This window comes from Meles meles, chromosome 4, assembly GCF_922984935.1.
Source record: "Meles meles chromosome 4, mMelMel3.1 paternal haplotype, whole genome shotgun sequence".
Taxonomy (NCBI): Eukaryota; Metazoa; Chordata; class Mammalia; order Carnivora; family Mustelidae; genus Meles; species Meles meles.
The window spans coordinates 75,965,238-77,015,067 of NC_060069.1; the positions used below are offsets into that span (position 1 = coordinate 75,965,238).

At 39.2% G+C, this 1,049,830-nt stretch overlaps 7 protein-coding genes, 2 non-coding genes and 5 pseudogenes across 30 annotated transcripts; 7 read left to right on the forward strand and 7 right to left on the reverse strand.

The window, feature by feature from the left end:
* Positions 1–80,966: 80,966 nt before the first annotated feature.
* Positions 80,967–91,505, reverse strand: OTOL1 (otolin 1). Its single transcript, XM_046001622.1, has 4 exons — positions 91,142–91,505; positions 86,838–86,927; positions 82,498–82,569; positions 80,967–81,865 (listed from the first exon to the last, which is right to left on the reverse strand). Exons 1-4 carry the CDS (start codon positions 91,503–91,505, stop codon positions 80,967–80,969), a joined length of 1,425 nt encoding a protein of 474 aa, XP_045857578.1.
* An 89,704-nt stretch (positions 91,506–181,209) lies between these two features.
* Positions 181,210–182,609, forward strand: LOC123940606 (annotated as a pseudogene).
* A 4,289-nt stretch (positions 182,610–186,898) lies between these two features.
* On the forward strand, positions 186,899–220,095 carry SPTSSB (serine palmitoyltransferase small subunit B). 3 transcript variants are annotated; one of them, XM_046001521.1, is made up of 4 exons: positions 186,899–188,398; positions 198,703–198,799; positions 208,904–209,028; positions 218,522–220,095. In XM_046001521.1, exon 4 carries the CDS (start codon positions 218,554–218,556, stop codon positions 218,782–218,784), a length of 231 nt encoding a protein of 76 aa, XP_045857477.1. In that variant the 5' UTR covers positions 186,899–188,398; positions 198,703–198,799; positions 208,904–209,028; positions 218,522–218,553; the 3' UTR covers positions 218,785–220,095. The 3 variants fall into 3 exon arrangements, with proteins under 3 accessions (XP_045857477.1, XP_045857476.1, XP_045857478.1); XM_046001520.1 differs by lacking the exon at positions 208,904–209,028 and having other exon boundaries at positions 186,904–188,398; XM_046001522.1 differs by lacking the exons at positions 186,899–188,398; positions 198,703–198,799 and adding an exon at positions 203,579–203,667.
* Positions 220,096–311,280: 91,185 nt separating this feature from the next.
* NMD3 (NMD3 ribosome export adaptor) lies at positions 311,281–434,885 on the reverse strand. 6 transcript variants are annotated; one of them, XM_046002882.1, is made up of 19 exons: positions 434,748–434,885; positions 432,469–432,541; positions 366,782–366,849; positions 357,518–357,750; positions 338,446–338,502; positions 337,400–337,534; positions 334,879–334,975; positions 331,478–331,558; positions 330,750–330,878; positions 330,172–330,262; positions 323,909–323,987; positions 323,131–323,227; positions 321,007–321,124; positions 319,571–319,716; positions 316,629–316,741; positions 315,761–315,833; positions 313,782–313,888; positions 312,738–312,808; positions 311,281–312,308 (listed from the first exon to the last, which is right to left on the reverse strand). In XM_046002882.1, exons 4-19 carry the CDS (start codon positions 357,595–357,597, stop codon positions 312,175–312,177), a joined length of 1,608 nt encoding a protein of 535 aa, XP_045858838.1. In that variant the 5' UTR covers positions 357,598–357,750; positions 366,782–366,849; positions 432,469–432,541; positions 434,748–434,885; the 3' UTR covers positions 311,281–312,174. The 6 variants fall into 6 exon arrangements, with proteins under 6 accessions (XP_045858838.1, XP_045858837.1, XP_045858840.1 ...); XM_046002881.1 differs by lacking the exons at positions 432,469–432,541; positions 434,748–434,885 and adding an exon at positions 375,038–375,167; XM_046002884.1 differs by lacking the exons at positions 432,469–432,541; positions 434,748–434,885 and adding an exon at positions 375,038–375,158 and having other exon boundaries at positions 338,446–338,650.
* Positions 342,881–343,920, reverse strand: LOC123940270 (annotated as a pseudogene).
* On the reverse strand, positions 387,823–394,547 carry LOC123940708 (annotated as a pseudogene).
* Positions 403,670–403,775, reverse strand: LOC123941063. The gene has a single exon (XR_006818160.1). It is a non-coding gene; the product is annotated as a U6 spliceosomal RNA (small nuclear RNA).
* On the forward strand, positions 434,768–461,454 carry B3GALNT1 (beta-1,3-N-acetylgalactosaminyltransferase 1 (globoside blood group)). 14 transcript variants are annotated; one of them, XM_046002886.1, is made up of 6 exons: positions 434,783–435,011; positions 436,654–436,745; positions 451,088–451,275; positions 452,987–453,055; positions 454,916–454,981; positions 459,395–461,454. In XM_046002886.1, exon 6 carries the CDS (start codon positions 459,429–459,431, stop codon positions 460,422–460,424), a length of 996 nt encoding a protein of 331 aa, XP_045858842.1. In that variant the 5' UTR covers positions 434,783–435,011; positions 436,654–436,745; positions 451,088–451,275; positions 452,987–453,055; positions 454,916–454,981; positions 459,395–459,428; the 3' UTR covers positions 460,425–461,454. The 14 variants fall into 14 exon arrangements, with proteins under 14 accessions (XP_045858857.1, XP_045858842.1, XP_045858843.1 ...); XM_046002887.1 differs by having other exon boundaries at positions 436,657–436,745; XM_046002891.1 differs by lacking the exon at positions 434,783–435,011 and adding an exon at positions 435,273–435,428.
* Positions 461,455–477,817: 16,363 nt separating this feature from the next.
* PPM1L (protein phosphatase, Mg2+/Mn2+ dependent 1L) lies at positions 477,818–769,462 on the reverse strand. Its single transcript, XM_046002401.1, has 4 exons — positions 768,254–769,462; positions 579,246–579,420; positions 487,305–487,466; positions 477,818–484,148 (listed from the first exon to the last, which is right to left on the reverse strand). Exons 1-4 carry the CDS (start codon positions 768,650–768,652, stop codon positions 483,802–483,804), a joined length of 1,083 nt encoding a protein of 360 aa, XP_045858357.1. The 5' UTR covers positions 768,653–769,462; the 3' UTR covers positions 477,818–483,801.
* Positions 738,108–738,357, forward strand: LOC123940081 (annotated as a pseudogene).
* A 49,184-nt stretch (positions 769,463–818,646) lies between the features above and the next one.
* ARL14 (ADP ribosylation factor like GTPase 14) lies at positions 818,647–937,994 on the reverse strand. 2 transcript variants are annotated; one of them, XM_046001410.1, is made up of 5 exons: positions 937,962–937,994; positions 925,415–925,482; positions 850,231–850,883; positions 837,439–837,534; positions 818,647–818,697 (listed from the first exon to the last, which is right to left on the reverse strand). In XM_046001410.1, the coding sequence occupies exons 3-4, from the start codon at positions 850,797–850,799 to the stop codon at positions 837,477–837,479; spliced, it is 627 nt and encodes a 208-aa protein (XP_045857366.1). In that variant the 5' UTR covers positions 850,800–850,883; positions 925,415–925,482; positions 937,962–937,994; the 3' UTR covers positions 818,647–818,697; positions 837,439–837,476. The 2 variants fall into 2 exon arrangements, with proteins under 2 accessions (XP_045857366.1, XP_045857367.1); XM_046001411.1 differs by lacking the exons at positions 818,647–818,697; positions 837,439–837,534; positions 925,415–925,482; positions 937,962–937,994 and having other exon boundaries at positions 847,735–850,923.
* On the forward strand, positions 902,620–902,842 carry LOC123939646 (annotated as a pseudogene).
* A 650-nt stretch (positions 937,995–938,644) lies between the features above and the next one.
* On the forward strand, positions 938,645–998,465 carry KPNA4 (karyopherin subunit alpha 4). The gene is made up of 17 exons (XM_046003154.1): positions 938,645–938,995; positions 964,460–964,504; positions 965,393–965,482; positions 965,595–965,624; positions 965,707–965,759; positions 968,003–968,098; positions 968,826–968,911; positions 974,393–974,479; positions 976,370–976,539; positions 976,632–976,676; positions 979,849–979,980; positions 984,775–984,903; positions 986,298–986,402; positions 989,825–989,896; positions 991,102–991,264; positions 994,015–994,109; positions 996,488–998,465. The coding sequence occupies exons 1-17, from the start codon at positions 938,927–938,929 to the stop codon at positions 996,584–996,586; spliced, it is 1,566 nt and encodes a 521-aa protein (XP_045859110.1). The 5' UTR covers positions 938,645–938,926; the 3' UTR covers positions 996,587–998,465.
* LOC123941141 lies at positions 985,117–985,437 on the forward strand. Its single transcript, XR_006818223.1, has one exon. It is a non-coding gene; the product is annotated as a small Cajal body-specific RNA 7 (non-coding RNA).
* Positions 998,466–1,049,830: the final 51,365 nt, after the last annotated feature.

Genomic DNA, 1,049,830 nt, shown 5'->3' on the forward strand with positions numbered 1-1,049,830 from the left:
GGATTGAGCCCCCCACCCCACCCCAGGCTTTTTATTCAGCAGGGAATCTGCTTGTCCCACTGCCCCTCCTTCCTCTGCTCCTCTTCCTGCTGCCCCTCCTCTTGCTGTCCCTCCTTCCTCTGCCCCCCTCCCCTTCATGCACACTCTCTCTCTCTCTCAAATAAATAAATACAACCTTAAAAAAAAAAGTGGTAAGAATTGACGCCTGGGAGGAGAAATGGCAGTAATTAGAGACGGACATAAGATGGGAGAGACCTATCCTGGGTTTGAACCCCGAGAGTAAATGCTGATAGGATGCAGCCTTTTCTAAGCTTTTAACAAATAGTACATTCTTGGGACAAATAAGTAGCACCTTTTCGAAGAAAAAGGAAAGAGGGGGAGAAAGAAGGGAGGGATGAGGAAGGGAGGGTACCCCTAACCCCAAATGTGAGGAACACCAGTCCAAGCGTACACACTGAACCAGACACAGGACCCAGGTCACAGCAGATAACAGCATTTGAGAGGTGACTTGGTTTCTAGTATTTTACATATAAAAACGCTTTTATTTATGTTTGGTCTCTAGAAATGTAAAAAAAAAAAAAATTGAATGAGTAAACAAAAGACGTTGCATCTTCACAAGTTGTAATACCTGCTAGGTACATCCTAAATGTTGGTCTTTTCTCCAGGAGGATATTATGCAGTGCAAATGAAAACTCCTCACCGCGGGAAAGGAATCAAAATTTCTGTTGGAAAAGAAAAATGTGCATGGCCTAATATTTGCAGGCTGAAGATGCTATTAACCATAAACTTTATCTAAAATAAAATGTGACCAAAGAAATAATAATAATAATAAAAATTGGCACCTGGATGGCTCAGTCAGTTAAGCGCCTGCCTTCAGCTCAGGTTGATCCCAGGGTCCTGGGATTGAGCCCCACATCGGGCTCTCTGCTCAACAGGGAGCCTGCTTCCCCCTCTCTCTCTGCCTGCCTCTCAGCCTACTTGTGATCTCTGTAAAATAAATAAATAAAATCTTTAAAAAATAAAAATAAAAAACTAAATAAAATAAAATGTGACACTCATGAATAAAACAGATAACAAAGGTATCTTAAATGTAGGCATTTGTTCTACTTAGAAACTTCTTTTTGTAACCTGCCAATACACTTACACAGTTGACATTTTACAAACCAAGGAAATTAGAAGTCATTGATCTAGCCGTATCATTACATATTGATCAACATGCTCTACACCAGAGGTTCCTATCTTTTTTTTTTTTTTAGAACCTTTGACAGAAACATGGCTACACCAAGTAGTCATTCTCCAGAAGGCTTACAGCTTCACTGTAGAGTCTATAAATAGAGAAAGCATCCCCAACAAAATGCAGCCAAAACAAGGGTTCTTTTCATGGGGTCGAGCCAACTACAGCTCTGTTGCACTCCTGGGTTATAAACATACATTTCACTTTTATTATTTAGCACTGCAGCACAATAGGAACTTGGAATTGTGATCAGCATCACTTAATTTTCCTTAAGAATATTTAAAACTGGGCTAGGAAAATCATATTCAATGTAATATTTCACCAATTGCTTGGACGGTTTTCATTTTTCCTTTAGGGAAGTAAAAAAATAAAAGTTAGGTATTCAAATAATTGCAGCAATATCTTTAAAAGTAAAACCACCAAAACAAAACTGGTTACCATTCTGTTCAACATTTTAAGTCTATGTAGCTTTCTTGGTATTTAGGGGCATGTTTTTTTCTGTTAAGCACAGCACTGGGATATACTTTTCTCATCAGTTCTGCCATGGACAAGGTCCTGAATAGGAAAAATACTGAAGTACTATGCAAATGTTTATTGTTTGATGGCTACAGGTAGAGAACTGCTGAGGTTAAAACTGAATTACATAGAATATATTAGGTTGAAAATGGAAGGCAAACCTAGAGAACATTTGTTTATAACTAGAATAGTATTGAAGTTTATCTTACTATTTAAAGAAATCCTCTGCAAAGAATGCTGACCTACTGCATTTTAATAAATATTTTACTACAAATTTATGTTAATTCCACAGTGGAAGTTCTCTGAGCTTCTTTAAATTGATATTAAAAGATACAAAAACATGCCCCTGCTTGGGCTTTCAATCTCTCTAAAAACAAAACAAAACAAAATCATTGTCAAAATCCTCCTGTTAGAATTTGGACAGGATTTCAACTCATAGTTATGGAAAGGTCTATAATTTATTGAATAATAAAATCTGTTGTTGAATCCAGAAGCCTAGGTAATACAGATTAATATAAAAAGTAGTTTCAATGTGAGATCAATAAGGAACATAAATTCTTTCCACTTGAGTGCCAGAAGTTCACCCAAATCCAAGAAGTGAAAAGAAATTTACATGTTAACAATTAAATTGACTTTTATTCTTTAAGAAATAACGTACTAGATTTATAATGTAGAGAAGAATTCTAGATTGGATTACCTGGAACATGTGTTGGAGCGGAAGAGAAGAAAAAGGCAGTTTAAATATATAAACAGGTCAATAATTGTTTTTCCTTACCCATGCAAAAGCCTGGTCTTGTTTAACTAAACAGGGAAGTAGGAGTGCAGGGAGGGGGAGAATGACTAAGTTGGGGGGAAAAAAAAATCTTCCTGACATCAACTTTCTTAATAAATCAAAATCAGTCTTGAAGTTTACTTTTTTCAAAGAAGTACTTTCATTATGTATCTCTAATGGTAGAACCTCTGGCACATTCTAGATAATGAGAGATACTTTCTCTCACTCTTCATGATACCTTCTGAAATTAGCTGGATCTGGCATCAAACACCATGTCAGTTCTTACCTTAATATAGCACTTGTCTGTATGATTTCCCTTTCACCTCAACTTTTCAACCACAGCCAACATTAAGAACTAAGTGTGTTTTCCTTCCATGAAATTTTCCTCGGTAAGTCAAGGCCATGTTCATTCTCACTTCTCCTGACCTCCTGCAGCAATTTTCCTCTATACCATATACATTGGGCACTATACTGTATTGTTTTTTACTCTTTTCTAATTAAAACACATGAAAACTCTTTCGCCTTGTAAGGTTATTAGTTTTTTGAAGGCAAAGCCCTGTCATATATGTTTTTTATAGATGCATAATGTTTTGAGGCTGCTTTTTGCAAATAGGGGCAATAAACAAGTGATTACGATGTGTTTTAAAATAACTTTCATTTTAAAAAGAACACATACTCATTGTAAGAGATTCAGGATTCTGTAATATACGACACAGAGTGAACTACGTGTAAAAACATTATTTATCTTTCCAAACTTTTTTCCCTATATATACTTTTCCATGTGACAATATGATACTTGCTTCTTGTAACTTTTTTTCACTCAATAATAGATCACGGAAGAAAATACAGATGTGTAATAACATATAGTTATTACACTATTAGATTGATAGTTATGTTAGTTAAGTGAGTTCCTTCCTGGTGGATATATAGGTTTTTCCTTTTTTTTTTTTTAAACAGAGAATGTCTCTTACTTTTTAAAAAGTACACATACACATATGTCCACGTATTTCCTTAACATAAACTCCCAAAAAGTAAGAACTAAATATAATAAAGTATGTGAATGTCTCGATATGGTACTTGGTGCATAGTAAGGCTCAATAAAGTTCAGCTGAAGTCATATAGCTAAAATGCTGCATCCAAGCAACTGCATATTTTATCCATTGTTTTACATGAACAGCTATAAAATTGAGCCAATTCATACACACCAGAAGTTTACAAATTGCCCATTCCCTCACACCTCTGCTCATTTTTTTTAATACTTTATAATTGTAGTAAATATACTACTGTTCACCAGTATCCCCAACACCCTCTCCTCTCATGCACAGGGAAGAATTCTACCGCTTCACCCTCTTGAAGTTAGCTGTAGCTGGATGAATTGCTTTGGCCAATAAATGTAAGTAAAAATGACTTCTATCATTTCCAGACTAAAGGGTTGAAGAGTTGGTGAAAAACTCTGCCTGCTCCCTCTTCCTCCTGCCACATGATCTAAGGAAGTCAAATCTTCAAGAGGTTTCTTCTACCAGATGGGGGGTTCACTGAGTTGCAGCATAGAGAACAGATGCCCTAAGAGTCTCAGACCTGCAGAGGACTGCATCTTAAGTAAAAAATCACATTGTACTAAACTTCTAAAATTCAGAGTTTGTCTGTTATCTCAACAAATATAACCTATCCTAACCAACAGTCACAATTTTTCACCTTCTAGATAGTTCTGTCAGATAGCTTAAGTTCCTAATAATCTTACACATCCTTCATTCCATTTTTCAATAAGGGAGGAGACTGCTTATATATGTTTTCTAGGAAATAATTTTATTTTTAACCATGAACTTTTAGCAACTCTATACTAATCCATCCTTTACATTACCCCAGACCCTTGGGAATTCTGTGACACGTGCGGAATAAAGTATGAGGGATTTCTGAGGTACTGATGACTTTTCTCAAAAATAAAAGCAAAAAATACCTTATTTTTATCTTGAGATAACTACCTGAATGGCACATAAGTATATATGCATCAAAAGACATTGTTCCTTTCTTGTATATTCTCCACAGCATCTAGCATGTGGGTACTCAATAATAATTCAAACAAAATTTTCATAAGCTGCAAACTAAAAGAGACCTTAGCAGTGTTTAAGTTCAATCACCTTACTTTTCAAGTGAAAACACAGATACAAAGGGAGGCAATAGCATGGCTCCCATAGGAGAGAGTCATCTCGAATCTCCCATATCACCATAAAAGAAGTGTCCCAAAGGTTCTTCTTCTTTTGTATCACCATAAAATAAAGAATTTCTACGATAAGATGAGCAGATCACATAATGAAATCAAAACGGTTAATTTAATTGTTAGACCATCCTCAAATATGTAAACACAATTGTATAGTTGACAGGTCTTTGAAAGGAAAGAAGAAAGAACTCAGAGTTCCTTTTGTTCTACAGCTAACTAGACTTCCATAGGATTATAAAATGACTGGCATGGGACGCAAAATCATCTTGGCCCAGAAGAGATGGTTAATCACAAACAGCAAGAGTTAAGCCAATTACCAGTTTTTCCCCCCAGGGTGAGTGGGAACACTTACCTACCATACCTACCAATAAAACCCACCAGCTTTGGGTGCATTTTATGCGGTCAATTCTCATCAAGGTGTGACAGACTGAAGCTTTGAACATCATCATTAAAATCCATGGGAGTTCTAACAGAGTCAGAAGTGTGGAATTGTGTGCACTGGCTCTGAAACTGGTGATGTTCATTTAAGCCTACTGCTCACTTTGCAAGCAAAAAGATTTATCCCATCTGACAGAGCAATCCAAAGAATCTCTCTAGTCCAGACTATTCGGCCCTGAGCCGAAAATTACAAAAAGCAGATAACTGCATGTTAAATTATATTTTCCTGCACTTGTCTGCTCCCTCCTTGTGTTAGAGTCGCTCGTCTTAACCAGGTTAGGGGCAGGGATTCATTACCAAGAAATAACCCCAATATACCCTGAATGTAGACCGCCACAGGAGAAACCACCCCCTGATTACAGAAAGCACAGACACCCACATGGATTAGATTGTTCCCGAACTGCTCCACTGGCTACCCAAGATACTACAGTCAGTCAAAAAATTGCAAGTCACTACCAGTTTTGTTCCAGTGTATTCAGGGCTCTCTTTGCAGGGCTGTATCAGCCAAGAGGTAGATGGAGCATGTCCTTGAGGCTCAGAGAGACAGAGCAGAACATCTAGGAAGAATTTAAGTTTTATGTCATTTTCCCCCAAATTTTTATTTTGAAGTTTAGGATTCTTTTTATTTTTAATTGCAAATAGTATGAGAAAATAGCATAATATCTTCAGAGCTTGAGTCCCCTAAAGCAGTGTTTCTCTAACGATCAGTGATGAATGAACACTTTTGTTGCTTTTTTTCCAATCCATCATGGATAGATAGAATTGTAAACTTCAATAAAAAGTAACTACTGAAAAGAATAATTAAAAATAGAGGCATACAAAAACAAAATGGTTTTGTTTCCTTGTTAGATGCAAGCTACATAAAAATGTTCACAATGCTATAAAGTTTTCAAAACACTTGCTCTCACTGGTGCGCTGGTCTGCAGACCACACTTGGAGTAGGGCAACTCCAGAGGACTTAATGGGGCTCTGGACCAGAATAATTACAGCTACGAGTTGGGTTTAGGTTTTTGTTTTGTTTTCATTTTCTTTAATATTTTATTAGCCTGATTTCTCTACCAACAGGATTCAAATCCCAAATCACTCACTTTAGTTTTATTTTTCCCAGAATGTACTCAAATAGTAAAGTAGATTGTTAAACATGCCTGGCACTTTATTTATTTCGTAATTCTCTCCTTCATTCAATTATTGACTGATCACAACTCTGGCAGGCACTCCTGACATGGAGCAGTGAACTTGGTCCGCGCCCTCAAGGAGTTTCCCCACCTAAAAGGAGTTCTCCTCTAGTCAACAGACAGCCACTAACTATTTTTACTTCTTTCTTTTTACCAGGAACTTCAAAACCCCAGGCCTAACCTGTACAAAACTGAAATTTGGTCGTCACTGGCTGGGCCTGGACAACTCCCTGCATCTCTCTCCTTGGGGTCTTACTTCACCTTACTTGAAATCCCCCTAGCTGCCCCGCTACACACTTCGGGTGTTAACTACTCCTCCTTGTGGTCTCGGTACCAAGATATTTTAGACACAGTGAAGTAATGAATTTTAGTGATTCAGGCAAAGTGTTAGTGAAGAGGCCAGACATCTGTCAATTCCATCAGCCATGGCCAATCCCATTAAAATCACCTCTATGTAGCCCCCTCAAGTAATCTTTTATGTAATTAGAGTTTTCTGCTTCTCTTTTTATCTATAGGATGCTAAGATTTATCAAGAATCTAATTAAGTTCTTTACATTCTTTTTAAGGAAAAAAAAAAAAAGGGAAGAGGACATATTCCTTACAGAGGTAAGTGTAATTTGGGACATTGTACAGATCATATGTTTTCAAACCTCATTTCCTTTATATGTTTCATAATAAATTTGTTAAATTTAACAAATAATATCCTCCTAGATCAAAGTTACATTTCTGAAACTCTGGAAATTGAACAGTAAAAACAGGGTTAAAATAATTTTCTTGAAGTGCCTGGCTGGCTCAGTCAGTAGAGCATGTGACTTTTTTTTTTTTTTTAAGATTTTATTTATTTATTTGAGAGAGAGAATGAGAGATAGCATGAGAGGGGAGAAGGTCAGAAGGAGAATCAGACTCCCCATGGAGCTGGGAGCTCGACGTGGGACTCTGGGATCGTGACCCGAGCTGAAGGCAGCCGCTCAACCAACTGAGCCACCCAGACGCCCGAGTATGTGACTCTTGATCTCAAAGTCGTGAGTTTGAACCTCGTGTAGGGTGGAGATTACATTAAGTTTTTTTCCTAAACAAACTATCATTTTAAAATTTGGTTTTGCTACAGAAGAATGAAATAAAATACTAATAATCGTCTCTATTTTTTAAGTCCAGTGTATTGTCTAAAGCCTAAAATGCAAGCACTAGCACTCTTTTTATACCTAACTTAAGAAAACATGAAGGAAAAAGTTAAACTGTACTGCCCCTACAGAACCACATCATTGTTCCAAATAATTTCATTTCTACCATAAATTTACCTTCAAGATAAATCATTGCCATATCTTCTTTTCCTTTAAGCTTTTTAATCATGACCAGATATAACCTCCATTGAAATAGTTTTACCTCATGGAGTAAACCAACCATAAATAATCATCCCTATATCGACTGATAATGCATTATTCCCAGAAATGCTAATAACCTCATTAATGTCCCATTCATGCTTTGCATTACTTCACTTAATTTAAAGCAAACCCACAAATATTTTTCTTTACTGAGGTTACATAAATACAGCACAGATTTCATCAAGTTTAGTCACAGGTAAGCCTAATGAGATGCAAGGGATTTTTTAAGAAATGAAATGCAGTATCCAAACCAAGGCAAATTTGCTAATTCTCTACAGGTCCACTAAGTCAATCAACCTCTTAAAGTGAATGTAAGCAGAAATACAACAAACTAAAGCTTTACAGGCAGAGAGATCTGGAATCAGTGTTCACTACAAAATGCCTAGGGAAGGACTGTTCAGCTTGCACAGACAAAACAGAGACTTCCTATTTTCATTTTTTTTTTCACACTGACACGATTATCACTCTTACACATATCGACACCCAACAACTTTGTTTTCCACAGTGTCACAAATTAGATCTGCTAAAATATGCCCCCCTCACTGATTTTCATTACAAGTTAAAAATTAAAATATAGATGAGGTCATAAGGTTCTCTCTTTTATTTCCCTTTCTGACATGATATTTCCATTTTTAATTTTCCTGTGATGTATGGGCTACAACTGTTCTGCATATTTCCTGTGGCTTCTCCAGACCTGATTAATCTACATCATCATTTTATTTATTGGTTTTTATTAATTACACTTCACTCAGAATCTTCTCTTAAGAAAACTTGAATTAGATCAGGTCAAAATTACAATTCAAAATTTAGTACCACTTGTAACAAAATCAAAATTATATCTAATAGTAACCATGGGTGATACTAATTGGACACCAAGTAGATGTATCCCTTGCTCCCCCCCACCCAAAAAATAAATCTAAATTGTTTTCCAGCAGGAACCTGTTTCTAAGATAAAATACTATTATAGATAAGAGCTATGCTTGCTTGAATATGACAGATATTTTTCCAAGACAGTTTTATTGTACGGGTGAAAGTTTTCTTGTGTCTTATAAGACTGAGCTGTTTTATTTCCATTACCACCTGTGTTACAGTATCCTCTCCTTGTATTTGCCCAGGTGCCAGCAGACATGCTTTTGATTGTACACCTTATCATGAATTTTAGAAGGAAAAAAATACATAGAAACATTTCTTATGGAAAAATTAGATTTGTCTTTATGGTTAATGTAGAGCAGATAATGAATGTTTTTATTCTGGTAGCAGCACACTCTTAATAAACCATAATTCTGTCTCCACTGGAAAGTTTTCATTATACCAAGTTACTAGAGAGTTTAAGGCTAGGTCACTCATTTTCCCTCTCTTCTCATGCAAAACTATACCAAATAGTTATTGTCTCAGAAGTTAACAGCAATCAGAGATGGTCCCATGGCATTGGAAATAGCACTGGCCTCTTCATTAACTCACAGAGACACATTGCCTGCTTCGAAAAATAAAATTTACATCTTTCCTGAATCCAGCGAACATTTCGAAACCAATTACACCTTATTTATTTTATGAATAAACAAACTGAACTCAAGGAAACAGCACACACAAATGCATTCTTTTATCCATGACAAAGAAATAAAGATCTCAGGAGGTGTGGGGATGGGGTAACTGGGTGACGAACATTAAGGAGGGCATGTGACATAATGAGCACTGGGAGTCATATAAGACTGGTGAATCATTGACTCTACCTAGAAACCAATAATACATTATATGTTAATTAATTGAATTTAAGTTTTAAATTAAAAAAAGAGGAAGATTGCCATGTGAATATTTAGCATAAGAAATCCAAGATATCAGGGCTACCAGCAACAAAGATTATTTCCTCATTGGATTGTTACCTGTTATGAAGTTATGGCTTGTCATCATTGTCTTACTTAGAAGACCTTTCCTTCATAGTTTCAGGGAGAAAAAAAAAAGTTTCATATCATATTTTCTCCTGTTCTCCATTTTAGATACAAAAACACAAATCTTTCAGAGAAATTAAAAAACATTATTCTGGAATGTGGCAAATTCTGCCCAGCTGGCCTTACCATCATATCTCGCGCCTTGCTTCTGTGGTCTCTGTCTCTACCCAGGAGTCCACAGGGCACTCTCCATAGATACCCTTTTACCTCCCCAAGGTGCACATGGCAGCATCACCTGTACAATCCATCTGGACTCACAAAAGTCTTTCCATTCCTTAGTGCAAGAATTATATAGAAATATATTCAGAAGCCTACAATTACTTTCTAAGCTTCACCAGTGCGATCACAGACTGAGAAAATACCAATTTCCCTCAGGCAAAATCCTAATCCTCTTCTTGAGGAAATCCTATTCATTTTTATATCAATCCTGAAATTGTCAACTCTAAAATTTACCACTGTCACGTCCAAATATGCAACACAGCAGTGGTTCGGATGAGAAAATTGGCCATAATGCAAATAAACAATCAAGAAGTAAATAAAACTAGAAATTAGAAATATAAAATTAAGCCAAATATTGGTTAATTAGCTATATGCTTTTAACGGCCATTGGTGTTCACTATTATGTCATGAACATCTGGAATATTAAAGTAAAGGTGATAATGTACATGAAAGTATTGTATAAATTGTAAAAGCCTCATTCGGGACTTTGTAAGTGCCTGGCACTTACCTAGACTAATAAATTTGTGGTTTATAAAGAAAGGAGAAATAAAACTAGTAGATTCCTTTCATTTTTTTATACATAAAAATTAGAAACCATTAAGCACTTACTGCAAGTCATTGTAGGGCTTCACTTTCAAGTGAACCCTCGTTGTTTAAATACAAACATCTGAATCTCAGGAGTGTCACGATGGCCATCCTACTTTGAGAAGTATGAGAAAACTCAGGTCAGCCTTGGGAGCTCGCCTAGGAGTTCAGTTATACGGTGGAGATGATGTAAGTTTTTACCTGCCAGGTTTAATCTTAATTTCTGGGCTCATTTCAGGGGGAAAAAAAAAAGCCAAAGATATTGGGTGGAATAAAGAGCCACCAAAATTCCATTGTCATGCACATAAGAAATATTTTTACTTATAACAACACACAAAGGCAACAACTTTATTCTAAAGAGTATTTGCATACCTTGGAGACATTGCAAAGATATTGGCCACATGATTTTCTCCTCTCAGAGGCATTCATTACAGCTGTATTTATCTCAAAAATACATAAACAGATCCTGCTAGTGATACAAAGTACAAGCTTGCAAGCTAGGTCTTTAAAACTATGAGAGGATATAGCAGAGCCTTTTACAAAACTCTCAGCAGATGCAACTAATCTACTTTATTTGCCAGCCATGAGGTCATGATGATTTGTGGTGTGTCAAAGACACAATTGGATAGACAGAATATTGGAAGGCATGTATGAATTAACGAACCATTGTTAGGATACAATTTTACTATTCTTGTTCAATTCTTTCATGGTTATCAGATAAAGAATAGAAGTAAGCAGAACTCATTGGACATAATTTCACTTTATTTCACTGTAAGTCTCACAAAGGCCAGCTCTACGTAATTGTTCTTTCTGGTTATGAAGTAGGCCCTGGGTTAACTCTATTTTCCCTGTATCACCAAGACTCAGTCTACAGTGGGCTTTTTCCTCTTTTGAAGGGCCATTTACCTTTAAACTTTCATTTTTAAATTAAAGAATTAAGACCCAAGAAACCTCTTTTAGACTGCATATGTGAGGAAATCATGGTTAAGCCAAAGGCCATCTGTGTATCTCTCTCTCTCCTGGTTCTACCACAGTGGGGAGCCTCACTCAGTGGTTCCCCATTTGTCTTCGAGAATTAGCCAAATGCCAATGCTCCAGCAGCCTACTTTAACAGTTAAGGAACAGGGCACCTGGGTGGCTCACTCAGTTAAGCATCTGCCTTCAGTTCAGGTCATGATCCCAGGGTCCTGGGACTGAGTCCCTCATCGGGCTCCCTGCTTAGCAAGGAGTCAGCTTCTCTCCCTCTTTCTCTCCCCCGTCCCTCCCCCCCACTTGAGCTCACTCTCTCTCAAACAAACAAATAAATAAAAATAGACAAAGAACAAGGAAGCTAAGGCAACTGTGAGAAAGGCTAGGATAACCAGATCTGAAACAATGAAACTTTCACTTAATACAGCTGTTTGCTTCTCAGACTGCTGAAATCTACAATACTATGCATTAGTCTCACCAAGATATTAGCAGATTTATAAATTATAATAATGTGAAGCTTGATGGAGGTGCTAAGTAACAGTCTTATTGCCCCGTTTGGCTTCTCTCAGCTGATACATTTGTATTAACAATGTCGACACTTCAATAAATATTGTAAAGAATAGGCCAGCCCGTATCTCCCCCAGGCATGTGCCCTCCCTGAGGGGACAACCGCATTTAGTGGCTATGACAACACGCACTTTAGCATTTCACAGGTTTGGATTTAAATCCTGCCTCTGAGATGAAACTTCTCTGATCCCCAATAAAATGTCACAAGTATAATATCTACTTCAGAGGGCTGTTGTAAGGATCAAATGAGGTAAGGTATCTACAAGTACTTAATACATGGTAAATGTTTGATCACGATTTGATTTCCAAAGTGCAACATAGCCAGCTTACTCACAGGGGGCTGGCCGTGAGGGAAGGCATGGCGAGACATAGACATCCTACAGGTGCACTTGGCTTAACCCTCCTACAAGAAGTCACAAAGGTATAGAAAACTTAATTGAAAGAAAACGAACTGACCAATCAACCTTTTTTTAAAAAATAGACATTCATGGTCTGTTCTGTATGAATATCTGGAATAAATGTTTCAGTGAAAGATCCACAAGGCTCCCAATATTTCTCAGAATCTCACCAAACACATTTCCCCATTGGCTGCAATTTCAGAAGCTATCTGCTGGCATCATAGGCTCATATCCCCACTGGAGAGCTGATTTGACTTTTATGCTCTGAGCTCATGGGGCAGCTACACAGTCTCTGAGGCTGATCCAAAGCTTCCCATAAAGTCCAGACCTGTCACCCAGGATTCACACGTGATTTCCAGGCACACAGAGAGGAAAGCCCCAGCATCCCGGCTCAGGTCACCCGTCATTTCAGCTCCCCCAAGGAATTCCCAGAGGCTCTTCTCTGAGGCAGACATGAAAGCAGATGGGAGTAGACTCCAAAACTCATGCTGCCTTTCGTGCCTAATCACCCTACAACTGACATCAAAGAAGCAGCTGTGTGAACAAGGTGGGCAGTGCACAGAGCCAGGCCCACTGTAGACTCTTAATCAGTGTTTGTTGGATGAATGAGCATCATTCATGGTCATTGGGATGAAATCCAGCCAGTTGTGAATCATGGCCTGGCCCTTTACCTTGTTGGAATTCTGTCAAAGGGAGAGTCTTATCCAATTAGGGAATCAATATCCAGAAATATCAGAGCTGTTTTAGCCATGGGTTTTTTTTGTTGTTGTTCAAAGTTATTATTCTGTGGCATTTTAATGCCTGCAAAGGACATTAAAAAAAAAAAATAGTAATAAAATGAAGCAATCTAAAATTAATGAACAGATTGATGTGACACAGGACAGGATAACAAAGAGGCTCAACACAAAGAAAATAACAGTATAAAATTAATTTGAAAAGTCACTGGATTTTTTTTTCTTTTTAAACCATAAACTAATGTAGGGGGGACAAAAAGACCTTTAAAAAGGACAAGTAAACAATATAATTTTGAAAATCTTCTTTCTGGGACATTTATTTTAAAAAAATAATAAGGTTTAAGTTAAATATAATAATACCAAACCGACTTGAAAAATTGATGTCTTAATTTGGGCAAAATGAAATTTGGTTATCTTGGACCCTGATAGGCTCCTCCATCTCTCACTGCAGGAAGCAGAGAATGAAATCGTGCATGCCAAATCAATCTCCCTAATTGCTTTGGTCACGATCACATGCCATTTGGACAGGAGTCCTGCTAACTAGCAAACAAAGGCCAAATAAGATATGACATTGAGAGTAATCCAGCTCCATGACTCCCCTCATCCCAGAGTGATTTGAAGGACAGTTGTCTGTTTTGTAAACTGTAAAGGTATATAGAAAGTGCCAAAGTACATGAAAATATTCACAAAATTCTAGAGTGTCAGTGCTGAAAGTAACCTTGGAAGGTAACTATTCCTATCTCTTCATTCTCTAGTAAGAAAAACATTTTTTTTAAAAAGCATTCAGTGATGTTCCCTCCCTGTACACCTGTATCAAGAGATTTTTACCCTTGTGGCAGCAATTACTGTTCTGCTGTAGTTTCTCTATGTGGTAGACATAAGACAGACAGATACAGTATCATCTACATACAATTGCTCCATTTCTCCCACCTCTCTCTCTCTCTCTCTCTCTCTCTCCTCTCTCTCTCTCTCTCTCTCTCTCTCTCACACACACACACACACACACACACACACCCCAAGCCATTGCATGAAATGTTTGCAGGCAGCAATCATCTTATTCACATATGTAGCTCTAAACCTGTCAGAAACTCAATAAAATGTGACTGAGTCAAGTTACAGAAGACTCCGTGATTCTCATACTTTTAATTTATGTCCATCTCAGAGATTCTTTTGAATTTTCTTTGAACACTTCATTCTGTCTCTGTCCTGGCTCTAATGGATGGGGGGTGGGGGTAGGGGGGCTTAGGTGTGGGGAGGTGTGGCTGGTGGTGGCGCCTGCCTTGGAGAACACAAAGTCTGAAAGGCTGGTGGGTATTTCCCCTCTGGTTCTGCACCGGCCTCTCCCTGCGGCATCTACAAAGCGGCACTGCCCCCTGCTGTGAGCATCTTCAAAGCCACTGAGGAAAAGCTGCCAAATACTGTGGGATGCCTTTGTTCTTCAAAACACAAGTCAAACTGCAATTAATCAACATTTATTAAAATTAATTCGAACACGTTCATTAACTTTTAAGGGAATTACAAGGCACACAGCATTATTGAATGTCTACATGAAGTGTTCTCTCCAGGAGAGAGAACAACATTAATAGGATGGGAGGCACTGAATCAGGGGGCCTCAGATGCTAACACAGTAGATGGCTCACATGGAAAATTCTTATTCTGTCCGTTAGCCAGGTCCCTGGAGACCTTACACTGAAACCTTGCACATTATCTGCTAGTTGCCTTCTCCCACCACTGCCTGGAAACACATGTTGCCCCACCTCTCCCAGATATAGTCTGCTCAATTTCCGAGACTCACAACTTTAGAGACCTGAGATGTCATTGAAGAATGTGTCCTCAAAGGACAGAACCTCAGAGTATTGGTGAGTTATGGCTTCATGTCACCTTACCCTTATCTATTAAAAAAATGATAAATATATTTAAACTCCCATTAGGAGTTAGTCCACATAGTATTCTTGACATATTTTAGAAACAAGAACCAAACTTCAGACTTTTCTCCTTTATGTATGGAATTCTATTTCTGTAGGCTCACAGAGAGAGTTTTATTTCTCTTTCTACTGGGTAGTAAAATATTCAAAATCTGAACATAAAAGAATAAACCATTTGGGGTGGACAGAGCAGGAATAGGAAGAACAAGGTGGATTTTTCTTTGGTTTGGGTTTTTGATTTGGGATTCTGCCAGCCTCCGAAACTTCTTATACAACAGCTCCACTCGAGGGTCTACTGTGGGATTACAGGCTGGCCTTTCCCAGCCCACTTAACTCCCTTTGCCACCCCCTCCTTGTGTACCAGTCCATTATGCAGACAGCCAACCTGTCACAAAATGTATTTTAATATTAGCCTAATTCTTTCCCTTTTTAAAGTACAAAGAATTTTAAAACAGTATGCCGAAATATAAAAAAAAAAGTACAATCATTAGTCAAAAGATGCTGACTGATCTTTTCAGTGGCTTGAATCAACTACTAACAATCTCCTTGGGTCTCACTTCTCCATCTATAAAATGAATACGTTGGTCTATAAATCAATACTGTCCAATACATCAGTCAGTAGTCACAAGTGGCTATTTAAATTTAGAATAAACTTAAGTACATTTAAAAATTCCGCTCCTTGGCCCCCATTAGTTGTATTTCAGATGTTCAGGGACCACCTGTGGCTGGTGGCTACGAGGGGCCCAGAGGAGACAGAGAACATCTGCTTCACAGCAGAAAGTTCTGTTGGCCAGCACTGGCATAGCGAATATTTATGCTTTCTTTCAAACTGAGTCTGCATGGTTATGGCAAAAATATTTTAGAGACCCATTTGATCACAGTGAACCACACCAATAACAACTTGAAAAGTAAGCCAGAGAGGAAGAGAAAGGAAATGAAAATGAAATTTGGGTTCTAGGCTTCCTGCCACATTCACTGCTGCTAGCCGATAAGCCACTCCTGCTTTAATTCCAGTCTTCAAACCAACCATTCTGCAAAATGAGGTGAAATCAAGTGCCGGCATCCACAGTCATCATTACAAACAAGGGAAGACCTAATGCTCAGCATCCATTCTCAATGGTGACAGCTCGGGAAGGAATTTGCTGACAATCCCATGTTCGCCTGCAGAGAATAGCCCACACAGCAGGCTGCCTGGTTGTCTTGAGGACATTTAGGGGATTTTCTACCGTACCACATCAGAGGTGTTTCCTAACAAATTGGTTGTGTGCTGCGATTACAAGTCTGGCCTGCCCTGGCCTGCCACAGTAGACCTAGGCCACACTCAAGAGAGCAAAGTGCTTGATCTGCGGAAAGTACAAGCACATCCTGCGGATGGAGCCTCAGCAAGAGGCCCGGGCCGCACCATAAAACCAGGCGGTGAGGCCTGAGGCTGCCACAATGCTTGGCTCCAACCAGCGCAGGCCTCTGCCAGGGATCTGGCCAGCAGTCAAAGCCGCTGCACTCAGCCTTCTCAAATATTCCCTTTTGTGAGAGCAGGAGGTAGGGTGAGGGGGAAACCGTGGTACCCTGAAAATCTGGGACTCTTTCCTCAGGACCCTGAGGGAAACCCGATACAGGTGCCTAAGTCGTGTTTCCATCCCCAGTGAAAAGCCATCAGGGCCCCATGACTCTGAGCATGGGGACGGCCTCTGGAAAGTTTGGGGTGAAAATACTGTTGCATTTCCTCCACATGTTGTCAAATGTTGTCTGTAAGGTTGGAGAGAATGTGCAGTAGGTCACCGGCGTGCTCTTGTTTTCCCCACCGTCTCCCAGGGAATCCCTCTTAACCTTTCTGGAATGCAGCCAGGCTGGACACAATTTTCTTCTGCAATCCAGCACAGCTGGCTTAGCATGTGTGAAGATGGGACCAGCAGGGGGACCGGAAGCCGAGTCAGGGGAGGCCAGTGGAGCTGGCTGCTGGTGGGGAGGGCGGAAAACAGAAGACACACTTTAAGGACCCTGAGGCGCAACCTCAATAACAGTGGGTAGAAGGACCCACAGCAATCAGAGGGAAGGAGAGAGGGAGGCTCTTTCTTAGCAAAGGCAGCTGGCAAGTTGCACACCTGAGGCGGAAGCTGCCTCACAGGGGTCCCTGTGCTGGGCTGGGGGGGTGGGGGGAAGTGTGCTGCCGGTGTTACTCCCTTCAGACACAGAAACAGCAGAGAGTGAGTGTGTCTGCTAGCATCGTCTCCAGCACAAAAGACACCAATAGCCATCGAGACCTTTAAAAAGCTCTTCCCTTCAGACTGGCACAGCTGAAACCATGAACTGCTAAATCAAACACCAAGTTCTTCTGAGGTTTTGTGCTCATCCACTTATGTTACCCAGATATTCCAAATCCTCCCCGTGGAAAAAATGACAAGAATACATTGTTCCCGGTAGAAGGATGGGGTGAGCAGAGAACTGCAATGAAAAACAATACCAGAGGGGCCCCTGGGTGGCTCAGTGGGTTAAAGCCTCTGTCTTCAGCTCAGATCATGATCCCAGGGTCCTGGAATCGAGCCCCCCCATCAGGCTCTCTGCTCAGTGTGGAGCCTGCTTCCTCCTCTCTCTCTCTGCCTGCCTCTCTGCCTACTTGTGATCTCTGTCAAAAAAATAAATAAAATCTTAAAAAAAAAAAAAAAAGAAAGAAAGAAAAACAATACCAGAAATGAGCTCAGGCAGGGTCTAGGGAAGGGCTGAATTGACCCGTCAAGGTCAGCAGTCAAGGGCCTGGGAATTCCTGCACCTGCCATGAAACCCTGTGCTTCCCGCACCGCCTCACGGTGATGGGCCCATTCCTAGCCTCACAAAGAGGGGACAGCTCCCTACGCTGAGATGGATATAAATACAGCTGGGGAGCAGATTCTGGAGCAAAGCTGACCCCGAGCGTTTTTCATGTTCAGTTATCAGGGGCTCAGGGTATTTCATTTTCAAAAAAGAAAAAAAAAAAGGTGAAGCATGAGCTGAGAGAACCCGTACACAAACACACACAAGTGTGCACCCTCTTAATGATGAGAATAATGCCCTCCCTCGGCAGCAATGTGAGCATGGGGATTAAAGCAGCGCAAATCATGGCCAAAGATAAAGAGATAAAGGCCTAATGACCCCATTTGTCCAGGCTACAAGTGAATTCCCCTGCCAGGCCTTGGTCTCGACATGCGGACAAAGCAGGGATCACACGTTAGGAAGGTTGTAAAAAAAAAAAAAAAAAAAAAAAAAGCCATTATCTGATTCAGTGAGAGGAGATAATGCAGGGATGTTTCCTAAGGCTTCATCACTCGTTAACAGAACTGGTTTTGACAGCAAGTTCTCACGAAACCCACCAGATCATTCAACTCTGTGAGATTAAAACAAAATAGATGAGCAGTGTGTTTTACATAGCCATTGATCACTTACACCGGCAGTTCTCATCATGGCTGTAGTGTTCCTTTCTGCAGCATCCAAGCCTAACACAACATCGGCAAATACCCTCAAAACTGTTCAAGGAAAAGCACAAGTCCGTCTTACACCATTATATAGCATCTGTCGGAACAAGAAGTTTGAGTAGGAAATAATCTTCCCTTTCCATCTTCTACGTCTACATTTCCCCCCAGTCAGCTGAATGTCCTCCTGGGATACAGTCTGTTACCAGGTAATGATATGGAGCTACAAGCCTTCTGTCCTAAAGACCATTCTAAGTTGGGTTCGGGGTAAGGAGAAGGTTGATATGGGGCAGACAGTGTAGAGCAGGAGAGAATCAGACACAGAAAAGCAGGCATCCCCAAGACCCTCTGGGCTGAGTGGTTTGAGCCAGGTGGGAAGGACATTGGAGACACTGGGCATGGGACTGGGGAAAACCAGTCCCCATCTCTTCAATAAAACAGCGAGTCTGGGTTTGGGGTGAAGAGCCAAGAGACAAAGATGCCGTCCACCTCTCTGCTGTGATTGTTGACTGACTCCCATCTGATTCAGCTGACCAGAGAAGGATTTCAAGTAAGGAATCCTAGCCTCTACCCCAGGTTCCTCCATGAGATGTCTCAAGATCTCCATTATGGAACGCTGTTCAAAATGGTAAAAAGTGAAAGGCATTTATCTTCCCTGAATAAATCTCTCGGCTTGTGACAGTGACAATCTGCAATCGTTACTATTCAAGTAAAGACCAGTTTGGCAAAATGCTATGTTTTTCTTCAAAATATATTTAGGTGCTAATCTGACATTTCTCTGCGTGTCCTCCTGTTATACTCTTCTTTATCCAAGTGTAACATACACTCCTTGATGGAGTCCTTTCAAGTCAATCTTCATCTCTCAGCTGTTTATCCCTTCATTTTCCTTGGGCAGATAATCAGAGTACCTGTCAATCCACTAGGCGGGAAATCATTCAGAAGAAACCTTGAAAATAGAGGTGTTGTCTGCTCTCCTGAGGGATGTGAAGAACAAAGGTTAAACAATGCCACCCCTGCTGTCCAGGCGTCCTGCACTCATCCATCTCTGTTATAAGCACTGTGGCTCTGAGTGGCATTTGTGGGGACTTAAATTGCGGAGTAGCACTTCCCCTGACATGGTATATCCAACCACCTTTTCCTACCACAGGGAAATCTGTGCTCCTTCGTATCTGAAGAGCTCTTCTCTCCTATATACAGATGAATATATAAGATGAATTTAGTCGTCTTCATTAAAATAAGTACCAGCAAAGAGATTTACACATCTGTTTTCTTCTACAAAGAATGTTATTAATATGCATGTCCTTTTATGTCTTCAGCTCATTTCTTTATGATTAAATGTGGTGGGCCGGACCAGAGGGGGTAGTTGAAAGGGTACAGAAAAGCTGCAAAAGCACTTAATGGAATACATTACTTTCGGATTTGAGATGTCCTCCGTGGATTTAGACGCCGACTTTCCATCTACAGGGGAAGATACAGGTGCATTAGCTGTGTCTGCTCAGACTGCCAAAACTCGGGTTTTGCTCCTGCACTATCTTCCCAAGGAGCAAAAGTAGGGCAGCAGCCCAGGAGGAAGAGTGTAAGTTGCCCCCCACTGCAAGTTCCTGCTATATATTGCCATCTTTCTTCCCCTTTGGGGGCCATGTAAAGACCAAGCACCCCCTCCCTGACAATGGTTTCATCCCACAGTCTGGGGCCACATATGCCGTGGAGGCCCAGTCATTTATCCAGGTGAATCTGCACAGAAAGCAGTTGCATGTCTTCTACAGCTAACTGGGGAAGCCGAATGGGAAAATTCAGTTGGAGCTTGCTGTGAAACTGCCAAGAATTCTCTCGAGCTCATTATATGGAAAAGAATCAGAGTGAAGTGAAAAGAGATGCAGGAAAATGTACCCTGTTTCTTTATGGTGCCTTCCTATACCTTGTCCTCCATCTGTGGCTTGCCTTAAAACTCAGTGCCATGGGGCAGCTAGGTAGCTCAGTTTTTAAGTATCTGTCTTCAGCTCAGATCATGAACCCAGGGTTCTGGGATCGAGGCCCACATCAGGCTCCCTGCTCTATAGGAAGCCTGCTTCTCCCTCTCCCACTCCCCCTGCTTGTGTTCCCTCTCTTACTGTGCCTCTCTCTGTCAAATAAACAAATCTTAAAAAAAAAAAAAAAAACAGAAAGCAAAAAACAAAACTCAGTGTTATAATACCATTTTTCTCAGGTTCTTTTAGAATTAGGTTGTGAAGGGTTTCATTGTTGGGATTTTTACCCCTAAATACAGATGCTCAGAGGACTTACATCAAAACAATACTCTCCCTAAGTTCTTTTAGTTCATTGGCCCCATCCTAATTCATGTCTAGATGATTCAATGAAAACAAAGCTAGCTTATCCTACTTCCCTTTAAGAGGCCTGATTTTTGTTTCTTGTTTCTAAATTTCAGCGAAGGTTTAGATAATCATGCAATTTATTGAGCACATACTACAGGCCAAGCAAAGCGCTAGACAGCATAAATTTGTAGCTATATTTGATGTTGACGACAATTCTGTAAGATAAGAATAATCAGTGCAACTTCACAGATGGAAAAGCTGAGGCTCCCAGAAATTAAATTAATTGCTGAGGACTTCAGAGCTTTATGACGGGTATGGAAATTGAAAGCGGGTTGTCTAAGTTCACTATCCTACACAACACCACTAAAATAGACAGAACAGACCCTTGGGAAGCATGCTGTACCCACCCCAATTTCCTTTCCTTCATCTCACAGAGATGGGCAGAGCAGAAACACATGACTAACTGCTTCAAAGTATCTTTGCTCAAAATATACAGAGAGAAAATAACTAGATCAGTATTTGCCCCAAAATACACCTTCTGTATCATCATCAGGAAGTGTGTGCATGTGTGTTTTACATATTCACATGAGGATGTGAGCCGATTCTATCAGCTCATTCTGTGTCCGTGAGAAGTCCAACCGAGAAACACCCAGGCTACTGTTATTCTTTGTTCCTTCCTTTAAATTCCAGTGGAAGAGCAAAAACTTATTTCAAAGTGCCAGAAGTGGATAGATTACACACAATTCAGCCCTAAGAGTCTGTCTAATCAATGTACTGGCCCGTATTTTTCACATTTTATGGGACAGCAGGGAAAATTGTTGAGAAGAGCCAATTTGCAGCTGTGTTCTTAATTACGCCTTCTATGTGAAAGGAGGCGAATTTTTCAGCAAGAGACTGCAGCTGCATTCATAAGGCAAGAAGACCCAGTGTTTACCACAGATAATTGAATGCCATAATGGTCCCAGATCCCAAGGTGGACCGAGCAGCCGCCTCTCTGTGTGGCCCGGTCAAGCCACTTGACTCCTTTGTGCCTCAGTTAAGCCTGCTGCCAATGTGTGTTCAAGCAGCAGGAGCTGACTGAAAACCAGATGTTTGTAGAACTGTCCTGGATAATTATATTCCCCCAAGTCACTGTCACTAGCAAAATAGTGGAGTTCAAAAGTTCCTGCCTGCAATTGAGTGTCTCTGAGCTGTTAGACTGTTGAGTCAGAATGGTCTCTTCCACACATTGGGCAGCTCACTTTGGGCCTTCTGGAAAGAAAAGTATAAAATTCGGGTGTAGCTATACTGATTAGTACCAGTATAAGGGGAAAAGAAGGGGAAAGAAGAGCACACCAACAATTAATTTGGATGTGCAAGAAATGTAACCTCTTTTTTCTATAACCAAACTTAATTTCTACTACAATCGCCACCCCCCAAGAGGTAGAGAGAAGGCAACTCAGAGGTTATCCCCCTTTTCTCCAGAATGACATTTAATTATCAGATTGTTTATCATGCTTGCAAAAAGGCATTGGGATAGTCATTGTGACTGAGTTGTCATCTCTGTGTTGCCATCCCCTAAGACATTGTCATTTCCATGATGTATTATAGGCGGTCATTGTTGAGTTGTCCCCTGTTCCTTAATGTAAGACTCTTTATAATTCCCATGTCCTCTCTGGGGCGTGAAGAGGATTCTGTTGTTATGGGCAGTTCAATGAGGCTGTCTGAGGCTTCCACCTCTCCTGGGCCTCTATTAGGAACAAGGCAATCCCTTTGATTCCACTATCCCCAAGGCATGAGGGGAAACTGGAGGTTCCTCTAAGGAAGGAGGTCAAGTCCCCTCTTTTGTCAGCTCCCCAATCCAATCTGAACTTCTGTACTCTGCCCTATGCTTAGAGTAAATTGGGGTGGCAAAAAAGAAAGCGCTCATCTTTCAGGAACACCCCTTAATCTAATACCATTTCACTTTCCCTCCTGTTCTCTTATTCTAATTCAAGAAAACTTCATCTGGTCTTAGGAAGAAGAGAACTCCTCAGAGTGTCATCTATACCCTGCAGTCCATCAGAATCTGGGATTTCTTTGTTTCTGCCATAACCTTCCTAAAAAAGGCAATGGTAGTCTCCTGACCAGATAGGAAGAAACAAGGAACAGAAAACACATGAGGCAATATCTCAAACATTCCCATCCTAACATTATTGTTTATTTACACTGAATGCACCTGGGTGAGTTTGTCTCTTTCCTCCCTTTCCCAAATCCTGCCAAGTGAAAGGATTAATAATGATGTCTGCCTTAGCAACTATAAGCCTGATTTCCATCCAGGATGCACTGGGAGGGCTATACCGATGGTTCCACTATTGACATTGTTCCATATCTGTTGGTAAAGAGTAACTGCAGTTGTTGCCACTGCCACCCTGTAAGCTCCAGCCTCCCCACCAGTAACCTCCTGAACCTCCTAGGGACTAGAACCTAGCACATGGCGGGGGAGGGGTGGGGGGTGGCGGGCAGGGATGCTAGATGACCATTAATAATAAACTATAGAACCCTGTTTAAGTATCATGGCAAATCCTGGGTGCCTGGGTGACTCAGTAGGTTAAGTGTCTGCCTTCAGCTCAGGTCATGATCTCAAGGTCCTGGGACCAAGTCCTGCTAAGCAGGGAGCCTTCTTCTCTCTCTCCATCTGCCCCTCCCATGCTCATGCTCACTTGCTCTTTCTCTCAAATAAATAAATTAATATTTTAAATAATAGTAATAATAAATAAATAAATATCATGGCAAATCCTAACATAAAGGCACTGAAGCTGGTATCAGAATGACCCAAGTTTAGTTCGAGCTCCCACAGTCATGACTTGGAACAAACAATCTCTGTATGTCCTGATCTCTACAAGATGTGGTAACAACTCCTATACCATAGAGAACAAATAAAATGTCAAAAGAGTATAATGATCTTCCTCCCATCCTGGATAATTCAAACTAAAAATAAGTAGGGTAGGGCAGAGCAAGGTGTGATGGGCAGAGTGGGGAGGAGTGGAAGTGAACACAGCCGTATTCAGAGTGTCAGAGCCTGAACAGTGCAGTGGGTGATCACGGTGCACGGCAGGGAGTGGGCAAATGCTCCAGGAGGTGACGGCTGTGGCCCTCCCTGAGGTTTGGAGCCTGAATGCGGTGGGAAAGATATTCGGGCAGGGCTGAGAATCAGGGGAGGGGAGAGACAATGATTCTATATAAGGCACTGATCAAATTTAAAAATATGTAATGAAGATAATGGAAGCCAAATTTTTCAGTGTTGGAGAAGAGAGTTACAAAAATGGAAAGAAACAAAACAGGAATAAACCTCATCATGTTAGATTAGAACTGGAAGTATTAACGTAACTCACGGTTTTCAGTTACACTGATAGATACAGAAATAAATACATGTGTATATATTCTTACACACACTCAAATGCATATAAAATACCTCTGAACAATAAGAAGTTCTGAGAGCAAGACACTCCAAGAGCACTGAGGACATTGACTCCCAGATCTTGGTTGCTAAATACTGTTCTCCACTAAAGGAAAGCAAGGTTCCCTGGAGACATAGCTGAAGGAAAGAAAAGTACAAAACAATCCTAGGATCCTGTGCCAGCAAGTTAAAAACGGCTGAAAAAATGGCAGAGACATTTAAAGATAATGGAGAAGCCAGCCTGAAGGAGTCCCACTGACCAAAGCTGGGTCAATGTGAGCACCAAAATAAATAATTAACAGATTGTGACCCATCAAATAACATAGGAATTCTGGAGATTAGACTGATATAAATAAATGGAGGGAAGGGAAAGGGGTTTCTTATAATATAATACCAACTAAAAAATGTAGAAATAAATCAGAGTTAGGAAAATCATCATTTGGTAATGTCATAGTAATAATCAATCTAGCTATTAAACATCAGTAGATGTTGAGCTAGGTGATGAAATTTAGTAAGTGGGAGATTTACAAAGTCTCAAAGTACCTGCCCACAAAACACATATTAACTACAAAGAAACAGAGAGCAACTCTACGGTGCATGAACTTGACAAACACCATCTCAATGAAGTGATTAAAGGTAACATCATGGGTAAAGGAGCAAATGGAAGTTGTAGGACACCTGACAGAATGCAATAAAAAGAACACAAAAATTACGTCTGTGATTCTTCTACTAAAAATACATAAAATAGACAAAATGAATTTTTTTCACAAACATCAAAAAATCCAAACGACAGCTATTCTAAATCACCTGCCTGAAATTTCTGGAAAATGTCAAGGTCAAGATAGCCTGGGGATTCCAGATGAAAGTAAATGAAGGGAACATAATTAAATGTAATATATGACTTTGAACTAGGTCTTTTTGTTATAAAGGACACTATTAGGACAAATGATGAAACTTTGAAGGGGGTTAGAGAATTAGATGGGAATAATATATCAATGTCAATTTCCTGATGATTATACTGTGGTTATGTAGAAGAATATCCTTTTCGCAGGAAATATAAACTATTTTAGGATGGTGAGCCATCATGTCAGCCACTTGTTCTAAAAATCAAAAAAAAAAGGTTCCGTAATTCTTGCAGCTTTTCTATAAATTTGAAATTATTTTAAAAATTAAAAAAATTAACTAGAAGAATAAAGTAAGAATGTATAATATATAATTAAGAGAAATATCCTAAGAATAGGAGGAGAAAGAACTAAGACTAGCCTACAAAAGACAGAAAGACAAATACCATGTGATCTCACTTTTACGTGGAATCCAAAAATAGTTAAACTCATAGAAGCAGAAGGTAGGATGGTGGTTGCCAAGGGACAGGGGAGAGCAAATGGGAAGCTGATGATCAAAGGTACAAAGTTCTAATTGTCTAAGATGAATAAATTCTGGAAACCTATGCAGGATAGTGCTGATAGCTAAAAATACTGTTACTGCATAAATCTCAGGTTAATTGTTCTAACCACCAAAGTAACCCAGAAAACAAAAAGATAATAAAGGGGGTATGAGGAAACTTTAGGAGGTGATGATTACATCAAAGGCTTTGTTGGTGGTGATGGTTTCCAGGGTGTATATTTACCCCCAAACTCACCAAGTTGTATACATTAAATATGTACAGCTTTTTACAAGTCAATGATACCTCAATAAAGTGGTTTAAAAACAAAGATAAAGACAAGAATTGTCCCCAGTTGTAACAGGTCACCTGTTCCACAGAAAGAGCCTCAGGAGAATGTTGCTTGACCCAACCACATAGCCAAAAAAAAAAAAAAAAAAGATCTGGATAACCAAGGACCAAAGAAAGTTATTTATAGCACTTACGGGATATACCACTATATTATCTTAAAGAGTTCTAATGAACCTATGCAGCATTGTGTATTAGAAATCCAAAGCATGGAGATGTGTCTTTGAACCTAGAATATTAAAATGTGCTCTAATAATGGCTTAAATCATTATCACTGTTAGCTCTCGACCAGAAACAAAATCAATTAAAAATGATTTTAATATCGCTCATTCCTTTAGCCAAATAAAAGCAACAAAATTAGTTATAATGGAGTTAATTACCTTTTTATCAAAGTACTGGCAGTGGCAACCTGATTTCTACTTCCTTGTACAACCCCTGTGTCTGAAAGATTCCTTAATTACACACATAACTTATGCAAGCCAAAACCCCCCCCAATTCTCACATCTATTACCACAGAAAGAACTTCAAATTACTTTCTATGGCTGAATAGAGAAACTGCCTGAAAAATGCTGACCTGAAACTTTCTCTTTCCTAATGGTGAAGAAATTGAAACAAGATCCAGTAGAGTTGTCAAGAAGACAGGAAAATAAATGAACTAAGTGTAGTATTGTGGTTAGGAGTAAAAAGCCTAGAGCCAGACTTCCTACCCACAAATCCTGCCTCTACCATTATAGAGCTGTGTGACCTTAAGGAAGTTTTAATCTCTCTGTGCTTCAGCCTTCTCATCGGCAAAATGAGAGTAACCATAGTGTTTACTTTATCAGCTATTGCAGGATTTAATGGATTGGCTCATGCAAAGTGCTTCAAACATAACCGGCATATGACAAGTGGTTAACTATTGAAATTATTACTATGTATCACTTTCTTCTATGGTAGGACCATTGATCCTAAACCAAAGCCCTAAGAGTTACTCAGATTCTTCCACGCTTCATATAGCCTAGTATCTCAACAGGTACAGTAAAACCAAATTATACCAAAGCAGGCCAGTATTACTGCCTTAATTGAGTCAACTAGTTGTGACAAAGCAAAGAAACTAAGTTGGTCTAGCTAGCAAAAAACATATACAAATTGTTACACTAAGCCATTCAAATTACGTCATATGTTTCTAGCAAGTCTGACTAGCAGCTGACTAGTTTGACCAATAAAGCCAATAAAAGCATACTACTCCATTTGTACATAAGCGCAGTGGATTAAGCCGCTGCCTTCAGCTCAGGTCATGATCTCAGGGTCCTGGGATCAAGTCCTGCATCAGGCTCTCTGCTCCACAGGGAGCCTGCTTCCTCCTCTCTCTCTGCCTGCCTCTCTGCCTACTTGTGATCTCTCTCTGTCAAATAAATAAATAAATAAATAAATAAATAATCTTTAAAAAAAAAAAGAAAGAAAGAAAAATAGCGGGGTGCCTGGGTGGCTCAGTGGGTTAAAGCCTCTGCCTTTGGCTCAGGTCATGATCTCAGGGGTCCTGGGATCGAGCCCTACATCGGGCTCTCTGCTCGGAGTCTGCTTCCTCCTCTCTCTCTGCCTGCCTCTCTGCCTACTTGTGATCTCTGTCAAATAAATAAGTAAAATCTTTAAAGTTTCCCAGAGCATTTTAACACTGATCTGAGATACTGGTGGGAATAATTATTTTAAACTCAACATCAGATATGCTCTCCCACAATGACTTTGAGAGAATGAAAAAAAAGACAGAAGCTTTTCTCTCATATTAACACAAGACTGTAATCGCAATGTTGCCATTGCTTAAAAAAAAAAAAAAACTAAAAGCAATCTTTACGGTGAATGAGTCTCTCTGCTATGTCAAAACAAAAACAAAAGAGGAAACCAAGAAATTAAAAGGAAAAGAGGCATTTCATTATATAAGAATTAAAATAATTTTCTAGGGGCAAAATAATAATGATAATGATAATAAACAACCTAAATACACACTAGTAGGATGATAGATGAATCAAATTGAAAAAGCCTATGGTGAAAAATACTACAGTAACCATATTTTTTCTAAAAAACTTTCTGTGACTAGGGGCACCTGGATGGCTCAGTTGGCTAAGCATCTGCCTTTAGCTCAGGTCATGAGCTCAGGGTCCTGGAATTGAGCCCCACATGGGGCTCTCTGCTCAGGGGGGAATCTGCCTCTCTCTCTCCCTCTGCCTGCCCCTGCTCCTGCTCTCCCACTCCCTGTCAAATAAATAAATAAATTCTTAAAAAAAAATTATGACTAGTTCATGAAGATAATGTTGAATGAAAAAATCATTTTATTCTTCTGCACAAACGCCAGAAATGATTCCCTGTTTAACTCAGTATAGCTGCAGATCCTGCAACGGCCCATAAGACCCTATGCAATCCTGTTCTCCTATTACTTCCCTAGATATATTTTCCATGCAGTTCTTTCCAGCCATGCTGATGTCCCAGCTGCCCCCAAATACACCAGGCACACTGTCACCTAAGAGCTTTTGTAGTGACTTGTTCCCTCTGCCCAGATTTCTCCTCCCACCATCCCATTTCCCACCTCTCCTTAAAATTTCAGGCAAATTCCTCCTAATCAAGGAGGCCTGTCTTAGCAACTCAAATTAAAATTGAAACTCGAGGCGGAGTCAAGATCGCGGAGAAGTAGCAGGCTGAGACTGCATCAAGTAGCAGGATATCAGCTCAATAGCTTATCTAAACATTGCAAACACCTACAAATCCAATGGGAGATCGAAGAGAAGAAGAACAGCAATTCTAGAAACAGAAAATCAACCACTTTCTGAAAGGTAGGACTGGCGGAGAAGTGAATCTAAAACGACGGGAAGATAGACCACGGGGGAGGGGCCGGCTCTCAGCAAGCGGTGGAGGAACGGAGCACAAAATCAGGACTTTTAAAAGTCTGTTCCACTGAGGGACATTGCTCCAGAGGCTAAACCAGGGTGAAGCCCACGTGGGGTCAGCATGGCCCCAGGTCCCGCAGGGTCACAGAAGGATCGGGGGTGTCAGAGTGTCGCTGAGGTCGCAGGTATTAGAACGGAGAAGCCGGCTACAGAGACAGAGCCGAGGACTGAACTCTCAGCTCGGGGTTACCTTGAATTGGTCGCGGGCTGGGTGAGCTCGGAGCGTGGCTAGAGGCTGGGGATATGGGAGTGATTGGGTGCTGTCCTCTGGGATCGCACTGAGGAGTGGGGCCCCGGGCTCTCAGCTCCTCCAGGCCAGAGACTGGGAGGCCGCCATTTTCATTCCCATCCTCCAGAACTCTACGGAAAGCATTCAGGGAACAGAAGCTCCCAAAAGCGAACCCGAGCCAATTACTTAGTCAGGCCCCCGGTAAGGGTGGTGCAATCCCGCCTCGGGCAAAGACATTTGAGAGTCACAACAACAGGCCCCTCCCCCAGAAGACCAACAAAATATCCAGCCAGGACGAAGTTCATCTATCAAGAAAAGCAGGTTCAATTCCTAAGACAGAAGCGGAATTCCAGAGGAGGAGAAAGCAAAGCACGGAACTCATGGCTTTCTCCCCATGATTCTTTAGTCTTGTGGTTAATTCAATTTTTTTTTCTTTTTTCAATTTTCTTTCTTTCTTTTTACTTCTTCTGCTAAATTTTCTAAAACTTTTACCCTTTCTTTTTTAACGTTTTTTGACTAGTTTATCTAAATATATATATATATATATTTTCTTTCTTTTATATATTTTTTCTTTATTTGTTTTACTTTTTAAATTTTTTTCTTTTTCTTTCTGAACCTCTTTTTATCCCCTTTCTCCCCACCCCACCCCCCACAATTTGGGGTCTCTTCTGATTTGGTTACAGTGCATTTTTCTGGGGTCTTTGTCACCCTTTTAGCATTTTATTTGATCCTTCATATCCTCTTATCTGGACAAAATGACAAGGCAGAAAAAATCACCACAAACAAAAGAACAAGAGGTAGTACCGAAGGCTAGGGACCTAATCAACACAGACATTGGTAATATGTCAGATCAAGAGTTCAGAATGATGATTCTGAACATTCTAGCCGGGCTCGAAAAAGGCATGGAAGATATTAGAGAAACCCTCTCTGGAGATATAAAAGCCCTTTCTGGAGAAATTAAAGAACTAAAATCTAACCAAGTTGAAATCAAAAAAGCTATTAATGAGGTGCAATAAAAAATGGAGGCTCTCACTGCTAGGATAAATGAGGCAGAAGAAAGAATTAGTGATATAGAAGACCAAATGACAGAGAATAAAGAAGCCGAGCAAAAGAGGGACAAACAGCTACTGGACCATGAGGGGAGAATTCGAGAGATAAGTGACACCATAAGACGAAACAACATTAGAATAATTGGGATTCCAGAAGAAGAAGAAACAGAGAGGGGAGCAGAAGGTCTATTGGAGAGAATTTCCCTAAAATGACAAAGGGAACAAGCATCAAAATCCAGGAGATGCAGAGAACCCCCCTCAAAGTCAACAAGAATAGGGCCACACCCCATCACCTAATAATAAAATTGACAAGTCTTAGTGACAAAGAGAAAATCCTGAAAGCAGCCCGGGAAAAGAAGTCTGTAACATACAATGGTAAAAATATTAGATTGGCAGCAGACTTATCCAAAGAGACCTGGCAGGCCAGAAAGAGCTGGCATGATATATTCAGAGCACTAAATGAGAAAAACATGCAGCCAAGAATACTCTATCCAGCTAGGCTATCATTGAAAATAGAAGGAGAGATAAAAAGCTTCCAGGACAAACAAAAACTGAAAGAATTTGCAAACACCAAACCAGCTCTACAGGAAATATTGAAAGGGGTCCTCTAAGCAAAGAGAGAGCCTAAAAGTAGTAGATCAGAAAGGTACAGAGACAATATACAGTAACAGTCACCTTACAGGCTAATAATGGCATTAAATTCATATCTCTCAATAGTTACCCTGAATGTTAATGGGCTAAATACCCTAATCAAAAGACACAGGGTATCAGAATGGATAAAAAATCAAAACCCATCTATATGTTCCCTACAAGAAACTCATTTTAGACGGGAAGACACCTCCAGATTTAAAGTGAGGCGGTGGAAAACAATTTACCATGCTAATGGGAATCAGAAGAAAGCTGGGGTGGCAAACCTTATATCAGATCAATTAGATTTTAAGCCAAAGACTATAATAAGAGATGAGGAAGGACACTATATCATACTCAAAGGGTCTGTCCAACAAGAAGCTCTAACAATTTTAAATATCTATGCCCCTAACGTGGGAGCAGCTAACTATATAAACCAATTAATAACAAAATCAAAGAAACACATCAATAATAATACAATAATAGTAGGGGACTTTAACACTCCCCTCACTGAAATGGACAGATCATCCAAGCAAAAGATCAACAAGGAAATAAAGGCCTGAAATGACACACTGGACCAGATGGACATCACAGATCTATTCAGAACATTTCATCCCAAAGCAACAAAATACACATTCCATTCTAGTGCACATGGAACATTCTCCAGAATAGATCACATCCTGGGTCACAAATCAGGTCTCAACCAGTATCAAAAGATTAGGATCAATCCCTGCATATTTTCAGACCACAATGCTCTAAAGCTGGAACTCAATCACAAGAGGAAAGCTGGAAAGAACCCAAATACATGGAGACTAAACAGCATCCTTCTAAAGAATGAATGGGTCAACCAGGAAATTAAAGAAGAATTGAAAAAATTCATGGAAACAAATGATAATGAAAACACAACGATTCAAAATCTGTGGGACACAGCAAAGGCAGTCCTGAGAGGAAAATATATAGTGGTACAAGCCTTTCTCAAGAAACAAGAAAGGTCTCAAGTACACAACCTAACCCTACACCTAAAGGAGCTGGAGAAAGAACAAGAAAGAAACCCTAAACCCAGCAGGAGAAGAGAAATCATAAAGATCAGAGAAGAAATCAATGAAATAGAAACCAAAAAAACAATAGAACAAATCAATGAAACTAGGAGCTTGTTCTTTGAAAGAATCAATAAGACTGATAAACCCCTGCCCAGACTCATCAAAAAGAAAAGAGAAAGGACCCAAATAAATAAAATCATGAATGAAAGAGGAGAGATCACAACTAACAACAAAGAAATACAGACAATTATAAGAACATACTATGAGCAACTCTACGCCAACAAATTGGACAATCTGGAAGAAATGGATGCATTCTTGAGACATATAAACTACCACAACTGAACCAGGAAGAAATAGAAAACCTGAACAGGCCCATAACCAGTAAGGAGATTGAAACAGTCATCAAAAATCTCCAAACAAACAAAAGCCCAGGGCCAGACGGCTTCCCAGGGGAATTCTACCAAACATTTAAAGAAGAACTAATTCCTATTCTCCTGAAATTGTTCCAAAAAATAGAAATGGAAGGAAAACTTCCAAACTCATTTTATGAGGCCACCATCACCTTGATCCCAAAACCAGACAAGGATCCCATCAAAAAAGAGAACTACAGACCAATATCCTTGATGAACACAGATGCAAAAATTCTCGCCAAAATACTAGCCAATAGGATTCAACAGTACATTAAAAGGATTATTCACCACGATCAAGTGGGATTTATTCCAGGGCTGCAAGGTTGGTTCAACATCCACAAATCAATCAATGTGATAGAACACATTAATAAAAGAAAGAACAAGAACCATATGATACTCTCAATAGATGCTGAAAAAGCATTTGACAAAGTACAGCATCCCTTCCTGATCAAAACTCTTCAAAGTGTAGGGATAGAGGGCACATACCTCAATATTATCAAAGCCATCTATGAAAAACCCACCGCAAATATCCTTCTCAATGGAAAAAAACTGAAATGTTTTCCGCTAAGGTCAGGAACACGGCAGGGATGTCCATTATCACCACTGCTATTCAACATAGTACTAGAAGTCCTAGCCTCAGCAATCAGAAAACAAAAAGAAATTAAAGGCATCCAAATTGGCAAAGAAGAAGTCAAACTATCACTCTTCGCAAATGATATGATACTATATGTGGAAAACCCAAAAGACTCCACTCCAAAACTTGTACAGGAATTCAGTAAAGTGTCAGGATATAAAATCAATGCACAGGAATCAGTTGCATTTCTGTACACCAACAAGAAGACAGAAGAAAGAGAAATTAAGGAGTCAATCCCATTTACAACTGCACCCAAAACTATAAGATACCTAGGAATAAACCTAACCAAAGAGGCTAAGAATCTATATGCAGAAAACTATAAAGTACTCATGAAAGAAATTGAGGAAGACACAAAGAAATGAAAAAATGTTCCATGCTCCTGGATTGAAAGAATAAATATTGTGAAAATGTCTATGCTACCTAAAGCAATCTACACATTTAATGCAATCCCTATCAAAATACCATCCATTTTTTTCAAAGAAATGGAACAAATCATCCTAAAATTTATATGGAACCAGAAAAGACCTCGAATAGCCAAAGGAATTTTGAAAAACAAAGCCAAAGTGGGTGGCATCACAATTCCGGACTTCAAGCTCTATTACAAAGCTGTCATCATCAAGACAGCATGGTACTGGCACAAAAACAGACACATAGATCAGTGGAACAGAATAGAGAGCCCAGAAATAGACCCTCAACTCTATGGCCAACTAATCTTTGACAAAGCAGGAAAGAATGTCCAATGGAAAAAAGACAGCCTCTTCAATAAATGGTGCTGGGAACATTGGACAGCCACATGCAGAAAAATGAAATTGGACCACTTCCTTACACCACACACGAAGATAGACTCAAAATGGATGAAGGACCTTAATGTGAGAAAGGAATCCATCAAAATCCTTGAGGAGAACCAGGCAGCAACCTCTTCGACCTCAGCCGCAGCAACATCTTCCTAGGAACATCGCCAAAGGCAAGGGAAGCAAGGGCAAAAGTGAACTATTGGGATTTCATCAAGATCAAAAGCTTTTGCACAGCAAAGGAAACAGTTAACAAAACCAAAAGACAACTGACAGAATGGGAGAAGATATTTGCAAGTGACATATCAGATAAAGGGCTAGTGTCCAAAATCTATAAGGAACTTAGCAAACTCAACACCCAAAGAACAAACAATCCAATCAAGAAATGGGCAGAAGACATGAACAGACATTTCTGCAAAGAAGACATCCAGATGGCCAACAGACACATGAAAAAGTGCTCCACGTCACTCGGCATCAGGGAAATACAAATCAAAAACACAATGAGATATCACCTCACACCAGTCAGAATGGCTAAAATGAACAAGTCAGGAAATGACAGATGCTGGCGAGGATGCGGAGAAAGGGGAACCCTCCTCCACTGTTGGTGGGAATGCAAGCTGGTGCAACCACTCTGGAAAACAGCATGGAGGTTCCTCAAAATGTTGAAAATAGAACTACCCTATGATCCAGTAATTGCACTACTGGGTATTTACCCTAAAGATACAAACGCAGTGATCTGAAGGGGCACGTGTACCCAAATGTTTATAGCAGCAATGTCTACAATAGCCAAACTATGGAAAGAACCTAGATGTCCATCAACAGATGAATGGATAAAGAAGAGGTGGTATATATACACCATGGAATACTATGCCGCCATCAAAAGAAATGAAACCGTGCCATTTGCGACGACGTGGATAGAACTAGAGGGTATCATGCTTAGTGAAATAAGTCAATCGGAGAAAGACAACTTTCATATGATCTCCCTGATATGAGGACATGGAGATGCAACATGGGGGGTTAGGGGGATAGGAGAAGAATAAATGAAACAAGATAGGATTGGGAGGGAGACAAACCATAAATGATTCTTAATCTCACAAAACAAACTGGGGGTTGCTGGGGGGAGGTGGGGTTGGGAGAGGGGGAGGGGGTTATGGACATTGGGGAGGGTATTTGCTATCGTGAGTGCTGTGAAGTATGTAAACCTGGCGATTCACAGACCTGTACCCCTGGGGATAAAAATACATTATCTGTTTATAAAAAAAAAAAAATGGAAGGGTAGGTGCACCATAAGAGACTATGGACTCTGAAAAACAACCTGAGGGTTTTGAAGGGGTGGGGGTGGGAGGTTGGGGGATCCAGGTGGTGGGTAATAGGGAGGGCACGTATTGCACGGAGCACTGGGTGTTGTGCAAAAACAATGAATACTGTTACGCTGAAAAAAAAATAAATAAATTTAAATAAAATGGGAAAAAAATTGAAACTCAATTAAAAATTATAAAAATAAAAATAAAATAAAATTGCAACTCAGTTCACCTCCACTGGGATACTCCCAAATTCCTTTTATTGTTCCACTTCTTTTTCCCTCCAACATGTATCACTTTCTAACATACCTCATAATCCAATTTTCATTGTGTTTCTTGTCCACCAACTGTCTCCCCTATGTTCCTAATGTTTCCGACTGTCTCCCCTGGCTTTAACATAAGCTTCATGAGGACTGGGATTTTGTTTTGTCCATAAATGTTTCCTAAGAACAATCCTAAATGTTTGTCAGTACCCGACACGTAGTAGATGCTCAATAAATATGTGTCCAGTAAATGAATACAAGGACAGTTTCTACAACATTGTTGTAGTGGGGAAAAATAAAACTTGAGAACACTAAATGCAAACAGAAGGGAAATAAAAGATCATATGATAGTTGTCTTTCTCCAATTGACTTATCTCGCTAAGCATAATACCCTCTAGCTCCAACCACATTGTCACAAATGGCAAGATTTCATTCTTTTGATGGCTGTATAGTACTCCATTATATATATATATGATCTCCCTGATATGAGGAAGTGGAGATGCAATGGGGGCGGGTAGGAAAAGAAATGAAACAAGATGGGATCAGGAGGGAGACAAACCATAAGAGACTCTTAATCTCACAAAACAAATTGGGGGGAGGGGGGTTGGGTGAGGGTGGTGGGGTTATGGACATTGAGGAGGGTATGTGCTATGGTGAGTGCTGCGAAGTGTGTAAACCTGGCAATTCACAGACCTGTACCCCTGGGGCTAAAAATACATATGTTTATAAAAAAAATTTTTTTGATTTAAAAAAGAGGAAGGGAGATAAAAGAATAAATTCCTTATTATGGAATATTATACATCTATTTTAAAAGCATGAGTTAGATCTGTGTCTTCTGATTTCAAAGAGATTCATGATGGAGAAGAGATAGAATGGTGTATACCACTCTGCTTACATTGGTCACCTTAAAGAAGAGAAAAAAATTTTAAATAATAAAATATGAATAATGTGGAAAAAAGTATGATGTGACATTAAGTAAAATTAAAGACTACAAAATTCTGTCTCTACTGTAACTGCAGAATGTAAAAAATTTTAAATCAATGAATAAAAATAACTTGGACACAGCACAATGTTGACTAGGTTTCTACAGGAAGTTTTTGTTTCCAATTTCTTGCTATTTTAATAGGTTTCAATAATAAGTGACATTTTTAAAAGAATATAAAGAAATCATGACCTATCATAGTTCTAAAAAACTTCTACAAAAAAGCATTTTCACTGATTTTTGAAGCAGAAAAGACTCCCTGCTTAATAAATCTTTTTCCACATACAAATACATTCAGTGCTTGGAACCAATCTTATTCAGTCTTTCCCAAGCATTATTAAGAAAAGAATATTTCCCAAAATAAACCTCTAATAAGCAGCAGAAATCTGCCACTTAAACCTGCTTAGCATTAGAAACATTAAAAGTAAACTCGCTGCTTTCCTTTCAATAATGTTATTATGCTACTTTACACAAGCAGGATACTTTATAATTACTTTTCAAATTCCTTTCATGTCATTTTCTCTTATGATCGTTTAAAAAAAGAAGTGATAAGAAACTGGTGAAGGAGATATTCTCAGCCTGATTTTATAAATGAAAAGGAAAAAGTTTGAATGACTACCCAAGGTCACTCAGCTAGTTAAGTAGGAACAGTGCCCAGTTACCCTGACTTGACTTCAGTGCTTTTCCATTTTTATCAGTAAAAATCTGGCAGTCACATTCTCACAGTAGTTTCTTAAAGTGCTAATGAAATATTTTATCAAGTCTCTCCTGTCTTCACCTGAGGTGATCACTCACCAGTTGGTTTTCCTTTGGGATAGAAGAAAAATTGGATTCTATAACCATAGCTCATAGTCACCTCCCAAGAGTCACCAGGGAGAATACAGATCAGATTATTTAGAATGGGATCTACATCACTGCTCATAATTCATAACCATCAGGAGAAAGAAGTTTGACGGCAAACTAAGTAAAATAAGTTATTAACATAGTATATGTTGTGAATAAGTGAGCCAAAATTAGTTCTTATGACATTAAGAAAAATTTTCACAAATGTAGGTTAAAGATGCCCAATTGCTTTTTCATTTACTTTTCAGTAGACAGAAACACATATAAATGTAAATTTTTCCTTTTTTTTTTTTTTTTCCTAGAGGAAACTTAGAGAAAGAATAGACCACTGGGAAAGGCTAGGAATAAAAAGATAGGAATACATGAAAAGAATGAACAAGTATGATTGAAAAATGTTTTACCCTTAGGGTTGTATTGTCCTGCTCCAACTAACCCAGTTCTTTTGGGTCACTTTTCCCTCTGGACGTGATTGACTTGTGTGGATGCATTATACTCTCACTTTCCACCAGTGAAGAGCAGCTCACATTTGTAAGATGGATGACTTGTCATAGAGCCATTCTCTGTGGCCAACTAAAGAATGAAGAAGCCTCCTTTTCTTGTGATAAAGCCTTCATTGTTGATTGAATTCATTACTACTACATGCTCTTGTGCCCACATATTAGGAGAAGAGGGGAAATAGAGAAGGGAGGAGAATAAGAGAGGAGAACCTTGGAGTACAGAGGGTGGGTGCCAGTAGTACTCGGAATTTCTCTTCCGATCTTCTAATGAGACCAAATAGAAATGTAGCACGGGTCCCAGTGTACATAGATGACTTGTTACACTTTGACGGCTCTATCTATCACATTTTCCTAAATGACCTACAGCACCCTGCCTCACCACCAAAAGACAAACATTTCCTTCTGGGAAATTAGGTTAGGGGCATTTGTCATAAACCTATGGGGATAAAAGAGAGAGATGTGGAAACTAGAGGACAGAAGGCTCTAGTAAATCAAGAACAATGAACTGTCACATTTTAGCCCCAAGAAAAGGTCATAAAGGAACTCTTCCAAACTTAGACTTTTCAAAATGGCTAAAAAATGACATGGCCCTGGTCCCCACAACACACACACACACACACACACACACACACTCTCTCTCTCTCTCTCTCTCTCAACAATTGGTAGCTGCCTGTGGTGTGGTGGTGGTGATTGTTTAAGTCGAGTTGGTTTATTCTGGTTTTGCTTTCATCTTCAATCAAGAACTGTAACTTTAAAACACATTTAAGTTGCCTATATTATATTATATTATTATGAGCAAGATATTTAGGTGCATACATTATAAATGTAACAAATATATTAAGTAGCTATGAGAAGTAAAATTGATGGAATCTTGGGATATCTTCTGGCGCTGGTGAATGTTTTTGTACCACATGATTTTATGGTACCACCAAAATTTCTCCAAAAAGTACTTAGCTGAATAAAATAGCACATCGTGTAGAGGTAGCCCCTATTAAAGGTTATTCTGACAATTATTCTAAATAAACAAACCTGAGATAAAAAGTTAAGATTAATAAGCTACTGTTACTTCTTTGGAAAATAACCACACTGAGACTAGGGAGACAGAGGATACCATTCCAGCCCAGGAAAAGCCTTGTCTGGCTCTATCCCTACAAGGCACATTGCTGTCCAGTCTGAAAGTTGGTGTCTTTACTTGTCCAATGACAGAGTAACCAGATATTACCCCTGGACTGCTGTAAGGTTAAAAATAAAACAGTTCAGTAAAAAATGTCTAGAAATTATAAATTTGTAGGTTACCATTTATTATTTATTGAAATTATTAAAGATAAGAATCATTCTTAAGATCTGCAGGTTATTGAATACTGGGTGAAAAAATAAAATACAGGAGAAAGGACTGTTATTAGAGACTAAGTTTTTATCATATTATCACCTGTAAAAAAGCTAAGACAAAGCACTCTGGTAAACTTGAGTGTTTTGGGAAATACAGTAATAATAACAACAACAATAAGCTTGGCATCTGTCTGTATGCTATCTTGCAACCTAAAAATCCATTGAATCTTCCCAATGTGGATATTATTATTCCTGCTTTATAATTAAGAAAAACATTAAGTGACCTTCCCAAAGTAACCCAGCTCTAAACAACAGAGCTCTGAAATCCAGAGCCCTGCCTTCTCCTTTTATGTTTTTACAACGTGCTACTCAGCTAGCAGATTTGCTAATGAAGACAGGTGCTGATGTTCAATGACTGAATTCAAGTAAAAAGTTCTTAAGAAAAAAATAACAGAAGAGGTGCCTGGGTAGCTCAGTTGGTTAAGCATCTGCCTTTGGCTTAGATCATGATCTCAGGGTCCTAGAATCAAGCCCCGCATTTGGCTCCCAGTTCATCAAGGAGTCTGCTTCTCCCTCTGCCTTTCTCCCCTGGGCTCTTGCTCTTTCTAACTCTCAAATAAATAAATAAAATCTTAAGAAAAGAAAGAAAGAAAATAGCACATGTTGGCAAGAATGTGGAGAAATTGGAACCCCCGTGTACTGCTGGTAGGAATGTAAATTGGTACAGCCGCTGTGGAAAACAGTAAGGAAGCTCTTCAAAATTTAAATGTAGAATTACAGATGATGGGTAGTTTTGTCATAAACATCTTTGCCTCAAGCATTTTTGCCACAAGCCCTTTCACCACAAATATTTTTAACAGAAATATTTTTGCCACCTAACTAATCAGACATAAGGTGATTTTGCCATAAAAGATAAAATCGTGAAAAATAGAGATAATGAAAGATGAAAGTTAATTTAAAAATTAAAAAGATGATTACAAAATGAAAAATATTTGAATACATTCAAAATGTATAGTGTAGATTCACAGCAGTACTAGAAATAATAACGGATTCATTTTGTGCATTGTACCTAAGCACCGGTCTTCAAAATCTATTGTTCGTATTACACATTTTTGTTTGTTCTGTTGTTCATTCATCTCATTTGGCATTGCACTTTTTCTTTTTTCGCTAAAATTTCTTCTTTCATTAAGAGAGGTATCAGTTTCCATCACTACGGTGCATATTTGTAACTGAGCTTTGTATCACACTGTAAAAGCCTTCTACATTGTTCTTTGTTCTTGGCATATTGTCACATTTGTTGACACATGGTCCCAAGTTCTATGGGAAATGTGGCCTCAAAACTGTCACTGTACAGGCCATTATGAGGCTAAGATTTATACAATATAAAAATGGGAGTACTGCATCAAAATGGAGAAATGAGGCACCTGGGTGGCTCAGTGGGTTAAGCCTCTGCCTTCGGCTCAGGTCATGATTCCAGGGTCCTGGGATTGAGCCCCGCATCGGGCTCTCTGTTCGGCAGGGAGCCTGCTTCCTCCTCTCTCTCTCTCTCTGCCTGCCTCTCTGCCTACTTGTGATATTTCTCTCTGTCAAATAAATAAATAAAATCTTTTTTTAAAAATGGAGAAATGAAACCAAACTGTTAATGAGTTATATTTTTATCTTTTATAGCAAAAGTGCCTTACAGCCAATTAGTTCTGTGGCAAAAATGTTTGCAAAAATGTTCGTGGCAAAAATGCTTTCAGCAAATATCTGCAGCAAAGGCGCTCATGGTGAAAATGCCAGACATGAGAATTACCATGTGATCTAATAATTTCACATCTGAATTGAAAGCAGAGATGTGAACAGGTACTTGCACACCCATATTCACGGGAGTGTTATTCACAATAGCCAAAGGTGAAAGCCACCTAAGTATCCATCAACAGATGACTGGATAAACCAAATGTGGTCTACACATTCAACAGAGTAATGTTCATAGCCCAAAAAAGGAAAGAAATCCTGACACATTCTACAACATGGGTAAACCTTGAAGACATTACATTGAGTGAAATAAGCAAGTCACAAAAGACCAAATGCTGTGTGATTCCATTTCCATGAGTGGCCTAGAGTAGTCCAAATCATAGAGACAGAAAGAAGAGTGGTTTCTAGAGACTGGGGAGGAGAAATAGGGAGTTACTATTTAATGGAATAGAATTTCAGTCTTGCAAGATGAAAACAGTTCTGGAGCTAGATTATGGTGACAGTGATACAAAAATGTGTATGTAGGGGTGCCTGGCTGGCTCAGTTGGTTAAGTGACTACCTTCAGCTCAGGTCATGTTCCTAGGGTCCTAGGAATGAGCTCCACATCTAGTTCCTTGCTCAGCAGGGAACCTGCTTCTCCTTCTCCCTCTACCTGCTACCCTGCCTGTTTGTGCTCTTTCTGTCAAATAACTTAAAAAAAATTTTTTTCTTAAAAAAAAAATGTGAATGTACTTACTCTCACTGTATACTTAAAAATGGTTAAAATGGTAAAATTTTATGTTCTATATATTTTCATATATATTCTATATATAGAATACATATATTCTATATATTCATATATATTCTATATATTTTCACAGGCTGGGTGAGCTCAGAATGCAGCTGGAGATCAGGGAGACGGAAGTGATTGAGCAGTTTTCTCTGAGGGCACACTGTAGAGTGGGGCCCTGAGCTCTTGGCTCCTGTGGGCCAGAGATTGGGAGGCCGCCATTTTCAATCCCATCCTCTAGAGCTCTACGGAAAGCATTCAGGGAACAAAAGCTCCTGAGAGAGAACCCAAGAAGATTACTTAGCCTGGCCCCTGGCAAGGGGGGCACAATTCTGCCTCAGGCAAAGACATTTGAGAATCACTACAATAGGCCCCTCCCCCAGAAGATCTGCAAGAATATCCAGCCAAGACCAAGCTCACTGATTAAGGAGAACAGCAGAATTCCAGAGGAGGGGAAAGCAAAGCATGGAATGCATGACTTTCTCCCCATGATTCTTTAGTCTTGCAAAGTTAATTAAATTTTTAAAATTTTATTCTTTTCTTATTCTAATTTTTTTCCTCTTTCCACTTTTAACATTTTTAAACTAGTTTATCTTAACAATAACTTTCTTTTAAAAAAAAGTCTTTTTAAACCTTCATTATTATAGTCATATTTTATCCTTCATTGTATCTAACTTATTTTTTGTATACATAGAGGGTTTTTTTCTTCTATAAACCTTTGGGATACAATTTCTTCTAATAAATCAAAATATACCCTAAATCTAGCACAGGGCTTTGTTCTGGTCTCCAGCCAGAACAAATTCTCTCCACTTTCTTTTTCTTTATTTTTCCAACCAACTTATCAATTTCTTCTTTAGAATTTTTTTTTAATTTTCATCTATACAGTCATATTCCATCCCTTCATTGTGTTTACCCTTATTTTTGTATATCTATATAAGTTTTTCTTTCTTTAAAATTTTGGGAGCTAGTTCTTCTAAGAGACAAAAATATACCTAAAATCAAGTGGGTGGCTCTGCTCTATTCACCAGTCTAATATATATACATATATATATGTATATATTTTTTTAACTTTTTAAAAACTTTTTTAAACTTCTTTTTACCCCCTTTATCCTCCCCCCCAATTTGAGGTCTCTTCTGATTTGGTGAGTATACATTTTTCTGGGGTCTTTGCCACCCTTTTAGTATTTTAATCTCTCTTCATCTATTTTTATCTGGATAAAAAGATAAGGCAGAAAAACTCAACATAAAAAAAGAACAAGAGGCAGTACAGAAGGCTAGGGACCTAATCAATACAGATTTTGGTAATATATCAGATCTAGAGTTCAGAATGACGATTCTCAAGGTGCTAGCTGGGCTTGAAAAAGGCATGGAAGATATTAGAGAACCTGTCTGGAGAAATAAAATCCCTTTCTGGAGAAATAAAAGAACTAAAAATCAAACAAAGCTGAAATCAAAAAAAGCTATTAATGAAGTGCAATAAAAAATGGAGGCTGTTACTTCTAGGATAAATGAGGCAGAAGAGAGAATTAGTGATATAGAACACCAAATGATGGAGAATAAAGAAGCTGAAAAAAAGAGAGACAAACAACTAGTGCACCACAAGGGGAGAATTTGAGAGGTAAGTGATGCCATAGACAAAACTATATTAGAATACATGGGATCCCAAAAGTGGAAAAAAGAGAGAGAGGGGCAGAAGGTATATTGGATAAAATTATAACAGAGAATTTCTCTAATATGGCAAAGGGAACAAGCATCAAAATCCAGGAGGCACAGAGAATCCCCTCTCAAAATCAATAAACATAGGTCCACACCCCATCATCTAGTAGTAAAACTTACAAGTCTGAGTGACAAAGAGAAAATCCTGAAAGCAGCCCAGGACAACAAATCTGTAACATACAATGGTAAAAATATTAGATTTCCAGCAGATTTATCCAACGGAGACCTGGCAGGCCAAAAATAACTGGCATTATATATTCAGAGCCCTAATGAGAAAAACATGCAGCCAAGAATACTATATCCAGCGAGGCGATCATTGAAAATAGAAGGAGGGATAAACAGCTTCCAGGACAAACAAAAAATAAAAGAATTTGCAAACACCAAACCAGCCCTACAGGAAATATTGAAAGGGGTCCTCTAAGCAAAGAGAGAGCCTAAAAGTAACAGACCAGAAAGAAACAGAGATAATATACAGTAACAGTCACTTTACAGGCAATACAATGGCACTAAATTCATATCACTCAATAGTTACCCTGAATGGAAATAAGCTAAATGCCCCAATCAAAAGACACAGATTGGTATCAGAATGGATAAAAAAACAAGACCCATCGATATGCTGTCTACAAGAAAATCATTTTAGACCCAAAGTCACCTCCAGATTTAAAGTAAGGAGGTGGAAAACAATTTACCATGCTAATGGACATCAAAAGAAAACTGGGGTGGCAATCCTTATATCAGATCAATTAGATTTTAAGACAAAGACTATAATAAGAGACGAGGAAGGACACTATATCATACTCAAAAAGGGGCTGTCCAACAAGAAGATCAACAATTTTAAATACCTATGCCCCTAACATGGGAGCAGCCAACTTTATAAACCAATTAATAACAAAATCAAAGAAACACATTGACAATAATACAATAAGAGTAGGGGACTTTAACACCCCCTCACTGAAATGGACAGATCATCCAAGCAAAAGATCAACAAGGAAATAAAGAGCTTAAATGACACCCTGGACCAGATGCACATCACAGATACATTCAGAACATTCCATCCCAAGGCAACAGAATACACATTCTTCTCTAGTGCACATGGAACATTCTCCAGAATCGATCACACCCTGGGTCACAAATCAGGTCTCAACTGGTAACAAAAGACTGTGATCATTCCCTGCATATTTTCAGACCACAATGCTTTGAAGCTAGAACTCAACCACAAGAGGAAAGTTGGAAAGAACTCAAATACATGGAGGCTAAAGAGCAGCCTACTAAAGAATGAATGGGTCAATCAGGAAATTAAAGAGGAATGGAAAAAATTCATGGAAACAAATGAAAATGAAAAATACAATGGTTCAAAATCTGTGGGACACAGCAAAGGCAGTCCTGAGAGGAAAATATATAGTGATACAAGCCTTTCTCAAGAAACAAGAAAGTTCTCAAACACATAACCTAACCCTACACCTAAAGGAGATGGAGAAAGAACAGCAAAGAAAGCCTAAACCCAGCAAGAGAAGAGAAATAACAAAGATCAGAGCAGAAATCAATGAAATAGAAATCAAAAGAACAGTAGAACAGATCAACAAAATCAGGAGCTGGTTCTTTGAAAGCATTAAAAAGATTGATAAACCCCTGGCCAGAGTTATCAAAAAGAAAAGAGAAAGGACCCAAATTAATAAAAACATGAATGAAAGAGGAGAGATCACAACCAACACCTAAGAATTACAAATGATTATAAGAACATATTGTGAGCAACTATACACCAGCAAAGTTGACAATCTGGAAGAAATGGATGTGTTCCTAGAGACTATAAACTACCAAAACTGAACCAGGAAGAAGTAGAAAACCTGAACAGACCCATAACCAGTAAGGAGATTGAAGCAGTCAAAAAATCACCCAACAAACAAGAGCCCTGGGCCAGACAGCTTCCTAGGGAAATTCTATCAAACATTTAAAGAAGAATTAATACCTATTCTCCCGAAACTGTCCCAGAAAATAGAAATGGAAGGAAAACATCCAAACTCATTTTATGAGGCCAGCATTACCTTGGTCCCAAAACCAGACAAAGAACCCATCAAAAAAGAGAATTATAGACCAATATTCTTGATGAACACGGATGCAAAAATTCTCACCAAAATACTAGCCAATTGGATCCAACAGTAGGTTAAAAGGAATATTCATCACGATCAAGTGGGATTTATTCCAGGGCTGCAAATTTGGTTCAACATCCACAAGTCAATCAATGTGATACAATACATTAATAAAAGAAAGAACAAGAACCATATGATACTCTCAATAAATGCTGAAAAACCATTTGACAAAGTACAGCATCCTTTCTTTATCAAAACTCTTCAAGGTATAGGGATAGAGGGTACATACCTCAATATCATTAAGGCCATCTTTGAAAAACCTACAGCAAATATCATTCTCAATGGAGAAAAACTGACAGCTATTCCCCTAAGGTCAGGAACATGGCAGTGATGTCCATTTTCACCACTGCTATTCAACATAGTACTAGAAGTCCTAGCCTCCGCAATCAGACAAAAAAGGAAATTAAAGTCATTCAAATTGGCAAAGATGTCAAACTATCACTCTTTGCAGATGATAAGATACTTTATGTGGAAAACCCAAAAGGCTCCACTCCAAATCTTCTAGAACTTGTACAGGGATTCAGTAAAGTGTCAGGATATAAAATCAATGCACAGAAATCAGTTGTTCTATACACCAACAATAAGACAGAATAAAGAGAAATTAACTAGTCAATCCCATTTACACTTGCACTCAAAACCATAAGATTCCTAGGAATAAACGTAACTAAAGAGGCAAAGAATCTGTACTCAGAAAACTATAAAGTACACATGAAAGAAATGGAGAAAGTCACAAAGAAATGGAAAAATGTTCCATGCTCATAGATTGGAAGAACAAATATCATGAAAATGTCCATGCTACCTCAAGCAATCTACACGTTTAATGCAATCCCTATCAAAATACCATCCTTTTTTTTTTTTTCAAATAAATGCAACAAATAATCCTAAAATTTATATGGAACCAGAAAATACCCCGAATAGCCAGAGAAATGTTGAAAAAGAAAGCCAAAGTTGGTGGCATCACACAATTCCAGACTTCAAGCTCTATTACAAAGTTGTCGTCATCAAGACAGTATGGTACTGGCACAAAAACAGACACATACATCAATGAAACAGAAGAGAGAGCCCAGAAATGGGCCCTCAATTCTATGGCCAACTAATCTTCAGCAAAACAGGAAAGAATGCCCAGTGGGAAAAAGACAGTCTCTTCAACAAATGGTGTTGGGAAAATTGGAGAGCCACATGCAGAAAATGAAACTAGACCATTTCCTTACACCACACACAAAAACAGACTTTAAATGGATGAAGGATCTCAATATGAAACAAGAATCCTTCAAACTCTTTGAGGAAAACACAGGCAGCAAGCTCTTCAACCTCAGCCTCAACAACTTCTTCCTAGTAACATTGCCAAAGGCAAGAGAAGCAAGGGCAAAAATTAACTATTAGGAATTCAGCAAAATCAAAAGCTTTTGCATAGCAAAGGAAACAGTCAACAAAATCAAGAGACAACTGACAGAATGGGTGAAGATATTTGCAAACGACATATCAGATAAAGGGCTAGTATCCAAAATCTATAAAGAACTTAAACTCAGTACCCACAGAACAAAAAATCCAATCAAGAAATGGGCAGAGGACATGAACAGACATTTCTGCAAAGAAGACATCCAGATGGCCAACAGACACATGAAAAGGTGCTCCACATCACTTGGCATCAGGAAATCCAAAGCAAAACCACAGTGAGATACCACCTCACACCAGTCAGAATGGCTAAAATTAACAAATCAGGAAATGACAGATGCTGGCGAGGATGTGGACAAAGGGGAACCCTCCTACACTGTTTGTGGGAATGCAAGCTGGTACAACCACTCTGGAAAACAGCATGGAGTTTCCTCAAAAAGTTGAAAATAGAACTACACTATGACCCAGCAATGGCACTACTGGGTATTTTTTTTTTTTTTATTTGACAGAGAGAAATCACAAGAGAGGCAGACAGAGAGAGAGGAAGGGAAGCAGGCTCTCCGCTGAGCAGAGAGCCCGATGCGGGACTCGATCCCAGGATCCTGAGATCATGACCTGAGCCAAAGGCAGCGGCTTAACCCACTGAGCCACCCAGGCGCCCCGGCACTACTGGGTATTTACCCTAAAGATATAAATGTAGTGATCCAAGGGGGCACATGCACCCAAATTTTTATAGCTGCAATGTCTGCAATAGCCAAACTATGGAAAGAACCTAGATGCCCATCAACAGATGAAAGGAAAAAGAAGATGTGATATATATATAATGGAATACTATGTAGCCATTAAAAGAAATGAAATCTTGCCATTTGCAATGCAGTGGAGGGAACTAGAGGGCATTACACTGAGTGAAATAAGCCAATCAGAGAAAGATAATTATCATATGCTCTCCCTGATATGAGGAATTTGAGAGGGAAGTGGGGGGTTTGGGGGGTAGGGAAGGAAAAAATGAAACAAGATGTGAAGTGTGTAAACCTGGCGATTCACAGACCTGTACCCCTGGGGATAAAAATACATTATATGTTTATTAAAAAAAAAAATTTTGAAAGGGGAGGCGAACCATAAGAGACTATGGACTCTGAAAAACAACCTGAGGGTTTTGAAGAGTCAGGGGTGGGAGGTTGGGGGAACAGGTGGTGGGTAATAGGGAGGGCACGTTTTGCATGGGGCACTGGGTGTTGTGCAAAAACAATGAATACTGTTACGCTGAAAAAATAAATAAAATGGAAAAATAAATAAATAAAGAAAGAAAGAAAGAAAGAAAGAAAGAAAGATGGGATCAGGAGGGAGACAAACCATAAGAGACTCTTAATCTCACAAAACATACTGAGGGTTGCTGGGGCGAGGGGGGTAGGGAGAGGGTGGGGTTATGGACATTGGGGAGTGTATGTGCTATGGTGAGTGCTGTGAAGTGTGTAAGCCTGATGATTCATAGACTTGTACCTCTGGGGCTAATAATACATTATATGTTAATTTAAAAAAAAAGAGTCGAGAAGCAAAGGAAACCAATGCAATTATGAACATTGTGATGTTTGCTATGCCTATGAGTAATAAAGTCCTTAATCTTTGGGTGGGGGGGGAGAGTTCAACTCTTCGTTTCTGCTCAGATCATGATCTCAGGGTCATGAGATCAAGGCCAGATAATGCTCCACACTTAGTGGGGGTCAGCTAGAGATGGTCTCTCTCCCTCTCTTTGAATCCCCCACACTCTCAATCTCTCTTTCCCTCTCTCAAATAAATAAATCCTTAAAAGAGAGAGATCCTATTCATTCTGTTTCTCTGGAAATCTTTAATATAGTATCTAAAAATCTTAAAGAAAAATGGAGTCTTTAAAAAATACCTAGTGTGCTCAATATTATCAGCCAGTTGAAAAATTCAAGGTAAAACCACAATGAGATGCCACTGCAGATGTATCAGAATTACTAAAGTGAAAAATAGTAATACCAAATGCTGGCAAAGATGCAGAGAAACTGGATCACTCATAAATTGCTGGTGAAAATGTAAAATGGTACAATCATTCTGAAAAATAGTTGGGCAGTTCCTTTCAAAACAAAAGTGGACTTAATAAGCATTTATTTTCACAGAAGAATTTATACACAAACATTTATACCAGATTCTTTCTTATTAGTCAAAAATTGGAAACTCCCCAGATAGATGTCTTTCAAAGGATGAATGGTTCAACAAACTGTGGTACGTCCATTCCATGGAATACTATTCAGCAATAAGAAACAATACACTGTAGCAACAATGTGAATGAACCTCAAAAAAATATGTTCAGTGAACAAAGTAAATCTCAGATCTTGAAAGATTCTACCTCTGTAACAATCTTGAAATGATGTAATTACAGAAACAGAGAACGGATTAGAGGTTGCCAGGGAGTAGAAATAAGAGAGGGAATGGGTATGCTATAAAGAACAAAAGAACAAAAAGAGAAAAAGGAGTCTTGTGATGGTGCAGTTGAGTATCAGTTGTTGTGGTCGTCACACAGTTTACACTTAGAGCTACATATATACCCACAATGCATGTATAACAAATGAAATCTGAATAACCTTTATGGATTGTGCTAATGTCATATTCTTGGTTGTAATATGGTCCCATGGTTGTGTAGGATATTGGCATTGAAGATTTAGGAAGGAATGCATAGAACTGCTCTGCACATTTCTTTGTAAACTCTTATGAATCTATAATTATCTCAAATTAAAAATTAAACTAAATAACTTCATTTTTTAAATTATTAATATAAACCTTATTTATGTAGGAAATTAGACCCTATTCTAAATAAATTCTTTTATTCCAGAATTTTTTTTAATATTTTATTTATTTAGGAGTACCTGGGTGGCTCAGTCAGTTAAGCATCTGCCTTTGGCTCAGGTCATGATCCCAGAATCCTGGGATTAAACCCCACATTGGGATCCCAGCTCAGTGGGGGGCCTATTTCTCCCTCTCCCTCTGCCTGCCACTCTCCCTGCTTGTACTTTTCAAATAAATAAATAAAATCTTTTAAAAAATATTTTTTTACAACCAACCTTTAATTTACAACCAAATTAAATAACCTTTGAGAAGACTCATTTTATTTACTTATTTGAGAGAGACAAAGATAGAACATGAGCATGGGGGAGGGGCAGAGGGAGAAGGAGAAATAGGCTCCCTCCTCAGCAGCGAGTTGGACTTGGGACTCTATCTCAGAACCCTGAGATTGTGATTTGAGCCAAAAGCAGACACTTAACCACCTGAGCCACCCAGGTGTCCCTAGAATTTCTTTAATAAATATGCATTTTTCCTGATCTACTCTAAGACCAATTTTTTGCCCATTTCATTTGCCAATGATTTATTTACCAAACAGTAAATGCTTATGTAATGAAATAAAATTAAGAGGCAAACTTTCATCTATTAAGACTGCTTACAGATTTGTGAAATGTAGCTACACAAAAGACATCAGACCTAATGAACAAAATAGCCATTTCCACTCATATAAATAACGTGATTCTATTATTTAAACAGTTTATGGCCCTCTTTAAGAGAAATAAGCTTTGAGATTAGGAATGCCAAAGACTATTCCACCACCAGATATTTTTATCAAATGGGTTGCTGCTCTTTCGATACCAAATTGATGAGCAATCATGGAAGGCAATCTTATTAAGCTAGTTTGCATATTTATGAAGACCCCATAGCTTAATAAACTGTGATAGAGCAATGAAAGTTTATGGAGATCACTAGAAATGTCAGAATAGTACTCCAAAGACACAATAAAATGTAGTAATTCACTTTTAAATCCCAACCTGTCTAAAATAGAAACCGGTAGCTTTTTTATTATTAGCCCTGCCTCACTCATAACCAAACCCAATTTTTTTAATTAATTTATTTTTTTTTCAGCATAACAGTATTCATTGTTTTTGCACAACACCCAGTGCTCCATGCAATACGTGCCCTCCCACCAAACCCAATTTTTTTTTCTCAGTTCAAGTTTAATAGAAACAACAGAAGATCAAAAGTGTTGCCCTACTACTGTACATCACAGTTGGCCTGCCCTGTAACACAGTTCAGGCCATTCTCTCCAGAGGAAGAAAGGCTGCCAAACCCAATTTTTTATGTAGTATTCTGTTCACCAAATATTTAGTTGACCATATTGAGGTCCTGCCATGATCTAGAGTGTATGCAATAAATTTAAGACATTTAGGTTTAATTTCATGAAAGTTAACTTCTATATTCTTTAGCTATACATGAAAGGGGGGAATGGATAGTTAGAGAAAAGGAGAATGGTAGCTAAGATTATAAGTAATACACTATACCAACAAAACAGCAACAGCACTACCCCTAAAGCTAAAATACTCTACTAACACACTGTGATCTGGAACTAGAGAATGAATCACGTGTTCTTGTTTTAAGCAGAATACTTACCAGCTTAGAGTTTATCTCCACAGTGATGACAATTACTCTTCGAACTGGAATTATAGGTAAGCATCTATGTATTATGTAAATTAAAAGCAACTGATAATTTTTTAGTGGCAACAGCCTTTAAAAGCAGGATTTGGTGAGTTACTGGTCAAAATCCAATTCCAGCCCAGGGCCTTTTATCCCAGCATCCACCAAACCTTCCCCCATTCTTGAGTCTGGACTCATTCTCATGACTGGTTGAGAAAGAATGGAATAGTACCCAAAGCTATACTGTATATCCCAGCCCATCACAGTATAATTACAATGATTTCTATAAAAATCAAAGAAGAAATGTTTCTAAAAATGTATTTAATTTTAAGTAACTCACAGATTTTTCCTGAGAAACTCGTAGAATTAAAATCTCTGGTAAACCAAGTTTAGATGGATAAGTTGTTTGTGTTTGTTTGTCTTTTTAACTAAGCTACTGAGTATTTTTTTCAAAAACATTCCCTGTATAGATCTAGCCAAAACTGTCTATACTTATAAGCCAAACTCCCTCAACTGGTATCTTTTCTACACATCTACCAATGTATGTTTGAGATAGGTTAAGAGTAGAGAGAAAAAATCTGGACCTAAATCAAACCCAAGGGAAAACAAGCACTAGATTTTGTGTCCTTTAATTTACAACCAAATTAAATAACCTTTGAGAAGGCTCAGTTTACAGTTAATATTAGAGCAGAAGCTTTTCTTCTCTGTATCAAGGTTTCTTCCCCAAACCATGAAATCACACCAAATTGGCTTTAAAAGAGATTGGCCACAAAAAGACCTTAACTTCACTTACTTCCTTGCTGATACAGTTATATGAGTTTGGGGGGGAGGTTGTTTTTGGTTTTTTACTTAACAGTCAATCATTTCAAATCAAGTAAGCAAATTTAACACCTTATAAAGTTAAATGCATCGTTAAGAATAATAGTTCCTATGTGCATTCTACCTAAACAAGTTGAGCCCTTTGGACTCCATTAAATCCCTTTAAAATAATTATTATATCAGCTTTATAGGCTACACAGAGCCAATACCATTGTCTTTATTTTATGATGAGGAAACTGAGGCTCATAGAGATTGATTTCCTCAAATCATACAAGTAATTAACAAAAGAATTAACGATAAAGTTTTCCTTCCACCTTCACTGTTCTTACTCAGAAGCAGTCACAATTTACAAATATATTTTTAAATAAACTTTAATTTGAAAAAAAAATGTTTCTGGACTAAAACACAGAAATCCATAGTGTACATCACTTACTTTCCTTTTAAATTTCAATTGGATAACCCCATATGCTGTTATTACTGTCAGTAACTGCAATATAATCTTAAATTTATCTTCAATTAATTCAATGTAGGAAATCTTTGAACAGACACCTTTTTAATGACTTTAATTGATTCCGAAGCCAATTATGCCTTATTTTTAGTCTCCCACAGAGCCCTATTCTTAATAATCTTCTTTTTGTGCAACTTAACCACTTGCATGAATCTTTCCTGCCTTTTTCAAAACTCAACATTCATGCTCGGGGGAGGGAGTTTAAATACATAGCTACAGAAGACACCACAATGATGGAGGTACCATTTATATACAGAAATGGGAGAGTTGTGTATTTATCAGAAAATGTTTCTACAAGATGGCACTCAAGTGGCTTACTCTAACAAAATCATTATGACTTGATAATTTTCTAACAGATGGAAGTAAAATGTTTTGCAGAAGGATGACTTTTTTATTTTACAAAAAGATGTCTTATGGGCTAGCAGTGGTCCTGCAGAAATCAATATCTATAAAATATTAGCCAGGCAAGGCAACCATATAAAAATCTTTAAATGTCTCTAAAATGGGAGCTTTCAAGACTAAAAGGAAAATGGGAAACAGGCAACAGATGTGACAAAGAGAGTTAATAGCTTCAATCTGCAAAAAGCACTTTTAAATGAATAAGAAAATAATTTTAAAAACAAAACAAAGAATATAAATGGAAAATTCTAGGGAAAATTATGAAATAGCTCATATGCTCAACTCAATTAGTGTTCAAAGAATGTGGGCAAGACCATGATGAAAGTATGATAAAGGTATGCTGCCAATGGCATTGTGAACTGAAAGGTCCTGCTAAAAAGAAATGTGAAAATACATAGTAAGGGGAACAAGAAAAAGCCATTGCACCCTGACCTAACCATCGCCCTCCTGGGAGTGTATGTCAGATGGGACAGACACTGTCGAGTCACTGACCCATTCTCAGCCCCTTTGTCCTATGCCATCTTCTGGCCAGATGTGGGCATATGTCATAGTAATTAGTGGTCAAGGAGAATAAGAGGTCTGCTGGTGCACTTTTGTTTTTCTTTCTTCCTGTTATAGATGGGAAAGTGGCAGTTGCTGCTGTAGCAGCCATAGTCTGAACATAAAAGACCAAAAATATTGTAGAGACATGGCCTTGAAATCAGTGAACCACCATATCAATGCCAACAACAACCATATAATCTCCAAACTTATTATGTAAGAAAAACAATCTCTGGTTTATTTGAGCCACTGGATGATACACAAAGGAATGAATTCAAAAGGAGAAAATAATGATGACAATTACAAGATTTTTCTACAAGAGTAAACAAGGAAAGCAACCTGGTAACTACTAATGTTTAGGAATAGCGATGCAGATGAATCAGATTTAAATGACCAACCTGAAGACTAGGAGAGTGTGATATACTGCTTACATTAATGACCCCATTTTTTTTAACCTTTTCTTAGATTCTACTCTTTACCATGAGAATTTGCAGTTATTCTCAACAGATGCAAGGCAATTCTTCTGCCCCTTGATTCTGAGTTCAGCCATAGAACTCAGACAATGAGATGTGAGCAAGTATGGCCCAATATTCTTGTCCCTACACTAACACCATGGCCATCTCTATGAGAATAACTCTTGGCTAGAGGCCAAGCCATGTGGAGTGGAACCACGTATCCCCAGTGGTCTGAGAGGAAGGTATTCTAAACTGACAGGCAGGCAACTCCCAGATACATGAGGGAGCCCAGCCAAGATCAGCAGAGCCGCCTAGATGTCCTAGATGACCCACAGCGTCCACATGAGCATGCCCAGATGAGATCCTAAGCCCACCCACGCAGACCAGCTGATCTCTACAGATTTGTGAAAAAAATGTTTACTCTAGCTTGTCACAGACGTTTTGTAGTTGTTACACAGTATTATGTGACAAAAGATAACTGACCTAATGTAAAAAATCAAATTTTGTTAAATATTTATTCACCCATTTAATAACCACTGCACGTCTACATTATATCAGGCATTATGTTCAGCAAAGAGAGGCAGAACACAGATCTGCATTACTCTGTGAGAATAAAGTTGTAAACAATAGGACCTATGTGGGGAAAGACTCAGAAGAATGCTAATGCCATACATGGTCTTTATTTGTGTGTGCATGTGAGTTTTTACTTTCTCTCTAATGGCCTTTCAAGCATGATTTTTGTAGTTTGCTGGCACACAAAGGCTGGCGGAGTAAATGTGAATTGAAAGAGTAAAGAAGACAAATGACCAGAATGAGGTAGAATTGGGTGAAGAGATGTTAGAATAATGGGAAGAATACAAAAACATGTTTTTAAGCTCGGAAAATATGGGAGAGAGGAAAAAATGGATACAGTCAGTGACAAGAGACAGGAGGACACAGGATGCCCAGCACAGGTGGGGCTTAGCTGGGGCTCCAAGAGATGGCCTCTCTCTCTCAAATAGTGGGAACAGGACAGGACAGTTTTATGTCCTTTCAACAATAGTGGGCAGAAAGGCGATAAAACTGCAACCTCAAGATCTCTATTTTCTTAAGCCCTGATGGAGCAAAATTATGTACGAAGAGTAGAGACTGTCATGAGGAGAAAGCAAAGCGTTTGAAAGAAACAGTAAATGTCTGTGCAAGGGGGCTGAGTGTGGGTCATCCAAATGATTCCTTAATGATGTTCAGACTTATTGTTATCTGTCTCATAAGAGAAGTTAGGTCTCTGAGAAAAATTCTGAGAAGTACTTGGAAGTAACAGCAGAGAAAAACCCATATTAAAATAATGCCTCTTTTATTATCTTGATTGTTGGCACTTCTGAAAATTTCATTTCTAAAATTCCTTGTTAATTTATTTAGGGTTCAGCTTAGATTCAGCAAAACATGGAAATTTAAGTATAAAGAATTAAAATATAGAACAAAAAAATGCTCAGATGAGAAAAAATTTCAAGTTATCTTCATGCACTCAATTTACAATTATAACTTTAATTAGAACATTTTAATTGCTCCATTTCTTTTGGGTTTTTTTTTTCCCAATTCTATTTTTGCTGCCTTAATAGTGTCTGTCCTAAACTGCATTAAAAGATTTCATAGCTATAAATTTCTTGGGATTTTTGAAATCAAGTAACCAAAAAAAAGTGAATCTAATCAGAAATACATATATGAGATAATGATGTTTTTGGTGAAACACATGATTTAATTCCCCTTCCCCCAACTGCCACCATATTACTTTCTTTTAAAGCATGTTGGAAGAAGCTGATTTAAATTATTTAAAAGCTAGCTTAACTCTGACAACCAGGGAATTGAAAGTTTTAAGTTTTGAGGAAAGGAACACAGTGAGATCCAAAGTTATTGACTTCACCAACTTGAGTTGGTTACTCAGGAATAACCTGAGTAACCAACTCACAGGTGGCTGTGATGCTCGGGGTGGGGGGGGAAAGGCACTTTATATGGACATATTTTGCCCAAAGGTTCCTAATCTGGTTGGAGTCATAAACCCCCCCCAAAAACCCATGTCTGCATATAGACATTGAAACTTTGTGTGTCATTCCTGGGGGCTACAGATCCCACAAGGCCCATCCAGGGGTCTTTGCTGAACCTCTTCTAAATCCAGATTTTGAAGTTCCATCAGACTGAGGAGGACTAAACCAAACAAACGTTACTCTTGCCCCCTTCCCTGCTGCAGCAGCCTTACCTAGAGTGACAGTTCAGTGTTACCAAACTGGTGTTTCACTCTGAGGCTCCCACCTGTGATAGCAGATCAAAATGCAGAGTTTACAGAGAAAATTATGAAAAGTGATCCGCTGACTCTTGGACCTCTCGGCCAGGCTAATTTTTTTTTTAAAGGATTCCTTTGGACAAAACCAAAGCGTCACCCCAACTACCCTTCTCCTAAGTGCTCGCTCCCTTCAAGCCCAGTAAGGAGGGACTTCAGTGAGCTACTCAGAGAACCCAATCTATGTAATTTACATCCCTCCTCTTGGATGGCAGAGTGGCCTGGGAGCAGAGTCCTAGGCTGAGAAATCCCAGGTGGCAGACAAGTGACTGACTCCCACAGGGAATTGCTGAGAAGAGCTGGAACTAGCCTGTCCTCCCAGAAATGATCAGAGGAAAGAACACACAAGCATTCCCATGTGCCTGCATTGACCAAACACAAGTAAGAGCCAGAGTGAGGTCAGCATCAGACCCATGCAGCCTGTGGGGAAAAAACCCAAGTAAGAAGAAGCTGAGGTGGAGTTCAGACATCCTAGAGCTCACAGAGGAAGCCCTAAACACCCACCAATACTGATTTGCATGCCCTCCTCCCCCCAAGACAACAACAGGTGAGAAATTTCCAGCAATGGGAATCACGGAGGGAACTATGAAAGAACCTCTAAGAGAGAGACCAGTAAGTACCTGCCTGAGGCAGCTCACTCCAGCATATCTCGGGGAGGAGCTTTATTATAATCTGTACCTACCCACCTCTCCCTGTCCCCTCTCCTTTCTTCCCTGCTAGGGATAACAGGAAGCTGTGAGTTGAGAGAAAACGTGAGGAAGAAAGTAAAAGACCATGATTCTGTCTCCCATGCAGGGGGGGGATAAGCTGAGGGAAAGGAGATGTGTGGCAAATCAATTATGAAATATGGGTTGTTGCAGAGGACCAAAGATTCTAATTTCTGAATGCTTGTGACTTGACTCCATTGCGGTCATGTCTTTCACCTAGGAAAAGTTCACTGAACTTGCTCACATTTTTAGTGGGAAAGCCTCTTCCGCCAAATAAAACTTGAGGGAGATAGAGGGAGACCAAGACAAGACTGCATTTTGACTATCTCTCCAATCATTTGTTCAATCTATGCATTCATTTAACCTAAAGCATGAAAATTTAACAGCGTTTAGGAGGTTGCAAACTCTTTGGTATGCCTGCCTGATAAGGCTAGGAGATAAGTTTGTTTCACTGCCAAAATGATTTTTTAAATTCGATGCGAATGCCTTTAGGCAAAATAGACACTGTCCGGTTCAGCCTCCGTGTGCCTTATACCCCTCCCACTTACCCTTCAGAATTAGCCGTTTAATTCCTTGCCTAACAGGTGACGGCTTGTGAGTTCAAGATGGGAATGCCTCCGCCTTAGAATAACAGGAATGGATTTTATTTGGATTCAAGAACTCTGAGTCAAAATTCCAGCTGCATCATATATTACTGGCTTAGTGACCATGGACAAGATATTTAATGTTTATGAAAGTTCCTGTCTATAAAATATATCAAACATCTATCTCACCAGGTTACTTCGAAGTTAAATACGGCACTGCATGCAACGTGACGCATCCAGACAGTGATGGCACAGTGAGTATTAACTTCCTTCTTTCCTCCCCTTTATTTTTTATTGCTCAGTTCATTAGATGAGAAAATAGGGTTGTATAAATAACTGTTCATTACATATACTGCTAGCTTTTCTTTTAACTGTTTTGAAGGCTTTAGCAAAATTACGTTAAGGGAAAATTCTACCTAATTATAAATAATAACCAAAAATTGAGTTGGCCTCAATTAAAGCAATTTCATCCAAGATTCTTCAAAACATTAAAGTTAAAATATGTGGCAACAGTGTAATTAAAAAGTCAAAAGTCTTGTAATTACCTTGTTTTTGCAGTGAGTAAAGGTAAATGCATGAAATTTTTTAATTCTCTCCAAAGGACTGTGTTTACCTTTCACTTGGCCTCATCAATTTTTATTTGTTTTTTACTGTCAGTTTAAGGTCATTTTCAATGAGTGCTTCAATAACTGTAACTTCAGGGTGATTAAGCTTTGTCATTGAGCGAGTAGTTTTAACTGCTGGCTTTTCCAAGGAATTATATATTCTGACTGGCAATGACGACTCACCAACTGAAGATTTACAATGGCTTAGTAATAGATCGAATTCTAAATGAAGGTTGTATTTATGTTGACAAGACCAGAAATTAAGACACAGTCAAAGCAGCTCAAAAACAAGTATAATCTAAGCAGTTACCCCGCCCAAACACGCATTCTGTATGGGAGCCTCTCCATCACATCTCTGATCAGCGATTGTCCCCCTTCTGCTTGAAACCTCCAGGAAAACAACTCACCATGATCAGGGCATCTAGTTAAATTTTAAGACAGGTTTAATTTTTAGACAGTGTCATTTTATACTAAGCTGAAATCAACTGGCTCATTAACAGAGATCCCTCCAGTCCCTACATCAGATCCCTACCTCCCTTCAGACTCTGTCTGCTCTGAGTCCTCAACTGAATGTCATCTAAGATGAATGTTAAATCAGTTGGCAATTGTCTCTAATTGCATCAGAACTGATCCTTTCAGGGGCACCTGAGTAGCTCAGTGGGTTAAGTGTCTGTCTTCAGCACAGGTCATGATCCCAGGGCCCTGAGATCGAGCCCCATGTCAGGCTCTCTGCTCAGTGGGGAGCCTGCTTCTCCCTCTCCCTCTCCCTCTGCCTGTCATTCCCCTGCTTGTGCTCTCTGTCAAATAAATAAAATCTTTAAAAAAAAAAAAAAAAAAAACTGATTCCTTTTAAAGGGGGGTGTGTGTGTGTGTGTGTGTGTTTAACTTCTTTATGAATGAAATCTAGGATGAATGAATCTAGGATGTGAATGTTCTTTTAAAAAAAAAGAATTTATTTATTTATTTGACAGACAGAGAGAGAGATCACAAGTAGGCAGAGAGGCAGGCAGAGAGAAAAGGGGAAGCAGGCTCCCTGCCAAGCAGAGAGCCTGATGTGGGGCTCGATCCCAGGACCCTGGGATCATGACCTGAGCCAAAGGCAGAGGCTTTAACCCACTGAACCACCCAGATGCCCCATCTGAATGTTCTTCAAAGTGAAGAAAAAACTAGAAAAGAAGTTGGGGATCCCACATGACCTGCAGTGTCTTTTGTGATGTTCGCTTTCCATGTAACAGATACTGTACTAAATGCCTTGTTCTTATTTAAACCTCCAGTGACTCACAGGTAGGTACTGTCATTGTTGTCTTTAATAGTGAGGAAACGGATGTTGAGAGAGAGCACTTGTCCAAATTCACACAACTAGGAGGCAAGATTTTTACACCATCAGTTGGCTCCTAGAGACCAATATCTTCAGTTCTATGCAATCAATGGTTTTATCAGCATCTAGTTACCCAAACAATTTAATATCAAGTTCCTAACCTAATATTCTGTGTTTTCTTCCTCAGAGACTACCTGTGCAATCATTGATCTTCTTAACTTCTTTTGTCCTGTTTTTCATAAGTTGTGCATATTTTAAGGTCTTGGTCAGGGACATGTGACATCCAGGAGAGTAGCTTAAGATGGTTTCCAGCAATATACATTGGTGTCAATGTCAGATAAAACTGCAAAATTCATCCCTTCTTCTCTCCATCTAGATAACACTCTCCACTTTACTCTCAGAAGTTGGGATAGTTAAAGCACTGGTGGGTAGTAGGTTAGTTGATGAGCTCTTAAACTATTTAGGCTGCTAGTGGACTGATCTACTAGTGGAGATGATTTCTTTTATATTCCTGAAGCCCAGTGGCAACAGTCCTAACTAACCCTCAGTTAACAAATCAAAGAAGCTTTTCTCAGATGCCAAAATCTAGAGGAAGGAGACCTTTGCCCACCCCGCCCACATGTAACTTGGATCACCCTCCTCAACACCCACATGCACACAAACACACATTCATTCACATGTGTGAATAAACAAAAACCAAATATGCTAAATCTGAAATAACACCCAACATTTAGGCTATACAATCTAGCCCAGGCAATCTAAGAAACAGAATGATCCCAGGATTATGTCATAAGAGTGAGCTAATTTAGTCTACTCTTATTTTCTCAGACCACTATCTGTTAGCCATGCCAATGAGAAGAGACACACTTCTACTGGATCTGGCTGAATCAACTATCCCTCCCATCTTCCTAATAGAAGCCCCAATAAGACCTAACCTCCAGTGACTCCATTAGGTTCCTGCTCCAGGAGCGGCTCCTGAATAATCTTAACCAATCACTGTAATCCTATCCCTCTTTGCCAATGATTAATTCAGCAACCTAGGTTTAACTCAATTAAAACATGGGTTCCCCATGGAGACCATTTCTGGCCCGGAGATGAGCACATGACCTAAAGGGATACAGAAGCCTGAAGAGTGAACTTTATTCCACTCTTCTGTTGGTGAAGACATCAGTTCAGGAAACTTATTCACAAAAACTTTAAGTAAAACTGATTGTTTATTATTCTCCAATATGAAATTCAAGCCAGTAAGGTACCTCTCCACCAAAAAGCTGTCAAACATCCCAGCTCCTTTCTTCCACCCTACCGCTCTGCATTTTCCCATAGAAGACCTCCATCTCAAGGACTAAGCCCACCAACAAGCCCTCATTCTGCAACATATATGAGATTTATCATAGAAATTGACTTACATGATTATGGAGGCCACAAAGTCCCATGATCTGTGATCTCCAAGCTGGAGAACAATGGTTCAATTCAAAGGAATCCAGAGGCCTAACAACCAGGGAGGTCAATGGTGTAAGTCCCAGTATGAGTCCAAAAGTCCAAAATTGGAGGAAGTGTAACTTTGAAAGTCCTGGTCTGAGTTTGTAGTCTCAATAACCAGGAGTGCCAGTGTCTTAGGGTAGCCAAGCTCAGGCAAAGAGCAAATTTGCCCTTCCTCCCCCTTTTTACTCTCTTTAGGCCCTCAATAGATTGAATGACGTTCACCTGCATTGATGAGGATGATTTACTTTACCCAGTCTACAGAATTAATTCTAATCTCTTCCAGAAACATCCTCACAGACACACCCGGAAATAGTGTCTTACCAGCTATCTGGGCATCTCCTGGCCTAGTCGAGTTGACACATAAAACTAACCACCACAGCATGTAACAAGGAAGAATAGACACTGGTTAACAAATAAGTGTCTGATATTGGGGGCATTATTTTCATTGGGACAGGATCGAGGTAGCATGTTTCCCTAGACGTTACTGGCAACCTATAATCACAATGAGAGACACCAGCCTGAGTAATGTACAGCAGAACAAAGAACCAAGAAAACAACAGAAATACAGTGAGTATGCTGGTCTCTTCATGACTGGGGCCCACACTACCTCCTGACCACCTGTTATGTGTGGTAATAAATTTCTTTATTGGATGAATTAGGTTTCCCTTTAGGAGCAACTGAAAGGACTCAGCTACTATAATGGTCAAAAGATAAAAGGAGGAGGGAAGGAGAGAAGCAACTGGACCCCAATGATCTCATAACAATTTAATGAGGGTTTTAATTTCTCTCTTTAGATGTAAGGTCAAACTTCTTTACTGGATTTTACTCTATCCCCTCAACACATTTTCAGTGACTTCAGGAATACTACCAAGTCGGGGCATCTGGTGTGTCTGTCAGTTAAATGTCTGATGTTTGATTTCAGCTCAGGTCTTGATCTCAAGGCTGTGAGTCCAAGCCCTGCATTGGGCTCCATGCTGGGCATGGAGCCTACTTAAAAAAAAAAAAAAAAAAAAAATTAAGTAATACTAACAAGGGATGCCTGGGTGGCTCAGTGAGTTAAAGCCTCTGCTTTCAGCTCAGGTCATGATCTTGGGGTCCTGGTATCGAGCCCCTCATTGAGCTCTCCGCTTAGCAGGGAGCCTGCTTCTCCCTCTCTCTCTGTCTGCCTCTCTGCCTACTTGTGATCTCTGTCAAATAAATAAATAAAAACCTTAAAAAATAATAAATAATACTAGCAAGTAGTTTTCTACAGGAACATTTTAGGTCATCTGTATTTTTTAAATTTTTTAAATTTTTATTTATTTTTTAAATTTCTTTTCAGTGTTCCAGAATTCATTGTTTATGCACCACACCCAGTGCTCCATGCAATATGTGCCCTCCACAATACCCACCACCAGGCTCACCCAACCTCTCACCCCCATCCCATCCAAAACCCTCAGTTCCTCAGAGTCCACAGTCTCTCATGGTTCATCTCCTCCTCCAATTTCTCCCAACTCCCTTCAGGGAGTGTCATCTGTATTTAAAAAGGGAACTGATTTGATGCACATAACAGGAAGGGCTGACTTGTGCTGAATTGCGAGTTACTCTAAGCATGGTACACAATGATATTTCTTAATTAGAGAGGTTTGTTCTCATCTCTACATGTATTGAAATTGCTCAATGGCTTAGCTTTAACTAGTGGTCACTGAAGCTGCATAAGTGTGGATAATAATCTAAAATCATTATCATCGCATGCTAAAGACAACACCTAATATCAGCATAAAATATAAAAGTACAAGAAGAAACAGAAAAGGTGATGTTTCCATCACACTACGAAATGACCTACAGTCACTTAAATATCTGCAGAAGATACACTGCATTTAAGCTCTTCTAAGTTTTAATCCATAATTCTATAACCAAGTTTAACACATAAATTCATACCTCAGAAAATTTGTAGTCCCATTACAAAAACTGATTCATGCTATTGCAACACACAGGGAAAATGACTACTTCTGTCGCTTATTGGAGCAGAAATCATAGCGATATACACCTGGTTTTGCAGGGGAAAATCAGTTGGAAGGCACACTCTTCAACTAAACAAAACATAAAGACTATCGGTAACATAGTAATTATATACAGTTCAATCTACACTGTAAAACATTCACCATCTCTCCCACTCTATTCCAATCTCCTCCCTTAAAAAGAAAAAAAAATTACATTGCCATGTTTAAAGACCTATGGGTCATTCTAATCCTACCTGAAGAACTAGTATTATCACATCAGTTCTAAATTGATGAATAACTGCACAGACATTTCTCACAAATGAGTACTTCGAAATTATGATAGCCTGCATTTGAATTTTTCCCACAGCAATCTCACACCATGCCAAGCATTTCAAATCATTACTATGTATCCACTTCTAACACCAACTCTTCTACTGTAGCATGAAAGAAAATCTTAGAAAAAACATTTCATTTGAAATGTATTTTCTAATAGTTTCTTTTTTTTTAATTTTTTATTTATTTCTTATTTTTTTATAAACATATAATGTATTTTTATCCCCAGGGGTACAGGTCTGTGAATCGCCAGGTTTACACACTTCACAGCACTCATGATAGCACACACCCTCCCCAATGTCCATAACCCCACTCCCCCCCTTCCAACCCCCCTGCCCCCCCAGCAACCCTTAGTTTGTTTTGTGAGATTAAGAGTCACTTATGGACATCTAATAGTTTCTAATCACAATACTTCTGAGAGACATTTCAGTATATCTGTAAAAATTATTTTATAAAGCAGGTGCATAAATACATATATACACATACCATGGTAAGTCGTTTCGAGCAGCAAACATTCACCTACATTCTCTCACCTATGCCCTACAGAAAGAGTACCCTTCTCAGCCCAGTTATGGGTTTAATCAGAAGACCTTCTTTGCAAATAGAACCTGAGAGATACAAGTTATATCATGTCCTAGCAGAAACTTTTAGTGGAATTGCAAGTTTTCATTATTTATTGAGCTTCAGCACTTCACCATTTAGAAAACTTTCCCTAAGTGGTTGCTTCTGCTACTTGGCTCCCAGAATGAAAGGATATATGGGACAGACTTAAACCCTGTCCACAATCTGAAACCCAAACCAGCAGAGCTACATAGAGCTGAGGAAAGCTACAACCAACTTGTAAACACATGAGTGAGAAATAAATGTTGCAAGCCATTAAAATTTGGGAATTGCTTGTTACTGAGAAAAAGCTCACTAATGTACATATGCAAAGCTTCTGAAAGACATTTAAGAGGATATAATAAATGTAGCCCTACACTGGCCCTTTTGGGGGTGCTGAGTGGCTCAGTTGGTTAAGCATCCAACTCTTAATTTTGCCTCAGGTCATGATCTCAGGATTGTGAGACTGAATCCTGAGTGAGGATCCATGCTCAGAACAGTGTCTGCTTGAGATTCTCTCTCTCCCTCTGCCCCTCCACTTCTCTCTCTCTCTCTCTCTCAAATAAATAAATAAATAAATAAAATCTGTTAAAAAAATTTTTAATTGGCCCCTTTGAACCTGATACTTACAAGTTATTTGACCAAGAATGGTCATGAGAAGCCCAAAGGACTGTTTTCCTCTTGACACTTTAATAATAGATTTATCCTTTGTCTGCTCTGACATTTCTCAGTAGAGCTGAATAGCCCAAAATCACTACACACCTGAGGGTAAAGGAAGGGAAATCCCTACTAAGAAGTTCAAAATTCTATCTTGATTATAATAGAATGAAGCCAAACTGAACCATGAGCCTAACTCCTTCCATCTTAATCCACCTGTCTCTCTCGCTTTAATATCATTTGTAAATGGCATTCCTTTATTTGACTATAAGAATTTTTAAGGATAAGATAGGGACCCTGTCGTATTCATCTCCAGATGCATCCCCCAGGACTTTTATGTACCATCCACAGAATGGGTCTTACTTACATAGATAAGATAACAAAGAGACAGACAGAGCGATTGACCTAGCTATCCCAGCCTGAGGTAGATCTTAGCTGCAACAGTTTTGGGAGAATCTGCTTCATTGGATTCTCATCAAATGCACTCCACATGATTGTAGCCACATTCTGCCATTTGTAGTTCTCCAAATTCACAGACCTCCTTCTAAACTCTGCAATTCTATCTCTAGGAGCCACTGCCAAGAATGGTCTTCCTCCCATTTTCATCAGACAAGTATTTCAAGACATAGTTTAGTGACATCTCTGCTGTCTTTCCTGCTAAGCTGCCAGCTCCGTGAAGGCAAAGACTCCTCCTTCTTGTTGAAAGCTGTATCCTCAGCATCTAGCATGATGCTTGGCATGAGGTAGAAGCTCAGTAAATACTTGCTACATGGAGAAATAAGTTACTCCAAAAGCTCCCCTAATCCTCACAGACTGTTTCCAGTTAATAAATTTGCTATTTCTTTTTTCTGTTCCAATTAATAAATACTCAAAAAATTTACAAAATTGTATAATGATTATCAGAGCACCTAATACTAAGTGACCAATAAATAGCTGAGGAGTAAAATTTTATGGCAGAAACAGACTGGATTCTCAAATCTGTGTCCCCATTCTGTTTTTAGCATACATAACTGAGAACTGGATCTACAGTGAGAGATTAAATAGTTCAGTTTGCTTAGGTTGGATATCACAGAACTATGTTTTCTTTTCCAGCAGAGTCTCACCTTGAGGATGGGCAAAGACAGTTTGGCTCCACAAAGCAGACACACTTTTTTTTTTAATGTATTTCTTTTTCTTTAGATAGAGAGAGTGAACATACATATAAGCATGGGGATACGGTGGGTCAGAGGGAGAGGGAAAGAGAATCCTAAGCAGACTCCACCCTGAGCATGGAGCCTGATGTCAGGCTCCATCTCACAAGACAGAGATCAAGAGCTGAGCCAAAACCAAGAGTCTGACACTTAATTGACTATGTCAGTTAGGGACCTCCCCCACATCCCCCCACACCCTTTTTTAAATTTCTTTTCATCACTTTTGTTCCCTCTTTCACATCACATAAATAGCCTTCATTGATATTTCTTTTTATTTTTTCTGTTTTTTTTACCCTTATTTTTAAGGTCATGTTAAATCATTCTCCTCTCTATAAGGTGTTAGACTCCACTTCCCAATCAAATGTCACCAACTTCATAAGCATCCTTCGTAATGCCCTGGAAAATCACAATTGAAATATTGGCACTGGCTTCTAAGAAAACAGTCACCCTGGAACACCACACCCTAAGGTTCCTAGACAAGCAGTCAGCCACTGATGGTCACGGGCCCGAAACTAGTGATTCAGCTAAAGCCCCATATATTTTAATTCTTTATTTTTTAATGAAGCAATTGTACGTTGATAAATTTCTTTTTTCCTTTGTCCAACATTTCTTAAAGCTATTTGGCCCAAATTCAAAGGAAATGTTAAGAAATGATAGCATTATTGGATTTTAGAAACAAGAGTCTCATTCATCATTCTTGTTCCCCAATCTCCCTCCAAAAATATTCCCCATCAACTTCCTAGTTTCTGAAATTCCGCTACTAGAAATTCTGTTGTTTAACTTCATTTCCTTTGGAGAAATCAATATCTAGGGGTAAAATTAACAAACAAAGAACTTTTAGATACAGGTTAGAAGATGACAGAGGTATAAGAGAACTAAATATCATCAGGTCCAAGGAGTGCAGCTAGATAGTTATCAAATAATTCTGGACACCTACAAACTCAACAGGATATGGAAAAGAAGAAGAGCAGAAATTCCAGGAATGGAAAATCGACCACCTTCTGGAAAGTAGGACTTGAGGAGAAGTGGATCCAAGGGGATATACAGGAAGAGAGACCACGGCCAGAAGGGAGACAGAACACAAAACTGGAACTTCTAGAAGTCTGCTCCACCGAGGGATATCACTCCAGAGGCTAAGGGGGGGGGTGGAGACCTCACAGGGACAGTGTGGTCTCAGGACCCTCAGGGAGACAGAAAGACCAGGAGTGTCTGAGTGTGGCAGAGCTGCCAGGTATCGGAGTGGGGAAGCCAGCTGGAGAGACAGAGTCAAGGAGTTAACTCTCAGGTCGGGGTTACCTTAAACCATGATCCAAGGCATAGTCAGGCCACCACTTTCGAGCAGGAACATCACAAGTGGCAGATCTGGGGAGAGCACCTCGTTCCTCCTTTGGGAATGCAGTGCAGGAGCACTCTGCAGGAATCTGCTGGGTTTGGAGACTCCAAGCAGGGCCATACACCAGAGATAAAAATGCTCAGTCACAGGCCAGGTGAGCATGGAGTGTGTGAGAGACCAGTGAGATAGGAGAGATTGATGGCTTTTCTTTGAGGGTGTGCTGAGGAATGGGGCCCTGAGCTCTTGGCTTCTCCCAGCCTCAGATTGGGAGGCCACCATTTTCATTCTCCTCCTCCAAAGCTCTGCAAAAAGAGTTCAGGGGAAAAAAGCTCCTGAGAGCGAACCCAAGCAGATTACTTAGCCTGGCCCTTGACAAGGGCCATGCAATTCCACCTCATGCAAAGACATTTGAGAATCACTGCAACAGGCCCCTCCCCCGAAGATCAGCAAGAACATACTACCAAGACCAAGCTCACAGTCAAGGAGAACTGCAGAACTCCAGGGGAAAGCAACACAAAGAATTCATGGCTTTTTTCCCATATTCTTTTGTCTTTCAAAGTTAAGTTTTTTAAATTTTATTATTTTAATTTTATTTTTTCTTATTCTTTTTTTTTATTTTTCCTCTTTTCTATTTTAATGTTTAACTATAGGTTTTTCTTTCTTTAAAATTTTGAGATACAGTTTCCTCTAATAGATAAAAATTTACCCTATATCGAGTGCATGGCTTTGTTCTAGTCTCCAGCTTAATTGCATTCTTTCCTCTTTTTTTTTTTTCAACCAACACCTTATCTTATCAATCCCTTTTCTAGAATCTTTTAAAATTTTCATCTTTACAGTCATATTCCAATGCTTCATTGTGTTTACCTTTATGTTTGTATATATATATGTTTTTCTTTCTTTAAAAATTTGGGAGGTAGTTTCTTCTAACATACCAAAACACACCCAGAATCAAGTGTGTGGCTCTGTTCTATTCACTAGTCTAATATATATATATTTTTTTCTTTTTCTTTTTTTTCCTCCTCTCTTCTCCCCCAATTTTGGCTCTCTTCTAATTTGGTCAGTGTATATTGTTCTGGGGTCATTGCTACCCTTTTAGTATTTTGTACTCTAATTCATCTATTCTTATCTGGATAAAATGACAAGGCAGAAAAACTCACCACAAAAAAAAAAAAAAGAACACACAAAAAAAAACAAGAGACAGAACTGACAGCTAGGGACTTAATCAATACAGACATTAGTAATATGTCAGAACTAGAGTTCAGAATGACAATTATCAAGGTGCTAGCTGGGCGTGAAAAAACCATGGAAGATACTAGAGAATCCCTTTCTGAAGAAATAAAATCCCTTTTTGGAAGAAATAAAAGAACTAAAATCTAACCAAGTTGAAATCAAAAAAAGCTATTAATGAGGTTCAATCAAAAATGGAGATTCTTATTGCTAGGATAAATGAGGCAGAAGAGAGAATTAGTGATATAGAAGACCAAGTGACAGAGAATAAAGAAGCTGAGAAAAAGAGAGACAAACAACTGCTAGACCCTGAGGGTAGAATTCAAGAGATAAGTGATACCATAAGATGAAACAATATTAAAATAATTGGGATCCCAGAAGAAGAAAGACGGAAAGGGGCAGAAGATATATTGAAAAAAAATTATAGCAGAGAATTTCCCCATTATGGAAAAGGGAACAAGCATCAAAATCCAGGAGGCATAGAGAACCCTCCCCACCCCAAAAATCAATAAAAATTGGTCCACAACCTGTCATCTGATGGTAAAACTTACAAGTCTCATTGACAAAAGGAAAATCCTGAAAGCAGCTCAGGACAAGAGGTCAATACCATACAATGGTAGAATATTAAATTGACAGCAGACCTATCCACAAAGACCTGGCAGGCCAGAAAGGACTGGCATGATATATTCAGAGCACTAAACAAGAAAAATATGCAGACAAAAATACTACATCCAGCTGGGCTGTCATTAAAAATAGAAAGAGAGATAAAAATCTTCAAGGACAGGGGCGCCTGGGTGGCTCACTAGGTTAAGCCTCAGCCTCAAGCTATATGTAATGATCTCAGGGTCCCGGGATCAAGCCATGCATAGGGTTCTCTGTTCAGCAGGCAGCCTGCTTCCCCACCTCTCTCTCTGCCTGCCTGTCTGCCTACTTGTGATCTCTGTCTGTCAAATAGATAAATAAAATCTTAAAAAAAAAAAAAAAGCTTCCAGGACAAACAAAATCTAAAAGAATTTGCAAACACCAAACCAGTCCTACAAGAAATATTAAAAGGGGTCCTCTAAGCAAAGAGAGAGCCTAAAAGTAACAGACCAGAAAGAAACAGAGATAATATACAGTAACAGTCACTTTACAGGCAATACAATGGCACTAAATTCATATCACTCAATAGTTACCCTGAATGAATCAAAAGACACAGATTGGTATCAGAATGGATAAAAAAACAAGACCCATCGATATTCTGTCTACAAGAAAATCATTTTAGACCCAAAGTCACCTCCAGATTTAAAGTGAGGAAGTGGAAAACAATTTACCATGCTAATGGACATCAAAAGAAAACTGGGGTGGCAATCCTTATATCAGATCAATTAGATTTTAAGACAAAGACTATAATAAGAGATGAGGAAGGACATTATATCATACTCAAAAGGGAGCTGTCCAACAAGAAGATCAACAATTTTAAATACCTATGCCCCTAACATGGGAGCAACTCTATAAACCAATTAATAACAAAATCAAAGAAACACATTGACAATAATACAATAAGAGTAGGGACTTTAACACCCCCTCACTGAAATGGATAGATCATCTAAGCAAAAGATCAACAAGGAAATAAAGGGCTTAAATGACACCCTGGACCAGATGCACATCACAGATACATTCAGAACATTCCATCCCAAGGCAACAGAATACACATTCTTCTCTAGTGCACATGGAACATTCTCCAGAATTGATCACACCCTGGGTCACAAATCAAGTCTCAACTGGTAACAAAAGACTGTGATCATTCCCTGCATATTTTCACAATGCTCTGAAGCTAGACCTCAACCACAAGAGGAAAGTTGGAAACAACTCAAATACGTGGAAGCTAAAGAGCAGCCTACTAAAGAATGAATGGGTCAATCAGGAAATTAAAGAGGAATGGAAAAAATTCATGGAAACAAATGAAAATGAAAAACACTATGGTTCAAAATCTGTGGGACACAGCAAAGATAGTCCTGAGAGGAAAATATATAGTGATACAAGTCTTTCTCAAGAAACAAGAAAGGTCTCAAACACACAACCTAACCCTACACCTAAACGAGATGGAGAAAGAACAGCAAAGAAAGCCTAAATGCCTAAACCCAGCAAGAGAAGAGAAATAATAAAGATCAGAGCAGAAATCAATGAAATAGAAATCAAACGAACAGTAGAACAGATTCAACAAAAGCAGGAGCTGGTTCTTTGAAAGCATTAAAAAGATTGATAAACCCCTGGCCAGAGTTATCAAAAAGAAAAGAGAAAGGACCCAAATTAATAAAATCATGAATGAAAGAAGAGAGATCACAACCAATACCAAAGAAATACAAATAATTATAAGAACATATTGTGAGCAATTATACACCAGCAAATTTGACAATCTGGAAGAAATGAATGTGTTCCTAGAGACTATAAACTACCAAAACTGAACCAGGAAGAAACAGAAAACCTCAACAGACCCATAACCACTAAGGAGATTGAAGAAGTTATCAAAAATCACCCAAGAAACAAGAGCCCAGGGACAGATGGCTTCCCAGGGAAATTCTACCAAATATTTAAAGAAGAATTAATATGTATTCTCCTGAAACTCAAAAAATAGAAATGGAAGGAAAACATCCAAACTCATTTTATGAGGCCAGCATTACCTTGATCCCAAAACTAGACAAAGACTCCCTCAAAAAGGAGAATTACAGACCAATATTCTCACCAAAATACTAGCCAATTGGATCCAACAGTATATTAAAAGGAATATTCACAACGACCAAGTGGGATTTATTCCAGGGCTGCAAGGTTGGTTCAACATCCACAAATCTATCAATGTGATAGAACACATTAATAAAAGAAAGAACAAGAACCATATGATACTCTCAATAAATGCTGAAAAACCATTTGACAAAGTACAGCATCCTTTCTTTATCAAAACTCTTCAAGGTATAGGGATAGAGGGTACATACCTCAATATCATCAAGGCCATCTATGAAAAACCTACAGCAAATATCATTCTCAATGGAGAAAAACTGACAGCTATTCCCCTAAGGTCAGGAACATGGCAGTGATGTCCACTATCACCACTGCTATTCAGTATAGTACTAGAAGTCCTAGCCTCAGCAATAAGACAACAAAAAGAAATTAAAGACATTCAAATCAGCAAAGAAGAAGTCAAACTATCACTCTTTGCAGATGATACAACACTTTATGTGGAAAACCCAAAAGACTCCACTCCAAAACTGCTAGAACTCATACAGGAATTCTGTAAAGTGTCAGGATTTAAAATCAATGCACAGAAATCAGTTGCATTTCTATATACCAACAGCAAGACAGAATAAAGAGAAATTAAGGAGTCAATCCCATTTACAATTGCACCCAAAACCATAAGATACCTAGGAAAAACCTAACCAAAGAGGCAAAGAATCTGTACTCAGAAAACTATAAAGTACTCATGAAAGAAATGGAGAAAGACACAAAGAAATGGAAAAATATTCCATGCTCATGGATTGGATAGCAAATATTATAAAATGTCTATGCTACCTAAAGCAATCTACACATCGAATGCAATCCTATCCAAATACTATCAATTTTTTTCAAATAAATGCAACAAATAATCCTAAAATTTATATGGAACCAGAAAAGACCCCAAATAACCTGAGGAATGTTGAAAAAGAAAAACAAAGTTGGTGGTGTCACTATTCCAGATTTCAATTTCTATTACAAAGCTGTTATTATCAAGACAGTATGGTACTGGTACAAAAACAGACACATACCTCAGTGGAACAGAATAGAGAGCCCAGAAATGGACCCTCAATTCTATGGTCAACTAGTCTTCAACAAAACAGGAAAGAATGTCTAGTGGAAAAAAGACAGTCTCTTCAACAAATGGTGTTGGGAAACTGGACAGCCACATGCAGAAGAATGAAACCATCCACAAAAACAGATCAAAATGGTGAAAGACCTCAATGTGAGAAAGGAATCCACCAAAATCCTTGAGGAGAACACAGACAGGAACCTCTTCGACCTCAGCCGCAGCAACCTCTTCCTAGAAACATCACCAAAGGCAAGAGAAGCAAGGACAAAAATGAATTATTGGGACTTCATCAAGATCAAAAGCTTTTGCACAGCAAAGGAAACAGTCAACAAAATCAAAAGACAACTGACAGAATGGAAGAAAAGATGTTTGCAAATGACATATCAGATAAAGGGCTAGAATCCAAAATCTATAAAGAACTTATCAAACTCAACATCCACAGAACAAAAAATCTAATCAAGAAATGGGCAGAAGACATGAACAGACATTTCTGCAAAGAAGACATCCAGATGGCCAACAGAAAAAGTGCTCCACATCACTTGGCATCAGGGAAATCCAAGTCAAAACCACAGTGAGATACCACACCTCACACCAGTCAGAATGGCTAAAATTAACAAGTCAGGAAACGACAGATGTTGGCAAGGATACAGGGAAAGGGGAACCCTCCTACACTGTTTGTGGGAATGCAAGCTGGTACAGCCACTCTGGAAAATAGTATGGAGGTTCCTTAAAAAGTTAAAAATAGAGCTACCCTATGACCCAGCAATCACACTACTGGGTATTTACCCTAAAGATACAAATATAGTGATCCGAAGGGGTACATGCACCTGAATATTTATAGCAGCAATGTCTGCAATAGCCAAACTATGGAAAAAACCTAGATGTCCATCAACAGATGAATGAATAAAGAAAATGTGGTGTATATATACAATGGAATACTATGCAGCCATCAAAAGTGAAATCTTGTCATTAGCAATGACGTGGATGGAACTAGAGAGTAAGTATTATGCTAAGCAAAACAAGTCAATCAGAGAAAGACAATTATCATATGATCTCTCTGATATGAGGAATTTCAGAGGCAGTGTGGGGGTTCATGGGAGATAGGGAGGGGAAAAAAAGAAACAAGATGGGATCGGGAGGGAGACAAACCATAGGAGACTCTTAATCTTAGGAAACAAACTGAGTGTTGCTGGGGTTGGGGGTGGAGCTGGGGGTGGGGGAGGGATAGGTTGGCTGGGTTATGGACACTGGGGAGTGTATGTGCTATTGAATGTGTGAATGCTGTGAATTTTGTAAGACTGATGATTCACAGACCTGTACCCCTGAAGCAAATAATACATTATATGTTAATTAAAAAAAAAAAAAAAAAAACTTTTAGTCATTTACACCTAAGCAATAATTTGCTTTTTTGGAGAAAATTTTAGTCCTACAAAGATAGAGAACCATCAGGGGAGCTTACTTCTGAGAGTTTGGGAAACCTAAGAGAAATGAATAAAAGAAAGGAGGGGACACAGAAAACAAACTGACCTACATGTAGAAAAAAAGAAGTCAATTAAAACTCCAGTGTCTTGTTTGCAAACAGTCTAAAAAACTTCTACAGAGGCACCTGGGTGGCTCAGTCACTTAAGTGTCTGACTCTTGGTACTCTTGGTTTGGGCTCAAGTCATGATCTCAGGGTTGTAAAATCTAACCCTGCATCAGACTCCAGGCTGGGCATGGAGCCTGCTTAAGAGTCTCTCTCTCCCTCCCTCTCCCTCTCCCTCTCTTTTCCTCCCTCTCTTAAAAAAAAAAAAAAAAAAAGAAAGAAAGAAAAGAAAAAAAGAAAGAAAGGAAAAGAAAAGAATAGGACTCCTACAGATAACCTACCAAAATTTGACCCCTCAAAAATGAATAAGCACTTCACAACGGAGTACATACAAATGGCCGGTCATCATATGAAAAGATGTTTAACATTTTAGGTGCTACTGATACACATAGCAGCATGGATAATCTCCCAGACAGGATGTTGAAACGGAAAAGCCAAACAGTTTACAAACTACATGATTCCATTTATATGTAGTCCAGGAACATGCAAAATTAACCTATGGCAATAGAAATTAGGGCAGTGGTTATGTTGGTGCAGTGAGGTGATTTGATTAGAAGCAGGCACAAGGAAGCCTGCCAGGTGCTGGAAAATTTTCCATATCATGACATGGTGGCAGTTTCATAATTAGCCATCTGTTGAAGCTCATCCAGCCATACATTCCACATGTGTGCACTTTTCTGCAGGCATATCATATCCCAATTTTTTTTCTGTTTTAAATCAGAGGACTTTGGTTGGAATGTGAATGCTATAATCTGTGGATCCTTGGGTCACATGTTTTGAGTTATGGAATCTAGGCTTTGTACTCTTTCCCTCACGAGAAGCTGGTGACATGATTATTGAGATTCCTTCTAAGTAAGCTCAAGTAAATGCCTCTGGTGTCTTTGTTTCATTTTGTTTTTTTAATTTGCCAGGTCCACTTCTGATTTCCCCGGAGAGTTCTTTAGTCCTCTCTCGCTTGTCAATCCAAGGACTTAGAAACAAGATTTAGGATTCCACATGGTAACACCCAATTGTAAAAATGTTGTTCTTGGATTTTTTGTTGTTGTTGTTTACATTTTTCTCCTGCTGAGGCTGAACCTTTTGAAATAAATTGCTTACCTAGTACTCTGTGGGGTAGTTAAATAAGAACATCAATCAACCAACTCGCTGGATTAAGTGTTTTCTCAATTTCCCCTATAATAGCCCTGGCATTTAGGTCCTTGGCCATTCCCAAGACAAAAAAGGATGGAACATCCATTGTCCTCATTTAGTCGCCTCTTCTATTCGACTGTGACTTCCTTGAAGACAAGAAATTATCTCATTCATCTTCATATCCCTGGCATGGAGCCCAGTGCCTGGTACATAGTAGGTGCTCATTAATTTTTCTTGAATTAAAATGAATGAATAAGACCTTCACAGAACCTTTTGCCAGAGGCAATTTTAACTTGCATTCAACATCCAAGGAGAGTGGGCGTGCTGCTTTGGCAATAACTCTGACATTGAATAATCTGGATGTTCCAAATTTCTTGTTGCTCATTTATCCTCAGGGGGGAAAAAAAAAGGAAACAGGGAAGGATCATGTTTGTGGGCCTGGCAGACACATCTCAGACTCATCACCCTGCAAGATGGATCAGATGAGGCAGCAGCAAGACCAAGGCCACCTGCCCTGCTGCTGTCTTCTGACTGCTGATGTTGCTTTAATCACTGAGCCGATGCAATTTTCTGCCACTAACCCTCGCTATGGTCCACTAGGAGGTCTCATCTGTCATTGTCATTACCTCTCAGATCAGCAAAACATCCGTCTTTAGTTGGGCCCTCCTTCAGTGTCTTGTTCAGGTGCATAGGAAGCTCGTGGTCAATGTGACAATCTAAAACAATGGTCCTGGGTGCCTCAATATGAAGGCAAATCCATGCACTTTAGGGTGCTCTCTTAATAGTGATTTTGAGGAAATGGTGAACTTCGCTCTATTTCAAAGGAAAAACATTTTATTGTTATGTATCCTTTATAAAACAGACTCTTTGGGTACGTTTTTTAATAACTCAGATATTTCACCGGAAGGCCTTAATGAAATGTATAGCTCTGATTCAATTAACACTATTACCTCTGATATTACTCTGAGCCTAAACCAGCCCTGATTTCACCACCCCTTCTACTCACAAGCCCATCAGCTGAAAAACCAATATATTTCAGACCAAAAAAATGAATCTGAACCCTAAACCATATACAAAATGTGCCCTCTCGCATTTGACTTTAATAAAGTTGGCTTTCTTACTCTGTGCCAGATACAATTCTAAGAGTTTTGCCACTATGAATTCATTAGCAACCTCAAAATCCCATTTCAGAGATAAGAAAACCAAGGCACAGACTAAGTGTCTTGCCTTGTTTCTTGTAACCTAGTACCTCCAGTTCCTGAGTCCATGCACTGAATCACTTCGATCAGCCAGCAGAGGTTCTTTGGACCCAAATGTCAGGCCCGAAGCTTTCAAATAGTGCTCCACAATGTTAATTAACTAATTCATTCTGCAGCCCTGGCCCAGAACAAAGGGGAAAAGTGTACAGGTTCATGTTAGCTCACGTGCGAATGCTCAATGACCAAGTGGCCCACAGAAATCTGTCCTCTACCACTTGTTCTCACACTTTACATCTCAGGGCCACCAGCTGGGTCTCTAGAACCAGATGTGCAGACAGGGTTTGAGGTACAAGATATCTATCAGGAATCAACATCTGTGAAGGGAAGGAAAAGAAGACAAAACTGGGCAGGAAAGAGCTGAAAGTTCACGAAGCCCCAGCAAAGCTGCCATCACCTACAGAAAGCTCTGGCTGTAGCTCAACCCAGTGGCTGTGAAGGGCTCACCCACCTTGCTTGGGACCATATATGAACTGCCCTGGGAAAGGCATAACCTCAAAAGGGGAAGTTCTGCAGCTCAGGCAGATCCTGAAGGAGCTGGCAGCCAGAGCCTGTCTGCTGAACTTAGTCATCTACTCCTTCCTTGATAAGGATCTCGGTGGTGTACCTCTAGGTCTACCATACTCAGAGGAAAAGCTTAACATGTCACAATAGTCTCAAAGTCCTGCACAAGCTGTGACTCCATTAATTCTCTGAACTCACCCCCCTACCTCGTGCAGTACCACTGGCCTCCTCACCAAGCAAGCTCCTGCCTTCGAGGTTTTGTTCCTGCACTCCGTCTGCTTTCTCAGATACTCATGGCATGATCTTTTGCCTTCTTTATATCTTGGCTCAAATAGTACATCTCAATAAGGTCTTTTCTGACCTCTATTTTAAATCTACCTCCCCACTACCACTTGATTGTAATACTTGCTGTTCTCCATCCTGTCCTGTTTTCCTCCCTAGCACTTACCACCTTCTGACAAGCTAGCTTATCAGTGTTTCATTCTTTCCCATCATAAGGTCTACGAAGATCCTTAAACCTTTTAGTTTAGGACGCCTGGGTGGCTCGGTCAGTTAAGCATCTGACTCTTGATTCTGGCTCAGGTCACCATCTCAGGGTCCTGAGATCAAGCCCTATGTCAGGCTCCATGCTCGGCAGGAAGTCTGCTTGAGACTTTCTTCCTCTCCCTCTGTCCCTCCCCCTGTCTGTAAGCGGTCTCTCTCCAAAACAAAGAAATCTTCTTTTAAAAATAAATAAATAAATAAATCCTTTACGTTTATAGTCTCCTTGCCTCATTTAAAACCTTTATGTAAGTAGGTTGATAGCTATAAAATGTATTAATGCCCAGGGCTCAAAATGGAGTCCTGTTGGACTGGAGTGGGAGATAAAAATGGACTGGGTCTCCACTTAGAAGGGCCACCACATGTGGATGACAGGAGACATGTGCCCCCTCCATAGTTCTAAGTCTCTCACTGCAGCCCCAGCAAACAGCCCAGAGTCCTACGCCCCAACAGGGAAAGGAAATGCATAACTCCCTGAGACATAAAACATGGTATTTCAGGAAACCAGTTTCTTTATTATGAAATCTAAGTCTCCATTTTATTTATTTTGCAACCGTTTGATGTTTTTTTTAAGTTTCCATCCAAAAGCAAAAATAATCCGTGAGCACCACCTTGTGGAAAGATCTACAACAACCATCTCAATCTTTATTCACTGTGAAGGCTTATTTATGGTGCTGGTGCTGGGAGAGAGCAGTAAACAGACAAAAGTCCCTGGCCTCGTGGAGCTTACACTCTAGTGGGAAGACGGAAAATAAACAAGATCAGTAAGTGAAAGACATGATATATTAGAGGGTGCTGAATGCTGTGGAGAAAAACAAAGCGGGGAAGAAGGTCAGGGTAGGAGGACTTCAATTTAAAATCTCATGGCCCAAGAAGGCCTTACTGAAATGGTGATGTATGAACAAAAGGCTTGAGAGGAAAGGGAGGGGCCCAATATACAGTTAGCTGGGATAAGACCCATGTAGATAGAAAGGCACATGCAAGCCGTAAGTGCAAATATGCTTGGCGAATTTGAAGAATTAGCATTGAAGGCAAAAGCCAGACCAAGTCTGGAGTAGATGGCAGGAAAGTTCTAGAGGAAGTGAGGGCCATGTCACTTGAGACCTCTCTGGTCAGAGCAATGATTCAGCTTTGACTCCAGAGGGAAAAGGAGCCTCAAGAGGCTGTGAGCAGAGGAGTAAGATGATCCCACTTTTTTTTTTTTTTTTAAACAGGATTTCTTTGCTAGAGGGAGTCAAGGACAGAAAAGGGGAAAACTGCCTTTAGACCCAAGCATGTGTGGCCCCTGCCCCAGGCCCCATGCTTTAGAGGGTTCTGCATAAAAGAGACATACAACAGGTAAATTTACAATAGTACCCAAGGCACTATTTTTAGAGATCAAGGCTCAATTCCAGCACAGCACAGCCAGCAGTCTTAAAAATGTATTCCTATTACTACCACTTACAGGCCGTGGGGAAACTCTTCTCCACACCTGTGGCCTAAGGTGCATCAAATAAAAGATAACCATCTCCAAATGCCATCAAGGCTAATGGGTTGTACTGCTGCGAACACAGGAGATGGACACTGCCTTGGGGTGTGGGGAGGGTTTGAGCAATGAATGTGCTTAATTAAGAGAAGTACAACTTAATTTACCAATTTCCTGAGATTATATCTCAGCTGAGCTGAGCTTCCATTTCCTTGTTCTCTTTGTGTTCCAGCTTTCATTCTTGAGAATCGCCTGGTGCTTGCAACAATTGCATGCTTAGTGGCTGGAAATATTAAACAATTCCTCTCTTCCTAAATTTTTAATTTATGCAGGTCCAGACAGAAAATTCTTGATGGATCTAGATTTAGAATATTGTGTTAAGAGATGGCAAAAATGGTAATAGAAGTGATTGCTGTTTGTATTATAAAATTTAAATATTTGCAACACTGCTTACAATAACGCATTATGCACAACCCCAATTACAATTTCTGAACCTGATGTGTACAATTCATGGCTCATTTCCAGAGCTTCTGGCCAACTCGAATAAACAAACGTTCTCCAAATTGAAATTAACTTTTAAAAATTAATTTTTTAAATACAGTGATTCAACAAAAGTGGTCTAATTTGGTCAAAGTGTCATTAGAACCTGAATTATGTGTAAATCTTGATCATAAAAGCATGCATTTTGCTAAAATTAGGTTTTAAAAATAACACCTGGAGGATAAAGATATAGTAATTCCTGAACTAACATCTTTCTCTCATTACTCATCCAAATATCACCTGCCCATTAGTAGAAAAGCCAGACACACACAATAGTAAAGTAGGCAGAGTTGATGCTTAACTGTCAGTCATAAAAACTATAGCTTTTTCTTTTACTTTTTCGACATAAAAATATACATTAAAACAAGAGGATAGAACATATTTTAAATAAATATATTTTAAACACATATATAAATCTCAAAAGGGAATCATGTTTTTCAAAGTTTGTCTGCCAGAGCAAGCCCATCACCCACTTGCTTGCCAATCTGACTCACTAAGGCTTGCAAATCTATGTAACGATATGCCTTCAGTGAACCAAGTTCAATTTGGAGTCAATAAACTAGTTTCTTTTAAAAACGAGGCCGTTAAATTATTATATATTCACAATTATTAAATATTCATATTGCAATTGAATTCCCAAATTCTCACCTGTTCACTGAATAACCAGAATTAATTATTACAGACATGATAATAATGAAGCCAAAGAACTTATCCAAATTAAATGTCCTTCCATGAAGAAAGGAAGGCTGAAATTTTGGATGAATAGTGATTTAATTTTACTCTTGTATCTTTGGGGGACATTTAGCTTTCTGAAGTACAATAATTTGATGAGTGCCTGGATCTTTGCTATGACTGAGCAATATCTTTATCAACTTTCTTTTTACCTTTTACCCAACATATAAGTCCATCTAATACAGGTTTGTTTGTTTTTTTGTTTTTTTTAATGGGTAAACCTTTACACCGACTCATTTTAAAGACAGTTTAGCTAGTCTTGAGCATTCTTTCTGTGTATTCTCCCTGAATAAACCTAACATGGGAACAGCTCCATTTTGTTGGAAGGCAATCCTAACAGTTTCTAAACTTTTGAGAGATACCTGCTCATCACGTGTCACTCGTTAGCCTTACACTCACACAGAAAAGAGTTGCACACATTTGTATGAGATATAGAAGATATTTAGTAAGAATACATTTATTAATTACAGATATCAATCATATTTTGTATACAGATATTATCTAAATGGCATGACAAATGCCATTATAATGCTAAATGAAAAAAGCTAGCTATAAAGTTAATAGACATATGCTTCCAAATACATATAAATATATTCTTTTAAAAAGGTGATGTCTTTTTTTTTTTAATATTTTATTTATTTGACAGAGAGAAATCACAACTAGGCAGAGAGGCAGGCAGAGAGAGAGGAGGAAGCAGGCTCCCCGCGGAGCAGAGAGCCTGATGTGGGGCTCGATCCCAGGACCCTGGGATCATGACCCGAGCCGAAGGCAGAGGCTTTAACCCACTGAGCCACCCAGGTGCCCCTAAAAAGGTGATGTCTTAAGGGGCGCTTGGGTGGCTCAGTCAGTTAAACATCCAACTTGATTTCCACTCAGGTCATGATCTCAGGGTCGTGAGATCAATTCCCACCCAGGGCTCTGGGCTGAGTATGGAATCTGCTTAAGATTCTTCCTCTCTCCCTCTCCCTCTGCCCCTTCCCCATTCTCCTTCTCTTGCTATCTAAAATTTTTTTTAATTTTTAAAAAAAGGTGTTGTCTTAAAATACTCGTAGTAATTGACTCTACATGATACAATTTTTTCTTACATTTTTGCATTTTTTATAATTATGAAAAAAGTAATAAAAGTTATTCTTTTTAATTGCGTTACCTTATGTTGCCTGATTTATTCCACTGGACCCAAACTACAGTGTCCAAGACACAAGTTTATGGTGAAATTCCAGAATTTTCCTCTGGGTACAAAAGGAACCCAGTAAAAATGCTGTCATCCTCGGGGCTGACATATACACCATTCCAATCTTTTGAAACTTCCAACCAAACTTGGTCCCCTGCACTTAATTTCAGGATGATGAGGAGAGAGGCCTGGTCTATTTCATGACCATAGAGCGTTTCTCGGGACTTGAACCGCTTCTTATTCCAGGCCACCAGACTGATGCGAGCAGGTCGGCCCCTCACAGTGACATGATAGGAAAAAACATATGCCCCAGGAATACTACAGTTAAATTTGCCAGTGATGGGGCTGTAATTCCCTTGGTCATTATAGAGAACCTTGTCAAACTTGATAGGGATGTTGGGAGGAGGGAAAGGCTTGGATAAGGCAGCACTGAAAGCTGACCGCATAGCTCTGGCCACCTCCCCCTTAGAGCCTTTGAGGCCCCGGGATCCCTTCTTGCCAATAGATCCCCGGACCCCTTTGCTCCCAAGCTCACCTTTTGGGCCCGCGGGTCCCACAGGACCAGGCGGACCTAACTCTCCCTTTTCTCCTTTAACCCCTGGATCCCCTGGGGCCCCAGGCAGGCCATCTGGGCCGCCTTTACCTTCTGTTCCAGTATCTCCTTTGCTACCTTTTTCTCCTTTCAGACCCTCCTCACCTTTTTCTCCTTTTCCTCCCCTCTCCCCAGACTCTCCGCAGTAGCCCTTCTCCCCCATCTCGCCCTTCTCCCCCTTGGCCCCAGGCTCTCCGTTCAAGCCTGGTGAGCCCACAGCCCCCTGGTCTCCTTTATCTCCTTGGGTACCATTTGCACACGTGTCCCCCTTGGAGCCTTTTTGTCCTTTCACTCCCTCTGGTCCAATGTTTCCTCTATCCCCTTTAGGACCAAGGCCACCTGAAACGGAAAATTAAAACAATGTGTAAGGATCACGTATGCTATAAACAGAACACTATCGTCACGGAGCTCACGGAAAAGAAAGGAAACCTCGTGACTGGTACTGGAAACCTGGCTCTTGTCCCAGCCACGACTGTGGCGTTCAGATCACACTGCTCTCTCATGCGGGAAAGAATTAATGCTACCAAGAAGCCAGAGCCTACATTTAGATCCTATAAGTCTAGTTCTATTTTCCTTTTACTTTTAAGACAATAAAGAGTTTAGAACTATAGTGGTCCATTATAGTCCATTACACTTAGCATTTTGGCCTCACCCAAGTATTCTCCTAAATCTCCATTATATCCCTCCAAACCCAAAATCTTCCCAGCAAAGAAACTGAAACCCACAAAGATTCAGGGATCTTTTTTTCCCAAGGACAGCTAGATTGAGGAAATGAGTTCAGATGCTTATATCTAGTCTCCAAACTTCCAGACCAGTACTTGCAATCAGTACACTGAATTATTAGAATTATTAGAATAACAGCAATTTCATATGCCATCTTACCTCCCGATAACTTTAAGCACAAACAGGAAGGAAGTTAGGAGCTATGCTGTGCATGGGACTGTACACGATAGACACAGTTTATGCTCTACCTGGTTCTCCAGGTTTTCCTGGGTATCCTGGAACTCCACTTGTTCCTGGGTCCCCACGTGCTCCCTTTAGTCCTGAAATGATACCAAGATTACCTTTCCTCTATCTATAGTAGCTATGATGTAACATCCATTTCCCAACCATGTCACATTCCACTGCTTCCCTTACCCAAAGGCATAAAGGGAAAACAACATAGAAAAATAACATATTGAGCATCATTAGAAATAATTTGTTCTAATTGATGGTAAACCATTTAAATGAGGACAGTGCCAATCTCTTCAAACAGAACTCAGCTTTTCCACACACACACACCCCACACACATTCCCATAGCTCTTGAAATTTCTATTAAATTCATGACAATTTGCCTTGTGTTATTTATGTATATGTTTCTGATTTTCCTCTAATGAATTCTCGATGACACTGAAAATGTCCCCTTCTTTATATTCTCCACAATCCCTAAAAAGAGTGTCACCACCATGTAAGTTTAAACACAGAGCAAAACATTCTGCAGTTAGCTGAAACTAATCATATCAAAAACCCTTCCAGGAAAGTAAATATAAATACAGTAATAAACATAAAATCTTTGACATAGAGTGTAAGTGAGAAACCAATTTTCATTTTGCTTGGAAAATGTTTCATACACACTTTGGACAAATCATAAAACTGTGAGAATTCATGTTCGAAAAGAAATCTAAAGATGCAGATTTTTAGATATTTGCCAGAATACCACAAAGTGGATTTTCATATTGGGTCTGGCTAAAGACCCATCCTGTTAGAGTATAGCTACACTACATGTATTTTAATTATAAATAATAGTAGTAATAATAATAGCTAACTCTTATTGAGCGTTTCCTTTTTGACAGGTAATGTTCCAAGCTCTTAACATGATTTTTTAAAATTTAATCCAGCCTTTTAAATTCAAAATTAATTCTTATTTGATATTAATGCAGCCTCTTGTATAACAGGGAGGTTCATGTAACAGAGCACCTGTCATTAATTGGAATATTTTTCACTTACAAAAGTTTGTAGCATCTCCAAGGTAGAACAGATTTTTTTATAGATTTTATTTATTTATTTGTCATATAAAGAGAGAGAAACAGACAGACAAACGGAGAGGGCACAAGCAGGGGGAGCAGCAGGCAGAGGAAGAAGCAAACTTCCCACTGAGTAAGGAGCCCAATGTGGGAGTCAATCCCAGGACCTTGGGGGTCATGACCCGAGCCAAAGGCAGACACTTAACCAAACTGAGCCACCTAGGCATCCCGTGCAGATATTTTTAATTTTATTTTTTTTATTTGTTTATTTACAGCATAATAGTGTTCATTGTTTTAGCATCACACCCAGTGCTCCATGCAGTACGTGCCCTCCCTATTTCCCACCACCTGGTTCCTTAACCTCCCACCCCTCCGCCCCTTCAAAACCCTCTGGTTGTTTTTCAGAGTCCATAGTCTCTCATGGCTCATCTCCCCTTCCAGTTTCCCTCAACTCCCTCTCCTCTCCATCTCCCCATGTCCTCCATGTTATTTGTTATGCTCCACAAATAAGTGAGACCATATGATACTTGACTCTCTCTGCCTGACTTATTTCGCTCAGCATAATCTCTTCCAGTCCCATCCATGTTGCTACAAAAGTTGGGTATTCATCCTTTCTGATGGAGGCATAATACTCCATTGTGTATATGTACCACATCTTCCTTATCCATTCGTCCGTTGAAGGGTATCTTGGTTCTTTCCACAGTTTGGCGACCGTAGCCATTGCTGCTATAAACATTGGGGTACAGATGGCCCTTCTTTTCACTACATCTGTATCTTTGGGGTAAATCCCCAGCAGGGCAATTGCAGGGTCATAGGGAAGCTCTATTCTTAATTTCTTCAGGAATCTCCACACTGTTCTCCAAAGTGGCTGCACTAACTTGCATTCCCACCAACAGTGGAAGAGGGTTCCCCTTTCTCCACATCCTCTCCAACACACGTTGTTTCCTGTCTTGCTAATTTTCGTCATTCTAACCGGTGTCAGGTGGTATCTCAATGTTGTTTTAATTTGAATCTCCCTGATGGCTAGTGATGATGAACATTTTTTCATGTGTCTGATAGCCATTTGTATGTCTTCGTTGGAGAAGAGTCTGTTCATATCTTCTGCCCATTTTTTGATATGATTATCTGTTTTGTGTGTGTTGCGTTTGAGGAGTTCTTTATAGATCCTGGATATCAACCTTTTGTCTGTACTGTCATTTGCAAATATCTTCTCCCATTCCGTGGGTTGCCTTTTTGTTTTGTTGACTGTTTCCTTGCGTGCAGATATTTTTATCACAGAAAAAAACAACTATGAAAGTTTACAAATTTGCATAGAGTCGAACATGTCTGCATATAACATTGGTTGGCATCAATTTTGCCAACCATGTTATTTATGATAGAACTAACTTTTTTCATTTCATTTTTGCTAAGAAAAAGAAATCCAAAGTCAAATTACGGGTCATAAGAAGAGACTCACCCAGATTTCACAAGACCGACAGAGAAATTCCACCATAAGCTGCTCAGCAGTTTTTTGAGTAGCTAACCTCCTCCCATTACCATTCCACATAAAATTGAAAATTTGGAAATTAACCCACAGACCATCAGGAAACTGTCTGGGTTCCTTTGGAGAGAACCCAACTCCGAACAGAAGTGAGGGACCAGTTCTATTCCCCATCCTTGCCAATACTCATATGCCAACCATCACTGTACAGTTACTCCTGGTTCTCAAGTTCACTTAAGGAATTTAGCTGCTTACACTGGATATACTTAATCAGGTTGTGGCTAACCAGAATTCCAGTCATTCAACTCATTTATTTCTCTAACTTTCAATCTTAACCAAGAGTCCAAGCTAAGTCTGGAAGTAAAAGGAAAGTAAAGTTAGCACTTTATAGAGATTGACTGAATGAATTTCTACTTTTGATCTTTCATCAAAGCATATTCTTAAGAAACTTATCTTGTGGTACTTCCCTGTTTTTTTCTTCTACTTCCAGAAGTCTAGCTTCCAAAATGTATGAATCACTGGGGAGGTTCATCACTCATCTTTATTTCACAGAGTTTTCTGCTAACATAATTCAGCCACAAAAGGATTAAATGTTTCTGAGAATGAAAATCGCGTAACTGACAAGTGTGAAGTACCTCTCTCACCTTAGCATCTTTTTGGAGTAATTACTTCACTGAATGTTCTACCAGAAACGAGTTAGACAGTTCCTGAGCCATGTGGAGGGTGATGTATAGATGATATTAGGTCTTTCGACATGTGACACGGAGGCTAAAACATTTAACTTGATGGATAGATGGTATTTTTACAGGCTGGCAGTAATCACTGAGGAATTTCTAAATGTCCCAGTGAATCTGTAACCTTCCCTCAACATCTTGAAGCACTTAGAGAACCAGGGATTTCCCAGGGCAGGACACCCTCCTGGCTGATACATCTTCAGAATTAGAGAACTTCTGAGCTGGAAAAATCTATGAAAGCACACATAACCACAAATCTTCTTTGATAGCAAATAGGGTATAAATAAATATCCAGTCTTATTCCGCTTGTTTCCAGAGAAGGTAAAGTGACTGGTTCAAGGTCATTGATACAAATTTGATGTCTTTCATTTTAATTCAGTGCTCTTCCCACCATAGGCATTGCCCAGATTTGAGTGAGCCAAAGGCCATGTCCTATTCTCCTTAGCAGAGATGCTACCCATCTAAACAGAATATTCTATAGGATTACCTACTCTAGTTAGTTCTATCTAATACAAAATTAATTTGTGTCATAAGGAAGAGAACACTCAGTAGAATGTAAGAAAGGACACTCCCCTCAGAGACTATGTCCTGTGGCTCCCAGTCACTAGGTCAGCTGTGTGGCCAGTGAGAGACAGAAAAGATGTGTGACAGCCTCTGTGTGTACAGGAGGAGGGAAATGGAGAGAAAAAGAGAAATGTTACCAGGAAAGTATAAAATTTTTCAATGGGCTATTTAGAAAGTTAACATTTTTATATCAAATATAACTTACAACATGTTTTATCAAATTATTACATGTTTAAAAACTGTTCCACCTAAGGGACATCTGGGTGGCTCAGCTGGTTAAAGGTTTGCCTTTGGCTCAGGTCATGATCCCAGGGTCCTGGGATCCTGCTCAAATGGGAGTCAGCTTCTCCCTCTCCCTCTGCCCCTCCCCCCTGCTCATGCTTTCTCGCTCTCTCTCTAATAAACAAATAATCTTTTTAAAAAATTGTTCCACCTGCAAGAATATGGCATTTACTTAGCAAGTTGCTCTCCTGAAAAATGATGCAGAACACAGCTTGAGTTTTGGCATGAAATCAATATAATTACTTACCCTTCTCTCCTTTCTGGCCTTTTGGACCTTGGGGTCCAACAACTCCTGGTGGCCCTGGGATCCCCAAATCACCAGCCTCTCCCTTAAGACCTGGAAATGAGATTTAAAAACCATTAGGATTTTTTTAAAAATCTCTTTTGAAATACATTACTTCTGAAAAAAAAATTTAAGCAACCATTTTATTGAGACCAATGACTGTCAGTGTCCTAATAATAAAATATGGGTAACAGTAAACTACTACATAATTCTCAGGACAATATTTTTGCCTGATTTGTAATTTTGTACTACCTGGATAGATAAATTGAGTCCATTAGTACTTGTCACTAGATTCGTGGCAGCAATCAAGTGATTCAGGAAAGCAGCACAGTATCGAACAACAAGAACAAAATGATTATCTGGCTCTTCACCTGATGTGGACCACACTTTCAAATTGGAAGTAAAACCACAATACCTAGCATTTTTGGTTTTCCCATTAGCTCACTTTTGCAATTCTTCAGAATCTACTGCTGAGACTCCTACACACCAGCTCCTGCCAGCGTCAGCCCTCAACATCCCAGCATCCTTTCCCCCATAGAGCTGAAATAAACATTGAAAAACCACTGTAGTTAGTGATGTGAAGGAAAATAGGAAGGCCCTAGTATAGATCGTGGTAAGAGAACCTAATTTATGGGAGCAGAGGAGACATCCCTGAGAAAATGGCAATAAGCTAAGATCCACTCAATAAATTAGGATTTTCTGAGGCAAAAAAAAAAAAAAAAGAGTATTTCAGGAAAAACAAGGTGGAAAAGACCATGGAGTTTTTTAGAAACTGAAAGAATAGCAGAGTAGGTAGAGCTAATGATTGGATGAAGGAGGCTAAGAGGGAGGCAAGGGTCAGATGGTGCAGGGCTCAAACGTCACTGGGTGCCCTGTCTCGTCCAGGCAGTGCGGGTCCTGCCACTTACCTCAGCCACACAGGGACCCTGAATCTAGGATAATTACACTTCCCGCATGCCCAGACCTGTTCGAGCCATCGGAATTCTCTCACAACCCCTGACTGGAGTCATTTATGGCCAGGTTCATTGGAAGTTAGCCAGAGAGATAAGTGAGCTCAATGAGATTGTACTATTTCATCTTAACTTCCCCTTAATTTTTGTAACTAGGCTGATGGAATGGAGAAAATTATATTCAACAGAATTTTTCTTTGAAAAAAAAACACTATGTTTGTTTGGAAGAAAGTGCTTATAATAGAGGTTAAAGCCAAAGGCAAACTCAAATAACCAAAGGTGGTGATTAAGTTCTGTCTAGAAAAAAAAAGGAGAGCAGAGAGGAAAGGCATGGAGAAGGAACAGACAGTGTGGACAGAAGCAAGGAAGATGGCCAGTTGCGGTCCACTGTGCAATGTCTCCCTTCCTCATGAGCCCCAAATACCCATTGTGGTTATACTATTCAAGGAAACGATAAAGGGCAGTGACCAGGTTGCCACAGGGAGCACACAGAAACTACATGGGAGGGCACAAGAGGCAGCGAGGCTCCCCCATCCATCTAGGCGACACATACATGTGGGCGAGATGGGTATAAGTACTATAAGGCTAGACATAATGGGAAGAGCAGGGACTTGATGGTACACAAACCAAATATGACTCCACGTTCTGCATTTAGAGGCAGTATAACCTCCAGAATTACCTAAAACTCTTGGAAATGTGATTACATCATCCATTGAAATATAATAATATTTTTAACAGCTTATATGAAGATTAGACATGGTAAAAAGTGTTTAATAGTTCTTGGCACATAGTAGGAAACTATAATTACAACTACTAAATGAGGGAAGCTGGAGATAAAACTTCATGTGGAATCTTACCTTTGCTAACTATTAGTTATATTTGTACACTTTAAGGCATTTTCATTCAGAAACTATAAAATTGGGCTTGTCACTTTTTTTTAAATTTTTTTATTTATTTCTTATTTTTTTATAAACATATAATGTATTTTTATCCCCAGGGGTACAGGTCTGTGAATCGCCAGGTTTATACACTTCACAGCACTCACCATAGCACATACCCTCCCCAATGTCCATAACCCCCCTCCCCCTCTCCCAACCCCACCTCCCCCCAGCAACCCCCAGTTTATTTTGTGAGATTAAGAGTCATTTATGGTTTGTCTCCCTCCCAATCCCATCTTGTTTCATTTACTCTTCTCCTATCCCCCTACCCCCCCATGTTGCTTCTCCATGTCCTCATATCAGGGAGATCATATGATAGTTGTCTTTCTCCGATTGACTTATTTCACTAAGCATGATACGCTCTAGTTCCATCCACGTCGTCCCAAATGGCAAGATTTCATTTCTTTTGATGGCTGCATAGTATTCCATTGTGTATATATACCACCTCTTCTTTATTCATTCATCTGTTGATGGACATCTAGGTTCTTTCCATAGTTTGGCTATTGTAGACATTGCTGCTATAAACATTTGGGTGCACATTAGGCTTGTGACTTTTAAAGTCCACATTTAGTATCCACATTACAGTGGATAACGTAAATGTCATGTGTGCAATGTGTTTGTGTGCATGTGTGTGTGTGTGTGTGTGTGGCCAAGAACTGAAAGATAATGAAGAAAAATTAAAATAGTTGTGTTTGAGTTGGTTCATTTTCATTTTCAAGTTTGATTAATGTCCCTCTTATGCTAGATTTCTAGTTTTTTAACAAAATGGTATTTTTGAAACACTGGAAAAGCTAGAACAAATGTCTATGAATCTCAGAAACAAGACCTTCTTGGGCTGACTATTTTCCAAGATAAGAAAAGACTCCTACTACAACTAACTGGAAAAAGAAACACAGTTTTTTGAGCATTTATCCTATCCCAAGTACCGCACTAAACCTCTCTTGATGACCCCATGAAGTTGGTTTTATTCTTATCCCATTTTACTACTTTGAAAACTGAAACGGAGGTAATGAAGCTTCCCCAAGGCTGGACCGTGAGAGACAAGACATTCTGAGCTCCCAAACACCACGCTCTGTGCAGAACCAGTCAGACTGAAATATATGAGCACCCCAGGCAGGTAAAGAATTTGACACGTCTCCAAAATATTTGTCCTATGTATTTAAAGGAGAGGCTGAGCTCTGAGAACAGCACAGCTCATCCACCACTGGGTAAAACCAAAGCTCCTATGTGACAGACCCACGGCCTTAGAAGACAGTTTAGCAGCCAGCTGTGTTCACGTGACCATGCCGCTGGGGTTCTTCACCGCCCATGCAGCTCACCAGCCAGAGATGATAGAAAAGAGAAATTTGGGTAAATGTAATTTTCTCAGTATCACTGCATTTCCAATAATGTTTCTGCAACCCAGAAATCTCCGTGCCCTGACCACTGCCCAGCAACTGTACCCTTTCATTCCAGCTCTGCATGAAAATGATCACATTTCCCAAAAGGTTCCTGTTATAAGACAAAATGAATGAAAAGCTTAACGAGAACAAACAATTCCTGATTTTATAACTTGAAGTTCTTCAGGCAAGACACAGCAAATATATCTACATGGTCTTTTTCCAGGAGATAGCAAATTTCAAATTGACATTTTGATCTCAGTTTTACCTGATTTCTCTGCTATATGACATGTAAAAGCTGAAATGTATTACAGTAAAATCCAGCAGGTGTATCATGTGTATATTAAAGGTATCTGGAATTTTGAAATATGTTACCATGATCTTCAATGGAGAAAACTGTGGGACAAGGATACGGTGCTGCCTGGGAATTTCAAAGAAGAGCAAACTGAATCCTGCTCCTTATTCTCCACCTCACAGACATGCCATTTCTAATCTGAACTACAAAAAGCACTCCAGAAACCCATCAGGCAGCACACACTCTAACAGAATTTTCACTTACCCTTTTTACATCAGCCATTAATAAAAAGACTACACAGGAAACATGTAATTTGAAGAACCACATGCAAGTGCTGGGTTTGGGAGCCCAGTTTCTGCTCTAACCAGCACTGTCCAATAGAACTTTGTGCAATGACAGAAATCTGTGTATCTGTCCAGCACAATACAGTAGTCATTGGCCCATGCAGCTACTGAACATTTGAAATGTGGTTAGTATGACTGAGGAACTGAATATTTAATATTAATCTTTATGTTTATTTTTATTCATAGCCACACGTGTGGCTTACAGGCAGCACAGCACCCATTTGCATTTATCCCCATGTTACTCCTAGGCTTGTCACCATTTGCAGGACAATGTAGAAACCCTCCTGGCAATTCTGCCCCCAATCCACCTCAATTCCAAGGATACCCAGGTAACAAATACGGCTTTGGGTATGTTCAAGTACCTGGCTTTCCAGTCTCTCCAGGTTCTCCTTTTGGCCCTGGTACAAAGGAACAACAATCACAGCAGTTCAAAAAGATATCAGCCGGGTCAAGAGTGAAGTTTTCAAAGGGGAAGAGAGTGGCAGCATCGAAGGCAGACTCTAGGGCTGGGGGGCTGGGGGTTGCTTCTACCATTTCAGCTGCTTCCACGAAAGGAATTTCCTTTTCTTCTGGAGCTGGGCCACTGGACGGCTTGAGACCCTTCGGCATCTCTTTTCCCTCAGATTTCTTCGTAAATTTAGTATGTGGGGTGGTCTTTGCTACTGTGTCCATACCAGTAATCGCCAAAATAATTATAATGGCACAAAGCCAAGAAAACATCCACATATTTGAGGCTGGAAAAAAAGATATAATGGCAATATAGATACCTATTACATGAGATCCCAATGTAATTAAGAAGTGATATAAATATGTAAGAAGGAAATATAGGTTCATATATGAACTATAAGAATAAACAGTATGATAATATTGAATGATATTTTAATGTATTTTAATGCAAATATATGCTTGAATCACAACAGGATATTTTATTTACTTAAAGTATTCATTATAAGGAACATTTTGTTTCAATTATCTTTTCTGGTTGTTTTCCTAGTGTTACATGTTCTGAAATATTGTTCTCAATCATTCAAATTATCTTGCCAACTAGCAAACATGATCTATAATAACTGCAACATGACTTAATAGCTTATACACCCTGTGGAAAACAAATATGTATAATTTCCTGACTGACCTCACTCAGATTTATAGGAATCAAATACATTTGTATTAGAAGGAGATGAAAAAGATTGAGCTGAGTAGTTTATTCCAGCAAACTCAATTATTTCAAGAAAAAATACTGGTGAAAGAGTCCTTAAATCTACTAGGGCTAATGGTCCTGTTGTGAGAGCAATTTTTTAGAATCTATTGTAACAAATGGAGGGAGAGAGAGAATAAAAAAATCATAAACGTGGGGCACCTGGGTGGCTCAGTGGTTTAAGCCGCTGCCTTCGGCTCAGGTCATGATTTCAGGGTCCTGGGATCGAGTCCTGCATCGGGCTCTCTGCTCAGCAGGGAGCCTGCTTCCCTGTCACTCTCTCTGCCTGCCTCTCTGCCTACTTGTGATCTCTCTCTGTCAAATAAATAAATAAAAAAAAAATCATAAACGTGAATATATGCTATGTCCTTAGATTCTTCACATGTCATTTAACTCTCCAATTCTTTGCTTTATAATTTGAGGAGTTTTTCTGAAAAGTCACATCTATCCTTGTATTATTTTAATGGGGCAAAGAGTGACTATTCTTATTAAGGCTTTTATTAAACAGCGTGATATGATATAAAGTTTCCAATGAAGTAAAATTGTGAAGTTCTTAGTGGTGTGATGCCCAGCAACTCACAACAGTCAAGAGCCTGCTAACAGATGGCCAAGGATTAGAAATACATGCTTTCTGGATGGAAAAGGGAGGGGTATGAGGGTAAAGAGAATGGAAATAAGGACAGTGATAACATCTAGTATTTATAGAGCTCCTACTGTGAGTGGGTGCCTTACATTCATCAGTTCTCAAAACAGCTCTGCCACGTAGAAGACATACCATTGATCGCCTTCACGGATAAGGACACAGAGACCAAGAGGTTAAATGCCTCACTCAAGATCACACAATCAGGAAGCTGTGAATTCAGAACTGAAATCCAGGTCTGTTTAACTTCAAAGCCTCAACCCTTTCCCACAAATCACATGGCATTTGTAACGATGAGATTTAAGAACAATAAATCCGGGGCGCCTGGGTGGCTCAGTGGGTTAAAGCCTCTGCCTTCGGCTCAGGTCATGATCCCAGGGTCCTGGGATCGAGCCCCACATCGGGCTCTCTGCTCCGCTGAGAGCCTGCTTCCTCCTCTCTCTCTGCCTGCCTCTCTGCCTAGTTGTGATTTCTCTCTGTCAAATAAATAAAAATTATTTTAAAAAAAAGAACAATAAATCCAAGCATAGAATCAATGGAAGAGCGAGAGAGGAGACAGAATAATTCAGAACAGATGAGAATGGACAATGATAGGATGCTACATTTCTAAAATCTTACAAAAACCCAAAAATGTTAACTTTCCTTCATGTTGTCTTTGCTACCATATTCATCTACTCAACCAGTATTTACTGAATATCAACAAAGTCACAAGCACTGAGAAATCAAACATAAGCCATGGTCTCTTGTCCTCAGGGAGTGTACAGTCTACCAGGAAAGATGAAAAACAATAAAAGCAGAGAGGAAAGTATGAAGGGCAAATGATCATACTGCATTTCCCCAAATATAGATCCCACGCTCCTTTCTTCCCCCAGACCCTGAAAGAGTGAGCACATAAACCATGGTTACCAAGCATCTCTAAAAGAAAAAAAAAAGAAAGAAAGAAAAGAAAAGAATGGACCACTTTCTTATAGCAATCTCAAAATCTCAAAATAGAATAAAGACCTAAATGTCAGACCTGAAACCATAAAAATCCTAGAGGAGAACACAAGTAGCAATTTTTTTGACACTGGCCATAGCAACTTCTTTCTAATATGCCTCTTGAGGCAAAGGAAACAAAAGCAAAAATAAACTATTAAGACTACATCAAAATAAAAACTTCTGCCTGATGAAGGAAACAATCAACAGAACTAAAAGCCAACCTACAGAATGGGAGAAGATATTTGCAGGTGATATATTTGACAAAGCATTAGTATACAAAATATACAGTATACAAACACCCCCCAAAAAAACAAATAATCCAGTTAAAAATGGGCAGAAGACTAGAATAGACATTTTTCCAAAGAAAGCATACAGAGAGCCAACAGACCAAAGATGTTCAATATCACTCATCATCAGGGAAATGCAAATCAAAACTACAACATGACACAACATCACACCTGTCAGAATGGCTAAAATTAACAACACAAGAAACAGCAAGTGCTGGCAAGGATGTGGAGAAAAGGAAACACTCTTGCACTGTTGCTGGGAATGTAAACTGGTGCAGCCACTCTGGAGAACAGTATGGAGGTTCCTCAAAAAGTTAAGAATGGAACTACCTGGGGCGCCTGGGTGGCTCAGTGGGTAAAGCCTCTGCCTTTGACTCAAGTCATGATCTGGGGGTCCTGAGATCGAGCCCCACATCGGACTCTCTGCTCAGTGGGGAGCCTGCTTCCCCTCCTCTCTCTCTCTGCCTGCCTTTCTGTGTACTTGTGATCTCTGTCTGTCAAATAAATAAAATTTTAAAATCTTAAAAAAAAAAAAAAAGAATGGAACTACCCTAGGATCCAGCAACTGCACTACTAGGTATTTACCCAAAGGATATAAAAATACGAATTCAAAAGCATACATGCACCCCCATGTTTATAGCAGCATTATCCACAATAGACATATTATGGAAATAGCCCAAGTGTCCACTGATTGATGAATGGATAAAGAAGATGTAAGATAGATGATAGATAGATAGATAGATAGATAGATGAATGATAGATAGACAGACACAATGGAATATTATTTGCTCATAAAAAAAGAATGAAATCTTGCCATTTGCAACAGCATGGATGAAGGTAGAGTATTATGCTAAGCAAACTAAGCTAGTCAGAGAGAGACAAATACTGTATGATTTCACTCATGTCAAATTTAAGAAACAAAACAAATGAGCAAAGGGGAAAAAAGAGAGAGAGACCAAGAAAGAGATTCTTCACTCTAGAGAACAAACTGCTGGTTACCAGAGGGGAGGTGGGTGGCAGATGGGTGAAATAGGCGGTGGGGATTAAGGAGTGCACTTGTGATGAGCACTGGGTGTTGCATGAAGTCAATCACTGTATTGTACACCTGAAACTAATATACTGCATGTTAACTTATTGCACTTTAAATGAAAGTTTAAAAACTTAGGTACAGAGAAGTTAAGTAGCTTGCCCAAGATCACAGTGTTGATAAGCAATAGAGCTAGGATTAAAATCTAGGCCCATTTGACTCTAAAATCAGCCCCCATAACTTTCAGTGTGCCACGCTGCCTGGGGATTAATGTGTGATCATTGAGACTGCAGAAGGAAGTGAGTCAAACCCTTCATGGAGCTCAGCTCTAGGCCCTTCAGTCGAAGAAAGTGGTTTCCCACAGAGAAGAAACAGGAACTTAATGGGAGACATGAAAAAAGAGGTATTAGAAGTCTGGTTCTGATAGTGGAATGTATCACTGTGGAGCAAAGAAAGTTACAGAGGGAAACAAAGCACATCCAACCGGAAACCAAAGAGCTACAGAAAAAAATGAGTAGAGCAACTAATATAAGGAAGGTTCTCGGTGTCCCTATTTGGGAGTGTGAATTGTCCTCATACATGTTTTCCTTGCATTGTGGCTTCTTGCTTCCCAGTTTAAATATAGATGTTAAAGGATAATACAGTTGGTACTTTAAGGCTATGATGAAGCTTCCCAGGAATCAGAGATGAGGAAGAACATAAAATCCTTTGAAAAACAGCAAAGCAAGAGTCGATAACAAGCTGACGGTGCATATATATAATATCTTTTTAATTGGAATTTTTTCATGTTTATGCAAAAACATAAAAACCTAACTGAAGGAAACTTCCACAGTGAGTTAAGCAAGTAAGGGCTTCAGACCAAATTTTAAGTCACTAAAACAATAAGACATAGCTCAAATGCTAAGTCTGAAGTTTAATGCAGGCATAAATCTTAACAGATGGATTAGAAGTAAGATTTAAAAGGAGGTTGAAGTCCCCAGTAAACACAAATACAGTAGGCCTTTTTACTCATCCTGAAGGTCGCCTGGGCTATCAGCATTTCAAGAGCTGGAAGTTGGGTTTCTTTCTCTCTCTCTCTCTCCCTCTCTCTCTCTCTCTCTCTCTGTTTTCCATGCCTAGCATACTGTTTACAAATAATATGTATCCCATAAATCTCTGTTGAACCAAAATGCAGTAAATGTAGTAAATTGCATTGTATTCTCCAATTTTCTACTCTTCCCCATATTCACACTCTTTGATACATGAAGTTTGCATCATCTTCCACAAAAGGAATGAGGTCTGTACTCCAAACTCTTGACTTTGAGTTCAGTTATGATAGGACTTCAGCCAGTAGAATGAGGTGGAAGTGACAGGGTGCCATTTCCAAGCCTAGGTGTCAAGAGCCCTTATGTGTTTCCGCTTGCTCTCTTGCACTTTTTGGTCACTGCCATGAGGATGTACATGGCCAAGCTTGCTGGCCACAGAGAAGGATGAGAGACACATGGAGCAGAGCCGCCTCTGGTAAGTTGCCATAGCCAAGCACAGTCTGGATAACAGTCCCCATCTGATCCATAAAGACATTATGAGCCCAGGTGAGACAAACTGAGGCCAATCTAAATAACACAGTCCTCATGAATCCCACAGATACATAAAAGTTATCTATTGTTGTGCAACTAACTACCTCAAACTCAGTGGCTGAAAATAACCATTTTATCATAGCTCATAATTTCGTGGGTCAGGACTTTGGGCCTGGATCAGCTAGGTGATTCTTCTGCTCAATATGACATCAACTAAGGATCACATAGCAATGTTCAGCTAGTGCATGGGCTAGTCTGGAAAGGCTTCACTGCAAATCCAATGCCGTGATAGAAACGGACAAAAACTGGGCTCTTCAACCACCTAGTCTCTCTAGCACGCCAATCTCAAAATTGTCAAGTTTCTTCAGTCATGCCTTAGGGCTTCCAAAGAGAGTATTCCAAGAACATGGAAGTGGTCAATCCATTTAGACTATACCTGAGAATGGTATAACAAAACTATTGTTAAGTTCTATTAGTCACAGCAGACACAGAGGCCAGCCAGACTCAAAAGGAAGGGCCAGAGACTCTCATTCTCAATGGAGGAGTTTCAAAACAATCTCTGGCCATCTTGAATCCACCACAGACACTCAAGCTGTAATCTGTAAGCCATGGAGTTTTGACAAGTTTAGCAGCAAAAGCTAACTAATACCAACAGTTCCAGCCTCTGGCTTAACACCATATTTGCTGTCATTGAGACAAACTGACTGAGCAGGCTCCAGGCACACCATTTTATCTTTACCCAGCTGCAGACCTCTTGTGTGCTCCTCCTTCCCATCCATCAGCTCCCATAGTCCTGGAAGTTGCACCCATTCCCAATTCCTGAACAGAAGTTGGGCCAACCCTTGTTGAGATGCTATCAGAAGGGATCTTGAAGATGCTTCAACCTTGAATGCCCCTTCTAACCTTGAGATTCTATGATATGATTTGATAACAGTAGATATTTCATCAGTAAGTGAAAATTTGCTCATAGCATAAAATTTCACTCAAAATATAGGCAACGTGACATTTCTTCTATTGATATACCTTTGTCTCTCACTAAGATAATGCCCATGCTTGGGAGGACATTCTTTGAAGATCTGTTAGTTCTTTTCTCAGGAAAGTTCTTTTCTCAGTATTTACACTGACTTAAGAGTCTACATTTGTAAAATGACTTGGCAAGTTTAATGTTGAGGCTAGCGCCATGGATTACAAAAAAATGTAATAACTGACTAGCAAGTACTATACTATAAGAACTAAAAGTCACTAGCTTTGCAGACAGTCAGCCGTAAGGTTCAGCTCTTCTACTTACTAGTTGCTTCATTTGGAGCAGGTTACTGTACGTCTCTAAGTCTTGGTTCCTCAGTTCCAAAATGGAGGTAATAGTACCTTCATTTTGTGCGGTTATGAAACTTAATGAGATAATGCATGCATAGCTCTTAACACAGTGCCCTGAGCATCTGTGAGCTATTATTTTTAGTGGGGATTAGATCTAATGAATTTAACTGGCCAGAAATAGTATTTCAAAGACATGAAAAGTATTTCCCATTCTCATATTGTGTCAGTGGCATTTGGCCCCCTTTCCATCTTCTTTTATGTACTCCTCTCTATCTCAAGGACTCAAAGCCTGAAAATTAATTTTTCCAGAATCTCTTGTCATCAGGGTTCCAGTTCAGCTTCTGCCAGCGAGAGACACTTGCATAGGACAAGAAGACAAAAAAATAGCAGAAGGCATTATTTTCGGCTGGCTGCAACTGGAATGCATGGACTTGAGCAGAACTAAAGCACACCAACATCATTTCGTGTCTTGGTTCTGTGGGTGGCTGTGACCACTGGCAGCAGTTTTCTTCAGTTTCTGCCATGGGCATCAATAGCAAAGTCCCGATTCTCTGAAGGCTAGAGGCAAACCTGGCAGCTAGTAGCAGCCCTGTGCCCCCACCCCCCGCTTCAATGACTGCATTAGCGCCCAGTTACCTATATTAAATCCCAAATTTAACTCTGTACTTAATCCTGAATCCTGTACTACTCTTCTTCTCCATTTACTTTATCTCTACTTCCTTTATTATAAACTCCCAGCCTGTCTTAGCCTATCTCATATCCAATCCTATATTCTCTTTTCTCTTACCCCAACCACTCCTTGGCCACCCATAACTTCTTAATCCGTTATGTCCCCAAAAGTTTTGTCAAAAGATCCTCCCACAGGGGCACCTGGGTGGCTCAGTGGGTTAAGCATCTCCCTCTTGATTTTGCCTCACATCTCAGGATCATGAGATCGAGGCCTGCATAAGGCTCCATGCTCAGTGGGGAGTCTGCTTGAGATTCTCTCTCTCCCTCTGCCCTCCCACCTTAAATTTAAAAATGAAGTCTTTTTTAAATTAAAAAATGAATTCTTTTTTCCTCCCACAATCTTCTGGGCCTACAAATATATAATCCCCATCAAAGTTGTCTTTCAGGTGCATTCTTGAATGCTGATTGAAGTGTAAATGTAAAGACTTTGAAATAATTTGAGACACATGGATATGTGTGGATCAGTTGTCAGGCGACAAAATGATGACCTTTTCTGACTTTATACAGAGCAATCTCCCCCCTCTGACCCCTATATAGTTATATAAGATTCTAAGATGGACCTTTATGCACATAGCATTCTTTTCTTATGTTAATAGCTACTTTTAATTTCTCACATTTCATTATGGCTGATATTCCATGCTGTGCTCCTTCCCATACCCAAGCTTTACCTTATTCTTTCCTTCTTTCCATCAACAAAAGTTTATTAAACACCTACTCTGAGTCAGACATTGTATTACATGCAGGAGTTAGAGCAAAAAATATCTGCTGTCATAGAGCTTACATTCTAATGGCAGTGACAAATACCAGATGGTAAAAATGATCAATATTTCAGACTGTAATAAGCACAATGGAGGAAATAAATAGGGGTATTTGATAAAGAGTGACAAAGAAAAATGGTTTCAGACAGGTTCTTAGAGAAAGCCTATGGGAGGAAGTAGCACTTAAGCTGATAGGAAGGCCTGAGGAAAGAGCCCTGACGAATCAGAGGGAGTTCATCACAGGAGGGGCAGGAAGGGCTTTCCAAGCAGCAGGAGCCCAATGTGCCCCGTCACAGAGAGACCGGGAAGGCCCAGTCTCTGCATGTCTGGGCCGAGAGAGAGAAAGCAAGCGAGCCTGGTATGGTTCTCCTGGAACACACCAAGTAGCTGCTATAATCTGTAAGGATTTGGGCTTTGCCCCACAGGCTGTAAGACATCACTGAATGTTCCAGCAGGGGAGAGACCCGCCTGCTGTGTGGAGGGTGGTTGCAGCCGAGACAAAACAGGAAGCGGTAAAAGCAAGTGGGAGTCTGTGTAGTCCAGGCAGTAAGAGACAGGGAGGCTCACACATCTGTTGCCATTATTTCACAAATTAAAAGATCAAACCACTCCGGAAAATAATCATTATTGTATTTAATATCTATCTGAAAAGTGCGTTTGCAACTTAATTAAATTGGAACTTAACTTTACAGTTTAAGTCTAGATGGTTCCTTAGAATTGTGGTGTTAATATAGATCACCTGGAGAAAATGAAGATGAGAGAGCAAAGTAGGAGTCTACATGTGGGAAAATTCTTGAAGACTATGATTAATAATTATTTTCCCTTAGGAATATGAGATGAGGTTTAGTCATTGATCAAGGTTTAAGTTTAAAATACACAGTGAATCGGAGATAATTTTGCACTAGGCACTGCAACCAAGACACACGAATGTTTGCCTAGAAATGATGCTCATTAACTTTTGTCTCCCTAAGACCAGAGTTAATGAATCCCTAGCTTCTCTGAGTGGATTTTAGGAGTAAAGGGAGATCTTCGCCCCAGCCGCTGATACAACAGCTTGAGTGAGACAAACTGGGTTGGGCTGAGAGGCTTCGCTGTGCTCAGTGAGGGAAGGAAAAGAGACAGGGTTGTAAGACGTCTGAGCTCTGGTCAAAACACAGGGATGACTCTGTTCTACGGGGATGTCGGTCTCCCCCGTAACTATCCCGCTTCAGGAATAAGGCAAAGTGGAATGGAGGGTTAGGGGCAGCAGCTACAAGGGATCACTACCGTCACACCCACATCCTGCCAGGTCGCCCTCAGGGCGAAAGTCTCACAACAGGAGGAAAAGGAAAATGTGGGAGGACAGTTGCCACCGCGACGTCCTTCTTTCCTGGAGAGCTACATCTATCCACTGACCGATCCTACCCTCCTTTCCTTCCCAACGTGCCTAGTGTTGAGCTCTCCACACTAGGCAACCTCGAGGGGGAATTTCCAATCTGTTCTCTCCTTCCGCCCTGTTCTTCCGCGCATTCAGACGGGCCTTCTAAAGCCTAGATTTTGAATTCCTTCGCAAATGTAATGCCATCAAACGGAAGAAGGAGAAATTTTGTAACTGCAGATTCTTATTTCTCACTTGACTTTTTAAGGGCAATTCCAGAGTGATTGTAATCAGCTCTGATGAGCTTTGCTCATCCCTTTGTGTTGATAAATGCAGCGAAAGCACCATAATTTCTATAATCCAGTAGTAGACTTCTTCTCCCAGAGTGTCTAAATAAGTGAATCCACTTCAATTTTATTAAACACATTGAATATCATACTACATCCCACCAAGTTACATGTTTCTTGTATTTAACAAGGGTGCAGTAAAATAGAAACCTTCTCAGCATTTTTCTGTTCGATAAAAGGGATTGGCTTTGGGCTCAGAATCTAATTCTTTTTTTTTTTTTTTAAGATTTTATTTATTTATTTGACAGACAGAGATCACAAGTAGGCAGAGAGGCAGGCAGAGAGAGAGGAGGAAGCAGGCTCCCTGCTAAGCAGAGAGCCTGATGCGGGGCTCGATTCCAGGACCCTGAGATCATGACCTGAGCCAAAGGCAAGGGCTTTAACCCACTAAGCCACCCAGGCGCCCTCAGAATCTAATTCTTAAAAAAAAAAAAAAAAAAAGAAGTCCGGCAGCAAACGTACTTTTTTTTTTCTCAGTGCATGTCACCACTTTCTCAGTTACTCCTCTTTTTCCCACCCTGTCTTAAATCAAGGCAGTATGACAGGAAGCAGAATGTTCCAAATGGCAAGTGAAGACCGTGGCACAGGATGGGGCGGGGAAAACGAAATGCACTCGGCAGAGCTGGGAGCAATCAAAACAGGGCAGGACAAAGTAATAATTCAGGTGGAAAAGCGAACTCCCCCAACATGGGTGAGGAGACAGGCTAAAAATATACATTAAATTGAGACATAAAAATAAGCCCTCAGTCCACATCTCCAAAACCTAAAAGAAACCTTTAAAGATGGGATTAGGCAAAACCAAGAACAAAAATATTACAACTCCATTTCATCTTTTTTCATTTCCTTCGCAGGAATTCCGAGTGTCTGCCAAAGTGGTTTTCCTGCTGTAGAGATAAGAAGGGAGGAGGTGGGAAAGCACAGTGTGAATGTCTGTGTGTGCGGCTGGAGAATTTTTTGGCTGATGGAGTCCGCTAATTGTAAGACAGCCGGGGGAGCTGAGTGTGAAAGGTGGGCGACATGGAGGAGATGCCAATTGGCTGTACTTCCTGGTCCTTTTTTCTGTAAACCTACAACTAGTCTAAACAATAAAGTCCATTAATTGGAAAAAAGGAAAAAGCAATGGAGTCCGAGCATGATTGATGTGTTCACTTACTTGTTTATCAGTTGGTCCCAGTAACAGTTAATAATCTAACAGAGCTACTGTTGAAAAACTGAATTTAAAATCGACATGTATGCACAATACCTTTTTGCTAATAAAGGTATTATGGCATGTCACTAAAAATCTCTAATGAAGCCAAACTGAGTTGCATGTTAGAAACTTCCCTCACGAAGCAGAGATTTCACTCTTTCCTACTTCCTTGATATAAATGATTTAGGTGCCCATTAAAGAAGTATATGCAAACCTCAGTAAACCATTTTACCTTTCTGGAGACCACGCAGAGTGCCTGCTGTAGGATATTCCTGTGTAGGGAATCGCTATGGAAAAAGAGTAGGACGTCCTCACTCCTGCTCCATCAGGTCCATCAACAAGTAGCCAGAGGTTCCCTGAAGGGGGATGTTCTGGGGAAGCTTGCGGAGACAGAATCTAGCAGATTGGAGGGTTTCAAAGAAAAGGAGTTGGTCTTTGAAGGAAAAGGTGGTTTGGGGATGACATGATAGATACAGAATTTTCATCACTAGCAACTTTCCTTCCATCGATAGCCTTGCTCCTTGATGCTGAAAGGTGTGTGTTGTTCCTTTTATCCGCCTATGCACATGCTCAGATGCAGGGAACTCAAATATGAAGGAAAACTACTAAAGATACTGCATGAAAGAAGTGCTTTATTATCAAAATATTTCTAATTTCCAAACTTCCACTTGTCTTTAATTCTGCAATGTTTAAGATCCTCCCCCCCCCCCCACCCTTTTTTTTCAGCCCCGGGTTCTGAACCTACTCCAGTCCTCTGACCATCTCATAAACATACATTTGGAAAGTCAGAAGTTTGCCAACAGACATGGTGTACCTCCCGAAATATATCAGTCCCTATCCCTCCCATTGGAATCTGAACAAGCTTAGAGCAGACAGCATAGAAAAACTTTAATCAGAAGTTCCCAAGAGAAATCAATCCAGGCCTATAGGTATTGGAGTTAGTTCCTGCCCTGTCTCTAGTTCTCAAAAAATTATTGAAAAACACTTACTTGCTCCTCACCACTCAAAAGGCCATTATCACCACACTGTACCATCATTTTAAAAAGGCAGAAACCTGGAAGGATATGGGCCACACTGTATTTATCGAGGTTGTGCTAATCTGCTGGTCCTAGCATTGTCCTGCTTTCTCAAATTCTGTAATTTAGCATTAGGCTCCAAGACTTCATTGTGGATCTGGGTTCTATTAACTCCAGGAGAGGGAGCCCATAGCCTGGGTCACTAGGAACTGTGGAGGGGTGGGGGGACAGGGCGGGGCGGGTATGAGGAGTAAGTCGCTTTGCCACTGGGACTCAGTGTCCTATATTAAAAACAGTTAAGTTTGGACTAGAGGAGCCAGAAATAAAGTCTTTACTAGTTCTAAAATAGTGAGACTCTTTAACCAACAAATTCTGCCTAATCAAAGCACTCAATAATTAAATAGTATTTTATCTTCATTTTGTCACCTGCTCTGGCGCCTATTCTAGGACTTCAGAATCAGGTCATGGGAAGCTCTACCTATAGCAGTGGCTCCGGAAGACACTTTAGAGATCAAGGGCTCTCCCAGGGAGGACTGAGAATCCCAGAATAACGGTATCTCTGATAAGCATCAGGTTTGGTATCAGCCCAGAGAAGAACAGAAGGGAAACTGTCCCCGAAAAAGCTTCCAAGACATTAATGCTTCACATCAAAACCAGCAGTCACTTTCTCTTTCAGGACAGCCTTGCTATTTAATACCCCAAAAGACCAAGGACAAAGAATGGCATTGTATAAGCTCTGTAACTCAAGCAATTAGCCAGGTAATGGTCTGTGGGGTTCATTATAGCAGAATGTCAATTAAAACACTTGGAAGCAAATTATGCAAAGCCTTTAGATTTCAAATCTTATAAACTACCCAGTAAGACTAAATTATAGTAAATGTCGTATCACTACAGTAAGTATCCCATAAATGAAAGTAAAGTTTTTCTAATATGGACTCTTGCTTAATATCTCATAAATCCAAGAAATTAAAAAGAGCGGCCAAGTATCTAGTCTTGATTCAACAATAAAGGAAATGAGAACAAGGAAGTCATGTTTGAATTGAATATCTTCTTCCCTACCTTTGGTCTAATTAAGTAATACTTTGTATATCTCTAGTTAATTGCTTTTAAAAATTAAAAAAATATAACTATTAATTTGGATTTCTGCCAATGGACCTTAAGCAGGAAGATAAGAAGAGGAATGGGTAAAATGTGAACTTCAGAAAGCAAATTATTTCTCAGAAAGATCTTTAGATAAGATGTCTCTGTTTAATGACTTGACTTCATTCCCACAGAGGCACAGCATTTCTTTTTTTGTGTATGTGTAGATACGTCATCAGAAAAACTGACTTCTTCAAAATAGAAAATAAATGATAGAGCTCTTTATGAATTTTCAAAAAGTGCAAATAGCATTTTGCATCCAACAGTGATTTTTCCTAAACACTGGTAGAAAGAACATGATACATAAAAATTAGTTTCTGTCCTGAAAACACTCAAGTCAAGTTTAAGCCAGCAGTTAATTTTTATTCATGAATTATAGATGCTTTAGAGAAGGGAGGGAAAATAAAATGACTAATAGATCTAGAAATGTAATGTTCCACTAATTCTATCATAGAAAGCTAAATGCATGTTGAATTGGTGTTTTTATTCATAACTGTTCTGTAAAAAAACTACAGGCATAACACATAACACAGAAAACAAAATGTCTTTTTTCCTTACTGGATAATTGTTATGAGAGAAACCATACTTTTCATGTGACTGCCTACATCATCTCAACTGAAGAAATACCACAATATTATAACCTAAACAAAAGCTGATTTTTAAGATCTTCATTGCACATCATCTCTGAAAGAGGATTAAATATTGCATGGAACCAAAAATATGTAGTTCTATCCCAGTAATCTCAAGATATTACAATCTCCCTTTAGAATTTATTTATTCTGCTTATCTCACAGATATTCATAAACTTAGTGACTTCAAAATTAAAAATGATTCTATACTCCATACCACAATCTTCCACATTTCAAAAATCAATACAAAAAATAGATTTAATACCATAGAGGAAAGACTGCCTTCTATCAATTGCATGCTTTTATCATTTCTATTCATATTCTTATTTCCTTGGGGCAAATTACATCAACAGGGCTTTTTTAAGCCTGGGATCTTATTGCAAAAGGCCTGATGGAAGATAAAGTAAATCAGTGTTTATAATCATCACCTACCTTATGGATGTTTCCTTATCAGTAATCCCTCTCCTAGAAGGCACATTGGAAAATTCAATCTCATTTATCATTAGACAGGGGTCTGTTTTATTTCTTTCAAGATTTGCCCCTACCCAATGAGAGGTGAGTGCCCCTGATGAGGGGAGTGGTGACTTTTTCTGACTCTGAAGAAAGGCTCTGAAATCTGATGAAAGGCAAATGCCTTGGGAATACTGAAGTCTTAGCTCTTCACTGGCCTGACCTTGTCTTGAGGGATTATCTTTCATCCTAATACTTTAAGGTCGTGACATCGTAATGTCAAACAACTCTCTTGTTTAGTAAATATATTTTTCTGAAGGATCTCCACTGGAATCTGTTATTCAGGCAGCATTTGGGTACTTGGAAGCATCTGCTTCCATTGCTGAGTGAGCCCTCGGTGCTGGAGAACAACCACTTGTGTGACATTTCTGAACACACACTCCCCAATCCCCCCCACCCCTGCTGCCTTCTACTGCATGGACCAGCCAGCCATTGACAATTGACCAAGACTTGTAGATTCCTGGCCATGTCCAGGAATATCTAGGAAGATATCCTTGCCATCTTGTTCAGGAATGTAACAAGAGGTCCCCAAGAATTCATAAATTACAAAAGCACTATTGGCCTCTTGATAGATCACTCATTCAGCAAGCAAGCATACAAGCAAGCCAGCATTCACGGGAGCCTGACAAGCATCTGCTCACAGAGCACGAGAAAGACCAACAGGGTTCCTACTCTCATGGAGTTCATATCTTAATGGGAGAGGCAACATTTAAAGCAAAAAGATGCAAATAGTAAATATCAGATACTAATAAGCTAGTAAGCATTATGCACAAACTAAAATAAAATGAAGTAATGGAGAGTGACCAACGAGCGTCTTTAAACTGGATGATCGGGAAGACCTTTCTGACCAGCTGGCACTGGAACTGCTGCAGTCTGAGTGAAAAGAACGTGGAGATAGAGGAAACCAGAGGATGGGCAAGGCCATCCCAAATGGAGAGGTGCTGAGATGGCAACAGGCATCAGACCGTCAGAGTGACCCAAAATGGATCAGAACTCAGATCCGAAGAAAACCAAATTAAGTCCCAGACAAGCAAAATGATTGAGTACATTGCTGTACTATGATTAAGTACATTAACATATCTAAGCCTGGACCTGTAGGCAAGGACTGCTCCATCATCAAAACATAGAAAATGGAGTCTGTGAGGCACAAAAAGAATTAGAACCCATCCAGACAGTCCCGTTGAGCCTAAGCCAACGGGATTTAAGTATCACAGTCCCATTAGTAAGTTGATCCTCATTATGAACTGGATGCAGCTGATTAGCTTAACCAGGAGCCGTGAAATATTTGATTAATGTAAATCCTCTCATTCTGATTCCACACTTACCAAGCGCTTCCTGATTCTGCCCTCAGAGAGAGTATGCTGTCATAAGACTTCAAATAATTCAACACAGTGATTGCTTAGGGTAACATACAAAGTGGGTTTCTAATTACCATCTGGCTTCCCCTATAACTTGTTGGCTTGGAGAAAATGCTACAGAAAAACCTACAAGTACAGCAGCCCATGTGGTTCTAGTTCTCCTTGTAAATTACTGGGCATTATGAAAGCTATCTGGCTCCTCCTCATTTTAGTGTTTCCGGGGTCCTGATCACTGCTGGACCCCGAAAGTGCACATTTAATTAAGCCTCCACCTAAAGTATCCCAGCCAAGCTCTAGCTGGCCTTCCCTTAGCAGCCACTGACTCCAGTGCTAAGGATACATATATGTCTGGGGCTACCGCATCCTCATCAGAAATGCCTGATAAGTGAGCCTGGTGGTGGGTATCATGAGTGCTGGGTGTGGTGCATAAACAATGAATGCTGGAACACTGAAAAGAAATAAAATAAAATAAAATGGAAAAAAAAAACCTGAAAAGTTCAGTTGGGCATGATGAAGAAAGTTCATGCTCTGGAACACTCAATCAAGTTTACTGAAGTCCATCTTTGAGTTTATCATACTATCTGAGATCCTTGGCAAGCAAATATTAGTTTCCTCATCTATAAAATGGAGGAATCGGGCTAGATCTTTTTTCATAGATTCTTAATGACCCAAGTAATATATTAATGTATTTTTTTCTGTAAGCACACAAAACAGTAGAGAGAACACCCCCCCCCAGTTGTTGTCTTCTGCTTCTGCTGCCCCAAGATGAGCATAGTTATTGCATATGACTCCTTCCAAACCTTCAAGCATTTATATACGTCTACATATATATAGCTACTTAGAAAATACAGTGTTGTTCTCTTTATGTTTAATAAATGGCTCCACATTGCACATCTTGTTTTGTAATTTGTTTTTACTAAACATTATATCTTGGAGATTTTTCCATAGTGGGACTTACAGCTCTCCCTTAGTCTCTTTACTTGTTGCATGATATTGCATTATATGACTACACTCCACATTTGTTTGTTATTCATCAAGTGGAGGTTATTTAAACTTTTTCTAATATTTATCCTCTACAAAATATCGCAGTGAATATCCTTGCCCATACTTTATTGTGCATATAAAAGAGAGTAGCAAGAATAGCTTCCAGGAACAGGAACTACCAAATGATGACATCTGAGTCTAGACTCAAGTTCTAGTCCCTAGACCACCTGAATCATGGAGTGTTTATTAAAAATAGAGAAAGAAATACATAAGAGGAAAGAAGGCTGCAGCTTTCTTGGTCCCATTTCAGACCTTCTGAGCCAGAACTCATGATGTAGGAGCCAGGAGCAATACTTTAAATACTTTAAGAGGTTTGCACCGTAAAGTGGGAGAACTCCTAGACCACGCTGCTCTGATGCTGTCTGTCTCTAAAAATGTACTAACATGCTAACCTCCCAACCACTTCCATGTGCAAGGCACTGCCTTGGGAGATTTACACATATTTCCTGTTGAATTGTAACTCCCACCATTCAGGACCAGAGCTGGTTTGGTTACATCTGGATCCCAGTCCAGAGTTAAGTCTAAAAAACATATGAGAGCCCATGGACACAGTGCTTCACACCCAAGCACACCACCAAAACAGTGATCTTTCACCTCCACATTCCACCCCTGTGACTGTCCCTTCCATCCAGGTTTGTTTCCACCATGGCTCCCTCCCACATGAGCTCTGGATCCCTAATGCCTGCTGCTCCCTGCTGGAGGGAAATTGGCCTGTGGCCCCAACAGTTCAGTTTTATTTTCCCTTTGTCACTATCAAATCTGCCAGAAAAGCCTTTCTCCATAGACAACATGTGAGGAAAGGGAAGCTAAATGAGCAAAAACCCATGTCCATTGTGCTTAGAAGATTACGGAGCAGAGAAAGCCATAAATGTTAATATATTAGTAATTGTATTTGGTGAAGACTTTCCCATTCAATGAAACCTTGAAAGGTAGGTACTATTATCTGCATTTTATGGATAAGAAAACGGAGCACAGAAATGTGATGAAATTTACCCAAGATCACTAACCAGGGACAGGTAGACCCAGGATTCAAACCCAGGTCTGACTGCTATAAACACAGCTCATGAGCCTGCTTTATACTGTCTTTCGTCTCTACTCCACGTGTCTATGATTTTTTATCCTTCCCCTTTCTGGACATTTCTGGAGGACTTCATTCCCAAAGTATAAGAAACAACCTTGAGCATGAAGTTTAAAGGAGTGTAGCCCACAGAAATCATGAATTCATTTGGAATTGTTCAGCAGGCATCACACATTGTGCTGAGTCACATCAGGAATTCATGCCAGCCTCTAACTCCTTACACTCTCTGGCACGCTAGCACCAGATGAATTTATGTACCACTAAACTTAGATAGCTTAAAACACCTCATTGCCTAAGACCTCGGTAATGCTGATGAAATATATGTAGCTGCACTTATAAATCATTATCTTGACTTACATTTTAGAAATTGAAAATAATGTTTTCCAAGAAGTTGTTGGACAGTTGCAACTCACTAAAACGGAAGGGCTATCATTGCTCTTTATGCCCTGTATCTCTATATTAGATCACCTTTCACACAGTTACCACGAACTAAATTGTGCCCTTCCCCCGCCAAATTCAGATGTTGAAGCCCTAACCCCAATCTGGGAACTCTGGGAGATAATTAGTCTTAGATGAGTTCAAAAGGGTGGGGCCCTTGTGAGGGGACCAGGGAGTTCTCTGTCTGTCATGGGAAGACATAGCAAGAAGGCAGCCATCTGCAAACCAAGAAGAGCTCTCACCAGAACCCTGGCACGCTCTGGCACCCTGATCTCAGTCTGCCAACTTCCGGAATGGTAAGAAAATACATTTCTGTTGTTTAAACCACGCAGGCTACAATATTTTGTTATGGCAGCCCAAGTTGACTTGACAACACTATTAGATCACTTTGTTTTGGTCATTTTTATGCATTTCTTTTAAGACAAAATTAACACAAAGGTTTTGGTTTTGGTTTTGGTTTTTTTAACTTATAACGTAATTCAAATTTAGTTAAATGGAGGAATGTCCTATTCTTAGAGTGAAAAGCTAAAGTACTTAGCTCTAGTGAAAAGTATGTAGCTTTAGTGAAGTTATCAGGATGCCTACAACTTAATTTCACTGGTCCCAAAAAACTTACAGAGAGAGAGATAAAAATTACGAAATGTTGACAATTGTTGAATTTAAGTGAAGAACATACAGGTACTCATTCCATTCTTTTTTTCATTTTTCTGTAGACTTCAAAGTTTGAAAAATGAAAAGTTGGAAGTGTATTAGTCAGATTCTGCTGTGACATTGTTGCATAACAAACATCTCCAGAATTTTGGCAGTTTACAACAAAAGGTTTTCGTTGATTTCTCATCCACAGGTTTACAGATTGGCTGGGCAGCTCAGCTTTAAGATGTAGGTCAGGTTTATTTCTGCTCTACATACTCCTGTAGTGAGACAGGTAGCTGCCCGCATATGCTCATCTTAAAACAGATGAAAGAGTCCAAGCAGTTAAAAGAAAGATATAATGTCTCTTCAGCGTGGAATCCCAATAGTCACGTCTTCCCATATTCCATTAATCATATCGAGACATGGTAAAGCCAACATCAATAGGTCTAGAAAGCATATTATACTCACATGAACAAGTATGGGGAGAAAAGAAAGCATTGATGACAAGTAATACATTCTATCACAGAGGAGACATTTTTTAAATATCAAAAGGCTCAATGGGGTCAAACATCAAAGAGGAAAAGGAAGAGAGTATTTATACCTAATACAACATGATTTTTTTTTTTAACGTCAATTTTGAAAGATCAAAGGAGGCCTCACTGAGGAAGTAATGTTACAAAGCACATAGAGTCATAAAGGTGGATAAACACTTTTTTTTCACTTTTCTTGGTAATGGGGTATCTGAAGTGAGGTAAGTAATTTTAACAAGGAGGGGTGCTTTTTGAATACCACCCACCTTCCAGGCTTTCAGGATCCCAGAGAACACAGGCCCTAGGCATCTGCCCTGATTCACTGTCCCTTCAGCCAGTTATCTATGAGGAACTCTGGGATAAAATTCAAGCTGTGCTTTGGACTTCTGATTTCTTTCACAATAAAGTGTGCTTTCCCTGACACTGAGCAAATTACCCTGAAAATCAGCATTTCTTGTACTAATGCAGTCTCTAAATACTAACTTTTCCATCATGGTCATCACAATCATTTAATGGAGTCTTTTCTGTATATTAAATTTTGAAACAGCTATTTTCAAGGTGTCCAGGTGAAATTTAAATTATTAGCAACATAAAATCTAATATATATATATATATATATATAGTTGTCAATATATACTTACAAATGATATATGTCACAATATATATTTCATATGTAAATATAAATATATTTATAAATATATATTAAAAACCAAACAAATTCATGAAATATTTTGTGTTCCCCTTCAGAATAGCATTTGTAATCAAAATAGCTTATGAAGAAAAAAACAATGAAGGCTCAGAATAAAGCTCCTTTTACAAAACAGCTACATCATCAAGCAGATTATATTCCTGACCCTGAATTGAAGGAGTTTGTCAGCTTTCTTTCTTTCCCCGTATATCAGCCCTGTTGGGCTTCAGTCCAGAAAGCCTCTCTGCTTTAGCTCACTTCATCTCTTACTGACCTTTACTCCCCAGATGTGTATCTCATGTAACAGGTCTGTTCACTTGACTCTGATCACTTTGATCAAACACAGAAGAGAAAGGAGTTAAAAGAGAAAGCTTCCCTTACACTAAGCAAACAGCAGAAAATCCTCATATTTTGGAGTCTTTTGTTTTCAATAATATAATTTTTCTCTCAAGCTTACCTATTTAAAAATTAGTTTTAACAGTAGCATGGAGTTCTGAAAGTTCCAGTTTGAAATTAATTTTATACTTTATAAGATTTTAATTGCTATGACATTTTGTTTCATCCTTCCTCTTATTGAAAATCTTATTGCAAAAATACTCATTTGTTTTCAGCTCTGGTAAAATTATAAACCTTATAGTATAAAATTTAAATGGCAGAGAGCTTCCTTCTGTTTTGTAATTTAATGTGTAAATAAAGTCAAATTTAACAACTAGACATTTCACTACTTGTTCATCATTCAAATTGACTACCAGAAGAAAAGAAAGATTGTCTTTTGGGTTGCTTCAAACCTTTTTCTAAAACCATTTAGGTTTGTTCCCATTGATTCAAGCAATAAGAGACCTAATGTTCCTTGAACAACTTATATTTGAAAATGCTTTTTGCTTCCTGAAAATATTCAAGTTTTATAACACTGGGATTTTTTTCAATAAAGTGGAGTTCAAGAATATAGGCAAATCTCTCACCAGGGACCTTTGAAATATTGCAATATATCAGCAATTCAATTTAAACACTAAAAATAGTTTCTTTATATCATATATTTTCTTAAGGTCTGGTAGATTTATACTTCCCTCTATAAAACCAATTAACTTTTGCTAATGGGCATCCATCACTAATATACACTAACATCTAAGTGTTTGTTTTAAATACATGGTAATGTGCCAATTAGAATGAAATCCTTTTTTACTTACTTGAATTCTGTCAGAGCAGTGACTCCATGCATATGGAAACAGTCCTAGTTAGCCACAAAACAACCCCAATAATATATTGATAAATTAAAACTGAAATATGTGTATGACTTGATTTCCATCCAAGTTCCAGGTCACCTAAAAAGCAATTATTCACATTGTACTCACTCTTTCATCTAAGACCCTCTCCTAAGTATTTCTAGGATTCCCCATGGGTGTTTTGCCAGATAGCCCCACAAGCTCTGCTGGGGTCTGCTGCACCCCACTTCTCCTAGAGCCTCTACTGGACTCTACCTCTGCTCCTCCTCCAGCAACAGAGGGTGACAGTACATTGTGAAGCTGGGGGATACCTCTCCTCACTGTATGCACCCACCTGGACGTTTGCTTAGTCTCTTGATGTCTTAGAGAAACTTAAGCAAAAATCATTTCCTGTTTCTCCTGGTCCACACAGAACTCACACGTGAGACCAAAGAGCCTGTGAGATACTTCTAAATAACACAGACAGGTTGCATTAGAATTCCCCTTTCTAAGTGGCAACTTAGATGGCAGGAATGAATTCCTCTCCTGGGAGAGTTCTTAATTCTTTTGCTTACCAGCTTCCCATCCCTTAGGGCTAAACCAACACTTTCTACATGACTCCAGAAATATCTGGATCCCACTTTAAATCTAAGGCCCCTACTCCGAGTGATTATCTGAATCTAAAGTAATATGTAGGGGTGCCGACTGGTTCAGTCAGTAGAGCATGCAACTCTTACTTTTAAGTTGGAGTCCCATGTTAGGTGTAGAGATGACTTAAAACAAAAATCTTTTAAAAATAAATAAATCAGGTTCTATGTAAATATGACTAAAACATTTTCAAAACCACTATTTGCGTATCAAAATACAAACTTTCCATTCTCATACAATCTCAGCTTTCGAGATGCATGTCGTATTGGACGTTTGTGGGTTTTCTGACTGAAAAGCTCCTTTTGGGCCAAGGTTTTAAGCTTTAGAGTCCTGCATCTTCAAGGTAGAAGCCAGGAAGCTCACCCTCCCTTGGAGCTAAGGCTCAAACATGTGACCTAGACTTTACCAATATGGTGTTCACAATGAGGCTTCAATTTGGAAGCAAACAACTTGAGAAAGGAGGCTCGGCACACAACCCAGTGTGGTGGTAAGGCTTACGGCAGAACTGTACAGCTTTCTCAGAGACTTCATCTATGCAGAGATCAAAGCGAGAGACAAACAGTCTCTTTTTTCTGTTTGCCTTTGTTCACAGGTTTCCAGAGCACTCCTAGGAGCAGCCTCAATATTTTATGAAACTGAAACAGCTCTCCCTGTGTTTCTCACAGCCTTTCTGAGTTACGCAGGATTCAAACATGAAGCCAATAGCGTCTATATTCAGAGTATGTCTTCCTGACTGATGACTAAGTTTCTTTCACGGGTATTTTTAACAAAACTGGCCTATTCTTCCCCAGATAAGATCCCTCAAGGCTCCTACCTATAGGTATGTGGTGGGCCAACCCCATAATTTCACTCTAGTTATACTCAAATCCCACTTAGACTCAAGCCAGAGTCCCTACTTTATTAATATCTTAAATGACTAACTTACCAAAGAATGAGAATATTCTAACAAACTTAAACATGTTTAAGAAAATAACTAAATAATCAAAGCATTCCATTTCAACATTTTAGGGTCACAAGAAAGGTCTTTTCACTACTAGTACAATTCTAAGCCCCATCCGACAATTGTAAAAGGCTCCCCATCTTTTCCCCCAGGTTTCTACTGAGACTCCCAAGGACATCCGGTATTGTTTACTTAAAGAGTTAATTCCCATTTATAATTATCTGAGCCTCATCAGACATCCCAACAGAGCTGGCAGTTTCTTCCAACAGGAGTCAGAAGCAACCAGAAGAATGGCCCATTTGTTTTTACTTTTGTAATTTTGTTGGTGCTGGGCAAGAGACTTTTAAGTATGAGTCACATTTTGTGCCCAGATCCAGCCTCTCTTAGGATTGCGCTAAGCCTGGCCAGACTCACTTTGTTGACTTTTCAGAAGGATAGCTAAAAAGCAAACTCCATGCTCCGGAAGAGACCATCTCAAATTCTTAGTTATTCAATCCTTAACAAATCAGATCGAGGACACTAATAGTCCTGACTGAATATCTTTTAGGAAAACTATTTCCATCCCCTCTTTTAGAAGTTAAACATGTACATCTAGTTAACATTTACTAAACAGAACACAATGTGTGCATTCTCAAATTCAGGGTAACCTCATACCTTTATCTGAGAGCAATGGGTGGGTGTTTCCTCATCTTACTGACCCAGAATGAAAGAGCCTATTCTGAAGAACTTCCTTAACAAAAGTAGTCCGTTCCAAAGTTAAAGACATTTTTACCTCCGTAAAGCTAAATTACTAGCTACCCTGAGAATAGTTTCCTCAGTAAATCTTTTAAACATCCTTCTGTGTAGTTTTTTAATCTAAAAACAACTGAAAACAATGCTTCCTTACCTAAAAAAAGCATTTTTAAAGCCTCTTTAAATTAAATTTTATACATGTATTTTTTTAAAAGTGCTACCTGCAGATGGTCCAGAATTCAAAATATACAAAGTAGATGTCTCCCCCGCCCCATTTGCCTTTTCAAAAACAACCATTCTTTGGAATATTTTATAATTCCTTGTACAGGTTGTGGGAGAGGATGTGGGAGCATCATACTTCTTTGGAAGCTTCTTGAGTTGACTTCTTCTCTTTCATTTGCAACTTTCCATATGTTGAGATTCTAAGGTGTACCAGTTTCTGTATTTTTGTCTGGTCCTTATAATTATTTTGATCTGTTACTTTACTCTCAAGTAGGGTCTTCCACTTTTCTTGCTCTTCCCCAATGCAAGACAGTGGCTATTTTAGCCCTTACCAGTTTTGCAGAGTAAGGAAGTTTTGCTTTGGGTTAGATTTGCTTATTGTTTTCTTTACCCGGTATAGTTGGCTGCTTATTCTGCTTTCTTAAGTTTTCCTGATATTATTATTATTCCTTATTGCAAAAAAACATGCACAGCATGTCAAAAACTGTGAAGGGTCTGAGATTTTAACTGACTTGCAAAAACACTTAGCCTCCCACAGTCTGAGGGATGCTGGCAGGATGGGACTCCTGGGTCAAAGACAAGAGATGGTTTATTACTTGTAGCAATAGCCAGAGTACCATCATTTGTGCCAGTTCCTCAAACCTCAGTTCCTGCAGTGTGACGTCAAGAAGATGAAAACATGCCTGCCTATGAAGTACAGTGTGTAACAGGAGAGGAACAGCACAAGGATCCCAAATCATTTATAATAGGAAGTAAGGTTATCAGAGTTTTGCCCCAAAAAGAGACATCTATATTATCTGGTCCATTTATGATACTCCCTCCACTGCTCTGGAGGGAAACACTATCTCTATCTTCCAAGGTTATTTACTACAGAAAAATCCTTGAAAAGACAGTATGTAATAAATATAATCAGCACCACTGCTCACAAGATGTGCAGATGGGAGAGATTAGAATTACCTCAAAAAAGGCAGTGCCTCCAATCTACTAGACACTGGTAGGAATTCCAATCCATTCATTCTGTAAGTTTTTACTGAGCACTTCCTTTGTTCCAGGGGCCATGACCTGTGTCCATTAAAGGAAATAATGTAGGTAGAGGATTCTTTTTAAATTGTGGAGAGACAAGAGTTAGCTATTTTTCCTATTACCATAGTTGATCTACCTTTTTAGTCTTTGCCAATAGAAGAAATGAAATATATGTCCATTTCTTTTGCAGGTTATCTTCCAACATCTGTATGGATCTTTAACTCCACAGCAGAGGTTTAGTTGAAGAGACAGATTCCCAAAATGCCAGAGACCTGGTTTCCTCTGCAGGGAACATGATTTCTCTGCTCATAGACAGTTTTCCTGGGGCTTTCAGTCCCCTCCTTTCATAAAGGGATGAAGAGAGAAACTGATTAGCCTGGAACTCAAAAATGTAAAAATTCTCAGTTGTAAAGTCACACAATATTTAAGCACATTTAAAATGTTAAGCCAAAGATTGCTCCATTGGAGTGCTTTCTAATTAAAGTTAATTCATTTTGCTTATTCAGAATTTGGCATGGTGTATACTTAATTACAGTGTGTTATATAATGAATAAAGAAGTACTGGTAACTCTGAACATTTTTAAGATACATTCATGAAACAAAATTTTCAAGATGAAGAAATCGACTATTTGCAAGTCAGTATATAATATATAGCTTGTGTAATACAAAAAAAAAACTTAGGTAAGAGGATGTAAATTAATTTCGGGGGTTTTGTTTTGTTTTTATTTTTGTTTCTTTTTTCTTTTTTTTAACAACTCACTGAAATATAATTGGCATGCAGCAAACTGCATGTATTTAAAGTGTACAAGAGAGTTTTAACATACAGATATATCCATAAAATCATCACCACACTCAAGATAACAATCATCCCAAATTTTCCATGTGTCCCTGTGTAATTCCTCCCACCAACAGAGTGAAAAAGGGAGTGGAATGGGAGAAAATATTTGCAAGACATATATCAATAAAGACTTAAGAGACAAAACATACAAGGAACTCCTAAAACACAATAGCAAAGATAAGTAACTTTATTATATGTGCTGCTGAAGAGAGACGTAAAAATAAAGAAAGAAAGAACCCAGTTTAAAAGTGGGCAAAGGACTCAAATAGATATTTTTCCAAAGAAGATATAAAGTGGTCAACAAGTATATGAAAAGATGCTCAACTTCACCAGTCATGAAGGAAATGCAAATCAAAACACCACGAGATATCACCTCATATCTGTGAGGATGGCCATTATAAAAAAAAAAATCAAAATAGCAAGTGATGCAGAGGATGTGGAGAAACTGGAATCCTTGTGCACCATTAGTGGGAATACAAAATGGAGCAACTGTTGTAGAAAACAGCATGCAAGTTCTGCAAAAAATTATAAAATAGAACAACCATATGAGCCAGCACTCCCAGTTCTGAGTATTTATCCTAAAGAACTGAAATTTAGATCTCAAAGAGATATTTGCATACCCATGTTCATGACAGCATTATTCACAATAGCTAAGAGATGGAAGCAAGCTAAATGTGCATCAACAGATTAATAAACAAAGAAAATGTGGTACGTACACACACACACACACACACAAACACACACACACACAAACATACACAGGAGTACTATTCAGCCATGAAAAAGAAAGAAAGCCTGTTATATGCTACAAAAATGAACCATGAGGATACAATTTTATTATGCTAAATGAAATAAGTCAATAACAAAAGGACAAAGGTAATATGATTCCAGTTATATGAGGTACCTAAAATTGTAATCAAACTCATAGAAACAATGTAGAAGATTGGTTGTCAGGAGCTGGAGGGAGGGGGGAAAGGAGAGGTGTCATTCAATGCATATAGAGCTACATTCATGCAGGATGAAAAAGTTCTAGAGATCTGCTGTACAACAGTGTGCTTCTAGTTAACAATACTGTGCTGTACACTTAAAATTTTTGAAGAAGAGAGGTTTCATGTGATTTTTTTTTACCACAATAAGAAAGATTTAGTTAGGAAAGACAATGATCAAATAAATATCTGAAATATCAGGCAAAGATGAATGTTATGAAGAAAAATAAAAACCAGGGGAAAAGGATATAGAGAAAACATCCAGTTGTACATGTGTGGGTAGATCTATTTCTGAGCTCTGCAGTCTGCCCCATTAATCCATATTATCTATCATTATGCCAAATGACACCATCCTTCTTTTTAACTATTTTATTGAAGGAGATATGATTGATATATGAAACTCTGTATGTATTTTGCTTTAAATATCTTACAGTTTTATTTGCCAATTATACCTCAATAAACCTGGGAGTCATACCGTATTTGGAGAATTCAGTGAAAAAAATTTTTTTAAAGATTTTATTTATTTATTTGACAGACAGATCACAAGTAGGGAGAGAGGCAGGCAGAGAGAGAGAGAGGAGGAAGCAGGCTCCCTGCCAAGCAGAGAGCCCGATGCGGGACTTGATCCCAGGACCCTGGGATCATGACCTGAGCTGAAGGCAGAGGCTTTAACCCTCAGTGAAAAATTTTTAAAAAGGCTGGTGTTTGGGAAAAAAACTGTATATATTTAATGTACACAACTTGAAGAATTTGGAGATAAGTATATATTTTTTCATAATCAGGGAGCTATATATATTTTTAATTTTTATAACATTTATTTTCTGTCCTCTGATATGTACATGTCTTTATTTTTCCTATTTTGTTTTTTTCTTAATTTTTTTTAATTAACAAACAATGTATTATTTGTTTCAGGGGTACAGGTCTGTGACTCATCAGTCTTCCAATTCACAGCACTCACCCTAATACATACTGTCCCTAATGTCCATCACCCAGCCATCCCATCCCTCCCACCCCTCTCCACTCCAGCAACCTTCAGTTTGTTTCCTGAGATTGAGAGTCTCTTATGGTTTGTCTCACTCTCTGGTTTCATCTTGTTTCATTTTTTTTCCTCTCTTCCCCTATGATCCTCTGTTTTGTTTCTTAAATTCCACACTATCAGTGAGAGCATATGATAATTGCCTTTCTCTGATTGACTTATTTTGCTTAGCATAATACCCTCTAGTTCCATGCATGTCATTGCAAATGGCAAGATTTCATTTTTGATGGATGAATAATATTCCATGATATATAGTTCCACACCTCCTTTATCCATTCATCTGGTGATGGACCTCTGTGTTTTTTGCATAGTTTAGCTATTGTGGACATTGCTGCTATAAACATTGGGGTGCAGGTGCCCCTTCGGATCACTACATTTTTACCTTTAGGGTAAATACCCAGTAGTGCAACTGCTGGGTCACAGGGTAGCTCTATTTTCAACTTTTTGAGGAAACTCCACACTATTTTCCAGAGTGGCTGCACCATGGAGATAAGTATAAGTATATCCATGATACCATAACCAAAATCTTCACTTTACACATGCCCATCTAAAAATTATTTTTTTAAATCCATCACCTACAAAATTTCCTCCTGTTGTCTTTATTTATTGTGTGATAAGAACATTTAACATTAGATCTATCCTCTCAGCAAAATTTTAAGTATATAATACAATATTATTACTGAGGAAACTAACATAGTCAAACTAATAGAAGCAGAAAATAGATGAATTGCCAGGTTGCCAGGGCCTGGGAAGACAGGGGAACAAGAGGATTAGTCAAAGAATACAAAATCTCAGTTATTCAAGATGAATAAATCCTGGAGATTTACTGCACAACAGAATGCCTATATTCAACAAGGCAGCTTTGGACACTATTATTGAAGCCATATAAAAACACTGACTATTGAAGCCATATAAAAACTCTTAAAATCAAGTAGTGTAAAAAAGCTTTATTCTTTTTCAAACTTGTTTTGGCTATCTGGGATCATTGAATTTTTACATAAATTTTAGAATCAGTTAACCAATTTCTACTAAAAATTTCTTCAAGGATTTGGATTGGGATTGAGTTAAATGTCAATTTGTTTGTGTAGAATTGGCATTTTAACAATATTGACTCTACTAATTTATGAGCCTGATATATTCCTCCACTTATTTATGTCTTCTTTATAATTTTCTCAACAGTGTTTTGAACATCTTTTGTGAAATACATCCCTAAATATCTCATATGCTGGTGCTGATGCGAAGAGTATTGTTTACTTAATTTAAATTCTTATATTTTGTATATTGATTTAGTATCCTACAACTTGCTAAGCTCACTTACCGCTTCTAGTTGCTTTTTATAGATTCATTGGGATTTTCTACATGGACTATTATGTTTTCTGTGAATAAAGACAGTTTTACTTTTTTTTTTTCCAGTCTGTTTGACTTTTATTTTTCTTACCTTATTTTGCTGGTTAGGACATTTATTCTAATGCTAAATAGAAGTACTGAGACTAAACACTCTTGCGTTGACACCAATGTTGAAAGGACATCATCAATCTTTAAACATTAAATACAAAGCTGGCTGTTAGATTTTCATAGCTATTCTTTGGTAGGTGGGAAAATCTCTTGTATTCTTAGTTCTCTGAGAGTTTCTATTGGGAAGCTATGCTGAATTTTGTCAAGTGCTTTTTCTTTTTATTTTTTTATTATTATTATTGGGGTAGGGGGAAGAGGGAGAGAGAGGAAAAAAAATCTTAAGTAGGCTCCATGCCCAGCACAAAGCCCAACACAAGGCTCAATCTCGAGCCCAACCCTGAGTTCATGACCTGAGCCAAAATCAGGAGCTGGACACTTGGGGCACCTGGGTGGCTCAGTCGTTGGGTGTCTGCCTTCAGCTCAGGTCATAGTCCCAGAGTCCTGGGATTGAGCTCAGCATCAGGCTCCCTGCTCAGCAGGAAGACTGCTTCTCCTCTCCCACTACCCCCGCTTGTGTTTCCTCTCTCGCTGTATCTCTCTCTGTCAAATAAATAACTAAAATCTTTAAAAAAAAAATAAAACAGTCGGACTCTTTTTTTTTTTAAAGATTTTATTTATTTATTTGACACAGAGAGATCATAAGTAGGCAGAGAGGCAGACAGAGAGAGTGAGAGGGAAGCAGGCTCCCTGCTGAGCAGAGAGCCCGATGTGGGACTTGATCCCAGGACTCTGAGATCATGACCTGAGCTGAAAGCAGCAGCTTAAACCACTGAGCCACCCAGGCGCCCCAAAACAGTCGGACTCTTAACTGACTGAGTCACTCAGGTGCCCCTATGACATTTCTTGTAGTACTGCTCTGCTGATAATAAATTCTAGCAACTTTTGCATGTCTGGAAAATACTCTGACTTCATGTCCACTTCCAAAATATATTTAAGCTACATGTAGATTTCTAAAATAATGGGGATTATATCACATGGCACTTTAAACATGATGCTCTACTCTTTTCTGGTTTGCACTCTGTCATATGTAGTTTTGGTTTTCTGTATGTAGTATGTCATTTTCCTTTGACTGATTTAATTATGTTTTCTTTATTCCTGCTTTTAAGCAATTTAATTATCTCCTTTGTGTGGTTTTCTTCATGCGTCCTCTGACTGGGGTTTGTCAAGCTTTCTATATCGATAGGGTTTACAGTTTACAGCCATTATTTCTTCAGATTTCTTTTTCTGCCTTTCTCCCACCTTTCTCGGGGCGCCTGGGTGGCTCAGTGGGTTAAAGCCTCTGCCTTCGGCTTAGGTCATGATCTCAGGGTCCTGGGATCGAGCCCCACATTGGGCTCTCTGCTCAGCAGGGAGCCTGCTTGCTTCCCCCTCTCTCTCTCTGCCTGCCTCTCTGCCTACTTGTGATCTCTCTCTGTGTGTCAAATTAAAAAGAAAAGTAAAACCAGTGAGGTGGGTGGGGGGATGGGTTAAATCAGTGATAGGGATTAAGGAGGGCACTTGTGAGGAGCACCAGGTGTTATATGTAAGTATTGAATCACTAAATTGTACACCTGAAACTAGCATTATAATATAAGCTAATTGGAATTTAAATAAATACTGTTAAAAGTAGAAAAGTAAAACCATCCCTAGTTGTACAAAAAAGGCCAGATTTGACCTGCATGCCATAGTTTTCTAGCCTTCATCCAGGGCTAATTTGACTCTTTACTCAAGTACTTGGGAATAAAGGGGCCTTTACACTCTGACTGGTAGAAACACAAACCATTCCTAGCACCATGTGAGCTCCATGAGCTATTCTGCCTTAGCCGTTCTGAATAAATGTCTGAAAGCCATGTTTCTAGAACTCTCTCTCTAGGCACTATCTTCACTCCAGTGCTCTGCCTTTTCCATTTTAAGTGCCTTGGCCTTCACGAATTCTGCACTCTATCTCCTCAACCAAGGGAGAGTGCCAGGTTCTGGTCAGGTTCTTCTCCCTGTATTGAAGTCTAGAAATTCCCATTATCTTGTAGCTCTGGGCTCACCTGGTTTGTGCCCTTCTCTCAAAGATCACTTTTCTGTACTGCCTGTTGCCAATATCTGAAAACCATTGTTTCATATCTTTTGTCTGGTTATTTAGTTGCTTAAGATAAATCTCATCTGTGGTTAACTCATAAGGAACAAAAATGTCAGTCAAGAATATAATTTTTAACTATTTACATAAAATTAAATATTAAGCTCAAGCAAACGCATCACGGGTTTTTTTTCTACAACTTATATAATTAAAATTATGCTCATATATTACATAATAAACCACAAGAAAATATTTTCCCCTATGACCCAGCAATTGCACTACTAGGTATTTACTCAACATAGTGGTGTGAAGGGACACCTGCACCCAAATATTTATAGCAGCAATGTCCACAATAGCCAAACTATGGGAAGAGCCCAGATGTCCACTGACAGATGAATGGATAAAGATGATGTCACATAGATAGATAGATAGATAGATACACACACACACACACACACACACACACTGGAATATTACTCAGCCCTCAAAAAATTTTATCTTACCATTTGCAATGATGTGGATGGAACATAGGGTATTATGCTAAGCAAAATAAGTCAATCAGAGAAAGACAATTATCATATGATTTCACTCATATGTGGAATTTGAGAAACAAAACAGAGAATCATAGGGGAAGGGAGGGAAAAATAAAATAAGATGAAATCAGAGAGGGAGACAAACCATAAGAGACTCTAAACTCTAGGAAACAAACCAAGGGTTGCTGGAGGGGAAGTTGGGTGGAGGCAGGGGAAGTACCTGGGTGATGGGCATTAAGGAGAGCATGTGATGTAATGAGCACAGGGTATTCTATACAACTGATGAATCACTGAACTCTACCTCTGAAACTAATAATATACTATATGTTAATTTAAATGTAAGCAAAACTAAGGAAATACTAAGATGAAAAATTTTTCATTTTTTTCTAAAGATTTATTTATTCATTTTTTTAAAGATGAAGTGATTCTTTTTTTTTTAAGATTTTATTTATTTATTTATTTATTTGACAGAGAGAGAGAGACAGAGAGCACAAGCACGCAGAGAGCAGGCAGAGAGAAAGAGGGGGAAGCAGGCTCCTTGCTGAGCAGAGAGCCCAATGTGGGGCTCGATCCCAGGACCCCGAGATCATGACCCGAGCTGAAGGCAGCAGCTTAACCAACTGAGCCACCCAGGCGCCCCTATTTATTCATTTTTTAGAGAGAGCGCACACAAACAGCAGCAGAGGGAAGAGACAGAAGGAGAGGGAGGGAGGAAGCAGACTCCCAGAGCCCAACACGGGACTCAGTCTTACGACCCTGAGAGCATGACCTGAGCCAAAACCAAGACGCTTAACTGACTGAATTACTCAGGTGCCTGACAAATTTTTTATTTAATTGTACTATTTCCTGAGAATGAAGTAGTTGTAAAAATTATCATTAGCCAAAAAGAGGAAGCTATAGGATATGTGTCACCTAGATGTTGTAACTGAAACATGTTCTTATTTTTAAAATTTTGGAAAATGGACCTGATATCATATTTGATAAGTAAGTAAGCTTTATTTTCAAAACAGCAATAGATATTTTTTTTAGGGTTCTAAACAATTTGGTTTTTAAAAAAGTGTTTCACTTACTTATTTAAAAACTAGTACAGCAATTTTAGGGTTATATATTTAAAGCCTTTAAATGTACAGAATAAATAAATTCAACTTACATGGGTCTTTTAAGAATCATCAGCTAATTGCTCTGAATACCTCTAATGACTTCTTTCAGATTTTGTTTAGAATGCCAATTATTCTAAATGGCATGTTCACTCGTGTTCACTATAATTTTAAGTCTTCCTTATTTTAAAACTATTTCAACTTGTGGTAATATTGCTTTCCGGCAATTAAGCTAAAAATGTGCCTTAAATATTCAACATTAGTACCTAAATTACATGGGCCATAACATCTCATCCATGAATTTCCAAGAAAAACTTTTTTTTTAGAAATTAACTGACTAACCATACTTCTTCCACTAATTGAAAAAATAATACTCCTCAGAAGAGCTTACACTAAAATGCCACTTCTAACATGAGATAAATTGACTGAAAACAAGTCTACCTTCATTAGAAGATACTAAGGTCATTCTAGTGCTATACTCAAATAATTCAATTTCATGTTCTTATTTACCAGTGAAGTATATGTTTTTTACGGAATTAACTTAGTTCATGCTAGACTATCTGGAAAGCAAGGAAATATAATATGCATGTTTCCTGCCTCCAGGTAACTGATGATCTTGTTGTAAGAGAAGGCAGATAAACAGGAAATTAAATAATGCAGGAGATTTAATAAGCAATTTGCTATTTAGTAAAAATAATACCATGTATTAAAATTCTAAAAACTCAGCAATTTTACACATATTATGTCTAATCCTCTCAAAAATTATTTAAGAAAAGGGGCACCTGACTGCCTCAATTGATTAAGTGTCTGACTCCTGATTTACGCTCGAGTCGTGGACACAGGATCATGAAATCGAGCCCTGCTTTGGGCTCAGGGCTCAGTATAGAATCTGCTTGGGATCTCTCTCCCTCTCCCTCTGCCCCTCTTGGTGCTGACTCTCTAAATAAATAAATAAATAAAGTCGTTAAAAAATTATTTAAGATGAGCATATTAAACAGAACTCAAGTAACAGCTCTCCCTTCTCCTCTTTTCTCTGTCTCTGCCTTTCTCTCTTCCACTCACTCATTCACATTTTTTCCCCTTTCACATTGGCTTCATTCTCTAAAGATCAATGGTTACCCAAATCTGAAACTCTGACCAGAATCATCCTTATACTCCCACACCAGAGAGAAAAAATAGCTTTTCTCTCCCAGCTTTACCTGGAAAAAAAAAAAATCTGAGGAGAAAAATTCTAACTGGTCTGCCTTAAATCAAATGTTCACATCTTGGAGTGATGATTGTTGCCATAGGGATGAAGAACAATAATGGGTCCAAACAGAAGGTTCCCTCACCACTAGGAGAAGGGGAAGCACAGTAAAGTCCCTGGAAGGGGAGCCTGGGTGGCTCATCCCATTGAGCATCTGCCTTTAGCTCAGGTCATGATCTCAGGGTCTTGGGATCGAGTCCCACATCAGGCTCCCTGCTCGGTGGGCAGTCTGCTTTCCCCTCCGCCTCTGCCCCTCCCTCCTCTCCTGCCTGTGGGTGCTCTCTCTCTCTCTCTCTCTCTCCCTGTCAAATAAATAAAATGTTTAAAAAAAAATTCCAGAAGATACATCATAATTCCAGAGTGTTCTTTTCAATACAACCAGGCTTCCTTTTTATCACTCACTAAAGAAACATGCAGCAGAAGATTAAAAAGAAAGTATTTATGGGAAAAGTAGAACGTGAGCCTTCTTCAAGCTATTCAGTTTTTTGCAATAATTTGGTCACTTGTCTTGCTTTCTGGGTTTGGGTGATTTAGTTTCTGTGTCCACCAAGTAAAAATCGTAAAAATCTGTAAAAATCTTGAACAAGGATTGGCACAGTGTAGCTTGTGGGCCAAATGTGACCTGCTACCTGCATTGTAAAAAAGTTTTACTGGGACAAAGTCATACTGTTTATTTACATATTGTCCTTACCTTTTGTGCTACAAAAAGTTAAGAAGTATGTCCACAAAGACTAGAATATTTATTGCATGGCCCTTTTACAGAAAAAGTTTAAAGACTCCTGATCTAGATGTTTGATTATATTCAGATTCAGTTGTTTCAACGAGAATACTTTATAGATATGCTGTGTAATTATTTTGCATTCACATTATGAGGCACATAATACTTGCTTATCCTACTCTCAGGGATAACGTGTAATCACTTCAAAAAGTTAATTATTAGCTACCATATGACCTACCAATTTCATTCCTAGGTGTATAACCAAGAGAACTGAAAGCATACATTCCAAGACTTGTGCACAAATGCTCTTAGCAGCATTATGCATGATAGCCAAAAATAGAAACAGACCAATGTTCATCAACTAATGAATGCGTAAACAAAATGTCAAAATGTGGTATGTCCATAAAATAGAATATTATTCAACCATTAAAAGAGTGAATGCCGTTACATGCTACCAAGTAGATGACCATAAAAACATTATGGTAAATGAAAGAAACCATATTATATTATTCTGTTTAAATGAAATGTCCAGAATAAGCAAATCCATAGAAAGAGAAAGTAGTTAGTGGTTGCCAAAGTCTGGTGGGAGGGAGAAATGGGGAACTACTGCTCATAGCCATGGGGCTTCTTTTACATTGTTCTGGAATTAGATAGCGATGATGGCTGCACCACTCTGCGACTATACGAAGAACCACAGAATTATCCAATTTAAGGGTGAATTTTATCATATGTAAATTATTTCCTCAGGTTGTATCAGCCCAATCCCCAACAGCGTTTTAACTTATGCTTCGATCATTTATGCATAATTGTTGCCTAGAAGCATTATTTTGTTAGAAGTTGCAAAACAGCTATTTTCTAATTCTACCATTCTTTCTGCATCTAAAATGTACTTCTTTTATAAGGAAGAATTTCCCCTCATCAGCTACGCAGTTACATAAATATACAATTCATACAGGCAAGACAGGATGTGCTTGGTTCTTTTCCTTTTTCGGTTTTTCAGAGAAATGATTGGTGCTCTGGCATCCTCCAGTGGTGAATGGTGAGATGTTTTGTTGTCATTACAAACTCACTGGTGTTTATATATATGTTGTGTTTCAATTCAGTGTAGTCAGTCTTTTTAATGTTGAACTGTCCCATGCCCTGGGAGCTCCTCTCTAGTTGGCTTCTATGACCTGCTGGCATGATTTCATAATAGGCTTTTTTTTTTAAAAAAACATATTTATTAAGATATAACCCACATATTATACAATTCGCCATTTTAAGGTATACCATTCAATTTTTATTGTATTCACAGAATTGTGCAACCATCACCACAATGAATCTTAGAATGTTTTCATCCCCTATGTCAGGCTCCCTGTTCAGTGAGGAGTCTGCTTCTCCCTCTCCCTCCGCCCCTCCCCCTGCCCCTGCTCTCTCTTGCTCACTCTCCCAAATAAATAAATAAAATCTTTTTTAAAAAAATTTTAAAGGAAATGTACATTTATATTATCTTTTATAATTATGTATTTGCCTTTACTACAGCTTCATGTTTTCTAGTGTACAACTGAATTAAGGTCTGGGATCATTTGCTTTCAGCCTGAAGTACTTCCTTCAGTATTTCAGGTAAGGTGGATCTCCTAGTGTTTTTGTTTATCCGGAAATGTCTTCACTTCACCTTTTTTGCAGAATGTAAAATTCTTAGTTGGCAATTTTTTCCTTTCAGCTTTGGATATGTCATCCCACTCTGTTCCAGCCTACATTGTTTCTGATTAGAAGTCATCTACTAATCATACTGGAGTTTCCGTGTATGTGAAAAGTCATTTTTCTCTCACTTGTTTCAAGATTTTTCTCTCTGTTTTGGCTTTCATCATTTTTACTAAGATGTGTCTGGATGTGGACCTCTTTGTGTTTATCCTACTTGAATAGGATAAAATCCATTTCACGAGGAAGGAGCAGTCAAAATACTGTGCTCTAAAGTATCATTTAATAATTCATTTCTGGAGTGCCAGGTTAGCTCAGTTAGTTAAGTATCTAGATCTTGATTTTGGCTCCAGTCATGATCTCAAGGTTGTGGGTCAAGCCTGGATCAGACTCTGTGCTATGCAAGGAACCTGCCTGGGGTTCTCTCTCTCCTTCTCCCTCTTTCCTTCCTCCCCCTAAAAAAATTCACTCATTCATTCACTCATTCATGCATTCATTCCTTTGTGTGATAATGCTACCAAATTAATATGCATGCAGATTGATTTATTCATTTCTATTAGTTTTTAATGTTTAAGGGTTCTTTTTCATTATTTTTGTTCTTAATTATGTAAACCAACATAGCAAAGTCAAATAATATATGAAGGTATATTCACAAAAGACTATCAACAGTCCTGTCTTCTCCTCCTTTCCCCCCAAAGTTCTAAGTTCTTTTGCTTATTGTGGTTATTCATCCTGCCATTTTTTTAAATATAAGAATTGGCATGTAAGTACTCATATTCCCCTTTTCTCATACAGAAGATAGCACATGGACAAAACACTCCTCACCCGTATCTTCTTTATTCTTTTTTAAACTACATAATACACCATAGTGTGGATGTACCATAGTCTCTTCAATCTACAGTATTTTATCAATGTATTCATTTTCCATTACTGCATAACAAATTATCACAAATTCAGTAACCTAATACAAAAAAAATCTATTTTCTTAGTTTCCGTGGGTCAAGAGTCTGAACACAGGGTATCTGGGTCCACTGCTCTGCATCACTCCAGGTGAAATCAAAGTATTGGCCAAGTCTGTGATGGCATGTGAAGCTTGGAGTCCTCTTCCAAGTTTACAGAATTCAGTTATTTGTGGTTTTAAAATTTGTGGTTTTAAAATGAAGTTCCCATTTTCTTGCTAGGTGTTAGCTGGGATAATGTTCCCCAGGACCCTCTCCAGAGGTCCTCTCACATATGGGAGCTTACTTCTCCAAAGCCGTCAAGACAACCTCTTTTTTTAAGGACTCACCTGATTAGGTCAGACCCATTCAGGATGATCTTAAGACTAGCCCTAAGTCAACTAATTAGCCGCCTCAATTATGGCTGAAGGATTCCTTTACCTTTGCCATAATGCAGTCTAATCCTGAGATTGCTATCCTATCATATTCACAAATTCTGCTTGCACTCAAGCAGAGGGCATTATACAAGGTATGTATGGGGTGGGAGTGAGAATCTTGGGTCTATCTTACAATTCTGTCTACCACACTTAGCATTACAAACAATGCCAAGCTGGCTCAGTCAGGGGAGCATGTGATTCTTGGGGTGGTGAGTATTGGTGACTATTGGGATGGTGAGTTCAAGCCCCATGTGGCTGTAGAGATTACTTAAATAAATTAATAAAACTTTAGAAACAAAAAAATAGTGCTACAATGAAAGCTCTGTGTATATGTTATTTTATTTTATATTTTTGCTAGTTATCTTTGAGATAAATTCCTACAAGGATTATGCATGTGTAATTTTGCTATGTATTGCCACAAATTTTCCTCTACAGAGGTCACACAATTTTGTATTCCCATTAACAATGTTAGAAAGAGCCAGTTTCCAAACATCTTCACTAACAGACTATACATCAAACTTTAAGGTTTTGTCAATCTGATTGGCAATAAATGGTATTTTACTATAATTTAAATTTGTATTTTTTTATTATGAGAGAATTTAAGCATACTTCTCATATATTTAAGGGACATTTGAGCTTAGAGCATGATGCATTCAAGCTTTTCAGATGATGGAGATGAAAAAGAAAATTTGGCACTGGGGAAAAGTATGAGAAGACATCGACTTTTTGAAAAGATCATAAAACCTATGGATATGCTCAAAAAAAATGTTATTTAAAAATACCTGAGTCTTGGGGCCCCTGGGTGGCTCAGTGGGTAAAAGACTCTGCCTTCAGCTCAGGTCATGATCCCAGGGTCCGGGGATTGAGCCCCGTATCTGGCTCTCTGCTCAGCAGGGAGTCTGCTTCCCTTCCTCTCTCTCTCTGCCTGCCTCTCTGACTACTTATGATCTCTGTATGTCAAATAAATAAACAAAATCTTTAAAAAAAAAAAAAGCCTGAGTCTTTTGCCCAAAAAGGAAACCATCAACAAAATGAAAAGGTAACTTACTGAATAGGAGAAGATACTTGTAAATAATTTATCCAATATAGATCCAAAATCTATAAAGAACTCACACAGTGTGACACCAAATCATCATCATCGTCATCCAATTTAAAAAATGAACAGAAGACCTGAATGGACACTTCTCCAAAGAAGACACACAGATGTCCAAAAGACACATGAAAAGATGTTCAGCATCACTCATCATCAGGGAAATGCAAACTAAAACCAGAATGAGGTATCCCCTCACACCAGTCAGAATAGCTAGTAGCAAAAAGACAAGAAATAACAAGTGTTGATGAGGATGTGGAGAAAGGGGAACCCTTGTGCCCTGCTGGTGGGAGTGTAAATTGGTGCAGCCACCACAAAATTAGTGTGAAGTTTTCTCAAAAAAACTAAAAATAGAAATACCATACAACTCAGTAATTCCACTTCTGGGTATTTACCCAAACAGAATAAGAACATTAATTCAAAAAGATATATGCTCCCCTATGTTTATTGCAGCATTATTTACAATAGCCAAGATATGGAAGCAACCTGTGTCCATTGTAGATGAATAGATAAAGAAGAGTTGTGTATATGGTAGGCGCTTAAACAACACAGGGGTGTTGGGAGACCAACATTCATACACAGTCTAAAGTGCACATATAATTTTTGACTCTGGAAAAATTTAACTACTAATAGCCTACTCTTCACCAGAAAACTCAGTGATGACATAGGTAATTAACACATATTTAGAATGTCATATGTATTATATACCGTATTCTTACAATAAGGTAAGCCAGAGAAAAGAAAATGGTATTAAGAAAGTCATAAAAAGAGAAAATATTGTATTCACTAAAGAAAATTAACTTACAAGTGAACACATGCAGTTCAAACACATGTCGCTCAAGGATCAACTCTATATATAATGGAATATTTCTCAGCTATAAAAAAAGACTGAAATCTTGGGCACCTGGGGGGCTCAGTGGGTTAAGCCACTGCCTTCAGCTCAGGTCATGGTATCAGGGTCCTAGGATCGAGTCCCACATCGGGCTCTCTGCTCAGCGGGAAACCTGCTTCCCCCCTCTCTGCCTGCCTCTCTGCCTACTTGTGATCTCTCTCTGTCAAACAAATAAATAAAAATCTTTAAAAAAAAGACTGAAATCTTGCCATTTGAGACCACACGAACAGAACTAGAGGGTATTATGCCAAGTGAAATAAGCTAGACAGAAAAAGACAAACACCGTATGATTTCACTTATATGTGTAATCTGAGGAACAAAAGAAACAAACACCGTAGAAACAGACTCATTAATACAGAGGGAAATAATGGTTGAGAAGAAAGAGGATGGGAGGTGAGCAAAATGAGGGAAGCTGATTAAGAGGTACAAACCTTCAGGTATAAAATAAGTCACAGGGATGAAAAGTACAGCATAGGGAATATAATCAATAATACAATAATTTTGTAGCGTGACAGATGGTAACTACACTTACCTGGTGAGCACTGAGTCATGCACTGAGTTGTCAATCACTATGCTGTAAACCAGAAATAGATACAACTTCGTATGTCAACTCTACTTCAAAAAAAACCCTGAGTTCATTCTTACAGGCAATTTATACTATTGCTTTGAATATTTCCTGTTTTCATATAGACAATATAGAAAAAGAAACAATTTTTATTAAAAAAAAAATCATTTCTCTCAGGGCACCCAGCTGACTCAGTCGGTAGAGTATGCAACTCTTGATTTCAAGGTTATGGGTTCAACCCCCACACTGGGTGTAGAAATTCCTTAAAAATAAATTTTTTTAAAGATTTTATTTATTTATTTTTAAGTAGGCTCCACACCCAACACAGGGAATGATCTCACAACGTTGAGATCAAGAGTGATGTGCTCTACCAGTGGAGCCAGCCAGGAGCCCTCCCTAAAAATAAAATCTTTTTTTTAAAAAAATCATTTCCCAGGGCGCCTGGGTGGCTCAGTGGGTTAAGGCCTCTGCCTTCGGATTAGGTCATGATCTCAGGGCCCTGGGATCGAGTCCCGCATTGGACTCTGCTTGGCAGGGAGCCTGCTTCCCCCTCTCTGTGTGCCTGCCTCTCTGCCTGCTTGGGATCTCTGCATGTCAAATGAAAAAATACAATCTTTAAAAAAAAAAATTTCTCTCAGTATTGCATGATTATCATTTCCATTTTCCTTTTGTCTTCCTGGCCTATTAACCTGATTCACTCCTCAAACTTACTTCCCACACGGGAGCCGCAAAACCCGGAAGCTGGTTCCCTACCTCCTCTGCCATTTAGAGCACGGACTCCTGGCACAGATTTTGTCCATTAAATTCAGCAGCCTAGGGGCGCCTGGGTGGCTCAGTGGGTTAAAACCTCTGCCTTCGGCTCAGGTCATGATCCCAAGGTCCTGGGATCAAGCCCTGCATCCGGCTCTCTGCTCCACAGGGAGCCTGCTTCCTCCTCTCTCTCTGCCTGCCTCTCTGCCTAGTTGTCATTTCTCTCTGTCAAATAAATAAATTATTTTAAAAAAAAATTCAGCAGCCTGGTATTCTCAATTTGGACAAAGAAGGGGGAATAGCAGCAAATCTGTTATGTGTTGAAGACAATGGCTGCTGAGTGTACCGTTCAGTGCCTTCTGTGATGGTGATAAAAACTTGGGACATCCGGGGCCCTGTAACAGCAGCAGTGGTCTTCCCTGAGCTTGGTTCTGTGGTGCCATCTTGGCACGGCTCTGACTCCTAGTCTGCCACGATTCCTGCTGCTGTCACCAGGCTCCTTCACCAGCCTCCCTGAAAACTCTGGGAGCACTCTCATGGCCTTTCTAAAAAATCCTTTTCTGCCTTATCAGCCCTGACTGGTGCACTTTCCCTTTTTTTCTTGCAGAAATTCATGGAAACTTCCTGAAAATGTGAAAAAAAAATTAAAACTGTCCAAATGAAATGATAATGAGCTTGATGACTGCTCAGAAATGAGAATTTTGAAGTTATCTGGCAAGAATAAGAAGTTCATATGACTGTGCTCTTTGACCTAACACATTTGTCAGCTTTAATATCCACCTTCTTTTCATTGCCGGTTCCTAATAAGTGCTTAGTCACAAATACATGAATCATTATAACCCTCAAGGCAGCTGGAGGCCTCGCTGCTGCTCCCTTGATCTTGAGGTAAAATTTTCTTATAGTCAATAATTCTACAGCTCATGAAATCTAAAGCTCTATCTCAAGATTTCTGCTAATTGTGCACCAACTGGCATCGTCCAGCCTCGGTCCTAAGGCCTGAAGAGCTTACGTTCTGCCTTATCGCATCCAACACTGACTTCATCTTAGGCCCTTCTCATACACAAGCTTTTGTGACATTAATAGATTTGACTGCATCTTTCTTAAGGGGAATGGGGTGAAGAAAGGTCACATCAAACAATGTTTTACTGACTCTAAATGTTTATCTTTCTATTAGACAAAGCAGTTATGGCCATTCTCTGAAGCTTTGAGACCCATTGATGTTCAGCCCCAAAGGGGGTCCCCTTTGACCCAGTGATAATCTCTGTACCTTGTTTTTGTTGTTCTTATACCAGTTCTTTGCACTGACCCAGTCAGTAAGGGGCAGCCATGTTGCCTTGAAAAGAATTAGAGTCATGAAAACAGCCATACAAAAAGCAAAAAAACAATGGTTTCACTTTTTTTGCTGGATTTCTGCTTTTTGTTCACCTTTTGATTTCTGGTTTATACCTGCAGTGGGCTGTTAAGTGGAGAACAGGAAAGCCTTGAGGGAAAGAGAGCATGGAATCTATAATAATTTATTAGAAAGAAAACTGAAGGAGACAATTCCACCCTCAAAGTTCCATGGGAACGAAGTTAGGGTTCCTTGGGTAGAAGGTAGCAGGGACAAGAGTGTATACTGAAGCATCACCAGAGAGGAGGTGAGAGGAAGGGCTGAATCACAAAGCAGTATGGGGGGACAGCAAGTGAAAGAGCAAAGTCACCATAAAGAGCAGCTAGATCTCCAAAGCGTCCTCTGCAGGGAGCCTGATAGAAGCTACGTTGATGCCCACCCACCATTCGGCTGACAATCACAGTCAGCTCAGTGACTACCCCACAGGAGTATGTTAGCAATCCTCCTATTGCTGATGGCGTAAGACTTGTTATCCATGGATCATCCATCAGCAGGACATCCTTCTAGACTCCCCCCCACATCCAAAATGTGTCATATAGATTCTTCATTTTTCTTTTCTTTTTTTTTTAAGATTTTATTTATTTATGACTGAGACAGATAGCAAGAGAGGGAATACAAGCACAGGGGAGCTGGAGAGGGAGAAGCAGGCTCCCCGCTGAACAGGGAGCCCAATATGGGACTCGATCCCAAGGCACAGGGATCATGACCTGAGCCAAAGGCAGACGCTTAACAACAGAGCCACCCAGGCATCCCTAGCTTCTTCGTTTTTCAAAAGCCCCGGACTTGCCAAAATATAGAGGTGTAAGTCACCGGTTCTAGCAAAATTTAGTACTGACAAAATCCACCCCAGTTACACATTTATCAAAGTCTGATTCCCAACAAAGACAGTTCTAAGAGGAATTTGGGGGCAGCCCTTAATGTTACAGTATTTTCTCTGCAGTGAATGGAATCAAAACTACCATCATCTGATTGTCCAAATCAAACTTGTGTCAAGCAACACCAGGATTCTCTAGGACTCTAAAGTGATTATAAGTCAAATTATCTCTTTTATCCTCGCATCAATAAAGGTATCTATGTTAGTCAATTTCTCCAGAGAAACAACATCAAAAGGATATAGACATAGAGATAGACACAGAGAAAGAGAGAGAGATAGTAAGAAATTGGTTCACATTATTGTCCCAGGTGGTCCAATGGTGTAGTTCCAATTCAAAGGCTAGAAGGTTTGAGGCCCTGGAAGTAATGTTTCCTTTGAGTCCAAAGGCAGGAAAAGGCCAATATCCCAGTTAAAAGGCAGTAGGCAGGAAGAATTTTGTTTTACTCAAGGGAGGGTCAACCTCTTTGCTCCTTTCAGACTTTCAACTGATTGAATGAAGCCCACCCACATTAGGGAGGGCAATCTGTTTTACTTACTCTACCAACTTAAAGTTAAACTCATCCAGAAACACCCTCACAGAAGCACCCAGAATGATATCTGGCTAAATACCTGGGCACACCACAGTACAGTCAAACTCACACATAATATTAACTATCATAGTATCTTCAGCAAAGTCTGAATCATGGATGCTATCTTTGTCAGCAAGGAAGGCATTTCAATTCCTATCTAAGCTTATCTAAGCAAAATAACTTTCATATAAACTCTACCATATTGCCAGGAACCTGTACAATGCTACTTCCTCAGCACACCCATTTCCAGACATCTTTATCTAACATCAAAAAATTCACATATATACTTGGCCAACTCCAGGAGCAGTTTGGCCAAAGAGCTTGTACTTTTCCAATAACACCCCCAACTGTCATTGCAGAACCTTGAATCAAAAGACTTACTCAGGTATGTGACTAAAAATATCTGCCAGGTAAGTCAGGCCACGAACAAGCTACTCCCACATCAAAACTGTCCTAAGAATAGATGTACTTTCTTTTTGTCTCAATAGAGGGAAACTTCCAATGGCTATCCAACCACTGGTTTTAAGATTTGCTTTTGGAAAACCAGTAAACTGTGGAAGAGAGAAGAACTTTGTATCCAGCTCCCATATTCTTGGCAAAACCTCTCGAAAAGATGCTCGTTGTGAACTTAACACTTTCCACAGCAGTAAGCACGACTTCTGTCAGAATTCTTGACAGGGTTTTGATGCCAACCCATGCCCGTGTCAAACACAGTGAGTCACTCTGACATGTTACCAGGCAGTAAGGCCCAGTGTGGTGCCAAGCTTCTAGAGACCCCATCTGTACACAGAGTATCACAATTTTTCTTTCAGGCAAAGTTTTGCTTGGCTAAGAAGCACAGCATCATTTGGAAGCTGCTGACAACCTTTCCAGTTTCCAAAAAAGAAATGGGACTTTTTCTTTGATGGCATCAGCAAGCCCATACCCGGCAAAACACAGGAGCTGGCAGCACTGAAAAACATCATTAGTTTTATTGAAGAAACTGGTGTGTCAGCTCCATGATCAGCTGTGAAATATCAGAAATGTCAGCAGCTATGTAGTGAGTCACGTAATGCAGGAGAGACACCACTTCCATTGCCTTCCCCCCTCCAAGCTACTACCAACTTGACCATTCCCAGGGCAGACACTTTCATCAAGAACTCTCTGGACATGTGTGGCTTCTTTCCTTTTCCAGTATAAATCTAGCAGGATTTAAGGGTTTTGTCTGAGGTCAAATCCTAACTTTTTCAAATCGAGATTTCTTCCTGAAAACTCCCAATCAGTTTCCGAATGGACAAACACGAAGCATCCCCTGGTTTTACTCGATTTGGGATCTCGCTGGCAAGAACACAGTGGCACAGGACGCACAATAACTTTTGTGTTGGTGACAAAAGGGAAAGCAAATGCAATATGCATCTCATCACTTTATCCACGTGAGGGTCTCAATTACAAAATATGGGCTTCTCCTTCTCATTCCTGTTTGACTGACAGAGTGAGCTGAGTGGTTGGTTGGGGAGCAGGAATGGCTTCCCCCACCGCCCCTGGTTTCCACCACTGCTTGCTGGGCAGCAGACATGTCCAGCTCCCCAGGCAGTCTGTGGGCTCCCATGCATTCCCCTCACTTTTTTCTTCCAATATGGAGGGGAAGATAATGAAGTACTGGTCATTGGCCCACACTTTATTAGCAGACGAGGCTGCTTTTTTTTAAAAGGCTTGTAGCCACATTCCAATGCTTCTCTTCCATTTTGATTCTCTTATCTAATTAGTCTATGTATGTGACCCTGGTTCTCTGGACCTACTCCACAACAGTCTCTCTGTTCCAGCAGCTCCTCCTGAGACTGGAAAGGTAGGTCTGGCCAAAATCTTCTCCTCAGATCTACCCATTTTAGTCTCAAAAAACTTTGTTGAGACCTTTAGGCCTTGGTAGTTCTGCCATCCTCCACAAAAGCTTGCCAGAAGAGCCTTAAATGGTGGGGAGGAGTCAGGATTCAGGCAGAAAAACAGAAAGCACTCTAGTTACTTAAAACAGAAAAGAAATGAATGCAGGGAATGGAGCTATAACATCGTTGGAAGGCCTAGAGGACATCAGAAGGGAAGGAGGTATTACCACATCAGGAACCCCAAGGGGCCATGCTGTTCTGCCCAAAGCAGTGGGACGACATTTGCAGCAGCTACTGGCTCTGACACTGATGTTGATACCCTGCAGGCAGTCACACTGAGCGTCACCGCTGCTGTTGGAGCCCGAAGTCGAAGGGCTTCTGCTGACATCCACCTTCTCATCTCCCATTAGAAGATCCCACTGAAAACCAGCTATGAGGGAGTCTGAGAATTGTAGCTCCCAAGCTTCCCACTCAGGGGGATAGGACAAGTATGGGGCTGAGGACTCCCAGATAATAAGACATGCGTCATGTGGATCAAAGATAAAGGACTTTGTTACTTACAGCACAGCAGGCAGCATGAGGTCCACGTTCACATCAGTTCTCCTTACCGCCCCCTCAAGTGCCAATGTTAGACACTGCATACGCTATGGGTTTGTATCCCAGCTTAGGAGCCCCCACTTTTGGAAATCCCAAAGTTTAAAGGAGACTGCTCACAAACCTGTTCAACCTTTGTTCCAGAGGGAGAGATTATCTTTATTATCCTGAAGAGCAAATAAATCTTCCCCCTGACTTAAGATAGACACCATCACTATCTTCCAAGACTTTGCCATACAAACATCCCTGAAAAAATAGTTGGGAACAAAAACTCGTATAAAATATTCAGAAACACAAGAAACTGGTGAAGAATTGTCTCCCACAAAGTCAGTCATTCGATTTTTGAAACAATACTAGGAAAATGTTATGGAAGCATTAACTGTACCAAAGAAAGACTTTCCTTCAACTGTGAAAGTTGCCCCTCTACTGAGCACACCATCCTCCCTTCCAGCCACATCAAAAGGTCAATGCTAATGATCACTGGGGTAGCAGATGTTAAAACATACCACCTTCTTTTCTCAGTTGAATTACCCTACAGTGTAGCATCTTTTTAAAATCATTAGCAAATTGTCAAGAAGGAAGGACAATTTTAAAAATGTCTGGACATAAATAAGATTTCTTGGTAATCGATTCATTTGACAAGGGAGTACACCAGAAGAATGACTTCAGAATCTCTCCAACAATTTTGTCTTAAGAGGTAGGTTTTGTGGGATTTTTTGTGTAGTTGACACACAATGTTACATTAGTTTCATGTGTACAACATAATTATTTAACACCTTCATACATTATGCTATACTCACCATAAATGTAGCTATCATCTATCACCATACAATGCTATTACAGTATCATTGACTATATTCCCTAAGTTGTACCTTCTGTGACTTGTTCATTCCATAACTAGAAACCTGTATTTTCCACTCCCTTTCACTCATTTTGCCTATCCTCACACCCCACTTCCCTCTGGCAATCATCAATTTGTTCTCTGTATTTATAGGTCTGAGTCTACTGTTTGCTTATTCACTTGCTTTGTTTTTTAGAGTCCATGTAGGAGTGAAACCATATGGCATTTGTCTTCCTCAGTCTGACTTATTTCACTTAGTGTAATACCCTTAAAGTCCATGTTGTTGCAAATGGCAAGATCACATCCTTTTGTATGGCTGTATAATATCCCATTGTTCACATATACTACATCTTCTTTATCTATCAATGGACACAGGTGCTTCCATATCTTGGCGATTGTAAATCATGATACAATAAATATAGGGGTGTAAGTTTTTTTTTAATTGTTTTTTATTTTCTTTGGGCAAATACCCAGTAGTGGAATTACTGGATCATAGGGTATTTCTATTTCTAATTTTTTGAGAGACCTCCATACCATTTTCCACAGTACCTGTACCAATTTACATTTCCACCAATAGTGCAGAAGAGCTCCATTTTCTCTACCTCCTTGTCAACACTTATTTCTTGTCTTTTTTATTTTGCCATACTGACAGGTATAGGGTAATATCTCACTGTGGTTTTGATTTATATCTCCCTGATGATGACTGATATTGAACATCTGTATGTCTTCTTTAGACAAATGCCTCTTCAGGTAAGAGGTGGGTTTCTTGAAAACCAGTGAGATGCTACCTTTCCAAAAATTTCCTGCCAGCACTTACAACACAACTAAATGTGTAAATGTATCAGACTTACATTTGTTCATCAATTAACAATTTTTCTTTTTCCACATGCTAAGCATTGTGTTAAGTCGTAAAAACAAAAATGTAAGCAAAACAGACAAGATCCTTGCCCTCAAGAATATTATAATTCAATGGGATAGACAGGAAGAAAAGAAATGCTAGATACAATAATTACAGATATGGAGAAATGCTGAAAGAGAGATAAACAGGAGAACCACAACAGAGGCAAAGATTTTAATCAGATAAGATAGTTAAGGAGATACTGTCTGATGATATACCATTTATATCATCATAATGGATGAAAAAGAGTCAGTCTGCCAAGTGGGGGGAAGTGTTCCAAGTGGGGCAAATATCCTGAGCAAAGACCTTGAGGCAGGAAAGTTACAGGAACTGACCAAAGGCCTATCTGACTACAGCCTAATTTATAAGAAGAGATTAAAGTTAAATTTTAAATTTTAAATTTTAAAAAGTTACCACTATGTCCTTTATTAAAGAATCCCTTGTTTCCAATTATAACACAACTAACAGAGTTGGATCATTAGAAGCAGATGAGATTTTGATCTTTCTGAAGATTTGAGAAAGACTATGGTTGTGCACACTCACAATCTCTCTCTAGCACTGGCCCCCACCTTCCACCCTTACCAAAGTCACAGAAGAGTTTGCACTGACCCTTGCCCCTCTAGATGTCAGCAGGGTTCCTAGGATATTTAAGGATATTTACTGCTGGTGACATCACCCATAGTCCTCTCCAGACTTTCCCAGAACCATGGGACAGTATGACACTGACTGCTATGGCTTTGGGGTGGGCTCCGCTTGGGTCTTGTGATTCCTCTACCCACTGTCACAAAACTCTGACATAATCCCCTGGAAAGGTTAAAGCCCTCTCCTCCCTGGAGACTGAGGGTGGCTGGATGGACAGACCTCCCCTCCCTTTTACTACCATTTGGTGGCCCAGGACCAGCTCAAACAGACAGGGCAGACATGTCCAAACACTTCAGAAAGCAATCAGCATGTAAGAGGGGAGATGATAACATTTAGCTGGTGCAGATGCTTCTTCAAGGCTCTTCATTCCAAATACCTTCCTTCCCACAGGAAAAATTCTCATCTCCTAGGTTCTCCTTTTTTTAAAAAAAAAAGATTTTATTTATTTATTTGGCAGACAGAGATCGCAAGTAGGCAGAGAGGCAGGCAGAGAGAGAGAGAGGAAGAAGCAGGCTCCCTGCTAAGCAGAGAGCCTGATGCGGGGCTCGATCCCAGGACCCTGGGACATGACCTGAGCTGAAGGCAGAGGCTTTAACCCACTGAGCCACCCAGGCACCCCCTAGGTTCTCCTTCTGCCCCAAGTCAGGGAAGTCATGGTCTTGAGTACTTTCCACCTCAACCAAGGAGATGGTTACCCATTTTACCTCCCAAGACCTTAGATGAGGATGAGTTTCAATCCCACAGGTAAATGAGTATCCATCTTTTAACTCAAGGTCTCTTTTTAAGTCTCACCAGTGAGGACTATAGTCCTGCTTTTTCCTTCCACAGTTTACCTACAGAACAGCCTGCCCACTGTCTTTTTGGCAAGACTGACAAACAAGGTGCCTTGGGACTTTGCTCAGTCCATATCCAACTCCTTAGAGCAGCCTCATCTTCCCCATCCCGGATCCTCATAAGCCCTCTGGTGAAGAATGTGGACTTCGGACTCCCAAGGACAAGCAGGAACCATGGTACCAAATACCCTCGTTAAAACGCTTTAAGAGGGGTGCCTGGGTGGCTCAGTGGGTTAAAGCCTCTGCCTTCGGCTCAGGTCATGATCCCGGGGTCCTGGGATCAAGCCCCACGTCGGGCTTTCTGCTCAGCAGGAAGCCTGCTTCCCTTCCTCTCTCTGCCTGTCTCTCTGCCTACCTGTGATCTCTGTCTGTCAAATAAATAAATAAAATCTTTAAAAAAAATAAAAAAAAAACCGCTTTAAGAGGTATAAATGGGGGGCACCTGGGTGGCAAAGTGGGTTAATGCCTTCAGCTCAGGTCATGATCCCAGGGTCCTGGGATCGAGCCCCACATCCGGCTCTCTGCTCAGCGGGGAGCCTGCTTCTCCCTCTCTCTCTGCCTGCCTCTCTGCCTACTTGTGATCTCTGTCTGTCAAATAAATAAATAAAATCTTTTAAAAAAAAGAGGCATAAATGGAAAAAGAAAAAGCATGCTTAATAAAACCCATCTCGAACTCCTCTTGATGAGTACGTAATCTATATGTATTCAAAAGAACAGACAGTATGCCTAAACCCCATGTGGCTTAGTTATCTACCTTCTTGGGGGAAAAAATCACTAAAAATTCTATAAAATTCCCAATATATTCCTAATGCCTAAATATACTCCACTTACAGTTTTATAGACCAAACTTGGGAACAAATGTGATTAATGATCTGATAACCCCTAACAACAGAAAACAAAAATGAGATGAGAAATTCTTCTTTGTTAACTCTGTCAGGGAACAAGAGTTCCTGTTCCCCCCACCAAGGGTTCCTCCAGGTGAACTAAGAATCAAATTGACATGAGACATATTAACAGGTTAAAATCAAATGTACTAGTGTACACACAGAGAATCCATCCAGACATGGAAATTTCGAAGACAGTCAGGTGAAATAGGCATATATGTCATTCTGAACTAAGGAGAAGGGAACAGCGGTTTTCAGAGAAAAAAAAGTGTATTTCAGAGAAAAAAAGTGTATTTCCCAGAGTGATAAGAAGAGGAGATGTTTGGTAGTTAGATGTTTGCCCTGCGATACAGATGGGTTATTCAGATAGTAACTCTTATTCTGGGAAAGATCCAAATTTAGATTACATAGTTAAAAGAGTGAGAAAGTTTCTCTTGAGTCCACAGGGTCTTAGTGGTCCCCAACCTAAACCCTAACCCTTGAGCCTACAGGGTCTTGATGGCTCAGGATCATCTTTACTCCAGAGTGGTCCCTCTTGCGGTGGCCTGACCTTGGCCTCTACCACTCCATAGTGGCTTCTCTCCTGCAGAGACTGAAACTTCTCATTGCAAAGACACTGGACACACATACTACAGCCCAGAAGGGTCCTTTGAGTTAGTTTACCAAAAACCTGTGTTCACGTTCAAGGTTGCTGGGCACAGCTTTTATCATCAGCAGTAGGAAATCCAGAAATCTTTCATATAGTTAATCATTTCTATACCAGTTTCTATTTTTATTGAAGTACACAATTCAATAATAGTAACCTGCTTTAATTAAAAAAAAAAAAAGCTGGGAGTTAGGTAATAAATGAAGACCATCTAAAGAGAAGAGGATCTTGACACTGGTTTTCTCCTGGTTTTTTCCTATTTTCAGACACAGTATGTTTTAGTGGTGTTACTAAAATACAAGCAAACTGATAGCTCAATACAGTGCCTTTGTTAGAACCAGCCAGCTGAATCATTAGAAAACAGATTTCTTCTGTTCTGTTTCATGTTTCTCTAAAATGGCACCCATTTCGTGGTGGTAAATTGTTTTTAAATGATAGGTTCTCTGAGACCAATAATGCATGAATCCTCCTCTTGAAGATTAATATTATTTTCCACTCCATCTATCTCACTGTGGAAAATGGCGGCAGTGGTGGAAGTTACAGCAGGCTGGGAAAGCTAGTGAGACCCGGCCATCTGGCCTGGATCAGTTTCAGAGCTCTTTTAAAGCGAGTCTGGGTGAACAGAGGAGATTTGTTTAAAACACTTTGTCATGCTGCAAGGCCAGTAACTAGTTGGAGAAGCTAAAGATGGGACAGGGTTATAGGTCCCTAGATAGTTCATCAGAGTACTTGTATTAGTAAATCAGAAATCACACACTTGAAACAAACCAACAAACAAACAAGCAAACAAAAAACAGAAACAGGGCAAAAAATGCTATTGTAAAAGAGATTTAAAGAAACTCTCTACTCCCCAGGGGAGACGCTTTCAATGGCTTCTCATTTTTTTCACATATGCTGTTATGTAACAAAAATAAAGAAAAAATAATGCTCGGATTTTGTCTTTGGGGCAAAAACACTTCACAAATCTCTCAAAATATGTGAGAGAAGATTTTGAGTAAATATACTGCTGTTATGGGGTGTTATATAATTTGCGAGACTTTGATGTATGTAGAAGTGAAAAAAGTTTACATAAAGAATCTGTGTCTTTTTTTTTTTAACCTTATTAACTACCCACAAATAAGGGAAAGGTTCCAATAGATTACAAAATTGATTTAGAAAGTGTAACAGAAGATGAAAGTATATGAGATTTCATTTCATATTTAAAATAACAATGTTTTACATTTAAACAAAATTCTACCTATGAACACAGCATATGTTATAAAAAGAAAAGCAAGGGGCACCTGGGTGGGTCAGTGGGTTAAGTCTCTGCCTTTGGCTCAGGTCATGATCTCAGGGTCCTAGAACTGAGCCTGCAGAGGGCTCTCTGCTCAGCAGGGAGCCTGCTTGCCCCTTTCTCTCTGCCTGCCTCTGGGACTACTTGTGATCTCTGTCAAATAAATAAATAAAATCTTTTTTTTTTTAAACAAAAAAGCAAGTTTTCTCTTATCTTGTGGAGAGGATGCAGATGTGCCCAGATGGAGAATTATTTATTCTACTCCTCATACATTCACTAAGTATTAAAATTAATAGATCATTTTCACATAGTCAAATGTCATACATGGATTTGACTAAATTATAAATGTCAACATTATGTAAGAATTTCATGGGAAAGTTGTAACGTTTCAATTTGATTGCTACCATAAGATTTTTAGTGATTTCAAGTAATCCAAAGATTCTGTACAAGTGAATGGAAAGTCCACTTGATCTGATAAATCGACTTCAGCTTACAAAATCGCCAGATGTCACTGAGGCTGTCCTCAACTAAAACCGTCCCTCCATCTTTAAAATGGTGAAAAATAGATAATTATATTCTTCAGTCTCACACACACACACACACACAAAATCAGCTTTATTAGAGACACTTCTCCCTGTTACTACAATTAACTACTACTACCATCCGCTGCGTGCGCATGCGCACACAATCAACAGCACCGTTGTCAAGGTTTTAAAGACTGGACCACCATCAACCTGCCCAGTGCCATCTTTGCCTCCCCACAGTTTAAAACAATAGGTAGATCCTGCCTACTTAACAATAAAGTTGAAATAAGCATCTCAGAATTACAGTTGATGAACTTAGAGTCTGGCAATTCTGAATCTGACAACATCTATCAAATCCGGGTCCATGACTTAAGCTCATGACTTACGGCCTCTGCCACCTCAGGAGTCATCCCTTATTCCTCTGAGGCTCAGTTTCCTCGCCTGTAAAACAGAAGTGTATCAACTTTGTGCATTGTTGAGAGAATTACAGATAATCGAAGTAAGGTGCGCGGCACCAGGCGGGCTGCACAGTACTGCTCAGTCACTGAACACTTGTTAAGCTCTGGATGCTTTGCGAATGGGATTCTCTCATTTTTGCTATTTGCACAGAGTGTTTTGTACCATTAAAAAAAAAAGTATAAACTTTAAAATGAGGGGCTGATTTGGCCACTCTAAAGTGGTCTGCCTTCTCTTTTCCAGGTTTATTTCACTGTTAGATTCCATTTAGATTGGAAGGGATATTGGTGTGCTAGGGTCGCGCCAACGCGGTACCACAAATGGCTTAAACGGAAACTTGACTGTCTCCCAGTTCTGGAGGCTAGAAGTCCACCAGCAAAGCGAGGACAGACTTGGGTCCTTCTGAGGACTGTGCAGAAGAGTCTGCCCTAGCTCTCTTCCCCAGCTCCAGGCATTTTGCTGGCCATCTTTGGCATTCCCTGGCTCCTTAACACATCACCCAATCTCTGCCTTCACATGGTGTTCTTTCCGACTGTGTGTCTCTGTCCAAATTTCCCCTTTTTACAAGGACACTAGTAATACTGGACTAGAGCCCACACTCCTCCATTATGACTTCATCTTTGATGAAGGGCACTTAGGACCTCAACATATGACTTCGGCGGGGGGCTGGGGGGGGTGGTGAGTTGTACAATTCAACCCTGAACAAGGTTATAAGACTCTCCTCATTTCCATGAGCTTTCTGGACCATAAACTCCAAAGGAAATAAGCAGGACCTAATTATAACTCTGGTCGTCAGCGTTTTTCCATTGCAAGTGTCCGTGCTGGACTATGAATGTGTAACATTATATACATAACAGAAAGGATCTGACCTTCCTGCAGAAGAGATCTTTCTAGAATTCTACCCTTAAAAAAAAAAAAGCAACACCACAATTAGTGTCTTAAATGTATTACTTTTATCTATTACTTAAATGTATGACTTTCATCTCTTGCAATTCATAGTTCAGCTAATAATCACTTCATTGACAAGATGGGATTTCAGAAACCCTACAATAGGAAATTAAAAAAAAAAAAAAAAAGACACAGCTTGACCCAAAGCCTAACAAAAGAGCTTCACCTAAATATGTGAACATTTTTAAGGTTGCTCAAAACAAAGGAGCCAAAATTCTGAGGCTGGGAGGTATTTTTCTTATGACAAAATTTTCTTTGGGTAGATTTTTCTTATTGTGGTTTTCTGTTATTAGAAATGATCCATATATGGAATTCTTTTCCATATATGGAATTCTTTTAATGGAGGAGAGCTGCAGGCACAAAAGGTTTGCAGGAATACTAAAAGGAATCCTCCCTCTGTGCCTCTCAGCTACCCAAGTCCCTTCCTGGAGGTAACCCCTGCTGCCAGGGTCTTTAGTCTCCACAATTAGAAACAAAGAGGTCTGTAAACGCATACCAGAGGTAGAGCTGTGCGCTGTCCTGACCCTGGCTTGTTTTCTCTTTACCTTGCATCTTGAAGATCCTGCTCCATCAGTAGCTGTTTCTTTAGTTCTAACAGCGGCACTCATTGTGTTCCAGAGTCAGGATTCCTACTGAGCAGGAATTTTATCTACACAAGTAATGCAGTGTTCTCACGGTACTATAATGGGCCCCCTCCCTGCCCCCTGCCCTCCCACACCCTCTAAGACTGAGAAGGCAAGTTTGTGCCCAACACACGGTATCAAATGGAAAGATGGACAGACTTACTCAAGACTTTCAATGGCACCATTGTACTGGAAGAGTTCTGTTTGATAACTTGCAGTTAAAAAAAAAAAAAAAAAAAAACTAAAAATCGGGTTCAGTAATTGGCACTTCTCTACCCAGACTCCATTCCTAGTTCCTCTACTAATGAAATTTGCAAGTGAAAGAATCATTAATTCTACACCACCACTGCTAACTAACGGCCATAGTGACTCCACCTTAGGGCTGGAATAGGATTTATGTGAAATTCCCCCAATGTTGAATGTTTAGGTGGTTTGTACTTGTTAAGCATTCAAAACAATGCTGGAATGCCCATGACCTTTGGAAGGAGGGACACAAACTGCCAATTAGACCCCCCAAAATAAACATTTGTTTTTAACATTTGAGAGGATGAGTCCCCTTGAGAATCGGATGGAACTTTCCCCTCTCCTCAGAAAAAAAGGCAAATACACATAAAAATTTTCACACAGTTTTAGGAAAACTCTCCCCCACAAAATGACCCTAGGTTAAGAACCTAGCATCAAATTATGCTCCTACCAACATGTGATTGCCTCTTTGCCCTCACCTTCACTTTCTTCTCCAACTTTTTACTGATTTGATAGATGAAAAAAGCATACCACTCTTAATTTTTGGATTGCCGATGAAATGTGAGCACTTTTTTAAAAAAGTTGATTTGGTTTTTATACATTACTTTTATAAATTATATATAGTTTTTATAGTTTTTATACACTACTTATTCGAGTCTTTTATATAAGGACTCAGTTTTTAAAATTAAATAAAAGATTTTTAACTCAACAGTATGAAAGCAGATGAACTTGGAAACAGCCAAGCCCTAGGCATCACCTGGACTAAAATAATGAAATCTTTCCTCTAAGAGTCAGATTCCAATAGTGCATGTTTCAGGATTTCCACTAGAGGGCAATATTAGATTGTCTATTATTCTCTGACTTCTACAGCCCTCAAGACTGCTCCATTTATATTCCCTAAAAAGCCTTTTTCTAAAAAAAATTTAAGAGTTATAAATACTTCATTATGCATATAACATTATATAAAAATAACATTTTAAATATTTTATCTAATTTGTGACAATACAAGAAAATGTACAAATAGGATTTTTAATTATCATAATCAATGCTTCATATGAAAACTATGTCTTCATTAGTATTTACTATTACATAGATGGAGTGAAATCACCATTACTTACGGAATGGTGCTTACAGCACGATTTTATTAATCATTAGTATAAAAAAAAAAAAAAAGGAAGAAAAACGATGGACTCCTGAAAAGGCAACCAGATTAATTCTTGATCCCAAATATTTATTGTAACTGCTGGGACTTGTACTATCAGATATAGCCTGATTTGTTCTTTTCATTCAGTAAATACTTAATGATCACCTGCATTTGCAGGGCATTCTCCTGGGGCCAACAAATACAGTCATGAGTACCAAAATCCCTGACCTCCAGGATTTTTTTCCCACTAGAGGGACAAGGCAGAGAGGATATCCAAATACCATGTCTCACAGACACACTTGCAAGTGTTAACAAAAGTTCCTTTTTTAATTTGGGTGCATTTGAAGATCTAATTAGCTTTATTAAGCAATCAACTTACGCAGTAGCCCACCTGGCAAATAGGAAGGAGCTCTAAGAGGGCTACAAAGTAGAAGGCTTTTATAGGAAGGAGGGTGGGGCAAGGAAGTTCCTAACAAAAGAAAAGAAAGGATTGCTTGCCTCAGGCAAGGTCACTTTCCCCCTGCAGTCTTATCATGCAGATTATCTCATCTTCCTTAGAGTGAGGGAGAGACCCTCAAGATGATTACCTCACCAGTGCTGGCCTTAAAATTCCTGCCTGACCTGTTAAAACTTCATTTCTGGGGAGGCTGAAACTGCAATGAGGTTAGGAAGTAAGCCCGAGTCTGGTGACTTGGGCCTGGTTTTCTTCTTGACAAAGGTCGTAGGGCCAAAGAGGAAAATAAGGCTGGGAGGGGAGTTACACCACACCAGGAAATGGAGGTGGCCAGTGGAAGCTTCACACACATTTGACTTCTGAGCAGACAGCTTAGGGAGCTCAGTTGTGTGGATCTGAGAAAAGATCATTCCAAAGAGAAGGGACATCAGGTGCAAGGGTGTTGAGGCTCAAGTGGATCCGACTAGTGAGAAAAAGCAAGAAAGCCAGTGTGAGCGGAGAACAGTGACCCAGGGAGGGGGAGAGGGCCTTGGCAGCAGCAGCAGAACTGGGACTTCTACTCTGAGATGAAGAAAAACTGGGGTTTTAAGCACAGGCGTGATATAATCCACATGCATGTAAAGAATCACTCTGACTACTATTGTAAGCAGGAATTAGGGGTCCCTTGACATAAGAAAAGTCACTTTAGGTCCCCAACCACCTGAGATGCATGCCTGACAGACACTACTTGCCCAAAGCAGTAGTGATTTCTTGCAGAACTTCCTTGGATATGTGGAAATTATAGAAGAATAGACCCCTGTAGGTATTGATTCCAAGGGAACTAAGGAATATAAGAATAACCACTATCAGCCTGGGAGATAGCTTAAGCATATCAGGGACAAGAGATCAATCATAAATCTCCTACTGCTGGCTGAAAAGTACAGACAAACTGACACACTTTCTTGAGTTTTCTTTGAGGGTCTAAACCCATTTGAGCGTTCAGATACAAGGCCAGCTAGAACCAGAGATCTGATGATGTTGACCCTTGCCAGCCCTCGGGACTGGGACCTGGTCTCTTTCACCTTAAGAGGACTCACCCTAATCCCATGAAAGCTGGAAGCCCCTTCATGAATATGCATGAACCCTAAACTTGAAATTTCCCCACTTTTGTTGTTTGAGGAGATACTGCCTTGGGAAATATCCCAGGTGCTCTGGACTTGTTGCTAGTATGATCCTTGTTTTCTTACTCTTTGGCTCGGTTGTGTCTTTTGGCTCAACACCCTCCAAGAGATGAACCCAGTTCCAGGTAACATTACTTTGAGAATAGACTGTAGAGGGGACAGATTTGAAACTGGAAAACTACTTAGGAAGCTGCTGCCATTAAGTAGGTGAGAAACCATGGCAATTTGGACCAGCCTGATAGCCACAGCAGAAGGCTAGGGGCAGATGATGGTCAATGTGCCTGTGAGCTACTGTCCAGGGAGCTGCATGCAGAAGACTGGCATTCAAGGCAGAAGTCTGCACTGGAAATAGAAATTTGAGAGACATCGGTGTAGAGATGGAATGAGATCATAAAAGAGCAAGTGTAGAAAGAGCAGAAAAGAGGCCTAAAAACCAAACCCCAGGATATCCAGTGTTTAGAAGTTGAGACAATCAGAGGACATGAGCAAAGAAGGTTGGGAAAGAGAGTCAAGACAGGTAGGAGAAAACCAAGAATGAGGGGCTCGGAAGCCAGTAGCCTCCAGGAGCAGAAAGTAAGCCATTATTAAAAGCTGAGGGCAAAGACTGACCGGTGATGTTAGCAGGGCTGATTGTGGGGGCCCTGACAGCAGCAGTGTTCCTGGGGTGTAATGGGGCCCAAAGCCACAGCAGAGAGGATTACAGAGATACAGCACGACACAGGAGAGAGCAAGTATCACAGTTATTTCAAGGAATCTTAATAAAAAGGGAACCTAGAAATGAACTGTTAGCTGGAGAGGAATTCAAGGTCAAGAGAAGGTTTTCAAAAGATGGGAGAAATGATAGCATGATTTTCTGCTATTCGAGAGAGGGAAAACTGGCGATTGCAAGAAAGAGATGACACTTTCCACAGTGATGCCCTTGAGTAGACAAAGGGGATGAGATCTAATGCAAAAAGGTGGGGGCTAGCCACTTTTAATATGTGGCCAAGTATATGGGCCCAGACACCAGGAGGATTTTTGAACAAAAAAATGAGGTCACTGGTTCCCATGGCCCTTTACTCTGCCTTTTTATTAGGAAATGTGTCTTACAGGAACCATTTATAAGGCTATATCTTTATCTGTACTATAGCTAATTGAGTTTACAAGGCATCTGCTGATTTGTCTCTCCATTGTTCAGAGTGGTACTGTTCCACAGCTGCCTTGACTTCGGTGTCTGAAGGGAGGAGTGCCAATGGGTTGAGGGAGCCTACTTCAGAAGGCACTGCTCTCATCCAGAAGAAAAAACAAACAAAAAAAAACCTCCCCATAAGAAACAGCAGGGTCAGGGGCATTAGGGGGAGGCGTGACATGGTAGGAAGGCGTTATAGTGAAATTAGGGGCGGGTAGGTAGCCCTGAAGTAATTACTTACAAAGTAATTACCATCTCAAAAAATTCTATGCCCAGAACCATGAAAGAAATCAGTTCTTGCTTTTTTTTGCAGAAAGATACATGATTCTATGGACAGGATTTACTCACCCACAAAATGAGTCTTTCAGTCCAGCTGTACCTGAAGGATTTTTCTCCATCATTTTCATAACCACCTCACCCTAATTTAAGATCACAAGCTCATGAACTTATAGTATTTACTATATATTCTATTGTCTTCCTCTGCAACATATTTTGTTATTCAAAAAAAAAATACATATATATGTGTGTGTGTGTGTGTGTATATATGTATTCCCACTACCATCAGTTTCCTTGGCAAATATTAGTGGTTCTTTCCTCCTTGAGTTTTCAAGGCATTTTTCAACAAGTCTGCTTTTTCTTTCTTCTCTGGGTCTTTGTTATCTGTTCAATTAGCAACATTTAGTTAACATTGGATTTCTTCAGGCGGTACCAAACCCCAACTCCAGACCCAGTGTCTTTCCTGGGGAAATAAGAGGGTGTGATGTTTGAGTAGCATAAATTCATTAGTGTTCTCCCACGAGATTAATCTAGTCCGAAATCTGTCACTGAAGGACTGTAATTTTGGTCTCAAACATGACAGTGAAGATGATTAAGGTTCATTTAAAAAACTCACTTAAAAGAAGGTTTATCTGAGAGGTCCTTGTTCTGGGGAGACTGGGCCCAACCTGCTCATCAGTTTATGAGTCCCATTCATAGGCCCCAAGGTATATGGCAGCCTTGCAAATTTTATCATTCTGCATACATTTGTACACAGAAACCCCTCTGCTTATTTATTTCCTGTAATTCTTGATATTCCTTGTGGGATCCTTTCCCACTAAGAAAAAAAAAAAAACACAGTCCAACTGGTAAACTTCCTTAAATATATAGTGTCCTTGAGTAACTTGGGCTTCCTGAGGAGAAGGCTGAGCACTTGACGTTTCTTCTACTTCCCTTGTTCTCCAAGATGACAGTTCAGGAGTGGTGGAGGGCCCTGGATACAACCCCGCCATTCTTCACCTTCCATTTCCCAATGCTGGTCACTGGAGCCCCCACCTGCCAGCTAGTCTTCAAACCTGGGCTTGAGGAACTGTCAGATCTTTCTCAGCTGGGTCTGACGAGGTCTGATCTTCAATTTCCAGTCTACCTCCAGCCCAGGTGGGCTACCCTACCCTTGTTTCAAGTCACTTTGCCCCAACCATGTTTACACCCCTCCCCTTAAGTTCACATACCACCATCCACACTCCACCTACCTGACTGTGCAGTTGCCCACATTGTTTTGGGAAGAATCACTCTGAAATTTCCTCCTCTCAGGTAAGAAATAGAGCAAAGACCATTCCTCTTTCACCTCTGCCCTCCCTATCTAATATGTCTCCACATTCAACACTTTGGCCTAGACTGAGTCACTCAGACATGCTTTGTCTCACCACCTGCTCCCTCTGCCTCTATTACCTCCTTCCTCCCACAAGGATGGGGTCCCTTCTTTCTCTACCTGGCAGAATATGGCTCATGCACTCAATCCAAAGAGTTCCCCAAATGGGACCTACCCTACTTTATGCTTCCTGGAAGCTTCTGAGTTCATGGTTCAAGCTTGAGGATGAAGGAAAAGAGGGGGGGAAATTATTGTAGGACAAGACAAACATACTTCCAAATACTTCAACATTTTCCAAAACGTGATTCCCTCCCCTCTATCTTCTCAGAAGCAGAATGTTTTAACTCCTTCACCAGCCTTTAGCACCCTAAGTTGCCAGTGTACCTTCAGCATTCCAAAGCCAACCCATTATCTCATTTAAACAAAACAAAACAAACCCACCTAACCAGTCCTCTGAGCTTTGATGTCAGGTCAAAGTGGCAAGCAGTAAAGGGCTGGTGGCTGCAGAAAAGCCACATGTGAGAACATAACACAGTACTCAATTGAGAAAGAAAATGACTCACAGATTTTAGGACACATGAAAGTATGTTTGGAAAATCAAGGCCAGCATTATTAATGAAGCCCACTTGTTTCATACGGTAGTGAATACACACCCATAATTATTTTAATGATCTTCAACATCACATCGGGAGAACATAACCTACCAGATTTAAAAGGTGAGCACTGCCCTACAAAACTCATCATATAAAACCAGCTTTATCTAGCTGCTTTCACAAATTAATCTTCTAATGTGATTGCCCAACTGAACAAAAGCTTTAGGATGACTCAATCTTATTTGAATTTAGGAATTCAGTCCAAATACTGAGGTAATGGTTGGCACAAATAGTCATTTGCAAGGTCGTGGTGGGGGAGGGGAGATATCAAAAAGACTAAATTTCTCTTTACTTGTCCTTTCCAGACAGTGTATGTCTATTTGAATATGGAATGGATCTCACGGGAAAGTTGAAGATCATTTTTAGAGCCTTATTATTAAAGTCTCAAATAGATGCCAAGTAAAGAAATTTACATAGTGACTAATACAGGCATTATTTTTAAAAGTCATTCCTAAGCAAGATAAAATTTGTTCAATTAAATGGATAAAATACCCATTACCTAAGCAGGTCCCCTCCAATATTTATACAACAGTTTCATTGTCTTCCAGTGTGACTTAGATCCACAATCAAAAAGAGTAAGTCTCAAAAAAATAAAATTAACTTAATTTTTTAAAAAAAGACAGTCTCTGCTTTGGTGCCACTGTCATTTTAAAGGGGAAAAACAGGAAGAGTTGTGGAAAAGTGATGAGAGGTGTTGAAAAATGCAGCTACGAAAAAACTCTTGGAAAAACAGCATACGTGGGGTGATAAGCTGAGAATGTCAAGTCTACTTAAGCTCCCTAAACTTCCCTGAAATGTAATATAATCGTTAACCAGAATATAAAATGTCACAGAATCACAGCTTTTTAGGAACAGGAGCCTCTTCAGTTCTTTTGTTTTGTTTTTTTCCCCAATTTCAAAATCCACTTTTCTATAACAACAAAGAAATGAATATTTATGAACTCTGCAGCTCTTTACGATACACATATTAGTCTGAGTATTATATGAACACATATATATGATATTAATATACTGATCATCAACAAGCTACTGTTTATGCTTGTCCACTTCTTCACACACACACCACACCCCAGATTATAAACTAGAGCAAGGATTATGTCCTAATCTTCTTTAATCTTCCACAATTCTTATTCTAGTTCTTGCAGACAGTAGGGACTTAGTAAACGTTTATCAAACTGAACTGGAGTTTGCGTTAATGGTTTAACCAACAGATGGTGAACCTGCCATAATCAAAAGCTTTAAAAAAAGAGAGAGAGAATTTCTAAATAAGATATTTTTAAAACTCCATCATTTTACAATACATTGGCATGGTGTGCAGACTAACATATTTTTTCATCAGTTCTATTATACTTGGGTTCAGCAGAAATTTTGCAGGCAAGCCAATATGGTAAATTTCCAGGGTTTTAGATTGTGGGTTCAAAACTGAAACCTGTGTTGACAAAAGATACATCATAGAGACCAAGTGCCCTGGCTTCTGATTAAATTAGTGCTGGATGAATTTTATTGCCTGCCTTGTTACTATCTCACCACTAGAGACTCAGTGCAGAAGAGCTGAATTTAATTGTTATATCAGGTTTCAGAAAGTATGGCTGTCCTTCCAGATTCTACCCACTTTTCCCTCTAGGACGATTTCCTTTAATTAAAGAGATAAGTGTCTGCTTTTTCAGCATGTGTATCAAGAGTGGCTCCAGATTAAAGTCCTAGGACAAGCAATGCACACACGTGGATAAAGACAAATACAGCTTTGATGAAACAGAATAACAAGAAGAGAAGGAAGGAGGGGAGAGAGGGAGGGAGGGAGAGAGGGAACGGGAGCAAAGAAGTGAAAGACACTTCAGTGAAAATGAAAAACAAAAATAGAGAAGTGAGATGTTGTGGATTTAAAGACACTACCTAGGCAGGGCCACGACACTATGTCTTCTTGACTTGGTCACCCCAAGTCCTTAAATCACACTGCCATGCCCTCTGTAGTTTTCAGAAAATGTTAGTCCTGCTTTTCAAAATAGATGCAGATTGTAAATTCGTGTGTCTGGAGTTGGTTCTGAGAGTCTGTATTTCTTACAAACGTCCAGGTGATGCTGATGTCGCCTGGGGACCAGCCGTTGACTAGTAAGTTGTCAGCTGACATGCTAAGCAAGAAACTGGTTTCCTTGGCTTAAAATTTAGAGTGCAGTTTCTCAGCTTCAGCCTTTTTGCCATTTGGGGCTGGATGATTCTTTGTTGTGGGTGCCATCCTGTCAGCTGTCCAATGTCCCCACTGCAGGATGTTTACCAGCATCCCTGTCCCCTACCGACCAGATGCCAGCAGCATATCTCACAAAAATACCACGGAATACCACTAAAAGTCCCCTGCCAGGCAAATCACCCTCACCGAGATCCACAGAAATCAATGACGTGTAGGCAGTCAGAGGGAAAAGGCCACTAGGTAAAATGCATGCATTTTTTGCGAAAGCAGCCTGGTCTTTCAGTTCTTTGCCAGCGCTGACCCTTAGCCAACCTTGGCCTTCCTTTAGAAATGACAGGGGACGAAACAGCGGTAGAAGCCATCATGCCAACACCTCGGATGAAAACATTACAACTCGGCCAGCTGCAGCCTGGCCTCCCTCCAGGGAGCTCTGCCATCCAAGAACCACCCCCTCCATTTGCTGCAGAGCTGGCAAGATCTGAGAATATTCCTAACATTCAGAAGAAATAAAATCCTTTGGACCTATTTTTAGGGTTTAGATAAATGTTAAACTAGTAGAAATGTTCACTATCTCAGACACATTAAAAATATAATTTTAATATCATCTACACAATGCATCTCAGAGAGTCATTCCTTCTTTGCATTTAAGGAAGCAAATGGCAAATATTTTCTAGACTGAAAAACATAGAAGTTAGCATAGCCTTTCAGGTGAATTTTAGTTTTCCCTCCTGTGAAAATGCCAGTAAAGTAAATAACCTCTCTCATCATTTCAATGTGGTCATTTTCTTCTCCACTTAACTCCCAAATTGCTCAAATTCTACTTCAAAGTCTTTTCCTTTACCTTCTTTATTTATTCTGTGTTGTTCAACTATATTGAATACATTCAATGGAATATTTATTGGGCTCTACTAAATTATAAAATGTGTGGATGGCAAAAAAAAAATAAGAGTGTTTCTAAAGTCAGAGTTAACTAGCTAGCTAGTTAAGGTAGCACTAACACAAAGAAATAGACTACAAATACAAACAATTCTAAGACTCCCTGCCTCCTGAACTATGCCCAGCACACAGGAGACTCCCAACTAATCTTTGTGGAGGGAGGGAATGAACCACTAATGTTTCAGTTTCCAAAAATGCCATCAAAGTTGACAGACGAATTACATTGGTCAGAGAAGGCTTCATGGTGAGAACAGCAGAACTCTACCCACACCTCTGCAACTAAGAAGAGACCAGACTCTAGCATGGCTTTAGCAGTGTAAGGCTGTGTCCCTAGGATGACCACAGCCCTCCCCACCCCCCATACAAACACCTACCTGAGAGAGCTCACCTACCAGAAAAGTCGGCTGCTTTTCTAACCACCACCTGAGGACAAGCCCAACCTCCCTTTCTTAGAACATCTGCTCAGAAGAACGTCAGCTGTGAATCCTCCTTCTATCCCTTTGAGGAGTATATGTGTCCCCTACAGCTCTGGAGTGTTCTTCTCAAGGACCTGAGGGCCTTGGAAATGTAACCACCTGGAAGTACAGAGCCTCTGCCTCCCCACCCCCACCCCATGCAAGGGGCTAGAACCCTCACTTGGGTCACCACCAGCGAGCACACACAGCTGCCCTCACACAGCTATTCTGACCAGCTCTTTGTCCTTCTCCACGTGAGCCCTGCTCTCTTCCTCCCTACTTCCCCCTGCTAAAACGCCGGGTCACCCCATCCAAATCAGGATGTCGCTCAGCTCTTTGCCCGACAGTCAATAGTGACTGAATACAATCTGTTTTCAGGGCTTCAACTCTTGGCCCCCTTTGTTTGTCTTTGAAACTGGTGAAGCTGAGACTAGGACGATGGGCAGCATTCCCCTGCCGTCAGCCTCTTCTGGGGCCTTCTTCCAGCCCCCTTCACAGACACTGACTGTGCCCCCACAAGCCCACCTCCCTTTACCACTATTGTCGCCCACCGCCAGCTCCCATTTACCTGTCCCGTCTTTCCGCAACCGGTGACAGCATCTGGGGAGTGTGGTCCCGGGGCAGACTGACTGTATACCTCTGGAGGGGGTCTAGTAGCTGAAGTAGCCTCCACAGCCTGTAACTCCACAAAGTCCTCTGGAACTGTGGCGCACACCAGGAGCTCCTCCTGGCACATTAACTGAAACTCCTGCTCCTCCTACGTGTGTGGTAGGGGGCTCTCCCAGGTCGGCAGAAATGAAAACTCCTCCTCACACTGCCTCCTTTCCCTTTTATCCTGCATGTCTAAATAGGATCAGAGATGTTAAAATTCTACAGAGCTCCTTTACTACAATCTCCTCATGTAATAGTAGAGAACCCAGGCACCACTGTTTGACTTCTGTATGCATACTCTGCAGCAGGAATTGTGCTGAAATCTTCACAAATTGCACCCTTCTCCCCGCTTTGGAAGAGGAAGACAGTGAGGCTTGAGAAAATGAAGTCTTAACCTGATTTTCTGCAGCTAACAAAAGGAGCAAGGAGAGATTTCAAACCCTCTTAAAAAAAAAAAAAAAAGTTTCACAAATATGAAACTTAAAAGTTAGCCACTCTCTTATCCTCCAGATTTAGTAAAATAGTAAGGCCACCACCCCGTTTTGTTAGATGCATTTTTAAAGAAGAGATGTGTATGAAACAATCAGCCCTCAGGGTACAGGTGAAGAGGACTGTGACATACGGTTACAAATTTGTACAAAGTCTTCTGTACTTACCCCAATCACATTTTCCTTAAATTGGGCAAAGTTTCAGTAGCAATTGATTTAAATATGAAAATGATAAGATAACATGTTATCCTGTGAGAAGTTCATGCTTATTAATGTTTTATTTGTCTCAGTTTAATAAAAGACCAAACAGTAAAGAATTTTGCAAATATAGAAAGTTCCATTAGGGGGCAACATGGGGCCGTCACATAGGTGAGACACTAGTTCACAAGCGCGCGCAAGCACGCGCGCACACACACAAACTTGATTCCTCTCTTTAACCTCAAACATTTCCAGAGCCCAAGCTTACTCCAAAAATAATATTCTAGGAACTGATTTTAAGAATTACTGCCAGGAATTCAAAGCTCCGTGACACCCTCCCAATGGCAATGAGAGTTAAATATCAGAATTTAGGAGTATAAGAACTGACATTAGAACTTGGGTGAGTTCCTTGCCCACTCTGGATCTCCAAGTTCACCTTTGTTAAGCAGAGCTAAAACCGCCTCCATTGCCTCCTGCAGAGGGGCAGATGCTAATTTGCAGGGAAAGGCTATGCCTGCACAGGTAAGTTTGATTAAAAAACACGGTTAATTCAAATACATGGCTTTGTTACCTGCTAAGATCCGGAAGACAACATATGCCCGGAAGAATAAGGCTGGAGAAAACCTCTTGCCACCCGAATCCCTAAAACCCTGATGTAGAAGGAAATCAAGGCCTCGGGTAAAAACCCTTCCTCGACTTCAGCCTTTAACCAGCAAAGATTAGGCACCATATGGAGACATCCTCAAAACCAGTGGGGCCTGGGTGGGCAAACTCCATCAGGGATGGGAAAGTTTTCATTGGGTCTCAAGAAACTGGTAGTCTGGTGCCATACTTGGGGCCCATGACTGTAGATACATCAGTTAAATATCAGCCTTTTTAAATGTCTCTGCCATAATTAACTTCTGCAAAAATGATTGTATGGACTTTTATGAAAATGATGTGCCAATAGGTTGCCTCATGACTTCTTTGATCTTTCCTTTAAAGAAACTTTAGGTATTTTTAAATCATTGCCCTTCCTGATGATAGCGATTAAAGTTAATGATTCAACTATGTGTACCTAGCTCTGTTTTGTTCACATTTAGGAACAACTATATATATATACTGCCTTACAGTTTAACTATTTACAGTTCAGGATTTTATGTTCAGAACTAATCCTGAACATTTAGAAATTCTATCATTCAAGGTTCTTTGTTTATAAGCGGGTAGATTTTTCACGAGTCTCAAAATGAGAATACTAAAAACCAAATGAATAGAACAACTCTGTAATTCCCATCAAATTCCCTAGTGACCTGATGTCAGTCACAAGCAGGGGTCAATAAAAAAGTGGCAGGGCAGACCAGGTATTCAGCCTAAACCATAAAATGAATTTTCAGCAGGAGACTCTGGGGGGTAAAAATCCATTTAGCATGTTCCATAGATGTTGTATAGTCTGGGTGGAAAACGGTTGTAGAAAATTCATCAGTTGGGGAGGAAAAACATAATCCTTAGGATCATAATAGGCCCAGCCCTTGAGAGAAAAAAATAAAACATGTTCAACCATGGGCTCCTCCATCTATGGAGTCAATATTTGCATATTCAAAACTTGTAGGTATCAAATATACATATTTGTTTGGAAAAGAAATTTTGGAGCCAGAGAATAGTCTACCCTTAGTGACTTCTGTTCTACCATACACAACCATGTCTCAAGAGAAACTTCAATTCTTAGACCTTGGTTCTTCAATTGTGCTGAAAAACCCATAGCTAGAGACAAAAGTACTGCCTCTGGGTTCCAAACTCCTCCACAAAGCTCCAGTGTAGACTGGATTCCGAGGACTGAGCCTCTTGCAAAGTGCAAAAACGTCTGTAAGAAGCAATGGAAGAAGGCGAAGTGGAAGAGGGAAAAAATAAGGGAAGGCAGTGGGAAAATGTTTTATTTGTATTCGAAGAGAATTCCATGACCATGGCATTGAGATAGAAAAGAACTGTGTTTGGACACCAGAAATAAAGGCATAGAGTAAGATAAATATGCTGCTATTTAGGAAGAGTTAACAGAACATGTGAAATCAGAACTGTCCCAGACCTAAGTTCTGTTAACGCAGGAGTTAACAGACCTTTCACAAGGTTCTTTGGTATAGGGCCCCAGGAAGACCTAGCGTCATCCACAGCCTTCTTTGCTTTGCCTACATACACACACACACACACACACACACACACACAAGATGGCCAACTTACCCCAAACACTCGAGCATCTGAACTTCATGCATATCAAAATTTTCAGACCAGATTTGACACATAGACAGGGCTTAGCTGTCTGCAATCCCCACTAAGCCTATCTCTGCCCTAAAGAGGCATACTTGTCCCCAGTCTGGGAAAGCTGGTCACGAGCCTGCTTCATACCTCCCAGCTCCCAACCTAGAGACTTGGGTGCTAGTTTCCACAGGGGTTTCTACCCACCAGATCCCTCTCCCTGACATTAGTGTGAGTCCTTTTCTGTTTATTTCTAGTCCCACGCCAAGACCGCTGCTTCCCCATACCAGTGAACATCAGGATTGCCCACAAAGATCCAATGCTTCCAGGAAGTTTAAGAAGATAAACCATGCCTCCAGCACCAGCTCTCCCATCTTACCCACCACTTCCGGTTCTTCACTCACTCTTTAATGTGCCCTCCCCTGTGCCCCGCATCAGGGACAGCCCCCTGTGTGCCAGCCCCACACGCTGCACCGCTCCTGTCATAGGACTCCACGGAAAAGCGGAAATTGTGGTCTCTGGGGGGCGCTGCCACAGGGGACCACTGTGTTAGAAGGTGAAATCAAAGATGTGCATAACCCCTTCCTCAGACTGATTACCATCAAGGGTCAGAGGTCACCTCACAATTCAACTGAATGTTCTCAGGCCTGAGGAAGTGTTGTAAACCTTTGTAAAATAACTAGGTTGTCAAGAATGTAGTTTTATGTCAGTAGCTTTGTAGATAAGTCCCAAAAGTTAGGTTGGGTGAGAGCAGGAAGGTTTTCAAAGCCAAAGAAAGAAGTTCCACTGGATTTGATGTGTTACAGGCCATTGATAAAGGTTCGGGGGCAGAGGTGTTCACAGATGATGCGTGAGTTGTAATACTCCCCTGCGGACAGCCTACCAGGATATCTGTAGGGCAAGTGTCTAAAAGCAGAAAACCCAGCTGGGAACCTACTAAAATTCTTCAGCAGGGAAAACACCAGGACCTGAGCCAGGAAAGGGCAGAGGGCATCAAGAAATATGAATGACCTTGAAAAGGAAGAAGCCCCAGGAACCTAGCACAGAACAGTTAAATGCAGTAAAGATAAGACTTCCACTCTGGTTCCAGGGAAAGGAGTGGTACCAGGAGCAGAAATCCTTTTTGAGTTAATATGAATCTCTTCCTAAGGCTCTGAGACCCTCTGGTATGAGAAATCACTGTGTCTGGAGATGTGAACCTACTTTCTCCAGTTGTTCATTCAACAAGCCTAGATTTAGTACTTTTGTGCTGGGCATTAAAAAGTCAGAAATCATGAAATGAGGTCCAGAACCCCAAGGAATTCACTGACCAGTTCTTTGACTTACAGGTAATGATTTTGGTTTCCTCATCTCTCAAATAGAGAACGGCCACTCCGTTTTGGTTCAGGATTTCCCCATAACCAATTATTAAGACACAGGGATCATCATTTAAATGCACATTCCCTTGGAGGTGCCCTGAGCCACTGAGAAGATGTGAATCATTTATTATGCTCCCCTTTCCAGTTGCATTATCAAGGAGAACAGAGAGCTTAAAGAGCAGCAATTCAAATGGAATTTCAAACATCACAGAGGACCAGAGGCAATGGTCCTTCACAGATTTTAGCAAAAAGCCTTCTTCTCTGTTATTTCCCTGATGGAATTTTGTGCTCCACTAGGAATATGGGCAGTACCCTAGGCTGTACTCAGAGCCAAGGCCAGCAGGAGACATTACTTTGGAGCATCGACTTTACTAGAAAATTCGGGGTAATTTTATGGATTTGAAGTAGATTATATCAGAACACACCAAAACATGATGCAGTTCAATATGAGTTTGGTACAGATTTTTCATTTTTTAAATTTTTAAAAGATTTTATTTATTTATTTATTTGAGAGAGAGAGAGAGAGAAAGCAGAAGACAGAGAGAGAGAGAAAATCAGGCTCCCTGCTGACCTGGGCCCGGATCCCAGGATCCTGGGATCATGACCTGAGCCAAAGGCAGACGCTTAACCAGTTGAACCACCCAGGCATCCCCAGATTTTTCATTTTAAATAGGAGACTTAAAATAAGTTCAATTCTGGGCCCTGGGGGGCATGTAAAGGAGACCTAGGGGAAGGGAGAAGAAGGTAAATAAATCGACTTTTGGATGCACTCCAGGGTAAAGTTTGGGAACCCTGGCTCATATGCTGTGGGATGAAAAAAGCAATCCAGGACCACTCAGTGAGACCCAAAACTCAGTGCATTACTAAAATATCCTTCCTTTTTTCCCTATATTTACCTTCAGTGGAAAGTAAATATATATACTTACTAATATACTATTAATATACTATACTTACTAATGTACTATAATACACTATCACTTATTAGTAAGTATATATATTACTTACATGTTCTTTATAATTCTGAGCCTCCTGGCTGTAAGTTGGAAACTCAGTAACTGAAATGAGAGAGTAAGCTGTGAAGAGAAAGACCTTTGGAGCCGACACTGGCATGTCTGAGGTTAAAGCAATTGTGAAGGTGGACACCATTATCTGCAGAACACACCAGCTCCCTCACAAACCAGTGACCGTTCACTGCATGTCTCAACCGAAATGTCAAATTCAAGGTTTGTACACACACGGCCTGCTTTGGTCTCCCCCACCTCACAAGGCCTTTTTAAAGAACTCAGGAGCCCAAATTCTTTGCCCGTCTAGGTTGTCTGTATAAATCTTGACACAAAGACAGCTATCTCCATGGTAACCATAGATAAATCTAGACATGAGAGTGGCTTTGTATCACTTAAACAGAAATGAGAGAATCGGGTTCAAACTGTCTGACTTTTGATGCTAAAGATGTTGGATTCAAAAGAGAAAGTTACTTTAAATCTGTCCTCCATGGCATTTAAATCAAGCAGCCATATGATTTTCCCAGAGTTGAGTAGCTCTTGTGACTGATTGCAGGGATTTTCTGCTGCTGGTGGTGCTTGGGTACAGCAGGAAGGATATGTTCAGCAGGCAACAGCTGAAACACCACACAGCTTAGAAAGGCCTCCTAGTGAGGTCCAGAGCACAGTAAGCCTCAGTGTCCCATTTAGAAATATTTGCAGTGTAGAGAAGAGAGCAGAGCATTGGCAAAAGTAAGGGTCTAGGCCGACTGGTTTCCGCAGACAACTGTGCTCCCTCCCACCCCTCTGCTAGAAGGCCAAATTTTCGGAGCTGTTTTAACTGCCTGGAAATCACAAGTTAGAGATGCAAGGAGAACAGCAGGTCAAGCCCAGCCCTTGGCTCCCTGGGGAGCTCAATCTAGGTAGCCCTGGTGCAGGAGGCACCCATAGTTCCAGCCTTGGCCAGGAGGCTCAGGCCCCTTTCCTGACTCCACCCTGCCTTCCCTGACAGATCCTAGCAGCCATTCCGCCAAGGCTGGTCTCCAGGAGTGCAAAGCTCCTTCTGCTCCAGAAAAACAGGGACCGTGGGTGGGAATGGCAGGCTGACTGTGGACAGAGCTTAGTTTTTCATTAAAATATTGAGATATGCAATACATGGCAGCTTTCATACTGCTAAACCTCATCCAGTGTCAATAATCAATTTCTGAGAAACATCAAGTCAGCGAAACATGTTCACCAAAGTCCAGTGACTTTGAAATTTTTGCAATTTTCGCAAATTTTTGCAATTTTTGCTAGCAGCAAAAATTCAGAATACGGAAACTCTACTGGACAAATAACAAACAAATTGCCGGGGTGTGGGGGGGAGGAGGGGAGAAGGCAGTACAAACAATAGATTAAAAGAGGCTTGAAAACCTCTTCAACCAACCATAGGGTTCAGCCCTTGCCTGGAATGGAGTGAGCTGACTAGGACAGTCACTCCTGAGACATTCGGGTGATTTTAATATTTGGCAGATCTAAGGAATTATTGTTAATTTTTTTAATATGTGGTAGTGATATTAAGGTTACATTTTAAAAATTATCTTTTAGAAATATATACTAAAATATGAATGGATGACATGATACGATGTGTGGGATTTGCTTCAAATCCTCTGGCGGCAGGGTAAGGAGCGGGGATGGAGACAAACTAAGAATGGCCGGAATTGACCCCTGGTGTAGCTGGAACATGAGAGATGAGGGCTCCTGATACCATTCTCTCCAGTCTTACACAGATTTCCCTTCTTCCCTCCTTCCTTCCTGCCTTTCCTCCCTCCATACACTAGACCAAAAGAAAAACAGGAGTAAGTTCCTGCAAATAAATGCAATGTGTTCAAATATTTGAGGAACTTAATCTTTTGGGTCAGATGCTTTCCCCATATTAAATAGAGGTATTACCTATTTCAAAACATTTACTGTATCAAGACAGTGTCTGAGAGAAAGCAACTCTGAATCCAAAATGCGCTTTAATTTAAATCTCACCTTACCAGCTGGGCGACCTTGAGCAAATCATTAAACCTTGTAGCACTTCCCTGGCAGTTTTCTCACTTGTCAACCTGTAATAAAACCACTTGGTGTGCTTTACTGTGAAGATCAGCAAGAATGTTTGAATGTGATAGGCTCTTAGCACACAGAATTTACAACAATAGGTTAGACACTGTTATTCCAATTATTTCAGCAAAGATTTAAATTCTTTGCCACAGAAGACCTAATCCTTGATTTTCAAACTTTCACATTTCACCATTTTATTAAAGGTTTTGTTGCATTTATTTTGACGGTTAACTCCTCCTTTTAGTCTAAGGTAGCAGCTACAGAAAATAGTAAGCAGTTTAAAGTTCAATGTTAAATGTTGGTCTGATAATGAAATCGCCTTTGGCTCTTCAATTTGACTTTATTCTTATGCCAACCTGTGACTGAATAGTTACTTCATATATATTTGTCCATAAGAGTAAACTTACATCAGTTGCCATAAGAAAAATCAGTCAGCTCCGGGAGTTTAAAGAATGAATGTAAAGGAGGAATATTTATCATCAAACACCCCACATCCTGCCTCCCCTGCAGGAAAGTGGGAGAAGTGTCTCTGCTCTGTGGAAGCCCCACCCCTCTATTGGCGCGCTTGGCTTCCCTCTCCTCTTTACCTCCTCAAGGACACCACTCAGCCATTCTCCCAGGCCTCTTCAACACCTTCATTCCCTTGACTATAAAATACAAATACTATTTTCTGCTTAAAAAACCCAGCTCTTCCTTGACCCCATGACTTCGTTCAGCCCCTGCCTCATTCCTCAGCATTCTTTGCACCAAAACTCTAAAGTCCTCCCTTTCTACTCTCTCACCCACCCCTCTAATCATCTTTCATCCCCACCACACCCAAGAACCAAGTCTTGTCAAGGACCTTCAGCCACACCAAACCCCCAAAAGCCAGTTAATGGTTTCCATCCAACCTGCCCTCTCAGTGCATTTTGACCGGCTGTCCACACTCATCTTCCCAAATCACTGTTTTCTCTTAGCATCTGAGGCTCCTCACTCCTTGTTTTCTTATTTCCAACTCCCTTTTCCTTCTTCTGAACCCAGTTGCCAACCACAGAAGCCCAGGGCTAGGTCTTCAGCCCTCTTTTCTTCCAGTCCTTCTGTTCCCACCTGTCCCCACACCCACCATAGATCTCTTCTAGGCCCATGAATTTAAATGCTACCATTCGCTCATGACAGCCTTATTTTTTTTTTAAGATTTTATTTATTTATTTGACAGAGAGAGTGAGATCACAAGTAGGCGGAGAGGCAAGCAGAGAGAGGGGAGAAGCAGGCTCCCTGCTAAGCAGAGAGCCGGATGTGGGGCTCGATCCCAGGACCCTGAGATCATGACCTGGGCCGAAGGCAGAGGCTTAACCCACTGAGCCACCAGGTGCCCCATGACAGCCTTATTTTTAACTCCAGCCCTGCCTTCTCCTCTAAGCTCTGGTCCCATTAATACATTTTTTTTAAATTCAAGTATAATTGACATAGTGTTATGTTAGTTTCAGGTGTATAATATAATGATTTAACAAGTCTATACGTTTCTCAGTGCTCTTCACAATCAGTACTCTTAATCCCCTTCACCTGTTTCATGCATTCCACCACCCCTCCCACCACCACCTCCCCTCAGGCAACCACTAGTTGTCTGTATTTAAGAGTTTAAGTTTTTAGGGGCGCCTGGGTGGCTCAGTGGGTTAAAGCCTCTGCCTTCGGCTCAGGTCATGATCCCAGGGTCCTGGGATTGAGCCCCACATCGGGCTCTCTGCTCGGCAGGGAGCCTGCCTCTCTGCCTAGTTGTGATTTCTCTGTCAAAAAAAAAAAAGAGTTTAAGTTTTTAAAGTCAGGAAACTACAGGTTGGCAAGGATGTGGAGAAAGGGGAACCTTCCTACAGTGTTGGTGGGAATGCAGGCTGTTACAGCCGCTCTGGAAAACAGCATGGAAGTTCCTCAAAAAATTGAAAAGAGAGCTACCCTATGACCCAGCAGTTGCACTACTGGGTATTTATCCCAAAGATACAAACATAGTGATCCAAAGGGGCACATGCACCTGAATGTTTATAGCAGCAATGTCCACAATAGCCAAACTATGGGAAGAACCTAGATGTCCATCAACAGATGAATGCATGAAGAAGGTGTGGTGTGTATATATATATATAATGGAATATTATGCAGCCATCAAAACCCCCGAAATTTGCCATTTGCAACGACGTGGATGGAACTAGAGGGTTATGATAAGTGATTATGATAAGTGAAATAAGTCAATCAGAGAAAGACAATTATCATATGATTTCACTGACATGAAGAATTTGAGAAACAAGTCAGAGGATCATAGGGGAAGGGAGGGGAAAATGAAACAAGACAAAACCAGATAGGGAGACTCTTAATCTCCGGAAACAAATTGAGGGTTGCTGGAGTGGAGGCGTGGGGGAGGGATGGGGTGGCTGGGTGTTGGACATTGGGGAGGGCATGTGCTATGGTGAGAGCTGTGATTGTGTAAGACTGATGATTCACACACCTGTACCCCTGAAACAAATAATACATGTTTAAAAAAAAAAAAGAGTCTAGGTTTTTTTTCTCTTTTTTCCTTTGTTCATTTCCATAAATACAATTATTTAATTAACCACATTTGGGTATCCAATTGGCATCTCAAAGCTAACATTTCCAAGAGATTCCACATTTTTCCTCAATAAACCCCACCTCTTGATTATGTGCATGAAGGGGAAAAGGATCTAAGGACACCAATAGTTTTGCAAAAATCACTTTAAAATATTTGGGTTCTGTAAATCATTCAACAAACAGTATGTTACAGATGCTGAGTTAAGTGCGTGAGTTAAGTTAAATCCACGAGAAATGAGACAGGACCACCACTGTCAAAAAACTCAGTATAGTATATAGCCATTACTACTTATAGTTGTCCAAACTTGGTAACTTGTTGCTTTGCGTTTCCTCATTTGAAACATAATAAAAATAATAATTATACTTTTCTCATATGATCATTAAGTGAATCAAATAAAGTGCTATATATAAAACTATTCCAGTGCCTGGCACATAGAACCTACTCAATAACTTCTAATTTTTTTTTTAAGATTTTATTTATTTATTTGTCAGAGAGAGAGCATGCACACAACAGGGGGAGTGGCAGACTAAGGAAAAAGTAGGCTCCCTGCCAAGCAAGATGCCTGATGTGGGACTCAATCCCAGGACCCTGGGATCATGACCTGAGCTGAAGGCAGATGCTTAACCGACTGAGTCACCCAGGTGTCCCAATAAGTGGCTAAAATCATATGTCCTGCCATCTCCTGAAATTCAAAGTGTCATTTTCTTTATGCCTCAAAGGGAGACAGAAATATAAATAAATATGGAAATTATGCAAGACACTTGAGAGTCATACATAAATTAGTGTAAGTTCTGAAAGAAAATGTTCTCCAACAAAAAGCCCAAACCAAACAATTGCTACATAAACATCCACTGCAGAGAACATCTTTTTCTCCAGTCTACGCTTATTGCCTTTATCTTATTCATCTTTGTCTTCTGGTCCTCTCTTCTCTCTCAAGTATCCTTCATTAAAAAAGGCACTCCACCTCGAGAGTCATCCTCATTCTTTCCTCCTCCTACATGCGAAGGATCTGCTACCTTAAAACGCTGAGGCAGCAGAGTGATGGTGTCTAAATGCCAATTATGGAAAGTCATAAAGGAAGCCTATCATTTTGTCTCCTGCGTAAATACTTGGCAGGCACTCTGATTTCCAGACAGTAGGATTGTTTTGCCTCCCCGGCCACAAGCGCGGAGCCCTTAGAAGTCTGTCCTTCCCCTGGGAAGGCTGAGGGACCCGGAAAAGGAAATTGCCTTGAAGCAGGCTGTTCTGCAGGGTTCCAGGTATCTGTGGAGCTCAGCTGTTTTCAATCGTGGTTCAGAAAAGCTCAGTCATGTCATAAGCTGTTTGAAAATTCCCTTAGAAGCTCTTACTGACCAAGCTAATCATCCACCTGTAGTTTCTTCTAAGACTCATCCCACTTTTTGCTAATTTAATGTATCCTACTATGAAGTCATCCACATAGCAATCTTATAGATTGTTTAAGGGTTTTTAGAAGCACACTGAACCTTATATTACAGAGTACCGACATAAGTACTTTTTTTTAACCAAAATCTTTGCATGCCTGTAAATTATTAGAAAACTGAACTCAAATTTCACATCAAATCCCAAAGTGTGTGACCAAGAGTGCTATTCTTCTTTTACAGGTAGAAAACCTGAAACCCGGAGACATTACTAAATCCGTAACATGGCAGGAATGGGGTGATGGAAGCCTGATATAAAATGCTTTCTCCTTTTGTTTTTCCTGTGGGCCTTCTTTAAGCATGAGGTCTCCTCAGCATCCTAAACAAGGGGCATCCTCTTGAAGAGGTTTGCATTTTTCCTGACAATGGATGACAAGAGTGTCTTCAAAGGACACATTTAGCTTCATGCCTTCTCCCAGCCCTTTTAAAGCAAGTGAGTCCCTCTGTGCCCCTCCTCTGATTTGTTTTTGTGAGGACCTCACTGACAAGTAAACTTTCTTGCCTCTGTTCAGAGTCTATAAATAATGAATTTCTGTATCCCAAGATAAAAGGGAGGATTAGCTCTTCCACACAGTGTAAATCCCACAGAAGGTCAACAGCACATTGTAATGCTCCCTTCAGCCCACCCAGAGCACACAAAGGGCAGGTCTTGTGTCAGGAACTTCTTCATCAGGACCCAAGAGAAAAGCCTTAAACTGACTCTCTTACAGAGGGAAACAGACTCAGGGAGACAGAGTTGCGTGAGCTCTCACAGCGAGTAGTGCCTGGCAGAGCTGGGAGAAAACAGAGGTCTGTTCCATTCTGTGTCCATCCCACTTCCCTTTTGTACCATGGAAGACAAGGCTGCTCGAGCATCTCCAGGACGTCTGAAGATCAGTAACCTAACCCATCTAGACCCCCTGCTCTGGTCCAACCCTTGGGCCAGCCTCAGAAATCCATTTACCACCCCTGAGAAACTAGGGCTTTGCCAAGTTAACCCCAGACTGGGCTGAATTCCTGAATTAGGATGTGTGAGTCTTTTTCCACCAAATATGAGTCAGGGGCAAATCAAGGCTGACCGGTCTTAGAAAATGGGAGGGAAGTAGAGGCCCTGGTACCAGACCAGGTTTTCTGCCTGGAATCATCATTTGCTGGCAGTGAAGGTGAAAAGACATTGCCCTACTTCTCTGAGCCCCAGCTTCCTAACCCAGAAAATGGAGACAGTAGAAACTTCTGCCGATCCAACCGCATTACGCCAGGAATCAAAACAAGTAATGGAAATAGCCCAGGTGTCCCTCACCAAGAAATCAGATAAACTCTGGGTACCCACACAATAGAGTATTACTCATTAACAAAAGGGAACAAATCACTGATACAGGCATCAACACAAATGACTCTCAAAGGCATTACATGATGGGGAAAAGAGATACAAAAGACTGCAAAGATCCAATTTACATGAAGTTTCCTAGCAAGAAAAGCTAAGCATTGATGATAGAAATCAGGATAGTGGTTACATGGGGTTGGAGTGGGAGGAATTGACTGAGAAGGGTAATGAGGAGACTTCCTGGGGTGATAGAAATGTTCTGTGCCTTGATAGAAGCGTATGCGTTTGTTAAGACTGAAAGAACGCACATTTAAGACCTGTGCATTTCACCATAGGTACACTGTGCCTCAATAAAAAGGGCGATAACATTTAAAACCTTAGTAAATAGAAGAGCTGTGTACAAATATAAAAGGCCACAGTCCTCCTTCCATCACTTCTTGGTCAGACAACCTCATACCAGTGTCTTCTGGTGGCTCCCACCAAAAATCCACTTAACCCAAGTTGCCTTCTTTTAGTAGCCAACGTTTATGATTGGATCCGAACATAGGGAGTTCTGAGAAAAGCAAATAGCAGACAAGTAGAGGAACACTAAGTTTAGAGATAATGATTCATATTCTAATAGCAAAGTGGCATATGGGCCATTCCACAGCGTCTGCGCATTTCCTCTAAATCAGACTCCTAGATTTCCATAAGAAAGGGAAGTTGCTGTTTAAGATGTAGTCAAGATAGCAAGCAGCAATAAAAAGAATAATAGCCACTTGTCTGCTCTTTCTGCAGAAAGAGCCACCAGCCTCTTTCACAATGTTTCTGCTCACAACAGCCCTGCAAAGCAAACAGCATTATCTCCATTTCACAGCTAAGAAAACAGAGGCTCAGGAGTGGCTAACTTACTTGCCCTACGATACGAAACAAGGAGTCAAACTTATGTGTGTCTAACTCCATTGCTTCTTCACTCTACCCTGGTAAATACAGAGAGATCTGGTCTCACCTTCTAATTAGTTATCTTCACAGTTGTTGGTAATTTATATCATTACAGAACACCATAACAGTAATAGCTAATATTTACTGAACATTTATTATGTGTTGGGAATTTACCATGTATTAACTCACTAAATGCTTAAAATTCAGTAAGAGGTAGATATTATTAGTAGCTTGATTTTACAAATGAAAAAACTGGCCATGAGAAATAAAGGAACTTTTCCAAGGTCACACATGTAGCAAGCTACAGAGCCAGGATTTGTGCCAAGGCTGGCGGGCAGAAGCCACACAAGCCACATTCCAGTCCTTGCATTATCTCTTATCAATGCCAGGTAAGGGGTGGCTCACCTCCGAGAAACCCAAAGTGCGATACATAACAGAGTTAGGTTAAATCTCTCATTTTGGAAAAGAGTAGAAAACTTTTCAAGTTTCCTAGGAACAATCTGCAACCAGAAGTTAGTCCTAGATTGCAAAACAATTGCATATCTCCTATTTCTGTCCAACTCGTAAGACTAGGTGGGGCGATCAGTACTTCAGCAGCAGACAGAACAACAACAGAATTTAACAAATCTTCACTAACAAGTATCCTAAAAAGCTCATCAAAACTGACCATCTTGTAGAATTTCATTTACCTACCTAATGGATCATCACAACACCTCCAAAAGATGTGTTCAGACTCTCAGAGGAATGGCTCACTGTGCCATAAGGGAGGAGAAGGAAGCGTGTCAGAAAGTGAAGCAAGACAAGAAACCCAGGTGTTTCTGGCACTCTCCTTCTTCTTCCTCCTAGAGAATTACTGAGCTCAGGCTCCTACTCCTTTCACAGGGCTCCCAGATGTTAGCGGGCATCACAACCACTCAGAGCAAGAGCAAGTTCTAACAAGTCCCCAGGTGAGGTGAGTGCTTCTGGCCTGAAGACCACACACGGAGAACCACTGCCCTATAATATTTATTGCTAAGAAGCCTCTGTTTAAATATCTCCAACCACAGGGGGCAAGGAGGTGAAACTAACACTACCCATTCGGGGCACCTGCATGGTTCAGTTGGTTGGGCGGCTGCCTTGGCTCAGGTCATGATCGTGGAGTTGCGGGATAGAGTCTCCCATCCATCTCCTTGCTTGGCAGGGAGTCTGCTTCTCCCTCTGACCCTGCCCCTTCTCATGCTCGCTCTCTTTCTCTCTCCCTCAAATAAATAAATAAAATCTTAAAAAAAAAAACAAACAAAACACTACCCACTCCTTCAAAGCAAGAAGTTACAATTTCATTTACCAGCAATAAGAAGGCACACTTTAATTTTGTTCAGAAATAGCAAAAAAAGCCCAGCTCCAAACTGTCTATGGACAATGTTTGCACCTGGTCAGGAAAACAAAACAAAGCAAAACACCCTGCAGACCCAGCAGCTGATGCGCAGGTTCTGCACAAACATGGGCGGCCTGAGTCTCAGCTGAGCTCATTTAGCTTAACAAGTCTCTCGCTCCAGTTCACAGTCAGCAGCGGAGATCAATAAAGCTCCATAATGCTTTTCCGTTCGTCTCTGGACTTTCTTTGCACAAAATAATAAAAGATGAGCAAGGGTCAAGAGTGCAATAGACATAACCCACACCTGCTGGCTCATTAGATCTCACTACAGTTATGCAGAGTCAAGCAGCATTTTTTAAGAAGGTTTCTGTGTTTTTCTGTGGTCATTTTGGAGAGACCCTCCCCCCCCCACACACATACCTCAGTTTGTTACAATTCACCAAATCCTAGATATAAAAGGGGCCTTAGAAATCTTTGGGCTTCTCTTCCCATCAGTCTATGGTGCAAGAAACTTTCCTACAATACTTTTAGGAGACATAAATATGACCGTCTTCAAAACGATGAAGGCAGACCTACCAGAGTAATTTGTAGAGTAACTTGACCTGGATCCCTGACCTATTCACGTGATATGATTGCTTTTTATAAAATAAATCCTTCAGGGATGCCTGGGTGGCTCAGTCCATTAAGTATCTGTCTTGGCTCAGGTCATGATCCTGGGATCAAGTTCTGTGTTAGGCTTCCTGCTGGCAGGGAGTTTGCTTCTCGCTCTCCCTCTGCTTCTTCCTCTTCCTCTGCCCTTTCCCCTACTCATGCTCTTGCTCTCTCTCTCAAATAAATAAATCTTTAAAAAAAAATCTTTCATGAACTTCACTATTAAGGAAGTAAGACAACTAATAACCACTGAGTATCTGCTCTGTGCAAGGCAATGAGAAACTCCTTTTACAAACATCATCTTACTCATCCCATCAAGAGGCAGCTAACTTTCCGCCCAAGTAATCTGCATATCCAAATGCGCACTGAAACCAGCAGCAAGCCAGTCAGGCAACATTTGTGTCAAATTTAAATGATCCAACAGCTAAGTTGAAAAGTAAATTTCTAACACCTTCCATGTGTTAAATGACTAGCCTTGGCGAAAAGAAACATTAGCTTTAGTAATTAAGAATAGGAAAGCTCTGGGGCACCCGGGTGGCTCAGTGGTTTAAGCCACTGCCTTCAGCTCGGGTCATGATCTCAGGGTCCTGGGATCGAGTCCCGCATCGGGCTCTCTGCTTGGCGGGGAGCCTGCTTCCCTCTCTCTCTCTCTCTGCCTGCCTCTCTGCCTACTGTGATCTCTCTCTGTCAAATAAATAAAAAAAAAAAAAAAAAAGAATAGGAAAGCTCTTTCCCAGTCAAGTCAGGAATGCTATTTGGTATCATGGAGAGGACAGGCATTTCAAAGGACATCGATTATTTCCTCATGAACAACAACAAAAAGTCAACCAAAAGGGCTGCAAGTGATATCTTTAAAAGGATACAGGAAGGATAGTGATCCTGTCGTTTGCAAGAGGCACAGAAGGTCAAAAACCTCCCCTAAGTAAAGGAGGGCTCAAATACAAGCGTCTTACTTATTAGGATGGTAAAAAGGCCCTGTCTCCGGAGTGCATCTACCACTACACCCTTCCTCCCGTCTCTCATTCTCTGTCAATCTCCTTCAGTCTCTTTTCATTCTAGGGGAGAACTGTCTGTGTGCATCTCCCCCCACCTTTCCAACACCCCATCGTCATTGTCCTCTCTCCCTCTCCCCGCCTACTAGTGGCCATAGTATAGAATTGAAGTCTTCAATCTCATAGTCCTTGATTAGAAATTTTTATAGTTCTCCCTTAAGAATGCCTCAGCTTTTTTTTTTTTAAAATGAGCTCCAGTCTTATTTAAAACTTCAAGGTTTATAATTACTAAAATTGTCTTGAAATCTGCTAAATCCAGAAAACCATGTTCTACGCCTCCGTGAAAGATAATTTTAAGATGAAATCGGGAAAAGCATGATTTCTGCAGATCTGGAGGAGCAGACACTGCAGGAGGGTATGTGTCTAGGAATGCCTGACCTCTTGTAAAGCCAATCACTGAATTAAAAACAAAAAATAGGGGCGCCTGGGTGGCTCAGTGGGTTAAAGCCTCTGCCTTCGGCTCAGGTCATGATCTCGGGGTCCTGGGATCGAGCCCCGCATCAGGCTCTCTGCTCAGCAGGGAGCCTGCTTCCTCCTCTCTCTCTGCCTGCCTCTCTGCCTACTTGTGATCTCTCTGTCAAATAAATAAATAAAATCTTTAAAAAAAAATAAAAGTCTTGGTAAAAGAAAAATTCCAGTAGAGAAGACTTGGGGCAAATAAAATGTACCATCTCTGAGATACAGTTACTCAAACTATTACATTGTTTCAATGTAGAGAATGAAAACCTGAAACAGAAAAAAAAAATTTTTTAAGAGAAAAACAGTTTGTCTTAATATAAGATATTTTTCAAAAGTACAGGGAAATTCCTAGTGCTCATTTTGTTTCAAGTATTGATCTACCTCTTAATTGCTTCTTTCTTTGCTATTATTGATTTCAAAAACAGAAGGAGGGCTTTAGCATTTATTCATTTATTTATTCCTCCAGTGCCTGGGGGAGAAAAGACTTCTGGCAGAAAGGATAGTATCTTCTTGCCCCTGCAGCTTCTCAACTTAAGAGACAGGCTCTGAGCCAAATGCCTCAAAAGAGAGGACACAAATGTTGATATATTGCTGACTGAAATAACTTGTCCAGCTTATGAACATCAAGTAACAGAAATCTGTGCTCCAAGAGTCCAAACTCACAGTTCTATAATGTGTTCCTCAAAATCAGGTCTTTGGTCGCTAAGACCAATGAGCTGAGTCTGGCTCTCTTCTCCTGGGACTTGAAATATCCTTAGTTCTTAGAAGGACTTAAGTTTGAGTTCATAGTTTCCAAAGACCTGTCAAAGAGACTTCTGAGTAAACCCGCCACAAAATTGTGCCCCATCCAAACAGCGACTGCAGTAGAAATAACTTGACCCTTATAACCTGGAATTGGTCATCTCTTATTCACACAATACTTAGAGGAGAATCCCTAGGGACTCGATTACTCAAAACCAATTATTCTATTACTCAAAAATCTAGTACTCAGCTTTCTGAGAAACAACACTAATATGCTTCGTTTCTTTTTAAGAAACCATAAGCCTCCTTGAAACTAAGATGAAAAAATAAACTCTTCCAGTTTTTCTTTAATATTCTCCTCAATTAAACTTGGATATTAGTGTGGAAATGCAGCTTCATGACAAAAGCTTCGCCTTCCTACTATTTGCTATATCTAAGAGATGTCTAAATAGAAATGTGGAACTGCTTGATTTCCTCCAAAAAAACCTCTATTATCTAGGTAATAAAAGATCGGGGTAATGTGAAATAAAATTCAAGGAATGCAAGTATTTTACTGTAAATATTCATGTTACCTCCTACTGGGTTTTTACCAGAGCTGATAGCAAGTTAAAAGTGAAAACAAAATAAAACAAAACAACTTTCTCAAGATTACCTCTTACTCGCTAGCTAGGTCACTTTCTCTCTAAGGCACTTGCTCTCTCATTCTAACCTCTAGTTCAGAATTCAAGTCTGTGGCTCAGCAAAGCACGAATTTTATGGACCTCTAAAATAATTTGAATAGAGTGGCATTTAAAATGTTACACCTACGTAGGCCCAGGGTCTAGTTCATGGTCTTCATTAAAATATTTCCCTTTCCTTTATTTCATTGGTTAGATTCTCAAACAACTGATAAGATAATAACAATGTGGCCAAGAGCAGTTCAACTCCCATCTTCATCTGCAAGTTCTTTTGTGTTCCACTCCCATCTCAGAAGCCCCCTATCCCTCTACTTACATTTTCCTGCAGAGAAGAAATCACAGACTTTAACCTGGCTTCCTTGAGGAATACTTCCTCATTTTTTTAACCATTTACAATTGAAAATTTCTTCATCTTGGGTCCAGGCTGCCATCGTCATTCCGCAAGCTCAGACCTGAAAGGTATCAGTCAATCATGGTGATTCCTCCTAGGCCACAATGTCTCACATCCTTGTTGACAGGCATTGCTCTTATTTATTTACTTACTTACTCACTTACGTATTTATTTTATACAGGCTCTACCCCCAGCACAGAACCCAACACTGGGCTCAAACTATGACCATGAGATCAAAACTTGAGCCAAGATCAAGAGTTGGACATCTAACTAACTGAGCCACCCAGGTGCCCCTGACAGGCATTTCTCTTAACGCATCCCCTGTTTCCTCCATCAAAACTCTCAGTAGGCCTCCTTTCCCAGCTCTTTCTTTCTCTTTTTAATTTATTTGAGAGAGACAGACAGAAAGACAGAGAGAACATGAGTGGGGAAAGTGGCAGAGGGAGAGGAAAAGCGGGCTCCCCGATGAGCAGGGAGCCCCCCATGGGACTCCATCCCAGGATCCTGAGATCATGACCTCCACCAAGGCAGATGCTTAAATGACTGAGCCATCTGGTGCATCCCACTTTCTGATGAGAGTTGTGTGATCAATAATAACTAACCAGGTCTAGATCTCGCCTCTTGGTGTATTTGGTTGCCTCACCTTGAAAATGTCTTCCTGGTTTGTAAGTGTTCTCTATGAATGCTAGATAATCTACTCTCCTTTCAGTTGCAGTAATTTATTTTTTTATTATTACTTTTAATTCTTTGTTCCAAGTTTTTGTTGGAATCCCAGTTAGTTAACATATAGTTTAATGTTAGTTTCAGGAGTAGAATTCAGTGATTCAATACTTACATGTAACATTCAGTGCTTATCACAAGTGTCCTCCTTAATATCCATCACCCATGTAGTTGCAGTAACTTAATATCTGTTTTAACCCATCATGCCCTTCTCTATCGGCTGCTCAACCGAATGCTTAACTGCGTGCACAAGTCTAAAGCATGAGGAGACACAACTTTCTAGGAGGCGTCAACTTGTAAAAGAGACCTACCTCTGAAACACAAATAGAAAAGAGAGTCTAGAAGGTTTGCTATATGTTTAACTCCATCTCTGGTAGTCAGACTTTAACTTCTATTAAGTCAAGAGTCTTGTATTTTCACATCAGTGAGTCACTGAAATGTGACATGGAGATAACTATAAGCCTTTTCTCACTTTTCTAATTTAGAAGCTCAAAAAAGAAATACATCATCTGAGTGAAACCCTGCTTTTAGCCCTGAAGGAGCTGGATGATATGACAATATGCATTTTTAATGTAATTCAATAAAAATCATGTAGTGCCACCCTCCTTTCCCCCCAGATCTTCTCCATGTGCTTCTGGGTTTAAAAGCTTTCAGAGTTAATACAGTACTAGTGGGAAATGTTGAATTGTGGTCTCATTTTATGTTTGACATGGACTGAGTATCTTCAGCCATGCCAATTAACTTTCTTGGCCTTCATATATTACCCATTAGTTAACTTTCCTATAGTAAGTCAGACAGGAGGAGTTACCTCTTATTTAGCATTTTTGTTCTATTTGGGTCTTCAACTGACTAGATGAGGCCCACCCACTTTGGGGAGGAAAATCTGATTTACTCAGTCTACAGATTCAAAATTAATCTCATGTAGAAACACTCTCAAGGACACATTCAGAATACTGTTGGGACACATTTCTGGGGAACCTCTGGTCCAGTCAAGTTGACACATAACACTTATCATCAGAGTGGCCAAAATTTTTGAATGATCCAACCATTTTACTTTGGATTTTGACATGTAACCAAATCTTTGCCCAGAACAGACTTACTTTGCCTGTCTTTTCTAAGGCATTCTCTGACTTTTTTTTTTTTTTTTTTTTTTTTTAGGGCTTTTGATTTAGCAACAATCTTCTCTGACTTCTTTTCTTATCCTTAATTAGTTGGAGTAAGACTCCTCAGCTATAATTAATAGCTGTGTAATGAGAAAAGGAGAACTCCAGCCCCATCATTGCCCATTCCCCACTAAGTGAATTGTCACCCATCTTCAACAAAACATCCTCCTCTGACTTTTATGTACTATGAAAATTCATAGCTGCTGTAGCATTGTGGCATTTTTCTGTGGAGACTTTGACATTCCTTGTAAAGGTATTATTTTAATTACCATCAAATGTAACTTTTGGGTCAGGTTGCTGTTAAGGATAAAAAGAACAAACAAACCCAGAGTGAAAATAAGAAATAAGAAAATAAAGCGCTATGGACATTGGGGAGGGGAGGCGAACCATAAGAGACTATGGACTCTGAAAAACAACCTGAGGGTTTTGAAGGGTCAGGGGTGGGAGGTTGGGGCAACCTGAGGGTTTTGAAGGGTCAGGGGTGGAAGGTTGGGGGAACAGGTGGTGGGTAATGGGGAGGGCACGTTTTGCATGGAGCACTGGGTGTTGTGCAAAAAGAATGAATACTGTTACGCTGAAAAAATAAATAAAATGGAAAAAAAAAAAGAAAAGAAAAGAAAGCAACAAGAAAAACCAGATGTCAAGAGTAAAAAACAACAGGCAAAGAACCTCATGGAAACACAATGGCAACTGGAAAGTAGCCAGGGTCCTTCTTTGGGCAGTCTGTCTCAGTCTTCAACATTTGATCTAGTGACCTAGTGACCTGTATTTGAAATTTATATGATAGCTTAATGGGAGGCATCAGGGGAAATTGGTGAAGCATCTCACAAACCACATAGTAATCACCTAAGAAATTCTTCCCAGCAAGACTAGACTTCTTAAAATCAGGCAGGTCACAACATGCCTGTGTAAATGAAAACAGAATCTTACCACAAATAGCAACAAAAACTGATATTGCTCTCCATCATTTCATTTTTTAAATGGCTGTCATATGCTTTTACTTATCATTTTTTAAAAGCGGCATTATGGAGATAAAGTTCACATACCATACAACTTGCTCATTTATAAAATACAGTTCAGTGGTTTTTAGTATGTTCATAGACTTGTGCAACCATCATCACTATCTAATTCCAGAATATTTTTACGGCTCCAAAAAGAAATTCTATATTCATTAGCAGTTACTTTCTATTCTCTCACTCCCACCATTGCCCTAACCTTGGACTCGAATTGAAAAATGAACTCTTTATTTATTTATTTATTTATTTTAAAATAAATAGGCTCCACACCCAACAGGGGGGCTTGAACTCATGATCCTGAGGTCAAGAATCCCACACTCTACCAACTGAGCCAGTGCCCCGAAAATCAACTCTTTTTGAGTCTGGGGTCTGCCATCTTTTGGACTGGAATTTACATCATTGGCTCTCCTGGATCTCCAGCTTGACAACTACAGATCTTGACAACTACAGATCTTGAGACTTGTCAACCTCCTTACTAAAGTGAGCTAATTCTTTACAAATTGTCCCCCTCCCTCCTGCTGCACTTCGTCTTTCTCTTTTGCTCTTACTCTCTCTCCATAATTGAATCTATTTCTCTGGAGAACCCTAAAACAGCCACTTTAGACCAATCTGTATTTCAAATATTCAGAGTTCTGTCATTATTTCTTTTAAGATTTTATTTATTTATTTGAGAGAGAGTGAGAGTGAGAGAAGACAATGGGGGGGGCGAGGGGCAGTAGCAGAGGGAGAGGGAGAAGAGGCTCCTCACTGAGCAGGGAACCCAACGCAGGGCTTGATCCCAGGACCCTGGGATCATGACCTGAACCAAAGGGAGATGTTTAATCAACTGAGCCACCCAGGCATCCTGAGAGTTCTGTCATTATTATCCTTAACTGATGAATCAATCATCATATCATCATATCCATAAAATCGGAAGCTGTTATGTTTAAGCTAATTCAACTTTTAAAATCTGAGTTATTTTATCTTATTTTTTCTCAACTGTTGTTTCAGTAAAAGTCTTTTAAACAGGTGAGGAAGTGAAGAGTTCTATATCTGAATATGTGATATTGAATTAAAGTATAAATGTTTAATGTTGATCTGAAATATTAGGCTAAACAATGGGTTTCCCTGAAAAGGTGGTTCATAGAAAACACAGTTGAGTAAGTCATAGATGGCACAAAACGGGAGGAAGGAGAGAAGATAGGGAGGGAAAAGGGGGGCTGGGGGGAAGGAAGAGGAAGGTGTCACCAGTTATTTTCCTAAAAGACTAGCTTAAAGCTGTATATGATATAAAAGATTTTAATAAGCAAAAGAGATGTATTAGGCATTTTCTAAGGGTCAGATACTTAGTTAACTAAGTTAACTAAGTTAACTATATAATGTATAATATACATTATAATCTCATTGAGCTGTCAAAATGATAGTAAAAAACACTTATGAGACATTTCCTCAGTGCCTGGCACACTTCTGAGTGCTTTTTTGTATATTAATTAAGTAACTTAATACATTTATTATCATTTGTGGCAGATGAGGAAATTGAGGTTTTGGAGAAGTTTAAGTAAGTTGTCCTCATTCACAAGTTAAGTGGTCATGGATTTAAATATGGAAGTCTGGCTCCTATATCTGTTCTCTTAACCAGGACAACAGAGCCACGTTCTTTGAGAAAAGTGATACATGAGAAGTCATGGAAAGACTGTTTACAGTGAGTCAACAGAGTACTGGGTAAACAACAGGTTTTGACATCCAGCTCTCAAAGTTGTGTCACTTTAGAAGAGTTACAACCTCTCTGGTTCTTGGTTTCCTATCTATAAAAATGAGATAAAAGCTCCCACCTTTGTGAAAAGACAAAGAGATAATGTATGGAAACCTTGGTAGTAATAGTTTAATAAATTATAGTTATATCAACATTATTATTATCTTTATCCATGTTATTATTATTATTCTTTTGAAGTTTAACATAGTGCTCAAAGACCCAAGCCATACAACTTTCCTAGCTAGACCTTGTTTTCAACCTTACAGTTCTAGTTCATAAAGAAAATAAAATTCTATGTTGATAGAGGTAAACTGAAACACAACAACTGATAGTAATGGAGGGTATCAGGTGCCTCTTTATAACAACGTAACTGGGGGAGGGTGTTTTCCATTCAACAGAAAAACAGAATTACCACTTATTTGGAGAAAACAATGATAAATAAAATATTACTAATGAGTTTGCTTATACTAACCAGAAGGACACTGAGATGGGTTCTTTTAGTTAATTAGTAGATTCCAGTAATTTATGCAAGTACCTGTACCATGATGTGGTTCTGGAGATGTTAGCTGCCTTAGCCAAAGGTGCAGAGTTGCTGCAAAGCTAGTGGGTGACTCAGTAAAGACTAGCACACATCAGCTTAATAGACCTTTAGAATTCTACGAAGTGTTACAAAGAATTCTACCCTGGGGACCAAGAGTATTTTATGTCATCATAAAAATAAGTAGTGCTAATCTAATAATGTTTTTTAAAAATAAGGGTTAAGCTGTGGACTCACTTCCTGAGGAGATTTTGCCTTCTGCTGTGCTGTGGAGCAAAGCTTGTTCCTCTCCCGTGCAGGTTGAATTGACCAAAGACATGGTTGTGGAGAAGCCTAGTTCTCGCTGGTCAGGCAAGAATTTGTGAGACAGTATTACACGCTGCTGAACCAGGCCCCAGACATGCCACACAGATTTTATGGGACGAACTCTTCTTATGTCCATGGGGGATCCAGGTGGAAAGCCAGCAGATGCAGTCTATGGACAGAAAGCGATCCATAGGAAAGTGATGTCACAAACTTTACCAGTTGCTGCACTAAGATTCCCCATGTTGAAGCTCATGCCACCTGAATGATGGTGTAGTGGTCCAGGTGATGGGGTTGCTTTCTAATAACAACCAGGCTTTGAGGAGATTCATACAGATGTTTGTCCTTGCTTCTGAGGGCTCTGTCGCAAATAAGTTCTACGTTCACAATGATATCTTCAGGTACCAAAATGAGGTCTTTGGTGGCTTTGTCAATGAACCTCAGGAGGAATCTGAGGAAGAGGTAGAGGAATCTGAAGAAAAGCAGCAGACACCTGAGGTGGTACCTGGTGATTCTGGAACTTTCTATGATCAGACTGTCAACAATGACTTAGAAGAACAGTTAGAGAAACCTGTGGCTGAACCAGAGCCAGATCCTGAACCTGAACCAGAACAAGAACCAGAGCAAGAACCTGTGTCTGAAATCCAAGAGGAAAAGTCTGAGCTAGCACTAGAAAAAATTCTTCCTAAGGATGCTCAGAAGAGTTCTTCCCAGTACCTAAAGACATACCTCAGACGGTACAGGAAAACTTGAGGACATTTTCTTGGGGATCTGTGACCAGGAAGAACATTCCGCCCAGTGGAGCTGTTCCAACTACTGGGATATCATCTCATGTTGTTAAAGTACCAGCTTCACAGCCTCGTCCGGAGTCTAAGCCTGAATCCCAGATTCCACCACAGAGGCGTCAGAGGGATCAAAGAGTGGGAGAATGATGAATACAAATTCCTCCCTAGAGGAGATCTATACCAATCCATGAGGCTGGTGAGCAAGGTGATGTTGAACAGCGAAGAATGGTGAGACACACTGATGGTCCCCAACTTTTCATTGGCAACTGCCAGATGAAGTAGACAAATCGGAGCTTAAAGATTTTTTTCAAAGTTATGGGAATGTGGAGGAGCTACACATTACCTGTGGCGGGAAATTACCCAGTTTGGGTTTTGTTGTGTTTGATGATTCTGAGCCTGTTCAGAAGGTCCTTGGCAACAGGCCCATCATGTTCAGAGGTGAGGTCCATCCGAATGTGGAAGAGAAGAAGACCCGAGCTGCCCAGGAAGCGGACGGTGGAGATAATCGCCTGTGGGGACCTGGAGGCCCTCGAGGTGGGCTGGGTGGTGGAATGAGCGGCCCTCCCTGAGGAAGCCTGGTGCAGAAGCCAGGATTTGAAGTGGGAAGGAGAATTGCTCCAAGGCAGTGAATTGCTCTTCACTGATCTTCAAGCAGCAGGACAAATCTAGCTCCTGCAGAATGGTGAATTTGTTACACCAGCATGTGCTATCCTGGAGTTTGACCCCAGCCTGTTAAAAACTGCTTGTGTTTATACAATTTTACTTTTTGTATTAATGATGTGTGCTCCCTCTCCCGTCCCTCCCTCTCCTGACCTTTTTAGCCCTTCACTTCCATTTTCGTGGAATGATATTTTAGGAAAAGATTTAGATTTTTAAAGAAAAGAAAAAGACTGAATTTCCTTGCTTTACTTTTGCATATACAGACTGAATTCTTTTTTTTAAGCCATTTCCCCAAAGGAATGTGTCTTGCTTATTTCTGACATTTGGTATGTTTCATTCATTGAAATAGTCCTTATTTTCTATGTGTTTCAAAAGCCTGTGAGAAACACAAGATTTGATAAACATTTTGAAGGCAGGAAAAATCCAAATCGTTTCTTCTTTGAGAGTCATGACTACCTTCCAGTGAGTAGAAATTGTCATTGGAAAAATTGGCAGTTTTGATTCTTGCTTGTATGGTTAAAAACTGAGTAAAAGGTATTAGCAGAATTTTTTTTTCTTTTGATATGTGATCACAGAACAATTATAAGCCTACTGTTTTTACCATTTAAATTGTGGGATAGGTTTTAAATGTCTAGGATGTAACTAATTTAGATATCTTTTGAAATAGAGTTGTTTCATGTTTAATTTGTATTTGTAAGAAAAAAATACCCCAAAAAACAAAAGAGAAACCCCAAAACCCAAATAACACAAAACCACAGCACAACTGTTGTGTCTTCTATTTATCTTTGATTCCAGCCTTGGCAGTTGTTTAAAGAAAAAAAAAAATTTTAAAGGCTAAAAAAATAAATAAATAAAAATTAAAAAATAAATAAAAACAAGGTTTAAGGGGGTACCTGAATGGCTCAGTCAGTTAAACATCTGCTTTGGCTCTGGTCATAATCTCAGGGTCATGGGATTAAGCCCTGCCTGGAGCCCTGCCTCAGTCAAGCTCCACACTCTCCCTCTGTCCCTCCTCCCCTTTTCCCTCTCCCTCTGCTCCTCCCCCCCACCCCTACCCTCACAAACCACCCTGCCCCCAATCTGGCTTATTCTCTCTGTCTCAAATAAATAAATCTTTGAAAAAATTTTTTTTTTAATTTTAAAAATAAAAATAAGAGTTAATCTGCACATTATGAAAGTAAACCAGAAAGAAGTCAATAAAATTTATCTCAAATTTCTGGTTTTGCTATTAAATACTCCTCTTACTGGGTTTCTTACATTCTCTCCTCCTGAAAATAAAATGTACATAAGAGAATAAGTGTTGATAAAGAGAAAGATTGCTGATATAGTTAGTTGGGGCTTTATTCTATTCTCTTGATTTCATTGGCTTTCCATTGTCTTCTTTGTCTTGTCCAAATAGCTGTAGATACACACTGGATAGTGTGTGTAAAGACAGTGTTTGAGGTTGCTTTAGAATAATAGATGCTCCTAAGAGTCTTTTGTTAAACTGGTCTTACAGTGGCTCTGGGGGTTTCTGTATTGTTCTTCAGTTCTTTAATGAAATATTACTGCTTTTCCAATTTCTACAACTACTGACTCTGGTTAGTAGTATGATCTTTATCCTAATATTCAAACAGAGACTGTTTAAGGGTTAGGTCCTCCCATGAGAGACTTTAGCCTAAGCATCTGCATATCTGTGAAACTGGAATCAGTGAGTTGGAGCAACGTCACTCATGCTGCTAGAGCATAGCCCCATAAGAACTTCAAAAATGAATTAAAAATGAAGGAAAGAAGGGAGGGAGGGAAGGAAAGACAGAAGGGCAGGTGGGCAATCCTGCTTTTGCCATGCACTTTATAAGAAAGGGGCTGAGTTAATTTTCAGATCAGGGGGGTGTTTCTAAAGTATTCCAAAAGTGCTCAGTCATGATGGTTGGATTTCTGAATGCTAAAGAGTCACGGAGAAGGGGCTGAGTCACTGAAAGAAAACGAAGGAACACAGAGCTCCACTAACAAAATAGAAGAAATGTCAAAATACAGAAGAGAAGTTCCTGAATGATTGGTATTAAGAGAAGGCAGAACGGAGGAAGGAAGGGAAGAGGAGAGGCAAAGGGGGAGGGAGATGAAGAACTATATGAGTACTTTGTAAATGGTGGTTCATTTAATCCTTCAGAAGAACACAATGAAGTCAATATTATTCCCACTTCACAGATGAGAAAATTAAGGTATAGAGATACTAGAGAATTTGTCTCAGACTATAGTTTGTTAGTAGAAAAGCTGGGATTTAAACCCAGGGGTATTTTGTCCCAAAGTCCATAACTTTTACTATCGTGCCATTCTGGTTAAGTTTGGAAGCTTGAGAAAACTCACATTTCACACTGTTCATTTTGCTCCCGTAGGAGTAAGACGGTTCTCAGCAGACGCATACCAGATCTGGTAACTGACAGCTTTCCAAGTGGATAATGTAACTATTCCAAGTGGATTCTCACAACTTTTCTCCTTTCTGGTATGCTGAACTCCAAATACATTCCACACAACCTTGTACAGCTTTACAAATTGATCCCATTCCCTTCCAGTATTTGTCCCCAAACCTTCCAGGTTACCTAAGGAAATAAACTCTTTTACTACTTTTAATTTTTACTACTTCTAAAAGATTTCTACTCCAGCAAGCATGTGTTCTTTAGGTATTCAACAACTGCTTTATGATAATGACAACAAAAGGCTTTGTTCAATATGTTCAGTTGATATAATTATCATTACTTCAGATTCTCTATTATATTCTAAACAATTCTGCCTGGTTCTTTAAAACTTATTCCCCTTTCTACAAGCTGGGGTGTGTCTTAACTATTTCTTATCTCACCATTTGTAATTAGCATAAAGGGAGAATCCTCTTCATGGAGAAAGAACATCATTTGCGACTTGAAAAAAAAATCCTCCTTATCTGTGGTTATATACCATCTTTCCTTCCATCTTTCCTTCCCAATGTTACTTGTGTCTTTGTTCCTTGATTTTTTTCAGTGAATAAGTTTGTTTGTTTGGTTGGTTTAATGGAGCAATTCTCCTGGATTTTTACTTTCCTATTTCATTAATTTCTGCTTTAGTCTTTACTAGTTAATATAATTCTTTTGCAATTTTTTCTAAGTTTTTTGGTTTGTATGTTATTTTGCAACAAATACATTTAAGGTTTATGATTTCTGCTTTTCTATATTCTCCTTTTGTTATGTAGGATTTTTTTCTTGTTTCTAAAGATTTTGTAATTTCTCATTTGTTCTTCTCTTTAATCTAGATTTAAAGCATTTTTAAATTTCCAGTTGTAGATCAATGAGAAGGAATTTTTCTTTTTAATTGTTTTGATTAAGTTTATCCTCATTGTGCTTGAATAGATGATGTGGTCCATCTTATCACTATCTTTTAAAAATGTTATCTTTATTTTATGATCTAGTTAAGTTTCTTTATTTAGATAGAAAAAAATCTATTTTCCATTGGAAATGAAAAAACCCACTTATCTTTTATCTGTGTGTGGTTTTATTACACATAAATCATTTAAGATCCTTTCTAATAGTCTGGATGCTTCTGCCAAATGTACCAGTTTCTTCCCACCTCCAGTTGAAGTAATTGCAAGGTCTCCTACCCGTTTCGCAAAACTTGGGCAGGGAGAAGTGAGGCCTGTTTCTGTACTTCCACAAATGTACAATCACCTGGTGATTGTCAAGATCTAGTAAGGAAACTAGATAATGAGGAATGAGACCTAAAAAACGAGTGCAGTAGTACTGGTCCTGCCGCACAACGGGCTTGGCGACCCTGGGCGAGTCGCTTTTCTGGTTTTCTATTTCCTCATCTATTTCCACACCTTAATGGTGTGGTCCTACTTGCTCTGCCGAAATTACAAGGTTTGTCAGGAGAAGCAGTGAGATAAGGAATATGAACAATACAACGTGATAATGAAATAAAAAATACTACCAGGGGTTGCCAGTATTTATAGGCACAGTCCCAGGGAAGGAAAAGATAACGATGTAAAATCTGGCCAGTGCCGGCTTCAGTTCCTAGCGGGTCCCTTCCCTGACCCCCAACCACCTTTGGGGACCCCAGCTTCCTTTGGGGACGCAGTCCCTCCCGCGTGCAGAACATCCCTCGCAATAACGGAAGTCTCTCTCTCCGTGGCACCCGCGGCTGCTGGAACCTGCTGGAAGAGTGTTGGGCAAATGAGCCGAAACCTCCCCGCAGCTCAAATTGGCGCTTCAGCGCGACCAGCCCCGCCGAGCATGTGCAGTGCCTCCTCCCTCGGCGGTGGGGGTTGACTGGCAGTTGTGGCCCAAACGCTCGTTAATGGGAAGAGGCTCTGGGCCCCCGACGCCCCCGCGTCTGGGGCCGAGGCTCGGTGGCGGAGGTACCGGCCTCTGCGCTCGCAGCCCGCAGCCGCCGCGTTAAACCTAAGCACCCTGCCCTCGGGAGAGAAGGGATCGCTGGGGTTCTGCATGCGGGCTTCCAGGGAAGATGCTCTTCGCGGTCCCGCGCCTCCTCGGGAAGATCGCTGAGAGCGGAGCGCGAGCGCTGGGCACGGCGGCCCCGGAACCGCGGGAGCCCGCGCCGCGCGTGTCTGCGCCGCCGAGCCGCCTCCCAGCCCGCTTTCCCCAGTTTGCGTTCCTGCCGCAGCCCGGGCCCGAATTAACTCTCTTCACTTGTGAGTGAGCACACACAAGTTCCCCGGGCACGATCCTTCCATCTGCTTCCCCGGGGGGAGCCCAGTTTTTCAACGATTAACCTCCCAGCCGAGGGGCGGAGGGAAGGTGGCAGGATGGAGGGAGCGGGGCGGGGAGAGGCATTCTTGCGCGTTCAGAGGCAGCAAAATTAGCTGCCGGCGCTCAATGGGTTTACTTTCTTCGGTTTTGACAAACAAATGCAGGGGGATGCCTGCTCGGCCGACTGCCGCCCCGGCCCGGAGCCCTGGGCTCACTTCGCAGCCTGCTGCCGAGTTTCGCACCGCAGTCCTGCTCAGCATCCGCCGAGCTTCGCCCCCTCGCCCAAGTCTGCAGATGGATGGATGCGGGGCGCAGGCTTCTCCTGGTCGGGTTAACGCTGGCTCCGGCTAAAGCCCCAAAGCGCCCACCTCGCGCCCCTCGTTTATCTGCTCGCCCCCACCATCACTACCAAAGGACGTGCCCCTCTGGTAGTGTCGGGGCTCCCAGCCCAAGAGAGGGGGAGGACACCTCCCTCTCCCCTCCTCCCCATCCCCGCCGCGGCTCGGGGTTTTACTGCAGCAGCCGGAGGTGACAGCGACGCCTTAGCCTCCTCCGTTGCTCTCAGAGCCCTGGCTTCCCCTGCATCCGGAAAGCGCCCCCTCCTGAGAGGCTGGTCCGTGGAGAAGTGCTAACGAGCTGCAGAAAACCAAATTTAAAAATGTAGAAGTCGCTGGGCTGCATTCCTCCGAGGACGAGCCCGATCGCCCAGGACAGAGAGTGGCAGCGTGTGGGAAGTTGAGACCGTAGAGCAAGGGGGGGAGGGGAGTGGTGCAGCCGGCTTTCTCTTCTGGAAGGAATCGCTGGGAGCAGTGCGGTTGGACACAAGTTTGCGTGGGAGTGTTTTCCTTTTGTCAATAATTAATCACCGGAATCGGTCTGGCAGAATTGGAGTTTTAGCAATAGTGCAGAGGGCGGGGCCGAACACCTAACTCCAGGAGGCTCTGAGGAGCCCGGCGCAGTGGGAAGCTCGCAGCAGCTGGGGAGGAGCCAAAGCTTGGGTGCTCACCTAAGCCGCAGGGAGATACACCCAACCCAACCGGGAGGTAAGCATCTTCCAAAATATATGCTTGAACGCTGAAGTAGCTTTAGTAGGATAGAATTCCTGTCTCTACCGGGGAGAAATGAATTCTAGCTTTAATGCAATTTATCAGTTTATTATTTAACTGCATTAAAATTTTAAGAATCGAATGGGTTTTTCCACTTGCCTTAGTAACATAGTTGCCTATCTAACGTAGTTAGAAACTAAGAGGTTTCACTCAACGGAAGCCAAACTTTATTACCAAAACTTTCCCAGCCAAAGAAGAGAAAATTACTTTGTGAATTACTTTCATATTTATCTTTGTGTAGTTCAGTAACTATTCAGGGAAATATCTTTGGGAGGTGCTCGTTTCATTCTTAAATATTCTAGTGTTATGTTCTTATATAATACTTTTTGCCCCTAAAACTACTTTAGGGGCTAGTACACACAAGACAACTACCCGAAAAGTGAAGAACTTCCAATTTTAACATTTTCTCGCGATTATTAAGCAGTGTGTATTTTCTCAAAGATGCTTATGTGATCATTCAGAAGTAACCAGACTTCTAAATCCCAGGAGAAAGGAATAGTTAACTTTGCCATGGGAGTGGGGATGTGACAAATGGAAAGAGGATTTTAGATATGAGCAGAAGTTCTATGTCTGTGTCAACTAAAGTGACATTCAACTGGTTGGCAATTAACATAGATGAGTTCAGCCCCTGACTCAATAAAGAATTTGAAGAATTGTTAAATGTAAACCTTAGCCCTAAAACTACAAATAAGTTCATCAGGGAAATTGGGAAAGTTGTTTTTCTAAAAGACATAGTAGTGTGATCGTTCTTTTGAATTAATTAAGAAATATATGGTCATTTTTGCCTGTGAACTTTCTAGATCAATGCATAAAACTAATGAGGTTTTAATAACTTAGTTTGCATATTTTAATTATTCCTATGCTTTCAAAAACAGGCATCATTTTGATAACTTTCAATGGCTTTGATGACTTTGTACACAGATTACTAGAGCAATAATAAGCTCTCATATGAAATGCACTGTCACCCTCAATATTCAAATATTTCTATTCAGCCACTTAATAACAACAAATTAAGAATAGTTTGTCAAACTAAATGCATGAGCATTCTAGAATTTGACTGGATAGAAAGTGAAAAGTTAACCAGGCCTCAACTACAATCAGTTTTCTTAATCCACTGTTTGTAAATTTATAAAATTTACTTTTGTTAAAACTGTCCTTTGTAATTCTCGATCTACTATGTCAGCATGAGCTATTTTACCACCTAGTATATAAGATGCAACATTTGCATTACAAATTATCCAAATGGAACTCAACTTCCAGAATGGTTGTGTAAGGAGCTCCATGAACCCACTTTTGTAACAAAACAACCACGGGCAAAAATTATAGATAAACTAGTTAGTCTCTGGAAATTGTTCTGAGGAAATACAACAAATGAAGAAAACCTTATTCAAGACAAACGACTGCAATTCAGTAAGAACAACAAGAGTGTGAGGCATTTCAACCACAACCCACTTCCCTGCCCCCCTCCAGCTAGCAGATGGTGCTCCATTCCAGGTGGCTGCCATCAAGAACACAGGGCTCCCTCTCAACTTAGATCCCAGTCTAGGGCTATGGTATAACCCTGGGAAAAGCAGGCTACTGGCATCTTATCACCCACTTTGTGTTGTAGAAGCTTTCATCTAGGCATGAGCAGGCAAGAGGTCTCAGGCTCTTCTTCCAACTACCCCCATTCTTTTTTTTTTTTTTAAGCTTTTATTTATTTATTTGACAGAGAGAGAGATCACAAGTAGGCAGATAGGCAGGCAGAGAGAGAGGAGGAAGCAGGCTCCCCGCAGAGCAGAGAGCCCGATGCGGGGCTCGATCCCAGGACCCTGAGATCATGCCCTGAGCCGAAGGCAGCGGCTTAATCCACTGAGCCACCCAGGCGCCCCCCCAACTACCCCCATTCTTAAGGCATATGAAGAAAAATTCAACATCTAAAAGACAAATAAGCCACATGAAAATGGGCAAGGGAATCAAAGAGACATTTCTCCAAAGAAGATGTACAGATGGCCAATCAACACATGAAAAAGTACTTCCTATTAGTAGTCATTAAGGAAATGAAGACCAAAAGCATAAGGTACCATTTCACACCAACCAAAATGGCCATAATAAAAAAAAAAAGACAGATAATTAACACTTGTTGGAAAGGATGTAGAGTAATTGGGACCATCATACATTGGTGGTAGGAATATAAAATGATGAGTTACTGGGGCAGGGGCACCTGGGTGGCTCAGTCAGTTAAGCATCCAACTCGATTTCAGCTCAGGTCATGATCTCAGGAGCCCATCAGTCTCCAAGCTCAGCAAGGAGTCTCCTTGAGACTCTCTCCTTCTACCTCTGCCCCTTCATCTGCTCACACAAACTCTTTCTCCCTCTCTCTGACTCAGATAAATAGATACATCTTTGAAAAACAAAAGTTTAACACAGAATTAGCACATAACCCAGCCATCCCACTTCTAGCTATATATCCAAGAGAATGAGAATGTACGTCCATGTACACAAATGTGTGAGTGGTACACCAAGGTTCAGAGCAGCATTACTCATAATAGCCAAAAAGTGAAAACAATCAAAATGGTCACTTACTGATAAAATGTGATACAGAATAGAAAAATGGAATAGTATTTAGCAACAAAAAGGAATGAAGTACTGGTACTTGCTACAGCATGGATGAACCTTGAACAGATTATGCTAAATGGGAGAGGACCATATACTATGTGATTCCATGTATATGACAGATCTATAATAGGCAAACCTATAGAGACAGAAAGAGCAGAGTTGGGGAGGAATGGGGAGTGATTGCTAAAGGATACACATGTCTTATTGGGGTAATGAAAATGGCCTAAAATTGACTGGTGATGTTTACATCACTGTGAGTATACTAAAGACCACTGAACTGTGTACTTTAAATGGCTAAATTATATCTCAATAAATCTGGTTTTTAAAAATAAATTGGCCAAGATATTGAAAACACAGATGGATTTAGAACTTGGGAGTTCATGAATTCCCATATACCACTAAACCAATGGCTTACATGAGGCTTTTTTTTATTGATTTGTCAGAGAGAAAGAGAGAGCACAAGCAGGACAAAAGGCAGGCAGAGGGAGAAGCAGACCCTCTGCCGAGCAAGAAGCCTGACACGGGACTTAATCCCAGAACCCTGGGACCATGATCTGACCCAAAGGCAGATGCCTAACTGACTGAACCATCCATTTGTGCCTACATGAGGCTTTTTCCCAAGGACCACATTGAAATATATGAAATAATCAAGAGTGGCCCAGGTGTTACACAGCTCTGTGATTTGCACATGTTTACACACTCACCCGAGTTTTCCTCTGTTTAGAAATAAGTCAAATGTAGGGCCGCCTATGTGGCTCAGTCAGTGAAAGGTCCAACTCTTGATTTCGGCTCAGGTCATGATCTCAGGGTTGTGAGATCAAGCCCTAAGTTGGGCTTGTGCTAGACATGGAGTCTGCTTAACATTCTCGCTCTTCCTCTGCCCCCTCAATACTACCACCCATGCCCCCGGCATGATCTCTCTCTCAAAATAAATAAATAAATAAATAAATAAATAAATAAAAAATGGGAAAGTAGTCAAATGTCGCTAGTGTAGTCTTATAGAGAATTGGCTTGTAAATGCCCAATCTTTTTGGACTCACCAGCTTGCTATACTAATTTAAGCCCAATGAGGCCGGTTGTCCCTCCCATTTCTACATAACTCTAGTCCTTTATCAGTTCTTCAGGCCAGTTGTTGAAAGAGGTCACACTGAGTGAGAGAAGGAGGTTACTTAAATCCCAACCAAGAGCGAACTTTGCCATTCAGATTAGCCCAGTTTCATTCCCCCAATTGGCTCCAGAAGTAGTCTTGGGGGGACAGGAAGAGCTGGAGCAGCCACTCTGGTTTCAGAATACACTGACATGTCACTGCTGGAAAGCATTTCCTGTGATGTGATGTCTCAAATACAAGAGAAGCTCTCAAATAATTCATATATTCCTCTAGTCACCTTTATGTTTTGAGTCCTCATAAACTGCCTGATCTTGTACCAAGAACCGGGGAACTGGATGATAGTGCTTTGTCCAGAAATACGGATATAAAATTAGTGAGTCTCTGAGTTCCATGAGGCTGGTAAGCAGCAGCTAAACTTGTTGCTAGAAATAGTTAATGAGTACACTGAGCCAAACCATACCCTTAGCCTTAGGGATTCAAGTAAGTATGCCTGCATCAGGAAAACTCAAGATTTTCTCTTCTCATCAGCACAGCCTTATCTTTCCGTGTATATGTTTAGAAGAGTATGTCATGCTGATGAAAATGGGTTCCATGTGGCTTTTGACCATCAGAGTTTTTGTACAGGTCCTATTGTCATATTTCATCCAATTAGAAGATTTACACAAAAAAAAGTCAAAGATCCAACCAGTTGTCTATAGATTAATTACATGTAAAAAAAACATGATCACAGTTATTACTTATTAATATTGCTTTGATCGGGATTAATAATTCATTTATCCAGCAGATATTTCTTGTGCACCTATCTTGTGCCAGAACAACTCTAGGCCCCGAATGAGTAATAAAATAAGCTCCTTCCAGGAGCTTCAATTCTAGAGGTGACATCAGCCATTTAAAAGAATGATTAAAAAGTAATTATGATTACGATAAGTGAATTACAGTGTATGATAAGAGATAAGGGCTCTGGAGTAAGAATTAAGCAGGGAAGGGAATGAGGTACAGTTTTAAACTGTGGCATCATGCTAGGAAGTAAAATTGTGTAATTAGATAATGTAAAGATGATGTAGAAACCTGGCTACGTGTCCTGAGGTGGACCATGAGGATTACCAGCTCCAAGTGAACTTTTCCCCTTGGGAGTCTTGGTTTCCCCTTCCCATTAGCATTATTTTGCTACCTTGGCTTTGCTGCTCCTTCATTAAGGAAAATACTAGTCTTAACACAGGCACAAGGAAGACATAGCTTAATACCTGCTCCAGAGAACTATAATCTAAATAAAACACCACCTTATGATAACAAAAATTCTTGTTGAGGGAAATCATTAGCCTGGGGTTTCGGTTTTCTTTTCCTTTCTCTCTTTCTTTGCCCTGGATTCTTGTAGTCTGCCAGAGGATGGTGTGGTAAATAATTAAGAACTGCTTTCCCAAAGTTAACATCTTTTTGAAGAGTTGGGGTGGGGAGGAGGATGTGGGGAAGAAAAATTTCCAGGTCATTTTGGAAAGGTGAAGGGAGAACAGAGCTTTCAGAACTAAAGAACAGAGCATGGACTCCCACAGATCATCTGAAAAACGTGGGGAGGGGGGAAGCAACCAGAGTCTCCACTTTCCTGGACTGTCCCAGAATCTCTACTCAAGGCTCCTGTTTTAAAAGACACCTGAGGACACATCATTCTAGGAAAAGACAATGGGTGTGCAGCTCGCCTGGAATAGAGCTTTTAGAAAATGGCTTAAAAGGAAGCAGGGACTTGATGTTTTAAAGTTAAAAAAAAAAAAAAAAGAGCATTTATGTCAGGCTTAGGGGAGAAGCATTTAAGCATGGTCAGAGTCCAGTTAGAAATAAGTCAAAAGACTTATGGGGGTTATTTTGGTGTATTAGAATTCTAATTTATTTATTCTACAGATGTTAATTGAGCAGTCGCTATGTCTGGGTGCTGGGGGAATAACAGAGAGGAAGACCTTGTTTCAAAGATCTTTCTTTGGGATGCCTGAGTGGCTCAGTCAGTTAAGTGTCTGCCTTCAGCTCAGGTCATGATCCCCGGTTCCTGGGAGCAAGTCCCACATCCGGCTCCTTACTCAGCAGGGAGCCTGCTTCTCTCTCTGCCTCTGCCTGCCACTCTGCCTACTTGCACTCTCTCTCTCTGACAAAAAAATAAAAATCTTAAAAACAAAAAAAACCACAAAAACAAAAACCTTTCTTTGTAGAAGTTACATTATATGCCTTTTGCAACAAAATAGCTGAAGCACACAGTGATGAGGATAAGAACTTTTTGACCTGCCTGTCCTGACACCTCCTTCCAGACTGGGTTAACACCTCCTTCCATACGCTATCCTGTCATAGTACTTATCACACTGTGTGGGGATGCTAGCCTAACTGTCCTTTCTCCTCTCTGGAAAGTGATAGAGGAGAGTGACCTGTCAGTCTTAGTCATCGTTTACATCTCTAGTACATTTTTTTTTAAAATTAAGGACTTATTTATTTATTTCAGAGAGAGCAAGAGCGAAGAGCATGGGGTGGGGTCAGAGGGAAAGGGAGGGAGAGAATCTCAAGCAGACTCCCAGCCCCCCCCCTCCACCCAGCACCTGTGTGATGAATATTTGATTGGATGGATGGGTGGGTAGATTAATGATTTGCCAAGTTAAGACCAAAGCTCTTTGCATAGATAGGCAGTCCCCCAGAGTTGTTAAGAGTTGTGTACTCTACATTAGTTGTGAGACTCTGGGTCAGCTTTTAAATTTCCCAATGTCAGGGGCACCTGGGTGGCTCAGTCAGTTGAGCTCCAGTGATTTTGCCTCAGATCATGATCTCAGGGCCCTGGGGTCAAGCCCTGCCTTGGGCTCCACACTCAGCAGGGAGTCTGCTTCTCTCCCTCTCTTTCTGTATCTGCCTGGCCCCGGCTTGAGTTCTCTCTCTCACTCTCTCAAATAATCTTTAAAAAATAAATAAAATAAAATAAATTCCCCAGTGTCTCAGTTTCCTCTTTTGTGAAATGATTACAGAAATAGTGCCTCCACCATAGTGTTATTAAGTGAACTACATAAGGTAAACTATAATACAAAGCAGTTAGCAAAGTCCTGGGACTTAAGTTGTTCAATAAATACTCTCTGCTATTATTACCAATATAGAATGGCAGTTTCCTAGGGGACAGTTTGCTATTCAAATATTGCATTCCTGCCCTTTCAGCTGCACTGTAAGATCAAAGGATGTCAATTAGGAATTCCAAGCCAAAGTTATCATTTTGAATTCAAGCTCTCTGAAAAGATTAAAAAGAGAATTTGGGAATTAATATAAGTAGGATATTGAACAAGAAAACTAAACAGACTAGAAAAAGAAAGGAAGAAAACAAGTTCAAGATGGTATGTCCAAAGCAAATTTTTTGGAGTGATAATAACTACAGCTCTCACACCCAGACCTCCCCTTTAGACAACCCAAGTACCAGCCCAGCCCCATTCTGGAACACACTCATACCTCGTAAAATGTCAGGCCCCTTACGCATCAATAGATGTTCACTGATGCAGAAGAAAGAAAAGTGAAAAAAAAGTTATTTGAAGTGGAGTCTTATCTAACCCTGAAAGTGTTATAGCATCCTCTTCATTTTTTTTGAAAACTGAATAATCCTCTTTTTGTGTGAGACCTTTGGTCAGAATTGTCATAGGGCCTCTTCACAGGTAACTCCTTATTACCTTCTGAAGGAGACCAAACGCCAGCCTGTGACCAACATATGGAATCCCGGCATCCTCACTGCTTCTCTCTGTTCCGGCAAACAGAATGCACATGGTCTCTCTCCCAACCATGGTGGAGTCTCATGGCTTTCGTCTTCTCCTAAGGATAGTAAACTGCTGCTCCCTTACTAACTCATCAACTGGGAGGTCAGTTTTAAATAAAAGTAGCTTAGAATCACTCTACTGATAGAAAAACTAGGCCTAGAAAGAAGACATAAGTGACCCCAATTCTTCAGTTACCAACTCCTTTCATTCCTCAAGGCTGAAGATATGTTCTCTATTCCACAAGGGAGATCTTGGTCCTTAAATTTTTAATAAGGTGTTTTATTGCCTCAATTTTTCAACAAAGAAAAAAAAATCAGGTTGGCCTAGTTCTGGTTTTGATGGGCAGGAAAATCAGGTTATCATTTAGGACAAAGGCGTTGTTCCACAGGTTTCCTCCATTTAGGAGAAAACAAACATTGGCCGCAAACACAGGAGAGGTGATATGGGACCCTTATGACCTTCAGAGTGAATTCTTCCTGCTAGACTCACGGAAGTCACCATTTTACCCACTTACATCATATGTCTCTAAAGGGTTCAATGGAGTCACCTGGAAGGAATCTCATAGAGGAAATAAAATGCATGTAGAAAATAAGAAGAACAATTAGTAACTGTAATAAAAGTTACTCCCTCTGAGACCTTACTAAGACCAGGCACCATCAAGCATCCTTTACCAGTGTTAGGTTGTATCATCTTCACAGCGACACAGAAATAATCATCTCTGTGTTACTGACAACCTAACCAATGTTCCCAGAGGTTAAACGATATCCTGGATATCACACTCCGGCTTGCCATTTTCAAAATCCACACTTTTATCACAGCCCAAAAAAATTTAATGAAGTGAATCATTCTCCAGTGGGATATTGAATTCTGTTATACAAATAGGATCTCACATTTGATGAAATCTTAGTAATTTCTTCTTAAAACCTTCCTGATGATTGATAACCCTCAGAAGATGTGGTCCAGTCTCTGCTTCAACAGTTTCCCTAATGGAAATATCTTCCATTAGGCAATCACTTTCCCTTTAGATAGCTCTTATTATATGAAGTTTTCCCTGAAATTCACCTCTGAAAACAATAAATTCCAAAACTTCACCTCCAGTACTGCTTGTAACACCATTTAAAACCTTTCAGATCTTTTAAGACCTCCAATACACGTTTCTCTTCTCAAATCTTCTCTCAACATTGCCCTTGAAAATCTTCCAGACCTTTCTCTATTTAGCTTCCTTCAGATGTGCTCAACTGGCTGGAGTAACTGCTTTTAGCAACTGGAAGAAGGATGCTAATCAAAGCCAAGGGCTGTAGCCCCCTTTTGTCATCTGTGGCACCGTACTCCTATAAATATATAAGGATACTGGCACTGTGGTTTGAATCTATTCTCTCAAAATCCACGTTGAATCTGAACCTCTGAAGTGATCATAGAAGGAAGTGGGAGGCCATCGGGAGGTGCTTAGATGATGAGGATGGAGCCCCTCATGAATGGGATTAGTGTTCCTATAAAGGGGCTCCAGAGAGATCTCTTGCCCCTTCCACCATGCAAGGACACAGTAGAAGGTGCCAGCTATGAACCAGGAAGAGGGCCTTCACCGGAATGACTTCTTAGTCTCCAGAACTGCAAGAAATAAATTACTATTGCTTACAAGCTACCGAGTTTGTGGTATTCTGTTATAATAGCCCAAATGGACTGAGACAATTAGATCACTTATTTATTGCCCAACATTTAACAACACTAATGGCTCGTAATGAAGTCAAATTAAATTGTTTAGTCTTTTTTATTTGAACTGATCATCAACCACATTTCCCCCCCACCCCCATCTGACCCTTGGACAGTTAGCTTTTTGAATTGAAGAACAAGGTTTTATATTTCCCCCAAAAGTTTTACCATACTTGGAACTCTGTAATCTGCTAAGTCTTTTATAACTCCACCCCATAATTTGAGCTTGTCTGCAAATTTGATCATGCATAATTTCTATGATTTAATTCAGATGGACAAAAATGCTACCAAGGTCAGGACAAAATGCAGACCTGTGGGCCTCACCACTAGAGACCCACTCCCTGACTTTATGATGCATTATCAGTTACAGAGCACTTTCACAAACATCTCACTTGATTTTTACAACTACCCTGTAAATCAGAAACTATTATCATTGTCCATGTGAGGACAAAAATTCAGGAAGATGTTCTGACTTGCCTAATGGAACACAGCTAATAAATGACAAAATAGGAAAAAGCCTTAAGGCTTCTAACCATTTCCAGAGCATTTTCAAAAACATATTTTTAAATACAGTGGATTAACCTAATCTCATTTTCCTTTTTCTCCCCACCATGGATATCAAAAGAGACTAATTAAAATCAAAAACATTTTCCAAAAAAAAACCCAAAACACAACATTTTCTACAAACAAAATCTCACTTAAAACCCACCATATAAAGCAGATTAAAAGCTGGCTGTTCTGACAGAAATGAAGTACAAGATTCTTAGCCTCTATGTCTGTCCCACTTAGGGCATCCCCTCAACACCCTGTAGATGGTAACGTGGCGTCTCGTAGTCTCCCAAGCACATTCCAAAGTCACTAACCAGTGGCATGTTTTCAAACTGTAATCTTCTCTGAAAGCAGCTCTTATCTTAAAATATGACTAGCTTGTCATACTTTGCTTTTATAATACATTCTAGATTTTTGTGGGATATATCCATTCAAGAGGTTTCATAACCTTTACATGGAACAGAACTATTTTGAAGTTTGAAGGCAACTTTGGATTAATCCAAATCTTTATTTCACAGATGAAGAAACAGCAACCCAGAGAAGAGAAGTAACCCAAACAGGATCATTCCACAGAGGCACAAAGGCAAGAACCTGGATCTGGACCCTCATAGGCTGGTAAATTCTTCTGATTATATCATGGAATCTCACTTTTAGACAACATCTTTAACAACATGGAGCTTCCGGTTCTCACTTAAGCAACCAACAAACATTATACCCTTGATATCAGAATAGCATTTAAGATGATACAAAGGAATAAAATGTGGCAATTAGCTTTAGTAATGAGGTCTTGAAACAGTGGTTCTTAGCTTCAGAAATCACAAGTTCCTTTGAAGTGTGTGCAGAAAAATGTTTATGCAAAATTTGCAAACATCTCAAGGGGTTTCTAGATGCACCCCACCACCAAGTGCGTGGCCTCTAGGTTAAGAACCTCTGGCCAAGCCCAGAACAAGTGCCAGGGCCAAGACTGCATAATGCCAGCTCCTTTCTTATTTATGGGACTTCTGGTTAAAGGCTGCTTCTGTTTCAGAGTCCTTCATCTTTTATTTAAATGGAGCGGCATCTTATCCTAGAAGACCTTTGATATAAGAGAGTAGTAGGTTTTAATAAGTACTTAATTAAACAGGACAAATTGAGAAATATGATAAATTGAAAACACTTTTCTTTCAAAAATGTAAGTAGTGAAAGTGAGGATGACCCGTGCTTGTAATAGGACATTCATTTTCTTTCTGTTTCTTTTATTCTTAAGAAAGTAAGAAAAAGGGGCACCTGAGTGGCTCAGTGAGTTAAAGCCTCTGCCTTCGGCTCAGGTCATGATCCCAGGGTCCTGGGATCAAGCCCCACATCGGGCTCTCTGCTCAGTGGGGAGCCTGCTTCCTCTTCTCTCTCTGCCTACTTGTGATCTTTGTCTGTCAAATAAATAAATAAAATCTTTTTTAAAAATAAAATAAAATTAAATTAAAATTTAAAAATTTAAAAAAAGGAAAGTAAGAAAAGGAAATAAAATGAAAACAACTTCGATTACTACAAATTGCCTGACCACTTTGATGAGATCTATGGGAAAATGGGAAACAGAGTAGGGGTGGGGACAAAAAGAAATAGATTTATTTTCTGAATTGACTGTTTCTTAATCCTTCCCTTTGCCACAATGTGTTAAGAGATTTGTAGTCCTGAAATGGCTGGCAAAAATGTCATTTTTAAACAGATTAGGAAGCTCCAATATTACTTTAAAGTTATTGATAATGAGGCCTGTTTTACTAATTCAGAAACACTCATTGGACACTTAGCATTTGTGCAGCACTCTCAAGCATGACATGATAGGAAGAAGGCTGCTTGGAGTGAGAAGGTCCTGGGACTGGGGCGCCTGGGTGGCTCAGTGGGTTAAAGCCTCTGCCTTCGGCTCAGGTCATGATCCCAGGGTCCTGGGATTGAGCCCCACATCCCATATCGGCTCTCTGCTCAGCAGGGAGCCTGCTTCCTCCTTTCTCTCCCTGCCTGCCTCTCTGACTAGTTGCAATCTCTGTCTATCAAATAAATAAATAAAGTCTTAAAAAAAAAAAAAAAAAAAGAAGGTCCTGGGACTGAAACTCATGGGTGGGTTTTTGTTTTGTTTTTTAAAGATATTATTTATTTATTTGACAGATAGAGATCACAAGTAGGCAGACAGGCAGGCAGAGAAAGGAGGAAGCAGGCTTCCCGCTGAGCAGAGAGCCTGATGTGGGGCTCAATCCCAGGACCCTGAGATCACGACCTGAGCCGAAGGCAGAGGCTTTAACCCACTGAGCCACCCATGCGCCCCCAAAACTCATTGTTGATTCTGCTTTGGCTTTTGGCAATAAGCAAGGTGCAAAAGTTGATGAACTACAGTTTCTCATCTTTAAAATGAGGTGATATATTTTTTTATCTCCTTAATGACAGCCACACCAGAACTGAATAAACATACTGAAGAAGAATATCTCTAGGGGTGCCTGGGTGGCTCAGTGAGTTAAAGCCTCTGCCTTCAACTCAGGTCATGATCCTGATCGAGCCCCACATCGGGTTCTCCGCTCCGCAGGAAGCCTACTTCTCTTCCTCTCTCTCTCTGCCTACTTGTAATCTCTGGCTGTCAAATAAATAAATAAAATCTTTAAAAAAAAAAACCCCAGTATCTCTAAAAGTGGCCTCTAATTGAATAACTGATAAAGTTCAGATGCCTCGTCTTCAAGATGAGCTTATTTTCCTTTCATCTGTACCTGGTATCCATAACTAAGGCAACGATTAGTAATATTAATAGAGTGTGCAGTGTGTAGTAATGTAGTATATAGAACAGCATGTAGTAATTATAATAGTTAATATTCACTTAGCTCTTCCTACGCATTATTGTAAATACCTTATATTTTTGAATCTTCCCAGAAATCTTAGGAATGAAGTTCTGTTATGATTTCTAATTCCCACTTGAGGAAACTGAGTCAGAGTGGTTGAGTAACTTAGCCAGGATCAAACCCAGATATGATTCAGGGCCAGAGCTCACCATTACTCACCATATACACTGCCTCTCGGCGAGATTCTCACCCAGCTCCACATGTGGTCACTGTGAGAGTTTTGCCCTCAGTTTCTTCATCCTTAAAATAGAAGTCCCTTAAGTTAAGCATCTAGCCAGTGCATGTCACAGTGTACTTAATAAATGTTATTTCTGTTCCCTGAAAAGCATTTCACATTATAAAATTCCAGTGTTTTTAAAGAAATCTAAATTTGTTTCCTAGGCCTGGTGTAACACAGTACTACAATATTAGTGGCTTAAAACAAGAGAAATGTATTCTCTAGGTAGCTCTGGAGGCTAGAAGTCTGAAATCACCGTGTTAGCTGGGCCACACTCCTTCCAAAGGCTCTACAGAGGTTTTTCCTCTGCACCTCCCATGCTGGGATTCCTAACTTAATTATAGCTACAAGGACCCTTTTCCCTTAAATAAGGTCATATTCACAAGTTCCAAGATGTGGGCATATCTCTTTGGGATTCCCCATTCAACCTAATATGATATTTTTATTTTTTTTAATTTTATTTATTTTTTGGGATTCCCCATTCAACCTAATATGATATTTTTATTTTTTTTTAGTTTTTTTAATTTTTTTCAGTGTTCCAAAATTCATTGTTTATGCGCCACACCCAGTGTTCCATGCAACATGTGGCCTCCTTAATACCCATTACCAGGCTCACCCAACCCCCCACCCCTCTCCCCTCCAAAACCCTCAGTTTGTTTCTCAGAGTCCACAGTCTCTCATGGTTCATCTCCCCCTCCGATTTCCTCCAACTCACTTCTCCTCTCCATCTCCCAATGTCCTCTGTGTTATTCCTTATGCTCCACAAGTAAGTGAAACCATATGATAATTGACTCTGCTTGACTTATTTCACTCAGCATAATCTCTTCCAGTCCCGTCCATGTTGATACAAAAGTTGGGTATTCATCCTTTCTGATGGAGGCATAATACTCCATTATATTTATATGGACCATATCTTCTTTATCCATTCGTCTTTTCAAGGGCATCTTAGTTCTTTCCACAGTTTGGCAACTGTGGTCATTGCTGCTATGAACGTTGGGGTACAGATGGCCCTTCTTTTCACTACATTTGTATCTTTGGGGTAAATAGCCAGTAGTGCAATTGCAGGGTCATAGGGTAGCTCTATTTTTAATTTCTTAAGGAATGTCCACACTTTTCTTAATTCAAATATGCTTATGTCTTGGGAGATTCCCTCTGGTATTCTTTTTTTTTTTTTTAAGATTTTATTTATTTATTTGACAGAGAGAGAGATCACAAGTAGGCAGAGAGGCAGGCAGAGAGAGAGGAGGAAGCAGGCTCCCTGCAGAGCAGAGAGCCCGATGCGGGGCTCGATCCCAGGACCCCGAGATCATGACCTGAGCCGAAGGCAGCGGCTTAATCCACTGAGCCACCCAGGCGCCCCCCCCCCCTCTGGTATTCTTGACCAGCCAGCTCACATTTATTCAAAGAGGGAAAAGAGCATTTTATCTCACCAATTTAGGCCTATAGTTAAATTGGTTATAAAATCTGCCTGCTGAAAAAATTCTTCTTAATATACCCAGTTGCCATTAGCCTTCCCACATTTACTTGAAAATCAACAAAGTCTTAGGAAACAAACAGTCGTTACCCATTTAAAAGAACAAGCCTGGAGATCAGCACTTGTCCACTTTTCACTAGTGTCGTGCATGGTAGCCATGTACTTGGGAACAGGTGAAAGAAAATGAAGTCAACAATAATATGTCTACACTGTTCTTGCTAGGAGAATGAGAAATCCATTTGGCTAAATGGCCAGTGAGACTTTTTCTTTTAGTATATCATTTAAGTAACTCAATTTTAAGTACAAGATCATAAGATTTAGAGAATTTAATTGTCTAAAAGTAACAGCATGTTTTGACATGACTTTAAGAACACCTGTCTTTTCTTTCTTTCCTCCTCCTCTTCTCCCTTTATTCCCTACACCAGAAACTAGCTGACCTAGAATGCCAACCAACCCAGTAGGAAGATGCCCCCTGCTCTGTGCCTTGGCAGAGAAAACACCTAAACAAAGCTAAGTCTATTTCTATGACCCTTGGAGTCAGCCTAGATTTCCACTCATTTGCCTAAAAGCAGTAATAACTGAGACACAGAAGCAGCTCAGTTGAGGACAGTGAAAAAGCAACAGACAATATGACTAAAAATCATGCCTATGGGAATTCAGTGTTACTGGTCACCAAAATAAGAAAAACAGTGAACTGATCACCAGAGGCACTCCAAACAGTGTAATAAGAAGTGAAAAATAAACCAGAAGAAGGAGAAAGGACAGAAAATAAACAAAACCAAAAAAGTTTTATGAGCAAATATTCAATGCTATCAAAATATCAAAACTGCAAAGAAAACTACTATCAGAACATACTACTGGAAGTGTCTTTGTTGACCAGCTGCCTATCAAACAGATTTCCACTGACAGAACTCTGGAAGCAAGTACTCAGCAGGTATGATGGTGACAAATCAGTATTATTACAGTAACTCACCTTCTTTGGCCTGAATTCTTTCTTAAAAATAAGTTTTCTGTTTCTGAAGACACATCAAATATAATGATGATAGATAGGATGAGATAAAGGTTTAAATTTTCATGGTCAGACTTCTAGCTCCTAAGAAAACAAAGTCCTCAGAAACAAATAGTAAACATGTAATTCCTTTATCAAATTGTGGGTTTGATGGCCAAAAGCTGGGGAAGAAAAGACAAAGGCAAAACTGTTACAGTGTGCATGGGATACAATTACCTAGAAAGGGCTTTGTAATGACAGTAGAAAAGTTTCCGCCAAACAGTTTAACCACTTTTCCACTCTTACTCCTTTTCAAGTGCTCTAGGCACTGGTGTCTTATAAACCTCATATTTCACATCACTGTCAAAAACGAATAAACATATCATAGAATTTACAATTCCCACAAGTACTGTATTCTATATACTGAATTTCACTGATGGGAAGAACACAGGTAAACATGTCATCCCTCTTCTCAGAAGGTTCTTTGTAGTTTGGCAATTCCCAGTTTTCCTCTCGTATCCTAAGAAAGTCAAGAAGAAGGGAAACCCGCTGGCACTTCAGAATTATTATTTGAAGACATTTGGGGTTATTTGTTTACTCAGCTTTGGATGGTACATCTATGTGATTTTGGTCAGCTAGTCATGCCCCACTACAAATTGAGAATCTCAGTGTAAAAGATATACACATTATGTGTGTGTGTGTAAATGAAAATATATATATATTGTTCAGACTATTTTAATTTTTTAAAGATTTTATTATTTGAGAGAGAGAGAACAAGAGAACAAGCATGAATAGGGGGAGGGGCAGAGGGAGAGGGAAAAGCAGATTCCGTGATGAGCAGAGAGCTGGATGCAGGACTTGATCCCAGGACCCTGAGATCATGACCTGAGCTGAAGGCAGAGGCTTAACTCATTGAGCCACCCAGGCACCCCCGTTCATACTGTTAAACTTTTAAATTTCAGTCCTCCATAATGTTTAGAGTTATTCATTGACATTTAAAATTTTTAATTGCAGTAAGACACACTGCATGTAACATAAAAATTTGCCGTCTTAACCATGTTTAAATATAGAGCTCAGTAGTGTTAAGTATATTCACATTGTTGTGCAACCAGTTTCGGGAATGTTTTCATCTTGCAAAACTGAAATTTCATACCCATTGAACAACTCCCACCTTCCCCCTTCCACTAGCTCCTGGTAAGACCACCATTCTACTTTGTTTCTATGAGCTTGTCTACTCCTGTAAGTGAAGTCATACAGCATTTGTCTTTTTGTGACTGGCTTATTTCACTTGGCATAATACCCTGGAGTTATCCATGTTGTAGCCTGTGTCAGAACTTCTTTCCTTTTCAGGGATGAATAATATTCCATTATATATATCTACTACATTATTATTCAGCCATTTATTCAACTACCAGTGGAAATTTTAGTTGTTTCCACCTTATGGTTATTGTGAATAATGCTGCTTTAACATGTGTGTACATTTAATGATTTTTTAAAAATTATTTATAAAGACTTTAAGGCCACTGTTAGTGCTGCAACTCTGTTTACATTTTACCTCTAAAAACAACTTGGCAGATCTTGGGAATAGTATCTTCAGAAGGAAAAAACCACCCAGAAGCAATACTCTTTCCTCTTTCCTTCATTACAGGATAACAGGGTTTCTTCTTCTTTAATAAAGTAGTAATAACGAAGTTCACCTTAAGAAATGACATTCTAGTTAAAAGCTTGGCTCAGAAGCCCTACTCTCTACTCCAGTTTTGGCAGAAATAAACAGGGGTCCTTTTTCTGTATGAGCAAATGAAAGGACACCAGGAACAACACAAGATATATCATCCTGCCGGTTACAAATTTCTCTTCCGATTCATGACATCTACCCAACACTAAAGTACTTACTGCTCTTTTTTAGTTTCAAAATACTTATCTTCTTTTTGAGAGCTACACAACATAGAGAGTGATCTAATGTGAACTTCATATTTCTTAAACTATTACGAAATTTTCTGTTGAAATCAAATTCCAAATTTTCTTTCCCAAGCAGAGGTCCTTTATTCTTAAATCCCTCTGGAACCTATCGGAAGATGCCAAACAACAAGGATTACTTTGAAATTATAGATATTCAACACATGCCATGTTGCCCAGCAGTCTCAGTTGATAATTGGGCTGGAAATACATGTTTTCTCTTGTTCTACTTTTGTTAGTGTCAATGACAATTGGAGGCAATAAGTTTGGTTCAGATAGCCACAAAAAACCTCTGTCTTGCATATAATTCAAACCAACACTGCACCAACGACAACGTGGCTAAAATTGTTGGTGAGACTTTTTCCTTTTAGTACATTATTTCAGTAACTCACTTCTAAGTAAAGGATTAGACAATTTACAGTAACTTAATTGCCCAAAATGGTAACATGCTTTGGCTTACAATTGTTTCTTCCCTTCTCTTCGAGGAGCCCAGAATTATTCAAATCCATCACTTCTGGTCTGACTTCTACTATTAACCCTGGTATCAGCATGAGGCATTGGTTGGCAAAGGATGGCTGGAGAGTATTCTAAGATAGAAAAGAAATTCACAGGAAAATGTTAAGCAAGGATGGAACTTTCTGCGAGGCGCAGAAAACATTGAAGTCATCCGCAGAGAACTTAGAGCAAGATATGTGGAAAGTGGGAAACTAATAAACTGCTATTATGCCTTATTCTTACATAGATACAATATGAGGTTTTGCCATGAATTGTAGGAACTTTGTATCTTTGTGAATCAAACTGTGTTCACATAAAGCAGCAGTTTGCAATTAGGTCCCCAAGATAAGAACTATTACATAAGATCGTGCAGGCACAGCTCACACAATTGTACGTGGTTGCCCTGCCACATTTGAAAACATGCTTAGAGATTGGAATGCCTCTCAAGTAGTGGTTTGTGGTAATCGCTTTATACATGTGTTGTTTTATTTTTTCAAAAATATTACTAGACATTTCAATTAGTGAACATAATAAGGGTTGAGTTTTTTTCCTTATAAAATATACACAGCACCCATTATAGGTAACCGTTATTTCACAAAGACTCCTTGACTCTATAACTTAGGAAAAATCTTGCAAGTAGTTTAGAGGTGTACCAATTCACAAGAAACAACAACAAATACTTCTAGGACCATGACTACGACTTCTAAAGAACTTACAACTTACCCCTACATTCCCTGCTGCATCACTGAGACACGTAAAGGCAATTATGATTATCTTAATTTTACAGAGAGACTGGGGCCCAGAATATTTTGGAACTTGTTCAGGAACATGAAGAAAAATGAATGAATGAATGAATGAATGAATGAATGAATGAATGCATAGAAAAGAATAAAGCTACAACACAATTCAGGTCTTCCAGATGTTCCCATCTTGGGATTTTTCTCTGTTAGAACAATTTTCTACCTACCAACCTTAAATTACTACTCACCTAGAGTAAGCACTTGTAAAAGCCATTTTAATGAGCTTTAAAACCACTTCACAAGTACTTTTTTTATTCTCCCCAGAGTCCATGAACTTTTAACAGTATGAGAAAGAAAAAAAAAAAGTATTTGTTACATTGAAAAAAAATTTGTAGCAGCTTCTTTCCTTCCTACAAAAAGACAGATTGTACTGAATTTGCAAAAAAACAATCTGCCTAAAACTCTTTGCCTGAAAACAGACAATAAGAATTCATAAGTACCTTTTATGTAGCCCACACTGTGCTATGGAAATATTAAATAAGTACAAGCGCATTCCCTGCCCTCACCCCACTTACAATTCATTCGGCCAGCCAACCAGCTCACCAGCCAGCATGCAAGGATCCCACATTCCAGGCACTGGGGATAAAGAGATGACCGGGGCATATAGTCCTCGTAGTCTAGTAAAGAAACAGACTGTACGTGGCTAGTTATAATACGGTATAAGTGCTGAGATGTTGCTCCAATTAAGACACATAAACAAAAGCAATATATTTTCCTCAGGAAGAGTAATTTCCTGAGAATGTTTCATAGAAGAGAGACTACAGGAGCTAGGTCCTGAAAGTAAACAGGACTTTATCTAGAAGAGAAAGGGCACAGGATTTCTAGAGGAAAAAAAAAAAGATGAACAAAAGCATGGAATCTTAACAGTGAATGGAATTTAGCAGGAGAGTTAAGATTTGCTCCTGGAGAGGTAGAAAAAAGAAATCGTGAAGGACTTTCAAGGAATATTTCATATCATAGTAAATGGAGACTCATTGAAGGGTTTCAAGCAAAGAAATTCATCTGTGGTTTTAGAAAGTTAATTCCAAAATCAGGATGGAAGATTGTAAGGTGAAAAGAAGATAGGTTTGTAGGCTATTTCATTAGTCCAAGCAAGATATGGAGAGAACCCACAGTGCTGCCCAATAAAATTTGCTGCCGTGATGGAAATGTTCTCTATCCATGCTGTCCAATATGGTAGCCATGAGCTACATGTGGCTACTGAACACTAAATATTTAAATTGCCCCATGTGACTAGTGGCTGCCGTATTGGTCAGTACAGCGGCATCTTAGAGTAGCTGGCACTTGAGTTAAGCCTTAAAGCTGGCTGTTTCCAATTGTAGGTTATATCTGGTGTAGCTCGCAATTGGGATATTTTGTAATGACTGAAGAGAATAACATAGAATGCAGTAGAATTAAATCAAATCAAACAGAGCAGAATAGAAACGAAAGTAGCATGCACTGTAGAGTAATCCTTTGAGAAATTTGTTTCAGTCATAGAGCTATGTGCATGTGTATACTCTGGATCACGATGCAAAATATACTTTCCCTCTATATTCTGTTCAAAAATGTTTGAGAGTCGTTCCTTTATGAAAGGGTATTATTTAACTATGTTGAGAGTTATTGGCAAGATGTTCCCAGAAGAACAGAGTTTAGTTCATTGAAGTTTAGAATAGGGAGAACTCTGGACCTTTCAAGACTTTCTTAATTATTATTTTGCCTTCAAAAAATTAATAGACCACATCGTTTAGAACAGCTTTAGACTTAGAGAAATATTGAGAAGATAGTACAGAGAGTTTCCACATACCCTGCACCCTTTCTCCTATTAAGATCTTACATTAATATGACATGTATTACAATTAATGAGTCAATGTTGATATGCTATTAAGTAAAGCCAATACTTTACTCATATTTCCTTAGCTTTTACCTAATTTCCTTTTTTTCTATTCCAGGATTCCATCCAGGATAACACATTACATCTAGTTGTCACATTTCCATAGGCTCCTTTGAGCTATGACAGTTTCTCACACTTTGCTTGCTTCTGATGACCTTGAGATTTTTAAGGAGTACTGATCAGGTATTTTGCAGGATGCTACTCTGTTGGAATTTGTTCTGTTTTTTTCTCATGATTACACTGACGTTGTGGGTTATTTGGGGGAAGACTACAGAGGTAAAGTGCCATTTTCATGCCATGATATCATGGATACATACCATCAACAGCATTTATCACTACTGATCTTGGCCTTGATCCATTGGCTGGGGTAGTGCTAGCCAGTCTTCTCTGCTCTAAATTTTATCCACCCCTCCCCCCGGCCTCTCGTCAAACAGTACCCTTTGAGAGGAAATCACTCTGCTTCTTTAAAAAATGAATTACCTAGGGACCCCTGGGTGGCTCAGTCAGCTAAGGGGCTGCCTTAGGCTCAGGTCATGATCCCAAGGTCCTGGGATTGAGTCCCGCCTTGGGCTCCCTGCTCAGCAAGGAGCCTGCTTCTCCCTCTGCTTCCTGCTTCCCCTACTTGTGCGCTCGCTCTCTTGCTCTCTCTCTCACTCTCTCTCTCTCTCTGACAAATAAATAAATAAAATCTTTAAGAAAAATAAAAATAAAAATGAATTACTAATTAAAGGAAGGCTTGAACCTGAGTAAATCCTATTGAGTTCTTTCCCAAGAAATCTACTTCTGAGTACAGACACACAGTCTCTTTTTAGATACAGCATCTCCCTCTGCAGCAGGCAGGACACTTTTTTCACATCTCAGATTTTCAGGTTCCAAATATGAAGCTCACACACACACACACACAAGTGGAGTGATTGATGCAAAGTTACGAAATAAGTCAGAAAGGAATTAACCCCCAATCAATTACAGATCCTTCTGACTTTTTTCCTCAGCCCCAGATTCTGGAATTTTAGAAGTAAATTTAACCCAAAATGTGTTTTTGTTTTTTGTTTTTTGTGTGTGTTTTTGTGGGGGTTTTTTTGCCCCCAAGAGGGAAGATTCATTTTTAGCTAATGTTTAGAAAGGGAAATCTCACACTGAGAAAATCCGGTAATTTGGAATACCTTCTTTAGGTGGAGGAGGGTTGTAAGATCAGGCCCCTGCAATTTCCACAAGGTCAATTCCAGCCTGTCCCACCACCTGTTGCTTCCCCCTCAGTGCAGCTGCTAACCTCCTGGCATCATGGACAGAAAACAACACAGAACTTCCTGAGCAAGCCCAGCCTCCTTTCTTTCCTTCCCTCCACATTCCCTTTACAACGCTCTTGTTCCATGAATCATACACATGGGTTCATGGGAACACGTGGGGTTTTCTTGTTGCTCTATGTACTCCTCCTTGTCCATACAGGCCAGAACAAAGCCCTGCCCCTGAGTAATGTGGGTCATAAGTCCCAGGTCCTCTCCGTTCATTCTGAGATAAGAGGTGAAATTTTATCTCTTTCCTCACTGTACAGAAATCTAGTGAGGGGGAGAAAAGTCATCATCTGTTGATAAAAAGGCAGCGACATTCTGAAGTAAAAAATAGTCACTTACTCTCCTATCAGTTGTAAGATAACTTCTTAGGAGACTTCCAAGACCTTATTATTTTCTAGGGCCCTAGTGTCCCTGTCCATCACTAGATTCCCTTCAGGATTTAGTCTCTTCCTGTGTCCCCAGGACTCTAATAATCCTTCTCTCTCTTCCTCCCCTCCACTTAGTAACACTCTGCTTTGCCAAGTTGGCTAAAGCCATGGGTAAAGCCACTTATCAGAGCTTCTCCGATAATCACAACAAACCAATTTATTACTTTGCGCATTGTGGCGTGGGTAAAAATCATGCTAAGATGTGTATCGCAAACAAGAACTTTAATTTTTGCCAGTTTCCAGTACCATTTGCAATAAGCAGGCATCCATATCCTCATTTGGTCAGAGGAGCATCTGATCTGTGGGAATTCAGGGAAGAGTCTTGAGTAAGGGAAGAGTCGAGTCGGGGGAAAGAGAGGGTAGGGCTGAGATCTTCCAGATATCCTACACAGTGGATTGCATTGTCCTTGCTCAACTTTGAGTCCTTTAAGACCACAGAAAACCTTCACTGGAATTTTCGTTTCATTTATCTTGTGTCAATTGCCAAGACACAGGGTGTCCCCCACCTGGTCCAGTCACTTCAGTTCGGTTTGACAAACCAACTTCAGTGTCAACCAATTTAATATCAATTTGATGTCAGCCCCATAGACTTGGTCCTTTTCTTTAAAATGAATGATTTGGTCTAGGGGATCTCTGCAGTCCATCCAGTCATTAATGAACATTCTAAATTTTACTTTAGCTACTCAATATTTGTGGTAAATATTATCTCTAATGTGTGCTGGTGGAATATACTCAGCTGAATTATAATCCTCAAGGGCAATGACGACTGTTACCATGGAATCCCCAGTTCCTAGTGCAATTACTAGCGTGTCAATAATTATTTTCAGCAAATAAAAGGGACAGAGGGAGGGAAGAAGGGAAGGCTTTCTCCACTTCGACTCTATCTTCCGATCTATGTGATTCCTCCATACGCAAGCCCATTGAATTGATGCTTTGCTTGCATTTCTGTTAATCCTTCCAACAATTCTAAACAATAGGGATTATTGTCTCCATTTTACAGGTGAGGAAATTGAGACCCAGCACAATTAAGTAACTGGGCCCGGATCACACAGGCAGTGTGTGGAAGAGTCAGGACTTGAACCAACATCTATCTTTATTCCCAAACCCATACTCTGCATTACGCAAATGCAATAAAAGCACTTTCCAAACTATAAAAGATCCTTTGAATATATAAGTTGTTTTGTTGTTGTTGTTATTAGAGAAACTCTGATAAATTCAAATCCATTAGGCACCTTTGAATGTGGTCGCACACTGGTCCTCAGGTTTTGGTTTTTTATAAAATTTTTTAATTTTTTTTTCAGTGTTCTAAAATTCATTGTTTATGCACCACACCCAGTGCTCCATGCAATATGTGCCCTCCATAATACCCACCACCAGGCTCATCCCACCCCCCACTCTCCTCCCCTCCAAAACCCTCAGTTTGTTTCTTAGAGTCCACAGTCTCTCATGGTTTGACTCCCCCTCTGATTTCCCCCAACTCACTTCTCCTTTCCATCTCCCAGTGTCCTCCGTGGTATTCCTTATGCTCCACAAGTAAGTGAAGCCATATGATAATTGACTGGAAGAGATTATGCTGAGTGAAATAAGTCAAGCAGAGAGAGTCAATTATCATATGGTCCTCAGGTTTTTAAAACAATGGCCCAGGGAAAGCCTTTCCTTAGACTTCACAATCCATTCCTCCAGGTAACACTGCTGCCCTTTGCTTCACCCCCTACTTCTTTCTTGGAATTTCACTTGCTTTGTGTTCCACTGGGTCTCCCAGCCCTCCCAGTTCACTCAAGGCTGTACCCATCACTCAGCCTCAGCTGTCAGTCATACCCATGCAGGCTCCCAAAGACACATCACCATCTGCTTAAGCAATGCTGCCCCTAAAAGCACGGCCTCCTTAAAGATCTAGGAAGGTTTTAAAAATCATCAAGTTTAGAGAGAAGTTTGTTTGTTTGTTTTTAAGAGGCAACAAACTACTGTTTCCCTCATTTCCATGTATAGAAATCATCTTTCAAAAGCACACAACTGAAAACAAGGAGATCTGTTATGTGCTTGAGTAAAGTTACCATTTTAAGTCCTTTGTTTAGCTTTGCCGGTTTAGGGCATTAGGTCTTCAAGGAAGTGAGCAAATGAATTCCAAATTTCATTGTGAGAAATTAAGACGTTAAGATGTCTGCTCTCATCCAGTTCTAAGTTACTTATGGGTAATTCATTTCATGGCATTTCTGCCATCTTGTTTCCCCAAATTCAACCTAGTCTCCTAGTTTCCTTCTTAGCATCTTTCCATGTCCCTTCGCCCATGTGTTGCTCATTTCTGACCCCTCATCCACCCCGCATCATCAAACACCCCAAATCCATGTGTTTGTTACATGGTGTACTGTGCTGCCTAGAAAAGCATCTCCTGGCTACAGTGCCATTTTGGGGATGGATTCCTTCTGAAACCATTGCTGTTCAGAAAAAAAAATCACACAGTAGTATTCAAAATGTATTTGTTAATGAGTGAATTCTTCTACCCACATTACTCATCTTAAAGACTTTCTCTTTTCTAAATCTTGGATATAGTCCCATAGGAAATTTTAAAATGGGCTCAAAAGGAAGTAGAATGTATTACCTAATCAAATCTAGAACCTAAATATAGTGTTATTCTAACAATAGATTGTAACAGATGGTTTACAATAATAACCAACTCTGTCTCATCTCACCTTTTCCTTTTTTTTAATGTTTTATAAAATGTTATCCCATTTTATTCTGTAAAAATGCACATAGATTCTAGAACCTACTATAATTCTATTTTTTTTTTCTGACTGCATTAGTAATTTTTTCTGCTAAAGTGTGGCTGACATACAATGTTACATTAGTTTCAGGTACAACACAGTGATTCAACACACTTACCAGTGCTCCGCACTGTAAGTGTCGTCACCATACAAAGTTACTACAGTTATCATTGACTGTATTTCTTATGCTCTACTTTTCCTCCCCATGACTAATTTATATATTTACCTTTCCACCCAGGAAACAAATAAACCATCTTTAAAATTGCTTTTCATCAATAAGGGAAAAAAGAATCAAAGTGAAGGGAGAAATCAAATGCCTCTTATTGCGTTTTAGGCTTCAGGAGGCTGAAGTGAGATGTAGTGATACAAACACTTTATTATTACTGTTATTATTATTATTATGTTATGTTAATCACCATACAGTACATCATTAGTTTTTGACATAACATTCCATGATTCACTGTTTGCATATAACACCCAATGCTCCGTGCAATCCGTGCCCTCCTTAATACCCATCACTGGGCTCACCCATCCTCCCACCCCCTTCCCCCTAAAACCCTTAGTTTGATTCCTAGAGTCCATAGTCTCTCATGGTTCTTTTCCCCCTCTGATTCCCCTCACTTCATTTTTCCCTTCCTTCTCCTAATGTCCTCCATACTATTCCTTATGTTCCACAAATAAGTGAAACCATATGATAATTGACTTTCTCTGCTTGATTTATTTCACTTAGCATAGTCTCCTCCAGTCCTGTCCATGTGGATGCAAAATCCTTTCTGATGGCTGAGTAATATTCCATTGTGTATATGGACCACATCTTTATCCATTCGTCTGTTGAAGGGCATCTCAGCTCTTTCCACAGTTTGGCTATCATGGACACTGTTGCTATGAACATTGGGGTGCATGTGGCCATTCTTCTCACTACATCTGTATCTTTGGGGTAAATACCCAGTAGTGCAATTGCTGGGTCATAGGGTAGCTCTATTTTTAATTTTTTGAGGAATGTCCATACTGTTCTCCAAAGTGGCTGTACCAATTTGCATTCCCACCAACAGTGTAAGAGGGTTCCCCCTTCTTTAGAACCTCTCCAACATTTGTTGTTTCTTGTCAATTTTTGCCATTCTCACTGGTATGTGGTGGTATCTCAATGTGGTTTTGATTAGAATTTCCCTGATGCCTAATGATGATAAACGTTTTTTCATGTGTCTGTTAGCCATTTGTATGTCTTCTTTGGAGAAGTATCTATATATATCTTCTGCCCATTTTTTGATTTGATTATTTGTTTTTTTGGGTGTTGAGTTTGAGGAGTTCTTTATAGATCTTGGATATCAGCCCTTTATCTGTAGTGTCATTTGCAAATACGTTTTCCCATTCCATGGGTTGCCTCTTTGTTTTGTTGACTGTTTCCTCTGCTGGGCAGAAGCTTTTTATCTTGATGAAGTCCTAAAAGTTCATTTTTGCTTTTGTTTCCCTTGCCTTTGGAGACGTGTCTTGAAAGAAGTTGCTATGGTCGATGTTGAAGAGGTTACTGCCTATGTTCTCCTCTAGAATTTTGATGGATTCCTGCCTCACATTGAGGTCTTTAATCTATTTATAGTTTATCTTTGTGTGTGGTGTAAGAGAATGGTCAGGTTTCATTCTTCTGTATATGGCTGTCCAATTTTCCCAGCAACCATTTATTGAAGAGACTGTCTCTCTTCCACTGGCACAAAAACCGACACACAGATCAATGGAACAGACTAGAGAGCCCAGATATGGATCTTCAACTCTGTGGTCAACTAACCTTTAACAAATCAAGAAGAAATAAATATCCAATGGTACAAGCACTTTTGCATGTCAGAACTGGCCCCTGAGAGAGTGGGAAGTGACACAGGGGCCTGGGAAAACTGGCAAGGAAAGAAAAGCTTTTAAAATCTCGATTCTTTAAATTATTAGTAGTGTACAACCAAAGTCTTACCAGGTATCCACCTCTGGTGTAATGCAATTTGGTGTGCTTCAGATCTAATGTTTGCCTGTTTGATTGATGGGTTTTTATGGTTGAAAACAGTGAACATTGACTGAATCAGGGTTTCTGTGGCTTAGGAATCTGGGCACAACTTAGCTGTGTGCCTCTGGCTCAAAGTCTCTCATAGGATTATAGTCAAGGTGGCCATCACGGCTGCTCAAGCAAGAAATTTCAATTTAGAAGAGAAAGCCATACCCAACATTGGGTGTACAGACTACTTGAGAAAAAAAAATTAAAAATAGAAGAGAAAGCTATGACCAGGCAATTAATTATGTATATTTTTAAAAGCTAAAATGTAGAGAGAAAAAGTCAATGATATTTCTAAATGAGTAGTTTATCTCATTTATAAAAGTGAAAAGAGTATTCAGAATATTTAAAGCAGATTTTTGGTAGAAGGTTGATTCTGAATGAGTAATGCCCTTGGAACAGAAGAGGTATAGATTTTTTGAAATGTCTGGTCTTTAAAATCATTTCAACTTGGCTTTAGAATGCAGAGAAAGCCACGTGTCCATATGAACTTAATGCCTTATTCTCCCAAACCTACCATAGCCCCCTTCACTCATAGGATAAAGACAAAATACTTAGCTTATCCAAATAGGCCCTGCAGTGCTTGGCCCAACTCTGGCCATTTCCTTCTCTTGAGTTTTCTCCTACTCCCACTCTCCATCCTCATATGTCTATGGCTCCATTCCCTGAGCCCCACAAATATCTATCAAACCTCTTCCCACCTCTAACTTTTGCACAAACATCGGTTGATCCCTCTCTTGGCCATTCTCCCCTGCCCCCACACCACCCATTTTATCTGTATGACTTACAGTCATCCCTCAGATCTTATCTCAAGCATCTCTGAGACTGGATCAGGTTTCCCACAGCCTCTCATACAATGCTCTTTTCCTTAAAGGCATAATGTAGTTGATAATTACATATTTGTCTATACCACTTGATTGCTACCTGTCTCCCCAACTGGACCCAGCTTCCTAAGGGGAGAGTCTGGGCCTGTCTGAGCCATCAGTCTCCCACCTCTTCCTACAGCCTGGACATGATACCTGATGAATGTTTTCTCACACTCCGGAATGGTTACCCAGTGCCACCCTGAACACTATCTAAGTAATGAAGAGGAAGCAAATATGGGTAGCCATGTGTGAGATATTTAACGATCAAGGTTAGCTTGAAATATACAGTTGTCTAGTAGGACAGTCTAAAATCTCAAATAGTGATATCTCCTAATTTTCTCCATTTTGGTCTATCAGTGGAAAATGTTGGTTGCTTAGATAATATTGCTCACTGAAATGACCACTTCTGTCATTCATTCCCTCTGAGACCTAACTCTATTGGCCTTGCTGTTTCTCTGCAACCAGAACTAGGACTAAAAAAGAATGTTGCAAGTGACTTCCTAACCAAGGTCCACCTACCACGACAAGGCATTTCAATCTAATTACATAGTTCCCACTCTGGCTTCTAGGACAGTTGGGAGGCTGACTTTTCTTTTCATAAGAAAGCACAATGACTTCAGTTTGTATTGTCTACTTATTTGGATTATCCTGGCCATTATTATAGATCCTGGCCTTTGTGGTAACACAAAGACTTTCCATTTTAAATTTTTGTGGAAATTACCCTTATCAGAAAGAGTTACTTATCAAAGCCAAGCTGTCCAAAGTCAACAATAGCTAACCATATGCTACTTAGGTTGGAACTGTGAGTGAGCTATAATTTTTTTTTTAAGTTGGTTACTCATCATTCATTTACTCATTCATTCAGTACATATTTACTTATGACCACCCTTGTGGCCAGGGTTTAGGATGATGAAAGTTTTCCCCACATCCTGAGGAGTACATAGTCTAATGGAGCAAAACATCTTATCTTTACTCAAAGAGAATCAAAGAAAAGAAGATATTTTTAGGTCAGAAGATAGAAATGATCTTCAAAAACTTTAACTGTGATTTGAATAGCAAACATAATCAAAGTGGACTTAGATGATGTGGCACCATGATATTCTTAGGAGTAAGTAGAAGGGGTACAAAGGTCAGCTTATATTCCCATAGTGTCTGTGAAAGTTTACAGAATCTTCCCAAGAATCTTTTTAAGAAATAATAGATGCCCTTCTTTCTAGGAAGTTTTACATGCATGTGATTGTAAGTGTGATTCTATCTGGGGACCAACAAACATTTTTATAAGGTTTTCATAAATTCTCTACCCAAAACCCAAATGATCACCCAACTTTGGGCTTCCCATTTGTTTCGGAGGTCCCCAAGACCTCCCACATACTCAGTGACTCACTAGAAAGACTCACAGAGCTCAATATATATTTACACTTACAGCAGGACTAATAAGGGCTCTTATAGTGAAAGGTCATACAACAGGATCAGCACAGAAGAAAGATACAGGTAGAATTGGCAAAAATCCATTTATAGGCTTCCAATGCTCTCTGCCTCCCATGAGTGGACAGACCAAGTGTGCTTCTTTCTCCACTAGCAAAAAGTACAGTGATACATATGCAATATTTCTGCCCAGAGAAGCTCATTAAAAACTCAACCTCAAGATTCTTACTCAGGCTGGTTCTGTGGATACCTTCTGCCTAACGATCACCAAAATTTCAAACTTCCAAAAGAAATCATGTATTCCCCAAAATTATGGTGTTTGCACAGTTTAGGCATAGTGAATCATCCTTATCCATTAGGGAGTAGAGAACATTCCAAAAGCCAAGTTCCCGGATGCCAGCCGAGGGCCAAAAACTTGCAAGCAGACCCTTATAAAGATAGCATCCTGAGGCCTGCTGTATTAACTCTTTTCTGCACAACGTTCTTTAAATCTTCTTCCAGAATACACGTTGTAGGAAATAGAATATTCACACTTCTCAGTCTTTACATACATAGCTAAAGAAAATGTGGTTAGCCTTGATTTTTAGGTATTTTCACTAGACTATCCACCAGCAATTATCATTTTTAGATAAATATTGCTATTATTAATAATATTGCTCCCATTAATCCTAGTAGTAATTATTATTCATAGTGGCAATATTATGAGTTCCTATGATTAATATACTGTGAATTATTTCTATATAATATTTATATAAACAATCCATCCAGTAGTCATTGACGTTCTTTCAAAGGTTTTAACATGCTGAGATCATGAAACTCTAAGGAGAGTCTGTGTTTGGTTCCTCATTTTATTTTTCTTCTGATCTGTTAACAGGACAGACTTTCCGCAGCTTGAAGGAGCCAACCATGGATTTCAAGCGTGTGAAGGACTACTTCTCCTGGCTCTACTATCAATACCAAATCATTAGCTGCTGTGCTGTACTGGAGCCCTGGGAGCAATCCATGTTCAATACCATCTTACTAACCATTGTTGCTATGGTGGTGTACACCGCCTATGTTTTCATCCCAATCCACATTCGTCTGGCTTGGGAATTTTTCTCCAAAATGTGTGGCTATCACAGTACAATTTCTAATTGATCTTGTTTGCATTCTGTGACTTGGCATTGCCTATGTATATGTTGCTTACAACTTACCGATTTACGTGAATACTATGTCTTCTTTCACTGTCTGCTCTGAAAAGCTCTCTTCTCTATGCACTCTTTTATATCTTGCCTGAAATGTGGGATTGATGTCGTTTAGGTTCTTTCGTACACTCTACATTGTGCATCAACCATACAACACAAACATCTTACCTCACATGCCAACCATATTCTTTCAACTGAAATCTACAACTTTAGATTTTTTTTTTAATCAGGAAATTTCATAGAAAATTTTTCTGAAAAGTAGACTCATGAGAAACCTACCAGAATCATTTAAAATGCTCCCTTGATATTTATTCTGTACTAAAGGGTATATTTTTTAAAAAAAAATTTGTTCATAAGCTCCTATCAAAAGTATCTATCCTTGTTTACGACATATAAAAAGACGTGAATAAATTATATGGGCCCCCTAAAGTCTTATTTTCTAGTAAATTGCTGATACCTAAAATTCTTTTATTTCAAGTGCAAAAGAATAGGCTGGAGGCAATTATCTCTTTTCAGACATGGTTCATGAATTATTTCAAATATCTCTAAAAGTCTGGCTTTATAAGAGTTTAAAATCAACAATGTTGATTTTAGATAACCCAGTAAGTATTATAATACAAAAAACATTAAGTGTAAGGAACAAAATATAATCAAAGTAAATTCAGATATTGTGACTTGTGAGGCTGAACCTTGCCTTGCATGATGCTGGGGAGGGAGGTGGGGGAAGAGAAAAGAAACTGCTTTCTTTCTGTGATTTCACTCAGTGGAGGGGGCGGGGGAGTACGTATTGGGCTACAAGAAGAAAAGCTAATAAATAGGCTGGAAGTAATATTCTACCAGCAGGAACTCGACAGCTCCAGTTAAATGCTTTGATATAGTGGCTCCTTTGCAGAGCGAAAACAAGATTTATTAAATTTCCTTCAAAGTGTTTATCTTAAAAACAAATACAAGGTTTTAATTGTACTGCTGAATCAAATGTGAATGCCAAAGACCAGACCTTACCATTTGTCTTTCCTTTCCATAAATATTAAAGTTCATAATTCTGAGGGTAAAAATGTAAATAGTTTTTGGACAATATTTGCACCCATGTTTGTGTTATAGAAAAAACATTTCCAAGGAAGGGTGGAGAGAAAGATTTTTGGCATGCCTGATTAACGTGCATGTTTGTTAAAAACAAAATGAAACAAAACCAAAAACACATGTTTTAAAGATAAACCAGATCTGAACCTGGACTTGCTGATTTTTGCAAAATAAAATTAGGGTAATTTTGTAAATAAAATATTCACCTCCAGATTTGCTTTTTCCACATATTGCACTATCTAGGTGCTTTCATCCACATTTGTCCCCAAATTTATCTTTTCTTAATAACCCATTGGGACAACTGATCTTAAAACAGCAGGATAAAACAAACATTTATCAAGGGTCTTCTCCATAGTGAACCCATTTTCCATGTTGAAGTAGATATTAAGGTCTCCCAGTTACAGGTATGTGGAACTTAGAAAGGCATTTCTTGTTCAAGGTCTTTTAGCTCCTAGAGGCAAAGCAAGGAAGCAAATCCAGGGCGGGGCCACTCCAGTCCCAGAAATACGTGCCACATGCAAGCTCCTGGGAGGACAACGTGAGCAAATCAAAGATGGTGGGATGGGGTCACGGCCTGTTAGAAAGCAGAACCACATTGATTAAAAGAGGTAAGGGCTCGAGGAGACAGCTAAGGTCAGAGGAACAAGAAGCCCAGGTCTCAGTTTCCACATTTGCTGCTTATCCAGGTACTGTGTTCACCCATTTCTATGCTGTCTAGGCCTGTATGCCTATTTTGAAAGATCGCTTTCACTTTTAAATATTTAACAGAGGATTCGCAGTTAAGCATGAACTTGGACACATTCCCAGTTCATGATGATTCAACACCCTTATATACATGGACCCCTGCTAAGTACTCTTGGAATCCAATTACAAAGATACTGCCTTGACCTTCTTAAAATCCTCCTTCTAAAAATAAGAGTTAAAATAAATGTGAAGAGACACAGTAAATCGTCATAAAGGATATTGCACAGCACTGTCCTAGGATGTCACTTTGAAGGTAAGCATTTCCTCTGAGGGTTCAACAAATGTAATCACACATAGTATGGGAGGAAAAAACCTATTTGCACGCAGAAGGGAAGAAAAGCCCACCTGTTGTGCCTGCTCTGTCAATTTGCTATCAGGCAGAGATGCTCTTTATGGTGACCATCGTTAGCCTAGATTACAAACACTTTTTATATGCATCTTCTTTTCTTCTGTCATTTGTATATTTCAATGGTGATCATGGAACTTAAAAAAAAAATAGTCGGGGCGCCTGGGTGGCTCAGTGGGTTAAGCCGCTGCCTTCCGCTCAGGTCATGATCTCGGGGTCCTGGGATCGAGTCCCGCATCGGGCTCTCTGCTGAGCAGAGCCTGCTTCCCTCTCTCTCTCTCTGCCTGCCTCTCTATCTACTTGTGATCTCTCTGTCAAATAAATAAATAAAATCTTTAAAAAAAAAAAAATAGTCAAAAGTTTCATGGCTAAAATGGGCTTGCAGGGCACCTGGGTGGCTCAGTCAGTTAAGTGTCTGCCTTCCACTCAGGTCATGATCCCAGGGTCCTGGGGTCGAGCCCCACATCAGGCTCCCTGCTCAGCTGGAAGCCTGCTTCTCCCTCTCCCTTTGCCCACCACTCTCCCTGCAAGTGCTCACTCTCGCTCTCTCTCCATCAAATAAATAAAATCTTTAATAAAATAAAATGGGCTTGCCTTTGTCACTCACTAAACTTGGAATCATAAAATATTCCTGCCCTGATATTGGTCAACAACTGCTTCTACCTATTTGTGCAACAAAAGAATACAAAATATTGAGAAATCAGGCAGTTTTAACACCAAGATAACACTGGTCAGTCTTTGTTAATAAGTTGCGTGTACAAAAAAAAAAAAGAAATTACTAGTTCACATCTTCTACTTCTTTCCTCTTCCATTATTACCATATTTAGATTCTCTCTCTAGCAGAGCACGTGTCCCTGGAAGGCAGGAAATTTGTTCTTATTTCTCAGTCCCCAGTATCTAGCCCAGTGCATAATACAGAGCTTAGCAGGTACATAGTCTAGAGCACATCACATAGTTGCCCATACCCTGTATCCACACAGAAATAAGGAAGCTCAGTATTTGTATTGGGCCAATCTCAGAATGAACAGCTTCCATCTACCAACCAAAAGAGTAGCACTCATTCATTCATTCATTCATTCAGCAAACATATTAAAAGCCAACCATGTACTGATAAATGAATGGAGAGATGGATAGATATCTGATGAAAAAGCCTAGTAGAAACTACGTGGCAGATATTCACATGTCTGTTGTAAAATTCTCTTAACTTTACTGCATGTTTGAAAGTTGTTTGTTTTTTGTTTTCTTAAGATTTTTGTTTATTTAAAATAGAGAGAGAGGGAGCCAGAGAGAGAGAGAAAGAGAGCATGAGCATGGGAGAGGAACAGAGGGAAAAGGAGAAGCAGGCTCTCTACTAAGCAGGGAGTCCAATGCAGGACTCGATCCCAGGAACCTGGGATCACAACCTGAGCCGAAGGCAAATGCTTAACCAACTGAGTCACCCAGGCACCCCTGTTTGAAAGTGTTTATTAAAAAAAAAAAATGCTGGAGGAAAAGTCTACTATGTTCTAGTCATTGAGCTTGCCACTGGGAAACAAAGATAAATGAGACAGAAACAAGAACATTCCCAAATTCATGAGTCATACAATTTGGTATACAAGATGACACAAGAAAAAAATAAGCAAACAAAATATTTATGAGTTGTGGTAAGGTCTTTAGGAAAGGAACAGCAGGGTGCTGGAGAGGAAGCAACAGAAAATCAGGGAGGGTAGTGCACTTTGGGGACCCAGTGAGATGTAAATCCAAACTTCTCTCATTGTAGGATGGCAGGCAGGGAGATGAGGTGGGAAGGAGGTTATCTCACCTTATAAGAGAGGGACACTGGCTGTTGTGGGAGGGATAGGCAGGGGTTAGGATGGGGCTGAACTAAGGGGGCATCAAGAGAAGCAGGACACAGATGGTCTGATTTGACATATATTGTGGATCTAGAAAGTCAACACTCTTACTTATATATCAGAGCAAAGGAGTAATTCCATTAAATACTCAAAACCTTTTTCTTTAAACTCCAAAAGAAACTTCTTCTCATTTTGGTAAAGTTATTTCCAGAGCTGATTAACTATCCTGGGAGAGGTTGAAGGAAGCCAACTTCATATATTTTTTCTATTCTTCCCAGTGTATCTCATCAAGAATCCTTATACTTCTGACTGGAAAAAAGGACTCCGATTTTCCACCATGAAACAGAATATTATTCTCTAGGTACTTTGCATCATCAAAACGGACTAACCAAATATCAGTAGCGTGGTTGTTCCTGGGGATTAAATTATCCCAAGACCAATTCTAGAGTTTGAAAACACTCTGAAAGCAAACTTCAGGGCTCGAGTTCTCTTTGATTCATTCCTGAATTATTCTGCTGACAACAGTGAAAGTAATAGTATTGAGAAGATTTAATAGTAGTGTTATCAGAGCAGGGCTGACCAATTTTTAATTTCAGTTATTTGGTTAGAAATTATGAGGAAATAGGAGGCAGAAGGAGTTCCAAAATAAAATTACAGTTGCCTTTACTATAATGGCAAAGCCTATTTCTGTAGCTTTTTTGTTAACAATGATGACGTATTCCATTAACAAAATTCACACTTCTAATCATTTCCAGATGGAATTCAAAATTCAAATTGCTGCGTTTTATTATTGTATTTTTTGTTCCTAACAGAGGCAGCACTTAACCCAGATGTCTGATTGCGGGGGAGGGGAGACTGCAAAATGGAGGAAAGCGTTCCCCAGTTCCCTGCCTCTGCCTGGTGCGCGTGTGCGCATGCACACACACACACACACACACACACACACAGGGCAGTGGGTAAATTCCCTGGATGGCATCATCCTGATCACTAGACATGCAGCAATAAAGAAGAGCCCGACGTCACTCAGCTTGGATTCCCACTCAGCTATGAGACTAGAGAAAGGGACAAGGAGAAAGAAGAGTCAGAGACTGGGGGAGGGGAAGGAAGAAGGAAAATGGAAGGAGGCTTATCCTTTTTTTTCTGAGTTCACAGTGGGAAAGTCACACCTCCAAGTAAAGTGTAATGCCTCACTTCCATCTTCATCCCGCAAAGAATTTCCCTAATCTCATATATTTTTTCCTAACATGAGCCATATCCAAATGTTTTACATCTTGTTCATATTAATATTTCAGTTTCTTTTGTTAAAATAGTTCACCTTTGCCCACAGTTTAAAAAAAAAATCTTATGAATAATCAGGCAACTGATCCTCTCTCCATCCTCCAGTGGGTCTTGTCTTCCCTCCCCTTTGCCCTGGCTTCTAAGTTTCACTCCATCTCACCCCATCCCAACCCCACTACGTCACTATTTTTCAAAGTTCGATAACCTCCTTAGAAAATTAGGGAATGGACTTGAGTCTCTCCAGAGAGTCTTCAAATTAAAAAGTCTACAGTCTCTGAAATTCTAATGACTTTCAGCCTCTCAGCTTCCTGAAGCTTTCTCAGGTTACTGATAGGAACCTGACTTTTCTCTGAAATTCCATGGCCTCTGTAACCCTCGCACTAACCATCATTGTTATGAGAGGAAGGTAGGACAGTCTATAAATAAAAACAAACAAACAAACAAACACACAAAATCCCAAAGAGCCATCAGTCAGTTCTTTACCTCAGATTCAGTTGAGAAAATCTAGCTGATTGAACGGGTGGTGGGTTTACAGGGCAAGGCCTCCCTGGGGGATTCTGCGTGTAGGTTGCTTCAGTAGCCACGCCTATTCTGCAGCCCCTCCCCCACCCCATCCCCCATGCCTTTTCCGGGCTCTCCCCCAGCCTACTCTTACTTGCAGCCCCAGGGAGGGTTCACTGTCATTCTCAGCAACCTCAGTTTTCACCACTGGATGAACACAAAGGACTGGGGATGGGAGGACAGGCTCTCAGTAGAATCTACAAAGAGGGAAGCGGTTGGGTTCTTTTCCATCTCTAGCTAACAACTAGTATCCACTTAACCTCTGGTAGCTTATCTTTTACACCTTGTTATGCAAAGGCATTACCATCCTCCCAGCCCGGAATTGTATTTCCCTGGGCCAGAAGGAGTAACTGGCTCCAAAGAGAGGAAAAAAGGAAAAGTCTATTACCCAGATAGGCACGTTCCGTGTCTCTCCTATGTCGGTTCCCCGGAGTCCTGTGCCAGTTGCTTCCAGAGAGCACAGACCGTATGTTTTGTGTATGTATGTGTTTTGTTTTTTTGTGTGTGTGTTTTTGGCCCCATGTAATTTTGTAGAAGAGCATTCAATGAGCTGATTGATGAATAAATTAAGTCCTTTTGACAATTCTGGGTTGGGAAGCATAGAGTCCTATTTCCACACATCACCTGTCCCTAGACTTTGTATTGAGTGATTCACCTCTAAGGAGAGCTTTTAAACTCTGAACGAGTAGGTGAAGGTTTTGAGAAATTACTGACCCTCCCTTAGATTCTCCTACCTGTAACTCCTCTTCCGCTCCTACTTTTTTCCTTCACAGCAATCCCAGCATGCTCACTGCAGAAAGAAGGGGGATTTTTAAAGGCTAATGGATGAATTTGCTCCTCAAGACCACACCGTTGGTTCTCATCTGTGGTTATACATTAGAATCATGTGGGAGCTTTAAAAACCACCGGGACCTGGGCCCACCCGAAATATTAAATCAAAATCCCTGAAGGGGATCCCAGCCTAGTAGTTTCAAAAGCTCCCCAGGTGATTCTACTATTCAGCCTAGACTAAGAACCATTGTACCCGGGCTTCACTAAGTGCTAATTAAGTCACTAAAATCCAGTTTAAAGCTGGACACTCCACTGAACTCTCGCCTGCTTGCCAGTTTCCCCAAACATGTCTATGACAGGGTCAAGCCTCCATGCTCCTCTAGACACAGTCTTAATCGTAACAAATATCACTTCCCTACAGGTTTTCTGTCAAAGTACTTAAACACTCCCTTAAGAGCTTAAAGTGCTGAAGAGTTAAGAACATCACACTCCCCGCCAGATTCCGCTCCACCTAATGATGTCTTCAATCATTTCAGCATGCATCATTTAAGAGCGGTAAAATATCACAATTTATGCTTCTAGGCTTAAAGCGCTAAGTACACTCAATCTGCCGCTGATGAGCTCGTTGGAGCTTTTTCATTTGCAACCTGAGTACAAGATCATGTCACCATAATTCGGTTAAGCCAGATAGATAGTGTCATCAGCCCTGCGGCAGTGCACATAAGGCTTCTGCATTTCACCCTAAGGTTGGAAGGCACCCAGGCGTCCAGCGGATGCGGGATTGCACCTCGCTTCCTTTTGTTTTAATTACTTGCGACTACCTGTCCTTGACATAATAGATACATAGTACAAGAGATTGTTAAAAATCTAAAACAAACAGAGACCAGCCTTAAAAATTCCCTGAGCGGACAAAACCAGTTTAGTCATAGAAGCAAAGCTTAATTTAGCTTATGTGCAGGATTAACTTGACTAGGTCATTTCTTGCTTATGCCTCTGGAAATCATAAGCAGAACGGTTTCCCAAAGTTAGTATGAGTTAACCACTAACCAATTCCCCATCTTTTAAGAAAATTATATTATAAACCAATCACTGCGAAGAATACAGAGTCACTGCCTTTCTACTATATAAATTGTTTTATAACAATACACCCCTTAGGGATGGCTGGTTGGCTCAGTCAGTTAAGCATCCGCCTTGGGCTTAGGTTATGATCCCAGGGTTCTGGAATCAGGCCCCACATCGGGCTTCCTGCTCAGCGGGAAGCCTGCTTCTCCCTCTGCCACTCCCCCTGCTTGTGTTCCCTCTCTCTGTCTCTCTCTTTCTGTCAAATAAATAAATAAAATCTTAAAAAATAAGATTTTATATAAGCCTCATTCCATGTTTTGTTTCAAGTGCTCTCAGTTTCAGAACCGTCTTTTTGATGTATGCGCAATAAACTTTTACTAATTACCACTTAGATGATCCCTGGTTTTACTTCTGTTATTCATGAACTTTCAACAATACACGCACACACATATTTTTAAACCATCCAAAGCTATACCAATGTAGTTGGTGACAGAAGTCACTCTAATTAGAAACTAAGTTAACCAAGTGATACCATGTACTAGAAAAATGAGTACCAGTGGTGGATGATGAAAAGATAAATGCTAACTGGAGAGCAGAAAAACCCAGATTTTCGTACTTGCTCTGGTAGCCGCCTGTCCTCTTGCATGAGTCACTTGGCTTCTCTAGGGCTCCAGGTTTCTCTGCTATGAGATGAGGCACTCACCTGGGAATGACACATATGTTTTTGCCTTTTTTGGTTCTTCGGTCACTGGCAGGGCCTTCCTGGAGGGTGTGTTGAGAAGCATTCTGAGGCTGAATCAGCTCACTGGACAGAAATCCATGATCAACTCATCAATGTCTATCAGGAGGTCAGCAGGAAAGTGAAGCTTAATTTCCACTTGGTCGAACCCCAGAGAATTACTGTCCCAACCCAATACAATGGATGGAGACCAGTAGAAATGAAATGAAAACAACAATTTCCGCCACCTTAGCACTAATCTTTATAGCCATATATACATATTGGCATCCAGCTGTCTTTACCCAGTCACACTTACCTGTCAGCTTCAGTTCAAACTCTGTCTCTTTGGCTAGGCCAGCCACAGGCCAGGATGATAAAGGGTAACATATGTGCAGCGTGAACTATGTGTCAGGCACTACTCAAAGCATTTTGCGTAGGTAATTCATGTCATCCTCACAGCAGTCCATTCAGGGAGATACTTTTATTACCCCCATTCTACAGAGCGGGAAAGCTGAGGCACAGATTGTGTGAGGGACCCGCTCAAGGTTATACGATCACTGAGAGAGCTGGAATTTGAACGGAGGCAGTCTGTATCAGAGGAAATGTGCTTCACCATGGGATGAAATGGCATCTCCTTCTGAGCATCTGTATCAATCATCCCCCTAGACTATACTTTTTTTTTTGCATTAAATTATTTACTGATTCCATGTGACTGTCAGAGATGAATGCATGTGGTAAAGCACTTTGAGATTTAGATGGAATTTTACAGAGGGTGACCATACCATCCTGGTTTGCCCAGCCAGTGTCTTGGGTCGGGGTGGGAAAATTCAGAGACTTTCTACCTGAGATGATGCCCGAGTTACATATTAAAGAATCAATAGGAATTGGCCACCTTAAAATCAGTTTATTCTCCAATATAAACATTCTCCCGTTCCAGTGGGTTATATTGCTTGGACCACAAAATACACTCTTTTTTTCTTTAAGATTTTATTTATTTATTTGAGAGGGGGTGAGAGAGAGCATGAGCTGGGGGAAGGGCAGAGGGAGAGAGAAAAGGAGACTCTTCTCTGTCCCCATTGAGCAGGGACCCGGACACAGGGCTCCATCCCAGGACCCTGGGATCATGACCTGAGCCAAAGTCAGATGCTTAACAGACTGAGTCATCCATCACCCCCTTTAAATACATTATTTCATAAACAGAGTTAACCATCCCTCCCCAAAACTCAAAAAAAAACCCCATTAAGTTATGTGCAAGAATAAAGTGCAGTCCTGTCCTAACTGTGGTAACTTGCTTTACCTATGGAAGGCTTAAAGTGTCATTTCCAGGTGATGTTCTTGGATTGTTAGAAAGGGAGGGAAAGATTTAATAAAATTCTTGATTAGGAAAAGAGAAAATATGTCAGGACACCAGAGAGTGAGGGAAATTGTTCCTTCTTACAGGCAAGAGTTTCAGACTCTCCAATAAATCAAAGGTAATGAGCTGGTAACTCCATGAGGATATAAGGGAGAAGATGCTAGATTTTGGTGAGTTTCAGATAAAGACTGGTTCCCCTTAGACACTCTGAGCCCTACTTTAAGGATGGTTGGGCCAGGACGACAGCCTACTGATCAAAGAAAATAAAAGGGGACTGCAATGGAGCCCTGTTTTTATTTGTTTCTGGTTTGGTATCATGCCTTTCATTTAACAGCCATATTTTTCCAAATTAATTATAATAATGAATAACTTTCAACCTGACCATAACGGTGACTTTACTCCATGGACATGCAAAGATACAAGCCTTGTAAGACAAATTTACCTGTAAGACCTGAAAGCATTGAGAAACTCAGAGGAGAAATGACAAGGAGAACATGGTTGCTTCTCACTTCTTCAAAGCCTGGGTTGAGTCTGGGTTAATTACCATAATGAAACACTCAAACCAGACTTAAAAGTTGATCTGATTTGAAGATGGTCATGTATCTTGGAAACTTAAAATTACCTGCCTCCCAGATGAGAGACCAGAGAAAAAATGGTGAAATCTATCAAGATGGTGGGATCCTGACTCTTCCGGAGACAGAAACCAACTAGAAAAAAACAATAAAGCCAGGGCTCCTGCGTGGCTCAGTTGGTTAAGTGTCTGCCTGGGATCCAGCCCTGCATCTGGCTCCCTGCTCATCCGGAGACCTGCTTCTCCCCGTCCCAATCCCCCAGCTATGTTCCCTCTCTCACTGTCTCTTTAAATTAAAAAAAAAAAAAGGTGCCTTCCTTTGGCCTGGGTCACTGAGTACTGCACTGGGCTCCCTGATCTGCAGGGAGTCTGCTTCTTCCTCTCCCTCTATAAACCACCCCCCACCCCTCTTCGCACTTGTGCTTTTCCTCTCTCTCTCTCCCTCACTCTCTTTCAAATAAACAAATAAAATCTTAAAAAAACAATAAAGCCATTCAGAGGTGGGAAGCCTGGGTGGCACGGTTGGTTAAGTGTCTGACCTTTAGTTTTGGCTCAGGTCAACATCTTAGGATCCTGAGATCAAACCCCACATTGGACTCTGTGCTCAATATTGATCTGCCTGGGATTCCCTCTCCCTCTGCCCCTCCTCCTCCTCCTCCTCCTCCTCTCTCTCTCAACTAAATAAATCTTTAAATAAAAACCAGAGGTGATATCAGTATATTGGGCAGAAGTTAAAATCCAAGATCAAGATCAGGGCAAAAAAAAAATAAATAAATAAAAATAACCTCGCCAATTGTTTGGATTGGCAGGAACCAGGAGAACAGAAATAGTGTGTGAAGACCAAGTGCAAGGGCGCCTGGGCTCAGTTGGTTGGTTAAGTGTCTGCCTTCAGCTCAGGTCATGATCCCAGGGTCCTGGGATCGAGTCCAAAATCGGGCTTCTTGTTCAGTGGGATGCCTGCTTCTCCCTCTGCTGGCCACTCCCCCTGTTTGTGCTTGCTTGCTCTCTCCCCCTCTCTGTCTGTGTGTGTGTCAAATAAATAAATAAAATCTCTATTAAAAAAAAAAAAAAAAAAAAAAAGACCAAGTGGGAAACTCCAGAGCCTAGAGTGGAAATAGTGCTCAGAAACTCCATCATCCCCACTCCTGGTAAGACATGTCTGTCTGGGGTTCTAAATTCCAGGCTGCCCCTGGGAGCTGGGGTGAAGGAAGCATTTGGTGAAGGTGAGCCAGCTTCCCAGGCTCGATGCTAAACACCAGCTCCACTACTTTAGGTCACACTCTTGGCCTAAGTCTTGGCTTTGATATGGTACCTTAGATGGATCTAAAGATTCAGGAGGGCAGCAGAACAAATTTCCACTTGAAGTCACCTAATGTCAGTCCACAGTCAGAGTGGACCTAAGAGTTACAGCAAACCCAGTGTGCTCATTTGCACACTTCTCTGCAAATTAGAACATTTTTCATAAAGATGTCATAGCCTTTCCTTTATTAATTTGTTTAGCAAAATGTGTGTTCACAGGACAAAGGTGACCTGGAGCACAGCCTTGTTTGAATGATTACAAGTCCCATAACAGTATGCTTTGTTCCTTTTTCAATTTTTCATAATGTGTGACATGATTTATTTCATGTCAACTCTCCCCTTAGACAATAAGTGCCACAGGGGCAGGGGCTGTCTATTTTTGTCCACTACTGTATCCCTATCACCTGAAACACGACGGGGCCCCAAGTAGCCCTCAATAAATGTCTGCTGAACAGATGCTTCTCACTCAAGAAGTTGTAAGGAACAAAAGGGGAATATACATGAAGTAGACATCACGGTGTCTGGCAACTGAATCAGCCCTTTTTTTTGTTTGTTTTTAGTGGAGTAAATGGATGGAGCGCTTGGTGCTCCAGGACAGCTTGGTGCGCTGTCTGGTTACTTTCCTATTTTTCAGATTTCTTTTTTCTTACTTTTCACACAGGTGCTTACCCCTTTCACTTCCTCTGTAGCTCCTCTCCCACCTCTGCTACTTTGGCTCCACTGAAACCATCCCCTCAAAGCTGCTCCCAAATCCAAACAACCGGCAAACTCCTTGAGACTCTCTTCAGTGTCTGCGACACCACCACATATTCTCATGCAACTTTTCCAGTACTTTCTCCCTGTCACTGACACTTGATTTCGTCCTATTCTCTCTGTGTCTCCGCAGGACTCACACCTTGACCGTCGGCCTTTTTGTTTCCATTAAAATTGGACTTAGCTGGTCTTGGCTTCCACTTAATATTTCTTGCAGATGACTTCAACATTTTAGGATCTTCCCTATTTTGTCTGACCTGTAGTCCCATAGACCCAACACCTTGAGAAACCCGCCCTTCCTTGATGCTCCTAGAGCTTTTTCATGCTCTCTATAACCATAGCATACCTGTCTATCTCTACCAGACTCCCCTGGGATACTATATGCAGCACTTAGCGTAATTCCTGGCACAAATGGCTTCTTCAATGAATGAATGAATGAATGAATGAATGAACAGGTTTATAAAACTATTACTAAAACATAGTCATTCAAATCTCTCTTTTTTTTTTAAAGATTTATTTATTTGACAGAGAGAAATCACAAGAGAGGCAGGCAGAGAGAGAGGAAGGGAAGCAGGCTCTCCGCTGAGCAGAGAGCCCGATGTGGGACTCGATCCCAGGACAACGAGATCATGACCTGAGCCGAAGGCAGCGGCTTAACCCACTGAGCCACCCAGGCGCCCTGTCATTCAAATCTCTTATAATATCTCAAACTTTATACCAAAATGATGCCCTTTTCCCCTGAATTCATTTGCCTCCTGAATCTCCTGCTGTCAGGAGTACTGGCATCCGCTTTCCTGAGCCTAAAATTCTCACGTTTTCTACGACTCCTCTCCATTTCCCTCATATTTATCAAAACTTGAATGTTTCCTATATATTCTGTGTCATGTCCGTTCTCCACCCCCACAATCAACATGCAAACCTAGCAAGGCCTCGGGTCCCATCTAGATCATTACAAGAGTCTCCCTGTTTCCAAACATGTGAAGACTCTATGACAGGCTTGTAATCTAATATTCTTGATTTGGTTTTCAAGAATCTCCATAATTCAGTCCCCCTCCTTCCCTGCTACTGATTGGCTACTGATCAAACATCAGGTCAACATCCACTGGCTCCCCCAGGCAGGCTGTGCTTGTCATGGTCACTTGAGTACTGGCTTGCTGGCTTATTCTCTCCCTATCTGAAATCCTTTCCAATTCCCCCGTCTATGGGATTCTGCCTGCAATTCAAGACTGAGATCAAATAATTTCTTTTTATTAACAGCTCTTCTGAGATAACCTTGGACATATAAATATTGTATATGCTTAATGTGTACAACATGATGTTTTGATATTGAAATAATTTTTTTTATATTGACATGATTTCTTATGCATGAAAGTGATTGTTAACATTCCAACCCCCTAACCCCCTCTCCTTCCACAACACTTAAATTCTGCACCACAACCTCATTCAGGGCTTCATTTCGGGGTTTGCCCTGCTTTCTATATGTTGACTTGTTTTTCCAAAGAGAATGCGAGCTCACTAAGGACTATAGCTCTGTCCTGAGTTTTCAGCAAGTGGTAGGTAGACATGTGCTGATTAATTTTATCAGATTTGGACACAACTATGACTCATTAAAAAGATGAGATGTAGTCCCTAAAAGCAGACTACCACCGATAACTGGGGGGAAGCAAAACTCATTTTATTTCCCTATAAAAGTTTGAAATGAGTTCCCAGCAGGAAAAAATATGTGTTCAGAATTTTATAATGATAACAAATACAACACAATTTTCAAATCACACTTACCAAGGAAAAGCAGGATGTTTTGGCAGAACGTGGAAAAGGGAGGACAAAATAAAATCAGTAAATTCCTCACACATCATCACACAAACTACAAGATACAAATGTTGGCAAAGATCTTTATCCCATCAACTTGCTTGGCACTCTAAAGATGGTCCTAAAGATTGAAATTTTTTCTGCCCTTCTCAAAAGAGAGTATCTGTTCTGAGTACTTTTTGTTTTTAACTTTTTATTTTCAAATAATTTTAGAAGTACCTGGATGATGCAGTGGGCTAAATGGCTGACTCTTGGTTTTGACTCGGGTCATTACCTCAGGGTTGTGAGAAAGAGTGCCACATTGGTCTCAACTCTCAGTGTGAAGTGTGCTTAAGATTCTCTCTCCCTCTTTCTCTGCCCCTCGCTCCATTCTCTCCTCCTCTCACTCTTTCTGTCTCTCTCTAAAATAGATAAAATCTTTAAAAAATAAATAAATAATATAATTTTAGACTTGCCAGAAAGTCACAAAAATAGTACAGAGAATTTCCATATACCCTTGACCCAGCTTCTTTTAATGTTAATATGTTGTACAACCATAGCACAGTGATCAAAACCAGGAAATGAATCATGGTACAATACTATTGACTGAACTATAGATCTTACTTGAATGTATTTACTTTTTCCCTTTAATGTCCTTTCGTTGTTCTGGAATTGACCAGGACCCCATTTGGTTGGCTCCTTAGTTTCTCCCAACCTGTGGCAGGTCCTCAGTCTATCCTCGTCTTTCATGACCTTGACTTTTTGATGAGAATTAGACAGATGTTTTATAAAATGTTCCTCAATTTGGATCTATCTGGTGTTTTCACAAGATTAAACAGGGGCTTTATGCCTTTTTTGACAAGATAACTATAAAAGTGATGTGTCCTCAGTGCATCATATGTAGAGACATGTGATATTGTTACGTCTCAGTGCCAGTGACATTGACCTTGATCACTTGGTTACTGTAGCATCTGCTGGGTTTCTCCACTGCAAGTTACTATTTTTCCTTTATAACAGATACTTTGAGATTTTGCTAATAACCTGTTTCTACTCTAGCTTTCACCCACTGAATTTATCTATTAGTGGATTTTGCCTGCAACTGTGATTACGAGGGTATTTGCCCAATGGCAGTTTTAGATTTCCCTCATTCCTTCTGTATTTATTAATTGGATAAAGTACTCTCTAAGGCTCAGTATTTATTTATATATTATTGATTTATGCTCCTTAGCAGATGCTTAGTATGGTTAGCATAGTTCTGGGAGTCTTGGAGATTCTTGTCTAGCAATAACTCTGCCCCAATGAGATCTATCAGCTTGGGAATATCTATTTTATACTTCCAAATCAAAGGAGATAATCTCAAGGGTATCTTTCAGAAAAATGAAGAAGGAAGAAGAAGAGAAGGACAGGAGAGGAGAGGGGGAAAGAGAGAAAAGAGGGAAGGGGAGAGGAGAGAAAAAGGAAAGACTAACCCTTTGTATTGTTCCAACTATTGGTTAGTCTGAAAAAGTAGTATTTTAAGGGAACACTTTTCATTCAATGGGATATACCCATATTGAGTCACAAGAAAAGAGCTAGAAACAAAACATGTTTCTGGCACTTATACCACCTGGGTGAGTTACACAGCAGGGTAATACATTCATGAGGCCATTACCACACAATCACAGTTATGGATTTCCCTCCTACTTTTTATAGCAAATGATTGTACCTTGGAACAGGAAACAGGGTCTCAAGCCCCAGTACAAACTGGTGCAGTGGTAACTTGGAAAGTTGACATTAATCTTTCAGGGTTTAGACATCACAGAAAGAATTTGGTCTAAGCCTATCTGAAGAAGGGAGAAATATCTTCTTGGGTTGGGGATTGGGGAGGCAGAAACTCACACAGATCACAGTATCCCTTTCTTAACACCAACTCCCTTGCCAGCCGCAGACAGAAACTCTATAATTTCTTGGCCCTAGCAATTCTTTCCTCCTTGCCCCCAAACCTGATTGCTTTTATACCCCACGAAGGAACATGAAACATGGTGCACAGTGGTTCTTAAACTGTGGATGTTCACTTACACATAATTGGGGAGAGGCAGGTATATCCACAAATACCTCAGGATTATTTCAATTTTTTTTTTTTTTTTTTTTTTAAGGAGGGGTGGCAAAGCCAGAGGGGGGAGGGGAAGTCAGTGGAAGAAAGCTGAGGGATTGCACAGTGGGAACAGGTGATGACCAGAACTTCGGTTGCTATTTTTTTTTTTTTAAGATTTTGTTTATTTATGGGGGGTTAGGGGGATAGGAGAAGAATAAATGAAACAAGATGGGATTGGGAGGGAGACAAACCATAAGTGACTCTTAATCTCACAAAACAAACTGAGGGTTGCTGGGGGGGAGGGGAGTTGGGGGGGAGGGGGGTTATGGACATTGGGGAGGGTATGTGCTATGGAGAGTGCTGTGAAGTGTGTAAACCTGGCGATTCACAGACCGGTACCCCTGGGGATAAAAATACATTATATGTTATTAAAAAATAATAAATAAACAAAAATTTTTTTAAAAAGAGGTACAAATTTCCAGCATAGGGAAGACAGTAATATTGTAATAATGTTGTATGGTGACAGATGGTGACTACACTTAACTGTGGTGAGCACTGAGTTGGAATTGTTGAATTGCTATATTGTACACCTGAACCTAATATAACATGGTATGCCAATTATACTTCAATAATCAATAAAAAATTGTGAATACAAAAAAAAGATTTTATTTATTTATTTGACAGAGAGAGAAAGATCACAAGTAGGCAGAGGCAGGCAGAGAGAGAGGAGGAAGCAGGCTCCTCGCTGAGCAGAGAGCCTGATGTGGGGCTCGATCCCAGGACCCTGGGATCATGACTCGACTCAAAGTCAGAGGCCTTAACCCACTGAGCCACCCAGGTGCCCCAGTTGGTACTCTTGACAAAATAACAGGCATATTCTGGGTCAATCTGAATGACCACTAAATCCCCACAAACTGCCACTAATTCCAGTGTCTGCATATTTGTACTGCTGTTCATAGTCAGCTTATTATCTATCACCTGATCATCTGAAAGGACAGCATTTAACCTTTATGTGTTAATAGACATAACTGGATGCATCTGAGCTGCTGTATCTTCATACCCAAATGACAACATGGCTGCTGTTATATTTAAATGATTTATTTTAGCCACTTATAAAGATAAATCTTGATATTTGCAGTAAGACTCAAAATTGAAAGACATTTTCATGGACTAAGTCTTTAGTTTCTTAAGTTACTTAATAAATTGGGATTTTGACGTGACATCATGAGAACGTGCAGTAATATCCTCTAAAGCACCAGGCTAATGAGGAAAGAATTGAGACAGACTTTGAATGGATACGAGGCACCAAGTTCAACTGGAGGGCAAATGACTTCATTGGGTTCTATGCAAAAGCTAAACAACGGTTGGAGAATCAGGTCACATTATACACAGTAGTTCAGATGTAAGAGTATGATTGCTAGTACCATTCAGGAAGCAAGCTCATTTTTTGCATGTATCTCCTTCTGTACCAACCAGCTTGGAAAAGTTTATTGCCATAACACGTAATTGTAGAGACACATGGAAAATATTTTTGCTCAATGGTCCTTCGTAAAATTTTCAGTATGTTTTGGCATGCTCTGTTACATAGATTGGCCATAGGATCAAAAGAGAGTATAGTGCTTATTGTTCAAACAGAAAAATAAAAATAATGATGATGTTTATGATATAAAAAGTGGGCCATCATGCTCAAAATCAAAAGGATCAAGTCAACAACTGAAAAATAAAACATCATCCTATTGTTAAACACAACTATAATTTCATTTCAATTACATTAAACTGCATTATATTAATGCTGATAATGCTTTATTTTGTTGGTCCTTAATTCATTTGGGTTTTACAGTTGTGTATGACCTAGAAGCACAAGGGGGTTTTCTACATAATTATATATCTATATGTATTTAAGCTATCACATAAAATAATTCAAGTCACTATGGTATGGAGGGGTCCAAAGTAGGGGGAAAAAGTCAGGGTAAAAAAAAAGTTGGCAAAATGGGTGAAGGTGAGTAGGAGGTACAGGCTTCCAGTTACGGAATGAATAAATCATGAGGATGACATGTACAGCAGAGGGAATATAGTCAATGGTATTTGTAATAGTGTCGTATGGTGACAGAGGGCAGCTACACCTGTGGTGAGCTTAGCATTTTTTTTTTTCTTTTTTTAGCCAAGGGGTGGGGCAGAGAGAATCTTAAGCAAGCTCCATACCCGTTGTGGAGCCCAGCATGGGGCTTGATCTCACAACCCTGAAATATGACCTGAGCCAAAACCAAGAGTTGGACACTTAACCAACTGAGCCACCCAGGCTCCCTGAGCATAATCTATAGAGATATTAAACCACTCTGTTGTATACCTGAAACTAATGGAGCATTGTGTGTCAATTATATATCAATAAAAAAAACAGTTAATTTTTTAAAAGTTGACGAAAATTATAAACAAAATGATCTTATTTATGTAAAAATAGAATAGCTGCGTATGTACATGTAAATCTGTAAAAGCGTAGAAAAAAAGAATTTAAAAGGAGAAATACCATATCATTAACAGACTTCTGAGAACTTCTGAGAAGGGAAATATTTTAAGGGACAGAAATGGGAAGGAGTAAATTGAACTTTGACCCTTTAACTTCTGTCTTATTTCCAAGTATATGTAAATAGATTCATCTAACTGAGTCGAAAGCACTTGAAGTGAATGTGTAAATAAAAGAGATCAGTAGTTCATTCAAGGGCTAACAAGGGCATGGACTTTGGCTTCAGAAAGCATGGGACTACATTTTGAATCAGGTGTTTCCTTTGCACTGTGGTCCTAGGGCTGGTCAATTAATTCTCTAACCCCTCAGTTTTCCTAATCGGTAAAACAACAGTGACACTAACTATGGGAATATTGGGAAGACTGAGTGAACCAAAGCATGCAAAGAGCTGAGTACAGTGCCCGGCGCAGGGGGTGCCCAATAGATAAAAGGCATGTGTTTACTATGACGATTATTACTATTCATAATAATCATGCTATTTTATAAGATTACATTGACTCTGAAAGTAGCGAAATGGGCTGCCTGGCGGCTGCCATGGTTTTGTTTCAGCAGGACATCCCTATTTGTCCCTTCAGGCCCATGCCTCCCTGGACTCCACCTGCTCTGTGTCTTGGGAAGGCTGAGCTTTACAGACTGCATCAGTGCACTCCTGGGCTTTCTGGCTTCCAGAAAGTTTCCGCCAATGGGCACACTGTTAGAAGCGGGAGGGCGGGGTAAGAGGAAAGTCCAGGATGCGTTCTCACAGGGGAGAACCATTGGTTGGGTGTCCCCTGTACCAAAGCCCACAGCTTCTGTCCTCAGCCCTCTCTGGGTTCTGGTGAGCTCCCCCCTACCCCCGATCCCAGATCTAGGGGGCTCAGATCTTCCCAAGTTTGCAAGACAGTGATCTGCATTACCTTTGTTTATATCTCCCAACTCTGTAAAATGGTCTTTTCCTTAAAACTCTTTTCAAATTATGCCATTGGAGTGTATGTAGCATCTGTTTCTTCCCAGACTCCTACATATTCACAGGTCTGTAGTTTGACTCCAGCGGGATAACCCAGCACAACATAGACAACTTTGTGGCAGGAAACTTCGGTGGAAATTCCTGCAAATCTCGAGACCAGGGACCAGAGGGAGACTCTTACATTGTGTCATTTCAGTGGGATGGGGAAAAAAAAAATCCTCTTCTGCTGGTCTGAAATTCCACCTCTGTAACTACAGTTTGTTCATAACTGATGGTTATAAAAGATGAAAGTTTTCTAATTACAGGTCATAATTCCAAACCGCCAGTTCACAGCTTGTTTGCTGAGGCAGAGGATGGAATCTTTGAACTACAGTTTTGTCACCCCCCATTTTCAAGCCTTTTCTCTACATATGAGTAGCTCACTAGTGTTTCTGATACAGGTAACACCCCTTGGGTCAGTGACCATCAGCTTCCTGACAAGAACAGTCGCTGCAGCTGTACCTCTGGTCCTGCCTTGTTGACAGCCTCTCACTTTAATTCAACAATACCATTTCCCTGTTCAAAACACGAGAGTGGGGGCACCTGGGTGGCTCAGTGGATTAAGCCGCTGCCTTCGGCTCAGGTCATGATCTCAGGGTCCTGGGATCGAGCCCCGCATCAGGCTCTCTGCTCCACGGGGAGCCTGCTTCCTCCTCTCTCTCTCTGCCTGCCTCTCTGCCTACTTGTGATCTCTCTCTCTGTCAAATAAATAAATAAAAAAAAATCTTAAAAAAAAAAAAAACACGAGAGTGGAGACCCTCGTCCTACTTACCAATCACTGCTCTAGAAGTTACCATGTGTGGGATCCTGGCCCAAGCTATTTCTAACTCATTTAATCTCTATAATCTCCTATAACACCCATTGTTTTAGATAAGGAAATTGAGGCAGAGATATGAGGTAAGTTCTTCAGGTTACACAGCTACTGAGTGCTAGTCAGTAGAACTGGCCATTAAACCCAAATAGTCTGGCTCCACAGATCATGCTTTTATTTATTTATTTATTTATTTATTTTAAGTGAACTCCACTCCCAATATGAGGCTCAAACTCACCACCCCAAGATCAGGGGTGGCATGCTTTACCGACTTAGCCCAAAGGCGCCCCCACCATAGTTCATGCTTTTAACCTCTTACCCCTAAAGCTTCTCACCTAAGAAATTACCACAAACTTTTTACCAGACTTCTACATTTTTCCACAGTATGGCCGTAGTTAGCTTTTCCAGTATTATGTCCTATCACCTACTCAATATCCATTCATCCGACAAAAATCTTTTGAACCTGGTGAAATGACAAACATTTAAAAATAATCCATCAACAGTGATAGGGATAAATAAATTGCAGCATGGTCACACCATGGAATGCTACACAGCAATGAAAATCAACACACTACAGCTGGATCATACAGTCGTTCTATTTTCAATTTTTTGCAGGAAACCCCAGGCTGCTCTCCACAGTAGCTGTACAGTTTGCAATCCTACCAATAGTGCATAAAGGTTCCCTTTTTTCCACATCCTTACCAACATTTGCTCTCTCTTGTCTTTTTGATGACAGACGTGAGGTGATATCTCATTGTGGTTTTGATTTACATTTCGCTGATAATGAGTGTTGTTGGGCATCTTTGCATCTACCTACTGGCCATTTGTATATTTTCTTTGGGAAGGATGTCTATGCAGATCTTTTACCCATTTTTTACTTGGATTATTTGGGTTTTTGCTATTGAGTTGTATGCGTTCTTGATATATTTGGGATATCAACCCTTTATGTGATGTATGGTTTGTAATATTTTACCCTGTTCTATAGGTTGTCTTTTCACCTTGTTGATTTTTCCTTTTACTGTGTAAGTAATTACTTATAACGCCTTATTTTCTTTCTATACTACTGTTTATATTTGAAACATTGTATAGCAAACATATATGAAGAAATTAAGTCTCAGTTAAGACTTGTAAGAATTAATATTTCTTATAATAATAAAATCAACACTTCTGATTTTAATTGGCCAAATCTAAATTTTAAAAATAAATCCAAAACAATTCTTTGCATACCAGTATTTTTAACAGAATATACACTTTATAAAAAAATTCCCATACTGTAAAATACAGCATTTTTCAAGAAAAAAAAGCACAAAAGGGTACACATCTTACTATTTCATTTATATAAAGTTCAAAAAGCAGACAAAATCATTCTCTGCTGTTAGAGGTAAAATAATAATTACCCTTGAGGAGTGACTAACTAAAAGGAAGCATGATGGCATTCTGAGGGTTCGAGATATATTCTGTTTCTTGATCTGGGGTGGCTAACATCTGTGTGTTTTATTTATAGAAATTCACCAAGCTATAGAGGCACCTCGGTGGCTCAGTCAATTGAGGGGCAAGCTCTTGATTTCAGCTCGGGTCACGATCAAGGGGTCCTGCGTTAGGCTCCGTGCTCAGCAGGGAGTCTGCTCAAGCATTCTCTCTCCCCCGACTTGTTCTCTCTCTCGCTGAATAAATTAAATAAATAAATAAATAAATAATCTTAAAAACAAAATCACCAAGGTACAGACTTTTGACTTGTGCTTTCTTGTATATGTAGCAATAAAAAGTTTACTCACTCACACAAACTTATAGTTACTAATTTTATTGCAGACTATGCGGCTCTGTTTAGCTCTTTACTCGTATCATCTTTATTATCCTCAAATCCTCTGAAGTAGGTGCTGTCATTAACAGAATTTATCTCCTGCCAGCCCCCAGGTGTCTCTCAGATTACCCTTATTTCCCTCCTAGCATTTAACACAATAGGTAGCAATTTTACGTTTGCGACGCATGTCTCATTATTCACATATACAGGCATGAAGCTTGTCCTTTTTTTCTTCTTCCCCCTCACAACCCTGAGATCAAGACCTGAGCTGAGATCAAGAGTTGGACGCTTAACCAACTGAGCCACCCAGGCACCCGTTGACTTTTTATTCACTAATATAGCTACTATGTGAGGGTCACGTGGGTGGCTCAGTGGGTTCAAGCCTCTGCCTTTGGCTCAGGTCACGATCCCAGGGTGCTGGGATCGCACCCCACATCAGGCTCTCTGCTCAGCAGGGAGCCTGCTTCCTTCTCTCTCTCTGCCTGCCTCTCCACCAACTTGTGATCTCTGTCTGTCAAATAAATAAATTTTTTTAAAAATCTTTAAAGATATATACCTACTGGTGAGGCCAATGCCTGGAATATAACAGGTCTTCAATAAATACTAACAACTGCAAACAAATGAGCATCTAAATTTTGTAAAGGCAAAGAATCTAGTACAAGAGAAAGAATGGCATTTGGGACCTGCTTGACTTTGGCTACCCAGGAACGTCTTCTCTAAGGAAACAATAGCCTCAGATGGCCAGCAGACAGGAGAAGAAAGGAGAGCCATTGGTAGGAGAAGGAGCACATGGGAGGGTGCAGAGTTGGGACTGGCTCTCTCCCTGGAAGAATTAGAGAGGCCAGTGGGTCTGGATTGTGAGAGCAGGGTCTGTACAACCTTCACTGTCCAACATATTCTACATTATCTGCCTCCATGCCTTTCCTCCTACCAGTCCCTCTTTCTAGAAGGCAGTGTTCTAAACATTCGAGTTCTCCAACATTCAAGAGTCATCGCAAATTCCACCTTCTCCAAATCTCTCCTGACGACTCCAGCAAGGAACCAGGTGCAATGGTATTTACATCACCCCCGCTTTGAACACTCCATAACAACCAGGCATTGTCTTTGCTCTACTTTGTGTCGCAATTATTGTGTGCATGTATCTAATTCTCCCTTCTAGATAACAAGATACTTTAACACAAAGAATTTGTCTTGCTCATTTTTGTAGGACCCTGCATTCCAAATGCTAGCATCAGGCCTTGCAAACATTATCCAGTAGGAACTGAATTGGGGTGTTGACATAATTTGGCAGACGTGGGAGGTACAGATATAGTGAGAAGCATTGTGCTTATATGAATGGAGGGGAATGGAGAAGAATGAACCAATTAGGAATGCCTATGTCTGCAAGTAACAGAAAAGCCAAACAACCATGATGTAAACAATGAAGGGTTTGTCTGTCTCATATAATCTAACCTAGGTAGTTACTGGAAATTGGTTTAGCTACTTGCCTGCACCCAAGGGTCTAGACTCCTGCTTTATTTCTACTCAGCATCCTTCACAAATTGGCTTTTGCCCCCGTGGCTGTCTTCTTGTGGGTGCAAGATGGGTTTTGCCTCTCCAGAGAACTTGTCTGTTTCAAAGCAGGGAGAAAGAGATAATAGTAAAGAGCCCAACCAACAGCACCTGCTCCCTTTACAGGGAAATAAATTCCTCAGCTCATCAGCATGTTCTGCCTATATCTCATTGGTCAGGACTGGGTTACACATTTAGCAACATGAGAAGCTGGGAGGTAAGGGTTAAAGGTGGTTAACATCTTTGGCCATAGACCCAGCTGGGGGCACTTTACCGCCAAAAAAAGTCAGAGTTTCAGTGAAAAGATAGAAAAGGGAACTGTCTCTTGGAAAAAGAAACATATTAGTTTAGCCTCAGGAGTGATCTGTGCCCAAAAATAAGACTACAGCTACAAAAGCTATACCAGGCATTTTAAACCCAAAGTCTGCAAGGGAACAAATGAGTACAAGAGGCAGGTGATTTCTATACAGGTTTATTTTATATGCATATGATCCCTAGGATACCTGTCACTTCCACAAGGAAGTTAGCTTTCTCCCATTGTTCTTGAATTACGTGGCATCTTGGTCTATATCTCACTTCTGATATAGACAAGGTTATAAGACATGTTCTAATATCTCACTACTTCCACCATAAGACAAACAACTGCGCAATCTCATGGGTGGATGGCAACTGCCACTCCACCTCCACGTCTGAAGGAAACAGAGAGGTGGGAAGGAGACAGACAGCAGGGCATCAGCCCTGTCCCAAATGAACAGCAGCTATTTGGTCCTACTCAGTGACAGTTGCTACGATGGAATACTATCGGGTCAGAAATGTGGCTTTTTATGTGAAATTTCATGATTAAATGTTAATTCGTTAACATTTGTTAACATAAATGTTAATTTTTAACATTTCAGATGGGCTAAATGTTTTGTGCCTTCTGAGAGCAGCTCCAGGATGCAAGCTCTCCCTACAGCCAAGCAGCAGCCAACCTTCTTGGAGCTTCCTTTCCCAGTTACAGATCCCAGCACTTTCCATAGGCCCATTCCTTTCCCACTTCCCAATACCAGGATAGTCCAACCCACTTTGAACAACAAAAACATTTTAAATGAGGACACTTTTCATTTTAAAACTGGAATTATTTTTTTTTAAAGATATATTTATCTGAGAGACAGAAAGAGCACGTGAGCAGAGGGGGGGCAGAGGGAGAGAGAGAGAGAGAACCCTCAAGCCGACTGTCCACTGAGCACTGAATCCCATGACCCTGAGATCATGACCTGAGCTGAAACCTCAAGAGTTGCCACTCAGCTGACTGAGCCACGCAGCTGCCCCTGGAGTTCATTTATAAGAGCAAATCTGGTCTACTGTTGGCCCGAGCTGGAAAAACCAATTCTTTACTAAAGGTTGAACTACCTTTGTTTAACGCTTAATAAAAATTTAGAAAATTTTATATCATCAGGATTAAAAAAAGAAAACCAGGTATTTCTGGTCACCTTACAGAGTGACTATTGACTCTCATAATGATGAGATGACTGCTGCTTTGTGGATTCTTCCGTTTATTTGTATTCACTTAGAAAGTGTTCTCTGCTTTATAAGTAAAACCAATGGTCTATTTTCAGTTCCAAAAAAAAAGATGCTGAACTTTTTTACGTTCTCCAATTTTCCAAAGTAAAAACCTTGATAAATAAAACTCTGCCTTGTCATCAAGCATTTTGATTTTTCTTTCTTCCTGTTCTTTCCTGTTTTCCCATTTCACTCTGGCCCTAGGCCTTTTGGTAAGCCTGTAACAAAACCAAGAGTAATTTGACAGAGAATATCCTCCTCACTTCACAAAATGATATTCTTGCTTGTTATTAACCAAGGCAACCATTCCCCAATCTCAAATACTGTTTTTCTCTCATTTTGATTGGGGTGCACCTTCCTGACTCTGTCTGACCTTTGTACTTGGATCTTCCATCTGCCTTTCTCATAATTGGACCACTGGGTACCTTTATCACTAGGTTTATAATACTCCTATTCCTCTGAGAAATCCTTTAGATTTTCTATGTACTTTTCTCTCTCCTAGATATTAAAAAAAAACTATTAAATAACTAAAAGTAAAATAAATGTTTTCAACACAATTCTTCTAGTAACATAATAACCATCTGTACCAGACAACCTCAGCCACCCTCCACCATAGAAAAGTACCTGTTTGAAGTTCCACATCAGCAGTCAATTATTTGAATGATCCCTATTTGCTATTTGTCTTTCCTTTTGAAAAACACAAAGCACACCACCTTCCCTTGTTTATCTGATAGTTATTGCTCCTTGGTTTTTCCAACTGTTACCATCATAGTGATTAGGTTCACTATGGTGAAAGGCATTGGTTTTCCTTAAACAGAAATCCCGGATGGATCAAAATTTGCCAAACATGTTATTTATAAGTTATGTTCTCTGTAGCTCTAAAAAAGTTTTCTGACATTACTTATAATAAAAATACATAGGTTAATTTAAAGAAAAATAAGAACAGGAGTAAAATATCTTTTAGAATTTGGATGAGAAAGTTACTGTTACAGAACAATCTGGCCTGAAGTTTTCTGGTATGCAAGGGAAAAGAAAACCAGAAACGATGTAAAGCTCACATCATGGAATCAAATAAAGTATGGTTCTTCCTTCAATAAATGAATCCACTTAACAAATATTTGTGAAGGACTCACAATACCTTCAATGCCATGTTAACTGGGTTGGATACAAAGGTTGAAAATATATAAACATGACCTGAAAAGTCCAGCAATCAATGACATAGACAGACACATAATGATAATAGGATGACTTGAATTTATTTTTTTTTTTAAGGTTTATTTATTTGAGAGAGAGAGAGTGCGTGCACATAAGCTGGGGTGAGAGGCAGAGGGAGAGGGAGAAGCAGGCTGAACGCCTGGCACAGAGCTCCATCCCAGAATCCTGGGATCATGACCAGAGCCAAAGGCAGACACTTAACCAACTGAACCACCCACTTGCTCCAAGAATGACTTGAGTTTAGCAGTTGCAATATGAGGATGCTGAAGGAGCACTTGCTGGAGTCAGGAGTAGTTCTCTCTTTTGAAGAAAAGGCAACTAGGACTGAACTCACAGACAGGGCGTCCATCACTAGACACCCAAGCTGGAGGAAAACACATGCAACACAAAGAATTCTTGGGATTCAGTATAGCTTGTAATAAGTAAACACAATCAGTTTGTGTAAAATTTTGTCTCCTCTTTGATGAATGACATTGTATTGGAGGTATTTCAAGTTCAAATCTTATTGAATTCAAAATGGTTAGATATTTACCCATAAAAATCAAAACATATTCTGGGCTATGTAAAATATGAAAATGGGCCATGCTTATTTTATTTAAAAGCAGTTCACACAACTGCAATGTTAAGACTGTCCGTCACGGATTGACATTTGGAGCAATCAGCCCAAGAGGAAATTTGATCAATGGAAACTAGCAATTATCCTGGATTATCCAGATTAGCCCAATATAATCAAATGGTCTGTACAAGAGGGAGTTAGGAGTCAGAGTCAGAAAGAAGGCAATGCAATGTTAGAAACAAAGATTGGAGTGATGAACTTTATTTTTATTTATTTATTTTTTAAATAAAAGCTCTACACCTAATGTGGGAATTGAACTCACAACCCTGAGATCAAGAGTCATATGTGTTCCTGACTGAGGTAGCCAGGCCTCCCCACATAGTGAGGGGAGGAAGGGGCCATAAGCCAAGGGTTCAGGCAGCTGTAGAAACTGCAAGAGGCAAATAAGTGGATTCTCCCTGCAGATCTGTCAGAAGGAATCCGGCCTGCTGGCACCTTGATTAGCCCAGTGAATCGGATTTGGGACTTCTGACTTCCAGTACTGCAAAGGACAAAGTGGTGGTGTTTTAAGGTACTAAGTTTGAGGTAATTTCTTACAAATTAGGAGACTAAGACAAATATCACTGTCCTCTCTCCGTCTACCTTATGCCTTAGGCTCATTTGGGAACAGACAAGGCAGGTGACACAAGGCCCAACTCCACGCAGTTCAATTCTCAACTGCATACGGCAGGATTTACACTCTACTGCAGATCCCGGCTTGTGTTTCGTGACAGAACCAAATACTCTGATTGATATATTTGTACTGACTAGAGAGTAATATTGTACAATATTATATATTGTGCATTTTTTAATAACATGTTGGTAGGCACGCAGAATATACCACATCCATGTAGAATTCGAACAACTCTTTTCTCTTAAATAAATTAGTGAAAATTCTGCACTGATTGTGCTTCCAATCTTAACAATCTTGAAATCCTAGTCCCCCTTGCACAACACCCCAGTTCCAGACGGCCGGGTGGGGGGCGTGGAATATGTGAAGGGAATGGGATTTTTAACTCCCTCCAAGGGCAGCACATGGCTTTCTCTAATTTTCACACTTTCCAGAATACACAGCTGGATCTTAGCTTACAGACTCATGATTACAGAAACATTAATTCTCTTTCTCTTCTTATTTTTTGGTCATCTATTTTATCATTTGTATTCTTTTAACTCAGCTTCATTTCTGCTTTGGGGCTTCCATCCTGCTGGACAAGGAGGCAAAGGCAGCAGCAGAGCAGGGCTCCTCCCCCCTGGTTGAGCTGGCCTCGCAGAATTTGGGGCAGTGGAACACAGTCAGGGGAAGACTGACTCGGAGACACCCATCACAGGCGGCAGCTCCTAGCATTTCAGGGTCTTTTCACTGCTGCCCTAGCCTATCTGGGGCTTGGGAGTCTCTGTGAAACTGCTCCAAGCAGATTTCTCAACTGCTGGGTGTCTTGCCACCCTCCCAAAGCCCTGCCTAGAAATTAAGCAAGCAGTTAAGAGAAATGAAGCCAGCTTGTCTGGGTTCAATATTCAGCCTCTGATACTTACTAGCTATGAGATCAGCAAATTATGTAACCTTTCTATGTCGCAATTGCTTCGCTTGTGAGCTGGGAATATAGTATCTAATTCAATGGGTCCTGAGAAGTTAATACGTGCCATGCACTTACAATAGCATCTGGCATATGAGAATGCCATGGTTTGATTGCCACTAAAATGTAAGCTCCACAAGGACAAGGGTCTTTCTGTATTTATTCAGTGCTCTTAGGACAGTGCATGGTGTATACAGGAATTGGGTGAATGGATGTTGAAAGATTCAGGGCATTTTTTTTTCTCTCAGGCCTTTCAAGCTCTCTGTTCCCCTCCTGTTCTCTCTTTCCAGTCCTGGGAAATCTCTCGCTGGTCTTGGAGAAAAGTTTTTTCTTTTAGTTTTCTGGCCCATATGTTGTTTCTGTACTGTTTTGACCCACCCCTCCCCACCTCTGCTCCCAAAGTCAGGAAGATAAGCAGATGAGGTTTGCTCTCCTCTCAGCTGTAACCCCCTAAGGAAGCAAAGACCAAACTTAACGGCCTGCTTCAATGGAAGGAGGAAAAAGGAGGAAATACAGAAGAGGAGCAAAGGTTAAAAACCTCAAAACAGTACCCCATCCCAAGGGTTTTGACTGTCTTTTCAAACTGATTTCAGTTGCTACTGAATGAGTGCTAGGGTTGTGCAAAATCATAGGGCTTTATCTTATAATCATTGAATGAAAGGTAACTCACGCCTGCTCACATGCCAACCAAATCTAACCACATATGATTCACAGCCTCCCCTCCTTGTTGCCTTGCCAGTCAAAACAGAGCTTCCTCCTGGACCCCTTGGATGGGATGAGGCTAGCTTTTGGGTGGCCATGTCATTGGAGTCATATCAGTGAGCAATTTGCTTTCTTTGATAAAAGCTCTGCTCTAGTGGTTAGGCACACGCACAGCTCACACCCAAGCATACCACATACACTTTCTAAACAGAGGTGGGGCGAGTACCATAATGGCCGTTTCCTGCCAAGGCAGACCTCAAGCAATGTTCTCCTTCTCCACCCTTCCTCCCACCTAGTCGTCCATCTTCAGCTGTAGGCACAGCAGATAATTACCACCCTCCTATTTGTTTGCTAAAGCAGACTGGTTTTCATTGCCAAAAGACACACCCAGAAACACTCATTGGCCCGTATCTAGTTACACCTGCCCTGCTACGGCCTGGGAGCTACCCCATCCTTTACTTTTAAGAACAGCCCTAAAATCGGAACCCAACGTTAACTGGGTTTCTTTTGGGACAAGCAGTACCAGGGCCTACATTTTTCACTAACATTTCTGGTGTGACTGTTAAAACTCCATTTCAGAACAGACCTGACATTGGTTTAGGGTTTTGTTTCAAGCAAGATGGATTTTCTGGTTCTCTTGTTTGTCCAGGTCTGGCTCAGATTAGATTTTAGTCTAATCTCTGCACTGCCTAGATCTGAGGATGGTGAACTATATTATTGGCAAGGACATCTCTCCTTTGGCCTAAATAGTATCCAGGGTTCACTATTATACCACACTCACAGGGTATATATCGATGAGAATTGAAAATGACATAATATGGAGGTAAGAGTCCTTGACTGAAGTCCAACTATCTGTATCCCAAATTATGGCCTTGTCACTATTTGCCCTTGGAAAAGTCAGTGGCCTTGTCTGGATCCAGTTTCCCCATCTGTAGGAGATATTTTTGAAATATTTTCAGATCCTATATTTATCTTTGCCTGCATTAGCCTACTCATTGACTCCCTTTGGAAGGACAGATATCCTCTAGAACAATGGGTCAGCATCCAAGCCCAACGCTGCTTCTTATTAAAATTCATAGTGATGCAGTAATTCTAAAAATCTCTAAATTTCTTCAGCTTTAATGCAAAACTTGGAATAGGGTGACCACTCATCTCAGTTTTCCCAGGATATTTCTGGGGTTTAGCACTGAAAGTCCCATATCTTAGGAACCCACTCAAATGCAGCAAATCAGGGTAATTGGTCATTCTACTCAAAGGCCTGCATCTATGGCTTACTTATGAGCCACAGTGTACAGATTACTTAAGGTAGAAGAAAAATACTAGTAAGAATGTGAGCTCCAAGAGGAGTGAGTACACCAATCATCTATTATCAAACCACCCCAAAATAATGGGAGTAATCATTTATTTTGCTCATAAATCTGAGCCTTGATTGAGCTCTTCCAGGTGCTTCCTGCTCAGATTGTCCCTTGAGGTTGCAATCAGACAGTGGTTGAAACTGATATCATCTTGAAACCTTCTTAACTAGCATGTTGGCACCTGGCCTGGCATACTTGAACAGCTAACAGCTAAAGCTCCTCAGATCTCTCCCTCCCTTTTCCCCCCGTCTTGTCTCCCCACATAATCTCCCCAAATGGTGGCCTCGGGGTAGCTGGGCTTCTCACAGGGTGGCTAAAAGCTCCCAAAGTGAGTCTCGAGGATCTAGCAGAAGAAGCACAGTCTTTTCTAATTTCACACTGCATCACTTCCGCCATGTTCTTTTCATCAAGGAAGACACAAATGTCCACCCAGTTTCAAGGGAAGTGACATAGATGCTACCTCTTGTTGGAAAGAACACCAGAGAATTTGCAGTTATGTTTTAAAACTACCATAAGGAGGCAGAGGGACACCTGCTCCTTCTAGTCAGAGAATTTGCTAGAAAAGGAAGAGAGGCAGAGAAAGACAGTTGTAAGATGCATATGTGTAATGGATCACCACCATATCTCTCCAGACCATAACATCGGTGGGGCAGGTATCAGACAGGTCAAGGGTCAAGAAGGAACTCAAGAGTGGAGGAGATGCTGCCACTGCCCATTAACAACTCTGAGGGGATATCACCACATAGAGCAGCAGCAATGTAAGACCACAGTAAAGTAAAAATGGCAGCAGAGCCCAGTCAAGTCATGAGAACACTTAATTACCCAGAGACTTCCTTGGCTGCCCTGTGGCACAGAAGAGCCCCAGAGGTTCCTGGTAGCCTTATGAAGGATGTGAGATGAGGTTGATGCTGCTGAAGCTGCCACAGAACAATGATGAGGTAACTCAGAAGTATCTCAGGTTGGGAGTCGCAGGTGCCCTCCAACCTCAGGGAGAAGGAACTGTGGCATCAGAGAAAATGGAAGTAGGGGTGAATCTGTGGGAAAGACCTCCAGGTCTGCTGAGTCCAGAGAACAGACAAAGAGTTCTCCCAAGACATGTCACATGACTGGATGGACAAGTACACGACAGGAGCCAAGATGGAGGCACGGGGAGCTAGAAGGCAGCAGACAACTAGCGTGTGGACCCAAAGTCTCCCCCCAATACACACACACACACACACACACACACACACACACACACACACACACACCTTGCAAAGGAATGGAGTTATCTGAAAGCAGTGAGTGTACCACAAACTGGCAGTTTAAATTTTGGGTCCCTTCTTTCAGTCTCCACTCCTACTCAGGGTAGCAGCTGTGAGGAAAATCAGGTCAGTGATATAGGGAAAAAAAGCAGTATTTCTTTTTGCACATCTAAGTTACGGTGTTAAACTTGTTCCCGAGCAGTACGAAAAATAGAAACCACTCTTTTGATTATCTCACTCCCTGCCCTGCAGTCACAATAACTCCTTTCACTTACCTCTGACTTGCTAAGCCATTTCTTCCCTTGCACCTTTGCACCTGCGGTTCCATCTGGAACATTCTCTTAGCTGGCTCTTTGCACTTTTCAGATTTGACCTTAAATGTCAACTTCTGAGTGAGGCCTTCATTTACTGTTCTTCCAAAATGGATATCTACTCTTGTTTTTCCCATTCTCGATAACCTATTTATTTATTTTGATAAATGATTCCTCACCCTACCTACACTCCCCAGCCTGCTCCTCTCCAGGCTTCCCCATCTCAGGAAATGGTTCTGCCCAATTACTCAAGCCAAAAACCTCGGTCCATCTGATGACTCTCATTTGGCCTCGCACCCATATCCAGTCCAACTGTAGTCCTAACAGTTCTGTCTCCAAAGTAGATCCTAAATATAATCAGTTCCCTTGCTCACCCCTGCCACCACCCTATCCTAGGCCATAACCTTCTCGCCTGGTCTGACTCTAACTTATTCTGCGACAAAGGAGCATTTTCTGCTGGTGTCAGTTTCCTCACCTGCAAAATGAAGTTGTTTCATAAGGTATTCTCCGGGGGTCCCGTTCAGCCAAACACCCAGGTGCTGTCTGTAATTGCACGTGCACCCGGACAGTTGGCTCTGCAAGGGCATCCTTTCTCTACAGAGAGTTGAAAGGACTAGCAATCCTCTTTCCAAAGCACAAATGCATGCTTGCAGAAATAGAGAAAAACCTCACTAGGTAAATAATAGAATTAACACCTGCCATTAAGGTAAGGCAGGGCCAAGTAAAATGTAAGTTCCTCATTACAACAAATGATACAATAAATTGCCTGTGCTCTGGCTGGGTCTACTTTTATCTGGCACTCAGCCTTCCTTTGGAATTGGGCTCCTCTGGGCTGGAGCCCAGATTTAAGTAAATGCAAGAAAATACAGAATCAAGACTCTGTTTACTGCAAATGGTTTGCTCTGTCCCTACCTGGGGCAATATTCTTTATTGTCAGCAGCACTGGGTTTTCAATTTTGATTCATTTTTCAAGTTCTTCTTGATTAAAACAAAACAAAACAAAAAAACCATGAGGATAGAAGAAACACTCTTCTTCTTTGGCAAGGTTCCCAGCTACATGACTGCAGCTTGGTACCTCTAGGCATATGGCTACAGGACCCAGGACTTCAAGGGCTCTCTCAAAGTACCTCTCTTTGAAGAACTATGAGTGACGTTAAACACTCTGTGAGCCTCAAAATAAGCACATTTCAAGCCAGTCCCTGTGGTGCATTTTTACTATATATAAACTCATCTAGTTTCCTAGGCTAAAAGCATGAAAGAATGAGTTTGGGGGAAAAGTAGACGGTTGATTTTAAAAATACTAACAACAACAGGGGCACCTGGGTGGCTCAGTGGGTTAAGCCGCTGCCTTCGGCTCAGGTCATGATCTCAGGGTCCTGGGATCGAGTCCCACATGGGGCTCTCTGCTCAGCAGGGAGCCTGCTTCCCTCTCTCTCTCTCTCTCTCTCTCTCTGCCTGCCTCTCTGCCTACTTGTGATCTCTCTGTCAAATAAATAAATAAAATCTTTAAAAAAAAAATACTAACAACAACAATAAAAAAAAAATCAAAGATCTACATGAAAAACTTCCTTACTCTCTTCTGTACCTTCAGAATCAGACCCATTCTTCAAGTTTCACATCAGAAATCACCACCCCTAAGAAATTTTACCCAACCTCCGGGGCTGCTTTAAAATCTTCCTCTCAATTCCCACCACACTTTGCTTGGAATTAATCAACGCTTTGGATTCAGAGATGACAAGTGGTTGTTTTCCTCCTCCTACGAGACAGGGTGCCATTCCCTGAACTATGTTCCCCACTACCAAAGCACTGAGATGGCACCGACTCCCTCTAACTCTCCGGGAATATTCAGCAAGGCCGAAAATCACACTTCCATTTATATGTGCAAAATACAGGTATTTCTAAGGTTTTTTTACAACTATTTTTACTCACTCCTTAGTTCTTTTCTAAAGTTTGCATTTTGAAATACCTGTAGTACCCTTCATCTACCTTTCCCCAATGGTGACATCTTATATGCAATATCAAAACAGGAAATCCACATTTGTACAGTGCTGTTATGTAGACTACAAATTGTGTTCAATTTTCACCAATTTTTTACATGTACTCATTTGTGTTTGTGTTTCTATGCAATATATGCATACGTAATCCCAAGCATACGTACTTACGTAGCCACCACCACAATCCAGACCCCAGACTTCCTTCAACACAAAGGAACCTTCTCGTATACTCCATATATATTTACATCCCCTCCTAATACCCCTTCCTGCCCCATTGCAATTTCCAATCTGTTTTTCCTCCCTGTGGTTTTGTCATTTTGATAATGTTATTATAAATAAGATTATAAAGTACCAACCTTTTGAGATTGACTTTTCTTTGAGCATAATGCCCTTGAGAAACATCCAGGTTGTTGCATGTATCAATAGTTCATTACTTTTGAATCATAGACCTGTACCCCTAAAACAAATAATACATTATATGTTAATAAAAAATAGTTCAGGGCGCCTGGGTGGCTCAGTGGGTTGAGCCGCTGCCTTCGGCTCGGGTCGTGATCTCAGGGTCCTGGGATCGAGTCCCGCATCGGGCTCTCTGCTCAGCGGGGAGCCTGCTTCCCTCTCTCTCTCTCTCTGCCTGCCTCTCTGCCGACTTGTGATCTCTCTCTGCCAAATAAATAAATAAAATCTTTAGAAAAAAAAATAGTTCATTACTTTTGATGGCTGAGCAGTATTATACATATGAAATGCCAGAGTTTGGCTGTTTTCAGTTTGGAGTGCTCACAAACAAAGCTGCTACAGATGTTTGTGTGAACATGAGTTTTCATTTCTCTGGCATAAATACCTAAGAATGTAATCGCCAGGTCATTATGGTAAGTGCATGTTTAGTTTATAAGAAACTGCCAAACTCTTTTCTGAGCAGCTATGCCATCCCCACTGGCCATGTATGAGAAATCCATTTCCTCTGCATTTTCTCTAGCATTTGGTATTACCACTATTTTTAATTTTAGCTCATCTGATAAGTGAGTAGTTATATCTTGCTGTGAGCATAATATGTGTCTTCCTAATGGATAATGACATTGATATTTTGTGATATTTTGTGCTCTGGTTTGCCATCCATATCTCCTTTTTAGTGAAATATCTCTTGCAGTCTTTTGACCATTTCCGAATTGGATGGTTTTTTTACTGTTCAGTGTGAGGGTTTTGTTGTTTATTCTAGATACATGACCTTTGTCAAATATGTGGTTTAAAATATTTTCTCTCAGCCTGTAGCTTGTCTTTTCATGTCCTTAACAAGGTCTTTCGTAGCACAAAAGTTTTCATTTTGATGCAGTCCAATTTATCAACTTTCCATTTTGTGGATTGTACTTTCGGTATAATGTCTCAGAACCTTTCACTTAGCACTAGGTCTGAAAGGTAGTCTCCTGTGTTTTCTTTTGGAAGTTTTTTGCTTGTTGTTTTGTTTTGTTTTTTAATTTTATTTAAATTCAGTTAAATTAACATATAGTGTATTATTGTTTCAGGGGTAGAATTTAGTGATTCATCAGTTGCATATAACACTCAGTGTGTATCACATCATGTGCCCTCCTTAATGTCCATCACTCAGTTTCTCCATCTCCCACCCCCTCCCCTCCGGCAACCCTCTGTTTATTTCCTAGAGTTAAGAGTCTCATGGTTTTTCTCCCTCTCTGGTTTTGTCTTATTTTATTTTTCCTTCTCTTCCCCTATGTTTATCTGTTTTATTTCTTAAATTCCACATATGAATTAAATCATCATTAAATCAATGATATGAATTAAATCATTAATTAAATGACTGCCATTTGTCACTTAGCATAATACCTTCTAGTTCCACCCACATTGTTGCAAAGGGCAAGACTTCATTCTTTTTGATGGCTGAGTGATTCTAGTGTGTGTATATGTATGTATGCACGTGTGTGTGTGTGTGTGTGTGAGAGAGAGAGAGAGAGAGAGATATCTTTATCCATTCATCTGTTGATGGATATCTGGGCTCTTTCCATAGTTTGGCTATTGTGGACATTGCTGCTCTAAACATCGGGGTGCAGGTGCCCCGATGCAGATCACTATGTTTGTATCCTTTGAATAAATACCCAGTAGTGCAGTCGCTGGGTCATACTTCCAACTTTCTGAGGAAATTCATAATGTTACCTAAGTGGCTACATCAGTTTCCTTCTAGAAGTTTTTGCAGCTTTACATCTTACATTTAAAGCTATGACCCATTTTGGATTAATTTGTATATAAAGTTATCAGGGGCAAGTTATGGTTTATTTTTTTGACTATGGATGCCCAATTACTCCAGCACCATTTTTTGAAAAGTCTATCCTTCCTCTATTGATTTGGCTTGACTCTTTGCCAAAAATCAGTTAGTAGTTTTTAGAACTAAAAAGAATTGAAAGCAGATACTCAAATAAGTACATGTATTTGTATATTCATAGCAGCATGATTCACAATGGCAAAAAGGTGGAAAAGCCCAAATGTTTATCAGTCGATGAGTGGATAACCAAAAATACAGTATATACATACAAAGAAATATTATTCAGCCGTAAAAAGAAATGAAGTACTAATACATGCTACAGGACAGATGAACCTTGAAACATTACACTAAGTGAAAGATGCTAGACACAAAAGGCCACATACTGTGTGATTCCATGTCTATGAACTATCCTGAATCAGTGAATTCCTATGGGTGGGGGCATGGGAGAAGGGAGAATGGGGAGCAACTACGAAACAGGTATAGGTTTTCCTTTTGGGGTGATAGAAGTGCTCTGGAACTAGATAGACAGTAGTTGCACAACACTGTGAATGCACTCAATGTCACTGTAAAATGGCTAATTTTATGTTTTGTGAATTTCACCTCAGTTTCTTAAAAAGATCAGTTGAATGCATTTGTGTGGATCTATTTATTACCCCCCAACCTTGATTCCTGTTGGAGAATTAAAACCGTGATTTTCACAGGCAGGGCCAACCACAGGGGAGCTGAATGAATGGACACACACTCCTCACTAAGTTTTTGCCCTCACTGTGCTGGAACCTTTCTCCAGAGGCACAGATCCCCCTGCCCCAACATTTACAGGCTCCTACTATTTCTCTCCCTATTACAAGGAGGTGGAATTTGGGTTTGTGGACACAAATTATCATGGGCCTCAAGAAACTAGAGAGTCAACGTTGATTCATAGTATCACTTTTATCTTCTGCCTACCCAGCTAATTATTTAGAAAAATCTCCATGTATTAGACATAATATTTGCATGTATTATTTAAAATTGTGTGCATGATGGAAGTGGGGAAAGGAGTTTTTAATCTTTCTATTATTCTCTAGAGTTATTCAGAATGTGAATTACTAGCTTATCAAAATATTCAGATTTTTATGGCTTTGCTTATTTCCAGGTTTTACACTAGTGAGAAAGCTCCTGGTGGATATTTCAGACACCCATTAGCTGTCACCAAGCACTGTAGTGGGGTTTGAATGTCCCCACGGAGCCATGGGCCAGTCTAGCCCACTCACTTCCAGAAGGCTGGGCCTGGGACTCTTTCCCGACCTACCAGGGTGGAGACTAAGCGGGTGGTACAGTCCCAGCTCACACCTACAGTTTGCTGACTTTGCAGATCTGGTATGAGCAGCGATTTTTGTGCCTTGTCCTTCCTTTCAAATGCCACAGTGAGATGATAAAGAGAATTTACTCACGCCAAATCCCTGCCTAAAGACTTCTACTAACCTCAGAATCAAGTTCTGCATTCTGGCATGTCCCATAAGCTCCTTGGCTCTCCAGCTTCCCCAGATCCCTTCTCCTCCAACCCCGAGGCCCAGTCTAATACCAAAGTATTTGCACTTCCAACACTTTGTCATATTCTTACTTGACTCAGCGCCTTTGTATAGTTGTCGCCCCTCAAGCTTGGCTCAGGACAATTCAGATGGCAAGCTCTCCGTGACCACTCACAATCAGGTTAGGAGTGTTTCCACATTTCCCCCCTTCCACAGTAAATCCTACCAGTGTTGCAATTCCCTACTGACTTATTTTTCTCTCTCATAAAACTAAGGACAGGTCATGCCAGGTGCTCAATAAATGTTTCTCAAATGAATACACTTACTAGTTTATTATCTTATCTTATCGAGTTATTTCTTGAACTTCTATTATCTTCCAGGTACTATTTTCTGTGAGGGGATACAAAGCAAAGCTTTTTACAAGGCAGGCAAAGCTCTTGCCTTCTTAGAGCTTATCCTATAGTAAATTAAAGAGACAGACAATAAATAAATACATGGATAAATATATAATAAAGTTTCAGGCCGTGATAAATTATGTGAAGAAAAGCAAAATCGTGAATGAATGAGTGAATGAAAACCTCAGAGCTAGCAATCAGGCTGTTCAGACTACTGCCACAGAAGCCAACTGTACTGGAAATTACATGGATTTATTTTTTAATTTGCATACATCCTACAAATATTTGTTGTCTCTAGATGCCATGCATTGCTCTAGGTCTAGGATACCATAGGGAACAGAACAATTTTTATTAGGAATTTTTACTCCTGTTCTTGTGGAACTTACATGCAATGTCAGCAACTACATATTTTATATATATATATATATATATATATATATATATATATATAAAACATATCAGAGGCTGATAAGTGTTTAGAGAAAAATATAGCAAGAAAAAGGCAGAGAAATTCTTGGGTATGTGTATGGGGGTGAGGGTAACTGGGATTTTAAATAACAAGGGAAGAACTCACAAAGAGAGTGGCATAAGGGCAGAAAACTGAAGGAGGTGAGGAAACAAGCCAAGTGGGTGTTTGTGAGACAGTCCAGATAGACAGAGAGAATGGAAAGTGCAAAGATCCTGAGGCCAGGGTGAGGTCTCTAAACCTGAAACCTGCTCCTAATATGCAGTAGAAGTACAAGTTATAGCTGAGAGTGAACTATACTGAGAAGCAGACAGAACTGGGTGTGAGAGTCAAGGACCCTACTTACTGGTTATGTGGCTCTAACCAAGCCTTAATCTCCCCCGGTCTCCAAGTCTTCATTTGTACAATCAATGTCTACCGGAAAGTGTGCTCATGCTTCTCCAGCAGGACAATGGCCCCTATGAACTGTAAAGGATGACAAATGTCCAATTTAACTATCCTCTCATATACTTTACTTCCTAAGATTGTCAGGAAGGTTAACTAGATACTCTGATGATCTAGCTGTAATGATTTAGCTATGATGGAGCAGCACCTGTTGTATCTAAATGCAACATGAAATGATAGAATTTTCAGCTTCTTATGATATATTTGCACTATGTAGTTCATTATTTAGGTAATGTGACTTTGACATGTTTTTGATCTCAGTATTTCTTGAAGGAGTTATCATTTTTTATCACTAACAGTATCTGGACTTTCTATGCCATTCAGGTTATATACTTTTAAAAACTGATACTTAGGTTTGTTGTTGCAGTGTATTTATATATAGATTATATCTATCTATCTATATATATATATAATTATAGATAGATATATCCTTTGTCAAATTGATTTTGATTTCTGATTCTGGACATTGACCAGATTATCCTTATCATAATTTTATGATTTAAAATTGAATTTAGCTATTCCTTAAGTGCTATGTGGAAAAGAGCCCCTATCATTTTTTGATAGTTTAGATAAACATAGCACAAGGGAAGTTAAAGTTCAAGGAAGCTGAGGTTTGAGTTTCTTGGGAGTGTGTGACAACCCGGACAGGGATACTTGATTTTGTTGGTGGTGGTGGTGACTGGAATAAGGGTGAGGGTTCATTATGATCCCTCACTGGAGTTTTATACTATATGCTATTCTATAATTCTATGTATCACAATATAGTTACACAAAGCTTATGCATATATACATTATATATATACATAATATAGTTACACAAAATAGTTGCACAAAGCTAGTTACACAGTATAGTTACACAAAGCTACATTTGTGTAGGCTATGGGTAATAAAAGAAATTTTTAAGTGTAATTTTGTACTATCTGAGTTGTTCAAGAAACAATGTAGACATATATAAAAAGACAAATCACAACACGTGACAAGTGACAAATGAGTGGCACAGACAATAAAGGCAGAGGAACTTCAGAGGAAGGAGGTTAAGTTGGACAATCAGGCAAGGCTCTGCAGAGGGGTTGGGACTTGAATTATGGAAGTACGACTCAAAAATGCAGAAGAGGAGGAAGACATTCCTAAAAAGGTGTGACAATGGCCCAGAGATGGAACTCATAGGGGATGTTTGAGAGACACTGAACAAAACAATGTAACTAGAACAGAGGGCAGATCTGAAGTAGAGGCTTCATATAGGAAGGTACTGGGAAGAAAGGGTGGGCAGGTAAATCCGTTAGGAGAAAACGTGGAAGGCCTTGAGTGACTTGACTGATACAAACACTGTTGGTAGGAGTAGTAAACTGATACAACTTGCCAGGGAGCAGGTCAGCAATATTTCTCAAAATGCATATTCCTTTTGACTTAGTAATCTCACTTCTAGGAATTTATTTTTAAAAATCTACTCCATTTTGAGGAATTTTTTTAAAAAGATTTTATTTATTTGTTTATTTATTTATTTATTTACTTGAGAGAGAGAAAACACAAGCAGACAGAGGGGCAGAGGGAGAGGGAGAAACAGACTCACTGCTGAGCCGGGAGCCCAGTGTGGGGCTTGATGCCAGGAACTGGGATCATGACCTGAGCTGAAGGCAGACGCTTAACAACTGAACCACCCAGGTACCCCTCTAGGAACTTATTTTAAGTAATTTATTTATGTAAGAATTTAATTGATATAATCAGGGAAGATCTCAAAAATTTGTGTAAAAGGATGTCTACCCCAGTGCTATTTATAATGGGAAAATAAAATTAATTGTCCCAAGGGCGCCTGGGTGGCTCAGTGGGTTAAGACGCTGCCTTCGGCTCAGGTCATGATCTCAGGGTCCTGGGATCGAGTCCCGCATCGGGCTCTCTGCTCGGCGGCGAGCCTGCTTCCCTCTCTCTCTCTGCCTGCCTCTCTGTCTACTTGCGATTTCTCTCTGTCAAATTAAAAAAAAAAAATTAATTGTCCCATATACCAAACTGGTAAAAAATAATAGCCTCTGCACATATGCAATCTCATGAAATCCCATGAAACCATGGAATCCCAGGAAACCATGAAAGCATATTCTTCAGCATTACTAAAGATATGAGAAGACAATGTAAACACGAAGTGAAAAAAGCAAATCCTAACAACTAAAACTGATGTAATATTGTGTGTCAACTATAATTCAATTAAAAAAAATCTATCTTGGGATGCCTGGGTGGCTCAGTCAGTTAAATGCCTACCTTCTGCTCAGGTCATGACCCCAAGGTCCTGGGATTGAATCCCTGCTCAGCAGGGAGCCTGCTTCTCCCTCTGCCTGCCACTCCCCCTGCTTGTGCTTTCTCACTCTCTCTCTGATAAATAAATTTTTTTAAAAATCTTAAAAAATAATAGTATATCTATCTTTGGAACAGTTCTATCACCACAAGAATGTTATTTCAATAGAACCATGCAATCTGTGACCTTTTTTAGACAGGTTTTTTCACTCAACATAATATCTTTGTTCATTTTTGAGGCTAAGTAGTACTCCATGGCATGAATATATCAAGCTTATTTAACCATTCACCATTGATGAACATGAGATTTTTTTCTAGTTTTTACAAATAAAGCTGCTATGAACTTTTAAAAAAAGAAAAGAAAGCAAATCACAAAAAGTCTTTATACAATATGAATCTGTAGGAGTAGAAATCTTTTCCCTTTTACCCTTCTAGAGTCTCTGTTTGGCCTAATAATTAAATTGACATAAGACAGATTAACAGGAGAAAACAAATTTAATTTCACACATACAGGAGGCCTATACAAATATGAGATTCCAAGAAGGACACAAAGCAAGCAGTTTTTATATCTTTCAGACAAGGAAATAATACATTTGTGAAGAATCAACAAGATAAAGGGATTTGGGCTTGGGGCAGTAAATTAGTGAAGAAGTAACATGTTTGGTTTATATAGCCTTCTTTACCCTAAGTTTCCTACCTCTGGTGATAAGGATGCCTTCTACCCTTCTGGTGAAGGAAGAGAACATTTCTCACAGGAGATTTATTTACTGCTTTCAGCAGGACAGAGGAGGGTCAAAGTGTTCTTCTTTTGCTGGCTGTTTCTTAGGTAACTTTAATTCAAAATAATCAATATGCCAAAGTGGCATATTTTGGGGCGGCTTCTTCTGCTCTCCTGCCCCACCTCTGAGACTTCCAAGAAGTTTCACAATTCAGAAGCTGATCAGCAGATTGTTCCATTAACTCACTGAACTAGTCTCTTAGTCTTTGAAAATAGGTCAGTTCAGTTAAACAGTCGTATCTCTTTTCAGGGTGGCAGGATAAGCTCCCCAAATTAGGCCTATACAGTGTGAGTATCTGCATGAGGTATTTAAGAGGAGATATTTCTTCGGAAATAAGATAAAAACAATGGTTAATGATTGGAGCAGACAATAATCCCAGTTTCTGAGTTCTGAAAGCAGCTAGTCAAAAAGATTTTTAGATGTCAGACTCAAAACATCTTCGGTTAGAGTAAGGACAGGGAGTAGCACCCTGACAAATTTTCCTGGTTTGCAGTTTGAATATCCCTGGTGATCCTTCTGGAAGATCACACAGCAACAGTCATAAAGATTATCCATACATGAGCTATTATGGTGGTTTCTCTGAAGTTTATATCAAGATGCCAAGTTTAGCATTCACGGCTTTGGGAAAAGGGCAGTTTTAGTTCTCAATGATTACAAGGCAAAAGGGTGGGAGAAAATTGCGAATGTTAGTTTGGAGAGTTGTAGCTACCTATTGGAGGAAACTAGACATATTCAGGATCCAGTCCAGTTTATAGGGAGACAACAAAACCTCAAAGACAATTCAAAGGACTAGAAACCTTCCACAATCTTATCAAGAGCAGACTAGTAGTCCAAGAAAACCATCCTTTTAGCAAATGAAAGAAAATTAAGTTTTTGTTTACATAATTACCTTCTTTTTAAAAATAAATTTATTCTATTTTATTTATAAATAATTTTTATAATAAATTTATTCTATTTTAGCTAGCATGATCACACAAGAAAAATTATTTTCTCTATTTCTCTCTCTCAAATAATCAGCATTATATTACTTTTTCCCTTAACAAAAATACATCTCCATATGTCATACTTTTTCTAAGCCCAAATACATCTTATTTTTCTTGCATATTGTTGTTTCTTTTACTACTTCATATATTAATTGGAATTTTTAGCTGGTAGAAACCGTAATTTCTAGTATACAATCCTCAACTGTTACACCAGTATTCCACAGACTGGCAAACCCATTAATGTACTTCATAACCTCTGGAAATGTATGTTTCCTTACAGTACAATTTTTTTTAATATGACATGAGACATGTTTACTCACAGATCCAAATATGTTCAGTTTCTCTGCAATAAGAAGCCAAAAGTTGTTAAATCTATGGTCAATAATTAATATTTCTGCATTTTATCTTATTTGGAAATGACCTAGATATTCAGGGACTTTCCATCAGTTAACTTAACAAAACTCTGAGAATATAAGCTACTACAGAAATTTGGGAAATTTTAAGTAGACATATCATAAAAAATAATTATTGTTGACAAATATACTTAAAGATGTTTATCTTGGAGGAAGCAAGATGGTGGAGGAGTAGGAGACTGAAATATCATCAGGTTGCAGGAGACGAGCTAGATAGTTATCAAACCAATTGCGAACACCTACAAACTCAACAGGAGATGGAAGATAAGAACAAGATAAGATAACCACTTTCCAGAAGGTAGGATGAGTGGAGAAGTGAATCTGAAGCCTTGGGAAGACAGACCATGGGGGGAGTGGCTAGCTCCCAGCAATTGATGGAGTAATGGAGTACAAAATTGGACCTTTTAGAAGTCTGCTCCACTGAAGGATATTGCTCCAGAGGCTAAGCAGGGGTGGAGCCCTCATGGGGACAGTGTGGTCTTGGGAACTGCAGGGTCACAGAAAGACCAGGGGTGTCTGAGTGTGGCAGAGCTGCCAGGTATCAGAGCCAGGGAAGCCAGCTCCAGAGAGGGAGCCAAGGAGTGAACTCTCAGCTTGGGGTTGCCTTAAACCATGATCCAAGGCACAATCGGACCATTGCTTTTTGAGCAGGGACCCCACAAGTAGCAGATCCAGGGAGAGTCACCTTCCTCCTCAGGGAGGAGTGGCATGGGAGTGCACAGAAGCAATCTGCTGGGTTTGGAGACTCCAAAGGGGGCCGTGTTCTACAGACAGGAACACTCGGTCCCAGGCTGGGTGAGCACAGAATGTGGCCTGAGAGAAGCGAGGCAGGAGGGATTGACTACTTTTCTCTGAGGGCGCACTGAGGACTGGGGGCCCCAAGCTCTCAGCTCTTATGGACTAGAGATTGAGAGGCCGTCATTTTCATTCCCATCCTCCAAAGCTCTATAGAAAGCCTTCAAGGAACAAAAGCTCCCAAGAGCAAACCTGAGCAGATTACTTAGCCTGGCCTCTGGCAAGGGCGGTGCAATTCTGCCTCAGGCAAAAACATTTGAGAATCACTGTAACAAGTCCCTCTCCCAGAAGATCAGCAAGAACATCCAGCCAAAACCAAGTTCACCAATCAATGAGAACTGTGGAACTCCAGAGATAGGGGAAAGCAACACATAGAATTCATGGCTTTTTCCCTATGATCCTTTAGTCTTGCAAGTTAAATTTATTTAATTTTATTTTTTTTATTCAATTTTTCCAACTTTTCCTCTTTCCTCTTTTAACTATTTTATCTTATCAATACATTTTTTTAAAAAATCATTTAAAATTTTCACTGTTATAGTCATATTTTATCCCTTCATTGTATTTAACCTTATTTTTTGTATACATATAGGTGTTTGGTTTTTTTTTTTTTTTTTTTCAAATTTGTGGGATACAATTTCTTCTAATAGATCAAAATATACCCTAAATTTAGTGTATGGCTTTGTTCTGGTCTCCAGCCTGATCCCATTCTCTCCTCTTTTTCTACTCTTTTCTTTTTCCATCCAAATTATCTAATAAATTCCTTTCTTAGAATCATTTTTAATTTTTATCTTTACAGTCACATTCCCTTTATTATGTTTACCCTTATTTTTGTATATATATAAATTTTTCTTTCTTTAAAATTTTGGGAGGTAGTTTCTTCTAAGAGACAAGAATACACCCAAAATCAAGTGGGTGCCCTGTTCTATTCACTGGTCTAATATATATATATATATATATATATATATATATATATATATATAATTTCTTTTCCCTTTTCTTCTCCCCCTGGTTTCGTGTCTCTTCTGATTTGGTTAGTGTATATTTATTTGGGGTCTTTGCCACCCTTTTAGTATTTTATTCTCTCATTCATCTATTCTTATCTGGATAAAATGACAAGGCAGAAAAACTCACCACAAAAAAAAGAACAAAAGGCAGTACCAAAGGCTAGCAACCTAATCAATACCAGATATTGGTAATATGTCAGATCTAGAGTTCAGAGGACGATTCTCAAGGTGCTTGGGAGCTGGGCTTGAAGAAGGCATGGAAGATATTAGAGAATCCCTTTCTGGAGAAATAAACTAAACTAAATAAACTAACTAAATAAATAAACTAAAATCTAACCAAGTTGAAATAAAAAAGCTATTAATGAGGTACAATTAAATAATGGAGACTCTTACTGCTAGGATAAATGAGGCAGAAGAGAGAATTTCTGATATAGAAGACCAAATGACAGAGAATAAAAAAGCTGAGCAAAAGAGAGACGAACAACTACTGGACCATGAGGGGACCATCAATTCAAGAGATAAGTAATACCATAAGATGAAACAATACTGGAATAATTGGGATTCCAGAAGAAGAAGAAAGAGAGAGAGGGGAAGAAGGTATATTAAAGCAAATTATAGCAGAGAATTTCCCTAATATGGCAAAGGGAACAAGCATCAAAATCCAGGAGGCACAGAGAACACCCCTCAAAATCAATAAAAATAGGTCCACACCCCATCATCTAATAGTAAAATTTATAAGTCTTAGTGACAAAGAGAAGATTCTGAAAGAAGCTCAGGACAAGAGGTCTGTAACATACAACAGTAGAAATAACAGATTGGCAGCAGACTTATCCACAGAGATCTGGCAGGCCAGAAAGGACTGGCATGATATATTCAGAGCACTAAACAAGAAAAATATGCAGCCAAGAATACTATATCCAGCTAGGCTATCATTGAAAATAGAAGGAGAAATAAAAATCTTCCAGGACAAACAAAAATTAAAAGAATTGGCAAACATCAAATCAGCCCTACAGGAAATATTAAAAGGGGTCCTCTAAGCAGAAGAGAGAGCCTAAAAGTAAAATACCAGAAAAGAACAGAGACAGTATACAGTAACAGTCACCTTACAGGCAATACAATGACACTAAACTCATATATTTCAATGGTTACCCTGAATGTAAATGGCTAAATGTCCAATCAAAAGATACAGGGTATCAGAATGGATTAAAAAACAAGACCCATTGATATGCTGTCTACAAGACACTCATTTTAGAACCAAAGACACCTCCAGATTTAAACTGAGGGGGTAGAAAACCACTTACCATGCTAATGGACATCAAAAGAAAGCTGGGTGGCAATCCTTACATCAAATAAATTAGATTTTAAGCCAAAGACCATAATAAGAGATGAGGAAGGACACTATATCAGACTCAAAGGGTCTGTCCAACAAAATCTAACAATTTTAAATATCTATGCTCCTCACATGGGAGCAGACAAATATATAAATCAATTAATAACAAAATCAAAGAAACACATTGGCAGTAATACAATAATAGCAGGGGACTTTAACACCCCTCCTCACTGAAATAGACAGATCATCTATGCAAAAGATCAACAAGGAAATAAAGGCTTTAAATGACACTCTGGACCAGATGCACATCACAGATATATTCAAAACATTCCATCCCAAGGTAACAGAATACACATTCTTCTCTAGTGCACATGGAACATTCTCCAGAATAGATCACATCCTGGATCACAAATCAGGTCTCAACTGGTTCCAAAAGATTGGGATCATTCCCTGCATATTTTCAGACCACTATGCTTTGAAACTAGAACTCAACCACAAGAGTAAATTGGAAAGAACTCAAATACATGGAGGCTAAAGAGCAGCCTACTAAAGAATGAATGGGTCAACCAGGAAATTAAAGAAGAATTGAAAAAATTCATGGAAACAAATGAAAATGAAACACAACTGTCCAAAATCTTTGTAACACAGCAAAGACGGTCCTAAAAATATATAGCAATACAAGCCTTTCTCAAGAAACAAGAAAAGTCTGAAGTAAACAACCTAACCCTACACCCAAAGGAGTTGGACAAAGAACAGCAAAGAAAGCCTAAACCCAGCAGAAGAGAAGAAATAATAAAGATTGATAAACCCTGGCCAGACTTATCAAAAAGAAAATAGAAAGGACCGAAATTAATAAAATCATGAATGAAAGAGGAGAGATCACAACCAACACCAAAGAAATATAAACAATTATAAGAACATATTATGAGCAACTCTACGCCAACAAATTTGACAATCTGGAAGAAATTAATGCATTCCTAGAGATATATAAACTACCAAAACTGAAGCAGGAAGAAATAGAAAACCTGAACAGACCCGTAACTAGTAAGGAGATTGAAACAGTCACAAAAATCTCCCAACAAACAAGAGTCCAGGGCCAGATGTCTTCCCAGGGGGTATTCTACCAAACATTTAAAGAAGAATTAATACCTATTCCCCTGAAACTGTTCCAAAAAATAGAAATGGAAGGACAACTTCCAAACTCATCTTACGAGGCCAGCATTACCTTGATCCCAAAACCAGACAAAGGCCCCATCAAAAAGGAAAATAACAGACCAATACCCTTGATGAACACAAATGTGAAAATTCTCACCAAAATACTAGCCAATAGGATCCAACAGTACATTAAAAGGATTATTCACCATGACCAAGTGGGATTTATTCCTGGGCTGCACATTTGGTTCAATATCTGCAAATCAATCAATGTGATACAAAACATTAATAAAAGAAAGAACAAGAACCATAAGATACTCTCATTTAATGCTGAAAAAGCATTTGACAAAGCACCGCATCCTTTCTTGATCAAAATTCTTCAAAGTGTAGGCATAGAGGGTACATACCTCAATATCATCAAAAAATGAAAAACCCACAGCAAGTATCATTCTCAAGGAGGAAAAACTGAAAGCTTCTCTCCTAAGGTCAAGAACACGGCAGGGATGTCCACTCTCTCCACTGCTATTCAACATGGTACTATAAGTCCTAGCCTCAGCAATCAGACAACATAAAGAAATAAAAGGCATCCAAATCGGCAAAGAAGAAGTCAAACTCTCACTCTGCAGATGATATGATACTTTATGTAGAAAACCCAAAAGACTCCACTCCAAAACTGCTAGAACTCATATAGGAATTCAGCAAAGTGTCGGGATATAAAATCGATGCACAGAAATCAGTTGCATTTCTACACACCAATAGCAAGACAGAAGAAAGAGAAATTAAGGAGACAATCCCATTTACAATTGCACCCAAAACCATAAGATACCTAGGAATAAATCTAACCAGAGAGACAAAGAATCTGTACTCAGAAAACTATAATGTACTCATGAAAGAAATTGAGGAAGACACAAAGAAATGGAAAAACATTCCATGCTCACAGATTGGAAGAACAAATATTGTGAAAATGTCTATGCCACCTAAAGCAATCTACACATTTAATGCAATCCCTATCAAAATACTATCAATTGGGGCGCCTGGGTAGCTCAGTGGGTTAAGCCGCTGCCTTTGGCTCAGGTCATGATCTCGGGGTCCTGGGATCGAGTCCCGCATCGGGCTCTCTGCTCAGCAGGGAGCCTGCTTCCCTCTCTCTCTCTCTGCCTGCCTCTCTGTCTACTTGTGATCTCTCTCTGTCAAATAAATAAATAAAATAAAAAAAAAATACTATCAATTTTTTTTCAATGAAATGGAAGGAATAATCCTAAAATTTATATGGAACCAGAAAAGACCCCAATAGCCAGAGAAATATTGAAAAAGAAAACCAAAGTTGGTGGCATCACAATTCTAGACTTCAAGCTCCATTATAAAGCTGTAATCGTCAAGACAGTATGGTAGTAGCACAAAAACAGACACATAGATCAGTGGAACAGAATAGAGAACCTAGAAATAGACCCTCAACTCTACAGTCAACTCATCTTCGACAAAGCAGGAAGGAATGTCCAGTGGAAAAAAGACAGTCTCTTCAACAAATGTTGTTGGGAAAATTGGACAGCCACATGCAGAAAAATGAAACTGAACCATTTCCTTACACCACACACAAAAATAGACTCAAAATGGATGAAAGACCTCAGTGTGAGACTGGAACCCATCAAAATCCTTGAGAACACAGGCAGCAACCTCTTCAACTTCAGCCACAGCAACTTCTTCCTAGAAACATCGCCAAAGGCAAGGGAAGCAAGGGCAAAAATGAACTACTGGGACTTCATCAAGATCAAAAACTTTTGTACAGCAAAGGAAACAGTCAACAAAACCAAAAGACAACTGACAGAATGGGAGAAGATATTTGCAAATGACATATCACATAAAGGGCTAGAATCCAAAATCTATAAAAAAACTTATCAAAGTCAATACCCAAGAAAGAAATAATCGAATCAAGAAATGGGAAGAAGACATCCAGATGGCCAACAGATACATGAAACATGCTCCACATCCTCAGCATCAGGGAAATACAAATCAAAATCAAAATGAGATACCACCTCACACCAGTCAGAATGGTTAAAATTAACAAGTCTGGAAAGGACAGATGTTGGCACTACACTATTGGTGGGAACGAAGCTGGAGCAGTCACTCTGGAAAACTGCATGGAGTTTCCTCAAAAAGTTGAAAATAGAGCTATCCTATGACCCAGTAATTACACTACTGGGTATTTACCCTAAAGATACAAATGTAGTGATCCCAAGGGGCATGTGCACCCAAATGTTTATAGGAGCAATGTCCACAATAGCCAAACTAAGGAAAGAACCTAGATGTCCATCAAGAGATGAATGGATAAAGAAGAAGTGGTATATATATATATATATATATACATATATATATATATATATATATACTATGCAGCCATCAAAAGAAATGGAATCTTACCATTTGCAACATGGATGGAACTAGAGGGTATTACGCTGAGCAAAATAAGTCAATCACAGAAAGACAATTATCATATGATCTCTCTAATATGAGAAATTTGAGGGGCAGGGTGGGGTATTATGGGGAGTAGGGAAGGAAAAAATGAAACGAGATGGGATTGGGAGGGAGATAAACTATAAGAGACACTTAATGTCAAAAACAAACTGAGGGTTGCTGGGAGGTGTGGGGGGGTAGGGATAGGGTGGCTAGGTTATGGACATTGGGGAGAGTATGGGCCATGGTGAGTGCTATGAAATGTGTAAGCGTGATGATTCACAGACCTATGTATCCCTGGGGCAAATAATACATAATATATGTTAATAAAAATAATTTTTAAAAAAGAATTTTAAAAGTTTATCTTGCTTGCATTTATTTAATTCACCTATCCTTTTTTTTTTTTTTTTAAGATTTTATGTGTTTATTTGCGAGAGAGCACACATAAGCAGGGAAAGGGGCAGAGAGAGAGAGAGACTACCAAGCTGACTGCACTGAGCATGAAGCCCCACCTGGGAGTTCATCTCATGACCCAAAGATCATGACCTGAGTTAAAATCAAGAGTCCAACAATCGACAGAGCCACCCAGGTGCCTCTAACTCATTTGTTCTTAATACTCATACTAGAATACTCAAAATTTCATGAGATACTAAAGCAGCTAGCCATCATCTTAAGTTATTTTTCCTGCTGACAGGAAATTTTGTAACAGAGATAACATGAACTTATTTGACATTTAGTAAACCTAGACAGAATGCCATTAACTGTTTTTAAGTGCCATTAAACCAAGAAACTTAAACTAGCCTTTATTTAACACAGGTTTTCCTAGATGACATGAATTTGAAAGCACTTGGGTTGACTTCTATTATATTTCTGAGAGTTTTGAAATATTTAATTTGGTATGTGCTCATCTCTCTTTAAGTCAATTAAATAAGGTTTCCCTACAAATTAATTTTGGTAATACCATTTGGATGTAGAAAAAATAAATCACACATTTATAACATATATAGATAAACATACATAAACACACAGGCAGATAACAGAGACCTTAGAGCTTCCATTCTAAAATGTTAACCATGAATCAGGTACAATACTATAAAACTCACTAGCTTACAAGTAACTGTTGGACCCAAATTGTGTTTCTGGCAGTTGGAATAAGTTTACCCACTCATACAGCTAAATTTCTTACTATTTGTGGAGAAGACTTTTAAGATTTGTATTTGCCTTTGACAAATAATCTTATGAAAGCTGTAGACTAGAGTTTGAGCAAGAGAGATTTCATAGCAGATTGTATTTTTAAAAGCCTCCCCCACATACTTTTTTTTCCTTCAGTTTCACATGATTGTGGACAGAATTTTAGTTATCTCCTATGGTGTTTATATATCAAAGACACAGTAAGACTTACATCTCAAGGGACAGAGAAAGAATGCAAGTTTTTTCCCCAGGTATCCTTGTCTATTATCTGAAGTCTAAGATAATTACTATTTAAATTTTCTCTCTCTCTTTTTTTTTTGAAGTGCAGGACAATTGTGTTTCCAAGGTCCTGATTTTTTTACAACATTTGAAAATGTCTGGAGGAAAATAGGAAAGGCTCTCAATGGACTTTAAGTTGTTCTCAGAGTCATGCTTTTATTTCTTTAAAGATTCAGGTTGCAAATGAAGAATTGTCAATTTCAACCCCTTTATTTCTCCTGCATTCCTGATAGCTTTCTTCAAAGAATTGGGTAGCTTCTCCCATTATAATGTTGAGAGATTGACTAGCCCACCTAGTCACACTATTTTTGAATTTGCCTTTTTATATCAGGGAGAAATGTTCCTACCAAGGCAGAAACTAAAAGATTTCTATGTTCTGGAGCTTCATAATTCAATACAGTATGCCTTTGAAAAATCTGTATAAAGCATTTAACAAAGGCCTTTGAATGCTCTCCTTCTTTGTGAATGTACAACTCCAATAGACCAGTTCACCTTGTGGGGAGAAAGTTCTCTGACAGCTGCTATCAGCCCCTGAACATCAGCCTCCAATTGTTTTCATTTCCTGATCATTTGTAGGAGGGCCTGAGAGAAATTCTGGTCATGTGTTTCCTCTTTGAGAGGGGGTTTTCTCCTGGGGGGCCATCTGATCTGTTAACTACAGTAGAATCAAGGGTGGGCTACAAGGCCTTGTAGCTAATCAAGGTCCTTGGGAGTGGGGTTATAAATGGCCACGAATCTTTTTTTTTTTTTTTTTTTTTTTTAAGATTTACCTGTTTATATCAGAGAGAGGGAGCATGAAAGTGAGAACATGCATGAGGTGTGGGGGAGGGGCAGAGCGAGAGAAAAAGCAGACTCCCCACTCAGCCAGAGCAGATGTGGGGCTGGATCCCACAAGCCTGAAATCATGTATGACCTGAGCCAAAAACCAAGAGTCTGATGCTCAACTGACTGAGCCACCCAGTGCCCTGGCCACTAACCTAATTCCTCTCTAAATTTGGTAGTATCTTCTGAAAGTGGAGGTCAAAGGGCTTTATAGTTTGAAAGAACTGTTGCTGTCCAGAGGACATGAATTCTTCAGGTGGGGCTGGAGGGTTCTGGATTACATCTGCAAAGGATATTGCACAGAAAGGCCCAAGACTGGCAGAGCCTGATTATAGAGACCTGGAAAGTAGAAGGAGTTTGAAGGGATAGCGAAACATGTCTTCCGCTAAACTGACTTCCTGGCTTTCAGCATTTACATGAGTAACCTGTACACCTTGGCCCTAGAGATTAGGCCCAAGTGCAGCCTGAAAATCTTGGCAGGGAAAGGGAAGTTAAAACAGGCAGCTAGGTGTGTAAGGGATTATCTGGGGAAGGAGGAAGAGTCTGGGGAGTAAGGGAATTTGCTAAGGAAATGGGGATAGATTTTCAGAAGAGGAATTTATGTTGAATGTTTATTTTAATTTTTTTTGAAGTCTAATTTCTGTTCTTTCATCTTGTTAAGGAAGTCCCTAAGGCTAGCCATTAAAGTCCTTTGTATCCTCTTTTTAATTTGATTTTTCCATAGGTACCAAAAGGACAACTGTTCAGAATGAGTGCTCTCTCAAATATTTTTCAAATACAGAAGTCTTTTTTAATTCAAAGGACCCATCATTGATAAGTAGGATCTTATATCAATCTCAGTACTGATTCAAGCCAATAACCTTTTTATGACACACAAGATGTAAGAGGTGTTCCCAAAAAGAGTACAAAAAAGGCAGCATTTGGAAGTTCAGAAAGTTCCCTCCCAGTTACACAAAAAGACTCATGATCACAGGCAGTGAGAATGGTGTAATGAAATTAGTGTCTCCAGTTTCCCATGAGAACACGAGGTGTCTCCAGCTACAGACCTAGGCAAGTGCTCCCAAATGGGACTTTTCCAGCACCAACAAGACAATAAAGGTTGAGACAATAAAAGTCCTTTATGGGCTGGAACCTCTTGCGACAAACTCCCCTAAGAATTGGCACAGACAAAGAAAGTGCTGCTCGTAACTGCGTTTCCTAGAACCATCATGTATTCAACTGGCCACCAGATGCAAGCTGGTGTGTGCACCTTCTGGCTGCCAGAAACCCAAGAGAATATTCTCACTAGTTACAAAGCCAAGCTCTCAAGACACTGAACAAATCCAGTTCACACAGGGGACGCACAGCAAAGTTTCTCTAAATAGATGCTGGTCTGTTGAGAACCGTGAACTCACTGGTCTGTGAGGTTGGCTCAAACAACAGGCTCATAGGACCCATGCCAGGCTGCACTCTGTGGTTTTCTTTGTTATGACAAATGACACAAAAGACAGAGACAAAAGAAAACCGTGACCATCTCTGGGAGGAGAAGGATCAATAGAAAACAAGAGTGCTCCTAACAAACCTTTACCAGAGTTGCTCTACCTGAGGGACTAATACACACAAATATTTTCTCCTGCTAATCTAAATTTAGAAAATTTAAAAAGGAAAGAACTCTCACCACTGCTTCCACCAGACCCTGCAGGCAGAGAACGGGGAGACAGACATGGTAGGAATTCTTACCTCCTCAGGGCCCTGTCAGAGGTCCCAGGATCTCTGAGGTGCTGCGCACAGTGGAGAGCTCCACATCGGGCACCAAAGCTGCAGGGTTGAAAAACTTTTCCTTCTTCCCTTCTAGGTTCTTTGGCTGGCCTAATAATTAAATTGACATAAGACAGGTAACCAGGAGAAAACCAAATTTAGTTTTGTATGGATGAGAGCCCCATAAAAAATGTGGCATTCAAAGAGATGACCAAAGCAGGCAGCTTTTATACCTTCCAGACAAAAAAAATATAACTTTGTGAAGAATTGACAAGATAAAGAGGTTTGGGCATGGGGTATTAAATTAGTGAAAAAAATAACACATTTTGTTAATATAGTCTTCTTGGACTTAAATCCCTTATCTTTAGTGATAAGAGTGACTTCTATAGCCTTTTGGTACAGGGAGAGTACCTTTCACGTGGGAGATTTATTTCCTGTTTTCAGGGGGACAAAGGAGGATCTGAGTGTCCTTCTTGTACCAGCTGTCTTCGAAATAACTTTAAGTCAAAATAATCGATATGCCGAAGGGGTATTTTGGGGGCAGCATATTCTGTTCTCCTTCAATTCTAGTTTCTTAAGGATTATACAAGATTGTCAAGGAATTAAAAAAAAAAAAAAGATTGTCAAGGAACACACCAAAATGTTAACAGGGGCTAATGGCTGATTTTTTCCTTTTATTTTTACTGTTTTGGAAATAACCAATACTTACCTGTCTTGTGCTCCATCCCCTCAGGACCAGCCTGATAAACTGTGATAAAGGGGTCAAGGGTGCTCAGTGCAATGCAGTGTGGATGCCTCTGAGAGACAGTTTTTTTTTTTTACAACTGAGTCCTGATTCTAATGCCTGAAGTCGAAGGCACAGTGAAAGGCCAGCAGTGCAGACATTTTGATAGAAGGTAAGCTCTCACTTTCTCTGATCACACCAAGTAAGAACCAGGACTTTAGCTAATGTTTACTTGGGTGCCAGACTTTGAGTTAATGTTTTTCATAGATGGTCTCATTTAAATCTCCAAAACTCCTGAGGTGCCTGGGTGCCTCAGTCAGTTAAGTGTCTGCCTTCAGCTCAGATCATGATTTCCAGGTCCTGGGATCCAGCCCTGTAGCAGGTTTTCTGCTCAGTGGGGAGTCAGCCTTTCCCTTTCTCTCAGCCCCTCCCCCACTTGACTCATGCTCTGTCTCCCAAACAAATAAAATCTCCCCCCAAAAAATCTTGAATATAGCTTTGAGTTAGGTACCAGTACTATTCTCATTTTATCTATGGAGAAACTGAGGCACAGAGTGGTTAAATAACTTCCCACAACGTAACCTAACAAGAGATGGAGCCAGAATCCAAATGTACACAAAGATTCTGGAGTCCACATTGACTATTACACTCTCCAGCCCATTTAATGGAAGACAGGGGAAAAACTATCCATTGTACATCTCGTCCTAGAGCCACCTGCTGAAAATGTCCTTGGTGGAGAATTAGGCAGCATAACATCCAATGGGAAAATTCTGGATGGGGCCTGTAAGAGCCATCCAGTACTAGGCCTGATACTTATTAGCTCTGTAACTTTGGACAAGTCATAACCCCTCCAAGCTCTGACTTCCTCATGCATAAAAGAGAAATAATATGACCTGACCTATAGGCCTTGAAGAATAGCTATGAATAGCTGTGAGAAAAAAACACATAAAATTCCTGTGGAAACTGTCAAGGGCCATACAAGTAAGAACAATTATTCATCATAATACAAACATGGAACTCTGAGAGTGTTAAGAATGGACACCAGATTGCTCTGAGAAGCTCCCAAAGGGTTATTCTCATAGGAGTATATCATAGTATCCTGCAGACGTTTGTTCCAGCTGCAGCCTGACAATAGTCGTGTACCACATGGAACAGACACCTGATTTACACCACAGGGTAATACACGATATGGAAACACCTACCTGTGCGTCACGGAGTGTCTCTGTGAAGACGCTGTGAGTGTCCACTGTGGTGAGCTGAATAGGAGCAGCATTCATGCAACCCAAATCGTGGCCTGGAAAGCCATTCAGAGGAAGACTCTGATATTCTGACAGTAAGGTCTTTCTTGGTTCATGAGGAAGAACATCATAGGTTAATGATGGTGCCCATCACATTCCAGGCCCTGCCTGTGCTAGCCCCCTCCTAAACATCTTCTCGAAGCCTCACAGCATACCTACTGTTATCCCCATTTTGCAGTTAGGAAAACTGAGGCTCAGAGAGGGTAAGGGGCTTGCCTACCAGAAAGCTAAGAGATAATGAGAAAATTAAGGGATGAAAACACAATTTTATTCATCCATTTTTGTTCTAATAAAGTTATCTAAAATCTTTTTGGGTTAGTCCCTCCAAAATGAAGATAAGTAATAAATCATATTATTTCCTAGGTTCCTGTGCACATATTAGATAGGTAAAACTTACACTGATTAAAAATATGACCAAAAATTCTTTGTCACTTCCCTCAGAAAGAGATGTGGTCTATTTTTCCAGCCTTGGGAAACTGGCCTGTGACTGCTCTGACCAAGAGAGCATGCTGGAAGAGACTCTGCCAGCTTCAGGTCCAGCCTTTAAATGGACTGGCAGCTTCCACTTCCTCCCTCAGAATCCGGTGGAGAAGCCCACCTGGAGCAGAACAAAGGCCCCAGGCAAGAGCCAGCCCAACCTGTCCGTCATGGGCGAGTTGCCCAGGCACTGCATCTTTCAGCCCCACTCAAGCTTCCCCAGCCAGGTAACATCAAGTGGAGTGAGACACATTATTCCCAAGCAGCAAAACTGTATGCAAATGAAGGACTGTTACTATTTAAGTGACTGGGTTTTAAGTTTTGAGAACATGTTACATAGCAATGACTGTCTTAAGACTGACTCAGTAATTTTACTTCTAGAAATTTATCTTCAGGCATTACCCAGGAGTGCAGACAAAGGCTTACATTCTAAAACATTTCTTGCAGAGTAGTTTCAGAAAACATTAATATCTAAACTAGGAAAATGATTATGTTGATCATCGTTTATCTGTTACAAAAGTAATTTAAATGTTAGCAATGTAGGAGAGTACTTATGATATACTTTTAGGTGGAAAGAGTCATATATTGAACTCTGCATATAAAAAGGAATAAAAAGTTAATGGTTTTTTTTTCTGAGCAAAAGAATTATGAGTAATTTTCTATTTTTGTGATAACTGCATCATCAGAAAAATAAACTTTAAGAACAGAAAACTATCAACTTGCAAAATCTGTCCATAGATGAAATAAGTTTCAAAAAATAAAGTTCCATTAACTACAGTTTCAAAGTTTTTCATCACCATTTTATCGAGGCATTCAGCAATATCGATGTTGAATCAACTGCTATTTCTCATCATTGACAAGCCAACAGACAGTTACATTGTAATTTTGTAAAAGTCAGCAGGAAACAGACCTATTACAAAGGGCTTTGATAATCCATAAACTAGATGTAAAAATCCTGAATAATTACGCAGTCCTAATGATGTGGCAGAAAGTATGATAATGAAGGAAAGGCTTCAGAAAAATCAGACTAACATCACTGAAAGTCTGTGTCCTGCCAGGAGCTTTCCCACAGCCACGCCACTTCATCCTGTCAACAGCCTCTCGTGGTAAGTATTGTCCCCATTTTACAGATGAGGGCCCTGTGGCCTCAACAAAAGTTCTTACAGCCTGCAATGCCCAGCCGAGAGTCAGGATCAGTGTGTATGTTCTTCCCACAGCACCACAACACTCCACAAAGGTCAGGGTTCAACAATTTTATGGGACAAAAAAAAAAAAAAAAATTAAGCATGCAAGGAGATTTGAAAAAGCCTTTCTTTTATTCTAACACAATTAATGAAATATTTAATTAGACTTTTAAAGTCTCTTTAATGGGATTACTTTCTTCTTGCAGAACTTGAAGCAATCCTAAAAAAGTCAAAGCCAATTTTGTAAGACGCCTAGACTTTTCTTGAGCAATTGAGAAGGGTTTGGGGGAGGACCAGCTTACAAAGCAGAGGTAATGACCTCACAGCTCCTTGTCCTCTCTCCTTTCTCCTATGGCAGCTCGTCAAATCCCTGTCTTTAGCATGGCTGAGGCTTTCAGTAAGCTGGAACCTGGGCATGCTTATTGGTTTTATTTGCTATTCATATCTGTTTTATTTTGTTTCCAATAGGCCATATTCATTTTGGGATCCAAGGTGTGAGGATTCAGTAACCAGAGAGAGGCCCAACAGGGCATTTGATAGGATAAAATGGAGACAGATATTAACCAAGCCCAGTGTTTCTTTCTTTCTTTTTCTTTTTCTTTCTTTTTTTTTTTTTTAAGAGAGAGAACAAGGGGTTAAGAGAGAGCCACTGGGTGGCTCAGTGGGTTAAACCTCTGCCTTCGGCTCAGGTCATGATCTCAGGGTCCTGGGATCGAGCCCTGCATCAGGCTCTCTGCTTAGCGGGGAGCCTGCTTCCTCCTCTCTCTCTGCCTACCTCTCTGTCTACTTGTGATCTCTCTCTGTCAAATAAATAAATAAAATCTTTAAAAAAGAGAGAGAGAGAACAAGGGAGCACGGGGTTGGGTGGCAGAAGCAGAGGGAGAGGGAGAGGGAATCTTAGGCAGGTTCCCCCCCACCCTCTGGAGCACAGAGCCCAATTCGGGGCTCCATCTCATGTCCCTGAGATCCTGATCTAAGATCATAACCTGAACTGAAATCAAGAATCAGATACTTAGCTGACCTGTAAGTTAAAAAACTTACCCTGTTTTTTGTTTGTTTTTAAGGAAGACTAACTAATAGTAATAACGGGCAAGAGTTCCCTAGTGCTTATACGCATCAGTTCTGTATTATGCACTTTATGCGTGAATGTTATCCTATCTCAGCCTCACAACTCTCATTTTGATCTTCGTTTTACAGGTGAAGATGCCGAGGACCCAGATATCAGATAGGTGGTGGTCAAGGTATGAACTGTGTCTGGTCTTGCTCTCTGCTTCTAACTACCACATGGACAGCATTAATCAGGGCTGGGGTTTCAGAGAGAAGCCTGCTCTTTTTCTTTCCATCATCTCCAGAGGGAACCCTGAGTATAAGCAATGGGAGAAAGGCAGTGGCTGGAAGAACAGAGAAATGGGAGCCCCGGTAGTTCCCAGATCCTGGGCTGCTTGCTTCCCAGTACCAAAGTGCTAAGTACCTTGAGCCTTCTTTTAAGATGTATTTCTATTCATTCACAATTCCCTATATCTGAAAGAATATAAGGTAGTTCATAATGATAGACAAAATATATCATGAAGCATGACAAATGAGTGGACCTTTAAATATTCAATGGTCAATATAAAATCATGACCAGGAATTGTCCCAGATCACTGTGTTCATTAGACTGAAAATAACCCGCAGCTCAAGGCCAGCACAACTAATGCCAACATTAAGATCAGGAAAATATTCTCTCCTGAAAGCACTAAAGTGGCACCATGCAAACATGAAGAGCAGGGCCTTCACATCCGCAAAAGGTTAAATATTACACACGCAGACTCTAGAGGCAGACTGCCTGGGTTCTGCCACTTTCCCACTGGGGGATCTTGGGCACGTTTTCTGTCTGTGCCTCAGTTTCTTCATTTAGAAATGTGGACTGGGGAAACATGGAGGATGAAATGAGATCATGGATGCAAAACCTTTAGAACAGTGTCTGGCACTGTGTGTGCTCATATTGCCATGAGCCTGGTTTGAAACATAGCAGATACTTCCTATCAGAGGGCCCCTGTACCCACTGCTTCCTCTGCCCAGCACATGGGGCTCACTCCTCACCCTCCTTCAAGCCTTTGCTCTTAACAGCACTTTCTCAGTGAGTTTCCAAGCACTATTTAAAAGAAACTAAAAAAACTAAAATAAACTGAGCTGCTTTCCCTACTCATCACTTGCAAACTAGCAGCCTAAGATTTTCTGCCCCAATTCATTTTTCTCCTTTTCATGAGCATTTCTCAAGCTCAAATAACCAATCACATTATTTCCTTTGTTTTTTGTCTATTTTCCTCCACTAAATGAAGGCAAGTTTCCGTTTTCTTCACTTATCTAGTCCCAACACCTAAAACAGGGCATGATGTGTAAAGTCCCAATAAAGATGTGCTGAATGAATCAATGAACACATTTATCACGGTATAGTTGATTGCAACGGTCCCTTTAAAACACCTGTAAGGGTAAGTCAATCAAAAAGTGAAACTACATTGTCTGGACTTTGCAATCATCTGGTAATAATTTGAGAACGACTTTGAAAGCCTTATGAAACTTTTTGTTAACAAAGGTAATTCGACGCACATTTTAGCTGACATGTATTGTTTTATACTCTTAGGGTGAGTTCAGAATTAGCGATTAAGAATCGCTTTCAGCAGGGGCACAGCTAGATGGAATAGTCAAAATGCAGAGTAAGAATAAAGCATTATTGGAATCAGATCATCACTCTGTCAGTTCTTAATGGAGCCAGTCCAAATAAATCACAGATTTTATCATCCAGTTCTCTCCTGACAGCAAAGCAAGGACAGGAAAGCCAGTTACTAATGAGAACATCTTATTTCTTGCATCAACTCAAAATTCCATGCTTCCTATCACAAAGGCAAGGTGTTAAATGTGCAGAACTTGGAGACAGACACCAGGACACGGGGGCGGGGTGGGGGGGCTCTCGCTTAGAACTAACAGTCACGTGCCTGCACAGGCCTCAGTGGTGAGCAGTCAGCTTTTCAATCAGTAGAAGGCGATCTAGCAGAACAGAAAACATGCCACAAAAAGAGTAAGAGCAGGAAACAGATCAACGAGGTGAGTCAAGCTCCAGGTGGAGCTGGGGAACTTCCCAGTCCAAAGGCCAACTGACCCGTGTCCTCCACCTGTGGTGATATGCCAAACTCAAGCAGTTGCCATTTCTGTACGCCACTTTTTAGCCAAAGAATTAGGTTTGGGGAGGTTTTGGCTTTCCCACAGCTGCAGTATGAGAGCTGAGAATATTTCCATGATCAGTGACATTTCCTTATAAGGTATTCAGGAAAAGAAAGTCGGATTGTCTACGGCTGCATTCGGAGCATTCTGCTGTTGTCCTTATCTTTGTTCATGTTAATTGTGGCCTGAGCACAGACCTCACCGAGCTTCCCAACACGAGAGAGAACTGTGTGGACCGAATGTGAACGCGCTTATGCTTCAAGGCCCATGAAGTCATCCATATTCTCATCAGCCTAACCTCTTTCCACTTGGGCCTCTATGCTAGCCTTCAGATCCTTACTTAAATGCAACTTCATCTTACTCCAGTCTTTTCTTTTTTTCTTTTTAGGTGTGATTCTTTTCTCACAACAAAGCTATAGTTTCCTGAAAGGACAAGGACTACACTACACAATTCTAATCTTGCACCCAAAAAACAGGGCACCATTGAATTCGCATGTAACATTGTGAATTAACATATAATATAACAAATATGTCATATAACAATAACATTAACATATAACATTCAACCATTGAATTAACATACGTCTTTTATAACATATAACACATTTAAGGTATACAACATGTTGATTGGATACACTTACATATTGTGACATGATTATACTACAGTACCATTAGTTAATATCTCCATCACTTTTATCTTTTCAAAAAAACCCTTCAGTTTCATTGACTTTTTCTATTATTTTTCCAGTCTCTACTTCATTTATTTCTGCGCTGTTGTTATTCCCTGTCTTCTCCTAACTTTGGGCTTGGTTTGTTCTTTTTGTAGTTGCTTGAGGCGTAAAATTAGACAAAGGTATTTCTTTTTCTTAATGTAGGTCCTTATTGCAATAAACTTGCCTCTAAGAACTGCTTTTTACCACATCCCATAGGTTTTGGTATATTGTTGCCATTTTTGTTTTGTTTGTTTTTGTTTGAAGATTTTTTTATTTTGCTTTTGCTTTCTTGGATCCATTGGTTGTTCACAAGCAAGTTAATTTCCACATATTTGTTCATTTTCCATCTTTTCTCCTGTTGATTTCTAGTTTCATACCATTGTGGTCAGAAAACATACTAAGATTTCAATATTCTTAAATTTGCCAAGATTTGTTTTGTGCTTCTGTTGGGTGAAACATTCTATATATGTCTGTTAGGTCTATCTGGTCTAAAGAATATATAGTTCAAGTTCGGTTTCCTTACTGATTTTCTGTCTGTATCCACTGTTGAAGATGCAGTATGGAAGTCCCCTATTACCATTGTATTATTGTCTATTTCTCCCTTCAGTAGTATTTGCTTAATATATTTAGGGGCTCCAATGATGAGGGTTCATGTAATTGTAATATTATGCTGACAAACTGACCCCTTTATAATTACATAATGATCTTTTTGTCTCTTGTTATCATTTACAGCTTACAGTCTATTTTGTCTGATATAAGTATAGCTACTCCTATTCTCTTTTGGTTTCCACTGGCATTAAGTGTCTTCTTCTGTCTCTTCACTTTGAGCCTATGTGTGTCCTTAAAGCTGAAGTGAGTCTCTTTCTTGTAGGTAGAATACTGTTGGGTCTTGTCTTTTTTAACCACTCAGCCACTCTCTATCTTTTGATTAGTGAATTCAATCTATTTACCTTTAGAGTAATTATTGGTAGGAAAGAACTTACTAGTGCACCTTGTTTATTGCTTTCTAGCTGTTTTATAGTTCCGATGTTACTTTCTTCTTTCTTTCTGCCTATGTTTGTGAATCGATTTTCCGTGGTACTCTGCTGATTCCCCCCTCTTTATCTTTTGTAAATCTACTACAGGTTTTTGCTCTGTGGTTACCATGAGGCTTACATAAAATATCTTGTGACTAAAAGAGTCCATTTTAAGCTGATAGCAACTTCAATTGCATACAAAATTTCCACCCTTTTACCTCTCTCTTGTTTTTGATGTGATAATTTACCTTTCTATATTGTGTATTCATTAACAAATTATAGTGGCCATAGTTATTTTTAGTTCTCTTGTCCTTGGACCTCAAATTGGTTAACACACCACCATTCTACAGTATTAGTAGTCTGAATTTGACTATATACTTAGTTTACCACGGTGTTGTCTATTTTCATATTACTAATTAGCATCCTTTGGCTTCAGCTGAAAGAACTCCTTACAGCATCTCTTGTAAGGCAGGTCTAGTGGTAATGAGCTCCTTCAGCTTTTGTCTGTTAAAGTCTCTATCACTTCTTCTTTTCTTAAGGGTAACTTTGTCAGATACAATATTCTTGATTGACAGGTTTCTCCTTTCAGCATTTTGAATCTATCATCCTGCTCACTCCAGGCCTGTAAGGTTTATGCTAAGAAATGCACTCACGGTGGGGGGTAGTGAGGCATGCAGAGCACTGGAGGTGCCTATGGGCCAACTGAAAGGATCCACTAGCATTCATGTTTCTTTAATGCCCTCCAAGAGTTCAATTTGCTGCCCTCCCAGCTTTTTCTTGCTCCTACTGCCCAAGTCATGAAGCTCAAGACTTAGTACTCTGGATGGGGTGAGAGAGAAAGGAGCCTCTCCGGCAGGGTCCCACACAGCTGGGGAAACCAGATGCTCCCTCACACATTTCTTCTCCTCTAGAGGAGAGATCACAGGCCAAGAACATCTCTTGGCCCCAAGCTGGGTTACCTGGAGTAGGAATGATACAGGTAAAGTCAAACTGTTCTTCTTACTCCTTCCAATGCTTACAAACTCATATTTTGTTTGTTTCAATGGCATGCTGGAAATTCTCCACTGGAAACTTGGCCCTTTTGTTTGTGGATGATCGTCAAAGACCATGTTTTTCAGGGGCTCCTGGACTGCAGCCAAAAGGGGCTACAGCCAGTTCACAGGTCACTGCAGAGTCCACAGCTGGGACAAACGTCCATATACCTATTACCTGTGCATGGATGGGTAAGACTATTCCCAGATCCTGTGGCATATGGTACTGGGTCCCAGAGCTCCTACAAAGCACTCTGATGGGAGGCTAAACTGTTGTTGGGAGAGAGACACAAATGAGAGGGATCTTATTCAGCCATAAAGCTGACATCACTCCCCAAACAGAGTAGCCGTATATCTCAGTAAACTGAGGAATTCAAGAACAGAAAACCATAGCCATCCCAGCTCTCTTTACCACAAAACTCTTGGATCCATCAACTACCTAACTCATAGCCTCCAGCTCCATTTCTTCAACTTTCAGCTTCATCCCTTTCAAGTATCTCTTTTAAACTTTGAACTTTGTCCCCTGTTTTCTATCCCACGCTAGCCCTTTGGATTTGAAATGGACTTGGCTTCTCTGATTTGATCCCCTCCTTACTCTCTGGCTCCATTCATCCTGAGTATTTGCTCTAGGATGGCAAGCCTAGGCTCCTAGGACCCAATCTGTCATTCTCCACTGCTACTGAGCTCATCTAGACTTCCCACGGGGAGAGCTAGAAAGAGCAGATGACAGTTGTACATGCTACAAATATCATGAACACAGTCAGAAGGGGAGGGTACAATTCTGCTTGCTGTCTGCTCGTACCACCAGCATCAGCAGCACCTTGCCACGTCCTGGTTGGCTGAGAAGGAACAGTGGGGCTGAGCTCACCACCACCGGGGCAAGAAGGCGTGAAAACAGAGAAGACTACAAGAGTACAAAAGCTCCATGTGTCTTATTCATAACTGCTTCTTCACCACATGCCAATGTCTAACATGTCAGTAGGTTCCTGATAAATCTGTTGAAATAATTAATCAGGAAAAGAGTGGTACTATCTTTGATCACCATCTCATTGTCCTTTAAAAGAATTTAAGTCAATAAACATATACATTCTAATCATGATGAGAGGCCCTGCAAATATAAATATAGATCAAATGAGTTCCATGTGGTCTTTCCTCTCCAGAAGTTTACAGCTCCCATTAAACACAAAGGTACACCCATTTTGACACTGTGATAAGTTTCACTAGAGGTATGGATAAAATACTACAGGCACACAGATGGCACTGTGCAGTATAGTATGTATAGTAATTTATTCTCAAATTGGAAGGCTGCTGGGAAAAAAAGTGACATTTGAGCTGGGTCTTGAAATATGAAGCAGTATTTCAAGGGAACTTAAAATGACGAGAATGAAACTGACCACATTAGGACTCTATGAGCAACAGCCGCAGCCCAACAGCAGAGTGAGGTTCAGGGCGGCTAGTGCCCCTCTGGCAGGCAGAGCTAACTACTGACAGCAGTCTCTATCACAGAGTCCAGGATACACTTGAGATGTCCTATCAGAACCCTGGGGAGAACAAGGTTTATGACAATTGCAACTCTCCCCCAAGGCTGACTAATGATCCACGCAGCTCAGCCTGGAAAATGTCTCAGGACACACATCAGTTCTAAGGCTCTCTCAGGGGTTTCTGGGCTATTCTGAACAGGCCTTGGGGATCTAAGTCAGATGAGGACAAGTCCGGTTCCTCGGGGAGTACCTGGAACCATCTGAGGCTTTAGAGCATGGCTAGCTGGTTGTGGTCGTTCCAGGAAGGGATCTCCTGTAGCACTTCCTCAGCGCTAGAGACCACCAGAGAATAGAGCTTCCCTGGAGCCCCAGGCTGGTCTGCACATATGGATGTAGACATAAACTAGGGGATACCCTCTTACTTACAGCACTTATACAATCAACAGGATATAGGTTGGGACTCAGATACTGATTCCCGTGTGGGAAGAAAGTCTACGACCAGTAAGAACGTGATGGGCATATATTAAAGCCAGAAGGTTCTCTCTCTGGACTAGAAGATACCAACTCCACAGAGCAAGAAGTGAGTTATACATAATTAAAAGGAAGGGAGACCCCAAGCAGCACTGAATGCAAATGACCTGGAGACCCTAGGAAATCACCTCAAGCTATGTATCAGGATACTTGGCTATCTCCCCAAACTTCAACCGCAGCATTGCTACTTACTATCTGCCTATGGACAAATCACGTTTTTGTTAATTAAAGAAGTATTATCTACTTAAAAGGATAAAATCTTTTAAAAAAGGAAAAGTGTGGGGGGGTGCCTGGCTGACTCAGTTGGAGCGTGCAACTCTTGATTTCAGGGTTGTGAGTTCAAGCCCCATGTTGAGTATAGAAGTTACTAAAAAAAAATCTTTAAAATAAATAAACAAATACTATCAATAGTATTATCATAATAGAGGAAAGAATCCATTTGCCAGGGAAAAACAAGGCTCATTTAAATTATCTCTACTATGAACTAGAATTAAGGAGTAACAACAGCCTCTGTAATTGTACGTAAGTTTCAGTTTTCAAGATACTTTCCCATTCATCGTTGTACATAATGCTCATTATCCCTGGTAAGGGGGGCGAGTAAGACACAATGGAGAAGAGGCTACCTGGACCTCCCACTGTTTCACAGCAAATCAGGAGTCAAGCCCAAGAATTCCCAATTCCGTGGTTTCTCAATCCTGGCTGTGTGGTCACCAGGAAAAGCACTGTCATCCACTCATTTTACTCAGCTATTTCCAGATATCATCTGTGAGTTGCTTTCCCTCTGACATTCCTCTGGTGACAAATTCCTATGCTCAGCATTCAAAACACCTAATTTCTTAATACCTTCTCCATACTTTATAAAAATGTTTTGTGGTAGCATCTGAAACAATACCTTTATTCTGTGTGTTCCCTTTTGTATGTGGTAAGAGGAATGTAAAACAAGTGATCTTTAAATCAGCCTTGTCTGAAATCACAATTGGTAAAGTGTATGTTAAGGGTAGATAAGGCATGCTTGTTTAGGGAGTTCTGAGGAACAATTCATCACAATTCAGACTTTTAAAAAATTCCATATATTGCCTTATTTTAGAATCTGAATTCAGGAATCAGGAAGGATGCCAGCGAAGTCTTTAACTGTTCACCATTCTATGGAAAGTGCCCAGTGCCCAACCCTGAACAAGCAGACACTTCCTTAGAGCATGCCCACTGGCCTCTAGCGTTTGGGGGCTGGTCCCGCCCACGACACACCTCACTTCTGGTCACCAGCATGCTCACCATCATCTAAAGACAGGATATGGGCCCTCTTCCCCACCTGGGGTTCCACTTGCAGCTTTGTCTTGCCTAAGTTCCAGCTTAGGTCTCAGTAATCAATTAGTATGAGCTTGAAAAGAAGCATTGGCCCACATGGTGAATGGGTAATGATCTTACACCAAAATCACAGAGGGATAAATGGGAAACCCACCAAAACAGCTGAATGAAACTTGGCAGCAAGCATCAAATAAAAATGTCCTACTCCTCTTTTTAAATCTATTTCTCATGAACCCTGCTGCTGGTGTTACTTGGAGTGCAGCCATAGCAACACCGAAGAAGAGCAGAGGAAAGAAATAGGGTAGGAAAGAAAGACGTTAGCTGGCCTAGAGGTTCTAGTCTCACTCTGTTAGTTTTGCTCAAAATGACTTAAGTCTTGTCTGTCACTCACTTTAATACATCAGTCTTTTAAGAATATATGTAACAGTTGAACCCAAAGAAAATTCAAAGCTTTGATATGTTAATGGACAGAATTTAACAGACTGTGACATCTAAATAAAGAGATTTAGGGGGTGCCTGGATGGCTCAGTCGTTTGGTGTCTGCCTTCAGTTCAGGTCATGATCCCAGGGTCCTGGGATGGAGCCCCACATCGGGCTCCCTGCTTAGCAGGAAGCCTGCTTCTCCCTCTTCCTCTCCCCTGGCCTGTGTTTCCTCTCTCTCTCTCTCTGTCAAATTAATAAATAAATAAAATCCTAAAAAAAAAAAGGAGAGAGACTTAGAAGTAGAAAGTTTCTTGTAAGACTTCTTATACCGTGACACCCTTAGATTTAAAAACAAAGCTTGGGCACCTGAGTGGCTCAGTCAGTTAAGTAAGCATCTGCCTTCGGCTCAGGTCATGATCCCAGAGTTCTAGGATCCAGCCCTCACATCAGGCTCCGTGCTTGGTGGGGAGCCTGCTTCTCCCTCTGCCCCTCACCCTCCTTCTTGTGCTCTCTCTCTCTCTTTCAAATAAATAAATCTTAAAAATAAAATAAAAACAAAGCTCAAACTTGATTATGTTTTCAATAAAAGTTCTCACAACACTCATCCTATTTATGTATTTATTACTTTTGTTTTTAAGTAAACTCTATTCCCAATGGGGCTTGAACTCATGACCCAAGTTCAAGAGTCATATGCTCTACCAGCTGAGCAGCCAAGTGCCCCTTGCAACCCTCATCCTAAAAGAAAACCACAAGACTCTACCTGTCATGTTCTAATTACACCACAGTCAAGTCCTCTTTGGTAATCCATAAGCTTTTCCCTGGGACTGCGCAGATTCCCATGTCAGTTCTGCCATTTACTAGCTGAATGACTTGGGCCAAGTACTGAAAAGTTTTTCACCCCTTACCAGCTAGCTCTACAACTATTGTACAGCTAGCTGTACAATGTGCCTTTGTTGCAAACAAATTATCTTCATAACCCCTCCCATACGACACTGAAACAAAATTCACAGACATATCCTACATAACCCTCTTTCACCTCAGTTTCCTCATCTGAATGGAGATAATACCATTACCCACCTCATAAAGTTTTTATAAGGCTTACATGAATTAATTTATGTGAGGTACCTAGAATGACGTCTGACACGCAGTCTGAGCTGTTTGCATTATTTCCTCTTAAGAATAGACATCTATGGGCCTATGATCTCAACTAGCATTGGTTATGCAAATACCAACCAGAAGCCCCAGGAAGTACAGAAGAAAGTGAGAAAACAAATACAAAGGAATGCTGAATCACAAGTTCCACATTCCATCTGCTAGCTTTAACCAGGGAGCTAGAGTTTCACTTTCTCTCCTTTCCTCTGATCACCCTTTTGATCTAGAGATACAAGAAAGGTGATGAACTTGAAAGGCAAACAGCCAAGGAGGAATCAGGAAATAAGCTGGTGGGCTTCAGACCCGACAGTCCCCCCACTTAGTGTGGAATGCCTCACCTGCCCCAGTGCACTCTGATGCAGTTCCATCTCTTCCCTGCCTCCTTCTTGGCTACGGAAGCATGGAGGAACAGAGAGAAGCTAGGACTGGCACATTTTTAGAGCCACAAGATGCAGAAAAAAGGGGCATGACTCAGGGACTCTGGCCTCTTGCCTGTGGCGCTGTCACCCACCTTTGAGTGTCCTCGGGTGTCATCACCTGAATTCTCCTCCTCTATCTCAGCTACAGAATGAGAAGACCTATGTTATATACCTCATAAAATGTGAAAATAAGATGCAATAAGGCATGTGAAAGCATTTTGGAAAATATGAAGTACTATAAAAATTTACATTAATGATAGGGTTTGCATTAGTATAGCTTTCCCTCACATTAACAGATGTTATGCACAAAAAAAGGTTCTATTATCAAATTAATTTAGCAAATGCTGGTTAAGAAAATCATCCACAGGTTTCTCTACTTAGGATAGTGATCCCTAACCCTATTAGATCCAATGTGCCTTTGTTGCAAACGAATTATCTTCATAACCCCTCCCATACTACTCTGAAACAAAATTCACAGACATATCCTACATAAACAATTTCCAAAAGGAACACCACCAATAAAATATATTTTAGTACATAAATGCTCGGGAATAACTAAACCAAAAGACGTAAGCAGTGAGACACTTGTATAGGGAATCATGAATACGACAGCTCCAACAAGGCTACGAAATTGTGCTGTATCAGTGACTCGATACAACCACTGGTGTTTGCTCATGATGTGCTTTTCTGACAGTAAATTAATTCTCAGCAAAGCTCCAAATGAAATACAATCCTCCCTTGATTTACAAGGTCTTTGTACTCCTAAGACATTCAGTGTCTATTATAAAATCACAATTACTTTGTATTTATATGTAAAACAGCATTAGGTCCTAAGCCTAATTATAAGCAGATTTTTCAGCTACATGACCATAAGGGCAAGAGTAAATCCGGGAAGGCCAAAGGCAACTCTTTTGTGGGACTGTCTATGAACTGCAGGCTAGCTAGTGTCCATAATCTCTAGGCCAATCAGTATGACAATAAAACACTTCCACAAATTTATAATTTATAAAACATTCCCTAGGGGACAGTACCACTCCACTTAGAATCACTGGTATAAAGCTTCAGGAGTCTTTAACACAACAACATGACCTATGAAGAGGAAAATATTAGAACACTTTACAACAGAACACTTTTCTTTCCCAAACAGCTTCTAAGAAGACTATGGTTTCACTAATCACACTTTGGGAAATATTGGTATTGATTATTTTTTTTAAAAGAAGATTTAATAGAGAAAGAATACTAAGTAACTTGCCACAGGTGAACAACAATAAGAAGGTTCTGGAGTTATGTTTTCCAGGAAAGTCTGATGCTTGGCTGGACCTCTCAATGCATTACCATCTTGGATCCTTGGGCTCTCCAAGCAATCAACATTGACTGAAACCAAGCAAGAATTTCAGACAAGACTTTTATTGGAGTTTATGCTCAAGCACAAGGGAGATAGCACAAAGGAAAGGGTCCTTCAGGTTGACTCCCCAAACAAAGGCCAGGGAAAGTTTTTAGAGACTAAGACAGAAAAGGAGTGCCGGCTAAGCACAAAGGGGTGGGGAGAGATACAAAAGTTGGGTGCTCTGGCGCAGTGGACAGCACATGCTTCCTCATGCATCTCAGGTCTCATTAGCATGTTAAATCTCTACTCCTGGGCGTGTTTTTAGTACTATAATGAAGGAAAAAGTTGGTGAAAGATCAGCACTAGGGTGGTCCACCTTGGGACACACAGGTTTGGTCTTCACCAGTCTTCCTAGTCAAGTCTCCCCCTTTCGTAAGTACACTGCTTCCCCATTCCTATAAGACATGCTGCTCAAAGGGGCATAGTGTTTCTGCTATTGCGGAAGCTGGGTTTTGCAGTTAGGATTGAGGCGACCAGACTCCAGTCCCTGCTCTGTCTCAAATGTATCAGTAACACAGAAAGTATCATCTCTCCAAACACAAGAAAGAAGGAGCTCATAGAAACTTTTTTTTAGGATATCACAGACACAGCCTGAGTTCCATTAGTGCCATTCAAGATAAATGGTATGAAAGTTTGATCTGGAGTCTAGACTGCTGCTCAGAAGTCACTTTTATGGCCCTCAGACATATTAATCCATAAATTTATTTTTCAAGGCCTATAGATTTCTCTTATGTTCATTTCCCAAAAGTAAATGGGATTTCTAGATCAGTCACGTGAATGAGGCAGATAATGTTAACTATTTTTTTCAGTATCAATATATAAAAATAAAACAATGAAATATTTATTTCATTTCTCCAAACCTACAGATTTTAAGCATTGAAAGATACATTTACATCGTAAAACCTATACTTTAGTTTTAAACTTCTTCCAAACCTGGCTTTAACTCATAACCTAAAAACTACTTGAAAAAACGACAGCCTATTAAGGCTCTAGTGAGGCTAAAAATATCCCAATCTCTACTTAAGTGGAAGAAATAGGGGTACCTGTGTGGCTTAGTTAAACATCTGCCTTTGACTCAGGTCATCAACTCAGGGTCCTAGGACCCAGGCCTACGTTGTAGGGCTCCCTGCTCAGCAAGGAGTCTGCTTCACCCTTTACCTCTGCACCTTCCTCCTGCTCGTGCTCTCTCTCTCTTTCTCAAGTAAATAAATAAAATCTTTAAAAATAAATAAATAAAGTGGAAGAAATAGATTCTAGTAAATAATTACAGTGCAATCAAGTGAATGCTATTAGCTACAGAGCCCTAGAGGAAAACACCTCACCCAACCTAGAGACTCAGAAAAAGTTTCTTGAAGTCTAATTAGCAAGGAGGCAGAATTATCTCCTTAATTACATGGTCAATACATTTTTTTAAGATTTTAAGAGAAGCATGAGAATAGTACATCTGATTGTATAAATACCTAGTGTGCACTGGTGCCATCTGCTGGACATTTTTTATACAGCAAGCAGAAAAACACATTTTTCATTATTTTGCAATATAGTTTATCTTATAGTTTCTGTAACTTGGGGACCAATATATCAATTCACTTCTAGGTTTACCTATAAACCTATCAACTTACTACATGGCCACACCTCATCTTCGATTTGTAAATGGGTTAAGTTACTACATTATATCTAAAGTAAGTACTTGACAATGGTGTTGTAAAGGAAATCCCAATGAAATGGGCAACAAAAGAACAGGTTTTTTTCCCATAGGTTTAAATGCACTTCAGTTCATCCAAGAGTTTTTAGAAGAAAGACTTACTTAAAAAATCTAAATTATGGATATCAATGGTCCTACTTAAAACAACCAGAGAAGCACAAACCTTAAGGAGAAATAAATTATGATCGTAACTACATCCGAGTTAAATATTTCTGTTTAATGAGGGACATTATTTGCAAATTTAACAAGTAATAAAATGAGTGAAGAAATTTGTAATGTCTGAAACCAACAAGGGCTATTTACACAAGACATTTCTTCGAATCAATACAAGACAGAAAAACCAAAGAAAGAAGAGGAAAGAATATGAATAAGCACTGGCTAAAAAGTAAAATGAAAGGAGACTCAGAATACATCAAATGAGTAAAGTTAAAATGAGATATCACTTTACACCTATCAGGTTGGCAAAATATAAAGGATATGAGCAAGTGCTAATGAACATGGGAGGAAATGAGTGCTCAAGTACTTCTGTAGGAAAAGAAATCTGGCAGTACTTAGTTAAGTATGCATATATCTAATAATGCTACAATTCTGTTCCTGGATGTATTAGTTACTTATCACAAATTAGCCCAACCAAGATTTCGAGGCTTAAAAATCACAAACATTTATTAACTCAAAGTTTCTGTGGGGGAGGAATCCAGATGTGGTTTGGTTAGGCTCCTCTAAGTTCAGGTTTCTCAAAAGGCTGCAGTCAAGGGTGACCTGAGCTATGATTATCTCAAGGGTAAGTGGGGAAGTTATCTGCTTCCAAGTTTACTCTACCACACAGACCTCTCCATAGGGCAGTTCACAACATGGCAGCTTGTTTCCCCCAAAGAATGAGAAATGGCAAGCAAAACAAAATCATAGATCTTTGGTAAACTATTCAGAAGTCACATCTCATCACATCTGCCCTACTTTATTCATTAGGAAAGAATCACTTGGTCCAGCCCATATTAAAGGGGAGGAATTTAAACAAAGACATGACTATGGGGAGGTAAGAACCATTGGGAACCATTTTAAAGGCTGCCTACCACACTGGGTATATATCCCAGAAATTCCCAACAGATCAATAATAAAACAGGGACGAAGCTATTCATTATTGCAGTATTGTGTGAAAGATAGTTGTGGGCAACTTAGATACTCATCAACGGGAAAACAGATGAGAAGAGAAAATGTGATATAAGCATATGAAAAAATACTATGCAATGAGAAAATAGTGAACCAAATTTATAGGCAGCAACATGGATCCACTTTAAAACCATAGACTGAGTGTAATAAAGTAATGTACAATAGCCTTTATTTAAATTTAACCCATGAATAACATTATGTATCTCTCAAGAATTTCAGTGTAGCTACATGTCAGTATGGAAGGTAGACATATATGACAAGGGTGACAAAGGGAGAAAAAAAATAGGCATAATGATTTCCATGGACCAAAATCAACAGGCCACAAAATGAGTATAATCAATTCAATTCTGTGGTTCTAAAGGCGTTAAAAACAAAGCCCAGGGCGCCTGGGTGGCTCAGTGGGTTAAGCCGCTGCCTTCGGCTCAGGTCATGATCTCGGGGTCCTGGGATCAAGTCCCGCATGGGGCTCTCTGCTCAGCAGGGAGCCTGCTTCCCTCTCTCTCTCTGCCTGCCTCTCTATCTACTTGTGATCTGTCTCTGTCAAATAAATGTTAAAAAAAAAAAAAAAAAAAACAAAGCCCAAAAGACAGGAGTAAAACTAACGCATCCCTCCATGGTGGTGCTCAAGCCTCCCAGTTCTTCGGAGATAGCCAGTTATTGATTATAAATTCACTTTACCTACTCCTCTGTATGCTATTCTGAACATCTTGGGGCTGGGAGATGTCAAACTGTATTTCTTTTTTTTTCTTTTTTTAATTTGTTTGACAGACAGAGATCACAAGTAGGCAGCGAGGCAGGCAGAGAGAGGAGGAAGCAGGCTCCCCGCTGAGCAGACAGCCTGATGTGGTGCTCGATCCCAGGACCCTGGGATCATGGCCTGAGCCGAAGGCAGAGGCTTTAACCCACTGAGCCACCCAGGCGCCCCTCAAACTATTTCTAAGCTCTCTTGCCAGGCTTCCTGTTAGACAGTGAAGGGAACTGAGGAAGCTAAAGAAAAAGAAAGGCTTGGGCTCCCAACGTGTGACAGTTGCTGGCAAGCACAAGTGCTGCTACAGTGGAGTGATTCCAGTCGAGCAGCTGGGGCAGAGGCAGCCCCCTTTGGTTAAGTGACACTTCTTCAGTAGATCCAGGCCTGCCTGAAGTACAGCAACAGGTCAACACAAAGGGCTTCAGCATCTGCAACTTCTTGCTTCTCATCTTCCTTTTTGTTACTCCAGGCCCACTTGTCTTTCTTTTTGCACTTCTGGCCCCTTCATGTCAGTACACACTACAAACTATCTGAAAAAATATTGCTTTTCTACTGACCTCATAATAGGACGCCACAGTTTTAAACAGCTGAATTCCCATTTTACAAGTAAGGCTGCATCAGAGAATGTATCTACTTGTCTGAAAGCCACAGCTGGGATATGAACCTAGGATTTCTAGCTCCTGAGCCTATATACTTAACTATATTCTATAGTTCCTTTCACATACATCTAAGTAGAGTGAAACTGGATTTCCACATGGTGCCACATGAAAGAAAGAAAGGAGACAGGTAAAGATAGCTCAATGATGCCTGTGGGCCTTTCAAGTAAACATTTATTTTGTATCCTCATGCCTTAGCAAGAAAAAAGTATAATTAGAAAGTCACAAAATAAAGGACATAACTGGCCTCCCTTCTTTCTTGATAGATCCATTCATATGCTTGGAGAAAAACTGAATATGGTTCTGTATGTCATACTACAGACTGAATGCTCAACCTTTCATGGTTGATTCGGTGGCAAGTGCCAGATCAGGCAAAGACAGTAATGAACCTGCAACCCATGTTAGATCGTTTTGATTCAAATTGTTTGCATTTTTTTTTTTTTAAATAATTAAAAGAGCCTGACTGGCTCAGTCAGTTAAGCATCCGACTTTTGGTCTGGGTTGAGGTCATGATCTCAGGGTTGAGAGATCAAGCCCTGTACTGGGCTCTACACTCACTGGTGCGTCTGCTTGGGACTCTCCCTCTGCACACACCCCCCACCCCACCAAGCACACACTCTTTATAAATAAATAAATAAATCTTTTAAAAAACAATTAAAAGAAGGACTAAGACAAGTCGTATCACAATCTTCCCCTGAGCAGAGAGCCCGATGCTCTCTGCATCAAATAAATAAAATCTTTTTTATTTATAATATATAATACATATTATATATATAATATATATAATAAAAAAGATCTTTTTTATATTTATTATATTTTTTATATTTTATATATTTTTATATTAATTTATATTATATATATAATAAAAAAGATCTTTTTTATTTATAATATATAATATATATTATATATATATTATATATATATATAATAAAAAAGATTTTATTTATTTGACAGAGAGACAGTAAGAGAGGGAACACAAGAGGGAGAGTGCGAAAGGGAGAAGCAGGCTTCCCACTGAGTAGGGAGCCCGACGTGGGGCCTGATCCCAGGACTCCAGGATCATGACCTGAAGGCAGATGATCAATGACTGACCCACTCAGGCACCTCCAATATTATCTTTAAAAAAAAAAATTTTTTTTCTAGTATTCTTGCTTGCACTGGAAATTCTAAAACCACAGACAATGGGGGATGTATAGGACGCATAGGATGATGTTATCTTCACTTAAGGTTAGAGTCCAAAGCCCGGAGCTAGGAGATGATTTTATTCCTCAAACCAGTTAAGACTCCACCCAACTACTACGAGCTTCAGTTTATTCCCAAATACCTGACAGCAAAAGAAAATGTTACTGTGAATGTGAGCACATTCATAGTTCTGCACTACATTCATAGTTCTGCACTATAAACACTATTAGAAAGTGCTTGTAATTTCCTGACACAGAAGTTCCTTTGGATTACCAAAACTGAAATTTATTAGTTCTCTGTTAGTTGCCTTCTCCCTAATAACAGCCTCCCATAAATTGAGGACCCTCTCTTCTCTTTTGCCTATTTCATATCCTCTTCTTTCCTTTTGCTCATATCGGCAATAACAACATTAAAAGAATAAATGGGCTCTTTTCTGAGACTCTTCTAAATGAATTTCATTTGATGGAACTGAATACACACACACTCTCCTTAGTCACTTTCACTTTTCTCCAAGAAACATCTGATTATCAAAGATGCATAAATTTGCACAATAAACTATGTCAATATTCACTCATTTCTTTCAAATAAATCATTTGATAACGGCAAAGAACTCTTTTTCCTCTAATATTAGCTCTGATAAATAGCACTGCTTTGATCCTTAATTTTTAATTCTGAAATAATTATATACTCACATGAAGTAGCAAACAAAATAAAACAAAACAAGTACAGGGAGATCCTGTGCATTTTTCATCCAGCCTCCTACCACAGTAATCTTACATAATTACAGTATAGGATCAAAACCAAGAAATGGATACTGACACAATCCACAGAACTTCTTATTCAGATTTTATAAGTTTTATAAGCATTTGCATATGTGTGTGTGTGTGTGCACGTGCACACACATGCATTCACATGTCTGTACAATTTTATCACCTGGATAGTTTCATATGATCATCATCGTAATCAAGAACTAGTTCATCACCAGGGCATCTGGGTGGCTCAGTCGGTTAAGTGTCGGACTCTCGATTTCAGCTCAGGTCATGACTTCAGCATCATGAGATTGAGCCCCAAGTCAGGCTCTACGCTCAGTGTGGTGTTTGCTTGAGATCCCCTCTCCCTCTCCCTTTGCCCCTCCCCTGGGTCATGCTCTTTCTCTCTCTCAAATAAATAAAATCTTCTTAAAAATTAAAAAAAAAAAAAAAGAAACAAAGTAAGAAATGTTTCATCACCAAGAAGCTCCCTTAGGCTACCCTGTTATAGTCACACCCAATCTCCATGTATACCCTATCCCTAAACCCTGGCCATCACGAAGCTGTTCTTAATCTCTTTAAGTTTGTTGTTTCCAAAATGTTATTTAGACAGAACCATATGGTATGTAACTTTTTTTTTTTTAAAAGATTTTATTTATTTATTTGACAGACAGAGATCACAAGTAGGCAGAGAGGCAGGCAGAGAGAGAATGAGAGGGAAGCAGGCTCCTCGTGGAACAGAGAGCCCGATGCGGGACTCGATCCCAGGACCTTGAGATCATGACCTGAGCCGAAGGCAGCGGCCTAAACCACTGAGCCACCCAGGCGCCCCGGTATGTAACCTTTTAAGACTAGTTTTTTTCACTCAGCATATTTCCCTTGAGATCCATCCAGGTTGTTCTATCAATAGTTCATTCTTTTACATTGATGAATAATATTCCATGGTACATATGTACAAGTATGCTTATAGCAACAGTATTTAATTTTCTAAAAAATACTTCTAACAAAATCTTACAAGAAAACCAAATATCTAAATAAAAAGAAAGCTGATCAGCCTGACATAAGAGTTGGGAAAAATTGGAGATAGGTCATCTTAACCTCCCCCCAACCTGCCCAGGGCACCTTCTAAAGCACTAGTTAAACCATTAGAACCTATAATACAGAAAGGAGAATATATCGGAATGAAACCAAAATAATCTGTATGCCTACTCAGAGTAATGGCGAAAATAGGAATAAAAGTCAGGCTGCTGTAAGGGAATCTATAGGAGTACATCTACTGTCACCTGAACTTTAACTTAAGCAAGTAGGAAAAAAGGATGCTGCCTATTTTCTATAAGAAGAAAAAGTTTATCCATTAACTGCTTAATGAAACAAATTTTAAAGATGCAAAAACTATCAGTTATTGACAATAATGCTATGTAAGAAACCACCCCAAAACTCAACAGCTTAACAATAATCACTTATTCTCACATCCACGGGTTCATCAGCTATTTAGATGACACTACTTTAAATGTTGCATTCTGAGCCAGGCTGGGGAAGGCAGTGACTACTACCCAAGGATTCTTCTCACAGTGATGACAGAATGACAAGAGAACAAGTGCAAATAAGCAAAAGCATTTTAATCCTTCCCTCTTACCATATCTGCTAACACCCCATTGCCAAACCAAGTCACACAGCCAAATCCAAAGTTAAGGGGTGAAGAAATACATTCTACCACCATGAAGATATGGCAAATACAAAGCTATAATATGTTACTACACAGTAGTTAAGAATTGTGACCAACAATTATAAATATAATTATATAGCAAATATAAAGCTCTAATATGTTACTACGGAGTAGTTAAGAATTATGACCAACAAACACACAGAAGACTTGCTATTGCCCCAAATATTCCCTCCATCTGAATATGCCTTTGCTTAAGCCTTTGGTCCCTGACAAAATGAAAATACTGTCAGGGGTAACACTTTACTTGATAGCTTTATTTATCCCTTAGTATCAAAGTATTTCCTATGAAAAGAAAGAAAGGGCAAGCATGACTACGGAAGGCAGAGTAAGAGATTGGAGGAACCACCTGAAACAAACTTTTTGCTATCTCACAAATTTACTTAAGATCAGAGACTATCTATTCTCACAAAATAAAAGACAAAATACCACAACGGAACTCTGCGATCAAAATACAATTTTTTAAAGATCCTCTTTGAAGACCGAATTCCCCATTCCAGATCATTCAGAGTTATTACCATCCCAGAAATCTGCCCGGTAACATTCCATTGGGACTTGCACAGCAATTGTTTACACTGTCACTCTTGAATCCAGATGAACACTGATTTACCTCAGCCTTTCTCAAGTAGTCAGCCCCTCAACATTATTCTGATCCAAATGCAGAGGTACAGGAAAACACTGAAAATATATATTTTATACTTGTGGAATACCACCCAATAAATTCCTTTCTGATTAGAGAATACCTTCTCTATATAGGTCCTCTTTCCATGTGATTATTTATAAATACCATTTTTGCCATTATATACAATAAAGTACCTTGGAGAAAGAAAACAATTTACTCTGTTAAACTGAACAGTCTGTGTTAACACTGTAACATCAAACTTCTGTGATTAACTATTAGCACCACTCACATAAAATTTCCTAAAGTTTAGAGTTAGATGCAAATTCTATTTCTATAAATAAAATGAGGTTTTGAACATCACAAACAACTCTTCCTACAAATCGCACTTACCATCTCTCTAATGTCATTGAGATCTGCTTGGTTTCTTATTTTATGGATAGACTAGTAAGGAATTAGTTAAAGCTAAACTATACCCAACAAAAATCCCTACGCATTTTTCTAACTATTCACATAAACCAGATAGTACCACTAACTACATATTTGAGGACCTATGCATTGTGCTATACCTGCACTGCCCTAAAGAAATGTATAGTCCGATTAGAAAGACAAAAACATACAAAAATAGTAATAACTCAGGAGGCATATAAAAACTAACAAAGTAGGACAGACAGTAACTGCTACAGAAGTTCAACAAACAGATCACGGGGACTGGGCCTCACCTGAGTTAAACTAGAAAACATTAAGTGAAGAGAGAGAACATGTCAAACATCAAGAATAGTAAATAAAATAAAAAGAGACTCCCATAAACTGTGCCACATGGTAGTTATCTATCTAGAAAGGTTTTGGTTATGTCCTGAGATTCTTTTTTTTTTTTTTTTTTAAAGATTTTATTTATTTATTTGACAGAGAGAAATCACAAGAGAGGCAGGCAGAGAGAGAGGAGGGGAAGCAGGCTCTCCGCTGAGCAGAGAGCCCGATGCGGGACTTGATCCCAGGACCCTGGGATCATGACCTGAGCCGAAAGCAGTGGCTTAACCCACTGAGCCATCCAGGCGCCCCATGTCCTGAGATTCTTATATACTCTTTGACACAGTTATTTCCTTCCTAAGAAAATAATGAGCAAAATGGACAGATTTCTTACAGGCAGGAGGAGGGATGGAAACCAACCTGGAAATGCTCAACTTCAGAGACTAGCTGATAAGATATTGGTATATCAATCAATTGTCTAATGCCACAACAATGCTGTACAATGACCACAAACCCACAATGGTATTCAAGTTTATTGCTCATATGTTTGCAGTCAGCTGGGGGATTGGCTTGAAGGCTCTGCTGATCTTAGGCTTACTCACACATCTGAGGGTTAGCTGGCTTCATCTAGAGCAACTGGGGCTACTTGTCTGTGTGATCCGTATCTCTTCTTCCAACACGCAACCCAGCAAGTTCTCACAGCTATGATAGAGGCCCAAGCTGTCTGGAGACCTAAACTCAGAATTTCTTCCTCCTTCTAATCACCAAAGCCCAGAGTACGAGTAAAACGGCACTACGAAGTTACATCAGCGGTCAGCAAACTACAGGCCTCAGGCATAATCTGGCCTACTGCCTATTATTTTTTTTTTTAAGTTTTATTAAAATTTAGCCTCCCCCTTTCATTTACATACGGGGTGTGGCTCATTCATGTTACAAAAGCAAAGCAATTATGACAGAGACGATATGACCTGCTAAGTCTTAAATGTTTATTATTTGGTCCTAGGCTGTAGGGTACAGGGAATGAAACACAAGGAAAAGTATAGAATTAGGGCTACTTCTGCAATGTACCAATGGAGTGTTGGTTCATCGTTATCAGACTTTTTAATGGCTTAGAAAACACTTATAAAATAATGCTAAGAAGTAAAAGAAGGTAAAAAAAAAACTATACAGGTAGTACAATCCCACCTCCACATGTATTACATATAAATAATTCATAAGCGTATATTATTTTCATGTATATTTTTAAAGGCAAGCCACAGACCAGAAAATATTTGCAAGATACATAGCGGATAAAAAGGACTTGTATCCAAAATATACAAAGAACTCTTAAAAGTCAGCAATAAGAAAACAAACCCAGTTTAAAAATGGGCCAAAGATCTGAATAGATACCTCATCAAATAAGATATACAAATAGCAAATAAGCATATAAAAAGATGCTCACCACATTTGTCATCATCAGGGAATTATAAATAAAAACAACGAGATACCACTACCCAGCTATTAGAATAGTTGAAATCCCCAAAACTGACAATACCAAATACTGATAAGGATGCAGAGAAACAGGAACTCTTATACACTGTTGGTGGGAATGAAGAATGGTACAGCCATTATGAAAGACAGCCGGCAGCCTCTTCCAAAACCAAACATACTGTTACCACAAGATCCAGCAATCATGCTCCTAGTTATTATCCAAATGATTTTAAAACCTATGTTCACAAAAAAACCTGCGCATGGAAGTGCACTGCAGCTTTATTCATAATCACCAAAAGCTGGAACTAACCAAGATGAATGAATAATAGGTGGATATACAACGAATTGGTGGATAAACAAAGCATGGGATATTCTTCAGCAGTAAAAAGATACAACCTAGTAAGCCACAAAAAGAACATTAAAGGCATATTGCTAAGTGAAATGAAAGAAGCCAGTATGAAAGGCTACACATATTATAGAATTCCAATTTATGACACTCTGGAAAAGGCAAAACTAAAGAGATGGTAAAATGATCAATGGTTGCCAAGGGTTTGGGTTCAGGATGAATTGGTGAAGTATAGGGGATTTTTTGTATATGTGCTGCCGAAGCGAGCACTATAGGGGATTTTTTGGATAGTGAAACTATTCGGTATGATACCGTAATGGTGGATGCAAAACATGAATTTGTCAAAGCCCATAAAACTTCATAGTACAAATAATGAACCTTCATGTATGCAAATTTAAAAAAACATCAAGGTCAGGGGATTGAATGCAGACTGTGACAAGAGATTCTAGCTGCGTTACAAATATACGAAACAAGGTCGCTGAAGGCGATCTGATCACCCTCAAAGTGCTGATCTAGTAATTAGAAATGAGTGCAGTCTACAAGACTAAAAGCAAAAGAACTGTTCACAAGCATAAGTTGTTTTTCACAGGATATAGGTTAACAATTCTGTACACTAGAATTCAACAATTAAATAAATGGATGGCAGAAGATGAGAACAATGGCCAAAGTTAGAACAATCCAAAATTAAAGTAGCATTAGAAAACTGCCCAAAATATAAAGTAAGTATTCATGAATCCATATTGTTATAAATATATGACTGAACAAATTAGTACATGGAGAAAAGAAACAAATCTTCCATAAAGAAAAATACCGAATAATTTATATAGATATCCCAGCCTCAAGGAGGGACAGTATGACTCACCACCTCTGTATAGTCTGTGCATAATGACTTCATTCTGAAGTGTGCATTATGGAAAGGGGGTAAAAGAGTAACTTTACAGTGGAGAAACCTAACAAATACTACCTCAGTCAGGTGATGAAGGCCAACATCAACAGTGATAAATCATGTTGATATTATGTGCCTTGATACAATGTCATGAAAATAGCACTTTGCCTGTGGTCTTCCTCCCAGTAACCCATAAGCCCAGTCCTATGAGAAAAACATTAAAATTCCAATAGTGGTGTATCCTACAAAATATCTGACAAGCACTCCTCAAAACTGTGAAGGTCATCAAGAACAATGGAAGTCAGAGGTCCAAAACCTATGGGATACAGCAAAGGCGGTTCTAGGAAGAAGTACATTGCCATCCAAGCCTCCCTCAAAAAAACTGAAAAATCCAAAATACACCAGCTCTCTCTACACCTTAAAGAACTAGAGAATCAACAACGAATCAAACCGGCTCCACATGCAAGAAGGGAAATAATCAAGATTAGAGCAGAGATCAATGAGGTAGACACCAGAGATACAGTAGAATGTATCAATGAAACTAGAAGCTGGTTTTTTGAAAGAATCAATAAGATTGATAAACCACTGGCCACACTAATCCAAAAGAAAAGAGAGAAAGCCCAAATTAATAAAATTATGAATGAAAAGGGAGAGATCACAACTAACACCAAGGAAATAGAAACAATCATCAAAAATTATTACCAACAGTTATATGCCAATAAGCTAAGCAGCCTAGATGAAATGGATGCATTCCTGGAAAACTATAAACTCCCAAAATTGAACCAGGAAGAAATTGACAACCTGAATAGACCGATATCTAGTAATGAGATTGAAGCAGTGATCAAAAACCTCCCCAAAAACAAGAGCCCAGGACCTGACGGATTCCCTGGGGAATTCTACCAAACTTTCAAATAAGAAATAACACCAATTCTCCTGAAGCTGTTTCAAAAAACTGAAGCAGAAGGAAAACTTCCAGACTCTTTTTATGAAGCCAGCATTACCCTGATCCCCAAACTAGGCAAAGACCTAACCAAAAAGGAGAATTTCAGACCAATATCACTGATGAATATGGATGCTAAGATTCTCAACAAGATCCTAGCAAACAGGATCCAGCAGCACATTAAAAAGATTATCCACCTGGGCACCTGGGTGGCTCAGTGGGTTAAAGCCTCTGCCTTCAGCTCAGGTCATGATCTCAGGGTCCTGGGATGGAGCCCCGCATCAAGCTCTCTGCTCCGCAGGGAGCCTGCTTCCTCCTCTCTCTCTGCCTGCCTCTCTGCCTAGTTGTGATTTCTGTCAAATAAATTAAAAAAATAATAAAAAAAAAGATTATCCACCATGACAGGTGGGATTCATCCCTGGGTTGCAAGGATGGTTCAACATTCGCAAATCAATCAATGTGATAGAACAAATCAATAAGAGAAGAGAGAAGAACCACATGGTCCTCTCAATTGATGCATAAAAAGCATTTGACAAAATCCAGCATCTGTTCCTGATTAAAATGCTTCAAAGTATAGGGATAGAAGGAACACTCCTGAACTTCAAAAAATCTATCTTTGAAAGATCCTCAGCAAATACCATCCTCAATGGGAAAAAGCTTGCAGCCTTCCCGTTGAGATCAGGAACACAAGGATGCCCACTCTCACCACTCTTGTTCAACATAGTATTAGAAGTCCTAGCAACGGCAATCAGACAACAAAGAGAAATAAAATGTATCCAAATTGGCAATGAAGAAGTCAAACTCTCTCTCTTTGCAGATGACATGATTCTTTATATGGAAAACCCCAAAGACTCCACCCCCAAACTACCAGAACAGCATGCTATTCAGTAACGTGGCAGGATACAAAGTCAATGTACAGAAATCAGTGGCTTTCTTATACACTAATAATGAAAATACAGAAAGGCAAATTAGAGAATCGATTCCATTTACTATAGCACCAAGAACCATTAGATACCTGGGAATAAACCTGACCAAAGAGGTAAAGGACCTGTACTCGAGGAACTACAGAACACTCATGAAAGAAATTGAAGAAGACACAAAAAGATGGAAGACCGTTCCATGCTCTTGGATCGGAAGAATAAACATTGTTAAAATGTCTATACTGCCTAGAGCAATCTATACTTTTAATGCCATTCCGATCAAAATTTCTCCGGTATTTTTCAAAGAGCTGGAGCAAATAATCCTAAAATTTGTATGGAATCAGAAGAGACCCCGAATTGCTAAGGAAATGTTGAAAAACAAAAACAAAACTGGCGGCATCACGTTACCCGATTTCAAGCTTTACTACAAAGCTGTGATCATCAAGACAGTGCGGTACTGGCATAAAAACAGACACATTGACCAGTGGAACAGAGTGGAGAGCCCAGATATGGACCCTCAACTCTATGGTCAAATAATCTTCGACAAAACAGGAAAAAATATACAGTGGAAAAAAGACAGTCTCTTCAATAAATGGTGCTGGGAAAACCGGACAGCTATATGTAGAAGAATGAAACTCGACCGTTCTCTTACACCATACACAAAGATAAACTCGAAATGGATAAAAGACCTCAACGTGAGACAGGAATCCATCAGAATCCTAGAGGAGAACATAGGCAGTAAACTCTTCGATATCAGCCACAGCAACTTCTTTCAAGATATGTCTCCAAAGGCAAAGGAAACAAAAGCGAAAATGAACTTTTGGGACTTCATCAAGATCAAAAGCTTTTGCACAGCAAAGGAAACAGTCAACAAAACAAAAAGGCAACCCACGGAATGGGAGAAGATATTTGCAAATGACAGTACACACAAAAGGCTGATATCCAGGATCTATAAAGAATTCCTCAAACTCAACACACACAAAACAGATAATCATATCAAAAAATGGGCATAAGATATGAACAGACACTTCTCCAATGAGGACATACAAATGGCTATCAGACACATGAAAAAATGCTCATCATCACTAGCCATCAGGGAGATTCAAATTAAAACCTCATTGAGATATCACCTTACACCAGTTAGATTGGCCAAAATTAGCAAGACAGGAAACAACGTGTGTTGGAGAGGTTGTGGAGAAATGGGAACCCTCTTACACTGTTGGTGGGAATGCAAGTTGGTGCAGCCACTTTGGAGAACAGTGTGGAGATTCCTCAAGAAATTAAAAATAGAGCTTCCCTATGACCCTGCAATTGCACTGCTGGGTATTTACCCCAAAGATACAGATGTAGTGAAAAGAAGAGCCATCTGTACCCCAATGTTTATTGCAGCAATGGCCACGGTCATCAAACTGTGGAAAGAACCAAGATGCCCTTCAACGGACGAATGGATAAGGAAGATGTGGTACATATACACGATGGAGTATTATGCCTCCATCAGAAAGGATGAATACCCAACTTTTGTAGCAACATGGACGGGACTGGAAGAGATTATGCTGAGCGAAATAAGTCAAGCAGAGAGAGTCAAGTATCATATGGTTTCACTTATTTGTGGAGCATAACAAAGAACATGGAGGACATGGGGAGATGGAGAGGAGAAGGGAGTTGTGGGAAATTGTAAGGGGAGATGAACCATGAGAGACTATGGACTCTGAAAAACAACCTGAGCGTTTTGAAGGGGCAGGGGGTGGGAGGTTGGGGAACCAGGTGGAGGGTAATAGAGAGGGCACGTACTGCATGGAGCACTGGGTGTGGTACAAAAACAATGAGTACTGTTACACTGAAAATAAATAAATAAATAAATAAATAAATAAAATAAAAACAACGGAAGTCAGAAAAACTGCCACTGCCAAGAGGAGACTAAGGAAACATGACAACTAAATATAACACAGTATCCTGAGTGGGATCTTGGGGGGGGAAGAAAACCTACATTAAATATGAACTAAAGAAATCTAAATAAACTAGACATCAGTTAATAAAAATGTAACAACATTGGCTCATTAAGTAATAAAAGGAGAAGCTGGGTGTGTCATATATGGAAACACTTTGTACCTTCTCAATTTTTCTGAAGATCTAAAAGTATAAAAAATGAAGTCTATTTAAAAAAAAAACCCAAAACTTCAACAGTGATAATCTCCTTACATCGGAAATATGGATAATTTATGCTTTTGTCCTTAATAGTTCTCTGGGCCACACACATCTTCTAGGATAAGCTCTATGCTAGTCTAAAAAGTATAACTTACAAACTATTGTTCAACTTGTTTAAATAGTGAACACTAGAACTGTGATTATAAATTTTAAAAGCAGACACTAGTATTTATTGAATTACAATTTGCTATGAATCGTATGCTAAGAATTTTAGCAATACTCTGTGTAGTGAATAGTATTACTCCTTTTTAAAATGTGAGGAAATGTAACATTAGAAAGTTTAAGTCCTACAGCTAACAGGTGCAGGTAAAATGACCCCAAAATATCCTTGTATTTCTACATAATACAGTGTCCCCAGAATTACTGGTACAGCACTTCATAAACTTAAGCTAGTACATATATTATCTTAAGTTACTTCACAACTGTGATATGAGGCAAATTATAAAAAGCCAGATTAATGTGAAACTGTGTCACAAGAAAAATATGTAACAGGAACCACTGCAGTGCTAACTCCACCAAAAAAGAAAACAAAATCTCCATCAGATAACAATACAATCTGCACGGCTCTAGAAGAAACACAGTGGCTGCCAATCCTACACATAATAACTTCTAAGTATTACAGAGAACTTGTTTTACCAGAAGGTATCATGAATCATACCTCTTCCCTAAGTAATAAAGCAGTTCTTTCAAAATGTGTCAAGTCAAAGAACTAATAAAATTGAACATTCTCCTCATACTACCTTGAACTTCAAAGAGATATTGAGACTGACTTCCTGCCTTCATCAAGGCTTACCATCCTACTGCTCAAATTATTTCCACATGTGAGAACTGATAAACAGAAAGAATAGCCTACACCTGTGCTTTTTATGATTCCATTTCATGACTCAACTGAGACTCCTCTATTTTTAGGTAAATTGGTCCGTATCATGCAAAAAAAGCCAATTGCAGAGTTGGGCCTTAACAAGGAAAACCCAAAACTTGCCCAGAGTTACATTAAAACATCAGTATCCACGAACAAGATCAAATACATGGATAAAATAATGTGGAGAACAAGGCAAAAGAAAAAAATTAAACTCCCTTACAACTTACAGCATTGACAAGTCCTTGAGACAGGCAGAGTGACCTTCCTCTAGGAACTCAAATGCCTCAATGTTTACACTTTGCTAAGGGCAAAAGGCAATCTTGGCCTGACATTAACCTGACCTCCAGGATCCTATAAGTGCCCCTTAACATATAATTGGAAACTTCTTTTATCTCTACCCACACCAAACAATCTCCAAGCATAAGGCCCACACATCTTAAGGGTCTCACAACTAAGGTTTTACTATAGAGTAGTAAACTACACTTTTTCTAACAGCAGCTAGCTAGCCCCCTCAAGGTCCTGGAAACCTCATTTCCAAAATTCCTTAGAGATGTAGGCTTTCCCTAACCACCTCCCAATTTTAAGTGAAGTGTACATATCATCAGTCTCTCTGCACAACCTCAGCACAGCCCTTTCTGCCCACCAATCCTGTCCCCATGCTTTAGTAAAACCACTCTGTACTGAAGACACCTCAAGAATTCTTTCTTGACTGTTCACTCCTGAACACCAACATTTCCACATCAGGTAAGAGCCTATCAAAAGGACACAGAAGCCAGATTGATGGGGTACAACATGAGCATCTGGAACAACATGAGCATCAAAATTAAAAAATTCAGGGGCACCTGGGTGGCTCAGTGGGTTAAGGCCTCTGCCTTCGGCTCAGGTCATGATCCCAGGGTCTTGGGATCGAGCCCCGCGTCGGGCTCTCTGCTCAGCGGGGAGCTTGCTTCCCTTCCTCTCTCTCTGCCTGCCTCTCTGTCTACTTGTGATCTCTGTCAAATAAATGAATAAAATCTAAAAAAAAAAAAAAAATTAAAAATTCAGTCCGTTGGGCATCTGACTTCAGCTTGACTCATGATCCCAGGGGACTGGGATTGAGCCCCACGTCAGGCTCTCTGCTGAGCAAGGAGTCTGCTTCTCCTTCTCTCTCTGCTGCTCCCCCCGCCTTGTACACTCACTCTCACTCTGTCAAATAATAATTTTTGTTTTTTTAAAGATTTTATTTATTTGACAGAGAGAGATAACAAGTAGGCAGAGAGGCAGGCGGGGGGGGGGGGGGGGAAGCAGGCTCCCTGCCGAGCAGAGAGCCCGATGCGGGGCTCGATCCCAGGACCCTGAGACCATGACCTGAGTGAAGGCAGAGGCTTAACCCACTGAGCCACCCAGGTGCCCCTGTCAAATAATACTTTTTAAAAAAATTAAAAATTCGGGGCGCCTGGGTGGCTCAGTGGATTAAGCCGCTGCCTTCGGCTCAGGTCATGATCTCAGGGTCTTGGGATCGAGCCCCGCATCGGGCTCTCTGCTCCGCGGGGAGCCTGCTTCCTCCTCTCTCTCTGCCTGCCTCTCTGCCTACTTGTGATCTCTCTCTCTCTCTCTGTCAAATAAATAAATAAATAATCTAAAAATAAAAAAAATAAATAAATTAATTAAAAATTCAACCGATAAAACAACCCAATTTCCAAGTAGAGACAAAAGATTTGAATGCCATTCTACACCAGTGAAGATATACGAGTAACAAATAAGTACATAAAAAGATGCTCAACATAATTAACCATTAGGGAGACACAAAACAAGTAGACACCACCATCCACCTATTATTATGGCTTTAAAAAACCTGGCATCACACAGTGGTGAGGATGCAGAGTAACTAAAATGTCCATATACTGCTGGGGGAAAAGTAAAATGGCACAAACCACTTCACAAAATCAGTCTGGCAAATTTTTATAAAATTAAATATACATTTACTATAGGATCCAACAACCCCAGCCCTACTTTTTTACCTAAGTAAAATGAAAACTTGTACAGAAATATTTGCAGCTGCTTTACTCCTAATCATCAAAACCCAGACATTCAAATGTGCAACTGGGGAATGGATAGCTCTGGAACGTCCCATTACTCAAAACAAAAGGAAACAAACTTGATATATACAACACCTTGGATGAATCTCAAGTGCACCACACCGTGAGAACAGACTCAAAGACCATATACTATATGATTTCATTTACGTATTTTGGAAAAAACAAACCACAAGATCAGAGAGCATCTCAGAGGTTATGGGGTGGGTGGTTAAGGATGAGGAAAAGGCTTGAAAACAAAGGGGTAGCAAAGGGAATATTTGATAAAAAAAGGGAACATTTGATAAAATGATAAAATTGTTCTGTATTTTGGCTGTGGTGGTAACTGCATGAATCTACATCTTTTGAAATTCATAAAACTGTAAACCACAAGGCTGAATTTCACTGTCAGGAAAAATCAAGCAAAAAGATTATAAAGAAATAAATCCTCTATTCCTTAAAACCAAAAACCAACTAATAACCCAAGGAAGCTTAGGGACATCAGGACTAATCAACAGCATGAGCCTCCCACTACAAATGCACTGAGAATTTGGTATTACTTCTGGGAATTTGGTATCATTTCTAGTCCTGCTGAAAGGGTCTACCTAAATCTAATCATGAGAAAATACCAAACAAACCCAAATTGAGGAATAACTGGCTTGGACCCTACAAAATTTTGTATAAAATATAAAAATAAGAACTGGTCCAGATGAAAGAAGTTTAAAGAGATATGAGAACCCAGTGCAATGCATAATCCTAGATTTATTTTTTCTATACAAGACTTTATAGTTGGGACAAACATAAATTTCAACACGGACCACTGATTAAATGTCAGTATTGTGTCATTATTTTTATGATTTTGATCATCACACTATGGTTATGTAAGAAAATTCCGTGTTCTTGGCATGGGGTGGGGGAGGACGATACTGAAATATTTGGAGGGATTACTTTAAATGGTTCAGGAAAAATTAATGAGAAAGAAAGCAAATGAAGTAAGTGTTTGCATTTGGCAAATCTGAGTGAAGGGTATCCAGGAATTCTTTGTACTATTATAACTTAGTATGAAATTATATAAAAATTCAATTATTTAAAAAAAGCAACATCCCTTGGGCTAAAAATAACAGATAAGTAATCTAAAGGATAGAATCAATATGAACACATTTACTAAAATAGTCTAGGGAAAACTCTGGCACTTAGTATTGACTACAGAGGAGTGTCTAGTCCTGGCACTCAGCCTGGAGTTCTAGATTCTACTGTGGCAAGGATTAGCTTGATGCTATTAAATATCTGAATTATACAAGTAACTCTCTCCCTAAATTGTTTGCTTGCTCATAAAATGACTTTCACCTATAAAACACCTTCAAGTGAAGAACTGACTACAAAAAAAACTAACTGATCATACTGGCTTAGAAATTACTATTTATAAATTGGATTATAAATCAGCTTCTTGAGAATTTGAATACTAGCCTTCCCAAACTGTATCAATTCTGGGACATCAACAAGGGTATTTGGGTACCTGTAGCCTGGGAACTATACTCTAAAATGGTAGGTTTATCAAGGTTGTGTAACTCTGAGAACTCTTGGCTTATTAGTTTTTCTACTACTTACATCCCTTCACCTTACACAGCCTTCTTTCAACCAACAGGTTTCATTACTCATAAAGACAATATCAAAGAGTAACACTAGATAGGGGCACCTGGGTGGCTCAGTGGGTTAAAGCCTCTGCCTTCGCTCAGGTCATGATCCCAGGGTCCTGGGATCGAGTCCCACATCAGGTGCTCTGCTCAGCAGGGAGCCTGCCTCCCCCTCTCTCCCTGCCTGCCTCTCTGCCTACTTATGATTTCTGTCTGTCAAATAAATAAATAAAATCTTAAAAAAAAAAAAGAATAAGATTAGATAAATTTAGTGGGAAATTGTATTGCTCAGTGAGAAAATCATATGACAAGTACTTAAATAATTCCATCTAGGAATACTGCATAAGATACTGTCTTTTAATATGACAATACAATCACTTCAAAGACACACAAAAAAGGGGAGAATGTTTTTATTTTCATGCTTTTTAAAGTCTTGACATAGAAGAGGTAAACACAAACCATAAGTGAAAATTTTAACTAAATAGGCAGACAGAACAGGAGCCACTATATAAAGTTCAGGCCTTTATCCATAACTTCAGAATTGGGAAGTCTAATCTTAAAAAAAGGAAAATGCTCCATTCAGCACTTACTCAATTTCCTTATGTAGTGGTATACCTAGAGTTTATGAATTAGCTTTTAGTTCTGGTACACTTATTAAGTCTGATCTTGCTTATAGAAATAGGATCTTAAAACTTCATTCTCAAGACACTTTAAAACTCAAGTAAATGCTTTTCATTCAAGGATGAGGAAGGCATTCCTTTTTAAAGCCTGATTCATGGTTTTATAAAGCATAAAGATCATTTTTATCATTTCATCATCTATATGCTGGGTCCTAATTTCTTTTTGATGGTGATATATTCAATGACAGAAACTTATATAAACAAAATTCCTTCTCAATTTGTAAACCAAAATTTCAAAAGCAAAAATGCTTTAAGTGATAGGAAGACATTCTTATGACACAAGCAAGCTACTGCTCTAAGCCGCTGGCATGAGCAAAAATCACAAAAGAACAAACTGTTTTTTAACCTTTAAATAGTCTATGTTTATTACAAATCCACAAATACTTTAAATATATTTTCTTCTGCAATAAAAATTAAGATACCCCAAATTAAAACTTTTGAAGATGTTAATATTATGAATAAAATAGATTAACTTCCCCCCAATGTCCGGTAATAAACTGAACCCCGACTTACCTACTCCAACATAAAAATGACCTAAAGTGGATCAAAGTGCATAACAAGTTCATATTAATGATTTTTCATATGCTCTTTTATGCAATCAAAGCAAAAGGAATGTAAAAACTTGTTTTATACTGAAGATTAAGGTAACCTCCAAGACATCACAACTTTTGAAATTTCAAATCCAGCACTACAGTATGCGAAAATACTAGGGTCTCCTAAAAAAGGCAAACTTAAAAAATTCCACACATAAAATGGCCTGAATATCATTAATAATTACATTCTCCATAATCTCTTATCCAAAAACTTCGAAGCAATCTCTTTCAATGTTTTGAATGAGCAATCAAAATAGTCCTGTTTATTCAAGTTTATTCAAGTTTTAAAACTAAATTTCTCCTTTCTTAATATGGAAGGAGCCATAAGAGTTATTTCGTCCAACATCCTGAGCGTAGAGATATGGAAATCATCTACAGCACAATCTCATTGTGTCATCATCGATTCACCTTCTTCACCAGTAGCATCTTGGGAAATGTGGAGGTCTTCAAGCATCTCAGCCAGACTAATCCGAGGGGCTCCTTCATCATCTGTGTCACTTTCTACAGGAATGGTTGAATCTAAAAAAAAAACAAACAAGGATTTCAAATCAATACAAATATGGAAATATGCAAAATGCCTGCCCCCCTCATCATTATTATTATTTAACCACATTATATCTGCAGTTCTTCTATCATATCTCGAGCAGGTATTTATAGTTACTAAATGAACTACATAAATATATGAATAAATATCCATTAGTATAGGAATCAGGAACTTGAGGGATCACGGTAGGATACAAATGATATCAAATGTGGTAAAACGATATTTTAGTAATTCTTACTGTTCTGCAAATATTTTTATTTTTTATAAATGTTTAGTAAGTTTTAAAAACAAAAGAAGTCATTTATGAAATGAAAGTTTAAGATACCAAAATACTTACACTGGGGTAATATATCTACACAAAAGCAAAAGATACAACTTAAATCAAACACCCCTAAAACACTAACCTCTATAAATGTTTACGTTTTTTCTAATTGCCTCATCTTCTTCAAGATCTTCAAGGAAATCTTGGTATTGCCTACAGAAGAATAAAGAAATATTTAAATATTTCATGTGCTATGGTGAGTGCTGTGAAGTATGTAAGCCTGACGATTCACAGACCTATACCCCTGGGACAAAAAAAAAAAAAGAAATATTTAAATCTTTCATCTTTACCAATGAAGTATGTTTTCTTCATTTTCAGCACTATAAGATAAATGTGTTCCAAGTATTAAAATTTTTAAAAATAATATCTGAAAGTCACATTTGGATGTTAATTAAATACTCTGATAAGTTAAAAAAATATTTTCTTTCAAAATTATATGATTAAAAAATACACATTTGGATATAAGGTGATATTGAATATGAAACAATAAGAAAACATCCTCCTACTTTACCATCCCACCTCAAAGTCTTATGACCAAGTTAAAAAAATACATACACTTTTAAGACTACAGATGATATAAAATATGTACTTACAATATCCAATTAATTTAACATTATATATTTATAAATACTTATTTTAAATTACTTTATGAAATTGTATTTTGGAAATACTATTTCCCACTCACATTTCATGATACAATTTTATTTAAACTCTTCATTTTTTTAGATATCAGTGTCTTCACCAGCATTAAGGCCACTTTTGAATCGCCCAATATACTTTTCTAGAACACATCTTCATTTCTCAAGTTGTTTGAAAAATAGCATATTTGATATTAATGGACTATTTTCTTTTTATCCCAAGTCACAGGTACTCACTTGCTATTTGTGATACTCACAGGTACTTATTTTAGCTTTTCAAATGCATTGTTCACAGTAACACTGCAATTCTCCAGGCCCAAACCCAGGAAATAATAATTAAATGTCCTCTTACACTGTTTCAAGTAACAATAAGAATACAAAACTATACTGAATGCAACAATTATGAGATGATTACATATAAAAACTCTATAGACTTATTGTAAGGATTTCCTTTGAAACAATATAGAAGATTTAAAGAAAAGTAGAACCTTTCATCATCTGTATCCATGTTTTCTCTATCTCTTGCAAGTTCTTTCAGTTTCCAGTTTCTGCGACGCTGACGTTTGGTACGGTCATAATTCTTCTTGATTAATACCTAAAAGTAACAGAAATATTTGCAAAGTTACAAAAAATGGGAACAAAGTAAAGGGGCCTCAAAAATCCAATAAAGTTAAAAACTGAAAGATTCTGAGAAAGCAAGAAAAGTCACCAGACTGATGACAGTAGGGATCAAGGGGCAGTGTCAAGAGAAGTTTCAATATTTTTTCCATGTACTTAGTATTTTATGAAAATGCATTCTGCCATTAGTTTCATAACTGTTAAAATTTAAAACTGAAATTTTCCAGTGATTGACAATTAAATTGCTGGTTTTTTACACCAAAATCTTCATATTTCTAGTGCCTTTTTAAAATGATTTACTTATTTGAGAGAGCAAGAGAAAGAATGTGAGCGAGCAAGCTCAAGTGGGGGGGGGCAGAGGGCGAGGGAGAAGCAGACTCCCCACTGACTGCAGAGCCCGAATGAGGCAGAGTCTATGATAGTTAATTCCACTTGCTGCACCTGTATTAACTCCTCTTTGGAAATAAGAACCCATATAAATAGGGACACCCGGCTGGCTCAGTCGGTAGAACATGCGACTCTTCATCTCGGGATTGTGAGTTCAAGCCCCACACTGGGTGCAGAGATTACTTAAAAAAAATCTTTAAAGAAAGAAGAGGAGGAGGAAGAAGAACAATAACAACAACAACAACCTGGGGCTCCTGAGGCTCCTAGGGCTCAATCCCAGGACTGCAAGATCATGGCCTAAGCCAAAGGCAGCCGCTTAACAGACTAAGCCACCAATGCACCCCTCTGGTGTCCTTCTTTATACCAAAGTTCAGTTTCCAGCTACCATTCACATAATCATCCTGAAATATTACCACAGGCAGACATTGCCCCCTTTTATTACTACTAATAAGCAGTTATAGAACTACATATGTCTTTTACAAATATATGTCCTAGGACAGTTTAAAAAATTGTGTAATAAATAATTTTATACAATACCAAATCTTGTATGACCATCTTGATCTCCTCTTATGACTGTTAAGACTTTATCTAAACTATGCTTCTATTTCCTAACTTACTAATTAATTAATAAAAGCACAACTAGACGGTAAGAAGGGGAGTCCTTCTTATACCATGACTTCATTTTTGCCCACATCTAAAGAAATCAGTGAAGGGGGGTGCCTGGGTGGCTCAGTGGGTTAAAGCCTCTGCCTTCGGCTCAGGTCATGATCCCAGCGTCCTGGGATCAAGCCCCGCATCGGGTTCTCTGCTCAGTGGGGAGACTGCTTCCTCCTTCCTCTCTGCCTACTTGTGATCTCTCTCTCTCTGTCAAATAAATAAATAAAATCTTTGAAGAAAAAAAAAAGAAATCAGTGAAGGTTAAGCAAGCAAGAATTACAGACTTTCATGAAGTTCGCTCTTGCTTATGATTCTAAAAAACTCATGTTAGAATTTAACAGGCTTTTTTTCAGAAGAAACATTCTTTCTCCAAAACTCAACACTGTAAAGATTATTTTCAACTGCAATTATAGTCAAACCTGAAAAATCTGAATAATGGTTTTAATTCTAAATGCTTTAACTGAACAATATATGAAATAAGCTGAGCCTAGAAGAATGAACCTAAATTAAGTCCTAATGGTCATCATTTTTAGCTGCAAATTTATTTTTGCTCTACAGATGGTATCAAGCATTTTGACAGAGAATGGAAATTCAATTATAAGAGCAATAAAAAACTCAGTAAATCTTGGATCTTCCCCACAAAGACACATGATGCTATATGAAGGCTTCTGCCTTTAAACCTTAACTGCAATTTCAAAAGAATATCTAAATTGATTTGTTATTTTCATAAATGTGAACTTGCACATCTTACCCTTAAGAGTTACTATCAATCCCCTTTAACACAGGAAAAAATCTAAAGCCTTACCACATCTGGGACTCTATCTGAGTTCATTTTGTTGACATGCTCATCATTTAAGTTGCAGTTGGCCAAATCAAACCTGAAATAAAAATAATTAAACACTTAATGACAAAAGCATTTATTCTTTCCACATTACTTTTTATTTAATGTATGTTCACCTGAAAGCACATCTAATATCCTTTCCAACATTAAAAGTTTTGCAGTTTACTATATAGTGAACATGCCTCCACATGTCCTGGTAAAGATAACAACATACTTTTACCTCCAAGTTTCACATATTATCCATCACTGTCCATCTTATCATATATTTGTAGAAGAATCAAAACAGGCATATCAGTATAACATTAGGATTCAGTTATATGGTTCCATTTAATTAAAAAAAAAAACCTTCCTTCTCTAGTTTAAAAAAAAAAAATCCCCAAGAGCAAAAGTAATGCTTAAAGCATGCTGATAAGCTCTGTATTAAAACAGACTGTCCTGTGCCTATAAAGGAGCTTTACACTATGGCTTCCATATTTTAAAAGTAAAATATTTGAGCAACAGCATATGCATAATAAAAAAATATCCACTCCCCAAAAAAGCTATAAATATGATCTAACCATACAACTTCAGGGTTCAATTACTCAAAATCGTGGATTAAGTAATTCTTTACAATGATGGCCAAAATAGAGTGACTATGGGTTTTTTCCAATCCAGTTTAATTTAGCTATCAATAAAGTGAACTGTAAAGCTCCTAAGAACTCTTAAATTCTTATTGGAATACACATGTATTATGTGAATGGTATTTTTAGTAGTATTTTAGATCGCTTGCTGGCTCCCAAAGAAAATTTGCAATGCTAACAGCAAGTTTAAAATACTGTAAAATAATACAAACCCCAATACCAGGTCTCCAGGATTTAGAAGATGTCCCAAATGAGTGCGACAAAAATACTGTTTATCTGTATTCATTTCAGAAGTTTTCTGTACCCAGACTTCCCCGAGGATATGCTTGACAGGAAAGAAAATGCACTCTTCAATAACCCAAGCATAACTCAAAATGCATCTCACAGAAACTATATACAATGTTGATTTTGGTTTCCGAATTTTCATTTTAAAGACAGCAATTGTTTTATTTTTTCAGATCTCTGAAAATACTATCAAAATTAACTAATTACTGTATTTAGTACAAAAAAAGACTCAATAAGGAATACATAAAATATCTTTATTAAGATTTAAGACTTTAGAAAACATTAACAATATCACCTAAATACCAACATATATAGAATTTTCAAAACTAATGTTTTCACAGGGTAACAGGCAATACAGACTGAGCAAAAATCTCAACTCCAGAAAACATCGTAAAAACCCCTTGTTTTACACATAACGTTCAAAAAAACCAAGGTTCAGACAAAGCAATCTAGCAACCCAGTGGCACTACTACCACTACCAGAGAAATCAATTTTTTGGATGTCTGCTATTTGAAGTATATTCCTTTTTGTATCTGTTGCCTATCTGTTGCAGAAACAATATCCCAAGTTTGAATTTTTTTTTTTTTAAAGCAGGCTCCACGCACAGCATGGAGGGCTTCAACACAGGGCTTCAACTCATGACCCTGAGATCAAAACCTAAGCTGAGATCAAGAGTTAGACACTTAACCAACTGAGCCACCCAGGTGCTCCCCAAGTTTGAAATTTTAAATTAGAAAACCATTAAAGTACCTTTCCAATACAGGATTTTACAATCAACTGTAACTTCAGTCTGAATTAAATATAGCACTTGCCAATACTTTTTACTAACAAAAAGAGAAGTAAGTAAAATGGGATCAAGAGCAAAATACTTAAAAAAAAAAAAAAAAGGCAAAATACTAGGAGTTATAGACTAGGGTATTAGGGAATCTCAAAGAGATAAAGGGAGAAACTGAAATATACGATAGTTCCCAGGTTTAGAAAAGAACTGGGGGGAAAAAAGTGAATTACCAGTTTCTTCAAAACTAAACATATCTCACCAAATGATACCACAAACATGCTCCTTGATACATACTTATCCAAAAGAGTTGAGAGCTTATCTCTCTACAAAACCTGAAAACACAAGGTGGTTTATAGCAAGCTTATTCATAACTGCCAAAATTTAGAAGCAACCAAGATGTCCTTCACTAGGTGAATGGGCAAACTGTGGTAAATCCACACAATGAAATGTTATTTGGTACTTGTAGATATATGATTCTAACTATGTAACATTCTGCAAAACTACAGAGACTGTAAAAAGATCAGTGACTGACAGGGGTTAGGAGAGAGGAAGAAATGAACAGCCAGAGCAGAGAGGATTTTTTAGAGAGGTGAAAGTACCCTATAGATACTATAATGAAGGACACATCCTTATACATTTGTCAAAACCCACAGAACATACAACACTAAGAGTAAAACATAATATAAACTGTGGACTTTGGGCGATCATCAGGTATGCATGTAGATTCATCAATTTTAACAAATGTACCACTCTGATGGGCGGGTATTGATAAAGGAGGTGGCTGTGGCATGTGTGGAGGCAGATGGTATATAGGAAATCTCTTACCTCCTCTTAATTTTGCTATTAACTGAAAACTGCTCTAAAAAATTACAAGTTGTTAAAAAAAAAATTTTTTTTTCCCAAAGGCACAGGAGCTCCCACTGGCTAAATCTGAGACAATCTGAATGTCCCAAAGGAAAAATGAAGACAAGCAAGCTAATAACAAAGGGGAAGAAAAATCGTAACATTACAATGAAGAGATCTGACTATCAATGGAACAGCCAAACATTACTATCACTTGGCATATAAAAAGCAGAGTGACACTTCTGAAATGTTCTGGCCAAACATAACCTAAGTGTAAGCCAGTCTTTTAGATCCACTTTTCATTTAAAAGAAATACAAGAAATTAAGAAAGATTTAAAAAAGCATCATGAGAAAACAATAAGAGATCCATAAGATTAATGCCCTGCCTTAGAAAGTTGATATTATAAAGGGAAAAAAAAAAAAAAAAAAAAGGAGTGAAGGGGCCATTATTACATAAAAGATTTGAGAGGTGTAACATTCACATTCAATATAGGCACCTGTGTGGCTTAGTCCTTTAGTGTCTGCCTTTGGCCAAGGTCATGATCCTAGGGTCCCGGGATCCAGCCCCACATCACATTGGGGCTCCCTATTCAGCAGGAAGCCTGCTCATCCCTCTCCAACTCCCCCCTGCTTGTGTTCCCTCTCTCTCTCTCTGTGTCTCTCTCGTCAAATAAATAAAATCTTTTAAAAAATATGTGTGTGTGTGTGTGTGTGTGTGTGTGTGTGTGGTGTGTGTGTGTGTGTATGGACCCCAAGCAGGTACTAGTTTGAATAAACCATAAAAGGCATTTGGGGACAAATGAGGAAATCTGAACGATAATACTTGGATTCTGTAGAAAAATGTTCCTATGTTTTAAAAATGCATACTGAAGTATTCAGTAATTAGTACTAATATAATATATACTTAAATTCAAAATGTCTGAAAATTTTTAAAGTCAAAAAAGGTTTGCTTGTCATTTGGCCCTCCTAACAAAAGTAAAGCTAAGAAACGCTTTTTTACAATAAACATTTTTTAAAACGTTTCTAACATTAAAGAGAAAGATGAATTTACCAGATAGTATTAAGTCTAATAAATGACCATGTGTTAAGTAACATACAAAGATGGAATGCATTTGCAACCTAATGGAGTACTAGCTTTACGTGGTCCACATTTTGGAATTATTTACAAACTAAAAAACCTAAAAATACAAAAGAGGGACCAAAACAGTTAATTTGGGGGGGAACAAAGATGGGCGGGATGGAACTTACCTTTTTTGATATCATTCCAGCACCTGCACTGCGTTTTAGATCTCGGACTATGCTGCATTCCATCACAATAAACTCCTCTAGCTGTTTGGGATGGCATAAACTATTGAAAGGGTGACTCCAGAAAGTGCTTCCATCAATATCCGCAACTAAGTAGAAACAGAACATGAAGAAATGAAGTATTTCAAAAGCCATCAGATGTGTTAATTAGAAAAAAGTTGATATATATGTACTGGGAAGCATGAGGGCAAGAGGCCACAGTAGCAACTCTCTAGAATCATCATTTATTCCTATAAATCAGCCCCAAATTTCTCATAGCACAAGAAAAATTTCAAGTATCAATAATATAAGTAGTTACTATCATTAGAACCCCAGAGCTAAGGGTCTTCAAAATAAGATCAGGGTGCTTGGGTGGCTCAGTCAGTTAAGTGCCCAACTCTTGATCTCAGCTTAGGTCTTGATCTCAGGGTAGTGAGTTCAAGTCCTACGTTTGGATTCGAAAAAAAAGCCTACTTAAAAAAAAAATAACAGGGCACCTGGGTGGCTCAGTGGATTAAGCCTCTGCCTTCAGCTCAGGTCATGATCCCAGGGTCCTGGGATCAGGTCCCACATGGGGCTCTCTGCTCAGCATGGAGCCTGCTTCCCCCCCTCTCTCTTTGCCTGTCTCTCTGCCTACTTGTGATCTCAAATAAATAAGTAAGATCTTAAAAAAAAAAATAACAAAAAGTAAATGAGATCAGATCCACTCAGTTGTATAATTGTTGCTTCATGTGCTGGTACTTAAGATAACATTATCAGTCATCTCAGCTACTTAACAGGAAATAAAGTTCTACCTGACAGATACTCATTCCAAAACTGCAAAAAGACCTCTAACTTATGAATTCTGATTGACAAGGATAATAAATGACTTCCTGAAAAAAAAAGTTTGATTTTTTACAACAGAAAAATTACAGGAAGTACGTGAAAAAGATCAAGAAGCAGGAGATGCATCAATATGAAATCTTCTTTAAAAAAGTTTTATAAACGGAATGTTAAAAATTATGTGTAATAATGATAAAGCTAGTTAAAACTCATATTTAAACTAAATGTTTTACTGCATTATAAGTGAAATGTTCCGAACTTTACTAAACTTGTCAATGAACTTAAATAATTATTCACAAAAATTAAATGAGGTAAATAAGTCAATTTCAGTAAAAATAAGTGGACTAAAACTAGTACATTTTCTTAAAGTTCACAGACTTGTTTCTTCAAATAAAAAATATAGGTGTTACTCATTAAAAGCTTTAAAAATTCCAGTGTTTTGTAAGAATTAAACAGCAGTAAAAATCTTAACTAGTTTTTCATAACAATATTACCAAGAATATTTGATAAAATTAGCAATATAAATTATTACAGCTTGCTGAACAGAACTGTCAAGGCAAATATTTCCTAAAACTTACCTTGTAGGGTATTTGGATCAATGAGATGGATGGCACTGGTTACTCGAATACACACACAAATCTGGTTCATATTTCCCAGGCTTTGTGCCAGTTTTGGAGACAGACAAACAACGTTATCCTAGGCATAAGAACTAACAATTAGAGTGAAGCAAGTCCTGAATAACTGTCTCCAATAAACACTCATCACTATAAACCTGACCCAAGTGTATGTGCCCAAACCAAAACATTACTGTATATTCTATTTATTAACAAAGGGCCTAAGGAAAAGAATCAAATCTTAAGAGAAACAGAAAATAAGCTACTCCTTCTAAAGATGGGAATATTTGTCTTAGTAAAAATGCTTTGAAAGTATTTTTCCAGATCTTATTCAAAGTATTAAGTTTATTTCAATTTTACTGAAGTGTGAATGCTTACTGCTCTATAGTAATACAGTGTACATTCTAAACAAAGTATTATAAACATCAGAAGGAGAGTGATTTTCTAAATCTACCTGTGACTTCTTCTAATTTCCACAAAAAATAAATTTCGAAGAAGCCACGTTTCTCTTTTATGGCTACATGCATCAATACGTAATCAAAAATTTAATGGCCAAAAAGCACATGTGTCCACGTGTACAATAGGAGATATTATCAGTAATGCAGTTGCCTGTTTTAAACTGTACTAAAATGCAAAAAAATCCGAGTTGTATTTTAAGCTGTGTGTATTCACAATCACAGGCTCCTCCACTGCAGGGGCATCCTGTGCATCTCTAAGAGCACCTAGTCCAGCACTTTGTTTTTCATTTAGTAAGTCTCAATGGATTAATGAAAATACTCTTACATTGTGCATTTATTCAGTTACTTGCCTGAATCACTCAAAGCACTTAACCTATGGCCTAAAGTTGGCATCACACCTAGATTCACATTTCCCAGGCTTTATACCAGGAAAATGTTTACTGTTTTATACCAGGGGTCAGCAAAATATGACCCTCAAGTTAAATTTGGCCCACCACCATTTCTGTAAATAAAGTTTCTTCACTATTCATTTACCTATTATCTATGGCTACTTATGTAAAACAACAGCAGAGCTGCCCACTAGTTATAAAATAGACTATATGGCCTGAAAGCAAAACACTATCTGGCCCTTTCCAGAAAAATTTTGCTGACATTGCTTTTTTTTTTTTTTTTTAAAGTAGGCTCCATGCCCAATGTGGGGTTTGAACTCATGACCCTGAGATCAAGAGTCACATGTTCTCCTAATTGAGCCAGCCAGGTGTCACCGCTGACCATTTTAAGCTATCATTTCATCCCTGTTGCTATACACTGAATTTGTATAGTATTTTTTAAAGCTTTAGAGTCACAGACCTAGGCACACATTTTGGCTTCATTTTGTAGTTATGTAACTTTGGGCAAGTTGTCTAAACGCCCACGCTTCAATTTCATCATGTTCAAAAAGATGAAATGCTTTACCCCAGGTATAACAAGATGAAAAAGTGAAATATATTCAAGTACTTAGATACAAATTTATATGGAATGCTCACAATTAGTTATGGCACTTATCATTATTAGTAGATATTGACATGTAAGTTCCTGTATGGTAGAGATCTCTAAATAATACTCCTTAATACACTGCCTTCTATACAGTAGATCCTCAGTAACTATTGCATTTTAATTCATTTATATTTTTTGAAATGAAATGATAATCTACAATTTGTTAGATCATTTTAAATCACAAAAATGATTCTACAATTTCATTTCCACAGTACTGTTTAATTTCATCATGCTAAAATCCATTTTACACACATTCTACAAAGTGGTTCACTGAAATTTATTTTAATGTCATTTTCTGTATTCAAACTTTTCATATGTCCACCAGAATCACAAATTTTAAAGAATATGAACATTAAAAAACTGCAACCAGGCCTTGAGTTAGTATACCACAGTAAAAGGTATGCCAATTTATAATTTTAAGTATGATTATTTTTTAACATCTTTTTAATATGGCTGAGTATGTCAGAAAGGAATCCTTTAAGAGGGAAGTTATTCTACCAATCCCAGAAGGAAATCAGGAGCTAATAATTACATATAAGCCAATTAATTACTTGTACTCTTTTATAGACATGGATTAATTAAATGAAAAAAGTACCTTGCATATTGGAACAATTTCCACAGAAAAAGTGCTTTTGTAATTGTATGTGTTACTATGGATATCCTGAGAGATCAATCTCTGTGAGGCTTTGTTTCTGCCAAGAAAAAAAAGTTTATAGTAATAAAAAGACAAAGGTTCCTTATTATAGTCTAGGGAGTATCAATTTTTATCACATCAAATGATCACTCCCCAAGGTCAGAAACAGCTTTCTGATGCCTGCTTTGGAAAAGCCTCATTTCAACCACTTACATTTCAAAACCTTCACCAATCCAACTGCATCCTACCTCTTTTCAATTTTATTTACTCAATACCTCTAAAACATGCACTTGGCTCAGACCAATGTAGTCTATATATAGCATCCATTAAAAGCCACAATAATGTCCACCACAAGTCTTTGTTCACACTAATCTCACCTTTCACTATAAAGTCTACCTTCGAAAATTTCCCATTTTAAGAGATTTCCTCTCTTCCATGAAGCCTCTCCCCAAAGCCCTCTATCCCCATTTTTCATCTTATTCAAATACATTCAATCAAAGGTTTAGCACTATAGTATTTATCACAGGGTGATGTCTAGCTCACCAAAGAGATTCTTACATACTCTCTGGTTATAATTCCCTTAAAGTAGCTAATCCAACAGAAGCTTACTAATTATGTAATTATTCCCACTATAATTGAAAATTTTTTTACCATAAGAGACGCCTAAGCCCGAAGAACAGATATGATCTACATTCATTCCCAGCTCTTGGACTTAATCACATTTAGGTTCAGAACATACCTACACGGAACTGTACACTGAAGAAATTCTACCATTTTCTGAGCATGCTGTTTTGAGGAATAGTAGAAATCCAGACCATCTTTAAAAAGAAAAAGAAAAGCCACATGAAAATAATTCTTCAAAATAAGGTTTTCCTCTACTAATATGACTGTATCACAAATTCGAAGTGTAGTGAACAGGGGCGCCTGAGTGGCTCAGTGGGTTAAAGCCTCTGCCTTTGACTCAGGTCATGATCCCAGGGTCCTGGGATTGAGCCCCACATCGGCCTCTCTACTCAGCAGGGAGCCTGCTACACCCATCCGGCTCTGCCTGCCTCTCTGCCTACTTGTGATCTCTGTCAAAAAAATAAAAATAAAAATAAATAAATAAATAAAGTGTAGTAAACAATCAAATTATCAGAAAACAAAAAATACATCAATTAAGACAACAAAACCAGACAAATCAGACATAATAACAAAAGAAAAAGATTCACAATTTTAATTTCAGACAAAATAAAACTCAAGGTCAAAGGAGGAGAGAAATGGGGTGCCTGGGTGGTTCAGTCAGTTAAACATCCGACTCTTCATCGCAGCTCAGGTCTTGATCTTAGGGCTGTGGGTTCAAGCCCCACACTGGGCTTCACACTGGGCATGGAGCCTACTTAAAGAAAGTGGGGGAGGGGAGAAAAACTACACAGAAGTGTATTTTATATAACAATCTCCCAAGATAAAAGGAATGCATCTAATAACATAGCACTGGGATGCAGAAAACAAAACTATTAAAAAGAAAAATTAATAAAAGTTAACACATGCACAATCACTGTGGGAGGCTACTATGAGACTATCAAAGACAAAATGACCAAGAGGGTATTACACTAAGCAAAGTAAGTTAATCAGAGAAAGACAATTATACGATTTCACTCATATATGGAATTTAAGAAACAAAACAGAGGCTCACAGGGGAAAGGAGGGAAAAATAAAATACGTTGAAATCAGAGAGGAAGACAAACCACAACAGACTTTTACCTACAGGAAACAAACTGAGGGCTGCTAAAGGGGTGGGTGGTAGGGGATGGGGTACCTGGGTGATGGGCATTAAGGAGAGCACTTGATGTAATAAGCACTGGATGTTATATGCAACTGATGAATCACTGAACTCTACCGCTGAAACTAATGATACATGATATATGTTAATTCATTGAATTTAAATAAAAGAAAAACAAAAACAAAAACAAAATGACCAAACTGACTAAAAACAGGAAGGATACACAGAATTTGACTAACTTGTTGATTTAACTGAGATTACAGAACACGGTCCCAAGAATATATATTACTTTTAAAAATCCACAAAACATTTATAAAATAATTATATAAAAAGTTTTTCTTTAATTTCAATAAATGCTAAACAGTATGAATTACTAGACAGTATTATCTGATCATAATGCAGTAACATTAAAAATCAGCAACAAATGGATAATTAAAACATACCTACCTACCTGCTGGGAAATGCTTATAGAAATACTCTTTCAAACAATTCAGCTAACTAGGAAACTAAATAACTCAGAATAGCCAAAACAATTCCCAAGATGAACAAAGTTATTAGGAAATTATACTTCCCAATTTCAAAACCTGGTAACTTTAGTCAAGACAGCATGGTACTAGCATAGGATAAATATATGGATCTATGGAACAAACGAGAATCCAGAAGTAAACTCTGACATTTACAGTCAATAGATCTTTGACAGAGCATCCAAAGAATTCACTGAGGAAAGGACAGACTTTTCATTGGGAAAACAGGATATCTACATGGAAAAAGATGAATTTAGACACTCATCTCACATCATGCAAAAAAAAAAAAAAAAAAACACAAAAAAGGTTAGACCCAAATTTAAGAGCTATAACTATAAAACATGTGAAGAAACACAGGAGAAAATCTTTGTGACACTGATTAAACAGGAGTTCTTAGACATGACAACGAAAGAATAATAGATGAAAGAAAAAAATTTACACACTGGACTTCAAAATTTTAAATTTTGCAATTCAAATGACATCACACTTCCTGACCTCAAAATACAGAGCTACCATAATCACAACAGTTTGGTAATGACAAAAAGACAGTCCTAATAAACAATGGAACAGATCAGAGAACCCAGAAACCAATCCACACATCTAGGGTCAACTGATCTCCAAGTGCTAAAAATACACTCTTGGACAGCCTCTTCAACAAACGGTATTGGGAAAACTGGATATCCACATGCAAAAGAATGAAACTGGACCTTTGTTTTACTCCATTCACAGGAATCAACTCAAAATGGATTAAAGAGTCAAATATAAGACCTGAAATTACAAAAGCTCTAGAAGAAAACGGCAGGAAAAGCTTCATGGGACTGGTCTTGGAAACGATTTCATGAATATGACACCAAAAGCATAGGCAATAACAAAAGAAAACAACTGGGACTACATCAAACTAAAAAGTTTTTGCACAGCAAAAGAAACATCAACACAGTGAAAAGGAAGCCTACAAAAAGGGAAAAAATTATCTGTGAACCATATATATCTGATAAGGAGTTAATCTCCAAAATATATTAGGAACTCCTACATCTCAACAAGAAAAAAACTAATAACCTGATCAGTTAAAATTTTAAATTTTAAAAATAGGCAGAAGAACTATATAGACATTTCTCCAAATAAGACATATAAATGGCCAGTAAGTATATGAAAAATGCTCAAGGTCAAAATTATCAGGCAAATGCAAATCAAAAACTACCATGAGGTATCACGTCATACTCATTAGGATGGCCATTATTTAAGCCACAACAACACAAAACAAGTACTGATGAGGATACAGGAAAACTGGCTCTTGTACACCAGTGGAAATGTGAAATAGTGCAGCCACTATGAAAAACAGCATGGAGGTTCTTCAAAAAAATTAAAAACAGAACTACCATATGTTCCATTAATCCCACTTCTAAGTATTTATCCAGAAGAACTGAAATCAGAATCTTAGAGATATTAGCACTTTCATGTATATTGCAGCACTGCACACAGTAGCCAAGATGATGGACATTTGGGTTGTTTCCACAAGAGGAATAGATAAAATGTGGTAAATACCTACCATGGGATTTTATTCAGCTTTAAAAAGGGAGGAAGTTCTGCATTATGCAACTTGAGGATCTTATACTAAGTGAAATAAGCCAGTCACAGAAAGACCAATACTACCTGACTCCACTTATATGAGGTACCTAAAATATCAAATTCACAGACTCAAAGAGTGGAATGATGGCTGCCAGGGGCTGAGAAGAGGGGGAAACAGGGAATTACCAATTAATGAGCATAACATTTCAGTTAAGCAAAATGAATAGGCTCGGGCACCTGGGTGGCTCAGTGGGTTAAGCTTTTGCCTTTGGCTCAGGTCATGATCTCAGGGTCCTGGGATCGAGCCCCACATCAGGCTCTCTGCTAAGTGGGGAGCCTGCTTCTCCCTCTCTCTCTGCCTGCCTCTCTGTCTACTTGTGATCTCTCTGTCAAATAAATAAATTAAATCTTCAAAAAAAAAAAAAAAAGAAAAAAAATGAGTAGGCTCTAGTGAGCTGCTGTACATTGTACTTAGAGTCAACAATAATATATTATACACTTAAAATTTTAAGAGGGAAGATCTCATGTTATGTTCACATCACAATAAAAAAAAAAAAAAGACAACATTAAGACAAAGAAAACACAGGCTACAGGCTACAAGAAAACACCTGCAAATCATATACATAATGAGGAACTAGTATCCAGAAAATACTTTTTTTTAAAACTCTTAAAATTTATTAAGACAAACAATCCAATTAAAAAATGGGCAAAAGATCTGAAAAGTTATGTCACCAAAAAAGATACAGGAATAGCTAATAACCTTATGAAAAGTTGATCAACATTAGTCATTAGGAAATGCAAATTAAAACCACAAAATGAGATACCACTTCATCACCCTCTAGAATGACTATGAACAAAAAGAGACAATAATGTTGGTGAGAACACATAGAGATTAGAACGCTCAAACACTGCTAATGGGAACGTAAAATGATATACCCACTGTGGAAGCAGTCTGCCAGTTTCTTAAAAATAAATATAAAAAAAGATGATAAACATAAATTTATCATGATTCAGCAAGTCTACACCTAGATATATACCCAAAATAATAAAACTGAGACGCTTGTTGAAATAAAAGAAATATGCAATGTATAGCAGAAAAATGTAGCTAAATACCAGCTGCAAAACCAACACGTACTCATGAAAATTTACAAACTTCAGTATATTTAAGCGTCTGACTTTTGACTTTGGCTCAGGTCACGATCTCAGGGTTGTGAGACTGAGCCCCTTGTTGAGCTCCACATTGGACATGGAGTCTCCTCAAGATTCTCCCTCTTCCTCTCCCTCTGGTTCCCTCTCCCCCAAAGAGTATATATTGTACTATATTGTGTTAAGGGACTACCTCTGGGATAACAAACTGGTAAAAGGGATGTAGAGGTTTTTTATTCACGTATGTGTGAATTTTTACTATTTTTACTATTACTATGATTTTAAAAAACAAGGTTACAAATAAACCACAAACAAAAAATTCATTAAATCAAACAAAGAACTAGTCAGGGCAGGGGGGTGGGGGAGGACAGATTAACTCCTCTTGATGAAAAAAGGGCTGATGAACTTGCAATATTTTTGGTTTTGAAAATGACTGCAAAAGTATGTCCCAAGAATGTATCCAAGTCTTTTGCTACAAAAAAATTCTCTGAGTATATTTCTGCCATGATGATGAAAAAGAATAATAGTGGCTTGCTTTCTTAGCTAGAATATTTGGATCTACTTATCCCCGAAAGAGTTACTCAAAAGAGAGTTACACAGAACAAAGATGTCTTTTTCCCTGGTGGCTAACCACAAGTTGCCAGGCACTATGTTAAATAGGCAGCAAATTACCTTACCCACAGTAAGTATTCACTGAATTGGGTTTCACCGATTTAGGGGCACCTGGGTGGCTCAGTCAGTTGGGCATCTGCCTTTGGCTCAGGTCATGATCTCAGGGTCCTGGGATGGAACGCCACAGGGCTCCCTGTTCAGAGGGGAATCTGCTTCTCCTTCTCCCTCTGCTCCTCCCTGTCCCTTCCCCCACGCAGCTCATGCTCATCTGTCTCTCTATCCCTCTAATAAATAAATAATCTTTTAAAAAAATAAATAAATAGGGGTGCCTGGGTGGCTCAGTGGGTTAAAGCCTCTGCCTTCAGCTCGGGTCATGATCCCAGGGTCCTGGGATCGAGCCCCGCAGAGGACTCTCTGCTCAGCGGGGAGCCTGCTTCCTCCTCTCTCTCTGCCTGCCTCTCTGCCTACTTGTGATCTCTGTCAAATAAATAAATAAAATCTTTAAAATAAAATAAAATAAAAAATAAATAAAGTAAATTTAGTTTCTCAGATCTAGACTAATTAACCTTATGTCTAACTGGTAAGACATTTAGGTCAGATACAAAGCTTAAAAGATTTTCTCCAGGTGACAGCGCTACATACATCTCCCCTCATTTAAGGGCCAAAGAGCACACTTCTCTACTTTCCCAAGACATACAAGATATGAGTAACAGATCAGTTAGTAACAATGGAACTCAAGCTTTAATATCTCTAAGTCTATAGAGACTAGGAAAACAAATGAATATAGATGTTCACCAGTAGCAAGCACCATTAAAAATATTAAGCTTTAAGAGTCTGCTTAAGAATATTTATGTTTTCTACTATAAATCAGAGAAATATTCTAGACAGAACATACTCTAAGGAACCATTATGAAATCATGCAAAAAACTCTGAATTCCACCTTTAAGAAATCTAACTATATCACTTGTATATCAAAACCAAAAATATTACAAAAGAACTTACAGATCTCAAAACTAATTTTCTCCCAATCAGTAATTGATCTTTGCATACAACAAGATTTCAATGAATTTTCCATCAGAGCACTTTACATTATATTAATGCAGTTACTGATTTACTCATCTGGTAGCTGCTTAGTATAAATTTAAACTAAAACATCAAAAAATCAAGAATTCAGTTCTTCAGTTACACTAGACACATTTCAAGTATTCCACTGCCATATACGGCTAGTGACTACCATATTGGACAGTGCAGATAAAGAACCAAGATTTTTTTCTTCCTAAAAGAAACTGTTCCTTTGTACAGTACTATTCTAGGTATTATCAATAAAGATAAGACCTATGTTAGTTGAAATAACTCTGACATCAACTGAAATGCTTTTAAATTTTAACTCACCATGAATCTCTTTGATACGAAGTGTATTCTGATGCATTCCATATTTCAAAATCAACTGTTCCAGATAGTAGAAAGTTTTTTTGTGCAAAGTCTAAATATGAATGCATTATTAGATTAATAGATGAAATGTAAAAAAAAAAGCATCTATATATCTAGCACACTGATTTTTAAAACAAAAATGATCTTTAAAGATTATCTACAACATGACAGTGACCTATTTTTTTTTTTTAAAGATTTTATTTATTTATTTGACAGACAGAGATCACAAGTAGGCAGAGAGGCAGGCAGAGAAGAGAGGAGGAAGCAGGATCCCCGCTGAGCAGAGAGCCCGATGCGGGACTCGATCCCAGGACCCTGGGATCACGACCCGAGCCGAAGGCAGAGGCCCCAACCCACTGAGCCACCCAGGCGCCCCGACAGTGACCTATTTTTAAAAGTGATTGTTGCAGAAACCTAGCCTATATCTGGTGCCTAAAGGATCTGAAAAGAAGGGAAAGGAGGAGGTTTTACTAAATGCTCCTAACTGACAAAGATGAAATACAAGATGCAGGATTCAATCATCATCTTTCTCTCAGTACCTTTTGCCGCACTTGAACCACAGCCTTCCAGAAATCCTTGGCTTCTACTCTATGGCAATCTCCACACATTTGAGGCTGAACAACATAATCTACCACAAACACTTGCTGAAGGATAGCACCATTCATCACCTAATGGGAGTGGGGGGGGGGGAAAAATCAAACTCCTCCTTCTTTCCTTTCTGCTTAATAACAAATATTTTTTCCTAAAAGAAAATAATGTTTAGTAACTTTAATATTTAAAGTTAATATTTAACATAAGTCTTTTTTCACAAATGCTTTGAGGACATCCACAATAAATCAATTAAACATCATAAAAATAATCCTATTTCGAGAAAAAAACAAGTTTAATTTGTAGGATTAAATTAACATTTCACATTTATCTTTAAAGTGGTTGTAAAAATAGTCTTTGAAGAATTTAAATATCTATATACATGTGTATGTATAAAAAAAAGACAAAGTCTGAGAAACACTGTCTTAGCTCATGCTTTTATCACAATCTTTTTCCTAATAAAAATAACCTTAGCCACTAATCAAGAGCAAGGACTGCTCTTACTAATGACCTGATCATCTGGCAGATGACCCCCGCCCCCCCAAACCCAGAAAGCTTAAAATTAAGAGTATAATCTCCTCCTTTTAAGCTATTCAAACCGTAAAATAACTTGCCAATATATCCCCTCATTTTTACGACCTACACTTCAGAAATGCTGAGAAAACTGTATACAGCTTACCTCTTTCTGAATAGTCAGTTTAACTTTAAGTCTCTTAGAATGGGGCTCAGTCCAAACAAAACCTGCATCTACAAGTCGAACCTTCAAAAGGACACAAATAAAAAGAAATGTAAGTTCCTACCTGAGAAAAAAGATGAAAGAACTCATTAACAAACAGATTTCCTAAGATGTTTAAGGAATTTGTGATTAGCATCACTACTCAACATCACCAGTTAAAAAAAAAAAAAAATTATCATCAGAGGTATGGCAAAAAAAAGAGCAATAAAAGGACTACATTAATGCAACTGGTATAATTCAAGCAAAAATTAAAGTATTTGCACAGAAAAAATCCTTTTCCCTAAAATAATGTTTTTTAAAATGGAAATTATACTTTTTAGAAGAAAGCAAAGATCTGATGACTCATCATCTAATAGAAATCTCATCAGCAAAGTTTCTACTTGGATTATTCTATCTATATTAAGTACTCAGTTTTAGAAAAAAATGCATTAGGGGGCATCTCATGCTGAATCCACAGTGTAACTCACTGCTATATCAGCAGAGGCCAAAAAACTCTGCTACATGTGAGAAACTCAATGTAGCTCAATATGGCTAAAATAGGTGTTTTGAGGAAGAGGGAAGAGGAACAAAATGGAGGTTGTTTCAATAATTTAGGCAGGAATTGTAGGTGATCTGAACTGAGAGGTACTGGAAATAAAAGAAGCAGAAAGACCCAAGAGTTATTTAGGAAATGAGATCTACAGGACTGAATGACAACTGGGTATGTGAAGGAGGAAAAGAACAGATTCTAGAATGAGGCTCAAGTATCCAGTTTGGGCATCTAGGTAATAACTACTTTTCTGAAATAAATAAAGGACAGATTTGATGGAGAGAAGATGCTGCATTTGGTTTCAGACACCTGAATTTAAGAGGATCTATCTATGATATACCTATACAAAGTTGTTCAGTGGATATTAAGATACACATTCGGTTTAGAGTTCTATGGAGAAACCGGAACTGTAAATAACAGATTTCCTTCCGTAGATCCAGACTGTCCACTTCTCACCACCTTCACTACTGACTCAAATACCACCATTACTCATGATTTCTACAATCACTTCCTGAAAGTCCCTCACTCCTATCTCCCTCATATGTATTCTAAACACAGCAGCAAGGGATCCTGATAAATGATAAATCATTCATCTTACTACTCCATCCTATCCCCTCTATACCCATTACACTCAGAGTAAAAACCTAATCTTCTGTGACTTTCCATGACTGCACTTTTCATCCCCCTCTAGTTTTCCCCTTCCCACTTCATGCTAACCACACAGCTTTGCTCCTGCCTCTAGCCAAACAAACACATTTTCTCTACCCATAATTCTCTTCTCCAGTCTTCTGCACAGTTCCCTCCCATACTGCCTTTAATGTTTACTCAAATTTATCACCTTATTAATGAGGCCTTACCCAGTCTATTTCACATATTTATTTTGTTTGAGTATAGTTGACATAAAATGCTAACCACTCCATTTTAAAATGCAACTCTTCCCCTATGCAGTTTTTATCCCCTTCTTGATTTTTCCTTCCACAGAATTTAGACTCTTTTAACACAATGAATATTACACCTACTCCACATTCTCCCCTCCAACTAGAATAAAAGTTACCTAAGACAGGCATTTTTGTCTCTGCCATTCACTGCTATATCCCCAACACCAAAAGCAGACTGACAGGGCTGACACTTAATCAATGCTGCCGAATGAACTAATGAATTATTAAGACTTATCAGACATTTGACAAAAACATGAAAGCCAGAAGTACGAAAGTGAGACAAAATTACACAAAAAATTGACTCCAGAGACAAATTAGGGAACCTACTATCATACCTTCAGAAAAATTCAACGGAATACAATGCTGTTGGAAGTGATATAAATTGGTACAGCCACTGTGGAAAACAGTATGGAGGTTCCTCAAAAAGTTAGAAATACTGTATGATCCAAAAATACCATTCCTAGATATTTACCCACAGAAAACAAAAACACTAACTTGAAAAGATATATGCACCTGTATGTTCACTGCAGCATGATTTATCATAGCCAAGATACGGAAGCAACCTAAATGTTAACTGATAGATGAATGGATAAAGAAGATATGGTATATAGAGAAAACAAAATATTATACAGCCATAAAAAGGATGAGAGCTTGCCATTTGCAACAACACAGATGGACATAGAGGATATTAAGCTAAGTGAAGTAAGTCAGATTGAGAAAGACAAATACCATATGATACCACTCATACATGGAATCTAAAAATCAAATGAATAAACAATAGACAGATTAAGACCTATAAATAGAGAGAACAAACTGATGATTGCCAGAGGGAAGGGGGCTGTGGGGATAAGCAAAAGGGGTAAAGGGAGTAGGAAATACAGCTTCCAGTTATGGAATGAAAAAGTCACAGGGATAAAAGGTACAGCACAGGTTAATATAGTCAATGATATTGTAATAGCGTTGGTAAAAGATGGTAGTTATACTTGTACGTACAGCATAACCTATAAAGATGTGAAATCACTATGTTGCATGCCTGAAACTAATATTCTGTCAACTGTATCCAAAGAATTAAAAAAAAATTTTTTTAAAGAACAGAATGCATCAAAAACATTAAGACAATGGTAAAAACTGTAGAACATAAAAATATCACTGCTGGAACCAAAAAAAAATCAATACAGAGACGAGAACATAAAGTAAACCACCAAAAACACAGAAAAAAGGACAAAAAGATTAAAAACAATATAAGGGGGAAAAGACAATGTTTTAAGCCAGTAGGGACAACACAGACTAACAGAAATTCCAGGGAGGAAAAAAAAAGAAATGGAGGAAAAAATCTCAAAGAACTATTACATGAAATTTTATCAGAGCTTAAAAGAGAATCTGGACTTTGAAACCCAGAGTCCATTTCAGTTAAAAACACAACTGGTGGAAGTGGAAGTCATAAAGTTTAACACAGACAACTGAAACTTATGCAGAGAGATAAACTGGGCTTAAATTCTATTTGTTTTTTTTTTGGAGACATTAATGCACTGACTTTAAGTAATAGGCATAAATATTTTCTTTCTAGAGCAACACTGAAAATAAAAAGAAACTAAATGCCATAGCCTTAATACTATAGCCTTCTAAATTATGTTTAGCAATGGTTTTATGTATTTTTTCTGAAAAAAATTTATTGCAGAGGTTCTCAATAAATAATGAAAAAAATGATTCCACATTAAATCTTTTAGAGATTTAAAAAGATTTTCATTTCCATAAAAATATATGTAACTTTAAAATATACAAACAAAGATTTTCATTTCCATAAAAATATATTTAACTTTAAAATATAGAAACAAAAACACATACCTATAAAAACTGATTTTAACAGACTGACCTACCTTACTCAGAGGGGCTTTGATTTTTTTCAAACACAATGCAAGAAGTTCCCTGGATTCTAACGCACACTGTATCCAAGTTGCAGGTGGCTGGAAATACCTGAGGGGGAAAGAAAATACTGAAACCCAGCATCTCTCAGGAAAAACAAAAATTTCAATGTGACTCTGCAGATGTAACACTGATTATTACTCAGACATAATAATTCCCAAGACTGGCTTGAAGCATTTCAAATATATTTAATAGTTTCAGAAAACTTTCAATTAGATCAGTAGCTTCAGTTTAAAAAGCGAAATCCCAAGTATATTTGAGAAAGTTAATTTGATATTAAAGAGGTCATATTACTTCAAACACCAGTAAAGAATTCCAGGGAGGTCTGACAAAATGCCTAAGAGTTTCTTGAAGCTATACCTTGAAAAACAGGGTAAGAAATTATCTGAAAATAGCTTTAAAATGGTAATAAACCAAATGGTTGAGAACTGACTTCTCACACACGATAAAGGTAAATTAGTACCTCATACTATATATCAACAGCAGTTCAGACTATTCATCTATTTAAAGTCCTTTCTCAAATTTTACATTGCAAAACATGTTTTTAAATCTTACATAAAACCTAATTAAATTAAAATTTCAATCCCTGGGCATATGCCTTAAGATTTTTTAATCCAGACTGCTCAAGGTTTAGGACACTACTGGAGTGCCTGAGTGACTCAGTCAGTTGAGCTCTGTCTTCAGCTCAGGTCATGATCCCAGGACCATGCCCCACATGGGGCTCCCTGCTCAGCGGGAAGCTTGCTTCTCCCTCTCCCACCGCCACTCCCCCTGCTTGTGCTTTCTCTCTCCCTGTCAAATAAATAAAATCTTTATTTTTTTTAAATTTATTTATTTGACAAGAGAAATAGGGAGTGAGCACAAGGGGTCGGACAGAGGGAGACGCAGACGCCCTACTGAGCAGGGAGCCAGACACAGGGCGCAATCCCAAAATTCTGGAATCATGTCCTGAGCCAAAGGCTGCTGCTTAACCAACTGAGCCACCCCGGTGCTCTAAATAAAATCTTAAAAGAAAAAAAAAAAAAACAACTCAGGACAGTGCACATAGTAAGTGCTCAATAAATGTTAAATACATAACACTTCTAAATATGTTACAGGAGTGCTTGTTTTCACTATGTTTATTAAGTGAATGTTCTGATTTTCACTTTTATTTACTTAAGATTTTATTTTTAAGTAATCTCTACACCCAACGTGGGGCTTGAACCCATAACCCCAAGATACAGTCACAAGCTCTACCTACTGGACCAGCTAGGCCCCTGATTTTCACTTGTAAAGGTTCATTCAAAAACCTTATACAGGTTCCTTTAGTATAAGCATGCTTTTAGAGTTAGAAAGGGCTTTATCTATCTAATAAAGCCCTTTCATTCTGATGAGATTAAGTCGTAGAGAGGTTAACTGGCCGAGTTTCAAAAAGCTAGTCTGTGAGAAATCCAAGACAAACTAAGTCTCCAGATTATTTGTCTCGTGCTTTTTCACTCCACCATGCTTTTAAGAATAGCAAATATCTGTAACTGATCAAGCCTTATACTTGCCAAACTTGCAAACTGTAATCTCCCTGAAACAGTACAGGAAAGTTTCATGTGTTTGTATATATGTACATTTTAAGTATTTTTCTGGAAAGACAGTGTTCAAATTCCCAAAGGGTTTCATGAACCAGTCCCCCGCCCCCCCCCCCAAAAAAAGTTAAGAACCACTAGAGTCCTAACCCACTTCGGATATTACAGGCAATTAACTTTACATGGGCAGTATTATTAGGCAGTTTTGTGTTACCAACAGCTGACTATAATAACTTTGTTACAACGGCATTTTAATAGATTTTTTTAGTTAAAGACTTTTATTTGAGAGAGAGGGCATGCGCATGCACATGCAAGAGCACCAGTGAGGGGGAGGGGCAGAGGGCTAGGGAGAAGCAGGCTTTTTGATGAGCAGGTAGCCCAATGCAGGAACTTAATCCCAGGACCCAGGAATCATGACCTGAGCAGAAGGCAGATGCTTAACTAACTGACCCACCCAGGTGCTCCTGCATTTTAACAGATTTTTCAAACACCTTGCTAAATTACTTTAAACATTCAAACTTAAGAGGCTTTTTATCATACATAGCTTCCAGTGTGGGGGGGGGGAACCCTCATGATAATAACAATATTACATCCTTAGTAACTAAATCTGCTTTCACTTACCATTACAAACACCAACTTACATCTATTAACTATATAAATCAAACCTATTAAACCCTTATACGAAAAAGCAAATTCAAACAGCTTTACAGTGACTTTACCAGATTAAAAGGGCAAACTAGAAAAGTATGCTACAAAATTGCAAATCCTAAAATCTTTGGCAACACCAACATAAAGAACGATTTTATCTCAATTACATATGCTTTATTCTACGTACCTTGGGTGTCATCTCGCATATCCCAGTGGCTTTCCCATATATAAATCTCAACGTTAAGTAGAATAAAATAGTGCTACACTGTACCTTTGACATTGCTTGCAGAAAGATAGAGAGACCTGTTTCGGAATGCCTTGGCTGATGTCAACTTTACTTCGTAAACAGGCCACGCAAATATTGGCAGGATTTGGACTAATCGGGACACCACACTCACAGCATAAGCTTCAATAAAGCATAAATTTTTCAAGTTAAGTTTCATAAATGCACTGGTTATCAAACAGACAACAAAAGCTTCAAGTTAGGCTATAGTATCTCTGCTTTAAAAACCTAAGAAAACAAAACAAAACAATACAAAACCCTGGCAAAGTAATCTTCAAAGATGCTATACATAAAGTGTCACCTTGGAATACTAAGGCAAAAAAACAAGCATGGCTATAACTCCAAAAATCCTTTAAGTATGGGGATGTCCAAAGGGTTGAGAGAGTCTAATGGATTTCTAACAGTAATTATCAGACAGCTTCATAGTACAAAGACATTTTCTTTAAGATGCCAGTAGAGGATTGCCAAAATGCAAACATTTAACCAGAGCAGAAACAAAGGATGGAAAACATATCATGTCTCATGATTCAGTATAATGGACTGATGTCATAATTCTATGTGTACTGGGGACAGGAAATGTTTAGCAATCACTGATGTTGTCCCAAAGAAATGTTCTATAATTTATGATGTTCAATAAGGTAGCTAGCCACCAGGCACATGTGGCTACTCAGAATTTGAAACGTGACTAGTATGAATACAGAACTTAACATTTAGTTTTATTTCACTTTAATGTCTTTAAATCTACATAGCCACATATGGCTAATGGTTATCACATGGACAGAGCCAATCAAGAACATATATGGAATATTTTAACACTCTTGAAGTATTTACTACAACTTTCCAACTAAAAATGAGTCTGACTGTCTCAGGAAATAAAACTTCCCACTTTTCCCACTGAAGACAAAGAATTCTCTCCAAAAAACAAAAAAACAAAACAAAAAAAAACCCAAGCTTTCCTCACAGGCAGTAAGTTTCAAAGAGTCACTTTAGTATCTTTAAACTTAAAGGGAACGTGAGAAAGGGATACGACTCACATGTGTCCAGGGGTGCGGTCGGTGGATTCTGCCATATACTCCATTTTTCTGTATGCCCTGATTTTGAGAGAGAATGAATTGTGGGACTTAAGTCATTTGTCCGTTCAGCTCCATACAAATCTTCCTTCTCTGAATAAGGAAGGCAGCCAAGCCTCGTAAAGCGGTTAACAACCAATTCCACGTGGCAACTCCAAGAAGTAACTCCCTTTAATATAAGAACACAGGGAATTCTAGAGTTTCCCATACGTAAGACCCTCGGGACATTAAACTCGGCCGCTGACCGAAGGCATCACTTCGGCGCCAACTCCTACGGGCCCCAAGCGGGGGTCTTGAAAGGGCCGGGGCCGCCACCCTCACCCTCACGCCGGCAGCTACCGGGCCTCGGACCCGCGCTGCAGAAATCGCCCTGGGCGTCACCGCGCAGCCACCCAGACCCCCGCACCCAGCCGGTGGGACCTCACCCGGGCTCCCGGACCGCGGCTCACACGCGGTACGCACGCGGCCGGAAGCCTGCCAGGGCAAAGGGAATCCGCCCCACTCTCTCCTCAGACACCCCCGCGCGACAGCAGGCCGGAGCTCGGCCCAGAACATACCTAGCTAGTCCGGAACTGACCCAGATTTGCCGCAAAACTGCGACACAACCACCCCCACAGCCCCCTTAGTGCTGACCACAGCCGGCTCCAATACGGCGAGGATCTCGCGAGAGAAAAGCTCAAAATCCCGCGGCCCGAGAGCCGGGAGTTAAAGGGACGGCTAGGGCGCGGAGGAAGGGGAAGGCATTGGCGAGCGGTTGGGGTGGAGGTGGGGCTTAGAGGCGGGGCAAGTGGGAAGCTGTCGGGAGAGAAGGTGTGCCCCCTGCAGGCGGGGTGCCTGAGACCTGCACAGGTTTCCCAACTGCTCTTGGGTTATTTTCCTTTCCGGTTTTCCCTGGCCAGAGTTCATTCCAAGCTAACATCTCCCCTGCGTATAAATCACTTCTCAGATATCCTGATTGGGAGCTTGCTTGCTTCTTGGTTAAATGATTATATAAAAATTATCTGTAAGCAGCACCACACAATACACAAAGAAATTAAGCTCCATCAAGGGCAGTGTCTTTATCTCTTTTGTTCCCATCATATGCCTAATGCCTGCTACATTCTAACTACTCAAGTGCATATTTGTTGAAGAGATGAAAGAAAGGTAAGACCCAACTATTTGTGAAGTCTGTTGTTCCTAGTCCATTTGTTTTAAGTATGCTACTTAGCGCATTTAATATTTCCTTATTACTTTATACCTTGATCTTAGTACAGCACAGACCATGTCTAACCACTCTTTCTCATGACAGAAGTTCAAATATCTGAAGAGCACAATCATTGCTTTCTGTCTTCTCACTCCAAATTTCAAGGAATAAGCAAGGTCATCTTATGGAAGGTAATCAAAGTAGGCTTCTCATTTCTTGCGCCAGGTACTAAAGTAATCTCCCATTCCTTCTCCTTAATTCCAGACTCCAAGCTATCCCTCTAAGGACAAATCTGATTTTGTCACACTCTACTGCTATTCATCCTTCAGTGGTTTCTGACAACCTTTGGATTCTTTCCAATTTCTCTGCATGGAAGGAAGACCCTTCAGGATCTAATCCTGACATACCCCATCACATTCCCAAGTAGGCAGCCATATAAGCCACCTGGCAGGTCATACAGGAGCTAGTCTATGCCTGGGACAGCCTGCCTTAAAGATTCAGCTCTAGTCTCATATATTAGTTTCGTATTGCTTCTGCAGCAAATTACAAATTTTATGGCTTAAAATAACACAAATTTATTATATTACCCTTCTGGAGGTGGTAAGTCTAAAAAGATGTTCTTCCTTTTTGTGTTGCCCTACAACATCTTTATAGAAGGTGTATGCCTTTATAATGGTGCCAACAACATTAAATTGGATCATAAATTTTCTACTGTGCATGTTCCTCCACAGGTTCAACTGCTAGAGAGCAGTCTGAGTCTCCTTCTTCTCCATATTCCCTGCACCTAGCACAGTGCCTGGTGCAAAACAGGTTCTCAATATATTTTAGTGAGTTAATTATCCATTTGATACAACTCTGAAGAAACAGCTTATCTTCCCATTTTTTCCATTCATATTGTCATTTCCCTTAAGCCAAATACTACTAGGAACACAACTGTAGCTAAACAGATTGTGTTTATTATTCACTGAAGTGAATGCAAACATATTGTGAGGAATCATGGAGTGTCTCATTAGGAGGGTGTTAGGAAAAACCCATCATAGAGGCGCCTGGGTGGCTCAGTTGGTTAAGCATTTAACTCTTGATTTTGGCTCAGATCATGATCTCAGGGTCATGAGATCAAGACGAGTATTAGGCTTCACGCTCAACAGGAAATCTGCTTGAGATTCTCTCCCTCTCCTTCTGCCCCTCCTTCCACGCAAAACAGGTTCTCAATGTGTGCATGTTCTCTCTCTCTCTCTCTCTCTCTAATAAATAAGTAGGGGCACCTGGATGGTTCAATCAGTTAAGCATCTGCCTTCATCTCAGGTCATGATCCCAGGGTCTTCCGTTGGAGACCACCATCCCCATCAGGCTCCCAGGCTCCCTGCTCAGCAGGGAGATCTGTTTTTCCGTCTTCCCCTTCCCTGCCACCCCCTTTCCACTTGTGCTCTCTCTTGCTTGCTCATTCTCTCCTCTCAAATAAATAAATAAAATCCTTAAAATAAAAAATAAATAAAATCTGTAAAAAAAGAAAACATCTATCAGAATTTGGGCTTTCTTGGGTAACTTGAGAGAGGCTCTAAGAAAGCAAGGGTCTGTTTTAGATTGGATGCTCTCAGAAAGTAGGAGTAATTCTATGGGTGGCTAGCTCAAGAAATCTTAGGTATAGGAAGAGAGGCAAAAGATTAGACTGCAGTTAGTAAAGAAGTAGCAGTTACTCGTTTTGGCCAAGAGAGGGAGTATTTGGTATTTTGTGGGTGGCACAGTAACCTTGTATTTATCTATGGTTATACAAGATTATGCAGTGGCCTTGTTTTATCTCGTTTTAATATGGTGTTGGAATAACCCTGGCAAAGGTGGCTATTTTGTGAAGTTGTTTTTGTCTGACAGGAGAATAATGTGGGCTACCTGTGAGTATAGGCCAGCTTCTGAATGTCAGGGACTGTTCTTTTTTTTTCTCAACATAGTCCCTTATACCCTGTTTTATTTGGCACCAGGTGCCACAGTGCCAGGCTTGTTAGGCACTGGATATACAACAGTGAACAACACAGACAACCCTTGTGGAGCTTACGTTTTACAGACAGGGTGATTTTCCAGAAGCTTAGGTAACTTGCTGAGAGTTCTGTAGCAAGTTAAGTGGCAGAACTGGAACCTAAACAACAGTTAACCTAACTGTACCCATACCTTCACCGGGCTGCATGCCTTTCTGAGGCTCAGGACATCTATTATCCGCAGGGTTTTTTTTTCTTTTTCTTTCTTTTTTTTTTTAAGAGACTGTTTATTTTCCATTAACCTTATTTCCTTTTCAGGAGAGATTCACTTCCTGTTTAAGAGTCTGTGGAAGGAGGGGCGCCTGGGTGGCTCAGTGGGTTAAGCCGCTGCCTTCGGCTCGGGTCATGATCTCGGGGTCCTGGGATCGAGTCCCACATCGGGCTCTCTGCTCAGCGGGGAGCCTGCTTCCCTCTCTCTCTCTCTCTGCCTGCCTCTCTATCTACTTGTGATCTCTCTCTGTCAAATAAATAAAAAATAAAAATCTTTAAAAAAAAAAAGAGTCTGTGGAAGGAGACAAACCATAAATGACTCTTAATCTCACAAAACAAACTGGGGGTTGCTGGGGGGAGGTGGGGTTGGGAGAGGGGGAGGGGGTTATGGACATTGGGGAGGGTATTTGCTATCGTGAGTGCTGTGAAGTATGTAAACCTGGCGATTCACAGACCTGTACCCCTGGGGATAAAAATACATTATATGTTTATAAAAAAAAAAATTTGGAAGGGGAGGCAAATCATAAGAGACTATGGACTCTGAAAAACAACCTGAGGGTTTTGAAGGGGTGGGGGTGGGAGGTTGGGGGAACAGGTGGTGGGTAATAGGGAGGGCACATATTGCATGGAGCACTGGGTGTTGTGCAAAAACAATGAATACTGTTACGCTGAAAAAATAAATAAATAAATTTATAAAAAAAAAAAGAGTCTATGGAAGAGTGGTGCCTGGATGGCTCAGTTGGTTAAGCATCAGACTCTTGACTTTGGCTCTGATCATGATCTCAGGGTCGTAAGATGGAGCCCTGCATTGGGCTCTGCCCTTAGCATGGGGTCTGCTTGAGAGTCTCCTCTCTCTCTGCCCCTCCCCCACTTGGGTGCTCACTCTACCTGCTCTCTCTCATCAAAATAAATAAACAAACAAACAAATATCTTTTTTTTTTTTTAAAGGGTCTGTGGTAGAGCAGCTTAGGATAACTCAGGGGTTGTTCCTCTGCACTGAGTGGCCTGAGCAGTAGGAGTGCAGAGCTGTCCTACACCCTGGCTGGGAACTGCGGGACAGGGACAGGGACTCCCTGCACACCTTCACATAATCTGAGACCGTCAGGCTGAGTAGCAGTAAATTTGGGATCTGGGCAGCCCGTTCACCTGGAAATTCCTCCTTGGTCATGGCCTTTGCAGCAACGGCATGCTCTTCCTTTTCAATCTCTTCAGGCTTTCTGTTAGGAGGAGAGATCAGGGGTGGCTTCCCATGGGGGTTCATGGGAGACAGGGCTATGCATACCATACGCATAACTTCCCGGGGCCAGCATCCACTGCCTCTGACCCGCTGCGTCAGCCCCCCATGATGTTGTGTGGGATGGCCGCATCCACACAGCACAGAGGAGAGTCTGGTTCACAGAGCAATGGCCGGCAGGTTACCCTAAGACATCTCTGTGAGAGGATGGTGCTCAGCCCTGGGATCCATAATATCCACGGGAGACAAAGCCCCCCTGCAGGCCGTCTGGACCTGATTAGCGAAGGTTTCAGGAGTAAGGTGGCCACAATCGGAGTGACTCCAGTGGCAGCAGCCAAGTTCAGCAGAGCCCATGTTCCTGGATGATATGACACTGACATAAGGCGGGTTTTTGATCGCAGCGATGGCACAGCTGCTGTCAGAAGCTTCTCATTGGATCTCTCCAGGTTTGAGATATACCATCTCTTTCTCTTTTGTAGATGTACTATTTCTTTTTTTTTTTTTTTTCAAGATTTTATTTATTTACCCGTCAGAGAGAGAGGGAAACAGCACACAAGCAGGGGAGCAGGAGAGGGAGGAGCAGGGTCTCCACTGAGCAGGGAGCCTGATGCGGGACTCTATTTGAGCCGACCGCAGATAGTTAACCGACTGAGCCACCCAGGTGTCCTGATGTACTGTTTCAATTAGAAGTCAGGGTTGGTGCCACCTAAGTGGGTTCCTGCTGGAAGGAATTATAGGACATCCTTCTCCCTTTGCAGGAGGATGTCCAGGGCTCCAGACATTGTGAAAGTTTCCTTTAAGTTCCATGGGAATCCAGAACAATATGGATCTTCATATGGACCCCTCTCTTGTTAGCACAGAAAGGCCACAGGCTTTTTTTTTTTTTAAAGATTTTATTTATTTGACAGAGATCTCAAGTAGGTGGAGAGGCAGGCAGAGAGAGAGAGAGAGGAGGAAGCAGCTTCCCGCTGAGCAGGGAGCCTGATACGGGGCTCAGTCCCACGACCCTGCCATGACCTGAGCCGAAAGCAGAGGATTTAACCCACTGAGCCACCCAGGTGCCCCAAAGCCACAGGCTTTTGACAAATGAAATACTTATGTGGCAGAAAGTACCTATATCTCTCCTCACAGTTCTCTCCCCTCCTGATAAGATCTCCGGATGTCAGAAGTAAGTGCTTGGTGTCAAATGTCTCTGCTGCGAACCTAGGATGAGCTTGCTAAGATTGGCCTCAGAATAGGTAACACGGGCAAATTACACCAAAGAGAAGTTTGTTTTGCACTTCTTATTTAACCCTCAATTCACATCTTAGAAAAATGAGTTCTATTGTCCCATAGTCCTTATATTCAGGATCTGGGTCCTTATTCAAATCTTTGCTTTGGTGTGTGTGTTTACAAACTTAAATTCTGTGTGTTTGACCTTGGCATTAAAATGGGTTTCCTGGAGCGCCTGGGTGGCTCAGTCAGTTAAGCATCTGACTCTTGATTTCAGCTCAAGTCATGATTGCTGGGCTCCACACTGTGTGTGGAATCTGCTTAAGATTCTCTCTCCTACTCTTTTTGCCCCTGCCCCTCCACTCACGCTCTCTGTCTCAAAAAAAAAAAAGAAAGAAAGAAAGAAAAGAAATTATAAACACTGAAATTGAGTGTTCATTGTGAAATTCATTTAGCTATAATATGATCCATGTATATATATTTTACTTCAACAAAGGTTTTAAAAATACAAAAAAAACTTCACATTGAATCACAATAAATAAAACAGAAAAAATAATAAAATTATAATAATACTCAAGAAATCACTTTTACAGTTTCCAAAATTGGTATTGATTGAATTTGTAATGTTTTACTGTAGTTTTTTTTTTTTTTTAAGATTTATTTATTTGAGAATGAGAGAGTGGGGGGAGGGCAGAGAGAGAGGAGGAGATTCCCTGCTGAATGAGGAGCCCTGTGTAGGGCAATCCCTACTGTCGGTTAAACATCTGCCTTTGGCTCAGGTCATGATCCCAGGGTCCGGGATCCTGGGATCGAGCCCCACATCAGGCTCCATGCTCAACGGGGAGCCTACTTCTCCCTTTCCCTCTGCCTGCTGCTCTGCCTAGTTGTTCTTTCTCTCTGTGTCAAGTAAATAAATGAAATCTTTAAAGAAGAAGAGAGAGAGAGATGTAATCACTGAATGACATGTAGCTTCAAGATGTTAATGATGGAAGAGAACTACTACTGCAGTAATAGATGAAGAAATATTTTATAGTGCTATATTTTACAGGTTCCATAAAAGAGAAGATGAACAAAGTAAAAGACAGAGATGAACAAATTTAGAAACACCAAAATAAATTTCAACAACAAAAAAAACTTTATGTGTGCCGGGTCCAAAAGAACTAAGAATCTGGAGATACGAAGCTGACATTTTTGCTCTAATTCTTCTTTTCAGTAATTGCTACCATTTCATTGTCCCTTTCATGATGAAATCCTCCTCACCTTTTCCTCTCAGGTGATCTCAAAGATTGCTGGAACTGTTTTCTCATTTCACTCTGGTAACAAGAATGGAGAAGACATCAAAACTCTACTTGCAGTGCCCAGCCAGTCTGGAGATGATGGGGAAAATGTGCCTTTCAAAACTGTTTAGAAATGAACTTGCTTTTATTATGTGGGCATTCTATAGCATCTAAAGTTGAGTTTCAGGGCAGATTCTAAGGATGTACAGGGAGTATATGTAAGCAAATTTGGATGTCAGAAAATGTACTTTCTAAAATGTCTGTATCTGTAGCTGATTTATTTGGGGACAATTCTCAGTTAGTTGACTATGGCCTCCCAATTATTCTCCAAATTACTATAAAAATTATTATTGAAAAACTAATCCAAGAAATATTTTCCAAAATGTAACAACACCAATTTACAAGTTGAAAGGATCTAACATATTCTTAGCAAAATGGATATAAATAGGTATATACCAGATATCATTGTCATGAGGTTTAGAGCACTGGTGATCAAAGGAAGATTCTGGAAACTCATAAGGGTAAAAAACAAGTCACATACTGGGGATCAAGATCAGAATAGCTTCAAACTTTCAACAGCAATGCCAGAAACAAAAAAGCAATACAGAAATATTTTGAAAATTCTAAAGTAAAATTATTTCCAAACTTGAATTGTATTCTCAGCCAAAATTATCAATAAAATGTAAGTGTATAATAAAGATATTTTCAGTTGTACCCTTCTGAGGAAGTTACTGATAGGTATAGACCAAGAAAAAAGAGGGCACAAGACATAAGAAACAGGAGAGAAGTTAAGCAAAATCCCAAGGTGACAGTTTTGTGCTACACAGAGGGTGCAGGTAAATGGCTCCATGCGCACCTGGGTGACTCAGTCAGTTGGGCATCCAACTCTTGATTTCTGCTTGAGTCATGATCTAAGGGTCGTGGAGTTGGGCACCTAGTGTGGAGCCTGCTTGGGATTCTGTCTCTCCCTCTCCCTCTGTCCCTTCCCTCCTCATGCTCTCTCTCTTAAAAATAAATAAATATACAACAAATAAACAAACAAATAATATGGCTCTAGACTGGACCAGTAAGATGGCTCTGAGAGTGTTTTCTATAAGGAATTGAAAATTGATGATATATATAATGTTTTTTAATATATTGAAGATTTAGATAACTGGCAGTGTCAGAGACTGATAAGGGAACACTATGAACAAATCCACACACCAAATTTGAAAACTTAGATGAAATAGTGCAGTTCCTCAAAAAGCACAGACCACCACAACTTATCCCAAATTTAGTAGATGATCTGAATAACCCAATAATTAGCAAGGAAATTGAATTTGTATTTAAAAAATCCCACCTCCCCCCCAAAAAACCTTCCAGATATTTCACTAGAGAATTCTACTAGATGTTTAAAAAAGAACTAGAATTAATTCTACAAAATCTCTTTCAGAAAATAGAAGGTGACATTTTCCAATTCATTTTCTGAAAGTTTCTTTTGAAATTTTATTACCTTGATACCAAAACCAGACAAAGACAGTACAAAAAAAGAAAGGAAGGAAAGTAAGAAGGAAGGAAGGAAGGAAAAGAAACTAAAACTACAGACCAATACACTCATAAATATAGATGCAAAAAAAAAATTTTTTTTTACTTTAAAGATTTTATTTATTTATTTGACAGACAGAGATCACAGGTAGGCAGAGAGGCAGGAAGAGAGAGAGGAGGAAGCAGGCTCCCCGCTGAGCAGAGAGCTCAATGAGGGGCTCGATCCCAGGACCCTGGGATCATGACCTGAGCCGAAGGCAGAGGCTTTAACCCACTGAGCCACCCAGGTGCCCCTAGATGCAAAAATCTTTAACAAAATATTAGCAAGTAGAATTCAGCAATACATACAAAGAATTGTACACCATAACTAAGTGGACTTCATTCCATGGATACAAGCCTGGTTCAATACTAGAAAGTTAATGTAAATCCACCATATTAACAGGCTAAAAAAAGAAAATCACATGATCATATCAACTGATACAGAAGAAGCATTTAATAAAATTCAACAACCATTCAGGGTAAAAATGCTTAGTAAAATAGAAATAGAGCAGAACTTGTTCAACTTGATAAAGAGTACCAACAAAAGCCCAATAGGTAACTTTATACTCAATGGTAAAAGATTGAATGCTTCCTTCCCTAAGACTGGAAAAAAGGCAAGCATGTTCACACTTTCCACTCCTGTATAATATCGTGCTGAAAGGTCTGTTTAGTGCAACAAGGCAAGAAAAGGAAATAAGTAAACATATCAGAAAGGAAGAAATAAAAGTGCCCTTAAATGCAAATGACATGATTGCATAAATAGAAAAATCCCAAAGAATCTAGAAAACAAAAACAAAACAAAACAGAAAAATTCCTCCTAGAACTAAGAAGTGAGTTCATCAGGTCACAGGTACACATTAAAAATCAACTGTATCTGAGGGGCCTGGGTGGCTCAATTAGTTAAGCATCCAACTCTTGGTTTTGGCTTAGATCATGATCTCAGGGTCCACATTCAGCAAGGAATCTGCTTGAGGATTCTCTCTTTCCCTCTCCCCCTACGCTTCCCCCCACTCACACTTGTGAGTACATCTGTGTGCGCACACATGTGTGCTTTCTCTCTCTCTCAAAATAAATAAATCTTTTTAAAAAATCTTTTTTAAAAAGCAGCTTTATTTGGGGAAATCAGAGGGATAGACAAACCATGAGAGACTATGGACTCTGGAAAACAAACTGAGGGTTTCAGAGGGGAAGGGTCTGGGGGGATGGGTTAGCCCGGTGATGGGTATTAAGGTGGTCATGTATTGCAATGAGCACTGGGGGTTATATGCAAACAATGAATTGTGGAACACTACATCAAAAACAAATGAAGTATTGTACAGTGTTTAACAATAAAAAAGCTGTATTTACATATATTAACGATGAAAATGTGACACCGAAATTAAAAATAAAATACTATTTACAATTGCTAAAAAAAAAATGAAAAACGAAAACGTAGGTAAATCTAACAAAATGTGCACAAAATTTGTATGCTGAGAAGTACAAAATGCTGAAGAAAGAAAACAAAGATCTCAATCAGTGAAGAAACATACTCTTTTCATGGACTCAAAGACTCAATGCAGTAAGGAGAAAATATGTTCAAAGCATATCCAACCAAAGACCAGGATCTTCAACATATAAAGAACTCGGAGCTCCCGGTTGGCTCAGTTGGAAGACAGCAATTCTTGATCTCAGGGTCATGGGTTTGAGCCCCACATTGGAATGTGGTTTTTAAAAAATAAACTTTAAGGGTGCCTGGGTGGCTCAGTGCGTTGAAGCCTCTGCCTTCAGCTCCGGTCATGATCCCAGGGTCCTGGGATCAAGCCTCACATGGGCTTTCTGCTCCGTGGGGAGCCTGCTTCCTCCTCCCTCTCTCTGTCTGCCTTTCTGCCTACTTGTGATCTCTGTCTGTCAAATAAATAAATAAAATCTTTTAAAAAAACCTTTAAAAATAATAAATAAAATAAAGAACTCTCAAAATTTATATGAAAAAACAATCCAATTAGAAAATGGGCAAAAAAAAAAAAAAAACAACCAAAAACCATGAAGAGACATTTCACTGAGGAGGATATCCAGTAGTCAAACAAGCAGATAAGAAGATGCTTAACATCAGGAGTAAGCAAATTAAAAACACAATGAGATATTACTACCCATCTATCAGAATAGCTAAAATGAAAAATAGTGATAATACCATATGTTGGCAAGGATGCAAAGAACCTGATTACTCACACATGGCTGGTGAGAATGCAAAATGGTATAGCCACTCTAGGAAGCAACCTAGAAGTTTCTTAACCAACTTTTTTGCATTAAAAATGCAACTACCATACATCTAGTTATTGTACTCCTAGGCAGTTATCCCGATGAAATCAAAACTTATGTTTACATAAAGACCTATACACCAATGTAGATAGCAGCCTTTTTTTCTTTTTGCAGTAGCCAAAACAACCCAGATATTTTTCAGTGAGTGAATAAACTGTGTTACATCCACTCCATGAAATACCATTCAGCAATAATCAGAAATAAACTATTGTACAAAACAACAACTTGAATCTCCAGATTCTCCAGAGAATTATGCTGAGTGAAAAAGCCATTTCCAAAAGGTTATATGCCATATGATTCCATTTATGTAACATTCTTGAAATGACAAAATTAGAGAGCTGGAGAACAGTTGAGTGGTTGCTAGAAATTAAGAATGAAGGAGAGGGCAGGAGGGAAGTAGGTGCAGCTGTAAAAGGACAACATGAAGGATCCTTGTGGTGATGGAAATGATTTGTATTTTGATTATATCCAAGTCAATGTCCTAGTTGTGATATTGTACTTTCAGTTTTGCAAGATGTAACCCTTTGCGGGGACAGATTAAAGGGTCCAGGTGATCTCTTTGTGTTGTCTTTTTTTTTTTTTTTTAAAGATTGTATGTATTTATTTGACAGAGAGAGATCACAAGCAGACAGAGAGGCAGGCAGAGAGAGAGAGAGAGGGAAGCAGGCTCGCTGCCGAGCAGAGAGCCCGATGCGGGACTCGATCCCAGGACCCTGAGATCATGACCTGAGCCGAAGGCAGCGGCCCAATCCACTGAGCCACCCAGGCGCCCCTCTTTGTGTTGTCTTACACGTGCATGTGAATCTACAATTATTACAAAGTTTTAAAACGTCTGATTTATTTAACAAATAGGGTAAAATTTTTTGTTTGAGTAAAACAGCCCCCTGCTTTTTTTTTTCCTTTTTTTTTAAAGAGGCAGACAGAGACAGAGAGGGAAGTGGCTCCCTGCTGAGCAGAGAGCCCAACGCGGGGCTTGATCCCAGGACCCTGAGACCACGACCCAAGCCAAAGGCAGAGGCTCAACCCACTGAGCCACCCAGATGCCCCAACAGCACCCTGCTTTTATCTCTGGTAGTCATTTTTTCCCTAAGGCTTCAATACTTTTGTCTACACAGTTGGCTGCCTGACAAACCCCATCTCCCCAGCATCCTTACCACTCGGAACAACCATGAGGTACAATTTCGGCCAGCAGGTTAGATGGGGAAGTCTATTGGGCAATCTTCCAGGAGAACTTCAGCTTTCTTAATAAAGAGACACAGGCTCAATGGATATGCCCTTTTGCCCTCCGTCTTTGCTCCTTTCCCTTTCTGTCTGCTTGCTGTCGGGAATGTAAATGTGGTGCCTTACCCGACCAGAAAGCAACTAAGGGTATATGCCATCACATTAAGGATGCTGAGGCAGATAGCTAGAAAGAAACTGTGTCTTGACTGTGTCATTATGAAGTGGCTCCAACCTTGGGCTATTCACCTTTAGCGTTCTTTCTATTTAAGAAAAAAAAAATGTGTGTGGTTTTTTGTTTTGTTTTGTTTTTTGGTTTTTGTTTTTTGTTTTTTAAGCCAAGGCTGGCAGGTTTTCTATTATTTGTAACCAAATGCATTTCGAACAAATTCCTCACTCTTGGGAGATTCTCAGCAAGGCTGATATACTCTGCTTACCTTAAAAGACTATTTTAAGGATGAAAAACATGATAGCTACTTAATATTCTGTGTGTGTTTCAGAAACCAAATTGCTGACCCTGCATTTTCCTTTCTTCTTTCTCTACAGTATTTCATGTTTCTTATTCTCCTCAGCTAGGCCTGCATTTGTATTATAATCAGATTCTGGCCAGTTGCTCTCCTAATTGAATTGGGCTTTTGTTGTAGCTCAGACGGCTCAGAATTTTTTAATGGTCTTCCAAAACCATTCCAGCCCAGGGCAGATGCTCCCATCTTCGACCTCATAGCACTTACTGTCTGCACTTTCCAATTGCAGATTCGTCATTCATTGCCCCATGACACCTCTTATACAGCTGTCATAGAATAATCGATGTTTAGAGCTGGAAGGGACATTAAAGATCATCTTCTCCAGCCACCTCTGTGTATGTGAGTTGTGGCTTAACTCTTGGATTTTTCTTTACCCCCTCCTGGGTGTACAGCTTATAGTCCCAGCTAGATCTTAAACTCTTAGAGAAGAGGAAGATACAGAACAGATATTTATTAAATTACCATGTGACACACCAGACACCTTACACTCACTATTTAATTTTCACAATTCTGAGAAGTGGGTAGTGATCCCCATCTGGCAAGTGAAGGAACTGAAGCTCAAGGAGGTTGTTACTTAGCAAAGGTCTGATACCCAGCTAAAGGGAAAGCCCAGATTTTGACTCAGATCTTAAGATACTTTAAGTGCCTTCAATCTCTTTCCAAGTTGTTAAAACACTTGATTATTTTTTTGTGGCTTCTGTGGCTCTTCAACCTTTAAACTTCAAATTCTGCATTCTTTTTCTAGGCTTTCTGTCTTAATACAAATTTAAATTATATCTGTGGCACTCAGATGTATAAGAAGAAATATTTGGTCTTCATCCCCAGTCCCCGACACAGGACTCCTAAAACTCTCGTAAATTCCTAAACGACAAGAGCACTAGGAGCATTTTTGTTCTATTGAGGTGATTCTGGGTGGGATTCTCTTTGGTTCCTGGATGGGGGTGGTTATCAGAAAGACTAAGTCATTATTAGAAGCTTGAATTCTTTGGCTTCACTGATCCGCAATCTCCAGAGGGGAGGAGGGGTGGCTTCCGTGTAGGTCAACATTTCCATGTACTGGGAGGGCGAATCACCCCAGTATCATGGGGACAGGAGCTCCTGTGCTCAGAACCTTGCCAGACTTCGCCCTATGTATCTTTTCATATGGATGTTTGCCTGTATCCTCAATCATATCCTTTAATATATTGGTAACTTAAGTAAGCATTTCCCTGAGTTCTGTGAGCTGCTTGGTTCTGTAAATCCAGGGAGTGGGTGGTGGGAACCACTGATTTGTAGCCACATCAGACAGAAATTGTGGTTAAGCTGAGGACCTACTACTCAAGATTGACGTCTGAAGTGGGGTGAGAGCAGTCTTGAGGGACTGAGCCTTTAACCTGTGGGATCTGACACTATCTTCCGACATTGCCTCCAAGTAGATAGTGTCAGAATTGAGTTAAATTGTAGGATACCCAGCAGGTGTCCTGAAGAATTACTTGGTATGGGGGACCCTCCACAGATTTGATGACCAGAAATATCAGAAGTGTTATGAGTGTGGCAGTAGTGTGAGAGGAAAGGGGAAACACAAAAGAACTGTAGGTTTTTCCAACTCAGTATCTCATGGCCAAATAAGATAACAGTTCTTTGTGTTTAACATTAACATTTTTTTAAATGCAATGCTGAGAGAATAAAAATATTATGGTATTTTGTTTTAGTGGAAAAATCATTAGATGTCTGCCATGATACAATTTTATAGCAAAAATACTTACACTGTTAGGTCAACACAGAACAGTTTTTGTTCTACAGCAAATAGAAGTGCTTTGCCAAGAAGAACTTTGTGAGCTATTTGAGATAACTTGTACCAGTAAGAAAAACTAATAGAAAGAAATATTTAGAGAAACGGAATTTAGTAGATTGACATTCAAAGAAATGTCAGCAACTTTTGATTTTATCCAATAAACCAACTGTATCTTTCTTTTTCATCTGCAACATTCCCATTTTAATCTGAGCCTAGCAGATTTTAATTTAGAGTCTGAAGCCTTTCAAAGGTTGTATTACCTTTTTGCAAAACTTTCTTCAATGCTAGATCGGCAGTTAAAACGTGGGGGTAATTTCCTTTTAATGTCATTGCTATTACAAAAAAAATTAGGTAATTGGCATTGAAGAGTACAATCCTGTAGCTGTCATCCATCTCTGATATAAGCCAAATTTGATTTTTGAAGTATATAATGTCTTCATTTAAAAAGAAAGTATAATTTTAAATTTCTGCATTTTAAAAAGAGGTTAGTCATAATCTTATTTTTTCAGAGAGAGAGAGAACATGCATGTGTGTGAGCAGGGGCTGTGGGTGGGGAGAGGAGCAGAGGGAGAAGGAGAGCCTCCCTCCCCATTCCCGGCTCACCCTCACAACCCTGAGGCCATGACCTGAGCTGAAATCAAGAATCAGAGACTTAACCAACTGAGCCACCCAGGCTCCCCATGAGGTTAACCATGAGGTTAATCATAATTTTAGATCCATGCTTGTAGTTAATGTATTTATACACGTCACCTTTGGGAACATACATGTATAATCTGAATTTATTCATAACTTGCTGATTATATACTGCGTATACCTGCAAACTCAAGATGCAGCAATGAATATCAATTTTTTAAAAATAGGCTATGGTAATTGGTTGTACGTGTCTAAAAAATGTTAGCCAAAAATAAATAACCTAGTAACTAATAGGCTCCTGTGTATCTCCAGGCCACACAGGTGTCTAGTCATGGAGCCATAGTACTTACCAACTGTAAGCCTCAGGGGACAAGGGCTGTACCTTGCATACCATTGTATCCATTGTATCTAATATAGTAGCATGTAATAAACATTTGAAAAATGAATGAATAAATGTGTTTCCTTCAAGGGCATTCAGGTGACTTATAATTCTTTGATTTTTTCCAGATTGCTAGCACAATGTTTTGCTTCAAATAAACAACACTTACTGATTGGCATGAGTGTTAAAAGAAAGAAAGGGAAAAGTCTTCTTTGTCTTTCTCACCGAGCTACACTATTTTTCCAGGTATTAGGAAATATGCACTCTCTAGCCAGCTTCTCATGAGCACCAGTGTACCAAGAGATCCAGCACACTAGTCCTGTGTGCCCTATGCATTAGCCATTCCACCTCGACCCTTGCATTTTCTTTGGCCCTATAACAGTGCATTAAAAGAATTATTAGATAATTATTCCTCTGTTAAAAACACTTTTAAAATATTAGAATATTGTATTACTTTGACAATAAGGAGGAAAAAATGAAGAAATCTAACTTGTATGGATTCTCTTCATATTTTCTAGTCTCCCACTTTATTTATAAAGGAGCTTATAATTTATCAGGGAGGTCTTAAACTGGCCACACCAAATCCAATCCATGAAAATTTCAACAACCTAACATAGTTTTTTTTTTTTTTTAAATTGAATTAATTGCTCCATCGCATAAAATTCCTAGTTACAAACCAGAGACACTGACTCTGGCTTATTTGGCAGAAAGGAATTTGTGAGCATGCGCTTGGTAGGCCCCAGAAGACAAAGGAAGGTGAAGGACCAGACTTGGGCCATGCAGCCAGGAACACCACTCAACATCACACAGCAGAGCCAGCTCGCCCAGTCAAGCCCACAAAGACATCATTCTCTTATCTATTGCTGCTAGCATTGTGGTCCTCCCTCCCCTGGGCGTCTGACTAGGTGACACCTGTACAACTTCCCGCAGTCCCTGCTTCCTTGCCTCAGTTAGCTCAGAAGTTCAGGGCCGGTGCCCGGAATCAGGTGAACCTTGATTACATGACCGCATGGAGACTGGGTGGCAACTGGATGCGGAGAGTTGAGCCATGGCCTGCAACCGTCCTGTCCCTTTCTTGCTAATTTTCAAACATCTCCTATTTCCCCATCTCTGTCCCTTCCAAGTTTAGAATCCTTAAATGAGCTTAGTAATTTGCACATTCATTGCCAAAATTAACACAGTTGGAAGCACTAAGTTAAGAAGTCTAATAGCCAGCTAATCTTGGTAAATATTTATTAGACCATTTTTAGACAGTGGTAATGTGTTCAATTAATATTTATAAATGTAAAATAGAAAGCCCTAAATGGTCATGGCTGCACTCCTCCACTATTCCTATAAATTCAGAATTAGTTCCTGAATAGAGTCTGCAAGTGCCTTGAGAAACCAATTAAAATCTTAATCCCTATGTGGAGTGATGTTCCTTGCCTGCATTATGGTGCAGGCTCACTGCTTCCTAGTCCATCAGCCACAGTGTCGACTATGCCCCTCTCCCATAACCTTTAATCCATCTAACAAAGTGAGCAAGCCAACACCTCAGTGAAAATTTACTTGAGTTCAACAGACTCTGGGATACATTCATTAACTTTCTCAAGAAGCTTCCAAGAAAGTAAGTGGTGGCCCAGAATATAATATGTATTTTTGAGTTGCTTGGCATGTAGTCACAAGCCTAGTTTCACAAACAAGGAAATGCTTTTAGCTGCAAGCATTTTTATTTTTGTTCAGAACATAACAAAATCACCCTCTAAAATCCTGGCAATTAATTTATTGCTGAAATATTAAGGTTTGCAGTAAAACCCAACCCTGGCAGTAAAAATTGCAGATGATAAAGAATTTTGGCATACGCTATATATTCCAAAAGACCAAACTGTCAGATTTTTTTTTAATATTTTATTTATTTATTTGACAGAGAGAGAGGTCACAAGTAGGCAGAGAGGCAGGCAGAGAGAGAGGGAGAAACAGGCTCCCCGCTGAGCGAGAGCCCGATGCGGGGCTCGATCCCAGGACCCTGAGATCATGACCTGAGCCGAAGGCAGAGGCTTAACCCACTGAGCCACCCAGGCGCACCCAAACTGTCAGATTTAGACTCAGTTTATATTTACTGAACATAGACTATGTGTCAAGCACTGTTCAAGTCAAGGTTGCAAACATTATCTTAACTGTCATTACAAATCCTTGAGGTAGATTTAATCCCACCTTACTGATGAGGAAAGCAAAGCTCAAGGTCAATGGGACCTAACAAAGATTACAAAGCTAGAAGTTGGTAAAGCCAGGGTTTGAACCTGGCTCCTGATTCTAATCAGCTCTCTGCCTTAGCAGAATGAGCCAAGATAAATAAGAGTTTCAGGACAAAAAATGTAGTTGAGGTAGGCTAAGCTTTAGGCAGAGATGTGTAACATCTAGCAATTCTTCCCCAATTTAAACATTATGGATGAATCCAATGATGAATCCAAATTGCTGGGATTGCATGGAGATACTGCAACTTCGTATCTTATCATTTAAAACGGGGTTGAGGGACTCCTGGGTGGCTCAGTTGGCTCAGGTCATGATCCTAGAGTTCTGGGATCAAATCCTGCATCAGGCTCCTTGCCCAGGGGGGAGCCTGCTTCTCCCTCTGCCTGTCACTACCCCTGCTTGTGCTCGCTCGCTCGCTCTCTCTGACAAATTAATAAATAAAATCTTTAAAAATAAATAAATCAAACTGGGTTGAAAGGAAGTACATGTCCAAATGGTTATTTCACCTGATGAAAGGATGACCAGATAGAATTTTCCTCATAGCTCAATGAAGAGGTTTAGAAGGCAAAAACAAATGAACATAGTTAAATAAAACTACATGGAAAATAATGATGTAGAAAAGCTGTCTTATAACGGCTAGTGACGACATAATGCAACAGTCCGTGGCTGGGGCAGATATTTTGTAGTCTTTTTTTCCTCCTTCAGCCTTATGATTCCTTGTCAACCTAAGTAAGTCAGGACTTGTAGACTAGGCCCCTGGGGCTAGTCCAATGGTGCATTACCATGATGCCCAGTCCATCAGGGTAATGGATTCTTGCTCTGCTCCCCAGCACGGAAATCAGGATTCTATCCGGCCCAAGCTGTTTTAGTTTGGAGAGGTTAGAGTAATGAATGCAAAGTTTATCTAGGAGCACAAGTGCCAGGTACTCTACACCTGCAAGCCTTGTTTGTGCCATATGACTCTGGGATAAGTGAGATATCCCTGGCCGTGGTACAGTTGTCTCCAGCAGGTTCCCAAGCAAGACCACGTCCCAGACTGCTTCAGCACCATGTGTGCAAGACTAGGTCTGAAATGGCAGCTGAGCTTTGAAAGGTAGGATGTGGACTTCATTCGCTCAGACTGACCACCCTCAACTGTGTGTCCGTTGGTGTGGCCTTTCTGAAGGCACTTCTGTCTGTTCATAGGAAATGAGAGCCAACCTCTCCACTGTGTACCGTACCTGCTTCGACTTCATGCTGCACTTCTAAATACATAAACCTTGTTTGACTTACCCAGACGATGTCTGCATCTGGTTGTTCATTGATCTGAACCTCTTGTTCACATGAACTTGGTTATGTGTGCAGAGCCACATGTCTGAACGAATTCCAAGGTCTTTGATTGTTGATTAAAATCAAGATCTTTTCAGAGGAGATGTGTAGGATTATTGCCAAACTGGTGCTCAGTGGTGCTCACCCTTAAGGCTCACAGGAATCTTCAAGACAGGATCTCTTTCCACTATGTCCACCTACAACAAATACTCTTTTAGACATATCACATATTCTTAACTCAAGTTCTTCTAAGTAACTCACACAAAAAGGCAAGTCTAGGTCAAAGTGGGCATAAAAATTTATGAAATGTGAAATGTACTGTGGCAGTAAAACTTCTAGCAGGTCGTGGGGTAACAACAGAACCAAATGTCTTGTTTTATATAATATTTTGATATGCTATCTATGGGAGGAGAAAGCCTTCAAAAGTAATTTGATACTAATTTGAAAACATAGGTATAAACCTATAGGAATTAATAATCTCTGTAAAATATTTTTTATCTGCAACGTATGCTGTTAAATTAACTTCCACTCAGCAGAAAGCTGCTGCTTGCCTTCCCCTGTGTTTACAGCTGATGGAACCTTCACTCCATTTCCAATATTCATTTAACCATTTACCCATATCTTTCACCAAGAGGCACTCCTCTCCTTTTTTAATTTTATTGGCCTGCAGCTGTTTTCCCTCTCTGGATCCAGGCCAAAGGGAAAGATGTATAAGGTTATTATGTCTTTGAAAACTTTTTAAATAGCTACTTCACTCTTATCATTAAAGCTATATTTTTAGGGAAAACATAGACTTTTTTGGATATAGCACTCTTTGACATAATTTAGCTTCATGAAGTGTTTAGATATTTTTAAGGCTAATACAGATATTTGATAAGCTTTTTCTTCCAATCATGTTCTGGTTTGCGTAATTCACCAATACTACTATCTTGTAGCAGAAAGGATGAGTCACAAAAGGAATAAAATCCCTTTCACATGGTCTCATGGTTAGATAATGGGACTCCATTACCTAATCTTCTGGTTTCTACTCCCCTGCTCCTTCAGATATAATTAAATCAACCAATTTACTTTTACCTTGGAATTACCAATTAGGTCAATTGTATTTTTTTGAAATTGAGACAGCACATTTAAAAATGTTTTGAAGTGGGCACATGGGTGGATCAGTCGGTTAAGCCTCTGCCTTCAGCTCAGGTCATGATCCCAGGGTCCTGGGATTGAGCCCCACATCGGGGTCCCTGCTCAGTGGGGAGCCTGCTTCTCACTCTCCCTCTGCCTGCTGTTCCCCCTGCCTGCTGTTCCCCCTGCTTATTCTCTTTCTCTGTGTTAAGTAAATAAAATCTTTTTAAAAATACAATAAAAGTGTTTTAAGTAAACACTTTACTGAAATTCAACAACCACAGAAAAGCACACAGGTCTCAAGTTTTATAGTTTGATGAATGTTCACAAACTAGACACATCTGTATAAACAATTCCCGATAAGAAGAAGAACATGGGGTGCTTGGCTGGCTCAGTCGATAGAACAAGGGCTTTTTGATCTTGGGGCTGTGAGTTCAAGGGTAGAGATTACTTAAGAAAAAAAAAAAAAGATTAGGTTAAGAAAAAGAACATAACCAGGACGCAGGACACTAGGTGCCTTCCTTGAACCCTAATCCCAAGAGGTATTCACTCTACTTGTGTTAGATCAATTGTAGATCAATTTTGCCTATTTCTGAGCTTTATGTAAATGTAAACATACAGTATCTATACCTTGGGTCTGGCTTCTTTCACTCAACTTTACATTTATGAGATTCATCCATATTGATACATGTAAAAATAGTTGGTTTATTCTCACTGAATACAATGTGATTTATTTATCCTATTATTGACAGACTTGGAGTTGCTTTTAGCTGAGGGCTACTATGAACAGTGCTGCTGTGAACATTCTTGTACATATCTTTGGTGAATATTTGTGTGCATTCCTGTTGCATATCTAGGAATTGAATTATCAGGTCAAAGGGCCTCCCTTGGTATTGACTGTCCTTTTTCTTCTGGTAGGTTGAAGAGTATGCTAGAGTTGGCTCATAATCAGTTAGCCAGTGGTTAAATTTTCAATAATTTTGTTGTTAAACACAAGCATTATTAAACACAAGCATTGTTAAACACAAGCATTATTAAAAATTAAATTATATATAAACTTAAGTAAGTTATATTAAAACAAAGGTAATAAGTATTCAGATTTCATTATTTCCTATTTTACTACATCTGACTATCATCAATGCTATTAAGGTTATTTACATCAATTGTGTTTGCATGGCGGAAATCTTATATAATGGTGCACCACCATGCATGTCTTCAACAGTTTTTTGTGGGTAATATGAAATTAACTATGGTGGAGTGTTCACACCATGAAAACTGAGAAATGCTACTTATCAGGGCTTGATTTATTTTACTGTTGATTCATATAGACATAAGAAAGTGATGGGGAAATATTGGTAATGCAGGTTAAACTCAAAAGTGTCATATTTGTAGCTGATATGTTGTGAACAGCTAAAAAATTATCAAAGCATGGTTGAATTACGAACAGATATGGATACTAGAGTTCAGCAAGAATCAATAAAAGTGTTCAATAAAAATCAGTTGGCTATATGGAATTTAGCATACAGAATACCTATTATACTGAATTTTTAAAATTATTTGTCAGTTTGTGATATACATACCTTACTTTTCCCCCCTCCAGAAAGCCCATTGTCCCACATTTACCAGCACAGTTCTTTCTGGTTACGGTGCTGTCTATCACACTGTGATTTAAGTTTACTTTCCCTGATGACTAAGGAAGTTGAACACATTTTCATAAGTTTATTGGTCACTAGAATTTTTTGAAAAGTCCCTATTAAGTTGTTGTCATTTTTCTACTATGTTCTTTTTCTTATTGATTTATAAGAATTCCTTACATACCCCCCCTTTATTGAATACATGTAAAGCAAATGTCATCTCCCAGTGTGATTTGCCTTTTCACTCCCTTTAGTAGTGGTTTTTACTTAAAGAAGTTCTTAATTTTCATTTAGTACAATTATCATCATTTTCCTTCGTAGTTAGTGCTATTTGTGTACGGTTTGAGAAATATTTGCTATGCTGAAGATGGCTATGTTTTCTTCTATAAGCTTTACTATTCTATTTTTCACATTTAGATCTGCAATCCACTTGGAATCAGTTTTTCTCGATGGAGTGGGAGGGAAGTTAAGATGCTTTTTTTTTTTTTTTTGGTCCAGATGGATATCCTATTTTTTTTTAAAGGTTTCTTTATTTATTTGACAGATAGAGATCACAAGTAGGCAGAGAGGCAGGCAGAGAGAGAGGAGGAAGCAGGCTCCCCGTGGAGCAGAGAGCCCGATGCGGGACTCGATCCCAGGATCCTGGGATCATGACCCCAGCTGAAGGCAGAGGCTTTAAACCACTGAGCCACCCAGGTGCCCCTCCTATTTTTTTTTAAGACCACAAAATTAAGTCTACACACCCAGTTCCTTTATCCTCTTCCCTCTTTTTCAACCACATCAACACTGAAAGTCATATAATTGCACTGTAGAAGTAATTAAGATAAATAAAATCCATCCAGGAAGAACATATGAATGAATACAATTTCTTTAAAAGCATTTTTTTTAAAGATTTTATTTATTTATTTGACAGAGAGAGAGATCACAAGTAGGCAGAGAGGCAGGCAGAGAGAGAGGAGGAAGCAGGCTCCCTGCAGAGCAGAGAGCCCGATGAGGGGCTCGATCCAGGACCCTGAGATCATGACCTGAGCTGAAGGCAGCGGCTTAATCCACTGAGCCACCCAGGCGCCCGGAAATACAATTTCTTTTTTTTTTTTTTTTTTTTTTTAAAGATTTTATTTATTTGACAGAGAGAGATCACAAGTAGATAGGCAGGCAGAGAGAGAGAGAGGGAAGCAGGCCCCTGCTGAGCAGACAGCCCGATGCGGGACTCGATCCCAGGACCCCGAGATCATGACCTGAGCCGAAGGCAGCGGCTTAACCCACTGAGCCACCCAGGCGCCCCCGGAAATACAATTTCTTATGTAAGAGAATTAATTTCTTAATTCTGTTACTGATTCTATTGTTCAAAAAGAAAGCCAAAACCCCACATCTCAATTACATATGTAGAGCATTTCATAAAATGATGGATAGCAGATTTTTTTATGCTTTCAGTTTGATTGTAGAGAGGGCCTAACCTTCCACTAGAGGGCATCTTTACCCCATTTGGTCTTTTGTAAAAATAAATAACAGCAACTAATCTTTGACTTCATGTTGTCTTATTACCGTTTTAAAAAACTTATTTTACTTAAATTCAGTTAGTTGACATATAGTATATCATTAGATTCAGATTTGTTCAGTTATTCATCAGTTGCATAGAACACCCAGGGTTCATTACATCACATCATGTGCCATCTTTAATGCCCATCCCCCCAGTCACCTTCCCTCAAGCAACCCTCAGTTTGTGTCCTATAGTTAAGAATCTCTTATGGTTTGTCTCCTCTCACTTCATCTTATTTTATCATTCCCTCCCTTCCCCTATGATCCTCTTGTTTGTTTCTTAAATTCCACATACCTTTTAACTACACCCGACCTTAAGGAAAAAGTTGTGAATGATCCTGGTTTAAGAGTTCTTATGAACACACATACAATCTTTTTCACTAACAGTTTCAGTATTAGTGATTGTTACTATTATGAAATTATCTTTGGAACAAATCACTATAATTCTTTATCTCTTCTTTTCCACACACACAGACACAAAAAGTCCATTTCAATATAAGCAGCATGAATATAATCAACACTAAAAAATTGATTATGTAATTTATTATGTACTATATGAAATAGACTTTCTAATTATTATATAATGGAAAAAATCATAAAGGAAAACATTTGACTTAATACCAAAAATATTTATTTATTTATTTATTTATTTATTTATTTATTATAGAGAGAACCCATAAGTTCGGGGGAGAGGCAGAGGGAGAAGGAAAGAGAGAATCCCAAGCAGGCTCCACACCCAGAGTAGCGTCAGAGGTAGGGCTGGATCTCATGACCCTGAGACCATGACCCGAGCCAAAATCAAGAATGGGATGTTTAATTGACTGAGCCATCCAGGTGCCCCAATATAAAAAATAATTAGATATATGGTAAAACTATAAACAAAATTGAAATGCAAATAACAAAGTATACAAAAATAACTGTCACAAATATGAGAATGGATTCACAGCATTAAAATATATATACCTCATGCAGATATATAAAACACAAAGCTCTTGATAAAAGTAGATATAATATGAATAGATAATTTATTGAACAAAGATGAAATTACCTTATTAATTACTAGAAACACAAAAATTATGATGTACTACAAAGTTAGGCAAAAACCAGTAAATGTTAATGAGGGTGGGTGAGAGAAGCACGATTTTATGCACTGCAGGTGTGAGAAAGTGCTGATTTGTTAATATGAAAAGAATGCTTGAATGGGAAAATCTTCATTTTTCAACCAAAACAGTAAATACTGGTGCAGGTACAGATCATTAATAAATGCTAAATCTAGAGGGAAATTTTTTAAAGGATTTATTTATTTATTTATTTTAGAGAGAAAGAGAGCATGAACAGGAACAGCAGAGGGAGAGGAAGAGAGATTCCCAAGCTGATCCCACATTGAGTGTGGAGCCTGACGTGGGGTTTGATCTCAGGACCTGAGATCATAACCTGGCTAAAGCCAAGAGTCAGCCACTTAACTGCCTGCACTCCTAGGTGCCCCAAAAGGGAAATTTTTGATGAAAAGGAGAGGATCTGCAGTGTCTTATGGTATCTTTTCCCGTAGAGAGGGAAAGAATTTTCTCTTTACCTTCCAGGGTTTTATGGCTAAGATCCCTCCATAATAAAAGATAGATTAACACAAGAAAAATAAACAGATGTATATTAATATGGGTACTTCATATACACATGGGAGAGATCTTAAAGAAATAGAGACTAAAAAGATATGAAAACTATAATACCTGATCCTAGACTGAATCCTGCGCTGAAGGGGAAAAAAATTGCTATAAAATACATTATTGGGTCAATCAACAAAATCAACCCAATAATTTTCTCATCTACTGTGGATGGTAGATTAGGAAATATAATTATATCAGTGTTAAATATGCTAAAGTGGATAACTGCACTGTGGTTATGTAACAGATCTAACTGTTCTTAGTAATCTTATATTAAGTAAATAAGGAGGCCATTGATTGAGGTGGTTTTAATACCTTAGCATTCTACATAAGCAAACCAAAACCCAAGACTGTAAATACTTCAACCTTAAGAAATCAAAACCAAAGGACAACCAATCACACCCAGCCAGCTAGGTTTTTCCAAGGAAGGCAATTTTAAACCTAAGATTTAAACTTAAGTAAACTTAAGTTATAGCCAATCAAATAATTTCCTTACTTCATTTCCACACTTTCTCTACGAAGATCTCTTGCTGCTTCTCTCAGTGGAGCATCCCTAACCACTTCCAGTGTGGTGCTCCTTGATTCTAATCACTTTTTGCTCAAATAAACTTAAAAATATTATAGATATGCCTCGTTATCTTTTAACAGTTCAAACAAACTGGAGTATTAGGGTTAAATATAGTAGGAATAAATGGTTCACAAAAAGATACATATTCTCTGAGTTTAAATCTGTGTTTCCATTGATGCAGATAGATAGATGAACAGATAGATTGTAGGGGCAGAAAATTTTACCTTCTCTCTTTCTAGGTTCTTTGGCTAGTCTAACAAATTGATATAAGATTAACAGACAAAAATAAGACAAAGGTTTAATAACATGTATACCTTCTGTATAAATAGGAGAGACCCAGAAAAGCTGAGTAACTCCCCCAAATGGCCCAAGGCATCACTTTAAACACCATCCTCAGCTAACTGCAAAAGAAGGTGTTGGGGGTGGGAAGTCGGTTATGGGAGGGTACCAGGAAAAGCACAGTAAACAAGAGAAAGGTTGTAATGTAGATTTAAGTCCACGCCTTCTGCACTGATAAGAGTTTCTAGATATAGATATCCTCCTCTTCCTGGAACAGAGAGGAGACACCCTTAGGAAGGAAAGTTACCTTGTAAATATAAATGTCCCTTACAAGAAGGTAACCCTCCACTGGGTGTTGCCAGTTTCTTAAAAATAACCAGCTTAAGATAATCAGTGTGCCACAGAGGCATATTTGGGTTGGTATATTTTGTCCCCCTTCGGTTTCATCTTTGAAACTTTAAAAAAATTTCAAAATCCAAAAGCTAAATTGATAGACTGCTCTATATCTCATTGAACCAGTCTGTCTTGAGAATATGTCAGTTCAGGTTAACATCTGTGTCTCATTTCAGGAGGTGATCTTGCAAGTGGACTCCCAAATTCAGGCCAGAATTGTATAAGCAATCAGCTAATTAATAAGAGGCATTTTTATGGAAATAAAAGAAAAACAAAGGTTAATTATTATAGTAGATTATAAACTAGTTTCTGAGCCTAGGTGGGAGCCAGTCAAGATTTCTAGATGTCAGGATCAAAACATCTTCAGATAAAGTGAGGGCGGGCAGTGGCAATCCGAATGGTTTTCTTGGTTTGCAGTTTGAATGTCTCTGGTAATTTTCCTGAGTGGTCCACATGGCAACAGGCATGAACACTGTCTAAACATTAGCTATTTTAGCAATTTTTTGAAGTCTATATCAAAATTGTCTAGCTTCAGTTTGTAGGACTTCAGGAGAAAAAGCAGCATTAGTTCTCAATGATTCCAAATCAAAAGGATGCAAGACAATTGGAAACATTAATTTGTGGAGTCATAGCCTGATATTTGAGGAAACCAGAAGAATTTAGGATCTAGTCCAGTTTGTAGGCAAACAACAAACCCTCAAAGACAATTAATCTAGATTAAACTAGAATCTAATATCCACAAAGGTATAATACTGAAAAATACTTTTCCTCTCTAAAATCACCCTCACTTCCACCAAAGAGAGCCAAATTGGGACTAATTTTTTTGCAAAATAAATCTAGTTTCAATAAACTTGGCCTGATTATTTACATAAGTGTGGCAAGAATAGTGGTTGACCATGGGGGCTCTTTTTAAACCTCCTCTGTTGGAACCTTTCTTAAGGAGTTTCATATTGAACTTTTAAAAGTCTCTTGGGGCACCTGGGTGGCTCAGTGGATTAAAGCTTCTGCCTTCAGCTCAGGTCATGATCTCAAGGTCCTGGGATCGAGCCCCACATTGGGCTCTCTGCTCCACGGGGAGCCTGCTTCCTCCTCTCTCTCTGCCTGCCTCTCTGCCTAGTTGTGATTTCTCTCTGTCAAATAAATAAAATATTGAAAAAATAAAAATAAAAATAAAAGTCTCTCCAGGCCAGAAAGTCAAGCCAAAGATTTGCCATCAGATTCACCTGCAATACCTACTGATTTGGGCAAACTCCCTTTCTCGAGGTTCCCAAAATATTCTGAGGTTCGGCATCTGCCAGCAAGTGACCTCCCTTACTCACCTGGTGAGGCTGCTGGAAACACTGTAAACAAGGTACCAAGCTGTTTTTCCAAGGGGCTTTATTAGCTCCATAAAATCAACCTTAAAGCTGTTTGTTCACATCTGAGTCTATGAATGTCTCTCTCGAATATGACATTCTAATCAAAGCCTTGGTAATATAACCAATGTTTATAATTGTGTCCCACTACAAGGAGAACAGATTATTATTGAACTTATGCAAATGAATATATTATCATGAAAATACAAGAATGCTCACTGAGAGTTTCTGAATTCTGGAGGGATTGGGTAGGAAGAAAAATATAAATGTTTCAATTTGTTCACAAAGGAATATTTTCTCACATTGATGTAAGTTATAATTAGCTTAAGAGAAAAGATTTCCTTAAAACTGGAAAGACAAAACGTTTTAAAAAATCAGTAATATTTCTGGGGCTCCTGGATGGCTCAGATGGTTAAGCATCTAACTCTTGATCTTGAGGTTGTGAGACAGAGACCCACACCAGGCTCCACACTCAGCATGGAGCTTGCTTAAGATTCTCCCTCCCTCTCCCTCTGCCCCTCCCCCACTCTCTTTCTAAAATAAATACATAAATCTTTTAAAAGTTTAATAAAAGCAATGTTTCAAACAAAAAAATCATAAGTTATAATCCTCTTCAGTTCATTCAGTCCCATGTTATTCTTTTTTTGCTTGAATCCAGTCTTTCCCCTACTTCCAGAAATCCTTACCCAATTCAGTTTTGTGAACTTCAGGTTATCAGAACCCTCTATTTGTCAAAAGTCATTTCCATGAATCTCTGAAGATAAAACACACTTGTTAAATTATCAGAGTAAAACAGTAAGTATCTATAAATGACAAAAGACTTAAAAATGCCCATGATTAAAGATCAGAGTTCACTGTGGTGCAATTGACAAGGAAATTTAGTTGTTTCTGTGGTACACACTTCAAGATAATAACTAGAATTACAAGTGCTAACATTATACCGAGATAAACTTTTAAAAAATTCATACATTTTCTAGAATACTTATATTAATAACATATATCTTCACAAATATAATCTAAGGTTTAACATCACTTATTTGAGAATGCTTCCCATGTAATTTAATATACCAAATAAGCCTAATTAGTTTAACAAATCTTTTAAGATCTTCTTGGGACGTTCCTAAATATCCCAAAATTTCTTCTGGGTCAAAAAATAACCTCATTAAGAATTTTATTTTAGGGCCCCTGGGTGGCTCGGTGGTTTAAGCTGCTGCCGTCGGCTCAGGTCATGATCTCAGGGTCCTGGGATCGAGTCCCACATCGGGCTCTCTGCTCGGCAGGGAGCCTGCTTCCCTCTCACTCTCTCTGCCTGCCTCTCTGCCTACTTGTGATCTCTCTCTGTCAAATAAATACATAAAAAATTTAAAAAAAAAGAATTTTATTTTAGGCAGGAGGAGTCAGGATGGCGGAGAAGTAGCAGGCTGAGACTACATCAGGTAGCAGGAGATCAGCTAGATAGCTTATCTAAACATTCCAAACACCTACAAATCCAACGGCAGCAATTCTAGAAGAACAGCAATTCTAGAAACAGAAAATCAACCACTTTCCGAAAGGTAGGACTGGTGGAGAAGTGAATCCAAAATGACAGGAAGATAGACAGTGGGGGGAGGGGTCAGTTCCCGGCAAGCGGTGGAGCAATGGAGCACAAAATCAGGACTTTTAAAAGTCTCTTCCACTGAGGGACATTGCTCCAGAGGCTAAACCAGGGTGAACCCACACAGGGTCAGCATGGCCCCAGGTCCCGCAGGGTCACAGAAGGATTGGGATTGTCGGAGTGTCGCAGAGCTCACAGGTATTAGAACAGGGAAGCCAGCTACAGAGACAGAGCTGAGGACTGAGCTCTCAGCTCGGGGTTACCTTGAACCGGTCACAGGCTGGGTGAGCTTGGAGCATGGCTGGAGCCCGGGGATACGGGAGTGATTGGGTGCTATTCTCTGGGGGCGCACTGAAGAGTGGGGCCCCGGGCTCTCGGCTCTCCAGGCTGGAGACTAGGAGGCCACCATTTTCATTCCCGTCCTCCGGAACTCTACAAAAAGCGTTCAGGGAACAAAAGTTCCCGAAAGCGAACCCGAGCAGATTACTTAGTCCAGCCCCCGGTAAGGGCGGTGCAATTCTACCGCGGGCAAAAACACTTGAGAGTTACTACAACAGGCCCCTCTTCCAGAAGATCAACAAAAAATCCAGCCAGGACGAAGTTCACCTACCAAGGAAAGCAGGTTCAATACCTAGGACAGCAGTGGAATTCCAGAGGAGGAGAAAGCAAAGCACGGAATTCATGGCTTTTTCCCCATGATTCTTTAGTCTTGTGGTTAATTAATTTTTTTTTCAATTTTTTTTCTTCTTCTGCTAAATTTTTTAAAGCTTTTATCCTTTTCTTTTTTAACGTTTTTTAACTAGTTTATCTAATATATATATATTTTCTTTCTTTTTTATATTTTTTCTTTATTTGTTTTATTTTTTAAATTTTTTCTTTTTTTTCTGAACCTCTTTTTATCCGTTTTCTCCCCCCCCACGATTTGGGGTCTCTTCTGATTTGGTTAAAGCATATTTTTCTGGGGTCTTTGCCACCCTTTTAGTATTTTACTTGCTCCTTCATATACTTTTATCAGGACAAAATGACAAGGTAGAAAAATTCACCACAAAAAAAAGAACAAGAGGCAGTACCAAAGGCTAGGGACCTAATCAACACAGACATTGGCAATATGTCAGATCTAGAGTTCAGAATGATGATTCTGAAGGTTCTAGCCGGGCTCGAAAAAGGCATGGAAGATATTAGAAAAACTCTCTTGGAGATATAAAAACCCTTTCTGGAGAAATAAAAGAACTAAAATTTAACCAAGTTGAAATCAAAAAAGCTATTAATGAGGTGCACTAAAAAATGGAGGCTCTCACTGCTAAGATAAATGAGGCAGAAGAAAGAATTAGTGATATAGAAGACCAAATGACAGAGAATAAAGAAGAGGGACAAACAGCTACTGGACCATGAGGGGAGAATTCGAGAGATAAGTGACACCATAAGATGAAACAACATTAGAATAATTGGGATTCCAGAAGAAGAAGAAAGAGAAAAAGAAGGTATATTGGAGAGAATTATTGGAGAGAATTTCCCTAATATGGCAAAGGGAACAAGCATCAAAATCCAGGAGGTGAAGAGAACCTCCCTCAAAATCAAAAAGAATATGTCCACACCCCGTCACCTAATAGTAAAATTTACAAGTCTTAGTGACAAAGAGAAAATCCTGAAAGCAGCCCGGAAAAAGAAGCCTGCAAAATACAATGGTAAAAATATTAGATTGGCAGCAGACTTATCCACAGAGATATGGCAGGCCAGAAAGAGCTGGCATGATATATTCAGAGCACTAAATGAGAAAAACATGCAGCCAAGAATACTCTATCCAGCTAGGCTATCATTAAAAAATAGAAGGAGAGATAAAAAGCTTCCAGGACAAACAAAAACTGAAAGCATTTGCAAACACCAAACCAGCTCTACAGGAAATATTGAAAGGGGTCCTCTAAGCAAAGAGAGAGCCTAAAAGTAGTAGATCAGAAAGGAACAGAGACAATATACAGTAACAGTCACCTTACAGGCAATACAATGACACTAAATTCATATCTCTCAATAGTTACCCTGAATGTTAATGAGCTAAATGCCCCAATCAAAAGACACAGGGTATCAGAATGGATAAAAAAACAAAACCCATCTATATGTGGCCTACAAGAAACTCATTTTAGACACAAGGACACCTCCAGATTTAAAGTGAGGGGGTGGAAAACAATTTACCATGCTAATGGGCATCAGAAGAAACCTGGGGTGGCAATCCTTATATCAGATCGATTAGATTTTAAGCCAAAGACTATAATAAGAGATGAGGAAGGACACTATATCATACTCAAAGGGTCTGTCCAACAAGAAGATCTAACAATTTTAAATATCTATGCCCCTAACGTGGGGGGAGCCAACTATATAAACCAATTAATAACAAAATCAAAGAAACACATCAATAATAATACAATAATAGTAGGGGACTTTAACACTTCCCTCACTGAAATGGACAGATCATCCAAGCAAAAGATCAACAAGGAAATAAAGGCCTCAAAGGACACACTGGACCAGATGGACATCACAGATATATTCAGAACATTTCATCCCAAAGCAATAGAATACACATTCTTCTCTAGTGCCCATGGAACATTCTCCAGAATAGATCACATCCTGGGTCCTAAATCAGGTCTCAACCGGTATCAAAAGATTGGGATCATTCCCTGCATATTTTCAGACCACAATGCTCTGAAGCTGGAACTCAATCACAAGAGGAAATTTGGAAAGAACCCAAATACATGGAGACTAAACAGCATCCTTCTAAAGAATGAATGGGTCAACCGGGAAATTAAAGAAGAATTGAAAAAAATCATGGAAACAGATGATAATGAAAACACAACAGTTCAAAATCTGTGGGACACAGCAAAGGCAGTCCTGAGAGGAAAATATATAGCGGTATACGTCTTTCTCAAGAAACAAGAAAGGTCTCAAGTACACAACCTAACCCTACACCTAAAGGAGCTGGAGAAAGAACAAGAAAGAAACCCTAAACCCATCAGGAGAAGAGAAATCATAAAGATCAGAGCAGAAATCAATGAAATAGAAACCAAAAAAAAACAATAGAAAAAAATCAACGAAACTAGGAGCTGATTCTTTGAAAGAATTAATAAGATTGATAACCCCCTGGCCAGACTTATCAAAAAGAAAAGAGAAAGGACCCAAATAAATAAAATCATGAATGAAAGAGGAGAGATCACAACTAACACCAAAGAAATACAATTATAAGAACATACTATGAGCAACTCTACGCCAACAAATTTGACAATCTGTAAGAAATGGATGTATTCCTAGAGACATATAAACTACCACAACTGAACCAGAAAGAAATAGAAAACCTGAACAGGTCCATAACCAGTAAGGAGATTGAAACAGTCATCAAAAATCTCCAAACAAGCAAAAGTCCAGGGCCAGACGGCTTCCCAGGGGAATTCTACCAAACATTTAAAGAAGAACGAATTCCTATTCTCCTGAAACTGTTCCAAAAAATAGAAATGGAAGGAAAACTTCCAAACTCATTTTATGAGGCCAGCATCACCTTGATCCCAAAACCAGACAAGGATCCCACCAAAAAAGAGAACTACAGACCAATATCCTTGATGAACACAGATGCAAAAACTCTCACCAAAATACTAGCCAATAGGATTCAACAGGACATTAAAAGGATTATTCGCCATGACCAAGTGGGATTTATTCCAGGGCGGCAAGGTTGGTTCAACATCCGCAAATCAATCAATGTGATACAACGCATTAATAAAAGAAAGAACAAGAACCATATGATACTCTCCATAGATGCTGAAAAAGCATTTGACAAAGTACAGCATCCCTTCCTGATCAAAACTTCAAAGTGTAGGGTTAGAGGCACATACCTCAATATTATCAAAGCCATCTATGAAAAACCCACCGCAAATATCATTCTCAATGGAGAAAAACTGAAAGCTTTTCCGTTAAGGTCAGGAGCACGGCAGGGATGTCCATTATCACCACTGCTATTCAACATAGTACTAGAAGTCCTAGCCTCAGCAATCAGACAACAAAAGGAAATTAAATGCATCCAAATCCAAATTCTAAAAAGAAGTCAAACTATCACTCTTTGCAGATGATATGATACTATATGTGGAAAACCCAAAAGACTCCACTCCAAAAGTGCTAGAACTTGTCCAGGAATTCAGTAAAGTGTCAGGATATAAAATCAATGCACAGAAATCAGTTGCATTTCTGTACACCAACAACAAGACAGAAGAAAGAGAAATTAAGGAGTCAATCCCATTTACAATTGCACCCAAATCTATAAGATACCTAGGAATAAACCTAACCAAAGAGGCTAAGAATCTATATGCAGAAAACTATAAAGTACGCATGAAATAAATTGAGGAAGACACAAAGAAATGGAAAAATGTTCCATGTTCCTGGATTGGAAGAATAAATATTGTGAAAATGTCTATGCTACCTAAAGCAATCTACACATTTAATGCAATCCCTATCAAAATACCATCCATTTTTTTCAAAGAAATGGAACAAATAATCCTAAAATTTATATGGAACCAGAAAAGACCTCGAATAGCCAAAGGAATATTGGAAAAGAAGGGCAAAGTTGGTGGCATCACAATTCCGGATTTCAAGCTCTATTACAAAGCTGTCATCATCAAGACAGCATGGTACTGGCACAAAAACAGACACATAGATCAATGGAACAGAATAGAGAGCCCAGAAATAGACCCTCAACTCTATGGTCAACTAATCTTCGACAAAGCAGAAAAGAATGTCCAATGGAAAAAAGACAGCCTCTTCAATAAATGGTGCTGGGAAAATTGGACAGCCACATGCAGAAAAATGAAACTGGACCACTTCCTTACACCACACACGAAAATAGACTCAAAATGGATGAAGGACCTCAATGTGAGAAAGGAATCCATCAAAATCATTGAGGAGAACACAGGCAGCAACCTCTTTGACCTTAGCCGCAGCAACATCTTCCTAGGAACATCGGCAAAGGCAAGGGAAGCAAGGGCAAAAATGAACTATTGGGATTTCATCAAGATCAAAAGCTTTTGCACAGCAAAGGAAACAGTCAAAAAAATCAAAAGACAACTGACAGAATGGGACGCGATATTTGCAAATGACATATGAAAAAGAGGTCTTATATTACACACACCCACACAGTGGAATATTATTCAGTCATTAAAAATGAAACATTACCATTTGCAACATGGATGGAGCTAGACAATATAATGCTAAGCGAAGTCAGACAGAGAAAGACAAATACCATATGATTTCACTCATATGTGGAATTTAAGAAACAAAAAATAAGCAAAGGAAAAAGAAAAGAGAGACAAAACAAGAAACAGACTCTTACTATAGATGGTTACCAGAGAGGAGGTGGGGGGTGGGGTAGGTGAAATAGATGAAGGGGTGTAAGAGTGCATTTATCATGATGAGCACCAAGTAATGTACAGAATTGTTGAATCACTATATTGTACACCTGAAACTAATATAGCACTCCGGGTTAACTATACTGGAATTAAAATAAAAAACTTAACAACTTTTTTCTAAAGGAATTTGATTTTGGAAACTTGGTCAAAAATAACAAAACATTTGGACAATTGACTAAATAGGATCATAGGTCCCTGTGAAATACTTAGTTATCTACTTAACTAAGTGACAATTTAAAACTTCAAAGGCAAAGATAGAAGATTATATAGTTCTGAGAAAAACTTAGCTCTTTCAATATTGAGAAGACTAGGTTTACTTCAATGTAATCAAAAACCAGATGAAAACAATATAGAACACAGGAAATCATTTTGATAAAATACGAATTCTTCATTCTGGGCCATACTCAAAAGGTAAGGAAAGACCCTTTACAATCTCTTATCAGGAGCAAACCAATTATCTACGTTCCAGTTTTACTGTAAGTACATTATTGATATTAAAACTTATTTTTAAAGCCCTTATATCAAATTAATTTAATCTTATCCTTCTTGATCACACATAAAATTCCTTTTCCAATGTAAGGACCTATTTAGAAACTGTCCCTGCTCCCCTTCCCCCAGGGGATTTACTTGGAGACAAGTCCCAGAAACCAGCTCCAGGTAACAAAGCCCTGATACAGGGGTGGGTCAGGCCAGGTGGAGACATCTGATCAGTGGAGGGTTGCAGACTGTCTCCCTTGTTATCAAGGAGTATGGGTCCCGCCCTTTGGAAGCCTTTTGGGCACCAATCCCAACCAAGGTGATAGGCTGGGTCAAACGTCTACTAGGATAAATTGTAACTCAATTGGTCACCTAGCATCACTGTGGAGTTTCCTGTGTGTGTTACAATCTCATGGGCCACCTGTGCTTGGCCAGGCCCGATTGCATGGCCTTTGCCCTTAAAAACTAATCTGTGAAACAGAGAAGGGTCGCCCTCTCTTGTAAGAGATGCGTCCCCAAACTTTCGGTTAGATTCTTGATGCTTGGCGTGAAATAAAGCTTTGCTTGACCTTCACTTTATATCAATCTTGCTCTTTTAATCACGGACCCATTATTGGGACATAACAGTTAAGATGACAAAAGCCCCTTATGAACCAGGAGGTCCTATCACGAACTCTGCTGAGAGCTGGACAAAGAGAACGCTGCTTGTGACTTTGTGTCTCAGAATTCCTGTCTATTCAACTGGCCACCAAAATGCACCCCAGTAGGGTTCACCTTTGGGTTAGAGACCAGACAGAATACTCCCTGTGGCCCAAAGCCACAGCCACACTCTCAGGACACAGAATAAGATAACAAATGACACAACAGACAGAGACAAAGAAAAATAGTGACTATCCCTGGGATGGAAAGGATCAATAAAAAACAAAAGTACTCATTAGAGGCCACTCTAAGAAAATAGGCTTGAGCGAGGTAAAAGGGTCCACAGTGACCACCAGGCTGAATGCAAACAGGCTCATTAATTAGGCAACCCACTTCAAAATATCTGTATGTCCTAGCTGACGAATAGGCTACTTAAAACCGGGCACAGTCACCAAATAAGGAAAATACCATATGTTCCCATACCTCCTCACTTCCCCCTTTAATTACTGCCCCCCATCACTGTCTCCTGGCAGACAGTCTCTCCTTTGCTGTCCAGCCCACGGCTCCCTTGCAGTGTATCAATCAACTTCCATCTCCTATGTTCTGCGTTGGGTGAATTCTTTCACCAGTCACCCACAATCAATTCTTTAACAGAGTCACTTTGTCAAAGAAACTTGTTTCACAAATACTTTTTGTGCTAATCTATATTCAGAAAAGGAAATGTTCCCTCCCCACTCATGCTTTCATTAGACTCTGCAGGCAGAGAACTGGGAGACGGACGTGGTAAGAATTCCTACCTTCTGTGGGCTCCTGTCAAAGATCCCAGGAACTCAGCTGGGGCAGCTCAGAGCAAGCAAAGTCAAGTCATTGAAGTCTGTCCTTCATGGTTGCCATCTGCATGGAAAAGCTTTCCCTTCCTCTTGTCTGGGTTCTTTGGCTGGACTAATAATTAAGTTGATGTAAGACAGATCAACAGGACAAAAACAAGTAAAATTCAATAACATGTATACCTTCTGTATACATGGGAGAGACCCAGGAAAACTGAGTAACTCCCCCAAATGGCCAAAGTCATCACTGTAAACACCCTCCTCAACTAAAGACAAAAGATGTTGGGGATAGGGAGTTGGTTGTGGGAGGTTACCAGGAAAAGCACAGTAAATAAGAGTAAGGTTGTAATGCAGAATTAACTGTAGGCCTTCTCATTTGGTAACAGTTTGTGGAGGTTAAGAAACCATACAGTTTCTTCTTTTTCCTGATATAGCCAGGAAGACACCTTTACAAAAGGAGATTTTTCTTATAAATGTACCTGTCTCTTACAAAAAGATTACTTCCCCTGGGTTTCCAGAGTTTCTTGTGCCTGCAGTTTCTTAAAAATAACCGACTTAGGGGCACCTGGGTGGCTCAGTGGGTTAAGCGTTCAACTCTTGATTCAGCTCAAGTCATGATCTCAGGGTCCTGGGATTGAGCCCCGCATGGATCTCCAAACTCAACAGGGAGTCTGCTTGAGATTCTCTCTCTTCCTTTCCCTCTGCCTTTCCCTCTGCTTGAGTGCTCTCTCTGTCTCTCTCTCAAATAAATTAATAAAATCTTTTAAAAAATCAATAACCAGCTTAAAATAATGAATATGTCAAAGAGTCATATTTTAGGGTGGCATATTTTACTTCCTTTCTATAAATGTAAATATAAAAATAAATAAACAAATGTGTGTGTGTGTGTACTAGACGTGCATATACACTGAGCGAGATGAAGATACTAATAGTCCACTACAAAGTCATAAAGATTATTTTAAATGAGAAACATTTGAGCTACAAAAGGTGTCCAAGCAAATCTTATCTGAAATTTCCTTATCCAACTAAAGCAGAGGACCCAGAATATCCAGCTGTCATTAACCTCCTCCCTTTGAGGAATTTTCCTGTTTGTGGGTAAACAGACGCTTAGCAGCAGTGATTGAGAATCAAGCTGCCATAAATTGCCTGCCAGGGGAGTTTCCAGCCAGGAAGGAGATGGCCTATTACATCAGGAATCTTGCATACATTCCCATTGTGGCTCTGAACTACCCACACTCTTTTCCCCCCTACTAAGCTGCTATATAAACTATTCTGAGAGCTCCACCTTCTATGTAAGTAAATCTTGTCTTTTCTCCTGTGAATCTGGCTATTGTCAGTTAATTCACAGGTCCCCATGACCCCATCTGACCTAAGTTGGTAGAGAAAAAGTTTTCCCCCCAACAAAAAGCAAATGATAGAGCAAATGAGACAAGATATTAATAAGTGAGTTTAGGTGGAGGCTATCTGGGTGTTCTTTGTACCATTCTTGCAAATTTCTAGAAGTTTAAAATTATATCCAAACAGAAATATGAGGAAAACACAAAACAAACAAAAAACAGAGGTACTCGATGAAATCTTATCTAACAAAAAAGAGTAAATTTATTAAATAAATTTTTATGTACCCATTTGATGCTATCATATAGCTGATGTTTAAAAAAATGTTCCATAACATGGAAGATGTTACACAAACGCTCCTTTTTAAAAAAGACGAGAGGGGTGCCTGCTGGTTCCATCAGTGGAGCATGGAACTCTTGATCTTGGGGTCATGAGTTTGAGCCCCACACTGGGTGTAGAACTTACTTAAAAAAAAAAAAAAAAGAAAAAAGAGTAGAAATCAAAACAGTCCATGCAGGATCATCCCAATTAGGTCAAACATTAGTTTATGTGTTTGTCCTAAATGTCAACTAAGGTAAGAATATACTGTGTCTGTGTTGGGTGGGAGTGGGTGTGGAGGAGGGGTTACTATTTTTCTCCTTGTCTTCTTTGGCTCCAAACTTTTACTTTTGACAAATTATTTGTGTATGGATGCCATATCTCCTCTTTGAGCATGGTCCCCAATATAAGTGACATATCCTTTGTTTAAAATTTCCTTTTAAAGCATAAAATAAGACATTTTCATGTTTTAAGGAAATAAAGTCCTATGAACAAAGAGAGACCCCTCCACATCAATGCAGAAAAGAAAGAAAATTGATTTAGTACTTGTGATACTGTGATTTATAAGAAATATTAATTTGGTCATTTAGATATTTATTATAAGATATTTATCTATTTCTCATATACATTTGGCCTTTGTCCACTGTTCCTGGTCAGCTCCCCAACCCTTGGAATTCTGTAAGTGTGGAGAGTGATCTAGGTGTCTTTGTTAAATTAATGAGGTGACTTTCGGAAAGTACTTAAACTTAGGGGCTTGTGGCTAGTGGAGCCAATGATATAATTACAGATTCGGAACTCTCAGTCCTACTCCAACTACCTGCTCTAAGGAGGGAAAAAGGGATAGGGACTCGAAGTTGAATCAGTCACCAATAGCTGATGATTCAATTAATTATGCCTGTCTAATAAAGCCCCCATTAAAACCCAAAAGGATGGGGTTTGGAGAGTTTCCAGGTTGGTGAACATGTGGAAATTGGAGAGTGTCATGCTTGGTGAAGGCATGGAAACCCCAACCTCTTTCCCCACACCTTAAGCAGAAGAAAGAATAATTAAACCCTTTTACCTACTCGAGAGACAAATAGTTATTTAAGATAGGCTGCCAGGTTAACTCCAGAACTGTGTGTGGAACTTTATTTATTTATTTGACAGACAGAGATCACAAGTAGGCAGAGAGACAGGCAGAGAGAGAGAGAGAAGGAAGCTGGCTTCCCGCTGAACAGAGATCCCCCCTCCCCCCAACTCGGGGCCCCATCCCAGGACCCTGGGATCACAACCCAAGCCAAAGGCAGAGGCTTTAACCCACTGAGCCACCAAGGCGCCCCATGTGTGGAACTTTAAAAGGCCTACGAAGCCCAAACTTTGGAGACATCTTTGCATAGGGAAACAGGAGATGGGGCTTATCTAGCCCTGGAGAGATTTACCTACCTTCCCAAACGTTGGAGTAGGGAGTCAAGGACTGTTTTGTTTCTAAAAAGACCCTTTCAAGGAAGAAGGAACAGGGAACATTTTTTCTTTGCCTTTACAAGCAGAGAAAAATCATTTTTATTTACCCTCACACATGTGCAGCAGCTTTTGAGAGTTCTGGAATGATGCGTATGAAGGATGAGACTACAGGATACTGGCACCTGGCAAACAACAGAAAGTGGACATTTAGATGTCCTTGTTAAATTCTGTGGGCTGCACCAATGCCTGAAATTTTGCTCAGAGCACCTCTATTTCCAAAGGCTCTGGCCTCTGGCCATGTTTTCATATTCCCTTTCCACACTTCCTGTATGTCCCCTCTAGGCACCTTCCCCTAGATTTCCCCAGTAAACTCAATTTCCCTTGTATTATTATGCAGAGCAATTTTGTTTCCCAACCACTAATTAGGCTCTCGCAAGTCAAAGACATTTCTACTCCTAAATGCTTTAACAACAGTGAGCATTGACCCCAGATCCCACACTTTGTCGCAGAGAAAAATGGACAGAGGCTTTACAATTTCAGTCTTTCCCCTTCTTCCCTGCTCACCAGTGTTTGAAGGAAGAGAGAAGTAGAGATACACTGTTAAACTGCTAATAGGAATTATGCTATTGTTGGGGCCAAGGGCAGTTTGTCCTAAGACAGGACACCTTGGATGTAGATTATTTTGAATTGAAAATAATCAAGGCCCAAAAGTCTCAAAAAGAAATTCTGGGGGCGCCTGGGTGGCTCAGTGGGTTAAGCCTCTGCCTTCGGCCCAGGTCATGATCTCAGGGTCCTGGGATTGAGCCCCACATCGGGCTCTCTGCTCGGCGGGGAGCCTGCTTCCTCCTCTCTCCCTCTGCCTGCTGCTCTGCTTACTTGTGATCTCTCTCCTTCTGTCACATAAATAAATAAAATATTAAAAAAAAAAAAGAAATTCTGACCTCCCTTTTAACTGCCTGGAAAGAATACATAGAGGACTATCTACAGATATAGATATATCTAATCTATATCTAAAATATAGAGGACTATATTTAAAAAAACATTTTATATATATAAATAAATATAAATATACTTTATAAACATATATTTATAAATATGTATATATTTATATTCTCCAGGAAGAGAGGCATCACCACAGATAACCATGCTGTAATATAAATTAGGGATTATAGAGGAGTTTAGCAAAGTGTGCTTGTTAAAATCCTGATGTCCTATTATTTCTTCATGGCCTAGGAAACATTTGTTTACCATTTATGCTTTTTCATCTTTCAGTGAATCCATTCTTTCCCTTTGAAACCCCAGATTCCTACCCCCTTCTCCATAGTTCAGAATAACATATATACCTCATTTTGCCTGTCTCTGAAATATCATATCTGTGTGGATTCCCCTCATGTACACAATGAAATTTGATTTTCTCCTGTTAATCTGGTTCATGTTTATTTAATTCTTAGTCCAGTTAGAAGAATTTTTTTAAAAAGACTTTATTTTAAGTCATCTCCACACCCAACGTGGGACTCAAATTCACAACCCCGAGATCAAGAGTCATATGTTCCACCAACAGAGTCAAGCAGGTGCCCCTTGGTAGAAGAACAAAGGTTAGAAACCCTAACCCTAACAGTGGAAAATTCCTTCCTCCCCAACACAATCCTTCACCTCCATATCCCCCATCAGAAAGCAAAAATGTCTATACCCTGGTTTAGTTTTAAATTATTATTTTTCTTTGATTTTTGTATTTCTTTGTTCTCAGATATCTATTTTAATCATGTCTTATCTAAGAATTGAGATGTATCTTTTATTTTCCATCAAGTGATGAGATACTACTTTTATATGAAATTAGCAGAAATTTTTGGTTTCGTATGACCAGAGGAGTTAAAAAATATGTTGTCAATACCTAGTTAAATAATAAATGGGACTGAAAACTGTATTCAAGTCTCAATTTTAACCTAAGTTTGCACTCCTAATGCTCTTAAATTGTCTTCAAAAATCATGTATCCAAAGAGCATAGCAATAGAGCTATAAAAAGTATAAATCATGTAAAGTAAGTAATAGCCACTGAGGAATGACCACATATAGATAAAGCTGTCTTTCTTATTGTCACTAATACAAGTGCAGAATAACTGCCTGTCACATGCCAGGAAGTGCTGTCAAAAGATTAGAGAAATTATCAGAGTTTTGGAATAGATCATAGAATTTTCAAGGCGAGGGGAGGCTGGTGTGACTCATCCATGCTTCATGAAGGATTCCCAGCAAGATGTTGACCATCAATCTGTCAAAAGCCTCATGCTGACTTTTAGGAGAGCTATTTATCTTCCTTCAAAATAGAATTGCAGTTAAGGAAAGCAACAAAGCCTGTGGGTTTAACCAAACAGGTAACAGAGTCAAAACCCTGAAATTCAGGAGTACATGGTCCAGACATTACCTTATCTCCATGATGATCTGCAGAAAATCTGTACAGTGAAAATGTGGGAAAGTCCTGGACTCAGATATCAATTACAATACTGAAGAGAAAAGAGGTAATTATGCAGATGAGTTGTATTAGTTCCTCAGGCTGCCACAACAAACCTAACACAAAAGTACAAAGGTCTAACTTTTTTTCTTTTGGTCTTAATTTCTTTATGAAGGCTTCCATGGCACATAAAACTATAAAACTTACATTAAATAGATTTATATGCCTTTCTCCTGTTCCAAAAAAAAAAAAAAATGGTTTCTAGGACACCTAAGTGGCTCATTCATTTAAGCAACTGACTTTTTTTTTTCCCTTTTTATTAATTTTTTCAGCATAACAGTATTCATTCTTTTTGCACAACACCCAGTGCTCCATGCAAAACGTGCCCTCCCCATCACCCACCACCTGTTCCCCCAACCTCCCACCCCTGACCCTTCAAAACCCTCAGGTTGTTTTTCAGAGTCCATAGTCTCTTATGGTTCGCCTCCCCTCCCCAATGTCCATAGCCCGCTCCCCCTCTCCCAATCCCACCTCCCCCCAGCAACCCCCAGTTTGTTTTGTGAGATTAAGAGTCATTTATGGTTTGTCTCCCTCCCAATCCCATCTTGTTTCATTTATTCTTCTCCTATCCCCCTACCCCCCCATGTTGCTTCTCCATGTCCTCATATCAGGGAGATCATATGATAGTTGTCTTTCTCCGATTGACTTATTTCACTAAGCATGATACGCTCTAGTTCCATCCACGTCGTCGCAAATGGCAAGATTTCATTTCTTTTGATGGCTGCATAGTATTCCATTGTGTATATATACCACATCTTCTTGATCCATTCATCTGTTGATGGACATCTAGGTTCTTTCCATAGTCTGGCTATTGTAGACATTGCTGCTATAAACATTCGGGTACACATGCCCCTTCGGATCACTATGTTTGTATCTTTAGGGTAAATACCCAGTAGTGCAATTGCTGGGTCATAGGGTAGGGATCCATCAAAATCCTTGAGGAGAACGCAGGCAGCAACCTCTTCGACCTCAGCCGCAGCAACATCTTCCTAGGAACAACGGCAAAGGCAAGGGAAGCAAGGGCGAAAATGAACTATTGGGATTTCATCAAGATCAAAAGCTTTTGCACAGCAAAGGAAACAGTTAACAAAACCAAAAGACAGCTGACAGAATGGGAGAAGATATTTGCAAACGACATATCAGATAAAGGGCTAGTATCCAAAATCTATAAGGAACTTAGCAAACTCAACACCCAAAGAACAAACAATCCAATCAAGAAATGGGCAGAGGACATGAACAGACATTTCTGCAAAGAAGACATCCAGATGGCCAACAGACACATGAAAAAGTGCTCCATGTCACTCGGCATCAGGGAAATACAAATCAAAACCACAATGAGATATCACCTCACACCAGTCAGAATGGCTAAAATTAACAAGTCAGGAAATGACAGATGCTGGAGAGGATGTGGAGAAAGGGGAACCCTCCTCCACTGTTGGTGGGAATGCAAGCTGGTACAACCACTCTGGAAAACAGCATGGAGGTTCCTCAAAATGTTGAAAATAGCAACTGACTTTTGATTTCAGCTCGGGTCATGTACCCGGGGTCAAGAGATTGAGCCCTGTGGGACTCTGCTCAGCAGGAAGTCTCCTTGGGATTCTCTTCTTCTCTCTCTCCCTCTGTCCCTCCCCCTGCTCGTATGCGCTCTCTCTCTCTTTCTAAAATAAATAAGTAAATCTTTAAAAATGAGATAAAAACTAAAAAATAAGAAAAAAGTTTCCTAGTCCAATCCAATAGAACTGAATTGCTTCTGTTGCCCTAACTAGGCTTTATCAATTTCATCAATGTATAGACCCTCTAGGTTATCTACCTGCTTTTCAACCCTCTTCATCCTTTCTAGCAAGTCTTTTCCTATGGAAAAAAAAAACTGAAAATGGCAAACTATCGCTGCCTAAGTCTGCTGGACTTAGGACAAGAGCATTTAACCCCATTCTGTTCCCATTCCTCTGTAAAGTACTGATTTCTGTTGTTTTAGGCGACAGCTTACTTGGGTGGAACTTTGTCTTCCCCACAGTGGGTGTACATCTGAAATGATTATTCAGTTATTTTAGCATTACTGGGCTGCTAAAAGCCTTCCCCATATATGCATGGTTTAGGGCCCAACCAGAAATTTGGGCAGAGCTCATATGAAGAATTTGAGTTTCCCCTCTCAGGCTCTCTCCTTTGCAGAATGTTCCCCTTTATTCTCCTGCGTTGCGGCCCCTCTGAATTCTGTCCTCTCGTTCTCCAAGCCAATAAAATTGTGGATTTCTGTGCACAGAGGTTTTAGGTACCCCTCCTAGGTCTTGTCCTCAAACTAAAAGTCTTTGAAAATGGAGAAACTCACCCAGTGCAATTTTCCTCTTCCTACTGTTGACCCAGTTTCGACCTTCCTTTAGTCTCCAGTGTCTCTAGGTAGTTGTTTATTTTTTCCGGGTTTATAGGTGTTGCATGCAGGAGAACTGGACTGGGAGAAGTTATTCACACTTACTTCATAATTGTCTTTCAGAAGACAGAAGAAATAAGACAATGGACTCATAATTTTTAGGTATTCAACCTTATCGAATACATAATATAAAGAGGATCAAAATCTGCATGGGGATTGCTTAATTTTGCTTTTTACAAAATATCCCCATTCTTTAAAGAAGTGTTAATATTAAATGTGTTCATTTTTACTGCTAGGCTAATGAAAAATGTCCATCATCTACTACATTTAAAGCAGATAAAACTATTGATTTTTCTTATATATAAAAGTAAATATTGTTAGTGGTCAATTCTCTTCCACTTGGATTGACTTCACTAATTTAGGGTCTTGCTCAACATTTTATCATTAATAGCAGTCTGGGAAAGTATGACCACTTAATAAGTTCTTAAAAGAAACTTTATACAATGAGTAATGTCTACCATTAATGGAGCCATCTCTTTGCGATTTAATTGGGAAAGTTTAGTTTCCAGATCGAAATTTAGGATGCAATAAATCTTACCCAACAGTTCTATCAGAAAAACAAAGTGTTCTGTATTATTCTTTTCAAGAGCCAGAAATCAAGAGGTCCAAAATAGTAGCTATATGAAGAACAATACACACCATAGAAATAGCAGAATGGAAACCACCCTGGAAGAGACTAAAGATGTCATCTTCTCTCATTTTCCAACACTTCAAAAGGTAGCTCCTGCCATGTAATTATGCATTAACGATATTCCTGAGATTATGACAATAGAGTCACATTTCACACGAGCTGTCATGCTGCATAAAGTAACAAACACTGTGAAGGTGAAAAGAGTAAAGGTCAAAAGCAGAGCACATTTATTTTGGATCCTGCAGGTTGCTGACACACCTGAGGTGATGGTGATAGAACTACCTGGCTTTCCTGGCCCTTATGATGACGAATCAGTGCTAACCAACTGACAGGTGACCTTTTCTACACTGACTTCCCTTTATTGTTTTTGTAGCTGGTTCAACAGCGGTGTTGTAACATACGCCACTGTGAATCCACAGAAAGTGCTTATCGGCGTGGGGGAAATGTCTTTTTGGAAATTTAAACTAGTTTGTCTGTATAAATGAGAATGCTTGATGAGAAGACTAAACACTCTATTTGTCTGATGATGCAGTGTCAGAGATGGCCTCTTTATAGAAATCATGCCTTATTTATCCAACACCTGGAATATGCAAAACACAAGCTTCCGAAACTTTCTTCTAGTAAGTACAGGTTTTGTTCACAAAATAATAACTTTGCAGTCTATATACTCAGCTTCTCTCTCATCTCTTGATATTCGGGAAATGACTGTAGTTCACAGATATATTTTATTCAATCTGCACATGTTTAAGATAAATGAAACAATATTTTAAAATATGGAGAGTTTTCTCTGAAAAAAAAAGTTAAAACACGTAAATTCAAACCCATATTTCCATCTTCTCTTGAAACTAGAAGAAACTGGCAACCCGGCATTCAGGTTTCTGCATGAGAACACTAAGGTGAGCTGAGTATTTGCAGTTCCTGGAGGACGTGCGCTCCCCAATTGGTTCACCGCGTTCGTTTTCCTGACCTGCTCAGCCCCTAGAGGAATTGAATTTGAGATTTAGGCCTTCAGCAATTAAAATACTGTCTTGTAAACATTCTTCACAGTGGATATAAAGATGAGGTTGTTATTGATAAAGCTCAGTAGTCTCTGAGAAACAGTCCCAAATATAGGAGATTATAGAGTCACCACTCTTTAATCAAACCCCTACAGGGGCTCCTGGGTGGCTCAATGGGTTAAGCCTCTGCCTTCGGATCAGGTCATGATCTCAGGGTCCTGGGATCCAGCCCCACAACGAGCCCCACAACGAGCCCCACATGGAGCCCCTCATTGGGCTCTCTGCTCAGCAGGGAGCCTGCTTCCCACTCTCTCTCTGCCTTCCGCTCTGCCTACCTGTAATCTCTTTTTGTCAAATAAATTAATAAAAATCTTAAAAAAAAAATCAAACCCCTACAGAGAATATGTACACTTTGCCAAAGTGATTTTCCAGCATACAGGTCAAAAACTAATTTAAAAAAATCATCTATACAGGTTTTTAGAGGACAGTTGAATACTTTTTAAATGTAATTTATTTTTATTGTAAGATTCAGGAATTCGCTATTTTTGCCAATCATACATTTCCAAGTGAAGTGGAAGTAGAAATGTCTGTACCCTCTAATTTAAGCGTGGTAAAAGAATTTGGAGAAATTTAAAACAAGAACTGAAGGTTATCAGAACATCAAAAAATTGACCTTGTCAAGAGAATAGGTACAATCTATTTGAAAGAAACAAATTCCTGACCAAAGTTCTGACAGACCAACTTAATGAGGATCATCTATATTATTCACTTGCTCTCATTTACTCATCAAGACAATCTTCTGATATAGATTGTATTTGTCATCTATTACCACATAAAAAATTACCCCCAAACTTAGAAGCTTAAAACAACAAACATTTACTGTTTGGCTAACTCTAAATAAGACTTGGGAAAACCTGTAGTTGCCAAACTAAAATATGGATATGAACAGTCCCTTCCATTTGTTCAGATGGTGGCTTGTGCAAACATCCTCCTTGAGACATACACCCATGAAAAAAAGACAAGTAAGAAAAGTTTTCAAAATGTAACATTACACCACAACGAGGAGTGTCCCCCACCCACCGCAAACCTGTTCTCCAAATGCATCCACCTCCTTGGTAGATGAGAGCTTCACTGTTCCCTTCGATTTCCTTTTTTTCCTTGCTTTACTTTTTTTCTCTATTTCCCTCATCCCCTCTTCAAACCAAGCTAATTTTAAAATATTGCTTGAATTTTATGAACACAATCTTGCTCTCGGGATATTGATATTCTATGTGAATTAAGAAAATAAAATGCATCCCATTTTTATAGCCACATTTTGGAGGAAATGAAAACCACACTATAACAACACACACAGGCACACACACAAACACTGATAAATTGCTATTACAGGCTCTTCTATAATGCAAATTAAATAGTTGACTGCAGTACACATAGAACATCTGCTAACCCAAATTAAAATGAACGAGGAATGAAATTAGAATTGCTTTTTCCATCTAACCATAAAGAAGATGGAACATATTATGAGCCAGATATTCTCAACATTTTAAGGCATTGCCTATTAGTAAGCTTAGTACAGTAAATTGAAGGAATAACTAAGCAGTGTCCTGAGGACCTGAAAGAGTTAATGACTGTGGCTGCCTAAGTGCTTAATTAACAGCTGGGCCAAGTTGCCAGGCAACGCTAATTCAGTAATAACAACAACAGGTACAGAGTTGTTCTCAATCTCAGACTAACGTTGGTCATAGTCCTTTTTTCTGGAGCTGAACTATTTTATGATTTCTTGCTTTAATGACCTGTTATCAAATTTATTATCTCACTATGCATTTACTATACAGTAGACAGTGGATAACTGTAGAAGACACCCAATAATTTTTAGACACATCTCATTCTCAAAACTGTGAAAATGCTAATCTGAATGCCTGGACAAAAGAGACAAAAGATAATGTCCATTTCTCTGTGGAGAACAGCCCATTTCCAGTGTCTCTCTCTCCTTCTGTGGTTCGCTCCACTGGCTGATGTAATTATCATTGAAGATGATAAGATTTGCTTGATCTTGGTGATTTGACTTTTCTCTTAAACTTTTTTTCATCATCAAAGAAGAAACAGTATCCTGGTCTTTTCAGTAGCACATGCATCAAAATTGATTGCATCAAAATTTCTGAGACCAAATCTCAGAAAACAGGTTTAGCATGACCCCAACTCAAAATGACATAAAAACTATTAAAGTACTCCACGATTTTTACATTGCTCAAAAATGAAATGAATGGTTTGTAACAGTAGGAGTTATTTTCACTTGTGTGTAACAGGAAACTGAAGAATGCTTAAACAAATCATGGTGTGATTTTTTTTTCTTTTTTTGATTCTTCAAAGGAGCTATCAAAGATCCAGCCAGCTTTCGGCTCTAGCAACTGTCGGGTATAGCTCTCATGCCAAGAGAGCTCTTCTCCTTCCACCTTGCATCTATATTCTAGAAAGAAATAATGAGAAGGAAAAAGACAAAAGACATGCACCAGCTTAGTCAGACTCCTTTCAGAGAGCCTGCCTAACTATCCCACATGGTAGACTTACACAGTATCTCCTTGGCCAGAACTGTGCCCTATGTCACCCATCCACACCTCCCTTCAAGAAAGCCCAGTAAATCAAGTATTTAAGCTGTATCTATTGCCATCAAAATTAAAATGGAGTTCTGTTACTGAGGAAGAAGAGAGAAACTTGTATCAGGCACGCCACTGACATTGTCTGCTAGAGGACATGAAAAAAAAGATCACAATGGATGCAGAGGAGATAGGCAAAGAAATTAAAACAATTTCAGAGACCAAAATAAAATGAAGAACAAACAAGACTCGTCCAACAATTGATGCTCCTGTGGGGAGCTCGCAGTAGCAGTTAGTACATATTTAGTGCTTCCCACACTCTAGGTGTTACTGTAGGTAATTACTACAGATGCTTTCCATATAGTAACTCATTTAATTTTCACAGTAATCCTTTGGGATAGATAGTCACTGTTTGTTTACTGAAACTGCTTATTTTCCTTCAACCTTATTTCCATTTTGTTCGCCTTCGTGGAAGAACAGCTTGAGCCTTCTGAGTGGTTGTTCCTACTCATTCAGTGGCCTGAGCAGTGGGCGTGGCAGACCGGTCTTCAGTGGCGGGCTGGGCACTCCACTCTTCATAGGGAACTGCTGAATGGGCACAGACGACACGGGCACGCCTTTGAATGAGTCCGCAACTTCAGACTGAGTAGCAGTGAACTCAGGAGCTGGAGCAGCGCATTCACCAGGAAATTCCTACTTGGTCACGGCCTTTGCAGCAACGGCCTGCTTTTCCTTTTCAGGCTCTTCGGGCTCTCCGTAGAAGGAGAGCTCAGGGGTGGCCTCCCATGAGGGGGTTCAGGGAAGCCTGGGCCATGCATGCACAGAACTTCCCAGGCCAGCATCCACCACCTCCAACCCACTATGTCAGCTCCCCTGCTGTTGTGTGGGATGGCCACGTCCACTCAGCACAGAGGACGGTCTGGGTCACACAGAGCGATGTCCGGCAGGTTACCCTTAGACATCTCTGTGAGAAGCTGGTGCTCAGCCCTGGGATCCGCAACCACCAGGAGACACAAACCCCCGGAGGCTGCCTGGACCTTGTTAGCGAAGGTTCCAGGAATGAGGCGGCCACAATCAGAGCGGCTCCAGTGGCACCAGAGCCCATGGGCCACGATTCCTGGATGATACCACACTGACATGAGCCGGGTTTTTGATGGCAACAATGGCATGAGCTGCTGTCAGAAGCTTCTCCCAGGTTCTCTTCGGATTTATGAGTAGACGCCATACTTTTCCTTTTGTACATGTACTGTTCCGTTTGAAAGCCAAGGTTGGTGCCACCTAAATGGGTTCCTGCTGCAAGCAATTTGAGGACATCTTTCATTTGCAGGACTTTGGAGCTCTGGACATTGTGAAAGTTTCTCTTTAGGTTACAATAGGAGCACAGAACCAAGCCCTGTGATTCCCTCCCTGTAGTGGGAAAAACTGTTTCATCACCATTTTAGAGATGAGAAAATAAAGGCACAAAAAGAAGCCATTTGCTCATGATAAATAGAAAATAAGCTGAAAAGCCAAGTCTCGAATGTAGGTGTTAGAATCTACAGTCTTAACACCTATGCTCCAATGCTTTCCATTAGGGTAACCAAGGTTATTGGGTTTAGCACAGACAGTCCCGAGTTCCAGTACACCCCTTAGTCCCACACACACTGGGATGGTTGTTTTCCCCATCTCCCAGAGTTAATCCTGTTATCTTTCATAGCAGAAACATTTTCTTTTTTTTTTCTTTTTTTTTAAAGATTTCATTTACTTATTTGACACACACAGAGAGAAATCACAAGTAGACAGAAAGGCAGACAGAGAGAGGGGGAAGCAGACTCTCTGCCAAGCAGAGAGCCCGATGCGGGACTCGATCCCAGGACCCTGAGATCATGACCTGAGCCGAAGGCAGAGGCTTAACCCACTGAGCCACCCAGGCGCCCTCATAGCAGAAACATTTTCAATGCTAAAATCAATACGTAATTTTAAAGAACAATAAAAACATAATGATTACAAATCCTTAATGTTTTAATAATCTTTTGTCTTAATCTTAGAAGATAGGAGACACAATATGTCTAAATGGTGAAGAAATGTTTATCCAAAGTTGACAATTCTCTTTCATTTCATTTATTTTTCCTTCTTACATAAATGTTAATTTTCTTATAGTCACAGAAAAGGTAATTTAGAAGTTACTTTGGTTTTAAAGTTTAATAATCAATTTATTAATTTACAGATTCTAATTTCATTCTTCCTTAAGCATTTAACTTCAGTTTACAAATCTTATTATTCCATTATAAGTCTAGCAAATTTAAACTGTCACTTTTAATGCCTTCAATTAATGTTTGGTTACATTCTCAAATGTAGCTAATTAAACTCTTTCAAATGTTTTAAACAGGGTGTATAAATATAAATTTAATATATTGACTTTCTTTTAAGTCCTTCAATTGTCTAAGTGACAAAACTTTGCAAGTAATTAAATCATTCTTATGAACCAAATTAAATTTTAAAATATGGTGAAACTTAAGGTCCACTAAATGTTCTAATACTATATATAAACAGTAAAATTTCTACCTAAATTCATTAATCTAAATCAATTACTCAATTCTACATTTTAAATTGGAATCACATGTCTATGTTAATCTAATAACTATAATTCTTGTTAGTATTACAACCTATAAGGCTAAATGTGTACAGATTCTTTAGCAAAAGAAAATATTAATATGACATATTTCAGTCTCAACTATTTCTATTATTCATTCTATAACTCTTATGGGTATTAAAATGATAACTGGTTTAAATTTTGGATATTTCTGTCTGGCTTTCTATAACAATTATAGTCATAACTTTTAAAGGCATTCTACTAAGTCCTCTGTTTAATTCAACCGAAGTTAAACACTTTATTTAAAAAGAGTTTTTATTATTCATTAGAGAGAGAGAGCTCGAGCAAGAGCATGACTAGGGGAAGGATCAGAGGGAGAATGCGAAGCAGACTTCCCATTGAGTGGGGATCCCGATGTGGGGCTCCATCCCAGGACCCTGGGATCATGACCTGGGCTGAAGGAAGACACTTGGCTGATTGAGCCTTCCAGGTGCTCCCAAATTCAACATTTTTTAATAGCTTCTGATTTTGTAAGTTTCTCTCTCTCATTCTCCCATGTGAGTAGGTGTGTGTATTTGCATGTCCTTGTGATTGTGTGTCCTATGTGTTTGTGTGTTCCTGTGTGTATGTGTATTTGTGTCTATATTTGCGTGTATTTGTATGCATGTGCATGTGTGTGAATGTATATACACACGTACATGGAGCTGGCAGTGGAAGAGAATGATTCCTAGTATTTTCAGAGAGAGCTGATAAGAATACTCACCAATAATAATGATACCAGCGATTTCAAAATAGTCAGATTTAGGGACATTTGTTGCTTTTTACTTAAATTTTTCTCTATTGCTTGAATAAGCAAATGTCACCTTTAAATGAAAAAAAGAAAATTTCTTTTTTTTTTAAAGATTTTATTTCTTTTTCTTTTTCTTTTTTTAGAGAAAAAGAGAGAGAGAGAGACCACGTGCACCTGAGCAGGGGAGGGGCAGATGGAAAGGGAGAGAGAGACTCTTAAGCAGGCTCCACACTCAGCACAGAGCCCTTTGTGAGGCTTGATCTCACAACCTTGAGATCAGTCCTGAGCCAAAATCAAGTCGGATACTTAACCCACTGAGCCATACAGGCTCCTCAAGATTTTATTTTTAAAAAAATTGACATCCAGTGTGAGGTTTGAACTCACTACCCTGAGATCAAGAGTTCCATGCTCTATTGACTAAGTGACCAGGACACCCTGTCTTCTCTTTAAATATTTTTTAAAAGGATAACTCCTTTTGTATTGACATGGAAAGATATCTAGACCATATTCTCAAGTCAAAAAAGTAGGTTCAGAATAATATGTGTAATTTTATCCCATTTTTGGAAAAAAAACTGGAATAAAAATTTAATGTGGTATGCATATCAATTGTCTCAAAAAATACACAGTATCTCTGGAATGGGCCTGGAATTGGGGTCTGGAAGTTTGTGATATGTAGCTGCCTAGAACAGGAACATTAACCTAAACAAAAAGGGAGTTTACTTCAGTTGTGAAATCCTGGCTCTAGGCACTTTCCTGGTTTGGTCTCACCATCTTTCAAGTGTGTCTCCCATATTCACAGTCACAAGATTGTTGTTGTGCCTCTAGGCATTAACTCCAAATTCCAGTCATAAAGAAGATAAAGAGAAAAAAAATGTATGCCAGATGAGTTTATGTCTCTTAGGGAAAAAACCAGCTCTCCCCCAAGTCATGCCCTGTTAGCTTGTATCTCATTGGCTGACTGGGCCGTAGGACCACACAGGTGCAGGAAACCTACAAAACATAGCTTGTCAGTGGGCACATCAATACCCCAAACATAACAGAATCATTTAACATTAAGGGAGAAAAGAGTTTATCTATATACTCCTAGACTATTTCCATTGTTGTGATAAGAATCTACTTATGGAGGGTGTGTGTGGATTTTTAATTTATAAAGAATTTATGTAGACAATGAGTGGAGGAAGGGCATTCCAGATAGAGAAAATCATCTGATTTAAAATATCTAAATACGTGGAAAATATTTCTAGTATAATTGTATGTGATTGCATATACTTTCATTAAAAAGATGAATTGCTAAAATGATCAAAACTGTTATAATGAATTTTTTATGCAACATAATGCACTGTGTTCAAGATACAACATTTAGAATAATCTAATAGCTGGAACATGGAAAATGCTTCATGTAGGTTAAACACTGGTTTGATTGTTATTATGGCATTCATTCACACTCAGGCAGTTGGGAAGCTAGCTGGAGAAAATCATGCAGCAGTCCAAGTGAAAAAAAAATCCATATTTGCATTTCATCACTTCATACTCAAAATACTTTAAAAAAAACATTTATTTGTAAATCCAAAGAGTAATATTAGATCAAAGCATGGAAACAGCAAAAACTTACCCTCAATTAGTCTACAACTATTTTTTATTGTATTTTTTTAAATGAACATTCTTAAAGTTTTATTTATTTTAAGTAATCACTACAGCAAATGTAGGGATCGAACTCATGAGCCTGAGGTCAAGAGTCACAGCTCCTTCAACCGAGCCAGCCAGGTGCCCTATGACGATTTTTAAATTTCAAAGATTTTGGGGCGCCTGGGTGGCTCAGTGGGTTGGGCCGCTGCCTTCAGCTCGGGTCATGATCTCGGGGTCCTGGGATCGAGTCCCGCGTCGGGCTCTTTGCTCGGCGGGGAGCCTGCTTCCCTCTCTCTCTGCCTGCCTCTCTGTCTACTTGTGATCTCTCTCTGTCAAATAAAAAGTGTAGCTTATCTGAATAAAAACTCTTTAAAAAAAAAAAAAAAAAAAAAAAAATTTCAAAGATTTTGTCCTCCCATTCCTTATCCTTCTGTGTACATGTTTTACCTATCTGTAATTTCAAACGACTTTCTACTTTGTAAACTGGAAACCAACTATTACAGAGAAGAATGAATGCAAACGTTTTTCTGATTTGCATAAACAAATAAAGAGATACAAAGCACTGAGGTCTAAAAGAGTGAATAGTGCATTATGTTCTCTCCTCTGCACTTTGTTTTCCCAAATTCCGAGTTTGAGAGTAGATGACGGGGTGCTCAATCAGCAGCACATATGCTAAAATTGGTGGGAGAGGAGGTGACAGGTTTTTTGTATTTTTAAAAACTATTGTCTTTTTGAGAAAGAGTGCGACCCACACATTGGAAGGGGAGGTTGAGGAAGGTGAAACTCCGAAAATAGATTGTGTGCTCTGGTGGGAGGAAGCAGCTGCCCGAGGAGGAACAGGAGCAGCTCGGGGTGAACCTCCGAGCCCAGAGCTAACAGGATTAAGAGGCATTGAGGGTATGAAGGATGAGTCAGAAGCCTGGGCTGGGGGAAATTCAGAGGATGTGGGGACAAGGCAAGTTCCTCATCTGGACTCTTGACTTCTGGAGGGAAGTAGTTCCCTCTGACCCGTGTGTGTTTGGCGAAAAGTAATGAATTCTGGAGAATAGCACAAAGTATAGTAAGGAGATGGACAGGGGAAAAGTCCCATGATTGAAATAAAACTTTTACAGGTCTAGCAGTAAAAATTAAATTAAATTAAAGTTAAATTAAATTAAATTAAGTGGCTTTGCAAAGCCTCCCCAAAAATGTTAGTCCTTCTGTCCCACTGTCTTTGTAGGCCCCATGGTGCCTGTACCGTGTTTTACGTTTGTTAAGTGTTCACTAGGAGCATATTACATGATGGAGGACTGGACTGATGGCCACTGACTGATCATCCTAGGAGATAACATTCATACCAGATGCCTTTCAGATTTGTAATCCTGGCTTTTTCGATATCATAATCTTTTCCCAGCATCCCCTGAGCTGATTTCTCTGTCTTTACTATCTTCCAGAGAACAGGGACCTGCCTGCGCTATGGAGCTCTCTAACCCGTAGCCTATGGGCTCTCTTTCTATATCAGCATTTTAATTCAGGACTTAAGATTTGTCGGTCACTTGCTGGTGGTTGCACAGCACCTGCCACTAACACTATCACTCATTGTGCTGCTCCAGGTCCCCCACTGAGACACCAGCCATGGCACCTCATCACATCAGGCTCAGACAAAGCAGAGGACTCCATCTGAACCACTGGCCTGTGGGCCAGCAGTCCTCTGGTGCTGACAGATAGCTTTCTATACAGTGGGGAAAAGACGGTCTCTTCAACAAATGCTGCTGGTGAGACAGGGAAACCAAAGGGACCTCACGAGAAAAAGCCTGGTTCTTTTTCCTTTACTTCTTTTCCGGCTTCCGTTTTGCTAGGGTCTGCACCCCCACCCACTCTACACATGCCTTATAATACAAATAGCTTGTGTCTTCCCTGTGAGGGACAGGAGTTAATGATTTCTCTAGAATAGATAACATTTGAGGAAGGACCAAAGGAGAATGACTGGAAGAAGCTGCCATGTGCGTATTCCAGACCATGGGCATCTTGATGCCAAGGCTCCCTGGCTCCCAGAAATAACACTTGGGCCCTCATCTTTGTTTAACTGGTTCCTGGATACCTGAGAGGACATGTGCACCAGACCACCATCTTCAGTAAAAACCCCCAGACCCCAAACAAAGATGGGACCCATGTTCCATTCCTTTCTCAGTCTCCCAGAGGGTTCATCTCTATCTGCTCTCTCTACATCTTCAATAAACCCTGTTTTCACTTTCTTCTGGCTCATGTTTGATTCCCATCCTGCGTGAAGTGAAGGACCCTCTTGGCTGGTCCCATGGGACTGCCCCCCTCCCCCCAAATTGTCCTCAGACCTGGCCTGCCTGCATCACTGGAAAAATTAGATGGCTACATGCAAAAGAAAGGTGAGAAAGAAGGAAGGAAAGAAAAAGAAAGAAAGGGAGGGAGGAGATAGGGAAGGAAGAAAAAAAGGAAGGAAGGGAGAAAGAAAGGAAGGAAGAAACTGGGCCACTTCCTTACACTATACACAAAAATAAACTCAAAATGGATTGAAGACCTAAATGTGAGACCTAAAACCATAAAATTCCTAGAAGAGAACATAGGCAGAAATGTCTCTGATATCAGCTGTGGACAATTTTCCTAAGTATGCCTCCTAGACAAGAGAAACAAAAGCAAAAATAAACAGTTGGCATTGCACCAAAATAAAAAGCTTTTGCACAGTAAAAAAAGCATCAACAAAATGAAAAGGCAACTTACTGAATGGGAGAAGATATTTGCAAATGATATAGGTGATAAGAGGTTAATACTCAAAATATATAAAGAAATCATGGGATTCCTAGGTGGCTCAGTCTGTTAAGTGCCTGCCTTCAGCTCAGGTCATGATCCTAGAGTGCTGGGATCGAGTCCTTGCTCAGCGGGGAGCCTGCTTCACCCTCTGCCTGCCCCTCTCCCTGCTTTTGCTCGCTCCCTCCCTCTCTCTCTCAATCCATCAAATAAATAAATAAATACATCTTTAAGAAGAAAAAAAGAAATCATAAAAGTCAACACACACTAAAAGCCCCAGAAATAATCCAACTAAAAAATGGGCAGAGGATCTAAATAAACATTTTTCGAAAGATGTACAGATGGTCAACAGATACATGAAAAGAAGCTCCACATCACTAATTATCAGGGAAATGCAAAGTGAACCCATAATGAGATATCACCTTATACCTGTCAGAGTGGCTAGTATCAAACTGACAAGAAATAACAAGTATTGGCATGATGTGGAGAAAAAGGAACCTTTGTGCACTGTGGATGGGAATGAAAACTGGTACAGCCACAGTGGAAAACAGTATGGAGTTTCCTCAAAAAATTAAAAATAGACACCCCATATGATCCAGTAATTCCATTACTGGGTATTTACCCAGAGAAAATGAAAACACTGATGTAAAGAGATATATGCATCCTTATGTTTGTTGCAGCATGATTTACAATAACCAAGATGAGCAACCCAAGAGTCCATCAGTAGATAAATAAAGAAGATGTGACATATATACACAATAGGATACTACTCAGCCGTAAAAAAGAAATCTTGCCATTTACAGCAACATGGATGGAACTCGAGAGTATAATACTAAGTGAAATAAGTCAGACAGAGAAAGACAAATACCATATGATTCACTCATATGTGGAAGTAAAGAAACAAATGAAAAACAGCATAGAAGAAACCAAGAAACATAGGCAGAAACTTAACTACAGAGAACTGATGGCTGCCAGAGGGGAGGTGGGTGAGGGGATGGGTGAAATAGGTGAAAGGGATTAAGAGGTACAAACATCCAGTTACAAAATAATCACAGAGATGAAAAGTACAGCATAGGAAATATAGTCAATTAGATTGTAATAACATTGTTTGGTGACAGATGGTGACTACACTTACGTGGAGTGCTGAGTAATTCATAGAATTATTGTATCATTATATTGTGCACCTGAAACTAATATAATACTGCATGCTAGTTATACTTCAATAAAAATAATAATGGAGGAAAATTAACTACATAAAAATCATGCCAGATTTTACTAGGAATATTTAACATCTTGCCATTACTCCAAACTCCAGATATTACTTATACATTTCACAGGAAAGTTACATCTTGTTAAATATAATGTTTGTTCATGAACATTTTCTTCTATGGCTTTTCTCTTAATTCAGACCATTAGTATACCTCATGCAGATTCATGGAGCTGCCTACTTCCTGGAGGACAAGAGTTCCAGGCCCTACATTACCTCCAATTTATCTACCTACCATGAGCTAAAACATCTTCACGAAGCACAGATTTGATCATGTGACTCTCCCAATCAAAAATCTTTTTTTTAAAAGATTTTATTTATTTATTTGACAGATGGAGATCACAAATAGGCAGAGAGGCAGGCGGCAGGGCTGGGGGGGAAAGCAGGCTCCCTGCTGAGCAGAAATTCCCAGGACCCTGAGATCATGACCCGAGCCGAAGGCAGAAGCTTAACCCACTGAGCCACCCAGGTGCCCTCCGATCAAAAATCTTTCATGATTTCCTGTTGCAGAAGATAAACACCAGCAGCCTCTCAAGTCATGCTTACCTCCATAACCTCACATCGACTTGGGCTTCATTTCACATTCCTCTCAATCATTGTTCAAGGTGTTCCTGATATACTGAGTGTTCAACAACCATAGAAGTTTTCCTACACTCTCCTCCATCCTCCAGGAGCTTTCTGAACTTCTCTTAACAATCTAACTTGCGCTAAACCGACCTGTGTCTTGGCCTCTTCCGTAAGACTGAAACCCAGGGACCAGAATTTGCATTTCATTCATCCTCCTCACTCCTATTTCTTCTTGGGTAATTACCTGTGTGGTATAAAAGTATAAAAGGGGCATCACTAACACCTTTGAAGTCTTCTTCCTTTGGCAACAGTGAACTGGAGCAAAATGGATACTTAGACTATAACAATCAGATTCTCTCCTACTGAATTTGGAAACAGAACACACACAAAATCACACACAGACTTTAGGTGGAAGTTCATGTAGACATAGAGCTTGCAATTATTAGCTGGGGGTCGCTCCTATGAGTCATGTATAAGCTGGTCAGCAAGCAAACAGGAGGCTGACAGAAGGCGGAATGAAGCAGAAATATGGCAGGGGCAAAAATGCCATGGAGTGGGAAAAAAAAAAAAAGGAAACAGAAGACAGAAAAGTGTGTGTAAGTCAGGGAAATGGAAGGAAAATGTCTGGCAGCTCGCTAGTGCCAGTGAGGCTAGCCTGTCCTGTTAGCACTGGCTCTGTGAGACTTCCATGCACCGATATCCTTCAGGTAAACAGACCTGAATTAGAACTGCTTTCCTTACAACTAAAGGATGCCTTCTTAATACAACCTAACATTTACTTTGATCGTGAAGTGTGTATTAAATTGAAGTGTTAGACAACATTACATTAAATAGAATTTCCTCAAGTTGAATTGACACTGGACAGCTTCAGGAATACAAGACACAGGTGGACCAATGTCCTATACATGATGGTGTCTAGTTGTTTCCACTGAGCAGATCCTCCAACGTGGAGGGAAGAATGCAGAACTTTCTCCACTGTTCCAAACTGTCTCATAAATTTTGCATTAAAAAGTCAAGAGTCATTTTTCCAGAGCAATACACATTTATAACCTATGCTATTAAAAATGGATGATTCAATATTTTATATTTTATTCCAGATTTCAGTAATCTTGAGGTTAATTTGATATTGATTGATAGAATGAGTACTATTACTGGAAGCTACATATAAAATATTCATAAGCATAATCCTATGGACTGAATTAGTCATAGGAGATATGATTAAGACGTATAGAATCCTAGCTTTGCTGACCTTAATAAGAGGGCCAAAGTACAACCTACATTGTAATTGGACCCTGCATTCTACTTCAGAATTGACCTGTGGCAAAATTTAACCATTATTTAAACATTTCTATTCTGAAACCCCTTCCTAAATTGGAATAAATTATATACTAGTCAGTGCTAAAATAAGAAATATTTTAAAGATGAAATTTAACTTGCGTACAACTCAGAGGCTATGTTACTAAAACAAATTTTAAAAATCGATTTCACATGTTATTTTGCATTGTAACTGTTACCTTTTGTGTGTGTAGTTAAATGCACGTATATAACCAGAAGTATAAAACAATGTCTATACAATCATGGGTGCTTTTTACCACAATGAGAAATATTTAGAGAATAGCTTGATTGCCTCATCAAATAAAAGGAAAGGCAGTGTTTTATATGTTCCTACACTTACCTCATTCAATATTATTTTTTTATATGTTCATTTGTGTGACTACTTAGGCAGAGCAGAGCAAAATGCAGGATCGTGGTCGTTTGGGCCAAAGAAATGGAAAATGTTGGCTGTTTTTTCCACTTGGCTTCACCTCTGGCAGGAGAAAAGGAGTCAGCCAAGAAATCTGATGCTAGTGCAGACTGAAGGACATGTTGCTGAGTAAGATATTAAGAAATGCTACTCACATTGGAAATATATACAGTTTAGAACTGTATATATATATATCTGATATATATCATATGTATATACAGTTTAGAACTATATATACAGTTCTAAACTGTATATGCATATGATATATGTATGTACATATGATATATATCAGATATATATATACAGTTCTAAACTGTATATATTTCCAATATATCACATATATATCGTATGTATATATAAAATCTCCTTATAAAATTCACTAATGGAAAGAAATTTGGGTAGATCGCATGTACGTTAAAATGACAAAGAAAAAATAAAATAACACTCCTCCAGTGTTCTTGAATCTTTTCAAACACTTCATGTAAGCTTGTTCATCTGGAAGTTTATAGCACAGAACTAGCCAGATTTGCACAACCAAAGCAGAGTAGATACCCAGACCACTCACTCATAAGGTGCCAAATCCAGGGTAGAACAATCTGGGGTGGTGTGAGGTAGGAACAGACACTGCTCACATTTACCAGCTAACTCTCGCCTCCCCATTTGGTCTAACTGCATCAAAACTGGTCGGAAGGATAAGATCTGCTTTCTGAACATATGTGACACTTTATTTTTAGGGCTTATTAAGTGCTTTGGACCAATATTTTAGCTTGATTCATTATAAATGAAGATACATTCAGGGAAAAGATCTATACAGGATAAGAATTAAAATTATTCTGTCTTTTTTAATGTACATCTCACCAGTATATATATGTGTGTGTGGGTTTTTAAATTTTTTCCTCTTTTTTAAAAGAATATGATAGGCATTAAAAGATCAGTTGAGGGGTGCCTGGGTGGCTTAGTGGTTAAGTGCTCGACATTCAATTTCAGCTCAGGTCATGATCTCAGAGTAAATGCTGTTTTTCAGAACTTCACACCTTTTCCCAGATTCTCTCCAAGGCAGGCCCTGGGTCCACCAGTGAGGTGTGCAGCTACACGAGGTCACAGGCAAGAAATGGAGACAAGGTGGGTCCTGGGAAAAACAGTGTCCTCTATATTCTCCATGGTCTAAGATGCAGTATCTGGTCTCTACCACTTCCTGGACAGACTCCCAGTCAGAGAGGTACCTCGGGGCATCCTGCAGCTGTCTATCACCAAAGTGCTGGTGGCACTGTGATCTGTTCTCAGTTCAGTAGGGCAGTGCTCTCCCTCACAGACTCAGTCAGTTCTTAATGACATAGTCCAGAAGACTGATCAAGCCTCACTTGAAACTAGCCCTTCTTCCAGAATTTTCTGTTACCATTCAGAAACCATCTACTTTTCTTTATTGTTTAACCCAATTTAGGTTTATGTGTGTTTAAATATAAAGACTTGTGACTGGTTTCAATTTCTGTATTTTTATGTACAACTTAGCATTGCTGTGACAGTCACCATGTTTAAAAATGTTTTTGCAAACTATCATAAAAGAACAAGAAGGAAATGATTATGCAGGAAACCAATAATGCATCAATAACAAGATCTAGCTTCCAAAGACTTTCTTCTCTCCTATTGAGCCATACTTGGGCTTTGCCTGGTGTTGGCCTTATACTTCTCCAGTGATTAATCTGTTTCAAAGGTGTTGTCTTAGAAATGCTCTGTTCTAGAATCTTTGCTGGTGTGTCTACAAGTAGTGGATATAAACAAATGGCAGTGGCATGGGGGCTGTGACATAGCACCTTCCAGAGTCAGAGCACCAAAAAGGGGGCTGTGGTCAGAAAGAAGGTAGCTGGGATATCTCCGGAACATATGATTTTCTGGATCAATGACAGTGACTGCTCCAGTGGAGTGGGGATGGGAAGGGCAGGGCAGGCCAGCACATTTTGGGATGATGCTCAGTATCAATAAATGCCATCAGGACCTGGACTGGGACTGTCTCATGACGGTATCCCAATGATCTGGGCCCAGTTACTTGTATGTAGATTAGTCATGTGCCTGAAGGGGTTATACTGAATGGAGAGGCACCAAAAGTATTCAAAGACCCTGTGAAAAATTTCAAATCAGCAGGATGTCCTGCTTTTGATTCTGTAGCAAAGCAAGAGTACCGCCTGCAGGTTCATCTGTAGGCAGTCACCCTGGTAGAATCGACATCCTTTCCCAGAGGTGCTTCTGGTGGCTTTCAAGCAAAGTTAGACCTGTTTATAGACATTTATTTGTTGCCTGTACTGAACGGTGTCCGTCAACTGTCTTCAAAAACAGAGTGCCTAGGAAGGTGCAGGTGTGAAAGGCTCCGTAAAAGGGGGTGATATCTGCGCTGAGTCTTTAACATTGTCCAGAAGCTCTCCGGGGTTAACAGCGAAGAAAAAAGAGAGCAGGAATATGCAAAGGAATTGCGAAATAATGGCTTATCTGAGGAACTGCTAGTCCTGGGTGTGGTAATCTTGTGTACACATGGAGAAGAGAGAAGATGAATCTAAGGAAAGTAGGCATTTCTCTGTGGAGTCATCACTTAACTTGCGTCATCACTTACTTGTCTTTCGTCTGACAGGCCTGGGATTTTTCGTTTTATGCTGTGGGTGGTGAGACACCATCAGAGGATTTTAAACAAAGAAATGACATCATCAGATTCACAGTTTTTGGAGAAACTCTGGAGAAGAAGGAAACCAAAAAGACCAACAAATAATAAGAGAGGAAATGGTAAAGGCCTGTACCGAGGTAGGTCTCTAGACAGTAAAGGAAGACAGGATCATCAGGAGATGGGTGAACTAGAACTAATGACAAATTGTAAGTGGAGGTAAAGGGAGTCTCGTTGAGTCCCAGAGTCTCCGCTTCACAATGGATGGATAGTAAATGAGAGCACAAGAGAAGGCGTGTGTTTGAGTGGTGAGTAGAAAAGGAAGATATTTTCATTTAGACTTTATAAGACGTCTAGGTGAACATGTCTAGTGGCCAAGAGTGTGGTCAGGTATAGAGAAAACATGAGGATTAATAGATTTAAAAGGCATAAACATAGAGAAAGCAATTAAAGTCATTGGACCTTGCCTAGAGAGATGCAGAGAATATGCCTTGAACCTAAGAATATCATCATGACAGGGAGAAATCAGGACTTTTATTGCAAATATATGGGTAGCAATTTATTTTCTTTTTTTAAAGAAAAGATTTATTTTATTTATTTATTTTAAAGAGAGAGAGAATGTGTTTGCACAAGCAGGAAATGGGGGGCTGAGGGCAGGGAGGAAGGGCAGATGGAGAAGATCTCAGACTCCACGCTTGAGTGTGTGCCTGATGCAGGGCTCAATCTCATGAATCTGAGATCACAATCTGGGCTGAAATGAAGAGTCAGATATTCAACCAATTGAGCCACGCAGGCTCCCCAGGTAGCAATTTCTTTATGAAACCTTCACAGACTTTTCTGAGCAAAATTAAGACTTCCCATGTGCATTATTTTGCAAGGGCTGCCATAACAAAATATGAAAGACAGGGTGGTTTCAACATCAGAGATTTATTTTCTCACAAGGCTGGAGAGTAGAAACCTGAGATCAAGATGTTGACCGTTTAATTCCAAGGCTTCTCTCCTTGGCTTGCAGATGGTGTCTACTGGCTATGTCTTCACATGGTCGTGTGTATGTGTGTGTCTGTATCCTAGTCTCTTCTCCTTCTCAAAAAATTTGTTTAAACAAGTCATTTGGATGACCAGCTTCTTTGTTTTTAATTGAAGTATAACTGACATTTACTATTACGATTATATTTCAAGTATACAGCATAGTGATTTGATAATTATACACATTACAAAATGCTCACCATGAAAAGTGTAGTTAACATCTGTCACCATCCAACATTATTACAATATTATTGACTATATACTGTTGTGCTTTCCATCCCTATGACTTGTTTTATAACTGGAACTTTGTACCTCTTAATCACCTTCAACTATTTTGACTTCCCCTCTGGCAACTGCAAGTTTGTTCTCTGTATTTATGTGTCTGTTTCTGCTTTTTGTTTATTTTTTAGATTCCACATATGAGTGCAATCATATAGAATCTGTCTTCCTTCGTCTGACTTATTTCTTTCTTTCCTTTTTTTTTTAAGATTTTTATTTATTTATTTGACAGACAGAGATCACAAGTAGGCGGAGAGAGGCAGGCAGAGAGAGAGGAGGGAGCAGGCTCCCCGCTGAGCAGAGAGCCGGATGCCGGGCTTGATCCCAGGACCCTGGGACCATGACCTGAGCCGAAGGCAGAGGCTTTAACCCACTGAGACACCCAGACGCCCCTGTCAGACTTATTTCACTCAGCATAATATATTCTAGTTCCATGCATGTTGCAAATAGCAAGATTTCATTCCTTAAAGGCTGATAATATTCCATTGTGTGTATATACCACTCCTTCTTATCCATACATCTATTGATGGTTTCTTTCTTCTTCAGAGTTTCTCCAAAAACTGAATCTGATGATGTCATTTCTTTGTTTAAAATCCAAATCTTAGCTATGTTAAATCATGCTGTAATAAATATAGGGATGCATATATCTTTCCGAATTAGTATTTTTGTTTTCATTGGTAAATACCCAGAAGTAGAATTACTGGGTTGTATGGTATTTTTCTTTTTAATTTTTTGAGGAAACTTCATAATATTTTCCAATGTGGCTGCACCAATTTATATTCCCACCAACATACATGAGGGTTCCTTTTTCTCCACATTCTCACCAACGCTTGTTATTTCTTGTTGGTTTTCATAGCAGCCACTCTGACAGGAGTAAAATGACATCTCATTATGGTTTTGTTTTGTTTTCTCATTATGGTTTTGATTTGCATTTCCCTGATGATTAGTGGTGTCGAACCTCTTTTTATGTATCCATTGGCTATCTGTATGTCCTTGGAAAAATGTCTGTTTAGGTCCTCTGACCATTTCCTTCCTTCCTCCCTCCCTTCCTTTCTTTCTTTTATTGCCCACGTTTTAAAAAATATGGAATGTTTTGTGAATTTGCTTGGCAGCCTTGCACAGGGGCATGCTAATCTTCTCTGTATTGTTCCAATTTTAGTATATGTGTTGCCAAATTGAGCAGTCTCTGCCTTTTCTTTAATTGGATTATTTGTGAGTTTTTTTGTTTTGTGTGTGTGTGTGTGTCTGTGTGTGTGTGTGTTTTGGGGGGGTCTGTGTTGGGTTTTATGAATTCTTCATATATTTTGGATACTAAACCCTTATCAGGTATCTTCTATTCAGTATGTTGTCTTTTCCTTTTATTCTTATTGTTTCCTTCATTGTGCAAACGTTCTTCAGTTTGATGTAGTCCCAACTGTTTATTTTTGCTTTTGCTTCCCTTGCCTATGGAGAATATCCAGAAAAATATTCTGGAACACCAGAATGTCCAAGTTTTACTGCCTATGTTCTCATTTAGAAGTTTTATGGTTTCAGGTCTAGGGCTTTAATCTATTTGAGTTTGGGGTTTTGTTTTGTTTTGTTTTGTTTTGGAGAGGTGAGGGAAGGGCAAAAGGAGAGGGAGAAAGAGAATCATAAGCAGGCTCCATGTCCAGCACAGAGCCTGATGTAGGGCTTGATCTCATGATTCTAAGATCATGACCTGAACTGAAATCAAAAGTTGAATGCTTGGGCGCCTGGGTGGCTCAGTGGGTTAAGCCGCTGCCTTCGGCTCAGGTCATGATCTCGGGGTCCTGGGATCGAGTCCCGCATCGGGCTTTCTGCTCAGCAGGGAGCCTGCTTCCCTCTCTCTCTCTCTGCCTGCCTCTCTATCTGCTTGTGATCTCTCTCTGTCAAATAAATAAATAAAATATTTTAAAAGAAAAGTTGAATGCTTAACAGACTGAGCCATCCAGGATCCCCCAACAATATTAATTCTACCAAGATGATATATATTTCCATTTATTTATGTCCTCTTCAATTTTGTTCACCAGTGTCTTACAGTTTTCAGAGTACAGGTCTTTCACTTTCTTGTTTAAATTTATTACTAAGTATTTTATCCTTTTTGATGCAATTGTAAATGGGATTAGTTTCTTAATTTCTCTTTCTACTACTTTGTAATTAGGGCATATAAATGCATAGACTTCTGTATATTGATTTTGTATCCTGCCATTTTTATGAATTCATTAACTAGTGCCAGTAGTTTCTTGGTGGAGTCTTTAGGGTTTTCATATCATCTGCTAATAGTGATAGCTTTACTTTTTTCTTACCAGTGTGGATAATTTACTTATTTTTCTTGTCTGATTGCTGTGGCTATGATTTACAGTACTTTGTTGAATAAAAGTGGTGAGAGTGGGCATCCTTGTCTTGTTCCTGATCTTAGAGGAAAAGCTTTCAACTTTTCACAATGAGGTATGATGTTAGCTCTGATTTTGTTATATATGAACTTTATTATGTTGAGGTACATTTACCTACTTTGTTGAGAGCTTTTTATCATGAATGATATTGAATTTTATTAAATGCTTTTTCTGCATCTATTAAGATGATTGTATGATTTTTATCCTTCATTCTATTCATGCAGTGTATCATGTTGATTGATTTGTAGATATTGAACCATCCTTGCACCACTGGAATAAATCCTACTCGATCGTGGTGAATGATCCTCTTAAGGTATTTTTGAATTCAGTTTGCTAATATTTTGTTGAAGATTTTTGCATCTCTGTCCATCAGGGATATATATATATATATATATATATATATTTTTTTTTTTTTTTTTTTTTTTCATAGTGTCTTTGTCTGGTTTTGGTATCAGGGTAAGAGTAGGCTCATAGAATGAGTTTATAAACATTCCTTCCTCTTCTTCTTCTTTTTTTTTTTTTAGAATAGTTTGAGAAGGATATAAATTGACACTTCTCAGGGTGTCTGGGTGGCTCAGTCAAGTTTCTGCCTTCAGCTCAGGTTATTATCCCAGGGTTCTGGGATTGAGCCCCACATCAGGCTCCCTGCTCAGTGGGAAACCTACTTCTCCCTCTCTTACTCCCTCTACTTTTGTTCCCTCTCTCACTGTGTCTCTCTCTGTAAAATAAATTAACAAACTCTTTTTCTTTAAAAAATAAATTAACTATTATTTAAAATGTTCAGTAGATAAAAGAAAACCAAAGCTGGTGGCATCACAATCCTGGACTTCAAGCTCTATTACAAAGCTGTAATCATCAAGACAGTATGGTACTGACACAAAAACAGACACACAGATCAATGGAGCAGAATAGAGAACCTCAACTCTATGGTCAACTAATCTTTGACAAAACAGAAGAGAATATCCAATGGAGAAAGGATAGTCTCTTCAACAAATGGTACTGGAAAAACTGGACAGCCACATACAGAAGAATAAAACTGGACCATTTCCTTAAACCATTCACAAAAATAGACTCAAAATGGATGAAAGACCTAAATGTGAGACAGGAATACATCAAAATTGTAGAGGAGAACACGGGCAGCAATCTCTGTGACCTCAGCCACAAAAACTTCTTGCTAGACACATCTCCAAAAACAAGTGAAACAAAAACAAAAATCAACTATTGAGACATCATCAAGATAAAAAGCTTTTGCACACCAAAGGAAACAGTCAACAAAATTAAAAGACAACTGACAGAATGGGAGAAGGCATTTCTAAATGCCTTATCAGGTAAAGGGCCAGTATCTGAAATCTATAAATAACTTATCAACTTAAACACCAAAGAACAAAAAAATCCAGTCAAGAAATGGGCAGAAGACATGAACAGACACTTCTCAAAAGAAGACATACTAATGGCCAACAGACACATGAAAAAATGCTCAACACGACTTGTCATCAGGGAAATAAAAATCAAAAACCACAATGAGATATCACCTCACATCAGTCAGAATGGCTAAAATTAACCACTCAGGAAATGACATATTTTGGTAAGGATGAAGACAAGGGGAAACTTCTTACACTATTGGTGGGAATGCAAGCTGGTACAGCCACTCTGGAAAACAGTATGGAGGTTCCTCAAAAAGTTGAAAATAGGGGCACCTGGGTGGCTCAGTGGGTTAAAGCCTCTGCCTTCGGCTCAGGTCATGATCCCAGCGTCCTGGGATTGAGCCCCACATTGGGCTCTCTGCTCAGTGGAGAGCCTGCTTCCCTTCCTCTCTCTCTCTGCCTGCCTCTCTGCCTACTTGTGTTCTCTGTCTGTCAAATAAATAAATAAAATCTTTAAAAAAAAAAAGTTGAAAATAGAGCTAACCTATGACCCAGCAATTATACTATTAGGGATTTACCACAAATGTACAATTGTAGTAGTCTGAAGGGGCATCTGTACCCCAATGTTTATAGTAACAACATCCACAATAGCCAAACTATGGAAAGAGCCTAGATGTCCTCCAAAAGATGAATGGATAAAGATGTGGTATATATATACAATGGAAGGCTATTCAGCTATCAAAAAAGTGAAATTTTGTCATTTGCAATGATGTGGGTGGAATTAGAGGGTATTAAGCTAAGTTAAATAAGTCAATCAGAGAAAGACAATAATCATATGATCTCACTCGTAAGTGGAATTTAAGAAAGAAAACAGAGGATCATAGGGGAAGAGAGGAAAAAATAAAAGATAAAATCAGAGAGGGAGACAGAATGTAAGAAACTCTTAATCATAGGAAACAAACAGGTTTGCTGGGGGGTGGGGGATGGTGTAACTGGATGATGGAAATCAAGGAGGGTAATTGATGTAATGACTCACTCACCTCTACCTCTGAAACCAATAATAAATTACATGTTAATTAATTGAATTTAAATAAAAAATAAAACTGAAGAAAAATGTTTAGCAGAATTCACTTGTGGAGGCATCTGGTCTCGGATTATTTTGCTAGGAGGTTTTTTTTTTTTAAATTATTGATTCAATTTCATTACTAGTAATAGACTAGTCTGTTCTATTACTTCCTGACTAAGTCTCAGAAGATTGTATGTTTCTAAAAATTTCTCAATTTCCTCTAGTTTGTCCAATTTGTTGTCATGTAAGTTTCTGTGACAGTCTCATAATCCTTTGTATGTCTGTGGTGTCAGTTGTAACTTCTATTCTTTCATTTATTTTTTTATTTTTTTAATTTATTTTTATTTTTTAGATGATTTTATTTATTTATTTGAGAGAGACAGCACAAGTGAGGGGAAGAGTAAAGGGGGAGAGAGAGGGAGAGAATCTCAAGCAGACTCTGCCCTGAGCGTGGAGCCACATGCAGGGCTCAATCTAATGACCCTGAGATCATGACCTGAGCCAAAACCAAGAGTCAGATGCTTAACCAAGTGAGCCACTGAGGTGCCCCTTCTTTTTTATATTTTATTTTATTTATCTGAGTCCTTGCTTTTTCTTTGTTTCTTGATGAGTCTGGTTAAAGGATTATCAATTTTATTTTTTCAAAGAACCAACTCTTAGTTTCATTTATCTTTTCTATTGTTTTTTTTTTAGACTCATTGTTAAAATTTCTGTTCTGATTTTTATTATTTCCTTCCTTCTGTCCATTTTGGGCTTTGTTTGTTATTCTTTTTCCAGATCCTTTAGGTGTAAGGTTAGATTGTTTGAGATTTTTCTTGTTTCTTGAGGTAGGTCTGTATTACTATAAACTACTTTCTTAAAACTGTTTTTGCTGTGTCCCAAAGATATTGAACTCTTGTGTTTCCATTTTCATTTGACTCCATGTATTTTTTTATTTTTTTGGTTTCCTTGTTGACCCATTGTTGAGTAGTATTCTGTTTAGCCTCCATATATTTGTATTTTTTCCCATTTTTTTTTCTTGTAATTTCTGGTTCATGATATATTGTGGTTGGAAGGATGCTTAATATAATTTCAGCCTTCTTCAATTTATTGAGACTTTTTCTGTAACCTAATGTTCATGTAGCCTAACATGGAAAATGTTCTGTGTGCCTTGAAAAGAATGTATATTATGCTGTTTGGATGAAATGTTCAGCATTATTTATTAATTCCATCTGGTCTAATGTGTTGTTCAAAGCCACTGTTTCCTTGTTGATTTTCTGTCTAAATGATGTATCCATTAATGCAAGTGGGTTGTTAAAGTCCCCTACTATTATTGCGCTACTCTCATTTTCTCCCTTTATGTCTGTTAATATTTGCTTTATATACTTAGTTGATCCTATGCTGAGGACATAGATATTTACAATTGTTATATACTCTTCTTAGATCATTTCCTTTATCATTTGTAGTGCCCTTCTTTGTTTCTTGTTACAGTCTTTGTTTAGTCCATTTTGTGTGATATAAGTATTCCTACCTCAGTTTTTGTTTTTGTTTCATTTCCATTTGCATGGAATATATTTTTCCATCCCTTCACTTTTAGTCTCTATGTATCTTTAGGTCTAAAGTGAGTCTCTTGTAAGAAACATACAGATGAGTCTTGTATTTTAATCCACTACATTCACCCTATTTCTTTGGAGTATTTAGTCCATTTATATTTAAGCTAATTATTGATAGGTATGTACTTATTGCCACTTTGTTAATTGTTTTCTGATTTCTTTTGTAGTTCCCTGTTCCTTCTCTTACTCTCTTCCCTTGAGGTCTAATGACTTTCTTTAGTATTATGCTGGGATTCCTTTCTCTTTATTGCACGTGTGTGTGTGTGTGTGTGTGTGTGTGTGTGTGTGTTAGTGTGTCTATTATAGGTCTATTAGAGGTGTTAGTATGTCTATTATAGGTTTTTGCATAAAATGTATAGGCTATACATTTTATGTATATACCAGTCTATATTAAGTTGGTAGCTGCTTAAGTTCAAACACATTCTAAATATACTATATTTCCCCTCCTCTACATTTTATGCTTTTGATGCCATATTTTACATCTGTATTTTATGTATCTCTTCAGTTATTTTGGTAGATATAATTGATTTTATTGTGTCTGTCTTCTAACCTTCATACTAACATTATAAGTGATTGATCTACTGCCCTTACTACCTAGATGTCTATTTCTGCCCCCAGGTTAGAAAGTTTTCAGCTATTATTTCTTCAAATAAATTTTCTACCCCTTCTCTCTGTCTTCTCCTTCTGGGACCCCGTAATCCAAATGTTAGCATGCTTGGTGTTGTTCCATCCTACTATCTCCACCTTTTACTACTACTACAACTACTTCTTCTTCTTCTTCTTCTTCTTCTTCTTGCTGTTTGGAGTTGTTTGCTTTCAACTACCTTGTCTGTCAGATTGCTGATCTGTTCTGCATCCTCTAATCTATTATTCACTCTGGTGTGTTTTTCATCTCACTTACTGTTTTCTTCAACTGTTTTTTTTTTTAAATTTTATTTATTTATTTGACAGACAGAGATCACAAGTAGGCAGAGAGGCAGGCAGAGAGAGAGAGGAGGAAGCAGGCTCCCCGCTGAGCAGAAAGCCCAATGTGGGGCTCAATCCCAGGACCCTGGGATTATGACCTAAGGTGAAGGTAGAGGCTTTAACCCACTGAGCTACCCAGGCACCACTTCAACTGTTTTTTTAATATATTATTTATTTCTTTGTTGAAATTCTCATTGAGTTTATTCACTCTTCTCTCAAGTCTGTTGAGTATCTTTGCAGCCATTAGTTTAAACTCTTTACCAGGTAGATTACATTATTTCATGGAGCTCTTTTTCTGGGGTTTTGTCTTGTTCCCTCATTTGGAACATATTCCTCCACCTCTTCATTTTGCCTCTTTGTTTGTTTTTAATAGATTAGGTAGGTCAGCTACATCTTCTGGTCTTGAAAATAGTGGTCTGTGTAAAAGTCTTGTGGTGCCCAGTAGTGCAATCCCCCCTGGTCACCAGAACCTGGTGCTCCTTTAGTGTTCCCTGTGTGGGCTGCATGAGCCCTCCTATTGTGGCTGGGTTACAAGGGCTATGGGCACACTCGTGGGTGGGGCTGCCCCTAGGCTGGTTGTTAGCAATAACTGTCTAGGAATGACTTGTGCACACCTATGGCCAGGTCTTGCCCCTAACCCTACACTGCTGCCTGAAAGGCCGGGTTTTGGCTGCTGCAGGAATGCAGGTCGGTGAGGTTAGCTCCCCTCTTCCTAGGCAAGAGTCAATCTGGGCAGGAGCAAGTCTCCACTGGGGCTGCCCACTGGGTGTGGTGGGTGATAGTCACTCTGGGAGGATGTCAGTCTCAGCTGAAGTTGCTTGCTAGTAGTGGCAATGTAGGAGCCACTTTGGATACCTACCATAGCAGGCAGATTGGGTGGAGCAACTTTAAAGGGATGGGGCAAACTGTGTTAGCAAGGTAAATGGAGCATGTCATAGCTGCCTCCCACAGGTGTTTGATTGGAAAGGCTGAAGGAAGGCAAGAGAAATGGTACCAACTAGCTCTTCCATTCCCAGAGAAAGCTTCTGCAGGTCCCTGCCCCTCTGGCATATGTCCTAAAATTATTCAATATATCTTTCCCATATAACCCAGGTGCTTTTCAAGTTGCTGCTTCTATGCTAGGTCTCAGACCAAGTGATACAGGGCACTGGCTTTCTATGAGCAGAATTTTAGTCATCTAGTTCTTCCAGAGTTAAGCCCTCCTGATTTCCAAAGCCAGACATTCTGGGAGCTCATCTTCCTATTTCAGGTTCCTAGGGCCGAGGGTGCCCAGTGTGGGGCTTGATCCCCTCGCTCCTCTGTGCCTGTGATATTCTTCTCACTTGTGGGTTGGCACACCAGGGGTTTGGTTGGCAACAGTATCTCTGCCTCTCCCACCCTTCTTGATATAGTCTTCTGTCTTTAGCTGTGAAAAGTGTGTTCTGCCAGTCTTTAGGTCATTTTTAGAGTGAGTTGCATTACACATAGTTGTTGCCTCAGGGTGTCTGTGGGAGGATGTGAATTCAGGATCCTCCTACTGTGCCATTTTCCCTGGCTCTCCTCTTCATCTATTCTGATAAAGACATCAGTCATGTTGGATTAGAACCCACCCTAATGACCCGATTTCAACTTAATTAACTCTTTAAAGTCCCTATCTCCAAATAAAGTTACATTCTGAAGTACTAGACATTAGGACTTCAAAATATGAAATTGTGTGTGTGTTGGGGTGGGGTGGGGGTATTCAGCTCATAACACCATGGCAGGACTAATACTGCATCTCTACCTGTTCCTCTGCACATATACCTATGTTGTGATCTAAGTCTTTGGCTACATGCCCTCCCCCTGACAAGACTCGGAGCTCCATTTGGATAGAAGCAATGTGTCACTCACCTCTGAGTCCCCAGACATGGAGCCATTAACCACTGGTTTCCAGGAGTTATTCAAAAGCTTGAATACACTTTAAATTTGGGGGAAACCACTCATTAACAAAACAAGTTCTTCCTAGAGAAGAAACAGATGGCCAAGGACAAATTCCAGCCCACTGATATATTTTGTTTGGCCACATTGTTGTTGTTTTATGAAATCAAGAGATTTTAGTTTTAAAAAATCTGGAGTTTTCACTTCTTTGAAAAATGTAGAGATTTGGCAATTCAAGGCTTTATTCCTGTATAGCAATAGTCAGCTTGGACATATTAGTAGCTCTCACCTTTATTTCTTTTTCTAGTTTATATGATGAATATAATTTATTATGAATTCTCATGTACTTGTCATATAACTAGCAATTATTAAAATGTTTCCAATCTCATTTTACTTATTCCTCTCCATTATTTTGTTTTTTGCTTAAATATTTTTAAAACAATCCCATACATTTTATTATGCCTTTGTAACTGAAAAAGATTTTTTAACATAACCACTATGCCACTGTTATATTTTTAAAAATAAGCAATATTTCCTTAATAGCATCTAATATAAAGTATATATTCATATTTTCTTACCTCAAAATTGTCTTTTTTATAATTAGTTGTTCCAATCAAGATTCAAAATTACTAATCACATTTTAATGATATCTTTCTTAAAACCCTTTTAAAATATCATTTAATCTAAAAAACTGGGTCATTTATCTTATAGAATGCTCTAGAATTTAGAGTTTGGCTGGTTGTTTCCTAATGGCATCATTTAATTTGTTCTTCTAGCTTTCATACTTCCTATAAACTGTAGTTTGACCCAAGGCAACACTGTTCAATGTTACTTTCTAAATGGATGCAAAATTTTTATGTCTATGCTGTCCAATAGAGTAGTCATGACTGCATGTGATGAGTAAGCCCTTGAAATAACTAAGGAACTGAATTTTCCAGTCTGCCTTGTAGATATCTACAGTTATGATCTAGGGTTTAGTGGGTAGAAGAAGGGACTTCTAGATCTTGCCTCTAAAGGGAAGAGAGTTAGCTTTCACTTCCCTTCTTCAGACTTCAGACTTCTGCCTGACATGTGACTGTAATGATGACTATGAAACACCATAAGCATGCAAGCAATACTCTAGAGATGACAGAGAAATTAGAATGAACTTGGATCCCCAAAACCATAGCAACCCCAGACTCTTGATGTTTAAACTATTATGGGAGACTTAAACTTCTATCTTACTTAAGCCACTGTTAATTTGGATCTTACTAGAAAGCAAACAGATCACTAACTAATACATATCCCATTTAACTTATCACATGAGACCATGGGGATAGAAAAAGGCTCTTAATGACCGTATGTTTAGGAGTACTGTTTCTGTGGATGTCAGTTATCCTTTTTCCTCAATCTGCTGAGTGTGTCTTCAATTATCTATTAGACAAGAACTATTTGTCTATTAATTATCTAATACCAATAGATTTTGCAGGGATAGCATATGCATGAACTCAATAAGGGATCCTCCCTCACAGAGGTCAACCCTGCCACTGTTGGCTACCTAATTTTCTAGCAGGGTAGCAAACCTTAGCACCAGGATGATACCATTCTTCTAGGGTCCTGACAGCTAGTTAAGTGTTGTCAGGTTGATTTTATTTGGCCCTTTTCATCATGTAGACTATAACAAGAATAAAAGCTTAAATGTGCATTTGAATAGGCTTCCTCTATCCATCATTCCTCTGCCAGTACTAACATCTATCCACTTATTGAATATCCCATACTAACATGCTTTCTTAGTCAATATTCCCTCTAAACAAAAATTTATTTAATGGCAAAAAAATGTAAAGCAGTAGTCTAATGCTCCTGCTGTTCTTATCATGTACGCTGGCCATAAAGAACAGAACAGTAGAATGGATAAAGGAGGGAAATCATTAACATCAAGCTAAAGCTGCATGACTGCTTATGAAAATGAGGACAAGGGTCGCCTGGGTGGCTCAGTGGGTTAAAGCCTCTGCTTTCGGCTCAGGTCATGATTCCAGGGTCCTGGGATCAAGCCCCATGTCGGGGTCTCTGCTCAGCAGGGAGTCTACTTCCCTCCTCTCTCTGCCTGCCTCTCTGTCTACTTCTGAGCTCTCTCTGTCAAATAAACAAATAAAATCTTAAAAAAAAAAAAAGAAAGAAAATGAGGACAAGGCCTGTACTGTATTTTCTTGATTAGTCAGCTGGCCATCAGAATAATGATTACATTGTCCAGACTCCCTTGCGACTATCTATGGCTATGAACTAAGGGTTAGTAGATAGAAGAAGTGATGGACTCAACTTCTGGTCTTGTCTCTAAAGGGAAGGTAATAGCTTTCCCATCTTCTTCAGACTTCAGACTTCTGCTTGGCATCCAAAAGTCGTGCCAGAAGATTGAATAATTGCCCCTTCCCCTTATTCTTGTTAAGGATTAGCATAATTTAAACAGAATCTTTAACCTCTTTCCTCTTTTTCCCTGTTGCTGTTTATAGCAGTAGCCTTCAAACTTCTTTGCCATAATTCTTCAAATGAATATTTTATTTTATTTTATTTTTAAAGATTTTATTTATTTATTTGACAGACAGAGGTCACAAATAGGCAGAGAGGCAGGCAGAGAGAGAGAGAGAGAGAGGGAAGCAGGCTCCCTGCTGAGCAGAGAGCCCCATGTGGGGCTTGATCCCAAGACACTGGGATCATCACCGGAGCCGAAGGCAGAGGCTTTAACCCACTGAGCCACCCAGACATCCCCAAATGAATATTTTAAAAACATTGTTGCATGATTTTAAGTAACCTAAAGTTTTTCAATGTAAGTTTAAGTGGTTATAATTTGTGACATATTAATACATTTACATTTTAAAAAATAAGATACATCATTCTTTTAAATAAGTTCAATAGAAACTTTACAGTATAGCCATTTGAAAGCTACTAGCATCCATTTAAAAAAATCTATGAACAATTTCTCTTTTTAATTCCAGTGTAGCTAACATACAGTATTATATTAGCTTCAAGTGTACAACATGGTGATTCAACAATTCTGTACACTTTTCAGTGCTCATGATGATAACCATACTCTTAATCCCCTTCACCTATTGACCTCTCTCCCCCTCCCCACTTCTCCTCTGGCAGCCATCAGAGGAGCAAGTTCTTTTTGAACAGTGAAAAGTTCTACATTGTATCTTTTTCTCCTTGAATTCATATTTGCCTTCCACTCCCCTCACAAAATTTAATCCTGATGTATTATATTTTTATAATATATTTTGTATTATATTTTTATATATAATGATGTATTATATTTTTATAATATAATTATATATTTTATATATTGTATTATATTTTTATAATATAATATATTATATTATAAAAATATGTATTATATTTTTATTATATTTTTGTATTATATTATATGTATTATATTTTTATAATATAATACATCAGGTCTTATATTGATCATATAATACATCTCAGTCTTATATTGATCATTCTTTCCTACTCTGTGTCACAAAATACACACATACACTGAAATTAATGTTTTTAGATTCTCTGGAACAGAGAATCTAAAAACAGAGAATCTAAGGTTAAAAAAAAGTCTCCTACATTGAATCAACATTACAATTATTATGTAAGCACAAATGATCAAAACAACATACATACAAAAACACTTTGATGAAAAATAATCAATATAAAAATAAAAGATTTTGGGGTTATGGACATTGGGGAGGGTATGTGCTATGGTGAGTGCTGTGAAGTGTGTAAAGCTGGCGATTCACAGACCTGTACCCCTGGGGATAAAAATACATTATATGTTTATAAAAAAATAAAAAATAAATAAATAATAAAAAAAAGACTTATTAGATACTCATCTCTTATTGAATTAGAGCTTATAAACTATACAGCTATGGATTTATTGATGAAAAATACTCATTAGTAGAATGAAACAGGGTACAGCCTCAATTATATTCCAATTTTTAAATCTTTACAGATTTAATTTCTGAGAAGTACTATTCCTATATACATAGAGAGAGTGCAAGCAATTTCATTTCCCCCCCTTTTTTTTCCAACCAATCTCCACCTCTAACATGGGGCTTGAACTCCTGACCTTGAGATCGAGAGTTGCATGTTCCACCAACTGAGCCGGCCAAACATCCCAAATGCAATTGCAATTAATGTCTGAAAATGATAGTTGGTAATCATGTATTTGACAGAATTAGAACAGCAAATCATCATTTGAAAAAGAGGAATTAATCTTAGTTGAATAAAATATTTAATTTGGGACATTACATCCTGGCTCTATTTGGCTAACACTTATCATAATTGCAGTTTCTAGGAGTACAGTTTAATCTGTTTTGTGCAAATTAACAAAATAAAAGAAAAATGTTGGGTTACTTATAAAGCAGATCTAAAGAAAGCATTTCAGGGGCGCCTAGGTGGCTCAGTGGATTAAGCCACTGCCTTCGGCTCAGGTCATGATCTCAGGGTCCTGGGATTGAGTCCCGCATCGGGCTCTCTGCTCCGCAGGTGAGCCTGCTTCCTCCTCTCTCTCTGCCTGCCTCTCTGCCTACTTGTGATCTCTCTGTCAAATAAATAAATAAAATCTTTAAAAAAAAAAAAGAAAGCATTTCAGTGAATGTATTACTTCTAAAATTAAAAATATATTCCTGTTAATATATATCTAACTAGTACCTTTTAGGAATAAATAAATAAGCAGAGAATTGGTTAATGAGTGACAGCCAGCAGTAGACTTCAAGCAAAAATAAATACGGATTTAGAGTAAACAGTACTTTTTTTTTTAAGATTTTATTTACTGACTTGAGAGAGAGTGCAAGCACGTGCATGAATGAATAGGGGTGAGGGGCAAAGGGAGAGGGACAAGCAGACCCCCCTCTGAGCACAGAGGGGTGGGGGGGGGCATGGGATTATGACCTGAGCTGAAGTCAGACAAGTGAGCCACCCAGGTGCCCCTAGAGTAAGCAATAGTCTTGTTAAAGTTAATGAAAATTATTCTTTTCACTAGTCTGAATAAATGTTTAACAAAAGATAAATTTTTCCAGCCAACATGAGCTGTAGAATATATAAGGATATTTTGACAGAACTGGAGTAAGAATGCTCTAGGAAATCTTTGGCTTACAGGTGTGTGTTTCCTATGACGTTTCCTCTAGATGAATAAAGGGACACATGTTTGTATCATCTTCTACTGGAAAGGGATGGATGCAGTTGTGTGGGGGAGAACTGTACCATGCAGAGAGAGGAAAGCTTCAGGTGTATGAAATGGGTTGGTGGGCATAGTGCAGAAGACAGTTTTCAAAGTACTGTTCAGCTCACAATACTTTATGTTTCTTTGGAAACTTCCCTTGATATACAAGGTTGAGCATTCATCAATCATATCCACAATATGTATAACTGTCGATTCTGGGATTGATATCCAACCTCAGCTGAATCAATCATATCTTCCCAGGAATTTGAAATTTTGGCCTAAAAGTCACCCAAAATATAATTTGTTAGACCTAAGTCACCTTAATGGCAGAATGCATTTTTTTTTATTACACTGAGTAATCTTATTTATTTATTTTTAAAGATTCTATTTATTTATTTGACAGAGAGAGAGAGAGAGAGAGAGAGAGAGAAAGTACAAGCAGAGAGAGCAGCAGGCAGAAGGAGAAGCAGGCTTCCCACTGAACAGGGAGCCCAAAGCAGGGCTTGATTCCATTCCATGATCCTGGGATCATGAGTTGAAGGCAGATGCTTAACTGACATATAATGTTCTGTTAGTTTCAGGTGTACAACTCAGTGATTAGACAAGTCTATATATTATGCAATGCTCACCACACTAAGGGTAGTTAACCATTTGTCACCACACGGTTATTTCAGTATTATTGACTATATTGCCTATGCTATACTTTTCATTCCTTATTTATTTTATAACTGGAAGTTTGTCCCTCTTAATACCCTTCACCCATTTTGTTCTCCCTCTCTCCCCTGCAGCAATCACCAGTTTTTCTCTGTATCTGAGTCTGTTTCTGTTTTGTTTTTTGCTTTTTCATTTGTTTTTTAGATTTCACATGTAAGTGAAATCATGTGGTAGTTGTCTTTCTCTGTGTGACTAGTTTCTCTTAGAATAATATACTCTAGGTCCATCCATGTTGTTGCAAATGGAAAGATTTCATTCTTTTTTATGGCTGGATAATATTCCATTGTATACACATACCACATCTGGACACTTACATTGTTTCCAAATCTTTTGTATCTGGCTATTGTAAATGATGTGTCAATAAACACACCAGAGCCTATATCCTTTTGAATTAGTGTTTTCTTTTCTTTCAGTAAATACCCAGCAGTGAAATTACTTGGCTATGTGGTATTTCTTTTTAACACTTTGAGGAAATTCCACGCTGTTTTCTACAGTGGCTGCACCAATTTACATTCCCACTAACGGTGCACAAGGGTTCCTTTTCCTCCATATCCTTGCCAATACTTGCTAGTCCTTGTCTTTTTTATATTAGCCATTCTGACTGGTATGAGGTAATATCTCATTGTGGTTTGAATTGCATTTTCCTGATGACTAGTGATGGCATTATTTCATGTGTCTGTTCACCCTCTCTATGCCTTCTTTGGAGAAATGACTATTCAGGCCCTCTCCCATTTTTTAACCAGATTTTTTTATGTTAATGATGTTGTATCAGTTCTTTATATAGTTTGGGTATTAACCCCTTATTGGATATGTCATTTGCAAAATCCTCTCCCATTCAGTAGGTTTCCTTTTCATTTTGTTCATTTCTTAATAATTTTAAATCTTTTCTGAGTTCTATCACTTCAAGTAAAATGTGTTCTTTCATTTGTTATATTATTTTCTTTGTATTATTAGATTTTCATTTTTAATCTGCTTTATGGGAATGTCTTTTGGGCAAGTTTTCATCATCTATAGGTATATTATTCTCTCTTTCCTGAACTTTGATGGAATTTAATCTCCATCTTTTCTGTTTCTCAATTTTTATGTTAGTTTTTGTAGGCTTTTAAAAAATAATGTTGTTTTGGATAACTCTTTAGAGTGAAACTTTCTACCTAAACCTTAATAAGTTTATATTAAACATTATAATTCTAGAGTTCTCTTGTTTCAATGTTTTTTTTTTTTTTTTCATTTCTTTCTTTATAAGAGAGAAAGAGCAAGCACATGAGCAGTAGGGAGGAGTAGAAGGAGAGGGAGAAGTAGGCTCCCAGCTAAGCAGGGAGCCCAAAGCGGGGCTTGATCCCAGGACCAGGACTATGACCTGAGCCAAAAGCAGACACCTACTGACTGAGCCACCCAGGCACCCCTCAATGTTTTTCTAATGAAAAACTGGCAAGAATATGGCAAGCTTATATTCTGAAATTTGACTGTTCCTCCTCACCTCCATCCCACTATTAAGTTGGATATTCTTTTTCTTTGGCCTTTGTTGTGTCCTATTACATTTGGATTCTATCCCCAGATGTTTCTCCTCTTTGAGGAGATTTGTCCCTGAATGGAGCTCCATTTAGAGAATATATATGGACCATGTCACTTCAGCCTTTTCAGATTTTTTGGCAAACCTTTGCAATCCCCACTACAGAGAGACATGTAATATCGATTTCATTAAGGGAAGAAGAAAGATTAAACATGTAAATCTGAGGTTTAAAAAAAGGAAGAGGGGCGCCTGGGTGGCTCAGTGGGTTAAAGCCTCTGCCTTCAGCTCAGGTCACGATCTCAGAGTCCTGGGATCAAGCCCCGCATGGGGCTCTCTGCTCAGTGGGGAGCCTGCTTCCTCCCTCTCTCTCTGCCTGTCTCTCAGCCTACTTGTGATTTCTGTCTGTCAAATAAATAAATAAAATCTTTAAAAAAAAAAAAGGGAAGAAAATTTTCTGAGGAAAGTCCTTTTGTGGCTATTACAACAGCTCTCTATAAGAATAATTAAGAAAATAAGAGAAATTCCCCCAAGTATCATGTAGAAAGCACCGTACTGGTTAACATTTCTCTTTTAAGTAATGGAACCATTTCTAACCAACTGAAATTTTTAAAAGATAAGTTATCATAAAAAGCAGAGCTGATTCAAATGTCTCAAGGGTAGGACACAGTCAGGCCAGGAAGACAGACCACCTCCACTCTCCTTCAACTCTGCTTCAGTCTCTGTATCTTCTTTTTTCCTTCTCTCTTACTACACGCTGGCTTGGCCAACCAACATCCTAGTTCACAAGGTGGAAAGTACCCACTGATATCTGAGTTTCTATCTCCTCTGTTCCAAAAATGAAGCAAAATAAGCTTAGAATTTCTAGTCTACATTCCAAATGCCCTCAGAGGGACTGTGATTGGCCCAGCTTTGATTCAGGTGCTCTGAGTATGTGAAAAGGGGCAAGAGAGTGGAGGCAAGTTGTGAGAACAGGGGTGTCCCCACTGTGATCAACTCTTGGCATGGATGAAGTCTAAGGATGAGAAAGAAGAGTCAGTTATTGGAAAATACGGACCCAAACAGGAAAAGCAGATATGAAATCCATACTTCTATTTTCATCAACATTAGACATAAATATTTCACATATGACATTTGCTTATAAAGAGTCAGGAGTAAGAAAAACTGGTTCAAAAACTAGAAGAATGAGTAAGAACTAGGGGATCTTTTCTACTCCATCTCCAATATTATTTTCTGAAACAAAATCAAGACTGCGAGACATACAATTGTTGCCTGGGAGGTTAGAAGCAATAAAAATAACAAAACAAAAACCCAAACTAAATTCTGAATTTTAAAAAGGATATGTTTACTGAGCACTGTTCTGTTACTTTTTTCAGAAGGAAATTTAGATTCTCCAGTAAACTGAAAATGTAGTAGTAGTATGAGCTTCCGAAATATTTTGTTTAAATGGACATGGAGAGGTTAACTACTGAACTTAATGTAAGCAAAATAGACCAAATAAAATACATATTTCAGAAATAAATACTTTACAAACTAAGCTACAGGCTCCACTTGAGAAAGATGAGCTCTTTGAAAGTTTTGGCTAGTGAATAGTAAGGTATCTTGTGTTCCCGAAAGATTCATTTTTAGAAGAACACAAGTTGCAGATCGTAGAAAATATTTACTGTCAGCTGTCACTGAGTTTTTTTTTTATTTATTGTTTTACTAGTTTTTCATTTTTAAGTCGAACAGAATAATAAATCCTCTCAGCCTTTGGAGAGCAAATATTTTGAAGATAAATATCTCAATTTTTCTGTCATACTCTTGATAAAGTCTTCTTGGGAAAGATGCATATTACTCATAAATATCTATGTACATAATTTTTTAAAGCAAATTTGAAGTTTAAAATATATACATGAATTTATATTGTATAAAAATGCAATTACACAGTTATACCTGAGGTGGGCTTCTATTATAGGAGAAGCCCTCCAGAGAATGAATTGTATTTTCTCATTTTTGGTGAGGAAAGTTGGCATTGCTTCACCATTTTGAAACACAAAGAATCTTCCTGCAAATGTATTATGATGGTAAGGGATACTGGTAAAGGGGAAGGCTGTGCACCTGTGGGGGCAGGGAGTCTATGGGAAGTCTCTGTACTTCCCTTTCAATTTTGCTGTGAACCTAAAACATAAAAATCTTCAGAAAAAAATCTTCCTGATATTTAGAATATCATTTGAGTTTCTCTCTAGATATGTAGGTTTCTAGTGTCCCTGATTATTGACTAAATTGTGAAGAAGAGGTCAATGTCCAGTAGGCCCACCACGAATAACATCCAAATTTGCATTTGTCCACATGAGCAATGACAATTAAGCCATGCCTGCTGCCTGGCTAATCCCAGTCACAAGACACTAGCAATTGTTAAATGCATCTCAGGTTCAGAGATGTTAAAATGTTAAATTTTTTTTTTTTTTAAGTGCAGCTTAGAAGCCACATAATTGTTTCATATGCCTCTCTGATGAGAGAGGTCATTTGAGCTCAAAGAACTGAGCCATGCAAAAATCTGGGAGAAAAACATTCTAGGAGGAGGGAAGAGAAAGTGCAAATGTCCAGAGGTAGGATGAACTAGGTGGGGGGTGGGGGGGCGGTGTTTGTTTATTTGAAGTTTTTATTTAAATTCTAGTTAGTTAACATATATGGTAAAATTCACTTCAGGTGTAGAATTTAATGATTCATCACCTACATAAAACACCCAGCACTCATCAAAAGTGCTCTCCCTAATACCCATCACCCAGTTAGCTCATCTCCCACCCACCTTCCTCCATCAACCTTCAGTTCGTCCTCTGTAGTTAAGAGTCTTTAATGGTTTGCTTCCCTCTCTCTCTCTCTTTTTTCCCCTTTCCCTAAGTTCATTTGTTTTTTTTTTCTTTTTCTTAAATTCCATGTATGAGAAAAATCATATATTTGTCTTTCTCTGACTGACTTACTTCATTGGGTGTAATACAGCCTAACTCCATCAATATTGTTGTAAATGACAAGATTTCATTCTTTTTGATGGTCAATTAATAGCCCAGCATGTGTGTGTGTATGTGTGTGTGTGTACATCTTCTTTATCTATTCATTAGGTGATGGACATTTGGGCTTTTTTCATAATTTGGTTATCGTTGATAATGCTGCTATAAACATCAGGGTGCATGTGCCCCTTTGAAACAGTATTTTTGTATCCTTTGGGTGAATTTGATGTGTTCAACAGAAGAAAAGAAGGCCAGCATAACAGATAAAATGAGTCATTAATGAGGAGGGTAGAAGGCAGATGAAACAAAGTACTGTGTCCAGTTTCGAGGCTGGTTTCAAACATGGCAAAATGAAATGTCATCCAAGAGTGAAGACCATATATTGGTCATATGTCTATGTGCAATTATTTTATTTGTCCTACATCTAAATATTGCTGATGCAGCTACGTAACCAATGTCCTTAGTTGAAGCTGAATGTCACTGCATTTTTTTAAGGTTATTAAATAATTGGGCTCTACAGAAGTCTCAGGAAGGCCCAAGCAGCTTGAGACTGAGACTGCTTGCCCTCAGTGTTAGCTAGATAAGTATCATTCAGAATATCATTGTGACAGAGCTTCATCCTGAACTCTTGCATGTATTTCTACTGAATGGCAGTCAGAATTGGAGACTCCCTTGAACTTGAGGCCCAGAACAAAAGGCCCTGACCAGTGGGTCTGCCGCATGCGGTTTTGCAGGTAGTTCGCATACAACTCAGGGAACATGGTAGGTTACAACCCAGCCCAAGTTCCACTAATGCAGCTGTAAGCCGCACCACACCGTGTCCACCAAAGGAGGTTCTTTTTCTAATTTGCAAAAAGTCCCCATATGACCTAGCTTTGGCCCATCCCAACTCCCCCCTCCCCTTTCTGGTTTTTATAACTATTATAATTTGTTTATATACCACTTTCTAATTTTCACAAGGCTTTAAACTTACCCTCTTGTCACACAGGGCAATCTTCTTACCCTGATTTTATAAACGAAGGCTCAGCGAGACCATTGGTTGGTCCAAGGTTTTTCCCTGAGAGTGGCAGAATTGCCCCTAAGTCACAGATCTTCAGCTGGGATCTCACTCTAAACCTTGCTCCTCAAGTGGGATTATAGGGTGAGAACCACAGTGCTGGCTGAACTGACGCACCAGGACCTGTGTTTCATTTTTGTTGTTGTTGTTTGTTTTAAGATTTTATTTTTAAGTAGTCCCTATGCCCAACACGGGGCTCAAACACACAACCCTGAGAGCAAGAACTGCATGGTCTACCGATGAGCCAGGTGCCCCATCTCCAGGGCCTTTCTAACCACAGAATGTGCTTCTCCATCCTTTCACTTTTCACACTCACTTTTTTGCTGGGCCAGCACTCCTCGCTCTTCTTCTCCTTGTCTTTGAAGATGGAACAGCTGCTATGACCACTAAAAGTGGCTATTTTATTTCAAAAGACAATTATCAATTTTTTAACTTCACATGAACCTTATATTCTCACAATTTTTTCATGGTATAGAAGGGAAATGTGTTAAAGAAAGCAGCATAAAGACGACCTAATGGATTCAGATGTTCTTCTCTAAATAACTTGTTCTGGTGTCTATAACTAGGGAACCATTGCAGGGCATACCAGGTGACAGTGTTTTCCCAATGGGTTTCAATCTCTTTGACAACCTCACACTCTTCTTTCTATGCCAGGATTCTTTTTGTTGAGACCTCAAGAACACAGGTTTGACTTCTCTCCAACGCATCCTAAACTCTTCCTAGGTCAGAGTCCGAGGAAACACCCTTCATCTTTTCTTGGGTTATGATCTCTCCCTTTGCCAGAAGGCAGGAACTGTCTCACTTTACTTATCTCCCAAATACTTTGTTAATGTAGAAGACAGAATAATATTAATGTATGTATATGGAGACTGAAACAGGTGAGTGAGAATGTATTCACCTGCTGACTACAAAGAATAAAGACAGTGCAGCGCATTTTGAATAAAATAGAATTTATTCAATTTGACCATCTATTAAACTGAGGTTGTCTCTGTGCTTTTATGTTAAAATAGCCTGGGTTTTTGTTTGTTTGCTTCTTTGTTCATTTTTTTAAGATTTATTTACTTATTTTAGAGGGGGAAGGAAGGGCACAGGGAAAGACAGTCTCAAGCAGACTCCATGCTGAGCATGGAGCCTGACTCAGGGCTCAAGTCTCATGACCCTGAGATCGTGACCTGAGCCAAAATCAAGATCCAGATGTTCAACCAGCTGAGCCACCCAAGCCCCTCTAAAATAGCCTGCTTTTGAAAATGATGATGGTAACAGAAAGTTCTTTGTTTTGTTTTGTTTTGGCTTTTTAAAAAATGTCCTGACTTGGCAAAGTAAGGTCACAAAGCCATGAATGGGAGCTATTGTCCTAAGGTCTGTGATACAGGGGGAACAAATCCTCACTGCGGAAGATATTTCCATTTTCCTCTCATGTGTGTTTCACTCTATGGCCAGGACTGGCTCAGCAATTCTCAATCCATAATGGAAGCAACCTGCTTTGCAAAAGTGTTGTTTGCCATTATTCTGAGAATAGAGCCTGGAGAGAACTTATGTACCTATCAAAAAGGAAATGGCTAAATATACCATAGGACAAGGGATATCATACAGCAGTTAAAAGATGAGGCAGATGTAAATGTATGACAGTTAAAGCTCTCCCTAACCAAGTATTTTATGAAAGAAAGACTGTATTCATTATCTAGTGTATTAGTCTGGGATCTCCAGAGAAATGGAACCAATAAATGTGTATCTATCTACCTACCTATCTATATACACATAATGATAGAGACAGAGATTTATCGTAAGGACTCGTCTCATGCAACTATGGAGGTCCAAGATCTGCTGTTGGCAAACTAATGAAAAAATAACAATTTTTCAAAATCATTGGAATTTCTCTTATTGATAGGAGACTGTGAATTTATTACAAGGAAAAGACAGAACCAATTCATAATGGGTATACACTCTTATTAATTGATTTATACAGAAGTTAAGCCCTTTGGAAAATATATATGTATTTTTGCTAACTTGGGACATCCTCATTATCACCCCTTTGCCGTTACAGGGCAGAGGCAGCAGTTTGCCCTTTACCACTGAGCCCTGGCTAGAACAAGCCCTTCCTTAATCCCCCCCACCAGAGCTAAGATATGTTGGCAAGGGAAGCTTAGTACAGGCAGTCACTCCTTATTCGTTTCTATCAAAGAAGCCCTCCCCAGTGGGACCCTGCCTTGACTGCCTCTCCGTTCGGCCCCCATTTATCTTGATGTCTCAAGATCCACATCATACTCCCAACAAGAACTTAAAAGAGAAAAAAGTTCTTCTCTAGTACTTGTACCTCCTCCATCCTTAAATTTTGCAAACCAATAATTTGTAATTACTAGTCAAGTGGATGATCTCCAGTAGAATTGTTTCCCTTCAAAAGAATCACCACCCAAACGGGGCTTTGGTTATTCTAAGCTCCACCCCCCTCTTACCCCTCAGGATAATGATGACACAGTGGCATCATTGCCTGAGAATGACTCAGGACATTCTGAGTTATGGAATCTTAGTGAGCATATCCACAATCCACTCTGCTAAACTGAACTAAGTCCAAGTCATTTCTTCAAAGTCCCAGAGATAGATCAGGTATGACTATCTCTCCTACAGCTTTAGAGCTCCTAATTGGAGCTCTGCTCCTAATTCTCTGTGTGTTACTCCACAAAGAAGAACACATATATACACATCTCCAACAATAAAAACCAAACAGAATAAAATCTAAATCCAAATCTGGAAAATAATCCATTCTCCTGTGGAAGACACAAGTCTGCATGGTCTTGCTTTGCTAAAATACCAGTCTTTGGCAAGACACATCAGTTTTTCATTACAAAATAAAACATTTGGCTTAGCTTCTCAATCTAAACATCTCCATTCCGGTAGCCTCAGTTTCCCTCAGGCAATACTTTTGTGTCTCTAGAAGTGAGGAACATTCCAAAACAACACACACAAAGACAAAGCGAAGTCTCCTCTTCCACTGAAGATTACTGTTTCAGTAGCCCATTTGTGGACTACTGAAAGCTTATAAAGATTAGGGTACAATGTCAATACACTGTGTGTGGGCGCCTGGGTGGCTCAGTTGGTTGAGCGACTGCCTTCAGCTCGGGTCATGGTCCCGGAGTCCTGGGATCGAGTCCCACATCGGGCTCCCAGCTCCATGGGGAGTCTGCTTCTCCCTCTGACCTCCCCTCTTGTGGTCTCGCTCTCAAAATAAATAAATAAAAATCTTTAAAAAAAAATACACTGTGTGTGTGTGTGTGTGCGTGCGCACACGTGTGTGTACCATATTGCAATCTGTGGGGTGATACCTGATAATGTGTGAATATCCCATTGCCCAATAATCCTCAAGAATCTTACACCCAGTAATTTCAGCATCCGTTAAATTTCTACCCTTGCAAAGCTTAGGTCTTCCTTGTCATTTCTTGTTTTGTGTATTTTCTCTCTGTTTCCTCTCCTGATTAGGTTAGCTGGTAGTATGTCTATTTATTTTTTGCCTAGAACTATTTTGTTTCCTTTTCCCAACGATTTATTTATTAGTTCTGTAATTTTTTTCTTTTCCAATAATTAATTTCTGCTTTTTAATCTTTATTATTTTCTTCCTGCTTTCTTTGGTTCTTTTACTCTTCACTTTCTAGGCTTGGAATTGAAAGTTTAGTTCATTTATTTCCATTTTCCTGTACTTTAATAATAAAATTTTTTTTAAAGATTTTATTTATTTATCTGACAGACGGAGATCACAAGTAGGCAGAGAGAGAGGCAGAGAGAGAAGGGGGAGCAGGCTCCCTGCTGAGCAGAGAGCCCGATGCAGGACCCTGGGATCATGACCTGAGCTGAAGGCAGAGGCTTTAACCCACTGAGCCACCCAGGCACCCCCAGAATTTTACTTCTCTTAAAAAGCAATTCATCCATTACTTTTTTCTAGTACTTGCATTATTTCCTCTGTGTGTGTGTCTACCTCAGCCAAAACATTATTTTTTAAGAAATAAATCATTGTGGATCCAGTGAAGTGCCCTGGGCACCCTGGTCTCTGTCTCTTTATCCCATCCCCAAAAGAAATCACTGAGCTAATTTTGGCATTTATCACTTTTGTGCTTTAGTTATATATGTTTGCCATACATGTATATTGACAGCTATGGCTTTCACATCTGTAAAATATATTCATAAACAGCACCTTTCTGGAACTTGCTTTCTTTGATCAATATTATATTTTTGAAATTTATCCAAGAACAGAAATATAGTTCTAATCCATCCATTTTTACTTACATAAAATTTTTCTTAAGAAAATACTGCATTTATTTATCAGGCTCCCATTTGTATATTTTCAGTTTGTTTCAAATTCCTCTCAGTATAAGACAGCTGTCATAAACATTCTTACAGATGTCTTCTTGATCACATGTGCAAGGGTTTCTCCACGGAAGACACCTGAGTGCAGTTGGTGGCTTACAGGACAGGTACATCTTCAATCTTGCTAGAGAGGTGGTACAACTTGCTAGAGAAGTGATACACAATACCTTCACCAGCAGTGATGATATACTGACAACACGGTATTACTGGACTTTAAAATTTCTGGGGGGTATGGAAGTATATCTCATTGTAGCTTTAATTTGCATTGCCTTGGTTCCTAGGAAAATGTGCATCTTTTCAAACACTTATTGACCATACAGATTTCCTCTTCAGTGATTTGCCTCTTCATATCTTTTGTTAGTTTTTCTCCTGGTCTTGCAGGGCAGTCTTCATGGGCATGGGATTCATGCACTTAGAAGTGTGCTTTGTTTAATGCTCTGCTGTTGCTATCCTGAATTTCTTAATAATTTAACAAGGGTCCCTGCATTTTCATTTTGCACTGGGCTCCACAAATTATATAGCTGGTCCGGAAGTTGAGCCGTGTTTGAAATGAGTTTTGAAGGATGAAAAGGGATTTGAATAGATTTGCACTGTTCAACATGGTGGCCACTTAGCTACATGTGGCTACTTAAAATTAAGTAAAATTTAAAAATGCAATTCTTCAGTCTCATTAGCTACATTTCAAGTGCTCAATAGGTACAAGTGATTAGTGTCCACAGTATTAAAAAACAGACAGCATGTTTATCATTATAGAAAGTTCTATTGGACATTGCAGATCTAGATTCTTCTGCTTGAGGTGTGGCCCACCCACTAGCAGTATCCTATCACCAATCAGTCTGTTAAAGTGTAGAATTTCATACTCCATCCAGGGACTTACTGAATCAGACTCTGCTTGTAACAAGACACCAACACCCCCCACCCACACTCCCGGCGATTCTCATGCATATTCAAGTTTGAGAAATACTACTACAGAAAGCACGGACCTTGGGTGAGGTAGGGAGGTGAGTTTCCAGAGTGGAGGGATTCAGAGAGTAAAACTACATTCTGAGGGTACAGTGGGTGCAAAGACAAGTGCATGAAAATGTACTCACGGTAGGGACCAGAAAAGGAGGAACTTGGAGGCTGAGAGAGATTGTGAAGAGCTTTATAGCCCTTTGGATTATGCCCTTCAGGGAACTACTGACCAATTTAAAACAAAAGTGCTTGAAAAGATTTGGGTTTGAGGAAGACTGCTCAATGTGAAAGACCAGACAGGCAACCCGGAAGTCAGGGGAGCGGATAGAGAGCTTGGACATAAACCCAGGTGTGAGATAAAGCTTTCTAGGGAGCAGGTGACGGATCAGAAGGGCCATAGTCTCAGAGAGAGAGAGAATCCACAGGATCTTGGTGACTGACTGGACCTGTAGAGTTAAGGGAGAAAAAGAAAGAACTGAAGGTCAAACTTGTGTGACTGACAAATGGGGCTGCTTTTAAACAAATCAGGTATCCAGAGAATAAAAAGATTTTATGAGGCTGACTTGGACATGTTAAATTTGAGGTATTCTGGGACATCTGTCCACTGGTTTTCTCACCTGCCAAATGAAGACAGTGATAGCATCCATCGCACAGGAATGGTACATTAACTATCAGCTGATACGGTATATGTGAATACACTTTGTTAATGCTCAAGTCATAAGACATGTCATCTAGTATCAGCCCTGCATGTATCCACAGTCTGATGGAAGGACACAGAGGAGAGACTGAAATACTGCCTGCCTTTGCACAAAAGCAGCACCATCCATCTAGTTCAGTAAGACAGGAGACACTGGAGAAAAATGCTGAAGAGAATGAAAAATGTGGACAGTCAAGTAAGAAATATAAGATAACAAATCATCAATTAGAAAGCCACCCCAGCTGCTTCTAAACATAATAAATTGTCAAAGCTTTCCATCAAATAGAAGACAGAGTTAAATGAGATTTGGGAGAAAACGCATATTAAGAAATTCAACCGAGCAATTAGTAGCAGCATTTACCGTAGATTAGAAACCCTCTCTGGAATCATTCTGCCTTGGAACATACCCAGCATATACTACAAACTGTTGTTATGTTTCGATTTTCATCTGCAGACAAATTTAAAGTTAAAAGTCTTTAAAGGTTTGTTGTTGTTACGTTTCGATTTTCATCTGCAGACAAATTTAAAGTTAAAAGTCTTTAAAGGTGATTGCTAGCTCAAACTTATCATTAAGCAGACTGCTTCCTAACTCTTGACTATGTGTTTGGAAAACGTCTAGGAACATCTGATTGGTTAGACGGGATCTGGGTATGAAATATAATTCTTTGACGCATGCTACTAGAATGTATAGGTAGTACTGGGATTCTTAAATTTGTTTTTCTTTTGTGAGGTAAGCAAATAATCAGACTTTAAGCTTCGTAAAACTATTCAGTTAAATTCGATACGTATCTGTGGAAGATATATCACAGTGGGCAGGTGGGAGGGTATGATCACTTCTCCCAGGGAGTGGATAATCTCAAGGCAGGGGCACTTCTAAACAAGTACTGAGGAAAGTGAGTCAGTGCGCACAGAATCAGAAACAGGATGGTAAGTATAATGGCATCATAAAGTGTGAGGGATTCTTTCCATCTAATCAAATCTCTCAACCTTCCTGCTAGCTTACAGGAAACGCAGGAGTAAAGGATAGAGTAAGACAATAAGCTCCCATCAGAGATCATAAATTTGAAGTTTTATGACTCAATCTGAAATGATCCAAATAAGGCTCTCAGAGCCAGTCTAATGTCAAGGTCATCATCCGCCCTTGATCTTCCTTGGTGGGGCACACAGAGGAAATCTGCCATTTAGTTCAGCTAGCTGCGGCCACAGTATCTGCAGCAACTCCCATAGAGAGTGAGAGCCTATTTGCCAAGACCTTGAAGGCATGGTGGCCTCTGGATTTCCTCTGATTTACAGAATGTGACATAGGTGACCTTGTTGATTCCCCAGGCTATGCTTTAACAAGACTGACACCCTCCACCTGCATAGATGCTGCCATTTTGCTGATCCCTGCTACAGCTGAACATAACTATGTAAGCCCAAACAAAACCACAAAGGAACCAACCAACCAACTCTCAGAATCATGAGAAATATCAAACGTGTATTTTTTTAAAAGATTTTATTTATTTATTTGACAGACATAGATCACAAGTAGCAGAGAGGCAGGCAGAGAGAGAGGAAAGGAAGCAGGCTCCCTGCTAAGCAGAGAGCCCAATGCCGGGCTCGATCCCAGGACCCTGGGATCATGACCTGAGCCAAAGGCAGAGGCTTTAACCCACTGAGCCATCCCGGCACCTCTCAAACGTATTTTTAATATGTGGGAAAGTTCATTCTACTGCAGTGGATAACTGAATCACAAGCTGCTAAATGCTACACAATGAACAAAGAGACTGCCTCAAAGGAAATAATCTCTTAAAGGTTTTGGACCTTTTCTTCTCACTTGTTTAATTTAGGTGGATTTCTTATCCCAATCTGGCTGTCCACGGCTCTGTTTTGCATTCAGGAAGATTTTGGCAGCTACAAGCACACATACATACTAGTTATTCATGGGACATTCAAAACATTTTAAAAATAAGTATTGGAGGGCTCCTGGCTAGCTCAGTGAGCAGAGCCTGTGACTCTTGATCCAGGGGTTATGAGTTCGAGCCCCTCATTGGGTGTAGAGATTACTTAAAAAATTAAAAAAAAAAAAACAAACCACGTACTAAACTGTAACTTTTCTAAAATAAAAACACAAAATTTGTAAGATATATTATCAATGTCCTACAGCATACTTCCAGATACAGAGGTCTTTTCCTCCCCTAGATTTACCTATCTGCAATGCAGCCTGCCTACTTTTGTTATCAACGGGACTTCCTTTACTTAGTGAGGTAAACTGTTAGCCGGAGGTGGGGTGAAAATGACAAAGGATTAGCTAGCAGTAATCACTTTACCCTTTGCAAAGGGCACAGCCACCTGCCAGGGCTGTAACCAGGAAAAGAATCACAACAATGATTTAGATCTGAATATTCATTTAGCCTGAATTTCCACTACTACTATCTAGAGTTTTGTTGTACACCCATTTTATTTATTTTTTTAAGATTTTATTTATTTATTTGACAGACAGCGATTATAAGTAGACAGAGAGGCAGGCAGAGGGGAGGGGGAAGCAGGCTCACTGCTGAGCAGAGAGCCTGATGCGGGGCTCCATCAGGACCCTGAAATCATGACCTGAGCTGAAGGCAGAGGCTTTAACCCACTAAGCCACCCAGGTGCCCCTGTACACCCATTTTAACTCCTATATTCACCTATATTATTTTCAAAGAACCTTCAAGTTATTACAAATGATTTTTAAATGCATGTTTCACTCCTTTATTCTTTCCCTTTTGCAGACAAAGGGAAGCAGCAGTATGATTAGGAAGCAGCAGCAGGTGAACCAAGAAATCTGTAAACAAAAAGAAATGGTGGGCCATATTTACAGTTGATGCAAATGTGTGGGTCACAATTGGGGATGGGCAGTTATGACTAGGCTCAAAGTCAATAGATGACCCAGACCCACTAGATTTTGAACAAAGGACTAATATGATCAATAGTACACATCTAAATTTGCATTTGGCCTAGAGCAGTGTGGTAGCTCCTTTCCAAATATTTCCCTCCTCTCCCACAGAGGGCCTGATCTCCTGGTGATCATGCCCTTGTCTGATCTCCTCCATTTGAATCCTGAATAGTCCGACACTTGCTTTTGACCAATACGATATGACAAAAATGATGCTACATCACTTACAAGGCTCACTTCTGCTTAGCAGCTTCTGATCTTGGGGCTTTCGGTATGCGCACTCTGATGAAATTCAGATCAACTGTTAGGGGCAAGAGCAGACGATAATTAGCTGGTGCAAATGAAAATTCACTGATACAACCCAGTGACTCAGACCAACTTACTAAAAATTGTCCTCTTTTGAGAAGTGGGGATATGGGCTGTTTAGAACTCTCCATTTGTGCACTAGATGATGCCCTTGGAGAGTTCTCTTGTGGAAGTTGAGGCGGCCATTGTTATATAGAGTAAACTTGACATAACTCTTGCCCAGCACAGCTGATAAGCTTAAAATGGATGAGCTCACATCCATAGATATTTATATGAGCCAGAGACCAGAAGACCACAGGCAGAGATAACGCACAGCATTACATACTCCTGATTCATTTCTGCTATTAGAACAGAGCTGGTAGTATACATCAGGTATGCCCAGGTAAACATAGGACACTCCTGGATCTTACAAAATCATCTTAAAACATGCATCACAAGACTTGTAGAAAAACTCACTGTAAACAGAATTAACACAAGAACTGTAAAGTGGCCCAAATTCTGAAGAGACCAGAGTTTCGCTGTTCTTTGAATAAAGCTAGAATTTAATTCACTAAAGCATCTATTACAAGGTGATCTGCAGTAGGAGGTACCAGAATGAACCAGATGATTACCCTACCCACCCAGGTAAATGGATTTTTAACCTGTGTTCTCCTCACAGGAATCTAAGATATTTTCTTACAAGGAGTTCCAAAGTCTCCATTGTCTAGTTTATCTATTAACCACAAAAGGGAAAGTAGACTTTATAAAGGACTATACGGAGAAATCTGGAGGACAATTCAGATTGCAGTTATTAATACTGGGGCAACCTAATATTATACATTTAAAGGTTAATATTATGTGTTTAATATTTAATACTATGTTCTTCTGGATGGGAAACAATATGAAGAGCACCTCTTAAAGTCTGAAAGATTCTTGACATATAACCAAACCTCTTGATCCTTCTTCTACTTTACAGTAAATGGGGAAGCTAGAGAAGAGGTTGAATGATATCAGGAGGAATAAAAGGCCCGGTAACTGTCTTAGGCTCTCCAAAAAGTTACTGCCACGAATACAAAAACGTGGGGGGAGGTTGTTCTGCATTAAAAGAGAGGAGCATAAGAAATGCAATGCATGAATCCTCGTTGGACTATCCTTCTACCAAACCAGTATAGAAAACATCTTTTGACAATCAGAGAAATTTGCGTATGGGCTAGATATCCGGTAAAATTATCATGTTACTAAGTTTCTTATATGCGACTTTCTTTTTTTTAAGAGATTTTCATATTTTTTTTAAGATTTTATTTATTTATTTATTTGGCAGACAAAGATCACAAGTAGGCAGACAGGCAGGCAGAGAGAGAGGGGGCAGCAGGCTCCCCCCACCCCCAGCAGAGAGCACGATGAGGGGCTCCATCCCAGGCCCCTGAGATCATGACCTGAGCCGAAGGCAGAGGCTTAACACACTAAGCCACCCAGGAGCCCTTTAGATGCGATCTTCTTATGTGGTTGCACAGGAGAATGTCTGTCTTTATTCTGAGGAAACGCAGGCTGAAATATTTAGGAGACATGAAAAGCAATTATGGCAAATGTTAACACTTATTCAACCCTGGAGTTAAGTACTTGGGTGCTCCCTGAACGATTCTTTCAACTTTCCACGTGGTGATGCCGGAGCCAAGCTGTTGACAGTCCCAAAGCCAAGCGGCCTCAATGGGGAACTGTTTTCATAGAGCATTATGCCAGGGGTGCCGAGAGAAGAGGAAACATTATTTCTTTGGTGCCTCCACCCAAAGACCTGCACGACCAGAAGAACCCATACAGCAACACCCAGTTCGCACGCCTAAAAGCCTCACCGCTTCTTCCAGTTAGTGACGACTATGGGTAGGACAGACTAGCTCTGAATTCTCCAGACCAAAGAAGAGGTTCGAGATGAATTCCCGAAAGCAAGCAACTTCCTGGGACTCCTGTTCTTCCACCAAACCATTGTAACCTGACGTACCCACCCTCTCCATCGATTCTAAGAAGAACGCACATTTCTTCTGAGATAAGCAACTTCCCGAAGTTTCTTCTGTCCTGAGCAGCTCTTTGCACACTCTAACAAGTAAATCCCTCCAGGACTGCCTCGAGGCCGTGCATTTACGCCGCTAGTAAACACGGCAAACCCTTGCCAGAGGTCCCTCACTAAGTCGCCCAACCTCCGCTCGCCGCAAATGGAAAACGCCTACCGTCCTCGGAACGCAAGGTGATGGCGAGGAGCGACAGGGCGCGCCCAGGAGAGTGCGCACGGCTGCGGGCGGAGCAGGGCAGCGCTCGCCCGGGCTCGGGGCCCGCGCCTGCGTGCGAGCGAGCAAGGGGCTCCCGGCCTCCGCGCGTGGTCTGCGCGCGCCCGGCCGTGCGTGCGGCTGCGGGAGGCTGCGTGTGCGCGCGGGGCGGCAGCGTCGGCCGCCCACCAGCGGGTGTCGGAGCAGGCTTCGTGCGGTGCGCGGGAGGTGAGTGTGAGGCGGGGTCGCTGGGGGCGATCCGAAAGCCTTGGAGACCCCAGGTTTGGTGGCGGGCTTGACCCTAGGACTCGCTTCTCCCGGAGGGCGCTACCGGGGCAGCGAAGCCAGGGGGCGGTCAGGGCGGTGCCGCCCACTCCGGCCCTTTCCCAGAGCGCCGCCGGGATGGCGCCGGAGCAGCCGCACCCGGGGACTCCGGCCTCTGCGACGAACAGCTGCCGGATCCCGGTGAGCCGGGAAGAAGGAGCCCGGCGGGGCCCTGGCGACACTGAGGGGCGCAAGGACGCGTGGCGGGCCCTGGCCGCGGCTGCAAGGAACACACTGTCCTGCCGTCTCTGCCTTAGGGTGCAGCCCCCAGATCCCCGTCGCCCTAGGCCGCTCCAGCGACAAACTCAGGGAGCAGCCCGGGTGCGTTGGCCAGGGCTGCCGGGGAGAGGAAGGGGACGGTGTCTCAATTTTGGTGGATTTCCCAGCAGGCCCGGGGCCAACGCATTCCCAAGGCGCTGGGGAAGGGCCTGGGAGTAGGATTGTGGGAGGGTTCGTCTTCATCGGGAGGGGTTGTAAGGAATATGGACCTAAGGAGAAGAATGGGCTGATTGGGCAGAGAAAAAAGGAAACCCCAAGGAGCTAGGGCTATCCAGAGGCTATCTTAACGCATACAGACATTTTAAAAGAAATCTGAAAGGTGCAATGGAGCCTCACTTTTCCAAGCAATAAGGAATGATGCCAGTAGTATTGCATTCCGTATTTCCTTCTCTTCCACTCCTCACTGTTGGACTAGGAGGGAGAATTGCAAGGCAGAGATGGGTTTTTTATCCTTTGTATTTTGCACATAGTATCAGTGTTTAGGACGGGCTGCTTCGTCAGGAAAATCTGGTACCAAGGAACAGATTACCAAACCGTATCTTTTTTTCTGTTGTCAGAGGAAAGCAAGATTTGAGTTTGCAGTCTTCAGCTGAGAATAAGTTTGTGTTTTAGCTTTCCCCAGGTGTCCTAGAGGGATGGAGGGAGCTGATTTTGTGCTCTCAGAATGTGTTGATGCCTGATAAAAGCAAATCTGAACTTCTATCAGTCTAGAGAAGGGAGCTATTTATTAAGAGATAAGAGTCTAAAACATTTTTTTCTTCTAGACGAGCAGGTTCATTTGAATGAATGGTCATTGGGTAATTCTAGCCATGAAAATAAAGCCTGTTACCAAAACAGTGGCCAAATTATAATTCCAGAGTGGATGCATGAGGTGATTTGAGAGCAAGAAGGAAGAAGAGAGGACCAAAGCTTTTCCAAAAATGAAGAGAATGCTGATGTATGATACTTTGCTCTTGTAGCAGCTTGCTAGGTATAGAACATTGATTTTATTTTATTTTAAAGATTTTATTTATTTATTTGACAGAGAGAGATCATAAGTAGACAGAGAGGCAGGCAGAGAGAGAGAGAGGGAAGCAGGCTCCCTGCTGAGCAGAGAACCGGATGCGGGACTTGATCCCAGGACCCTGAGATCATAACCTGAGCCAAAGACAGCGGCTGAACCCACTGAGCTACCCAGGCTCCCCTAGAACATTGATTTTAGATGTCATATTGCTCGATGGTGTTGAGTTATGACTTAGATGTATTCTTTTTCTGTTCTTTTGATCAGTAGGTCACAGTAAATCTTTTAATTAAGCATGGAATATGAAAAGCAGCAGAAAAACTTCTGCTAGTGCTTTAGTCTCATCTGAAATTCTGTAGGTAAGTTCATCTTATTTTAATTTAGAAATTATCCTAACTGGTTAAAACTGACTGTGAGTCTCCTTTACAAGCTTTTAAGGATCATTTACATAGCTACGAATTCTGTCGTATATTCTAGTATATCTTTTTTCCCTGGAGGATTTGAGGAGTTGTAAGAGTTAAGCTTTACTAAACCGTCCTGGATGATACATGTATTTCTAAAAATTGGGTTATTTAAAAAATATTGTGGTAACTCAGGAAAAGTTATCTGTGTAAACTTAATTTGGTGGCCATATTCAACTTAAACTCCACTCTCTTTATTCCTAAGAAAATACTCAAGTGGATACTGTTTCCTCTTTTCTTATCCCTTGAAATGATTTGCCTTCTCTCTCTGCCCAGTCTGGAGCTCTGTTCTTTACACCATCAGGTGATACAGGTAGAATCCCATTAAGCGCCTTTATCCCATTCACAACCATATAACATCGAGGCCAAATACACTTTCTTCTTGCAGCTCTAACAGTTACCATTGCTCCTGCGTGCTCACTATGTGGTAACCACACTGTACAACTTCCTGAACGAGGTCAGATGTGGTGGGTCAAATAGCATGCTCTTAAATGGCCTTGCACATCAGATACATTCTAAAGTTGCAGTTCATTTGACAGAATGTCTTTTGCAAATATCTCTTTTGGGACTGTGAACAATGGTTTTATTTCAGTAAAAAATTGCCTGTTATTAATATTGATTTGCTTTTGGCACCAGAGCTCTTGGTACATTGTGAATTAGATGTGAGGAGAAGGTGAAGGTATGTGCAGGAAGAATGGTGGTTTGTAGGAGGCTTGTCTAGATGAGGGAAGTTGAAGCCACAGAACATCCCCAGGGTGAGGCCCTGAGACACTGCAGGATGGAAGATTTGGCCAGGAAGATAACTTGTAACCCCTGCAACTCTGGGAAATCAGGGAGTAAAGCCAGAAAGCTAGGGTAGAGTATGAATTTTTCATTCTATGTTTCTGATCCTGCATTAGGAAGCCAGGCCTTTTATGGTCCCGTTAGAGCATCCATAGCCTAGCTTAATACTCATCAGCCCTGTCTGCCCTTTGGGAACCATTTTATGTGGGAACATGTTACCACTACTAGGATTTGCTCTTCAGTGATAAGGAAACACAGAGAAGAAAGATCGTAGGAAATTGAGATTTTCTTTTCTTTATTTCTCCCCCCCCCCTTTTTTTTTTAAGTAAGCTTCATGCCCAGTATAGGGCTTGAACTCATGACTCTGAGATCAAGAGTCACATGCTCTACTGACTGAACCAGCCAGGCACCCCAGGAGACTGAGCTTTTCTTGATGTTCTAAGGTATGCCATTTCATGGGGCTAGAACAACACTTCCAGACTAGCAGCCTGTTTAGTGAATAAAGTTTTTTGGAGCACAGCCACACCTATTTGTTTAATATTGTCTACGGCTCCATTTTTGCTACAAAGGCAGGATCAAGTGGCTGGGATAGAGACTGTATGGCCCGCAAAGGAAATGTTTGCTATCTGCCCTTTTATTTATTTGTTTATTTTTTAAAGATTTTATTTATTTATTTAACAGAGATCACAAGCAGGCAGAGAGGTAGGCAGAGAGAGAGAGGAGGAAGCAGGCTTCCTGCTGAGCAGAGAACCCGATGCGGGGCTCGATCCCAGGACCTTGGGATCATGACCTGAGCCGAAGGCAGAGGCTTTAACCCACTGAGCCACCGAGGTGCCCCTGCCCTTTTATTTAAAAAAATTTTTTTTGCCACTCCTGGGATAGAGCACAGAATTCTGCTAAAATCCATGCTGTGTGTTCCGAACAGGCTTTTTAAAGTTAGCATAAAGAAGCAGTGTATTTGGCTCCTATTTTGGTAACAGACTTTGTTTTCAAGGATGGGGAGACCCCCTTTCTAAGAGAAAAAACTCTTACCAACTCTTCTCTCTTAATTAAATAGTTCTTTTCTCTAAACTGATAATAGGTTCTGTAATTTTTGTTTTTATCAAGCATCTGCACATTCTGAGATTGCAAAGATGGCTCCTGGCCATGGACCCTGAGCACACATTTAGAGACAGTTGAGCTGGGAGGTCTCCCTCCCATCTTCTCCAGGTGGGCTTTACCCATAATGTTCAGTCTGAACCTTGAGGAGTCCTCAGCCTTCCTCGGCTCTGTATGGTATCAACAACTCGAGGGCAAGGCAGGGATCTTTTTCCCCTTTGCAGTCCCAGTTGCTAACACAGGCCTAGCCTGTGTTAGAAATGAAGAAATGAATGAAATACACTTAGATAACTGAGGGAAAGGTAGTTGATGACTTAGCCTGACAGACAAGGTTACAATGACAAAGATACATAATATTCCTAGCCTAGGGCAACAGTGAGAAGAAATATTAACTAGAGCAGCTTCCGCTGTCCTTTTCCTCCAACGAGTAAAGCTGTTTATAACAAAACAGAGACAGGAAGGCCCAGCTTTCAAGTCAGCTTTCCTGCTGTTCTGCCTGACTTGTATGATCTTTGCTCCACTCCAGTTTTCCTAGCTTCTCTCCAGACCCGGTCATCTTGTTGCCTCTTCCCATGAACACATGGCTGTTCTGTCATGTGGCTCTTTCAGATTGCTCACCTCTGAGTGCAGAGGTACATCCACTTTTGCTCTGTTTGGGTGTTTTGGTCAGTACCATATTCTCACAGTCCAGCATGAGCCCAAGAAGTGTATGTTGAACACATGACTGACTGTGGAAAACACACTGGCGGTGAGGGATCAACCAGTTTTGAAACCAGCGAGGTGCCATCATTGGGCTCACTTGTCCACTTCCTTCAGAAAGATCATTCAGTGCGCTCTTCAGAGAAACTCGACTTGTGAATGAGCTAAGGCTCCCTTGATCTTCAGGTGGAGGAACCTTTTGAATATGGAGATGAGTCAGTCAGACAAGTACTCTGAATCTCTGCAGGCTCCTGACAGGTCACTGCTTTTGTGTCTGAGTGTTTGCTAATGTTTACTGAAGCTTGGTAATTTATTCAGGGTTATTTGGAATATAAACTCATTAACATTATTCTTCTCAGCAGTTCCTCCTTTTCTGAAACGTGTACTTGAAAGGAACACTCCTTGGATAATGTCTGGATGAGAATTCGAAAGAGCATGGTCTGCTTGGAAATTGAAGAGTGTTTGCGCAAAGGATTCCCCTCCCGCCCCCCTTTAAGTTTCTGGGTTAGCTTTGAAGCTCTTCATCCCTGAGGAAGATCAGAAGTGCAACACTGTGTGGAAGAAAGCATGAAGATGCCAGGCCAGTGAGATTAACACAAATTAGGAAAGATGCCTAGTGGTGCCGTGGTTGGGGAGCCCACTCAGGATGAGGACTGCGGGATTCCCAGCCTCGCTTGCTGGCTGTGAGAGCCTGACTCTTGATCAGGTCTCCACGTCTCAGTCTCCTCAACTGGAACAAAGATGCTGTGGTCGTAGTGCCTACCTCCTAGATTGTCTTAATCAACAAATAGTGGAAGTATGGGGTACTTACTACAGTGCCAGGACCAAGCAGGGGCTTTTGCTAAACTTATGGAGAGAGGGGAATGTGAAGAAATTGGATAAAGTAGAAAGCAAGTTTTTTTTTTTTTTTTTAACATTAACTTTGTTTACCTGGACAGAGTAAAGCATATTTCGTTTTTAAGTGTTATTAAATTCGGCAAGTATAGTGGTTGCAGTTCATCCATTCAGTAAATAAGATTTGATTCTCTCTTATATGTCAAGCTGTGCTTCAAAGTAAGAGGGAGGAATGTAAGCTTTATCAAATATGCCCAATCCTTAAAATAGATTGATGCCACTTGAATATTTCACGCCTCAGTTTGAAAAGGTTAATGTATTTTGTAATTCTCCGCCAGTTGTCAGAAATACCTATTATAGGGCTTTTGAGAGTTCAAATCATTCCCAGTTATGGGAGGATCACGGGGCAGGAGGAAGATCATGGGAGGGGTAGCTTGTGTGGGAAGAGGAACCGAAAAAGTTCGCAGTTGGCATGTGAACCTCTGCTAGTAGTTCCTATGAGCTTATATGTTCAGGGTAGCAAAACGTTAGGAACTTTAAGATGCTAGAAGAAACATCATCTTTGGGTTCTAAAAGGAAGCTTTTTTTTTTTTTTTAAAGATTTTATTTATTTATTTATTTGACAGAGACACAGCAAGAGAGGGGACAGAAGCAGAGGGTGTGGAAGAGGGAGGAGCAGGCTTCCTGCTGAGCAGGGAGCCCGATGTGAGGCTCGATCCCAGGACCCTGGGATCAGGACCTGAGCCAAAGGCAGACTCTTATTGACTGAGCCACTCAGGCGCCCCCAAAAGGAAGCTTACTGGGGTGCCTGGCTAGCTCAGTGGGTAGGTAGAGCACGTGACTGTTGATCTCAGGGTCATAAGTTCAAGCCCTATGTTGGGTGGGGAGCCCATAGTTGGGGGGGAAAAAAGAAAACTTACTGATTTGGAGAGAGAATGTGGATAAACTGGGATTGATTTGCCTGTCTACATGTGCTGTAGACCATATGGTGTCCTATAAGAGACATTGGGAGCTAGCTGTAGGGTCTGTAAATGGAGCAAATGTAAGCAAATAAGAGTAAGTTAGAGGAGCATGTAGTGGACTTTAGTAATAATAGTGGTACCATCTACGTAGTTCTTACTGCTGGCCAGCTCCATCCTAAATGTTTCTGATTCACTGAGTTTTGCTGAATTCAGATGGGATTGGGCCTGAGGCTCTGCATTTCTAGCAAGCTTCTAGGTGGTACACAGGCACTGTACTTGGAATAGTTAGGTCTAAAGCAGCACATTGGAATGATCTGGGAAACTTTAAAGGTACTGCCATCTGAGCCTCACTGTCCTCTGCAACTCTCCTTTAGTTAGTCCCGGGTACAGCCTGGCTTCCAGAGGTTTTCAAGTTCTCCAGGAGATTATAATACACAGCCAAGTTTAAGAACCACTGGGTTCAGAAAGAAGAGGGAAGAGAGATAGTGGTCAGGCATCACTGATTCTGTTTGTTTCTAATATAATCAGAGGAGGTCAGAATGGTGGAGTTTTATTTTGCTTTGTTTATGAATTAATATGTTCGGTTGGAGAGGGAGCTAGTAGGGGAATTTTCTTCATGATGTGCATTGATATGTGGTTCTCCCTCTGTAGGAAATAGGACATGACTGTGTGTACTAAACTCACTAAACTCAATTCCACTGGGCCTTGTTGGGGCTATTAGGATTTCTGCCCTTTGTACTACTGTTCTTTATGTGGAATAAGAGTCATAATTTACAACTGGCAGTAATTTTATAATTATCCTTAATGATAGCACATGTTTTCTCCTTGGATGACTCCTAAAGCTCATATGCCCAGGCTTAGAATTTTATTGAAATGTAGTTTTGGGTGGGTTTTTTTGTTTGTTTTTGGTTTTTCATGTCTGGACCTTTTAAAAGGAACATGATCAGAATTAGAAGAAGGCTTTGTATCATGAGAGAGCTGAAGAAAAGTAAGCATAATCTAACAGATTCAGGAGTTTGCTCTTGGATTCGGTTTATTCTTGGGGATCTTTCCTTAACATATTGAATGGATAAAAGCACATTATCAGACCATTTGCATAGCATTCAGATATCCATCTCCACCTACTGTGTGCTAGGCTCCAGGGATGTGGGGGGAACAAGACGAGCAAGGCCTTTTCCCTCACAAACCTCAGATTTTTGGGAAGGGAACAGGTAATAGAAAATCAGACAGAAAATCTGGCTGGGTTAATTGCCTAGAGGGGAATAATGAGGGGTGTGATGGGTGGGGATTAACTTGGGATAAGAGGTCAGAGCAGGAGTCTCCTAAGTGACATTTTGCTGGGATTTGAAGCAGGAGAAGGAGCCAGCCTTTCCAGGAAACAGCTTTTGAGTTAGAGGGACAAGCAAGTGCAGACTTCACGAGGTGGGAAAGTTTGACATAGTCAGGGTTCAGAAACGAAGCCATTATAGCTGAAATCGGGATTGGAAAAGGCATGGCAGCAGATGAAATGCTGCGGGGGGGGGGCGGGGGCGCGGGGGGTGTATTCCTAAGGGACAGACTGGATAGAGAGACAGCTGGGATGGATAGAGCTTCTTCAGAAAGTGTTAACATTGTTGCCCTTAAGCTTTCATTGTCTGTGCTTTGTTTTTGCATTCACAGTTCTCTAATGAACTATATCACACTTGCAATTAGAAGAGTTTAAATGTTTTTTAAAATAATTGAATTTGCTTTCCCTTTGCAGAAAATAAGCAACATTTTTTTATCCCAGGAAAGAATTTGAGGTTATTTTGGCTTAAATAATTGTACCATTGAATGATCCTTCTGTTTCTCTGGAGTCCTTGCATTTGGACTGATCCCTTCAACCACTCTCTCACCCCCCAATTTTCTAGGGTGCAGCATATATATTTTAAAGATTTCTTTATTTGGGGGCAGAGGGAGAGAGAGAATCTCAAGCAGACTGTCTGCTGAGCACAGAGTCCAGCACTGGGCTCCATCTCACCGCTCTGATATCATGACCTGAGGCGAAATCAAGAGTCAGACGCTTAACTGACTGAGCCCTATAGTTCCCAGCATATTTCTGATGTAAAATAAGAAAGTGTATATCTGCATAAATTATTAGTTATCATTTTTTAAAGATTTTATTTTTTTGAGGTAGAGCCAGAGAGAGACCATGAGTGGGGAGGGGGGAATAGAGGGAGAGGGAGAAGCAGTCTACCCGATGAGCAAGGAGCATGATGTGGGGCTCGATCCCAGGATCCTGGGATCTACCTGAGCTGAAGGCAGACACTTAACTGACTGAGCCATGCAGGCACTCCATTATTAGTTATTATGTTTGGGTTGTTAACAACCCGTATTTCAAGTTTGAGAGGGAGAATTTTGAGTTTTTTATATAAAGACAATAAGGTTGTGATGCTCCTTTACTGTTTCAAGGTTCAGTGGTCATGAGAAATTAAAACCACTCAGAGCAACTCTGGTCAGTAGGCATGCGGCGGATTCCCTGGGATAGGAAGGGTAGTGCCAAGAACATGAAATTTGGAGTCTTGTTTGATTTTGTCTCTACCACTTAAAAGCCTTTGTCTTTGGGCAAGTTACTGACTCTCCCTTAGCCTTAGTTTCCTCACCTATTCAGTGCAAACAGTAAGGATTTCAAAAGTGCCTGCCTTTATTCGTGGGCTGTCTTGAAGGTTGCATGAGTTATTGCCTGGTAGCAGTTTCCAGTGCTCTCAGCACAGCTGGACATCTAGGGCCAGGAAGTCATGTAGACACCTGCCAACATTGATGGTGCACAGTAACCAAATAAACAGAATGACTGATTGGATTACCTGGCTGTTTTAACTTTTTTTTTTTTTTTTTTTTTTTTAACATATAACATCCCCCCACCCCCCACCAAAATGTACAGATGAAGAAATGAAATATCACAGTGAACACACCGGTAGGCACCATCTAGGTCAAGAAATAGAGCGTGCCCAGCACCCCCGGAAAGTCCCCCTCAGGCCCTACCAATTGTATTTCCTAATTATCTCCAAGGTTTACCAGTGTCCTTGATGATTTCTTAACACCATAGATTACTTTTGCCTGCTTTTCCACTTTGTGTAAATAGAATCTTAGTGTCTACTCTTTATGTGTCTGGCTTCTTTAGCTCAACATTGGGTTTGAGAGACTCTAGAATGTCACGTGAGGTTGCAGTTTGTTCATTTCCACTTTGTATAAGGCGCTATTATATAAATTTGTTTCTCCTTTGTACCATGATTGTTTCCAGGTTGGGGTTATCATGGATAGTGTGCTGTTACAGACTTTTTTTTTTTAATTTTTAATTTATTTCTTTTTTTTTTATAAACATAAGTTACAAACTTTTTTGAACATGTTTTGGTATTCCTATTTACATATTCCCCCAGGACTGGGAGCTGCTACATCACAGGGTACATGTTTACTTACCTTTAGTGACTAACACTAGAAACTTTGCCAAAAAAAAAATGAACCAGTTTATACAATTCTTTTAACTCCAAACTACTGCTTAATTTTTTTTAATTCGCCAAAATTAGTTTAACAATACAGTGACTACAGAGATGATCTAGGACAGGATTTTCCAAAGTGTAGAGTTCAGTGCTTGCTAGAGGCACTGAAAATTAAAATAGGTACTTCAGATAAATTTGAGAAACGTGGCATGATGTAGTCTCATCTCAGAGAAGGTACACTAACATATTAAAAACAGAAATACTAATTTAAGTTTATTTGAATGACTTCCTTTTTTTTTTTTTTGTCCATGGAGCTCTTTTGAGGAACTCAGTAACACTTGTGGACAAGATAGAGGCAGCCCTCTTTGGCTCCCAGAAAGTTCTGGTGTTAATAACTGAGATGCAGATTTAGTCTCTGAGGATGAAGGTTTCATTTGATGACTAAAGCGTTGGAAGCAGCTAACCTGTTTTGTCTCTGGAGGTTTTCCCGGCTTTTCTATTATTTGAGATGTTTCTTCAGGTGTTTGTGGATCAACCACCCAATCGACAAGAGATTACTGGTGGCCTGCTGTGCACCAGCATCATGCTAGGCTCGTGGGGGTAGAGAAGATTTTTTGCTTAAAGTAAATTATTTAGAATATAGTTAGTGCATATACACTTAGTTAATATAATCACAAGTTCATCTTTTATAAAATGGAAATTATTTTAAAATCATAAATATAATTTCTTCACAGTGATATATGACATTATTACTTAAGAAGTCGATCATAAAATAATGGTATATTCTCCTGTTGGGCCTTTTTATATTTTTCTCTTCATCGATATTTTAGATTCTGTTTGTCCCTCTCCTGGGACATGCGATTCAGAGCAGATTCAGTGTCAGGGTGCACAAAGCCTTCCTAAGGAGGCTTGTGCTAGGAGAGCAGCTGCCCTGTGCTCCCACTGTCAGAGAGTGAGCCAATCCCAAGTCTCAGGCCAGGCCACTTTGACTCCTGTGTCATCATAGTGGGCCCACATTTATCCACACACCTGAGTGTCACTTTAACTTCAAGAACTACCAAGTGTACTGACTGAATAGCCTGTGTTCTCCCACAGAAACCTCACAGTGACTGAACTGGTATTGTGGCACTTGGTTTGTAGCTGAAAAAAGACACTTTTGAGAAATTAAGTCACTTCCCCAAAGTCACACAACTGTTAAGTATTACAGCTGAGATTTAGGTGAGCCATTTAACTCTGATGTCCAAGCATTTTTATCATACTTTTTTCCTGATAAAGTTTAAATACAAGGAAAACTAAAAATATAAGAGAATACCTATATTTCCATCACCTTGAATTAACAAATGCTAATACTTGATAGTGTTTGTGGCTAGCCTTATCTTTCCCCTTTTCACCACATGCCCCTTTCATTCTTCCCCAGCGACACGCACGCTGCTGAGTGTGGGAGGTATTCCTGCAGTTTCTTTAAAAAATAATTTTGTGTGGGGGCTCCTGGGTGGCTCAGTTGGTTGAGTGGCTGACTGGCTCAGGTCATGATCTCAGGAGCCCTGCATCAGCTCCCCACTCAGCAGGTAGTCTGCTTCTCCCTCCCCCTGCCTCTCCCTCCGGCTGCTGACTCTGGCTGTCCCTCTCTATCTCAAATAAAAATAAAATCTTTGGAGAGAAGAAAAATTTTTTGTGCATAGTTGCTTCTGAAAACTCACTGTTTCTTGGGTGCTGTTTAGAACTACTTTTATAAATGGTATCACATACGTATTTAATATTTCAACTTGTATATTTTACTCAACATTTTATTTTTTAATACTATCCAAATTAATACTCTGTGTATAAATCCAGTTCATTTCTTTTAACTGTCTTATAAGAGTCCACTGGAAGACAGTACCAAGTTTTATTGATTTATTATCTAATGGATAGACATTTAAGTTGCCTCAGATTATCTATTTTCATAGCCCCATTGTGAGCATGCTTGCACATGTCTCCATGTGTCTATGCATGTAAGAGTTTTTTTAGGATGTAGTCCCAGAAAAGGAATGTCGATTTTCAGTTTACTAGATGTAGCCGTATTGCTTACCTACCAAAGGGGTGGTGACCGTGTACTTTGACCTTCTGTGTGTGACAAATAGCATTTACTCCAATACCTGACTAATAATAAATTTTTTGATATTTCCTGATGGGTTAAAAATTTGGTATCTGACTTCAATTTGCATATCCCTGATCACTAGTGAGACTGACCCTCTTTTCATGTTTATTAGCTTTTCTGATTTCCTCTTCTGTGAACTTCTTATTCACAGGTCACCTGTTTGCCTTTTTATTTGTAAGCTTTACATAAACTTTCTACAAAGAATAATAATAGATTATTACAAATATATACTATATAACAAATACAGTGAAAAGATTCTGGATACCAGTCCTTTGTTTCCCTTGTTATAAATATCTTCTCTGAGTCTGTGGCTGACCTTTTAACTTGCCTTGTCCTGTAAGCTTTATATTTTAAAAATGTTACCCAATGTATTTCTCCTTTTTTTTTTTTTTACTTTTTAAAATTCTCATATCCACCTGAATTTTATTTTTGAAAGTAATATGAATATGGTTTTATTTTTGCCACATTTATTCCGAACCGTTTACTGAATCTTTTCCCCATGGGTTTGTGATGCAGCCTCTGCCATTTTTCAGGTCCCAGTATATGTGCAGGTCTGCCTCAGGTCTTGGCGCTCTTCAGCTGTTTAATCTGTTTGTCGGCGCCTCTGTTTTAATTACTGAGGCTCTTTTTTTTTTTTTAATTTATTTATTTGAGAGAGAGAGATTACAAGTAGGCAGAGAGGTAGGCAGAGAAAGAGGGGGAAGCAGGCTCCCCACTGAGCAGAGAGCCCGATGCGGGGCTCGATCCCAGGACCCTGAGATCATGACCTGAGCCAAAGGCAGATGCTCAACCCGCTGAGCCACCCAGGCGCCACTAATTACTGAGACTCTTTCATAGACTTTGATAACACCAAGCCCACCCCCTGCTTCATGCTTTGTGTTCAAATTTGTATTGGTCATTCTTAGATCATTAAGTTCCTTTCATAATCATGTGAATTTATTGATTAGTTTAGGGAGGTAGAATCTTTACTTTTGATTTTTCTTACCCCTGAACATATGTCTTTCATTTATTCACATTTTTTTTTTTTTTAATTCTTCAGAAGAGATTTTTACCTTTCTACATCAGGGTTCTGCACTTTTGTTGTTGTTGTTAGTTTTTTTTTTTTTTTTTAAAGATTTTATTTATTTATTTGACAGAGAGAGAGGTCACAAGTAGGCAGAGAGGCAGGCAGAGAGAGAGGAGGAAGCAGGCTCCCCGCGGAGCAGAGAGCCCGATGCGGGGCTCGATCCCAGGACCCTACCCTGAGATCATGACCTGAGCCGAAGGCAGCGGCTTAATCCACTGAGCCACCCAGGCGCCCCGTTGTTGTTAGTTTTATTTAACACTCTGTCGTTTCTGTGTTTTCCCTTAGATTTTGGGTTTTTTTAATGTTTTGGATATGTATGTGAGCTCATACCCAACATCTTGGTAAACATATATCTGTAGCCTTTTTCCCTTTGAGTTTTCTATGTAGATGATTACAATATATGAAAATAATGGCACGTTTTCTCCCCTTCCTTAACAGTTTTTACATCTTATTTCTTCTTCTTCCTTGTGGCAGTAACACTCTAGAAGAGCAGTGTGTAGTAGAGGCAACAGTGGGTATCCTTGTCTTTTTTCTGGCTTTAATAGAAATATTTAAAATTTTCACCATTAAGTTTGCTACAGTTTCTCTAACAGGTTAGATATTTCCCTTCTATTCCCAATGTTTGTTTTTTAAAATAATCTTCCTTTTTGGCTTTTTTGTTTTTCATTATTTTCTGCTTTGTCTTTATTATTCCTTCTGTTTTCTTGTTTCTGTAATAACACTGGAATTAGGTTTTTAGCTTCTTGAGCTAAGTACTCAACTCATTTATTTTCAGTCTTTTTAAAAAAATTTATTATTCATTATACATGAGAGTCTGCATACTGTGTCATTCTGTTTATGTGACATATTCTGGTTTGGCAAAGCTAGAGGGATGAAAAACAGATCAGTGGTTGCCTGGAGGTTCAGGAAAGGATTGATTAAGGGACATTAGTACAATTTTTGTTGTGATGGAATTGACTCATATTTTGATTGTACTGGTGGTTACATGTACGGAACAGTAAAATATAAAGGGTGCATTTTATTGTATGTAAATCGTACACCAGTTTGGAAAAATCCAGTGGACACAAAAAAATGTATGTAAGATAATTCTACTTTTAAGAATGTGTATTTTAAAAGGTTATGAGTTTTTCTGTAAGGACTGCTTTAGATATATCCAGTGTATTTTTATAAGTAACACTTCAAAATGGGGAGGGAAATTTTTTATTTTTATTTTTTAGATTTTTATTTATTTTTGACATAGAGAGACACAGTGAGAGAGGGAACACAAGCAGGGGGAGTGGGAGAGGGAGAAGCAGGCTTCCCATTGAGCAAAGCCTGATGCGGGGCTTGATCCCAGGACTCTGGGATCATGACCTGAGCCGAAGGCAGATGATCAATGACTGAACCACACAGGTGCCCTTATTTTCATTGTTTTGAATTTTAATGTATTCAGGTGTTTTAAGAATCAAATTAATGTAAAAACTATATAACTTAAAAAGTAATATTACCAAGTAACATAAGAAAGGGATACTCTCAGGGAGCCTGGGTGGCTCAGTCAGTTAAGCATCTGCTTTTGGCTCAGGTCATGAACCCAGGGTCCTGTGATGAAGCCCTCCATTGGCCTCCTTGCTTAGTGGGGAGTCTGCTTCTTCCTCTCCGTCTGCCTCTTCTATCCTTCCCCCTGCTTGTGTGCTCACTCTCTCTCTCTCTCTCTATCTCAAATAAATAAGATTATTTTTTAAGATTTTTTTTTTATTCATTTGTCAGAGATCACAAGTAGGTGGAGAGGCAGGCAGAGAGAGAGAGGAGGAAGCAGGTTCCCCACCGAGCAGAGAGCCAGATGTGGGGCTCCATCCCAGGACCCTGGGATCATGACCCAAGCTGAAGGCAGAGACTTTAACCTCCTGAGCCACCCAGGTGCCCCAATAAATAAAATCTTTAAAAAAGGGGGGGGGATGCTCTCATCCCTTTTGTGATCTACCCCATTCCTCCCTACCCATCATATGTTTTTCCATTGTTTTTCTCATACACATACAAATTTCCTTACTTTTTTTTTTTTTAAATATTTATTTATTTTGGGGGGGGAGAGGGAGGGGGAGAGAATCACAGGCAGATCTCACAACCCTGAAATCATGACCTGGGCCAAAATCTAGAGTCAGATACTTAACAGACTGAGACACCCAGGTGCCTCTTTTCTCTTCCTTTTAACACAAAAGTTAGCATATTATAAACATTGTTCTGTATCTTCCTTCTCCACTTAATATATTCTAAAAATCTTTCATGTCAGTACTTAGAAAATATCTTCATTCTTTTTTTTAAACATCTGTATAGTATTCCATTGTTTATGTAAGTAATCCCTTATTAATGATCCCTCGGGTTATTTCTAATCATTTGCTATTATAATGTAGCTAATGACAGTAAAATGTCTTTATATATGTATATATGGCTGTGCCTAAAATAAATTCCAGGATCAAAGGCTCAGTGGATTAAGCCGCTGCCTTCGGCTCAGGTCATGATCTCAGGGTCCTGGGATCGAGCCCCGCATCGGGCTCTCTGCTCTGCAGGGAGCCTGCTTCCTCCTCTCTCTCTGCCTGCCTCTCTATCTACTTGTGATCTCTCTTTCTGTCAAATAAATAAATAAAATCTTTAAAAAAAAAAAAAAAAAAGAGTAAATGTATTTGTAAACTGTGTAAGTATGTCCAAATTGCCCTCCTGAGAGGTGATACCGTTTCCTATTCCACCATAAATGAATGGGAGAGGGAATTCATTTTCTTAACTCCTTTTAGTTTTTATTATTGAAATATTTTAAAGCAAATACAGGTATCTTGACTTCCTCCTCCTAAATTTATTCTCCTAGAAATAGGAAAAGTTTTTAATAGCTTTATTAAGGTATATATACCATAAAACATTTGAATTGTATAATTCAGTGATTTTTACTAGATGTACAGAGTTCTGGAACCATCACCCAGTCAAATTTTAAAATATTTCCATTACCCACAACTGATTCTCTATCTCCGTTTACAGCCAGTTTCTTAATGCCACCACCAGGCATTAAGCTTTCTGTCTATAGCTTTGCCTTTTCTGGATATTTCACATTATTAGAGTCATATATATATGTTGTTTTTTTTTTCAGGCTTCTTTTACTTAGCTTAATGTTTTTTAGATTCATCCTTGTTCTGAGTTCTTTTTTTTTTTTTAAGATTTTTTTTATTTGTTTATTTTGAAAGAGAGAGTATAAGCAGGGAGAGGGGCAAAACCAGAGAGAGAATCCCAGTCAGACTTCACGCTGAGCATGGAACCCAAAACGGGGCTTGATCCCACAACCCCACGATCAGGACCTGAGCTGAAATCAAGAGTCAGATACTCAACCAGCTGAGCTACCCAGTGGCCCTCATGTTCTGAATTCTTTAAATGGGTATGTTACAGCTTGTATCATCAGTACTTTGTTTCTTTTTGTAGCTGAATAGTATTCTAATGTATAGATATACCACATTTATTTACCCAGGAACATTTTCTTTTGTAGCCTGTTAACATATTGCACCTGAATAGATTAATAATTCTCCTGGCATCACCTAATACTTAGGTTGTATTCAGATTTCTACAGGATCCAGTCCAGACCGTACATTGTGTGTCCTTAAATCTTTTTTAATCTACAGCTGTCTCTTTTTTTCGTGGTGCTGACTAGCTAAAGACACCATGCCAGCTGACAATGCCAGCTGTAGGATTTCTTTGAATCTTGCCTGTGGTGTTCCTTAGCTTGTTCTTCTATTCTCTGTATTTTGTGTACATTTTGATTAGACTCCAGTTAACATTTTTGGCTAGGATTCCTCAGAAATAATATTGTTATTCCATATTGTTTCTCATTAGGAGATAAATAGTGTGTACTTGTTTCACCATTTATAATGCTAACATTGATTATTAGCACTCTAATTCTTCCAATGTAAGGTTTATATTGTTTCTTTCCTTATGAGTAAAAGGTTATCTTTGTGGTGTTACTTTGGTACCATGTAGATGTACAATTCCTTATTAATCTTTCCTTTGATGTTTAAAATACTGATAAATAATCATTGCCTGAATCAGTAATTTCATGAGAAGTTACAAAATGATAGTTTTCTTATTCTGTCATTCTACCTACATTTACAATTGGCATTTTTCTATAAAAAGGAGTTTTCCCTCTTCAGTTGGAGCTATTTGTCTCCCCCGAACTATAGATCATTCTTTAAAGCAGAAAAAAAAAATGCTTGTTTTCTCTCTCACACCTTGCCCCAAACCAATAGTTTTCAATTAAGGGGCTGATGTAATAGTGCCTCACTGAAATGTGGTAAATTGATCTTACTCAGTTGCACATATTGTATACTTTCCAATATGGTATTCTCTTTAACTTTATGGATTAAACAGAAATTTGTAAGGATGTTGAGTTTCCAAACAAGTGTTTTTTTTGTTTATGTGTTTTTCAAGTTAATGTTTTTGTTATAATTATATTGTAGTCAAATAATGTCAAATAATGTGGCCTCTGTTAAATTGAGGTTTGTTTTTGTTTCTGTTTTTGTTTTCTTTAAGTAATCTCTACACCCATTGTGGGTCTTGAATTCCCAACCCTGAGATCAAGAATTGCATGTTCCATCAATGAGCTAGCCAGGTGCTCCTATTAAATTGAGTTAAAAAAAAAATTCTTGAAATGGCTTATATAACCTAACATCAATTTTTTAATAAATGTGTCATGTGATTTTGAAAGGAATATTACTATTCTGTTAAACCAAATTTGTTAATACTATTTGAAACATGCATATCCTTATTTTTGGCCTGCTGATATATTAGTTATTTAGAGGGATTTGTTAAAAACCTCCCATTAGGATTATAGATTTTTCCATTTGTACTCATACATTTCAGAGTTTGCTTTATATATTTTTGAGGCTATGTTTTTATGTTTATATAGTTTCATGATTATTAAATTATCTTCTTAGATGTCTCCTTTTATTAGTAGCAAAATCTTGTTGTCCCTTTTAAATACTGTTCATTTAAAATATGTGACATTAGTATTTAATTGCAGCAGGCTTCTGATTGGCATTTTCCTGATATGTTTTCTTATTTACTAATATTAAAACTTTTGTGTTGTTTTGTTTTAGGCATGTGTCTTACAAGCAATATAATGGCAGAATTTTAAGCCAGTTTGAGAATCTCTCATCTTTTAGTAGGTGAGTTTATATTTACTCTGACAGTACGTTTATATTTACTTCTTTTTTTATTTTTAAAAAATTTTTGTTTTACTCTTTTAGAGTGGGAGTGGGGTGGGGGTAGAGGGAGAGGGAGAGAGACTCTCAAGCAGGCTCCACGCCCGGGACAGAGCCTGACATAGGGCTCAATCTCATGACCCTGAAAACATGACCTGAGCTGAAAGCAAGAGTAAGAGGCTCAAACAAATAAGCTAGCCAGAGGCTTCCATTTATACTTACTTCCAGCATCTTTTGTGTTTTTCTATTTGCTATGCATTTTCTCTGCTTTTTTTTCTCTTATCCTACCCTCTACTGATTTGATAGCTTGCTTTGTTTATTTCTTAATCAGTATGGAAGATATATAGTCCATATCTATTAATTCAGTGCTCCTTCTAAAGGTTAATGTACATTCTTAAATGAATTTTTTTGCACAGTCTTAAAGTTTATCACTCTCTCCTTGCTCCTCCTCAATTAGATAAGAATATTAACATGTTTTAATTTTGTGAAAATGTTTTTACAGCAACAATGTCATTTTTACATAGTATTTTACTTTCACTTTTTCACATTAAAAAAATTATTTTTGTTCTTTTTCTTCTACTCTCTGTATTAATTTTTACTATCTTTTAATTATCTCCTTGCTTCCACTTGTTTCTTTCATGCCATTCCTTCCTCCTGAGTTCATTTTTCTTTTTTTTTAAACCAATGACATCTAAATGAACATCATTAATTAATTACTTAATTAATTTTTTTTATATTTATTTTTATTTGTTTATTTACAGCATAACAGTGTTTATTGTTTTGGCATCACACCCAGTGCTCCATGCAGTACGTGCCCTCCCTATTACCCACCACCTGGTTCCTCAACCTCCCACCCCCCCCCTTTTTTTTTTTTAATATTTATTTTTATTTGTTTATTTACAGCATAACAGTGTTTATTGTTTTGTACTTAATTAATTTTTAAGATTTTATTTATTGACAGAGATAGCGAGATAGAGAGAGAGCAGAAACGGGGAGGAGAGAGACAAGCAGGCTCCCACCTGAGGGGGGAGCCCTACATGGGGCTCGATCCCAGGACTCTGGGATCAATCATGACCTGAGCTGAATGCAGAGGCTTAGCCCACTGAGCCACCCAGGTGCCCCAAGTTCATTTTTCTACATACTGAAATATATTCCTTTGGTACCCTTCAGCTAGTTTATGGACTTTATAAGTCTACATCTATTTGAAAGTGTCTTTATTTCATCTTCAGTTCACTTGAAATCTCTAAAATTCATCTATAAATTAGGTACAGTAAAACCAACTGGCCCACCATATAGAGATATTGGGGGAAAGCTAATAATATTTGTTGTGAACACCTCATAAATTTTTGTATTTATCTGTGTAGATAAAGTACTGTTATTATTAGCTAATGTAAATCCTGTTAAATTAGAATTACTATATTTTGAGTGGATTTTAAAAATCATTCCTTACTATGTTAATATTCACTAAAATCAGAATTATACCTAATAGAAATATCATGAATTGTATGTGGTCACACTTTGGGAGAAGAACTAGGATAAGATGAAACTCAGAATCCTGACTGCTAGGTTAGGGTTACTACTGCTCAGTGGAACATATGCAAACATAAAATTAAATTTTTGGCTTTGTTTTTATGTATTTACAAAGATAATACATGAATAGCATGGAAAATCCAAATGATACAAAAAGAAAAACAAAAGAAAGAAGAAATCTTTCAGAAATCCTACAGAATAGAAACATTGACATACTGGTACATATCCTTCTAGAAATCTTGCTCAGCCTATGTGACTCTATGGGTTTATAATTATCTTTTCATTTTTCAAAAGGACTCACAGCACATAAGCAGTTTTGCAGCTGCATTTTTCATTTGGTAATATATCAAGGGAATATAGGTAAGTTTCATTGTATATAATGAATAAATATATGCTCTTGTATGGATGTACCATAATTTGTTTAACCAGTTCTCTATTGGGAGGCATTTAAATCCATTTTTTTCATATTTTAAATGACACACAGTTACCTGCTTATTTCTTTAGGATAAATTGCTAGCAGTGGTATTGCTTGGTCAAAGGGTATGCAGGTTTAAAAGTTTGATACTTGTTTTCAAATTTCCCTCCAGAGTGCACAAGAATGCCTTTTCCCCTCACACGCACTGAGTATTGTCATGTTTTCTTCCCTTGAATTTGCTGGTTTGTGGGGGATTTTTTTGTTTTTTTTAAAAGATTTTATTTATTTGACAGACAGAGAGCACAAGCAGGCAGAGAGGCAGGCAGAGAGAGAGGAGGAAGCAGGCTCCCCGCTGAGCAGAGAGCCCGATGCGGGGCTCCATCCCAAGATCCTGGGATCATGACCTGAGCCAAAGGCAGAGGTTTTAACCCATTAAGCCACCCAGGTGCCCCTGCTGGTTTGTGGCTTTTGTCAATATTTCTGCTTACTTGTGAGTTTAAGTATCTTTTCTTATTTTATTGATCATTTGTAGTTCTCTGGAGAAATTCTCTTTGGCCATTAATTCTCTTGTAGTATTCATCTTGTTCTTAATTTTGGGGGCTTTGTCATAAAACTTCAGGTGTTTTTTTCCCAGTTTGTTTTTTATCTTTCACCCTTGTTGTGTTTTTTTGTTTGTTTGTTTTTAAAGATTTTATTTATTTATCCGACAGACAGAGATCACAAGTAGGCAGAGAGGTAGGCAGAGAGAGAGGAGGAAGCAGGCTCCCTGCAGAGCAGAGAGCCCCATGCGGGGCTCGATCCCAGGACTCTGGGATCATGACCCGAGCCGGGGGCAGAGACTTTAACCCACTGAGCCACCCAGGCGCCCCCTTGTTGTGTTTTTTATCGTTGTTTATTTTTTCAGTTTTTTGTTTTATTTTTTTGCTTTTCAATCTTGGGCAAGAAATTTTTGAAATTGTATTATTTCTTACATTTGAGTAATTGAAGGTCTTCCCCACTTCCAAACTATTAAAATATTCATCCATATTTTCTTTTAGTACTATGAAAGGTGCATTTTTCTCTTACTTGAGTCTTTAATCCATTGGGAACATTTTTTGTATATGAGTGCCTCCTGTTTTTCGTGTCTTGCTCTGGTTTCCAAACTTGACTAGTGAAAACCAAAACAGGAATGTACTGAATCATGGCGGCAGTGAGATTTGCCTCACTGTTTCCTCTTCTCACAGTTCATCAATGTGCCTGGGGTATTTGTGAATAGAGATGGAGGTTCAAAGGGGAAGGGTTGGTTGGGAGGTAGCAGTCGGCAGTCCCACGCCAGGATTGCCTGCTGTGAATGCATGTGTGGAGCAGAAGATGAAAGAGAGGACACCAGCACAGGGTCTCTTAGAAGTTTTGTGTTTCACTTATTTTAGTGACCCCCGCATTCTTACTCAGGAAAGTGCAACTGTGGTAGGGTGACCAGAGACACCTGGTGACGTGAGAACCTGGATGTATGTGTTAAGCCTTGAATACCAAGTGCTCTTTTTCCATGATGAAGCCATGGACTCTCTGAATTCTGTGGACTAGTGATAACTTTTTATTTCAGTATCTGTTTCTAGTTCAGAAAGAGACTGGAGGAGGTGGACTTGCTTCTTTCCCCTCTTTGACCTCTGATCCCCTGACCCATAAGTAAATGCTGTTAAGTTTCTTCTCTATCTTACAGAAATTTCAAGCCTTATTTGTGACTGCTGCATACTACCGACTGTTCAGTTGGTGAAATTGAAGGTCTTTCATGCAGAAGAAATAAATCAAGATGGCAAGAAATAGAAATATATTTATGGCTGTGAAACCTATTTTTCTTTAAGTAGTAAGAATTCATAAAGATTATCATTTTTTTAGGATAACTCCTTTGACAATAAAAATCAATTTAGAGAACACAGATGGGAAAGAATAGTTGCCCAGGGAGGAACACAGCTGGTGATGACAGAATCTGTTTACTGAACACTTAATGGCCAGTACGTTTTGTTTTGTTTTGTACACGTCATTCCCCACTTACACTGTCCTGACATCTTCAGTGCAGAGATGTGGAAACGGGGGCTCTGAAAGATAACATACCTACCTGCTCATCGTGTTTGTTGAAGGTCAGAGCTGGGGTATGGACCGTGGTCTGTGCCTTTAGAGCCACCTGTCTAAAGTCTGTCTGGCCGGTCCTCGAAAGACCTTTCCCCTTTTTTGGGCAGGAGAGTTCTTCTTATCTTTGCTGCTGCTTTATTTTCTTTGTGGGCCCACAAGCAGTAAACCTCAGAACCACAGGCACATTTTCACTCTTGGAAACCATGGCTTACAGAACGCACATAACATGACTTCTATAATAAGATTTGCTGTTTTGAGTTCTTCCCATTATTGAAAAGTAACAGGACCTTCATTGCCTCGATGCAGCTGTAAATGCTGCTCCTCACACAGGATACTTTCCTTCTCTTGGTCTGAAGTTTATTATAATGGCTGATTGTTGGAGTGAGGCGTAAAACTACACCTGACCTGCACAACAAATGTACAAGCTGTCGTTGGCCAAGGTGTAAACTGAGCATCCTAAGGTTGTGCAGTGTCTAGTAGCCCAATGAGGAGAAAGTGTAAGAAGGGGTTAATTACTTCTGTAATCCTTCCTGTGATCCTTCTGTTTCACATTTTTCCAGGAGCTGGCTGTGTAAGGGTAGTAAGGGGGAGAGGGGAGGTTGGAGTAGGATTGACAGACCTACCTTTTATCCTTATTACAGCTAGAAAGAGCGTACCAGACAAGTCTGTGTTCCTTGCACTCCTGCTGTAGGTCTCTCTCTGTCTTGCACTTTGATGATTATGAGAAAAACTTTGCCACCAAGGTCATAGACTATAAATGGAGAGGCAAGACACGTGTACATGAAACTATAGAGTTTGCCAGAACATTCCATTGTATTACATGACTTTAAGTATAGAAAGCACTAGAGAAAGGAAAGATTACTCTGACCAGAACTAGTCAGAGTAGGTACGATATGGCCAGAGAGGACAAGGAGTCTTGAGATCCTGCCATCTTCATAGTATTAAGAGGCAGAAGAGCTATGTGTCCAGAGACCTAAGACTGACCCAAAGTAGAACCCTCGGGAGGCCAGCCTTCTCATATGATGACATTAATGTACAGCCTGCTAACAAATTCTGGCTCCCCAGAACCCTACCCCCAGATGATTGGGGGTGAAGAGACACCATCAGAGCCTCTCAGCCTGCCCCCCATTTTGTTGATCTGTCTCTTCTTCTGATGTCCCTTAGTGTTTGATATAAACAGTCTGCCATGTTTCCCTGTTGCCTTGGGTTTGCCTTCTTCTCCTGTTTCCTTCCTCTTGTCTTCTTAGTGCCTGATGTAGTCTGTGAATGGGGAACATCGAAGAAACACTTAGTGTATGTTTGTCTTTAGACCATGTACCGGAAAGCCCTGTGGGATCCTGAATTGTAACCAGCCACATCCTTGTGTTCTAGCACAGAGCTGAGGCCACACTGTCACTGCGGGCTGTGTATTCTGTGTCCCCTACCTCTGTCCTCATCTCAGCTGGGGTCTGTGTAAAAAGCACCTGTTCTTGGAGATTCCATCCCATGATTCCGATCTGGCACACGGTTTCTGAATAGATTAGAATGGGGAACAATCAGTACTAGGGACCTGCCTTTAATTTAAGCACTCGCTATCCAGACTGTGCACTGAGTTCAGCCAACATGGTAAAAGGGGTGCTGGGATGTGTTTGGACAAGTAAAAGCTCTGTCACAGTCTTGAGCATTTAAAAACTCTGGAAATGGTTATCCTGTTTGTATCTAGAAGATTTGCCTCTCAGGTGAAGAGTCTCTGCTTTCCTCCCATCACATGTGAATAATTGTAGCTATTGGGTTTTCCTTATTCCATATTTGCTAGAATCCACATCAGATCACACAGCTGAGAAAGACCCTTGGTTTATTGGGACATGTTGCTGGTAACATCTCCTTGTGTTAATTCCTTTATGTCGTTTCCATACCAGTGAAGAAAAAAATGCAGCTTTTTGTCTTGGGGCTTTTTGGTTTTGTTTTGTTTTGTTTTTTTCCATTGCAGGTTTATTTTTTAACCCCAGTTAGTCATCTCTCGAAGTCCCTCTGGACATCCAGGACAAAATTGTATTTCACCAGTTATTTAAATCAAACAAAAAGTATTATTTTTCCCAAAGTCATGAAGGATATGTTTTTAACCTTGATCTTGATGTAAAAAGCTAAAATGCACTCTTGGTTGTTGGTATCCATTTGCTTCTAGTTAAATGAAATTAAGTAGGCTTGGATCAGAATTCTTGGTTTTACTTGGGAACTTCTAACTAACCAGGTCTTTGATGATCTTCCAGAACCTGAGGCTCGTGTGCTTCTGAGCTGCTGTGGATGGCCCTGGCTTTCTTGACCACCCTTCCAAGTAGGATGTCACTGAGATCCCTCAAATGGAGCCTCCTGCTGTTGTCACTGCTGAGTTTCCTTGTGATGTGGTACCTCAGCCTGCCCCACTACAATGTGATAGAACGTGTAAACTGGATGTACTTCTACGAGTATGAGCCCATTTACAGACATGACTTTAGCTTCACGCTTCGTGAGCATTCAAACTGCTCTCATCAAAACCCATTTCTTGTCATCCTGGTGACCTCACACCCTTCAGATGTGAAAGCCAGACAGGCCATTAGAGTTACTTGGGGTGAAAAAAAGTCTTGGTGGGGATATGAGGTTCTTACCTTTTTCTTACTAGGCCAACAGGCTGAAAAGGAAGACAAAATGTTAGCATTGTCCTTAGAGGATGAACACCTTCTTTATGGTGACATAATACGACAGGATTTTTTAGACACGTATAATAATCTGACCTTGAAAACAATTATGGCATTCAGGTGGGTAACTGAATTTTGCCCCAATGCCAAGTACATCATGAAGACAGACACTGATGTTTTCATCAATACTGGCAACTTAGTGAAGTACCTTTTAAATGTAAACCACTCAGAGAAGTTTTTCACAGGTTATCCTCTAATTGATAACTATTCCTATAGAGGATTTTACCAGAAAGCCCATATTTCATACCAGGAGTATCCCTTCAAGGTGTTTCCTCCCTACTGCAGTGGGTTGGGTTATATAATGTCCAGAGATTTGGTGCCAAAAATCTATGAAATGATGAGTCACGTAAAACCCATCAAGTTTGAAGATGTTTATGTTGGGATCTGTTTGAATTTATTAAAAGTGGACATCCATATTCCAGAAGACACAAATCTTTTCTTTTTATATAGGATCCATTTGGATGTCTGTCAACTCAGACGTGTGATTGCAGCTCATGGCTTTTCTTCCAAGGAAATTATCACATTTTGGCAGGTTATGCTGAGGAATACCACATGCCATTATTAATTTGAGAAAAGCCTGGGAAAGTCAGGGTACCCTGTGGGAGTATTAAAATTACTTTAAAATCTCCAGTGGAAAACTCATGGGAAGGTCACTGTGTTGATTTACACTGAACTGAGACTCATGGAGTGCCCGTGGACTGGGGACTGGAGGGTTACACTTGTGATTTATTTAGATGAAAAAATCAAGTCAGGCTCTTTAAAGGTGATAGTAAGAGAAATTAAACACCTTATAAAGGAATCGGAGATTTTTGTTAATAAAACTAATAGGACCAAACTATTTGAACATGTCATTCTAGAAACTAGAACTTTTTAAAAGGGTTTCACTGAATTATAAGCTCATTAGTCCATAACAACAAAGCAATGTGGAGTCCTATTCGTTGAACAGTCTAGTCAGATAAAGGTTTTGTGTATATCTTACATGGATTACCAGTTTTTAAAAATACATAGTTCTGTGTAAAAAACTAAAGTTACTCTGAGAAAAATTTCATCCGTTTTGGTCATTCAGAAGGTACTTCAAGATGTTACAGCATTTCGCGGTTATGAATTACTGTTTAATACTACTTAGGACTTTCTGGTGTTTAAATATTATGGTTGTTTCAACACTGTATAAAGAGAATAGTGAATCACCCTTCACATTGTAACTTTTTTCTGGTTACTTCACTGATGAGTTTATTATTTTATAGCTCCATTAATGTAAAGTCATTGTTCGTTACTGCATATCGGTAATCTCTTAGACTTTGATAAACATTTTACTGTGGTAATGTAGAGAAGAATTGAAACAAGAAGGTCTGAATTATTGTCTTGTTTTTAAAAAATATAATTCCCAATGTTTTTATGTCACTACATCTGTCTCATTTTTCCACTTGAAAATTGGGAATAATATAGAATGCCAGGCAGCATGTTTCCTTTTGGAAAGGACTCTGAAGACAAGAAAAGAGAGAACCCGACGGCTGGGATATTATAAGTGTTGTTACTAATCTGATCCATGTGTGTGCTCACTAACAATTAATTTGAGAATAAAGAGGGAAAAAACATGCTGCTGCTATTGTTACTAGTTTCACATCAAGAGGAAAGCCTTCTGCTGTGGGGAGGTGGGGTTGGGAGAGGGGGAGGGGGGTTATGGACATTGGGGAGGGTATGTGCTATGGTGAGTGCTGTGAAGTGTGTAAACCTGGCGATTCACAGACCTGTACCCCTGGGGATAAAAATACATTATATGTTTATAAAAAATAAGAGATTAAAAAAAAAAAAGGAAAGCCTTCATATGTGGTCAAAAATCATAACGGAATCCCATGTCATGTAGAAGCACATTTCTTCATAGCAGTGGTAATGGAGGTCACCTCTGACCTACCAGTGGGTCAAAGAAGACTCCTTGCTCCATATTCTTGGGGCTGGGCCCTTTCCCATTGTGGCTGATATAGGAAAGTGATTCCTTTTTTCTGGTAGGCAAAAGATCAAATCCATTGGCAGAAAATACAAACTTAAAAATATGTAGTTAGCTCTAGTAATACTCAATATTTATAATTCTGTCAGAAATGCTTAATTTCAATCAGACCTATTTTATTTTTCTAAAGATACATTTATTAGAGAGAGAGAGAGGGTCGGGGGAGGGGCATCGGGCGAGGGAGAGAGAATTTTGAGCAAAGACTCCCCGCTGAGCTCAGAGCCTGACTCGGGGCTTGATCTCACCACCCTGAGATCATGACCTGAACTGAAGTCAAGAGTTGGATGCACAACTGACTGAGCCACCCAGGTGCCCCCAATTAGAACTATTTTAATGTGTGATTCTCTGTAGGGTGGTTATTTCCCTTTTCCTGGTCTCAGACCCGATAATCACTTATAATAAAATCAAATGAAATAGTCTATGGAATCAAGCTATGCCGTTGCTAATCCCTATTCATATAGGAGTCACTTTCTTTAAGACAGATGGTGGTTATTTTTATGGTATGATTAGATTGGTTTTCTAGAAGTTTATATTGATGTTGGGGAAGCTAAGTCAAAGAATTTCTTAGAACATTTAAAACAAATTCTCTTTAAAACAAAAATCACAACTAAAATTTGAATAATTGCTAAATTTCAGAAGATTTTTTTTCTAAGATTTTATTTATTTATTTGACAGAGATCACAAGCAGGCAGAGAGGCAGGCAGAGAGAGAGAGGAGGAAGCAGGCTCCCGCTGAGCAGAGAGCCCAATTCGGGGCTTGATCCCAGGACCCTGGGATCATGACCTGAGCTGAAGGCAGAGGCTTTAACCCACTGAACCACCCAGGTGCCTCAGACTGTTTCTTTTCAACTAGAAATTGGTGCCTAAAAGATCTCTAAAAAGTTAAATGATTATGAAAAACAAGAAGCTGGGTCATTATGTTTTTTGTTTTTAACTATGTAGGGGTTTTTTTTGTTTTGTTTTGTTTTGTTTTTTTAAAATTTATTTGACAAAGCGAGAGAGAGACCACAGGTAGGCAGAGAGAGAGGGAGAAGCAGGCTCCCCGCCAAACAGAGAGCCTGATGTGGGGCTCGATCCCAGGACCCTGAGATCATGACCTGAGCCGAAGGCAGAGGCTTAACCCACTGAGCCACCTAGGCGCCCCTAACAGTGTTTCTTAATAGTCTAAACTTTCAGTAGTAAATAACAGCCAGCTGTATTATTAAAATCTTGGCCTCTTGCTGTTGAACCAAACAGTATTTTTTATTTTAACTCATAAAATAGTTTAATGCTAGAGGCTAACCTTAGACCGATTCTCTCCTGCCTGCCACAGCCCCACCATCCCCATGGCCTTACACACTGTGCCTCACTCATTTGCTTTGCTTGCCCATAGCATTGAGTTTGTGACTCCTAGCACATTAGCTTCTGCCAGATTGGGCTACAAGAATAACTCTCAAATCTCGGGGCGACATCAGCCATGTATTCTTTTCATGCACATCACAGGCCACCAGTTGCCGGCATTGGTCACAACCTGCTGCTTCTATTTCCTCATCCTGGGATCTCCACTGTAGGGCACGCTGTCTGGAACATGCCATTCCTGTAGAGGGAAGGAAAAAGAGCAGGCAAAACACACTGGCGCATATATATACATATATATACACATATACGCTGACCAGAGCAAATTCCATGCCAAGTCCAGTGCCAGCAGTGGGTGGGGGCAGTGTATTCTCACAGGAAATAGTGCAAGTCATGTGGCAGGCAGGACGTGTTGTAGAGGATGGGGTGCGGTAGTACAATCTGCCACACCCGGTGTGTAAAAGGGAGAGGAGGCTCAGGGATCTGCAGTTCTGAGTCTGCCCTGAGTGGCCCAGAAGTTGTCTGGCTCACTTGGAGCTGGTGTTGTGTTTTGTTTTGTTTTATTTAGATTTTATTTATTTGACAGGCAGAGACACAGAGAGGGAACACAAGCAAGGGGAGTGGGAGAGGGAGAAGCAGGCTTCCTGCCGAGCAGGGAGCCCAACATGGGGCTTGATCCCAGGGTCCTGGGATCCTGGCCTGAGCTGAAGGCAGATGCTTAACAACTGAGCCACCCAGTCACCCCTGGAGTTGGTGTTTGGATCCCTTCCCTGAGCTGACTACCCTTTCACCCCTGTTAATCTTTCCCTGCCTCCACCCTCAATGTGCTGGACATTATCGTGTTCCCAGCAACTCACCCGACGCAGAGCAGCCAGAGCTGAGCTATTTTTAACAATAGTATTTAGGAGCATTAGGTTGGAGACAAAGCCCTTCTCTTGCAGTCTGGTAGACAGTTGTTACAGGATGGAGGGGGAGAAATGGGAGTTAGAAAGGGACCAGATTTCAGTGAGGGGGAGGAGGAGTGTGTGGCAGGTCCATCCTGCCATCCTTGGGGTTCCATCCTCTAATCCACAGGGGATTAGTCTTTATATTAAACCAACTTCTCTAGATTTTGTGTGAGCTGAAGACTCACTCTAATTGGTAATCCCCTCACACTCTCCATCAGCTCCTTGGTTGTCCCAGTGTGGTCAACATGGAGTATACCCTCAAGGAGTCCATCAGAATAGATGCCACGTGTTGATGGTGTTGGTAGGAAATGGATGTTAGCAAGACCCTGGAAGTCAAGGGCAGATTTAAATGGGCAGTCCCTTGACAAAATCTGTACCCAAGGGAAGGGCCATCTCATGGGTCTTGTAAGGACAAGGAGGGGCCCAACAAGAGTAGATACCATCACTTTGTGTTGAAGGTAAGTGATGGAGGCACAAAACTTGGACTTAGTCTTTGAGTCCTGGATATGGTCAACACAACCATGGGTAGTAGTTAAGAGAGTCTACACAATTTTCAAAATTCCAAAAGTTGAGAGGAATCCATATACTTACCTAAGATAAGGTTGCCCCAGTTAAGGAAAGTATTTCCACTGGCTAGCACTTAATCAGCTAGGACAGTAGCCATGATCAGCTTATAATAAAGAGAAGCTTAATTGGGGGTTAATTTTGTTTGATTAATAAAATGGAGAAACCAAGTTATAATTGGATGATGGTTCATTGAGGGCAGAGAGATCTTTGCCAAGAAAAGATTTGGGGACCTTTGTTCTTTGATATGAAGGCACGTAAGTTGTCCAAGGTCATTGTCAAGCCAGGACTAGAATGCTCCAGGTCCAGCTACACTGTTCCTTCCTTGCAAACATCGAGTTTGGTTAGAGAACATTCCTCAGTGGAAATGCAGAATTGAGTCAGGATTACACCTGACTCAGGGGTGAGAGGAACTTGGAGGTGCCAGGCTACAGTCTCCAAAGGATTTAAGGAAATATGTGGCCACCAGTCATCTTGGGAAGTCGTGCAGGCTGCTGGGTAAGATGCCAGTGGAAGTGGCCAATCGAGCCAGGGACCAGTGCTGCGCCAGCAGCCTGACAGGTTCCTGTAGCCAGGCCCCAACAAGAGAAAACCTCACAGGAAGCTTGCTGCCCAGCCATTACAGAATAAATGTGTGTCCTCGATACATACGTCAGGTGTTTGCTTATGGAAATGCCTTGGGCTATGTAGGAGGCAGGGATGTCGATTTCCGGTTTCCTGAAGGTGACAAGGGCTGAGACCAGGGAGATACTTCCAAATAGGACCTGAGTCTATGTGCCACAGGCTTCTGCTTGTTTCTTAAAACGTCAGTGAAGGGGCATCAGTTATCCAGCAGAAAAGAATACAGCAAAATGTCTGTTGCAACTCTCGAGCCATTTGTCATGGGGAATATATTAATTTGCGGTTTCAGACCCCCGTGCCAGAAACACTAAAATGGATTCTCTTCTTCTTCAGGAAGGCCGAGCCTTGCCCAGGTTTGAGTTAAGACTCCTCTGATTACTAGCCTTGTGCCTCGGTTTCTTTAACTACAAAGAAGAGGAAATGACCTACCTCATAGGGTTGTTGGCACAGAGTAAATGCTATGGAACAATTAGTTCTTTTCTGTGTTGTTGATGAAAAGCTGCATTTGGACTTCTTAGATAGTAATTCAGAATTTGTCACAGTATGGCTGGTTAGAAGAGAAATTGTAGACCAACTCAGTGTAACAGAAGAGATGCTGCATGTCCTCTGAGACTAGGTCAAAAGAAGCCTTACAGTTTTGCCTTGGTCTTCTGGAATGGGTGCTTCCGTAAGCAGTCCCGCTACGCTGAGCCCGCCACAGGAAGCAAAACTAAGCTAGCCCCGTGCAAGGCCAGGTGGCGAGAGAAGTGATGCCCGGCCAGCTGCCAGGCTCCTGTCAAGCCAGCCGAAGCACCGGACATGTGAGCAAAGAACTCATTTTGGACTTGAGCCTTCAGACAACTCCAGCCCCAACAGTTTAAGACCTTAATAAATGAGAGCCTCCCAACTGTCCCCCTCAACCCACAGAACCATGAGAAATCCTAAATTTTGCTTTAAGCTCTCAAGCTTTGCAGTGGTTGGTCATGTATAGATCATTAAAACATCTCTCCTCAAGAAAAATTTCCCATCATCTGTAGCCCCCTGTTATGGGCGGAATGTTTGTGTCCCTCCAGATTTCTTACATTGAGATCTAGTCCCCATTGTGATGGTATTAGGAGATGGGGCCTTTGGAGGGTAATTGGGTCAAGAGGGTAGAGTCTTCATGAATGGGATTAGTGCCCTTATAAGAAGAGGTCAGAGATTTGGCCTCCCTTTTTCCATGTAAGAGGTTGAAACAAATTTGTCATTTGTAACCGGGAAGGGGGACCCCACAGAGCCCGACTGTGCTGCTGCCCTTGTCTCGGACGTGCAGCTTCCACAACCGTGACAAATACTTTCTGTTTATAAGGCACGCAGTCTGTGGTACTATGTCACAGCGGGCCTCACCCTCCCCACGCCCCAGGCCAAGCCTTCCCTCCACACATCTGACACTTTCTCCACAGCTGCAAGGCCTCACCCCAGTCTTAGATCATCAACTAATAATTTAAAAAACGTCTCTCAATTTAGTCCTCGTTATGTTTTACTGTTGCCTTTTAGACTGTGTGGCGGGTAGGGTGGAGGTAAGTGCCACTTAATGTTTCCCTCTTAAGGAAGCCCATTCGAGACGTTTCCTGGATAAAAAGAAATCAACTTCCCTCAAGATAAATTATGGCATTCTCTTAAAAGTTTGCAGCAGCTGCCATGAAGATTTTATTTTTTTAAGATTTATTTATTTGAGAGAGAGCATGAGTGGGGGAAGGGCAGATGGAGAGAATATCCAAGCAGACGCCCACTGCTGAGCCCAATGCCGGGGCTTGATCCCGCAACCCATGAGATCAGGACCTGAGCTGAAACCAAGAGTTGGATGCTTAGCCAACTGAGCCACCCAGGTGCCCCTACAGATTTTAAATGCCACTCTTGCCCCTCATTACAGATGGAGAAACTCTACAGAAATAAGCAGGATGAGAATGTACCAAAATGTTAACAAGAATTGCCTTTCGATCACATTTTCCTGTTTAAATAGCTTTTAATACCTCAACGACAAGTATAAATTACTTTTATGTTTGAACAAATATATGAACAAATTTAGGTAAAGGTGAAAAGCGGGGTCAGAAACTGTCCTGGGGAGAGGCTAGTGGCCAGGACCCAGTGCTGTGCTTGTTGCTGAGCCGCCGGCCCCTTCCGTTGGCCCAGCCTCCCCCCTTCTCCCACGCCTACCATGGAGGCCACAGCTTGCAAACCAGTCCCAGCTGGTGGGACCCCAGGAGATGTCTGGGGCGGGGGGGTTCCTCCCTGAAAAACAAAAGACAAAGGAGAGGGCGCCTGGGTGGCTCAGTTGGTTAAGCGACTGCCTTCGACTCAGGTCATGATCCCACAGTCCCGAGATCGAGTCCCTCATCGGGCTCCCAGCTCCATGGGGATTCTGCGTCTCCCTCTGACCTTCTTCTCACGCATGCTGTCTCTCACTGTGTCTCTCTCAAACAAATAAATAAAATCTTAAGAAAAAAAAAAGAAGACAAAGGAGAAAGGCTCTTTTTCTGTGGTCAGATGTTCTGTCTACAAGGGGTCCCTCACAGCTTCCATGTTGATCCCAAGAAGCAACAAATCTGAAGATCAGGGCTGTGGACTGAGGTGATGAGCCTGGGCAACCCTGAGACCGCTTACTTCTAGAACTTTCATATGGGACGTAACCGCTGTGGTGAGACCAGAAGTCTGTGACTCACAACGGAGGGCATGCTAACCGTGGGGCCTCAAGCACGGTCTCCCCATCTGTGGGTTGTGCTCCCAGGCGAGCGGGGAGATGTGAGGAAATAAACGAAACCCTCCTCTGGTTTGTGACCCAGGAACTTTGCGGGTGTGGGATAGAGAATGGTGGGATAGAGAATGGTGCCCCGCCTGTGAGCAGTGGGGAGAGTGGAGCAAAACGCCTTCTCTCTCCTTCACTGCCAGTGCTTGTCTTCCATTTAAGGCAGCAGGGCTGTGGTTTCCTCTGCCAGGAGCAGAGAGAGAAGAGCAGGAGGCCAAGGGTTGTAGCCCCAAGAGTCTGTACGTACGCCTCTCACCGGTGCAACCAGGGCCTCTTGGATGTGAAGAGAGGTCAGGGCCACATTTGCTTGCCTTTTAAGGTTTGTTCCCTGACTATTGTCAGAGAAGGTTTGTTTATGAGCTTGGCACAAAGTAGTTTCAGGGCCTGATGGTAACAACACTCAGTATGTCCTCTTCATAAATGAGCTGGAAAATCTCTGGCTGTTGGTAAGGTCACAGTGAAGTGACTGGTGCTCGGTTGCAGGTCTTAACCGTTCTTCCTGCCTCAAGGCTGCTGTAATTACTTTATTCCAAATGAATTGTCTCAAGGTTTCAGGATAGTTGAAAACCTATAAATAGTGACTAATTTGATGTTTTAAAGTCAAGTGATAACCCTATCTCTTCACTCAATGAGTAGTAGGAGAGTAACTTAACCTCACTTATGTTATTGAAACTCTTTTGATTTGTACCTAAACACAGTAAAATTTTAAAAAGCATTAAGTTTGTAGAAGTGAAATTTTATATTTCTCAGCCTTAACTTTGAAGGCAGGTAGAGGGGGCATTATCACTTTGCCTGCCAAATAACCTCTTTTCTAGAAACTTCTAGAAATATCTGAGAAATGTGTCATCAGTTAACTCCACCTACATGGTTAATACAACTCACCATGTTAGTACAATGTGACCCAAACCATGAGAATTCCCCCTCTTAAGATCCCAGCATCCTGGAGACAGTCTGTTGGTCTACTTAACACTATTTATCAATGGCAGACCTCTCAAAAATTTTAGAATGAAGACTGAGCAACCCAAACTAAGAATGAGCATTATTTCCAACTACGGAGATAGAAATCTGGGAAATTTTGTTATTAGCTGCTTTTTTTTTTCCTTTCAAAGTGAGATTTCTTTTTTTTTTTTTTTTTTCTTTTAGAGCAGTTTTAAATTCACAGCAAAACTGAGAGGAAGGCACAGCAACTTCCCATATGCTCCCTTGCCCCTACACGTGCACTGCCTCTCCCACTACCAACCCTCCTCACCAGAGTGGTGTGTTTATTATGGTGGCTGACACCACAGTGACATGCCATTATCACCCAAAAGTCCAGAGTTCACATTGGACTCTTGGTGGACTCTCAATGAAGCTAAGATTGTACTCTCTGGGCAGAGCTTTGGAAATGGAGTCCAGGACTCATGGAAGGGCAGCAGCTTATGGAAACAGAGAAAATACACATGTTCAAATAGACTCTTAGCCACGGCCAGTGCCCTTTTTCCGTAGCTGGTCTAGGGCCAGGTTGGTAGGCCTGAGACTCTATAGGTTTCTCCTCCATTAAAGACCTTGCAATAGATAATAAGGATTCCCGTGGATGCCAGCCCCAGATTGGCCTCCCTACTGGGCAGGCACATAAAGGCCAAGAGGGTAAAGACTTCATATTTAGAGTCAAAAGATCGTGATGGGGCACCTAGAACCTTCAGGAGGTTTATGGTTCCAAACCCCAAATGTGTCAGTTTATTCCTCTTATTGCCAAGAATTCTTCTGTTATATGAGTAAACAGCAATTTGTTTATGCATTTTGGTTATTTCCAGTTTGGAGCTATTATGAATAAGACTGTTATGAGGATCCTTGTAGAGGTTTTCTGCTTTTGTTACTTGTTTTCATTTCTCTTGTGTAAACACGTAGGGATGGAATTGCTGTGACATTGGGTAGATGTGTGTATAACTTTATTTTTTATTTTTTTTTTAAGATTTTATTTATTATGTGTATAACTTTATTATAAGATGCCAAATAGTCCTCAAAAGTATATCATTATACATTTCCACACATTTTTTTCTTTTATGGTTCATGGTTTTTGTGCCCCACCCCAGAAATCTTAACCCACACAAAGGCAAGGAGATTTTCTCTTATATTTTCTTCTAGAAGCTTTATGAATTTTAAGTTTTAAATTTAACTCTATAATCCATCTCAAAAAATTTTTAATGAGAGTGAGAAAGGGTTTGAAGTTCATTTTTTCCATATAAATACCCAGTTTTCTTGCCAACATTAAAAAATGGGAGTTTTTAGGGAGAGCTTAGTCCATTTATATTTGATGTAATTATTGATATGAATGGGTTTACGTATACCATCCCATTATTTGCTTTCCATTTTGCACCTTTGTGGCTCCTTCCATCCCCGCTTTTGAGCTAACTAAGCACTAATATTCCATGTAATTTTCTCAATTGCCTTCTTAGGTGTTTCTCTTGTTTTAAATTATTTTTTAAAGTGTTTGTTTTGGAGTAGGACTTCTCAACCGTGGCATTATGACATTTTGGGTTGTTTCTTTCTTTGTGTTTAGCTTTCCTGTGTTTTGCTGATCTTCCTGGTTCCATATATTGATATTTTCCCTAATATTTGAGAAATTTGTGGTCATTATTTCTTCAAATATTTTTCTGCTCCATTCTCATTCTTGCCTCTTTCTGGCATTTGAGTAGCATGTATCTTATACTGTTTTGTAGTGTCCTACATATCCCTAAGGTTCCATTACTTTTCCTTCAACTTTCTTTTTTTCACCTTTTCTTCAAATTGGGTAATTTGACTCCTTCTTTTGCCATCTCCAAGTTCTGTTAAGCTAATTTGTGAATTGTTCATTCCAGTTACTTACTTTTCTGTTCTAGAATTTTCACTTTTAATTTTCCATTTCCCTGTTGAGATTCCTTATCTATTTTTCATTAAGATCATAACTGCCTTTAATTCCTTTAATATACTTATTATAGCTGCTGTAAAATATGCTAAGATCAATTATCTAGGCCACTCAGAGATTGTTGCTATTGACTGCCATTTCTTCTTGACTCTTGGTCACGTTTTCCTATTTCTTTGGGTTTCTGGTGACTTCCTGATTTTGTATTATAACAAAAAATGTGAGTGATATGTTATAAATATATAAATCTTCTGGATTCTATTATCTTTTAAAGAGTTTTGACTTTTGATTTTTGTTCTAGTGAGTAGTTCAGTTATTACCTAGTCATCTTGACCTTGCTTGGAAGAAAGAAGGGAAGAAGGATGGTACATGTTATGTTTGTTTCAGTCTGTCTGTAAGAGCCTGAGGTGTTCTCAAGCCCCTTCAGTTTGTTCAAATTCAACTTCCCACCTCAGCCTCCCTTGTGGATCTTGTGAGCCCTTTGTTTTAGGCTCAGTTAGGTTAGGTCTGAAGTATGCTTTAACCTACATAGTGGTTTTTACTCTTAAGGCATGGCCTAAGTGTCTCAGGTTCAATGTCTGGGTTATGAACACTGTTTTTGTTTTTTTGGTTTGTTTTTAAGATATTTATTTATTTGAGAGAGAGAGAGAGCACATATTAGTGAGGGGAGGAGCAGAGGGAGAGGGAGAAGCAGACTCCCCATCGAGCAGGGAACCCTCATGGGGACTCACTCTTGGGACCCTGAGATCATGACCTAAGCTGAAGGGAGACACTTAACTGAACCACCCAGGCACCCCTGGGTTGTTGACAGTGTTAAGAAGTTCTCCCCACTCTGCTTGGACTAGAACTTGGTATTCTCCAGCAATGCTCAGTATCCAGTAATTCTCTTCCACTGTCAAGACAGCAGCAGCCATTTTCTGTGAAGCCTCCATGTTTCACCCTGCAGACACTCAGTAAAGCCCTTGGCTAAGGACTCACGTGGGACCCACCCATGACTCCAGAAGCTCTTCTTCTGTATCGTTCTTCACAGATTCTAGTCACAACTTGCCCTGAACTCTGATTTCTGTACCTTCTGTTCAGTCCAGTTTGGACTTCAGCTTGCTGGGCCACAATCAGAAAACTACCCGCTTGGGGCTCCTGGGAGGCTCAGTCGGTTAAGCGTCTGCCTTCAGCTCAGGTCATGATCTCAGGGTCCTGGCATTGAGCCCCACATCGTCAGCAGGGAGACAGCTTCTCCCTCTCCCTCTGCCTCTCCCCCCATCATGCTCTCCCTCTTGCTCTCAAATAAATAAATAAAAATCTTTTAAAAAAAAGAAAAAAGAAGAAAGAAAACTATCTTCTTACAGACAGCTGAGTTGATCATGGGACAATTTGTGATCCCTTCTCTCAAGGATTGCTATCTTGCATTGTCTGTTGTCTAAAGCCTGAAAACAGTTGCTTAATATAGCAAGTCTGGTTTTAGAGTTGTTTATGGTAGATGGCCTAGTTCAATAGCGGTTAATCTGTTTGAGCTGGAAGAGGAAATTCTGTAGACTCCTTGATAACTTTTGAGTCTTAGGTGTGAATTGTTCCCAAGACTGCACTTAAATACTGACTGACCTTGAATTTCACGAGGCACCACTTATATTGAAATCCTTAAAGTCCCCTTTCTGCTTAAGCAACCAGCTTCTGTGGCTTTTACCTCAAAAAAAACAGAGAGATTTCCGCTACTATATTTTTAAAGCAAAACAGAAGGAACGAAAGAGAGAGAAAATATAAACCATCACTGTAAGTGAATGCGGGGTATTTGTGGCTCTTGATTCCTACTTCTTTGGGTCTGTGGCTGGTATTAAAAAAGTCTACACTTCTTATTCTAACCCAGATGACAAATATATATCCTGAAATCTTGAATCACATCCCTCATTCTATATTGGAAATTTTCTGGGCTATCTGAGTGGCTCAGTCAGTTGAGCGTTTGACTCTTGATTTTGGCTTGGGTCATGGTCTTAGGGTATGGGGTCAAGCCTTCATTGGGCCCCATGCTGGACATGGGGCCTGCTTGGGATTCTCTTTCTCCCTCTCCCTCTGCCCCTGTGCTCTCTCTCTCCCCTCTCTCAAAGAAAGGAAGAAAGGAAGGGAGGGAGGAAGGAAGAAAGAAAGAAAGAGAAAAAGAACTTTTCTACCTAGAGAAAGGCGTAGAAGACTACACTATCTGGGAGGAATTTTCTACTCTGGCTATCAAATATTTTAACGAAAAGGAGAAAAATAATGCAAGGCCATATTTTTCTGCTTTGTTATACCCAATGCCAAATTCATTCAGCAATCTGTTGATTCAATTTTATTGTTCTTCATCTAGACTCCAGGTACTGTTCACGCTTGAGCATTTGGTCTTTAGCATACCTAAAAGTAGTATTACATGTGTGCATGTGTTTAGATGCATATCTATTCCACTGTGTCCAGATTCCACAGTGATCTTTCTGGCATCTGTGAGAAATTTTGTAGGTGGCTATTTTCTTCTTCTTCTTTTTAATTTTTATTCCTATTCTTTACTTTTTTCCAATTTAATTTATTTTATTTCTTTTCGGTTTCCAGCATTCATTGTTTATGCATCACACCCAGTGCTCCCTGTAATACGTGCCCTCCACACTACCCACCACTAGGCTCATGCAACCTCCCACCCCCGCTCCCCTCCAAAACCCTCAGTTTATTTCTCAGAGTCCACAGTCTCTTCTGAACACTCCTTAAGAGGTGTGTCATATCACTAGAGTTGGCATGTAGATACAGCTTCTCTAACCCTTATCACCTAATACTGGTTATATACTAGATCAACTGGTTGATGAGGTATAGAGCTGGGTAAAAGTTGTATTGTGTGAACAACAAACAATTTTTGTTGCATACACTTTTAAAAGTTACCTTGTTTTGAACCAGAGCCGGGCTTCTTCCTGTTCCAAATGAAAGCACCCAAAGTTTCAATATCTCCTGTCTCTTCCTTCTATCGTGCTTTGGTCTTGGCCCCGGGAATTGTTCTTCTGCTTTCTACGTGGCATCTCAACTCAACAGCTACTCTAACTGAACAGCACTGAGAAATGATAAAACCCCAGAGGAAACATGAGAATGGACAATGAGTTTAACCAAAAGAAAAGACTAGCAGCAGTCCCATGTATAAAGTCCAGTAACTTTAATGTTTATTTTTGCTTTAATCTTGTCATCAAGGGTGAATTTTTATCTGTTCATTTTGTATACAACAACACAGAATCAGTGATTGCATGAACACATTAGTCTCTACAAGGCTAAATCTACCCCTAGCACACATCAAAGGGACCCGAATGACACGCCATGCATCTCGAGTGACCATGCACCGCCATATACTCTGAGCTCTACACCAAACTGACAATTTTCACATTGTTTCAAATGTCTCTTAGAGACAAATATAGAATAGTAGGTCTAAAAACCTCTGAAGAGTACCAAGAGTAATGAGGTTTTGTTGTATTTATTATGGATAGTTTTCAGGGACTGACTTACCAGAAAGCCTGATTGATTTGAGCAGTCATTTTGACCTGCAATTTAATTATTAAATACAACCTGAAGATTCCTAAAAGAAAGCATTGTCTAATAAATTATGGAACCTGGAATCTTTTTATAAACAACCTCTTACAATTTTTTAAATAGCAAGAAAATGCTGATGGAAAACATTCATGATGGTGAAATTGGTTTAATAAAAGTTAATACGAAATCACTGTTTCTAAATCCAGCAGGGAATCAGATCAGAACTTTACAGATATAACATTCATAAAAAACACTACTCATTTATGTGTTTTTTTTCTCTTCCTCTCTCCAACTCTCCCTTCCTTCTTTCCTTCATTAATAATGGGGCTCCACTCCTGGTTTTAATACTACCAAATCATAAACTGTTTTGACTTAATTTGAATTTTCTTTTATATGTTCTCATGCTTAAGAATAAAATGGCAACAACCCCCTCCTTCTGATCCTTATGAGATATTCCCAATCTCTTATCATTCATTTTCTATTATTCTAATTTGATAGGATTCTAATGTAATTTGGCAGTAGCCAATATTATTTGGTAAAGAAGCAGTTCGCATAAACAGAAAGAGATGTCTAGGGAAGATGACCAGGCAAAGAACTTAGAAGTGATGGCCTCTGTGGCTAAAAATAAAAGTCTGGTATTTAGTTTTGCTTTGCAATACAGAAAATAGATGTTGCTATTTTGTTCAAAACATAAAACTTAAATCCCATGCCCAGACTCTGGAATGTCTAAAGTTACTATGGATACCAATTTTATGATTAAAAAAAAATCTGGCATTTAGTCTTCTGTTCATATTTAAAGCCAAGAAATTATATTCCTGAGACATGTCAGTTTTCTGTGTAATGAATTCACTAATTTATTGATTCACGAACACTGTTGATAAACACTATTGGGAGGGGTGCCTGGGTGGCTCAGTCCGTTAAACATCCGCTTTCCGCTCAGGTCGTAATCCCAGGGTCCTGGGACTGAGCACCCTATGGGCTCCCTGCTCAGCGGGGAGTCTGCTTCTCCCCCTCCCTCTTCTTCTCCCCTGCTTGTGCTGTCTCTCTCTTTCTCTCTGTCAAATAAATAAATAAAATCTTAAAGCAAAACAAAACACTCTCCGTTCTGGGTTCTTTTTTGGGGGAATAATGTTACACTATATAGCTTCTTGGGAAGAAAAATTAAAACAGACCACGGAGAGATGTTCTCATTATTTCCTGTTTTCTTTTTCTGCAATTCTCTTTCATCCAGGAAAGGATCCTGGAGGGAGGCACATTGACTTTGACCATCCTACTCCTGAGCCCTTGTATAGCTACTGTCCCACTTGGGGAGGAGGCCTCCCAACGGGCATAGCCTTACCCCTGCCCTGGTCCCCAGGGGCTCCTTGTCTCACTTCCTCACTCCATCCTTAGGAAATGTAGGTGATCTAACATGGGGTAACTATCTGATGGAATTTGATTGGATGTGAGCAGGATATACCTAATCTTTTGTCATGCACTCTCTTATGTGTAGGGAAGAATTACTGTAATTCTGCCTTGTCCTCACAAATCCAAGGCCATGGGAGGAAATCATGAAAGATGCCAATTTTCACCCCATTCAGTCAGTGCTGAGTGTTGTACCTATGAAGCCTCCACTGGGCTGTAAACTCCAAGAAAGCAGAGATGATGCCTGAGTGATCACCACTAGATCTACTCAGATCCTCTCTGTTTGGTACATCACAGGTACTCAGAAAAAAAAAAAAAAAAAAGGAAAGGAAATAACAAAACACAAAAGCAGATGTACTTACAGCAAATATAATGACTTTTCTAATTAAATCCATTCATAAGGTAAATCAATCTGTTATGAATGCAATGATGCTTAGATTTAAAAATATATCCTATACACTTGGCATATAGAAATTATGTACATGAACATGGTTCACGTTGGAGGGTTTTGGAATTAACTTTTTCAGTACTATTTTCCAGGCTTGTCAGAATAACTGTTCTTTGATTTTACTAAAGATTTTCTTCTTTTGTTCCTGTTTTCTTTTAACTGGCTCACCATAGGAACGCCTGAGGCATCGCAAAATAGATTTTAACTGGACAGCCTGAACTGAAGTCCGTGTAAGTGCTATAAATCAAATCCATTTGCTTGAGTAATTAGACGGTAAACTGGAGACGATGTCTTAGGCATTAATGTTTCAATATGAACAAGTGTTGCAGACAAATTAAAAAGGGCAAACACTGCTTTCCGACTTTTTAAATAGTAATTTCTATGCCCAACGTGAAGCTTGAACTCACGACCCTGAGATCAAGAGTTGCGTGCTCCCCCAACGGAGCCAGCCAGGTGCCCCTGCTTTCTAAAATAGAAGCAAAAGTTATTGGCTCTTCTCCATTTTTGTGGTCATTACTCTATTTTTTGAATATATACCCGAGATAAAAGGACACTCAAAATGACTGACACATGAAAACCCTTTGGCTGTAGTCTTGAAGCCTAAGTGGGGGCAGCAGTCTTGCCTCACATCCCATGGTTCTACTTTTTTCTCAAATAGCAGGATTTGTATCTTTTCATTAGCACACTCACCAGTCATTGTTTGTTCTTATAGGTACTAATACAGACAGAAATTTAAAATTTGCACAGGAGACATCATTCTCTTGGGATAAAGATGTCTAAAACATCATTTCTCCGCAGTTGGTGTTTTTAAAAAAAAATTATATGAGCAATATGACCCTTTGTCACATATGAATTAGAAAACCTCCAAAAAGCAAGAACACTGAATTCCCTGTTTTTTGTTTTTGTAATTGTTTTAAATTGCATACTCACTGGTATTCATGTGGGTGTTCATGCCTACTACAGCTCGGTCTCTGTGGGAGCTGTGACTGCATTGATCTGACTTTGGTTTTATCTGGGCACTCTAAAATGAAAGGCCTATCACTTAGTCTATCTGACTATTTTAAAAACTCCAAAAGGTGGGTATTTCCACTTAAAAACTCCAAAATGCAAAAATTGTAAGGATGCAGAGTAAAACCACGTCTAAGATTGCAAAGCAAACAGAACCTAGATTAGTAAAGGTGGTTTAGGACAGCAATAAATAAGGTACACGTATCCATTTTCATTGGGAAAGAACGGAATAAGGACTGTAATGGTACTGACTTTACAAATAACTCAATGTTCATTTTCTTATTTCAGTGTTATCTCTTTAGCTTCAGAAAAAACACAAATATCAGAAAGCATGATTCACAATGTAAGAACATATGCCTCCTTTTCATAATTTAAAGTATTTCATCTCATAGTATTCTCTTTTAATTTTGTCTTTTATATTTTCTGAAAAATGCTTTTCTTTACTTTCTGACTTTGACCATACTGGAAATTAATTTTGCCTTTTTTTAATTAAGAAATGTTCCAAGCTCTTTTTCTTAGATGTGATTTTGCCTGTTCTAACAGTCCTATACAAGCTTTAGAATTCTGTCTTTATTAATATGTAAAAAGAAAGCATTAGCCAATACTCTTCATAGGAAGCCTCTTGTTTGAATAGATGAGACGTTGAACAGCTGCCTTCCACTGATCTGTGTGCCGGTGTCCGCAGTTGCCATGACCGAAGTCTGAGAATCCAATTTTCAGAAAACCTACTTTTCTCATTTTTAATGTCTGGGTACCCTAAAGGTTTCCTTCCCCAATTCCTTGATTATTACTTCTGCCTGTGCTTCTGCGTGAACACGTTTTAAATTATGCATTGTCGAATTTATATAGAAACACGATATCATCTTTAACCTCTGACTTTCCTCGTGACAAAAGGTGAAGACAGAGTGTGGCGGTTACACGGTCCCTCTCCCAGAGAGTCAGTGAGTGACCCAGGCACACTGTCCCCCCCACCCCAACTCTTCCCCATCACAATCTGCCAACAGAACCTTCATAGCAATCTGCTTGTGCTCAGAGCCAAGGACTCAGGTCTTTGGAGATTTTGAGATTAATTTGGATTTGGCAAATGTCAGAGGGGATTTTGTGGTTAAATGCCAGATTATGGACTTCTAGAATAAATGGAACCACATCTCTAAATATAAACTACACCTCTGCTGCTTGCTTGCTTGTTGGCAGAGTTTTGAACTGTGAGAAGGCCTATGATGATTTGTTAAAATGAATAGCTACTACATGCTCTCTTCAAAGTCCTTAACTTGGCTTTATTAAAATGATTGTACAAATGATGGTGCAGTTATTACTAAACACATCAAAATGATCATAATCCACCCTCAGTTAAACAGTGGTAAGAAAAAATAATGGACAAAGCATCAACATTAAGAATTAGCAAAAAAGTTCACATATTACCAAACATGTTTAGAAGCACATATCTAATTCCACTGTCACTTGCCCTCTGAAATCTGCCACCTAGCTTAAGCAATTCTACTGTCGGTTTTTTTACTATTTTGGGTAATGTCCACAGGATGGATGTATTCCTAAACACTGGTGGTAATTCTGATTAATGACTTTACCCTAAATTTACTGTGCACTGTGTTTGGGACTAAATTTGTTTCATCCATTACTTCGGAATTCCCTAGAGCTTCCCAGCCCTGCCCAGGCCGAGAGTGACGAGTGGAGCTACGGTCAAGCCCTACATTTTAGGCAAGAGATAACTCACCAAACTTAATCTTATATATAAAATGTCAAAGGTGGGAAAACATGGGACAGGGATTTTAGAACGAATGAACTTTGACTGATTTCAGAGTATTTCATTGAATCTGGAAAGAATGACAGGAAAGAGTAAATAAGTGTTAATAGTTTAACTTTCCATTATTACACAATGGATGCATAAATTTAAAAACCTAGTTAAAATTTTAAAATGATTTATAACCAAATGTCTTGTTCCCCCTTTTCTATTGTTTTAAATATATATATTTAAACGTTCACATAGTGATGAAATGTAAAAATATTTATTTTCATTCAATCTGGAAAGCGAAGATGACTTCAAAAGCACAACTGAAAGCTCTTGGAATGAAATTAGAGAAATCCCTAGCTATATGGCAAGGCTCCTGTTTATTAGTAACATAAAAGAGAGAAGTTCAGGGCTTCAGGTAGGATTGCTGGGCTTCTGTTACAATGGGAAGCTGCTGAAGGGTCTTATTAAGTCATACTGTTTATCACCTCTTTCATTGACAAATCAGCCTAACAAATTCCCAACGTGGGTGCTTTGGAACACAAGCTCCTTGGAATGTTACTAGGTGTTACTCAAAATAGTTTCTCTGGCCAAATTAATCTGGAAAACACTGAGTTGACTGAAATTACATCTGCAGTGTGTTTCTTCCCCTCTCCCCACCGTCCACCCATAGTACTTTTAAATTAAAACCTTCTATGTGCTTATATGCACTAACTTTTTAAGATAGTATGTTTCCCAAACTCATTTGACCCTGGAACCCTATATTTGGAAAATCACTTTGGAACTCATGTTCTCTGGAACGCACTTTGGGGGGGCACTGGATTCTATTACTCCTGCGGTGTTCAACTAAGTAGTTCAAAAGTCTAGATACCAAGGATTTAATCTAGAGGCAATTACGTAGGCCCCAGGGTGGTATCTAACCGTCAGGTCATTTCTGCAGAGCTGGTTCACAAATGCTGGTGTAACACGCTAAGGCAATTTCAGAATATTAAGGGAAGAGCAGTCTAATGATGAGGGATCAAAGGAGGAAAAAAAATCATTTCTAAAGTCATGGAATAATAAAGCTTCATCCCAAGCATGTATTCACATGCTTTCAAATGCACAATGAAATGTTGCCCTTTCCAAACCTTCTTCATTGACATAGTTGTAAGAGTATTAGATTAGCAATAATTCAGGGGGAGAAAATCCAGAAAATCAAGATATACTTGGCAAAGGAAAAAGTGATCACTCCCTTGTGTATCCTTCATTTATTGACAGATATCCCAATGATCCAATTCAATAATGTAATTAGTTTCCCAGAATTACTTCTGATAGGATTGAAATGATGCCATCATCCTCCCGCAATCCCGTTTGCACAGAATGTATGTGGGTTGAAATCATTACAGTTGTATGAAATAAGCCTTGTTTTAAATCATACAGATTGCATATGCTCCTCCACTCTAGAAAACACTCTCTGTAATTCTCTTATTATATAGACAAGATTCAAGAGGCCAGTACCTTCTATCTAAGGCAAAGAATAGAACGTAGCCACTGGTTACTGGTAATGTGTACATATGCGTAGTCACGTTATATTAGAATTAGACTGACTTAGACTTCAGAGCTCAGTGCCTTGGGCAAGTTGGTCACATAATGCAGGTCTTGGGAACTAGCTTTGGGGTTTGTAATGTAAGTATTGTTTACTCCTTTAATTAGAGAATTGCAAATACAGTGAGTTTTCAAAAAATTTTTCCCTATCTTGTCCCCACCCACCCAAGTCCCAACCCATGTTAAGAGTACAAATTGCCAGTGAGGCAGCAGTGATGCATGGAGGAGTCATGAGATCTGCATTTGGTGTCTTGCTGGGGGCTCATAAGCATGTGGTCATTCATTCCCACTTCATTTCTAAAAGACTGTAAAACCATCCCAAAATTTGGCACCATGGGGCTATTGGCAATGCGAACTCGGGCTGGGGAGTCTGGGCAACCTCATGTGACAATTCCAAAGCTTTGGCAGTGCTGTTTAAGGAAGCTTCACATGCAAACTTCTCAAATAAATTTGCCTAAAGGCTAGATTCAATTTTTCCCTTGTCCCTAGAAAATGAGCCACAGGGCACCCCAGGGTGGGGGGTGGGGGTGGGAATGTCTGCAGACCCCTAACAGCTAGACAAGGGGCAGAGAGAGAGCTCCAGGATGGGGGAAGGAAGCAAAGCTCTCTGATTTTAGACATAACTCTTAATCAAATAGCTACTATTTTGCTTAAAATGTCTATCTTTTAAAAAAAAAATCTAAAAGCCAAAGTGGGAGGAAAAGAGGCAGAAAGAAAGGGAGTAGGAAATACACACACTAAATGGTTAAATTCAGAAATGAGTAATTCTACAAAGCAAACCGTAGAAGACACCCGGTAACCTCAAGTGGAGGGGAAGGCAAGCACTGCTGCCCTCGGCACCACGAGGAAGACCCTGCGCAGGTGAAAAAACACTAATTTCCTATAGTTTTGCTTGTTCGTCCTCACCAAAACATGTCTATTTTCATTTTAGACAGTAGCAATGATCATGGAATTTAAAAATCTCTTTTCCTTGTTAATATGAATTTTAGCGTTAAGTTAAAAATAAAAAAGGAAATGGGACTGTGTAGCATAAAATGCTGAAACTGCTTGTTCCTTTAGATGGTGGGCTTTGGTAACTCTCCAGAGTCAGAATGTCCTAGATCTCCAAGCAAGCTCAGGCCACCTGGCTTGCCCATCCCATCACTGAGCACAACCAGCCTGTCTCCTACCTTCCTCTCCTGACCCTTGCCCCAAATACAAGAGTTCACTGTCTCTCATTAGGCAAATATTTCAATCTAAAATGGTGACAGGTATTTTGTACTAGAACATTCTATAGCTAAAAAAAATTAACCAGGGTTCTAATTCTAACAATTCTAACATGGAAATTCTAATGTTATAGTTTATAAAAGTAAGCAAATCGCTTGGGAAAACATTATTAATTCTCATTGCAGTCAAAGGATGGTGAGTGCTTGGACGAATCAAGACAGGTTGCAGCCCTTGGCAGCCACAATGGAATCTTCATCCTCCCAAGTTCTCCCCTGGAACCTGCTTCAGGAAAGCTCCACAGTTGAAGAAGGGCAGGGGAGGGAGGGGCACGGTGGGCTGCAGGTGGCCTGTGAATTGGACTTTTGAGAAGCTCTAACGACAAGTGCCCACTTGAGAATGACAAAACCAAGCGGACACCTTGACATTTCAGACACAGAGGGATGGGGACACAACAAAAATCTTGTCTGGTTTTTAGAGCCATCTCAGTCAGGCAAATGGGCTGACCTGGCACTCTCTGTCAATTAATTTACAAAATACTGAGACTGGAAACATGACTTTGGTGACAGGACATGAAGAGCAGCAAGCTTGGCCCCAAAATAACTCTGAGCCATTTAACAATAGAGGTTTGATCTTGAATCCCTGCCGGCTTGGTTGCCGCGGAATGCAGGGCTGTGTGGAGCGGGTTGTGTTGGCCTGGGGAAAGCTACCTGGTGGGGACAATGATCTACAACCAAATGTTACAGGCGGCTGCCTTTCCACCATCAAGGAGAAGCACATGCCAGCATTTTGTCACCAAATGCCCGACCACGCTGGTAACTGTGTACTTGGCTTCAAGGAACACACACGCAGTTCCAGGCTGTGCTTATCAGAACACCGCTTAAAAGACACTTGAAAGTTACTAGGGCAGGGGAGAGGGGGTGGCGGAAAAACCCACCCAAAAATGGCCGTTGGAGCATAGTTCAGGGGGGTGACCACCGGAGCTTTCTCTCCTGATGCAAACAGCAGATTTCCCAGGAGGCACTGTGACTTATTTGGCCTCTATTTCCCTCTATCTACCCTTAAAGACTGAAGAAATTATGGCGTTGTGATTTGCTTTATTCATTTCCCCTAATAGGTTTCTTGGTAAGACAAAAAATAGTGTCTGGTGGTGAAGTTTCACAGCTGCCTATTACATAATGTAAGGTAGAAGCAAAAGGTTAAGGTCATGCACGATTAGGATAAACACACAAAGACGGGTCAGGTTGTACCCAGGGTCTATTTCAGTAAGAAAGGAAGCCAGGGGAAAAGGTCATATCTGCTGTACAGGCGGCTCTCACCCTCCCCACTTCCCTCCGTCTCCAAAAGCAGCCACGGAATAATAAACCATTTCAAATCTGTGTCTGGGCAGCCGCTGAGCAGAAAAGCTGGGCTCAGGAGAACAAAGCCTCCTCGGGATGGCTCTGCCTCTCAGCAGCGGGCATCGACCCGTCCGCCCAGACTCACAGCAGCCGCAGCAGGCCCATCTCCCGCAGCTCTGGAGGTCTGCCCCATGCACCGCTCCAAAGAGAGGACAGAGTCTGGTGCCTGGAGAATCCTGGAAGAGATCTTGAAAAGAACCCCAAAGGGGAGACTATATGGCACATACGCCGTTCGCGTCATACATGTGAATCTACAGCTATATATTTATACATGTGGAACTCGGAGGAAAGAATTGGGAACACATGAAGAAACCATTTTCCAGCCTCTCAGCTATGTGCCAAGAGCACCCTGTGTTCATTACTGGATATAGACCTATGACCAACAGGGAGGGGAATCCCACGTCTAGGTGGCTGATCCTAACTGAAACTCCCACGCCTTTCACTACATTGAAAGAGACCAGTGTGTTTGGAGTCCTTTAGTCGAAGGCAGCCGAGACCCAGAAGGGTTCACTGCTCTTCTGTTTTGCTGCTATTCCTGAACTTCACCACCATGACCGTTATATTGTCAGGGCAGCCTCTGTAAAATGACTGTAAAACTATGCTCTTAGCCCCAAAGTGAGGTTCATCCAAGCGCTCCTTGATGAATCGAACGGCTTCTTCGTTGCTGAAAGCATCCCAAAGGCCATCTGATGCCAAGATCATGAACTCGGGCTGGAGCTTGTCCAGGTCAAAGGTCAGGATATCTGGGTCTGGGATGACCACATTGAGATTTTTCAGCGGATAATCCCCCAGGGACCGAGACATAGCCAGGATTCCCTGGACCCTCCAGGAGCCATTGAAACTGATAAAACCACCTGCAAAGACAGAATGAGCCCATTAGCTTGAGCGGCTGATATCTCACACACATGGTAGAGTCTGGGGGCACGTACACGAGGCACACCTCCTGCTTGTGCCCCCCTCACCTCCCCCGGGCACTGCCAGAAGCCACCACATGGCTTGGGGTTTCACACACTATCAGGAGATCCTCATGTCCTCATCCCGGGCATCTTAAAAGGCTCTGAGGTATATATCAGTAAAAATATTGAGGGTAGGAAGATACATATAGGTGAGGGCATTGGTTTTAACTTAACAACACCTTGGCGGCTCACTGACTGACACTAGGGAGCCCTAGAGTAGGGATTCAAGGACAATGGCCAAAGAGTGCTGAAAGGCACGAGGATGTGCACGAGAGACCACCACTGGGCTATTTCATTTAGCTTGAGCCACCCATGGGTGCATCTAGATCTCAAAGTAGCTCCCCAGATAGGATTGGGATTAAAGAAGGATGTATGTTATCCCAGTGGGGAAAGGCTCAGGCTCTTGTGTTGGACTGCGCAGATTTGATTCTTGGCTCTGTCATTTCAGATGAGAAGCCCTAGCTTTCTGATTCTAGGTTACCCTGGCTACGACATGGGGACAATAAGAGTACCTATTCCACTGAGTTGTGAGAAATAAAGGAGTTATTCCTTATAAAATCACTTATCATAGTGCCTGTATGTCATATGCATTCCATGTACTCAGTGTCATCTACTACTATTTTTTCTTTAAGGGAGCTAGAACTTTGTTCATTCACACATTATTTGTCAGATATCTATTAAATGTATACTCTCTGCAAGGCAATTTGCAGGCTATAAAGTTACGGAAGGTCCGGGTCTTTTTCTAAAGAAGTAGATAGTCTAGCAGAAAGGAGAAGCTACATGTATTATAAACTGTGAGCACAAAGTGGCATTCATTTGGGAAGAAACTAGTACCTGTTCAGTGCTGTAGTCAGATGGAGGAGGAGCAATGATACCTGGTTGTGATGATCAGGGAGGAGTGAACAAAAAAGCGGGGCTTTGAACAGTGGGTAGGACTTCTGTGGGCAAGGATGTATGAGAACATTCCAGAAAGTGTGGTTAGCAGGCAAGGGCGTGAGCTCTGGAGTCAGTGTCCTGGGTCTCGGCTCTCGTCTCACCATTCACTAGCTGTGCGTCCTTGGGCACACATGCCTCTTTGAGGCTCTGCTTCCTCGGTTATAAAATGAGGGTAACGTTAACAGCCTCAGAAGGTAAGTGACGAGAAAGCATATGTAAAGAACTGGGCTTGGCTCCCGGCACAGAGTGAGCAAACAATAAATGGCAGCTGGTATCATTGCTATTGTTGGAAACAACAAAAGGAGTGAAGACAGAAGGACCAACATGCATTTGGCCCAGACTGGTCACAGTGTTATTGTGACGCTAAGCAGGACAGGAAACGGTCCCTGAAAGGAGGGCTTAAGGTCAGAGAAAATACACACAAAGGCAATAAAACCAATCACTGTCCCTTAAACCTTGCTATAAAATACACCCTTGACACAGGCTAGATTAACCTCCTTGGAGACAGTGTCCAAATCGGCTCTATAAAGCGTCCCTGGAGGGTGGGGGTGCAGGTGGGGGGTATGGCAGGAATGAGAAGAAAAGATAAAATGGGAATGCCATTTTAGAAGGGCACGCGGGATGCTAAAGTGACATTTCCAGGTATCATATGCACATCCTTGCCTGTGCTTCTGCGAGAGTAGGCTAACTGAATCTTAAGCCCAGGGTCACAGCAAGTTCATGGGGAAACAGTGTCTTTGTAAGTGAAGAAGCCAGAGTAGTGCTTGCCACTCATCAGAGCTTGACAGACTCCTAAAGCATCGTTTGTTCCATCCCACCAACAAAAACCCTGACTAAAGCTTTCATTAAAAATTATTCTGCATCTCAAGCAGATACTGAAGCAGTAGGTTTTAATAAATTTCAACACTTTTTGACTCAAGAGGAAGTCTCCTACTGTGAAAACTCAAATGTTGATTAGGTTCCCGGCAGAAGCTGACCTGTAGAGACCAAGAGTCAGCTGCAATTACCCTGGGCAGCAGGGGCCCGTTCTGGTTAGAGACCAGGGTACGTGAGCTCCCCTTGCACAGCTGGCATAGTGTGCAGAGCCTACGTGCTGTAGCTCTCAGTCTGGAGAGGGAGGGATCCCTCCTTTTCCGTGGGCAGAAAAGAATTCCCCAAAGTGAATCATGAAAATGTAATCAGCAACTGATAATCTTCCTTCAAGTCTTTGTCCTGATGTCACCTTAGTGAGGCCTGGAGTGACCACCTCCAATACTCCCCATTCCCTTGCCTGCTTTATGTCTCTTCATAATGGTTATCACTTTATAATATACTAGATAATTTCCTTATTTTACTTATTTATTGTTAATAGATGTCTACTCCATTCCCCATCCCATCCCAACTCCAAATGTAAGTTTGTATTCCTAGTCTCTAGATGTTGATAAAAATGAATGAAAAAGGGACACCCTGGCCCCTGCCACCCCACCAACCTCAGAATATTAACTTATGCCAGGCACTGAGCTAGAGGCTGGGAGTATAGGGAGGAACAAGACCAAGTTCCTGCCCTCAAAGAGCTCACAATCAGGAAGGCAGACCAGATAAAAGAGCCAAGTATGGTCATACATTGTGAAAGTTAACCCGGCAGGTTACCCACATAAGCTGTTGGGAAAATGAAGGGGCACCAACCTAGACTGGGGAAACCTTTGGTGCAGTGACAGAGAAGGCTTACCAAAAGGATGCCCTTAAACTGGGTCTTAAAGGACAAGTAATTGTTACCCACTGGCTGGTGGGGATGGTGCTCCCCAAGGCACAGAGCTAGAAGAAACATGGTTCGTTTGGGAAACGGCTACTTTAGTATGGCTGGAGGGAAACGGGTATGGTAAGCAGGAGCCCAGAGATCCCATTAGCCTTTTTGGGGGGGCTCTTCTGGAATCTTTGGCCATGAGGAAGGGCAAGTTCAGTGACCATTTGACAAGAAATGTCACAAAGTCAAGTCTCAGCTATGTCAGCAGCAGCCTCTGTGCTGATCTATGAATCACAAGTTAACCGAACATCGTATCCCCCACAGGCAATCCAAGCAAGCTGCCTGGTTCACCGAACAGGATGGAGGCCAGTACTTGGAGGCGTTCACAAGCTCACCAGCTCTCTTTATCCTTTTTCTCTCCTTCAGTTGGTAAGGCTTGTGATCATGAGACAGAGGAATGGCATTTCCATCCTTGTCACACAGGACCCCTCTTGAGTCACCCACATTGGCCACTGTGAGGTCCTTATCTGATAGGAGAGCGATCAGACACGTTGTACCTGAGAAACCAAAGAGAGAGGGGCACGTAAGAGGTCAGTGGTCTAGTGAGATTCGGCCATTTCCTGTTTTACTGGATTCTTCAGTCATTAAATCTGCTCCCGCTGGGTGAGAATTTAACTCCAGACCCTCCAGAGAATGACGGCTGTTCACTTCAACAACACTGATCAAATCTGACAGTCAATTTTCTTAACCATGTTAGGATGTTACTGAAATAGGCTAAGATAACATTATCATTTCCCCCAAATCATTTCTGTTTCTGCTAATCTTAATTTAAACACATATCACATTTAAAAGGATCAGGAGAGAATCAAAATCAGTTTGAAGGTTCTGACAATTGATATATGTTTGAATGATGCCTCATTTTTGTGGAGTCCCAGTTGAAAGTGGGGAGGAGAGGGGTCACATGGGCTCCTCAACCGGAGGGTCTGGAGGAGGCAGTAAATGACAGAAGCTAACAGCCCAATCCAATGGCACCGTGAGGAGCTGCCCATACAAACTTGCCTAGACAAAGTCTAACACAAAGACTGGTAGCCAAAAACTGGTCAGCTCCAGGGTGTGATGGGGGCAGCCTATAAAGGCAGAAGCAGAAAAACCTACAGTGATGACAGAAATGAGATCTAGGTAGATGGGAGGTGGGGTTACGGAAGTCGGAGTCAGAAGGGGAGCCAAGATGATGGCCTGCTCACCTGGAAATGATACAAGACATAAAAGGACAAGCTCTTTGCAAACCCTTCTTGAAATGAGAATGGATAAAAGCAAACAGGGATGGATAGTCTGGTCCACCTGGGGCCTGGCCTTCTCTCCTGCCTGGTGTCCTCTGTCTAGTTCTTCCCTTTCTCCCTCCTCCCTCCTGACAATGTCACTGAGTATGCAAATGCCTGCTGAAATGTACAAACCAGTAAGCTGTTGCTTCAAACTGTTAATACCTTTGTTGTGAAAACTATCCATCAACGTCTTCATTAATATTTCCCTCCTCATTTCAAAGGTCATATTCTATAACAGAATATAAACTGCGTCTAAACAGCTTTTTAGCCTTCACAGAACAATAAAGAAGACTGAATTCTTAAGTGGACATAAAGAATAAATACAGGTCAATATCAAGAGCAGGGAGAATGATTAGAATATTTAGAATATCTGGGTAATATTTTAGTTTAAAATTCCATTCTTATGCCTATTTAACTCAGAACTGCCTTGATCAGAAGTGGAAATGCATGAAATATTGGTTAACTCTGGATTTCTGATATGAAAAGCTTTGTGAAAGCAAAAAAAAAAAGAATAACCTTAGGGATTCCAAGCAAACTGCAAATATTTTACCTTTAAAAACACTGTAAAAATGAAAATGTAAACACAGAAACAATTCATACAATTAGAAAGCATTATTCTATTTTTGCTATTAGCTGCCTTTTGGTTTTCAACCATTCTCACTTTGTCCTCGAGCCACTGATTAGGTTAACTTGTCTAACACAGTCAGAGACTATAGGACACATTTGCAAAGTCTGAAGGTGAAATAGAAACTTTCTTGAATATTGCATGGCTTGTAGGTAGGGCATTCATAGACCTCTCCGAGCTGTCTCTTTGGCCCTCTTCACCTCTTTTCCTTCTTACTCTGCACACTCTGAGAGACCATGTTCGTGACCTTGGCCTCCACTACCACCTAAGCCTGTGCTGTGAGCCTGGTTGACCTTCCTGAGTCTGGATCAACTGGCATGGAGATGTTTTGATTTGCCTGCTGGGGATCCAGGGAAGGGCTCTGTGGCTGCCCTGTGAGAAGAGTGGGAGGAACCACCTGGCCCTGGGCCCTTTCCTCACCCCATTTCATCACAGCAGCTTTACACCGATCTGTTAGCTGTACTGAGCTGCCACAATAAGTCTTTTCTTAATAACAGAGGGAAGGGAGAGGTCATTCCTACAGCTAGAAAAAAACCCTGAAATGCAATCACATATGTGATTAAGAATCACTGAAGGCTTTTAAGCAGAATGGTGTCATGATGAGATATGTGTTCTAAAAGATCGTTTCCGTGGCAATATGGAAGATAAAGTGGAACCAGGGAGAAAGACAGAGATAATGAAGATCGGAATTAATGTAGTAAACAGAGATAGAGGGTAGGAGACAGTTTATTTAAAACCTGAAAGGAGAGGTCATAGAAAGTGAAGGAAATAAAGGAGAGGGAAACAAGGCTAGGGTAATGTTCTACATCTAGATGGGGGGGAATTGGGTGCTCCATAGACAAGGACTTCAGGGGATGTCTGCTTGGAGCTTCTGAGAGAGGCTTTCTCTCTCACTGAAGGAGACATAATGAAGAAAATGACCTACTTCTTTGGTGCAGTGTTGGCTCAGGTGTTTCCCAGAACTGTGGCAGCCATTTTGAATTATGAGGCGATATGCCTCAGGGTCAAGGCACTCTGCTGCCGGTAGAGATATGCCTGAGTCCCTAAGATATCACAGAACTGCTGCACCAGTCTGAAACAGACTTGTTCTGTGAGACATCAAATATCTTCACTGCTCATGGCTTTTTAGGTTGGATTTTTCTCTTCCATGTAGCATCCTAACTGGTTGAGGGGCTTATGGTACAATACGGGGGTCTATGGGCAGACTTTGAGTGACTGCTTTGCTTTACTCACATGTTGCTGCAAATACTTAAGACTCACGGCCTGCTAATTCCTTTGTCAAGGACACAATTCCATTGTGTCTGTGGGTAAAAAAATCTATCTCATGACGTGGATTTCAGAAGTTTACTGCTTTGAAACAGTGAGGACTGTCTCTGTTAGCACTAGACTCTTAGGCCTGGCCAAAATGGGTGAGGCCCAGATGGTGGAATGAGAGTTGCAGGCAGGTTTTAGGATCGCTGAAATGTCACTGTTCCCTCTCTGCAGAAACCTGCCTGTATTCTGGATGGAGGCCCGAGCATAGTCTTAAAAACAAAAACAAAAACAAAAAAAAAACCTGCTTTGTTGTAAGCAATTTATTGTTTGGATTTTGCAGTCGTGATTTGTGGTTGCAAGAGACAGTTTATAATGTAATCTTACTTTACTGAACAAACTACCTTGTTGCTGAAAGACTCCAGAGAAACATCGTCTCCAAGAGAAAATGGACAAAATCACCTTTTCTTTTGCTTGCGTGGGAAAAAAATACCTCCCCAAATTTTGGCTACAAGTTTTGATATAAAAGGTTTATTCCACAATAGTACTATTTATACCAGGTCTGACAATTATTACTTACCACCTCAGGCTGTTTCTATATTAACAATTTAATCTAGAAGAGAACATAATTGCAAATCTGGAAGATATCTTGGAAATTTAACGTATTAACCTCACTTGACAGATTAAAACAATGAAAAAAGCAAATTCATAGACTAGACTTTGATTTCCTAATCGAGTGAGGTCTGGCAAATTATTTAACCTTTAAGCCTCAGAAAATGGCACCACAATCCCGTTACTCAAGCTAGGAGTCACCTCTGTTTTTCTTGTTTCTTCCCCCCCCCCCCCCCATTCCTGACATTCACTCCCTCATTAAGTTCTGCCACTCTTACTTCTAAGGTACATCTTAAACCCTGCCAGCACTCTTGTTCTCATTGCATTGACTCTGGTCCAAGCCACTGTCCTTTCTAAGTGCTGCTATTTCAGCAGTCAGGTGAAAAAGAGTGGTGGCTAGGTCCTGCATGGTCTGGCCGCCACCCGAACTGTCCAATGTCATATCATATCATACTACTCTTTCCCTTGCTTTCCCTCCCTTCTGCTGCCCAAACATGCCAATACTTTTGCTGTCTTCTGTTCCCTCTGCCTAGTATATTTCCCTTCTTTGACACTGGCTGACTAATGCATATGGGATGTCTTAGGACGAGGGTGACATCATCAGACATATCTTCTCTGATGGGTGTGGATCTTATCTCCTCTTTACTTCCCCCATTGCCCTCATAACACACAACTGTGCAAATATCTTGCATATTTATTTAAGCAATTTAATTAATGTCACTCTTGCCCCACATAATATAAACTTCACAAGGGTAAAAACATTGCTTGCTTTCCCTACTATAATGCTGAAGCCTAGAACATGGCAGTTACTCAATATTTGAGGAATAAACAAATTAATAGATGAATGAATAAATAATCACACACTGTCTCTTTCATTCTGATCTGACATAATGCTAAGCTCCTCCTGACTTGCTCTAAACATGTCCACCTAGGTCACTAATACAATGCACACCACCTTCCTGATGCTGCCACATCAGGGAGACGCTCAACTATAGCAAAATACATTTCACACATGGATTGAAACATGAGGACTGTCCTGTACAGGTATAACCACGTTCAGGGCACACTGCCCATAATTAGAAAGAGCTTCCTGCCCAGGCGTGTGACGGGTTCTTCCCTCAGGCCCAGGCTTCTGGTCCAATGGAAATGAAACATGGGTAGGGCTTCTATAGTCACCACACCCTCCAAAGCCGTGGCACCTTGTGAGTGATGGAAGTGCCTCATGGTAGTCATTCCACGTACATTCCGTGTCTGCTTCTAACCTCAATTTATACGTGAGCAAGTCAGGTTTCATGTTGTCCTGTTAATTCTTGTCTTCTTTAGGGAAAACCCACAAATGCAAATTAGTCATTAGTCTATTCCTCTATACCAGCAATCCTGCCTCTGATTTAATTTCTGGGAGGCAGACAAAGTAAAGGCACACAAGAAAATCTCTTCTAGACTTATCTAAATATTCTAGTTGGGTAATATTGGGCACTTCATTCCCTTGGTGAGTTGAATTTGAGAAAATGTAAATCCCTTTTTGTTCTTTTAAGTGGATTCACATCTAGCGTGGAACTCATGACCCTGAAATTAAGACCTGGACTGAGATCAAGAGCTTGACACTTGACTGAGACACGGGGGCATCCCGAGAAAAATGTAAATCCTACTGGAGGTTAAGTAACTTGGGTTAGTTCGGGCATCTTTGGAAACCCTAGTTATCAATATTTTTAAAACTTAGTTTAATTAATAGCAAAGTGGTAATAACAATTTGCTCAGCGCTATAAACACCACTGAGTGGCTCACAAACACGCTTGTAGTTGGTTTCCTGACTCGTCAGGGTGGCTGAGGGGCAGGCCTTACTCCTCTCTTTGAGCAGATAGGAAAATGGGGCTCAGAGACTTTCAGAGTCTTATCCAGGGTGACACTGCTCAAGGCATATGTACTGAGTGACTAAGTGACTAAAAAACCTGGCGTCCAGAGTGATAACTCTAGTAATAACAATAGACCTTACAACTGAAAATTTTCATTATAATGCCTAACACTTAAATTACATTGTGTAAGTTCATCTGTATTACCCTTTGAGATCAGGCATAGCTGTCCCCATTTTCCAGATGGGGAACTAGGTCTCAGGTAGGATAACAAGCCGGCCAGGTCACATACCTGGACCGTCTGACTCCACTGTTAACAATCAGCATCTCTTCTTGTTCAAAGCTGTTCTCCTACTCCCAGAAGTAAAGATTTCCATGACCTGTTTCTACATTTCTGTTTCGAATAGTCTCCATCAACTCATCCCCTTTTACAGTGTATACCTTGGTGCAAGTCACAGGAAAGTTTGTGAATCAGGAAAAAATTTGATTATGTGATATGAAGTTCCTGTAATAGAACTGGGGCTGTATTCACTTAAATGAAGCTGGCACAGTGAAAATTCTCAATAACAAGCAATCAGAAGGAAGCCAAAGCTGTCCGAAATTAAAAACAAGTGGCTGGAAAACAGATAATCATATCAAAAAATGGGCAGAAGATATGAACAGACACTTCTCCAACGAAGACATACAAATGGCTATCAGACACATGAAAAAATGTTCATCATCACTAGCCATCAGGGAGATTCAAATTAAAACCACATTGAGATACCACCTGACACCAGTTAGAATGGCCAAAATTAGCAAGACAGGAAACAACGTGTGTTGGAGAGGATGTGGAGAAAGGGGAACCCTCTTATACTGTTGGTGGGAATGCAAGTTAGTGCAGCCACTTTGGAGAACAGTGTGGAGACTCCTGAAGAAATTAAGAATAGAGCTTCCCTATGACCCTGCAATTGCACTGCTGGGTATTTACCCCAAAGATACAGATGTAGTGAAAAGAAGGGCCATCTGTACCCCAATGTTTATTGCAGCAATGGCTACGGTTGCCAAACTGTGGGAAGAACCAAGATGCCCTTCAGCGGATGAATGGATAAGGAAGATGTGGTACATATACACGATGGAGTATTATGCCTCCATCAGAAAGGATGAATACCCAACTTTTGTAGCAACATGGACGGGACTGGAAGAAATTATGCTGAGCGAAATAAGTCAAGCAGAGAGAGTCAAGTATCATATGGTCTCACTTATTTGTGGAGCATAACAAATAACACGGAGGACATGGGGAGATGGAGAGGAGAGGGATTGAGGGAAACTGGAAGGGGAGATGAACCATGAGAGACTATGGACTCTGAAAAACAACCAGAGGGTTTTGAAGGGGTTGGGGGGGTGGGAGGTTGAGGAACCAGGTGGTGGGTAATAGGGAGGGCACGTACTGCATGGAGCACTGGGTGTGATGCCAAAACAATGAACACTGTTATGCTGTAAATAAACAACAACAACAACAAAAACAAAAAACAAACAAGTGGCTGGGATGAGTTGACCTCTAGGTCCTTTTCAACTTTAGTATTCTGCTGCTCTTGAACTGGAACTAAAAACTCCATTGCCTCCAGGGAAGTAGGCCAGGTGTAAGAAATAGCTCGTGGCCCTCTTGGAGAAGCTTTATACTCCTATCCTCCTATCCTTCTGAAGGGTTTTCTACTCTCAGAGAGGGCCGGCAGGAGAATAAGGCACAAGGAACCTCAGGTGTCGATGTCAGGTGCACAACACGGAATGTGCGTGGGGTTTGCAGGGAACACACGCGAAGAGGGCAGCAGGTCCTCAGCAGTGAAGGTCACTGCCATGTGAGAATGCACGCCCCTTGTGAACAGTTCTTCAGATTTTTTTTTTAAGATTTTATTTATTTATTTGACAGACAGAGATCACAGGTAGGCAGAGGCAGGCAGAGAGAGAGGAGGAAGCAGGCTCCCCACTGAGCAGAGAGCCCGAGTAGGGCTCCATCCCAGGACCCTGAGATCATGACCTGAGCCGAAGGCAGAGGCTCAACCCACTGAGCCACCCAGGCGCCCCCAGTTCTTCAGATTTTTAAAACAAGTTTATTTATTTAAATAATCTCTACACCCAATATGGGGCTCAAGCTCACAACCCTGAGATCAAGAATCACATGCCCCTTTGAGCCAGCCAGGAGCCCCTTTCTTCAGATTTTTTAAGGGAAACCATTATTATGTGAACTCTTCTGATTTTTAAGATATTTATTTATTTATTTATTTGACTCACAAGCAGGTAGAGAGGCAGACAGAAAGAGAGGGGGAAGCAGGCTCCCTGCTGAGCAAGAGAGCCTGATGCGGGCCTTGATCCCAGGACCCTGAGCCACCCAGGCGCCTGAACTCTCCTGATTTTTAAATGTTGGCAGCTTTTATTTTAAAAACCAACCAACCAACCAACCAACCAACCAACCAACCAACCAAAAAAAAAAACCAGTGTAAGCCAAACAAAAGGCAATTGTGGTCAAAAGAGTCTTTGACTCATTAGACTAATACCCTCTTTTTGGGCCATGATGATGCCTTCCTTATTCATTGGTGTATATATATTTTTTAAAATCAGAAAGTCCTTTAAAAGAAGGTGTTTCTTGTAACGCTTATTGTAGTATTCCATAATTGTGCTCTGTACACTGCACAGACCCCAAACGCTAAGGGCAATATTAAGTACTGAGGGGACATGAGATGTTTTCACTGTACGTACTGATGGGAGCATCAGTATGACTCAAACTTTGGACTTCGTAAATATATATATTCTAACCACATAAATATTCATACACTTATTTTAAAAATGTATTAAAAAATATATATACATATATATGTATATATATGTATATATGTATATAGGCAGGGTTATCTAGGTAATGAGATTTTAGACTACATTGTTTTCTTGATGCTTTTCTGTATTAAGATGAACACGATGTGTCATTGAAAACCAAAAGGTATTCACAACACTTCCGGAGCAGATCCTCTGCGTAAAGAAAGTATGCAAGACATAAAACAGGAAAAGCAGAGTTGACAATCTTGGGATAGGTGGAAGCAAATCCCAGGAGAATAGCAGTGACCATGGTGACAGTAGCACTGCCCACAGACAGTTCAAGTTTAGATTAAAATTCTACCACCAGTGACTATCCATCAATGAGTCAGTGACAGACAAGCAAGCCTCAGCTGCCTTTGGGTCCCGCACCTTACCCACCTCCTGCCCAATAGCCTCACCTTATCTCTAGCAGAGCTACCTTCAACTTCTACTCAGAGCAGAACTCCTTGCCCTGGTGCCAATCAAAGCACATTACCCTCTATCCTTTGCGCTCTCCACCCCCACTTTCTGTATGCCCACAGCTGTGATCTAAAAATTGGAGTCATGAGGGGCACCTGGGTGGCACAGTCAGTTAAGTATCTGACTCCTGGTTTCAGCTCTGGTTGTGATCTCAAGGTTGTGAGATGGAGCCCCATGTCGGGCTCTGCTCAGCGTGGAGTCTGCCGAAGCCTCTCTCTCCCTGGGGCTCCTGGGTGGCTCAGCCGGTGAAGCATCTGCCTTGGGCTCAGGTCATGATCTCAGGGTCCTAGATTGGAGCTTCACATCATCTCTTGCTTAGCAGGTATCCCGCTTCTCTGTCTGCTTCTGTCTCGTGCCCACTCATGCTTGCTGTCTCTCTAATAAATAAATAAAATCTTTAAAAAAAAAAAAGGCTCTCTCTCCCTCTGTACCCCCTCACATGCTCTCTCTCTGTAAAATAAATAAAAAATCTTTAAAAAAAGATAAAAATTGGGGTCATGAGAATCCTTATTTTCTAAAACTCACCTTGCCACAACATTTTCTTATTCGAGAGACATTGTATTTTTATTTTTTCTTCAAGTGCGAATAGAGGCTGGGCAGAATGGGGGAAAACCAGGTAGAATGAACATGGTTTAGGAGCCTTGCTTCATAATGCTCCAGGACATGCTCCCACACAATGCCACATAGTGACTCCCCTCTGTGACATCAAGTCTTTTGTAAAAGTAAAAGAGCCATTTTTTTCTTTAGGGAGCAAGAGATTGGGGGTGGGGTAGAGAAGAGGTCACCAGCAGTAGGGAAGGGGAGGGGAAGAAGGGGACATACACACACACACACAGGTGCATGAGAGAGAGGATTTCAGTGAAGGTGTTAACCGCTTAAAGGCCATTCAATGTATGCAGCATAGGAAAACCAACACATTTATAGGATGAGGAGAAACAGGTTTATCTTGTAAATTTTTGACAATGAATGTTAGCTCAGTAACACAATTCCAGAGCCTAGATGACATGAGGGCGCAGTGACTGACAGAAATTTATTGGTAAGCACCATATTGGAAAAAGAGCAGGGAAGGCAGTCATGAATGATAAGATCACTGTCAATGGCAACTTTCAGCCTCCACCTCCCACAGCCACCACTGTGGGGGGCCCAGAAACACAGATAAAGTGCCAGGAGTTTGTAGATAAGACTCCCCAGCCTCCATCCCTGTCTGCGTAACCTTAAAGTCTGACCTGCCCCGAGCTTGTTCTCCGGTCATTCTTGTAACTATTAATGCCACAGCAGAGACAGACCTGTCAAGGCCCGTCTGTTGTCTGGAAAACTAGAGTGAGCGCTAATCTTGCCTTCTTTATTCCTGTTCTCTCATCTACTGCCTGAGTCCTCGTAGTCCCGGCTCTCAACTCCCTCAGACCAAGGCCCTCTTCACAGTTGTGTTAATGCACATAGCTGGGCCGGGAGAATCACCATTCATTCGGCTAACTCCATGCTCAAAGTTACTGAATTAATACTAATTAATGACTCATAGTAAAAATCAAGAGTTCCACTGTTATGAGTCTTATAGCAGTAATGAGCCTGGAAGTTATTTTGCGCCCTGAGAACCGGGAGTAGGAGGTGTTTGGAAAGACATCTATGTGTGTAGAGCCAAGGGCTGAGAACTACCACATACTGACCATTTACTGTGAGTTGGGCTCTGTGCCCAGTCCTTGGTATATATAATTTCTTTAATCTTAACAGCCTATGAAGTACCATTATGTCCATTTTGCAGATGATAAAACAGATTAAGGGATTAGATCAAGGTCCCACAGCTAGCAAGTGGCAGCACTCAACCAGTGCGTTGGCAGAGAGTCTGTTGCTTTCAACCTTGAGGCAAGCTGTCACTAGCCCATGTTTAATATTTTGTGTAAAGGAGAAAGATGTATTTCTTCCCTGAAACATTTTACCACCATCCCCATAAAATCACTAAAATACATATTCCGGTTGAGAATGACCACAGCGTGAATGGTACCTCTTAGAGCCATGGAGTCAAACCTACATGACGACATGGGGAACCCTGCTTCTAGGCCATATCCTGCTCCCACCCATCCTGGGAAGAGAGCCAGTACAGGAGAAGGCCACGCAATGAGGAATTCCAGCAGAAGGGCACATGAGAGGTTTTCTGCTTCACAGAGACTGGTAGGATCCCCAAAGACAACCTGAAGAATGAAATATCGTTAGCAACAACTCTAAGGCCACATGTGGGTGTTACTGAGGATACATCAAGGACTTTTTCACTCAGGATCTGAAGTACTAGTATGAAAAGAAGTCATGTTTAGCTTTTGAGCTTTAAAGAGACTATGGAAACTCATAAGGAAACAGTATTCTCAAGAGAAAAATCTTTTTGAGTATCCATCAGCCCAGGTTCTGGACTAAACCAGAGGCATATGAAGATGGAGCAAACAGCAAGCTTTCCTGCCCATGAGTCCTCCCTTCCTGCCACCACCCCCACCACTAAGGATGGCCGAGTGGTGGGGGAGGGGAGGATGGCTGGGAGACAAGGAAGAAAACAGGAGGGAGTCTTTGATGTGTGGGTCTCCAAGAATCATGTGGAGCTTGAAGCACAGACAACCTAGACCTTGCTTTCCGGGTACAGCCCAAGGAATCATAATCCTTTGTCCCAGTATGGAGATACAAAGGTTGAATGAGCTCATGTAGGCAGCCTCGTGTGAAGCAGACAGAACCACTGAGAAGTGTTGGGCTTCCCCTGAGGGAGGAATGTCAACTCTTGGGGCTTCAGAGCTGGGATGAGTGGGCCTTCCAACCACAGGTTCTGGAGACCATGGGTCATCCCAGCAGATACCAGGACAGTAACAACATTTAGACACTCAGATCACCCCTAGGGAAGAAGGGGAAGGAAACATGAACTTAATATAAGAACCTGAGAAAAATCAGGAAATTATGGAGTATACTTGGAACTAAATAGAGCAAGATTTTAGTATCAGACCCAATATGGATTCAAAATCCAAGTTATATTCAGTCCTAGAGAGAGAAATGAAGTTACATCTTTATACGTTTATCTTGTAGCTGTGCAGTGTGTGTGGTTGGATAGACAGAGGATAGGTATCTCATGTCTATTGCACATTACACATCTTAAATTTTACGTTGGCCTAGAAATTACAAAATTTAACTTAAAAAATACTATAACCAGTACCAACAATGTTTGATAACCAAATGTGACTTCCTTGTCACCTAGTCAGTTATCACACATCCATTACTGAGGAATTCTAGCTGGAAACAGTCTCCAAAGCCGAGTTTGCCCTCGAGAAGCATGCCATTGGCAGGTTCTGCAGTTACACAGAAATTATTTCCAAATGATCTCTTCCATCCAAATACAACATAGTCACTGATATCCCCATTTAAAGGGGCAAAATAAAGGCTGTATAATTATGTTCATTTAGAACAAATAAATAAAACCAAATCAGATTTGGGGCCAATTTGATCCCATACTTATTAACTTTCCAGCTTGCTTTGGGTTCAGTGGACTATGAAACTGACCCTGAAGCTGTCTCCAGGCAAGCCGCTATCCCAGAGATCTGCTAAAATCCTTCTGGCCCCTCTGGGTGCATACCAAAAAGTGATATGCCACCTATGCCTCCACAACTGGGACAATACTAAGTGCCTGGGTGGCGCAATCAGTTGAGTGACCCTGATTCTTCGTTTTGGCTCAGGTTATGATCTCTGGATTGTGAGATCGAGTCCAATGTTGGGCTTCATGCTCAGCATGGAGCCTACTTGGGATTCTCATTCCCTCTCCCTCTGCCCCTCCACCCTGCTCTCTTTCTCTAAAATAAAAAAATCTTAAAACAAAACAAAACAAAACAAAAAAACAGGAAAACGTAACCATGTTTCTTTGTGAAAATGACCCTCTTTCTCATAGATCTATCTCCTGTACCTAATAATAATATAAGATTGTGTATGTGCGCATGCTAAATAGTTTTATGTTCTTTGTTTCTTATTCAGTGCCTTCGGCATGCAAATTACTAGGCTTGATGCTGGAACAATAAAGATAAACAAGATACAGCCCTTAATCCCACGGAATTTATTGCCTAATGACCAGATGGAAACAGACCTGAGAATCCAGCCTGGCGAATGCTTTGACAGTGCTAGGAAAGCCTGGTGTGCAAACGGGAGTGACGGCAGAGAGGGCGCTTGGCTCAGTTTAGGGAGATAGTAGGTGGGGGGGAGCAATCCAGGGAGGACGATGGGGAGCAAATGAGACCATAGCTCTCTCTCTCTCTTTTTTAAAAGATTTTATTTATTTGAGAGAGAGAGAGAGAGAGCACGAGAGAAAGCATGAATGGGGTCGGGGGCAGAGGGAGAGGGAGGAACAGACTCCCAGCTGGGCAGGGAGTTTGACATGGGGCTCGATCCCAGGACCTTGAGACACGACCTGAGCAGAAGGCAGACACTTAGCTGAATGAGCCACCCAGGTGCCCTGACCATAGCCCTCTCTTGAACATGTAGCAGGGTAATGAATTTGTACTGTCAAAAGAAAGAGGTTAAAAAAAAAAAAAAAGGATCTGTAGAATAAAAATGCATGAAAGGAACAGCTTTCTAAAGGGGATTTCTTCATATTTCATTTTTTGAAACAAAGAACAGAATAAACATTTGTTTATACTCTTTGATACAATAATGCCAATTCTTCAATTTTATCCTAAGAAAATCAGGGATGTGGGAGGTACCTGGGTGGTTCAGTCAGTTAGGCACCTGCCTTGGGCTCAGGTCATGATCTTGGAGTCCAAGGATCAAGTTCCGAATCAGGCTCCCTGCTCAGCAGGAAGTCTCCTTTTCCCTTCTCCGATTAGATGCTACTGCCTAGAAAGGGAGAAGGGATGACCACTGAGGGTGGAGGGCAGCAGGAACAGGTTGATGGTGACATAATTGTTGCACAAGGACCCTCAACCAGGGAAAGCCAGTTCTCTAAGGCAGCCAGGTGGTTCCCGCTACAGGCCGAGGCTGACTGGGTGTCACATTACAGAACGGGAGGCTGAAGGAAGGTTAGGGGAGAGAGCAGGAGACAAAAGAGGAGGAGTTACAGGATGCCAGAATTTCAAGTCACAAAAGAAAATGAAAGTCATGAGCTCTACAAGCTACAATGGGCCAGGCACTTTGCTTGCTGCTCATATGTACTTGAACTGGTTTAGTCTGAAAAAAATCCTGCAAGGTATATATCATCATCATCATCCCTCCATTGTACAGATTTGGAACAAGAGGCTCACCAAGGTCACATAAGCTTTTGAGTGGATGAGCTGTAATTTGAACCCAGGTCTGACAGCATCCATCAAGTTTCTAAAATTTTCTCTAAGATGCAGAACTTTCTCAGGAGTGTGGCAAGGAAGCAGTCAGTCTGGGCAGCAAATAGCTTTATTTAAGGATTCTCTAAAGCTTGTATATGTTTCTACTGAAAACCAATACAGAACAACATATAAACTAGATATTCAAAGAAAACTTTTTGGTAAAGTGTACCAACGCTGTATAAAAAAAAACTTTTTTTAACTGTTATTAAATACATGGCTGAGCTGGAAAATGAGGATGTGGTTTTCCTGGAGGGAAGGAAGAAAAATAAAATGAAATCCCCAAAGCATAAGTGAAGGAAAAGGGCTGGTCAGTTTGGAAACATTGCTGGACACACACGGTCTCTCATATCCTTGAGACAAAGGCATTTAGAATGTAATGTTTCCAGTGCAGCAGATGGAGGGCTGGATAGTATTCAGAGTTTGTGAAGTGATATCAAATACTTCTGATAATCTTGAGTGACATTATTAATTTCCATTTATTAAATGAGGCAACAGGCTCAGGAACTAAGACCAGCAGCTGGTTTGCAAGGGGACCAGAACTTAAGCTGCATTTCAGTGACTCCATCTGGTACTCTGGGCACCTCCTCAGAACTGGGGCATATTCCTGGCTGCTAGCATGGGCCTCTGTTGAACCTAAAAGCTCCGTTTTCCAAGTGTGAAAAGAAAGCCTCAGCAGTTAAGGGCCCAAGAGCTGAAATTGACACTTAGGGAACGAGCCTCAGGAACATGAGTGATCAACGAGCTGGCCAGGTCAGGTAAGAAGGAAGAGATTCTATAAAGAAAAAGGGAACACTGTGCTTTAAGTAGGTCTAAATCCCCCCCTTGAGCCGTAACTTCTTATATGTGAACTGCTGGCAACATCTTTTGAACTGAAAATCAGAATAGCTCAAGGGGGACCCTGTCCGTTTATTTGCACTCTACTCCCAGCACCCCCCAAAAGCCCTCCCTCTGCACTTCACAAGAGGTGAAGTTTCACACATCCCCATCGCTCCCTTAGATCCATTCCAAGCTGAACTGGCTTCTTCTGAAGGCAGTTTCTTCACCTGTCACCCAGTCTGTGTTCCAGGCCAGTGTAATGAAGCCAACCTCTGGCTTGAACAGAAAACAAGGTTTTTAAACACGAAGTATGATTCATATAATTGAATTTTGTTTAGAGCCCCACAGGGGGAATTTTTCTCTTCACCTACTTCACTTCTTGGAGTTCCTGAATAGGCAAAATGTTTGCAGGAGGCTCACTCATGCAGAGCTCATCCTGGCCCACAGACAGCACAAAACTGCCAGGCAGCAGGGGTGTGGGGTGGGAGGGCACCCAGCGTATGGTTTCCCACATTGGTCTGGCCTCATACAGCCCCTGAAGGACCCATAAACTCCAGGGTGGCCTCTTCTCTGACTTGCTGAGTTTCTGCTGCTCTGGCTGAGCTTACAAATGATGCGTATAGAGCCTCTGAACTCATCTGCGAGCTAGCCTGGAGGCTGAAGTTATTCATTCATTTAGCAAGCTTTTCACTGGCACTTTCTGTTATAAATAGCTTCAGATATACTGTCACTCCTTGCCAGGCATTGTGATAGGACTGGGGACTCAAATACAAAAGATGTGGTGAAGAAGTCACAGTTTAGTGGGGTGCCAGAGAGGAGAGAATGGAAAAACAATTCTCTTTCATTTGAGGTTGAGAGAGGTGAGCACAGCAACCTGCTTGCAGTGGTTTGAGAAGAAGATATTTGAGCTGAGTTTTGATGGATGAATAGGAGTTAGTGGGAAAATTTGGTGGGGCTCAGACCATATGTGTACATGTATGTGTGTGTATGTGTGGGGGGGGAGTAGGGATAAAGGAAGTGAATGAAAGGGGATCTTTTTTCCTTTTCTATACTCGAGAAAGATTTTTCAAATATTCTTTTCATGTGATGATGACTTGGACATCTGAGTTAACATGAGTCCAAATATATGTCAAATCTTAATATGGAAATTAGTGACATTAAGAAATGTCAAAGCTCTTAAAAATCACCAAGTTGTAAATATGAATATGGACCCACAAGCAATTTAAGAAAATTGTGTTTAGAAAGAAAACATGATAAAGAAGCAAATTCCCGGCCTGACTTTAGAATGTTCACAAATCATCCATATGGAATTTTCTGTGATTACCTAATTAATAGTAAAAGCTTTGACCATATGCTGTAGTGCCCAATTTCCACATTGGAGACAGTAAATTACCGTACTGGATTTTCTTTTGCTCTATTTTCAGTTTACGTGTTTAACCTTCTAAAGAGCTTTTGCTTGTTTGCAAATTTAAATGAATATACAATGGGAAATTCCCAGTCTTTGGGATCTTAAATTAAAAGCACATGTTATATCAGTCCTTTGTTATGATGGCTGACTGACATTCAGTTGAGGAGTTTTAATAAAGGGAGGGAGGAGTGTCTTAGCATTATTTAAGAATTAAATTTCTAAGGCTATAATTTAGAAATAATTATAAAACTATGTATTGTACTGAAAGTTTCTGATTACAAAACACTGAACTGTCACTCCATGAAAGAAATAATATAAAGAAGAAAGTGAAGGGTTATCCAGAGATAAAAGAACGTATTTCACTAAACATCAAGGAACCGGCCAGCTAATACTTTTCAAAACATGATCACAAACTCTAGCAAACTCTTATGGCCTTCCAGAGCGTACACAAATGGAATAGTTCAACCTAGACCCAAACCTGGTAGATTTATACCTAGTTTCCAAAGGGAGTATTGGATGCCTGAGATTTAGGACCACCTTTCTGGAAGTCAACCTTTTTTTTTTTTTTTTTTAAGATTTTATTTATTTATTTAACAGAGAGAGAGAGATCACAAGTAGGCAGAGAGGCAGAAAGAGAGAGGGGGAAGCAGGCTCCCCGCTGAGCAGAGAGCCCAATGCAGGGCTCAATCCCAGGACCCTGAGATCATGACCTGAGACGAAGGCAGAGGCTTAACCCACTGAGCCACCCAGGTGCCCCTCTGGAAGTCAACTTTTAAAGATCCAAAGACTTGCAGAAACCATATTTTAGAATCTATATTGGAGAAGTTTATTTAATTCAGACTCCAGATGGAAAGCAGTTTCACTCAATGCCTTCTACCTAAATTTGCCAAATGGTGCACATTATGTATAATAATTTTAAAATATGATAAGGTATGAGCTTCATACAATTCTAAGAGAAACTGAACCTTGGAAGTCCAGTACTAAGATAGCTTCACATGGAAAAAATACATGCTTCCTCCTTACTGCTTCCCCATTTAGTTACCCAGCTTTGTAACAGGGCAGAGCACCAAGAACCTGGATCATTTTTCCAGAGGGAGTCTCTGGGGCTGGCTCTTCCTTGAGTGATCAGAGGCAGAACCACTGAAGAATATGGAAGATTTTTCACATGATTGTCAGGCTAATAACTAAAGAGGAGAGACTGAATTATAATATGCACCAAGAAGATGTACTTATGATAAAGAATGAAAAGGTGTCAGGCAGAGTCAATTTTGCTTTTAAAAGAAAAATAAAACTCTTAGCCACACTTATTGTTATATACAAATTATAACTGGCCTTCTGCTATAAATTATGTGAGGCAGTGTGAATTAGCCTATTGCTGAAGAGATGGATACAAGATAGATTCATTCATCATCATGACTGCAGCTTAAAACACTTATTATTTCACACAGCTTCTGAAGGAATCCAAGAATGGTCTAGCTCGGTGGTTGGGATTCAGAGCTTCTCATGAATTTGCAGTCAAGCTGTCAGTTGCCTGGGGCTCAATGAGGGGAGGGTACTCTTCCAAGCTCATTCACATGGCTTTTGGCAGGCTACAAGTCCTCACTTTGTGGGTCTTGCCAATGGTGGCCCAAGTGTCCTCATGACATGGCAGCTGACTTCCCACTCCCCAGGCTACCTCATGATGACACCTGACTTCCCTCAGAGCAAGTGATTCAAGAAACAAAGGGAGAATACAAGAGACACCCAAGACAGAAACCACAGTCTTTTTATAATCTATTATCAGACATGACGTCCGGTCATTCCACCATCTCCGGTCACTAGAAGGGACTTACAAAGTCCAGCCCACACTCAAAAAGGAGATAAATTAAGCTCCACCTCCTGAGGGAACAAGCATCAAGGAATATGCGGGCATATCTTTAAAACCATCACTGTAAATGTTTGCTAATGGTTACCATTATCAGAAAATAAAAATCTAAACTAGCAAAGCATAGACCAGAATATGAAGAATTATTTTTAAAGGATTTTTACCTTTAGGATTAAAGGACTTCCTTTAGGATTAAAAAGTGAGGGACTTCTAGAGAACTAATCCTCATCAGATCAAGAAATAGAGTCACATAAGGATGCCTGGGTGGCTCAGTTGGTTAAGCACCTGCCTTTGGCTCAGGTCATGATCTCAGGGTCCTGGGATGGAGCCCCATATCAGGCTCCTTGCTCAGCAGGGAGTCTACTTCTCCCTCTTCCCCTGCCCCCCCCTTCCTGTGTGTGCTCTCTTTCTCTCTCTCTCAAATAAATAAACAAAATCTTAAAAAAAAAAAAAAGAAATACAGTCACATGGGATTTCACAGAAGCCACTTACATTCTTGGCAGGGAAAATGGACTTGTCACATACTTTTTTAGATTTAATGGGAATCTCTTAAAATCCTGGATCTCTGCTCTGAAAGAACCCTTGAATTTCCAGCATTAAACACAAGTAGAATGCCCTGACTGGTGACCAATGGTAACATGAATAAAGAGGGAAAAAAAAAAACCCAGATAAACATGAAGGAATGCTTGCTATGGAACAAAAACTCCCTCACAGCTCTGTAATGTCTTGCACAGCACCTGGCTTGGCTTCATCAAACTGTACGACTATTTATGTAAAATTCACTATTTACCCAGAGAGAATAAAAACAGCTCACATTTATTGAGCACTACTCTGTACCAAGCATTGCTCTTAAGTACTGGATACACGTTAATTCACATAATTCTCACAGCGATTCTATTAATAAAACTCTCAGTGTTCCCATCGTATGGATAATGGAACTAAGACACGAAGGATAATTTGCCCAAGGTCACACAGATGTTAAGGGAGAAGATGGGACTTCAACCCACACACCCTGGAACCACTGCCTTCCATTTATACACTTATAATTAGTCATTCTGCAGAAGTGAAGAACTTACCAATAAAGATACGTCAAGTCAGTAGGTATACTGTATGAAGAGGATGATTAGGGAAGATGTGCTCTGCTTTTTCGGGAGGGAGACAAAAAGGCAGAAAGGTCACCAACTTGGATATTAATGTTGCCTCCAAAGTGGTTCTGATTTTTTTCTTTCTTAGGAAATCTGAGTCATAGCTTGCTTCAGACTTCCTGGGATACTGTTTCCCTCTTTATTTCTGTGGTTTCTGGCAATAAAAATAAAGGAGGATATCACATGTGCAGCCTATTAACTGGAGACAACCAAGAAATGTTGAACTCAGCTGGCTCGGCTACTGTGACCCTTTCTGAATATGTTAGGCTATAAACTGGAAAGCATCGCAAGAAAGACCTAATGTGTTCAAATCTGAGCTATGTCCTAAAGACAGCAAAACCATCTATTAGGAATGTTCTGGAGCTGGGAAGACTGAAACAATCTGCAGAGTCACTGTAATGTCTGTAGCAGGAATCCCCCATTTATACTCCTACGGGACACAATTTTATTTAGTTGGGAAATCAGCCAATCATTCTGATGTGGGTAAATTTTAGCCCCGTACCTCTCCCATTCATGCCATCGTAATCCTGCATATCTCTTATTCTTTTTATTCATTCCTCAGCAAGTATTTCTAATATCAAAAACAAAAAGAAGCTTTAAGTATCTTCCTTTCAAACAATGAAACAAAGCTCTCAGCACTTCTGAAGACAAGTCAAAACCACCTTCTACAGACTTAAGAACAGGTGACGTCTCTCAAAATTGACTCTTTCCTCTTTCAACAAAGGGCTCGTGTACCACATAACCATAAAAACTGTGTGTTTCACGTCAGGTTCGAGAGCTTCCTGCACTGGCCACCACTACTTTTCTGAGGTTACTCGTCTATTCAGTGAGCAGAACAAAGCTCCAGCACAAATGTGAGATGGTCTGGTTTTGTCTCAAATGGTTTCATACTCTATCTCCTTTCCACGGGCTGAGGGGGGTGACCGCCTACCTCAGCACCCAGTACTTTAAAGCTTTCTGTCTCTCGAGGGATTCTACTCGTGTCTGCTCTTCACAAGCAATGCTTCAAGCCTCCAAAATCTGCTCCCATTCCTTCCCTTTCTACATCTATCCCCTCCGAGATAAGGTTTCTATTATCTTGGTGTGAGGACCCTAAGTGTTGGGTGAACACCAAGTAACAGCAACTTGATCTAGTAACACAAGGTCAGGATTCCAGGGAATGTCTCAGGCTAGTAGGAGATCTCTATCTATATATCCTTATATATATATATTTGAGTAAAGAAGTCTTCCTTATGCTTTTCAGAGTATATCAGGTAGGTGATGCTAACTCCATTTATGTGTAAGGCTAGCCCTTGTAATCAATTTTGCAGTCACTCTGGGTGTTCACAAATTCCTCGGCGACCTATCGCGTGACAGAACAATGAACCAAGGTGAGGGTAGGATCTCTCTTTGAAAGCTGGAATGCATACTCAACCCTAACAGGACACAATGGAGGTAATCTCATTACTGGCACTTCCGGCGAAAGTTAATGGTTCCACTTTGACCACTTGATTAAATCTGCTGATACTATTAAAAGGAAGTAGTTTAAAAAAAAAAAAAAGGAAGGAATTTTAAAGTTGGCCTCTTGTGTTCAAGCCCTGACATAAAGTGAGTTGGGGGAAATGGGAGGCAGGAGGGAGACAAAAAGGTAGAAAGCTCACCTCTGTTAGACCATGACTTTCTTCTACATCCCCCCCCCCCCCCCCCCCAGGCAGAGGCAGGTGCTACCCCTGTTGCCCTATTTCACACTCCTGTGACCTCTACAGAAAAGTTGTTTGGGACTCAACAGCACCATTAGTAGATGATCGGAATCAGCTGAACCTCATCACAGACAGCTTCTGTTTCTGCTTCAGGATGCAGAACACACGGCTGCCATCACAGAGTTGTTCTGCCAGAGCATGACAGAAAGAAGCTGAGCTTTTAGGTCGTGCTACCTAGCTTTACGGTCTAGCTAGATACCTTCAAGCCAATGACCTAAGCTCTCTTGGTTTCCATAGCATATAATAAGACCGAAGAAATTATCTGGTGCATAGCTGTTGCTCAATAATGGTTTTTTCTCTGTGGTTTTCCCTCCAGGTCACTACAAGGCCACCATAACCCCTATCGCCAGCTTGTATCTGTGGTGTCTTCCTGAACTTTCTGCCTTAACTGCCCCCAACCACTTGCCTACTCAGACAGATAAAGGACATCTGAATCTTCCTTTGTACCTCTCAGAAATGCAAGCCTCTGACAGGTCTGGATTTCTGCTGGAAGGGACCTTAGTGGTTATCTGGTCTTGGTGGCAGCTTACAAAGGCAATGAAACAGGATGAGGGTGAATCATTTCTGGTGCCTGTTTCAGGAAGAAGGAGCAGGGGGGCAGTCTTCAGGGTGAAGTCTACTTGCCCAAGACTTTCTCTTTCTGTTCTTTTACTTAGAAGTCTTGTCTTTCTTCCTTTCTTTCTTTTATTTCTCATTTATTTCTTATTTATTATTATTTCTTATTTATTTATTATTTATTATTTATTAGTCAGGGAGAGAAGACAAAGAGGAAAGGAGAGAGAGAGCAAGCGAGAGCGTGTGTGCAGAGGCCAGGGACAGGGCAGAGGGAGAAGCAGGCTTCCCGCTGAGCAAGGAGCCAGATATGGGACTTGATTCCAAGCTTAACTGACTGAGCCACTTAGGCATCCCCGTTCTTCTAGTTAGGAGTCTTGTCTGACACCCCATTCTTCTTGTAAGGTCTAGTGGATTATACCAAAGGAAGGATCTCTGAAAACCTTCCTTTTTGGCTCAAGGGAAGTTGTTTCTGTAATCTGTGCTGTGATTAGAATATAATAGGTATATTAGGGACCTCATCTCATTTCATGTAATTTAGGATTTTGAATTATGGCTACTGTACCTAGAGAAAACTTTGAAAAATATTTGGAACAAAAAATATTGGAAGCCCGGACCCATCTAGAAGTGGTCCTTTAAAGACCCAAATTCCCACTTCTGCCTCTCTTGATAAGAGATGTGACTGTGATGATGACAGGAGACTGATGACAGGGAAATGATGGAGAGGTTACTAGAAAAAACAGGATTGAGTCTGTAGGATTTTGTCTGAGCTCATGGTGTGCTCCCATGGTTCTGGCAAGCAGGAGGAGGTCAAGAGTTTCCCTAAGGGCACCTCTATCGTGCAGCGGCCTTCACAGTCACCTCTGCAAATGGTCTCTGTGGCCTAGCATCCCCATCCCCGTCACCAGTGATCCTGCGCCAAGGTTTCCACCTGCCCCCAAGTGACAGCATCACAGTCATTCCCTCCAGTGGCTCACTTGTGGCCACCCATGACTATTACCAGCGACCAGCACCACCAGGGTTTCACTTCCTAACAGCGCCTGTGGAAGTGCCGAGTATCTTGGGGAAGCCATCCCTCGTCACCCAGGTGTCCCCAACGCCGGCCTGCTCACTGGTGGGCAAGCTGCTTCTTCGGGAAGTCTACTCTCTGGTGCATGGCTACAGGGTTGGAGTCCCCAGAAAGCTCTGACTCTGCCCAGGCCTCCAGCAGAACGCTCACCTGTGAACTTGGCTCTGGAAGCCATGAGGAAGCGGCCTAGCGGCCAGCCTGGTAAAGCCAACACAGAGCTCCATCCTGAGTGGCCAGCATCAGACTCCCACAGGCGCTAGCTCATCAGAACCTCTCCCCTCTCCACAGACCAGGCAGGGGGCAGCCCGAAGAAGACATGTGCACAGAAAGACAGCAAACACCGGAAAGGAAATCGAGAAACCCCGCTCTTTCTTATCCAAGCCGCCCAAAAGTCTTCCTGATACCCTGTAACCCTATGCCTTTCACTAAGTGGAAAATCAGCTCCAAGCAGCCAGGTAGCCCTGAGAGAAAGAAAAGAAAGAAAAAAGAGAATTTCCTAAGATTCCGTGGTCCAGCTTGGGCTCAGCCTTTTCTCTATGGTTTTCAGGATCTTGAGGAGGCCATGGGGGAAGAAGAGTGGTAGGGGCGGTAAGCGTTTCCTGATATCAGGAATATAACCAAGTTATGCCTTTAAAAAACAGCCAGGGAGGGGCGCCTGGGTGGCTCGGTGGGTTAAAGCCTCTGCCTTTCGCTCAGGTCATGATCCTAGGGTCCTGGGATCGAGCCCCGCATCGGGCTCTCTGCTTGGCAGGGAGCCTGCTTCCTCCTCTCTCTCTCTCTCTCTGCCTGCCTCTCCCCCTACTTGTGATCTCTATCTGTCAAATAAATAAATAAAATCTTAAAAAAAAAAAAAAAAACAGCCAGGGAGGCAGAGAGCTTAAAGACTCCCTCTCTTTTGATTCCTCTCCCCGAAACTTTTCTGTATCCTAGCAGAACAGTAAGGAGAGAAGCACTTCCATGGGGTGAGGGTGTTAAGGGTGATGGGAGAAGGGAAGATGGTTCTCACAAAGTGGTATGTATAAAAATGAGCTCCTGCAGGGTGAGGTAAACAGCAAAGTTAAGAGGAAATGGTGATATATTAAAATCCTCTTTTGGGGGGGCTAATGAGAATGTACTTTTAGAGATTATTTAGAAGCATCTTTTATATTTTCAGATACTACTTCTAATGGTAATAGTCAAAAATATCCTGCCTACATACAGCTTTCTTCCCAAAGTTTTCAAGTGCTTTCACATAGCTTATTTACCTAAAGTTTATGACATCCATATCAGGCATGCAGGCCAATTTAATGTGCTTCCGTTCTGACATGATTAATGGAAACGATATGAACTTTGGAGTGAGATGGGCAGTGGTTTCAAGTCTTAGCTCTGTACTTAACTAGTTACATGACTCAACTCCTCATTTGTTCACTAAGTCTGGCTCTTTCCCACGAATACCTCAGAGGGTGCTCAAGAGGATCCAAGGAGATAACCTATGTAAAATATCGGGCATAAGGGGCACTCCATAGTGCTATTTCCCTGTGCCTGAGACTTCAAACCCACCTCCGCCCTTTCACATATGAGCTGCCATTCGACTCCACAGTCAGGGTTTTTGTTTGTGTATGTGTTAGCTCTGACTCTAGAGCCAAGACGAAAAAGCCAATGAGCATTACGATCACTCTAAGTGTTTAAGGGCACTGTGAGTGTAATATAAAACCACAAATCCATTAAATGTGATCAATTAGACTTCCGTTGGTACATATGACCTCCCTAAATCCACACTGACCAGAGTTCATCAAGATTACTGTTATTACATGGCGTTGCATGTTAAGGAGTATAATCTCACCAATTAAAATTTTATAGGGCATGCACACTGGCATTCTGTCAGCATCCTGATAAGTTTTTATTAATGACCGCCTCAGGCCTAAGGGACCCTCTCCTAACATTCTGTCATCTGGGAGGGCCTTTCTGTCTTTGATGTCATGTATCACCATTTACTGATGTGGGAGGGATGACAGGAAAAGAGATGGGTATCAGATTCTGCTCTGCAGTGTGGCTACAAACAGCAACAGGGATGCTTATGCCGGCCCCTGTTTGAACTGACTGCTTTAACTTGCTTCATTTATTCATGTAGCCTAAATCAGAGAATAGCATCAACCTTAATCCAAATCCAGAGACGTGGGAGTCAATACTGACACCTCCCTCTATGGCCATAGCTAATTACCCAGTGTCTTGCTAATTCTATCACTTTACTGTCTCTGATATTCCCTTTCCTGTCAGTCACTTTCTAATTATGAGAAGAAGAGCATAGTGGTTAAAATCATTGGCTTTGGGTCTAATTCCATTTTACCACATAATAGCTGTGTGGCCACAAGCAAGGACCCTACCCTTTCTGAGCCTTAGTTCCTTCAACTGTAAAACAGATATAACATCTATTTGCTAATGCTTTGCAAACTTGAGCACATGTGAGATTCACCTGGAGGGTTTGCTGAACCCTAGATTGCTAGGCCCTATCCCATGAGATGTGCATTTCTAGCAGGTTCCCTGGGATGCTGACTCTACAGCTCCTGACCCCACATCTCAAGTGCTCCAACAGCCTAAGGGTCTCCTCGCCTGCAGTCTCCCCAACCCCACATTTTACCTTTTCTACAGCACTGTCAAAGCCATCCTTCTAAAACATGATCTAATCTTTACATGAAAATGGCTTGAATTTTCTTAATAATTGCTAAGCATCAGACCACGCTAAGTGTTTAACATGAATGAACTTATGAAAGCTGAGAACAGCCTGTGAGATAGATAATATTATCTTCATGTTATAGAGAAGGAAACTGAAGCATGGAGAGTATAATTGACTTGTCCAAGGTTGCAAAGGTAGAAAATTTCAGAACCAGAATTCAAGGCCAGATTCCAGCCTTTGATTCTGGAGCCCAGGATCATAACCATTGTACTCGCTGCCCTTACACTCTGTTATTTCCCCATCTTAAAATCCTTCAATCCTTCAGCCTACAGGATTAAACCCAACCCTTGGCATGGCCTATGTGACCCTCAGGCCTCCTTTTTCACTTTCTTTCCTGAGCTTCAATCATTAAAAACTCGCTTGTCAAGTACACTTTTCCCTGCATGAAACACCCCCCTATCAACTGCTATTTATCTGTTATAGAGTTGAGCTGTTCTCTCTTTTGAGAAGTGTCCTGCTCTTTAAGGGCCCTACTTTTGTGGAAGTTCTCATTGCACCTAGCTGTCTTTTGGAGCTCTACCGTGCACACCTGCTTACTTGTAATCTTTCAACAAACAGTGAGCACCCCTCCTCAGGGCAGTGCAAACTCTTGCCAATGTACCTGGCAGGCAGTTAATGATATCTGTTAATGAGTGAATGTAGACCACATCCAACGGCACCTTCAGGCCCTCTCCTTCTACCTCCTCATTGGTTCCTTCTTTGGGCACCCTCAGGACTGTGGGCAGAACAAGTCTTGATTATATATATAGATATATACACCTATATGTGTGTGTATTTTAAAGATTTATTTACTTATTTTAGAAAGGGAGAGAGAGAGAGCAGGAGCAGGAGAGGCAGAGGGAGAAAGAGAGAATCTCAAGCAGACTCCATGCTGAGCACGGAGTCCCAGGCAGGGTTGGATCTCACCACCATGAGATCATGGCCTTAGCCAAAACAAAGAGTTGGACATACAACCAACTGCACAACCCAGGTGCCCCGTGATTATATATTTTTAAAAAACTATTTTATGTTTATTATTGAAAATTTCCTTCAATGATAAAATGTAAAATACAACAAGTATCCATACACCAACTACCCAGCCTTAATAACTTTTTTTTTTTAAAAGATTTTATTTATTTATTTGACAGAGAGAGATCACAAGTAGGCAGAGAGGCAGGCAGAGAGAGAATGAGAGGGAAGCAGGCTCCTCGTGGAGCAGAGAGCCCGATGCGGGACTCGATTCCAGGACCCTGAGATCATGACCTGAGCTGAAGGCAGCAGCTTAAACCACTGAGCCACCCAGGCGCCCGGGCCTTAATAACTTTTAACATTACTTTGTTTCAGATCTTTTAAATATCATGTTACAGAAAAATACCTGCAACAACCAATTTCCTAATGAATTAGAAAAGATACTTGATCTCAAAGAGTTTTTGTTTAAAGTTAAATTATTTAATTTAATTACTTAATTTTAACAAATTCATATATGGGGGATTTCTGGAATTGCAGAGTAAGGACCTCCAAAGATCTGCTCCTCCATAAAGCAATGAGAACACTGGTAAAATTTGTCAAAATCAACTTTTTCAGAATTCTGGAAATTAACCTAAGGAGTGTTTATTCAAGAAAAAAAATGACCAAATCTTGGGAAGAGTGAGCTTTGTATTTTAACTTGTCCTATTTCCATTTCTCTCTTCCCAGCACTATGGTAACCTTGAAAACCAGAAGCCTTATGAACACAGCAGCTGTAAAAATTAGTCTAATAGCCAATAGAAGGGGAAGAGCAAGTTTGGAGCTCCTTAAAAAGCTTTCTTCCCAGACAACTGTCGCTATTTGGCTTATCTGGCAGCTCCTTGGAAAGGCTCCATCTGTAAAGCTTATTATTATTTGAACTGTTCCAGAGTTTTCTCAGTGGGAAAGCCACTGTAATCTCCAAAGCAATCACTAACAAAATAACTAAAAATATATAGTAAAAAAACAAACAAACAAACAAAAAAAAAAAACAAAAAAAAAAAACCCAAGAATGGACTCAAAAGAGAAAACATCTACTTAATGCAAAAGAAAGCAATAATGCAATAAACAGAAGGACAAAAAGACATGATATGCAGAAGACAAACAGCAAACATAAATCTACCTTATCAGTAATTACATTAAACATAAAGACTCTAATCAAAAGGCATGGATTGGTAGAATGGATTTGGAAAATGCTCCAACTATATTCTATCTAGGAAATACTTTAAAGACACAAGTAGGTTGACAGTAAAAAGGGGGGAGAGAATATACCATCAAAAGACAATCAAAAGAGAACTGAAGTGGCTATACTAATATTAGACATAATAGACTTCACACAAAAATTATTACTAAAGACATAAAGGGATATTTAATATGATAAAAGAATGAATCCATCAGGGAGATACACCAATGACAAACATGCATGCACTTAACAACAAAACTCTTGGATTCATGAAGCCAAAGCTGAAAAGTGACAGGAGAAACAGATAATGATAACTAGATGGAGACGTCAAAACTTCATTTTCAGTGATGAATAGAACAACAAGGCAGAAGATAAACAAGGAAACAGAAGAGTTGAACAACACTACAAATCACAAGACCTAACAGACATCTGTAGAACAGGCCACCCAACAACAGCAGAATGCACATTATCAACTGTACATATTCTCCAGGACAGACCATATGTTAGATCATAATACAAACTTCAATAAATTTAAAAGGGTGGGATCATACAGAATATGTTCTTTGATCCCAAAGGAATGAAATTAGAAATCTACAGCAGGAATAAATTTGGGAAATTCAACAATACATAAAAAGTAATGAACACAATGATTCAAAAAAGAAATCACAAGGGAAATTAGAAAATACTTTGAGATGGATGAAAATGAAACACCTGTTTCCACCCTGAGAAACTGGAAAAAGAGGTGCAAACTAAACCCAAAAGTAAGGAAATAATAAAGATCAGAGAAAAAATCAACAAAACTAATGTTGGTTCTTTGAAAATATCACCAAAATTAACAAAACTGTAGCCGGATAGATGAAGAGGAAAAAAAAAAGACTCAAATTACTGTGATCAGGAATGAAAGAAGGGATCAATAACACCCTTAAAGAAATAAAAAGAATTCTTTTTTTTAAAGATTTTATTTATTTATTTGATAGACAGAGATCACAAGTAGGCAGAGAGACAGACAGAGAGAGAGGAGGAAGCAGGCTCCCTGCTGAGCAGAAAGCCTAATGCGGGGCTCGATCCCAGCACCCTGGGATCATGACCCGAGCCAAAGGCAGAGGCTTTAACCCACTGAGCCACCCAGGTGCCCCCAGAAATAAAAAGAATTCTAAGGGAATACTCTGAACAACTGTATATCAACAATAAGATATCCTGGATGAAATTAATACCTTTCTATAAGAAAACAAACTACCTAAACTGGAGAACAAATAGAAAATTTGAATAGACCTATAGCAAGTAAAGAGATTGAATTAGTAATCAAAAAATTCTCCCAAAGAAAAGACCAAGTGCAGATGGATTCACGGTACAGTCCACTGAACATGAAAGGAAGAATTAATACTAATCCTTCATAAACTCTTCCAAAAAATAGAAGACAGAACACTTCCAATTCATTCTATAAGGACAGTGTTATCCTGATAACAAAACCAGACAAAGGCATCTCAAGAAAACTACAGACCAGGATCTCTTCTCTCTTATGAAAATAGTCAAAAACCCTCAAAAAATACTAGCCAAAAAAATTCAACAACATATTAAAAGTATTATATACCCTGTTCAAGAGTAATTCATCCCAGAAATGTAAGATTGATTCATCACATGAAAATCAATGTAACAAACTTCTTAAGAGATGCTTAAAAAAACCACATGCTCATCTCAATAGACTCACAAAAAAAAACACTTGACAAAATCCAGCACATTCAGTTATTCATAGAAAAACACCTCACAAAAAAAGGAGTACAAGAGAATGTGCTCAACCAGGTAAAGAACATCTACCAAAATAGAGCTAACATCATATTTAATGTTGAGAGACTGAATGCTTCCTCCCTAACTAGGGAAATAGACAAAGATGTCCACTCATGCCACTTCTATTCAATATTGTATTGGAGCTTCTAGGCAGGGCAATTAGGCAAGAAATGAAATAAAAGGCGTCCAGAGAGGAAAGACAACATAGATAATATGATCTTGCATATGGAAAATCCAAAAGAATCCACATACATACAACAACTGTTAGAATAAATGAGCTGCATAGATCGCAAGATCCAATAGCAAACATACCTTACCTAAACACTAGCATCAAATAACCTGAAGATGAAATTAAGAAAATAATTCCACATATAATAGCATTGAAAAGGTAAAATACAGGAATACCTGGCAGCTTCAGTCATGTAACTCTTGATCTTTAAATTGTGGGTTCAAGTCCCACATTCAGCATAGAGCTTACTTTAAAAATATTTTCTTAAAGATAAAACATGGGCAAATATATTTAACAAGAGAAAAGTGAGACTTGTACATGGAAAACTACAAAACATTGTTAAAAGAAATTTTAAAAGATTAAATTAAATGCAAAGAATTCCACGTTCATGGATTAGAAAACTTGATATTGTTAAGATGGCAATATTCCCCAAATTGATCTATATATTCAATTCAATCCCTATCAAAATCACAACTCCTTTTGGGGGAAAGAAATTGACAAGCTGCTCCCAAAATTCACATAGTCATGCAAAGTATTCAGAATAGACAACACCATCTTAAAAAATGAACAAGTTGGAAAACTCAGACTTCCCAATTTCAAATATTTACAAAACTTTGTAACAAAACAATGTGATACTGCCATAAAGACTGAACTGTCAAAGGAATAGAAATGAGAATCAAAAATAAACTCTTACATTTATGGTCAATTAATTTTTGACAAGGGTGCCAAGATAATACAAGGGGAAAGAACAGTCTTCAACAAATGGTGGTAAGACAACCAGATAACCACATGCAAAAGGGATGAATCCATGTTGATCCTTACCTCACACTATATACAAAAATGAATTTAAAATGGGTCACAGACCTAATTATAAGAATTAAAACTATGAAACTTTTAGAAGAGAACATAGGGCTAAAGCTTTGTGACCTTGTATTATGCAATGGTTCTTAGATATAACACTGAAAGCAGAAGGGATAAATAAATTGGACTTCATCAAAATTAAAAACTGTTATGTTTCAAAGAAAATCACCAGAAAAGGAAAAAACAACCCACAGAATGGGAGAAAATATTGCAAATCATATATCTGATAAGGGATTTATACCCAGAATACATAAAGAACAGTTACAACTCAACAATAAAAAAAATAAAATAAATAAAGTATAGATGGTCAATAAACATACAGAATGATGTTCAACATCACTGGTCATTAGGGAAATGTAAATCCACAGTGAGATATCACTTCCCACCTAGTTTGATGGCTAAAATTAAATATGCAATAACACCTTTTGTCAAGGATGTGGACAAACTGGAACCCTCATACACTGCTGGTAGGAATGTGAAATGATGCATTCAGTTTGGAAAACAGTTTAGCAGTTCTTGAAAAAGTTATACAAAGAGTTACCTTAAGACCCAGCAATTGCATTCCTATATATACATACCCAAGAGAAATGAAAAACATGTCCACATAAAAACCTGTACATACTGTGGATTTGTCACAATAGCTAAAAAGTGGAGAGAACCTAAATGTCCATCAACTGATGTATGAATGAAACAAACTAGGCATATCCATACAGTGGATTATTATCATCTCTAAGGAGGAATGGAGTCGTGACAGATGCTATGACATGGATAAAATGTGACAACATGCTACATGAAAGAAACCAGCCACCAAAGAGCACATACTGTATGATTCCATTTACATGAAATGTCCAGAATAAGCACATCTAGACAGATAGAAAGTAGTTTAGTGGTTGCGTAGGGCTGGAGGGTATGGAGGTGAAGGACTAGGGAATGACTCTCAAAGGGTATGAGGTTTCTTTTGTGGGTGATGAAAATACTCTAAAAGTCAGTAGTGGTGATGCCTGCACAACTCTGTGTATATACTACAAACCACCGAACTGCATTCTTCAAAGGCATACATTTTATGGTCTGTGAATTATTTGATTTTTCACAGCTGTTTTATAGATATATTAAAAAACAAGCAGGCATACTTCAAATCACTCTGGCATCTCCTGAGACCCTGAATAATCCTTGCTAAGAAGCAAAAGTCAAACACCATATTTGTTCCTTTAGAAAAGGAAATCTGGTAGAGGCAATAACCACACTGGAATCGAAGCACCCAGCTGGGAGTCTGGGATGAGTTATCTATCATTACTGGATCTTTCTGAGGCTGTTTACATGGACCATGTGCACAGTTCCCCGAAATCTGGACTGTATGTCTAAGGCAGAGGCTGCCCGTCTCTCTCTCTCCCCTCCATTCTGGTTTCTGCATGTATAGAAATTTGTCCAATTTAAGTCAGTGGAGAAGAAGAATGCCAAGGATGGCAACATTAATAACAGTGTATATAATTAAGCATGGATTGCAAAATGATCACGTGAAATGAAATGAAAGTCTCCACATAAGTGGACCTTCATGTGAAATCTTATGTGGTCAGGAAAGTTAATTCCAAAATAACAGAATGTCTTTTGGGGCCTCTTCATCTTCTGAATGTTCACCCCACAGAGACATCAAGGAATTTATTTCTAACATTGGTAAAAGGACAGCAATAAAAAGCAGCCCTTGGGCCAAAGGCCAAGAGTAAGCTGTCTTCTATGACTGTTTTTATATATATTTTAAAAGGTCTTTTTAAAAAAAGATTTTATTTATTTATTTGACAGAGCCAGGGAGAGAGTGAGCGCATGTGCACAAGCAGGGGGAGTGAGAGAGGAAGAAGCAGACTCCCTGAGGAGCAGGGAACCCGATGAAGGGTTTGATCTCAGGGATCATGACCTGGGCTGAAGGCAGACACCTAATCGACTGAGCCACCCAGGATCCCATAAAGGTTTCTTTAGAAATGCTACCAGTAAGCAATCAAACAGGTTTGGTATTTAGAAGAATAGAAGAAATGTTTAGCTTAGTCCTGTGATTGCTTTTCTTCATCTGTGACCCTGGGATTTTGGTAGGACCCTATTTTAACTTGAAAACCGAAGCACTATAAACAAATTCCTTTTGATGACAGGGACTTGCTTTCATCATATTCATCTAATTTTGTCTTTGGTTAAAACTGCCTAGGTATAGTGCAGACATCTAGAGAACCTGTTATAAAAGCTGATTATCAACAGCCTGTTTCACGTGGCCACTTCTAGATATAAGACATAGTGCAAGTGCAAAATGCTCTAATTATGAAACTCTGGAAGTGTCAGTTGCAGAAATACCTGTAAGCATTACCAACAAGTGGTTATTTTGTACTCTGGCTACTTTTAATGTTTCAGGATGATGTTTCTGAGATCCTCTTCAACTGACTATTAGGACAAACCCCACACTTCAAAAAAACACAAAAGGTATCATCAGTGGCCTGGCTCAAACTTCTAGGGAAATGGAAGTTTATCTTTTTTTTTTTTTTTTAAAGATTTTATTTATTTGACAGAGAAAGAGACACAGTGGGAGAGGGAACACAAGCAGGGGGAGTGGGAGAGAGAGAAGAAGGCTTCCCACGAAGCAGGGAGCCCAATGGGGCTCCATCGCAGAACCCTGGAATCATGACCTGAGCTGAAGGCAGACACTTAACCTAGAGAGCCACCCAGGCGCCCGAAATGGAGGCTTAGAATCCAAATCTGCTTCCTCCATTTCCTGCCTTCCTTCTACATAATGATTCACAAATCAGTTTAAAAGAACCTCATCATTTCTCAACACCAGTGTAGTGATTCAAGCTGAGAATCAACTTCTACCAAGACCAAAGATTTTATTTATACAGGATGCTAAAGAGTGTGTGTGAGAAAATGGAGGGAGAGGGTGTGTGGCAACAGGAAAGGAGATTCTGATTCTAGCGTAATTACCTTCTTCTGTCTCCCACTCTTGAGCTGCTTGTCCAAGAGCTGAGAAAGTGGAGATATCACCACATGGTCATTTGTCCCTACCATTAAATAGTGACCTCCTTGAAGATAAGGACTGTGTTTTCTTTATCTCTGCAAGCATGGGATAGCATAGCTTCTGCTCAAAAAAAAAAAAAAATATTGGTGAAGGGAAGGAAGGAAGGAAGAAGGGAAAGAAAAGAAAGGGAAGGGAGGGACAAAGGGAAGAAGGGAGGGAGGAAGGAAGGAAGAGAGGAGGGGGGAAGAGGGAAAAGGGGGAAGGGAGAGGGGAAAGGCGAAAGGAAGGAAGGGAGGGAGGGAGGGAGAGAGGAAGGGAGGGAGGAAGCTTGATTTGTGCTGTCCAGTGACAGTGTCACCATCCTGCCAGCCTGGCCCTGGCACAAGACGAGGGTGTATTTTGGGAAGAAGGGGAGGGAGGACGGTCTGGAGTGAAGGCTCCAAACTGTGGCGCTCTTCTTTCATATTCATGATGAGTGAGGAGAATATCACCTCTGGTCTGGACCCAGAAATTGAAAACTTGATGAAAATGTGAGAAGAGGAAAGAAAGGAGGGCCAGACCAGGTTGACAGCCCAGAGTATTAGCAGTTAGAAACAATGACAGGAAGTGTAGTCATTTTCTGTTGCTGTGTACCAACTTGTGACAAATTCAGCAGCTTAAAACAACACAAATCTATTTTTGTGCAATTTCTTTGGATCCCAGGAGTCTGGGCACAGCTTCACTGGGTCCTCTGCTCAGAGTTGCCCCAGAGTACAGTCAAGGTGTCAGCCAAGCTGAACCTTGGTGTCCTCTCCAAGCTCTTTCAGGTTGGTGACAGAATTCAGGTTCTTGAAGATATAGGACTACTGCAGTTTTCTATCTGGCTGTTGGCAGGCAGGGCCTCTCAGCCCCTAGTTCCTAGCCACATGGTCCTCTTACAACATGACAGCATTCAAGCCAGTGGGAGCTATAATCTTAAAGAACGTAATTTCATCATGGGATGACTGCCCATTCACATGCTCATCTAACATGACCCAGTCCAACCATAAGCCCAACATGTTCCCACGGGCAACCTCACAGAGGGTTTATCTGACTTTTGATGGGATTCTGGGCTGTTGCCTGGAGGTTGTGGGGCTTGAAACTCCTCTCTCCACACCAACAAAAGAAACCCCCCCCCCCACTTTTTTTAAAAGATTTTATTTATTTATTTATTTGACAGAGAGAAATCACAAGAGAGGCAGGCAGAGAGAGAGGAAGGGAAGAAAGCTCTCCGTTGAGCAGAGAGCCCGATGTGGGACTCGATCCCAGGACCCTGAAATCATGACCTGAGCCGAAGGCAGCGGCTTAACCCACTGAGCCACCCAGGTGCCCCAGAAAACCCCTTTTTAATCTTATCAAGGATACTCAGGTTTAATAAAAACACCAGCTAAGCACCCAAACAGTGAAAGGCAACCTGAATACCATGCCAAACCACTGCAGCATGTGGATTCCAGCTGGGGCTGAATGGTAGAGTGACTGGGAAGCCTTTAGTTAGTATGCCCTTCTCAGACTCATCCTGCTCCCTTCCACCCTGAAGCAGGTCTTTATTAGTCCCTTGTTTTTCTTTGTAGTTTGATCACACATGGACAGTTCTCTAAGCAGTATATTGTTTTGTTTTGTTATGTTTTAACTTTACAAAAATAAAATCATTCTGTGTGTATTCTTCAACTTGCTTTTTAAATCTAATATATTGAGATTTAGCTATGTTGACATAAATGCTGTAATTCACTTTCACCAATGCATACTATTCCATTCTTTGTATACACCATGTTTTATTTATTCATTTTCCTGGTGATCAGTATTTTTGTTTCCAGTTTTTTCTTAAAAAAAAAAAAGATTTATTTACTTGAGAGAGAGAGAGAGAGAGTGCACAAGTGAGAGGGGCAGAGGGAGAGAGAATCTCAAGCAGACTCCTTGCTGAGTGTGGAGCCTGTTGAGGGGCTCAATCCCATGACCCAGAGATCACGACCTGAGCCAAAACCAAGAGTCGGATGCCCAACCAACTGTGCCACCAGGTGCCCCTCCAGTTTTTTTTTTCCCTAACTATAAGGAAGTGACTTCAAATGTTGTTACACATGCTTTCTGATACAAATATATACATTTCTCTAAGAAATATACCTAGGGATGAATCTGTTGGGTCACAGCATATGCAATTTCAACTTTACTAGATAATGCCAAATTGTTTTCCAAAGTGATTCAGTCACTCCATAGCCTCAGCAATACTTCCTATTGCTGACTTTTTAATTCTTGTTAATCTAATGTGGATAAGATGGTGTCTCATGGTGATTTTAATTTGCATTTGCCTGATTAGTAGTGCAGCTGAACATCTTTTTAAGGGATATTCCTATCTCCTCTTCTCTTAAATGCTGTCTCATGTTGAAGTCAGGTTCCTCAATCAGCTCCTTCAAAATAAAGTTGTTATTTTGATTGCTTCTTGACTATCTCCTATGCCTTATTTCTCAATTGCTTACAAACTGTAGAGGGAAATGAGGTATTATTTTAGACGTCCTGCTGAAGCAATAAATAAAGAACAAATTTGACTACATAAGAGTTTAGGACTTAAGTACATGTTCAAGTATTTTGAAGTGTTAGAATATATTAGAGCATAAAATTGAGTCATGAGATGGCTTTTTTAAAAACAGTTATCCTGGTTTAAGAATTTAGAGGATAAGGCCAGCAAGATGGATACATTACCTTGTCAATATGTCACTGTGATCCTAGCAGCTATATGTCATGTAGTAAACACTCGGCAAATATGAACAGATTGATGATACAGCAATGGCAAAAAACACAAACCTACTTAAATTTACTCATTTGTGAATTTGGTTTTTACATAAAACTCTTACCACTAAATGGTTCTTTGATGCTATTTTACTTCTGAATGAATTTTCATGTTTGTAATATTTAAAAACTAGTTATTGACCTCACCAGAAAGTATCTAGAATTTATCTTAGTAGTTAAAAAAAAATTACTAAAAATGTCTGAATTTGGATTGATATTCTGGCAACGTATGTTGTATTATGTAAAATTGATAATCAATGACTGAATTCATCAAATAATCATATTCTCTACTTCCCTTCTTCCCAAAGTAGTTTCCATGGAGGACCAGTTTAGCTGGGGTTAATCAGTAAAAGGGTTCATGCTTTAGTAAGTATGGAAAATACCAAGTTACCAAAGTTAAATCAGTTAAACTATAGGTCTTTAGAGATTCTTTAATGTACTGTCAAATGGTGGATCCCAACAAAAGGTATGGTATGCAACATACCCCAAATATCTTTTATACCAAAATACCTGGAATGCCTGAGTTCCAAGAAACGTACATTAGAGAATGTGCAGATCTGCTTTGACTCTCTTGTCACAGCTTCCTATAGTAATAGAAATCTTTGTTTTCTTAATTTTTTTCTATTGTTATCTATTTTAGAAATATTACTGTTGGATTTAAATTTTATATCGGCATGATAAGCCATTGGACAGGGACAGGGTGTAATAAATTTACACTGCAAGAAAAATATTCACAATCCTGAAACTCTACAAAATTCCTTTCTAAAGAGATACAATTCGAGTTCATTAAAATGCTAATTAACTCTAATCCTAAACTAATTAAACATTGTCATCAAGTGTAGTTTGACACCTTACAAAATATAATGCCCTAAACCCAAATTTTAAAAAAGCCCAAAGCCATACTAGTAGAATTTCATTTATAAAATTATCTATGCTACCTTTCACATTAATAGAAAAAATAAGACAAGATAGGCAAACCAGTTGATATTATTACTGTTGAATAAACAAAGTATATCTGAAGATTTCTACTTGAGAAATTCTTGTTTAGAGCCAATTTACTTGTAAAATGAAAAGAGCACTTTTAAAAATGGACCCGTCATGGTCTTTTATGTATAAATGCAAATCCTGTATTTGTGATGTGCTGTGGAGCATTCTTCTTCAAAGATGGCCCTTTTTTGACGAACCGCTGTAGAAAATGGGATTGCCAGCACTTAATCTATATGAGACAAACACATTCACACACAGTCTGCATGCAAATTTAATTTGGTTGATAATCTGCTCACTTTCTTTTAAGATTGATAACCGAGGGGCGCCTGGGTGGCTCGGTGGGTTAAAGCCTCTGCCTTCAGCTCAGGTCATGATCCCAGGGTCCTGGGATCAAGCCCCGCATTGGGCTCTCTGCTCCGTAGGGAGTCTGCTTCCTCCTCTCTCTCTGCCTGCCTCTCTGCCTACTTGTGATCTCTGTCTGTCAAATAAATAAATACAATCCTTAAAAAAAAAAAAGATTGATAGCCGAATTAAATAATGCCAGGCTATATGCCCCATTTACTCCTATAAAGACAGGCTGGCACCTTCGCTCCAAGGACAGAATGGAACACGGAAGAGGATTTAAATGAGCTAATTACCCTCTCTCTTTGACCACTGAAATGTTTTCAACCTCCCACGACAATTCTGAGCTTTGTGAAATTGTAACATGATAAGCATAATGGGCACTTACTTCTGAGGTTGGCATTTACTTATGAAGATGGAATCCAGTTGGACCTTCAATAAAACACCAAAATGGAGGCAGGCCATTAAGCAATGTGCTAGAACCCTGAAGGTCTTTGGAGAATAGGAAAATCAGTGAAGAAATGAAACTGCCACTGAAGAGCCAATCAGCATAATCAGTAGAGTCAAGATGCTCAGACTCCATAATTGGGCAAAAAAGAAAAACGCAGCACTCCTCTCTATCTCCCTCAAACTCCCTGCACTTCTGACAATTGGCTGTTTGCCGTATTCTGTGACAGTCCCTTTCCTCTTCAATTTTTCACCACGGCATTTATTCAAAAACTGCTCTTTAACTTGTGATCATTGTGGGGAGATTATGACCTTGTTTCTTGAGATAACTGGACATACACCCTCAAGCCCCTCTTTCTAAGGAGTCACAGGCAAAAACCAAGGCTGTGAAGCACCTCTACTCACGGCTCTACTTTAAAAACAATGACGTCTCCAGGGCGCCTGTGTGGCTCAGTCGTTAAGCATCTGCCTTCGGCTCAGGTCATGATCCCAGGGTCCTCGGATCGAGCCCCACATCAGGCTCCCTGCTCATTGGGGAGCCTGCTCCTCCCTCTCTTTGCTCCCTCTCTCTGCCTCTTATGCTCTCTGTCTCCATCTCTGTCAAATAAATAAATAAAATCTTTAAAAAAAAAAATAAAAACAATGAAACAAGACGAAACCAGTGAGGGAGACAAACCATGAGAGACTCTTAATCTCAGGACACCAACTGAGTGTTGCTGGGGGGTGGGAGGGGGAGGGATAGGGTGGCTGGGGGATGGACATTGGGGAGGGTATGTGCAATGGGGAGCGCTGTGAATTGTATAAGACTGATGAATCACAGACCTGTACCCCTGCAACAAATAATACATTATATGTATTATTATATGTTGCTAATGATTTTAAAGAGTTAAAAAAATAAAAATAATGATGTATTTTATAAATCCATTCATTTCCAGCTAGAAATGCCAGCTGAAATATTTCAAACAAACTCTTTCATGATCTCGTGAGACAAGCATTAAAAAAAGGAAAAAAAGAAGTGAATTATGTTTGGTTCAGACAACATTCCAAATTTCATCTTCTAAGAAACTAGAAAACAGAATCTTCTCCTCCGAATGAATACCCCACTCATGAACATGTGCTGTTCTCTTAAGGACTGAATGACTAGTTAACCTCTCAGTTTCCAAATAATGGACATATTGTTATACATAGGGCCCAATCCAAATACAATTGAGAATTAGGAAAGCTGCTCTTCACAAGCTTACTAGTGTCCTCTCATTTTGTCCTCTACTCTCAGCCTTTTATTTATTTCTCTTTCCTATCAAAACCTATTTGGACTATGCCTTACTTCTCTGACAGGGACATGATAAATTAATGGCTTCCTGCAAGAAGCAGTTCCTCATCTGTTCTCAGGAACACACAGATAACATCTATCCTTTCTATAGGATCCCCCCAGAACTGGAAGGCTCTTTTTAAAAAATTTCAATTATTTATGTATTTATTTGAGAAAGAGAGAGAGGGAGAAAGAGGAAGAGAGCAAGCACAAGCTGGAGGAATGGAAGCTGGGGGGGGGGGGCGGGAAGCAGACTCCCTGCTAAGCGAGGAGCCAGACGGGGGCTCAATCCCAGGACTTGGGATCATAACCTGAACTGAAGCAGCCACTTAACCAACTGAGCCACCCAGGCACCCCTGGAAGGCTCTTTTCAAATGGGAATAAGGGATAAGGGGATAATTGCATGCCTTTTCATAAGGGCATGCAATTAAAAAGCGAACACTGGGGTCAGATGGGCTGGGGGTAACTCACAATCCCCATCTGTGCTAATGAATAAAAATGGCACTCCCGTTCTGCAGAGGGTAGGATTTGTCTTGGAGGCTGCCTGCCCTCACAGTGAACAGGTTTTCATTAGCCAGTCTAAACAACAGTGAGCTTGGTAAACTGATTCTTGCTGAAGAAATAAACCAGACCAACAAGACAACCACTGAATCCAGTTGGACAAAAAGATTCAGAGCTAAAATATATATTCTGACGTGAAACAGAAGGGTCCAGACCTGGCTCAGCTACATGCCACAAGAAAGCCTTTGTCTGGAGACTGGTCCCAGGTGGTAGGTGTCAGAGATAACTCAGGGGATTTAATTAGTGAATGCAGCTGAAGGATATAAATAATGACCCGTTTTGAGATGCAGCTCGCATCTTCTGATCAACTCGGTCAGCACCAGCATTAACACAACACATCTGCCTGAAAATCCCCTTTAGGATTTCAGATCACACTCGACAAATTGTTTTTCTACAACTGCATTATCTCCAGGCCCCAGCAGTGAGGTTTTATGAAGAACTTGCACATATCAGTGGCACAGCCATATTTCAGTCTACTGCTAATTTCACCGTGGTACCTTGTAAATAACTACGTAGCTTCCCAGCAAGCTTGAAAGCACCGAAACGGAAGAAGGATCACCATATTATCTCACAAATGAGACACAGGGTCTGCAATGGGACTCTAGAGCTGAAATGCCAAAATCTGGAGAGTAGAACCCAATGTAGTGCACTACATTAATTTATTAATTAAAAAATAGACTATGTCTAAATAAAAACACATATTATGATGCTTTTGGGGTATGTATGTGTGTGTGTGTGTGTAGCGAGAAGTTAGAGAATTCATTAACAATTTTCCCCATTTTCTCCTTTGCACCTTCCCTACAAACTGCCTTCCACACACTTAGACCTAGTGCTTCTTGATTTACAACTGTGACCTTTCCCAGGTAGGTCTCTGCTCTTTGTCAGCTCCTTAAATAAGAAAGTGGGGTTGCCAGCACAAAACTCAGGCATCCCTGATTTGTTCTATGAGTCGTAGAATTCAGTTGCTTGGAGGTAGTGTAATATAACTCCCAAATACCCTCAAACAAAAGATGAAGGCAAGGTGGGAGATATCTGAAGAATTAGTGCTTCCGCTACTTTCTATTGCTGCACTATTAAAAATCTTGACTGTGGAAAAAGAAAGTGATATTGTTCGGCTTTAATGAGCTGACAGTGTCAATTTCTTGTTCCCTAATTTAGAGACTAAGGACACAAAAACAACATGAATATTTTATGTTTTGGGGTTGGTGTTAGAAACAATGACCTCCGTTAATGATACACTGAATTTGAATATCTTCTATAATATACTTTCAGGAAAAGGTAAATCATGATAAGCAATGCTTTCTGTGCTTAATTAACAGAGTGCAGCAGGCCAAAATGTTTGCTTTCAAAGTACAAAGGACTTCGACTGTAGGACACATAGCATACAGCTGGTTTTGAGCTTGGCGTTTGTCACCTTCTAGTTTAAAAAAAAAAAAAGCCTTCTGGAAAGAATAGAAAAGGACAGTCTATATATAGCCTTTTTATCTCGCCAACTTTTCTGACTCACACTAATTTGTGGCCAGAGGCAAGGGAGGGAGGTGGAATAACAAGTGAAATCAATAGGTTCTTACACAGCATATTAAGAGGGTGCCTTGAATGCCCAGGGTGGGAGATGAATGAGAAGAGGGCTTAGGTAACAAACCTAGTTGGACTGGGATTTCAAAACATCATTTTCAGTGAGATGATGGAGAGAGTTGAATTGCATCCTATTAAATGAAACAAAACAAAACACACCAAATATTACACCTTTAAATAGTATGGGTAATATGTGGTTACATATACACACACACACACATGTATTTTAACTTCTGGAGAAAGTTATCTTAACTTTCCATACAAAAGCTTACATAATAGTAAATGTTCCATTTCAAAAGGAAAAACAAAAACAAAAACTGAAGCCACCTATGGGGAAAACACTGGGCAAACTATGCAGTACACTGGTCTCACCATTGAATCCAGGATCAACACCATCTACGTAAGCAAGAGTAAAGATCACACTGGCAACTGATAAAAATACTATAGAGATATGCATTAATCAGAGTCCCTTGCAAAGAGATTTCTTTTAGTTAGCCTCCGCAAGTTCTTCCTCATTTGTCCCACCGTGAAGGGGGGCACCCTAGGGCTTAGCCCATAGAAGACTTCCTCAATTGCACTTACTCCCTAGCTGGTCTCATGCAGTCTCATGACTTTAAATACCATCTATCTGCTGGTTATTTCTAGACTTTTATTTCCAACCCTGCTCTTTCCACTGAACTGTAGACATAGATTCAGTTACCTACTTGACCTAAGTTGGCATCTCAGACTTAACATGTGCAAAACTAGTATCCTGATATTACCCCAGCAAGCATGTTCCTCTTGTAGCGTCCCCTGTCTTAGAATACAGTAACTCCATCCCGACAGCAGCTCAGGCCAAAAAGCTTGGAGTCATCCTTGATTCTTCCTTCTCTTACACTTCACGTGCAAACCATTAGAATCCCCATCGGCTCTACCTTCACAATCTACCCAGAAGCTGACACTTTTCTCACCTCTGGTGCTACCAACATTTCTCTCCTGACTTGCCTCTCTGCTTCCCTCTTCTCCTTCCTACAGTCTATTATCTACTCAGGTGTCAGAGAGACCATCTCTAAGTTAGATCATCCCTCTGCTCTGCATCCTCCAATGGCTCCTGTCTCACAGTAAAAAGGAAGTCAATATAATGGCCCACAGAGTCAATGCCCTGCCCCTAACTTCTCTCTGATCTAATCTCTATACCTCCCCACTTGCTTGCTCTCCTCCAGCTCCAGTGGATTCTTTGCTCCTCCCCAAACCCATCAAGCTGTCCCTGCCTCTAGGCCTTTGCCCTCAATGGGCAGTCTTCCCTCAGATATCTACCATATATCTTCCTTCATTTTCTTCAGATATACTTACTCAAATGCCACCTTCTATGTGAGGTTTCCTTGGATTACACTGAATGTAATAGCATTCCTCTTATGCCCTGGCATTCCTCTCCAGCTCACTTTATTCTATTTTCTCTAGAGCCCCTAACACCATCTGACATACTATCTATTTATTGTTGTTTATTATCTGACTGCTTCCCATTAGAACAGAAGTCGAGGGCTATAAGGATTCTGTTTTCTTCACTGCTAAATCCTACTGTCCAAAAAATACCTAGCACATCGTAATGCTCAATAAATATTAAATGAATGCATGACCGGGAGGGCAAGAGGGATAATTAGAAGTGGTGCATTTTCCTAATGGCAAAAGGAAAGGAGTAACATTGGAGAGGGTAGGATTTCAGAAGGTGTTATATAGCATAAAAGCTTCAAACACCAGAGCAAAGGGGAAAAAATTGGATTTTTTTTTTAGAAAACTGATTTTTTTAAAGTTTTTTTCCACTTTGTCTTCAAGGTTTATTTAAATTTAAAAAATTAACTGTGGTAAACACACACTATAAAATTTACCATCTTAGCCATTTTTCTTCTTCTTTTTTTTTTTTTTTAAAGATTTGCTTATCTATTTTGGGGGGAGCAGGGAGAGGAGCAGAGGGAGAGGGAGAATCTCAAGCAGACTCCCTGCCCATCTTAGCCATTTTTAAGTATAGCTTTCAGTAGTGTTAACTATATTCAAATTGTTGTATGACAGATCTCTAGAATTTTTTCACTTGCAAAACTGAAACTCAATACCCATCAAACAACTCCCCATCTCCCCCACCCCAACCCTAGCCCTTTGCAACTACCATCATTCTACTTTCTTTTTCTATGAATTTGACTACTCTAGATATCTCATATAAGTAGAATCATACAGCATTTTTAATTTTGTCACTGGTTTATTTCACTCAGCATAATGTCCTCAAGGTTCTTTCATACTGTACTATGTAATGGAATTTCCTTTTTTTAAAAAAATATTTATTTATTTGAAAGAGAGAGTCGGTGGAGGGACAAAGGGAAAAGTAGAAGCAGATTCCCTGCTACGCAGGGAGCCTGATGCAGGTGTTGATCCCAGGATGCTGGGATCCTGACCTGAGCAGAAGGCAGATGCTTAAAGGACTGAGCCACCCAAGTGCTGTGGAATTCCTTTCCCTCATATGTTATGGGCCACATTTCTTTATACATTCATCTGTTGATGGACATCTAGGCTACTGCCATCTCCTGGTCATTGAGAATAATGTTGCAGCGAACATGGTTGTGCAAATACCTCCTTGAGATCCTTTCAGTTCTTTTGGACATAGAACTAGAAACAGGATTGCAGGATCCATATGGTAATTGCATTTTCCATTTTTTGAAAAATCTTCATACTGTTTTTCATAGTGGCCTCATCATTTTACATCACCGACAGTGCACAAGGGTCCCAATTTTTCTACATTTTCACAAAGTTGTTATTTTCTGGTTTTGATTTTGTTTTTGTTGTTATTTATAGTGGCTATCCCAATGCATGTGAGAGGGTATTGTGGTTTTGATCTGCACTCTCTAATGACTAGTGATACTAAAGATCTTTTCATATGCTTGTTAACCATTTATATGCCTTTGGGAAAATGTCTATTTAGGTCTTTTGCACAATTTTGAAATCAGGTTTTGTTGTTGTCATTGTTGACAAAGTAGTTCTTTGTATTCTGGATATAATTCCTTACTAAGAATTCTATTCCTTAATTCCTTATTAGATATATGGTTTGCAATTTTTGCTCCCATTCTGTAGGTTGGCTTTTCATTCTATTTGTTGTTTCCTTTTATGTGTGGAAGTTTTTAAGTTTGTGTTGTTTTATTTGTCTATTTTTGCTTTTGTTGCCTTTGCTTTCAGTGTCATATCTGAGAAATTATTGTCAAATCCACTGTCAAGAAGCTTTCCCTTTATGCTTCTTTCTAGAAGTTTTACAGTTTTATGTTCCAAGTTTATTTTTTTTCAGTGTGCCTTAGTTTTTGTTTTTGTTTTTAATTTCTTTTCAGTGTAACAGTATTCATTGTTTTTGCACCACACCCAGTGCTCCATGCAATACGTGCCCTCCCTATTACCCACCACCTGGTTCCCCCAACCTTCCACCCCCCGCCCCTTCAAAACCCTCAGGTTGTTTTTCAGAGTCCATAGTCTCTCATGGTTCATCTCCCCTTCCAGTTACCCTCAACTCCCTTCTCCTCTCCATCTCCCCATGTCCTCCATGTTATTTGTTATGCTCCACAAACAAGTGAAACCATATGATAATTGACTCTCTCTGCTTAACTTATTTCGCTCAGCATAATCTCTTCCAGTCCCGTCCATGTTGCTACAAAAGTTGGGTATTCATCCTTTCTGATGGAGGCATAATACTCCATATTGTATATGGACCACATCTTCCTTATCCATTCGTCCGTTGAAGGGCATCTTGGTTCTTTCCATGGTTTGGCGACCATGGCCATTGCTGCTATGAACACTGGGGTACAGATGGCCCTTCTTTTCACTACATCTGTAACTTTGGGGTAAATGCCCAGTAGTGCAATTGCAGGGTCATAGGGAAGCTCTATTTTTAATTTCTTGAGGAATCTCCACACTGTTCTCCAAAGTGGCTGCACCAACTTGCAGTCCCACCAACAGTGTAAGAGGGTTCCCCTTTCTCCACATCCTCTCCAACACGTTGTTTCCTGTCTTGCTAATTTTGGCTATTCTAACTGGTGTAAGGTGGTATCTCAATGTGGTTTTAATCTGAATCTCCCTGATGGCTAGTGATAGCCATTTTTTCATGTGTCTGATAGCCATTTGTATGTCTTCATTAGAGAAGTATCTGTTTATATCTTCTGCCCATTTTTTTATATGGTTATCTGTTTTGTGTGTGTTGAGTTTGAGGAGTTCTTTATAGATCTTGGATATTTTTGTCTGTACTGTCGTTTGCAAGTATCTTCTCCCATTCTGTGGGTTGCCTCTTTGTTTTGTTGACTGTTTCCTTTGCTGTGCAGAAGATTTTGATCTTGATGAAGTCCCAAAAGTTCATTTTCGCTTTTGTTTCCTTTGCCTTTGGAGACATATCTTGAAAGAAGTTGCTGTGGCTGATATCGAAGAGGTTACTGCCTATGTTCTTCTCTAGGATTCTGATGGATTCCTGTCTCACGTTGAGGTCTTTATCCATTTCGAGTTTATCTTTGTGTACGGTGTAAGAGAATGGTCGAGTTTCATTCTTCTACATATAGCTGTCCAGTTTTCCCAGCACCATTTATTGAAGAGACTGCCTTTTTTCAAAAACACTGTATATTTTTTCCTGTTTTGTCGAAGATTATTTGACCATAGAGTTGAGGGTCCATATCTGGGCTCTCCACTCTGTTCCACTGGTCAATGTGTCTGTTTTTAGGCCAGTACCATGCTGTCTTGGTGATCACAGCTTTATAGTAAAGCTTGAAATCAGGTAATGTGATGCCGCCAGTTTTGTTTTTGTTTTTCAACATTTCCTTAGCAATTCGGGGTCTCTTCTGATTCCATACAAATTTTAGGATTATTTGCTCCAGCTCTTTGAAAAATACCGGTGGAATTTTGATCGGAATGGCATTAAAAGTATAGATTGCTCTAAGCAGTATAGACTTTTTTTTTTAAATAATCACATAAGCAGTTAGTTAATACTTAAGTTTATCTTTGTTAGTCAACTTTATTCAATAATGTAAAATGTTGGTGTTGTTCATGGCATTTTCTATGCTTTTTTTTTTCATTTTAATGTCAAACTTATTAACCCTTTAATTAATTTCTTCTGGATCTGGAGTCATACCTAGGGAGGCCTTCGCCACCCTGTGATTATAAATAAAAATTATTTATATTTCTTTTAAGACTTCTGTGGTTAATTTCTTACATTTCAATCTTTGCTCCTTCCAAAATTCATTTCATTCTGACTCATTTTTGCATGTCTAAATCCTGCTTATCCTATCTTTCAAGGCCCAATCTAAAGAATAATAGCTAATAAGTCCTTTGTGGAGGACTTTCATTGTGTTCTAAGTGCTCTACATGTCATCACTCAATACTCAAAAGAGATCCATAGGTAAATACTACTATTTTCATTTCATAGATGAAGAAACTGAGCTTACTAAGTACCTTGCCCAAGGTCATTCGTAAATGACAGTTAGGATCTAAAACAGGCAATGCTGGTTCCAGATCCTGTGTGTGTTTTTTTTTTTAAGATTTTATTTATTTATTCGACAGAGAGAGACACAGCGAGAGAGGGAAACAAGCAGGGGGAGTGGGAGAGGGAGAAGCAGGCTTCCCGCTGAGCCAGGACCCTGGCTGGGATCATGACCTGAGCCAAAGGCAGACGCTCAATGACTGAGCCACCCCGGTGCCTCCCAGATCCTGTTTTTAATCACTATGCTGTGTTACCCTCTCAACTACCACTCTTTCACAACACTGTCCCACCCTGAACATAATATGGCCCCTTCTTTTCCCTAAACTCTAGAAAACCTGTACTCCTTACTTTTTTTTTTATCTTAGATCATAGTTAATTGAACACATTTCATTCTACTTTAAAAGGTAGCTTTCATATTTAATTCATCACCTATTTCTCACAGAAACTAGTATTACACAGAAAGCCCAATAAATATTTATTGGGTGAATAAATACATAAATTAGAAAAATGCTTAAAATGTAAATACCTTGAGAAGGTTCATATTAAATTCACATTGTTATGAATGGCTGAGAAAAAAAATCCTTTTGCAATCCTAAATTCTAATAGGAGGGAGAAGAAAGAGGGTCTGAGGGCACTGGCAGCCATGATGTTTGATAGGAGGGAAAAAGGAGTCCTGGGGGTGTATAATTAAGTTTCTTTTTAATGGCTGAGGCTGATATATAAACATATGGTATTGAGTTTCATATACTATCCTATCATTGGGAAAATCTGGTGTTTTGTGCTTTGAAACTACAGCCTTTTAGCTCTTGGGTGTTTTCTTGCAGTCTAGTCTATAGAATGCTCTAGAATTGGTCAAACAATTGGTCTGTGAGTCTTAGGAAGATAACTGAGAAGAACAAATAGTCACTGTTATTAGACTTGATGAGAAATTATAATTACTTATGAGGATCTTAAATCTTAATAGTTTTAAGTATACTCAAGCCATGTTCCTGAAATTAAATTCCTAGGAAGAGTTTAAAATACACATGAACCTTAGGAAGTAAAATTAATTCTTCAATAATCTTATCACGGTGTTCTTATTATTACCTGCAAGAAATCACCCAGCATAGCCTTTAACATCATCACTGATGGGTTAAAGAGGTTTTAATCAGAGGCATCTTGGAGTTGTGTGAAGTATTTACAAAAAAAATATCCAATGACCTATTAAAGAATATACTCTCGGGTGCTTGCCTGCTTAAGTTGGTAGAGCACGTGACTCTTGATATTGGGGTCATGAGTTCAAACACCCTGTGTGGCATAGAGTTTACTTAAAATTAAAAAAAAAATGATACAGTGCTAATGGGGAGAAATTCTTAAAATTATTCCCGTGAAGCTGGGATCAACCCAAATGCCTATTTCTAACTGATTTCTCCAGTATATCTTTTTTTTTTTTTTAAGATTTTATTTATTTATTTGACAGAGAGAGAGATCACAAGTAGGCAGAGAGGCAGGCAGAGAGAGAGGAGGAAGCAGGCTCCCCGCGGAGCAGAGAGCCCGACATGGGGCTCGATCCCAGGACCCTGAGATCATGACCCGAGCCGAAGGCAGCGGCCCAATCCACTGAGCCACCCAGGCGCCCCTCTCCAGTATATCTTTATAAAAATCTTCTAAAAATGACAAAAGCTTACATATTGGGAAGTAGTTTTTGTTAAAAACTGATGCAATCAATATAAGTAAGTCAGAAATGTGAAAAACTAGTACACTGGAAATGAAATGTTAAAGGTCTGTAATATCTTTTTTGGTTGTTGCCGAATTTATTGGCCTTCTGTCCCTCATTTGTCTTACCTGCTTTATATAGCTGACCCTGCTTACTGGTAGGCCATGTGTCTCATTTGTTTGCTTTTACTGGTCATTTTTTGAAACTCGCTTCTTTCTTAGTTTCTGGTACATGCATGTTCTTGAATTTCTTCTAACCCCTCTGAATGATACTTCTCTAGCTCTTTTACCAGATCTCTTTCTCCCAGACTTCATGTGTGTTCCTCAAGGCTCACTCTTTGCTTTCCCATACTTCAATGCTTTTCTCTTTAAGACCTATCTTGAATCACAGTTCAACCTTGAATTCTTTGTTGGAAACCTATCTTGAATCACAGTTCAACCTGGAATTCTTTGTTGGAAATATATAGCTCTCACCTCTTATTCAATTTCTGGCTTCTAACCTCTAATAACTTAAAGCACACATGTATTTGAATGTTTTACACTCAACTTGCTGTACTGAAGAGCTGTTCCTTTCTATGGCCTGTTTCTTCAATCATCTGCTCACACAGAAAACATTCACTAGGGGCGCCTGGGTGGCTCAGTGGGTTAAAGCCTCTGCCTTTCACTCAGGTCATGATCCCAGGGTCCTGGGATCGAGCCCCGCGTCGGGCTCTCTGCTTGGCGGGGAGCCTGCTTCCTCCTCTCTCTCTCTCTGCCTGCCTCTCTCCCTACTTGTGATCTCTATCTGTCAAATAAATAAATAAAATCTTTAAAAAAAAAAGAAAAAAAGAAAACATTCACTAAATGTCTATGTGCTAGATTCTGTAGATGCAAAGGTGCTCTGCATCTTGGGATGCAGTATTTTGAGAAGGAAAAACACCTGTAAGTAAATCCTTAAAATACAAACACACAAAAGATTTTGAAGCCATAAAACTGCCACATTAAGGGCTGCAATTAGAATTGGGCTACAAGGGGCGCCTGGGTGGCTCAGTGGGTTAAGCCTCTGCCTTCGGCTCAGGTCATGATCTCAGAGTCCTAGAATCGAGCCCAGCATTGGGCTCTCTGCTCAGCGGGGAGCCTGCTTTTCCCCCATCTCTCTCTGCCTGCCTCTCTGCCTACTTGTGATCTCTCTCTCTCTGTGAAATGAATAAATAAAATCTTAAAAAAAAATAAAAAAGAATTGGGCTACACATCCCCTCCTGATTCTGGAAAGGACACTTCTAGGAAGCAAAAAATAAGAAACTTTGCTTTGTCTTTGGCGAAGTCCTGAGCAAAGCAAAATGACCCAGATTATAGAAGCTGTAGACTGAGATACTGGCTTTGTATACTGACCATGGACTTTGAAAATCACTAGGTGATTTCAACTGAACTCCCAGGAACTGCTGAAAGCTGTGCCCGTCCTGAGGTCAGAGCTGGGGGATCGAGATGGTGGCATCCACAAAATGATTAGGCCTGGCAGAGCAGCAAAATCCTAAGAAGGTACGAGAAGTGAGGCAGCAAGGTGAGAAGGCCGGAAAGAAGACACTGAGCACATGGGAAGCAGTACCCTGGGAAGCAGAGCTGAGATTTCAGAAGTTCCTATTTCCCTCAGGCTGGTCGGGGCTTATGGTACAATAATCTGGGTTCCAAATGTGTATTATGAGTCACAGATTAGGATAGTGAATTCTGGCTTACTAAATGCAACACAGTGCAACATAAAGCTGTGGTAGACGAGAGGCCCCAGGAATCAGACTGTCCACAGCTTGGCCATTTACAAGTAATGTCATCTTGAGCAAGTTGACCTTTCTGTGCTTCCGTCTCTTCATCTGTAAAAACAGACACATTAATAATTCCTTCCTTCATCCTAGGACGGCTGTCAGGATTAAATGAGCTACTATATCCAGAATGCATAAAAGAGTACAAGCACACAGAAGGTGCTAAATCTACTATCATTAGGTGTTTACATTTTACTCCATGTTGCACCAAAACTGCATGTTTTGCCAGGAGGTTAGCAACCATTATACTTTGAGTGGCTTTACTGAGAAAACATGGTTACTTTCACAAGTGTTTTTATTTCGTTTTGTTTTGTTTATTTATAGAGCCATAAAAACTGAAACCCATTCTCTTACCAGGTCAAGTTCTTTACTGGAAAAGCCATGTACTTTTGTAACTCAGTATTAATAAATGCAATTATGAAATAACTTTCAGGTCGACCCTGTCAGTTCTGGGCTTATAGGCATCATACCACTTTCCATCCACAGTGTTTTACAAATGGTCACTGTTACAGTTATATAACTCAATGGTCAATATTTATTTTTGCCTCATAAAAATTTATACTAAAGAAAAGACTTTTTAATAATCTTGCTAATACTGCCAATAAATTTATTCATTCTTGCTCAACTTCCTAAAATGTCATCTAGGGGCTCCAAGTCTCCCCAGACACCTCTCAAAGATGTCTGTCAAAAATCTCCCTCAGAAAAGTATTTTTGAATTATGTGACTCTAATGAAAGTAACAACAAAGTCACCTTTATGATTTGCTATAAAGAAAAAAGGGAGGAAAGAGGGAGAAAAGCATAAGAATAACAATGATAGGAACCATATCAGATTAAACAATATTTATGTTTTGTTCCTGTTTTATCAGTTTGCATATACTTTTTGCTAGTTGGCAGATAAATACATACTCTAGCAGGGGTGATAACAAAAACATTAACAACCAGCAAGGCACAGATGCTAAACAATTAGAACAGATGCTGGCTGTAAACAACTGGAATAGTGAGTCCCAGGTGACAATCAATCCTGTTATGCCTAAGTATGGTGTTTGTGGTCATTTCAATACAATCTGGGGCACTTTCATTAAGCTGTTTCAATGGAATGTGGAAATGTCTTCCAACAGAGAAATTTTTCCAGCAATGTTATTTGACTTGAATGCAAAAACTACTTGTTCTTTTCTCTTCTTTTCTTTCTTTCTTCCTTTTCCTTCCTTTCTCCCTTTTAGAGAGAGAGAGAAAGAGCATGCACACAGGCATTGGGGTTTAGGGGCAGAGGGAGAAGAAAAAAGAGAATCTTAAGCAGGCTCCACACTCAGTCCAGAGCCAATACAAGGCATGATCTCACAACCCTGAGATCATGACCTGAGCCCAAATCAAGGGTTGGATGCTTAACCAACTAAGCCACCCAGAAGCCCTACTACTAGTATCTTCAAAGTAATTTGTACAACTGGAACTCTTAGTTACATATCACTTTTCTTCTGTTATACTTTTGAAATAGGTTCTGTGATAACACTCTTCTCAAGTTTCTCATCAAGATGGGAGGAATTAAGATGGCGGAGTAGTAGGGGGACACTATACTTGCCTTGTCCCTCAAAAATAGCTAGATAAATACCAAATTTTTCTGAAACCCAAGAACTGATCTGAAGACTAAGAGAACAAACTTCACAACTAGATATAGAAAAGAGGCCACATTGTGGAAGGTAGGAGATGTAGAGACATGATTTGGGGTAGAAAATAATCACGGGTGCTGTGGAGGGGAGGAAGCCCTGATCACAGAGAGAGAGACAGAAAGATAGAGTGAAAGCAGCACAAAGGGGATTACATAAGAAAAACTTCCCCAAAACCACTGACTGGGAAAATAAGAGGGGCTAATTATCCTGTTTTTACAAGGAATGGAGCTCAAAAACGGAAGTTTTAGAAGTCTATGCCATCACTGAGGTAGAGTCTTGTGGATGTAGAGGTTTTCCTGTGAAGGAGGGCAGAGGACCAGGACCAGAGAGCATGGTCTGGGGATCCTCTGGGTTGCACAGGGAGAGATAGTTCCCCGTTTGGACTGCATTTGGGAGAGGTGGCACTGCCTTTCAGGGGACAAAAGTGCCAACAGGTGCCATTGCAAGGCTGTGTTAATTAGCATAGCAGCAGAGGCAGCTGCTGAGGGTAACTAACCTGGGTACCAGCTTTTCACTGAGCTTTACCATAAACTCCAAGTCCCTGCACATTCATGCAACTACCCTTCTGGGATAAACCAGCACCAGCCCTAATGCAGTGAGATCATCAACCAGAGGATCAGCACAAATCAACGTTGCACTGGGGCCCTAAACTTTGGAGTTTTGAATCCAGCCATGTCTGAGATAAAATACAGGAGTACTGTGCCACCGGTTGAGCAGACAGCTCAGATACAGGGTGAAGGCAGGTATCTGAGGTTTGCCTGGGACACATGAAGGGAGAATATTTACTCTTCTGTGAGAGCTTCCTGAACAGTGGCCCATGTGAACTCCTCTCTCCTGGGACAAGAGAGCAGGTTGATGCCATTTTTCCCTCACACATAAGCACAGACAGACTTCAGTGAGCAGCACAGCAGTACAGCAGAGGCCTGGGCTGCTTACACCAAGTCCCACCCCCCGTACTCTGCAGGTGCTTTTTATTGGGGCAAGTGTGCTTGAGAGAGCAGCAGCATGCTCTTCCCCCAGAAAACCAGCACTAACCCCCCACATGCACCAAGTCTACTAACCATAGGGTGCTGCAAAGCTTCAGCTCTAGTGGAAATAGGATAAGGACACACACACTCTCTCTCTCTCTCTCTCAAGTAATCTGTACACCCAATGCAGGTTTCAAACTCATAACGCCAAGATCAAGAGTCACATGCTCTTCCAAGTCAGCCAGTCAGGAGCCTCCAGGTCTCTATTAAAAAGCAAACTAGAGCACACTTAGTTAAAACTCACCACACACTGGACAAGGTCCAAATACTCCCCACTGCAGGCAAGGAGAAACTCTGCAGAGGACTGACCTGAGGGAAAGAGCAGCCAAAATACAACAGCAGAGTGCACAAAGACTACACCAGAAACATTTCCTAAAGCGCCTGGCTCTGGACAGTATATGACCTCTTCTTAATAAGGAAGGATACCAGCTGGGCTTGAGAAAAGCATAGAAGACATCAGGGAGTTCCTTACTACAGAGATAAAAGACCTAAAAACTAGTCAGGCTGAAATAAAAAGTCCTAGAACTGAGATGCAATTTGACTGGATGTAATGACTTCAAGAATGGAAGAAATAGAGGAATGAATAAGTGACATAGAAGATAAAATAATGCTGGAAAGAGGGAAAGAAAAATATTGGATGATGAATGTAGACTTAGGGAACTCAGCAATTCCATAAAGCATTATATCATTCATATCATAGGAGTCACAGAAGAAGAAGAGAGGGGAAAAGGGGCAGAAGGTTTATTTGAGTAAATTATAGCTGAAAACTTTGCTAATCTAGGGAGAGAAAGAGACACCCAACTCCAAGAGGCACATAGAACTCCCATCAAAATCAGCAAAAGCTGGCTAACACCAAGATATATTATAGTAAAATTTGCAAAATACAGAAATAAGGAAAAACTCCTGAAAGCCGCAAGGGAAGAGAAATCCATAATTTACAAGGGAAGACAAATAAGGTTAGCAGCAGATCTATCCACAGAAATCTGGCAGGCCAAAAGAGAGTGGCATGATATATTCATTGTGCTGAATGGGAAAAATACGCTGCCAAAAATACTTTATCCTACAAGACTGTCATTCAGAATAGAAGGAGAGATAAACAGTTTCCTAGACAAATAAGCTAAAGGAGTTCATGACTACTAAACCAGCCCTGCTAGAAATACTAAAGGGGACTCTTTGAGGAGGAAAGAAAGACCAAAGGAATTAAAACTAAAAAGGAACAGTGAAAACCTCTAGAAATAACATTATAGGTAATACAATGGCACTAAATTCGTATCTATCAATAACTGCTCTGAATGTATATGGACTAAACACTCCAATCAAAAGACATAGGGTATTAGAATTGGGGAAAAAAGAAAAAAACAAGACCCATCTGTATGCTGCTTATAAGAGACTCATTTTAGACCTAAAGACACCTGCAGATGGAAAACGAGGGGATGAAGAACTATTTATCATGCTTATGGATGTCAATAGAAAGCCAGAGTAGACATACTTAAATCAGATAAACTAGATTTTAAACCAAAGATTATAACAAGAGATGAACAGGTCACTATATCATAAAAAAGAGGTCTAGGGGTGCGCCTGGATGGCTCATTGGGTTAAAGCCTCTGCCTTTGGCTCAGGTCGTGATCCCAGCGTCCTTGGATCGAGCCCCGCATTGGGTTCTCTGCCTACTTGTGATCTCTGTCAAAAAAAAAAAAAAAAAAGAAAGAAAAGAAAAAAAAAGAGAGGTCTATCCAACAAGAAGATCTAATAATTGTAAATATTTATGCCTCCAACTTGGAAGAACCCAAATATATAAATCAATTAATAATAAAAATAAATAAACTTATTGATAATAATATATAATGGTAGGGGATTTTAACACTCCACTTACAGCAATGGACACATCATGTAAGCAGAAAATCAACAAGGAAGTAATGGCTTTGAATGACACACTGGGCCAGATGGACTGAACAGATATATTCACAACACTTCACCCTAAAGCAACAGAATACACTTTATTTATTTATTTATTTATTTATTTTTGATTGCAAGAGGAATATTCTCCAGAACAGATCACCAACTGGGTCACAAATCAGGCCTCAACAAATACAAAAAGACTGAGATTTTACCATGGACACTTTCCTATCACAAAGAGGTCAACTATGAAATTTGAAGTTAACCACAAGACAAAATTGGCTAAGACCACTAAGACATAGAGTTTAAAGAGCATCCTACTGGGGCGCCTGGGTGGCTCAGTGGGTTAAAGCCTCTGCCTTCAGCTCAGGTCATGATCCCAGGGTCCTGGGATTGAGCCCCGCATCGGGCTCTCTGCTCAGTAGGGAGCCTGCTTCCTCCTCTCTTTCTCTGCCTGCCTCTCTGCCTACTTGTAATCTCTGTCAAATAAATAAAATCTTAAAAAAAAAAAAAGAGCATCCTACTAAAGAATGAAAGGGTTAACCAGGAAACCAAAGAAGAAATAAAACAAATACATAGAAGCAAATGAAAATGAAAACAGGACAATCCAAAACCTTTGGGATGCAGCAGACGCAGTCATAAGAGGGAAATCTATTCACTACAGGCCTGCCACAAGAAGGAAGACAAAAATCTCAAATATACTATCTAATCTTATACATCTATAGGAGCTATAAAAGCAACAGCAAATGAAACCTAAAGCTAGCAGAAGAAGGGAAATAATGAAGATTAGAGCAGGAAAAATAATATAGAAACAAACAAACAAACAAACAAAAAAACCAGGAGAACAGATCAATGAAACTTGGAGTTGGTTCTTTGAAAGAATGAATAAAATCGATAACCCCTTAGCCAGGTTTATCAAAAAGAAAAGAGAAAGGACCCAAATAAATAAAATCACAAATGAGAGAGGAGTGTTCATAACCTACATCATATATATACAAATAATTATAAGAGAATATTATAAAGAATTATACGCCAAAAATTGGGCAATCTGGAAAAAATGGATAAATTCCTAGAAACATATAAACTACCTCAACTGAGACAGGAATAGAAAATTTGAATAGAGCCATAACCAGCAAAGAAAGTGAGAGTGTAATGAAAAATCTCTCAATAAACAAAAGTCCAGGGCGATGGCTTCCCAGGGGAATTCTACCAGATATTTAAAGAAGAGTTAATACCCATTTTTTCTGAAACTGTCCCAAAAAATAGAAGTGGAAGGAAGACTTCAAAGCTTATTCTATGAGGCCAGCATTACCTTGTTTCCAAAACCAGACAAAGATCCCACTAAAAAGGAGAATTGCAGGTCAGTATCCCTGATGAACATGGGTGCAAAAATGCTTAAAAAAAAAAGGTAGCAAATCAAATCCAACGGTACATTAAAAGGATTATTAACCATGAGTAAGAGGAACTTATTACTGGTCTGCAAGGGTGGTTCAACATCCTCAAATCAATCAATGTGATATACAACATTAATAAAAGAAAGTATAAGAATCATATGATCTTCTTGACACATGCAGAAAAAGCAGTTGACAAAGTATAGCATCTATTCTTGATTAAAAACCCTCAACAAAGTAGGGGTAGAAGGAACATACCTCAACATTACAAAAGGCCATATGTGAAAGACCCACAGTGAATATCATCCTTGATGAGGAATAACTGAGAGCTTTTCCCCGAAGGTCAGGAACAAGATAGGTATGTCTACTTTCACCACCGTTATCTAACATAGTCCTAGAGTCCTAGCCTCAGCACTCAGACAACAAAAAGAAATAAAAAACATCCAAATCAGTGAGGAAGAAATCAAACTTTCTCTGTTGACAGACAACATGATACTCTATGTAGAAAACCCGGAAGACTCCACCAAAAAATTGCTAGAACTGATACACAACTTCAGCAAAGTTGCAGAATATAAAATCAATGTACAGAAATCTGTTGCACTTCTATATACCAATAATTAAGCAGCAGAAAGAGAAATCAAGGAATTGATCTCATTTACAATGGCACTGAAAACCTAAGATACCCAGGAATAAACCTAATCAAGGAGGGGAAATATCTTTGAAAACTGCAGAACACTTACGAAAGTAATTGAGGAAGATACAAAGAAATGGAAAAACATTCCATGCTCCTGGATTGGAAGAAAAAATATTGTTAAAATGTGTATACTACCCAAAGCAATCTACACATTTAATGCAATCCCTATCAAAACACCCCTCGTATTTTTCACAGTTAGAACAAACAATCCAAAAATTTTATGGAACCACAGAAGACCCTGAATGACCAAAGCAATCTTGAAAAAGAAAAGCAAAGCTAGAGGTAACACAATTCCGGACTTGAAGCTGTTTTACAAAGCTATAGTGATCAAGACAGTATGGTACTGGCATGAGAACAGACACACAGATCAATGGAGCAGAACAGAATAGAAAACCCAGAAATGGACCCACAATGATATGGTCAACTAATCTTCAAAAAGCAGGAAAGAATATCCAGTGGAAAAAAGTCTCTTCAACAAATGGTGTTGGACAGCAACATGCAGAAGAATGAAACTGGACCACTTTCTTACACCATACACAAAAATAAATTCAAAATGGAGGAAAGTCCTAAATGTGAGACAGAAAACCATCATATCCTAGGGGATAAGACAGGGAGCAACCTCTTTGATATTGGCCCTAGCAACTTCTTACTAGATCTGTCTCCACAGGCAAGAGAAACAAAAGCAAAAATAAATTAGTGGGCTTTCCTCAAGATAAAAAGCTTCTGCACTGTGAAGGACACAGTTAACAAAACTAAAAGGCAGGGCACCTGGGTGGCTCAGTTTGTTAAGCATCTGCCTTCAGCTCAGGTCATAATCTCAGGGGCCTGGGATGGAGTCCCATGTTGGGCTCCCAGCTCTGCAGGGACTCTGCTTCTCCCTCTGCCATTCTTCTCACCACTTGTTCTCTCTTGCTCTCTCTCTCAAATAAATAAATAAAATCTTAAAAAAAAAAAAAAACAACTAAAAGGCAACTTACAGAACGGGAGAAGATATTTCCAAATGACATATCTCCTAAAGGGTTAGTACACAACATCTGTAAAGAATTGACCGAACTCAACATCCAAAAAACAAATAATCCAGGTTAGAAATGGGCAGAAGACATGAATAGACATTTTTCCAAAGATGAAATACACATGGCTACCAGACACATGAAAAGATGCTCAACATTACTCATCATCAGGGAAATATAAATCAAAACCACAATGAGATATCACCTCACACCAGTCAGAATGGCTAAAATTAACACACAGGAAACAACAGATGTTGGCAAGGATGTGGAGAAAGGGGAACCCTTCTACATTGTTGGTGGGAATGCAACTGGTGCAGCCACTCTGGAAAACAGTATAGAGGTTCCTCAAAAAGTTAAAAATAGAATTACCTTATGATCCAGCAATTGCACTACCAGGTATTTACCGAAAGAATACAAAAATACTGATTTGAAGGGATGTATGCACCCCAATGTTTACAGCAGCATTATCAACGGTAGCCAAATTATGGAAAGAGCCCAAACGTCTACCAATTGATAAATGGATAAAGAAGTTGCAATGTGTATTTATACACTGGAATATTAGCCATCAAAAAGCATGAAATCTTGCCATTTGCAACAACATGGATGGAGCTAGAGAGCATTATGCTACGTGAAATAAGTAAGAGAATGACAAATACCATATGATTTCATTCATATGTGGAATTTAAGAAACAAAACAGATGAACATAGGGGAAGGAAGAAAAAAAAGAGAGGGAGGTAAACCAGAAAACACTATGGAGAACAAGCAGGGTTGCTGGAAGGCAGGAAGGGCAGGGGACAGGCTAAGGGGTATTAAGGAGGGCACTTGTGATGAGCAACTGGGTATTATATGCAAGTGATGAATCAATGAAATCAATATTACACTACATGTTAACTAACTAGAATTTAAATAAAAACTTTAAACAAACAAAAAGTTTCTCATTAAACCTATTTCCTGGGGCACCTGGGTGGCTCAGTGGGTTAAAGCCTCTGCCTTCAGCTCAGGTCATGATCCCAGGGTCCTGGGATTGAGCCCCGCATCGCGCTCTCTGCTCAGCATGGAGCCTGCTTGCTCCTCTCTCTCTGCCTGCTTCTCTGCCTACTTGTGATCTCTGTCTATCAAATAAATAAAATCTTTAAAAAAAACAACAAACCTATTTCCATATCTATGAGACTAGGAGCCTGCTTTTCATATTCTCAGCTGTTCTAATTCCTGGTAAGTTCTTTAGGACATGAACAATTTTTTTTTTTTAAGATTTTATTTTTTTATTTATTTGATAGAGAGAGATCACAAGTAGGCAGAGAGGCACACAGAGAGAGAGAGAGAGGAGGAAGCAGGCTCCCTGCCAAGGAGAGAGCCAGATGCCGGACTCGATCCCAGGACCCTGAGATCATGACCTGAGCCAAAGGCAGAGGCTTAACCCACTGAGCCACCCAGGCCATGAACAATTTTATTTTGATCTTTAGAAGAGAAGAAATGATCTGTAATACTAGAAAAACACAACTGCAAAATATATCAGCTTCTTTACTTCCCGCTTGTCCATTTGAGTTTTTAAAAATTGCATCAAGAGAATTTTAGAGCCAGAATAAGAGCAGCTACGAAGACCTGGAGTTACTCAGTCTCATTCAAGCTCAACCAAACACTGTCCTTAAGATGACAAGGAGGTAGTCTTTAAATCAGCCCATTCGGCCTCTGAAATGCGACTGCTTAGAACTGCCAGATTTCTATGATGTACCCAAACAGCCATAACCGACATGTATAAAAGAATCTAATAAATAGTTTTCCAATCTGGTTTCCCCTGCTGGCATCCATCTATCTGCCAACAGCATTATCAGTCTTCCTCTCAGTCAAGGTCCAAAACTCAAAGGACACCTCCAGTGGATATTTAACATATTTGGGGATATTGCCATCTTTTGAATTAAAGGGGAGAGAGAGTCCAATTCCTGTTACAGAAGTTGAAAAGCCAAGGGACTCTCCTTTGCATTTCCCTTGCCAGCCAGGATACTGCACATGAGCAAGGCCTAACCAATCACATTTCCTGGCCCAAGACACTGGAATCCAGAGCTAAGCATAAAAAAAATTATAGGGATGTGGGAGAACTCTTTTAGGTAGTGGGAGTATCAGCCAGTTTTCAGGGAAAAAAAAAAAAAAAAGGCAGCCATAGTGTCCAGCAGTCAGTGCGGGTAACAGAGATTGTGGAAACAGAGACTATAAGGACGTATTTAGCCAGAGAGACTCCATCTTGGTTGGTTAAAAGCCTTTTTGTTGTTTGTGCAATAAAACTTAAACTGACCCTACCCCCCCGCCCCGAGAAACTTACTTAGAAGCAACTCTGGGAAACCAGTAAAATATGGTCGGCTAGTTCCTAATAACAAGAGTCCAGAATACAAGGACGAATCAGGCCAGGTGGAGATATCCAATTAGTAAAAGTACACATACTGTCTTCCTAACCACCAAAGAATGTAAACTCCGTCTTTTGGGTGCCAAACTTGAGCGCCAATTCTGACCAGAGTAATAGGTTAGTTCAAACAGCTACTATAGGGGAAATTGTAATTCAACTGGCCACCTGCGTGTGACCTAACATGACTATTCAACTTTCCCTGTGTGTTACAATCTCATTGGCCACCTATGTGTGGCCAGGCTTTTGCTCTATAAAAGGTAGTCTGTAAGATGGGGAGGGGTTGCTCACTTCAGGGGCGGCCTCACTGGTCAGTCAGTCAATTCTTAAACCTGTAAACTGAGGGTGGTCGCTCTCTTCGGAGACGGCCCTGGCGGGTCAGTCTGACTTCTAATGCTTAGCATAGAATAGAGCTTTGCATAACTTTCACCTTGTCTCAGTCTTGTTCCCCTGGCCGATCAGTCTAACTTCTAATACTTATCATAAAATAACACTTTAAATAAATTTCATTTTGTCTCAGTCTCGTTTCATTTAATAACGGACCTAACAGAGACTTTACTGGATTCCCTCAGTGAGGATATTCTAGCTGTTGTCCTATAGGTCACCTCCTCTCTTCCTGCATATTTTTCAAGCCTGGTTGCCCAACCTGATCAAATTTTAAATACAGTAGAAACTCCCATAGCCAGCACATTTGAGACTGCTAGTTTGCCCGATCCCCAAGTTCAAGACTGTCTTTTAACATAAACCACATCCATTAGGAATCATCTGAAACAGTTATTCTCAGAATGTGGATCACAGAGCAGCTGCAGCAGCAGCATCACTTGGAACCTTGACAGAAATACAGATGTTCAGAGCCCACTCCAGACTGATTGAGTCAGAAATCCCAAGGTGGGACTCAGCCCTGTGGGTGCCTCTATTGTATGCTGAAGACTGAGCACGACAGATCTCAGATGTCCAATTTCAGATTCTCTAAGCAGAATATGTCATCCATTTAAAGACAAGTGCAAAAACAAACAAACAAAAACAAAAACAAAACCCACCTGCGAGCAAAACCTTCTTAATTTTTACATATTTCCCCTTGTTTATCTGCTCATTCAATAAATGCCAAGCAGTTCTAAAGCACCTAGGACATACCATTAAATAGAACAAACAAAAAACCCAGCCCTGGTACAGCTGACCTTCCAGAGAAGTGTATGCTCGAGAGCAGCTGTCTGCTGTGAGGGTTTGGCTTTCCTGCATGTCAGTCAGCATCAGTTTTACATGGGGACCAGAAACAGTCAGTTCATCTGACAAGCCAATTACATGGAGGTTGGTGGGGAGACCCTCCTAAATAGACTTACAATTTTTTTATATCAGTTTATTTATTGCTGTTGCCTCCTGTAATTCCTAATTCATGTTTGGCCAATTATGCCTGTCATTGCCAATAGTGAAAACTTAGAGCAGCCTGAATGTCTAACAGTAATGAATGATTAGAACAAACCAGAAGTTCACACTAGGGATTAGCTAGAATAACTGAAATATTCAAAATTAGTGGGTGGCTTGAATAAATTATGGTTAAGTTATAAAACGGCACGTACAGAATGATTTCCGTTTTCCTGAAAATAATAATGTGATTATATATGTATAGAAAAAGGATTCTGGCAAAATAATACATATGATGATGGAAGCAGTATTTGTCTCTAAAGAGAATTACGGATTTTTAAATATACTTATGGTTGTCTGTATTTTCTGGTTTCTCTAGAATAAGTATATATTGCTTTTCTAATAATTAAGATAAAACATTGAAAAGTAAACCACATTTCCCCCGAATCTGACATTTTAAGGTATCCATGGTATGTTTTCTATTTTAAATGGTTTTCTAACTCACTTTAAGGCAATTATGTTTGCTTGCCCTTATTCATTTATATTTTTAATTTTTACGTATAAGGCTGAAGTACATTTAGGTCATTCTAATTATTAGACATCTCATTCTTCCATCTAGTTCTTTATTTTGAAGGACTGAGGTTGTTCCAACCAGTCTTCAATGGGTGGATCTCACAGGCTATTTTGAACTTCTAGCTTGCTCCAGTTATCCCCAGTTGTCAGGGATACAGATTCTCTGACTTTATGCTATTGCGAACCCAGATACTCCCTTTTTCAACCCCCTTGAGAGGTGGTGACTAGCACATAGTCCAGGCCTGCCAATCAGGAGAACCAGCCCTAGACTTGAATCCCAAGCAGTCATGCCAAGTCCTGTAAGGCCCCATTTGGCTGTAAGGAAGGCTGGGGAACACAGTTATTATTCGAGACAGCATTGAGCATTGTGTCCAAATAAAAATTGAGGTTCTAAGATATGAGGGTGGGCAGCCAGCAGTCTCTAGCCCAGACAGCATTCCCTAAAAGGAAGTTACACTCATGTCCCCCTAAAAGATCATCACGTACCTTTTGGCATGTCCCCAAAGTGGTTACTCTGTCACTATGGAAGGTTCAAGCCTCATTACCAGGACTCATTCCAATTCACCCTATATATCCCCTAGGTTGTCCCCCATTTTGTTTCTCCCTTTTGCTGTCCCTTTCCAACTTATCCAGTATGTCCACTAGAACTTCTAATCAGCATAAGCTCCTGATGCGCAAAGCTCTTTTTTGACCATTGCCTTCACCTTCTTGCTCCCACTAAGCCTGGTTCTAAGCAGAGGGCACTGCTTCTCCAGCATACCTCTGAAGTGGTGGTGGGCTTCTTTCCCATCCCTAACACCAAAAGATCTAAAGCAGAGCAGAGCTCTCTTTCCTCAGGGCTACCTCCACACCACTTCCCCTCCCACAAACATCCAGTTCCTTTGAAGGGTCTGCAGTTAGACTATCGGATCTCCTGCTCTATGTTGTAACCATTTACCATCCTCCTGGAGGACTGGAGGACTAGCACCTCTCTCTAACGCTTTCTGTACCACTGCCATCATCAGCATCCGCATAAACCATCCATTGGAAGCCCAGCCACTTGAATCCACCTAAGAAATCTTTACTTGAAGCATCTTTTTCTCAAACAACTACTCCCAACTTTCCACAGCACTCTCACTGGTACTTGGACTCCAGTAATTCTTCAGCCCAAAAGAATGTATGATCCATTAGTCTACCACTTTTTTACTATCCCCCAACCCCCTTAAATCATCATACCCTCTCTCTTACCCAGCACATCACTGAAATTCCTCCCTTGCCCTTCCCTCTGTGGCCTGGGCTGGAAAATCTCCAAATCTGGTTAAATCCTCTTTTGACCTCATGTATGAATTCTATAAACACAATCTTCCTGATGGTCCTCACCTTTAACTTTATGACTCTAAATCTCAGGACACTCAGCATTGCATTTTAAATCTATTTTTCTGGTTAATTCCATATTTCAGTGTCTGAGTTGACTGTTTCAGATATTTCCACCTTTTGTCTAATTTCCAAAACCAACTTTCCTATTCTCTCTCAACTTATGACTTCCCTGTTTTACTAAGAAAAGAGATGCAATCGGAGAAAACTAAGGTATTCTCCCATCGTCAATTTATTCCCTCACGGAACCAAAAATCTCGTGCCTTCCTTCCTCCCTGTTCCTGGCTCCCTCACTTACTCAAGAGTTTCCTCTTAAAATTCTTCTCTCTCCTGCACCAGCATTTCTCCCATTCTACAGGACCATTCATTAGCATATCAGTATGTTGTTACTTCTCTCATCTTAACAAAATTCTCTACCTAAACACCAACAAACCCTCTGGCTACTGGCACATTTCTTTCCTTATCTTTATAGCAAATTGCAAGCAAAATGTGTCTTTCCTTGAAATTTCCCCTTCCTGTAACTTCCACAATTTTTCCTTAACCAACTTCGAAGCGGATTTTGTTCTTAGAGTGCTGACAAAGCTGCCCTGGTGGAAGAGCCCGACAATGGACAATGGTATCTTGACAAATCCCATTGTCAACCTTTGATGTTCATCTTGAACCACCACTTCATAGCATTTGAAGTCAGTCTCTTGACTCTCCTCATCTCTTTAATTTTATATCCTATGTCCACTGGCTGGCTCATTCTGTTATTCCTTGAACAGGTCGAACATTCCTGCCTCAGGGTCCCAGCATTTCCTGGTCACTTTGTAAGGAAATTTTTTTTTTCCCCATTTCTTTTCAGGTAACAGAATTCATTGTTTATGCACCACACCCAGTGCTCCATGCAATACGTGCCTTCCCTATTACCCACCACCTGGTTCCCCCAACCTCCCGCCCCTGGCCCCTTCAAAACCCTCAGATTGTTTTTCAGAGTCCATAGTCTCTCATGGTTCATCTCCCCTTCCAATTTCCCTCAACTCCCTTCTCCTCTCCATCTCCCCATGTCCTCCATGTTATTTGTTATGCTCCACAAATAAGTGAAACCATATGATAATTGACTCTCTCTGCTTGACTTATTTCACTCTAGCATAATCTCCTCCAGTCCCGTCCATGTTGCTACAAAAGTTGGGTATTCATCCTTTCTGATGGAGACATAATACTCCATCGTGTATATGGACCACATCTTCCTTATCCATTAGTCCGTTGAAGGGCATCTTGGTTCTTTCCACAGTTTGGCGACCGCGGCCATTGCTGCTATGAACATTGGGGTACAGATGGCCCTTCTTTTCACTACATCTGTATCTTTGGGGTAAATACCCAGTAGTGCAATTGCAGGAACGTTCTTGCAGAGCTCTTAGAAGGCCTCGCTTTATTCAGACCTGAGGTCAGAGGATTTGACCACCCATTCACCTCCACCCCTCCTTTGTCCACCTACTCACCTCTGCCCCTCCTTTGCTCCACCCTCCAAGCTCTAGTGTCTTGTCCTGCTTTATTTTTCTCCAGAGCACCTAATCACCATTTGCCATCCTATCAATCACTTGTTTATCATTTTGTTTCTGTCAGGACCCTGTAATCTGCACAAGGGGAAGGAACTTGTCTGACTTGTTCATATTTAATTTCTACTACCTGGAACCGTGCCTGGCACAAAGTAGGTGCCTGTAACTATTTTTTGAATGAATGAATAAAATTTAACAACTATAACTAAGGCTATTATTATTAATGAACAGATAGAATACTTTCCTTCCAAAATAAATCTTGAGTAAGACTTGCAAAAGAGACCAGAAAAGACGTTGGATGAATTTGCTTAATGCCTGGGAAAGAAACGTTCAAAGTGAAATTAACTGAGCGGTCAGAGAAAAAGGGAAAAATGGGGGGGGGGGGGGCAGGAATGGAAGAGGAAAGACTAGGCTTTGTGTATTAGTCCTTGATGGGAGAAAAATGAGGAACTACAGAGGACCTGTCGGCTGTGCTGAGTCCAGAATGGCTCTATCATTAAAAAGAGGGGGAGATGCGAACATGTATGTTTGTAGACACCATCTGAAGGTTCAGTTTTTGTAGCAGGGGTGCACCTGAACAGCTACTCTGTGTTCTTACTGGAGCACATGCTCTTCTATAAATTACAGAGGTTTATTACTGCAATTCTCATGTGTAGCTGCAGAACAGACTTACCCTAGGAATCTGGGCCCCTCCCCATTTACCAAATCAGTCTCCAGGGTTAAGGCACATGAGCTACAGTTTTACAAAGCTCCCCAGTCACCCAATGTATGCAGTGATGCTGAAGGTTTAGAATCATTACCGGAACAATGTTTTCCAACTGGCAGACTGAGGGAAGGCAAGAGGCAATTTTTGCCACCTTGTGACCATTTTATTCTGACCCTCTTTAGCATGAAAGGTTGTAGTTCAGTTCCCATGTTTTCTTAGCTAACTTCCTTTTCACATCCTCAATTCTGTTTCAGAGAATCACATAATTTATCAAACTCAAGAGCAACCTAGATTAGAAAATCTTGTGCTATAATTCATGTGGTTGTTGACAAGCCTTGGGATATTGTTGCTTAGCATCACCTGAGTCCAGTATACACTGTAATGTTTTTTGGAAGACATGCATTACTGAGGCAATAGCAAAAATATCATTTTCACTTATGAGCATATAATAACATCAGCTAACAATTAATGAACTCTTATCCTCTGCCAGGTACCGTTTATATATAATTCTATAGCCTCATGTACAAAACAAAGAAAAAAAAACAAACAAACACCGCATTGTAATAACAGTGTTCCTGGACCAACAATTCCATTACAAGTCAGGAGATGCAATGGCCTGGCAATGCAGAAATAAAAGCAGTCAGGTTCTGGCTCAGTTTGGGTCCTTGAAGCAGCGACCTGTTATTTGTAAATGTCCAGCTTTGCTTTCCCCAGGGAGCCACCTATCTTCCAAGCCATGAGGTCCCCAGTTCCAGCCCACCCTCCTGCAGAGGGATTAGGCAGATAAGCCTAAGGCTCAGGCTGGACAATTAGAGTTCGTCCCCCTTGGCCCCTGTTCTTGGCTCAAAGATGAGCATGTGACCCACACTGGCCAATCAAAATCTTCCCTGTGGATACCAGGAAAGAGTCTCTCTCTTCCTCTGGAATTACAAGCAATGAACATCTTTTGTGGCTTCCAGGAGGAAACTATTTGCAATGGGTAAGAACAAGGTTAACATGCAAAGAAAAGCAGAGTACAAGAAGGGAGAGTTAGAGCTTTGATAGTGTTTGAGACCTGGATCAAGTTATTTCTAAATTGAGTGTACTGGACTTTTCACTTACAGATCCAATAAATTCCACATCCCATTTTTTTTCTTTTCTTTTTGCTTAAAAGAGTCATAATTGAATGTCTATGAGTGGAATGGAGAATTTAGGCCCAAATGTTTATGAACTGAGTGAAGGCTACGCTTACTTTCTCAGTTTTAGAGATACTGCTGTTCATGTGTTTCTGGTTCCACTGGAATTGACACAGGGAGTTCCCCATAGACACTTAAGGAATAAAGTTCTAATAGCACTACCAGTTTTCTCAACCACCACCACCTCCAGACGTTTAGCTTGATCAGACCTGGGAGCAGGATGATATTTAAAGAGGCACCACTTTGTGTATTATAAATTGTCAGCCCACATCCTTTACTAATACACATGCAGCATAATGGTGAAGAGCATGTGTTCTAAAAACACAGACTGTCTGGGTTCAAATTCTGCTCTACTACTTATTATAGAACCTTAGGGGAGTCACTTAACCACTTTGTGTCTCAGTTTCCCTATGTAAAAATTCTTCGTGTAAAAAACGCTTCCCACTTAGCACTCTTGAGACAATGGAACATATGAAATGCTTGGAACATATGAAATGCTTGGAAATGCTAGACTTGGAACAGTATCTAGCACATAGAAGTGCTCAGTAATTGTTAATTTTCATTATTAATTATATTACAGAGGTGAAAGAGATTAAGCTCTCTTCATTAATTATCAAGGCATATGCATACATGTAACTACCCATATAGAGTGATATAAGTGGTATAAACTTACAGACATCAGGCTAGCCTATTTCTAGTTAAGCACTTTGGGTTCTCACTATTACAGGAGTGGCTTCAGGCATCTCCAATGGCTCATTCCTATAGGTCATAGACCTTGGGACTACAAGTAAGGCCCAGGTTTCCAGGACTTCTCAGATAATGAAACAATGTAAACTTCAGAAGATTCTAATACACTTAGCATAGACCTAGATTAATCCTAGAAAGAAGAACATTTAAAAAATTTCGTAAGATAGTGAACTATTGCCCAAGACATAACCGACCCCATTTTCTAGGTCCCTCAAGATGGTGTTTAGGCTCCCAATTCCTGCAATTGGGAGTCTTCTTTCCCTGACCAAACCTTTCTTAAGGATTCTAATGAAACTCAAATGGTTTTGTAAAAGCCACAGACTGAGCGTGCCATCTTAACCATCATACCGTCTTTCTTTTTCCTGGGAAGATCCTAGGACCTTAAGGTTCTAATATTTGAAAATGAAACAGTCGCCCTTAGCCTCTAAAACCAAAGAAAAATAATCAAAAACCATTCAAAATGGACTCAAAGACTCACATATCTCACCTGAACTTAATTCTTCACCTCTGTTCCAGACTCTAGAGCACTGGTTCTGAATGGGGGCATTTTGAATATTTGTGGGGACATTTTTGGTTGTCCCCACAACCAGGAACTGTGAGTTCCACACACATAATTAAAATCAAGGGACAGTGACACTAGATATTCTGCAACACAATGGACAGTCTTACAAAACGAAGACTTTCCTAGGTCATACGCAACTTTCAAATAATAGAAGTGAAAAACCTGCTTGTAACCAGGTAATCCTGGGCCTTTTGCTTTGCATGTTAACAAAAATTATTTGGGGGATGGTTTTGCTATACATCGAATTTTCCAGGAATGCAACAACCACTGTGAAAATGAAGAGGAGCTTGCACTTTGTTTTTTTCAGAATCTTACAAAGAGTGAGCTCCATCTTGGAAAACTAAGTTCATCAACAACAGAACCACTTTTGTATTTGAGCTGTCAAAACAACCCAGTCACCAGTCTGCATTCATAGCTGTTGTATTCATGGAGGGGCCACAGGCATCGAAGTGCAGGCATCTGACCATCATGATTTCTGGTGTATAAGTGCCTGATTATTTACAGATTGAAATACATATAATTTTATTTATTTTAATTTTTTTAAAGATTTTTTTTATTTATTTGAGAGAGAGACAGAGAGCGTGAGAGAGAGAAGAGTGAGTGGCAGTGTGGGGCAGGGAGGGCAGAGGAGAGGGAAAAGCAGACTCCCCACTGAGCAGGAAGCCTAATGTGGGCCTTGATCCCAGGACCCTGGGATCATGACCTAAGTCAAAAGCAGACGCTTAACCAACTGAGCCACCCAACGCTCCCTACATATAATTTTATTATACATTACTTTCCCTTTGTATTATTAGGACATTTCACTGAATTTTAAAAACATCATGCACATGAATTTCTGAATTTCATTTCAAGATAATAAGTAGAATGTTATAAAATATTTGTTATAAAAAGAATGTGTTGGTTTTGTAAGGATGAGAATTACTGTTTTAGTGTATTAATAGAAATACTTAAACTGTTCCCACTTCTAGAGGAACTTATTACAGGACAATCATCATGTTGGGTTACAGGACTTGGTGTGATAAAAATTAAAGCAAAAGAAAGGAAAAATGGGCAGTAAAGAGATCCAAAGTAAATGGATTATGAATTTTTTTTTTAAAGATTTTATTTTATTTATTTGACAGATAGAGATCACAAGTAGGGAGAGAGGCAGGCAGAGAGAGAGAGAGGAGGAAGCAGGCTCCCTGCCAAGCAGACAGCCCGATGCGGGGCTTGATCCCAGGACCCTGGGATCATGACCTGAGTGAAAGGCAGAGGCTTTAACCCACTGAGCCACCCAGGTGCCCCTGGATTATGAAATATTGATATGAAAGGAAACTTCAGCATGAGGTACTGAAGTTCTCAAAGTCTTCAGGTGACAGATTTTCCTAAGGAATTGTTCAGTTCATTTCAGTCTATTTCCCCCTTCCCTCCTCTTGACAACATTCACTTGAATCAGTACACTGGGTTTTGTAACAGCCAGCTCTGGTTTGTTCTTTTCTACAAAAGAACCATGCCTTCTTCCTTTCCATAGCAAAATTTTTTTTTTCTAGTAAATGTTCTGGTTATCCTTAAAACTGGCTACTAATGAGATCCACAGAACTAGTTTATGAAGTCACAGACATTCCCTGCCCTCTTCTCAAGCATGAAGAATCACACAGACATCTTCAGCTAACTGCACTACCGCTATAAATTCTATCTGAACAGAAGAAGCAGGTTAGTAGAGCATAAAATTGTGGCTCCCAGGAAAGCTTTGGTAGTTAAAGACTGGCTATTCTATTCTCGTAGGTTGTTCTGAGACCCTGAGAAAGTCTCTTAGCCTCCCTATGAATTAGTTCTCCTAAGCAGAAAGGAAGATGAGAAAACATTTTATTTCTTTTTTAGTGCCTGCTCTAGTAGCACACACACCAAAACTGGAACCATATTTTCCCTTGCTTACTACCCCAGGATGCTCAGCTCAGCTAAGCTGATCAGTTAAGCAGCTTGAGAATCTCCAGAAAGATGTTTCATTCGATGTTGTTAATTACTGACCGGGACTGACATGCTAAAAGCCAAGAAAATCTGATATTTAACATCTGCTTCTAAAAGTCGGAAATCTGTAGCAGCTGTTAAATGGTTCTATCATTCTTTGATTTTCCTCAAGGTCAAAACTGTTCTCCTTTCAAAAACAAGGTTGATTTTCTCGTATCATTCACTTATGGCTTAACCTGAATCCTCCCAGACCTCACTTCCTTGTCGAGGTCATATAAACACAAATAACTCAAATGTCATCCTCTTGACAGAATCGGTGCCTCCCAGGAGCTTCAGTCCCAGGCTAGGCCAAAAAGGCATGCAACTTCTACCTGGATCAATGATTATTCTTCAGATACCCCCCTCTTAGGACACTTCCTCCCAAAACACTACATTGCCATATAAAAAATGTGATTATCTTTTGGCCTCCAAGTTAACAAGGCCATGTGTAGACACTGTGGCCAACAGTACCAGGGAAGCCCATTCCTACACCAAGGTACTAGAAATTTAAATACGAAGAACCTATCTTGAAAGTGGCTCCTCCAGCACCAGGTCCCCAGCCATCAAAGTCTTTCCAGATGAAGTTCCGCACATCAAGAGGCAAAGACAAGCCATCCCCCCTTTACCTTGACCCCAAGAATCCATGAGCACAATAAAATGTTGTGAGGTCCCACACACACACACAGAGCTTGGGGTGGTTTGTTACATAGCAGTAGTAACTAAACACCCAAACACATAAATGTCAGTGCCCCCAAATGAAGATCTGCATACTTCTATGAGAGTTTCCAGAGCTGCCTTACTTATATCCTTCTCAGCTCTGCCTATTCAGCTCTTCCTTAAGACCCCCAAAGATTCTATTCTTCTAATAATCCTCCCATTCCGCAGACCTTTCTTTCGTAACTTTGGTCGGCCTGAGATGGTTCTCCTTTCCCATCTTCCTTCATATCTGCCCTCCTCCCACACTGCAAAAGAACAGTATTTCCCACATTCATCAGTTACAGTGTAACATTGCTCAGAGTATAAAAACTTACTGGAGGTCGAAGGAAGAATTTGAAAGTCCGTTCTTTCACCCGGCAGACATATCTAGGGCAAGGTGTCACCCAGATGATGATCTATCCATCCATCTTCCTCCCTCCCCCAACCTTCCTTTCTTCCCTTCTATGCATGCATCCATTCATCCATCATCTAGCTATCAATCTTAGAATGAGAATTCAGACATAAGATGACTTTTACAGAGAATTGTTTTCATATCTTTAAGTTGGAAAATGATAACAGGCATTTTTTGATAGAAAAGTAAGTCTGATTTGGTCCTTTTGTTTGACAGTAAGGACTGACTATAACAATAAGCTAAAAGTTAGCCATTTCTCAAAATTTTATGATCCAAATATGTGGCTCAAGATTTGGATTAAAATATTTAAAGCTTATACGTAGTATGCCAGAAATTATACCCTTTGTAACTATTTAAACTTATGGTGTAAAGTTTTATACATCAATTTATAAATGTGTAAGAGGACTCTGTAGTTTTCAAAATTTTTTGAAGATATGCAAACATTTTAATTTTTTTTATGAAGGTATGGTTTTAAAATACTAATGAGTGCCTTTCCCTAGCTTTTGCTTCCCACAGCGAAATAGGCCTCTGGGGCAGGGTTCATATCTGCGTGATTCAGGACAAAATATACACTGCCCAGATGCCAATTGCTATGGGCCTGCTATTCCTACAACTCTGCTCTCTTCTAGAAACCTTAAGATCAACCACTGCTTAAACTATGATGTACCTGTTGCAACCTTTAGACTGTTTCCTGTCATCAACTCTCACTTTTGGTTGAAGGGGGTGGCTTGCCATGCTGTGATTGGTGTTCGATCCTAACCTGCCCTGAATAATCAGCATTTCTTCTGCCTGAGTCTTAATATCAGACATTTAGGTTCCTTTGCTTGGGTTTTATGACATAATCTAAAATGTAATCAGAGTATTTCTTTCCTACATTACTGTCAGAAATGATAGTAACTGCCAATATAATTGCATTAAAAATCGCCTGTCTGATTCTGAAGTTGTAGAGGAGGGAAAGAATCAGTCCTGACCAGAGGCAGATTTACTTGAAACTGATGCAGCTTAAAGTTGAAGGCCCATCCTTGCACAAGCCCTGTCGAAGGCCTGCCTTATATGTTTTTGGAAAATCTGGAGAAGATATTTGAAGTAAGAAGTACTCAGGTAAGACCACTGTCTTTCTTTACTCTGACAGCCTTTGGTTATATTTTCCCTGTATAGAGGGAGGTTAGATTAGCCTCCAGTGGGGAGGAAGCTAAGAGGCACTTGAGTCCAGGATATATCAAGTTTGAGCACAGTGAAATATATTTATGTAGCTTGCAGTTACTTTCACATATACCTAGGGTTTTGCTAGCAAGTTTTCACAGGCCCATTGGGGGAAGATCGAGGATTCAAATCAGAATTGGGCTGGCTCTCTGGCCAGTGACACTAATATTACACCATGCTGCTTTTATATGCTCCATGGTCCACCAACGGCCTTGCACTTCTTACATTAAAAGCACACCAGACAGTCTATCCTGAGGCACCTGCCAATTTTGATACTTTCCCCCTTGCCTGCCTGGCTCCAGAACACCTTCCTAGTCCTGTTCCCCACTGCTGCCCTACTTGTACACTAGACTGCATTCAAACTGGACACCAGGCCTTTGCCAGATCATACCATTGCTCTCCTTTGACCTATAATGGCCTCGCTCAGGGGCGCCTGGGTGGCTCAGTTGGTTAAGCAGCTGACTCTTATTTTCAGCTCAGGTCATGATCTCAGGGTCGTGAGACTGAACCCCATGTCTGGCTCTGTGCTCAGCGGGGAGTCTGCCTGAGATTCTCTCTCTCTCCCTCTGCCCCTCTCCTTGCTCCTGTGCTTGCTCCTTCTCTCTCTCTCAAAATAAAATAAGACTAATAAAAAAAGGCCTTGCTCCATTACATCTCAGTATGTTCTTAATGGTAATCTGACATTCAATGAAGATAAATAAAACTCATAACGCACCATTACAACAAGGACAATAATAACCAATCGCTTTATGAGTGTTATAAATTCAAGAAGTACTTATGATTAGCCACTGCATCAGAAAACTTCAAATGACCTAAAAACTTCCAGCGCATGCATGTAAGAAACTTTGATTGGTTCTTCCCAGGTTTGGCAGCAATTCTCAAAACCGACATCACATTACCAATAACAAGTTGAAAAGCTGAAGGAGACTTTCTAAAACAACAGTTAAAAAACAAAACAAAATAAAATCCTTCAAATTTTGTTCAACCATTCTAAAGGAGAGCTGAATTATCTTCTTAGTCCCTCTAGAGGAAATAATGTTACAAACGCATCATTATAGGAAGAGGTAAACAAAGAGTATGTCAAAAGTGTGAAAAAATAAAGCATATGTCAGACTAGAGGATATATTAGGCAATGAATAAAAATATTATTCTGGGGGGGCACCTGGGTGATGCAGTCAGTTAAGAATCTGACTCTTGGTTTCAGCTCAGGTTGTGATCTCAGGGTCATGAGATTAAGCTGTGTGTTGGGCTCCACACTCAGCATGGAATCTGCTGGAGATTCTCTCTCCCTCTTCTTTTGCCCCTCCCCATCATGCTTGCTCTCTCTCTTTCTCAAGTAAATAAATAAATATTTTAAAAATAGAAAAAAAATGTTATTTTCTAGGTTCTGTCATATTTGGGTATTTGTTACCTCTTTAAATTTGCAAGTTACTGTGATTTCTTTTCTCATTCTAAAAAAAATCTGCATTTTGTACCTAATTTTTATTCTTTTTTCCTAAAGAGTGTTCTCCAAATTATGTAAGCCTCAGGCCCCAGGAAAACTGGGCCTCTCCCTGTCCTGTCTGAGGAACCTGACAAACCAGCAGAACATGGACAGCCCCTGGGCCTGTGGTCACTACCGCTTTCTTCCTTATTCCCATGTCCTTTGATTGCTGTCCAGCACCTACTGACAGGCTTGTGGGACACAGGGAGAAGAGCAGATTAATGACCCAAATTTCAGATGGCTCTCCATGAGTTACATCACACTCTACTCCTTTAAAGGAGCCAGAGCAGGGCAACCTGATCTGCTGTGAGGCTTTGGGACAAATATGGACAAGGACAGTTTTATCATCCACTAGGCAAGCATGTGCTGATTTTTATAAATGGAATGCTTTCAACAATATAATACATCACTAAGAATTGTTCAATTTACCCTTAACTGTCAAAAGCTTTGAGATGCATTTGTGGCTTTTTTGGGAGCTGGTTTGGGGTTCCCTGAGGACCTGGGCCATCAACACAAGCATTTAAAGTAAAATTAAAAATTACACATTAATAAAAAGTATGCATTATAAATTATTAGGGAATATTAGAGAATATTTATTTGTTTAGAGTGACTGTCCCTGCATTTGAAAATTTGGTTTTCGGTGAGAGAACATGGTTAAGAAAGGGATATGGGGGAACACATTCAAAGCAAAAAGTCTTAGATCCTTGAGTTGCTTTGCCTAGCACATGGATTCAGATAGACGCAAATGATGAGGCTTGTTCACCAAGTCACAAAAACACATCAGAGACCTCCGAGGAAAATAAATCAATGCTCCCAACATCCCAAATGTTAACTGAGTGAACTTCCCTGACTAAAGCTACCTAGTAAATACTTGTCATCTCCACTTACCACCAGGAGAAAGAACATATTTTACTACACAGAACCAAGGGAAAACGAACTTCCAATATGGTGATGACAATAGAAGTTCTTGAGGTTTTAAGTGCTGGCTTTAGAGAATATAAAAAGTTCCTACAAATTCACTTGAACCTCACAATAATACTATAATGGGACATTGCCCACACATCAAATCACATTTAAATAAGGCCCTTTCAGGTATTTTAGTAAGGAAACCATCTGCGATGATGCCCTACGCTAGACTTGCCCTCCAACATTGTTGGCTCTAAAGTAGCAGCTCTCTACCTTGGCTGTGCACCGGAATCACCTGGGAAGATTTAAAAGAGACCGGTACCTGGGTCCCACTGCTCAGAGATTCTGATTTAATCGGTCTGAGTGCAGTAGGGGCATAAGTCCCCCCAAAATGATTCTAATATGCCACAAAGGTTGAGAACGCCTGCTCTAAACCGGTTCTCAACCTCAGCACTATCAGCATTTTGGGCCAGATAATTCTTTGTTGTGAGGGCTGTCCTGTACGTTCCAGCATATTCTACCAGTATCCTTGGCTTCTACTCACTAGGTACCACTGATCCTCCCTGTTGACTCCTTCTCTTTAGTTGTAACACTAAAAATGCCTCCAGACATTGCCAAATATCAGGAGAAGGGTAAGTGTGTTTAAAATTGTCCCTGGTTGAAAACCACTACTGTAGAGTATTATAGTAAACCAATTTTATTATTTTGGGTTGTTAGAAAACAATTTCTAACAAACAAAAACAGAGCAAAACAGAACCTCCTCTGAGCCTCTAGTAAGTAGGACCCAGTGGACATCAGTGAATAGTGTCGCCAAAGCATAGAATGCAACCGAGTACCCCCAAATGCTTAGAAACAGAGATAATGCTGAGGAGGTCATAAATCTAGTATGACTTTAAAAAAGCCATTTAAAAATTAACAGAACTGCAGCGACTCAGGGATTTACAGATTAGAAGTGGACTTGACCACATCTGTCACATATGACCTCATTTCATTTTGTAAAGCTTTCATATTACAAAGGAAAAAAAAAAATCTGCTAAACTCTTGTCAACAGGCAACTATTTTTAGACAAGCTCATTTTCTTTGGTGGCTCTGGAATACTGATTTCCCCTACAGGGTAAGGTTTACGAGGAAGTACAGCCAACTGAAGAGGCTTGACGTTCTGACATTACATCCAAAAGGGAAAATTAACACGCCTAATTGTACTCTGAGCACTCGACCTTCCCGCATTTTATTTGCAAATGCAATTACATCAGGCCCATAACATTTTCAGGTATGATTTTAAAACACATGTAGGCCTTCAGATAAGTGAAGTCTTAAGTGCAAAAATCAAACACATCTCTAATTCGGTGAGGGCATTTTCATTTTCCTAGCTCTTTAATGCTTAATCTCAGACTGAATCTCGTGTAGATCAGAAAGCAATTTTAAGAGTGGTAGTTTAAAAATATATATATATATATATATATATATATGCATTCTCTCAAAAATAACACTTTTCTCAAAACATTTTTTAAAAAATCTAGCCACAGGGGCGCCTAGGTGTTTCAGTCAGTTTGGTGTTCAACTCCGGTTTTCGGCTCAGGTCATGATCTCAGGGTCCTGAGATGGAGCCCTCTGTGGGGCTCTGGGCTCGGCAGGGAGTCTGCTTCAGATTCTCCTGTTCTCTCTGCCCCAGCCCTGCTCATGTGTGTTGTCTCCTTCTCTCTCAAATACACAGATAAATCTTCTTAAAAAAATCTAAAAAATCAGGGGCACTTGGGTGGCTCAGTGGGTTAAGCCTCTGCCTTCAGCTCAGGTCATGATCTTGGGGTTCTGGGATTGAGCCCCGCATAGGGCTCTCTGCTCAGCAGGGAGCCTGGCTTCCCTCTCTCTCTGCCTGCCTCTCTGCCTACTTGTGACCTCTCTCTCTCTCTCAAATAAATAAATAAAATCTTAAAAAAAAAAATCTAAAAATCTAAAAAAAAAATCTTAAAAAAAAAACCCTACTACAATGAAGCAGTTTGTAGGATGTGGGGGAAAGTTCTTTGTCAGTTCCATCCTCTTCTTGCACCAACACTGACACAACGAGAGACTCACTTGTTTGCTGCTGTTTTCTCTAGGAGCAAAGAAACTGAGGTGGCAATGTGGCAGGAAAGGAGAAGCCCAAAGCATGGGAAATTATAGAATAGTAAAAAGTGGAAAAGACAGACAAGATATTCAGTGACTTCATTTTTGCTTCTTCACTTTTTCTCTACACAAAAGAAGAGGCAGCCAAGAAGAAATAAAGGAGAGGAAACTCTTCACTGAGGGCAACTCTTGGGTCAAGTGTAAAAATAATTTCTCTAGCTATTCTATTCATCTATTTTGAAAATGTAAAACAGAACAGGTCCTCAAATTATCTGATAAATATAAAAAGTTCAAATGTGATGAATTTTAAGAACATATCCAGCTAAAGAAAAATAAAGTAAGGGAATGAAAAAGGAGAGACAGACAGAAACTACTATCGGCTACAGAAAAGTGCCTTCATCTTTTTTTTTTTTTTTTAAGATTTTATTTATTTTCCAGAGAGAGAGAGAGAGAGAAAGAGAGAGAGCACCAGGAGGGGGAGGGGTAGAGGGAGAAAGGAGACTCCTGCTGAGCAGGCAGCCCAATGCAGTGTTTGATCCCAGGACCCTGGGATCATGACCTGAGCCAAGGGCAGATGCTTAACCAACTGAGCCACCCAGGCATCCCCAGTGCCTTCATCTTGAAACAGTTAGGATACCACTATGAAAATGAAGCTGTAGTTTCACATCTGCAGACAAACCTGAAGGTTCTGGCCCAGATATTTTCCTCCCCGCCAAATTCTCCTGTTGAAGTCCTGTTGAAAAGGTGAGGCCTTTTGGGAGTTGATTAGGTCATAAGAGCAGCACCCTCTGGAATGGGCTTAGTATCCTTTTAAAAGAAGCCAAAGAGAGTTTCCTAGCCCCTTCTACCATGTGAGGTTACAATGAGGAGTCAGAAGTCTATGGGCAAGAGTAGGGCCCTTACAGGATCATGCTGAAATCCTGATCTCAGACTCTAGAGTGCAGAATTGCGAGAAATAAATTTCTGTTGTTTATAAAAGCCACCCAATCTGTGGCATTTGTTATAGCAGCCTGAACAGACTAAGATGCTAGGCATTCTGTTAGGAAGTTCTAGAAGGAAAGGTCGTCATGAATGAAAGGAGTCAGAAGTAATATTCAAAATATTTAATAACTGATACATTGATGGCATTGACACTGGCCAAACGAAACACAAGCTGCGTTTGCAGGAAAGAATGCTAGGTCTAACAATCCTACGACCATCCTAGAGCTCAGTGTGGGGCTGAACGCTCTGGCTTTGGACTTAAGGGAAGCGGGGTAAAGGTACGGATGAGAAAATGAGAGGACGGGTGATAATAGAGAAGGGAGGCGAAGGAGCTGGACGAGTTAAGAGTAGATATTTTTACAACTCAGACCATGGTACCTCACCTCCAAGATGCCCCCAGTGATCACCACCTCCTGGTATTCATACCCTTGTGTGGTCCCCTTCTGCACTGCGATGGGGTCAGTCTTTGTAACCAATAGCATATGGCAGAAATCACGGTATGTCACTTTCAATATTGGGTTATAAAGACCACTATTTCAACGTTGGGTACTCCCTTGTTCTCTCTTAGATTTCTTAGAGGGAAGCTTATGGAGAAGCTCTGGGGAAAGAACTGAGGCCCGTGCCAAGAGCCACGTGAGTAAGTTGGAAAGCAGTAATTCCAGCCCAGTCTTCAAAGACTGCTCTCCTTGCTGTCAACTTGACTACAACTTCACAAGAAAACCAACCAACATTCTGGATCTTCAGAAACTGTGTGAGATGATAAACAGTTATTGTTTAAAGCTGCTAAGTTTTGGATTTGTTATGCAGCAAGAGATAACTAATACACAGGATTAGGAAAAAACAAAACCAAAAACAGAGTACCAATACACTTGAGGAATTGCTTTTCCATTCAGGACAGCACAAGGAAGAAAGAGGTTGACAGAGCCAGTATTTTGCTGGTTTCTGTTGTGCTATCTGTGAGAAGTTAGTTTCTGCACAGTAGAAGATAGGTAATCCTCTCTACCTTGAAGGGGTCTGAAAAATGCCCTTGTATACCAAACTAAAATTATGCCAAGTTAGGTAACAACAAAGGTAATAACAGAAAGGCCATCACTGTTAGAGCATCTACCCTCTGTCCATCATTTTCTATACATTATCTTTAGTCCTCAAAAGCTCCATAAGGCATGATATTATCATAAGAAATTATCTTGAAGCCAGTCTGGATTCAAAGCCTAAGCTCTTTTCATTGTGTTATTACTTCCTTGCAAGAAAATCAGTAAAGATTTGGCTATAGTTTGGGAAAGAGAATTAGACGAAAACGCCAAGTAAAGCAGCAAGTCAGGTAACTTGTCAGACACAGGAAAATCAGGCGCAGGTGAAGCAGAGGCAACTACCAGGGAGTAAGTTCAGAAAATGGTGAATCCAATCCAGATTCAGAGGGGCTCATGCATCCCGATGTTTACAGCAGCATTATCAACAATAGCCAAACTATGGAAAGAGCCCACGTGTCCAACACCTGATGAATGGATAAAGAAGATGTAGTACATGTATACAACGGTATATTTATTACTCAGCCATTAACAAGAATGAAATCTTGCCATTTGCAATGATATGGATGGACCTAGTGGGTGTTATGCTAAGCAAAATAAGTCAGTCCGAGAAAGACAATTATATTTCACTCATGTGTGGTATTTAAGAAACAAAACATGAGCCTAGGAGAAGGGGAAAAAAGAAAGAAGGAAGCAAACCATAAGAGATTCTTAACTATAGAAAACAAACTGAGGCTTGATGGAGGAAGGTGACTGGGGAGTGGGCTAAATGGGTGGGCCCATTCCAGAGGGTGCTGCTCTCCTGACCTAATCAACTCCCAAAAGGCCCCACCTGCAAATAAGGAGGGCACTTGTGATGAGCACTGGGTGATATATGTAAGTGATGAATCACTAAATTCTACTTCCGAAACCAATGTTACACTATATTTTAGCTGTAATTTAAATAAAAATTTGAAACAAAAGAAAAAAAAGAATCCACATCAGCTTACTGCCCTTGAGTCCTATTCTCTTTCAGGTAAACTTCCCCGCCTCCCCACCCCCATAAGGCTAGCTCTCACTGCACTCCAGTACCAATGCTGGCTCAGGGCACAAAGACTTCCAAGAACCCTATGGCAGAAGCCCTGGAGCCCAGGTGTTCATTGGCAGGGTACTGAGCTGGTCTCACTACTAACTTTCTCTGACCTTGACACTGCAGTTCCATGATGGCTGACCTTGTTGCTGAGTTCCTTTCTTGACTTATTCCAGAGATATACCTGATGACTTAGGGGTGAAAAGCTTTACTGAAAATAAGGAGAATGGCTTTCAGCCTTATTATATTCTATTTTCAGCACTGAAGATAAGAAAAGAAATGTACTAGGAAGGTTTGTTTTGTTTTATTTATTTTTTGAAAATAAAAAAAAATAGAAAATGTGTGAACAAAAGTTAAAAATTTGAACAAAACAGTAAGAGGATAAAAATGTAAGTTGGTTCCCCAGCTTCTCTCCAGAGTTGCCACTGTTGTGGGTTATCTACGGGAGGTAATTAATTTTTACACATGTGAAAAGCAGGATCTCACTGTACCACTCGGGTTGAAGAGCCCAGGTACTTTAATTCATTAGTCATAAAAATGAGGATTAGTCAATTATTCTGATTTGAGCTGGGAAGCTGCCAACTGTTACATCAAACGAAATACCCTCTCCTTTTGTGTTCTGCTGTCTGTAAGATTTTTCTATAAATGCATCTGAACACTCTCTGCATTGGGTAGAGCCACATGCTATACCAGAGCTTTGAAAAACATGAATAATGTATCTGTGGCTTTTATAGATGGTTGTTATGCAAGAAATGACAATAAGACAAACTCACATGTGTTTCCTATGAAGTTTTTTTTAAAGATTTCATTTGTTGTGCTCATATGGGACATCTCCTATGTACCATTTTACATTCTCTTGGTCCTACCTCTTAACCTGGCCCCTGGTACAGGGAGGTTCAGCCCAGATAACAGACTTGCCCTGAGCCATTTCTCACTCGTTTCCTTCCCAGGAGCTTCCCTGATGCTAAGGTGTGGGAAGCCTGCAGAATCCACTCAGCACTCAGGCATAGGTAAACCAGAAGTGCAGAGAAGTTCATGTCTGTGTCACTACCGTTGAAAAATGAGAAGTGGAACTAGTAGTTAAATGCTGGTGGATGGTTCTGGAATGCAGTCCATAAGCTTCCTTTGTAGGCAAAAGCCGCAGTTACCCTCCAGGGAGGCCAAATCCATGAAGTGTCCTCATATTAGCTTTTCTTTGTTTCTCTTTTCCCTTGCTTCCTTTCTTACTCCCAAAGCCCCTCACTCCCCTTCTTTGGGAATGCATTCCTAAATTAACTACCTGCACTTGAGCCCTTTGTTCTAGGCTCTGCTTTAAGGGAACCCAGGCTGAGATAACCTTGCTCAATGTCCCATTTACAAGGTGCCTTTTGAAAAAGTCTACCTAAGCTTAAGTACCAGAAAAGACATTATCCCCACCGAAAAACATTTTTATTTTGCCCGTTCTTCATGGTTAGTACATTTGCTGCCTTCTCTTTTTTGGCCTTTCTTTTCTATTTTTATTGGAACTTCATCACTGTATGGGTGTATGTATTGATTGTATGTAAATCCAACTCTGAGGAAGCAAGTAGTATATAAAAAACAAGAGTGCTGTTTGTGTTAGTTACCTCCTTGAACGAGAAAGACTGAGATCAGAGGAACGGAAAGCCCCGACTTGGAAAAGGAAGAAGCTGTTAAGGCGTCATTTGGAGGCAGGTCTCTCTTAGAAGACGGATTTACAGAGACAACAGTCAACACTAGCAATAAATTCAAAGGGAAAATAAAGTTGGCAGTCCTTCCCCATTTCTTAGATTCTCAGCGCTTAGCCAGAGCCCGGTACACAGTGGACGTGTGTTGGACAAACAGTGTTGGTCCTAGTGACGTCTCTGTGGTTGATTTACAGTTCCCCGGGACTGATGGCAGAACAACGACAGCACACTCAGGTGGCTCTTGAGGGGAGGTACTGCAGAGCTTCATCACACCGGCCTCATCAGAAATAAGCCACACAGCCTTGAGACAAGGATATTAACTAAAGAAAGAAACACACAAAGAATTCCTCCAGGCAAGAGGGGGAGGCTTGAAAACAGTGTCTTTCAGAAGGCAATTTACCAAATGAAACTTCTGAGTGTCTAGTAGCTCCCAAAGATTAAATTTAACATTCTTGCAAAATGACATTAACCAGCAGTCCAGCTGCCTATGATTACAGATCTACCGAGTCTGAAAGTCAGCCAGAGGATGCATTTTGCTTACATCTCACTACTGCAAATGGACGGTCATGGTACATTAGGAATTCCGGCACTTTAAAAACTATCCCATTTTTCCCTACAGGCTGAAGGTTTTACAATGAACTTGGATCTCATTAAAATTTATTACAAGCATTCCAATGAAGTCTGTAGAATCTCGGTTACAAAATCCCAGTAGTGCGGAGAGGAGGAAATACAGATAGTTATCAGCAGCCTGTCTCTGGCTGGCCAACGCCGTCTAAATTGTGACCACCTGGTCCAATTATTTTCTTTGAAGTGTCCAAATTTTCTTCAGTCCTCGTAATCAAATACTACTTTAGAGCAGGTAATAACATTACTTCCCTTGTGGCAAACAATGACAACTTGATTAGAAAGATAAACACAGCTCCACTGAAATGTTTTAATCACCAGAGGTGGCCCTTCCTGATTCTAAATCTCAGTGCTAGCTTGCGGTTTCCAGTATTCTCAGCAAAGTTCTTCAAAATCTAGAATTTGATTCTGCACACTACAAAACTTGGAGCAGTGTCTTTTCAGACTGGATATGAGGGTTTCTGTTAAAAATGCAAGATGAGGGGCACCTGGATGGCTCAGTGGGTTAAGCCTCTGCCTTCAGCTCAGGTCATGATCTCAGGGTCCTGGGATCGAGTCCTGCATCGGGCTCTCTGCTCAGCGGGGAGCCTGCTTCCCTTCCTCCCTCTCTGCCTGCCTGTCCGCCCACTTGTGATTTCTCTCTCTGTCAAATAAATTAATAAAATCTTTTAAAAAAATTTGTCAAAAAAAAAATGCAAGATGAAGTTGGGGAACGTGATTTTTTAAAAAAATAACTCTCCACTGTACCACTTTTACAAATTCAGTCTGAATTATCTTTTCTTTGAATTTTGGAGATCTCAAAAGGAAACAGGCAATGCTGACAATGTATTGATGTAAGCTAATTCATTAAGCTGATTAATATTAGTTGGAGAACAACATGTAAAATGTGGAAAGTGAGGGCATCCGGGTGACTCAGTCAGTTAAGCATCCGACTCTTGGTTTTGGCTCAGATCATGATTTCACGTTCCTGGGATGGAGCCCCGTGTAGGGCTCCACGCTCAGCATGGAGTCTGCTTGAGATTCTCTCTCTGCCCCTTCCCTGAATCGCACGCACACATGTGTGTGCTCTCTCTCTCAAATAAAGAAATAAATCTTTAAAAAAACAAAGTAAAATGTGGAAGGTGATGCTATGGCAGAGGTCAAGAATAGATTCTGGCATATAATCACAGGAAGCAAAGAAAAAATAAAGCATTAGTCACAATAAGGCTGTCTTTAAAAATGCAATTGACATTTGGATTCTCTTACGATTTTCTGATTTAAGAACATTTCTTCATTCCAAAAATTCTTTCCTCCTCTACACATTTACTATCTTCCCAACACACCCTCTACAGCACTGACTGCACTGTCCACTAGTTCTATGTTTCTAGTGCTGTCTCTGCACACACACGTGTGCACGCGTGCACATACACACACACACGCCCCTGAGGAGAAGGACCACATGGGCACCTGGGCATTCCCGGTGGCAGGCACCATGCCTGGTTTGCAGCTGCTCAATGCTTACAGAGTGAATACACAAATAAACCAATGAATGTCAAATGAACTAAAGGCAGAATCACACATTGGTAAAGCTGAAGGCAACTGAAGAAAATACCTAATGCAATGTCCTTTTGTTTTAACAGTGGAAGAAAGCAAGCAGAGAGAGGGCCAATGTCCTGTCACGGACATGGAGACTGGCCCCTAGATCACACGTCTGGATACTTTCCAACAGCTATGGCCTAGAGTCTTCTAGTTTGTCAATGGCAAAGTCACTTTGCTACTACTCCCTGACCCCTTATATTTTGGCTTTTGAAATCCACGATAAAAAGGGAAGCAGAAGAATTATAACTGAAATTCAAATTAGCATGGTTAAAAAGATTGTTATCCTTGGCCAGAGAGTTCTCAGTTTATAAGTGGATTCTGACTACCTATTTTAGTTCTGCTCCCACTGTTATATGACTAATAATTGGCTGCACTACAAAAGTCCTCATTATGTTTTTGTTAATGATATTCCCATCCTCATCTTTTCACAGACCTCCAAATTCAGGGATTCTATATGGTGATGAGAACTGAAACGTGGAAAAAAAGGGAGGTACTGTGCTGGAAATATGAAAAGGTTATGTGAACGGTTACTAGCGCATATCCACTCCACAGGTTATTATGCAACTATTACCAATTACTTTTCCAAGTAATTTATAAGAGCCTAGAGAAATATGACTACATTTCAGTCTTAAGTGAAAAAAATATATATAATTGGGCATAAAGAACTAAAACCCAACAGAGAAAAATGAGCGAAAGTAATTATGCTAAAGATGGTGGTTACGTTTAAGAGGCAGAATTAGAGATTACCTCTGCTATTTTGCCATTTTAAAAAAATATTCTAAAATGTATTTCTATTACTCTTAAAATGGAAAAATAAAACAGATTTAATTTTTTACAGAATTTCATAAGTTGGGGAGCACCCTGGTGGCTCAGTCGGTTAAACACCCGACTCTCGATCTCAGCTTGGGTCTTGATCTCAGGATCATGAGTTCAAGCCCAGTGTTGGGTTCCATGGAGCCTACTTAAGAAAGAAAGAAAGAAAGAAAGAAAGAAAGAAAGAAAGAAAGAAAGAAAGAAAGAGAAAATTCAAAAGCTGGTGTCACAGGTGGCACAATGAATACTGAATTTCCCTTAATAAGTTTCTTTTGGGTCTCTGTTTTTCCCTTTTTTCCAAATCCCATCATCAAGGCTCCAGCAAGAGTATCTTTTGAGCCCAGAAATGAGATCCTGATTGAAGACATAACGTTAGGAAACCTTAGCACTACTTCCCTCAGGACATGTTTGAGAAGCATACTGAGAAATTCACTCTATTTGTTAGAGTGAAGAACTTCCTGCAAATGCCTTTTACTGCATTTTTTATGTTCTTAGAAAACCCAAAAGGGCCCTAAATAATTCAGTCTCTTTCCTGGGTTTGGTTTCCCGATAGGTGTTCATTTTTTTCCCCATGACAGTAAATAGCTTTCCTTTTGAGATCACTGATTACTCTGACACTAATGGCTCAATTAAATCGTAGGTGTAACTTTTAGGTAGTATCTATTTTAAGAAGAATAACATAAGCTCAATAGGAGGGAACCCTCTGGCTACTTCCTAAATTGCTTAGAGCACATTCTCCACCCTTTTTAAAAGCTATTTCTCCAAAATGTGCATTATAGTACTCAGTGCGTCTTCACAGCAGGTAGCTTTGCTTGGACACAGCTCCTGGGAATTTTGAATGCAGAGCTGCGTCAAGGGAATCACAAAGCCAAGGCTGAAAAATTAATGCTTCTCTTTCTTTCTCACCTCTTCTGGGAAAGTTGTAGGTGATTGTCTGACACTTGTAAATGGATCTGCAGGTCCCCAGCTTTAACTGATGCCCAAACGAACACCATAAACAGCCAGCTGAGTTCTCTCCTTCTCTCATCTGCACTATCTGGTTTACTTTCTATTTGTAAGTGCTCTTTCTATGAGGTGGAAACATACACTCGTCGGAAAGCTATATGGGTTTCTAGTGAACTGTCCAAACAAATAAAATCCTTACTGGTCTTAGGTTTAACTCTGAGAAGAAGCTCTTAATCACTAACTTCGGCAACTGTGTCTTTGGCTTGCAGCGAGATGGCACGACTGGGCAGGCCACCCACTACAAGTACATTTGGCTGTTCCCCAAAGAAGGAGGTGGGCAGCTCTTTACTCGTTTTCCATGCCTCAAGAGTTTCTGAGTGTGAGGCAGAGAATATCATTCTCAAATAACTGGGCCCACTCTCCTCACAATTCCCTCAAACATAAGGCATTACAAGCCACACTACTTTATCCTTAACAAGAGAATGTGTAGGTTCTTTATTCATGCCCAAACTAAAAAAACAAAAATAAAAACAAACAAAAAACTCCTTAAAAACAACTTGAGATTATTTAGAGAAATATGAATAATATAGCAGCATAAAAATAAACAATACAAGGAAAGATTCCCTTTCCTGTGATTTCAGCCCTATTTAACTTTTGCCCACTATGACAAATTAAGAAAATTTATGTTAATCACACTCTGTAAGACAGTGTGAAATGCTATTTTGATCTCTTCTCAAATCACGCCACTGCTTTCTTTGTAAATGTCTCTAAACCCAACCTACTGCAATGTGTATGAATCTGTACTTCAAATAAAAACATTAATAGATCAAATGCAAAGTACATCCTACTTCTTGCTCTAAATTTTGCTTAGTATTAATAAATGCTAATAAAAATACCTAAGCTGTCTTAATGAGGATCCATGAATGATGGCTCAGAACCTCTCCTTCCAAATCTAGTGTTGCTTGATTCTTACAGTCTGATTCCCCATCCCACTAAGAAAAGTATGTCTAGGCATTTTCATGTGCAGATGCCAGGAAAGCTGAGAGATTTTTTTTTTTTTTAGTCAGATATTTTGTACAAATTACACAGGCTACATGAGTAGAGAAGAGACAGTCAATAGAGCAAGCAAAAGCCTCAAGATGAGGCTACATACAACCTTGCAGAAACTATGGCAACCTGACCTTTTTCCAGTGTCAAGAGACAAGTCACAGTTTTAGAAATGGAAGATACCTATGAGACCTGCTCACACCTTTTATTTAAAGATTTATTTATTTATTTAAGATTTATTTATTCACTTTAGCAAGAAAGAGCGTGAGCGTGGGGAGGGTCAGAGGGAGAGGGAGAGAGAAACTTTAGCAGATACTCACTGAGTGCAGAGCATGATTCGGGGTTGATCTCATGACCCGGAGATCATGACCTGAGCCGAAACTGAGTCGGGCATTTAAACAACTGTGCCACCCAGGTGCCCCTATGCCTTTGATTTATGGGAATATAGGCCTTAGGGAGGTTTGGTGACTCACTCAAGGTCATATATCTGGTTGGCAGTAGAGTTAGAATATAGTCTGGGTCTTTTGGTTCCAAGAGCTCTTTCAATTATACCACAAAACATCTATTCCTGTCAAAACTTAAAAATAAACCACTTGAATGAAAATCTTTCTAAACTGGTTTACACAATTCCTATTTTTATATACAAAATATAATTAACATTATCTGTGAGTCAAGGTCACTACTATGAAGATCAAGGATGTCAACTCTATAATACAGAGTATGAATGCTGATTTCACAGAATATAGTACAGGGCTGGGAATATGACAATGGCTTCTGCGGATTTCTGGGGATTCACTCTTTACTTGTATTCCTCACTGCCCTCAGTGTCTCTGTTCCAATTATCATCCCTTTCCAACCACTTTCGAATTCTAATTTTAAACTCGTGTTTTCTAAAGTCTATTCTCTAAAGTAATATGAAATGAAGTCAAATGCCCACCATATCCATTGCAGCATTATTCATTATAGCAGAAACAAAAACCAAAACCATAAATGTCCAACATAGTGGAAGAACGTTTAGTGAGTAGTACTTTCAAGAACAGAATATTGTGCCACCATTAAAATTATCTTCATATAAAGAAGTTTTAATGAAATGAGGAAGTACTTACATACTGATGTTAAGTGAAGAAAGCAGAATATAAAACCACAGAATATCAACCATATTGTAAAAATGCTTTGATGAGAAATACACCAAAATATTTACAATGGTAGGATTATTTATAATTACTATCCTTTTATACCATGCTGTCTACTTACCTCTTTGTCTGCAAAGTCAGAAAAAGAATTTTAAAAAAGAGAGGCACCTGGGTGGCTCAGTGGGTTAAGCCGCTGCCTTTGGCTCAGGTCATGATCTCAGGGTCCTGGGACAGAGCCCCGCATCAGGCTCTCTGCTCCGCAGGGAGCCTGCTTCCTCCTCTCTCTCTCTCTCTCTGCCTGCCTCTCTGCCTACTTGTGATCTCTCTCTGTCAAATAAATAAATAAAATCTTTTAAAAAAAAAAAGAATTTTAAAAAAGAAAATATCATTGGAAAAATGTAACCTAATTGATCAGAACAATATAAAATAAAAATATATAGATTCTAGATGAGAATCTGAAGCCTCTGTTGTATGAGCTTGTTCATGAATTCAGCAACATGGGATGGTTGCAGGTGGTATTTCCTTACTTCCCATTTCTTTGCTAAATTTCAGGTATGTCAGGTTGCCAGATATTTGAACTGTGGGTGAGTAAAGCATTAAGGTATGTATACTTAAAGGAAAAGAGAGAATGCTGAGAAGAAAAGACTAAAAAAGAGGAGGGAGGGAGAAAATGTTCTAAGCCAATGCTTCCAGGCAAGCGTCTAAGGATTTTTTTCATTAATTGGTTTTTAGAAGTTTAGAAGCCACAGATAGTGGCAACTGTCATTAAGTCACTCAGACTGATTTATCAGTGGATGAGCATTAAAGACAAATTAACCTCTCTAGAGACCTGGCTAGTGTCCAATTAACAATTAACTACTTCCTCAAACCAGGAGAGCTGAATTAAGAATGTGAGAACATCAAAGCCGCGATAGCATGAGAAGCTAAGCGGTTGAAGCAGAGTGTCTTCCTATAGGATGTTTATACCTGAAAGTAGTGGAGATATATATCTATATAAGATAAAAGATATATGTATATATTTTTACCAATTTTACCAGTTTTCTATCCCAATTCTTTTGTAATATGATGAAATATTTTTCTGTTAAATAGCACATCTTTTTCGTATTATCTTTTCTTTCTTTAAATGAAATCTTTGTTACATGCGTAATGGAGGAGGCAAGCAGTATGACCTTTTGATCTGACAACACACAGTGACACTCATTATTCATATACATATACTCAACCTCCATAAATGTGTCACCTCATGCAGGAATGACCAAGGGCAAACTGAGCCCAGAGTAGGAGATTTAACAAATAGATGTTGCCTGGCTTCTCAAAGCATCTGAAGATCATTTTTTTAAAATTTCGTTTTCTAAAAATTTCCCTTTGCTTTCGTGAACATTATATGCCAAGAAAACACTCTTAAGAGTATTTTATACTGGTCTGAGGGACAGACAAGATCCAGATCAGTTCTCATTCAACATTAGCAGCATTTGCGATATGATTTCTAAGGACTTCCCAAAACCTGCTCTGTTTTATTATAATAACCCTGTGAGATATTAGTAGGCCCACTTCACAGATGCAGAAAGAGAGGCTCTAACAGATAAATTTGCTAAAGATCATACCAATACTGAGCTGGAGGAACAGTTCCCTAATTTAGATCCCTAGCTCCCAATCCTATATTCTTTCCACTGCTTCACGCTGCAGGCTTTACCGATAACTTCCATGCCAAAGTACTTGCCCCTAGAGTCCACGTACAAGGGCACCTCGGCAGATTAGTAACTGCTTAACAACAGGGCAGGTTGAGTGGAAAATTATCCCCAAAGAAGTTATAACTGAGTGGGAAGCGGCTGAGGCTGATGTTCATTGCCACCTTCGTGGCCACTTGGGCCCCCGCATCCATGCAGACTTTGTCTCTCTTCTCTTCACAAAACCATGTTCATCATTTGTCCTTCAGATTTAAACAAGGCCGGCCCCAGACGAAAATCTGAGCCACTTTCACTATTCCTTTACTCCACATCCCTCAGCTTAACTCTGATAGCTCGTAGCTATCATGGAGCATGCCTATGCCCCAGTTCCTCAGGAATTTTTTCCCCACAAGTCGTACACAGATGCTTTAGTTCCCCAGCTAGACTTTAAGCAAGATCTGTGTTTTTTACATCTCAGATTCCTCCCTACCTTTTCGACACTCTACCCTCTCCCCTGTCTTCTGACTGCCTAGGATATAGGATATTGCTGTGCATTCTACAAATGCCTTCTGAGGGAATGAGAGCCTGCATGAGTGTGGGGGAAAGTCCAGTTTGATTCGTAATTAGGAAGCTGGAGTCCCAGCTCTACATGGAAATGTGTGTGATTGCAGGCAGGTCCTGGTTTTCTCATCATAAAATGGTTGTGGTAACAGGAAGCAGGTGGACTACATGAGTTCTATGATTGCTAACATACTATGAATATTTATATTATTTTGATTGGGCTGTTCACAGCCTTACTTTTGTTCATTAGGGATGAGAGAGGAGATAAATGCGAATTCCAAAGAAAAGAATGTTAAGACAAATACAGAGATCAAATAACTAACCACGTAACAGGCAGAAGGAAGTCAATGTGTCTGGAAAATTAATAAGCAAAGGAGAACAAGAGGAGTAGAAATGTCTCGGGCTAGAGGTGTGGATGCTGTCTGACAGGAATGTAAAGGTCTTGGAGGGTGGAATGTAAATGGGAACAGATCGGTAACTAGAAAATTGTTGTAGTGCTTAGGCATATGCAGTGTGATGTTTGCTTTTTTAAATTTGCTCTTCTTTTTGCTCCCCAAGCTTGAAATCAAATGTTAAGAATGTCAGCACAGAGGGGCGCCTGGGATGGCTCAGTGGGTTAAAGCCTCTGCTTTCAGCTCGGGTCGTGATCCCAGTGTCCTGGGATCGAGCCCCGCATCAGGCTCTCTGCTCGGCAGGGAGCCTGCTTCCTCCACTCTCTCTGCCTGCCTCTTTGCTTACTTGTGATCTTGGTCTGTCAAATAAATAAATAAAAATCTTTAAAAAAAAAAAAAGAATGTCAGCACAGAGACTGCTGAGATCATGAGGAAGAAAATAAAATGCAAACCAACAACTTCCTTGTGCAACTGAAGACAGAAGTTCCTGGTATTAAAATGGGGATTGATATTACCAACGTCTCACCATTAGCAGCCTATTTTCCTCCATTTGCGGGGAGGAAGGGGTAAGTAATGACAATTTTAATCAGGCTATTTCTCCAAAGTTTAACTTTATTAAAGATTTTTAAATTCCAAGTAATACTGTACTGGTTTCACTAAAATTGGGGTTTAGCTGACAGATCTTGTAACAGATCAAAATGGTGTTATAAGGAGGTCTATCCATGCCTTCATTAGGAAACTCCCTTAGATGGGATGTACTTATGGCAGGTAGTGAGACAAAGTCTCCAACGGGGCACTAGGGGTAAGAATTCATCTGAAGAGCTAAACCAAAAGAAAGTCAGGTTCAGCTTGAAACTTCAAGGAAAAATAAAACGGTACCTCTTTAGAAATGAAAAATCTCTGAAATTAAAAACTAATACCTGAAGTAACAATTGTGGGATTATCAGATGTAGGAGTGTTTAGTTGGTTTCCAAAACTGAAGTGACACTTTTAACGATTAAAGCAATAAGAGCACATGGTTCATAAAAGGCTAGAAAAACTCCATTAAAAAAAGAGCAAAAGTTTTAAAGGGATTTGATTTAAGAGCCATTTTTAGAAGCCTCTTGATGAAATTTTTGATACTAAAACTGCAGAAAAGAAACTTACTGTTAATCCATGTTATATAACTTTGAATCCATTCTGCCCTTCATCTTCTACCTCAGAAGTGGGACTAAATTTAACCAAAGTCTATAAAGACATTTCTGCAGGGAGAAATAGTGTGTGTGCATGTGTGCGTGCGTGTATGTGTGTGTGTGTGTGTGTTAAAGACAAACATACCTGCTTCATCGTAGGATACAGTCAATTTTTCTAGCATTTCTCGGTCAATTGACAGAATCTGCTGTTCAAGGATGGTCTGGTAAGACAGAACACTATTTTCTTTGTCCTTCTCGTAGTCCTGAAGATGTTGTTTAAGGGCCTCTGGGAGTCTTGATTTTACATATTCAGCTGCAGTCTGCAGTTAAAACAGGTAGAGAACCCCATTAGTTTTTCTCATCTTAGGCTTTTCACTTCCCCTCATGGACTGTGGTGAAAACTCAAAGCACCGTGAAATGAACCCTTTAAACAAGCATATCCTTGTCATTGTCATTATTAGACTCCACTCTATCAAGTCGGATGAATCTTCACATAGACAACTCACAGACCTGTAAGAATTTTCCACCAGGTTTAAAGGTACAAAAAAGATGATGGATTTGGTTTGGTATACAAAGAGTTAATGCTCAGAGTTTCAGCTATTCCACTGAATTCTGAGGGCCTCATGACAGTAAAATTTAAAATTACTTATCTATTCTTTAATCAATGAGAAGTACTACTGGAAGTTTAAATCTTAAATTGCACATTCTTAGAATCAACCATTCCAGAAACAATAATATTGTTACCATTATCAATATTTTCCCAGCAATTTATGTTATTACTGTTCTGTTTGTTCAGAATAACTCTGAATTAAAGTAGACAACTTACTGGTTTGGGCCAGTCCCTCACATCCTTCAAAATTTGGCTCAAAAGCTACAAATTCTGTTAGTGAACACACCTAAGAGCAGCCAACAGTCTTTCAAGTGTTTATACAGGCATTTGTATAGGTGCATGTATTTTAGTTCCCCAGTTCAGCTGCCATAAGAACTATATCTTATACATCCTTGAGTTTGCCCATTATCTGTTTCAGTTTGCACCGAAGTTTAATATCTTGACTCTATCCAAGAATCAGGTACTTTGAGAATAGCCTTTGGAGAAAATCTTCTGACAGTTTATAATTCTTTGCCTGCTATCTGAAGTTGCTTTCATGATTCCAGATAGAGCCTAGGAGTCATTTTCCACCGGCAAATGGTACTTAACTACACTTACTCTTTAATTATCATCAGTGCCATTTATTTTAGGAAAGCAAACTCTTAAACCCAAATCATTATTTATATGCCAAAATAGCAAATTATGCACTTCACATACAAAGCCATGTATGAAGCTTTATTTAATGTTCCTCTTAATAACTGTTTGATCTTCTCCCTCCTTGTGTTTTTTCATCCATTTGGTAATGGGCTTGCTCCTGCTAGGGACCTTTGGAGGATTCATGTGGACCGTACCTCAGAACCAGGCCCCTCAGATACAGGTAAGCTCAAGTCTGTGCTGGTGCCAGTTGTAGCAGAGACGCCTCAGGGCAGAGAGTGGAGAACATATAGTTCCAAGGTTCCGCAGGTTACACCTGAGCAGATGGTTAGCAGCTGGAAAGATGAACTAAAACCTTGTGAGGCAGGACACGAAAGGTTCCCAGCCAGTGTACCTTCTTACAGAAGTGGTATGCATGCCAAGTTCAGTCTGGAAGATAGTAACGGGCCAGAGCAGACCCTGTAAAAAATACTCAAAAGGATAAAAGAAAAGCAGAATGACTAAGGGTCTAAATTTGGGAACCTCATAGGTAGAATGTTGATACTGGTCATCAGGCTAAAAAACTATTTACTATTACAGTATGTTCTTTATGTTCTTTAAGAAACAATCAATATATGTGAAAGAATGGGGGGAGTGTAAAGTATTTTAAATGCGGCTAAATGTTTCACAAGTCATCTTAAAATCCTGGCAGCCCACCAGTTCCAACGTATTGAGTGTGTGCTGAGTAAAGTGTATTAGACCCCCTGGTGCTGCGAGAACAAACCTTTGCCATCAAGGAGCCTGGAAGTTTAACGTGCAAACAAAACACACATATGAAATACTAGAAAAACACTCTTCAAAGTACAATAAAAAACAACAACAACAAACCATGCACGGATCTTAAGATAAATTAGCATATTTATTTAATATATGAGCCATATTAGGTGCTGAACGGCCTCTAGGAAGAAAAATTAAGGATGGGGACAAGAAAAGAATCAAGAAATCACTAGAGTTTAAAGAGCACTTTTGAGGTAAGAGGCACTTACTGGAGAAAAGAAAAGCAATCTAGAAAGTAGTGAAGGTGAGTTCATAGGAAGGAATATTAAGAAATGAAGTTGTAGAGCAGGGCGTTTTGATTTGTAGCAGTTTTCAGTAATAGGAAATACTGAACCTCTTAGAGTGAAATAAATGATCACATCTCAGAGTCAGGCTCCAGGCCCAGCGTGGAGCCTGCTTAAGATTCTCTCTCTCTCTGCCCCACCCCTCCTGCTCTCTCTCTTTAAAATATAAAAATAAATAAATGAATAAAAATAAAATGCCGTTGAGGGGGCACCTGGATGGCTCAGTGGGTTAAGCACCTGATCCTTGATCTCTGATCGGGTCATGATCTCAGGGTCATAAGTTCAAGCCCTGTATCAGGCTCCACGACAGCATGGAACCTACTTAAAAAAAAAATACATTTGAATAAAATTAAAACATGGAGACAAGTAAAAAGTCTGAAGGAAAGGAAAACTGGCCTTCTACACTGTGGTTGGAGTATAAATTGAACATTCTCTTTAGACAGAAAATGAAAAAATGTCATTCAAATTTTAAAACACTTTATAGCCTTTACCTAGTAATTGCCTTCCTAGGAACTTATTTTAAGAAAAAAGTTAAAGATGCGCATAAAGAGTTGGGTGTAAACATATTTATTAAAGTATTATTCATGATCATAAAAATCAGTCTTGAAATCGGTTGATTGATTAGGGTCATCCATGCAGTGGAATACAATGCAACTATCCAAAATCAAATTATGAAAGAATGCGAAATTATGTGGATAAATGTTCATAATGAAAAGCAGATTACAAAGCAGATACAAAGTTTGTATACGACTATGTGTGAGGACAAAATAGATGGAAATATATAAATATTGATCACAGTTATCTCAGAGTAGTAAGAGTTCAGGGAATATTAATTTTTTTCTCTATGTAGTTTTCTGAGTTTTCCAAATTTTCTGAAATAAAAACGGCAGGAAATGCTTGCCCACTTTCTCTGTGCCAGGCACCGAGCTGAATGCCTTACATGTATTCACTTCTTTAATCCTCACCACAACCCTGACAGGTTTCTACAGATGAGGAGACAGATTAAGAAAGGTTAAATAATTTATCCCTGGCTATGTAGGAAGTGGTGGGCAGGCAACACCAACCATCTGTGAGCCAAAAAAGGAAAAAAAAAATTTTTTTTAATAAAGAAGGCAATGCATACTGTGGTCATTCCTTTGTGAGGTAAAGCAGCCCTAGGCCCGGATAAAGGCTCTGAGAGGAGAACAAAAGAACACTTGAGCCAAGTGTGGTGACAGATGGGAAAGAAAAATATGTAAAATGGCTTCCCTGTCGTAAAACCAGAAACTAGAGAGGAGATGGTGATACTGAGAGTAAGTGTGAAAACTGAGTAAAGTGAAATATAGTAAATTTACTTTTGAACACTGAACTGTAAGCCTGAGACTACACCTACACCACCACCTCTCAAAACAGAAAACCTCCACCAGGAAAACGTATTAGACTTATTTTATAGAACTCAAAAGAAAAATACCAGACAAATGACTTTGGATACAAGTTCTAGGAAGGCAAAAGCTATTTTCAGGAAAAGATATTAGGTGATATTGAATTAAATTCTAATAGAGTCCCCATTTGGGAAAGATCATGAGCAAATTAGACCTATGCTCAAATCATTTTAGTGCTTTTCCCTGAGAACTTGCAGAGGTCCAGTTACTATCCATTTTGAACTTTAACAGATATAAAAGCAAGCTTCTGATGTCATAAATGAAAATTTGCTTGACAATTTTTACTTAGTACTGCATATTTCATAGCTGTGGGAGTTTTAAATTTTTTGCCCCTTCTTTTCTAATCAAATATTCTATCTTATTACCAATTCTAAGACTTAGTTTATCATATTTAATTTTATATTTAAAAATTATAGGTATGGTGTTCAAAAAAAGGAAGCTCCCTCTAAACTCTTACTGAGAAGATATTTTTAAGGGATGCCTGGGTGGCTCAGTGGGTGGTGCATCTGCCTTCAGCTTAGGTCTTGATCCCAGGGTCCTGGGATTGAGTCCCACGTCTCAGGGAGCCTGCTTCTCCTTCTGCCACTCCTCCTGCTTGTGCTCTGCCTCTGTCTCTCTCCCTGACAAATAAATAAATAAAATATTTTTTTAGAAAGATATTTGTAAAACCAAGGAATAGGTTTTTTTTAAGATTTTATTTCTTAAGTCATCTCTACACCCAACATGAGGCCCAAACTCATAACCCCAACTAGATCAAGAGTCTCATGCTCCACCTACTGAACCAGATAGATGCACCTTTTTTCATTAAGTTTGTAAAGATCTGTGTTATAAATGCTAGTCCTGGAGGCACCTGGCTGTCTCAGAGGTTAGGCCTCTGCCTTCGGCTCTGGTCATGATCCCAGGATCCTGGGATCTAGCCCTGCACTGGGCTCTCTGCTCAGCAGGGAGCCTGCTAGTCCTGATGTAAAGACCCAATTTCAAAGCAATGCTGAAAAACTAACAAATGAGATTCTAAGATTACAAAATCTGGAAATGCATCTTTTTTTTTTTTAAAGATTTTATTTATTTATTTGACAGAGAGAGATCACAAGCAGACAGGCAGGCAGAGAGAGAGAGAGAGGGAAGCAGGCTCCCCGCTAAGCAGAGAGCCCGATGCGGGACTCGATCCCAGGACCCCGAGATCATGACCCGAGCCGAAGGCAGCGGCTCAACCCACTGAGCCACCCAGGCGCCCCCTCTGGAAATGTATCTTAAAAAGACATACCCACTTTCGCCTCAAGGATGGTCTAGAGTACGCTTAAAAAAGAAGTTTCAGAATTTACTATCTTTCAAATTCTCTGATTTTATAAATTACTCTCCCCCTTTTGTTTTACTTAATGCAAATGTGCATGCGTACACACACGCAACACACACACAACTGTAATTTAGCTGAAAGAATCCTCCATTGACATGAATGGAAAAAATAATTGACGGTAGCACCGTTCAGCTTATATTTATGCCACATATATCCCTGACTTGGAACACACAGAGCTACTGCTTCAGAGGAGTGCTGACTGTGAATGAACACAGGCTTTTAAAACTGGATCAAAAAGAGACTAAAAGGGCTGATCCTTGGAGCCACGTTACCCTCAAACACAATAAGGGGCTGGATCTGGCTCTAAGCACATCTGATCAGTGACCCTTTAGGTGAGAAGCAGACTTCGGTGCTGACGAAGACCTCTGAGAGAGGTAAGATGGGAAATCAATTCCGCAAATACTGAGTAGGAAGAAAAGCTGAATTTGGGGAAGTGGTGACCCAGGAATGACAGCAAGGTGTTCACAAGATAAAGGAGAGACCCGAAGGGAGATCCTTCAAAATTCGTGCCACCGGAAGATGGAAGAGAGAAGGGAGTAGGTAATATTTTTATTGCAGACAAGGATTGCCTGCCCTTGAAGGGAAGTGAGTGTGCACGTGCTGGTTTGGCAGCAGCCATCCCACAGATCACACATTAATTTACTTAGGTCCACCTTGGACTCCATCTTTCTTAGGGGAACATATCATTAACGTCTGACAACTGCTCTGTGGCTCCGGGCACTTTAAAACAAAGTCAGAGTGAATGCCCTTGCCCACCAGCAAGAGGACATAAGGCAAGGGAGCTGTTCCTCTCTCGCACCTGCCAAGAGCCTCATTTCTTGCCATTTTTAGTCTCTGCCATTTCTAACCTGGAGGGGGTTATTTAAATAAGAAAGGCATCTTTGAGAGGACCATCTTGCACTCCTGAATTCATAATCCTGGCTCAAGAAGGTGAATTTGATTCCTCCAAGAGAGACGGCATCAGGAAAAAGTTTCAGGCTCAAACCTGAAGTATATAAATGAAATCCTTTGCTTATTAGGGAGACTTGAGATTGCTCTGGAGGACCAAAGCTGTGGCTGTGCAAATGTTAGTCAATCGTGTGACAAAATGACCACCTCAGAGGGCATAAGACTCGGCAAGTGAGGGACTTGAAATCATATTACCTACTTAATATGGAGATTGAAGTTTTCGTTTAGTTTAATCATAAAGGTGCTGACTGCTAAGTTATAGATTATTCAGAACGATTCGCCTGGGATTCTTCAAGTGACAAAACTTTAATAACTTTATCAGTCATCTGATCTATATTTGATCTCAGACCTTATTCTCATAGTTCCAAGCATGTCAGAGTGTGAAAATATAACTCAAATTCCACTCCTTGAATGATGGCTTCCCAGACTGCAGATGGTTGGTTTTTATACACATAAAAACCAAACTACCTTCCTTTTCTAGATCCCTGTTCTGCCATCACAATAAGCTATAATTAACCAAGGTATCAAACGTTGCTCAGCCACGTGGTCTATTTTCCTAATCTTATTACTTTAGTCAAATCTATATTCAAACTCTAAGGGATTTTTAAAAATTTCATCTGTTTACAGTCTGAAGAAAAGGTGAAATTATTTCTCTATACCAAAGTGATAAATCATGAAGTCTTTATCCCTCAGTTACCACACACATTCTACAGAGTTGGGGGGATTAGATTATACAAGGGCCATGGTCCTTCTTCTAATTTTTTTCCTAAAGCACACATACACATCTAAGTTCTCCTGAAAGATGGCAGCATAAAAAGAGAGTACCAGCAGACTTTTACATAAATCTGTTGAGAAAACAAGCAGTACTCAGCCAAAGCAGTCTTGTTAAATTTGGGGAATAGGTGAGTTCCTATCGTTTCAGCAGTTGTAGAAAGAAGTAAGAAATTATTTCACATTCTATATACTTGAGATCTATAGAAGAAAAAAGGAAAGTAATGTTTATTTACAAGAAAAAAAATGTTGCATATTTCAAAGAAAATTATAGTTAATTACTGATAAAATTCCCCTCCACTTCTGAATCTTGGGCTTGGAGAAATACTCTTTTCCCTAGGTGCTATCCAAATGTGTTCCAGAAAGTTCCATGCAGAATGCTAACTGAAAATGCCCTTGGTGATTCAGGAATTCAATGGAACCAACTGTTATAAATGAATTATAAAAAAACTCATGAGTTATTAATCAAAAAGAACTCTGTAACTATAACAATTGAGCGGTCCCTCAGGGAGGCAGCCAGAACATAGTCAGACAAAATGTTCCTTGGCTGGCAATAGGGCCAGAGAACTCCTCTTTGGCCTCACTTGGCTCACTTGTCTCTTCAGGGAGCACCTCCAAACAGCAGGTGTGGCCAGGCTGGCAGGGTAGTCCAAGGTCAGTGCCAAATGAGCTGATTTCCCCAGCCTGATAGGACTTTAAGAAGTGCCTTCAAACCCAGTATTAGATCCAAGCTCCTTGTAAGCGTGGTGGAGGTTTGGAGAAGGGTCTGTCTTTCTGTCCAGAAAGCTGGGAACTATCTCATTCTACAAATTCATTTTTTGCACAGAACTTTCAATGTCTGGTTTATGCTAGCACTTCCCCTATCGAAAGGCAAACATCTGAAGGAGTAATACACTAAGAAATGTTCAGTCTTAACGTGGACAAGATGAACAGGTTCTTATATACAGGGATGTAAAATGAGAAGCAGTAAAGCACCCAGAGAAATTCCTGAGAATGAACCTCAAAGTGGGGAAAATGAAGGTCAGGAGAGACAGACATTATTACTCTGAAATTTAACTCTGCACAGAGAAAAACACAAAAATCCACACACTACTTCAAGCTTTAAGTTACTCTTCTCCACCTCTGGCTCCACCTGCAAGACCTACCATCAAAACTTTTTTGAGGCTAATCTAACAAAAAACCCCTTCATCTGTTGCACCTCGCAACAGGGAAAGTAAAGAATGCATTCAGTCATATCTACTGAGTGCACTAGGTTCAAAACTCCTCCCGTGCAGACAGGAGTCATTACTTAGGTTGTAAAACTAGTCTTCCAGAACAAAAGCTACCCTTTCCCTCACCTGTCCTCGGTCCTTCGTTCGGACCTCTGTCACAGCTCTCAACCATTCGCACTCTCTCTCCAATCACCTATTTGCCTCCTCACTAATTTATGAGCAACTGGTGGGACAAACGTGTTTTCACATAGATGGGTTTCCCTAACATCAAACTCAGTGTGGGCTTGCAGGGAGAAAAGGGTGGAGAAGGGGGTACTTGAAAATGAAGCTTAATGTTCTATGAATGTTAATTCTATACAATCACAAACACAAAAGACAAAAGGACCAAACCTGTCATGTTTCTTCCTATCATTGTGTCATTTGCCAGTCTTCTGCCATTTATATAAATGTCATACATTTTACACTGCTTGAGCACCAAATCTTGTTTAATAGCACAGGAAACAAGACTGTTAGTTTGGACAGAGCCAACACCGGTTGTATCTCAAACTCAGTGTTTCTTTTTGTTTTTGTATAATTTTGAACCTAAGTGAAAATCTGGGGAGAGCAATGGATCCTCTTTCCAGAAACACACACATACTATATACAGACATACATATACATATGAAAAAAATTTAAAAATATACAAAAGAAAAAAGACTCATATGTATGTATAAAATGTGGGTTACACATATGTGTGTGTGTGTGTGTGTGTGTGTATGTATATATGTATTTATGTATGTAGTGTCCCATTTGAGGAACCCAAGTATGAAGTTCATGAACCAGGCCTCGAGAAGCCTTATTAGATCCACTCATGGAAAGGACACTAGGGACAGGGCTTTAGTTTTCTTATAAAATTTGGTGCATGGACTTGACCAGTATTTCTCAGGGCTGTTAATAAAACCAACTCCCTCAAACCACCTGGAATGGGGACAGGGGATGTCTTCTTAAAAATGCAGACTATGAGTTCTGTCCCCTCTTTAGCAAATCAATATATTTCAGGTGGGAGTCTAGAATCTGCTTTTTAAACTTGTGCTATGATTTTTAACAAACTCAGTAAAGGGTAAAGCCTACCAGTTTCTATCCCTTAGAGTTCTTATTTTATAAGGGGTAGGCACACATATTTTTGTAAAACTATACAACAAATTCTGATGTATATCCAAAGTTATACCAGACTCTTTACAGTAACAGCCCTTCTGCATCCCCCGGGACTCAGTTTGGCAAGTAAATATTTTTAATTCTTGTAAAAACCTTGACTGTTATGCACTGACATTCCCACACGGCCTGTCCACCCTCTGTGCCACAGGCTTTTTTGGTTGTATAAAACTGCCAATCTGTTCAGCCTCTCAAAGACTGAGCCCTTCCTAAAGCAAGCTAACTGACCTTGAGTACTTCTGACGCCAGGAGCACCTGGAACCCTTTTCTAACAGCTTGTGCACAATCAAGCAAGTCTCAGCAAGCTGTGTGAAACAGGCCACAAAATGACCAGTGGCAAAGCACCTTGAAAACACAGTGATATCTTCTTGACCATGCCCAGGCATGGTCAGAACATTGTCTTGATCTCTTCTGGGAACTGCCAGTGGAATTCCGAAGCCTGGAGAGTTGCATCAAAACATAGCAGAAAGGAAAGCAAATCGGCATCCCAGCAGTGTTGCATAACTTTGCATACAGAGTTGGAAAGGGTATCTTTTTAGCAAGAGGAAAAATGGGATACCTAATTGCATGGCAAAGCTATAATTTAGCAGTGAATGCACCTGCTTATGTAAATATAAAATGACACATTTTAAAATCTGAATGGGCAAATAGTTCACGGACACTACAGAGAAAAATATATCCTTTCCCAAGTCCTACTTCAACCCCAAACAACAAGAGCTGGATGAGCAGGCATGCAGTCATGGGCTGGAACTACATTCTTTCAATTAATATTTGTTGCCTAGTGTGTGTTAGGCACCGTGCTGGGAATAAATAGTGAGCAAAAGTAGACATGTCTCTGTTCTCATCGTGGGGAGACGAAAATTAACCAAATATGTAGTCTCTTATGTAAGCGTATAACTAAAAACAGGAGCGCTCTAAGGAAAGGAATAAGGTTCTTTGAGGGGATATAACAAACCTAAACAGTGTGGTGGGGGAAAGGGAGGCCTCCCTGAGAGAATGATGCTTCAGCAGAGATCTAAAAACTTGGAGGTGCACAGGTAAAGGGGTAAGGAGTAAAGACTTAAGAAGAGGTCAATACAGGCAGTTAAAAGAGCATATTTTAGTGATATGGATTTTCTAAAATGTGGATCAATGAGAGCCAAAATGAATAAAAGTTGCAATTTTATAGGAAGGAAGGCTTCAATGTGGACTTGTACTCTGAGGGGTGAGATAACAGGCCACCGAGTCCACTGAGGAGCATGTGCCAGGGAGTAATATGCAGTACACTTGCCCAAATTAAACCAATAATAACTTTCTATTGTGTGTGGGAGGGTTAATTTTGAATTTCTTTTCATTAACATGGGTTTCTTATAAGGAAGTTAAGAACAACGATGTGCCCCAACAAGTTCTTGACCTTCCCAATTAATGCCTCATGAATTTTTATTTTTTTATCTTTCTCACCAAGTCCTCACACCATTGCCTAACTTTGTTTGGCACAGGCAACTGGTAGACCCTTGGCTTTCCTTCTATATTACTCTCAAGTGTTGAATTTATACCAGATTTTGACCTTTTGCAATAACATACAGAATCATAACACTTCTTTGGCAATAACATGCAGAATCATAACACTTCTTGGAATCTTATTCTTTTTTTTTCTTTAAGTCAGAGAAGATGCTTGTTTTATTTATTTAGTTTTTGAAGATGTTCATTTATAAAGAGAACTGTGAGCTAAAATAGCATCAACTAATAAGCATATACTAGCTTGGAATCATTCATCCCAAGCTGTAAAATTCCTGCCCCTAAAGTCAGAGGAAGAAAACTAAAATGAAATCAAATAAAATAAATAAAACTAAACTTCTTATAAGAAATGTATGGAAGTTGCCTTAGCAGGATAAGAAATAAGCCCAGTGGTCTCCCCACTTCATGATCCATCTACGTGGATACATGGTCCTGTTCTACACAGAAGGTTCCCCACCAACAAAAGAGTAGGAAAAAAACCCCAATGTATATATAGCTTAGTGTTTCCCACTGGGAGAGACTTCATTCAGAAAGATAAAATCTGAGTAAATGCAATTCACCTCTCCAGGGCTTTCGCCACCTACCTTGGAAGATGGCTGAAGAATCATAAGAAATGTAATTTACCCTTCTGGGTGGGCTGGCCCAGCTCTTTTGTAGACATGTATTTGACAGCTACCATTTACTGAGTTCTTATTGTGTGCCAAGTACTATGCTTGGTACTTTATATAAATTACTTCATTCAATCCTCACAGCAACCCTGAAAGGTAGATATGATTGTTGATGTTTTGCAGATGTGTCCCTGCACCTCTAGTAGTCCTTTGGTCTTCAACAAAATCTGTAGTATCATAAATATTTTGTGTGGGCAAGTTTTAGGAATTTGGGGCTAAGAAAAATAAGATAGTAAAATTGAGATGAAGCCACCAGGAATAAACTTGAGACACAAAATATATGCCTTAAGATTCTATTTACTTGTTAAAGACTTATTAAAAACCGATTGAGTTCCCTGGCATCCAAAGCAAAGAAATAAAGGCAACCATGTGCACAGATCATAGTGCTCTTAGAATGAATTATAGAAAGAGCCAAAGTAATGCTTCTGGCATACATTACTATTCAATCGAAGAATTATTTGTCACTGTGCTCAGACCCATACTGAGAGCCCTCCTTAATACTGTATTCTAGGCAGCTGTCAATCAAAATTAGCACAAGAGGTGAATCCTGTTTATGAGTCCTGGTCTAAATCCAGGGTGGGAAACTATAGCCCAAAAACCCTGTTTTTGTAAATATAGTTTTACTGGGACACAGCCTCAACCAATTGTTTACATATTCTCTATGGCTGCTTCCAACTTGAATGGCAGAGTTGAACAGCTGAGACAGAGTACATATGATACACATAACCTAAAATATTTATTATATGGCTCTTTACAGAAAAAGTACCAAACCTTTGTATAGATGAATAGCCAAACTAAAGCAAAATCAGTAGGGGTGTGTGTGTGTGTGTGTGTGTGTGTGTGTGTGTGTACACATTACTTATACGTATATATATTATTAATAATGTTGAGCTCACATTTATTGTTTGCCTTCATGTATTGAACGGTGTGTTGCATTTCCAGATGTATACCAATAAGTTATACAGAGTCATCACCTATAAATAGCTCACAATCTAGCTACAGAAATGACTAAAGAGGTAATCACAAAACAATTTTATCAGTTCTAAAATTTTAAGTACATACAATTTTTTATGTGAACTCAACGAAGTGATCTAAAATATCTAACGCCCCAGAGAGAGAATTCTTAAACATTCTATTGCTTTCCACATGACCATACAACCTAAAAAGTTAGGGGGAACAGCAGCTCTGTAGCAATCCTCAGAGGAAATGGATTGATAAAAATGCAGCCAGGAATTATAAAGTGTAGCTGCTTTAACTGGATGTAACATTAAAAATGAAAAGGTCATTAGGCATTCTAGAAACAATGGGCAACTGGCAATGCACCATAAAAAACTAACTTGAGCAACTTTGGATTCTCACAACTGTCATTTGTCAGGAACCATATTATCACAAGAAAATTAACAAGGTTCCAAAGAGACATGTAAAGCTTGAATTAGGATTCATAGTAGATTGGCAGGGACATAATAAATTCATAATTATAATAATCCACAGCTGCTTCAACCTTAGAAAAGAATGAATTGTTTGGTATGAGCTGATGTCTGAAATGGTAAGCAAAAACCATTTGCTATGGAGCAGTGTCCTCTCTTTATGTCTGTACCCAGATAGTCCAAATCCAAGAAAAATCCACCTAAAGATTTATTGTTGCAACAAGCAATTTCCAAATGTCATAAATCAGCATGGAAATTGCCAGACTAGAAAAAGTATGAACTTTGCCATCTACATCTTCCTTTTACTTCACAAGACAGTACCTATGATTCTTCTTCAAAACATTATGTTGATCTAAGTGCCCTAGGATGGAAGAGGTCATAAATAAGTCAACATGACTTATGAGACACACTCAATAAACCAAGCTTCTTTTCTAACACAAATCATATGCCCACATTCAGGCAATTAAATAGTGAAGGTTAATAGAATTTCAGAAGACAGGTAGCTGGCCATTTAGCTTTGAAAATACATTTATAGGTTAAGTGAGTTGCCAGTTTGGTTTGAAATCTTTCCTTCAAGACTTTTACAAAACAAAATTTTATATGTAACACATTTTAACGTAATGCTTTAATGGTATCCTTCCCAGGAACTAGGTAAATTCTCAGGGTCCATTCCAGTTCTTTAGTTAAGGAGAAAATTAGATTTGGATATATGTGTGTCCTATGTAATTTTTCGAATGAGAGTTCTATAAATGATAGCTCAATTCTGTAGTATCTCATTTAATAATTGTCATCAGGGAATGACGAGTTTCATGTAAGTAAATGTCCCATTTAACTCTACTACTCTAAACGATGAAAAATTATTTTAACCTCTTTTGATGGAAATGTTTCTAAAGCAAAATACATACTTCCACATCTTTTCAACGAGAATACACAGAAGAAAATCTAGCAGTTTTTTAATGACTTGAAGCCATCTTTGGAACATGAAAGGTAAAAACACTCATTTCTCCTGCATATGAAGTTGGTTCCCACACTCAAGAACCCTGATTGCTGTGAGAAGCTCTTGGTTCTGCCTTTATAGGTGGATAATCCTGCACGTTAGTGGCTATATTATTGTATAATGACCTAACCTAAAGACTTGGAAAATGTTTGACCTTCTTATTGGAGAAAAATGCATGGGGTTTGCGATTATTTTCTCCTTGGTCCTTTTTTGTTTAGTGTCTGGTTCATTACAGTGCTCTAGATAGTTAAAATGGGGGGGGGGGGTCTAGCCTTCAGGTAGGTGGAGTGTAAGTAAAAAATGTGAATATTGAATGCGTATCTACTACTTACTAAAAATCGTGAAGAATTTCATATGCTCTGAGAAAACCCATCAAAACGGCATGAATAAAACCAGTAACTTTGTACTTATGAAGCTTACAAGGAACACAGATGGGTCAATGAAAATAAGGAACTCATGAAAATCTAAAAAGAGTTGGTATGATTTGTTTTATGAAAAGTTATTTAGCTTTCCATTCTTATCTAAATATTCACTATTTGGACCAAAACTGGAACTATGTCTTTCATCTCTGGTTCTTTAGCACTTTGTACAATACTGGGCATTAGTTACTGAATCAAAACTTGGGGAATGAATGAATTAAAAGACCTCAATGTCACAAAAACATTCTAAAAACTCAATATCTAAATTTTAGATAATCAATTGACCTATCCTCACGTAAGTTATTGCACAAGATTTTTCTCCATTTTATTATAAAAATTCATATGCAGTCTAAGAATTTAGAGTTGTATATACTGGATAGCTCATTTGCTCTTGGATCTCTGCCACTGGCTTTCACTATTTCCTGTATGAGCTAAAGCAACTAGAATTAGGATCTGGGAAGTTCCTAAATTCATAAAGTTTAAATATTTTCATAAACAAGCATTATAAAACTTTCCAGTTTTATTCTATCACATACTGGAACAGGTAAACCATTTTTAGTTATATAATCATATTAGCCAAACTAATGTTTTCAAACATTATTCATAATTGACCAACTTCTTAAAATATTAAGAAACCAAATGTACAAGAATGCACGAACAATTATTAGGGAGGTTTTCCTGACTATGCTTATGGAAACTGTTGTAAAACAGTGGAAACTTCCATATTATTTTTCATTTTCATTTCCACACGGTTTTGGTTAAGCATGTACTTGTAGTAACTCCTCCCTCCACCAGATGGCATCCACGAATCAATCGAAATGCCCAACTTCCAAGCTACTCAAGAGGGAAACTGAATAAATGTAGTAAGGTGTGGTTGTCCCTGTCTACTGATGAACAACTGTCAAAAATCCAGTTATGAAATGTAGATGGCTGCCTATACTGGGTTACAAAGCAGGCTTAATAATTCATTCGAGTGTTTGCTCTTTCAACATTTATTGAGTGGTGAGGCTCCTACATTATGCTGAATAAAGATAGCAAAAAAGAAGAGTCCTAGCCCTCAAAGAGCTTATGATTTAAAGAAGCAGATGAGTGGTAAAGAGACAACTACAAAAGGGTATAATAAATCCAAGAAGGCTTGGAAATACCAAGACACACAAGATATGTGCACTCAGTCCTGAGGGATGTAAAGGAAGAGCAGAACAAGGGCAGGGTAGCAATCGGAGCAAAGAGCACAGATCACACAAAGACAGAGGCATGAAAAATCCTGGTATGTTTGAGGCTAATATCGGGTTTTAGGCCAAAGGGCAGAGTGTGTACCTATGTTTCAAGGAGGGAGGGAAAGGTGGAAGAAGAAGAGGCAGAAGATGAAGAACATTAGGCTGGAACCATGTATGTACAGTTATGACATTAAATTCTACAATAAAAATAAAGAGCAGTAGCTAATGTATATTGAAACATTTCTATGTACTGAACATTAAACTAAGAACTCAAGTTCATTACATAATTTATTCTTCCTTATGACTCTCCCTACTTTTCAGCTAAGGCCCCCAAAAGAACACCCATCCAAAATGAGTGCAACTTAGCTTAGTAAATGGTAGAGTTGGGATTTGAACCCAAGACACTATTTGATTGTAGGATCAATTTATTAAGTCTGTAGTTTGTAAAAGATCTTCTCGTAGCATCTACAATATAAACAATTCCTTAAAGTGTTTTAAACAAAAGAACAGACCACCAGGTTTGTGATTTAAACCAGCAAGTGGGGCAGCAGTGTGGAAATGCGTTGATGGGGGAAAGTCTGGCAGAAGGGAGACCTGAAGTAGATATATTAAGTTCATTAAATTTTTAATTTAATTTAATTTTTAAATTATTTTCAAACACAATTGCTTATCAGGGCCTTAAACTGACTTTATCATATTGAGATTAAAAAGGCTTTTTCAGAAACAATTTCCAGCCTGCACAGTTAATTATGCTTTGGGCTTTTATAAACCAAGTATTTCCCAATGAATTTCCAAGACATGACTGAATCAAATTTCAGGTCTTTCTACTCTCAGCAAATTTCAATGATACAATTCACTTGTTCTTTAAGTAAGGAATAATCAGGGAAGGAATGACTTAAAACAATCTATGAGATAACTTACTTTTCTAATTCACTTTCTAATTGGAAAAGCAAGAAATATAACACTCTTGTTGAGCTATGAACCTGTGAATTAAATGGGTCAGAGCTTGAGAGTGCACAGAAAATGGAGTTCTTGTTCTCTCTCTGATTTTAAGAGTTGAACCAATTTTGGATGGATGTTGTTTTAAAAAATAAATTTCCCAGCTAATTCTCGGAACTCATTCTAAACAATATGTTGGAGCAGTCCTGTTGGTCTGTCCTTGGGTTCTTTCCCACTGTGGACCTGTTCTAGTAACAGTCTCTCCCCACCACCCACCTACTTTAAAAACCTTTAGAAGTAGGCTAAGCATTCTTTCCTTGAGCAATTCATTCTACTCCACAGTAAACGGAAAGACAATAAAGTTTTCCGCTGTTCCAACTTCTTCTGGAAGGAGTCCCAAACAAGATAGGAAGGATGGGTCCCAGATCCCAATGCAGTTGGCCAGCTCTGCAGTTGTGTGCTCTTAACTATGTTTCTTGCTTTCATTAAAGATTTTATTTGTTTATTTGTTTATTTATTTATTTATCTATCTGAAAGAGAGTGAGCATGCGAGCACACGCGCATGTGCGCACACACACGCAAATGAGGGAAAGGCAGAGGGAGAGGGAGAGCCAGAAAGTCAAGCAGATTCCGCAATGAGTCTGGAGCCTGTAGCAGGGCTGGATCTCATAACCCTGAGATCATGACCTGAGCCAAAACCAACAGGTGAATCCTTAACTGACTTCATCACCCAGGAGCCCCTTGAACACATTTCTTAAATATCTCTCTGGCCTTCAGTAAGGCCGTCTGTAAGACAGGGGAGTGGGCTGAGGGGAAAATACTAGGTCCGAGGATCTTTAAAAAATTCCTTTGTGTCGGGTTCCTGGGTGGCTCAGTGGGCTAAGCCTTTGCCTTCAGCTCAGGTCATGATCTCAGGGTCCTGGGATCCAGTCCTACATCTGGCTCTCTGCTCGGCAGGGAGCCTGCTTCCTCCTCTCTCTCTCTGCCTTCCTCTCTGCCTACTTGTGATATCTCTCTGTCAAATAAATAGTCTTAAAAAAAAATACCTTTGTGTCTTAAATTTTACTCTAGGATTTTTAAAATTTTATCTATCATCTATCTGTTTATTATGTCCCTCCATCATACCATCCTACTTTGGAGGTGCTAATGAGTAATACAAGGCAGGATACAAAGAATTTATAAGATCTATATAACCTAGAAAGCCTGAGAGTTCATTACAAATCAGTACACTAATTGCAGAAGAAAAATAATAGTTCACAGCTTCTAATATGTATTTGCAAACTTTCTCTTTTGCAGGTCTCATAGTAAGTAGTAATCTCTCAAAGTAAAATTGCGTAAGCCTAACCAACAGAAGGCATATTGATTATCCAGACAGTTAAAAATACACTCATATTTTCATGTATCATTGGAACAGAAGTTTCTTGCAAACCTTTATGTTAGCTTTAGTGACTTAGCAGCCATCAATCGGCAATATGAAGCCATTACTGAACTAACAGAACCAGCTAAGAAATCAGATGGCTTCAAATTCCTTCTGTCACATAAGTGACAATGAACAAATCATTTTCTTAAAGAACAGCAATTTTCTTGCTGAGTCTTAAGACAGCAAAAATGAGACCTAGTTTGACTGTCTTTCAACATTACAAGAGTATGATATTAAAAAGCGTTCATGACTTAAGAGTAGGACAGAAAAAAATACTTGTAAGAATTTAAAAACATAACATTTAGGGAAAGCACTCTTGATGCCAGTCTTTAAAAAAAAAAAAAAAATTGAAGTATCAGGTGCACCTGGGTGGCTCAGTGGGTTACGCTTCTGACTTTTGATTTTTTTTTTTTTTTTAAGATTTATTTATTTGACAGAGAGAGATCACGAGTAAGCAGAGAGGCAGGCAGAGAGAGAGGAGGAAGCAGGCTCCCTGCCGAGCAGAGAGCCGGATGTAGGACTGGATCCCAGGACCCTGAGATCATGACCTGAGCTGAAGGCAGAGGCTTAACCCACTGAGCCACCCAGGTGCCCCCTGACTTTTGATCTTAACTCAGGTCATGATCTCAGGGTAATGGGATTGAGCCCTGCATCAAGACTCTGTTCAGTGGGAGTCTGCTTCTCTCTGTCTCCCTCACCCTCTGCCCTTTCCCCTGCTTGCATGCACTCGTACTCTCTCTCTAAAATAAATAAATATATTTAAAATAAAAAATATTTTAGGGCCGCCTGGCTTAAAGCCTCTGCCTGTGATCTCTGTCAAATAAATAAATAAAATATTTTTTAAATATATTTTAAAAAATTGAAATACCATCAAACTTACAACCACATGCTCTTAATTGTATGTAGATCTATACCTGTAAAAAATAACATTCAACAATAATTTAAATATGGAAATACATTTAGAAGATATCCTGAATGTGTGGCATAGGTTTGTACCATTCAATGACTCATGCTAATTCATTGCACTTTGGGGCCTCAAACATCTGGGACCTAAATGACATAGAATTTAAAAAATATACGAAGTGTTGAAATGCTTTAACCAGACAACAGGCATTTTATTCCTGTCAAGGATTTCCCTTACATGATTTTGCATTCTTTTATCATCAAATGAAATGGATGATAAATTAGAAGAGTTTTAATTCAGAGATGACTATGAAATGAATTTAGATTCTTTTACTAACTCCTGGGAAACATATTTTATTAAAATTTGTTCAGAATTTATTTTTTTAATTCTGTGAGACTATGTAAATACTCAGAAATTAAATTATTTCAAACAAAAACATACGAGCTGCTACTGGAAGTAAAAAAAAAAATGAGCGGAAATATTTTGGTGAGTATATGGAAAATGGTCACAACTGCTAATGTTTCTTGAGCGATTACTATGGACCAGACACTAAGCTAAGAACCACACACACATTACTGCAATGAAAGTAAACAAAAATGGGAGAAAAAAATATCCATTTGGTCAGTGCAAAAATCCCACTAGATTGGTTTTCTCAAGTGAAAGTCACTCTACTTCAGAGTGATTCTGCTAAACATTGCATAATTATTAATACATATGGGGATCCACCTAGGTGAAATGAAAAATATAAGAAGGTAATTTAAAAAGGTCATGACCAAAAACATAATTATGGTGACAAATTAATTAAACTCTCCTAAAAAGAAATATAATATTATTAGGCAGGAATTATTTAGCCCATCTGGGAAACATAAAACTCACAACTATTTTTAATGCTTCGCAGTATAGGTGGTTTTGCATTGTAGTGTTTATGCCATTAGCGATCTGGTATATTACACAAGCAAAATACCTAGTGTGTTAAAAACTAATTCTGTTAAATCATATTTCAAAACAAAACCAAACACAGCGTTGGGAATACTAAAAATCTACTCAAACTCTATTCATTTACAGCTGTTTAGCGAAGATACTGCAAAACTTCTTTGTGTGTCGTTAGACTGCTACCTAAGACTGAATGAATCTTGGGCCATGAAAATAATGTCAAGAAATTCAATTAAAAATTCTCCCTCAAGGGCACCTGGGAGCTCAGGTGTTAAGCGTCTGCCTTCCATTCAGGTCATGATCTCAGGGTTCTAGGATCAAGTCCTGCATTGGTATCTCTGCTCAGCGGGGAGTCTGCTCCTCCCTCTGACTCTGCAGTTCCTCCTGCTTATATGCTTGCTCTCTCTGTCATTCTCTCTCTCTCTCTCAAATAAATAAATAAATAAAGTCTTTTAAAAATAAATAAATTAAATTATCCCCCAATTCCCCCCACAAGACAGTTGTAATAAAGGAGAGAAACAGACAGACAATGCCTAGATCAAGGATCCACCTCAGATCTGACCCAGATGAGCCTTAGGTTATTGCCAAATCTTGGAATTTCTTCTGCAGGGCCTCAAGAGCCCTCGGATGCTGGCCTGGCAGAGCAATGCAGCCGAGGACACGGCAGCTGGGACCTCCAGCTTTGTAGATTGTCAAAATGTTTTTCTGATCTTTCTACAGTACAACAAAACATGAACCATTCAAAGGGAGCATGCATTCTTTAGGAGCTGATTTAGTACAAGAGCTTGATAACATTTTCCAGCTCGTAATTAAATATCAAGCAGTTAATGACCTGGCTGACTCAATGAGCTTTGATTTGGTGCAATTAGGACCCCTTCCTGAGGCTCACTCTCCTCTTGGATTCCCAAGGTGCACAGCTCCGGGACCCAGGACACGGCAGCATCCGCTATTTCTATACCGCTCCTCCAGCACGGCCTCAGCCCACGCTGTCTTCACAGTTTCCAGTGTCTCTGCTGCACTGCAGCACGTCTATCCCTGGCAAAGTGGAACTGATGGATCACTACTCTTTTGACTACACGGAACCAAATATGAGAGAGAGGCCCTTGACACACCCATACAAATGGATGCAGCCAGTCCCTCCCTTAGCCTCTGGCCCCACCAGAAAGGTCATCCTGGCCATTGCAAATGACACAGTTCTTTAAAGATGGAACTGGAGCAGAGATGAGATGACTAGATTCAAATCTAAACTCCATTCTGCAGGATGACAGAATTAAATGATTGCCAATATAAAGTTCACAGGAGTGATTATTTATAATTAAAAGGAGCTGAACAGTCCCTGTAGAGTACATGTTCTCATGGCTTTCAAGAAAAAAAGTTGTATATCAATTATCTCGTTCACTTCAAGTGATGATAGCTGAGAAACCCTCTCCCCAGGCTTTTCTCAGCCACTCAGGGAGCGAGGCAGCAGGCACGAGAACACAGGGATGGAACAGTCCAGACCCTCCTCAAAGTCCTGGGGGCTGACCAAACAGCCAGCCTGCAGCCCGCAGTGCACAGGTTCTCACCAGTGCAGGAGGTAAATGGACTGGGACTTACCTCTGGGGTTCAAGGTTTGAAATCTGTTGGCATCGGATAAATACGGTTTGTCCCTTTTTAGATACATTTAGATGATAAACCCCAAAGAGCCATCAAACACGATGAGGTGAGAGAAGTGTTAACAATGTAAAAGATTTACAATATATTGCTAATTGAAAAGAAAGTTTTCCAAGGTGCCCTATGGTGTGAACTCACAGACCCATAAAATCAGGATATGCCTCACTACAAAGATTCATTATCAACAACCATTCTCTTTGGGTGGAGGAATTACGAGTGATTTTCTTTTTTCTTCATGTTTTTTGTACTTTTTAAGACTTCTAAAACGAGTACACGTTACTTTTGTAATAAAATAATCCTGGGTAAAAAGAAGAGAAGAAAAAGAAAGCCTTAAGATCATCCCACCTCCTTTTCCCAACGAAGAGGGGGCAAAGGAACACTGAATATGTAATCTCTTAAATGTATGCCTTAAATGTTAACCTTCTCTCATTTCCAGTCCTTTGATTTTGGTCACAGCAGGAAACCTACCAAAAAAAGTATTTGGGGTGGGGAAGAGCAGAGCTGGCACAGAAACAACCTACAGAAAATCAAAGTCGAAATATAGAAGATGCAGCAAGAAGTTGTTTTACATTAATCCCAGCACAGGAGAAGGGTGCTGTGAGGCATTCTTTTTAACACAGTTTAATGGTTTCCACTTTTTAAAAAAATGACTATTTGGATTTCTTGTTTTTCATATCCTCAATGTGTCAACTTACATTTAAAATGAATAATGGCTAAAGTTGAAAACATTTGCTCTTGTTACCCTCTAGCTTTGAAAGGGAAAAAAAAGATAAATTCCCTGTGGGAATAGGATTAATGACATATGGTAATTACACCATTAGGTTGAAATAACCATAATAGCGTAAACCTCCATTAAACACATTCCTCAAGATGCACTTCTATAAAGGACGAATTCAGTCATTTTAAATTCATAAACAGAAAGTTATGTATCAAAATTCTTTTTTTCTGTAATCAGATTGTCTAAAGTCATTTGTTCCACCGTTTCCAGCCCAGAAACATTTCAGATAAAGAGAGAAAGTTAGGTTACATCCCAGGCAAGAGACAACGCACACGCGGATGCAATATTTGAGGCTCTCAATTCAAGAAAAATTGTCAAGGCAACAAAAAGAATGTACACTTTCTATTTGTGCACTGCAAATTCTTGGTCAGCTCTGGCTCATTTCCCACCAACCTCCAGAGCTCCCATGTCGCCCATTCCTGCAAATAATGAAGAGGCCAGCAGGGGGGGAGATGGGGCACACTCCAAGAAGGACAATGAAAACTCCTGGTACACAGACAAGAAACACAAAAAACAGGGAGAGCTCCTGTTGTCCTCTTCTCTAGGAGGGACTTTTTGTCACTTACCATCAGGCCCCTGAAGGTAGCTAACTGCTTATCTTTTTCTTGTTCCGATTACATTTTTAATTGCTTTGTTTTCTATCAGGTTTAATTTTGTAAACAATCTCATAACTTTTCCGAAAAAAGGTAAGATATAAATCCCATATAAAAAATAATTTACAAATAAATAAATAAATAAATAAACAGATGCATGCATGGGGAAAAAAATAATTTACTCAAGTGGTGATATTCCAAATTGTAATGAAATAAAAATAAATTGCTTCCTATAATATTTCTATTAAAAAACAGCCGTCCTCAGTTCCATTATTAATAAAAGGTATACAAGGCTAAAATATTAGAAAACAAGTGCAGAGGTGTTTAATTTTCTCAGCTGCAACATAATGTGAAAAGAAGCTGAGTCTATGTTCATCATAACCCCTCCTCGATCCTTCATCTACCTGGGTGGGTTCAGTGGGTCAACCATACGACTCTTGATTTTGGCTCAGGTCATGATCTCAGGGTCATGAGATTGAGCCCCAAGTCGCTATGGGCTCTGCACTGGGTGTGGAGTTTGCTTAGGATTCTCTCTCTCTCCATCTCCCTCTGTCCCTCCGTGCTCACGCTCTCTCACTCTCTCAATAAGAAATAAATAAATAAACATAATTTTAAAATATATTATTTAATTTAACTTAGCAAAACTAAGATGTTTAGGTTACCAAAAAGATTTCAGAAATTATTAAAATGTACCAAAAAAACTTCTTCTCACTTACATTTATTTAATTTCTTGTTCTCAACAATTATGTTTAGATTACTTATAAAAATTCATTATGCCATGTCATTTTCCTTACTGACAAGTTTCCTAACAAATCAAAATGAAATTATCTGACTAATAAACCAAGGTTAAAAAAAATTTTTTTAAATTAAAAAATCTGTTTTTGTAAATCCTGGGAGCCATACTGTTTGTTTTAAAGGGCAAGAGCACTAACACTAATTAAAAGCCTGACACCAGGCAGTGTGTTAAGTGTTTTCATAATTTGTATCAACTAAAGCACAGACCAAGGAAATCCACCCCCCACTCCAGGGTATTTAGCATGAAATGATGGGGCTGAGCTTCAAACCCAGTTCTCTTGTGCTTCAGCAGACATACTTCTGGAACATATGCCGGCATGAGGAAGACCTGTATGAGCAGCAGCCACGTCAGAACCATGTCTTTCATCCAACCAAGTACACAGATGAGAGGTCATAAATCTCGGCCTTAGGATAAATGAACGTGGGGAGAATGGTATCACTGGCTAAGATCAGTCGTGAAAAGAAAAGTCAACATCAGACAGATGGTGATGACAAGGATGTATCAAATGTGAAAGTTTTTATGATCACAACATCTTAAGGTTACTTCACTTATCTTCACAACAAACCCGAGAGGCAGTGTGGCAGGTACAACCGCTCCCCTACTCTTGGACCTAGGGAAACTGAGGTAGCTACCACCACCTGACTCACCAAGGATGGCCAAAAGTCAGCGGCAAAAGAGAAATCAGAAACCAAGGTTTCTAATGCACTGCTCAGCGCTACTTCTTCCACGTTGGGCGGTATTCAGGAAATAGTTCTTAGCAAAATAAAACTGAGAACTGATAGGTTGGGTAGGTGTAGCCCACACTTCAAGCAGACATCGCATCCCAGTGAAAATATAGGCCCTTAAAAAAAAAAAAAAAGAAAATACAGGCCCTTTCTGAATTCATCATATTTCAATCTGGCCAAATTGTTCTGTGTTCACAAGATGTTCCTAACCATATTCACTTTTTGGCTTTCTTGAAGGAAATGTCAAGTGGTTTGCTTTGGAGAAAATACTCTTATTAGTAAACTATTCATAGCCAAAAAGGCTTTCTCACTCATCCTTCTGACCCCTCCCCTTCCCTGGGATCCCTGTTTTGACATGGAATACACAGAAGGATTAACCATGCCAATGAAAAAGCAGAAAATAAAAGAGTAACTCCTTAGGGAGCGCTCTTCAGATTTCTGATTACATGAAGCTCTCAGAGGGCAGACTTGACCACTTAGAAAAAATATTATACACAAACTTCTATTCCAGTAAACAGTGATGTCTCCCAAAGTAGTCTTTTCAAACAAATTCTTAAGCCCTACTTGGAAAAAGAATAAAGCATATCCAGAAAGCAACATTTGGAAGAACAGGCCTCAGTAGTACCCTTAGAAAACACATGTTCTAATCAAATGCAGTATTTCATTTAGAATTACTGACTACTGCTAGTTAATTAGGAATACATGGGAATTGCAGGCTTGGACAAATAGTGGGACCTACTCTTCATGCTTCCTTTGCCAGAAAAGCCTCCAGACCTGAACCCCAAACTAAGGTAGGAGATCCTTGCCCTCTCCTGTCCTATCATTATTATTCTTGAAACTTAGCACAATTTACCACTGTACAGTTAAGTATGTTATCTGTTTCCCCCATTAGATTGCATGCTCTGCCGGTTTGACTCACCACTACAGACCTAGTGGCTAGCGTAAGCACCTGGGAAAAACAGGCATCCGGTAAATAGCTAAATGGATGAACGAGGACTTGTGGATTCCAAGTGATGAGGGCAGTTTCCCACTAGCTCTCTACTCTTCTAATAATTTCTCCAACCGTTGAGTGAAGAAAGGATTTCTTTGAGTGAAGTTTAAGATGGTTAGTTTGTGGATCTTTGTAAAGTATCATAACCATTGTGTGGACAAACATGGTGTATATTTGTACAAACTGCAGTACAAACTGTATTTGTATAAACCGTAGTACAAAGGGAGAGAAATGCTGGCTCTGTGGGTGATTCACCTTTCATTTCAAATGTTTGCCCCCTACTGTCTTGATTACTGCCATTTATACATTTAGTTAGAAGAGCAGTACTGTGTATTATTAACAATTCTACCTTAACTAAGTAATGAGACAATGCAAAGTCCACCCTAACCTATATAAATCTCTTGGAGATATTTGCTTCTTCAAGAACTACAGCCACATCTTATTTTCATTCTATTGCATTATGTCCCTATACCTCTACAAGGCAAAGGGAGTTTATTGCCTACATTTGTATAGTACTTCACAGTTTACAAAGCACTTTTTTTTTTTTAAGTCTGTTAAATTAGAAATTCCAGTTACTGAGATACCAAGACAGTGGTCAAAACATTCCTGCTTGAAGTCCAGGCCCACAAGCACCTTTGTCAGAGAAACACAGAACCACTTGCTTTGTGATTCTAAAAAGCCCTAACCCATGCTCAAAAGGAGAGGGTTAAGAGAATGAAAATGCAGGGTTTCTGAGGGACAATTCTTGGGAGAGTGCTGTGTTATGCATCCCTTCTCACACATTACACAGAAGGAAGGGTACCTCTCCCCTCAACTCATGTCAGGACAAGAGGGGCTTCAAAAGGGCCACTGTGGAGGGGGGAAGTCAAGATGGCAGAGAAGTAGCAGACTGAGATGACATCAGGTAGCAGGAGATCAGCTAGATAGCTTATCAAACCATTGCGAACACCTACAAATCCAACAGGAGATCGAAGAGCAACAATTCTAGAAACAGAAAATCGACCACTTTCTGAAAGGTTGGACTGGCGGAGAAGTGAATCCAAAGCGACAGGAAGATAGACTGCGGTGGGGAGGGGCCGCTCCCAGACAAGCAGCAGAACAACAGAGCACAAAATCAGGACTTTTAAAATTTAAGTCTGCTCCCCTGAGGGACATTGCTCCAGAGGCTAAACCGGGGTGAAGCCCACGCAGGGTCAGCATGGCCTCAGGTCCCGCAGGGTCACAGAAGAATCAGGGGTGTCTGAGTGTCGCAGAGCTCCCAGGTATTAGAGTGGGGAAGCCGGCTACAGAGACAGAGCCAAGGACTGAGCTCTCAGCTCGGGGTTACCTTGAACCGATCCCAGGCTGGGTGAGCTCGGAGTGCAGCCAGAAGCCAGGGAGATGGGAGTGATTGAGAACTTTTCTCTGAGGGCACACTGAGGAGTGGGGCCCCGAGCTCTCAGCTCTTCTGGGCGGAGATTGGGAGGCCGCCATTTTCATTCCCGTCCTCCGGAACTCTACAGAAAGCATTCAGGGAACAAAAGCTCCCGAAAGCAAACCAGAGCGGGTTACTTAGCCCAGCCCCTGGTAAGGGCGGTGCAATTCCGCTGGGGCAAAGACACTTGAGAATCACTACAACAGGCCCCTCCCCCAGAAGATCAATAAGAAATCCAACCAAGACCAAATTCACTTACCAAGGAGAACAGCGGAATTCCAGACCAGGAGAAAGCAAAGCATGGAATTCATGGCTTTCTCCCCATGATTCTTTAGTCTTGCAGTTAATTAATTTTTTTTTAATTTTATTTTTTTTCTTCAGCTAAATTTTTTTTAACTTTTACCCTTTCCTCTTTTAACATTTTTTAACTAGCTTATCTTAACAATATCTTTCAGAAAAAAAATAATCTTTTTTAAACCTTCGTTATTATAGTCATATTTTATCCTTCATTGTATCTAACTTTATTTTTTATATACACATAGGGTTTTCTCTTCTAAAATATTTGGGGTACAACTTCTTCTAATAGATCAAAATATACCCTAAATCTAGCTCCGGGCTTGTTCTAGTCTCCAGCCTGAGCAAATTCTCTCCACTTTCTTTTTCTTTATTCTCCAACTTACTTTATCAACTCCTTTTTTAGAAATTAAAAAAATTGTTTTTCTCATCATTATAGGCACATTCCATCCTTCACTGTGTTTACCCTTATATATGTTTTGCATTCTTTAAAATTGGGGGAGGTAGTTTCTTCTAAGAGACCAAAATACTCCAAAATTAAGTGGGTGACCCTGTTCTAATCACCAGTCTAATATATACATATATATTTTCTTTTTTATATTTTTTCTTTATTTGTTTTCTTTTTTTAACTTTTTTTTCCCCTGAACTTCTTTTTATCCCCTTTCTCCCTCCCATGATTTGGGGTTTCTTCTGATTTGGTTAAAGCACATTTTCCTGGGGTCTTTGCTACCCTTTTAGTATTTTATTTGCTCCTTCATATATTCTTATTTGGACAAAATGACAAGGCGGAACTCACCACAAACAAAAGAACAAGAGGCAGTACCGAAGGCTAGGGACCTAATCAATACAGACATTGGTAATATGTCAGATCTAGAGTTCAGAATGATGATTCTCAAGGTTCTAGCCGGGCTGGAAAAAGGCATGGAAGATATTAGACAAACCCTCTCCAGAGAGATAAAAGCTCTTTCTGGAGAAATAAAAGAACTAAAATCAAAAATCAAAAAGCTATTATTGAAATCAAAAAAGCTATTAATGAGGTGCAATCAAAAATAGAGGCTCTTATTGCTAGGATAAATGAGGCAGAAGAAAGAATTAGTTGTATAGAAGACCAAATGACAGAAAATAAAGAAGCTGAGCAAAAGAGAGACAAACAAATATTGGACCACGAGGGGAGAATTCAAGAGATAAGTGACACCATAGGACGAAACAACATTAGAATAATTGGGAATCCAGAAGAAGAAGAAAGAAAGAGGGGAGCAGAAGTTATATTGGAGAGAATGATTGTAGAGAATTTCCCTAATATAGCAAAGGGAACAAGCATCAAAATCCAGGAGGTACAAAGAACCCCCCTCCAAATCAATAAGAATAGGTCCACACCCCGTCACCTAATAGTAAAATTTAAAAGTCTTAGCGACAAAGAGAAAATCCTGAAAGCAGCCCAGGAAAAGAAGTCTATAATATACAATGGTAAAAATATTAGATTGGCAGCAGACTTATCCACAGAGACCTGGTAGGCCAGAAAGAACTGGCATGATATGTATTCAGAGCACTAAACAAGAAAAACATGCAGCCAAGAACACTATATCCAGTTAGGTTATCATTGAAAATAGAAGGAGAGATAAAAAGCTTCCAGGACAAACAAAAACTGAAAGAATTTGGAAACACCAAACCAGCTCTAGAGGAAATATTGAAAGGGTCCTCTAAGCAAAGAGAGACACTAAAAGTAGTAGATCAGAAAGGAACAGAGACAATATACAGTAACAGTCACCTTACAGGCTAATAATGGCACTAAATTCCTATCTCTCAATAGTTACCCTGAATGTAAATGGGCTAAATGTCCCAATCAAAAGACACAGGGTATCAGAATGGGTAAAAAAACAAAACCCATCAATATGCTGCCTACAAGTAACTCATTTTAGACGCGAAGACACCTCCAGATTTAAAGTGAGGGGGTGGAAAACAATTTACCATGCTAATGGACATCAGAAGAAAGCAGGGGTGGCAATCCTTATATCAGATCAATTAGATTTTAAGCCAAAGACTATAATAAGAGATGAGGAAGGACACTATATCATACTCAAAGGGTCTGTCCAACAAGAAGATCTAACAATTTTAAATATCTATGCCCCTAACATGGCAGCAGCCAACTATATAAACCAATTAATACAAAAATCAAAGAAACACATCAATAATAATACAATAATAGTAGGGGACTTTAACACTCCCCTCACTGAAATGGACAGATCATCCAAGCAAAAGATCAACAAGGAAATAAAGGCCTTAAATGACACACTGGACCAGGTGGACATCACAGATATATTCAGAACATTCCATCCCAAAGCAATAGAATACACATTCTTCTCTAGTGCCCATGGAACATTCTCCAGAATTGATCACATCCTGGGTCATAGATCAGGTCTCACCCGGTATCAAAAGATTGGGATCATTGCCTGCATATATTCAGACCACAATGCTCTGAAGCTAGAACTCAACCACAAGAGGAAATTTGGAAAGAAGCCAAATACATGGAGACTAAATAGCATCCTTCTAAAGAATGAATGGGTCAACCAGGAAATTAAAGAAGAATTGAAAAAAATTCATGGAAACAAATGATAATGAAAACACAATGGTTCAAAATCTGTGGGACAGGGGTGCCTGGGTGGCTCAGTGGGTTAAAGCATCTGCCTTTGGCTCAGGTTGTGATCCCAGGGTCCTGGGATCGAGCCCCGCATCGGGCTCTCTGCTCAGTGGGGAGCCTGTTTCTGTTTCCCCAGCTCTCTCTCAGCCTGCCTCTCTGCCTTCTTGTAATCTGTCAAATAAATAAAAATCTTGAAAAAAAAAATCTGTGGGACACAGCAAAGGCAGTCCTGAGATGAAAATATATAGCGGTACACGTCTTTCTCAAGAAACAAGAAAAGTCTCAAATGCACAACCTAACCCTACACCTAAAGGAGCTCGAGAAAGAACAGCAAAGAAACCCTAAACCCGGCCGGCAGGAGAGGAGAAATCATAAAGATCAGAGCAGAAATCAATGAAATAGAAACCAAAAACACAGTAGAATAAATCAATGAAATTAAGAGCTGGTTCTTTGAAATAATTAATAAGATTGATAAACCTCTGGCCAGACTTATCAAAAACAAAAGAGAAAGGACACAAATAAATAAAATCATGATGAAAGAGGAGAGATCACAACCAACACCAAAGAAATACAAACAATTATAAGAACATACTATGAGCAACTCTACGCCAACTTATCTGACAATCTGGAAGAAATGGATGCATTCCTAGAGACATATAAACTACCACAACTGAACCAGGAAGAAATAGAAAACCTGAACAGACCCATAACCAATAAGGAGATTGAAACAGTCATCAAAAACCTCCCAAAAAACAAAAGCCCAGGGCCAGACAGTCTCCCAGGAGAATTCTACCAAACATTTAAAAGAATTAATTCCTATTTTCCTGAAATTGTTCCAAAAAATAGAAAAAATAGAAAAGGAAGGAAAACTTCCAAACTCATTTAATGAGGCCAGCATCACCTTGATCCCAAAACCAGACAAGGATCCCATCAAAAAAGAGAATTACAGACCAATATCCTTGATGAACACAAATATGAAAATTCTCACCAAAATACTAGCCAATAGGATCCAACAGTACATTAAAAGGATTATTCACCACGACCAAGTGGAATTTATTCCAGGGCTGCAAGGTTGATTCAACATCCGCAAATCAATGTGATACAACACATTAATAAAAGAAAGAACAAGAACCAAATGATACTCTCAATAGATGCTGAAAAAGCATTTGACAAAGTACAGCATCCCTTCCTGATCAAAACTCTTCAAAGTGTAGGGAGAGAGGGCACATACCTCAATATTATCAAAGCCATCTATGAAAAACCCACCGCAAATATCATTCTCAATGGGGAAAAACTGAAAGCTTTTCCGTTAAGGTCAGGAACATGGCAGGGATGTCCATTATCACCACTGCTATTCAGCATAGTACTAGAAGTCTTAGCCTCAGCAATCAGACAAGAAAAAGAAATTAAAGGCATCCAAATCTGCAAAGAAGAAGTTAAACTATCACTCTTCATACTATATGTGGAAAACCCAAAAGACTCCACTCCAAAAGTGCTAGAACTTGTACAGGAATTCAGTAAAGTGTCAGGATATAAAATCAATCACAACTGATGCACAGAAATCAGTTGCATTTCTGTACACCAACAACAAGACAGAAGAAAGAGAAATTAAGGAGTCAATCCCATTTGCACCCAAAACCATAAGATACTTATGAATAAACCTAATCAAAGAGGCAAAGAATCTATATGCAGAAAACTATAAATACTCATGAAAGAAATTGAGGAAGACACAAAGAAATGGAAAAATGTTCCATGCTCCTGGATTGGAAGAATAAATATTGTGAAAATGTCTATGCTACCTAAAGCAATCTACACATTTAATGCAATCCCTATCAAAATACCATCCATTTTTTTCAAAGAAATGGAACAAATAATCCTAAAATTTATATGGAACCAGAAAAGACCTCGAATAGCAAAAGGAATATTGAAAAAGAAAGCCAACATTGGTGGCATCACAATTCCGGACTTCAAGCTCTATTACGAAGCTGTCATCATCAAGACAGCATGGTACTGGCACAAAAACAGACACATAGATCAATGGAACAGAATAGAGAGCCCAGAAATAGACCCTCAACTCTATGGTCAACTAATCTTCGACAAAGCAGGAAAGAATGTCCAATGGAAAAAAGACAGCCTCTTCAATAAATGGTGTTGGGAAAATTGGACGGCCACATGCAGAAAAATGAAATTGGACCACTTCCTTACACCACACATGAAAATAGACTCCAAATGGATGAAGGACCTCAATGTGAGGAAGGAATCCATCAAAATCCTTGAGGAAAACACAGGCAGCAACCTCTTCGACCTCAGCCACAGCAACATCTTCCTAGGAACATCGGCAAAGGCAAGGGAAGCAAGGGCAAAAATGAACTATTGGGATTTCATCAAGATCAAAAGCTTTTGCACAGCAAAGGAAACAGTTAACAAAACCAAAAGACAACTGACAGAATGGGAGAAGATATTTGCAAACGACATATCAGATAAAGGGGTAGTATCCAAAATCTATAAGGAACTTAGCAAACTCAACAACCAAAGAACAAACAATCCAATCAAGAAATGGGCAGAGGACATGAACAGACATTTCTGCAAAGAAGACATCCAGATGGCCAACAGACACATGAAAAGGTGCTCCACATCACTCAGCATTTGGGAAATACAAATCAAAACCACAATGAGATACCACCTCACACCAGTCAGAATGGCTAAAATTAACAAGTCAGGAAATGACAGATGCTGAAGAGGATGCAGAGAAAGGGGAACCCTCCTCCACTGTTGGTGGGAATGCAAGCTGGTGCAACCACTCTGGAAAACAGCATGGAGGTTCCTCAAAAAGTTGAAAATAGAGCTACCCTATGACCCAGCAATTGCACTACTGGGTGTTACCCTAAATATACAAAGATAGTGATCCGAAGGGGCATGTGCACCCGAATGTTTATAGCAGCAATGTCCACAATAGCCAAACTATGGAAAGAACCTCGATGTCCATCAACAGATGAATGGATAAAGAAGAAGTGGTATATATATACAATGGAATACTATGCAGCCATCAAAAGAAATGAAATCTTGCCATTTGCGACGACGTGGATGGAACTAGAGGGTATTATGCTTAGTGAAATAAGTCAATTGGAGAAAGACAACTCTCATATGATCTCCCTGATATGAGGAAGTGGAGATGCAACGTGGGGGGGTTGGGGGGTAGGAAAAGAAGAAATGAAACAAGATGGGATTGGGAGGGAGACAGACCATAAGAGACTCTTTATGTCACAAAACAAACTGAGGGTTGTTGGGGGGAGGGAGGAGGGAGCGAGTGGTGGGGTTATGGACATTGGGGAGGCTATGTGCTATGGTGAGTGCTGTGAAGTGTGTAAACCTGGCGATTTACAGACCTGTACCTCTGGGGCTAATAATACATGATATGTTTATTAAATAAATAAATAAATAAAAAGGGGGCCACTGACAAAGCCTAGCTCGTTCCCCAGTTAGGAGTACATGCAGGATGTAAGTCTGACTCCTGCCTGGAAAAGGTAAGAAATGAGAGCGGAAGGAGAGGTGGGAGGGCGATGTGACTGTGCCAGACAGGCCTATACTACCTGTCTGTCCAAGGACCATTAGGGACAGATGACCTTCTGGGACAGATGTGAGCCACATGGGGAAGAGAGCTGCCCTGAAGCAACTTAGGTCATGCTCAAGAGGGCTGCCTGGAAGGATGAAGAACTCTTCAGTGCCATCTGCGTCGACCAGACCACTAAAAACCAGGAGGTAAGGAAAATGCATTGCTTACATTACAATAAATTAAAATGCAGGGAACACTTCTACTGTCTGAAAAACTCCCAAAAGGGACCAGGAGAGAAAGTATGCACTTTAAGCACTTATGAGACACTGAGAGCCTGAAGTCATTTTGCATCACTTTCAGTCCATAAGCACTTCCCTGCCCTTTTCTTCTTCTTTTTCTTCCTTTCCCAGCTTAGACCCTAGTGAGATCAGAAACTTAAGGGAGAATTCCCAATTGTCAAAGGCCTTAGCTAAGGAACAGAGGCAGAGAGATTTAATTTCAAATCAAGTTTGAACTCATCGAACCAGCCATTCTATTGTCTGATCCAACACGTATTCAAAACTTAAAAGTGACTGTAATCAAGTATATTTCTTACAAATTATAAGACAAGTCACAGGACTGCTCATGTTTTCATCCTGGGGCACTGGAAGAACTTCCTCTGCTGAGTACATTCTAATGGGCAGTGGGAAACAAAAACAAAGATGCTTTCTGACTAGATCCCGTGAATCCTGTTTTTTCCATTTATGGTCTAATTGAAACTCTTCGAGTAGGACATCGTAGACACCCAACAAAATGCCTGTTATGAGCTGTATCCTCTAAAATTCGTATCTTGAAGTCCTAACCCTCAGCATCCTACAGTGTGACTGTATTTGGAGACAGGGCCTTGGAAGAGGTTACTAAGTTAAAATGAGGTTATTAAGGTGGGTCCTAATGCAATATGATTGGTGCCCTTATAGGAAGAGGGGATTAAGACATAGATACACACGGAGATCATGTAAAGACACAGAGAAAAGAGCCATCTGCAAGCCAAAGAGAGAGGCCTCAGAAGAAACCAACCTGCCAACACCTCGATTTTGGCCTCCAGCATCCAGAACTGTGAGAAAATAAATTTCTGCTGCTTAGCTGCCAGTCTGTGGTACTTTATTCTGGCAGCTCCGGCACACTACCTCAGACACTAAGTAGGAATTTTGAGGTTAGAAAGGAGGAAAACTGTAGCAAAGACAAGAAGTTTACCTCACGGCCAAGGAACTTAAGACTCCCTGGCCCTTCATCTCTTACTACTCTGTCATCTTACTCGCCAACAATGAGAGCAGGAAAGCAGGGAGTAACCACTAGAAGCTTCAAGCTCAGGTCCTTACTGCAGTACCCGACAAGAAAAAAGAGCCTTGTCAGGTTTGGTTTGAAGAATCCCACAGAAAGACTCTTACTGGTGTTAAAAAGAAAACGACAGGCCCAAAATGGTATCACTTAGGCAGAGTCTCCAAACTGGGGCTTAATATATAATCTAATTGAAGTTTCAACCTCCCCCAGAAATAGTCTTAACTGGTCAGTCAGGAACTTTTGGATCAACACCAAAGAGTCTGCCTCCCAAGCTCACTCCATCCCCCAAAAGAAGATGAGGTAATCTGCATGCTAAGACTCCTTGCTTTTTCCCCTAAGGGAAAGTTGGCTTTGCCTAGAACAACCCTTCTCTTTTGCTAATAAGTGTGTTGATCCACCTTCCTTCTATGAAAACCTTCCACTTTGTACAACTCCTCAGAGTTCCCAATCAGCTGGATAAGATGCTGCCCGATTCATGAGTAAAGTCAACTAGATCTTCAAATTTATTTGGCTGAATTTTGTTTTTTACAATGGTCCTGCTTCAATTATGTTTCCACCTCCCAGACCAATCGCTGTGTTCAGCTGGGGTGAGGTACCAGACCCTTTGTCCAGTATTCAGGATGGGGGTGTCATCTGTTGCTAAAAGTACAAAAGGGTCCCAAAGAGAAAAAATTCATGAACCCTACAATCTGCAAACATTTCTCATCTTATCCTTCAGAGGGCAAAAAACTGAGTAATATATCCAAGGTCATACAAAAAAGCATGTGGTAGGATGCCTGGGTGGCTCATTTGTTAAGCAGCTGTCTTCGGCTCAGGTCCTGATACCAGGGTCCTGGAATCGAGCCCTGCATCAGGCTCCCTGCTCAGCAGGAAGCCTGTTCCTACCTGTCCCACTCCCTCTGCTTGTGTTTCCTTTCCTGCTGTGTCTCTCTGTCAAATAAATAAATTAAATCTTAAAAAAAAAAAAAAAAAAGCACGTGGTTACCTGGTATGGCACCCAGAGCGTCGAGCTGTATATAAATCTAATACCCTTTCCAATACTCTAAAGCTCTTTTTAAGAAGATTTTCTAGAGCAAATAGATCTAGTTAATTTGATCTCTCCTAAGAGAGAACTAGATTGACCTCCAAGGTTACTTCCAGCTGTAGCATTATATGATTCTAAAATAGGTCATTTACTGATTTATTCCAGGTTTTGTAGTATGCTCCAGAGTTATTCATCATGCTGTTTATCTAGTTCACTCAGTGTCCATTTACTGAGCACCTATTACCTACTACATGCCAGGCAACCTCTTCTCTTACTGTAGGTTGCTCATGTAGGAGCCCCAAAACAGAATTAAACTGCTGAACCACAGAGTAGCAGCCTGACAAAGAATGGAAAAATTAGCATAACAAATTCATATGGTTGCCAATTAAAATAAGCTAGTAGTGTCAAGATTCACTTGACCAGCCACAGGAGAAGACAGGAGCAAACAAATTTTCTTATAGACATGTTAATCACTAACACACACACACACACACACACGCACACATGCATACACAAGGAAATGACGGAGGTCATAAAAACGAGAAGTTTCACTATACAAAAAAATCACATGATGTGTAACAGTTTCATCACCAGCCTGTATAAGTCTCTAATTTAAAAAGAAAACTCCCCAGCATCAGAATCCAGACACAGCTACAGAGTAAAGGAAGAAAGTAAAATTTTATGTAAGTTATTTTTTAGGCCTTAAATGTAGTTGTTCAAATAGTTCTTCTATTTATCACTTTATAATTTCTCCCCATTTAAAAAATATCCACAGTAGGTATTAAAAACCCATAATAACACACCACACAACTTCAAAGACACAACTGGAAATTATTTTGCTTTTCCAGCTGTACTTTCTTGAGAGAGCTTCTGGTCAGAAGAGATAACACAGCCAGCTTTGATTCTGGGCCTCTGCTGATGTTGGTATATTAAAAAGACACAGGTTAGGGTTTTCTATCTTCCCTTTAGGCATGGGATGTTCCTTGTACACACATCTGGCAAAGGCAAAGATGCAGAGAAGGGTCTCCTGCCCCACATCCTTCAGAGTATCTATTTGCACCATATGAACCCATTTGCCTTAGGTAGAAAACTTAACAACTCTGGCTTTCTTGATTCATCTGCAGCACAGAAATACTTGCTGTGAAGCATCCTGGGAGGATCAATGATTATTTATAGGGCTATAACAAGCTCCTTGGAATATACTTGAAATAAAACAAGCATGAGTGTCTTGCCTCTTAAAGAAGTTCCTCTATCAATTCATGCTCTACACATCCAATATTCCAAACAAGTAAGAAGGCTCAGGAGAATATTTTCATGATCACCATTTATTTGGGGCAGAGTGCAGTCCTGTGAAATTAGTACTTGACTCTGTATCCATTGCCCACAGCCACCACTGCTATAGCACATTCGTAGCGAGCCAGAAAAAGACTTCCCAAATTGAGACAAATATCTCCCCTACTTGGTTTTGGGGGCAGAGGGGAAAGCCAGCACAACCAGCAGAATTCTTTTGCTCCAAAATCAATTCAGTATGTACTTCCATGACCTTAGGAACGTATTCAGCACTGTGGAATGGTCATGGAGAGATCTAAGAAGTCCTTGTCCTCCAAAAACTAAATTCTTGGTGTGGAGTCTGGCTTATTGGAATGAAACTACAGAAAACAAGCATGCAGTGGAAAGACGTGAAATAGGAGTTCTGGTTCCAGGCCTATTATTTATTAGCTGCTTCATCTCAAACATGGTGACCTCTTCACTCCACTCATCTGCACAAAGGACTTGCTAGAAGATCTTTTGTTTCCAAATTCTGGAATTCTATTCAAGTATCAAAACGCATTGTGCATTCTATTAAGGTTCAGAAATCATAAAGGGAGGGTGCTGCTGGAGCCTTCCAGAAAGAGGAATTACTAGAGTTAGGATATAAGTTGGTAGAGAAGCAGATATAATCATCCACCACCCTCAACTCTGTCACCACCATCCTTGAAAAAATGCTAGCACCCTGGAAGAATAGAATGGGTGGGGTTTCTGTGAGGCTGGCTGTCGCCTTAACTAATGCTTCAACCCTGGGCCATTTACCTCTCTAGACTTTAATTTCCTCTTTCAAAATACCTGCTTTAGTTATATCACCAATTTTATTTGCGGGAACTACGTGAAGGACTATTTGAAGGAACTAGGGGCATCTGGCTGGCTCAGCCACATTGGGCGTAAAAGCTTATTTAAAAAAATAATAACAATAAGCATGACTAAAACTTAAGCTCTCTAAAATTATAAGATAGTTCTTTTTATCTTTATTAATAATGATACAGATGTAAAAGCTTAATGAGACCAAGAAGTAAAAGAATTTGATATTCTACTTCTAGCAATGGTAGACTAGTCTAAGCAAAACGGCATCCTGAGAATCCAAGGACAACTGTTGTAAAAATCCAAAACCACAAATTGTGTGGTTAAAACAAAACACCAAACTCAACCATTGTTTTGATCACCAAATGGCTAGCTTAGAATAAAACTATATTGTATTTCCATCTATGTGCTCTATAACATATGGATACTAAATAAAATAAAAAGCCTCTCAAAAATTTCATGTTTCCTACTTCCAAAACTCACTGGCAGCATGGATTGGAATGAGAAGTTCAATTTTATGCATGCAAATGTGACACTTATAAATAGGGGTTTTAGGGAACTGGTAAATCAGATTTGCAGAACAGAGGCGGTTGCAAATGGTCACGACTGCTTCTCATTTGATAATAACACATAGTTTCCACATTTAAAATTCTAAGCTGATTTCAATGATTGGGAATAGCTTCTTGATTTTCTGATTTTTACAAGCTGAATTTGGACAGATGCAGTTTATTCTTAAAGGGAATATAAAACAAACAGGAGAAAAATAGTCATTTTACACATTTTTGCTGAGCTAAGTAAATATGAACCTTCTAGTTCTTCTACAATGAGGTTTTATGTCAGTGAAGAGCTAATAGGAGGATAACATATCTGGTAGGAAATCTAAATGTGAATTATTTCCTATCATCAGACATAAGTCAGAATTTAGCTTGTAATTTTAGGTTCACTTTGCAAAAATATGACTAACCTATTTTGGTCCCATACGGAGAAGTCAGCCAATATAACCGCTCCCTCCACTCTAGAGATTTTTCTCTATGATATGCCATGAGGTGCTATATATTACTTTAAGGCTGAGGACGACATACGCCAGTACCTCTATCGAGCCTTCAAACAGCAAATGTTTTTCCAGGCATTTTTCTAACACTTAAGCTCTATGATTTATTAAACTATTTTATGTTATCCTAGAGAAAATGTATAGGTAGGTACGTGCTGAGTTCTGCATTTGGAAGTTGCCCCGTTGATTATCAGGCTAGATTTGGCTGGCTAGATTTGATTCTCTCATTCTTTAGGATAGAATATGCCAAAACTACAGATGATTCCCCTCTGGGCTAGACCTTCCTTTGATCCTGGAAGTTTCAGAACAGAAAAAGACAGAGAAAACCCAAAAGTTTTAAACGTCCCTCTCAAATACAGTCTTTTATTATTACTAACACTGCTTCTAACCTTCTGCGAAAGACTGGATCTTCACTGTATCCATCTCTCTAGGCTTTGAGCTCATGTGTCTGAGTCCACAGCCAAGCACTGTGGGAGCAACCAACTGACTGCTCCAAAGAGAATCATTATTTTCCCAGGGGACAAAAGTTGTGGCTCACGGGCAAAATCCAATCCTATCCTCTTTCATCATTTGGAAGGGATGGCAAACATTATACTCTTTTCTAAAAGAAACAGAAACAAGTGATTAGAATTTCTAGAGACTTTTACCAGGACATTTGAAGAAAATTTTCTATCTTTCTTTTGCTAAAGTAGCTCATCCTCTGGGAAAGGGGAACACAGATCGTGGTTTAACTTGCCTAAGAATAGCAGATAATGGAGTCTGTTAATTCCATCTGCTCCCCCTGAGGAGGAAACAAAACAAAACAAAACAAACATCTTGTGAAGGTGTCAGGACTCCCAGAGTCCCAGGAAAAGATATCCTGAGACTTTGTTATTCTCAAAGGTTCAAATGCACGCCAGCATACTTTGTTGAAAAATACCATTTTGCCTAGCAGAGAATCATTCTTGGGTCCTATCAAACACAGGTAGCATCTGAATTTCCTCAATATTCATTTTAAATGATGATAACTAAAGAGGAAATGGTTATTTCCTGTGGCTATCTACTTTTCTATTTAATCTTCTAGGACCATTTCCATATCCTTTGATGCTATGTCATTTGAGAGCAGTGGTGAGAGAAGAATAAATCTCTTTTCCAAGCATTGCCATGAGTTGAACTCACTTAGGAATTCACTTGTATATGCTATTTAATGACCTAAAATTTGTGAAAATAAGGCCACATTTTTTTAAGTCATTTTGAGTGATTAGAACAACCTCTTAAAAGGCTTTTCTTGAGAATCAGGAAGTAAAACATAAAGGTCTTTAAGAATGATAAATATTCATTCAAAAAATATCTTCAAGTGGAAATAAGGCAGGAATCGGCCTAATTGGTTTCTGTAATGTGTGACTCATTCCAATTTTCAATGATCAAGTTTTATTGTGATATCTATAGTAAGATCTTAAAAGGCAGAGTAGCTTCATTCTAAAATAAAGCTCATCAGTGAATAGGGAAAAAACTGATTGCTTTTAGAAGTGAACTTTTTTCTTTGTTCCATGAGGTTACTCTTGATGTAACCAAATGCAAATTCTAGTTATTTTGCTAGTAATCATCTCCAAGTTAATTTCATAACAAGTCCAACTGAACAGGCATTAGTTTCACACCATAGAAGAGGAAAATTAGTACCTTTTATTTTATTCACTGGCAGAAATCAGGCTCAATATATAAATATTTGCCCTTACAGTCCCCAGATTTCACTAAGATATGGTCAACCTCACTTTATCATATGCTTTAAGAAAAGAGAACCCCATGTTTGCTTTAACAATGAGTACATTCCTTTGTCTAGCAGAGTGCCTGATAAAGAGATGGTTCTTAAAAAAAAAAAAAAAAAAAAAGTAAGTTGCTACATAAGTTTGTTTATCTGCAAATACTAAAAATGCATAAATCTTTTCACTTTTTACTGCTGTGGGACCATGACTTCATGAGAGGTTTGAAGTGTCATCTAGTAACTTCAAAGGATCATTGCAGGATCTACAGTAATGATATGTTGGGGGGAGAGTAGATTAAATACAGGCATTTCTTGAGGTATTGGGGATTCAGTTCCAGACCTCTGCAATAAAGCAAATATTGCGAGAGCAAGTCAAATAAATTTTTTGGTTTCCCAACACGTATAAAAGTATGTGTATATTCTACTATAATCTATTAAATGTGCAATAGCATGATGTCTAAAAAAAAGTACATACCTTAATTTAAAAATGCTTTATTGCTAAAAAGTGCTAGCCATCATCTGAGCTTTTAGCTAGTTCTAACCTTTTTGCTGGTGGAGGGTCTTGCCTGGATGTTGATGGCTGCTGACTGATCAGGGTGGTGGTTGCTGAAGGCTGTCGTGGCTGTGGCAATTCCTTAAAATGAAGCAGCAATGAAGTTTGCCTCATTGATTGACTTTTCCTTTCATAAATAATTTCTCTGTAGAATGTGATACTGTTTGATAGCATTTTACCCAGAGTAGAACTTCTTTCAAAATTGGAGTCAATCCTTTCAAACCCTGTGCTGCTTTATCAACCAATGTTAATGTAATATCCTACATCCTTTATTGTCATTTCGACAGTCTTCACAGCATCTTTACCAGGAGAAGATTCCAGCTCAAGAAACCACTTTCTCGGCCCATTAGAATCAAGTCCTCACCCATTAATGTTTTACCATGAGATTGCAACAGTTCAGGGTCCACGTCTAGCTCTCCAGCTATCCCCATAACATCTGCAGTTACTTCCTCCACCTAAGTTTTAAACCCCTCAAAGTCATCCACGAGGGTTGGAATCAGCTTACTCCAAACTCCTGTTCATGTTGATACTTTGGCCTCTTCCCATGAACCACAAATGTTTTCCTAATGGCATCTAGAATAGCAAATCCTTTCCAGTAAATTTTCAATTTACTGTGCCCAGATCCATCAGAGGATTCACAATCCATGGCAGCTACAGTCTTATAGACTGTATTTCTTAAATAATAAGACTTGGAGTTGAAATCACCTCTTCCTCCATGGGCTACAGAATGAATGTTGTGTTAGCAGGCATAAAACAACATTAATCTTATTATGCATGTCCATCAGCGCTCTAGGGTTACCAGGTGCATTATTAATGGGCAGCCCTATTTTGAAAGAACTTGTATTCTGAGCAATAGGTCTCACCAATGGGCTTAAAATATTCAGGAGGGGCACCTGGGTGGCTCAGTGGGTTAAGCCGCTGCCTTCGGCTCAGGTCATGATCTCAGGGTCTTGGGATCGAGTTCCGCATCGGGCTCTCTGCTCAGCAGGCAGCCTGCTTCCCTCTCTCTCTCTCTCTCTCTCTCTGCCTGCCTCTCTGCCTACTTGTGGTCTCTCTCTGTCAAATAAATAAATTAAATCTTTAAAAAAAAATATTCAGGAAAATATGTGTCGTCATCCAGGCTTTGCTGTTCCATTTATAGAGCAAAGAAGAGTAGATTTAGCATAATTCTTAAGGGCCTTAGGATTTTCAAACTGATCAATGAACACTGGATTTAACTTAAAGTCCTCAGCTGCATTAGCCACTAACAAAAGAGTCAGCCTGTCATTTGAAGTTTTGAAGCCAAGCACTGACTGCTTCTCTCCAGCTATGGAAGTCCTAGATGGCATCTTTTCTAAATGGAGGGCTGATTCAACTACATTGAAAATCTGCGGTTTCATGTAGCCACCATCATGAATTATCTGAGCCATATCTTCTGGATAAGCTGCTGCAGCTTCTACATAGCCTTTGCTGCTTCACCTTGCACTTAGATGTTATGGAGATGGTTTCTTTCCTGAAACCTCATGAATCAACCTCTGCTAATCTTCAGACTTTTCTTCTGCAGCTTCCTCACCTCTTTCAGCCTTCACAGAACTTGACAGTTAGGGTCTTGCTCTAGATCGGGCATTGGCTTAAGGAATGTTGTGACTCATTTGATTTTCTACCCAGAGCACCGAAACTTTCTCCACGTCAACAATAGACTGTTTCACTTCCTTATCGCCCATGTGCTTGCTGGGGTAGCACTTTTAATTTCCTTTAAGAACTTTTCCTGTGCATTCACAGCTTGGCTGACTGTCTGGTGTAAGAGACCTATCTTTCAGCCTGTCTTGGCTTTCAACATACCTTCCTCACTAAGCTTAATCACTTCTAGCTTTTAATTTCAAGTGAAAGACATGTGACTTGTCCTTTCATTTGAACATTTAGAGACCACCACAGGGTTATTACTTGGCTTAATTTCAATATTGTTGTGTCTCCGAGCATAGAGAGGCCCCAGGAGAGGAAGAATGGCCAGTGAGTGGAACAGTTGGAACACACACAACATTTATCGATTAAGTTCGCCATCTTATATGGGCATGGGTCCTGGCACCCCAAAATAGTTACAATAGTAACATCAAAGATCATTGATCACAGATCACCACAACAAATATACTAATAATTAAAAAGTTTGAAACATTGTGACAATTACTGAAACGTGATACAGAGGCACAAAGTGAGCAAATGCTGTTGGAAAAATGGTGCCCAGAGACTTGCTTGAGGCAAACTGCCAATATGTCAAACTTTCACTATGTAAATATTCAATATCTGCAAAGCATAATAAAGTCAAGTTGCAACAGAACGAGGTATGCTTATATTAATTTTTTATTGTCTTTGTTTTCTGGGATCCTTTATGGGAACATACTACAGTGCAGAACAGGGATTGTCTAAAACAAGTTTCAGGAGTTTCGACGACTTTTGACTGGAGAAATCTGATCATATTTGTATATCTTTGGCAAAATCAGAGTTTAAAAGGAGATTTGTAAATTTCTGATTTAAGCTAAGCAAGATAGGTTGGAAAGCTAAATAAAAATAGAAGGAAAGGCTGTCATAGTCACTACCGTGCACTGACTCACAAGTGTGGCCACGTTATAATGAGGACCTTCTAGTAACTATGCCGCCTTGGCTGCGGGGGCACCTGTGTATATGCTACATTCAACACTAAAACTGGGTGGTGTTATAGCCAGTCTCTAATATACAGAGAAAGTGTGGTGGATGAGGAAAAAATAACGATTAACATTAGCATTCTGAGACAAAGATTCCCTCACCACCACTCTTTGATTGCTAAGAGATTTTCCAAAACAAAAATTCTCAGATCTTTAAGAGTATGTGTGTCTATGTCTGTGTGTGACAGAGACAGAGACAGAAATAGGGAGACAGAGAAAGATGAAAGACAGAGACAAATAGACCAATCTTTAAGATTATGTGACAGCCACACACTTGCAAGGAATGTAAGACCCTAAATCCTTAAGCTGTAGAACATGCCATGATTAAACTTGCAAAAACTTAGGTGGGGGAGGAAAGCAAGTCATTAAGAAATTAATGTGGCAGGATATGAAAGCAAAATGCATAAATGTAACTGCTGGGTTTCAACTGCCTCATGTAAAGGTACAGTCTATCCTTGGGGGATGTGAGGTCATATACTGCATTCCTAAAAATTAAAACCCTCTTATGTGCAGGAAAGGTAAACAGGCTTTCATGGCCATAGAGTTGTATCCATTTAGAGCTTCCAGATGGGTCATTAAACCTCACTGTGAAAGAGGAGGCCAAGAAAGGCCTTCCAGAGTTGAGGTACTAGGAGGCTGGGAAGGAGAAGCAGGCTCCACTCTGGGGACCCCAGCCCTTATTCCCATAGGGCACCCAGAGGTGGCTCTGAGCAGGGTGCCCACAAATAGGTGGCTTTGGAGCATGCTACCCTTAACTGGTACTTGTGGAGCCCGGGAGGGCACTTCTGTGAGTTCCCCATGCCCAAGTGGTGGAGCACTTGACAAAGTGAACAGAAGGAGTCATGGTGACCATGACAGTGGTTTAGGACCAGGCCTCTCCCAGGGTTCCCAGGACCAAATAAGCCCTGAGAAACCAAGGCTGGGACAGTGCAGTACGTGTTTGTGTGCACGTGCATGCGTGCCTGTGTGTGCAGCGGGGGTATGGGAGGGGGAGGCAGAGAATCCAAATAATGGTTGACATCAGATTCCTCACCAGCCCTGGCAAGAAAAGGCTCAGAAACTGATTTAATTTGAGTGATAAAAATAGACAAGTAATGCTTTCTTGAGCCCAAGTTTCATAGAGCAATTCACACCAGCTCCTCTCTTATTAACTTTCTAAAGCAAAACAGGAAAAAGCAGGTATCTGACATTTTGATGCAGATATTTTTGACAGGAGGAAATTTTTATCCAGTCTAAAACCAAACTATCAAGCTTTAGCTTTTGTGTAAATAATAATACAATATGTTCAACAGACATCCTCTTTCTTCCCAAGAGCCTTCCTCCATCCCCAAGCCTATGAGGGTATCCTCCACAGGTGGCATGAGGATGAGGTCTGTGCATACTTATTGCATTCATTGGTTTGGTTTTTCTTTTGAGGGGTGCCTTTTTATTTTTAAGACAGCACTGTTAAATGGCCACAACCAAATACCCTATTTTGGAAGAAAGCCCAGTTCTTAAGTGGCTCAATTACGATCTCAGATCATGAAAAAGCAGAACATAGTTGACACAGGCCAGATGAAGCGGGTAAAGGAAGAAAAGAGAAGACCTCAGAAAAGGCTTCCCAGGCGGTCAGCCTTCTAAGTCAGAGGGTTTACAGAGCTGGCCCTATATTTTCCAGTCTAATGCGGCTCTTCCTGTATTTTGTGGGTTTCACTAATTTTATTCTAACACTAAATAGTACTAATGACTATGATTCTCACTCAGACAAAAGGAATTTCAAAGCATTATCCAACTCAGAAAATTTCACGATCTTTTTCACTAACCATCCAGGGTTTAATAACCCTTCTCGTTAATCTCTGTTTTATTCCTGGTGCTGTACTTAAGGCCTGGTGCCCTCTTCATTCGTATGTATCATTGTGCTTCTGAGTCTAATGACTTGAACGTGACATTTTGAAATTTAATGCTATCACCTAATGTCTTCTACTGCCATCTAATTTTTGGTCTTAGCAAACTTGCTTTTCTCTTTTCTGGATTCAAATTATTCCATATAACAACATTTTATTAATTACTAGATCCATGCAATAACATGTTTCTTATTGTTCTCTTTCAGCCAAGTCAATGGTGAACTATTAATCGTTCTTAAAGTATCATTTTCCAAGATAATTTTTTAAATTATAGGAATTCAGTACATTCAATTGTGTAATTTGATGTGGATATTTTAATATCAAGAGCTCTTAAGAAACAATACATTTAATCCATAACTTCTATATTATGTAGAATATTTATACATAGTACCACTTTTTTTTAAGGTTTTACTTTCTAAGTAATCTCTACACCCAATGTGGGGTTCGAACACACAACCCCAAGATCAAGGGTTGCATGTTCCACTGACTGAGCAAGCCAGGCACCCCCATAGTACCACTATTTAGATTCAGTTTTGTTTTTCACATCTGAAAGATATTCCTGATCCTACTCTGAATTCTAATCCACTATGATGCTTTGTAATAAAATTTCCAAACAGATTAAAGAACAAATTTTCAAAAGATTTGGGCATGCTGTTTTCCACAGTGGCTGAACCAGTTTGCACTCCCATCAACAGTGGTGAGTGTTCCTTTTTTTTTTTTTTTTTTAAGATTTTATTTATTTATTTGACAGACGGATCACAAGTAGGGAGAAAGGCAGGCAGAGAGAGAGGAGGAAGCAGGCTCACTGCTGAGCAGAGAGCCCGATGCGGGGCTCGAACCCAGGACTCTGGGATCATGACCTGAGCCGAAGGCAGAGGCTTAACCCACTGAGCCACCCAGGCACCCCGAGTGTTCCTTTTTCTTCGCATTCTTGTAGCATTCTTGTAGCACTTGTTGTTTCTTGTGTTTTTTATTTTAACCATTCTGACAGCGGTGAGGTGATAGCTCATTGTAGTTTTGATTTGCATTTCCCTAATGAGTGATGTTGAGCATCTTTCCATGTGTCTGTCATTTTTTTTTAAGATTTTATTTATTTATTTGACAGACAGAAATCACAAGCAGGCAGAGAAGCAGGCAGAGAGAGAGGAGGAAGCAGGCTCCCTGCCAAGCAGAGAGCCTGATGCGGGGGCTCGATCCCAGGACTCTGGGATCATGACCTGAGCTGAAGGCAGAGGCTTTAACCCACTGAGCCACCCAGGCGCCCCTGTCATGTTTTTTTTATATGCGTCTGTCATGTTTTTTTATATGGCGGTCTCTTCCTCTCATCTGCTATCAGTGTTTCTGTATATGATAGTCCTTCTCCAACCACCTGCCTTTTGCTTTTAATAACTGTGGACATGGAAACCAGATAACCAGGCTTATGAAAATCATGTCTTAGATGCGTAAGGCTGAAGGAATTTTGCTATGCCTAAAGTATATGAGATAGGAAGAAAGGACCTTATGATATCTATTTTAGTCATCCAGAGACCACTTTTTTACTGTCCATTGATTAGTTATGTTAAAACTGATCATGGCCAAAAATGCAAGTTCTAGAAAGGTCAACAATTTCTAAAAGTAGAAACACTTTCATTGGTCTGTCACTCTATAGTTTACATAACAATATAAGTTTAGATGAATCTAGCTAGAACAGACTATTTATGATGCCAGTAGATTGGGAGATTTCTTTAATACCTTCAAGCATTAGTGCGATTGTGAGACCAAATTTGTCCCACTAATGCATTTGCAGGATGCCTACTCAGTTCACTGAACCCAGTACTGTCATGTGTAGCCTCTAAGTCAATGAGTGCAGATGATGATATGCAATTGCAGAGCAACAGAAATGAATGGCATTGGAAGCGGAAATGAATGGCATTGGAAGCATTCAAGAATCCTAATTCCCTCTCTTGTCTTCAGCACCTGTTCCCTAAGCTCTTGAGAGCAGTGTCTCTGTTCTGCCCCATGAAGTTAAGCTTAGAAGAATGCACAGAGACAGAATTAAGAAACAGCTGATGAACAAGTGTTCCTATAGCTTAAAAATTAAAGTTCCCGGCAGAAAAGGGTTTGGTGCTATATGTTTCTAAGTCACTTTAGAAATTGGTGGTGGTCAAAATTTCTTTTCTCTCATATTTGGAAAGCCTGACTCCACCAATAAGTTCCATGATCTTAATCATGCCCGTATTCAGCCCAAATGCCTTTCTGATACCTAGAAATGGAACAAGAAGCATATGGAGTAAAAAACAGTAGCTGAAGTTGGAAGCATATGTTTCTCAAAGGTGCTGCCAGAAAAAAACTCAAATATAAAACTGGCCCTCAACTGGCAGCTGTCTAAAAAAAAAAAAATATATATATATATATACACACATATATTTTAAAAGGTAGATTTCAGAGTTACTGAAAAGAGATATGTAGGCAGGAATCTTGGTTGAAATCTGACATCATGAAAGTTGAAGATGACAGAGTATTTTTAATCTCTATTTTTCTATTAATCTGTATACCCAAATGAATGACACCACAGCAGATGTGTTACATTTTAGCATCTAGACCATTATTTTTGTTTCAATTATGCACAACCCACTACTAAGACAAGATTTCCAGTAATTTCTAAAAAAAAATTAGTCTCGATATTCACAGCACATATAGCTGATAAAGAATTTCTGTCCAGAATATATAAAGAACTCTTACAACTCAATAGTAAGAAGGCAAACAACACAATTAGAAAAACACTGACCGGGGCGCCTGGGTGGCTCAGTGGGTTAAGCCTCTGCCTTCGGCTCAGGTCATGATCTCAGGGTCCTGGGATCGAGCCCCGCATCGGGCTCCCTGCATAGCAGGGAGCCTGCATTCTCCTCTCTCTCTGCCTGCCTCTCTGCCTACTTGTGATCTCTCTGTCAGGTAAATGGATGAGGTCTTTAAAAAAAAAAAAAAAGAAAGAAAAACATTGACCAAAAATTTGAAATAGATGCTTCACAAAAGAAGATATGTATGACTTAGAAATTCCACTCTGAGGTATTCACCCAAGAAAAATGAAAAGATATTTCTATTCAGAGATTGTACATGAATGTCCACAGCAGTTTTATTGATGGTAGTCAAAAACTGGAAACGACCCAAATATCCATCAATAGCTGAATGGATACATATTATTCAGAAATGAAAGAAAGGAACTACTTACTGATCTATACAACAACATAGATGAGTCTCAGAAACATGCTGAGCAAAAACAAGCCAGACACAAAGGAGAAGGTACTGTATGAGTCCATTCAGATGAAACTCCAAAAAAGACAAATTTAATACATACTGACAGAAAGCATACCGATGGTTGCCTGTGACCAAAGGTGAAGGTAGAGGATAAATGAGAAGAGGCACAGGGAAACTTTCTGGAGTGAGGAAATGTTCTGTATCTCGGCTGTGGTGGTCATTACACAGCTGTATAAATATATCAAAACTCACTAAAATGTACTTAAAATGGTTTGTTTTATTATAGATAAATTGTACCTCAATAAAGTTGATTTAAGAATTAGTTTCATGTTAAAAAAAAAAAAAAAAAAAGAATTAGTTTCATGTTAACAAAACTAAAAAATCAGATTTTCTTCAGCCTCTGACATCGTGATTCACTATCTACTCCTTGAGAGCCTAGGTTCCCTATACTTGTTCAGAACACTACATTTACCTATTTTGCAACTTCATAATTTAACTTTTTCTACATTATCTCCTTCAAACTCATTAATCCACCTCAACTAGCTGTTGAGAGACCTAGGACTTTATGTGCTGTTAGGAACCTCTACTCTTCTTCCTTTTAAACACAGCCCCAGGTACAGTGCATTTATCTAGAAAAATTCATATATCATCTGCATGGGATACCCATGTGTTATTCACAGAACATCTTGGTTATAGGACATCCCACTAAACACCTCATCTATCCTCCGGGAATTTGCTTCATATTCAACTGAGCCCATTACAGCACATAACGCCACCAGATAAAACTCTTAAATTGGTTACCAAATTCAACTTTCACAAAAGAAAACTTAGGATTATTTATATCACTATTCTTCACTTCCCACTGCTACCCTGTTTCCAAAATCTCCCCCTCTCCTGACTAGAGGATCTCCTACAACATTGTAAAATGTCTGGGAAAGAGATAACTTATTCTTGCACATTTTATCCCTCACAGTACCTACAGCAATGCCCTGAACTTCACAATTTCTTAATAACTGTTTGTCACATGAATTTGTACATCAAACCACCAGCCAATCTGCTATAATTACTACTTCTTCAACAGTTTCTATATGACACACTTCAATTTAAGCAAATAACTCTCTTGCATGGACAGTCCTATTCTTATAGAAGGTCATAGAAGACTTAGAGAAGTAATTTGCTAGAATCGATGGAATTTCAGGTCTTAGGAGAGGAAAGCGAATGCCTTCAGAATCTCTCCGACAGTTGCCTATTATCCTTTCCCCCGCATTTAAGAGTTTGCTCTCCCAGTACAGAATATGAAAAGAAGGTAGTTCTGCCATGTTTTCAAGAGCACCAACCCTAGATACAGGCTTTACTCAAAGAGGGCTTCAATTTCTTCCTCTGTGATTAATGGGCTGGGTTAAATGTTAATATATGGGGGGAAGCCCTTTGTAAATGCACACTAACAAATAGAAGGATTATTTCCTAACCTATAAGAGGTGGGGAGGTGGATTTGCAATGGGATGGCAAGTAGACCCCACTTGCATAATTGCCTGAAACTCTATGTTAGGAAAAGCTGAAAGGTTTATCCTGGGCTCAGGAGAAGTTCTGAAGAGTTCAAGTATTCTCTAAATTCTGTTCAACTTTCAGGATGTGTGATCACCTCAAGATTATCTCAAGACGATCCCTTAACTTCATCACTATTTATCTCCCCTTCCAAAAAAAAAAAAGTCCTTAGAGGCCATATACAAAATGTAAAGTTTTTAACAAAGCATTCAAGGACCTTGACAATTGGCCCTATTCTCTCTTGCTAGCACTGCTCTTCTACCAAATGCTTCTGAGCACCTTTCACTGTCATCATTGCTTGTACATACATGAATTCACCTGCTTTCATATCTGTATTTTTATTCAGCTGTGCCTTATTCATGCCATTCCCTGAACCCAGAATGAAATCCCCTCTCTTCTAACTGTATTATCATACTCACTGCTCAGGGCTCAGCTCAATGACTAGTTCCTTTTTGATCACTTCGCACTCTTCTAAAGGAGCGTGAGAGCCTATATCTCCATCAGAGTACATGGGACTCTGTCCATCATTGCTGTTAGTTGCTTACACATTTAACTGCTCTACTTGGTGGTGAAATGCTTGCGAGCAAACACTATCTTGGTGATCATCATATTCCTACACTATTTATCTCCATGCATTCACATTGAGTAGACAGACCTCCATAAATACTTGGTGAATAAATTTCATCAATCCTCTTTGCTTCTGTGTAATGATTACTGTTTCCAAATATAAGATATGCTTTTTAAAAAGGAGAGTAGTGATAAGTAGATTACATTCTCAAGTAATGTTAAGCAGACTTCCTCCTCCAAGTTTATGGGTATTTATAAAAGAGCTCGAGAAACTGATGAACAACTATTTAAAAAAAATTATTTATTTGCATAAACAGCATGGCATCCATGTCTTATTGTTCCAGATTTAACAAGGATCCATATTTCTTCCTTGTAAGTCATTTTAAGGACAAACATCCACAGCAAAAGCAACTCTAAGGTCATGACTTTGAGCATAAATAGAATCTAATATAAACATGAGCTAATACTTAAAAAAGAAAGCCTAAAGCCAAGTTTCTTGAGTTAGTTGTAACCATTATAGGGTCATTATTTAAAGACTAGCAAAAATTCAAAACAGAGTAGACAGCGAGTACATCCAAAGGGGTTCATACTCCAAACAAGGACAATACAAAGAAATAAAAAGACTTTTCTTTCTTTGCTGAATATTCTCCTTTTGCCCCTCCAGAGTCATTCTCTACCTTCCCCTATGCTCTGCCCTGAGAGACTGACCTATATAGTCAGCATCAATTGGACTCCCTTGCATTCTGGCTTCTCACTGGGTCTGGCCAGTGGGAAGCAGGAGATCAGAATGTGGGAAGAGAATGAAGTTAAGACATTTATCTCCTTGGATTCCTCTCTACCAAACTACAGGCTGGCAGTGGCTGTATCCATGTTCCTGGAGAGCAGTCTCTCTTTCCTATCTTCAGTTCTCGCTGGTTTCCACTAACATGATAGCCCTTGCTTTAAGGTTTAGGGGTAGTGACAGCTTCACACTGTTGCAGGTCCAAGGATGTCTCACCATCCCTTTTTTATTTTCCTTAACTCTGACTTTTGTAAACGGTCGTTTCATTAAACATAGTGACAATACTTGGAAAGGAATTTGGCAAGTTAGTTTATGATGAAGAAAATACTGAAATCTCAGCAATAGATAAAACAAAATAAATAAAATATATACCAAAGAGGGAAAACACTAAATTGTCAATTAAGAAAAATGAAGAAATGCAGAATAAAAAAATTTGGACTTAAAGAAAAACATGCATGAATTTTTAAAAATTTTTATTATAATTTCTTAAACATAAATTTCTTAATTGTTCTGTTTTTGATGTGATTTTTTTCTAAGTAGACTGGAAATTATGATAAAAACTTTTTTAAAAATTTTTATCCTAAGCTGCTTCTTAATACCTATATTTTTTACAGTCATGCTATAGCTCTAGTGTTGAAATTCAAAGAATTATATGAAATTTATACTTTCACTGCCTTCCATGTTCCATGGACACTATGCTTTTGTTGCATCCATGTATATATTATGTTTCATTCTTTAAAAAAAAAAAAAGATTTATTTATTTATTTTTGGAAAGAGAGGATGTGTGAGCATGGTGATGGGGGTGAAGCAAAGGGAGAGTGAGAGAGACTCTCAAGCAGGCTCCCCACTGAGTGCAGAGCTAGATGCAGGGCTTGATCTCATGACCTCAAGATCATGACCTAAGCTGAAACCAAAAGTTGGATGCTTAACTGCCTAAGCCACCCAAGCACCCCCGACTCCTGGTATTTATGTCCTATGTAATCTCTCCCCTTGGATGTGGGCTGGACCAAGTGACTTGCTTCAAATGAATAGAATATGGCAAAGTGATGATTCTGGAGTTAGAAAAATATTATGACTTCTATCTTGGGTGCTCTGTCTTGTGTTACATATTTCTGGAATTCTTAAAAGTTTCTAAAATATGTTTTCTCTAGATGAGCCTGGGTGGCCCAGTTGGTTGAGCATCTGACTCTTGTTTTCGGCTCAGGTCATCATCTCGGGGTTGTGAAACTGAGCTCCTTGCTCATCATGGACTCTGCTTAGGACTCCCTCTCCCTCTCTTCCTGCCCCTCCCCCAATACCCTATGAATACGTGCAGGCTCTCTCTCAAATAAACAAATAAATCTTTTTTAAAAAAATATTTTCTCGGGGCGCCTGGGTGGCTCAGTGGGTTAAGCCGCTGCCTTCGGCTAAGGTCATGATCTCAGGGTCCTGGGATCGAGTCCCGCATCGGGCTCTCTGCTCAGCAGTGAGCCTGCTTCCCTCTCTCTCTCTCTGCCTGCCTCTCTGTCTACTTGTGATCTCTCTCTGTCAAATAAATAAATAAAATCTTAAAAAAAAAAAATTTTCTCTAGTTCTACTTTTCCCATCAAAAAGTAAATGGGAAAAAGGTTAGCCAATACTAGATAGACTCTTACCAACAGAAAATTGTTCTTAAAAGGAACAAGGACTAAAAAAGGAAAAGAATCAGTGAAAGATAATATAAAAAGCTACATAGATTTGAATCTGTAAGATGCAATGACTTTCTCTTAGGGTACTAAAAGAAATTGCTTAAATCTCTTGATGATCAGGTCCTAATTATATAAAACAAAGTATCTGTAATGTATAAAATTATAAATATGTTATGATTTTGATTAGGACTATTAAAAGAAGATAGCCCTAGAAGTGACTGTTTTGTAAGCTTAACTTCAATGAGGGAGAGGAGTCACCAAAAAACTAGGAAAATAAAATACAGTTCTCAGAACTTATTAGATGGACATTCAGGTGATTGAGAAGTCAAAATTCCATGCTTATCAATGAATCAGTTTCAATCTGTAAAAAACAATGTTCCAAGGTGAAGAGGATTCAGTTGAGGTGTAATGAGATTGAAAATAACTGACTGGCAGAACATGCCTTTTATAATAGAGAGTGATATCAAAGCTACAATGAAGAGAACACTAATTCTGAATGACAATGTTATACATTAGAAATAGAAAAAGACAACTATCATATGATCTCCCTGATATGAGGACATGGAGAAGCAACATGGGGGGTTAGGGGGATAGGAGAAGAATAAATGAAACAAGATGGGATTGGGAGGGAGACAAACCATAAATGACTCTTAATCTCACAAAACAAACTGGGGGTTGCTGGGGGGAGGTGGGGTTGGGAGAGGGGGAGGGGGTTATGGACATTGGGGAGGGTATGTGCTATCGTGAGTGCTGTGAAGTGTGTAAACCTGGCGATTCACAGACCTGTACCCCTGGGGATAAAAATACATTATATGTTTATATAAAAAAAAAATTTGGAAGGGGAGGCGAACCATAAGAGACTATGGACTCTGAAAAACAACCTGAGGGTTTTGAAGGGTCAGGGCTGGGAGGTTGAGGGAACAGGTGGGGGGTAACGGGGAGGGCACGTTTTGCATGGAGCACTGGGTGTTGTGCAAAAACAATGAATACTGTTACGCTGAAAAAATAAATAAAATGGAAAAAAAAAAGTAGTTCACTGAAGCATAAAAGGAATGATGAAACTATTAACATAAATAATACAATAAAGAATCATTTGTAAATGAAAAAAAAAAGAAATAGAAAAAGAATGCAAAAGGGAAATTCAGTAGAGTACTTTATATGAAGTTAGGTTAGCAAGTCACATGGTCAGAATTACCCCTTAAGATCCTGGAAAGGGTCATGGGAATACAGATTGTAATGTCCCTCTGCCAGTCCTTCCTCTAGCACGAGTCAGGTCTTTATCTTTCTGCTGTAAACCAGATAAAGAAATCGGAGCATGCTGTACAAAATCACATATCTTTCAACACCAAAATAATGCCAAGAATGGCAAAGGCTCACAACACGAGAGGCACAAAGCAACAAAGATGACTGAGGAACAGCAAGTTCACATCTCACATTGCAAGTTTGCTCCAGGAATAGCACAGGGGAATCACTCGTATCATGAAAGATATTATATTCTCTCTCTCTCCCCCTCTTACATTCTCTCCTTCCCTCCCTCCTTTCCTTCACCCCCTTTTCTCCCTCTCCACTCCCATAAGGTAAAGCACATATGACAATAAGCCATTACAGTCAAACGGGGTAGAAAACAACTAGTTATAATCGTAGCTGACAGCAATGCAGCACTGACACTTTTAAAAAATAAGGTCAGGAAGGACTTGTCCCATTGACTTGAGCTCATCTTCTAAGCACAACAGGCCATCGTCATATCCTTACTGTTTGTTCCTTTTCTACCCTGGGATTACACTAAGCACTCCCCTACCATGGAGGATAGACACATGGAGGGGGAGGGAGTAGGAATACATCACTCTAAAAGTCAAGAGACCTGGGCTCTAGATTGGTTCTACCCTACACTAACTGTGTGAACATGATCAGATCCCACGACTTTTCTAGAACTCAACTTTCTCTTTTTAGAAATATAACCATTATCCTAGACAGTGAGCTCTTTAAGACAATTTTTGGCTTTAGATTATGCATCTATTTTCCACTATATCATGCTGTGAAATCTGTTTTTTCTGGTACTGTAATGAATCTCTTGTGAAGTGTTACAGGCTGGTTAAGAGCTGGTGCTCTGGAGTCCAGTAAATCTGGGTTCATATCCCAGGGCTGCCACTTTCTAACTGAGACATGGGCAAGTTGCTAACCTCTGTGAGCCTCTGTTTTCCCATCTAAAATGGGGACAATAATATCCCTCTTGCGACAGGACGGCTATGAAGATAAAGCAGGTAACATATATAAATACCTCACACAGTGTCTAGCACACTGTAAGCATTAAATATATGTTATCACTGATGATGGTGATGATGTTACTGGAATAAAATGCATTAAATATCTGTTTAGGGTGAAGCCCCAGGCCTTACATACAGAAGAGCAGGAAGCAAATGACATCCTAGGATATCAAACCAACACCCTTCCCTCATTAGCTCCTTGTGCCAATCCGCAAAACTCTCCAAATCAAATCTTGTCCAAAGTATCATATCTATTCTGGCTTCACAGTCTAGGACAGGCTTCCAAACTATGGACAATAGTCTTTGCCTACATGGAAATAGGAAACATGCTTAAATCTGAGATTATTTGCTTGTACAAGGAAGTCAAAGAAGTTTATCTGAGATTTTATTCTGTTATAAAAAAAAAATCACACACCCCCTCATCAACTTTTTTAAGCTTAAAAGGTAGATTTTAAAAGGAAGAGAAAGAAATAGAGATGAAGATGCTTAGAATTAAAATTATGTTAATAAAAAGGTCAAAGACAAGAATTTATATGCCATACAAGAAAGTTAATTAAAAACAAATTATTTGAAAAGGCATTGTGATAACAGAAAACACAATTAGCATGTTTCAGTTGGCTTTTATCCATCCAAGAGCAATTTAATCCCAAAACACAGAACCAATTCAAATCTAGAAAATACAATAGCAACAGTAAAATTAGTATTTCTTTTCTTAAAAAACCTGTTCTTCTAATGGATATTAATCTAAGAAAAACCTTACTTTTAGTGGCATACACAATATGTCCATTTTGTGCAAGAAAATATATTCACAGGGCACCTGACTGGCTCAGTCGTTAAGTGATCCTAGGGCCCAAAATGGTTTCCTTTGCCAGTCAGCACGGGGTACTTAGAGCTAAGAATAAATAGCAATAGGATGCGATAATAAGAGGGCAAAACAACAACAAAACAATTTTTATCTAATATCAGTTTTTAATTAATTAGCACCAATTAATATTTGGATAATTAAAAGCAAAAGAAAACAAAAGCATCAACAAAAAGCTATGATTAATTTTTACAATTTGCCAGTTTGTTGATGAAAACCTGAGTGTATATATTCTTGTAGAGAGTTGTGAATCTACCTCAGAGATACCTGACTTCAGTACCTGACTCTATTTCTGACACTGCCTCCAGAGCCTTTGAGTATTTATTTAAGTTCTAGGCCTCAGATTCCTTGCAACTTCATCCAGATGTTAGAAGGATCAATCTGACAGAGTAAAAGATATGAAATATCCCCTTCCTATAACACGTATGTAGGGAAAAGCTTTCAAATAGAGCAAAGGACAGAGGGGAATGGTGTAGATATTAAACTTCAAGGTAAGGATCCCTTCCTATAGAACAGTGGTTCTCAAATGTTAGCACACATCAGAATCATCTGGAGGACTTCTTGAATGAAGAAGACTATCTCCCTGAGGAGAATGTGCCTCACAGGCTGCTCAGTGATGCTGACATGGATGCTGACGTGGCTGCTCAGGACCACTCTGAAAACACTTTCAGAACGCCACTATCCACACTGGCTCCATACCCCCAAGTGCTGGGGTAGATAACCAGCAAACAAATTCTTGTCCCTCCACATGATACCCAGTTTTCCCTCTCCCTGGCACTCATTCATTCACTAGAAAACAATTTTATAATATCCTTAAGACAATTTCAGTATAAAGTGAAAGACAATGCTTTCATTATCCAGAAGAGAGAAAAAGGGGCAGAAACAAAATTCAAAAAAATAGTTTCATAATTTATCCCCAATTAAGAGTATAAACTCCTAGAGGACAAGTGACTTACCTATCATTATCCTCCTCACACACATCCCTAATACATGTCTGATATATGGTAGACCCTTAATAAACATTTACTGGATTAAAAAGAAATGATAATCAAAGTAATAGAAAATGTCATCCTTAAAAATAATAGCTACCATCTATTAAATACCTTTCCCCCAAAAGATTCTTAAAAATTGGTCTGGTCATAATTCTAGGAAAAAAGGATTAGGATATACAATTTTATACCCTTTTTTTTTTAAGATTTTATTTATTTGTCAGAGAGAGAAAGGAAGAGAGAGAGAGAGCACAAGCAGGGAGAGTGGCAGGCAGAGGGAGAAGCAGACTCCCCACTAAGCAGGGAGCTCAATAGCAGAACTCGATCCCAGAACACTGAGATCATGACCTGAGCCAAAGGCAGACTTAACTGACTGAGCCACGTAGGCATCCCTACTCATTCATGATAAAAAAACATTTTTCAACTATACAAAGACATCAACAAATGTTTATGGAGGAATTACAAGATGTGAGGCACATTCCAAGCACTGGAGATAAGGCAACCTATGAGCAGAAAGCTGAAGGAAATGGAGAGAGCCATGCTGAAATCTGGAAGAAAGCATTCAGGCAGAAGGAATGCAAAGGCCTTGAAATAAGCACTTGCTATGAAAGAGGAACAAGGAGATCAGTGTGACTAGAGAGGAGTGGGTGAGGAGGAGCGTGTTAAAGGAAGATGAGTTCACAGTGGAGGGCAGGGGGACACGTGGGAACAGATCTTGTAGACCATTATATAGATACAGACTTTTAACCTTAGTGAAATGGATGCTGGCTGGCTGCTAGAATGGCCTCTGGAGGACCGAAGGCAGAAATGGAAAACCCAGCCAGGGGATATGCAGCAACAGAAACAAATGATGGTAGCTTGGACAAGGGTAGTAACCAGGATCATGGTAAGAAATGGTCCAATTCTGGATATATTTTGGACAATAGAGCTTACAAGATTTTCCAGTGAATTCAACAACCTAAAAGTTTTATTTTGTTTGATGAACTGGATGACCCCAGTGTTTTTGGCTTAAGTAACTGGGACAGTAGATTTGACACTTAATAAGATGAGTAATACTTACGAAGTTCAGGTTTGGGTAGGGAAAATGAGAGTTCAGTTTGTGGCATGTTAATTTTGAGATATCAAGTATACAGTGGGAGGTATTCATTCACAAGAGAGGTAAGAGCTAAGATGTAAACTTTGGATTTATATAGAGGGCATTTAAAGCCACGAACCTAAATGAGATCACTTAGGGAATAAGCGTTTAGAGAAGAAAGCAGAGTTGAAAAACAAGCCCTGAGACATCACAACATAAAGAGACTAAAGAGATAAAGAAGAACCAGCAAAGAAATACTGTCCAGTGAGCTAAGAAGAGAATTTTTAAAAATTTTAATTCCAGTGTAGTTAACAGTGTTATACTAGTTTCAGGGGTACAATAGAGTGATTCAATAGGTCCAAATATTACTCAGCACTCGTCAAGATAAGAGTACTCTTAACCCCCTTCATCTATTTCACCCATCCCCCTACCCACCTCCCCTCTGGTAATCCCTGATTGTTCTCTATAGTTAAGATAAAAGGAGAATTGTTTTAAAGTGGCATCTTAGGAGCCAAATGAATATAAGAGAAAGTGATTGTCAGTTGCTACAGAAAGCTTAAGATAAGGACAAAGAACTGATTGTTAGGTATAATAATACTGGTGGTACCAATAATACTGTTTACTCATGTACATTTTATGGAAAAATTACTTGAGGAAGAAAAACTACTCCAGTCAAATGACAAACAAAGCCAAATAAAAAAACTCAAGAAATGGGTGTGATAGCAGGCACAAAATAGTTAGGCATAATGAACCCAGTAAAACAAAGTTAAATTACTTCACTGTGGCTCTAAATGTTCATGTAATTAATTACCAAGAAAATGTTTTTAAAAGAGACATAATATATAGGTAAAATATACCTACATGGATGATGATATGAAAATAAATTTTCAGATTATTTCTATAAAATAGTTAAAGTACTGAAGGAAGAGGGAGGAGTAACGATAAATTAAAGCATGCTGAATATGTATTCTTATTTATTTGGAAGTTATAGATATTTTTATTTTGAATATTGGTAATATATATATTGATTAAAAGGTACCACTAAGTAGAAAAGAAAATAAGTAATTTTCTGGCATTTTTAAAAGAAGTCAGTAAGTGAAAGAAAGAACTGAAGACTAAAATAAAACACACCAACAAGGTATCAAAAAAACAAAATAAAATGGTGGCAGGCACAGGACCTACCATATGAGCAATCAAAATAAATTTTAATTGGCTACATTTTTAAGAAGAATAAAAAACTATTAATATAAAAGATAATCATAAAACAAAATGACACAAAAGGGCAGTGGATACAGTGTATCTCATATATAAACAGATCAGCTATGGCAGTATTTGTTTTAGAGTAAATTTTTTAATCTTTTTTTATTGGATATAGTTGACACATAATGTTACATTAGTTTCAGGTGTACCATTTAGTGATTCAACAAGATATACATTGTGCTATGTTTACCACAAGTGTAGCTAAAACCTGACCCCTTATACCACTTTTACAGTATCACTGACTGTATTCCCTATGCTGTGTCTTTTATTCCTTTGACTTATTCATTCCATAACTGGAAGCCTATATCTCCTTGTCTCCTGTTTTACAGTAAATTTAATTCACAAAAAATTAAATAGAGCAAAATAGATTTTATATTGATTAGCAAGTATAACTGAAGTTGATATAACAATCCCACACTTTTATACAGCAAAACACACAGTATCTAGTTATATGAAGGAAAAACTGAGAAATATTAAGAATTTCATGAATCCAAAATACCAGTGGAAGACTATTATCTCAGAATTTGTTAGCTTATCAAACAAAGAAAAAATAAGTAAGGATTAGAATAATCCAATTAATAAACTTGACAAATGAACAGGTTCATAACTTTGACTCTTTAGAAAATTTATCTACATTCAAGTATTCATTTCAAATATCCATTGGACATTCTAAAAAAATATTTATTATCTATTTTAGAGAGGGGGAGGAGCAAATGGAGAGGGGGAAAGAAGGGGAGAGAGAGACTCTCAAGCAGACTCCCTGCTGATCAGGGAGCAGGACGTAATCTCACTCTGCAATCACGACCTGAGCCGAAATCAAGAATCAGATGCTTAACCAACTGAACCCTCCAGATGCCCCTCCACAGAACATTTATAAGAATCAATCATTTAAAGGCAACAAAGAAAGCCTTAGTGAATTCCTAAACCAAGAATAATTTAGTAATTTTCTTTGACCCAAAAACAATGCAAACAAAAACAACTTGAGATAACAAAGAAAAATCTAACCAGCTATAGATTCTGAAAACTAGAAATTAAGTCATGAACCAATGACAAAATTAAAACTAAAGTTACAAACTTTGAAATTAATAGCAAAAACACTATACATTCAAGTCCAAGAAATATGGCCAAAGCTGTACTCAAGGGGAAACAAGTTCCTTGGCCTGAAATATGTTTCCTTTCATTCCCTGTATCTTGAAATCCAGTTCATTAAATGCCTCCATCTTGGCAAAAACATTCTGTACCTTTTACTTGGCATTAATTTTCCTACTTCTATGCTTCCCCAGCACTGTTGGAGTCCCAGCCCTCTAACAGTAAGAGCTTAGGTTGGGGAGATCAGATAGACTCAGCTTAGCATCTTAGCCCCATTATTTTGGAGCTGACTCCAAGCTTATCTGACATGGGACAAGCTGCTTAACCCTCTAGCCCCCCTTCTTCACTCAGAAGTCTATTTCAGAGGTTTGCATAATAAAACACCAAGTATAATACCCGAAACACAACTTTGCTAGATAAATGGAAGCTGTTGTGAACATTAAGAAGCTACACAAGTAAAGGAAAAAATCTAAGAAATAGATGAGTAGTGCGGAACCATGGACTCTGGAGCCAAACAGACTCATGAAATCCTGTTTCTGCCAATCACTTAACAGTATAACTTTGAGCAAATGACTTAACATTTCTGAGTCTCCGTCTCCTCCTCTGTAATTCTGTAAAACTACTATTGAGTATAGAAACTGGCAATATAAAATGCTTAGTAGGGTGCCTGGCACACAGTAAGTGTTTATAAATAGCAGCCCTTGTTGTCACTCCCACACTGCCTCTGTGAGAGGTCTGCATGAATGTCTGCTAATCTGCATTAGAACCTTACTGTCAGAATCTCGCTTGGGTTGGGTTGGTCCCCTGATAACCCAACAAGGGCCAGAAATGATAGTAAGTTATCAATTTAGTGAGACAAGTCCTCAAAAAAGTCCCAACATGTGACTGTGGTTCAGTTGGGGTCAGAGTAACTGAGGCCTCACAATTAAAAAAGTAATTTCATATGAGGTTGTCTTGCTGAATAATTTGTTAAAAATCCTTTTCATGAAGTTAGATCATTAAAACTGACACCAGAGCAATCTCTGAGAGAGCCCTAGGCAGGTCTCACTCCTCATTAATATAAATTAAATTTCTCAGGAGATGTTGTGAGTCTTCCCACCTGACAAACAGTGTTGACATTTACTGGATTTCCCTCTGACCTTTCTGGACTTAAGAAATCCCTCCAAATATTAGCTATGAATAAGCTATTATTTCGGTTTTTACTTAACAACTATTCTTGAGAGTAAAGTGATTCTGTCTACTTTATTTTTCAGAAAGACCCTTCATTTAATGTGTCACCTTCCATTTTATGCTTAAGAACACATGAGGTTCTGCATGCCTAAAAAGGAGCAAGTGTGAAGTGTATGACAATTCTGGGGCTTTATTCCTTATTAGAGGTCTTTCTTCTTCCATTAAATAAAGACAGCAGATTTTTTTCTTCCTTAGAAGTCAAACCTTAAAGTCTTTCAATTGGTTTCTCAAATACAAGCAATGATATTAAAGGTACATTAAAATATCACCGTTACTCCTTTTGTTGGTACTAATGAATTTCATTAAATTACATAGTTGTAAAATGTTAAGAGGGAGAAAGCTTCTTGCTAAGTGAGTGATTGGGTGGAGGTGGGATGCTGCGAATACTGTTACTAAAATACGCAAACATGAATGTTCACCAGGGATAGTGTAGACTGAAGCTTTTAGCTCTGCCATTTCCCTGCATCCAGCTGTCAGTCTATCTAATTATTACAGTGCCATTCTGGCAGATGCATTTTGATGAATTATAGAATCTTACAGCCAGAGGCATCTTTGAAATTACCTAATACAACCTACATATTACTGATCAGAAAAATGAAGTCTGGAGTCATTTGCTCAAAGCTCTAAAGCTCATTAGTGGTCAGAGCCAATGCTACCACTGAGCTCTCTTGGTCTCTTTGCCCCATTCCACATTCCTGTACATTAAGATGAAAGGTAAAGGCCACCTCCACTATAGAGGTTCATGGGGGTGGGGGCCATAGCAGAAGACTAAGAAAAGCAAAGAGGGACTACCTAGTCAGAAACTTGAGGAGTACTGTCATCATCTGATAATGAATCTTCAGCAAAGTCAGTAATAACAGAAATGTCAGTTGGTCACTTGCCGATGGCTAGTAATCATTGTTAAGAGATGTTAACAGTCAAAGGAAGGGTGCACACTAAAGCTATACTTAGTGGGACCACCCAGAGATTAAAACACAAAACATAAAGCACTATTTCTACTTGGTCATAGCACCATCTGATTATCTAAAGTTTCCAAATGACCTCCTAATAAGGCTAGACAAGATTATAATGAAGTGATTCCCATTAATGTCACCTTGAGTTATGATTCTATCAAAATCTCTATCATAACTCCAGACAAAGACTTAGAAACACAACACCCTCAGCCAATAAATATGTCTTTTTTTTTTTAACCATAATATTGTAAAGAATAATCTTTATCACTTTAGAACACTCTAGTAGTGGAAAACAAAATGTGAAGCACCGTTGTTAACAATGGTTCCTACGTGTACTTTTGAAAGAGGGTAGGAATGCTCTGGTCACCATCTTGAACATGTCATCAACAGTTGAGACAACATACTTTTCTCCTAAAAATTGATTTTCTATGAGTAAAAAGAAATAAACTTCCTCTTAAAAAATGAATATAGGGGCGCCTGGGTGGTTCAGTGGGTTAAAGCCTCTGTCTTCAGCTCGTCTTGATCCCGGGGTCCTGGGATTGAGCCCCACGTCAGGCTCTCTGCTCGGCGGGGAGCCTGCTTCCCCCACTCTCTCTCTGCCTGCATCTCTGCCTACTTGTGATCTCTGTCAACTGAATAAATAAAATGAATATTTAAAAAAAAAATGAATATAGGGACGCCTGGATGGCTCAGACATTAAGCATCTGCCTTTGACTCAAATCATGATTCCAGGCTGCTCGGATCAAGCCCCGCATTGGGCTCCATGCTCAGAGGAGAGCCTGCTTCTCCCTCTCCCACTCCCCCTGCTTGCATTCCCTCTCTTGCTGTCTCTCTCTCTGTGTCAAATAAATAAATAAGATCATTTTTAAAAAGTCTTTTAAAAAATGAATATAGTTTTCTGAGGAATCATTTGCCCAAGACTCAGTTCTTAGCTTTGAATGCTTAAATATGATCACTAAAAAAAAAAAAATATGAATGGGGAATAAGATTTAAAAACCAAGATGGGGGAACCTGGTGGCTCAATGGGTTAAGCCTCTGCCTTCAGCTCAGGTCATGATCTCAGGGTCCTGAGATCGAGCCCCACATCAGGCTCTCTGCTCAGCAGGAAGCCTGCTTTCCCCTCTCTCTCTGCCCGCCTCTCTGCCTACCTGTGATCTCTCTCTCTCTCTCTGTCAAATAAATAAATACATTTTTTTAAAAAAATCAAGATGTACAGCTGAATTGATTTATAAAATAAATTATGACCCTCTAAAATGCCACTTTTTTAACCTCTCAAATTTCAGTTAATAAAAATATATATACTGAAAGACATTTGAAGGTAAAGATCTTTTTCCCCCACACTATTATTTCAATTCTAGGTAAACAACTCAAAGTAAAATTATAAGGAAGGAATTGAGAAACAATACTAATAAAATGCATTTCCCCCCAAAGTCAATTTAATAAATATTACTGAATAACTACAGTGTGCAAGACCTTCTCCTAAATACTTCATGACAGCTATCCTGAAGAAACTTTCATTCTAGTTATACTACAAAAAAAACAAACAAACAAACAAAAAAAAAAAAAAAAACCACTATGATACCCAACCTAATGTAGAGAGGAGAATGGGGAATCAGAGAAGCTTCAAGAAGAGGAGCATTTGAGAGAGGACAGGAGGGAAGGATAAGATTTTGAAAAATAGGACAGGATAGCAAATAGCAGAGTAGAGCAACTTTATGGTGCCAAGGCATCAATTAAAAAACATTTGAAGGAGGGGGATTTTCCTGATAACAATATTATACCACTTTGTACTGTCTTTACATTACATTTTTCAATTTATAAAACATTTTCTTCTCCTCCTCTCCCTCTTCATACTCCTCCTCCTCCTTCTTTTTCTTCAGGAACAGATACTTGGGGTTTAAGGTGACCCCTTGATGTCCCTACTGAGAGAAAATACCCAAAAGGATCAAGGGCTTCCAAACAAAATAAAGCACTCTTAAAATTTCTCAGAAATCCTATGAGTGTCACATTCTAAGACACAGACTGGACAAGAATTATTCCTATTATATCTATCACAAAACAGGTTCAGAGGGCATCATGATGACCCAGATGAAAATAGTGGGTGAAAAGCAGCAATTGCAGGAACTCAGCCAGGTCATCCAATGTTAAGAGCTTTTTGCACCAGCTCACCAATGTGAGGATGAAATTCAGAGTCAGGCTGTACCATAGTAAAGTCCCAAGTGACATCTAACCCCAGTTCTTAAGCAATAATGTGAATGTAACATCAGATACAAGCTATGAATATTTCCTTTTCTCCTCCCAGACACAATTAATAAAAGTCACAGGAGAAAAAGGAGTGTATTTTTTAAAACCTGTATTTTAAAAAGTAATAAAAACAGGTAACAGTAAGTTAACAAATTTCTATGAAGTGAATTAAAATATTGTAAAAAATCTAGAATTTCAAAATCATTAGATCCATACATCTCAATTGATCGTGATGCCTGATTATGGGAAAATCAAATCTGCTAAAGGCAGATTTATTATTGAGGATATTTTTTATGCAAAAAAAATTATGCTAAAAATACGGGCAAAGCCAACATGTTTTGTAGTTGTTGGTGGTGTTGTCTGACAAGATTCCATATCTATTGAACTGAAGTATGAATAATAAACTGGGGATCTGGCTAGACAGCTAGACAGCTCCTCACTCAGCACTGTTACTAACTGGCTTTGTCAAGGTAACTCATCTCTCTAGAACTTAGTTTCTGATCTGAAAAATGAAGCAACTCAACTAGGTATTATTTATGGGTTCTTCTTTTCTAAAATTGAGTCTATTAATACCCAAGCTTCTGGACATATGAGACACAATTCAAAAGACTACATGAGCCATTTTCCCCTAATGGAATATAATAAAACTTGCACACCTGAATACCTAAAGTGCACACAGAACAGATAAGTCAAGCTTCATGAAACCAATATAATACCCCAATACTTACATAGCACTTTAGTGTTTCACAGTGCATTTTCCCTTCATGTTTCCTCCACACCTTGAAGCCACATTCATAAGTACTTGCAACAGAAACAGAAAGCAATGATCTATATCTTTCTTGCAATGCTGGAGATGTTAAAATAGCAACAGAGATTCAGTGTAGTATTTATAAAGTTTCTGGAAGCATTTGTTACAATGATTATCCAAGGCCCATGATAATTTTACTCTGGTAGAATTTATAACAGCAGATTATATAACTCGGCTAAAATGGCCTCCAATTATAGTACATTGTTTTAACCTACAATGAAGGTTAAAGACAGTTTAGAGACACATAGGGTCATGGGTGGCAGGGGATAATCTTGGTTTGATTTAGGGAGCTCTGTAAATAAAACAATTTCTTTCACTTTCACCTTTATATTTTGACATCTGGAGACTGGTTTGTAGAATCAGGAAAATGACAGATGAGACTGAACAGGAAATGCTATTCGGTTCATGTCCCGGGGATATTATTTAACAAAAGTGCTGAGTGAGCTATTTCAAAGGCTCAGCTGTAGGGGAAGGCATTCACTATATGCTATTTATGATGCTCATAGAAACATCTCAGGAGGTGTAAGTTTTGGCAACTTATACACATTCCTTTAGGCATTTTCCTGTATTGGTTCCCTGCCTTCTATATACAAAAAAATTTTATCCTTCACAAAAAGGAGAAATATTATCATTTCCAATAGGAAGCATATGCATTTTGATGATGAAAGGAAAGCCAATTCAGTATATTTTGAGGTACTTGATCAGAAAGTAAACACATCTTGCTTCTGAGTACCACTAAAGGCAATCTTCTATGGGTCTACTACATGATACTACATTAGGCATGTAATTTTGCACACGCACACACACACACACACACACACACTCTCTCTCTCTCTCCCTCTCGATCTTCTACTTGGAATTATTAAGAAAAATTTAGAGATCTTTGTCAAAATACTAAACATGTAGATTTTAAAAAGAAATACAGCTATGCAGCCAAAAGAATAATGATTTCTACTGAAATGACTGATCCCTATTATCAGTGAATTCCAGGACTCTAATAAGCAATTAGAATCTCCCCCAACTTCCACAAATGATAACATGTAGCAAAAATTTGGATTTTAATTTTTTTCTGGACTCTTAAAAAAGTGCTAAGAGTCTAAAAATCAAAAGAAATGTTCAAAGAGAAGTAATAATCATCTGCAGAGCATATCCTTGATAATTCTGAGCCAAATCACATGTTTTATTAAAATCTCAAAATATCAAACCTCAATCTTTAGCAGAATATTTTCTATACATTGTATTATTTGGTTTGAAGATACATTAGTGGGGTTTAAAATATTCATGGCAAAGTAAATTAGCTTATAAACTTTCAGGTCACCGGAGTGATGCAGTTAGTTAAGTGTCCAACTCTTGGCTTCTGCTCGGTCATGAGCTCAGGGTCATGATCTCAGGGTTGTGAGATGGAGCCTCCAACACTATGCATTAGCGTGGAGTCTGCTTGGGTTTCTTTCTCCCTCTCCCTCTGACCCTCCCCTCTACCCCTCAAATAAATAAAAAATCTTTTAAAAAGAGAAATCAACCTGGGCACCTGGGTGATTCAGTGGGTTAAAGCCCCTGTCTTTGGCTCAGGTCGTGATCTCAGGGTCCTGGGATCGAGCCCCGCATCGGGCTCTCTGTTCAGCAGGGAACCTGCTTCCCCCTCTCTCTCTGCCTGCCTCTCTGCCTACTTATGATCTCTGTCTGTCAAATAAATAAGTAAAATCTTTAAAAAAAAAAAAAAGAGAGAGAGAGAGAGAAATCAACTTGTAAATTCTCAAATGTATTTCCTTTGCACAATAATAGTCCAGGTATGATATCTGCTGCTATTTTAGAGGTGATCTATAACCTACTTTGTCTTTACTTATGTTTATATTTCTATTTTTCTTCACAACTTTTCTTTTTTGTTTGTTTTTTTCTTTTTGTTTTTATTATGTTCAGTTAGCCAACATATAGTACATCATTAGTTTTTGATGTATTGTTCAACGATTCATTAGTTGTGTTTAATACCCACCCAGGGCTCATCACAATATGTGCCCTCCTTAATACCCATCACCCGGTTACTTCATCCCCCCACCCCCTCCCCTCTGAAACCCTCAGTTTGTTTCCCAGAGTCTGACAAACCATGAGAGTCTCTTCACAACTTTCCAGTAAGATTTTTCTTACAAAAGTTGAGCAATTATGGCTTGAGCTTTAACTGTTCACAGAACTGCCTAATTTATACCTTAGGTCAGGTCAGAGATGGGAAGGAGATAATGAGTGGGAGGTTGGAGGAATGGACATGAGATACCAGAATCACCAGGAAGCCTACACTACCCCTAACCTGCTAGGTACTGTCCCAGTCCTGCCCTCCCCCACACCTTCCCACTCCCTCACCCCCTACTACCCTCAACCCCCACCCCCCAGCAAGTCTGTTATGCTGGAAATGGATAAGAGTAAGGAGAAGGATGAGGATGAGGATGAGGATGAGGATAAGGATAAGGTGTGCCTTTGAAAAAGCTCCACAGCTCTAAGAATACTGATCCTGGTAATTGGAAGAGAACGTCTTTGCAGAGATATCAATATGAAGTCAAGAAACAAAAGGTTCTGAGGATCCATAAACCTGGAAACGACACATACTATGTATCTCCCTTCATGGGATTCACACTGCATATTAGCACAGTAAACTGTCCAAAAATTTTAGGAGTAAAGAAACCTGTTTAACTTTATTTAATGATGTTAAAATTTTATTCACCTATTAAGCTTTCCCTTAACACCAATTTGGGAGGATAATTTAGAAATCCTGAAGTATTTTGGAAAATGTCCCTATTCCATTGTATGGGGGCTCTGTGCCAGAGTATATGTGTACTGGCACTTTAGTACAGTGACCAGGTTTCTAAAAGCATCCAGTAAAAGCTTAATCTTATTCAAGTACAAGGTTATTTACTTGGTAATGGTGTCGTAGTGGTTATTCAAAAGCCACCATTAGCAGTGCTAAAACTATCTGTACCACTGGGTCCCTGAGAGCACACGGGCCACAAAGTTCTAATGGTTGCTTAATCTCAACTCTCTCTGAAGAAATAAGGCCACTTGTTATACCTCAAATGTCTTTTCTTTCTCATCTCCAGATCATTGCTTTTGTTTTTTGCTCTGCCTGGAATGCTGCCCCTACCAGGTCTCTGAATGTCAGTCTTACTAACCCAGGTCCATCTACCTACCTAAACACCAGCTCCTCCACAAAGCCTTTCCTGATTTGCCAAGACTGGTTGGCTTCTATCAAACTCCCCCACCACCGTGAGTACCTCTTAAAGCAAGAATCAAATTCCTGTCATATAACCATAGGTCTTCTAATCTCATCCTCTAATTAGATGGCAAATTCTTCAGGTATGAGAACTGTGTTTTCTCCCCATGTAGATGAAGAAATTTAAGCCTAGGAAAATGTAGCAGCTTGTCTAAGGTCACATAAGTAGTAAGTGGCAGTGCTGAGATTTACACCAGATCTGTCCAACCCCAGGAGCCAGGATTTCCCCCTTATCCTCCATGCCCCCATCTCTCAGACAGCAAGCCAATGGTTCCCATGGCAACAAAAAGAACATAAGTCACCTCCTATTGGAGACAGGTAATATAAAATTTCTACCTATCTGCCCTAACTCATTGCCTGGTTTCTGACTTAATGTGTTAACTCTATCTTCTGCTTTTAGACCTTCATTTCTCCAAGTATATTCTGGGAAACAATAGTAATGAGAGATGCAAATCATTTTTTTAAAAGAGCTTTATGGGAAACTGCATGCTAACTGAAGTTAAAAATATTGGTTCCTTACTGCACGACTTTGCATATCATTTAATATGAGACTACGCAGTATTATATAAAGTTTTTGTATATATATTTCATATTTTTAGAGGGCACAAGATATTGGCACATATTTTAAGCATCCAAGAACAGAACCATCCTTCATAAGTTTCATCTAATTCAATAGAGCAATGTCTCAAAGAGTTTTATTTTAATAGCATCATTTTTACAATATAAATTCATTTCAAAACCACTTAATAACATGCATCTAAATAAGAATTATCACAATCAAATGCAATAGGATTTAATGTTACTAGGATTTAAAACTAGCGACAATCTACTTTGGGCCAGCAAGTGAGTGATTAAGTACTACTCACATAATGTCTGATATTTAATGAGGGAGTCACATGGATATAGAATGTTTCACTCAATGATTAATATAGGTTCACTATATTTAGTTCCTATTTGAACATATCACCTTTTTTCTCCCCATCCCTGAACTCAGCCAAGGACATGGGATAAATCTGATGACTAAAACTCAGGAAGTTTTGATGAATGAAACAGATGAGAACAAGACTAACTCTCCTAGGAGAAAATGAGACTTTCCTCCATTAAGTCATTTTTAGACCAGTTGCAATTATTTAAAATAAACTCAAATAATATTGGTGACCTCTCAGGAGGGCAACTGGTTGACCTTGGAACACAGGTGATAGAGAAACTTTCCATTTACACACTTTTATATCCGTAGTAGGTAGAACCGTGTCCCCAAAAAGACATGTTCAAGTCCCAACACCCTTGACTCCATACTTACGAATGTGACTTTATTTGGAAAGTGGGTCTTTGCAGATATAATCAAGTTAAAAAGAGGTCATAGTGGATTAGGCTAGGGCCCTAACCCAATAATCAATGTCCTTAAAATAAGAGAGAAAAAATGAATGCAGACAGAGAGGGGCACAGAGGGAGAACTCCACTGATGACAGAAGCAAAGAATGGAGTGACACAGTTGCAGGCCAAGAACACCAAGGATTTCCCTATGCAGCAGAATCTAGAAGAAGCAAGGAAGGATTCTTTCCTAGATGCTCAGGGAGACCATGGCCCTTTCAAAACCTTGTTTTCAGATTTGTAGCCTCCAGGACATAAGAGAATGAATTTTTGTTGTTTAAAACCACCCGGAGTGGTACTTTTTTCTGGTAACCTTAGGAAAATAATACAGTACTTTTTTTTTTTCAGTTTTGAAGAAGTTGAATTTAATCTTTTTTTTTCCCATTTTATTTATTTTTTCAGCGTAACAGTATTCATTCTTTTTTGCACAACACCCAGTGCTCCATGCAAAACGTTGTATATATTGCAACTATACTACATGTTCAAAAATTAATCAAATTAAAGTAAGCTCAACAGAATGAAAACAAAAGCCACAGACTGGGAGAAAATATTAGCAAAAATATATCTGATAAATGAGACTTTCATTTAAAAATACAAAAAAAAAAAAAACCCAACTTCTTAAAACTCGATGGTAAGAGGGGTGCCTGGGTGGTTCAACAGATTAAGTGTCTGCCTTAAGCTCAGGCATGATTTCAGCATCCTGTGATCAAGCCCTGCATCAAGATCCCTGTGCAGAGGGGAGCCACTTCCCTCTCTCCCTACCCCCACTCATGCTCGTTCGCTCTCTTTCTCTCTCAGATAAATAAAATCTTAAAAAAAAAAAAGCTGTTCAAAGGTAAGAAAATAGATAAGTAAACAAACAGTGAGAAAACAGAAAACACCCCAATGGAAAGTCTGCTTAAGTCCTAACAGACACCTCACTAAAGAAGATATACAAATGGCAAGTAAGAATACGAAAACAAGCTCCATCCACATCCTATGTCATCAAGGAAATGCAAATTAAAACAACATTTAGATACTACTACATATCTAGTAAAATGATCATAATCTGGGACACTGACACCACCAAATAAATGCTGGTCAAGAGCAACCAGGAACTCTGATTCATTGCTGGGGCAAACATAAAATGGCATATTTTATTTATGTTACCAAACTGGAAGACAGTTGGACAGTTTCTTACAAAACTCAACATATTCTTATCACAGAATTCAGCAATCACACTCCTTGGTATTTACCCAAAGAAGTTGAAAACTATGTCTAACCAAAAATCTGCACACCAATGTTTATATAGGAGCTTATTTATAAAGGTGAAAACTTAGAAAGAACAAAGATGTCCTCCAGTAGGTGAATGAATAAATAAACTGTGGTACATCCAGACAATGGAATATTATTCAGCACTAATAAGAAATGAACCACCAAGCTATGAAACAACATGGAAAAGCTTCAGTGCAAAATTACTAAATTAAGAAGCTAATCTATCTGACAAGGTTACACAAGCACAATTCCAACTATACAACATTCTGGAAAAGGAAAAACAATGAAGACAATAAAAAGATTAGCAATTGCCAGGGATTAAGGTGGAGGGAGGGATGAATAAGCAGAGCACAGAGGATTCTTAGGGCTGTGAAATTTTTCTGTATGAAACTACTATGGTGGGTCCATGTCATTATATATTTGTCCAAACTATAGAATGTGCAACTATAGAATGTAATGTAAATTACAGGCTTTAGGTGATAATGATGTGTCACCATAGTTTCGTCAACTATAAGAAATGTACCACTCTAGGGTGAATGTTGATAATTAAGGTTATCTATGTGTGGGGTAGGGGGTAGATGGGAAATCTTTCTACTTTCCACTCAATTTTGTTGTGAATTTAAAACTGCTCTCAAATACAAAGTCTAATAAAAAATATTTTTAAACCATAAAGTAAGCAAAAAGTTCTGCTCTTTTTTTTTTTTACGTAAATTCCTTACTTTCCCATCTCCTCCCTCCCCCCAGCCCCAGGGCACCTGTTTGGCTCAGTCAGTAGAGAATGTGACTCTTGGCTTTGGGGTTGTGAGTTTGAGCCCCATGTTGGGTATAGAGATTACTTAAAAAAAAAAAAAAATCTTAAAAAAGAAAACGTAATCTCTACTCCCAATGTGGGGTTTGAACGTACAGCCCCAAGGTCAAAAGCCACATGCTCTACTGATTGAGCCAGCCAGCCAGGTGCCCCACGTTCTGCGCCCCCCCCTTTTTTTTAGATTTTATTTATTTATTAGGGAGAGGGAGAAGCAGGTTCCCTGCTGAGCAGGGAGCCTGACACAGGGTTTGATCCCAGGACCCCAGGACCACCACCTGAGCCGAAGGCAGATGTTGAATGGACTGACCCACGCAGGTGCCCTCTGCTCTTTTTTATATTATAAATTTACTAGCTATTTTGAACCCATGACTAAAATATGCTATTTTCCTCAAAGTTGTACATGTTCCTTTGTTCATTTCACTTGTTTATTCAAACTTCAACTAAAGTGTTAATTCTGTGCCAGAATACTGTGGTAGCCTGGGAAAGATTTTAGAGAATCCAGAAATCAGATATTTCTGTCCTTTAAGATGATGTCTACTCTAATAAATAATTATAGATTATACCAATTTGTAGTGAAAGCATTATAAATGTATCTTGGAGAATTAAGACTAAGATCAAGTTTTTAAGTGATATTCAATTCTATACACGAGACAGATGATCTTTCTCCTTCCCTCTATTCAAAGATTAATGATATCAAATACACATTAATTACTTGACTGTTTCGAGAAGGCTCTTGGGAGATAAGATGCAAACTGCAGAAGAGTAAGGTCACTGGATATGTACCATGGCATGAAAACCCTATGAAGAATTCTGAAAAGGAAGAATACATATAAAAATTTTAAAAAACACACTTGAAAGAATAGTTGAAAATGGAAGAAGACTCTGAAATCACTAAAAGCATAGTGTTAAGAGAATGATTAACTAGAGACAAATGATGGAGGATTCTATCATCTTAAAAATGTAGGGGAGGGGCGCCTGGGTGGCTCAGTGGGTTGGAGCCTCTACCTTCGGCTTGGGTGATGGTCCCGGGTCCTGGGATTGAGCCCCGCGTCAGGCTCTCTGCTCCGCGGAGAGCCTGCTTCCTCCTTTCTCTCTGCCTGCCTCTCTGCCTATTTGGGATCTCTGTCTGTCAAATGAATAAATAAAATCTTTAAAAAAAAAAAATGTAGGGGAATAGGGCGCCTGGGTGGCTCAGTGGGTTAAGATGCTGCCTTCAGCTCAGGTCGTGATCCCAGGGTCCTGGGATTTGAGTCCCGCATCAGGCTCTCTGCTTCGGCGGGGAGCCTGCTTCCCCCTCTCTCTCTCTGCCTCCCTCTCTGTCTACTAGCTCTCTCTGTCAAGTAAAAAAAAAATCTTTTAAAAAAATGTAGAAGAGTGTCTTAAATTTATTCTGAAAAGATACTGATCAAAAACAATATTATGTTCAAAAGTCTAAACAAACTTCTTCACACTATCCTCTCTCCTAACTTTCCATTCCAATGTCATTGCTAAATTAAGAAAAAATTGATAACTCAGTTTCCAGAAATTGACAGCATAATTTAGTGTTTCCTCCTCATGAAAAAAATTGGAAGAAAACATTTAAAAGAAATGGTGCCCTCTCTTGGAACCAGGTCCTCAATATTCTTAGAAGTAAAAATAGAGCAAAAGTATCAGACATCATATTAATATGCATCTTTACATCCAAAGGATTGTTATATAAACCTGTAGTTTAAATCTTTGTAAAAAAAAAATTTTAAGAAAAGGTATGGTCTTGGGGCGCCTGGGTGACTCACTGGGTTAAAGCCTCTGCCTTCCGCTCAGGTCATGATCCCAGGGTCCTGGGATCGAGCCCCACATTGGGCTCTCTGCTCAGCAGGGAGCCTGCTTCCCTTCCTCTCTCTCTGCCTGCCTCTCTGCCTACCTGTGATCTCTGTCTGTCAAATAAATAAATAAAATCTTAAAAAAAAAAAAAAGAAAAGAAAAGGTATGCTCTTCCTTAGTGCCTCATTATACGTATGCATTGGTATCCTTCAAGATAAAAGAACACAACCTTAGAGAGTGGGACTTTTTAATGCTGCTAAAAAAGTAAGAGAAAATAATAAGTAGCTCTCTAAATTAGGAATCACATGCAACCAAGCATTTTAAAAATTACCATTAAGTAAAACAAAGAACTACTATCCTATGAAATACACACAGACTTTCACTGTATCCCAAATCCTTATACCACTGTATTTGGTAAGTTGAATGTATATCAATAGAAGAGAATGAAGAAAAGCATAAAGCTGAAAAATCTGGGTTGGAGGGGAGAAGGACTGCTCAGAACGCCCCAGATGAACTTGATTAGATCAGCCTTACGTTATCAACAGGTTAGGAGCTGGTTTCCCCAGAAGACAGAAATATTTGAGTAAAACTTCTTATTCTGCTTGTACTGGTATTTGATAAAAACTTCAAATCCAATAAAGTAAGGATTCAAATGTATTAAAATAAGGATTCCTTGCTTTAAAAAAAAACAAAACAAAAAAACAAAAACAAAAACAAAAAAACAAGCTGCATAATGCTATAATGCTATTTCCTCGGTAATAAAAAGTAGTAGGAACACATATTTGAGAGTAGAATCGTTTGGATTACCACTAACTTCATAGCAATGAAATCTTCCTCTTTGCTGCAGTAAAACACTATGACAAACCCCCATCTAGAGGATGGGAAAATGTTATTGCACTTCTACTCCAGGAATGTATATACTCAATCAGCAAATGTTCTTCTCCAAGTACCAAATAATTCCTTCCAAGGAAGCTTGTTTTCTGAACTCTTCACCCTACGTTATTCCGAGATTTTACTCCTCTCCATTTTCCTAATTTTAACTTAACTGGTCCTGAATCCAAAGACACATGTTTCTGATTTGCATTTGGCTACAGAAAAAATTCTTAATGTACATTAGGGAATGCAGGGGTGAATGTGGGAGGTAGGAGCATGGTGAAAGATAAAATAACAGTGGTCAGAGCAAAAACAAGAATAGAGTTTCCTTCCTATTATTGCCAAGAAGACAACATAAATTTCCTCTCCTTGTAAAGAATTACCTAATTATAGGAAAGAGCTTGCTCTCTGCTTATGATATCACAAGTGGATATTTTCAAGAGTGCTACAAGAAGTCCTCTTAAAATGGGGCCAGAAAAGCGAAGCATGGGTTACTGCATCACATGGGTGGCAACAAGAGGCACCATCTCAGTATCTGTCAATCATAACTTTGCCATCATCTCTCTATTCCCTGATCTCCTGGAGCAGCAGTTAGCAAGTTGCTGGGTCCAGATCAGCATCACCGGCACCAGTTGGGAAATCAAAATCTGAATTTTGGGGCCCCACTCTAGACCTACAGAATCAGAAACTCTAGGGGCAGGACACTGGAATCTGTTTCAACAAGCATTTGATGGGATTAATCTGACTTGATTAACCATGTCCTACAGCAACTTATTATCTGCCAATTCATTCTGGCTTTTAATCATATGCTACTGGAACTGTTACCAAACATTTTTATGTGTATACATTCTCCAACTAATTTATAAAATCCTTGGGGCAAAAATTCTCTCTTCTCTTGTCCTCTTTGCTTTCTCTCCCCCACTAGTACCTTTCCAAGAGCTAATAAGAACAGCAAACATAATGAGCATTCCTAATGACAGAAACTGGGGAGGAAGACCTTGGACAGAGTTGCTTCTTTTTTAGTATGATACTCCCATCCACCTGAGATATCTACTTCCTTTAATTATGATCTAGGAATAAAGGATCCGCGTTTTCCAATTTATACAGTCTAGAGAGGATTCGCTCATTCTTAAGACAGAACTGCTCAGCTTCTAAATTTGGATAATCCAACTGAAAAACAAATTAAAATCTGTATAAAATATTCCTCTCAAAGGCTTGGTAAACTTCAATGGAGAGGAGAGGAAGAAGAGGTAGCATTTCTTTCTCAGAAGCACACAGTAGGAATCATACACAGGGGAACATTCATTAGTTACCCCTGTGGCAAGATCTAAACTTCCAAACTCTTTTAATATGAAAGTGCTCTTTTGTTTGCCTTCTCTTTCTTTGCTACATTCACAACATGAAAAGCAAATATCTCCCCTCACACACAGGGTGTCCTCTCTATCCTTGAGCAGAGTAGAACTGGTTGCTCAGTTGCTAATGATTCAGGTTCTGAGTTTTAAAAATGTTGGGAACTCAGTGGTGGTTCCTGGGGAGGATCTAACCACAGGAAATTCCTCCATCTGGCATAAATACATGAAATTTGTTCAGATGGGTTCTGTTAGCATTGAGCATGCATCCTGTTAAACTGAATGTGCAGAGATGCTCCACATTATGATGGAAAGGATCACCTGTACCTCCCCTATCCTAAAACCTGTATTTTTTAAGTGTCTACACACTTAAGAATAAGGCTTCTCCTAGGTTCTTCCACTCCTCCAATGAATACGTCTGGTAGGTTCTCCAAGCCAATCTGAAAACGGATTTTGGACTCAATGTTTATATGCCCCCCAAATTTATATGTTGAAACTCTAATCCCCATGGTAGTTGGAGAGGGGGGGCCTTTGGCAGGTAATTAGGTTTAGATGAGGTCATGAGCTTGGGTCCTCATGATGGATTAGTGCCCTCCTAAATCATCTGGGAGAGCTTTCTCTCTCTGCCATATGAGGACAAAGCAAGAAAGCAGCTGTCTCTAAGCCAGAAAGAGAGCTCTCACCAGGAACCAAATCTGCCAGTATCCTGATCGTGGACTTTCCAGAACTGTGAGAAATAAATGTTTATTATTTAAGCCACCAGGTCTATTGTATTTTGGTACAGCAGCCTGAGTAGACTAATGTAGGCTCCAACCCTGAGCTTCTCTTCCATGGCTTCTCACTAGACTTCTGACCCCAAGTCCTTAGTAAAGATAAGAAAACCTTTTGTCTGTCTATGCCAGTTCAGGTGTGAGGAGAATTATCTGCATTGCAGTCGAACTGGGCTGAGGTAAGTGGAACCCTGTGGAGAGGAGATGGCAGCCTCCAGAAAAACAAATGAACCAGGCATAATCTGAAAGCCAGAACTTGCCAGACCTGAAGAAGAGGTGAATACTGAGGCAAGGGGCATCTCAGCAGAGACGATGGCACTCCCCAGCTTGCCATGAACTCAGACTTGGGAAGAACTTTAAAGATGGCAAAGATCAAATTTCTCTCCAGGATGGTGGGAATGGGCAAAGTCCTCTGCTGAAAATTCAGTGAACCAAAAAGCATTTTAAAATTGTATTACTTACAGACCCAAGTTTGAAGTCAGATTTATACCTGTGACACACACGGCTCATAATAAATAGGCCTTACAGGAGATTTCAAGTCAAAACCAGGTCTCTGCGGTGAAACACCAGAGCAAATATTAGACTTAAAAAAAAAAAAAATGCAAACCTTTGTCCTAGGCTGAATTCTTGCAAACCTAGATGCTCTAGAATGTGGCCATGTCCCTTTCTTTGTGGCTAATTAGTAATACTCTCTTTTCCTCTGTGGTTGGGGGTCCACAGGCTATGACTGGTTACCTAGGTACAGAAATCATTCTCAAAGAATATAAAAATAGCAAAGGCTTTTTTCTCATATGCTAGGCTCAGGTTGCTGTGTGCAAGACTCAAAAGAAAATAAAGTCTTTTTTTACTCCCTCAGTGTAATTAGGGAAAATGGGACATGCCCATCTCCCAATAGGCACGTCAACCATTGTAGCTGTGCCCTCACAGAGCCTGTGAATGAAAAGGACTTCTGGTTACTCAATACAGGATATATGGGTGTTCTGAATTTCCAGGACCCTGTTGTTTGCCAGGAAATCAATTCCTCTAAATAGAAAATTCAGCGATGCTAACATATGGCATCACATTGTATCTGCAGTAACATACAGGAGCACATTCAGAGAAGAGATTTGGGCTTTGGTGAGGAACACGGAGATGCATTTTTTCTAAGATCTTCTTTGCAAAATTTCTCCAATAAATCATCTATGTTGATGAAGCTAAGCATGATGTACACACTTAAAAAAAGAAAAAGCTGAAGTAATCAGGATCTCATTCAATACCAATACGAGGTCTGCAGTTCGCTGTCATCCCATGCTAACAATGTGTCAGGGAGAGTACGTACACACAAACACACAAATCAGCCGTCTTCCTTCAGAAGCCCTCAGTCCCTTACATTACTGTCAAAGTATCTCCAGTTTTAAGTAGTAGGGGTAGGAATCTTCTACTTTAAACACTTACCAATTAGTGTCATCATGAAGGATAAATTACTTTACATCATTTGTACACAATGTGTACACTTCCTACAAAAAATAGATTTGACTCAAAGAACGGTGGAAACAGGTGCCACAGAGGCCATCGAGATCCCCATAAAGGGGATCCGTTCTCATGCTTTTCCTAAAAGAAGAAGTGGAGCTTTTTCAAACTCTTCAAGACTAGGGAGAAGATGTGAAAAGTGCCCCTTTGTCTGACTCTGAGAGGGAACTTTGCAGAAAAAGCTAGAGTTTGTGTGTTTTGTCACTGAATATCAGGGTCCCCAAGGGTAATCCAGGACAAGGAAGAGGAAGGCAGGAACTAAATGCCCAAGTATCACTCAGAGCCAGGCTGATTGTACAGCACAGTGGTTACAAATACATGATGGCTTTAGAGACACATACAGTTGTGGGTTCAAATCCCAGCTGCCAGCTATGTGATCTGGGCAAATTTTATTTACCCTAAATGTGTTTCCTCACCTATAAAATAGGGAGAGTAATGAAATCTATCCCATAAAATAACTGTGGTGATTAAATGAGAAGACCCAGAGGCACTTAGCATAGTGTCTCACACATAGTTAAATTCTCAATAATTTCTGGGTATTTTTCCTTAATTTCTAAAACTCCCTCTAAATCCCGCATTAAGTGGGGCATCCAACCCAAAAGAAAATTGGGATTTTCATTTTGCTTCTGAAAGATGTGCCTTAGCAGAGGGAATGAATTTCATTTAGAGACTTATTTACATGATGTCCTAGTAACGTTTTTTCATGGCCACAATAGAATCAGATGTAAGCCTGCTATAAATATCCAAAAGACAAGTTTTAATATCTTTAATATCTCAATATTAAAGATAGCTTTGATATTTTGTATTTCTAACAATAATAAAGCTCTTTAATATTATTCCAGGTAAGTAACTCTATAACAGACCAAATAAATACCACTCTCTTAATCTATAAAATGCAAAAAGGAGGAAACTAGATTAGTAAGTCCATTTCTTATCAATATTGCTGTCTTTTAAGGATCTGAACACATGATTCTATACTAGTAGTTACAACTAGTGTTCTGGTTTGAATATTTATTATAGTCATAGTTCTGGATACATATAATGGCTGTATGGTAAACCCAAGTGTCCTAAAACAATAGCAATACTTATTTTGTTCATGAATCTGCAATGCGGGCTCAATGGAGATAGTTCACTTCTGCTCCAATCAGCATCTGCTGGGCCAGCTCGAAGGCTGGGGGCTGAGATCATCTGAAAGCTTACTCACTCACAGTACTCCATCTAAACTGGGAAAACTCAATCAGCTGGGAGCAGAACAGCTGGTACTCCTCTGGCTTCCCCTCTAACTTGATGTAATTGTCCTTCCATGTAATCTCTCCAACATGGCAGATTCAGGATACCTGGACTTGGGCTCATAAGGAACAGGGCCACAAAAGAAAGAGAACCAGGAAGAAACTGCTGCCTTTTATTGTTGTCCCCTTGGAAGTCACCTCTCATCAGTTCCACCACATTCTACTGATCTGCACAGGTTTAAGGAGTAGGAACACACATCTCCTGGAGGTCTGTGAAACCACCCTGTAAAAAGGGCATCTAAGATACACACATATATATATATATATGTATATATTCTCTCTTTCAAAAAAAAATCTATAGATATTTTTATATCTAGATATAGATATAGATATAGATATTTTTTTTGAAAGAGAGAAGCAGCTGTAGTTGGCTTTCACAAAACAAACCAGTCAGGGTTCTTTGTTATAAACAATAGAAACCAACTTTGGAAGACTTAAAGAAGAAAAAAGGGAGTTTATTTGAAGGATATTGAGGATTCTAAGACTTAACGAAAAGGCTGGATGCCTGGCCTGGAAATGAGCCAGAATTAGGGGAGGCTGGGAAACAGAGAAATTTCAGACATAGAAGAATCCCGCTGAACACACCTTTCTCACCACCAGCTGCCGTGACTGGATAGTGATGCTGCTGGGCTTTTAACACCATGACTTTTCACAAGAATAAAGTGCCTTTGCTTCTTGGAGTCGTGCTTTCAAGATCCAAATAACTGAGTGATGCCGACTGGCTTAGCTTACCACATGTCTGAGACCTAGTAAACAGGGACAAGAAGAGGGAAGATCTGGTTCCCTGCCTCCCACAAAGGCCCATACAGCAAGTAACTCACCCAAATAAGAAAAGAAGTTCAGGAGCTGGGTAGCCAAAATCCCAGCAAATGTCTGATACACAAAGAAAACTAACAGTTCTCTACAACTTTGAAATGAAAGGTCATAGGCAGCAAAGAACAAGAACAGAGGCCGATGAATAACTAGATTTTAGCACGGAATAAAGGCCAAATCCTCAACCCCTGATGCAATCCAGGAGGATGAAAAACGTCCTCACAGTGAAACATATTAAGTTAACTCAGATAATAATTCTACTGGAGCATTGCAAATTCTAATAGTATGGACATCCCACAGATAGAAATGTGCTTGTTCTCTTCACAGAGGATGAAGATAGATAGATAGATAGACAGACAGACAGACAGAAGGAAAGATGGATCGATCTCCAGTGCAAGGGTAGGTAACATCCACCTGGTCAGCTGTTCTGACTTTAAAACAAGATTTTCCAAACAATGACTAGATTGTCAGGTTGACACATAAGCATCTAAGTAACCTGAAAAAATTTATGCAGCGGACTACAGACAATAATATTGCCTACAGAACATAAGCAGTGTTTAGAACACGGCTTTTATGGGGGGAGGAGTCACCCAATGCTCATCAAAACCTTGAACACCCTTGCCTTAGCCTTGGCATCAGAAAGATTCTCCTTGTCTCGTCTTTGGTAGCAGCAAAGGAGGTACACTGATATGGTGGGAAGAAGAGGCTTCCCAAGGCAAGGTGACTGTCTACATGGAAGGAAATTTTGCACATTGACTTTTTTTTTTTTAAGATTTTATTTATTTGACACAGAGAGTGATCACAAGTAGGCAGAGAGAGGGGGGGAAGCAGGCTCCCTGCCGAGCAGAGAGCCCGATGTGGGCCTCGATCCCAGAACCCTGAGATCATGACCTGAGCTGAAGGCAGAGGCCCAACCCACTGAGCCACCCAGGTGCCCTGCACACTGACTTTTTAGAAGTCATCTTAGATACCATCTAAATATCAGAACAAAGGAGCTACCTAAATCTTGAACAAACTTTTGAATGCAAATGTTGACAGACAAGTAATTCTCCCAAAATCCTAAACATTATAGTTAATATCTTTATGTAAGTTTTCAATGTGTAAAACTAGAGGTACATCCAGTGTTTTCCTTATATTACTTTAACAATAAATTAAAATGTAATCAAAATATTTACTATGTACTACATCTCAGACACTAATTCTAGTTTGTTCCTTCTCATGTAGGTGAGCACAGAATAATTGAGAATAATGTAACCTCCATGAGGGCAAGAAGAACCTGACCTGTCTTGTTCAGTACTATGTCCCCAGTTCCTAGCATGGGGTATATGGAGGTGTTAGACAAAAATTAATTGTTGCTGAAGCATTAAATGGATGGGAAGGGAGAAGATTAAAAAAAAACAAACAGTAAAAAGGAAAAAGGAAATGATAATGGGTTTCAGTTTTTTGTTTTTTAGAAAAAATATTTGGGCCAATGATATCTTCTGTAAGAATTGTTCATTCACTTCTTCTGGATAGCTGGATGCTGTAAATCACCCCTAACCCTTTCTCCTCCAAAACTTGGATGCCTCATTTCTTGTCTCCGCCCCACTACCACCCTACCAAGAATGACAGAAAATGGCCAACACACATTTCTTAAACTGCTGAATGATTGCTAGCTATTAGCTTCAGTGCACACTAAAAGCCCAGATCACCTTTCAACACTACAGGAGTGTCTCACCTAGGGCAAAGATTTATTTCTCTGGAAATTATTCTTCTGCATAAGATAGACAGAAGATCTGTGTTGCATATAACATAGCTTCTGTGTTCAGAAACTGCTTTAAAAAATAAATAATAGATCAAAAGAATGCTTTAGTTGGAACCCAAAAGTGGACATTTTCTGCTCAATAAAAATGTTCCAATTATGCTATCTAAACATACACATGAACCAAAGTAAAAGGGGCACTTTAATTTAAAATTTTTAAATGATACCTATGTAAAATAGTCTTCAATAGTACACAAAACAAGGGAAAAAAGGGAGAGAGGAAAGTAGAGAAGGAGGGAGGGAAATATACACATAATTCAGCTATGGAGACTGCTGAAATAAATCACTAAATATTGGGATTGGAAATAACCCTGAGACATACCTAACCATCTCATGTCAGTTTTAAAGCTATCTAGGGAAGACTCGAGATTCTACAACCTAATCAGACTAATAGGATGGAATTATTGGCATACTTTGTCTTGTCTAGATGCTTGAGGTACTTGGTTTAATAAACAAATATTTCTAAATGCTTCTTTGTCTCTCCTTAGCCTCTTCATGCTTCAGTCTTAAACCATTTCCTTTTATTTTGCCCTTAGCAGAGATGAAGAACAGTTAATCCCCAAAATCTACACTCAAACAGTTCATGTGCATAAAGACCTTTATAATAATATATCAGCTTTCTACACTTGCTCCTCTGGAATAAATCAAATTGTCCCTTCAACCTCTTTTTGATGTGGTTTTTAGATCCCACTGTTATATACTTCTTGATTCTTCCAAACCGTCTTCTCTTCCCACTCAAGTTCAAATCCTATTCCAAAAAGTGTCAGTTATAAGAAAGTAGTTTAGAAGAAATGTAACAGCAGACTTGGAAAATGAAGTCTTGATATATGTTATATATAGATATAGATGCAGATAAAGATATAGATATTAATGCTGGGGTGAAAGGGGAATAAAAATTTCTAAAGTATCCCAGAATAGATCCTTGGATTTCAAGCCAATTACTTTGAAGTTACCTATTTAAATTTCCAGCTTTGGATTCAATCAAAGGGTCATGCTATTTAATTTCTGAGAAAGCACAAAGGTGTGCTCAATAGATGAATGGGCAGGTCCCACTTGTCTACTAAGATTTAAAAATAACTGTTCTTTTCCACAGCTGCTTTCACTCGATGATGATGATGATGTCAAGATCTGCCAAGAGCTAAAACCATACTATAACATTTGTTTAAATGAAACATTAGAGAAGGCAAATTTAAGTAATTCTCTCTTGGGGCACCTGGGTGGCTCAGTGGTATAAGCCTCCGCCTTCAGCTCAGGTCATGGTCTCAGGGTCCTAGGATTGAGCCCCGCATTGAGTCCCTGCTAGCAGGGAGCCTGCTTCCTCCTCTCTCTCTGCCTGCCTCTCTGCCTACTTGTGATCTCTCTCTCCATCAAATAAATAAATAAAATCTTTTAAAAAATTTTTTTTAATTAAAAAAATAAAAAAATAAGTAATTCTCTCTTAATTATTCCATTTTCATAAATTGCATGTAAAGACTTGTCTTGTGTGCGAAGACTTCAGGAAGTCTAGTATCAGCTACAGAAAAACAATTCACAATTTTAAGGTTTTAGATTCAATGGCTTTAAAGCCGCTGTTACTTGCCAAAACACAGAAATGACAAAGAACTGTCGCAGTTCGTGAATTACCACGGAGACACAGCAATGTTCTGCTAAGTGCTCACCACCCGGTCTATACTGTGGGTCTTAGGCCACCATGACATCATCAACTGATGATTTGCTGGTGATTACCATGTCCTGCACCAGAGCAAGTGGCTATTAATTATTTCAATGGCATGATTTTTTAAGTGGGTAATAAATGTAAAATCTTTATGAACTATTTAGATATCCTTGGCACCTTGACTCCCAAAAAAGCAGTCTTCCATTATATTCTTTTATTCTTGGGTTACTTTAGGAGGATAGTTGCTTCATGGCCTTAGACCAACCTTGACTCTGCTGGAGAAGAGGACAGGATGACTTTCTTACAGTGGTGAAGAGGTAGTTATAGCACTCTGCCTTGAGAACTACCCAGTATTTTAGCTTTGTGGCCTGCTTTACAGGGTCTGTCATCCCTCTCCACGCCTCCCCACCTTTCTCTTATAGTTAGGGTCTGGCAGGTGCAAGCAAGAAATACTAACCCAGTACCAATTCTGAGCTGTGGCCACCACAGATAGATAAAAGGAGGGATCAAGTTACAGAGACAGCTGGACAAAAGCATCAGCCAGGGCAACACATGATTCTGGTAATGGACAAGCCAAGGCCACAGCATCCTACAGCAATACCTGAAGTATATGCCAGAGCTTCAGAGCTCTGTTCCACTACATTCTTTCTAGAATTTACTTGTCTGGAGAGACCCAGCCATACCCACTCATGTTTGCATTATCTTTGAGTACTGAAAAAAAGTGCAATTTACATAGGAACCTTCCTCCACTTTAATAATGAAGTCATGTCCAGAAAAACCAATTGTAAATTGAAAATATCATAAATCAAAAATGCATTTAATATACCTACCCACTGAACATCACAGTTTAGCCTAGCCTACCTTAAACATGCTCAAAACACTTACATTAGCCGACAACTTGGTAAAATCATTTAACACAAAGCCTATATTATAAGGAAGTGTTAACTGTCTCATGCAATTCATTGAATCCTGTACTGAAAGTGAGTAACAGAAGGCCTGTATGGGTTCAGAACAGTTGTCAGTATATCCGTGTTTACCCTCCTGACTGAGTGGCTGACTGTGAGCTGTGGCTTGCTGCCACAGCCCAGCGCCACATACAGCATATCACTAGCCCAGGAAAAGTTCAAAATTCAAAACTCAAAATAAGGTTTCTACTGAGCGTGTATCACTTTCACACCATCCTAAAGTCAAAAAAAAAAAAAAAGTCAAACCATTGTAATTTAGGGATTCTCTGTACATGCAATTGTAATTTAGGGATTCTCTGTACATGCAAATGTGTACTCAAACACCCCGCCACTGCCACCACCGTCATCACCACCACCAAAGGCACGAACTACATGAAAAAAAATCAATACTCTCTTTCACTGAAATTAAGACTTTGTTTTTTTCACATTTTGGCATCTCTAAAAATCAATATATATCATGCAATCAATGGTTCATATATTAAAAAAAATATAGCTCATGACATGAAAACAAAACTTTAAATCTCTACATGGCAGAAAACACCACATATATATGGTTAAAAAACAAAACAAAAAAATATCCACAACATGCCTAACATAAGATTTCTATCCATAATAGCTAGGAGCTTTTACAAATGAAACCAAAGCTGAGCAAACAATCGAGAAATGGGCAAAGGATGTAAACAGGAAATTTGCAAAAGAAGAGGCAGAAAATTTTTACATGTAAATAGTTATACTGTTATTATTAAAATAATGGCAATTTTATAGCTCTGCCTCTACCCTAACACTCCTAAATGTCCAGTTATTAATTTAGGCTGAAGCAAAGGGAACAAAGAAAGAATCTTTTTTTGTCCCTGGCACTGTACTACTAGATTTCACAAACATGAGCTCATTAAAACCTCACGACAACCTGGGGAGCTAGATATCACTGTACAGTTCGCAAAATTAAGGTTCAGAGAAGCTGAGTGATTTAAGCAAATTCTCTGAGCAGGTATGACAATGACCAGACTCCCAGTTCAGACTGAGCTCTGATCCAGCTTCTGAACACAGCACAATTCTACAAATTCTATTCAGAAAAAAAGATGCTTCCTGAGAACAAGGGCAAGACTTTGGAGTTTTAAACCCAAAGCTGTAACTTAAGGCCAGAAGCATCACATTCCATGAATCTGAAATGTATGTATCTAGTTGCATAGGAAATTTCTTAAAGTTCCTTTTTTTTTTTTTACGGGGATGGGGGATGGTGATGGAGGGGCAGAGGGAGAGGGAGAAAGGGAATCTTATGCAGGCTCCATGCCCAGTAGGGAGCCTGATGTGGGGCTCAATCCCACAACTCTGGAATCATGACCCAAGCCAAAATCAGGAGTCAGACGCTTAACTGACTGAGCCACCCAGGCACCCCAAAATTTCTTAAAGTTCTGCATGCAATTTTCTCACTTTGAAAAAGGCAGTTAAGAGTCATATTAAATATGTTTAGATTCAAAGATTAAGTGTGTTTGATTTAAAATCTAGATAACTTGGTACTAAGAGTGAAACCATGACTTAAAACTTAATTCTTAAGTTTACCAAACCATCTCAGAAAAATAAAGTAGCCGCATCAAGGGATAATAAGATCCCTATATTCCTCAGTTTAAGGTGGAAAAAAAATGAAAAGTAAACCTCACACTTTTATTGAAACCCACCCAAGGAAGAAGGACCAGTTACAAGTAGGCCCTGCTCTGGTGGCCAGGAGGTAAGGAACACTATATAAATGGTCTGACACATCAGGGCCACGGGAGTCAATGTTATGGCTATGCTGATCAGGTGAGGCGGTGAAACCTGACTCGAATCCTCCAGCTCCCCCTACACTGAAGTCTTGGCAGGGTGTCTTGAAGACAAGTCACAGTCTCGGGAGTCACCAGTGTTGCATATGCCGTCAGCCACCTACACTTCCAGGTGAAAAATTGCAGGGCCCTCCTTCTCTCAGACCAGGGCTGAGGGAATAGGGAGAAGAGGCAATAGACGTCATTTTCGTATTTGTCACTGTCCACAGATAAACAGGTCTCAGCCCTTTTAAAAATACCAGGTATTAACAGCACTGAATCTGACGCATGTGGCTGGGTTACAGAGGATTAAAACAGGATGCCTCTAATTCCTTAGTCTTAGAAACCTAAGGCTTCTATGATACTTCTCAGTTTCATCAAAGACTGGTATTTCTTCATAGCCTTTTTGCAGACAAGCCTGCTCTTTTAAAAACCAACTTCATTTTTTCTTGACAATCAAAATGTAATCCAGTGGGAAGTGAAGTGGTTGAAGTTACTTAGCCTAAATTCTGATCATTTTTGAGAATATGTTAAATATGTTAACAGTGTCATACACATTCTGTCCTCAGCCTCCAAAAAAGTCCCCAATTAAAAGCACTAAACCAAAATGACTCTTTTCAGCACAGCTGTTTAACCTTTAGGATGACAGCATGCCACTAACCACACTGTGCCAGCTGCGTTTCACCAGCCATTCATCAAAACCTCGCCACAATGTTTTAACTGAAACAACAAAGAAGAAAATGAATCCTATTTTCTATATACTTCATCAACAAAGATGAGGTTTACAATTGTCTGTTTGTAATACTGACTAAAAAATATTTTATTCAGGATAAAAATTTCTTCTAGATTTAAACATCTAAGGGAAGGGGGAGAAGAAAAGGAAACGTGAAATCTCAAGAAAAGCTGGGGCACCTGGGTGGCTCAGTGTGTTAAGTGGCTGCCTTTGGCTCAGGTCATGATCCCAAGGTCCTGGGATCAAGTCCCACGCTGGGCTCCCCACTCAGCGGGGAGTCTGCTTCTCTCTCTCTCCCACTACCCCTCCCCACCACTTGTGTGCTCTCTCTCTCTGAATTAAATAAATAAAGTCTTAAAAAATATATCAAGGAAAGTTATCTGTAACTAATAAAATTTTAGTAGCATATTAACAGTGTAGAGTATGTGTCAGGTGAGGGAGAAGGAGACAGAGAACCCAAAGTAATACTTGGATATATGTACTTAAAACTGGAAATAACAATAAGCCTGTTTGCCATACTGCAGGAAACAGAGTACGGAACTGACTCTAGACCAGAATAATAAATAGGAGTCTGATTTTCAGATTCCCTAAGTGAAGGAAGGCTTCAGTTACTTTTAAGAGTCCGTTAAAAATTCAAAAACAGTCAAGTAATTTCCAAGAACTACATATTATTTGCTGATCATTTTTTTCTCTCAGTTCTTTTAAAAGTTATAAAATCAATTGATTCTAAGAGCATAAAAAGGCATTTTTTAAAAGAGTATAAAAAGGCAATGAAAAAAGCTTTCGTTGGGGTGCCTGGGTGGCTGAGTCAGCTAAATGTCTGCCTTGGGCTCAGGTCACTATCTCGGTGTCCTGGGTTCAAGCCCCACATGGGGCTCCCTGCTCACCAGACAGCCTGCTTCTCTTCCCCATCTCCCTTGCCACTCCCCCTGCGAATAAATAAATAAATAAATAAATAAATAAATAAAATCTTTTTAAAAAGTCTTTTGTTTGTATCTAAAGGGAATCAGATGTCATATTAGTTGCCCAAAATATCTCAAGAATAAAGACAAAGCACCTAAAATGTGAAAGAGAATAGGTTCTTTATTTTGGGATAGATAGTTTACCATGATCACATATTTGTGCAGTACCATGGATATCACAATCAAGTTAAAAAAAAAAAAAAAGATTTTATTTATTTATTTCTCAGAGAGAGAGAGAGCACAAGCAGAGGGAACAGCAGGCAGAGAGAGAAGCAGGCTCCCCACGGAGCAGAGAACCTGATGTGGGATTCGATCACAGGACCCTGGGATTGCAACCTGGGCCGAAGGCAGATGCTTAACTGACTGAGCCACCCAGGTGTCCCCACAATTGACTTTTAAGAGAGATCCATTAAAGTAGTTTTGAGCTGAAAATCTTCAAAGACATTCAGTGCTTATATTATGTGTTGATACATATTATTATTTCAGTATCATTACTCTCATCATGAACACATCATCATCTAAAATAGTAAGCATTTAGCACTCAATGTTTTTTTATTCAATTTAATTAACATATGCTATATTATTAGTTTCAGAAGTAGATTCAGTGATTCATCAGTTGCATACAACACCCAGGGTTCACTACTTCAAGTGCCCTCCTTAATGCCCATCACCCCGGTACCCCATCCTCCTACCACCCACCTCACCTCCAACCACCCTCTCAAGTTTTTTTCTTAGAGTTAAGAGTCTCTTATTGTTTGCCTCCCTCTCTGTTTTTGTCTTGTTTTATTTTTTCTTCCGTTCCTTATGTTCATGTTTTTTTTCTTAAATGCCACATGAGTGAAATCATATGGCATTTGTCTTTCTCTGATTGACTTATTTTGCTTACCATAATACCTTCTAGTTCCATCCACATTATTGCAAATGGCAAGATTTCATTCTTTTTGATGGCTGAGTAATAGTCCATTGTATATGGAGAGCACTTCTTCTTTATCCATTCATCAGTAGACAGACATCTCGGCTCTTTTCATATTTTGGCTATTGTGGAGATTGTTGCTATATACATTGGGGTGCAGGTACCCCTTTGAATCAGAATTTTTGTATCTTTTGGGTAGATACCTAGTAGTACAATTGCTGGGTGATAGGGTAGCTCTATTTTTAACTTTTTGAGAAACATCCATACTGTTTTCCAGAGTGGCTGTACCAGTTTGCATTCCCACCAACAGTGTAGGAGGATTCCCCTTTCTCTGCATCCTTGCTAACATCTGTTTTTTTTTTTCCTGACTTGTCAAGTTTAGCCACTCTGACCAGTGTAAAGTGGTATTTCATTATGGTTTTGATTTGTATTTCCCTGATACCAGTATTTCTAAAGGAAATGTGAATAAGTCATGAAGTATATAAGGGACATGGATCTTTCCAGCAAAGCAGAATGAAATTGTAAAGGTGTGTCATGTTTCCATAGCTTAAGGCCCCTCTTGCTTGAGACTATGGTAAAATGCAGCCAACAGCTCTACTGGCCTATATAATTTATGAAACTAATGAAGTAAAACCATCCCATTAATATTAAAATTCCAAAGAGTGTTTGTATGACCATTCTTCATAGTACTAAATACAAAGAGATATATTGGAAGTAGGAGGCTCTTCATATTCAAAAGTGCTTTAGCCAATAGTACCTTTCTAGACATAGAGAGGAAAAACACTTCCCTGACTATGTCTAATGGGAGGTGGGATACCAGGGGAGCCACAGCAGCTGTAAGAGTTCAGAATAATACAAGAAATGTCTTTTGAATATGATTAATTGTTAACTTGGTATTTTGGTCTCAACAGAAATATCAAAACACATTTTAAGAAAAATACATTTGCTCTCCATGACAATGTCTGATCCTAAGAGACACACACTAACACTGTCTATTCCTTTAATAGGAATCTATGAATCTACCATCCACAAATTAAAAGGTATCAACTTACTAAGTCTTTACTACTCGCTGAAATAATTTCTACTTGTATCTGAAAATCTGTTAAAAGACCCATTTGCCTTATAACTTTGGAAGGGGAAAAAAAAAACCAGAACAATTCTGAAATTAATCCAAGGATGGATAATTACTACAATAGCAAAAGATAGTCTTCTTAAAGTTATCTTGTATTAGGCAATCTTACAGCTTTAGACCTTAAGGTCAACAATAAAATACAATCCCTGTGGCCTTCCATCTACACTACTGTTACTTTTTCAAAGCTTTAAAATGTTTCTAGAATTGTATGAACGAGTTCATATTTGCCCTCTTCACATACTTCATGATTTCAGAAAACCTGGATCGTGTCTCCTCTGAGAGTTTGCCTTTCTGGAAAGTCAGTCTTTCTGGTTAGTCATTATACTGAAGCCACTTTAGAGCTTCAATTACCAACTTTACCAGAACACCTCAGCTCTCTGCTTTCTGATATTTGACATCAGAACTGGCTACATTAAAAACAAACTATGACTAGGAAAGAAATACTAGAATTCTTTAAACTTGTTTTGTTTTTCAAAAATCTTGATTGGCTGGTTTTTATTGAACTATGCAAACTGTTACATCTGCAGACAATACTTGGTAAAGTGCTGGATTTTTACCTGAAGTTTGGACACTTGATAGATTCAAGTCCATCTTCTCAGAAATAGCATTGGATTTTTTTGGTATATGCATTTCTTTAAACTTGCAATTCTCAATTCATTGCCAATTTTTCTACTCAACTCATAAGATATAAACTCCTAGACCATCTTGGTAATACTTAAACCAGAAATTTCCACAACCTTCTACTCTACACTTCCTACTAAGAATAAAGCACTGTAATTCCGCAAGGAAGAGGGAGCATTAGGCCTTTCCCTGGGGACAAGAATGATCTGTCGTGGAAATGGCACCATGTCAGTGGTGGTGGTTATCCAAGAGGACAAGACCCATTATTTATCCATTTATGCCTAGCACGTGGCAAATAGTAGCTGCTAAAAAGCAAAACAAAACAAAATAAAACCTACTGAAACAATCGATCAAGATCCAAAAGCTACTACATGGAGACAAATGGATTACTCTGGAATTCTAATTTTTGAATTTCTAATTTTCATTTACATATCCTTTCACACCCTCCTTCTGGGGCAGTGCTAGATGGTAGTAAAGAGAGACAGAGAGAATGAGGTTTGAAGATCTCCCTGGGACATGATTTTTCAAAAAAGAGTTAGGGGGACCTACAGTTTGATATCGGGTGGTAGCAAATCTAATAGAATTCTGAGTGATCAAGATAGAGATGCTGAGATGGTTTGTCTGAAGGCTTTGAGGCAGTGCTGAAATCAGCCTCTTTACCTACCCAGCATTCCTTCATATTGCTACCTCCATCCAGCTAGGTTTTCCAGCTCAAATATTCCAATGAGACTGGTTAACTTCCTCACAGAATGAACCTTCTCACCCTGAGTTCTCCACGGTAGCTTTCAGGGGACGATCAAGTCCCTAAACTGAAATTCTGACATCTGGAAGAAAAGAGTGTTCAAGGAGAAAAGTGGGACATTAGAGTTTCAGATAGAAAGACAGTCTACTTGAAGAACGAGGCTTAGTTGACCAAGGGGCCAACCACTAATAGTAAACTGTGAAGGTTCAAACTGTAGCAACACACTTGATAACCGCCCAATCTAGAAAGTGATCCTCATAGTCTCATAACTTCAGAGTCATACTTTATGCAGATACTGAACACGTTTCACAACAGCACATGACTTAACACAGGGCCAGAACCAGGGCCTGGAGCTTTAATAAGAAATGACAACCTCTTTCTAACTTTCTTTCTTTCTTTGACCTTTGGAACCAAAGATTTTCTTTCTTTTTTTTTAATAAATATTTATTTAGTTGAAAGGCAACATTCTTCTTCCTTTTTCTTAAAGACTTTATTTATTTGAGATTGAGAGATCACGAGCAGGGGGAAGGGTAGAGGGAAAAGTAGACGCCCCACTAAGGAGAGAGCCTGACATAAGACTCGATCCCAGGACCCGGGATCATGACCTGAGCAGATGCCTAATCCATTGGGCTACCCAGGCGCCCCAACAAATGACAAGCTGTTTCATCACTAGGTGATTATGGCCAAGCTGTCTCCAGGCAGCAAAATGATGGATGAAGTTAAATTTCTATAATATAATCCAAAGAGGCAGTTAGTGGGGTGAAGGCAAACATAAATGCCAAGCAGGAAGGAGTGAGGTTAGCTGGCTGGGAGACAGCACTGGGTACCCCAGGAGCTGGGAAAGAAGGCTAGAAAGCGACAGTCAGACCAGATAACAGAGGCCTCTGGTTCACTACAGATTGTTTGTACACGGTCTTCAGGTCTGCATTTTTAAAATTCTACAGACTTTAGTTGTAAAGTTACTACTTTAATCTGAGCTATTTTATTGAAGAAAAAATATTCTTTTTTTTTTTTTTAAAGATTTTATTTATTTATTTGACAGAGAGAAATCACAAGAGAGGCAGGCAGAGAGAGAGGAAGGGAAGCAGGCTCTCCGCTGAGCAGAGAGCCAGATGCGGGACTCGATCCCAGGACCCTGAGATCATGACCTGAGCCGAAGGCAGCGGCTTAACCCACTGAGCCACCCAGGCGCCCCTGAAGAAAAAATATTCTTATCTATGCTATAAATTGATAAAAGCACCCAATATGTGAAAATATTGGGTGGAAAATTCTGGAAAAATAAAACTATGTGGACATTGGTCTGAGAAAGGCTAGTAAACCACATTAGGTGGTTGTCAAAATTAGTGGAATATCCTCATGCTGTGCAACAATTTGTCCAATTTCTGTTTTTAAAGGACATGACAGCCTGTTCTTTATTTTTCTCTTCAGCAGACCTATAATTTATAATAAATTAGGAAAATTAAAGCAAGAGGTATTCTCTACACTGGTGTTTGTAAAAAACTGATTGTTTATTCTACTGCCACTTCACTCAAGCTTTTTTTTTTTTTTAAGATTTTATTTATTTGACAGATGGAGATCAAAACTAGGCAGAGAGGCAGGCAGAGAGAGGTGGGGGAAGCAGGCTCCCTGCTGAGCAGAGAGCCTGATTCGGGGCTCGATCCCAGGACTCTGGGATCATGACCTGAGCCGAAGGCAGAGGCTTTAACCCACTGAGCCACCCAGGCGTCCCTTAAACTTTTTTTTTTTTTTTAACTACTTTCCTGAACATGATCTCTTCATTTTTATTTTTTTATTTTTTTCTTTCAAATTTTTATTTAAATTCTAGTTAGTTAACATATAGTGTAATATTGGTTTCAGGAATAGAATTTAGTGATTCATCACTTACATATAACACCCAGTGCTCATAACAAGTGCCCTGCTGGCTTCTTCATTTTTATCTACAGTTTTCCCTGAAAACTGTATTTCAGAATTTGGCACTATTATGGTTTCAGAACTGTGTGTGTGTGTGTGTGTGTGTGTGTGTGTGTGTGTCTAGGATCAGAGAGGAGACAGAAACTTTCTGTGCATCTTCTGTGTAAGACTGTCTCTTCACAGGGACACCTGGGGGACTCAGTCAGTTAAGCATCTGCCTTCAGCTCAAGTCATGATCCCACAGTCCTGAGATAGAGCCCTATGTCTTCAGGTTCTCTGCTCCATGGGGAGTCGGCTTCTCTCCCTTTGCCCCCACCCCCATTCATGTGTGAGTACACGCTCTCTCTCACTCTCAAATAAACAAAATTTTAAAAAATAAAAATAGATTTTAGAAAACACTGTCCCCTCACCAAACTTCAGCCAAATTGTTCAGTATTTTACATATGAAAAGTCACCTCCTGATATGAACAATTCCTTTACCTCATTCTAAATTACAACCCACCTGTCTTGTTTCACATCATCTTAGTGCCTCACTTGAATTTCCTAACAGTCACTCGTGCTAGGCTGATAGTTGGTTTCTCTCCAGAAAACATTTATGCATTCTTGCTAGCCTTTCAATACTTGAATCAAAAGGATGACTAATGTAAACATTCCAGGGTTTTCCAGGCAGCCCTGTGAAAGAAGACATTTTTATCTATAGGGCGAAGAAACTTTTACCAAATCAGCTCAATCCCCTTATTAGGCCAGCTTTGCTCTTCATACATGTTTTGGGACAGAAGAATTTATTTTCTTTGGCAAAATACTAGAAGTAATTTGGCGAGCAAGTGAAATATTAATAGTAGCTACTATTTCTCATTGTCTTCATTAGTATAATCATTATCATCAGTACAGTAGGCATTGTCTCTTTTACTGTGGCTAATTAGTAAAACTGCTCATCATGATCAATATGGTAGGCAGGCAAAACAATGATCCCCAAAGATTTCCAATCCTAATCCCTGCCACAATAGGGATTATTTTACATGGCAGATGAGACTTGGCAGATATGATGATGTTAAGAATCTTGAGATGAGGGGTGCCTGGGTGGCCCAGTCGGTTAGGCATCCAACTCTTGATTTAAGAGCAGATCATGATCCCAGGGTTGTCAGTTCAAGCCCTGCATCTGGCTCCCTGCTGGGCATGGAATCTGTTTAAGATTCTTTCTCTCCCTTCCCCCTCAGGCCCTCGCACACCTGTCTCCCACTCGTGTAAACAAGGAGGAGGAGAAGAGGAGGAGGAGAAAGCAGAATCCTGTGATAAAAAGATTATCCTGGATTATCTGTATAAGAAGGACTAGGACCATCACAGTCAGAGGAAATCGGACAATGGAAGCTGAGTCAGGGTGATGCCACTGCTGAAAGGGGCTGTGAAACAAGGAATGTGGCCTTCTAAAAGCTAGAAATGGCAAGGGGCAGATTCTCCCCAGAGCCTCTAAAAGGAATACATCCTTGCTGTCACCTACCCCATTAGACCCATTTTCAGAAGTCTGACCTCCACACTGGTAATAATAAACTTGTGTTGTTTTAAGTCACTAAATAATGAAAATTAGCTATCAAAACATTAGCTGATCCTCCTTATATTCCTAACTCTTATCACTACAGGGTCCATTGTAATCTCTGGGTTGATGTCATAGACAGGCTATATGGTGAAGAAAGAACGCTGGCCTTGGAGTTAGCAAATAAAAATTTATTTCTAAGTGTGTTACTAACAATGGTCTTACTATGTGACTTCTCACTCAGATTCAACTCCTTATATGAAAAAAATCAAAGCCAAATGACTTTGTAAGAGCCTGCTATAGAATGAACTCCTTCCTCCCCACACCCCAATTCATAAGTTGAAGCCATAATCCACAATGTGATTGTATCTGGAGGTGGCACCTTGAGGAAATAATTAGGTCATGAGGGTGAAGCCCTCAGGAATGGGCTTAGGGGCTCATAAGAGTCACAAAAGAGCTTGCTTCCTTTCCCTCTCTTTCTACCATGGGAAGAATGGCAAGAAGGCAGCTGTCTGCAAACCAGGAAGAGGCCCCTGACCAGACAGTGAATCTGCCAGCACCCTGATCTTGAACTTCAAAGCCTTCAGAACTGTGAGAAATAAATGTTTACTGAGTAAGCCATCTATTCTGTGGTATTTTGTTACAGCAATCCAACCTAAGATGGGACCCTTTAAGCTATAAAGTTCAATAACTTTATAACTTTCAAATATACAGGGACTCCCAAGTGCTTGTCCTAAATCTGTAACTTCCGACACGATCATTCCAGTTGGGTGTCTTATCACCTCATCATGGGCTCTTTACCAACTTGCCTCCTTCTGTTAATAATACCACCACTGTCCCACTCTCTCAGATATACTTTTACTCAATCTTTGGTGCTATCTTTCACTCTCTCTACTGTATCAGTCACCACATCCAGCCTACTTCATGTAATTAGAGTACACTACTTTTGAGGAAGGGAGATGCGGCAATAGGATGTTGCATATGGAATATACTGGCATCCACCAGGTGAGTTAGGAGTTTTTACTGGTTGCGGGAATGAAGAGAAAAGAACAAAGTTAGGACATGCTCTGGAGGAAGGCACCTAGAAGCGGTAGCTAACACTCACTTCTTTATTCAAGTTTAAACTTCTCAGGCTGGATTTCAAAATCTGAAACTGTCTCCACATCTAATCTTATCTCCCAGTATTTCCCAATCTGTTGCTTCTCTCACAAATTCATCAATGAAACTCACTGAAAAAACTAGGCTCATTCATTCCAAAATGATTTCAGCCATCATCAAACAGTATGAAAACTGTGTCTACACACACACTTTAAACCACATTATCCTCACAGCAAACAACCCAAACATGAGGGCAGATGAAGACAGCTTACAGGCTTATCAAGGTTATAGATAAACAAAGGGTAGAGTCGGGACACTCACCTGGGACAGAATTCTGCAACCACATTACTTCATTACTGCGTATCAGTTACCATGTTATTGTATCCATTCTACTTCACTACCTCATGAACACTCCCACAAACACATAGTTTTTCAGGCATTCCCCGGGTGCTTTCTTTTATATATTTATGTAGTATTTCTAAAAAGTCATCATCACAAAATGCACATGTTAACCCAGGGGTGGAGTGGCTTAGAAAGGGACCACTTGTGCATGTGATTCAGAAAGGAATAATTTTTGCTTATCATTTCTAGTATCAAACAGAGCTTTTCTTTTCTTCCTGTCTGTCTTTCTTTTTTTGTTGTTGTTGTTGTCATTTTATTTTGTAGGCTCTGGTGAATACAATCGGATCAAGTGTGTGTAAAAGATACAGAAGTTGAAATATGCTATAAAATAAAGAAAAACAATTTGTTTTACAACATTGTAAAATATGTAAAACATATTACATATGTAAAACATTGTTTTACATATGACACTTGACCCTTCCACTGATGTTTCGCAGATGGAGAAGTTACTCCTCCAGAAAATATCCTGTTATTACTTGTCTAACCTTATTAGACCAAAGTATTCTAACTTGCATGTGATACAGAAGGCAGGGAATCAGAGAATGTGGAAAATGGAAAGGCTTTGGAGGTTAACAAACCCAAATGAATTAGCTTATACTTTGCCATTTGCATGAAACAGAAGAAAGGACAACTCAAACTGACGTAAGAAAAACAACATATATTATTGGGCAAATATCTGAAAAGGCAGTAGTCAATCTCAGTATCTACCGGATCTGCTTTCCTCTGTATAGGCTCTACCTCCATCTCCCCATGTAGATGTTCCCTAGAATTCCAGCTTTCCATCCTACTTAACTTAGGAACCTTCTGCTAAGTAATTTCTCAATAGTTCCAGACAAAGACCAGCAGTTGACTTCTGATTTGTCCAGCCTGGGGTTGCCTACTGACACTATCCAACTACAGTGACCAGAGGAGGCAGAAATTAATTGACCTGGTCTGGGTCACGCACACACACACCTCTGGATAAAAGAGATTGGACTGGGTTGGACCCACCTGAATAATGAAGACCAAATATGGGAAAGCAACTCCCCCAAGAATAACAAGGAATGGAAGCTAAACAGAAAATAATAAATGTCTACCATATTACTATTATAGCTGGGAAAACTGAAGTGCCTAAGCTCAGAGTTAAGGCTGTATCTCAAGCTTTCAGTAACTCATTCAGAATTTAAACAGATAATACCACATATACAGATAATCTTGGATTTTATTCACCTGTGTTTCATTGTTTAGCAAACACCCTTAAGCCCTTATATTTTTACTCAAAATATATTATGAAATAAAGGGAGAAATTTGGGGGCACCTGGGTGGCTCAGTGGTTAAGCCTCTGCCTTCAGCTCAGGTCATGATCTCAGGGTCCTGGGATAGAGCCCAGCCTCAGAATCTCTGCTCAGCAGCAAGCCTGCTTCTCTCTCTCTCCCTCTCTCTCTCTCTCTTTCTCTCTCTCTGCCTGCCTCTGTGCCTACTTGTGATCTCTGTTAAATAAATAAATAAAATCTTTTAAAAGGGGGGGGGGGGAATTTCCCTTTAAAGGTAATATATTCTATTTCATTATAAAAACAAATAAGGAGATAAGTCTCTACTGTGATTCACTACCCTTGAAGCTGTTTTTAAAGCTGTTTGTCCTAAAATGCTTTACTCATAGCATATGTGTGTGTGTGTGTGTGTGTGTGTGTGTGTGTGTGTGTAAATATACCTAGTTCCATACTCTACAAGTAGGTCATATTATATAATATGGATGCTCTTCCTTTTAGAACAATAGGTGCTGCCATTTTTCATATCAATTGCAACACCTTAAATGCTTTACAAATAATAAGACACATTATTTTTCTGTTTGTTAACATTTAAAGGCAAAGCTGGAATATTAGAGAAGGTTACTAGAACAGTCAGTAAAGAAAACAATCACAGGAAAAAGTTTTTACACCTAAAATGGGGAAAACTAAAAGCAGAAAAAAGTAAGTAAGCAATATGTACATGTGTGTATCTGAAAAAGAAGTTGAGGGACAAGGAGGAAAAGACCCATGGAAGGAAATAATCAGTTGGGTAATGTGGGTAGAGAGTTAAAGCCACAAGGGGGACTTTGTCTTACCACTGTAATCGTGTTTATTATTTTAGGCCATAATTATTTGTTTATATGCCTGCCTCTCCCACAGCTTATAACCTCTTCAGGATAGGGACCAGGCCTTGCATTTCTGCATTCACAGGACTGGTAGAGAGTAGATACTCAATATGAAAGAATGAATGAATAAGCAGAATATAAATAAAATGGTAGTCCACAGAAAAAGTATTATACATATGAAGTTCAGAAAATGATATGGTCCCAAAAGACAAGAGATGACTGGTTTTTGCATTATACTTTTAAGGCAGCCATTGTAATTTACCACTTAGTCACAGAGTGGTAACCTTGATGATCCAACCAGAAATACAAGCAAAACAATTTTAGTTGTATATCAAAGCAGGAGTTCTGCTTTGGTTTTTAATTCTAAACTTATAGTTTTTATGCATAATGGTTTAAGTCTTATGAACTATTACAGATAAAGATGAAATGTGTTGAATTTTATGAAAAGTACATTTAAAATTATGGTAGTATAATTTGCAGAGCCCACACTGTCAGAATTTTAAAGAACATAATTAGAAAGAAGAAACCATGACCTTCTGGAAGCAAATTTCCATATTTTTGTCTGGAAACCAAAGGCATTTTTAAAAAAGAAGTGTAACATCAAGAATATTAACTTCTTTCTTTTTCTTTAAAGAGGTAGAAACTTTAAAAACTCAAAATGAGGTTTTTTTGTTTGTTGCTTTGGCCAAGTGAAGGACAGGAAATTTAGAATCAAATCTCAAAACACACTTTTGGGAAGGAGATTCAGAAATTTGTTTAAAATTATTAGAAAGGAAAATATTACTGATCAAAAAAAAAAAAGATGTAAGAAAATCCACTGCCATCTAGGATGAAATAAGTGAGAAGAAGGAGATTAAATTAGAGGAACAGAAAAAGTACAAAATCCAAATTTCTAAAACTATTTTCAAAAGCCTTCCATGATTAGGATTCAATGAATGGTTCCACTCATATCTTTCACTGTCCTCTATTCACTCTCTGTGACACTCAGACAGGTATATTCTAAAAAGACCTCACTTGTACATTCCACCAGTTTTACCACTCTATGGAAAGAGTAGAAAAACACCACCCAGACAAGAGTCTAAGAACAGTCCCCAGAGATATACCAACTGGCTCTGACTCCTTCAAAATGAGTTCCCTGAATTTCAGGTAAATGTGAACAAACAAGAACAACTCTTTCCCAGGCCCTAGGCTTCATTTTTAAACTAGCTGAACCACATAATGGGGTCAAGATATCTATTTGATTTACACATAGAAGACATTTTTAAGGTCCAAAATAGAGATCTCTAAATAACTTGGCATTGCCCCTTTAGCATGTCAAGACCCCCTAAAAATTCAGTAAACCTTAACTAGTTGGATACACACAAACTTGACACCACTATCAACAACTGATGTTTGTGGATTCATAATTATAAACGCCTGTTTATGTAAGGAAAGTCCAGGTATAGGCAGAGAAAGTTTAATTGAAGTTTGACATTACATGCTCTTTATTCCAAATACTATAAAAAGACGAAACATTTTGTTGGCATCTGTCAAAATGAATTAAACTGGAAACAAATCCAGTGCAAACTATCTTTAGTTTCACAAATACTTTGTATCAAAATGCTCTTACTAAATTGTTTATAATGTATGCACTTTATGGATTATTTCACTGACAAAATTTCAACCCCAAATAAGTTATTGTCAATAACCATTCAGCATAACCCAAATGTACGCCTTATCATTCAGTACTTTCTAGCTGTATAAATGATGGTAAAAATGACTTTTAATATTTTAGTGATTTTAATATTTTTATACTTTATGGTTGGCCAAGGTCAAATATAAGCAATACTGGGATTATCTTCCCTTTCATATTTTCTATTTTCTATTCCACTAGTGCAGTCTAAGCATGAATAATTAAATTGAGGTTGATTATTGGGAAAGGCAAAAGTTCATATTTTCATCTCTATCGAGATCTACTCAGAACGGTAGAAAGATTATGACGATACATTCTTAATGCAAGTAGAATAGGTATATTGAACATTCTAAATCTTACAGACCAGTAAGAAAGGACAAAATAGGCTGAATGATGGCCTCCAAAAACATAGGTCCACACCCTAATCCTTGGAATCCGTGAATATTATCTTATATGGCAAAAGATATGATTAATTCAAGGATCTTAAGGAGCTTAGTGTGTCCTAAATGCAATCAGAGGGAATTTTCAGAGAAGGAGGACTATGACCACAGAGGCAGAAAATGAAGTGATTTAGCCACAAGCCAAAAAATGCTGGGAGCCACCAGAAGTTGGAAGAGGCAAGGAACAGATGTTTCCCTTGAGCCTCCATAAGAAGCACAGCCTTGCCATCACCTTGATTTCAGACATCCAGCCTCCAGAACTGTGAGAAAACAAATTTCTATTGTTTTAAGCCACCAACTTATATGTTGTAATTTGTAACAGCAACAACAAGAAACTAACACAGTATCATAACAAATATCTGTTTTCAGTTAATTGGGGGAAATGATTCTGTTTTGGGTAAACCTCAAAGAAAACAAAATATAGATACCATTGTATTATAAATATAAATTCTACAATAAACCACCTCAAGTACCTTTAGAGCTGACTGTACACAGAATGCAGTTGGAAAAATACAATATTAAAAGTATAGTTGCTGACTGGCAGTGAGAACTTGGGACCCTTCATACCAGTTTATTTAAAGAAGATGAACTGGTTTTTGCAGTATAAGGATCTAACTTTTTGCATTTGGGTCATATGCTCCTTTGGATGACCAAGATAAAATGACCAATCCACTGTATCCTAAATCAATAGATTATGCAACTATAACAATTTTATTCGCAGGGAAAAATAACAAGATGAGAACTGGGGAAGCTTTTTCTGGTTCTTTGAACTCTGTCAGGAATTAACATGCTTCATTAAAATAGAGTTCTACTTTTAAAGAGTCAATATTTTCCTTAATTGCTCTGGAGAGAGGAGATACATAAATACGCAATTTTTTTTTTGTAAGACATAAAACTGAACAAGAAATCTCAGTTGCCCCAGGTGCCCTGATTGTCCCAGATGCTTAGCAGCCCCAGCCTCTCTCACTTCTGATGTTGACATAAATCTTACTTCTCAAAATGGCTTCTTATCAACAATTTCCTTCTGAGAAGGGATAATAGCAAGCATCTTCCCTTATGAAACACTTGTCATGAACATTAAACTCACAGAGTTTAATACATCCTAACTAATCTTCATTTGCTCTTAAGATTAAAGCTGAATTTTGCTTGACAATTCAGAAAATGATTATCTATAAAACAGACCATGGGACCTTTTCTTCATCAGAGAGTTCTAATTAGCTATCCCACAGGGGAAAAACAGACATGATGTCAAAAACAACAATGAACTCATTTTCTATGAAGAGCAAAAGGAGGACTGACACTTGAAAGAATGGAAGATCTTGGCTCAGAGAAAACAGGTTCAAGCCAGGATCGCTCTAAGGAAGAATGGCAGCGTGTGTCTACCTGCCTTCCCACATTCCTCCTTCCCTCCCATTTCCTGGCTTGCCTCTCTCCATTCCCCGAATATCCGATCTTTCCCTCTAGTTAAGCAATGTTCCTACAAGGCACTTTACCCAAGATATCTTCCTTATAAAAAGTTTTAGTCTCAAAAATTTATCTCTTTTCCTCCCCCATCAAAGCGTCATGTTAGATGTTCAACAAAGGCTTTCAATATTTTGATAAGTTATTCTTCTCAAAGATGAAGTGTTTATTTTTTCCAGGAAGATCTAACTTCCTACAATTTACCTCAACTTAGAAAGTCTTGTACTAAACCAAATTACCCTTGCTAAGCAGCCATGAAACCTACTGGCAGAGGTAATTTACTTCTAAGAAAAAACAGTCATTTGGATTGCCTTTTTTCACATAAGTTGGCCTCAAGTTTGGACATAGCCTTCAGCTTTCCAAAGAAAAAAATACAATCACTGCTCTGATGCCTTTTTTTTTAACCTTGGGCCACAGACAATCAAAAATACATCTACTCAAGTAAATACAGGTTAATAAGAGGCAGGTACTGTCTTTAATTGTAATCATCTCTGATGACAGGGGCTATCCCTCTGGTTTTAGAAACAAGATCCCATCACCACTCCCATGTTTAAAATAAATCCTGCCTATAAGGTAAGTGAAATTTAACATCTGTCAGGTCCTATAGCTGCATAATACTTCAAATCCTCTGTGAAAGAAGGAGGGGAATAAAAATAAATGTGTAGATTGGCAATATTTACAAGGATGTCTTTAGAGAGGGATGGGCACTAGGAACAGAAGACATAGAAACCCTTATAGGAATGACTGTGGAAAGAAATTACTCTCTGACAAGTATGGGAAAGGACAGGGAGAAAATAATGACAATCTTGACAAAAAAGCAGCCTTCCTTAAAATAAAGTAAGCTCCCTTCTCCCAGAGAATCAGCAGTGGAGCCATGACATGGAGCCAGCTAAGCAACCCTATTCCCTGCCCAGCCCAGAAAAAATTTAAACTGCCAATTCCAGCCTAAGCTCTGTGACAACCAGGAGAATACAGGTCTCCTGGACATAGCGGAATCCTCTGTCTGCCACTCAAACACAGGGTATGTTGAATGTGAGGGAGGGTCTGGAACCATTCCTTAATGGACATGACATGTGGCCCTGTTAAAGACCTAAGTCTTTTGAGGTCTAAGGCAGTCCAACATATTCTAAGGCAGTGCACACCAGCAGAGAAATCAAGAAATACTGCAAGTGTAGGTGAGGAGGAAAAAGAGATTTCTGGTCCAGAAATGTCAGGACTAGAAAACAACACAAATATTTAATGTTTGATATATATCCATATAATTGACAAGTCCTAGATTACTAGCCTGAGGTTCAAAATGAAATCACTGGGCTGGATGGTGTCAATTTCTCCACTCCTCACATGAACTCTCCAACCTGCAGCATTACATGAGAGGGAAGGCAATAGTTTTGGAATATAAAAATTAATTCGCAAAAAAATCTGGGAATAAAACTGAGAGGTCTTCTCGGCTAATTTGAGAGGGCTAAGTGAAGAAGAAAGATCCTAGGTCGCTAGCTTCGGTAATTGAGTAGATGGTCGTTTCACCAAATAAGAGAAAGAAAATGAGAATATAGGAGAAAAATTAATTCAGCAGAAAAGAAGGGCAATTTCATTTTAGACATGTAGAGTTTGTGAGGCTTTGGACTATCCTGGTAACAATGCCAAGGAGGCAGCCACAGAGATGAGAGCAATGCTCATTCAAAAGGACTGCACTAAGGACCCCAATCTGGTGAGTACAGTCAGAGAACAGAAACAGGGAGAGTGGCTGGGGTGCTCCAGCGCAGTGTAGCGAAGGGTCGGAGCAGAAGACACAACCTGGGGACACGAATTTAAGATGCAGTCACAGGAAGAGGAGCTATGGAAGTGTAAATGTTGACATGAGGGGCTGAGACAAATAGCACTGTTCCAGAAATAAGAAAATAAAGAGCTTCAATAATGGAGAAGTTGTATCAGTGTCAAATCGGCAGAGAGCTCCAGAAAGAAAGCATTGGGGGGAAAAAGGGTACATTGGATTTGGAAACTAGGTCATTGTTTACTCACTAAGAGCAATTTCAGTACTCTGATGGGTGCTGGAAGCCTAACTGCAATGTACTGAAGAGGGAATAAGAAGTACTAAACCCTCAATTTATCCTGAAATTTAAAAAAAAAAAAAATCCACAGAGCTCCAAAAAACAAAATTATCTACACTATCATACTCCACAAATTTTTGTCATCCACAATTCATTCATTAATTCAAGAAAACATTTATTAAACCTCCACTATGTGTCAGAACCCATATGATGCACCAGAATACAAAGATGAATACAAGACGAGCCCTGTCTTTGAGGAGCCTGCAGTTACAAAGAGTTATACATCCATAACCACCTCTCTCTACCTAACCAGACTGCCCACAATGACCTAATAATATACCATGGTAATTTTAGCAGCAGAGACAGGAAGAGGGTACCTGAGCAGCAGAATAATAGAGAACACATGGACAGAAATTATGTGAGCTGGAAATGGAGGAAGGGGTGGGGAATCTGACAGGATGGGGCAGAACATGTTGACAGCGGGGCATCTGAGGCAGAAATAATCTGAAAAGGGCTGGATATTGATCCAGATCGGTAAAAAGTTTAGAATATTGTGAAAGGATTTCACACTGGGCTAAGGATTGTGGGTAGGGCTTTGGAGTTTGTTGGGTTGTTTTGGTTGTGTATTTGTTTTGGTATGCCAGAACTTCAGTTATTTCCAAGGCAGAATTACTAGAGGCAAAGAGAGAATGTGTATTTAGGAAAGGTTCTTGGGATCATACCTCTTACCAATTGAGATCAAACACAGCATTGATTTGAAGTCTAATGTATTTCATGCAAATTTTGCATTCTACCCTTTATGTATTTTTTATATTAAGCAATATTTTCAAATTAATATAAAATATTGATTTTTCTTTAAAATGTGTAGGTAGAGTTGATACTATAAAAAGATTTGCGAAGTCTACTCACATACAAAAACCCCTACCCCTACCAACCCACAAGGTCTTATTCATAACCTTGAATGAGTCTCATTCATTAACTTGAAACATGACCTTTGGCTGTAGGAATCAAGAAGGAGTTTTAAATAGGGAAGTGGAGAGATGTGACCTGTTTTTAGGAACAGAAGTTTGGATATGTGATAGAAGTGAAGCACTATCCGACTCAAAATGGTAGAATTACACACTTTGCTTAAAAGAATATTACATTAGCTTCAGTTTAAATTTTTCATATATTTATTCCTCCCAACTAATGTTTTGAACTCTTAAATCATACTGTTACAACAAGTGTCCTATTGTAAAATACCTCTGATCTGTTTTTGACATAAAATTGGCAAAAGTAAACAAAAGGGACTGACAAAAAATCAATATAACATTCTAGAATTAGTGGTGATGATGGCACAACTTTGTGAACATACTAAATACCGCTATCTGTATACTTTAAAAAGGTCAGTTTTATGATATGTGAATTATAAAATTACATGCCAATAAAAAATGTTTTAAAAAGAACATACCAAAAGCACTATACACATTGTCAAAATACACTTTATAACTAATCGATTTCACTGATAACCCACCTATAGTATATAGCATAATTCTGTTATTCAGGTATTCTAGATAAAAGGAGATTGTTGCTAGGAAAAAAAAAAAAAAGAAAAGGAGGGTGGGCCTGCATGGAGCCCAATGTGGGGCTTGAACTCAAGACCCTAGGATCAAGACCTGAGCTGAGATCAAGAGTCAGTCACTCAACCGACTGAGTCACCCAGGTGCCCCAAAATGGTTGAACTTTTAAAGGCTTAACTTATATGCCATAATCTTTTTTGAAATATAGCTTTCCAATTGAGCAACTTAATGATACACACTTCTGAAGGAACACAATGAGGTATACAGCATCTAATGCATGGCTGCAAAATTTAAGAGAAGGGTAATTTAAAACAAATATAAAGTCTCTGCAGAGATTTCCCAAGACAGAAAGGCCAAACTTTCATAAAACAGAAGTTTGTCTTAAAGCAAAATAAGTGCAAAGAAAGAGGCAACAAAATCACATGGAAAATTCATTTTCTATTAACGAGGTGTAACTGCACCATATGTGCACCAACTGTTCACAAACAACCTAATAAAGAGCCATGGATGAACAAAGTTCTAGACAAAAAGATTTGAAATATGAAAAGCCAATTCTTTTTTTTTTATGGTATTCATTATTTTAGCTTCAAGTCTTTGGAACTTTAAAAATAATATATGTGTTTTCAACTTCAAGGAGAAACTTCCTTTCCATTTTCTTTATTGGGAAGTAATCTTATCAAGTGCTTTTCCATTTGTGAGTTTTTTAAGTGATGTTATCAAGTACCTTTATAACAAGAAATTGGTATTTCTGGTTTTAATCCTCATATTTTTATTTTGGCAAGAAGAATTATCTTCCTTTTGCAGATAGAAAACTGAGGTAGTACAGCCACTTCTTACATTTTTTTTTTAAGATTTTATTTATTTGACAGAGAGAGACAGCGAGAGAGGAAACACAGCAAGGGGAGTGGGAGAGGGAGAGCAGGCTTCCCACTGAGCAAGGAGCCCGATATGGGGCTTGATCCAGGACTCTGGGATCATGACCCAAGCCGAAGGCAGACGATCAACAACTGAGCCACCAAGGTGCCCCTACTTCTTAGATTCTTGAAACCGCTACTTCCTATTTACTTTTCTCCTTTAAAGGCTAGTAAGTGGGAGCACATAGGTGGCTCAGTAGGTTAAGCATCTGACCTCAGGTCATGATCTCTCCATATGCCCTCTCCACCCCCGCCCCCGGCTTGTGCTCTCTCTCTTAAATAACTAAATAAAATCTTTAAAAAATAAAGGCTAATAAGTGCAAGATTCCAACTCAAATGTACTTCTTTCTGAGAAAAAAACCAGCTTGAAGTCTGACTGCATATGGGACAATTCAATTTTAAACTAAAAATTTTATTTGAATTCGCCAAATGATAGTGGCACAACTGGACAGAACTTGCACAAAAATAACTGAAATGGATCACAGGCTTAAATGTAAAACTTAAAGTTATAAAACTTTAAAGCAGAAGGTATATGATGAATAAGTTCTGGGATGCAATGTACAGCTTGGTGACTATACTTAACAATACCGTATAACTTGAAATTTGCTAAGAGAGCAGATCTTAAACGTTATCACTACCAAAAAAAGGTAATTATGTGAGCTAACAGAGGTGTTAACCAACCTTATCATGGTAATCATTTCACAATACATGCGTGTATCAAATCTTTATGTTGTATATCTTAAACTTACACAATGTTATGTGACAATTATATCTCAATAAAGCTGAAAAAATTTAAAGCATAAGAGGTATTTATGCCAACACAAATAATTAATTCAAAATGGACCATAAACCTAAACCTAAAGTTAAAACTATAAGAAAAACCATAAGAAAACATTGGGGTAAATTTGTGACCTTGGGTCGGGCAATGGATTCTTAGATATAACACCAAAAGCACATAGAAGACAAAAAAGATAAATTGTACTTCCATGAAATTAAAAATCTTCGTATTGCAAATGACGCTATCAAGAAAGTGAAAAGACAATCCGAAGAATGACAGAAAATATTGGTAAATCATCCGTCTGATAAGAGATTTTTTTCCAGAATATAAAGAACTCTTATGAGTCAACAACAAAAAGATAAATAACTCAATTTAAAAATGGGCAAAGGTAGGGCGCCTGGGTGGCTCAGTTTGTTAAGCATCCAACTCTTGATTTCCACTCAGGTCATAATCTCGGGATCATGAGATCCTACTTAAGATTCTCTCCCTCTCCTTTTGCCTCTCACTTGTCTCACACTCTCTCCCTCCTTTGTCACGCAAAAGATCCAAACAGGTATTTCTCTGAAAAAGATATACCATATTCTCTTCATATGCACATTATGGGCAGGCGCACGCGCGCGCGCGCACACACACACACACACACACACACACACAGGAGCACATATTCCCATAAGGGAAATGCTAATTAAAATATCAATGAGATATCACTACACATTTATCAGATCAACTAAAGTAAAGACAAAAAAATAGAGATAATATCAATTCTGGTGGGAACTGTAGAATGAAGAGAAACTGGATCTTTCATACTTTGCTTACAGAAATGTAAAATGCTACAGCCATTCTGGAAAAGAGTACGGCAGTTTCTTATAAAACTAAACATGTGTCTTTCATAAGACTTAGCAATTGCACTATTGGGTATTCATCCCATAGAAAAGAAAACTTAAATCCACAAAAACCTGTATGTAAATGTTCAAAGCAAGTTTAAAGGTATTAGCCAAAAACTTGCAACAATCTATGTCCTTCCAGTGGGTGAATGGTTAAACCAACTGTAGTGCATCCATATGGTGGAATATTACTGAACATTAAAAAGGAATGAGCTACTAAGAAACACAACAACTTGGACAGATCTCAAGGGAATTAGGCTGAGTGAAAAAAGCCACTCTGAAAATGCTTACATATGCAATTACCTTAATAAAAAATTCAATTAATAAAAAAATCATGCACATCAGAATTATGCATTTTCGTAAATATCTCTACAAAATAGGGAAGGTATCTTAGAGACTAGAGAGAGGATTAGCTGTTGTTTGTCCTTCTCCTACGGTAAAAGACAGACTTAAAGAGTGGTTCCTAGGCCCGGAATGTTTGCCTTAAAAAAGGAAACATACTGCGTGATTCCATTTATATAATATTCTTGAAATGGCAAAGATGGAGAACAGATAAGTGGCTGCCAGCAATTAGGTAGGCAGGGAAGAAGAGAGGTGGTTAGGGCTAAAAAGGGTAACACAAAGGAGTCCTATATTGAGTGAACTGCTCTGTATCTTGACTGTGATGTGGTCACATGAGTCTACACATGGGATAAAGCTACACAGAACCACACACACACACACACACACACTCTCACACTGCGTGCATGTGAAACCAGTGAAATCTAAATAAGCACTGTGGATTCTAGTTGTGACATTGCCCTATAGATATGCAAGATGCTACTATTGGGGGAAAATGGGTACAGGGTGTGTAGGATATCTCTGTATTATTTCTTACAACTGCATGTGAATCTAAAATTATCTCAAAATAAAAAAAAAAATTTAGTCCAGTTTAAAGACCCAATTAGACAGATGATGAAAAACAGATGAGTTTCTACAATAGCAGGTTTGAGTACCCAAAAGGTATCTTCAGATACCTGACAAAGGTTGATACATATTTGTTGTTACATGATTATGCAATATTTTACTGAGTCTGACCCTCGGCAGTTTAGAGGTGAGGACCACTACAGCTATCTACAACTACAAAGCAGAAAGTGGCACAAAGTGTGTAGTGGGGGCTGGCAATGAACTCTGTTGAGATCAGAACCCAAATCCTGAGACCTCATAACTAAAACAAGGAATAATGGTAATGCTAGACTCAGTCATTACAAACAAAATTTTAAATTGTTTAACTGGAAAGTCAAAATGCTTCATAGATTAAAAACTGAGGATAAAATATTCTACATTAAGAGTACTGGCCAAATGGAAACACATTTATGGAATATTTCAGATGATTACATATCCGTAAGAAAAACATCGTAATTGGTTTTGTTTCTATGGGGACACTGGCCTAAGTCACAGGAGCATACTGAATACCTTGGCAGAGACTGTTGGTTAGCCATCAAAATCTGATCTTCCCACCTTCTCCGTAGAGACCACCCAGGGTGGAGACTAAGTCTCTCAGTCTCCACTCCAGCCAGGTGTGGCCATGTGACTAAGTTTTGGAATGAGATTGTAAGTATCACATGATAGCATCTTGGCACTCTCCTTACAAGACTGCTCTGATCTTTAAGGATTTTTTTTTTCTTTCTCCTAGCTCAAGATCCTAGGCTCTGAACTTACATCCTCTAGGGTGGCAGAAAAGGAAATAAAATACAGGAAAAAGAATGGCACAGTTGGAAAAAAATTAAATTAAAGCCACCCAAATCTCACTACCAATAATAATAACAGCTACTGTTTTACTGATCGCCTAATATGGATCTCATATGGTGCTAAATTATCTATTTTTATCTTAGTAACCACCCTGTAAGGTATAATTGTCCGTTTTAAAGATGAAGCAGCTGAGGCTCAGAGGATAAAGGTCTAGAATATGAGGTAACATAACCTTTAATTTCCCTTTTTGCCTACAGATTCTTTCCATGCCCTTGACTCTGTATCTCAATAGATCTCAGAAGGTATCTAAGCTAAGATACCCTTAAAAGTCTATTTGTGTTTTTATCCATTCTGTTACTGTGAGTCTCCAAATAAATTCCACTTATATAGAAAGAAAACCTGCTTTAAATTCTACCCATGGAACTTGGAAAATGACATGTAATCAACTAGCACATTCAGGTCACCCAGGTGGAGTGGAAAAGGGAGGATTTGAAACCAGGTTTTTCTGGCTCCAAAGCCTGTACTATGACTATTCCCCTACACCACAACTGCTACTAATCTAAAACTTAATTTTAGACATTTAAAAGTTTAACTTCTACCAATGGCTCAAACTTCAAAAAAAATTTTTTTAATTCCATTTCAATAATTTGTGAGGTATAAGAGGACTAAGAATAAAAAAAATTTTTTTAAGAATTATTACCCAGTATTTGGAGAGATTCTTTTACAAGTATTGCTTTTTATACTGGAAGCCAAAAAATACTCTGGAAAAAATGGAATGAAGAGGAATCTAAATATTCTTAGCTCTGAGTTATATGCTTTTTGAGTCTGAAAGACCCAGACAAATATTTAAGCAGAGAAGAAAAAAACACATATACTTTCAGTTAAATGGTGAGCTAGAAGTAGGCCACATCTCACTTTTCTGTCCCAAAGTGCTTAATTTAGAATCAGATTTTAAAAACAATCCTCCACAGGCCAGGTTTGGCCCTTCCAGTTGGCTCCTGGACATCAAACTCTTGTGACAATCTGGAACAACTGAAAATAGCTTTGGGCATTCAAACTATCATGCAGTAAGGAAGGTCAAATTTGAATTAATGTATTTTAAGACTTCAAAAAAAAAAAGGTTTTTAAAAAGCTTTTTAAAAGAGAACAGGAAAAATAAAGGGAAGAATGAAAATTAAGCAGCTAACCCAACCTATGTCCCCATCACGAATGAAGACAGATCTGCTCACACTTCTCTTTACTACTGTCTTCCATCGTAAGGCAGCTCACTTCAGAGATGTGCACTGCTTCACCTCTAACTACAAAGCCATTTCTTGCATTTTCTACTTATTTTTGTCCAAGAACCTTCACTATTTATCCATTTGCTACAGAATAAAGTCCCAATACCTTTGCCTGATGTTCAACGCCTTTTCCAATTTGAATTCAACCTACCTCTCCCTCTTTATTTTTCATTATCCTCCTTCATGAGTCCTAGTTAAAGCCAAACAGATACCCTCACTGGTGAAAAGGCTGGCACATTCTGGTCTAGCTGCCTTTGGTAACACCACCGGAGTCCCACCTAACCTTCTCCACCTGGCTAAATCCTATCTGTCCCCAGGGACCAGCTGAAGGCCCAGTTCTAAAATGAGTGCTGCCTAACTACCTCAGGAGGCCAAAAAAAAAGTCTCTCTCCTCTGAAATGCTTATACTAGTTATGTAATATTCTAAGCCAGCCATTTGGGACTCATCACAACCTTTCTCATATTAATATTTATTTGTCTTAATTCAATGTCTTATCTCCTCGAATAGACCTGAAGTTCCCTGAGGGAAAGAACTTCAATCTTCTTTATCCCTATATTTTACATAAGATTTAACCAGGGACAAATTAATGTTACATGACCTTCAGCTAATAGGATTTTAAAGCACTCGTGCAAGGATGCTAAGCAAATTGGCTATTTATAAGCCAAAGAGAGGGAGATATATATCACCAGAAAACTTCAATATTTCATTGTTTCCATATTTCGTAAAACAATAGTTCCTTTAATCTCGTTAATCAAAATAAAACTACAGACATTCTGATGTGTTATCAAGCCAGGAAAGTGTAACTACTGCAGACAAAGTTATTTGCACCTGTTGAAAAAAGCAGCAATAAGTTTAATCGCAGCACGTAGGTTTCTCTGCTTGACTCCACATAAAACATGACTGTGTTGCTCCCTGCAGTCAATGGAAGAAAAGGATTAAGAGAAAGCCTATTCAAAGACTAATCAATGTTTGGGCAGGAAATAATTTTCCTGCTGTTTTAAAAATATTAATCAATTTTCCTCTCAATGTTGTCATTATATGCTAAGAATACACAGTTGAGTTGTACCTGCAATCATGATTTCATATTTGGAAATAGAGTTCTGCATTTGTTTTCCTTATTCTAGAATTAAAGAAAGTGATGTGTTTCTAAAACCATATCACTCTATAATCTGATCTCTGATTCTCTGAAAATAATCTCCATATAGATAACAACCACGTTCATTGAGTCCTAGCTATGGAGATACAGCTGATACGGGACAAGCCTTAGGAAGCAACCTCCCAAGTTCCCTTTTAAGAGGTGAACTACCAGGAGAAGAAAGATACTAATAAAGGAAGTCGTGGACTCTGGGAATTCCAGGCTGACTCACAATATGTAGATCCAAATTCCCAATTCCAGATTGCCGAGTTCCATTTCTGACCAGGTCAACACTGGGACAATTCAAGGTTCACACAGCTGGTAAGGAAACACTCTAGAACACTCAGGTAGATCTTATGGAACCCAGTGCAAACAGGGACTCAACATAAATTCCAGGAGAATTCCAGAAATACTTCAATTTCACTGTGTTCTTAAGACCATGCTTTGCAAATATTTCACTGATTGCCAAAGGAAACATTTTAAAGGTGCCATTAGCAAATGAAGTTGGGAAAAACTACTTACAATGTATTTGTACTGGGGATCACTGGTTAGATGAAATGTTTTGGAAAAGTACTCTCAAAAAGAAATCAATTTTTTAAAAAGGAAATCAATTTACCATCACTTAAACCAGCATTTCCCCAATTTATCAGAAATCCTAGTAACACTTCCACGGGGCTACCCCCTTTCATCCCATGATTTTAAGGCACTATATGTCTCATCTCTATTACTAAAGAAATTCAAATAGGAAAGATGCATATATTCAAGGCAAATTTTTGGTGTCACTTAGGGAGAGGCCTCCCAGAGGGCCTCTCAAAGTAGCATTCACTACTTTGGCAAATTTACCATAGTGTAAGGTCTGGCCCTAAGCCGTGCAAGTTCAAAACTGAGTTTGTCAGCATATCAAAGAGATTCTACCTTTCTCTGGCAGCTCCACAGTAACTGCAGTCAAAAACACATCAGAATGCCAATTTATTAAGTTACAATTAACAGTAAGTAGCCACAGAAATCCCTATATTCTAACTTGCAGAACCCACTCATTCCCTCCCTCTGATAGATCCACATGGGAGGTCAAGTCATATTCAGTTGAGCACACAATCTGGAGGGAAATGGTTAGATCACTTCGCATTTTTAATGGCATCAGGTTAAGAAAGCCTGATGTGTCCATCTCATATCTTCTTTAACAATAAGCCATTGCAGCACTGTGCAAAAGATTGATCTGGGGCCGTGAGAAGCTTCTATTCCTCCTTAAATCTCTAACAGCCCTAAAACTGCGAAGATGAGCAGTTGCTTTCTTTTCAATCTTACCTTAAGTGTGGGGGGAAATGTATTAGAGACAGCCGGCTTTTTATGATCTACATCATATAACCTAAGTAAAAACAGTGAGTTTGCTTAGCTCAAAATAAGTCCCCCAAAACCAATGTCCCTTCTAACCTCTAAGCCCCTCCAATATAGAAAATAGGGAGTTTCTTTTGTATCATAATCCTCAATATCCACTGGCAGGTCTTGCCCTAACTCCATCTCTGTACTGAGGATGTCTTCATCAAAGATATTAAAATTAGGTCCATTAGGTCATTTGGTCCCTTCCCCAAAAAAGTAATTTAGTCACTTCCCATGTTTACGTATAGAAAAAAAGTTGTTTTAAAACGTCTGCTTAAAGACTGAAATGAATTCAATTAGACATGTTTAATTTAGTCCACACAGCATTTTTTTTTTAATTGGAAACTCTCACAGACAAAAAAAAAAATCCAGATTTCCAGCTCCTAACATACCTAGAGGGGTTAGCCACTGTGGACAAGGATATGGCTGAATATAACATGGCAATAACAGGCTGAAGCAGAACATGGGCCATGCTTCCCCTGATGCCCACCCTCCTGCCTACCACTCCCTGTTGTCTTATAATCATTCTTGGTGGGTATTTCCATTTGCCAGCCCCTGCTTGATCCACCATGGGTTGACTTTACAATGTTTTCACAGAGAACAATCTTACTACACAATGTTTTCAAATTCTTAAGGATGAGTTCATTGTATCTCCCAGGTTTTCTTTATATTATTTGTTATTACCCTTTAACTATAAAAGGTAGGAAGGCAGCCCACCACCCTAGAAGTTTAAGGTGAAAGAAACCCTTGTTTAGCTCCCTTCACCTGTAAGCCAAGGTCAATCAGAAGGGACCCACCAAGTGAGACCTCAACTCAACTTTTCGCAACTCATTTCTAGTTTTCATTCTTCCATGTCTACCCCATGACCCTAAACCATGAAGCCTTCTACAAACATCTCCCTACCCTACCCTAAGAACTGGCTACATTGGCAGGGCCCATTACAAAATAAAAGTGTAGGGCCCCTTTTCCAAAAATTATTAAGAATTTCAAGATGATGATAGCAGAATATTAAACCAAGTATAGGGCCCTTCTCAATGTGGGAACCTGAGCAACCACACAGGCCACATGCTTGTGAGGCTACCCCTACCTACCCCCTTTCTTTTAACCTTGCTCTCCAATCCTCCAATCTGTTTTTCTCACTGCTAGAGTCTTGCCCTAGATTTGGCAGTCTGAATCTGATCTCATTTTCTTCTGACTCTGTTTTACCTTCTGCAATAAGGACAAGTATTCCTTCCCCTAGCAGACATGAACCTTCTTGACAAGATGTGTAACAAAGCGTTTACATCTACATGGTCTTCACCCTAGCGTTGCTGAATGAAGAAAAATCATAAAGATTGTGCAAATATTTAAGGCCCAAAATGGAATGTCATTTTGTTAGACTTCCTTCTTTACATGCACTGTCTACCTTGACAATAACAAGGGCTTGAAGTCAAGGAAACTTACTTGTTTGTCTTTTATAAACTCATGTTTCCATTCTCGTTTATCACCCATATAAGTTATACACTTAAAAAAGCATCATTTTCATTTATCTTTTTTAAAGTATTTTTTATTCCTCCCTTCTTTCAGACCCAGATAATCTTAAGGTTTTCCAAAGCATAGTACATACACACAGGAAGGCTTTAAATGGCACAAGTATAGTTTTTTATATTAGATAATTTTATTATAGTAAAGCAAACTGGAAATAATATAATGAAACAAATATATAATAACCAATATGTAATATATAATAAAATATATATTAATCCAATATAATGAAGAATATAATGATATCAACCTGTGAGTTCATGATTAGTACACTTTTTAAATGTAATTAGTTAATATAAAGTGCACCATTTTAATGAAAAATGTTAAGGAAATAACAGTAGGGGTGGCACTCAGGAAAAAACTTTCGAGGTGGAACTCAAATAATTTAATGCAAAAAAGATGCTTTAGATTATAGGCCAAGAGAACTCTGATTCTTAAGATGAAATAAGCTTTTGCACATTTTTCTTCCACTGGCATTAATGCCTCTTTAAGAGAGGTGGAGTATCAGTTTGCATTTAGAAAATATTATTTAGGGCTTCCATAATCCTTATCAAATGAGACTGATAAAAATCCACTGAGGTCAAAAGGATACCAAGCAATCTAAAGAATTGTAAAGTACTTGGAATGTACATGGTAATAACCAAGACTGCTCAGTTGACTAAAGGAGTCCATTCAGAAAGCAAAGAAGGTGTCCAACCTCTACTCAGCTAATTGACTATTCTGTACAAAGCAGTTGCTCTATGGACCAAGATGAGGGAGAAGAATAGAATGTTAACAATGACAGAGTTCCAATGCTGGCCCTACCATAGGTGAACCATGTGACCTTAAGTTCTATGGATGGTTATTTGTGTCTGCACCAAAATTTGTATGTTAAAGCCCAAATCTCCAATTTGATAATATCTGAAGGTGAAGCCTTTGGGAAGTAATTAGTTTTAGATGAAATCCTGAGGGTAGAGTCCCTATGAAGAGATTAATGTTTTTATAAGGCAAGGAGGAGATAGAGTTTTCTCTCTCTCTCTCTCTCTCTCTCTCTCTCTTTGCCTCTCCACCATATGAGGATACAGCAAGAAGGAAGTCATTTGCAAACCAGGAAGAAAGCCGTCCTCTCCAGACACCAAATCTGTTGGTGCCTTGATCTTAGACCCTAACTTCTAGAACTGCGAAAAATATTTCTTGTTTAAGCCACCCAGTTTATGATATCTTATTGCAGCAGCCCCAACTGACTAAAACACTAATTCATTTAGCTTCTCTGTATCTGTGCATCACAAATACCAAAAGTTTAGAGTTGAAAAAAACTCACTTGAGCCCCCATATTTTATAAATTATGACTATCAGGTTAAATGACTTGCTCAAAGGCACACATCTTTTTGCTAGAGAGCTACAAGAACAGAACTAAGCAGAAGGCTCCTGAGTCCCCTGGCCAGCATTCCATGCTTCTCTGAGGCACTCTCCTCTTGCTGGAGTGTCCCTCCACTCCCCTCCATGTCTCTCGGAACTCCATTATATCTCAAGACCCACTTCAAGGACATCTCTGGAAAGCACTGCCTGGTCTGAGTTCCCACCCTACCAGGCAGATTTCAGATTGTTCTCCTCCATCCCCATAATCCATAACAGCATATCCATTCAGAGTAAAACGTTTCACCACATTGTACTCTGGTTAACTAACTTTGCATCCCTCTTCTTCCATACACTGTGAATTCTTTGAATAAAATGAGTCTTATTCATCTTTATACTTCTAATATTCCAAAAAACTTGCCGTGTAAAAGGCATACAATAAGTAAATATAGATGTACATCTGATTTATAATGAAAACGCTATATTCCAAACTGCAATCAGTGTAAGAACTAGTTATAGAACAATATAAAACTATCATTAACTACATAAATATTACTTTGGAACAATCCACGGTATCTGCCCCAGCACAATTTCCCAGCTAGAAATCACTAGGAGTTGAAGAGAGATTGCCAGCACTCGCCTGAAACATGTCAGACATTGTACTAGGTTCTATGGATTTAATCTTCACAACCACCTGCAACTAAGTACTATTATATCCATTTTGCTGATAAGAAAACCAAACTTCAGAGAGCTTAAGCTTCATTAAGATAACATAGGTGGTAAATAAGAGGGAGCTAGGTTTCAAAGCTAGATTTCTTATGCCTCTGTTCATTGCTTTGCACAAATCCTGAGCTTCTCACATACAACCTGTCTGGCCCTAGAAGGTAGCCTAGGGGGAAAAACACAAAACACTAAGTCAATTCCATGAACTAGTAATGCAGGGGAGCCTAGCCACCTGCCTCTCATCCTCTCTGTACCAGTCTTTGTGTAGCAGAGGTCATGTTAGCTGGCTGAGATTAACTTCAGATAGTATTGAAATATAATGTCTTAGTTATATAATTCTGAACAGTTTAAGCTTAATTCCACTCAAATTACAGAATACTAAGCATCACAAAGGATTGCTGACAAAAAGAAAATATATATGAGAAAAGCTTCTACTGCCATCAACTCATATTTAAACCATACTTAATGTACCCTTACCCCTAACTCACCACTGATTTTTATCAAAAAGTTAATTTGGACCACACATAGGTTGATTTTTAATCATCTGCCCAGTAATAAAAAACCCGGATTCTCCCTGGCAACATATGAAACATGTTTAAACAAGTGCATTTCCAATGTGTCCACTATTAAACCCTCTTGGGTGCTGTCCAAGGTAGGTGGAGGCTATAGTTGGTACTGTTTCACTGAATTTCATCCCCCAACACCCAACATAGTTCCTGGCAAAGAACAGGAATTTGGAAAATGTTTTGTTGATTTATAATCTGTGCAAAGTGGGCAATTAGAAGGCTTCTTTAAATAGTTCTTAAATACTCTTAAATCTACTACTGCTGTAATCTTAGACACACTTACAAGTAGCAGACTTAAGGATATTTTTACACTATTTAGTTTTGAAATTTCGTGAGAAATTATAATATCCAGATTCACCAGGGAAAACAAAAGCTTTGAGTATAATTTGTAGGTCTTAATTTTCCTCACTACAGAATGTGCAATTATAGACTGATGGTAGAATCTAACCTATCAATCTTACGTAATCTTGAGACCAAAATATTCAGCAATAAATGAAAATTTCTTTTCGGAGCAACAAAGTATTATTATGATTGACTTGTTTCTCTTCCATGTGAATCCAAACCTCTCTAATCCATTTAGAAAACTAAATATTAAACTTTTAAGATAGGGTGAGAATAATACAAAGTACTCTCGCTCCCAGGAAAAAGTTTTCAAGTGATTCGCCTTCGTGGTTTTACCCTACCTCAAACTAATGCCTCCAAAGGAAAATTTATATGCTTTTTCTTTCTCATCTAGTACTAGGTTACAGTTTAAAGCTCAGGGTCAGTCTTTGCTTGGGAAGGTTACTGGGAGACTAAATGAGTTAATCCATGTAAAGCGTAAAGACCACAGCTGGCTCAGAGTGGACATTCAACAAATAGCAGCTATGACAATGACCAAAAGGGTAATGAGGAGGAGAATGACAATGATGACAAAAGAAAACCAAACATTTTGTTTTTAAAGCAAGCTAAAAACCACTGTACTCAATGAAATGCCCAAACATAGAGCACGGTCAGCTCATAAAGCCAAGATTCATCATGCCAGGCTTTTGAAATTCTTTCTTGTTTTCTCAACTACCCTAAGGACTTTAGTCCTGTTTATGTGACAGGCCAATCCACTGAGTTTCCCAGGACTGAGAAGCCGCTGTCTGCCTCCACCTTTGCAGGCGGAGGTGCAGCACGTGTGAAGGACAACCTCATGTGCTGAGGAACAGGCCAGGAAAGGTATGCCAATGGGACCACAGCTTGAGATTTACACCTTCTTTAATGAACTGAAAAGGATCTGTGGATTCATCTTGCACCTCCCACCCTCTGAGAAACCAAAGCTGCTGTTCCCTTACTAACCTGACCTCCCAAGCCCCTCTTAATGCTCAACCATAGCTCTGCCAGCTGGGAAGCAGAGCTAACAGGCTACAAATGAAACCCTGTGCCAGCCTGTCTACCTGCAGTATGTGAACAGAGTTAGTGAGGCAAGAAGGGAACAGAAGGCTCCCAGTAAGGGAAAATCAGCCATGTTTTTAAAAGTTGGATGGGAAAACAGTAAACTCTCTCTGATGTACTCAGAGATACAAAAGCAGAAGAGCCTCCCTCTCTGGTAGTTGAGCGAGTTGTCTGGCCCTCCTCAACCTCAGTTTTGCTTTATTTTAATTAGAGGGATGTAATAGAGATAGAGATAGAGAGACCAAGACAAATCAGAGATGTGGCATAGCCTGGAAAGGTTGCTCCTAACAGTTAGTTGGGACTGAAAAGTGAGGTAGGCAAATGCCAGCTGGGCTCCCCTTTTTCATTCCATTCATCTGTTCATATACGACATATTCATCGACCACTTACTGGTGCCAGACCACAGGCGCTGTTAGGATACAGAGATAAGGGGTTGAGTCCCTACCTTCCAGGAGATGCATGGGATTTTGATCAAAAAAAACAAGGAGGGTGGGCATTCCAGGTCAAAGAAACCCACTTATCCGGTAGGGGAAACAACATGTGCAGAGGTAGGCAGCAAGTACAGAGCATGTTCTGGAATACTGAGGAGACCAGAGTCTTCTACCACTTGCTCTTCCTGGAGACAGTACATGACAACATGTATCATGTTCTTGCTGTGTGACTTTCTTGCCCTGGAATGACCACCTCCTTCTAACAACTGGTCTTCTTAACTAAGCTAAGAACGACAATCCTATTGGAGGTACAGAGATGCAAACACAAATGTTTCTATTGAGACCGGGGGTTTTTTGTGTTTTTTAAATTACATATCTCTCTCTGGGTATCTAGGTATTTTGGTAATCTATTATAAATAAAAGGTGTTTGGGGTGTTGTTGGGCTTTGGTTTAGTTTTTAGTGGTTCTACCTGTCTAGGTTGAAAGGTTCTCCTTCCTTGAGGTCAGAGCAGTTTATGGAATCTAAGGGAAAAATATAGAAGACTCAAGAGCTGTGGCTGGGCAGAACACATAAAGTGGCCCATGACTATGTGTCCCACTCCTTATCAAAAACTGCAATCCCTGCCCACCTCAGCAATACTGGCTAACCCCTTTCTATACTTTTTCTCCCTAGTACCCATCACTATTTAATCTACTCTACTTTTTTGTTTTTACCATTTTATCTATTAATTGTCTATCTCCCCATGGTAGAACATTTTGTTACTATTGCAACCCCAGTGTCCATAAAACTGCCTGACTCAGAGCAAGCATTCAATGAGTACTTGCTGAATGCATGGTGAAAATACAAATTCTATGGGATAGACCCAATTCTAAATACTTTGTTACACTATCACCATAAATATCTCCCTAACTACATCATATGTTTAGCAAATATGATCAAGCAAGTCATGGAATATATACATGTGTAGCTAAAGTAGCTGAATCTGCCAATCATAGTTAAAAGTAGTTAATAGTTGCCATTTCTAAAGATGGGTAAGCACCTTACTTAGGTAGCATCAAGAAGCACTAACCTACTAACTCACATGGTTTCTACCTACATTAACCTACACTAATGACATTAAGCCATCAGTCAACTGGATGGAGCGCTGAGGCCTGTGTGAATACAGTCTAATAGCTATCCCTTTATCAGGCACTGTGATCTAGCCATATACTTCTATACTTTCTGTCTTAGCCCTCCAAGTGTCTTCTTTAAAAGAAGTCTTTCTGGATATTAGAGTACGCACACACTTTTCCCAGTTCTGCCAGTCCTACCCTTGGGATTTAAAATACATGCATATACACACGGGCACACACCTAATAGCAAAACACTTTCCCAGCAGGCATTTTATACATCAAGGCATGCATACACCTAGAAGGGGGAAAGAGAGAGAATGAAAAGGACTGTTACTCATCTATCTAAAGAAACCTCTTTAAAGATCACAACTTTTTTAATCAGCCAGTAAAAATGTATCTCAAGGATAACAAGATTTCTGCTGGAAGCTAGCCCTTGCGGAGGCTGACCACATTTGCAGATGCAAAATTCCATTACATCCCCCAACAATCTTAGCAACATTAGTCTCTGGTCAAAGGACCAGAGGAGGAGGGAGGGGGACTGTCCTCCTTCTAAATGGGGAGGGAAAGCAGCCAAGCAAAAAGAGTTTGAGAAAGAACAATGGCCTCCCAGTGAGAAAGCGTGTTAAGTAGGTCGGTATTGGAACCGCATTTTGGTGCACACAAATCCATCATTGTTCCTTTACATTTTCTCTTCCTTTTCTTTCCCACTTCTTTTCTTTCTTCTGCCCTATTCACTGTTACTGTCATCTCATGTGAGAGTTTTTTTAAACCATGATATATTTGTTCAATTATCTGTAGACCTAGAGCCTCTTCATCAAATTAGCAGATCTCTATTTATAGCTGTTAATTCTGTACGGGGATCTAATAAAAATTCCTGAGGGTGATCAAACTAAGTCCAATTTTGCATTGCTGTTTTTGACCCAAGGATTGTTGCCATTATCCAATAAATTGGCTTCAATGAGTGTTGTAAATACATATTTTCTTTTAAAGATAGTACTTTTCAATTAGAATAACTAGGCTGAGTAGTAGCAGGAGATAACATTTTCACCATTTGTTTCGGTCTCTACTCCAAGATCACATTATCTTTTAAAATGATCTTTAAGAGACATAAAGATGAAATAAATCCAAATAGACTTTGCATAATGATTCTATCAGGGAAGAGATTCATCTGTACCTGGTAAGTATAATCACGTAAAAGGTGCTGATACATTTTTAGCAATTAATATGTAAAATTGCCAAAGAAGCTCTATAATACTAAATACTCGTGTGATTTTTTTTGTCACTATCAATACATCTCCATTAATTCCACAAAACATTTCATTTACTATACTTAATTTACCAATTGTTCTAATGGCTTTTGACAATATTTAAAAGTATAATGAAGAAAATAATAAAGCAAATGGCATCATTAAGCAGAATCTAACCAAGATCCCAAGCCAGGCGCTCAGTTGGTAAAGCGTCTGCCTTTGCTCAGGTCATGATCCCAGGGGTCTGGGATGGAGCCCTGCCTCAGGCTCCCTGCTCAGCAGGGACCTGATTCTCCCTTTGCCTCTGTCGTTCCCCCTGCTTGTGCTCTCTGGCTCTATCTCTCTGTTAAATAAATAAATAAAATCTTCAAAAATTTTTTTTTTAAAAAAACGCCTCAAGACAGAGTCTGAGTCATAGATCAAAACCCATGTGAAAGCCCAAGCTACAGTTCATCACATTCTTTCAACAATTAAGACTGAAACACTTAACTGCCAGTACATGTCTATGTCTATCATAAGACTAATCTCAGAGGCAAGACTATTGCTTTTACCTACAGGGAGGTCACGTCTGAAAGCAATGAAATCCTGATAAGGTAAGTGAAACCTCAGAAAGCAAAATTGCAGGTAAGGCAGGACTGACTACTGTATACAATTTTTTTTTTCCACTGAGGCTCTCAGTGATGAGCTTGGATTTGTGGTCGTCACCATAGTGAAGACGGTGTACTAATCTATCCACATCCTCACAGCTGACACCCATGATGCCCAAATGCCCACTTGTGTCAGATGGGCAGCTAGGGTTAAAAGGACAGAGTTTGACCACACAGATTGAGCAAGTTAATGGACACCCACAGGATTCCAGCCCATGACCTTTCCCTCGTAAGAACTCCCTTCCCTAATCACACACTAACAATGCTAAAACATGCATTCGAGATACCACCAACTTTGTGATTCAGTAGTTTAACAAGCACTCATAAATAACTTTTTGAAATTCAATGAGAACTTTATGTCTAGATATGAACTGCATAATAAAAGCAAGAATTGTTCTAGTCTCTGGATATTATGTCCACAGTAATGCAAATAAACCAACTTTAGATTGAATCAGCCTGGTCATCTATATTGAATAGCACTGTTGTCAGGGCTACTGGATTTAAATCCCAGGCTTGGAAGCTATAGGAACTTAAATTATTTAACTTCTCTGTGCCTCACTTCCATCATCTATAAATGAGGAGTCCTAATATGCCTACTTCTTGGATTCTTGTGAAAATTAAATACACCAATACATAAAAAGTACTTAGCAGAGTACCTGGCACATAGTAAATATTGGAAAAAATGGTAGCAGTTAGTATTATTGTTATACTAATTACCTCTACTCATATCTATACTAATAATGATTTTATATAGAAAATGAATGATGAACATTAGAAAGATGAATCATTACATATGAAGATCAAACGTATAATCATTTATACATTTGCACAACAGATTAATAGTCTTAACATTACTTTCTATTAATATATATCAACCATTTTTTAAAACTCCCTCACTACTCTAGCCATCTGTAACCAAGAAGAGCATTAAAAAATCGAAGGCAGTAAACAACTAGATAAAGAACAGAAAACAACATTAACTGGTGTCTTGTAAATTAGAACTCCCCTGAACTTTGTCTCACCAAAGGCTATGCTGGCAATCTTCCAGGCATACAGAGCTTGTATAAATGATGCATACTAACTTATGTAAATCAGGGTTTTTTTTTCTCTTGAGATAACAGAAGACAGTTTCAATCTTATGAGTAGTGACTTTTTTTATTTTCTTTGTCTTCTAATATTCACTTTTCATATTCCTTTTGTCTCATAGTTTTTATTTGTATATTTTCCCCTTTTGAGCTCCTGTTCTCTTTTTCCTCCAAATTTTTATTTAAATTTCTATTAGTTAACATACAGTACATTAGTTTCAGGTGCAGAATTTAAGTGATTTATCACTTAGATACAACACCCAGTGTTCATTACAACTACTGCCATACTGAATACCCATCACCCAAGTAACCCATCCCCCATCCACCTGCCCTCCAGTACCCTCAGTTTGTTCTCCATAGTTAAGAGTCTGTTTCTTAGGGGACACCTGGGTGGCCCAGGGTCCTGGAATCAAGTCCCACATTGCGCTCCTTACTCAGTTTGAAGCCTGCTTCTCCCTCTGCCTGCTGCTCCCTCTGATTGTGCTCGCTCGCTCTCTCTCTGACAAATAAATAAAATCTTTAAAAAAATAAAGCAGTCTATTTCTTGGTTTGCCTTTTTCTTGTACCCATGTTCATCCGTCTTGTTTCTTAAATTTCACATATGAGTGAAATCATATGGTATTTGTCTTTCTCTGACTGACTTCACGTAGCATAATACTCTCTAGCTCCACTGACATTACTGCAACATGCAAAAGAATGAAATTGGACCACTTTCTTCCACCAGACACAAAAATAAATTCAAAATGATAAAAAACCTAAATGTGAGACTGCAAACCATGAAAATCGTAGAGGAGAACACAGACAGTAACCTCTTGGACATCAGCCATAGCAACTTCTTACTAGATATGTCTCCTGAGGCAAGGGAAACAAAAGCAAAAATAAACTACTGGGACTTCAGCAAGATTAAAGGTTTCTGCATAGCAAAAGAAACAACAAAACTAAAAGGCAACCTATGGAATAGGGGAAGGTATTTGCAAACGACATACCTGATAAAGGGTTAGTATCCAAAATATATGAGGAACTATCAAACTCAATATCCAAAAAAACAATCCAGTTAAGAAACGGCAGAAGACATGAGTAGACATTTTTCCAAAGAAGACATACACATGGCTAACAGATACGTGAAAAGATGTTCAAAATCACTCATCATCAGGGAAATACAAAACTACAATGAGATATCACCTCACACCTGTGAGAATGGCTAAAAACAACACAAGAACAACAGGCATTGATGAGGATGCAGAGAAAGGGGAACTGTGTACACTGTTGATGGGAATGCAAACTGGTGCAGCCACTCTGGAAAAGAGTATGAAAGCTCTTCAAAAAGTTAAAAATTAAAAAAAGTTTAAAACAACCCTATGGGGGCACCTGGGTGGCTCAGTGGGTTAAAGCCTCTGCCTTCAGCTCGGGTCATGATCTCAGGGTCCTGGGATCGAGCCCCGCGTCGGGCTCTCTGCTCAGCGGGGAGCCTGCCTTCCTCCTCTCTCTCTGCCTGCCTCTCTGCCTACTTGTGATTTCTGTCTGTCAAATAAATTTTTAAAAAATAAAATAAAATAAAATAAATAAATAAAACAACCCTATGATCCAGCTATTGCACTAATAGATATTTATCCAAAGTATACCAAAAACAAAACAAAACAAAAATGATTCAAAATGATACATGCACCCTGATGTTTACACGAGCACTATCAACAACAGCCAAATTAGGGGGCACCTGGATGGCTCAGTCAGTTAAGCGCCTGCCTTCAAGCTCAGGCCATGATCCCAGATCCCGGGATAGAGCCCCATATTGGGCTCCCTCCTCAGCAGGGAGTCTGCTTCTCTCTCTCCCTTCTGCTTGCACTCTATCAAATAAATAAAATCTTAAAAAAAAAAAAATAGCCAGGGGCGCCTAGGTGGCCTTCAACTCAGGTCATGATCCCAGGGTCCTGTGATCAAGCCCTGCATCGGGCTCTCTGCTTGGCAGGGAGCCTGCTTTCCTCTGTCTCTCTCTCTGCCTGCCTCTCTGCCTACTTGTGATCTCTGTCAAATAAATAAATAAAATCTTTAAAAAAAAAATAGCCAAATTATGGAAAGAACCCAATGTCCAACAACTGATGAATGGATAAAGAAGATTTGAGGGGTATGTGTGTGTATTCTCTCTATCTCTGCATATATATGAAGAAAGAGAAAGAATGGAATATTACTCAGGCATAAAAAAGAATGAAATCATGTTCTTTTTCTTAAATACAGTCCTTTTTTGAATATTCTTCCTTTTAGATATTCTAATTCAACTTATCTTAATTTTGTATTCAACTATATGCACTATAGGCTCTGGGATAATGTGTTAAACATAATAGATACTCAGCTATTTGCTTAATAATTGTACAAGAGTATCTATGGTAGCCCAGCCATTTCAACATTGTTAGATCTGGTGCATGTTAGCTTTCAGTACTACTAAAACATTTTCACCACTGTGGGACTACATAAATTATCACTTAAACTTGGGTAATATCTATTTGACCACATTTGAAATTGAAATATGACTTCTAATCTATATTGTGCATAGGTAATTATCATTATGATCAATAAAATTAAGAAGGAGGGGTACCTGGATGGCTCAGTCAGTTAAGCATCAGACTCAGTTTCAGCTCAGGTTGTGATCTCAGGTGGTGAGATCAAGCCCCACAATGGGCTCTGCATGGAGTCTGCTTAAGACTCTCTTCTGCCCTTCTTCCACTCAAATAAATAAATCTTAAATAAATAAATAAAGTTAGGAAGGACGTTTACTTATAGAAAACAAGAAGGCAATTTTTTAAAAAGAGAGACTTTTAAGGAGCCTTAGACAATGGTATTAAATACTAAATGCAAAAACCAAGATTTTGGACCCAGAAACACTCCTGTTATATATAAACATGTATCTATATATACACATATATATATTCCTAAATTTTATATATAATATATATTTATATATCATATATAATTATTAATATATAATTTATAATCTATATAATATAATATACTACATATTGTATTATATAATAAATATATGTTATATATTTAAAATAAAAATATATATATACACACACATATACATATATATACATACACACATATGTGTAGATAGATATGAAATAGATACAAAATATCAAATAGATGTAAAATATCCCTAGGAAATTTTTCCTTTGACAGGACCCTAATCATGGCAGGTGTCCTGTAACAAAAAGCAATTACTAAAGGAGCGAAGATCAGAGAAGATAAGAACTATTTTAGATTATTTAAATGATAAGAGTTCTGAGTCCTTTAGATCCAAGAACACTTGGAATACTTCATTATGTTCATTAAAAGAACGCTAATTTCTCCATACAAAGAATATCTCATTTGATGATCTGTCAAGAGGTCAGCTTTTATAAAGGAAAGCTAAAATTAAAAGATTTTTAAAAGAATGGCAATTGTGTTGGTGATTTCTCCAAAATCTTAACTAGCATTTAATTAACAGTTACCAAAAAAAGTATGAAAAAATAAACAAATACACACTGTATTATAAATATTTTTCAAATTATAATAAAAAGTCTAGAGACTATGTGGCATGGTGGGAATACCAGTCTCAGCCACCAGAAAATGTCAGTTCTGATTCCACCTTTGCCTCTTTACTGCTAAAGCAATCAAGAGGATTAAATACAATTACATCAGTAATATATATCCAGTGTAGTACCTAACACATAGTATGGGCTCCATAAATAATAATGCACTACCATTAAAAGAACGCCCATTGAATTCATATTTAGCTTTGTAATCTCTCAAAATCCTACTAGAATGTTGTAATGGCATTCAATATAAAGAAAGAACCCAACAAATAGAATGAAAAGAGAAAAGAAAACAATAACAACAAAATTCAGGGAGCTGGAAAGCAAAGGAATGAGTCAACCTAACCTAACAGAGTTGACAAGGCCGAATCCTAGATCTCTTCCAGAACTCTTTGCCGTACTGTTTTAAACTAAAATTTATCAAAGAAATCTAATTATCTATTATAGTTTTATTATATTAAAACATTCCTATCTAGAGGCGCCTGGCTGACTCAGTTGGTAGAGCATGCGACTCCTGATCTCAGGGTCTTGAGTTCAAGCCCCACGCTGAGGATACAACTTACTTTAAAAAAAGAAAAATACTATCTTTAAGATGCCAGCTAAGCAAAAAAATTTTAAGGTTACATATAAAATTGCAATCCATTGTTTCAGACAGTATATGACAATAACACTGGAGATAAGAATTCTAATATATTTCCACTTTTTAACTGCAGAAATAAAGAAAAAACAAATGATTAGAATTGGGCAGATTCATTAGTAAACAAAACAAATTAAAATGAGGGGTTATAATAGCTTTAGAGATGGTATAAGTATTAAATCGACTAGCCACCAAATTGAAGGTTCTCAAAAAGCAAGTAAGGCTGAACAAGTAAGGATTTTTTATAATCAAATTTCCCAGTTCCTAATACCAACAACTCATATATACCAGTGGGCCAAAACCTAGACAGAAACAGAGGAAGGAAAAGTGTGTGCTTTGGGAGGTGGTTCTTCTATATCATATACCGCCTTACTCCTGTCTACACTAGCACTAGTCTACAAAAGTACTAGTCTACAAAATATAAGTTCACTTCCCATCTGTCAAGTCCAAGAACACTCTCTGCAGTGCACACTGATGAAAGCGTAAATTGGTGCAACCCATTTGGAGAACAATTTAGTAACACCTAGTAAAGTATAAAGTGTGCCTATCTTTTTTTTTTTTTAAAGATTTTATTTATTTATTTGATGGAGAGAGATCACAAGTAGACAGAGAGGCAGGCAGAGAGAGAGAGAGGGAAGCAGGCTCGCTGCTGAGCAGAGAGCCTGATGCGGGACTCGATCCCAGGACCCTGAGATCATGACCTGAGCCGAAGGCAGCGGCCTAACCCACTGAGCCACCCAGGCGCCCCTAAAGTGTGCCTATCTTACCATCTAGCCATTCCACTCCTACAAGTGTATCTTAAAAACTCTTTTTTTTTTTTTTAAGATTTATTTATTTGACAGATAGAGACCACAAGTAGGCAGAGAGGCAGGCAGAGAGAGAGAGAGAGGAAGAAGCAGGCTCCCAGCCAAGCAGAGAGCCCGATGCGGGGCTCGATCCCAGGACCCTGGGATCATGACCTGAGCTGAAGGCAGAGGCTTTAACCCGCTGAGCCACCCAGGCGCCCCTGTATCTTAAAAACTCTTATACATGTGCAGAGGTCCCTACGTGGCTCAGTCAGTTAAGTATCTGACTTTGGCTCAGATCATGATCCCAGAGTCCTGGGATGGACCTGAGCATCAGGTTCCATGCTCAGCGGGGTGTCTACTTGTCCCCCTCCCTCTCCCTCTGACTCTCCTCTGGCTAATGATCGATCGCTCTCGCTCGCTCTCTCTCTCAAATAAATAAAATCTTAAAAAAAAAACCTCATAATAAATGCTCATAGCATCATTGTTTATAGTAACAGAACACAGAAAACATTGAAATGTCCATCAACCAGAAAAGAGATAAATGAATCCTGATATAGCCACACAACGAACAGCCGTGAAAAGGAGGAAACTAATGCTACATGTATCAACATGAATGAATCTCATATATAACTCAGCTAAACAGAGCTGCAAAAATATATATACAGCAGAATACCATACATACAAAGTTTAAGACCATACAAAATGATACTATAAATTTATTAGAGATACATATATGTAGTTTTGTTTTGTTTTGTTTTGTTTCAGGGGGGTTTTGTTTTGTTTTGTTTTGTTTTAAAAAGCGATGATACACAGCCAATTTAAATAGTAAAGTCACTACTATGGCTGAAAAGGAGACGAAATCAAGGAGCAGAATACAGGGGCTAATACATTTAATTTCTTACCCTAGGAAGTATGAATATGGGAGTCTAATGCATTAAATTTTATATCCTTTTACATATCTTTTTATGTCTTAAATATTTTATAATAAAAATTTAAATCTCATATAACAATTCTGAGACTCTCTAGCTTTGTAGCACTAAATGTTGAAAGTATGAAAGCAAATAAAACCAAGGATGATTTCATCATCATGCGCCTTATCTAAACATGTGTGAAGAGTCAGTGAACAAGAACTCTGCCACAATGGAATGCAATAATGCATTCTCTCCTAAATCCAACCCCACACAGTTCTTCATCCCACTGTCCCTGCTCAGGTTATGCCTCATCATCCCTCACCTTGAACTGGTCACCTCACTTCATTCCCTGCCCACCTCCTCTCTAGACTCCATGTTGTCCCCACTGCCTGCTTTAAAAGAGTCACTTCAACATATGGGAGGCCAACAGACACATGAAACGATGCTCAACAGCACTCACTATCAGGCAATGCAATTCAAAACCACACCTGTTAAAATGGTTAAAATCAAAAACACAAAAAACAAGTGTTGGTGAGGATGCAGAAAAAAAGGAACTCTCAGGAACCGATGCAAACTGATGCAGCCACTGTGGAAAACAGTATGGAAGTTCCCTAAAAAATTAAAAATATAATTACCATATGATCCAGTAATTCCACTACTGAGTATTTACCCAAAGAATATGAAAATATTATCTCAGATATATACGCACTCCCATGTTTATTGCAGTACTATTTACAATAGCCAAATTATGGAAACAACCCAAGTGTCCATCAATAGATGAATGGATAAAGAAGATGTGGTGTATACACACTGGAAGATTACTCAGCCATAAAAAAGAATGAAATCTTGCCATTACAACAACATGGGTAGATCTAGAGGGAGGGTATAATGCTAAGTAAAATAACTCAGAGAAAGACAAATACCAATGATTTCACTCATATGTGGAATTTAAGAAACAAACAAACAAAAAAGAGACAAACGAGGGGTGCCAGGGTGGCTCAGTCAGTTGAGCGGCCAACTCTTGATTTTGGCTCAGGTCATGATCTCAGAGTCCTGGGATCCAGCCCACATTGGGCTCCGTGCTCTGTGAGGAGTCTGCTTAAGGATTCTCCCTCTCCCTCTCACCCTGCCCCTCCTGCTACTCACTCATGCAGCCTCTCTCTCTCAAATAAATAAATAAACCTTTAAAAAGAGAGAAAGAGAGAGACAAACCAAGAAGCAGACTCTTAAAATGATAGTTAACAGAAAGCAGATAGGTGGGGGAACAGGTAAAATAGGTGAAGGGGAGTAAGAGTGCACTTATCATGATGAGCACCAAGTAATGTACAGAATTGTTGAATCACTATATTGTATACCTGCGCCTAATATAACACTCTGTGTTAACTTATACTGGAATGAAATTTTTTTTTTTAAATGAGAAGAAAAAGTCCTTCAAAATAAGACACAAATAGAACCGGGGCACCCGGGTGGCTCAGTGGGTTAAGCCTCTGCCTTCAGCTCAGGTCATGATCTCAGCGTCCTGGGATTGAGCCCCGCATCCGGCTCTCTGCTCAACGGAGAGCCTGCTTCCCCCTCTCTCTCTGCCTGCCTCTGCCTACTTGAGATCTCTCTCTCTCTGTGTCAAATAAATAAATAAAATTAAAAAAAAAAAAAGACACAAATAGAACCTACCTAGTAAATCAAAATTAGTATCAGTGTTCCAGTTCTTGGCATTGGTGATAAGGGCATAGAAGTATTCCTCACACTTTAGTACATAAAAAGCTTAATAATAAAATTCAATGATCCAGTTTGTCACAAAGCAAAGATTACGGTCAATCTAATTCTATATACCTAATGTTCGTTTAAAAAAAAAATAATGGTGTCAACCTAGCTCTCCAGATTAAGCTACCTTCCCTTATGGATCTTACATGCTAGTGAATAAAGAAAGACAACTAACAAAAGTAACCCATGGGGGCACCTGGGTGGCTCAGTGGGTTGGGCCTCTGCTTTCAACTCAGCTCATGATCTCCAGGTCCTGGGATCAAGCCCCGCATCAGGCTCTCTGCTCGGCAGGGAGCCTGCTTCCCCCTCTTTGTCTTCCTGTCTCTCTGCCTACTTGTGCTCTCTCTCTCTGTCAAATAAATAAATAAAATCTTAAAAAAAAAAAGTAACCCATAAAATTTATAGTATGTTAGGAAGTGAAACTTATTTTGTTTACTACCAGTTAGTTACTTTTTCTAAAACGTATGTTCCAAGAGGGCAAGAATTTTTTCATTACTGTATCCTCCAGCACCTAGAATACCACCTGACACACAGTAGGTGATCAATAAATATTTGTTGAAGGAATGATCAATATATGGCAAAATAAATTTCAGCAAATGAACTGCTATTTGTTCCTATCACTGTATCTGTTGTATGGTCTTCTTTACTACACGTTCAATGAGAAGGGGAAATGAATTTTGGAAAGGCAAAACGTCTTGCCTTCAATAATGCTGGAATCTGAAGGAAAGCTTAAGTACTCAGCTTTTTATGTTATATTCAATGAGACTATGTAATATCACTAATCCACATCCCGGCATACCTTACAAAAACCTTAATTTTAAAAATGTTTTTGTTGGGGCACCTGGGTGGCTCAGTGGGTTGAAGCCTCTGCCTTCGGCTCAGGTCATGGTCTCAGGGTCCTGGGATCGAGCCCCGCATTGGGCTCTCTGCTCGGCGGGGAGCCTGCTTCCTCTTCTCTCTCTGCCTGCCTCTCTGCCTACTGGTAATCTCTGTCTATCAAATAAATAAATAAAATCTTTAAAAAAATGTTTTTATTATGATGTAAAAGAAAAAATTTAGACCAACCATCAGTAAGCAATTTGCCTGAAGTCAGACCTATTAAAGACAGGGTTAGTACTCTTGGACTCACAATATCACTTCAGACTCAGCTCTACTTTCTACCATAATAATGATACTCAGCTTATACTCCTGAATTTCTTTTCACCCATTGTTCAGCTTTGCCACCCAAGTTGTTAAACAGTTATATATCCATCACTTCTGACCAAATTATAAATATCAAGGCAAGATTTCTGGCAGCACACCAAAAGAAGGCAACAGAAGTTAGAAGTTACTATGCACAAGTAAAACAAAGAACGGCTTGTTTTTGCTTGTCCCAAAACATATCAGAGGATACCCCAGAATGATGGCAGAAGAAAAGCAAGCTGAAAAGACCAATGGCAGTTGAAAGATAAGGAGAATCAGATTTTTAATAGGATGGCTGCTACATTTTTCTGTGGGCTCTATTATTTTTCAGAATTTAAAAAACTATTAATTGATTGTTTTAGTCAGTATTTTGGTGTACTAGAAATGCTATTAAATGGAGTAAGGAACTGAAAGAAATGTAGGGCAGTGACTCAATAACTCAGTTGGACATCAGATCAAAGGCATTCTAGTTTACTAGAACTGTGTCGCAAATACTAGACAAAGGCTTTCAAATAAATACACTGTCTGCGCAGTCTTGAGTAAGGCACTAATTTCCTACAAAACATGTTCTATTCTCATTAAAGCTATACTGGTCTCAACTTCACCACAAACCTTTCTTTTTTTTTTTTTTTAAGATTTTTATTTATTTATTTGTCAGAGAGAGCATGCACAAGCAGGCAGAGTGGCAGGCAGAGGAAGAGAGAGAAGCAGGCTCCCCAACAAGCAAGGAGCCCGATGTGGGACTCAATCCCAGGACCCGAGGATCATGACCTGAGCCAGCAGCTTAACCCACTTAGCCACTCAGGCATCCCACCACCAACCTCTCTTAAGCTGCAGTTTTGTCTTTGCTCCATAACCGTTCCTCTGTGTTTGATATTGCTCTTAAAGATTTCCAAACTTCTTGACAAATCTGGTATGCTGAGTTCACTTCGATACCTTTGCAGCATCTGGCAATTTTAAACTTTTTCTTCAAAGCCTTTCTTCCTTGAGCTTCTCTGACTTGTGCATTTCTGGTTTTCTCATACTACAATTCTCTCTTTAAATTATCCTTTCTCCTCCATCTGCTAACTATCCCTTGATGAACAGACCGCATTCCAAGTCTTTTTTTTTTTTTCCAAGATTTTATCCATCTACCTGACAGAGAGAGACCACAAGTAGGCAGAGAGGCAGGCAGAGGCGGGGGGTGGTGGGGGGGGTGGGAAGCAGGATCCCCACTGAGCAGAGAGCCCAATGCAGGGCCCGATCCCAGGACCCCGAGACCACGACCCAAGCCGAAAGCAGAGGCCCAACCCACTGAGCCACCCAGGCGTCCCAGACCGCATTCCAAGTCTTAACCAACAGTTCTGCACAACTGATTCTCAGATCTCCACTTCTAGTCCCTGTCCCCAAAATCCATTTAGGGTATAGCCAATAACAAATACTTATCTGGCTAATTATCTCCTCAATCTAAATATGTCCAAAACGGAACTCACCCTCTTCCAAACCACCCTCACCCCACAATCAAACCAGTTCCCATTCTCAACTTCTCTGTCTTCACCAACGCCACCACAGTCTCTCGGCGGCTAAGATGCCACTCTTCAGTCCCCTTGGCGTCTCTGACTCCTTCAGCCATTAAGGTACTGAAATCTATACTTATGGAGACAAAAATCAGGAAATGATCTACAAAACTGGAAGAGAAAGAAAAGTGCCACCATGAAAGCAAAGTGATTAAAGAAAAAATAGGTTGAATATTTAAAATATTGGGATTTGTCAAATTGTACTATATTTGTAAGTAAGTGCTATGTAAAAACCCAGATGTGTGGCTATCATACACATCCAATTACCGTCACCTCCATCTTGGAATTTCTTGTCTTCATAGCCATCCTCTCCTGTCTACTCACCAGCACCATTCCTCTAGTTCAAGCTTTCTTCATCTCACATCTTAATACATCTTGCCCCTCTTCTCATCCACTTGGCCCATCAACCTCTGACATCAACCAGTGCTTCAAATTTATTATACTATTCACTTGTCCAAAGACTGACTTTCTTTTTTTTTTTTTTTTTTAAGAATTTATTTATTTGACAGAGAGAGAGAGATCACAAGTAGGCAGAGAGGCAAGTAGAGAGACAGGAGGAAGTAGGCTCCTTGCCGAGCAGAGAGCCCCATGCGGGGCTCAATCCCAGGATCCTAAGATCATGACCTGAGCTGAACGCAGAGGCTTAACCCACTGAGCCACCCAGGTGCCCCACAAAGACTGACTTTCAATGACTCTTCAAACTCCTTAGTCTGGCACATAATCTTTTTTTTTTTTTTTTTTTTTTTGGCATATAATCTTATATTCCATTCTGTTGCTGGGACTGGGAGCCCTTCCACTTCAGATATATCCTCACAGTTCACAGATTGAAGGTGCCCATGCAGGTGTGAGATCAAGAAATGACTGGCAGATTCAATTCACACCTACAGCTTCCTTTTTATTCTTTCCTCTCCTCCTATTTTTCTCTTCATAACTTTTCTTCTTTTCTACCACTTTCTTGTACTTCTTTTTCATCTTCTTCTCTATGCCAGTGGCACCAACAGGAGTTTCTAATCCACAGTATTCTAAGCACTAAAAAGATTGATCATTGTTCTAGTCAATAGTTATCAATAAGAAAGACTAAGATATGGGGTGCCTGTCTGGTGCAGTCAGAAGAGTACGTGACTCTTGATCCTGGGATATGAAGATTATTTAAATAAATAAACACTTGGGGAAAGGGAAGAAAGAAAGGAGGAAAGAAAGAGAGAAAGACTCAGAAAGAACAGAATGGAAAATGGAAGGAAGGATATCTTAGCTGTGGAATAACCATGTACCCAAGCTTCTCATAGCAATCCTAAAACAAAGTCAGCAATGATGCCATACAAGCTCCCATATCTGCTGACGGAGGCCTCACTGAGGATGAAGAGTATGCCTTGCTGCCCATTTATTCAAGAATACAAAAGTAGTATGAATATAACTTCTCTCAGTATAGTCTTCTAGAGACTATATCTCATCAGAAGCTAGACAGAGCCCTGGGTTTTCCTCCAGTATAGATAAATATCACATGAAAAAGAACTCAATATAAAATAAAGGAATCTTGGGAAATTTTTAATATTATTTTTCCCTCCCCCCAACAAACCAAAGATAGTTTGTCTTTAGAGAACCTGTAAGTTGTTGGGTTAAAAAACATACTTTTTCTTCTTTTCATAAATTTCACATTTCAACTACATTTTCCTTTTATGCCAGATTTACATCTTCGAAGGAAAATGAATTTCCTTTTCCATTTCATAAAACGTTCAGTTTTTCACAGAAAGAAAATATAACAAACAATTCTCACTGTACTCACAAATATTTAAAGCCCCGAACTGAGGTCTGTAGATTTCACCTAAAAATGAAATTCCTGTTGATTGCAGATATATCATACACATACAGTTCACTCCTTTCTCCTTAGCCCTTTTTACTTTTTACTCCTAAGAACGAAGAATCAGTTTAATTGATATCCAGGTATTTCTAAACTTATCCTTTCCTAGATCTCTTTCTGAGTTGAAGGAAAAATTGGGGGTTCTATGCAAAAGGCAAGACCATATATGTATTCTGATAGTGTATCTTTGTGAGGATGCAAAAAAGCAGAGAAGAGAAAGATGACTTCTCCGTAACTGAGGAGCAGTGTTTACATTTAGGATTTCTCTTCCTTTCAGTTTCTGGCATACAGTTAAAGACACTAATGTTCCTAAAAAAAAAAAGAACCCAAAACATTTATAACCTTTCACTGCTCCCATATCTGTCCACTGGATCAAATCTGAGTCCTCATTCAGAGCCCTGCCCTAGGCAAAATGTAAAATGTTTGTTTATTTTAGCAAAGCTCCCGCTCTGCATTCTTTACCCTTTCCCTTCTCTTTGATTGTAACTGTATATCCCAGAAATCTGGAGCTCCCTGCACAGCCCCTGGGAATACTTTCTGAAGGAAAATATTAAATATTATATTTTGAGAAAATAAGAACATTTGTTCATTGGAAGAACACCAACTATGGACCACTTGGACCTTCCTCAAAATGTCAATCATTTTTCCTGGAAAAGTTCTTCAATCAAAATTTCTTGTTTTTATCTCTTTTAAGAACTGGATTAAACAGGTTTCTCAGGACTTTCACTATGCTAATGAGCTCCCAGGACTCTATACGAGGCAGTTCTGGCATGCAGGGAATCCCAGACTTGTTGGACCAGGGCTATTTTCAATGAACATCTATCTGCTGCTCTGCAAAAGGGTTTAGAAGAAGCTGTGCTGGGAGAATTGAGAGAGAGCAGAGAGCACCTATGCTGGAGTGGAAGAATTAGAAATAGCCTCATGGAAGAACATTTGAACCAGGTCCTAAGGATGGATAAAATGTGACTGCGGAAACAGGAAGAAAGGCAGAGAAGCCACATGCGGGGCAGTTATGGGCAGCACCTCTCAGAACACTCTGTGTCATCTCCCTGCCCTGGGGTCTGGGACGAACTTACTCAGAGACAGATCTATCGTTCAGAACCCACCAGGCCCCAGACAGGCATGAAGACATAGCTCCAAAGAGGAAGGGGAGCAATGAGACATAAGGCAGGAGAAAAGAAGCAACTTCAATAGAAGGTTGTGAGATGACTTCTCATTCTCCCCTACCTCCTTCCAAATATTTCCTCATTTAACTCTCTTTGGTCTAAGCAAGTTAATATATCTTGCCAGTTGTTGTTTTTAAATGACAAATCTTTTTCTATGTATCTATAACCAGAATTTCCCAAATGTGTAAACTATACTACCACCCCACTTTGTTTCAGATATAGAGATCTACATGTCAAGTTTTCAAAAATTATTGCTTTCTAGCACAAAGGAGATGGACACTGTGTGCAGTGAGTTTCAATGAAACAAAATCATCCCCTTCCCTTTGGAATCTTTCAGGCAGGGATTATTAGAGAAAAACATTTTTGAATTTCAAAATACACGTTTTTCTTAAATGTATGCATGAAGCTAAACCAACAGGCTAAATTTGCTCTAGAAGTATGAGGAGAGGGGTGCCAAGATGGCTCAATCAGTTAAGCATCCCACTCTTGATTTCAGCTCAGATCAATGATCCAGGGTCATGAGATTGAGCCTGGTATGGGCTCTGTCCTCAGTGTGGAGTCTGCTTAAGATTCTCTCTCCCATTCCCTCTCCTCTTGACCCTCCCCTGCTCACACATGCATGCTCTCACACTCTCTCATAAATCAATCAATCAATCAATCAATCAATAAATAAATAAATATTTTAGTATATGTGTTGCCTAAGTGAGCACAATAAAGTATGAGGAGATAAGGAGTACTTGTTAGTATTCCTAGAACAGTGCTTAAAAAACCCACTTCAATGCTTATTTATTGAAAAACAACAATAATAAACTCGGGGAAAATATAAGCCAAAGAAAAAATTGAAAGTACCGAGAGATAACTGCTATTTAATAATTTCTTTAAAACTAAATGTTGAGGGATTCCTGGGTGGCTCAGCTGTTAAAGCATCTGCCTTTGGCTTAGGACATGATCCCAGAGTCCTGAGACTGAGTACTGCATGGGTTCCCTGCTTAGCGGGGAGCCTGCTTCTCCTTCTGCAATGACATTCCATCTGCTGTATCCACTCACTCTCTCTCTCTCTGACAAATAAATAAAAATCTTCAAAAAAATAAAAATAAATTTTGATAATTTAAATAGATTTTTTAAAGTTGTGGTAAAACATACACAACATGAAATTTGTTCTCAACTCTTTTTAAGTATACAGTTCAATGGCATTTAATTATCTAAAATCGATTTTCACATATAGAAAATTTGGGTTTCTCAGGTCAGTTCAGAAGAGCCATCTGGCCCTTAAACAACAACAACAACAAAACTATTAATTGATAATACATAGGGGACAAAGGAATATCCTCACAGAATACTTAAGTGACATCTTAATAAAGACTTCTACCCTTAAAGGGAAAATGCTGCATGAATAAGAGGCACTATTAAACATCATCTACTTTCTTACAAGGTTGGCAAGGACCTTCTCAGCATTCAGGTTTCTTCACTTCCTGCCAAATGCAGCCACGTGCTAGAGGTACGGAGCCTTAACTCAGCGTTTTCTACCCATACTCGGTGTTAGAGATCTTGGCAAGCAGCCCTGTTGCTGAGGTCACACACCAAGCAAGCACCGCTGTCAGGTCACGCTTGCCCCGTAGCCCTACCCTTCCAGGAACAGAAGAACAGCCTGACCTTTGCACACACCTCTCAGAACCTCATAGGCTGAGTGTGGGGGGGTCCATAGGAACAATATGTCAAACCTTTCCTTGGAAAATCAAGCACTGCATAACTACATTGCCGGTGAACCTCTCAGCCCCAATCATTCCAAAGCAGCAAAGCAGTCTGTTAAAGAAACTTTTTGTAAAACCACACCCACAACTTCAGCCCAGGTATTCTCACTCCAGAATGCATGCTTCTGAGTCCTTCCAGTATAAAGCAGAGATGTTGTCTATTTTGCTTTATTTAGGAAGAAAAAGAAACACCAGTTTAAATCCCTTGCCTGAAGTCACTTGGAAATCACAGTGACAACTTAGGAAAGGGACAATAAAGAAGGATCAAATTCTTTTTGACCCTGCTAATGCACACATGTCTTTAAGGAAGGAAAAAGAGGAGAGAAGAGGGGAGAAAGCATAGTTCTTGGCAGTAAATCAAAGGCACACGTGTTCACAAACATTTGGATTAAGTGCCCAGTACTTACACTCAAAGACATGACTATCTTCAGACAGCTGAGCAGCCCCGAAAGCATCAGAACAGTGAACTAGAAAAAGTGTCCTCATCGAGGTCTGAAGCCAGGGACGGCTCTGGAGGAACCACAGCAGTACCAGATCCAGGGGAACCTGCTCTGGGGTTGAAGTGATTAGATGACGCCTGCTCAGTGCCAACCAAATGCCCAGCATGCCCTCTTTGCCCATTGGCAGACAAGCCTGTTGCAATCCTTTTACAGCTCTTGACAGGCTTTACAAATGATCAAGAATTATGATTTGCCATGATCCTATAAGTGCAAGGAACAGAGTCACAACCCTGAAATCCTGAAGAAGCTGAGGCTTTAGAGAAATAAAGTAACTTCTCGTGAGGTTCTCAGGTAGAAGCCACACAGCCACGAAGCAGAATCAGGTCCATCCAGCTCTGAAGCCCACGCCTTTTCTACTCTTCCTCTGTGCTTAACTTCCCAGAGGGCACAGTTTAGAAAGTTCAATTTAAGCTCATAAAGAAAAAGATCTTATATTAAAATGGGAGTTGGCAAACTTTTTCTGTGTAAAAAAAAAAAAAAGTGAATATTTTAGGCTTTGCAAGCTATGCCAAATACTCATTTTTGTCTTCTCTTACAACCCTTCAAAAAACATAAAAACCACTCTTAGCTCCTGAGGCTGTATGAAAACCAGCCAGGGCCCAGTGTGCTGAGCCCTGTGTTGGAACACAGGGTCCAAGCAAAGCTCAGTGATTCTGATGGATGAGAACTGTGGCACTGACTCCATGTCTTAATTTACCAAGGTGATTTTTGCTTCTGGATAGGGAGAAAAGAGGAAGCTAGGAGAGAATCAGTAGTCAATCTAGTCACTTCATATACTTTCCATTATTAAGCGTAGAGAATAGCAGTCCCTTACTCAAACTCCTTCATTAGAGTAGTTTTAGAAGCTATCCTGCATTTATTTCATTTGTTTCTTCTTTCTATATCCATGCCTTTGCCTATTCCAAGTTGGGCATTCATCTGTCACTGAAAATCAATTCTTTCTGCAGTCTAATTAAAACTGACTATTTCAGAGGGCTATAACATAATGAACAAGAACATAGGTAGATCTGAACTGACCATGGGCTCTTTCAATATGATCAAAGGCCTCTGGGGTTCTGCTGTTTGAAATCATAGAAAATATTTTCCATTCACTTTATGACACTTGTAAAACGGGCTTTTGAACACTCCCTGCAACTTACAATAACCATCAAGTCAACCTAACAGATGTTACAAACTGGATCTAGTTAATCAACACTAGAGCACACAATGAAATGCATTTCGAATGACATTCAGATTTTGCTATGCAAGGCAAAATAATGTGAACTTGCATCCAGGATTTGCTCTCAGGCCCTCCATAAAGCATACATTAGCTCTGTGCCCTGTCAGTTGGTTGACTAACCTCTGCCTTGATCTGGGCAATACAACCTTAGTGCCAGGTCCAAGTGTTTCTGGTTAAAGTATTTTCAACTCTGCTGATTCATGCCCAGCTGTTTGGTAGCTACAGAGTGGAAGCAGAAGATGGCCACTAGGGACCAATTTAACAGCAACAAATGTTATTTTCACTGTTAAGCTAAACAAGTTGGAAGCCAGAAGGCGACAGATTCCAAAGACTGGTTGGTACCTTATCTCATAAGCCTGCATGTAGAAAGAACCGCATAGCCCATTCTATAGGTAAATAAATACAGGCCAATTTTAGCCACAGGAACAGTTGGCAAATTGGAACAAGAGTGAGAGCAATTAAAATACTTCCTTCTTGGGGCACCTGGGTGGCTCAGTCATTAAGCGTCTGCCTTCAGCTCAGGTCATGGTCGCAGGGTCCTGGGATTGAGCCCCACATTGAGTCCCACCTGGAAGTCCCACATCGAGCCCCACTTCGAGCCCTCAATGGGCTCCCTTGCTCAGCAAGAAGCTTGCTTTACCCCCTCCCTCTGCGTGCTACCCTCTCTCTCTCTGTCAAATAAATTTAAAAATACTCTTTAAAAAAATAAAAATTAAAATCTCCCTTCTTGAATTTTGCTCCCTTTGTCCAATTGCATAATCCCCTCCCATGAAACCCAGGGCAGTCCAAAAAAAAAAAAAAAAAAAAAAAAAAAACAGCTGGCCTAAAACCTACTAACACAGATGAACAAAGACTGGAGAAAGTGACCAACCAAAAAAGCCAGTAACACAGTGCAGTCAAGCAAGGGAAGGGCTTCCTTGTGCACAAAGGGCATGGCAATTTCAATCATGATGAAGACACCAAGCAGAGAAAGGAAAGGAATCAGATTGAGTTCTTCCTAAGGACTTGGGAGTGTGCTAGGCATTTTACATACAGTATATGATATAATCATCATTAACTCATAAGATAGGAATTTGTATCCCATTTTACAGATGGAAAAACTGAGCCTCAGAGAGAAAACTTCTCTAGATCACACAGGTAGGAAGTACCAGGGCTGGCATTTGAACTGAGTCTGTTTGGGATCAAACCTGCCCCTTCATTCCATCAGACTTTTTCACCCAGAGGAAAATACCAACCTCCAAAAAGAGAGCATGGAGTAGACAACATTCAGGAGGAGTCAGACAGGCCAGTAGTATTGGTAAGCAGCAGGTCTCCAAGCTCAGGCCAGGATCTACCGTCCCAGGGGAGAGACAGCAAGAACAAGCCAGGACACAGGTGCCACAGGAGCAAATGACATCACACTTGGCACCAACAATCTTCCCAAAGTCGGTTCCCAAGGCCCCACACTATCAACATGAAGCTTAGAAACCAGGGTGCCAAGTATGGAAGTGGGAGAGCTGAGTCTCAGTGGGCACCATGGGAGTAGAGGGGTCACCTGTCTTGACACTAGGTAACCTGGACTTCACTGACTAAGAGGCTGAAGCTGTTTAAATACTGTCCATCTTGACTCCAGATTGGTCCAGGAACTCGAGTTGAGTCTTCAGATTAGAAACGTGATGTGGTGAAGAAGAGGAAGCAGAGGCTAGGGTTAGCAGCTAGAACTGGCAATTTTTTACTTCAGGGCCATGGCAAATACAATCAACTCTCCTTTCCATGTCATCAGGTTGATAACCTTCACAGAGGGCCAAATCTCCACAATCAAAGGAATAGAGGGAATCAGGATACTAATCTAAGCAAAAGGAAAAAAGGAGTCTTTTTGCCAGAATTAAATCAGAATTTTGTTTGAATTTCCAAACACAGCAGCCTCGTGCTGAGAGAGCTGGGCCTTGGGAGCAGATTTTGGGAAGAACACTGGTGCCAAGCACACCAACATTAGCAGCTGGCATCGCTCCCCTGCCCTTGCTGCCAGCTCTCTCACCCTTCTGTGGGCTACTGCCTACCACTTCTTTACCCAAGTCTTCCAAGCAAACGTATGAAACCAGTCCTGGATCATGTGAGACAGAAGGGAAGGCAGCTGGCAGCAGAAGCAGTCAGCAGAAGGCCAGGTGTCCAGGGAGCAGAAAATGCCTCCAATGGCGACCTTCCTCTCCTCTCCAGAAAGAAGGAACTGTTCTACAAATATAGGGTGGGCAGGGGCAGGTTTTCAAATTCAACCCCTAATTCATAAGTCTATGACTGAAGAGAGATCCAGCTAAGTGTGCCAGGCTGACTAGGTGATTAATCAGTCCCTTTCTCTGCTCTGTGACAGAACACACTGTCTCAAGACATGAAATTATATCCCAGGTGTCCTCAGGTCCCTGAAGGTGGCACCCAGGCTGGGCAGAGCTTTGGGTCTGGCCCTTCTGGGCTGGCTGCCTCTCTCTCCAGGACAATGCTACTGCTCCTGGCCTGGAAATGAGCCAGCAGGGGTCAAGGACTGAGGCCGGAAAATGAGGTCACAGCTCCTGGCCAGGGTTCCCCAAGCAGCTCCTGCATCCCTCCAGAAGCCCAGCATCTCCCCACCCTCCTACCATGAGGAGGAGAATCCCTGGGAAGAGAGGTCAGAACAACCAGATCCCTCTCTCCTAGCGTCTGTTAGCCCAAAGAGGAAAACAAGTGAAGTCAACAGAACATTTTCAGAAAAGCTTAAATACTACAGAAGTAGGTACTATTGCTAGAGTCAATCTAGATTTATTTCCCAGTAAGATAAATGGGAACTTTGAAAAAAGATACTTGCTTCAGATACAAAAGATTAATTGGAAGCGATTTTCTAATCAGAGATAAAAGAAATCTCAAGCAGTTATCCGATCAGATAGTAGTCAATCTTCATAAAATTCTCCTAAAAAGAGACCACACACCAGTTAATACCACTAAGAGTCTTTGTAAACAAGAAATGATTCTTTAGACATAAATCCCGAAAACTCCCTCAATTGTAAACCAAATGCCTACTACCTCATTCTCAGTGGACACAAAAATTACCATCCACCAAAAAAAAAAAAAAAAAATGTGTCCATACAGAAATTCTTTTGCCTCAGTCTATTCTTCTTCAACATAAAGACAATTCCGAGTCATAAACGCTTCCTCAATTCCTTCACTATTTTCTTTCTCTCTCTCTCTCTTTTTTTTTTTTTTTTTTTTTTGCTGAACCCTCTCCAAACTAATCATGAGTTCAGGACTGATCATTTAATTACTAGACAATGCAGCTGGTGATAGCTTTCACCAAGTTAAAATGGCTTTTATCCCAAGTGTGTTTTCCACACGACACCAATTAATGTTTTGGCTTTGTCTATTTTCCAACTAGCAGTTCCAATATAAAACAAAAAAGAAAATGCAGAAAAGAGAAGCAGTTGGTATTGGAAACTCAACAAATGCCTGAGCTAATTTACAAAGTGGCTGAAAAATCATTCACTTGAATTTTAAATCAAAATGCAGCAACGTAGAAAATGGCACATGGCTACACAACATAAACTACCAAAATTATAAAAAAAAAAACTCTTTATGTACTGTACATGACATTGCTGATTAGCTGTCACCATTATAGCTTGCAAAATTATCTGACTGTTGTAAGAGAAACTGGTTTCTTGAAAATAAGTTCCTACTTATTTAAATGCTCATGTGTTGCCAAAGTTAAGTAAAAATATTCATCCCAGGTGGACTCTCTTAAGATCATCATGAAATGTTCTAATCCCAAACTAAAATCATGGCAAATTTCTTCAGAGTGCCCTAGTCGAACATCCTAGACCAGTGCCTTTCAACTTTGGCTGCACCTTGGAACCACCTAAGGAACGGTTAAAAACTACTAATTCCTGGACCCCACTCTCAGAATCTGATGTAACTGGTCTGGGGTGAAGCTTGGATACTGGGATGGTTTAGGGCTGTCCAGGTGATTCTACTGGACAGCTAAGGGAGAGAAGCCATTGCCTTACACAAAGTTAACCCTATCGATTAGTAAAATCCATACTAACTAGTTATTAGTAAAACATGAGCCAAGAATTGTGACTGACTGAGTAAAAGGAAAGGTGTAGGACAGACTGCCTCCACGGCCCTCAACCTAGGGGAGAGAAAGACACATAACTCAACAGCTGCCACACAGTGTGCTGTGCTATGACCTCGGCACAAAGAACAGTAAAGGGAGCCTGGGGGAAGGGCATCTAACACAAACAGGCAGAGAGGGAGTGGTAGCTTCTCAAATACAGGTTACCAAGCTGGCTCTTGAAGGCTAAGTAAGAGTCTGTCAGGTGGAGATAGTAGGGAAGGCATCATAAGAAGAGAGCCTAGAATGTACAAAGGCCCAGAAGCTGAGGAGGACAATCCTCAGTGGTCTGCAAGTTGGTTTTTTTATCAGGTAAAGCGGAGAAGGACGTAAATACAAGAGGGCAATGAGGCTGGAGGGGTTTTCCAGGGGGCCTCAAGGGCCCAATGGATAATGTAAATGGACCAAGTACTCAGAGTGTAAGGCAACAGTTGGTTTGGCAGCCTGCCCAACCAAAGGGGTAGGGGGGCTGTTTCTTCTTAGCTCCAGCCAGTGTTAGCATAAAGGCTCAATACTGACACAGTTTCTAGATTTTCAAGAGATGTTGAGAATCTGGTCCTTATGTAAACTTTACAGGTTTTTAAATGCTCAGCAGAACAAATAAACAAGACTACAAGCCAGACACTATCTATGGGCTTCAGGTATGGGCTATACCTTTTCATTACATTATGAAAAATTACTAGGGATTTGGTACCTTTTTAAAAAAAGATTTTTATTTAGAAGCAGTCTCTACACCCAGTGTGGGACTCGAACTTACAACTGATCCACCGACTGAGCCAGCCAGGCATGCCTTAACTGAAGGATTTTAAAGGGAAGAAGGGGGTAGTGTCCAATTTAGATTTCATGTTTTCAAATATGAAACAACTTCAGTGTTGCAGACAGCAATCTGACAAGTCCGCCAGCACAAAGCTTTACCCACACAGTAATGTGAGTCGAGGTACACAGTTCTGAAATTAGGCCCCTACTTTTTCATTTCTCAGACTTAATACAGGACCTTCTGACTTTTAACTGTAGGGAGAAAAAACAACTTGGCAAATATTAAGATGTAGGTAAAGACTACACTTATTAGGCTTCGAGGTGATAGAAACTATAGTCAGATTTGAATTACAGATGCCGCTAGAGTACAGAGGTAGTAATAAAAAAAAGTCACAGATGATCTGCCAAACTGGGCTAGGGCTCTAGGCCCTGGGCACTGATCCTCTGTAGGCTGGGAACACAGCCAGCTACCTAGTCGGGACAGCTTGACTAGACAGGGTGGAAAAGCCAGATGCCAGGAGAAGGTCACCCGGTCCCCAGAGAGGACTTTGCTTCTTCCATTTGGCCCCCTCTCCAATCTCCTCCCCGAAGTCAATTTCCCAAATGTAATGGAGGAAGCAGATTCCTTACACGTCACAATGAGTTGTCAAATAACGTAAGGGCCAACCGCAAATGTGAATTCTCTGCCCCCTCTTTAGCAATTGGTATCTGTTTAAAGTCACAAGACAAAGCCCCATGCATGGCAAACAGAACTTACAGAAGATCCTCCAAGATAACTGTAACACATGGCTTAAATGTGGCAGAGGTGTATTTCACAAATATAGTTGTCCAGAAACAAAATACAGAAACAAGAACATTTGTACACTCTCACAGACTTGATTAGGAGAAAAAAAAATCCTGAATCAAAAACTGGGCAGTGGTAAGAAACACATCATAGACATAAAGCTACATTTGATTCTCAAATCAAATAAATGGACAGAAGGACTGTCCAAAGAAAGACAGTCCATTTATTTTTTTGAGAGCTACCTGGTTGATTTATTTCTTCAAGTTTTAACAAAAAGAGAAAACGTATCATTACTATGTCTGGTAAAATGCCTGGAGTCTCTGCATGCCATTTCTAATTTTAGATATGGAAATGGGATTCTCTCAGGCATTCTGACTTTCAAAGAGTGGTTGTTGAACTGTGAGATATTAGAATCTCTGAAAGCTCGAAATTATACAATAACATTTATAATTCAGTGAAAACAATTGTCCTCTCTTTCATAAGAAAGAGGTTATTTAAATTACATTTAACAATCCCTATACTGAGTCTCTCAAATATTTTTAAAGATTAAATATTACATAGACTCAAAAAAGATCTCTAAAGGCAGAGAAGGGAAAATACCTTTGACTATGAAGGCTCTGGGCTTAATTTGAAAAATTGTTCTCCATCCATCAACTGTCATGCATAATTAAATAGCTAAATAAAGAAATAACAACAGTAAAACCATTAGAAGAGGTTTTTTTTCCAGTGAGAAAACAGTCACCTTAGGGAACCCATAAAGTATGTATTAGAAAGGATTATATATTAGAATGTATCTTATCTAAACCTGTCCGCCATACTATTTTCTTTTTTTTAATATGGAAATTAATATTTGTGCAAAATTACCAGTGGTTTCTTTCAAGTATGGGACAAGTTTTTAATTCCAAAATTTGATTGAAAGAAAATATAACTTTGATTAAACAAATCATCCATGCTTGAATGGGTTGGTCCCACCAAGGAATGAGGCCTACATTAACGACACCACACAGGAAAGAGGGAAAATAAGTATATGCCTGCCTATGCTGGGGGCGGGGGGGGGGGCACAAACAAACAAAAACCACCCAATTCTTTTCTTTTTTTTAAAACCCAATTCTTTGTATTATTCCTGATTTAGCTTCTGAGTAGCACCCTAATTTCCTCTAATGCATAATTTACACTGAGTGTTGAGTTATCCCTAGGATTTGCTTTAAGGCTGCGGCCAGACCAGCTGGCCAGCCTGGTTTCTTACATTCACATGTGTAGGCTTTCTGAAAAATCTAGGAATCGTGCAGTTAATTCATGGAGGGAATTTTGCAATTCTCTTTCTTAACAGAGTCCATGTTCTACCTCCAAAGAGCCTATATAACCATACCAGTGTTATGAGAAGTGAGATTTTTTTCATTTAAATTTGTTTAATTGTACTTTTTTTAACCAAAACTCTGTATTTGCTACTTTTAAAAAGTACATTGCCCCAGCAGGACTATTGCTTTTTTTGAGATAAAAGTGAAATTGAAATGCAGGTCTCTGACTTTCCAAAACCATACCATAACACACTCTCTTCTAGTATGACTTTAGTAGGCGCATTTACAATTTGTGCACCTTTTTGTATCTATATTTATATCTGTTTTCTTAGCTGCATCTGCCACCCACTTGCTCCTCTACAGGAATGCTGTGAGGGCTGAATGAGAACAGGGCTCAGTACACATTAGTGTCCTTCCTATCTTTCAAGACCCAATTGCCTACCTTTTTTAAAATGAAGGAATTCTGGGGCTCCTCAGTGGCTCAGTGGATTAAGCCTCTGCCTTCAGCTCAGGTCATGATCTCAGAGTCCTGGGATCAAACCCCACATCTGGGGAGCCTTTTTTTCCCCCTCTCTCTCTGCCTGCCTCTCTGCCTACTTGTGATTTCTCTCTGTGTCAAATAAATACTAAAATCTTTTTTAAAAAAATTTGAAAAAATTTAAAAAATAAATAAAATGAAGGAATTCTAACAGAGTGGATTGTTTTAAAGATTTTATGTATTTATTTGACAGAGAGAGACACAAAGAGAAAGGGAACACAAGCAGGAGGAGTGGGAGAGGGAGAAGCAAGCTTCCCGCAGAGCAGGGAGCCTGCTGCAGGGCTCGATCTCAGGACCGTGGGATCATGACCCGAACCAAAGACAGATGCTTAACAACTAAGCCACCCAGGCACCCCTAACAGAGTGGACTTTTCCCTGCATAGGATCACAATGGTATCTTTAAACTCTGATTCTGAAGTCTGATTTGCAGGTTTCTAGCCACTAGCTTATATATATGCCATACTACAACCTAGCCACACAATGACTACCTCCTTCTCTACTAATCACATGACCCAGCACTGTCACAGATCGCAGAGAACGCCTAGAGTGGAGCTGGGAACTGTGAGTAAGAAAAAGTAGAGCAAAACCACGAGGGCAGAATTGTGAGAAAGCTACAGCTTTTGGAACATTGCAGAATCAGAGACAAAGATGAGTCTTTCCGATGTAAAGAATCACTTCAGGAAAGAGAAGTTTGTAGAGTTAACTCCCAGGAAAAAGTATCTATGTACGGTCCTGCTAGGCAGGACCCTGGTTAGCCACCAAGATGCCCTCTATGAAATTACAAAAAAATACCTCTGGTATCTCTGAAGCTGAGCAGGCCGGGGGGGAAGCAGTGTAGGGGGTGGAGACTGGAGCCTGCATTCCCAGTGACCAAGACCATGGATGGACAGAAATAGCTCCAGCCCAGATTAGACAGTGGCTGGAAGTAGGAGAAAGTGGAAGGAGAGCTGGAAATGGCTGTACAAACTCAAACTCTGCGTGACACGGAGCTAACCAGGATTAAGCAATGTGACTCTATATAACATCCTACTTTGTACATAATACAAGCCCCCAAATTCCCATATACTATGGAGAGTTAAATTTATCTCAGGCTGAGACTCTGTGAGAGAGGAAAAATACTAAAACAGAAATGTGCTGGAGGAAGTGGACACAGTTTGGAGGAAAATAAAAAAAAAAAGAAAAGAAAAAACAACCTGCCTGAATCCCCTGAGTACAGTAAAGAGAGGACCAGTTTCCATGGCACAAACAGCCAGGCACTGCCCTGCTGGAGGGCTGTGCTATGCCAAGCTGCATCACCACAACACAAGAACCCCTTGGCACAGGGGAACAAACATAGTTGGAATTACTTGCTGATGTACATAAAACTCAGAAAATACAGATGATTCTGCTTTAAACAGTCCTCATTGTGGGAATGGCTGTGGACGGGCAATCTTACATCAGACCGTGTTATCCATCCCAGGGTTCTAGACATAAAATATTACTACTTCTCCAGCCCCACGGGATATAAAATCCACTTACTTAACAAATTTTCCTTTGTTCCAAGTGCAAAATGTCCTTCAAAGCAAAGGTTTTATTTTCATATTTCAGAAAAGACTGGTCCTAAAAATGGATAAACCTCCAAGATAAAAATCACAAATGTTTGGGATGGTGTTGGTAGGTACAGTAAATAATGTGGTAAATATTTTTGCTTTTTCTCTTATTACTAAAAGGACAAAAAAAAAACCCTACCATATGAATATTAGTAAACATTTAATAAATCTCATCATTCCCACACTGAAAAGACTTATTTATAGGTCTTTGTTTTCTCAAATAAAGTATGAAGCGAAGTATAACACTCTCAGAACAGGCGGTACTAAACAGAAAATGAAAAACATTATACAATCTCATTTAAAAAAAAAAAAAGGCCAGAAGTCATGAACTAGTTCATTTAAAAAATCACTTATCAAAGTTTGTTTAAAAAACTATTTAAATTGTTTATCATTGTTCTCTACCTGAAATAAAAAGACAGATAATACATGAAAGTCATAGAATTCATAATGATACCAGATTTTCCTGTTCTTAGAATGCTTTCTTAATCGAAAGGAGGGCAGGTACAATATCAGAGGTAAAGCATATATAAATAGAGCAGAAACAGAACAGCATCTTAGGTGAAAATTTTAAAGAGTCATGGCAAGGGGCACCTGGGTGGCTCAGTCAGTTAAGCATCTGCCTTCAGGTCAGGTCATGATCCCAAGGTCCTGGCATTGAGCCCCAGATCCTCATCGTCTTTGGGTTCCCTCCTCAGGAGGGAATCTGCTTCTCCTTCCTCTGCCCTGCTCCATGCTCTCTCTTGTTCACTCTCTCTCTCAAATAAATAAAATCTTAAAAAAAAAAAAAGATACTTGGCAAATCATTTGGCTGACAAGTGTAATTATCATCAGATTGCTAAAATTAAAATGACCACAACTCCAGTTGTTTAAATATTGCATGCTACTTAATATTTAATTTTCTTTTTAATTTTAATTTTCTTTTAACTTTTCAATTTTCAATATTTAATTTTTAAAAAGCAATTCAGATTTTTCCCCATAGTAGCCAACTGGGTTTTGATCACAAACTATTACTGAGAAAATCTACCTCAGTGTATCATGTATTTCAATTTCTCCATAGGAAGGAAAAAGTACTGGGATTTTGACAATCAGCTGAAGGTCACAAAAAATTGATATAAGTAGAATATAGGACTCTCCCTGTTTTCCCAATCCACCATACAACAGTGACCTACAGACAGGAATGTTAATGATACAATTAAAAGTTCTCTAAAATTAAAACTGTATAAATGAAAAAAGCCTCAGAAGAAATCGTATTTTAATATAAAACAGTGAAGGCTAAAATTGTCACCTTTAAGTTGAATAAATATATTAATAAAAAATATTTTGAGGCAATAATAAGAGACAGTTTAAATATTTTAACTATTTTTTAAATTCAATCCACAGTGTTTTTTCTTGAAAACCTCAAAATGTAGCATGAATAAAAAATAATATTTATTTATTCATGCATCTAACAAATATTTTTTTTTAAAGATTTTATTTATTTATTTGACAGAGAGAGATCACAAGTAGGCAGAGAGGCAGGCAGAGAGAGTGAGAGGGAAGCAGGCTCCCTGCCGAGCAGAGAGCCCGATGCGGGACTCGATCCCAGGACCCTGAGATCATGACCTGAGCCGAAGGCAGCGGCTTAAACCACTGAGCCACCCAGGCGCCCGCATCTAACAAATATTTATTAAGTACCAAAACAGGCCAAGTATTGTCCTAAGCCTGAGCAATATGGCAATTAGCAAAAAGTCCCTGTCCTTATGAGGCTTCTCTTCTAGTGGGGAGATATAGATGGTACAGAAACAAAAATATACCAATAAATGCTGAGAGGCATGGGGAAAAAATAAGCAGGGCAAGGAAGGTAGGAAGTACCAGGAAAGGGAGCAAGCCCCATTTCACATACAATGGTCGGAGATGGTTTTCCTTTTTTTGTTGTTTAAACATTTTATTTGTTTGTTTATTTTTTTTAGAGAGAGAGAGACTGTGTGTGAATGTGCCAGGGGAGGACCAGAGGGAGAGGCAAGAGAGAATCTTAGGACTCCACGCCCAGCACAGAGCCCTGCACAGGGCTGGACCCCACGACCCTGAGTTCGAGACCTGAGCTGAAATCAATAGTCAGAAGCTTAGCCAACTGAGCCACCCAGGTGCCCCCAGAGAAGGTTTTTCTGATAAGTGACATATGAATAGAGACCTGAAGGAAGTGAAGGAGCAAGCCATGTGGATATCTGAGAAGCATGTGCCAGGAAAAGAGAAGAGTAAATGCAAAGGCCCTGGGGCATGAACACACTTGGGGTGTTTGAGGCTTAGAAAAGATAGGCAGAGTGAACATAGGGAGGAATGATAGGAGAGGACGCCCTTTTGTTCATTCCGAATTATCCAAAGTATGTGGAATTGACTGGCTTTAGTAGGTGAAGGATAAGAGAAGTAGGAAGGGAAAGAAAGGACAGGAAGCACACTTCACTGAGCTCCTACTAACTACCTGTAAAAGACATTATCTCATTTAATCCACATTCCTATCCTGTGAAACTGGTGTTGTTAACACCTGTTTTACAAATGAGGCGCAGAAAAGCTAGGAAACAGAGCTAGGAATGGGCATAATCAAATTTAAATGCAGATCCTTCCAACTCCAAGGTTGGAGCCCTTAATCATTATGCTTCTCCGCTTCCCCAGGATAGCCAAGGGTACCAGCTGCAAAAGGGAGAGCATTCTAATTAAATGAGTCCCACAGAGGGAAAAATACAGTTACAAAGCTGATACCCATGCAATCCTTCCATGTATACGTTCTACTCAGGGTTTCTTATTTCTTCAGATCACTCAAAAGAAGACAATGTGTTAATTGATGTAAAAGATACTTTCAAAAATTGAGGACGAAAGGTAGATTCGGAAGCAGAGTAGCAGAGATGCAGCCCAAAAATACCTTCCACAGAGTCTAGGCAGCTCATTCTACCCCATTCCCCCAGCCCCACCCCTAACTCCAGCCCCTGGTCAGAAGCAACCTCTTAACCTATCTTTTAGATGTATATATATATATATATATATATATATATATATATATATATATCCAAAAGGAAAAGATGATGGGAGCAAGAGATGATCCTTGCAGGTTTTCTTTTGCTTTACTTTATTCTTTCATAACGGCATCTAAGCAAACGGCATGAACCTTTATTGACAACATACGTAAGATATTCAAAAAAAGCTGTAGAGATTTATTCCTTTAAGTATTCCCAGGCCAGGGTTTCCTAAACTCTCAGCTTTGAAATGGAAGAGGTAGACAGGAGGAAATCTGTGACTGCTGGTTGGTTCCCTCCTTGAAAAGAAAGTATTCCCTTTCGTGGCTTTAAGTTCAGATTTAGGGAAAAGTAGAAATAGGATTTCCCTGAGATCTACCCCTTTAGGTCTTTAGGGAGACAACCAGTTGAAATCACTGGCACAAACCACTCTGAGATCAAAGAGCTGTAAACAAAAACTGCTGGGGGAGCCCTGTGAAGATTTACAAAGAGGTAAGTGGGGGAATGTTTGTGGTTTTCTTCAAAGTAGATAGAAATAGTGACAAGATAGTTTAAATTCACCTGGGGAAATGTACTTAACTTGTAAATATAATTTGGATGACTTTAAAACTGTTCAACATTGTGTCAAGATAAATTCCCTAAACAAAGTTATTCATTCCTGCTTTATCTTCTAAACCAAATCCTGAAACACCAGAAACGGGCACAAATAATATCTCTGAGAGAAAAGGAGGCTGGTGGTGATGCATGGCACTGACAAGTTAAACATGACAGTCAAAACTGGGGTCTGAAGTTTGTCTTGCTAACTTTAGAGCATTGGTTCCCACCTAGAGGTGATGTTTGCCTCCTGAAAGATATTGGAAATGTTGAAAACAGCTTGGTTTGTCACAGTCTGGGGTGGGGGTTGAGCAGGAGCCAAGGATGTTGCTAAACATCCTACAATGAACAGGCCAGCCTCCACAACACTGAAGAATCCTCTGGCCCAAAAGGCCAACCATATCTAGGTTGAGAAACCCTGATCTGAAGTTAATTAGAAAAAGAGCATATTTGTTGTAGATAGAGATAGATAGATAGACAGACAGACAGACAGACAAAGTTGGAAAAATTCTTGGGGAAAAAAATACTTACTGATGGACCCACATTTTGAAGATGAAAAGGTATAGCAATACATTACAGAGCCTGTCTGGGTGGGATTTCCCCATCCTCCAGTCCATAAGTAACGTTTCTCCCTAGAAGTGTTATTCCCTGCATGGTAGGGTGAGGTTCACCAGCTAACGTACAAGAAGCAGCTTTTTGTTCAGTTAGATATGGACCCAGTCAAGACAACCAAAACTAATCTACCAGGTTCAGCCACTGCCTCAAATCAGATCATGTTACCATCATCCCCAGGGTCTCTTCTTTCCATAAAGTGGAGGTAACTCTTGTTCTCAGAGGGTGTTGTTTGGATTAATCAGCCCATTAAGAACTGCATGTTTTATAATGAGCACAAAAGAGGCTAAGTGTTTTTAGATGTTACAAATGATGTCTGTTGCTTGGAGCACTTGAAAGAATAATACTAAAAAGATGCAAATCAAACTACAAGGTGGGCAACTTCTCTTCCCCCAATCGCAGACCAAATGCCTTTCCGTGAATATTCTGACTTAAAATTTCATATTATTTGCATGTGGCTGGAAGCTAGAGTTTTATCATGAGGACAGCTATTTGCATGAGGACACCTGTCACAGCAGGTTCTCAAAATACTTCAACCAAATCAGAATGTATTTTTCCCACTCACCAACTATCAGATTTAATATCTGATCTTTACTCTAAACAGTCTTACAAATAATTTGACATCCCAGACCACAGAATCTGAATGTACATAACACATTAGAACAATTTTCCATAAGCCAAAAGTTGAACCTTTCAAATAACAGTAACAAAATCAAAATTCAACTTCTATAAAAATCAACCTATAGAAGAATTAAATTTCATGGAAAATAGCATGCACACCACTTTAATAAGCTGAAATTAAATAATGTGCACAACCACCGTACACATGGAAAAAAGCAGCTCTTACTATATTTCCTATTACAAAACACGTTTGAAGGTTGAGGATGAGGAGGGCAGTTGGGAGAAGACTAATGGCTTTTCATTCAGCAAGGTTACCATAGGTCACATCCCACTCCACAGACAGCAATTTGAGACAGAAACATGTAAATGCAGCCCTTGAGTTATTACAGTCTCTCTCCCCACCAGAGGACTCTGTCTCAAACTATGGCCCCTTCAGGTCCCATCCAGCTCCAAGATGCCATTTTTCTAATATTTGAAAAAGGTTAACAGATTCTAATGACTTGCACATTTCAAATTTTTTCTCTTTCTATCAAAAATTCCTAAGTCTTACTCCATGCTCAAGGAGGCAGAGCAAATTCCCTAGTCCTTAAGTGTGGACTGCACATAGTAGCTTCTTTCCGAAGAGCACAGTATGAAAAGGGGGGAAGGAAGGGAAGCGTAACTAACTCTATGGTGATAAACATTATCTCAGTCAGATAACTGAGGTCAACATCAACAGTCAGAAGTCATGTTGATTATGTACCCTTGATACAATGTGGTAAGAATGGCACTTTAGCTCTATGGTCTTCTTCCCTAAAAAACTGTAACCCAAATTTAATCATGAGAAAAGCATCTGACAAACCCAAACTGAAAGCCATTCCATAGTGAGCTTTCCTGGTTGGTAATCACATACATCAATGTGCCGCAGGGTGATGCCTCCATCTGGGACCCTCCCACACCTGGTCCTATGCATCACTTCACTGGTTAGTCCTGCTCTTGTATGCTTTATATAAAACTGTAATCATAAGTATAGCACTTTCCTAAGTTCTGGGTCATTCCAGGATATTACTGAACCTGAGGAGTAGTTAGTGGAAACCTCTGAATTTATATAGCTCCTTGGTTAGAAACACAGGTGGACTGGCAACCCCGAAGCCTCCAACTGATGTATCCAATGAGAAGAGTCTTGTGGAGAGCTGTGACCTCAGCCTGTGAGTGTGCACTAACTCTGGGTCATTAGCATCAGAACTGCTTTGCAAGTAAAAATTTCATTTCCTAACAATGTATCAATATTGGCTCCTCAATTTTGACTAAGGTACCATACTACTGTAAGATGTTAGTAAGGGCAGAGCTGGATGTAGAGTATGTGGGAACTCTCTGTACTAACTTTACAACTTTTCTGCAAGCCTAAAACTACTCTAAAAATTTTATTTAAAAAAAAATGCCTTTATCTTTATTCTAAGCTACCATCAAATATGAGTGATGTTCAGAACAAATTCGTTACTTATGTGGTCATAACTTTTCATATTATGCCACAATATCCCAAGAAGAGTTACCATAAACTAAATGTCACCAAGAAAAATAATTAAAAGTTAATTATATGAGCATATTACTTTAATTACCTCTCATTACTTAACATAAAAATTAGTTATGTGTATTAGGCCTCACTTTAATTTTTAATCCACTTATTTCCCTGTATTAAGATAAGGCTCTGTTCTCATTCTCCCTGAAGGATAATATTATGTGTATTATCTGGGTGCATGCGGAGATTAAACTATTACCACAACAGTTCAGCCATGATAATTAACACAGATCCATAGATTTAGGCTTAGAAAAACTCCAAACTCCCCTCACACCAAACTCTAGATGCTGGCCTATGAGGGCCCTCAAGATCTGGCCCTTGTCTGAATTGTTAGTTCCATCCTTCTATTCCTGGAGCAGAACAAGCTCACTACCACCTTTCTGCTAGCCGGTGCCTCTTCCTGGAATGTTCTACTTCCAGATCTTAACACTGCTGGCTCCTTCTTATTCAGGTCTCCATAAAATGTCACTTTATCCAAAAGGCCTTTCCTGTCCATCTAATCTAAAGAAGCACTTCTAACCCTGGATTTCTCTCTCTCCTTGTTTATGGGGGGTTTTTTGTTGGTTTTTTTTTTTTTTTTTTTTGCCACATTGCTAATCACTCATCTGATATTTTCTAGGTTTTTTTTTTTTAATCTCTTTCTACCTACGCTTTAGAATGCAAATTTCATAAAAACACAGACACTGCCTGCCTTAATCGTTGCTCTAAGCCCCCTGGAACAGTGCCTGAAACAGAGCAGGTGCTCAATAAACGGTTTTTAAATGAATGAATGAAGTGAAACAAGACTTAAAGAAAACCATGCAGTGGACATTGGGGAGGGGAGGCGAACCATAAGAGACTATGGACTCTGAAAAACAACCTGAGGGTTTTGAAGGGTCAGGGGTGGGAGGTTGGGGGAACAGGTGGTGGGTGATGGGGAGGGCACGTTTTGCATGGAGCACTGGGTGTTGTGCAAAAAGAATGAATACTGTTACGCTGAAAAAAAAAAAATAAATAAAAAGGGAAAAAAAAACTAAATTATAAGCTATTAAGGGAAAGGAATGAATTTATTACAAAATTCATTAAATGTTAATTACACTCCAGGTTCGTCAGATACATTATCTCATTAAATCTTCACAAAACCCTGCAAAAGTACATATTATTATCCTTATTTTCTATTTACAGATGATGGCTGAAAGAAGTCTAATAATCAGTTCAATGGCAAAAGTAACGTGACTTCACATCTCATTGATTCAAAGCCTGTGTGCTCTTTCCACTCCTTCGTTAAGGCATAAAACCAATTCTTCATATATGACCCTCTTTAAAAATGGTCTCATGGCAACTGGGAATCTAGTAGAATGCCGTCCGCAGTGACTGTGTTATGACCTTAGCCTGATAAAACCATAAGAGACTCTTAATCTCACAAAACAAACTGAGGATTGCTGGGGAGAGTAGGGGGTATGGAGAGGGTGGTTGGGTTACAGACATTGGGGAGGGTATGTGATATGGTGAGTACTGTGAAATGTGTAAGCCTGATGATTCACAGACCTGTACCCCTGGGGCAAATAATACATTATATGTTAATAACATTTTTAAAAATAAATAAATAATAAAAAATAAATAAAAAGGTTTTTCTATCACTAAAAAAACAAAAACAAACAAACAAAAAACCTAGCGAGTGAGACCAGAAGACAGAAAAGCACTTACAGAGCTGGGCACCATGCATGAAAATACTGTGAGCTCTGAGGTGTTTACAAGTCCAAAACCTTGTGAATGTATTGGCCACCCTGCCAGCAGTGACAACCTCCCCACGAGAACATGGCCCTCATGAAGGACCTCCCTACACCAGGGAGAGGAGAAGAGGAAGCACAAGAAGCAGTGCCCGGTGCAGAGCCCCAACTCCTGCTCCACGGACACCAAGTGCCCGGGATGCTGCAAAATCCCCACCGTCGTCAGCCACGCACACATGGTAGTTCTGCGTGTCAGCTGCTCCACTGTCCTCTGCCAGCGCACAGGAGGGAAAGCAAGGCTTACAGAAAGATACTCCTTCAGGTGGAAGCAGCACTAAAATACCCTGAATCAAGATGAGTAGAACACTATCCCAATAAACAGAGTTTGGATTTAAAAATAATAATAAATAAATAATAAATAAAAATGGATTGGCCAAAACACTTAGGTTAAATTCAAACGAATATGGGAAGGGTATGTGCTATGGTGAGCACTGTGAAGTGTGTAAACCTGGCAATTCACAGACCTGTACCTCTGGGACTAATAATACATTATATGTTTATTAAAAAAAATATAAAGGGTGCCTGGATGGCTCAGTGGGTTAAAGCCTCTGCCTTCAGCTCAGGTCATGATCCCAGGGTCCTGGGATCGAGTCCCGCATCGGGCTCTCTGCTCAGCAGGGAGACTGCTTCTCCATCTCTCTCTCTCTGTCTGCCTCTCTGCCTACTTGTGATCTCTGCCTGTCAAATGAATAAATAAAATCTTTAAAATATATATATATATATAAATTATTAACAAAAATTTCAAATGAAAGATGACTTAAAGAAGCCTTTTCTGCCTAGAATCCTCTATAAACACTGTACAACCTGCAAATAACTCTACCACATCAGCTTAACACTGACTGACATAATCCTTAACAATTTCCTCCTCCAGTCAAACATACACACTTTGACTAACATGAATGAGAAAATGCCAACCCTTCAAGACCAGGCTATAGTTGGTCTTCCCACGGTAAATTCTGCTATCCCTCAGCAAACACCCCAAGCCTGACTTTGTCCTGCTGTCCTATGTAGACAAGATCCAACAGCTAAAAATGATCACCTAAGCTCTCACAAATAATGTCAAATATATAAACATCGTGTCATTAATTAATGTTAGACTCCTTCAAAATAGGCTAACAAATCTATGTTATAACTAAGAAATATATCAAAGCCCTATCTCACAAAGCACCAAGCCCAAATAGTTACACTGACAAATTCTACCAAGTTTTCAAAGGAATGGATAATTCTAATGATAGTTAAGTGTGTGGGAGTAAAAGGTAGAAAGATTTAAAAATCTTTGTATATTGCCAGAAAAACACCGATTCAAGCACCCTTTAAAAAAGACAAAAATGCCTAAAACCATCTCATTCATGATTCATACAGATATTCACGTAAATATTAATGTAGAAATCCTAATGAAAATATCAATAAATAGAATCCTTCAATACTTTAAAAGAGTAATATATGCATGATCATGTGAGGCTTTTACTAGTAAGACAAAGATGGTTCAATATTAGGAGACTTACCAGATTTCATTAGCAGGTCAAAGGAGAAAAATGATAATATTTATAAATTAGAAATATGTTTGATAAAATTCCACATAAATTCCTAATTTTAAAAATTCTTTTTTAAGATTTATCTATTTTAGAGAGAAAGAGAAAGAAAGAGCATACAGAGAGGAGGGGCAGAGGAAAAGGGAGAGAGTCCCTGCCAGACACTGCACTGAGCAGAGCTCCACTCAGGGCTTAATCCCACAACCCCCGAGATTGCGACCTGAGCCAAAACCAAGAAGCAATCGGACTCTTAGCTGACTGCATGACCCAGGCACCCCTTAAAAATTCTTAGTAAAACCAAAAAGTAGTTCTAGTTCCTTAACATGATTATATGGGAGGTGGGGGGGTAATGTGTGTATCTGAAATCCAAGGCCTATATTATGACTAATGATAAAATTCTAGAAATAATTCTACTCAATTCAGGAAAAAAACATACACATTATCACCAGTATTATTTAACATTACCCAAAAAGTATGAGTCAATGCAACTAGAAGAGAGAAAGAAATGAGAGACCCAAACAGCTAAGGAAGAAGCAAAATTATCAGTATTTACATTTAATATGATATATATGAAATGGGAAAAACTATTTTGAACAAAAAACTCAGAAAACATTATGCCAAAAAAGATCCCATTTATAAGAGCAATAACTAAACAAAAAATTCCTAAGAATAAGTTTAATAACAAACTTAAAAAACCTAAATGAACTTTAAGACTCCAGAAAGCCATAATACAGTTGCAAATAAATTTTAAAAGTATCCAAAAAAAAAAAAATTTTAAAAGTATCCTGGTCCTGGGTACTATAAAATTATCAACTTATCTCAATTAAATTATAAAGGCAATGCAATCTCAGTAAGAATACTAACAGAATTTTTGTCATTCTTGTCGTTTGCAATCAGATAAGCTGATTCTAAAGGTCAGATAATAAAATGAAACATGCTAGTATAGCCAGGAAAATTCTAGACTTCAAAATACTATAAAGTTATAATAATTAAAAGTTTTCACACACATGAAAAGCAATGAAATAGAAAAATGTTAAGCAATAGACCCACTTATATAAGAATTTAGTACACAATAAACTGTACTTCAAATAGGTGGAGAAAAGACAGATTCTAGCAGGCTGGAAAAATAAAACTAAATTTCTACCTCCCTCATTTCTCATAACAATAAATTCTGATTGAGCAAAGGTAAAAATAATCTATGAAAATACCAGAAGAAAACAATAAACAATCTTTCAGGCCTCTAAATGTGAAAGTGCTTTCTAAGTAAAACACAAAATCCCAAAACTATCAAAGAAAAGAGTTAAATAAAAAAAATTTTTAATTTTTTTTAAAAAAGCTAAATTTGACAGCATAAGAATTTTTTTAAATACACAAAGAAAAAATTGCCGTAAGTCAAAACATAAGAACAAAATGCAAAATATACTGGCAGCACCTATGACAAAGGGCAAAACTTCTTATACAGACAGAAGAGAACTTTTTCAAAAGATTTTATTTATTTATTTGACAGAGAGAGATAGCAAGAGAGGGAACACAAGGAGAGGGCGTTGGAGAGGGAGAAGCAGGCTTCCTGCTGAGCAGGGAGCCTGATGTGGGGCTTGATGTGGGGCTCTATGTGGGGCTCAATCCCAGGACACTGAGATCATGACCTGAGCCAAAGGCAAACACTTAACGACTGAGCCACCCAGGCACCCCAAGAGAGAGAAGGAAACTCTTACAACTTGATCAGAAAAAGAACAACAAAGCAGTAAGAAAAAGGCAAAGGACATGAAACCAGAAGTTCACAAAACAAATACTAACAAATGGCTTATAATCCATAAGAAGATGTTAAACTTTAGTCTAAAGAAAGAAAAGTTAAACTGAGATAACATTTTCACCTAGCCAACAGGCAAAGGTCAAAAAGTTTTAAAATGCAGTGTTCTGGTAAGAGTGTGTGGATTCAGGTACTCTCACCTAGCACTAATGGAAGTTTCAATTAGTCAACCTCCATGAAACTCCTTTTGACCATATGTATCAAAATTGGAAGTATATACTCTTTGACCCAGCGATTCCACTTCTAGAAATTTATCTCAAAATTACTCACATGGGAACGATATATGTAAAAAAAAAAAGATAAATCTTTATACATAATTGTCTAGTAGAGTAAAAACCTGGGGAAATTTAAAATGTCCCTTGGCAAGGGATGGTTAAATAATGAACAGTTTACCCAGACAATGGAATACTGAACAGCCAGTAAAAAGGAATGCACTTGGAGCAGTACAGTTTATGTAATATGTTCCCATTTGTATGAAAATGGAACTGGAATCACATATGTTTGTGCATGTTTAAACTATTACTCAAAATAGGCAACAGGAAGCTGATAAGCTATAGTTGTTTCTGGGGAGGGAGTAGAAGGGAATCTAGAGATCTGGAGTTGAAGGGAAGAACTAGAGTAGAAGGGAATTTCATTTGTTATTGAACATTGTTTTATAGCATCTGAGTTTTTAGTTTGGGTATTTTTATTTTTTTTATTGTATATTGTATATTTATATTATATATATAAGAATATACATATAAGAATATATACATAAGATTTTTAAGTAGGCTCCACACCCATCATGCAGCCCAAAGTGGGGCTTGAACGCACAAAAACTGAGATAGAGACCTGAGCTGAGACCAAGAGTCAGACACTTGAACAACTGAGCAACCCAGGTGCCCCCAGTTTGGGCATTTTTAAGTTATAAAAAGAATGTATCTTTCACCTTAGTTTCAGACATGTTACTTACAAAACACCAATTCTCCCTTTAAATAAATCTTTTTCTTTTTAAATAAATAAAATAACTATTTACTATTTTTCCACAATGCTTCAAATTATATAAAACATTCACAATGTTCTAGGAAGTGAACTTTTAAAATTCCTTCCTATAAAAACGCAGATACTAAGACCCTTAAGCACAAGTCTAATGATTTAACACCAGTTTTGAATACCTAGCACACCGGTTAACACAGAGTAAGCAAATACTTTATAAATGCTTGTTGGATGAGATAAAGCAAAAATGAACTGGGTAAAACAAAACATGCTCCCCAGTATAAGTTTTTCATATAGGAGAAACAACTTCCTTATTGTGTCAAAGGCTTAGAAAGTTTTCAGTTACCCTCAGAACAACCACAGAGCCAGATATACTGGTTGGAGTGGATTCTCGATAACACACTCTTTCCCAAACAATCACCACTTTTGTCTTCCCAATTCTGGTTTGTAGATCAGCACACCTTTTCTTCAATCTCCCAGTTCTTCCCTTAGGGTAAGGTTTATCTGGGACAAATACAAGTTCTCTCCATTCAATGAACCCAACTGACCATTGATCTATCCAACTGACCATTGATTTATCCAAAATTCTATGCTTACTACATAGTAGGAGCACAATAAGAATTTGCTGAGATAATTAACACTTGACAGAGTGATTATACAAGGAAATGAATTCACCTTTGGGTGATAGAGTATATAGGGAAAAAAACAAAAAACAATCTTTTTAAGTACTATTTAATAAGCATAAAGCCCAACCTTTTGTGGACTATTGAACACACAAGGTAAACTTCAGAGCCTACCAATTCTTCACTGTTTTACAGGGAATACAGAGTATGTGTAACCTCATCTCATTTTACACTGTGTGGCATTGTTTTTCTGTTTTCTCTTTCAACAGTGAGTCCTATCTAATATCCATTAAAACTCCAGCATTTTCTGCAAGATACTCCTATTGCTGATTAACTATTCATATAGTAGAAGATGGTTTGCTTGGCTCTTTACAACTTTTTCCAGTCCATTATCAATATCAAGTCACAGTCCAACAGCCACATAACTCCAGTATATGATATTACATATGAATGAAAGAGTGTGGCAGAGGAGAATATTAAACCATTTTAAAAATACAGTGAAGATACAGATATATACATCCTAATATTAATTTGCTACAAGATACCCTAATAGAATGAAAACATTATTGCACATTCAAAAATGTCAAGTCCATGATTAGGTAGTTGCTCAGGCGATAGCTAAATTCAACTTGTTTGTTTTACATAACAGATCACATTCATTATGTAGCCTTCCCAGATACTTCTGACCTAAAATAAAGTTAGGATTCTCTTCCAAATTCCTCTTTGGTACTTCAAAAAGCTTACTGCTAGAGCCATCTCTTCCACCTCTAAGGCATTTCTTCAGTACAATTACTGATTCCCAAGAACGCAGTTCTAATCAAGCATCCCTACATAATTACAGAGTCTTTGGGAAACTCCAGGAGACCATGTGGTCAAGAGTGGAAAAAAATGAGGCATTTAATCAGGGGCTGGGGACAGGGGCGGTTTAGCCACAATCTTTTGATGCCTTCCATTTAATGTTTTTACATAGTATATGTACATAGTACGTGATAAATACCATTCTATTCAAGAGAATCACTGAAAAAGTGCATGTTCAACTGTATCACCATGATGAAATATTTGTGCCTGAAAAAATTCAGGTGAGATGGAAGTCATTTGGTCCTAAAACCTTTGGATAAAAGCTGTGAGGGAGGAGGCCTCTTTAAACGTTCTGGACTCACAGCCTTCTATGATGATAAACAGACCCAAGTTTGGAAGCATATACATTTCCAAAGTTGCTCAGAAGTTCCACTAGACCCAGAACAGACGATGGTAATTATTTTTATGTCTTCTTTTTTATTATCATTGTTATTCTAATTACAATATGGTAAAGTGTTATATTAGTTTCAGGTACGCAAAACAGTGATTCAACAGTTCCATACATCACCCTGTGCTCATCATCACAAGTGCACTCCTTAGTCCCCATCACCTAATTCACCCATCCCCCTACCCACCTCCCTCTGGTAACCATCAGATTGTTCTGTAAGTTAACTGTCTGTTTCTTGGTTTCTCTTTCTCTTTTTTTTTCCCTTTGCCGGTTTATTTTGTTTTTCAAATTCCTTATGAGCGAACTCATATGGTATTTGTCTTTCCCTGACTGAGTTATTTTGTTTAGCATTTTACTCTCTAGCTTCATCCATGTCATTACAAATGTCAAGATTTCATTCTTTTTTATAGCTAAATAGTATTCTATTGTGTATATATACCATCTCTTTTTTTGTTTGTTTTGTTTTTCCTTAAATTCCAGTTAGTTAACACAAAGTACAATATTAGTTTCTGGTGCACAATACAATGATTCAACACTTCCATACAACATCCAGTGCTTGTCACAACAAGTTCACCCATTAATTTCTATCACCTATTAACCCATCCTCCCACCCACCTCCTCTCTGGTAACCATCAGTTTGTTCTCTTGTCCATAGTTAAGAGTCTGTTTCATGATTTGCCCCTCTCTCTCTCTCTCTCTTCCTTCTTCCCCTTTGCTTATTTGTTTTGTTTCTTAAATTCCACATATGAGTGAATTCATATGGTATTTGTCTTTCTCTGACTTATTTCACATAGCATAATACTCTCTAGCTCCATCTATGTCATTGCAAATGGCAAGATTCCATTCTTCTTGATGGCTGAGTAATATTCCCTTCTGGCTGTATACCACATCTTCTTTATCCATTCACCAGTCGATAGACATTTGGGTTCTTTCCATGATTTGGCTATTATATATAATAATGCTATAAATAAACACTGAGGTGCAGTATCCCTCTGAATTAGTATTTTTGTACTCTTTGGGTAAATACCCAGCAGTGCAATTGTTAGATCATATGGTAGTTCTATTTTTAACTTTTTGAGGAATCTCCATACTGCTTTCCACAGTGGCTGCACCAGTTTGCATTTCCACCAAGAGTACAAGAGGGTTCCCCTTCCTCTGCATCCTCACCAACATTTGTTTCTTATGTTGCTGATATTAGCCATTCTGACAGGTGTGAGGTGTTGTCTCATTGTGGGTTTGATTTGAATTTCCCTGATGATGAGTTATGTTGAGCATCTTTTCATGTGTCTGTTGGCTGTCTATATGTATTCTTTGGAAAAATGTCTATTCATTCCTTCTGCCCATTTTTTAACTAGATCATTCATTTTGGGGGTGTTCAGTTTTATAAGTTCTTTATAGATTTTGGATACTAACTCTTTATCAGATATGTCATTTGAAAATATCTTCTTCCATTCCATGCATTGCCTTTTAGTCTTCTTGATTGTGTCCTTCATTGTGTAGAAGCTTTTTATTTTAGTGAAGTCCCAATAGTTTGTTTTTACTTCAGTTTCTCTTGCCTCAGGGGATATATCTAGAAAAAAGTTGCTTTGGCTGATGTTCAAAAGGTTACTACCTATGTTCTCGTCTATAATTTTTATGGTTTCAGGTTTCACATTTAGGTCTTTCATCCATTTTTGAATTTATTTTTGTGTATGGTGTAACAAAGTGGTCCAATTTCATTCTTTTGCAGGTTACTGTCCACTTTTCCCAACACCATGTGTTGAAAAGACTGTCTTTTACCCATTGGATATTCTTTCCTGCTCTGTCAAAGATTAGTTGACCATAAAATTGTGGGTTCATTTCTGAATTTTCTATTCTGTTCCATTAATCTATGTGTCTAATTTTGTACCAGTACCATACTGTGCTTTTTTTTAATGCCATTTGTTTTGATCTTTACAGTTTTGTAATATAACTTGAAGTCCAGAATTGTGATCCCTCCAGCTTTGTTTTTCTTTTTCAAGGTTGCTTTGGCTATATGGGGTCTTTTGTGCTTCCATATAAATTTTGGGATTGTTTGTTCTACATCTATGAAAAATGCCGGTGGTAATTTGATAGGGACTGCATTAAATGTATAGATTGCTTTGGGTAGTATACACATTTTAACAATATTTGTTCTTCAACCCATGAGCATGGAATGTATTTCTATTTTCTTGTGTCATCTTCAATTGCTTTCATCAGTGTTTTATAGTTTTCAGAATATTTTATATATTTCAGAATATAGCAGACCACAGTAATTTTTACGAAAGATTACTAAGAGTAATCTTAGTAATCAATCACCATTTGGAAGGAAAAAATTTTTAAACCTTCAGAAACTTTAAACAGTGTTAGAATGTAAAACAACACAATTTAATAAATAAGCATTGCTATAGTATATTTAAAAGTTAAGTAAAAATTAAGCAGGTTATATGATTAGACATAAAAATAGTTTAAGTATAAACTCTATAAAGTGAGAGGCAGGATGACAACTCTCCTTTTGTCCTTAACAACTCTTCTAACATTTACATATCTAAAAAAATTTTTTCAATCAGCATATATTACTTTTGAAATAATAAAAATAGAGATTCAAAAAAATCAATCTAAGTTATTAATCTAAACTTTAAATAAGTTAATCTTAGTCATGTAGGAATAATCAATTCCAATCCTTCAGAAATCAACTAAGTGTAAATCAACTCAATACATTTTATGTATTTTTTTCAAAAACTAGATGAAAAAACAAATAAACTTAAACCTTCCCATATAAGCCAGAAGAACAGATTTCTCAAACCATTAAACTAATAAAACAGAGCCCAGATTTGGCAGATAATCAGAAGTCTTCAACAGGCTCAGTTAGTTTCATGGAAACTACACAGTAGTTCACATGCACTGAAATTTTCATAAGTGATTGTAACCAAACACATGTCATCTCATGTCTGAGGATAATTTCAATCACATAGTGTTGGTGGTAGTGCTGAAAATGCAACCCCAACTCAACTTTAGGATGGACGTTAGATGGAACAAACCTCTACGTAGAAGGTCACACAACTGTCATGATACCCTGCAAAAAACTTCTATGAAATAAAGATAGCTAATGACATTTATTTAGCAAAGTAAATAAATAGAATGTGGAGAGTAACTGCTAATGGGTTTCTTCTCAGGGGTGAAGAAAATGCTATTGAATGAGATAGTGGTGGTAAATACCCATACTAAAATCCCTTGACCTGCACGTTTAAAGGAGTAGATTTTGGGGTGCCTGGGTAGCTCAGTGGGTTAAGCCTCTGCCTTCGGCTCAGGTCATGGTCTCAGGGTCCCCGCATCGGGCTCTCTGCTCAGTGGGGAGCCTGCTTCCTCCTCTCTCTCTCTGCCTGCCTCTGCCTACCTGTGACCTCTCTCTGTCAAATAAATAAATAAAATCTTTAAAAAAAAAAAGGAGTAGATTTTATGGTATATGAATTATATCTTAATTTTTTAAGCTAATTAATAAATTTCAAGAAATAAAACACTGGCCAAAAATGACTAATGACATTCGGAAATGCATGTACAATATTTTAACAGAGCCATTAGCTGGGACCAAAAAAAGTTAAACAAGACATACAAAACAAGACTAATGTCCTAGTGATTTCAGAGTTAATGTGATCAGTACTTTGATTTCAAAAAGAGATATAAAGAGCCTCGAACTCAACCCTCTTATTTTTATTCTTCCTATGAGAAGCTGCCTTCTGAAAAATTCCCCATGGTTTTCTAAATATGTCCAGACAAAGCAAAAGGAACACACTGAAGTCCATTACTTCCACAAGTAGCCAGTCCTTCAGTCTTATCACCTTGTTCAATGACAGGAGATGAGCAACCACAAGTGCACCCAGCACTGTGTCATTTTCCTCCACCATAGGATTTCTTTTATGTGCCTTGAGCTCTTTTGAGTGTGGAATGCTTTTAGAGAAGACATCTAAGAGGTCTGTGCAGCTAAGCCAATTTCCTTTTCTTTTAGTACAATGAACAACTTTTTGGTTTCAATGTACTTCTACAGTATGGACAAATAAAAGCAAAGAACACATCGCCTATTTGCAGAGGACGATCTACGAGATCATTCAGCCTATCTATGTTCAAATGCAACAGTCTGTAGGACTGAAATCCCTTTCCAGGAGATGTGCTTTTTAAACCATAAGAAAATAAAAGCCCCTAATGAGGCCAGCTATAACTGTCAGCCATAGCTATTAAGAGTTTACATAACGCCATGCATGAGTAGCTTTGAATGTCACTAAAGAGAAAAACGGGGTTTTTTTCCTAAAAACTAAAAGATAATGGCAAGAAGGGAACAGGAGTGGGGCTTCTGAGGTACTGGTAACATTCTGTTTCTTGAGTTAGGTGTTGAAGGCATGTATGTGTTTAGTTTGTGAAAATTCATCAAGCTGTAGAATTATGACATGCACTTTTTTGAACATGTGTATGTCCATAAAAAGTGAAAAATTTAAAAAGGGAAACAGAATTTCTGAATAAATACTAATAGTTCCTTACTTATTAATATTAATAAGTATTAATAGTTCCTAACTAATCTGAAACATAAGTTTAAGAGTAAGGACGATGATGATGGCAGCTAACTCTCAATAAGGCACGACAATGACAGGTTAAACCCTTTAATACACTTTATCTTACAATGAGATAACATATTCTCGTATTTTAAAAAAGGGCTGGACCGTGTGTGCTCTATAACTATGTCTACAACCGAATATCTAGCAGGGACTGGTACAGCAGGATATTTGGTTCTACTATAAACGACCTTTGAGTGACTTTAAACCCCCTATGCTGTCAAGAAGGAAAAGACCCTACACCTGAAACACCCAAACCCCAAGGATAAAAAGGGAGTTCAAAAACAATCAAACTTTTCCTGCCATTTCTCTACTTCCTCCTACCAAGGGGGCTTTCACAAAAGCTGGGCTAGAAAAACAGCTATTTCTAACCCAAACATTCCTCACCACTCCACACACTCAAGTGGCTGTTTTAGTTGCCCCTTGTAATTCCACAGAAGTCTGGCTAGGCCTGCAATTCTTTAAGCACATTTTGAACCTGGGTCCAAAGGAGCCTTTGCCAGGAACAAGTAAGAAACAAAAGAATAATCAGTTTTCTTTTGGATCCTGAAGACTTTTTTTTTTTTAAGATTTTATTTATTTATTTGACAAACAGAGATCACAAGTAGGCAGAGAGGCAGGCAGAGAGAGAGGGGGAAGTAGGCAGAGAGGCAGGCAGAGAGAGAGGGGGAAGTAGGCAGAGAGGCAGGCAGAGAGAGAGGGGGAAGCAGGCTCCCTGCCGAGCAGAGAGCCAGATGCGGGTCTCGATCCCAGGACCCTGAGATCATGACCTGAGCCGAAGGCAGAGGCTTTAACCCACTGAGCCACCCAGGCACCCTGGATCCTGAAGACTTCTTAAGATCAAATCCCTACTAATTTAACTTCAGCAGCTAATGAAATTTTGATACAATGGCATTATATTATAATAAATTGTCAGCTACTAAAATTTAAATTTTGAAAAACCAGTTAGTTATCAAGCACCTGCTTTTGCTAGACACTACAGAGTTCTTTACATCCTTTATCTCAAATTAACCCTCAAAAAAGCGAACATTTACTGTGCCTACTATGTAACAGGTATCACTTTAAATGTTTTACATTTATTAATTCATTTAATGTCATAAAAGCCCTATAAGGTAAATACTAATATAATTATTCTCATTTTTCATATGAGGAAACTGAGGTCTAGAAAAGGTTGAGAAACTTACCAAAGGGCACACAACTAGAAGTAGCTGAGTGAAGATCTGAAGCCAAGCAATTAGGTATGAGAGTCCACAGCCTTAACCACTGTACTCCACTGCCCTTCACACTCAGTGAAGCAGATACTATGCCCCTAGCAGAGAAGGAAATACTGAGTTCAGAGTATACAATTTACTTGCCCAAGGTCAGACAGCTAGTAAGGAATGGGCCTAGATTCAAATCCAGCCCTATAGTAGGTCAAAGTCCATGCTATTTTTATTCTCCCAACTTACGGGACTAAGTGATAAAACAGAACTGACACCTAGCTCCTCTGCAGTGAACCGAGTATTGAAAGGAAGCCATCTAAAGCACATTCCTCACCACCTCTGCTTGCTTTCTCTAAGCTTCAGGATCTTTTGTATAGTACTGTTGGCTTTTTTCAGGAAAAAATAAATAAATAAACAAGAGTGTGTGTGTGTGTGTGTATGTGTGTATACATACATTTTTTTTTTAAACAGCAGAAAGTAGCAAAGAAAAGAATACAATAACAGGAACATGTTAGCCATACATAAGTGACTGCAATACAGAATAAAGCCGGGCAAAGCATTTTTAGACTGTTTACTACAGAAAATGTATAGTAAGCAGAGCAACTAAGCCCTCTTATTGTGGGTTATGCACAAAAAGGAGAAAATAGTTTTCCACAACTTATTATTTTACCAGGCAGAGTCTTCATTGTGTTATTCAAGTGTTCGGATGTGTTTGAGAGAGTTTCTGGGCCCGAAGCCTTCAAAGTCCTCGAGACAGGTTTTCTGCAAAGTCAGCTTCCCAAGGATAAGGCATGGTTTCTCTGCCTTGGCACTACTGACATTTGGGCTGGATACTTCTTTATTGTATGGGGATGTCCTGTGCATTGTAGGATGCTTAGCTGTATCTTTGGTTTCTACGCACTATACACCAGTAATGTAAATTACTCCCATACCCTGCAGTTGTGACAACCAGTACCTCTCCAACCTCTGTGAAAGGTTCACTAGGGGAGGGGCACCTGGGTAGCTCAGTAGGTCAACTCAGTCAGCTCTTAGTTTCAGCTCAGGTCACAACCTTGGGTCATGATCTCAGGTCACAAAATCAAGTCCTGTGTTGGGGTCCTGCTGAGCACCAGTCAGCCTGAGATTCTTTCCCCCTCCCTCTCCTTCTCCCTTCTGCCCCTCCCCCTGCTCGTTCATGTGTGTGCATGCTCTCTCTAAAATAAATAAATAAAATCTTTTTTAAAAAAGAAGTTCTCTAGGGAAAAAAATAATCCCATGTTGAGAAACACTGGGACAGGTCTCTAATTCTAATAATTCAAGTTATTCTTACTTTGGCCCCCCTCTCACTTTTGTTCTTATTTGTATTATTCTCATCTGCAGTGGTTGCTTTATAAACATCTTTATTTGTTTTGCATATTCAGACAGGGACTATGTTTATACTTTTATATCTCCCACAGCTGCAAGTCGTTCGTTCTGTTTAAAGGACTCAACAAAATGTCAAAATGTCAAGAAATCCAGGTGCTCCTTCAAAAAAATAGTAACTCTGAAATAAGTTATATAGGATTTCCCTGTACTAGCCTTGTAACTTTTCTGTAAGTTTGAAATTATATCAATGTAAGAGTTGCAAAAATATTTTTAGAAATCTAAAAGAGAATATTTGCAAATCATATCTGACGAGAGGTTAATATCTACAACATAAAAACTGCTAAAACTCAACAACAAAGAACAAATAATCTGGTTTAAAAATGGGCAAAAGATTTGAATAGACATTTCTCTTAAGATGACATACAAATGGCCAATAAGGATGTGAAAATATACTCAACATTGTTAATCATTAGCAAAATGCAAATCAAAATCACAAGGTATCGCTTCACACTCACTCGGACGGCTACTATTTAAGAAACAGAAAATAAGAGCTTTGGCAAGTATTTAGAGAAGTAGAATGCTTGTGCACCGTTGGTAGGAATGAAAAATAGGGCAACCACTATGGAAAACAGCATGGCAATGCCTCAAAAAATTAAAAATAGAACTACCATATGATCTAGCCATCTCAGTTCTAGGTATATATCCAACGGAACTGAAAGCAAGACCTCAAAGAAGTATTTACACACCGATGTTCATAGCAGCATTATTCACAATAACAAAGAGATGGAAGCAACCCAGATATCCATTGCCAGATGAATGGATAAACAAAACGTAGTAGGTACATACAAAAGAATATATTCAGCCTTAAAATGGAAGGAATTCAGGGTGCCTGAGTGGCTCAGTTGGTTAGCATCTGCCTTCAGCTCAGGTCATGATCTCAGGGTCCTGGGATTGAGCCTACATGGGTTCCCTGCTCAGTGGGGAGGCTGCTTCTCCCTCTCCTTCTGCCCCCACCCTGCTTGTGTACTCTCTCTCTCTCTGCTTCTCTCTCTTAAATAAATAAAAACTTAAAAAAAAAAAAAGGAAGGAAGGAAATCTTATTGCACTCTACAACACGGATGAATTGAGAACACTTTGCTAAATGAAATAAGCCAGTCACAAAAAGACAAATACTAAGAAACATTTATGGAGTCCCCTCTCTGTATAAAACACAGAGGTGGTGCAGTATATCCAAAAGTAGATGTACAAGAACCGATAAGCAAAAGCAGGCATAATGCTAGCCTAAACATCTCTACCCATAACTTCTACCCAATTTCAGGAAAGTAAAAATGTTTTTCAACTCAGATTCAAAACTGCCAAGGAAATATCATGTTTTCATCCTGAGATCTCATCTTTCTCTGAAATGATGATTAGTGATAATTATATGGGTGAAATAAACCACAAAGCAACTTCTGTTTCCCATGGTTGGAGGAGCTAAGAAAGAGGTAGCTAATGGCATTACTGTTAAGAAGTGAATTACTATGGTTTTCAATATGATTCATAAGGCTCCCCAAAGTAGAAAATGTCCCTTTTGCACATGAGTATTCTATAAACTCCCTCATGTTGGATGTTTTCTAAAAATGTGATTCCATTAACTCAATAATTAGCATAGAGGAAACAAGTATATTTTGATGACATTATATAAAATAAAATAAGGTTGATGATTTCTATTTCTTTCAAAACTATTCCCACACTATCAATAACTGCTTCCCATTCATACAACTTATTGATGCCTCTCGTCTTTGACTGAATATAAGCCAAGAATGTTTGAGTTCCAAGTCTTTTTGGCGGGGGGGGGCTGGGTGGCGGGGGCAGGGGCAGAAAACAGGGAGAGGGAGAATCTTAAGCTCCACACCCAGCTCAGAGCTTGGGGGGCAGGGGCAGGGGTTAATCTCACAACCCTGAGAGATCATGACCTGAGCAGAAATCAAGGGTGGGACGTTTAACCAACTGAGACATCCTGGCATCTTGAGTTCCAAATCTTAAGTCTATGAATCACTATTTTCACCCCCAGGCAGCTGAAATTGTTCATTTACATTTATTTCCCCACTCTCTGATAGTCACTAAATACTATGTACAATATTACTTTGCACAATGCTTTTGGGAGAGACCCTAGAGATTGAACTTCATTTTCAATTGAGCTCTAGGATGTATTCTTTTATACTTACATTTAAAAATTGAAGCATGACTAGCATCCTATAATCCATAACACTACTAACCAAATAATTGAACCACCTTTTGAAGGGCACATTGAGGTAAATCTGAAAATGTTGCCTGGCTTCCTCTGAGGAGCCAGCCTCAATTCCCCAAATTTCTGCTTTACAACCAGAAATAGTTACCTATCAAACACACGAAAATCACTTGCCTAGGCTATCCTGCAGAATTCTCCATACTTAATTTGTATTTTCCTTGGTCATTATTTAAAGGACTTAGGTGGACTATACACTGCATAAGCCATCAGAGTTGATGAAAGAAACAAGGAAAGTAAATACAAGTGAAAGTATAAGTAAATTACTTTATCTCAACTTGATTCAATTCCCATATACTTGAAATATTACAAATAATCCAAAGTGTAAGATATCTCAGAGATGACCCCCATATGAATGCCTTGCCAAGCCATCCCTGCAAAAAGACAGTGTGGTAGAGAAAAGAAGAGGGCTTTCAACTCAGACAGACATGGAAAATATTTTAATCCCAGCTCTGCCACTTAGCTGTTGTGTAACCCTGGACACAAAGACATCTGAGCTTCAGTATCCCCAACTGTAAAATGAGTAACAACTGCCTCAAAAATCCATGAGGACTCAGTGAGAGAGAATCAGTGAAAGCACCTGACCTGCTGCTGGCACTCAAGAGCCAGAATGAGCAGAGCCCTTTGGTTTCCAACACACAAGACATAGAAAACACAGTCACAAAACTTGGTGTTTCCTTCTCATTTGTTAGACATCATTCTTTCTAGAATTACTGTAAGGCATTGTTATTATAAATGTAAGCATCTGGGACAGGGCAGGCACACCACAGGAACTCATCAGAGGCTTGAGACTCAAGGCAGCTGAACTCTGGCTGGAGAGAAAAAGTACCTTAAAAATGAAAAAGAACGCAAAATGTTCAATTGCCCATCACAGACAATAAGTTCAAAGGAGGAAATGATTACTTAAAGCTGACAAGACCAAGCAGGAAATCACAAAAGAGCTGGAAATTGAGGGGAGCCTGGAAATTAGGACAAGACACCAGATATTGGAAGAGGAATAAGAACTCTCTCAGAGACTGGAATAGAGCTGACAAAGGAGCAGCAGGGATCATACATATCCATCGGGCATTCAAGGAATAAGAGACCATTTTTGCTGTAGTGCAGAGTTTTGTGTAGAAGAGCACAGAAGATAAGACTGCATAAGGTAAAGTAGTCAGGGATGCCATCAGGAGAACCCCCAAAATATTTTTTTTCAAAGAAATAAATCATGGTTGGCATAAACCATAGACTTTTAAAAAAGAAACAATGTATAACCCAGTGAGTTGAGAAGCCAGATCTATCAAAGATATCAGTGAGTAAACTGGACAGGCGAGAGACTAGAAACTGAGTGAACAGTTAAGAAGCCACTGTCACAGTCCAAGCAGGAAGTGATGAAAGGCTGAATTAGCATGGTGGTAGTACAAACATAAAGATGGAGACAGGGATGAAAGGTATTAAATAAAGTCTCACAGACATGAATGAAGAGGGAAGAAGCAAAGACGACATGGTAATTCCAAGACTGGGAGACTAGGAGAATGACAACACCATGAGAGGAAAAGACAAATCCAGGGAGGAAATTAATCTAGGGGCATAAAAAGCAACTACATTTTCAGACTGATTGTTATCACGGTCATATCCAGAAAGAAAGTACTAAGTCATCATCCAAAGACATGTGCTTAAGACAGGAAGGAAAGCTCTATGCTTTGCTTCCTATGGCTGACTCCGTAGAAGCTGCTGGTGCAAACAAATTAGGACCAGCACACTGAGTATAGCCCTCCTAAAAACCCAGGTTCATGAAGGAAGTGAAACCCTCAAAGACACTGGAGAAGGAGCAAAAAAAAATTTAAGTGTTGTCATCAAAGTCAAGAAGATGAGTCTCAAGAAGACAGAAGTAGTGAAGAAAGCCAGAACCTACAGAAAAAGATAAGGGCTGAAAACAGGCCATCCTATATGCCAAATAGGAGATCCCTGGAAACCTTGAGAAGAAAAAAAACAAAAAACAAAAACAAAAACAACAAACAAACAAAAAACCCTCAGACTCAAAAAGTGTCAGAAGAGCAAATGAGTAAGTAGGAAGAAAGTGGAAGCTGTGTCGCCAGTGTATGCTTTCAAATGAAGTTTAAATCTCATTCAGATTTTTAATCTGAAATATGAGAACATGTATATTTAAGAAAACGAAAGAATGGGGTGTCTGGGTGGCTCAGTGGGTTAAAAGTCTGCCTTTGGCTCAGGTCATGACCCCAGGGTCCTGGGATGGAGCCCTGCGTTGGGCTCCCTGCTCAGCAGGGAGTCTGCTTCTCCCTCTGCCTGCTTTTCCCCCTGCTTGTGCACAGCCAGCACTCTCTCTGTCTCTTTGACAAATAAACAAAATCTTAAAAAAAAAAAAAAAAGGAAGGAAGGGAGGAGGATAGATAGATAGATAATTGATAACAGAAACTGTCTTTAGTAGTCACAGGCCCTAATCTTTCTCTTCTGCTCTCCTTGTTTCATCTGATTTATTGGTTACTTTATGCAGCCTCTCAAGACCTCTCTTTTCTGGGCTGCACTTCTAAGCCTTTCTCCTTTCAGTGAGAGAGGGCCATGGCTCATCACTCCTATACCTTTTACCTCTTTCCTTTTTTCACTCACATCATGGAGGCAAGGACAAAAGTCAGATTTTACAAGAAAACCAAGATTTGATAGTCATTCTTCAGTATTTTCAGAAGAAGGCCATTTTCCAAAAAGCACATTAGAAATGTACTCAATGTCATTAGTCATCAGTAAAATGCACATTAAGAAACCACTTCATAACCACTAGAATGACAAAAATTAAAAAGACTGGCAAGGATGTGGAGCAACTAGAACTCTCATACATCACTGATGGAAATGTAAAATAATACAACCACACTGGAAAATATTTTAGCCGTTTTTTAAAAAAATGAACATACACCTAGCATATTAACCAGCAATTCTACTCCTAGGTATTTGCCCAAGAGAAATGCCTATGTCCATACAATGACTTCTACATGAATGTTCACAGTCAAAAACTGAAAGCAACTCAAATGTCCAACAATAAGGGCATGGATAAACAAATTTTGGTATATCCATACAATATAATAGTAAGTGATAAAAACGAATCAACTATTGATAGATGCAACAACATAGATGAATTTCAAAATGATTCTGCTGAGTGGGGAAAAAAGCTAAGAAACAAAAAAGAAGTACATGCTGTACATTTCCATTTATATAAAATGTTACAAAATGTAAACTAAGTCTATAAGGACAGAAAGCAAATTAATGGTTGCCCAGGGATGGAGAGAGGAACTCAAGAAAGACAGAAGAAAGGTATTACCAATAAGGTGACTTTAAACAGTGTTGGATATGTTCATTATCTTGATGGTGGTGATGGTTTCACAAATATATACAAAACTGATCAGATCATATATATATTAACATAGGCAGTTTATTTTATGCCAATCATACCTCAGTTGTTTTTTTAAAAACAGTTGGGACAACAGGCAAAATTTGAATATACACTGTACCAGATAATATTGTAACAATGGTCAATTTTTAAAAGTGAAGAAGGTGGATGTCCTAATCCCCATAATATAAAGTCACCACAAAGGCTAGAGATGAGGGCTTCTCTCTGGTAAACTGGAAACATCATTAGGGCACTTCCACTATTACCTTATTTTTGAGAGAGAGAAGAAAAAAAACAAAAAACAAAACAAACAAAAAAAAACAACTAGCTGTCTTCTTCGTCAGAGAATGCCCTCTTAAGCAATGTTTCCGAAGTACATGCCTGCCTGTACTCTTGCATGTCTAAAACTGTTTGGATTACATAATCCTTTGGGGATAAACAATTTCCATCTCTGTGCGGCTCTAATAAGAAGGTACAGAGAACTTCTCTGGCTACTGTCAGGTTCTCAGTTCTCTACCCGCATGATTCTTTAGCAGCAGCTACTTGGATCCTGTAAAATACAAGCTTCTTTTCCAAGAATTCTTTGCTGCTCAAAGAGTCTTGCTTTTAGACAAACTCATGGCCAGACATTTATCAAAATAGTTTAGACCTACAGGTACCTTATCATGTACTCGGGAGGGATGCCAGGAAAATGGGAATGGTCAGAATCCTCCACAGGTCTCTCTTCTGAAATCACTGGAGAATAAAACCTCCCAGGGTCTCAAGCCATAGGCAAGAAAGAAACAGCAAGTGTAAACTTTGTGTATGTATTTATGAGAATAAATTACCGGGCTAAGTGCCCATCTCCATATCCCCCATCTGGTGTCAAAGATGTGGCTGGCACTTAGATTAAAAATAAAGCACTCAATATGGCATTATAATTATCTTTCTAAAATTGACTTTAAAAATAATCAGGATAAATTCATCTTACTCCCAACTCCAAAAGCCACATATTTATATGTTGCTTTGTATCCTTAACAAACTAAATTTTCTCAAAGTGATCACACATAGAAATATACAATATGCTCTCTTTAAAAGAAAAAGTTCCTGTCATCATCTGAAAATCTCAAAATATTCATCAATTTCTTATTCTATTATCTCTCAGAGGCACAGTGAAACCGTACTATTCACAAATTTACACAAACTCAAGATACTCTTTTCTTATCATTTAAAACACTATAAAACTATACTTTATATGCATATACTTTATTCTGTCTATACATTACTTTGGATATGTAGTTACACATTTATAATTACATATAATTCTACAGAGTAAGAGGTGAAAATCACACACTCTTCTTTATGGGCAATTTGAGGGATCTTACCTAGGATTTCGTCTCTGTACACTAATACTACCTAACCCTACTCAGGATGAGAACCTTGTATAAGCAGCTGCAGTTTCCTTACAAGACAGGTAATAGAAATAGGGCAAGGATTTTCTGCAGAGGAAATTCTAGAGAAAATAAGGACAATCTTCACCAAAACTAGCAGAAATGCAAGGGCAAGATGGCCCCAGACTTCCCACTTCTCGAGAACCAGCAGAAGATATCCCTGTGTGTATCTTGCTAGGTCTTCACAACCTGCAGAATCAGTATAAACACAGTATATGGTTAGATACTGTGCTTATTGTTTAGACTACTGCTTTCTGGGACATTCCCATGAAACGGATCTAGTGATGACGATTCTTCCCCAAAGCAGAAAAGACAGTGTTCTCCTCTTCAGGTAATCAATACACACAAATTGTCAGCATCACATCTACACCAAGTTCTAGTCCATCTTCGTGATCATTCATTCTCTCAATTACCATACCTTGAATATCTTTTCTTCTTTGACTCTTACTTAACCTTTGGATTTCATCTTTCATTATATCAGTAAAGATATTTTAGCCTTATTATCCATAAACCGAAGCCATTTCACATTTCCCTGATCTCAAACTTTTTCAATAATCTCAAATACAAGAATAAAACACTCACTGTCATGTGTATTACAGAACATTATTCTGTTCTAGTTAATGCAAAGAGACAGGAAACAAAAACAAAAAGTATAACTATTTAGAAAGCAGAAGACAAAATTATATTATTTGTAGACAATATGATTGCATATCTCTTAAAAGACAAAAAAAAAAAAAAGTAGAGAGAATGAATCACCAGAAAAGCCACCAAAACTAAACAGGAAGTTTAGTCAGGCAGCATTTCTATAGACTGGTAATCAACAGTCAGGAAGACATAATGAAAAGATAGCCTCATTGTAATCAATTTATAGCAGTAGCAGCAGGATGAGTATTTCAACCTCAAACACAAAACTCAAAAACTCTAAATTGGGGAGGGGAGGTGAACCATAAGAGACTATGGACTCTGAAAAACAACCTGAGGGTTTTGAAGGGTCAGGGGTGGGAGGTTGGGGCAACCTGAGGGTTTTGAAGGGTCAAGGGTGGGAGGTTGGGGGAACAGGTGGTGGGTAATGGGGAGGGCACGTTTTGCATGGAGCACTGGGTGTTGTGCAAAAAGAATGAATACTGTTACGCTGAAAAAATAAATAAAATGGAAAAAAAAAAAAAAAAGAAAAATAGGAAGACTTTAATGCCCTCCTTTCTCACTGGAGCCCAGACCACTTCCAGACTGCCCCCCTCTTAAATGTGTACAAAAATTCTGACCCTCCCAGGAATCTCTTCCCTCGGGCCTGGAGCAGATAGAATATTTTAAAACAAAATAACAAAACTTATGGTAACCAATAATTAAGAGACAAAAATCCTACCAAATTTGAACAAATTTGTTGTCTAAAGCAGGAAGGTAGCAAAAGAGAAATGGATGTCCCCCAAGAGAACTGCTGGGATACTTCCACATTCATCAGCAGCGGTACCTGTACTGAACAGAGAGTCATATACTAGAGCAAAAAGCACTTTGCTGCTCTCCAGTCACTCAGGGCACTCTCTGTTGCTGGTTTATACAGAACAGAGAGAAAATCTGAGTTAGAAAACTATCTAATAGTTTCTTAAGACTTGTTGGGCCCTTAACCAAATTTACATCTCAGCTCTAGGCAAAGTCACCTCTAAGCCAATCCAAAACTAAAATGGTTTGCCCTTTTCTAAAGTCTTCAAAGGCTTTCTTTTTAACTCATGTCAGTGTTACACACTTCACAGCAACAGTCTCCAATAAGTCTGTTAACGTGCAGACAAGAAATGTTCTCGGCTACCTTCTCTGAACCCCCTTCCCAACTGTGTGGCCCACCCAACAACTATTCCCACTTTCCCTTCTTCCTAGACAACAAAACTCTAGCCTTGTTACCCTTTCTAAGCTGTCATGACCTCCAGAGAAGGCTGGGCTCTTCCCTAGACCAAGATGAATTATGTCAGGTCAGAGCTCACCATGGTGATGGTATTCCCATGGTCAAGTCACTGGTTTAGGCATGGACACAATTCTGGCCTAAAGATGTAGGAGTGTTTCTAGAAAGGTTTCTTCAAGTTTTAAGAACACAGGACAGGTATAATTTCTTTTTTTATGTCTCTGGATATAGTTATATAAAGATTTGAAGACATTGAACCACTTGATCAACCAACTTTGGAAATACCTACACTTCCAGGCCTTTTGTTAAGTGAGATAATAAATGTCTCTAGAGTTTAAACTGCTTCCACCAGAGTTTTCTGTCATTTGTAACCAAAATATTCCAAATAATATACCATGTAAATGTCCAGCTAGGATATACTCCACCTATAGCCTAAGCATCTGACAATGGACACAAAAGACAAAACTAACCAATCTGTAAAACCTGAAGAGGACATTTTCTTTATTGCCAAAATAGCTTGTTAGTAAGAGAAGCTATTACTGATCATCTGGAAACTATTCTGTCTTTGGTAAAATTACCTTGTGTCTCCTTTCTTTGAGATGAGTGTTTCTCCTATAAATTTGCTGTACTTATTTAATAAGAGGGGAAGAAGATTTTTGATTACCATAATCTTACTGACTTATAAATGGTAACAACCTAATCCTAATATATCTCTGTTGAGGTCAAACTGAGAGAAATAGGTTTAAACCAAAGGGAACTAGTTCATATATAAGGATGAATTTCCTAAGAGAAAAGACCATAGAAAAAAAATTCTCCAGGGACAGTATGGGATCTCCTTGATGAAAGTCTTTAAAAATAGATTATTCGTGTAGCTGTGAAGCTTTAGAACTATATTTGGATTACATGACAATTCAAGATTCCTGCCAGGCCTATCTAAAGAGAAAATATATCTTCTTCCTATACAGAAAAGTAGAAAACCTCTAAGTGTTTAAATAAAAGAGAAGCAGAAACTTCTTAACCCCAAATTCTGGATCAGTCATATTTATCATACATACGCAAACCAGTTGTTACATCAAATTCATCTCTTTATTGTAGAGAGCAAAAAGGTAAACAGTATGACAAAAAAATCTAACTATGTCTCAATTTCCAGAAAATTCAAGTGTCAGTAACAGACTTATTTGACCAGAAAATGCCCAGTGACTAATTAAACTGTAAGTTAATTTAACTAAAGAGATTTGAAAGGACATAATGGATTAAAAAGAAATGGTATATACTTATCAGAAAAAAAAGTTTTTGCCCTATGGCAATTCTATAACTAAAATAACAAATTTTTAATTTCTTAAGATTTATTTATTCATTTATTTAAGAGAGATACAGAGTAGGGAGAAGAGCAGAAGGAGAGGGAGACAAGCAGACTCCCCTCTGAGCAGGAAGCTGAATCCCAGGACCCCAAGATCATGACCCGAGCTGAAATCAAGAGTCAGACGTGTAACCACTGAACCGTCCAGGAGCCCCTTAATGTTTTAGATGAAGAACTTTACTGTCCAAGAGTAATGCTGAATATAGACTGTCCTATTAAAAATACAATTTGAAGTCTTGAAGATTTATTCCTACTGACCATTAAATCCCCAGTCACATTTATTAAGGACTAAAATCTGGAATATTCGTGTTGAAGAGCAAATGCAAATAAGTGTTCACTTCTTAAGGGAAGTCATACGGTTTGCTGACATGATGTGCAATTATCGGATAGCTGGTCTTTGGTTTAGCAACTAAGACACATGGATTATCTGTCAGCTGCTCAATCCTGGAGCAGAACAAGAGGGCAATAATGATGGACGGTATGGTAAAGATGTGAGTCTCAGAAATACAGACTACTGCTATGGTGCTTTTCCACTTTTGTACCAGTTAGAAAAAGGCACCCTTCCCAAGTGATTATGCCTAACTTGGGGAGCAGACAGTTCTTTTTTACATTAGGAATGGTATCTATCTGGTATCATTGTACAATGAACATTTTACATAATTATTTGTAGTAGCCCCACACTTACCATAAGGAGCCTTGTGCCCAGTAGCAGACAAGAACTCCCTTGTCTTCTAGGAATGGAGGAAAGTAAGTCAGTTTCATTTTTAACAGAATCAACCACCAAAACCTTCCCTCATTCTAGACAAGTTGAAGGCAGCTAAGGTTCCATTAAATTGAGTCTTATTTTCATTAAATAGAGAAAGAGAAAAAAAATTCTCCAGAAAGATCAAAGTGATCAAACTTTGTAGATTTGTTTTTCAGATTTTATTATATCTTCACTTTTTAAGCACAGCTTTTCATACCACAGACTTCAACTTTATTGAAATAACATCAATTTATCAATAAGTATAATTTTTCTCTACATGAATACTTAAAGTGCTTTATAGGGATGACTTATAACTATAATTTTTTTTTTTTATAGAGAGAGAGATCACAAGTAGGCAGAGAGTCAGGCAGAGAGAGAGAGAGGAGGAAGCAGGCTCCCCGCCGAGCAGAGAACCCAATGCAGGACTCGATCCCAGGACCCTGAGATCACGACCTGAGCCAAAGGCAGAGAGGCTTAACCCACTGAGCCACCCAGGCACCTGGGATGATTTATAACTATAAAAGAAAGCTATAAAAGGTACTGTAGCACCATTAACTATTTTTTAAATGATGGGCTTCCTTTGTTTATTTAAATTTTACCTTTGAAAATTCATATTAAAAATAGATTATAACTAGCCATCACCAAAGTTTGGGCTCAACTTAAGGCTGACTAAGGGAACAATGTATGAAGCAGCCTTCTAGAATGGAAACAGAAGACTGCATCTACTCAAACTAAACATACCAACTCAATATTATAAACAAATGAAAAAATAATATTTTGCTACTTAAAATTAATAACTTTACATATGACTAAATTATTTTAGTTCTAAAAAAACAGTTCTTCAGTATAAAGAGAAATTGTTCAAACACATACACACAACTACATATTTATCTTGAAGTCAAGCCTTTGGTACTTTAAAGTAAAATAAATAAAACCTAAATCATTTTTTCAAATGGCTATGTTAATGCCACTGTATATTCTACGCAAGCCTTTCATGAACTAACAGGAAAAAATGTTAGAGATTCTCTGTAATGGGACAGAGATCCTGCAGGCAAAGAAGGGGAGTAGATGAGAATGGCTGTTTGTGAGTCACCACCTGTGACTTCTGACCCTAATTTTTTTTAACTGTAGGACTTCCTTAGCCAATTATAGGATCTACCTACCAAGATTTCCAGCATCGAGTTTTCAACAACAATACCACATGTCACAGAACGATGGTCAGAGTCAAATGAAAAACTCCAAGTCCTACTGAGCAACATGTGAAGACCAGGCACTCCTCACCTAACAACGCTATCCACACATCATTGCCCAGATTACAAGATTCATGGAGTTTAAACTGATAGCATAGGGTTTGAAGACAGCTCTAGATCAGAATCTCAGTTTGAAATTCTAGTTTCACTACCTATGAGCTACAAGAGACTCTAGATAAATTACCTAACTTCTCAGTGCCTTAATTTCTAAATATATATAGCACTTACCTCAAACACTGTTATGATCATTAAAATTAGATAATATATATAAAGTACTTTAAATACTGCCTGAAAATAGTATACATATTCAATAAATGTCAGACATTATTATTATTATTACTATTACTACCAATAATGGTGGTTTCTTTATTTCTCCTCTGATCCAGAAACCCTACTCTAGAAATCCACCCTGGAGAAATAATCCAAACTACAGTAGAAACACAAAAATTATTATAATTTCAAAAAATAATAATTATTATTATTATTACAATGTTATTTACAATAATAAAAAGTTAATGCTACCTAAATGTATACCAATTAGAAAGCAACTAGATAAAAATTATTTTTTAATTTTAAAAATAATCTTTCCACATCAGTTGGTATATTTGAGTATTTTTTCCTTTTTGTTGTTTCAATCTTTTTAAATCTTTTGTTATACAGAAAAACAATCACAGCCATAGCTTTAAACACACACACACACACACACACACACACACACACACACACATACAGAATCAACCACCTACCCACAATATCATGGTTAGAATGTCTCAAAGGCCCGACAGCATCAAGTGAGGAAGCTGGCTTATCGGACCACTGAGACAAAGCTCTTTAAGATTCATTCATGTGGAAGTCACAGCTAACCAGAGTCTGGTCCTCAGCATAAGAATTCCAGAGATACATCTTTGTCAAAAATACACAACTGAATAGACTAAAGGGTACCAACTCATTCTAAGCGGCTGAAGTGCAAATCAGAATACCAACTTATTAATTAAACATAGAGAACAGTCTTTTCCATTAATCAGAAAATTTGCACCAGAAGCCAGGATGCTGCTTCCCCAATGCTAAGATACCTGAAATCCCAAATTAGTAATCAGTTTACCATAAGTTAGAACAAAGAAATATGGAGTTTGAGGAATACATAATAAATTATCCATATCCAACATATGCCTTTCTAGTGATCAAAACTGCAGCTTTCACACACAGTCTCTCTTTCTAGGATGTTGTTGCCCTAACAGTGCAGACTTCTTGGTCTCTAAGCTTTCTTTTCCACATCCTTTCACATCCATTAAGTATTTTTCTCGGTATGTATAATACAACTGATAGATGTGTACCTTATGTGCATTATTATCCCTATTTTTTCAGACTAATAACTCCCAGATAAAGTTGATTAAGCAACTTGTCCATGGTCACAGCTAGTATAAGGCAGAGCAGAGATTCAAAGACTGATCTCAAATCAAAACCTGTGTCTTTAACTTGCAGTAAATTATTCAAAGTGTCTTTCCCTGGGCCTCCCACCTCCCAGTATGTTTTAAATGTCAGTGGTCCCATAACACTCTAAGCACATCACGACTATAATTTTTGTTATATAAATCTTTCTCACTACACTGAAACTTTGTGAGGACAGGAATCCTGTCTCATTCACCTTTGTATCCCTAGTGTGCTATCTATCAAGGTAAATATGCAAACTAATTTGTCCAGTGGTTTAATATAAAAGTCAACGGGGTGCCTGGGTGGCTCAGTGGGTTAAAGCCTCTGCCTTCAGCTCAGGACATGATCTCAGAGTCCTGGGATCGAGCCCCACATCAGGCTCTCTGCTTGGCGGAGAGCCTGCTTCCCTTCCTCTCTCTCTGCCTGCCTCTCTGTCTACCTGTGATCTCTGACTGTCAAATAAATAAATAAAATCTTTAAAATATATATATATAAAAATCACGAAACTGAAGGCCTTGAACTAACCTTAGGAAGGTCACATCTTAAGCCCATCAACAAATATCTCATCTAAAAAACAGAATGAAGTATAGGTGTACAAAGTGGCTTAGGTCCTTTCTACATTTAAAAAGCAGTACTATTGTAGATAAGCCCTCATTTTTTATAGACCATCTTAATAGTTTGAATTATTAGAAGTAAAATTAAAGTCCTCATTTATCTTATGTACACAACATATATAAATAATAGGGAGTTCAGAAAAAGCTTCCTCTTTTCTGCAAGGAGACAACTATCCTCTATACCAAAATCAAACAGTGGCACCCTCCTCTGGTGAATATTACAGGAGCTAAAACAACACAAAAGAAAACAATTAGATGGTGGGGTATTCTTTAAATGAAAGAAAAAGCAAGAGCTAAGTTACCTGGTATTATGGGTTATTATCACGTTCCCAATAGCAACTAAGGAACTATCTTTTACATTACTTTTCATATTTTGCCCTAAAAGCCAAGATGAATGAACTGGCCACATATTATAGGAGATTATAGATAGAACAATTACTCTATTTTTAAGAAGGGGACCTATATGTGTAAAATTCTTCTATTTACATAATGACATTGATCGTGTCCCTTTTATGGATGATATATTTACCAGAAGATAGTACTGGAAAATTTTCAACCTGAAATCTGTTTAGATCCGCAACTTTCAGGTTTTAGAATATCAACTTAAAAGAAAATTTTAAAAAGTCATTCATTTACACATGCAGGCTCAAAATATGTCAGTACATCACATCCATGCAAGTACAGCCCAAAGTTTCACATTATTATTACATCTGGACCTTTAAATTAAAACTAAAACTGTGCTTTCTAAGACCAGAAGCAGATTCACAGCTGCCCAATTTTAATTTAAAAATATACAATAAATATAAGCTTGATTAAATGATTTAAAACAGTCTAGGCATATTAAACGAAAATACAGACATTCTGATCAAACCAAGAAAACAATTTAGTCATTTTATTGGGAACACTATCATTTAAATATGTTTTTACCCAAGCACAGAACATCTCCTCCCTCAATTAATTTCAGGTCTTTTACCTCCCTGTGACCAGGGAGAAAGGAACCCCACCCTACACAAAAAGCTACAAAATTACAACCAGTAAGAAACCCTCATTTTGAAAGACAGAACATAGGGCTAGGTTGGACAGAACATAGGGCTAGGTTGGACGGAAAACAGCAAAAGTTGATTTCAGTTCTACCAAATAAATTTTCCAACTAAGTTGTCATTCCTGGCAAAGTTGGTTTAAAGCAGATACAGTATCTGGAAAGATTAGCAGAGTGGTGGGTGAAGTGACTTTGTATAAAAGACAAAATGCAAATAAGATAACCAATTGAAAGCTTTCTCAATATTCACTCAAAAAAGGCCAAAGAAAAAGCAAATCCTGAAAGAGCATGACCTGCTGGCATTCCCTAGAGCCCACCAGAGACCAGAAGGACTAAAATGAGAGTTGGAGGGAAAGTTGGATGCCGGCACAGAGCCGGGTGGGGGTAGGGGTGAAGAAGGGGTGACAAAGGAGGCAGAGGCAATATGAGTAAGTACGCAGCATTGAAACTCTTACAAACTGCCAATTGAGAGAGACGGGGTTGCTGTCCTGATGCACTTAGGAGCTCGGCGCTGGAGCCACATTTGCCACTCACTTTCCCTGGGCCATTGCCCAAGGACCAGAGCCAACACTCGCCCCGACCTCCAGGAAATCTGAGCCCTGGCACTCAATCAGGGTGCCGCAGAAATGCGGCAGAGGAACCTCAACCGGCCTCTAACATCATCATTTGCCCCAGATGAACCCCAAATAAGGGACTTTAGAAGCAGAGAGATGCCTGCGCACCCACGCCGGCCAGGGCGCCCGGGCGAGATCTGGGCACCGCCGCCTCTGCGGGCATTGCCACCTCTGCAAAGGCCGGAGGCATCCCGATCCCGTGGCACGATCCTGCTAAAAGCAGGCGGCGCCGTTGTCAACTAGCTCGATTGCACTTGCAAAGTTAATGGAGTTGTGAAGAAGCGCGCAGCTGCCCTTCAGGTTCCTCCTCTAGGAGAATGGGATTTGAAGGAATCAGAGCTTCCTTCATCCTCAATGAACTCTCACTGACTCGGCTCTGCAGATTTTCTCTTTTCCCTAACGGGAATCAAAGATATTTTCTTCCTTCTTTGTGCCTCCCTTAGCCTCAAACCCTAGAACAGGGGCGCTGAAGCCCTGGGCCAAAGTTCACAGTAGAAACTGTAAACTCTCCCCGAAAAACCAGCACAGTCATTTGCTGGGTTCTGGCCTTGAGAAACCTCACAAATTATGAGGCACAAAATAGATGTGGACGAACCTCCCTCCCCCTAAATGGCCACTGGGACCAAGAGGTCTGGATCCAGCAGTATTTTTTAGCAAGTTGAGCCACATTTGTATCTAGTGTCTTTGTCCAGCCGTGCACCAGGTCATCACCACGCCCCTCGCACCCAGTTCCGACCCCGCTGGTCACACGTCCTCTTGTTTACCCACACAAACACAAACAAAACCCCAGAGAACTCCTACCTCGCCCCCGTGTCCGTCAAAGATTCCGAAGATGGACGGGTGCGTCTTGTTGGCTAGGTCCGTAAGAACTTCAAATCGGTCCTCCATGTGGTCTCTCCGGCCCTGGATGGAATACACGGCCACGTTGTGGCTCTTAAACTCCCAGGTCTTGGAAAACTCGGCCTCCAGGACGTCGAGTCCCCCAAGCCGATCGTTCTGCATGATTTCGGCCACCTTGCCCTTCACCATCTTCACGGCGTCCCGGCTGGACTTGACGATGGTCTTCACCTCGTCGGTGTGGAAGAAGTAACTCCACAGTGCCAAGCTGATGCACAGCAGGAAGAGCGTCTCGGGTCTCAGCAAGAAGTAGCGCATGATGCGACCCAGCAGAGACAGCAAAGTCATTGTATCCTCTATCATTTATTATCGCTACAGCCCCAGCCACCAGCAGCGACGCGCGCCCCGAAGGCTCGCCGGGTCCCGGAGCACTGCGGGGACAGCCCGCGGGGAGGGAGGCGGAGCAGCAGCCCAGGGAGGAGGGAGGAGACTCGCGAAGCAGGGCAAGAGGCTGACGAGCAGGCTGCTCCCAGCCCGCACGGCGAACAGAGGCAGTTTCCCTTTTGTCTCCTTGCCTCGGCGGCAAGGAGGCCCGCGCCTCGCGCACCGGCGCCTGTGCCCGCGGACCGCGCCGCCTCCCCTCCCCGCTCCCCTTTGTGAGGCGGCGGCCGAGGCGGCAGCGGTGACAGCAAGGCTGCGGCCGCTGATGCCCGAGATGGGCTAGAGAAATCAAGTTAAAGTTGCGCCGGGCGAGTCTACGGCGGTGGGCGGGAGAATTCGGGGACGCTGGGGCCCGCGCGGCCCTTCCGCGGGTGCCCCTCGCCGCTCTGGGGAGCGATCAGCAGCAGGTGAGGAGGCACGGGACGCGAGAGCCCGGCGGGCAAGGGATGCACGTCCCCTCGGTCGCCGCGGCAGGGGAGCGCAGAGCCGGCCGAGCGCTCCGATTCCTTCAGACACCCCGGGAAGCCCCAGAGAATAAAAGTTTTGCGGGAGCTTGGGCAGAGGCGGGGTACGCGGAGCCCGGCGACGCAGCACGATCCGCGCTGAGCCGCAGGCGGCCGGCGGGCTCAGCCTGCCTCTCCCCAGTACCTCCCTGCTCGGCTCGGCACCGCTCGGCTCGGCTCGCGCGCTCGCTCCTCTCTCCGCGGATCGCGCTCGCCCCGCCCCGCGCACTCGCCCCGCCCCGCCCCTCCCCGGGAGCTGGGACTCCAGGCCCGAGGTGCTCGCGCCGAGCTGTCAAAGGCTGAGGTAGCTCCGCCACGGCCGGCGCGCTGGCGGCTCGGGGCGTTTCGGACGAACTCGGGGGGAGAAAGGGGGCGCGTCCGCTCTCTAGGTCCAGTATATGGCCTTTCCTCCCTTGTGCGGACTCCCAGGACAAAATAATAGTGGTTCTGGTCGTCTGAACGGCGGTTTTCTCAGGAGCTAGTATCGCTGGCTGGAAAGCAAAGTGCCGCACGTGAGCGATCCCCCCTCCGGCTGGCCGCACTGTAGTGCGGTCCCCGCCTCGCCTGGCATAAGGCAAGCGAGAAGGGACGCACTTCTCCAAGCTCGCAAAGCGAGGCGGAGAGGATCTGGCCGTTGGGTTCTGCGACAGAGGCCTGCTGGGATCTCACGAGAGGCGGAGAGCGAACCTGAGGCCTAAAACCTTTCTCGCGACGAGAAAAGACCCTCCCGACAACAGCAGGATGTGGGGACTCGGAGCCACAGGGAAGTGCGCTCTGTGGATAACTTCGGGAGGGGCGAGGATGGGCTAGCCTCCCGAGGGCTGCGGCCGCCCCTGGAGCAGAGGACGCAACCACGAGGGCCTTGGGCGGTGACAGCCCTTCGGCGAAGAGACAAGGAGCCTCCTAGTGGAGCCCCGGGGCGCTCCCACCCCACTGCCGGGCGAGGGCTGTGACTGCGCTGTTCCAGTTTCAGGACCCCTCTGAAGCTCCAAACTCCACGCCTCCTACCGCCAGCTCAGTGATCGCAGGAGAAAGTGCGGTCCGGGTGGGAGTCTTTCGGTGAGCAGAAGTCAAAGGCCGCAGAGAAGAGTACGGGCTTCCAGAGACCCTCAAGGATAACTTGGTGACACACGGGCAGGTGTCGATGGCCTTGAAAATTTGGGGGAAATGACCAATGTGCAAATCAGCTTAAAATACAGAAAGAAGGGAGCTTTAAAGGAAAATAGTCACTCTCGCTACCCCTGTCCAGGAAGAAGAGTGCTGATCTGCAGCTTCCATTCCGCTAGACTGGAGAGTAGGGGCTTCCTGATCCAAGCCCAGCCAGTGTCTGTCTCCCCAAGCATTCCTGCATTGGTATGATTCCCAACTACGTTTTTTAAAAAACAAAAATAAAAATAAAAAGGAATAAAATACTGGAAGGAAATACACCAAAATGTTCAGTGTGTTTAACTACAGTAGTAAATGATGTGGTTTTCATGTTCTGCTTTGGACTTTTTGTCTGCTTTCTACAACTTTTCCAAAACATTTACAAAAAGCACAGATAACCATCAGAACAAGAAAGAAAGAAAGAAAAACTTTGACATTTAAATGGCATATACAGTATGTTCTCAATTATATACGCATGCATAGGAAGACAGGAAGGAAATAGGAAGAACTGTTAACAGGATATTGTTTTTGACAACTAAGATATGGTCCCCTATTTCGTTTTGCACTTTTTGGTATATTCCACCTGATAAATAGAGTAAACAGTTTTGAAATTAAGTCATTCTGTTCAAAAGTCATAAGCCATGAGATTCCAAAATGAGGTAATGAATTTTAAAGTCTTTAGGAACTATAAAGCAAAAGTAATACATTAGTGTTGTCATGAAGATAAGAGGTTACAGTATTTCTTACTGTAAATTAGCAAACGGCTTTTGGGTGAATTATCAGATTTTGTGTACATAAACCTTTCTCTAATGGCAAAGGCAATTTCCAGATAAGTTGATCAAGATTACAGAACTACAGGTCTAACCAGGCCCTGGAGCAGAAGTAAGATTCCAAACCTGGTGACCCATCCAGCCTGTCCACAACATTACTATATTGATGATAGCAGCAGATACTCATGAGAGACATAACTTGTGTTTCCTCCATACCTAAATAAAGAAAAGAAAGGACCATACTGGTTTTCCTGGAAGTTAAATAGCAAAAGGAGGTCTTGACTTGACTAATAAATCCAGATACCCTGTGGATTCTGTGGAGATATGCTTTGACGTTTACATCTAAGTAGTTCATTTTTGTGAAAAATCAATAAAATGATTTTTCAAGCAGACCCTATAGGCATTTTAAAATTTCTATTAAGAAATTTGTGTCATTTACATAGTAACTTTCAAATTACTAATAAATAATTATTTTTATTATTATTTATTATAATATATTAATATATATTATGTATAATATAATATATTATAAATTATAATAATATAATATATTAAATATATAATATATAAATATATTTATATTTTTATATTATATATATTATATTATTTATTTATATTTTAAAAATAATATAATAAAAATAAACTTTCAATTTACTAATAAAGCATTTTGTTATAGGTCACTATGAATGTTAATATGTTTGAGAAAAAGAACTTCCTGTAGTGACAAACTAACATTTGCATATTCCCAGAAATCATAAAGCTTTTTCATGTATATCAATTTATTTCCATTCTTATAACAATCATAGGAAGAAAATAAAGGAGCTATTACCTCTGTAATAAATATGAGGAAAATGAGGCACAAAGATGTTAACTGAATACCACAATTCAGTCTTAAGAAATTGAAAACTCAAACTCAGTTCTTCTGACCACCAATTCAATACTCTTAGCCCATTGATTGCCCAATGATACTGAGATGATTAATCTGCAGTCAAATGCTCTAACACTGAGATGACTAATTTTTATGCTTCCCTGGTAACATTTCAGTGGCTCTTTGTTATAGAAATCTGGAAAAGAATACACAAGCCCCACAATGCTCACTTTAACCTTTGACTTTAGCCTTGTCAGCACCACACTCCACGCACCCACTGAGAATAAGTGCTGGGCAGAGGACAAGAACAAGTAAACTGTCCTTCATCTCTACATAAAAGCCTTAAAGATTTGTTGCTAGAGTAAAATACTATCTGAATTTCACAGGGAAGAAAAGAGTATCATAGACTCTGCCTTATGCAAATACTATACCATTACAGGTACATAGTAATGAACCAAAAGTTAATTGCAATCTGGTTTTCATGAAATAATATTTATTATTTAATAATTAAAAGTAATAGAAAATATTTATTAGTAATATTTACCAGGTAATTACCATTTTAACTTGGCAATGAACTCATGTCAGCCTTGCAAGAATATAAAGAACAAAAAATATAACTTTTAGAAGTAATACAGTCTCAGAAAAAAACTTTTAGAATTGTAGCTCTTAGGTTTAAGAAATCTTTAAAACAGAGTTTGATAACAAATATATTTTTTTCTGTATGATGGTCTATGATGTCCTCAGTTCCTTTTGTTTTTGACACTTATTGCAAAGTTGTAAAGGTTAAGTAAAATGACATCAGCTCTGGATGATGAATGTGATGAATGTAATAAAAATATCCCTGAAGTAAATTTTAATCTTCTATACATATAGAAATTCTCTGCACATTTTTCAGTTTACCAATTATGAGTTTGATTTGTGTTCTGTGTTTTGTATTCTTTTGTATTTATATTCTTTATTGTTTCTGCCTTCTGCCTATTAATATATACTGAGTAATGACTTGTATTCTTTTACTAATATTCTATCAATGTACATCTATATTTTTAAACTATACATAATTTCACCATCCCCTTGTCTTTTTAAAAAATAACATCATCATATATGTTTGTATCCCTAAGTAAGATATTTTTTTAGTTTTGCTTAGTTTTAAGCTTTTTATAAAATGGGATCTTACTGTGTGTAGTCCTCTGGTATTTTTTTTTCTTACTTAATACTGCTTAATACTGAATTTCTAGAACCTTCCATGCCGTTACATATAGTTCAGTCATTTTCACTGCGGCATAATATTCTACTGTGTGACTATAATTTATCTATCTTCCTTCTATAGACAGTAGTACACCTAAGGAAATAAATTCATCATTTTTAAGTAAGATAATATATCAATCTCAACTTGTAATTTTAATCTCTCAATCGTGTCAAATGGAAAACTAATCTAACAAACACCAATCATATTATGGTGTAATATGATTTTGTTTCACTGGACTCCAAAAACACAAGGTCCTTTTCTATAACCCATGTTTTTGGATTAATTATAAATATATATCAAGGAGACTTTTCTCTGATTAAGATTTTTATATCATTGCACCAAGTCTGTGTACATAAACCCCACCCACCTGAAGAATCCATCATCTACCCTAGGCTTCCCTACGATAATCTTCAAACAAGCTTCCTAAATTATAAAGTTAATATAAAGCATTACCTTAATTTTTATACTAATTAACACACATCAACATTCTAGCTAGTTCATAATGTGAAACATTATGAATAGTTGAATAATCTTGCTTAAAACCCCTATGTGATTTCTTAGCACTCTTAGAATAAAGGCACAAGTCTTAGCTACGGCCTTCTTGTCCTTCTCAGTGTTGGCCTTCTCAACCATGGCACCTGTTCCCTCAGTCCATCCACTTCAGCTACATTTGCCTTCTTACAGCTCCGATAAAGCCTCAAACTCCCTTTTTACTCAGGACCTTTATTCATGCAGTTCCACTTAGCTAGTATGCTCGCTTTTCCCAAAGCCACTCTTCCATCCACACTTCCTCGTTACCTATCATCCCTCAGATCTCAGCTCATGTATCACTCTCTCAAGAGCCCTTCCTGACTCAACAATTGAAATGAGGTCCCTCTTGTACTCTCTCATGGCAACCTGTACTTTACTTCAGAGTGCTCATCAAAGTTGTACATATATATTTTGTGTGATTTTATAAAGTTAATGTCTGCTCCCTGCCCTGACTCACTACAGTTTAAATGCTCCATGAGAGCAGGAACCGTTTCTGTTTTGCCCTCCAGTGTAACTGTGGCACCTAACACAATGCCTGGCACACACTATATATTATAAATATTTGTTCATGAATGAATGAAGACAGTTATTCTAAAATCCTTATTTCAGACCCACTCAGATTCTCTCTACTATTGCTGGTAATAAGTGAAACCAATCAATGAGGCTTTGAATCCTGGATAGCAATAAAAAAGAAAAGTCAAAGAATAACTCACCCATGGATAGTTAAAAATTGATTTTACTAACAGACAAAACATTAAATGTCATTCAAGGTTTTATGGGGTTTTTTTTACCTTTTTTTTTTTTTAACATTGTTGCTCTTCTTAAGATCATACTTTCATTACTGACACAAGGGAATTCTTTGCAAGAACATTTTTACAAAATGAGTGTCCTTTGTCCATTGCTCTACTAGGATATTTGTCTTTTTTTTTCTTTTGAAGTGTGAAAGTTTTTTTTTTATCCTAAGTTTATTATTCAAGGTGTAAATATTTTTCCCATCTTATCATTTACCTTTCCATTGTTTATGATGCTTTGAAATATAAGGAAGCTTATTTCTGGTTTTGTTGTTTATATTTTATTTTTACAAAACCACTTCTGGGGCATATGGGTGGCTCATTCGGTTAAGTGTCTGCCTTCAGCTGAGGTCATGACCCCAGACCCACATCAGGCTCTCTGCTTGGCAGGAAGCCTACTTCTTCCTCTCTCATTCCCTCTGCTTGTGTCCCCTCTCTCGCTGTTCCTTTCTCAGTCAAATAAATAAATAAAATCTTTTAAAAAAGAAAAACAACCAATTCTATCTTTCTCTTTAATAATTTGTGCCTGCAAGCTTTTTGTTCCTCCATGCACCAAGCTCTCCAATGCACTCAAGGTACATTTCTCCAGTTATTTTTCCTACCATTCCCAATACAGTGTAGACTATAACTCATTCATTTACTCAATCCTCTGTTTATAAGTTTGTCATTTATTCAGCACCAGCTACAGTTAGTCACTGTACTAAGAACAAGGCAAAACAGACATGTTTCCTACCTTCATGGAGCTGATAGTGAAAAGGGCAGTTCTTTAACATACTACACACTGACAAATGTCATTAACAAGAGCATAAGCACACAGTATACACTTCCTGTGGTGAATGTGCTGATGGTAAAGTCAGGGGAAAGGGCCTGGTAGCCCTTCTGCAATGGAATAAATTGCCGTTCTTGGTTTGGCACTGCCTGTGCAGGTGTTCATTACTGTCACAATGTTGGAATCTCTTGTCATCTCACTGCAAAATCACCAGCCCATTTTCTCTACACAAAACACACTATGTAGCTAGGGAAGTTATTGAACCTTGTTTACTTCCATCTTCTCACCAGTAAAATAATTATCATACCTATTCCATAGGTCATTTTAAGCATTATAGGAGCCAATATTCATGAAGTACTTAGCACAGTGCCTGGCACCTATTAATCACCCAAGAGAAGTGAGTTATTATTAGTCAAAGGGGAGGAATAGATACAGTAAGTTTATGGGCAACTCATCAATATAAAGCAGGGTGTGATAAGACCATATCTGATACAAGACATTTTGGGGATTTTTAGGGAAAGAAATCATACCTGACTGGAGGGATCAGTAGGGTTTCACAAAGGAGGGGATTGGAGAATTTGGACTGCAAAAAAGTAGGGTTGGATACAGGGAATAGACTTCCAGAAAGAAGAAACAGCACTTATTCTGTTTGCTTACAATATTTCAAAAAGAGGAAAGCTTGGAGGAGTAGCAGGAGGTAAATCAGAATTCATCACTTGGCCCTGTATTTTGGAGAACTTTGAATAATAATGCATTTATATTATTTCATTGGTTATACAGAGAGGCTTGCAGGTTTCCAAAGAAGGAAAACAACAAGATCAGAAATATGGTTACTATAATGTGACTATATCCACTCAGATCCATCGGTATCGTAGGAAAATATCCTTCAAAACTTATCCCTTGTATTTGCACCCCCATATCCATAGCAACATTATTCACAATAGCCAACAGGTGGAAGCAACCCAAATGTCCATTGACAAATGAATGGACAAGTAAAATGTGATGTATACATGCAATGAAATAGCTTTAAAAGGGAAGGAAATCCTGCCACGTGCTGCAACATGGATGAACCTTGAGGGCATTATGCTAAGAGGACATTATGCTAATAAGTCAGTCACAGAAAGACAAGCACTATGTGATTCCACTTGAAAGAGGTATCCTGGGCACCTGGGTGGCTCAGTTGGTTTCACATATGTCTTCAGCTCAGGTCATGATCTCAGGGTCCTGGGATCAAGCCCCATGTTAGGCTCTCTGCTCAGCGGGGGAGCCTGTTTCTCCCTCTCCCTCTGCCTGCTGTTCCCCCTGCTTGTCTCTCTTTTTCTCAAATAAAGAAATAAAATCTTAAAAATGAAAAAAAAAGAGGAATCCAGAATAGTCGAATTCATAGGAACAGAAAGTAGAATGGCAATTACAAGGAGTTGCTGGGAGAGGTAGAGAATTGTTTTTTTAATGGGTATGGAGTTTCAAAGTTTTGCAAGGTCAAAGTGTTTTGGAGATTTATTGTACGACAAGGTAACATACTTAACTTCCTGAACTATACACTTAAAACAGTTAAGATGGTAAATTTTATGTTACGTATTTCTTACCACAATAACAACAAAAATAATAATAAAACTTAGACTTTGCTCCTGGCAACTTCAGTATTTACCACTCAGAAACTGATCTTAAGTCCTTTTTGAAAAAAGAGTCAGCCTCGTTAACATTTATTTATGCGCCAATAGTATCAGGTCTAATTTTATGCAAAGTCTTCCTCTGAAACAGGCTGATCACATTTGGACTTAGTGCCCCCACAGTTACAATTCTGGGAAAGCCAAGCTCAAAGCAATGCAACTTTAGTACCAGAATATCTAGGAAGACATTAAGAAACAGAAGGTCTTAAATATTTCGGCATCCAAACATGAAGTGAGTTCATTTAAGACAGATGTTGAAATCATAGTTACGCTTTTGGTAAGAGAAAGCTGTGAGTGGACATAAAGCATAAAATATCACTCCACTGTGACTGTAGACCCTTACTATTCACTGAAAATATCTTTAAATAAGAACCCATGCTTGAAGGGAGCACCTGGGTGGCTCAATCGGTTAAGCGTCTGACATCAGCTCAGGTCATGATCTCAGAGTCCTGGGATCAAGCAGCATTGGGCTCCCTCCTCAGCAGGGAGCCTTCTCCCTCCCTTTTGCCCCTCCCTACTGCTCAAGAATGCTCTCTCTCAAATAAATAAAGAGTAAAAAAAAGAAAAATAATCCATGCTTGCTGGATGAGACCCAATCAGAAGTTGAAGAGAAGTCTTTATTGATGTGATTATATGTCTGAATTTCATTTTAAAATATCTGTAATCTTACAACAGAAATATCCAGTGATTTCAGAGCTTAAGAGGGGAGTACATTCTTATTTGGGATTCATCCCAAAGATTAACAGTTACTGAACAGTAAAGCCTCTTCATTCCCACACATGATTCTCATGGGGAACGAGAGGAGAGGAGGAGAAAAAGGATCACATAGGAGAATTACATGGGAGGAAGTGGGAGATGTGGTTTGACAAAGTGTATTTTTAAAGCTTCCTTTTTTTTCTTTAAGAAATTCAGGGGTGCCTGGATAGCTTCGATTTCTGATTTTGACTCATGTCATGATCTCAGGGTCGTGAGATTTAGTCCCTGTGCTGTCCTTGTTGGGCTCTTTACCCAGGGGAGTCTGCTTTGAGATTCTCTCTCTCACCCTCTGCCCCTCCCCATCTAGTACTCCAGTGCTCGCTCGCTCTCTCTCTCTCTTTCTCTCTAAAATAAATATTTTTAAAAAATAAATCAATAGGGACACCTGGGTTTCTCAGTTGTTAAGAGGCTGCCTTCGGCTCAGGTCATGATCCCTGCATTGGGCTCAATGCTCAGCAGGAAGGCTGCTTCTCCCTCTCCCACTCTCCCTGCTTGTTCTGTCTCTCACTGTGTCTCTCTCTGTCAAATAAATAAATAAAATCTTAAAAAATAAGTAAGTAAATAAATAAATGAATAAATAAATAAACATAATAGTGAGTTTAAAATAAATCTTTTTTTCTTTTTTCTTTTTTTATGTTTTGTCCTTGTAGCCTTGAGATAAAAAACAGTAAAAAGTCATTTCCCTCTTCCTCTCTGAGGAAGAACCTCCAGCTCTTAGGCCCTAGATATCTGGGTTCCCTTAGCCCAAGAGGGCACCAGTTATTTATTCAGTGGTATTGAGGTTGTTCAGCAGACCACCCACACTGATTTGAAAGGTCTGTGCCTCTAGGAGAGAAGGAACCTGGAACTGTGAATGGGACAGAGTTTTTGGAGAGGAGGAGCACCAAGGGGTAGGGCCATAGCCCCTGGGGGTGCTGAGTGACCTTACAGAAGCAGGTTCAGTCCAGGCTCAGAGACCCAAGCTTGGCGCAGGGAGAATGGATGCCACCATCAGGCATCACCCGCTGCCTCAGGGTGCAGCCAAGAGCAAGCTGACCTGGGCACAGATCCAGGCAAGCAAGACCTGCTTCAGATGGACAGGGTCGCTGGATGACCTCAAGGAGAGGTTTCTTTTCAAGTCAGGATTCCCTAAGGCCCTGGTCAGTAGGGCTGCTTTAAAACTGTTAGAATCTCCTGGGCCTCCTGGAGATAGCTCAATCTGATAGGAAGACTGCTTGAGATTCTCTCTTTCCCTCTCCCTCTGTCCCTACCTCTAAAATGTCTCTCTAAAATAAATAAATAAAATCTTTTTTTAAAGAACTGTTATAATCCTCAAGCACTTACTTTCAGAGGCCCCAACTCACCACATATAAACCATATTGAAATGTACCCATGTCCCACATTAAATAAAATTTCTTTGGCCAAAAAATTTTTTTGAGTTTCTATAATTTTGCTTCTGAGAGTATTTTTCTATACCTAATTCATTTAATATATGTTTGGCTCTAATTTCTGAGGAAGGTATTAGGCGTATTCTAAAAAAATTTTGAACCATTTTCAAATGTGATGAAGTGTTTTATATTAAATTCTATTATTAACAAACATACAACAGTAGAACATTTTGTAAAAATTTAACCGAGCAAAAAAAATTTTAACTAAGCAGCTGTTCACTTTGATTTAGCTAGTGTGTATTTTTCTAATTAGTGAACTTCTTAAATCCTCAGGTCTTGTTTTTTAAGATGTACTTCTTTATTTTTGAGAAAAAGAGGGTAGAAGGGGGGCAAAGGAAGAGAATCTTCAAGTAAACTCCCCACTGAGTAAAAAGCTCAACTCAGGGCTTAATCACTCAATCCATGAGATCATGACCTAAGCCAAAACCAAGAGTCAGATGCTTAACATACTGAGCCACCCAGATGCCCCTTAAATCTTCAGGTCTTAAACATTATCACAGCCCTCAAAAAGCTTGTGGGCCCTGGCATACTGACTCTAGGGTCTCATGGACAAAATATTCCTGGGTGTGTCCTAGGAAAAGGGATGGGACTAGAAGGATGACCAACAATGTGTGGAAATACATTACCAAACTTCTGGAATAAAGAGGTCAAATCGGGTCTAATTTAAGGTATTAAAGAAATGTAGCATTTCCCCTCTAGGGATCATGGAAATATCTGTGCCTGAGACAGACACTGAAGAGAGTCATGGTAGGGAGTATAGGATTTAAAAGTTTGAGAAGCCTCAGTTCCTGTTCCAAAGGTCTTTAAGCAGCACAAAACAAAGGTGCTAATTGAGAAGGGCAGGCTCTATCAGATAGTTTATGTGAAGTGTCCATACACCAAATGTAGGCTACTAGTTTCCAAACTTTTTAGAATTGCACAAATTTTGAAGTGATTAATCTCCAACAGTAAATATTTTTAAAGACAAAATCATTTAGCTGAATGTTTGCATTTGCCAGTGTATTTAATTTTATTTCATTATATCATGCTTATTACTTGTGGTACACATAGGTTAAAATGCTGATTTACAATAGGATATTTTAAATAAACAGACAGTGGTATAATTTATTTTCTTTACAAAATGTGAATTTGCATACCACATAAAAGGAAGTGATATCTTTGTCTAATGGCAAGGAAGTGAGTTAGATAATCTCATTGGCCCAAATTGATTCATTATGCCTTGATAGCCTACTACACTAGGCACCAACATTTCCTCCACTTTGCCCCTAGTGTATGCTGATCCCTGCCCTGGACAGGTTATGCCTCTTTGTAAGAGAAAATGATACACTATCTTATCCCAGGTCCCCTAGGAAACAGCCTGAGGCAACACTAATACGCGATCTCTCATTTGTGGGAGTGCAATACCGGGAAGCAAAGGTAAAGGGAAACTGGAAATGAATCCAGAAAAGAGGGGAAGATATACAAGGTGGTAGATTATTTCTGGTGATGGTTACACCAGAAAACACAGCTGGGTGCTCACTGAGACATTCATCTCTCAAGAAACTACATGGAAGAAGTTGCTGTGGCTGATATCGAAGAGGTTACTGCCTATGTTCTCCTCTAGGATTCTGATAGATTCCTGTCTCACGTTGAGGTCTTTTATCCATTTCGAGTTTATCTTTGTGTACGGTGTAAGAGAATGGTCAAGTTTCATTCTTCTACATATCGCTGTCCAGTTTTCCCAGCACCATTTATTGAAGAGACTGTCTTTTTCCCATTGAATATTTTTTCCTGTTTTGTCGAAGATTATTTCACCATAGAGTTGAGGGTCCATATCTGGGCTCTCCAATAAACATTGGGGTACAGATGGCCCTTCTTTTCACTACATCTGTATCTTTGGGGTAAATACCCAGCAGTGCAATTGCAGGGTCATAGAGAAGCTCTATTCTTAATTTCTTCAGGAATCTCCACACTGTTCTCCAAAGTGGCTGCACTAACTTGCATTCCCACCAACAGTGTAAGAGGGTTCCCCTTTCTCCACATCCTCTCCAACACACGTTGTTTCCTGTCTTGCTAATTTTGGCCATTCTAACTGGTGTCAGGTGGTATCTCAATGTAGTTTTAATTTGAATCTCCCTGATGGCTAGTGATGATGAACATTTTTTCATGTGTCTGATAGCCATTTGTATGTCTTCATTGGAGAAGTGTCTGTTCATATCTCCTGCCCATTTTTTGATATGATTATCTGTTTTGTGTGTGTTGAGTTTGAGAAGTTCTTTATAGATCCTGGATATCAACCTTTTGTCTGTACTGTCATTTGCAAATATCTTCTCCCATTCCGTGGGTTGCCTTTTTGTTTTGTTGACTGTTTCCTTTGCTGTGCAGAAGCTTTTGATCTTGATGAAGTCCCAAAAGTTCATTTTCGCTTTTGTTTCCTTGGCCTTTGGAGACATATCTTGATGGCTGCGGTCGCCAAACTGTGGAAAGAACCAAGATGCCCTTCAACAGATGAATGGATAAGGAAGATGTGGTCCATATACACAATGGAGTATTATGCCTCCATCAGAAAGGATGAATACCCAATTTTTGTAGCAACATGGACGGGACTGGAAGAAATTATGCTGAGCGAAATAAGTGAAGCAGAGAGAGTCAAGTATCATATGGTCTCACTTATTTGTGGAGCATAACAAATAACATGGAGGACATGGGGAGATGGAGAGGAGAAGGGAGTTGAGGGTAATTGGAAGGGGAGATGAACCATGAGAGACTATGGACTCTGAAAAACAACCAGAGGGTTTTGAAGGGGCGGGGGGGTGGGAGGTTGAGGAACAAGGTGGTGGGTAATAGGGAGGGCACATACTGCATGGAGCACTGGGTGTGATGCCAAAACAATGAACACTGTTGTGCTGTAAATAAACAAATAAAAAAAAAAAAAGAAAGAAAGAAACTACATGGAAACATTGCATCTCAGAACAGTTCATGGGGGAGGGGAGAAAAAGTATTTATCTGCCTGTTTCTTCACATCTACTCTTTTTTATTGGTCAAAGTTTACCTGAAGGGGCACTAACTCCCCCATACTTCCCAGTTGTTACTCAACCCTCTAGGCAGCTGTTAGATGCCAAAGCCTATGTTGGCCAAGGGGACCTCCTCTGAGTGAGCTAAAGATCAAGAGAGAGTCAGCAAGGACCAGGGAAAAAAGCAAGACTCTTACCTGCATACCTACAGCCTCATAACTGCTCAGACCAGTGCGTGTAGTGCATTCTAAGCTATCTTACAGCACGTGGTGCCTTAGTAGTGACAATGAGGCCTCAGGGAGCCAGAGGAGAGGGATGTGGACTGAGGTGAGGCGCTAATGAGTTGTGCTGTGAGCATGGGGAACTAGGAACAACACTGCAGAGAGCGCAGCTGCCAACTAGTGAAATGCCATGACGACACAACTTCCAAGGTAAGCTCCTTGAGAGCCTTCCTGCATTAATGATCATAATCTCCTTTCTGCAATCTGTAAGAGTGTGGTTCGTGCCAGGCAATCTTCTCAGGCGGTCATCAGTGTCCTTGAGCAACAACCCATCTTCGAGAAAATCTGGAAAGTTTCATGAACTAAACCTAGTACCTACTCAACCAGAAAATAATTAGAGATCAGTGCAAGGCAGTGTAAGTATAAACCACAAAACATCTTCCCAGTTAACATTTTCCTGGTAAGATGTTTTTTGATTTCCGTGGTTTTCAATATATTTATAAGGTTGTGCAACCTTCATCACTCCCTTATTCCAGAACGCTTTTATCATCCCCAAAAGAAAGTCTGAGCACATTAGCCATCACTCTCATTAGTCAACTGCTAATCTGTTTCCTGTCTCTTTATTTGCCTGTTCAGGACATCCCATATAATTGGAGTCATATAGTTCGCTCCCTTTTGTGAGTGGCACCTTTCACTTTGCACATTTTCAAGGTTCATCCGTGTTGTAGCATGTATCAGTACGTCATTCCTTTTTATGCATACATAATATTCTACTGTTTGTACATACACCATTTTGTTTATCCCCTCATCAATCAATGGACATTTTGGTTTTTCCCACATTTTGATACCTTTTGATTTTTAACACTCAAGTTCCATACAACATCACATCTCTTGAAATACTATTTTTCAGCAATGTTTATATAGGGAAAACTTATATTTCTATCCTCAAAACGTAATATAACATTTTAAACAAAATTATGTAGCTGAAAGTAATGGTTTATATTCTAAATGAAATTGGTAGACTGTCAGAATCATAGATAATTTGAAAAGTGTGCCGAGTGTCAATGAAGGGGATGTCCATCTGGGATATTGTTAGAACTAAGAAATAGACTAAAACATCACAGTCACCTGTAGTGCATAAAGTTTATGGTAAGAAGTCTTGGGTATTGAGTGCAAATACCTATTTGGTTAATAGTCTAGGAAATACCAGTAAGAAAGTCTCAGAGCTATTCCACCTGAGGGGTAAGGGAACAGCTGCCTTTATCCACCTATTCCCATCAGTCATTGCATGAGAACTGCTCCCAGAGGGCATTAATTGGAAAACATTTCTACCCTATAAAAAAGTTCTCAATCCTGTGGACTGTGGAAACCCTCAGGCAAAGAATCTCAGGTGCTGGCAGCTAGAAATCAAATTGCTGCAGAAAAGGCTAGGGTCACAGACAGCGTCTGCTAGTCTATTAGTTAGGGTTCTCTAAAGAAACAGAACAAATAGAACCAATATAATAGGATATATAGGAGGAGCGTCCTTGTAGTAATTGCCTTATGCAGTTACCGAGGTCAAGGAGTCCCACAGTCTGCCACCTGCAAGCTGGAGAGCCAAGAGAGCCAGGAGAGCTGCTCTTGTGACCAGTCTGAGACCAAAGGCTTGAGAACCAGGAGCTTCGATGTCAAGGGCAGGAGAAAATGGACGTTCCAGCTCAAGAAAAGAGAGAGAGAACTCATCCTTTCTCTACGTTTTGTTCTCTTCTGGCCCTCAACAGATTGGATGGTGCCCACCCACACTGGTGAGGGCAGCCTCTTTCCTCAGTCTACTAAATCAAAACATCCTCTCAGACACACCCCAAAATACTGTTTGACCTGCTATCTGGGCATTCCTTCAGCCAGTCAAATTGACACATAAAACTAACCATCACAGCTACATAGGACATGTAAACTGTGCACATTAGTGCATACAGAGCAATCATTAGTTAATTGCATGAATTTTTTTGGTGATCAGAAAGTGACAAGTGGAGCAATGTACATCCTAACATGAACATTTTATTTATTAGTTGTAATATTTTTCACTGTATCATGTTGCATTTTAGATTTGCTTAACATTCACCAATACCCATTACACTATTTCTATTTAAAATAATGACAAACAAGACCTGGTTAATGTCTGTTGCACATATTAGCAATAATCGTGCCTCGGATAAACCTCATTGGCTACGATACTTGTCTGTTGCATATAACACCCGATTTTCAGCACCAGAGTATTCATGTTCAGAAGGAGAGACCATTTATAAGCAAATGCCATATTCTGGGTCAGATCCCATTGTGTAAAAAGAGATCCTTATGCACTGTAGTAGATAGGACACAGCCTGAGAGGAGAGTTCAGCAAGGAGCAAGCGCAGAATGTGTGCAGAGGGAGCATGATTGAGGTGTGTGGAGGAGCGGGGGTCAGATGTATTGCTGAAACTCTGCGAGGTAGCTAAGCACGGCATAATCTTTATTGAGCTACCCTGCACCAGCAGGCAAGGAAGCCCATCTTCTGCTGAAATGGTCTTGAGACCATAGAAGCCAGGCTCTGTCCATATGCCCATGGAAACTGGTGACTAAACAACTCTGTCCTCTGACTTTTTAGAACAAATCAGAGAGATAGAACAATGTACGGCTACTGTGTCACTTTGTAACTAATCCTGAGGAAGCCATTTATAAAAGATCATTTCCAATAATTCATAAAATAAACATCAAACAGAAGGTATTTGCCTATTTCCCACGGTCTCAACCCCTTTGAACATCTTGGAACACGAGGGGCATGACACACCGCACCAGTTTCTGGGGGTCTGGCTGGTGTTTCTCTCCCAGGCAGCGGGCCCCCATGGTTCCTAATGACCTCTTGAGTTGGGGTGAAGGGGCCAGGGTTGGAGCGGTGGGCACTACAGAGGGACAACTCCCCAGCTAATGCAGATACCCTCTCTGTGGCCAGGAGAATGCACGTCTCCACCACCAACTATAACATAATTGATGACCCTGTACTGAAATCCATTGCAGAGTTTGGGGAGAGGTCAAGCTTCCCACGAGCTCTTCCTAGCCAATGCCTGAGTGCTCCAGAGACAGTAAGAACTAAAACAGGCCCAGTCCTGGGAGACATGGGACTTCTCTAGCACAGGACGTTGGCTCTAAGACTCCCTGACAGCCTTGATGAGCCTCCATGGGGTGCAGGAGACCTAGGACACTTCCATCTAACAACCTTCCTTCTCTACCTCCTTCATTGGAGTCAGGCTTGCAACAGAATTTGACGGCACTCCCAGCTAATCTGCCTTCCTCCCCATTTTCTCTCACTCAGATGTTTCCCTTAATAAATCCTTTCACATCTAATCTCATTTTGGTGGCTGATTCTCAGAGAACCCAGAATAACACACTTTCTTAGTTTATAACAACTGATTTAGATTCTCTTTACCCAGAATTTTTGGCACTGCCTCAGAAATAGAAAACTTGTAATACTCGGTTGTGAATGTTCTTCGGAATATTCCTCTAGCCAGGAGGTTGCTTTTCTATGAAGTTGCCTGCTACTCTTTACAATTGGCCCTCAAAATAACCTCTTTTAGACTTAACATCTCAGCTTTAATTCAACAAATTAATGATTATTTTCTAAATGATGCCATATCCACAAAACCTTTTTTTTTTTCCATTTTATTTATTTTTTCAGCGTAACAGTATTCATTCTTTTTGCACAACACCCAGTGCTCCATGCAAAACGTGCCCTCCCCATTACCCACCACCTGTTCCCCCAACCTCCCACCCCTGACCCTTCAAAACCCTCAGGTTGTTTTTCAGAGTCCATAGTCTCTTATGGTTCGCCTCCCCTCCCCAATGTCCATAGCCCGCTCCCCCTCTCCCAATCCCACCTCCCCCCAGCAACCCCCAGTTTGTTTTGTGAGATTAAGAGTCATATATGGTTTGTCTCCCTCCCAATCCCATCTTGTTTCATTTATTCTTCTCCTATCCCCCTACCCCCCCATGTTGCTTCTCCATGTCCTCATATCAGGGAGATCATATGATAGTTGTCTTTCTCCGATTGACTTATTTCACTAAGCATGATACGCTCTAGCTCCATCCACGTCGTCGCAAATGGCAAGATTTCATTTCTTTTGATGGCTGCATAGTATTCCATTGTGTATATATACCACCTCTTCTTTATCCATTCATCTGTTGATGGACATCTAGGTTCTTTCCATAGTCTGGCTATTGTAGACATTGCTGCTATAAACATTCGGGTACACGTGCCCCTTCGGATCACTATGTTTGTATCTTTAGCCGCAGCAACATCTTCCTAGGAACAACGGCAAAGGCAAGGGAAGCAAGGGCAAAAATGAACTATTGGGATTTCATCAAGATCAAAAGCTTTTGCACAGCAAAGGAAACAGTTAACAAAACCAAAAGACAGCTGACAGAATGGGAGAAGATATTTGCAAACGACATATCAGATAAAGGGCTAGTATCCAAAATCTATAAGGAACTTAGCAAACTCAACACCCAAAGAACAAACAATCCAATCAAGAAATGGGCAGAGGACATGAACAGACATTTCTGCAAAGAAGACAGCCAGATGGCCAACAGACACATGAAAAAGTGCTCCACGTCACTCGGCATCAGGGAAATACAAATCAAAACCACAATGAGATATCACCTCACACCAGTCAGAATGGCTAAAATTAACAAGTCAGGAAATGACAGATGCTGGCGAGGATGTGGAGAAAGGGGAACCCTCCTCCACTGTTGGTGGGAATGCAAGCTGGTCCAACCACTCTGGAAAACAGCATGGAGGTTCCTCAAAATGTTGAAAATAGAACTACCCTATGACCCAGCAATTGCAAAACCTTTTTTTTTAAGGCAGTTGGTGTCCATACAGTCTCCTTTTCAACAACATAAGGCAATCAAAAATATGTTTATTTTTCTGGTATGTTTTTGCTCATTTGAGATTTTTTTAAAAACGAAACTATGAGTATTTCTGGGTTCTAAAATACTGTTTGCTGAAGTGGTGATTTTCAACTTTTATTGGGTTCAGAGACACTTCAGGGACCCTGCACTCATCCCAGAAAAGATGTAGGCATGCAAAATGTTACACAAAAACCCTAGGCTAAGAGTCTATCTAGGCTATGAGGCATTCCAGAATGTCCCAGTTGCTGCTCTTTTTTTTTTTTTTTTTTAGATTATTTATTTATTTATTTGACAGACAGAGATCAGAAGTAGACAGAGAGGCAGGCCGGGGTGTAGGGGGTTAGGGGGTCGGGAGTGGAGCAGGCTTCCCGCTGAGCAGAGAGCCTGGCGTGGGGCTCGGTCCCAGAACGCTGAGATCATGACCTGAGCCAAAGGCAGAGGCTTTAACCCACTAAGCCACCGAGGCGCCCCCCAGTTGCTGCTCTTAACTGAATATTTTTAGACCCGAGCTCTTAACCAATACTGTATACAGCCTTTTTAGTATCTGAAAGAGGAAAGCTGGAGTTTACGGTCAGGGAGATATCAATGTTTTCCATCACTTGCACTTCCTACTTACAGTGTGAACATAGCACTGCTGTGGTTATTTAAAGTGCCCAAATTGTCTTTTCTAAAAATTGAAGAAAAAAATAAAAGGTTAATGTCTTAAACCACAGACAATCTCAGGGCGTTTGAGAGAATTATCGTTGGCTACTTCTTTCCTCCCTCTCCTAAGCAGTTTATTTATATACATATCACACCACGTTGAGTTTTCAAAATCACCCTTCCCATTCAGTCAGGGAATACATTTCCATAATAAAAGCAATTAGCTTGTAGGATGGTTTTTCTGAGGGAAAGTAGCAAATTCGTTATAGCTTTGGGCGTGGATAACGTCACCTAACTGGGAATGTTTCTAAAAGGAGAATCTTCCGCCAGCCAATCCTGGGACCACAGTTTTTCTGTTCCTAGTTTGTACTGCTCTGGTCAAAATGATAAGGACCTCTGAGGGCATCAGGTTCTTTTCTGAAATAGGTATCACTTTTTTTTTTAACTGATTCCAGATGTCCAATAAACGTGAGAACTGGATTTACTCTGATCTATAATTTTGTACAATATGCTGGAATTTTTGCCAAATCCGTCTGGGAAAATAAGTTGGCGGTATTTCCAGGCTTCAAAAGCAGGTGTGAAATAGATTTAATGTTTACAGGGTGATAAGTACCTAAACCAGGCTCTCAGATGACCATGGTTTGCCACTGAGCATCTTGTGCCAAGAATCCATGCAAACATAGGCTGTGGATTTCAAGTGCCTCTGCAAATAGCTACTTGTATATCCTGCCAATTTTGCTTAATTTTCTGGAGCAAATGGTAGCTCTGTCAGTAGTGTCTGTGGATTTGACTGAATTGCATTGCAAAAAAAAGGAGACAACAGGTCCAAAATGGAGTTAATTGTGCTAAGCCCCACATCAGCGAACCAAGACTGAATACTTAATTTCAACTTCTCCCAGGAATGTAATCTTAAACCAGTAAATCTATAATCTCCTGCTCAGCCCTAATATGGCAATCCACCTGATGGACCCATTCTTCCCCCAAGAGAAAGAAGAGGTAATCCACTCTTTCCCCGTTCCTGCTCTTTTCTGCCTATAAAAAAGTCTCCCATTTTGCAGTTCTTCAGAGTTCATTTCTGTTTGCTAGATGAGATGCTGCCCGATTCATGAATTGTTGAGTAAAGCCAGTTTGATCTTTAAATTCACTCAGTTGAATTTTGTTTTTTAACACTAGTAATTTTGGATTTTAGAAAACTGAAGGTGTTGAAAAGAGTTCACAGATTTTTAAATTTTCCATTAACATTTTTAAAGAGCAAAGAATTTGACATTTCTCCTGAAGCAGCTGCTTTAAATCACTATTGATTGCCTTGACATCCAGTTCTAGAAATAAACGGAAGTCTTATCTCACAAATGTTCAAACTAGGACTTCACAGAGGTACATAGACAGTCAGAGCTATACTTGGTTCACCAAATCTTGTTCCTCAGTGGTAACCCATGAGCCTAAAGTTACTTGTTATCTCCATCCAACACTCTTTTGAGAGTATCAGTACATTTCAAACACATTTTTAAAAAGTCCCTTTGCATTATAATTCCAAGTCTGTGGAGTTGACATTTCATGCTTAGGTCCCAGCATTTCATTTCTCCTTGCCAATCTCCAGTTTTGATTTAGGGACTTCTTAGAAAGTCCCTCAGATCCTAAGAGGAGCCTGACTTAAGCTAAACCAATGGTTCAGTCAGAGTTTGAGGGGTGGAATAAAGTCTAAAGTAACTGTAATGTTTTGCACCATGAAGAAAAACAGCCTGAAGAAGCCAAAACATGGGGACAACAGAGTTGAGAACATCAGGCTAGAAAAGCCAGATTACTGATGACCTCAAGAAATCCTAAATCAAACCCCTTGAAGCCTGCCCTACCTCTGGAATTCTCATTTACATGAGCCAATGAATTCCTTTTATTGTTGAGATCTGAAATGTGGTTTCTGCTACTTATAATTTAAAATGTTCCAGTAATAGCCTTTTAAGGTATAAACTGGTACACAGAGAAAGTTTCTTAATATTGGAACACCATCTGCCTCACTTTATGAAGTAGGATGCTTTTGGCTGAGACTATAAAATATCTATCTAAAAGTGGCTTGAACAGTAAGATCCAGGTCCGCCATTTTGTACAATGTGAATGGTTCTCCCTAGAACTATGCAATATAGTGGCTTTGGTAAGACTACTTATAACATCATATCATAAGAAATTCAGAGGTAGGCCTGAAACAGTCAATTTGCAACTCAACAAGATCATTAAAGATCTAGATTCTTTCATCTTTCCACTCTGCAACCTCAGTGGTTTGGCTTGGTCCCTTGCAGTCCCAAGATAGCAGATAAGGAAAAAAATATTTTCCCAGTAGTGCCCTGCAGTCTTTGACTCATATCTCATTGACCAGAACTGAATCAGTTCCCTCCACGAAAGCAAAGATGAATGGGATTGGGAAAATCATAATTCATCTTTTGGGGCTCAGAAGGAATCCCACCTTCCCTGTATACATTGCCACCTGTTAATCCGAAAAAAATCAGGTTCTTAACAAGGCTGCATGGGTGACTAAGAGTGCTGCCATATCCACCAAGGGTATCATCAAAAATATTTGTTAATGGACATTGGGGAGGGTATGTGCTATGGTGAGGGCTGTGAAGTGTGTAAACCTGGCGATTCACAGACCTGTACCCCTGGGGATAAAAATACATTATATGTTTACAAAAAAAAAAAAAAAAAGAAAAGAAAGGATGAATACCCAACTTTTGTAGCAACATGGACAGGACTGGAAGTGATTATGCTGAATGAAATAAGTCAAGCAGAGAGAGTCAAGTATCATATGGTTTCACTTATTTGTGGAGCATAACAAAGGACATGGAGGACATTGGGAGATGGAGAGGAGAAGGAAGTTGAGGGAAATTGGAAGGGGAGGCGAACCATAAGAGACTATGGACTCTGAAAAACAACCAGAGGGTTTTGAAGGGGCGGGGGTGGGAGTTTGGGGGAACCAGGTGTTGGGTAATAGGGAGGGCACGTATTGCATGGAGCACTGGGTGTTGTGCAAAAACAATGAATACTGTTACGCTGAAAAAATAAATAAATAAATAAAATTTTTAAAAAATATATTTGTTAAGAACTTGTTTACGTTCTACCTTGAGAGAAGTATTTCTCTCCAAATACTCCAAGTGCAATTATAAAGTGAAAAGAAAAAAATAAAATTCAGGGGCGTCGGGTGGCTCAGTCAGTTAATGTCTGCCTTCAGCTCAGGTCGTGATGCCTGAGTCCTGGGCTCAAGACCCACATTGGGCTCCTCACTCCGCAGGGAGCCTTCTTCTCCCTCTCCCTCTGCCTGTCACTCCCCCTGCTTGTGCTGTCTCTCACTCTGTCAAATTTTAAAAATTAAAAAAAAAAATACAATTCAGATTTGAGTTTTTAATATTCATTATGCATCAATTATACCTCAATAAAGTTGTTAAAATAATCAATTATAATTAGTAGTGGTATCTTAACTGTCATACCTGATCCTGATTGATTGGTTCATTGATTGATTTGAGAAAGAGAGGGAGAGGGAGACAGAAAGAGCCGGGGTGGAGGGAGGAAGGTGGAAGAACAGAGGAGATGGGGGGAGAGAATCTTAAGCAGTCCTCACACTCAGTGCAGAGCCTGGGCTCATGACCTGACCCAAAATCAAAAGTTCAACACCTAACTGACTGGGCTGCCCAGGTGCCCCCTGATCCATGTTTTAATATTACAACACAAAGTCCCTGGATCTCAGTGAATTCGAGATCAAAGATATTAAACACAAGAGGATGCTCAATGGCCTGCTGCGCAAGCAAGTTATATCAGATCAGGAAGTTAATATCCTCTCAGCACCTCCCTTGAGGAAAATAAGTTGCAACCTGAGAATAACTAAAATATTTGTTCATATATTTGTGATTATAAAACCTAGTTATATTTATAAAATTAGAAACAAAGTTTAACTAACAATAGCTTAAGAAGTGATATATAGAAGAAACCAAAAAATTAGATAGAAAAGAAAAAAGAAATTGAATTAAGGAAAAAGGGAAATACAGAAAGGGAAAGCAATAAAAGTTATTTTTTTAATTGTATGTGACTCACTACCATTAAGAAAAAAACCAAATATAAGTGACATCTATGTTTTCAGAGATATTGCTATACACAAAATACTATCTTTTTTATGTTTTTTAATATCATCAGTCCCTCACTATAGAAATTACATTTGCCATGCCTTTTTTTTTTTTTTTTTTTTGCATAAAATTATTCTCACAGGGGCGCCTGGGTGGCTCAGTGGGTTAAAGCCTATGCCTTCGGCTCAGGTCATGATCCCAGGGTCCTGGGATCGAGCCCCGCATTGGGATCTCTGCTCCTCGGCGAGCCTGCTTCCTCTTCTCCCTGTCTCTCTGCCTACTTCTGATCTCTCTTTCTGTCAAATAAATAAATAAAATCTTAAAAAAAATTATTCTCACAATAACGAAAGACATAATGTGGGTTTCTGTGAGTGTTGTGATGTATGGTTTCCCTTCAGTTCTTAAATATCTAGATTAGTACGATTTATTTTACTATTTTTTTTTTTTGCTACTTTAAAATGGATTCTAGTAATGGAGAATTTGGCTTTGACTCCATCTTTAATATTTTCACTTTTCTAATAAATGCTCTTAGGCCCCACCTATGTCAACACACATCTCCTACCTTTTTATTGATTTGTTGTTTATGTCAGTTGCAAATCTGTTAGGGAGAAACTGGTCCAGTACAGAGAAATTATGTCTAATCATCATGGTAGATAGTAGAATTAATGTATTGTGGCTACTCTTTATTTGCTATAACTTAGTTTATATTCATTAATTAAAAGTGCACATTGTCCCTTCTGAGATGCATCAATTTCTAGTGTCACATCCTCTACATTTATCTCTCTTGAATGGGAGTTAAATTGACACATATTTCTTTATGTCCACATGGAACTCTGAGGGAAGGCAGCTGCCATGTTGTAAGTACCCAGTGGAGAGGCCCAGGTGGTGAAGAGCTGAGGGAAGATTCCAACTCATGGCCACCAAATAACTGAGGCACTTCAGTCCTAACAACCTATGAGGGAGGAACTGAATACCACTGAAAACACACAAGTGGGCTTAGAAGAGGATCCTCCCCTAGTCAAGCCTTCAGATATCACTCTGACTGCAGCCTGAGCCAGAAGCACCCTACTAAGCTGTATCCAGATAAATGTGACCCAGAGAAAGAGTGAGGCAATAAATGTTTCATATTTCAGCCTCTAAATTCAGAGATAACTTGGTAAACAGGAATAAATAACTAATATAGTGGTCAATTCAGTCCTTTCCACCTTCAAAGACTGGATTGGGAATGTTGTGAAATGGACTGTCTGCTCTGAAAAAAGGAGATTGGGTTCAACTCATTGAAGGTTATCATCTCATTGAAGCAGCCCACTCTCTTTATTTTCATGGTGAGGTGGAGGTAGAAGGAAAAGCACAAGACAACTTTCTGACTCCTCTACCACCATACGGTCTGTCCATAATTAATATTTGTTAAGTAGATTAGGGTCCATTTCTCATTGCCTCTTTCAAAAACTGGTTTGAGGCAGCTTATATTAAAAAGCATAAACACAACAAAATTAATATTGAAATAAAAAAGTTATTTGGGAATTAAGGTTGTAGATAGAATTAGATTTGTTAATCAGCCAACCTTGAAATAAGGACATTATCCTGGATTATCTGGGTGGGCCCAATGTAATCACAGGAGTCCCTAAATGGGGAACAGGAAGACAAAAGAGTCAGAGCCAGAGACTTGGCATCAAGAGACAGCATTGACTAATGCTTTGTAGATGGAAGTGGGCCTGAGCCAGGGAATTATTTTTTCTAATTTTCAGACCCTTCAGACCCTTCTCATTTTATTTGGTCATCAGACAAGACAATTTTAGGAATAAATAAGCACCAGGGCAGGGTCACAATTTAAAACTACTTCCATCCTCTGTTCCTTCAATATTGACTCACCAGTAATTTAGAGAGGCTGAGAGCTGTACGCAGTAAGAGCCCAGAAGATGAGAAGGACAAAGCATGGTTTGTGGGCTCTGAGGTTCAGCTCAGGCTCCAAATCTCTACGCTCCACACACTCAGTAAAACAAAAGCCCCATCACAAAATAAACTACATGGTCTTACACAGCTTAGAAGGAATTTTATGATGATTTGTTGTTCTTAAAGCAAGTCTCCTTGGAGGTCTCATAATCCACATCCATGACTTATAAAAGGGTTCTGGCCCATCTCCTTCCCCAGTGTTTCTCCACTCCAGCCACACTGGCCTCTTTTTTGTTCCTCAAATGCCTCCTGGCTTTTGTGACTCTGTTTTTTTCTTTGTGGTATGATTTTCCCCATTACTCCTTTACACTGTCTGGTCTCTGCTCAAAGTCAGCTTTAAAGTCTTTCTTCTCCACCCCACATAAAATGTTCCTCTCCTCACACTGTCCTCTTAATCTGCTTTCACTTCTTCATAACTCTCGTCACTCCCTGGAATTTTCCATAGTTCTTCCGTACTGTCTATACCCCCCACTAGAATATAGTCTCCATAAGAACAAGGGCTCTAGTTTTCTTCACTGCTGATTCCCAGCATCCTGGACAATGCTAGGCATACAGAAAGCAAGCAGTGAATATTTAGTAAATGATGAATGAATGCTTTGCAACTACCTTTAGTCACCTCCCCCACAAAAGTTCTCATAAGTCAGCTTTTCTACCTCTTGCTACATTTCACTAACATACATACAATCCAGCAATTTGGAGAGTTCTCCAGCACCTGGGAAGCTCCTTGTTGACCTTTTACTTGAATAGACTTTGAGAAGCCACAAATTTGACTCTGAATGCTTGTCAGAGTATCCATGACATCTGCTCCATTCAACTAGAACTTACTTCTGCCAATTCAAATCTATTTCTCCAATAAACAATAGGTTTTAGTATTGTTTTCAGATTTAGCTTAGTCCCAAGCCCTTTGTGAAAAGGATAAGAAGTTCAGGTACAAAATTAAACAAAGCAGCTATGCTTCATCCTGCTCCAAACTCAACCCTCCACTGTCTCCAGCTCCCAAGAGGGCTTTCACGGCTCCCTACTCTTCTGAGATCACATAGCATGAAGACATCTGTCTCCAGGCATATATTATTCCTATTGATCCCTCAATTCAGAAGTCAGTAACAAGTCTCCCGAGCATCATATACTCTGAGCATTTATTACTAATATACTACCATCAGTCACGGGAATATGTCTAAAGCGTACGAATTTATGGAGTTCCACAGTCCTTCTCTTGTGGCAGAAATGTCCCCTGGGTCTAGGTAATCTACAAATCTAGGTAATCTATGAATCTGTGAATCCTTCTCAGATTCCACAACATCTGCCAAAAGGCTTAAGATGTTTGAATTCAGACAACATTAAGAAGACAACATCATTAATGAAATCAAAGGAAAGTCCTACATCTCTTTTATTCTGTTACAAATGTTATACGCAGTCTTTATTTAAAAAAAAAAAAAAAAACTTTTAGGGGCACCTTGGTGGTTCAGTTGGTGAAGCGTCCGCCTTCAGCTCAGGTCATGATCCCAGAGGCCTGGGATCTAGTCCTCTGTTGGTCTCCCTGCTCAGCAAGGGATCTGCTTCCCCCTCTGCCCCTCACCCTCTCATGCTCTCTCACTCTGTCTCTCTCTCTCAAATAAATAAATAAAAATCTTCAAACAAAATTTTAAATCAAAGAACATGGAAATGAATGTAATAGGTATAACCCACTTCACCAGGTTGGGATACAACTACAATGACATCTCTTTAATTTTCCCTTTAATTGCTTGGGTTCCATATGTTCCTACAAGCAAGAAACCTCGCATCTCCTTCCTTAGGCTTCCTCTCCTGCTTGCCTTCATTTGGTCAAGAACTCCATGCTTACTCAGGCAAGGATATCAAGGCTCCTGCTTCCAAAAAGGATACTGTCACCAGGGTCACCAGGGAGTAGCTGACCTCTCTTTTGGCTGATTCTCTCCCACTGCTGCCATTCAGGATCACTGTGAAAGTGCTAGTCTGCTGTTCTTGCCAATCAAGACTCTTGACAAAGTCACCAGAGTCTCTATATCTTTCCTCGGCAATGTGCACATTCATCCTTTCCTTTTTTTAGATTTTATTTATTTATTTATTTTAGAGAGAGTGTGTGTTGAGGCTAGGGAGAAGCAGAGAGGAAGGGAGAGGGAGACACAGAGAGAGAATCTGAAGCCAACTCGGAGCTGAGCACAGAACCCGACACAGGGATCAGCCTCATGACCATGAGATCCTGACCTGAGCTGAAACCAAGAGTCAGACGCTTAACCAACTGAGCCACCCAGGTGGTCCTGTGCACATTCATCTTACACACAGAGCCAAATATGTCTATTTGGGCAGGGAGGAAAGATTGAAACAGAAACTATTCCACAGGGGAATTCCTAATCTGGGGCCCACAGATCCTCAGTTTTTCATTATAATTAGTTTTCTTTTAAATTATATGTATTTAATTTTGTGCTTTTAAAAATACTATTCTGAGAGTATCCATATGTTTTACTAGACTATCTAAAGGGTTCATGGCATGAAAATGGTTAAGAACCTCTTGGGAAATGATGATCCTTGGGCTTAAAAAAAAAATGAGAGTTCTCTATCTTCAGACATCCATCATACATACTATATAAAAAGTAAAAATCTCTTCTAATTCTGTTCTTCCTTATCTCTCCAAATCCTGATGTTCCTCTAGGATTTCCCTATTAAATTTTGGAATTCTTCCTTGAACCCTCAAATGACAACTGTGGATCGTACCTTCCAAATTTGTTTTGAATCCATATACTTCCCTTCCTCTCCATGGCTACCACCATAAGCCACCATTCATCCCCTCCCAGGTATATTGCCACCACCTCCCAGAAAATCCACTGCCCCTACTACTGCTCATGCCTGCCCCTGAATTCCTGCCATTTGAGCAGAGTCCTGAAGGAGATGAGGGAGCAAGTTAAGCAGATGGTGGGAAATCTGGAGGGGGCAGAATTGTGTCCAGGCAGAGAAAACAGCAGGTGCAAGGACCCTTAATGAATGTTTATGTATATGTTCTTTTTGCATAAGATCAAACTATTTGTAACTTTTATTTTATATCCATCTTGAATATCTTCTGATAAAATCATATATAGATCTACCTCTTTACTCCTTTTTTAAAAAGATTTATTTATTTATTTTGAAGAGAGAGAGCGAGAACGGGGGAGGGGGGCAGATGGAGAGAAAGTCTAAGCAGACTGGACCAGGAAGTGGAGCCTGATGCAGGGCTCAATCTCATGACCCTGAGGCCATGACCTGAGCTGAAACCAAGAATCGGATGCTTAACCAACTGAGCTCCCCAGACACCCCTACCTCTTTACTCTTAATGTGCCCTAATATATCACTGCACACATGTATAATTATCCCCTACATTGATACATTTTAGGTTAACTCTAGTGTTTTACAACCTAAAAATAAATGCCTCCACTATCTCAGCCAGATGATCGAGGTTGACATAAACAGTGATAAATCATGTTGATAGTATGCATACTTGGTATGTTTAAAATGACACCGTACCTCTGTTTTCTTCCTCCAAAAATCCCTAACTCCATGCTAATCATGAAAAAAATCAGACAAACTCCAATAGAAGGGTATTCTATGAAATACTTGACCAGTATTCCTCAAAAATGTTGAGATGATAAAAAAGGAAAGTCTAATTACCTGTCACAGCCAAGAAGAGCCTAGGGAGACATGATAAGTACATGTAAAGGGATATATTGGATAGAATCCTAGAACAAAAAAGGACACTAAGTAAAAAAGAAAAAGATATCTATATGAGGAAGTGGATGTTAGCTGGACCTTTCGTGGTAGTCACTTCACAATACATGTAAATCAAGCCATCATGTTTGTATGGTACAGATGGAAGTTTCTGTGATTCGTCCTGCATAACTGACCACCTTGATCTGCATGTACACAGGCAGGTTAAGGAATGTTGTTTGTGAGGCTTCTGCTGCATAAGTGACCTTAGGAGCCTGATTAATGGACATCCGTTGGCTTTCAGGTCAGAATTGGTCTTTCTGGTCTGGACTCCAAGAGCTGTAAATCTTGCCTTATATCCCCTCCAGCACTAGGCTCCAGGCTGGTCTGTGCCTTCCCTTCCCTCTCAATGGAATCTGGGACAGAAGGCAAGCACCCCTAGCCCAGGCTCCTTGAAGTATAAAGACATGATAACACAGAAATGCAGTTCGCTCCAAACAGCACGTAGGCAAACAAATGTTTAACCTTGGACACACATCATTTGCCCTATAAATACAGCCCTTATGGGGATGGTCTGTTGGAAGTCTCACCTGGGGGGAGGACGCTCCACCTAAGCTTCTCTGTCAGGACTCCAGCAGGGCTATCTCCATGGGGCTACCCCAGTTAATGAAGTTGGATGTTGTAAGTACCTGGTTTTTTTTCTTTTTTCTTTTCTTTTTTTTTTAAGATTTTACTTATTTATTTGACAGCGTAAGGACGTGATTGATGCAACTTTGTCTTATTCTCCTTTAATGCTTACTATTGCCGTTATCTACATGCAGATTTCCCTTTTCTTGCTGTTTCTTTTATATTTTTATGCTACGGATGAAGTGTTTTTCCCCCTTCAAAAACCTGAGAATACGGCTGCCATGACTTTTCTCCTCAGGACAACGCTGTACACCCTAAACTTATATGGTGAAGTATGTCATTTATTTTTTAATAAAACTGGAGAAAAAAGGAAGGAATCTGAATATATTATGGAGTTTTGTTACTAATAATGTAGCAGTATCAGCTCATTAATTGTTACAAACGTACCATATTAATGTAAGATGGTGCTAATAAGGGAAACCTGTTGGGGGGTGGTCTCTGAGAACTCTGTCCTATCTTCTCAACTTATCTGTAGATCTAAAACTATTCTAAAAAGTAAAATCTATTTAAAAATGCCTCAAAGAGCAGACATATATACATCTTTATATATATTTAGAAAAGTATGTTTGAGTTAGAGTATTTTTGCATTTAGACTTTTGATAGATGTTGCCGAACTACCCTACCAATGTACTTTCCCAGTAGCAAGGTATGAGTGCAACTTGCTCTTTTTCTCCTAATGTGTAGTAGCCATGCTTTCATAGATTGTTGTTAGTTTTTAAGGCTGCACATTCTCTTCTGTGGATATATCTTAGTTCATTTAACCAATCCCCTACCATGAAATTTAGGCTGTTCCTGATATTGCGATATACACCTTTGTCCATTTCTACACATGATACTTAGGATTAATTCCTGTAAGTGGCATTGCTGAATTCGAGGCCTTACACACTAAGAAATTTTCATATATATTGCCTAGCTAACCTTCAGCAAAGCTGTACCAGTTTACATTGCCATCAACAAAGTCTGTTTCCTCACACTCTCACCAACATGACTTTCATCTTTGGTAGTCAAACTGGAAACAAAAAGTCATCTCACTTTAATTTGCATTTTTTTGGTCCTGAGTCTGAGGTCTCCTCAAATGTTTATTGGTCACTTGCATTCCCTCTTTTCCTTCATGTCCTTTGCTCATTTATCTATCAAGTTGGTTACCTTTTTCATCATTTATTTGCAAAGACCCTTTATTCATGAAGAGTAACATTCTTCTGCCACACAGGCTTACGTATTCTTCCCAATTTTTCATTCTAGCTGTTTTTGGTGTCTTGATACACTCAAAATTGTCAATCTTTTCTTTATGATTTTGACACATGAAGCTTCTTCCCATCAGAGATTATATTTTCTTTTTTTTTTTAAGATTTTACTTATTTATTTGATGGAGAGAGATCACAGAGGGGCAGTCAGAGAGAGACGGGGAAGCAGGATCTCCATCAAGCAGAAACCAATGTGGGGCTCCATTCCAGGACCTTGAGACCATGACCTGAGCTGAAGGCAGAGAGGCTTAACCCACTCACTGGGCCACCCAGATGCCCCAGAGATTATATTTTCTAATATTTTCTATTACTTCAGTATTTTCCCTTTTGTACATAAATATTTCATATTTCTGGTCATTATTTTAATTATGATATGAAACAGGAACATATATATATATATTATATCATACACACATATTTCAAATGGCTATTCATTTAACACAGCACCATACACTGAATAATCTGCATCTTCTCCCACTGACTGGAAGTATAATATCTTTATCATGTACTTAACTTATACGTACATATTTATGTGTGTATGTGTATATATGTGTGTGTATATATATAATTCATAGATTTCACTTTATATATTGATTCCTGGATCAGTACTATACTCTTTGACAACTATAATTTATAAAATACAATATGTTTGATGTTGGGTAAGGCAAGTCCCCCATCATTAACATTCCTCTTCAAAACATTCGTGGTGATTTTAATCAATTTATTCTCCCAGAGAAATTTTAGTATACACTTTTCATCTGTCTTTTCCACACCCCCTACCCCAGACTCTGAGGTTTGGATGAGGATTGCATTGAATTTATTGGGGAAGACTATTATATTTAAGATATCAAAACTGCTCATATAAGACTATATTTCTCAAATTATTGAAACCATCTTTTATATTCAATATATTTATGCCTTAGATACTCCTTGTTAAGTGTTTTCCTGGGTATTTTATAGGTTTTTATTGTGAAAAGAGTTTTTTTTTTTCCTATGCTTTCTTACCAATTATAGCTAGAGGAAAGAAAAGCTAATGCATGAAATTGGTCTTGGGGGGGGGTGCGTGCGTGCGTGTGCGTGTGTGTGTGTGTGTGTGTGGTTGATGTTATCCTAAACTTCATCAGGTTTTGTGTTAATGCTATGCTAGCCTGGAGTGCTAGATGTGTTTACCACTGTTGGCTTGGCTGTAATCTCTACTTAGTGCAAATGGCCATGCTGTATATCCCGATTTTTAAAAAATATGTATCTCATATCTGAATATCTGATTCTTCCATTGGTTTAATACATCTTTAGGTCAACTATCTTGGGATTCCTAAATATATATATCTAGATTATATCCTCTCAAATAATTTTGCTTTTCTTTTCTAATTGTATGCTTTTTAAAAAAACTTTTCTTACATCGACTAGAGCATTCAGAAGAATGTTAAAAAATAGCAAGAAAGATAGATATCCCTAATTTCTAAACTTAACAGAAAAAGGTCTAGTCTTATACTTCACTCTAGTACAATGTGTGTTGTTGATTCCTGGAACATAATTTTGGTATCATTAAGGTAATTGTCTTCTCCTAGTTTACAAAGAGTCAATTCTAAGAGTCAGAAATTAATATTTGATTTTATTTATCCTTTCATCTATGTGATGATTTATATTTCACCTTTAATTTGTTGATGTGTAATAACTGATATTATAATACTGAAACATTTTTACTTTTCCTTGAGCATTCTCAGTTTTGCTTCTAGACTCCTGGCTGATCCAGTTCCCTGCCCCCATTAGTCCAGTGGGTAACACCTGACCAATGCACTTCAATTTCATAAGCTATCCAGGATCTATTGCATTATATGACTGGACTTTAAAAAGAGGAATTTTTTTTTTAAGTTATCTCTACACCCAACATGAGGCTTGAATTCAGGACCCCGAGATCAAGAGTAGCATGTTCCACAGACTAAGCCAGTCAGGTGCCTCCAAAAAGATGAGTTTTTAATTCAGTTACCATATTTTTTTTAGTTCTAGAATTTTCGTCTGCTTTGTGTGTGTGGGCATGAGTGTGTGTATGCTTATGTGCTTTATAGTTCTCCTCTGAGATTTTTGGGTCTTCTTTTCTTTTCTTTTTTTTTGGAGGGGGCAGAGGGAGATGGAATCTTAAGCAGTCTCCACACCCGGCTCAGAGCCAGATGCATGGCTGGATCCCACAACCCTGAGACGACGAGAAGTTGGTTGCTTAGCTGACTGAGCCACTCAGGCACCCCCTTTAATTTTCGTGAACATTGTAGGGTAGCTAAAGTCTGTGAGTGGTAACTCCAATATCTAGACCCTCCATAGATCCATTTGTAGTTTGTGTTTCTTCCCACAGTTTTGAAAATGTTGTCTTGCATCCTAAAGGTCCTTATTATTAACATCAGATAATGTACATAAAAAATTGTAGGGAGGATTTGTGTTTACTTCTGGTTGGCAGCTGGAGATACTAACAATTGTAGATTTCTTCAATTCTGATCGGGACTATTTAAAGCTGGGCTTCAGTGCTCAGGAGGACTAGTATATTTCTGGTTTCCTCTAGGGTATAGGCCTTCCAGATCACAATCCAAAGACTGGAGAGATTACCAAGGCCTCCTGGTTTGATGGGCCTTGCACACCATTTTTGTCTTTCTAACCTTAGGAGTCTCTCAGAAACTCTACTCAGTTTTTGTCCTTTGACTTTTCTTCTAGAATTGGCAGATGTCACTAGGAAAAAACAGTCCCAAACGGGCTCACATTTCTCTCTGCTTCCATTTTCTCCAAAGAAATAAGAAGAGAATGAAAAAAAAAGGAGAGCGAAGGAGAAAAAGTATTTTTTTTTTTCTGGAGATTTTTCTAGTTCTCAACAGGAAGCTTATACCAAGGTTAAACTGGGTTTAATATTAAGTTTATCATTACTGTTGAATCCCTATTTTAAATATGTTTTACATACATACTCACATTCTCTCCCATTTTCTCTCTCTTCCTTTTAAACTTTTTTTTTCTTCTACTGGTTACTGTTATTGCAAAATGAAGATTCAAGATAGAGCCATACCCCTTATCAGTACCACTCATTTTTGCCCTTCCTACAAGGATGAGGTTTTATACTCCATTTTCTTTCCAATTGTATTAACCTTTAAATGTTAAAAAGAAAAAAAAATAGTCCAGAGTTAATATTTCTATGTCTTTCTCCCAAAATGATAAAAAGTTTGTAATGCTTTTTACTTGCCTCTTCTCTACTACATTTCTCCCCACATTTGTACTGTACCATTTCCCAAGTTTTTCTTTCTAAAAATCTAGATCTAAAAATTATAGGCTCTTATATTTTTTACACTATTCTTCTATTAAAAAAACTTTTAAATGATTACAAAAACTCTTCAACCACAACTTAAACAATTACTTAGATTTAATTATAATTTTTACTAGTTTTATTGCTCATCACCATTTCTTGTAGACTATCTTTTTGTTTGTTTGTTTTAGTTTTTTTTTTTTTCCTGGCTCACATTAATTTGACTGAATTAACTTCCTCAAGTACATTTGTCATAAAGGAGATATAAGTTCTTGCATATTTAAGGTTGTTTTTTCTTCCCCCATTATGTGAACAATGGTTTAGCTGGGTATAGAATTCTAAGGATACAACCATTCCCTCACAATCTTATAAAAATATTGATTTATTGTTTTCTAGTACATGATGTTACAGATTAGAAATCCAATACCAATCAGATTCACTTTACTTTGCATGGAACTCTCTTCCAGATATTAACATAGCTCTTGCCCTCTTCCTTCAAATCTTTGTTCAAATTCAACCCGCTCAGTGAGGGGGTTGAATCTTACCAACTCTTTAAACTGCAATCTGCGGGGCGCCTGGGTGGTTCAGTGGGTTAAGCCTCTGCCTTTGGCTCAGCTCATGATCTCAGGGTCCTAGAATTGAGCCCCACATCTGGCTCTCTGCTCAGCAGGAGGAAGCCTGCTTCCTTCTCTCTCTCTCTTTCTCTCTGCCTGCCTCTCTACCTACTTGTGATCTCTTTCTCTGTCAAATAAATAAATTTTAAAAATCGTTTAAAAAACAAAAACAAACTGCAATCTTCATACTTTCATCCCACTTCTTCATTTTCTTCTGTAACACTTAACCTCATAACATACTATATAACTCATTAATTTTGTTTAGTCTTTGTCTCCTTCCACCAAAATACAAGCTTCAACAGAGTGAAGACTATTTTCCTCCCTTTAGTTTTATCCTTCCTTTTAACACTGAAGCCTGGTTCTAAACATCAGCATCAGGAGGCTGGATTTTTTAATTGTTAAGGATGCCTTGATTAATCACCAATTCAGCCGTTCTCCCACTTTTTTTTTCAAGATTTTATTTATTTATTTGTCAGAGAGAGAGAGACAGAGAGAGAAAGATCACAAGTAGGCAGAGAGGTAGGCAGAGGCAGAGAGAGAAGCAGGCTCCCTGCCTAGCAAGGAGCCCGATATGGGCTCGATCCAAGGACGCTAGGATCATGACCTGAACCGAAGGCATCCGCTTAACCAACTGAGCCACCCAGGCCTCCCGGTTCTCCCACTTTTAAAATAAAGACAGACCTCTCACCCATCCCAAGTCTTACAGTGGAGCATTTCTTTGAGTGTAAAAACCTCCAGGGGGCTAAAAAAAGAGTGGATTACTTTAATGATTAATCAGGTCATTATAAACCCTTAGAGCTTCCTGTCTCTCCCAATCTCATATACTTTCTGTTAAGAGGAAATCACTGTGCTGTAAACAGAGTATTTTGACCTAAGGATTCTGCTATATGGTAATAAGGTAATGGGAAAAATGAAAATTCTCACGTAAGGACTTTGGCTCTTCCATTTCCTCTCTGTTGACAAAAAGGAAAAAATTAAAAAGCATTATTCTGGAAGAGTTCCATGAAAACAAAGCAAAAAAATAATCAGTAAGATATATTTAATGCTTTAAAAAAATGAAGACTTCTTCCCTCACCATATTTAAATATAAATAATTCTTTGAGATATTCTAATATTCTTTCCTAGGATTTGCAGCTATTTATAAAGAAAAGCACCTTAAAAATGCCAAAGCTGAATAGACGAGTATTATTACTATCTATTACTACACAACAAATTATCGCAAACTTAGCAGCTTAACACAACACGTTTATTATTTCTGTGGGTTATGAGTCTAGTCAGAGTTTAGCTGAGTCTTCTGCTTGGGGTCTCATAAGATTGCAATCAGAGTGTAGTCGGGCTGAATTCTCATTTGAAGGTTTGACTGGAGAAGGATCCACTTCCAATCTCACTCTGGTTATTGGCAGAATTCACTTCCTGGAGTTGTAGGACTGAGGGCCTTGGCTTCTTGCTGACTATCTACTTCTAGCAGTTTTTAGCCTTTTAAGAGCGCAATCAGCTCCTAAAAGCCACCCACAGTCCCTTGCCACTAAGCTTCCTCAATATGCCCAATTACTTCATCAAACCAGAGAGAGATTCTAAAGTGTTTCCTAGCAAGACAGATCCCTATATAACATTACATAGTCACAGAATGGCTTCCCATCACATTTGCCATATTCTGTTGGTTAGAACTGAAGGGAATGGATTATAGAAAGTTGTGAATTTCAGATTGTAAGGTTCACGGAGAATCACCTTAGACACTATCTACTATGGTAACTGATTCTTCATGTAGCTAAAATGTTTTCTTTTCTTTTTTTTTTTTTTTAAGATTTTATTTGTTTATTTGACAGGGATCACAGTAGGCAGAGAGGCAGGTAGAGAGAGAGAAGGAAGCAGGCTCACCACTGAGCGGAGAGCCCAACGAGAGGCTCTATCCCAGGACTATGGGATAATGACCTGAGCTGAAGGCAGAGGCTTTAACCCACCGAGCCACTCAGGTGCCCCTAAAATGTTTTCTTGAATTACCAAGAATTTAAGACTCAATGTGTAAAAATTACCTGTAAAACTTTATAGTGTTCTAGAATTCATGCAATATAGAGTTACAATCTACTTTTATCAAATCATACAATGAAATATTTCTTTCAATTACAATCAATCTTGATCTTATTTCATCTCGGAATTTTTTTTAATGTAACTTTTAAAGATTTTATTTATTCATTTGACAGACAAGTAGGCAGAGAGGCAGGAAGAGAGCGAGAGGAATGGCAGGCTCCCCACTGAGCAGAGAGCCCAATGCAGGGCTCCATCCCAGACCCCGGGATCATGACCTGAGCTGAAGGCAAAGGCTTTAACCCACTGAGCCACCTAGGCACCCCTCATCTCAGAATGTTTTGTATTTTCTTATTTTTTGTCTTAAAAAAATAAATGTTAGCTGCTGAGCTGATTATTTTCAGTAGTACTATTTACATTTCTTTTTATTTAAATATATAGGAAGCTTGGTCATTACATCTAAAAAAATTAATGGAGCCGATTTTAATTTTATATATGACTCTTTTTTTTTTTAAGATTTTATTTATTTATTTGACAGACAGAAATCACAAGTAGGCAGAGAGGCAGGTAGAGAGAGAGGGGGAAACAGGCTCCCCGCCAAGCAGAATACCACTATCTCAGTATACTTTTTATCATAGTCTCTATCTCACAAATAAGTAGTATTTTAAATTACAAATTACACCATATCATTATAAATTAATAATGAAAACTAACATTTTGATTTATTACCTATTTATAACTTGTTTTAACATTGATGAATTAACCATGTTAGATCTACATCATTTAAACCTTGACTGCTTTTAGTAATCTGTCTTACAAAAATGTTCCATAACCGTTTCCTAGTGATTTCCATACTGTTTTTTAGAACATATAACACATATATTTAAAGTGAAAAATGAAGTTAGACTTTTTCTGATGGACTGAAGTTGGATTGGAGCTGATTGGACTAACAAAAATGACAGGTTTGCCAATTAGACCCTTCTACTATCCAAATAAAGAACGTTTTCAGCTCCAAGATTGAGCTAAAAGTATGTTTAAATGATGTGCTAAGATAACAGCATTTTATAAAACATACTGTATTGGCACAGGCATAGAAAATAAATGACATTTCAATTTTCCCAGTTCTCCCTTGGTATACTTAATTACTTAAGGTCTCTCAAAGTCAAAGTGTAATAAGTATAATTAATAATCACTTGTTAAGTCTCGGTAAAGCCTTTCTAATATATTTTCCAGAAATTTGGGAAACCAATGCCTCTGATGACTGAGCAACAAGTCGTTTTGCAAGTCGTGTAGTTTCCAATTCATTTCTTTTGCCCATTTGAAAGATGATCTAATGAAGTTGTCAAGTAATAGATGAGTTAAAATAATTGTTCATTATCATTATTTTTGGCACATAATTCAGGAGGAGCTCAAAGGATTGGATGGCGTTATTATTACCTAACTCCTTCCATTTTTGTTAACTTTATAATGATATTATAATATATAAATATAAAAATAATGTAATATGTAAATATAATGTATACCGTAGATAATACATAATAAATATAATAATAATATGTAAATAGTATTTCTTAGCACAGATATCCGTAAAAATGAAAAAGTAATAGAATTAATACAAAACTGTCTCATTCCAGTGGTAAGTAATAATCATTCATAGTTCTATGAACTAATTGTAGGGAAAACCCAGTCATTTTATTGGGAACTAGGTTTTCAACAAAAATTTTATGTTTTGTATTTATTGATTATTTACCAAAATTTATTATCTTTGTGTTGTTTTGATTATGTGATGATAATTGTTATAATAATTCAATGCAAAAGATAAACGTATTAACCTTAAGAATCTCATGGTTATTGTCAAGAAGACACTTTTAAATTATGGGGTTTATTTTATTTGTGCTTCAGTGGGGATTTTTTTGCAGAGAAATAAGACAAAGTAAATAATAAAATACTTCCATGCTTAAAAATATATTCAGAGTTAAATTCTGTGGAAGAATTAAAATGGAAATGTGAGTTCAAGGAAGAAAAAAGAAATATGGGAAAATTCCAACCATTTTAAAAGATATTGCTCATAAATATGCAGACACAGTAGTAGATATCAAATCATTATAGTATTCAAATTTCCCTGGAAGCTTTTAAAAGAGTAATGAAACCGTTTTATTTTAAAATGTTAACATGGTACAAAATGCCAAAAAATTACGCTTTTTGCAATTATTTAAACTAATGGTGAAAAATTTTAGCTGCTAACTAAATGTGTTGAGGGGATTCCTAGTCTTAAATGTGTGAAGCGATTCAGAATTTTCAAAATTGGTTTGCAAGTTTTTAAAGCTAAAACATGAAGGCTGCTGCTATCTACAGCCACCAACCGCTGAGAAGGGCAGCTGCTCTACAACCCCAGAAGGCCTCTCTGGCACAGGCACCTCGCTGCTACTGGCACCCACCTGCATTAAAAATCTGTTGACCACCCCTCGTGCAATGGCCAGGCCGACTGCAAAGAGGAACAGGTCACTCTGCCAATCAGAGTGGAGTGTCTGCTCCTTCCTTGCACAGTAATTCACGCTGCCCATTAAGAGCCAATGGCACCAGCGTACTCTTGCAAGAGCGGGACTTGGTCTAGATCTCAGAAGAACTCGTCTCCTGAGTAGGTACCAGCACCTCAGCCATGGCAGGGTCAAGATAAGAATCCATTTATTAGGACCTGGGTGAAAGGAAAGGACTTTATTGCGGGGAACTTGAAAGGGATTTATTATTAGAACTTGAGCTATAAGATCAAGGTGACTTGATGTAAAATAGTCTGGATAAGTGCCTGGGGCTTCTGAAATTCCATCTGGCTAAGAACAGAATCTTTCCCCAGCTCCTGGGGAAGCAGAAAACCTACAAACAACAGTGAGACACCCTCAGCTGACTAAATGGTCCAAAGGTATTCAAACCCAAGACTCCTGACACCAAAACCTAAAATAAATTGTGAATTGTGTCCCCCATAAAGATATGTTCAAGTCCTAACGCTGGGTACTATGAATATTATCCTACTTGGAAATAGAGTCTGCAGATTTAAATAAGATAAAATTAAGATGAGGTCATACTGATTAGGGTGGGACCCTGTCAAACACTGGCGACCTTATGATACAGACACGCATAGAGGGAAAGCAGCCATGTGAAGACAGGCAGACACGGAAGTGATGCAGCAAAAGCCAAGAAACACCTGGCAACGGCCAGAAGCTAAGAAGAGGCAAGGAAGTGTTCTTTAGACTTCAGAAAGATCATGGCCCAACTAACTCCTTGATTTCAGACTTTTAGACTCCAGAACTGAGAATAAATTTCTGTTGTTTTAGGGTATCCAGTTTGTGACAATTTGTGACAGTAGTCCTAGAAAACTAATACACCTCCCTATTGAGAAGGTATAAGAAATCTCAAGAAATCTGCCTCTTACCTAATATTGCTTGTATCCAAGTTACTAGCCTTTCTAAAGCTCAGTTCAGTTCAGCTAAACATTTACTCACTGCATACTTACTACTTGTCACGGCACAATATGAGTTTGTGTGTTGTTGAGGGTGGTGAAAAAGACAAGATCCAACCAGGTCCTGACCCCAGAGAGCTTTCAGTCTAGAGGGGAAAAGGCTGGAGGTTAAATAAGAAATCATAAAAACAAAAGGATGATTTCATGTTCTTTCAATGTTATGCCTGCTCATTGTTTATCAGGCCTGCCCAAGGATTGTTTGATCCCCTAGAATTTACCTTGTTTGACTTTCCTATTTGCTATTTGATTAGAGCTTCCAAAATTACAAGTTACATATTAATTTGTAGATTTCTGTTCAGTAGAAAAAAACAATACCAAAGATTACAATTCTATTGTCTGTAGTACATTAACAATCTTTTTCCCCCCATTAACAGATTTTTTTAAAATTGGGATATAATTGGCATATAACACTGTGTAAGTTTAAGGTGCACAATATACTAATTTGATACGTTTACATTGTAATACGATTGCCCTTGTAATGGTAACTAACACCTCTGTCACATCACAAAATTATCATTTCTTCTAGTGATGGAAACAACTAACATCTAGTATCAAGTTTAATGGTCATAATACATTTTGTTGTGGGGCGCCTGGGTGGCTCAGTGGTTTAAAGCCTCTGCCTTTGGCTCAGGTCATGATCTCAGGACCCTGGGCTCGAGCCCCGCATCAGGTTCTCTGCTCAGCGGGGAGCCTGCTTCCCTCTCTCCCTCTGCCTGCCTCTCTGCCTACTTGTGATCTCTGTCTGTCAAATAAATAAATAAAATCTTTAAAACAAAATGCAGTTCGTTGTGTATAATCAATGTACTGTGTATTAGATCACTGGAACTTATTTCTACTAGTTGCAGATATGTACCCTTAAACAACATCTCTCGCATTCCTCCACCCCCTACCTCTTGATAGCCATCATTTCACTGGTTTTTTGTTTGGTTTTTTTTTTTATGTTCAGTTCTTTTTAGATTCCACATAAAAGAGATATTGTAAAGTATTTGTCTTTCTTTGTCTGACTTACTTAAAAAAATCTTTCTTTATGTGCTATGTAAACCCCTCTTCCTCAAATGGTCTTAAAAAACAACTTTGCCATGTTCCCAATTTCTCCATTCATCGTTAATGAGTTGAATTTATGTTTAACACATGTGGACTTTATTTTCGTGTGAAAGTCATGTTTTTAACTTTGAAAATTGTACTTTGACATAAAGCTATTGCAAAGCTTATAAGATAAAGAAGATTAATATGGATCCTGGAATGTGATAGGTGTTGAATGAGTGTGAGCTCTCCCTTAGCAACTGAGAGAAGCCTGGAGGATTCAAGAGAATCAATCTTCTAGGGACTGTCTTCACTGCCAAGGGACCAGGGTACAGCAAAGCAGTTGTGTTATACACTAATTCTTTCCTTTATTCTCCTCTTACCTCCTAATCCCTCTTGTTCTTGTCTGGTACTAAGGCAGACATCTTAAATGACAATTTTTAAAACTTTTTGAATTCCTCTGTGTTGAGGAGTTGAAACCTTTAATCCTATCACCCTTTTCTTCCACTCTAGTGCTTTAGCTTGCTTTTGGCCTCTTCCTACCTCAGGAATTCACTCCTGGTCCAGCTAACCCACTCCCAAGGCTTCTTATTGGTCTTCTGCAGTGACCCCTTGATTACAGAAACTCCTTTTATTAGCATGCCTTTTTTTTTTTTTTTTTTTTTTTTTTGGAGAGAGGGCATGCTCAACCCAGGTGGGGTGGGGGGGCAGAGAGAAGGAGAGAGAGAGGATCTTAAGCAGGCTCCGTGCCCAGCACCAAGCCCAACAGTGCTCCATATCAAGACCCTGAGATCATGACCCGGGTCAAAATCAAGAGTCGATTGCTTAACCGACTGAGCCACCCAGGCGCCACATATTTAGCATTCTTTTTCTTAATCTCTTAGTAGCTTTGTTTAAAGTTACAGGGCAAAACTTAGGCTAAATCTAGAATGTTGGTAAATTTGAAAACAAGTCTTGGCAATCTTTGCTGCAGTGCAAAAGCAGCAAAATACAAGCAAGATTTCTGGGGGGAAAAACAATTAAGGGAAGGGACCGTGCTCAATAAGTTACCCTTGACTTCAGTGGGACACCATCACTCCTGAACTTGTAAAGAACACTTACACAGTAACAATCTCTTAAAAATGTGCCATTTTTCAGAAGTTAATATGACCTGAAACAGCAATGAATTCAAGCATTTATAGGCTAGTATAAGAATCATAATGTATGGTTTCTGCCGAGGTTAAAACGGGCTGGAGGGGAGAGGGAAAGACTCAAGCCACCTAAGAAACTGGAACCTGGGTAACTTTTTACCTCTGACAACAAGAAACAGGGCCAGGTGTTTGGAGGAGCCTGGTGACTTGGGGTGAACAGATAATAGAGCTAGGCACCACATGAGGCAGAGAGAATTCATTTGTTTATCACCATTTGCACAGCAAATTGTATTTCTTTCAGTAATTAAGGAACACACGTTTTCCAAATGCCTTAAAAGGCATTTGGCCTTGTAAAAGGCATTGTAAGTAAAATTTACAGGGCCATATCTAATTCTTTGTGACAATAAACATTAGTATTACTTTTTTCTCCTATCTTCGGCATGTTATGCTGTCCTTGATATAGTGATTTTTAAAATAGTTTTAATTCTATTCATAAGATACTAGATGAAGATAAGTACCTGAATGCCACACATAAGAAAATTGGACCACGGTAACTGCTGCCACCCTGTGGGAGAATGAAAGAAATTCAAGATACTGTTACTTCCCTAAGCTTCCTAGCAAGCTCTGATTTAGACCTTCATGTGTCATTCATCCTATCATTCAACATTTACAGGGCGCCAGGCCCTGGCTAGGCTCTGGGGATACGAGAAAAGTAAGACACAGTCTTTGCCCCCAAGGTATGTTGAATGCAGTAGTCCAGATACAATGTGCTGTTAAAATATTGCCCCAGGAGTAAGCACTCTTATTGTGCAGTGGTAGTAGAGAAGACTTTCCCTAGGAGGTTTAGTCCACAGATTCATAGAGAGCCAGGCTGACTCTATTCAATGTGACTTTCTGTTATGAAAATAACTTCCTAAACAGGGCTTTTCTGCCCCTTCCTGCTGGTTCTTTCTCACTAGCAGAAAAGAAGATGGGGGGAGATGGAAGGCTGACCAGCCTCAGAATCTCAGAGTATGTGGAATGTCTTTCCTTTGCCTCACCGGAAACAACCTCCGCCCACTTTCACCCGTTGGCTCTATTCCTAGAAGGCTGACCCCTGTGGACTATCTCTGTCTCCTCTCTTGCATGTTGACTTCCGGCTCTATTCAGAGCATATCGGCAGTGAGAAATTGTTGGCAGGAGATCTGCAAAAGGAAAGAGAATTAGATCATGGTATTTATGCCTGGTTTCCCTCCCATCCAGAGAGGGGCCCTCAATGAGAGGTCTCAGTTCATCCCCCTTTCAGGCCCCGCTGTTACTAGCCCCAGTGTGCTACACTAATTCTTGTGGGTTTTTCTCTATTCTGCCCACACCTTTGTAAATAATCCCTTCAAATCATCCTAATTTGAATATGCCATTGATTTCCTCCTTCCTTGATTGATAGAGAAAAAATTAATCAATATATGATTGAATATATGAATTTTATGTAAACATATGATTGAATTCAATAACTGAATGAGTGAAGGCATGAGAAAATGAATGAATGAGGGCTAGAATAATGTGAATGAATGTGTGAGATCTGAAGGCAGACGTTTGGAGTATTTGATATTTCATACATGAATAAATGCATAATGACTAAGCAAATGAATGATACCCATGTGAAAACATGAATGGAAGCATAAATGAAGAATGAATTCATAAAAACATGAATTGAGATAATTTTCAAACAATCTGAATGCCTGACTTCACCATCTCCCCAGGGTCCCATCTACTAGAACAAATGAAAAGAAAAGGAATGATGAGCTTCTTTCTAAATCAGGGGTATTATATGAAAACATAGTTTAGAGAGAGGCACTCAAGAGATTAGTTTAGGGGGGAAAAATCAATAAAAAGGTAATTTAACTTCAAAGGAAAAAGGAAGAAAGTAAGGGTAGATATTTCCTTAGAGAGGCAGAAAACAAAGATGGAATAGAGTAGAAGGAGTAAGTTTCCTTTCTCTAGAGGAAGTCAAGAATGGTTCACAGACTAAGAGACGAGGATCTATGAGCTAGGAACCCAGCCAGTAAATATTGTCATAAGGATCAATTAAGCAAGGGGTGGGAGAGACTGGGAAGCATTTTTTTTTTAAGATTTTATTTATTTATTCGACAGACAGAGACCACAAGTAGGCAGAGAGAGAGAGAGAGGGGAGGAAGCAGGCTCCCTGCAGAGCAGAGAGCCCGATGCGGGACTTGATCCCAGGACCCTGAGATCGTGACCTGAGCCGAAAGCAGAAGCTTAACTCATTGAGCCACCCAGGCACCCCGAGACTGGGAAGCATTTAATAGCCACATTTAGATGTCAAGGTGGGATAGCCAATGAAATATTTTTTCTTAAGACTTTGAAATCGTCCATTAAACTACTGGTTCATGTTGCAAAAATCTCTTCCCAAATGATCATGATCATTAGTATAAGGTCACAGATCTAACTCACTTGCTCTGAACATGAGACCCTGGTCAAGATTAAGAGCTTAAACATTCAGGGATGGAATTAGAAGCAATTTAAAAGTCATAAAACACCAAATGGTAATCTGAGTTCATGTTTCTTAACTTTCCTTTTCCCCAAGTTTAAATGTTTACTTAATAATTTAAAAAAAGATAATAGAACACATCCATATTTATAAGTATAGTCCAAGAAGGATACAATTATCATGCTGGAAACCTTAAGTAAATTCTGAAAAGTATAAAAACTATCATTCAGGGAAATGGTCATGATTTGGCTCTAGAAATCTCATTTCTGAAGAAAAGAATAACAAATGTTTAAAAAATGCACAGACAAAAATATTCACTGCGGCACTGTTCATGTAAGTTTTTTTTTTAAATAAATGTCCATTATTAGGAGACTATAAATCAATAGCCAATAACAGGTAACACTTGGCAAGCATTGATCTACATATATATTAACTCATTTAAGCCCCATATGAATCTTAAGAAATACGTACCCTTATTATAACCATTTTAGAAATAAGGAAACTGAGGCATAAAGAGTTCAGTTTACTTTCACAAATCTAGAAATTGATGGAATGAACATTTGAACTCAAATAATCTGGTCCAGTATCAAAGCTCATAAACCATGTCATACTGCCTATATATAATAATAAAAATTTTCATATAAATTTATCTTCATCGATAAGATACCTACAGAGCACTGATCTTAAAAAGTAGGTTCCAGAACCACACACGTAGCCACATCCCATGCATATAAAATTATAAACACAAGCATAGAGAGATACCTGGATGAATGGTCACCAAAATGGTAATTTTTTTATAATTAGTATGTGTCATTTTAACAGAAATGATAAAACGAATGTCACAAAATTAAGCAACGTCTTAGTTGGATATTCATCTGCCTCAAACCTAGGAACATCGTGCTTTTTCAGCTGTTGCCACTGATACTGTAGGTTGATACTCTGGTTTCTCTTCAGATCACATAAATCTTTCGCCTTTTACTGTAGGTTGAGGCCCCCTGGTCACCATTCTGGCCTTGTTGCAGCAACTGCACTATTTTGCCTGTGGCGCTGTCTACTAGCCCCTGCCATTCTAGAATCCCAACATCCCCACCGACATCAAGAAGTTCCATTTCAGGGGCGCGGGGCTGGCTTAGTCCATAGCGTGAGTGGTGCTTGATCTCCAGCCTGTGGGGAGCAGCGATTACAAAGCTTTTTGCTTAAATGTCAGTGACCTCTCTTTAGTGCATTTCTTATTATCTTAGTAAAGGGAGTGTCTAGCTCTCCTGGGGAACACACGTAGGTTATGAATTCTTACACCTTGCATAATAAATCCATTCTAATATTCCTACACCAAGAACCAACTCAATACCATGCCAAGAAAGTTCTGGAAACTTCAGAAATTCCACTTCATTACCATAGGCTTTCTTCATGTTCAGGTTTGCATCATCACAGAAAACTCTTAGAACCAATTGCAGTGTCTCTGCTAGACGTTAAGTCCTAAGTCACCACTGGGTCCTCCTTTTTTTTTTTTTTTAAGATTTTATTTATTTGTTTGACAGACAGAGATCATAAGAAGGCAGAGAGGCAGGCAGAGAGAGGAAGGGAAGCAGGCTCCCTGCTGAGCAGAGAGCCCGATGTGGGGCTCGATCCCAGGACCCTGGGATCATGACCTGAGCCGAAGGCAGAGGCTTTAACCTACTGAGCCACCCAGGCGCCCCTGAGTCCTCCTTTTTTAGCATACCAAACACTCCTTCCACTGCAATAACACCAAGATCCACTCACATATCTTTTTCTCACATCCTTCCTGATTATATTACTAAAGTTCTATAATCCCTTTGATGAAGAAACTATTTATTCCTAGAACAGGGTTCATATTTTACTTCTAAAGATTTTTTATTTATTTATTTGACAGAGAGAGAGATCACAAGTAGGCAGAGAGGCAGGCAGAGAGAGAGGAGAAAGCAGGCTCCCCACTGAGCAGAGAGCCCGATGCGGGGCTCGATTCCAAGACCCTGAGATCATGACCCAAGCCGAAGGCAGTGGCTTAATCCACTGAGCCACCCAGGCACCCCCATATTTTACTTCTAAACCTGGGTTTAGAGAAGACTCTAGTTATAAGCCTGAAGAGATAGTAGAGGAAGACCTTGAAGAAAGCCAGTATCATCTTTAAGGTAGATTGCCTCACATAAGGTCTGTTATGCATAGTCTTCAGCAAGAGGCGACTTTTCTTCAAAGGAAAGAGCTCTCTCTGACAGCTAGTAAGTCTCAGGAAAATTTGAGGTTTAAGATTCCCAGACTCATCCACCAAAATGTCCCTATCCCAGGTCTCAGGGGCCCTTTCTATCCCTATTGGGGGACTGATTTTCAGGATTCTGCAGAAGGGTCTACTTTTGAGTTGCCACTGAGGCCTTCTGGCTTTCAGGAGCATTCTTTAGGTTGGTAATTACTTAACATAAGCATATTGTTTTCTTTCTCTAAGGCCTCCCATATGGTTACAAAGGAGTATTCTACAACCCGAAAAATTATCACTGACTCCATACTGACTTAGAGAAGTAGGGAGTTGGTCTCCCAACTCCTTGCCCTCCATCTGCACCCAATCCCAATTAATTATAGAGAAAAACCTTAGAAATAAGCTAGTATATGGCAAGGGTTATTACTATCCCACTTATCACCAGTGATGAAAGTCTTTGCCACATTCACGTAGACAGTAGTAATCTCTTTCTTTTTTTTTTTTTTTATGATTTATTTATTTTAGACAGAGAGAGAGAAAGGATGAGTAGTAGGTGGGGCAGAGGAAGAGAGAGGCAGAGAAGAAGATTCCTTGCTCAGCTCAGAGCCTGACATGAGAATCAGTCCCAGGACCCCAAGATCATGACCTAAGCTGAAACCAAGAGTTGGAAACTAAACCCACCGAGATACTCAAGTGTCCCAACGGTAATGTAACTCTTAAATCCCGACCTATAGGTCTTTTCTCTTCCCCAGCCTGGATTTGTTGGCAAAAGCCCACTCTTGACAACCATGTGGAGTATTCCCAAGCCAAACCTCCCAGCTTTGGGAAGCATGAGTGTGTAGGTATCAGACAAATGATCCTGGACATTTTACATATGTTCTCACTCAAACTCTCAGCCCCCCCGGCTGCAGGAGGATGGGGATATCTGCTTCCTGAGGACACACACAGGTAATTCATATATGATAAAAGGTGAATGGCCAGGAAGCTTTATAAAAGATGCTCACTTTCACTAGTCATTAGGAAAATTTAAAAAAAACAATGAAATGTAAAATTTTCATCCTAAAAATGGAGCAACTGGAAAATATTGCTAAAATTCAGTATTGGTAAAAATGTAGTTAAGGGGCTATCAAATACAGTTGATGGGCACATCAACCATCTGTATCATTGATCATGTCTTACCAGTTCTGATACATGATTTTTGGAGATACAGTATTTTTGGAAACCAATTTGGTGGTGTCTATCAAAATTTTATAAGCCGATATCTTTTGATCCAATGATGTTACTTCTAAAGATATGTTCTACGAAAGGATAAGCAAATGTAAGATTTTTTACGCATACTTATTGCAGCATTGTTCTACGATCAAAATATCAGAAGCACCCTGACAACCCATCAGCAAGAGAATGCTTAAATAATTTATGGAATATCCATACTATGCAACCAGCAGACAGAGTTAAATACACCTAAGTGGAAAGGTGGTAATGAAATGTCAAACAATGAACAAGACGTAGATCGTAGTTCTATTTATGTAAAATCATGACACTAGTTAGAAGATCATAAAAAGTTTTTAAAAATAACAAGTGGTACTGGGGAGAGTAGCGTTGAAGGAGACTCTTACTTTTCCTATACATATTTCTGTGTTGTTTGAATTTTTATTATGTGCATGTGTTATCATATAATTTTTTAAAATGTAACCTGTGCTCACTCTCCTTGCAAGATGGTAGGATTGTACTACAGAATCTAATTATATGTATCTGAATCTGGTACAGAACATAGGGAATTCATTATATCGGCAAATATTAATAGTCTGCTGTTGAATTTTCACCTCAATCCATCATTAATAACCCAACACTTATTTACACTAAAGGAGCATTGCATTCCTTTGTTTTCTAGTGTGAAGAAAACAAAAGATTGCATATGATACTTCATTTCTTCCAACACAATATTTCACTTGATCTTAGCCAAAAGTCCGAGAAGCGATCTTCCAGCACAATATTTACTGATTGCCTTCCGTGCACCATGCCCTGTGCTAGGGTTTGGGTGTACATGGGCCCTGCCCTAAACTAATGAAACTTAAGATTGGCTTGAATAAACAAGCAAAAAATAAATAATAGTAAAATGAAATATATTTTGATATATGACAAAGGTCATAAAATAAAAAAGCATACTGTAAAGAATGAATTGTAGTGGACAGAATGGACGCAGGTTTAGAAAGAGTGAATGATTCCAAAGTCTGTGTTCTCTCTACCTATAAGGGAGGAAAAGCATTTTTCCTTTTCCTTTAAGTTCTTGGCCAATACCCCCTGTAATAAAAACTATGAGACTTATAAGGCAGTATATATATATATATATATATACACACACACATATACCTATATATAGGTATATAGAGAGAGGTATATAGGTAGAGAGAGAGAGAAAGCACCAAGCTGATAAGCAGGTCCGGCGTTGAAAGGCAAAAATGAAAACAAAAAGCCTCATCTTGACATCATGGAGGGAGCACTCCTCCCATCTGGGCCCAGGGGAAGGGAGAGAGGATACAGAGACGGTCACCCTCACCTTCAGATGTGAAGAGTCAGCTCTGGCTGGCTGCCTTTCTTCCTCTTTTTACCTTCATCTCAAAGAGAAGTGATGGCAACACCTGGAGCCCCGTGGGCATCCCAGATGCATGCTGTGGCTTAGCGGAGGTGTGGCATGAAGTGGTGCCTAGACAGAGCAAGAACTCTGTGCAGCCCTGAGGATCATTTGCAGACCTAGGGAAGATGGAGCAGATGCTTGATCATGAGACATGGACCTTGGAGTTAAAAGGCCTCTGTGTTCTTCGCGCTCCACATGACCACCATCAGTCTGGGTGGAGGAGTACTTGAGGAAGGATATTAAGGAAAAGTTAATGGGTCTCTCCCAGAGACTTATTTTCAGACTAGATAAGAAATCCTAGTCTGAAATCCTGAAATTTTTTTCAGACTAGGCAAGAAAAAAGGCCCCATATCCTCTACAGATCTGCTTGATTTGACCACAGCCAGAAATCTGGATGGTGTAAGGAAATGTAACACTCCCTCTGGAAAAAGTAGGCGTGGCTATACCATTAAAAAAAAAGATTGTATTTATTTATTTATTTATTTATTTATTTGAGAGAGAGAGAGAGAGATCATCAATTGGATGGGGAGCAGCAAGGGGAGAGCGGGAAACAGAATCCCTGCTGAACGGGGATCCGGACATGGGACTCCATCCCAGGACCCTGGGATCACAGCCTGAGCTGAAGGCAGATACTTAATGACTAAGCCGCCCAGGCGCCCCTGGCTAAACCATTTCTGCTCAGAGACTCCATTTCTCTCTTTGACAGGAAATGGGGATGCTGACTGGATGTCACTTTGTCTTCACTCATGGAGCATCAGCATCACAATTTCTCTAGAGAATTTGTACTGGGCCAACAACTTTACTTTGTTTGCTAACACAGCCCTGCAGGTACTACACTTATTACCACAAGACATGGCTCTTAGTGTGCACAGACTTGAAGCCATGGACTGGGATCCCTGTGCCTTTGGGATATGGATCTCGAGGACTTGATAGTGGACATCCAGTGTGAGTCCTGGAATGTGGATAGCAGGGGGACCATTAGACAGAACCCTACCACCACAATCTTTTCTTTGTGACTCAGGGCAAAATTCATTCAGCCGCCAATCAAGGGAGAGATATAAGCCATGTAATATTAAAGATGATGATGGTAATGATAGCTAATATTTATTAATGTCTCTAATAATATAACATAATATCTACTATTAGTATAATATCTACTATTAGTATTTATCTACTATTAGTATTTAATACTATGTGGCTAAAGTAAGACTAACACAAAGTGATGTGTGAAGGGGGCTCCATTAAAAGAGCAGACCCTGTGTTCTTAGAGGAAGTTGGAGTGAGAAGAGATTATTTGGTGCTGCAACACCTGCAGAGGTTCCTTCCAGTCATGGGGATTCCACTTGGGCCTTAAAGGATGGGCAGGGTTTGGGAACCACCTACAATGGGAGCCTCTCTTTCCTGATACTTCAGAAGTTTTCCAAGAACAAGGTCTGCATCTCCTCCCTCCCTCTTCCCTGCTGCTCTGCACTGCATACTGCATATTTCTCGAATGCAGAAAATGTCTTGATCCTTCCTTGGTGCCTCAGCGGTGCCCAGCAAATGGGTGTTGGACTAAAGCTGCTGCTTGCAGGGGCCCCTTGATTTGGTTAGTAAGCATGACTAATTCGGGTTAAAAGCAGAGTCTATGACCACATTCATCAAGGCTGCGGTTTAATATTTCCCTGGCACAAGTCTGGACTTGGCCTTCTCCCAGGCCAGGACTCAGGAAGGACATTCACATGTGAAGGATGAAGGCAGTATCTCTTTCTGTGGAAGCCTCTGCTGGAAATGGGAGCTGGACACATTCAGAGCGTGCACGGAGGGCCCAGAGAAAGACCCAGGCCTTTGTAGGCGACACTACTCTGGCTCCTTACGCTGTAGGATCCAGCCTTTCTCATATTATCACTTAATTATCGGCTTATGCTAATAAAGTCCCTTTAAATGACAGCTGCCCTGCAGAGTTAATTTGGAAAACTGAAGATTACAGATATAGAGATATTGCGTCATATAACAAACATTAGTAAGTAGAAGTTACCACAGTTACTTGGGTCTGGAATAGAAACAGCAGCCACGACTAGTAGAAACACAGGGGTGTGCCCAAACCGTGAACACAACAACAGATCCTTTAGGGCCAGAGGTACTTCTGGACCCCATGCTTTCCTTAGGCTTCGAGGGGAGAGCCGCTCGGGGCTCTGGGAGCTATAAGGACAGCTCAGGTGTGGCGGAATGCCACCACCTTCACCAAATTCACAAGGGTGGTGTGAGGAGTCTGCCAGTGCAATTGTCAGGTCATGTGTCTGTACTCACATACCCCTCTCCACTCACCCTTCAACACCCTTGTCCCGATGGGTGCTGAGGACCTGTGCACACATTTGCCTTCTACCCCTGGGACTGCCTTGAGGAGGCACTGGTAGGACAGCCAGAGGGCTTGGGCACAGAGACTGGGGAGAAAGTGTGTAGCCTTAAAAGGCCCTCATTGGAGAGAGCCTGCTAAAGTCTTAGTACACACGGAGATTCACACACTTACCTTATCGGATGACCCTGTGTTTGTTTCTCTTCTCCCAGCTTCTCACTTCCTGCAGGATGCAGCCCAGAGCTACCCACCACCCAAATCCCTGCTCCCCATATGCGTTCTTTTTGAAACACTTCTCATATTGCCTCTTCGCATAGTCCCTACACACAATTAAGGCATTGATGGGGTTCAGGACACATTACCCCCAAATATGGCGCCTTGGCATCTTAAGTAACTTTAGCTGAAGGAATTAAAACACACACACACACACACACACACACACCACAAGAAACACTAGATGCAAGAAGGTCACTCTGACCTCCCATCTCCCCTCTTCCCTAAAATCAGTCATAAAACTCTCATGTGAAAGGTACCCTCCTCATGCCAGGAGGAGGAAAGACATACTTATTATGGAGATGGGAATTTGGAGCCAAGAAATCTATGCAAACAAATCTTGTTAAACTCACCCTTATCTTCCTAGTTACTTCTACACTATTTACCACTCCTAGCCCAAACCCCTTCGTCTTCACAATTCTTCACAAATTTATTGGGCTTTTTTGTCTAAAAGATACAAATCTTTCTGCTCTAGTCACTTATTCTGGCCTTCATTCTCGTGTGCAGGCTCTCATGTATAGGTAAAAATTCAATATATGTGTATGCTTTTTTCCAGTTAATCTGGCTTTGCCAGTTTAATTTTCAGACCCAGCCATGGACATTAAGAGGCTTGAAGAAAACTTCTTCCTCACTTATGGCATCAAAGAGACAGGATTCGTGGGAGGGAGATGTTTTAAAGCGGAAACATCTGGAAGGGGCAAAACAGAACAGAAGTGGTATGCTGACGTATAGGGGAAGGGATGGATGGCTTTTCTTTCCCATTTTTTCCTTCCTTCCTTTTTCCCGAAGGACTGGTCCTCTTACTGGGTAAGAAGTGCCTAAGCTTAAGGCTCTTAACCATGGTTTATGGTGTTAAAAGTCTGGTCCATCTATCTATAAGGATTTGATGTAAGGGTTACATTTTATTCTACTGAAAAAAGAGACATCCATTATCATTCTCTTTCTCCTTTTCTTCCTTTACCCCTTTCACGAAATTATTTTGCCAGGTTTCCTATGGCAAACTATGTCTCAGATTCTACCTTGTCCGTCATTAGTTGTTTTCCTCTAGCAAGAAATATTACCGAAATTATATGTAAAGAAATGCCTTGCTTTAGAATTGCTAAAACAAAACAACACAAAAATGCTCCTGAGCTGATTGAGAATATATCCTAGCATGAACTGATCAAATATCAGTGAACTGATTTATCTCTCAAAATGTGTCACTAAAGGATGTATATGTTTAAAGGTAAAAATCATTATTCTCATACAAATATAAAATGAACATGTGTCAAAGGTTTTATTTAATTATTTCACGAGCTAATGGAGAAACCAGCAAGTTATTATAATTGGTTTGAAGGAGAATTCAAAGAAGAGAGCTAAATAGGTGTGTTTAGATCGCTGAAATGAATTGACATATGGATAAAAACTGGTTTTTTACACCAGGGTGGGGAGAAAAATCAATTACCCCTCCACTGCACAGAATTCATCTGCACATTTATGGCCAAGAGTCATTTGCATTGTTCTCTGTTATCTCCCATTTACAGAGTTATAAACAGATCAAGGAAAATCAAAGGAGGAGGTAACTTGGAAAGATGTGCAAGATAGAATGCTCAGTAACTTTTTTTTTTTTTGCCATTTCAAAGTCTTGCACAAATTTTCCTGAATGTTAAGTCAAGATGCTTAATTCTTTGTCTACAGTGTATAGTTTGTATTTGTTAAAGGGCAATCTGATACTGGGCGCCTGGGTGGCTGCATCAGTTAAGCATCTGACTTGGTTCAAGTCATGATCTCTGGGTCCTGGGATCAAGTCCTCTTTAAGGCTCTCTGCTCAGTGGGGAGTCTGCTTCTCTCTTTCTCTCTGCCCCTCCCTCAACTTGTAATTCATTATCTCTCTCTCGAATAAATAAAAAAAATCTTTTTTAAAAATCTGATATTTCTGTTATGGCTTTTTATTATTATTCAGAATGAAGAGTGGAGTTCTAGCTTTGTATTGGTGTGTGCAATTTATTATCTGTAAAATTTGTGGTTTTTAAAATTTTTAAATTTAAATTCAATTTAAAATACACTGTAGTGTTAGTTTCAGAGGTAGAATTTAGTGATTCCTCAGTTGCATAAAACACCCAGTGCTCATTACATCACATGCCCTCCTTAATGCTCATCAACCATTTAGCCCACCCCCACCACCCACCTTCCCTCCAGCAACCCTCAGTTTGTTTCTTATAGTTAAGAGTCTCTTATGATATGTCTCTCTCTCTGTTTTCATCTTATTTTATTTTTCCTTCCTTTCTCATAGGTGCATTTGTTCTGTTTCTTAAATTCCACATTTGAGTGAAATCATATAGTGTTTATCTTTCACTGATTACTTATGTCGCTTAGCATAATACCTTCACATTGTTGCAAATGGCAAGATTTCATTCTTTTTGATAGCTGAGTAATATTCCAGTGTATATAGATATCACCTCTTCTTTATCTATTCATCAGTAGATGGACATCTGAGCTCTTTCCATATTTTGGCTATTGTGGACATTGCTGCTAAAAACATTGGGGTACAGGTGCCCTTCAGATTATTGTTTGTATCCTTTGGATAAATGACAAATAGTGCAATTGCTGGGTCATAGGGTAGCTCTATTTTTAACTTTTTGTGGAACCCCCATACTGTTTTCCACAGTGGCTATACCAGTTTGCATTCCCACCAGCAGTGTTAAGAGGGTTCCCCTTTCTCTGTATCCCCACCAAAAATCTGTTGTTTCCTTAGTTGTTAATTTTAGCTATTCTGACAGGTATGAGGTAATATCTCACTGATATTTTTGTTTTGATTTGCATTGCCCTGATGATGAGATAATGAGTGATGTTGAGCATCTTTCCATGTTTCTGTTAGACACGTGTGTGTTTTCTTTGGAAAAATGTCTATTCGTGTCTTCTGCCCATTTTCAAACTGAATTATTTGGTTTGGTTTTACAAGCTTGCTCTCTCTCTCTCTATATATATATATATATATACACACACTTTTTTTTTTTGGTTACTAACACTTTATCAGATATGTTATTTGCAAATATCTTCTCCATTCCATAGGTTGCCTTTTAGTTTTGTTGATGTTTCCTTCACTGCGTAGATTTTTATTTTGATGAAGTCCCAATAGTTTATTTTTGCTTTTGTTTCCCTTGCCTCAGAAGACATATCTAGTATGAAGTCGCTGTGGTCAATGTTAAAGAAGTTACTGCCAGTGTTCTCCTCTAGGACTTGTATGGTTTTAGGGCTCACATTTAGGTCTTTAATCCATTTTGAATTTATTTTTGTGTATGGTGTAAGAAAGTGGTCCAGTTTCATTTTTCTGAATGTTGCTGTCCAGTTTTCTCAACACCACTTGTTGAAGAGACTGTCTTTTTTCTGTTGGATAGCCTTTCTTGCTATGTAGAAGATCAATTGACTGTAGAGTTGAGGGTCCATCTCTGGGTTCTCTCTTCGTTCCATTGATCTATGTGTCTGTTTTTGTGCCAGTACCATACTGTCTTGATGAGTACTGCTTTGTAACAGAGCCTGAAGTCTGGAACTGTGATGCCTCCAGATTTGGTTTTCTTTTTCAACACTCCTTTGGCTATTCAGGGTCTTTTCTGGTTCCACACAAATTTTAGGATCATAGGTACCAACTCTATGAAAAATGCTGGTAGTATTTTGATAGTGATTGCATTGAATGTGTAGATTACTGTGGGTAGCATAAGCATTTTCACAATATGTGTTCTTCCAATCCATAAGCATGGAATGTCTTCCCATTTCTTTGTGTCTTCTTCAATTTCTTTCATAAATGTCCTATAGTTTTCGGAGTACAGATCATTTACCTCTTTGGTTAGGTTTCCTCCTAGGTATCTTATGGTTTTTGGTGTGATTGTAAGTGGGATTGATTCCTTAATTTCTCTTTCTTCTGCCTCTTTGTTAGTGTATAGATATGCAGTTGACTTCTGGGCATTGATTTTATATCCTGTTACTTTGCTGAGTTCCTCTATCTGTTCTAACAATTTTTGAGTGGTGTCTTTTGGGTTTTCTACATAGTGTATCATGTTGTCTGCAAAGAGTGAAAGTTTGACTTCTTCTTTGCTGGTTTGAATACCTTTTACTTCTTTTTTGTTGTCTGACTGCTGAGGCTAGGACATCTAGTACTATGTTGAACAACAATGGCAAAAGTTGACATCCCTTATGATTTCCTGACCTTAGGGGGAAAGCTCTCAGTTTTTCCCCAGTGAGGATGATATTCACTGTGTATTTTTCATATATGGCTGTTATGACATTGAGGTATGTTCCTTCTATCCCTACGCTATGGAGAGTTTTTAATCAAGAAAGGATGCTGGGGGCGCTTGGGTGGTTCACTGGGTTAAAGCCTCTGTCTTCGGCTCAGGTCATGATCCCAGGGTCCTGGGATCGAGTCCCGCATTGGACTCTCTGCCTGGCAGTGGTTCTGCTTCACCCTTTCTCTCTGCCTGCCTCTCTGCCTACTTGTGATCTCTGTCAAATAAATAAATAAAATCTTAAAAAAAAAAAAGAAAAAAAGGATGCTGCATTTTGTCAAATGCTTTTCCTGCATCTATTGAGAGGATCATATAGTTCTTGTCCTTTCTTTTATTAATGTGGTAAATTGCATTAATAATAATCACATGAGGGCGCCTGGGTGGCTCAGTGGGTTAAGCCTCTGCCTTTCGCTCAGGTCATGATCCCAGGATCCTGGGATCGAGCCCCGCATCGGGCTCTCTGCTTGGCAGGGGGCCTGCTTCCTCCTCCTCCTCTCTCTCTCTCTACGCCTGCCTCTCTCCCTACTTGTGATCTCTATCTGTCAAATAAATAAATGAAAAATTTAAAAAAAAAAAAAATAATAATCACATGAACTATTCTTGCAGCACAGAAATAAATCCCACTTGGTAATGGTGAATAATCCTTTTAATGTACTGTTGGACCCTATGAGCTAGTATCTTGGTGAGAATTTTTGCATCTATGTTTATCAGAGATATTGGTTTGTAATTCACCTTTTTGGTGGGGTCTTTGTCTAGTTTTGGGATCAAGGTGATGCCGGCCTCATGGAATGAGTTTGGAAAATTTCCTTCCATTCCAATTTTTTGAAACAGTTTCAGAAGAATAGATGTTAATCCTTCTTTAAATGTTTGGAAGAATTCTGGTGGGAGGTCATCCAACCCTGGACTCCTGTTTGTTGGGAGATTTTTATTACTGCTTCAATTTCTGTGCTGGTGATGGATCTATTCAGGTTTCCTACGTCTTCCTGTTTCAGTTTTTGTAGTTTATATGTTTCTAGGAATGCATCCATTTCTTCCAGGTTGCTTAATATGTTGGCATATAATTGCTCATAATATCCTACTATAATTGTATTTCTTTGGTATTGTGATCTTTCCTCTTTCATTCATGATTTTATTTACCTGAGTCCTTTCTCTTTTCTTTCTGATAAGTCTGGCTAGGGGTTTATCAATCTTACCAATTCTTTCAAAGAACCAGCTCCTAGTTTTGTTGATCTGTTCTACTGTTTTGTGTGTTTTTTTTTTTTTCCATTATCACTGACTTCTGCTAGAATCTTTATTATTTTTCTTCTCCTACTGGATTAGGCTTTATTTGCTGTTCTTTTCCCAGTTCCTTTAGGTGCCAAGGGTAGGTTGTATATTTGAGACTTTTCTTGTTTCTTAAGAAAAGCCTGTATTGCTACATACTTCCTTCTTAGGACTGCCTTTCCTGCATCCGAAAGGTTTTGAACTGCCGTTATTTTCATTTTCATTTTCTCTCATTTATTTTTTTAAATTCTTCTTTAATTACCTGGTTAGCCCATTCATTCTTTAGTAGGATAATCTTTAACCTCGTGTTCCTTCCAAATTTTTTCTTGTCATTGAGCGCAAGTTTTAAAGCGTTGCAGACTGAAAATTGCATGGTATCTCAATCTTTTTTGTATTGGTTGAGACCTGATTTATGACTCAGTATGTGATTGATTCTGGAAAATGTCCCATGCACACTTGAGAAGAATTTGTATTCTGTTCCTTTAGCGTAGAATGTGCTGAATATATCTGTTAAGTCCATCTGGTTCAGTGTGTCATTCTAGGACCTTGTTCCCTTGTTGACTTTTTGCTTAGATGATTTGTCCATTGTCATGAGTGGGTGTTAAAGTCCCCTACTGCTATTGTATTATTATCAATCTGTTTCTTTTCTATTAAATGGTTCATATATTTTGCTGCTCCCAAGTTAGGGGGATAAATATTTACAATTGCTAGATTTTTCTGTTGGATAGACTTTTTTTTATTATGATATAGTGTTCTTCTTCATCTCTTATTATAGTGTTTGGTTTAAAATCTAGTTTGTCTGATATAAGGACTGCTACCCCAGCATTCTTTTGATGTCCATTATCATGATAAGTGGTTCTCCACCTGCTCACTTTCAATGTGGAGGTGTCTTTGGATGTAAAATGAGTCTCTTGTAGACAGCATATTGATGGGTCTTATTTTTTATCCAATCTGATACCCTCTATCTTTTGATTGCAGCATTTAGTCCATTTACATTAAGAGTAGTTATTGAAAGATGTGAATTTAGTGCCATTGTATTAACGGTAAAGTTGCTGTTGCTGTATATTGTCTCTGTTCCTCCTAGTCTTTGTTACTTTTGGGGTCTCTCTTCGTTCAAAGGATCCCCTTTAATATTTCTTGCAGGGCTGGTTTAGTGTTCACAAATTCCTTTAGTTTTTGTTTGTCCTGGAAACTCTTTATCTCTCTTTCTATTCTGAATGACAGCCTAGCTGGATATAGTATTCTTGGCTGCTATTTTTCCCATTTAGCAGGCTGAATATATCATGCTAGTCCTTTCTGACCTGCCAGGTCTTTGCAGACAGGTCTGCTGCCAGCCTTATGTTTCTACCCTCGTAGATTAAGGATCTCTTGTTTTGAGCAGCTTGCAGGATTTTCTCTTTATCTCTGAAATTTGCAAACTTTACTATTATACATGGAGGTGTTGACCTATTTTTATTGATATTCAGGGGGGTTCTCTGTGCCTCCTGGATTTGAATGCCTATTTCCTCCCCCAGATCATGGAAGTTCTCAGTTATAATTTGTTCAAATAAACCTTCTGCTCCTCCTTTTCTATCCCCCTCCATATCTTCTGGGACCCCTATCATCCAAATATTATTTCACCTTATGGAATTGCTGAGTTCTCCAAGTCTCCCTTCATGATCCAGTAGGTGTCTTTGTCACTTCTTTTCAGCTTCTTTACTTTCCATCATTTGATCTTCTATATCACTGATGCCCTCTTCTGCCACATTTATCCTTGCCTCCATTTGTGACTGCATCTCAGCAATTACATTTTTAATTTGAGCCTGATTAGATTTTACTACTTTTATTTCTATGGTAAGGGATTCTCTAGTGTCTTCTGTACTTTTTCTAAGCCCAGCTAGTATCTTTATAATTGTAGCTTTAAATTCTAGTTCAGACATCTTACTTATATCTGTATTAAATCCCTGGAAATAAGTACTACCTCCTGTTCTCTCTTTTGGCGTGAATTCTCTATTTCAACATTATGTCCAGAAAAGAATAGAAGGAAGAGAGAGAAAATACAACAACAACAACAACAGGAAAACACACACACACACACACACACACACACACAGACATACACATAACAAACCAGAAAAAAAAAAAAAAAATAAGAGAAAATCAAACAAGAAGTAAAACAGAACATGACAAAAAACTAGATCCTGGGTATACTTTGGTCTGCTTGTTAAAAGAAACTAGATCCCAAAATAGGAAAGAAAGAAAAACTTATATACAAAAATAAAACAAAATAAAATACAATGAAAAAAACCCAAATGAAAATATATAACTATATAACTATATATATAAATTAAAATTAAATAAGAATAAAAAGGAATTGAAAAAATAAGAAAATAGCTGGAAAAAACCTGAAAAACTAAAGAATAAAAAACAAAAACAAAAAACTACAAATGCTATATACTGTTTTCCCCAAGAGCTGAAGTTTTACAGCTCTCCATGATCCGTAAACTTGGCACTAGCAGTTGTTCCTGCTGGTCTTTTGAGGGAGGGGCCTGTTGGCGCTGCTTCTCAGGTGCCCTTGCACTTGCAGAAATTCACTACCCTTGTCAGGGGGCTGGACTCAGTGTCAGCAGCTCCGAATTCCACTATGTGGCGCTATTTTGCTCCCTGAAGGTTCTCAGCACTAGTAGCTGGGATGAAAATGCCAGGGCCCCAATCTCTGGCCCCGGAGCTGAAAATCCACACCCCCCAACCCCTACTCTTCAGAGAGCCCTCACAGAAAATTAGTCAATCACTTTTGTCTCCCTTGTTTCCATCTGAACTCTGTGTTCCGCTGTGACCAAGTGTTTTTATCTCAGGCGTGTGACTGATTTTTCAAGTGTCCAAATTTTACAAATTTCTACAGTGCAGACCCATGCTGTTCTTACGGGGCTTTTGCCTGGGTTCTGCCTTTTGCTGGTTCCCTGCCGGTAGAGGGGTCACCCAACAAGTGGTTCACGGCTTATGGCAACACCAGCAGAAAGCAGGCATTCAGACTCGCTGTTTTTCTGCCAGATTTTCTGCTCTGATGCCTCGGAACTCTGCCACACTCAGACAGCCCTGTTCTCCTTGTGACCCCGGGGGTCCTGAGACTTCACCGTCCTACCTGGGATTCTCCCCCTCACCCCGCCCCTTTGCCAGTTGAGCACCTATAAGCCAGAGATGTCCCCCACTGTAGCAGACTCCTAAAAGTTCCAATTTTGCATTCTGCTGCTTATAATACTTTGCAGTAGTCTCCTTAAGCTGACTCCTTCCCTACTGCTGTATTGTCCAGTATATCACCCCGGATTCAAGCCTCCACACATCCTACCTTCCCAAAAGTTGTCGCTTTTCTATTTGTAGGATTACAGCATTTCTTTTCTCAGATTTGCGATTGACTTTGCAAGTGTCAGAATGATTTGCTAACTAGCTAGCTAATTCCAGGGACCAGATGAACGCAGGGTCCCCTACTCCCCTACCCTCTTAACTCTTCAGGCCTAAGATTTGTATTTGACGAAGAAGAAAATGATGACTGTAAAACATTTTTTTGCTAATCTGAATATGTTACATGTAAGTATATGTTACTGAGGAATATGACAGATGGATATATCAATGTTAGGAGTGGAAATAAAAGCACAAGATTTCCATTTAAATTTGAGTTTCAGATAAATAATGACTTTTTAGTATTAGCGTGTGTCAAATACTGTAAGAAAAAGGAAAAATGCCTGTTGGGTAGACAACTACACTTCCACCTTACTAAACTAGGTTTTACTCTGATTTTTTTTTGAATTATGAAGAGATGGTGGTTGCAGGGCATGGAATAAGCTGAAAGTTTTAGAGGCCTTTAAACTTTACGTTATTACTCATTGTAGTCAAGGAAAAAGTTTTCATCAACTCACTTAGGGTTCCTAGCTAGATATGAAAATGAAAGCTGCAAAGACAGAGGAACAGGAGAAAATCATTCACATACATTTAACATAGTTTTATATGACATAACAGTCTTCCTAAGAAAATGAAGATCCAGAGAGTAGGTTAATTTGAGTAATTTTATGCTAGGCTGATGAAGAGTGAGTAGTCGTGAAGAAATATGACAGGTCAGAGTGTGAGGTAAATGTAGTAAACTATAGGAAACCTAGCAAGACCTATTCAGTCAGAGTCTTCTTTGTGTTCCTTTGACTTCAGAGGTAAGAATGCTCCTTTCTGGGTATAGGGAGGAGCCTCTCTTCTTTATTATTATTATTGTTGTTGTTTTAATTTTTAATTTTTAATTTTTTTATTAACATATAACGTATTATTAGCCCCGGGGGTACAGGTCTGTGAATCACCAGGTTTACACACTTCACAGCGCTCACCATAGCACATACCTTCCCCAATGTCCATAACCCCCCTCCCACTCCCTCCCACCCTCCCCCTGGCCCCCCTCAGTTTGTTTTGTGAGATTAAGAGTCTGTTATGGTTTGTTTCCCTCCTGATCCCATCTTGTTTCATTTATTCTTTTCCTACCCCCCAAACCCCTCACATTGTCTCTCAACTTCCTCAAATCAGGGATATCATATGTTAATTGTCTTTCTCTGATTGACTTATTTCGCTAAACATAATACCCTCTAGTTCCATCCACGTCATCACAAATGACAAGATTTCATTTCCTTTGATGGCTGCATAGTATTCCATCATATATATATATCTCACATCTTCTTTATCCATTCATCTGTTGATGGACCTCTAGGTTCTTTCCATAGTTTGGCTATTGTGGATATTGCTGCTATAAACATTTGGGTGCACGTGAGAGGGGTTTCTCTTAAGGGTTTTGTGACCCGTTTCAGGAAAGAAGAGGTGAGTGAGGTATCAAAGTGACTTTCCTTCTTTTACTGTTTTTTCAAACAACTTCAATTTAAAATATTCAATATGCTAATATACCATATTTTGGTGTAGTATGTCCTGAAGCCCATCGTTATCCAAACAATGCTAAGCAATAATTATTTCTTGCATTTCTGCATGAGCACCACCAGGCCCAACTGCCTAGGAGGGAAGGGATCTGGCCACGTCATAACTTCTTCTCAGGCAGGAATGGTGAGCCTGTGGTGACATCCAATCGCATTTGCTTATATCACTTTAGGCAGGTTCAATTATGATAACCAATCACAACTTTCTAGCTCTTTCAGGACAGTAAAAGACACATTCCTCCTTTTTTTCTCAAAAAAAAAAAAAAAAACTAAATAGCAAGTGTAACTGTGGGATATAGAAGGACACCTTATGGGCATTGGACAAATATGACATGTTTTCTCCCTATGGCATTATCATAATTTATTTTTTTGCACAGGGTGAGACCTTGTTCTGCTCAATAGTTCGCAATGTGGGAAAGGAAGAGTGTTTCTTATAACACCAAGCAAGGCTATAATTGTGTGAAGAAAGACAGTGAAATTTTGCAAGAGTTTCAGAGGTAGAGTCAACACTTTGATGTATGTGATTAAATAGAAGAATAAATTGAAGCAGGCAGTGAGAATGACGCCCAGACTTATGGGATTTGTAGATGAATGAATGGTAGGGCCATTACTGAGCTGTAAAACAGAGGAGGAGAAGCAGCTTTGGCTTGTGTGTATAAGAGACTGTGTATAGGTGGGATCTGAATTTCGTTACTTTTCTCTCTTGCATATTTCCCTTCCCTTCAAGTGCTTTTCCACATTCTGAATAATTTTACTGAGCAAACTACTTTAAATTTTAGTTTATTTTCTCTTTTACTCATTTTTTTTTTTTTAGATTTTATTTATTTATTGGACAGAGAGAGACACAGCGAAAGAGGGAACACAAGTAGGGGGGAAGTGGGAGAGGGAGAAGCAAGCTTTCAGCTGAGCAGGGAGCTCAATGTGGGGCTCAATCCTAGAACACTGGGATCATGACCTGAGCTGAAGGCAGATGCTTAACGACTGAGCCACCAAGGTGCCCTTATTTTCTCTTTTAAGAAACTGGATATCTGTATTATCCCATCAGAGTTTTTGATCCACCTAAGATTATCAGTGTTTCCATAATGAATTCCTATAAATTCCAAACCAAAGTAAATAAACATGAAACTGTAATCACCCTATTGAAAACCAACCTCATGCTTTGGAGCCAAAATATAACCAACAGGAAGACAGTTTGGGATAAAGACGAACAAGAGCTTTATTGCTTTGCAGGGTAAAGGAAGTTGCTGCAGGCTAAGGCCTTCTTAACAGCAAGCCTACTCTAGGAGGAAGGGGCTGGCGGGGTGCGGAGAGAAGACAGTGTGTATAGGGAAATACGGTCTAGCTGGTTTTGACAGGAATTATGTACCGCTGCCAGCTCCTTTGTCATGTCTTCAGGATGGTGCTGGGATCCTGAAACAAAAGGCTAAGCAGAGGGGTGCCTGGGTGGCTCAGTGGATTAAGCTGCTGCCTTCGGCTCAGGTCATGATCTCAGGGTCCTGGGATAGAGTCCCGCATCCGGCTCTCTGCTCCGCAGGGAGCCTGCTTCTGCCTCTCCGCCTACTTGTGATCTCTCTCACTGTCAAATAAATAAATAAAATCTTTAAAAAAAAAAAAGGCTAAGCAGAGAGGAAAGGAGGTTTACAGAAGAGAGGGAAAAGGTTACTTAGTTTAAAACGAAGCTTCAGTGAGGTATTAGTGTAGCCATTTTGATTTTTGTTCAACTTTATGCATTTAAGCAGTTTCAACCCTACTGGGCCTTGTTGAAGTGAAATGCACAATTTCCTGTGAGGGTCTTTTGACATACTGAAAATAGTTTGGAGGTTCCTGCCCTCCAGCACCACCTCACCCATGTGCCTGAGTCACAATTAGTGCCCTATAAATAACTGCTGAGATATAAATCTTTTTGCATATCTCATTTAGCTCTAATGTACAATTCTAAGATTTACTAGAAACTTCTTTTCTACTGAATCACCCACTAGTACCAAAATTGATTTTGATTAAGTAAGGTTTATTTTGTTTTCTTACATAACGAATGTTGCCCAATTAGTTACAACTTATCTATTATAACAACACTAACAAGAGAGGACCATGTCACAATTCAGTTTAAAATCTGATGGCTTCCCGCATGGAACAAGATCAAAACTCAGTTTACGTCCCTGGATGGTTGGCTTCTGTCTACCCTTCCAGGTAATTTCACTTTTATTTTGTCCTCCAAAACATGCACTGAATGTACACCTCTGCCTGAAGTGCCAGTTTCTTTGCTTTTCATCTACTCCTATTCTCACTTTACTCATATTGAAAAACCAAACTCAAATGTCACCACGCCTCAGGTTTTATTTGGACTCCTCCAGGATCGACATACAGCCCACTCAAAGACCGAAGCAAATAATGTCGGCTAAAGAAGTGAGTTTTTTAATATTGTATTCCAAGAAACTTATATTGGATTATCAACCCAAACTCTTCTAGATTACAATTGATTTAGTCAATTAAAAAAAAAAAAGACTGCTAGCATCCTTGAGAAGAAAATCTTTAGTAATATCCTTTGGAAATTAAGCACAGAACATATTCTTTTATTCCTTTTTTTTCTTTAATCCAAAGTATTTTTAAAAATTTTTATTTGTTTATTTGAGAGAGAGAGTGAGAGAGAGAGAGCATGAGAGAAGAGAAGGTCAGAGGGAGAAACAGACTCCCCATGGAGCTGGGAGCCCAATGTAGGACTCGATCTTGGGACTCCAGGATCATGACCTGAGCCAAAGGCAGTCGCTTAACCAACTGAGCCACCCAGGTGCCCTAATCCAAAGTATTTTTCATGTAAAATAACCAGATATATTTTATAAACATATCTCCAAAAAAACTTGTTTTAAATTATTGTACCTTTTGTTATGACAGTTAACACTCAATTTAGATGATAAAGCTGCCACTAGTGGATGAATAGCATGCTATACTCATTAAGTGTTCTACTAGCTGGGAATACAGTGGTAAACTGCAGATCAGGGCTTTTCTCCCTAAATTTACATACTTTCATTTTAGTTGGAGTTAGGGAGATGGCCAATAAATGAATAAGTCATATATCAAAGTAATCATGATCTACAGAGACTTAAAGTTTTGGATAGGATGATTAAGTAACCACTTTAGAATGGAGGATTAGGGCGGGGGTGGGGGAGCTCTCTGAACAGACAATAGTCAAGCTGAGTTCTGAAGATGAGGACAATGCACAGTTCAGGGGAAAGTGCATTCCAAGCAGAGGGACCTGAGGCATAGTGGTGAAACAGAAGTGGTAGATGAGGTAGGTGAAGAGACACACATAGATCAAGTAATTCTTTGTAAGTAGGAGTGCAGATTTAAATCTCCAAGTAGGGGTACCTGGGTGGCTCAGTGGGTTAAAGCCTCTGCCTTCGGCTCAGGTCATGATCCCAGCGTCCTGGGATCGAGCCCTGCGTCGGGCTCTCTGCTCAGTGGAGAGACTGCTTCCCTTCCTCTATCTCTCTGCCTGCCTCTCTGCCTGCTTGTGATCTCTGTCTGTCAAATAAGTAAATAAAATCTAAAAAAAAAAAAAAAAAAATCTCCAAGTAAAGGAGAAGCCATTGGCAGACTTTAAGAAAGGAATCAACATACTCTAGATTATACTTTTTGTGGTTGTTTGTTTTATAAAATCACTTTGGAAGCTGTATAGAGAATGGATTTGGCGAGGGATGAGGCCAATAAGGCAGTAGTAGTCCAATCCACAGATGATTTCAGCTCAGACTATGATGGAAAATGGAGAGATTTATCCAATTTTGGAAGTTGAGTCAATAGAATTTGCTGACCCAATTTATTGAGGGGAAGTAGAAGAAGTGTAAATTCATTTCAGAATACTTTTCAGCCTATTTATGTGGTTCTTAGGACTCTTCGTAACATCATATAGGTTCCTCATTAGGGAATATTTTGACACATGTTCATTTTATATTTGTGTTTGCACACAAATATATTTGTGTGATCTTACTGTTTAAAAATAACCAATCTTTAAGAGGTAAAATGGGTTGAACAGTGAATAGGAAAAGAGGAGCACAAGCAGCATGTGTATACACTTTAATGAAGTTTGGATTAGTGGTCATGTTCTTTTATTACTCCTCCTACATTGCTCTGGGGGAACTACCCAAAACCAAGCGCATGCCGTCTCAGTGCAACCGACAGAGAAAGCACCCGCTTGGTCCAGATACGACCTTTTCAGAAGGCCGGAGCCATGAGTCCCTGCACACTGACACAACGCAAGCCCAACCATGCCCAAGATCTGCCTGCGGCTCTAGCCAACCAGTTTCCAACATCCTTGGGAGAGAACACCGGAGTGCTGACGTCAGCGCGCAGTGGAAACTGGGAATGTTGTGACGTCAATGCGCTGCGCTAGCTTCCCGCCTTGACTGGTTTTCCTCCTTTGCTCTGGGAGCCGCTCTAAGTGTGTGGAGGGTGTTTGCCCTGATGTCATCCTGCACTGCGGCCCGGCCCTACTCAGGTGTGAGAGGAGGTCTGGATCCTGCGTTCGTGGTGAGTGAGCTGTCTTTGCTTTGGTCTTCTCCTGGCTCTCTGGCCCTTCCACCACTCCTGAATCCTCATAACCCTCGGAGTAGGTACCTTTCAACGTTAAAGGACCAAAGGCTCTGAGTGGAATTTGCACAAGATTACACAGCAGAGCTGTGTTCTAGATTGTGTTCTCTTCTCCACAAAAGGAACGCAATCATCTCTTACTCATGAAATGTTTTGAGGTGGTGCATGTAGTGTAGCTTATAGCCTCCTTACCAATGTTGAGTCTGTCCATCCACTCCAGAGGAAGAACTAATGTGTTTTTGGAGTAATGTTGGAGTCTGGAGCTCACAGCCAAGAAAGAATTCTTCAGATGTCTTGAGTGCGGAAAGGTGGTTTTATTAAAGCCTGGGGACTGACTGAGGGCAGGAAGAGCTGCTGCTCCTGGACTGTGAGGAGCAACTGATTATATACTTTGGGGCTGGGAAGTAAAGGGAAGTGCCAAAAAGAGTTTCATATGCTAAAGAAGACTTACAAGACACTGAGGCCTTGCTGTTGTCCAGTTAAGGTTGTTTTTCCCTCTAGCACGGCATTAACATTGAGATAGTTGGGAACTTCTTCCTCTGCCTGCCTCAAATATTTGTAAATGGAATGCAGGTTATAAGGACATTTAATTTTATCTACATTTTCTTCTGCCTTTGTTTCCCACATCAGGACCAGTTAGTTCTGCTTTCTAGCTGGGTCCCAGGCATCTCCACACAAAGGAGAAACAGAGTGCTGAGCAAAAGGACTGACGCTGAGAACTGCAGATCTTACCCAGAAAAAGGTGAAGTCAAAAATGTAGACATCTCAGCTGCACCCTACCAGTCACCCATGCAGGACCCTATCCAATTGTGCACTTTCTCTCACCTAGTAGGTGCAGGTGTTGGCAGGGCTGTAATCCTGCCAACAGGGGACTCTAGGGGAGAATCTGTTTCCTTACTTGTTCCACCCACTAGAGGCTGCCTATATTCCTTGGCTTGAGGTCTCTTATTCCATCTTCAAAGCCAGCAGTGTCGCACCACTCTGAGCATTCTTCTCTGGTCCCATCTCCTCCTAACTGTGAACTCAGCCAGGAAGGTTTCTCCAGTTTGAAGGATCTGTGCAATTAGATTGGGCTCACCTGGATAATCCAGGATAATCTTTCCACCTTAACATACTTAATCACTTTTTCCTTTTACCATGTAAACTGACATATATTCACAGTTCCAGGAATTAGACAAGGATATCTTTGAAGACCATTATTCTGCTTACCACATTCTGGGTCTTTTCTTGCTCTTATCTTTAGCTTCTCATTTACTCTTCAGCATCAGCCAGGTGAAGTCTTTCCTCAGAAACATCAGTGGCCTTCTAGAAGTAGGGTAATCATATATGGTCCAAACTTAGACACTTTTGAGAGTGAAAGAGTACTGCTAACATTTACAGCAGGTCAGCAGGTGTACACTGGACTGATAAGACATGGCAGGATGAAATGGGTGTGTGCGCTGTAGAGACTGTACCCTGAGTTGGACCAACTATATTATGGACTTCTACCCTCTAGCCTGGTCTCTTAGAGATCAAGGAGATGTTGGGAGGCTTTACTTCCCTCAGAAAACCCATGCTTTAGGGTTTAGTTGGGACACTATTTGACTCAACAGACAAAACAGAATTTTTTTTTTCTCCACTGTTTTAACAACATATAAATAACAATTTACAAAAAAATAATGTTTACACTAGGAACATTAGACTTTTATCTGTGATATATATTGCAAATATTAACTCCCAGTTTGACATTTTTAAAAATTTTGTTTATGATGAAGGCTTCTTTAATGGGTAATTCCAATATGCCCTATAGCTACATGACTGAAGATGAAAACAACTCAGGATTAGGAAACTGGGGATCTACTCCTATTGGACTAGTCAATGGCGATTTTCAGCTTTGAGGAGAAAGGAAAAAACATACTAGAATAAGGATTCTGTAGCTTTTCCTTTATCTGAGTAAGGCTTTCCATTTCAAAATCTGTTAATCCTAGATCATAGATGGACCCAGAAGACATTTCAGGAAATCACCTTGTGATATTATTATACAGATAGGTTAAGTGTTATGCCCAAGGTTAATTCTTACTTTGCAGTTGCAAAATAGTGGCTTTCCAATTCTATCACATCCTCTACATTTTTCTGTATAAAAGAGCTTTACTTTCCCCACTCTATACTGTTTCCTTTTTGTCTTCTTGTATTTTTAATGAATATCGTTATGAACTTCCAGCTTTTGTTTTTATTTACTCAATGTGATATAATTCATTACTGTCTATATTCTTTTTTGACCCTCAAATTGTCTGGCCAAATTTGGCCAGTGGGAGACTCTGTAAGTAATTCCTGTAACCTTTGACATATTTCCATCAGCCTTTGAGTTCTTCCTTGTTCCCTTGCACAAGATATTTCAGGCTCATCTTTACTTTACCTGCCCCAGATCTGAACTGCAATTTCTCTAAGGAGCTGTGGTTCCTTTCAGTGAAGTATAATATTTAGAGACCAAGAACTGTACTTTAGGTGTACACATTGCTGCAGGGGTGTCACTGCCTCTTGATCCTTTTAGTTTTCTGTTGGCATGTCCCACTTTTTCATTGAAAAAAATTTTATTTATTTATTAGAGAGAGAGAGGGCGAGCAAGAACTGGGAGGAAGGGAGCAGAGGGAAAGAGAGAAGCAGACTTCACGCTGAGCAGGGAGTCAGATGTGGGGCTTGATCCTAGGACCCCAGGATCATGATCTGAGTTGAAGGCAGATGCTTGACTGAACCACCCAGGGTCCCCACCTCTTTTTCACTCTTTAGTTTGGCTGAGTAGTATTTCACTCTGGCGAAAAAAAAATTTTTTTTTAACCAGTCTCCTATTGAAGAAAATTTAGGTTATTTCAGTATTTTACTATTACAAATACTGTCATGATGAATAGCCTTGTGCATATGTTGTTTCAGATCTGTGATTTTGTATCTTCAGGGAGAATTGCTACATTAAAAGGTACCTTTACATTAAAAGGTAAATGTGAATGTAGCTTCGTTAGATACTGCCAAATTCTTCTCAAAAGTCATATTGTATTTCCACCAGTAGTAGATGATATTATCCTTTTCCCACAGTCTCATCAGCAGAATTATAGAATATGTTATGAAACTTAAATATTTCTGCAAACATGATAGATGAGAAATGGTATCTAAATGTAGTATTGGGGCGCCTGGGTGGCTCAGTGAGTTAAGCCTCTGCCTTCGGCTCAGGTCATGATCTCAGGGTCCTGGGATCGAGTCCCACATCAGGCTCTCTGCTCGGTGGGGAGCCTGCTTCCTTCTCTCTCTGCCTACTTGTGATCTCTCTCTCTGTCTCTCTGTCAAATAAATAAAAATCTTTAAAAAAAAAAATGCAGTATTAATTTGCATTTCTCTACTAGCAAAGCTGAAGGTTTTTTTCATTTGTTGAGGTATCATTTGGATATCATTTATTGTTAACTTTGTCTTTAGTACCTTTTTCTATAGAGTTTTTTTTAAATTTTTAAGTGCTATTTTATATTAAGAACATAACACCTTTCTTTATGTTATACTATGCAAATATAAGTTCCTTATTTGATATTTGTCTTGATTTTATGTTTGTCACAACTTGCATTTTTATGTGGTTGAATTTATCAATATTTCCTTTTATTGTGTCTGGGTTTTCAGTCATAGCTAGGCAAAAACTACTGTAAATTTTGACATTAATTTTTTCCCGTCATAAATGATCTGAAATCTACAAACTTATTTATTTTGATGTTTTCAACACATAATACTGTAGTTATCTGTCATCTAATGACTAAGAGTTTTTACACCTCTTTTTCCCTTCTTTTTAAAGAATTCATTTAAAATAACCTGATTCTGACATTTTAGAAAGCCATTTGACAGTACATATTGAGACATAAAAATGTTCATCCTTGACATATTCTCCTAGGGGAAAAAATCCCAAACCCCAACATCTGATACAGTGCCTGGTATTTATTAGGTATTCAGTTAATTTTGCCAGATGAAGGAATAAATATGGGGGAGGGAAATACACACTTGAAGATGTTTGTTGCTGAATTAGTTACATGAAAAATTGACTGCAACATAAAAAAATAGTAGTAGAGAAATGATTAGGCTGAGGTATATCTACTTACGTGTCATAACACTGAGAAATGATGGTTCTGAAAGATATATAACAATATAAAGATATATAATATGTGAATGTGATTATAGGTCAAAAAAGGTCTATTGAATATATACATACATTGAAGAAAAAGAAAGACTGGAAGGAAATGTGGTAAAATGCGAATAGAGAGTTTTATTTGCCTATTTTCCAAACGTTTGATTTTTGAAGAAAAACGAAAATGTGTTAAATAACCATTCTCTCTGCTGCCTAGCTGTTGTTAGACTCCAAGTAGAGCGATAGGAGATCTTTTCAGAATGAGAGGTAGGTCATGGCTAAAGAGAGAATTTAAACATTTGCACAGAGGTACAGTGTGGAATTCTTGCCAAACAACTGACAGCAGGAGCTTGATTGTATACACAACACCACCGTAAATGCCTTTCACAACTTTAGGTGGCTGGATGGTTTTGAGTTTCAGATATCTTCTCTGTAAATGGAGATAATGATGTACTAACCCATAGAGTTAATGTAAGAATTAAATGTGGAAATACACATCAAACGCTTAAAACAGAACCTGGCCTACAGTGAGTGCTCAAGGCATGTTAGCTGTTTTGTTTTTTGGCTTCTGGGTTTTTTTTCTTTTTTCCTTTTTTTTAAAAGATTTATTTATTTATTTGACAGACAGAGATTACAAGTAGGCATAGAGGCAGGCAGAGAGAGAGAGGAGGAAGCAGGCTCCCTGCTGAGCAGAGTCCGATGTGGGGCTCCATCCCAGAACCCTGGGATCATGACCTGAGCAGAAGGCAGAGGCTTTAACCCACTGAGCCACCCAGGCACCCCAGGGTTTTTTTTTTCTTAATTTTCTTAATTTTCTTAATTTTCAAAAAGTTAATTACAATGCCCTAATGTGTCTAATTACGGCAATACTTCTAGTCTTTAAAAGGATTTCTTATTATTTTAATCAGGGCATTTGAAGTGACAGTTTTAGGGCCATGCATTATCCATTCGTGGATAGGCTATAAAGATTAAATAGCTCTTTTGAATATAATGTGTTTTTCCTTGAATATGAAAATAACACACACTCTACAAAATTTGGGAAATAATGAGCACTATAAGGAATTCTAGCCATTATGCAACCACCCAAACATTTTGGTGTGTATTATATTTTCTATCTAGTTTATACATGTATATATAGATTATGTGGTCTTTATTTTTACCATTTAGAGTCAGTTTATTTTTACAGGAGGTTAGGTAAGTAAGTAAGATGAATGTAAAATGTATCTTGTGTTTTAAAAAGAGCAGGAAAGTAACTGTGATAATAAGGCTTATCTCATGATAAATAGAGGATGATATTTTGTTACTATAATCTCTCATGTTCCCTATCAATAAGCCACAACCGTAGATACATTGAACTTGGGTGGAAAAATGCTTTCAAAATGCTTTAAAGTGAAAGAAAATCCAACCTGATGTAGAAATACAGTATCACCTACGTATATGTTGAGGAGGGATGTATGAGAGAACCAGTTTATTGTACTAAGGAGGCCTCTTCTTTAATATAATAATGAGTATGAACTACCTTTTTACATAGCTTTCACTTTTGAGGCATATAAATTTTCTACAAATTCAAAAATTAATGTTAACTCAAAAAGATGAAGAGTCAAACCTTAAAATTGAATACAAATAGCAAAAATGAGCCTAAAATCAATATCATATTTACAATATAACCACATAAAAAATCAACTCAAAAAGTTTTGAACACAATACTCTGAATCAGGTTAGAAAGAAATAAAAAGAAGTCTTGAACTCTCCTGAATGGGTTTATTAGAAATAGTGATATTGGTATAGTGAATCTGAAAATGTTTTTTTGTATTATAGCATGAAGAAAATGAATAAATATATTGATGCTTTTTGGATGCAGAGTTTTTTGTAGGATAAGGGGTACAATTGGAATGAGGAAGATCGGGAAAAATTCTATGCTGTAATTCAATTTGGATATATCAGTATTTTAAAAATATATATATATATATTTTCTTGCTTGCTTTTTCTAGTGAATGGGGCTATAAACAATGATACTCCAGTAACAATAAGCACAGGTAGCTTCATTATTTGATTTCTAAATACTATTTCACAGTGAATGAAACGAGAGCTCCTGAGAAAGAGTTAATTCCAGGTCTGAGGCAGGTAAGTAGGGAAAGTACAAGGTGACTCAATGTTCTTCCAGACAAGGAAATACTCAAAGGCTAATAGGGACATGTATCAATAGAACACAGTAGCTAGCTGAAAGGGTCTTTTTCTGGGCAAATTTGGGACAGTTTGAGCATCAAAAAGAATAATAAAGAGAAATGGATTATAACAAGGAAAAACAACAGGAATTCCAGAACTTCCTCTGCCTCCCAGATATTGTGATTAATAGGTCTGGGTGGAGTTTGAAAATTTACATTTCTAAGCAGCTTGCAGGTGATGCTGAGGCTGTTGATTCAGGGACTTCAGTTTGAGTAGCACTGGAAAATAAAACATTGAATTTAAAAAGTATGAATCGAGAGAGAGAGAGAGAGAGAGAGAGAGAGAGAGAAAAGATGATTATGGAAATGGAGGATAAAAGAGAAAGCCTCTCTTTACAGTAGAATGCCAGCTAATAAATGTGCAATGTAAATCACCATTTTGCTCCTCCCAGTGTAATAACTGAGTCAGGAAAGGATCATCAATGGATGCTAAAAACATTAAGAGAAAGGCTTTGGGGAAGAGGATATTGACACAGTCTCAAAATATACTATGCATATCAAATTACTTACTAAGAACAGAGGGGAAAATTATATTTTTAACATTGGGGAAATCTAGTGGATACTATCATAAAAGAAGTTATTGAATTTAGCATCATCAATAATGGGACAAATTGACACTCTGTGCCTCCTAATGGATACAGTGGGAAGTACATCAGCTGTGGAATATTCTTGCCAAAAATGTTTAACCTGAACTTAATTGTGAAGGAACAATCAGACAAATTCAGACTCTGGGGCATTCTTTTTTTTTTTTTAAGATTTTATTTATTTATTTGTTTGTTTTAGGGAAGGGAGGGACACGGGGAGAAGGAGAGAGAGAGAGAGAATCTAAAGCTGACTTCGCCCTGAGGATGAGCCCAACACAAGGCTTGAGCTCACCACCCTAAGATCATGACCTAAGCCAGAGAAACCAAGAATTGGATACTTAACCAACTGAGCGAGCAACCCCCAGGCTGTGTGACATTCTTTAAAAATCGGCCTAGAGTCTTCAAAAGTTTTTAGGTCATGTAGAACTAATAAAAGTTGGGGGAAATACTCCAAAAAGTCACATAACTAAATGCAGTAAATCTTAGATAAAATAAGTTCTATGAATAAGTTCTATTTGGGGGAAAATTTGATTATGGACTATTGGAAGATACTTAGTTAATGCTTAAACTTTTATTTGTAATAATGGTATTCTTATGAGCAAATGTCTATTCTAAAGAGATAGAAGATAAAATATTTGGGTGTGAAGTATCAGGATAATTGTAATCATGTGTGTGTGTGTGTGAGTGTGTGTGTGTGTGTGTGTACTGTGTGTGTAGAGAGAGAGGGAGAGATGAAGAAAGAGCCCAGACATGACAAAATTGTTATAACTCGTGAATTTAGGTGAAAAGTACACTTATCTAAATTTTACTTTTCTTTCAAGTTTTCTGAAGACTTGAAAATTTTCAGAATATAAAGTTGAGGAAAAATTAAATTCCCCTTTCCTTTCCTGTTCTGGGGTGAATCAAATGAGGGTCCTAGAATGAGCAGGAAGACTGAGAAGAGGGGATTTAAAAGGAAAAGAAGCCTGGGAAAGAAGGGTGTTGAGACACATGAGAGGAGCAAGAAGCATGATCCTACTTTAGGGTAATTAACAGTGGTGGGTATAACAACTTCCAAGTCTCCATGGTTTAACACAATAAAAGTTTATTTCATGTTCAAGTCTCATTCCAGTCTAGACTCAGAAAGGTGAAGTAAACTGCCTAAAAGCTAAAACAAGTGATAAGCCAGAATTCCCACCTAGTCATGGCTCCAAAGTCTATGTTCATTTTACCAGTGCACTGCCCCCAAGGACCCTGAGGTTAGAATGAGAGTGCCCTAAGTCCAAATCTGCCATTCTTTTATCTCTCCATTACTGGATCCATTTTCCATCTTGAGACATAGCCTAAGACCCTGACAAGACCTCCCTTTATGGCTCAGACCTTTCTTTCCTTCTTTCCTTTCTTTTCTTTCTACAAATACCTTTTAAATACCATATGTGTCCTAAAACTGAACATCACTATGTTCTGTACCTGTATCCATTCTAGGATACAACAGCCAAGTTCCTGCTCCCATGCAGTTTTCCATCTAGGGAGGGAAAGAGATATAAGTAAATGAGTAAATGATGTACTTTAAGTCCATGAGTCTATTTAAGTCTAAAATAATAGAGGAGGGTGAGGGGTAGGGAGTAACAGGGATGAGGAGGTTCATTTAGATAAGGATTCAGGGAATGCCTGTGCATATTTGGCTGGAGACTTAAAGGCTCTGAAGCTCTGAACCATTTGAAGACCTGAGGAAAGCATATTCTGAGCTGGGGAAACAGCAAGTTTAAGGACCCGGAGGCTATAACAAATTAGGAGTGATAGAGGGAAGTTGAGAGAAGTGTGGCTGTCCTGGGAGTGAGGTGGGAGAAACAGGAAGAAGGTACCATAATGAGGTAAGAAGCAAATTGAGGTTTGTAAGGCAGGGCAGTGAAGTGATCTGTTGGTCATTTTTAGACCTCTCCCTTGTGGAGAATGTTGCCACCCAGGTAAGAATCAGTGGTGGCCTGTGGTAGTGATGGAGACTGAGAAGTGGCCAGAAGGGAGATGTGTTTTTGAAGGGAGAACTGACAGAATTAGCAGATAGATGTAAGACATGAGGGAAAAGGGAGGATGGCTCTGGATTTTTGGCCTAAGAAGTACTCTGGCCAGTCCTATTTGACTTATATAAACAAAGAAATTTGATGGTGAAAGTGTATGTGCCACATTATTGTTAAATTCATTGTATGATAATAATTATACTTTTTAAAAATCTTGGAAATCAGAGAACTAAGGATCAATAATGGCTTACTCAGTTCTTCATATCTTTAAAATGGCATTGACAATATTTGTTCTGCCTCATAAGATTTTGAGAGAACAAAATGAGGTAATGTTTGTGAAAATATTACTCATGGTTACGTCATCAAATAACTCACTTTTGTATCTGTGTGGCACTTTCGAGGTAAAATGCACTTTCTCCTGTTTGAAGTAGCTGAATTTGTTAATAGTAAACACTATGCTAAACATCTGGTGGACTGAAACCCCTGTGACACTATATGCCAAATTATGTCAAACTACTCGTTAGCACTACCAAAGGAGAAGTCTGTCCTTTGCCTCTCTTGCTCTCTTTCTCTCGTTTTGTCTCTCTCATTCTCCCTCTTTCACTCTGGAAAGTTCATGCATACAAGAGCAGGCCAACTTTTTGAGAAGCACAACGGATAATACTGTTTCTTAGGTTGTTCCTTCACATACTCAACGCACTGAAGCCTCTGTAGACCATCCCCCAGTGCCATCCGTACGGTACAAGAACTTCAGGACTCTATCTGAAATTCCCGGTCTTCCCTGTTTTGGCAGAACACAAATTGTTCATCATCAGAACATAGTGATGTTCAGCTTGTTAAATAGACCAATTTTAAGGTCTATTAGTCACTGCTGCTGCTTTATTTATTTGTCATTCTTTATTCTTATGCTCTGTTGGGACTTTTTTTTTTTTAACCAGGGAATACTTAGAAAATCAGATAAAAATATTTAACTGATATTTACCTTTCAGATTTTTATGTCTTTAAGGAAGGAACATTTCAGAAGTGATATGCTTTTGTTTGCTACAGATCCTTGGCAATATACTATTTTGATGAATTAAAACTTTTGCCTTGTTACATATAGAAACCAGAATAAGATGAATGACAATAATAAATATCAAGGCATGAATATTCACAGCCTCTTTCCTCTCGCCTGTCAAGGGATATTTTGCTTTTGTGCACCTCATCTTTTCCCCTACCCTCAATTTTGGGCTTTATTAGGTGGATCAGAATGAAGAGTGTTTAAGTATATGTTTGTATGTGTGTTGAAGGGTAAGAGGAGCACGCTAGGCAGAGCTGCAGGGAAATGCCAAAGAAAGGAAAGATTGGTAAATTGTACATTGGAAAGAAAGCAAGTGACTGATGAAAGAAAATAGATTGAATCCCAGGGAAGAAAGGCAAAAAGCATGGAAATGTTCAAGTTTCTCAAACAAGATTATTAGAGACTTTAAGGAATAGCTGCTATCTTGGGGGAAGATGTTGAAATGACAGAGGAAAAGTTACTTTGTAACTTTTGATCTTATATTAAGAATGTATCTGCCCAGCATACCCACTACATACAGGTAGATCTTTCTCAAGTGAAAATTTTAATTCATTTTTATATTTGGGGGGATTTTTTTTTCTGAATTTTACATTATGCTGAGACTAGGCCACAAGGGCTTCACTTAATTCAGAATACCAAAATACTGTGGACCACCAGGTGACATTTTCTATTCAGCCATTTTCTATGGACATAGGTTAGTGATTCCTGAGTTTAAGATTATTAGGAAGACTTTTTTTTAACCACATAGGGAAAATGGTAAGGGAGGATGCGTTTTTTTAAAAAGATGCATATTTTGGTTTCACTTATTTGTGGAGCATAACAAATAACATGGAGGACATGGGGAGATGGAGAGGAGAAGGGAGTTGAGGGAAATTGGAAGGGGAGATGAACCATGAGAGACTATGGACTCTGAAAAGCAACCTGAGGGTTTTGAAGGGGTGGGGGGGTGGAGGTTGGGGGAACCAGGTTGTGGGTAATAGGGAGGGTATATACTGCATGGAGCACTGGGTGTGATGCAAAAACAATGAATACTGTTACGCTGAAAAGAAATTAAAAAATTAATTAAAAAATGCATATTTGTGGTTTTCATAATTTTGTGGAACTTAGAAAAAACACTACTACCAAGCATTTAACATTGAAGATCTCTACTGAGATCTTCCTGAAATCAGAAACTTTTTTTGCCAGTCCCTCGGCTTAGTTCTTAGATCTCTGTTATTACACTTAATTTATTCTGTCTGGCTTGTTTTTTCAGAGAACCTTCTTTCTTTTTTTTAAAAAAAAAGATGTTATTTATTTATTTATTTGGGGGTTGGGTAGGGAGGAGCAGAGGGAGTGAGAAAGAATCTCAAGCAGACCTTACTGAGCACAGAACCTGACGTGGGGCTTGATCTCAAGAGACTGGAATTATGACCTGAACAGAGGCAAATGCTTAACCCACTGAACTAGGTACCGCTCAAAGAACCTTCTTAATATAAAAGTATTATATGTTGGCCTGCATTTATTTTTCCTCCAGCTTTATTGAGATGTAACTGACAAGATTGTCATATGTATTACATATATAATAATATATTAAAGTGCATAATGTGTTTTGATATACATTGTAAAAGAATTCCGACAACAGAATTAATTAACACATACTCCTTTTTTAAATGAGAGTACTTAAGATTTATACTCTCAGCAAATTTAAGTATGCAGTACAGTTTTATTAACTATAGTCCCCACGCTGTACATTAGATCCTCAGAATTTATTCATTTTATAATTGAAAGTTTGTGCCTCATTACAAACGTCTCCCCATTCCCCCTTCCCCCATCCCAACTTCTGTCAACCACTAATCTACTTTCTGTTTCTGTGAGTTTGGTTTTTTAAGATTCCCCATAAAATGGAAATCACAAAATAGTTGTCTTTCTGTGTCTGACTTACTTCACTTAACTAATGTCCTCAAGTTTCATCCATGTTGTTACAAATATCAGAATTTCCCTTTTTCCTGGCTGACTAGGATTCCATCGTGCATACATACTGCATTTTCTTTATCCATACATCCGTTAATCCATTGTTTCCCCATTTTGACTATTGTGAATAATGCTGCAATTAACACGGAAGTGCAGATGTATCTTCAAGGTAGTGATTTCATTTCCTTTGGCTATATACCCAGTAGTAGGATTGCTGGATCATATGGTAGTTTTATTTGTAATTAAGCCTGGATTTATTCCTTTTTTTCTAAAGATTTTATTATTTTTTTAAAATAATTTCTATACCCACGATGTGGCTCAGACTTATAACCCAGAGATCAAGAGTCATATGCTCCACCAACTGAGCCAGCCAGGTGCCCCCAGCCTGGATTTATTCCTAATTATGTATACATAAGCTCATAGAAGATGGACATCATACCTTATTTACAGAACACTATGACAATTAACAGTACTGGCCTTGAAGTTAGACAGATGAGTTTGAATCTTGGCTCTGCCACTCTTCAGTGAAAAAACAGAGTAGTTTTTGTGTGGTTGTTATTGTTGTTACCTTGTTTAATCTCAGTACTCTCCTCTGTAAAATTGACATAATAATGATAATTTCTCTCAGGGCAGTTGTCAACATTAAATGAGATGTATGAAAGTGATCACACAACACCTGGCACAGACAAGCATTCAACCAATGATAACTGTTATCATATGTGTATCTCCTTTTTTTATTTGAATCCCTACCATGCGGCACTCAGATCTTTGCTATAAAGATCATGGCTAGGGTGAGAGAAGGAAAAGATAAGAGGAATTCAGGGGCTAGCACCCTTGAACATTTATTTTCCTCTGTGACCTTAAGATTTAGAGCCCAGAGAGCTGCTGTTGGGCTTGAGGCCTGCTTCTTCTAGCCCAAATGAGCTTTGTTAGAGGTTGGGCAGGAAGAAAGTGTCATCTGTTAGTACCAGGACCTCCCTGGGAGTCCTGAGCCTCTCAGGGGAATTTCAGTTCAAACCCCAATTCCTTTTCTCCTCCCCTACAATGGTTCTTCAGAGTCTCTAGTGATGGGAACTTCCAGTGACTAACCTCCACCTTCATGGGTCCTTAGGAGCTGGAGGCCATCTTAAAAACTACCTCCTGCATGAAACACTTCCTGTTTTCCCAGGTCAGAAGAGTCACTCATGTTATAGCACATATTTCTTGCGCTATTCTAGCTACTAGCTTTACGTTGTTTCCTCCTGTGAATTGCAAAGTCTCTTAAGTTTAAAGTCTGGCTCTGGTACCTTTTGATCAGTGCAGTGAGCTGTACATATATTCCCAAGTACTGACTATTCTATTGAATTCTATGTAAGCCCATCTTGGGCCTATAACCTCAAGCTGAGTAAAACCCAGACCTCGCCCTAAACTCTAAAGTACTAGCGAGCCTGACCCCCAGAACTTTAAGATATAAACGTCTTCCTATATTTCTGGGCAATTAACAGCCTGAAGTTCCTTATTTGACTCACTGTCAGAAGTTCCTACCAATAGATTTCTAAGAGTTTGCAGGAATCCAGAAAAAATCTTCATTTAAGTCATAGGGATTTACAAGATGTTAACATCAAACTTTTTCCTCTCGTAATTTAAAGTTTTATTTTTTACTAACTATTCTATAGGAGTATAATAGAAATTCAATACTGTAACAGCTGGAAACCATCTGAAAGAATTCTGACCCTATTAGCAGTTTACTTAAACTTTGTTCTAGTCGTCTTATTAAAAAAATAAAGCAATAATTTATTTGGTCCCAAACACGATTATTCTGATTCATCCATAAATCCAACATATACAAAATTGTAAAATTTTCATTCTCAACTATCATTACCATATAGTTTACTAAAGTGCCTGGCCAAAAATAATATTGTCTAGATATTATTCTATGTTTTAGCTGAATTTAGGTGAAATAACATCTTAGGACAAGTTTGCTAACTCAGCAACTTGCTTTTCTCATTTGGCACGGAGAAATAGTTACCCTTTCAACTTCACCAGTATGTCACGGCTTGGATCTCAGTTTTACCTAAAGAATGCTAAAGTGTCTCCTCTTGATTTCATGTGGCTTTTCACAAATTCAGTCAGTTTCCTGAACCCGTCCATCAGTCCATCCCCAGTGATGGCACAGCAGGGCTGCACATACCAGTTCCGGTCACTGCAGAGCTGCTTCACTCTAAACATTCTGGTAATGTCCTCGGCAGTCAGAGCCCCAGGCACATCCTGTTTGTTGGCTAACAGGACAACAGGCACATTTTTAATGTGTTCATTCTTCAAAATGTGCTTCAGCTCTCTCCTGGAGTCTTCCAGTCGCTGCTTGTCCGTACTATCCACAACATACATCAGCCCATCGGTGTTCTCACAGTAATACTCCCACACGGTTCTCATTTTCTCCTGTCCTCCAACATCCCAGACTGTGAGTGAAAAACTCTTTTCCAACTCCATCATCTCCACGTTGAAACCTATTGTTGGGACGGTTGTAATATCCTTAGCAAACTTTAATTTGTAAAGGAGCGTAGACTTCCCAGCCGAGTCAAGTCCCAGAAGAAGAATCCGGGCTTGCTTGGTTTTAGGGTTTTTAGAACTCAGTAGACCCATTTTAGGGTGGGTTTTTTTTTCTTTTCCCTCCCTTCGAAGACCTTTTCTTTTGGCCAAGGAGAATGTTTGCTCTCCAGGTTTTGTCTGAAAATAATAAGAGGAAAGAAGATAGCAAACGCTTCATGTTCTGTTTTAAAACTGGGAATCTGTGTGCCTTTATGTTGCAGCTTATTGACCTCATTATAGGCAAACAACATTTTATTTGCAGTCCCAGCCAATCCTAAGGAATCTGGTATGAGTCAGCAGCCAGTGTTACAGTCGCTCAAAGGGGAAAATTCTTTGTGAATGAGTAGGACGTAGGAGGGGCTGACTGGGTGATGCCGCAGCTTGTTCTCTTCCAGATACTGGAAATTTAGAGGTAACCAAAGGTTTACGGGAACATAGTTTGGTAGTAGAATAAAAACTTAATGTTACAAGTGGTTTATAGAACTTCTCCAGTTATTATACTGAACATTTATCTTATCCCAGTTGTAAATGAGTAACCAGAGTTCTGAAGTCATGAAGGGAGAGTTTATCTCAGCGCCTGAAGTATCTTTAGTTCTTTTCACTGGTCCAGATTATTCAGTAGGATACTTTAACCCACCCAAGGATATGTGAACCTTACTCCCATAATATACAGAAACACTTCTCTATTCTTCTAGAAAATTACAACTATTCACAAGACCAAATATACAGGGATAGGAGGGGAGTTTGTAACATAAACACTTTTGAAATTAAGCAGTCTGATTAAAGGTGGTAAATTGAGTATGTTTATTTATCTCCTTTCCTCAAGACTCCACCAAAATGATGGTAAAGGAATAAAAAGAACATATAAACCCATAACAAGAGCAGGAGAATCCATCAAAGTGTGAGAGATTTCAACAAAATTCTGCAAGGTGGAATATAGATGGAAGATGAGTGGTGTTAACAAAATTCAGCTGAGTAAATTTGAAGATCTGATTGGCTTTATTAAGTGATTCATGAATTGGGCAGTATCCCATCTACCAAGTAAAGGGGAGTTTCAAGGAGTTTTACAAAACGGAAGCTTTCTGTGGAAAGGAGAATGGGATAGGGATGGGCAAAATGGGTATAGGGAGTGGGATATAGAGGCTTCCTATTGTGGAAGAATTAGTTATAAGAATAAAAGGCACAGCATAGAGAATATAGTCAATGGTATCACAATAGCACTGTATGAGGATAGATGGTAGCCACACTTGTGGTGAGCATATTATAATGGATAAAACTGTTGATTCACTATGTCGTACACCTGAAACTCATGTAACATTGTGTATTAACTATACTTCAATTTTAAAAAAATGAAAAGAAAGGAGAATAGGGCAAGAAAGTTATTAGCAAAAGAGAACAAAGGATCATTTCAGGCTAAGTTGCCCTGAAGGGCAGGGGACCTTTTTAAGTGGATTACTTAATTTTCCTTTGGGGAATGGAGAGGGCCTTTGTGACAAATTACATCAATGGTGCTGTTCAGAAAATTTCTGATTGACAGGTTAAGACCTAGTTCCGGGGAGGTTGAATCTGCAGTTAGGTTAGGTATTAAGCCCCAGTTTGCTGACTCAGCCTGGCCCAAGTGATGCCCATTTGGGGCCTGTGGTTTTCATTTTACAGTGGTAACTGATGCAACAGGATAAAACTGAACCTTGAAATGTTGATACAGAGGATACAGATGGAAGGATGGAAATGAGGGACTAAAAACAGAGGGGGTTAAACGTCTGAATAAAGACCCCCCAACAAACAAACAAAAAAATAAATAAATACATAAAACCACATGTACACATACCTCTGCTGACTGACCATTCAGCAACAAGATATTATTCCAGGCAAAAAAAAAAAAAAAAAAAAGTTTAAAGAGTGATATCAGAAAAAAGACCTCCAGGTTTTGAGAGTTGGGAGTTTCCACATAATGTCTAACTTAGTATTTAATTAATTATAGCCAACCTGACAGTTGGCAAACATTGCTCATGTATACAGAATGCCCAGTCAGCTTTTCAGTGCACAGAAGTTTCCATACTTAATACATGGGATGCCTTCAGTATAATGAAAGACCAAAATTTTTAAAAAAGACTTTATAGAAGCTTAAACAGGGGTAATGCAGAGATTTGAAAATATTTCCATAGATATTTGAAAAGGTATTGCATCCATAAAATAAGACAAAGATGCTATTCAAAAGGCAAAAAACAAAATAGAACACTTGAAAAACAAATACATGATTTCCAAAATTTGAACAGATCAATAATAGGTTGGAAGAAAATCTTTCAGAAAGTAGAAAATAGAAAATATGAAGAATAAAGAGATATAGAGGATCAATCCAGACATTTTATTTATTTGTTTTTAAAGATTTTATTTATTTGAGAGAGAGGGCAAGGGGAAAGGGAGAAGGATAAGCAGACTACACACTGAGCCCATTGCTGGGCTCAGTCTCACCACACTGAGATCATGACATGAGCCGAAACCAAGAGTCAGCCACTTTACTGACTGAGCCATCAGGTACCCCCAATCCAGAAGTTTTAATATCTAACCTATATGACTTTATTCCAGAGAGAACAAAAATATGAAAAGGGAAATTATCAAAGAAACAATATAAGGGCACCTGGGTGGCTCAGTGAGCTAAACTTCTGTCTTCGGCTCAGGTCATGAGTTCAGGGTTCTGGGATCGAGGCCCACATCAGGTTCTCTGCTTGGCGGGAGCCTGCTTTCCCCTCTCTCTCCTTGCCTCTCTGCCTACTTATGATTTCTCTCTCTTTCAAATAAATAAATAAAATCTTAAAAAAAAAAAAAGAAACAATATAAGACTATTTCCAAAGCTAAAGAATTTATTCTCCAGATTGAAAATCTTTCCTCAGTGTTTAGCAAGTTGATATTTAAAAGAGCTATAATAAGGCCAATGAAATAATAGATTTTATTTTTATTAGAACTAAAAAATTTTTTTTTAATTTATTTGACAGAGAGAAATCACAAACAGGCAGAGAGGCAGGCAGAGAGAGAGAGGAGGAAGCAGGCTTCCCTGTGGAGCAGAGAGCCTGATGCAGGGCTCGATCCCAGGACCCTGAGATCATGACCCGAGCCGAAGCCAGAGGATTTAACCCACTGAGCCACCCAGGCGCCCCTAAAATTTTGTTTTTTAAAAGAAATTAAGTAGACTGTGCTGGGTGTAGAAAAAACATTCACAAAGAAATTATTTAAACTTTTTTAAATTTTTAAGTTTTTATTTTAATTCTAGTTAACATAATGTTATATTAGTTTCAGGTATAGGATATAGTGATTCAAAAATTCCATACACCACCTGTTGCTCATCACAACAAGTGCACTCCTTAATCCCCATCACCTATTACACACTTCCCCCTACCCTCTCCCCTCTGGTAACCCTCACTATGTTCTCTATAGTTAAGAGTCTGTTTCTTAATTTGTCTCTCTCTCCTTTTTTCCCCTTTGCTTATTTGTTTTGTTTCTTAAATTCCACATATGAGTGAAATCATACAGTATTTGTTTTTCTCGACTGACTTATTTCCCTTAGCATTATACTCTCGAGTTCCATCCATATCTTTGCAAATAGCAATATTTCATTCTTTTTTATGGCTGAATAATATTCCTCTGTGTGTGTGTGTGTGTGTGTGTGTGTGTGTGTGTAACACAACCTCTTTATCCATTCTTCAATCGATGGACACTTGGGCTGCTTCCATATCTTGGCTATTATAAATAATGCTGTTATAAATATGGAGGTACATATATCCCTTTGCATTGGTGGGGATTTGGGAGGGTAGCAAAGCAAAATTTATTGAGCAATGGTAAAGTGATAGTACAAAGCTCCCAAGGAGGGAAGGGACCCAAGAGGGTTGCCACCAAAGTCTAGGGATTTTTTATGGGTTTGTTGGTGGGCTGTTTTAATCTGATTAACCCTCCCTGCGCCTATCATCCAATCACTTAGTTGTCTATCATATGGGAAATGTGGAGACTCCTTCCGTGTAAAATCCTTTTAAGGGTGGCTTCCTCTTAGGGCAGGGACCCTTGCTCCTGCCTGCCTGCCTTCCAGCTATCCCTCATTCTTTTATCTGAAGAGAAAACCCTAACTGCTGTTAGGGAAGAAAGGCAATGACTGATCGCAGCTACTTCCTGCTGGTCAGGGGTGTTGGATGAGGTGGCAGCCAGGATTCCTCCTGTCCGGATCTATCAAGGGGTCTCTTGTAGATGTCTGGTTTGATCTACATGTGAGGCTCCATCTGAACCACCACCTGGAGTTTGAGGACCTTTCTTGGTTAGTTGTCCTTAACGATGGTGGAGATCCCTGACAAGCCCCTATAAATGTTACAGAACTTTTCTGAGTCGGTGCCCACAGTTCTTGTTCATGCCACTTCAAAGAATGAAGAGATTTAAAAAAAAAAAAATGAAGAAGTAGTTCAGACAGTGGTGGGCAGCAAAGCAAGCTTTATTGAACAATAACAAAGTGAGAATACAAAGTTCCCAAAGAGGGAGGGGACCCGAGGGAATTGCCCGTGTTTTTGTATTCTTTGAGTAAATACCCAGTAGTGTGATTTCTGGATCATAGGATAAATCTATTTTTAGCTTTTTTGAGGAACCTCCGTAGAGTGGCTGCACCAGTTTGGATTCCTACCAACAGTGTTAGGAGGGTTCCCCTCTTTCCACAATCTCTTCAACATTTGTTGTTTCTTGCTTTGTCAATTTTGGCCATTCTAACTGGTGTAAGGTGGTATCTCAATGTGGTTTTGGATTTCCCTGATGGCTAATGATGAACATTTTTTCATATGTCTGTTAGCCATTTGTGTGTCTTCTTTTGAGAAGTATCTGGTCATGTCTTCTGCCAATTTTTTGACTTGACTATTTGTTTTTTGGGTGTTGATTTTGAGAAGTTTTTTTAAAAATTTTTTAAAAATTAACATATAATGTATTATTAGCCCCAGGGGTACAGGTCTGTGAATCGCCAGAGAAGTTCTTTATAGATCTTGGATATCAGCCCTTTGTAGTATCATTTGCAAATACCTTCTCCCGGTCAGTGGGTTGCCTCTCTGTTTTGTTGACTGTTTCCTTTGGTGTGCAGAAGCTTTCTATCTTGATGAAGTCCCAAAAGTTTATTTTTGCTTATATTTCCCTTCAGATTTTTTTTCATTAGACTTTGCTTTCCATTGGTAGCCCTCTTACCTCAAATAATGCAACCTGGGGCAAACAGCTGGTTTAAGGACATAGCTAAAATTAACTCCAGAATGAGAAATGTCAAGGTACAGATTAAATACTCTAACACATCAGAGTACTTAGCTGGGTACAGGCTTAAAGCATTATACTGTCTAAATTTAATTAGTTTATCACAGACTCTGAAATCAGACAGATTCCAGTTATAGCCACAACTGTACCTTTTTTTCCCTGTATAAATTTGAACACATTACTTCCCATCTTAATTTCTTCCTCTGAAAATTGGAAAATAATAATATCTACCTCTCAGGGTTATTGTAAGTAATAAATGAGAAATAAGGCAGCCTAGTATGCCTAGTACATGATACATGGTACACACTCAGTAAGTGGTAACTGTTATTATTTTATTACTGGTCATAAGGATAACAGATAGGTTTATATTTGTTGGGCAAATGAGATTTATATTTAATAACTTTTTTGAGAGGGAGTATAAAATTGTATCTTGGCTCTGTGGGAAAAAGTACTATGCTCCATTACAAAGGTCTGTGGGATGGTTAATCTATGTGTCAACTTGACTGGGGTAAGGGATGCCCAGAAAGCTGGCAAAACATTACTCTTGGTGTGTTTGTGAAAGTATTTTTGGAAGAGATTCGCATTTGAATTCGTAAATGGAGTAAAGAAGGTTATCCTCAACCACACCGTTGGGTATCATCCAATCCTTTGAGGGCTGATAGAAGAAAAACTCGAGGGAAAGGTGAACTTGTTCTCTGTGTGATCGAGGACATCCATCTTCTTTGGACCTCAGACATCAGTAATCGTGGTTCTGAGGCCTGCTGACTCAGAGTGGGGCTTATAGGATTGGCTCCCATGGTTTTCCAGCCTTTGGGTTTGGTCTGGATGTATATCCCCTGCAGACTGCATATCATGGGACTTAGCCTTTATCACATGAGTCAATATCTTAATAAATCTCTTTCTACATATCTATATCTGTATGTGTTCAATTCTCTGGAGAACTCTGACTAATACAGACTATTACAAGTGTAAGAAGGGCATAGTATCCTATTTGTCATTCTCAATTGCTGCTATCAGCCACAACGTGGTTCCTAGTCCTACAAACCCTTATGCCCATAGTTGAGGCCTCTTGATTCTCTTTTATTTTTTTAAAGATTTTACTTATTTGAAATACAGAGAGGGCTTGAGTTTGGAAGAGAGGCAGAGGGAGAGGGTGAGGAATAAGCAGCCCCCCCCACTGAGTCAGGATCCCGAAGTGGGACTCAATCCCAGGACCCCAAGATCATGACCTGAGCCGAAGTCAAACCCTTAACCAACTGAGCCACCCAGGCGCTCCCACTTGATCCTCTTTTAGAATCTAATTGTCTCAATCCCTATCTGAAACATCAAGTAGTTAAGCAGCTCCAATCCTCCTAAGACCCACAGAGAGTTATCCTAACCACTAACTTGGTCATAACATGGTATCCTAATTTTAACAACTAAACAATTGCCTTTTTAAATTTTATTTGTATTTGTATTTGCTTTTTTTTTTTTTTTTTGGCCTTTTTAAATAAGTCCTAGTCCCAGCTGTTAAACTCAAGTCTGTAACTCAGTTTCTTGCACTTCAGTACCTTCCTAAAACAGGAGCCCTGACTCATATTTGCCATATTTTTTCCTGAGCTAGCATCCTTAATGCTGAAATCTGACTTTCTGGACAAAGTCCTTGTTAATCATTGAAAATGTCTTTATTGTTGAGTATAGGCTTCTCATTATTGCCCACTCCATATTCTCCATCAATTTTCTATCCAACTACATGTTGGGACATCTTTTTTTTTTTTTAAAGATTTTATTTATTTATTTGACAGACAGAGATCACAAGTAGGCAGAGGGGCAGGCAGAGAGAGACAGGAGGAAGCAGGCTCCCCACAGAGCAGAGAGCCCGATGTGGGGCTCGATCCCAGGACCCTGGGATCATGACCCGAGCCGAAGGCAGAGGCTTTAACCCACTGAGCCACCCAGGCGCCCCCATGTTGGGACATCTTGCTCCACCAACCCTTTACTGAATACGTGACAAGTCAAAAAGATACACATAAGTTTGTATGAAAATATTTGTAGAAATCTCGGTATGAAATGTAAATACCAAAAAGTAAGAAATACTTCAAATTCACAGATTATATGATGTGGCTTTCTCTTGAATTCAGTTTGGAATTTTTTTATTTTTTTAATTTCATGGGTTTACTTACAGAAATCAAATATATTTAGAAAATATCCTTTTGCCAGCAGTTAGACAAATATTGACTAATTGTCATGTGCCAGTACTGTGCAAGTTATGGAGGGTAGCGGGCACAGAGGCGACTAAGAAGGTTAGTGGAACAATCTGTGATTCAGTCTTCGGTCAAGGGAGCCTCCCCAGTGCAGCTGTGTGGTGCTAAATCTGAGGCCCAGTGAGTCATGCTGGTTATCGGCAAAGAATAACTCGTTATCCTCCAGGAAGATTTGGGCCTTTCTTGTAGAGTCCAGACTGTTGGGGCCCATCATGGAAGCCACAGCTTTCACTTCCATCAAACTATTCCTTCTATAGAGTGCTGCTTCCCTAAGAGTTTGGGCAGAAAGCCTGGAACAGAATCTCCATGCATTCTCTGTTTCAGCTGCGCATGAGGACCATCAGCTCACAGTGGACAGGTGTCATGATCATGAAATGAAACTGGTCTTGAGCTACCAGGATTCTAAGTTTGTGTATTACTGTGGCACAGCCATGCTTGCTGGTTGATAGAGGGAGACAGAGTAGATAAAGAATGTTCCCAGACCATTTAATACCGTGTAGCACCAAAAAGTAATGAGATAAGTGTCCATACATTTACAGGAAGAGCTTGCTAAAAGGTATTAAGGGGAAAAAACAAATTCTAAAATAGTACAGTTGATATAATATCACTTATGTTAACCCTGCCCCACAAATAACAAACTACATGTTTCTTATATATGCATAGATATATGCATAGAAAATAATTCAGAAAGCTACACATAAAACCAATGAGTTTATCCTCCTCTGGAGCAGACTTGGTTAAAAGATTTTTGCTTTGGGCGCCTGGGTGGCTCAGTGGGTTAAGCCGCTGCCTTCGGCTCAGGTCATGATCTCAGGGTCCTGAGATCGAGTCCCGCATTGGGCTCTCTGCTCAGCAAGGAGCCTGCTTCCCTCTCTCTCTCTCTCTGCCTGCCTCTCTATCTACTTGTGATCTCTCTCTGTCAAATAAATAAATAAAATCTTAAAAAAAAAAAGTAATACTTAAAAAAAAAGATTTTTGCTTTATCTTATTTAAAACTTTTTTTAATTTAACAAAAATGTGAAATATATCACAGTCTGAAAGATTATATAATATATACATGCATTTTAAAGAAGAGCAGAAGTAAAAATTTAAAGGGTCACCAATGTCTCTCCCACACAGCTAAGGAAATAGAACATCACCAGTATTGAATACCCCTAAATAATTACATTTCTCTCCTTCCCCAGAGAAATAACCTTTAACCTGAACTAATGTTACTCATTCCTTGCTTTTGGTTTTACCTTTAACCTGAACTAGTGTTACTCATTCCTTGCTTTTGGTTTTAGTCTTCAGTTTCTATAGAAAAGAATGTATAAGTAATATATAATAAGTAGTACTTATTATGTACTTCTAAGTAATATATTATTATCTAAGTAATATTTACTGAGTAAGAAGATCCAAATAATATATTACCAATATGTAAAAGTAACATATATAACTAAACAGTATATTATTTACTTTATTTTCTACTTCATTAATTTCTATTATCTTTATTATTGTCCACATTTTGCTTTCTCTGCCTTGTATCCTGTTGCTTTTATTTTTTTTTCTAATAATAGCTTATGTCAAATTCTCATTTATTCTGTCTTATTATCAGTTTTTTCTTTTCCTTATATAAGATTTAAGTCTGCAAATTTCCCCAAAGTATCATTTTATCTGCATGCCACACATTTTTTTAATTCATTGTCTTTATTAGTTGTTTTAAGTATTTTCTGACTTCCATTACACATTTTTTCCTTTGATCCATCAATTATTTAGAAGTATTTTTCTAACTTTGCACAATACAGAAATTTTAAATTCTTAAGATTTATTTCTAGCTTAATTTCACTGTGGTAAAAAATACTGATTCTTGGACATTTATTGAGATGCTTTATGACCTAGTATGTTGTCACTTTTTGTAAATGTTCCATATATGTTTGAAAAAATTATGTATTCTTTAATATTTAAGTACACTATTCTGTATCTCTATCTCTTGGGCCAGGTTTGATCATTGTCCATTCAGACCTTGTCTGCTTGATTTATTGACCAAAGAGGGAGGACTAGTAAAATCTTGCCAACTAATGGTGATATCTCATACCTTTGATAATTTTTTTGCATTCTGTATGCTGAAGCAATTTTATTAAGTATTGACAAGTTTAGAATTTTATCTTGCTGGTAGATGTACCATGTTTTTGATAGCAATGACCAATTTGATCTCTAGTAATATTTTTTCTCTTAAGTTTGCCTATTTCTAATATAACCCCCTCAATTTCCTTTTGGTTAGTGTTTGCTTGTCCTACCTTTCAACCTTTCTGTGTTCCTACCTTTCAACCTTTCTGTGTTCTTATGGTGAGATCTATTTCTTGTTAATAATATAAGCTTTTTTTTTTTCAAATTCTGTTTGACATTCTTAGTCTGGAGAATACAGTTCCTTGACATTGTATTTATTTACCATTTTATTTATATTTTGTTTATCCCCCCCTCAGCGTTTTTTCCCTTATCTTTGTTTCGTTTGACGGTAATTCTTCTTCCCTTCCTTTTTTTCACCTCCACTGATTTGGATATTATGGAATCTAATTCAACTGCAGTAGGCAGAATTCAGAGAGCCTCCAAAATTCCCATCCTGTGGCTTATAATTCCCTTTCTGAGTGCAGATGTGCCTGTGAATGTGATGATATTACTCTCCTCATTAAATTATATGACAAAGGTGAAGACGTTTTTAAAATATTAAGGTCTCATGTTAGTTGACTTTGAGTTGATCAAAAGGGAGATTATTCTGGATAGGTGTGGCCTAATCAGTAGAACCTCAAAAGAGACTGGGCCCTTCCTGAGAAGGGAAATTCGAAGCATTGGATTTGTCCTGCTGGCCTGGAAGAAAGCAGTCATGTTGTTAATGGCCTGTGAGAGGGGTAACCTCTAGTAGCTGAGCTCTCAGGCCTACAACCACAAGAAACTGAATTCCCCTGATAATCTGAATGAGCTTGAAGAGGACCCTGACCTCCAGATGAGAATCCCAGCCTGGTCAGCACTTAGGACTGTGGCCTTGTGAGACCCTGAGCAGACAATTCAGGTATGCCATGCCTGGACTCCTGACCCACCGACCCATAGAAACTGTGAAATAGAAATGTATATTACTTTAGTCTGCTAAATTTGTGGGAATTTGCTGTGTAGCAATAGAAAATAAATACAATTGCCTTAGAAATCTTAACATTCATATTTAACATCTGAAGATAATCAATAACATTACACATGTTTAGGAAAATACAAGGACCTTAGAGTGTTTTAATTCCTTTCATGATACATGCTATTGTTTGGGTTTGTCTAGCTTGACTTATTTAACCCTCAAAGTAAACATTATCATTATTGCTTTATTAAGTAAATGCTTGCTTAGATTTATCCACATGTTTATCATGTTCTTTGCTCACCATTTCTTCTTATACTCAGACTTTCTCCAGTGTTTATTTACCCTCATTCTTAAGTATACTCTAGAAGATCTTTAAAAAAGGGTTTGCTGCATAAAAACTCTCAATTTTTTTCGTCAGAAAATAACTTTATTTTAACCTCATGTTTGAAAGATTATTTCACTGGATAATAGTATAGTTTGACATTTGTCTTCCCTTGGTACATTTAAAGTACCATCCCACCACCTTCTGGCTCCATTCATTGCTGTGGGAAAATCTTCTGTCAGTTTAAATATAGTTCCTTAACAGATCCATTATCTCTTTCTCTAAATGCTTCTAATATGGTTTCCTGACTTTTAGTATTCTGAAATCTCACTGTTATGTATCTAGGTGATGTCTTTTTATTTATTTATTGTTTGTAGTTCTGTTTTCTGAATCTGTATGTTGGTGTTTCTCATCACCAAATAGAAAGAAGAAATTCTCTCCTCAGAATTCAAGAAATTTTCAGCCATTATCTCTTTTATAATTTCATCCTCTTTGTTGTCTTTTTTTGAATGTTATAATTTCTTCCTATTCATCATGAATTGTCTCTTCAACTGTGCTTCTACACCTTAATTTCTAATTTTACCTGAATTTCTAATTTTTTAAAAAGATTGCATTTATTTATTTGACAAACAGAGATCACAAGTAGACAAAGAGGCAGGCACAGAGAGAGAGGGAGGAACCAGACTCCCTGCTAAGCCGAGAGCCTGATGCGGGACTTGATCCCAGGATCTTGAGATCATGACCTGAGCCGAAGGCAGAGGCTTAACCCACTGAGCCACCCATGGTGCCCTCCTGAATTTCTAATTTTAATTATTACATTTTTGATATGTAGAACTTCTGTTGATTCTTTTTCAAGCCTGTGTGGTCAACTCTGACAATTTATAGTTTGACATTCTTCCAGTAATCTTTTAAAATTTTCTTTAAATATATTAAACATGCTTATATTTTATTCTGTACCAGATCATTTCATTATTTGAAGATTTTAATGTCTCACTCTGCAGTGTGTTCTGCTATTTCCTTGTATATCTGAAGTCATATTTCTTGAAAATGTATATGTGGAGTTGAATGTAATGACTGTTCTTTTGTTTTTATTTTATTTTAAAGATTGTTTATATATTTATTTGACAGAGAGAGAGAGAGACATCACAAGTAGGCAGAGAGGCAGGCAGAGAGAGAGGGGGAAACAGGCTCCCCACCGAGCAGAGAGCCTGATGCGGGGCTCAATCCCAGGACCCCGAGACCACGACCTGAGCTGAAAGCAGAGGCTCAACCCACTGAGCCCCCCCTTACCCTGATAACTGTTCTTTTGAAGAGGATTTGGATTTATTTCCTTTAGCTATTGGTGGAATGTCACTGACTACATTTCTGACTTAGGGTTTTGAGGAATGTTGGTTAATATGAATTTGTGTTCTAAACACATGCTGAAGTAGATTTATGATTAAGCCTTTTCCTCTTTGTTCAGCTCTGCCCAGAGTACAGATAAGATTGGCAAATATAGGGGCGCTTGGGTGGCTCAGTTGTTAAACATCTGCCTTTGGCTCTGGCTCCCTACTCAGCGGGAAGCCTGCTTTTCCCTCTCCTACTCCCCCTGCTTGTATTCCCTCTCTCGCTGTCTCTCTGTCAAATAAATAAATAAATAAATAAATAAATAAATAAAATCTTTAAAAAAAAGATTGGCAAATATAGCGGTGCTTGGATGACTCAATTGGTTAAGTGTCTGACTTGTGATTTTGGCTCAGGTAATGATCTCAGGGTCATTGGATCCAGCCCCACATGGGGCTCAGCGTGAAACCTGCTTAAGATTTTTCTCTCTCCCTCTTTCTCTCTCGCTCCCTTTCTCTCTCTCTCTCTCTCTGTCTCTCTCGGTCTCCCCCACCACCACATGCACCCACAGTCGTTCTCTAAAAAACAAAAACGTAAAAAGATTGGCATATATCACCATTAATACCCTCTGCTGGGTGGAATTTTTCTAGTTCGGCCACTGAGTCATCCTTGAAGTTCTAATTCATTATAGTTTCCACCTTGGTTGGGGCCCAGGCTTTATCTTCAGCCCTAGTACAGTGAGCCCATTAAAACTTAGGCTAGTGGCCAATAGGGATCATATAAACACTCAGGGCTTCTTAACTCTACAGATTGTTGTTCTCTCCTTTTTTTCTGGCCTCTGAAAAATTCCCTTAATTTCTCACCTGCTCAGCCTCAGACAAACATACAAAAAATATTCATTGAGTTTTTGTTTGGTTGCTCTTATATTTTATACTGTATTTTTACATGTGCTATACTGGGAAGAGTTTTACTTAACACCTACTTCATTGTATTGTCAGAAATTTAATTTTCAGTTAAATTTTATTTTAGAATTTTAGTTAAAAATACATTTAAAATATAATAAAATATTAGAAGAAAATATTGAAGAATGTGTTAATAACTTATAGATGGACTGCTTAAGCTAAAACTGCAAAGAACTGTGAATTCTATAAAGAATATTGATTTATATATTTAACTGTGTAAGAATTTAAAATTTTTGTATGAAAACAAAATCTTAAAATCAGAAGACCAAAAGAAGCTAGAAGAAAATATTAACAATGTATGATGAAAGATCCATATACATAATATATAATTAACCCATACAAGTCAATAAAGAAAGCATACAGAATCAATTAGAAAATAAGCAATGGATATGAACCCATAATTCAGAGAGGAGGATATATGATGCCTAAAAGTATATAAAATTATGCTGAATGTGACTGGTCATCAGAGAAATCTATATTAAACTAGTAAGATACCATTTTTCACCCATCAGGTGATACTTTAAAAGACTGATAATATGTTAGACACATTCAATATATCTATCAAAATTTAAAATACAGTATTTTCAGGGAATTTTGATTCAGTGGTTAGAGGATATACTCATCTTCCTGCCTCAATAATTAGTCATGTTTGTGTGTGTGTGTGTGTGTGTGTGTGTGTATATATGTGTATATATATATATATATATACATATATATATATATGTCAATAAGTTAAAAAGTTCTGAAATTCAGGAGACAGCAGAAAAGTTTTTAGGAATGTCACTTTTTTTTCCCTCAAGATAACATTAAGTGTTCAGGTAGTACCCACTCTGGTTTCTCACCACTCAGGTGGTAAGATTTTCCTCATTAACTGTTGAACTGTGTCCATGGAGCAGATAGATTCAAATCTTGAGGTTTATCACCTTGGCTATAACTTGGTGACTCATTCTCTTGAGATGACTCACTTCCCCCCTTTTGAACAAGTGATCGACAATAATGATATCCAATAATAACATTTCCTTCCTCATTTGAAGTACTGAAGGCAGCTTCCTCTATTCATTAGCAGAGGTATTACAAAGTAGCAGGCATGCAAAAATCCTTAAGATACAATGCAAATAAACAAGACGGGATTGGGAGGGAGACAAACCATAAGTAACTCTTAATCTCACAAAACAAACTGAGGGTTGCTGGGGGGGGTTGGGAGAGGGGGAGGGGGGTTATGGACATTGGGGAGGGTATGTGCTATGGTGAGTGTTGTGAAGTGTGTAAACCTGGCGATTCACAGACCTGTACCCCTGGGGATAAAAATACATTATATGCTTATAAAAAAATAAGAAATAAATAAAAAATAAAAAAAAAAGATACAATGCAAATGTATGGGAAAGGACTTAAAAGGACATTTTCCATACTGCTATGCAATGGAGGAAGATTGCCACAGTATGTAAAAGGGATGTTAAAGGACGTCATATAGTCTGTCTATGGTCACATAATTTACATAAACTATCCCCTTGGACTGGAACAGCCTAAGTCCTGCTGTGCCATTCTACCCTAGTACAGTTTAGTAAGTCCATTTCGTTTACAAGTAATTACAAGTAATTATATGGCAAATGGCCAAGAAAGCCTCTTCCTCAGGATTGTCTCTAGCACCTACATATACCTTGAACTCAGCAAGTAATCCTCTAAGAATCTATCATAAAAACAAAAATTTGTAATGTGTCCAAAGAAGCAGGTATACAAGTTGATGTTCATTGATTCATTGTTTATGACAGTGAAAAATTGCAAACAGCCTATATGATCATCAGCAGAGAAAAGATTAAATATATTTTATTTTTTTAAAGATTTAAATATATTTTAAATGCATTTTGCTTCATCTGTACTATGGAATACTGTGCAGCAATTAAAAAAAGAAAGAGGGGCATGTATGTATAGTGACATAAAAGGACATCAACTGGGGCGCCTGGGTGGCTCAGTGGATTAAGCCGCTGCCTTCGGCTCAGGTCATGATCTCAGGGTCCTGGGATCGAGCCCCGCATTGGGCTCTCTGCTCCGCGGGGAGCCTGTTTCCTCCTCTCTCTCTCTCTGCCTGCCTCTCTGCTTACTTATGATCTCTTTCTCTGTCAAATCAATAAAATAAAATCTTTAAAAAAAAATAAAAAAATAAAAGGACATCAACTTATAAGTGAAAAAAAATGCAAGTAGTGAAATGGTACACAACAGCATAAAATCATAGACTAAATATATGTATTAATATATAATACCAATTAGCACTAATAAATTAACATAAACACATATATCTATTTTATTTATTTTTATTTAAATTCAATCAATTAACATATAGTATATTATTAGTTTCAGAGATAGAGTTTAATGATTCATCAGTTGCATATAATATCCAGTGTTCATTATATCAAGTACCATCCTCTAATACCCATCACCCAGTTGCCCATTCACCCACCCACCACCCCTGCAGGAACCCCCAGTTTGTTTCTTATATTTAAGAACTTCTTATGGTTTGTCTCCCTCTCTGATTTCATCTTATTTTATTTTTCCATCTCTTCCCTTATGATCCTCTGTTTTGTTTCTTTAATTCCACATATGAGTGAAATCATGTGGCAATTGTCTTTCTCTGATTGATTTCTTTTGCTAGCATAATACCCTCTAGTTCCATCCATGTTGTTGCAAATGGTAAATTCATCTATTTTAGAAGATACACATTGCATATATAAAAATGTATAGGAGAATGTTTAGAAAGTTATTCCCCAGTACTACCCAATGAAGGGGATTACCATAGAGTGGTAATGGGCATTTAAATTTTCTTTGTATTATTTTATTATGTTACACTGAGGATATCTTCATGTAGTACTTGGGTAATTAAACAATTTTTAAAAGAACTTGTTTTTATAAAGAAGAGGAGAGGTTGGTTAAGATTAAAGGGGCTGGAAGAGGATGCTTGACCTGTGTCCAGGCCAGCAGAGAAAAGAGGTTTAGAGCAGCCTGAAGTGAGGAAAAGTCCTTTAACCACCTCTTTCCACCACTACTATGAGGTTTCTATGATACTTTCAATTCCTTTAAAAGAAAACAATACCTTTCATTATTAAATTGAAGATCTGAAAGTTTTAATGCACGTGCTCTCTCAAAGCCATTCACATTAAAATATACATAACGAATCTGTGGACAATAAATATAGAGCAAATTAATGAAAGACCAAATAAATGAAATCAGATATTCCCAAGTTTTGACAGAATGAGGAAAGGAAAAAAAACTCCTATAGCAGATTGTATTTTTATATTGGCCAGTGTATTTTTCATTTTCTGTATTTCCCTTTTGCTCTGCGACCTTTTCCTCAATTTCAGGCGGCAGAGGGTAGATGCTTCTATGGCTTTGGGGAACGAAAGTCACAAACAGAAAACACAGAACTAAAGAGTCCATTTTCAAAATAGACTTTTGAGTTTCAAACTAGACTTTAAAACTAGACTTTAAAAATTCCTGGCACAAACAATAGGCAAAAAGAAAGTTTTGAGGATCAAAAGCTAAAATGAATGCCATAAACACTTCATATTGGAAGGAGACATGATATCAGAAGTTTCCCTTCTTATATTAGTCTGCTAGGGCTGCCATAACACAATACCATGGACTGGGTGGCTTAAACAACAGAACTCTGTTTTCTCACATTTCTGGAAGCTGGACATCCAAGATCAAGGTGCTGGCAGAGATGGTTTCTGATGAGTCCTCTCTTCCTGGTTTACAGACTGATGCCTTCTCTGTGTGTCCTCACATGACCTTTTTCTGAGTGTGCCTTCCTGATGCCTCTTCCTCTTCTAATATGGGTAACAATCTTATTGGATTAGGGCCCTACCCTCATGACTTCGGTAAACAGTAGTTACCTACCTAAAGGTCCTATCTCCAGGTATAGTCACATTGGGGAGTAGAGCTTCAACAGATTAAATTGGGGTGAAGGCAGAGGCAGCACACAATTCACTCCCTGATACTTCCTTAAACTTGTTAGATGAGCTCTGTCCAAAACAAATATAATATAATTAAAATTTTTCTGGTAGCCACTTTGTTTAAAAAGTAAACAGAAAGAAGTGAAATTAATTATAACACTTTCTTTCATTTAATTCAGTATATCTAAAATAAGATCATTTCAATGTATAAACTATAAGGAGATAATTTATTATCTTTTTTTCATAGTCTTTGAAATTGGTGTGCATTTTCACTTTCAGTACATCTCATTTTGGGCTAGTCACATTTCAAGAGCTCAACATATGTGACTAGTGGCTACTATGTTGGACAATGTAGTGTTAGACAATTCTCTAAGCTGAAGAGAGAGGTCAAATAAGAGAGGAAGAAAAAGTGTCTCCAAGATATGGCTGAAGTCCCAAGAGGAAATGAGGGTCATGATGACTGGTAGAATTCCCAGATAAATTTTGGGAATCTGAGGGCAGAGGGACCTGTGTTCACTGCTTAGGTGTGGCCAGGTAAATGGGAAAGGGCAGAATTGGCAACCAGATGTGTCTAACACAGTCCCCAAGTCTTCCACAGCCCCTGGAGTCCACAGAATGGCACAGGAGAACGTCCAACAGTTTCCCAGTCCCTAAGAGGGGTGAAGACATGGCTCTGAGAGCATCATCACAGTCAGGGAGCTACAGGTTTTCAGAATCAAAGATGATAGGCATGTCATAAACATAGCTATGAATGCCAGCCTGGAGCGCATCAGTGGCCAAGAACCCAACACTTCACCCCATGTCCCTAGGATGTAGATGCCACTCTGGGGACAGAGAAAGGAAAGGGGAAATTCTGAATTCATGGAGTTTACCAGAAATGATAAACTGGAAATAAGCTTATCTGTAATCTACTGAACTCTATTTCTGCTATTGAGCAGAATGGAAACTTGAAAGAGAAATTTAAGTTCAGTTGTAACTTTTTAAGTTCAGTTTTGTGAAATAAAACTGGTCTTAGCTACCCTAGGTATGTCTAGCTACCCTAGACTCTGCAAAGAGAACAGTAACTACCAAGAGGGTAAAAGGGTCCCTCAAAATACAACCAACACCTTTAAAGCCATCTGGCAGGAGGCCTCTGTCAAGACCCATGTCCAGCCCAGCAGAGGGAATGTTGGCCTAGGAGGAATGCCATGGCCAAGGCTTTGTGTACATAATTCATTTTGACCTGGCTCTCCCCCCACCCCTTTTCACATCTATTTCTATTGACTCCTGGAATTGTCCCTTGCTTTTTGTGGGTGCTCCTGGGAGAGCAGGGGATTAGCAGGCAACATTAGGGCTCTGAAACTGCTGGAACTTGGTAGCCTGAAGTCAGAGATAGTTCACAACAGAACACAGAGAATTTCTCTGTCTAGCTCTTCCTTTGATTTGATTGGCTTCTTGAACTTAACTCCTAGCTTCGAGATTCCCAGGTTTGTGGCTGATTTTTCTCCCTGTCACAGACCTCATTAAGACCTTTTCCCAGGGCCAGACTGCTGGGGTACCAAATTCAAGGAGGCAGTCACTCTTTGGCTGCCCTTGAGAGTAGGTACCTTTTAAAATTTTGCATCCCAAGTACCTCACTGCCTCACCCTAGCCAAGGCCCTGTCACTTTCTACTACCTTAAATCAAACAGCTTCTAGTGCCTGGCCTCTCCTGTAATCTTTCCTTGTGGGCTGCCTCATTAACACCTCTGTATTCTGGGTCTCTCCCAAACACCCACATCTCCAGAACAATGAGGAAGTTGCCACACAGCTGCGGGTCAACCCTGGGTGCCATCCACTGGGAGAAACTGCTGGAAGAGCTTTTTTTTCCCTTTAAATTGTAGAACTTGGACTAAAAGAGACTTTAATAATCATGTAATTTATGTGTATTATGCTAAAATTCAGGATTTTGAAACTTTAACACTGGAGAGTCTCAGAAGTGCTACTAAAGAAGGTATTTCTGTAACAGGTGGTTTAGAGAGGAAAGGTCATTCCCAGGACTGTCATCTGTTAGGGAGACAGTCAAATTCACATAACCAAGTCAGTCCCAAAACTGGAGCTCCTGGCAGTCAGTGATACAATAATCAGAGCATTGGTAGTAAGAGAGTCTTAGCTAGACCAGTATGTAGTGGAACCATTTATGTTTCTGTGATTGGATTCAAGCAAATATCTCCCTGCCTGTTAAGATTGGATGGGACCAAAAGTAATATTAAAATATGTAATTCAAAGTTAAAATTATGAAATCTCCGAGGACCAGTTTAAAAGACACCAGAATAAGGAAAGTCAAGTAGAGTGTGTAATTCTATATCCAGGCTATATTAGAGACTGACATACTATTGCTCTAGATTCCCTAACATAGCAGTTTTCCTCCAACCCCAGCAACTGGGCTCTATATTTAGCTAAGTAAATTTCTCAATCCTAGGAAATCCATTCAAACATGACAGTAATGAGTGAGCAGTTTTTTAATATCTGTCTACTCTGTATGTTATGATCTAATAACATTCAGGACTTGCAGCCTTCAAAGCATTTTGCAGTTCCTTAATCCTTCACCATCCACCTATATCTACAGATATATTATGACAGTATATTGGTGAGGATTCTACACATAGACATTAGTGCGTCATCAAGAGAGCCAGGTTTGGACCCAGTCATTCCAAATCTCCAGTCCAATGATTACTGTGTATGGACTGGCTCACTTCTTCTGCCCAGAAATGAGTCAATTAACTAATCTGGTGACAGAAACATCATTTTACTAATTCAATTTTTTCCTAATTCGATAAAGTACATCACACTAGAGCCATCAAACAGAAATGCTTAAATTGTGCTTATATACACTTTAGATATATATGTTGTTCCTTGGCTTCATAAATTTTTTCCCACTTATTCCAGATTTCCCAAGAAATCTGACCTTACATAAATATTTTTAAAGGGGCAATTTAATTCAAAATATTAAATAAAACTAGTTGTAAAATATCATCATAATTAACTTTAAGAAAACATCCTTAAAGGATAGTTCAGAGAAAAATCAATTGCGAGGAGGACTGCCAATATTTGTGAAGTAATGAAATTATCTGTCTTCTGAATTTTCTAAATTATACTTCAGAGAAATTAGCGAATATCTCATCTGTAAAATTACCAATAAATCATTGTGAAGATTATTGCTCAGATTTTACCTATAAAACATACTAGTGCTTCTGTTACTAGAGTTTTATTTTTCTGATCCTAAATGTACAGGATGACACAGCTTCTTAAATAAATTCTGCTGGTGTTTCATTTCCTTTGTAGCTATAAAAATTATTGTCAAATTATCATATGACCTAACATAACATTTTAAATAAAGTTGGCATTTTATTTTTAATATGCTGGAGAGTCTGTTTATTAACTACAAATCCAAAACATCATGAAATCAAATATAAAATGCCATGGTCTTATTTATTAGCCATACAGCAATGATTTGCTACCTTCTTTTAGCTGTATAATTTTTCATCCAAATCAAGGACACATTCAGCTTAGTCATCATAAAGGTTAAAAGACGGAAGCTCCTCTTGCCAAGAGTGAGGAGTAAAGTGAATTTTAAACTACCGATTTAAAAACAGGGACCTATGTTGAGGTGGATCTGGCTCAAAGTCAAATACAGGAGGACTTCTGTTTCTGGGGAGAGCTGCAACTTCTCTCTCAAATTTATTTAGCATCAAGTCTTATGTTAATACAGAATTTAAAAGAGCAAACCGAAACAGTGGCAGGGAAGTCTACTGTACATAAAATAGCCTTGCATCTCTCGTTTTGAAATCAGTACACAAATTAAAGATAAGAATGAAGAGCTACAGCAGCTTTTTATCAATTAACTCAAGGGCAAACACTTGAAGAATAACGAGAAAATAAGGTGAATCAATTCTGAGTAATAAACTGGAACTCTAGATTTATTGGGGCTTTGGGGGGTTTTGTTTGTTTGTTTAAGGCACTTCTGTCACTGATTTGTTTGCAAAGTGAAGTGGGTTTTCTGCAGTCATAGAATCGGTGCAGCTGTTAAATGTTATCATGCAAGGAGCAGAGTTTCTGTCCTAAAAATCCAAGACTGCTTCAGCTTTCCTTTGGCTTTGTCTACAGAAAGTCTCTGTCACTCTGGCCAAGGAAATGAACATCTACATCGCATTTTGCTTTTCTGTAAAATGTTGGTCTCCCAGACTAGAAAAATGTATTCAATAATCATTGTAAAAGACCTTTTTGCAGGCCTCATGTACTAGTTGTATGTTAATAGTAATGATTACAAATGAGGATCTTTCAAAAGAAGCTTAGAGAAAAAAGGAAACTACTTTGGGGTTCACTTGGGAATGATTGAGACTCAGAAAAAAACTCATGCCAAATTTGAGCAGCCAGGGATTCAGGAGAAAGCTCTTCTTTACCTCATTTCAGAAAGATACATAGGAAAACCAGAATATAAAGGGAATTATTTATGCCCTAATTACTGATGCCTTCTAATGCCAGTGCATATCCATGTGTGTGTATATACGTGTGTGTGTGTGTGTGTGTGTGTGTATGACTAAATTTTAGGTAAGGTTATATTTTAAATTTTATTCGGAAAATCACATCTATTCTTTAAGTGACTTTGCTCTTTTTGACCACATCAGGATATGAGAAATTAGTTCAGATAATTTCATAAGAGGAATATCAATATTAATTAAGTCCAGGGAGAGAGCTCTACAAAGTAGGTTGGGACAGTAGTAGCATGGATTTTGGAGTTGGACAGACTGGGATGAGAAAATGGCTCTGCCATTTTGTGCAAATTACTTAGCCTCCTGAGTCTCAGTCTTCTTGCTTGTGAAGCAATGAATAATACCTCCCTCATTGGACTGTTGTGAGGATTAAATGAGATTACATTTGAAAAGCACCTTATTCAGAGTCTGGCTGTCCAATATTCACTTAAAAATGTTGACTGTTCTCTTTTTTTTTTTTAAGATTTCATTTATTAATTTGATAGATCACAAGCAGGCAGAGAGGCAGGAAGAGAGAGAGAGGAGGAAGGAGGCTCCCTGCCAAGCAGAGAGCCCGATGTGGGACTCGATTCCAGGACCCTGAGATCATGACCTGAGCCGAAGGCAGAGGCTTAACTTAACCCACAGAGTCACCCAAGAGCCCTTGACTGTTCTCTTTTAACTGCATACTCTACCTACATGAGCCTAAATGATCCCATTTGAGAGAATCTTGCCTGGCAGTTAATTGGCATTTTCACAGAATTGAAACAGATTAAGATTTCTATTACTACAAGCATTATCAATAACTCTTGAGGGACAATTGTTCTTTTCTTTTTTTTTTTTTTTTTAAAGATTTATTTATTTATTTATTTGACAGAGAGAGATCACAAGTAGGCAGAGAGGCAGGCAGAGAGAGAGGAGGAAGCAGGCTCCCTGTGGAGCAGAGAGCCCGATGCGGGGCTCGATCCCAGGACCCTGAGATCATGACCTGAGCCGAAGGCAGCGGCTTAATCCACTGAGCCACCCAGGCGCCCCGACAATTGTTCTTTTCATGATAGATTCTAAAGTTCTGTTAGTACTTCATGGATCTTACATGGGATACCCATTTTGTAAGTTTTCTAAAGCAGGATCTTTTGTATGTGTGTGTCTGTCTATGTGTAAATATATATACATATAATAAATACAAATATGTTTAATATTCTTTTGTGGTAGAGAACCACTGACAGCCTGAAGAATGCTAATACGTCGTCATTTTCAGAATGTCAGAGATGAGAAACCTGAGCTCTTACCAGTCTAACAATGTTTCTTCACAGATGAGAAAACTGAGGCCCAGAGAGTTTGGGTAACTTGTTCAAAGTCACACAGTGCTAGAATTGTGAAAATTCTACCAATCCAATGTTCTTTTAGTGCCTTACTTAAAATTTAAAAAGCAATATCACATACTGCTGCTTTTTGAGAAAAAAAGTTTCTGATCAGAGACTTTACATGTTCCTTTGGCAAAAATCATACGTTATGATTCTGTTCATACAGTGGTTAGCAGAATTCTTTGGAATAATGAGTGCAGCACACTACATATATTTCAAATGAATTAATGGATTTTTCTTAAGGCTATAGTGTGTGTGACTTTTTCTTTTGGGGAGTATAGCTCAACAAAATTGGATTTTGCTGTATATAATGGTTACAAATTATATTAAGTTTATGATGACATAAGCAAATGAATAATGGAACAGTTATCTGGAATTTTTTAAAATTATCTGGCGTCTCATAAAGGAAGACTGACTGCCAGCATGGATGATACATACTAAAAGTCCCTTGTTCTAAAGATTCTAAAGAGTGAACATTATGTTTTTGTACTTAAGTGAAACAGTTGCCTGAAAATGTCACTTTTCTTTTCCTGGCTACATTGAGTCTTGGACTGTGTCTCTGTGAGGTCACACATCTTGATGAAAACTGGAAAATAAGATAACCATCAAGATGTTGATGTAATCACAACATAAATAAGCATACAACTGTAATTAGAAAAGTTATACTTATTGACTTGTATCACAATATTATATTTACATAGTAAATTTACATAAAAAAGCCATTCCAACTGTTGCAGTTTTGCATGACCTCTAAAATTCATGACCTTAAAGATAATGGCAACATGAGGAAAAATGTCTGTGTTTTAATATTTCACTAGGAAATCGGTATTCACTATTACATAGTTTTATAGAAGAGAATTCTCCAAAGAAAAGAGACAGAAAGAAAATATACCAAAATAATAACCATAGCTGTGTTAGGGTAGTAGCAATATGAGTGCTTCTTTCTTATCCCTAGTTATATTGCTCCTGTAACAGAAAAAGAAATTTACAAGTACAAAGAAAATGAGTTCTATAAAAGAAAGTATAGTAATCATCTGTTATTTGTGGCAGCCCCAACTCTTTTGAAAAACCACCCCACATTTTGATAGTTTCCCACACTGTGAATTCTGTCTTCCCAAAGTAAATTCTAAAATTAAAGATTTCTTTTTTTTTTTTTTTTTTTTTTTTTCCCTTTTTATTAATTTTTTCAGCGTAACAGTATTCATTCTTTTTGCACAACACCCAGTGCTCCATGCAAAACGTGCCCTCCCCATCACCCACCACCTGTTCCCCCAACCTCCCACCCCTGACCCTTCAAAACCCTCAGGTTGTTTTTCAGAGTCCATAGTCTCTTATGGTTCGCCTCCCCTCCCCAATGTCCATAGCCCGGTCCCCCTCTCCCAATCCCACCTCCCCCCAGCAACCCCCAGTTTGTTTTGTGAGATTAAGAGTCATTTATGGTTTGTCTCCCTCCCAATCCCATCTTGTTTCATTTATTCTTCTCCTATCCCCCTACCCCCCCATGTTGCTTCTCCATGTCCTCATATCAGGGAGATCATATGATAGTTGTCTTTCTCCGATTGACTTATTTCACTAAGCATGATACGCTCTAGTTCCATCCACATCGTCGCAAATGGCAAGATTTCATTTCTTTTGATGGCTGCATAGTATTCCATTGTGTATATATACCACATCTTCTTGATCCATTCATCTGTTGATGGACATCTAGGTTCTTTCCATAGTCTGGCTATTGTAGACATTGCTGCTATAAACATTCGGGTACACGTGCCCCTTCGGATCACTATGTTTGTATCTTTAGGGTAAATACCCAGTAGTGCAATTGCTGGGTCATAGGGTAGTTCTATTTTCAACATTTTGAGGAACCTCCATGCTGTTTTCCAGAGTGGTTGGACCAGCTTGCATTCCCACCAACAGTGGAGGAGGGTTCCCCTTTCTCCACATCCTCTCCAGCATCTGTCATTTCCTGACTTGTTAATTTTAGCCATTCTGACTGGTGTGAGGTGATATCTCATTGTGGTTTTGATTTGTATTTCCCTGATGCCGAGTGACGTGGAGCACTTTTTCATGTGTCTGTTGGCCATCTGGATGTCTTCTTTGCAGAAATGTCTGTTCATGTCCTCTGCCCATTTCTTGATTGGATTGTTTGTTCTTTGGATGTTGAGTTTGCTAAGTTCCTTATAGATTTTGGATACTAGCCCTTTATCTGATATGTCGTTTGCAAATATCTTCTCCCATTCTGTCAGCTGTCTTTTGGTTTTGTTAACTGTTTCCTTTGCTGTGCAAAAGCTTTTGATCTTGATGAAATCCCAATAGTTCATTTTCGCCCTTGCTTCCCTTGCCTTTGCCGTTGTTCCTAGGAAGATGTTGCTGCGGCTGAGGTCGAAGAGGTTGCTGCCTGCGTTCTCCTCAAGGATTTTGATGGATTCCTTTCTCACATTGAGGTCCTTCATCCATTTGGAGTCTATTTTCGTATGTGGTGTAAGGAAGTGGTCCAATTTCATTTTTCTGCATGTGGCTGTCCAATTTTCCCAGCACCATTTATTGAAGAGGCTGTCTTTTTTCCATTGGACATTCTTTCCTGCTTTGTCAAAGATGAGTTGACCATAGAGTTGAGGGTCGATTTCTGGGCTCTCTATTCTGTTCCACTGGTCTATGTGTCTGTTTTTGTGCCAGTACCATGCTGTCTTGATGATGACAGCTTTGTAATAGAGCTTGAAGTCCGGAATTGTGATGCCACCAACTTTGGCTTTGTTCTTCAATATTCCTTTGGCTATTCGAGGTCTTTTCTGGTTCCATATAAATTTTAGGATTATTTGTTCCATTTCTTTGAAAAAAATGGATGGTATTTTGATAGGGATTGCATTAAATGTGTAGATTGCTTTAGGTAGCATAGACATTTTCACAATATTTACTCTTCCAATCCAGGAGCATGGAACATTTTTCCATTTCTTTGTGTCTTCCTCAATTTCTTTCATGAGTACTTTATAATTTTCTGTGTATAGATTCTTAGTCTCTTTGGTTAGGTTTATTCCTAGGTATCTTATAGTTTTGGGTACAATTGTGAATGGGATTGACTCCTTAATTTCTCTTTCTTCAGTCTTGTTGTTGGTGTACAGAAATGCAACTGATTTCTGTGCATTGATTTTATATCCTGACACTTTACTGAATTCCTGTACAAGTTCTAGCAGTTTTGGAGTGGAGTCTTTTGGGTTTTCCACATATAGTATCATATCATCTGCGAAGAGTGATAGTTTGACTTCTTCTTTACCAATTTGGATGCCTTTAATTTCTTTTTGTTGTCTGATTGCTGAGGCTAGGACTTCTAATACTATGTTGAATAGCAGTGGTGATAATGGACATCCCTGCTGTGTTCCTGACCTTAATGGAAAAGCTTTCAGTTTTTCTCCATTGAGAATGATATTTGCGGTGGGTTTTTCATAGATGGCTTTGATAATATTGAGGTATGTGCCCTCTATCCCTACACTTTGAAGAGTTTTGATCAGGAAGGGATGCTGTACTTTGTCAAAGGCTTTTTCAGCATCTATTGAGAGTATCATATGGTTCTTGTTCTTTCTTTTATTGATGTGTTCTATCACATTGATTGATTTGCGGATGTTGAACCAACCCTGCAGCCCTGGAATAAATCCCACTTGATCGTGGTGAATAATCCTTTTAATGGACTGTTGAATCCTATTGGCTAGTATTTTGGCGAGAATTTTTGCGTCTGTGTTCATCAAGGATATTGGTCTGTAGTTCTCTTTTTTGGTGGGATCCTTGTCTGGTTTTGGGATCAAGGTGATGCTGGCCTCATAGAATGAGTTTGGAAGTTTTCCTTCCATTTCTATTTTTTGGAACAGTTTCAGGAGAATAGGAATGAGTTCTTCTTTAAATGTTTGGTAGAATTCCCCTGGGAAGCCGTCTGGCCCTGGGCTTTTGTTTGTTTGGAGATTTTTGATGACTGTTTCAATCTCCTTACTGGTTATGGGCCTGTTCAGGTTTTCTATTTCTTCCTGGTTCAGTTGTGGTAGTTTATATGTCTCTAGGAATGCATCCATTTCTTCCAGATTGGCCAATTTGTTGGCGTAGAGTTGCTCATAGTATGTTCTTATAATTGTCTGTATTTCTTTGGTGTTAGTTGTGATCTCTCCTCTTTCATTCATGATTTTATTGATTTGGGTCCTTTCTCTTTTCTTTTTGATGAGTCTGGCCAGGGGTTTATCAATCCTATTGATTCTTTCAAAGAACCAGCTCCTAGTTTCATTGATTTTTTCTATTGTTTTTTTGGTTTCTATTTCATTGATTTCTGCTCTGATCTTTATGATTTCTCTTCTCCTGCTGGGTTTAGGGTTTCTTTCTTGTTCTTTCTCCAGCTCCTTTACGCGTAGGGTTAGGTTGTGTACTTGAGACCTTTCTTGTTTCTTGAGAAAGGCTTGTACCGCTATATATTTTCCTCTCAGGACTGCCTTTGCTGTGTCCCACAGATTTTGAACTGTTGTGTTTTCATTATCATTTGTTTCCATGAATTTTTTCAATTCTTCTTTAATTTCCTGGTTAACCCATTCATTCTTTAGAAGGATGCTGTTTAGTCTCCATGTATTTGGGTTCTTTCCAGCTTTCGTCTTGTGATTGAGTTCTAGCTTCAGAGCATTGTGGTCTGAAAATATGCAGGGAATAATCCTAATCTTTTGATACCGGTTGAGACCTGATTTGTGACCCAGGATGTGATCTATTCTGGAGAAGGTTCCATGTGCACTAGAGAAGAATGTGTATTCTGTTGCTTTGGGATGAAATGTTCTGAATATATCTGTGATGTCCATCTGGTCCAGTGTGTCATTTAAGGCCTTTATTTCCTTGTTGATCTTTTGCTTGGATGATCTGTCCATTTCAGTGAGGGGAGTGTTAAAGTCCCCTACTATTATTGTATTATTATTGATGTGTTTCTTTGATTTTGTTATTAATTGGTTGATATAGTCGGCTGCTCCCACGTTAGGGGCATAGATATTGAAAATTGTTAGATCTTCTTGTTGGACAGAGCCTTTGAGTAGGATATAGTGTCCTTCCTCATCTCTTATTATAGTCTTTGGCTTAAAATCTAATTGATCTGATATAAGGATTGCCACCCCAGCTTTCTTCTGATGCCCATTAGCATGGTAAATTGTTTTCCACCCCCTCACTTTAAATCTGGAGGTGTCTTCGCGTCTAAAATGAGTTTCTTGTAGGCAACATACTGATGGGTTTTGTTTTTTTATCCATTCTGATACCCTGTGTCTTTTGATTGGGGCATTTAGCCCATTAACATTCAGGGTAACTATTGAGAGATATGAATTTAGTGCCATTAGTAGCCTGTAAGGTGACTGTTGCTGTATATTGTCTCTGTACCTTTCTGATCTACTACTTTTAGGCTCTCTCTTTGCTTAGAGGACCCCTTTCAATATTTCCTGGAGAGCTGGTTTGGTGTTTGCAAATTCTTTCAGTTTTTGTTTGTCCTGGAAGCTTTTTATCTCTCCTTCTATTTTCAATGATAGCCTCGCTGGATAGAGTATTCTTGGCTGCATGTTTTTCTCGTTGAGTGCTCTGAATATATCATGCCAGCTCTTTCTGGCCTGCCAGGTCTCTGTGGATAAGTCTGCCGCCAATCTAATATTTTTACCATTGTATGTTACTGATTTCTTTTCTCGGGCTGCTTTCAGGATTTTCTCTTTGTCACTAAGACTTGTAAATTTTACTATTAGGTGACGGGGTGTGGACCTATTCTTGTTGACTTTGAGGGGGGTTCTCTGCATCTCCTGGATTTTAATGCTTGTTCCCTTTGCCATATTAGGGAAATTCTCTCCAATGATTCTCTCCAATAGACCCTCTGCTCCCCTCTCTGTTTCTTCTTCTTCTGGAATCCCAATTATTCTAATGTTGTTTCGTCTTATGGTGTCACTTATCTCTCGAATTCTCCCCTCATGGTCCAGTAGCTGTTTGTCCCTCTTTTGCTCGGCTTCCTTATTCTCTGTCATTTGGTCTTCTATATCACTAATTCTTTCTTCTGCCTCATTGATCCTAGCAGTGAGAGCCTCCATTTTTGATTGCACCTCATTAATAGCTTTTTTGATTTCAACTTGGTTAGACTTTAGTTCTTTAATTTCTCCAGAAAGGGCTTTAATATCTCCAGAGAGGGTTTCTCTAATATCTTCCATGCCTTTTTCGAGCCCGGCTAGAATGTTCAGAATCGTCATTCTGAACTCTTGATCTGACATAGTACCAATGTCTGTGTTGATTAGGTCCCTAGCCTTCGGTACTGTCTCTTGTTCTTTTGTTTGTGGTGATTTTTTCCGCCTTGTCATTTTGTCCAGATAAGAAGATATGAAGGAGCAAATAAACTACTAATAGGGTGGCAAAGACCCCAGAAAAATGCGCTGTAACCAAATCAAAAGAGACCCCAAATTGTGGGGGGGGGGGGGAAGGGGATAAAAAACAGGTTCTGAAAAAAAAAAGAAAAAAAGAGAAAAAAAAAATTTAAAAAATAAAACAAAAAAGAAAGAAAAAATATATATATTTAGATGAACTAGTCAAAAAACGTTAAAAAAGAAAAGGGTAAAAGTTTTTTTAAAAAAAATTTAGCAGAAGAAGAAAAAAGAAAAAAAGAAAAAAAATTGAAAAAAGAAAAAAAAAATAAAAAATTGAAAAAAGAAAAAAAAATTGAAGTAGCCGCAAGACTAAAGAATCATGGGGAGAAAGCCATGAGTTCCGTGCTTTGCTTTCTCCTCCTCTGGAATTGCTCTGCTGTCTTAGGAATTGAATCTGCTTTCTCCTTGATAGATGAACTTCGTCCTGGCTGGATATTTTGTTGATCTTCTGGGGGAGGGGCCTGTTGTAGTGACTCTCAAGTGTCTTTGCCCGAGGCGGGATTGCACCGCCCTTACCGGCGGCCGCACTAAGTAATCGGCTCGGGTTCGCTTTTGGGAGCTTCTGTTCCCTGAACGCTTTCCGTAGAGTTCCGGAGGACGGGAATGAAAATGGCGGCCTCCCAGTCTCCGGCCCGGAGGAGCCGAGAGCCTGGGGCCCCACTCCTCAGTGCGCCCCCAGAGGACAGCACCCAATCACTCCCGTATCCCCAGCCTCTAGCCGCGCTCCGAGCTCACCCAGCCCGCGACCAGTTCAAGGTAACCCCGAGCTGAGAGTTCAGTCCTCAGCTCTGTCTTTGCAGCCGGTTTCTCCGTTCTAATACCTGCGAGCTCTCCGACACTCTGACACCCCCGATCCTTCTGTGACCTTGCGGGGCCTGGGGCCACACTGGCCCCGCGTGGGCTTCACCCCGGTTTAGCCCCTGGAGCAATGTCCCTCAGTGGAACAGACTTTTAAAAGTCCTGATTTTGTGCTCCGTTCCTCCGCCGCTTGCCGGGAGCCGGCCCCTCCCCCCGCGGTCTATCTTCCCGTCGTTTTAGATTCACTTCTCCGCCAGTCCTACCTTTCAGAAAGTGGTTGATTTTCTGTTTCTAGTGTTGCTGTTCTTCTTCTCTTCGCTCTCCCGTTGGATTTGTAGGTGTTTGCTATGTTTAGATAAGCTATCGAGCTGATCTCCTGTTACCTGATGTAGTCTCAGGCTGCTACTTCTCCGCCATCTTGACTCCTCCTAAAATTAAAGATTTCTTAATCTCCCTAGCCTCTGAGTCTAGGGTGAGTTTCTGGAACTTAGTTTCTAGCTCTCAGTTGCATCTATTAGAAACTACCTGAAGAACAGACAGCGTCCAGATATCCATTCTGCCATCACAGGAGGCTTTGATGTCATTGTTCTGGGGACAAAAGTGGGAACACTAGCTTCCCAATTGCAACAAAGAGAATTAGGTTCTGGGATTGGTGGTAACGTAGATTAGAACCTGTTCCTTTAGCCTTTCCAGTGGTTACCTGGACTTTCTAATTTCCCTTAAAAATCCCTCTCATTTACATGACCTAGGGTTGATTCTTTTGTCTACACGTAAGAATGCTAACAGATAGAAAAGGCTAACAAAATTGGAATTCACCTAAGAAAAGATGAATGAGGGGTGATACAAATAATGAGAAGATCACTCTGAACTTCAAAAGAACATTGTGACCAACCAAAGATCTTTGAAATTTAAAAAGACTGCGTGGAAGAGACCTCACCATTGATCCAAATATGACATGTGATATGAGCAAGAAAGAAACCTCTGTTGCGTTAGGTCACTGAGATTTGAGAGTTAATTTACTACCGTGGCATAAACTAGCCTAGCCTGATAAATACTACAAATGGTATCTAAAATGGAACGTGTTTAATAATCAAATAAATATATAAATATATAAATCTAAAAGCTTTGTATAATTAGAGAACATTTTATCTAATAAAACTACATCAAATAAAGAATGATTCAGGATTTGTTGTCATTTTGCATCAGGTACAGATATCTGGGTTTACATGAAAGCAACAACAAAAATGCAACACATTATGAGAAACCCTAAATACTTAATGATTTTAAAAGCAAGAAGGTTATGCTTTTCAATTCTCACACTGTAAAAAGTATAATTTATGATGCATATTTCCTTAAAGTAATCCTCCACAAAAGCCATATGCAATAATAAAAAGGCAAACCATATTTACTTATTGTGAAATTCTTGATTGTCTGCAGAAAGGAGTGTTAGAAAATTGCTAACAGGATTTGTTGAAATTACTTCCAGCACAAGTAAAGATGTGAATCCTCCTCTCACTTGAAGAGATTCATCAATGTCTGCTTGCTTTTGCAGCCCTTTTCCTTTCCAAATGTCTGTCTGGGGCTATACAACAGTAGTATTTTCTATGCAGTAGTAAATGACCTTTATTTCATAAAGCATAGGAAATCTTTCACCTGAAATAGCCACTGACAAGATTATTTTTTAGTTGTCTGTTTTAATCTGCACCACCCTGTCTACACAAAGTGATCTGGGCCATTGAGCCAACACTAGCAGAATCATCATAATTTGTAGTGTGAATATTCCTGGTGTTCAGACACCATAATACATGATCCTTTACTATATCTTTAAAATGGTAAAGGATTTTTGTTTTGTGTATAGCAGAGAAGATCAAATAGGGGAAAATGGGATTAAACTAGGAGACATTTCTATTGGATACAAAGAATTTCTAGGCTGCCAGAATGGAAAACAAAAACAAAAACAAAAACACCTGGAGTGGCTTATTGAGGGGGAATGCCTGGTCTTTTGTCAGACATATCATTAAGAAAGACTGACTTTTCTTAAGGGCAGGAGACTAGGTCAGATACTCTTTTACAGTCCTGTCTAGTTCTGTGGTTTTATGATCATAAAACTAATAGCACATGAGAATTCTCTTGGCTTCTCTTGTTTTCATTTATATCATTCATTGTCTCTCATATTTGGCAACAACTGGTGTTGCTGGGGGAAGATCTATGCCCCTTCTCTGGCCAAGTGAAGATACACATGTACACCACAGAAGGCAGTCAAATAATTATTAACTCAAGCATTCCTGCAGACAGATTCCAAACTGTACGACTCTACTAGGGGAAAGAAGTTCACCATTGCCCTCCGTATCAAACCGATTCATCTCTGAGCATGGTCCATAAGCATAGGCTTCAATGACCAGTCTTTGAGGTTGTTCCTCCATGGATGTTCCCTTAGCAATGAAAGTGTTCTCATAGACACCTTGTCTGTCATCGTCCCCCACCCCCCTTCTCCCCTACTGCTACTATGCTTTCACTTCGGTTTTTCTCTCTATGTGGTCCCCACATTCCTTCACCAGCAGGGGCCCTTCACCAACCCTAGCAAGCCTTTGTCCTCATCCTATGACCTTTCAGTCCCTGCCATAAGCATGAGTCATAAACTTTCTTTGTTCTACTTATTCCTGCTGCTGGATGAGAGAAGAGGGAAGATTTATATCCTGATGGTGGTGATGTGGTCAGAAGGATATGGGCTGGCAAGATTTGTTTTCTCTTTCTCCCACCCACCCCACGCCCTGCTTTGGCCTTCTCTTTTAAAAATTCAGACATCTTGCATCAGATTGTGAATCCTCTTCCAATGGCTGTCAACACATCCATATATGGGAGTCATATTCCCCTTGCTACTATAATTTGGGAACTTATTACTCAAAAGAGCACTACTCTTCTTGCAACCTCATATAACATTGCATACTCTCTTTTATTAACTAGTCTTGGGACTAGCCATTGCCCTCTTCTTTCTTTCCTTTTTTCTTTTTCTTTCTTTCTTTTTTTTTTTTTTTTTTTTGATAGTGCATGCACAAGAGCAGAGTGGTCACGGGCGGGTTGGGGGGGTGGGTGGCCAGATAGAGAGGGATAGAGAATTTTAAACAGGCTCCACACTCAGCCCAGAACCTGATGCAGGTCTCAGTCTCAGAACCCTGAGATCATGACCTGAGCCAAAATCAACAGTGGGACATTTAACTGACTGAGCCAGCCAGGCACCCCGCCATTTGCCCTCTTCTAAGAGTTGAAGGCAAGGTAACCACACCACGTGTCTAAAGTATTATGTAAGTTGTGGAAGTCAGCAAACTGTAACTTATGAGCTGTGAGCCGCATCCAATCCATGGCCTATTTTATAAGTAAAGTTTGGCCACAGCCATACCCATTAATTACCTATTGTTTAGGACTACTCTTGCTCTACAGCAGCAAGGATGAGTAATTACAGCAGTGACCAACCAACCACATGGTCGCAAAGCCTAGAATACTTACTATTTGGCTCCTTATAGAAAAGTATGCCAACCCCTGATAAAGTGTATCACATCTAAAATGAAGACAGTCTCAACTTAAAAGATTGCCCTTAGAGGCTGATTCCAGAGGTTTGGATAGTTTCTTCTTTTTTTCTTTGAATAGGAGGTTTACACTTTCGAGAAGTTTTTTATTTTTCTTTCCCTACATCCTGCATACCTTCACTGTAGTTAAAAGAGTTACCATATTTAAAATGACAGAATCCATCAAATCGACATTGTCACTACCAGATATTTAACTTGGATGGGCAAGTTCATAAACTTAAATCCTTGGAGTGTCTCTGATTCCCCTCATCCCTCTATCCATCTCCAGCTGGTCACCATGTTCCATTCCTACGTTAGTCCCCCTTTCTATTCCAAGTACGCCATTTGAAGACCTTGTTTCTTACCTGAACTGTATCAATGGGCTACTCACTCTCCCATTCTCCAACCCATCCCACCCTAAGTCATTCTCACTGGGTATATATAGTGCCAACCCATCCTCCCCTAAATCCCTCACCATGGGTGCAGCCTCCCTCTCACACATTAGTCATTCTCACCTCATGTATACCTCTAATCTCAGAATTAGGGCTTCTGTATCATGAAATAGCACCACTATTTACCTACTCACACAGGCCAGAAACATAGGACTCATCTTTGATCTGTTATTTTCCTTCATACTCCACACCTAATTAATAAGCAAGCCCTGTCAATTTTACTTCCTAAAATTTACAGTAATTCTAACAGAGGTAAAGAGTTTAAATGATACTTAAGTTCCCAGCCCAAGTTAAGAACCAACTGAAAGGCAAATACAGAAGTCACACAAATGACAATCAAAAGATGACCTTTATCAGTAAGAGAGCTAATATTCATGGCTCATGCTACCTGCAGGGGGATGCATCCTAAAATTGTGAACCCACAGCTAGACAGGCTTCTTACCCAAATTGCAGGCTTTGTAGGTCACTGCAGAGCCCCTGTGCAGGGCAGAGTGCAGCTCTTGGAATACTAATGGCATGGAAGAACAGGGTGGAACACGTGTGCAGCAGGCAGGCCAATCTCCAAGAGTAAGGAGGAGGGAGACAGGAGAGGAGCCTGCTGGCACACGGCTAGCACTGCTTGTGCCGGCAGTAAGTCTGACAAGTTCTGGGAGGAGTGAGTGATGAGGAGGAAAGACCAGGAAGGTTACCAAGAAGTCACAGGAAAGAAGATTCCCCTCCTCCAACATTCTCCAGATTTTTCTTCTCTTACTCCGTTAAGCTTAACCATTAGCTGGTGGTGTGACTGCCCCTGGAGACAAAGTTAACAATCTACCTGGGCAATCCTGGTCCTCGACTTTCAAAAGACCATTCCCCCAACACCAACTATAGTTCTTCTGGGATGCTGGTGGGCAGTGTTTTCTTTTTAATTCTGGGAGGCTCTGAAATGAGTCAGAATAACACATTAATTAAATTAATTCTAAAACCTGCATTCAAGGCTAAAAATTCTTTCTATATTCTATTTCCCTTCCCAAAATATGTACAACCACATTGTTTAATGTAGTTCATCAAAGGTTTGGCAATGAGGGAAAATAACAACATAAATACCTTTAAATCATAAAAATGTCATCAATGATGAAGTCCCAAATGTAATCTTAACTGCCTTTTCTTATGGATTTTCCTGGGAGGAAATTGAAGTTAAAAATTAAATTCCATGCAAATTAATCCAAAGATTTCAGAGGTCAAAGAATTGAAGTGCAAAAATCATATTCTATTGCACTTGTGAGTTAACTATCCAAAGAAATTAAGTCCAGACTTAATCCTTTCTGGTTTCTTATTTCTGCCTACTCTCAGCTAGAAGGGTCTTTACTGCCACGTAGAGCTGGGTTTCTTTGGCATTTCCAACCCTGGCTGTCTTCTGTGGCATGGATATAGATCCTTTAGGGTGAATACTGACTGCATGTCTGGGGTGTCCTGTGTTTAGAGACTCCAAGACTTAACAGAACACCAATAACCATCACAACACTGGCTGCCCAACCCGCCAAATCTAGAAAAACAACTGAATCTTTTTATCATAAATAAAATGATGTTTCCAGACCCCAGAGTTAGTGTCAACAAAGACCCTAACAGATTCAGTAGTATTGGACAAAAAGAAATGAGGTCAAGAAAATATCTTGGTTTAACGTCTTCATGATGCCAGTGAGTCTAGGCTAGTTATCTGAAATCCATAATCTCTGAATTTATACTGAATCAGGGTCAATCTCCCATCTAGTAGTTAATTTTGACACTATGTATCTTCATATGGGACGGGTGCTGGGGCTTTTGTGCATAGTCTTCTTTCTAAGATAGTAGCATTTGCAAGTACAATCTTGCAAAGTTAGAAAGGTGCAAATGAACTCACTAGGTTTTATTTGACATGCCCCTGCCTTTCTACACAGTCATAATCTCTAATTTTGCATTGTCCCTTTAGCTCATGTTTCTGGCATCCCGACGCTAAAGTAATTTTGAGCCTCATCAACAACCCATGAGGAGGCCTTTTTGATCCTAGACTACAGAGAGTGCTTCTATAACTCCTTGCTATTAAATTGGTTAGGACTATAAAATCTGTCTAGGAAAGAGATTTTTGCCTAGTTGTCATATTTGATTCAGCTGAAGCATCATTCTTACCAGATTCCTGAACTACATTACTGTTAATGCTTCAGAGCTTATGTTTCTCGTGGTCTTTGTGAATCAGTTCTTCTCCAGTGGGCTCCTTGATTCACTGTTTTGTCAATTTTTGTATATTCCAGGCCTTGGAAAGCATCTGTGTCTAGGACATCGATAACTGATGTACTAGTATATGCCTATACCGATTCATTCCCCTCTGCCATTACCCTGCTACTTCCACAGAAGTAGTACTCCCACACACATGGGGCTAGAATTGGAGACCTTCCTTCATTTGTTTTCTCTTTGCCTTCTGGCCCCAAAATAGTTTTTCTAATATATTCTTCTAGCATTTGATGTGTATAGGCCTGCGTTAGTGAAGAATATGAAATCACTACTTTTTAAGGCTCCTAGAATCTATGCTGTTTAAACAAATCTTGACCACCTTTTTCCTACCTATGCTGGATGACTATCATGTTGCTCTTCCTACGTATCTAGTCTGTCCACTGAGTGCTTATTCTGTTTCCACTATAGATTCTTTTAAATCCTAATGGCCAATATGATCATGTTTAGAAGTGGTCATCTTTGGGAGGTGTTAAATATTGAGGGTGGAACTCTTGTGAATCAGCTTAGTGCCCTAACAAAAGAGGCCCCAGAGAGCTCACTTTCACTACATGAGATCAGAGTGAGAAGATGGCAGGCTATGAACCAAGAAGCAGGCTCTCACCACTTGGAAGATATTTTCCCATCAAATCAACATCCAATCTGGGCCTGGACTCAGTTATTTCTGTCTGGCTTTCCATTTTTATTTCTTTTTTTTTATATATATATATATTTGACAGAGAGATCACAAGTAGACAGAGAGGCAGGCAGAGAGAGAGAGAGAGAGGGAAGCAGGCTCGCTGCTGAGCAGAGAGCCCGATGCGGGACTCGATCCCAGGACCCTGAGATCATGACCTGAGCCGAAGGCAGCGGCTTAACCCACTGAGCCACCCAGGCGCCCCAACTCATCTCTGGTGTGCTTTCCCTTAGAATGCCCGTTCCATAAATTTCTCTGTAATGTGTCCTCAGGGTACAGACAAGTTCTCCTTGCCACCTGCATTAATTGTCTATCTCTGAATCAAACCCATATAACAATGATTTCAGTATAATGTGGTTTTCTTCTTAGTCTTCCCTTCTCAAATCTATACAAATCCTTTATGACCACTTGGTAGGACTACCTCAGTCTTCAAAAGATTTTTCTTCAATACTTTTACTGTGGATTCTTCATCTGCTCTTTTCAGAGGAACCTCTGAGTTCATTCATGAATTTGGTTTCTTGTGAGCAGGGAATCAGTGATCTTACCTCTTTTGTTTTTTAATGGGCTGAGTCACTACTCCTGAACAAATAATAATTAAAAACATCTTTACCTTTTCTAATACCCTTTTTATGAACAGTTAGACCCCAGTACACCTCTTGTTCCTTTTGTATATATCCATCCTTATTGCCAAGAGCTCATGTTGATCTTCCTATATGTCTAGTCTATCCACTAAGTTCTCATTCTGTTTCTACTATAGATTGTTTTAAATCCTAATGGCCAATAAAATGATGTTTGGAAGTGGTGATCTTTGGGAGGTGATTAAGGTAATGAGGGTGGAATTCTTCTGAATGAGCTTTGTGTCCTTACAAAAGAGGCCCCAGAGAGCTTCCTTCCACCAGGTGAGATCACAGTAAGAAGATGACAATCTATGAATCAAGAAGTGGGCTCTCTCATCAGACACCAAATTTGCCGGTGCCCTGATACTGGACTTCCCAGCTGCCAGAAATATGTTTTTATAAGCCACCCAGCCAATGGTATTTTGTAATAGCAGGCTGAACAGACTAAGAGAGTTTCCTTTAAAAAGTTCACCCTCCAGGGGAGCCTGGGTGGCTTAAGTCAGTTAAGGATCCAACTCTTGGTTTTGGCTCAGGTCATGACCTCAGGGTCCTGGGATCAAGCCCTGAGCTGTGCTCCACACTAAGTGTGGAGTCTGCTTAAGAAGGATTCTCTCCCTCACCCTCTGCCCCTCCCTCTGCTCTCTCTCTCTTTCTCTCTCTTAAAAAAAAAGTTCACCTTCCCTCCAGTTAATCATCTTTTCATGCTTTATTTTGATTTCATTCTTCCACTTTCTTTGCCCTTATAGTCAGAACAAAGCATAACTTTCATATCACTCCAATTTCTCCTTGGTTGCCTGAGGAAGCTTCATTGCTAGGGATGGAGGGCCCAGGCACAGGCATTTGAGTTGTTTTCCTACCTCAACCCTTAAAATAGCACATTCTCCTTACTTTAAAATTTTCCATTCCTGTATACATGTTTATTAACAAAGTTTAGCATCTTTTTAATGGGTGAGATTTGCAATTTGGATCTCCAGAATCTACAGCCATGGTCAGGACTTGTGTCAAAAATCCAGAGCCACTTGAGGTTACATTAAGGAGCCTGATGTGGGACTTGATCCCAGGACCCTGGGATCATGACCTGAGTGGAAGGCAGTCGCATAACCAACTAAGCAACCCAGGCATCCCTTGGAGATGATTTTTGCGTCTGTGGACAAGCCACATGAATATTAGTTGGGTTACAGTTTTCTCTCTTGAGCTCAAAACAATATAAAGTATAGCAAAACTTCAGACAGCTAATCTGGCCCTGCATACCTAGAACTGACAATGATGATTTAAAGCCAGAACTTTTCCCACCATCCAAGCTATTGTCATTTCTTGCCTGGATCACTGCAGTGGTTCCCAGTTCATCTCCCTGCCACCATTCTTGCTCCCTAATAGTCCATCTTCCATATAGCCAGAATGATTTTTTAAAAACTTATATAAGGTCAAAAATATTATCAAGAAAGTGAAAAGACAACATAGAATGGGAGAACGGTTTTGTAAATCATATGTCTGATAAAGGCCAAGTATCCTGAATATAAAAAGAGCTCTTACAATTCAGTAATAAAAAGACCAATAACACAATATAAAAATGGGAAAAGGACTTAGATATTTCTTCAAAGAAGTATATAAACAGCCAATAAGCACATGAAATGACTCTCAACATTGTTAGTCATTAGGAAGTGGCAAATCAAAATCACAGTGAGATACCTCTTCACACCCACTAGGATGGCTATAATCACAAAAACATAAAATAACAAATGTTGGCAAGGATGTGGAGAAATTGGAATCCTCATACTTCGCTGGTTAGAATATAAAATTGCTCTTTCCCAGAACAGCCATTTTGGAAAAGAATTTGGTAGTTCCTCAAGAAGTTACACACAAAGTTACCAAATGACCTAGCAGTTCTACCCTAGGTATATACCCAAGAGAAATGAAATCATATATTCATACAAAAACTTCTACACAAGTGTTCATAGCAGGATTATTCATAAAAGTCAAAAAAGTGAAATAGCCCACCTGTCCTTTAGCAGATGAATGGATAGACAAAATGTGGTCTATACATACAATGAAATATTAATGTGCCACAAAAAAGGAATGGAATACTGTTATATGCTACAACATAAATGACCTTGAAATATTATTCTAAGTGAAAGAAGCTAGGCACAATAGACTGTATGACTCTATTTATGTAATGTTTGGAATAGGCAAATCCATAGAGATGAAAAGCAGATTATTGTTTCCTCCAATGAGGAAAGGGGAAAGGAGACTAACTGCTAACAGGTACGAGATTTCTTTTTGGGGTGACAAATGTTCTGGAATTAGTGGTAATGGTTGCACTCATTATGACATGCTACAACCAATAAACTGTACAGTTAAAATGATAAAGTTTATGTTATGTGAACTACATCTTAATTTTTTAAAAAAAACACTAGTTAGGAAAAAAACAAACAAACCTTAGATCATGATCTTCCACTGGTTAAACTCTTCAGTGACTTCCTATAGCAATATAGATAAAATTGAACCTTCTTACTTAGTCCTGCAAGGGCTATATGATGGGACCCCTGCCTACCTTTCTTATCTCATTTCCACCACTTCCCTCACAACCCTATCCTCCATCTAGATTATAGTCCAGGTTCACTGGCCTCCCACTTCCAGCACAGGTCTTTACACTTAGTCTTCCTCCTTTGTAGAGTATTCTTTACCCAGCACTTCTCATGGCCACCTCTCCCTTATCGTGGAAGTCTCAGATTAATGTCACCTCCTCAGCAAGACTTCCCCCACCATCACTGTCTACCATATTACCTTGTATTATTTTCTTCACAGCACTTATCACTACCTGAAATTATTTGTTTATACATAAATTCCCTGAAAGCAAAGATTTTGCCTGCCTAGTTCGCGGCTATCACCCAAGTTCTAAGAATGATGCCTGACACAGAGTAGATGCTCACAAAATATATTTTGAGTTAATGAATGGGATCTAATTTGTGTACATTGGAAATTTAGACATTTTGATGGTATTTGGGGGGCTGTCAGAGCTTCACCTGATTTGAATGAGAACTTTAGAGACCCCAGTGAGGCCATGTGTATAGTATCTAAGGTGGGGAGTAAGAAACAGGAAGAGTGGAGAAATGCACCTTGTCATCATTTCCAAATTACCCAAGGACAAAATTTTACAGAAACCATGGTAAAACTGCCCAAAGTTTATGAAATCAGCTGTAGAAATGTTGCAGTGTAATTCACCATTCTGTTTATTCCCTGTGAGGAGAGTTGGGGCACACATGCTTGATTTGGATGTGCTGGAAGAGATCAAAGGGAGGGTGGCTATGAGACAGCACAATGAGTGTCCCCATGATTGCATCTCAGCCCAGCCTCTAGTTCAGGCTTTGATCCTAGAAAGGGACAGTAATAAAGAACAGAGCCACTGACCACAAAGCACATCCGGGAAGAGGGTAGGCCAGGAGAGAAGGATGTTCTGACAGCCCTTAAGAATGGAATTAAGGAGCAACCACAAATATGCCTGTAATGGGATTGAGAGGGGTGTCAGGGTAGTGGGAAGCACAGAGCTGACATCAGGAGGGCAAGTGGGGATCATGAGAGCCAGGAAGACACCCGCTGAAGAAGACACCCTAAAGCTTCTGTGAAAGATCTGAGGCCTGGGATCTCCATATTTTGCTAGTTTAGACTGAGCCACATGCTGCTGTTTCATCAGTATGACCTAGAGAAATGTGATTACACATGTAATTTCCACCTTCAAACAATGGACATACTCCATTTCTATCCTGAGATCATCTGTGAATCATATATGACATAAATTAAATGGAAGCAACATTGGAGGGAAAACCCACCTGTCACTGTATATTTTTGTGAGTCTAATCATTAGGCAAAGGGAAATGCTTACCTCTAAACTAGGCCAGGTGCCAAAAGAATGTAAGGATAAGTTAGATTTAGATTATGAAACGAGGAGAAAGGTTATTGAGACTGGAAAGAAAAGGCCTGGAGGGCTGAGAAAGTGAGGCGGTGCAAGAAAATTAAAGGCTGGTTTGGGAATAATGACCAACAATGTAAAATGGGAAGAATCGAGTTTTAAGCTTGGAAAGGCTTTCTTTAACATTTGCTTGAGCAATTACATATTAAGTATTGAAAATAAGTGAAAGTGATTTTTAGAAATTTTGAAGAAAAGAAAAGCAGAACATGACATGGCCCAGCTTGCTCAGACACACTGAGGTAATTTCTAAGGATGTTTTAGATTGTGAATTAAATGCATTTCAGGCTGTAAGAAAGAACGTGGTGCTGGCTTGTACAGATTTGGATTTCTAGAACAGCCTACTAGGTGGCCTCCACTGTCAAGCTGTTTTGCACACCCCATTGCCTAACTAATCTGCCTGGAAAAGCCTTTAATCACTGTAAAATCTTCAGCACCTTCCCATGTCTTACTAACTCCACTCTGAGCTCTGCCTGGCCCTCTGGCCCACCCTACCTGTTCAGTCTTCCTTCTTAGCTCTCTCCAGCACACAACCCTCTCTCAGACCTGTCTCTCCACTTGTTTTGCTTCTGGACCTTTGCCCACAATGCTATCTTGGTCTGAAATGTATGCTGTCTCTTGTCTGCCTAGCCAAATGACATCCTTTTGTCAAGGTCGAGCTTATATTTCAATTCCATCATGGGTCTTTCTAGATTGCCCCTGTCTTTGAACTCCTAAAACACAATTGCTCAATTATATACTGCCATATATTAGTCCTTACACTTACATGCTAGTACCAGGAACTGGAGGAAAGAGAAGAGAGAAATTAATAACAGAGAAGTGTGAAATTCTTGTTTTAGATTCTGATTTAGAGGTGGGTGTTTGGCAGAGGATGGAGGAAGTACAGCAAAGTGGTCCCAGAAGCCTTTGGTACAGGAAAGGAAGCAGGGACAGTTGTAACGAGCATCCTGCTTTTCATATCACTTGGCAATAACACCTTAAGTTTTAAGTTCAGCATCATGAGGAATAAGAAACCCAACTTGTGAATGTTCTAGATGACGAAAGTTTATCATGCACGTTATTGGATCCCATTCCAGACATACTGAATCAGCATCTCTGAGAGTGGGGCCCAACATTCTGTGTTTAAATAGCATTCTAGGTGGTTCTGATGCACAATAAAGTTTAGAGAACCAGTGTTTAGAGCTTTTAAACGTTACTCACTATAAAAAACTAGTTCTTTAATACATGACGTACTTCCTTGCCTTCTGGAATAGAACAGGCTAAACACAAAATCCTTCTTTTTTGTGGGACCAGAGTCAGCATGATGATCATCACTTCTTGCCCAGTGCCATTGTAATAGGCAGCACACCAGACAGAACATCCAGGCACCGTGCTGCCAAGGCCACAGGGCACCAGGTCACCTCACTGGAGCAACTGACTGCAAGTGCTATCTGGGTCCATCATTTGGGTCATTATCTATAGCTTGGGGCTTTATGAAAACAATAAAGACCAGTTGAAATTGACTGAATCACAGTATAAAAGAACACAGTTCACTAATTATGCCCACACCAAAGAGTACAGTGAATATCCTGCAGAGTTCTGTGTGCCCCATTCCCATGTCTCTTCACTAAAGAAGTGGTGAAAACTCTTCAGCAGCTCCTGGGAATTCCATTCTCAACTGTATTTGACTCAGTATCAAGGCTTTACTGATCTTCCTCCAAGTAGCACTCTTTTTTTTTTTTTAAGATTTTATTTATTTATTTGACAAAGATCACAAGTAGGCAGAGAGGCAGGCGGGCGGGGGGGGCGGGGGGGGCGGGGAGGGAAGCAGGCTCCCTGCTGCTCAGAGAGCCTGATGTGGGGCTTGATCCCAGGACCTTGAGATTATGACCTGAGCTGAAGGCAAAGGCTTCACCCACTGAGGCACCCAGGCACCCCCTCCAAGTAGCACTCTTCTTGCTACAGACCAGTTTGCCCAGGAAAAACTCCTTCCTTAGAAGTCCATTAAAAATTCTAAAACTCTACATCTGCAATTACTCAAAGTTAAGATTTTTACTAAGATATCTCCCCAGATGATGACTCTGTGGGGTTAGCATTCCTCGACTGCATTATGCTGACTTACTACCAGCTTCTTACTGCCAGGGAACAGCAGCTTTTCTGTACGCGCAGTTTTGTATCTCTCTCTCACCAGAATCTCTGTGCTCTGTCCCCACGAAGGCTTTCAGTGAGATTTATATCCAGATTAGTTCCTTTTGGGAAAAAGTAACTTCCAGTTGAGTCCAAACTGAACAAGAGTTCCTTGGATCTGAAGGTAGCTGCGTATGAAAATTTGACAGCTTCTGCCAAAATGCCTCTCAGAGGTGTTTACCAGTGTTCCCCAGAAATGTTGTGTGCCTGTTTGCCCACACCTTCACTGGCAGAGACAGAAATACCTTTTTCCTGTGGATACCTTGGTGCCCTGTGACATCTTCACATAGTATTCGCCACTAGAAGATCTTCAATCATCTCTCTTCAGATGCTGACTCTTCCTCTCATACGCAGTTTTCTATTTCTATTTAATTCAAAGAATTGAATTGAAAACTTACTTTGAAACTAGTTCTCACAACTATAAAATCACAGAGCTTACAGTTTTGCTATGATATTTCTAATGACTTCTGTTCTTTTTCTTTTTGAAGATGAGTCAAGAGTTTTAAAATCAGAAGAAAAAGAAAATTTTACATGATCTAGCATCTATTTGTATAATAGACTTTGGAGTTTTGTTGTTATTTGTCTCCATATTCTAAGACATCTCTTTATTTCCATTCATGGAAAAGCACTGCCATTTATTAGGAGTCAAAGTCTCTTACCCAGTACTGTCCTATTATTCATTTCTAGGACAGCTGAAGTTCAAAAATTAATCACTAATGCAGGATTTTAATAATAGAAGAAACTGGTTTGGGAGCAGGGAGAGTATATGGGACCTTTCTGTACTTCCTGCTTAATTTTTCTGTAAACCTGAAACTACTCTAAAAAATAGAGTCCATTAATTTCTTTAAAGTAAAAAGCAGAATAGCTATATAACAAAGCGCTGTTTTTATAACTGAGAAATGCATGCACAGAAAACAATAAAACACATTTTACAAAAGCAGATATAAAGAGAAGACACTCATTTAATATGTTAGAATGATGGTCTTTGTGGGGAGTGATAATAGAAGTGGAGTATGGCAAGAAAATGAAATAAACAAAAGGAGACAGAGATATTGCATGAACCAATGATGATAACATGCCATGAACTGAATATGATCAAATATGACCTATGAACTTGAAATCTTAAAAAAAAAAAAAGTAGTGGTTCTTAACTTGGGAAGGGAGGTAGAATTTAGAGAAATTTTAAAAGAACACACATGCTTCAGCCCCATTTCAGACCCAACTGCATCGGAAACTCCAGACTCAGAGCATGTACATTTTGCAAAAGGTCCTATATTAGCCAGGACACATTTAGTTACAAAACCCCAATTCAAATAAGTATAAGCAATAAAAGGAATTGTATTGGCTCACACGGCTTGGAAGTCTGAGGAGTAGTAGCTTCAGGCACAGATGGGTCCAGGAGCTCAAGCTATCCAATCAGGCTCTCACTCACTGCTGCCTGTCTCCATCTCCATCTCCCCTCTCCTGACAGGTTCTCTTTCCATGTGATAGGGAAGCTTTTTATTGACATTTCTGGTCAAATGGAATGAACACTGCAACTGAAAATGCCTCAAGGGCCATGGGAAATGGAGTAGGAGTTCCCCAACAGAAGGGTTAGGCTAAGCACACCAAATGAGGTAATTATCTTATCTTCACAGGAATTTAATTCAGAATAAGTCACACATTCCCTTGTAGGGTGACATCACAAGATCCCTTGTAGGGATCTTCATGGCAAAAGAAAACAAAATCACGAAAGCATTCTCCAGGTCTCTTGGCTCACTTGAGCTCAGCTGCCATGTTCAGTCTAGTTTTGAACACACCATCATGTTCAGTCACACCTTCCCTTGTCCCAGGAACACAAACACATTTATCCAAACTTGCTATGCATCTGGCTTACAACTTTCCTGGATAGGTTCAGAATACAAAATAAAGATATTTAGGGCACCTAGGTGTTCAACAATATAGGTGATTAGTCTAAGATGGAGAATAAGTGGGTAAGTTAACTTATCCCAGGTCACAGCATGCAAAACTGACAGAATTTGAACTCAGGTTTTATACCTCCAAATCTTATGCTCTGTCAAAGGTACAACATTGCACAGGTAGTATTAAAAAAAAAAAAAAAGGGACGCCTAGCTGGCTCAGTCGGAAGAGCATGTGACTCCTGATCTTGGTGTCAAGAGTTTGAGCCCCACGCTGCCTGCAGAAATTACTTAAGTAAATAAATAAATAACTTTAAATAGTAATAATATGTGGCTAGAAAGGCATGACCTAATTACAGCTGCTGTGGAAGAAAGAAAGAACAAATTTTGGTGGAAAACTAGCTGTCAATGCCACAACAATTTGGTAAACTTAACCATTTTTTTTAAAAAAACAATTAACCATTTAAACAAACCATGTTTGCTCCAAATCCTACGCCCCTGCACTCGGACCCTGCAAAGACCAATTTGTCATAAAAGTTAGGAAACTTAAACTTCTAGGCCTCTCATTTGCACGGACTTTTCTGAAGCCCTGTTAGGGGCCTGTATGAGTTAGCAATTTCTGTATAACAAATTACTCCAAAACTTATCAGCTTAAAACAATAACCTTATTATCTCACACAGTTCCTGAGAGTTTGAAATCTGGGAGCAGCTTCTCTGAGTGGCTCTTCTCCAAAGGGTTCTGTGACAGTTCTCATGACATAGTAGCTGAGTTCCCCCAGAATTAATGATCTGAGATAAAGGGGTCCAAGTCATAATGTCCCTTATAACCTAGCCTCCAAAGTGACATCACTTCTGCTGAATTCTGTTGGTCTCACAGACCAACCTCAATACAATATGAGAGAGGAGTTACACCAGGGCATGAATACCAGGAGACAAGGAAAACAGGTGGGCGGTGGGAATCTTCATATATGAAGCTGGCTATCAACAGGCCCCAGTAACGTGTTCACGTGTTTTTTGTAGCATTGACAAAAGTAAGATTTTCTTTATGTTCGTTGTCTTAATGAGTCCTCCTCAATTGTATTAGCTTATGGCACCACAAAACATGAATCTTTTTCTTATATGACCTTGCCTGAATCTTTAAAATCATTTTAGAACATCATGAATCAATTCTACAAACTAAAACCATTATAGCTAAATTCTGAAGGGATGAAGGACTTTTTCAAAGTGTTTGTTTTCATGACTGTTAATATTATATAGTTGTGCACTGCTGATTCGTTATCAATGCCAGATGAGAAGTTAGGAGATCTGGATGTCAGTCTACATTCTACCTCTAACAAACTGGGTGATCTTCCTTTGATATAATGCATTCTGCTCTCAGAACTGGCTTTGTCAATACCAGTGGTTGCATTAACTAATCTATACAGGCACTTCCAGACAGTTCTTCAAAAGTCTGTGATTAAATGATAGGTCTCTCTATGCTACACATTTCTCATCCATAATATGGGGATGGCAGTATCTACTTCACAGAGGTGTAGTGATGATTAAATGAGGCAGCCTATGTAAAGTATCCGAAATATCCTAGCAGTGCACGCTCAGTAAATATTAGCCATTCTTACTCTTTTATGCCTGAAAATTAACAACCTCAGGAAGCCCATTTTGAATAGTTTTATAGTATCATAGTAATTTGTAATTTCAGTTTTCATCTCAGATGACTCTGTAAGCTTTTATAAGTGACTAAAAGATAATATGAAGTAATATCAAGGTGGTGGAACAATTGGAACTCTCATATGTTTATTGATGGGAGTATAAACTAGTGTAATGACTTTGGTAAAATATTTGATAATATATCCACTTAACCTAAACCTATACATATCTTATGACCCAGAAAATCCTCTCCTGCTAAACTCAACATACAATAGTGCTATGTCCACCATTCATTATAGCTTTATTGATAATATTCAAACTAAAAACACCCAAATGTCTTTCAACAGTAGAATGGAAAAGTAAACCATATTCATACAATAGAATGAATATAGCAATGAAAAGAACAAATCTCACCAACGTGATGTTGAGTAAAAGCCAAATATGTAAAATGCATATTTCATGATCCTAATACTTGGAGTTCAAAATCAGGCAAACAAAACTGTGGTAATGGAGGTCAGAAGAATGATTATCTTTGAATAAATACTGATCGGAAGAGAGGGCAAAGAGAGTTTTCTGGGGTGCTGGAAATGTTCTACCTATTGATATGAGTAGTGGTTTCACAGGTGTACACATATGTCAAAAATCAGTCAAGTTTTAGATTTAAGACTTGCATGTCTTATTATAAGTTGCACCTCAATAAAACATTTTTAAAGTTGGTAATAGTATAAAGAAATACATTGTTGATATCATTGATGTAGGAAAAGAGTCTTGACCATGATTTAGATGTTATGCAGTTCTGTTTCATTTTAGCTAAATTTTTACAATTATGGTCCTAGGTAGTAATTAATGAATAATTAGTTATTACTCCCCGATCATATACTACCTTATTAACTGTGTCAATTGTCCACTCATTTCCCAAATATTTAAGTGCCAGATGCTCTGCTACATGATGGGATCATTAACAATGAACAAAATAGACATAGCTCTTACCTCCACGGGGCTAGGTGTTTTGGCAAGACAGAGAAATAAAGCAGAAGTTAAAATTGCAGAGAGACAGTGGAGTGCAGAGGGATGCACATAAGAACACTTCCCCAAAGCCATTGGCTGGGGAAGTGAGAGACTGATTTTTGTGTTTTTGCAACCAGTGGGGCTCAAAGACAGGAGTTTGAGAGGTGGGTGGGCTTGACTGGGGTAGAGACCTAAGGGTGCTGCCCTACTCCTGGAGAGAAGGCAGGCAAGCAACCCAGGACAGATGATATGATCTGAGGATCACCTAAGGTCAATGGAGAGAGTATTTGTTGTTCTTGGAGTGCATCTGTGAGAGGTGGCATTCGCAGAGACACCTCTCTGGTGACAAAAGAGCCAATGGGCACCATTTGCCTCCCCTGTCCCTCAGCACATGCACAGAGACACCTGCTGAGGGCAGCTAACCTAGACACTGTTTATAGCCTGTTTGTTCCAAATCCTACGCCCCTAGGCTCTGACGCCCTTCTCACCAAACCTGTATCCATTCTAGCACAAACAGACCTTCCCCTGGAAGACCAGCACAGGGCCCTCCACTGCACATTCCTCAAGTTTTTGTTTTGTTTTTAAGATTTTAGTTATTTATTTGACAGAGATCACAAGTAGGCAGAGAGGCAGGCAGAGAGAGGGGGAAGCAGACTCCCCGCTGAATAGAGAGCCCAATGTGGGGCTCAATCCCAGGACCTCCGAGACCATGACCTGAGCTGAACGCAGAGGCTTGACCCACTGAGCCACCCAGGCGCTCTTAAGTTTTAAAAGTCAGCAGGCTTGGCTGGGATAGAGTCCAAAGTGTACTTTGCTGCTTCAGGCAGGCAAAGACAGTGTGAAAACAGAGATCTGAAAAATGCCTGAGACACAGGAGGGGGAAATTATTCACTCTTCTGGGAGGGCTTCCCTGAGAGCAGCAAGCACAGAGACCACTCTCTGAGTACAAAGGAATTGGTGGCACTATTTCCCTCCCCCATGCCTCGGCATAAACCAACTGCAGTAAATATCACAGCACCAACACTAGCTCCCTAACCTGCTTACACTAAATCCCTCCCTCCTGCACTCTGCTGCTACTGTTTTTCTCAGGCAAATATGCCTAGGGCCCAGTGCAGTGGGCCCCTCCCACAATAGACCAACAGAAACCCCCCCATGCACCATGTCTACCCACCAGAACTGAGTGGTAGTTCTGCAAGCTTCAGCAAGTAGCATCAGGTCTCATTTAACAAGCAGATCAGAGCACACCTAGTTAAACCTTGCCACATTCTGACCAAGGATGTGGTCACTTCCCACTGCAGACAAGGAGAGCCTCTGCAGACAACTGACCTGAGGGATAGAGTAACAAAAACACAACAGCAGAGCGCAGGCAGCATACACCAGAGAAACTCCCTGAAGCATCAGGTCCAGGACACTGTATGATCTCTTCTTCATAAAGCCATTACTCTCAAAAGTAGGAAACATAACAGGCTTTTCTAACACAGAGAAAAAGACAGAGACCTAGACAAAATGCCAAGATGGAGGAATTTATCCCAAAAGGAAGAACAAGAAAAAGGTCATGGCCAGGGATCTAATCAAAACATATATAAGTAATATGCCCGATGAGGAATTTAAAAGAACAATCATAAGGAAACTTGCTGAACTTCAAAAAAAACTGTGGAAGACATCAGGAAGACCCTTACTGCAGAGATAAAAGAGTTAAAAAACAGTCAGAAATGAAAAATGCAAAAACTTAGATTCAAAATGGACTCTATGTAATGACCGCAGAGATGGAAGAAGCAGAGGAATGAATAAGTAATATAAAGGATAAAGTAATGGAAAATATAGGCTGAAAAAAAGAGAAAAAGAACTATACATCACGAGAATACACTTAGGGAACTCACTGACTCCATCAAATATAATAACATTCATATTATAGGAATCCTGGAAGAAGAAGAAGAGAGAAAAGGGTGCAGAAGTTTTATTTGAGGAAATAATAGGTGAAAACTGCCTTATTCTGGGGAAGGAAACAGACATCCAAATCCAGGAGGCACAGAGAACTCCCATCAAAATGGCTAACACCAAGACATATTGTAGTTAAATTTGCAAAATATAGTAATGGGAAAAAATCCTAAAAACAACAAGATGAAGTCCTAACTTACAAGGGAAGACCCACCGAGCTAGCTGTAGATCTCTCCACAAACACTTGACAAGCCAGAAAAGAGTGGCATGATATATTTAACATGCTGGATGGGAAAAATCTGCAGCCAAGAATACTCTATCCAGCTAGGCTGTCATTCAGAATAGAAGGAGAGATAAAGAGTTTCCCATACAAACAAAAGTTAAGGAATTCATGACCACTAAACCAATGCTGCAAGAAAAAGGGAACTCTGAATGGGAAAGACCAAAAGTGACAGACTAGAAAGGAACAGAGAAAATCTCCAGAAACAATGACAAGACATGTAATAAAATGGTACTGACTACACATCTATCAATAATTACTCTGAATGTAAATGGAATAAATACTCCAATCAAAAGACATAGGGTCTCAGAATGGATTTTTTTTTTAAAAAGCCATATATATGCTGCCTACAAAAGACTCATTTTTGACCCCAAAACACCTCAGATTGAAAGTGAGGGTATGGAGAGACATCTAGCATGCTAATGGATATGAAAAGAAAACTGGAATAGCGATAGTTATATCAGATAAAATGGACTTTATTTTTTTTTTAAGATTTCATTTATTTATTTGACAGACAGAGATCACAAGTAGGCAGAGAAGCAGGCAGAGAGAGGAGGAAGCAGGCTCCCTGCTGAGCAGAGAGCCTGATGCGGGGCTCAATCCCAGGACCCTGAGATCATGACCTGAGCCGAAGGCAGAGGCTTTAACCCGCTGAGCCACCCAGGTGCCCCCAAAATGGACTTTAAAACAAAGACTATAACAAGAGACAAAGACAGACACTATATAATAATAAAGGGGACAATCCAACAAGAAGATCTAATTATAAATATTTATGCAGCCAACATAGGAGGACCCAAATACATCAAATAGTTAATAACAAACATAAAAGAACTAATTGATATTTTGCAATAATAGTATGGGACTTTAACACCTCACTTACAGCAATGGACAGAACATTTAAGCAGAAAATCAACAAGGGAAAAATGGCTCCGAATGACACACTGGACCAGATGGACTTAGCAGATATATTCAGAACATTTCATCCTAAAGTAGCAGAGTACGTATTCTTTTCAAGCACATGGGACATTCTCCAGCATAGATCACATACCAAGTTACAAATCAGGCCTCAACAAATACAAAAAGATTAAGATCATACCATATATTTTTTTCTGCCCATAACACTATGAAACTTGAAATCAACCAATAGAAAAATTTGGAAAGACCACAAATACATGGAGGTTAAACAACATGCTACTAAAGAATGAATGGGTCAGCCACTGCCATGAATAGCATAGGGGAGGCCTGCACCAGCATGAAGTGTGAGTTTGACCAATGCTTCAAACGGTGGTTTGCCAAGAAGTTTTAAGGGGTTGGCTCCGAAGACCCGTACACCAACCCCTTCAAGTGCTATCAGCGGTATTCAGAAAGCAATAAGGGAGGAGATTCCCACTGAAGGACTGGAATTCGTGGGCCATGGCAAAGAAAAGCCCCAAAACTCTTCTTGACCTTGACAGTCACTCCTCCAGTCAGGAAATTGAGGACACTAGATTTCATCAATTAAGACTGTGAAAAAAGTCATCAATTTGATGGGTTTGGGAGGAAGGAGGTTTCTCTCCTCCTTCATGTCCTCTCACTTGTGAAAGATGATGAACCATCACTCTGCTTTGAGATGATTTCTCACTTGCTTTGGCATCCTTGCAGGAACTCCATGTGCTAAAACTAAACGATTTCTTGGGATTATGGTTGCAGTACTTGGTCTGGGATCAGCTTTAAATATCCTTTGTATGTAAATACTGATAAACTTGTCAGAATGATCAGGGTTGCCTGACCTCTTGAGTTTTGTTGCGAAGGATATTAAGTATATTGGGGGGAGGTATAATTCACGCAAGCAATTAATTAGGATTACTCTTTTCTCTCAGGGAGCTAAGGCTCTGAAAAGGGATCCCAGCCCAATAGTTTTGGTTTTTTTTTAAGATTTTATTTATTTATTTGACAGAGAGAGAGATCACAAGTAGGCAGAGAGGCAGGCAGAGAGAGAGGAGGAAGCAGGCTCCCTGCGGAGCAGAGAGCCCGATGTGGGGCTCGATCCCAGGACCCTGGGATCATGACTTGAGCCGAAGGCAGCGGCTTAATCCACTGAGCCACCCAGGCGCCCCCCAGCCCAATAGTTTTAATCAATGCTTGGGAGCATGGTTTCATTTTCATATAATAACTTTAAGATTGCTGGTGGATTGAGTTAGCCAAGAGGAAGACAGCTTAAACAGACAGCTGCCTGTCTTAAGAAGAGGTGTCAATTTCTAATTAAGTTGTGAAAGCTTGAAGAATGTTGCAGTACACACATTTCAGAGCTCATAGTATAAGTTAGGAGATAAAATCGTTGGAGTAACAATAGAGGAAGATGCTAAATTGCAAAATTTGCTATTGCCAGCTTTCAGATCAAGTCAGTTAATGAAGCCAACCTACATTATCATAAAAATTGCCAAAATGCTGCATCTGATTAAATGGAAGAAGAGTTTGTTTTATTTGCCTATGTACCCACCCTGTCCTGTGATATCTGTAATCATGAAGATGAAATAAATTGTAACATTTAGTTACAAAAAAAAAAAAAGAATGAATGGGTCAACCAAGAAATTAAAAAATACATGAAACCAAATGATAATGAAAACATGATAGTCCAAAATCTTTGGGATACAGCAAAAACAGTCATGAGGGGAAGTATATAACAATACAGGCCTATCTAAAAGAGCTAGGCAAAGAACAACAAATGAAGCATAAAGCCAGTAGCAGAAGAAAAATAATAACGATTAGAGCATAAATTAATGATCTAGAAACTAAAAAACAAAACAAAACAACAACAACAAAAAACCCAGTAGAATAAATCAATGACACCAGGAGCTGGTTCTTCAAAAAAGATGAGTAAAATTGATAAACCCCTAGCCAGACTTAACAGAAAGAGAGAGAGAGAAAGAGAAAGGACCCAAATAAATAAAATCACAAATGAGAGAGGAGAAATCATAACCAACTCCACAGAAATACAAACAATTATAAGAGAATATTAAGGAAAATTCTATGCCAACAAATTGGACAATCTGGAAGAAATGTATAAATTCCCAGAAACATATAAACTACCAAAACTGAAACAGGAAGAAATAGAAAACCTGAACATACTGATAACCAGTAAAGAAATTGAATCAGTAATAAAAAAATCTCCCAACAAACAAAAGTCCAGGGCCAGATGGCTTCACAGGATAATTCTACAAAATATTTAAAGAGAGTTAATACCTATCCTTTTCAAACTATTCCAAAAAATAGAAATGGATGGAAAACTTCCAAACTCATTCTATGAGGCCAGCATTACCCTGATTTCAAAACCAGACAAAGATTCCACTAACAAAGAGAACTACAGGGAAAGAAGGGAGGGACGGAGGGAGGGAGGGAAAGAGGAAGGAACAAAAGAACAAATGAACTATAGCCCAATATCCCTGATGAACATAGATGCAAAAATTCTCTACAAAATACTAGTAAATCAAATCCAGCAGTACATTAAAAAAATCATTCACTGTGATCAAGTGGGATTTATTCCTGGGTTGCAAGGGTGGTTTAATATTCACGGATCAATCAATCAGTGTGGTATACCACATTAATAAAAGAAAGGATAAGAGCCATCTGATCCTCTCAATAAATGCAGAAAAAGCTTTTGACAAAGTACAACATCCATTCATCATAAAAGCCATCAGCAAAGTGAGTGTAGAGGGAAACATACCTCAACATCATAGAGGCCATATATGAAAAACACATAGCTAATATTATCCTCAATGGGGAAAAACTGAAAGCTTTTCCTCTATGGTCAGACACAAGACAGGGATGTCCACTCTCACCACTGTTATTTAACATAGACTGGAAGTCTTAGTCTCAGCAATCAGACATCAAAATTAAATTTAAAAAGCATCCAGATTGGCAAGGAAGAAGTCAAACTTTCACTCTTTGCAGATGACAAGATACTCTATTTAGAAAACCCAAAAGACTCCACTAAAAAAATTGCTAGAACTGATGCACGAATTCAGTAAAATCACAGGATGCAAAATCAATATACAGAAATCTGTTGCATTTCTATACACCAATAATGAAACATAGAAGGAGAAATCAAGGCATGGATCCCATTTACAATTGCACCAAAACCCATAAGATAACCAAGGATAATCCCAACCAGAGAGATAGAAAATCTGTACTCTCAAAACTAAATAAAAACATTGATGAAAGCAATTGAAGACGAGACAATGAATTGGGAAAACATTCCATGCTATGGATTGGAAGAACAAATATTGTTAAAATATCTATACTACCCAAAGCAATCTACACATTTAATGCAATCCCTGTCAAAATACTACCAGTTCTCACAAAACTAGAACAAACAATCCTAAAATTTGTATGAAACCACAAAAGACCCCAAATAGCCAAAGCAATCTTCAAAAAGAAAAGCAAAACTGGAGACATCACTTCCAGACTTCAAGTTATATTACAAAGCTGTAGAGACCAAAAAAGTCTGGTAGTGCCACAAACTCAGACACAAAGATCAATGGAACAGAGTAGAAAACCCAGAATTGAACCCACAACTATATGGTCAATTAATCTTTGACAAAATAGGAAAGAGTATCCAATGGAAAAAAGACCATCTCTTCAATAAAAGGTGTGGGGAAAACTGGACAGCCGCATGCAAAAGAATGAAACTGGACCACTCTCTTACACCATACACAAAAATACATTCAGAATGGATAAAAGACCTAAATGGGAGAACTAAAACCATAAAAATCCTAGAGAGGAACACAGGCAGTAATTTGACATTGACCATAGCAACTTCTTACAAGATATGTCTTCTGAACTATTGGGACTTCATTAAGATAAAAATCTTTGCAGTGAAGGAAACAACGAAACTAAAAGGCAACCAATGGAATGGGAGAAGATACTTGCAAATAACATATCTGATAAAGGGTTAGTATCAAAAATATATAAAGAACTTGTAAAATGGAACACTCAAAAACCAAATAATCCAGTTTTAAAATGGGCAGAAGACAAGAATAGACATTTTTCCAAACAAGACAGATACCTGGCTAACAGACACATGAAAAGATGCTCAACATCACTCATCATCAGGGAACTACAAATCAAAACCACAGTGAGATGCTGCATCACACCTGTCAGAATGGCTAAAATTAACAACACAGGAAAGAACAAGTATTAATGAGGATGCGGAGAAAGGGGACACCTTTTGCATGGTTGGTGGGAATGCAAACTGGTGCAGTCACTGTAGAAAACAGTATGGATGTTCCTCAAAAAGTTAAAAATAGGGACATCTGGGTGGCTCATTTGGTTAAGCATCTGCCTTTGGTTCAGGTCATGATCCCAGGATCTTGGGATCAAGTCCCACATGGGGATCCTTGCTCAGCAGAGAGCCTGCTTCTCCCTCTATCTGCTGCTCCCCCTGCTTGTGCGTGCTCACTCACTCACTCTCTCACAAATAAATAAAATCTTTAAAAAACAAAACAAAACAAGTTAAAAACAGAACTACTCTACTACTCAGCAATTGCACAACCAGGTATTTACCCAAAGGATACAAAAATACTGATTCAAAGGGATGCATGCACCCCAATGTTTACAGCAGCATTATCAACAATAGCCAAATTATGGAAAGATCCCAAATGTCTATCGACTGTTGAATGGATAAAGAAGAGGTGGAGTATGGCTGACATATTACTCAGGCATAAAAAAGACTATAAGAAATTCTTAAAGGTTTAGAATCTTCTTTAGAAGAATTAGGCTGCAGGGGCGCCTGGGTGGCTCAGTGGGTTAGAGCCTCTGCCTTCAGCTCAGGTCATGATCCCAGGGTCCTGGGATCGAGCCCCACATCGGGCTCTCTGCTCCGCAGGGAGCCTGCTTCCTCCTCTCTCTCTGCCTGCCTCTCTGCCTAGTTGTGATTTCTCTCTGTCAAATAAATAAAATATTAAAAAAAAAAAAGAAGAAGAAGAATTAGGCTGCATCTCAGCTTATTGTGTATTTAGGAACCCACATTTTCACATCTAAGGTATGGGTTAGGGTTGGGGTAGGGTTAGGTGTAGAATTAGGGTAAGGGTATGTGTCTGGTATCCAGCAGTTCGAGATTTCTCCTGAGAATAAAACTCTAGACTTCTGCTGGGGTTATAATATACATGGCAGTCATCCACCAAGCTGAGGCAAGGAGGGGATATGTGTCTAAATACTCTTTAAAAAAAAAGCTACAATTTCATGTCACAGATGTATTATGGGGAAGTAGAATATTACTTCCCTGCTATTGGGGAATGAAGCAGAGGCAGTAACAACCAGAAGGAAAATACTTGCTAAAGAAAATCATATCTAAGCTGAAATTAGTTCTTTTAGAGCGGAAATAGCATGCTGTTCCACAAGATAAAGATTGCATGGGGTAGTCTAGGACCTGAGAGAAGTTCATTATGTCTGACCTAAAGTGTGCTAGAGAGGGAGCAAGGAGTGCAATAAATGATGCTAGAGAAGCCAACTCAGGGAAAGCCCTATAAGCCCTATGAAAGTAGTAAAGATTTTATTATGTGTATATTATGTGCATGACTTGACATGTGTTGTAGACATAATATTCTGTCTCCAGTGACAAATGAACTAGAGGGAGGTAAGACTGCAGGAAGAGAGACAGCTTGGGAGGCTGTTGCAGTAAACTGGCTAGAGTGATGGTGTCTAAAACTAAGGCAATAGAGATGAAATGAGAGATATTTAGAGAAGTAGAAACAATGGGACTTGAAGATTGTTTGGCTAAGCAAAGCAGAGTGAAAAGTGAAAGCCGACACCCAGTTTCTGGCTTAAGCAACTCTGTTGGCAGTGATGCCATCCCCCAGGACAGGGAATATAATAAGGAGTACCATTTTGCTAGTTTGCTAGTTCGAGGGATTTTGAGGAGGTGAGGGGGGAAGCCAATGAGTTCTGTTTTGTCTCTCCTGTGTTTAAGGTGCTTATGAGGCAATGACGGAGAGATATTCAGAATGCATTGGTGCTTAGGAGACCTAAGTGTCCTGAAGAAATAAATTTGGAGGTCAGCTCTGTAGCAAGATTAACTAAAGCGATGAAGTAGAAACAACCTAAAATCACCCCTAAACAATATGTAGAGTAGAAAGATCAAGAGATACCATATACAACACTGAGAAATACTCACCTTTAAATGATAAGCGGAAAAGAAAGAAGGTCCCTCAAAGAATACTGAGGAGGAACAAAGGAGAAGAAAGAAACCAAGAGATCGTGTGTACAGAAGCTAAAGGAAGGAAACAAAAGTGGCAGGTGGGCAACAGGGTCAAATGTTGCCAAGAGATTATGTCAGGGAAGTCTTGGTGATCTTAACAAGAGTAGTAGCAGAGGAGGTAGCTGCCAAATTTCAGTGGTTGAGGACTGAATGGGAGGTGAGGTGGTTATTTCTGATTCTCAAATATCCACCCGCTTTTCCAAAATTGGAGAATCCTCTTCCTCTGGCTATTGACTAGAGTACCAGATTTAGACAACAACAGTACATGCTCACTAGTTTAAGTAGAAAGAAATTTATTCCAGGGTTTTGATTAGTTTATAGGACATCTGGGAAGGCCAAGACACCAAGCTTGGTTATCGAATGGTCACTGGCAACACAGCCAGGAAAAAGCCCAACTACACCATGGGAACTTTCCAACAGATATATTCTTGCTGTTACCACCTGATGCTTGATACCCATGAATCAGGCTCTGGTCGCTAGAATCTCTACAACAGCTGCAGTAGAAAAAACAAAAGCCTCTATGATCTGCACTTCCAGAACTATGTTGCCTCAGCCTTGTGATGCTCACTTCTGCCTGCCAAGCCTGGCAGGGGCACATCGGCCTGGCAGAAAGCATGGGTAACCCTTGCTGCACTCCGTGGGAGTCTTGAAAACATACTCTTTAGCTTTCTATCTCCTAAAACCCAGAAAGGCATGCTACAATGGATCGGAAAGGTGTAGAATGAGACAGTTGGTAGTGTTTGCCACTGTCCCTCCCTTTGGCTATTCAGCATCAATTCATCTTTCTCCCCAAACTTCAAATTACAAACCACAAATTGCAACAACGTATAGACTCCTGAAGTTTTTTTTTTCATTGCTTTTGCCCCTGGGCATGGTAGTAGAAGGAGGCAAAGGATACTCTAGGCTCTAGATCTGCTCCCCTTGCCTTCATTGTGTGGTAGAAACCCTTTTTCCCCTTTAAAATCTTAAATACTCCAGCCTCTACATGTCCTCCCCCTCACCTTGTTCATGAAGCATGAGGAATCCAAATAGACCAGGTATCCATCTCAACTTCCACTTCACTGTAAGCACTATTGTTTACTCATCCCTTCCTTGGATAGTAAGACTATTAAACCATCGAAACTGAAAGTTGTAGGGATAGAGAGAAAAATTTTGAGAATGGGTCATTAGGTTTATTAGTAGGAGGCATCACTCTTACTTCACATCCATTGTCTTCTGACACTATGTTTTGTGGCCATGAGAGATATATACTTAGTGTCTCCTGACTGACAGCTTTACAGCCTCACAGCTGGTACATTCATTGGGTCTCCCCAAGGACTGTCTGCCTTTCTAAAAGTCCACCCACTTTTGGGTGAGGGGATACATGGTAAGATCAGTGAATCTCAACAGCCTTTGCCCAATGTTTTACTTCATTCATATATAAACAAATTCTCTGGTCAGAAGCAGTGGTTAATAAAATACCATGACAATGAATTAGGTACATAATAGGACTATAGGTAATGATGCAGGTAAAATTTTGGCATGCAAGGAAACTCAACCTAAATTTATAGTAAATACATATTTACAGTGAGGAGAATTGCTGCCCTCTCCATGATGGAAGAACCCTAGTTGTTAAACTGCCACTAGATGGTTGTTTGGTGTTCCAGAGCTGAGGGCACGATCAGGACCCAGCTGTTGGTCACTACAGCAGGTATGTTAGGCACTCAGGAGTAATAGTAGCCAAGTCAGTTCCAGCACTGGGGGGGAGGATGGAGGTAATATTGAACCTAGGAGTAATCTCCTTCCTTGCCACCACAAAGACTTTTTAAATGAGTCTACTGAACAAACACTTAGATGCCTGGGAAAGGCCAGTTTTCGAATATTGCCCATCTCCTCTGTAGGAGTCCCTGGCAAGCATCCATGTGGGACACAGTTCTCAGTCTGCGCACAATCTGAAAATGTCCATCTATGCATTTTCCCCCATATTTCTTTGTTACAATCTTTCAACCTTGTTTTTTCCATGATCTGACTAGCTCTTCGCATGAGTCAATATAGATCCACACCTCAGAAGATGTCCTTCCAAACAAAATAGACCATAATACATTCCTTCCAAAGCTTGCACGAATGCATCTGAAAACCTAGAGAATGATTTCTTTTTCCCTGTGAAGAAGAGGTAAAGTCACCTGCTAATACTGAGGGAAGAAAGAGACAGAGTCAGAGATTTGAGAAATACAGAAGTATTAAAATACCCACACATGAGAGAGAGAGAGACAACTTGGAAAACGAAGAAATGATGTGGAGATAGTTTTAAAGAAGTCAGACTACATGGTAATGTGATTTTCCTCCAGAAGCAGTACTCTAAGCCACTAAAAGCAAAACCACCACAATGGACAAATAAAGCATGTTTCTTGCAACCTCAAGACTTCACTCACCTGCACTTAAAAATATTTGCTAGCTCGCAAAATTAATATACTGGCAATTGTAGCTAAATCAGGGTTATTATTTAGATATTATATTTGTTAATATGATCTTTTGTCCAAGATATAAGAATAATATATAAGAAAGTATTATTTGGGATAATCATCTAAAATCTGTAAAATCAAGTGATAACAATCGTTGTCCCTGAGAAGGGGGATTAGGGGACTGGAAGACAAGAATGGAGGGAGATACACTTTTCACTGCATACCCTTTTGTAGCTTTTGAATTTTACATCTGTATATAAAAATACCTATACAATCTCTTGATGTATCCAGCTTCACTTGACATAAGTACATTTCTCTGAGAGGAGAGGGATCTCTGCAACTGCAGCCTTCTGCCCATTGGGTCTACTCTGTGCCAAATGGCACCCAGAAATGGTTTTCTTTTCTCTCTCTCTCTGTGTGTGTGTGTGTGTGTGTGTGTGTGTGTGTGTGTTTAAAGATTTTATTTATTTATTTGACAGAGACAGAGATCACAAGTAGGCAGAGAGGCAGGCAGAGAGGGGGGAAGCAGGCTCCCCACTGAGCAGAGAGCGTGATGCGGGGCTCAATCCCAGAACCCTGAGATCGTGACCTGAGCCGAAGGAGAGGCTTTAACCCACCGAGCCACCCAGAGGCCCCCAGAGATGGTTTTCTAAGCCATTTCTCAATATCAGCTAACCAGAAGGGTTTTTTCCAAAATCTTGTGATGGGAATAAATATTTTGTCATGTATCCACTCATTCACTTGTCTATGTAGTCAACCAATTTTTATCAAGGCTTGTGTGTTTTCTAAAAACCCCTATAGGATGTGTTCTAGGAAACACAGAGCTACAAAGAGAAAGCCTCTAGTTAGTTGCCTCAATCTTTTTGAATGGGGCAGCATATAAGCAAGGAGTGATCCCCACCCTCCAGTTATTTACAGACAGATATGTAGGAACGTCCTCAATAGAACAGGATGATGTAAAAGCTGTATGTGACAAATGTTGTGCTATAGGAGTGAAGAAACAATTCATCCTGGGCATATCAGGAAAGATTTCACAGGGAAAAAAAACAACACATATCTGAACTAGACTGTGAATAATGATTAGAATTTTAGAGAAGAAAAAGAGATGGAAATGCATTTCAGATTGAGGGAGCAGCTTGAGCACAGGCATAAAAACACCAATATGTGTGGCAAATTTGGGAAATGGTCATCATCTAGTGAGATACGAATACAGAATACAGTGTGCATGGAAATACAGGAGCAGGATGCCTAAAGGAACAGACAGGTTATGTTGCCTGAGACATGAACTGGAAGCCACAGAAAGTTTGTGAAAAGGAACAAGTTTCCCTCATGTTTTAGGAAGACATTATATTTAGGCAGTGTGATAACCTAAAAATCATAGGCTTTGATGTTAAGCTGACCTGAACTTGAATCTTATCTTGTACTCACTAGAAGTGTCATTTGGGGCAAGTCACTTAACTGCTCTATTTTCAGTTTCATCATATCAGACCAGAGTTAATGAATGAGCAAAGCATACTTGCATGGCATATAGCAGAAGTTAAATAAATTGTAGGTACTATTATTGTTGTTATTATTATTATTTTAAAGATTTATTTACTTATTTGAGAGAGAGGACATGACAAGTCAGGGGAGGGACTGAGGGAGAGGGAGAATCTCAAGCAGACTCCCTGTTGAGTGTGGAGCCTAAGGTGGGGCATAACCCCACGACTCTCGAGACCATGACCTGATCCAAAATCAGGAGTTGGACACATAACCGGCAGATCCACCCAGGTGCCCAGTATTATTACATTTATGGCAATATGGAAGGTATATTAGCAAGGTAGAATATTGAATATATGGGCTAGTTCAGGGACTGAAATGGCATCTAGCTGAGGTGATCAGAGCCCCCAAATAAACAATGACTGTAGAAACAGAAATGGCTGAACATAAGATATTGGCATCTAGTGGGCAGAGGCCAAGGATCCTACAATGTATAAAACAGTCCTGGGTGGCTCAGTGGTTTAGGCCGCTGCCTTCGGCTCAGGTCATGATCTCAGGGTCCTGGGATCGAGTCCCGCATTGGGCTCTCTGCTCGGCAGGGAGCCTGCTTCCCTCTCACTCTTTCCGCCTGCCTCTCTGCCTACTTGTGATCTCTCTCTGTCCAATAAATAAATAAAATCTTAAAAAAAAAATGAAGACTTATTGGGCCCAAAGTTCAGTAGTGCTGAGGGTGGAGAAACCTTGTATTAATGGATAGAGATCAAAGAACAGGTTGAATGACCTTTCCTCATTAAAAAAAAAAAAAAAAATTAAAACATATTTAAACCATAATAAACACCTACATACTTATTACTCAAATTTAAGAAATATTCATAACATGGTTCATAGACATCAAGGAGAAAGAGGTGGAGCCATGAGTCTGAATAATTCTTGAGAGACACTGTAGCCCTGTATGACAAAGAATCAGCTGTATCTGATGGAAGAGTACTAAAATATCTTCAGGCAAAAGTCCTTTGCTCCCCCTTCATGGAACTTTAAAATGAAAAGTTCTGAAAGGAATAATTTGTTAAGAGTAAGAATTTTCTCTTTGGCTCATTAAGCAATATTAACGAATATCATTAAGATAGCATAGTATCTAGAAAAGAAAGAAAAATTGCAGTGTGCTATAAAGAAAACTTTCAGTAAGTGAAGTGTGACATTTCATGGGGACTTTGCTTAAATGGAATCAGACAGAGAACCTAATCTAGTTTTACAAGACCCTCATAGTTCCACCAAAATACGACATTGGGGGGGCATCTGGGTGGCTCAGCGGGTTAAAGCCTCTGCCTTCAAAGCCTCTGCTTTCGACTCAGGTCATGATCCCAGGGTCCTGGGATCGAGCCCCACATCGGGCTCTCTGTTCTGCAGGGAGCCTGCTTCCTCCTCTCATTCTCTCTGCCTGCCTCTCTGCCTACTTGTGATCTCTGTCCGTCAAATAAATAAATAAAGTATTTTATTTAAAAAAATATGACATTGGGGAAGGATTCAGTCTTAGCATGGGCAGGACCCCAAGTCTGTATATTTCCACTACACATGTAAATCCTCCCCTAAAGTGCCACAAACATAAATGATTAAAATTAACTGACTCCTTCAGGCATCTAGTGAACATTAATGCTTGTGAGATAAGTAGAGAAATGCAGACAAGGCAGGTCCGACAGGCTTATGCCCCAGCAAAGGGACTGCTCCGGTAATCAGGCCAATTCAGATTCATACCACAACAAATTTATAAGAACTACAGCAAATTCACAAGAGTCTCTCTTGGGCAGGTATGAAATCTACGCATGCCAAGGATCCATCGTATAACTATTAGATCATTGTACCTACAATGGCTCCCTTCTTTGATCCCTGACTGCCTGTCCACTCAAATCTTGTTCCATTTACATGTGTATAAAGGAGATATGCATTTTTTTACATTTTATTTATTTATTTATTTTAGAGAGAGAGCACAGGGAGGAGGAGAAGAGGGAGAGAGAAACTTAAGCAGACTCCATGCTGAGCTCTGAGCCCCATGCAGGGCTCAATCTCACGACCCTGAGATCAGGACAGCAGCTGAAATCAAGAGTTGGACGCACAAGCTACTGTGCCACCCAGGCGCCCCTAGGACGTGCATTTTTAATTCAAAAGAGTCCAGCTGCCTTATGCAGAATTTTATGTGGATTGTGATGTCTGTGGTTTAACATGCTCATGTGAAGCTCTGAAGTTGTGTTTGTTCAATACACACTACATTTTTTATTATTATGCTCAGTTAGCCAACACATAATACATCATTAGTTTTTGATGTAGTGTTCAACAATTCATTAGTGTATTACATTTTTTGAAGATTTTATTCATTTATTTATTTTAGAGAGAGAGTACAAGAAAGGGCAAGGGGAGGACCAGAAGGAGAGGGAAAGGGAAGAGGAAAGAATCTCAAGCAGATTCTGGGCTGAGCAGAACCCTTCACAGGGCTTAATCCCAGGACCATGAGATCATGACCTGAGATGAAACCAAGAGCTGGATGCTTAACTGACTGTGCAACCCAGGTACACCAACGATACATATGTTCATTGAGCATGTAAAACATGGCTAGTCTAAATAGAGATACACTGCAAATGTAAAAAAATGTGTAATTTCAAGGACTCACTTTAAAAAAAAACAGAAAATATCTCATTAATTTTATTTCATTGATTACACATTAAAATTATACTATTTTGGATATCTTGGGTTGAATAAAATATATTATTAAAATCAATCTTCCTTTTTCTTTTTCTTTTTTAAGTGCAGCTCCTAGAAAACATAAAATTAAATATGTGACTTGCATTATATTTCTGTTGGATGGTGCTAACCTACAGCTTACCCTTACACATCTAGCCATTTTTAGGAATAGATACATTCTAATTCAGTCATACTGCTAATGTAATAGGTGTGGTATGGAACCAGACATTTGGACACCAGTTTTCCAGAGAAATAGCTTTAGACTGTATACTCAATAAAAGGCACTGTGTTAGATTACACTGTGCTAGCGGCGCCTGGGTGGCTCAGTTGGTTAAGTGCTTGCCTTTGGCTCGGGTCATGATCTCAGGATCCTGGGATCCAGCCCTGCATCAGGCTCTCTGCTCAGCAGAGAACCTGCTTCCCCTTCTCCCTCTGCTGCAGGCGCCCCAACGATACATATGTTCATTGAGCATGTAAAACATGGCTAGTCTAAATAGACAGGCCCCTGCTTGTGCACTCCCTCCCGTCAAATTAAAAAATACAATCTTAAAAAAAATAAAAAGGATGGACATTGGGGAGGGTATGTGCTATGGTGAGTGCTATGAAGTGTGTAAACCTGGTGATTCACAGACCTGTACCCCTGGGGCTAATAAAACATTATATGTTTATTAAAAATTTTTTTAAATTTTAAAAAAAATTAAAATAAAAAGGATTATACTGTGGTAGAGTAGGAGTTGTCCTATTCATCATAGAGGTTTTGCCAAGGAAGGAGTAGCTGTAGTCCTACTTCCTTGAGACTGGAACTGATGCAATCAATTATGAAAGGTATTACTTTTGAATATGTACATATATGTGATCCCTGGGCACAGAAGGAATAAGTCTAAGCATTCTTAAGGCAAGAGTTATACTTGGTTAGACAGTTTTTTGGTAGGTAAATAATTACATATAGGAAAAGAAAGCTACAATATCTGTTTCCTCAAAATTCATTATGTCCAAATTCCATGCTGAGAGGTATTTAAAAATGATTGGGAAATAATGTGTCAGAAAAGCATTTCAGCCGAGGATAGAAGTATTCTAATACATCTATTCTCTATTGCTGCAGAACAGTATTACTATAAATTTAGTGGCTTAAAACAAGACACATTTATTATCTTTGTTTTGTGAGGTTAATATTAGAATACAGCTTAACCGGGTCCTCTGCAAGATGAAATCAAGGTATTGGCTACAGCTGAATTTTCACCCAAGATCTGACTGAGGGGTCTACTTCTAGACTTATGTGGTTGTTGGCAGCATCTAGTTCCTTTCAGAATGTCAGACTAAGATCTTCAGTTTCTTGCTAGCTGCTGGCTAAAAGCTGCCCTCCATTTCTTACTCTGTGATTTTCTCCTTAGGGAAGCTCACAACACAGCAGCTTGCAAGAAAATTCTTCAGTGAGATGTTATAACCTTAGTAAGTAATCACACCCATGTGACCAAGTACATCCCATCACCGTTACTGTGTTCCACCTGTTAGAAGCAAGTCACAGATACCACCCATACTCAAGGGAAGGGAATTACGCAGGGCACGAATACCAGGAGGTAGAGATCATAGGGCCTCCTTATAGTCTGCCCTATGCAATAGGGAACTTAGAGATTAAAAACTAGGAAGAGGTTATCACAGTGGTGCCCAAAGGATGTCAGGACCATTTTAGTTAATATGTTTCAAATGATCTGGAAGAGAGGAGAAATAATTTCATTTATTTCCAATGAAAATAATTTTCCAGATAGGGCATGTCACTGAGAACAAGTAAAGAAAGACTGGTAAATGGAATCACAAGCAGCAACAGTGGCAGCATCATTGGCAGGCAGTATGTGGATTTATATCTGAGAACCAAGGCATAGAAGCAATAATTGGAACAGTCTTGGTAGAGTCTCAGAGCAAGACAAGGTGGCTCCCTTCATGAGTGTCAGGTAATGCTGCCCAGAGAAGTTAGCAACAGTGGAGGAAAACTTGCTGGTCAGACCCACAGCAAGAGAAAAGTGGGTGCATGGTGAAGTCTCTCAGAGATTCAAAAAAACTTTCCAGTGAAAGACCAGACAAGATAGATTCTGTGACTTCTTTTTTTTTTTTTTTTTAAGATTTTATTTATTTATTTGACAGATAGAGATCACAAGTAGGGAGAGAGGCAGGCAGAGAGAGAGAGAGAGAGAGAGAGAGAGAGAGGAGGAAGCAGGCTCCCCGCCAAGCAGAGAGCCCGACGCGGGACTCGATCCCAGGACCCCGAGATCATGACCTGCGCTGAAGGCAGCAGCTTAAACCACTGAGCCACCCAGGCGCCCCGATTCTGTGACTTCTTTAAAAGAAACAGAAAGAGGAGCACCTGGGTGGCTCAGTTGATTAAGCACCAGATTCATGATTTCAACGCAGGTCGTGATCTTGGGATTGTGAGATCAAGCCCCACATTGGACTCCATGTAGGGCCTTAAGCCTGCTTACAATTCTCTCTCTGCCCCTCCCCCCACTGCTCATGGACATACTTTCTCAGAAAAAAAAATTAAAAATTAATAAAAGAGACAGAAAGATAAAAAGATTTGTATTTGACTCAATAAGACAGAGGTTATATGATGTGTATAAAGTTGACTAGGCCATAGTATGTGACTCTCAAAGCTCAGAAAAGATAACCAATTTGTTAGTTTCTTGCTGATTGATCATAGACTCACTTCTTTTTTTTAAGATTTTATTTATTTATTTGAGGGAGAGAGAGAACAAGTGGAGAAGGGGCAGAGGGAGAAGCAGGCTCCCTCCTGAGCAGAGAGCCTGATGTGGAGCTCAATCCCAGGGCCCAGGGATCATGACCTGACCTAAAGGCAGACGCTTAACTGATGGAGCCACCCAGGTGCCCTTAGACTCACTTTTTTTTCTTTAATTAACATATAATGTATTATTTGCCCCAGGAGTACAGGTCTGTGTATCCTCAGGCTTACACATTTCACAGCACTCACCATATCACATACCCTCCCCAGTGTCCATAACCCAGCCACTCTAGACTCACTTTAATACTGAAATTCTCATAAACTAAACTCTACTGTATTTTGGTATCTACCCTCATTTGTTTTCAACAAATATTTGTTGAGCAGTTTTTGTGCTAGGAAATGTTCTAGGGACTTGGAATACAATGTGAAAAAACAAACAGGTAATGTCTCTACCGTCAGAGAGTTTATAATAGTGGGAAAGGTGGACATTGGATGAATAATTACATAAATAACCATATAGTTATTTTTGGTGACTGTTATAAAGAACAAGAATAGAGCACTTTGAGAAAAGTATAACAGGGGGATCCAATCTAGCCTGCAGGATCAGGATTAAAAGAAAAGTGACATTCAAGCTGAGATCTGAGGAAGAGTTTCCCCACCAAGAGGTGGTGAAAGAACAAGGAAGCAGAGGAAACAACATTAAGAAGGTGCTGAGATGGAAAGGAGTTTGAGGGGTATGGAAGGAGGAAGGAGGTCTATATAGCAGGCGGCATGGTGAACAAGAGCTCAAAATGACTGACAATTATATAAGCCCTGGAAAATCATGTTAAGGATTTTAAAATTTTATCTTAAGGGCAATGAGAAGCCTCTTAAAGATTTTAAGCAGAGAAATGACTGCTATGGTAACCTCTCTACCCAATTCATATATAGAATCCTAACCCTCAAAGGTGATGGTATTAGGAGGTGGGGACTTTGGGAGATGATTAGATCATGAGCCCTCCTGAATAGGATTAGTACCTGTAGAAAAGAGATTCCAGAGAGATCCCTAGCCCTTCAATCCTCTGAGGGCACAGTGAGAAGGTGCAGACTATGAACTAGGAAGAAGTCCTTTACCAGAAGGCCTTGATCTTGGACTTTGAGGCCTCCAGAACTGTGAGCAATAAATTTCTGTTGTTTATAAGCTAACCAGTCTGAGGCATTTTGTTACAGCACCAGAGCAGGCCAAGACAAATAATATACTGTGATTTCTCATTAAACTGTCACTCTCATAGCTGTTGAGGATTGGATTGGAGAAGAGGCAAGTGTGAATAGGGAATAGCCAGTGAAGATTTTCACAGTCATCCAGAGAGACACTTGTTGGCTTGGACTAGGGCAATGACCATGAAGATGGAGAGAGGTGGACAAATTCAACAAGTATTTTGAAAGTAGAAAGGTCACTGATTGAATGTGAAGTACCCTTCACAAAGAGATGGGATTTTCAAGCATGACAACCAGGTTTCTAGCATGAGCAACTGGATAGATAGAGTTACCATTTACTGATAAAAGGAACAACTAAATGGGAATAGATTTGTGGAGAAGTTCAAAAGGCTTCAGTTAAAAGATGCAAGATGCTACTTTCTTTTGCCTGTGGTGGTGGTGGTGATATTTTTTTGTTTGTTTGTTTTCTTTAAATTCAAGTTAGTTAACATATCATGTATTATTAACTTCAGGGTAGAATTTAGTGATTCATCAGTTGCATAAAACACCCAGTGCTCATTACATCAAATGCTCTCCTTAATGCCCATCAGCCCATTACGCCAATTTTAAAAGATTGTACTGATTAGGTAACAACTGAAATACATGGTTTTTGCTTTTCAATACAAAATATGACTTAACAGTTAGGAGGTAGAGTATATCTGCTACAGAAGTAGACCATGATGTTACAGAGAAATCCTTGGACTTTTCCTACCATTTATTTCTGAATGGAAATACAAATGACACTCTTTAGTTTGGCATGTTCTCCATAATCGACTATGGTAAGTTAGTACTAAGCAAATGAAGTATCCCTAGTTACCCTTACTGATGCAATAGCTACCCAAAAGGTAAAACCTTTCAAACTAGGACCAAACAATTCTTTCAGAGTTTGTAGAACACAAATTAAAATAAACACAAATCATGAGTGACCAAACATTGCTCTTTTAAATAAAATAGAAGACTATTTCTGAGCTCTTGTCCAATTATCTGAGGATAGCAAGTATCTATTTCTCTAAAAAAAAAAAAATAAATTAAGCTTATTCTGCCAACATTATTATATTTCACTGTGATATCCATGGTAGGTGGTGACCATATTTTGAATCTATCTTCTGTATTAACATTTTATAAAATTGATTCATTCAAGTATGTTTTGCTTTTCTGTGAGAGGGTTGGCCTCTCGAGCCAAACATTGTGAGAGTGTTAGAAGTTGCACTATGTCAAGGTGCCCTCTGTGGCTCTGTCTGTTAAGTGTCTGCCTTCAGCTCAGGTCCTGATCCCAGCATCCTGGGATCTAGCATCTGGGCTACCTGCTCACTGGAAAGTCTGCTTCTCCCACTTCCTCTGCCCCCCCCCCCCCCCACTTGTGTTCTCTTTCTCTTGCTTTCTCTTGGATAAATAAATAAAATCTTAAAAAAAAAAAAAGAAATTTGAAATACTTAAAAAAAAAAAAAAAAGAAAGGCACTAGATCTTATCCAACTTTGAGCCATGGTAGATATTCAATTCATGTTTGCTGGATAAGGAAAGGAATGTTTATAGTATGGATTGTAAAACATAGTTAAGAATAATAATGGCTGTAAAAATGCAGAAATATGACAAGTGAATTCAGTATAGATAAGTGTTAAGAGAAATGCACTGGAAGAAAATAATTCAAATCACACTAACGAAATATTGGGTTCTAGGCTACCAAAATACAACAACAACAACAAAAACTAGAACAAATACAACTTTTTTTTACAGAAAATATCTATTCTACATTCTCTCTAGGATTGTAGCTTAATGCAAGAAACTGTAAAGGGAGACTATATCCAACATAACTTAGAAATGTTGTTTTCAGATATCAAAGACAAGCAGATATTGACCATGAAAAGACTGACCATGAAAAGGAATTTCTTTCTATCTTTTTAAAAAGATTTTATTTATTTATTTATTTGACAGACAGAGATCACAAGTAGGCAGAGAAGCAGGCAGAGAGAGGAAGAAGCAGGCTCCCCGCTGAGCAGGGAGCCCAATGCTGGGCTCGATCCCAAGACCCTGGGATCATGACCTGACCTGAAGGCAGAGGCTTTAACCCACTGAGCCACCCAGGCGCCCCAGATAAGGAATTTCCTTTTTTTTTTTTTTAAGATTTTATTTATTTATTTGACAGAGAGATAGAGCGCATAAGTAGGCAGAGCAGCAGGCAGAGGGAGAGGGAGAAGCAGGCTCTCTGCTGAGCAGGGAGTCCGATGGGGAACTCGATCCCATGACCCTGGGATCATGACCTGAGCCGAAAGCAGCCACTTAACTGACTGAGCCACCCAGGTGCCCCGGTAAGGAATTTCTTACGTGAAAAAAATATATATAAAAAAATCAATGAATGAAAAGATAAACATTCACAATTAGGCTTACACAAATAGAAATGGATTTATCTTTAATACACCTATCACTTTGAAAATTCCTATCAAAGATAACAATTACTTTAAACAGTCATTCATAACAGTGAGGGTTGGGGAATATTCCATAAACCATAACTTCAAACCATAAACCAACTTTCATAACCATAATTTCATTTTAATGAAATTGCTTCAAATATCTGATGCTTGTTCCACTTATTATCATTTTTTCCCCATAGTTTGGTTTCTTTAGCATATTTAAATTGTAACCTGAACGGTACCTAGCAATGATCCACAATAGGGCATTCTAATTTTTATTGTGCAACGATTTGTAAACCGTGGATCATGTCCACTTTAAATGTAAGCAACATCAGTGATGACTCTCAGGAAACCAGTGCTGTGTGGCTCTTTCCTACAGTGCTAAGGTTTATAGCCCAACATGTTTTTGTTTTGTTTTTAAGTCTTTGAAAGACTAAGATTGAGTTGCAAAAGGATTAATGCACCACCTGCTCATCAACCTTAGTTTCAGAAACTGTTGTCTTATTTAGAGTGAAACTTAAAGTTTGGGGAGATCTGGGAGGAAGATTTATTTTTTACTTGATAACTCCCTACTGTTTAATTTTCTTTATGTATTTTTACCATGTGCATTATTTATTACATTACAATAACCACAAACCACAACTTAAAGAAAACATAAAACATAGCTACAATTTTAAAAAGTACATAAGTAGGGGTTTTTTGTATCTGCCTTGGAGATAGTGCTTTCCCCTTCCCCTTCCCCAAAGGTCCATAGAACTTGCCTATATTCCTTTTTTTTTTTTTTTAAGATCTTATTTATTTATTTAAGAGAGAGTGCCCACAAGAGAGCAAGCTTTAGCAGGGAGAAGGGCGGAGGGAGAGGGAGACAAGTAGACTCCCCACTGAACCAGGAGCCCAGACGAGGGGCACTGCTCCATCCCAGGATTGATCCTGGGATCACGACCTGACCTGAATGCAGACACTTAACCAACTGAGCCACCCAGGAGCTCCCTAATATTTACTATACAATTCTCTATTGTATTCTGTAAAAACAAAGCCGAATGTCTACATAGTCAATAAGAACAAGTTAATTTTCTGTATTCCCAGGGTCATGGTATCAAGAATAAACCAGACTCTTCAACATTCAAATCTCATTTTAATTAGATATTTTGATCACACCCCAAGAAACTTTTTGTTAAAGCTGCTAATGAGAACTAAAATGGGCTAAGTCAAATTGAGTTTAATTGTCTCATTTCTTAGCCTCCAAGCTCCAATGAATGTGCCATGAACAGTGAAAATGCTTTTTTTTTTTTTTTTTTTTAGAAAAAGATCAGAGAGCTGGACAAGTATTAGAGGGATTCAGCAACTAGTTGAGAAAGAATTGGCTGTGTTTAGGCTCTGAGGTTAAAGTGCTAGGGAAAAAAGCAGGCACAACTCACCTGGAGTCCAGCGTCCAAATTCGACCCAGAAATGAAACCCAGATAAATTGACTAATGTTATCTATACTCAAGTGTGGCTCAATTGTACTGGTAAATTAACTTATTTTGAATAGTGGGCAAAGAGATCTTCATTCCTTTCTTGGTGAGGAAGGCCCACTCAGGGATCCAAAGACTGGCTCTGAAATTGTTCTTGAGAAGTCCAGATCAGAGTCTCGGATCTCTACGTTCATCAAAATCCAGTAAAAGCATTTTCTTTGTCCTTCAGTTCTATGCTGGTTCAGAGAAATGGAACAAGTTATGGGGAACTTAAAAACAGCTTGCTGACAAAGCCATTGGTTTTCCTTTAAGACTTTTCAACATGCATTTAACTTGATCTTTTGTGTAACAAAATTCAGGGGTTGGAAAATTTCCCAGGATAATCTACACTAGAATACATAACCTCAGCACATAGTCCAGATATCTCTCCAATTCCTCTTAATATTTCATATTTGTGGTTTTCGGTTAGGATGGGATGGGCTTGACCTGTGTACTCTTAGTTTGGAAAATATCCCGCGGTGATCTGAATATAGCAGGTCTGCACCTGCCCACCCCTGGTGTACACTTGATACACACACACACACACACACACACACCTCTGGGTCTATATTATTATGTCAGATTTTATTCTATTCCATTATAGTGCCTTCTCACAGTAGACAAGTCACCCACCAACTGAATGGATTTTATCAAGCTTATTTTTCTTGGGTTATATTAGGAAAACAAGGGTGCCTGTGTGGCTCAGTTGGTTAAGCATCTGCCTGCAGCTCAGGTCATGATCTTGGAGTCCAGGGATCGAGCCCTACATTGGGCTCCCCACTCAGCAGTGAGTCTACATCTCCCTCTCTGATCTCTCTTGTTTCAGTCTCTCTCAAATAAATAAATAAAAATCTTAAAAAAATAAAACTATACGTTAGGAAAACAGTAGTCATATTCTTAAAATTGCACATGGTCTCCCACCCTGAGAACCACTGTTCTGAGTTTTCTATTCAGTTCTTCTGCTATCAGCATCATTTTTCTAAAGATATTCCTCACACCTTTATGATGGCAAAATTCCAATTCATAATGATGTAATATGACATTACAGAAGATTGCTCAAATTCATTTTGAGTGAGTTTCTACATAAGTATAATGTCTCCATAATATATTGTGGAATTTGCCACCATTTATTGATTGACATTGCCGCTACTCTTATGGTTCTGGCTTCCAAAAAATTGACTCACTTTTCACAAAATTGCATTTGGCATAGGAAGGCATCAGTTGTCTTTGGATGGCAATGACAGGGCCTAAGATTAAAATTATAATTCTTTATTGATGCAACCATGGAATAAAACAAAATGTTCATATTTTATTTAAAATAAGCATCTTTACTAAAATTACTCCACATTTATTATTTTTAAGGCCATTTTTAAAAGTAAAGAGATTTAGGATCTTTATTAATAAACCCAGAGGCAGCTCCCCAGGAGGTCTGTGCTGGGTCCAGAGTGCAGAAGCCTTGTAGCCAGGATCTTGAGGAGGCCCACTTGAACTCTACTACTTTAATTTTTAATTCTTTCTTGAGGTTTCTTACTTCCTTTATGAATTCTAATTTATTTTGGTCTTTCATTTCTTATATTATTTTCTTCATGCATTTTAACCTCGTTTTGAACTAATATAGTGCTTTGGACCTGCTTTCTTGAACATGTCTTTTGGGTATGCTTTTATTGTCTGTATGGATGTCATTATACACCTTATTCTTTTTTCTTATAACTGCAAATGCCATCAGACCTTGATTTCTTTCTACTGCTCATTTTTATGTGAATTTAGGTTTCTTGAACTTGAAGAAGGAAGGCTGGTTCAGATAGTATTTATAACTGCGGTTGTTAAAAATAGGGCAGTTTGCTTTTCGAGGTTTCCTGAGTATTTCCCTCTCCCACATTAGTCTGGACCTTCTCTTTTCTTCTTCGCTGTTCCCATCCTGCTGAATTTTCATTGTGTGCCCAGCCATTTTTCTTCACCGTGAGACCCTAGCCTCCAGATGAAACAAAAGGGTCAGTTTTGTGAGTTCGTGGCTTTAAACCACCCTGGTCCCTATAGGCCTTCCCTTGAGATCCTCAGTGTCATAGCCACCCACTAGCTGTGTGACCTTGGACAAATTGCTATATCTTCCTGTGCCTCTGTTTCCCTATTTGAAAAATGGAAAAAGTAATAGCCTAAGGAGTTTTCATTCAAGGTGGTTAAAATACCGTTTGACTAGCAGTGATCACTTTTTGAATGTTTAATAAATAAAATACCCATCTGCACCTTCTTTATGAACTCACCTTTAAGTTGTAGAAGCTCTCAGGTCAATTGATGGCAACTATCCAAAATCCTCGGTGCCTCAGGAAGTCTTTTCACGTGATAAGCATAGTTAAGGCTTTGATTTACTCAGTCAACATACCTCACATTATTTTGGTTTTAATTAAAAAAAAAATCAAAAGAAAAGACACTGCTTAGTGTCTTCCTACTGAGAACAAAAATGCCCTTGTCTCCAGAAGTTAGTCATTTCTCATTATGTCTGCTTCACTTTTGTTGCTCCCTAGACTCTCTGGGAACTAAGAGGTCATTTTATGTGTGTATAATCAAATAGGACTTCTCAATACCTGGTACTATTAGCAAATGTGTGGCAATCTTTTTAGAAAGGCCTGAGAAGACTTTCCTTAAAAACCTAGGGCATTGAGGCACCTGGGTGGCTCAGTGGGTTAAGTCTCTGCCTTTGGCTCAGGTCATGATCTCAGGATCCTGGAATCAAGCCCCACATCAGGCTGTCTGCTCAGTTGGGAGCCTGCTTCCCCCCTTTCTCTGCTTGCCTGTCTGCCTACTTGTGATCTCTCTCTCTCTGTCAAATGAATAAATAAAATCTTAAAAAAAAAAAAAAACAAAATACAAAAACCTAGGGCATTAATGAAAGCATTTTGAAATTTTCATTTTTTTTTTTTTAAGATTTTATTTATTTATTTGACAGACACAGATCACAAGTAGGCAGAGAGGCAGGCAGAGAGAGAGAGGGAAGCAGGCTCCCTGCTGAGCAGAGAGCCAGATGTGGGACTCGATCCCACGACCCGGAGATCATGACCTGAGCCGAAGGCAGCGGCTTAACCCACTGAGCCACCCAGGCGCCCCTGAAATTTTCATTTTTTACAGTTAATGATTTACTGCTGCAGATTTCTATTATTTATCATCAGTATCCTACCTCTTTAACTTTTAGATCTTATTTTTCCTTTTTTATAGCAACTTTACTTTAAAACATGTAAATACAAAACAACAACAACAACAACAACTAACCAACCAGGTTTTTGAAATTCAGGGTGCTGAAAAGTATTTTTTTTTCATCAGCCTAGTATTTATCAAGGAAAATATGACCAACAAAAAAAGTATGTATGGCCAGGGGCTCATGACAACTAAATGTAATGTGTGATCTTGGAATGAATCCTGAACCAGAAAAATTTTTTTCTTCTTTTTCTATAAAGAAAATTATGGGGAAAATTAATGAAATTTAAATAATGTGTACAAATAACAATTTTGAATTAATTTTCCTGATTTAGATAAATACACTGTGATTCTATAAGAGAATGAACCCAAAACATTTGGGGTAAAGAGTCATCATGCATGTAACTTATTTTAAAAGAGTTTGGAGAAAGAGCAAGATGTCAAAGCAAATGTGGTAAAATGTTAACATTTGGGGAATCTGGGTGAAGGGTATATGAAAATTCTGTGTATTGGTGTCTCACAACTTCAGCAAAAATCTGAAACGGTTTCAAAATTTAAAAAATGTTTTAAAAGTTTGGGAGGTTAAGATCATAAAAATAGCAAGGTCAATGTCATGAGGGTTTATTTGAGTACTTACAACATCCTTGTTACACATGTTAGTATTACACATGGAACACAAAACTCTTATTTTGAAAGAAAATGTGGGAACTTAGACTGCCTCAAATAATTGGCTCAGGAGACTTCTACAAAATATCTCCCTAAAGGTATTCACTTTAATAGGTGCACTGATGTTTGATTCAATAAACTCCCATTCCATATTAACAGAATCAATGATATCCCAGTGATCTAATAACTCAGGTTAATGCCATTAGAAATACCAGCAATATCAGATCAGCAGAGGTGAAAGTGAGTTATTATACTAGCATGGGGGGCAACAATGCGGGGCAGCCATGGTGCCTATAATCTGTTAGTGGGATTTAGATTGATATAACCTAATGTAATCTTCTGAGGAACAGTCAGGTTGTATGTGTCACATTTTAAATGTCCATACCCTTTTACTCAGCAATTCTACTTTTAGAAATTTATCCTAGGGAAATAGTGGGGCAAGTGAACAAAGATGTATATTGAAAGATGTTCACCATCACAGCAAAGAACAAAAGACCTACGTGTCCATCAGTAGGTAGTTAAATAAATTATGGTTTATCCATACAAGAGAGTATTCTTCAGTATATCCTTAATATATTAAATGAGAAAGCAAAACTAGTATATATAATATGATCCTATAATATTTACATGACTTATTTACATTTGAAATAGGAATATTTTACAGCCCCCCCCTTTTTTTTAGATTGAAGGAATACATGCTAAAAAGAGTTGTGGGTAGGGAGGTATTTAGGAGAATATACACTGCATTATCCAGGGCAGACTACATAATTTGCAAGGCCCAGTGCAAAATGAAAATGTGGAACCCCTTGTAAAAAATCAAAACTTTCAAGATAGTGACAACTGAGCATTAAACCAAATGTGGGGCCCTTCTCAGTGCAAGGCCCTGTGAGACTCTATAAGCTGCAAGCCCTTGAAGCTGACCCTGGCTATACACTCTGCTTTATACTTAGGTATATGCTACACTGTACCATACATTACACTGTACGGTATACACTAAGACACTCACTACACTAGTGGTAACATATGAACAGGTGGTTAGAGATATGTTATCTATCTCTGCCCCACCCACTCCTGTTGTTATTTTGGGTATTATAATAAGAGAATACTTTGTGATAAGGGCAGTCCAAAGTGTGTTTAAATTATTCTTAAAAGAAGCTAGCACTTTAAGGGTGCTGCGATTAACAATTTGCTGATGTACCTTTGGAACTCTTTGCATGCCACAAGAGTGCCTCCAAGAGGACTAGCAGAGATTCAATGAGACAAAGATGTGCCGCATTCAAAAAGATTTCTGTGGCAAATTTTAATTACTTTTTTTTTTTTAAGATTTTATTTATTTACAGACAGAAATCACAAGTTGGCAGAGAGGCAGAGAGAGAGAGAGGGGGAAGCAGGCTCCCTGCTGAGCAGAGAGCCTGATATGGGGCTCGATCCCAGGACCCTGAGACCAGGCCCTGAGCCGAAGGCAGAGGCTTTAACCCACTGAGCCACCCAGGCGCCCCAAATTTTAATTACTTTTAATGAGGTTCTATGATGATGACTATCAGGACAGACAAATGATGGGTAATTTTTCCATCTTTTCATATGACAAGTAGAAATAAAAGAAAAAACAAGCAACAAAAACTATAAAGGAATTTCTTATTTCTAGAAATTAAATACGTCTCCTAGGCCACCCGTGCATGAATGTTTTTCTACTGCTCTAAATCGTTCTGTGAGATCCTTGAATTAACCAAATAATATTACTGATTATTAGTTGACTTGATCTGTCTACAATTTAAATGCTTCCTCTGATGCTTCTATTTATAAATAGAACTAAAAACCTGGGAGGTCTAATTTGGGATCAGTATGGTAGCTTATGTTCTGCCATGTAGAACATCAAGGTTTGATTAGGCAGATCTTAGGGTTGAAGCCAAAAGGCAAGAAAACAAGACATTTTCATATCTAATGGGCTCTAAATAAGGTGGGTTAACACCTACTGGGCTATGATTTTCATTAGTTATAAAGACAAAAACTTTTAACAGGGCCTAATGATGTTGGGATAAGTACTAAATGAAAGGACAAAGGTTTCCAGGATTCAACCAAATGGAAAGGATGAGAAAAACATTAAAAGATTTGTTGTTAAATACTTTTCTGCAGTCCATCATCAGGTAATCAGTGGTCAAAGTCTAAATAATACTCCAGGAGCTACAGACCTTTGACTTCACAGGCATCTGGAGAATCTGCTGAAGCTATTTGAGTTCTCCAAGAGACTTCAAGGTTTTGTATAAGATAGTGACAGAACTATAAATAGAAAGCTGATAAATCCTATGAGGTATTGTGAATTTCAGGACTAACTTCTGTACTTAAAAGTCTTCTATCTTGTATAGTTTTGTAGTTCATCTTCCTGAATTATAGGTGTATATGTGGTACCATATGCCACATATAATCTCTACTCAGTAATAAATAAAAACAACTAATAAATATATCTGGGTCCTCCTCATATGTGATAATCCAAGGTAGTTGCCTCTTTTATGGCATCAGTTCTGTCTTTATTCAAGTTATTAAAATCGTTCACATTCATGAGGATTTTCATCAGTCTGACTAGCATTACTATTCTCTCAAAATTCAAAACAGGGGTGGTGGGGTTATGGACATTGGGGAGGGTGTGTGCTATGGTGAGTGCTGTGAAGTGTGTAAACCTGGCGATTCACAGACCTGTACTCCTGGGGCTAATAATACATTATATGTTTATTTAAAAAAATTAACAAAACATTTTTAAAAAATTAAAAACAGGACCCAAAACATAGATGTAATATATTATAGTTGGTAGAAATCTATCATTATCACAATGCAAAAAATAGCCCTATTTAATGCTCTTGCCCTTTGTATTCTCCATAGATGCCTATCTGGTTCAACCTTAAGTATCACAATGACTTTTTAAGTAATATTATATATACACTTGTTTAATATGAAGAACTTTGTAATGATATTCTCTGAAGACTGAATGGGCTATGATTCAAAAAATATTGAGCTCCCCGTTAATGAATGTGTTGCACATGATGAAACCAGTGGTCAGAATTCAAGCGCAAATGAGGTGGTTGGTATAGATAACATGTATGCTCTCTTCTAACTCTAAGACATCATGAACATGAAACACTTCTTACCTTTCTTTTTTTTTTTTTTTTTACTTCTTACCTTTCTTGAACAAAACAGAGGATGGTAGCAGAGAATGGAGAGAAGGTAAATGAGAGAAACACCATAAAGATATTCTATTTATTCAAGTTGCCACTGTTTGAACATGGAACCCAAGAGAAAAAAATAAAAAATCAAAAACACTTAATATTTTCAGTTTAAGAAACTATATATAGGCGGCTCAGTCAGTTAAGCATCTGCCTTCGGCTCAGGTCATGATCTCAAGGTCCTGGGATGTAGCCCCATGTCGGGCTCCCTGCTCAGCTGGAAGCCTGCATCTCCCTCTCTGATCCTCCTCCTGGCTTGTGCTCTCTTTCTGTCTCAAGTAAATAAATAAAAGCTTAAAGAAGGAAAAGAAAGAAAGAAACTACATGTAGATTAGTGCCATTAGGTTTTTCTTTTCTTTCTTTCTTTTTTTTTTTAAGGAATCCATGCTGAACAGGGAGACTAAACCATGGAGATACTGGGATTTGTTTGTTTGCTGGAATCAGAGATGGTTCCTGGAGATCAGTGCAGATGTGGCAGGGGACTTCATTCCTGACTAACTGTGAGGGCATGGCCCTAAGGTGGAAGCTAGTAGAGGGAAACCAGAATGCCTGGCAAATGGGCTGCAATTGAGCAGAGGAAGAACGGTTAAGAGACAAGTTTTGCCTCTTTGGGAAGTGACTCAAGAAGGGAGACACAGGCCTGAGCCTTCAAGGAATGAGGAAAGGCAGCAGCAGAGGATATGAGATTTAACTAACAGCAAGGAACTTGGACTGGACTTCATAGGCTCAGTGGAGTCAGTCTTTTAAGAAAAATGTCATCAAGAAAATGGCATTTGAGAAAACTCAAGAGAAAAGCCTGAGAATAGAAAGGAACCCACGAAAATATTGCATAAATCTATTTAAAAAGTGAAATGAAATTGGCTAAATTCTGTCCTTGAAACATTATTTAGTACATTTTTTAGTAAGTCTATAACCAATTTGGGTTTTCAGTCTTCCAGCTGGTTCTAAAGCACCTTAAAGTTTGAGAATCACTGCCTTAGACATTTCAGAACTAGACCTCTTTGGAGCCAGTTTAGGGGGAAAAAAAAAAAATCTGTTTTCTGTCTATTCACAGTACTATTCTCATTTCTGATTACCAATGTGTGATAGTTTTTCCTGCTCCCAAACAATTCTGTGACACCAGCTGGGTGTCCTACAGATCCCACAGGTTAAGGGTTCAGCCCCACAAGACTGAGCACTGCCCTCCCCCCCCCCCCAATTTAAGACATCATCACAAGTTCAGGCTGTCACCTGTACATCTGACCAGCCAGCTATAAATCAGAGATTTATATACCAACCCCCCTGGAGTGGGGGTTGATTAATTTGCTAATCAGCTCATAGAACTGAGGTAAACAGTTTTAAGTATTAGATTACCAGTTTATCATAAAAGGATATAACTTAAGAACAGTCAAATGGAAGAGATGCACAGGGCAAAGTATGGGGAAAGGGCTTCCAGATCTCTCTGGAGCACCTCTGGAGCACCTCCACAAGTCCACCAACCCGAAAGCTCTCCCAATCCATCCTTTTTGGGTTTTTATGGAGGCTTCATTAAGTATGCTTGGTTGATTAAATCATTGGCCAGTCCCTCTCCCCTCCCCAGAGGTCAGAGGCAGGGGTTGGACTGAAATTTTGAACCCTCTAATCACACAGTTGGTTCCCCTGGCAACCAGCCCCCAGTGTCCTTAGGGACTTTCCAAAAGTCACTGCATTAACATAAACTCAGATGTGGTTGAAAGGGGCTTGTTATGAATAACAAAAGACACCCATTTCATTGTGGAGCTATTTCAGAAGCGGAGAAGGAAAGATACCCCTATAACTGTTATCATTTAGGAAATTACAAAGGTTTTAGGAGTTATGTGCCAGGAACCATGGAGGAAGACCAAATGTATATTTCTTAATATAAACAACAATATCATAGAGGCCCAGGGGAGATCTGTGTTATAGGCCAGGGAGGCAGCATGGTGGTTTTGTCTGTTCAGGCTGCTGTAACAAAGTACCACAGACCGGTGCTTATAAACAACAAAAATTTACTTTTTTTTTTTTTAAGATTTTATTTTCAAGTAATCTCTTCACCACTCAGTGTGGTACTGGAACTCACAACATCAAGATCAGGAGTCACGTGCTCTTCCAACTGAGCCATCCAGGTGCCCCCAGAAATTTATTTCTCACAGTTCTGCAGGCTGGAGTCCAAGATCAAGGCAGTAGCCAATTTGATGAGAACACATTCCCTCATAGACCCCCATCTTCTCACTAACCTCACTTGGCAGAAGGATCTCTGATGGGCCCCTTTTCTACGGGTACTAATCCCATTAATAACGGTTTTACCTTCATGACCTAATTACTTCCCAAAGGCCCCACCTCCAAACACCATCACATTGGGGATGAGGTTTCAACACATGGATTTTAGGACGCAAGCCTGCAGCCCATAGTAATGGTCAACTATAAACAGTGGGAGTTTAGCAGCTAGTCAGACCTTAAATCAAACTGGGGCTCCAGCACTTATTAGTTGTATAGGGTTTTGAGCAAGTTGCTCAGCCTATCTAAACTTTGGGTTCCTTACTTAAAAAGTGGAAATAATAATGCCTATCTTAAAAAGTTAACTGTAAACTGTGATGTTTATGTGCCTATATGGTAATCAGGAGTGCTGGCTCTGGTGTCCACCCTAGTTCAAATGCCAGGTTTTCTGCTTATACAGTGACTTTGGAAAAGTCACCAATCCTCTCTGTTCTTCAGTTTTCTCATCTGTAGAATGAGTAATAACATACTTGCCTTATAGTGTTGTTTGGAGGGTTTAATGACTTAATATATATTAGTTGCTTAGAAGACTGCCTGACACAAAATTGCTCAACAATAATCTCTATAATAGTAGAAATACAAATAAAAACATGATATTAATATCTCACGTACATAAAACACCTAGAATATGGTAGGTACTCAATATAATTACTGTCATTACAAAATTCTTTCTCATAAAGCATAGGGTTATAAGAGGTTCCAGTATATAGGCACCCCCTGATACTTGCATATGGTCTTTACATTCTAATGTCTTCCATCCCTTCTGAATAAGCTCTGTGTATTACAATAATAGCAATTTCCTGGTTTGGATAGTGTACTATAGTTATACAAGATACTACCATTGGAGGTGCCTGAGTGAGGGTTATGTAGGGCCTCTTTGTACATTTTAACTCCTATGAATCTGAAATTACTTAGAAATAAAAAGGAAAAAATATATATATAGGGTAGGGAGCTTACCTGAAGTGAGAAGTATTGGGGCAAGAGAAGTATTGGGGCAAAACTTCCTCTTTACCAGCATAAGCTACTGGAAATGATGGGAGTCTGAAAGGTAAGAGGCTAGGCCAGGCACCAGGTAAGGTATAAACTTGCAGAATGTCTGATGCATGGAATTCTAATGTAAGGAACATCGTAATCCTTATAACTTCGGTACCTAGACAGTTCCTGGTGCATAGACGTAAAGATAAGAGATGTGCTCTTCCTTATCAAAATTGCAAATCCAGGGCGCCTGGGTGGCTCAGTGGTTTAAGCCGCTGCCTTCAGCTCAGGTCATGATCTCAGGGTCCTGGGATCGAGTCCCACATCGGGCTCTCTGCTCGGCAGGGAGCCTGCTTCCCTCTCACTCTCTCTGCCTGCCTCTCTGCCTACTTATGATCTCTCTCTGTCAAATAAATAAATAAAATCTTTAAAAAAAAAAAAAAAAAAAAAAAAAAAATTGCAAATCCAGGGGCACCTGGGTGGCTCAGTGGGTTAGAGCCTCTGCCTTCAGCTCAGGTCATGATCCCAGCATCCTGGGATCGAGCCCCACATTGGGCTCTCTGCTCGGTGGGGAGCCTGCTTTCTCCTCTGTCTCTCTCTCTCTCTCTGCTTGCCTCTCTGTCTACTTGTGATCTCTGTCAAATAAATAAATAAAATCTTAAAAAAAAAAAAAAAAAGCCTCTGCCTTCGGCTCAGGTCATGATCCCAGGGTCCTGGGATTGCGACCCAAATCGGGCTCTCTGCTCAGTGGGGAGAGCCTGCTTCCTCCTCTCTCTGCCTACATGTGATCTCTGTCAAATAAATAAAATCTTTAAAAAAAAAATTGCAAATCCAAATATTTTCCTCATAGAAATACTGCGGCATAATGTGATTAGGCTCTGTGATGTTCATGGAAGTCCTTTATAGATTAAATAAGCCTTTGTGGGCTAACCTGAACACCTATCCACTAATCATGACCGTGTTCCTACGAATATATTTCAAAGAACTAATCTCTAAGCAAACTTCTGAAATACTAGCAATTTGTAAGTCATTATACGTAGTTGCTGCTATTAACACAAAAATGTTTGAGGAGTGATAGTGATCATTCTAGGCTCACTAATTTCAAGTTTCCAAATAGTGTTCTGCCTAACACTAATGTCTTAAAGTTCCCACTACCACCCACCTATAAGTTCCTAAAATTGGTAGACCAAGAAAACTTTTTTTTTTAAACAAACATTTACTAATACTGGGAAGTTCTGAGGAACTCTCTGTTTGAGAGAAACTGCTCTAAGTCACATGATCAATCTTCTTGACCATTTGGCTTTTAGATGGCTCCTTCTGTAGTATTTATTTTTCAGAATTAAAAGCATTATTTTAGGCCCAAATAAAAAGCAAGTTAAAAAAGCTTTAGAAAATCTACTAGGCTGTCTGCCAGGTAGCAATACAAATAGATATCAATCAGTCATCAATGATTTGTACCCAAGAATTATAAGTTTTCTCCCATTAATTAGTCAAAACTGAACTTTAAAAAAAAAAAAAACTAAGTTAAAGAAAAACTGTGTGGCTCATCTCTCTTAATCAAATTAATACCCACAGGTAGCTTTTTAAATTCATCATCTTTTACCATCCAGGAACTTCAGTCAGAGTAAAGTAATTTTTTCCAGAGTTCTCAAGTTATAAGTCAGAAAAATCCTGGCAATAAAGAGGATAAATGAAGACCCCCATTACTGACCAGCTATGTTTTCCTAAGAAAATAATGTGTATTACCAAAGGTCCAATGTTTTTCTCGCAAAAAATGAACCAGTCCAACTATAAAAAAATACAAATCACATTTTTAAAAAAGATTTTATTTATTTGTCAGAGAGACAGAGAGGGATCCAGAGGGAGAAAGCATAAGCAGGAGGAGCGGCAGGAAGAGAGAGAAGCAGGCTCCCTGCTGAGCAAGGAGCCCACTGCAGGACTAGATCCCAGAACTCTGGGATGGTGACCTTAGCCAAAGGCAGACGCTTAACCAACTGAGCCACCCAGGCGTCCCACAAATTAAATTTTAGTTAAGATTTAGCAACAGATAAAATTGCTTCCTGTTTCAGCATATACTACCCAGTTCTGCTCAAGAAATCAGACATAATTTCCCAAACAGAAACAAACTATAAGTTCCATATTATAGATTAAAGAAACACTCCAGTCTTTAATTTAATGTATGTATCATGAGAATACTCCAAATTGCTTGAATTATCAATTATAATTCTTCTTGAAATTACATTTGATCAACTAAAACCTGTATAAACCTTCAAAATCCTTTCACAAATCTCTGCTCCAAAGAAAATTTCTTTATTCCAAAAGTGACCAAGAGGAGAATGTCATGACACATTCATTGAAAGCAAGTATCTCCTTAATAATTTTAGACTTCTTATACTAAAGTAGTAATAAGAAAGGATATGACGTTACCTAACCTTGAATATCCTATTTGAAAACAGGTGTTATATATAGGTTTTATAGTTTGATTATAACTATATTTCATATACACAAAAAAGTCTATTGAAATGGTATTGATGGCTGCATTTACTTCCTTAGTTCAGCAAGTTCAATTCTGAAATCTCCTAACTACAGTTAGAGCTACCATATCTTGCCAATTAGGTTGCCAATATGCATTTAGAGCTATTACCAACTCCTGGAAGAACTTCTTTACCCTTCTGATAAACCAGGTATGTTCTATCTGGGAAGAACCGAAAGTACAGAACAGACAGTTATAATTTCAAATGAAAAATTTAGGCCATCAAACCCAAGGATTATAATTAAGGATAATTGTTCCACTCTGCAAAATATATCACAACTATTTTTAAACATATAGGGGCGTCTGCCCTGAAGCTTATGTCTGATCTACTCCCTGAACTTTGTCCCTGGACTAAGCATGACACAAAATTAAGAATTCTTAGAAGGGACCCAGTGTAAATTAAAAGCACTAACAACTTGGGTTGGCATCCAAGGTGACACCTGGGTGGCTCAGTTGGTTAAGCGGCTGCCTTCGGCTCGGGTCATGATCCCAGCATCCTGGGATCAAGTCCCACATCGGGCTCCTTGCTCCGCAGGAAGCCTGCTTCTCCCTCTGCCTCTGCCTGCCACTCTGCCTGCCTGTGTGTGCGCACTCTCTCTCTCTCTCTGACAAATAAATAAAAATAAAATCTTAAATATATATATTTAAAAGCACTAACAACTTGATCCACATTCTTAATCAAAAAGTGATGGCTTGTTTTTTAATTTATGGAACATACATTCAAAAAAGCTGAGATTCAGGTCCTGTGTTTGACAAATAGTCACTGAGGGCACACCATATGTGAAGTACTACTAGGTGCCGAATACATACATGATAGGGAACAAAACAAGTATGTTCCTTGACTTCAGAGAAGTTGCTGTCTAGAGAGGAAGAAAGACCTTATAAAGACATTAAATAGTAATAATAAAAGAAAATAAATCATTTTGTGGTATTTCCTGTTTGTACTGTGTCCCTTTCAGTGGGTAACTGTGATCACACCCTTCTCTTTAGGGGTATTCTGCAGAGAAACTCAAGTTTTTATTTAATTAACAATCAGTTGTAGCTAGGAGAAATAGACATAGGACGATAGGCAATTTGATAAACTTCATGATGAAAGCTATCACGGAATTTATACCAAGAAGTACAAAATATTCGTTTATATATGCATGTCGACAGGATAACTTATATTCATAGGGTGGGAATTCAACCAGTAATTTGTTTTATAGAATTCGGTTCATAACAAAAATCCATAATGGTGGCATACACACACACACTCCATCTTTTCAACTTAACTTTCTTATCCTAAACTTTTTTTGAAAACATCAGTGCTCCAGTGTGCAATGTTACTTCAATTAAATTATTCTTTGGAGAATAGGATCTATAATGAACTTCATTTATATTTTAAGATCTGCAATGAATTTACATTCAGGTTAACCTTCAGTGTGAATTATTTCCAGGTACAGATTCTGTTCCGCTAGGCGGTTAAAAGTATACTTTTGAAGGTATTCAGATCAGTAAGGAAGTGGGAGGGAAGGGGCGGGCGAGGAGTAAAAGTTCCCAAAAGAAATCCCCATACCTCGCCAAATTTAAACACACCCAATACTCCTACACCGCCCCCTTTCCTTACGACCTGAGTTTTTTGCTGCCTACTTCGTTTCCTGCATATTTGAAGTGCTATTAATTGGTAAATATATTTTTAAACCATTCCTTCCCCCTTTTTCTGAAATATTCGAACACGTTCCTTCGTCGCTTGTGTTATTTCTGCGTCTAGTAATAATATTCTGATACAAATGTATATCCTTGGGAATTCATTTTCTTCCTCAACAGTTACAATACTACATTATTATGTCAGGTGCCACAGTCACCGCCTTACAGAAGTTAGTACTTTCTGGCCAAGTAACTTCTTTTAACTTTCTAAAACGAAATACCTAAGAGGCGGTATCATCACCGGATCGCCAGCGCTTTCCAAGGTCCTACCTGTTTCGGGGACGTGATCTGAAACGATGAATCAGATTTGCCTACTGCGTCCTTTCCCTTTTCCACCCACTGTCCCTCTCGCTTTCCGCCGCGACTCCCAAACGCACGTCACCCCAGGCGGTCCAAACTCCATGGTCCTGCCCTCAAACGGCGGGGACCCCCAGCCTGGGAATGGACCCTGTGGAGTGGCCCGACCGGACTGAGCCAACGTGCATCTCCTACTTCCTGTAAAGTCAACGGAGCGCGCAAGCAATGCCCTGAAAGAGAAGGCGCACCGGAAAAAAAAAAAACAAAAACAAAAAAACTTTAACTCCGCTTCAAACCTGAAACACAGAGAGCTGGGGCGGCCGGACAACAAGAGCAAACCAACTCGCTCCCGGGTTCTCTCGTTGCCCTTCCCCGCCTCCCCTCAAGTGGTCCAATTCTCTTTCGCTTCCTCCGGGTAGCTCCGGAGGCACGTGGTCGCTCCCCGCCCTGCCCCGCCGCGCCCCTCCCAGCCTTCCAGTCCTCCGGCCCTTCCTCCCAACGCTGCTCTCTTCCCCTTTCCGTTTTCTCTTCCGCCCCCGCTCTCCATCGTCCTTTTTGATTGGTGGAGCGCACCGGAGCCTGGTTGGCCAATCGGCGAACTGGGCTGGCGGTGATGGGCGTGGCCGCGGCTCCGGGGCCCTCAGATCGAGGCTGCCTCCCCCTTCTCAGCCGGCAGCACATTCCGCCGCCGTTGCCGCCGCCCGGCCCCGCAGTTGTCTTCGCCGGAGCTGCGGTCGCGGTGGGGTTAGGGCGGGGGGGGGCGGGCGGGGAGAGGAGGAGAAGGCCTCGGCGGAGGCAGGTGAGAGGAGGAAGGAAGCGGCGGCCCGGCGGGCATTGCAGCTCAGGCGGCGGCCCGGTTCCTGGGAGTGTCGGTGCGGCGTGGTGGTTGGGGCGGATCCCGCGGGGCCCGGGCGGGGGAAGGAGTCACCGGCCCGGCCATGGCGGACAACGAGAAACTGGACAACCAACGGCTCAAGAATTTCAAGAACAAAGGCCGCGACTTGGAGGTAAACTCGGGGGCGCCGGAGGGGTGGGGGCTGTGGGCCTCGGGCCGATCTCCGCCGGGACTTCAGAGTGTGGGGAGTAGGGGCGGGTGCCGCCGCCGGGCCGCGGGGGAATGGCGCTGGGGGCCGGCCAGTCCGTGACGCCTCTGCGAACGCGCCGGGAAGTTTGTGTCGGGCCTGGTCCACCTCCGCCCGGGAGCGAGGTGCTGGGGTACGGCCGACGCGGCCTAGGCCTGCCCCGGGGAGCCGGCCCGGCGCGGGTGCGAGGGGCTGGGCCGCGCGGCGGGGAGGCCGGGCGCGGCGAGTGCGGAGGAGGCGTGCGTGTGCCGCGCTGCCCCGGCCGGGCTGCGGCCCCAGCCCCGGCAGCGGCGGCGATTCCGGCTCTCTCCCGGGCCGCGACGTCTGGCGCCGCGAGGAGGGCGGTGGGAGGTGGTGGGGGGGGGGGGGAACGAGTGTGTGGCGACCGAGTGGGGCTCGGAACTTCCCCTGCGGGGTCCGAGTCGTCTCCACTTAAAGGCATTTTTTCTGGTCTTCCCGACTCCCGCTTTACCCCTGCCTCCCCCCAATATCCAAACTACAGGAGTCAACTTCTCCGTTGAAAAAAACACCCCCGGCGTGAGAGGCCATCCTGATGATGCTAACAGTGCCTTCCAGCGGCCTGTGTTTTACTCTGGATATAGCTGATTGAAGATGTGGCTCACGGTGTGCCCTCTTCCAGGCAAAGAATACCCCTTATTTCAGCTTGCTCACAAATCTCTTTATCCCCTCCTGAGAGACCACCAGCTGCATTCTTACATATAAAGTCCACAGGGTTATACAAAGCTGTCATCCTCTAGTCTACAGTATCCTTTCCCTCCACCTGCTGGTGGTGGTAGTGGGGGATGGGGTGGGCTATGGAATGGCACCATCACGTTTTATTATTTTAAAAAGGTGAAAAAAAAAAAACCCTTCACAGTTTCTTCGATACAGCTTTTCCAGAGGTTGTTAGGCTACATGAGGTGTGGGGGTAAAACACATACACACACAAATCACAGAATTTTGATAGAAGACTTCTTCCCTTTAGTTTTAAGAGTCTAGGTAAATTTTTTTTTTTTTTTTTTTTTTTTTTTAATGCTTGCATCCTGTATCTGAATCAGGAGTTTAGCTCATAAAAGATTAGTGGTCAAGTTGTATTTTTTATATTGTCCCTCTGTCCTTTTTTATACTAAAATCTTGAAATTTCCATCACCTGTTTCTGAACTTTGAGCATTTGCTTCACTGAGATGGTAATTATTTTTTGAGCTTTTCACAAAGCCATTCAATCTCTAAGGTAGTTTCTGTTGTTTTTAGCAGGTTTTGTAGTTTGAGGATCTATTAAATATCTGGGGCTGTGGCTGTAGTTCTGTGATTGTTTTAAGGTTAATGTGAGATATCCTGTGATCCTTTTTTTAGTGAAAAAATTTTAACATTTTTACTGAGGTAATTCACATGCCATCCTTACTACTTTAAATGTACAATTTATGATTTTTTTCATTAAATTTACCTAGTTGTGTAATAATGATGTAATGAAACTTTTTTGTTAATATCAATATTTAGAATGAAAAGAATTAAAAATTTAAAAACATAAATACCACAACTTATGAAATCCTGAAAAACAGCTATTAGATACCTGACAGGTTCTAATCCTTACCCCCATGTACATTTCTGGCTGCATTTTTTTTTTTTTAAAACAGCTTCATTGAGCTGTAATTCATATACCGTACAATTAACCTATTTAAAGTGGCTTTTGGTGTTTTCACATAATTGTGCAACCATTAGCACAATGAACTCAGGACATCTTTATCAGTCCAAAAAGAAATCCTAACTCATGGGTAATCTCTATTGCCCATTACTCTCTTGTCTGTCTAGATTTGCCTGTTCCGGATATTTCCTATAAATGGAGTTATACAGTGTATGATCTTTTGTGACTGACTTCTTTTAGGTAGCATAATGCTTTCAGGGTTCACACATGTAACAAAAATATAACAATGCCTCCTTCCTTTTTGTGGATGAAAAATATGCTGAATAATATTCCAGCCTATGGATATACCACATTTTGTTTATCCATTCATCAGTTGGTGGACATTTGCGTTGTTTCCACTCTAGCTATTATGTGAAATGCTGTTGTGAACATTTGTGTACACATACTCGTGTGGACTTGTTTTCAAGTCCTTTGCTTATATACCACTGAGTAGAATTAGTGGGTCATATGGTAACTTTATGTGTAACCTTTCTGGGATTGCCAGACTGTTATAGTGGTCCTTTTTGTTTGTTTGTTTTTGTTTTGTTTTGTAAATTGATGTTTCCTCTTGACTGTGAATTTCTCATTACTTTAGTCAGAATAAGATTGTGCTGACTCTGTTAAAACAATATTATAGGTGATTTAAAAAAATAACTATAAATACACATTAATCGGATTTTTTTGAGAAGTTTATAGTGCCTATGGGCATCCCTGATGACTTTGATAACCCTGTGTGTACAAAAGGAATAGGGATCTTTTCACTTAAGGAAATGGCTTGACTCTAATGGAACCTATACTTTCTCCTCACTTAGTTAAAGTCACATATACCTGTAATGAAATAGCAACTTCTTTTATCATTCTTACAGAACACTAGAATGGTCTATTTTGTGTATTTATTAATTACATATATGTCTGTGTTCCTCAGAATACTTACTATGCCCATTACCGTCCCTTCCGTCCCTTCCAAATATGGTTCCTATGTTTTGCCGCAACAGATTCTAAGAAAATGCTGCTTTTGGTTTAGGTCTTAATGATGACATCTGTTTCATTGGGAGGTTTTTGTAAAGGAGTATGCATCTGCTTTCAGCTCAGGTCATGATCCCAGGATCCTGAGTTGGAGCTCTGGCCCATGTCGGGCTCTGCTCAGTGGGGAGCCTTCTCCTCTCTCTCCTCTCCACAAGTTTTCTCTGTTGCTGTCTCTTCCTCTCAAATAAATAAATAAAATCTTAAAAACAAAACAAAACAAAACAGTAGGGACCATCACTGTCCAGTGAATTGTATTTAATCCAGTACATCCAAGATACCAATATAGCATCAGCAATGTAAACAAATATTGGGATATTTTATATTCTTTTCATAGTAAGTCTTCAAAATCCAGTTTGTATTTTACATTTAAAGCGTACCTCAGTTTGTACTAGCTACATTTCGGCTGCTTAATAGCCACATGAAGCTATTGCCTCTCTTACTGGGCAGCACAAATATAGAACAGCATAGAATGAGGTAATTGTACCATTTTTCAGTTTGATCTAACATTGTTTGATTTGAAATAGAGTACAGAGTCCGAGAGTTTAATCTGCTGATCTCTAACTTTGTGGGTGACCTTGAGAGAGTTTGTCATTCTTAGGATTCTTTAATCCGTTAAAATAGAGGTACTTGACATCTGCTTTATTAGTGTTGTGAAAATTAATAGGTTAATGTTAGGAGGATGCCTAGTGGTAGTCTGAGCATTTTATCACTTTTAGATTTTCTACTTGGGGGTTAGGGTGATTTAATAGGATTCACTGCAATTGATTCTTTTACTCCCTTGTTTGCTATTGGCTCTCTGTTTTTTCTCTGTGTCCGTACAGAATTTAAGTTACATTAAATTTATAATTAAAAGGGAAAGTTTTAAACGTAGAGCTCTGTAATTACTCATTGAAGGGCAGTTTGGCCACAGGGAATTGTTGACCCTTCTAAAGTCACAATTTCTAAATGTTAGAAGTTGAAACTGATTCAGAGCTTTCAAAATGATACTCATTCTTATGTTTCAGTAAGGTACCTTTCCAAAATGTGGTCATGCTAAGTTTTTGAAACAAAAGCATTAAAGAATTAGGCATTATGTCAGTATCCATGTAAAATAATTTATGGGAATTCTTAGATAATACTCAAAGCTAGGCAGCTTTCTTGCAGTGTGGTTGAGGATCATCATTATTAGTTTGAGAAAAGTAACTACAGACAGGATACACTGAACTCTGCACAGGAAATGGGTAGTGATCAAACTTCAAATAAAATAGTTGTCAGAATGGACCAAATAGAGCTCATCTAGTTTATGTTTTAAAAGTAGAAGGGGGGAGGGGCGCCTGGGTGGCTCAGTGGGTTAAAGCCTCTGCCTTCAGCTCAGGTCATGATCCCAGGGTCCTGGGATCCAGCCCCACATCGGGCTCTCTGCTCCGCAGGGAGCCTGCTTCCTCCTCTCTCTCTGCCTGCCTCTCTGCCTACTTGTGATCTCTCTCTGTCAAATAAATTAAAAAAAAAAACTAGAAGGGGGATACTTTTGTAGTATTTTGTAGTACAAAATCCCAGCATTTTGTAGACTTTCCAATAAATCTGTGTGATTTTTGTAGAAGTTCTGAGATATCCAAGTTCTAATGGAGCATAAATTGTTGGAAAATAATTAGATCATCTAAAACACAACTTTAAGGAAAAAACTTACCCTAAAAATAAAGGAATAATAAAATATTAAATGACTGGAAACTTGTGATTGTCCACACAACATAAAATATGCAGTGAGCTTGAACTTTGCTTGGTTGGTAAGAGTTTAATAAATTGATCAGCTAATTTGTTGTTAAATGGCTTTGGTAGTTTATAACTATACAGAGTGAAAGGCATTGTTAAGCTGTTAAGTCTTGTTAACTTTTAGACACTGACCTCTCTCATCACAAATCTTGGAACATATTTGCTATACTTAAAATAACTACAGTCTAATTTTTTGTATAATGGTCCAAGCATGTGACAATATGAAATATCTGATAGAAGTATAGTTAGGAATGAAATAATTGTTTTTGTGCTTCCCTGCCAGCTTTCCTGGTTTTATAAGGTAGTCTCAGAATTTCTTCATTGATAATTTTCTTTGTGATATCAAAATATCTCCATTTTTCATAGTCTCTAGTATGTCAAAGGAATATATATACAAGATGGGAAGAGTTGTAGGAGTGATTTAGCTTTAAAAGAATGAAAGTACTTTAGAAAAAATGTGTATGTGGTTTTAAAGCATTGATCTCTAATATCTGATAGTTAGTGTGGGTCCTCAAAAAATACATATTTTGGAGGGCACCTGAGTGGCTCAGTGGGTTGAGGCCTCTGCCTTTGGTTCCGGTCATGATCCCAGGGTCCTGGGATTGAACCCTGCATTGAGCCCAGCATCAGGCTCTCTGCTCAGCAGGGAGCCTGCTTCCCTGCCTCTCTCTCTGCCTGCCTCTCTGCCTACTTGTGATCTCTCTCTGTCAAGTAAGTAAATAAAATCTTTAAAAAAATATATACGCTTTTTAAATATTTTATTTATTTTTTGACAGAGACATAGCAAGAGAGGGAACATAAGTGGGGGGAGTGGGAGAGGGAGAATAGGCTCCTGTGAGCGGGGAGACCCATGCAGAGATTGATCCCAGGACCCTGGATCGTGACCTGTGCCGAAGGCAGATGCTTAACAACTGAGCCGCCCAGGCACCCTGGGTCCTCAAAATATTTTTAAATGTTTTCTGGAGCAGCATTTATCTACTTAAGGACTATAGTGATAAAATGAGAGTTTGTTGTCAAGTCTAATCTTGAATGATGATTTTGGTACTTGCTGGTTTAGTTTGAAACAGAGAAGTATGATTGAAACACATGCTGTATATGCTTTTAATTGTGTTCTTATTTTTCTCAGTGTAATAATAGGAATGATTCCTTTTAGACAAGAAAAATCTCTAGTTAAGTGACTTTGTAGCATCACATTTAAGGGAATGACTTTAATTCAGGTGTGTGTCAAAGTAAAGTCTGTATATTTATACCATACCATATTACCTATTCTTTTTTTTTTTTTTTAAAGATTTTATTTATTTATTTGACAGAGAGAGATCACAAGTAGGCAGAGAGGCAGGCAGAGAGAGGAGGAAGCAGGCTCCCTGTGGAGCAGAGAGCCCGATGCGGAGCTCGATCCCAGGACCCTGAGATCATGACCTGAGCCGAAGGCAGCGGCTTAATCCACTGAGCCACCCAGGCACCCCCATATTACCTATTCTTAACTTCTTTCAGCCTTGACACAGGTCTCAAAGTTAGTTAAAAGATTATAGTGAATGCATAGTCCATAGGGTATAGTAGGTATGCAGTAAGTGTTTCCTTTTTCTCCCAGAGATTTTTGGAAATTGTGTATCTTTTGTGGACTTTAAACTTTAGAGAACACATTTATAGGCTTTCCATTTATATTTAGTAAAAGACAGGGTTAGGGGAAGCTCCTTTTTTTTATAATTAATGTGAGAACAATCTTTATATGGCACCTACTAAATAAGAAAAATATATATTTGCTTCTAATGGCCTTAATTTGGAAGTTTTCAAAACTTTGGGGGCTGAAGACCTATTTATGCTTATTAAAAATTAGGGACCCTCAAAAAGCTTTGTTTGTAGGTTTCTGTCAATATTTATCATTTCAAAAGGAAACACCATTTCAGAAATTAAAGCTAATGATTTAAGAAATACTAACTCTTAAAAAATAATGAAGTTATTTTATATTTACATAAATTTGTAATGAAAAATAACCTAAAATTTTGGTGAAACATTTTTTCAAGAACTTTGGTGAAAAGAATGAACATGTTTAACATTTTTTTAAGGTCTGTTTTATGTTTGGCCAAGAAAATATAGTTGGATTGTCATACCTGTTTCTGAATTCAGTCTTTTGTGATAATGCCGTTTTGGTTGAAATACACGAAAAATACCCAACTTCACATAGGCAGTTGGAAAGGGAGGGTATTTAGGGTTAGAGTAAATAGCCTTTTCAGATAATTATGGAAATTTTTGTTTGATACTGTATTATAACTTCACGAAATAGTAGTTTCTCAAAGTTTAGTTGTAATATGGAATCTTAAGCCATATCAGTGAGCCTTTCATACTCTGCTATGTTAAAATTTATAGGTCTGTCTTACGCTTGGAATCTTTTATCATTGCCTGATTTTGTGACAGCATGTATACTGGTCATTTGGAAAATACTAGTTCACAGAGTTATGCAGATCTTCCAAATGCTGACACATTTTATTGTACAGTGAAAATTCACAATTATTGTCAATTAGTGTACCAAATAGTTCATCAGAAAAATGTTAAATGTTGGAAATTGGTGAAGCTTACAGTGGTAGATACAGGTTTTCCAGAATTCTTATTTTCACTTGAAAGCTTTAATTTTATCATTAGCAAGAAACACTATAAGTTTTTTTCCTTGAAGCCATAAGCTCACTTTGCTCATTTTTGTGAAAACATCCGCCAGACACTGTCTGAATAGCCATAATTTGTCTGTCAGTCGTTCTTTCAAGTAAAAATGGTGTTCCATGAAAAAATGGTTGTTCAATTTGCAACTCAGTCATAAAAAACTTTTCTTGAGACAGTCATCATACTGTAAAAGTGGATATGCTGCAGAAGTAGTTTATATGTATTCCCCATTTTATCACAAAATTTTAGAAAAGACAGGTTTTTAATAAAGGTAATTTTTTACTGTTTCATCAAGGATATTAAGTGAACCAGCCTTTTTTTGTTGTTTTTTTTTTTAACTGAAATACAGTAATTACTCATACAGCATGATGACATTGCTTTAATGCATACTGAAGCACCAGTAGTTTTACTCACTGCATTGCATTGCTATACAGATATTAGCATCATAATAAATAGTAGTAGTAACATGAAAATAGTTTTAATCTGTGGACCCTCTGAAAAGGTTTCAGTGTCCCCACAGGGATCTATTGATCACACTTTGAGAACCTCTGTCTATATTATTGTTGCTTCTATAAGAGGTGACCTTCACTTTTAATTAATAAAACCCCTTAAAAGGATTTATAGTATCACATGTAAAAAAAAAAAAAAATGGACTATTGAGTCAGTTACACCTGGATTTGAATCCTGGTTCCTCCGTTTAATAGTTATGGAAGGTAATCTCACTAAACCATTTATTTTTTTTTTCTTCATTTTTTCTCCATTTTATTTATTTTTTCAGTGTAACAGTATTCATTCTTTTTGCACAACACCCAGTGCTCCATGCAAAACGTGCCCTCCCCATTACCCACCACCTGTTCCCCCAACCTCCCACCCCTGACCCTTCAAAACCCTCAGGTTGCCCCAACCTCCCACCCCTGACCCTTCAAAACCCTCGGGTTGTTTTTCAGAGTACATAGTCTCTTATGGTTCACCTCCCCTCCCCAATGTCCATAGCCCGCTCCCCCTCTCCCAATCCCACCTCCCCCCAGCAACCCCCAGTTTGTTTTGTGAGATTAAGAGTCATTTATGGTTTGTCTCCCTCCCAATCCCATCTTGTTTCATTTACTCTTCTCCTATCCCCCTACCCCCCCATGTTGCTTCTCCATGTCCTCATATCAGGGAGATCATATGATAGTTGTCTTTCTCCGATTGACTTATTTCACTAAGCATGATACGCTCTAGTTCCATCCACGTCGTCACAAATGGCATGATTTCATTTCTTTTGATGGCTGCATAGTATTCCATTGTGTATATATACCACATCTTCTTTATCCATTCATCTGTTGATGGACATCTAGGTTCTTTCCATAGTCTGGCTATTGTAGACATTGCTGCTATAAACATTCGGGTACACGTGCCCCTTCGGATCACTATGTTTGTATCTTTAGGGTAAATACCCAGTAGTGCAATTGCTGGGTCATAGGGTAGTTCTATTTTCAACATTTTGAGGAACCTCCATGCTGTTTTCCAGAGTGGTTGCACCAGCTTGCATTCCCACCAACAGTGGAAGAGGGTTCCCCTTTCTCCACATCCTCGCCAGCATCTGTCATTTCCTGACTTGTTAATTTTAGCCATTCTGACTGGTGTGAGGTGATATCTCATTGTGGTTTTGATTTGTATTTCCCTGATGCCGAGTGACGTGGAGCACTTTTTCATGTGTCTGTTGGCCATCTGGATGTCTTCTTTGCAGAAATGTCTGTTCATGTCCTCTGCCCATTTCTTGATTGGATTGTTTGTTCTTTGGGTGTTGAGTTTGCTAAGTTCCTTATAGATTTTGGATACTAGCCCTTTATCTGATATGTCGTTTGCAAATATCTTCTCCCATTCTGAAAGAGAAATTAAGGAGTCAATCCCATTTACAATTGTACCCAAAACTATAAGATACCTAGGAATAAACCTAACCAAAGAGACTAAGAATCTATACACAGAAAATTATAAAGTACTCATGAAAGAAATTGAGGAAGACACAAAAAAATGGAAAAATGTTCCATGCTCCTGGATTGGAAGAATAAATATTGTGAAAATGTCTATGCTACCTAAAGCAATCTACACATTTAATGCAATCCCTATCAAAATACCATCCATTTTTTTCAAAGAAATGGAACAAATAATCCTAAAATTTATATGGAACCAGAAAAGACCTCGAATAGCCAAAGGAATATTGAAGAACAAAGCCAAAGTTGGTGGCATCACAATTCCGGACTTCAAGCTCTATTACAAAGCTGTCATCATCAAGACAGCATGGTACTGGCACAAAAACAGACACATAGATCAGTGGAACAGAATAGAGAGCCCAGAAATCGACCCTCAACTCTATGGTCAACTAATCTTCGACAAAGCAGGAAAGAATGTCCAATGGAAAAAAGACAGCCTCTTCAATAAATGGTGCTGGGAAAATTGGACAGCCACATGCAGAAAAATGAAATTGGACCACTTCCTTACACCACACACGAAAATAGACTCCAAATGGATGAAGGACCTCAATGTGAGAAAGGAATCCATCAAAATCCTTGAGGAGAACGCAGGCAGCAACCTCTTCGACCTCAGCCGCAGCAACATCTTCCTAGGAACAACGGCAAAGGCAAGGGAAGCAAGGGCAAAAATGAACTATTGGGATTTCATCAAGATCAAAAGCTTTTGCACAGCAAAGGAAACAGTTAACAAAACCAAAAGACAACTGACAGAATGGGACCAATATCCTTGATGAACACAGATGCAAAAATTCTCGCCAAAATACTAGCCAATAGGATTCAACAGTACATTAAAAGGATTATTCACCACGATCAAGTGGGATTTATTCCAGGGCTGCAGGGTTGGTTCAACATCCGCAAATCAATCAATGTGATAGAACACATTAATAAAAGAAAGAACAAGAACCATATGATACTCTCAATAGATGCTGAAAAAGCATTTGACAAAGTACAGCATCCCTTCCTGATCAAAACTCTTCAAAGTGTGGGGATAGAGGGCACATACCTCAATATTATCAAAGCCATCTATGAAAAACCCACCGCAAATATCATTCTCCATGGAGAAAAACTGAAAGCTTTTCCGTTAAGGTCAGGAACACGGCAGGGATGTCCATTATCACCACTGCTATTCAACATAGTACTAGAAGTCCTAGCCTCAGCAATCAGACAACAAAAAGAAATTAAAGGCATCCAAATTGGTAAAGAAGAAGTCAAACTATCACTCTTCGCAGATGATATGATACTATATGTGGAAAACCCAAAAGACTCCACTCCAAAACTGCTAGAACTTGTACAGGAATTCAGTAAAGTGTCAGGATATAAAATCAATGCACAGAAATCAGTTGCATTTCTGTACACCAACAACAAGACTAAACCATTTATTTTTTATTTTTATTTTTTAAGTCTCTCTAAACCATTTAAATGCTTAATAATGCCTGGCATATAGTATATATAGAGTGAATGGAGGGTCTTTTTATTTCTTCCAGCTTGCTTCATCATTCATTATATCCAAATAACCGCTTGTGTTCCCTGTCAGAATAACATTTTGTTTGCAGTTCCTTTTGTACTGCCCTGTACCATAATTCAAATCACATCACATGAATTGGGGAAGGCTTCCTTTTCTGTCCATTAGCACTCAAATAAAAAGCCTTTCTTGTATGTGCTTCAACCAAATTGTGGCAAAATTACTAGTTTCTGACTTCATTTCTCTAATCCTGGTGGTAAGTAGGTTAGTAGATATTTTATGTAGTTTGTAACTGTTTTTCCACAAGATTGTAAATTTCACCAACATAGTTTTGATTCACACTGTTGAGTACCTGTGATGAAAATGAGTTAAGGTCATAGACATGCTGGCTTTACTTAAAACCTAAGGTTTTTCTATTACTGTTTACTTACTATTAGACCAAAATTTTAGTAGCTCTCATTTTTACCCTAAATTTAATTTACATTAAACCTAACATAAATTACATTTTTAATAATGTGTTCTGAAAAACCTGGGAATATATTGCATTTTTTTTTAAAGATTTTATTTATTTATTTGACAGAGAGAGAGATCACAAGTAGGCAGAGAGGCAGGCAGAGAGAGAGGAGGAAGCAGGCTCCCCGCGGAGCAGAGAGCCCGATGCGGGGCTCGATCCCAGGACCCTGAGATCATGACCTGAGCCGAAGGCAGCGGCTTAATCCACTGAGCCACCCAGGTGCCCCTATATTGCATTTTTATTAACAAAAGTCCCAATCCCAAGATAATGTGGGGTTTCATAATTTGGTGGTAGACGTATTTTTTCATATTAGAAAGCAAATCAGTTTTCTGTTCTTCTTTGGAAACTTAAGTTGTTCAGTGTCTACTCTTAATATTTGTTTTAGTTTTTATAGCATGTCTTTGTGATTTCTAAGCATAAATTTGTTTAGTTAATGGTAGTTGTATCTTGATAGCTCTACAAGTAGTGTCTATTTGCTTGTATTAAATGACCCTGTCCTGTTTGCCACCCATCCTATCTCTTTCAGCTGCTTGCTCATTCAGAAAAACAAGCAAAATACAGTCTTAATGTTTTCAAATCATTGTTACATTATTCTTGGTTCTTCAGTAACTGTTAAACCCAGTATGTTTTGGCTCTTGTATCAGAATGTTCACGTTTTTTCTGTTAATGTCGTGAAAAAATTTTCCCAGTTTCCTTTTCTTATCCAGCTTTAAAAGTAGTAACAGTATCATCCTCAAGTGATGAAAAAGCTTAATTAGGACCAATAAACAAATAAAAAATATGACCAACATTATTAGTCATTAGGGAAATGCATATCAAAACCGTAATGAGATACCACTTTAGGTTACTAGGATAGGTTCTTTAGTAAGTATGGAAACAAACATAAGTAAACAAAAAGATAGTAACAAGTGTTGGTAAGAATGTAGAGAAAGTGCAACCCTCCTGCATGGCTGATGGGAATGTAAAATGGTGCATTCCACCTTGGAATGTAGTTTGGTAGTTCCTCAAAGTTAGAACATGTGACCCAGCAATTCCACCACTAGGTATAAACCCAAGAGAATTAAAAATAAGTGTTCGCACAGAAATTTATATATGAATGTTTATAGCAGCATTAACCATAGTAGCCAAACCAGACAACCCATTGTCCATCAACTGATGAATGAATAAACAAAATGTGGTCTGTACATACAATGGAATGCTATTCTGCCATAAAAAGGAATGAAGTACTACTGCATGCTACAGCATGATGAACTTTGAAAAATATTTTGCTGCCTGAAAGAAGCCAGAGGAGATGACATATTCTATAATTTCAATTATGTGAAATGTCTGGGATAGGTAGATTCCTAGAGACAAAGTGGATTAGTAGTTGCCCAGGCCTTGGGGAATGGCTGCTCATGGGTATAGGCTTTTTATGGTGAAGACAATGATCTGTAATTAGATGTTGGTGATTTATGTGCAACTTTATACTAAAAACCACTGAATTGTACACTTTAAGTGGGTGAATTGCATGGTGTGTGAATTATATCTCAATAAAGCTATATTTTTTTTAAAGAAGCTCAGTAGAAATAAAAAGGGACTGTGACAACTCTCAACTACCTAAGGGTCTTAGGTGACCTCTTGTTACCTCTTTTTTTACTGACTTCTCCATCTACCCTTCCCTATTATTGAATTCATTTGTTCAGTAAATACTCAGTTTCTATTTCTGAACTTCGGTTGTAAGCAGTGAGGATAGAACAGTGAATAACACAGGCTAAATTCTCATGGAGTGTACATCTAGCAGGTCAAGATCTCTCAGATCCCTGCTCTAAACTGACCCTGTGAAGATATTCAACCACTCTGAGCTAGTGTTGTAGTAGATCTTTTATCTTTTTCGTAAACTCAAATTTACAATAAGTAATATACCTCAAACATGAAGGGAAAGGGCATCCTAAATGTTTACTGTCCAGTAACTCTTCCCATAAGATTCGTGTAAAAGCCTGATTTTTAGAGTAAGAGCTCCTAAGATTACATTTCAATAGATATATGCCATTAGGAAAGCTTAATCATTTTTTGTAACTTCAATTTCTGTAATTTTAAATTCCCACCTAATGGGTACTGGCTTTAATTAAGCTTTTAAGAGTGCAGGGAACAGCTTTAATCCAGACTAGGTCAAATAAGGGTGTGGGGTGTTAGGAAAATTAAAGAACCATTCTCACATTATTCAGGATACTTGAGGTAAGAGTGTCTTGGTGGTAGGAGTTCATGGATCCTTTTTTTACTGCTCCGCCAGCCACTAACCCAGTACTAGATTCCCCCCCCCCCCCATACTGTATGTATATATATGTAATTTTGGGTTCAGTTACTGAGAGAATCTAACGGAGTCAATAAAGTTCTGCCCAGGGTGAAACAGATTGGTTTTTACTGCTGGTCTGCTTATGGATTGGCTTTTCCTGAGTCAGCCTTTCCCCGTCACCCCTTACCCAGTCAGGAGTGGTGTGGAAGGGAGGATGTCACTGATAAAGAACAGCCTTTGCCTGCTTCTGCAGCAGCATCCCTAGAAAGAGGTTTCTTTTAGACAAGTTTGTAAGTATGACATTATTTAGATAATGTCACTCCATTCTTACTTTTCTGTTAACTTTCTACTCACTATTAAAATCTGAGGCACATCATTATAACCTCAGTATTAATCTCATCTCCACAGTGATTGCCTTATTTCTGCTTTTGCTCTTCTCCGGTTCATAAAACAGCTAGCATGTTTCTTTTAAAAAGTGAAATCATGCCCCTTCTCTGTTTCAGTAGGTTCCTAGCACACTTAGTTCCGGACTCTTTACTGAGACCTTGCAAGCTCTGGTCCCTTTTTCTCCTACCTCTGTCACTTTATTATCTCCTTTACTTATATTCTCATGTTCTTTTAATTGTTTTAACGCTTCCATAGCTCTTTCCTCTTTAGGCCCATTACACGTACTGTTCTGTCTGAATGCTTTTTCCACCCCTCCCCCTTTTTTTTTAACCTTCATCCCCTTTCCTAAACTGCTTGGTTGTTTCTCATCCTTTGAGTCTTCAGTGTTGTTTACTTAGAGATGCCATCCTTCCACCCCCCCCCTTGCTGTTTTCCTTAAGAACACTGATGATAATTTGTTAGCATACTCACTCAGTGTTAATTTCTCCCATCAGACTAGAAGCTCCCTGAAAGTACAGACCTGGTCTATTTTGTATACCAATCTTTTCCTAATTTTCATTACAGAGGCTGGCATATCAGTGGCAGGGAATTAAATGAAACTTTAAAAAATGTGTGTGTGTGCTCTGATTAGAATTAGTGACGAGGGGCACCTGGGTGGCTCAGTCAGTTGGGTGTCTTCCTTCGGCTTGGGTCAGGATCTTGGGGTCCTGGGGTCAGGGTCCACATCAGGCGCTATACTCGGCGGCAAGTCTGCTTCTCCCTCTCCCTCTGTGATCTTCCTCACTTTCACTCTCTCTCAAATAAATAAATAAAATCTTAAAAAAAAAAAAGTAGTGACTCAATCAAATTTTTTAAAACAAGGTAATTTTTTGTCTCTTGAAATGATAAGGGCATGGTAATTGTAGAAATTCTTCAGAAAAATGGGAAAATAAAGTAATCCTATATAATCTTACTACTATTAAATGTTTTAGAATGTTTACTTTTTCTTGTGTACATTTTTCCAAATATATTTGAACTTAATTTGGGTTCTTATTAGAATAACTCACAATAGAATACAGCCAAGTTTCTCCACCTTAACACTTTTGATACTTTGAACCAAATAATTTTTTGTTGTGGAGAACCATCCTGTGCATTGTAGAATGTTTTAGCAGCTTCCCTTGTCTCTGGCAGTAGATGCCAGTACCATGCTCCGTCCCAGTTGTAAAAGCCAAATTATCTCCAGGAATTGCCAGATGTTCTCTGAATGACAAAAGTCACCCCAGACGGAGAACCATTGGAATTTAGTTAGTATACCCATATTTTAGTGTTTCCTTGTATAAGATAAATGTTTTTACTTGTCATGTGTTTTGTAGAAAAGAGTACTACAAAAGGATATGTATGACTTATACATCAACAAATTGGATAACCTAGATGAAATGGATAAATTCCTAGAAACACACAACCTACCAAGACTGGATCCTGAAGAAACAAGATCTAAACAGATCTATAACTAGTAAAGAGATTTACTCAGTAATCAAAAATCTCCCAACAGAGAAAAGCTCAGAACCAGATGGCTTCCCTGGTGAATTCTACCAAATATTTAAAGAATTAACACCTTTTTAAAGTCTCATTTAAACTCTTCCAAAAAACTGAAGACGAGGGAATATGTACACATCTATTCTGTGAGGCCAGCATTACTCTGGTACCAAGGCCAGAGACACTACAAGAAAACTGCAGAACAATATCCTTGATGAACGATGTTGTAAAAATTTTCAGAATACTAGCAGACTGAATTCAACAGCATCTTAAAAGGATTATATACCCTGACCAAGTGGATTTAATCCTGGAATGTAAAGGATAGTTCAATATATGAAAATAATTGTGCTGTACCAAATTAACAGAATGAAGGGCAAAAATACACAAAAAAGCATTTGACAAAATTCAATTCCCTTTCATGATAAAAACACTCATAACTAAGAATAGAAGGAAACAACCTCAATATAGTAAAGACCAAATATGAAAAGCCCTAGCAAATGACACTCAGCGATGAAAGATTGAAAGCTTTCCTTGGAAGAATAAGAAGAGAAGGATGTCCACTTTCACCAATATTATTCAGCATGGTACTAAAAGTCCTAGCCAGAGCAGTTAGGCAATAAAAAGAAAAGGCATCCACACTGGAAAGGAGGAAGTAAAATTCTCTGTAGATGGTTTGAACTTACATGTAGAAAACCCTAATGATCCTCCTTAAAAAAAATTAGAAGTAATAAATGATTCAAAAAATGTTAGAAGTAATAAATGATTCAAAAAGTTACAGGATTTAAAATCAGCATTCACTCATAAGGAAAAATTTGAGAAGGAAATTGAGAAACATTGAGTCACAAAAGGATCAAAAGGCATAAAATACTTAGGAAAAACCTAACTAATGAGGTAAAAGACTTTCACACTGAAAACTGCAAAATGTTGCTAAAAGAAATTAAAGAGAGCAAAAATAAATGGAAAGGCATCCCATGTTTATGAGTTGGAAGACCTATTACTAAATGTTAGTACTGCCTAAAGTGATCTACAGATTTAATGGAAAAGTCCATATGGAATCTTAAGGGACCCTGAATAGCTAAAACAATCCAGAAAAACAAAAGAGAGTTGGAGGTCTCATAGTTCCTAATTTAACTTGAAGGTTACAGTAATCAAAACAGTGTGGTATTGACATAAAGTCAAACATAGACCTACAGAATAGAATAGGGAGTCTAGAAATAAACTCTTGCATGTATATTCAAAGATTTTTGACAAGAGCACCAAGACCATTCAGTGGTAAAGAGCAGTCTTCAAAAAATGGGGCTGGGAAAATTTGATAGCCACAAGTAAAAGAATGAAATTGAACCCTTAACACTATATACTAAAAATTAACTCAAAATGGATCAAGGACCTAAATGTAAGACTTAAAACAAAACTCTTAGGAGAAAGAATAGGGCAGAAATTTCATGACATTAGATTGGGCAGGGATTTCTTGTATATGACGCTAAAGATTGTGTGTGTGTGTGTGTGTGTGTGTATTTTGTACAAGACAGACAAACATAAAAAACTGGAAATTGAACTTCTTTTCCTACATTTATTTTCTAACTTTTCCAAAGAGGTAAGTATAATTTCTGAATTTAATACATTTCTCTGTTGTTCAAATACTTGGTAGTGAAACTCTACTGTAATCCCATTCCTTGGAGTTAACAACTGTTTTTTTTTTTCCCTTAAGGTTTTAATTATGAGAGGGAAAGAGAGCATATACGTGAGCAGGTGGAAGGGCAGAGGGAGAGGGAGAAGCAAATTCCCACTGAGCAGGGAGCCTAATGTAGGACTCAGTCCCAGAACCCTGAGATCGTGACCTTAGCTCAAGGCAGACGCTTAACAGAGTGAGCCACCCAGGTGCCCCTGGAGTTAACAGTTAACAATTTCTCACATTTTTGGGTGATTTTTAAATTATATTTATGTACTAATTGTTTCAATGCTTATAATTTAGATGTGGATCATTTTAAAGTATTACTATTTCTGGTAGAATTACTTTAAATTGTTCAGTAACTTACCAAGGTTAAATCTTGATTTAACCGGCCTCCGGTTTAATTTACTTTCAAACTTCTCTATTACTCAGTCTTGAGTAAGCTTTTTACTTGCTGGAGGTAGAAATTTGATTTGGCTTATGAAGACTTGCCCATCACTAGTAATGCATATAGCTACTACTATTAATAAATACTATCTTGAGAAATCACAGTTTGAGTAAGCATTTAACATTAAGCATTTAAAATTTCCCTTTTATTGTCATAAATGGGAAATGTCATAAATAAAGTTGGAATTTATCTGCTAATCACAAACAGTTTGCCAGCATACATGATACTTGGCAAACGCATGAATAAGCACCATGATGGCTGCTGCTGGAGGGATCAGCAAGTCGAAGTGAAAGGAGGGAAAAGTAGGGAGGGAATGGGAAAATGAGCTTTTTTTTTTTTTTTTTTTTAAGATTTATTTGAGAGAGAGAGAGTGAGCAAACGTGCAAGTAGGAGGGAGGAACAAAGGGGAGAGGGAGAGAGAATCTCAAGCAGATCCCCATGGGCAAGATTAGGCTTATGTTCATTTTTACTTACTGCAGACTTTCTACTGTCAAGAGCAGTATATGCATGTTATAACACATTACATTTATTAGATGAGTAAAATCAAGTAATGTGTTATAAATAGTGTTTGGCACCAAATGTTTACTAAATGTTACGCTTTATTATTAATTTATTATATTTCTCTGTCATAAATACTATCTCCTTAAAGCCAAGGATTTCCTGTGTCTGGTCCATCTTTGTATTTCTGGTGCTTAACAAATAGGTGATTAATAAATATTTGATTAAGTAAATGCTTCCCAGCAGGCTCTAAATAATAATACAGAGGTAATCCATGTTGTGGGGAGGAGAAGGTTATGTATGTTTGTGTGTATATATAATGTTTTAAAAATTGCTTTATTGAGATATAATCTATCTTACATAAAACCCATTTAAAGTGTACAGTTCAGTGATTTTTTTTAGTAAATTTTCAGTTATGCAACCAATTTTAGAATATATTCTATCACCTCACAAAATATTTCATGCCTGATAGTCTTTTACATTTTTATCTTCTTTTGTTTTTTTGTGCTATTACCCAAATATTAACATTCCTAGGGCATGCAGTTGGGATGGATGAAGTAAAATCAAAGTATTATATTCCTTATCTTCTGTATGACTAACTTTTAAAATTTTTCTCTAGTGAGATTGGGTCAGCTAAACTCTCATATTTTACTCAAAAAATTTAAAAATATTCAGATTTCGTACAGTATGTTATTACATCATCATAACTTAAACTAGTATTTTGTAGAGGTTGTTTTTTTTTTTAAGATTTTTATTTATTGGACAGAGAGAAACACAGCGAGAGAGGGAACACAACCAAGGGGAGTGGGAGAGGGAGAAGCAGGCTTCCCGCCAAGCCAGGGAGCCCAGTGTGGGGCTAGATCCCAGGACCCTGGGATCATTACCTGAGCCGAAGGCAGATGCTTAACACCTGAGCCACCCAGGGACCCCTAGTTTTTAGAGTTTTAAAGAAAAACTATACATGGGTAAAAAGTGACGTAGAAATTAAGTAGCCACTAGTTAGAAAATAGCCATAAATTGGAAAAGGAAGGACTGAACCCTGTCCTCAGTGGACAAAAGTGTTTAATCCCTAGAATTTAGGATAGTGATAGACACAGTAATCATTTGTTAAATTAAAAAACTAAATTCTGTAATATTCACTTGTTTGAGTTTCTTGACAATTTCTTGTCCCCTTTTGCCTGAATTTAGGATTTTGTATCTATATTTATTACAAGCAAAGAAATACAAAAATACTGGATGATCTGCCTAAACTCTACCCCTTACTCAGTCTCTTTCTCTTCCCCATCCCCCCATTTACAGCCTTTGTCCTTTAGATAGCTCTTTGGCCTATAAATAAGTCTGGCCAGTTTGGCAGCCTTTTGGAATTCTAATTGACAGCTCACTGCATCAGTGTAAATCATGTGAATTCACAACTATTACATTTGTATATAGTATATAAAACCTCTGCTTTTGAGTTAAGACATAGAAAAATAAGCCGTATATACCCCTTTCATGGGACCCCAGAGAGATAGTCCTTTATTTGAGTTGGACTTGTGATTTGGTAAATGTCTAAAAATCTAATACCACTTTAAAGACTTGGCAATATAAATGCTGCCAGGCCGCTGCATAGGGTGTCTTTCTGCTAGTTAATTCAGTCTTCTCTTTACCTTGAAGGTAATAGCTTTTTCTGAAGAGAATAAATTCTTTTCTTGCTTTCTTGCTCTGTAATAAAGAGATTGTCAGATCTTTTACTTTGCAAGTAAATTTCTGTGGGTAGGAATAGCCCGAGGAGTATGTCACTACTATCATGTTAAATTGGTTTGATAAATCCTTTATTAATAGTTCCAAATTATCTGAAACTCCAGATTTAATAAGTAAGATATACTGTAGTGGTAAAAAATTCTTTGGGTGTAAATAAGATACTTATATAAATGTGATATTTAATATTTATTTAATATCTTATTAATGATTTTATTTGATAGAGAGCACAAGAAAGGGGGAGCAGCAGGTAGAGAGAGAAGCAGGCCCCAATGAGGGTCATGATCCCAGGACCCTGAGATCATGACCTGAGCCGAAGGCAGACAGCCACCCGACGCCCAGGCGCCCCAATATTTTATTAATTTATGTAACATTTTACTTCATTGAAAAGAAGTTAAAGCCCCCTATGACTTAACTCTGCTTCTTTCGTTAGAAGAGTTACTCATAGAACTTTTTTTGACTTCAGCTATCTATCCCTCTAAAGTCTACCTTTTACTGAACAATCTTTGAAGTAGTATATTTTATAAGTTTTATTTTCTGTGTGTGAGACATAGGACCTGATTTTTTGTTGTTGTTTACTAAAGTTCAGTGTTTTTGTACTGTGATACAATACAAAGCCCATTGTCTTGATAATATCTTTCTTTATTATGAACCATAGGCTCCAAGATTGGCTTAAACTTTAAGAGTTGAGGGAGACAGTGTGGCTTATTGGTTAATTGGCTTTGTAGGAGACCATCTGAATTCTGATCCTATCTATCCCACTTCTAGCTGTGTGATCTTAGCCAGGTAATTTAACTTGTCTACGCCTTAGTTTCCTTATTTATTAAAAAACAAAAATTTTTTTTTACCTTTTAAGGCTGTAATAGTTAAAGGATAGTGAATGTTGAAATTTTTATTGTAGTACTTGTCTAAGTTTTTTTATTCATTTTGCAACCTGTCTTGTTGGTATTTTTTTTATTGAGTTTGTTTGTTTGTTTTTTAAGGGCAAAGGATTCCAAAAGACTTTATGAAAGAAAATGTAAGATACAAAATAAATACAGGAGGGGCACCTTGATGGCTCAGTAGCTTGAGTGTCCAACTCTTGATCTTGGCTCAGGTTTTGATCTCAGGGTTGTGGGTTCAAGCCTTGCGTTGGCACGGAGCCTACTTTAAATAAACAATGAAAAGAAAAAACACAAGAAAAGTTGTTCAGTATCATTAATCATTAGGGAAATGAAACCACATATCTATTAAAATGATTACATGAAAAAGATTGACCATTTCAAATTTTGATAAGAATGTGAAGGACGGGCGCCTGGGTGGTTCAGTTGGTCAAGCAACTGCCTTCAGCTCAGGTCATGATCCTGGAGTCCTGGGATCGAGTCCCATATCAGGCTCCTTGCTCAGCAGGAGGTCTCCTTCTCCCGATGACCTCTCTCCTCTCATGCTCTCTCTCTTTCATTGTCTCTCTCTACCTCTCAAATAAATAAAATATTAAAAAAAAATGTGAAGGACTAGAACTCTCAGGTACTCTTATTGGGATGGACAATTATACAACCAATTTGGAAAACAGTTTGCAGGGGTTTTGAGTTTTGTTTATATATTTTTTTACTCAAATATAATCAACATACAATGTTATATTAGTTTCAGGTATACAATATAATGATTGAACAATTCTCTACTCATCATGGTATGTGTACTCTTAATCCCCTTAACCTGTTTCACCCATCTCTCACCTAACTCCCTCTGGCCGCCAGCAGTTGGTTTTCTGTATATTTTTTTTTTTTGTCTCTTTGTTCATTTGGTTTGCTTCTTAAATTCTGTGTATGAGTGAAATAATGTATTTGTCTTTCTCTGACTAACTGCGCTTAGCATTATACTCTCTAGCTTCATCCATGCCATTGCAAATAGCAAAATTTCATTCTTTTTTCTGGCCAAATAACATTGTGTGTGTGTGTATCTCATATCTTCTTTATCTTTTCATTGATTGATGGGCACTTGGGCTGTTTTCATAATTTAGCTTTTGGAAAGTAATGCTCCAGTAAACATAGGGGTGCCTGGATCCCTTTGAATTAGTGTTTTGTGTTTTGGGGGATAAATATCCAGTAGTCCACTGCTGGATTGTAGGATACTGCCTGGATTGTATGATACTGTATGATACTCCTGGGTTGTATGATACTGCCATTTTCAGGTTTTGAGGAACCTCCATACTGTTTTCCATAGTGGCTGCACCAGTTTGCATTCCCACCAACAGTGTATGTGGGTTCCCTTTTTCCACATCCTCACCAACACTTTGTTATTTCTTGTGGTTTTAATTTTAGCCATTCTGACAGGTGTAAAGTGATATCTCATTGTGGTTTTAATTTTCATTTCCCTGATGATTAGTGATGTTGAGCATCTTCTCATGTGTCTCTTGGCCATCTGGATGTTTTGGGGAAAATGTTCATTCCGTTCCCCTGCCCATTTTTTAATTGGATTATTTGTTCTTTTTTGGTGTTGAGTTGTAGATGATTTTTTTAATGTATTTTGGATATTAACACCTTATTGGATGTGTCATTTTATCTTCTCCTCTTTAGTAGATTGCCTTTTTGTTTTGTTGATGATTTCCTTTGCTGTGCAAAACCTTTTTATTTTGGCGTAGGTCCCAATAGTTTAATTTTGCTTTTGCTTCCCATGCCAGAGGGGACACATCTAGTAAAATGTTTCTATGGCTGATGTCAAAGAAATTACTGCCTATGTTTTCTTTCTAGAGTTTTATGATTTCAGATCTCATATTTAGATCTTTAACCCAATTTGAATTTATTTTTGTGTATGGTGTAAGAAAGTGGTCTGGTTTCATTCTTTTGGTATTTTTAAAATACATATCTGTACCAAAACTGAAATGATCATCAGAAGTTCACTTAAACAGAGATTGAATAAATTGGTTTGGTCAAAAATTAAAGTAAACATTTCTGGACATAAACGATTACCCAGTACATTTTAAGAAGGAATAATAATTATTCCTTATGTTGTTCCATATATATATATGTTGTCCTTACGTTCTGGTTGGGAGAGGATAACAAAGTTTTATGTAGCATATTGGCATGTGATAAATAGTATGGAGAAAAATAGAAGAGGAATGGAGAGTACCCAGCGGGAGAGTTGCTGGTTGGGTAGGAAAGGAAAGACCTTACCATGGAGGTGACATTTGAAAGATGAGAGTGAGCACTGCAGATAGTGAGGGAAGAGCATTACAGCCTGAGGAATTAGCAGTAGCAATAATAATGATAGCTAACACATACACTGTTATGTGCCAGGAGCTACTTAACTCCTTTACATATATTAACTTACTTAATCTTTATAGTATCCTGTGAAATAGGTATTTTTACTATCCTCATTTTATAGAAAACAAAAGGCATTGAGAGAGCTTGTAAGTAATATGGCTGAAAATTGAACCCAAGCAGTTTGGCTCGAGAGTCCATCCTTGGGAGTTGCTGCATAGAGTATTAGTGAAGGCCTTGAAGAGAGAGAATTTCCAGAATGTTAGAGGAATAGCAAAGTTAGTGCAGATACTGCACAGTGACTAAAGAGAATGATAGGAGCTTAGGTCTGAAAGGTGGTTATTGGAGAAGGAATAACATAGGAAGATTTGAGTGGACTTAAAGCATTTTTATGACTGGGCTTTTACTCCAAAGTGGAGCACCTTTGATGGTTTTGAACAGGCAGGTGACATGATTTGACTGACTTCTTAAAAAGTGGTTCTTTACTAAGTCCTTCCTCAGAGGCTAATTCAGGAGGACCTGGAAACTTAGAAAAAATTACTTCTTTATTTTCACTAACTTTTAACAGTTCTTCTAAGTTTCCTTCATTTAATAATATAGTCAGTAAACAGTTATCTGTGACTTTTTGTCACCACCAGTAAAACAGTATTGTTGCAGGATCTCTTAAATCATTTAAGGTCAGCATTACTTTGAAATTATAGTACTTACTAGACTCACTGTTAGAGCCCACTTAATGTGATAATGAAGCACATATATTATAGTTTGTCTTTTCATATTTATATAATTTTTACAATTATATATCAATATAATTGTTTTTCTTTGTAATCTTATCTATTTCTTATCTCTATTTAAAAAGTATTTGGGGGCGCCTGGGTGGTTCAGTTGGTTTAAGCTACTGACTCTTGATTTTCAGATATTTTGTGGGATCAAGCCCCGTGTTGGGCCCTGCACTCAGCGTGGAGTCCAGTGGAGATTCTTTACCTCTGCCCCTTCCTCTGTTTCTGCTCTCTCAATAAATAAATCTTTAAAAAAAAAAAAAATAAATAACACTATATGGAAGGTGTTCATTGATTTCACCAGATTGTCAAAGGAGACTCTGGGACTCAAAAATTAAGACTACCTGTGAGGATTGCTTTGGTTATTATGATAACAATGAATACAGAGGAGGGCAAGAACAGGAAGAGGGGTACAAGTTCAGAGACTTTTGCAATACTAGGTGAGTGTTAATGGTGAGTTGGACCAGAGTAGTGGCAGAGAAGGTATATGTAATTGGATTTCGAATAAGTTTTGAAGGTTGAACCAGTGGGAGGATTTGGTACAATCAAATGTGTAACATGAAAGAAGAATCAGGGATGGCTATAAAGTTTTTGGTCTGTGCATCTGGAAGGATAGAGCTGCCATTTGCTAAAAAATCCCTTTGAAATTATCAATAGATTTATAATGCTGAATATGTCATAAATTTTTTTTAAGATTTATTTAAGAGAGCCCATGAGTGGGGGGAGAGGGAGAGAATCTCAAGCAGACTCCCTACTGAGTACAGAGCCTGTCACAGGACTTGATTTCATGACCCTGAGATCAAGAGTTGGACACTTAACTGACTGAGCCACCCAAGTGCCCCATCATAAATTTTTTAAACAGTAACATAAGCCTTATAAAAATATACAAAGGGTAAAAGAACTCTCGATCTCACCTCCCATATGAATCATGTGAGATGAGATAGAGTTATGTATGTTTGTTAAAAATTAAAAGTTTGGTTTGGGATATAAGTTTGAAGTCTTTAATCAGATATATGAGTATTACTTTGTGACTTGCTGTTTCTACTTAATATGCCCTGGCATATGCAGTCACTAGACAGAATGAGGAGAACTTAGACTTAGAGCTTAAACTTGTATTGTTTCTGAAGGTTTGAATGTTTTACAGTAAGCATGTATCCATGTACTAGGGAGGTTTAAAATGAGCAAAACGCATGTTAAGAAGTAAGAGAATGGTTACAGTATGTGACAGAAAAATTTTGTGGTCATTAGAAATAATGAAAAAGATTTACTGTATTATACCACCATGGAAGGGCTCTAAAATCTATAAATTAAGTAAACAAAAATAAGGTAAAGACAGAATAAGTAGATAAGTGTGTCAGAATCACAGTAAATCTAACAGTGTTTACCTTTAGAGAAAGAGACTGGATGGATAGGAAGACACCTCCCCTCTTTTTAAGCTGCTGAATTTACTAGCCTTGTACATGTATTACTTCTTTAAGTGCCATGATTCGTATGCGAGGTGAGCTTATGGGTTGGTTCTTTCATTCTTTGTATCTTTGTATTCATATACATTATAGTTTTAAAATTTTATGTCTAATATAGAAAGTCATGTCTATAATATGATCTTTATTATGAGTAAAATATGTCTTTATTTACATATGGCTAGAAGAAAAGATTATGGGGATATACATTGAAATGTTAGTAGTGGTTTTCCTGGGTGATGGAAATTGAGATCGTTTTTTAAAAATATTTTTCTTTAATTTCTTGTAGACTATGAGAAGACAACGAAATGAAGTTGTAGTTGAATTAAGGAAGGTGAGTCTGAGTAATATTGAGTACTTCTAAGCATAATTCTAACAGTATTACAGCATATATAGAAGATACTAAATGTATATTAATCCCAAGTGTTTACCATTTCTTTTTCTTTTGAAAACTGAAGGATTTTAACTAAACTTAACCAAGCTATTGAAGTTGGCAAAATCCAAGAATAGAGATAAACGAGTTATATGGTGTTTTTCTTCTGTAATATTTAATAATTTATAGAAAGTGGAAGTCTTGTCTATACAGTTATACTCAATAGTTCAGCTGCTTACAGGTGTAGTTATACACAAGTTCTGAAAAGAACTTGTTCCATTTACAAATTTCATCAACTTTTCAAGTATTAAAATAGGTTCTATTTCATGTGTGTAAAAAAAAGAAAGTTATAGTTGGGAGTATATCTAAATTTGTCCCGCACATTTTTTAGTGAAATTTGAGTGGGCCTTGATTTTTGTAAGGCATTGTTGATTTTTGTCTGATTTTGAACTGCCCAACTTTTGCTTTGACTTTGTTTTTAGGTGATAAAGAGAAGCTCCCAGATGATGTATAAAATGGTTTAGTACTTTTAAATAAATACATATATGTTTGGTACTGGCTTAAACTATACACTGTCTTTTTTAATCAATTTTTGGTTTTTAATTTCTTTTTACATAGTTCACGGTTCATTAAAAATGTAATATTTGGGGCTTGGGACTCAAATTTTGTGTTGCTTAAATATTCGAATCACAGTTTGGTTTAATTTTCTGCATTTGCATTTTACTTTTAAAAGGCACTTCCCATTTCAGTTTGTAGGCACAGGATTGCCTAACCTTTTTGTATGAAAGTATTTAGCTTTTTTAACTAAAGTTCTTTTTTTGATATATATCTTTATTTTTTTTTTTTAAGAATAAAAGAGATGAGCATCTCTTAAAGAGAAGAAATGTACCACATGAAGATATCTGTGAAGATTCTGATATAGATGGCGATTATAGAGTGGTAAGTTATTGTTATTCTGGTAACTTAAAAACTGCCAGTGAAAAATTTTACATAAATATAGAATTTTAAGGTGACTTTTAACTTAGTTTTTTTCTTTAATTTTTTTTCACAGCAAAATACCTCTCTAGAAGCTATTGTTCAAGTAAGTTGAGTTTTTCCCCCGTCTTCATTTGTATTTCTAATTATTATGTATCTATATCAAAAATTATTTTAATTTTTTATAGAATGCTTCAAGTGATAACCAAGGAATTCAATTAAGTGCAGTTCAAGCTGCTAGGTAAGTAAAGTTTGGGGGACATATTTTAATTTTTTAACTTACCCAGGAGTTCATTTTGAGTTTTCACTGTATGAGTACTCATATTTAACTTTGATGACAAGCAATAAATAATAGTCTATAGACCAACTACATTTAGTTCAAAAATTTTTTCTGTGATTGAGAGTATTAAAATTGGTAGTAGTTTTCTAAACTCACAAACTTAAATTTCAGCTTGCATAGTACGTACAGATGCTAGGGAAGAGTTGTGTTGACAGGTTATTGCTGTCAACTAATAGAAAAACATTATTTATAAAACTTTACTTTTTATTAACAGGTTTAATTTTATAAAAAGATGTTTCATCTCTTTGCCAGGTAGTTAATTCTTTTCACAATCCCTATTTTAATCAAATAATAAATTGAGTTACAAGCTTACTGTAGCAGTGTACAGGCAAGTAGACATTAAGATTTAGGGCTCTAAAGTTTGCCAGTGTACTTCCAGGTAGAAATATTAACTTATTTTGCATATTTCTGCTGTGAAATCTATGTTCTAGAGGTGTATGCTCCTAGATTTTAAGGGGAGTACCAGAGAAACTTCTGAGACTTTTGTATTAATGAATAGGTCGGAGAAGGCATGGTTGTCTTATAGTATAATACAGTCTTTCCTTTCTCTATTTATAAATATAAGAATAATGCTCTGTGTTATTATTAGTAGGACAGAAACACTTAAGTAATTGATCCTACTCATAGAATTTCATAGTGGGAGAAGATTTCATCCAGTATCTTAGCCAGTATACAAATCTTTTATTAAAAAAATTTATTAGAGTTCCCTACTTTTGTGTATTCATTTTAAATAACCTAGAACAGATAGGAAAATTACAGAATTAACAGTATTGCCAACTATAGGTAAAAGAACTTCTTAGAGAGAACTTGGTTATATTGGAAGGAAATCATAGAAGTACTCACATCTCAAAATGGCAAATTAATGTTTACAGATAAGATGATTAAGAAATTTTGATACATTATTCTCACCATTTTCAGAGTTGATTATTTGAATTTTGGACCAGCTTTTCTCAGTAGGTGTTCTAATGAAAGCTGTAAGGCATCTAAGGCCAATATTCTCAAATTGTGGTCTTTGGATCCCTAGGAGAACCTAAGACAACTTTATAAGTGTACAAGATCAAACTCATTTTCACAATAATACTAAGACTTTGTTTGCCTTTTTTTAACGTGTTATGAATTTACATTGATGTTGGAAAAGTAACTGTGACTAGAATTGCTGGTACCTTAGTGCAAATCAATTAGACTGTCACTAAACTGGTTTATATTATATTTTGTAGATACTGTAGGCACCATTATGCACTCAAAAGAAAGGCCATTTCTAAATCTTGAAGAATGTCCTCAATGAAGTAGTAGAAGAAAGTTCTTTTATTAAATCTGGAACCTAGGTTAAGAAAGACTGGGTTATTGGGGCGCCTGGGTGGCTCAGTGGGTTAAGCCTCTGCCTTTGGCTCGGGTCATGATCTCGGGGTCCTGGGATCGAGCCCTGCATCGGGCTCTCTGCTCTGCCTGCCTCTGCCTACTTGTGATCTCTCTCTCTCTCTCTCTTTGTCAAATAAATAAATAAGATTTTGAAAAAAAAAAAAAAAAGAAAAGAAAGACTGGGTTATTTCCTACTTTGTGCTAAGAATTGTGCCATGTGCTGTGGAAAACACTGTGAAAAAGCATGTGTAATTCTTGCTCTATAAGAACTTTAGAACTTAATAGGAAAGGCAAGGGTATATTAAAATTAGGGTGATACTCAACAGCAAATATAAGCATATGCTGTGTAAATGTTCTTGGAATTCAGAGAGGATATTGTGAAAACATACAAATTGAAATGGACTTTGAATAGATAGAGCTTGAATAGACAGAAAAGAGGGCATTCCAAGTGTGGAAATAGGATGTGAAGAGCCTGGAAATGAGATTGAAATAGTGAGACAACTGATTTATTGTTGCATTACAGAGAATAAGATTCATTAGTTAGGTAAGACGGAGCCAACTTGTGGAAGGTTTAAGCTAGGCCAGGAAGGTTACATTTATTGGGTAGTAAATATGCAGCCATATTCTGCTGCTTGGTTTATATAGGAGAATGATCTGATTAAGCTTTCATAAACATTGCTCTGTAGGGTACTCAGATGGGTGAGGATTTGTGTAACCTTTATGTCAAGTATGAATTTGAATTTAATTATCATTAAATTTCACAAGCGTATGTATGTCTCTTATAGGAAGCTTTTGTCCAGTGATCGAAATCCACCAATTGATGACTTAATAAAATCTGGAATATTGCCTATTTTAGTCCATTGTCTTGAAAGAGATGACAAGTAAGTATATTAAGAAGTATTTTAGAATGTATCATTTGCACAAGACAAGATTTTCTGGTAGTTCGATTTTTAAAGAAAAAAGAAAAGGGCTATATGATGGAGTTGAAAAGCCAGTGAAAAACAGTGCAAGGTGTGTTTACACCAGGAGGTGAACATAAAGGCCGAAGAGGAACTTGAGAATGATACATTGAATTTTAAGCTTTGAAAATTCGCAAAAACTAGTTTGGCTGTTAAGTGCTTGAGAAGACTGTTTGGGTAGTCATATGCAGCTATCTAAATAAAGAGTTTTTGGATGCCTGGATGGCTCAGTCAGTAAAGCATCTGCCTTCGGTTCAGGTCATGTGATCCCTTGATCCTGGGGTGGAGCTCGCTGCTGAGCAGGAAGCCTGCTTCTCCCTCTCCTTTTGCCCCTCCCCTTAGCCCCGTTCAGTTTGTGTTCTTGTGTGCTAGCTCTCTCTCTCTCAAATGAAGAAATAAAATTTCATAAAAAGAAAAAGTATTTACTAAAATAGATGGGACACTTGAGGAAGTTGTATGCTTTTTACACTGAAGAGATACTGTAAATAGTCATTGGAGGTTTTAAAAAAGGGCTGGATGCATAGATCGATAACTTTCAAACAAAATATTTAATACTTTAAAAAATGCTTGAAGGGAGGAATGGTTGGTAGATATTAGATTTGAGCCGATGTAAAAATCCCTACTGTTAAACATTATTTGTTCTTTGTAGTCCTTCTTTACAGTTTGAAGCTGCATGGGCTCTGACAAACATTGCATCTGGAACCTCGGAACAGACTCAAGCAGTAGTTCAGTCCAGTAAGTTGCTGATTAACAGATAAAATTGTGATTTCTAAAAAAAGTTAGTAAAAAAAATAGTGATTCTCTTAAAAGGATAAAGCTATTTTTATTAAAAAATAATAGCTATTCAATTGCAGGGTAGTTGAAATAGGCCAACTAAAGTATTTTACTTTGATCATATTATTCCAGTGACTGACATTTTCTATTTCAAAAATTCATTTGTTGCTAAATCTGAGAACATTTTCTAATTATAGTAGCAGATTACATTATTGTAGTTACATTTTACTTATAGGACATCATAGAAATAAAGGTGTTTTTCCCATTGTCATACTACCTCTTGGCCTCTCTTAATGAGATTTTCATCATACGGTTCGGAGAAATTTTGTATAAAGTAGTCCTGTTGAAAAATGGCTTGAAATTTTTTCATTGTTACTATTACAGGATTGCTTTTCTTTTATGTTCCAAGAGATAAAAGTGGGAAATTATTATTGGAGGTAATAACCTGAATGTATTGTTTTCATAAATACTGTTTAATTCTTCTATCAAAGACATTAATAATTTAAAGAAGGTACTTTTAAAGTACTCTTCACAGAGTTTTAAACAGTATACTTGTGTAAGCTTATTAAAATCTTAAGCACTAATTTCTACATGATTTTAAAGAGGAACAAAGGTATTATCCAAGTAAACATTTAATTATGTAGACATTTCTGTTGTAATATTATGTAGAATATTAATATTATCTTAAATCATGATAAAACTGGCTTAATTTGGGGTTTAAATAGACTTTGGTTTTGGTTTTTTTGGTTTTATTTTGTATAATTGACTGTTCAGTAAATTTTATAATCTCAAGACAATATTTTAAGCTCTCACTCTTTTTTGTTTCTGTTTTATGTGCTTTTTCAGGACTAGAAGGAGCCTTAGAATTTAACGCTGCCAATCTGTCTTATTTTACCAGATATAATAAATGAATGAATGATTTTTTGAGTAAAGCATGACCTGCGGAAATAGCATTTTTCTAAGTACTATCAGAAGAAAGTAAAAATAGAAGAGTCATTTGTTCAGTGTAGTAGTATTCTGTTCAGATACAGACCTTTCTCTTTGTTTCCCATCCTTGTTATAAAGAAAGGGTGTTGTAAAGCAACAGAACACTTTCTGATTCAGGAGGTCTTATGTGTTATACAGGTCTCACTGGCCTGCCTAAAGATCTATGTGATGTTATTTTTTTAATTGAGGTATAATTGACATATATAGCATTAAATTAGTTCTAGGCATATGATATAATGACTCAAAGTATATACACCAAGACATGATCACAATAAGTCTAGTTTCCCCTATCCTCATATCAAATTATATGATACGCAGTACAGTATTACTGACTACAGTTACCATGCTATACACTTAATTCCCATGACTGACTTGTTTATGATTGGACGTTTGTATGTCTGGACTCCCTTGTACTTCACTCATCTCCCAAAAGCCCTACCCTCTGTCAGCCATCACTGTTCTCTGCATCTATGAGTTTTTGTTTTGTTTGTTCATTTGTTCTGTTTTTAGATTCCATATATAATTGAAATCATAAATTATTTGTCTTTCTTTTTTCTGACTTATTTCACTTAGTATCTCAAGGTCCATTGATGTCCTATATACAAGTATTTCATTTTTTTGGTAGTAGCTAAGTGGTATTCCATTGTGTGTGTGTCTGTGTGTGTACACACATCTTATCCATCCATCCATCATTGGACACGTTGGTTGTTTCCATATATTGGCTATTGTGAATAATGTGGTAATGGACATAGGGGTGCATATATATTTTCAGAGGTTCTGAGTGGTTTCACCATAAGCATATTTGCTGAAAACATTTTCCCCACTTAACTAATTGGCCATAAGGCAATTTCACCATTAAAGATAACAAGAATAACTGGTTGACAGTTTGATTTGATGGTTTGTTGATTTCGTCAGCTAGTTGACAGTTTACTTTCATTTCTGCATTGACACAGTACTCCCATTTTTATAGTAAGTAAATCTTAGCCCTCGTAATAGTCTGTACAGTGCCATAGAGTTTTGAACCCACATTTCTCATAGAACTTTGGAACATCTGTCAATAAACATGTGGTAATATGCTAAGAACAAAGAACAGTGTAGAAGACTTTCACAGTGTAATGCAAAGCTGTTACAAATATGCATCCTTGTATTTAGAAACTGATACCTCTCTTAAGGAAGAAAGAAATTTTAGGAAAAAATGAAAACGTGATGCCAGATGAAGAGATGAATCAACAAGAAAAATAAATGTATAATATTATGAAAGGAAAACTTTGAGGACAAGTGCTTAGGTACAGTCTGCAAAATAAAATCAATTATTTGCATAGAATTGCATGAATCTACACACATTTTAAATGTATTCAAATGTTTTATATTTTGCAATAAAGTCTTGTTAATTTTGTCAGTGCATTTTTCATGTTTCATTATGTCCTTTTTAATGGATATCTCTCTTTTATTCTTGTGATTTTATCTTTTATGGCATAATTGCCATATGGCCAATTAGTTATAGGATGAAGATGTTTGTGGCAAAGATGCTTATGGTGAAAATCCTGGGCAGTGTTCTTAAATTTATTGTCATTTGCTTCAGATAAGTACCCAGAAGTGGAATTGCTAGATCCTGTATTTCTAGTTTCTGTACTAGTTTCTTCTATTTTTAGTTTTTTTATTAGCCTCCATACTGTTTTCCATAGAGGCTGCTCCAATTTCTATGCCTACAGGTGTGCACAAGGGTTCCCTTTTTTCCAGTTCCTGTCTAATACTTGTTATTTCTTGTCTTTTTGATTCTAGCCATTCTGATGGTGTGAGGTGGTATCTCATGGTTTTGATTTGCATTTCCCTGATGATCAGTGATGTTGAGCATCTTTTCATATGTCTTTTGGTCATCTGTATGCCAGTGCTTTCAGTACTTTGAATATATCATACCACTCCTTTCTGGCCTGCAAACTTCATTCTAAAAAATCTCTGATAGTCTTATGGGACTTTTCTTGTATGCAAAAAGTTGTTCTGTTGCAACTTTTAAGATACTCTCTTTATCTTTAGATAAACTCTTGCCATTTTAATTATAATGTGTGTTGGTATGGCTCTTTTTGGGTTCATTTTATTTGTAATTTTCCTGGCTTCCCAGATCTGGATATCTCTTTCCTTCCCCAAGTAAAGAAAGTTTTTAGCCATTGTTTCTTCACAAGTTTTCTGTATCTTTCTCTCTTCTCCTTTTGGGACCACTTATGGGAACGTTGTTCCACTTGCTATTGTCCTATAGGTCCCTTAAGATATCTTCACTTTTTTTAAATTCTTTTTTGGGGGGTGCCTGGGTGGGTCAGTCGTTAAGCATCTGCCTTCAGCTGAGGTCATGATCCCAGGGTCCTAGGATTGAGCTCCGCGTCTGTCTGGCTCCCTGCTTTGCAGGAAGCCTGCTTCTCCCTCTCCCACTCCCCCTGCTTGTGTTCCCTCTCTCGCTGTCTTTCTCTCTGTCAAATAAATAAATAAAATCTTTTTTTTTTTTTTAAAGATTTATTTATTTATTTATTTATTTGACAGAGAGAGAGAGATCACAAGTAGGCAAAGAGGCAGGCAGAGAGAGGGGGGGAAGCAGGCTCCCCACTGAGCAGAGAGCCAGTTGTGGGGCTCGATCCCAGGATCCTGAGATCATGACCTGAGCCAAAGGCAGAGGCTTAACCCACTGAGCCACCCAGGCACCCCAATAAATAAAATATTTTAAACAAAATAAAAATAAAATTCTTTTTTGTTTTGCTGCTCTGTTTAGGTGAGTTCTACTGCCTTGTCTTCCAGGTCACTGATCTTTCCTTCTCCTTTATCCTTCTCTGTTGTTGAATGCCTCTACTCTATCTTTCGTCGTTATTCTGTTCTTCAGCTCTGTGACTTTTGTTTGGTACTTTCTTGTATTTTCTGTCTGTCTGCTGATATTTTTTCTGTGTTCATCCATTTTCTCCTGAGATTCGGGAGCATCTTTATGACCATTGTTTTGAACTCTTTATCAGGTAAACTTTGTCCATTTCAGTAAAGTGTTTTCTGGGGTTTTATTTCATTCTGTTCTTCAGTTTACTTATGTAACTTGATTTTCCGTGTTTGTTTTTATGTATTAGGTGAAACAGCTACCTCTCCCAGTCTTGAAGGAATGGTCACTGGAAGCATGTGTGTCAGTCAGCTGTTTGTGCTATCCTTTGGGGGTGGTAGCCTGCCAGAGATTGTTTCACTCCTGTGGAGCCCAGAAATGCAGAATACCCTCCTATTCCCAGCTACCAGAGCCAGGCATTCAAGGGGTGTCCCTTATGTGGACTTTGTGCTTCTGCCAGCTTTGGCAAGGCCACATGGGCATGGCAGGCCAGGATGAACTATCCCACCAGGTTTGGTGGGGAGGAACTGTAGCAGTGCTCCGCGCCAGAGGTGCAGGGTGGTGCAAGTATCACTAGCAAGGTAGAATGTGTAAAAAATGGCACCTGTCAGCACCTCCGTCCCTGGAGGAAGTTCCAGCAGACCCTCATTCCTTAGGCAGTTGCTTTAAACTTAGGCAGGGAACCTCCTTTACATATGTTCTAGGCACTTTTAAGCCCACTGCTTTTGTGCTGGAGCCTGGAGCATGTGGGCAGGTGGTCTCTTAAGAGCATAGTCCTGGTTTTCTGCAGCCCTTTGGGGCTCTTGGATGATAGCCGTGTTGGTTTTCAAAGCCAGGGAGTTTGTCTCTGGTGTAGGTCCCAAGGGTTCAGGTGCCTGTTTTGGTGCTCTAACCTCTCACTCTTCAGGGATATGCTCCATATTTATGAAATCTCTCTGCTTGTGGGTAGCTGCTAGGTTGTAGGGCATAGCTTTGTTAGGACCTTAGTCTCTGCCTCTACTGTCCATCTCAGTGTGACTTTTTTATCCTTTGTTATGGAGGAACTGTTGTGCTGGTTCTATGAAGGCGTTATTGTATATGTAGCTATAGATTTGGTGTCCACGGTAGAAGGTGAGGTCAGCTACCATCTTGAACTGCACCCTCCTGTTATTTTAAATTTCTGTATTCAAAAGGTACTTCAACAGTTAGGGTCCCTTTTTTTCTCTCAGTTTGAGAATAATGCTTGAATCTATAAGGAATGAATTAATCTACTTTATTTTTAGGAATTGATTTTTAATTTGGGATTTTATTCAGGTTTAATTGTGAATGAAAATTTACCAGCTTGATTTGATATTTGTATCTTAAAACTGTCATTTTGATGCTGGATAAGTGGTTTGCTAGTCAAAAGTTTTCCACTACTGTTATTCTAGAGAAAATCATTTAATAGATATATATGTTAAATATATTTTTGATAGGTTCCTTTCTTAGATTCAGCAAAGAAAAGATTGACTTTTGGTTTAGAGTATAGTATCTTCAATCCTTTTTTTCCCCTTCCAATATTATGAGATGTAATTGGCCTCTAAGACTATCTTTAACCTTAAATGTTAATTTATGTTTTCCTCCTTCAGATGCTGTGCCACTTTTCCTGAGGCTTCTACATTCACCCCATCAAAATGTCTGTGAGCAAGCAGTGTGGGCACTGGGAAATATCATAGGTTTGTATAAAACTTGTAATACTAGTCCAGCAATTGTTGTTATCAGACACTATATAATAAAAATGACTGCTAGTAGTTGAGAAAGAAAAACAGTGTGTCTTTTTAGTACTGGTTTTTGTGAAATAATTTATAGAAATTACAGCTGTTTTAAGTATAAACCTATAATAAACAGAAACATTTTTGTTGCCTATGATACCATAGTATCTTTTTGTATATAGTCAACTCTTTTTTAAGTATATAGTCAACTCTTAATTGTTCCAGTAATTCTGAAATCTGTATGTGATAATAGATCTCCTCTCCCTCCTTTATTATGTTGATGGATCTATTTTATTCCTTAACTTTCTCCACTGTCATAGAAACTAGTAAAAAGGAATATGCACAACGTAAACCAACACTTTTTCTCCATAATGACAGTTCTAAAAAGAGTCTTAATTGAAATTTTTACTGTCTTTCCTGAATTTTAGTACAGTAAAATACAGTAATGTTATCCATTATCATCATGAGGTCATCATACAGGAGGTATTTGTAGCTTTATAGACAGGGTCATTGAATGTTAAATACCATGATTACTGTACCTCTTGGGTTTTCTCTGACATAATTGTAAAAAGAATAAAGACAATTCTAATATTTCAAGATACGTTTTTAAACTATAAACAGACTACCCAAACTCAAAAATTTGAAGAACTATCATTGAGTGAGTAGAGAATGGAAAAAATCTGGGGTCTGAACTGTATTATGTCCCTTGATGTTAAAGTTTCTATTATTCTTACATGGAAGTAGTCAATATTACTTTCATGTACCTTTTCTATATTACTCTTTGGGGGCAAAGATAGATTGCAGGGGATGGTTAGCATTCCATAATTAAAATGGGAGAATTTCTCTATAAACTGTTCTTCACATATGGTATATTGCTATTAGGAATGCTATCATTTGTGTATCCAGATTTCTTCACCCCTTTGCTTTTATACCAACTTTAGATTTGTAACTATTAATGCAACATCTTGATCTTTGGTTTTTAATTCCAGTGACATTGTAAAATAATTAGGATACATGGATACCAAAAGAATAGGCATTTTTATCTCAAAATATTACAGTGCGAGGAAAAGGGTTTTCATTTATAGAATGTAATACTTAATGTGGTTTTAATGCTAGAAATTACAGTGATGCTATAGATACAGAAATTACATTTGACAGTTCACTAAGGCAGCGATTCTCAAACTTTAGTCTATTTTCAGCATCATATGAAGGGACTTATTAAAACCCCCAATTCTGGATCCACGAGCTTGTTTAACAGATTTGGATAGGGCCAAAAATTACTGTGGGAACCCATGGCTCTAGTGATACTGATTCATCCCTTCCTTCTTTTGACATAGTTTTTTTATTTCTGAATTTTATTTTGGGCGTAGTTTTTTAAATGTGTAGAGTAATTTATAGTTAATACTTTTGGTACTCTGATATTGGATTATAAGTATAAATTCTACAACTTTTTTCTAGTAATATTTTGATATATATGCATACATTTTTTTTAATTACATAAAAGTTTGTTAAACTGAGAGTACCATTGAGAGAAAATAAGAGCAACAGTCCTCTGCTCACAAAGTACTCTAAAGGATCCTTAGGCTTCTAATTTTTAATGGCACAAAAACATAGGTGAACAATTAACCTGAATGTGTGAAGAATGTGCAAAAAATATCTTACTACTTTATGTTGTCTTTCTTGTCTCAGAGACCTAAAATGAGAACTTGGTTATTGTTGTCTAAAACTTCTATATAAAACTAAATAGACTGTCTGGTTAAAATACAGAAAGCAGCATACTCAACCCAGTGCTTTATGTTTTCTTAATTCCTTATTGTCAGTGTATTTTATTGAATTAATCACTCCTTCCTACAGGTGATGGACCACAGTGTAGAGATTATGTCATAAGTCTTGGAGTTGTGAAACCTTTACTTTCCTTCATAAGTCCATCTATTCCTATAACATTCTTAAGAAATGTTACTTGGGTAATGGTCAACTTATGTCGCCATAAAGATCCACCACCCCCGATGGAAACCATTCAGGAGGTAAACAGATGTTTTGTGTTTCGTCTTTTTGTTTTTTAACTAAACTGGATACCATTATGTATGTTTTTAAATCTGTATATTTCTCTCTTCAGATTCTTCCAGCTCTTTGTGTCTTAATTCATCACACGGACGTAAATGTGAGTATTTTTTATGTGTATGATATGTATGTCTAGGGTTTCCTCTATGACATAGGGAAGAAAATGTTATACTGGACCTAATGTTCATGTACTCGATTAGATTTTTCCATTGCAAGAGTTGTAATAACATAGCTTATTATTATTATATTTACTTTGTCTTTACCTATATCACAAAATATAATTTACAGTGAAGAAGTCAAGCCCAACTATATTTTGGTCTGGGCAATAACATATGTGGCGATTTGGGGCAGTTAAAAACTCATTTTGGAAGTTCTTAAAGTTGCCAGTTAGTGATCTATCTCACTAAAATTGTATCTTTGATTGGTCAAGAGCTTTTTATGGAAGCTCATTTTGACGGCCTGGCCAGTGTTTGAGAGAATATATAGGCCTAATAATATTTCATAATTGTGAGAGATTAAAAAACTACTTGTGCCTTGTGCATGGGTTTCTGTTCATATGCATACACCAATCCAAGAATATCAGTTGGTCTTGAATTTATTTTCACTGTATTTTTCCATCTATAGTGACTGTGATACTGGTTTCACATGTTGTAGAGAGAACTCATAAATATCCAAACAAGAAAAAAATTTGTGCAGACTAGATTTTAAGCATAATAAATATACCTTATTCATTCTAACCAACACAGACGGCAAAGTAAAAAGCACCTCAGAAAGTATGAATGAGGTGGGAAACTGCTTATAAAACCAGCTTTGACGTCATCGTGTTAGAAAAGCTAGGAATATGACAGGTAAAATAAATAACAGGAATACAGTGCATAGCAACATTCAGGAACTTTGGTTCCTTAAAAGCAGCTTGGAATGATGACCAGTGTTTGATAAGCTGCTTCATTCCTTTTCAGTTTCTGGGATAATAACATTTTTCCAGGCTCTCTCTAAAGCATATGGAACAAATTAAAGTTAGAATTCCACTACATCATGCAGTGATAAAATGTATAAAATTCATTAGGTGAACATGATCCTTGCTCTAAAGATACTTGGTTTTAGATCCCGTTAGTCTAGAATCCTTAAAATATATATGTATATAAAAGCTATTTAGGGGGTTTGCTCATTAGTGCCAAGTATTTTTATTAAACCAGAAATTTTAATATTTTACTTGTAAATGAGTTCCAAAGAAGATTAACCTCAAAGTTTATACCTCTACCAAAACCCAGACATTTTGGTTGACCTTATTCAGAGATTGTATTGTGTTCTTTCCACCTGTTTACCCCAATCCAGTTGAGATTGTAACTGTTTTCTTGGCTTTTAATATATTTTGAATTTTTCAAGCCAGTCTCATTGTTCTTCTATAGTAATATATGTACTGAGTAGTTTATAATACTATTTACTGAAAATGCAGTCTTTGTAGGTAAACATTTTAGCAGCAAATTCTTAAACCAGACCATGAAAGAAGTAAAAAATAAATAAAACTGCTTCTACAAATCATAAGTGAAATGCTGAAATTACAGTATAGTTAAAATTAGTAAATTTATCATAGACTTTTAACTTCAATACAAGAAGTATATAAGAGGTCAAGTCTATTTAAATTGTGATTTTGATGTGAGCATATTCATGATGTTTAGTGTTGGGCCTTTAAAAAAATTGTCTCTGGATTTTATGTACAGTCGTGGAGAAGTAACTTGAAATTTTTTGCCTCTATCAACAAATTTTGGCATATGTTGGTACTCTGAAAAAAAGATTCACATTTGTAAGTTGAAATTTTAGTTCTTTCACATATTTTTGATAACCACTTCATTTGTGTTAATTCTTTGATTTGGTGTCTTCTTTTTAGATTAAAAATAGCCAAAGAACTTTTCTTGAGTTTTTGAAAGAAACGGTGGCAAAGTGTTGTTTTCTTCTTCTAGGAGATTCTCAGATGTTTTAAACATAACATTAGTTTAGAATTTAAAAAATTTCAAAATTTTCTGACTTGTCTTTTGACACATATAGTTCATATTCCAGAAAGACTTCAGAAGTAAAATTCCAGGCACAGTTATTATTCCTGTGTATTTGTCAGTAACTATGCTATTTATGCAGCAGTTTAACAGTTGTCATACTTTCTTTTGGATATACCTTCTAATTATGACTTAATACAAAAAGTGAAACACAATGGCCTGCTGAACTTCACAATAAGGTTCATTAAGAATTCTAACATTTAGGGACGCCTCGGTGGCTCAGTTGGTTAGACTACTGCCTTTGGCTCAGGTCATGATCCCGGAGTTCCTGGATCGAGGCCCACATCGGGCTCCCAGCTCCATGGGGAGTCTGCTTCTCCCTCTGACCTTCTCCTCGCTCATGCTCTCTCTCACTGTCTCTCTCAAATAAATAAATAAAATCTTAAAAAAAAAAAAAAAGAATTCTAACATTTAAAATGATAGTTTAATTTTTAGTCTAATTTAATTGCAGAGGAGTTTTTTTTTTTATAAATAGTTTTGGCAGATGCTGTAAATTATGCCTTTTCCTTTTTTTACCAGAATGTTTTTGATTATAGATCACACAGATTGACCTATGGTTGCTTTTAATGTCTTGATTGCAACTGTGGGATGCTTCTACTATGAGAAGTTGCCTCCAGGTTTTTTAGGCAAAGCAAACTGATTGGAAAAGATGAAACTACTATACTCCTAATACTGAAATACTGGCTTTAGACATACCTACATTATACCAATGATACTAGAAAGCAACTTGAATATATACATCTAGCCCCAATGTTTTGAATCACTGTGTATGTTGAATACATATAGTATTTACAACTATATGTACTTACTACAATGTCTTTGGACCTATTGTGCCTCAGTGTGAGCATTTGCAACAGACTGTGTCTTTTTCTCCTATTTCATGCATGATGTGTCAAACTCTTAGTGAGTTAAGACTGGAAACTTGAAAAAAAAAAAAAAGAAAGAAAAGACTGAATACTAACCTGTGGTTGGGGTCATAATTAACTGAAGCATACTAAATATGGCTAAAAGATGCACATTCTTGACACAGACATTCAGAGATAGATGATGGTGTTTAGTATTATAGAGCAGATTAAGATTTCGGTGAATTGAGGTGAGACAAAAAAGGAAGAAAGGTAGTGAAACAATCATTGATTAGTTATCTGTAAGTTAACTATAGTTAAGAATTATTAAAGTGAGAAAATATTCAAAGACTGTTTGAATTTTCATTTTATCCATTAGATATTGGTAGATACAGTGTGGGCCCTCTCTTACCTTACTGATGCTGGCAATGAACAGATACAGATGGTAATAGACTCTGGAATAGTCCCTCACTTGGTTCCTCTACTCAGCCACCAGGAAGTTAAAGTTCAGGTGAGTTTATTGTTGATAATAATTAATATAGGGTGTTTTGCTTTGTTTACCACTAATTTGCTTTAAGCATGGCATTCAGAAATGGACAATTTCATTAGTTTAAAGTATATTTCTAGCTAATAACACATCTTTTTAAAAATCTTTTATTTAGGGGCGCCTGGGTGGCTCAGTGGGTTAAGCCTCTGCCTTCAGCTCAGGTCATGATCTCAGGGTCCTGGGATCGAACCCCACATCGGGCTCTCTGCCTACCTCTGCCTACTTGTGATCTCTGCCTGTCAAGTAAATAAAATCTTTTAAAAAATCTTTTATTTAATATTTTTTTATTGAAGTATAGTTGACACACAATGTTACATTAGTTTCAGGTATTCAACATAGTGATCCAGCTTCTCTGTAAGTTATGCTGTGCTCATCACAAGTGTAGCTACCATCTCTCACAGTATAATGCTATTATAATACCCCTGACTATATTCTCTATGCTATACTATGTATCCCTTGACTTATTCATCAGAGTACTAGAAGCCTCTCTCTCCCACTCCCCATTTTGCCTATCCCCCCACTCTGGCAAACATCAGTTTGTTGTCTGTATTTATGGGTCTGTTTCTGCCTTTTGTTTATTCCTTTTGCTTCTTAGATTCCACATATAAGTGAAATCATACGGTATTTTTCTTTCTCTTATTTACTTCATTTAGCATAATGCTCTTTAGGTCCATTCATGTGGTGTTGTACATGACAAGATCTCATTCTCTTTATGGCTGATATTCCATTGGTGTGTGTATACACACACACACACACACACACACACCACATTTTTACCCATTCATCTATCGATAAACTCATGGGTTGCTTTCATATCTTGGCTGTTGTAAGTAATGCCACAGAAAACATAGGGGTGCATATATCTTTTTGAAATAAAACAAGAACATATCTTTGATGAAAAGAATGAGGTATTAAGTCCCCATTTTAAAGATGGAGAAAATGAGAAAAGATCACAATATGTCAACAAGAACAATTCCCCCTCCCCTTCCCTTTTCTTATACCCCACCAAAAACCCCACCCAGAGCATCTCCTTAGTAGATTACTGATTTCTAAGGTAGACCTAGGAAATTCACATGGTAACTTGGGTGGCATCTGAAACAAGTACTGATATTTTATTTTTTCCTAGGCTTCTTATTTTTCTTCATTTTTCCTACTGTTTTCCTTTTCTCCCCTCTTTTTCTTAACTCTCCATACTGCACTGGGCAAGCTTGATGTTTAGTTTCATTGGCACTATGATAAAGGCTTTATACTGAAACATGCTGATCAGGGGCTTCCTAAATTTCCTTTTAGTTATTTAAAATCTTTTTTTAATGGGGTGCCTGGGTAGCTCAGTTGTTTAAGCATCTGACTTCATCTCAGGTCATGATCTCTGGGTCCTGGGACCAAGCCACCAGGCATTTCCTTGCTCAGTAAGGAGTCTGCTTATCCCTCTGCCTCCCCCACTGTCCCCCCTCCTCAAATAAAGAAATAAAATCTTTTTAAAATAAAAAATCTTTTTTAAACTTTGTTTTATCCTTTTATTTTTAAATCCTTCCACATAAATATTTATCCCAAACCTGCATCTAGAAAGAGCCAAAAAGAGAGGGTGAGAAGTTCAGACAAATATTATGAGGAGTAACTGTCAAACTGCAGTGGTAAAGGGAGATACAGCAAGCTTTAATTCTACGATGACTTAACAATCTATTCAGCAGTAGCATAAGGAAAAACTGTTAACTTAATTCCCTGTTCCTCAACCCTGGGTGGACATTAAAATCAACTGTGAAGCTTAAAGAAAAAAAAATTATTTCTCTTGACCCCTAGAGATTGTTTTAATAAATCTGGGATATTTCTTAGAAACCTGGGCTTCAAAAAGCTCTTCAGATGATACTCGTGTACAATTGGAATGGAGAATACAAACCATAAAATTTAAAGTAGTTTAAGGAAAGAGGGAACACTTAGCTGAATTCAGAAATAGAATAAATACTTCCATTTGCGGGTATTTGTGACACATTTAAAATATTTTAATAGAGGCACCTACTGGCTCAGTCAGAGGAGCATGAGACTCTTGAACTCAGGGTAGTAAGTTTAAGCCCTGTGTTAAGTGTAGAGATTACTTTAAATAAATAAATAAACTTTAAAAAAAATAAAATATTCATACTAGATAATTAAGTTTGCATTTCTTAAGTGTAGTACTTACATTATGGGTATTTGGTTTGGTTATTTTTGTTTTGTTTTTTCAGAATGCTTCATTAGTTTTAATATTGGATTTCATTCAGAAATAGGGTTGAAATTTTTCTTTAGCAGCTCTGAATGCCATCTGTACTTTACATGATACCTAGTAGAGATATTAAAAATTTTTTCAACTTTAACTCCATCATTTAGGAAAAGAGAATAGTTGTAATGAACCACCATGTAGGTTTCCTCTACATCCCTACTCGTTCCCTTCCAGCCAATACTTTGACACATCCCAGATAGCATATCATTTCATCCAGCGTGTCTTAAAAATAAGGTTATGTGTTTTTACATATCACAGTACTGTTAGAGTATTTCTTAATTTTAATATTAAAACCCAATCAGTATCCAGATTTTACTGATTGCTTCATATTTTTTCACAGTTTGACTGAATCAGCCTCCAAACAAGATAAACACATTGCATTTGGTAGCTTTGTCTTATGTTTCTGTTACTCTACAATTCTGTTTTTCTTTGCTCTTTTAAATTTATTTGTCAAAGAATCTAGGTCACTACAAAACATTTTTAAAAGAAATTAAAGAAGACTTAAATAAATGGAAAAACATCCATGTTCATAGATTAGAAGACAGTGTTGTTAGGAAGGCAGTGCTTCTCAAATTTACCTACAGGTTAAATGCAGTTCCTTTTGGGGTACCGGGGTGGCTCACTGGGTTAAGTATCTGCCTTTGGTTCAGATCATGATCCCAGGGTCTTGGGATGGAGCCCTGTCCTATGTCAGTCTCCCTGCTCTGCTTCTCCTCCCTCTTGCTCTCTCTCTCTGCTTGTTCTGTCAAATAAATAAAATCTTTAAAAAAAAAAAAAAAGACTCCAGATATAAACCCATATGATCAATTGATTTTCAGCAAAGATGCCAAGAAAATTCAATTAGCAAAGAAGAGTCTTTTCAAGAAATGGTAATTCAACAAATGGAGCTAAGACTACTGAATATCTACATGTAAACAAGTGAAATTAGCCCCCTATTTATAAAAATTAGCTCAGAATAGGTCAGACACCCAGGTATAAGAACTGAAAGTGTAAACCTCTTAGAAGAAAACATAAGCATTAATTTTCATGACTTTGGATTAGACAGCAATTTTTTAGATATGATAAGATAAGCACAAGCAACCAAGGAGAAAACTAGATCAATTGGACTTCATCAAAATTAAAAACTTGTGCTTCTAAGGAGACCATCAAGAAAGTGAAAAGAAAACCCATAGAATGGAAGGAGTATTGGAAAATCATGTATTTGAAAAGGGACTTGGGTCCAAAATACATAAAGAATTCTTAACAACAGTAAAAAAATAATCCCATTAAAAATTGGCAGAACATTTAAATACAGTTATCCAGAGAAGACATTCAAATGGTCAGTAAGCACATGAGAAGATGTTCAACATCATTAGCCATGAAAGAATTGTAAATCAAAGCCTCAATGAAATACCACTTCATAAACACCAGGATGGTATAATCAAAAAGAGGTTAACAAGTGCTGGCAAAGATGTAGAGAAATCCTTATACATCTATAGAAATGAAAATGGTACAGTCTCTTTGGCATACAGTGTGATAGTACCTCAGAAACTTAGGTACAGAGTTACTGTATAACCCAGTATTTTCCACTCCTAGGTGTATATATAACCAAGAGAACTGAAAGCAGATGTTCACACAAGAACTGGCACACAAATGTTTATGGCACTATTACTGTTAATAGCTAGTGAAAACAAAATGTTCATCCACTAATGAATAGTTAAATACATTCCACTTACATATAACTGGATTATTATTTGGCTGTGAAAAGGAATGAAGTATCGATACATGCTACAACATGAATGGACCTTGAAAGCATTATGTTAAGTGAAGGAAGCCAGACAAAAAAGGCTACCTACTGTCTGATTCCATTCCAGTTATACGAAATGTCTGGAATAGACAAATCCACAGGCATCGTAGCTGTCAGGAACCCCCCCCCCCTGCAACCAATGAGGGAAATGGGAGTGACCCTTTTTGGTGTGATAAAAATGTTCTGGAATTACATATAATGGTTGCACAACTTTGGAGGTATAAGAACCACTGAATTCTGCATTTTGAAAGGGTGGATTTTGTGTTATATAAATTATATTTCAATTTGGGAGGGAAACTGAGTCATTTGTCTTATAAATGTTAAAATTAGCCCCCCCCAAAAAGCTCTAACTTGAGAAAAAATGACCTAATACAACTATAAAAAAAAGTCAATAATTCAAATTCATATGATAGTGAAATCTCATATAGGTTCCTGCCCTCCTTCAGAAGAGCCCTGTGTTTTTGTTTATAATTTATTGAAACACTGAATCAAAAATCCAAAGTACTTATTGTCTTTATGGCCCTAATTACTACTCAAAATTATCCTTATTTGTTTGTTTATTGACTGTCTTCCACAATAATGTAAACTCCATAACCCTGTCCTGTTCACTCCTTTGTTCCTAAATCGGTATCAGACAGTTGCTCAAAAACAGTAGGTTGGCATGAATGAAAGAGCGTATCTTTCATAATAGAACATGTCATTACATCTTTTGTTTCAGACTGCAGCACTTCGAGCTGTGGGCAACATTGTTACTGGAACTGATGAGCAAACACAAGTAGTTTTGAACTGTGATGCTCTTTCACACTTCCCAGCACTTCTGACACATCCCAAAGAGAAAATTAATAAAGTAAGTATTTTTAAATACTACCTAATAACACATAAAGTATCAGCAGTTTTCATTTGTAAAATTAGGGATTCAGAAGTATCTATAATGATTATTAATGTAAACCATCGTTTAGACATCAAGAGAAGTGAGAATATTTTATTCTTTCTAACATGGATTTTTCTGATTTTTTTTTGTATATAAAACCAGTTGTAAACAAGGCAAATTTGGCTCTCTTGGAAATGATGAAATAGAGATAATTGGGTGTTGAATGTTGTGTGATTGGAAAATTTTAATGTGTGAATCATGTAATTAAGCTTAATATTTTATAGATACTTAATTGTGTGTGTGTGTGTGTGTGTGATCGTGGAGGCTATTGAAAGGGGGCACTGATTGGTGATGCTGATATTGGAGTGCATCTGAGGCTGTTGTAGAGATACACGGGCTGTTGATTACAACATTGCCGGTGATTATAACCCAAGAACAGCTCACCTAAGTAGCCTAGCACCCTAACGTCTCTAACAGGTTCATTAAACATGGTCCTGTGATCTGATCCAAAGAGCCTACTTAACATTAGCTAATACTAGTACTTTAGGGAATAACATGTGTTTACTAATTTTTTTTAAATAGAGAAAATGTTTCCTTTTACGTCGCGTAATGTAATAAATTTTATTTTATGTCTGGTAAGTGACAGTAATATCCTACATAGGATATGAGGTTGATATTTTGTCTTATTTCGTGCTAACTGGTCTTAGTGTGCATTTGTTGTCTGTGAAACTTGTGAATCACTTGACTGCCATCATCTTGCCAAAAGCAGTAAGCACTATTAAAGTGTAAAGGGTAGTGTAAAAAGATCATTAAGGTAGACCAGTGAAGCAATCAAACATCTGGTTCCACTTTAGCTCTTGAGAGAAATGGTGCAGTGAATGACTTACAAATGAGTATACCAAAACACCCCACTATTTCAATGTTTTTGTCTCCATTATCATGAATAATTGAGATTTACTGACTTTGACTAGCATTCTTGATCACAATAAAATAGAGAATAAAGCACATTATGTGAGGGGGATGCTAAATATCATTTACAGTAGTTTTGGGATTTGTATCTATATTACAGCTCATGGATTCCTTAGTATTTGTTCAGACAAGCTTCTTTTGAGTCTTCTGTTTGGAAGCATTGCTTTGAAGAATTTTCAGAAGGTTTTTGGTTCATTATGACTTGATATAGGGCCATTAACAATTTGTTCAGAGAAAATACAGAAGGTGGAGGGATAGAGGAGTTGAGATTCCTAAAATTTTTATTATGGAACTTGTTCCATAATAAAATCATTTGGACATTGTAACAAATGTAGTGAATTTAGTTCAGGTGTAGATTTTAATTTTTAATGAGAAATATTCAAGGGGTTCTTGTTCTTCAGGAAGCAGTGTGGTTCCTCTCTAACATCACCGCAGGAAATCAGCAGCAGGTTCAGGCAGTAATTGATGCCAATCTTGTACCGATGATAATACACCTTTTGGATAAGGTAAGAAAATCATCTTGTATTATAATCTGAGTAAGACAAAAAGGATTTAAATTTAACAAATTATGTGAATATATGCCTCTGTTTGTTTAATTAGAACCTATACAGTGGCATGAATACTACAGTAAAGTAGTAGTAACATGAAAACTTTGAACCTAGCAGTTTTTATATATAAAAAACACATTTCTTTTTAGGAATCCCTAGTCCTTCTTCTGTATCATTCCTTTACCAATAGTTACCATTACTCTGGGATTTATTAAAAATACATTATTATTTTTAAAAAACTCATTATTACTGATGATAATATTCAAAATTATAATTATTAGTACTGATTATAAATGCTTACATACTATTCTCATCACTCCACATCTATTACTTCCTGTAATACTGCAACTCCATGAGCTTAAGAATTACCCTTTTTGACAGATGAAGCAACTATGATATAGACAAATTGTCCAAAATCAAACAGTAAGTAAGTGTGCTATTTAATCATATGCTGTATCATCTCTCATGCTTACATTAATGTTTGGGAAAGACACAATTTAAAACGTCACAGTCCCAGCATGAGGGTTTTTTCTGAACATTGATCTGTAATTAGAAGATAACTCTTATCTTCTTTTCCTCCATGTGTTCTACAAACTGGTAGTAAAGGCTTAGTTTCCTATAAACTGGTAGATCTGGTTCAGTTTTTTAGGCAAGGCTTAATGTATTACTCTGTATTTCCTAATAATTCACATCAGAAGACCTATACTGTTTTAACCTTATCTCCAGATGTCCTACATCTGTCCTCTTCAGATTGATGAGTAAGCTCAGGTGCACATGGGCCTGCTCCAACTAATTGTTATAAACCTGTCCATTGGTCTGTGCCTAGTGGTTTTCAGGTAGTGATTAATGATGATTTTGTGGATCCCTTATTTTACTAGGAACTGCAAAATGGTGACTTTCTAATTCTGTCGTTCTTTATGTATTAACTGTGATTTCTCAGTAGAAAGCTTTTTTCTTTATCAGCTATTGGTTTACTCTGAAATATGTTTCATATAAGAAAAGCGAGATAAATTCTCATCACTTAGTTTTTGTTTTGTTTTGGATGTGTGTGTGTGGGTGTGTGTGTGTGTAAGTAGGCTCCATGCAGGGCTTGAACATTCAACCCTGAGATCAAGACCTGAGCTGAGATGGAAAATCATCATGCCTAACAGACTGAGCCACCCAGGCATCCCATTATTCACTTAGTTTTTAGAATAACATGGTTCTCTAGCAACCTCAAAAGGATAGTAGGGGGTAGTTCTTAGTGTTATTAGAAAATTAGGAATTTTTATCTGTATTTTGTAAGTTTTTGTCCATTGTAGTTATTTTTTCTAACACTAAGATTGTCTCTAACCAATGGGAACCTCTTAAATTTAGCACCTGAGTCTTTTTTACATCACCTTAGTAGTTTTTGAGAGCTTCCTACCTTTGGACTATGACATAGTTCTCAAGCTTCTTTTATGTATTTTCTGACCTAGACTCTCCAGGGTGTCCTTTTACGTAGCAGATAGTATATAAGTGTCATAGTTCAGGTCCTAAGGGTGATAATTGCTACAAGGTTGTCATTGTTTCTAGGCTTGAGTGAACAAAATGGGTGATAATATGTTTGGTTTTGTTTTTGTTTTTAGAAAATAGAAAATAGGGGTGCCTGACTGGCTCAGTCAGTCAGTAGAGCATATGACTCTTGATTTTCAGGGTCATGAGTTCAAGCCCCACATTGGGCATGAAGCCTACTTTAAAAAAAAAAGAAACAAGTAGAAAATATATAGTAATTTTGTGAACATGAGAATTCATAAGAAACAAATCATGAATGAAAAGAAACTGTCAGATATCACTGTGTATTTAGGATAAGTTTTTTATTCTTTGATTTATAGTTTTATCTCTTATGCTGGAAATCCTTCTAAAATATTACAATATATATTGAGATACATAAAATTTATCAAAATAAGATCATATTGCCACTAGCAACATGACTACTTCACTGTTAAGATTTCCTTGAGGGGTTTTGTTTTTAGGATGTATTTCATCAGTGATGTACTTAAAATGGTGTGTCACTTGAAATAATTTTTGTGTATGTGATTAAGTCACATATACAAAAGTCATACCAAGTTGGTATACAGTTACGTTATTTATTTCTGGTTTGTTTTTTTTTTAAGATTTTATTTATTTCTTTGACAGACAGAGATCACAAGTAGGCAGAGAGGCAGGCAGAAGAGAGAGGAAGGAAAGCAGGCTCCCCGCTAAGCAGAGAGCCCCCTGCAGGATGCGGGGCTGGATCCCAGGACCCTGGCTGGGATCATGACCTGAGCCAAAGGCAGAGGCTTTAAACCCACTGAGCCACCAAGGCGCCCCCTGTTTGTTTCTTATTTGGGGAAATTATTTTAGTATTTTTGTTTGTTTGGGTTTTTTTGGTTATATAAAAGCATATATGTAAATTTTGGTGTATATTATTATTCCCTTTCTGTAAGGATTATACCATTTTACAATCCTACCAGCCTCACTGATAGATATTTGCATTTTATCAGTCTGATATATAAAAATAGATATCCCACTACAGTATTAATTTTTGTTACTCATATTTATGTAAGTTTTTTCTTAATTGTAAGCATTTTTCCAGGTTGCTAGTCTTCTTTGTATTTAAAACAGGTCATTATTCTATTCAGCAGATTTATTGTAGTTGTTTATTCCACTGTTGTTGAGAATTCTGGTTGCTATTACTTTTTGACTAGTTAATGTGTTACTAAGATAATATCTAGAAGGATACATAATACTCCTTTGCTTTAAATTATTTCTTGGTAAATTCTCAGAGATTCTCACCTCTGAGAACCTCATATAGTCATTATGTATTACTAAGTATATTACTGAATCATAAAATGCCTTTTTAAATGATTTTTAAGTATATTTTTTCAATTTGTACTTGAAAGGTAATGTAGGAGGGTAATGTTTTTATATCATAGTCTCATTAATGGTAGAAATCATCATTTTTAAAACTTTGTTTTATGTTTAAAAGAATTACTTAAAAAATAAATAAAAATAAAAAAATTACTTGACATTTCTTTGATTAAAGTGAAATGTATGTTTTCCTTTTTTTTTTTTAACTTATTTTACCACTCACTTCATTTAATCTGACTTAATTGAACAGTAATACCAAGTCAGTTTGTTGCCAGGAGAGTTTACAAAAGGGAGTCTGCATTTGTTCAGGGTAAATGTGTTGTTTTTTTGTTTGTTTGTTTGGTTTGGTTTAGGGTAAATTGAATTCAAAATCTTCTCTTACGTAAAAATTATGTATGTATATAGAAAGGCTAGAAAAAACCTGGAGAAATAAGCAGTTGAATATAATTTCAGACAACATTTTTCATCAATTTAAACTATGTTGCAATTTGTATCCTTGGCTTTTACAGGGTGATTTTGGCACTCAGAAAGAAGCTGCTTGGGCCATAAGTAACTTAACAATTAGTGGGAGGAAAGATCAAGTAAGTTCAGCTCTTACTTATTTCTCAAAACTAGTAAAATAACAGTACAGATAATTCTAAGATTTAGAGTTCAATTAAATCATAATATAAAATAGTAGCAAGATAACAGGCATTCTGTGATTTCTTTTTCCCCCCCATATAAAAGGGTCACCTTGACTTCCTTTAATTATATTTTATAGATGAGAAGTGTTATACTGCCTTGGCCTACAAAATTTTTGTAGGTCATGGTAAGATCAAAACATATGTAGTCAGGGTGTATTTGGGTTTAGCAATAGGAAAAAACAGGACTTTATAGCTTAATAGGGCAAACTGAAACAACATCACAGATTCTCATAACAACTGGAGATAACCAAAGAGAACACAAACAGCAACAAAAATTTACCAGTAGCAAACAAAGCAAGGAACTAATGTAAACCAAAAGGCTAGGTCTGGGAATTAAGGAAAAGGAATATAAGGAGCCTAGGGTGTAAAGTTTAAAGAGGCACTCATTCTGGAGTTGTGTGGGTGACAAAGCTTAACGTTGTGCCAACTGGCAAAAAAAAAAAAAAAGAGTTTCAAAGGTTCCAGATGAATTTCACAGATAGGTAAAAAGAGTGAACTTAAAGCTGGTAAACAATAAACTGAGAATTGTCACAGATAAGCTATAGACTGGTGGTGAGTAATGAATCCACTTAAATCTGAATACAGAGCAGAATATACATATAGTACATGGAAATGACAATATAACAAAATATAAAAATGATAGAAAATATTATAAAAATATTACCTAACCAATTAAGCAATGAATTGAAGGTGGCCAGGTATTTGAGTGTTATAAATGTTACAGCACTCTCACATTGAATACGATAACATTGAACAGTTGTAGCTTTTAAAAAATATCATCCAGCCTCTGTACAGATTTCATAATTTTTTAACCTAAAGGGGAGGAAGGAGCCTTTGAAAAAAGTACTCCTTAAGGCAGATGTTTCATATGACGTTGAATGATTCCTTATTTTCATTTGTTTTTTTCCTAAGTTCAAGAAAAGCTTCATTAAAAGGAGAAGGAATCTCATAGTAAAATAATAAATTAATCTAATATGGTCTGATATAACACGTGAGACATGTTTCCGTACTCAAAATTTTAAAGTCAGAATTATTTCAGTGAGATCATATGGTACACAAACAAAATTCACTTATGTTTATTTTATCATGGTGTTTTTCTTCAGGTGGCCTATCTAATTCAACAAAATGTTATTCCACCCTTTTGCAACTTGCTGACTGTAAAAGATGCACAAGTTGTGCAAGTAGTACTTGATGGACTAAGTAATATATTAAAAATGGCTGAAGATGAGGCAGAAACCATAGCCAATCTTATAGAAGAATGTGGAGGTAAGTTTATTATAAGCTGTTATTTCACACTTTAATGTTCTTTTTGTAGCTACATTTATTTTCTGACTAATGTAGCACTTCTATATTTTTCTGTCTTAGATTATCAAGTAACAGAATAAAGTAAATACTATATGCTATATGTACAGTCCTGCTTAGCTTCTTGCATATGCTTAGGTAACTGAATTGCTGCCATGTATTGAATAGGCACTGTGCTAAGGGCACTGGGGAAACAGTGGTAAACAAGACACAGTCCTTGCCCTCAAGGCATGTAGTTCAGTCATGGAGATAAATATGAACTGATTTAATGTGCTAATTACCCTAATAGAAATGTACAACAAAATGAAATACCTGGAAGAAGCAGGAAGTGACACCTGAGCTGGATTTTGAGAGATGAATAAGGATTAATAAAGTAAAAAGGGATGAGAGGTGTTCCAGGCAGAGATAACACCATGAGCAAAGTCTGAGGTGAGACCTAGCATTCAGCAAATTATAAGTAGTTCATGTTGCTGAATCACAAAGTATGGGGTAGAAACTGCCTACAGATGAGGCTGGAGATATTGCCACCAACCATGCCCCTACTTTGGTAGCACAGCAGATTCTTTATTCTGTAGGGCAGTAGTTCCCAAATCTGATTCTGTGCCAGAGCCACCTAGAATGTAAACAGCACAGCTTAGCTTTCAGCGCCTAGAATTACCGTGTAGATAGAACGTGGACGACTCAGTTGTAGCTGTGGACCAAAATGTAAATGTGACTTTACCCTGGATAAGCACAAAAGGAAGGTTATTTCTGACAGATGTTGAGAAGTAAATGAAGTATAAGAGCAGGAGAACCATATTCTCAATTTGCTTAGTGAAGGGAGTTCAGAGGCTTGAAACAAAGAAGTATTTTTAAAGTTACTAAAGTGACATAGAGAGCAACAGAAAACACGTAACTATCAAGTTAGGAACAGGAGGTGGAGAATAGGGTTAGGGAACCTAATTGGGAAGTTCAGTACCAGAAAAATGAAAAACAAGTATAGTTTAAAATTTTTTCCTCGTATTTTTTCCCCACGTAAACATTTTAATTACTAAAAATTTTATTTTTATAAATTAAAATTAAAATCCAGATCTGAGCCTTGCCCTTATCACTGGCGGTAAGGCCAGGAATCTATATCATAAAAGCTTCCCCAATGAATTCTGCCCCAGGGTATTACAAGCCACTGAAAGATTTTACCTAAGGGATAGGTATCTTTAAATGGAGCATGGATATCAGGGAAAGGAGACTGTTGGGAGACAAGAGGCAGGAAACCAGTTAGGAAGGTATATCGCATTCTGGGCCACAATAAATGATGACAGGATTCAAGAGATAGACTTTGAGGTTTTTGAGATTTGATGATAGAGTAATGAGGGAAAAGGGAGCTTATTAGGCTTTGTCTCCAGTTTCAAGTTATTATCATGAAGTAAGGATACAGTAGAACAAATAGTTTAATTGAGGAAAGGCAAGTAATAAATTGGGTTTGGACATTCTGAGTTTTAAGTACACATGAAACATCTGGTGGAATTATCATACAGGCATTTTAATTTTATGCTTCTGAAGCCCAGAAAAGAACAAGTCCTCACCCTTATCATAGTGGCTAAATTCTTTTTTTTTTTTTTTTTTTTTTTTAAAGATTTTCTTCTTAAGCAATCCCCATACCCAGCATGGGGCTCAAACAGCCCCGAGATCGAGAGTTGCATACTCCACTGACCAAGCCAGCCAGATGTCCCTAGCTAAATTCTTTACTTAAGGCGGGCTCACTACATAGAATGTGTAGAGTGAAAAAAGAAAAAAAAAAAGAATGGGGGGCGCCTGGGTGGCTCAGCGGGTTAAAGCCTCTGCCTTCAGCTCAGGTCATGATCCCAGAGTCCTGGGATCGAGCCCCGCATCGGGCTCTCTGCTTGGCTGGGAGCCTGCTTCCTCCTCTCTCTCTCTGCCTGCCTCTCTGCCTACTTGTAATCTCTATCTGTCAAATAAATAAATCTTTAAAAAAAAAAAAAAAAAAAAAAAAAGAAAAAAGAAAAAAAAAAGAATGTGTAGTGTGAAAAATGAGCCCAAAACAACTTCTCCCATGTAAGGAATAGATAAAGAAGAACACTCATGAAAGGGCAATTTTCACTTTATTTCGGAAACCTTAAAATTATCACTCCTATAAAGTAAAATAAGATGCATTTTGCTTATCAGTTAAGCTTATATATTCTTTTTAATATTTCTGCTTATGATTTAATAAGCTCATTAATGTTTATAGGGAAAATTCTCCTTCCCCCGAAGTACTGTGGTTGATCTTGATCATTTTCTGTAATACTTAACAGATGTCTTAACATTCATATTTATTAATCACCAGTTTTTTCATTATTTTTATACATGTATCGTTAGAAAAACTTGGCAGAGGCTAGAAAGTAAAAAGAATCTGCTTTTAACTTGTAACAAACAAAAGTAATCCATATTATTATTCCTTATAAACATTGGTTATATAGTAATCTGAATAGAGAGGTGTCCATTGCTTGCTTAAACATACGAATTTAAACACTCAGGTGGTTAACTTTTTAAGATAAATACGCTGTATCTTTATGCATAAAGCCTTTTTATTTTTAAGATTCACCTTTAGAATAGAGTCCCCAAAATCACAGATTTACTGTCCAAAAATTGGGATTATGTGGTCCCAGATTGTTGTAAATTTTTTGTTCTTATGTTTTAAATATTACCATTGTTTCACTTCATAAAATTTCTTGCAGGACTGGAGAAAATTGAACAACTTCAAAATCATGAAAATGAAGACATCTACAAATTGGCCTATGAGATCATTGATCAGTTCTTCTCTTCAGATGATGTATTTAATAATTTTATGGTTTTATTAGTTTTATGTACAAACATAAGTCTAGAAATAATATAAGCTAGGACATGCACTCTTTTGGAATGTAGTTAAAATAATGTCACTTTCAGAAATAATATTTTAAAGTCCCTCAGGGCATTAAAAAGTACTGGTTCTAAGGGCAAAAAAAGGATTAAGGATATTTTTTCCTTTTTACTGATTTATTGCCATTAGTAGTTAAAAATAGAATGAGGATTTTTTATTTTACAGGAATGCTGAAGGTTTGCTTGTAAAATGGCTTTTTTTTTTTAATCTCATTATTGGAAGTTCATAGTTTTTGACCACCTTCCTCCACTTTTCTCTGCTCGTATCCTTTACCCATGGTAACCACAAGTTTGATCTTTCCTATAAGCTTTTTTTTTTAGGTTTCCACATATAAGTTAGGTCATACAGTTTTTGTCTTTCTGACTTATTTAACTTAGCATTATATGCTTTCAGTGTTTATACATGTTGTTGCAAATGGCAGGGTTTCCTTTCAGTCTGTAATATTCTACTGTGTATATATATCACATTTGCTTTATCCATCTGTTGGTGCACATTTAGGTTATTTCCATGCCTTGGCTGCTGTAAATAATGCCACTGTGAACATAGGGTTAGAGATGTCTTTTTAAGTTAGTGTTTTCATTTGCTTTGAATATATTGTTAGAAGTGGAATTGCTGAATAATCATATGATAGTTCTATTTTTAATTTTTTGGTGGATCCTCCATACTGTTTTCCATAGTGACTGTACTAATTTACAGTCCCACTAACAATGCACAAGATTTCCCTTTTCTCTATATCCATACCAGCATTTGTTAACTCTTGGCTTTTTAATGATGGCCGTTTTCACAGGTGTGAGGTAATACCTCATTGTGGTTTTAATTGGCATTGCCCTAATTACTAGTGATACTGAGCATCTTTTCATGTACCTACTCACCTTTCGTATATCTTTTGGAGAAATGTCTGTTCAGGTCTTTTGCCCATTTTTTAATTGGGTGGTATTTTTTGCTGTTGAGTTATGATAAGAATTTTTCGACACTTGACAAATCAGGCTCTGTTTTCACTTGATGTCTTTATAGTTCTCAAATTGTATATTGTTAATAGCATAACATACTTATAAGCAAAACAGTGATACTGGTATATTCTATAATAAATCCTTAATGACAGTAGTTCATCTATATTTGAAGATACTGTCACTGTTATTTTTGTTAGATGACCAAAAATAAATTTGAAGGTACATAAAATGGAAACAGTAAATCATTAAGAAAGATAAGTTACCATATAATGTAAGGTGTAGTATGCAAGAGTATCTTCATATTGTCAGTATATGGTAGTTGAAATTAAAGTATTAACTTATTTTTAATGTTGCTTCATTGAAAAAATAAATCTTAAAAGCAGCTATTCCTTAGAAAATTATGATTAGATTTGGCCACCAGTGGATTTTTGATAATTCTCATGTTTTCAAAAAATAATTCGTATACCTCAAACTTTTCCACATTATCAAAAAAGTGGAATGTTACTAAATATTTTCTTAAGTATATATGATTTAAACATTAACTTGGTATAGAGACAATACTAGAAAAGAAAATCTGTGGACTGTTTTCTTACAGATGATCAACCTAAGTCCTATTTAGAATATAATGCTAGTTAAATCAATCAGAAATAAAATTCAGAAAAATATACTCCCTTAAGGGAAGCTTTTATCACATGTTCTAAAGTTGGATTTTTGGAAATCCTAATTTGCAGTTAGGTATACACAAGACATTACGATTTCTAATACCTTAACATGAAGTTCTCTGTTAATCTCTTAACACTGTGAAAAGAATAATTGAGACGATGAGCATATTTATAAGAACTATACTATAGGTCAATGATTTTTGTGGTATTTCAAAAAAGAACCTGTAGACATACTCATTATAGCACAGCTATTATTTTACTGTTTTAAGCCCAGATGTCATTTGTCTCCAGTTGCTAGTGAAAAATTAACTAAAGATTACATCTATTCTCCAAAAGTGACAGCATTAAGTTTTTTAATGTCATCAACTTTTATCTATTTGCCCAGGTAAAAAGGATGTTAGAGTATCCTCTCAGTTTGAGGTGTAGGACCATCTCCAGTTTATTACTTAATATTTCACTCTTTTGGAAGATACCTATCTTACATATTCTCTTAAGTTTCCTCTCATTTTGGTGTCCTTCAAGAAAAAGCCTTCACGAAGTGTTCCTAAAGAGGTGGTAGGACAGTGTTGGCTCTCATCATCTCTCTCATAGTTTTTTATGGAAATGAGAATATTTCTATAATGTTATTTATGTAACCTTTAAAACTAATTATCACTTACTTTTTCTTTTTTTCCTTTAGATTGATGAAGATCCTAGCCTTGTTCCAGAGGCAATACAAGGTGGAACATTTGGTTTCAATTCATCTGCCAACGTACCAACGGAAGGGTTCCAGTTTTAGAAAGATGTTGTGGAAGTTAGGTACAATGCAGCACTGAGATATATATATATATATACATATATATAAAAAGGTTTGATCCATCAAGCTTGGCTCATGGGATCTGCTGCTGCATTAAATCGGGAAAGAAAATGTGAAGATTTCATTTGGAATCACAGAAAATGCCCAAATGAGGTCAAGGTGGCGAGTGGGTGCGAGTGAGAATGAGTGGCAAAATGTAACGAAAACTTTACATGAATGCTTATTTAGGTTGTTCAAAGTAAAAAGGGCTACAGGTCACAGATCTTCAGTGCCTGAGAAGGAACATTGACTTACTCTGTATCAATTGAGGGGAAAGTGCAGTACTGTCATCTTCAAGCCTTGTAAGCATAAAAGAGGATACGATGCCCATATAAGTCAAAGGAAACCGAGCCCAGGCCTTGCTATGAAGCAGTGTGTGAGTGGACAATGTTGAATGAATGTCTGGCTCAGTGATAGGGAGTCAGGTTCATCTTTCAAATCTAGGGCTCTTCACTCGTGAAGCAGACTCCTAGTCCTGGAGTGACTGTGTACGAGAGTATGGTTGTGGTGCTGTATGTGAACGCATGCAAGCTTGATTCGCCTTCAGGGGGCTGATAACAAACCTAGTAAATCATCAAAGTAAGATCGTAAGTGTTAATGTACACTGGACATGAAAACAAAGACCGGTTTAGCAGCAGACATTGGTTTACTCTGCAGCCTGTGTTTTCTACTCCCCCTCTTCCCTTTACCCACCCCCCTCCTTTTTTTTTTTCTTTTTAGTTTTTATTTACTTTACCTAGTATGGCTTTTTAGTTGCTTTTCAAGTCAGAAAACTTTTCAGGAAGGTTTCCCTGTGCATTTGCACCAGATGAATGTTTGATGCTATGAAAAGCTTTCCATATCATCAAAACTAATTTGTGTAGATTTTTGCATGAAAAAAATCATAAATTTCCCTCAAAATAGACTGTGTTGCAGTACACAAGTTGTCATAATAGTATAAAACAGTAAAATGTGCTTTAAAAAGCCATCCTTTTCATTTTCAGAGATAACATAAAGATCTTTGCATGAGGTAAATCTACAGCATAGTTCATTTTTAGATTTTGTTGAGTCCTGTAAAGAAGAAGAAGAAAAAAGTTTCAGTTGTGGTAGAATACCGTGCTGTGTTTAAATGTTACTTGTTTTCAAACTTTGTTTTCTATGAAAATGATATGGAAACTTCTAAAATGGAATTTGGTGCATATGTACTGCTGAATAAAGACCGATGAAGAGGTTTGAGTAGATGTACAAATCAAGTAATGGTTTGAACACCTTTAATAATATGCCTAATCTGTTCAATTGTTTTAGAATCTTTTTATCTTAGATGTAGGCAGCCATGAACAATCTATTTTGAGCCACTTTAGGGAGAAAACTTTGTATTTTTAAAACTTGCATAAAAGTTATGCAAGTGGTTTTTATAAATTGGAATAATACCTCAGTTTTGAGGTTATGCACACTAAATTAAATGTGACATAAATTAATTTGTACAAAAAGAACTCTTTATAAGGTGGCTCATTGTAGGAAATCCTGTGCCTTCCCCTTTGAGCACAAGTGTTGCATGAACAACAGTTTGCTATAAGAAACATACCAGATTAGCCACCATTAGCATCTATATCTACTTTGTGTTTAAAATCAACTGGTAATTCTGAAACACTGTAGAATGGATAAAAATTATTTTGTGATCATAACTCTTTGTTGAACTAGAGTATTTTTGCAGCATTCCTTGTCATCAGAAACATGGTTAAAGTTTAAAACTAGAAGCAGCAGAAAACTAGCTTGTAAAATTTATCCAAGTAGAATGCAGGCTAGGCTGTCTTGGGGAAATAAACATTAAAACTTAAAGCAATGTTTTACACGGGGTGTGTGTGTGTGCTATTTGGATTTTAATATATATAAATATAAACATAAAGTTAGAGTATAAATCAATGGCTTATTTTAGATTTTCCTTAAGCGTTTGACCTAGAACCAACATAACAAGAAATTTCTTCAATTCTGTACTTTCAGTATAGACATACTAATATTCTAACCCACTGGATCTGCTCAGGTGACACTGTCTTTGGTTCTGGTTTCTCCCTGTCCAGCCCAACATTTTGACCTCTTTATTCTTCTAGCAAAGTGGACTGAGAGAGATTATTTGAACTATATTTTACATAGTACTGTAACTTCAACACATGGCTATACATGGCAGATTACACACAGAGCTTATTTTTTTACGGAAGGCTTAAATTAACAGAAGTTGACCGTAACAGTAGTTTGTATAATCCATATTTCTTAGTAAACAGATCTAGCTCAAAGTAAGGTTATAATAAGCTAAATGAGTTCATAAAATAGTTAATCCTGTAATACATCGTAGTTGTGGATGATAATCAACATCTGTGAATACAAGGGTGACCTGATAGTCTAAATATTTCATTTCTACCTGTGGTCTCATATAGGACACTGATAGAATGCTTGGAGGGATTTTTCATTGTCTGAGATTTTTCAGCACAGTTAACAGTTCATCATAGTTAGCAAATTTAAACACAACTCTTTGTTTATTCTCCACTGATTAAGAAACTGTATTCGTTTTTAACATAGAACATTATTTGTGAGGAGGGGGGGAAATGGAATAGTAAGTCTTTAAAAACCTTAGTGTTCCTGGCTTTTCATGTCTTAAACTGCTTTTTCGGAGCATCGAGCCCTTCTCAAGTTGTATAAAAATGCGAATGTTCTATTACAAATATGTGAGTAGCCCTAGTCTAAAATATATCTTTAAAGATATTTTTTCTTTTCTAATTTGTCTCATAATGGAATTAGTACTTTCCACATTACTTTGAACCAAAAACCAGAACATTCCTAGAAGTAAAACTATTGACTAATCATTAAAAATAGATCTGGAAGACTTTTTAACTTTCAGTTTAGGCTTACCTGGTGACTGCATTTCATAGGTTTTTTGTTTCTTAAGAGGTATCTTTGCAGTGCAAAGTGATGGGCTTTATTGTAACATTAATTTGTGGAGTACCCTATTTGGATTCTCCACTGCCTCAGTTCCCTCAAGAAAGAAAGAGAAATTGAGCTAAGCTCTGTAATTTGAGAAGTGATGTATCTTCTGTTGCTGTATAACAAGTTACCACAAACTTACAGCTTAAACCAACATATATTTATTATTTGATAGTTGCCACAGGTCGGGAGTCCAGGTGCAGTTTAGCTAGATCCAGTGCTCAAGGCCTCACAAGGCGTCAGTCCTAAGTTTCAGCCAGAGCCACAGCCTTTGAAGGTCAGGGTCCTCTTCCATGCTTGTATGGCAGAACCTGTTTCTTGGCAGCTGTAGAATTCAAGGCAGCTTGCTGCTTCAAGGCTTGCAGGAGAATCTGATTTCAGAAAAGGCCCGGAATCTTTTTTTTTTTTTTTTAAAGATTTTATTTATTTATTTGACAGACAGAAATCAGAGGTAGGCAGAGAGAGAGAGGGGGAAGCAGGCTCCCCGCTGAGCAGAGAGCCCGACGCGGGGCTCGATCCCAGGACCCTGGGATCATGACCTGAGCCGAAGGCAGAGGCTTTAATCCACTGAGCCACCCAGGTGCCCCCCCGAAATCTTTTTTTGAGGGCTCACCTGATTAAGTCAGGCTCACCCTCTTGACCTCAAAGCCAGACTGGTACCTTAATTACACCTGCAAAATCCCTTCCCCCTTGTCCTATACTGTAACCTATAATATCTATCATATTCACAGATCTTGCCCACTCTTGGGGGAAGGGGATTATAAAGGGCATGTGCATCAGGGGATCTTGGGAGCCATCTTAGAGTTTTGTCTGCCACAAAGGAGTATCAGTCTTAAGATCCCAGAGCAATTTAGAAGTGATCCTCTAGTATATTGCAAGTTTGTTTTTGGACAACCTATAAGAATTTAGTGCAAGCTCTGGACCAGCTTCCTCCCAAAATGCATAAGACTCAGGAGTCTGTGAATTTCTGAGTAATGGTCTGTCATAATCCTCCCCTTTAAATGATTACCAAGAGGTGAGTTGTCCAGGGTCCCACAGAGTTTTGAAATTACTTGATTGCTTTTTGAGTTTTCAAAATTAAATCATTTGTTGTAGAAATTAAGGTGGTGAGCTACAAACAGGCCAATTTAGCTTCAATCAAAAGCAGTTACCAGTTAACTTTTGAGGTTTGGTGAATTATTTACTTCCTAAGTGTAAAAGTTCAATTGTTGACTATTTTGAAGGTCATGGTATCTGGTAAATTTTTGTACCTTTTTACTTCTTGATTATTTTATTCCTTGGCAAAATTCATTAAATGTCAGCTAGTAATTTAATATGACTTGGAAAGAAAAATTTGCCCAGACATCCATTCCCATACTCCAAAATAGCAAATCCATGCTTAACAAACTTGATGTTCTGAATGTTTGAAGGAGAAAATTATTTTCTTTTGAATAAATAAGCGCACTGGGTTTCCTGGCTGGCTTAGTTGGTGGACCATATCTCACTCTTGATCTTGGGGTCATGAGTTCAAGCCCCACCTCAGGAGTGGAGATTACTTATAAATAAATGAGGGATGTCTGGGTGGCTCATTCAGTTGGGTCATGATCCCAGGGTCCTGGGATTGAGTCCTGATTCGGGCCCCTTGCTCAACAGGAGCCTGCTGCTCCCTCTTCTGTGCTCTCTCTTTCTCTATGACAAGTAGATAAAATCCTTTAAAAATAAATAACCCATACTTTAAAAGTTCATCTACAAACTTTTAAGAAAATAAGCACATTAAAGTATGTTTTTAAAAACAGAAGTAGGGTAATAAAAGTTACACTAGATCCCTTTAAGCAAAATCAAGGTGCACATTGACAGCCTTATAATCCAAATTCCTAAATTAAAGGGAGACTTTAAAAGTGAAGATTTGTCAAGTCTGTGTTACAGTGTGACCAGAAGCAAATGGACTGAGTACAGTGTCGAACTGCATATTAGCACAGCAGCAATGTACAAGGAAGATAGATTTAGTATTTTCCTCTAACACTTAACCTAGCAGTTCCATTAGTTTTTAATACTCCCTTTAAATTCAGACCCCTTAAGTGGCAAATTTGGTTCAGAATATCCATCTTAAATTGTACTGTTTATAAATATGACAGTTGGTAACTTGTGAATAAGGGCAGCTGAAAGATTGTTTCTGATCTACCTCTTACCAGAAGACTATCGTTGCTTATATTTTTGTGTCGGTTTCTGCCTTTACAGATTTTGTATCTTGCAGCTCTAAATACACTGCTTACGCCAGGTTACTTAGCTTTTCCAAACCATCAATTCTTCCAGTTTTATTCATGAAGAGTTTTTTAAAGTTTTTACTTGACAGAGACAGTGAGATAGGGAACATACGCAGAGGGAGCAGTAGAGGGAGAAGCAGGCTTCCTGCCAAAAGGGAGCCTGACGTGGGGCTTGAGCCCAGCACCCCGGGATCACGACCTAAGCCAAAGGCAGACACCCAACAACTGAGCCACCCAGGTGCTCCATCATGAAGAGATTTTTTATAATCTTCTCCACTTTAGTTTTTCTGTTACTCTGGAAAGCATGAATCCTATTTTCCCTGTCCAGATTGTACTTCTATTTTGTATAGCTGATGGATTCCTTGATATTCTCTAACTTTATCTGAGATTTCATCTGTTTTTACTCCAAACAACTGTTAAAAATGTCTAATCAAAAAATATATAATAATCTACTTAAATATCTATCATTTTTGTGATGCTCCCAATCTCCAGTTGTCTGCCTTCTGGATAATTCATTCAGCATCCTGTCTTCATTCCTCTGTCTTTGGAGTCTTGTGAGAGCCACCTTTCCCCCATCCTCTGTACATAGTTACCATTTCACTCTGTATACATACTAATCAATGCTAAATATCCAGCTCTTGGACTCGGGGAGGGTGTTTTTCTTATCTCAAAACCCTCCCATTTTGGGGGCGCCTGGGTGGCTCAGTGGGTTAAGCCGCTGCCTTCGGCTCAGGTCATGATCTCGGGGTCCTGGGATCGAGTCCCGCATCGGGCTCTCTGCTCAGCAGGGAGCCTGCTTCCCTCTCTCTCTCTGCCTGCCTCTCTATCTACTTGTGATCTCTCTCTGTCAAATAAATAAAATCTTTAAAAAAAAAAACAAAACCCTCCCATTTTGGCTTATAATTGTGGGATTGGGAAGGAATCAACATAGGTTTATTTTCTCCCACCATAATACCATACTTTTTTTGTTTTCTACAAGTTGTCCCCTTGTTCAACTCATAAACGTAAAACTTACCTATTATGGATATTTTCTACCTCCAACCACTTCCCCTTTGTACTGCCACTGTGCCCTCTCCATAAAAGTTAATATTCTGCCTCAAATTTATTAGCTCCCAGGGGTGGTCTTTGGGGTGTCCTACTTTTGTAACAATGTAACTGGTGCATTTAAACTGGTCTTTAGTTCCTTTTCGCCCCCTTTGAACCAATTTAGGATGGTTATAGGATAGCTGTTAAGGAGTTGTTAAGGTACTTAAGTTTAGTAACCTTGTTCCAGTATGAATCAACTAGTGCTCAAAGATGCTAAAGAGAACTGAAAAGTTGCTTTCCTGTTCTCTCTATCCCCATGTTCCTCGTTTTGCAGTTCTGCCCAGCTGCCAAGAGGCAGTAGTTTCTGAGTGTCTTTTTTGCATCCTGGTTTTCTCAGCTCCACTGTTCCTACCTTGAATTTTCCAGATTTCTGTCTACTTCCATAAGCTGAATTTGTCCAGTACTGTCTGCTAACCTTGCCATCCCCATTAACTTATTTTGTAATGTGTGTCTTACATTCATGGGAATTTTCCAGTCTGTGGAGTCTGTCAGTCATTGGTCTTCTCACGTCGGCATTTCTACATCTTGCTTTCCACCGGATTGTAAGCTTCTTTGGGCAAGATCTGCATATAAACAAAGCTCCATAAGCCCCCATGAAGGTGCCTTGAGTTCTATGAAGGCTTACAGTGATAATGATGCATCTCTCTGACATATTGATTGTAAGAACTACTTCTAATAATCATCCTTCTATCTGGAATTTAAAAATTTGCCTCATTGCACATGAGGTTCAGAATGCTTCCTGTCAGAAGGAAAGATATTTCATCCCTTCCCAGATGAATGGTCATTTCTTCATTTTTGGTGTTTTACCCAATGTAGGATCTGGATATCTGATATACATAAGGTCTTGAAAAGGATCTTTGTGGGGTTTTCAAATATCAGTTTTACATACTATGAAGCAGAGGCAGCCTACTATCTTAATACTGATGTAATTTTTTTAAACGTACTTTGTTGAAATAACTTTGCATCGTATCAGTAGCTGTTTTTACAAAGAAGCTATCCAAACCGTAAAGGTAAGTGGTTGCTGTTTTAGTCTTATCTGTAGAACAAAATTAATAGAATGCTATTTTGGTTATTGATGTTGCAGTATTCATTGATTGAAACAATTGTGTAAGATTTCTTTTGCCTGAGTAACAGTTATACAAATTTTAGTTTCTAGAAATAATTAGGAGCAAGCACAAGGAACTCCCTCAATTTTGTCTACTCCCAATCAAAACAATTCTGATAATCATCATGGTGTTTACCCATTCTTTTCCTGCTATCGCAGAGGCCTTCGATAAAAATTCAGACCTTGGCCCATTTGGTAATCTGGCTTCGTTCTTAATTATTGTGGGACCTTGTAAAGTTATTTTATCTCTGTGTGCTTCTGTTTCTTCATCTGAAAAGTGGAAAATAATCATATTGCCTACTCAGTGGGTTATTTGACAGCTTAAAAGAGTTACTAGTCCATGTAAAACGGGCACCTGAGTGGCTCAGTTAAGTATGTGCCTTCTGGCTCGGGTTGTGATCAGAAGGTTCTGGGACCTAGTCCCTCATTGGGCTTCCTGTTCAGTGGGGAGTTTGCTTCTCCCTCTGCCCCTCCCCCCGATCTTGCTCTCAAATGAATAAATAAAATATCCTTTTTAAAATTTTCATGTAAAACACTTTGAATATTCTAGATAGATAATAAGCACTACAGCTGCTAGGGGAAATTGCCTTTAACTTTAATTGCAAATAAACAGAGAAGCTCTTTTCATCTTTATATTTGATAAATATCTGAGAACCCACATTGGACTAGGCATTAAATCAGTAGCTTGGGATACAAAGCCAATTAAAATGTAGCACTCGCTCTCAGTTTATGGGGAGAGACACAGTCATAAGTGGATAAATGAAAAGCAGTAAATACAATGATAGATGTACGTGATACCTTTGTTAGACCCCACTGTTTGGGGACTGTATGACAGCATTTGATGCAGCACACAAAATTAGACTTAGTATCTCTGGATTCACTTACCTCCATCTTCAGACTTTTCTTCACCTATTCAGACTTAATTTTATTCAAACCCTCAACCCCTGCCTCCCCCTCATTCTTAGTAGATGGCCTTTCCTATTTGGGAGGGGTTGGGGGGTAGGTGGCAAAGAGAACTATATGGGAGGAACTCCTCAGCTCACTTCCAGATTAGAAATACACATATAGGGGCACCTGAGTGGCTCAGTCTGTTGAGCAACTGACTCTTGATTTTGGCTCAGGTCATGATTTCAAGGTCATGGATCAAGCCCCATGTCAGGCTCCATGCTGCATGTTGAGTCCACTTGGGATTCTCTCCTCTCCCTCTGCCCATTCCCCTGCTCACGTGCTCTCTCCTGTAAATAAATAAAATCATTTTTTAAAAAAATCCACATAGATAATTCATCCATTTCTTTCTGCTCTGTTTAAGAAGATACCTCTCTTCATAACCAGGGCAGTCCCATTGTCTTGAATTCTGTTTCTTGCTATTTCTTAGGAATCTCACACTATGAATTATAGCTTTTCTTTCTATCCAGCTATTCTTCATTGTGATTTTTTAATGTGATTCTATCAACATTTAAACATGCTCAATTATTTCCTGTCTTAAAACAGAAGTGCAACACTACCGTTCCAGCTGCTATGCCATCCTCACTTTACTGTCAAAGCCAAAGTTCTCTTGAGAGGTTTGCTTGCTCACTCCAGTTGCTCACGTCTCATTCACTTCTCAACCCATTACAATCTCCTTTGCCCCATAATTCTATAAAGCCCTTGACAAATCACCAGTGCCTACATTTCATTAAATTAAATGGGCAGTTTTTCTCTTTATCTTGACTCAGAAACATTAGATGTTTGACAACTAGATTTTCACAGTGCCTCATTGTTTTTCCTCTCTGATCATTGCTACCTCTTCTCATGCCATCCCAGACCTTAGCCAACATTTTTTCCTCCTTTCTAGAAATCTTTCTTTCTAGTCATTAAATGCTTAAAGAGTTTATAAAGATTTTATTTATTTATTTGACAGAGATTACAAGTTGGTGTGGGGGGGATGGGGAGCAGGCTCCCTGCTGAGCAGAGAGCCTGATGCGGGACTTGATCCCAGGACCCTGGGATCATGACCTGAGCCAAGGGCAGAGGCTTTAATCCATTGAGCCACCCAGATGCCCTGCTTAAAGAGTTTAATTCTCAACCCAGATTCTCCTCTCACACTGAACCCTCTTTATGCAGATACAGTGGTCAAACTTAAATGATTATCTGTGACATGCCTATTGATCCTCAATTTAGTGTCAGCTTTCTCTGAAATCACCATACTGCGTCCTAGTTCCCATTGTATATTCTTTCCTCCTTTGTTGAAGATTAATTGACCATATAATTGTGGATTCATTTTTGGGTTTTCTATTCTGTTGATCTATGTGTCTATTTTTGTGCCAGTACCATACTGTTGATTACTACAGCTTTGTAATATAACTTGAAATCTGGAGTCGTGATACCTCCAATTTTATTTTTCGTTTTCAAAATTGCTTTGGCCTTTTGGGGCCTTTTGCTTCCATACAAATTTTAGAATTGTTTGTTCTAGTTCTGTAAGAAATACTGTTGGCATTAAAAAAAATTTTTTTTATATAAATAAAGCCTTAGGGCATAGGTGATTCAAGAATAAATACTCACAGGTTACCAAGGGTAGAACAGGACCTTTACATTTTTAAAGGCGAATCATGTGGGGACAGATGGTTGATACAGGGCATTCTTGGCCAAGGGAATTCTGAACCCGCATACAAACTTGAATGTGGGATAAACGTGGTGCGTCCTATCCGAGGCCTGGTTAGTGAGCATATGACCTATGGTGCCAGTCCCATACTCAGCAGGGTCTGTGCTTGGCCTAAAACAGTGCTGTCACCACCTGACATTTTCATTTTTTTCTTTTTGTAATTAACATAGAATGTATTATTTGTTTCAAGGGTACAGGTCTGTGATTCGTCAGTCTTATACAACAACCAGCACTTACCACAGCACATCCCCTCCCCAGTGTCCATTACTCAGTTATCCCATCCCCCAACCTACCTCCCCTCTAGCAACTCTTAGTTTGTTTCCTAAGATTAAGAGTCTTATATGGTTGACAAACTGTTGGCATTTTGATAGGGATTGCACTAAATTTGCAGATTGCTTTAGGGAGTATAGACATTTTAACAGTATTTGTTCTTCCAATCCATGAGCATGGAATGTCTTTTCATTTCTTTGCATTATCTTGAATTTCTTTCATTATTATTTTATAGTTTTCAGAGTACAGGCCTTTTACCTCTTTGGTTAAGTTTATTCCTAGATAGTTTTTTGGTTTTGGTACAGTTGTACATGGGATTGTTTCTTAATTTCAGATTCTGCTCCTTCATTATTAGTATATAAGAATACAGTGGATTACTGTACATTGATTTTGTATCCTCCAACTATACTGAATTCATTTTTCAGTTCTAGTAATTTTGGGGTGGGGTCTTTAGGGTTTTCTATGTATGGTATCATGTCTTCTGCAAATAGTGGAAGTATTACTTCTTCCTTGCCAATTTGGATGCCTTTTATATTTTTCTTGTCTGATTGCTGTGGCTAGGCCTTCCAGGAGTACAATGTTGAATAAATTTGAGAGTACACATCCTTGTTCTGTTCCTGAACTTACAGGAAAAGCGTTTTTTCCCCCTTTGAGTGTGATGTTTGCTGTGGGTTTTTCATATATGGCCTTTATTGTGTTGAATTATGTTCCCTCTAGACCTACTTTGTTGAAGGTTTTTATCATGAGTGGATGTTGTACTTTATCAGATACTTTTTTGCATCTTTGAAATGATCATATGGTTTTTATCCTTTGTCTTATTGATGTGACGCATCACACTGATTTATTTGTGAATACTGAACAACCCTTGCAAAAGACAAACTAATACTCTTGCATCCTGGGAATAAATCTCACCTGATCGTTATGAATTTTTTTTTTAATGTATTGTTGGATCAGTTTGCTAGTAGTTTGTTGAGGATTATTTGCATCTGTGTTCATCAGGGATACTCCCTGTAGTTCTCTTTTTTGGTGGTGTCTTTGTTTGCTTTTGGTATCAGGATGATACTGGCCTCAAAGAATGAATTTAGAAGTGTTCCTTCCTCTTCTATTTTTTTGGAACAGTTGGAGAATAGGTATTAACTCTTCTTTAAATGTTTGGTAGATGTTTGGTTAAATGTTTGCCTAGGAAACTGTCTGGTCCTGGACTTTTGTTTGTTGGGAGTTCTTTAATTATTGATTCAATTTCCCTGTTGGTATTTGGTCTGTTCAAATTTTCTATTTCATCCTGCTTCAGTTTTGGTAGGTTATATGTATCTAGGAATTTATCCATTTCTTCTAGGTTGTCCAATTTGTTGGCATATAGTTTTTTATAACATTCTTGTATGAAGTCCTTGCACCAGTTAGTAAAGGTGTAAATGTAAACTTCTTGAAGGAAATTAAAAGTGCTACTCCAGTGACTACACAAAATGGTAAGAAAGCAAAAACAGCCTTATTGCTGAAATGGAGAGAGTTTCAATGATCTGGATAGAAGATCAAACCATCTACAACATTCCCTTTAAATCAAAGCCTAATCTGGAGAAAGATCATAACTCCCATTAGTTCTCTGACGGCTGAGAGAGGTAAGGAAGCTGCAGAAGAAAAGTTTATGCTAACAGAGGTTGGCTCATGAGTGTTAAGGAAAGAAGCGTCTCCATAACATACTACAAGATGAAGCAGCAAGGTCTCATATAGAAGCTGCAGCGTATTATCCAGAAGAGCTAAGATAAGTAATGAAAGTGGCTACACTGAACAACAGATTTTTCACTATAGATGAAATAGCCTTCTGTTGGAAGAAGATGCAATCTAGGACTTTCGTTGCTAGAAAGGAGAACTCAGTGCCGGGTTTCAAACTTCAAAGGACAGGCTGACTCCCTTGTTAGGGGCAAGCGAAACTGGTGGCTTTAAGTTGAAGCCAATGCATATTGGCCATTCTAAAAATCCTAGGGTCCTTAAGAAATATGCTAAATCTACCCTGCCTGTGTTCTAGAAGTGGAAGAACAAAGTTTGGGTGATAGCACACCTGTTTACAATATGGTTTACTGAATATTTTAAGCCCTCTGTTGAGACCTTCTCTGGGGGGAAAAAGATTCCTTTCAAAATATGGCATTGAGGGGCACCTGGGTGGCTCAGTGGCTTAAAGCCTCTGCCTTCAGCTCAGGTCATGGTCTCAGGGTCCTGGGATCAAGCCCCACGTCAGGCTCTCTGCTCAGCAGGGAGCCTGCTTCCTCCCCCTCTCTCTGCCTGCCTCTCTGCCTACTTGTGATCTCTCTCTGTCAAATAAGAAAAATCTTTTAAAAAATATATGGCATTGAGGGAGCACCCAAATGCCCTGATGGAGATGTACAATAGGGGCCCCTGGGTGCCTTAGTCGTTGAGTGTCTGCCTTCGGCTCAGGTCGTGGTCCCAGGGTCCTGGGATTGAGCCCAGCATCTGGCTCCCTGCTCAGTGGGGGCCTGCTTCTTTCTCTCCTACTCCCCCTGCTTGTATTCTGTCTCTACCAAATAAATTTTTAAAAAATCATTAAAAAAAAAGATGTACAATGATATTAATGTTGTTTTCATGCCTGCGGACACAACGTCAGTTCTGTGGTCTATGGATCAAGTCTTATTATTTAAAAAATACATTTTGTAAGACCATAAATAGGATTCTTCTGACAGATCTGGGCAAAGTAATTGAAACCTTCTGGAGAGGATTCACCATTCTAGAACCATTAAGACTATTAGTGATTTATAGGAAGAAGGAAAAATCAACGTAAAGAGTTTGGAAGAAGTTGAACCCTTACGAGTGACTGAGGAATTCAAGACTTCAGTGAAGAAAGTAACTGCAGATGTGGTGGAAATAGCAAAAGATCTAGAATTAGGAGTGGAGCCTGAAGATGTGGCTGAACGGCTTTAATCTTATGATAAAACCTGAATGGTTGAGGAGTTGTTTCTTACAGATGAACAAAGAGTTCTGGGGGCACCTGGGTGGCTCAGTCAGTTAATCATCTGACTCTTGGTTTGGGCTCAGGTCATGATCTCTGGATTGAGATTGAGCCCCACATCACACTCTGCGCTCATTGTGCAGTATGCTTGAGATTCTCTCCTCCCCCTTCTGCCCCTCCCCCGATCTCTCTCTAAAATAAAATCTTCAAGGCTCCCTGCTCAGCGGGGAGCCTGCTTCTGTGTCTCCCCGCCCCTCCACTCCTGCTCTGACTTGCGCTCTCTCTCAAATAAATGAAATACTAAAAAAAAAATCTTTTTTTTTTTAAAGTGATTTCTTGAGCTGGCATCTACTTTTGGTAAAGATACTGTAAAGATTGAAATTACAACAAAGGATTTAGAATCTTACATAAACTTAGTTGATAAAGCAGCAGCACGGTTTGAGAGGATTGACACTCCAATTTTGAAAGTTCTAATGTGGGTAAAATGCAGTCAAACAGCATCCCATGTCACAGGGAACTCATTCGTAAAAGGAAGAGTCAGTCAATGCAGCAAACTTTAGTATTGTCTTATTTGAAGGAATTGCCACAGCCACTCCAGCCTCCAGCAACCACCACCCGGAGCAGTCAGCAGTGATCAACACTGAAGCAAGACCCTCCACCAACAAAAAGATAAGGATTAATTGAAGCTCAGATAATGGTTAGCATTTTTTAGCTACAGAGCATTTTTAAAGGTATTTACATTCTAGACATAATACTAATGCACACAATAAAATATGGAATAGTATAAACATAATTTTATATGCACTGGGAAACAAATTCATTTGACTCACTTCATTGTGATAATTTGCTTAATTGAGTTGCTCTGGAACTAAACCTGCAATATCTTCAAGGTACACTATAACCATTTTTACTCTAAAAGTTCATATCAGGGAGTGGTGGGAAGGGACCAGAACAAGCAACACATAATATGCTTTATTTAGGGAGAGGGACTTAGGGATTTTAAGAGGAAGAGTGTCTTTTTCAAATTTTTTAATCAATCACTGTCAACTTTATTGAACAGGAATTTCAGGAAGACTTATTAGAAAACTTAGAGAATCAAGCATGAGATAAGGAGGTGCTGAATAGGGCAGTAAATAGTAGGAAGAAGGAATGGCCTGAAAAATATTTAGAGGCATATCTAATATCAGTTATCTCTCATCTTCAAATCCACCCTTATTTGCACTACTTTGTGACCCTGGAGCTAGACCATGTAAACATTTTTCCATTACCAGCTGGCACAATGTTAGGCTTTGTCAATACAGAGCACTGGCGTGACATCACAAAACTATTGTGTGAGGAAGACACTTCTGGATGCCATCTGTCCATTTTTATTATTTACCACTGGAGCCTAGTGACCTTTAGAGACCAGTTCCTACACCGTGCCTTCAGGCCGTGCTCTTTCAACAATGGCAGCTGCTTCAGAGCAGCTCCAACAGGTTTCTTCCATAGCATCGTGGACGTATATCATAGAGCAGATACGATAGTGGCACCTGGGCGGCTCCGTCTTTAAGCGTCTGACTCTTGATTTTGGCTCACGTCATGCTCTCAGCGTTGTGAGATGAAGCCCTGCGTCAGCCCCCACACTGGGTGTAGAGCCCACTCAAGGCTCTCATTCTCCCTCTCCCTCTGCCATCCCTCACTCTAAGAACAAATAATAATAAATAAATTTTAAAAATTTAAAAAGATGACAAAAATATATTTACAGTCAAATTTTTATCCAAGGAGTAAACTTTATAAGAATATTGCCAGAGTAAGTTGAAGAGAACTTAAAATGTTAATGCAGGAAATCAATGTAATCCCAAAATATATAAGCTCTCAAAATTCAAGAAGAAAATAACCCAGGGGCGCCTGGGTGGCTCAGTGGGTTAAAGCCTCTGCCTTCAGCTCGGGTCATGATCCCAGGGTCCTGGGATTGAGCCCCGCATCAGGCTCTCTGCTCCGCAGGGAGCCTGCTTCCTCCTCTCTCTCTGCCTGCCTCTCTGCTTAGTTGTGATTTCTCTCTGTCAAATAAATAAAATATTTTTTAAAAAAAGAAAATAACCCAATTTAAAATAAGCAAAAATTTGCATAGACACATCATGAAGGATGATATATGCATAACAAACACATGAAAAGTTGCTCAATATCTAATCATGGGGGAAATGTTAGTAAAAACTACAAAATAACACTACACACCTATATTAAAATGGCCAAAATTAAAAAGACGACAAAGTACTGATAAGGATGCAAAGCAACTGACCCTCTTACATTCCTGGTGGGAATGCAAAATAGTCCAGTCACTTTGGAAAACAGTTTTTCAGTGTCTTTTATAGTTGAACATGTACTTTACTCTACAACTAGCAATCCTGCTCTTAGGTATTTACTCAAGTGAAGTGAAAACATGATTCACACAAAACCTGCACGTGAATGTTCATAGCTACATTATTTGTAATTATCCAAAACTATAAACAACCCTAAAGTTCCTTCACCTGGTGAATGGATAAACTGGTCATCCATATAATAGAATATTAGCCATCAATAAAAAGAAATAAGTAGATATACACAACATGAATGAATTTTAAAATGCACTTTGCTAAATAAATGAAGCCAAATTCAGATGCTTCATAACTGTTTGATTCCAATTATATGAAAATCTACAATAGGAATAGGAATTATATGACAATCTAGAATAGGAAAACAACTATCAGTGGGTTGCCCGGGACTAGGGAGGGGAGAGTAGAACTATAAAAGAACACAGGAGGGATGGAGAAGTGCTATATCCTTAGTGTAGTGGTGATTACATGACTATATTCATTTGCCAAAATTCACAGAACTGCCCACTAAACAGGATGAAATTTACTAGAGGTAATTTATATCTCAATTTTTATTTTTTTTTAAGATTTTATTTATTTTGAGAGAGCACGAACTGGGGGGAGGGGCAGATGGAGAGGAAGAAGCAGGCTCCCCTCTGAACAGGGAACCTGATGTGGGGCCTACTCCCAGAACCCAGGGATCATGACCTGAGCCCAAGACAGACACTTTAACCAACTGAGCCACCCAGGGTCCTCTATATCTCAGTTTTTTAAAAATGCTATCATTGAACACAAGAAGATTTGAATTAAAAGTCATAAATGTCAGGGCACCTGGGTGGCTCAGTTTTCCCAAGTTGACCTTTCGAAAGAAAAAATATAAACAGGAATATTCATGAGAATTCCAAAAAGGAGTACCACCTCTACCAGGCTTTAAAAATATAAATTCTTCATAATTAGAAGTGTGGAACTGAGTCATTAATAACAATTCACTAAAGCCCCAACTTTTGAAAACCCAGAAGTAGACCCAACCACATATATGAACATAGTATATATTAAGAACAATATCTCAAATAACTAGGGAAAGATGAATTACTCAATAAATAGGAATGGAAAACTGAACAGTCTTCTAGAAAGAAAGTTGGTTTCATACTTAACATCTCATACCAGGAAAAAATCCAAACAAAAATACAAAAACCCACTAATATTGTAAAAGAACTAATGGAAGAAAGAAGCTCTTTCTGGATATAATACAAAAATTCAGAAGCACCATAAACAAGAAACTGATAATTTTACTTACATAAAAGACAATTATCTGTGCAGGAAAATCTTTACAAGCAAACTTCAAAAGAAAAACAACTTCAAAAATTAATCATTCTAGACAAAGGGCCATTTTCTAACATGAAACGTCCTACAAATCAACTTTTAAAGTCTCACTGGAAATAGGGATAGAGTATATGAAGACAGTTTAAGGAAATATAAATGATTTTGAGTTGAATTGTGTCCCTCTAAAATTTCTATGTTGAGGTCCTAATCTCTAGTACCTCAGAACATGGCCTTATTTGAAGAAATGTCCTTAAAAAGAAAAGTTAAAATGTGGTCATTAGGATGGGCCCTAATCCAATATAACCAGTGTCCATATAAAAAGAAATATGGAGACAGACGTGCACAAAGAAAGAACACCATGTGAAAATGAAGGCAGCAGTCAGAGTGATGTTTCTCCAAGCCAAGGAACACCAAGTATTGCCCACATCCCACCAGAAGCAAGGGATGAGGCATAGATCCTTCCTCACAGCCCGTTAGAAGGAACCAACCCTGCCAGTGCCTTATCTCAAATGTCCAGCCTGCAGAACTGTGAGACAATAAATTGCTGTCGTTTAAGGCACCCACCTTGCAATACTTTGTTATAGCAGCCCTTGCAAACTAATACAGGCTCTTGGACATAGGAAAATAGACTCAGCCTCCCACAACCCCACCATCATAAGTGCAATTAAAACTGCAAGAAGCCATGTATGGTCTTCCTGATTGTTAAAGATCAAGAATCTGGTTAACAAAATGTGTTGTCATTAGTTTGTCTTGCTGTTTGGGGTACAAACTAGTACAAATTTTGTGGAGGGAATTTTGACAAAATCTCTCAAAATTATAAATACATGTAACCTTCTCAAAATGTGAGAAATGGCATACCTACAGATGTATTCATTTCCACATCATTTAAAAATCAAGAGACTAGAATTAACCATCAATATGGTACTGGTTAAATCAATCAACATACATATGAGGGAACATCAAACACTTACTAAAAAATTAAGGAAGGGGTGCCTGGGTTGTTCAGTTGGCTAAGCGACTGCCTTTGGCTCAGGTCATGGCCCCAGGGTCCTAGGATGGAGCCCCGCATGCAGTTCCTTGCTCAGAGGGAAGTCTGCTTCTCCCTCTCCATCTGCCCCTCCCCCTGCTTGTGTGCACATGCTCGCTCTCGCTCTCTCTCTTTTAAAATCTTTAAAAAAAAAAAACTTACTTGAGAGAGAACAAGTGGAGGGGGGGCAGGCAAAGAGAGAGGGAAAAGCAGACTCCCCACTGAGCAGAAAACCCCATATGGGGCTCCATCTCAGGATCCCAAGATCATGACCTGAGCCAAAGCCAGAGGCTTAGACAAATGAGCCACCCAGTCACCCCTAAATAAAATCTTAAAAAAAAAAAAAATCAGTAATAAAAAATAAGAAGATTCTATGTATCAATATAGAAAAATTCCCCAAATGTTAAAAGACTGAAAATGCAAAATGTATATACTATTTTATATTTGTGTTAAAAATATAACTACGCATTTGCTTAAATATGCTTAAAATACTCTGGAAGGATATTCACAAGAAATTATCAATATTGGTTTCTCTGTGGAGAAGAACCCACTTTCTGAAGGACAATGTTGGACAGGCAGTTTTTTGTTTTTTTTAAAGATTTTATTTATTTATTTGACAGAGAGAGAGAGATCACAAGTAGGCAGAGAGGCAGGCAGAGAGAGAGGAGGAAGCAGGCTCCCTGCGGAGCAGAGAGCCCGATGCGGGGCTCGATCCTAGGACCCTGGGATCATGACCTGAGCCGAAGGCAGCGGCTTAATCCACTGTGCCACCCAGGCACCCGTGGACAGGCAGTTTTAATTACATGTTTTAAAATATATTTTTCGAATTTTTCAGCCACATGAATAATAAAAGCAAAAATATATTTTTTACATAAAGTTTCACTTTTTCTGCCACAAGGGGGCAGTGTTGAAGGCTTTGTGGTAGAACGCAATACTGAAATTAGTCTCAGGACAGAACTTTTTTCATTTGGCTTGTAATTTTCAAGGATCTAATTGGGGATTGAAAATAAAGTGTATTTTCATACAAGATAGCATATTTGGAGAGCTATGTGAATATTTTCCCTTCATTTTCCTAATTTTATAATCACAGTCTGTTTTCTTTTTGCTTTAATTAAAGCTCTATTGGCTTGTGGTTAAAAACAAAACAGATAGTACAAAAGTACTTTTAATGAAACATCAGTCTTCTTCTCTGTCCCACTTCAATTCCCCAGAGGTAACTACCTTTTACTGATACTGAGGTTACATCCAACACTTTAAATAATATGCATCTATCTCTAGTTTTTATTTTATCAACGTTAAATAGTACATGCTACCTGTAATATGAAAGACAAGGACTTAGCTCATAACACCTTCCACTTTCATTCTTCTATTTCTCTTCCCAATTTTGATAAATTATTTTTGAATTCTTCTAATGGTTTTACTTTGTTCATTGAACCTCTGTTTCTTATTCTGAGTTTTCAACATTATCTCTTAAGCCCCTGGTATGTAAGATAATTGTATTATCACTTCAGCTCTTCTCTTCACCCCTGTGCCCCTCTTCCACCTCCCAATTTTTGTTGGCTTTTATTGAGATATAATTCATATGCCATAAAGTCCATGCATTTAAAGTATACAATTCGATGGTTTTAATGCACAACTGTTGTGCAGCCATCACCATAATCTAATTTTAGAATATGTTCATTATTCCAAAAAGAAATCCATTCCCATTAGCAGCCACTTCTTTTTTCCCCATACCTCCTCCGGACCTACACAACCAGTACACTCTGCTTTCCATCTTTATAGATTTACCTGTTCTGCGCACTTCAGATGAAGGGAATCATATACTATATGGTCTTTTGTGACTAACTTTCTTAATCTGGAATAATGTTTTTGAGTGTCAGCCATGTTTTAGCATGTATCAGTATTTCATTCCTTTTTATTGCTGAACAATATCCCGTTGTGTAGATATACCACACTTTGTTGGTCTTAGTTAATGGACATTTTGGTTGTTTCCACTTTTTTTTTGCTATTATGAATAATGTTGCTATAAACTGTTCAATTTATTTTTCATTTTATTCTATAACCATAATTGTCTTATCTATCTTGACTACGGATTGATTCTAATAATTGAAAAATAATGAATAAGGTTACATTATTATGAACATGTTGCTCACTACAGAGCAAAATACTGTGCTAAGATTATATTTACTTCTCTACGAAACTAATATCACGATATCTTTTTTACCGCCCCGCCCGGAGACATCCCCTCCGGAGCCTTCCGCCTGCCAAGGGAGAAGTCTGATAAGGGACTTAATAAGGGATCACGAGCAGAGCTGAAGGCAAACACTTAATCGACTAAACCACCCAGGCATCCCAAAATCATCTTTCAACGGGTGGAAACTAACATTGTGGAAAGGTAGTTATATATTTAAAGTTTACCTTTAAGATGTAACTGTTACTTGGAAAATTTTAAGTAAGCCATATAGAATTATTGCCTTCAACATAGGACATGCTAAGAAAAGATTTTCAGGGGCGCCTGGGTGGCTCAGTGGGTTAAGCCTCTGCCTTTGGCTCAGGTCATGATTGCGGAGTCCTGGGATTGAGCCCTGCATTGGGCTCTCTGCTAGGTGGAGAGCCTGCTTCCTCCTCTCTCTGCCTACCTCTCTGCCTACTTGTGATCTCTCTCTCTCTGTCAAATAAATAAATAAAATCTTAAAAAAAAAAAAAGATTTTCTTTTTTTTTTTTTTAAGATTTTATTTATTTATTTGACAGATAGAGATCACAAGTAGGGAGAGAGGCAGGCAGAGAGAGAGAGAGGAGGAAGCAGGCTCCCTGCCAAGCAGAGAGCCTAATGCGGGGCTCGATCCCAGAACCCTGGGATCATGACCTGAGCGAAAGGCAGAGGCTTTAACCCACTGAGCCACCCAGGTGCCCCCAAAAGACAAGATTTTCAACATAACACACAATAATCAGTTAATTAGGTCACAAGTATTTCCTGTGTCACAAGCTTCCTATGTACTGGGTCCTGTCCTAGGCCCAAGGAATATTCAGTAGTAAATAAAATAAGAGATGGTTCTTTCTCATAGAGCTCATATTCAAACTGATTATAACAGGTTCTATATTTATATATATGTTCTCTCTATATATGATATGTATTTTATTTATGATTTATATCAGATATGTTAACTATTAGGCATTGCCGTTGTAACTCTAAATCCAGGCCCATGAGTGTGAAGAGTCTGAGGGAGAATTGGACAGGTCAACACGGGGTCGTTGTTTACTCTGGCAGCTATGGTCCTCCTTGCTGCTCTGAACTTGCCGTGAATAGCAAAGGGATAGTGTGAGGAGTAGCAGCAGCTCCGGACCCCTGCTCCCCTCTCTTCGTGTTCCATCTTCTTCCTGCAGGCCTTTCCTTAGAACCGCAGTTCTTGTTTCTATTTCTCTTACTCCTTCAAATCCTGTGGTGTCTTGGATTTGATTTTTGAAACTTAATGAAGGCTCCTTAACATCCCTCCCTAGCAGTTTGCCTAAAAGTTGTTTGGCAATTCCCAAGAACAAGGACAGAGTCCCCAGCTACGCTGGGTGGTCTTTCTTACTCCTGCTTTCGCTTAAATCAGAAATAGGGAGGGAGGAGGATGGACCTGAAACTTAGTTCAGACTCGTCGAAAGCACCCCCTCTCAGGCTGCCTGTCCCAAGTAAGGACCTTCCACTCTGGGGTAGTGAGGGGGCACGTTGGATAGAGGAGGCCTTCACGTTAGCTGTCACTCCAACTGCCATGCAGTACAGACAGTGACATGGAAGCAGCCAGTCTACACTGAGGCCCAGTGAGGCAGAGCAAGCGGCTCCCCCCACCCAGAGCTGAGGGTGATAACAAAGCTAACAACCGGAGAGAGAACATGGCAGGTTCAGGGGTCTGCAGGCAGCAGAAGTCTGGGAAAGCCAGAAGGCTAGGGCAGCCCCTGGGAGCATTGCCCACGCTGAGAGGGTCCAGCCTCAGACTTGAGCCTTGAGGTCCAGCAGCTCAGAGGAGGACTAAGGGACTGAGCAGATGATGGATTGTGCAGAGCCTCCAGGTACAAAAGCAAAAACTGAGCAATCTCTGTCTGTCAAATAAATAAATAAAATCTAAAAAAAAAAGAAGTTTAAAAACTGAGCATGGTTTTAAGGCCCTTGCCTTCCCCCGGCCAAGTGTACAAAGTCACGGAGCAGCCCCTCTCTCCTCAGCATTCAGACCTGCCTGAGAGAGAGAAGGAGCATCAGCGGTTGTTTCCACAAGGCCAAACAAGTCTATAAAGAGACTTTTTAAGTGACAAACTTCAAATGGAAATTTTATTTAAAAAGTTGTTTTTCTAAGAACTTGTGAGTAAAAGCTTGTTAGTAAGATCACCAGATCTGCTAGACCAACTAGAGATAAAAATACAGAGGGTATGTCTTCTCTGCACATCCAAGTTGTGGGATGCTATGTTAGTGTTCTCCAAAGAAACAGAACCAATAGAGTGTGTGTGTGTGTGTGTGTGTGTGTGTACACATAAATACATAGATATGTACAAACGCACACACATATGTAGAGAGAGAGATTTATTATGAGGAATTGGCTCAGAGGATTATGGAAGCTGAGAAACCCCACGATCTCTTGCTGGCAAGCTGGAGACTCTGGAAAGCCCGTGGTTTAGTTCTAGTCCACGCCTGAAGCCTGACAAACAGGAGCCAATTGTATAAACCCCAGTCTGAGCACTGGAGAACACTGATGTCCCAGCTCAAGCAACTAGGCAGGGTAAATTCTTTCTTCCCCTTTTTGTTCTCTTCAGGCCCCCAGTGGATGGGATGAGCCCCCCATACATCCACTGGAGGGAATAGTCTGCTTCACTCACTCTACCGATTGAAAGGCTAATCTCTCTGGAGGTATCCTCACAGACATACTCAGAAGTAATGTTTTCCTGGATCTCTGGATATTCCGTGGCCTAGGCAAGTTCATACACAAATTGATGTATCATAGATGCATATTTTTTTAATCTTGTTATGGAAAAAGTCCGTTTTGTCCTTTCTCTTCCTCTGTGGACTTCCCAGTCATAAAATTGGCCAAGTCTGATCCTTGATATGCTAATGGAGGACTTAAAAGGTTTGTAGATGTTTTTTTCTCAAGACAATAGTGTAGCATGCCTTACAAGGCTGTTATCTTGTTTTGGAATTTTCTTTTTCAATGTCAGAAGCTAATATTCCTGATTTCTCTTCTAAGCGGATGGACGCAGGGCTAACTCTAATGGTCATATATTCACAAAGTCAAGGCATAATGCATATTAGTCATTTTGAAAATATTGTTTCAGGCGTAAATATCTGCTCTCACTTATATAAACTCTTTGAAGCAACTTTTGCATTCAACAATCCTTATTCCAACACATTCTTTGTCTGAAAGCAGAATCATTACAAAGTGCTATCGGTAGGAAAGAAGGAAGGAAGGAAGGAAAGAAAGGAAAGGAAAAGAAAGAGGTAGCCTCCACGGAAGTAGAGACTGTCCACCAAACCCTGTGTATTTGTACCACTAAGACTTTCTGGTCTCCTCCTTAGGCCTTAGTGTGGTGGAAAGAACACGGATATCTGTGTTGAGCAAGACTGAGCTTGAATCCTACCTCTGTCTTATTTACTAGGTGAGAAAAACTATTTAATCAATCTAAGCCTTAGTTTGCTAATCTGAGGGAAAAAAAATATATGTGTTCTATCTCCTGGTAGGAGTAAATGAGGCAATATATGCAGAGTGCCAAGCATCCTTTCTGGAACATAGAAGGAGGAGGAGGAGAAAAAGGAAAAAGGAAAAAACATAGCAAAAGGTCTCCCATGGTTCATTATCTCACAGAACCCCTCCTAGCAAGTTCTGTCTTCTTTATGTCTTAAATATTACTGCTAAATTTATTTCTATATTTGCCATTTTGATTTCCCTTCTTAAAGACTTCCTCCTTCTCTTTGATAGTGTAGGCCTTAAGGTTTTTGGGAAATTAGACAGGGGAGAATTACTGAATTTAAAATCCTTCTTCAGGGGCACCTGGGTGACTCAGTGGGTTAAGCCGCTGCCTTCGGCTCAGGTCATGATCTCGGGGTCCTGGGATCCAGTTCCGCATCGGGCTCTCTGCTCGGCAGGGAGCCTGCTTCCCTCTCTGCCTGCCTCTCTATCTACATGTGATCTCTCTCTGTCAAATAAATAAATAAAATCTTTAAAAAAAAAGTAAGTAAGAAATTTAAAAAAAAATAAAAAAAAAAATCCTTCTTCATATAGAGTTGCTAAAAAAAAAATTCCTAGTTAGTTTAACTCATATTTTTTTGAAGCTTAAAACAACGTACATTTATATCTCACAGTTTCTGTGGGCCAAGGGCTCAGGTGTGGCTTAACTTGGTTCTCTGCTTCAGGGTCTGCTGGCAGGATTGGGGTAATCTCGGCTTGCAGTTTGGCTGGGGAAAGGTCCACGTTGAGGCTGACTCAGTGTCGGCAGACTTCCGCTCCTTGAAGCTGTCAGGACTCTGCTGAGCTGCCTGCAGATCCTTCCATGTGGGTCCCTTCTTAGGCAGTGCACAACACGGATGCCCGCTTCTTCAAAGCCAGCAGGAGAGCGAGAGCAAGACTGCCAGCCAGCAAGCTGGAATATTACAAACAACGTAATCGCCGGAGTGCCATCCCTCCCATTTGCCATAATCTTCTGATTAGAAGCAAATCACAAATCACTGTTCACCCCCAACACTCGGGGGAAGGGAATCATACACAACCATGAACACCACACAGTTGCATACTCGACGGTTCAACTTTTAATACTGTTTTCACAGATGATTTCCTGTATCTCTCACGGATTTCTCAAGGATCAGTTTTTAAGTCGTGGATTAAGAATGGTGGTTTGCCTTAAACGCTTTGTGGAATGAGATGGTATGTCCACATCTATAAAAAGAACCAAAATAACTTGCTCTTCATGTATGGAGGCACCACAGGCGACTCATTCAAGAAGAGGTACGCTTGGACTGATTTCTCAGCCGCCTTCAAGCTTTCCACTGCTGGCTTCCCTTGACCACAGGCACAGACTTCTGAGGCAACAAGTCAGAGGTATAATGGCTTTAAAAAAATATCTCTGTAATGAGCATCAAATAAATGTCAAACCCCTGGCCTTGATCCTTTCGCACCAACTAAGATTTGGTTTATCCAAAGTTAAGTCAGCAGCTATGCATTACTAAAGCTCAAGTCCGTTTGTGAATATGTATGTAGGTTTCAGCTTCTTCAACACTCAAACAAGGGATAGAGTGATGGAGTTTGATTGTTTTCCTGCAAATAAAACTACATATAGCGAGTCCTTAATTAACCTTGGATCCAATTTAATGAAGAATCCACTCACTGCATATACTTCAGTGCTTTTGTACTTTTGTGAGACAGAATAGGAAGAAACCATTAGCTGTTAAATAAGCCAATGTGTTGCCATTAAATAACTAAAAGGATGACTAGCATGATTGGTTTTTCCAAATGCTATTTTTATAATTTGTAATAATTTTGATCCATTCATCGTACCCGTGGATGGCTTTATCCACCCCTCTGCTGTGTATTTGGCTTAAAAGATTAGTTTTTAATCATAAGTAAATAATGAATGATAGTTTATGAGACACCAAACAACCTTTTGTACTTACCTTTGAAATGAAATTCATTTTAGTAAAAAAAAAAAAAAAGAAATTCATTTTAGTAAAAAAAAAAATTAACCTAAAATGGTTCTATTAAAAAAATAATCCTCTCTTTTGTGAAGAATCCCCTAATTTAAATGGCTCTAGGAGGCAAAAAAAGCTTTCAGGAGCATTCTGAGACCATACAGATTGGAAGAAGCACAAGGAGTGCCTAAGCAACATGTACAAAAACAGAGATTACCTCTCTCTAGGTAGAATCAAAAGTTGGTGGATGTTCCTCTAGTCTGAATCAAAAGATTCTTTCTGTAAAAGTGAGATTTTTGTTGTACCTTAAAGGTGACTGTACCCAAGATACATGAGGGGGGTGTTCATAGACGAAGATTCTGGCCAATGTATGAAACTAGAGAAGAGATTCTGTGTCAGGTTTAATCACACTGGAGATTAGAACGGGAATTTTGGACTGTGTATGCAGTGATAACAAGGGACAGAAATCTGAATTATAAAAGACCTTTGAATGATGACAGACAAAGGAGGTGGCTACCTGGCTGACTCCCACCCAAAACCATTACTCTGGAAAGTTCATCAAGCTGTTTTGTGCTTTGTGACCTGCCCTGAGAATTGCTCCCACACTTCCATTGTTTCCTTTCTTTCCCTCAAATTCCATAGCAGAAAGTTGTTAATCCCAATTAGTGCTAAAACCAAGAGGTATATATATATATATATATATATATATATATATATATATATATACATATATATATATGATGATGTTCCTTTCCTCAATTGTCTAGTTCTTGCCACATCTATAGGAAAATACATTTCGACTTCCAAACACGTAAAAACATCTGAAATATGCCACCTTGGAAAGTGAGAATGTTCTCCCTAGGTTCAAAGAACTCATATTCTTATTTATCTTAATATACCTTTAGTCATCTTTTTATACCTGCACTTCGTAGGTATTCAGTACATGAAAAATAGAATTAATCTATTTCCTAGTAAATACATATGTAGTATTCTTTTTTTTTTTAAGATTTTATTTATTTATTTGACAGAGATCACAAGTAGACAGAGAGGCAGGCAGAGAGAGGGGAAGCAGGCTTCCTGCTGAGCAGAGAGCCCAATGCGGGGCTCAATCCCAGGACTCTGGGATCATGACCTGATCCCAAAGCAGAGGCTTAACCCCCTGAGCCACCCAGGTGCCCCCATATGTAGTCTTCTTATTTTGCCATGGGGTTATAAGTTCCATGAGGATAGTTGCTTCAGAGCTATAGTACCAAGTAGCCAGTTGAGATTTTTTAAAATTTCTTTTAAAATGATTATTACAATTACTTATTTGCAAACAAAATTATCATAACTGATCCATTACCTGCTCCAAAAGAAGGCAGAAGCAGAGAGAACAAGCAGAAATCCAGGGCAAGTTTTACAGTTCACATTGTTTCTGTCCCTGGTCCTGTGAGTGGTTTTGTTGGGACTTAATCACCGGGTCCGTGAAGAAGAGCTCACAGAGGGTGAGAAGGTGAAGGCCTCTGGGTGACCCCATCTGGCCACCCCAGGGTTCAGGTGGCCACGGAGCTCTCTCCAGAGTTCCTGTCCTGTTTCCCCTGTTCAACGAAGGCATTACCTGTGATAAACTGTGGTATGTGATAAAGGCACTCCAGATGACCGGCTCTCCCGCGTCACCTTCACTCCAGCCTCCCAGCAGGGTCGTTCTGTTCAAATAGGTTGTTTACAGTGTGAGAGGCAAGAAGTACCTGAGACCTTTAGGGGAACTCTCTAAACATCGGGAGATGGGCTTTCACACAAACCGAAGGCACTGCAAAGCATCCAAGTCTTCCCCCACAACCCCCACCCACTCCATTTGCTAAAAGCCTCAGGGCCTGCCCTATTTAAAAGGATGTCAGGCACCTTGAGCTAGGAAAGTGCTCAGGTCCACACAGTATAGATAGCCATTATGGCTATACTGTCTCACTGGTAATTTAGTGTCATTTGTCGTGAGACCATTCCCCCATTATCAAGGACAGTTACTGTTGGCGACTGAGTGGTTGTGCCCCATAGACCCAAGTAAGTGAACCTTTGAAGCAGGACATTCCTTCTCTCAACACTAAGCTTAGCTAGGGAAGGCCCTCACTTTGGGTTAGCTCCCAGGGTGCCAACCCCGAGTGCTTACCTCTATAGGACCCTTGCGGGACGCACCCCACACTGGAAGTTGCGTTCTGGCATTCACTGCTGGAGGACCCAAACCACTGTTCCCTTTCTCTCGAGGGTTGGTCAGCAGTAAGCCTTCAAACCCAGGGGACCGATGACCTTACCTCCTGGAAATCAGAGCTCTGGGCCCCTCCTCTGGCAAGCAGCCACTCTCGGGAGGCAGGCTTATCGAAACAACCCTGGCACCTCTCACTGGAAAGCCAGAAGAAAACCATTTTATCTGCAGAGGGACATACTGCAAAATGGTAGGCTGCCAAAGCAGGTTCACATTTTAACTTGCACTTCCCTCCCTCTTACAATGTTCTGCCTTATTACACCTCATTCACACTCCCTACCCTCAAATCTCAAATCCTGTCTGCTACTCTCTTTGGAGTGTTATAAACATTCTAAAGAAGCAAATGTGAGTGAAGGTAAAATAATGCATACCTATAGAAGTAAAAGGACGAGGGGCGCCTGGGTGGCTCAGCTGGTTAAGTGTCTGACTCTCTTGGTTCCAGCTCCAGCCATGATCTCACAGTTGTGAGATTGAGCCCCATGCTGGGCTCTACACTCAGGGGGAAGTCTGTTTGAGATTCTCTCCCTTTCTCTCTCTCCCTCTGCCCCTCCCCTCTGCACCATGTGTACTCTGTCACTCTCTCGCTCTCTTTCTAAATAACTAAATAAATCTTTTAAAATTGTATAAAAGAACTATAGGAGTAAAAATTGTCATAAGGCTGTAGATTCAGATTATATTCCAGGAGGGTTAGTTACGTATGTGTATGTGGTTAATATAGCAATAGCATCTCTCAAACAAAAGAACAAATATATAAATGAACAAGAATACTATATATAGGCTTCAGACTGCCCACAATAGATACAGTAACTCGATGGTCTAGCATTTGATGGCCAATATTATTTTGATTAGCACTTATTAGCCAGGTCTTTCAACTGTAACATTTCTACCTGGCAGAAACTCTTATGGGAGCAATCACTTTGGTTTGAGACTTGATTTTAGTCTTAAACACACTATGAGAATTTCAGGAGGAAAGGTCCTTAAAAGTGGTGGGGTTTCTTAGTTTCTCTTCTCTTGCAAGATTGACCTTTCCTTTCTTTCTTCTTGAGTTTGGTCATTTATTAGCTTCATTTGCATTTAGAGTCACTGCCCAATATAAAGTATAGCATGAATGTAACCCATTTCCCCCCATGACTAAAGCTTTTTGTTTGGTGACTATGGTTTGGGACAATGAGTATAATCTTGAAAGGACTTCCTGAAGAGCTTGCCCCAGACCTTGTGTTACTCACCCCTTCACCTCCTCCACTTGGACCTTATTCCATAGTCAGCCTTGAAACAGTGTATCTGGTCTTTCCTCCAACCAAATGAAGTGGATGAAGGAGGGAGAAGGGAATGAAGGCAGGAAGAGAGGAGGCACAGGGACTGTGAAACCCTCCCACCCCCACAGTCACGAACTTAACTCCTCAAGCCGAACACCAAACATTAGGAGTGGGGCTTGGGGAATGGGGGGAGCCAAGTTTGCTGTCTTCCCCAAATGTGGAATTATAAAAAAACATTATTAACACTTGGGGCACCTAGATGGCTCAGTTGGTTGAGCATCCCACTCTTGATCTCAGCTTGGGTCTCCATCTCAGGGTTGTGAGTTCAAGCCCCACGCTTGTTCGGTGCTGGGTGTGGAGCCTACTTTTAAAAAAGTGTTATTAAAAATATACTGGTTTACATTTAATTACTTTCTAATTTGTGCTGGTGAGAAAATTTGTAGCAATTGTTACCAATTTAAACCTCTGTTATTTACAAAGTTCAGGAGTTACATAGTTTTGTAGAACTGCTGGGATCCAAAGAGCCCTGGGGAGCACAGGCCTTTGAAGCTGGAAAGGAGTTCAGAGACCAGCCCTCTCACTTGATGGACGAGGAGACTGAGGCCCAAATAGGAGTATCTGGTGTGGGTTAATGGGCTGGAGGCACAGCAGCGACCCAAGTGTCTCCCCTCTGGTTTAGTGCTTTACCACAAAAGCTGGTGCATTCTTTCACTCACTCTTCAAGAAATGTTTAGGTTCTCACTATGTGCCCGACACAGTTCTAGGCAGGGTTCTGCCCTCCACGAATTGTGTTGGGCACTAGTGAGGGCCAGCCTTAGGGAAGTTCAGGGTGCCGTGGGCAAGGCAAGGAAGTCCAGGGGCAAGAGCTCACAGGCCTATCTGGGTAACAACTGCAAGTCATTTTGGTGTGACTGGAATGTGAGGAAGGGGATGTGAGGAGAAAACAGAGAGGGAGGAGGCTAGAGAAGGAGGCAGGGTTAGGTCTTACAGAGCCATGCAGGCTGGTGGGAAGCCACAGAAGGAGGCTGAGCAGGACAGTGACCTTGGAAGTTGTATGCGTCAGAAAGCCCCCCTCTCACTGCAGCGGGTGAAGAAATTAGCCCAGAAGTTTCCAGGGTGGCATGGATGGCTTTAAAAAGAGCCCGGATGATGAAACTCTTAGCTTCTGGGGCAACAGGCAAAACCTGGTGGCTTCTTCCAGAAGCTTAAAATGGTTATCCCAAGTGTGCTGTACAAAGGTTGTTGTTTTCTATGAGTCCTGTGATAAGAAACAGATTGGAACGCACGGCCTCGGAGAAGAGCAAAACTCTAGGTGGGGAGCCCCATTCTACAGGACATCCAAGACATATTGAATTGAACCATAAGGTGAGGATTTGATTCTTGACTTTGTATTTCATTGGTTGCAAAGTGGGGAGTAGGACTCAAGGTGTTGGGCAACCAGAAGGGTGATGGTACCATTTGCAGAGATGGGGAATGTAGGCAAAGAGCTAGGGTATGGGGCGGGACTGTGAGTTAAGACATGCTGGTGATAAGGGATCTGGAAGACATCCAAGAAGAGTTAGGTGTCCAAGGAGCAGGAAAATATGTGGCTCCGGGACAGGGAAGGGAGCCTTGGCTAAAGCTGTAGATTAGGAAGTCCTCAGCCTACCCATGGTAACTGAAGCTGGAACAGTGAGTGTGTTAGCGGAAAGAACTGTGTGCAGCGAAGGGAAAGTGGGTCCCAAGCAAGGAGTATCAGCATGTAGACATGGGCATGGAAATGGATTCCCGAAAGAGAAGACATGGCCAGGCGAAGGAGTTAGAGCAGAGCATGTGGTAGCCTGAGTGCAAAACAGAGAGCCTCTCTAGAAGATAGAGCTGCCTAAGGGTGTAAAACGCTGCCAATGCTTGTTGTGTGGGGCCATCAATAACCCCATGCTCTGGGATTCATCTGTATTCTCAATATACATGGATGGTCTTCACTTTTTTTTTTTTTGTCTGAAAGAGGAAAAAAGGGGGGAAAAGTACTATGTAAGGTGAGGAATGCGGTTAACTAAGCTTCTTGAGTAATCATTTTACAATATATACATGTACCCAATCATCATTTTACCTGCCTTAAATTTACACGATATTATCTGTCAGTTATATCTCAATAAAGCTGGAGAAAAAACAAAAAAAGAGGAAAAAGACATTGTCATTTAGTGGTATGGAAGCGATGGAGAAAGAGGGAAAAAAATGGAGACCCTGAGAGGTTCAGGTAGAAACTGTAGGACTGGATGATGAGGGACCTGTGAGACTCTGGGGTCTGTGGGGCACAGGGTTGGAGATGGCCTCAGTTCCATGTATCATGAAGGACCCCTGGCTGGGCCCAGAGAGCAGCTGGCAGTGCGTGGTTGGATATGGGGGGATGGAGTGGTGGTGGGGGGGTGTAGCATCAAGACCAGCCTCTAATGGCTTGAAAAGGAGTGAGCTCTCACTAAAAGCTTGGATGGAAGAGCAAGAGTACCTGTGAGTGACCCTCTGAGGCCATAACACATCCCTGGGGACACTTTGGAAGCCGAGGGTTTGCTGGCGGTGGAGAACGAAGGTACAAGCACAAAATGTGCTGTCATCCACGTCCGCACTGCTGAGACTGGGTCCACGTCCCCGCGGTGTGGGAGAAAGCCCAGTGTTCTTGGAGAGAGCTGCGGGAGACATGACTCCTCGGGGAATAGCCAGTTTCAGAAGTGGAAGGAACTGTTAGTGGAAGGGAGGAGTATGTATGGGGAGTTTGTTTTCCTGGAAACAGAAGTTCCAGAAGTCACAGTAGAAAGGAAAGTTCAGGAAGGAGTGGAATAGTAGAAAATTAGGCCAGGGAAAGAAAGCCCAGAGGAATAAGGGGTTAAACATACATAAGAGGAGATATGATGAGAGATGGCAGCCACCAAAGATATATAGGACTTGAGGGGAGAAAGAGGTAGACCAGGAGATGGGAATGGGAGAGCAAATTCAGCTGTCATAAAGAACCACTGGGCTTCTAAGAGGGCCTTGGCTGAGACAAGTTCAAGCCTTTTCCCATTCTCTGTAAAGAGCATGGGTCTCTGGGGAATAGGATATGCCCCACTTCTTGGAAGAATTTATTTCTGACCTGGTCCCTAAGTTTCCAGGTCAGAGTCGGGTAGGGCCTGGGTTCTTCCCTCCACATATCTCCTCTGCTCCTCCAAAATAAATTCAAAGTCTTTAAATTAATTACCTGTCAGCTAGTGGGAGTGCTCCTAATGTATATTAGCCTTTCAAGTTGTCATCTTAGAGTCTGGTGTTTGCTAGTTAATTCGATGCACACTTTATCCTCACACACTCTTACACATGCAGACCTAAATGTCATACTACTGTGAATCTCCTGCCTATCAGACACCCACAGGCTGGACCCAGCTTATTCTGGAGCGGCTTGGTGACTCGGTGAATCAGGCTGCGGTCAGAGGGACTGCTAGGTCTCAGGCTCCACCTCTGTGTTCCATAACAAGACAGGAAAGGTGTCTGATTAGAGGGGATGCCTGAGAAAAACAAGAAGCAGATGTATTATAATGAATACGGAATATAATGAGAGAGGGATATACTTAGTGTCTCAGGAGCTCGTGTGAAAATGCCTCTTTCGGTCGGGGATGGGCTGCTCATTCCTTCACAAAATAATTTTACAAGCAGATATGAAGTGGATTTTAAACCCTGGATGTGAATGCAGAGGTTCTTCAACTTCAGCATGCATCAAAAGACCTTATTAAAACAGACTGTAAGCCCCTGCTCCCAGTTTCTGATCTGGTAGATCTGCGGTAGGGCCTGAGAGTTTGCATTTCTGGCACATTCCTGGGTGGTGCTGATGCTGGTGACCCTGAGAAGTTCAAGTCAAAAGTGTCGGACTGGATGATGAGGGACCCTGTGAGACTCTGGGGTTGGAGACAGGGCCTCACTTCTATGCAGCACTGAGGACGCTTTTCTGGCTGGGCCCACAGAACGGCGGGCAGCGGGGGGCAGGGCAGTGCAGCATCAGGACTGGTTTGAAGAGCAGTGAACTCTGTTTAAGAGCTTGGAGGGAAGAATTTGGCTTTTCCAAATTTTGGGAACCATTGGCTCGCAAGAAAGACGAGACTTCGCGAATAACTGAGGGGAAGAATGTAGGTCTAGGAGAAGTGGGATTCAGGAGACAAGAGAGCAGAGGGAGGCAAAGGAGGTGGTGGAGGGCTAGAAACTGTGTCAGGCAGTCCTCCAAACTCTGATAAAGGCTTTCAAACAATATGTTTTGCGCGAAGAGAATTCTTGTGGAAACTGGAAATGGGCTTGAGCTCCGCCTTCTGGGATGATATGGGAGGTGAAATAGAGGCATTACCCATGGGGCCAAGGGGACTTAAAGCTAAATCCATGGAAGTTTTCAGAAATCTTGAGGAACCCCTGAGAATTTTCCTGGGTGTTGGAAATTGAGGGTGGGAGGCAGTTTAAAGGAGCTGCGCTTTGAAACCCAAGGGATAAATAAATAAATAAGCAAATACATACAATTCAAGGGATGGGGGAGTGGGGTTTTGTATCCCAGCTCACCTCTAGACTGTGTGTGTTCTAGGAAGAGGTACTTGTTGGGGAGAAGGAAAGCCTCCAGAAGAAGAGAACACTGTACATTCTTGATGTGATAAAAGCTAATAATGTTCACAATCCATCCGATGTTAGCAAACACATGGAACGCCTGGAAAACACAGAAGCTGCTCAACTTATGAACAGGACAGGATTCAAACGACTTTTTAATAAGCCCATGTGCCCATTAATCCAAGGTGACATTAGTAGTATGCAAGTCTCCACTAACTGCATCCTTTGGTGACTGGAAGAGGCGATGAGGTTTCTCCCCTGCGTTAATTTTTCCCCTGCTTGTGGATGTTCACAAGTGAGGGGATTTCTATACGTACCACACCATTAGCTGTGGATACTCTGAAGGGTAGGATCATTACATTTTCTACTTCATTTCTGTGCCAGTGATTTTTTTTTTATAGGAAGTCTCATTATTTGTAATCAGAAAATATTTTCATAAAGCGGATTTTATCTCATACTTGGGTGTTCAGCCGTCTCATGACCCTAGAGACTTTTCTCACTTGAAAAGGGAAAAAGGGGGGCACCTGGGTGGCTCAGTGGATTAAGCCGCTGCCTTCAGCTCAGGTCATGATCTCAGGGTCCAGGGATCGAGCCCCGCATCGGGCTCTCTGCTCCGCAGGGAGCCTGCTTCCTCCTCTCTCTCTGCCTGCCTCTCTGCGTACTTGTGATCTCTCTCTCTGTCAAATAAATAGATAAAATCTTAAAAAAAAAAAAGGGGGAAAAGGGCAAGACAGCTTTATCACGTAAAGATGAGATTGGACTGAAGTTTAACTTTACTGTGTTGACACTGAGCAGACACAGATGAGCACCTTGCAAGTGTGTATTTGAAATTGAACTGAACTAACCTGTTTTGTAACACGTTTATTTTAACAAGCTTCTGACAGAGACCTGTGAGGAATGCCGCTGTGTGGGCACACAGAGCCCTTCCGGTGACAGCCTCCCCCTGCCCCGCCACCCCACATCCATCGGGGGACCTCAGCTCAGCCGTGCACAGGTCAGGTCTGGCTGCTAACAGAGATGAGAAAATTTCAATGACATCCAAAACTATTAACATGGTTCTAACACGAGACAGTTAATATACATAAATCCAGCTCAAGCAGGAATGGATGCCGAATTTGCTCTTTGTATTTCCAACTCCTTCAAACTGAAATTTTCAAAGTTTTTTTTTGTAAGTAACAAAATTGGTTTCATTATTGAGTTTCTTTATCAGAAGTCCAGATACTGTCTCCTTCGGAGAGTAAAAGGTCTTCTTTCAGGAATCACTGTTATTTCCATTGCATTTGTAAGATATAGTTTATATACGTGTTGTGTGTGTGTGTGTGTGTGTGTTTAAGATTTACTTAGTTATTTTAGAGAGAGGGAAGAGGGGCAGAGGAAGAGGGAGAGAGAGAACCTTTTTTTTTTTTTTTTAAATTAAAGGAGAGGAATCTTAAGGAGAGACTCCTGCTGAGTCTTGAGTGCAACCCAGGACTTGATCATGACCTGAGCCAAAACCAAGAGTCAGTGGCCTAACCCACTGAGCCACCCAGGCACCCTTATACATATTCTTAACAATCCACATTGGCAGGGCTCTGAGGGCCCAGCCCAGTCCCCTTGACATAATTCTGGCTAAGAAGACAGTATGCAAGAATTTTGAGGAGTTTCTGGGAAGGGTTTTCTTTCCTGGTGAAAGAGAGCCATGGCTGGCATTGTCCTTTCCTCCCTTCTTTTCTAAACAGCAGGCAGTGGCGTCTGAAGCTGGGCCAGCTTCCTGTCCCCACGAGGAGAGACTAAGGAAACTGCAGAGGTGCTGGGCCTGAGGTTGGGGAGCTGCTGAACGAACACAGGGGACCACTTAACTCCAGGTTTCTTGTGATGTGAGAAAAGGAAACCCTACTTGTCTAACTCTTGTTAATCCTTCCTTGGGAGCTGCTTTTCTGTTACTTGCACCCAGAATAATCCCTAATTTATTCAGAGTCACATACAGGTGCTGTGGCACACAGGCAAGCAAAGCGAGACTAGCAACGGGCAGTCCACACGGGCCCGGGCAGGCAAGGAGTTGGTGCAGGAAGCTTAGTAGCCAGTTGTCAGCCGCAGGATGAAGGGTAGAAGCACCTGCTTCTCCAAACATCAAAACTACACAAAAAGGCACAATCAGAGAAAGATCACTGTACTCGCATTTCCCATCCCCCATTCTCTGCACCCTTTCCACACCCATGCCCTGTAGACTACCCATCAATTATCAGTTTCTGGATTCCACTTCTGGGTTTCTTTTTGCACAAATGAGAAGATACATATATATTCTTAGATTCTCTTCTTTCTTGCATGTAAAGAAACTTTGAACTTTGCGTTTTTTCACCTGATGTTCTGTCCTGGGAAGCACTGGGTATCAGTTCATGAAGATGTCCTCACCTTTTACACAGCTGAATAGTACTCCATTAGACCAACATCCCATAGTTTTTAATTCAACCACTCTCCTGGGCATAGGCATTTAGGTTGTTTCCAGTATTTTGCAAATACAAATGACTGCAAAGGTGCTGCAACATGCAACCGTGTACGTACGTATTTGATATTGTTGGTATCTCTTGGAGTAAGTTCCTAGGATTACGGGATCAAAAGATAAGTGCTCATGTAGTTTTGTTAGATATTGTTATGTTCTGCTCCAAAAGGATCTGCATTCTCATCAACAATGTGCAAGACTCACCAGAGCCTTACCACGGAATGTGCTGTCACAATTCCTCATCTTCAATGATATTTTACCAATATATATGTGAGAAGTATGATATATCATTTGCATTTTTCCAAGTATGATCAACTCTGAATTGAATCTTATTATATATGTGAGTGCCATTTTTGTAATTTTTTTGTAAATTATCTGTTCATATCTTTTCCCCAATTTTCTATCCCATTTATGGTATTTGTCTCTCAAATTTTAAGAGTTACTTATATATGAGGATTATATATTGGTCCTTTGTGACATATGTTGCAAAAATTTCTCTCGGCTTTTCAGTTGTCTTGTTTTTGTTGATGGTGGTTTTGCCAAACAAATTTTTTCATTTTTATAGTGAAATTTATCGGTATTTTTTTTCATTGTCTCTAGAATTTTTTTTAAATTTTTTTAATTATTTTTTTTTATTTTAAAGATTTTTATTTATTTATTTGACAGAGAGAGAGATCACAAGTAGGCAGAGAGGCAGGCAGAGAGAGAGGAGGAAGCAGGCTCCCCGCGGAGCAGAGAGCCCGATGCGGGGCTCGATCCCAGGACCCTGAGACCATGACCCAAGCCGAAGGCAGCGGCTTAATCCACTGAGCCACCCAGGCGCTCCAAGATTTTTTTTTTTAAGAATTTATTTATTTATTTGACAGGGAGAGAGATCACAAGTAGGCAGAGAGGCAGGCAGAGAGAGAGGGGGAAGCAGGCTCCCCACTGAGCAGAGAGCCCGATGTGGGGCTCGATCCCAGGACCCTGAGATCATGACCTGAGCTGAAGGCAGAGGCTTAAACCACTGAGCCACCCAGGCGCATTCATTGTCTCTAGATTTTGAATCATATTTTGAAAGCCTTTCCCTACTTGGAGTATTTACAATTGAAATGTAAAAAATTACATTTTTGTGTAATATATGGAGGGTTTAATTTTTATTTTATTTAGAATCTTAGTGCATTTGGAATTTATTCTCATGTATGACGAGAGGTATGGATCTAATTTAATCTCTCTCCCAGTGGCTAATTAATTGTCTCAGCAGCATTTATTAAAAAATCCATTTTGCCTCTGTAATTTGAGATGCCAACTTTATTAGATACTAAATTTTATATGCATTTGAATCTATTTCAGGACCCTCTATTCCAAGAGTCAGCAAACTTTTTCTTAAAGTTCCATATAGTAAGTATTTAGGCTTGTAGGCACTTAAAGCCTCTGTTGTTTCAAGGCGAAAATAACCACGGACATTGCTGTAACATTTTATTTTCTTTCTTTTCAAGATTTTATTTATGTGAGAGAGAGAGAGAGAGAAAAAGAGAGCGCACACAAGGCGGGGGTGGGGGGAAGGCAGAGGGAGCCCAACTCAGGGCTTGATCCCAGGACCCCAGGATCATGACCCGAGTCAAAGGCAGAGGTCTCAACCCACTGAGCCACCCAGGTGCTCCTATTTGTCTATTTTTTTGCATCAGTTACTCATTCTTTTAATATAGAGGCCTTTTAGTATACTGTAATGTCTGGTAGGGTTTGTTTCCCCCTTCAATTATTTTTTAAAAACAAATGTGTGATAGACAAATAATGCACCTATTTTAATCTTGTTTGCCTTTGGCTTTTGGTCTGGTTCACGGACTGACTCGAAAGACAGTTTCTGAAGAAGAGTTCCACTGATGCTTTGAGCAATGTTAGTGTAATCATTCCAGTCTCCCGAGGGGCTAGCACTTAGAGGCATGGCACTGATCTGAATGTATCCAGTATGGATTGTTAAAAAGTTAAATCCTGCAACTTACTGTATGGTTACAACTTTTCCATGCATATTTAAAAACTGAAGTAAAAAAGATTTTGCTGAGAAAAATATTTTGAAATGTTCTAATAATCACTGAGGACTCTTGAAAAATTCTGGGCCAGTACAACCAGAGCCAGGAGCTGTTCCAGGAGGCATTCCCCTCCCCACCCCCCGCGGTAACTACCTCGTCTACTCCAAATAATACCTAATTCTCCGTAAGCTAAGATCATTCGAGTTATAAAAATAATCCTGTCAATCATCTCTGACTTACTTAGCAGAACACCCTTCTGGTGAATAGTTTTAAATGACAGAAAGCTTCCCCGTTTTATGAGACCCAGATCTTTGTCCTGCTGGACACGTTAGCTAATTGTTGTTGGTAACCTGATCGCTAATCTGGCAGTACTGGCTGTTGTCAATCCTGCAGCTGGACAGAGTGGGCTCTATGAACAGGAATTCAGAAGCGGTGCGTGAATAGGAAGTTTGTAACTCACTGATGACCGCTAAGAATCAGAAGCTCTAAACTGCAGGCAAGCCTGGCCTCACCATATACTCGAGTTTCATGGTTTTGGCAGTTTTTGAAATTATAAAGGTAATTTTTCCTTTTCAGGAAAAGTGCACAGTGGGTTATAAACGCACAGCTCACTTTGGGTTGCCATCAAGTGGGTACAGGCTGAAAACCACGGTGTCTCCTGTTGATGCCAGAATGACTTTTAGAGAAGGAACGTTTTATCCCCTCGTGGTAGGAAAAGTAACTTGACCCTGTGAGTATGGCAGTTAGAACCTTGTAGCATAAGAAATGGCCAAGCTCCTCTCCATTCAAAAGTGAGTAGACTGTGTTTGGCTCCGGAGAGAGGGAGATGGGAAGCGAGGTCCAGTGAAACCAGGGAGGCGAGGCCATGTGTGTGGTGAGCTGGGCAGAGTCTGCTGAAGCCATCGCGAGCTGGGACCCATCTCTGCCAACATTGTCCCGCTGTAACAAACATCTTTTTGTTTAAGAGTAAGAGAAATCCAATTGTTCATGGACAGGTGGTAGAGATGGTGACTTTTGTTTTCGACACAATGTGAGTGATAATTTGAACAGGAACCTACATAGCAACTTTAAGCCTCTGCATCCGTCTCAGGTCATGATCCCAGCGTCCTGGGATCGAGGCCTGCATTGGGCTCTCTGCTCAGTGGAGAGCCTGCTTCCCTTCTTCTCTCTCTCTGCCTGCCTCTCTGCCTGCTTGTGATATCTGTCTGTCAAATAAATAAATAAAATCTTTAAAAAAAATAAAATAAAATGTTCTTTGAGGAAGGTCCTTTCAAAATGTACTCAGTGGGGGAAGTTCTTCCAATGATCTTGGATGAAAATGCCAACAGACCTGACTTTTTTGGTTGGCTCCACACGGTTTGGTACACAAAGCCCTGAGGCTGCTTTAAATTGCAAAACACAAGCTTCACCTTCCCTGGAAACTCCAAGCTACTCCCTCAGGTAAGGCCTGCTCCAGGAGGGCTGCTGGTTCTCTGGACAAGCACAGGGCTGGCTTCTTTCTAACTTACCTCCTCTCCGCCCCTCACCCCCACTCCCAGCTACCTATTGTCTCTAATCTGTCCTGCATTAGGACAGAGGGCAGAGGGGAGAGAAAGTTCTGGAAGCCCAGTTTGAGTTCTCTGCACCTGGGAGATGTTTGAAACTGACTTTTTTTTTCATGGAGGCTCTTTTGCAGCTCTTTGGAGACTTGGGAATTCTTTCATGGGTTCCTTGGCATCTATCTTTGGGGGCTTCTCACTGGCAGTTTGCCTGGGCCAGGGGAGGTGCTCCCCTCAGGCTCCTTGTTTACTCTTCCTGCAGCCTCTAGGAGTGCTAGGGTACTTCCAGCGTTTCCTACTGAGGCCACTCTGCACCTCTGGTTGGCACCGAGGACAGGACCTTAGGCCACCCTATCCCAGCTCATCTGATCCTTAGGAACACTCATGCTCCTGCGGCACCCCCCAGCTCTGAGAGGGCAGGCCAGTTCTCCTCCTGCTGGCAGTCCCCTCTTAGATTTCCGGGGGACTTAATGTCAGGCTGCTGGGTCCCTCTGGGACTGGGCAAGCAGAACTGAGCTCTTCTCACCAGCCTTGTGGTGAGGGACAGACACTGGGGCAGAGAGGCAGGGCAGAAGGCATCCTCCCAAACCTTTACAAAGGGAGCCCTCACATATCCTCTCCCACCCCAGGACACACGCTCCAGAGGTGAGAGGCTAACACCCATGACCAGTTCTCAAAGTCCCCATATTCCCCCAGAGTGGTCAGCCTCCTGCTTGACTTCAGTATTTGATATCTTGTATCCTGAAGCTGTGATTCAAATTTCTAATGCAAAAGTCATCTGGAGAAAAGTAATTTATTTGGTCTGGGGAGGAAGAAATCGGTCAGTATCTAAGATTTGGACCTAATACCTTAGCAGTCAGATGGAAATAGATATAATGATGTAGCTTTCAAAGCTATGGTATCCTAGTCTAGCTGTGAAAACAAACAAACAAATAAACAAACAAAAAAACACACCTTTTTCCTGGGCCTGAGATCTGAAATTTGTCACAGAGACATACTGATCATTGTTCTTAATCATGATTTTTTTGACAGATGAAAACATTTTTAACCATACAATGATATATATTAATCATCCTCTCATGATGTGAAAGGGCCCTTGGATACAGCATCAGGAAGGTAAAATGTGGCCTAAATCTGCTGTGAACCTGCTGTGGCCCCTTGAATAAGGGACCCCTCTTATGGGCCTCAGTTTATTCTGCTGAAAATGGGAGATGATCTCTGGGATTCGTTATCTGGTTTTCTAGGAGCCTGTGAAGCCCTCAACACTGTACCAGTGAAAAGTACAATGTTCAGGGATTTTTTTTTTTTTAAGATTTAATTATGTATTTGAGAGCGAGAGAGCATGTGCACACATGGTGGAGGTGGGGGAAGGCAGAACGGGAAAGAGAGGGAATCCCAAGCAGACTCGGGACTCAGCATGGAGCCCAACACGGGGTTCGATCCCATGACCCCAAGATCATGACCTGAGCCAAAAGAGTTGGATGCTTACCTGACCGTGCCATCCCAGCACCCTAATATTCAGGGATCTTATTAGGAAGGCATGGTGGATTAAATGGTGGTCACCTAAAAGAGGTGTCCATATCTTAGCTCTCGGAACCTGGGAAATGTGATCCAATTCACATAAAGGGTCTTTGCAGGGGTGCATGGGTGGCTTGGTCATTGAGCGTCTGCCTTCGGCTCAGGTCATCATCGCAGGGTCCTGGGATCCAGCCCCCGCATTGGGCTCCCTGCTCAGTGGGAGGCCTGCTTCTCCTTCTTCTACTCCCTCTGCTTGTGTTCTCTCTGTCAAATAAATAAATATTTTTTTTAAAAAAGGGTCTTTGCAGATGTAATTAAGAATCTTGAGATGAGATCATTCTGAATTACTCAGGTTGGTCCTAAATCTAATGACAAGTGTCCTTATATGAGACAGAAAAAGAGAAGAAAGACACACAGAGGACAAGGCTGTGGGAAGGCAGAGGCTGGAGCTGGAGTGACACAGCCTCAGGCCAAGGAAGCACTGGAGCCCCCCAGAGCTGAGAGGGGCAAGGACAGACTCCCCCAGAGCATTTGCAGGGAGCGCAACTCTGCTATCACCCTAGTTTTGGACTCTGTCTTCCCAAACTGTGAGAGAATAAATTTCCAAATTTATGGCAATTTGTTACAGCAACTGTAGGAATCGAATATAGAAGGTGAGTAAGAAAAGGAAAGCACATGGCCCAGCAGTGAGGACACCTGCTTGGGAATCAGAGAACCCCATTCTGTAGCTTGATCAAGGGAGTTATTGAAACTTGCTGGTTCCTTCCTTTGTAAAATAAGGATAAAAATAGAGACTTTTTTATACTTCATTTAAAAGTTTAGAAAATAGCGACGATTTCATAGAGCGGTTGTGAGGATTAAGTGAGTGAATGAATGATATTGTTCAGTGTCTGGTTTATATTAAGTGCTCGATAAATGTTAGCCATTGTATTGAGATTATGACATCGCTGAGGTGGCCATCTCTTCCTTTTGTGAAGGCTGTCTCTACAACTTGTTTGGTGTTTACTGATTCGTTGCTGAGATAATCTCGACAATGAGACAGGGTACCAGGAAAACACACCATCTGCTTTTGTCTTTCAATCTGTCTTTAAGAAGAGGTGAATTCTGGTCATAATGAACACTGAGGGCATCCTGAAAGAGAACAAAAAGGAACTGTATGTTACCGTCTGCATGAACCATTTCAAGGTCTTAACACACATGTACTTGATGTTGCCATCCTGAAGATATAGGATGACGAGTGTATACGGCCCTGTGCCAAGTGGGTGGGTTTTTGTAACTAGAAAAGTCTTAGCTCTTCTCCTTTAAAAGGAAACAGGGCAGTGTCTCAGCGGAGGATTTAAACAACAGAGGGGTATTATTCCCTGCCTCTAAAACTCAAGATGAATGCTTCCTGATTTTTCAGCTGTGAGGCCAGCCATGGCTAGGAAGGTATTAGCCAATCCCACACTTGTCTTGCCTCAATCCAACTAGTCTGAGTATAGGTGACAGAGACCATAAACTGAAAAGGTGGTGACTATAGACATGACATATGGAAATTTAAGTGTGAGGCGGGCAGCCGCTCCGATTTGTGTCGACTACAGAAACCACTCTATGGACTTCAGAACAGGTGAAGATCACCTCCGCCTACCTGCAGCTATCTGGTCATCAGTTACCAGCAGTCCGGGGAAGTCCCCTGCTTCAGGCCTGGGCTCCTTGTCCCAGTTTGCTATACGCTCACCCTAGACTGCAGCTTCTCTGATATCATTAACTCTGCTGTAGCTGTGTATTAGTTTGCTTAAATAACAGGGATTGTGTTCTTAGTGTCTTTCATGCTGTGCATTTATTAGTCAAATAATCAAATCGGTTTGATGAAGTGGATTAGAGAATCAGACAAGACTGAATCAACATCAAAATTCTATGAATGATTTACAGGAACGAATTCTTGAAATTCAAAATGTTGGAATAATTTTTAAAAAGGTTTTGTTTATTTATTTATTTGAGAGAGCGACCACGCACAAGCTGGGGGGAAGAGTAGAGGGAGAGAGAGAAACAGGCTCCCTGTGGGGCAGGGAATCCGACTTGGGGCTCCATCCCAGGACCCTGGGATCATGACCTGAGACAAAGGCAGATGCTTAACCGACTCAGTCACACAGGTGCCCCCCCCCAAAAATGATTCTTAATGATAGATAGTAAATGAAAGGGAAACTAGTCAGGAGGTAACATACTATTGAACAGAAGACAGACTTTTCCTTCTCCAAATTGCATTCAGTGGTATAGCTGAAAAGAGTTGTGTGAAATAAATCCTATATATGCCTCAGTGTTTAAAACTGAGTAGTTTAGGGGCACTTGGGTGGCTGAGTCGGTTAAACCTCCAACTCTTGATTTCAGCTCAGATCATGATCTTGGGGTCATGAGATTAAGTCCCAAGTCAGGTGTGGAACCTGTTTAAAATTCTCTCTCCCCCCAAAACAATAAAGTAAAATTGTGTAGTTCATATATTTTTTAGGTAGTAGTATCAAAATTGGGCTCAAACTCAGCATTAAGGCAATCATTAAGGCAATACCAACACAGCAGGTAGGTTTTTTGCCTCGGAAAATGAGGTTTTTCTAGATTTCCTCTGAGTCTGTGAACTCTGCTGCAGCATACAGTTTGGTGCTTTTTGTAGTGGAAATGAACTTATATGAAATGCTGAGAAGTCCTCCTAGCTCACTGTCCCATAGGCACTGCCCCTGTAATCATGGTACTAGTTGCTGTTGTGTTTTCTCTGAAGTCCTAGAAAGGAACCACAGGTGCCTTCCAACTTTGGAAAAATCACAGCTTGTCTGTATTCTATAATTCCTCTGAGGCTGATGTGCTGGGAGACAACAGAGGGATGTTGAATTCTGTGGCTACTGAAACCCCGAATCAGAAAGTGTTTTAGCTTGCCTACGGAGCAGCTCTCTGTGACTGAGAACCTCTGTTCTGGTGCTTGAGACAGAGGAATGTCTAAGCAGGGAGTCTGACTTGAGCACCAAAGATTGACATAAAATTCATCTTTTATTGCTTCCTCTTCATATCACCTGTTAATAACTGCCAAAATTTATCATCTTTTTTCTTTTTCCTAGATTCTGTCAAAAGGAGATTGGTGCCAGCATATAGGCAGAGCTCCAAAGCAGCTGAATCTTCCCCCTCCCTTCCTTTTTTGGGGGGTAGCTGAGCACCTTAGCACCTCAGAGTTTTAAGCTGATGGATTATAACTACGTACTTCCGCATCCGTGGGTTTTCTTTTAGCCAGCCTTCCCAAGCCAACATGATCTTCTGCAGGGGGCCTGAATCCCAGCCCACAAACCCAAGTAGGGAGAGCTGAGGGTCATTGCTGACGCTGCTATTCTTTGTGTGGGCTCTGGAAGCTTTCTGCCACTTCCTGGTCATGCTGGGTCACAGGAAGCCGTGGCAGAGTTGGGAGCCCATGGGCCTTGAAGGCCGCCTCCCTGTAGAAACAGCTGCAGCCCGTCCTATAGGTGTGATAGCTTCCTCCACCCAGAGCTGAGTCATCTCCAGTCTGAAGCGGCCTCCACACTCCTCTCTTTCTTCTTCTCCCAAACATTCAGCCTCTTCCCCTAGATGTTATTTTCCTCAACTGGCTGAGGCTTTTTGGAAAACAGAAACCAGTTAAGTCTTGTGAGAGCTACTTCCGCTGTCTTGCGACAGAATTGTTTTCAGGGAAGGAGGTAGGAGGGAAGACGTAAGTGGAAAATATAATAGCTCCAAGCATTATTCATTATTCAGTCATATTAGCTAATTCTAGAAGCCATTACACTAAAAATTTTTAAAAATTGATAAAGACTTTTTTTTAGAGTTTGGGTTCACAGCAACATTGAGGGGAAAGTACAGAGATTTCTCATGTATTTCCTGCGCCGTACCCTCCATGCAAACCTCCCCCATTATCAGCCTCCTCCACCAGAGTGTTACTGATGGGGCACGGAAGCAGAAAAATGTTCACCATTAGCTCACTAGGCTGACCTCTAGCCATGGGTCCTGTCCCCATGCTACTGCGTCTTTTGTAAATAGGTTGGGGCCAAGGTCCTGTACCTGCCTCTCTGCTTTTCTTGAATCACTCACCTCCTCTTTGTTTGCTTCTTCTTTTGTGTGCCAGATCTGGACTATTTCTTGAGAGGACTGGATGAATGCTGCCTGACTCTTGTATGTGGGGTTTTCTACCTCATCCATTTCCTGGGTTAATGGCTATAATAATTGAAGCCAATGGTCTGGTTAGTAGTCTACCTCAGGTCAGGGACTTTAAGGAATATTCCCAAGCAGCTGCCAAACTCTTTTTATTTCAGGGAGGTACCCTATCTTCTCCAGCCTGACATGGACTACTTATTTTCATTTTTTGTTGGTGGAAGGAAAACGGGTCTGTTCATCTGTCTGAGCGGATGAGCATTAGGAGCAGGAGTTCTCTTTCTCTGCCCCCTGAGCTTTTATCTACCTCCAGCCTTCCTGGCCTCACCTCATCTCTTCTGCCTCCACCTACCCCTCCTCCAGTTTCTGCACCAGTTCCGGCGGGGACTGCATAATCAGCTCCTGTACCATCCTCAGTGCCGCAGGTGCCATTGGTTCCTGCTTCTCCTATCCTGGCTACCCAGGAGTGAAGGGCACCCCTCCTTGGGCTTAAACTGCCCACTTCATTTCCCCACAGGTGTGCCCCAGGTAAAAATTGACAGTGGGGAACAAATTGGTGAACTCTTAAGTGGACCGAGGAGCAACATATTCAATATTTAAACTTAATGAAATTTGGGGCGCCTGGGTGGCTCAGTGGGTTAAGCCGCTGCCTTCGGCTCAGGTCATGATCTCAGGGTCCTGGGATTGAGTCCCACATCGGGCTCTCTGCTTCCTTCTCTCTCTCTCTCTGCCTGCCTCTCTATCTACTTGTGATCTCTCTCTATCAAATAAATAAATAAAATCTTAAAAAAAATAAACTAATGAAATTTGTTAGTTTAATTAAGATAGACATGTCTGGGGGTGCCTGGGTAGCTCAGTTGATAAAGCATCTGACTCTCGGTCTCAGCTCATACCTTGATTTCAGAGTTGTAAGTTCAAGTCCTGCATTGGGTTCCATGCTCGGCAGGGAGCCTACTTAAAAAAAAAAAAAAAAAAAGACATGTCTTTAGAGCATTAAAACTTGTATTCTGCCAAGGCATACTAAAGGTCAAATAAGCTCAGGTTATCTCTATTGCAGTTTGTCAGCAAAAGATGGCTTAATACGAAGGTTAATTTTATTTGTCTCAAAGTTTTCAAGGGTAACTGCTAAAATAGCTTTCAAAACCTTTGGTAACCTGAACCTTTAAAGTTCTGCTATGTTAGATGACAAACTGGGTTAAACTCATTGGATAGCTAAGTCTTTTCCAAATGAGAATACTAAATATTGATTACTGAATGTAGGTTCATCTGCTTTTGGTTTCTGATTGCAGAGAAACTGAGGATACTTGGGGCTGTTGGTAATCATGCTTTCTGCTTTATCGAAAGATATAGTATGGACAAAACATATGTTTTTAGAAATTATGAAATATATTTGTAAACAGTTCCAAATTGACTACTACTTAATTTTCACTGGAGACTAAGGCTTCTACGGGTTAAAATTCTGCTAAATGTAATGAAGACTGACGGAAATTAGGGAAACAACTCTGTATGCAAGAAAAAGATGTTTTTATGCTCCACAAGTAAGTGAAACCATATGATAATTGACTCTCGCTGCTTGACTTATTTCACTCAGCATAATCTCCTCCAGTCCTATCCATGTTGATACAAAAGTTGGATATTCATCCTTTCTGATGGAGGTGTAATACTCCATTGTATATTTTGACCATATCTTCTTTATGCATTTTTCTGTTGAAGGGCATCTTGGCTCTTTCCACTGTTTGGCGACTGTGGCCATTGCTGCTATGAACATTGGGGTACAGATGGTCATTCTTTTCACTACATCTGTATCTTTGGGGTAAATACCCAGTAGTGCAATTGTGGAGCATAAGGAATAACATGGAGGACATTGGGAGATGGAGAGGAGAAGTGAGTTGGGGGAAATTGGAGAGGGAGACAAACCATGAGAGACCATGGACTCGGAGAAACTGAGAGTTTTGGAGGGGAGAAGGTGGGGAGTTGGGTGAGCCTGGTGGTGGGTATTATGGAGGTCATGTATTGCATGGAGCACTGGGCGAGGTGCATAAACAATGAATGCTGGAACACTGAAAAGAAATAAAGTAAAATAAAATGAAAAAAAAAAACCCACTTTAAGTGATAGAGTCCTCCTAGGAAGCTGTTTTGAGACATTGGGGAGGGTATGTGCTATGGGGAGTGCTGTGAAATGTGTAAGCCTGATGATTCACTGACCTGTACCCCTGGGGCAAATAATACATTATATGTTAATAAAAATAATTAATAAAAAAGATGTTTTTAATACAAAAAGATATAAGGAATGGGAATAGATTTTGTTGAGAGAGAAAGAAAGTACTTTGGTCCCAAAATGAGACTGGGTATTTGGAGAGAAAAGGCTTAGGACAAAATCTGAATGAAAAAGAAAGTAGTAGAAGACTTGTGAGGGGAAATTTTTGGAGTAGAATTTTATATGTGGTTAAGACTTATGTTGAAATGAATAGATTTTAAAAGTACACTGGTATGAGATTGAAATTCTGCTTTTCTCTCTGTTAAAATGATGAAGTTTTCTTAGATTGTTGGTCTGCTCTTGATAGAAAATGAAAATGAAGTTTTTTCCCCCTCCTTTCTATTCTTTATCTGCCCAGAAAACCAAAGCTTCTATGTTTTGTCTTTATCAGGACTTTGATTACTTAAGAAAGTTAGAAGTTTTCAATGTTGGGGCACCTGGGTGGCTCAGTTGGTTAAGTGACTGCCTTCAGCTCAGGTCATGATCCCAGGGTCCTGGGATCAAGCCCTGCATCAGGCTCCCTGCTCAGTGGGGAGCCTGCTTCTCCCTCTCCCTCTGCTGCTCTGCCTGCTTGTGTCTCTTGCTCTCTCTATCAAATAAACAAATAAAATCTTAAAAAAAAACTTCTCAATGTTAAAGGAGCTAAGTTTTACTAACAATTGTATAATCTTCTGTAGAATTCCTTAATTAAATGTAAATATTAAATTTATAATGACCTGTAATCACTTTAAAATTTCAAAAAAATTATTTGAGAGAGCAAAAGAGAGCAAGGGAGAGAGCATGAATGGGTGGGGGCGGGGGGCAGAGGAAGAGGGAGAAGCAGGCTCCCTACCTGGGATCCCTACCTGGGATCATGACCTGAGCCTAAGACAGATGCTTAAACGACTGAACCACCCAGGAGCCCCAATGAGCTGCAATCCTATTGAGACATGTATTTTAAAACCTTCTGAGGTTTTTGGGGCACGTGGGACTGGCTCAGTCAGAAGAATGTGACTCTTGATCTCGGGATCATGAGTTCAAGCCCCATAGTGCATATAGAGATTACTTAAATACATATTTAAAAAAACAACAAGTTTCTGAGTTTTTTTTTTTTTTTAAGAAGGCTTCACACCCAGCATGAGGCCCAACATGGGACTTAAACTCACCACCCTGAGATCAAGACCTGAGTTAAGATCAAGAGTTGGCACTTAATCTACTGAGTCACCCAGGTGCCCCACTTTCTGAGGTTTTTAACAAATTTCTTTGAGATCAAAATTGTAAAATAAGTCTTTTTGACTAATTAGGCTTGTTTATTTTGTATGTTAAGTTCCTTGGAAAGCACTGTCAAACCAATAACTATAAGCCGTAGGTTGTCTTGGATGGGTATATGCTATAACTATTCTAGAAAATACATGAAATTCTTGAAGTTATATATATGCTGATATAAGGTCAATGCTTGAATGATTGAAATGTTCTGTGTCACAGAAACAACTGATTTCCTTGTCAGCTACATAATAATGAACCCCATATCAGATCTTTAACCATGTCCATTTCTGAGTCTTGTGGGTTTGTTTGTGTGTTTTTTTTTTTTTTGTCATTTATAGTTATTGTTTTGATGCTCTTGCAAAATGTGTTTCATCTTCAAGGAAATTCATAAAAAGTACTTCTGGCAGATACAGGTTTTTGAGATCTTTAAAATCATAAAACTGAGCTGGGTAAGAATTTCCAGAATGAATGGGCAAGCTGCATTCAAACTAAACAAAAACTAGTAAATAGGACTGAATGAATTGAGGAAGATGATAACATATTCCGTTGTGAACAAATGGAAGCATTTAACTTTTCTCTCTACCTGAACCTTTCAGAAGTCAGAAACTCTCAATGAGCATTCTTTCTTCCACAGCTATTATAATTATTTGCACAAGTTCAATGAGCTTCTGTTCTTCTTGTAATAGGACACCATTGGAAACATTGGTTATAATACCAAAGCTTTGACTGGAATGTCATATTTGAGAGAAACATATACAGACTAAAATATGACAGACAGCTCCAAGGAATTAGGATTGACTTTACAGAGCCATTAAAACCCCTTGAGAATGTTAGCCTGATATGTTGCTTACAGAGTGCCCAGCAGTCTTACCAGGTGAGTAAAGAATGTTACTTCCTGGCAGGTGCAAGAACCCTCAGGGTATTTGGGGAAACTCAAGAAGAGGAATGCACCCAAACTTATAGGTATTGCAAACAAATACTTGGCTTTACTTTGGCCTTAAGAAGCTATTAAAAGTTCATTCTAAAGATTCCTTATAAAAAGTCCTAGCAAAACAGATTTTAAAAGATCTATATGATCAATCAGTATTTTTGCTAAGATTATATAAATAATTAGGCCAAGTTTGTTAAAACTGGACTTGTTTTATAAATGAATTAGTCTTGATTTGGCTGTCTTTGGAAATAAGAGTGAATTTAGAGAGAAAAATTATGCTTCAATAATGCATCCTTATGGATGTAAGATTCTAGTTTTAATTGTCTTTAAATGTTTGTTGTTTGCCTAAACTAGACAACTTGAGGTAAACTTCAGACACATTGCCATAATAGCTCACATATAGACAATTTTTCTGCTTATCACTCTATGGGGATAATAAAAGGGACCCCATGGGCATATGATTATTTAAACAGCTGGACACTAGGATGAATGTCCCAACAATTATGTAACTCAGCCATCACCTTGATCAATTCTATGTGGCTGGGATAACAAAATTTTTCCTTAAAAGTCAGATCATACCCCACTCCATGGGGTTAACTATGAACTAGTGGAGATAATAGATGGCCCCACCTTCCTTATAATTGGATTGGAGAATGTACTTGGGGATGCCCTAATCTCCTGGGACAAGTCATCTCCCACTTGCCAGCAATTCCTCCTAACGAGGCCAAGAAGGCTTATTAATGCTTTTATCTCTCAGCCATATTTGTCCTGGGAGCCACCTCTGTTATTGTATAAGTAGATCCTTTGGCAAAGCATACAGTGGCTGCCTTTAACCAAACCAAACACAAAGTCAGCCCCATACCAGCACATATAGGGATCTTTCTATTACTAAAAAGAATGTTTCTTATTGGCCTATGGTAATGTTACATGGGACTCTCTAGTCTATAGGCACCTCTCTCAACCTCAAACTATCAACATTTTAACAGAATATAGCAACCCACAGATAGGCTCATGACAACAAATTTCCCCAGTACACAGTCCTTCTAACTGATACACCTGGGAAGGTTTATATCAAATATGTGATGGATATATGTTGCTTACTCTGAAAATGGGACAATTAAGCCAAAAGGCCCTTTTATGCTGGGAATAGAAAAACCATACTCTCTTAATTTTTAAAAGATATTATTTATTTATTTGAGAGAGAGAGAGAAAGCATGAGCAGGGGGAGGGATAGAGGGAAAAGCAGACTCCCCACTGAGCTGGAAGTCTGATCACGCCCAGGACCCCCAGATCGTGACTTGAGCTGAAGGCAGATGCTTAACCAACTGAGCCACCCAGGTGCCTCGAAAAACCATGCTCTTGATTCATAGCCCAAGAGTACTCGCCAAATAGAGTGGCTCCTCCCAAGAACCCTGTGACCATGCCATTATCTCACAGGCAAATGATTGGTCTGCTACTGACTGGACAAGGCGACCAGGCATCAGACAGCTTGCACCTAACGGAACATAAAGGTTATGTGGGCCAAATTTGTGACCATAGCTTCCACCAGGCTGGATTGGAAGATGCACTATGCATGACCTTAGCACTAGGACTATCACAATTCCAAGCTAATCTTCCATATCTAAAACAATGATAGACAAGATCTGTGTTCCATTGGTATGAGCAACTGATGTCTCTTTTTCTTCCATCAATAGATTTAGAAGATGTCAATGGCAAGTGGAGGCCCTTGATAAATACACAATTAAGGCCTTACATGATTCTGAAGATAGCATTATGTTATTAAACACTAAAGTAACTCATGTGTAAGTAATTCTATAAAATAAAATGGCATTAGGATGTCTTAGCAGCGGCACAAGGAGGAACATGTGCCATTATTACACTGGAATGTTGTGTCTATCTTCCAGATGACAACAAAAATATAACAGAATTACTGATATGAGTAATCAAATTGGTGCTCTTAAAGTTCCTACATTGGCCACTTAATGACTGGTTACATTCCTGGTTAGAAAGTGGACTGTGGTCCACGCTGAAGGATCTTCTCATTGCTCTTCTTATTTTCATTATAACATTAATACTAATATGTTGTCCCTTTCACTTTGTTCTCTCCTATTGTCCGGATACATGCAAACAGTTCCTGACTCCTTCACCCAGTGACAGATGATTCTTACTATTCGAAACAAATTTATTCCAATGTTCACTCCGGGCTCTATAGGAATGGCCTCTGTAATTTATTTTAGAGACAGATAGTGACCATTTTCAGTCCATAGCTAGGGACATCTCTATGACTCCTGTCAGCTTAAAGAAGTTATAGAAGATGAGCCTTTCACCCTTCAACAACTTTAAAGATTTAAGGACCAAGAATTGGTCAGGGGAGAAATGATGAGGGATAGGAGGAGAAAAATGTTCACCTTTAGCCCAGTAGATTGACCTATAGCCTGTATAGTCTTGATAAGGATCAAATGTGTGCTGGTTGCTACATTCTAAAAGTGTCTCATGACTGCCTATACATCTCATCAATAGTTAATAGCGGGCTGAGTGATAAGCACCAGAAAATCTTGGAAAAGTAGTTTTAGGAATAGAAATTTGCAGAAAACATTTATGATCTAATCTTTCTTGCACGTCTCCTCCCCCTTGAGCACTAAGCATATAACTGGCTTCATACAAGGTCCTGTCCTTGTGCTACTTAAATAAACTTAACTAAGTTGTACCATACAATGTCTCAGGAATGCTTTCTTGGCCTTTGGATTCCACAGTCCTGCAACAGTACATTTGTTACAAGTGACGAATCTACACTGACACATCATAATCGCCCAAAATCCATAGTTACTATCACTGGTTTACTTTTTTTTTTTTTTTTTTAAGAGAATAGGGGCACCTGGGTGACTCAGATGGTTAGGTGTCCGTCTTCCACTCAGGTAATGATCTCAGGGTTCTGGGATCAAGCCTGCTTCTCCCTCTCTCTGCCTGCTTCTGCCTACTTGTGCTCTGTCAAATAAATAAATAATCTTAACAACAACAAAAAATAATTTTTATTTAGGTACAGTGCATTTATTGTTATGGAAAGATACCCATATTATTTTGACAAGAAATTTAAAATCTATTAGGATGAATCCGATATTTAAATAGAAAATGTATAAGCATAATAAAGCTGAAATGGCTCTATACCACCACGTAACAGTAGAAATCCTAAGATATTGCCAGAATCCATACATCATAAACAAACTTTTCAGTAACTGAATTGGCGAAGACATCTGAAATTGAGTACTCACTGATATTACCTTGTGTTTTTTTTTTTTTTTTCTACAATTTACTGCATAAGACCCTAATACCTGAGGGTACTGGCAATACAAGTATACCAACGCTCGTTTTTTAAAATTTGTTTTTAAGATTTTACCTATTTGAC

Coding starts and splice junctions, on each gene's coding strand:
- OTOL1 (XM_046001622.1), bottom strand. CDS start 91,505: ATGTGGATGTTTTCTTGGCTTTGTGCCATTATAATTATTTTGGCGATT. Junction 82,570..86,837: donor AGGCCAGAAAGGAGAGAAGG/GTAAGTAATTAT, acceptor GTATCATTTCAG/GACTAAAGGGAGCACGTGGG. Junction 81,866..82,497: donor AGGAAAACCTGGAGAACCAG/GTAGAGCATAAA, acceptor TTTCCGTTTCAG/GTGGCCTTGGTCCTAAAGGG.
- SPTSSB (XM_046001521.1), top strand. CDS start 218,554: ATGGATTTCAAGCGTGTGAAGGACTACTTCTCCTGGCTCTACTATCAA.
- NMD3 (XM_046002882.1), bottom strand. CDS start 357,597: ATGTGGCTCTGCACACATAACCAAGTTCATGTGAACAAGAGGTTCAGA. Junction 337,535..338,445: donor GACCGCACCCCTGGACACAT/GTGAGTCGTATC, acceptor GCTTTATTGAAG/CTTATGCTGTGAGTGTGGTG. Junction 330,879..331,477: donor AACTGACTATTCAGAAAGAG/GTAAGCTGTATA, acceptor CACTCCCATTAG/GTGATGAATGGTGCTATCCT.
- B3GALNT1 (XM_046002886.1), top strand. CDS start 459,429: ATGGCCCTGGCTTTCTTGACCACCCTTCCAAGTAGGATGTCACTGAGA.
- PPM1L (XM_046002401.1), bottom strand. CDS start 768,652: ATGATAGAGGATACAATGACTTTGCTGTCTCTGCTGGGTCGCATCATG. Junction 579,421..768,253: donor TTGACGGACACGGGGGCGAG/GTAGGAGTTCTC, acceptor TTTTAACTGCAG/ACTGCAGCTGAATATGTAAA. Junction 484,149..487,304: donor AAAAAGGATAAAGAGAGCTG/GTGAGCTTGTGA, acceptor CTGTCTTTGCAG/GTGGTTTTATCAGTTTCAAT.
- ARL14 (XM_046001410.1), bottom strand. CDS start 850,799: ATGGGTCTACTGAGTTCTAAAAACCCTAAAACCAAGCAAGCCCGGATT. Junction 837,535..850,230: donor GACACTTTAGCATTCTTTAG/GTAAAACTGAGA, acceptor CCCTACTTCTAG/AAGGCCACTGATGTTTCTGA.
- KPNA4 (XM_046003154.1), top strand. CDS start 938,927: ATGGCGGACAACGAGAAACTGGACAACCAACGGCTCAAGAATTTCAAG. Junction 938,996..964,459: donor ACAAAGGCCGCGACTTGGAG/GTAAACTCGGGG, acceptor AATTTCTTGTAG/ACTATGAGAAGACAACGAAA. Junction 968,099..968,825: donor TGTCTTGAAAGAGATGACAA/GTAAGTATATTA, acceptor TGTTCTTTGTAG/TCCTTCTTTACAGTTTGAAG.